The sequence below is a fragment of the Schistocerca nitens genome, chromosome 1 (genome assembly GCF_023898315.1).
Source record: "Schistocerca nitens isolate TAMUIC-IGC-003100 chromosome 1, iqSchNite1.1, whole genome shotgun sequence".
Taxonomy (NCBI): domain Eukaryota; kingdom Metazoa; phylum Arthropoda; class Insecta; order Orthoptera; family Acrididae; genus Schistocerca; species Schistocerca nitens.
Window position 1 is genome coordinate 37,600,303 of NC_064614.1, and position 1,153,433 is coordinate 38,753,735.

Genomic DNA, 1,153,433 nt, shown 5'->3' on the forward strand with positions numbered 1-1,153,433 from the left:
TCAGCATAAAAGATTAATAAAACACAAATTTCTTTAGCAAACCGACAAAAATAACTTCATTGTTCTACAAGGCGATTAATGCATAGCTGTCAGAAAAGTGGAAATCCCCCCCTCCTACGAGCATTTGAGATACCTCAAAAATTTAAAAAATCAAATTTTCAAAAATAAGTTCATTTTGTAGCGCACATCTTTCTGAAGAGTCTTATACATAAAACATATATGTTCGAGGAAATGTAAGACACGTTATTTGGTCTTAAGTGTGCCAGAGTGCACTGCCACCCCTTTTCACACAGCATCCTTCTATCGCACGTCACTGTATTACACTCCATGGGATTGAAACGTGTATATTTTGTACTGGATGCCATCAAACCATATTTAGGACAGTAAAAATTAAAATGTCCTGTGGTGCCTCACCTGCTCCCAGTTGCCCGGTTTGACATAGACGCTTTAAAAAAAAAAAAAAAAATCTCGGGAGAACAAGAACTCTTCAGCAAATCTGCACTCTTTATTGCCTGTTAGCTGATAACTTTCTGTATTGGGTGACATAAAATTAAATGTAGGATACATAAAACCAGTAAAGACAAGAGACAAGCAATACAGTACACATTTCTTCAATCCTTAGCTGCTAGCATTGTTTTCTCTCTAATCTTGCTACAGCTTTACATAGCGTGCTTTCCTTTCTGCAAAAGAATCTATTACCTCATCAAAGTCCATCTAAGGTTTTGCTACATGAAAAATCGAAATATCGTTGTCTAATACTGCGTAAGCTGTTAATACAATTAGTACCCAAGACCGTTGTGGTTTCTCGATCTGATTACATCTATTTTGTCACTGTCTGCTAAATAAAAAAACACTGCAGAAATTGTAACGCGCACCAAAAAAAACGAGACTGTTTTGGCACAAATGGTCATTTTTATAACACGTCAAAATATAATTCACAAAGACCAACATAAAATGCCTATTAGGCCTACTACAAGCAAAAAGCTTTATGTTAGAAAACAGTTTCACATTTCATTCATACGTTCCTGTTTCTCGAGCATGAGATCAAAAAGTAGTAGTACAAGATTTTAATATAAATTTGGAATCGTCATATACTTCCCTAATTTGTGTGATGTTCCTGTTTCCTCTCCTTCCTCGTTCTAACAAACAACCTTGTCGTGACTAATTCTGGAACTATTCATGCCTTTGTCAAAACTTATTCGCCGGTTAACTTCACTAACCCTGCCACAATACCCGGTTTAGTTATCCCTGATTATTCTCCGATTAGGCATTGTTATGTTCCTACAAACCATTTTCCGCGCTACTTCCAGAATAGAACGTAAGCGGCTACTAGACAGGGACTTTACAACTGGCCCTTACTGGTGTAGCGGTCTGGCCAAAAATTTTCTGACAAAATTTCATTTTCCTGGATACACCGAGAAGATAATACGTAATCTTTCTTACCTGTTATTCCTGTTAGTCATTTATTTCCACTCTGGTAGTCTGAATATATGGATTTCCCTAGTAATTATAACAACGCTGATCATTCGCAAACCCAATCAACCACATAATCAGACAGCAATCGGCATTTGCTCGTTCGGCTTTACTCCACTCAGCTTGTATAGCCCAGTCCCCTTTTGCCTGCAGGAAAGTTTATTTCTAGATGCAATGAGATTCCCCTGACAGACACATCACGTACATTATGCACACATTCAAAAACCAACTTATGATTTTTTTGTTTACCATGGGACCAAACTGCTGATATGTCATCAGTCCCTAGGCTTACACACTACTTAATCTAACTTACACTAAGGACAACACACATACCCATGCCCGAGGGAGGATTCGATCCACCGACGGAGAGAGCCGTGAGAACCGTGACAAGTCGCCTCAGACCGCAAGGCTACCCCGTGTGGTTTATGATTCATTCAGAAATCAACTTAAAGAGTGTGCTCAAAAACCAACAGGGATGCGCATCAAAATCATATGAGTAAGCGACAGACCAACGTGCGCTGGATGCTAGGCACTTCGTGAAGCTACGTTTTTACTCCTCAAGAATATGAATTTGGCGCCCGCCCCCTTCATAGATCAGGGCCCGCTGCGCATGCGTGAATCTGGCACCTTGGGTGCGGCAGTAAAATTTTTCCCGGTTGCAACTAGCTACTTGCTGTGACTGCTTACACAGCAGCAGTAACATTTCTGTAGCCAGAAACGAGAGAAGGTACTACTCATACGCCACTCAACTGCGCATGCACATGAGATCGCTCGCAACTGCTAAAATTAATCTAATGTAAACAGTTGTGATGTCACGCTCATCGGAGGCAATCTGTTGTTATGTAGCATTGCATGGTCTTCCTAAAGCCTTTGAAACATTTTGCTGTTGGCAAACGCTTGTATGAGCACTGTGTTTTGTTGTAGTATATGGCACATTTCCTTTGCAATTTATCTTTTATTTTCGTTTTTTTCCCTCATTCACGTTTTATTGTTGCAGTATTATTCTGCAGTAGCGGGATACAGAGAGTATTGATTCTTACCAGTCAAAATTACAAAAATTTAACTGAGAACCTAACGAAAAAGCCCCGGAATTCTAAAAAATTCCCGGGTTTTTCACAGTTTTCTCCCGGATGAAAAAATTCCTGGGTTTTTCCCGGATCTCTCGGCTGTCCCGGGTCGTATACACCCTGTGCTGAACACGCTGCCAAACCTGATATCCTTCATTTCAATGACTGCTTCACAGCCTGTGCCATATGAATCCTTCCCACCAACAACAGCTTTTCTGAATTGTGCAGGTTGGAACTTTCCATGCAATACATTCTACGTTCCAGTAACCCTCCTGGCCTCAATCTTCATTAGTCAGTCCTCACCCATCCAACCCCTTCCCTGCTCCCATTCCAGCACTACACAGCCGTCATTCCACCACCACACCCAGTCTTTTTATTTTTATTCTTTTTGTTCTCTTTTTCTCTCTATTTATCTTCTTTTCCGCTACTTCCCGCCAACCCCCCCTCCTCCTCCACCCCCTCCCCCCCCCCATCACTCCCATGCCCTCCGCTTAACCTGCAGCATTTCCCTGTCTGCCATCCCCACCATATTATCCGTCCCCCTCCCCATCCCAGCCTCCTCCTTACCCCCACCCAGTCGCCACTCCCATCATGCACTGGTGCTGCTGCTTGCAGTGTGGTTTCAGTTGCCTGAGACTGCAATCATGTGTGTGAGTTGCGTTTGCTTGTGTGTGTGTGTGTGTGTGTGTGTGTGTGTGTGTGTGTGTGTGTGTGCGACTCAGCATCTACACTATATGGTGAGTAGCAACTCTCCTTCTCAGAATATAATTACATATCCAATGTAGTATATCATATTAATGATATTATAAGAAAAACTGTAAACCAGTTTTTATGTTTTGACGAGTCTCCTGTACACCAAGTCAATGTCTTGAAATTGAATGTTATGAGACAATAAACCTCTGTTCTATGCTATTCTATTCTGTGACTAGAACTAAGCCACCTCTGAAAACTCTTCCAGTAAAGTTGCTACAATCACCACCGGGTATCACAGCCTATTTCTAGTGAGATGTGTACGAAAAACCCTACCAAAGAAGAGAACAAGAAACTTGTGTTTTTATCTTTCTGTGGCACAGTGTCAGGATAGGTTAGCTGGCTCCTGAAGAAGAACAAAATTTCATCAGTATTCAGGCCCCAGCAAAAATACTGAAGTTCATGAGGTGTGTGAAGGATGAGTGTACACAATACCATGTCAGTGTGGCCGCTACTATGTCGACCAAACAGTACACACTGTGGAGCAATTCTGGATAGAACACAAAAGATGCTTATGCCTATGATATCCTGAAAAATCAGTCATGGCGGAACACACTTTAGAAAAGTGACACTTAATTCTAGTTGATGAAACATTTGTCATTATGAGGGTGAATGGATTTTGGGATAGCGTTATAAAATAAGCTATAGAAATAAAAATATCTGAAAACACTGTCAGTAAGGATGGCAGTCTGCAGCTAAACACAGTCTGGGACTTGGCCATTGTGACATTGAAGCAGGTGTGACAGACACAGGACTAAATCGTTACCATATTTGGCAAGTAAGAGACATCACAGCCCATGGTGTGGCTATATACAGGTGAAGCCATGGTGACACATTAGTCATTTACCACTGGACAATTGCTGTGGACAGCTCAGTCAAAAGTTCATGGAATTTTAACCACCTGACATAGCCGGAAGCTCCAGAAGATTTTATTAATTCATATCACTGTGAGACCATGCATTCATAAAATAGTACATTTCCTTGTCTTACTTCCCTCATGAACCATGGACCTTGCCGTTGGTGGGGAGGCTTGTGTGCCTCAGCAATACAGATAGCCGTACCGTAGGTGCAACCACAACGGAGGGGTATCTGTTAAAAGGCCAGACAAACGCGTGGTTCCTGAAGAGGGGCAGCAGTAGTTGCAGGGGCAACAGTCTGGATGATTGACTGATCTGGCCGTGTAATACTAACCAAAACAGCCTTGCTGTGCTGGTACTGCGAATGTTTGAAAGCAAGGGGAAACTACAGCCGTAATTTTTCCCGAGGGCATGCACCTGTACTGTATGGTTAATGATGATGGCGTCCTCTTGGGTAAAATATTCCGGAGGTAAAATAGTCCCTCATTCGGATCTCCGGGCGGGGACTACTCAAGAGGACATCGTTATCAGGAGAAAGAAAACTGGCATTCTATAGATCGGAGCATGGAATGTCAGGTCCCTTAATCGGGCAGGTAGGTTAGAAAATTTAAAAAGGGAAATGGATAGGTTAAAGTTAGATATACTGGGAATTAGTGAAGTTCGGTGGCAGGAGGAACAAGACTTTTGGTCAGGCAAATACAGGGTTATAAATACAAAGTCAAATAGTGGTCATGCACGAGTAGGTTTAATAATGAATAAAAAAATAGGAATGCGGGTAAGCTACTACAAACACCATAGTGAATGCATTATTGTGGCCAAGATAGACACGAAGCCCACACCTACTACAGGAGTACAAGTTTATATGCCAACTAGCTCTGCAGATGACGAAGAAATTGAAGAAATACATGATGAAATAAAAGAAATTATTCAGATAGTGAAGGGAGACGAAAATTTAATAGTGATGGGTGACTGGAATTCGGTAGTAGGAAAAGGGAGAGAAGGAAACGTAGTAGGTGAATATGGATTGGGGGTAAGAAATGAAAGAGGAAGCCGCCTGGTAGAATTTTGTGCAGAGCATAACTTAATCATAGCTAACACTTGGTTCAAGAATCATGAAAGAAGATTGTATACATGGAAGAACCCTGGAGATACTAAAAGGTATCAGATAGATTATATAATGGTAAGACAGAGATTTAGGAACCAGGTTTTAAATTTCCAGGCGCAGATGTGGACTCTGACCACAATCTATTGGTTATGAACTGTAGATTAAAACTGAAGAAACTGCAAAAAGGTGGGAATTTAAGGAGGTGGGACCTGGATAAACTAACTAAACCACAGAGTTTCAGGGAGAGCGTAAGGGAACAAATGGCAGGAACGGGGGAAAGAAATACAGTAGAAGAAGAATGGGTAGCTTTGAGGGATGAAGTAGTGAAGGCAGCAGAGGATCAAGTAGGGACAAAGACGAGGGCTAGTAGAAATCCTTGGGTAACAGAAGAAATATTGAATTTAATTGATGAAAGGAGAAAATATAAAAATGCAGTAAATGAAGCAGGCAAAAAGGAATACAAACGCCTCAAAAATGAGATCGACATGAAGTGCAAAATTGGTAAGCAGGGATGGCTAGAGGACAAATGTAAGACTGTAGAGGCTTATCTCAATAGGGGTAAGATAGATACTGCCTACAGGAAAATTAAAGAGACCTTTGGAGAAAAGAGAACCACTTGTATGAATATCAAGAGCTCAGATGGAAACCCAGTTCTAAGCAAAGACGGGAAATCAGAAAGGTGGAAGGAGTATATAGAGGGTCTATACAAGGGTGATGTACTTGAGGACAATATTATGGAAATGGAAGAGGATGTAGATGAAGATGAAATGGGAGATATGATACTGCGTGAAGAGTTTGAAACAGCACTGAAAGCCCTGAGTCGAAAAAAGGCCCCCGGAGTAGACAACATTCCATTAGAACTACTGACGGCCTTGGGAGAGTCAGTCCTGACGAAACTCTACCATCTGGAGAGCAAGATGTATGAGACAGGCGAAATACCCTCAGACTTCAAGAAGAATATAATAATCCCAATCCCAAAGAAAGCAGGTGTTGGCAGATGTGAAAATTACCGAACTATCAGTTTAATAAGTCACAGCTGCAAAATACTAATGCGAATTCTTTACAGACGAATGGAAAAACTAGTAGAAGCCTACCTCGGGGTTCCGTAGAAATATTGGAACACATGAGGCAATACTGACCCTACGGCTTATCTTAGAAGCAAGATTGAGGAAAGGCAAACCTAAGTTTCTAGCGTTTGTAGACTTAGAGAAAGCTTTTGACAATGTTGACTGGAATACTCTCTTTCAAATTTTGAAGGTGGCAGGGGTTAAATATAGGGAGCGAAAGGCTATTTACAATTTGTATAGAAACCAAATGGCAGTTATAAGAGTTGAGGGGCATGAAAGGGAAGCAGTGGTTGGGAAGGGAGTGAGGCAGGGTTGTAGCCTCTCCCCGATGTTATGCAATCTGTATACTGAGCAAGCAGTGAAGGAAACAAAAGAAAAATTCGGTGTAGGTATTAAATACCATGGAGAAGAAATAAAAACTTTGAGGTTCACAGATTACATTGTAATTCTGTCAGAGACAGCAAAGGACTTGGAAGAGCAGTTAAACGGAATGGATGGTGTCTTGAAGGGAGGATATAAGATGAACATCAACAAAAGCAAAACGAGGATAATGGAATGTAGTCGAACTAAGTCGGGTGATGTTGAGGGTATTAGATTAGGAACTGAGACGCTTAAAGTAGTAAATGAGTTTTGCTATTTGGGCAGCAAAATAGCTGATGATGGTCGAAGTAGAGAGGATATAAAATGTAGACTGGCAATGGGATGGAAAGCGTTTCTGAAGAAGAGAAATTTGTTAACATCGAGTATTGATTTAAGTTTTAAGGTTTTCTTTACAGAGGAAAACCAAGGAGAATTGTCCCAGTTTAATTCTTATATCACTGAAAAGATGAATGAAATTAGTGTCAGTGATGTTGAAAAACAGCTGATATCATTAAAACTGAACAAACCTCCAGGGCTCAATGGGATACCTGTCAGATTCGACACTGAATTTGCACTGAGTTAGCCCCTCATTTAACTGTAATCTATCGTAGGCACCTCAAACAAAAACTGCACCCAATTCCTGGAAAATACTGCAGGTCACATCCATCAACAAGAAGGATAGCAGAAGTTATCCACAAAATTACCATCCAATATCCTTGGCATCAATTTGTTGTAGAATCTTAAAACATAATCTGAGCTAGTGAGATACCTTGTACAGAAATGACCTCCTCAAAACCAACGAGCATGGATTACAAAAACATTTATCACGTGAAACCCAACTTACACTTTTCTCACATGACATAGTGAAAGCTCTAGATCAAGACAGTCAGGTAGATGCAGTATTACTTGATTTCCAAAAACCATTTGACTCAGAGCCACACCTAGCTTATTGGCAAAAGTACAATCATATGGGATATCAATTGAAACTTCCAACTAGATTGAGGACACAACATGTTATCTTGGATGGAGAGTTGTCATCAGATGTACATGTAACTTCAGGTGTGTCCCAGAGAAGTGTGTTATGACTCTTGCTGTTAATGTTGTATATTAATTACCTTGCACACAATATTAATAGTAACTGCAGACTTTTCACAGATGATGCAGTTACCTATCATGAAGCACTCTCTGAAAGAAGCTGCATAAATATTCAGTCAAATCTTGATTAGATTCCAAACTGATGCAGAGATTGGCAACTTGCTTTAAAAGTTCAGCAATGTAAAATTGCACACTTCCAAAACAAAAAAGTGTATTATCCTATGACTGTAATATAAATGAATCACTGTTGCAATCATCCAACTCATACTAATACTTTGGTGTAACACTTTGTAGGGATATTAAACACAATGATCACATAAGCTCAGCTGTGCATAAAGCTGGTAGTAGTCTTCAGTTTATTGGTAGAATACTGGGGCAGTGCAATCACTCTACAAAGGAGATTGGTTATAAATCACTTGTGTGACTGGTTCTAAAATATTACTCAACTGTGTGGGACCTGTACCAAATAGGATTAACAGGGAAGATTGAATGTATACATAGAAGGGCAGCACGAGTAGTTAATAGGTTTGTCTGATCCACAGGAAAGTGTCACAGAGATACTGAAGAAACTGAATTAGCAGCCTCTTGAAAATAGACATAAACTGTCTTGAGAAAGCTATTAACAAAGTTTCGAGAACCAGCTTTAAATGATGACTCTAGGAATACACTACAACCTCCTTTGTATCACTCACATAGCGATTGTGAGGATAAAATGTGAATAAGTAAGGCATTCAATCAATCATTCTTCCTGTACTCTATACGTGAATGGAAGGGGAAGAAACCCTAACAATTGGTAAAATCAGATGCACCTTCTGCCACGCATTTCACAGTGGTTTGCAGAGAGTAGATGTAGATGTATTATGACCTGCACAATTAAGTAGATACTTACGCTGCATTTTATTAATATTAGTGCTTCAATTGTTACTTTTTTCTGTCATTTCATAGAAACATACATTCTTATACTGTTTGTTTCCTTTCAGTAAGCTTTTTGACACTGACACACATGTCCATTTGAATGAGGTCATGAGAGCACATTCATGCTTGGATACCTTACCCAGTTACAGCACTTTGCCACAAAAGATAAAATAACAGATTTGAGAACCAGTTTGGCACACAGTTTTAATCTGCCAGAAAGTTCAAGAATTAAAGAAATTAGTAAATTTTATTTGTGCAATTTTTCTTAGAACCAACTTACACTGACAACCTCTTCATATGTTCAATTCCACAATTATGTAGGCTTCTTTTGGCAGCTTCTTTTTCTCTCCTTGTATTTCTTATGAAATTAGTGCATAAAAAAACATTTATAAATATCTATATATTCTTAAAATATCTCAAGCTGAAAGTGTTTCATATGGTTTTTAGATCTTTATTCAAAAAATAATGAAACATACAAAAATAAATTGTATGTAGATAAGTACCCCAAATACATTATCCCACAGCTTCATTTGTTGCTTATGTTAACATTCAGGACTTTTTACTGGCCCATGTAAGGGGTGTCCCACATAAAACTAGTACACCTCATGTACCACTTAATCGTCTCTAGGCGAACTGCTTGTGTGAAGTGGCCTGGATGTCCATGGCAACCACTTCAAGCATCTCTTATATAAATAGATAACTACATATTTTTTAACATTACTGTTATCTATTCTTTTATTAGTTAGTATATCATTACTTTAATCTTGGGCATGAGGTGTACCAGTTTTAAGTGGTACACCTGTTATAATTAAAGTCGATATTGCATGTAATCCAGTAGTTCTTTCGTCACATCAGCCCAACCAACTACCAACTGGTATATAGCCTTACCATTTCTGTCTTTAATATTAATGTCTGCCCCGGCATTCACCAGAATCTCAAACATATCAAACCTTTCACTGTAATACAGATCCTTGCTGGCTGCCAGCATTAAAGCTGTGTTTCCATCAAAATCCCTGGCATCAACTGGGACATGTACTTCATCAAGCAAATACTTTGCTCCTATGTAATTTGATGACATAACAGCACAGTGTAATGGGGTGTGCCCTTTGTAATCTGGAACATGTTCTGTATGACCCAGGTTTATGAGATACTTCAGCATTTCCACACCACATTCTACTGCACAATGAAGCAATGTTGTCTTATGGTCAGGATCCCACCAGCAGTCTGATAAGGACATTCCCAAAGAAATCAAATGTTCCAACACCTGGAAACAGAAATACTATGTAAATACACTAGTGAGGGAGAAAAAATTCAGTACTGCTGCTCCCTTTAAAAATACACTATTCAGATTATTTTTCTACAGTCACCTATCTATCAACTGTGAGACATGTAGCAAATTTACATCAAACTGTTGTGACTTCAGGTTGAATCAGGGCAATCACCCATCTGCTCATATTGCACCCTTACCAATAATTAAATGAAACTATACAGTTCCAGAGACCTTTTCAAGTCTTCAACATCAATGATTTATATATGCAGTGAACAAGAGAAATGGGTTTGAATCCTAGCCTTGGTACAAATTTTCATTCATCACTTAAATCTGCATATTTATGTACATCTTAGATGTTTGAGACTTGAAAAGGTCTGTGGAACCATATAGTTTCATTTGATTAAAGCACCTTTGCCTAAGTTTCAGGCAGGATCCCCTGTTTCATTTGATGCCGAAGTGCTGTTTAAACACAGTTGCAGAGCTGCAACACTATTAGAGTTAAGGGGAAATACCAAGTGGACTGAGGTTTTGATGGGAATTTGGACTGAGGAAGGAGGCATGCTAGGGTAGTCTGTGCTGGTGTGCATATCACTGTTCCAGAGTGGAGTAGTGGTTTGTGCATCTGCCTACTGAGCAGGAGGCCCACATTGAAATCCCAGCCTAGGTACAAGTTTTCTTTCATCATTTCAGTCTGCATATACACATTACTAATAATTAATTTTTTATTTACTTATTTCTAAATTTACATACATTTTCTAAGTACTAAATATGTTGTAGATGCTCTGATATTTCACAACTTAACTAAGCCCATTCCCAGTTAGTTTTATTATTGAGGGCATTATTTTCAGTTTGATGATCCAAGTGATGCATCTAGTTTTACTGGAACTTGTTAACCCGAAAGTAGTGTATTTCAGTTTGTGTGAAACTAATTACCTTATGACATAATTGGCATTAAACTTTATGACCAGCTATAGTTTCTGTTGCGGGTTTTGCCTCTGTGCTTGTTAGAATCAATTCACAGATGTTCTACTAGACTTTGATCATTGAGGCTCTGAGGCCTTAATGGACAACAGAGATAGGCACTATCACATATGATACCCACTGGGAGGACATCTACCTCTTCTGGTACAATGAATCAAACACACACACACTTGTAAGAATGGTGAAATGTGGCAAAATTTACAAACTGGTGGACAGTGAAGTTCAGATTAAAAGTGAATGGTAAGTATAAACTGGAGGGTCATGTTGTTGTTGTTGTTGTTGTTGTTGTTGTGGTCTTCAGTCCTGAGACTGGTTTGATGCAGCTCTCCATGCTACTCTATCCTGTGCAAGCTTCTTCATCTCCCAGCACTAGTCAAGTTGTGCCACAAGCTCCTCTTCTCCTCAATTCTATTCAATACCTCCTCATTAGTTACGTGATCTACCCACCTAATCTTGAACATTCTTCTGTAGCACCACATTTCGAAAGCTTCTATTCTCTTCTTGTCTAAACTATTTATTGTCCATGTTTCACTTCCATACATGGCTACACTCCATACAAATACTTTCAGAAACGACTTCCTGACACTTAAATCTATACTCGATATTAACAAATTTTTCTTCTTCAGAAACGCTTTCCATCCCATTCCCAGTCTACATTTTATATCCTCTCTACTTCAACGATCATCAGTTATTTTGCTCCCCAAATAGCAAAACTCCTTTACTACTTTAAGTGTCTCATTTCCTAATCTAATTCCCTCAGCATCACCCGACTTAATTCGACTACATTCCATTATCTTCGTCTTGCTTTTGTTGATGTTCATCTTATACCCTCCTTTCAAGACACTGTCCATTCCGTTCAACTGCTCTTCCAAGTCCTCTGCTGTCTCTGACAGAATTACAATGTTATCGATGAACCTCAAAGTTGTTATTTCTTCTTCATGGATTTTAATACCTACTCCGAACTTTCCTTTTGTTTCCTTTACTGCTTGCTCAATATACAGATTGAATAACATCGGGGATAGGCTACAACCCTGTCTCACTCCTTTCCCAACCACTGCTTCCCTTTCCTACCCCTCGACTCTTATAACTGCCCTCTGGTTTCTGTACAAATTGTAAATAGCCTTTCGCTCCCTGTATTTTACCCCTGTCACCTTCGGAATTTGAAAGAGAGTATTCCAATCAGCATTGTCAAAAGCTTTCTCTAAGTCTACAAATGCTAGAAATGTAGGTTTGCCTTTCCTTAATCTTTCTTCTAAGAAAAGTCATAGGGTTAGTATTGCCTCACATGTTCCAACATTTCTACGGAATCCAAACTGATCCTCCCCAAGGTTGGCTTCTATCAGTTTTTCCATTCGTCTGTAAAGAATTCGCATTAGTATTTTGCAGCTGTGACTTATTAAACTGATAGTTCGGTAATTCTCACATCTGTCAACACCTGATTTCTTTGGGATTGGAATTATTATATTCTTCTTGAAGTCTGAGGGTATTTCGCCTGTCTCATACATCTTGCTCACCAGATGGTAGAGTTTTGTCAGGACTGGCTCTCCCAAGGCTGTCAGTAGTTCCAATGGAATGTTGTCTACTCCAGGGGTCTTGTTTCGACTCAGGTCTTTCAGTGCTCTGTCAAACTCTTCATGCAGTATCATATCTCCCATTTCATCTTCATCTACATCCTCTTCCATTTCCATAAATATGTCCTCAAGTACATCACCCTTGTATAGACCCTCTATATACTCCTTCCACCTTTCTGATTTCCCTTCTTTGCTTAGAACTGGGTTTCCATCTGAGCTCTTGATATTCATACAAGTGGTTCTCTTTTCTCCAAAGGTCTCTTTAATTTTCCTGTAGGCAGTATCTATCTTACCCCTATTGAGATAAGCCTCTACAGTCTTACATTTGTCTTCTAGCCATCCCTGCTTAGCCATTTTGCACTTCCTGTCGATCTCATTTTTGAGACGTTTGTATTCCTTTTTGCCTGCTTCATTTACTGCATTTTTATATATTTCTCCTTTCATCAATTAAATTCAATATTTCTTCTGTTACCCAAGGAGTTCTACTAACCCTTGTCTTTTTACCTACTTGATCCTCTGCTGCCTTCACTACTTCATCCTTCAAAGCTACCCATTCTTTTACTGTATTTCTTTCCCCCATTCCTGTCAATTGTTCCATTATGCTCTCCCTGAAACTCTGTATAACCTCTGGTTTAGTCATTGTATCCAGGTCCCATCTCCTTAAATTCCCACCTTTTTGCAGTTTCTTCAGTTTTAATCTACAGTTAATAACCAATAGATTGTGGTCAGAGTCCACATCTGCCCCTGGAAATGTCTTACAATTTAAAACCTGGTTCCTAAATCATAGTAGGTCATAGTGACAGTGAATAGCAAAAACATTTCGAGTGACAAAGGCTGTAAATTAGCACAGTGCAGTTAATGCGGATGAGGAAAACAAAATTAAAAATACGATGCTGCACCAACAAACAGTGAATGGCTGCTGCCACAACAGACTCACATCTTTTCAACCAGTGAGAGGATGAGGACATTTGATGCCACACTTCACATTTTGCGGCCAATCAGCACAGAGCCCACCTGTGAACAATGGTGCAATCTGATAACTTCAATGCATTGTCAATCAGATTGCAGTTACTGATGGCAGCAGAAACTGGTGCTGGGGCTGTTATGATAAAGTTTTACTGTTCTCTTTTTGGGTCACCAGTCTTGTAACTGGTTTGATGCAGCCTGCCACAAATTCCTCTCTTGTGCCTACCATTTCATCTCAGAGCAACAATTGCAACCTACATCCTCAATTACCTGCTGGATATCTTCCAATCTCTGTCTTCCTCTGCAGTTGTTACCTTCTACAGCTCCCTCTCACTCCATGGAAATTGTTCCCTGATGTCTTAACATGTGTCCTACCACCCCGTCTCTTCTTCTTTTCAGTGATTTCCATGTATTCTTTTCTTCGTTGATTCTGTGGAGAACCTCATCATTTTTTACCTAACCAGCCCACCTAATTGTAAACATTCTCCTGTAGAATTTCATCTCAAATGCTTTGATTCTCTTCTGTTCAGTTTTTCCCACAATATGTTTCACTACCGCACAATGCTCTCCAAACACACATTCTCCAAAATTTCTTCCACAAATTAAGGCCTGTGTTTAACACTAGTAGACTTATTTGACCAGGAATGCCCTTTTTGTCAGTGCTAATCTGTTTTTATGTCCTCTTCTCTCCAACCATCAAGGGTTATTTTGCTCATTAGGTAGCAGAATTCTTTAACTTTGTCTACTTCATGATCCCTAACGCTGATGTTAAGTTTTCCATTTTCTCATTTTTGTTACTTTTGTCTTTCTTTGACTTACTCTCTTATCCATATTCTGTACCCATTAGGCTGCTCATTCCATCCTGTGATTCTTCTTCACTTTCACTGAGGATAGAGATGTAGTTGTCCAATCTTATCATTTACATCCTTTCACGTACAATTTTAATCCCCTTCTTGAACCTTTCTTCTATTTCTGTCATTGCTTCTTTGATGTATAGGTTTAACAGTAGAGGTAAAATACAGCATCAATGCCTTACACACATTTTAATCTGAACACTCCATTTTTAATCTTCCAGTTTCATACTTTTCATCATCTAATGATGTATTTGACCTCCATACAGAATAAAAATCTCACTTTCCACATTAATATGCTGGACATTAGAAACAAATTGAATTACAGTTAAAAGAAAGTTGGCTTGGATACCGTGGCCTTTCTTAACATGAATCATAAAATGAGTTTTGCCTCTAACAAGGTTGCATCAGAAGTCTGCAAGAGTACTTTTTTCAACTGTTCTTGTTTTAATAACAATAGTCAATGACACAATAAGCACAGAGCTGCATATAAACTCCATGGTTCTTCCTCACAGCACTCACTAAAATATTTGTAGGTTGCCCGACAGGTTCTTGTTGGTGCCGTCTGACCACCATGTCTACTTTCTTCCCGCAACTGATTTTAAACCTGCACAAACAAACATGTGACGCACAGTAGATAGAATTCTACCATCCCACACTCATATCCAGAATATCGTGTGTTCGAGACAGTAGAAGGCTGAGTGGTTCTAGAATTTACACAGAAATTCTTGAAACACTACACTGCACACCTAACAACAGTACTAATAATTGAAAACCAGTGTAATAAGGAGATGGAAGTTGTTGTCAATTCTTGTCAAAATTAAATAATAGAAGTAGTGAAAACTGGTTCTTATGATAACAGTGATAAACTGATTTCTGATACAAAACAAGTAAATACTGTTGATATTTAGAATCTGGGGACAGTTTAGAAAACTGTTGATGTAAATATTCATACATGTGATGAAGTTGCAATGGAATGTGTGCAGCCATGCGGAGTGGCCGCGCGGTTTGAGGCATCATGTCACGGACTGCGCAGCCCCTCCCGCCGGAGGTTTGAATCCTCCCTCGGGCATGGGTGTGTATGTTGTTCTTAGCATAAGTTAGTTTAAGTAGTGTGTAAGTCTAGGAACCGATGACCCAAGCAGTTTGGTTCCTTAGGAATTCACGCACACACGGAATTTGTGTAGTTAGCAAATGAACCTCTTGGGAAGGTAGGTAGTGGCGATGCGTCAATTTGGAAGACAATGTAGGCCATTAGTAGTTAGCAATGATGTATATGAGCAATGATGTATATGAGAGGTAGTTAGTTAATGCTGATGTAAGTAATGAAACTGGAACAGAATGCCTATAGATAGTAAATGAAATGATTGACGAGGCTGATGAGCTCATTAAGGATGAATGTAAGAAGAGTGAAAATAATAATAAAGTGAATGGAATGCAGTTAATAAAAGTTAATGTACATAATATTGAAATGAAATGTGGACAGACAAAGAAGGTGAAGTACACCAAAGTAAAGAAGTTTACTGTGAAGCTACCAGCAGTAGCTATTCACTAATTATTAGATGTTGACATTAAATAAATGGTAGGTAATTTTCACTGCAGAAACAGTGTTCAGTGCATTTGTGTTTGTTGGTTGTCAAATGTTCAAAAACTTTCTTTTCTGTTGCACTGGAAGGGCAAATGTTTTGAAAAGTTAATGTGGAATTTCATCCAATGATGCAAAACTTGATGTAAGAGCAGAGGGTCAGAATACTTGTGAATCCCTAATTAGGGGATTCACTCCTCTTTCATGAAAACATTAAATCAATAGTAGTTTTTTTTATAGTGCTTAGCAGAACTGTTTCACTGGAACTCTCTCTATTTTGCAGCACATATGTTGTACACATGTTTCTGTGCTTTGTGTACTATGCTGATCCAGTCTTAGCACATTTTTGTTCAGTTAAGACTTTTTATGAATGGATGCCCTATCCAGATGATTTTCATACCTATTTTATATGGAAATTGACGAAGGAATTTTCTTCTGTTACATTTGTATGAGACCTAATGATGGCTCATGGGCAAAACACATACTCATTATTAATAAAAACACTTCTGTAATTGAGATGCCTTTATTAAAAAAAATACACTATGTGGTGAAAAGTTACTTGCCTAGCTGGATGTAAACATTCTTCCCTTTTTGGTACATCTTTCTTGTCTAGGGTTCTGTCCCCAAATCTTCCATGCATGGTATTATCTCACTAGGTATTTCCTGCTCACTCACTGGCTGACTCATAAATAAAATTTGTATTAGTTAAACGAAATTGCTATACATGTCTTTATTCAGATGTGAACAATAACAAGCAAGATCACTTCACCTATTAATGTGGAAACTATATCTTCAAGACAGTTATCATGTGTTTCAGAAGATTGTCAGATGGTTCCACAACTGGTGTTAACTTCGAGGAAAGCAACATGCACTTCACGTTTTATGCTGTAACATCCTGATCCTTGAACTTACCTTTGAGGCCTATGGCACTTCAGATGACAAGTGCAATTCGTCCTCATTATTGGAGCATTGGACTTGCAAACTTTGGTATTATTATCAAATGTTATGCACAACACTCCTCCGGAGGTAAATATACACGCATCAAGAACAGTGTGCTTCACCGAGAACACTAATCTATGGACATCTGTACTAAACAAATGCTGCAAGTTATAACTATTGGTGACTAGGTCCCTTCCATTTTTTGGCCTCACCTGTGATCACTGGTTTATGACTGAGGTTTCCAACACCACATTCAAAACAGACTTAAATGAGCCAGTTACCTTTTGTAGTGAAAAGTGCAGTAATTTCCAGTACTTTCACACCTTTTGACTCACAATTATTGATCGTAGATCAATTTTATGATGTTCTGTCACCCAATGATGCAATTAGGCTCATACGAACTGGACCATATGACATCCTTGATATGGGTTATGGACAATGCTGCTAGCAAGCAGCAGCATTCAGTTGAAGAACAACTACCATGAAATTCATCTATGGACAATTTTTGAAAGACTTCCTGATTATGGGTTGAAGATAAACAGTGACAAGTGTGTGTTTTGCATACAAATAGTACACTTTTTGGGACATCAGGTGACTCCAAAGGCAGTAAGCCCTCACAATCTAAGGTTGACATGTATCAAACAGCTCTCCTTCCAGAAGCATATCAGCAATTGCACCATTTCTTAGGCACGGCTAATTTCTATCGGCAATACCTGCTATGTTCAGCGGTGGTCCAGGCACCATTCACAGCAGTGCTTTCCAGCATAATTTTACAGCGACAACACTTTGTCACACAGACATCTGAAATGTTGTCTCCTTTTTCAAAGTCACGCTCTCCTTATGGAAGATAGTACATTTTGTTCAGCCTCTACCTTCAATACAACTAGCTGTGGTTGTTGATGCTAGCCAGACTGCTATAGAGCAGTGCTGCAACAGATTTTTTCCCTGTAAGTTTCCATTTGCACAGACTAAATGAAGTGCTTATGAATGCGGACTGTTAGTGGTATGTAGAGTAATTATACAATTCCAATCAGAAGCTGAGACATGCCACTTCAATATCTTTGGCGTTTAACAACCCCCACAATTCCTTCTTTCCTCCACAGTTGCATCATTTGCAATTCATCACATAATTCATTAACAATTACTGTCACTGTGATAAGCTGACAACATGGTTGCCGACTATCTCTCGAGAATCAATGCACTCTCTGCAAGAGTGGATGTACTCCAGAAAGCTATGCCCTAACAGATGAGGATCTACATGAGCTCCTTACAATACAAATGAAGGGATTGCAGCTCAAACAATTACCTACAAGCAACTTCCTTGTCTGGTGTGAAATTTCTCTAAGCTGAGCCCAACATATCATATTTTTCCATTGTCAGAAAAAGGTTTTCAGTGCAATCAGGGCCTTGCACATTCTGGAGCAATATGACTATTCATTTGATAATGGACAGATATGTTTGGCTGAGAGTATGACATGACTGTCATTTGTAGGTTAAAAGCTGTTTACCTTATGAATCAGCCAAAGTTGGATGTCACGTCCCCAAGCCTCTCAGTTCCTTTCATGGACATTTCTGCAGAGACAGTTGCATGAGACCTTTTGATTACATGGATTTCAAGGTTTGGGTGCATGACAGATGTGATAACAAATCAAGGGTGATAATTTGAGTACTCTTTGTTCTACTTTATGTGGGTTCACTCATCATTGTTCCACCAGCTACCATTCAGCAAGCAACAGCATGGTAGAATGCTGACTCTTTGTTCTACTTTATGTGGGTTCACTCATCATTGTTCCACCAGCTACCATTCAGCAAGCAACAGCATGGTAGAATGCTGGCATGGGACACATGAGTCAGTATTAATGTCTCATAGGTCTTTCTGGTTGACCACCTTGCCACTGGTGTTACACGGGCTGTGAACTGTGTTCAAAACTGAGTTCGGTACTTCAGCAGCAGAAATGGCATACCTGAGATTTCCAATACACTTTTTCTCCATGCACCAATAAGGCCACCCTGAAGATCCTTGCTCAATGGTGCTGCAAATGAGGAACTGAATTTCAAATTTCAGACCTTCAATGGCATCTCAGCATGTGAACTCACCCATTTTCATTCACGAAAACCTCACTCAATGTACTGTGTCATGGCTCTGCACAGATGTCATTAGAGCACCTTTCCAACTGCCTTACACTGGCCTCTTTCCAATCTCAGAAACAGGAGCACACACAATGACACTCTTAATTAATGCCAAATCAGACAGGATTCAGCATACCGGCTTCCATCATATGACACTGCACAAAGGCAGCCTCTCCACTGGCCTGGCACCTTCTTCTAGCCCTTTCCACACTGACCTGGCATCCATTCTGCTGGCCACTCCACCATCATTGTCAATGGAGTCAGCCACCACAGATGCTAATGCATCAACAAGCATATCTCACTGAGTGTTCTCACTCATCAATACTGGTGTTAGTCTGTATAAGAGTAGGCAGGACAATTTAGCAAAAGCTCCCTTTCATCTTAGGAGCTCTGCTCTACAGGATAGAGACTGTATGGAGAAGTAAGCAATCAAACATGTAATCAAAAGTGTGGACTATTTTTGTGCCTATGTCATAGGTGATCCAGCACCATCTTTGGCTATGGTTGATGACCTTGTTTTGTTATATCTCTGGTTCTCTCCTGAGTGTGTTTTCTTTGATTTTGCATCTATTGCAGTAATAAGGTGTGCAATACTTACACCACCTGTATTCAATTGTGGATGATAGTACCCTCAACTTAACATCAAAATTGATGATGGTGAAGTAGTTTGACATGAAAAGCGGACTACTTTGCTTATTTTCACCTACTTATGACATATGGTATTATATTTTGGTGTAGCTCTTCCCATTCTGAGAGGGTATCTTTGGCTCAGAAATGGACAGTTTGGATATTAAGTGGTGTATGTTTGTGAACCTCTTGTCAACAACTGTTTATTAGTCCTTTACTGTTATTTCTTGTGAACAATATCCGCTTATTCCTAAGAATTAGCAGCTTTCACTCAGTCAATACTAGGTAGAAAACCAGTCTGCACTTCGATTGCACTTCCTTGACACTTCCACAGAAAGACATGCAATATCCTGCTGCATCCATTTTCAATAAGCTACCACAAGAATTCCAAAATCTTACTAGTAATCCACACACTTTCAAATCCAAACTGAGGAGTTACCTCATGGATCACTCCTTCTATTCTATCGAGGAGTTCCTTGAAAAATTAAGCTAATTCCTGTGTTATATTGTTGATTGAGTTTACATAAAATTACAGCTTGACATCTTTTTACGATTCATAACCATTTTATGTTATGTGCTATTTCTTTTCAGTTGTAATTTCATGTCCTAACATATTCCATAACTAAGGAGCTTTGCTGCTCAATATGGAACTAAATGAATAAAATAAAAAGTTAAGAATTTCTGCAACCTTGGAAGCAAAGTTAACACTTGATCAATGAAGCAAGTAGACTAGATAAGCAAAGAGGTCATTCCTACTCAAAAGAAGTCTACTAGTAACAAACGCACATCTTTAATTTGAGGAAGGAATTTAAGAGAATATATGTTTGAAAAACAGCATTTTATGGTATTGAATCATGGACTGTGGAAAAACTAGAAAGAAAGAGAATAGAAGTGTTTGACATGTGGTCCTATAGAAGCATTCTGAAATTTAGGCACACTGATAAGATAAAGATTGAGTAGAGTCTTTGCAGGACTGGCAAAGAAAGGATCATATGGAAAACATTGACAAGAAAATGAGACAGGATGACAGGACATCATAGGGCATCAAGGAATAACTTGCCTGGTACTGGAGGAAGCTGTGGTGGGTAAAAACTGAAGAGAAAGATAAGATTGAAATATATCCAACAAATAACTGAGGACATAATGTGCAAATGTTACTCTGAGATGAAGAGGTTAGCAAAAGAGAGGCATCAAACTAGTCAGCCCCCCCCCCCCCCCCTTCTCTCTCTCTCTCTCTCTCTCTCTCTCTCTCTCTCTCTCTCAAATGAAATAATGTCTTAAATATTTGATGTTGAGCATCTAAAACACTGTCTGAAACATGTGTTGCAAATATAATTAGTAAAGGAGAAATAAATTAAAGCATCAGGCTTGATCCTGAATTTTTACTGAACATAGTAAAGCAATAATAATTTTCCTTGCAATATTATAAAAAAAAATAGTTGTTACACACCACATAGAGGATAAAGAACAGAAATACTGTCAAAAACAATATTTCAGCCAAGAAGACCTTTGTCAAAACACACACACACTCTGGCAGCTGAAGCCAGACTTGAGACTATTTTAGCCACTTAGTAATACAGATTAGCATCTATGAAATTTCTGTAAGGTATACTAATTATTAACTGCAATTATTTCTAATTTACTAAGATTGTTAATTTCAGGAATTATTTCTAGATTACTTTTTACAATGCATAATACCATAAATCTGAAACAATGTATATTAATAGGGAAGCAGGTAGTTTGAAAAAAAGTCACTGTTCTTCCTCTTGTGTTATTCATATGCAGTTTTGATCTGCTACTTTGTACTCCTTATGAAATAGATACCTTGTAAAAGACAGTCTGTGATAACTATTGGTTTCCAGCACCAATTTAAAGGGCCCATATGTGGTCAATTTAAAGATAGATATAGAGTGCACACTAAGAAACCAGGAACTGTTCTGTTTTTCTTGTAGAATACTGCTATACAACTGCGGGAAACTTTGAAACAATTGCTCATATGGAATTACTTATTATCTCACAAAAATCTACTAAGAATATTTGTTCTGACATAGGAGCAACTTATAAGTTTCCAAATGTGTAAAGAGTGTATGTTTTTCAAATTTCTTTTATCGTTCTTTCCATTCCCAGGTCACACAAATAGCATCATTACCGATTTTAATTGTTTTGAAAGGCATCATCTGATGATTTGAATCTGTTACATAGTAACCAACCAAAAGTATTTGGAAAAAGTGCTGTAAGCATCCTTTCAATGAGTTATTCTATAACACACTCACCCATATAATGACAACTTCCTAATTAGTTGAAACAAATATTGATACTATTTATGTGATGAGAGGCTGTAAAGACACAGTAAAAGAATTTTGTTTACAGAAAGTTCACTGTGCAATCTCTTTCGCAATTTGATCAGTCTAAATATTTTCAGTTTGCACATCTCTCAGTTTTGTTCAGTATACAATAGCCTATTCATAACTTTTTCTTGGTTCATTTAGTCCTGACAGGGAAGCACAACAGAGCAACAGGTTAACAAAAGTCAATGTGGGTAGCTGTCTTGCAGCAGTGCAAGTTTCATCAAGTATGTCACAAGATTCTCATAAAAGCATGTTGTTGTTGTGGTCGTCAGTCCTGAGACTGGTTTGATGCAGCTCTCCATGCTACTCTATCCTGTGCAAGCTGCTTCATCTCCCAGTACCTACTGCAACCTACATCCTTTTGAATCTGCTTAGTATATTCATCTCTTGGTCTCCCTCTATGATTTTTACCTTCCACGCTGCCCTCCAATACTAAATTGGTGACCCCTTGATGCCTCAGAACATGTCCTACCAACCAATCCCTTCTTCTAGTCAAGTTGTGCCACAAACTTCTCTTCCCCCCAATCCTATTCAATACCTCCTCGTTAGTTATGTGATCTACCCATTTAATCTTCAGCATTCTTCTGTAGCACCACATTTTGAAAGCTTCTATTCTCTTCTTGTCCAAACTATTTATCGTCCATGTTTCACTTCCATAGATGGCCATACTCCATACAGATACTTTCAGAAAGGACTTCCTGACACTTAAATCTATATTCGATGTTAACAAATTTCTCTTCTTCAGAAACACTTTCCTTGCCATAGCCAGTCTACATTTTATATCCTCTCTACTTCGACCATCATCAGTTATTTTGCTCCCCAAATAGCAAAACTCATTTACTACTTTACGTGTCTCATTTCCTAATCTAATTCCCTCAGCATCACCCGACTTAATTCGACTATATTCCATTATCCTCATTTTGCTTCTGTTGATGTTCATCTTATATCCTCCTTTCAAGACACTGTCCATTCCGTTCAACTGCTCTTCCAAGTCCTTTGCTGTCTCTGACAGAATTACAATGTCATCGGCAAACCTCAAAGTTATTATTACTTCTCCATGGATTTTAATACCTACTCCAAGTTTTTCTTTTGTTACTTTCACTGCTTGCTCAATATAAAGATTGAATAACATCGGGGAGAGGCTACAACCCTGTCTCACTCCCTTCCCAACCACTGCTTCCCTTTCCTACCCCTCGACTATTATAACTGCCATCTGGTTTCTGTACAAATTGTAAATAGCCTTTCGCTCCCTGTATTTTACTCCTGCCACCTTCAGAATTTGAAAGCGCGTATTCCAGTTAACATTGTCAAGTGCTTTCTCTAAGTCTACAAATGCTAGAAATGTAGGTTTGCCTTTCCTTAATCTAGCTTCTAAGATAAGTTGTAGGATCAGTATTGCCTCACGTGTTCCAATATTTCTACGGAATCCAAACTGATCTTCCCCGAGGTAGGCTTCTACTAGTTTTTCCATTCGTCTGTAAAGAATTCGCATTAGTATTTTGCAGCTGTGACTTATTAAACTGATAGTTCGGTAATTTTCACATCTGTCAACACCTGATTTCTTTGGGATTGGAATTATTATATTCTTCTTGAAGTCTGAGGGTATTTCGCCTGTCTCGTACATCTTGCTCACCAGATGGTAGAGTTTCGTCAGGACTGGCTCTCCCAAAGCCGTCAGTAGTTCTAATGGAATGTTGTCTACTCCTGGGGCCTTGTTTTGACCCATATCTTTCAGTGCTCTGTCAAACTCACACGCAGTATCGTATCTCCCATTTCATCTTCATCTACATCCTCTTCTATTTCCTTAGTATTGTCGTCAAGTACATCGCCCTTGTATAGACCCTCTATATACTCCTTCCACCTTTCTGCCTTCCGTTCCTTGCTTAGAACTGGATTTCCATCTGAGCTCTTGATATTCATACAAGTGGTTCTCTTTTCTCCAAAGGTCTCTCTAATTTTCCTGTAGGCAGTATCTATCTTACCCCTAGTGAGATAAGCTTCTACAACCTTACATTTGTCCTCTAGCCATCCCTGCTTAGCCATTTTGCACTTCCTGTTGATCTCATTTCTGAGGGCTTTGCATTCCTTTTTTTTTCCTGCTTCATTTACCGCATTTTTATATTTTCTCCTCTCATCAATTAAATTCAATATTTCTTCTGTTACCCAAGGAGTTCTACTAGCCCTTGTCTTTTTACCTACTTGATCCTCTGCTGCCTTCACTACTTCATCCACCAAAGCTACCCATTCTTTTACTGTATTTCTTTCCCCCATTCCTGTCAATTGTTCCATTATGCTCTCCCTGAAACTCTGTATAACCTCTGGTTTAGTCATTGTATCCAGGTCCCATCTCCTTAAATTCCCGCCTTTTTGCAGTTTCTTCAGTTTTAATCTACAGTTCATAACCAATAGATTGTGGTCAGAGTCCACATCTGCCCCTGGAAATGTCTTACAATTTAAAACCTGGTTCCTAAATCTCTGTCTTACCATTATATAATCTATCTGAAACCTGTCAGTATCTCCAGGGTTCTTCCATGTTTACAACCTTCTTTCATGATTCTTGAGCCAAGTGTCAGCTATGATTAAGTTGTGCTCTGTGCAAAATTGTACCAAGCGGCTTCCTCTTTCATTCCTTAGCGCCAATCCATATTCACCTACTACGTTTCCTTCTCTCCCTTTTCCTACTACCGAATTCCAGTCACCCATCACTATTAAATTTTCATCTCCCTTCACTATCTGAATAATTTCTTTGATTTCATCATACATTTCTTCAATTTCTTCGTCATCTGCAGAGCTAGTTGGCATTTAAATTTGTACTACTGTAGCAGGGGTGGGCTTCATGTCTATCTTGGCCACAATAATGCGTTCACTATGCTGTTTGTAGTAGCTTACCCGCACTCCTATTTTCCTATTCATTATTAAAGCTACTCCTGCATTACCCCTATTTGATTTTGTATTTACGATCCTGTATTCACCTGACCAAAAGTCTTGTTCCTCCTGCCACCGAACTTCACTAATTCCCACTATATCTAACTTTAACCTATCCATTTTCCTTTTTAAATTTTCTAACCTACCTGCCAGATTATGTGATCTGACATTCCACGCTCCGATCCGTAGAACGCCAGTTTTCTTTCTCCTGATAACGACGTCCTCTTGAGTAGTCCCCACCCGGAGATCTGATGGGGGACTATTTTACCTCCGGAATATTTTACCCAAGAGGCTGCCATCATCATTTACCCATTCAGTAAAGCTGCATGCCCTCGGGAAAAATTACAGCTGTAGTTTCCCCTTGCTTTGAGCCGTTCATAAAAGCATAGTGAGAAATAATTATAGTATATTGCTTCATATCATCAGGCAATAAAAAGACAAAATAGATGGGCTTCTTGTTTGTTTAGAAGACTTAGAAACTGAGGGTGGAATAGATGTACTCTGCCTGTCTCAACATCATAGAGTCACAGATATGGAAATGATAAATGTAGGTGGATATAAGTTTTTAGCACATGTAACTAGAGACAGTATGTAGAGAGGAGGGGTTACCATATATGTTAAAATCTATGATAGTGTGAAATTTTTTTTTTATTTTTTTTACAAGAAAACTAATTTCATATATAATCCTGAATCTCGCATAGGTTAAAATTATCTCAGCTGTTTCATTAAAAGAATTCATGTAATTTTGTATAAGATGTATTATATTTCAGGCTAAAGTGTAGAAAAAAGATATTAATGTGTTATAATCGATATGTACTAACAGTTAAAATTACTCCTCTTTTAAGAATAATTTAAATTAAAAAATTTGTGGCATACTTAAAATTCATATTATTAATTGCACAATCTAACACTAATTGTTAAATTCATTTCTGGATTAATTTATGAAATAATGATATATTTTAGCAATAATCCATCTTTTGTTTTGTAAACTCTTTTGCTTTGTAAACTCTTTGAAATAATGTGAGTACCGTAGAATGTAAGGAATGGTGGGCATGCCTCTGATGGAAACGAGACGTATTTTGCTAAATGTGCCAACAACAATGTAATTATTGGTTTTTTGAACATGAAAATTGTAAAGTCAGTGTGGTTTAGAAGAATAGGATAAAATAAAAAGAAACTCATAGAAACAGGCAACTTTTCAACAGTTATTTCTTCATCATAAACCCAAGAAATCGCAAGTTTCAGCAGCAAGAAAGTACTCCTAGACAAGACTTTGAGTCATCGACAACAACAATGAGATAATGTAGATAAGTAAAAAGGTTCTTATTTTGTAATCTTACTCCTCTCAAAGCTTTCACAATCTGTGCAAGGAATGTAACCTTAATTGTGATGTGTGGGAGGGTAAGATTACAAGCAACATACAGAAGAATCTGCATGTGCACTTAAACTACATAATGGTTGGTTGGTTGGTTGGTTTTGGGGAAGGAGACCAGACAGCGTGGTCATCGGTCTCATCGGATTAGGAAAGGATGGGGAAGGAAGTCGGCCGTGCCCTTTCAGAGGAACCATCCCGGCATTTGCCTGGAGTGATTTAGGGAAATCACGGAAAACCTAAATCAGGATGGCCGGACGCGGGATTGAACCGACGTCCTCCCGAATGCGAGTCCAGTGTCTAACCACTGCGCCACCTCGCTCGGTACATAATGGTACTTTTATAATTGTAGCCAAGTATAGATCCCCACTGAGAAATTTTCAGCTATTTTTGAAAACTTGGATTCTTTGTAGTGCTAACTGTCAGAAAGAGGGAAGGAAATTATTGTTTGTGGGTATTTCAATGTAGATTTCTGAAAGAGTCTGAAAGCTTGTCCTTGAAGTACTACTTGGTTCTTTCAATTTGACATCATTTACTGATTTTCCTACTCAGGTGGTACAGGAAAGTAGCACACTGATTCATTTTTTTATAGACCAAGATAAATTAAATCAAATAAAAACTTTTACTGTTAAGAATGACCTGTCTCATCATGATGCACAGCTAGTGACAGTATATGACACAGCTCCGTACAGTAAAGCAAAACAATTCTCCCAAATAGTGCATTCAACTAATGATTTAACAATTGAAAATTTTAGGGAAAGTTTGCAACAGTTAGACTGGGGTGAGGTGTACGAGGAACCTGATTCTAATTTAAAATTTAACCTATTTCATTATACCTTTGTGTGGACATTTTCAAACAGTTTCCCTAAGAAAACAGTGACATATAACTGTAAGAGCCATCTAAGAACCTATAGCTAACTAAAGGGATAAAAACATCTTGTAAACAGAAAAGGGTCATATATCTTACAGCTTGGAGGAGTAATGATCCAGAAACAGTGAAACATTATAAAAACACTGCAATGTATTATGAAAAGTTATTAAAAAGTCCAGAAGTATGTGCATTATGTCTGACATTAACACATCTGATAATAAAAGTAAAACAATTTGGAATGTTGTTAAAAGGGAAACATGGCAACTGAGAGTACTGGAAGACTATATTTCTATTGAATCAAATGAAATAAGAAGTAAGATGTAGAAAACATTTTTAATAATAATTTTATAAGTGTTGTATAGAAAATATGATTCAGATATCCATCAGAAAATGCAAGGCACTATATGGAAGAGGCAATGCCTATGCAATTTGATACAGTTGAAATTCAAGCCACCTCTCCTACAGAAATTAGCAAAATAATAAATTCACTCAGAAATAAAAGCTCATATGGAATTGATGGTATTTCCAACAGAGTACCAAAAGCTTGTTCCCAACAGATAAGTAGAATTCTCAGCCACATGTCTAGTAGTTCACTAAAACAGGGCAGTTTTCCAGATAGACTGAAATATGCTGTTTTTAAACCATTGCATAAAAAAGGGGACAGGTCTGATGCTAACAACTACTGCCCGATCTCACATCTGACAGCTTTATCTAAAATTCTTGAAGAAGTAATCTATTTAAGAGTAGCACGACATATTTCTAAAAATGAATTACTAACAAAATGTCAATTTGGTTTTCAGAAAGGCTTTTCAACAGAAAATGCTATATATGCTTTCACTGGTCAAATATTAAATGCATTGAACAGCTGATCATCACCCAGTGGGATATTTTGTGATCTCTCAAAGGCTTTTGAGAGATCACAATGTATGAATCATGAAATTCTTCTAGATAAGCTTAAGTATTGTGGTATGAGTGGGACAGTGTACAAATAGTTTAATTCACATTTAACTGGATGAATGCAGAAGGTTGAAATTAACAGTACAGATAGCCTACAAAAAGCAGCAGAGCCCTCGAACTGGGGAGGTATCAAGAATGGTGTCCCACAGGATTCAGTGTTGGGTCCCTTATTGGTTTTAATATATATATTAATGACTTGCTGCTCTATATTCACGATGATGCAAAGCTAGTTCTTTTGCTGATGATACAAGTATAGTAATTACACCCAACAAACAAGAATCAGTTGCGAAAATTGTAAATAATATCTTTCAGAAAATTATTAAGTGGTTCTCTGCAGATGGACTGCAACTAAATTTTGAGAAAACACAGTATATACACTTCTGTTCAGTGAAAGGCACAACATCAGTGATAAATATAAACTACAAACAGAAGTCTGTTGCTAAGGCAGAATATTCAAAATTTCTGGGTGTGTGCACTGATGAGAAATTGAAGTGGAAGAAACACATCTACGATGTGCTGGAACAGTTAGGTTCAGCTACTTATTCTATTAGGGTTATTGCAAATTAGCCTACTATGCCTATTTCCATTCACTGATTTCATACGGGATCATATTTTGGGTTAATTCATCATTAAGAGAAAGCATTCATTTTGCATAAACATTTAATCAGAATAATAGCTGGAGCCAACCCAAGATCACCTTGCAGACATTTATTTAAGGAACTTGGAATATTCACAGTACCTTTTCAATACTTACAATCAGTTACAAAATTTGTTATTAAATCCCATCCCAGTTCAAAAATAGCAGTGAAGCGCATAGCTACAACACTTAAAGAAAGGATGATCTTCTCTATGCTGGGTTAAATCTGACTTTGGCACAGAAAAGGGTGAATTATGCTAGTACAATAATCTTTGGTTGTTTGCCAAATAGCATTTAAAGTCTGACACGTAGCCAACCAACATTAAAAGAATTTCTGAATGACAACTCCTTCTACTCAATAGATGAATTTTTGGATATGAAATAGTAACTGTAAAAAAAGAAAGAAAATATTTTGTGCAAAGAAAATTCATGTTAAAGTGACATGTTCCACATCATTACAAAATGTCATATTCATGATCAATGGAACAAGTATTAGTGTATGTATATATGCAGAAGAACATGAAAACAGATTGAAGATTGTATAGCTGCAGTGTAATAGCAAAGTCAAAAAAGATCTAAAATGCATTTCCTGTTGCATTTAACTTACCTCAAAATCTGCTGATGTTACAGCTAAGTGGACTGCTCTGATTCGACACTCCTGTGGGATGTCCAGAAAGTTGCTTCCTGCAGCCCATAGCAATCTTACTACCTGTTTGAAGAATAATGTCTTATCTTAGCTTCATTTCGCTATATTACAATAAATGTCAGATCAAATTACATTCCCAAGCAAATTTTTCATTGTTTTTAACAGTGAGGATAATATTTATAGGTAAGGACAGTGTCAAAGGAAAAAAAATACAAAATGGAATATATTGTAATGCATGATGTGTATGGGAAATATTTACACGAAATGCACTATGTACATCCCTTCACCAACTCTGTTCCATGAACTCCAACATAAATGAGATTCTTCATGGACGTGGTACAAGTCTAGTTACACATTAACAGGCAAAAGCAGATACTGTAAAAAGAATACTAAGAACACATTATGACAGTTACTAGTCTACTTATATTGATAAGTTTGTTAATCACTTCTGGACTACTTCATATATGTATACTGAAAATTCCTGTCTCATAATTAGCAGTACAATTAAAATATTTCAAATAAGCAAAAAATTCATGATGAACTAGTATGACTCCCACAAATTACACAGTTCAGGAAAGAACAGAAGTTCATTGTGTCATAACATACAACTTAAAATCATTGATTTGGTGTACAAGAGACTTAACAAAACACAATTTGTTTACAGTTAAAATATCATTAACATAGTATACTGTACTGAGTACATACTTGACACACAACATGATATTTAAAAAAAAAAAAAAATTATAACATCTTATATACATGTTCCCTTATGCTCAAATATTCAGATCCCCCCCCCCCCCCCAAGAACTCTTCAATTGAATAGTAAAACCACACACACACAGGGAGAGGGGGGAGGGGGGGAGGGAGGAGAGAGTGGGGGGGCAGCTACCTCTGGCCAGAAAGCTACACAATCGAACTGAATGGGAGTGACAATCCAGAACAGCACAGGGAAGGGAAATGGGGAGGGATAACAGGATACAGGTGAGGAAAAAGGAGTCGATGCTGTCTGACGAAGCATGCAAGGACTAGATAGGGCAGGACTGGGCTGACAGGTGCAGCATAGACAGGCTGTGGATGATTGAAAGGAAGAGGAAAAAGCAGCCAAACCACTGCCTACATCAAGGCTTTGATTATCTGTCGTCATACCCTGAAATTAGATACCCAGGTGCAAAAGCTGCTCAATCCACACCCCTCCCCCAGCATTTCCTATTCCAGTCCTTTCACTGGATTATCCTATCCCACCAGAGACCAGGCCACCTGTGAAAGCAGCCATGTTATATACCTACCTCTCTGCCGCAATCATTGTTCAGCTTTTTATATGGGTATGATTACCAACCAATTGTCCATGAGGATAAATGACCACCATCAAACTGTGGCCAAGAGAAAAGTGGACCACACTGTAGCACAAGACGCAGCTATATGTAACATATTTGATTTCAACAGCTGCTTCACAACCCGGGCCATGTGGATCCTTCCCTCCATCACCGGCTTCTCTGAACTGCACAGTTGGGAGTTATTCTTGCAACACATTCTGCACTCCCAAAATCATCTTGGCCTCAACCTGCAGTAACCTACTGTCCTCACATCCTTCACCCAGCTTTTTCTGCCTCCTCCTCCTGTCCACTCCTCACAATTTGCCTCTCCTCACCCTCATTGCATGCTGCTTTTTGCCAGCGCATCTGCAGGTCTTTTCACCTTCTCTGCTCCACTTGTATCTGTTTCCCACTTTTCCCTTCCCCTCCTCTCCCTCCCACACAACCACCTGACACTGCTCCTGCCAATTCTGTTCTGCCACCTTTAGCCCCTGCATGCTCTGCCATACAATGCCAGTTCCTCTTTCCCCAACTGTACCCTGGTATCCCTCCTCCTTCTGCATCCTGCTCCTGACTGATGCTCCCATGCAGCATCTGCAGTCTGGCCAGAGGTAATCCTCATGTGTGTGAGAGATGTGCTTGCTTGTGTGAATGTGTGTACATTTCTATTTTCTAAAGAATTCGTTGGCGTCTTTTTGTGATGCCCATCTGCAACTCAATGTGTTATCTTTACAGTGAGTAGAAATCTATCCCTTTCATGATATTGTAGATGTTCCAACCTGGACTTTCCATTGTTTGATTTTGTCTAACAGCTTTTCTTCCATCCCATAACCCAGTGATGTTTTTCTTTGTTATTCTTCTCTAAAGCATTACTGTAACCAGTGTCTGCTCTTTCTTTTCTTTCTGTTTTCTAATTCCCTTCCAAACTGCACACACTCTGGTCCACACTGTATCAACAGTATTGCCTGCACCAAAACATGGCTTAGTAACTGCACGAATTGTTATGCAGCATCTCATGCCCCAAATTCTTCCTGCCAATAATTACAAGTTAAATTATTCCTATTCGGCACATTTCCTGTCTCCCCCTCTTTTATTTTTGTGTGTTGTTTTCCACGCCTACCTATGTCACATGAACTCATGAATCTAATCAATCTCAACTACCTCTCATCCCTTATCCAAATAGTCGCTTTCTCCTATATGTTTTTTCCTGTTACCCAGCTCCTCCCACACCCACTTAACACCTGCATTTTTCCATTACTACATTATTTCCCATTTCCCCAGCACCAACCCTGCCGCAATGCATCCCTCTTCCATTTCTCTGCTCCAGTTCAGAAAAAGTATCTCTTTCCCTTTAAAACACCAGTTCCACATCCTTTTCCTTAAATACTTCTTAAACCATGGAATGCCCCTCAATGGCCAAACCACAAAAATTCCTTTCTCTGGATCCCATCCTTCACTTTTCAGATTCCACCAGTTCCTGTTCCTCAAAACATAATTCTGGAGGGAGAGAGAGAGAGAGAGAGAGAGAGAGAGAGAGAGAGAGAGAGAAGGCAGGCAGGCACTTCCATGGCACAGACATTCCAGAACCGACTCTGCTCTCTCTGCAAAATACTTCTGCTGTGCAATCCCCACTACATACATCACATCTTCGAAATTTAATCCTTTTCTCTGTAGCTCCTAGAGTAGCATTCCAGGCACCACCTTTGTATATTATCCAACCTGCTAATATCCTACTTCTGCCTTGGGGCACTGCTAGCCAACCCCTATCTTACTCACAGTGTTCCTCCTCATCAACACTTCACAGCTGACCTTTTTAACTTGCCACATCTCCAGAAACTCCATTCCAGCCTCTACATAATCCAGAGTTGAAACAATCCCAGAATACTGTTGTTAAACATTCTGCCATAATAGTCAGCCCCACAGAAATTTTGAGCCTGACCAAAGGCCTTACCTTCAGCCCTACATCCAAATTTAACCAAGTTGGACTTGTCAAAGACCTACTCTCATTCTGCCAGTCCCTGCAGTGATAATACTTCTTTGTCACTAAATCTTCCAACCAAAACCAACCTATCTCAGTACTGAACCCTGCTTCTCCCAGTTCACACCATCATTCAACAGTGATCCTCCTACCCTCCACCTAACCACCCTGTAGTCACCTTCCAGGAAATCCTTACCTCCAACTTGGTCTCACCATCCTTCCTCCAGGCCCTTCCTAAGAACACCAACCTTTAAACAGAAGAAAGTACAACCATACACAACCTCAAAACTAAGCCTTACCTTATCATCCTATCTGGTAAAAATGGTTCCACCACTGTTGTAATGAACTGGAGTGACTACCTGGTGGAATGCCTCCACCAATTGTCTGACACTTCCACGTACAAACTCTGTGAGAGTGGTCCCATGCCAGAAGGCCAGTATAACTTCCAATCCCTGCTTAAAGCCTTAGGCCCTTCCCAGAACATCTCCTCTGAATCTATTTCCCTCCTCACTCCTATGATGCCCAGCACACCTATCTTCTACATGCTCCCAAAAATCTACAAACCCGACAATCTTGGATGCCCATGGTAGCTGAATATTGTGCTCCCACTGAGAGAATTTTGGCCCTCATTGACCACCTCCTCCAAACGGTTTCCCGAAATCTAGTCTCCCACAACAAAGATACTAAGAACTTGCTTCACTGACTCTCCACCATCTCCAACCCTGTATCCCCTGGATCCCTACTCATCAGTATAAATGCCATACCCATTTCTATTGCTATTGAACAATACCTCTTCCAGGGTCCTTCAAATTCCAAAACCCACAGCCTCATTCCACATACACTTTGCTAACAACATCCTAACTTTCAATTACTTCTCCCTTTGAAGGAATATATAGAACCAAAACCTGTGGCACAGCCATGGGCACTTGTATGGCTCCCTCCTATGCCAACCTCTTTATGGGCTGTATAAAGGAAACTGTCCTAGCCTCCAAGTCCTCAAACCACTCATCTGGTTCAGGTTCACTGATGTTATCTGCATGCTCTGGGCCCAGGGACAAGACAACCTATCCTCAGAACCTCTACAACTTCTCTTCCATCCACTTCACTTGATCCTCCTCAATCCAGTGTGCTGCCTTCCTGGACGTTGACATACTCCTCTCTGATGTCTCCATCTACACCTCTGTCCACATTAAACCCACCAAACACCAACACTACCTAGATATCAACAGCTCTCATCCCTCCCACACTAAAGAATCCCTCCCACGCAGTTTGTCCACCCAGAGACAGCATATCTGCAGCAATGAGAGCTCCCTTGCTCAGTATGCTGAAGGTCTTACTAAGGTCTCCACTGACAGACACTATCCCTCAGACCCAGTTTGCAAACAGATTTCCTATGCCATATCCTCATAAATCCACAGTCCTCCCACCACCATCAAGAACCAACTACAGGAAGCTTCCCCTTCATCACCAAATACCGCCCCGGCCTGAAATTACTGAACCAGATCCTTTGCCAGGGTCTGATTATTTGTCTTTATACCCTGAAATTAGAGACATACTAACCAAGATCCTTCCCACCCCTCCCAAAGTGGTGTAGTGGTGTTCCATTGCCCACCTAATCTCCACAACATCCTAGTCCATCCATATGCCACTCCCAAACCCATCCACTTGCCAATGGGTTCATATCCCTGTGGAAGATGCAGATGCAAGACTTGCCCAATCCACCCACCCAGGACTCCTATTCCAGTCCTTTCGCTGGCTTATCCTATTCCATCAGAGGCTGGGCCACCTGTGAAAGCGGCCATGATATATGCCAGCACTGCTGCAATCATTGTTTAGCTTTTTATATTGGTACGACTACTGACCAGCTGGCCATATGGATGAATGTCCACTGCCAAACTGTGGCCAAGAGCAAAGCAGACCACCCTGCAGCACAACATGCAGGTGTACAAAGCATACTTGATTTCAGTGGGTGTTTCACAACCCAGGCCATCTGGATCCTCCACTCCATCACCAGTTTTTCTGTACTGCACAGAAGGGAGTTACCTTTACAATCAAATTCCCCATTCCCAAAATCATCCCGACCTCAACCTAAAGTAACCTACTGTCCCCACACCCTCCATCCAACTGTTTCCACCCTGTCTCTTCTGTCACCTCCTCACAATTCATCTTCCTCACCCTCACTCTGCACTGCCCTTGGCCGGCACATCCACTAGTGAACGTTAGTGTAAAGTGCAGAGACTTGTGCAATAGCGCTTGAGAATTTTGTACTAGTTATACAATTTGAAATCCAAAGTTATAATTTTACTTCATAATATATCTTTAGTGATATGAGATTTAAGACAGGAAATGTTTAAATATGATCAGTTGAAATTTTGCTGAATTGAACAATTCTATTCAAAACAATCAATTACATGAAATATGATGGTCATATAGAGTGGAATATGAACCACATTCCAGGTTTTACAATGAATTACTTCTGATCCTACAGAGAACCTCATTGAGCTTCAGTTCAGTGCTCCTCATTACACATGGAGGAGACTGAACACTTTGGTATATTATGCTCTAATGCTGGGTATTACTAAGAACATCTTGGTCCACCTGCCTACAATAGGAGGTTGCCAAGTACAATCTAATATGGATTTTGAGTATTGTAGTATCCGATACTAATGCTTGTTTCACAATGCATTGACAGTATTGAGAAAGAGCTATGTCTCCATTGCACTCAGGAGAACCTGGAGGCTCTAATGGCTGATATAATTATTCAGAAACAAGAGCAATTCAGCTAACTTCCAGTAGATAATTTTTTTGATTGAAATAGATTTACCTCATACAGACAATCCTGCGAATTAACTTGTTCTTTCTTTGTACTATTAATATTCTGTCTGATCCAGTTGAATGTGATACAAAATTATTTATGATAATCTTACATATTTAATTGAAAACATAGTTTAAATTTCATTGTGATGTATGTGTACACTTCATTTTGGAGATTTAAGCAGGAATCTGATCTCATGTCATATGTAAATTGCTAACCCATCTAATTGATTGTAAAATGAGTACTGTTACGTGGATCTGTTAGAAGAGGTTTTGTTCAACTTTTAGTTGCACAAATCCTTTTGGGGGTTGTTGAGACATAACAGTCCATTGAAACCCATTTATAACACATATTTTTCGATCATATTTGAAATAAACAGGAATCACTGATGTAAACAAAAGATAGTGATATAGGTAAACCTATACTTATAAAATTGTTACAATGAAACTAGTTACTTAATTATAATTGTATTGAAGTATATAAGTCCTGTAATTGGTAGGAATATTTAGGATTAACGTAATTAGGTGAAATCTGGACCAAATGATTGAGTATATTGGTCGAAGTCTTTTCTTTGAAACTGAGATGGATTTGTATTAAAACAGTACCTAAATTAAAGTCTGTGGTATTTAAACAAAAAACCAATTGAGAAAATCAAAACTGATTAGAAAATTAAAATGTAATTAGTCAAAATGTTATAAGTGGCATCTAAACATAGGCAGTTCTTTAGGTGTTTTGTCAATAATAAAAGACCTATTTTGCCACATTTAGTGGGAGACTTGGAAACATATATATCAGTAGGAACATTTTCTGAACCATGATCTTTTGCATTTTATAAAAATAGTAAAAGTATTGTTAATATTTCATATATTGAGTATTTACACACTCCCAAAATGTTAAATGCTTGAACACTGATATATGTATTTGCTCTATAAGAGCTACTGCAACTGTTGAAATATGTCATTAATTTTAAGGCAACAGTTTTAATTGTAATTTTATTATAAAACCCTTTATAACAATAGTGAGGATTGTTCGGATTTATATATAAAGGGGCAGCCATGTTGGCATTGGATGGCAGTGTCTTATGAGATGATGTGCAAGAAGCATGTAATTGTTTAAGTAAGATGTACATCAGTATGCATGTCAGTATTTTTGAGTTTTGTCAATGTAACATAATAATTATGATGTGATATAGAATAAAGGTTCTGAAACATAATGTTTGTATTGGTCATTCTTGGTGTAAAAACCAAGTTACAGTGGACATGAAGGAACATGTGGGAAGCTAGATTATGGGGAATTAGTTGAATATGTTGGTCAATGAGGGCTGAAATTCTTTCAATGTGGTCACAATAGAGAGCCACTATGGGGCATCCAGGATTGTTAGGTTTGTGGATTTTGGGGTTTTGGGGAAGATATAGAAAGTGGGTGTGTGAGGTGTCATAGGGATGAGGTGGGGAGTGGATTCTGAGGAGAGGTTCTGGGAAGGGCCTAAGGCTTTAAGTAGGGATCAGAGGTTATGTTGGGCTTCTGAGATGGAACCACCCTGGCAGATTTTATAGGTGGAGGATTGGCAGAGGCTTTCTGCCTGGTAATCACTTAAAGACAGTGGTGGAAGCTTTGTCTGCTGGTAGGATGATTATGTCAGGATTTCTTTTCAGGTTGTGTATAGCTATCCTTTATTCTTCTGAAAAGTTGGTATTCTGAGGAAGATACATGGGGAAGTATGGTATGTTAATTTGGTGGTAAGAAATTCCCTGAAGGTGACCAGTGTGTAGTGAGGTGGGGGGAGGGGAGGAATGGTCTTCACCATCTTTTTATTTTTCACACCTTCCTTTCCATTCAAACTTGTGATCATTGACCTAATCCATTCCCCCTCCTTTCCTCTTCCTTTACCGCAACACACACACATTCCCATACCTCATCTGTTCCTTTTCTCCCACATTTCTGTACGTTTTTAATGTATTTGTGCATGGTTTCACACACTTTCACACATTTTTGCAAATTTTTATGTATCTGTGCATATTTTTGCATATCTAAGTGTGTTTCTGTCTATACATATCTTTTGCACATTTTTGCATGTCTTTTCTTGTTTCCAGATCCTCTAACAATCATCAGTACCTGTTTTGGCTATTTCCATATCATTCCCATTTCCTTTATACCATTGCAACCCCAATGGATCCCTGCTCCATCTTTCAGCACGAGTTCAGAGAAGTATCTCTTTCCCTGGCTAAAACCCAATCCCACATCCTATTTCTCAAATGCTGCCTGAACCATGGTATCACCCCAAATTCCTAACCATAAGAATTCCTTTCTCTGGATCCCACCCCTCCTTTCACAATTACCTCCACAAATTCAGATTCTGCCAGTCCCTGGGACTCACAAACCTGATACTGCAAAAATACACCTCCATGGTACAGGCATTCCAGAATCACCTCTGCTACCTCCACAAAATACTACTAATGTGCAATCACTGATCCATACATCACATCTCTGAAACTGAGTCCTCTGCTCTCCAGCACTTGGAGGAGCATTCCAGAAACCACCTCCATAAGTTATCCAATCTGCTAAGATCCTACGGCCACCTCAGGACATCACTATCCAACCCCTATTCTACCCACAGTGATCCTCTCATCCACCTCTCATAGCACCTAAACATTGCCTAGCTGACTTTTTCAACTTGCCACATCCCCCAAAACTCCCTACCAATATTCCACCAAATCCAGAGCCAAAACATTACAATAATACTGTTGTCAACCTTGCCATCAAAACCATCAGCTCCACTTTCAGTTCTATCAAAAAGCATCACCTTTAGTCCTGCATCCAAATTTAACCATCTTCTGAACCCTGCAATGGAAGCACTTCTTTGCTGCTGAGCCCTCCAACCAAAACAACCTAACTCCAACACTGAACCCTGCCTCTTCCAGTTCATACCACCTTCCAACCATGATCCTAACCCTCCTCCCACCTAACCACCCGCTGGTCACCTTCCAGGAATTTCTTACCTCCAAATTAACCTCACCATCTTTCTGCATGTCCCTTCCTCATAATAGCAAACTCTCAGCACAAGAAAGAATAACCATACACAACATCAGTCAAGCCCTGACCTAATCATCCTACCTGCAGACAAAAGGTTCCACCACTGCTGTTATGAATTGCAGTGGCTGCCTGGCCGAAGGCCTCTGCCAATAATCTGATTACTCCTTTGCCAGGGTGAACCAATCCCAAAAGTCCAACTCAACCTCCAATCCCTGAATATGTTTTTCACCTCACCCCTATGAAACCCCACACACCCACCTTTTACGTGTTCCCCAACATCCACAAACTCAACAGTCCTGGACGCCCCATTGTGGCTGGTTATTGTGACCACACTGGAAGGATTTTGGCCCTCACTGACCAACACCTCCAACCAATTACCCATAATCTAGCCTCCCATATCAAAAATACCAACCACTTCCTTTGCCAACTCTCCATCATCTCCACCCCTTTAGCTCTTAGATCTGTACTCATCATTGTTGATGCAATCTTTCTACACACTAACAACCATCACAACCATGGCCTTGCCACAATTGTACACCAACTCTACTAATGCCCTGAAGATCCCAAACCAAGCACTTCATTTCCTGTACACTTAACCAACTACATCCTAACCCATAACTACCCCACCTTTGAAGGTAAGGCATACAAACAAATTCATGGCACAGCCATGGGCACCTGCACAGCACCTTCCTTTGCCAACTTCACCATGGACCACTAACATCTCTAGCTTCCTAAAACTCTAAACCCCTCATGTGGTTCAGGTTCATGATGATAGCTCATGACTTGGCTCAGGGCCAAGACACCCTTCTTAATTCCTTCACAACTTCAACACCTTCTCTCCCACCCACCTCACTTTGTCCTCCTCTATCCAGTGTGCCACCTTCATGGACATTGGGCTACTCCTCTCTGATGGCTCGATCCACACCTCTGTCCACATTAAGCCCACCAACCACCAACACTACCTCGATTACAACAGCTTCAATACCTTCCACACCAAAAAATCACTCCCCTGCAGCCTGTCCACCCAGAGGGGGCATATCTGCAGCGATGAGAGCTCCCTTGCGCAGTATGCTGAACGTCTCACCAAGCCCTTTACAGACAGGCACTATCCCCCAGAACTAGTCAGTAAACAGCTCTCCTGTCCCATTTCCCCTCATATCCCTAATCCTGCCACCATACACAATAACTGGCCACAAAGGAGTGACCCATTCATCACCCAGTATGCCCTGGATTGGAATAACTGAACTACATCCTTTGGCAAGGCTTTGATTACCTATCATCATGCTCTGAAATGAGGGACATCCTACCCAAGATCATTTCCATACCTCTGAAAGTGCTGTTCTGTTGCACACCCAAATTCCACAACATCTTAGTCCATCCCTATTCCACTCCCAACACCAAGTCGTTGCCACAGGGATCATATCCCTGTGGAAGATATAGGTGCAAGACCTACCTCCCAGTCCACCCACCCAGCACTTTGTATTCCAGTCCTGTCACGGATTTATCCTACCCCATCACAGGTCAGGCCTCCTGTTAAAGTAGCCATGTCATACCAGCTCTAATGAAACCATTGCACAGCTAATGTACTGCCACCCTCAAGCTGTGGATATGAGCAAAGTAGACCACACTATCCCAGGCTCTTTGATTGCTGATCCCTACCAATGCACCCATCCATCTTTGTCCTCTCCTCTCCTTTTTCCTTCCTTTTTCCCCTCCTCCATGCCCCACAGCATCCTGATGCTGCACCAATTGGCCTTTTGTCCCTGCACACTCTGCCATACAGTGTTCCTCTGTCCCCCCACAAGTACACTACTCTCCCTCCCCCTTCCCCACCTCTGACCCCTTCAGATTGCTGCTGCCAACCCATGTGATAGTTTCATTCTGGCCTGAGCTGCAGGAGTTGGTGGTCATGAATGTGTGAGGTGTGCTTGCATGTGTGTATGACTGGTGTGTGTTCCTCTGTTTCTCTTTGCTGATGAAGGCTTGGCTGAAAGTTTTGCATAAGTGTCTTAATTATGCCTATCTGCAACTTAACATGCCTTCTTTATGTGAATTATCAATCTATCTTTGCCTACATTTTTGATGTTGTTATTGTCTTCAGTCTTAAGACTGGTTTGATGCAGCTCTCCATGCTGCTCTATCCTGTGCAAGCTTCTTCATGTCCCAGTACTTACTGCAACCTACATCCTTCTGAATCTGCTTAGTGTATTCATCTCTTAGTCTCCCTCTATGATTTTTACCCTCCACGCTGCCTTCCAATGCTAAATTTCTGATCCCTTCATGCCTCAGAACATGTCCTACCAACTGGTCCCTCCTTCTCATCAAGTTGTGCCACAAACTCCTCTTCTCCCCAATTCTGTTCAATACCTCCTCGTTAGTTATGTGATCTACCCATCTAATCTTCAGCATTCTTCTGTAGCACCTCATTTCGAAAGCTTCTATTCTGTTCTTGTCCAAACTATTTATCGTCCATGTTTCACTCTCATTTTTGATGGTCAGTTTGAATATTTTTGTTAATGTTCCAATGAAAACTGCAGTGGGTATGCCAAAGCTGCATCAGCTTGTCATGTTTGGAGGAAGGCATTGTGTTTATTTTATGTGTGGTGGCAATATACTGGATGTTGCAAGAAGAGTTTTAACACTACAGATTATTTAACATAAAATCAACATGAAGACACTTCAGTTAAGTTAAACAACAGTTTTTCTAAGGTGCAAATAAACATCTTGTGAATGTTGCAGTTCTTATTACTGTGTATACTAAGGAAATTGGAGAGGAATACCACCCTATGCAAGACATCTTTGTAGCTTTGTTTCCACCCTGACATATTTCATCTCTTTTTGTGCACCTTCAGCGGGTTTATTTGTTAAAACACTTCTGCAAAATTGTTACATAATATTTTTTACATTGGTTTGCATGCAGTACAGAGTTGAGACATCTCACTGAGCTGCTTATGATGTGTCTAAGGTTCCTAGTTTCATAGTAAATTTGGAAATAAAGTGTATGTATGCATTTGATTACACAGGGTGCTCCAACATAGCACACAGAACTAACAACACAATGCATAATAGACTTGGAAATACTACCAACAAGCAAATACATGCAATCTGATTTACGTCAACTAACTTACAAATGCTGTCAATCTGTATATGTGGGTCAAACCAGTAGGAATTTTAGAACCACTTATACAGAATATCTCAGAGCACTAAAAAACAATACATCACACTCAACAGTTGCAGATCACCTAACAGCACAAAATCTTCACCCATCCAAAACATAGAAACAGACTTAAAAGTCCTTAAAACTAGTAACAGCCTATACCAAAAATTAACAATGGAAGAAAACTATCACAACCAAAAATCAATAGTCAAAGGAAAGAAAGTACTAAAAGAATGCACATCACTGTGCAATAAAATCCTCTTTGTCACAACAGAAGAATTATATGAATAACACCCACCCCAGAAGCGCAATGATCCGTCTCTAAAATTAAATTCCCTTCTCAACCTTGTGGGCTAACATCCCAAAGATGTTCGGGCTCGCATGCAGTTCCTCTGCATCGAAATGTGTGGCTCAAACTCATCTAGGAGTTAAACCGCACATGTCACATTACACACCCTAAATTACACACTTGCGACCCTGTGGTTATATTGTCTAGCTGATGGCAAGTTTGCAAAATTGTATGACATGTACAAAGCTAATATAACATATAACAACAGTGATAATATTCTATTACCTATAATATTCTATTACCTTATGATTCAATAAGGTGTCATGCTGTCATTGTTCAATGTGTTTTGTGTGAAGGAAATGATGATCTGATGCTTAACTGAAAATACTGATAATTTAAATTTACTACATCTTTTAAACAAATAAAGTTACATAGTTGATATTTACAGTATTTGTCATTTTAACAATGCACTTCTATATGAAATGTTGATCATTAAGATTGACCAAAACGTTCAGATTTTAGCATTCAGATCTTTGTTTGTTACAAAACTTGTTAACTTCACTTTAACAGTAAATCCTAAACTATTATAGATATGATCAATATTCAAGATTTATTGGGATCACCAAGAAAATTTATGAAGGAATCACTGTGGGCTTCATTCCCTGAATTACTGCAGAATTAAATAGTTTTCATAAATGTTTTCCTTTATGGCCAATCTTAGGTCTGCCATATTTAACACTGCTACATCTCCTGGCCACAAACAGCTTCTACGAGGTTTCCCTATGATGTAGGTTCTCGTCTGTCTCACTCACACACTCTAGTGCTTAGGCCTCATTCAGCACAATAGATGCCTGTGAATTTCCCCATCTCATGGTGAATATGCGCTCTTTGTGGCACATGGTCCTGGATGACAGGGTTCATTTCACAATTCCTGAAGGCTGACTCTTTCGGCCATGTACTTAAATGAGAGCGAAATGCTCATTAACTCACACCCTACTGCACACCATTCACTCCATATGCATGTCCACAACTCTCCCTCTCTGTCTTGGGAACACACACACACACACATACATACATACATGTATGCTTTACATACATGCACACACATGAACTAAACATGACACTCATCCACAACACTTCAAATCCACACGCCACATCCGAAACAAACATGCCATGACAAAAAAGAACATTATACGGCCACAACAACATGTAATAGAGGCAAAAACTCTGTGCATGGCAAAAAATGATAAAAATGAATGTATAATGACAAAAGAGAAAGAAATAATTGTGTTACATTGACACAAACAAAGTAAAAACACCACAAAATCAAAAACTGTAAATAAAATACTAAACATGTGATACATAGTGATTCTCAATCAAAAATGCATTATAAACAGAAAAATAAAATAATATTTTGCTGTTCGCAGATGACAAGCTTAACTGCATAGTAGACCTAAAGCTACTAGAAGAAATATCCAAAAGCTTCATTACGGTTTGTACATAAATGGATCCATTCAATCCATTTTCAAATGTAGTATAAAACTAGAAACTTTACACATTTTGTAAATAAACAACATAGAATGTCTCAACTGAGTGACACATGACTCAAATCTGTACTGTGTGTAACCCAATGTAAACAGTATATGACTATAATCGGCCATTATACAAATGTAAATATTTTGTATCAAAAGTTTTTTAGAGCTTAACATGTAACAATTTTGCAGAAGGATATTAACAAATAAAGCCACTGAAGATAACACATAAGTCCTGAAACATATTCAGATAAAAACAAAATTATGAAGGTGCCTGGCATAAGTTGGAATTCCTCTCCAGAAGTATAAAGCAGTTTGTTAATGACTCCTTTTGAACTTAAGTTAGTAAAAAATTAATTCAATTAAACTATAATTATAAATCATATCAAAAATTATCATCATAAAGCAGTATTAGTCATTACTTTGAAATGGGAAGGCAAATTCGATTTGGCACTAAAATTAATTTTATTTTGTTTCACAAAATCTTTCTGACAATATTTGTAAAGGTTTCATTACAGACATGTAACACATTACAAATTTATATAAATTACATAGTTATTTTGTGCATGATCATGAATGCAGTTTGTATGAATGTGTGCACGATGCTTATTATTATTATGTCATATTTTTATTTATGACAATGCAGAGCTGTAGGATACTAATACTGACAATACCAATGTCAAACTTCCAGTTATCATACGAACAAAATAATAATAATAATAATTATTATTATTATTATTATTATTATTTCTTTCCTTTCTCAGACCTTAGGTCTGGTTCAAAATGAAAGTGACGCGGACCTTGATCAAGCGTGACTTCCTTTTAACTGTACGGTATATGTTACATTGCGTTTAGGAACTTTCGGGTAATTGAACATGTATCAATAATTATGGACTTCTGTAGTTGTATATATATGTTTGGATGTAGCTGTATTGTGTTGATGTACTGGTGGATATTGTGTGGTATTCCTCCTGTAGTTGATAGTATAATTGGTATAATGTCAACTTTATCCTGATGCCACATGTCCTTGACTTCCTCAGCCAGTTGGATGTATTTTTCAATTTTTTCTCCTGTTTTCTTTTGTATATTTGTTGTATTGGGTATGGATATTTGGATTAGTTCTGTTAATTTCTTCTTTTTATTGGTGAGTACGATGTCAAGTTTGTTATGTGGTGTTGTCTTATCTGTTATAATGGTTCTGTTCCAGTATAATTTGTATTCATCATTCTCCAGTACATTTTGTGGTGCATACTTGTATGTGGGAACGTGTTGTTTTATAAGTTTATGTTGTAAGGCAAGCTGTTGATGTATTATTTTTGCTACATTGTCATGTCTTCGGGGATATTCTGTATTTGCTAGTATTGTACATCCGCTTGTGATGTGATCTACTGTTTCTACTTGTTGTTTGCAAAGTCTGCATTTATCTGTTGTGGTATTGGGATCTTTAATAATATGCTTGCTGTAATATCTGGTGTTTATTGCTTGATCCTGTATTGCAATCATGAATCCTTCCGTCTCACTGTATATATTGCCTTTTCTTATCCATGTGTTGGATGCGTCTTGATCGATGTGTGGCTGTGTTAGATGATACGGGTGCTTGCCATGTAGTGTTTTCTTTTTCCAATTTACTTTCTTCGTATCTGTTGATGTTATGTGATCTAAAGGGTTGTAGAAGTGGTTATGAAATTGCAGGGGTGTAGCTGATGTATTTTATTATTATTATGCTCACAAAAGTAAAGTTCTTCTAGTTTGTGTTCTTATAAAAATATTGTTGTAACACTGCACACAGCAGTGGGGGGGGGGGGGGGGGGGGACGAGCTCTGTTATGCTCAGAGTCATTATTTCTGATTAGGAAGGGTATTTAAGTGGTAAATCCTGACAGTTACATTACAATGTCTGTGACACATTTTGAAGTCAGAGATGTAAATGAGCCATTTTGGTTCAACTATACATGACATCCCTTCTCCATATGACTGATGAAATAAATATTGATAAGAATAAACACAACACCTCATTGCATAGTGGAGGCACTGAGCTGTATAGTTCACACAAACAGGAACTTTAACAATGTAACTCAAACTTGTTTTCTTCAGAGCAATCCACTTACATACACAGAAATGAAGTGTGCTATCTGGCAGCAGTGGACACCAGCACCAGAATAACACCTCTCTCTCTCTCTCTCTCTCTCTCTCTCTCTCTCTCTCTCTCTGTGTGTGTGTGTGTGTGTATGAGTGGGGGGGGGGGGGGGGGCACTCGCGCACCCACATGCTCTGAAAAATAATGCAGGTTTGGATACAATGTTCAGCTTCCTTCCATAGACCCACCAATGACTCTGCATATGCTCTACACAGTAAGTTGTCTTTATTCATTAAATTGTTTGCATCCTGCCATAGAATACCTACATTGTACTCATACCAAATGATACCTTATTCCTTCATTTCCCTCTATCTGTATGCTAATGACCATGCTGTTTTTAATTAAGCTCAAAGAACTTTAAGCTCCACCTTCCTTTTTGTAATATCTTCAATATGTTTATGATCCCTAGTTTATTGACTAAATCACAACCAACAATTGTCATTGACTATATTAGTTATTTGATTGTCAGTCTCATAATTTGATCATAATTTCCATTAAAGCAAAATGGACCAGCAGACTCAAATATTTTGTTCCATTTTTGTTCTCATAATGACAGCCACACCAAAAAAATGATACAAATCATTTTGTTAATAACCATACTTTCTTTTTGTAGCAAAAACTAATGTAGTTGAAACTTACACGATGACTGCCACGGTCAATAGCTGCTTGCAAAGGTGTCCTCCCATTGTGATCTTCCACACTAATACTTGCTCCTTCCCTGAGGAGTAAGCTGGCTATATCCCTGCCTGCTGCAAGCATTAGTGGTGTTTGACCTTCATTGTTCTTTCCATTAATTATTTCCACTTTTTTCTGGTCTGCTGGATGTGGTGGATGGTCCACACCTTCTGCACTGGGTGTCCAGTCAAAGGATATTTGACCTGCGATGTCCTTCAGAGTAAAGTCTATTCCAGCCTTGATCAAGAGCTCCATTACCTGAAAAGGTCATACTTTTAAATTTCTGAGTTTTTATATTGTGATGCCATACTTCCACATGCAAATTCATCATGATTTTAAAGTTAATAGATCATTTAATTATACTGACAGTGTCTCTCAAGTGCATTCTAACTTTTTACATGTTTAATTTTTTTTTAATGTCCAAGTGTATTATAACACAATGCTAATACTGTTCAACAAATATTTGTAGACTATTCTTAATACACTATCTAGATAAAGTATTGGTAATATGATTAATTTGATCTGTTGTTCAGTATCTGAAATGAGCTGTACACAAGAGCCAAAAAATGATTCTCAGTGAAAGCAGTAGCATTTTAGATCAAATACAATCTACAAGATTTTATTATTACTTTATTTATTTATTTATTTGAATAACCCCTTTGGAGGGTACAATAAATCAACTTCCTTTGAGAGTGTTGCTCCTTTTCTCCCTGCACCCACTTCCTTCCATTTGCAACTGTTTTTTATAAATCAACTTCCTCCATCCTTTGAGAGTATATAAATTAACTCAGCTCATCCTTCGAGAGTGTCATTTCTATTTTTCCTAGGTCCACTTCCTTCCATTTTCAGACTGCTTTCTTTCCTGAAATCCTGCCTTCTGTCTTGCTTTTCTAAAAATTATTCTTTTCTCTATTGTGACCATTCTAATTCCAATGTTTTTCATTTATTTTTCAATTTCAGCAAACCATGTGAATTTGGATTTGTAGCTGTTCAGCAAGTTGGATATCTGATTGGTTAATCTGTTATTTTCCATGCAGTATATGTGTCCATAAAACTTTAGTCTTATTTACCTCATCAGATCAGTTAGCTATTCCATTTTCAAATAGAGCTCTGTTTTTTTTTTTTCTCTCTCTCTATATTCACCATTACTATTATTTTTAGGTCCAAGTATCTTCCTTATTATGCTTCTCTCAACTTTTTCCAATCCTTCAAGATCTCTAACTCTTGTTAGTTTAAGCGTTTCTGTGTCATACAATTCCTTGGGCATTTCACTGTTTCATATTGTCTTAGTTTTGTGTCCCAGGACAAAAGATTTTTGTTGTATTTCTGTATAGACTGTCCCTTCCATTTTATTTACTCTGTTTCCTATTGCTTCTTTTCTTTTGTAATGCCATTATCCATTCTCTGAGATATTTAAAATAGTTTGTTTTAGTCAGTGTGTTTTTATGAATTTAACTATCTTTTAATGATATGGTTATAATAGAAGGAAACATTCCACGTAGAAAAAATATATCTAAAAACAAAGAACAAGTAAGTAAGTCACATCATCTTTTTTTAACTATCTTTTAAAAAATTCTTGTGAAACTTATGCACAGATTGATTGTCAATCTTCTTGACTTCCTTAATATCCTCCAACAATAGTCTATTTGGGTTTCATCCTGGTTTTTGTACTGAATAAGCAATATCCCCCCCCCCCCCCCCCCTCCATCAACCATGGACCTTGCTGTTTATGGGGAAGCTTCCATGCCTCAGTGGATCACAATGGAAGGGTATCAGTGGAGAGGCCAGACAAATGTGTGGTTCCTGAATAGGGGTAGCAGCCTTTCCAGTAGTTGCAGGAGCAACAGTCTACATGATTGACTGAACTGGCCTTGTAGCATCAACTAAAACAGCACTGGTGTGCTGCTAGAGCAAATGGCTGAAAGCAAGGGGAAACTAGAGCCATAATTTCTCAAGAGGGTATGCAGCTTTACTGTATGGTTAAATGATGACGGCAACCTCTTGGGTACAATATTCCAAAGGTAAAATAGTCCCCTATTCAGAGATCTCTGAGCAGGGACTACTCAGGAGGACATCATTATCAGGAAAAACAAAACTGGCATTCTACGGATCAGAGCATCGAATGTCAGATCCCTTAATCAGGCAGCTGGGTTAGAAAATTTAAAAAGGGAAATGGCTAGGTTAAAGTTAGATATGGTAGGAATTAGTGAAGTTTGGTGGCATGCAGAACAAGTCTTCTGGTCAGGTGAATACAAGGTTATAAGTACAAAATAGGGATAATGCAGAAGTAGGTTTAATAATGAATAAAAAATAGGAATGTGGATAAGCTACTATGAACAGCATAGTGAATGCATTATTCTAGCTAATATGGACTCAAAATACACACCTACCACAGTAGTACAAGTTTATATGCCAACTAGCTCCGCAGGAGATGAAGAAATTGAAGAAATGTACAATGAGATAAAAACAAATTCTTCAGATAATAATAATAATAATAATAATAATAATAATAATTTTATTGTCTTTAAGCCATTACAGCAATAGACAAAGTCATACATATAATACAATACAGTACAGTACATGCTATAGAAGGACAGAATTGTTAAGAACTTTACAGTTTAATATCACAGGTCATGAAATCCTTTACATTGTAGAATGGGTTTACAACTAACCAGTCATAAAGTGTTTGTTTGTATTGTTGCTCTGGTAAATTTTGTATACCTTGTGGAAGTTTGTTAAATAATTTGTGGCCCATAAGTTCATAACTGTTAACTGATTTTGACAGTCTGTGGTAGGGTGTATAGATAGAGCTGTTTGTCCTAGTGCTGTAACAATGTATATTTGCCCTGCGTTTTACTTTATGTAAGTTCTTTTTTGTGTAGATTAAAACATAATAAATATATAGGTTTATTACTGTCATGATTTTTTGTTGAGTAAACAAAGGTTTACAATGAGCCTTGTATGGTGAGCCTGTAATTATCCTAATAGCTTTCTTTTGCAGCAATAGTATATCATGCACACAAGTGGAGTTTCCCCATAAAATAATGCCATAGGATATGATGCTTTGGAAAAATGAGTAGTAAGATACTCTAACATAATTTTTAGGTACACAGTGCATTAATCGCCTTAACAAATAGATTACCCTAGACAATTTACCGCTAATATACTTAATATGTGGATTCCAAGAAAGTTTATCATCCAAATATACCCCCAAAAATTTAACACAACTAGGATCATCTGATGGAAACTTGTCTTTTAAACTAAATACCATCTGCTGGGTTTTGCTTTCATTAAGCAAGAACCCATTTGCTTTAAACCAGAGTGAAGCTTGCTCAATTGTCCCTGTAACACATGTTTTAAGGCTATTAAGATCATTACTGCTGTTCAGAAATGTTGTATCATCAGCATAGAGTACTGTTCTGGATTTTATAAATGATGGCGGGTCATTTATCATTATTAGGAAAAGGAAAGGGCCCAGCACGGATCCCTGCGGAACACCTACCTCAACTTGTTCTATACTGGACATTTCTTTCCCAACACAGACGGCTTGCTTACGGTTTTGTAAATATGATCTTAATAGCTTAAGGCTGTTACCTTTAACACCGTAAAAGTCCATTTTTTCGAGTAGTAGTGTATGTTCTACACAGTCAAAGGCTTTGCTTAGGTCACAAAGTTAGGAGAGGCGAAAATTTAATAGTCATGTAGGACTGGAATTTGATAGTAGGAAATGAAAGAGAAAGAAATGTAGTAGGTGAATAGGGGCTGGGGGTTCGAAATGAAAGAGGAAGACACCTGGTAGAATTTTGCACAGATTGCAATTAATCACTTGGTTTAAGAATCATCAAAGAAGGTTGTATATGTGGGAGAGACCTGGAGATACCAGACAGTTTCAGATTGATTACATAATGGTAAGATAGAGATTTAGGAACCAGGTTTCAAACTGTAAGACATTTCCATGCGTAGATGTGGACTCTGACCACAATTTACTGGTTATGAACTGTAGGTTATAACTGAAGAAACTGCAGAAAGGTAGGAATTTAAGGAGCCGTGACCTGGATATACTGAAAGAACTAGAGGTTCTAGAGAGTTTCAGAGACGGTATTAGGGAACAAATGACAAAAACAATGGAAATGTATAGAGTGGAAGAAGAATGGATAGCTTTGAAAGATGAAATAGTGAAGGCAGCAGAGGATCAAGTAGGTAAAAAGATGAGGACTGGTAGAAACTCTTGGGTAACACAAGAGATATTGAATTGTCAGGACATCCATTTGTATATTTCTCACCATTAATTTTGCTATGAAAATTCAGAAAAAAATCCACTGTGTAACTTCTGGGTTATCACGCTTTTATTACATCAAAAATTTAAACAAAAGCATTTTTATATGCTCTAGTTCTGGAGTGAGACTCTCTCTATCTGCTACAGTATAGGTCTTATGTAACAATGTTTTGTTCACCCCTCATTGAATGCACCTGGGTTGTAGCAGCAGATTGTGCACAAGTGCAAGTTGGCATGTGTCATCATGTTCTGTGGCCCAAGAATTTGTATATGCTCTTTCTTCAGTATGAGCATAGTACGAAGGTATCACAGATGCAACAGAAGAAACAAGTCAGTTCCCAATACGATGAGAATAACTTTCTCCTTGTACATATTTCAATGAACTGTCGAAGCAGAATATCAATGTCCTGTTAATGTGAAGACAGACATGTTAGAGGGTAATTAGTTAGTTCCATGTTCAATGTCTCATTTTTCATGATAAATCATAATGATGTGGAACAAGTTATTTTACATTCACATTGCAAATTAATTTGTAAATACAAAAGAGACATACAGATGTGAGTAAGTTATTCCTATCCACCATCTTTCACACATTATAATAATAGAAATTCTTCTGCGGAACAGAAGGAGTTGTTATGGAGAAACTTTCTCAGTTTATTTTCAAGTTTCACTTTGCTGTCTGTTAATCATTTTATATCCCCAGATAAGTATTCAAAAATTTTAGCTGCAGCATTGTGCACCCCTTTTCATGCTAAAGATAATGTGAACATGGAGCAATGAATGTCATTTTTCCTTCTGGTATTTCAATTACATACACATGTTCCTCTTGAACTGTAATGAATTATTTACTGTGGAGCTCATGAGGGAATAAATAGAACGGGAAGCAGCAGTTAGAATATCAAACTCCTAAAACAGGTGTCTACAAGATGATTGTAGAAACTGTGCTGTGCTGTCTTTCTTTCTTAGGTTTGAGTTAACCCAAAGCCTTTTTGTAGTTTGTTGAGTTAATAACAGTAAAGAAGTAATTACCGATGCACTGGACAATTCCAAAGAACAAACAACAGAACTACAGAAACAAGGTCAGCAAGACAAACTTCTTACCAATGCATTTCAAGGATACCTTTAAAGCAACTTCGATGAAATGAAACACGACATCGGAGTTAACAAGAGTGTCACAATACTTTAGCCTAAAGTAGCTGAGGCAGTATACAAAATCCAAAGATTTGCAAATTTGATTTGGGCTTGAGCATTGTAAATGCTAAGTATGTCCTTCAGTAATTTAGTAAGTACATTGGAACTCCAATGTTTTGGCCAATGGTGTGTAATGGTACCTTCTCTTCATAAAACTTAGGAAGCCCCTAAATTCTCAGTGGAACTGGTGCTCATGGTTATGCCTTCTTCATCACTTTGTCTCATGCACCTGAGTTCTTGGGAAACATTAAAGTCTTCCATTCCATGGCTTTTCAGTTTCTTCCTACGTTATCAGTGACAAAACAATCCACGGCAATATTTTGGTGTGCAACAGGCAACTAGCTGCATTTGAGAAAACATATTACAGTTAGCTTTTGTTCCAACATTAGTTAGCCGCAATTAGAATCATCTGTTCAAGTGACATTTATGTACACTTGATCTAAAATTATTATAGAAGTTGTAGATAATTTTCCTCTCCTCCTGATTTAGTTAAAGAATAAAAGAATGAAGGAAAAGGAAGGAAACTAAAAGACTTACCAGAAAGCACTGACGTGTGATGAGCTTTCACACAAAATTTTGTCAGATCATTAATGATATTATTAGTACAGCTTGTTGATACTGATTTAATACAGTACAACACTTTTTTATGGTTTGTTGAGTTAATAAGAGCCAAAAACATTACTGACTTCCTGGACAGTGCCAAAGAATAAATTGCAGAACTACATAAACAAGCAGTCAAAATATGAAAAATATCAATGGTGCCCCCCCTCCCCCCCCCAAAAAAAAAAAAATTCTTAATTTTATTTACTTAATTATTTATTTATTTTTTGTTCCCTTAAATCCACATAGCAAGTGAATCATGAGGATATGGAATGTGTCAAATTGCCCATAGTTTAAATACAACTTAATAAATACAATGTAAATAAAATGTCAAGTTAACAACATCTACCTAATTGGCAAAAAGTTGTGATACACTGAGGAAGGATCAGTAATATATGCGGGAAGCAAAGTTAAGTGAAGTATTACAATCAATAACTAAATACATGAATACCAAAAATCAAATTTCTGAATGCCTACTATTGTACTCAAAATAAGTATTTGTAAAATAATTATAAGTTTAGTGGTGTTATTCATTTTCTCTCAAAAATTTGTCAATTGTATAAAAATAGTTCTTCATTAGGTACTTTTTCAGACTTTGTTTGAATTTTGGCAGTTGCTTATGATGGGATTTGATGTGCAGTGGAGGAGCATTAAACAATTTAATGCTGGAGAAATAAACCTTTTTGAATGAGATTTAGACTTTTCAGTTCAGTGTGGAGGCTGTTTTTGGTTGTTGTGTTGTAGTCATGTCTTCATACAGAGAAAAGTTATTACAGATAAACGTCAGCAAGGAAAAAATATACTGGGAGGAGGTAGCAAATATACCCATCTTTTGAAACAACTACCTGCAAGAGTGCAAGAGTGTGATACAATGTTTCTAAAAGTAAGAAACAAAATAGATTAGAGAAACACTTGACACACCTTTGAATGATGCTCAAAATCGTCTACAGCAAATGAGGTGCTGACTAAAAATGCACATTCTCTTCTCTGATGGCAACAGCAATTGTAAGGGACACATTACTTCTTGCATCACATACATTCTTTTTCCTGATATTTGAAAAATTCTCTATTGAAACATTTTTGAGAGTGAAAAATGTGTTGGGACTTTCTCACACTTTCAGGAACAGCTGATAGAAACATGCGAAGGCCACACAACAGCAATCTTCCCTGTCTTCACAACCCACCAGACAAATATCGTCTTGTACCTGCACACAGACTGCTACCATGACCCAATGCAGTGGAATGGGGTGATCAAAACATCTTTATGTAAGACTCATACTGTCTCACTTATGGAGAGTCTCACCAAAGAACTAAAACATATAAACATGTTTTTTTTCCTAAGGACTGATATATAGTGGCTTATTTGGTTAGCCATTAAACATATATCAACAACATAACTGGCAGAAATCCTGATAATAGAAATGTGGTGGTTTGCTGAAACATTGTGCCCACTGAACACCAAAATCTGGCTGTACACCCATGAATTACTTTGTAACCTTCAGGTAGATTACAGCTGTGTGTCAAACTGGGACACATATTGGGAATCTTGAATTTTACAGGCAACATTCGTACCAATTGTGCTATAGGGGCATTGCACTAGACCCATCTTCATGGCTTCCGTTCTGCCATCACCTCTCCTCTACTTTGCAAATTTCACAGAGGGTCCCCTGTGTAACTGGCAGTCCTGTAAGAAAGAATACTGTGGAGAAATGTTCCAGTCACAATCTATGGAAAAGTTTCCAGAACAAATCTTTCACGCAGCAGTGAAGTGTGTGAATTTTGAAACTTCCTGGTAGATTAAAACTGTGTGCTGGACTGGGACTCAAAATGGGAACCTTCCCTTTTGTGGGAAATGCACTTATCAACTGAAGTATTGAGGCATGACTCATGACCCACATGCACAGCTTAAATTCTGCCAGTTCCTGACTTCTCCTTCCTAAACTTAACAGAAGTTCTCTTTGATACCTGCATATTTTGTTCAAATAGCACTTTGGGAAGAAAAGATATCATGGAAAAAAGACTTACCCACAGCCTACATGGTTGTTTCCAGATGAATATTTCAATCACTTTGTGTCCCGTGAGTGTTAATCCGAAAATGTTAGCAGGACAGTTTCAGTAAAGCTTAGGAAATAGGAGAAGAACGTTGCTGAGGATATTTTTCTGTTCTAGTATTAAGTTTCTTTTAATAAATTATATTGTACATCAGCAAAGGAAATTTTGAAAATACTAAAAACAATGAGATAGGCTGGACAAGCCCTGATCATACCTTCACATTGCCGACACTGGATGCAATGTGTAAAGGTGTATTCCCTTTGTTGTCCTTAGTGATTGGATTTGCTCCTGCTGCCAGCAAGATCTCTACTTCACGCTGTGCAGAGTCCCAGAGTGAACTGTGCTGCAAAAGTGTTGCAAGTGGTGTCTGTCCTTCCACATTTCTCTCATCTACAGACACCAGCTTCCGCATCACAATGTGCTCTATACACTTAAGTCTATTTTGGCCACATCTGGTTGCAAAGTGTACAATAGTGTTCCCAAGGTGGTCACAGCCCCAGGTTGAAGGCCAAATATCTATAAGATTGTCGATGCCTGTAGTGCTCCCAGCTAGAGATGCTCGATGTATGAGTCTCTGACCATCTTTATCACTTGCTGTTAAATCAGCTCCAGCAGCAACCAGTAATTCAGTAACCTGGAACAAATGCATTATTTCAGCATTATTGTATTTTCAGTTTTATTTAATGGAGAGTTTTTCTGATAATGGCATTATGAAGACCATTCAATAATTAAACAGACAAATAGCTGCACAACACAAATAGTTTATTAAATGAAATGTTTTTTGTCTATTTTCCCACGTAAGTCCCATCAACTTCTATGAACTTGTTCCACATTCTTACAACTCTTTTTATCCCCTCTGCAAATAATTATTTACCTCAATCTCACAGCCTGTTTCATACTACAGGGTGTCCAGAAAAGGACTCCCTGATTTCAAAATTAAATATCTCGAAAACAAAGATCGATAGAGGAATGCAATAAACAGTATGTTTATTGTGAAAGCTATAAGAAGTTTATACAGCAGTTTGAAATAATAGTTACAAAAGCTGCTAACAGATGGCGCTGTACGCTGCACAGCTCATATCAGCATACATAAGTGAAATAATCGTATGAAAACAATCTTTGCAAACAATCACATCACAATGTTTTCAAAATGTTCACCATAGGCAATACAGAGGTGGCGCAAATGAAGAATGAAATTCGCCATCACATTTCATAGTGTCTCAACCGAAATGGATTCACATGCCACAGAGATCGCCGATTCAAGCTCGTCCAGTGTGGGGGGATGCTTCGGGTAGACCATGTCTTTCACTGTGCCCCACAAAAAAAAGACACAGGGAGTCAAATCCGGCGAATATGGAGGCCAATCCATGCCTGCAGCAGTAAATTTGGGATATTCCAAAGCAATGACTCGATTCACGAAGTATTCCTCAAGAAAGCGAAACACTTGTTCGGTCCGATGTGGTCGGGCTCCATCTTGCATAAACCATTCAGTACCTGGTCGATCCTCTAACGCTTGCTGCGTGGCGACAAATTGTTCCAAAATTGCAACATAACATGCACCAGTGACCATTTCTCGAATGAAAAAATGGCCAATAATGCCTCTGCTGCATACTGCAGCCCACACAGTAACTTTAGGAGAATGCAGGGGTTTCGCTTCACACCGATATGGCTTTTCGGAACCCCAAAGTCACCAGTTCTGCTTATTCACATATCCATTCAGGTGGAAGTGTGCTTCATCTGTAAGCCAGATGCAGCCAACATCAAATCCTTCACTATCAATCATTGTGAGCATCTGATTAGCAAAGGCAACCCTTTGTTGCACAGCTCGTATGGGTATGGCCTGGTGCGTTTGAATTTTGAATGGAAACATGTGTAGGCTCTTTCTCAGTATTTTCTGCATGCTGGAACACTTCAAACCAGTCTCAGATGCAATTCTACGGACGGATGACATTAGATTTCACTGAATAATTCCAGAAACTGTGGCGATATTTTCAGGTGTAACTGCAGTTTGCTTGCGGCCAACATGCCCCACTAGATCATCAGTTACGCTGCCTGTTCGTTGAAATTTTGCATACAGCGTACGAATGGTTTTCGCATCGGGTCCTTTTGGAACATTAAATTGTGCTTGAAAACTTTGCCTTGTTGCTGTAGGACTCTCTTCTAACCTGTGGTACTCTAGCACCAGAAAAACGCGTTGTTGAATGGAGTACATGGTTTTAATCTCTTCCTTCGGTATGCTAACCTCCTTTCACGTTTCAATAGTGGAACTGATCACTCTGGGCTTCGGATCACTATTTATACTAGGCATTACGTATGGCGATTACAACGCCATCTGTTAGCAGCTTTTGTAACTATTATTTCAAACTGCTGTATAAACTTCTTACAGCTTTCACAATGAACATACCATTTACTGCATTCCTCTATCGATCTTTGTTTTCGAGATATTTAATTTTGAAATCAGGGAGTCCTTTTCTGGACACCCTGTAGTTTCTTTATGTCTTTGTTGCTGTTGCACTTGATGCCACACAAAGTTTCTTTCATTGGATCAGAGAGATAAAAATTAAAAGCAGCAAGATCAGGATTATAAGGAGGATGAAGTAGGACATTTAACCCACTTTTTCAATAGCTCATTGTGACATATGAGGTTGAGCACTGTCACAAAGAAGAAGTACACCTTACCTCTGCTATCCCAGACATCACTTTCTCAGTTCAGACTTGACTTAATTATCAGTTGAGGTGTATAGTCTGTTGATAGTGCATTGTTCCTCCAATAATCACAGAAATCAAACCATGGGCACTCCAAAAGTTGGTTACCATCACCTTATCAGCTGATAGTTGTGTTCTGAATTCCTTAACAATACACAATTCAGGATGTTTCCACAGTAAGCTTTGATGGTTGGGCTCCAGCTGAAGATTATTTTTCCAGGTTTCACAGTAGGTTAAAATTCTGTCCAAAAATGCAACATCTTCACTACTGGAATGGTTTGAACTTGGTGAAAATGTGAAATCTCCATTCTTTGTGATGAATGGTAACGTATTTGATCAGCTGCAGTCTCTACAGCAATACACCATCATTCTCACCTCAGCCTCTGCTGGAAAAAATTACCCCTCTAGCCTAGTTCAAAAGCATATTTCCCGGACTAACACATACAGCCTCAGTACTGCTCATCCCTTCAAAAAACAACTTAGGATTACACCTCCTGTCACTTAGTATTATCCAGGCCCTGACTGTATTAATCAACTACTTCAATAAGGTTATGACTATCTAAAATCATGCCCTGAAATGAGGTCCAGTCCGTCTAACATTTTGCCCACCACACCTAAAACAGCTTTTCATCACCCTCCCTATCTTCGCTATATCCTTATCAGAACCTATAGGCCTTCTGCACCCATTTAGCTACTCTATGGCTCATACCCCTGTGTCTCTTCCTACTGTAAGACTTACCATATGTGTCCTTCTACCATCACCTATACCAGCCCTTGTGAAGAAGCAAAATGGGATATTCTTACTTCCCCTCTTGTTTCGCAATCTGCCTCCTTAAAATTCATTTTTTCATGTCTGACTAATTACCATTAAAGGTTGGAGCTCAGTTTTAAAGAATATACTACCAGATCTAATTTTGTGATTAGTTTTATGTATGTAATTGATTTTCTAATTTATTTTGACTATTCCTAGTTAGTATCTTTTGTTATAGGGTGAAATCAGTAATAGTTTCATAACTTAAAGTCTACTGTTGACTTATAAACAAATATAAATTCTGTACTAATTATAAACATTTGCAGAAACAACTAGTGGTATACTTCAAGGATCTATTTCTCTCTATTCGAAAACATGTTAGTGAAACCAGTCCTTAATTAATTTCAAAGTAATTAACAGTTTTGTCAAAAGTACTTTTAAGTAACTGTATATGTTAATTTCATCATTTAAACAAAAAATTCGGCCTAACTCTTGTAGTAGAAGAAACTGTTAAAAAGATGCAATTTTTTGATGAATTCAGTTAATTTACTGAGCTAAGTTTTAATTGTAATTTCTGTGAATTAAACATCAAACAATGTGTAGTTTCAGTGCCTATTATTGTGCCGGTGTATAAAGGCCCAGTTTTTGGTCAAGAGTCAGTCAGTCCATGGCCGAGTTTCAGAGAAGTAATCTGTATTGGTTAGATCAACAACAATGCATCTACTTAACCATTAAATAAGTGTTACACCAACAGGCCATGTGTTAAAACAATGACAGTGTCTGTTTAAATTTATCTGAAAGACTGTGAACTGTGTGGTTAGGTTTTTACTGCTCATAGATGTTCAACAGTAAACTATTGTAGCAGTATGTGGATGCTTGCCTGAAACCTATCAATGAGGCTTATCAAAAGTTAAACAATAGTGCACTGGCCATATAACTGTGTAATATTGGGGAAATGCAACTGTGCCCCTGTCAGCTACACCATTTACAGCAATCGGTACTGCACTTCCACCCCCTATTTTTTCAGCCAGTATCACAACACAGTACGTCAATACAGAGGACCATTAATGAAGAAATAAAACAGGCAAATGTCACACCCTGTAACTAGCAATACATAGGCTACCAAAGTGAGAGCCATCTGTGAAACAACATAAGTCACATACCAGCTATTATCTAAATACTGTTCAGCATTTTTCATTGGCATGACTACCACCAAGCTGTCATTTAGGATGAGTGGGCATAGCCTTCTCTGAAAACTACCTAGAACAGATAGTAAGAAATCCTACTCATGATTGAAATATGTTGGATCTAATGGTAACAAACAGACCTGATCTCTTTGAGGATGTCTACATTGAAACTTCTACATCAGTGGCTGCAATGCAGTTGAGGAAACAATGATTACCAAAACAAGCAGAAAGATATATATGTTCAGTAAGAATATATAGCAGGGATGCTGAGTTGTAGAAAGTAAACTAAATAAAAAAAACCAATAGTGTCATATCTCAATGAGGAAGCTGAAACAGCACAGGACATGAGCATGTAGAGGAACACTGGCTCAAGTTTGAAAGAAAAGTTGACCATGCACTGGATAGGTACGTACTCAGTAGAGGGAACCTTCATGGTATCCAGTCACCGTAAAGAAACTTCTAGGGGAACAGAGATTACTGCATAATAGGTGCAAAACAAAGCATAAGGCTACAGATAAGAGTTGCTGAATGAATGGAAGAGCTGAAAAATTAAGCAAATTCCAGTGTTACATTGTTGATTTTCTTTATTTAAACTTATGACTTGTCTCCTGAATATGTTTCTTATATTTCACTTTATCTGTTTCTACTATCGTGTTATAATTTCATGTATTGACTCGTTCCATTACCATGGAGACTTCTCCTTAATTTGGTCCTATGGAACAATAAATAAATAAAAACGCATTTAGCAGTCAAGAGAGCAATGTATGATGCCTTCAATGACTACTGTGGCGGAATACTGTAAAGTGACCTTTATAGAACCGAAAGAAATTCTGATCATTTGCAAAGGCTGTTAATGGCACCTAAGTTAGTATCCAGTCCCTAGTGAATGAGACAGGAACTGAAAATGAGTGTAGCAAAGTAAACACTGAAATGCTTAACTCCATTTTCAAATGTTCATTTACAAAAGGAAAACCCAGGAGAAATGGCCCTGTTTAATCCTCGTGCCACTGAAAAGATGAATGAAATAAGTATTAAAGTATCAAGAAACCGCTGCAACTGATAAAATTGATCAAAGCTCCAGGGTCCAATGAAATCCCTATCAGGTACTACACTGAATTTGCAGCTGAGTTAGCCCCCCTACCAACTATAATCTGTTGTAGATCCTTCCAATAAAAAATCATGCCCCTTTCTTGGAAAAAAGCACATCACATCTGCCTACAAGAAGAGTAGTAGAAGTGATCTACAAAACTACCATCCAATAACTTTGACATCAAATTATTGTAGAATCTTAAAACATACTCTGAGCTCAAACATAATGAGGCATCTTGAACAGAATGACCTCCTCAATGTCAACCAGCACGGATTTCTAAAACATCGATCATGTGAAACCCAACTTGCACTTTTCTTACTTGACATACTGAAAGCTTTGGATCAAGGCAATCAGGTAGGTGCTGTATATCTTGATTTCCAAAAAGCATTTGACTCACTATCACACCTATGATTTTTGTCAAAAGTATGATTGTATGGGGGTATTAGGTGAAATTTGTGCATGGACTGAGGACTTTTTGGTAGGGAGGATGCAGCATATCTTGGATGTAGAGTTATTGTCAGATGTAGAAGTAATTCCCCAGGGAGATGCGTTGGGACCGTTACTGTTCATGTCATATATTAGTGACCTTGTAGACAAGGTTAATAATAAAATCAGGCATTTTGCAGATGCTGCAGTTATCTGTAATGAAGTACTAATTGAAAGGAGCTGCATAAATATTCAATCAGATCTTGATTGTATTTCAAACTGATTCAGAGATTGGCAACTTGCTTTAAATGTTCAGAAATTTAAAATTTTGCACTTCATAAAATGAAAAAATGTAGTATCCTAGGACTATAACATCAATGAGCCACTGTTGGAATCAGCCAAATTCCTGGGTGTAACACTTTGTAGCAATATGAAATAGTATGATCACATAGGTTCAGTTGTGGGTAAATCAGGTGGAAGACTTTGTATGAGACCCATACCATTTATGACTAACAGGGGATATTGAACGTATAGAGAGAAGTGCAGCACAAATGATCACAAGTTTGTTTGATCCTTGGGAAAGTGTCACAGAGATATTGAAGAAACTGAACTGGCAGTCCTTGAAGATAGACATAAACTAGCCCAAGAAAGTCTGTTAACAAAATTTCAAGAACCAGCTTTCAATGATTACTGTAGAAATATACCTCAACCCCCTACATATCAGTCACATAGGGATCATGAGTATAAGATCAGAATAATTACTGCACGCACAAAGACATACAGATAATCATTCTTCCAATGCTCTATATGTGAATGGAAAAGGAAGAAACCTTAATAACTGGTGCAATGGTACATACCCTCTATCATGCACCTCACCATAGCCTCATACAGAATGTAGCTGCAGAGGTAGATTATACTGGCAAACAGAATATCCTGTTAAAGAACATGTTCAACAACATGATTGTCATGACAACAGCACCTGTTTCACCACAAGCTCCATCTGGATCCTTCATCCAGATACCAGATTCTCAGAACTCCACAAGTGCGAACTGGTGTTACATGTCCTTGGTTCTCACCAACTACCTCACCTTAATTTACGTGAATTTCTTCCATCTCAGCATTTCTTATCAGTAACTATTCCATCCCCTACTACCATTCAGCTTTCTGTACCTTTTATTTTCTGACCTGTCTAATCTCCTCCCCCTCCAACACCCCTCCCATGCCTCCCACCTCTACCACATAAAATGCACTCAGTTTTCAACTCTTATTAACTTGTGGATGATTTTTAATCAGCAATCTTGGTCTTTTGTATTACGCTATCTTCCATGTTTAAGTTTGCAGGTCTTCAAGTCTCAACTGGTGCAGTCCCCTACAACAAAGAATCTTTTCTTCTCATCTCATCCAGTAACTCTCTCAATCTGGGGTTCCAGGGAACTTTTTTGAATTCTCCCCAAGTTCTCAACTTAACCAGTCCTTTTCCTTCACCAGTCTTCCTTTCCCTTCAACCCTTCTGTCAGAAGCAGGAGCCACTAGCTCTGACAGCTTTCAATGTTCAATATCTTTTTATACATGTGCTCTCCTACCACAATTTGGTGACACGTTATCCCAAGAGAACATTTCTGTCAGTTGTACACTTTCCGAAAGAAAAAACTGGATCACAAAGTGGAGTTCTTCAAAATTACTTTCTTGTGTGAATACACCATCACAACTAAGACCTTCAACATTATGTTTACTTAAATATGCACCCAACAAATGACTAACACGTATTCCCCCCCCCCCCCCCCCCTGCATTAGGCATTGCCTTCACTACACATGCTTCTCTATTTAATTACTAAATAATCCCTGTATTTGAAACTAATATTCACCCTTTGGTAAGAGTATATAATTACCTACATTTGAAGCATAACTTTCTGAGAATAGATATTACAACACCAAAAAAATCAATAGTGATTTATGCAGCAAATTGAGACTTCTAATTTAAAAAGTTGTAACCACACACTGCATAATACACTGAGGTGACAAAAGTCATGGTATAATTCCTATCATCATATCAGACCTCCTTTGCCTAGTGCAGTGCAGCAACTCAATGTGGCATAGAACTCAACAAGTCATTGGAAGTCCCCTGCAGAAATAATAAGCCTCTACAGCCACCCATAATTAGAAAAGTTTTGCTGACCTGTTTATTATGTCCCACAAATGTTTGATGGGATTCTTGCTGAGTGGTTTGGGTGTTCAAATCATTTGCTCAAATTGTCCAGAACATTCTTCAAACCAACCATGAACAGTTGTGGCCATTGTCATGGTTGTAACCACACACTGCATAATACACTGAGGTGACAAAAGTCATGGTATAATTCCTATCATCATATCAGACCTCCTTTGCCTAGTGCAGTGCAGCAACTCAATGTGGCATAGAACTCAACAAGTCATTGGAAGTCCCCTGCAGAAATAATAAGCCTCTACAGCCACCCATAATTAGAAAAGTTTTGCTGACCTGTTTATTATGTCCCACAAATGTTTGATGGGATTCTTGCTGAGTGGTTTGGGTGTTCAAATCATTTGCTCAAATTGTCCAGAACATTCTTCAAACCAACCATGAACAGTTGTGGCCATTGTCATGGTACATTGTCATCCATAAAAATTCTATCATTGCTCGGAAACATGAAGTCCATGAAAGGCTGCAAATGGCCTCCAAGAAGCTAAAGATAATAATCTCCAGTCAATGATGCATGTAAATATAGACCACACCATTATGGAGACACCACCTGCTTGCACAGTGCCTTCTTAACAACTTGAGTCCATGGCTTCATGGGCTCTGCATCACACTTGCACCCTACCACCTGCTCCTACCAACTAAAATTGGGACTCATAGAATAGAATAGAATAGAATATTTTTATTAGCCTTTCAGTATTTTTCATACAGTTGGCTTCGTCAAAGTTTACAGAGGGTTTTAGTTTCAGTACGATATTCAAATATTTACAGAAAGGGCAGAAAAGGAACTAAAGACCTTTTCTTCAGCATTATGTAAAACAATGTTTTATACAATAATTAAATGCACACATAAGAAAAGAATCACAGTAAATAACTAGCTTATATAATATCAAAACATTTCCTCCATAACCTAGGTAAAACAATTATGTTGATGATTAGTTTCTAAGAATTCTTCAGTTGTATAGAATTTGTTGTTTTTTAGCCAGGTTTGCAATGTATTCTTATATTTAATTAGTGGTACTGTACAGGCTGAGCATGCTGACTTATTGAAAAATTTTATGCTTAAGTACTTATAGTTATTATGGACTAAAGCAAGTCTTGTGGAAGGCAAGTCCAGCAGGTGACTGTTTCTTGTACTGTGTGCATGCACATCACATCTCATGTTCAATTATTTCAGATTTTCTCTGTCATATATTAAACAGTTATATATGTACATGCTTGGCACTGTCATTACTCCAAGAGATTTAAAATAATTTCTGCAGGGCTCTCTGGGTGCTAACCCTTCCATGCACCTGATTGCTTTCTTCTGCCATCTGAAAATACATTCAGCCCCTGGGGAGCTACCCCAAAGCAATATTCCATATTGCAGTTGGGAATGAAAAAAAGCATAGTATGAGTGGAGTAGCAATCGCTTGCTCACACTGTTTCTTAATTTATACAATAAGAAAAGTACTTGTGCTAGTTTACTAGAACTCCTTGGGTAACAGAAGAAATATTGAATTTAATTGATGAAAGGAGAAAATATAAAAATGCAGTAAATGAAGCAGGCAAAAAGGAATACAAACGTCTCAAAAATGAGATTGACAGGAAGCATAAAATGGCTAAGGAGGGATGGCTAGAGGACAAAAGTAAGGATGTAGAGGCTTATCTCAATAGGGGTAAGATAGATACTGCCTACAGGAAAATTAAAGAGACCTTTGGAGAAAGGAGAACCACTTGCATGAATATCAAGAGCTTTGATGGAAACCCAGTTTTAAGCAAAGAAGGGAAGGCAGAAAGGTGGAAGGAGTATATAGAGGGTCAATACAAGGGCGATGTATTTGAGGATAGTATTATGGAAATGGAAGAGGATGTAGATGAAGATGAAATGGGAGATATAATACTGTGTGAAGAGTTTGACAGAGCACTGAAAGACCTAAGTCAAAACAAGGCTCCTGGAGTAGACAACATTCCATTAGAACTACTGACAGCCTTGGGAGAGCCAGTCCTGACAAAACTCTACCATCTGGTGAGCAAGCTGTATGAGAGGCGAAATACCCTCAGACTTCAAGAAGAATATAATAATTTCAATCCCAAAGAAAACAGGTGTTGACAGATGTGAAAATTACCGAACTATCAGTTTAATAAGTCACAGCTGCAAAATACTAATACGACTTATCTCAGAAGAAAGATTAAGGAAAGGCAAACCTACATTTCTAACATTTGTAGACTTAGAGAAAGCTTTTGACAATGTTGATTGGAATACTCTCTTTCAAATTCTGAAGGTGGCAGGGGTATAATACAGGGATCGAAAGGCTATTTACACTTTCTACAGGAAGCAGATGGCAGTTATAAAAGTCGAGGGGTATGAAAGTGAAGCAGTGGTTGGGAAGGGAGTGAGACAGGGTTGCAGCCTATCCCCGGTGTTATTCAAGCTGTATATTGAGCAAGCAATAAAGGAAACAAAAGAAAAGTTCGGAGTAGGTATTAAAATCCATAGAGAAGAAATAATAACTTTGAGGTTCGCCGATGACATTGTAATTCTGTCAGAGACAGCAAAGGACTTGGAAGAGCAGTTGAACGGAATGGACAGTGTCTTGAAAGGAGGATATAAGATGAACATCAACAAAAGCAAAACGAGGATAATGGAATGTAGTTGAATTAAGTCGGGTGATGCTGAGGGAATTAGATTAGGAAATGAGACACTTAAAGTAGTAAAGGAGTTTTGCTATTTGTGGAGCAAAATAACTGATGATGGTTGAAGTAGAGAGGATATAAAATGTAGACTGGCAATGGCAAGGAAAGCCTTTCTGAAGAAGAAAAATTTGTTAACATCGAGTATAGATTTAAATGTCAGGAAGTCGTTTCTGAAAGTATTTGTATGGAGTGTAGCCATGTATGGAAGTGAAACGTGAACGATAAATAGTTTAGACAAGAAGAGAATAGAAGCTTTCAAAATGTGGTGCTACAGAAGAATGCTGAATATTAGATGGGTAGATCACATAACTAATGAGGAGGTATTGAACAGAATTGGGGAGAAGAGGAGCTTGTGGCACAACTTGACTAGAAGAAGGGATGGGTTGGTAGGACATGTTCTGAGACATCAAGGGATCACCAATTTAGTATTGGAGGGCAGCGTGGAGGGTAAAAACCGTAGAGGGAGACCCAGAGATGAATACACTAAGCAGATTCGTAAGGATGTAGGCTGCAGTAGGTACTGGGAGATGAAGAAGCTTGCACAGGATAGAGTAGCATGGAGAGCTGCATCAAATCAGTCTCAGGACTGAAGACCACAACAACAACAACATGTATCTGCTCCTGCAAATGTTCCCAGCTTAAAATCTGGTTTGAAAACTTCAGTCTTACTATTACATAAGCTATCTGAATCCTTCCAGTGTCCAGGTATCTTCCACATATACTACCTTCTTTTCTGATTCTTAGTGCAACTGTTGGCAATGACTAAATTGTGCTCTATGCAAAATCCTACCAGGCAGCTTCCCTTGTAATTCTTTTTCTCTATGTCCATCTTCCTATACCACTTTTCTTCGCTTTCTTATCCTACTTCCAAATTACTGTCCCTCACAATAATTAAATGTTCATCTCCCTTACTGATCTGAATAATTTATTTTATCTTATTTATATCCTTTCAGTCTCTTCATCACCTGCAGAGCTAGTCAGCAGCTTAGTGTCTGTCTTGGCTATGATAATGCAATCATTGTGCTGTTCATAATAGCTCACCCACACATCTATTTTCTTATTCACTATTAGACCCAGCCCTGTATTACCCTTTTTATTTAGTAGTGACAGCTCTGTACTCAGCTGAGCAGAAGTCATGTTCTTCCTCCCACTGCACTTCACTAGCCTCCACTAAATCTACCTTTAACTTCTGACCTATAGGATGTCAGATTTTATTTTATTTCTGATGCTAATACAAAAATAAAATGGCTTGATGCAACTGCCTTCCTTAGTGTAATGTTAGGCCAGCAACTCTCTTGGGAACATCATATCAATGGTACATCTTCTGAATTAGGAGCAAATGTGTACAGTATATTTTGCACAAGTTAAGCCACACATTAGTCAGGAAGAATCAATATGCAAAGAAGTGGGATACGGAAGTACTAAGGAATGATGAGATACGTTTGAAATTCTCTAAGGCTATAGATACAGCAATAAGGAATAGTTCAGTAGGCAGTACAGTTGAAGGGGAATGGACATCTCTAAAAAGGGCCATCACAGAACTTGGGAAGGAAAACAAAGGTACAAAGAAGGTAACTGTGAAGAAACCATGGGTAACAGAACAAATACTTCAATTACATGTGGGGTCCCACAAGGTTCCATTTTGGGGCTTACTTTTTCTTGTGTATATCAATGACCTTTCATCAGTAACATTACCAGATGCCAAGTTTGTTTTGTTTGCCGATGATACAAACATTGCAATAAATAGCAAATCAAGTGTAGTCTTAGAAAGATCAGCCAATAAAATATTTGTGGACATTAATCACTGGTTCCTAGCCAATTCTTTGTCACTAAACTTTGAAAAAACACACTACATGCAGTTCAGAACTTGTAAGGGGTGTCCCAAGAGTATATATCTAACATACGATGACAAGAAGATAGAAGAAGTGGACAGTTTTAAATTCTTGGGATTACAGCTCGATAATAAATTCAACTGGGAGGAGCACACCACAGAACTGCTGAAGCATCTTAACAAATCTCTGTTTGCAATGCGAATTTTGTCAGACATAGGGGATATAAAAATGAAAAAGCTGGCATACTATGCTTACTTTCATTCCATAATGTCATATGGGATTATTTTTTGGGGTAATTCATCAAGCCAAGCTAAAGTTTTCCGGGCACAAAAACATGCAGTAAGAGTTATATGTGGTGTGAACTCAAGAACATCCTGCAGAAGCCTGTTTAGGGAACTAGGGATACTAACTACTGCTTCCCAATATATTTATTCCTTAATGAAATTTGTCATTAAAAATATATCACTTTTTCAAACCAACAGCTCAATTCATGGAATCAATACTAGAAATAAGAATAATCTTCACAAGGATTTAAAGTCACTTAGTCTTGTACAAAAAGGTGTGCATTATTCAGGAACACACATTTTTCAATAACTTGCCAGCAGCCATAAAAAGCTTAACAACCAATGAAATTCAGTTTAAGAGAAGCCTAAAGGATTTATTGGTGGCCAACTCCTTCTACTCCATTGATGAATTTCTTAGTAAAACCAACTGATCTGTATATAAGTACAACATAACTTTTGCACAATTTCAGTGCAGTAATGTGTTCATTGAAAATTTGTGTGTCTGTGTGTGTGTGTGTGTGTGTGTGTGTGTTTTAGTATAATCTAACTTCTGCACCATTTCAGTGCAGTAATGTGTTCATTGTAAATAAGTATTACAGTAGTTGTATTACCTTATAAATAAATAAAAAACTTTTTTATTTTAAATTGAGTGCATTAGTATTTGTAAAATGACTCTTAGTGTTCATTAAAAAATGTCGATCATTCCACTTGGGACCTGTGGAATGGTACATTAGCTTATTTGTTTTAGTTGTAAATATTTGTCATGTATTGTTGTTTTTCTGACATGTTCCACATCCTGGAGGACCTCCTCACTACGGATCAATTGGAATGAAAGTAAATCTAATCTAATCTAAAAAATTGATTGATGAAAGGAGGAAGTACAAAAATGGAAGCAAAGCATTTGAGATGTGATGCTACAGACAAATGTTGAAAATTAGGTGGACTGATAAGGTAAGGAATGAGGAGGTTCTGTGCAGAATCAGAGAGGAATGGAATATGTGGAAAACACTGATAAGGAGAAAGGACAGGTTCATACAACATCTTTTTAGACATGAGGGAATCACTTCCAGGGTACTAGAGGGAGATGTAGAGGGCAAAAACTGTAGAGGAAGACAGAGATTGGAATACATCCAGCAAATAATTGAGGACGTAGGTTGCAAGTGCTACTCTGAGATGAAGAGGTTAGCATAGGAGAGGAACTCATGGTGGGACGCATCAAACCAGTCAGAACACTGATGACCAAAAAAAAAAAATTATGGAATCCATGTTTGAGGTGCATGCTCCAGTGAAGTATATAAATATTCATCCTTAAAAAAAATAAATAAACAGCCTCAGTTATAAAGAGTCGTGAAGGGATGTTCAAGAGTTACCTTCAATGACATCAATAGATAATTCTAAAACTGTAGGCCTACAACTGATTTTAAAATGCAAGCTTTACCACAGTTTAAATCAAACTGTATATAGTTTATAATACTAGAAGAGGACCGAGTGAGGTGGTACAGTGGTTAGCACACTGGACTCGCATTCGGGAGGACATCAGTTCAATCCCACATCCAGCCATCCTGGTTTAGGTTTTCCATGATTTCCCTAAACCACTCCAGGCAGGTGCCAGGATGGTTCCTGTGCAAGGGCCTGGCCAACTTCCTTCCCTGTCCTTTCCTAACCCGATGAGACTGATAACCTATCCATACTCTGTACTCATAAGACTGTTCACTCAGTTCAGCAGATCATGTAATTCTTCTTCGCTTTCACTCAGGATAGCAGTGCCATCAGTGAATCGTATCACTGATATCCTTTCACCTTGAATTTTAATTCCATTCCTGACCAAAAAACAAAAAAAGAAAGAAAGAAAAAAAGAAAGAAAAAAAAAAGTTGGCATGTTCCACATCCACGAGGATCTCCTCAGCATGGTTCTATGGAACGAAAAACTAATCTAATCTAATCTAATCTCGCTGTTTGGTCTCTTCCCCCCAAACAACCCAATCCCAACGAGAAGAGATTGTCATTATCGTCTAGCAAGGCATCACAAAAAAGGTACCGACAACAAGTCTAACTTGTAACAAATTTTAAAGTACCAACAATATCTAAGCTTCTTTGAAGTTTCTTCAAAAGATTTTCTTACTAGAGTTTCCATTATGAAATTAGACATCCAAGGTCACACTCACTTCCTGCAGACCATGGGCTCTAAGTGCTGTGATTTGACCACCCAATAGCTTTGTTGCCACATGTACAGTGTTAATAGTGCATTAGCTCAGCACCATCTGGATTTTCCATGTGATATCATGTGTTTACCTGTGGGTTCAGTCTTCCGTACAATGGTGCACTGGCATGTGTATTTCCAAATTGACTATATTCTTAATTAACAGTGTGATGACATTGGCAGTATCTCTGTATGTGAGCATGTGTTTTGATTCTCCAAAAAAGGGATATCAATTAAAACTGAAATTATGAAATTTGATTATTTGGACAAAAATTTACTGCATAGAACTGTACTGTGATACAACAACACAGAAGAGTATCTGATAGTCAGAAAAACAAGCGATGATATCTGAGAAAAAATTAGTTATTCTGCCTCAGAGAACACCATTATTTGTCTTTCCCATTCACTTGGTTTTTGATTCTGATAATGTAATGATAGACAAAAGTTTTTAATTTAATACAGAGACATTGCAGCAGCAAGAATGCAGTTCTATGCAAAATGCACTTACTATGTGCTGAGGACAATAGTCTTGTAGTATACTCAGATAATACTTGTGTTCCACAAAACCACAAGCAAAAATATATTTTATTTGAACCTCAGTGGAAATATTGGCCTGAAAGTACCTACAGTTATTTTTGTATAGCATATATCAGTGATCTTGGTGATGGGTGCAGTGATAAAGTGTCTGTGGCCAAGCGTTTCTAGGCACTTCAGTCCAATACCACGTTTCTGCTATGGTCACAGGTTCGAATCCTGCCTCGGGCATGGATGTGTGTGATGTCCTTAGGTTAGTTAGGTTTAAGTAGTTGTAAGTCTAGGGGACTGATGACCTCAGATTTTAAGTCCCATAGTGCTCAGAGCCATTTGAGCCATTTTTGATCAAGTGTCAGCAAGAGCTGAAAATAAACTTTTGGGAGATAGGGGAGATCAAGGAAAGGCAAACCTACATTTCTAGCATTTGTAGACTTACAGGAAGCTTTTGGCAATGTTGACTGGAATACTCTCTTTCAAATTCTTAAGGGGACAGGGGTCAAACAGAGGGAGCGAAAGGCTATTTACAATTTTCACAGAAACCAGATGGCAGTTATAAGAGTCGAGTGGCATGAAAGGGAAGCAGTGGTTGGGAAGGGAGTGAGGCAGGGTTGTAGCCTATCCCCAATGTTATTCAATCTATATATTGAGCAAGTCGTAAGAGAAACAAAAGAAAAATTTGGAATAGGAATTAAAATCCATGGAGAATAAATAAAAACTTTGAGGTTTCCTGATGGCATTGTAATTCTATCAGAGACAGTAAAGGACCTGGAAGAGCAATTGAACGGAATGGATGGTGTCTTGAAGGGAGGATATAAGATGAACATCAACAAAAGCAAAACGAGGATAATGGAATGTAGTCGAATTAAGTCGGGTGATGCTGAGGCTATTAGATTAGGAAATGAGACACTTAAAGTAGTAAAGGAGTTTTTCTATTTGGGGAGCAAAATACCTGATGATAGTCAAAGTAGAGAGGATATAAAATGTAGACTGGCAATGGCAAGGAAAGCGTTTCTGAAGAAGAAAAGTTTGTTAACATTGATTATAGATGTAAGTGTCAGGAAGTCTTTTCTGAAAGTATTTTTATCGACTGTAGTCCTGTGTGGAAGTGAAACATAGATGATAAATAGCTTAGACAAGAAGAGAGGTATGGTGCTGTAGGGGAATGCTGAAGATTGGATGGGTAGATCACGTAACTAATGAGGAGGTACTGAACAGAATTGGAGAGAAGAGGAATTTGTGGCACAACTTGACTAGAAGAAGGGATCAGTTGGTTGGCCACTTTGTGAGGCATCAAGAGATCACCAATTTGGTATTGGAGGGCAGCATGGAAGGTAGAAATCGTAGAAGGATGTAGTTTGCAGTAGGTACTTGGAGATGAAGAAGCTTGCACAGGATAGAGTAGCATGGAGAGCTGCATCAAACCAGTCTCTGGACTGAAGACCACCACAACAACAACAACAACAGAGAATACTGTCAGTCCTATTAAGGCGAGCCATCAGGAGTAAAATCCTAGCAGTGGTACACAAGTATTCGCGCATGGAGTCTCTCACAAAAATAAAATGCATTCATACACAACGTGATACCATAAAGATGTCTTAGATGTTATCAAAATTAATTTCATAGTTTTCTAAACAACTTTATCATTGAAAGTTTCTGTGAGATCTGACACAATGCAAATTCATCAACAATGACATTTTTCATTGAACAGGTGGAACAGTTTCAGAGCTCTTGTGGAATTTTATTTTTTATGTCAGAATATTTCATGATAAAATATAGTTTTCTTGATAAAATATGAATCCCAGGCATCCATAAATTTTCAGAATGTTGATATCTTAGATTCAGCCCAAATATGGCCATTGTTCTGCTTTCTCCACATCTTTCTAAAATATTTATTGTAACATAAGTTTTAATTAATTAATTAATTAATTAATTTTATTTATTTATTAATTACTCCCATCATATTTAAGAGTGAAATCAGAGATGTCCAACTTTTTTTTTTTTACTGATATTTTAAATTAGCACTAACTGGTGGAGGAGAAGTATAGTGTTTAACGTCCAGTCAACAACAAAGCCATTAGAGAAAGAGCACAAGCTCCAGTTATGGAAGGATGGTGAAGAAAATCAGCCATGCCCTTTCAAAGGATCCATTCCAGCATTTGCCTGAAGCAGTTTAGGGAAATCATGGAAAACCTAAATCAGGATGGCCGGAAAGGGTTTGAACCATTGCCACCTCGCTTGGTATAACTAACTGGCAGTGATGTAGGACAGTGAGATGACTTCTGTGCCTCTTTTCATGACAGCTGCTATATAAATGTTTTTATATTATCAAATAATGTTGTATTTTATTTTTAATTATTTTCATTTTCCCTCTTCTACATTTGTTTCTTTTAGTATTATTATTATTATTATTATTATTATTATTATTATTTCTTACTTTTCTCAGACGTTATGTCTGGTCAAAAATGGAAAGTGATGCGGACCTTGATCAAGCGTGACTTCCTTTTAACTGTACGGTATATGTTATATTGCATTCAGGAACTTTCGGGTAATTGAACATGTATCAATAATTACGGATTTCTGTAGTTGTATATGTAAGTTTGGATGTAGCTGTATTGCATTGATGTACTGGTGGATATTGTGTGGTATGACTCCTGTAGTTGATAGTATAATTGGTATAATGTCAACTTTATCCTGATGCCACATGTCCTTGACTTCCTCAGCCAGTTGGATGAATTTTTCAATTTTTTCTCCTGTTTTCTTTTGTATATTTGTTGTATTGGGTATGGATATTTCGATTAGTTCTGTTAATTTCTTCTTTTTATTGGTGAGTATGATGTCAGGTTTGTTATGTGGTGTTGTTTTATCTGTTATAATGGTTCTGTTCCAGTATAATTTGTATTCATCATTCTCCAGTACATTTTGTGGTGCATACTTGTATGTGGGAATGTGTTGTTTTATAAGTTTATGTTGTAAGGCAAGCTGTTGATGTATTATTTTTGCTACATTGTCATGTCTTCTGGGGTATTCTGTATTTGCTAGTATTGTATACCTGCTTGTGATGTGATCTACTGTTTCTATTTGTTGTTTGCAAAGTCTGCATTTATCTGTTGTGGTATTGGGATCTTTAATAATATGCTTACTGTAATATCTGGTGTTTATTGTTTGATCCTGTATAGCAATCATGAATCCTTCCATCTCACTGTATATATTGCCTTTTCTTAGCCATGTGTTGGATGCATCTTGATCGTTGTATGGCTGTGTTACATGGTACGGGTGCTTGCCATGTAGTGTTTTCTTTTTCCAATTTACTTTCTTCGTATCTGTTGATGTTATGTGATCTAAAGGGTTGTAGAAGTGGTTATGAAATTGCAGTGGTGTAGCCGATGTATTTATACAAGTGATTTCTTTGTGTATTTTGCTAGTTTCTGCTCGTTCTAGAAAGAATTTTCTTAAATTGTCTACCTCTCCATAATGTAGGTTTTTTATGTCAATAAATCCCCTTCCTCCTTCCTTTCTGCTTAATGTGAATCTTTCAGTTGCTGAATGTGTGTGATGTATTCTATATTTGTGGCATTGTGATCGCGTAAGTGTATTGAGTGCTTCTAGGTCTGTGTTACTCCATTTCACTACTTCAAATGAGTAGGTCAATATTGGTATAGCATAAGTATTTATAGCTTTTGTCTTGTTTCTTTCTGTCAATTCTGTTTTCAGTATTTTTGTTAGTCTTTGTCTATATTTTTCTTTTAGTTCTTCTTTAATATTTGTATTATCTATTCCTATTTTTTGTCTGTATCCTAGATATTTATAGGCATCTGTTTTTTCCACTGCTTCTATGCAGTCGCTGTGGTTATCCAATATGTAATCTTCCTGTTTAGTGTGTTTTCCCTTGACTATGCTATTTTTCTTACATTTGTCTGTTCCAAAAGCCATATTTATATCATTGCTGAATACTTCTGTTATCTTTAGTAATTGGTTGAGTTGTTGATTTGTTGCTGCCAGTAGTTTTAGATCATCCATGTATAGCAAATGTGTGATTTTGTGTGGCTATGTTCCAGTAATATTGTATCCATAATTTATCTAAAAAGAAAGATGATGAGACTTACCAAACAAAAGCGCTGGCAGGTCGATAGACACACAAACAAACACAAATATACACACAAAATTCAAGCTTTCGCAACAAACTGTTGCCTCATCAGGAAAGAGGGGAAGGAGAGGGAAAGACGAAAGGATGTGGGTTTTAAGGGAGAGGATGAGTCATTCCAATCCCGGGAGCGGAAAGACTTACCTTAGGGGGAAAAAAGGACAGGTATACACTCGCACACACACACATATCCATCCACACATACAGACACAAGCAGACATATGTGTGTGTGTGCGAGTGTATACCTGTCCTTTTTTCCCCCTAAGGTAAGTCTTTCCGCTCCCGGGATTGGAATGACTCCTTATCCTCTCCCTTAAAACCCACATCCTTTCGTCTTTCCCTCTCCTTCCCCTCTTTCCTGATGAGGCAACAGTTTGTTGCGAAAGCTTGAATTTTGTGTGTATATTTGTGTTTGTTTGTGTGTCTATCGACCTGCCAGCGCTTTTGTTTGGTAAGTCTCATCATCTTTCTTTTTAGATATATTTTTCCACGTGGAATGTTTCCCTCTGTTATATTTGTATCCATAATTTGTATTATTTAGCATGTTGGATAGTGGGTTCAGAGCAATGCAGAACCAGAAAGGACTTAATGAGTCTCCTTGGTATATTCCACACTTAATCTGTATTGGCTGTGATGTGATATTATTTGAATTTGTTTGGATATTAAGTGTGGTTTTCCAATTTTTCATTACTATGTTTAGGAACTGTATCAATTTAGGATCTACTTTGTATATTTCCAATATTTGTAGTAACCATGAGTGGGGTACACTATCAAAAGCTTTTTGGTAATCAATGTATGCGTAGTGTAGCAACCTTTGTTAATTTTAGCTTGATATATCACCTCTGCATCTATTATCAGTTGCTCTTTACATCCTCGTGCTCCTTTGCAACAGCCTTTTTGTTCTTCATTTATAATTTTGTTCTGTGTTGTATGTGTCATTAATTTCTGTGTAATGACTGAAGTTAATATTTTGTATATTGTTGGTAGGCAAGTTATGGGGCGATATTTAGCTAGGTTTGCTATGTCTGCTTGATCTTTAGCTTTCAGATAAGTTATTCCATGTGTAAGTGTATCAGGGAATGTGTATGGGTCTGCAATGTAACTTTTAAATAATTTAGTTAGATGTGAATGTGTTGAGGTGAACTTCTTTAGCCAGAAATTTGCTATTTTATCATTTCCAGGGGCTTTCCAATTGTGAGTAGAATTAATTGCTTGGGTGACTTCATGTTGCAAAATTATCACTTCAGGCATTTGTGGTATCATCTTGTATGTATCTGTTTCTGCTTGTATCCACTGTGCATGCCTGTTATGTTGTACCGGGTTTGACCATGTGTTGCTCCAGAAGTGTTCCATGTCTGTTATGTTTGGTGGATAGTCTATTTTAATGTGTGTGTTATCTATTGTCTGGTAAAATTTCTTTTGGTTTATGTTGAATGTTTGGTTTTGTTTCCTTCTATTTTCACTTTTTTTTGTATCTTCTAAGTCGTTTGGCCAATGCTTGTAATTTCTGCTTCTTTTCATCTAATTGCTCTATCGCTTCTTGTTGTGAGATTTTACCTAACCTTTTTCGTTTTTTTTTTTTCTGACATTTCATTTCCTATAAATTGTGTTAGCTGTCTGATGTCTTTTCTCAGTTTTTCTATTCTGATCTGTAGCCTGTGTTGCCATGCTGGTTTTGTGGGTTTCTTCCGTGTGTTGGTTGGTTCTGATCTCTGCCTAGTGTGTATATTTAGTGTAGTGAGTGCTCCTATATAAACCAGTAGTTTTAACTCTTCCATAGTTGTGTTTTCATTTATTTTGTTGTGTATGATTGTGTTGATAGTTTTTATTGTTGTTTCGACTTGTGGGTTATTTGGCGGTCTATGCAAGAATGGTCTAATGTCTGTATTTGTGTCTTTGTATTCTATATGTCAGCTGAAATTTTTCGTCTATACCTAACATGTGTGTTACTTCGAGTTCTATTTGTGCTTGTTCTGGTGGCTGTCTTAAGATTTCTTTTTTCTCTGATTGTTTAATTGATGCATGTTGTTCTTTGTTTGTTTGCTCTGGGATGTTTCAGTCCATTACTGTATTTTCTTCTTCTTCTGATTGCACATTATTTTGTTCCAGTATTTGTTGTTTGAAGTTTTCTAATTCTGACTGGGGTATCCTGTTATTTTTGATTATTACACGGATCTGATCAGCTAGTCGTTGTTCTGTTAAAAATTTTAATTCTGGGTATCTGATAATAAATGTTGTGTATACTTGTGATCTGTATCCAGTTGTGTTGGTTCCTAGGTTTGTTGCTTGGTAGTAACAGAACATGAGGTGTTGATTAACTTCATCTGACCATCTCATCCTCTGTCTTTGTTTTCCTTCTAGGGTGGTTGCAGGAAGCATATCCTGCAAAACACCTCTATATGGATTTAAACCATTTTCCAGTTGGCTAGCAGTGTCGTTACCATTGTGGGCAGGCATAGGGTTCAAACGTCGTCCCCGGCCATGACGGCGCTTGTCCGAGGCTTCTTTAGTTCTGTCCTGAACCAACTAATCACACTAAAAGGGGGGTTAGCCCTATTAGTGGTTTGTTCTTTTCGTCGCCTTTTACGACTGGCAGAACATACCGGAGGCCTATTCTTTTCCCTATTATTATTATTATTATTATTATTACTATTATTATTATTATACTATTATTGTAAAATGTAAACTTTCCTAGCTGGAAATGTCACAATTAATAAAATATTCTGGCTGTTATGCTGTGGTCAAATGGATTTCATCCTAACTCAAAGTTTCATCCTCATGTGCAGAGGACTGTTTCAAAGAGGATTGTAGCTTCTTTGATTGCCCAATTCACACACTGGCCCACAGATGAGAGTGTGACAGTACAGATCCAGGGTGTGAATCGGGTATGCAAAGAAGCTACGATCTCCCTTGAAAATATCCTATGCAGATGGCGACAAAATCCCGGATTTTAAGATGAAATCCATTCAACCAAGGCATAGTCACCTGGAACACATTATTAATTATACTATTACTGTCATTTTATGTAAGATGTATTTGTATGAATTGTTTCTGGCAACTAGAGGACTGTTTGTGTAAATCAAGCTTCTGGAAACAAAGAAAATTTGACAAATTAAGATTATCTCACATATTTACACTCTTGTTCTTTCATTTACAAGGAATACTGGCCAAACTGCAGTTGGATAGAGAGCAAATGATTTTATCATGCTTTATTGCAAAGAAAAAAGAATGCAATATGGCAGTGGGAAGAAGTATGGGGAGTTGATAATCCAGAAAATGATAAATAAGTTGCATGCTTAAACAATGAAAGGTATCATAAATTGAGTAAAAAACAACACGGCATGTGCTGTCATTTCTGACTTGTGACTGTGGAAGGGTTTCATTTATGGAATTCCTCGACTGCAACAACAAACACACAAATAGATAGCCAAATATATACTTCCATGCCTCAAGCATCACTGTAGATCTATGGATCTGTTTTTATTTTTTATCTGATTGTAGGCTCTGGTAATTTGGTAATTTTTCACAGCTTTTCAGATCACCAACATTTTTTACACTATTATCAGTAGAACATGCTACTAATGAGACAGTACCTCATGATAGTTACATCTGGTTTGCATCAGAAGTGGTGTCGCACCATCCATGTCCACAGCATTTACATCAGCTCCGGCCTTGATGAGTACTTCCACATACTGAAATCAGAGAAATATGTTTCAGAAGTACTCATGTGAAAACAACTATACTACTTTGATTCTTTTAAAATATAAACTTTTTGCTACACATGTTAGCAAACACACCAGAACACACACTCACACATTACAGTCATTTTAGTTACTAGTAGCATTTGAACATTTATTTAATTTATTTAATATTGTAGTGTTTTCAGATTACAAATTAGCCTCTGTGTCCTTAAAGTAGTCACAAGTAAATAATCACCAGCATAAGTAGAAGAGTCTACCTAATGTTAACCACATGCACATTTCACAAATTTATTTTCAGCACACAGAAAAGGAATTTAAAAACACTACGAGTATATAAAGGTAGTAACTGACTTCATTGTAATGAGCTGTTTGAAAATTTCAGGATTATAACAACACAATATTACATTATCAAGCCATCATACACACAAAGAAAAGATTATCAAATGTGACTGTCAGTGATTTCCATTTATTTAACATCTCCCATCATAGGTGTCAACAAGGATGGAACAAAAGGGAGCATTTGCCTCCTCTGATCAGAACAATAGACTTTTTATTCATTCTCAAATTCTTGTCCATTTATGGAAATGATTTTCTTTGTTTACATCACACCGTAGGCTTGCCTTTCTGACCTCTTTGAAAAATATTTGGGCTTTAGCATTTACCACATAATGTGTGTTTGTTTGTTGAGCTTCTCACAAGAAATTACATCACTCCTTCATCATGCAGATGGTTTTGGCACTATCCTGTAGTCAACTTCTATAGAATATTGTTGAAATAGAAGTATCTAGTCTCTCCTCTATCAATTCCACATGCCCCCTTGTTTAGATACAGAAAGAGACCATCCAGGAACCCTGAGGCACATATTTTAGCTACAGTACATTCTCTCATATCTGTCCCTAGTTCCCAGAAGGACATCACCCTTGCCCCACTGCACAGCTTAATCACAAATGAATTTTACCATTTGTCTTAAAAACACAGGTAAAAAGTGTGGAATTTCAAGATCAAAAAGATGTCCTCTCCAGAAACTGGACCTGTCGAAACACTGTGGGATGGAACACAGCACAATGTGCAGTAAGAAAGTTATAAATTCTGCATTCATATGGCATGGCTGCACAATGATGTCAAACTGAGGAGACAAGGACCATCTTCATGAGTCCTAGACTGTTAAGAGTCAGTTCCATTGACTGATTTGAGGGTTGTTTTTGAAGGTTTCAGTGCTGACCATGGATTACACTTTGCACAGACAACCTAAAAAGTAGGTTTCAAAAAAAATTCTTCCGTTTATAGATGGCATGAAAATAGCGTAATAAATCCATTAACAAGATCAGTCATGAAGTTTCAAAAGCAATTAATACTATACACCATATAATACTTCAAGAAACATAGTTTAAAGTTTATTTCCTGTGTCTCCACTTTGAGGAGTATCATTCAATGGCAGTTTTTGATGGTTATTTTGTTGATACACATTTTTTCCTGACAGAAAGGTCTTTAGCACCTGTAATAAAATGTAATGAGAATAGTGTGGAGGAATATCATAAAATGACTAAAATGAGAACTGTGAATAAAAATGTAAAGAAATTACAGAAAAAAAACTTGAATACACACACTCACATCGATAGCAATGAAACTCACTTTGTCAAATCACTAACACAAGGTTCAAAAGAAGACAGCATACATCCCCAGATGGCTGATCTCTGGAAGGAAAGGGTGTTGATCAGCTACTCTGCAACACACTAAAATCTCCCAGCCTAAGTGTTGATGATATGGCAGTGGATGTTCTGTTAAGAAGAAAGATGCGGTATTCCTTCATAAATGCAAGCATGTCTGAAGAAACAGGCACTGTGGTGACTACAGCCATTAAGGAAATGATGACAATGAAAATTAGTGCTGGACCAGGACTTGAACCCAGATTTCCCACTTTACATAAGCAGTTGCCTAAACCACTTTGGCTAAGTGTGCATGCGTAATGGCTAGATCCAGACTTCCATATGTCACTGTTACTGCATCACAACCTATACTTATACATACATTATGTAATCCCCGCAAAGGCAACAACATTTTTATTGAGTCACTGTCCAGTATCAGTTGATAAATATGGTATTGCAGTGCCTGTGTTGCTAACACCCGAACCTCCAGACATTAGACACTCAGATCAGTACCAAATGTTGTATGTCAATAGAGTATCATTCAAAACACTGATTCAGTTAGTGCTATGTGCTATCGTGCAGCAGAAGGGGCATAAACAGTAACATCATAACTATGGAGTACAGGCAAGGAGGGATAGTTTTATGATCTTGCATGGGTGAATTGGTAGAGCTTGTGGTCATGTCCCATGCTCAAACCCCACTGTTGGCAATTCATTTGAACCGTTCATATGTGAAACTGTTAACTGGGAGAACATTTTCCTGGCATGTAAAAGGACTTTTCGGAGTTTGTAGCAATTTTCTTTTGGCAGTCTGCTTTCACTTCGTTAGTTGAAAGTAGCAAACCTGTAGAGTACATTTGTACAGAAAGGTGTGGTGTTCTGTCAGACACATGTAACAGAACATGCACCACTCATGATGAAGTAGCCAGTGCATCTGCAGTTTCCCTGGACAAATATAAACAATCGATATAGTATAATAAAGAAGCAGTTGCATCACATGTGTGGAGGTATTAATAATCCACTGACTCTTTCATTTGTAATACAGTAAAAAATAAACAAAACATTATTGTCATTGTCAAACAAACTTAGGACTCATGGTACAATGACCTAATGCTCTACAAACTTCCCCATGGAGGCCACATCTTCATCTACATCTACATCATACTCCGTAAGCCACCTAATGGTGTGGGCAGAGGGTACTTTCGGTACCATTATCTGATCCCTCCAGCCCCATTCCACTCGTGAATAGTATATGGGAAGAATGATTGCCAGTAAATCTCAGTATTGGCTCTAATTTCTCGAATTTTCTCTTCATGGTCCATACACATGATGTAGGTGGGGAGAAGTAATATGTTGCCTGACTCCTCCTGAAAAGTGCTGTCCTGAAATTTCAATAGTAATTCTCTCCATGATGCACAACGCCTCTCTTGTAACGTCTGCCAGTGGAATTTGTTTAGCACGTCCATCACGCCCTCTCACCAGCTAAACAATTCTGTGGTGAAATGCACTGCTCTTCTTCATTGGATCTTCTCTATCTCCTTTATCAGTCCTACCTGATATGGATCCCAGTTAGATTAATAATACTCAAGAATTGGGCAAACAAGCACCTTATAAGCCAGTTCTTTCATGGATAAGTAACATTTCCTTAAGATTCTCCTGACCAATCTGAGTCTGGTATCTGCTTTTCCCACTATCTGTTTTATGTGGTCATTCCACTTAAGGTCATTCTGGATAGTTATGCCCAGATATTTTATGGCAGACACTGTCTCCAGCTGTTTTTCATCAATAGTGTAGTTGTACAGTAGTGGATTTCTTTTCCCATATATGCACAAGATGTTACATTTATCTATGTTCATGGTCAACTGCCCCAGCCTGCACCATTCATCAATTCTCTGCAGGTTGTCCTGCAAATTCTTTCTATCTTCTGGCATTGCTACTTTGGTATAGACAACTGCATCACCTGTGAATATCCTTAAAGAGCATCCAATACTTTCTACTACATCATTTATATACACTCATGCTCATAAATTAACGATAATGTTGATACATGGTGAAACAATGCTCTGGTGGGCGGTTTGCGGGTTTAAATAACCTCGGCTTATGACCATGTGGTGCATTTGACCTGCAGTCATCCCAAGGTGGCACTGGCAGCAATCCACATTCGCAGAGTTGTGTTGGTGCATGTCAGAGTACAGTGCAGCGAGTAAGTGTGCAGACATTTTCAGATGTGCTAATGGTGACTGTGTGTTGAAAATGGCTCAAAGGACACATATTGATGGAGTTATGAGGGGTAGAATACTATGCGAATGGAGGCTGCTCAAACACAGCAGGTCATAGCACGGGCCCTCCGTGTGCCACAAAGTGTGATTTCAAGATTATGGCAATGATTCCAGCAGACAGGAAATGTGTCCATGTGCTACAGTACAGGACGCCCACAGTGTACAACACCACAAGAAGACCGATATCTCACCATCAGTGCCTGCAGACGACCATAGAGTACTGCAGGAAGCCTTGATTGGGACCTTACTGCATCCACTGGAACAGTTGTCTCCAGACACACAGTCTACAGACCACTGAACTGACATGGTTTATTCTACTGACCCCTGGTCACAGTAGAGTTCGGAAAAGCCTGGTGTCAAGAACACAGTACATGGTCATTGGAACAGTGGTCTCAGGTTATGTTCACAGACGAGTCCAGGTGTAGTCTGAACAGTGTTTCAAACTGAGTTTTCATCTGGTGTGAACCAGGAACCAGATACCAACCCCTTAATGTCATTGAAAGAGACCTGTATGAAGGTCATGGTTTGATGGTGTGGGTTGGGATTATGATTGGTGCATGTACACCCCTGCATGTCTTTGACAGAGGAACTGTAACAGGTCAGGTGTATCGGGACGTCATTTTGCACCAGGATGTCCACCTTTTCAGGGGTGCAGTGGGTCCCACCTTCTTCCTGATGGATGATAATGCATGGCCCCACTGAGCTGCCATCGTGGAGGAGTACCTTGAAACAGAAGATATCAGGCAAATGGAGTGGCCTGCCTGTTCTCCAGACCTACAACCCATCAAGCACGTCTGGGATGCTGTCGGTCAACATATCACTGCACGTCTTCAAACACCTAGGATACTTCAGGCACTCTGACAGGCATTGTTGTAAGAATGGGAGGCCATACCCCAGCAGCTGCTCGACCACCTGATCCAGTGTATGCCAACCCATTGTGCAACATGTGAACGTGTGCATGGTGATCATATCCCATATTGATATTGAGGTACATGTGCAGGAAACAGTAGCGTTTTGTAGCGGATGTGTTTCAGGATGGTTTTCTCAACTTATCACCAATACTGTGGAATTACAGATCTGTGTCGTGTGTGTTCCCGATGTGCCTATGCTATTAGCACCAGTTTTGTGTAGTGCCACATTGTGTGATACCACATTCTACAGTTATCCTTAATTTATGAGCGTGAGCGTATATTGTAAACAGCCACTGTCCTATCACACTTCCCTGTGGTACTCCGGATATTATCTTCACCTCTGTTAATTTTGTTCCATTAAGGGCAACATGTTGAGTTCTATCTGCAAGAAAGTCTTGTATCCAGTCACAAGTCTGCTCTGATACTCCATAAGCGCTCTCTCTCTCTCTTTTTTCCCCACTAAACGTCAATGCAGGGCAGTGTCAAATGCCTTACTGAAATCAAGGAACACGGCATCAACCTGGTGCCACTGTCCTCTGCACTGTGGATCTCACGAAGGAATAAAGTGAGCTGAGTTTCACAGGATCTCTGCTTGTGAAAACCATGTTGGTTTTTATACAGGAGATGTTCATTTTCCAAAACCGTCATAATTCTGGAGCATAAAACATGGTCCATAATTCTATAATAGATTGACATCAATGAAATGGGTCTATAATTGTGTGGATCTATCTTATGGCCTTTCTTAAAAGTGGGAATGACCTGCAATTTTTCCAGTCATTAGGTACCTTTTGTTGCTCAAGTGATCTACAACAAATTACTGCTAGGAGGGGAGCAAGTTCTTTCACATAATCATTATAGAATCTTATAGGTATCTTATCCAGTCCTGACACCTTTCCACTACAAAGTGATTGTAGCTGCTTTTCAGTGCCATGATCGGTTATCTCAATATCTGCCATTTCGAAATTTGTTGGTTGGTTGCATGGTTTAAACGAGGGGGGAAGGGACCAAACTACGAGGTCATCGGTCCCTTGTTCCTAATAAAACAATGCCGCAAGTGTGAGAATAAAATAGACAAGACATATAACACAAAATGGAAAGAAAGGGAAAGCCCACAAGAACAAAGGAAAGGCAACAAACACTAAAAGGTACAAAAGAGGACAAGAAAACAACAGAGAGATGCAAGAAACAGTTAGAAGAGAGTAAAACAATGAAGCAGGTTACAGTGGCTGGCCGACCACAAAAATAAAAAGGGAAAGCCAGCCACCCTGCAACACATTAAAGCCTCCATCCTAAAAGCACTAAGGTGGAGGACACAGAGCGGCAAAGGACATGCACAAAAACTTGGATTTAATGATAAAACCCACCCTCATGGATGAAACGTAAAACCAAATCAGCCTACGAGGTGTTGTCTGCTAAAATCAATGATAATGGTCCGGTAACCAAAGATGCAGTCGCAGGGCAGCCAAAGAAGGACAGAGCAGAAGAATATGGGCCACTGTCAATCGGGCGCCACACCGACACTGAGGTGGGTCTTCACGGTGCAGGAGGTAGCTGTGGGTCGCCCAGGCATGGCCATTGCAGAGCCAGCAGAGAACCACGGAGTCCCTGCGAGAGGCCCTCATTGAGGACTTCCACACATTTGTGGTCCCCTTAATGGCTTGCAGTTTGTTGTGCGTACTGAGATTTTGCCATTCCATCTCCCAAAGCTGAAAAACATTGTGGTGTAATAATGAACGCAGATCAGTTGCGGGGATGATGATCTCCAGAAGTGGTTTCAGTGTAGCCTGTTTGACCAGCCTGTTGGCAAGTTCATTTCCTGGAATTCTAACATGACCAGGGGACCAGACGAGCACCACTGAACAACTCGGCCATTATAGGGCATAGATGGACTCCTGGATGGACGTTACCAAAGGATGACGAGGGTAGCACTGGTCGATAGCTTTCAGGATGCTCAAGGAGTCAGTAAATAAAAGAAAAGACTCTCCTGGGCATGAATGGAGATACTGAAGTGCATGAGATATGGCCACCACCTCTGCAGTGAATACACTGCAACCATCAGGTAAGGAATGCTGTTCAATATGACCGCGGTGAATGTAGGCAAAGCCAGTGCAACCATCAGCCGAGCCGTCAGTGTAAACCACTTCAGAGCCCCTTCACTTCAAGAATCAAGAGGAAGTGACAGCAGAGAGCCACAGGGTTAACAGAGTCCTTAGTGTGACATGAAAGGTCCAGACAAAGCTGCAGCAGGGGCTTACACCATGGAGGCGCACATGAACAGAAAGCATGTAGAGGTGGTAAAGAGAAGGACTCCAGTTCAAAGAGAAGGAACTGCACGTGAACTACAATCGTTAGCCCTGACCTGGGCCACTGATGCAGGAGATGGACTGCCATGGGCGGGAAAAGGAGACGGGAATTTGGATGCTCAGGAGAACTACAAATGTGTGCAGCGTAACTGGCAAGTAGTTGTGCACGTCTGATCTGCAATGGAGGGAGCCCAGTCTCCACCTGTACACTGGTACCGGACTTGCCCTAAAAGCTCCTGTCGCTAGTCTAACCCCACAATGGTACACAGGGTCGAGTAAACGCAACACTGAGGTCACTGCCGAACCATGAACCCACACTCTCAAAATCAGTTCGGGATTGGACAAGGGCTCTGTAGAGCCACAGCAACATAGAGTGATCTGCACTCCAATTGGTGTTGCTCAGGCAATGGAGAGCATTGAGGTGCTGCCAGCACTTCCGCTTAAGATGATGAAGATGAGGAAGCCAAGTCAATCGTGCATTCAAAACCAGTCCTAAGAATCGATATGTCTCCACTACAGTGAGTGGATCATCATGAAGGTAAAGTTCTGGGTCCAGATGGACGGTAGGATACCGACAGAAGTGCATGACACACGAATTTGCAGCTGAAAACTGGAAGCCATGGGCTAGAGCCCATGACTGGGGCCTTGTGGATAGCTCCCTGTAGACGCCACTCAGCAACACCAGTACTGGAGCAGCAGAACAAAATGCAGAAATCGTCTGCATACAGAGATGTTGAGACTGAAGGCCCTACAGCTGCTGCTAGACCATTAATGGTCGCTAAAAAGAGATAGACACTCAATACAGAGCCCTGCAGGACGCCATTCTCCTGGAAATGGGGGGAACTAAGGAGGCACCAACTTGGACATGGAAGGTACGAAGTGAGAGGAAGTTTTGGACAACAATCAGAAGCGGGCCCCAGAGACCCCACTCACACAATTTGGCAATGGTATGATGTCGCCAGGTTGTGTCATATGCTTTATGTAAGTTAACAAAGACAGTAACCAGGTGTTGGCATCTGGAAAAGGCTGACTCGAGGGATACCAGATTATCAGTGGTAGAGCAACCCTGGCGGAAGCTGCCCTGACGTGGGGCCAGGAGACTACATGACTCCAGGATCCAACTCAACCACCGACACACCATGTGTTCCAGCAGCTTACAAAGAATGTTGGTGAGGCTAATGGGCTGATAGCTATCCACGTCAAGTGGGTTCGTACTGTGTTTGAGTACTGGAATGATGGTGCTCTCACGCCACTGTGATGGAAAGATGCCATCACACCAGATCCGGTTGAACACGATGAAGAGATGTCGCTCGTAGTCAGGTGAGAGATGTTTAATCATCTGACTGTGGATCCAATCCGGCACAGGATCTGTGTCAGGGCAACATGCAAGGGCACTTAGGAGCTCCCACTCTGTAAAAGGAGAATTATAGGGTTCACTGTGGCGTGTAGTGGACGAGAGAACCCTCCCTTCCAACCTCCATTTGAGAACACAAAAGGCTGGGGGATAATTCTCCAATGCAGAGGAGCAAGCACAGTGCTCAGCAAAGTGCTCGGCAATTGCGTTTGCGTCGGTAGACAACACACCATTGATGTGAACACCAGGGGCACCCGTTGGGGTGTGGTACCCAAAAAGATGTTTGATCTTGGTCCAGACTTAGGAAGGTGACTTTTGGCACCCGATGGTTGAGACATACCTCTCCACACACTCGTGTTTCCTTCTTTGTATAAGCTGGCAAACGTGGGCATGGAGCCATTTAAAGGCTATGAGGTGCTCTAGGGAATGGTGCCACTTACGTCGCCGTAGAGCTCGCCGACGCTCTTTAGTGGCCTCAGCAACTTCTGGCAACCACGAAGGTACTGTCTTTCACTGGGGGCACCCTAGAGAACGAGGGATCGTGTTTTCTGCTGCAGAAACGACCATTGTGGTGACCTGGTCAACCACAACATCGATGGCACAATGTGTGTGAGAATCAATGGTGACAGCAGAGGTGAAGGCTTCCCAGACTGCCTTGACTAAATTCCATCTGCATAGGCATCCATGGGCACAACACCGGGGGAGTGACAGGAAGATGGGAAAGTGGTCACTACCACACAGGTTATCATGTGCTCTCCAGTGGATAGATAGGAGGAGTCCTGGGCTGCAAATTGATAAATCAACAGTCGAGTAACTACCATGAGCCACAATGAGATGTGTGGTGGCCCCAGTATTTAAGAGGCAGAGGGGTTATGGGGGTTAAAATCTCCCAAAAGTAGGAAAGGTTTAGAGAGTTGATCAGTCAGGGCAGGCAGGACGTTCTGAGGTACCACACCATCTGGAGGAAGATATAAGTTGCAGACTGTTATTTCCAGCATTGTCCTTATCCTGACAGCCACAGTTTCAAGAGGAGTTTGAAGGGGTACAGGTTCACTAAACGGCGAGTTCAGGACATAGATGCAAACACCACCTGACACCCTATTATATTCACTGCAGCTCTTGTAACATCCCTTATAGATGCGGAGGGCAGGGGTTCGCATTGCCGGAAGCCAGGTTTCCTGGTGGGCAATGCAGAATGCAGGTGTAAAGCTTAACAATTGCTGTAGCTCAGCCGGGTGGTGGAGAAATCTGCCGCAATTCCACTGGAGGATGAAATCATTGTTAGGCTGGGAAGGCATGAAGCACTCAAAGAGGCAAGTTACGCCTCAGGGTCACCTGCTGCCACTGATTGAGTACCTGTGCGATTGACATCCATTGTGTCTGAGTGTCTGGCAAGATCTAGGTCCTCAGCAGATGCCAGAATCTCCAACACATCCTCAGATGCAGAGCTTGTAGGGAATGGTGGTATGGGTGCCATTGCAAGTTCTGGATTCTTGTGTGCCTTCTTCTTTTTTGGTTTCTCTCACTGTTCATTAGGTGTTTCTGACTGGGAGTCTCTCAATCAATACTTAATAATTGTCTGTTACTCCTGCTATAGTAATAATTTAAAGCTCTACATTTTTTTTTAATACAACAACATCTGTTTATATAAAACAAATGAATATTTCAACAGACTGACTTCCAATCCAATTGAATGGCTAAATCAGAGTACAGATTTCACCCCAACTTAACGTCACAGAGATGTGTTACATCAGTGAATGACCCTTGGACCAAACTACACAAAATTACTATATAACTGTTCACGATGGTAGCAGAGGGGAAAAAAACTGTAGGCCATTTCTATAATTTTGTATAATCCTCCTAAAGGAGTAGAAGTGTGATCACGAATGAAAAGTATACCTATGTTAAATTACAGCTAAATGTAAACAACTGATTGGGAGGTCTGGTTATTAATGGCAATAGAGAGTATACCGAGAACAATTTCATTTGGGAAATGTTTGGCTAACTACTGCCATTCCAACAATAAATATTTAACATACTGCAGAGCCTGTAGTCTGTTTCTGGTTGAAACCTACCTCTTAGTTCAATATATCAGAGCATCAGAATTTGATAATTTTATACCTTATAATTTCCTGCCTGTGCCGCATAATGTAGTGGTGTTCTACCATGATGGTCAGTCTTGTCCACTCTAGCTCCAGCTTCTATCATCTTTCTTGTGAGGTGTATTATTCCCTGGAATAGAACACCCATGTGTAAGTAACTAATAAGAAGAAAATAAAATAAAGATTAAGGAACTCATGTAGCATCACTGCACTTACAAATTTATACACTTTTCTATGATAGTTCTAAGAGTTTCTGTTTATGACTACAATTGTTTCAAGGACTTCATGACCTCATAGCATGTTTTTGCAATATTGTGTACCTCATGTTTTCATTCAAAATCATTACAAAAACTATGGTATCGAGTACTTTTGTTAGTGTTGATTGACTTCTTAGAAATAGCTAATCTGTTTTTTCAATACAGGGCAATTTCTTGACACAGTATGAGCTTCACTGCTGTACACTGTCCAAGATAGGAAAATAATATATGTGTATCAAAAACATGGGCGCACAGCCTTAAAACAGTAGTTTCTGAATAAGTGGCAGTAATGCAATGGAGCAAACTTCAGGTTCTGGTTCTTCAGGCAAAGTGTTTGAGAAATCTGGGTTTTTGTGATAAGTATGAATGTGTTTTACATATATAAAACATACTTTGTTTGCTTGATATTTTTTCCAACAGTTAATATGTTCTTGTTTTTCACATAACATAATATATATGTTTATTATGTCTGCACAGTATGCCAACTTTTTCTAGATACCCCATTCTAATATTTAATTTGTATTAGCAAAATTATAAAAGTAGACATTTTGTTTCTCTTAGAAATAATCAAAACATCTTTATTGTACAACATTGTGTACTTAATTAAGAAATAAAATGAAAATGTTAATCCCTAACTGAAATAAAAATAGAAAGAAAGAGGAAGAGAGTGAAACATAACTACAAAATTATACATAAATAAAATGGGTCACATTTCACTGCAGTAATGATGACCCAGTGCCTTATTTATTCAGCTAGGAAGGAAAAGTCTTTACACTTACTTGCTGTTTTACTAGAAAATTAGGTACAATTTTAATTAAAATAATTAAGTATAATAGACTTTCAGACTTTCTGTCGGCTCAGCCTACGGCATCTGCCTCTGGCTGAAATGCATATTGACTGATGTCATTCACCTCCACAACATCAGGGTGAAAAACATCTCCAACTTTTATTCCAAAGTTGCACAGAACTCCAGCAGCCACAAAACATTCCTACACTGTTTTTGTTTATATCACATTGTTTTAGTGGGAATTTGGAAATGTTTCTCCCAAAAACAGAATTTACACTATTACACATCTGGTAGCAAAATGGGCTCTGTCGTAGCACCCTTAAGTTTCTATGTGGCGTCGAAATATAGGACTCTTAAGATTACCACATTCAAAATCTTCATATTAGCAGCACAGGTGATTTTTGTACTGACAGAAAAGAAAATCTTGTAATTTCTACATAGTTTTGCTTGTGCTTCACAAGGACAAAATATGGGCATATGTACACAATCTATGGCTCCAATGACATTCAGTATTCTCTTTTGTTCCTTGATACATTTTCTTAGTTCCATGGCCTGGACACATAGCATGTCTTTAAGGCAATTGAAGTGCTTATTACTCTCCTAAAACCCCTTCCAGCAATGGTATGATGGATGTTACTGAGATCCCCTGCTACATAACAGTAAAAATGAAGTTGCAGCCTAGGAGACAAAGCATGATTACTATCAGAATTATGCTCCATTATACCAATCAGTAACTAAAAAGATCCCTTAAAAGCTCAAGTCATTGTCATTACACATAGTCAATGGGCCTCTTCTCTCCATTATAGCCCTCATTCTTGGGATGCCTACATCTTCCTCTACCAGTATATATATTCTTCACAGTCAAGGTTTCCATAGAATATACTATTTATCATGCAAAAACAAAATAACACACCTTACTCTCTAACTTTACTCTTACTACTACCACTACCACTTAACTGTAAATTTTGGTCTTATTTCCTACTTCATTCACTAATGTAGTAGAAAACTCTATGCTGGTGCAGTTGTTGCATCAGTTGTTGTTTTGTTGTTGTTGTTGTGGTCTTCAGTCCAGAGACTGGTTTGATGCAGCTCTCCATGCTACTCTATCCTATACAAGTTTCTTCAACTCCCAGGTTTACCTCTACGATTTTTACCCTCCACACTGCCCTCCAATACTTAATTGGTGATCTCCTGATGCCTAGAAACATGTCCTACCAAGCGAGTCCCTTCTTCTAGTCAAGTTGTGCCACAAATTTCTCTTCTCCCCAATTCTATTCAATGCCTCCTCATTAGTTATGTGATCCACCCATCTAATCTTCAACATTCTTCTGTAGCACCACATTTCGAAAGCTTCTGTTCTCTACTTGTATAAACTATTTATTATCCATGTTTCACTTCCATACATGGCTACACTCCATACAAATACTTTCGGAAACGACTTCCTGACACATAAATCTATACTTGATATTCACAAATTTCTCTTCTTCAGAAATGCTTTCCATGCCATTGCCAGTCTACATTATATTTACTCTCTACTTTGACCATAATCAGTTATTTTGCTCCCCAAATAGCAAAACTCATCTACTACTTTAAGTGTCTCATTTCCTAATCTAATTCCCTCAGTATCACCCAACTTAATTTGACTACATTCCATTATCCTCATTTTGCTTTTGTTGATGTTCATCTTATATCCTCCTTTCAAGACACTGTCCATTCTATTCAACTGCTCTTCCAGGTCCTTTGCTGCCTCTGATAGAATTACAATGTCATCGTTGAACCTCAGAGTTTTTATTTCTTCTCCATGGATTTTAATTCCTACTCCAAATTTTTCTTTTGTTTCCTTTACTGCTTGCTCAACATACAGATTGAATCACATCATGGATAGGCTACAACCCTGTCTCATTCCCTTCCCAACTACTGCTTCCCTTTCACGTCCCTCGACTCTTATAACTGCCATCTGCTTTCTGTACAAATTGTAAATAGCCTTTCGCTCCCTGTATTTTACCCCTGCCACCATTAGAATTTGAAAGAGAGTATTCCAATCAACATTGTCAAAAGCTGTCTCTAAGTCTACAAATGCTAGAAACGTAGGTTTGCCTTTCCTTAATCTTTCTTCCAAGATAAGTCGTAGGGTCAGTATTGCCTCACGTGTTCCACCATTTCTACGGAATCCAAACTGATCTTCCCCGAGGTCGGCTTCTACCAGTTTTTCCATTCGTCTATAAAGAATTTGTGTTAGTATTTTGTAGCTGTGACTTATTAAACTGATAGTTCGGCAATTTTCACATCTGTCAACACATGCTTCCTTTGGGATTGGAATTATTATATTCTTCTTGAAGTCTGAGGGTATTTTGCCTGTCTCATACATCTTTCTCACCAGATGGTACAGTTTTGTCAGGACTGGCTCTCCTAAGTCCGTCGGTAGTCCGTCAGTACTCCGGTGGCCTTGTTTCGACTCAGGTCTTTCAGTGCTCTGTCAAACTCTTCATGCAGTATCATATCTCCCATTTCATCTTCATCATCCCCAGAAATTTCCGACCCGTATCACTTCTCTGCCATATCTTTAAAATCTTTGAAAGAATACTCCAGGATCGCCTCTCCAGTGACATAGAACCCTACCTAATCCCCCAACAAGCAGGTTTCCACCCAGGGAAAAGCACTACATCTCAGGTAATTAACCTCACGCAGCTGATTGAAGATGGCTATGAGAACCGGAAAATAACCGGTGTCGCCTTTATAGACTTGACAGCCGCATATGACACCGTCAACTTACATCTGCTAATGAAGAAGCTGTATGCCATTACCAGGGACTTTAAATTCACATCCACAGTCAGAAGTCTGTTAGAGAACCGTAGGTTCTCTGTGGAATTCCAAGGGATGCATAGCAGGTGGCGGGCCCAGAAAAATGGTCTCCCTCAGGGCAGCGTACTGGCACCCTTACTTTTTAACATATACACCAACGATCAACCACTGCCAGCTGGTACAGAAAACTATATCTACGCCAATGACCGTGCTATGGCCGTACAGGGTGATTTCTTTGAGGATGTTGAGACAAAGCTCACGGATGCGCTAGACATGCTCTGTCAGTACTATGCCGACAATCAACTCCAGCCGAACCCTAGCAAAACACAAATTTGCGCCTTCCATCTCCGTAACAAGCAGGCATCCTGTAAGCTGCGTGTCTTCTGGAAGGACACACTCCTCGAACACTGCGTTAACCCCAAATACCTAGGAGTAACCCTAGACAGGGCTCTGACGTATAAACAGCACTGTATTAACACCAAAATGAAGGTGAGCGGCAGAAATAATATTCTTCGGAAAATAACGAACTCCTCCTGGGGCGCAAAGCCAGAGGTAGTGAGGACCACAGCACTAGCAGTTTGCTTCCCAGCAGGCGAATATGCAAGCAGTGTCTGGTACAACTCTACCCACGCTAAACAGGTCGACATTGCTCTGAACGAGACCTCCAGTCTCGTCACTGGCTGTCTGAAACCGACGCCAACAGACAAGCTCTACCATCTTGCTGGGATTGCACCTCCTGCAGTGCGAAGAGAAGCGGCAGCCTATAGTGAAAGAGCGAGGGCTGAGATGGCAGAGAGCCACCCCCTCCACAGAACTCAGCCAGCCACCAAACGCTTGAAATCTAGACGCAGTTTTCTCAGACCAACCGAAGATTTTAGCAACCAACCTGGATCTAGGGTGGAGAGATGGAAGTGGTCAGGAGAAGGGCACTGGATGGAACCAAAGGAAGAATTGGCACCAGGTTACGATGAGGACTGGGTGGTCTGGAGATCACTAAACAGGCTACGCACCAACACTGAACGGTCAAGAGATAACCTTCTGAAGTGGGGATATTCTACATCTAATCTCTGCGACTGTGGAGAGGTGCAGACGACCCAGCACTTGTATAACTGCACTGAATGTCCTTCACACTGTACTTTAGAGGATCTGATGATGGCAACCCCAAATGCTGTCGACATAGCCCGCTTATGGGCCAAATGCCTATAACATTTTGTTTCTGTGCACACATATTTGTATATACACTCCTGGAAATGGAAAAAAGAACACATTGACACCGGTGTGTCAGACCCACCATACTCGCTCCGGACACTGCGAGAGGGCTGTACAAGCAATGATCACACGCACGGCACAGCGGACACACCAGGAACCGCGGTGTTGGCCGTCGAATGGCGCTAGCTGCGCAGCATTTGTGCACCGCCGCCGTCAGTGTCAGCCAGTTTGCCGTGGCATACGGAGCTCCATCGCAGTCTTTAACACTGGTAGCATGCCGCGACAGCGTGGACGTGAACCGTATGTGCAGTTGACGGACTTTGAGCGAGGGCGTATAGTGGGCATGCGGGAGGCCGGGTGGACGTACCGCCGAATTGCTCAACACGTGGGGTGTGAGGTCTCCACAGTACATCGATGTTGTCGCCAGTGGTCGGCGGAAGGTGCACGTGCCCTTCGACCTGGGACCGGACCGCAGCGACGCACGGATGCACGCCAAGACCGTAGGATCCTACGCAGTGCCGTAGGGGACCGCACCGCCACTTCCCAGCAAATTAGGGACACTGTTGCTCCTGGGGTATCGGCGAGGACCATTCGCAACCGTCTCCATGAAGCTGGGCTACGGTCCCGCACACCGATGGGCCGTCTTCCGCTCACGCCCCAACATCGTGCAGCCCGCCTCCAGTGGTGTCGCGACAGGCGTGAATGGAGGGACGAATGGAGACGTGTCGTCTTCAGCGATGAGAGTCGCTTCTGCCTTGGTGCCAATGATGGTCGTATGTGTGTTTGGTGCCGTGCAGGTGAGCGCCACAATCAGGACTGCATACGACCGAGGCACACAGGGCCAACACCCGGCATCATGGTGTGGGGAGCGATCTCCTACACTGGCCGTACACCACTGGTGATCATCGAGGGGACACTGAATAGTGCACGGTACATCCAAACCGTCATCGAACCCATTGTTCTACCATTCCTAGACCGGCAAGGGAACTTGCTGTTCCAACAGGACAATGCACATCCGCATGTATCCCGTGCCACCCAACGTGCTCTAGAAGGTGTAAGTCAACTACCCTGGCCAGCAAGATCTCCGGATCTGTCCCCCATTGAGCATGTTTGGGACTGGATGAAGCGTCATCTCACGCAGTCTGCACGTCCAGCACGAACGCTGGTCCAACTGAGGCGCCAGGTGGAAATGGCATGGCAAGCCGTTCCACAGGACTACATCCAGCATCTCTACGATCGTCTCCATGGGAGAATAGCAGCCTGCATTGCTGCGAAAGGTGGATATACACTGTACTAGTGCCGACATTGTGCATGCTCTGTTGCCTGTGTCTATGTGCCTGTGGTTCTGTCAGTGTGATCATGTGATGTATCTGACCCCAGGAATGTGTCAATAAAGTTTCCCCTTCCTGGGACAATGAATTCACGGTGTTCTTATTTCAATTTCCAGGAGTGTATATCTAAAAACAAAGATGATGTGACTTACCAAACGAAAGCGCTGGCAGGTTGATAGACACACAAACAAACACAAACATACACACAAAATTCAAGCTTTCCCAACAAACTGTTGCCTCATCAGGAAAGAGGGAAGGAGAGGGAAAGACGAAAGGATGTGGGTTTTAAGGGAGAGTGTAAGGAGTCATTCCAATCCCGGGAGCGGAAAGACTTACCTTAGGGGGAAAAAAGGATGGGTATACACTCGCACGCACACACACATCCATCCGCACATACACAGACACAAGCAGACATATTTAAAGACAAAGAGTTTGGGCAGAGATGTCAGTCGAGGCGGAAGTGAAGAGGCAAACATGATGTTGAATGACAGGTGAGGTATGAGTGGCGGCAACTTGAAATTAGTGGAGATTGAGGCCTGGTGGGTAACGGGAAGAGAGGATATATTGAAGAGCAAGTTCCCATCTCCGGAGTTGGTGGGAAGTATCCAGATAACCCGGATGGTGTAACACTGTGCCAAGATGTGCTGGCCGTGCACCAAGGCATGTTTAGCCACAGGGTGATCCTCATTACCAACAAACACTGTCTGCCTGTGTCCATTCATGCGAATGGACAGTTTGTTGCTGGTCATTCCCACATAGAATGCATCACAGAGTAGGCAGGTCAGTTGGTAAATCACAAGGGTGCTTTCACATGTGGCTCTGCCTTTGATCGTGTACACCTTCCGGGTTACAAGACTGGAGTAGGTGGTGGTGGGAGGGTGCATGGGACAGGTTTTACACCGGGGGCGGTTACAAACATAGGAGCCAGAGGGTAGGGAAGGTGGTTTGGGGATTTCATAGGGATGAACTAACAGGTTACGAAGGTTAGGTGGACGGCGGAAAGACACTCTTGGTGGAGTGGGGAGGATTTCATGAGGGATGGATCTCATTTCAGGGCAGGATTTGATGAAGTCGTATCCCTGCTGGAGAGTCACATTCAGAGTCTGGTCCAGTCCCGGAAAGTATCCTGTCACAAGTGGGGCACTTTTGTGGTTCTTCTGTGGGGGATTCTGGGTTCGAGGGGATGAGGAAGTGGCTCTGGTTATTTGCTTCTGTACCAGGTCGGGAGGGTAGTTGCGAGATGCGAAAGCTGTTGTCAGGTTGTTGGTGTAATGGTTCAGGGATTCCGGACTGGAGCAGATTCGTTTGCCACAAAGACCTAGGCTGTAGGGAAGGGACCGTTTGATGTGGAATGGGTGGCAGCTGTCATAATGCAGGTACTGTTGCTTGTTGGTGGGTTTGATGTGGACGGACGTGTGAAGCTGGCCATTGGACAGGTGGAAGTCAACGTCAAGGAAAGTGGCATGGGATTTGGAGTAGGACCAGGTGAATCTGATGGAACCAAAGGAGTTGAGGTTGGAGAGGAAATTCTGAACTTCTTCTTCACTGTGAGTCCAGATCATGAAGATGTCATCAATAAATCTGTACCAAACTTTGGGTTGGCAGGCCTGGGTAACCAAGAAGGCTTCCTCTAAGCGACCCATGAATAGGTTGGCGTACGAGGGGGCCATCCTGGTACCCATGGCTGTTCCCTTTAATTGTTGGTATGTCTGGCCTTCAAAAGTGAAGAAGTTGTGGGTCAGGATGAAGCTGGCTAAGGTGATGAGGAAAGAGGTTTTAGGTAGGGTGGCAGGTGATCGGCATGAAAGGAAGTGCTCCATCGCAGCGAGGCCCTGGACGTGCGGAATATTTGTGTATAAGGAAGTGGCATCAATGGTTACAAGGATGGTTTTCGGGGGTAACAGATTGGGTAAGGATTCCAGGCATTCGAGAAAGTGGTTGGTGTCTTTGATGAAGGATGGGAGACTGCATGTAATGGGTTGAAGGTGTTGATCTACGTAGGCAGAGATCCGTTCTGTGGGAGCTTGGTAACCAGCTACAATGGGGCGGCCGGGATGATTGGGTTTGTGGATTTTAGGAAGAAGGTAGAAGGTAGGGGTGCGGGGTGTCGGTGGGGTCAGGAGGTTGATGGAGTCAGGTGAAAGGTTTTGCAGGGGGCCTAAGGTTCTGAGGATTCCTTGAAGCTCCGCCTGGACATCGGGAATGGGGTTACCTTGGCAAACTTTGTATGTGGTGTTGTCTGAAAGCTGACGCAGTCCCTCAGCCACATACTCCCGACGATCAAGTACCACGGTCGTGGAACCCTTGTCCGCCGGATGAATGACGATGGATCGGTCAGCCTTCAGATCACGGATAGCCTGGGCTTCAGCAGTGGTGATGTTGGGAGTAGGATCAAGGTTTTTTAAGAAGGATTGAGATGCAAGGCTGGAAGTCAGAAATTCCTGGAAGGTTTGGAGAGGGTGATTTTGAGGAAGAGGAGGTGGGTCCCACTGCGACGGAGGACGGAACTGTTCCAGGCAGGGTTCAATTTGGATGGTGTCTTGGGGAGTTGAATCATTAGGATTAGGATCACTTTTCTTCGTGGCAAAGTGATATTTCCAGCAGAGAGTATGAGTGTAGGACAGTAAATCTTTGATGAGGGCTGTTTGGTTGAATCTGGGAGTGGGGCTGAAGGTGAGGCCTTTGGATAGGACAGAGGTTTCGGATTGGGAGAGAGGTTTGGAGGAAAGGTTAACTACTGAATTAGGGTGTTGTGGTTCCAGGTTGTGTTGATTGGAATTTTGAGGTTTTGGAGGGAGTGGAGCTGGAAGTGGGAGATTGAGTAGTTGGGAGAGACTGGGTTGGTGTGCAATGAGAGGAGGTTGAGGTTTTCTGGAAAGGTTGTGAAGGGTGAGTGAGTTGCCTTTCCGGAGGTGGGAAACCAGGAGATTGGATAGTTTTTTGAGGTGGAGGGTGGCATGCTGTTCTAATTTACGGTTGGCCTGGAGGAGGATGCTCTGAACAGCCGGTGTGGATGTGGGAAAGGAAAGATTAAGGACTTTTATTAAGGATAGGAGTTGACGGGTGTGTTCATTGGCTGAGTTGATGTGTAGGTGAAGGAACTGGTATAGGGACTGATGGAAAGAAGGGTTGCAGCCAGAGATGGGAACTTTAAGTGTGAGGCCTTTGGGGGTAATGCCAAATGTCAGACAAGCCTGAGAAAATAGAATATGGGAGCGTAATCTGGCTAGTGCGAAGGTATGTTTGCAGAGGGAATGTAAATAAAACTTAATGGGGTCGTTGTGGGGGTGTTGTGAGGGTGACATGGTATTAGAAGGTGGAACGTGTAACAGGTGAAATGAAAATGAAAATAAAAATATATGGGGAGAGATAAAGGTGGACTGGAAAGTAACCGGAGATCTGGTGTGCAAAAAAGGTGAGAAGGTGTTGGTTACAGCTGGGCTATGTTGGACTTGGGTTGGTATATATATATATATATATATATATATATATATATATATATATATGGTTATAATAGATGGAAACACTCCATGTAGGAAAAATACATCCAAAAACAAAGATGATGTGACTTACCAAATGAAAGTGCTGGCAGGTCGACAGACACACAAACAAACACAAACATACACACAAAATTCAAGCTTTCACAACAAACTGTTGCCTCATCAGGAAAGAGGGAAGGAGAGGGAAAGACGAAAGGATGTGGGTTTTAAGGGAGAGGGTAAGGAGTCTGTCGACCTGCCAGCACTTTCATTTGGTAAGTCACATCATCTTTGTTATATATATATATATATATATATATATATATATATATATATAATAGAGGGAAATATTCCACGTGGGAAAAATATATCTAAAAACAAAGATGATGTGACTCACCGAACGAAAGCGCTGGCAGGTCGACAGACACACAAACAAACACAAACACACACACAAAATTCAAGCTTTCGCAACAAACTGTTGCCTCATCAGGAAAGAGGGAAGGAGAGGGAAAGACGAAAGGATGTGGGTTTTAAGGGAGAGTGTAAGGAGTCATTCCAATCCCGGGAGCGGAAAGACTTACCTTAGGGGGAAAAAGGACGGATATGTGTGTGTGTGCACGCGAGTGTATACCCGTCCTTACACTCTCCCTTAAAACCCACATCCTTTCGTCTTTCCCTCTCCTTCCCTCTTTCCTGATGAGGCAACAGTTTGTTGCGAAAGCTTGAATTTTGTGTGTGTGTTTGTTTGTGTGTCTGTCGACCTGCCAGCGCTTTCGTTCGGTGAGTCACATCATCTTTGTTTTTATATATATCCAGAAAAGCAGCAATACTTACTAATTTCTTTTCACACCCATTTTTATATAAATAGTGAGACAGAGAGTACCTGATTGTTACAACTTTTCCCAGGTCTGAATCCTACTTGTTCCGTAGGGATACAGTTACTTCAAATATTTATTCTAGGTCAGATGCTCAAGGAATTTGTGTGTAACACTTAGACAGTCTTCCACCTTTGTGGGATCTTCATAGGAAAAATAACTTGAGAGAACATGGCCATGAGGCTAGCCTCATCTTTTATTGGGCAAATTGGTGGAATTGTCTTGCACTGAAAATAAGAGACAGACACTAGATTTGCCTCCCTTACTCAAGCAGTGGTATGTTCTTCATTGATGTTTGGCAGCTAGAGATGTGGAAGGAAAGGGCCATTTGTGGTATGCAGTTTTAATTTAGTGCATAATGTCCTCTCTTCTTAGGGGAATGATGTTACTGGAGAAGAAGAAATCAAATATACATTAAAGATGGCAAACATCAAACAAAAGTAAGTGAAACTACAGTAGTAAGTTAGTAAGAGAAAGTGCTGAACTAAAGGAATAAATTACTGCAGTAGTAGATTTTCATTTATTGCTGACATAAATTTATTTACTTCATAACTGATGGAGTGGAAGAAGAATGGGTAGCTTTGACATATGAAATAGTAAAGGCAGCAGAGGATCAAGAATGTAAAAAGACATGGGCTAGTAGAAATCCTTGGGTAACAGAAGATATATTGAATTTAATTGATGAAAGGAGAAAATATAAAAATGCAGTAAATGAAGCAGGCAAAAAGGAATACAAACGTCTCAAAAATAAGATCGACAGGAAGTGCAAAATGGCTAAGCAGGGATAGCTAGAGGACAAATGTAAGGATGTAGAGGCATATCTCACTAGGGGTAAGATAGATACTGCCTACAGGAAAATTAGAGAGACCTTTGGAGAAAAGAGAACCACTTGTATGAATATCAAGAGCTCAGATGGAAACCCAGTTCTAAGCAAAGAAGGCAAAGCAGAAAGGTGGAAGGAGTATATAGAGGGTCTATACGAGGGCGATTTACTTGAGGACAATATTATGGAAATGGAAGAGGATGAAGATTTTTTTTTATTCGTGTCAGAAGCACCATGGATACAGGAATATAAAAAAAATGAATAGCACACAGAAAAAAAATTAATTACAGGCATATATCTTATCCACTGGAACAGAAGTCTTGGATGTATACTTCAAGAAATGGTTCATCCACTTACCAGATGTAGAAGTATGAAACCAGAATTTGGTTGCAATAATTACACGTCTGTTGTTTGATACTGATAAACAATATTTTATTCAAAATAATCTCCATTGCTATTTGTACATTTCTCCTACACTTTGGCAGGCTATGAATCCCATGCCACAAAAACAGTTCTTCTTTTGAAGCAAACCAATCAGCAAGCCATTTTCATATAAATTGAAGCATTGTTCAACGAGAGCATGTCCCAGTGATGCAAATAGATGATAATGGGATGTAGCTAAGTCTGGAGAATAAGCCACATGCCCTAGAATTTCCCAACTGACTGCCTGAATCATTTCCCTGACCTGTTTTGCTGTGTGCAATAGGATGTTATCAAGGAGCAATATGACTGTTTTGCCTTTTTCCATATTCTGGTCATTTTTCATGTAATGCTCAATTTAAATTGATCATTCGTTGTTGGTAGCAATTAGTATTAATAGTTTCACCAGGCTTTAGCAGCTCATAATAGATGACACCCTTCTGATCCCACCAAAGACAGAGCATTGTCTTCTTTCCAAAGCAATTTTGTCTTGCAGTAGATGTTGCTGGTTTGGCTGGATTCATCCATGGTTTATGATGCTTAGGATTCTCAAAATTAAACAACTTTCTTTTGTATCTGGCGAGCAACATTTCACAAGTGGCCTTTTGATTTGCTTGCTGTCTTTCATTTAGTTCACGCAGAACCCTTTTTCCCACTTTCTGCAATTGTTTCATTAGCTACTGTTGACTTTGAGTATCATCTTCATCCAATTTGGCCTGCAATATGTTGTCTTTGAACTTTTTCAGTGGTTTCCCATGCTCATCATTTCTCACATCAAAATCACCACTTTTGAATTTTTTTAACCACTCGAAACACTGTGTTTTCCCAAGAGCATGTTCACGAAAAACTTTGACAAGCATTCAAGGCAATTCTGTAGCAGTTTTCTTCAAATGATAACAGAAAACCAATGCTGTCCAAAAATTGTAGTTCATAGGCACAAAACTCAATATGTTTAAGGGTTTGAAACAGATACCAATGTGTGAAAATTGGGTTATTTTGTGTTGACATTCATCATCTTTCATTACAGGAAGCAGATGACACTGCAGACATGGTCTCACGGTCCCTACACTTACAGCTAGCACCATCTACAGGGAAATTCCAGTTTCATTTTCATACTTGTACACCCGGTAAATGCTCAGAAGACAACTATGCAATTGGTAAGCAATTTAGAAACATGAAGTCAGATTCAGGGTCAAGCCTTGTTACACTGCAGTATACCAAAATACCTCCTAATAACATTAGCCATAACACTAAGTTACAATTATCATCTTTCCAACATAGTTGCAAAAGTCAAAACAAGAAATAACTTTGTTCAAAAACTTGCTGGTAACTTATGGGGAGCTAATGTTCATGTTTTAAGGCCCATGGCCTTAACACTGTCACACTTGGTTGCCAACATGGATCAGCAGTGTTTACACTAAGAAGATAGGCATGCAATTCAATCAATCAGTGCAAATAATTATGGGCTGTACAGAAGCAACAATGATTATTTTGACAAACACATTTTCAGCATTTGGATGTGCATCACGTACTTGCCTGCCTAGCAAGCCTGTCTTGGCTCACCATGCAGCAGCACACATCTATGTAAACACATGCATCAGCATTCAGTGCAGTGTGTTGCAACAAGTGCAACACTGAATGTTTTTGTGATCAGTTCAAAATTATTTTGACACTGTGGTTCAGTGTCACAACACAAAAACATATGTCAGTGTTACATTGAATATCTTTGGTTTACATTACCTTTTATTTTGTTTTTATCAAGTTTGCAATATGCTGAAAGTTAAAGAGTATTCAGCAGACCTCAAGAATGTGATAATCGATGGTCTACAGCAAGGCAAGTCTCAGGCACATGTTGGTCATGATTCTGGTTTGGACAGGATGACCCAAAGAAACCTGCTATTGGCATGTACAGAGAGCTGCGTGAATTCCACAATGTGCAAATACTGAACAGTACCATAAAATGGATCCTCAGAGAGTCTAATCTTCAAGGCTGGTGCCCAAGCAAAAAGCCGTTTATACTGGCAAAGAATAGGAAAGCCCGACTTGAGTTTGCCAGGGTACATAAGGCCTAGACATCTCAGCAGTGGTCGCATATAATCTGGAGTGATGAAAGTAAGTTTAATTTGTTTTCTTCCAATGCAATTTGTTATTTTCAAAGACTGCTCAATGCAAGAAACAATATCCGTACCAAGTATCCACTGTTACGCATGGTATGGGAATGTCCTGGTGTGGAGATGTTCCTTCCATTCAGGTGTTGGCCCTTTGGTGCCTATTGAAGGCATTAAGGATCATTTCAATACTGTGAAATCTTGAAAATGAACATGTTGACCGATGCCAAAGATAAAATGGAATGAAACTTGGAATTTCAACATGACAATGATCCTAAGCAAACATCTGCTCATGTCACAGACGTTTTGAGAAGGATGTGAGTAAGGATGCTTAAGTGGTATAGCCAAAGCCCAGATCTCAGTCTGATTGAAGACCTTTGGGAAGAACATGATCAAAGTCTAAAGCAATGAAAATTCTCAAGCCATGACAAATATTGCAATCTTTGGTTAAGGAATGGCAGAAAATCACCCTACATTTTTTGGCTGCCCTCATAGACTCCATGCCATAACACTGTGCAGATATAATTATGGTGAAAGATTATGCAACTGAGTACTAATGGCTATGTACACTGATTCGAGTTCCACAGGTCTTTTAAACTGCAACATGGCTTCTGTCAAATAACAGTAATTATGTAAAACTATCTGTGATGCCTGTTACAGAACACAGTGTTCCTTGTTTTGTGATATTAGAGCAATTAGCACTGTTAATCAAGTGACATAAGAGTTATACAGATTTTCCTTTGAATAAGTTGTTTTTCTAGTGAAAATGTGTTTGTCAAAATACTGACAGTTGCCACCTCATTTACAGTGCACACAACCTACAAATTTATGTTTGCAGTAATATCCCACCTCCAGCTCTAATAAGACCAGAAGCTCTCCTGAAGGCTTCGAATAACATTCAGAAGAATCCTCAGCTACCCATTCATCAAGATATTCCATAAGCAGAACAATTCTTGAAATCTAGAAAACAGTCATGGTCCACAGCAGACGACCTTGTTGGACCCTCTTTCAGTGTAAAACCATTCATGGAAAATCCAGTGGAAGCAGTCATCAATAGTCACCCAACATCTAGTTGAGAACCCTTCCAAGAGGATACACGGATGCAATCTGGCAGACATCAATGGAGGGTCATAAACTGGATTCTAACTAGACAAGGCAGATGTGGTCACCTAATGCACAAGGGGAGATGGTATAGTTTTGCAGAGTGTAACTGTGGTGCCCCCTTAGAGTTAGTTCATCATATTATTACTGACTGTCTTCTTTAAGCATATAGAAGAATGATAATGTACATTTACCATGCTTCAGATGAAGCAGCCTAATGGATCAGGGAACTAGATCTAGAGATGTAAAATTGTATGAATTTGTGACTGTACACATTTATCCACAAATGTTGTATATATGTTTCTGCTTTCATCATACAATAAATAAAATAAAATGCAAAAGAATTCTACATCCAGGCAAGAATGTGACCACATCAACAATGTCCATGACAATGTCAAGTTCATGATGAAGGCAGAGACTGATTGTGCCTTCCCATTCCTTGACATTCTCATCTGTCATAAAGAAAGTGTGTGTCTTAGCCACAGTGTCTACCAGATACCCACCCACACAGAACAATAGCTGCATGCTAACAGCTATCACCATCCATCTTAGAAATATTCTGTTCTGAAGACCTTGGTGGATCGAGCTGAAGTTACCTCAGATGTTGAAAACCTGCCAAAGGAATTGAGTGACTTACAGAAAGTATTGAAGTAAAATGGCTACAACAACCACCAGATTTCACAAGGCATCTTTTGAAAAACACAGAAGCAGAAGGACCCTGAGGAGAACTCTAAGAAGCTTTCATTTTTGCTGCTCTGCAGCTCAATAACAAGGAAGATAAGCCTGTTCCTAAAGAGGCATAAAATGGATCCTCTCTTCAGGAGTCCAACAAAAATTAGGCAACTTATGGGGTCCTGTGAAAGATGATGTATGCTTCAGAACGCCAGGAGTATATAAGAAACCGTGTGGGTGTGGAAAGTTGTACTATTGAACAGCACTATACAGGACATAAGAGAGGCTTTTGCCTTTGGTACCCTGAGAAATTACCAGTAGCAGAGCATGCTCTAGAAAACAGATGTTGCATTGCATTTGAAGTGACATCAGTTATTACACAGACTAGTAGTTTATGGGATAGCATAATTAAAGAGGTGGTTGAGACAAAAATATGTGATTACATCCTCAATAAAGACACCAGCCTACAGCTAAGTTTGGCTTTGGACCCAACTATCGGAAGGTTGAAGTGTGTGCGACAGGCACACAACAAAAACATTACCCCATTTTGGCACTGGAGTGAGCACCAGTGACGTCACAGAAGGCAGTGCAGCTATATACGGGTGGTAGCAGCAACCAAACAACAATCATCACCTGTACTCAACTGAAAGCTTGTGGATTTCAAAACACTTGACATGGCTGGAAGCTCAAGACAATTTTATCAAGAAAGTGAGCATTTCATACTATATTGAGGTTCACTGCAAACTGCATTGAAAGCAAAACTGGCAAAACTTGTATTGCATTTGTGGAAATGCTAGATAACCCTGCTACTCCTCTACTAGCTGTATGAAACCAGCCAATATTTTCCAATTACTTTCCAGCTTTTTGTAGACAGCAGTCATGTCTTTGTTGACATTTCACTGAAATGTTACCAAATGGATTTGTTCCATCTGCTACAATTCTACTCCTTTAAATAATTAATTTTTTCTTGTCTTTCAAATAATTCCACTTATACACATAATGTATATAGCAAATGTCCAAATGTGAGTAAATAATACTGCCTATGAACTAACAAAGCTAATGCAGGCAGTACTTCTACCACTGCTTCTGCTGCCACTAATAATAATAATAATGATAATAATAATAATGACAATAATAAAATAATGATAGTGGCAGATGTAAAAAGTATTTATGGGTGTACAAAATATGTTTTCTAATATATCAACTTCTGGGGAAAGGAAATTTAATGAGATTGCACCAGTTAAGACAGCTAAGGACACTAGGAAATGAGGATGATATAGTTGGAAAGAAGGATGTACAGGGATAACAAGTACATACCAGGATGATGGTAGTCATTATTGTTCCTTCAGTAGATATGTCATTAACTGTTAAAGCAAATTACTGTCGGGCTCAATAGGTTGATACTTCAGTACCCAAAAGAGATTTGGATTGCTCCACCCAGCCCAAGAATCAATATGGAGGATGGTCAGAGATACTGAGTTTGCTCCTGTGAGGGGTGCCAACACAGCCACAAACATATCACAGGGGCCCATCCATTGATGTGAGTGTGCCAGTAAATATCATGGCCCAACATTTGTCAGTCAGTCTCTTCCCAGTTGATTGAAGCCTACGTACATGCCACCAATCTGTAGAGTTTTGACTTTGCCTGTATTATGTTTTTGTTTTGCATTGCTCCCTGGACTGTTTGTATATTTTTAAGACAATTTTGCTGTGTTATGGACATGTATTTGGTTAACCATTCACTTCATGAAGACCATCATCACATCATCATCATCATCATCAACCTTAGGAAACACCTGTTTGTTTCACAAGTCTCTGCATTACCGCTGGTGCAAGTGATTATAAACTGTTTTCTATCTAACCACTGTAGGATAGAAAAGAGGTGAAGATAATTCTCTCATTGTGCAGCTATTCCACTGAAGTATGAATCTCAAGTTTCAAAGGCTGTCAGCAGCATTTGCAGCTACAACAGAGACAACACAACAGGAAGAAAAACAGTGGGAATTCCAACTCCAACAACAGCTGTAGCAAGAAAAATAGTTGGAAGTCCACCAGCAACAGTAGAAATTGCTGTTAAAACTTCTGCAGAACCAACAACAACTGGAGCTGCAGTTCCTCACCTCTCCCTCTGCAATTCATTCACGTCCACGAGTCAAACAAAGCAACAGAGGGGCACCTTTCACCCTAGTTTCCAACAATGACTCTCAGTTCATGGTATCAGCACAGCATTTCAGGATTTTTGTAAATGCAATGGAGTACCCGACCACCACTTCTTTCTATTCCAAGTCCAATTCAGAGGCTGAGCAGATGATCAGGACTTTCAAAACACAGATGCACAAGATAATGATGACACGATCCTGAGGATACTCTCTCCAGCTTCCTCGACACCTACCAGTCCACCCCCATAAGCGGATATAGTCTGGCAGAAATATTACATGGGAGCAAACTCACACCCTCTTTGTGCATCTTCATATTTTTGCAGCACAAATACTGATCCATAAAATTTTGGGCGTGCAGCTGCATAAATTTGACTACTTCTTCTAATATTGCAGCTGAATGCCGTCCAGCCAAAATATTAAAAGAAGTAGTCCAATTTATGTGGCTGCACGCCCGAAATTTTATGGATCACACCCTCTTCAACCTACTGCACCCAACTCAGCGGGCCTGCTGCCTATGCCCATAGTTGTACTACTGTGTGGGCTTCCACATCTAGACTTGCACTTTTGGCTAAGACAATAGTTGGACCCAAGGCGTCATCATCAGCAATTGGGGGCAGCAAATGTTTGAGATTACATAATGTTCACATTTGAAGTTTATTGTTAATATGTATGTATCAGCTTGTGAATTCAATAGTGTGTCTCCAATCTATATAGTTATTCCACTCATTATTGGCACTTATGAAATTATTGTACAATCTATGAGTTTGTAAAGCTTACTGACATGTGCAAATATTTAGATGCCATATGATTTATTAAGCTGGACATCAAAATGAACTGTGTGCTAATAAATATGAAGAGAACTAAAAACTAAAGTCCATGGTGTTGGGTAAATCCTTTAATAACAGTTCACCACCATCAAAACAACAAAAATAAGACTGAAGTGGAAAATTCCTGAGACTTATGACCCAGAGACGTAATCAGGTTGGTAAGTTGCACCACAACAGTCAAGACCTACATTCAAATTTACTGGTGAAAGCCATGTATTAGCCCATGTTTGAAAAATTCAGAAACCAGTAAGGAGAAAAAAGCACTAAACACTGTCAAAAATTAAATGCTGCTTACTTCCACATAGTAGTATTTATTAACTAAACTAAGTTCAGTGTACAAATTTTACACTGCAGCCTCAGGAAGTAATACTCTTGGTAATATTTATTCCTTGAGAGTGGCAAAGTGAAAAATTATCAGTCTACTAGTTAAGAACTGTGGTTTTAGGTCAATGCACTTTGTACAGCACTTTTCAAGTGAGTAGACCCCATCCCTAACATATGATTCTGGAATGTTTGTAATATACCCATCCACCATAATCTTTTCATTGGACTTAAAAGGCATTCCACACACACTATTTTTAGATGGAAGGGGGAGGAGGAAGGAAATCAGAGGTAGTGACATTTAGTGAATAAAATTGATTACCCTCCAATTTACACATCAAATGCATTACTTTTCTCATTGCCAAATCATGTTTCATACAATCACTTTGTCCTGAAGAAATTTTACTTTTTCATTAGCAGTTCAGACTACTACTCAAATATTTTTTTGTTTTCATTCTATTGATCCAGAAAGCTTGCGCAGTACTATCCAGTTAATGTTCCACATTATGCAAAGGAATTCATAGAAGAAGTCCTTTTGCACCTCACGAAATACTGACCATAACTTTTCCTGCAGATAATATGGACTCAGCTTTTGTGATGCTGGATCACCATTTTCCACCTACCATTTTAATTGCCATTTTGTTCTTGGCATGAACTGGTGAACCCATTCACAGGACAAATCTGTAGATAAAACCAGTTGCATTCTGTTTAAAACTATTCAAAGATTGTTTGTACATACTGATATGTATTTGGTTAGCATTCAAAAATTGCAATGATAATCATGCACAAAGCTTTCTCATAATTAATTCTTCACATGATTCCTCTTTCTTCTAAAATACCTATGGTTTAGCTACTTCATACATTCTTAAATGCAGATCATCCAAAACACACTGTACAATTTTCAATGTTTTCATCTGTGGTTGTAGTTTTTGGGCCACCATCATCTTTAAGAGAAGTAAACATGTATTAAATTCAGATTTCCATTCCTTAACTATGAAACTGAAGACATAAATGGTACCTTTAGATTAATTCCTGTAGGTCAACACACTATGAAGATGATGCTATTCCACTTATCAGGTTGATATACATCATTGCTCAATCTATCAGCAAATTTGTAAATAATGGTGCCATCATTGAGCCAGACCTATAACTAAGCTTCTTCTAATACATAAGAATATCAAAGTGATACCTCTTAAATTAGATGACAGTTGTAAAATATTAAAGTGGTTATCAAAGTAGCTATTAAAGTGAAAAATTACTTTTGTTTCTTTTTGATTTCTTGTAAGCTATACAAGACAGCCTTCAAGCTGGAGAGCAGGTAGATAAAAGCTTTTACTTCTCAGTCAAACAATGGAAAATCCAGGGTGGAATATGGAAAGGACAGTTGCTACTCACCTTATAGCAGAGATACTGAGTCATAGATAGGCACAACAAAAAGACTAGACACAGACACAGACAAAGACGCGCACGTGCGTACGTGCGCGTACACACACACACACACACACACACACACACACACACACACACACACACACACACACACACACGTGTGACTGTAATCACTGACAGCTGTGGCTTCAGCTGCCAGTGTGTGTGTGTGTGTGTGTGTGTGTGTGTGTGTGTGTGTGTGTATGTGTGTGTGCGTTTGACAATCGCCTTGTTGGCCGAAAGCTTATTTTGTGATAGTCTTTTTGTTATGCCTGTCTTTCACTGCTTAGCGTGTTTAGTGAATTCCATTCACCATCACTATTGTGAGAGGTGGAAAGATCATGTGAAAACTGGGTTTCTACCTTTTGTTAAAGCCATCATCGAAAGTAATGTACCTTTTTTTACACACAAACAACTCTTGTATATAATAAAAAGTAGTGTAAACAACCCACAAAGTCATGAGACTTAGGCAAAATATTAGAGTCTTAACCAACATCTAAATCATAGATTAGATTAAATTAATACTAGTTCCATGGATCATGAATACGATATTTCGTAATGATGTGGAATGAGTCAAATTTTCCAATACATAACATAATTAAGTTAATTTAACAACATAATTAAGTTAATATAACAACTTTTTTATTTTTTTGTTTTTAATAATTTTTTGTTTGGTTTTTTTCTTTTTTTTCTTAATTTATATCTAAAAATTCCTCTATGGAGTAGAAGGAGTTGTCATACAGAAATTCTTTTAATTTCTTCTTAAATACTTGTTGGTTATCTGTCAGACTTTTGATACTATTTGGTAAGTGACCAAAGACTTTAGTGGCAGTATAATTCACCCCTTTCTGTGCCAAAGTTAGATTTAATCTTGAATAGTGAAGATCATCCATTCTCCTAGTATTGTAGTTATGCACACTGCTATTACTTTTGAATTGGGTTTGGTTGTTAATAACAAATTTCATAAGAGAGAATATATACTGAGAAGCTACTGTCAATATCCCTAGATCCTTAAATAAATGTCTGCAGGATGATCTTGGGTCACTCCAGCTATTATTAGATTAGATTAGATTTACTTTCATTCCAATTGATCCGTAGTGAGGAGGTCCTCCAGGATGTGGAACATGTCAGAAAAACAACAATACATGACAAATATTTACAACTAAAACAAATAAGCTAATGTACCATTCCACAGGGCCCAAGTGGAATGATTGTCATTTTTTAATGAACACTATATGAAAGTCATTTTACAAATACTAATGCACTGAATTTAAAATAAAAAAGTTTTTTATTTATTTATAAGGTAATAAACATGTAATACAACTACTATAATACTTATTTACAATGAACACATTACTGCACTGAAATGGTGCAGAAGTTAGATTGCACATACACACACACACACACACACACACACACACACACACACACACACACACTGAACACATTACTGCACTGAAATTGCGCAGAAGTTATATTGTATACAAATCAGTTGGTTTTACTGAGAAATTCATCAATGGAGTAGAAGGAGTTGGCCACCAATAAATCCTTTAAGCATCTCTTAAACTGAATTTCATTGGTTGTTAAGCTTTTTATGGCTGCTGGCAAGTTATTGAAAATGTGTGTTCCTGAATAATGCACACCTTTTTGTACAAGACTAAGTGACTTTAAATCCTTGTGAAGATTATTCTTATTTCTAGTATTGATTCCATGATTTGAGCTGTTGGTTTGAAAAAGTGATATATTTTTAATGACAAATTTCATTAAGGAATAAATATATTGGGAAGCAGTAGTCAGTATCCCTGGTTTCCTAAACAGGCTTCTGCAGGATGTTCTTGAGTTCACACCACATATAACTCTTACTGCACATTTTTGTGCCCAGAAAACTATAGCTTGGCTTGATGAATTACCCCAAAAAGTAATCCCATATGACATTATGTAATGAAAGTAAGCATATTATGCCAGCTTTTTCATTTTTATATCCCCTATGTCTGACAAAATTCGCATTGCAAACAGAGATTTGTTAAGACGCTTCAGCAGTTCTGTGGTGTGCTCCTCCCAGTTGAATTTATTATCGAGCTGTAATCCCAAGAATTTAACACTGTCCACTTCTTCTATCTTCTTGTCATCGTATGTTAGACATATACTCGTGGGACACCCCTTACAAGTTCTGAACTGCATGTAGTATGTTTTTTCAAAGTTTAGTGACAAAGAATTGGCTAGGAACCAGTGATTAATGTCCACAAATATTTTATTAGCTGATCTTTCTAAGACTACGCTTGATTTGCTATTTATTGCAATGTTTGTATCATCGGCAAACAAAACGAACTTGGCTTCTGGTAATGTTACTGATGAAAGGTCATTGATATATAAAAGAAAAAGTAAGGGCCCCAAAATGGAACCTTGTGAGGGCCCCCATATGTAATTAGTTCCAAGTTGGATGATGCCTGATAGCTTGATACATGTCTCTTTCCTAATAACACCCTTTGTTCCTGCCAGAGATATAAGATTTGAACCATTTTGCAGCATTTCCTGTTACACTATAATATTCTAATTTACTTAAAAGGATATTGTGATTTACACAGTCAAATGCCTTTGACAGATCACAAAATATACCAGTTGCCTGCAATTTTTTGTCTAATGAATTAAGCACATTTTCACTGTAAGTGTAGATAGTCTTCTCAATATCAGAACCTTTTAGAAATCCAAACTGTAACTTTGACAGTATGTTATTTGAGATAAGATGGTTATAAAGCTGACTGTACATTACTTTTTCGAAAATTTTGAGAATGCTGGCAACAGTGAAATTGGACGGAAATTTGATGCTGTTTCTTTATCTCCCTTCTTAAACAGTGGTTTAACTTCAGCATATTACAACCATTCAGGAAATATTCCACTGATAAATGACTGGTTACACAGATAGCTTAATATGTTACTTAGCTCAGAATCACATTCTTTAATTAACTTTGTTGATATTTCATCATACCCACTAGATGTTTTTGATTTTAAAGATTTTATGATGGACATTATTTCTGTTGGGGTAGTGAGGGTCAAATTCATATTTTGGAAGTTGTTGAAATTTCTGGTCTGAGGTATACCATAGCAGCATCTACCAAACCTGACAACCCCATCTTTTTGGTAACAGTTATAAAATGTTTATTAAAAAGTTCTGCAACACTATACACATCTGTCACCAATGTATAATTTACTCTTAATGCTATTTGTTCCTCTTTACGTCTGGTTCTACCGGTCTCCTCCTTCACTATATCCCATATTGTCTTTATTTTGTTATCTGATATGACTACCTTTTCCTTGTAATATATTTGCTTTGACATCTGTATTACAGTCTTTAATATTTTGCAGTATTTCTTGTAATGTGCTATAGCATCAACATCGGGACTGTTTCAGACTGACGGGTACAGTTTTCTTTTTGTTTTACAAGATACCCCTATTCCTCGAGTAATCCATGGCTTTTTTGTAGACTTTGCTCTAACCTTGGTAAGTTTTGGGGGAAAACAGTGTTCGAATAAGGTAAGCACTTTATTAGCAAAAATGTTATATTTTTCATTCATGCCATGAGCACTGTAAACATCAGTCCAGTGAATGTCTCTGAGGAGTGTCCTAAAACAATCAATTTTTGGCTTATTGATTACCCTCTGATTACACACTTTTGTGCAATAAACGCTTTATTCCTCAGTGATGAATTACCCCAAAATACGATGCCATATACAAGCAATGAGTGAAAATAGGTGTAGTAAGCTAATTTACTAAGATGTTTATTACCAAAATTTGCAATGACCCTTATTGCATAAGTAGCTGAACTCATACGTTTCAGCTGATCATCAATGTGTTTCTTCCAATTTAATCTCTCATCAATGGACACACCTAAAAATTTTGAATATTCTACCTTAGCTATATGCTTCTGATTAAGGTCTATATTTATTAATGGTGTCATACCATTTACTGTATGGAGCTGTATGTACGGTGTCTTATCAAAATTCAGTGAGAGTCCATTTACAAGGAACCACTTAGTAATTTTCTGAAAGACATTATTGACAATTTCATCAGTTAATTCTTGTTTGTCAGGTGTGATTACTATACTTGTATCATCAGCAAAGAGAACTAACTTTGCCTCTTCATGAATATAGAATGGCAAGTCATTAATATACACTCCTGGAAATGGAAAAAAGAACACATTGACACCGGTGTGTCAGACCCACCATACTTGCTCCGGACACTGCGAGAGGGCTGTACAAGCAATGATCACACGCACGGCACAGCGGACACACCAGGAACCGCGGTGTTGGCCGTCGAATGGCGCTAGCTGCGCAGCATTTGTGCACCACCGCCGTCAGTGTCAGCCAGTTTGCCGTGGCATACGGAGCTCCATCGCAGTCTTTAACACTGGTAGCATGCCGCGACAGCGTGGACGTGAACCGTATGTGCAGTTGACGGACTTTGAGCGAGGGCGTATAGTGGGCATGCGGGAGGCCGGGTGGACGTACCGCCAAATTGCTCAACACGTGGGGCGTGAGGTCTCCTCAGTACATCGATGTTGTCGCCAGTGGTCGGCGGAAGGTGCACATGCCCGTCGACCTGGGACCGGACCGCAGCGACGCACGGATGCACGCCAAGACCGTAGGATCCTACGCAGTGCCGTAGGGGACCGCACCGCCACTTCCCAGCAAATTAGGGACACTGTTGCTCCTGGGGTATCGGCGAGGACCATTCGCAACCGTCTCCATGAAGCTGGGCTATGGTCCCGCACACCGTTAGGCCGTCTTCCGCTCACGCCCCAACATCGTGCAGCCCGCCTCCAGTGGTGTCGCGACAGGCGTGAATGGAGGGACGAATGGAGACGTGTCGTCTTCAGCGATGAGAGTCGCTTCTGCCTTGGTGCCAATGATGGTCGTATGCGTGTTTGGCGCCGTGCAGGTGAGCGCCACAATCAGGACTGCATACGACCGAGGCAGACAGGCCCAGCACCCGGCATCATGGTGTGGGGAGTGATCTCCTACACTGGCCGTACACCACTGGTGATCGTCGAGGGGACACTGAATAGTGCACGGTACATCCAAACCGTCATCGAACCCATCGTTCTACCATTCCTAGACCGGCAAGGGAACTTGCTGTTCCAACAGGACAATGCACGTCCGCATGTCTCCCGTGCCACCCAACGTGCTCTAGAAGGTGTAAGTCAACTACCCTGGCCAGCAAGATCTCCGGATCTGTCCCCCATTGAGCATGTTTGGGACTGGATGAAGCGTCGTCTCACGCGGTCTGCACATCCAGCACGAACGCTGGTCCAACTGTGGCACCAGGTGGAAATGGCATGGCAAGCCGTTCCACAGGACTACATCCAGCATCTCTACGATCGTCTCCATGGGAGAATAGCTGCCTGCATTGCTGCGAAAGGTGGATATACACTGTACTAGTGCCGACATTGTGCATGCTCTGTTGCCTGTGTCTATGTGCCTGTGGTTCTGTCAGTGTGATCATGTGATGTATCTGACCCCAGGAATGTGTCAATAAAGTTTCCCCTTCCTGGGACAATGAATTCACGGTGTTCTTATTTCAATTTCCAGGAGTGTATATTAAGAACAACAAAGGACCCAAGACCGACCCTTGTGGAACCTCATTCTTGATAGTTCCCCAGTTTGAGGAATGTGCTGATCTTTGCATATTATGAGAACTGCTTATTTCAACTTTCTGCACTCTTCCAGTTAGGTACGAATTAAACCATTTGTGCACTGTCCCACTCATGCCACAATACTTGAGCTTTTCTAGCAGAATTTTATGATTTACACAATCAAAAGCTTTTGAGAGATCACAAAAAATCCCAATGGGTGGTGTTCGGTTATTCAGATCATTCAAAATTTGATTGGTGGAAGCATATACGGTATTTTATGTTGAAAAACCTTTCTGGAAAGCAAACTGATATTTTGTTAGTACTTCATTTTTACAGATACGTGAAGCAACTCTCGAATAAATTACTTTCTCAAAAATTTTGGATAAAGCTGTTAGAAGGAAGACTGGACGGTAATTGTTGACAGCAGATCTATCCCCTTTTTTATGCAAAGGTATAACAATAGCATATTTCAGTCTATCAGGGAAAATGCCCTGTTCCAGAGAGCTATTGCACAGGTGGCTGAGAATCTTACTTATCTGTTGAGAATAAGCTTTTAGTATTTTGCAAGAAATGCCATCAATTCCATGTGAGTTTTTGCTTTTAAGCAAGTTTATTATTTTCCTAATTTCAGAGGGAGAAGTGGGTGAGATTTCAATTGTATCAAATTGCATAGGTATGGCCTCTTCCATTAACAGCCTAGCATCTTCTAATGAACACCTGGATCCTACTATATCCACAACATTTAGAAAATGATTATTAAAAATATTTTCAACTTCTGACTTTTTGTTCGTAAAGTTTTCATTCAGTTTGATGGTAATACTGTCTTCCTGTGCTCTTGGTTGACCTGTTTCTCTTTTAATAATATTCCAAATTGTTTTAATTTTATTATCAGAGTTGCTTATTTCAGACATGATACACATACTTCTGGATTTTTTAATAACTTTTCTTAATATAGCACAGTAGTTTTTATAATGTTTGATAGTTTCTGGGTCACTACTCTTTCTTGTTGTCAGATACATTCCCCTTTTCCGGTTACAAGATATTTTTATACCCTTAGTAAACCATGGTTTGTTACATGGTTTCTTACGAGTATATTTAACAATTTTCTTGGGGAAGCAGTTTTCAAATGCATCTAAGTGTCATGAAAAGTGTTTACCAAGATCACTGCTTCATTAAAGAAATGAAAATACAAATATTCAAATTAATGAAATAAATGAAGAGATTAGATTAGATTAGTACTTGTTCCATAGATCATGAAGACGACACTTCGTAATGATGTGCAACATCTCAGGTTAATAAAAGGTGTCTATACAAGATATTACATTACACAAAATATTACATGACATTCAATATTTTTATTTTTTTTAGTTTCTTCCGGTTACTCAGAGCATTTAATATTTCATTAGTGAAAGTATATATAGCATTTTCTGTTGAAAAACCCTTCTGGAAACCAAACTGACATTTTGTTAAAAGTTTATTTTTACAAACGTATGAAGCTACTCTATAGTACATTACTTTTTCAAGAATTTTGGATTAGGCAGTCAGATAGAGATTTGGCGGTAGTTGTTGACATCAGACGTATCCCCTTTTTTATGCAGTGGTTTAACAATGGCATACTTCAGTCTATCTGGCAAAATGCCCTGCTTCAGAGAGCTATTACATATGTGGCTAAGAATCCTACTTATTTCTTGGGAACAAGTTTTTATTATCCTGCTGGAAATGCCATCAATTCCATGTGAGCTTTTATTCTTGAGAGAGTTTATTATCTTCCTAATTTCAGAAGGAGAGGTGGGTGGAATTTCTATTGTATCAAATGCTGTGGGTAAGGCCTCTTCCATTAACTGCCTTGCTTCTTCTAATGAACATTTAGATCCTATTTTCTCTTCAACATTTAAAAAATGATTATTCAAAATGTTTTCGACTTCCAGCTTGTTCGCTTTGATGGTGATGCCATCATCCTGTACTCTTGGTTGCCCTGTCTCCCTTGTAATAATATTCCAAATTGTTTTGATTTTGTTATCAGAGGTATTAATCTCAGACATGATGCACATGCTTCTGGACTTTTTAATAACCTTTCTTAATGTAGTACAGATTTTCCCTGAAATTTCTAATTGTTGAGTTTTGAATTACTGAATGGAGCTATGTCATATAATGTAACTAGCTGAGCATCATGATCAGAAAGCCCATTCTCAATAGGACAAGAATTTATGTTTTTAAACCTATCTTGGTCTATAAAAGTGTTATCTATTAATGTGCTGCTCTCCTTTACAGCTCAAGTAGGAAAATTAATTACAGATGTCAAATTGTAAGAACCGAGCAAGACTTCCAGGTCATTCTTCCTATTACACTCTTTCAGTGAATCAACATTGAAGTCCCCACAAATAATAATTTGCTTTCCCCTATCTGACAGATAGCACAACAAGGCATCCAAGTTTTCCAGGAGTAAACGAAAGTTTCCTGAAGGGGACCTATATACTGTTACAATTATAAAAGGGCCCTCCTTCAGTTTAAGTTGACAGGCACATGCTTCTATTTGTTGCTCTAGACAAAACTTTTTTGTATCTAAGCTTTCTACACAGTGATAAGTTTTGACATATATGACAACTCCTCCTCCCACCTTATTCTCTCTACTCCTATGTGCAGCTAGTTTATAACCACTGATATTTACCTTTTCCATATCAGACACAATGTGATGCTCATACAGGCATAGTATATCTATCACATTACAAGATTCAATGTCATCTAATCAAACCAGGAGCTCATCTACTTTATTCTTCAATCCTGGAATATTTTTGTGTAAAATGGTAACATTATTTTTTACTTTACTTTTGTAGAATCTACTTTTTTCTTTAATCCACCAATATTTTGGTTAAATATGGTAACATTATTATTTACTTTCCTGTTGTGAGAATTTTGTGAGTTTTGGACCTCTTTAGCACCTGCCTGAACTTCTCATTGGACTCTGATATTGGTCTAAAAACTGAATGGCATGTCTCACTATCCTAGTATTTAGCAATACTGAAAAATCTCTCTCTCTCATTATCTACTGGTAAAGTTTGGAAATTACATATTTTGAATAAAACCACAGACTGATTTATAGCATACATAAAAGTCTTGGCACAATACTCTCATTCCCATGACTCTCAATATTAATTCCACTGCTTACTCATTAAGATTAGTGATTCAGCGTACCTCGTTGTTTCCTTCTACTGCAGCATAATGTAGTGGTGTTCTGCCTCGATGATCCATAATATTTATGTTGGCTCCAGATTGAATAAGTCTCTCAGCAAACGTCATAATTTTCTGAAGTGACTTTGGATGCCTAATCTATAAATATTTCATAAAATTGTCATTTTAACACATTACACATGCCAATGTAATGTCGTGAAATCATCAGTGTTGAAAAATACTTTATTTATATTAATTACTAACTCTACTCTTCTAAATACACTACTCGGGTGCTCTTGTCTGTTGCTAGATACTTAACAATTATGAGCATTACAAACAAGTCCAAGCATTCACAGCAATGGTAATATAACTTGTAAGAAGAACACCACACACAGCAGGATGTCAATCTTTAATGGGATATGACAGGTTTCGTGACCTATAGCCACATACTCAGGCGTACATAATACTTGAAGTCATTAAAGACATTGAAGTAGAAAAGAAAGGAGACCCAACCTTCACCAATAAAATGGCACTGCTGTTCACTGAGGCTGCCACTCTAGTGTGCTGGATAATCGGTTCTTCATTTCTTTTATGGAGGATGATGTAAGCATTATTTGACCCCACCTGCAGCTTATGGCCTAGTGGCTGGTATTGTTGCCTCTGGATCATCGGGTCCTGGGTTCAATTTCCAGCCAGGGTGGGGATTTTCTTTGCCTGGGGGCTGGGTGTTTGTGTTGTCCTCATAATTTCATCATCATTTGTGAAAGTTGTGAGGCTAGACTGTGTAAATATTGGAAATTTGTACAGGTGCTAATTACCATGCAGTTGAGCACCCCGCAAACCAATCATCATCATCATCATCATCACCATCATCGTCATCACTGTCATCACTACTTGACCCCTTTTGTAACTGACCATCTGTCTGGGTCTCCCTTCTTTTGTACATCAATGTCCTTAATGATTTAAAGCAGAGGTCATCAAACTGCAGCCTGCAGGCTGCATGTGGCATAAATCAAGTATTCACACCATTTGCGGTCCTCACCTATGTTTTATAATAGTACTAGCGACCTGCCCCAGCTTTGCACAAGTAGCCCAAAGTACCTTTGGCCAGGTGACTTGTCTGGCATTGCAGTAATTTTGTGTATGGACCACTGTGTACAGTTAGGATTAAAGGTCAGGGAACAACATTAAGAAACTTAAACACTGTAAGCAGCATTGACAAATTCAGCCATGAACTAAGTGAAGTTGGCCACTTAACTCAGGGATGCATGGGTAAGTAGTGCACTCACTGCATGTTTATAGAATGTGTGAGGGTAAATGTTTTTTTTTTTTTTTTGTTTGTTTGTATGCCAGCACTGACAACTAACGAGCATGTGTGACTCATCCTAGTCAGCTGCTATAGTATAAATTTTGACATGGACTCATGAATGCACATTACAGGATGAACAACTTCAAAAGGTACTGTTTATTTGTAGTAAGAAACATTAAATTAACCAAGGTTCTTGTAAGAAGAAAAATGACAGTGAAAGCATTTACTTGTGGGAGTTGCCAGCAGAACATCCGTAGATGCACAGTGAAGGATAGCATTATTCTGTGGCGGCGCGCACAAGGGACAGATTGTTTATTCTTTGATCATATATAATAGTTCTGTTGTTATTGATTCAATGTTAATATGAGCTTTATGTTGCAATAAAAAAATAAAATATTATAGCCTAACTACTTCGTGAGTCTTTCTGAAGATTGTAATAAGTAGTACGTGGCTCCCTGCCACCATTGGATAAGCAGCTGCCAGCAGAAAGTCGTATACTCCTAGCTCACTCATTTGTTACATAGTTTAATTCTTAATTTCTTTGCGTGTATTTGGTACTTGCATTGTTTAATTCATAAATTTCGGGCGTATTATAGTATTTGAGAGTTGTAGCATCGCATTGTAGTACCTGAATAGTGCAAAATCGCGTAGTGTCCTTCCGCCACCAAGTAGTGTGTCAGCAGTGCGCAAGTAGCAGCATTACTGCATTTACTAGGCAACCTTGTATTTTAGTAACCGTTTAAATGTTGTGTCCATTTGTTTGTGCTCTCTGTAGAATAGTTCAGACGTCCTTTGCACAACAGTTTTTAGCATGGATAGGGACTGCAACTGCTGTGTTGGGATGCAGGCTGAGTTGGCATCCCTTTACTCCCAGCTTCAGGCAGTGTTGGTTTCGGTCACACAGCTTGAGGCTGTTGCCAATGGGCATCACTGTGGGGGTCCGGATGGGGGTTTGTCGGGGACGGCCAGCTCGTCCCACGCATCCCCCGATCGGACTAAGACTGTGGTTGCCCGGGATACTGCCCGCATTGAGGCTGATCCCTCACCTGTGGTAGAGTGGGAGGTCGTCTTGAGGTGTGGCAGGGGGCGAAAGACATTCCGGAGGGCTGAATGGAAGGCCTCTCCAGTTTGTCTGACGAACCGGTTTCAGGCTCTGTTTCAGGCTGATACTGATCTTCGGCCAGACATGGTTGCTTGTCCTGTTCCAGAGGTTGCCCCTCAGTCTGCAAGATCTGGGCGGTTGCAGAGGGTGGGCTTACTGGTAGTTGGGAGCTCCAACGTCAGGCGCATAATGGGGCCCCTTAGGGAAATGGCAGCAAGAGAGGGGAAGAAAACCAATGTGCAATCCATGTGCATACCGGGGGGAGTCATTCCAGATGTGGAAAGGGTCCTTCCAGATGCCATGAAGGGTACACGGTGCACCCATCTGCAGGTGGTCGCTCATGTCGGCACCAATGATGTGTGTCGCTATGGATCGGAGGAAAACCTCTCTGGCTTCCGGCGGCTATCTGACTTGGTGAAGACTGCCAGTCTTGCTAGTGGGATGAAAGCAGAGCTCACCATCTGCATCAAAGTCGACAGGACTGACTGCGGACCTTTGGTACAGAGCCGAGTGGAGGGTCTGAATCAGAGGCTGAGACGGTTCTGCGACCGTGTGGGCTGCAGATTCCTCGACTTGCGCCATAGGGTGGTGGGGTTTCGGGTTCCGCTGGATAGGTCAGGAGTCCACTACATGCAGCAAGCAGCTACACGGGTAGCAGGGGTTGTGGGGCATGGACTGGGCGGTTTTTTAGGTTAGATGGCCTCGAGCAAGTACAGAAAGGGCAACAGCCTCAAAGAGTGCGGGGCAAAGTCAGGACATGCGGGGACCAAGCAGCAATTGGTATTGTAATTGAAAACTGTCGAAGCTGCATTTGTAAAGTACCGGAACTTCAGGCGCTGATAGAAAGCACCGAAGCTGAAATCGTTATAGGTACAGAAAGCTGGCTGAAGCCAGAGATAAATTCTGACGAAATTTTTACCAAGGCGCAGATGGTGTTTAGAAAGGATAGATTGCATGCAACTGGTGGTGGCGTGTTTGTCGCTGTTAGTAGTAGTTTATCCTGTAGTGAAGTAGAAGTGCACAGTTCCTGTGAATTATTATGGGTGGAGGTTACACTCAACAACTGAACTAGGTTAATAATTGGCTCCTTTTACCGACCTCCCGACTCAGCAGCATTAGTGGCAGAACAACTGAGAGAAAATTTGGAATACATTTCACATAGATTTTCTCAGCATGTTATAGTCTTAGGTGGAGATTTTAATTTACCAGATATAGACTGGGACACTCAGATGTTTAGGACGGGTGGTAGGGACAGAGCATCGAGTGACATTATACTGAGTGCAATATCCGAAAATTACCTCGAGCAATTAAACAGAGAATCAACTCATGGAGATAACATCTTGGACCTACTGATAACAAACAGACCCGAAATTTTCGACTCTGTAAGTGCAGAACAGGGAATCAGTGACCATAAGGCTGTTGCAGCATCTCTGAATATGGAAGTTAATAGGAATATAAAAAAAGGGAGGAAGGTTTATCTGTTTAGCAAGAGTAATAGAAGGCAGATTTCAGACTACCTAACAGATCAAAACGAAAATTTCTGTTCCGACACTGACAAAGTTGACTGTTTATGGAAAAAGTTCAAGGCAATTGTAAAATGCGTTTTAGACAGGTACGTGCCGAGTAAAACTGTGAGGGACGGGAAAAACCCACCGTGGTCCAACAACAAAGTTAGGAAACTACTGCGAAAGCAAAGAGAGCTTCACTCCAAGTTTAAATGCAGCCAAAACCCCTCAGACAAACAGAAGCTAAACGATGTCAAAGTTAGCATAAGGAGGGCTATGCGTGAAGCGTTCAGTGAATTCGAAAGTAAAATTCTATGTACCGACTTGACAGAAAATCCTCGGAAGTTCTGGTCTTACGTTAAATCAGTAAGTGGCTCGAAACAGCATATCCAGACACTCCGTGATGATGATGGCATTGAAACAGAGGATGACACGCGTAAAGCTGAAATACTAAACACCTTTTTCCAAAGCTGTTTCACAGAGGAAGACTGCACTGCAGTTCCTTCTCTAAATCCTCGCACAAACAAAAAAATAGCTGACATCGAAATAAGTGTCCAATGAATAGAAAAGCAACTGGAATCACTCAACAGAGGAAAGTCCACTGGACCTGACGGGATACCAATTCGATTCTACACAGAGTATGTGAAAGAACTTGCCCCCCTTCTAACAGCTGTGTACCGCAAGTCTCTAGAGGAATGGAAGGTTCCAAATGATTGGAAAAGAGCACAGGTAGTCCCAGTCTTCAAGAAGGGTCGTCGAGCAGATGCGCAAAACTATAGACCTATATCTCTGACGTCGATCTGTTGTAGAATTTTAGAACATGTTTTTTGCTCAAGTATCATGTCGTTTTTGGAAACCCAGAATCTACTCTGTAGGAATCAACATGGATTCCGGAAATAGCAATTGTGTGAGACCCAACTCACTTTATTTGTTAATGAGACCCAGAAAATATTACATACAGGCTCCCAGGTAGATGCTATTTTCCTTGACTTCCGGAAGGCGTCTGATAAACAAAGTAAGAGCCTACGGAGTATCAGACCAGCTGTGTGGCTGGATTGAAGAGTTTTTAGCAAACAGAACACAGCATGTTGTTATCAATGGAGAGACGTCTACAGACGTTAGAGTGATCTCTGGCGTGCCACAGGGGAGTGTTATGGGACCATTGCTTTTCACAATATATATAAATGACCTAGTAGATAGTGTTAGAAGTTCCATGCGGCTTTTCGCGGATGATGCTGTAGTATACAGAGAAGTTGCAGCATTAGAAAATTGTAGTCGGGTTGATGGAGGAGATAGAGAAGATCCAAAGGAGAGTGGCGCGTTTCATCACAGGGTTATTTGGTAACCATGATAGCGTTACAGAGATGTTTAGCAAACTCAAGTGGCAGACTCTGCAAGAGAGGCGCTCTGCATCACGGTGTAGCTTGCTAGCCAGGTTTTGAGAGGGTGTGTTTCTGAATGAGGTATCGAATATATTGCTTCCCCCTACTGATACCACCCGAGGAGATCACGAATGTAAAATTAGAGAGATTCGAGCGCGCACGGAGGCTTTCAGACAGTCGTTCTTCCCGCAAACCATACACGACTGGAATAGAAAAGGGAAGTAATGACAGTGGCACGTAAAGTGTCCTCCGCCACACACCGTTGGGTGGCTTGCGGAGTATAAATGTAGATGTAGGTAGATGTAGAAAGTGGTGACCCCGTATAAAGAATTTTGTTGTAGACGAACAAATGCAGCCCAGTTCAATTTCGTCTACCAAGAGATCAGCGAGTCCGTGCAGCACACAGAGTGTTACGGATCTGAGCGACGTTTTGCTAAAGAACATTGAGGAATTATGACACGACATCGAAGAACAAGAAAACACTGTGTTGAATTTTTCTGCGCCATCAAGTAATGGCCTTTTGACAGAGAAAAATAGCAAGATGAAATTACGCCCACAGCTGTTCATACCCGATAAAACTGAACTGTGGCTTGCAGTGCTTGATCTGACTTTCCAGCATCATGGCATTGTAAATGAAGAGACAAAATTTACGATCGCCATTAGTGCACTTGACAATAAAACAGCAACAATCAGCGCAGATATAATACTTCAGCCACCCGCCACGCAAAAGTATATGCGTTTTACGCAGTTACTCATTGAGCGACTATGTCGGCCAGTGGAACAACATATCCATCAAGTATTGCACAGTGAAAAGAGAGGAGATAAGTCACCTTCGGAATTTTGGCTTCACCTGCGAAGTTTAGTCAATGAACCGAGTTGCCAGATATGACACTGCAACATGTATGGTGTGTGCAGTTGCCAGAGGCAGTCACAATGGCAGTGGCGCTCTCAGACGCACAAGATATCTCGTCATTGATCTCATTAGCCGACAAGGTCTACAGCTCATTAGATGCAGCGCATATGTCGATGGTGATGTTCGGACACAACAGTACAGACTCACAGGAAACGGCGGCAATACATTAACGCCAACAGCGAGACGTTTCTCAACAACTGGATGACCTACAAAAACAAGTTGAAGGATTGAAGCAGCAGATATCGACGTTGCTCGGAGGCAAGACAGGCACAAACAAGAAGAGAAAGGAAGATGACATTGTGTCTAAGGAGCGTATCTGCTGGTACCATTGACGATTCGGAAGCGAGGTGACGTGCTGCACATCACCCTGCAATCACCCAAATGGCGACAGTGGCCGGCGTTAGTTGCCGCTGGTCATGAGTTCGAGCACCAGCACCTACTGTTATGAGGTGAGATCGAAGAGGGGCAGCTACGGGTGAGTAACCTTTCTTCTTTACCTTCACTGTCCCATCAGCTGTTTGTTATAGACGTTAAGTCCGGCCGTGTTTATCTAGTCGACTCAGGTTGGGGCGTTAGTGCATTGCCTGTTAGAAACTGTGATGTGAAGCTCCCTCCATCTCAGTCGAAACTCACAGCAGCAAATCAGACGTCAATAGCGACTTATGGAAAATGTCAGATAAAGGTAGACCTCGGGTTACATGAAAGTTTACCATGGACTTTCATAATTTCCAATGTGCCAGACGCAATATTGGGTGCAGATTTCTTGTTTCATTATGCACTTGAGGTATCTATTAGCTCAGTGAGCATTTGACGGGGGACACAGTGCATTAGAGGCACCCTAGGACGAAGCCCTATGTCCACATCTGATTGCAGACAAGTAGCAAACTGCGAATCCATGTCTGGTGGGCAGACAATAAAGCGCAATACGGTACATCACATCAGGACTACACCCGGTCAACCAGTGTCTCAACGCCCACACTGGTTAGCTCTGGATTGTTTTGCTGCAACAAAGGCAGTGTTCGAAGAATTATTACACTCGGGGAATCGTCCGTAGATCCGACAGTCCGTGGTCATCGCCACTTCACCTCGTAAAGAAGAAAGATGGGACTTGGAGACCATGCAGAGATTACAGGGCACTAAATACTCATACCATCCCCAATCGTTATCTGATACCACATACCAGGGATTTTACGCACACACTTGCAGGCATGACCATTTTTAGTGTCATTGATTGCAAAAAAGCGTATCACCAGATACCGGTCGCACCTGCTGATATTCCGAAGACGGCTGTCACGACACCATTCGGTTTATTCTAATACCTCTGTATGCCATTCGGGTTAAAAAATGTGGCACAAGCTTGGCAGCGTTTCATTGAAGAAGTCCTCAAAGGTTTACCATATTGCTTCGCATACCTCGACGACATCTTGGTTTTTTCGTTGTCTGAGGAATTGCACGAACTACATCTAAGGACTGTTTACCAACATATTGAAGCATGTGGCATTTCGATCAATGAATCAAAGTGTTTACTTCGACGACAACAGGTGCCATTCTTGGGCTACTCAGTGACAGCAGCCGGTATCAGCCCACTGCAAGACAAACTCGACCTTATCGAAGAGATGACTCGCCCCATCGACTGTCTCCAATTACACCAGTTTCTTGAAGCAGTTAACTTCTACAGACAACATCTGCCTAATGCGGCGGCCATTCAAGCCCCTTTGATGTCAGCACTAGTCGGCAAGGATGCAGTAGGCAAACAACCTTTACAGTGGACATCAGAGATGCAGATGACATTCGACAAGATCAAAACCTGTCTACTTCAGGCAATAATGTTGGCACATCCGGTTCCTCAAGCTTGACTGGCAATTGTTGTGGATGTGAGCCAGCAGGCAATAGGTGCAGAAGGTGGGAAAAAATTGGCAGCCTCTAGGTTTCTTCTCCCGCAAGCTTACATCGTCGCAAGTAAAATGGAGTGCCTATGATAGGGAGGTACTGGCAATTTATGAAGCCATCAGACATTTCCAACCGCAAGTAGAAGGCAAACCATTCACTGTTTTTACAGACCACAAGCCAATTACTTTCACCTTCAGTAAGAACAAGGATGGTTGCTCACCACGACAATTTAGACAACTCGAGTTTATCGCCCAGGTTACGATACACCTGCAGCACATAAAAGGAGCTGAGAACGACATGGCAGATTACCTGTCTAGGTTGGAAACAACCTCTCACACTATTGACTACAAGGAAATAGCTGCACCACAGGAAACAGACCAGCAACTTGCTAAATTCTCTCGTGATAGTACGTCTGGGTTACGCTTGTAACAAATACAACTTACAGGTGAACACTTCCGAGTTTGGTGTGATGTGTCACAAGGAAAACCGAGACCGTTCATACCTGAGAGATTGGAATGACCATTATTTGGTAGCATCCATGGACTGGCTCATCCGGGAATAAACGCCAGCGTCAAACTAATGACAGACAGATTCGTGTGGCCCGGTATAAATAGAGACTGCCGTAATTGGGCAAAAATGTGCCTGGACTGTCAGAGGGCCAAGGTGGGAGACACGTGCACAAAGCAGTAGGAAACTTCCCACTTACCACACAACGTATCACATATGTGCACCTGGACATCATGGGACCACTTTTGCCGTCAGAAGGATACTGTTATCTCCACAATGCGGTGGACCGCTTCACCAGATGGGAAGAGGCGATTCCGTTATCGGATATTTCAGCAAAAACGGTGGCAAGCGTATTTCTTTCATCTTTGATAGCACGTTTCGGCTGCCCTTTACATGTCACCACAGACCAGGGGCATCAGTTTGAATCGACGTTGTTCTCGGAATTGGCCAACCTCTGCGGGTTCCAACATCATTGCACCACAGGGTACCACCCAGCAAGCAATGGGATGGTGGAACACTGGCATAGAACATTAAAAGCTGCATTAATGTGCCATGCACAGTCTTGGTCGTTAGCATTGCCACTAGTTTTGTTGGGCCTACGCACAGCATTGAAAACGGATTTAGGGGCATTCCTAAGGGTGAACCCTTACGACTGCCTGCAGAAATCTTCACCAATAAGGAAGGGGCACGACAGACTGAACTGCCATTTACATTGCAAATTTTACGCGACTTCGCCCATCTCCTGTCTCGAGACATGGAGCAGTAAATACGTTCATGCACAAAGATCTACGCTCATGTACACATGTGATGCTATGGATGGACGCTGTCAAGTCACCACTTCAGCCTCCATATTCTGGACCTTACAGAGTGCTCTCAGAGGATGAACATACCATGCAGATAGATCTAAATGGAAAGAGTCAAGTGGTATCATTGGAACGGCTCAAACCTGCACATATGTAACCAACTGAAGAGGACACAGAGATCAGGCACCAAGCGCCACCTTCCACACCACTGGATCAGGATGACACCACCTCACCACCACAAGAGGAAGCGGTACCGTCACTACCAGCAACAGAAGCTGAAGAAGTTCAACCAATGCCTTCAGTACACACAAGATCTGGGTGTCAGGTGAGATATAAATACCCCGACATTCCCGGAGCTCCACTCTATCAGAGGGGGGCTGTGTAGGAGTCGCCAGCAGAACATCCGTAGATGCACAGTGAAGGATAGCATTATTCTGTGGTGGCGCGCATAAGGGACACATTGTTTATTCTTTGATTATATATAATAGTTCTGTTGTTATTGATTCAATGTTAATATCAGCCTCAAACTGCGTAATGCATTTAAATATAAGTGCAGTTAGTGTTATTTATGAATTAATAATCTGCTCACAAACATAACAAATCACTTTGCCAGGCAATTGTAGTGGCACAACTGGGGGGTTGCTGAGGGTGTGTAGTGGGACACCCTCGTCTAACATTACCTTTCTTTAATAGAAATAGCCGATACCAGGAATATTTTTGAATCTTGTATAGGTGAACATTATCTCAGCTATTTCACTAAAATATTTCATATGATTTTGTATACTATGTACTGTATTTCAGGCTAAAATATATAAAAAGAAATTAGTTTATCACAATTGATATATACTAACTCTGTATGTACAGTTAAAATTACTTTTCTTTTGGAAACATTTGAAATTACAAAATAACTAGCTCACTTAAAATTCCTATTATTAATTTATGCAATCTAACACTAATTATTAAATTTATTTCTGGACTCATTTATAAAATAATGATATAACTTAGTCAAGGTTCTTCTTTTGCCAAGAAAGTTTGTAAACTCTTTGGAATATAGTTAGTACCACAGAATGAGTGAGGAATAGTGGGCATGCCTCTAATGGAATAGGTCATGTTTCTATGTTTGAGCCGGCCGAAGTGGCCGTGCGGTTAAAGGCGCTGCAGTCTGGAACCGCAGGACCGCTGCGATCGCAGGTTCGAATCCTGCTTCGGGCATGGATGTTTGTGATGTCCTTAGGTTAGTTAGGTTTAACTAGTTCTAAGTTCTAGGGGACTAATGACCTCAGCAGTTGAGTCCCATAGTGCTCAGAGCCATTTGAACTATTTTTTTCTATGTTTGACAAAAACAATGTGAATTTTTGTTCTACAGTGGAGATTGTAAATCAGTTTGATATAGAAGAATGGGATAAAATTAATAAAAAAAGTCATAGAAACAGAAATTACTTCATCAGTTATCCTATCAACTAGAACCCCCAAAGTTAAAAAATTTCAGCCTGAAGAATCTACCCCTACACAAGACAAACTGCAGTTAAGAACGAAAAAATGAATATAAGTAACAAAATTATTTGTACATCTTACTCCTCTCAAAACATCTGAAACAAAGCAATTAATCTTTTTGAAGAAACTGAAAAATTTACTAGTAACACGTGTGATGGTAAGATTACAATTGTGGGTATCATCTGAGATCAGTTGACTGATAAACAAGTTTTGTCTGTTTCAGAAGAAGAAAGGACAGTGATTAGTGTCATCTGCAGTTTATATATAAATGAAGATATATCATACGAAGAAAGAAGACCCTAGAGCTGCCCAACAAAGTCGTATCAACAGTGATGAGATACTGTCAACAATGATGGACCAGATCAATTGAAAGGACATTATAACTATGATGAAGGACATGAAAAAAGAAAAGATAAGTGCAGACTATTTGTGAAATTAACTTTTCTTTTAACTCGTGTGATTGCTAGGAAAATGAATAGAGACGAGGGTAGTAGTGATATAGAAGTGATAGCTGTAGGACTCAGCCAGATTAGATTAGATTAGATTAGATTAGAGTCAGTTTTCATTCCATAGACCCAAAAAATGAGATGAATGTCATGGTTGTGGAACACGTCAAAAGTATAACATAAAAACATAAAACATTTGAATATAATATTTACTATCCCGATCATTTGTCAGGAGATGGAACAGCTAATATTTACAGAACGAAACACTATTAATAAATTTATCATAAACATAATAGCTAATCTTGACTGTTGTGACCAATTGTTGTCAAAACTGAAATCTAACAGGTGAACTGCAAGATGGCGGCAAGTGATGTTGTTCGATCATGTGAAGCGTGCAAAAAAGTTATTAAAATGACAGATATAGTGCTAGTTTGTGGATTATGGTGTAATAAATCCTTTCACGAGTGTGTAGGCGTTAGTAACAGTGAAGCTCGTACAGTAGCATGTTCTAAAGACTGAATTAAGTTTCACTGTGTGTCCTGCGAAAAGAGGTTAAGTAGCGAAAATTTACATGAACCTGAAGTGCAGAAACACAAAAGTGATATTGAAGTGAACGGTGACGTAAAATTATTAGAATACTTGCAAAATATACTCAAGTTAACAAATAAAATATCGGAAGATAACCTATCAATGAATAAAAAGCTGGATACAATTATCAGTGCTGATTCTAAGATTGAAGAATTGCAGTCTCCAAAATATAACATAAACATATGTGAAAAACCACTTGTAAACGGTGCTGACTCCTTGGAAAGTGGTTATAGCAAAGTAAGTGAATTTGTGCAGGAAAACATTGGTACTGCAAATGGTAAACAAACGGATTTGGCGGCAGATAAACAAACACCATATTGTGGTTAATGTGCTGTGCAACCCGACTCACACATCCAAAACAACTGTTGGTGATCGAGAAAACGGCGCTGATGAATGCTGTAATAATGTAAGTAGTGACAGAAACTGTTCAAATCCCTTTCTACAACAAGGAAAACAGATCATTCCAGACGAAAAATCTCCAACCGTAAATTGTAATCAAACTGATATCATGGAATCAAATGAGTGTTTTGATGTAAACAATGTATCGGTCAACAAAACAGGATCTGGCGTTAATAAAGACGAAAATAGTCTCTACAACTCTGCAGATTCCTCAGAAAATAAACTCTCACCCAATACAGAGTGGCGTGTAGTAAGTTCTAGGAAAAGAAGTTTTCGCTATAGGGACAAGAAAACCCCAAAAACTTATGCAGAACAACAAACAAATAATACAGCGCTAAATACAGATATACCATGCAAACTGCCACAGACAGTGACTATCAGATCAACTCCTCCAACCAATGCCATCTCAGTAGTTGGAAATTCAAGTGTTAGTGACAGGAAAAATAAAATAATAGGCACTGGTGATGACCAAGGAATGCTGTATGGGGAAAAGAGAGCATGGTTTCATTTAGGAAAGGTGAAAAGTGGAACGACAGCAGAAAACGTAATTAACTTTTTGAAGAAAATCCTACCAGGTCATAGCAACTTTCACGTAGAAAAATTGGAATCTAAGGGTGTAAATAGTAGTTTTAAGATTGGTGTAGACTATCATCTAAAAGACAAGCTAATGGACACTGCAGTGTGGCCCAAAAATGTTGTAATTAAGCGTTTTTTGTTCCGGAGACCATCTGTTATGCCAATAAAATAGATTATGAAGTTAAAAACAAGGATCAAGGATCACTGCACAAGAATGTTTCTAGTACTGAAAACAATATGCCTATAATCATTGCAAGTGTAAATGTGCAGTGCATAAGAACCAAAATGGATCTCCTATCATTTTTTATAGAAGAAATTAAACCAGATGTTTTATGTATTTGTGAACACTGGCTAGCTGAAGCAGAAGGTGATTTCTATAAATCTGTTGAATACTTAGACATGGCCAGTGCTTGGTTTCGAAGAACTGAAACCCATGGTGGGGTCTCTGTGTATGCCAACAGAGATTGTAGCATCAAGGAAATTGATTTAAGCAGTTTTTGTGTGGATTTTGATCTTGAATTAGCTGCACTGTTATTAACGAATATTGATTTAGTCGTTGTTTCTGTGTACCATTCACCAGATGGTGACTTTGAGAATTTTTTTGGACATATGGAGAACTGTTTGTGTTACCTAACACGCCTAAAGTCAAAAATCGCACTGTGTGGAGATTTTAACATACACATAGGTGATGGAGATGCCAGAGAGAGGGTCTTTATGAGATTAATTACCAGTTATGGGTTGTTTATTGCAAATAAGCTCCCAACAAGGGGTGGTGCATGCCTGGACACCATAATCACCAACCTCAACATCTGGGATTATAAACTCAGTGTAGTTGAACCTATGATAGCAGATCACTGTGCACTAGTAATGGAAACCAGTATGAGGAGCAAACCGCAGATAAGCACATGGCATTCAAATTACACATTCAAAAGAATATTTGTTAAAGAAGAGAGACTAAATGATCTCAAAGCAGCTCTATCTTGTGTAAACTGGCAGCAGAAAATTGCAGAGTTAGTAGGCAGTGATTCTTTCTTATGTCTGTTCCAAACCTTAAAAGCAATATTTGATGACATGTTTCCAGTAAGACCAGTGAAGAATCCTGTGGACAAATCATAAGGCAGGCAGAAAGTTATCAATGTGAAACAATGGTACACCGCCGAGCTCAATAAATTGAAGTATATTGTAACAATGTGCAAGGACCGAATGAAATCAGCTTTAGACATTCCAGCTAAAGAATTACATCACCGCAACTACCTAAAAGCCAAAAAAGCTTATAGGAGGGCAGTAGAGGAAGCAAAAAAGAAATATAATGATACATACATTAAAGAGGCCCAAAATCCTTGTAAAGCTGCCTGGAATCTTGTAAATGAGAACAGAAAGAAGAATACCTCCTGCTTAAATTCGTGTAGCCCTGATGACTTCAATGAATATTTTGTCAGAATAGTGGAAAAGACAGTGAGTGAAATTCCACACTCTGACCTAGATCCGACTGCAAACATAAGAAATGCAGACAGTTGCAGTATTCAAAACTGGAAGGAAGTACACCCTGAAGACATGATAAAAATTGTGAACTCCTACAAACACTCAGAAAGTGTAGACATCTATGGCATGTCCTGCACACTGCTAAAGAAAATTATTGCAGAATTAGCTCAGCCACTAGCCATAGCAATAAACAAATGTCTATCTTCTGGTGTCTTCCCAGACTTCCTTAAACTGGCGCTCACAGTACCAATATATAAGAAGGGGGATCCTTGTGAGGTGTTCAGCTTCAGACCAATCTCAGTGGTACCAGTACTAGCCAAAGTTACTGAGTCTGTGATGCACTGCCAGGTACTGAATTACTTTGAGGAAAACAACTTATTCCAAAACACAGAGCACGGATTCCGCAAAGGGAGATCAACAGTGACAGCCACACTGGACTTATTAAAAACAATTCGACAGAGTTTTGAAGAGAGAGAGAGTGTGGCACTGACACTCTGTGACCTCAGCAAAGCCTTTGACTGCATCTCACACACAACACTAACAGCCAAGTTAAGATGCTATGGTGTAGGAGGTGTTGTTCTATCAACACTCCAATCTTATTTGGAAAACCAAAAGCAGGTAGTATCAGTGCATGGAGCAACTTCTCTTGAACAAAAACTGGAACATGGAGTGCCCCAAGGATCAGTCTTAGGACCTCTCCTATTCCTCATATATAGAATGGTTCGTAATAAACAAAATGAAGATCAATGAAGAAAAAACCCAACATTTGATATGCAGTGTAACCAACATTGAAGACCAAGAAAACATGGAGACTGTCAGACTACTGGGCTTCAAGATTGACAGCAAACTCTCCATGAATGATCACACTGCATACGTATGCACCAAACTTTCTCGTGTGATATACCTCCTGAGGAAGCTGAAGAGGGTAATAACTGACCAGTTTCTCACAATAGTCTCCCATGCACTCTTCCACAGCCACATTAGCTATGGACTGTTGTTGTGGGGACACTCCTCAGGCAGCAAAGATGTGTTGCTATTACAAAAAAAAGCCATCAGGATAATATCCTCTAGCAAAAGACTGGACCACTGTAAGCCTATTTTCACCAGGCTGGGCATAATGACTGTCTTTAGCCAGTATGTGTATTTCTGCCTCGTGCATATAAAAGAAAATCAAGGGAATTTTACCATAAGACAAGAAATACATAATCATGACACTCGCTGTAAGAGGAACATTGAAGTGCCAAGGTATCTCCTATCAAGTACACAAGACAGCTTTCCAACAGTCGCCCTAAAAATGTACAATCAACTGCCTCCAGAAGTGAAATCCCTGCCACCTGAATTATTTCGGAAAAAAATTGCTCAGGACTTGAAACAACATCCACTATATTCATTGGAAGAGTTTTTCAACAGCGGTTCTACTGAATGGACAAAATAATAAATATTGTTATGTTTTATATATAATTTTGCCTAAATTTAATCTTCTTCTTATGTTAACTACACATTTAATTTTGTGTTTTACTTAAAGTACATATTTTGCCAAAATGAAACTTTGTGTGTGTGACATTTTGCTTTATGGTATTTTCATTTGCTGCTTTGAAGTTTTACTTTCCTGTTTAGTTATATTTCATTCCCACTATGTTCTATGTGTTTTTGTGCACTGCATAAATATTTTCTTTTATTTGTAATATAAATTTTGTATATGGTGTTGTATAAATGTTAGTTGATAAACATTGTATTTGTGACGCAGTCTGTCCAGCCATGGCTGGTAAATGACGAAGATATAGTAAAGTAAAGTATTTTTACTTAAGTTGGCATAACAGTCTCTTAAGATATTCATCTATGGAGCAGAAGGAGTTGCCTATCAAAAAGTCTCCCAAACTCTGCTTAAGCTGTGCTTCATCTGAAACCAAGTTTTTAATGGTTGCTGGCAATTTATTGAAAATGTGTGTTCGTGAATATTGGGCGCCTTTTTGGACCAAGGTAAGTGATTTTAGGTCTTTATGTAGATAGTTCTTATTCCTAGTATTGATACTATGTATTGAGATATTGGATGGAAACAGAGATGCATTACCTGCAACAAATTTCTTTAAGGAATAAATATACTGAGAAGCAGTGGTTAGAATACAAAGTTCCTTGAATAGGTTTCTACAAGATGTTCTTGAATTTACACCACAAATGATTCTTATCACATGCTTTTGCACCCTAAAATCTTTTGCTCGGTTTGATGAGTTGCCCAAGAATATGATCACGAATGACATAATAGAATGAAAGTAAGCAAAGTATGCAGGTTTTTTTTATATTTATATCTCTTACATCTGAGATTCTCACAGCAAATACAGACTTGTTTAGGTGCTTAAGCAATTCTGTGGTATGTGCTTCCCAACTGAATTTATTATGGAGTTGTAATCCCAGAAATTTAACACTGTCAACCTCTTCGATCTGCATGTCTTCATATGTTATACTCATGCTGGAAGGAAATCTCTTACAGGTTCTAAACTGCATATAGTGGATCTTCTCAAAGTTTAATGACAGTGAACTAGCTTTAAACCACTTATTAATGTCAGTGAAAATTTGATAAGCAACTTTTTCTAAATCTGACTTGACTTGCTACTTATTTCAATGTTTGTATAATCCGCAAACAAAACAAACTTAGCATCTGTCAATGTAACAGATGAGAGGTCATTAATGTATACAAGAAAAAGCATTGGAGCCAAGATGGAACCTTGAGGAACACCACATGTAATTAATTCCCAGTCAGATGAAGACTGGCTGCTTACTGCACACGTGTTTCACAACGACATCCTTTATTTCCTGTTAGGTGGATAAGACTCAAACGATTTCGCAGCATTGCTGTTGCCACCATAATATTCTAATTTACTTAAGAGAATGCTGTTCACACAGTCAAAGGCTTTTGACAGGTCACAGAAAATGCCAGTAGCCTCTAATTTATTATCTAATTAATTAAGTACATTCTCACTGTAAGTGTAAATAGCTTTCTCTGTATCAGAACCCACCAGTGATCCAAACTGTGACTTGGACAATATATTATTTGCGGTCAGATACTTAAGGAGATGTTTGAACACAACCTTTTCAAATATTTTTGAGAAGCCAGAAAAGGTGAAATTGGTCGATAGTTTGATGGTATCCCTTTATCCCTCTTCATAAAGAAGCTACCTTCAGCATATTTTAGCTTGTCTGGAAATGTTTCGCTGATAAGAGATTGATTACACAATTAACTTAAGATAGAACTTAACTCGCATGAGCACTCTTTGATTAACTTTGTCGATATGTTATCATATCCACTGGAATACTTGGATTTTAAGGATTTTATGATGGATGCTACTTCTTTGGGAGACGAGAGTGTCATTTCCATTTCACTGACATTATTTTTAAAGACTAGTCTCAGATACTCCATTGCACTGTTCACTGAACCTGATAACCCCAAGCTGTCAGTAACAGAAATGAAGGAATTGTTTAAGAGGTTTGCAACACTACATGTACTTATTACCAAAGTCTCATTTATTTTTAGAGCTATCTGTTCCTCTTCCTTTTGGCCCCACCTGTCTCTGTCTTCACAATATCCCATACAGTTTTTATTTTGTTACCTGATGTAATTATCTTTTTCTCATAATAAAGCTGCTTCGATTTCTGGATTACTTCCTCAAATATTTTGCAGTATTCTTTGTAATACATTACAATTCTAACATCAGAGCTGTTCCTAGATAGTACATACATGTCCCGGGACATGTCTGCACCAAGTGAAATCATAGTTAGCAAAGAAACAGTAAAAAGTGGTTTTCTGCAGTTGATTTTGGAGCAAAAGGAAGACAGAACAGTCTGAAAATAATAGTAAAATGGACAGGGTACAATACCAACTAGACCAACTTAGTAATCAGGTCTGAGCTAAAAAATGGGTTGTCAGAGGGATTAAAAAGTGTGAATGAAAATGTTGATAACTTAGAAAGTAAGAGTATTGTTTTGGAAAATGAGTTTATTGCTGAGGTCGCAAATCAGAAGAAGAATGTTAATAATGTCAGAGTTCAACAGAAGGTCGTAGTGGAAAAAATGGAACAAAGCTTTAGTAGTTTAGATCAAAAAATTTTAAATGTTAAAAACATTATGCAAACTAATGTAAATGTTTTAGATCAAAAAATTTCAGCAGATCAGGAAAATTGTATCCACAAAAATCTGTATTTGAACAATGGTACTGGATGGTCCAACATTCCTATCAAAAGTTTTCCATCAGATAATTTACATCCAATGGATTTTCTACACCACTGTAGAGACAGTTTTGTGTCACGCATGAGTGACAATCAAAAAATTAAATTTGTTAAAAGATGTCTTGAAGGTGAAGCTCTGTCTTGAGTAAATCTAAATTTAAGTAAGTAGGAAACACATCAAAGTTTTGAAAAAAGTTTTTTAAATAAATTTTGGTCAGAAGCTGAACGGGGGAGAATTAAAAGTGAATTTTTGAATGGTCCTAATTACAGGATAGGGACGGTACTCTGAAAGAGTTTTGTAGGAATCATCTTAAGAAATTAACACACCTTGACAAACCCTTTGACAAAATGACAATGATTGATGCACTCAAAAGGAGATTACCAGAATGATTGCAGTGGGATTTAGTACACAGACATGATGAATGCCCTGAACAATTTTTACAATATGTTGACAGGCTGGATAGAGCAGTAGAGAGAAGTATGTGCCATAATAATTGAAATGATAGAGATCATAATGGTAATAACTACAGAAACAGAGATAATGGTAGTTTCTATCAGGGTCAAAATGGTAATAGATAGAAATTTTAAACCATCACCAGAGTAGGAATAATGGGGATAACCATGGGCAATTTTATAGGAGAAACAATCTAGAGGTAACTATTTGGGAAACACCAGTCTGCCTCAATGAAGGTCCACAGTTTTGGGGCAAGGAAACAAAAGTACAGGGCCCACAATTATTGTAATTAGACAACAATAACTGTGTTAATAATGTGGCACAGGTATCTGAAATTGAAGAGAAGGAAAATCAGATTTGTCATTTAGGTTTTGATCAAAAGTTTGGGGATACTATGTTTCATTATAGTGATGTAGTATGTGATGATGATTTCTTCTCTTGGTCAGAAAACAGTGTTATTGATGTCTGTAAAACATGTGAAGACTGTATTGCATCTGAATTAGGTGGTATTTTTGATGCAGATGTGAATGAGAGCTGTGAAATAACTGAGGCTGGTAAGTCTGAGTCTGGTACCAGTAGCTTTTCGCAAATGAATGTAGGTGAGGTGGGTTACTTTGATCGAGATGAGACTAGCGTCTTTAATGATGTATTTGATGAAGTAATTTTGGAATAATATGATAATGAGGATGATGAGTATCAGGTATTTGTGGAGTTTAAGAATAATGAAGTTTCAGAGTTATTTATGAATACAGTTAAGGTAAGTGATGCATGTGATGATGTAAGTGAGAGTCATGAAATACAAGTTCAGTCAAAGCAGTTTTTCATTAATGTCATGCAGAGTAATGATGCAAACAGTAAAGGTGGGTTATCTGTAAACCTAGAGAATAAAGGTGAAAACTTTTTGAAGTTTGTTTGGGACCATATTGATGATAACACAGATAATTGTGTATTCTGGAATAAGTTAGCTGTGGTTAGCCAAAATTTGTATCCAGATTGGTGGAATGAAGTGAAAGAAGATCAAACAGGAAGTGTAATTTTGACAGTATATATTTTGTGTTCCTTTTGTAATAAGTGATGTTAGTTGTGCTATGGAATCCATTCAGTGTGTTCAGTCTTTACCTGACAACATGAGTAACCAAAGTAATGCTATGATACCAGTAAAGTTGATTAAACCCTGCAAAAACAGTGTGGATGTAGCATTTGATGAAATTGAAAATGATCTTTTACATGAAGTATCTAATAACAGAAGTGATGATTCAGATTTTGAATGTCCTTACATTAAGATTGATCAGTGGGAAAGGAACTGTTTGATACAGGTAGCCCAATTTGTAGCATATCTGAGTAATTTAGAGACAAGATTAGCTGTAGTAAGAATTTTGTGGAAATGTCCATTGCATGTTTAAAGATAAGAGGTACTGTTAACATACAATATAGAGGACAAGACCTAGGAACATGCATGCTCAGTGACACCTAGTCTAGAGGAAAATACACACTATGTCTGTAGATTTATAAGACTATATAACAGTCTTTTGTTTGTCTGGAATTTAGCATGTAAGATGATGTATAGCAACTCAAGCTCAAGGAATGAGAATACCAATGGGTGGAATACGGAAGTCAACCCAAAGAAAGAAACCACAACCAAGGGACCAGGATTTTTGGTGGGATCAGCAGTGGTTTCACAGAAGAAAGCATTTAACAAAGTGAGTCAGCAAGCGGATGAACAGGTATGTGACTATCTTTTTTTTTTTTTTTTTTTTTAACACAGATGATCACAGTGCATCAAGATTAAAGACATTAACTGAACCTACAGCTTCATGTATAGAGTCAAATTGCTCTCAGAGGAATACAGACAGAGACAAACTACTTACTTTTCTACAAGTTAACATCCATAGTATTAGAAATAAGATATTAGAATTAGAACATTTATGTAACACTGAGCATGTAGATGTTATATGTGTATCTGAGCACTGGATAACCCAAGAAGAAGTAAATATGTTTGTTCCCCAAGGGTATGTTGTGGGAGACATGATATGTAGAAAACAAAGGAAGAATGGTGGTGCTGGAATTTTTGTCAAAGAAGAAATAAAGTTTTCCAGAACTGATGTATCTATGTACTCCTCAGAACTAGATAGGGAGTTTAGTTGTGTAAAACTAATGAATAAAAATATAGTGGTAGTTAGTCTATATAGGTCACCAGATGGTGATGTAAATTTGTTTATTGAAAAATGTTAATTAATAATTAAAAATAAATTGAAGAGTAAAACAAGAATTGCTATATGTGGTGATCTCAATATAGAAATACTAAACACACAGAGGCCAGTTACTAGGACATTTTTGAATATGCTAAGCTCATTAGACCTCTATTGTACAAATAACTGTGCCACACGTAAGAATTCCTGCATAGACAATATTGTTGTGAATGGACTTGCAGATCATGAGCCACTACTCCTTACACTCTGTATGAGGCAGCCAGTTAAAAAGGAAGAACCTAAAGTAGCAATGGTACGAGGACAAAAGGAAGAATGCATAAGTATGTTTGTTGATAGATTAGGAAGTGCAGATTGGGACTTTATATATAATTGTCAGTCTGGAAAAAGAGAAGCTGAAATTACCTTTGATAACTTCTTTAAAAAGTACACAGATTTATGGTATTCTTGTTCAACAGTAAAAAAATAGATATCCAAGTGAAATGAAAAAGAAAACTCTGAACTGGTTTACAGAAGAGCTAGCAGAAATTAGAGGAAACATGCATATGCTGCACCAGATGCATAAGCAAGCCACTAACCAAGTAGCAGAACAGAGTGTGAACATTCATAGGTCATATCTGAAATGCAAAAAATATTGCAAATCTAAAATTCTTCTGGCAAAAAAAAACAAGCAGCGGAATAATATATAGAAAGGGCTCCCAACAAATCCAAGGCAGCATGGCAGATAATAAAACAAGAGAATATGCCAAAATATACAGAAACAGCTCTCCTTGAACCTGAGGAATTAAATCAATACTTTCTAAACTCAGTTAAAGAAATAAGTAACAGTCTTAAAGCAACAAATTCATCTGCAATGGACCTTGTTGGAACGCCACTGCCTGTTAATCTGGTATTTCAATGGAGGGCTGTCACACCTGCTGATGAACTGTTATTGGTTATCAAATAACTTAATTAAAAAGACAATACACACAATCATCAAACCATTAGCTTTTATTTTTAATAAATGTGTAGAATTTGGAGTTTTTCCAGATGCACTTAAGGTATCAAAAGTTGTCCCAGTTTTTAAAAAAGGGAACAAACATCTACCCCAAAGCTACAGACCAGTCTCCATTGTTTCAATATTCTCAAAGATATTTGAGGCACAGATACACACACAAATAAGCAGCTTCTTTGAAAAACACAATATCCTATGTAGCAATCAGTTTGGTTTTCGCAAAGGGAAAAACACAACAGGGGCCATCTTGAAAATCATTGACCAAACCTTAACAGCTTTTGAAAACAATAACATGGTATCACTGGTATGATGTGACATAAGCAAAGCTTTCGATTGCATTCCTGTTGACGTATTACTGGGGAAACTAGAGTTTTATGGGGTGAGAGGGAGCACGTTAGCTGAGATAAATTCTTATTTAAGTAAACGAAACAATTCGTTTCAGTCAGAAATGCAAATTCTTGCGTAATGGAAATCAGCATAGGTGTACCACAAGGGTCTATCCTTAGACCCTTCTTCATTGTAGCTATTAATGATTTACCTAAAAACATAGCCCACCCTGTTGTGAGTTATGCTGATGATACAACACTACTTACCACACATCAGAACATTTCAGATCTGAATAAACTAACAAAAGAAACACTTGATAAGGCCCTGGGCTGGTTTGCAGCCAATAAGCTCCTATGCAATACTGATAAAGCTTTTAATGGGAACATCAAATGATGTAGGCAGTAAGTCGGTAAAACTCTTAGGTATTCACATTGATTCTAAACTCTATTGGGAGGAACATGTCAATCATGTATGTGAAAAAATATCTTGGGTGGCATACCTTATCTTGAAACTAAGGGAGGTACTGAGCTTAGAGTACCTTAGGGTGACATACTTTGGGCTATTCCAGTTACATATTTCATATGGTCTGATTTTTGGGGGCACTCCGCTTACATCAAGAACATCTTGAAATTACAAAAAAAAAAAAAAAAAAAAAAAAAAAAAAAAAAAAAAAAAAAAAAAAAAAAGTCACACATAATATGTAAAAGAGGCCATAGCGAGCACTGTCGTCCTCTTTTTTTCCAGACTCGGAATACTCACAATTATAAATTTATACATCTATGTGTCTGTACTCTACATTTAAAAAAATATTTCGGAATTTATTGCCAGAAGGGAAATACATGAGAACAACACCAGGGCTAAGGGTAATTTAAACATACTGCGCGACAGATTAGCAAGAACAAGAAATTCCTAGAAAGTAAACTCACTCAAAATGTTCGATAAACTGCCAATTCATGTTGTCTATGGATATAACTTTTTTTAAAAATCAACTGGTACTGCTGGCTTCCAGATCATCCATTCTATGATATTAAAGAATTCTTTGAGATGCCTGAGGAGGATATTAGCATTTAAAAGTTGTCTGTAGTTAAACATATTATTGTGGGTTGTGGTTAATTACATAGTGTATACAATGAACAATACAATAGTATACTATTTTAGATTATAGTATAGCTTATTGCATCAACTTTTAGAAGCTGGCCTGGTGTAATTTGGTACACTGACATGCTTGAAATGTATTCTATAATGTACTGACACTTGTTTATTTTATTATTCTGTATGTACTAGTTTATCCTGTATGACGAATCCAATATCATTCTATAATGATCTATGGCGAATAAAATTCTTGATTCTTGATGTAATTTTTAAAGTTTTGTCTTATCTCTTTACGGAGTTTGAAGCTATTTGTAGATTTATAAGACTATGTAATTGTGTTTTGTCATGAATGTAGTATGTAAGATCATGCAATTTTTAAAGTTTTGTCATATCTATTGACTGAGTTGAAATCTATGATAAACTATATAATTATGTTCTGTAATAGATTTGTTCTTTAAAATTTGATACATATACACCATGAGACTAAATGAGTAGATTCTTTTACAATTTTGAAATGGGACAATGTTCATAATTTGTACTGTAAAAATTAGGAACAGTATCTTAGCACAGCTGTGTGTAATACCTTATTAGTCCAATTTTTTTTATTGTGTTTAACTCTGTTTATTAACGTTTCATATGTGGATACTTTTTAATTTCACCTGACATAAATCCCATATAACTGATTTTGAAAAATGAATAGGGAGAGCATATTTTGTGTGATGTGAAGGTACTGAACAGCATATTTAGTACACAAAACAATGTTAGAGGATTTGATGTGAATACTAGACAGGAAGTTACTTATGGATTGGAGCATGTGATGAGAACTCTAAGGAGGAAACTGAAAAATGTGGGTGGATCTACTCCCCACATTGCTGTATGGCTGTACCCTGTTGGACCAGTCTACTTACAACAGATCATAGGTGCTGGGTAATGTATTCGAGCATCTGTCAACTATATCAGTGTTGTGTCTGAGATTTGTAAATTGTTAGCCAATACTGCTAAAGACAGTATTATTTCACATAAATGTATGTTTTTCCAAGTATGGGTATTCACTTTCAAATACATTATGTAACTTTAAATCAGTATGTATAGACAGTGTGGAAGACATTTACTAATATAGACAATATAACAAGATGTATATGTGTCTACTTTCATACACTGATTTTGGTCCTCAGACTGCTGGATTGTGTCATCATTCGATGTTAATTATGAGTCTGTTTATCTGTATTTATCCTGAATACTGCAATATTGCATCTAATTGGAACCTGAATTGTAAGCAGAGTCATGATTAATGCTGTTTTGGATACCCCTGGTCATTGCAACTGTGTGTTCATGTACTCAAGGAGAGTGTACAACTATTGATTGCAACTAGATGCTTTTTACAATTACTCTTTGCATATAATTGAACTTATGATTATGAACTATATTCATTTTGTTAAGTCGAAAAATTTTTTGTTGGTTTGAACAAGGTGTGGTTTGGATTCGTGGGTCAGTCCCCACATTGTAAAGTTAGGCACTAATATTTTTTCCATTACTTTGTCCTTTAATGACCCAATATATCCTTAAAACCTATGGTTTATGTGGCTGACAGATTTTGTACTATATTCCTACTATGGTCTGTCCTGAATTTTTCGAGCAGCTCACTCGTCGTACACTTAGGCTCTGAAATTTTTCTCTTCTCTTTTGAAGATTTTGAATGAGTGATTTCATGGATGTAACTTACAATTTTTAATTCTAGTAATTTAGCTTGTCTCTGCAACTATTTCAGTAGTTCAGTGTTGCAATGTTGTAATTTTGGCATTGTATCAATTCTCTTGTGATAGTATGTTAAACAGATCACAAAATCTGAATGTCATATCCTGATATATGTATAGATTATCACTTGTATAGTAGATATTTTTCTTGTGTTTTCTGTAATATCTTATGTATCAGATACGTCTATACATCCATATTCTACTTTTGGTGTCATTTTGTACACCACTTGGCAAACCTTATAGTCCATCACAAAATATTGTAAACACTGTGTTTCCAAATTTTGTGAGGGGGATGTTGTAATCTTGTTTAGGTGAATATTATCTCAGCTGTTTCACTAAAAAAATTTCATATGATTTTGTATACTATGTATTATATTTCAGACTAAAATATATAAAAAGAAATTATTTTATTACGGTCAATATGTATTAACTCTGTATGTACAGTTAAAATTAAGTTTCTGTTCAAAACATTTGAAATTATGAAATATGTAGCGCACTTAAAATTCTTATTATTAATTTACACAATCTAACACTAATTATTAAATTTATTTCTGGATGCATTTATAAAATAATGATATAACTTGGTGAAGATTCATCTTTTGTCAAGAAAATTTGAAAACTTTGGAATATAGTTAGTACCGCAGAATGAGTTAGGAGTAGTGGGCATGCCTCTGACGGAATCGCTCATGTTTCCACGTTTGACAATAACAATGTGAATTTGCGTTCTAAATTGGAGACTGTAAACTCAGTGTGATACAGAATAATGTGATAAAATTAAAAAAGTCATAGATACAGAAATTACTTCATCAGTTATCATATCATCTGTCACCCTCACAGTTAAAAAATTTCAGCCTGAAGAATCTACCCGTAGATGTGACAAACTTCAGCCAACAACAAGAAAATGAAGATAAGTAAGAAAATTATCTGTACATCTTACTCCTCACAACGCGTTTGAAACAAAGCAATCAATTTTTTTTTAAAAGACTGAAAAATTTACTGGTGATGTGTTGGGGGATAAGATTATAGGTGGCAGTAGTCTGAAAATCAGAGGACAGTCAACACAAAGTGTTCAGAATGGAAACAACTTTTAACAGTCAATACTTAAGGGCTGTGGCCAATTTATCATCTCCCTGCTATAGTTAGCCTACTGTCCTTATTAACATACTTTAGCAATTAATAATAAGATCAGTACATATGTAGACTGAGGTGCCACCTTACAATGTCAGCACTAGCTTCTGAGCAAAGTTTGGTGACCACTGGTATTATGTACACATGAGGACACGGCAATAGACCATGAAAATGGTCATGCTCCATTAACGATTATCATAGAGCTGTAAGTGGTGTTCATTTTACAAGGATTATATGTGTACTAATGGAATTCCTAGCACTGAATTAATTATCCCAATGTTTAAATAGGCATGAAAAGAAATCAGATGCATCATGACATTAATTTAACCCAAAACTTTATTATATACAACTGTTTTACACCACTGGCCATCAAAACTGTAACATCATGAAGGGCAACAAATAACAAAATTTCACTTGTGCATACACAGTACAGTAGCGAGAATACATTATTAAATTTCCAAGGTAGACCCAAACAGGGTACAAAATTTAGTACTCGGGTTGCTACATCTGGCAGCAACAACAACTCTAACCCAGTTGGGCATCAAGTCAAATTGAGTTTGGATGACAAACAGGTATGTCATTCCACCCTGTTGCAACTTCATGCTGGTTTTTATCAACTGTAGAATCTGGCAGTTGGTGGCATGCCAATCTCTCTGCAGCCCATGGTCATATGTTTACATTAGGTGAGAGATCTTGAGAATGTGCTGGTCAAGGCTGTATCAAGATACATCAAAACAACTTCAGCAACATACATTCTTGCTTTATTTAGCTGAAAGATAATGTCACAGACCTTGGCAGCTCCAGCCACCAGATTTAATATGAATGAAATGTAACAGCAATGTTCACCAAAGGTGACCATGTTGTGTACCCAATCCCGTCATCCATTGCTGCTGGTCCAATATGATGATAATGAATGAAATCTGGGTATGTTCATTCTTTTTGTAGTTTCAAACAAGTAAACATCCAGCATGATGCCGCACACAGAACTACAACTCATCTGCTAAGGTAATGTGGTGCCTCTTCTGTGTCATGATGCTGGCTGCATCGGTGTCGGTGTGCCACTTGCAGCTGTTGCAACATTCAAATGTGGTTTTGAATAAGCTGTGTTATCTCTCTGTACGTTCAGAACATAGATGGCTTTACTCCCAACTACCTTGTAGGGTTGACTGCTGTGTTAATCATTTGCATGCATGTAGTTCAATACTCACCAGTTTACATCTGTTGCATGTCCCCTTCATGTCACTGAAATTTTAATGGCCAGCAGTGAAGCTTCCTTATCAAAAGCAAGGACATTTAAATTTTTGGAAAAATCTTCAAAAATTTTCATAAGGTTCTACAGAATTCCGTTCATCTGAACATGGATTTAAATGTCACTGTAACTGTCACTAATCACCATAGCAATCCATAAAACAATGTATGTCACATTCCACCACCCCTTTGGCATCACTATCCTACTCTTAGAGAAACTACGATTGCCTTATGTTGTCATAGTTCCTTCCATTAAGTAAGTTACGTGTGTACCAAATTTACTTGAAATTGTTCACCTCCAATACCACTCCCAGGGATGCTAATGCTGTGTGACAGTTGACTACACCTGAGATGGCCTACAATATTAGTTATGAAATGTTCGATACTGTGAATCAAATTTACTTTTTGATACTTTTTTCCTATACATTTTGTGATAATTTTGATTTTAATTCAAGAGTTTATGTTATCTAAATTGTATTAGGTTCAGTAACAGTCTTTTTATGTTATTAAAACAGACAGAACATAGCTGTGGCATGTTGTATTTAAGATTCCTCACTTCAAAGGTAAATAACTAAAAACACATATAGAGAAAGGACAAACTGTCTAGTATTACACAGATTAATCATAGCTTTTTAATGTGTGTTTAATAAGGGTCAGACTGATGTATGAAATTTCAAAATTTCGATTAAAGATGTTTCAAGCTCAAAATTTATGGCACAGATCGTAGATTATCATTTGTATATTACAATCAAATAATTAATTCTGAACAGAAAACAAATTATTAAATAGAAATATTTAAAAGTTATTACAAACAAATCTGTTTTGTCTAGAATTTTTTATTACATAAATGAAACTTATTTGTTTTAAAAAACTTCATTTTGCAGCATTGAAATTGCCAACTCTAAAACATTATGAATTTGTAATAACACACATCTAAATTATTGTAGATAAAAATTGTAATCTCCTGGAATGTTCTCAAAACATATAGTGAGCCTATATAAGTTCACACAAATTGAGCCAAAATGATTTATTTTCATTACATTCTTGTCAACCAAATCTGCTTTCTGTTAAATACAATCTATTTTGTATTGTGGTATTGAGTGCTTTTGTTCTGAGGGTCAAAGTCACTGTTTCTTTTGGTTGTCTATGAGTTATTTTCGAGAACAAACTAAAAAGGAAACAGGAATATATGAGTTTTAATCTCCATCCGAATAGTCCTTGGCAGGCCCAGCAGAACCGAAAAACCGCTGTGTCATCCTCAGCTGATAGACATCACAGGAAGCATATATGGAGGGGCATTTGGTCAGCACACTGCCTCGCAGATGTTGTCAGTTTTCATGACTGAACCCAGTACTTCTCAGTCAATTACACTACTGGCCATTAAAATGGCTACACCAGGAAGAAATGCAGATGATAAACGGGTATTCATTGGACAAATATATTATACTAGACCTGACATGTGAATACATTTTCATGCAATTTGGGTGCATAGATACTGAGAAATCAGTACCCAGAACAACCACCTCTGGCCGTAATAACGGCCTTGATACGCCGAGTCAAACAGAGCTTGGATGGCGTGTACAGGTACAGCTGCCCATTCAGATTTAACACAATACCACAGTTCAGCAAGATTAGTGACTGGCGTATCATGACGAGCCACTTGCTCAGCCACCATCGACTAGACATTTTCAATTGGTGAGAGATCTGGACAATGTGCTGGCCAGGGCAGCAGTCGAACAATTTCTGTACACAGAAAGGCCTGTACAGGACCTGCAACATGCAGTCATGCATTATCCTGCTGAAATGTAGGGTTTCGCAGGGATCGAATGAAGGGTAGAGCCACGGCTCGTAACACATCTGAAATATAACGTCCACTGTTCAAAGTGCCGTCAATGCAAACAAGAGGTGACCAAGACGTGTAACCAATGGCACCCCATACCATCACGTTGGGTGATACGCCAGTATGACGATGATGAATAAACGCTTCCAATGTGAGTTCACCGCGATGTCGCCAAACACGGATGCAACCATCGTGATGCTGTAAACAGAACATGGATTAACCTAAAAAAATGACGTTTTGCCATTTGTGCACCCACATTCGTCGTTGAGTACACCATCGCAGGCACTCCTGTCTGTGATGTAGCGTCAAGGGTAACAGCAGCCATAGTCTCCAAGCTGATAGTCCATGCTGCTGCAAACGTCATCGAACTGTTCATGCACATGGTTGTTGTCTTGCTAACAACCCCATCTGTTGACTCAGGGATTGAGACATGGCTGCACAATCTGTTACAGCCATGTGGATAAGATGCCTGTCATCTTGACTGCTAGTGATACGAGGCCATTGGGATCCAGCGCGGCATCCCGTATTACCCTCCTGAACCCACCAATTCCATATTCTGCTAACAGTCATTGGATCTCGACCAACGCGAGCAGCAATGTCGCGATACGATAAACTGCAATCTCAATAGGCTACAATCTGACCTCTATCAAAGTCGGAAACGTGATGGTACGCATTTCTCCTCCTTACACGAGGCATCACAACAACGATTCACCATGCAACACTGGTAAACTGCTGTTTGTGTATGAGAAATCGGTTGGAAACATTCCTCACGTCAGCACGTTGTAGGTATCGCCACTGATGCCAACCTTGTGTGAATGCTCTGAAAGGTAATCATTTGCATATCACAGCATCTTCTTCCTGTCGGTTAAATTTCATGTCTGTAGCATGTCATCTTCATGGTTTAGCAATTTTAATAGGCAGTAGTGTAGTTCCTCAATTCAACCACAAGGGGGTGAGTGCACCAAATTTGCCAACAGTGTCTGGCAGACCAGGCTGTCACCCATCCAAGTGATAGCCAAGCCCAACAGAGCTTAACTTCAGACATCTGATGAGAACTAGTGTTACCACTATGAAAAGGCCATTGGCAACATTAAAAATAAAGAAAAACCATTAATAAAATCAATGTGACACCAGACAATGAAGTAACTGCTATGGCTTTTTTTTTTTTTTTTTTTTTTTCTCTCATTAAAGAAGTGTTGCCTTTCAGCTTATTAGGTTGTCCAGGATTTTATTTCACACATACAAGTTAGGGGAAGCAGGGAATTCCACCTCCCAAAATGTCCAGATAATTCCTATATTTTTCAGTTCCCTTTCATTATTTGTCCCCTACATAATGTAAATGTTCACCTTAAGCTCTTTGACGTAAACTTGCATTATTTGCTATGTGTATAATAAATAAGGTTAAGTATTGGCACACATCACTGAAAGTGAACAGATACTTCTAGATAAATACAAGTTAATATCACACTATTGCAGAACCAGCAAAATAACAATTGTAGATGTCAAGTATCCACCCGTACGGGTTAGTGAATACTGTTTTGAACAGCTCTTTGAGCACCGTGTCACAATAGCTGATCTGGAAAAACATTGTTGGTAGTAGTCCCTCTTCACAGGCCACTGGCAGGAAATATATTTGTAATATAAGCAAATGTTGCACTATTTCTACCTCGTGTTAAATATGTATCAAAAAACAAAGATGATGTGACTTACCGAACAAAAGCGCTGGCAGGTCGAAAGACACACAAACAAACACAAACATACACACAAAATTCAAGCTTAAATGTATTAACATTACCCTGTTCGCTACAGATCTTGATGCTACTGTGTGGAGCAGGGATACTCCACAGACATCTACAATATTTGGATCACCACCTGCATCTAGCAGCACTTCCAGGATCTAAAAACATTATACATTACAACATGAAAGAATGTATAACATGAATGTATCAGATAAATCTTTTTGATGTCTTTATAATATTTCAGATTCATTGAGTCATATAGTAATTGCTTCCCCCCTCCCCCCTAATGCTACTGAAGGAAACTCCAGATAACTATCAGAAACATTAATGGTGCTTTCCATTCTTAGCAATTTTAAATGCATTGTATTTTTTTAAATTCATTAAAACTCATTGTAGGTCAACAAAAAAATGAGACTCCATTAAAAGTTACAGATTAGCTGCATATAAGAACTAAAAAGATATTCCATCATCTTTTGAACATACATCTGGGACAAAATTATATCTCCTTCCTACAATTCAGCTGACAACTGGATGCATGCCTGAAAGATGATGGCATATTCTATCTACTGGGAAAACTTCAAGAAATACAACCAAGAACACATTTATCATAAAAGATATGATGGATAAGTTCAGTGTGGACTTCTGTATCTCAGAATTACTTGTATCCTAGAGCAAAATATGATTATATAGGATTTAGAAATTCCAGTAAATTTTGTGATAAGTGGTTCACAACTTTCACACAAACTAAACATATTGTCTCTCCATTAGGCTTTTATTATTATATATTATGTATTAAGTGCCCTGCAAATTTTGTACATTAACCTTTGTTGTAATCCACATTTGTACAGTATCCCTCATTCAGACAGCCATTCACACTAATTTCGTTATAAACTTATAAGTGATTTGCTGTCACATTGTGTTCCATTTAATTTTGTGCCTTCAGCATCAGCATATATTGTATATGTTTTTCATAGATTAATGTTATTTTCAAATTTGTTATGTTAAGTCTGTTAGTGGACAAAATCTGGACAAAAGAAAAGTGTGAGGCACAAAGTTAGCTTCAGCATAAGGTTATTAATGTTTACTAATTGCTGATTAATCTCAAATTTATAAAATGCTACATAGTTCAGTATCATGCTCAGAATTATTTAAAATTGCAGTTCCCTCTTCTTCTCAAAAACTCATTAACCTTATGTTGACTCACACAGTACCTCTGTTACCTTCAGCCACAAATCCCTTAAATCTATTCTCTTCTCTCCATTATTCAATTTCACACACAAACAACACCCTTCACAATCTACCTTACATTTCATCTGTGTTAGTCAATCATACCAATAATGAAACCAATATTAAGAGATCCAACAATCAACATGCTCTGGTTGTATTTTTCTGTTATCTTTTTTTTATTTCAATAGTGCTGATGAGTTTGCTTCAGTTATCCTACAGCACCAACAGTATGTACATCACTAATAGGAAATATTGGGAAATCAAGAAGATTATTCAGTTGTGAAAATAATTTTTCTCTGATAACACTCATCTCACTCACTGAATGCAATAATGTGTCCATTCTGCGTATCTCCACTTCCACAAACAGCATTAAAATTTCTAATTAAACTCCTATTCCTCTCGTATAGATCATTCATCATTTCCATGATATGTTCATATTTAATCACATTCATTGTGATTTCTGACGCACTTCTTGTAATATTAGTTTTGGAGTGAGCAATTTCCAGGGTTTTGTTTAGTTAACTAATGCACAGTCTTGTGGATTACAATTCCAGTTCCTTGCACATTTTGGTAATTGATTCTGTCTTCTTTCTCTTGCATGGTGTAGCAGTTCCACCTGCTTTTATTTTCTTCGTTTGTTGTTCTTGGTGTTGATGTACTGGCTGAAAAATGGGGTGTGGAAGCCAAACACGGACTACTTTAAATGACGTAGCTGACAGATGCTCAGTTGTGTTTCACTGTCTTTTACTTTCACTTTTCACAACCTCCCATATCCACATTTAATATGGCCACTGCACTATTGTTTAACTTCCCATAAGCCTCATTAATAGTTAGCAGGCAAACCTCCACATACTGCTACAATAGTTTACTGTTGAACATATACGAACAGTAGAAACCTAACCATGAAGTTCACAGTTCTTGAAGAATACAAAGGTACGTATGGAACAGTCGCTGTCATTGTTTCTGCACACGGCCTAATTGTGTTACACTTATTTCACTGTAAAGTCAATGCATTGTTGTCGTTCTAACCAACACAGGTTACTCGTCTGAAACTCGGCCGTGGACTGACGGTCTCATGACCAAAAACTGGACCCTTATATATCCTCGCAATAATAGGTACTCAAACTTCACATTGTTTAATGTTTGATTTACAAAAATTACAATTAAAACTTAACTCAGTTAGTCTGAATTATTTGTTTAAATCATGAAACTAACAAACAAATATAAGTACGCTAACAGTACTTTGGACAATACTGTTAATTATTTTGGAATTAATGAAGGGTTGACTTTGCTAACATATTTTCAAATAGAGCAAAATAAATCCTTTAATAATACTACTAGTTGTTCCTTCAAATGTTTGTAATTAGTACAGAATTTATATTTGTTTATATGCCAACAACAGAATGTAAGTTAAGAAACAATTACTGATTTCACCCTATAACAAAATATACTAACTAGGAATAGTCAAAATAAATTAGGAAATCGATTACATACATACAGGGTGTTTCAAATATGACCGGTATATTTGAAACGGTAATAAAAACTAAACGAGCAGCGATAGAAATACACCGTTTGTTGCAATATGCTTGGGACAACAGTACATTTTCAGGCAGACAAACTTTTGAAATTACAGTAGTTACAATTGTCAACAACAGATGGCGCTGCGGTCTGGGAAACTCTATAGTACGATATTTTCCACATATCCACCATGCGTAGCAATAATATGGCGTAGTCTCTGAATGAAATTACCCGAAACCTTTGACAACGTGTCTGGCGGAATGGCTTCACATGCAGATGAGATGTACTGCTTCAGCTGTTCAATTGTTTCTGGATTCTGGCGGTACACCTGGTCTTTCAAGTGTCCCCACAGAAAGAAGTCACAGGGGTTCATGTCTGGCGAATAGGGAGGCCAATCCACGCCGCCTCCTGTACGTTTCGGATAGCCCAAAGCAATCACACGATCATCGAAATATTCATTCAGGAAATTAAAGACGTCGGCCGTGCGATGTGGCCGGGCACCATCTTGCATAAACCACGAGGTGTTCGCAGTGTCGCCTAAGGCAGTTTGTACCGCCACAAATTCACGAAGAATGTCCAGATAGCGTGATGCAGTAATCGTTTCGGATCTGAAAAATGGGCCAATGATTCCTTTGGAAGAAATGGCGGCCCAGACCAGCACTTTTTGAGGATGCAGGGACGATGGGACTGCAACATGGGGCTTTTCGGTTCCCCATATGCGCCAGTTCTGTTTATTGACGAAGCCGTCCAGGTAAAAATAAGCTTCGTCAGTAAACCAAATGCTGCCCACATGCATATCGCCGTCATCAATCCTGTGCACTATATCGTTAGCGAATGTCTCCCGTGCAGCAATGGTAACGGTGCTGAGGGGTTGCCGCGTTTGAATTTTGTATGGATAGAGGTGTAAACTCTGGCGCATGAGACGGTACGTGGACGTTGGCGTCATTTGGACCGCAGCTGCAACACGGCGAACGGAAACCCGAGGCCGCTGTTGGATCACCTGCTGCACTAGCTGCGCGTTGCCCTCTGTGGTTGCCGTACGCAGTCGCCCTACCTTTCCAGCACGTTCATCCGTCACGTTCCCAATCCGTTGAAATGTTTCAAACAGATCCTTTATTGTATCGCTTTTCGGTCCTTTGGTTACATTAAACCTCCGTTGAAAACTTCGTCTTGTTGCAACAACACTGTGTTCTAGGCGGTGGAATTCCAACACCAGAAAAATCCTCTGTTCTAAGGAATAAACCATGTTGTCCACAGCACACTTGCACGTTGTGAACAGCACACGCTTACAGCAGAAAGACGACGTACAGAATGGCGCACCCACAGACTGCGTTGTCTTCTATATCTTTCACGTCACTTGCAGCGCCATCTGTTGTTGAAAATTGTAACTACTGTAATTTCGAAAGTTTGTCCGCCTGAAAATGTACTGTTGTCCCAAGCATATTGCAACAAATGGTGTATTTCTATCGCTGCTCGTTTAGTTTTTATTGCCGTTTCAAATATACCGGTCATTTTTGAAACACCCTGTACATCTAAGCACAAAATTATATCTGGTGTTATATTTTTTAAAACTGAGGGCCAATATTTCTCTTTTATGAAAAGATTATATTCATGTATGTTAATGGTAATTAGTTAAATGTGAAAAAATGAATTTAAGAAGGCAGATGGCAAAACAAGAGGGAAAGTAAAAATCTGGTGTTATATTCTTTAAAGAGGGCCAATCTTTCTCTTTTATAAAAAGATTATATTCACATATGTTAATGGTAATTAGTTAAAAGTGAAAAAACGAATTTAAGGAGGCAGATGGCATAACAAGAGGGGAAGTAAACTGATCCCAGATTGCTACATCACTATGGGGTGGTCGATTTGGTTGATGATTTGTATTAAATCTGTTTAGTAAGCTATATTCATCCCAGTTTTACATGCTGTTGTCTCATCAATCAAATATATGGAGCCGCGTGTGAGAAATCATACTCTGATATTGTCTCATAAATATTCTATTTGCAAATTGGGAATGTTGGAATGTTGTGATGAGTAGCCATTGTTCATGCATGGTTTGCCAGAAGACATCACTTATCAGTGTCACATATGTATGTCACCACAACTTCAGTTAGAAAAATGTCAGGCAAATACCAGTTGATGCTAGAACAGAAATGTGTTGTTTCTTCTGAGAACAAAAATGTAGAGAGACTCCGCAACATTTTTGTGTTAGTTTTCATATGAGGTGGGTCCCCTTCAGAGAAATGGTGCATATACTAACCACAAAATCTGAAAACGACAGTAGTATTGTAGATCAAAAGTGACCTCATGCCAACCTAGTCTATACTCCAGGAAATATTAAGGCTATGAGAGTGGCCTCTACATGAAGTCCCAGGAAATCCATGAGGTGAACTTCAGCCCAATTGGGCATATCACATCATTCTCTTTAGAGAACACTTCATGCTGATCTTGATTTGATTTGATTTTTTATTGGTCCAGTTTTATCATATAGCACAAATTGTACAATTGATATTGGACAGGTCAAAGATAAGTTACAATAATACATAGTATTAGCAATTAAAATTAGGTACCTACTACAATTAATTTTGTTACTTATTCAGAAATTCTCTGACAGAATAGAAACAGTGCTTTATTAGAAATGCCTTTAGTTTAGCTTTAAATATTGGATGAGTAGTGTTTTTTATTTCCTCTGGTATCTTATTGTGTAGTATTACACCAATGTTAATTATGCTCCTCTGATAGGTGGTTGTTCTGTGATATTTTTGATGTATATTTGATTCCCTTCTGGTACTATAGTTGTGTACACTTTTGTTCTGTAGCAGTTTGCCTGTTTTCAGGAGGTAGTCCCTAGTGAACAAGATAGTTTCATAAATAAATAAACTTGGAACATTTAGGACACCAAGCTCAGTAAAATGGGATTTACAGGACTCCATCTTTTAAGGCCACAAATTATTCTTAAAGTTCTTTTTTGCATTCTAAAAACCTTTACACTGTGAGTTGAGTATCCCCAGAAAATGATCCCATATCTGATTAGTGAGTGGAACTGTGCATAGTATGCCTGCAGTACTGTTGTTTTGCTTGTTGTAGCCTTTAAAATTCTTAGGCCATAGCACACAGATGATAGTTTTCTACACAAGTTATTTATATGTGTGTCCCACTTTAAGTTTTGCTGAACCCAAAAACCCAAGAATTTTGTGACACTTACATTTTCTAGGGGACCATTTTTTAATTGGGCTTGAATAAACATTTGATTAGTTGGAGGAATTAAATGAAAATCGACACACACAGTTTTTTCAGTATTTATAATGAGTTTGTTTTTTGTGAACCACTCAGAAAGTCTTTTCATAGAACTATCTGCTTTGGACCACAAAGTTTCTGGACTGGATCCAGTGAGCAATATGCTGGTGTCATCGGCAAACAGGATAGTTTTTGTGGGACTCATATATTCAACTAAGTCATCCACATAAATCAAGAAGAGTAGTGGACCTAAGATTGAACCCTGTGGTACACCATGTTTTATTGGTAATTCCCTAGAAAGAAAAGAGTTGTTTCTTGTTTTATTCATTTTGTTGAATTCATACTGAAGTGATACTTTCAGCCTGTGGCTTTTTAGGTATGAACACAACCAGCTGTGCGCTACACCTCTCACTCCTCGTCTTTCTAATTTTTCGAGCAGAATGTTATGGTCCAGGACATCGGAGGCTTTTGATAGATCTAGAAAAATACCTGCAGCTAATTTCTGTTGATCAAGGTATTTTAAAATGCAGTCTAAGAATTCGAAAATTGCTATCTGTGTAGATTTAGACTTTCTAAAACCATGTTGTTGTACTGTAAGAGGTGCATATTTATTTATGAAACTTAAAAGCCTCTCATAGAAGAGTTTTTCTGAAATTATTCCCATACAAAATGAGAGTGTTGCACAAACTGACAGAAAATGACAAGGTAGAGTGATTACAGTTTGTGACTTTGGCTCTTGCAACTGATAATGCCATTATTCATGATACATGGATTTCAGATTCAGTGTACATCCAACTGAACAGTAGCATCAATAGGCACAACATCAGATTCTGGACATAAGAAACTCCTAATGTTGTACACAAGATTGAATATTATGGTGAAAAGTAAGTGTACAGGTTGCCATTTCCAGCACTGGGCCTGCTACAATGGACCTGTTGCAGTACAGTTTTTTTTTAACTTTATGCAACAGCGTTACCAATAGAAACACATGGTTCAGATGGAGCTTTCCCTCACATATCACATGTTATTCTGAATTTCCAACATGAACATTTTGGGCACCATGTCCCATCCATATCCAGAACATTTTTGGGGTGATGCAATATGACAGTACACACACAGGAAATTAATCCTGTAATTATTTCTTGTGGAGACATTTGAAGGAGATAATCTACCAATCTAATACAACTGCTGCTGGCTCTCACAACAGTTTTCCAGGAAATCACAGAATTTGTGTGTCATACGGTTGTCAGAAACATCACAGTTTGTCTTGAAGTGGTGGTACATCAACAAGGTGGACATAATGAACATGTACTGCATGCTTGCTGAGCTTACTCATTCTGATGATTAATGTTGTGGCATCAATAGGTCATATCGACTGTGAACAACATGATGTTTGACCGAGATCAGACATTTGAGCTGCCATGTAATTGTAAGAGTGTTTTTATGTCTCTTGCTGGATACATGTGTATGATTTTGTGGAAATATAATTTTATGTGCAGATATTTGTCATACAGTTTGTTCAGTATACCTCTACATGCAGCACATTCCCATACTGGTGACCCAGAAGTCTGTATGTCTTCCGCGACTACCACACTGGGTGTTGTAGCATCAGCAGGTTATTTGCAAGCTGCCATGGCTGCCTCGCCCAACACTTTCTTCAAAGATTTGGAAGCTCAACAATGATCACCGGACCTCTTCATTCATTTTCCAATGACCAGTTCTACATTAATTCACAGTGATTTGCAATCTCCAGCCATGTTAACCCCAAAATTTGTTGCTCTACAAAGGTCGAGTGCTACACCGCTAACACAAACAATGGACTTGGGTTTCGTGTCATCGGACTGTGCTCGCCAACGTGTGAAATTTGAAGTGCTCAACATTCAGAACTATGTACCTACTAATCAATCATATAATTCTCAAAGCGATCTACATTCCCACATGTACTTTGACTCTCAATGGGCTGCAACGACAGTTACTGTTGTGCCGTGTGCAGCACCGCCATTACTGCAAAACACACCTGGCCACTATCAGCCACAACCTGGTCTGGTATTGCCTCATTTGCAAACTAATCGAGGACATTTTAGTGCGCAAAATTCTTCATAGTCACCCCCCAGACCGGTCGCTCAAGTTTTCAACCACGTTGGTTCGAGTCAATCATTCGGTGTTTCACTTTCCAATGGCGTCATACCACACCGAAGTGACTTTCCGCAAATTCCACCAGTCATTTATAGTCCGACCTCATGGGGCGTGTCTTCCACGTGCGCGGAGAACTCAAACCTTTGGTCATACGAGTTACCAATGGCGCCTCCTGCCCCCCCCCCCTTCCCCCCTGCACTCGCAGGGGCCTTGGTTCTGGCCGCTCAGACACTCGCCTCTCCCACAGCACCGCCTGTGTCTTCTGCACCGGCCTTCCATGTTCTTTCTGAGGTGGATCAATTGAAATCAATGCCTGTAGCCTGCGGCCAAGTTTACGGGACCCCAATGCCTACCGAGTAACCGCCCGTTCCCACAGTACCGACCATGTCAGCCGCATGGTGTTTTTGCAACACATCAAGGACAATGCAACCCGCAGTTGCTATGGACGTTTTTGCCAGAAACACACCCGTGTCTAGCGCAGCGGCCTGCTGTATAGCTGTCATGGACCAGACAGTTTACAGTTTTACAAGAGTCCCCTATTCCAAGTCGTCTGTTAAAGCTGCCACCTTTTTATGAGGACAACCTAGTGTCATGATTTGCACTTGTTGAGCATCTTTTCAAGTTGCGTCACGTGTCCGACCACAACTCTAAATTCCTGTGTCTCGTCACACACCTCCAAGATCATTCAGGCTGAACTTGCGATCTACTCCTCTTGCCACCACCTCCGCCGAAATACGAGTTTGCGAATAAGATGATCACTGAATGACTTGCCTGCTCACCACAAGAATTAATCATCAAGATCTTGTACGAGGAACACCTGGGGGACCGAACCCCATCATAACTCTGGCGCCATCTTCGGTTATTTGTGAGTGAGCATACCATGCCAGACGTCACTCTGTGGGTGCAGCAGACCAACTGTATTCATTGCTACGACAATGCCAGCCAGCTCACCACTCACCGCAAGTTGGCACAACTGCTCCTGCTTACCGGCCATCTGCTGGCAGAGGCAGGGCTCATTCCGCCTCTGTGCCTTCTACATCACCTGGCAGCATCCACTTGCTCTCTCCACCATCCGAGCACTCCAAGGTCGCCCATGCACCATACGTGACAGTATACATGCCAGAACAAATCAAAGAGGACAAGTCTCTTCCGCTGCCACAGTCATCACCACCACCACCACATCCGGCTCATCCATACTGTTGGTACCACAAGGTTTTCAGCAAGGCTGCTAAGAAGTGTTGGTTACCTTGCCAGCACCAAATGCCAACCACAGGACCTAAAAGATGCCGAGTCCTGCAGGGAACCTCACAGGCGTCCTCATACATTGCACTCCATCCACTCATCTGCCTTGCTGAGCGTTGTTTGTACATAACTGACCTTTCATCACAGCTCACTTTCCTAGTCAACACTGGTGCTGAGCGTTGTTTGTACATAACTGACCTTTCATCACAGCTCACTTTCCTAGTCGACACTGGTGCTGAGCGTTGTTTGTACATAACTGACCTTTCATCACAGCTCACTTTCCTAGTCGACACTGGTGCTGAGCGTTGTTTGTACATAACTGACCTTTCATCACAGCTCACTTTCCTAGTCGACACTGGTGCTGACATTTCTGTCAAACCTACATCGATGGCTCCCCACGTTTTTTCACCTATGAGGTCACTTCTACAAGATGTCAACACATCAACATTACAAACTTCAGGCTCTGTCAAAGTTATGGTACACCTATCTCATTCTCTGTATTTTCTGTGGACTATCTACGTTGCCAACATTGATGAATCAATTCTCGGTATCGATTTTTTGTCCCATTACAAACTCTCCCCAAATGTAGTTCAGGGCTCAGTGCTACATCATCCCACTAAAACTCATACAGTGCTCCTGCACTTATGTTCCCCATTCTGCTTCTCTCATGACATGTGAGTTAGCATACGAGTGCTTCACCCTTGCAGGAGACACTGTGACCTGCGTAACTAATCTACTGTCGGTATACTCCACTGGGACAAAGAGGAGCTGAAACAACACATTGCACAGACATATAATGAGCTCATTGCAGCTCGTAACTCACTGCTAAAACTGCAGTCCACAGTTCCACCACCTAATCGAGCTTCTCTGGATGACACCAGCTCGCAAACTCATCAGGTTAGTCCACACACATTAATCGTGTGTGACGATTCACGTCCGGTAGACTCCGCACCCCTGACGCACTTGCCACATCCAGTGCCTTGTGTTCCTAACAGTGCTTGTAATGACAGTCGCGCATGTGACGTGACCGTGCACACCACGCAAGCAGCCACCCCGCATGTTGATAAACATTCCCCCTCTCTCGTGCACCAGCCACATGAGTTGGTGGTCATCGCTGTTCCACGCACAACGCCAATGCCGCTCTCGCCCGCACCGGTTATCAAGTGCAAGGTTGACAGCAGACACTCACCGCATGTGCTGACCCACTCCACGCTGTGCGTGCAGCCGCAGTCTCCACACAAGCACACGTTGCACTCACGTACTAGGTATGTGACGTTTGTGCTGCCCTTTCCCACTCACACTAACGGCTATGGCTCATCGCGCCCTACTCATTCAAAAACTTCGCATCAGGACAATGATCAGTCTTGTGTGCAGTTCTCAGTTTCTTCCATCACTGAAGGTACAATGCACAAAATAGTTACCACTTCCAGCCCTCCTTTTAGGCACAAGGTTAGACGGCTCAACCCTCTTAAGTTGTGCGCACCCCAGCAGCAAATTAACGAACTTTTGGTGGCAAGTATCCTGCAACTGTCAGACAGCAACTGGTCTTCACCGATTCACCTCGCCCTCAAACACAATGGTTCTTTCCAAATGTGTGGTGATTACAGACATCTATGCTTTCGCTCATATGTTATCGGGCGCTACAATCTTCAATGTTATTGACTGTAAACGTGCCTACCACCAGATTCTCATAGCACTGGTAGACATCTGTAAAACAGCTACTATCATGCCACTTAGTTTGTTCCAATACAACTTCATGTCATTTGGCCTGAAAAACACGGCGCAAATGTGGCAGCGATTCATTGACTCCATCTTACGACAGTTCGAGTCTTGCTTTGCATATCTGGATGACATACTCATTTTCAGCAATTCAGCTGAGGAACATATAAATCATTAATCCATGGTCCTCCAGACCTTGAACTCCAATGGTGTTGAGGTCAATAAAGACAAATTCCTATTGTGCCAGCCTTCCGTCACTTTCTTAGGTTACACTGTCTCCACCCACGGAATACAGCCTCCCAAATCTCGTGTGCAGGCCATCGCGTCAATGCTGTCCCCTGCTACTTTCAAAAACTCCAATGTTTCCTGGGCACAATAAATTACTACTGCCATCACCTGCCCTCTTCCGCCGTCGTGCAGGCCCCCACTGTCAGACTCACTGTTGGGTAAACAGACTTCAGGACTCAAACCCGTTCGCTGGACTGCACATATGCTGGAGGCCTTCAATGCACTAAAGATTTCTTTAGCTCACGCTGTGACACTCACCCACCCCAGCCCCTCGGCTGAGTTGTTCATCACTGTGGACGCCAGTGACATTGCAGTGGGAGCGGTGCTACAGCAACGCAAGGCAGACATGGTTTCCCCTCTTTCTTCTCTAAAAAAACTATCAACAGCTCTGAAGAAATACTCTGCTTTCAATAGAGAACTCCTTGCAGTCTACAAGGTCATCAAACACTTCTGCCCCGACGTGGAGGGTCGATCGTTCTTCATCCTCATGGATCACAAACCACTCGCAGATGCTTTCTGCAACCCCCTCGAGGACCCACCCCCTTAGTGTTTCTGCCACTTTGATCTAGGCTCACAATTCACAACCGACGTTCACTACATCAAAGGCACAGACAACATTGCTGCAGATTTTTTTCTCACGGATCAATACTATTTTGCACATCATAGAGTTATCCAACCTGGCCGCCCTACAAGCCTCTGACGAGGAATCTCAAGCTCTCCTTGCAGACCCTCAAACATCGCTTGTGTTTACCAAAGCTAAATTCCCTGGCATTGTGGATTGTGGACAAGATGTGGTGCAATACTTTTGTTGGTACCTTACGCCCATTTCTCCCCCCTTCCCCCCTCCCCCCCTCCCCTCCCCCTCACCCCTCAGCACCAGCAGGCCTTTGACGTACTGCATAACCTCGTTCACCCTGGCATCTGTGCCACTACATGGATCGTCTCTGAGTGTTTCATTTGGAAAAATATAAAAGTGACTGTCAGACCTGGGCACACAGCTGCATCCCCTGTCAATGCCACACCACCCCACCACTGGGCAGGTTTGACATTACTCCAGGATGATTTCACCATGTACATATCAAACTTATCGGTCCTCTTCCACTGTCGGAGGGCCACAGATACATTCTATCCGCAATTGACCACATGTCCCCCTGGGTGGAGGCATTTCCTTTACCTAACATCATGGCTTAGACCATGGCCAAGGCTTTCATCTACTCATGGATTGCTAGGTTCGGTTGTCTGACCTACATCACCACCAACCAGAGTCAGCAGTTTGAGTCTTCCCTGTTTACCATTTTATGTAACATCTGCGGCATAAAGAAAATTCGTACCACAGCATACCAACCACAAAGCAATGGGCTGGTAGAAAGGTGGCACCGCACTCTGAAAATGGCCCTCAGGTGCCACAACTGCCTCTGGTCTGAAGCCCTTCCATGGGTGCTCCTCAGCCTCTGCTCAGCTTTCAAGCCCAACTTACAGAGAAATATCTCAGAATTTGCTTTCGGGGAGAAACCCATCCTACCAGGGGAACTCATTCAGTCTCAAGTACCTGAAGATTTCCCCCCTCCTACCGAGATTTCATAAGTCGCATGCGCACTCACTTCAAACATGTGCGCCTGCACCCACATATGTGCCACTCCCCACCGGACACTTAAGTGCCAACCGCTCTCAACACTTGTTCCCATGTGATGCTGAGAGACGATTCGGTCCAATAACCTCTGCAACCACCTTACCTTGGCCCCTTTAAAGTCCTCCGGCGCGGCGATACAACTTTCGACATCATTGTCAAAGACTCTCCCCAAAACTGTTTCATTACACCGACTCTAACCAGCATTCATGGACCCTGACACCCCCTGCTGGCTCAGTCAGATTCTTCCAACAACTCTCCCGCCAGTCTCTCTCCCACCGTGGAGCCCAACAACATTGCTCCTCAGCCCATCACGCCAATTTTTTCACCCAACACCTCCCCGTTGCCATTCGCGGGTATCTCGGATATGTCAACCTCCACCCCACGTGCGGGTTTTGCTGCTACCTCACCAACTACGGAGACACCCTCTCCCACAGTCACCCTGCTCTGCAACGTACCCCCACACCACGTGGACGACATTTCAATCGTAACTCTCGATGACCGAGTTATCATTCTACTCACAGACACCGCAACCTCGCCACCCAATGACCAGCTAAATTTCAGTGTTGCACACAGCATCACCCTAGCTCGTGAGTGTGAGCCGACAACAATACATGCCTTCATCTCACTGGACTGCTCGGTTAGCATCCGGGCTTGCCACACCTACCCCGCCCTCCGCCATTCCACCCACCTGCTCATGGGTCAGCTGCTGCATCGTCCACCCTTGCTGGCTCAATTACTTCGAGGTGGCCCTGCCTCCTGTTGCTCTGCCTCCGCACCCCACCCTGGTCGAGGTGGAGGTCCCGGTCATGCGTCGACCACCTTGTACAACCACCAACATAGTCAATGCCCACACTGTCTCCAGCAAAGACTCACCTGTCAGTGTACAGTGGATGGAGAGGGGGGGCGGGGGCAGGCAGCTGTGTGGTGTCAATAGGTCATATCAACCATAAACAACATGATCTTTGACTGAGATCAGGCATTCGAGCCACCATGTAATTCTAAAAGTCTGTTTTTAAGTCTCTTGCTGTGTACACGTGTACGACTAGTGTGAAAATATATATTTATGTGCAGATATTTGTGGAACAGTTTGTTCAGTATACCTCTACAAGCATCACATTCCCATAATGTAATTATACAGGGTGTTACAAAAAGGTACGGCCAAACTTTCAGGAAACATTCCTCACACACAAAGAAAGAAAATATGTTATGTGGACATGTGTCCGGAAACGCTTACTTTCCATGTTAGAGCTCATTTTATTACTTCTCTTCAAATCACATTAATCGTGGAATGGAAACACACAGCAACAAAATGTACCAGCGTCAGTTCAAACACTTTGTTACAGGAAATGTTCAAAATGTCCTCTGTTAGCGAGGATACATGCATCCACCTTCTGTCACATGGAATCCCTGATGCGCTGATGCAGCTCTGGAGAATGGCGTATTGCATCACAGCCGTCCACAATACGAGCACGAAGAATCTCTAAATTTGGTACAGGGTTGCGTGGACAAGAGCTTTCAAATGCCCCCATAAATGAAAGTCAAGAGGGTTGAGGTCAGGAGAGCGTGGAGGCCATGGAATTGGTCCACCTCTACCAATCCATCGGTCACCGAATCTGTTGTTGAGAAGCGTACGAACACTTCGATTGAAATGTGCAGGAGCTCCATTGTTCATGAACCACATGTTGTGTCGTACTTGTAAAGGCACATGTTCTAGCAGCACAGGTAGAGTGTCCCGTATGAAATCATGATAATGTGCTCCATTGAGCATAGATGGAAGAACATGGGGCCCAATCAAGACATCACCACCAATGCCTGCCCAAACGTTCACAGAAAATCTGTGTTGATGACATGATTGCACAATTGCGTGTGGATTCTCGTCAGCCCACAAATGTTGATTGTGAAAATTTACTATTTGATCACGTTGGAATGAATCCTCATCCGTAAAGAGAACATTTGCACTGAAATGAGGATTGACACATTGTTGGATGAACCATTCGCAGAAGTGTACCTGTGGAGGCCAATCAGCTGCTGATAGTGCCTGCACACGCTGTACATGGTACGGAAACAACTGGTTCTCCCATAGCTCTCTCCATACAGTGACATGGTCCATGTTACCTTGTACAGCAGCAACTTCTCTGACGCTGACATTAGGGTTATCGTCAACTGCATGAAGAATTGCCTCGTCCATTGCAGGTGTCCTTGTCGTTTTAGGTCTTCCCCAGTTGTGAGTCATAGGCTGGAATGTTCCATGCTCCCTAAGACGCCGATCAATTGCTTCGAACGTCTTCCTGTCGGGACACCTTCATTCTGGAAATCTGTCTCAATACAAACGTACCGCGCCACGGATATTGCCCCGTGCTAATCCATACATCAAATGGGCATCTGCCAACTCTGCATTTGTAAACATTGCACTGACTGCAAAACCATGTTCGTGATGAACACTAACCTGTTGATGCTACGTACTGATGTGCCTGATGCTAGTACTGTAGAGCAATGAGTTGCATGTCAACACAAGCACCGAAGTCAACATTACCTTCCTTCAATTGGGCCAACTGGCGGTGAATCGAGGAAGTACAGTACATACTGACGAAACTAAAATGAGCTCTAACATGGAAATTAAGCGTTTCCGGACACATGTCCTCATAACATCTTTTCTTTATTTGTGTGTGAGGAATGTTTCCTGAAAGTTTGGCCGTACCTTTTTATAACACCCTGTATAAACAAGTTTCAGTGTATGAAATTTCACACACCATCCTGTACTAGATTGTCTGTAATTCATGATCACCATTACTGCTTTCCTGTTGTTGTCATTCTGCTGGGAGGATTTCAGTTCAACTGATCACTAAACGCAACTGTTCCATATTCAACTGCAGTCTGAGTTCCAACTTTTCATGTACCAAGAGTGATAACTTTTGTATTAGAATTAACATTAACTGTTTCTTTTTAACTAGATCATTGAGGGGGGGGGGGGGGGGGATTGTAATTCTAAAATTCCTGCATAATCTCTTGCAAAAAATATAAGGTCTTGTGTAGTTCAATCGTGGAAGAATTTTTTATTTTATATCTGATTGTTTTTCTCGGGTCCAAAATTTATTCACTAATGATGCTTTATATTCTTTGTTGTAGTTGATCCCACTCCAGCTACTGCTGGGTTTGGGTGGTCATGAGTCCTCTCCATTTGGCTCAGTCCTCCCACCACTTTTCTTCCTCCACTTGCTGCCAGATCACACCTCTCCCTTCCATAGATATTCTCACTCCCGTTTTCCACCATGTTCTTGGGCACCCTCTAGGTCTATTTCCATCCACCTTTAATTCTTCCATAATTTTGGGAAGTCTCTGCCCACACATCCTCTTAACCTGCCCTTACCATCTTAATCTCTTTTTTTCTATTTCTTCTCTCATACTTTCTTGTTTAATGTCCTTTCTAACATCTACATTCCTTACTTCGTCAATTCTTGTTTTCCCCTTTAACTGCACTCATAAATTTCATTTCCCCCGGGTTGTAGTCTGCTGCAGTCCCTTTCTATCATTGCCCATGTTTTTCCTCCGTAAGTGACAAACAGGGAAGTAATACCCCTTATACATAAGGAGTTTTGCTTTTTCTGAAACGTCCTTATTCCAAATCAGGTATTTTATTGTTTGGTAGAAATTGCCTCCTTCTGTAATTATTAATTTCATTGGTTATTCTTCCATCACTAGATATTTCACTCCCTAAATAAGTGAAACTGTCTACCACTTTGAGGAGTTCTCCATTCAAAGTAATATTCCCATTGATCCCTTTGTCTCTTCCAAATACCATTACTTCACTCTTATCTTTATTTATTTTTAATCCATATCTTTCCATTATTTCCTTCCACACATCAAGTTGTAAATGCACATCTACATCTTTATTGCCCCATATTACCATAGCAATTCTTTGTATTGTGGAATAATTTTTTGTATAGAGTGACACCTCAGATATGTGTTTCACCTTTCATGTGACTGATGTATATATCTATTTTGTCTGTTTTGTATAAGGGTTTCAAAATGCCTGTATGAACTGTTTGATAAAAGCTGCTGCTTGGACATCATTTCTGGCTTCATAGCCACAGAATTTTTGTCCACTCATCCCACTGCTCACAACTGCTTGAGGCAATTTAGCAATGTTACAACCTATTAAACATAGTGCTGCATGAAAGGAATGTTACAATCTATTAAACATAGTGCTGCATGAATCTCTACCTGTATCAACTACTTATTTACTTTGCTCTATCCCTTTTCACATTCTGAAACTTTCCAGTGAATTTTTTCTACTTCACTCATTGGACTGTGTCTCACTCCTGCCAGTTGACTTGCTAACCCCCTATTTGTTCTCCCCCCTCCTCCCTCTCCCCTCACCCAAGTACTCTCTGTCTTAACATCTTGAAATTCAGTTCTGAGTCCATTAGTTTGGCCTGAAATTCATTTCAGAGATCATCTTTTGATTAAATGTATTAGTGAGCTCTGTTCACTGACTGCCAATTGCATTCCTTAATTTATTATAACAGTCCTGCATATCCCTTTTAATTTCTTGGTGAAAGTTTTTAATTTCTTGCAATATCAGAAACATGAAGTTGTTACCAATAGTGTTCATTACCATTTTCTAACTAACAACCAGTGCAAAACTCCACATCCCTAGTTTAACTTGCAAATGCCGCTATCTTCTATTTCACAGTTCACAGAATTAGCAAAATTAACATCTGTTCTTTGTTAACTTAAACATTAAATTGTCCTTCCTGATTAACAATATTGCTACTGTTTTGTTCCTTAACAGCCATTGTAATAATGTTGACTATAGTCCCCATTTGTTACAAGTCAGTTGAACCATCAATGACAACAGTGAATTTTCTGTTTTCTTGGTCTGTAAGCTCCACACATTCCAAAACTTATATTTCAGGCTGCTGTGGATAAGATTTCTTCCATTATTAAATTATGCAAAACACAATTGAATTCAATTTGAACACTTTATTAGTATAAATCATCTCTCCACCAAACAAGCACTTCAAATATGCATTTTTTACTAATACTGTGAACCATAAATTAAGTCTGTAAATCCAAAATGCTCTTTGCTTTGTAACTGGTCTGTAATTCATAATCTCACTTAAGTGGCATGTATTGCCCGTTTTTTTATAGACCACAAATTCTGAACACTGTATAGAGGAAAATTCTATAAAGAGGAAGACTTCCAATTCATAATTATGAAACTCAAGTCAAATTTTACTGAGGATGTATTACAGAAAAAACAGTAAGTGTACAAATTAAAAAAGAATTAGCTGCAAAAAATTACTTCAATAACTGAATTGTAAAACAAAAGTTTAGTTAAATTTTCACAAAAATCAATAAATGTATACTATTTGAACATCACTTACTGATACCTAGGATTTTTTGAAGTAGTCAGGCAAACATATTTGCTCCCTATTTCTTCTGAACAGTACCAGAAACATTTTTTGCTCCAAATGAGAAAGTTATGCTACTCTTGTGCCCTCAAATTTATGGGCCATCATGAATCTTCTTAATGTTTCAAATCCTTCTGCCACCTTAGTATATGAGGGTACACTATCACTTTTATTTTCACTTCAATTTCCCATGCTTCTCTCAGCAGTCAACTCAACACTCAGCACTCCTGTGGTAACCACATTATCATCTAGAGTCACAATGTCCTCAAAAGTTACATAATTATTCCCTGTTAATTCATGGAACTCCTACAATTCTTCCACTGGAGCAACCACATCAATCATATGAAATCCTGCTTTCATTAAATAGTTTTTGATGGTTTGAGCACTCACTTGCCTCCATGAATACATAATCAACTTTGTTCCTTAAATTGCATGTTACGCTGGCTTCCTGGCTTTCTTTGGTCTATGGCACTCAAAATCTTTCTTACCAGAGCTGTCCAGTATTTAAGCTTAAGGACATATATTATTCCCAAGTCTAGAGGCTGCAGACAGCAGGTACAATTGGATTTCAGGTAAAACACTTTTAGATTTCTCAGAAATGAAACATCTGGAGGATGTGCTACATATCTATTTACAAATAACAGCAGAGTGCACCCCTATGAAATTTCCTATGCTTTAGTATTCTTAGTGTATTTGCATTGAAAGGTAGAAGTATGTTTGAAGCACCTTGGATTTTTAGGCTTCCCAATAACCACAGATTTTAGTTTCTCACTGCCATCAGTGTTTTTGTGCAACAAAATGGTAAGCCCTCCTTGCTTTTCATACCACATGGCAATTTCATCATGAAAAGTGAATGTCTTATCGAGTATTAAATTAAAGAATATGCCAGTTCTGTCAGAGTTAAAAAATGTTACATACCGTATTTACTCGAATCGAAGCCGCACTTTTTTTCCGGTTTTTGTAATCCAAAAAACCGCCTGTGGCTTAGAATCGAGTGCAACGGAAGCGGAAGTTCTGAAAAATGTTGGTAGGTGCCGCCACAAGTAACTTCTGCCATCGAATATATGTAGCACTACATAGGCATGCTTTGTAGGCACAAAGATAAATACTGGCGCCAAAACCTCTGCGTCAGTAAATAAATTTTTTAAAAAAGGTGGAAGACGAGCTTTTTTTCTCCGCCCCGAGTTTCGACCACTGCATTTTCATACATTATCCAACGAAGCAAATACAAATTCCGTATTGTTCATCTTCGAATGTAGCAGAATTTCAATGTACTACGAAAATCCGACTGGCAAGACTGTTACGGATGTTTGTCAATATGCCCAACTCTACGTTCTGAATTTTTTCCTACCTGTGAGAAGAGATGGTTGCTAATAGGAACATGATGAAATATGAATCACATGCAGCATTCTCTTCACCATAAGAATAATACGAATATAAACATTTTGCCATATATTCTTTCATGTTTGCTGCTATCTTATTTAAATCCTGTCTGCCTAATAATCTACGAAACTAGATTGGGACAACAGCAAACAAGGAAGAATATACATATCATGTCATGTTTACATTCGTATTATTCTTATGCCTAATAGTGATACAGTCAGAAATGAAGCATGACAACTGACTAGATTTTGAAATCCATGATGACTAATTTCTGTGCAGAATTTGATGTACTAAAGAAGCGGCCACAAAGATTTTCAAACGGAGAAAAATTTTCGCCTAACTCTCGTTCAGAACATGTTCTATCATACGCAGTCTATTATTTGGTTCTTGTTGATCATTATCAAAGAAAGCAGCAGTGTAAGTAACAACAAATAGCAGTCTCTTGCCATTGTTTCGCTAATGAGACGATTCCTCTCTTTTCTTTTCTTTTCTTTTCTTTTCTTTTTTTAATTGTAAGCGGCGGTAGTACGCGCAAAAGCAAGCCATGCCGCGAGCGGTGACAGGCTGTAAACACGCATTATCAGAATGCGACAAACAATGCCTGACACAGTACAGTAATGCATTTTCAGCTTAGAGTGACGTAAACACCTATAACGAAGAAAACGGCACTTATCAGATCAAAGCAAAATAAGCAATTGATTCAAACCAGATGAAGCACGTGAAAAAGGAAGCGTATCCCTATAAATACGGACGGAGTGCCTGACGCGTAGCAATGGCTACCTGGTAAAGCTTAACTGCAAAGCTTACGACTTGAACCAAACTACTGTAGCTGTATCGTCACTCATTCGACCTAAATTGTGTCTCATATTACAATGGACCAACTTTGTTTTGATTTGGAGGTGCGGCCTAAAACTTTTCTCTCCCCTTGAATTTCGAGTCTCAAGTTTCACGTGCGGATTAGATTAGGGAATTTTTTTTTTTTTTTCCTTTATTTCGAGTCTCATTTCTCAGGTGCGGCTTAGATTCGAGTGCGGCTTAGATCCGAGTAAATACGGTAGCCCACGGCCAGTTGTGATACTAGGGAAAGTCTGCATCCATTGAACGACAGTTTGCTAGTCCACACTTTCACTCTCCCCACATTCTGTTTTATATACAACAATATGCCACTGTCAAAATTTATCAGTTCAACTATTTGTGGCATGTACTTTTGAAACTAAGTTGTTAAAACAAGTTCCATTTCACTGTAGGTCTAAGATTCTACAATTTTATATGCTTCATATTTGCATATGCATATGCTTCAAATTTCCACACTTCTCAACAGCTTCCATTATGGATGATTGGTTTTTCAGTAAGGTGGTGAGAGCTGAGGAGACCAGTTTTAATTTCTTCACTAGCTCCTCCCAACTCATATGAGGATAGGCCCCTACCTGTTTAATAATAAAAAATTTCTGGTACAGAAATCTTCTTCTGCTTCTCAGCCATCTCCATTGTTCAATGAAAAATCTTCCAGAAACGTCATATTGGTAATTTATACTTTTTTACATTTCACTGCACTGCGCTATATCCAATGTTGTTATCCATCACTGTTTGCTCATATGCTTTGTCTTACTGTTAGCTCTCCAACACATGTAACTAAAACTAGTGTCACTCTCCTTGATCAGGTATGTGTAAACATGGACAAGTGTACATCAGAAAACTTTGATACTGGCTATAGTGACCACCTTTCACAATTACTGACCATACCTGTAAATCACATTTCGACCAGTATAGAAAATGTTATCCATAAAAGGATTTAAGGTGGGAAAAATATTGAATACTTCCAGTACCTAATCAGTGAACAATCTTGGAGAGAAGTATATGATACCTCTAATACTAACGATGGAACATGTTTTGAACATTTTCAAGCATAATTTTGACATAGCTTTTCCACAAAGGAAAGTTATTTCCAAAAGCACAGATAGATTCAGAAACTGGATTACACCAGGCATCAGAGTATCTTGTGGAAGGAAGCGGGAACTTTTTCTGCATTAAAAAACTGACAGCAGTCCAGAATTTATTAATTATTTCATAAAATACAACTAGTTTTGAAACGCATCATAAAGGATGCAAAAATTAAGGAAAATGACAAATATATTATGAAGTCATCCAATAAAACCAATTCCATGTGGAAAGCTGTGCAGGATCTTACGGGGAAGAAGACAACCCACAAAAATATTGTGATATCACATGACGGCAAGAATGTCACTGACCCTAAGGAAGTTGCAAATAGTTTCAATTCTTACTATGCAACTGTTGCTGGGAAATTAGTGAAGGAAAAATTTGGAAAGAACTTTCATCTATTGAAATAAATAATATATCTGTGTTCCTCAGTCCAGTAAGCCCAACAGAGCTCCTAAATACCATTAATTCACTGAAGAGTAAGTATTCAACTCGTATTGATGATATTCCAGATTATATTATAAAAATAACAGCAAGACAAATACTTTCACCTTTATTGGACATATGCAATTCATCCTTGTCATTTGGTGTCTTCCCTCAGCAACTGAAAATGCAAAAGTAATACCCCTATATAAAAAAGATATAAAAAATGTGATCATCAATATATAGGTAACTATAGGCCTGTGTCTCTATTGTCAGGGTTTTCGAAAATTATTGAAAAAGTGTTCCTTTCGAAAGTAATTAGATTCTTTGAAAAGAATAACATTATTTCTGGATGTCAACATGGCTTCAGACCACAGAGATCAATTGAAACTGCCACTTTCAGTCTGATAAACCATGTCTTAAATGTAGTGGACAACCACAGAAATATATCAGGTTTATTCTTGGACCTAACAAAAGCTTTTGATGTGATTGATCATTCTATACTCCTGAGGAAGCTCGAATGGTATGGTGTAAGAGGTGTGCCAAATCAGTGGATCAAATCATATTTGGAATATCGCTCTCAGGTAACTGAAATTAAGTACACAGAAGGAAATGAACTCCAGGTACACCTTTCAGAACCATGTGGACTAACTCATGGTGTTCCACAGGGCTTCATTTTAGGTCCCTTTCTTTTTTTGGTCTACATTAATGATTTCCCATCACATGTTAGGGATTCTGAACCAGTACTGTTTGCAGATGACACCAATCTATTGATTGAAGGAAATAATGAAGAAAATCTTACTGCATCTGCAAAAGATATTACAAAAGGAGTGTCTGAATGGTTTACCAGAAACAGGCTAATAGTTAATCCCCAAAAAACGGTACTCATGAATTTCCACACTGATCAAAATAAAAATCCGGCACAACCTGTAATACATATAGATAACCAAAACATTAGTTCTGTCAATGAAACTAAATTTCTTGGGATTCATATCCAGGAAAATCTTAAATGGAACACTCATATCACAACCCTAAATTCAAAACTAGCAAAAATGAGCTATGTGGTAAGAATTCTCTGCAACAGTACTAGTGCAGAAACAGTTAGGGCTGTATACTTTGCTTGTGTACATTCAATTCTGAAGTACGGTATCATTTTCTGGGGAAATGTACATCAGGCCATAACATTTTTCAGGAAACAAAAGGCAATTATAAGAATAATGAAACAAGTGAGCAGCAGAAAATCATGCAAACCTTTCTTTAAAGATCTAAAGATCCTACCCCTTCCCTGCATTTATATACTGGAAGTAGTCACGCATGTCAAAAAAAGCATATTGAGAAAAGAAAACCTTTTTCCTCAAAACAAAAGTGTCCATGATTACAGTACCAGGTCAGACAGAGACATACATGTCAATCACTGTAACACCACATTATGCCAGAAAGGTGTATGTCATGCAGGAACAAAACTTTACAACAGATTACCAAGACACATAAAATCTCTTACTGAACTACAAAGCTTTAAAAAGTCTTCGACAGCCTACCTTCTGAAAAACTGCTACTATTCAATCTCACAGTATCTTATGCAAGAAAAAATGTAATTTGTATCTTTAATTGTAGAAATAAGTTATAAATATACAATATTTCAAAAATTTGTAATTATTAACTGTATGGATCCAATTTGTCATAAAAATTTATAAAATTTATGTTTGACATTTGAAAATCCAATAGCTAAAAGGTTTTCTGTCCAATATCCTGTGTACAATATATGTACTTAAAAAGAGATTTATATGGACAAATAAATAAATGCTAAAAACAATGAAATGGTGTCAACAAGACAGATGGCAAGCCTGATGTCCATCAAATCTCATGTGACTTGCGTACTGACACTGACACATGACTCGCATGGATCATGGCCTTTCATAGCCAGTGCAAATTCATAGAATGGAAACTGAACCATTACATGTAAGAGCACTGTACACTTATGCTACCTTATCTACAATTCAGCACCCACAATCTTTCCATTTCATATCCCTACAAATTTTTAACACAGCTAGTGTTAAGATCTGCTGATTTCAACTGTGATATATTGGGGTTGTACTAATAGCATACTATATCTCTGCATTTTGTGACATGCACAATTTTACATTTTTGAACATTTAAACAAGTTGCCTGTTTTTACATCATTCTGAAAAGTTATCAAGACCTGGATATTTGTGCAGCTTCTTTCAGATAGATTTTCATTAAAGATAACCGTATTGCCTGCAGAAAGTCACTAATATACAATATGAAGAACAAGGGTCCTAACATTTTCCTTAGGCAGGACTAAAGTACTTCCACTTCTCTTGAGGACTCTCTATCCATGTACACTTATTTCAAAATCATACACCTAATTTTAGAACTTTCTTTCAGAGCTTGGCTCATGCAAACTATTAGTGGGGGAGAAACACTACTACACAATTTAATTTGGTGTACAACATACTTTTCTTGTTAGCATAGTGTGTGAGAACCATACCTCATAATGTCCACTTTCAAGGGCTCTGTGAAGTGGAGTGCAACCATAGTCATCTTTGAAATTCACATCTGCTCCAGCATTAATCAGCAATTTGACCATCTAGAAATGGGAAACACAAATTGTAAAGGATAAATATCAATGTTATCAAGAAGATAAAAAAGAAAATGTTAAGCTAGCGATAAGAGATAAACAGTAACTATTAAAAATTACTGAGAAAGCAACAGCTTCTCTCTAGGTAATTATTTCCTGAATCAGTTCCACAATGTACAGTCATGAAGTGTCTCACCGATATTGAAATAATATTAACTATGATGGAAATGTCAGGTGTAATCGGTACTTACTACAACAACTTTAGCTGTCCATAGTGGTAATTATACATGTTTCTGAGCCTTATAGATAGTGGCATAATAATGATTAGGACAGGAAACACAGGTGAAACATAATGGTTATTGTTATTTATTTATTACATTTAGCTGTAAGTAGCTATCATTAACCATGTCTGTGGATACCAGTGTAGAAATCTGTTAAACACAAATGTAAATGACATGTGCAAATTGGATAAATGATGCAGTTGTGCAACTGGGTACAAGCAACCTGAAATTTCCATTCAACTGGAAATGTAACTTTCTCCCAGGCAGTCTTGATCTTGTTGAAGAATATGGGGGCACTGAAGTGATTATGGATAAGTGCATGAAGGCTGAAGATAGCATTATGACTGTGGAGTTGTGGAGTTCAATATCAATGTTGCTGAGTAAAACTCACTTATTAAAATGTTCATGAACTTTTCCATTGGTGAAAAGAGTATACATCCACAAGCTGCACAAGAGACACTGCAACAGACGGAATGGTTGTTACCTGTGTGTTTATTTGGTATTATGAACAGGTCCTGTTGATTGAGTGAAAATGACTCCAGAACCAGACAACTGTTTTTTTTCCAACATTGAGAAATAGATAGTTATCCTGCCATTGTTCAAGAATATGCTTGTCAGCTTTGCTTGATTTTGAAGCTGTTATGTATTTGTTCAGAGGATTCATTTTCTTTTGCTCAAGGGGACCAGGTGTGCCTCTTGGTTCATGAAAGACAATGAGTGGTGGAGATAGAAACCTACCTTCCATGGAAATAAATGGCTGAATTGTCTATGAATGAAATATTCCAGATTATGGTTGCACCCTAAAAATTGTGTCTTGTTCATCCATCCCTCCATCCCAGATAGTGTGCACTCTCTGTGAATGTCATAGTTAAATCAAGATTGGTCAGTATTTAAAATTTCAACTGCTGAATAATTAGAATGATAGTGCCCATGAATTCATGACCAAAGAAATTGCAGAATTCTCTGTCTCTTCTTGCAGTTGAACCTTTTTTTCATGTTACAAACTGTGTAACCTCGTGACTCATAATCTTGTGAACTAGCTTAAAATTCCACATCCAGGTAGCTACAGCTTTGAAATCCATCAGTCCAAGCACTCTAGCTTTTGTGCATGCCCACCACCTTATGTCAACATCATGCACATCCATGGAATTAGCCCTTACCTCTTGAAAAGTAGAATAAACGTACTCCAATATGATCTTGAGTTTCTCACATTTTGTTCCTTGTTGTTCACAATATCTCTGATAACATGATACATAGTTACTGTACCTGACCCTTCTGAAGTGATACATAATTGTTTTTGATGACCAGCCTTTATTTTTGCTTCAGTTATCTTCTTGGCATAACCAAAAGGAACATAGTCATTAGCTACATCAACAGTAAAAAGCTCACAAATTGGTTCAACATCAGTAATGTCCTCAGAAGACATTTGCACCAGTTCTTCATTATTCAGGATTTCAGTGATAGTGACATCTTCAAGTTTCTTGATCAAGCCAAAGATAGTGCTGGCAATGTCTCTTCATTTACTTCACATAATGAAGATGGTAATTAAGTCTAGTGTAAAACCTCTAACATCTGGTTTGCATCAATTTCCACTGTGCGCAATACAAAATCAAAAACAAAATGTTCACTGTATCACTCACACACTGATGCTAGAGTCAGAATATGCTTCTGTTGCAATGCCAAGGCATAATGCTGCTATGCACATGGATTACCAGTAAATGGTGTTCTATTACAAACCAGTTAGAATGGACAGCAAAAATATGTGTTATTGACACCTAGTGGATCGCTAATGCCTACATTCAGACTTCGGAAATGTACCTGGTCAGTATGTCAGATTTAGTTTGAATGAGCTAGTGGTATAATTTCAGTTAATTATTAATATGGTTCCTAACAGATCCTTCTTTTTAAATATTCCACAGTCGACACTGACTGCAAAAATTATTTATTTGCACTATTGCAGTTTCAGTCTTATGGCCATTATCAAGTGTGACATTGCAAAAGACTTTATTCTAGCATGTCAAATCTAAAAAGCATCTGACAAGTACACAACATCATATTTGTATGTTGAATCATTTAACTGAAGCACTTGGTGTGTTTTCTTTGTTTTGAGTCATAGGTCATGTTACATGTATTCTCACTCACACAACTTCCATGTAAGCTTCTTCTGAAGCCAACAGCAATCCCCTTAGTTCCATGCATTCTTAAGTGAAGGTTGACCATTTAAACTGCATAACCTTGACAAGACAATTTTTAGCACAGATGCTGCTCCTAGCCAGATCACTCATGAACCTATATCTTACTTTCTTGACCTGGTTCCCCAAGTATCTGTACTTGACCATCTTCACTCAAAAGCCAGAATAAATACCTTAATGCGTTCTCTGACCTGGTCAAGGTTGGATTTGAGGGATGTATATATTTACTAAGAGAATGCTTATGGTACAGCTATGCTAACTAACTGCATTTACAATGACATACTTATATCTTAGTGTCAGTTAATTCTTACTTCTGGGAGAGCTGCTCTCCAAAATAGTAACCTGTCTGCTCCAACATGCTGGACAGACATGGTCGATTGAAATAATTTCACTAATTCTTTTTTATGCTCTAAAAAGACCTGTTCTTTGAGAGAGCTGCTTTCCCAAACAGTAGTGCCACCATTCCAAAGCAGAGTAGCAGCATTATGAAGGTGTGATAGTATTACCAACCTAGCATGTTGGTGTAGCTGTTGCCATGCAATTGGGATCTTTGCAGTATACAATGGATAGCAGCAGCCGTCGGCATACAGACTGTGCATTCTAATGTCACTGTTGAGCATGCCAAGTTTTTGATACCACAGCATACAAAAAGCACATTGAGGAGCCTTTCCTAGTGTGCAGAGCTGTATCTATACTTGAGTTGACATAAGTTGGCCCTGACAGTTGCAGTGGGTTGGGTGCAGCAGCTTCACAAGCCTACCTCAACCAATAGCAGAATGTGATTTTGTAAATGTCTCTGTGGCAATGCCTCAGTGTTGTGCACAACATTGTAGACTGCTACTGTTTACACCTGCAGCAATTAGAAGTATGCATCTGAAAGCAGGCATCAGCACTACAAGCTGTTGGAGATCTTCTTATTCCATCTCGACTACAGCATGTCAGATATTCCAAACATGCATTTGAGTGTAGACCAATTAGATGTAAGGACCATCAACAACAAATGGTGCCATGTCTCTTCAGTTATACTGACTTTCAATTGAAGCCTATATGTATACTGTTTCTAAGCATCAAGAAATTGAGGATCTCTCAAAAAAAATTTGTTGTGGTAAAATGATTGGAGATGACATATTCACGGTTAAAGATTAATTGTAACTGCGTACTGTGAAAGCACGCCATTTCATGGAAACAGCACATTGAGAATATACCAAAACGCACTATTCTTGGTACAGTTTGTTATAATTAAATATCAATTAATAACATATTTACAATTTAATCTTTCGGGAAATGGTAAGACACAAAGTATGGTATCATATCATTCATCATTGGTGTAGCATAATGAGTACAGATCTAATGTTATAAGGTAACAGGTTAGATTAGAGATTAGATTAGATTAGATTAGTTTTTCGTTCCATAGATCCGTGCTGAGGAGATCCTCGTGGATGTGAAACATGTCAATATTTTTTTTTTTTTTTATGCTGAAATAACAATACTAATAGTATGAGTATACACATCATTTGTTTCTATTAAAAAATTCGTCAATGGAGTAGAAGGAATTGGCCACTAGTAAGTCTTTCAGGCTCCTTTTAAACTGATCTTTATGTGTAACTGATTTTTTTATGTTTGCTGGCAAATTATTGAAGATGAGTGTTCCTGAGTAGTGGACCACTTTTTGAACTAAAGTAAGTGCTTTTAAGTCCTTGTGCAGATCATTTTTGTTCCTGGTATTGTATGTATGAACTGAGCTGTTTGTTGGAAAAAGAGATATATTATTTAGAACAAATTTCACTATGGATTAAATATACTGAGAGGCAGTAGTTAGTCGGGGTGTATACGTGGACAAGGAAAAAAAATTCCTGGATTTCCCAGTTAAAATTACACTTTGTCCCGGGTGAAAGCATACTTTTTACCTATTAACTGACAGTATACTTTCTCTTGGAACTGTATAACTTATCAGTCCTTTGAATGACTATGGTTTTATACACGGGCGTAGAATTTCCTGGCGCTTTAGAAAACAAAACACAGGGGAAAAAACATGTTTTGGAAAAATCTTTGATGTGCCCCATATTTTCGTATTATGAAAGTATAAATTTGATTTCCACCAAACACCACATGTTACTTTCCGAAGCATTGAAATCATGATTGCCATACGCTTTTGTAAGCCAGTGATAGCTCATGTCACGTGGTCTCGCCAGCTGATGACAGCGGGTATTCAGAGCTTAGAGCACGTGATGTAGTCAGCCAATAGCAACATCACTGTTAAGTAACACGAGGACACAAACAGGAAAAGTTAATGGTTTAAATTAATATACATAGTGCCGCTACACGAAACACAAAGCTTTCACATATAATATTGGTCTATAAGATTAATACGCTGCAAGAGAAGCTAAGCTTTCACATATGATGTTGGTCTTTTATGTGCCTATTACAATTTAAGATATATCACACAAACATGCCAGTAAAATTTTTAATAACGACATAAATTTCTGACCTTCTGGGCTCAAAATTCATCTAAATGGCTCGTTATCAACGAGCTGATTTTTAAATGATTTAAGAAATTCATCTTACATTCTCGCACATAGTTCAACTTGCGTAAAAGAAAATTTACTTTGATGGTAACGCTTTTCAAACCACCATTCGGAATATTTTCCCGCGACCTGGTAGAAACAGGTATGTTTCTGCAATTGCTAGAGAGTGCCAGATGACAGGCATCACTGCACTTGCGCAGCTACCATGTCATAGGGAGACCGTAAGTTCGTATGTGTAGAACATTAGAAGATCTTACATTATGTCATAAAAGAAACAAGACATCAGAGGATACTCCAAGAGCATCGGAATTTCTGATCCATACTAAAAAGTGCACATTTAAAGTGCACATTCGTATGTCCAGATTTCCAGTGAAGTAGGCCTTCTCCTTCCTCGTTCTAACAAACAGTCTTGTTATCACTAATTCTATAACTATTCCTGCCAATGTCAAAGCTTATTCACCGGTTAACTTCACTAACTCTGCCAGAATCACCGGTTTAGTTCCCCGTGGTTATTCTCCGGGTAGGCGTTGTTACACGTTCTTACAACGCCATTTCCGTGTTTCTTTCAGAATATAACTTAAAGCGGCTGCTAGCCGGGAACTGTACAACTGACCCTTACTAGTATAGCGATCTGGCCAAGAATTTTCTGTCAAAATTTCATTTTCTTGGATACACCAAGAAGGTAATACGTAATCTTTCTTACCTGTTATGCGTTTATTTCGACTCCTGTAGTCTGAATCTATTGATTTCGCTAGTAATTATAACAACTCTCATCATTCGCAAACCCAATCAACCACACAATCAGACAGTGGTTGCCATTCATCTGTTCGGCATCAACTCCGCTCAGCTCGTATAGCCCCTTTTGTCTGTAAAAACGTTTGTTTCTACATGCGATGAGGATTCCCCTGACAGAGACAGCATGTAAACTATGCACGCATTCACAGATCAACTTACAATTCATTTAGAACTCAACTTAGAATGTGTTCAATAATGTTCAAAAACCGACAGGGATGTATTTCAAAGTCATATGAATAATTGATAGAGTAATGAGCACTGGATGTTAGTCGCTTTGTGAAACAAGGTTTTTCCCCTCAAGAATATGAATTTGCCCCTCCCCCCCCCCTCCCCCTCCTAGATCTGGGCCTGCTGCACATGCAAGAATCTAGCAGCTTGGGTGCTCCAGTAAAATTTTGCCTGGTATCATCTAGCTGCTTGCTGTGACTGCTTACACAGCCAACAGCCACATTTCTGTAGCCAGAAGTGGGAGAAGGTATTACTCAAATGCGCATGCACATGATCCCGCTCGTAACTGCTACACTGAACCTAATGTAAACAGTTGTGACGTCACGCTCATCAGAGGCAATTTGTTGTTACAAAGCATTGCATAGTCTTCCTAAAGCCTTTAACACATTTTGCTGTTGGCAGACGCTTGTATGAGCACTGTGTTTTGTTGCTGAATATTGCACATTTCCTCTGCAATTTAAGTTTTATTTTCGTTTTTTCTCTCTTTTGTGTTTTATTGCTGCAGTATTATTCTGCAGTAGCAGGATACAGTAGTATCTTTTGTTAGAGTATCGGTTCTTACCAGTCAAAATTACAAAAATTTAACTGAAAACAAAAACAATGAAAAATTCCCGGAATTCTAAAAAATTCCCGGGTTTATCCCAGTTTTCTCCCGGATGATAAAATTCTGGGGTTTATCCCGGATCTCCCGGGTCGTATACACCCTGTTAGTATACCCAGGTTTCTACAGGACGTCCATGAATTTACTCCACAAATAATACGTATTACACGCTTTTGGACTCTGAAAACTTTTGTTTGACTTTAAGAGTTACCCCAAAATATTATACCACATGACATTATGGAATAAAAGTAGGCAAAGTATGCAAGCTTTTTCATTTTATGTCACCTATGTCTGCTAACACTCGTGTTGCAAATACAGATTTGTTAAGGCGTATCTGCAGTTCTGTGGTGTGCACCTGCCAACTGAATTTATTATTAAGTTGTAATCCCAGGAATTTAAGACTGTCAACTTCTTCTATCTGCACTTCCTCATACTTTATGCATATGCTGGGTGGAAACCTCGTACAGGTTCTGAATTGCATATAGTGAGTCTTTTCGAACTTTAATGTCAGTGAGTTGACTTTAAACCATTTATTAATATCCATGAAAATATCATTAGCAGATCTTTCTAGAACTACACTCAACATACTATTTATTGCAATACTTGTGTCATCTGCAAACAAAACGAACTCTGTTTTATGGCAGTGTAACTGATGAGAGATCATTAATGCACACAAATAAAAGCAATGGTCCTAAGATGAATCCTTGTGGGACACCACATGTAATTTATTCCCATTCTGATGATGACTGATGACTTAATTCTCTAGTCCCTTGCACTGACACCCTTTGTGCCCTGTTAGCAAGGTATGAGTTGAACCATTTTGCAGCACTTCCCGTGACACCATAGAATTCTAATTTATTTAAAAGGATGTTGTAGTTCACACAATCAAATGCCTTTGACAAATCACAGAAAATACCTGCTGCTTGTAATTTGTTATTTAATGAATTAAGTACATTTTCACTGTAGGTGTAAATAGCTTTCTCGATACCAGAACCCTTCAGAAATCCAAACTGTGTTCTTCATAATATGTTATTTGCGGTCAGATGGTTGAGAAGCTGCCTGTACATTACTTTTTCTAAAATTTTTGAGAATGCTGGCAAAAGTGAAATCAGTCTGTAGTTTGATGGTATCTCTTTATCCCCTTTCTTGAATAGAGGCTTAACATCTGCATATTTTAGCCAGTCAGGAAACATTCCAGTCATAATTGACTGGTTACACACGTAACTTAGAACTGTACTAAACTCACAAGTAAATAACTTAATTAACTTTGGCGGTATCCGTTTGTGCTCTTTCTCACATATATGGATCCATCTATCGTGTATGAACAACAGAAAAGTGATAAATCCGAATTGTGTATGTGGCTTTGTTCAGTGCAGTGGTCAAAAAAGTGCAGTCAAGATGTATAATGCTGGTACTGAAGAACTCATCTCTGATGTGCTGAAAGAAGAACTCACAGTAGCTAAAAAATATATGAATGACATCGAATCATTAATTAATTCTTTGAATGTCGATTTTAATCATTTTGTGAAAAATGTACAAAGTGAAAACTACAACACTCTCAAAGAAACCGTTATTGAAATTCAAAGTGCTCCAATATCTGCTATAGTTACGAAAAACCCGTTTGCACCCATTGCACAAGAGAAACACCGACAAATGAAATTATTGAGAGAAGACGAGACGAAACCAAAAGTTTATATCTTTGCAGACAGCCATGGACGAGATTTAGCCACTATTCTTATGAATATGCAATCTAAATTTTCCGTTACTGCCACAGTAAAACCCGGGGCTCCTTTCCAGCAAATAATTAAAGATTTAAGCCCTCAACCAAACGATGTTTGTGTAATTATTGCTGGAGCTAACGATGTTTATAAAAATGAGTCGAAAAATGCAATCACAGCATTGCGAAATGCACTGGAAAGAATCTCGCCAAGAAAAACAATTGTCGTTAGCATCCCACAGAGACATGACCTAATAAACAGTTCATGTGTAAATAATGAAATCAAATTCACAAACAGAATGTTTCAAAAGATATGCAAAGCATTCAAGGACGTGAAGTTTTTGGACAGTAATTCCGAAGAGAGAAACCATTTTACTCAACATGGAATGCACAGGAACTGGCTAGGAAAATGTGTACTCGCTAAAGCATTATTAGCAGAAACATTCAAACTATTTGAAAACACCACTCCTCCAATCATTCTAAAAGCACCTGTGCCCATTGAAACTGTACCATTGGAAGAAATACAGACAGTGTCGTCAAAATACTCCTTCAAACCTAATGGAACAGCTGAAGGGAAGACTTCATATGCAGCAGCACCTGTATGTGAATCAACACATACAGGTCTTTTATACAAAAGCAAGACAGCACCAGCAGGTACAACTCAAGTGGGAAACGTTAGTCCACTGCCAACTTGTGAAGCAGCAGCATTTAAGGAGGAAGAACAGTCATCAATAGCAGAAACAGCAACACCAACCCCCACAGGATCAAGTGTACAAGCTGACAGTGTAGAAACCTCACCAAAAGGAGATCCACCCTCTATGGCATAAAGGAGCACAGTAGTGACTGCAGCTGCTCCACATAGGATGTGCCTAAGATCGAGGAAGTCCTCAGCTGCAAATGGGGATTTTTTATGGTACTGGGGCAGAAGGGGGAAGGTTCCAATCAGAATGTAAGTAATGTAGTTAATAACAACAAATGTGGGTGTTACCAGCACAACAGCTCCTCTTCCCTGCAGAAAACTGTTCCTGTAATACTGGTATGTCAAAAGAAATAAAACTCAGTCCCAACAATGGCAGCACTACAACCAATCATGTAATTAAAAATAAGCTCAAAATTTTTCACCAAAATATTCAAAGCCTGCTCTAAGTTAGACCAATTTATTGTAAATATTGATGAACCAACAGGCGCAAATTGTGCTCATATTCTCTGTCTGATAGAACACCATATCACTTTTGGCATTGAAATGCTCAATATACCAAACTATGTTTTAGCTACCTCATTTTGTAGAGAGCATATGTGCAAAGGTGGGGCAGTTATTTATGTGAAAAACAGCCTGTCCTTTAATACAATAGATGTAGAGAAATATTGTGTAGAGAAAGACTTTGAGGCATGTGTCACAGAAATAGTAGAAGCTAACAAGAAACTGGTAATCGTAGCAGTATACAGGGCTCCATCTGGTAATTTTAAAGTATTCATGAAACAATTAGATTCTGTGCTATTGTATCTCACAAGAAAAAATACGGACATTATAGTGACTGGAGATTTTAATATAGATTTCCTAGAAAGCTCATCTTCTAAGACAGAGTTTGCAAATTTAATGCATACCTACAACCTTGTCTCCACTGTCAGTTTTCCCACAAGAACTACTGCCATTTCCAGCACTCTAATAGACAATATCTTTGTAGATATGAGTAAAACTAATCACATCAAAGTTGAAAAAGTCATAAATCGTCTCTCTGATCATGATGGGCCAATACTCACAATTGACAACTTTAATACAAATCAGAACAAAGCTAGTGCACAGTGGAAAACCATTAGAAACATGAATGAGGAAAATATCCAAAAATTCAAATTATGCATTCGGGAGACTGACTGGAGGTATGTTTATCTTGCAAATGATGTTAATACAAAATATAATTTATTTACTGATGAATTATCAGGTATATTTGAAAATGTCTTTCCAAAAAAGGTCTGTAGACTACAGAACAGGCAATCAAGCAAAAAACCATGGCTCACCAAGGGCATAAAAATATCATGCCAGAGAAAAAGGGAACTGTATATAATATCTAGACAATCCAATAATCCCCTGCAGATGAAATATTATAGGACATACTGCAAAATCTTAACTAAAGTCATTAAAAAATCTAAAAGTATGTCCATGCAATCTGAAATTAACTGTTCAAACAATAAAATCAGAACGATTTGGAATGTAATAAAGAGGGAAACAGGTACTGCACCATCTGACAATGAAAAAACTGCTGTCCTAAAAATTAACGATTTGGAAATAACTGATAATAAACAGATAGCAGAAATATTTAACAACCACTTTCTAAGTGTCACCTCTCAAATAGGTTGCAGTGGTGACCTAAGGGAAGCTTTAGATATTCTGAAACTTAACCTCCCACAATGTTTTAATGATATAAATATAACACCCACAACTGTTAATGAAATAAAAAAAAATAATTCACTCATTGAAAAGTAAAGGATCTTCAGGTATAGATAACATCTCTAATAAACTGTTGAAAGCCTGCAGTAATGATGTAAGTGTAGTACTTGCTCACATTTACAACACGTCTCTTTATGAGGGAGTTGTTCCAGAGAGAATGAAATATGCCATTGTGAGACCTCTTTTCAAGTCTGGCGATGCTACAGATGTAAAAAATTATCGTCCTGTCTCTCTCTTAACAACATTTTCAAAGGTTCTTGAAAAGGCAGTGTATAACAGGATTGTGGCACATCTTGATAAACTTAATATTATTAACCACAGAGAGTTTGGTTTTCAAAAAGGGGTTTCCACAGAGCGTGCCATATATTCACTCACAAATGATGTCTTGGAGTCTATTAATAGTAAGAAGTCACCAGTTGGTGTCTTTTGGATATTTCCAAGGCCTTTGATTGTGTAAACCACAAGATACTCTTGGAGAAGGCCTATCATTATGGAATCAAAGGGCCTATAGGTAACTGGCTAAAATCATATCTTGAAGACAGGAAACAAAAGGTGGTTCTAAATGGCTGCAACAAAGGATCTCCTAATCTAATAGATTCTGAATGGGGCAAAATTCAGCATGGAGTTACCCAGGGATCTGTCCTTGGACCCTTGCTGTTTTTAATATAGGTTAATGATTTACCCCTGTCCATTAGTAAAAATTGTGAATTCACAATGTTTGCTGATGATACAAGCATTGTCGTAGATGGTAAGTCTACTACTGATCTGGAGACTGATGTTAATGATATACTCAGAGAAGTTACAGCTTGGTTTTCAATTAATTCTCTTTCAGTTAATATTAAAAAAAAACTAATTTTATACAGTTCCACACAAAAAATAAAACTCTAGAAAATATAGTAATTGCTCATGACAACCAGGAACTACAACAGGTGCAATCCACTAAATTCCTGGGGGTTCACATTGACAGTAGGCTCAACTGGGAACAGCATGTGTCCCTTACTCTAAAAAGGCTTTCATCAGCAACTTTTGCTCTAAGAATAATTACTCATTTTGGGGACATCAACATTTTAAAATCATCTTACTTTGGGTACTTTCACTCATTAATGAGTTACAGAATAATATTCTGGGGTAATTCACCAGCCTCAAAAAAAATCTTAACTGCTCAGAAGAGAGCAGTCAGAATCATATGTGGGGTTCCTCCATGAACCTCATGTAGAAAACTTTTTACACAGTTAGGTATTCTGACCACAACATGTCAGTACATACACTCTCTGATGAATGTAGTTAATAAAGACTATGCTCAGTATGAAACAAATTGTTCATACCATAACTACAACACTAGAGATAAAGATGATCTACATGTTGAACTAAAAAATTTAACACTTGTACAGAAGGGAGTAAAGTATGCTGCTATAAAGACTAATTATATTAAATGTACAATAGAAAATGAAATGCTGTTCAAAGATATGTTAAAAAAATACCTGCTCGAACATCCACTGTACTCGTTAGATGAATTCTTTTCCAGAAGTAATGCCATCCCTTAATAATAGATGTATTTAGTCTCTTAGTTATTAGATGGATGATACAATATTATGTTAATGTTATAGTGTTAATATTATAGTTATAATGTTATAATGAGAATTTCTATACTAGTTTAATGACTGCTTGTAAATGAGAAAAAGTTATACTTATAATAGCTATATCATTGTATTATATTACTATTCTGTAGCATTAATTGTATTTGTACAATTGTATTGACACGTTCCACATCCAAGCGAATCACTCGCATGTATGGATCTATGGAATACGCATACCAAATAAAATAAAATAAATAAAATGATATTTCATCATAGCCACTACAATGCTTTGTTTTTAAAGACTTTCTTATGGAAGTTATTTCTTTTGGTGAAGTGAGTGACATATTCGTGTACTTGAAGCTATTTGTAAAGGCTAGTTTCAGATATTCAAGGGCATTATTTACTGATACTGACAATCCCATTCTATCAGTAACGGATATAAAGTACTTGTTAAATAGATTTGCCACACTATGCCCATTGGTTACTAAAGTATCATCTACCCTTAATGCTATTTGCTCCTGTTCCTTTCTGGTTCTACCAATCTCCTCTTTCACTATATCCCATATTGTTTTTATTTTGTTCCCTGACATTGCTATCTTCTTCTTGTACTGCATTTGTTTAGATGTCTGAATTACTTTTTTTAATATTTTACAGTATTCCTTGTATTTAGCTAAATCATCAGCATTGGAGCTATTCTTTGTCGACAGATACATTTTCCTTTTTGTCTTACAGGAAATCTTTATTCGTTGTGTAATCCATGGTTTTATTATAGACTTCTGTTTAATTTGAGTAACTTTAAGAGGAAAACAGTTTTCAAACATGGTACTGACATTGTTCATGAATGTGTTATATTTTTCATTCATGTCATGATCACTATAAACATCTTTCCAGTTCATATCTTTGAGCAGTTTTCTAAAACACTCAATTTTTGGTTGATTGACTACTCTCCTGTACTCAGATTTAGCAGTCTTGATAATCTGCTTACAATTTACATCTAAAACAAGGAGCTGCATGTCATGATCTGATAGTCCATTTATTACAGGTTTCATGATATGATTTTGTTCCTTTGATTTGCCTATAAAAATGTTATCAGTGACTGTCCTTGAGGATTTAGTGGTCCTAGTTGGAAAGTTTACAGTGTGAGTTAGATTGAAAGACAACATTACTAACTGCAGTAAATGTTTACTGGAAGATTGCATTAAAAAAATCTGTATTAAAGTCACCAGGAATCAAAATTTCTTTGTTTCTTCCTGTTAAATAACCCAAAAGAGCTTCTAGATGATTTATGAATAGATTATAATTTCCTGCGGGTGCTCGGTAAATAGATACTGTTATATAGGATCTGTTATGGAACTCTACTTCTGTTGCACATGCTTCTAGATGCTGCTCTAAACATAATTTATTAATGTCAATGTTCTTGATTTTATGACAGTTTTTAATAAATGTGGCAACTCCTCCTTCATCCATAGCTACTCTGCATAAGTAGGAAGCTAGCTTAAGTCCTGAAATGTCTAACATATCTATACCAGTGGTCACTTGATGTTCAGAGAGACAGATTATGTCAATTTGGTTAGATGAATTCATTTCATCAATACAAATGAGTAGTTCATCAACTTTATTTCTGAGTCCCAGAATGTTCTGGTGTAATAAAGATAACTGATAGTGCATACTAATGGGATTATAAATGCTTTGGCGAAGATGAAATGGCAGTTTCTGATTACTTTCTATTAAACATTGTTTAAATGGAGTCTGTTTGCTAAAATCTGACTCCTGTTCATCTGTTTTCTAAAACTGAGTGTGTCTGACAATCTCTCTTAAAACTCGTTTTCTTTCCCCCTTCCCTATCCTAAAAAAGGCATCCCTCTGACACCTGTAACCACTGGTATTTTACCACTTGTGACAGTATCCCCCCTTACGTTTTCTGCAATCAACCCATACAGTTTTCCCTTCCTTTTCCTATTGAGGTGAAGGCCATGCCTAGTGTTGCCCCACTTATTGATAGCATCCACAGGAATCAAACCAATATGGGACCCTATATCCATCCTAAGCAGCCACTCCAACTCCAAGTTCACCCTCCCGACGGAAGAGTTCAAATGAGGCCGATCATGGCGTCTCAGCACAGACACAAATCCCACACTCGTATGCTTCGTTGCTGATGCTATCTTCACCAGGTCACTCTCTATGGAATATTCAGAGTATGTGTCAATGCTATTTCTCGGACCACCCATTATAACCACGGCATCCTTCTTTGTGAAATCCTTGCATAAAGAACCTACATCCTCTGTTACCTGACCCAGATCTGCACTAGGCTTGAAAAAGTTTGTGACCTGGTACTCTGGACCTAGACTTCCCTGCAGAATTTGGCCGACACCTCTACCATGGGAACTACCTAACAACAGAACTTTCTTTCTCTTTACAAATTTCCCTACCTTTTTCAAGTCCTTGAAAGCTTGTGTGCCCTTTCTACAGCTATAGCTACATGAGCCTCATCCAATTCTGACTCAGGCAACAGGTCAAATCTATTTTCAAGATTTATGACAAAGCTGTCTGATGCTCTCCTTTGCCTGTTCCCCCTATTACCTGTTGCCACTTCCCACCTCTGTTCACCCTCCTCCCTCTTTAACCTGTCCAGATCCTCCCTTGCCTTGTCTAAGTCAGCTTGAAGAGCTGCAATTTTCCCTTCCTGTTCCAGTATTTTCCCATCTCTACTGCAGATCCTACAATACCACTGGTGAGCCTCATTTATGTCCCCATTTCCCACGCCACTACATTCGCCCCAATGAAAGAAACTACAGCACCCATCACACACACCCTGGAACTAACGATCCTACGGCATGCCACACACTTCTCACTCATGGTAAAAACAGAAATCGTATATAATGAATTTAAGTACTGACTAAAACATAAACAAAGGACCCTAGAAACCATTCAGGCAGATATAAATAAATTGAAAGAGTACCGAATTAAAAAACTGGTGATTACATATAAGTTTAAGTCACTGTTTACTTATGATACGTGCGTGTGAAATTAAGCCTAAAATCCGTGCTATAGGCAAGAGAAGGGAAATAAACTTCTTACCCCGTTTAATCTTCCTTAACACATCACTAACACTTCCACTAATGTAACAACACTTATATTATATTTATACCAACTGGAAACGTTTATCTATAAGTTTACCACCATGCCTGCACATGCCTCCCAGGATCTTCTCCCTCCTGGAGCACTTGTCTTCTCACTTGCTGCCATCATTGGAGTCTCCTCCGACATCTTTTCTAGTCCCGTGAGCAAGCATTTAGTGGTTCCAGATGGTAAACAGGCAATATAACAACCAACTCCTACACCTTACTCCAAGGCCCTGGACACCGCCATGGACTCAATTCTTAGGTTAGTGCCCCCTGCAACTGTGGGTGTCCTGAAGCAACAGAGCCATCACCACCTGGGTCATTCCCAGCCCTACTCTCTGTTACTGGCTGACAGTGGATTTTTGGCTTATCTGCAGGCGCCTATCCACAGTTCCCCTGAAGACATGGGCATCACTTTCCTGGGTGCTGCATGCCATCCCACATTGCGGGAGAAGAACACCAGATGTACACTGCCTCACAGTTGCACTGCCAAGGGGACAGGACTGTGCTAACCCTATGTTAACACATCTAACACAATGGTGCCATGGAGGCCATGGACATAACAAAATGTTGGCACCACTTATCTTGTTACAATTTATCTAGCCCATGTTGGCATCTGGTGGTATGGGTAAGGCAGCCAAGCAGTGGCACAATCAAACAGTGACCGGAGCATCGCAGTGAGGTCAGTACATACAGCTCACGGACAGTGCCGCATCATGAATTGGACTAACAACCCACCTACTGAAATCCCAGAGTGGAGGGCTCTCTTCCTCATTCTGTTATGATTCATTCACGTTCTCAGTTGAGTCTGCTCTTGGCACACTTGTTGCTTGTTGGGTCTTGGTCTAGCTCATTAAAGTGATTTGGTTATCCGAAATTTTCCTGTAACATGACATTTCAAAAGCTTGTATTATCTTTTTCCTGAACTTCTTATTGTCCACATTTCACTTCCATAAAAAGCTACACTCCATACACAAACCTTCAGAAAAGACTTCCTAACATTTAAATTCTTCTTAGATATTAACACATTCTTCTTGCACAAAAATGCTTTTCTTGCTACTGCCAGTTTTTATTTTATCCATCAATAGCAAAGCTCGACTATGCCTTTTAGTTTCCCCCTTCCTATTCTAATTCCCTTAGCATTGCCTGACTTAATTCAATTTCACTCTATTATCCTTGTTTTACTTCAGATTATGTCCATCTTACAATCTCTTTTCAAGATGCTATACATCCCATTCAACTATACAATCTGTTTAATTGTTGTTAGAAATTCTTTGCATTACCTGACAGAATTACAAGTCACTGGTGAACTGTAAAGTATTTATTTCTTCTCAATGAGCTTTTCACAGCACTCACTTTAATTGACAGAGGCACTGACCACTGTTGTACAATTTTCCAATGATAACCAATTGTCAGTTACAAAATGTCTACTAATATGTACCAAATACTTGTTTACCTTCAAAGAACGAAGAACATCAAACAGAGGGGATTGGCCTGACAGCTCATCATGCACTACACCATCTCCTGCAGTGTAGCATCCCTGCAAAAAAGAAAGAAATGTTACATACCTATGATATCAGTGAACTGGTTTCATATTGTATAAAATTTGAACTAACCAAACATCTTATAGTGTGGCCTTTCTCTGTTGATGGTGAATATCTCCCACGAACTTTTCTGCTATTCACGTCCGCTCCTTCAGCAATTACTTTGTTAGTTAACTGTAAAATACAAGAAACTCAGACTTATATTCAGTATTTATTTGAATCTGAATCAAATACTGAATTTGCTAAAACAGTTTTTTACAATTAAAAAACACTGTAATGACATAAATATTTTACCACTTGACTGGACACAGTATCATTATAGATTGTAATGTAACTGGACAGGTAAAAATCTACTCACCAAGTGGCAGCAGGAGAACACGCATATAAAAACTATTACATCTGCAAGCTATCAGAGCCAATGGCTCCTTCTTCTGACTGAAGGTTGTCCCCTTCAACCTTTCTGCCAGAAGAAGGAGCCACTGGCTCCAATAACTTGCATGCATAGTAACTCTCATACAAGAGTTCTTCTGCTGCTGCTTGATTTTTTATCCATCCAATCACATTATATTTTCACATTTTCATTACAGATTGTGAACACAAAATGGTTCGACTGGAAGGTAAGGCTAACAGATCCACAATTAACTGATTTTTATGGCATTATACATTTTCTTTCATTAGTACAGTGATGGATACAAAAGTAACACTGCATACAGGTGTTAAGATGCTGACCTCATGTTTAGGATGAGTGGGATTCCAGTATCCAGCAGACCACAGGATTTTAACTTTTAAACTACTTCAAGCAAATGTAAAGATCGATCCTCCACTCAGACTATGGCCATTTCCTTCTGAAATTAAGCCAGTACTTCATATCCAATTAATTAACTATCAAACAATGGAAAATCAAGTATGGAACATAACAATATTATGAAAAAGATAGTTGCTTCTCATCAAATAGCAGAGATGTTGAGTCATAGATAGTCACAACAAATAAACTGTCAATCAGATTTTATGCTCTAACCTTCCTCCCTTCTTTTTCTGCAGGAATTACAGGGAAATACACATACCATATTTTCTAACAAAATGCTGTCTGCTTCATGTAAGGTTAAACAAGGCATATAACACATCATAGAAACCTCAGCAAGATCAAATTAAATTCAGAGTGACATTTCCATGTGAAATTCAAAGACCATGGAAAGAACAGAGATAATCACTCACAGTTTTGTAGTTAGTTTCCCTACTAGAATAACTTCATGTACAAGCACACTAACTGATAACATATTTAGATCAGACCATATAGGTGATACAAGTACCAGGCAAGCCCTGAATGGTCACTCAGACCATGATGGACAAAAACACATGTAAATTAAAGTGAGCCCCACTGTAAAGCAGCTGAGATAATTAATGATGAAACTATCCAGTCTTTTAAATCACATCTCTGAGACTCACACTGGAGATCTATGTGTAATTTAGATAAAGACAATTCCATGTACAATCTTTTCACAAATGGAGTGTCACTGATATTTGAAAGCAACTTCCTAAAAATGATATACAGGGTGTCCCAGCTATCTTGTTCACCAAAAATATCTCTGGAACAATAACCGCTATTGGAAAACAACTTTCACCAGTATCAATGTAGGGCTGGGGCCCATGAATGTACGTATTTGGAAACATTCTAAAACGAAAGCATATGTGTTTTTTAACACAAACTTATGTTTTTTTTAAATGGGCCTCCTATATTTTTTCTTCAGCAATCCATAGCATGACAAAGCACATACACAATGGCATTGATTGCATCACAATATTCCCATTACATCCTGAGATATTAAGATGTGAAGTTGACGCTTGAAACACCCGACATGCGCTGCTAGCGCACGTCCTGAGGCTCAGGCGTGAGCCCCATGCTGCCCGTAATTGCGATGTGATTGACATGCGTAATCACACTTCCATACTTAGCAAGAGGCCCGAAACGAATAATACGGTCTGCTGCCATCCTGCATTAACGTCGTACATTCCAGCAGGTATTTATCCCATAGGCTAGGGGTGATGCGGTTCTGTAACATATCTGTGTACCGCAATGTTAGTCACAAAGTTAACTTTGCTTATCGTTAATCCATTACTAAAAAGGTAATGCCATTCAACGTTAAAACTTTACTTTACTGTTGATCTAGCGCAAGTGACAGTTAATCATTCACTCGTAATAGTAAAATTCATGTTGATGGTTTTAGTGAAACGAGCAAGTGGACTAAAAGTTTTACCGTTGTTTAGGTAAAAATGTTTTGATTTGGGAAGTTCAGGTAGGATATAGAAGATGAATGTAAACATGTTTAACCAATTAGTTTTATTATCACATAATTATCAATGTTATGTTTATCTAATGCATTAAATGACAAATTGTTGCAAACAAATGTTTCTTAACATCACTGGGTAAAATGGCCCTTTGTAGAAACTTCCACTGTGATACCAGCACTACATACTAAACATAGCGTTCACATCTCATGCTCAAACTGATGCCCATTGGCTTGCATACATAGGGTCACTCTGCGGATGAAGGATGCCCTACTTCGTTCTACTGTTTCCTCTTTGATGGCTGTAAAAGCATCAATAATGCGTTGCTTCATGTCCTCTGGTGTTGTTGGTTCATGGTGGTAAACAGCATCCTTCACTGCTCCCCAAAGAAAATAATCCAGCGGTGTAAGGTGCAGAGATCGGGCAGGCCGCCTAACTGGGCCACCTCGTCCAATCCACCTACCAGGGAACTTGCGGTTCAGAAGTCGTCGTGCTCGTAAGGCGTTATGTGCAGGGCATCCGTCATGCTGATACCACATGACCATTCTCCGGTTCAGAGGTACGGTGTCCAAGAGAACAGGAAGATTGTGTCGTATAAATCTGGAGTATTGTCTGCCATTTTGGATGCCATTTATAAAGAAAGGTCCGATAATGATATCTCCAATAATCCCACACCAAACATTAACTTTCCACAGCCGTTGATGCTCTACCTGACGGAGCCATTTTGGATTGTCTGCGGACCAATAATGCATATTCCTCATATTGACAATTCCTTTGTTGGAGAATGATGCCTTGTCGGTAAAGAGAACATCTGCAAAAAAATTTGGATTAGTCAGAAGTTTTTGCTGAGCCCACCGACAAAATGTTACCCTATTGCGGAAGTGATTTCCATGAAGATCCTGGTGTTAATGAACATGGTCAGGATGAAATTTATGACATTTAAGAATACGCTGTGCACTTGATTTCGACACACCAACTTCACGTTCAATTTGACGTGTGCTGATTTGAGGATTCACAGCTATGGTAGCGAGCACAGCAACTTCAGCACGTTCATCTGTGCGTGTTCTAGGACGATATTGAGGTCTTGGATTTAAGCTTCCCATTTCACGTAGACGAGATGTGAGACGACCAAACATCCGGCGCGAAGGTGATGGCTTGTCAGGGAATCGTCTTCTGTACAGTCATTCTGCCTGAACAGCATTTCGTCCACCTACAACAGGGTACAGTACAGGTATGTAGAGTAGGGTAGAAAACAGACATATTATCTTAATAATCATAATGTTCGCTAACAGTACTATCAACAAACAAGCAATCTCATAACGTATTTCCCATCAACGTACATTCTCCATAGATCAGCAGCATTTCTACCATATCTTCATGTGTGTACATTATACTGTACAGTGTAAGTTCCACAACACAATGTTTATTCACAATGTGTACTATCTCCATGCCGTCACTAGATTACTCTGATGGACGACTACACTGGCAAGCGGTGTACTGCACACCAAAGCAACAACAAATGGGATGCTCGGAGGGTGGTGGAGTACGGGAGTTTGCATGGGTCGCAAATCATAAACAAGGCGAAGTGGTAACTGTGGCAGTAGTGGGAACTACGTTGGACACTTGACTAGGTAGAGCCAGGCCCTGCGCGGCAGGCACAATGGGTCATATAACACATTAGATAAACCTTATTTTGGGTGTGCAGGATAAATAAGACAACCTGACGGGTGTACACCAATCGGTACTGGTTCATATTGTGTACATAGATGTGTAAAACGTGCAAGAGGGAAACAATTATGTGCTTATGAGAGTTGATGGCAGCAGACTGTATTATTCGTTTCGGACCTCTTGATAAGTATGGATGTGTGATTACACATGTCAATCACATTGCGATTACAGGCAGCATGGGGTTCACGCCTGAGCCTCAGGACGTGCGCTAGCAGTGCATGTCAGGTGTTTCAAGCGTCAACTTCGTGTCTCAATATCTCGGGATGTAATGGGAATATTGCGATGCAATCAACGCCATTGTGTATGTGCTTTGTCATGCTATGGATTGCTGAAGAAAAAATATAGAAGGTCCATTTAAAAAAACATAAGTTTGTGTTAAAAAACACATATGCTTTCGTTTTAGAATGTTTCCAAATATGTACATTCATGGGCTCCAGCCCTACATTCATACCGGTGAAAGTCGTTTTCCAATAGCTGTTATTATTCCAGAGATATTTTGGGTGGACAAGATAGCTGGGACACCCTGTATAAGACCCAAACCAAAAAACTCACCAAAAGGCCCTAGATAACTAATGGTATTAAGATTTCGTGGAAAAGGAAGTGAGCACTGTTCACCACCTCTAAAAATTAAGAAAATCCAATCCACTTAAATCACTGTAAAAAAATCACTAAGTATACAGTTATTCAGAAGTCTAACAAAATCAAAACTGTATGGGAAGTGATAAGGAGTGAGAGTGGTGCAAAGTGCCCCAGTTGGACCCAAAACATTGTTCGCAACAATGAAAGTAGCCAAGTACAGAATCAAATGATTGTGACAAGGTTTTTTAATAAACACTTTTTAAGTTTTGTTGAGAAAACAGGACGAATGGCTCCTTAGAAAAGGCTATAAAAATAATGAAAGACCATTTCCCAAATTCTTTAGAGGAGATAGGTATAGCCCCTACAACAATACAGGAAGAAAGAAAAATCATAATTTCTTTAAGAAGTAAAAATACAACTTCTGTCAACAATATTTCTAGTAAACTGCTAAAAGCCTGTAGCAGTCAGTTCAGCAACTCCTAGCTCATACATTCAATGCCTCTCTCCACAAGGTATCTACCCTGACAGGATGAATTATGATAGTGTAGAGCCTCTCCACAGAGGCCTCGAAAAATTATTGCTTCGAGGATAGTAAATCACAGAAAAAACTTAGCAATAATTGGTAAAAACCAGTTTGGATTCATAGAAGGTAGCTCCATAACTGAAGCTATATTTTCATTTACCAATAATGTTTTGGAATGCATTGACAAGAAGACATTGCCAGCTGGCATATTTTGCAACCTATCTATGGCCTTCAACTGTGTTGAACACAGGATACATAGAGAGAAAGCACACCACTATGGAATCACAGGACAAATAGACTGCTGGTTCCAAGGCTATCTTCAGGGCAGACAATATAAAATACTTTTAGGTGGTAACAACACACTGGTAGGAGAGGAAGAATCCGAATGGGGTAGAGTACATTACGGAGCTTCAAAACATTCTGTTCTTGGTCCTCCACTATTTATCACAAGCAACTTGACAATGTTTGCAGATGACACAAGTATTATGATAGACAATAAAACATATATGAGTTAAGTGCCAATCAATTACTTGCAGTTGTTCTGAACTGGTTCACAGTAAATTCTCTATCAATAAACCTCAGCAAAACCAATTACATTCATATCCATTCTGATCACAAAAGCCCACAGGAGATAAACAATGCACATGAAAGCCAGAAGATACAGCGAGCAAATTGTTCAGAATTCTTAGACATCCATATAAATAACAGGCGTAACTGGGAACACCACATCCACCAAACCCTGAAAAGGTTTAGATCAGCAACATTTGGCAACTGGATAATTGCCAAAAATGGAGACATCAGAGTCCCAAAATCTGTCTACTCTGGCGACTTCAATTCCCTTATGTGTTACGGAATAATCTACTTGGGCAATTCACCAATGTCAAAATATGTCTTTGGAAGTCAGAAAAAGGTTGTCCAAATTTTTGTGTGGTGTGCCTCCAATGATCTCATGTTGTAATCTTTTTAAGCAAACAGGGACACTAACCACTGCGTTGCAAAATCTCTTTTCAGCTATGACTTTCATGCTACAAATTTCCTCTTAGTATGAAATGAATGAGTTATACAGTCATCATTACACAAGAAGGAAATGTAGCATACACAGTGACCTGAAAAATTTGTCTCTGGAGAAAAACTGTGTAAAATACAAGTACAAAAATCTTCAGCACACTTCCAAGTAATATAGGGTGTTTATGAAGTAATAATATACTATTTAAGAGTAAGCTAGAGGAGTTCTTGATTGAAAAAAAAGTACATAAGATTATTTCCCATGTATTTTTGTGTATTCCTGTTTTAGTGTGTCTTGCTGCTTTAATTACATTAATTTGTGTTCTTTAAGTCAAGACAATGGTCCTGTTTACTTTATAAATAACTGTTTAGATAATAACTGAAGAATGTATCTTAAACTCCATTGGTGAGTGTAATTAGAACTTATTGATTGTGTTTTTTATTGTTATTTTCTAATTTGTACATTTAATCTATGTTTGTGGTTCTTAATGATATGAATATAATAATGAATTAAATGTTTGGCTCATTCCACATCCATTCATTACCACAGAAAAATGTATCTATTGAATATGTACTGATATAAATAAAATGACTAGCAAGGGCACGTCACAACGTCTGGATCATGAATTTACTTCTGAGTTTGCTCTTTTAGTAGGCTGTGAAAACAATATAATGTGCAAGTAGTAAGGTGCACTACTCTGGCAATTCCAAGAAAATCACAGGAGAAGTTTTACACACCTGTTATGTAATTGATGTATCTGTATGAAGCTACCAGTTGTGAGAAGTTGTCGGGGTCAAATTGTTAGTGTTCGTGCTTTGCAAGAGGGTCACGGATGCAGCGATGGTTTGAATCCTGTTTATGAGGTTATAGTGAACTTCATGTGTTGCTGGACTATTTACTATTTATAATTAAATTTTCAAGGATGAGGGACAGGCTTGAAAGCACAAGTCAAACCTTGATAAATCGTGATGAAAATGACATTATTCACAATCAGTAATATGTTACGTCACAATGTGCCAGACCACAAGAGTAATGTACAATTACTCATCAGATGTGCTCTCCACATCACACATTTCAGGATGGTATTTGTCATACAGACATGGAAAACAAAAATCAAAAATTGAAACTTCGTACAACAACACTTTTTTTTTCTTTTTTTTTTCCTCCTCTCAAATGTCATACAAACTAACATGACCAGTGATGAAAAAAATAGATTAATAATTAAGTTCCAATGGTAGTTGAAATGTCACCTTATACAGGGTTGTCTTGTGAAGCTCGAATGCTAATCACTTGGCCATCAAGAACTATAACGTCAGCACCTACTCAAAGACACATAAGCCACATAACAGACACATAAGACTCGTCTTGCGATTTTCTCAGAATTGCCAGAGTAGTGCGCACCTTACTACTTGCACACAATGTTGTTTTAATGGCCTACTAAAGGTTTACAAAGTTCGAAGTAAGTCTGTGATCCCAAAGTTGTTGTTTCCACTTGTAAATAAAATAAAACAGTACAGTTGAGTTGCTGAATATCGTATTTACTCGAATCTAAGCCACACTCGAATCTAAGCCGCACCTGAAAAATGAGACTCGAAATAAAGGGAAAAAAAATTTCCCGAATCTAAGCCGCACCTGACATTTGAGACTCGAAATTCAAGGGGAGGGAGAAAAGTTTTAGGCCGCACCTCCAAATCGAAACAAAGCTGGTCCATTGTCATATGAGACACAATTTACGTCGAATGAATGACGATACAGCTATAGTAGTTTGGTTCGAGTCGTAAGCTTAGCAGTTAAGCTTTATCAGGTAGCCATTGCTATGTGTCACGCGCTCCGTCCGTATTTATACGAGTACCCTTCCTTTTTCACGTGCTTCGTCTGGTTTGAATCGATTGCTTATTTTGCTTTGATCTGATAAGTGCCGTTTTCTTTGTTATAGGTGTATACGTCACTCTAAGCTGAAAATGCATTACTGTACTGTGTCATGCATTGTTCGTCCCATTCTGATAGTGCGTGTTTACGGCCTGTCGCCGCTAGCGGCGTGGCTTGCTTTTGTACGCGCTACCACCGCTTACAATAAAAAGAAAGAGAGGAATTGTCTCATTAGTGAAACAATGGCAAAAGACTGCTATTTGTTGGTACTTACACTGCTGCTTTCTTTGCTAATGATCAACAAGAACCAAATAATAGACTGCGTATGATAGAACATGTTCTGAACGAGAGTTAGGCGAAAATTTTTCTCCGTTTGAAAATCTTTGCGGCCGCTTCTTTAGTACATCAAATTCTGCACAGAAATTAGTCATCATCTTAGATTTATAAATCTAGTCAGTTGCCGTGCTTCATTTCTGACTGTATCACTACTAGGCATAAGAATAATACGAATATAAACATGACACGATACGTATATTCTTCTGCGTTTGCTGTTGTCTCACTCTAGTTTCGTAGTTTATTGGGCAGAGAGGATTTAAATGAGATAGCAGCAAACACGAAAGAATACATGGCAAAATGTTTATATTCGTATTATTCTTATGGTGAAGAGAATACTGCATGTGATTCACATTTCATTAGGTTCCTACTAGGAACCATCTCTTCTCACAGGTAGGAAAAAATTCAGAACGTAGAGTTGGCCATATTGACAAACATCCCAAACAGTCTTGCCAGTCGGATTTTTGCAGTACATTGAAATTCTGCTACATTCACAGATGAACAATACGGAATTTGTATTTACTTCGTTGGATAATGTATGAAAATGCAGTGGTCGAAACTCGGGGCGGAGAAAAAAAAAGCTCCTCTTCCACCTTTTTTTTTTATTTATTTATTTACTGACGCAGAGGTTTTGGTGCCAGTATTTATCTTTGTGCCTACAAAGCATGCCTCTGTCGCGCTACATATATTCGACGGCAGAAGTTAGTTGTGGCGGCACCTACCAACATTTTTCAGAACTTCCACTTGCTTTCCACTCGATTCTAAGCCGCAGGCGGTTTTTCGGATTACAAAAAATGGAAAAAAAGTGCGGCTTAGATTCGAGTAAATACGGTAGTCGAATTTGGTAAGAATGTGGTACCAATGAGACCACCCTTGTACAGATAAGGTAAGTTGTGAGCAGAACAAATGGAACACAATGAGCAGGAGACATGAGTTTTGGAGAGGGGCAGGGGGGAACCAAGGTAAGCAACTTCCAGTATTATATTAAAAGCCTTATAAGAGAAACATGTAACATATTACCTATTATTGTACAAGCACTACTCTTACTCTGGGTCAAATTAAATTATACACTTACATGGAGATTCACCTGGCATGGATTTTTAATACAGATGACAGTTTCTAAACTGTTACCTTTAAATTTAGCATTTGCTACTATGATTGGTGCACTCACCAATCTTCTAACATTATGAGGGTAGAATGATATGTTCTGTAACATAGGTAGTAATATTTCTATGGTAAAACAGAAGTGTACCTCTCAGTATCATCGCTACTGAGCTTGTGGAAACAAGGCATTAGGCTTGTTGAATATGAGGGCTATCCACAAAGTACATTACGTTTTCGTTTGTGTCTGTTAGGGGCGGGGCTAGCGCAGCCATCCTGGTGTCATGGATTTCTGCCGCTCAGTCGGCATCCTGCCGTGCTAGTGAGAGGTTCGTGCTGTACTCCATTGATTTACTGTGACAGTTTGAAATGTCAGCGTTAATTGAAAATGGCGCGAAGTGTTAAGTGCATGCTGTAATAAGGTTTCTGACTGCAAAAAACTATACACCGATAGAAATCTACCGATAGCTTTGTGAAGTGTATGGGGACAACATAATCACTGAAGGTGGAGTGCGTCAATGGATCATAAAATTTAAAAATGGTCGAACTAACGTTCACAACGAAGAGCGAAGTGGAAGACCCATCATAGTGACTGACGAACTTGTCGAAAAAGTTGATGCCGCGGTCCGTGAAAACCGTAATTTCACAATAACGGAACTCTCTTTAGTTTTCCACAAATTTCACGAAGATTGTTGCACGAAATCATTACCGACAAGCTCGGTTACCACAAGTTTTGTACAAGATGGATACCATAAATCTTGACAGAGATTCACAAAAATCAGCAAATGGCTGCAGCGTTAACGTTTTTGGACGCTTACGAGAAAGATGGCGACTCATTACTCGATCGCATCGTTACTGGTGACAAAACATGGGTTAAGCATGTGAACTGCAAGACAAAATTGCAGTCAATGCAGTGGGGGCACACAAATTCCCCCCAAAAACCCAAGAAATGCATGCAGACAATGCCGGCAAGGAAGGTGATGGTGTCTGTCTTTTGGGACAGAAAAGGTATGATTTTTGTGGATTTCCTGGAAAGAGGCACTACAATAAACTCTCAAAGGTATTGCCAAACTCTGCACAACCTCAGAAGAGCAATACAAAACAAGCGCAGGGGAAAGTTGGGCTCAAAGATCTTGCCGATTCACGACAACGCCCGGGCGCGCTCGTGAAGTTCTCGAATCTTTTAAGTGAGAGTTGTTTCCTCATCCGCCGTGCAGTCCCGACCTGGCACCGAGTGACTTCCACTTATTCCCAGCAATGAAGAACTGGTTGGCTATGCAGCGTTTTGATGACGACGCACAGCTTCAAGAAGAGGTAACCACGTGGTTGAAGGCGCAGGCGGCCGAATTTTACGACAAAGGAATTTCCAAGCTCGTCCATCGCTACGATAAGTGCCTTAATTTAAATGGCAACTATGTGGAAAAGTAGTACTTAAGTGTGGCTTTCATCTGTATATAATAAAAAAAAATTCCAATACTTTATTTATTTTTAATTTCAAAACGTAATGTACTTTGTGGATAGCCCGTGTATAATGACAAGCAATCACTTTATTACTACATACTGATACAAGGACATAATTCACTAATAATCACAATGGCATGAGGAAACAGACTGAGTCAAGGGTGGTATCACTGTGCTTCACAGCAGTTTAGGCAGCCTCTCAATAGTCAATCTGCCATCAACAGTCACCTCAGAGGCACCCCTCTCCCACCTCCTTTCCCTTGCCCTCTCCCCATCTAGCAGTGTGGAGCATGAGAAAGGAAATATAGCACTGGCACTGTAACTGACAGGGTGGAGTGGTGGCCAGTTGGCACTGGTGAGGAGGCGTGCAAGACTGTGCAGTCAGTCATGTTGTGGCAGGCCCTTGAGGTAGACACAACTGGACCATTTCTCGAAGCTGAGGGCAGTGTGAAATCACAGATTTGGAGACCTTATAGTCCCTTAGTCTGTGAGGAGTCAGCAGAGGTCAGCCCACTCAAGAGAGAGGGATCATCAGGTCCCACACTACAGGGGGAGGATGTGTGATGAGCTGACCGTTGTTGTCAACAGAAGCCATGATGATGTCCTCAACAGCATTGTGTGGAAGCTGGGAGGAGCGGAGAAGAGTGATGTGGGCAGCTAGTGAATCATCGTGCATATGTAGAGGAATCTGGAGAAGAAAGAGGGTGCCATCTTGGAGTTGGATAAAGAGATCCTCAACAGAAAATGCAGTTATGTTGACAATGAAAATGACGACACTGGGAGAGGGGTCAGGTGATGCCAGTATAGAGATCACACAGGGAGAGGTAGGGAGAAATCACATTGAGCATTGGCATCAGAAGATACACAGGGAGAAGTGAACATGGAAGACCATTGGTCAGTGCACATAGAGGGAGGCATGTTTGTGGATGACATCTCAGAATCAGATATTGACATAGTGTCCTTGTCAAGAGCCCAAAGGGTTAACTCAGTTAAGCAACACGGTCTGTTGTTTCCCATTGCGGCAAATATCTAAAGTGTTAGTCACGCACCAAAGCACTCTGTGCAGGCTGGAGTAAGGAGGTTGTAATGCTGCCCAGACCAAAGTTCTAATGCTACCAGGACCATGTCATCTCAGAGCATAACAAACACACAGCATCCTAGGTCTTTGTGTATGAGCTCTCATGGTGCAGTGTGACCACACAGAGGTGGAGTGCAGATGTTGGCAATGTCCAAGTGGAAGCACTCAACTAAGGTGGGAGCTTGGGAGGGGAGGGGAACTTGAAGTCTTCGACAAACTTGGCATAGAGTATCAAAAGACTGCCAAATAAGATTTCAGCTAAGGAAGAATTTAGGTCACCTTTAAAGGCTGGGCTGTGAGGGTGTCAAGTAACACCAAGGAAAAGCCTGTGACCAGGTGCTTGAGTGACACATGGCACCTGCTTTAAGTGTGCAGTGCCAACACTCGACCCATAGAGGTATCACACAGCACTGGATGTGCACAGCTGGAAAGACAGCAGGATTCAGCCATAAATGCAGAGGAAGTTTCTTGTTTCAGATTTTGAATGTCTGAGTCATCTATCTACAGGTGTGCTTGTTCATCCAAGTCCATGGGAGAAGAAATGGCATGCACACACGACTTGTAAACAGAGACAACGTTATCAGCCACCCTGATATACTGGATGACTGTGGTGTATTGACTAATGAGAGCCACATGATGGAAACATCAGCCTCATAGATCATGGGGAGTTTACAGTTGAATGCTGACCACTAGCATTGAGACGGGGATATTTTCTTCAAGAAAAAATGGAGACGTTGGGTAGTATCACCAATCTGTTGCTGAAGGAGGGTGCCAAATGATGATTCACTCGATTTGGTGATGATAGAGGTGCAAGCACCAGTGAGTGGGTGTGCGAGTGTAACGGTGTTCATGAGGGTAGTCTTGAGAGAATCAAACACGTGGGTCATGTCATGGACCACTGCACTTTCTGTGGCCCAGTAGTGTTCTTGCCCCTCAAGGCATCTGTCAACGGGCCTGGAAAGAAACAGTGTGAGGTATATGGTGTCAGAAAAAATTACCATTCTGAGACACTGTTGCTGATCATGGTAGTTCTCTGGTAATGGCAAGTCATTGGTAAACGGATTCCCTCAGTAGTGATGGTTCAAGTCCTCACTCAGGGACGGGTGTGGGTGTTTGTCCTTAGGATAATTTAAGTTAAGTAGTGTGTAAGCTTAGGGACTGATGACCTTAGCAGTTAAGTCCCATACGATTTCACACATTTTTAGTCAGTGGTGATGGGGTGATCGAGTCAGGTAACGCTAGTGCGGTGCAGTTGTGATTTGTCAGGGTTACTCTCCACACCATCATTGGCGAGTGCTTTAAGGACTTGTGTTAAGTGTTAGTTGCTTTACATTACAATTCCACTACTGATGATGTTCCTTGTGAACTACCTACCTCTTCACCATCCACTAATCAGACCATGCCATGCCCAGTTCCAATGCACCACTTTCTTAGGATGGATTCCCCACTCTTCCCCTGCTGCAAAAAGAGAACCTAAAAGTATGGTTTGCCTTGGTGGACAACATGTTGACATTGACAGAATAATTAATGATGATGCTTCTTTTATTTGTCTTTCAGCCATCTCCATGATCATACAGACCTTATTAGCGTTTTGCTTCTCAACCCACCTACTCAACCTAAGTGTGTCACCTCTAAGGCCCTCATATTTGAGTGCCCATTGTAGCCTTCATTGTATGCACCCTTCATTGGATGCAATACATCACATCATCCATGAAGTACAATTTCAAGACAGAACACCTTCGCAGTTGTTAAGCCAGCTTTGAGTGCAGGCTGGTTTGGAGGACATGCCTTACATCTCCTTGTGGACACTTTGGCTCATCAAATTTCACATTGACCAACAACTTCAGTTATTTTTGCACTCCACTCACAGATTGGAATCCAAACTTCGGTTAGTGGGTCAGGCGTATTGTATCAACTGTCACTGACAGCTTCTCCCAACAGCAGGCTTGTTGCCTACCAGGCTGCCCACACTGGCTAAATGGAAGGTCCAAGGGAATTCTAGCTCCAGTGTAAATTGAAGCCAGAGGTCAGCAGAGTCATGGACTGTGCTGTTAGAGTTGTTGCCAATGCAGAGGACTAGTGCCGTAGGGGGAAGACTTGAAGGAGCAGAGGAGGGGAAAATTTCACTGGCATTCACCTCAGTGTAGAACAGAAACCTGAGATTTCTGGTGGAGTCCAAGACGCAGTGTCTGGCGTTGGGAGGAGCCCACTTGTTAGGTGACTGACGAGAGTAAAGGTGCCCTGTGGTGTAGCTGTATTCTGTGACACCTAAATTGGCCCATGTGTTGACTTTGGAAAGGCACAAGCAGGATGCCAGGTTCTTGCCGTGTCACCGAAGGTCACACGGTACCAGCATAGTAGGTATGTGGGATGCAGAGTGGGCTGTGATGTAGTCGAACCATCTGATGAGCTGTGTTTCTGGTTAGCCAAGAGGCTGCAGTGGGGAGCACCAGAGGATGGAAGAGGACATGCCAGTGGCAGTCCACTAGGCACTAGGAGGTATTTTGTTGAGCTGCAGAAGCTTGTGCATGGACTCTACCAGTCATGTGCAGAGGAGATGGGCAGGAAGCATGAACGCTGCTACCAACATTAGAGGTAGACAACAAGCCAGCAGTACAGAGAAGATGTCAGTGGCAGATAATAAAATATGCCTGATCCACCAACTGAAGTTTAGATTCCAGTGTGTTGGTGCAGTGTGAACTATGAGGGTGCGACAGATGCTCAATGATGAGGGAATTTATAGTGACATATTTATGTGGAATAGGCAAGTTGAGAAGCAAATCATTAATAAGGTCTGTATGATCATGGAGATGGTTGATAAGGCAAATAAAGTGAGTGTCATCATTAATTATTCCATGAATATCCACAATGTTGTTCATCAAGGGAAACCATGTTTTTTGGTTCTGTTTCTGCAACTGAGGAAGTTTGGTGTATCTATTCACAGGAATGTATTGCAGTTGAACAGGTATGGCATGGGTTGATGAGCAGTTGGCAAAAAGGTAGGCAGTTGAGGAGGGAAGCAGACGAGTGATGTAGAGCAGGTGGATGAGGTAGGCAGAGGATGTGGCGCATCACCGAAGCCTGCGTGATGGGGGCAGGGACGGCACTGTCCATACATCACACACAGCATGGCTGGCACAGGAAGGAATCTGACAAGCACAAATGGGGTGATCATTGTCCTGGAAAAATGGTTTGGAAAGTTTGTAGGAAACAGTTTGGATGAGTGAGTGAAACATTGCACTGCACGTGGACTCACAGGCTGCTGAAGCAGTGAAGGTGGAAGTGTTGGTGTGGCAAGCTGATATGGCAATGTGGCTTCATGCTTCAAATCATGTGACACACTCTCTGGATACGCCAAATGAACCTGAGAACCAAACATGTTGTTCAGGACATAGTAGCAGCACTATATGTTGTTACTGGCATGACAGCATCACCCTGTTGAGGTTAGACACTGGAACATCAGTATGAAGTGAATGTATAAGTGCACATGAATCTGAGAAGTGCAATAAAGACAGAGTTTGCACTTCACAGTCAAAGTCCACTGTAGGAGCTGGAAACATAATTTGAGTCACAATGCAGCAAGAAATCCATTGTTTACAGGTCTTTGTGCAAAACCAGTAATGCACAATATGTATTTCATGGATGAAAGAAATAAATCAAGATTGCTAAAGTGGGAATGAGACACTACATCATAACATGTGACCATGTTATGTAATGAAGTGTATTTATTATGATATATTGATATGAAGCTATAATTCACTAATGATCACAATTGTCAGAGAAAATTGACAGAGTCAGAGATGATATTACTGAGTCAGATTCTCTAAAGTCCATTTGCTATCAATAGCCACCACAAGCTGAATGTATTTGAGACAGTAAGATTCCAAATTTGATTTTCTATCGGAAAAGAAATTTTTTCCAACTTTGCATGAAAAGCATATACTATGCAAATAACCTCTCATAACTGGATTTCATGCGGGAAAACAGAACAAATTCACTTAGGAGTTAATGTGAGTAATATAGCTGGTACACTTTTATTTCACAATCACTGACTTTTTTGTGGATTGAGGAGGTGCATCACTACATTTTATGTAAGAATTCTGGCCACATCTCCCACTCATGATTTAAATGGTCTTATAACATTGCTTAAAGAGACCTAAAAACAGTTTGATTGTGTCAGTAGGAAAATTCATGTGGAAGGGGGGAGGGAGGGGGAAGGGGCAGGATTGAGGCATAACTGCTGGCCATTACTTATCTTCAAGAGGCAAAAAACTGATCTTCATTTACTCTCATATTCATAACAAGTGAATCCTTCACAACCCAAGGATAGTGTGTGTACCAATAAATGTTTTCCTCTTTCCAAATAGTCAGTCACTATGATACACTGTGATAGGGAAAAAAGTCATCACATTTTTCAACAAGAAAATAATTTCCAGCATGAATTTTCACTCTGCAGTGGAGTGTTTGCTAATTTCAAGCTTACTGGCAGATTGAAACTGTTTGTCAGACTAGGACTAAAACCTGGAATCATTGCCCTTTGTGGGCAAGTTCTACTGACAGAGCTACCCAAGCAATTCACGAACCTCACACACACCTTTACTTCCACCAGTACCTGCTCTCCTAACTTCTGCGGAGTGAAAATTCATTCTGGTAACAATCCCCAAGATTGTGGCTAGCCCATGTCTCCACAATCTCTCTTCCATAAGTGCTAGTCCTGCAAGCTAAGCAGGAGAACTTCTGTGAAGTTTGAAGGAGAGCAGATGAGGCACTAGTGGAAGTAAGCCTGTGAAGACGGGCTGTGAACAATGCTTAGGTAGTGTAGTGAATCAAGAATTCTAGAACCACTCAGCATTCTACCATCTTGAACACATGATATTCTGGATACGAATGTGGGATCGTAGAATCCTACCTACCGCATGTCACATGTTTGTGTGTGAAGGTTTAAAATCAGTCGCGGGAAGAAAGTAGACGCAGCGGTTGGACGGCACCAACAAGTACCTGTCGGGCAGTCCGTATATGTTTTAGTGAGTGTGTAAGGAAGAAACATGGAGTTTATATGCAGCTCTGTGCTTTTTGTATCATTGACTATTGTTATTGAATCAAGAACAGTTGAAAAATACTCTTGGAAACTCTTGACACAGCCTTGTTAGAGGAAAGACTCATTTTATGATTCGTGTTAAGAAAGGTAATGGTATCCAAGCCAACTTTCTTTTAACTGTAACTCAATTTGTTTCTAATGTTTGGCTGTACAAGAGACGTACAGGAAGTTACATATTTATGCAGAAAGTGAGACTTTTATTGTGAATGGAGGTTAAATACACCATTAATTGAAGAAAAGTTAAGTTTGTATGTCTACTTATTTCATATGTAGAAAGTGTCTAAAAATTCCTGTACCTAGTGTTATTAGAAGGAGAAGAAGTCAAGAGGGAGTCCAGCAGCTGGCTATTGAGTGAAGAAGAGTGGCTGCAAATTCCATGTAAGTCATCTCGTAAAGACGTGGAAGGTGGTTTCGGGGAATAAGCCAATATAACCCAGATCCACACTCACACTTTAAGTCATCAGAATGTTAGAGTAGCCCAGTCGATAGATCATTTGCCCACAAACGGCAATGGTCCCAGATTCAAATCTCAGTCTAGCACACAGTATTAATTGGTCATGAAGTTTCAACAAAACAATTTTATCCTTTTGTAGTATTTCACCATTCAGACTGTTTTGATTGCAGTTATACCTCCACAAGGCAATGTTGGAACCACATTACCTTTGCAGTCCCAGTCCAGATTATGACATTATGCATCTCATATTTATATGTACATAATTTGTCTCAGGAGGGGCATTGTCAAATTATGTTTTTAATATTGTAAGCATTGTTACAAACATAATTTTGCAATGCCTTTCCTCAAACATACTATGCACAAATAATATGAGGTGCCTGCCATCTAAATAACCTCATTAATCGTGATGTGATTGGTTCTTATGGCAATGCCATCATTTTAATTATTTACTTTTGCAGAATAATCTTTGTCTTTTCAATTAAATAGAATGAAAACCAATTACAGCAAGATCTATGACAGCATGACATTTAAGTTTCTCTAGGACAATACTGTGAACTACACAATCAAATTTTTTCACACGTCACAGAAAATGCTGGTTGACATTAATTTATCATTTAAATTTGGTATAATCTGATTTGTGAATAGAAAAATGTTACATTCGGTGCAGAGACCATTTTGAAATCCAAATTGAGGCAGACTAAGCATTGTATTTTTGAACAGGTGTGTTACTGTTGTTGTGTACATGATATTTTTCATTATCTTTGAAGAGTAGGTAAGTAGTGTGACTGGTTCGCAATTACAAATATCTGTCTTGTTATTTCCTTCTCTGGACTCTGACAATAGCACATATAATCTGTGTATTCACTTCATACATGCCTGAATACGATGAAAATATGTGAAGAACAAGGTTTTAGTAATTTATTTGAAATACATCAATTACAAAGAAGCCGGCAGCACAAGCACACTAATCAGTATGACATCATATCCCATCTGGCCTGGATGCATGCTCTGATTCAGTTGGAAAGGGAGTCATAAAGCCATTGTATCCTTGCCTGAGGTAAGCTGGCCTACAACAACTGTAACTAGTCCTTGATATCCTGAATACTGGCACTAGCACAGTGTTGATGATTGAACTGGAGCCATACATGTTCTATTGGGAACATATCTGGGAATCATGCTGGCCACAGAGTACAAAAACAGATCTAGTTTTTCAAGAAACAATAAAAGATAGAAAACATTTTCCCGCATTTATTTGGTCATAATTTAATTCTGGAATCTGGTTTCCTGTTGCTGTGAGTACTTTGTTTGTTTACCTCAAAATCATCATTCCATGCAGCAAGGTGGAGAATTTGTCCAAGTGTGTCTTTACCACAACATGATGTTTCAGCTCCTGCTTTCAGTAGTGACTTCACAATCTGAAACAGATTTAATAAAATGAGTAACACAAGTAGAACACATTTCTACATTAATAAAACATAAATATTAAAACCCCAAAGAACCATTACTTAAAGACCTAAAAATATTAACTGTCCTCTCTTTATACATCTTTGATGTGTTTCTTTTTCTACGCCGCAGAACTGATCTATTTAAAAAAAAAAATCATTTTGAACATTCATATGACACAAGACATAAAAGAGAACTTCATGCTCACCTCTCATTGCTTAAAACTGCATGCTCAGACTCCTCACTATACAGCCATGAAAATTCACAACACAGTAAAAGGGTGTGACATAATGAATGTTGTTGTTGTTGTTGTTGTTGTTGTTGTGGTCTTCAGTCCTGAGACTGGTTTGATGCAGCTCTCTATGCTACTCTATCCTGTGCAAGCTGCTTCATCTCCTAGTACATACTGCACCCTACATCCTTCTGAATCTGCTTAGTGTATTCATCTCTTGGTCTCCCTCTACGATTTTTACCCTCCACGCTGCCCTCCAATACTAAATTGGTGATCCCTTGATGCCTCAGAACATGTCCTACCAGCCGATCCCTTCTTCTAGTCAAGTTGTGCCACAAACTTCTCTTCTCCCCAATTCTATTCAATACCTCCTCGTTAGTTATGTGATCTACCCATCTAATCTTCAGATTTCTTCTGTAGCACCACTTTTCGAAAGCATCTATTCTCTTCTTGTCCAAACTATTTATCGTCCATGTTTCACTTCCAGACATAATGAATATGAAGATAAATATTTTAAAAAGAATGTTACATGATTTTCTAATTGAACAATGCTACTACTCTGTGGAAGATTTCATGAAGGATGAAGTGATACTTTGAGCTGGACCCCTAAAATGGAATAAAAATTTATGACTGTATTGTATGTATTGTATGTTAACCGGGGACCTAGAAATGACGGAGAGGCTCCATCCTTGCCACAGCCGCAGTGGTCCACGACCCCACGACGACTACCGCAGTCCACTTCACCCCTCCACCGCCCCACACCAAACCCATGTGGTTCAGCCCACGGTGGACCCCCCAGGGATCATCTCACACCAGACGAGTCTAACCCCTATGTTTGCGTGGTAGAGTAATGATGGTGTACACATACGTGAAGAACTTGCTTGTGCAGCAATTGCCAACATAGTCTAACTGAGACAGAATAGGGGGAACTAGCCCGCATTCGCCGAGGCAGATGGAAAACCACCTAAAAACCATCCACAGACTGGCTGGTTCACTGGACCTCAACACAAATCCGCCTGGCAGATTCATGCCGGGGACCAGGTGCTGCTTCCCACCCGGAAAGCCATGCGTTATACCGCACAGCCAACCGGGCGGGCAAAATTTATGATAGTTATAGTAGATGCAAATACTGAAAGTTTGAAAAATTGCAAGTAAGTAATTGCTCCACAAAGTATTATTGCAAGTGTGACAAAATTTTAAATAAGCAAATTGTAACCCTGACATGTCTCCTGTACATCAGACGTATGTTCTGAAATTGTGTACATTATGAGATGAATAAAACACATTACATTACATTACATATAACTATAGATTCTGTACCTAAATATCTATCATAGAAGCTGCATATTTGTGCACAAATAAAATCCTACAGAGCTCAACAAAAATTAATTAATTCATTTATTGCCAAGTCAGGTATTGGGAGATTACAAGAAGTTTAGAGGGTTACGCACTAATGTATGTAACCCTCTAATTAGAGCTTTGTATACAACTTATAGGTCTGAAGATGACCACAGTAGTGGTTGAAACCGGTCACCTTGTTAAATAAATCGTGATCAAGACTGTTTTTAATAGTAATTATCAACAAAAATTGTTATGCAGATAGTTAAATTTATACTAAAACAAAACATATGTGCAAATTTTATTGGTTTTCAAATAGCTATGAAGCTACATTTATATCAGTACCTTGATAAGCTGTGTCATCAGATATCTTTAAGTAAATATTTGTACCTACTAAAGGTTTAAACTGTATATATATCCAAAATAGCGCTGTAAGTACTGGAATTTAAAGTTCAGTGAGTTAATGTTTTCCCAAAACAGATTTTCTTAGATTACATATTATCATTTGGCAAACATGGTGTATGTATCTTCCTGTAAACAATGGGCTGTAGGAAACTGCTCTTTTATACTGAGTATTTTGTGATAGTCATCTCTATTCCAGCATTATAATACTGAATGTCTTTATTTATTATGTAAGTCAATTAATTTCATGTTCCATGGATCATTTTAGAAGATATATCATGACAACGTGGAACAACATATAGCAGATGTGAGTTAGTTAATTTCCACCCAGCACCTTTTACACATTACAATAATAGAAATTCAGAATATAAGGAGTTGACAAAGAGAAACTTTTTCAGTTTGTTTTCAAACTTTGCTTTGCTGTCTGTCAAACAGTTTATATCACTAAGTGATCAAAAATTTTAGCTGCAGCGCTGTGTACCCCTCTTTGTGCTAAAGACAATCTTAAAACAGAATACTGGATATCATTTTGTCTTCTGCTATTATGCTATTATAATTACATACATCTTTTTTTTTTTTTTTTTTTTTTTTTTTTTTTTTTTTTTTTTTCCCCCACTCCTTAAACAGATGTCTGCAAGATCATCATGTATGAGCACCAAATATTATTCTTACAGCACATTTTTGAGCAGTAAGAGTTAGTGAAAATGAGTTACCATATCCATAATGTCCTATATACCCTCATCCACAATAACAATTTCCTTAAGCAGATGCTCAGAGAACCCATTTAGTATACTGTACTTACTGAAAAAGTCTTTATAAACTTTTATAGCAAGAGTTCTGACTTCACCCTTGTAGAGGCTACATCACTTATCCAGAGTGACAGTAAATTTTGCACACCAGATCTCTGTCCAATGTTGCAGATATGCATGTATTCATCCATAGTTGTTGTTGCTATTGAGATCTTTAGTTAAAAGACTGATCTGATGCAGCTCTACCTGTTGGTCTATTCACTTCATGTCTCTTCACCTCTGCGTAACTCCTGCAACCAACATCCACATTGGCAGCCAGGCGACTAGCGCGAGTTTTGGTGTTCTCGTAAAGATAAGTCATTTTAGATTATAAAACATATAGATTAGTACTGAATACGTGGTAAATAAGTGTATTAGTGTGCCGTTTAAGTCTACCATTAAAGGTTTCATTTTTCTTTACGTAATATAGCAGAAAACACGAAAAGACCGTACAGTCGTATTTTCTGTTTACGTTCTGCTGAAGCAAGTCTATAGAATTTCGTTTAGTTGTTCCTTGCTCTCTCCAGCAATTTAACTTAGCGTACCTCTTCATTATTTAACTAGCATTTCCGGAAAGTAGCGTAAAGTTTAAGTTGTTGTTTCAGAAACTTTGCACTTTTGTTTTTGTTTACACACAGTTGCGTAAACAGTTGCGTATAGGCCAAATTTGTGTAACCATATTTTCGTGTTTATCTGTAATTTAACTGACTTATTCTTAATAAACTATTACGTTTATCATGAGTGAAAAGTGCTTGACTTGCCGTAGAATTGTTAGGTCGGGGCTTTGGTGTGATGGGTGCTGTAGTTTTTTTCCATGTGGGTGACTGTAGTGGCGTGGGAATAGGGGAAGTAAATGAGACTCATCAGTGGTTTTGTAGGATTTGTAGTAGAGATAGGAAGATACTAGAACAGGAGGGGAAAATTGCCGCCCTTCAGGCTGAGTTAGACAAGGCCAGGGGAGATCTTGACAGGTTAAGGAGGGAGAAGGGTAAAGAGAGGTGGGAAGTGGCAACAGGCAACAGGAAGAACAGGCCTAGAACTTTGTCTGACAGCTTTATGGTGAATGTGGAAAATAGATTTGACCTGTTGCTTCAGTTAGAAGCTGGTGAGCCTCAAGCAGTTGCAGGTGTAGACAGGGCACAACAAACTTTCAGCAGCAAATTGAAAAGTAAGAATGTAGGGAAATCAGTAAAGAGAAAGAAAGTGTTGTTGTTAGGTAGTTCCCATGGAAGAGGTGTTGGCCAACTTTTGCAGGATGAACTACGATCAGAATACCAGGTCACCAATTTTTTTAAACCTAGTGCTGGTCTGGAGCAGGTGACAGAGGACTTAGGATCACTTTGCAAAGATTTCACTAAGGAAGACACCGTGGTTATAGTGGGTGGGGCAGGTAACAGTATTGACAGAGATCCTGGGTACAGTATAGAGTGTGACCTGGCGAAGATTGCGTCAGCATCGAAGCATACTAGTGTTGAGTTTGTATCTGTTCTTGGGCGCCATGACCGACCTCATTTGAACTCTTCTGTCAAGAGAGTTAATTTGGAGCTGGAACGGCTGCTCATGTCGGGTGCGGGGTCACACATTGGTGTGGTTCCTGTTGATTCTCTCAGTAGGTGGGATTATACTAGGCATGGCCTTCACCTCAACAGGAAGGGGAAGGGTAAATTGGCTGGGGAAATAGCAGAAAAGTTAAAGGGGGGAGGCACTATCATGAGTGGTAAAATACCAGTGGTTATAGGATTCAGAAAAGACCCTTTTTTAGGGTAGGGAGGACAGAAAGAAAGCAAATTTTAAGAGAGGTTAGAACTGAGACAAATCTTCAGTTTGAGAAAGAAATCAAAAAACATAATTCCAGCTTATTACATCAGCATAAACAGCCATTGGTTAAGAATTTTCAACTGTCAGCAGATATTTTAACTCCACCCAATCTTAACTCAGTCAATGAGAAATGTCAGCTATCTTTATTGCATCAAAATATTCGAGGACTGAGAAATAAAATTAATGAATTAACTATCTGCATAGATGAATTAGAGTCTTCAAACCCAGCTGACATAATCTGCCTCTCTGAACATCATGTGACCACTGGTATAGAACTTTTAAGTGTTACAGGGTTTAGGTTAGCATCTCACTTTTGTAGATCAGAAATGGAGAAAGGAGGAGTTGCCACATTCATCAGGAACTGTCATAAATTTAAGAACATAGACATTCATAAATTTTGCCTAGAACAGCATATGGAAGCATGTGCAACAGAATTAGAATTTCACAAAAAATCCTTCATAATATTAAGTGTATATCGAGCACCTGCAGGTAACTTTAATCTGTTTGTCAACCACCTTGAAGCTGTACTGGCCCATTTAACAACCAAAAACAAAGAAATAGTGGTTGCTGGTGATTTCAATGTAGATTTCCTTAAAGACTCACCCAATAAGAACTTGTTTGAGGTAGTAACACTATCATTCAACTTAATTCCCACAGTAAAGTTCCCCACTAGGATAGCCACTTGCTCACAAACAGCCATTGATAATATCTTTATAGAAAAGTCCAATGAACAAAATTATATTACAAAACCAATAGTCAATGGCCTCTCAGACCATGACATGCAGTTCCTTCTGTTAAATGTTAATACTGAACAGGATATAAAATCTGTTAAATCTGAGCTCAAAAGGGTAATCAGTAAGCCAAAAATTGATTATTTTAGGACACTCCTCAGAGACATTCACTGGACTGATGTTTACAGCGTTCATGGCATGAATGAAAAATATAACATTTTTGCTAATAAAGTGCTTACCTTATTCGAACACTGCTTTCCCCCAAAACTTACCAAGGTTAGAGCAAAGTCTACAAAGAAGCCATGGATTACTCGAGGAATAGGGGTATCTTGTAAAACAAAAAGAAAACTGTATCTGTCACTCCGAAACATTTCCAATGTTGATGCTATAGCACATTATAAGAAATACTGCAAAATATTAAAGACTGTAATACGGATGTCAAAGCAAATATATTACAAGGAAAAGATAGTCATATCAGATAACAAAATAAAGACAATATGGGATATAGTGAAGGAGGAGACCGGTAGAACCAGGCATGAAGAGGAACAAATAGCATTAAGAGTAAATGATACATTGGTGACAGATGCGTATAGTGTTGCAGAACTTTTTAACAAACATTTTATAACTGTTACTGACAAGATGGGGTTGTCAGGTTCGGTAGATGCTGCTATGGATTACCTTAGACCAGACATTTCAAGTAACTTCCTTAATATGAATTTGACCCTCACTACCCCAACAGAAATAATGTCCATCATAAAATCTTTAAAATCAAAAACATCTAGTGGGTATGATGAAATATCAACAAAGTTAATTAAAGAATGTGATTCTGAGCTAAGTAACATATTAAGCTATCTGTGTAACCAGTCGTTTATTAGTGGAATATTTCCTGAATGGCTGAAATATGCTGAAGTTAAGCCACTGTTTAAGAAGGGAGATAAAGAAATAGCATCAAATTTCCGTCCAATTTCACTGTTGCCAGCATTCTCAAAAATTTTCGAAAAAGTAATGTACAGTCGTCTTTATAACCATCTTATCTCAAATAACATACTGTCAAAGTCACAGTTTGGATTTCTAAAAGGTTCTGATATTGAGAAGGCTATCTACACTTACAGTGAAAATGTGCTTAATTCATTAGACAAAAAATTGCAGGCAACTGGTATATTTTGTGATCTGTCAAAGGCATTTGACTGTGTAAATCACAATATCCTTTTAAGTAAACTAGAATTATAGTATAACAGGAAATGCTGCAAAATGGTTCAAATCTTATATCTCTGGCAGGAAACAAAGGGTGTTATTAGGAAAGAGACATGTATCAAGCTATCAGGCCTCATCCAACTGGGAACTAATTACATGTGGGGTCCCACAAGGTTCCATTTTGGGGCGCTTACTATTTCTTGTGTATATCAATGACCTTTCATCAGTAACATTACCAGATGCCAAGTTTGTTTTGTTTGCCGATGACACAAACATTGCAATAAATAGCAAGTCAAATGTAGTCTTAGAAAGATCAGCCAATAAAATATTTGTGGACATTAATCACTGGTTCCTAGCCAATTCTTTGTCACTAAACTTTGAAAAAACACACTACATGCAGTTCAGAACTTGTAAGGGGTGTCCCAAGAGTATATGTCTAACATACGATGACAAGAAGATAGAAGAAGTGGACAGTGTTAAATTCTTGGGATTACAGCTTGATAATAAATTCAACTGGGAGGAGCACACCACAGAACTGCTGAAGCGTCTTAACAAATCTCTGTTTGCAATGCGAATTTTGTCAGACATAGGGGATATAAAAATGAAAAAGCTGGCATACTATGCTTACTTTCATTCCATAATGTCATATGGGATTATTTTTTGGGGTAATTCATCAAGCCAAGCTAAAGTTTTCTGGGCACAAAAACGTGCAGTGAGAGTTATATGTGGTGTGAACTCAAGAACATCCTGCAGAAGCCTGTTTAGGGAACTAGGGATACTAACTACTGCTTCCCAATATATTTATTCCTTAATGAAATTTGTCATTAAAAATATATCACTTTTTCAAACCAACAGCTCAATTCATGGAATCAATACTAGAAATAAGAATAATCTTCACAAGGATTTAAAGTCACTTAGTCTTGTACAAAAAGGTGTGCATTATTCAGGAACACACATTTTCAATAACTTGCCAGCAGCCATAAAAATCTTAACAACCAATGAAATTCAGTTTAAGAGAAGCCTAAAGGATTTATTGGTGGCCAACTCCTTCTACTCCATTGATGAATTCCTTAGTAAAACCAACTGATTTGTATATAAGTACAACATAACTTCTGCACAATTTCAGTGCAGTAATGTGTTCATTGAAAATTTGTGTGTGTGTGTGTGTGTGTGTGTGTGTGTGTGTGTGTGTGTGTGTTAGTATAATCTAACTCCTGCACCATTTCAGTGCAGTAATGTGTTCATTGTAAATAAGTATTACAGTAGTTGTATTACCTTATAAATAAATAAAAAACTTTTTTATTTTAAATTCAGTGCATTAGTATTTGTAAAATTACTCTTGTATTACATGTTTATTACCTTATAAATAAATAAAAAACTTTTTTATTTTAAATTCAGTGCATTAGTATTTGTAAAATGACTTTCATATAGTGTTCATTAAAAAATGACAATCATTCCACTTGGGCCCTGTGGAATGGTACATTAGCTTATTTGTTTTAATTGTAAATATTTGTCATGTATTGTTGTTTTTCTGACATGTTCCACATCCTGGAGGACCTCCTCACTACGGATCAATTGGAATGAAAGTAAATCTAATCTAATCTCTAATCAGTCAGGCCTTTGGTGTCCCTCTATGATGGAACTCGTTTTTTTCATGGCCTTTGACTCATAACTGTCATTTGGTTTATTTACAAGTTGTAGATAGCATTTGATCCCAGTATTTCATCCCTGGTAAGTGCACCTACAATTTAAAAGAGTGTATTCCAGTCACAAATATCAAAAACTCCTTCTAAATTTACAAATTATATAAATGTGGAGTTGTTTCTCTTCAACATTTCTTCAAATATAAGTTGGAGTATCAGTATCGCTTTGCATGTTCCTACGTTTCTCCAGAAACCAACCTGATCTTTCCCCATGCCTGCTTCAAACCACTCATTCAGTCCTTCTGTAAATAATTCAGGTTATGAATTAGCAACCATTACTTGTTTTAAAATGATTGGTTGATAATACTCATACCAGTCAGCATCTTCCTTCTTTAGTATTGGGCTTTCTTCTTGAAGTGTGAGAGTATTTTGCTTGTCTGTCACACTCTACATACCATGAAGGCAATTTTCTAATGGCCATCTCACCCAAGAATTAAAAAATGATAGTAGCATTTTTAAACACAGCTGACTGACTGTGTGTGTGTGTGTGTGTGTGTGTGTGTGTGTGTGTGTGTGTGTGCGCGCGCGCGCATGTCTAAAAATTTATTCAGTGTATACATATGAAAGTACACTGTGACAAAAAATTAAAGCCTCTCTCATAGAAAGAAAAAGTTAAGGTTCTCAGTGTCCAGCATGTGTCTCAAAGTGTGATTAAATATGTACACAGTGCCTGTCCAGTCAAATAAGAATAATACTTTTTTGAGGGGTACTGATGAAGTTTTAAGTATCACATCAAAAATTAAATCTGTAATTGGTTTTTGTCTTTCTGTAGATACAGCCTGCAGTTTTGGCACACACTGAAATCTTCACACCATATTACTTGAACACATCACTATAGCAAACAGAATTAAATGGAATATTATGAGGTAATTCATTTTCTCCATTTGAAGGGGAACAACACTGCAGTAATCCACGGCAAGTCGGTGAAGGTGCATGGCAACAATGCAACATCTTATGAATGAATGACACTTCCATTGTGATCAAACAATTCTACATGATGAATAACAGAGTGGAAAGCCATATATCTGTGGAGAACCAGGAATCATGAAAGAAGTAGAGGCTCTGATACTCAAAGACAAGCACACAACAACTGAGGTGGTGCTAGAAGAAGTGAAAATCAGCCATAGGTCAGTTTTCAAAATCTTGCATTGACATTTTTAAAATGAGAAAGTTTGCCACCCACTGTGTTCCGCAACTCCTCAAACCCATTCAAAATATCTGCCAATTCAGGCCAATTCAGATGACTTCCTTAGCCACCTAATCCCCATGGACGAGTGCTGGCATGTATCACTATGACCTCGAGACAATGGTGCAAAGCAACCAACGGAAACAAATGCCTAACCATCATCAGACAAAGTGATGCTGAGTATTTTTTTGGGACTGCCATTGTGTGATGATAACAGACTATTCCTGTAAGAGGCAAAGTATCATAGGATCATATTATCAAAATCTCCTGATAAGATTGTATGAGGCTATCAGCTTGAAGGATGACTGGAAGCTGACCAGTGGGATGTTTTTGCTCCACAGCAAACCAACACATTTTCCATAAGATGCAGTCACATGTACTGCTTCTTGTGCTACCAGATTTTGCCTCAGTTCACATGTTCACTTTGGCAAGCTTCCCAATGACTTCTTCCTCTTTCATTGGATGATGAAATGATTGTGTGCAAGCAGTTCCAGACTGACAATGGCATGATTTCCAATATGGAATGTTTCCTGAATGGCCAAAATGTAGACTACTACAATCAAGATCTCTGCCAAACAATCCATTGGAGAGGAAAATGTGTCATATTGAAGGATGAATACACAGAGAACGGCAATCATCATCACAGAGTTTCATGGATGCAGCTAGATTTTCAAGGTGATATTTAAAACTTTAAGACTTCCATCTCATAACACAAATAAATAAAATTTAAAATAATAAAAGTCAACTGTTTGCCTGTAAACATGTAAACGTGGTAGATATTCTATGTTTAAGTGAACATTTTTGTAAAGAGGATGAGCTTGGGTACAAAGAATTGGACGATTACACACTATTTAGTTGCTATTGCAGAAAACAGCACTTAAGTGGTGGGGTAGCAATATATGCAAAAACATCTCTTGCACCAAACTGTGGCAGGACAGATCTCAATACTCTTTGTGACAAAATGCATTTTGAAATATCAGGTCTAGTAATTGAGAGTCTTAAGCTAATGGTAGTAGAAGTGTAAGGCCACCTAGTGGTGACCCCCATGTCTTTCTGGAGAAACTGAAGGAACTCTTACTGTACATATGTATACCGAAATGGAGAAAATACAATATTGTCATTGGAGGGGATATCAATTCACGTATTATATCCTGCTGGACAGAAAAACTGTGACAGAGCTCAAAAATGTGCTTCAGCAATTTAATCTGTACTATGTTAACTGCAGACGTACCAGAGACTCATCCTGTCTAGACAATATATTTACAAATATTAAGAGAACTTGTATGTCCACTGATGTAATCAGCTTCCTTTTCTCAGACCATGATGCAGTATATCTTAGTCTTAATAATGTAACTTCAGACTGCACCAAGCCAGAATCTAAAATTGTGATTACTTGACCAGTCAGCAGAGAGAGGGTGGATAAGTTTACACATGCCCTCACTTATTTCAGTTGGGACACACGTTTTATCAGGCTTCAACACTGTTCAGCTGATATTGTTTTCACCAGGTTTTTCTCCATATTTTTAAATATATTTGAAAATAACATCCCTCTGAAAAAATGTACATTGAATATTAGTAGTAATTACAAGAAAAGGAAAATGAAGGAATGGTATACTCCACAGTTAGGGCAACTGAGAAATACTGTTATGCTGTATTCTAGTCTGTACAAAACCAGTAAATCAGAACTGTGTAAAGAACTGTATGCTAAAGCTAAAATCAAGTATAGGAAAGCAATAAATGAAGCAAAGAAACTGCATAACACAATAAACATTGAAAAATCTAACAATAAATGCAAAAAGGCCTGGAGTGTAATAAACTCCATTGCACACACTAAACACAAAGAGGAAATCACCATTCCCCAGAAGAATTTAATAAATATTGCCTTCAGTCCATTGAAGAAATTAGCCCATGAAAAAGCACTTAGCATTATTGATAGCTGCTTTGAAAAGCTTCCCCCAAGCACCTTCACTTTCACAGAAGTGAGCCCAAATAATATCCTAAAAATTTCAAACCTTCAGTTAGTGTTGATTACTATATGTCATGTAATTTGTTGAAAGATGTTATTGACTGTGTGATTTATCCTTTAATGACTATGGAACGCGCTCCCCTGTGATCTGCGTCTTATCCAGAACCACTCAACATTCAAGAGGGAACTCAAGACTTACATATTAGGAACGGTATAGCCACCATTGTTGTGCCCCTCTCATCTTTTTCTTTCTCCTCTCCATCATAGCTTCGAATTTTACCATTCTATTTCTCTTCCTCTAACCTATCTACCTCTTCTATATCTCTTTCACCCCATTCCATCGTCTTTTGTCTCTGCTTGATGAGAATAAATCACAAGCTGCAAGAATATAACGAGAAAATTCCCAACTAGCAATAGGACTGACATTCATAAAAGAAAAATATGTTTACTTTCATATACATAGTCATTATTATTATTATTATTATTATTATTATTATTATTCTTGATTGTTATAATTATTTTTTGATTGTTATAATTATCATTGTACTACTTTTATAATCTCTATTTTTTTTCTTTAACATTAATACTGTATAACATGTTATATGTCCTTAATGTTCTGTAGAAACTGAAATTTGTTGAATCTGAGTATGCCTGGTTAGGTGTAAGAGGACCTGAAGGCCCTAATCTTGCCAGGTAAAATAAATGGATAAATAAATAAAAATAAATAAATTTTTGTGTTAACAAATGCCTAGTTGAAAGTAAGTTCTCCGACATACTAAAAATTTCTAGAGTTGTGCCCATATATAAAAAAGGGGAAAATAACTGTCCTGCTAGTTACAGACCTATACCCATAACCCCAGTTTTTTCAAAATTTTTAGAAACAATTATGTGTGAGCAAGTTTGTGTCTACTTGGGTAAACTAAATATAATTAGTGATAAACATTTTCGATTTAGGAAAGGCAAATCCACAACAGATGCAATGGACGCCCTCGTAAAATTAGTCCTAGATGTGTTTGAGGCTACGGACTATGCCCAGGCTACATTTTGTGACCTGAGCAGAGCCTTTGACTGTGTAGAGCATGACACTGTGCCAAATAAGGTAGTTTACTATGGTTTTGATGACAACAGTATAAATATGTTCAGGTCTTTTCTAGAGAACCATCAACAAGTTGTGCATTGGTGGGGAAAAATCAAATTTGGTTAATGTTGGTACAGAGTGCCTCAAGGGTCAGTGCTTGGACCTTTACTGTTTATATTAATGATTAATGATCTGCCCTTGTTCATAAATTCTCACACAATATTGCATGCTGATGACACAACTTTTCTACATAAAAGCTCTGATCTAGGTACACTGAAAACACTGACCAAAAATACCCTTGCTCAGTCCTCATTCTGGTTCAAACCTAATGGCTTCTTACTAAATGAAAACAAAACCCAGACACTTTACTTTAGCCTCAAAGAGATTCATAACTATCAAGAATTAGAAACTGTTAAATTTTTAGGTGTTATTATTGACAATAAATTGACATGGGAACCACAAATTAAAATCATATTGGCTAGGCTTTAAAGAGTTATTTATCTAATTAGAAATTTAAAAAGACATGTTCCCAATGACTATGTGAGATCAGCATATTTTGCCTTCTTCCAAAGCATCATCTCTTATGGAATCTTACTGTGGGGTAATAGCTGCCATGTAAATGACATTTTACTTTTACAGACAAAAGTAGCAAGAATAATAACAAGTTCTGATAAAACAGAACATTGTAAACCTCTGTTTATTAAATTGCAGTGTCTTACAGTAGTAAACTTATTCATCTATGATGTTTTATTGTACATTAGAAACAATGTCTCTAATTTTGTGTTGAGAAGTGATATTCATAGCAATAATACTAGAAACAGAACATCTGTAGATGTGCTATATCATAGCTTATCAAAATAGTTCTTGGACTAAGGATGTTTAATAGACCAAGTGTTGACTTTAAAGAACTGCCTGTAAATATTTTTAAAGCTAAATTATACAAGCTACTAGTAAACAATCCATTTTGTATCATTGATGAATTTTTTGAAGATGAAAATACTGTATTCTAACGTGTACCTATTTTATGTAAACCAATTTACATCGATATAGTAGTTAATATAGAAATATATGCTCTTGACTTTGTCTATTGCTGTAATCAGCCAAATGACAATAAAATTATTATTATTATTATTATTATTATTATTATTATTATGCTTTTACAAGATGGATGGTTACAAAATAACCTTTCACAGACTGTCTATTTCATTTGCTGTTACTGAAGAGTCCATATTTATTCTGAAACAGTTTGCTAATTCCTCACTTTACAATATAATGGGATATTTAGCTGATAAGTGATTCAGTGACCTCCCATATCTGATAGTCATTTTTTTCACTTTATTGTTTCCAGCCCTCTATTATTTTTATGTACTGACACAATTACCTTGTTCAGTATCAAATATAAGGCACTTAGTTATGTCTAGTACACTACTGGCCATTAAAATTACTACACCACGAAGATGACGTGCTACAGACGTGAAATGTAACTGACAGGAAGAAGATGCTGTGATATGCTAATGATTAGCTTTTCAGAGGATTGACACAAGGTTGGCACCAGTGGCGACACCTACAATGTGCTGACATGAGGAAAGTTTCCAACCGATTTCCCATACACAAACAGCAGTTGACCAGCGTTGCCTGGTGAAACGTTGTTGTGATGCCTTGTGTAAGGAGGAGAAATGTGTACCATCACGTTTCGACTTTGATAAAGGTCAAATTGTAGCCTATTACAATTGTGGTTTATCGTATCGTGACAATGCTGCTTGCTTTGGCCGAGATCCAATGACTGTTAGCAGAATATGGAATCGGTCGGTTCAGGAGGTAATACGGAACGCTGTGCTGGATCCCAACGGCCTCGTATCACTAGCAGTCGAGATGACAGGCATCTTATCTGCATGGCTGTAATGGATCGTGCATCCACGTCTCGATCCCTGAGACAACAGATGGGGACGTTTGCAAGACAACAACCATCTGCAGGAACAGTTCGACAACGTTTGCAGCAGCATGGACCATCAGCTCGGAGACCATGGCTGCGGTTACCCTTGATGCTACATCACAGATAGGAGCGCCTGCGATGGTGTACCCAACGACAAACCTGGGTGCATGAATGGCAAAACGTCATTTTTTTTTTTTTTCGGCTGAATCCAGGTTCTGTTTACAGCATCATGATGGTCGCATCCGTGTTTGGCGACATCATGGTGAATGCACATTGGAAGTGTGTATTTGTCATTGCCATACTGGCGTATCACCCGGCGTGATGGTATGGGGTGCCATTGGTTACGCGTCTCAAGTCACCTCTTGTTTGCATTTACGGCACTTTGAACAGTGGACATTACATTACAGATGTGTTATGACCCGTGGCTCTGCCCTTCATTCCACCCCTGTGAAATCCTACATTTCAGCAGGCTAATGCACGACCACATGTTGCAGGTCCTGTACGGGCCTTTCTGGATACAGAAAATGTTCAACTGCTGCCCTGGCCAGTGCATTCTACAGATCTCTCACCAATTGAAAATGTCTGGTCAATGGTGGTCAAGCAACTGGCTCATCACAATACGCCAGTCACTACTGTTGATAAACTATGGTATCGTGTTGAAGTTGCATGGGCAGCTGTACCCGTACACGCCATTCAAGTTCTGTTTGGCTCAATGCCCAGGCGTATCAAGGCTGTTATTACAGCCAGAGGTGATTGTTCTGGGTACTGATTTCTCAGGATCTATGCACCCAAATTGCATGAAAATGTAATCACATGTCAGTTCTAGTATAATATATTTGTCCAATGAATACCCGTTTATCATCTGCATTTCTTCTTGGTGTAGCAATTTTAATGGCCAGTAGTGTATTTGCAAACACTTTCAGCATACAGGTATTTAAAAAATGTACATGGGTATTGATGAAGCTGGAAGAAAACAAATGCTTACATGATAACAGTGTTGTTCTGCTGCCAAACTCAAAGCTGTCTTCCCATCTTCATCAGGTGATTTGTAATCTGCACCTGCTGCTAGCAACTCCTGTACCACATACCTCATGTCATAATGATAGCGAAAGGTTAAGAGTCCTCTGTGTACTGGTGTCTGTCCCTTCTTATCAACTGAGTGTGTGAATTGTGGACATTTATCCCACAAGAATCTAAAATTGTCCATATTTGCCAGTGTTCTGTGAAGTGCAGTCCTTCCAAGCACATCCTTTATTGAAAGGTCAGCCCCAGCATCAACAAGAAGCCTTATAACCTGCAAAAGGCAAAAAGACCATTCAAATATCTTGTGAAAGTAAATATAGTAAATGAACACTTCACTAACATTATTTTTAAGTGTATTGTCATTCAAATACATATAACATATTGAAACACATCAGATTAGCAGCCATCAGGCTGCCCGTCATAGTATGTTTTACTGCTTGCCACACTCCTTCAGGTGGGGCTGTGATTCAGCCGAATCACCGCTGATAAATCATGACAGTAGTAGAAAGTTCACTCAGAACATTTTTTAACTCTGTTTTGTTTGGTGCTAAAAGAATGTTACATCAGCATTGTTGTTGTTGTTGTTGTTGTTGTTGTGGTCTTCAGTCCTGAGACTGGTTTGAGGCAGCTCTCCATGCTGCTCTATCCTGTGCAAGCTTCTTCATCTCCCAGTACCTACTGCAACCTACATCCTTCTGAATCTGCTTAGTGTATTCATCTCTTGGCCTCCCTCTTCGATTTTTACCCTCCACACTGTCCTCCAATACTAAATTGGTAATCCCTTGATGCCTCAGAACATGTCCTACCAACCGGTCCCTTCATCTTGTCAAGTTGTGCCACAAACTCCTCTTCTCCCCAATTCTATTCAATACCTCCTCATTAATTATGTGATCTACCCATCTAATCTTCAGCATTCTTCTGTAGCACCACATTTCAAAAGCTTCTATTCTCTTCTTGTCCAAACTATTTATCGCCCATGTTTCACTTCCATACATGGCTACACTCCATACAAATACTTTCAGAATTGACTTCCTGACATTTCAATCTATACTCGATGTTAACAAATTTTTCTTCTTCAGAAACACTTTTCTTGCCATTGCCAGTCTACATTTTATATCCTCTCTACTTCGACCATCATCAGTTATTTTGCTCCCCAAATAGCAAAACTCCTTTACTACTTTAAGTGTCTCATTTTCTAATCTAATTCCCTCAGCATCACCTGACTTAATTTGGCTACATTCCATTATCCTCGTTTTGCTTTTGTTGATGTTCATCTTATATCCTCCTTTCAAAACACCGTCCATTCCGTTCAACTGCTCTTTCAAGTCCTTTGCTTTCTCTGACAGAATTACAATGTCATCGGCGAACCTCAAAGCTTTTATTTCTTCTTCATGGATTTTAATTCCTAATCCACATTTTTCTTTTGTTCAATATACAGTCTGAATAACATCGAGGATAGGCTACAACCCTGTCTCACTCCCTTCCCAGCCACTGCTTCCCTTTCATGTCCCTCGACTCTTATAACTGCCATCTGGTTTCTGTACAAATTGTAAATAGCCTTTTGCTCCCTGTATTTTACTCCTGCCACCTTCAGAATTTGAAAGAGAGTATTCCAGTCAACATTGTCAAAAGCTTTCTCTAAGTCTACAAATGCTAGAAACGTAGGTTTGCCTTTCCTTAATCTTTCTTCTAGGATAAGTCTTAGGGTCAGTATTGCCTCACGTGTTCCTACATTCGCATTAGCATTAGCTTTAGCATTAGGAAGTGCTTTTGCAATGTATGTGCAGTGGGTTTCATTTAAAAATACATCAGCATAATCAAATAAACAAAACTGGCTTATTTTTGTGTGCCAAATGGACATGTTTCAAGTGGTGCAGCAGGCTGGGAACTCATCTGATATGAACAAGAACCTAAGCACCTCTGTGTGTGTGAACAGTGCACATTAACTGACACATTACAGTTAATATCAGTACTGAAGTTATAAAAGCAGAGCTGTAACAGAGCAGAGAAAATGTAAAATCTGAACTATGCTACAGGCAGTTCCAATGTGAGGGATGACTGAGCATGGCACTGATCAGCAGATTTACAGTGTACTTGAGCAAAAGATGGCATTCCATACTCTACTCTGAATGCAACAGGATCTCTCAACCATCATGTCACAGCTGTGACTTGCATGTGTGGGAGCACAAAAATTTCATAGGTTAGGAACAAACAGTGGGCCGTAACAGTAGTGGCTGTATTGAAAATAGGTATCAACATGGATGTAGGTATGGTAATGGAAAGTTCTGGCAGAACATAAATAATTTAGGAATAAAAATAACAACTCACCAAATAGTAAATGCAATGATTCATCAACAGGCAATAAACAACACCGCAAAACACACACACACACACACACACACACACACACTCACACACACATACACTGTGATGAAGCAAGCTGAGATATTTTTACTTCCCCTCTTGTTTTGCCATCTGCCTCCTTAACATTAATTTTTTCATTTATGAATTAATTACCATGAACATACCGGTACATGAATATAATCTACATTTTCATAAAAGAGAAAGGTTGGCCCTCAGTTTTAAAGAATACAACAACAGATATCATTTTGTGCTTAGTTTTAAGTATGTAATTGATTTTCTAATTTATTTCGACTATTCCTACTTAATACTCTCATTATAGGGTGAAATCAGTAACTCTTTTGTAATTTAAATTCTGTTGTTGACTTATAAACAAATATAAATTCTGCACTAATTACAAACATTTGGATTAACAACTAGTAGTACTCTTAAAGGATCTATTTGGCTCTATTCGAAAACATGTTAGCAAAGCTGGTTCTTAATTAATTTCGAAGTAATTAACAGTTTTGTCAAAAGTATTGTTTGCATACTTATATTTGTTAATTCCATGATTTAAACAAATAATTTGGCCTAAACCTTGTAGTAGAAGAAACTGTTAAAAAGAACCAGTTTTTCGATATAGTCAGTTAATTCAATGAGTTAAGTTTTAATTGTAATTTCTGTAAATTTAACTTCAAACAATGTGTAGTTTCAGTACCTATAAATGTGAAGATAGATAAGGGCCAGATTTTTGGTCCCAAGGCAGTCAGTCCATGGCTGAGTTTCAGACGAGAAACCTGTGTCGGTTAGAACAACAACAACAATGCTTCAACTTAACTGTGAAATACGTGTTACACAATTAGGCCATGTGTTAAAACAATGACAGTCTCTGCTTCGTACATACCTGATTATTCTGAAAGAACTATGAACTTTGTGGTTAGGTTTTTACTGCTCTTATATGTTCGATAGTAAACTATTGTAGCAGTATGTGGAGGTTCACCTATAATGAGGCTTATCGAAAGTTATACAATAGTACACTGGCCATATAACTGTGTATTATTGGGGGGTTGTGAATAGTGAAGGTAAAGTACTGCGAAACGCAAATGTACGCCTGTCGGCTATATCATTTAAAGTAGTCAGTGTTGTACTTCCACACCCCACCTTTAAGCTAATGTAGCAATGCAGTTAGTCAACACTGAGGACAATCAGCTAAGAACTAAAGTGGGCAACCATCACTACACCTACAATCCAGCTGCCATCCACACAGTGGTGAACTGCAGGCTGCTGCCCTTCCAAGGTGCCTGCAATTTAACTACACCACATCAAGCATGCAGCGGCCACTTTGTACATGGTGGGTGCTCCACTGTACAGCTTTATAGGAGGCCACTCAACTACTCTCCAGTGAGTCAACAATGGGTGTACACAGTTACAGCCCTCTGGGCTTACAACAGTTGGAGCCTACAACCTTGCATCATGTCCAAACCACTGAGTCATCATGAATGCATCAACATGGGCTTCGCCTACCGTATTTACTTGAATCTAAGCCGCACTTTTTTTCCGGTTTTTGTGATCCAAAAATCCGCCTGCGGCTTAGAATCGAGTGCAAAGCTAGCGGGAGTTCTGAAAAATGTTGGTGGGTACCGCCACAACTAACTTCTGCCGTCGAATATATGTAGCGCCACACAGGCATGCTTTGTAGGCACAAAGATAAAATACTGGCACCAAAATCTCTGCGTCAGCAAATAAATAAATAAAAAAAAAAAGTGGAAGAAGAGCCTTTTTCCTCCGCGCAGAGTTTCGACCACTGCATTTTGGTACATTATCCAACGAAGTAAATACAAATTCTGTGTTGTTGATCTTCGAATGTAGCAGCATTTCAATGTACTACGAAAAACCGACTGGCAAGACTGTTTGGGATGTTTGTCAATATGGCCAACTCTACGTTCTGAATTTTTTCCTACCTGTGAGAAGAGATGGTTGCTAATAGGAGCTTTTATGAATTGTGAATCACATGTAGTATTCTCTTCGCCATAAGATTAATACGAATATAAACATTTTGCCATGTATTGTTTCGTGTTTGCTACTATCTCATTTAAATCCTGTCTGCCTAATAAACTACGAAACTAGAGTGAGACAACAGCAAACGCGGAAGAATATACATATCATGTCATGTTTATATTCGTATTATTCTTATGCCTGATAGTGATATAGTCAGAAATGAAGCACGGCAACTGACTAGATTTTTAAATCTAAAATGACTCTAATTTCTGTGCTGAATGTAATGAACTAAAGAGGCACCTGCAAAGATTTTCAAACGGAGAAAAATTTTCGCTAAAATTTCGTTCAGAACATCATCTATCATACGCAGTCTATTATTTGGTTCTTGTTGATCATTATCAAAGAAAGCAGTAGTGTAAGTAACAACAAATGTTTCGCTAATGAAACGAGTCCTCTCTATTTTTTATTTGGAAGCGGCGGTAGCGCGCACAAAAGCAAGCCACGCCGCGAGCGGCGACAGGCCGTAAACACGCACTATCAGAATGCGACAAACAATGCATGACACAGTACAGTAATGCATTTTCAGCTTAGAGTGACGTAAACACCTATAACAAAGAGAACGGCACTTATCAGATCAAAGAAAAATAAGCAATCAATTCAAACCAGACGAAGCACTCCATACAAATACTTTCAGAAATGACTTCCTGGCATTTAAATCTATACTAGGTGTTAACAAATTTCTCTTCTTCAGAAACGCTTCCCTTGCCATTTCCAGTCTACATTTTATATCCTCTCTACTTCGACCATCATCAGTTATTTTGCTCCCCAAATAGCAAAACTCCTTTACTTCTTTAAGTGGTTCATTTCCTAATCTAATTCCCTCAGCATCACCTGACTTAATTCGACTACATTCCATTATCCTCGTTCTGCTTTTGTTGATGTTCATTTTATACCCTCCTTTCAAGACACTGTCCATTCCGTTCAACTGCTCTTCCAAGTCCTTTGCTGTCTCTGACAGAATTACAATGTCATCGGCGAACCTCAAAGTTTTTATTTCTTCTCCATGTATTTTAATACCTACTCTGAACTTTTCTTTTGTTTCCTTTATTACTTGCTCAATATACAGGTTGAATAACATCAGAGACAGGCTACAACCCTGTCTCACTCCCTTCCCAACCACTGCTTCCCTTTCATACACCTCGACTCTAATAACTGCCATCTGCTTTCTGTACAAATTGTAAATAGCCTTTTGCTCCCTGTATTTTACCCCTGCCACCTTCAGAATTTGAAAGAGAGTATTCCAGTCAACATTGTCAAAAACTTTCTCCAAGTCTACAAATGCTAGAAACGTAGGTTTGGCTTTTCTTAATCTTTCTTCTAAGATAAGTCGTAGGGTCAGTATTGCCTCACATGTTCCAACATTTCTACGGAATCCAAACTGATCTTCCCCGAGGTCGGCTTCTACTAGTTTTTCCATTTGTCTGTAAAGAATTCGTGCTAGTATTTTGCAGCTGTGACTTATTAAACTGATAGTTCGGTAATTTTCACATCTGTCAACACCTTCTTTCTTTGGGATTGGAATTATAATATTCTTCTTGAAGTCTGAGGGTATTTCGCCTGTCTCATAAATCTTGCTCACCAGATGGTAGAGTTTTGTCAGGACTGGCTCTCCCAAGGCTGTCAGTAGTTCTAATGGAATGCTGTCTACTCCGGGGGCCTTTTTTCGACTCAGGTCCTTCAGTGCTCTGTCAAACTCTTCACGCAGTATCATATCTCCCATTTCATCTTCATCTACATCCTCTTCCATTTCCATAATATTGTCCTCAAGTACATCACCCTTGTATATACTCCTTCCACCTTTCTGCTTTCCCTTCTTTGCTTAGAACTGGGTTTCCATCAAAGCTCTTGATATTGATGCAAGTGGTTCTCCTTTCTCCAAAGGTCTCTTTAATTTTCCTGTAGGCCGTATCTATCTTACCCCTAGTGAGATAAGCCTCTACATCCTTACATTTCTCCTCTAGCCATCCCTGTTTAGCCATTTTGCACTTCCTGTCGATCTCATTTTTTATATGTGTATATTCCTTTTTGCCTGCTTCATTTACTGCATTTTTATATTTTCTCCTTTCATCAGTTAAATTCAATATTTCTTCTGTTACCCAACAGTTTATGCTAGCCCTCGTCTTTTTACCTATTTGATCCTCTGCTGCCTTCACTATTTCATCCCTCAAAGCTACCCATTCTTCTTCTACTGTATTTCTTCTCCCATTCCTGTCAATTGTTCCCTTATGCTCTCCCTGAAACTCTGTACAACCTCTGGTTCTTTCAGTTTATCCAGGTCCCATCTCCTTAATATCCCACCTTTTTGCAGTTTCTTCAGTTTTAATCTACAGTTCATAACCAATAGATTGTGGTCAGAGTACACATCTGCCCCTGGAAATGTCTTACAATTTAAAACCTGGTTCCTCAATCTCTGTCTTACCATTATATAATCTATCTGATACCTTTTAGTATCTCCACAGGATTCCTCCATGTATACAACCTTCATTTATGATTCTTGAACCAAGTGTTAGCATGTCAGTTATGGGTCCAGAATATACAACAGTTTCTCCACATTGTTACTCAATTTTTTCAGTGTGTGGCAGCAGTTCCACTTCAACAGCAGGAATACCACCACAGTTTCTGCATCAGGTATTGCTATTACAGTGTACCTTTGAGCTTCTTTTCCAGCAACTCACCCATCCCAACATTGCCACAGTCCAGGCATAGATGACGCAGCCTGGCCTCTGGCTCCTGCAGAGTCTGATGACATCTTGGATTCATGGCCCACTTCCTCCAGGCCTCTGAATTTCCTATTGATTCTGGCCTCCTCCAGCTGCAAAAACTCCTACACTGCCTCCTTGTTGCCAGTGTCTCCACCTGACCGAGCACCTCTTCCGGTTCCAATAGCTCCACAGGTTCCAGTGGCACCGGTGCCCTGACTGCCAGCCCTCACACCACTGGCCCTCATGCCGCCAACCCTCACACCACCAGCCCACCTGATACCCTCCTCCTTTGGAGCCTCTGCTGTGCTTCCTTTGCCCTTGACCCTTGTCCCCTTTGTGAACTCTTCCTCTGTATCTGATGGTGGTGTCTTTCTGTGCTCTTCCTATTCTGCCGACCACAGCTCATCACCTCCACACCATATGCCCTGCGTTACACCTCCTTTCTGTCTGTTGCCAATTTTCAACCCACATTGTTGGAGACCTGCTTCCTCTCCCAGCCATACTTCTGTTCTCTGATCTTGGAGTTCCACCACTGGCGTGGCCACACAATGTCACATCACAGTGCTGTAGTGCTTTGAGAATTTCGAGGTAACACTTGGCTCTCTACCGTCCCGTACACCCAATATTATAATGACAAGGGTGAGACAGCTGTTTTACTGTGCCACACATATCTGTGTGTTCAGGAGGGACAGCTGTCATGAGAAGCCAGGAGCTGCATCAGATGAGCAGCCCTGACAAGCGGTGGCCTCGTATGCCTTGGAAGCCATATGTCAGGTCCAAGGAGTAATCACGGTATACTCTTTGACAGTGAAATAGCAGTGACTGTTGGGAACAAATGAGATATGTTTTATCTAGAGACTCATATAGAATCTGTTGTTTGACTTGCTAGGAGCAAGAAATGTTTTAACATGGATTATTAAAACCTAATGTTATATTTTAAGTACTAATGTTTTTCTGACGGGGTTGATTTGTGAGAATTGGAAACGCATGTGAAACTTATGTACTTGTTGTATTGTGAAGAAGAAAATACAACCAAGTTGATATGAAATTATTCAGAGATTAGGAGATCATTTCCAAAGTAGAGAAGTAGTTCAGTATAATTCCCCAAACCAGAACGAAATCTTTGGAGAAGAAGAATTGTGGAGATCGACGCATCCATCTACCCTGAGAAGAGGATCAGCTGCACACAGTACATAAGTCAACAATGAGATATGTGTGAGTCTTGCACACCAGTACCACATAGTCTCCAGCCATCAGGAAAATGCTAGAATGTGGTGACCCAAGTGACAGGACCCGAAGAAAGTGGGAATTTTTTTTTGGAGAAAATTGAGATAAGAAAAAGTTGAGAGTTGCCGTAGCAACCCATGATAACAAGACAAAGAAGTTGGTACACAAGATTTGATCAAGAAGATTTGCATGTGAGGAGGAAACAATCCTCACACATGCAGTAACCAGCCAACACTGACGCAGTCGCAGTAACGCGCCATCATTGCTGGTGGCTGTTTGAGTTGCCGACTTCATGCCAGCCAACAATGACACTGATGCCGCGACCAGCATTTGACGCTGTCAGCGCGTGTGCAGTTCACCGGTGCCATTTCTACATCTCACTGACGCAGCTTACAATCCTATGCTGGGTGAGCTCAAGATAATAACTATTTGAATGTAAACTAGGGTGGTCATTATTTGCAGAGGTGATTTTTTTAATGATCACAAGACTGCGGAAAGGCTATGACTATGGAGAAGGAACAACAACCTACAGAAACTGTAGAACCAACAATGGCAATGACAGTGACTAAGGTCATGCCAGATTGGACTGAAGGAGCAAATTTAATTAAGGGACTAAGCCTGAAGTTAGTCTCAGTGAATAATCAGTTAAATACTAAGTTAGATGTACAGAGACAAGAACTAAGTGACGAAAATGCTTCACTGAGAGATGAACTGATTGTGGATTTAAGCCTTAAGTTAGATTCGGTGAATACCCAATTAAATAGTAAATTAGATGCTCAGAGTGAAATTTTAAGTAATCAAAGTGAGACCCTGAATAGTCAAGCAGCAAATATTGTTTTATTAAAGACTGAATTTGACTCTTTTAAATAATAAGGTAGAAAATCTGAAGTTAGATTTAAAGAGTGAACTCACTAGTTCTTTGAATACTCGTGTTAATCAACTATTTTCTGAATTTAACCAAAAACAGGGTGAGCAACTTCAAAAGTTAACTAAAAAATTAGAATTTGACATTCAGGATAAATGTAGTAGTGTAGAAATGGGACTTGTTGAAAAATTAGGATCATTTCAAAGCATATGCAATGTTACCTTTGATTTTGTAGATCAGAGATTACAAGGAGAATATTGAGAAACAAGATAAGCTAATTCCTTTTGTGCAGTCACAAACTGCAGGGGTCAACACTAGTGTAGATGACTTAGAGCAAAATGTTAAATAGAAACTAGCTTTCTCAGATACCTTAAGTATAAACAGTCAGGGAGAGCTAATTACAGATCGAGAAATTACCGAAAGTATAATCTACGGAAACATCATGACTGTTGTTTTTTCCAAACCTAATGATACTAACAAGGTTGTGAACGACTCATGGGAAGAATTCCAACTTATCCAGAACAGGTTAGAACACAGATTAACTTTACTACCTATTGTGTATCCTAGTAAAGTGGTAATTGTTTTGTTGTGGGGAGATTTTCACACAAAATTTAAGGAGAAGTACTGGTTTGCACCTGCTCAAGTGAAGCTAAGCACAGATCCATGGGATCCGGGTGGAGTCACATGTCTTCCCCACATTCTGCATTAAATGGTGGAGTAACAACAGTCGGATCCCGAGTTGTGTTCGGTGTTACTTCCACATTAGTTTTCCTACACCAAATTCCCTTAAAATATTTGACTATCCTGTAATCTATTTATAACCTCTTAAACTATCCTATCATATCAGTATTCAAGTGACCGATTATGACTGCTTGGTTATGACTAATTTAAGGGGTCACAGTAAACAGTGACCTCTAAGCACGAGGAAAAACTAACAAAAAAATGGCTCTGAGCACTATGGGACTCAACTGCTGTGGTCATAAGTCCCCTAGAACTTAGAACTACTTAAACCTAACTAACCTAAGGACAGCACACAATACCCAGCCATCACGAGGCAGAGAAAATCCCTGACCCCGCCGGGAATCGAACCCGGGAACCCGGGCGTGGGAAGCGAGAACGCTACCGCACGACCACGAGATGCGGGCGAAAAAATTAACAGAATAACCTTCTACTAGAAGATATAATATGATGGTACTGTTTAAGAAGAATGATACCTAGATAACATAAAGTGAACAAGGTATTTTATGTGTGTATAAGATATAATGTGAAGTGACTAACTGGTAAAATAATTATTTGATTATAGTGCATAATTTTCTATTTCTATAGAGTATTTTATACCTTTTGGTGAGACATCATATGATTGGTGAGGATTTGTGTTGATTTTGAAAGAGGGTGGGTAGTGTAGGTACACAAGGTTAACACTACACACACACCACACCTTTCACACAACCCTTACAGACGAGTCTGACTGATTCTTTACCATTTGCCATTCCATATGAGTTGCTAAGATCTTTCTTCGGGTACTTCAAAGGTGTAAGTGAGAATGTCCATTCTGCAGGAGATGTTTAACATCATACCTCCTCTGACTTCTCACTGAAGGACCGGCAAAGTGTGGATCCTGGGGAAGGGGGGTGGGAAGGGTTTCCTGTCTTTGGGGCTATTTTCTTTCACTTCTTCGATCTGAGCAACCATTTCTACTTTTTCCTTTCTTACTTCTCATCTGTGTACAGGTCTATCTTTCCCTCTTTCAATATGCATACACTTCTATCACTGAAGTCCTTACTTTCTGTGGTTTCCTATGACCTTCAACTTATTTCAAATAAGTAGATCAAAGAATCAGGCTTCACGAAAACACATTGACATACACACAAAATTATACTTAGATGCAAACACGAACACTATGAATTAGAAACCTAAAAGCGGTGGCAGAACCACCAAGAGATGTAAGGGAATATAGATATATGTATATCTGAATCGATGCACATATTTCATTGTTGATATGTGATGGTTATGCATCGTTATTTTTGTAGCTCTAAAATATATTTACATGTGCCATGGTAGTCCTTGGAGGAAAGTTGGTAAATACAGGTAGACATAGCATCTACTAGGTTTGTGCATGATCTCTATCTATACAGTAAAAGTGAGGAGTGAAAGAGGACTCTAGGATGTAAGATGATGTATTAGAAAGTGGAATATGGGTGTAAAGTAGATTGGTAATTTGACCAGAGAGTATTTAAGAATAGTATACATAAAGATGTATGCTAGGGTAATGAACCAGGAGGCCTACTAAAGAACGATATGGAGGGCGCACTCAACATTTATTGGATGAGAAAAAGGGCAGATAGGCAGATCCAAGAGAGGCTGACCTATACTGTGCAGACAGGGGCACCACAAAAGGGATCGAACTGTGCCTTAGATTAGGAAGTTAAAAGTGGTGTACCCATCAAAATGGAAGGATAAAAGGTACTCCTAGGATCATCCCATGTAAGATATAGGTGCTGTTCCTAAAGGGAAAAAAGGGCAGTATCATGACAGAAGTCACACGTATATAGAGATTATTCTGATAAGTTTGAATTCTCTATTCCACTAGCCTTGTCAGGTTTACAAATATCCAAGAAGGGAACACTTGTATTCTACCCAGAGTTCCTCCAGATTAAAGTATGTAATGAATAAGTACATATTTAGAAAAAGTATTACGGGAAGTAAGAACGAAATGGCAGAGTATTCATCAATCATATACACCTGTAATTTATGATTGGAAGAGGAATAGAAAACAGAGCTAACTCTCTACATGGATTGGAGGGTTCAGAGTTTGTAACTGTCGTAAAATATGCATGGTAATGTTAAAAGATAAAGAATTGCCATCTTATGTAATATTAATGTATAGAATGAATATGTGAAAAATATCACGTGTTCGAGATGGGGAGGGATATGTAGAGCTTCAAGAATTTTGGGGTAAATTTGATGCAATCATCTGCCCTGAGAAAAAGATCAGCTGCGCACAATGCGTAAGTCAACTGCGAGAGAAGTGTGTCTTGCACACCAGTACCACACAGTCTCCAGTTGTCAGGAAAACACTAGAGTGCCCTTTCTTGACAATGAACGTGTATGGTTCTTGTTTGCCAGGTTCACTCCTCAGAAATTATGGCTGAGCAGGTCTCTCTTTCTTTCCAGCCATCTTCATGTCACTAACCTTCAGCTTTGTTTCAGGTTCCAGTCACTGCTGCTGCCAGCACCCATTCTTGGATTTTCCACTCTGTTCTGTTTGGGAGGTGCTTCTTCTTTCCCTTGGGATGTGCAGATCCTGAAAATGTGGCTGCCATCAACATCACAGTCACTGTCCCCCTCAAGATGGTTTTGCCATCTCCTCCGTAGTGCACTGATGCACTGTGTAGAACTTTTCTGTTTTCTCATAATCTGGCTTTCCTAAATACACTTTAAATGATCTTAAGAATTCATCTTCATAAATGTTTGGAAATTCCTTTTCATACTTAACTCTCTTCAAAAATAAATCCTTGGATGTGCATGTACTTCAGTTTCCTTTCTTCGAAACCTAAAGGTAATCTGAAGTAGAGCATCTGATATTGCATTTGCTGGTCCATTTATGTGGCAGATTTCTATACTGAACTGCAGACTAAATAATGACCATCTTCTTAACTATCAAAGATTCAATATTCAATTCATCAAGCAAGTTAACAATTTATGGTCTATAACAGTTTTGTGGCCAAGCAAAAAAATATTAGAATTTTTGAGGACTTCATACAAGTTTTTTTTTTCTGGTTGTTTGGTTTTGGAAACTTAACTGCTCTTATTTTCACAGGATCACCTCAAATTGTAGCACCAGGCACTGTATGTTCTAGACATTTTTCTTGTTAAGAAATCCAGTGTTTGATAATTTCAAAGTCATTCCTCCTTTTACTAAGGCTTGAAACAGTTCACATAGAATATGACAATGATCCTCCCAAGTCTTAGTAGTAATAACAGCTCATCCAAATAAGTAGTAATCTTTGTCTTTAATTCCTTTCCCAGCACACCTTTCATTGCCTTGATAAATACTGATACTGTTATATTTAATCCAAATGGAACCATCTTGTATTGATAACAATTTCTGTTCTAGATAAATGATGTCTATATCCTGCCTTCTTTAGCAAGGAAGCTTGCCAATATCCACAAGTTAAGTCTGCAAAATCTTATACCTGTTTTCAGGGAGTTTAGCTTTCACTTGAACAATCTGGTTAAGTCTCCTGGCATCTAATACCAACCCAACATTTTTTATTTATTTTATTTTATTTATTTATTTATTTATCCATCCATAGACAATAAATATTGTATGGATGTTGTCCAAAAGTACATGTAAATTTGTGGAAAACAATATGTGCAAAAGGAACATACAAAATTTTACATTAAGTAGTACAAAGAATAACACACACAAAATTGCACGAAAAAAATGTACGAGGAACAATACTTGGTCATACAAGACACAGTAATACAACTTTTTATACATGTATACTAACAGTATTGTAACTGCATAGTCTGTTTGCCCTAAGGCTTTACTTTTGTCTTCCCTAAACATGAAAAATTCGGATTAGGTATTAAAGTCCATGGAGAAGAAATAAAAACGTTGAGGTTCGCCGATGACATTGTAATTCTGTCAGAGACAGCAAAGGACTTGCAAGAGCAGTTGAACGGAATAGACAGTGTCTTGAAAGGAGGATATAAGATGAACACCAACAAAAGCAAAATGAGGATAATGGAATGTAGTCGAATTAAGTTGGGTGATGCTGAGGGAATTAGATTAGGAAATGAGACACTTAAAGTAGTAAAGGAGTTTTGCTATTTGGGGAGCAAAATAACTGATGATGGTCGAAGTAGAGAGGATATAAAATGTAGACTGGCAATGGCAAGGAAAGCGTTTCTGAAGAAGAGAAATTTGTTAACATCGAGTATAGATTTAAGGATCAGGGAGTCGTTTCTGAAAGTATTTGTATGGTGTGTAGCCATGTATGGAAGTGAAACATGGACCATAAATAGTTTAGACAAGAAAAGAATAGAAGCTTTTGAAATGTGGTGCTACAGAAGAATGCTGAAGATTAGATGGGTAGATCACATAACTAATGAGGAGGTATTGAATAGAATTGGGGAGATGAGGAGTTTATGGCACAACTTGACAAGAAGGGACCGGTTGGTAGGACATGTTCTGAGGCATAAAGGGATCACCAGTTTAGCATTGGAGGGCAGCGTGGAGGGTAAAAATCGTAGAGGGCGACCAAGAGATGAATACACTAAGCAGATTCAGAAGGATGTAGGTTGCAGGAAGTACTGGGAGGTGAAGAAGCCTGTACAGGATAGAGTACCATGGAGAGCTGCCTCAAACCAGTCTTAGGACTGAAGACAACAACAACAAACAGGAAGCCCTTGTATCCACTACAATAATTCAGTAAAGATTTTACCACACTCAACAGCTGTCCATCAGATTTAAAAAATTAACAGAAACTTTAGGGGATGAAAGGCAATGTTTTCAGTTTTGCCTTAATACAAACATTTAAGAATTATTTACTGGCCTAAATAGTCATTTACTGAGTAAAAACACTGTTCAAGTAGAAATTCTTTAAATTCTACTTTAAATCTGTTTTCACTCTCTAACTTTCACTTGTTGGCTGGCAGTATGTTGTAGAGTTGTACCAATATGGCTCACATGCCTTTATACGTGTGTTCTTTTTGTTCACTGAGTATGGAGTGCTGAGCTATTTCGAGTATTGTAGTTATGCAAGTCGGCATTTGTCTGAAAATCAGCAAGGTGGGCCGTAACATATAAAACACATTTTTATATATATCAGAAAGGTATTGTTAGTACTTTAAGCTTGTTGAATAAGGGTTTGCATTGTGTCTGTGGATGACTGTGTGTCATTATTCGGATAGCCCTTTTCTGTAACAGAAAGATTTCTTTTAGACGGCAAGTGGTGGAACCTCAAAATATTATTCTGTATGTTGCAAGAGACTGAAAATAGCCAAAATATACTGTCCTGTCACCGTCTGCAATAAAAACATTTGCAATAATTCTAAGAGCAAAACAAGCTGAGTTAAGTTTCTGCACAAGTTTCATTACATGATCATTAAAATTAAAATTTTCATCTAAATGAATCCCCAGCAATTTTGTTGATGCCACTCTGTCTATGGCCTTGACACCCAACAACAGATCAAGATTTACATTTTGACACGTTTTCCAAAACTGCATATAATTTGTTTTATTTGCATTTAATGTCAAACAGTTTGCACTGAACCAAATGTGGACATTCTTTATTACTTCATCAGTAGTTTTTTCAGCATTTGCTTTGGTGCACCTATAATCACACAAGTGTCATCTGCAAATAGTATGGCCTTTGCTGCTGCATCTGAGATGTGAAAGTCATTTATGTAGACAAGGAACAGTAAGGCACCTAGAATACTGCCTTGCAGCACTCCTATTTCCACTTTTTTTTTCCATACCACTTTTTCCCTGTCCCTTGAATATCTAATACTTTCAGTTTTTCTAAAAGAATGTCAAATGCTTTGGAGAGATCTAAATTTATTGTTATTATGCTGTTGTCTTTTTCTAGATTTTTGATTATTTGTTCAATGTAGCACATTAGTACTGTTTCTGTATTTTTAGCTACCTGGAAGCCATATTGATTTCTGTTTAGTAACTTACAGTCATTTAGATATTTGTTGATTCTGTGCCTCATTAATTTTTCTATTATTTTGGAAGATGATGGAAGGAGCGATATTGGTCAATAGTTTTCTACCTTATGCTTGTCGCCATTGTTGAATAATGGCTTCGCTTTTGACATTTTCATACTTTCCGGAAACACTCCTTCATTAAATGATAAATTGGCTGTGTTTGCCAAGGTCCTTGCGATTTGTGCAGCTGCCATTGTTATGATATAAACAGGCACCTCATCTATTCCTGCTGACATTTTAGTTTTCAAGCTTTTTATTACTTTGAACACTTCATGTTCAGCTATTGGATCTATCCTCATGCTACAAACATCTTTTGTAAATTCAGGTTTTTCTTGGTTTGTAAATTTTGAGCTTAATGAAGTTGTTGCATTTATGAAATAATTGTTGATGTAATTTGGCAAATCTTGTTTTTTAATATTGACATTTTATATGTTTTTGAGAATGATATCCTGGTCTTCACATCTCTTTTGTGTTTCAGTCTGCATAATACCCCGCATGGCTTTTGATTTGTTATTAGACTGTCTTATTAAGTTTCCATTACTCATAAATTTTGCCTTGGCAATTACTTTTTGATAAACCCCCTTGTAATTCTTAACATATACTATGAACTATGGATCTGTAGATGTCTTCAATTTAGAATTTAGTCTCTTTAGGATTGCACAACAAGTTTTGATGCCAACTGTGATCCAAGAACTTGGCTTTGTATTGTGATGTGATATGATTATTTACAGCTTCTTTGGAAAGCACATTTCAAAATATCCCATGAAAATTGAAGAAAAAGTGTTATATGCATCATTCATATTTGTTAGAGACAGCAGTTCTGCACAAGACTCACTAGTTAGGATATTTGTAAATTCTACATAGTTTTCAGTGGAAAATTTTCTTTTATACATGAAGTACACTTTTTTCTCTTGCAGTGGCATTGAAGGAATTTTGAGGACAAGAGCATTATGGTCTGATAATCCCAAATCAATATTTGTTACTTTTCCATCCTTCTTTGGCACAATGACAATAGGATCACTATAGGGACTCAGCCTCTTTCTATAATGTTCCAATCTAACATCCTCTACAGTTCCTCCCCAGTTGCCTTTTGGCTGTATAATGAAACAGCATCATGTTTCTTAGAAAATACTTACCAATATTTCCTCATGATATTTTTGTTCCTCATTAATACTTTTAACTTCTGAAACTTTGTTCCCAATTTCACTTTGTTTCTTGATCCCCAATATCATATTCCTCAAGACCAATCTGCTCAAAATTCCACTGTATATCTTCACTAGCATAATTTAATTTTAATTTTCTCTTACAATACACTTGCCAATCTCTTTTCTGATAAACTCTACAGACTCATTTTATTTAAAATATTACTACCACCACTGCACATTGCAGAGATACCCCCTTGATAAACATTCTTAAACCTGTCTTTATGACTTTCTCTTCTTGTCTAATTTCTCTTACATCTTTTCAACAATCAATTTCCTTTTCATACATTCACTAGTTTGCTCCTCCAATCAATTCCTTTAATTTACCCAGTTGTTCTTCTACCTTCTCCACATTCCCATGGATTTCTTGAAAGCTTGCTTTAATTCCAGTTTCATCTTCTTTAATTTATTTTGCCTCCTGTATTTCCTTCCTTACTTAAAAGATTTTTGCCAATCTCTTCCTTAAAGTTTGTAACATCTTCTTTCATTTATTCTTTCAAATGTTTAGTGAATAAATCCTGTGAGCATAACTTCATCTATTTTCTCCATTATTTCCTTACTAACATTGTCTTACTTTTTACTGCCTGTCTTCTTAATGATGCTTTCATTTCTGATCACTAGCTGTTGCATTTCCTTGTGAAGCACCTTCTGCAGCAATTGCATCATAAATACTATTCCCTCTGTAAATTGCTCCCCACTTCTAGGTTCAGCTTTACCCACTTCTCTTCAGGGTTTCACTGCTTCTCTATTTTAATATTTTTTTCCCTCTACATACTTGATTTTTAACCTTTCTTCTTAATCTCCTGTGCCTTCATCTTCAGATTTTCTTTTAATTTTGCCTTTCCTGAATGCTCTACACCCTTTATATTACAATCTCCACTTTTTAATATTCTCCATGTCTCATATTTTATCCATTCATCACAATTATCACCACTTAAATAATTATCCTCCACCTGACAGTTAACTTATTTCTCTGTACTGTCACCACTCTGCTCCGTACCGACACAACTACACTATTCCAATGTCAGGTTCAGGTCATGGATTCACAATTACAACACTCCTAGTCCTAAGGAGCGGTCCCAACTTGGTAAGTGGGTGATGATAAAAGAATTCAGTCACACTACACAATACTCCAACCCAAAAAAAAAAAAAACACTTCTGCCAATCCAAAATGAACAAATGTTTGTACAGTTGCTAAGTAATAACACAGAAAAATACAGAAAATAACATTAATTCAATAAAAATTAAGTTCAAAACTTAACTAAATTTACTCAAAATAATGTATGCAAATACAATGAATAATTAAAACCTCACAACTGCCAATAATCTTCCTTTGTTCATGTATGTTTTACTTTTGTAGTTACCATTTCTTTGGGGAACTGCTAAGTTAAATAAGTTATTTGTTACTTACAGTAAACTGCTGGTTAATAACTTCCAAATTTCAACAATTACAAAACACAAGTTATCATCATTGTTCAGTAAATTTAATCAGAAATGAATAGGTTTCTGAAATAATTAAATTGCCATAAGAACATTTTCATGGTTAATTTGACAAAGACCATATTTTTCTTTAGGAGCATCAATCACAAGCTGCCTGATGGTCATAGCAATAAATTTCATTGCATAATTTTGTGATTTCACATCTGTAATTATAGTTACAGCATTTAATACTCAAAAGCTAGTTGTACATCAAGTACACTTCTTTCACTAAACAAAACAAATAGCCACACATGAAACCAAATTATGAAAAATACATTAAATCGCATTCTGATTCTGCAAAGACCTCTCATTCCAGTTCCAATCACACACTCCACTTCTTACTCTCCCCCTTGACATCCCAATATCCCTATTGGCCTCTCAATACTCACCAGTCAGTCACTTTTGTTTGGTGTCTGGTGCTGACAGCCAGTAACAGGAATCAACTGCGCAATGTACAAATGTCTTATTCCATTTCAAAGTCTTGGCCACAGTGTATACAGTAAATGACTCACAAAGACTTGTATTTGCATGCTTTCAGCCACCACCATCTGGCCCAAAAATGCACTGCTCTGTGGACTTTGGGTCATCAAACAGTAGCTGTCCTTGTTGGCAAAAATTTGCCACAAGAACTAAACCACGTACAGCAACTCTACCACGACAATTATACAAACACACTGCCTTATACAGTCATGGTTTGACACCAGTCACATAACGTTCAGTATCATGGTTGTATAAGGAAGAAACCAGTGATGACACAGCTACCACTTGACGTTGGGTGACCAGAGTTCAGCCAAAAACTCATGCACATATAACCAATTAACACAGCTGGGACCCCAAGACAATTTTACTCAGGATTATTTTGTCTTTCTTGCAATGCTATGATTACAAAGTCCAAACATTTTGAAACTTACCTTGTTTACATATCCATCTGAAATACTGCGCCAGTGAATATATATGACACCATCTTTCTGAAACAAAATTAGTAACAACTTAACAGAAAAATAATCTATAGTTAATTGTCATATTATTTTACATTTTTCTACATGCTGTCTTTTTCACACTACTTTGGAGTATAGCAAGCTAGTCCTAGCAGCAGTGTGATGCCACTGAGTCTTTCATTTCAATAAAAATGAGTGTGAATAGCCACACAGCTGTGGCTTTTAGTTATTACCAATCCTTTCATTTCAACAAAAATAAATATAGGTGGCCGCTGATTATACATCTACATCCATACTCCGCAAGGCACCTCACTGTGTGTGCAGGAGAGTGCTTCGTGTGCCAGTGTGACATGCCTCTTTTCCTGTTTTAGTCGCAAACATTTCACAGAGAGAATGATTGCTGGTAAGGCTCTGTATGGGCTTGAATCTCTCTGATTTTATATTCATGGTCTTTTTATGACATATACATAGGAGGAAGTAATATACTGGTTGACTCTTCCAGGAATGCATGCTCTCAGAGCTTTAACAGTAAGCCACACCATCATGTGGAAAGCCCCTCTTGCAGCATCTGCCAACAGAGTTAGCGCAGCATCTCTGTGATACTTTTGCACTTACTAAATGAACCTTTAATAAAATGTGCTGCTCTTCTTCGTATCTTCTCTGTTTCCTCTATCAATTACACACGATGAGAAATGAAGCATCATGTAATAAAGACAACTAACAAAGTACAACAGACAACAGAGAATTAATATACAAAGAACTTTGAAGTAACCCATCTCTCAGCAGATTAGAAAATAAAGACATTTTACAAACATCCCTAAGAATGGTAATATGTTTTGAATATCCAGAAGGGGATAAAACATGTATACCAGCCACCAAACAAATTGATAGAATGATACTCCAAATGGCAAATCTCACTACAGACCACAAGATCTTAATCAAACTCCTGGGACAGGCACATGCTCAAGAATGGGTGGCAGAATGGACTGGAAATGAATTTATAAGGATTTTGTAAGGGCACACGTGGATGTTTACTATGACCCTAAAGAGGTAGGATATAAAAGCTATACCTATTCAAAACATCCACCAACAAAATGAAACGTATGCACTTAAACTACATGAGAAAGACCTTAGTGGGAACATAGCTAATTAAACTAACAGAGGACAAAGCAGCTGATATAATTTGTCAATAAGAACCATACGTGCGCAATGGGAATATACCTGGCACTCTGAGACAATACGCTGTAACAATAGGTTCCACACATGCAAAGGCAACAATTGTGCTTGAAAACATACAGATAACAGTTGCACAAATTACTCAGCGAAACACCAAACACAAAGTAACAATAGAAATCATACTGCTCAGGGAAGATAATCTCTTCCAGGTATGCTCAATACTCACTTGAAATAGAACCGCTCACAAATAAAATATGAGAGATAACACGGTTCACCAGAGGCAGACACTTACTGATAGACACCAACATCAATGCGCACTCAACCCTCTGGCATGCTGACAGAATGGACACCAGAGAACAGGACACTGTAAACGCAATAAATGACTGCAACCTTCTCATACTGAATGAAGCAGGACAACCATCAACCTTCTGTGGATATGCAGGTGGAACCAGTAACACTGAAATTAGTCTTGTAAATGAAAACTCAGTCACACACATTGTAAATGCGCGTGTCCTAGAAAAAGTCACATATAGTGATCACAATGTGATATTCACAAACACATCAACCACTACTGACACAAACACATATACAACACAGCACCCATGGTTGCTGCTGCATAGAGCAAACTGGCAGACTCTGAGTGAGGAGATCAATAATTCACCTCTCTATCCTATGCATTGTAGTAGTGATTACACATGACAGATATATTACAAAAAGCCCAACCAGCTGCAGTAGCAAACAAAAAATGTAAGCAGGGAATGCCATGGTCCACAATGCTGAGAATACTCCAGAAAGACTCATGAGACAAAAATGACTATCAAAGATCAAAAACAGCATAAGAATGGGAAACAAGATTTCAAATCCATCACAATGCTAAAGACACCAAACTTAACAAGACAAGACAGGACCACTGGGACAACTATGTGTGGAGTCAGTTAGAAAATAATATGCAGAGAGAACCATACAAACTGCAGACTCACAAAATCAAATCACCATTTCTACTGTCCACACTGAGACAACAAGATGGCTCCACTACCCGATACTGGAGAAGTTCCGCAGGATACCTTGTACAAAACCTTCTCCCAGACAATGACCCAATTCAGGATCAAAAACAATATGGCAATCTCCACCAACTAATTGGAACTAACTAAGCTACTGACCAAGTAGTCAGTCCCTTTGGAGGTTTCCCTGGCAGTTAACAAACTCAAATACAAAAAAGCCACAGGCCCCAATGGAATTCACCTAGGAACTTTCAGGAATACAACACTACAGATCATACCATTTCTGACTGAATCACTGAATGATGCCTTACGACAATGCAAGATACGCACAACATGTAAATCTGCAAATGCAGTAATCATCAAGAAAACTGAGGACAGAGATATGATGAATCTGAAGACATATAGACCAATATGCTTGATAAACAGGTTGTCCAAGGTCCAGAAGGGACTGCTGTGCAACAGATGTCAGTCACACAGACAGCTCTTCAGCTTTAGACCCCATCAGTTTGCATTTATACCATAGAAATCTATATAAGATGCCATTAACAATGCACTGCAGACAATACAAATGACACAAGACAAATATGAAGATGTGAGCCTAATTGATATAGCCAGTGCCTTTGATAATGCCTGGTGGCCTGCACTATTTGCAAGATTTCGGGAAACACAGATACCCACATCGTTATATTATAGTCTCCTAGACTACTGCAAAAATAGAGTTGCAGAATGGCATGCAGGCCATCAGAGGATCATCGAAAGAATAACAGAGGGCTGCCCACAGGGGTCCTTATGCAGTTCTGTATTCTGGGACACTGCTATACAACCTCTTTTAAACACTTTTGATGAGGACAACAGCATGACAGGGGTAATTGCGTACACAGACAACATAATGGTGATTACATTGGCCAACTCAAGAGAATTTCTGAACCAATGGCAATACAGATACTGGAAAAAGTAAATAACTGGTGCAACAACAACAACAAATTTCAAATAGCAGTCAAACAATTGCCTGCATACTGCTGAAGGAGGCATTACAAAGAAATCCAACAATCAGACTTGACTATACCACCATACAACAAAAATTTATTACAAGATATCTCAGAGTATTTTGATGGAGAACTCTCATTCAAAGAACATGTAAAACTCGTGACTGACAAAGTGATGAAATTGATGCATAAACTAGCCAGACTCAATGCTGCACAGTTTAGACTACCACTACATATGATACGACCTACCATATTGCCCTGTTTGATTCCATTCTGAGCTTTGCAGCCAGCGCGTGGGCCCGCCATATCTGTCACACAATACAACAGTACAATATGGACAGAGAAGCATCCTTTTTAGAATATCAGGCGCATTTGGGACAATATCTATAAAGGCATTATACATTGTCCTGGGTGTACCCAATAGACATTACCATATGTTTCAGAGTTGCAGGATGCTGGATGAAAAAGGGATCACAGGACAAAGTACACGAAATTACAGGCCAACAAATAATGGACAAGAAACAACTTAATTAATGGCAAAATGACATCTGGCATACTGAATGGGATACAACAGACAAAGGCCGCAGAGTACACACATTCTTCCCAAACATCTAAGAATGAATGAGCATCAAATATATAGATCTGACAAGTGGTATGGTCCAGTTTCTCATAGAGCATGGACCTTACCCACAGCATCTCTATCATGTTGGACTAAAAGACACAGAGATATGCACATATGGAGAAATCGGCACAGTGGAACACACACATTATATTGTAACATGTTTGGACACATATGACCACAACAGCATGACAATGACATATGACAAAAGATATGAAAGCCGGATGATTGGTTAGAACAAACACCATCACAGACAAAATTTCACAAGCAATCCACACAGTAAAAAGATGGCGCCGAATGAAATTTTGTTCTGTAACGATGTCTCAGTTTCCTTAAAAAGTGATAGTGACGTGTGTAAAATCTGCGTAAAAAAGGTAAAGAGAGGTATCCTATGCATCCAGTGCAGGTCGTGGTATCACGACAAATGTGTTAAAGTGAATCTAAAATATATAAAAGACGAACATGATTGGACATGCTGTCAGTGCGTTGTGAGTGTCACGAAAAACGAGGTAATGGACACGATAAAATCAAAAGAAAAAATAATAAGTGTGCTTACAGAGGATTTAATGACTATAAATACGAAATATGAAGAACTTCGGCAGAAATATCAAGAACTGGAAACGAAATACAAAGAGATAGAGCGAGATCATCGTCTAGCACAAGACAGTGTTGTTAACCGTCGTTCTGCACAAAAAACGTGGCGTTTGCCGAAAAAAACAAACAAACAGACAGTGTGTACAGTTCCGGCGATACCGCAAGCAAATAAATTCACAACACTAGATGAAGACTGTGATAAGACAAAGAACAATGACGAACAAAAATCAGTGACGAAACTTCCAATCGAGTGCGCAGCCAAGAAAACATCTAATACGAAAAATAAACCAGTGAACATCAAATGACGAGTTGTTGTACTTGGTGATAGCCACGCCAAGAAAATTGCCGAAAAAATAAATGAGTACAGTACGTTATTCACGGCAACAGGTATGACGAAACCCAGTGCACCTTTGACTGAGATAATTAAGAGCAGCAACTCACGTAATGAGCTATCTAAGAATGATGCCATCATAATCATGGGTGGAAGTAATGATGTATACAGAAATGAGAGTAAACATGCGACCCAGTGTTTAAAAACTACATTACTTGATCTGAAAGTTCCGAACATCATAGTTACTAGTTTGCCTCACAGATACGACCTGCAAGACAATTCCATTGTAAATCTGGAGCTTGCAAAAGTAAACAGACAGTTCTACAAAATATGCAAGTCCCAACAAAATGTAACATTTCTTGATCTTCCAGATGCAAGAGATTTGTTTACGAAACATGGACTACATTATAATAACGCTGGCAAGTCATACGTTGGCAAAATGCTAGCGAAATTAATACAAAAAGACGATGACGTTGCAAGAAAACCAATTGCTGTGCAACCAGTTTCGACCAAGGAAATGGATAAACGAGAAAACAATTTCAAAATCGCAGCCACAGCGCCAGCTCAAACAGGAACATCACGTCCAGAAGATGAGAAGGTGCCAGAACCAGCCTCAGAACATACAGCAAAGACTGAAATTATCGTCAAGAAAACTGTACCTACTCATCATCCAGATGCTCACACACAGGGAAACTGATGAAGGGGGCCAGTTCTATCCGAATTTGGGCCAAAACAACGAATCCAGAACAAGCAGTCAACATTCAGGTGGACGTTCCGTTACTTTATAGTCAAATTAGTTTTAAAGACCCTCTACCTAATAATATATGCAGTAGTAATTTCGTTATGCACTTGAACATAAGAGGTCTGTCTGAAGGAATGATCTGAAGGAATGATCAGGAAGCTTTATGATATAGAAATTTTGCTAGAAAGTGTGAAACAATCTGTGAAAGTAATATGCCTTAATGAACATTGGCTAAAATCTGAAAATATCAGTCTCCTAAATAAACTTACAGGTTATAAAGTGGCTACCAGCTTTTGTAGGACCAATGGGTATGGAGGCTCTTGCATATTAGTTCATTCCACGGTAGACTATGATATCAGACAGAATTTTAGCCATCTGAATGAAGAAGGCACATTTGAAAGTTGTTGTATAGAACTTAAAGAGTATAACACACTAATTATCAGCATATATCGCACCCCTGGGTACCATAGAAGCTCCGTATTTTTAGAAAAGTTTGATACATTGCTACATAAATTAAAATATGAGAAACTGTACAAGAAAGTGGTTATATGTGCTGACTTCAACATAGATGTAAGGACTGATGACAAATTTTCTTCACACTTAAAGAACCTGGTAGCCACAAATGGGCTAAATCTCAATTTCGATCAGTATACAAGAATTACAGCAAGCTCTGCAACATGTATTGACAATATTGTAAGTAGTTATAATTATTATGTAAAAGAAAAGTTTCTTCTAGATTTAGGAGTATCAGACCATAAAGCACTATTTGTATCACTACCGAAGCAAAATTCAGTCTGCACAACAAAAAGATGTAGGAATTTCAGTCAAGAAAATGTGGAAGTATTTTGCAAAAAACTAAGCCAAACCAAGTGGACAGTCACCAAACACACTTCCACAAGTGACAATTACAATAACTTTTTAACTGAATTCTTGGGTATGTGGCGACTATCGACCAAGTCGCAGTTAATATCTTTGTTTTTGGCAAGCTCTTTGCTTAGTCTGTGGTCGCAGGCGAAAGTGTACCGACGTGTACCGAGAATACAGAATGTAAACAACTGTATATGTGTGCTTACGAGAAATAAAAACAGTGTTTATTACATGTGGTGTAGCGTGCATCATTGGAATCGGCAACCCTACAACGCTAAACCCATACTGGTGACCCCGAATTTTGTTCGCGAGTGCTACAACGAAACCTTAGACCGTCGAACAGTACATAATGGAGCGCTTGCCGCCTGCTACACCGACCACGTGCCAACTAAGTGTTCCAACGGACGCTTCGGCATGGTTTTACAACTATCCACCGGGCGTCCGCAATAGTTCTACTAGCTGTACTCAACAGGACAGTGTTTATACAATTCCACAGCCACGTGTTCCGAGTGCTCAACAGCCGACACAATGTGCTCAAACCCCAGTGACTATGTTTACAAGTTTCCCAAGTGCAAGTGTGAATTTTCCACCCGAATCAGTGACTGTACAAATCGAGCCGGACGCTCAAGACTGGAGAGTTCATATTTCTGCCGGAACTCCGGATTTTGCACCAACCCCCCCTACACCACCAGCGTCCGCTTTACGAGTGTTTCCGATGGCACACGCCGTTCCTGCCGCGTGTGTTCCACAAACATTAGGTGATTTTAACTATTTTAATGCACCTGTAGGGGAGGGGCCCGGAAACTGTATTCCGTCGTTCGCCGCACATCGGTCGACTACGGTCGATTCTACCGCGCCGGTCCATTCTACGCCCGTCGGCATTACTCCGTCGACCGCCCGATTCGTTGATTTCTCGACCAAGGTCGAGCCAGCCGCGCCTACCGTGCCGCGTGCCACTGACAGTGGCGGAAGCTGGTGCACCGCTACTGCACCCGAGACAATTATGTTGCAGAACTATGGACAGGGAGAGACAGTTTCTGATAAACATTTACGTCAAGACTTTCCCACCCGTTGGCCGAAGCTACCACCCCTTCGCAAGGATCACCCACGTACATGGTTTGCCTTGGTCGACCACGTCCTGCAGCTACACGGCATCGCCGACGACAATTCGAAGTTCCTATGCTTACTGTGTCACCTCCATGACGAACTGGATCTGATCTGCGACATTGTGGCTTCGCCCCCCGCTACGGACAAATATGCGTTCGCCCGACACACCATCCTCGAGCGACTATCCACATCGCCAGAGGAAGCTATCCGCCTCATCAGTCAGGAATCGCTGGGATCCAGGTCCCCGTCGCAACTCTGGCGTCATCTCCGCGCTATGATTGACACGCATCACATGCCGGACATTACGCTTTGGACCATCTGGTTGCTGAAACTTCCCCAGCAAGTTCAACTTCACCTTCTACATGTAACTTCGGCCCCACTAGATGCCAAACTGAAGATCGCAGACCAGGTTTACAACATTCTGCCCCCCCCCCCCCCCGCATACCCCCCCCAGGGTGCCCTCAGGCCTCAGGGGTTGGCACACCTGCGCGGCAGTTCCCATCCTGCAGTACAGAGTGCGCACGACTCGCTCCACGCATGCGCGCGGAGCCAACGCCGCCTGGCAACCGCCGCAGTAACTCCTCTCCTACCAGCACTACTGCAGCGTCGCCATCGGAGGGAACTACAAACAAGTCCCCCTCCACTGCCGCTTCGACCTCAACCAGCACGACGGGCGACGCCACGCGCCGCCCCGCTTGGTGTTATTTCCACTCCCGCTTTGGCGACACGGCTAAGAACTGTCGTTCTCCATGCGCGTTCCCAAACTAATAACGCGACCCAATTCAGGCGCTACGGGCCGCGTTGAACCGCACAGACGCCTATCCCTAAATACTTCTTCTCCTCACGCGCCAGGACGCTTGTACGTGAAAGATGCAGCGTCTTGCCTTTCATTTCTAGTTGACACGGGGGCCGAGGTTAGTGTGATACCTTTGTCCGCAGGTATTAAATTCGAGCTTCAGCCTTGCCCCCCGCTTCGAGCCGCCAGTAATTCCCTGATCCGCTCTCATGGAATAACGAATTTAAGCCTTAAACTGCAGGACATTAATACGCCCTTACAGTGGACTTTCGTTATCGCGGATGTGGATGAACCCGTGCTTGGGGTAGATTTTCTCTTAGCCCACGCACTGTCACCCGACCTACAACGAGGTACACTAACCTTTAACTCGGGAGACCGTACCACCGGTTCAGATATCTTACCCCTCTCATCCGAAAGCGCCATTCTGCTGTGTGAGCTAGCGGAAACTGCTGTTGCAGTGCTTTCTCTTAGATCACACAACGACGAACTTCGGGACAGCAATGGGGCCCTCCGCTTACGCATCGCCGCCGTGCAAGCCACGCTCACGGACACGCGTAAGCGGACCGCCCAGCTGTCGCACACGGCCACGCCCCCAACCCCCGCACCACTTCCTCGCACCGGCAGCCGACGCCGCGTGACATTTCTACTGCCGGACGGAAGCTGTACCCACGACGCTACCAGGTACCCCACCGAGCTCTTCGACAAGGACTACCAGTGGATCACCGCCACCGCTGCTGAACTGCCGGCCTTGGACACACACACGTGTGCATTACAGGTTAGTCACAGTGCAACGGGTGCTGGTCCAGCATCCCCATTGGTGTTCGCGATCAATAACGGTACTGTCCACAGAATAAATACCACAGAAGGCCCACCGGTACGTGCAAAGGCTAGGCGTTTAAATCCGGAAAAACTTAAACACGCTAAAGCTATTGTTCAGGAACTTTTAGATAATAAGACTATCCGCCCTTCTTCTAGTTGTTGGTCGTCACCCATTCATTTGGTGCCTAAGAAAGATGACACTTTCCGCCTCTGCGGTGACTATCGGGCGCTTAACGCCAGAACAATTTTAGATAATTATCCCGTCCCAAATATTCAAGACTTTGCTTCCCAGCTGCATGGGGCACAAATTTTCAGTGTAGTCGATTGTCATAAGGCGTACCACCAACTGCCAATGGCACCTGAGGACGTTGAAAAGACCGCTATCATCACCCCGTTCGGGTTGTTCGAGTATTTGTTTATGCCATTCGGCCTTAAAAATGCTGCACAGACGTGGCAACAGTTCATCGACTCGCTGGTTGGAAAACTGGACTTTGCATATGCGTACCTGGATGACTTGTTAATTTTTTCTTCCTCCCTCGAGGAACATGAACAACATTTAAATACAGTGCTCCAACTATTAAAAGCAAACGGTATCGCAGTGAACAATACTAAGTCACAACTCCGCCGCACCAGTGTCACTTTTCTGGGCCACAGAGTTTCTGGCGACGGCATCCGCCCCCTAACTGAACGGGTGGAGGCCATTAGTACGGTGCCTTTGCCCAAAGATTTTCAGGGCCTCCGCCGCTTCCTTGGAATGGTAAATTACTACCGCAAACATATTCCCCGCGCCGCCAACATACAAGCCCCACTGACGGATGCCCTCGCAGGAAAAAACACATCAGGGTCTCGGGCGGTCACGTGGACTCCAGATATGCGTCGCGCATTCGATAATCTAAAGTCAGCCTTACAGACAGCTGTTACGCTTGCTCACCCCATTCCTGATGCTCCCATCTCGCTTACTAGAGATGCAAGTGATACAGCAGTGGGGGCAGTACTTCAGCAATCCGTGGGTTCTGTTGTACAGCCGCTCAGATTTTTCTCCCACAAACTGACCGCTTCCCAACGTAAATGGTCGACCTTCGACCGGGAACTGTTTGCTATTTACGCTGCTATCAAATATTTCCAAGACGATATCGAAGGTCGCCATCTCGTGGTATTTACCGACCACGAGCCATTGGTTTACGCTTTCCGTAACCCAGGTAAGGACTCATCCCCGAGACGTTTTAGGCATATGGACCTTATATGTCAGTTTATGAATGACATACGTTACGTCAGAGGCGCAGACAATGTCGTCGCTGATTTTCTGTCTCGGGTGTCGGTTTTATCTTCACAACTGGACCTCAGTGAGCTCCCTAAATTGCAGACAGAGGATACTGAACTCGCAGCATTGCGTTCCGATATCAAAACAGGACTCAAACTAGAGTTACGGACACTTCCTGGGTTTTCATCACCCATCTGGTGCGACATTTCAACAGGACGCATACGCCCGGTGATTCCTGCACCTCTCCGCCGGGACAAATTTAATAGTATCCACGACTTGGCACACCCTGGCATTCGCGCCTCCGCACATCTGGTATCTGAACGTTTTGTTTGGCCCGGGGTGATAAAACAGTGTCGCAGTTGGGCACGAGCATGTGTGGCTTGTCAGCGCGCAAAAGTAGGACGTCATGCACAGCCCCCCATGGGTACGTTCGATGTGGCAAAAAGAAGATTCCAGCACATACACATCAATATCGTCGGGCCCTTACCCCCCTCAGGCCCCTTCCGTTACATACTGTCCGCAATTGACAGGTTTACCCGCTGGGTAGAGGTAATTCCTCTCACTAATATCACAGCCGATGCAGTGGCCCGAGCCCTGCTGTTAATGTGGATCTCGCGCTTCGGCTGCCCAGTCTCTGTCACCACCGACCAGGGCCGCCAGTTCGAGTCTGCCCTCTTCCGACAGCTTTGTGAACTGTGTGGGGTGAAACGATTTAGGACTACAGCATACCACCCCCAGAACAATGGGCTTGTGGAACGCTGGCACCGAACGCTTAAAGCTTCCCTGATGTGCCACGGAGGTGAGTGGGCCGATGCCTTACCGTGGGTAATGTTAGGCGTTCGGGCCGCGTACAAAGAGGACCTTGGCGCATCCCTGGCAGAGGTACTGTATGGAGAACCCCTCACACTCCCAGCAGAGTTAGTCGAGCCTTCACTTCCTCCAGATCAAATCTGCGACTCGACATTCGTCGGGCAGGTCAAGGAGCTAATTGCTAACATCCGCGTGCCGCCTCCTCGACCACACACGCCCCCTCCCGTATTTCTGCATAAGGACTTGGCGTCGTGCACTCATGTCATGGTGCGAGATGACACCATCCGACCGGCACTCAGACCTCCATATACGGGCCCGCACAGAGTCATATCACGGCGTACCAACACGTTCGAAGTGCTCATTAACAGCACGCCTCAAACGGTATCCGTCTGCCGCCTCAAACCTGCATGGACTCTGGGAGAACTGCCCGATACCCCACCCAGTCAGACCCCATCCCCTGCTGCACCCACCTCGCATGAGGCATCTACCGACAGTCCATGGATGAGCGACGCCCATTCCCACACGTGTGACGTTCCCCACTCCCAGTCGTGTGACAGTGCTACAGGTGCGTGTGACATTCCTATGCAGAGTGATGCGTGTGATGACTTACCCTCCTACAGGCAGCCCCTCGCCTCTCCCCTGTTAGGATTCAGTGATGTATCAGGGACCAGCCCCAGAGCGTGTGATGTCACCGATGACGACTCGTGTGGAGATTCTGTCAACCTGTATCAGGAAGTGGTAGTGAATGTCAACACTGATCTTATTTGCAGCTCTAATGTGTTTTTTGTTATACAGCCGGGTAATGTGTACATCTTCTACGAACAAGCCAGCTTCCCCAGGGACAACTTAACTCACATTCATCTCCTCCAGTCTGTCCCCTTGCCTGTTGGTACTGACCCATCAACGGTCAAAGTCCTACGTACCGCCACAGGCATTCAGATCCGCTATCCTGGCCCCTCACAACCCACCATCCCCTCCCCAGATCCCTCAACTGCTGTACGAGGATTCACCCGGTCAGGCAGGACCATCCGCCCCCCTCGCTGGCTCGAAGACTTCAATTACTAACGTAATGTAATGTAAGGTATGGTTTCTGATTAAACACCCTCTCCCTCCCCCCTGGGTGTTCCCTTTACATGTATGCCCCAATATTTATGTTGTGCTCCACACTCTAGGGGGGGGGGGGCTAATGTGGCAACTATCGACCAAGTCGCGGTTAATATCTTTGTTTTTGGCAAGCTCTTTGCTTAGTCTGTGGTCGCGGGCGAAAGTGTACGGACGTGTACCGAGAATACAGAATGTAAACAACTGTATATGTGTGCTTACGAGAAATAAAAACAGTGTTTATTACATGTGGTGTAGCGTGCATCATTGGAATCGGCAACCCTACGACGCTATCCCCATAGGTATATTCAATGAATGCTTCCCTTTTGTAACAGTGAGGACCAGGTCCCAAAAAAGTAGATCCTGTGTAACAAAAGGAATTAGAGTGTCTAGTGCTACTAAGAGGAAACTGCATATGGAGGCAAAAGTAAATCGAAGCCCTCAATTTCTTAAGTATGTAAGCACATACAAAAAAAACATTTGACAAAATAGTTAAACTAGCAAAACGTACTGCAAATAACAACTTCATTTCAAATGCAAAAAACAAATCAAAAGCTGTTTGGTCTGTTAAAAGAAGTGAAGTTGGCAGTGAGGCAGAGAGAAAATGCCCTTCTAAAATAGTGATAAATGGTAGAGCTGTTACAGACCCCAGTGCCATTTGTGAATCATTCAATGACTTTTTCATAAACTGTAACAAATTTGGTGACTGTTCACCACCAAATACAAAGCCCAATATGACAGACAGCAATTGCACATGTTTTAAGTTTACTCATGTTTCCATCTCAGATGTCATCAAAATCATAATGTCCCTAAAAAATTCAAAATCTGCGGGGTGGGATGAGGTCCCCACTGAAATAGTAAAAATAGTCCGTCACAGTATTGCATATCCACTCTCTTTCATAATCAACCAATCATTTGATGAGGGATGTTTCCCAGATCGATTAAAATATGCAGAAGTTCGGCCCATACATAAAAAAGGCAAACAAGATGAATTGGGCAACTATAGGCCAATCTCACTGTTACCAATTTTTTCAAAAATATTTGAAAGAGCTGCATGTGATCAGATTGAAAATCACAATTCATCTAACAGCATTATCTTAGGCAATCAATATGGTTTCAGAAAAGGCCGCAGCACAGTCCATGCAATAAATGAATTAGTCACAAAAGTCAGCAGATGTCTTGATGATAGAATGTGTGTGTCAGGCATCTTTTGTGACCTGTCCAAAGCCTTCGACACAGTAAATCATGACCTGCTTCTCCAAAAATTGGCACACTATGGTTTTCAAGGCAAATCTCTTAACTGGATGTCATCATACTTGGCAAACAGAAAACAAAGAGTACTTATTAACATCAACGGCAAGAAATTTCTCTCTGGCTGGAAAAACACTCAATTAGGTGTTCCACAAGGCTCAATATTAGGGCCACTGCTTTTTCTATATTATATTAATGATATGCCATGTCAGGTCCAGTCTGATACTATCCTCTATGCAGATGACTCAACAGCTGTAGTCTGTTGTAAAAATGAGGTAGACCTAATTCATCATATTGAACAAACACTTGGGGAAGTGGAGGCATGGGTCAAAAACAATAACTTGACATTAAATTTTACAAAAAACAGAAATTGTTCATTTTACCACAAAACAATCTGCACGGTCTATAAGTGAAATAAGGTATATGGACAAAAAATTAGAGACAGCAGACTGTGTCAAATTCCTTGACGTGTTAGTCAATAAAAACCTGTTATGGAGTCGCCATGTGGAAAACATACTGGGTCGACTGAATAGCCTTGTATATATTATGAATATCTTGTATAGTATTTATAGTATTTAGCTGTAAGAAAAACAGTATATAATGCATATTTTGTTTCAGTCATTAGGTATAATATAATTTTCTGGGGGGTCTGAAAAAACAAATTTACTTAGAGCTTTTAGACTACAAAAAAGAATCATCCGAGCAATGGTGGGAGCAAAACCAAAGCAACACTGCAAACCTTTATTTGTAAAACTGGATCTAATGAGCATTCCAAGCATATACATCTATGAAACTCTCACTTCCACGAAAAGAAACCCACAACTTTTTGAGGGCAAATTCTTCTTTCATCAATATGATACTAGACATAGAACGAGCTACATGTTACCTACCCACTGTTTAAAATCATATGAAAAAACCCCATACTATATGGGCATGAAATTTGTAAATAAAATATGGAAAGATATGGATGACCCAAATGTAAAAGGTACCAAAAGAGACCTGGAAAAATATCTGAAAGATAAATGTTACTATAGTGTAGAGGATTTCATGAATGGTAACAATGCATTATAATTGTAATTAAAATACCTCTTTGAAGATGTTACACCATGTATATTATTAGTTTATTGTCTATTTTTAGTATTGTTATATATAGTGTAAAATTGACAAGTCACCTATGTCACAATCTTTGATTGTATAAGGCATGTTATGTGATAATAAAAATTGAAATGAATTGAATTGACCATACATGACATGGGACATAGGAAATCACCCTACAAGACAACACAACACATGAAACGATCCCAATGACAAAACAACCATTGACTCAGATGCATCAATAAACTCAGAACAAGACAATATTGATATGCAAAACAATATAAAAGTAAATAATAGAACAATTAAAAATAAAAAGTATATATAGAACATTAGCCAAAATTTCCTGGGGAGGTGAGGCTCAATGAACTACCGAGGCTCTTCTCCCACAAAAAAGGCCATGCCATTGCCAATTTTTAATCAAGAATGTCATACTATGTTAAAATGTGGTCTAAGCTGTATTTTTCCTATGATAACATGTTGTTGTTGTTGTGGTCTTCAGTCCAGAGACAGGTTTGATACAGGTCTCCATGCTACTCTATTCTGCGCAAGCTTCTTCATCTCCCAGTACCTACTGCAACCTACATCCTTCTGAATCTGTTTAGTGTATTCATCTCTTGGTCTCCCTCTATGATTTTTACCCTCCACGCTGCCCTCCAATACTAAATTGGTGATCCCTTGATGCCTCAGAATATGCCCTACCAACCAATCCCTTCTTCTAGTCAAGTTGTGCCACAAATTTCTCTTCTCTCCAATTCTATTCAATACCTCCTCATTAGTTATGTGAATACTCAACTTATCTTCAGCATTTGTCTCCAGCACCACATTTCAAAAGCTTCTATTCTCTTCTCGTCTGAACTATTTATTGTCTATGTTTCACTTCTGTACCTGGCTACACTCCATACAAATACTTTCAGAAAAGACTTCTTGACAGTTAAATCTACATTAGATGTTCACAAATTTCTTTTCTTCAGAAATGCTTTCCATGCCATAGCCAGTCTACATTTTGTATCCTCCCTACTTTGACCAAAATCAGTTATTTTATTTATTTTCCTCCCCAAATATCAAAACTCATTTACTACTTTAATTGTCACATTTCCTAATCTAATTCCCTCAGCATCATCTGATTCAATTTGATTACATTCCATTGTCCTTGTTTTGCTTTTGTTGATGTTCGTCTCGTATCCTTCTTTCAGGACACCATCTGTTCCATTCAACTGCTCTTCCAAGTCCTTTGCTGTCTCTGACAGAATTACAATGTCATCTGCAAACCTCAAAATTTTTATTTCCTCTCAATTGATTTTAATTCCTACTCCAAATTTTTCTTTTGTTTCCTTTACTGGTTGCTCATTATACAGATCGAATAACATCAGGGATAGGCTACAACCCTTTCTTACTCCCTTCTCAAGCACTGCTTCCCTTTTGTGCTCCTCAACTCTTATAACAGTCATCTGGTTTCTGTACAATTTGTAAATCGCATTTTCCTCCCTGTATTTTATTCCTGTCATCTTCAGAAATTGAAAGAGAGTATTCCAGTCAACAATGCCAGAAGCTTTCTCTAAGTCTACAAACGCTATAAATGTAGGTTTGCCTTTCCTTAATCTATCTTCCAAGATAAGTCGTAGGGTCAGTGTTCCAACTTTTCTACAGAATCCAAACTGATCTTCCCCAAGGTTGGATTCTACCAGTTTTTCCATTCGTCTGTAAAGAATTCATGTTAGTATTTTGCATCCATGACGTATTGAACTGAGAGTTAGGTAATTTTCACACCTGTAATCACCTGCTTTCTTTGGGATTAGATTTACTATACTCTTCTTGAAGTCTGAAGGTATTTTGCCTGTCTCTTACATCTTACTCACGAGATGGTAGAGTTTTGTCATGGCTGGCTTGCCCAACAATATCAATAGCTCTAACGGAATGTTGTCTACACCTAGGGCCTAGTTTTGACTTAAGTCTTCCAGTGCTTCGTCAAATTCTTCACGCAGTATCATACCTCTCTTTTCCTCTTCCTCTATGTCCTCTTCCATTTCTGTAACATTGCCCTCAAGTGCATTTCCTTTGTGTAGACACTTTATATACTCCTTCCACCTTTCTGCTTTTCCTTCTGTACTTAGAATTGGTTTTCCATCAGAGTTCTTGATATTCATACAGGTGGTTGTTTTTTCTCCAAAGGTCTCTAATTTTCCTGAAGGCAGTATCTCTCTTACCTCTACTGATATATGCTCCACATCCTTACATTTGTCCTCTAGCCATCCCTGATTTGCCATTTTGCACTTCCTGTTGATCTCATTTTTGTGATTTTTGTACTCCTTTTTGCCTGCTTCATTTACTGCATTTTTATATTTTCTTCTTTTATTTGTTAAATTCAACATCTCTTCTATTAACCAAGAACTTCTACTACCACTTGTCTTTTTACCTACTTGATCCTCTGCTGCCTTCACTATTTCAGCTCTCAAAGCTACCCATTCTTCTTCTACTGTATTTCTTTCCCCAATTCCTGTCAATTGTTCCCTAATGCTCTCTCTGATTCTCTCTACCACCTACAGTTCTTTCAGTTTGTCCAGATCCCATCTCCTTAGATTCCAACCTTTTTGTAGTTTCTTCAGTTTTAGTCTACAGTTCATAAACAATAAATTGCAGTCAGAGTCCATGTCTGCCCCTGGAAATGTCTTACAATTTAAAACTTGATTCCTAAATCTCTGTCTTGCCATTTTATAATCAATCTGAAACTTTCTGGTGTCGCCAGTCCTCTTCCATGTGTGCAACCTTCTTTCATGAGTCTTAAGCCAAGTGTTAGCTATGATTCAGTTATGCTATGGGCAAAATTATATGAAGTGGGTTACTCTTTTGTTCCTTTACCCCATTGATGATATACCTTGTGAAATTGTAGGAAAAGTCCTATATCAAAACTCACATGTACACACTGGTAATGTTGAAAGAAAACCTTTTCACAGATGTACTACCTCAAGATAGTATTAATGACTTTAAGTACTATGTGCTTGGCAAACACAAGGATCCCAACTGTGTAATGTTCTTCCATTTACATTATTGTATATTGTAATGAAATTTTGTCTTCTGAATTTATTGAGTTGTGTTTAAAATATGCAATACCTAAAAGTGTCATGTATAGTGGATGAAAAATTCAAATTTAAATCTTACATAAACTTTATTGCAAGAATAAGAAGCATATTGAGAAAATGGATACACTGCTACTCAACAAACATATATAATTTTGCATTGTATTAACTACAATTGATTTCAGGAAAACTTCTTAATTTTTGTAAGATACACTAATGCTCTTCTACAATTTTGTCTGTACTCAACTTATGTAGATTTACTTAAAACTTAAAATTCCTGAAGGGCCTAATTTCAAATTATGTATGTACACATTTAAAGTAAGCAATTTTACAATTCTGAAGCAAATGTTAATATACACTCCTGGAAATGGAAAAAAGAACACATTGACACCGGTGTGTCAGACCCACCATACTTGCTCCGGACACTGCGAGAGGGCTGTACAAGCAATGATCACACGCACGGCACAGCGGACACACCAGGAACCGCGGTGTTGGCCGTCGAATGGCGCTAGCTGCGCAGCATTTGTGCACCGCCGCCGTCAGTGTCAGCCAGTTTGCCGTGGCATACGGAGCTCCATCGCAGTCTTTAACACTGGTAGCATGCCGCGACAGCGTGGACGTGAACCGTATGTGCAGTTGACGGACTTTGAGCGAGGGCGTATAGTGGGCATGCGGGAGGCCGGGTGGACGTACCGCCGAATTGCTCAACACGTGGGGCGTGAGGTCTCCACAGTACATCGATGTTGTCGCCAGTGGTCGGCGGAATGTGCACGTGCCCGTCGACCTGGGACCGGACCGCAGCGACGCACGGATGCACGCCAAGACCGTAGGATCCTACGCAGTGCCGTAGGGGACCGCACCGCCACTTCCCAGCAAATTAGGGACACTGTTGCTCCTGGGGTATCGGCGAGGACCATTCGCAACCGTCTCCATGAAGCTGGGCTACGGTCCCGCACACCGTTAGGCCGTCTTCCGCTCACGCCCCAACATCGTGCAGCCCGCCTCCAGTGGTGTCGCGACAGGCGTGAATGGAGGGACGAATGGAGACGTGTCGTCTTCAGCGATGAGAGTCGCTTCTGCCTTGGTGCCAATGATGGTCGTATGCGTGTTTGGCGCCGTGCAGGTGAGCTCCACAATCAGGACTGCATACGACCGAGGCACACAGGGCCAACACCCGGCATCATGGTGTGGGGAGCGATCTCCTACACTGGCCGTACACCACTGGTGATCGTCGAGGGGACACTGAATAGAGCACGGTACATCCAAACCGTCATCGAACCCATCGTTCTACCATTCCTAGACCGGCAAGGGAACTTGCTGTTCCAACAGGACAATGCACATCCGCATGTATCCCGTGCCACCCAACGTGCTCTAGAAGGTGTAAGTCAACTACCCTGGCCAGCAAGATCTCCGGATCTGTCCCCCATTGAGCATGTTTGGGACTGGATGAAGCGTCGTCTCACGCGGTCTGCACGTCCAGCACGAACGCTGGTCCAACTGAGGTGCCAGGTGGAAATGGCATGGCAAGCCGTTCCACAGGACTACATCCAGCATCTCTACGATTGTCTCCATGGGAGAATAGCAGCCTGCATTGCTGCGAAAGGTGGATATACACTGTACTAGTGCCGACATTGTGCATGCTCTGTTGCCTGTCTCTATGTGCCTGTGGTTCTGTCAGTGTGATCATGTGATGTATCTGACCCCAGGAATGTGTCAATAAAGTTTCCCCTTCCTGGGACAATGAATTCACGGTGTTCTTATTTCAATTTCCAGGAGTGTATAAGAAGACTTTAATTATTAACATTTGAGAAGATCTTAACCAAATCCTAATTTTGAATATAATTTGTCTTGAGCACACAATTAATCAATATATGTACTGATAGATAAAAAAAATAGGAATGAAATCCAAATTGTTCTATCTAGTGATTCATACTTTCTTAACGTTTCAATTCCGCTTTTTGAAGAATGTACTAATCATATGACAGCATCACAATGACTTTGACCTTTTTATCCTTTCATTAGCATTAATAATATATCCATCACTTTCTTATAAAATGCAACATTTTGCAAACTGTGTGTGCCAAATTGAAGGGAGCTGTACCACTCCAATTACAAAATTTTATTTCTCATCTGAGGAATCTGATCTCAGATTCCCATTTCTATCTCATTCATGGGTAAAATCCTTATCTGTCAGTCACTTACAGGACTAAAATGATAAAACATTTAAAATGTAATAAGGACAATCTGGGTTCTGTAGCTGAAAGGGATACTACTGTTGTAGTGCAAAACTTTATGCCTGGGAATGTGAACCTGAAGAGGATTCCCCATCCAAACCCTATGAAACAAGAAAGAAGAGGACGAAAGAAGACTTCTGACACCATGGAAGGTCAAGAGTCCAATGCCATGGCCCCATGATACCAACAGGGGAGTGAGTTGCAAAACACCTACATATGAAAGTAACATTGTAAAGAAACCAGTTGATACTGGAAGTTTTTCAATGACCTCATACTTTTCTGAGCCAAAACTGACTTGAAATGTGTACATGCTAGAGATCCAAAGTGTATTAAGTTGCTCTGTAAATTCAACTGTTGCAAAACACTGATAGAAGTGATGCAATGAACATATTGGGTAGCTATCAGTCTACCAGTGGATAAATCAAGATGTCTACCAGCATAAAGGAATTTTTACTTCATTAAGAGACAACAGAAGCTGCATGGAACTCTGAACCTGGGAAACACATTGCAGCCTGAGGAAAACAACGCAACAAAAGATAAGTACCAAATTTGTATACCTGTAGTCACCCAGCCTACTTGCAGCAAGAGAGAGCACATCTGAATTCCAGATGAGAAAGCTGTGTGCAGTTTATGAAACTTATTCTTACCAGATGCATGCAAATGATAATCGAACAATCCTACGGAGGGTTCACAACAAACAGTTTAAGTCTTGCCTGTGAGTGTCAAGGTTCTGGGACTCATTCTGAATCTGGTACATAGTTATAATCTGACAGGAAGTTTCATATCAGTGCACACTTTGCTGCAGAGCAAAAATTTCACTCTGGAACAATCCCAGGCTGTGGCTAAGTCATTCCTCTGCAATAACCTTTCTTCCAGTAGTGTTAGTTCTGTAAGTTTTGCAGGAGAACTTCTATGAAGTTTAGAAGATAGGAGATGAAGTACTGGCAGAACTAAGGTGTAAGGATGTGTCATGAGTCATGATTGGTAGAGCACTTCTCAGTAAAAAGGAAAGGTTCCAAGTTTGAGTCTCAGTCCAGAATACAGTTTTAATGTGCCAGGAAGATTCATATTAGTGCACACTTTCCTGCAGAGTGAAAATTTCATTCTAAATTAAACACTTGGTGTAAATTCCCTGGGGTCCAGCTGCATAATGAGTTTAAATGGAGACAACACACAGATAAACTAATCAAGAAGCTCTGTTCAGCACATTTTGACCCTAAGAGTGTCTCTCACTATGTTACACTAAGAGCAAGGGTGTGGACTTTTATTTAATATTTTCATTCCTTGTTGCCTTGTGGAATTATCTTCTGGAGCAATGTACCTAATTCAGTCAAATCATATATTTCAAACTCGTGTAAAGACTGGCAACTTGCTTTAAATGTTAAGGAATATAAAATTATGCACTTAACAAAATGCAAAAATGTAGTATTCTATGACCACAATATCAGTGAATTACAATCTGAATTAATCAACTCATACAAATATGCAGGCTTAACAATCTGAGTGGCTGTGAAATGGAATGATCACACAGGCTTACTCATAGGTGAAGCATGTGTCAGACTTAGGGAAAATGCAATTGCCTTACAAAAGAGATTGTAAACAAAACCGTTGTGCATCTCATTCTAGAATATTGCATTACTGTGTAGGACTCATATCAAATAACACTAACAGGGAACACTGAACATACACGCACATGCCCATAGATTTGTTTCATTTGCAGAAAAGAATACTGAAATACTGAAACTCTGGCAAACATTAACTGCCAGACACTTGAAGATGGATTTCCATTATCCCATGAATGCCTACTTATGAAATTTCAAGATAAGTACTTATTACTCACTTTCAGTTAATATTAATATTAGTTTTTTTCCTTGCCTCATGATTCTCTGTTTGTTTATAATAGTAGCACTTCAGTTGTTGCTCTTTTCCTTAACTGTACTACTCATGAGTCATCTTGATTACCTCAATTACTGGTTAGAAAAATTACAACCAGCATGATGACAGTAAATTTTTTAATGAATTGCAGATTTTTATGCTACTTTTATAATTATAAGATCTATTTTTCTATTCTGTCAACATTGGTACAGCATATCATCTTTCTTCTATTTACATATCTGAATTGTGTGATCCACTAATTACATTTGATACTTTCTACTCCCTCATTGCCACTGTAGCAAGACAGAACACAAACTGTTTCACACTTGTTACTACATCTGTCAGAATGCTCCTCTACTTCCATATCTCTGAACTCTCAGAAAACCAGAAGTAGATGATCTCCTCTTGCTCAGTGATCATATATAAGAACCTCCTCAGGTGTACAACATCCTGGTCAACGCCAAATAAGTCCAGTTCCCAGATTTTTGGGCAATTATCCTTCACTGCAGGGAGGGCCAAGCTTCTCAAACTGTTTTGAGCAGGGGCAGCCAGAAACAAAGAACACAAATGGCCTTTTGGCATGCAGGCCACTCTCTCTCATCTCACTGCATGCCTCCTGCACAACCCCACTATGCTATGTGAGCACCAATGCTGGTGGAACCATAAATGTGCACAGAGCAGCCATTTTCAGAACACAGACTGGCTTGGTTTCATAATTTGTTATATTAAGAAACTCGGAAAACTTTTGCTATGTACCATGAAGAGCAGTATTAGATTGTTACTAACTGTAGGTACAAGAACTTATACCTCCAAAAATAAAAAATTAAAATAAAGTTGAGGTTTCAACTGTGTCAGTGATACTGTGAGGGCCACATAGTTCCATGAAAAATTCTTACGTTTCAGCTGAGGTATAATAAAAAGAATGTAAAAACAAATAGTTTCTATAGTGCCATTAGTGATGGAATAAATTATTGTAACTATAGGTGAAAGGAAAAAAATTATTACCCATCACTTCTCTGCTGACAGTGCCATGGCTTTAAGTCCAAACAAAATATATCAGGAACAAAACGTAATAAAACTGATATCATCCGCAAACTGTCACTATATTGACAGGTGCACAAAGTTTATCAGATTGTCATCACTCAGGTTGCCAAGTAATTGGACTTATTGAGTTTCATTATAAAAAAAAATTTCACACACACAATGTGTGTCCAAATTTGGATATCACTTATGCAGTCTCATTACAGAGACATGTAAACTCTTCCCAACAAAAACCTTTATCAAAGCCCTGGTCAGTTTTAACATAACAGAATTTGTCTTTTAATTGGGAATTACACTGCAGTTCAATCAGTTCCATCTGCAAATGAAGTGGGGCACTTTCAGATGATACAGCAAATGGTCTTGAAAATGTCTGAAAAAACAGATACAAAGTTGGCAGTGTCCTGAAAATATTTGAAAACTGTTGTTGTATTTCTTACAACATCAAAATGAATTATTCAAAATTCATATTTTCTTTAACATCAGAGAGCTCAGGGAAATGGTCCGTGTTCTTTTTCAGAAGCTGTCCCATCAACAATATGATTTTTTTAAAAATGCATCCACTTTTTCCATTAAATCAGATGTCAATAACTTCTCACTTTGCAACAACTTACAGAGGTATTTAAATGTGCAGTCAAGTCATCGAAAAATGTGATGTCTTCAATCCATTCCAGATCTTCTGTCATTAGTTCGTGCTTCCCTTTTTCTCTCATAAATTGAACAATAGCAGATTTTAACTCAAAAATTAGTTCCACACATGCTTGTTGGCTTAACCAACATAATTCACAGTAGTAAATCATGTCTCTATCAAAAACTGTTGAAACTGACAGTCTAATAACCTATGTGACTTAAGATAATTTATTTCGGACCACCAGTTTCATGATGTGCCCCATCCTTGCAAATTTAGCACAAAGTGGTTCTTGATGTATGAAACAATGAATTACATACAAATTACCTGTTTATTGTTGTAGTTTTTTGTGTGACAATGCTACGAGCCCATATGGTGGCCATCACATTGATGATGTCCATCAGTGATAACTAAGAACAACATGCTCCAATTAAGGGCAACAGCTTCAGTTGCATCTTTAACAGTTTTTAGGAAGTAAATCCCTCTCATTGTATCTTTCATTGGCACCAGATTTAACAGTTCTTCTGTCACATGTAAACCCCATGAACACAAACTGGAAGCTGTGCTGTGCCTTAAATGTTGACCGTCTCATCCAAAGCAATTGAGAATGCAACAAACTTGCTAGCAAGGTCAATTAATTGCCCGTAGATATCTACTCCCAAAACAGCTATGTGGTGAGTTATTGTTTGTCACAAAATAATAATTTTGAAAAACTTCTGTACCTCCAATGGCACTCTTTAATGAATTCTTTAATGCATTTTTTCATGAATTCACCATAGCTGAAAGGTTTATTAGATCTATCAATTTTGAGCACTGTTTTGTAGTTTACTTTTAATGACAGGCCACTACTATTGGTTGCTGGCTACAAATAAAAACCAATGGTATGGACTGTAAACACATTGGATTTCCACAAGTAAATATGTACAAATACAAAGAGCACAAACACAAATGATTTTCATGGGTTACTCACACTGAGATCAGTTTGCTGTGCAGCACTGCACCTTTTTAGGCCTGCCAACTTGTTTTCTCTTCCATCACCATCTGAATCTTTAGATTCCTCATGCATTGTGATGTGATGCAATTCTATAGCATATTTGTGATGCCTGGCACTTCTGTGACTGCGTAATAGACACTAAGAATTTTCATCCTTCCCTTTGAAACAGCATTGTAATTTCCGCTCATATTTAAATGGTTGTGACAATATGTTGCTAGAATGCCTCTTTTTGAGTGTATATATCATTGCAACTGTCATTGTTCTTTTACAGTTCCACTACAATCAAATAGCAAGGAAGACACAGCACTGGTCGTTCGAAACATACCACACCAAATGCTGCAAGAAACAGTGCCACATCACACTGCTACATGAATGTCATGCCATACTGAGTACCTTAAAGGAGGAGTGATCAAATCCAGGATAGATCAAGCTTGGCCCATGCATCATCCACGTGTGTAGTTCAGCAAGCCGTGGCCAACCCTGGTTTTGAACAATTCGCTTGGAATTAAGAGTGAGAGCTATTGATGGGTGACAGCAATTTTCAATCTTTACGCACACATTACAATGAACTGAGTCTTCTCCCCATCAATTAAACTTCCATGAAATCCTCCAGTCAGAAACATGGGTTAAGTTGTACATGCCCTCTGCATGTGTTTTTCTTCTGGGATACACATTTCTTAGGACTGACAGGCCAGGCAACCTTGGTAAGGTCAAACTGATTATTTGGTCCCATATAGTTTATAAGCAGTCTACTGTTACAGCTTCCTCTCTAAATATTTAATGTTCCTACACTTCATGTGAAGCAATTTGAACTCTGGGGGTTGTTAAAGAGTAGGTCACAAACACTGCACGATGTGCAGAAAGGTCTACAACCAAACTCTGATCAATATTGCTTACTTTTTCAATTTTACTCATTGCAATTAAATCTACAGAAATATGACTGTATGCCATGTGGTGCATGGACTGTAGTGGAAGAATGCTCATATTGCTGCAACTAAACAATCTTTTGAGGTTGATTCTGGGGAGAGAATCTCCCAGCCAGTCCAAGTTCATGTCTCTCATTAAGAAGATGTGTTATTACTGACACCAAAGGGTATGTAATATCGACTTGAAGTATGTCTGAGTGCTGATTTTTGGTGGCTTATAGATGATATACAACCAGCCTCTATAGCTGAGATCATTAACCCATGCTAGTGCAGTGGTGCTCGATTTGGAGGTAAGCCATTTCAAATCCTGGTGTTGGATGAAATTTTAACTGCCAGTATTTGGCCGGCAATGGCAGGAGAGATGGTGATGCAAAGTTCCTGATCACCAGTCTATGCATAAATTTTCTGTACTCAATTTCAAGCCTCTCTGTAGTCTCTCATGAGGTGAGAGCATGTGACACTTTCGACAGTGATCCGTCTGTTGGACGGGGACATTAAGCTCGGTGATTTGTGAGGTGTTGGCTATGTGCCAGCACCAGGTTTCACCCTCTCTCTTGCTTTCATCCATAACAATACAAACCCAACACTACACAGTCCAAAAAATTCAGTCATGCACATGACTCAGACAAACACTTAACACTTCATATCAGGTCAGATGAAGGCAACAGCAAACCATCTCCAGTACGATGTTGCCATGAGTGGCAGTGCAGGGTTCCTGCACCTACTCCCCTACACTTGTATGGGACTTTGCATTGCATACATGATACCAATTAAGCACTTCTGTCTCTGTAAACTTATTTCAATGAATTTTGCTTGTCTTTCTCCACCAGGGTAGAACATGCTTATGACTTTGGTAAGTGGTCAGTTGAATACACCTGTTGATACCCCACCATGCTTGTCTGACCTGTCAATCCTAAGAACTGTATATCATAGGAGATAAACACAAGCAAAAGACATGTAGTTTTGCCCATGTTTCATACTGGAGGCTTGCATGAAAGTTTAACACTTTCCACTCCAATGACGAGTGCCTTTGGACACCATGAATTTTGTTTTCCTCTCCAATGTCATCTAGACATGCTTCATCTAGAATCTGATTGTACTACGCATCACTTCTGCATAATACTGCAATCTAGGGAAGCCTGTGTTAATTCAGTGTGTATCAGTTGTGTTGAGAGAAAGGTAGTAATTATTATTTTCAAGTTTGTAGGCACAAAATGGCTAGTTTTTCACACACAGTCCTTTCTGAGGAAGAGATTGTAGAGCTTTTAGAGGAATGTTTACATGAGAACAAGAGTGTAAATAGTTCTGATGATGCCAGTGATTCATTTATAAATAATATGGGTGAAATGACAATGGAAACACACAATGAAAAGTTTTGTATTGGAATGCTTATGTAAATATACTTGAATGAAATTGCACTTTTAGTTTCAAAGTATATCCTTAGTGTTGGTCAGTGGCCCCATTGTTTCTACAGACTCATGCAACTCTCTGTGGTATGCTCGCCATCCAGGCAGAGGCAATGTAAATAAGAGTACACAGAGAAGCTGTGTGTCTGCATTACAGAGTGCAAACGGTTAACTGATAGAAAGAAGAGTCAGTTCTTCATAATGTGTGCATAATAAATGAAAATTAAAGTCAACCACTGAAAGCTCTTACTCGTACTTCCAGCGAAGTTGCTCAAAACAGTTTGATAGGCTTGACCCCACCTGCAGTGAATGGTAATGATCCATAAACATGAGAAACAACAGCATGGTTCAGAGATTTTTACATATGTTCACTGAGTGAGAGGAGGCTACCTACTTTTGGTTTTATGAGATTTTAAAGGTACTGGAATAGAGAAGGAGTTTGATAGAGATAGGGACAGGCATGAAACAATTTATCCTCTGCCTTGAAACAGTTGTAGTGAGGGAGTAGAAAGTATACAATGTAATTAGTAGATCATACAATTCATAATGCAAAGAAAAAGAAAAATAAAGATGATCCAAGGGGTAATGCTGCCAGGATAGAAAACTATACTCATTAACTACACAATTAGAATAAAAAGCTACAATTCATTTAAAAATTTACTGTGATGATGGAGATTGTAATTTTTCTAACTGGTAATTAAGATAATCAACAAAGCAAAAGCCACAGTGCAATTATTACAAAAAAACAGTGAATCAAAAGGCAAGGAAAAACAATTAAAAGTATTAACAGAAACTGAAATTGAATAATAACTACTCATACCTGAAACTTTGTAATTAGGTATTCATCAGATAATTGACATCTTTAACTGTCTGCCAGCTAACATCTTCCAGTACTTCCATGAGAATCTCCTGTGAGTCAAATAAGCCTCTGGCTGTGTGCATATATATGTCATACTATGCTATGCTGGCATGATTATTGCATTAAACATGTGATCATGATTACTGTTTATTACAAGTTTTTCCAATTATGTAGATAACCTCATAAAACTCACCAACAGGGAGTAGCTGATTTACATGACCTGACCAGACATTGCAAGTTTATTTATGGATATGGTAGATACTGTAGTGGCACCACAGTCCAGGACACTATCACCCAGAATGAGTCTGGCTGTAGAATGAGGGAACAATTACTTAAGTATCTAGGCTCAAGTTTGAAGCAAGTGTTAGAATTAATCAAATCACTGGACACTTATGATAGTGCTGCAGTAGACTTAGATTCTCCTGACATTTCTGTAGTGAAAAGTAGGGTTGATAACAAACAGGCTGTGTGCCCAGTTCACACATGGCATCATTTCAAATCAGAGCCAGGACAGTGCCATATACAACAACAGCAGTGAGCTAGGCAGACGGCACTCAATGTTAAATCTTACCCTCAGTACTTCATATCATACAAGTGACAGAAATGTTCCTATCATGTAGCAATGTGTTTCCATTATGGTCTGCATGGACATGTGCACTGTTTTTACAAAAGCAAAAGTCTCACAAGTGATCTGTTTCCTATTCAAAGTATCAAGAACTAGTCATAGTGCAAAGTCATTGTCAGAATAAGTGTTGAAGAAGTTTAGAATGCTTCTCCAACTCAGCAACATGCAAACCAACTTTCTGTCTCTTTACAGGCTGCTAATTACAACATGCACATGCATTTAGATACAAGAACTTCAATGACAATTTTGAACAGATGCACATATGAACTCACAGGAAAGCCTAAATTTTACAAGTCACAGGCAACACTTTCAGTAAATAATATCCATGATATCCCAGTTCTTGATGTTTGGAGCCTGCAAGTCACTTTATGCAATGTTACAAAGTTTCATTCATAGTGTTCTGTTCAAATGACAGTTAGAACATCTTTGGTGTTGATTCTTTTGATCTTTTTGGGTTAGAAATTCAAGACAATGTGTTTTCTGTGAATTCTTATGTGTCACAGGACAGTGTTTCAAAATTTGTGCAGACTTTAGTAAACTTTTTCAGGATGGCCTAGGTAAAGCAAGTAATTTTGAGGTTCATATTACAATGAAGGAAAATGCACAATCTACTTTTTCAGGATGGCCTAGGCAAAGAAAGTAATTTTGAGGCTCATATTACAATGAAGGAAAATGCACAATTTCATTTTTATAAGGCACAGCCCACCCCCCAGGAAATTACAGATCAAGTGGCACAACAATTGTTAAACTGGTAAGACAAAGGCATAATCACTCAATAGCAGCTAGTCAGTGGATTAGATTACATTAGATTTACTTTCGTTCCAAATGATCCGTAGTGAGGAGGTCCTCCAAGGTGTAAAACATGTCAGAAAAACAATAATACATGACAAATATTTACAACTGAAACAAATAAGCTAATGTACCTTCCACAGATCCCAAGTGGAATGATCGTTATTTTTTTTAAATGAACACTATATGAAATAATCATTTTACAAACACTCATTTATTAAGATTGCATTAATGCACTGAATTTAAAATCTAAAATAAATTATTTATTATGTAATAAACATATAATAGAAATACTACAATACTTATTTAGAATGGACACATCACTGCACTGAAATGGTGCAGAAGTTAGCTTGTAGATTGTACACACACACACACACACACACACACACACACACACACACACACACAAAAATCAGTTGGTTCTACTGAGAAATCCTCCTCTTGTAGACATCAGGAAACCATCTGGTGAATTAAGATTGTGTACTGATTTGTGTACTGATTTTAATTCAATGTTGAATCCCTAAACAGTGATTGTTCATTTCTGTTACCATGGCCTGATGGATATACTTCTTCAAAATATACTTAGAGAATACCCCATTCTCAAATTTCACTGAGTAAGCACTCACAGAATTTTTGTGTGGTGAATACCCACATGAGATTATTCAAGATTTTACACTTGCCATTCAGTAGTGCCCCCCATGAACCATGGACCTTGCGGTTGGTGGGGAGGCTTGCGTGCCTCAGCGATACAGATAGCCGTACCATAGGTGCAACCAGACCGGAGGGGTATCTGTTGAGAGGCCAGACAAACGTGTGGTTCCTGAAGAGGGGCAGCAGCCTTTTCAGTAATTGCAGGGGCAAAAGTCTGGATGATTGACTGATCTGGCCTTGTAACACTAACCAAAATGGCGTTGCTGTGCTGGTACTGCGAACGGCTGAAAGCAAGGGGAAACAACAGCCGTAATTTTTTCTGAGGGCATGCAGCTTTACTCTATGGTTTAATGATGATGGCGTCCTCTTGGGTAAATTATTCTGGAGGTAAAATAGTCCCCCATTCGGATCTCCGGGGGCGGGGACTACTCAAGAGGATGTCGTTATCAGGAGAAAGAAAACTGGCGTTCTATGGATCGGAGTGTGGAAAGTCAGATCCCTTAATCGGGCAGGTAGGTTAGAAAATTTAAAAAGGGAAATGGATAGGTTAAAGTTAGATATAGTGGGAATTAGTGAAGTTTGGTGGCAGGATGAACAAGACTTCTGGTCAGGTGACTACAGGGTTATAAACACAAAATCAAATAACGGTAATGCAGGAGTAGGTTTAATAACGAATAGGAAAATAGGAATGCGGGTAAGCTACTACAAACAGCATAGTGAATGCATTATTTTGGCCAAGATAGATACGAAGCCCACGCCTACCACAGTGCTACAAGTTTATATGCCATCTAGCTCTGCAGATGACGAAGAAATTGAAGAAATGTATGATGAAATAAAAGAAATTATTCAGATAGTGAAGGGAGATGAAAATTTAATAGTCATGGGTGACTGGAATTCGTCAGTAGGAAAAGGGAGAGAAGGAAACGTAGTAGGTGAATATGGATTGGGGGTAAGAAACGAAAGAGGAAGCCACCTGGTAGAATTTTGCACAGAGCACAACTTAATCATAGCCAACACTTGGTTCAAGAATCATAAAAGAAGATTGTATACATGGAAGAATCCTGGAGATACTAAAAGGTATCAGACAGATTATGTAATGGTAACACAGAGATTTAGGAACCAGGTTTTAAATTGTAAGACATTTCCAGGGGCAGATGTGGACTCTGACCACAATCTATTGGTTATGAACTGTAGATTAAAACTGAAGAAACTGCTAAAAGGTGGGAAATTAATGAGATGGGACCTGGATAAACTGACTAAACCAGAGGTTGTACAGAGTTTCAGGGAGAGTGTAAGGGAACAAATGGCAGGAATGGGGGAAAGAAATACAGTAGAAGAAGAATGGGTAGCTCTGAGGGATGAAGTAGTGAAGGCAGCAGGCGATCAAGTAGGTAAAAAGACGAGGGCTAGTAGAAATTCTTGGGTAACAGAAGAAATACTGAATTTAATTGATGAAAGGAGAAAATATAAAAATGCAGTAAATGAAGCAGGCAAAAAGGAATACAAACATATAAAAAATGAGATCGACAGGAAGTGCAAAATGGCTAAACAGGGATGGCTAGAGGAGAAATGTAAGGATGTAGAGGCTTATCTCACTAGGGGTAAGATAGATACGGCCTACAGGAAAATTAAAGAGACCTTTGGAGAAAGGAGAACCACTTGCACCAATATCAAGAGCTTTGATGGAAACCCAGTTCTAAGCAAAGAAGGGAAAGCAGAAAGGTGGAAGGAGTATATAGAGGGTCTATACGAGGGCGATGTACTTGAGGACAATATGTTGGAAATGGAAGAGGATGTAGATGACGATGAAATGGGAGATACGATACTGCTTGAAGAGTTTGACAGAGCATTGAAAGACCTGAGTCGAAACAAAGCCCCGGAAGTAGACAACATTCCATTAGAACTACTGATAGCCTTGGGAGAGCCAGTCCTACAAAACTCTACCATATGGTGAGCAAGATGTATGAGACAGGCGAAATACCCTCAGACTTCAAGAAGAATATAATTCCAATCCCAAAGAAAGCAGGTGTTGACAGATGTGAAAATTACCAAACTATCAGTTTAATAAGTCATAGCTGCAAAATACTAACGCGAATTCTTTACAGACGAATGGAAAAACTGGTAGAAGCCGACCTCGGGGAAGATCAGTTTGGATTCCGTAGAAATATCGAAACACATGAGGCAATACTGACCAAAACGAGGATAATGGAATGTAGTTGAATTAAGTCAGGTGATGGTGAGGGAATTAAATTAGGAAATGAGACACTTAAAGTAGTAAAAGAGTTTTGCTATTTGGGGAGCAAAATAACTGATGATGGTCGAAGTAGAGAGGATATAAAATGTAGACTGGCAATGACAAGGAAAGCATTTCTGAAGAAGAGAAATTTGTTAACATCGAGTATAGATTTAAGTGTCAGGAAGTCGTTTCTGACAGTATTTGTATGGAGCGTAGCTATGTATGGAAGTGAAACATGGACGATAAATATTTTGGACAAGAAGAGAATAGAAGCTTTCGAAATGTGGTGCTACAGAAGAATGCTGAAGATTAGATGGGTAGATCACATAACTAATGAGGAAGTATTGAATAGGATTGGGGAGGAGAGAAGTTTGTGGCACAACTTGACTAGAAGAAGGGATCGGTTGGTAGGACATGTTCTGAGGCATCAAGGGATCACCAGTTTAGTATTGGAGGGCAGCGTGGAGGGTAAAAATCATAGAGGGAGACCAAGAGATGAATACACTAAGCAGATTCAGAAGGATGTAGGTTGCAGTAGGTACTGGGAGATAAAGAACCTTGCACAGGATAGAGTACCGTATTTACTCGAATTTAAGCCGCACTTGAATCTAAGCCGCACCTGAGAAATGAGACTCGAAATCGAGGAAAAAAAAATTTCCCGAATCTAAGCCGCACCTGAAATCTGAGACTCGAAATTCAAGGGGAGAGGAAAGTTTTAGGCCGCACTTCCAAATCGAAACAAAGTTGGTCCATTGTAATATGAGACACAATTTAGGTTGAATGAATGACGATACAGCTGCAGTAGTTTGGTTCGAGTCTTAAGCTTAGCAGTTAAGCTTTACCAGGTAGCCGTTGTTATGCGTCAGGCGCTCAGTCCGTATTTATATGAGTAGCCTTCCTTTTTCACGTGCTTTGTCTGGTTTGAATTGATTGCTTATTTTTCTTTGATCTGACAAGTGCAGTACTCTTTGTTATAGGTGTTTCTGTCACTCAGAGCTGAAAACGTATTACTGTACTGTGTCATGCATTGTTTGTCGCATTCTGAAAATGAAGGTTTACGGCCTGTTGCTGCTCGCGGCATGGCTTGCTTTTGTGCATGCTACCGCCGCTTACAATTAAAAAAAACAAAGAGAGGAATCATCTCATTAGCGAAACAATGGCAAGAGACTGCTATTCGTTGCTACGTACACTGCTGCTTTCTTTGATAATGATCAACAAGAACCAAATAATAGACTGCGTATGATAGATGATGTTCTGAACGAGAATTTAGCGAAATTTTTTTCCGTTTGAAAATCTTTGCAGACGCCTCTTTAGTACATTACATTATGCACAGAAATTAGTCATCTTAGATTTAAAAATCCAATCAATTGCCGTGCTTCATTTCTGACTGTGTCACTATTAGGCATAAGAATAATACGAATATAAACATGACATGGTATGTATATTCTTCCGCGTCTGCTGTTGTCTCACTCTAGTTTCATAGTTTATTAGGTGTACAGGATTTAAATGAGATAGCAGCAAACATGAAAGAATACATGGTAAAATGTTTATATTCGTATTATTCTTATGGTGAAGAGAATACTGCATGTGATTCACAATTCATAAAAGTTCTTATTAGCAACCATTTCTTCTCACAGTTAGGAAAAAATTCAGAAAGCAGAGCTGGCCATATTGACAAATATCCCAAACAGTCTTGCCAGTCGTATTTTCGTAGTACATTGAAATTTACTGATGCAGAGGTTTTGGTGCTAGTATTTGTCTTTGTGCCTGTGAAGCGCTACATATATTCGACGACAGAAGTTAGTTGTGGAGGCACCTACCTACATTTTTCAGAACTTCCGTTTACTTTGCACTCGATTCTAAGCCGCAGGCGGTTTTTTGGATTACAAAAACCGGAAAAAAGTGCGGCTTAGATTCGAGTAAATACGGAGCTTGGAGAGCTTTATCAAACCGGTCTCTGGACTGAAGACCACAACACAACAACATTCAGTAGTGCTTCAAGACCTGCAATTTTTCAGCACTTCAACAACTGACTGCTACAGTGCCTTTATGCATGAAATGCTTAGATGATATTATGGTTTTGGATCATACTCCCGCAGTACATCTTTCTACTCCGGAAGTTTACTTCAAGTTCTCTCTGCTGCTGGTCTCAAGTGCAACAAAGACAAGTTCTTTTGTTCCAGGCTAATATCCAATATTTAAGCCATGTAATCAATGTTCAGGGCATCCACCCTTCACAGTCTCATTTAACCACAATTTGTGATCTCCCAGCATCTCGCAACATAAGTCAACTTCAATCTGTACTAGAGAAACTCGTTTACTACAATTATTTCATTCTGAATACATTGCAGATTACTACCCCACTGCACAAATTACTAAGGAAAACGTCCCATTTTTGTGGTCTCAGAAGTGTCAACTGCTTTTCAGTGACTGAAGGAAGCTTTTTTAAGTAATCATTGTTTAATCCATTTTGATCCCATGAGGCCAGACATTCTAGGGTCAACACTTCCTTGTATGAAATTTGTGTGGTATTTACACAAACAGTTGGATCTATGAACAGAAAAACTGCTTTTGCATCAAAGCTCTTGACCGAGGCTCAGTGCAATTATTCTCAGATAGAGAAGGAAGCTCTTGCCATTATGAAATTCCCTGAGTATCTTTATGGAAGGAAGCTTTACCTAGAGACAGATCACAAGCCATTGACATTATTATTCAGATCTTTCAAGCCAACACCACCATGCACTATGCAGAAGCTGCAAGGGTGGTCTTTGATTTTGTCAGATTATCAGTATAAAACCATGTATGGACCAAAAACCAAACATTACAGTGCACATACTCTCCCTCATCTACCAGTTAGCACCAGTAGAGTGTTCCGTGTAGCTGAAGACTCTTGTTTCCATATTGATGTGCAGGACTGTAAAACTGTCAGTGGTGCCCCAATCAATCACCCTCGTATAGCTCAGGTGATGGCTGCAGATCCCAAACTACAAATTTTGCTGCAGTAAATCCTCACTGGTTGGCCACATTCAGTCAAAGCTGTTTGCAATCCAGTGGTTCAGAGATACTTTGCACTGTCTGTACAACAGAGTGTCCTTTCAGTTCACTCAGATAGTGACCATTTGTGCGTGATAGTTCCAGAATCTCTCCAGAAGGAAGTCATTCATCTTTCACAACAAGGTGATTGGGCATAGTGTGTACACAGCAGCTCACCTGACACCACTGTAAGTGGGTGAGGAGGGATTCACAGATTGACTAGCTGACCTCTCCTTGTCATGCATGTGCGGAGCACCAGGCTGCTCCATCTCAAAGATTCTTCAGTTGGCCCAAGATCAGCATCCCTGGGCAGAGACTATACATTGCTGTTGCAGATCAGTTTGGAACAGCCATTCATCAACTGCTGTGAATGCTCACAGCAAATTCCCATTTGTGACATAAATGCAATCAACCACAATGGGAAACACTATCAAAATTCTCACATCAGTTTTTTGTGTTGAAGGTCTCCCATAAGTGATAGTAACAGACAATGGACTCCAATTTACACTGCCAGACTTCAAGCAATTTTTTAATGCCTATGATATTCAACACGTGACAAGTTCACCATTCCACTGGCAATCAAACCATGAAGTAGATCACTTTCTGAGAACTTTTAAGCAGCAAATGGACACTGTGTGCCTCCCAGAACTGCTCCTCATACCATTCCCAGCCATGCTACTGCAAGTTGTCAGCAGAACTGTCACATGGACGTCTACACAGAGCAATGCTGCATCCAATGCAGCAGTCACCCCTTCTTCCGCAGCACACTAAATTTAATGTCAATGATAATGTCTTTTTCTGAACCTTTGCAGAAGCAGACACTGGGAATGCAGTATCATCATTCAAGTCTTGGGAGGTTCTGTTTATCTCTTATAGGGTTCATTTAGGCTGCACAGGCTCTCAGCTCTGCTTCTGTTGGCTTCTTAACCCTGCCATAGATTTCTCAGTTTCAGAGCTGGAGCCCTTGTCTCCCTTAGGTTCTCCACTGCTGGTGCAGGATGGGGGCCACATGGATGCTGATGCCCCTTGGGGCCAGAGAGATACCACAAGGATGTTGATGCCCACTGCCAACAACATTCCAGAGTCAGCAGTCTCTGCATGCCTCCGAGGACCCATCAGTTATCACTGCAATATCATCAATTGAAGAAGATGTGCACCCTATGACTGGTTTCTCAGCTGGTGTTCCCAGTCATTCACAAGGCAAATGTCAAGGTGCAGGCAGGAGCATGCTATCAGCCACAGTTATGGCTCCTGCCTCCTCAGTGACACCTGTCTCCAGACCAGAGCTCACCCCCCTCCCTCTTCTGCTGTTGTATGTGCAAAGCCAGTACATAATTGAATGAGGGTGGGAATGTGGTTTCATTTGCTACAGACACTATGCCAGGGATGTGTCTATTCACCAGAGTTCCAAAGCTGGAACAGATTTTAAAAGTACTGCTACCAGAGGCAGCTACACAGCAATCCCAGCTATCAACCCATGTTGCCTTATGGACATGCCCTCCTTGGCTGGCACAGGCAGTGCCCCTGTCAAGCTGAATACAAGACTGACACAGGCTATCATCAGCCCCCTTTGTTATCAGAATTATACCTGCATGTACACAGCCCTCTATATCAGTTACTGCAGCATAACAGAGTCAGCTACAAACACTGGCACTCTCTGGAATTGTGCTTTGAATCTGACTGCATTGTATTTGACAACTCATTGAGTTAAGTAAACTTTTATTTATATATTACTATTGATGTGTCTCTTATTTCTACTTTCTGCCTTTAAAACCCACGCATCCCTAAAGGATCTGACAGAGTTGGAAACAGAACAGGAAAAGAAGAGTACTGCCACTAGGTAGGAGTCATGAGAGAGATGTAGGTCAACAGCTACAGGAAAAATTAGGCACAGAGACAGTACCAGATCACAAGTTTTGTGTAACCAAGTGCTCTTATTAGACAAGTAACAGAAAATGTAGGACCAATAAGAAATAATTTCAATAAAAGAGCTCAGTTGTTGGTAGTTATCAGATCTGGTAACGGCCTGGTTAAAAATGAAAAATACAGTATTAAGGGTGGAATGGATAAAACAGGAGCAGCTATTGAACACACAAGTGTGGAGTTTGTGGAGGTTCTGTGGCGCCACGAAAAGCTCTGGGTTAACTCGGCTGTAAAGTGAATAACATAGACATGGGAAGGCTCCTTCAGAAGGATGCAATATCTCATATTGATGCTGTTCCAGTAGCTGCTACATGAAGACAGGGATACACTTCTCATGGCCTTCACCTGAACAGGAGGAGAAAGGAGAAGTTAGCAGATCTATTAGCACAAAGTGTATGCACCTTCTCTCCAGGGATTCCCATTTGAGTTCCCGAAGTATCTCCACGTTAGGTTTGGGTATTGTTCGAACCTACTGGTAACAAATCTAGCAGCCCACTTCTAAATTGCTTCAATGTCCTCCTTTAATCCAATTACATGTGGATTACAAACACTCAAACAGTACTCAAGAATAGGTTGCAACAGTGGCTTATAACACGTGGTCTCCTTTACAGATAAACCATGCTTTCCAAAATTTTCCCAGTAAACCGAAGACGACTATTTGCCCATCCTACCATAATCTTCACATGCTCATTCAATTTCAAATTGCTTTGCAGTGTTATGCCCAGATATCTAAATGACATGACTGTGCCAAGGAAGACACCACTAACAATATATCAGAGAAATATGGAATCTAACTGTTGCCCTCTGTCCACAGTTCACAGTATATCACGTAGGAAAAGAGCAAGTTGAGTTTCATATGCATGATGTTTTCCAAAACCATGCTGATTTGTGTAAATTTGACCCCTCCCTCTGTACTGAGCCTGCACCACAGGCAGCAGAGATGGCAGCCAGCTTGCTGCTTCCAGTGCATCTCCTCTCCAGTTCATCAGTGTTGTTTCCTGAGCTGGTGCCCTTTGTTGTGGGCCCTGGAATTGAGACGGTCTCCCTTCCATCACCAGTCCTGTCTACCATGTGCCCAGGATAGCAGCCCCAATTCCTTTTGTCCATACACACTGGTTCATCTTTGGCCACTGCCACAGACACAATGGATATCTCAGTGGTTGCAGCTTCATGGACGGTGATGCCTGATCCTTCCCATCCGGCAAGTGAGCACAAGTGCAGTAAACTGGTGGTACTACAGCTTCCACAAGGGTAAGATGGGTCACTGTGGCAAGTGAAGTGAGCACCAGTATTCAAACAACAAACCACAAAATTACCGAGGCAACTGTAGGGGCAGCTCAATTACTGACACAAGTCACCCAGTCTGACATGCATACACAATGTAAGACCAGCAGTGCCTGCCAGGAATTTATATGTGCATATGATGGCCTCGGAGACCTCAGCTGCCAAATGTATTCCAGTTGTATAATTACTCCCTGTTTATGCATATTTTTGTTGTCACTCTGTGACCCAATAAAACTTATTTATTTAAGATTGTCTGTTTCCTTGTGTTTCGAGTTAGAACAGTAAAACACAAGTTGAGATAGATAATAGCAATAACACTGAATTATTACAAAAAATGTTCTGGGAGCAACTAAATTTTATTATTATGTTTATGAAATATTTTTTGACAGAAGGCTGGCATTTTGTAAGATATATCACTGTGTCATGTATCACTGTAACCTAACTGAACTAAATGGCTCTAGAAAACTTCCAAGTCAACATTAATGTACGTTTTCATTTTTTAATGTATGTTGTGTATGTACTGATGTATATGTTATACTGACTTATCCCATATCAATTGTACAGTTTAGTGCAATGAGTTTAGCTATGCAACAAATAAATAATGAAATTAAGTTGATGATAATCTATTTGTGGCTTTTCAATAGATGTAATTATTCCAATTAAAAAGCTATTTGTTATTCTACAATTGTAAAATTCAGCTAATGTAACACTGATGAATTTACTAATAAGATGCAACTTGTAGCCTAAACAAAGACAAACTAATCAAGAAGTTGTATTCACATATTTTTGCTCCCTGTTGTTCTAGGAAACTATATTCTTGGTAATTCTGCTGAATCAGATAAAGCACTGATTCAGATAAAAAAGAATTGACTGAAATATTCATGATATTATGGGAATGTGAAAAAGGAGGGAAAAGACATATTCAAAACAACTGTTAGGTTTGGCAAATTACACAAACTGATCAAATTACAGAAAACCATAAAAAGATACCTAAGGTTTCACAGGTTGGGATAAAAAAAGGGCAAGAAGCCAGTAAAAGTTGTCTGACAGTTCATGAAGAAAATAATGTAAAACACAACACCCAGTTAACATAAAACAGATTATTCTTTTATCTGAGATATAAATATGATATCATAATTGTGTACCTCATTTCTTGGGAAGTCTGCCGTCAACATCAGTGGTGTCTGTCCATTCTTGTCTTGGCAGTCAACAGGCAACCAGCCCCCTTGTAGGATGTATTCCACCATTTTTGGATATGAAAACTGAGCTGCATGATGAAGCACAGTTCTGCCTCGGATATCCAGTATATCCATTGGAGTTCCTGACTGCTGGAGGAATTGGAAAGTCTCCACTGACTCAGTGCGAGCAGAAAGGTGCAGTGCTGTCTCACCCAGTGCGGTTCTGGCCAAGAGATTGGCACCAGCTGAGACTAGATACTGCACAGCCTAAGTAACAAGAATTATGCTGAAGAGTGTTGTTACAACAACTGGGAATAATTCTAAAAGATGTTATCATAATTGTCTGAATAAAGCCAGAAATATTATGTATTGTGGAAGATGAAATGTAACAAGGTAAAATCACTCCATATGCTATTGTTCTCAACCTGTCAAATAACTAATTTTTTGTGTCATTGCATTTGTACACAACACACATATAGTGTGCACTCAAAACTGCTAATTTTTTATTTACATGATATTTTACACAAATTTATTATTTTTGTCACAGCATTTAATCTGATGATTGCAACACCACTGTTAGTTTTTACTGAAAACTTGTTAGTGTAAAGAAATCAGTAATAATCATTATAACAGTGTGTTGAATGAAAATTTATGTGAGCTGATCAGACGTTCTAAGAGAATTGACACTACTCATTAGAAAATTCTCAACCAGTCTTTCTGGCAACTGCTTTCAGTTTGCCAAAAACTAATTAACTTGAGAGATAAAAAATCTACTCACCAACCAGTGGCAGGGGAACACACACACACACACACACACACACACACACACACACACACACACACACACAAAAAGAGGATTTAACTTTTACAAGCTTTCGGAGCCAGTGGCTCATTCTTCCGGCAGAAGAGTTGGAGGGGAAGGAATATGGGTGAAGGAAAAGGACTGTAGAGGTTTAGGGAGAGGGGTACAGTTCAGAAAAGTCACCCAGAACCCTGGGTCAGGGGAGACTTAACAGATGGGATGAGAAGGAACTTTTCATCCCATCTGGTAAGTCTCCCCTAACACAGGGTTCAGGGTGACTTTTCTGAACTATACTCCTTTCCTAAAACTCTCTAGTCCTTTTCCTTCACCCCTCTCCCTTACCCTTCAACTCTTCTGCCATGAGAAGGAGCCACTGGCTACAAAAACTTGCAAAAGTCAAATCCTTTTGTGTGTGTGTTCCCTGCTGCTGCTTCATGAGTAGATTTCTCAAGTATCCATCTAAATTCTATTATCAATAATTGATTATTTTTGTTGTTATAATTAACTTGAGAGATATTTGTAATTAAAGAACAGCCACACCATTTATTTTTGCTCACTGAGCCCTTATGCTTAGTTCCAGTATTTGAAATTATTCTGTCGTATACATTATACTGTTATTATAAATGGCAGTCTGGCTTCAACTGCCAGAGACTGTGGTCATGTGTATGTGAGTTGCATTTGCGTGAGTGCTGTACATTTTTGGTGAAAGCCTTTTTGGCTAAAAGCTCACTTTCTGACAGTCTTTTTGTTGTGCCTATCTGTGGCTTAGTATCTCCACTATATGGTGAGTAGCAAGTACCCTCTTCATAATATTGTGACATTTATACTTTTTTTCCTATTTTCCCTGAACTAGACAACACTCTTCATTATTCAGTTAAGCTCTTCATTAAGAATCTCCATAAATTAACAAAATTTTAATCATGGCAACTTTGATTGAAAGTATCTAATCCACTGCCTAGGCATACAGCGTGCTAGTGATATAGCTCTGTGAATTTTTATACGTTTCTAACGAGCTATCTTTTAGTTAAACCAAAATATTATTGGGATTTCTAGATCATCTACTTCATTAAATTTTGGCACTTCAGTTTTATAAACTATAATATAATTATCAAAATTATAAAATATTATTACATCAGTCTTTATATACCAACCCAACCCCAAATATCCTCAGTTTACCTCCAGCATTCGTACAGTCAACATCTCTGTGTTATGAAGTGCACACACAGAAGTCAACTGGTTAACATCTCTGGATTGCTACTACTGAAAGTTGGCTACTGTAATTCAGCTGGTGAACAGCTAGGTGTAGTTGTCCAATCTTGTGAGAAAAAGTTCATGATTACCAATCACCAAATAAATGTTTGTCAAACATCTTTATATACTTCTTTGGTTATTAAAAGTATGAACTGTGTCAGTCAGTCTGTACTTTCTTGATGTGTGGAATGTTTTCAGTTGTTCAGTTTAAGAGCTTGTGTATAATTGACTGTTGTCTGCAGAATTGTGGTCTCTGGAAAATTGACATTTACAAAATTTGTTGCCACTGATAATAATCATGAAATATTTGTGCACGTCCGGTGTTTGTTAAATGCAAACAGAAGTATAAGATAAACTGGTCATCACTCAAACATTGTTTAATAGGAATTAATGTTCCAATGAGACAATTTTAAATCCATGGTCTGCGTTCATCATTGGCCTGTAGGATTACCAGTAAAAGTAATTTCAGATTGTGTGATTATGATTCTGTGTTCTACCAAGAAACATTTATCTACACCAGGATTAGTGCAGTTAGAGACCAACAGATAAGTGAAATTTGAGTTTCCACAATCACAAATCTCCTTTTTAGAGATATTTCAGAGGTAATTAAAAGTTGATGCAAATAATGAAGAGATAGTTGTTGCCTTACTTGCTGTATCACTTTGCTTATTAAACTGAAGAAGAGTAGCATGATTTACACATATTCAGAAATGTACAGCACTGAATTAAAGAAAAAAACTTAATATAGCCTGCTATTTACAGAAGTAAAAAAATTTACACATTAATTGAGTGAATTCATTACCAGGAAGAAGGAAACTAAAACAACAGACATGTGAGGAATAACTTGGACACAACAATTAACATTGTATGGATCAAGTCACATGTCTACTGCAAGCATCAAAAATTATATAATACTGTGTCTAGTAACTAGCATTTAGCAAATTATAATTACACTCCTGGAAATGGAAAAAAGAACACATTGACACCGGTGTGTCAGACCCACCATACTTGCTCCGGACACTGCGAGAGGGCTGTACAAGCAATGATCACACGCACGGCACAGCGGACACACCAGGAACCGCGGTGTTGGCCGTCGAATGGCGCTAGCTGTGCAGCATTTGTGCACCGCCGCCGTCAGTGTCAGCCAGTTTGCCGTGGCATACGGAGCTCCATCGCAGTCTTTAACACTGGTAGCATGCCGCGACAGCTTGGACGTGAACCGTATGTGCAGTTGACAGACTTTGAGCGAGGGCGTATAGTGGGCATGCGGGAGGCCGGGTGGACGTACCGCCGAATTGCTCAACACGTGGGGCGTGAGGTCTCCACAGTACATCGATGTTGTCGCTGGTGGTCGGCGGAAGGTGCACGTGCCCGTCGACCTGGGACCGGACCGCAGCGACGCACGGATGCACGCCAAGACCGTAGGATCCTATGTAGTGCCGTAGGGGACCGCACCGCCACTTCCCAGCAAATTAGCGACACTGTTGCTCCTGGGGTATCGGCGAGGACCATTCGCAACCGTCTCCATGAAGCTGGGCTACGGTCCCGCACACTGTTAGGCCGTCTTCCGCTCATGCCCCAACATCGTGCAGCCCGCCTCCAGTGGTGTCGCGACAGGCGTGAATGGAGGGACGAATGGAGACGTGTCGTCTTCAGCGATGAGAGTCGCTTCTGCCTTGGTGCCAATCATGGTCGTATGCGTGTTTGGCGCCGTGCAGGTGAGCGCCACAATCAGGACTGCATACGACCGAGGCACACAGGGCCAACACCCGGCATCATGGTGTGGGGAGCGATCTCCTACACTGGCCGTACACCACTGGTGATCGTCGAGGGGACACTGAATAGTGCACGGTACATCCAAACCGTCATCAAACCCATCGTTCTACCATTCCTAGACCGGCAAGGGAACTTGCTGTTCCAACAGGACAATGCACGTCCGCATGTATCCCGTGCCACCCAACGTGCTCTAGAAGGTGTAAGTCAACTACCCTGGCCAGCAAGACCTCCGGATCTGTCCCCCATTGAGCATGTTTGGGACTGGATGAAGCGTCGTCTCACGCGGTCTGCACGTCCAGCACGAACGCTGGTCCAACTGAGGTGCCAGGTGGAAATGGCATGGCAAGCTGTTCCACAGGACTACATCCAGCATCTCTACGATCGTCTCCATGGGAGAATAGCAGCCTGCATTGCTGCGAAAGGTGGATATACACTGTACTAGTGCCGACATTGTGCATGCTCTGTTGCCTGTGTCTATGTGCCTGTGGTTCTGTCAGTGTGATCATGTGATGTATCTGACCCCAGGAATGTGTCAATAAATTTTCCCCTTCCTGGGACAATGAATTCACGGTGTTCTTATTTCAATTTCCAGGAGTGTATATACATCAATGTTCTAGGCCTATGCCATATTGAATTATAATTTTGCTTTCAGTATATATTTCCAAATGTTTAGAGAGTGTGGGTTTTCGTTTCCTTGTGTAAGCTACTTCTAATTTTGTGCAATGTATTACATTGTAATTTGCCTTATCCTATAGTACACATAAGCAGAAATTTTGGGGAGCAGATTCCGAGAGCAGCACCCAAGGCAGCCAGCAGTATGATGGCAGTCCCAACAAATGAAAAGGAAGTTTTAAAAGTGATTAAAAGTCTGAAGTCCAAAATGTCAGCTGGAGTAGATGAGGTGCCAATAATACTAATAAAGAAAACAGCAAATCAAATAGTGAAACCACTGGCGCACATAGCAAACTTGTCAATGGCTGAGGGTGTGTTTCCACAGAAACTGAAAATTTCTAAAGTCATTCCCCTGTTGAAAAATGGTGATAAGCTTAAAATAGAAAACTACAGACCTGTCTCACTTCTCCCAACTTTCTCCAAGATTTTATAGATACTAATGAAATATAGAGTCCCACATTATCTTAATATCCACAATCTGGTAAACTGTAAACAGCATGGATTTCAAGCTGGGAGAAGTACCGAAACAGCTGTACTGCAATACACAAAAGAAATAATCAGTAAATTTGAAGAAGGAAAGAGTTAAGTCAGGATAAATCTAGATCTGTCAAAAGCTTTTGACACTGTTGTTGTGACTCGCCGATCATTCAAAGTGCCACCGTGCAATTACGTGCGTCCTCTACATGCGGAGCTGTCTGCCAGCCATGCAGCAGCTGTGCCACCTAAGCGGCCAGCCAGCCAGCGGCCGTTAGACTTGGACTCAGTGCTCATTCGAATGTTACCGTGTTCACATGTATTGCTTGTCAACTTGCTCTGTGACTTATGTGTTGTGTAGTTCTGAAATATATGTGTTCAACTTGACTGTTGACCACAGCACACTTTTGGAAAAGCTTGAAGCTATAGGTATCAGAGGATCGGTAAAAATGTGGTTTGAGTCGTATCTGGAAAAGAGGATGCAGGTGGTTGAAATTACAGCACCAAATATTAACAAAAAAATTAAACTAAGATCTGATCCAAGGGAGGTCACAGTAGGAGTACCCCAAGGAAGTGTATTAGGCCCCTTGCTGTTCCTCATTTACATTAATGATATTCAGGTGTTAGAGAGAAAAGCTAGAATCATGTTATTTGCTGATGATACTAGTTTAATAGTTAGTGATATGAAGCAGTCATTGCACAGTACTGTGGACCATGTCCTACAAGATATACAAAAATGGTTTAGTGCAAACAAGCTAACATTGAATGCAAAAAAAACTAATTATGTGCAATATGGAAAAATAAGTGAATATGATGACATAAATCCCACCATGGAGAGCAAACAACTTGAAAGAGAGCAGTGTGCAAAATTCCTGGGTATGCACACTGATGAGAAGATAAACTGGGAGGACCATGTGGTGAGCTTAGCACCAAAACTAAATTCAGCACATTTTGTACTTAGAATAATTTCAAGCGTTTTTAGTAATGACTATACCAGATTATTATATTTTAGCTATTTTCAGTCAATTGCATCCTATGGGATAATATTCTGAGGAAAAACAAATTGTCGTCTAAATGAGATTTTCAGATTACAAAAATGCGCTGTTCAGATAATGACCCAGAGCCCACCTCAAACACATTGTAGGCCCCTTTTTAAAGCATTGAAAATTTTAACAATTCCATCATTATACATTCTGAAATGTCTGTTGGTGATCAAAAGAAATCAGGACAAAATGAAAACCAATACAGACTACCATAATTACAATACATGGCAGTGTAAAGAACTCCACTTACAAACTGTAACAAGGATAAAAAATCAAAAACATGTATGTAATCAAGGCATCAAACTTTTTAATGCACTACCAAAACATATCAAAGAGCTGGAAAATGAGGATAAATTTAAAACTGTTTTATAGGATCACATGATTGACAAATGTTATGAAAGTGTAAGTGAATTTCTATGCTCAACTTATTAGAATATAAAGAACCACATTCCTGACAAATGTTATTACAGCATAAGTGAATATCTCTGCACAACTGTACAAGAATATATGTTTAAATTAATGTGACCACTGAAATTACATCAATGAATATGTCTGTCAAGCACATAAGAAGAGTAAGAACCACATGCTTGACAAATGTCACTGCAGTATAAGTGAATACCTCTGCTCAACTGTATAAGAATATACGATATCATAAATGTGACCAATGAAATCACAACATCAAGGAATAGGTCTGTCAAGCACATAAGAAATTATGTTATAAAAACACTTATTAGTTGTATATTGTATTAAACATAAGATAGATTCATATGAATTCAGCATAGAAAAAAATTTGGTAAAGATATTATATAGTTGTTGAAATGTATCCTGACAAATCCTACATCACAAATGTGATCATTGGGATGATAAAAAATAAATAAATAAATAAACACACATTCATTTATATTATAGAAACAGTTCGATATTGAAAATCTTTTTGAGTCTCATATGTTTGAAGGGAGTTTTTCTGTAGCTTTTGGTGCTGCATATGATGGCTTCAATTTTAATTTCACAGTTTTCTGTCTTTGCTCATGGAAGCAGTTCTATTTCCTTGTGTCATAGTTGTGCAATTCCTGATACCTTGAGTATCAGATGCTTATTTTAATTTTGTGCAGCATGTAACTGGCAAAAACACCAAAGTTTTTTTCATTGAGACTAATAAATGATTTGCATGTGTTACTGCATCCAGAATTTGTTGTTAGTTTTAGGCCTTCTAACGATTCATGTTGAATGTTACTTAACTTAAGTTTCTTCTGCTTGGTCCATTGATGAATTAGTACAAAATTTTCATGTTTAACAAGATTCATTCACATCAATTGACATCCGAACTGCACACACGTCATGTAAACAAAACACAGACTGACTGATCTCTTTGACTTCCAAACAGACTCTCTAGCAGACTCAACAACAACTAACTCAACAACTGAAGTGAATTGAATTGAACTGCTGCAGAATCACTTTATATAGAATTTTAGCAATAGCTTCCAAAATAGTTTATTATTAAATTTGTACAGTTTCAATGTCAGAATTAAAATTTAAAAAATGTAAAGAAACTGATGTTACAGCTGAATAAGGAAAAAAATCACAATATTAACTGATGTAATTTTTATAGTAACATCACTAGTTCCAAATATGAAAATCAATCTGAACTTTAATTAAAATTATATCTTTTGTATTATTTTAGTTATGTAATTAATTACAGTTCAGTTTTGGATAATAATATTTAATAGTGGTACAGAACTCATGCTTTATCCAATTACATACATAAATTGCTCAGACAAGACTTCAATTTATAGAAATTGAGAAATTGTGTATTGTAAACAAGCATTAACCAATCAGGAAACTGTTTACAAAGAATATCAGTTACAGAAAAGGCCATAAAAATAGATAACAAATGAAAATACATCGCTTGCTAATAACTTTCAAGCCACTTTTCAAGATAATTGGGTTGTTTGTGTTATCTCGTTACTTGATTGTAATTATGGAATTAGAGGTGCCAGCCACCTATTCCAACACTTCCACAGCCTTTTATTATCTGTTGCTTTTTATTTATTCCTTCAATTTGTTGATTAATCATTTAATTTAGCATTTGTATGTAATTTCGTTAATGACAACGATCTCTTGTAATGATGACAATGTACGTTTTTCCAGAACCTTCTATTTGCTTTCACAATGAATACCAAGAATTATTACCAAATTGGACAGAATGATATACATATAGACACACATACAAGTCCCTAGGAAGCAGTAAATTGTCTGATAATTATCTGGATGCATATAAAATAAGGTGGTATCAGACATTTCATATGAATTTTGGGGAAGGCCGTATCGTTATAACCTACTGTGGCCAAATGGTCATTGTAGAGATTTAACATATTATTCTATTGTGTTATAAGATTTTGGCTGGTCATACATTAGATGTTCCTGTGAGTTTTATGGCAGAGATGATTTGCATTTATTTTTTGTATAGGCCAGCAAGCCTTGCTGATAAAACATAACTGTGCAAAACTGAGTTTAGAGGTATTCATCTTACAGTATATCTAACAGGAATACACAAAATCAAATAAAAATGTATTTCTATCTTTAGGAACTGTTTGTTCCTCCTTTATGAGGGAGTGAAAACAGGGGGAGAGGGGGGGGGAGACAGAGGGGAGGGAGGGAGAGAGAGAGAGAGAGAGAGAGAGAGAGATAGATATGGAACTGGAAGGCATTGGGAGGAAGGAGGGAGGGGGGCACTCAGAAGTTATTTAAAGAGGGACCCTTGTATTTCATGGCCCTTTCTTTACCTGGTTTCTGAGTAATTTGCTCTACTTGCATCCTACTCCCCAACTTCCACAATTATTTCTTTCATTCTTCCCAGAAAAAGGTATCCATGCTTCCAAAAGCTAAAAATTTGGATATAAGTGTTTCTGTAAACTCTTCTAGAAGTTTTATAGCATTCCTCCACCATCATGATTATTAATGTGCTAAACGATTCGCTCCCTTTACTCACTGCCATTACAGGTACAATAGGAAACTTACTGCCAGGTTCTAGAACTTGAGGAGTGTATCCCGCAGAAATTGCACATCATGTAGGTAAGCACTGACCATATCATCTGTCTTTTTGTAACAAGAAAGATAAGATAAGAACAGCCTGAAAGGTTTTTGGGTGTAGCATCAAGTGCTGTCATGGAAAACAAGCAATTTTAACTCATAATTGTATTTAAGAGTATGACTGGAACTCACATCTAGATTTCCACGTGATGATGCTCTCAAAAGAGGTGTGTAGCCATATTTATCACAGGCTTCTATTGGAATACGAACATCTTCCAACAAATAGCTGAGAATTTCCACATTTCTTGCTGCATGTAATAAGATTGGGTGGCCATTGCGGTCCTTAGCATTTGGATCACCACCCTGTGATATCAGTTCTTTCAGTGCCTACAGACAGAAAACGGATAGACTGAAGCATTCGTGTTATTAATTGAATGTAATAATCTAATAATATAAAAAGGAAAGTTTCAGTGTAAACTATTTCAAACTAACCATCAGTAAAGGCTAAAAGAGAACAAATCATAAAAATTAATGAATTTTCATTAAATCATGGAACTTATTCGAACATGCTATAGCATACAACATTAAATGATTTGCTGAATAGCCTAATTGTAATGTAGATCATTTGGCTAACAAGGGGAGGCCACCAATTGTGAAATTCTCATTCGATTCATACTGCGCATGATAAAAGCTCATGGCCAGAGGTGTAATGTGGCAAAGCACCAAGATGCACTTCTCAGCCATTGTCGAGAAAATCGAGTTAAAAGAAACCGTTGCGGTGAAATACTCTCTACGATTCATAAATTTCTACAGCGTCGTGGCGCAGCGGTAAGCGCTGAGGTTCGTAATCCGAAGGTCGCCGGATCGAATCTCGCGCCATTCACCTTTTTTTTTAGTATTTGTTTTTTTGTAATTCAAATATATATATATGGTTATAATAGAGGGAAACGTTCCACGTAGGAAAAATATATCTAAAAACAAAGATGATGAGACTTACCAAATGAAAGTGCTGACAGGTCGACAGACACACAAACATACACACAAAATTCAAGCTTTCGCAACAAACTGTTGCCTCATCAGGAAAGAGGGAAGGAGAGGGAAAGACGAAAGGATGTGAGTTTTAAGGGAGAGGGTAAGGAGTCATTCCAATCCCGGGAGCGGAAAGACTTACCTTAGGGGGAAAAAAGGACGGGTATACACTCGCGCACACACACACACATATCCATCCACACATATACAGACACAAGCAGACATATTTAAAGACCACTTAATGGGGTCGTTGTGGGGGTGTTGTGAGGGTGACATGGTATTAGAAGGTGGAAAGTGTAACATGAGGTTGAAATGAAAATGAAAGATAAAAATATATGGGGAGAGATAAAGGTGAACTAGAAAGCAACTGGAGATCTTGTATGAAAAAAGGCGAAAAAGTGTTGGTGAAGTTGATCCTGTGGTGAACTTGGGTTGGTAGACAGCGATGTGCATAAAGGTTAGGTGGTTGTGTTGCCGCTAAAACACGTTAAAGGACGGAGAAATTCGGGAAAATTTCGAAAAAACGTGTAAATGTATTAAAAGGAGTGGTGTTGTGTTGAAAGATTACGAAAATGGGGCTAACAATTGTCTGATGAAGAAATAATGACGTTAAAACCTGTGGGGAGCGGCTAAAAATGATCAGTGATGTGCGAAAAGCGGAAGTGGAAATAAAGTGAAAGTTATTAGAACTAGCCGAAATGGTTCTTTAATACGTGAAAGCAGCTGTTATTGAACTAGAAACAGTGGATTTTACAGCAGCGGTACTGTTGAAAGCGGAAAATAAATTTTTTTGGTTATGGTTTGGAAGTGGATGGCGTATTATTGAGTATATATAGGCGGGATAAAATTGTATACCAGATTACGGTAAAAAGGAGAAGGTGAATACAAAGTGAGACTACTGGTAAAAACAGAAAGAGAAAATAAGACGACAGGAAAGATTTCGAAATGCAACAGCGACAATAACAAACGTAATTGTTGGGTTCAAATTAATGATATGGTTATAATAGAGGGAAACATTCCACGTAGGAAAAATATATCTAAAAACAAAGATGATGTGACTTACCAAATGAAAGTGCTGGCAGGTCGACAGACACACAAACAAACACAAACATACACACAAAATTCAAGCTTTCGCAACAAACTGTTGCCTCATCAGGAAAGAGGGAAGGAGAGGGAAAGACGAAAGGATGTGGGTTTTAAGGGAGAGGGTAAGGAGTCATTCCAATCCCGGGAGCGGAAAGACTTACCTTAGGGGGAAAAAAGGATGGGTATACACTCGCACACACACACATATCCATCCACACATATACAGACACAAGCAGACATATTTAAAGACCAAATATGTTAAAAAAACGGAAATATATATATATATATATATATATATATATATATATATATATATATATATATATATATATATATTAATTACAAAAAACTAATAATAAAAGAAATTTCATGGCACGAGATTCGATCTGGCGACCTTTGGATTACGAACCCGAGCGCTTACCGCTGCGCCACGACGCTGTAGAAAATTATTAATCGTAGAGAGTATTTCACCGCAACGGTTTCTTTTAACTCGATTTTCTCGACAATGGCTGAGAAGTGCATCTTGGTGCTTTGCCACATTACACCTCTGGCCATGAGCTTTTATCATGCGCAGTATGAATCGAATGAGAATTTCACAATTGGCGGCCTCCCCTTGTAAGTAAAAGTAGACTGAAGTGCCAAAGAAACTGGTATAGGCATGCATATTCAAATACAGAGATATGTAAACAGGCAGAATACAGCTCTGTGGTCGGTAACACCTATATAAGACAAGTATCTGGTACAGTTATTAGATTGGTTACTGCTGCTACAATGGCAGGTTATCAAGATTTAAGGGAGTTTGAATGTGGTGTTATAGTCAGCTCACAAGCGATGGGACACAGCGTCTCTGAGGTAGCAATGAAGTGGAGATTTTCCTGTAAGACCATTTCAGGATAGTACCATGAATATCAGGAATCTGGTAAAACATCAAATCTCCAACATGACTGTGGCCGGAAAAAGATCCTGCAAGAATGGGACCAATGACGACTGAAAAGAATCGTTCAACATATCAGAAGTGCAACCCTTCTGCAAATTGCTGTAGATTTGAATGTTGAGCCATCAACAAGTATCAGTGTGTGAACCATTCAACAAAACATCATCTATATGGACTTTCGGAGCCAAAGGCTGACTCGTGTACCTTTGATGACTGCACGACACAAAGCTTTACGCCTCGCTTTGGCCCGTTAACACCGACATTGGACTGTTGATGACTAGAAACATGTTGCCTGGTCGGACAAGTCTCATTTCAAATTTTATTGAGTGGATGGATGTGTACACGTATGAAGACTACCTAATGAATCCATGGTCCTTTCATCTCAGCAGGGGACTGTTCAAGCTGGTGGAGGTGCTGTAGTGGTGTGGGGCGTGTGCATTTGGAGTGATATGGAACCCCTGATACATCTAGATATGACTCTGACAGGTGACACGTATGTAAGCATCCTGTCTGATCACCTGCATCCATTCATGTCCATTGTGCATTCCGACAGACTTGGGCAATTCCAGCAGGACAATGCAACACCCCAAACGTCCATAATTGCTATAGAGTGGCTCCAGGAACACTCTTATGAGTTTAAACACTTCCGCTGGCTACCAAACTTCTCAGACATGAACCTTATTGAGCATATCTGGGATGCCTTGCAACATGCTATTGAGAAGAGACGTCCACCCCCTCATACTCTTACAGATTTATGGACAGCCCTTCAGGATTCATGGTGTCAGTTCCCTCCAGCAGTACTTCAGACATTAGTTGTGTCCATACAATGTCATGTTGCAGCACTTCTGCATGCTCGCAGGGGCCCTACATGATATTAGGCAGGTGTACCAGTTTCCTTGGTTCTTCAGTGTATAATATGATGACTATTGTGGCACATTTGTAGCGCCAATAATAGTTAATACAGTAACCCCAAGTATAACACTCATAAGGAGTACAAAAATATCATAATCAAATTACTTATCAATGAAAGAAAATTAATGATGTAAGAAAAGACAGATTGCTACTTACCATAAAGGAGACACATCAAGTTGCAGACAGGCACAGTTAAAAGACACTCACATAAAGCTTTTGGCCACACACACACACACACACACACACACACATGCCAAATCCAGTATCTCGGGGCGGAATGCCCAGTGTGTGTGTGTGTGTGTGTGTGTGTGTGTGTGTGTGTGTGTGTGTGTTTTACTAAAGAAGGCTTTGGCCAAAAGGTTTATATGAGCGTCTTTTAACTGTGCCTGTCTGGACACGTCTTCTTTATTGTAAGTAGCAATCTGTATTTTCCAAGATTGTTGATATTCCTGCCTGGAGTTGCCACTGAATGAAAGAAAATTGTAATATATCAAAAACAGTTTTCAAAGCTTTTAGTTCAGAGCATCCAATGAAACCTTAAATTACTTTAATACTCAATTTTTTGCATAATATATAAAAAGAATAAGGAATTGTAATTACTTACATTAAGATCTCCTCGATACACTGCAGTCAGCATAGCTCGGTCACTTTGTTCCTCTTGACCCATTTTATCTGTCTGCAATGTGAAGCCCCTAAATTAAAAAGAAGATGCAATCTATCAAACACATGTTCTATAGAAACACAGAGACACACTGTTCTATACATTTGTACATGAATATGTATCTCATGTAAGAATGACAAAAGAACAAACTAATTTTTTTAAAAGATTATTATGCTCTGATATTACAGTGTAATGATGTATGTATAACATTATTAAAGTCTATAAACTCAAAATGTGTCAAAGATGAGAACTATATAGAAATCGTCAAATTAGATCAACCATCTAACTTGCATGTAAGTCAGAATCTCTGCACCCTATTGCAGTCTCGTATAATGGCCGATTGGCTTTTGCCACTCCTTTAGTGGGGGACAAGAAAGGAGCCTCCACGAAGAGTATGTGAATGCAATACACATACTCGGGTGTCCCCTGGGCGGTTGTATACCGGCTGATCCTTTCACTCCAGAAGGAACATGACAATCCTACAGAAAAGGACCTTATCAGGCCCAGCACTGACGATTATCTCTGTAAATATTGAAGGTCTGTCTGCATGCAAAGAACGTCTACTACAAGACCTCTGTCAGAAAGAGAAATGTGACGTCCTGTGCCTGCAAGAAACTCACAGAGATAGCACACTCAAAAGACCCAAGATAAACGGCATGCGACTAGTAGCTGAAAGGCCACACCGACAGTATGGCAGTGCAATCTTTACCAGGCCAAACATACAGATCCTTTCAAGCAGTATAAACGACATCAGTGATACTGAAGTGCTAACCATTGAACTTAGTGACTGCACTGTTACATCAGTGTACAAACCACCAACTGTGGACTTTTCCAGCTCCAATGTAAACAATTTTAATAAAGACAGAATTAATTTTGTAATTGGTGATTTCAACAGCCACAGTACGCAGTGGGGCTACCAAGAAGACGACAACCATGGCACGGCTGTGATCTGCTGGGCCGAGCTAAACAACCTAAAACTGATACATGACAATAACCTGCCTGCTTCCTACAACAGTGGCAGATGGGGGAGAGGTTATAACCCGGACCTCATCTTCGTTAGCCATCAAGTAACATCCCAATGCTCAAAAGGAGTGCGACTGCAACTCCGTGACGTCCATCGAGAAGGGCTGAATCGCCCAGGAGGTGCCAACAGTGCCAAAAGTTGACAACAGTTTCATCCTTTTGCTCATCGGACTGCGATCTGTCGTTTTCGACTGCAACATGCATGGAATCAACGTTCCAAAGAAAGGTGTGGTCTCATTGATGCTCATTATGGCGACCCCTCAGACCTTTTCGTTTCGATTCTGAGCAACAGTGTGTCTGAAATGTTTTCCTCGGCCACTCAACACTGGGCGTCACTGTTCTGACTTCCATCACAGAAGCGTCAAAAGATGGGGTGAAATGTGGGTAAGAGGGGATGTGGCGACTACCCAATCGTGTGCCACGTCCACGGTGGCGTTCGACAGAACTGCGGTGAAATTTGATGCCAGTGTGACATCATTAACCCACTTTAAACGTCACATGAACTTCTGAGCTCTGGCCTTTTTCTTCGCAAGCGTCGTCGAAGCCGACGGTGACGTCACAGTGCGTCATACTTCTGCGCCATTAGAGGAAGGTTGTAGGCACCTTTGAGTCAAATATGAAACTTACATATGTGAATGCGGCACAGTTACGTGGTTCCGAAACAGTGATCCTTGATTCTGTTGTGCAGTGTAGTACCGACGATTCATGATCGTCAAACATACAGTTAATTTTTATTAGTAGCTTTAGTGACTGGATACGCATATTGCGCAGAGAATTTTTATTGCAGCAATGAGAATGATGGACGCAGCGTTACTGCAAGAATTGGCAACACTGACACTTGGTCACGTTTTGTGGCTTCTTCTGGTTCGGCGAGTACTCCATGCAGCAGCTTAGACCCTGTCCCGGAGACATGCTGCACCCCACACCATCACAATATCCTACCTCATGAAAGTGAAGATAGTTTGCTCTGTACTTTGACAGAGAGATAAAGCTGAACTGTTTACAAATTTGTAATATTCGATGTAATTCACAAAATCGAAATTGCACAAAGTTTATATTGGATCTTCTACAGTAGTGTCAGTCGGAAGATTAGATGTACGTCTTCAGAAAGAACATATTAAGAACAAGACATATTCAGTCTAACTTTGCACTCGTTGCTTCGTTCGCGTAGACTGCACGGTCTGCATAGGTTTTATTTTTTATATATTTTATTTTTTGTTCTTCTTCAATCGAAGTTTCTATGTTGTTCATAAATTGCGACACCTTTTATTCTTTTCACGCTAATTAAGGCCATAGAAGAAGGGTCTTTTTCGAATGTACTTCTGACCAAACAGCGATTCTGGTAGCCGGAAAAAGGTTTTAGTAAATCATGCATTTTACATTCTTGTGGTATTTCCGTAAAACCTTTCATCCACAACACATACTCTCTACATCCAATCGAGAAATGAAATACCAGTTTTCATAGATTTAGCTTTAAAAGTGTTTTAATGTAACTAAATACGTTCTTAAAAATTTTCATCTTCTATTTCACCTCTTTAGACACTGAATGTCCAAAAAACAGAGCAACATGTATTATTTATTTGCAACTGAAAAGCCAAACGTAATTTTTCATAGATTTTGCTTTGAAAATGCTTTGGTAGTTCTTTAATAATGATTTATTTTAAAAAAACCTTTCACCCACTATTTTACGCCCTTAGTAGTTGAATTTCCAAAAATACTGGACAACGAATATTGTTTTTATTCCTTACTGAGAAACCAGTTACCAATTATCGTAGTTATCGCTTCAAAGTTGCCTTAATAACGACATATTTTCAACAAGATTTTCATGCCCTATTTTATCCCTTTATAAGTGGAATATCGAAAAATCTCTTCTTAAACGACGCCTACAATATAACACCCTCTCAAAAATTTCAGGTTTCCATCCTTAGCGGTTTGGGCTGGGCCGTGAAGAAGATGATGATGTTTGGTTTGTGGGGCGCTCAACTGCGCGGTTATCAGCGCCCGTACAAATTCCGAACCTTTTCTCAGCCCAATCTCGCCACTTTCATGATGATGATGAAATGATGAGGACAACACAAACACCCAGTCATCTCGCGGCACGGGGGGGGGGGGGGGGGGGGGGCGTGAAGAGTCAGTCAGTCAGTTCAGTAACGGAACTATTACACGAAAATACGGCGGGAACATCCCATTTTGGCGACCTATTGAAAGGACACGAAATATCTGATGATAAATAATAAAATAAATTGAAGCTTTCGTCAAAAAATTTCTGAAATAGATCGTGGTTTTGCCGACATCCCACACTTAACGTAGTGTCGTGTCGCGCATGCCATGTGCGTGTGTTTACATACTAAATGAAAATGATCGTACGGTATTGTTGACCGGGAGGCCCCCATTCGGGGGAGTTAGGCCGGTGTATTGCAAGTTCTTTCTAGTTGACGCCACATCGGCAACTTGCGAGTCAATGATGATGAAAATGATGATGAAGAACACACAACACCCCGCTCTCAAACATTTAGCGCCAGACACGAGAGGCGCTGTGTTTTGTTAGTCTTTGATTACACTTCTTATATTTTGTATCTTCCGTGAACGGAATTAGTTTGCGGATAGTTACGAGATGACTATGATGTTTTGTTCCCTGTATGTCATGTGAGTTTGAATTGCAAGCTCGGAACGATTAAACAAGCCGTGTATTTTCCGCAGTCTCCTGTGGATATGATCAATAAGGCTACCTTTAATTGTTCGAGGAGTTTTTAGTGTAATCTGGTCCCTTCGTACAAATACACGCAGGTTTCTAATAGTCAAACGACAGTCTGCACAGTTTGTACCGACGAACCGTTCAACCCGACATGATTTACTCGATATGATTAATAAGCGCTCACAAAAGAGATGTGGGTCATTCCACGACAAATTGCCTTATTCAGTAACATTTTCTAGCTCGACCTCAAGGATTTAGATGAAATTTTATGCGAACATTCGCACATGTCCCTAACGAACATTGGTAAAGTTTAACGTTCGTCAAAGAAATACTGGCCGAGACAAAGTCACCTGTTCTGACTCCATGCGCGACTTTGCGCAGAGCGGGCGTGAATTTCTGACTACTTGGAAGTCTAATATATCTCGGGTAATATTTTGTTGAAAGAAATGAAATTTGGCCGTCTTGTACAACGTTATGCGTTCTCTTAAGAATTATAATGAAAAGAATACTATGAGCCTTATTCAGGCAGAAACATTTAGACAAAATCACTCGAAACAAATCAGCGCCCTAAATATTCGAAGTCTGGTTTCTTATATCAGAAGGATGAAAGGTATGACGAACGTGAAACTTAGTATGTAGTAATCTAACAACACAAGGCTCTCAAACATGAAGTTAGACTCATATGCCTCTTGCCAATACTGAGAAATGAAGTGCAAAGTTGATAATTTTGCAAAAAGACCAAAAATGCGGTATTTTCAAACAGGTCTTGCAAAAAACTATGTTCTAGAAAATTTTCCAAACTGAACTCATTAGAAATACCATGGTCTTAACGGTTAAGAATGTGTATTTGATTGTCCAACGCGGACTAACAATGCTAGATAATTTGAATCAAAGTTGAGCGCGAAAATCGCGGCGCGGAAAAAAACGTAAATGTTTCGTAGAGTAAACGCATGCTGAACACGAAACATAACTTGCAGTACGTCGGTAGCACAAGAATGTGGAATAAAAAGATTCATACATCGACTTTTTTGCAACAATAATAATAACAATAATAACGGTAATTTTATTGTCATTCGGCATTTACAGCAATAGACACCGTCAAGCACATAATACAATATAACTATTAATTCAAAGAAAACAAGAGGCATGTCGTTAATGCTCCAAAATTATATTACTTATGAAATAATCATTTATGTCATAGAATGGGTGAGCAACTAGCCATTCGTACAGCTTTTGTCTGAATGCTTCTTCAGGTAGTTCTTGTACATATTGTGGAAACCTATTAAATAATTTGTGCCCCACCAGTTCATAACTGTTAAGTGACTTTGTAAGTCTGTGGTAAGGAGTATAAATGCATCTGTTCCTACTCGTGTTGTAGAAATGTATATTTTCTCTATGTTTTGCTTTCGGTAATTTCTTTTTTGTGTGGAGTAAAACATAGTAAATACATAGGTTTATTACAGTCATGATTTTTTGTTCACAGAACAATGGTTTGCAGTGTGCTTTATATGGACAACCAGTAATTACCTACAAATTCATCGAAAAGAAGACGATTATTGTGAAAAGGTGAAAATAGGGTATATTCGGCACGTTTTTTACAAACACAGTTTTCTATTAAAGCTTGAAACCCAGTCTCATTAGAAGCAACGTGGTTTAAACCCCCCAGAATAGTGGGTTTAATTTCCAACATGGGCTAAAAATGCTATATAAAATGAAGCAAAATAGCCGGAAAAATGGCATTGCGAACAAGATTTTAACTTTCAAAAATGGTTCAAATGGCTCTGAGCACTATGGGACTTAACATCTATGGTCATCATTCCCCTAGAACTTAGAACTACTTAGACCTAACTAACCTAAGGACATCACACACATCCATGCCCGAGGCAGGATTCGAACCTGCGACCGTAGCAGTCGCGCGGTTCCGGACTGCGCGCCTAGAACCGCGAGACCACCGCGGCCGGCCGACTTTAACTTTCTTTTCTTATATCGCTTTGATTAAAGGCATGATAAACATGAAACTTTGGACACAACTACTTAGTAACATAAGGTTTTCCAGTATAAAATGTAACTCACATATTGCTTTCTAAATTTAAACAAAATCAGTTCAAACTTGATTTTCGTAAAAAATACAAAAATAACTTACATTCAATTTGCATTTAGAGAATCTGTTTTCAGTGACTGATTTCAGACTAATCTCAGTTGAAAAAAACATGTTTTCAAGCATTCAAGAACTCATTTTCGATTTGCCAATGTGCGCTAGCAATACCTGAAAATGACAGATAAATTTGAAGGAATGTACCATTGCAACAGGCTACGTTGGAGGAACATGTTGTTCATGTTTCGATGCATGTGGTTTTTATTTTTAAACTGACAATTAATATACCACTGTATTGCAGTGGTCCTTGGTGACGTTGTCACAGCCGGTTCAGGAACATGAACCGGTAACCCCATCGCCACGAGGGTCACGCCCGAAACTTGTGTGATAACGGCCTTGGGTGGGTTTCTCCATCCAGGTTCCCAAGCCTGTAATTTTGTTTCTTAATTTAGGTTCCAAAGCCTTGTGGTGGTAGCCATATGCTTACAAAGCCATTTTCCAAGTAATTTATCTTCGATTCTCAAATATGTAGTAGAATCTCACATAGATGGCAACCAAAAAGCAATATCAATTTTGATTTTCAACTTCTTAGCACTTTTCTAGTTTCCAACGAATTTGTAGGTTATAGGGAAGTAGCCGGTGAATTAAATATTGTACTCCACATTCTTATGCTGCCGAACTATGGTGTGTTAAGTTCAATGTTCGGTATATGTTTACTCTGCGAGATACAAGAATCCGAAGTTTGCAGTGTTTCATGCCGCGATTTTTGCGGCCGTCTTTGCTTCAGATTGTCAAGCATTGTTGGATAATCAAATACACTTTTTTGTCGGTTAAAATACAAGTTTTTTTAATGAGCTCAGTTTGAAAAGTCTCATGGAAAACAGTTTTTTATAAAAAGAAGTTGAAAATACTGAAATTTTTTATCTTTTTTCAAAATCATCAACTTCACACTTTTTTATTCAGTACTGGCAAGTCGCACGCAAATGAAATTTTCTAATTGAGAATCTTGCGTTGTTATTACTACATGCCAAGTTTCAAGTTCGTCATATCTTTAGTCCCTGAGAGATAAGAAGCCAAAGTTGGAAATTATTTCGGTCGCCGATATCTTCGGGCGATTTTACCTACAATTATATGGCTGAACATGGCTCATAAAATTCTTTTCATTATTTTTCTCAAGAGAACGCGTAAAACTGTGCAATAATGCCAAATGTCAGTTCTTTCAACAAAATATTGCCCGAGGTATAACACTTCAAAGTAGTCAGAAATCCACGCTCGCCCTGCGCAAAGTCGCACACGGAGTCAAACAAGTGACTGTATCACGGCCAGTATTACTTCGGCGAACGTTAAACTTTACCAGTGTTCATCGGGGATATCTGCGGATGTTCACATAAAACTTCATCGAAATCCATGATGAGGGAGGCCTAGGTGAGTTGACATGGAATGACCCATTTGCAAAATGACTAACGCTAATCCTGTGTCGCGATTGGGTGTAACTACCACCTTTCTGCCACACAATCCAGCTTTTTGGTTTGCACCGATAGAGGCAAGTTTTTCTTTTCTTTTTCTTTTTTTTTTTTAAATTTCGGCGGACGCTACCAAGTCTGCGCTTGTAGTAAGCCAATTAGACAACCAATACGCCGCGGAAATGTAAGATACACGTCCGCCACCAGAGGCTACTCATACGACCGACTTCAAGCAGAACTGATCACGTGAGTGTCAGCATTGCGGGAGGAGCGAATCCGTCAGTTTCTCACTCAGGAAGATATGGGAGACAGAAAGCCTTGGTAGTGCTGGTGGCATCTAAGAAGCAAAGTAGATGTGGGAGTCGTTCCGGACAGTTTAATGCGCACAATACGGAGCTGTTGCGACCGTAGAAAATTTTTATTTTTATTCTTGCTTTTGTGACCACAATAAGAGTCCAGGCTCCATAGGCAAACAGCCAGTCGACATTAAGAAATAGTCCACCAGACATAGGGACAAGGTAAGCGGCGGAGGCTGCCAAGTATGGTTTGTTGGTCAAATAACTTAGTGTTTGACTTCCCGCCAGAGAAAGCAGCATGAATAAAACTTACGCAATGGAAGACGCAAACACCAGGGCGATAGCACAGCAAGAGGGAGTGTCAGTCACGTGCGGAAAAGACTCGTGTGGAACCAAATTAAGTTGTGTGCAGCTAGAAACGAAAGTGTCGTGTGGAACCGAAGGCATTCTTGCGCAAGCCGACCAATTAGAAACGAGAGTGTCGTGTGGAACCATAGGCATTCTTGTGCAATCCGACAACTTAGAAATGAAAGGGTCGTGTGAAACAAATTAACTCGTGTGCACCCAAGGACATGAGAAACGAAATAAAAGGCCAGGCAGCGGAAAAGCTAGAAGCAGAGATTCAGATGCAGATGTAATGAAATGATCGTATGGCATTGGATTCAGAGCCAGTGCCGGCAGTTTGGAGATTCCGCAGCGAGACGTCAGCGGGACCGAGTAGGCCCATAGCATCCGATACAGCTGATAAACAGTGCAACTACGAGAAGACGGTGATAGACTCTGGTGGACACTCAGGAACTGCAGGTCAAGTAGGACTTTTAGAGTTTCATTGGAATAGTGTTGAACAGAGGCTGCCAGTCTTTGTCTCAATTACTTAGAGAGATTTCAGTACTAACCAAGAACAAGTGATTGCTTTGTACTTGTTTCTTATATGTACCGGAAATTAGCTTTGAAGAAGCAAGTCCGAATAAATAGACTGAATTTTACTAAGGGGTTTATGGTCCAACACCTCACATAAATATATGTGAGAATAAACCTGATAGAAACTAACCAGTCTTTTCTACCTATTGCAATTCTGTAACCTTGAAACGCGTACGTCTCATATGTACCAGCGATGGCGAGGCATGACAGAATCTCTGACCAGAGAGTTATTTATCGTTGCTAGTCTGCGCTTGACTGCGCGAGAGTTCAGTCGGGAGTTGGACTCAGTTGCGAGAAAGTAGTTGTACGTAGCTAGTCGCGAGAGCATGTAGTTGCAGTTGCGAGTTAGCAGTTGCCTGTCGGAGTTGTGTGTGAGGAGTCGGCGGGTGTCGACATGGGTCTTTGGTCACGATTCAGGACGAGGTATATTGTTAAATAAGGTAATGAAGCACCATTGCGCACATCTGATAATGTAATATATGTTAATTGTAATTAATTTGTTCGAGAAATGCCCCAATAATAATTTTGTTTTCAAAGCAATCGTTTTTAAGAAAAGAATTATTACAATTGAAACAATATTTCCCATGCTTTTCCTTCCAGAATCAATTTATCAGATTAATTATTGCACAGGGCCTAAGGTCAGCGCAGCTGCCCTTATAAAATTTATCAGGTTCACCTTAACGTTAATTTTGTGGGGACGTAACATTTTTGCACATTTTTATTATCATTGAGTTTTATTACTGTGGGAAGCTAACATTTGGCACTATTTGCAATTCTATTCAATCCTTTTCACTTTAATATTTTTACGGGGAGGTTACACTTAGCACAATGACCAATTCACATTTAAAATAATTTTTCATAAAATTTTTGTGGGGCGGTTACAACCTATTTTCAGGAAGCTCATTTGCTTCAAACCAAGGAGATTCTCTCCCTCTCATCTCCGAAATAAAGGTTGACAGCAATTTATAACTAACCCATCGTCGTTAACGTCCCGATTGCGCTACGCAGTTTGCACTTACTTCATTCTGGTATAGTGAGACTGTGCCGGGACGCGACAGAGCAGTCGTACGCCACCGTCAGTCAAAGCAATCATAGCGTCACAGGCTGACACACCCGTGGACCTAGTACCGGACGACAGATAGTTACACCTGTTGGCCAGAAAATGCACCGGTGAACAACGTTACAGCAGAAACTCGGGCTTTCGTTTTCGTGTCGTATTGGGTGTCGCGGTTTGTCTGTCCGTTAAACGTCACGAGCTACAGGGGACGACAATTTGAGTACAGCCTGATCAGCCAATTCGCGAAGTTTTGCAGCACAACTCACCATAAAACGACGAGCTACCACCTGTTCAGTAACGAGATGATCGACAGATGGCACCGCTCACTGAAGGCAGCACTAATGTGCCAAAGCCCTTCCCATGGTACTACTCGGCCTCACAAACACTTTCAAACCAGATGTAGACAGACGCTTCTTCGGCGGAACTGGTTTACGGAGAGATGTTGAGGCTTCCAGAAGAATTCGTCGAAACCATCACTCGATCACAACTAAACGACGATCAGCTAGAATTCCTACGCCGACTCTGAGAGCAAGTGGTCCGGATTCGGCCTTCATGTATCCACACTTGAAAATGTGTTCACACGTCATGCTATGCACGGTAGGCTTCAAACTGTCGTAGCAGCCGCCGTACTTACTCAAGACCCTAACATGTAGTCGCAAAGGGAGACAAGCCAACTGGCGACCAATAACGTTAAACCAGCTTATGTCTTACAAGAGGCAACAATGGCAGAGCTTCCGAGACAGTGGTCTCGCTCAACAACCGCCGCATCATCGACCCCACAGCCAACGGCGCAACTTACATCATCGGACCTACCAACACGTACCCCAAGATACGGTCGCAGCGGCCATGTTCCAGCCCAGTGTTTGGAATAACGCTCCGATTCCACCATTGGGGCTGACGTACGACATCGTCCAATTACGTAATGTTGTGTCGTGCATGCTATGTGCATGTGTTTACAAACACCGTGCGTCAAACATTTCGCGCCAGACACGAGAGGTGATGTTTTTTATGTAGACCCCTATACGTTTTTGGTTTTGTTAATCTTTCATTATGCTTTTTATACTTTGTACCTCCCATGCACATAATTAGTTCAGGTAACACTCGTTTCACAACACTTCCCACAAACGTGACGTCATTTTGACGTCACATGCAGTATCGACGGCTGCAGAAGCTGCTATTGACTTTGTGACAAGGCTGTTCCTCTTACACTGAAATCGTCACATATTCGGAAATAAAGAGCCAAATATTTGTGAAAACGAAGAATATGAATTTTTTCTGCTCTTTTCACTTGCAGCAATGTAAGCTGTCTTCTTGTGCCTTTGCCTGACCACACACTCGGAAATCGTCGCATATTCGGACATAAAGAGTCAAATGTTTGTGGGAAGAATATGAATTTTATTGGTGCTCGTTTCAGTCGCAGCAATTTCAGTGGTTCTCATAGGTTACTGCCTAAACACACACTCGGAAATCGCTAAATGTTTATTTCATCCTTTATTCTCTAATCAGACGGAATTGTAAATAGCACCGAATATTACAGAACATACTTTTACATTCATAAAAAAAGTCCCAGACTGTGTTAACAACGCTAACAAGAAAAAAATTGCATGTGGCGAGATGTGAACCTACGTCTTTCGGCTCCAGAAACTACATCGTTATCCATTACATTAGCATTTTGTCATTTAAAATGAGTCTCCTGTCTTGGTTATCACAGTATCTACTAAAGGCTTATAAAGTTGATGCTTTATTAACTAACATATAATTATAATGGTGCACGTTTGTGATCAATCTTCAGTGCACCATTTGAAAGGGTACAGTACCGCCCAACATTGAAAATAGGTACAACATTCTTCCTTAGTTAGTCTTGTCAGACCAACATTTTTTTTTTTTTTTGTAATAATAACTCAATTTCACTTAACACACCGAAGTCGGATACCAGTGTAGGAAAGAAGGACAATTTATTTATTTAATTGATCACATGTGCACTCCCACAAAATAAATTCCTATATCCAATTTGGTGAGATCTGCGAAATGAATGAATGTATGGTCGTCTGCTAACCGCAGATAGTGAATGTGCAATATATGATCATCTTTGAAACGGTCCTTTGGTCACCTTTGGTGGAACCAAAGAGATGAAATTTACCTGAGCTTTGAGCGCCTGAAATGTGGCTGACCAATATGGTAGCAAGGTGCTCCCCCACCTCGGCGGAGGTGCGAGATGACCTGAAGAACGGCCATGTTTCAGCACTCTGACGCTGGATCTTGTGTTGGTAAGACCTGTCTTATGTGTGCTCCGTAAAGACAAAAGAGTGGAGACATGATATACATGTGAAATACTTAAGAGTAGTTTGGAATAATTATTTCACCGTTTCAGGAACTTTTGGGGGGAGAATTAAATGACAGGCAGGTAATATTAAGGGGATCATAGTAATCTTCGGAAGTGACCAATTGTCACAATGAAATCACATGTACCAATAAGTTGAAATACTTGCAAGTGCTAGTACTAAGTTGAAACACTTCCGAGTGCTAAAGTTAAGCTGAATTGCTGGCGTGTGTACTATAAGTTGGAAATATTTAAGAAACGGCGTGTGCAGGACTTGAAATTAGAGATGAGAACTTCCACGTGGTGAGTACTGTGTGAGTCTCAATCTGTGTATGAGACAAAGGATAAAGAGAAGTACTCGTCCAAGGTATCAGTTGAGGACTCGCGTGTGTGACGAATATAATCTTATTTGCGTGTTACGTTTCCGTGTGACGCTAGATTCAAACTATAATACTCTGAGAGTGAAGCAAGGTGAGTCAGCCGTCTATCCAGCAACGCCACTTGGCTTGCATAGCACAGGAAGACGTGTATATCCTCCAGAGTTCGTAGTAGGAAAGAAAAGTTACGAAGTGGGGCAGTGTCATGTGAAACTGGGATGAATACTAATTGAAGTGGGAAAGCTGAAAGTGATGTGATTCTAACATTGTGACTATTCTTTGTGTTGTATTCTATGTTGCCAGTGTGGTGTATTTCATGTAATTTAAGTATGTGTGGTTTGCATGGGAGAGTAGCAAGATAGGTTCAGAGGCAGTGGGTTATGCAAGTTCCTTTTTGTACCGCTCGGTTTGGAGGAAATTTTCGTGATGATGGGTGTGAGAGTCGAAGTATGAGATATAGCAAAAGATCCACCATCCTATCCAGAAAGTGCACTGTAGCGTTAGATCATTACGACACCATACGATAGAGAATCACCAATGTAAAGCCAAGCCCACTAAGCGAAGTTTCTCATGTGTAATTGTTGTATAAAATGTAATGGTGTGTTTACGTTATCTTTGAATCGTAACAGAATTTATCGGAATAAAAAATATACACTCCTGGAAATTAAAATAAGAACACCGTGAATTCATTGTCCCAGGAAGGGGAACTTTATTGACACATTCCTGGGGTCAGATACATCACATGATCACACTGACAGAACCACAGGCACATAGACACAGGCAACAGAGCATGCACAATGTCGGCACTACTACAGTGTATATCCACCTTTCGCAGCAATGCAGGCTGCTATTCTCCCATGGAGACGATCGTAGAGATGCTGGATGTAGTCCTGTGGAACGGCTTGCCATGCCATTTCCACCTGGCGCCTCAGTTGGACCAGCGTTCGTGCTGGACGTGCAGACCGCGTGAGACGACGCTTCATCCAGTCCCAAACATGCTCAATGGGGGACAGATCCGGAGATCTTGCTGGCCAGGGTAGTTGACTTACACCTTCTAGAGCACGTTGGGTGGCACGGGATACATGCGGACGTGCATTGTCCTGTTGGAACAGCAAGTTCCCTTCCCGGTCTAGGAATGGTAGAACGATGGGTTCGATGACGGTTTGGATGTACTGTGCACTATTCAGTGTCCCCTCGACGATCACCAGTGGTGTACGGCCAGTGTAGGAGACCGCTCCCCACACCATGATGCCGGGTGTTGGCCCTGTGTGCCTCGGTCGTATGCAGTCCTGATTGTGGCGCTCACCTGCACGGCGCCAAACACGCATACGACCATCATTGGCACCAAGGCAGAAGTGACTCTCATCGCTGAAGACGACACGTCTCCATTCGTCCCTCCATTCACGCCTGTCGCGACACCACTGGAGGCGGGCTGCACGATGTTGGGGCGTGAGCGGAAGACGGTCTAACAGTGTGCGGGACCGTAGCCCAGCTTCATGGAGACGGTTGCGAATGGTCCTCGCCGATACCCCAGGAGCAACAGTGTCCCTAATTTGCTGGGAAGTGGCGGTGCGGTCCCCTACGGCACTGCGTAGGATCCTACGGTCTTGGCGTGCATCCGTGCGTCGCTGCGGTCCGGTCCCAGGTCGACGGGCACGTGCACCTTCCGCCGACCACTGGCGACAACATCGATGTACTGTGGAGACCTCACGCCCCACGTGTTGAGCAATTCGGCGGTACGTCCACCCGGCCTCCCGCATGCCCACTATACGCCCTCGCTCAAAGTCCGTCAACTGCACATACGGTTCACGTCCACGCTGTCGCGGCATGCTACCAGTGTTAAAGACTGCGATGGAGCTCCGTATGCCACGGCAAACTGGCTGACACTGACGGCGGCGGTGCACAAATGCTGCGCAGCTAGCGCCATTCGACGGCCAACACCGCGGGTCCTGGTGTGTCCGCTGTGCCGTGCGTGTGATCATTGCTTGTACAGCCCTCTCGCAGTGTCCGGAGCAAGTATGGTGGGTCTGACACACCGGTGTCAATGTGTTCTTTTTTCCATTTCCAGGAGTGTAGTGAAAAGAAAAAGATTGGTGACCTTGTTCATCGATTAGTGTGTAATCATGATACCCAGAATTTATAATGTGTGCGCCATTCACATTCAGTGCGATGGCCACGTGTTGATCAAAGCCGTTGGGTAAGAAAGAAAATGTTGCATTGCCAGAGCGTAGTGAACAATCAGAGTTGTGTAAATTACTAATAGTCAGATGTGCATTACCCGTTTCCGTTGCGTAATATTCAAACAGGACAATAATTTGTAGCTTAATTGTGGGTACTAGAGCGCACAATCAATCACTGATGTTGCTCAAGAAATAAGAATAAATCCACTCCCTTGGCAGACCACTCATCTTGCAGGCCTGACTGCTTGATGCCACAGTATGAGCAAGGCATGTGGGTGCCTCTCACATTACCTTGAAATGGCATAGGCCTATAGCAAATTACAATACAAGCGTGTTTCAAGCTTAATTTCCAAATTATCGACGATAACAACTCACTCCTGAGAGATCACTCTTATGTCAAGGTATTAGCTGTCGATAAATAGTTGTAACAATAATTATAATAAATTATTCCTAGAGTTCGGGGTAGTAGTTCTTGCGGTCGTCTATGTTGAACGTTGTAAAGAAATCATTTTTTTCTCGTTCTTTTCTTTTTGTACATATAAGATATATATATACAGGGTGAGCACAAAGTCTTGATCTGTTTATAAAAATTTATAACAGAATAACCGTTTGACATAATAAGTTACATTTGATGCCGTTACATAGGTTATTGTTACTAGTTTTTTTTAAGACCACTTAAGTTAGAAAACCTCAATGTGTGCTCCCTTGGTAGCTCGGAGAATGTCGAGGCGGTAATCCAGTTATCGCCAGGTGTTTTGAACATGTGTTCTGTCACAGTACCCACAGGGCAGCTTGTATCCTAGTCTTCAGTTCGTCGACGTCTGCAACTGGTGTGACGAAGACTCTGTGCTTGATATAGCTCCAGAAAAAAAAATCAAGGGGCGTAATGTCTGGAGAGCGGGATGGCCGGGGTGTTGGTCCGTTCCTTCCAATGCACCGATCCGGACATTACTCCCCTCTCCCTTCCTCACAGCTGTTCTTCTGAGGACGGGGCGTGAGTCGTGCTCGGGTAGCTCAGTTGGTAGAGCACTTGCCCGCGAAAGGCAAAGGTCCCGAGTTCAACTCTCGGTCCGGCACACAGTTTTAATCTGCCAGGAAGTTTAGAAATGGCCATTGTTGAAAACTCATTACGAAATACAATATGCCAAGATGTCGGAAATCCGAGCTTGGAAACAGTTGAAAGTAACGCGCCAACCCCTGAACTGGCCGATGGCTATCAAAACAACCAGGTTGGCGTCCCACTATTAAAAATTATGACACTGCTTATATAACTAATTATGATGCCAGTTTTATCACGCTCGATGAGACAGTTTCTCAGGTCTCACCAGGAAACGTTTTTTTCAAATAATGAAACTGAAGCGCGCGACAGCAAAAATTCCTTTGATTATTTCTTTACTACGTCGTGAATGCAAGGATAGGAAACAGGTGACAAAAGCAGTGTACATACTAGTGAGACACACACTTTGACATAGCTCATGCAACTAATGACACAACACTTTGCACAGCAAAATCAGGCATTTAACGGTTTCAAGAATAGTACTAGTCAACAGGTCATTGAGGCGAGCAAAACTATATGCACTGAATTATTTGACAAATTATCCGGTAAGATCACAGAGCTCAGTAAACAACTAAAACAAGAAATATTTACCGACATGTCCCGCAGTATAAATACATTAACTGTAGACTATAAACAGGAAGAACTTGCACGTGAGTTACAAAACCTTAATGAGTCATATTCTTTAATTCAGGAGACGCAATCCGAAGTGGATCGGTCGGTAAAAAATGTGATGAACGCAGTCAGCGAGCTGCAAGACGTATGCAAAAACCTATCTACAGAAATACACAAGTTGAATCCAAGAGTAGATCGGTTACGTTTAGAGTTATAATTTGCAAAAAAAAAAAAAAAAAAAAAAAAAAGTTATGTGCAGATGTAAAGGAAATAACTGAAAAAGCTGAAGTCGAGATGCTGGATAGGGGTCGCACCCTTGCTGAAAGGTAGTGTCAGAATGCAAGATTTATGTAGATACTGCAGAAGAAGCTCTAAAAGAGAAAGAAAGTCAACTTCTAGGTAAAATATATTCGGGTTTAAAGGAAGCAAGAGAAAAGGTTACGAGGCAGTGATGCTAAAACTACTGACATTCCAAAACAACATTTGACAGAAAACAATCCCAAGCTTTTAGAGAAGTTAGATACCTCTACAGGTTACCCAAAATACGGAGTTAGCCCGTCGAAGGAAAAAATGTTCAAATGTGTGTGAAATCTTATGGGACTTAACTGCTAAGGTCATCAGTCCCTAAGCTTACACACTACTTAATCTAAATTATTCTAAGGACAAACACACACAACCATGCCCGAGGGAGGACTCGAACCTCTGCCGGGACCAGCCTCACAGTCCATGACTGCAGCGCCTTAGACCGCTTTTTTTAAAAAAAAAATTAAAAAAAATAAATCTCATTTTGTTCGTTTCCGTTCGTTGTATCTTCTCTGGGCGGACGCCGAAAGACACCCATTTCAGTTCGTTGTTGATCCATTAACTCAGTTTTTTTTTATTACAGAGGGCAGCTAGCCCTCTTTTTTTTATCTCATTTTGTTCCATATTGTTCGTTGAATTTGTTCGGGGCGGATGTCCGATGACACCCGTTTAGGTTCTTTGTTGATACGTTCACTCATTTTGTTTTGTTACAGAGGGTAGCTAACACTCTGACCGAACACGCTGAGCTACTGTGCCGGCTCGTCGAAGAAAAACAGCGAAGGTTGCACAATACAACACTTCCCGGCAGCTGCACCTGCCGAGCAAGCGCAGTTGCCATGCGCCACGAACGAGGGAGCGTAAAAACGCCTGTCACTGACATTACTTGCAGATGACGGATTACTTAAGCGTCGACAATTTCCGATATTCACTTTTGAATGGAAAAGAACACACCCCATGGTCTTTATCAGAGCATTTCGAAATGTTTTACCTCGTACCTGGACCGAAGCCCAGAAAATTAGATTTGTTGTTGGATACACACAGGGTGACGTTATGCTACGGGCTACGGACGTGGCGGAACGTCGCCAATGTTATGAACAGTTTGAGAGTGCATTGCTGGATAAGTATTGGTCTGAGTCTGTACAAGAGAGGCTCAGGCGTGAAGTATTCAACCCAGCTCCGTTCAATAGCAAGTAAGGAAACTTAAGGGGCTATTTTGAAAAATATTTGAACAAAACCAGATACTGGACGAACCTGGTATCTCAAGGAGGCGTGCTGAAAATTTTAAAGAACCGTCTTCCTGCCCACACTGTAAGGTAACGGGGATAATATGGCCAAACAGCAGCTTTCCTGGCAATGGAAATATCAGCTATGGAAAAAATGGATGGAATATGAAAGGCACAAAGACAAGTCAGTGTATTTATAGATTCATCTTTCTCTAATAAAGAGAAGGCAGCATTCAACAGTTTCAGATGCTTTAAATTACTTGGTTACATAATTGTATATAATTACCGTACATGACTTTGCACTTAAGTAAATAATGTAGGGGTGCTTGTAATGAGTGCTTGGATCATTGAAATACAAGTCGTGTGAATAAGAGCTCTTCCAAGTAGTTCGTAATTTGAATTTAAAGCACAGCAGCAGAAATAATATGTTGGGCTGGTGTACTTCAATTTAAACGTTACATAGTAGAATTAAGTTATAAAGATGTTCAAAATAACTGCAAAGTACCGGTAAGTCACCATTCAGTTTCCATCTTTGTAGTGCTGAAACTGTGCCAAAACATGGAGTTACTCCTAATTATGTAAATCTCATAGCATGTCATAAATTAGTTCTGATTTTAATTTTCCGTGCTTAAGAATAAAATTATGTTTTAAATGCAGAGTGAAAACAGTGTAATGCAAACTGGACATGAAAATACTTGTTTTGTGTCGTGATGAAAGGTCGTAGTTTCGTTGCATAGTGTTTTGTGTTTTTAATTGCAACGAATTATAAAGTTATGTGGTGATAAATGTGTGTAAAATTATATAATGTATTTAGGTTTAAGTATCTAAATTTTATAAAAATTGTAAACGAATTGTGGCCATGTTTAGGAATTATTTTATTAATGTAGTGTCACGTGATCCGACACAGGACTGCGGGATATGAGCGGGAAAATATGGCCTTTGGTTGTGGTCCGTTGTCGTGGTAGTTCGGAGCGGCAAATTGCCGCGAGTGTAAGCATGGACGCCAGTGTATGCGAATAAACTGTGAAGGGACAACGTGAAAGTGTGTAGGTGCGAGACAATAAACCATGTGTACGAACTGCACCGATTATTATTTATCCAGATTGGATTTATTTGTGAACTTTAACATGCCTGGCCACAAAGTGTATTATTTTTTTTGATAACTAAGCTTCCATCTGAACTTGTATAGTGTACCTCATTTTGCGTAAGGTTGTGGCATAGACAATTAAGTATTCAATTCACTGCTGTTCAAAGTCCAGCCAATATATCACTCAGTATCAGGCGCGCAAATGCAACCGTTCACTACCAACCTCCTTTGCAGATGAGCCAAGCCACGAGTAAAATAGGTAGTGAAGGAGCCCAAGTACTATTGCAACATACGGGAAAAACTCATTACCATACCGGAACACGACACCGAATACTTTCTCTCTGAACTGGACTCAATAGAGTTTTTAGACTGTTAATGCGACGATAGCGACACAAAGATTTACGGAACAACAAGTAAACAAAGAGGACAAAGAAAATTGAGGGAGAATCTGTATTACAACTACGACTATCTACACAATACACACAAAGATAAGCTAAGGGATTAAATACACGGAAGGGGATCCTAAACTACGAGATATTTACTTAAGTTACGCTACTATGTACATTATATCTACATATTTACAAATTTAAGTATTGAAAGCACACGCACTAATTATAATTGAGGGACCAGAAAACTCTTGCTGCAGGTAAACAAGCGAGTACAACGTAAGTGGCAAACTGAACAAGAGGTCGCACCTCGCTTATAACACACTTTATCTTTCAGATTAATAAGGTAAGTAGAGACAAGGTAAGTAGAGATGAACACATGACATTAAATGAGTTTGTGATAGCATGACTGCACACTGAAATAATTGTTGAATATATGAAAGACCTATTAGTCACCATCGAGCCACTGTACACTTATCTATAAAGATTTAGTTTTAAGTTAGTATTAAGTTTTTTTTCTTCCAGGGAACGATGCATCGTCACATCCTAAAGTGAAGAAAGATAAATTCTTGTCAAGTGTTAGGTACCATATAACATAAGAAAAGACCGTACCGCAAGTAAATGTAGTTGTAAGTTTATCATATGTACGAATGTGATGATGTGAAAATGTGTAGAAAAATACAGTTGCAGTACGTCGCATATCACGATGCTGAACAAAGGTGGAGTACTACCAAATAATCAAGGGTTCGAAACCTAACTACTGTGAGCGTCTACTACCCATGACATCAAACACCTGATTTACACTGAAATGTTCATACATGTTTGTTAATAATATAAACACTTTTACACTCATTGTACATAACATATAGTATTCATGATACAACTCTGTATACCTCAGCGTATAAAATGGTTATCCTTTACACAATGAACATAACAAGTAAATACTGAGCTGCACTTTAAACACTGAATAAATATTCGATACGATTGGTATAGTCAGGTTTGCGTTGTGTTTATAGACAGGCAACTATTTTGTTGTTGGGATCACAATTAAGTCTAGTAACGAAACATAACTGAGCACATAAATGCCTTTCCGTGAGATTTCCTCAACCCTGTGGTGTGTAGATCCATCCTAGAGAATGCTAGAGACGCGAGGTCACAAGTAGTTATTTGAGCAACGCGAAGAATCTGTTGTAGCTACTATTGTTTACTTCTTTAATTCTTTAAAATTGATAAATATGCTCCAACAAGAAGTCACTAAAAATCGAAATGAAATGTATGTCAATTTATGCCATAAAGAAAAAAAAGAACCTATTATTGTATGAATGTTATGTAAAGATTGTAAAACCAAACGAGAGTAAAGAATGAACTCACATAATTGGAATTGGACAATGTAACGAAATCATAACTTAACAAAATGTACTAAAAGAAAATGACAATCAGACTATAACGTATATAAGCAACGATAATGTCATGTCAGCAAATGAACAGGATAAACGTTTATTTTTGTTGTTGTATTTTTATTTTATTTATTTATTTTATTTGTTATGTGTATAGTATGTGTAAAGGATTCTACAGAAATTCTGTGTAATGCAACAGTATGTAAGACGCTCAAGAACAAAGTGCAAAAACATACGCAACCTGCCTACAAAGTGTTAAGTATGCGTGTGAGGTATGTGGGTGTGCGCGTGATGAACTAAAAATGACAATACTTCGTGTAAGATGAATTTTCTGTGCTCGACAACGTCGTAAAAACGTGAATTTTCTGTGCTCGACAACGTCGTAGAAACGGCAAGAAACTTACCTTGTCGGCGGGTGTTGGATGTACGGCTGGTGTCCACACTGAATAAGTGCGAGCGACGACGTTAAATACATTCGTCGGGCCGCTGATATGGAAACTAGTTGTCACCGCATGAAGATTTCACAAAGGATCACGCCGCTGAACACGAGCTTCACGAATTTGTACAGTGAGGGCTATGTGAACGCACGACACGTGCACTCTGACTTTGTATTAAACATGTGAAAGGGAGCTGGGACGGTAACGGACGCCGAGCTGCGCACGCATGCTTTGCAAGCTAAACACTGGGCAGATACTGAATGACAATAATGGGACTACGCGCTTACTACAAGCACTTTGTTATGACGAAAATCTAATGTATGTATGTGGTAAGGGAGCTGACATGCCTATATTAAATTGACAACCATAGAGGATAACTACAATGGCTGAAAAATAAAGGCTATGCACATAGCGGCCAGAGTTATCAACCCATAAAAAGAGAAATAAGCTGAGACACTGTGCACCTCCGTATGACGTCAGTGCACAGTGGGCGAGGCCTACGAGAAAGACAGGCCGCGGCGCGTTAATGTCACGAAGGTAGTCCCGCGCTCGCTCGCTCGCTCAACTCAGCAGACAAACTACGGTACTACGCCTGTTAACTCGTAACTAGGCGTGTCCGTACAAACGAAAACTGAATCTTCTGCTAGAATCCGCTATTACAGAATCTTACTGTTATTAGTCCTATAATGATGGGAAGTCCATGGGCCTGCTTATAATTTGTTACGGCTGTACTGGCGTAGAACAAAATAAAATCATACTAAAATGTGAGAGGTGGCAGGAGCCCCCTCTCATATTTCTATCTTACTCTGAGTAATTCGATTTTCCTCTCTGATTGCATGTGGTGAAAAGTTGCTATTCCTTCACACACAGACTTCCCACGCAGCGTCTCTCGTCACCCGGGTGGTCCGATGACAGGCAAGTTCTGCTGAGCTTGAAAGGGTTAAGCTGATGGGTGTGAGGAGAGAGTCGAGTGGATGCTTTCCAGACGCCGACATTGTCATAAGAGCGGGAGCGGCACGCCCACAAGGGGTGGCTGGGCTAGAGATTCCGTTACTTCGCAGAAACTTAGTGAAAACACTTTCTGGCGGGCTACCAGCGAGGCGTGGGAATGACTTGTGTTCCCAGGCAGTCTTGGCGGGCAAATTCCCGCGTTTTCTGCAAAATCGTAACTGTGATTGGCTTGCTCAGGGCATAGCTCCGTGACGTAGCAAAATCGGAGCAGAAATTGGCGCCAAGAATCTCCATTGGTGGAATGGTAGTGCTTTGGCAATAGAGTGGAATTTTCCGCCGGTTTTCGAGTGGCTGATTGGAACGTTTAACCACGGCCACTGTCGTGGGGGCGGAGTGTTCTGTGTTTGGTCTGTACGGGTGCCCTGGAGGAGTCGGCTCTCGCCTTTCGGTCAGAATAGTTTACAAGACTGAGCTCTCGCTGCTCTGGGCAGCCTGCCTTACGTTGGCTGTCTAATATACTTTTATTTAATTGTAACTGTTTGACGAAGTTGCTGAAGTTTTGACTTCAATGTAACTTTCCGAGTACAGTTGGAAATTGAGCGTTCTGCATACAAGCGGCCTATGTTGTCTGTCTTGAGCAGTTTTGGCTAAAGTTGACTGTATCGGAGTTACTGTGTGACTTCGATTGTTAAAATCAATCACTGTACCATCAGTGATTGTGTGGCGAGCCTTCTTCGTCTCCCTCAGAGGTGCATTTGTATTGCTAGGAAGTCTTTAGTCGGGAACAACCAGACCAGGATAATTTGTTTCGGGCTATACTCGCGACATTATCATCACCACGACGGGACATCGAAGCAACCAGCCATCGCCTTCGGTACGCCAGATCGTGTTCTTGCAGTTAAGAAGACAGCTTGGTAATGTATGTCCGCAGCACCGGCAGATTAGGGATTTTCCTAGGTGATAATCAGAGCTTAGCAGAGCGCGCCTGTTCGTCTTTTTCTAACTTTGTTCTGTCTTGGGTGTTCATCGTCAGAGTTCTCACTACTGTAGCAGCAATTAATGTTGGGTTGGCTGTGTGCTTCTCTTAAGATTTGAGTTGCAAGGAATTGGCTCCACATACCACTTTGTCATAAATGTCACAATCTAATTTATGGACAAATTCACCTTCACAGCATTTATTTGAGTATCCAATTTGAGCCAATTTGATGTATTGTAAATGTTTCATGTGTTTGTTTATTATTTTGAGTTTAGTCATAATAAATCTTATTGTTATTTTGGACAGAACTGTCATTCTGTTAATCGGTAGAGCAACCCTTTCATTTCTTACTATGTCAATGAAACTTTCCTTTATTTAACTTATTTATCAAATTAAATAATTGCAGGTGCCAAACTCTTTTCTACTCCACTTGCAGGGTCGATTACAGTCAGTTCGCGTTTCTTTTTAATCCATGTGCAACAGCAAAAGTCGGAGTTAGAATAGGGGGGGGGGGGGCTTAGAGCATCAATTATATATGAAGATTCTAGGAGAATTTAGTGTTAAATACACTGCTAGCCCCGGCACCTCGCAAATGATTATCAGTTTCATAAGGCACCACTTCCAGAATGTAATGAGTACTGTTCAGCAGAAGAGACTAAATGCTATGAAAAAGCCACTATATCATTTACATCGAGTACTGATCTTAAATTAAATTTTGCTGTAGTATTGGTGTTGATAATTCTTCCGGGTTATATGGCCGTGGTCCATGTAATTCTTCTGTTCCTAACGTTTCGTCCAATACTACGTTGGACATACTCAGAGGTATGGCTGGTCCTGCTGAGTCCTGCCGACTGACGAGTCGGACATCGGAGAGCGGCCTAAATACGGAGGAAAGTTGGCGTGGTCTAGCTTGCTGTAGTATTGTTAATTAGTAAGACTTCATAATAACAGATTCCAATGGAAAATGCAATTCTCGTTATTGCGTACAGGCTGAGCAGCGAGTTGACAGGTGTAGAAACGCATTTTGTCCACTGAGCTGGGCGAGCGAGCGAGTTCAGGACTACTACCTTCGTGACGTTCGCGCCGCGGCCTGTCTTTTCTCGTGGGCCTCGACAGTGGGGGCCAATTGTAAAGAGTCATTTTTTCTCTCGTTCTTTTCTTTTCCAAACTAAACAAGGAGCGATACACTCTTCAATTAATTAATCTTCACCTTGTTTCACTGTAAGCGGTAGCGGGCGGACGCACGACCAGATCCGCAGCATTAACACTGTTAAAACATGTGTATCCAAACCAATGAACTCCAGATTGAAACTGAAGAAACTGCAAAAAGGTGGGAATTTAAGGAGATGGGACCTGGATAAACTGAAAGAACCAGAGGTTGTAGAGAGTTTCAGGGAGAGCATAAGGGAACAATTGACAGGAATCGGGGAAAGAAATGCAGTAGAAGAAGAATGGGTAGCTCTGAGGGATGAAGTAGTGAAGGCAGCAGAGGATCAAGTAGGTAAAAAGACGAGAGCTAATAGAAATCCTTCGGTAACAGAAGAAATATTGAATTTAATTGATGAAAGGAGAAAATATAAAAATGCAGTAAATGAAGCAGGCAAAAGGGAATACAAACGTCTCAAAAATGAGATCGACAGGAAGTGCAAAATGGCTAAGCAGGGATGGCTAGAGGACAAATGTAAGGATGTACAGGCTTGTCTCACTAGGGGTAAGATAGACACTGCCTACGGGAAAATTAAAGAGACCTTTGGAGAGAAGAAAACCACTTGTATGAATATCAAGAGCTCAGATGGAAACCCAGTTCTAAGCAAAGAAGGGAAGGCAGAAAGGTGGAAGGAGTATATAGAGGGTTTATACAAGGGCGATGTACTTGAGGACAATATTATGGAAATGGAAGAAGATGTAGATGAAGATGAAATGGGAGATAAGATACTGCGTGAAGAGTTTGACAGAGCACTGAAAGACCTGAGTCGAAACAAGGCCCCGGGAGTAGACAACATTCCATTAGAACCACTGATGGCCTTGGGAGAGCCAGTCATGACAAAACTCTACCATCTGGTGAGCAAGATGTATGAGACAGGCGAAATACCCTCAGACTTCAAGAAGAATATAATAATTCCAATCCCAAAGAAAGCAGGTGTTGACAGATGTGAAAATTACCGAACAATCAGTTTAATAAGTCACAGCTGCAAAATACTAACGCGAATTCTTTACAAACGAATGGAAAACTGATAGAAGCGGACCTCGGGGAAGATCATTTTGGATTCCGTAGAAATGTTGGAACACGTGAGGCAATACTAACCTTACGACTTATCTTAGAAGACAGATTAAGAAAAGGCAAACCTACGTTTCTAGCATTTGTAGACTTAGAGAAAGCTTTTGACAACGTTAACTGGAATACTCTCTTTCAAATTCTGAAGGTGGCAGGGGTAAAATACAGGGAGCGAAAGGCTATTTACAATTTGCACAGAAACCAGACGGCAGTTATAAGAGTCGAGGGGCATGAAAGGGAAGCAGTGGTTCGGAAAGGAGTGAGACAGGGTTGTAGCTTCTCCCCGATGTTATTCAATCTGTATATTGAGCAAGCAGTAAAGGAAACAAAAGAAAAATTCGGAGTAGGTATTAAAATTCATGGAGAAGAAGTAAAAACTTTGAGGTTCGCCGATGACATTGTAATTCTGTCAGAGACAGCAAAGGACTTGGAAGAGCAGTTGAACGGAATGGACAGTGTCTTGAAAGGAGGATATAAGATGAACATCAACAAAAGCAAAACGAGAATAATGGAATGTAGTCAAATTAAATCGGGTGATGCTGAGGGGATTAGATTAGGAAATGAGACACTTAAAGTAGTAAAGGAGTTTTGCTATTTAGGGAGTAAAATAACTGATGATGGTCGAAGTAGAGAGGATATAAAATGTTGACTGGCAATGGCAAGGAAATAGTTTCTGAAGAAGAGAAATTAGTTAACATCGAGTATAGATTTAAGTGTCAGGAAGTCGTTTCTGAAAGTATTTGTATGGAGTGTAGCCATGTATGGAAGTGAAACATGGACGATAACCAGTTTGGACAAGAAGAGAATAGAAGCTTTCGAAATGTGGTGCTACAGAAGAATGCTGAAGATAAGGTGGGTAGATCACGTAACTAATGAGGAGGTATTGAATAGGATTGGGGAGAAGAGAAGTTTGTGGCACAACTTGACTAGAATAAGGGATCGGTTGGTAGGACATGTTTTGAGGCATCAAGGGATCACAAATTTAGCATTGGAGGGCAGCGTGGATGGTAAAAATCGTAGAGGGAGACCAAGAGATCAATACACTAAGCAGATTCAGAAGGATGTAGGTTGCAGTAGGTACTGGGAGATGAAGAAGCTTGCACAGGATAGAGTAGCATGGAGAGCTGCATCAAACCAGTCTCAGGACTGAAGACCACAACAACAACAATCCAAACCATACATTAAAGAAGTGTTATAAAAAGTTATTGGGATGGACGGATGGAGAGGGTTTTAAGGGCGCACGACGACAAGGTCTTCAGCGCCCGTTGGGCCTACCCACACCGAAGCGTGGGACGAAGCATGCCGCCAGCAGTAAAACATGGACAACACAGGAAGAAAGTCGTTGAGGGAGCTAAGACAATATTGCAGATGGAAGTGGCTTGCTGACCGCAAGGAAAAAAGGGAGGAGCCAGCCACTGTGCAATACACTAAAACCTCCAGCCTAAAAGTTTAGGCCAGAGTCCAGACACATCACAAAACTTTAAAACCCTAGACACACACGTCTCATCATTAGCTAAAGCACAGGGCAGATTCCCATCAACTTGTGCTTCTACCCTTGCATCACGGTATAAAATGCAGTCTGTTAAAATGTGGCGGACAGAGATGTGCACACCACAAGCATCACAACACGGGGGGATCCTCCCGCCGTAATAGAAAGCTATGTGTGAGAGGACAGTGCCCAATCCGAAGACGCGTGAAGTTCACTTCTTCCCGCCTGAGCAACCGGTAGGAGGAACGCCACGGCCGAGTTGTTGACTTCACCAACCGCACTTTATTGGCCATCGCCGCCAGCCATTCTTCCTCCCACAACTCCATGCACTTCTTGGGAAGTGCAGAGCAGAGTTTTTTTCGCACATTCGCGACGACCATACGTGTCTGTTCACCATGTCGCCCGCGCCAAGAATCCTGCATCAAGACGATCGAAGCAAACAAGAAGAATTAATGTGAGAAGAGGAGGGGCGATCCGGAAACAGTATTGTCATACCAACCTCTAAGCACAATAGCGGTGACAGGAAAAGGAAGTACGTACAATTACGAATGTTAATCTAATAATGTATTGAATTTGAAGGTCTGTTGATCTCAATGCCAGCTAAAGTTCACTCAGAATGTGAGTGCGTTCCAATTTATTTCTATTAGTCTGTCAAAATTTCTTTTTTAATTATTTAAGCAGCAATATTTAATCAGTTTCCGTTATATACTATATTTTATGCACGCCTCCCTATTCCCTCAGACACTATTCAACGTGATGTCAAAATGATGTCACGTTTGCAGGAATCGTTTAGAAACCCATGCTAGCCAGTTAGTTTAAGCATAGTTACCGAGATAACTCTGACTTTTTTACCCCTGCATGTGATGTGATTTTGAATTGCAAGTTCGGAAAGATTAAACAAGCCGTGTATTTTTCGCTATCTCCTGTTGCTGCGATCAATAAAACACCGATAATTGTTCGTGGGAATTTTAGTCTGGTTATCAAGTACACGCAGGTTCTAATAGTTGAACAGCAGTCTGCACAGATTGTACCGACAGTGGTTGTCATGGACAACGAGACGAACAACCACAGTTGCAGCAGTGCTTACTAACATTAGCACTGGACTTAAAGAAAATACGAAGAATTAATTGTTTGGGGAGTCAATATTACATTTATTAATCCCATTTAGAACGAAGAAGAATTTTTAGAAGTCCACGAGTCTGAAGTTCGTCGTCAGCGGCCACTGACTGTTATAATGACGTCGGCCGTATTTCCCTGACACCACGCATGGCTGACTAGTGTTCCATCTCGTTCAACCCGTCTAGCATTGGGGGCTGAAACCATGCACCCACCTTCAGCGGAGCAGTTCGCCTACCACATCGTCACTGCGACGCGTCGGCGCGGCAGCTGCACAAGCTCTTCGATGAGCAGTGTCTATATGGCTTTCAGTCATTCCTTATGTGCAAATTATGGTAGGTATTACGAGCAGTTTGACAATGGGTTTATTGCTATTGTTTTTGACGTCGCAATAGGAAGAGTCGATTTAGACTATTATATAAGTAATTGTCTTTATCACACAAGGTCTACTGTTAAGCCGTCGGCACACGGACCGTGCATCCGAACGTTGAGCGTTGAGCGTGCCGAGTTTCTGACGTCACAGCATGGAATAGCACGCTCGGGAGTCTTTCCGAACGTGCAGAGCAATATCTGGCATGTCAGATATTCTCAGCGTGCGTCTGAGCGTTGACCAATGACATGGCACAACGCCACCTACGTCACACGCACGCCGTCTCCCTTCAGTACAGAGTTGTGACGCGCCATATTGTCATTCATTTCAAGCCTATACGTATATATGCCGTTCCGAGCACCAGCAAATTGAGAATCACTGCAAAACTCATTGTTAACTGTGTGATTCGTTCCAATAAAATAATGAGAAACATCATATTCGCGGCAAAATAATTATTGTAACTTGCGTATAATGAGAGTAGGCTATTTGAAGGCAGCGACACACTGAAGATCCACCCAAAACGCATTGTTCTTGGTACAATGTGTTATAATTAAATTTCAGTTAGTAAAATATCTACGATTAAAGTTTTTGGCAATAAGTAAACTACTATCATTAGATACAGTAGAGGTGATGTTGGTATAGCATAATGAATAGCATCATTGTATACTAATGAGGTTTTTTTGTTGGGGCGGTGGTTCGCGTCCTGACACGACAAATTTTTTTTTCCTAACATTCGCGTTTTTATTAGGTTCTGATACTTTATTATTAGTTTAATATAAGTATAGACTGTAATGTTTGATTTTATGTAAATACAAGTTCACCTTTTTTTGAGGGGTGACTTTGTTCGATTGGCTTAATCTAAAGGACAGCTTACGCTATTTGTATAAAGGTATTTTTTCTCCTTTTTCTTTTACGCTTCGTAATTGACATGTTGCAAAGATTCTGCTACTGGGTACGAACAGTGATCAAGTAAGACTGACCTTGGGGTTTTACTAAAATGTGGGAATGATGAAATAATGTTTATCTTATGCGGAAAGTATTCCAATTTTGTAACGCACTGCTTGTAATGGAACTTTTATAAGCCTGTGTCCTTACTGATTGGACATGGTACTTTCCTTTTCGTGGACGATGAAAGAAATGTGCATTTTAATAGAGCTAACGTGGGAATTTTACGCGCCCGTTGAGTAAACAGTGTGATTAACGAACTAGAAACATCCCTCAACTGTCGCTTGAGTGCGTTGCGATCGCGTATACCACGTTGGGGTCCACGTACCGTATGCACAAGTCGCATCATTCCTGAGCGTTGAGCAGCACGTTGAACTGGGCACGCTCAACGTTAACGTTCGGCAGCACGGTCCGTGTGCCGACGGCTTAACCAGAATCATGGAGGCTAACATACCTGAATGGTTTAGAGTTCCAGCGAAAATTTTTAACATTAAACTAGATGAAAATAATTAAAATATTTAAGGACTGGGTGAAAGTATAAAAGCTCTATAGCAGGGGCGGGCAAACGTTGCACGCGGGTCATGAGCGCACAGCGCTGCACGTGTGCTGCTCGCGTGCAGGCGTCGACCGGGGCTGTGGCGACAGCCGGCAGGTTGCGGCAGTGTAGTGCCAGGCTAAGCTGCGGACGTTGATGCGAAGCGAGCACTATGTAGTGAACGTTGTATTTCAAGAAACGGAGAAGTGGAGATTTGCTATCTTTTAAAAAGTAATGGGAGAATCATTTTTTCTTTGTGCAAAAACGTGAAAATTCGAAATGTTTAATATGTGGCAGTATTCTCGCTGGTCAGCGGAAGTCTAGTGTTGAAGGCCATTATAATAAATTTCACAAGGACGAGTACAATTTATTGTCGGATTCTGAGCGGATGAGGAATTGACTGAGCTTAAGAAGACCGATCTGACGATACCAGATGAATCTGTCGTAGTTGGGCGGCCGGAGTGGCCGAGCGGTTCTAGGCACTACAGTCTGGAACCGCGCGACCGCTATGGTCGCAGGTTCGAATCCTGCCTCGGGCATGGATGTGTGTGATGTCCTTAGGTTAGTTAGGTTTAAGTAGTTCTAAGTTCTAGGGGACTGATGACCACAGATGTTAAGTCCCATAGTGCTCAGAGCCATTTGAATTTGTCGTAGTTGCTGTTGTCACGAGAGATCTGCGACTTTCTCTCGTCATGTCTCTCATCTAACTGATCTAACATTTTATGGAGCACTGTTTTCAAGTTTTCAGGACGACAACAATAATAGCCCAGCGGTATGTGCAAGTTATAAGACTGCGCTTAATATAGCGAGAGCTGGAAAACCATTTGCTGAATTAATAAGTCTCGGTTAAGAGCAAACATCAGTGATGAAAATTTACGTAACTGTTTGTGTTTGTCTGTATGTAGAAATTTTGTTCCAGATATTAAACGTATTGTAAACTCCACCTGTGATAATTAAATAAAACGTATCGTAGGTAATAGGTACTCTTTCAAACCATGATTTCTTTCAAGCACTCCTACTAACCTTATTGATTCACTCAATAAAGCAAGCTAGGAAACAAAACGCGTTACAGAGGAAGGAGCGGACAGAAGGTATGATGGGGATGGGAGATAAGCGGGTGGCCAGCTTGCCCCTGTGTGCACGCGGAACACCTGTTAACTGCACGCGTGCAAGTGCACCGCACATGTGCAGGATTCCTGCCCGCCCCTGCTCTATAGGGTGAATTAAAGAAAACTATGACTGATTTAAACTTTAGTCTCCAAACACAGATTTCCGAATTAAAAGTGGAAATAAAAATCAACTAACACTAACCTCAAGCAACATAAAATAGTTACAGGGTGCCAATTATTGAACTGTACTAAATAAAATCGTCATAACTTCTGAACGGTTTGCGTTAGGACGTTCAAACGGCACGATTGGCCGCGGGGCATGATCGGAATTAGCATGCACTTATATGTCTCGGTTTAGCGACGAAGCCCATTTTCATTTGGATGGGTTCATCAATAAGCAAAATTGGTGCATGGTCACTACTGAAGAGTACGTGAAGGTTTTGGAAGATGATTACATCCCCATTATCCAAAGTGACCCTGATTTTGACCAGATGTGGTTCATGCAAGACGGAGCTCGACCCCATCGAAGCAGGAGAGTTTTTGATGTCCTGGAGGAGCACTTGGGGAACCGCATTCTGGCTCTGCGTTACCTAGAGGCCACTGGCATGGTCCCCGATTGGCCGCCATATTCTCCGGATCTGAACACATGCGGCTGCTATTTGTGAGGCTTTATTAAAGACAAGGTGTATAAAAGTAACCCCAGAGCCATTGCTGATCTGAAAACAGCCGTTCAGGAGGTCATCGATGTTCCGATACTCCAGCAGGTCATACAGAATGTCGCTATTCGTCTGCGACACATTATCGCCAAAGATGGCAGACATTTCGAACATGTCATAACCTAAGTCAAGCATCTGTAGTGATGTTTTCATGTTGAATAAAGTGTGTGCACGCCGTAGTTTGTAACTAATTTATGTTTTTTTTCATATAGTTCAATAATTTTCACCCTGTGTGAGTAATCAAATGTCGCAACTACAATCGACAATATCTGCTTTTTGAGAGAAGTTAAATTCTGAGGTGCTTAAACAACGTGATTTGTTTAGCAGTGAGGTTAACGTACAATTTAGGGAAATAAATACAGTAACGATTTAACGCAAATTAAAGATTTAGCTCAACAAAAATTGGGTGAAGCAAAAGTCTCGGACACGCTATAGGTTAAATGTTTTAGAGCACAGTACGGTGTCTAACATTATTTCTAAGGCAACATCTAGTCTTGCAACTTTGGAAGAACGTGTTTGTGACTTAACAGAAGAAAAAGTACAGGGCAAATTCGCCAGTACGTCTCAACCCACAGCTATGACAGATAGAACCGACATGGGGTTAAGTAATAACACACATCTGTTCCCAGAAATGGTGACCGATAAGTTTGTATGGGAAAAATTATAGTATTCTGATGATAAATTGCTGTTGAAATGGCGGACAAATATCTGACAACATTTAGTCAACAGTTTCATAATAAATTTATAGATTTATTCAGTTTATTAACTTCTAGTGTCAGTTTAAAAGAAATGTATAGTAAAAAAATGGCTCTGAGCACTGTGGGACTTGACTTCTGAGGTCATCAGTCCGCTAGAATTGATAACTACTTAAACCTAACTAACCTAAGGACATCACACACGTCCATGCCCGAGACAGGATTCGAACCTGCGACCGTAGCGGTCGCGCGGTTCCAGATTGTAGCGCCTAGAACCGCTCGGCCACTTCAGCCGGCGAAATGTATAGTAATTCTAGTGTTAGCAGCTAAGGTAGAATATTCAAAATTTCTAGGTGTATGCATTGATGAGGAGTTGAACTGGAAAAAACACACTGAGGATCTGCTGAAACGTTTGAGTTTAGCTACTTATGCTATTAGGGTCATCGCAAATTTTGGCGATATACATCTGAGTAAATTAGCTTACCACGCCTATTTTCATTCTCTGCTTTCGTATGGCATCATATTCTGGGGTAACTCATCATTGAGTAAAAGAGTGTTCATTGCACAAAAGCGTGTAATCAGAATAATTGCTGGAGCGCATCCAAGATCGTGCTGCAGACACTTATGTAACGAGCTAGAGATCTTCACTGTTGTCTCACTATATATATATATATATATATATATATATATATATATATATATATATATATATACTTTTGAAATTTGTTATTAACAATCCGAACGAATTCAAAAGTAATAGCAGCGTACATGGCTACAACACTAGGAGAAAGGATGATCTTCACTACTCAAGGGTAAATCTAACTTTGACTCAGAAGGGGGTAAATAATGCTGCCACAAAAGTCTTTGGTCACTTACCTAATAGCATCAAAAGTCTGACAGTTAGCCACATAGCATTTACAGGAAATTACAAGAATTTCTTAATGGCAACTCCTTCTAATCATTAGATGAATTTTTGGATATAGTAAGTGGGTAATTTCCCCAACCCCAACCAAAAAAAATTAAAATATTAAGTGTCATGTAATATTTAGTGTAATGTAATATCTTGTATAGACACCTTTTATTAACCTGACACGTTCCACATCATTACGAAGTGTCGTATTCATGATCTATGGAACAAGTACTAATCTAATCTAATCTATATCAAGGAAGGTGTGTAGATCTATCGATATACCTAGCAAAGCATCCTAGCGCACATTTTTGATACCACAAGCACATATGAATCAATATTAAATGCTGTTCTGCCTCAGATTACATTCATTGTGGATTAAGCGGACAGACGCCCGCTGGATTTCGAGTCATCTGCTATATTCTTTCACATTTCGATTTCTATATAGCAGTCTCTTCTTTAAAAGTATAATTACTTCAACGATAGGCCTTCTATACCTTATTTAAAGAAACAGACAGTGCTAAGTTTCTATCATCATCTGTCTTCTATATAACAGTTTCGTTTTCTGGGTTCTACCCGATTTTTATAAGTTCCGCATGCTTTTACTTTATTAGAGTACGTTAATCGGCAGAGAACACTTCATTGCCTTAAATGAACGACTTAAAACTCAACACTTTTTTTTAAAAAAATATAAGTTAGGTATTCAAGAGAGCAGATGATCTAAAATCATTGCCTATAACGCGCAGATCACGAAAAAATAAATAGTGTACATACATAAAAATAAAGGCTGAGTGTGCAAACCAAACACATTTATAATCGATATAAATACAGGAAGAGAATTACTATAACTATATTAGCACATACAGTTGACAGGGTTCACTGTTAAACTAAATGATTAACAATTGAAAGCTCTTTCGCAGGCGGATTGCATGTACATACAATCTACGGCAAAAAAGGGAACGACGTACCACAATAGAATTATCCCAATGGAACTGAAACTGGCAGATATTATGTGCAAGTACAGACAAACAAATGATTACAATTTCAGAAAAATTAGTTTATTTATTCAGGAGAAAGAGTTCACAATTTCAACAAGTCTATAACGCGTTGCTGCACGTCTGGCGCTTATCTACATCTACATGGCTACTCTGCAAATCACATTTAAGTTCCTGGCAAAGGATTCATTCAACCACCTTCACAATTCTCTATTAGTCCAATCTCGTATAGCGCGCGGAAAGAACGAACACCTATATCTTTCCGTACGAGCTCTGATTTCCCTTATTTTCTCGTGGTGATCGTTTCTCCCTATGTAGGTCAGGGTCAACAAAATATTTTCCCATTGGAGGAAAAAGTTGGTGATTGGAATTTCGTGAGAGGATTCCGTCGCAATAGAAAACGCCTTTGTTTTAATGATGTCCAGCCCAAATCCTGTATCATTTCAGTGACACTCTCTCCCATATTTCGCGATAATTCAAAACGTGCTGCTCTTCTTTGAACTTTTTCGATGTACTCCGACGGTCCTGTCTGATGCCAGCCGGGGTGGCCGAGCGTTTCTAGGCGCTACAGTCTGGAGCCGCGCGACCGCTACGGTCGCAGGTTCGAATCCTGCCTCGGGCATGGATGTGTGTGATGTCCTTAGGTTAGTTAGGTTTAAGTAGTTCTGAGTTCAAGGGGACTGATGACCTCAGAAGTTATGTCGCATAGGGCTCAGAGCCATATGAACCATCCTGTCTGGTAAGGATCCCACACAGCGCAGCAGTATTCTAAAAGAGGATGGACAAGCGTAGTGTAGGCAGTCTCCTTAGTACATCTGTTAGATTTTCTAAGTGTCCTACCAATAAAACGCAGTCTTTGGTTACCTTCCCCACAACATTTTCTACGTGTTCCTTCCAATTTAAGTTGTTCCTAATTGTAATTCCTAGGAATTTAGTTGAATTTACGACCTTTACATTTGACTGATTTATCGTGCAACCGAAGTTTATCGATTCGTTTTAGCACCCATGTGGATGACCTCACCATTTTCGTTATTTAGGGTCAACTGCCAATTTTCGCACCGTTCAGATATCTTTTCTAAATCGTTTTGCTATTTGTTTCGATCTTCTAATGAATTTATTAGTCGATAAACAACAGCGTCATCTGCAAACAGCCTAAGACAACTGCTAGGAGTGTCTCCCAAATCGTTTGTATAGATAAGGAACAGAAAAGGGCCTATGACACTACATTGGGGAACGCCAGAAGTCATTTCTGTTTTTGGCCGTGCGGTTCTAGGCGCTACAGTCTGGAACCGCAGGACCGCTACGGTCGCAGGTTCGAATCCTGCCTCGGGCATGGATGTGTGTGATGTCCTTAGGTTAGTTAGGTTTAAGTAGTTCTAAGTTCTAGGGGACTGATGACCTTAGAAGTTAAGTCCCATAGTGCTCAGAGCCATTTGAACCATTCATTTCTGTTTTACTCGATGACTTTCCGTCAATTACTACGAACTGTGACCGCTCTAACAGGAAATTACAAATCCAGTCATGACTGCGACGATATTTCATAAGCATGCAATTTCACTACAAGCCGCTTGTGTGGTACAGTATCAAAAACCTTCCGGAAATACAGAAATAAGGAATCGATCTGAAATCCATTGTCAATAGCACTCAACACTTCGTGCGAATAAAGATCTAGTTGCGTTTCGCAAGAACAATGTTTTCTAAACCTATGTTGACAGTGTGTCAATAGACCGTTTTCTTCGAGGTAATTCATAATGTTCGAACAGAATATATGTTCTAAAATCCTGCTGCATATCGACGTTAATGATAAGAGCCTAAGTGACCTGTGCAACTTTCCAGTCTTTAGATACGGATATTTCGTCGAGCGAACGGTTGCATATGATTCTTATGTATGGAGCTAATGCATCAGCATTCTCTGAAAGGAACCTAATTGGTATGCAGTATGGACCAGAAGACTTGCTTTTATTAAGTGATTTAAGTTGCTTCATTACTCCGAGGATATTTACTTCTACGTTACTCATGTTGGAAGCTGTTCTTGAACTGAATTCTGATATATTTACTTCGTCTTCTTTTGTGAAGGCATTTCGGAAGGCTGTGTTTAGTAATTCTGCTTTGGAAGCACTGTTTTAGACAGTATCTCCATTGCCATCGCGCAGAGAAGGCATTGATTGTTTCTTGCTGCTTACGTACTTCACATACGACCAGAGTCTCTTTGGATTTTCTGCCAGGTTTCGTTGTGGAAACTGTTATAAGCATCTCGCATTGAAGTACGCGCTAAATTCCGAGCTTCTTAAAAGATCGCCAATCTTAGGGATTTTGCGTCTGTTTAAATTTGGCATAACTTTCGTTGTTTCTGCAATAGTGTTCTGACCCGTTTAGTGTAACAAGGAGGATCAGCTCCGTCGTTTGTTAATTTATTTGGTATAAATCTCTCAGTTTCCGCCGATACTATTTCTTTGAATTCAAGCCACATCTGGTCTACACTTACATTATTAATTTGGAAGGAGTGGAGATTGTCTCTCAGGAAGGCGTCAAGTGAATTTTTATCTGCTTTTTTGAATAGGTATGTTTTTCGATTATTTTTGGAGGATTTGGGGGTTACAGTATTCAGCCTCGGTACGACAACCTTGTGTTCACTAATCCCTGTATCCGTTTTGATGCTCGTTATTAACTCAGGATTATTTGTAGCTAAGAGATCAAGTGTGTTTTCACATCCGTTTACTATTCGCATGGGCTCATGAACTAATTGCTCGAAATAATTTTCAGAGAATGCGTTTAACACAATTTTGGATGATGTTTTACGCGTACTTCCGGAATTAGACATGCATTTTTGCCAACATATTGAGGGTAAATTAAAGTCACCACTAACTGTAACGGTATGAATCGAGTACGTGTTTGAAATCAAACTCAAGTTTTGTTTGAACCTTTCAGCAACTGTATCATCTGAATTGGGAAGGCGGTAAAAGGATCCAATTATTACTTTATTCCGGTTTACAACATTGACTTCTGCCCATACTAACTCACAGGAACTATCTACTTCAATTTCGCGACAAGATAAACTACTTCTAACAGCAACAAACACGCCACCGCCAACCGTGTTTAGCCTATCCTTTCGGAACATCGTTAGGTTCTTCGTAAAATTTTCGGCTGAGCTTATATCCGGCTTAGTCAGCTTTCAGTGCCTATAAAGATTTGAGCATCAGTGCTTTCTATTAGCGCTTGGAGCCCTGGTACTTTCCCCAACACAGCTACGACAATCTACGAGTGTTATACCGATGGTTCCTGCATCTACGTTCTTCCTGTGTTCGGCCTGCACCCTTTGTGACTGAAGCCCTTCTTGCTTTTTCCCGAGACTTCCTAAACTAAATAACCGTCCAGCCCACGCCACCCGTCCTGCTGTAACGCCGGAAATGCATATCCTCCTATTTCCATCTATTGTACTGTAAGTTTTTTCCTTAATTTGTTACCTGAATATATGACATTTCTGTGCCTTTATATATTGTAGTTGGTTTACTATTTGTATATATATATATATATATATATATATATATATATATATATATATATATATATATATATGTATATGTATTTATGTCGATGTATAATTGGTTTGTTTCGTAAATATTATTTGTATTTTTACGCTGGGTCTTGCCTAGGGAAAACTGCTATCGAACGATTACATCGATAGGTCGTGTGAAGAATCAAAGTGTGTAGGATCTTTGGTAGTGTTAACTCTGCCGCGTGGAGCGCGGGCAGGGCAGTTGGAGTCTGGCTGGAGTAGCGAGTGGAGCAGGTGTGTGGTGTGACGCTCCCGCGAGTTGCCGCGCTTTCGGGGTTTAGCAGCATGTAATTGCGCTCGACTTGCGATGATAGTTTCTGACATGGTGTCGCGGATGGGAAGCATTAGCTGGCGCACATCAAGAGCCCGTTTCGTCTGGTGCCCGTGTTGAGAAGAACGCGCGCCAACATCCAGCTTCTGCAACAGCGACGGCCGACAATGAGTGACTGTCGCCACCTCCTCGATCGACGGCTTCAAACCTTCAATCAACTAACAAGGAAGACCAAAAGCACGTAAAGTTTCAGAACTGTATGGCAGACCTCAGCTTTTCACATTGTTCCATTTGCCTCGCAAAATTACAGCAACTTAGCATGAACCTTTGTTGCTCATTGTCCCAATTGCATTACCAAGCAGGGTCCCTTCCTTTTCCGAAATGAAACCGAGTGTCGTTGAAATTCAGACGCCAGCATTAAAGTACTATCATTGCATTTCATTACTTTAGTTTCAAAGTGCAGTTAAAGCATAGCTGGCTACAATAGTTAGATTACACAAGCACAAATTAAGAGTGCGAGTTTTGTTAGCATATTTTAGCTTACCTGTGACTGCAGCTCAGCTTGGTACGTACTAAATTTTACTATTGTTAATTATTCAGAATCATTTAATTCAAGTTCAAAGTTCAATCTCTTGTTTCTAAATTGCGTAGAGTCAAGTTGCTTTTGAAATGATTGTTGAGGTAGTCCAAGGCTAACCGTATTCTGCTGGATTTCGATGTGCTTCAGAAAGAAAGCTCACTATTAACTTCAGTCACTAAATTAACTTTCGATTTTCCGGATTTATTAATTCTTTTGCTAAATTAAGTCAGAGTGTAGCGAAATTTATTACTTCTGACAAACTTTCAGTTTTCACACTACACGTGTCAACCTTCAGTTGCCACGCTTCTAGTGCTAATTATATGTGTAATAACCTTTCTTTTTCAGTTACTATAGTAATTGTCCTTAGGACAGGCGACCGTGATTTCCCCCAAATCTCAAATATCTAATTACCGCTAGTTAATTGTTGACGTAACGGCCGCACATTTACTTTCTTTATTAACTTTACCCCTTTTCAAAATTAATTTCCACCAGTTTCATTTGCATTTTTCCTTTCATTTAGATGTAACCCTTTCCTCCCTCTTTACCGACAGATTAACTTCGGTGACGATTGCTTTTCCAAAATTCCCATTAGGTACACGCGGTTTAATTTTTCACTGTCATTAAGGTCGATAAGTGAGGGGGAGGTTACACGTGGCGACCTGGTGACAGGACAATCTTCAAATTTGAGGTTGTTCTGGACACGAATTTTGCATTGTGCAAATCTCGTAACAAAGTACTGGTTACGAAATGGTCGATACGTCAGCGAGAATATTAGTCTGAGGAATCCTAATTAGATTTGAGATTTGTTATTTATATTGAAAATTATTAAAATGAGTGAAGGCAACAATTACCAAAATTTGGTAGACTTGGGTACGGAACAATCGGTCGAACAGTGGGAAACACGCACCGCGGTACCCATTGTTCAGGGGCAGGCGGCTAGCATGAAAGACGCGACCGCCGAGACGCAACAAAGAGCAGAAATGGAATTCCAAACATTAGAAAATGTTTCGGAATCGGAAGTGAAAATCAAATCGGAATCCCTTGATGACGAATACGGGGGGACAATTAAAGAGGAAGCCGCTACGGAAGTAAAACCGGTAGTTTCCGGGAATTTAACTGATTTATTGAATGTTTTGATTAACGAAATCAAGGCTCAGTCTAGCAAGATAGAAACTCAATCGGCAGAAATTAAAGCTCAGTCTGAAAAAATTGACAGGAAGCTAGACAATCAGAACAAAGCTATTAATGTTGTTAACAACAATGTTGGAATTGTTAACACAAAAGTTGATAAAATCAAAGAAGATATTGTTGTGATTAATACCGAAATCGGTAATCTTAAACAGGAAATGATAGGCGTTCAGGCGGAAATTGCGAGCATAAATACGCGTTTTAATTCCGAAATTAGCAGAATCGAGAAAAGTGTAGGAGACGCAGTTGCTCCGATCATCGAGAATAAGGTGACGGGACAAATTCAATTAGTGAGAAAAGACGATCAACAGAAGGTGGAAACTTTAAAGGTTTTAGTATCAGAAGTAGATACCAAAGTGAGGAAGCAGGCTAATACCTGCGAAGAGAAAAAGAGGGAAGTGGAAACGCTTGCGACAACCACTTGCCAAGTGATTACGAGAGTGTCGGAATTAGAAAAGAAACTTGAAGAAAAACAGAGCTATGTGCCAATCTGTGCACATAGTTCGGAATTGTTGACGAAAGAGGAGCGGTTCGACCCCTTGAAAAAAGGCGGTATACACGCGACGGATTTCATTAAAAACTGTGAAAGAGTTTTACCCAGATCATGGACTAATGAGAGAAAAATTAATGCGGTTATTGATGTGTTGGCTGGTGATGCCAAGCGTTGGGGCTTAAACCTCAACATTACGAACCTGACCTTTGACGAGTTTAAAAATTTGTTTCTGGCTGAATACTGGTCAGAGCAAAAACAGCAAAGTGTCTGGCGCGAATTTGTCGTATCGAGGCCTTTCGATGCGAATTCGCGCGGCTCGATGAAGGAGTTTTGTGAGGGCTGGATCCGCAAGTTGGAATATTTGCGTGATCGCCGCACGGAATCCGAAATAGTCAGGGAACTCTACAAGAAGCTTCCAGATGATACAAAACGCTACGTAGGAAGCAATTACAGGACAATCAATCATTTCCTGGAAAGAGTTGAGGACGAGGACAATTGGCGCAATAATCGCGATACTGGTAGAGGCCGTGGTAACAACAACGGGTACCACAGCAACCACAACAATCATAACTATGGGAATAATGCATACCGCAATCTTGGCAGCAATAACAATAGTGGTTCGGGCCGTAATGACAATCGATACACTGCAAATAATAACAGGAATGACGGAAACCAGTATCATACTAGCGTGATACAGGCTTCGCAGAATAGTAATAACGCCAGAGTGTGTGATCAGCCGCCTCAGCAGCATCCGGGGAGCGTATCTGCTGGGACGAGACAGGGAAACCATTAGCCGCGCCGGTGAGGGGCCGACCGGGCGTGGAGAAATTTTGGCGGCCCAATAACAGTAGAAAACCCAGGTGTCGTCGTTATGAAAATTCCGTGTGGAATAATCAACGGCGGGAGAGTGTGCCAGTGTTAGGAGAAAGGAGTGCGCCCACAGGTAGTAAATCAGCTGTATACACGGCAGTAGGAAGTACATTCACTGTCAGTGAGAACAATTTAAGTAGTGTTCCGGAAATCGATTATAAAGTGGTAGCTGTAATACCCACAGCGGAACTGGAGATTGAGTTTAAGAATGATTCGCAAGTGTTGAGAGAAGATCAGATGTCGGATAAAACGTCCGTCATCGAGCGAGGGGATGTAGAGAGGGATGAGGTCTGGTTAAGGCAGTTCGGTCGCTTATACGACGAACTAAGAGATTATAGGGGTCTGTATGGGAGAAGCGTTTATGGGGAGCGCGGGCAGGATTTGCCGCGTTTCGTCCCACAGGAAGATTGTATTTGTGAAGTGATAGGAAGTTCTGGCCCTAACCGGCAGACTTTACTAGAAATAGTTGATGTTAATGGGGAGCACGAGCAAGATTCGTCGTGTTTCGTCCCGCAGGAGTTGGCTGTTGAAGTAGTAACGGAAAGTTCTGGCCCTAACCGGCAGACTTTACCGAAAGTTACAGTGGTAGAAGTAGCCGACCCATCCGACGCAAAACTCCAGTTTAAACATTGCGAAAGTATTGAGGAGAAAGATTACGAAAATTTTAGTGATAGCCGGACACGATTGGTAGAAAAGCATGTGGATTACAGCGTGTATGAGGTTAGAGCTGACATTATACGGTCAGACGATAGCAGTGTGGGTTGCGCAGATCTAGCGGAAGTAATTGCGGAGACTACTGGGCACATTCCTCCAGGTAGATTGGCGGATGATATCAATCTGGCCAAAGTGGAATCAACGAAGGTGACAATTAGTGAAATGATAGCAGGGCAACACTCACTAGTTGACGAGTTAGAGGAAAAGGTTTCGGTATTGGAGGCGAAGCTACAGATTAAGCCTCAGGACAAACGTGTTGAAATTAAGACTGTATGTGAACAGAGGCTGAAAAAGCCGCCAGATAAACCGGATTTAGGATCAAAGCCGGATGGTTTTTTCTGGAATGACCTGGATATAGACGAGGATTTACTGTGGGAGAATAAAGAAACAGTCGAGGACAAGTGTAGACAGATAGTAGTGTCTGTTAATATGCACGACCTACAACTAAACGTGTTGATTGACACCGGTGCAGAATTGAGTGTTGTATCTGGGAAAATATTTGAGTTACTGAAAGACAGACCTGGCATCGTAGTTATGCCAGTAACAGGAGTGAAAATTATCGGTGCTACTGGGAAGGCCAGTAAACCGGTCACAAAACAGATTTTTGTCCACTTCGAGATATGTGGGGCACGATTTGAACAAGAGTTTGTCGTCGTGCCAGACTTAACTACGGAAGTAATTATCGGGTTAGATTGGCTATTAAAGTACCATGCAGTGATTAACTGCGAAAGCAAAACTTTGACATGTACGTCACAAGATAAAACAAAAGTAGTTAGTTTTGACGAGGCAGGAGACGGTGTGCATAGGCAATACCAGCCTATACACATTGTTAACTGGCCGGATAACATTGACGTAGGAATGAGTTTGAACTGCCGTAACGTGAGGAATTTCGGCATTGACAAAAGTGTAGAAAGTGAAGTGGAAGAGATAATCAAATTCCCTCCACGGATTGACATTAGTATTGGTGTGAAAAAAGATCGTTTGCGAGAAGTAATGAAGCTAAAAGCCGATGCTCGCATACGTCGTCATGACGCTAAAGCGCGTTTTGCTAAGTTTGCAATCGGAGACTTAGTACTTGTAAAAGCTCATGAGAAATCAAGAGAGATAGACAATGAAATCTCTAAATTTAAGTTTGTGTATAATGGACCATATAAAGTCATTGGTATACCTCACACAAATGCTTATTGCTTAGAGTATCCAAGCTCTGGAAAACGATTAGGTATACGGAATATTGTAGACTTGAAATTGTACCAACCTAGGATTGATTAATACCACAGAATGGGTAATTTGTACAGTATGTAATATAGAGTGTAAGATTTAAGGATGTGCCATGTTGCGATGCTTTTGCCTGACCTAGAGGTCATTAAAGAACTTGTAATTAACAAGTAATTAATTTTTGATTAGACGTTTTAACCAATTGAAAAATCCAAGCTGCTAGTTTAAGTTTTCAGCTGAGTCACAGTAGATTAAGGAATGTAAATACGCTTTTGTAACTAGCTGTCAGATTTCATGAATGTGTGTTTTACTAGTCATTGCCGATGTACTTAGACGCTGTTTTAAGTTTCAGGCTAGTACATGCGTGTGATGATGGACAGTGTTGGGTTATCCACTGTGATAGTATTAAGGGACTCCTTGAGATTACTCGGGAGTGAGTTTTCCTAAAGAATTCAGTGAAACGGACGTTCTGGAAATGCCGCTACACAGGCGAGTGAGATCAAGCGTGCCGCACAGGCGGGCGCAACAATACTGGCAAGGTGGAGCCGCTGTCGGCTCTTGGGTCGCTGTCGGCTCTTGTGCCGCTGTCGGCATTCTTTGTACTTGCGAGTACGGAAGGCGGAGTTGTTTTTCTTCCCGGACAGCTGATGTGAAAGAATTCTGCTGTCAATATTTATGTTTTTGTCGATCTACTGTATATTATTTTCTTGTTTAGCGTTAAGTGGACTCTCATGACGAGTTAATAATTATGAAAAGGTTATATAAAATGTGTATTCTATGTAATTAATAATTAATTTGCGTATTTTGATCTACCTGTTTCTATGACCATGTAATCTGATTAATTTTGTAAATAGTATTCCATTTCTTGATACTGCTAGGAATTTAGATTTTTAGAATAGCTAAACCATTTTCTATGCTTTCTATGAATTTTAATATGTCGTCAACCTGTTTTATTTTGTGCAAGATGACAGAGTGGAATAAGATTAGGACTGTCTCCACTCAATTTTTATGGTCTAAAAAAATTGATTTATGCTTAATTAGACGAATGCTAAATTTTGATGATGTTTTGAGCATATGCATTTCCGCTGTTTATTTTTTGGGACATTTTCTGAGTCTGTTTAGGTTACACGAACATCCTCAGACAATGTGGGGCACGTGTAACGCCGGAAATGCATATCCTCCTATTTCCATCTATTGTACTGTAAGTTTTTTCCTTAATTTGTTACCTGAATATATGACATTTCTGTGCCTTTATATATTGTAGTTGGTTTACTATTTGTATATATATATATATATATATATATATATATATATATATATATATATATGTATATGTATTTATGTCGATGTATAATTGGTTTGTTTCGTAAATATTATTTGTATTTTTACGCTGGGTCTTGCCTAGGGAAAACTGCTATCGAACGATTACATCGATAGGTCGTGTGAAGAATCAAAGTGTGTAGGATCTTTGGTAGTGTTAACTCTGCCGCGTGGAGCGCGGGCAGGGCAGTTGGAGTCTGGCTGGAGTAGCGAGTGGAGCAGGTGTGTGGTGTGACGCTCCCGCGAGTTGCCGCGCTTTCGGGGTTTAGCAGCATGTAATTGCGCTCGACTTGCGATGATAGTTTCTGACATGGTGTCGCGGACGGGAAGCATTAGCTGGCGCACATCAAGAGCCCGTTTCGTCTGGTGCCCGTGTTGAGAAGAACGCGCGCCAACATCCAGCTTCTGCAACAGCGACGGCCGACAATGAGTGACTGTCGCCACCTCCTCGATCGACGGCTTCAAACCTTCAATCAACTAACAATGAAGACCAAAAGCACGTAAAGTTTCAGAACTGTATGGCAGACCTCAGCTTTTCACATTGTTCCATTTGCCTCGCAAAATTACAGCAACTTAGCATGAACCTTTGTTGCTCATTGTCCCAATTGCATTACCAAGCAGGGTCCCTTCCTTTTCCGAAATGAAACCGAGTGTCGTTGAAATTCAGACGCCAGCATTAAAGTACTATCATTGCATTTCATTACTTTAGTTTCAAAGTGCAGTTAAAGCATAGCTGGCTACAATAGTTAGATTACACAAGCACAAATTAAGAGTGCGAGTTTTGTTAGCATATTTTAGCTTACCTGTGACTGCAGCTCAGCTTGGTACGTACTAAATTTTACTATTGTTAATTATTCAGAATCATTTAATTCAAGTTCAAAGTTCAATCTCTTGTTTCTAAATTGCGTAGAGTCAAGTTGCTTTTGAAATGATTGTTGAGGTAGTCCAAGGCTAACCGTATTCTGCTGGATTTCGATGTGCTTCAGAAAGAAAGCTCACTATTAACTTCAGTCACTAAATTAACTTTCGATTTTCCGGATTTATTAATTCTTTTGCTAAATTAAGTCAGAGTGTAGTGAAATTTATTACTTCTGACAAACTTTCAGTTTTCACACTACACGTGTCAACCTTCAGTTGCCACGCTTCTAGTGCTAATTATATGTGTAATAACCTTTCTTTTTCAGTTACTATAGTAATTGTCCTTAGGACAGGCGACCGTGATTTCCCCCAAATCTCAAATATCTAATTACCGCTAGTTAATTGTTGACGTAACGGCCGCACATTTACTTTCTTTATTAACTTTACCCCTTTTCAAAATTAATTTCCACCAGTTTCATTTGCATTTTTCCTTTCATTTAGATGTAACCCTTTCCTCCCTCTTTACCGACAGATTAACTTCGGTGACGATTGCTTTTCCAAAATTCCCATTAGGTACACGCGGTTTAATTTTTCACTGTCATTAAGGTCGATAAGTGAGGGGGAGGTTACACTGCTACCCGTGTAATCGCGTCCTGCGTATAGTGGACAGCTGACCTATTCAGCGGAACCTGAAACCGAACCACCCTTTGGCGCAAGTCGAGGAATCTGTAGCCTACATGGTCGCTGAACCGTCTGAGCCTCTGATTCAGATCCTCCACTCGGCTCTGTACCAGAGGTCCGCAATCGGTCCTGTCGGCTATGCTGCAAATGGTCGGCACTGCTTTCATCTTTGCAAGAAAGACTGTCAGCCTTTACCACTTTTGTTAGCCGCTCGAAACCAGAGAGAATCTCTTCTGATCCAAAGTGACTCATTTCATTGGTACCGACGTGAGCAACCACCCACAGTTGGCTGCAACCTGTGCTCTTCGTGGCATCCGGGAGGACCCTTTAAACATCTGGAATGACTCCATCCGTTATGCACACGGAGTGCACGTTGGTTTTCTTTTCCTTCTTGGCAGGCATGTCCCTAAGAGGCCTCATAACGCGCCTAACGTTGGAGCTCCCAACTATCAATAATGCTACCCTCTGTGATTGCCCAGATCTTGCAGACTGTGTGGTTTCCTCTGAAACAGGGCGGGCGACAATATCTGGCTCAGCGAGAGAGGCAGTTATTCGGCTCGACACTTATTGACAGAATTGTATGTCCTCCTCAGGGATATCGTGTCAAATGCTGTTCAACAGGCGTGTTAGGTCGGTAAAATGCAGAACTTGTTGGAGGGCTCTGCCGATAATGCTCCAAACTTTCTCAGTTGGGGAGAGATCCAGCAACCTTGCTGGTCAAACAGGGTTTGGTAAGGATGAAGACAAGCAGTAGAATCTCTCCCCATATGCGAGGGTGCGTTATCTTGTTGAAATGTAAGCGCAAGATGGCTTGCCATGATTGGCAACAAAACGGGGCGTAGAATATCGTCGGCGTACCGCTTTACTGACAAGGGAACCTCCACATCGCACCCCCCTCAGTGGATAGGCCTTGAAAAACTGAACACAGATCAATCGAGAAAACTGGAAGAAGTTGTGTGGAACCATGAAAAAAATTAGTAAAATATACAAACTGAGTAGTCCATGCGCAAGATATGCAACATCAAGGAACATATGAGGTGAGAAGCGCCGTGGTCCCGTGGTTAGCGTGAGTAGCAGCGAAGCAAGAGGTCCTTGGTTCAAGTCTTCCCTCGACTGAAAATTTTACTTTCTTTATTTTCGCAAAGTTATGATCTGTCCGTTCGTTCATTGACGTCTCTGTTCACTGCAATAAGTTTAGTGTATGTGTTTTGCGACCGCACCGCAAAACCGTGCGATTAGTAGACGAAAGGACGTGGCTCTCGAATGGGAACCGAAAACATTTGATCCCAAGGTCATAGGTCAACCGATTCCTCCACGGGAAAACACGTCACGAAACTGGTGACGGCATGTGCGTGACATGACAGGAATATGTTGTCGACCCACGTAACTTGTACACTTAGCGAATGGGTAAAAAGATTCTTCTACCTTGTCCAATTTAGGTTTTCTTGTGGATCTGATAATCACTCCCAAAAAAGTGATGAAAACATAAGAGTTTGTCACATAAACCAAAAATAAAAAATTAAACTTTTCACTCGAGGGAAGACTTGAACCGAGGACCTCTCGTTCCGTAGCTGCTCTCGCCAACCACGGGACCACGGCGCTCCTTGACTCCCAGTGTCCTAATGTTACCTATCTTCGCATGGACTACTCAGTTTGTATATTTTGCTTATTTTTTTCATAGTTTCACACAACTTCTTCCTGTTTTCTCGATTGATCTGTGTTCAATTTTTCAAGGCCTATCCACTGTGCCAACTTATAACTAAATCTGAGGGGGGTGCGATGGGGAGGTTCCCTTGTGAGCAGATGACAGCAAAAGGGGTACTGCTATGAAAATAAATGGCACCCCAGACTATCACTCCTGCTTGTTGGGCCATATGGCGCGCGACGGTTAGGGATACGCACTTAGCAGGGCGTGGGGGCGGGCACTGGATGTCGAAAGGAAGCAACGGCGAATGCTCGCCGCTTGCAAGGAGGAGGCAGCGCCGGTTTCAGGTGAGGTGGCGGCCCCTCGTGCCAACTGACGTCAGTCGGTCCCGCGGCTGTGAGGTGCCCAACTCGCCTTCCGCGCGCGCGTCGGTTCGGGACTCTCTCATCTGTGCATTTTGTCTGCCTTGTTGTTCGTCTTTTCCGTATGTGTGTTCATCTCGCCTTGTCCTTTTGCTGGACATTTTCGTGTGTCTCAGAGTGGCCGGCTCATGCACTTTTATTCTTGTGGTCAGCCAGCCCACACCATCTGCTCTACGGGTTTAATACCTTCCTCTGCTTTTCCTTGTGGTGTACGTTTTCCCCCTGTTTTTGTTCCTTTCTTTCGTTCTCTCTTTCGGTGTGGTTCCCCATTCCTTTTACCCCCTTTACCTCCACAAATTAAAGTTGGGTGTTGCTTTACCTTGAGCCTTGTTTGCGTCAGGAAAACGGGACTGTTGACCCTGTGACAATCTGAGCAATTCTCTTAGGTTGTTCGCAGATGATGCTGTAATTTACCGTCTAGTAAGGTCATCCGAAGACCAGTATCAGTTGCAAAGCGATTTAGAAAAGATTGCTGTATGGTGTGGCAGGTGGCAGTTGGCGCTAAATAACGAAAAGTGTGAGGTGATCCACATGAGTTCCAAAAGAAATCCGGGAATTCGATTACTCGATAAATAGTACAATTCTCAAGGCTGTCAATTCAACTAGGTACCTGGGTGTTAAAATTACGAACAACTTCAGTTGGAAAGACCACATAGATAATATTGTGGGGAAGGCGAGCCAAAGGTTGCGTTTCATTGGCAGGACACTTAGAAGATGCAACAAGTCCACTAAAGAGACAGCTTACACTACACTCGTTCGTCCTCTGTTAGAATATTGCTGCGCGGTGTGGGATCCTTACCAGGTGGGATTGACGGAGAACATCGAAAGGGTGCAAAAAAGGGCAGCTCGTTTTGTATTATCACGTAGTAGGGGAGAGAGTGTGGCAGATATAATACGCGAGTTGCGATAGAAGTCATTAAAAGCAAAGACGTTTCTCGTCGCGGCGAGGTCTATTTACGAAGTTTCAGTCACCAACTTTCTCTTCCGAATGCGAAAATATTTTGTTAAGCCCAACCTACATAGGTAGGAATGATCATCAAAATAAAATAAGAGAAATCAGAGCTCGAACAGAAAGGTTTAGGTGTTGGTTTTTCTCGCGCGCTGTTCGGGAGTGGAATGGTAGAGAGATAGTATGATTGTGGTTCGATGAACCCGCTGCCAAGCACTTAAATGTGAATTGCAGAGTAATCATGTAGATGTAGATGTAGTTTGGTCCCTTTATATCCCAAACCAACCAACCAACCACTGGTGCCACAGACCGCAATCGTGGCTATATAGGCGGAGGACGATGCCAACCCTGGCAGTCAGTGGTTTTGCTTCTAACGACAGTGGTCGAGGCAGCCATCGAAAACTCGAGAATTTTATTCGAACTGTCCCAGCCTGAACACCGAGAAGATTGTATTCAGTCAGTCTGCTATCCAATTGCTGTCCGGGGCATCTGCAGACACGGCTTCACTGGTCATTGGGGCTGAACTCGAAGCAGGTCTCCTCACCGAGACAATTCTAGTCCAGTCAATGAGATTTCAGGCTGAAGACGTATCTTCACCAGGCGTCACGGTGTTCACAGCACAGCAGACGTCGACGATATTCTAGGCCCTTTTTGTTGCCCTTAATGGCAAGCGATCTTAGGCTTACATTTTAGCAAGATAATGCCCGCCCACACTCAGCGAGAGTTTCTACTGCTTGCCTTCGTGCTTGCCAAACCCTACCGTGGCCAGCAAAGTCTTGGATCACTCCCCAACTGAGAACATTTGAAGCACTGTGGACACGATCCTCCAATCAGTTCGCGCTTTTGACGATTGGAAAGAATGTGGCACAGTGTCTCTTACGAGGACGTCCAACAATTCTATCAGTGTCAAGACCAAATAATTGCCTGGATAAAGGCCAGTGGTGTACCAATGTAATATTGACTTGCTCAGTCTGTGAAGCTCTTTTTCTTGAATAAATCGTCCAATTTTTCGGAATTGTAATCATTTGTTTGTCTATACATGTACATCACATCTAGCGACTTCCATCCCATTTAGACAATTCCTTCATGGTGCGTCTTAGAGTGTAATACACAAAGAAATGATAACTGCAACCTTCCTGAAAACATCATGTCACAACCTTCAATCATGCAGTAACACACACGTACATACAATGTATATACACTTCACACAAACACAACATTCTGATTTTTGGCAGAGATAACATCCTCAATGAAGGACTAAGCCACAGAAATAAATCAATATACTTCAAGTCCCCCGTTCTGTACAAGATCATCGGATGATTACCCTTGGTTGTAAGGCTAATGCCAGACCTGGTAACTCCCTTCTATTTATTTCCAGTTGGTATCCTCCATCCACCCCACTATCAGCTTGTCTGTTATTTGGGTGAACAGACCATGATCCTTTAATTAGCGGGATGTCGAACAGTTCGCTCCACTCCTTGGGGTGAAAAAAAAAGACCTACCTAGAAAATAACCCACAACAGTAAAAAGCATTACAATCGAAGACTTTACTTGTTATTATTTTGGTCAACCACAAAACGAGCGCAAGAGAACTTTTAATGCAACTACATGTTTGCACCTTCACATCTGACAGGGGAAGAAGTGGGTGATGATGATGAGGTCCAGAGACCCTAATATAAATATGAGAAATGATGTGATAACATCCAGCCTACATCTGATGCTAAAAGAATAGGTAAATTCACAGAAACAGCAATGCAAGTAAACTCGTACTATACCCTAGCACGACGCTTCCGCGCATAGAGGCGGAGCGGAAAGGAAGCGGGGGGAGACAAGAACTGCGCATGCGCGGCAGCAAACGGGCAAAGTCAATGTTGCCGAAATGCATTGCCTACGGTACATCATATTATACGTTCAAATCTGTGAGGGGAATGAGAAGTATTAAAGCTAATTTCGATCAGTCGTCATGAGAGAAATATTAATTCACGCCTTGACGACGTTACGTCCACTGCTCCACAGCTTTACTCTGCGTGACGTCAGGAGACGATAACAGCTGACGCAGCTTTGTGAAGACGTGAAGCACGATTTTTCTCGAAACGACAAGTGTCTAACGACAAGCTAACAAACTGCTTGCAATAATTACCATTTATTGCGATTTGAACTGCATTGTAAGTAAAAATTTAATACACAACAAAAATAACTTCAAGCACAAACCGAAATCATTATATTTGCTTGGCAATCTGAATGGTGCGAAAATTGGCATTTGACCCTAAACAACGAAAAGTGTGAGGTCATCCACATGAGTGCTAAAAGGAATTCGTTAAACTTCGGTTACACGATAAATCAGTCAAATGTAAAAGCCGTAAATTCAACTAAATATCTAGGTATTACAATTACGAAAAACTTAAATTGGAAGGAACACACAGAAAATGTTGTGGGGAAGGCTAACCAAAGATTGCCTTTTATTGGAAGGACACTTAGAAACTGTAACAGACCTACTAAGGAGACTGCCTACACTACGCTTGTCCGTTCTCTTTTAGAATACTGCTGCGCGGTGTTCGATCCTTACCAGATAGACTGACGGAGTATACATCGAAAAAGTTCAAAGAAGGCGAGCACGTTTTGAATTATCGCGAAATATGGGAGAGAGTGTCACTGAAATGATACAGGATTTGGGCTGGACATCATTAAGAGAAACGCGTTTTTCGTTGCGACGGAATCTTCTCACGAAATTCCAATCACCAACTTTCTGCTCCGAATGGGAAATTATTTTGTTGACACTGACCTACATAGGGAGAAACGATCACCACGATAAAATAAGGGAAATCAGAGCTCGTTCGTAAAGATACAGGTGTTCGTTCTTCCCGCGTGCTATACGAGATTGACTAATAGAGAATTGTGAAGGTGGTTCGATGAACCCTCTACCAGACACTTAAATGTGATTTGCAGAGTATCCATGTAGATGTAGGTGTAGACAGCTGCTTCTGCTCAATAGAATTTTTAAAAATGTGTAAGGTGTGTGTGTGTGTGTCTTGTGTGGTGTGTGTCTGTGTGTTTGACTACATCACGTGTAGTCACTGAATGTAAAAAAGAATTAGTGGTAGAAAAGATTAATGTAAGAGACTGTCGTAAAAACGGCCAGTAAGTTGTCATATTTTTCGTTGTTAACGGGCATTACGAGTGTAAACTAACAAGTTCGGTATTACAGTGAGAGACCGAATTTATAATCCATTGAACAAGTAAAAAGTTAACCATCATCTGCGAATAACTCCAGGGAATCTGACCGACAATATCGAAAGCCAACGAATCTCGACAAGTAACAGTTACTGTCATTTTAAGGGCTTATCCAGTTCGTGCCTTGAAAATGACAGAGGTTTACAACATGGTGGGAGAAGCTTAACTTCTCCTTGGGCAATATGTTGACATTATAGCCTCCATAAGTAAAAGGATACAAAGTCTTAATCAAAGAGGCTACGAAGTTCTCATTATTATGTATGCAACTGATATGTTGACAAACACATTTTTAAGCCATGAGTCTTTAAAACTAAGAAATAATATTACTTTGTTCCAAAGTCTACATCGTACTACCATCGTCACTTCTATCTGTTTCCGAACAATCTGATTGTTAATTTACGATGATAGGTTCAAGACTTCTACCCCTCAACACTTTCTTGTCAAATTTTTCTTTCTGAAGCCTTTCAGCATGCCACACAGACTGTGCCAACGTTACAGGTGTTAACTTGCCTGTTACCTAATTGTGTATTGCCTCACGCACAAGCGATTCACAGTATGATGTCATTTCTGTGTGTAGATGCCACACAAACCAGCCAAATACGGCATAAAAAAACATGCTCTCGTAGATGCGAAGATATTCTATACCTTCAGACTGATAGTATACTCGAGAAAACAACCACCAGGACCTTACCAGCTTAGTAATAAAGAATGTGATATTGTAAACTGTTTGGTGGAGCGAATAACGAAAACAAATAGGAATTTGACGTTCGGTAATTGGTTTACTAATTACCCCCTTATGATCCATCTGTTGAAAGAACATTCCTCGACTTCTTTCGGAACAGTTCGTAAAAACAAGTGTTCCTGAGATTTTCAAAAAAGTAACAGAAGTATATAGTTTTCGATTTGGGTTCAAAAAATGGTTCAAATGGCTCTGAGCACTATGGGACTTAACTTTTGAGGTCATCAGTCCCCTAGAACTTAGAACTACTTAAACCTAACTAACCTAAGGACATCACACACATCTATGCCCGAGGCAGGATTCGAACCTGCAACCGTAGCGGTCGCGCGGTTCCAGACTGTAGCGCCTAGAACCGCTCAGCCACTCCGGCCGGCCTCGATTTGGGATCCAGAATGACATTACATTGGTGTCCTATGTACCTAAAATAAAAAAAAGTTCTACATCTACATCATACTCCGCAAACCCTCCAAGCCTGTTCCACCCGCGAATAGTGCGTGAGAAGAATGATTGCCAGTAAGCCTCTGTATTGGCTCTAATCTCTAGTGGTCAATACGCGAGATGTATGTGGGGGGAAGTAATATGTTGTCTGACTCCTCCTGAAAAAGTGCTGTCCCGAAATTTCGGTAGTAAATCTCTCCGTGATGTACAACGCCTCTCTTATAACGTCTGCCAGCGCAGTTTGTTTAGCATCTCCGTAACACACTCTCGCCAGCTAAACGATCTCGTGACGAAACGCGCCGCTCTTTGTTGGATCTTCTCTATCTCCTCTATCAGTCCTACCTATAGCGATCCCAGATAGATGAACAATACTCAAGAATCGGTCGAACAAGCGCTTTATAAGCCACTTCTTTCTTAGATGAGTTCCATTTCCTTAAGATTCTTCCGATGAATCTGTCTTGTGTCTGCTTTTCCCACTATCTGTGTTACACGGCCATTCCACGTAAGGCCGCTCTGGATAGTTAGGCCTAGATATTTTACGGCAGACACTGTCTCCAGCTGTTTGTCATCAATAGTGCAGCTGTACAGTAATGGATTTCTTTTCCTATGTATGTGCAATACATTACATTTATTTATCAACTGCCAGAGTCTGCAGCATTCATCAATTCTCTGCAGGTCGTTCTTCAAATTCTTACTATCTTCTGGCGTTTCTACTTTGGTGTAAACAACTGCATCATCTGTGAATAGCCTTAAAGAGCATCAGACGCTTTCTACTAGATCGTTTATATATATTGTGAACAGCAATGGTCCTATCATGCTTCCCTGTGGTACTCCGGGTATTACCTTTACATCTGTCGATTTAGTTCCGATAAGAGCGATGTGTTGAGTTCTATCTGCAAGAAAGTCTTGAAACCAATCGCAGGTCTGCTCCGATACTCCGTAAGCTCGTATTTTTTTTCATCAAACGGCAATGCGGGACGGTGTCAAATGCCTTACTGAAGTAAAGGAACACGACATCAATCTGAGTGCCTTTGTCCACTGCGCTGTGGATCTCTCGGAGGAACAGAGCGAGCTGAGTTCCGTACGATCTCTGTTTGCGGAATCCCTGTTGATTTTTATAGAGGAGCTGTTCATTTTCCAAGAACGTCATAATTCTTGAGCATAAGAATGTTCCACAATTCTACAACAGATTGACGTCCGCGATATAGGTTTATAATTGTGTGGATCTGTCTTTTACGGCCTTTCCTAAAAACGGGAATTACCTGCGCTTTTTACCAGTCTTTAGGTACCTTTCGTTGCTCAAGCGATCTACGATAAATTACTGCTAGAAAAGGAACAAGTTCTTTCGCATAATCTTTATAGAATCTTATGGGTATCTCATCTGCTCCTGAAGCCTTTCCACTAAGCGATTGTAGCAGATTTTCAATTCCGCGATCGGTTATCTCAGTATCTGCCATTTCCACATTCGCACGAGGATTGAAAGATGGACAGTGTTACGATCTTACGCGGTGAAACAACTTCGGAAGGCCGAATTCAGTATTTCCGCCTTCTCTCTGTTATCTTCCGATTCAGTGCCGGTGTGGTCGCTGAGAGAATGAATAGATGATTTTGACCCACTTACTGATTTTACATACGACAAAAATCTCTTAGAGTTTTTACTCAGGTCAGTTGACAACGTCTTACTTTCGAAATCATGGAACGCTTCTCTCATTGCTCTCCTTACGCTCATTTCCGCTTGTGCTGGTTATGTCAACTTTACACCATGATAAATACATAGACCAGTCGACAGGAGATAAAAGAAAACCGGAATGATTACTTATTACAATGCAAGTAAGGCCGTGTCGATGTCACAGATGAACTGAGTGCCACGTATGATGTTGCCTGCAACAGCAAACGTTGGCCTATGACATTTTTTTATGGTATACCTAATATTGCTGCCATAAATACCATCACAGTCTAAAGAGAAAATAACAAAGGTGACAAAACACGCATGAAGCGCCGGGATTTCATTCGTAATTTAGGTTTGAATCCGATAAATGACCGTCTTCGCATTAGACAAGAAAACTTACGTATTCCAAGGGAAATTCCAAAGAGGATTGCTGATCAGCTGGGAGAAACATCATCGCCAGTTCAAAAAAAGACTGATAGATATGTCTTGTGTGGCGACTTACTGAAAAAAAAGACTGGAAAACAAAACGTTGTTCGAAGTGTGAGAAGTCAGTATGTATGGAGCATGCGATTTTTGTGCGCGGAGAAAGATCTGATTTGTAGGTGTAATATTGGAGCTGAACTAATTGCTCTCATACGACCTTTTATTTTCTTTTTCTGTTTTTAATTAGAAGATAATATTAATATGTTAATTAAGATAGATACTGCCTACAGAAAAATTAAAGACCTTTGGAGAAAAGAGAACCACTTGCATGAATATCAAGAGCTCAGATGGAAACCCAGTTCTAAGCAAAGAACGGAAAGCAGAAAGGTGAAGGAGTACATAGAGGGTCTATACAGGGGCGACATACTTGAGGACAATATTATGAAAATGGAAGAGGAGGTAGATGAAGATGAAATGGGAGATACGATACTGCGTGAAGAGTTTGACAGAGCACTGAAAGACCTAAGTCGAAACAAGGCCCCGGGAGTAGACAACATTCCATTAGAACTACTGACAGCCCTGGGAGAGCCAGTCCTGACAAAACTCTACCATCTGGTGAGCAAGATGTATGAGACAGGCGAAATTCCCTCAGACTTCAAGAAGAATATAATAATTCCAATACCAAAGAAAGCAGGTGTTGACAGATGTGAAAATCACCGAACTATCAGTTTTAAGTCACAGTTGCAAAATACTAACGCGACTTCTTTACAGACGAATGGAAAAACTGGTAGAAGCCGACCTCGGGGAAGATCAGCTCGAATTCCGTAGAAATGTTGGAACACGTGAGGCAATACTGACCCTACGACTTATCTTAGAAGAAAGATTAAGACAAGGCAAACCTACGTTTCTAGCATTTGTAGACATAGAGAAAGCTTTTGACAATGTTGACTGGAATACTCTCTTTCAAATTCTGAAGGTGGCAGGGGTAAAATACAGGGAGCGAAAGGCTATTTACAATTTGTACAGAAACGAAATGGCAGTTATAAGAGTCGAGGGACATGAAAGGGAAGCAGTGGTTGGGAAGGGAGTAAGACAGGGTTGTAGCCTCTCCCCGATGTTATTCAATCTGTATATTGAGCAAGCAGTAAAGGAAACAAAAGAAAAATTCAGAATAGGTATTAAAATCCATGGAGAAGAAATAAATACCTTGAGGTTCGCCGATGACATTGTAATTCTGTCAGAGACAGCAAAGGACTTGGAAGAGCAGTTGAACGGAATGGACAGTGTCTTGAAAGGAGCATATAAGACGAACATCAACAAAAGCAGAACGAGGATAATGGAATGTAGTGGAATTAAGTCGGGTGATGCTGAGGGAATTAGTTTAGGAAATGAGACACTTAAAGTAGTAAAGGAGTTTTGCTATTTGGGGAGCAAAATAACTGATGATGGTCGAAGTAGAGAGGATATAAAATGTAGACTGGCAATGGCAAGGAAAGCGTTTCTGAAGAAGAGAAATTTGTTAACATCGAATATAGATTTAAGTGTCAGGAAGTCGTTTCTGAAAGTGTTTATATGGAATGTAGCCATGTATGGAAGTGAAACGTGGACGATAAATAGTTTAGACAAGAAGAGAATAGAAGCTTTCGAAATGTGGTGCTACAGAAGAATGCTGAAGATAAGGTGGGTAGATCACGTAACTAATGAGGAGGTATTGAATAGGATTGGGGAGAAGAGAAATTTGTGGCACAACTTGACTAGAAGAAGGGATCGGTTGGTAGGACATGTTCTGAGGCATCAAGGGATCACCAATTTAGTACTGGAGGGCAGCGTGGAGGGTAAAAATCGTAGAGGGAGACCCAGAGATGGATGCACTAAGCAGATTCAGAAGGATGTAGGCTGGAGTAGGTACTGGGAGATGAAGAAGCTAGCACAGGATAGAGTAGCATGGAGAGCTGCATCAAACCAGTGTCAGGACTGAAGACCACAACAATTTTGTTCGAATTTTGTATGAAAAAAATATTAAACTTCTGAAACTTGTACTTTTTCTGAGAAAATATATTCACTTCATTATTTCATCCAAAAAAAAGGTTTTATAACTTAAAAATAGTATTTTATTTGCTCATTTTGTTTAATAGACAGCCTTGTTCAAAACATTAACAGACAGTGTCGGTTAGTCCGTCAGTGAGAGAGCACCGCGAGTTCCTGCTGCTAATAAGGCGAGTACACCGTTCGTTTACTACATATTTCTACGAGCTTCAAACAGGGGCGACTTCCTTTCAGTTACCTTTGTAGTTACTAGCATATTTTCCTAATTTTTTGCGTGTTTGAGTGCTTACTAGGAGAAACCTTTCATTTTAAAAACAGTGTATCGTACAGTACCGCCGTTCCTATCGACCGTTGTATCGACCCTCGTGTCGCCAGTTTTCTTTCTCCTGATAACAACGTCCTCAGGAGTAGTCCCCGCCCGGAGATCCGAGTGGGGGGCTATTTTACCTGCGGAATATTTTACCCAAGAGGACGCCATCATCATTTAACCATACAGTAAAGCTGCATGCCCTCGGTAAAAATTACGGCTGTAGTTTCCCCTTGCTTTCAGCCGTTCGCAGTACCAGCACAGCAGGGCCGTTTTGGTTAGTGTTACAAGGCCAGATCAGTCAATCATCCAGACTGGTGCCCCTGCAACTACTGAAAAAGGCTGCTGCCCCTCTTCAGAAACCACACGTTCGTCTGGCCTCTCAACAGATACCCCTCCGTTGTGGTTGCACCTACGGTACGGCCATCTGTATCGATGAGGCACGCAAGCCTCCCCAACAACGGTAAGGTCCATGGTTCTTGGAGGAGGGGGGGGGGGTGGCGGCACCCCATATAAACAAGCTAATTGGAATTTTAATTATTCACGTAATATCAATTCCTCGCTAAGAGTTTCTTACAGCCTCAAGATAATGTGCTGTTTTCTGACGACAACTGTAGATGACTGCAGGTTGGTGAATATTTATAAGAACTTATGCATTCCACTCAGGACGGTGGAAGCAAATAAGCGCCTCGCGTGTACTGCAGTCTTAGTACAAAGCAGATCAGTGACACGTCATCTGTGGTAACACAGAGGAGATAGGAAGGAGAGAAGTTTAAAAGAGCAAGGGTTTATAATACGCACGTATACGTCACCCTCTCTATCCGACTCTCTTTGTTTCAACTTACCGTGCCGTCACGGCGTGCTGAGATCACACAGTTTCTCATTCGGTCTGCGATTGTAGTAGACAGTGAAGAATATGTTCTTATTGCACTGTAGGTCTGTTGATATATACTTCACCTACGGACCCAAATTCATCAGTCGAAAAGAAAAGAAAAAGTTTACTATAGTGGAAGAGAGGGGAAAGCTGTACAATTTCAAGTCGAAAATAATTCTGACCTCATATTCCATGGGGCGCATCACAGCGCAACACGCAGTCACAGAATTCCGAAGTCAACAATCCAAATGCCATGGTTCTAGGCTTGGGGCCACAAGAGCGGAATACGTGCAAACGTCAGCTGCGCGGTAAATGGACGCATCGCTATGGCACACGGGGTAGATGCAGCAATCTATACGAGGCAGAACGTCTGCTGTTGCGTAAATTCGCCGCTTACCAGCCGCATCGCCCATAGACGGACGGGACCCGGGAGGTGGCAACCGCAGTGCTACGAGACACGAAAATCAATTGGGCAGTTCACACGGGCGATGCGGCACGTGTGCGAGGAGGAACCTTCTGACTATAGGCCGGCAGTACCGGGAGCGGGGTGCCCACTGTCCGTAGGCTGCGTTGCGTTCTCCGTAGCAGGTGTGTGAGTAAAAATGTGGCATGTAAATAAATAAAGGGTCAAGCGCAAAACAATGAAAATTTGAGTTATAGGTGAAATAGAGGTGTAAACGCAAACATTTGTTCTGACAAAAGTGCTGTCACAAGATGGCACTCGTGTCATAACACCAACATCGAAGTTCTAATAATGTCATGGGCCAACACTCTATTAATGTCTTAGAGTGCACTTTTGTGAATTGCTGATAACAGAACTAGCTCTGTGATTGTTTGCAACAATAGGGCATTGCTGAAGTAAACTGCAAGAAGCGGAGTTTTACGACTTTAAGTCAGCTGCTGAAACACACAAAATTTTACCAATGTGCATATTTGAAAAGCACGGTGGATCAGATTAACTGCTGAACGGCAAGAGGTAATGCAAGTTCGGTCTACTCTCCTTGGAAATGAAAGAGTTCAAGGAATATTACGTCTTGAAGAGGAACGTGGGGCCTTCTGATCCTCAACAGGTGCAGCTAGAAACAATACACTGTGGACCTAGGATGTCTGAAAGAAAGAGATGGGGTCTAGCTAAAATGATTCTTTGAAAGAGGAGAATTAGTGGTTTTACGAGAACCTTGTGAAATGAGTGAAAATGCGCATGATCGCACTTGCATAGTTATTTATGTTAAAGCTATAGCACACAGAACGTTTCATTTTCTTCAAATCTGTATAATTTTGCTCTGGAACCTACTAAGGTAGAATAAAAAAAGCATATATGAAAAAAAACCTGTATTTTTCGTGTTTGTGCCATGATCCCCAACTTTTATAGGGCTTTTGTACAACTGCTACACACATTTGGTTGATTACCTCAAAATCAGATTTCTGACGTTTGACCCAGTATTTACTTATTACATGTAACAAACTGTCTTACACGATGTGTCCTCCGGACATAGAGGAAATCGATTTGAACAATGGAAGTGGAGAAGAGAGCTTGTATTTGAGATTCGGCATGGCATCTTCTGTGAATTATTTCTTGATTTCGCAGAGCATTCGAATATAGAGAAAATCAGCTGGTAGTTGTTTCTTTTCACTTCTTCATTAATTTAATAGTTTGGGTTACAGGATCAGTCGGAATTGCAATAGAATTAGCGATTTAGTTTTCCCCACGCGTGACGGATTTTTATTCATACATTCGTCAACCTCTGAGAAACTTTTAGTTTTCTCTTATGGTTGAAAGGTTACGTCTTGCATATTTTTTTTATTTGGTTTCAGGTTTTTTAATTTGGTTTCAGGTAGAGCCCATTTCACCAAATACAGTTATTTCACGCAATGATACAGACAGGATTTTGGCCTGATTTCATTACCTAATAAAATATTATCGTAAGTAAAAGATATAAGGATTCAACGAAGTACATTAGTCTAACTACACCTTTACAATAAAAGCCACGAAATTTTAAGGTAAAATCCAATTATATATATGCATATCAAAATATTAAATATATTCTCAAATTTCAAAGTTACCTTTCACAAAGTCGAATGAAATAGCAGATACATTTGGCAGCGTACCTATAAATGGAACTAGGGAGGAAAGCAGTCCTGTTTCTGAAATATTGTACTGCATAATTGTTCTTGGATGATGGCATTTATCACACTCTGTTAATACATGTACAATGTCCTCTCAATGAGGCAGAAATCACAGCTTGGACAATGAATTAATTTTAACTAATGTCTCGTTTTATTAGTATTCATATGACCTGCTCTTAGTCTGTTAAGAGTAAAAATTTATCCTCTCATGAGCTCCTAGTTCAGAAACAAATCGTGACCGTTGTTGAATCTCTCAGTACCATGTTCCTATGACGTTACGGTCTATATCTACTAACTTTGTACATTCCGTATTTGCTTGGCTGGCGAGTCTACTACGAAAATCGCTCTATTGTAGGGACGTGCAGATGAAAAGTAAAGGCTGCACCATTTTTGCCAGTTGATGTGCACGTTATTTGCCCCTTATTCCATCTTGAATCATCTGACAAAATTTAGTAAGAAGACTAATTAATTCGCAATTATTATGGAATTCAATAACTTGTTTTAAAAAATAACGTGCAACTAAGGAGAAGGCAGATCAAATGTTTACGAAAATTCTCAGTTCTGTAAATATTCGCCGGTCGGAGTGGCCGTGCGGTTCTAGGCGCTACAGTCTGGAACTGTGTGACCGCTACGGTCGCAGGTTCGAATCCTGCCTCGGGCATGGGTTTGTGTGATGTCCTTAGGTTAGTTAGGTTTAAGTAGTTCTAAGTTCTAGGGGACTGATGACCTCAGAAGTTAAGTCCCATAGTGCTCATAGCCATTTGAACCATTTTTGAACCTTCGACATTTACTTTATTGTAAAGAGAGATACATGACTAAAAACAGAACATTAAACCGCATTCAGGAAGCACTGCTATAACACTAGTTTGCGGATAGTGTGAGAGTGAGAAAGTCATCCGTATCAGATTAATTTGTTTTCTGTTTGAGACGAATTAACTGGTTCAGAAACCGAAAATAACAACCTGTTCAGAACATACAAATCAGCAAAATGGTAGTTGTAATGGGAAATGCGTATGATAGCTAATATTCTGTCTTAGATACACTATGTGATCAAAAGTATACGGACACCTGGCTGAAAATGACTTACAAGTTCGTGGCGCCCTCCATCGGTAATGCTGGAATTTAATCAGGTGTTGGCCCACCTTTAGCCTTGATGACAGCTTCCACTCTCGCAGGCACACGTTCAGTCGGGTGCTGCAAGGTTTCTTGGGGAATGGCAGCCCATTCTTCACGGAGTACTGCACTGAGGAGAGGTATCGATGACGGTCGTTGAGGCCTGGCACGAAGTCGGCGTTCCAAAACATCCCAAACGTGTTCTATAGGATTCAGGTCAGGACTCTTTGCAGGTCAGTCCATTCATTACTGGGATGTTATTGTCGTGCAATCACCCCGCCAAGGGCCGTGCATTATGAACAGGTGCTAGATTGGGTTGAAAGATTCTGTCGCCATCATCGAATTGCTCTTCAACAGTGGGAAGCAAGAAGGCGCTTAAAACATCAATGTAGGCCTTTGCTATGATAGTGCCACATAAAACAAGGACGCAAGCCCCTTCCATGAGAAACACTATCACACCATAACATCCGAATTTTACCGTTGGCACTACACACGCTGGCAGATGACGTTTACCGGGCATTCCCCATACCCACACCCTGCCATCGGATCGCCACATTGTGCACCGTGATTCGTCACTCCACACAACGTTTTTCCACGGTTCTATCGTCCATTGTTTACGCTCCATACACCCAGCGAGGCGTCGTTTGACACTGACCGGCGTGATGTGGTCTTATGAGCAGCCGCTCGACCATGAAATCCAAATTTTCTCACCTCCCGTCTAGCTGACATAGTACTTGCAGTGGATCCTGATGCAGTTTGAAATTCCTGTGTGATGGTCTGGATAGATGTCTGCCTATTACACATTACGACCCTCTTCAACTGTCGGCGGTCTCTGTCAGTCAACAGACAAGGTCTGCCTGTACGTTTTTGTGCTGTACGTGTCCCTTAACGTTTCCACTTCACTATCACATCGGAAACAGTTGACCTAGGGATGTTTAGGAGTGTGAAAATCTCGCGTACAGACGTATGACGCAAGTGACACCCAATCACCTGACCACGTTCGAAGTCCGTGAGTTTCGCGGAGCGCCCCATTCTGCTCTCTCACCGTGTCTAATGACTATTGAGATCGCTGATATGGAGTACCTGACAGTAGGTGGCAGCACAATGCACCTAATATGTAAAACGTATGTTTTTGGGGGTGTCCGGATACTTTTGATCCCATAGTGTAAGAGCTCAGATTTATAGGCATAGTTAATCTCATATTCGTATCTTGCTTCTGTAATGCATTTCTAAGGGAGCGAGTAATCCATCAAAGCTTTAGAACCATATTCTGAAGTGGTTTAAAAATTTATATTCACATTCTGGTAAACGTAGAAAGCTGCTTGTGTTAACACACTACTGACTACTGGATGTACCGGGTACATTCGGGGTATTTTTCTTTTCTTGCAAAACTTTCAGCCCTATGGACTCCAAACTGCATAGTATCGACGATCCATCTCAACTACCGTCTAAAGAAAGAAGGAAAGAAGCAAATTCTGTCTACTTGCTTGGACTGCTCGCAGCTAAGAGACGAACAATAATTGTATTATATTTCTCGTTGTACTTGAACGAAAAGTTTATTTTTATTTCTACTGTCATTTAATCGGAAAGTAAATTATCAGGTCGGCTTTACCTTTTTTTAACTTTTTTAACACTAGTAGTTATTGAACGTTAAGTGAATAGAACTGATGCTGTAGGCAAGAAAAAAGACAGATACAGTACACAGCTAACTCTGCCCATGTATCTGCAATGTCTATCTCTATTTCCAAAATGAAAAATCTCTTAACGCAATGGTTAATGTAAAGTGTGTCTGCAACTGTTAACAACACGCAAAAGAGAAATCCGAGGCACAAATGCCAATACATATCACTTATTTACTCGGGGCCGCAAGGAGACATGGCTCCCGTCCCACTGTTAAGAACGATTTCGATATGTTAGCTACAGTTCATATACCGGAATGTTTACCTAAATTGAACCAAACGCAAACTGGCCAGCGATTACACTTTTCAAAGTAAACATTTACTTTTTTTCGGAGTACATGAAAACTATGAGCAATTACGAAAAGAGAGAGTTCATGATCAGGCTACGATATATGATTATAAGATGTGAAAGAACCAACTTTTTTATGGGATAATTTCCTTAGAACCGAATATCAATACAAATGAAAAAGACTGCATAGGACAGAACACACACGGATCCCATAACAGTGGTTTTCAATTTTTTGAGTGCAAAGTAAATTTTTAATTAGTAACGAAGTACACAGAAGGATGAAACTTTGCTTCGTTTGCATAAAACGATTTCTTAGAGTCACAGCAACTATCCCGATATTCGGTTCTCCGCATTTCGTTCCCCAGCTAGCCGCATGGCTATAGCACTATCGGTCTTGTCGCAGTACTTACGTCTATAGTGGTTTCAGACCTATATTGTTAAGAATAGATTGTACACACCAGTTTGAGGTTGTTCCCGGAGGTTCCCGACAGTCATCTCGTCAAATGCTGGCCCGAGTTTGACTACCCAAATAATCCAGAAAATGTAGCTTTCGATATTTATTTTATTAAGTTTTAACTATGTCAGTCAGTTTTAAAAATAGAAGGCATTAAAATAATGCAATAAATCCATTAGCATTATCAGATACGAAGTTCTGTAATCAAGCAAATTGGCATCAAACTTTAATAAGCGTCTTTGAAGTTCGTTTTCTATATCTCCAGTTTAAGAAGTATTAATCAGTCGTATTTTTGCCGGTTACTTTTGTTAATAACACACGGAATTTTTCACAATGTAAAGTATTCCTATATTCTTTTGTATTTCAGATTTTTAATTTTTGGGGTAGATCTAATATTATTCGAATATGAACAAAAATACCTTTGTGAACATTTTCTAGCATAAACTCCTAATTCGTTGGATCGCTGGATTTAAGCATATGGTGATGTAATTTCAGATTGTTAAGTCGCAGAGGTACCATCTAAATTCATATTCATAGTACAAGAGCTCTGTAGTTTACTTACGCTAATGAAGTATGCTTAACTTTTAGGTATCAAAGCAATGTACCTTCAAAATACGGAACTATTAGTCGTTTGACATAACACGTATTGCGTTTATCATATCAAATGACGACAGTTCAAATCCGCGTCCAGCCATCTAGTTGTACGATTTCCGTGATTTACCTAAACAGCTCCTTACAAAGCATACGGCCGACTTCCTTCCGCGTCCTTGACACAATCCGAGCTTGTGCTCCCTTTTCAATAACCTCGTTGTCGACGGGACGTTAAATCCTGATATTCAACGCCGATGCTGCCTGATGAAGTCCAGTTTGTCCGTGAATTGTTGAATTAGGCGCAAGATATTTGAAGAAGGCTGTTTTACTCGCCACTAATTCGCTCGGGGCTTATCTCCGCAGAGGTCTGAGAAACGATAATTACTCAAACTCTTTTATCTTCCAAGATACCGAAACACATTTTTCAATGTGATATAAGGACATAAAAGGAGGAGCGTATGCCCACAGTAACAAAATGCACGTTTTTGTCATCAAACTATTCACAAAAAGAGGTGGGCAACGTAGTTTTACCCACAGTCTCATGTAAACACTGTCTATGGGGCCGAAAAATACGATGAAAGGCAGCCACAGTCTTTACATTTAATATACTTGTTTGTTTTAGCGACATATGCCACTGATGTAAGTCCTCCTTATTTTATGGAACTATAGTGTAAATATTTTTTGTGTTTATTATGCAATAGTGTGACAAATTATCCGATATAGTCTAGACATCGAAGACAGAGGAATAGCACTAGAATTACAGGACTGCGCGATGAAATGTGAGCTGTTGGAAATGATGCTAAACGCCCTTAGAAATAGTAAACAGCAGAGCTACTCGATTTAATTTTACTATTGGATACTTTTGTCTGAAGATACATCCTATGATATACGTTTTTATGTGCTGACACAAACTAGGAATGACGTATTAGTGTTCACGAAATGTCAGTTAACACGTGGTAAATAAATACGTTCTATCATAATAGTGCCAAAACTAAAACTGGTCGCCCAGGCCGATTACGTTCCACATTTTAGCGCGAAGCATAGCAGAATTCTTTTTGTTGTGAGAAGCATTAACAATCTCTTGAGTTGGAGCCGGAATACGAAAAACGGCTTATATTAGCAAACACGCAAAAAACAAAAGTATTTCAATGTCACGGGCGAGCAGCGAAATACTTGTCCTGTTATCTATTACCTTGCGCAAAATCATTCATTGACCTGTGATACAAAGGGTTATGTGACGCCACCGCTTGCAGGACATCAGAAATTCTTTTAGTTACAACAGCACTCACGCTGACTGTCATGCCAGACAATCAGCTTTTCCGCGCAAGCCACCTGCAGTCTACGAGACAATAGAAATTACGAACTGACAATTAATGCTTTATGAACTCACCAGATACCGCTGCTGTCGTAACGGCAGTCGGCTGTCACAGCGCGCTACGCACGATGGGAGCGAGCATGCGCAGTGCTGGTTCGCCTCTTTAAGTACTGTGTAGGGAATGTTGTGCAATTGACTTTAGCACGCTGCCGCATAATCGAGATTTCTGAAGCGTTGCGCGAAACGATGCAAGATTGTCACTATGAATTTAATCTTGAATATCTCATGTAGTTTGTGAAGAGGATGAAAATCATTTTTAAAACGAATACATATTAATTTTCTTCCTACAGCACAGTGTGCGGTGTTTTGAAACCTTTTAACAGATTGAAACTCGAACCTAAACAATGCACTCACCGAAGGAATTATGAAGCAGAGATTCTTTCCTGCCGGGTGTACTATACACGCTAGGTATACGGGAGAGATTTAATGGTAGAATGGACGCTATGAAATCGCGCCGTGAGTCGTGCCTGTCTCAATTCCACTCACAGCTTCATACTGACATTAAGTTCCACAACAACCGCAGCAGAGTGAATGCTTCATTATGGACCTTTTATGGGGTACAAGCTACAAAAAATTAAAATTATTCTTAAAATTTTATATACTTAATTAAACGTTTTTCAGTAAAAAAAAATCGTTTGCACATTGTCAAACCTGTGCTGCACTTTTGCGTGGCACGAAATAAACGTATTGTATTAAACACCAAAATCTATTTTTTTCGATAATGTCACAGTAAACATGCAAAATATTGGTAAATAGAGTCAATCCTTCAACATCGTTGAACTTAAATAAAATTTAAATCGATGTAAAAAAGAAAACTGTTCATTAGAACAGGATAATCCAGGTATCGTAACAAGCAAGCGAATAAAGCGCACCATCTCTCAAACTAGTGATGTTGCCGATCATATTCTTTTTAAAACCCAACAACATCCATTAAGTGTCTCGTGGCTCATTTTGCTTCTTCAAAAGTTACAAAAGCTTCTCTCTATCGGTTATCAGTCTGGCTCCATTAAAATAATTTTTGTAAAATTGTAGGAAGTCCAAGAGCAAATTTTTCCAATGATTGAAGATATTTCACTGTCAGATGCATTCTTAAGTGACATAATTAATTGGTTGATGACTTCAAAATACTAGTTTTTGAAAATTCATGAGGCTTTTTGAATTTGAAGTTTGATCGAGCCTTTTAGGAGTTTCTGACCATCGTTAAAATAGAAGTATATATTAATTATAAACAGAAAACATCAACCACAATTCAATAAAATTTTTAATCGTAATAACTCTACTGTTGGAATTTAGACTGTTACAGAAGGTAAATACACTGATGGAGAAAAATCGAACGCCTAGAAGAACTTGAGAGACATAAACGAAAGTTGGTAGATCCGTTTCTACGTCTGAGAAATGTTGTATATTCACATTTCGCGGCAGTCGCAAAAAAGTGACTCTGACAGCGACACTATGAAGATTTCATTTCTAGCAAATCAGGTTTGCTTCAAATACAATCTGTAACGGTCGTGAGCGTTAGTTATCTTTGAGATAGCTCGTGGGTTGATGTTGGTCAAGAACGCCTTCCAGGCGGCAGAGATGCCATTATCGACACACCACTGAGTTTGAACGGGATTGTGCAATAGGGCGACGAGAAGGTGAATGTTTCGTCTGCGATATTGCATATTGGCAGGAATGTAGCCATGTGCATGATTACTCGCAACGGTGGTCACGAGAATGCACGTTCGAAAGAAGTCGGGGCTCCGGACGACTGCGTGGCACAATCGAAAAAGAAAATCATCGAGTTCAGCTTATGGCTCTGGTGCAACGTACTGCATCTGGAGCAACAATTTCAGCAGCAGTCGGCACCACAATGACACAATGAACTGTTACAAATCGGACACACTGTACCTATAACTGGATTTATTGTCTTTGGTGCGATTTTGAGTGACAGCAAATTTGTATGTCAGTCTGATGATTCGACCTGTTGTGCTGCCATTCATGAACAATATTACAAATGTTGTATTCCAACAGGATAACGCTCTCCCACATACAGCTGTTGGAACCTAACATGCTCTACAGAGTGTTGACATGTTACTTTGGCCTGTTCGATCACCAGATCTGTCTCCAGCACATACGGGACATTATTGGATGACATCCAGCATCATCCACAGACAGCATTTACCATCGCTGTATTGACCAACCAAGGCAACAGGCGTGGAACTGCGTCCCACAAACTGACATCTGTCACCCGTAAAACACAATGCATGCTTGCATACAAGATTTTGGCAGTTACACAGGTTATTAATGTACCAGCACTTCACATTTGCAATGGCTTCTCTCGCGATTTCATTAAACTGTGTTCTTGCAATGTTAATCACTTACATATGTTTCCTAGACAAATGTATTCCAGAAATTTCATTATTCTTCATTAACTATTTTTTGGTGTTGCGATTTTTTCTGTTAGTGTAATTTTCCGTTTCTTTCTCAGTTTCAGTGTACAGCTCTTTGATTTGAGCAAAGTGACCCAATGAGTCCCATAGAAGGTTTATCACATCCTGTAATAAATTCTCTTGCTGGTAAAACTTTTTCAATTTCATCTTGCATGATGAGGTTAAGATTTATTTATTTATTTATTTATTCTTTGCCCATGGACTCCAGCTGAAAATCCAGCTGAGAGTATTGGGTGTGTCATACAATAGCCTATTAACATCAAACTTGATTTCAATATACACTCCTGGAAACTGAAATAAGAACACCGTGAATTCATTGTCCCAGCAAGGGGAAACTTTATTGACACATTCCTGGGGTCAGAGACATCACATGATCACACTGACAGAACCACAGGCACATAGACACAGGCAACAGAGCATGCACAATGTCGGCACTAGTACAGTGTATATCCACCTTTCGCAGCAATGCAGGCTGCTATTCTCCCATGGAGACGATCGTAGAGATGCTGGATGTAGTCCTGTGGAACGGCTTGCCATGCCATTTCCACCTGGCGCCTCAGTTGGACCAGCGTTCGTGCTGGACGTGCAGACCGCGTGAGACGACGCTTCATCCAGTCCCAAACATGCTCAATGGGGGACAGATCCGGAGATCTTGCTGGCCAGGGTAGTTGACTTACACCTTCTAGAGCACGTTGGGTGGCACGGGATACATGCGGACGTGCATTGTCCTGTTGGAACAGCAAGTTCCCTTGCCGGTCTAGGAATGGTAGAACGATGGGTTCGATGACGGTTTGGATGTACCGTGCACTATTCAGTGTCCCCTCGACGATCACCAGTGGTGTACGGCCAGTGTAGGAGATCGCTCCCCACACCATGATGACGGGTGTTGGCCCTGTGTGCCTCGGTCGTATGCAGTCCTGATTGTGGCGCTCACCTGCACGGCGCCAAACACGCATACGACCATCATTGGCACCAACGCAGAAGCGACTCTCATCACTGAAGACGACACGTCTCCATTCGTCCCTCCATTCACGCCTGTCGCGACACCACTGGAGGCGGGCTGCACGATGTTGGGGCGTGAGCGGAAGACGGCCTAACGGTGTGCGGGACTGTAGCCCAGCTTCATGGAGACGGTTGCGAATGGTCCTCGCTGATACCCCAGGAGCAACAGTGTCCCTAATTTGCTGGGAAGTGGCGGTGCGGTCCCCTACGGCACTGCGTAGGATCCTACGGTCTTGGCGTGCATCCGTGCGTCGCTGCGGTCCGGTCCCAGGTCGACGGGCACGTGCACCTTCCGCCGACCACTGGCGGCAACATCGATGTACTGTGGAGTCCTCACGCCCCACGTGTTGAGCAATTCGGCGGTACGTCCACCCGGCCTCCCGCATGCCCACTATACGCCCTCGCTCAAAGTCCGTCAACTGCACATACGGTTCACGTCCACGCTGTCGCGGCATGCTACCAGTGTTAAAGACTGCGATGGAGCTCCGTATGCCACGGCAAACTGGCTGACACTGACGGCGGCGGTGCACAAATGCTGCGCAGCTAGCGCCATTTGACGGCCAACACCGCGGTTCCTGGTGTGTCCGCTGTGCCGTGCGTGTGATCATTGCTTGTACAGCCCTCTCGCAGTGTCCGGAGCAAGTATGGTGGGTCTGACACACCGGTGTCAATGTGTTCTTTTTTCCATTTCCAGGAGTGTATATATAAATGAAACAAATGATTAAACAGAAATAGTCCATAATCATACAAAGGTTTTACATGTTTCACATTATACGTACACACAAATCAAAACAACATACAGAAATGATAATTTTTACAGGTACATTTCAGTAATGATATATTTAAACACCATCTTAGTATTCACTCAAACTGTATATACATTTCTCTGTGAGATATAGTTTCAGATGATTTTTAAAACATTTTAGATCTGTTTCTTTTTTAATGATTTTGGGGAGTTTATTAAAAAACCTTTTGCCTGCTTCTTCTGGGGCAGTCATAGACAGTTTTAGATTCCTGTTTATCATGTAGTAATTTTCATTTCCTCTTGTACCGTGTTTGTGTACATCTTTATTTAGGAGGTGTTTATCACTTGACCTTACCACCATTATGCTTTGGTATATATACAGTGAATATACTGTCATAATATTATAGTGTACAAAAGCTTGCCTACAGGTCTGTCTTGGTGGTATTTTTGCAATGCATCTCACTGCCCTTTTCTGAATTGTGAATATTCTTTTTAGATAGCCAGCTTGTGCGTTTCCCCATATATGAACTGAATAAGACAAATGTGGGAAGACAAGTCCATAATACATTGATCTGAGGACTTTATCATCCACAGTCTTAGCTGTTTTATGCATGATGAAGATCTGTTTGGTTATCTTTTTACACAGTGCATCTATGTGCTCCCCCCATGCCAAATGTTTGTCTATTATAGTTCCTAGAAAATTTGTCCTGCTTACTTCTTTAATAGTCTTTCCATTTATATTAACATTTATATTATAATTTTCACTATGCTTGGTCTGAAATACTACATTCAATGTTTTAGACTGATTCATAAATGGGTTGTTTTGTGTTAAATATTTATTTGCATTTTCAATAGTCAGGAGTGCTTCCTTCTCAAGCTCCTCCTTTGTGTCAGCTGTGCAAATGATTGTTGTGTCATCAGCATATATTATAAGTTTCTGACTTATATAGCTAGGGAAGTCATTTACGTAGAGTATAAATAGTATTGGCCCAAGCACAGACCCTTGCGGCACACCGTGTTTAACTGTTTGTAATTCTGATATGTAGTTTGTTATATTTCCCCCACTAGTATGTCTGATTTCTGTGCATTGTCTCCTATTTGTAATGTATGATTTAAGTATGTCATAGCATTTTCCTCTAATTCCATACTGATATAATTTCATCATTAATTTTGAGTGGTTCACACAATCAAATGCCTTTGATAGGTCCATAAAAATCCCACAAGTCTTTTGTTGCCTGTCAAGTAAATTAAGAATGTGCTCAATTATATCTGTTGATGCTATTTGTGTTGACTTCCCTTCTCTGAAACCATGTTGTGATGAATGCAGTATACTGTACTTTGTTATAAAACTTACAATTCTATTCTTTATTATCATTTCATAGATTTTAGCAAATGTTGAGCTCAATGATATTGGCCTGTAATTTCCTAATTCATCCCTGTTCCCTTTCTTAAATATTGGCTTCACTTTACTTACTTTCAGTGAATCTGGAAATATACCTTCTTCTATCGCAGCATTCAGCATGTGTGTCAATGGTTTTAGTACACATTCTCTGCATTCCTTTATGAGATGTGATGTGACACCATCCAAGCCAGAAGAATGTTTAATTTTAAGTTGTTTTATTAGGTTTGACACTTCTGCATCTGTTGTAGGTATGAAAACCATAGTATGATTTGTATGTGGGGGGTTTCACAATTTACTTACTGCATTTGTTTTATTTTGACTTATTAATTCGTCTGCTACAGTAATATAATATCTGTTTAAAGTATTGGCTACTTCTAGAGGGTTTGCGTTGCTTTTCCCACTCATCAGTGGGCAGATGTCCTCTGCTCGATTTTTTACTTTTCCTCTCTCTCCATTAATCAACGACCATAAACCTTTTGAGTAGTTCTTTCCCTTATCTATAGTCATCCTGATGAATGATGCTTTAGTTTCTCTGATAAAACTACAGTACTCTTTCTTTTTTATTTTATACAGTGTGTTGTAGGCCTCATTATTTTTTTGTTTGGAGAGGTCATAATACACTCTCAGATTATTTCTGGCATGAATTACTTCTCCAGTCACCCAGCTTTTCTTTTTTTGTTGCTGTTTGACAAGCCTTTTACTAACAGGACATGTAACATCATAATAATAATTGAATAAAGAATAAAACTGGTTCCATTTGGTGTTTGCATCTTTAGCTGCGTATATTGTTTCCCAGTTTTCTGCCTCTAACATCTTTTTTAGCAGATTTATGTTATGTGGGTAGTTCTGTCTTCTCATCTCCCATATCTTCTGCACTGAATCACTAGTCTTTATATTTATGTCTATCATGATTGCAAAATGGTCTGCTAACGTGGAGTTTATTACCTGTGTGTCACAATAGTATGTAGGAATATTTGTTATTACATGATCAATAATAGTTTCACTATGCTTTGTTACTCTGGTTGGTTTATCTATTTTTATTTTTAGATTGTATATGCACGATAAGTCCAGTAGGGTCTTAGTAGTGTCTGTATTTTTACTCGTGTCTATGTTCAGATCTCCTATAATGATCAAATAAGCATATGTTTTTGAGAGGTGTTGGATTATATCTTCCAGCTGTTCAAAGAAGGTTTTAATTATGCCATTTGGTGATCGATACAAACCTAATACACAACATAAATTCCCAGCAATTTTAGTTTCCAGTGCTGTAGCTTCAAAGCTCAACTCTATAGCATATTTTGTTATATTTATGGCTTTAGTTGATTTATAGTTAGAAAAAATGGCAACCCCACCACCTTTATAGGAAGTTCTGCAAAAACTGGCTACTTTCACATAATTCTTCAAGTTGTACATTCCTATGTGATTTTCTTTTAGCCCATGTTCTGTAACTACTAGAATGTTTGGCCTATACTCCTGTAATATTACCTCTAGTTCCTCTGTTTTATTGTTTATGTATTGAACATTTTGGTGAAGTATTCTAACAGTTGGCTTTACATGTAATAGTTCCCCTTCCTGTAATATACTAAGCACTTCACTTGCTCCCTTTGCTTCTGGTACTATGCAGTGATTTTTTTCAGTTTGTGTCATTAAACCTGGATCGTATCTTTGTCCGGTGTTTATATTCCTCTCACTATTGTCACACTGGTATTTAAGATGGACAGTTTTACTTACATCTTTTTCCATGTTCTCTTTCTGCTTACTCGGTACCATAAAAAATCCTCACTTAGTGTAGCTGGTCTCCTAGTTCTCAGGCATCTGTTTTGATTGGAAGCTGCTTCTGCTGTTGATCTCCCAGGCCTCAGGCACCTCTTCTGTGTGGTTGCTGTTGCTGGTGGCTCCTGTGCTCCCCGACTTGGTGACTGCCCTTCTTTGTTAGCTGCTGCGGCTAATGACCTTTGTATGTTTTCCTCACATGCATTTTCATTGCCTTGAGGTAGTATTATGGGGTCTGCTGTTCTGGATGCTGTTGCTGATGACGACAGCTCTGCTGATGATTGTGGTGATTCTGCTGCTATTGGTTTATCTGACACAGCTGCTGAGAATATCTGAGCCTTTGCTGCTGCTACTGGTGTTTGTTGTAGCTCTACTGCAGATAATGATGGTTCCACTGTTACAGAAAACTCTTGTTTTGGCGGAATTGGGATTGGAGACACTTCCATTACAGATGACTCATTAATAAATTTAAGTATTTCGGCACTAATAATCTTTTTCCCTTTTACGTTCATGTGGAGACCATGTCTTGTGAAGTGCTCTCTTTGAACACTGTTTATCTCTACGAAAGTCGTATTCTGGAAACTTCTACATATTTTCTCAAATAGCCTGTTTGCTGTAACAATCTCGATGTTTACGCACGAGTTTTCCATCAGATCGTGCCTCCTGGGGATACTAACAATGTAGAAATGCACTCGAGGCATCCTTTTCATTGTTTCCTTTAGGATTCTCGTTGCACGCCAAGTTTCATTACAGTAAACATCATTTGCGCCTCCTATTATGATGCAGCTGTTACCCGTCGTTAATATGTTGTCACTGTTTTTCAGAATTTCGCGTAATGGCGCGCCTGGTTTGATGATGCCTGTTACATTAAGGTCTGAGTGATTTCTTCTCATAATTTCCGTAACTCCTCTCCCATGACTATCTGCAAAAATATATGTCTGTTGCTTGTATCCTTGCTTATGCATAACATGGTTGTTTACTTTTTTTCCTTACGAATATTTACCCTGTGTTTTTCTCCGTTTAATCCACTTGTATATTTTTGTGTGGATAGTTTGTTCATATTTTTATCCATAGATGCACTATTAACACTTTCTTTTCTTGCGTTTAATTCACTTGTGTCTTTTAGAGTGATCAGTTCGTTCATATTTCTAGTTACAGTCGTACTGTTTACACTTTGTACATTTGGTTGTGCATACCTACGAATTTTATGGCTAGCATTAATGAGATCTTGTTGCTTTGACGATTCAGACAGTTCCCGTATGGTTAGTACCAAATTTTCCATTGTTTTTATATATTTTTTTTATAATGTCAAGTTCTTTTTGAAGTTCGTCATGCACGCTGTCTTCTATTCCCGCGTAGCACTTTTCACTCGCGATCTCGCGGCCGTTACACTCTATGTCACATTTACACTGTATTTGTAAATCTTCTTGAGCATAACAGCGTGAATGGCACCATTTATGTTTAAACACGCATATTCTAAGTCCATTTAGCACTGTTTCGTCACAAACAATACACTTGATTGAAATTAAGTCCTCAAAAACTGCAGAACGGTTTAAAGTTACGTGTACACTTGCCGCAAAAGTAATGCTCGAGGCTCATATTTGCGTACTCATGAGTGCAAACCTGAACTTTTGCCAGAAACATCTGGAGCACTAGTGTAACACCTGTAAGGTTGCAACTCTTTTAGAAAATGAACTAATGAAGCAAGTAGAATCATTAACCACATATTTAGTGCTGGCATGTCTTGTTGTAAACAAATACATGACCTAATAATGTTGTAACGCTATCTGACTTTGATAATAAGAAAGGAAATTGAATGAGAAGCTCACACTTCAATAAATTGTGCAACGTTAATCAACACAGAAGTTACTAATTAGGTCATAGCAAATTAGTGATATGTAATAGTGATCAAGTTACAGTGGATGACTGTGCCAAGGGGGATGAGACCCCTCAATGAAACCATAATATTCACCTACGAAAACTAACTAACTATTAGTAATGTGTCCCAAACACTTTGAATGATAATTCAGTTCCAAAGGTGGAAACATGTCGATGTAATACCCTCTATTTATTTATTTATTTCATTTTCCATAGATCTCGTATTGTGAGCATGACACATGAGATGTGGAACGAGTCAAAACATACAAAACAACAAACATACAAAAATATACAAAACAGTCATATTAAAAAATGTTCTACATAACTGCATATAGTTAATGCAAAGTTTAGAGGAAAAACAGATATTGTACATATAACAGCAGATTTCTTTGAGTGTTAATACAAAATTTCGTGTTTTAATTTGGAGAATAATTGCAAGCACATTTCTTTGTTAACAAGATGGATAGTTCCATCTAAATGCTATTTCCCTTTTTGAATCATAAAACTCTTCTAATGTATAAACAGACATATTTAACAAATATTCCTTTGGTTTTGCTTTAAAAAGAGATTCATTTTCTCTTAAACTTTTTATCTGGTCAGGGAGATGGTTAAAAATTTTTGTTCCTGACCATTTGACACATCTCTGAACAACTGTCAGGTTCTTAAGTTCACAATGAGGATTTTCTTTCCCTCTTATATTATATTTGTGATAGTTCTTATTTGATGGAAATTCTGCAGGGTTCTTAATTACAGTGATCACTGTAATTACTGTCGAATATATGTACTGGGATACAGTGGTCATTATTTGCAGCTTTTTGAAAAGGTTACGGCATGATGTCCTAGGGGGTACTCTACACATAATTCTAATAGCCCTTTTCTGGTCCACAAAAATTTTCTTTGCCAAAGCTAAATTTCCCCAGAAGATAATTCCGTAACACATAACGGAGTGAAAATACCCGTAGTATGCGGACTTCATAGTGGTTAAATCTCCAATGGAACACATCATTCTGATGGCATACATAACCGAGCTCAATTTTTTTAGGGTCTGTTGTATATGGAAGGGCCAGTTCATTTTGCTATCAATATGTACTCCAAAAAATTTAGACACATCCATTCTTTCTATTGGTTGATTTCCACATGTTACATTTATTTCTCTCACTTTTTTTGTTTTTGTATGGAACTGGATAAAATTTGTCTTACTAGAGTTTAGAGAGAGACCATTAACACTGAACCAGTTAATCACTTCAGAGAGTATGTTGTTAACTGACTCCTCGAAATTAACATCTGATTTTCCACTCATGAAGATGGTGGTATCGTCAGCAAAAAGAGTAAATTTGCAAGGCAGGCTTGCACACAATGGTAAATCATTTATAAACATCAAAAACAACAGTGGCCCCAGAATTGAGCCTTGAGGCACACCACAACTAATAGAAGTTAATTCAGACTGAGCGGAGGTATCCCTTGACTCATCTGAGCTGTTTAAAATTACTTTCTGTTTTCTTTCCTGAAGATAAGATTGCAGCCAGTTACCTGCGACACCCCTTATTCCAAGTAGTTTGGCTTTCTGCATGAGAATGTGGTGATCTACACAATCAAATGCCTTTGATAAGTCACAGAAAACACCAATTCCTATCATTTTTTAATTTAGTCATTCAAGTACTTCATTTGTAAGTGCATACACTGCATCATCAGTTAAACAGCCCCTTTGAAAGCCAAACTGGCTCTTGTTGATAAGTCTGTTCATTATGAGGTGTTCAGTAATTTTATTGTGCATTAATTTTTCTAGAATTTTAGAAAAGGCTGTTAACAGTGAAATAGGGCGGTAGTTAGTGAGCTCAGCTCTATCACCCTTCTTGTGTAGGTGCATAAATTTCTCTCTTAGTTCTGCATGACTTTTTAATACCTTCTGTGATCCAAGGCTTACTTACGGAATTTGGATTAATATTTTTGACCCATTTCTTTGGAAAAGATACTTCGAAAAGGGCAGAAAAATCATTTATAAAATAGTTAAATTTGTCATTAGCATTATCAATGTTGTAAATAAAGGACCAGTCCATTAGCTGCAACTTACAGTTGAAGGATTCTTTTGCCTCTTTGTTCATTATTCTTATACATTTCCACTGGGGAGATAGTTTAACAAGAGGGTTAACACTGTAAAGAGTGATTAATTGACCATCATGGTCTGTGAGACCATTTATAACCTGGTTTACATTAATGTTCTGGTATCTACTTACATTTAAAAATACATTGTCTATCATAGTTTGGGAATCTGGTGTGATTATAGTGGCAAAATTGATTACTGAATTCAGATTATAAGTGGACATCACATTATGGAAGTTACTTCTATTGTTATTATCAGTCAGACTGTCCACATTAAAATCACCTAAGGCTACAATATGCTTTGTTTTTGAAAACAGAACTGACAATACCTGGTCCATGAGTCAAAAAAACATTTTTATATTTCCTGATGGTGCCCTGTAAACAGCCAGGACTGTTAATGAATTGAGATTAGTTTTTATTTCAGTAGCACATGTTTCAAAATGTTGGTCCATACAGTATTTTGTAATGTCAATTACTTTGTAATCAAAATTTTCCTTAACATATATTGCCACTCCCCCCATTTCGTTATTTACTCTACAGTATTGGGTTGCTAAGTTGTAACTTGGTAAAAAGTGCATGATGCAGTTGCTAATAACATGGTGCTCAGTGAAGCACAATATCTGGGCATTATTTATACAGTCTTTCTCATTAATCCTGTAATGTGGTTTGTGGTAACATTTACACTCACAGTTTATAGTATCAGCCATACCATTTCATCACTCAGTGACTGATGTTTAGATCTACTTCCACAACTGAAATTAGTAAGCAGAGAATGGTGTATTTATTACTATAAATAAGGGGAAACCATGTGAGAACTGAATAACTTCATTGTCTTTCTCAAATGCAACACTTTGGCAGACAAAGGTGGCACATTACAATATGTCCACACGAGATGGTGACAGACAAAGTCCACAGCAAAGTATGGCAAGCCTCAAATGTTATTTAGAAAACAAAAGGCAGATTGTATCAGTCCAAGGAGCATTATCATGTGAACGAAGTTGGAGTATAGCAAGCCACAGTGATCGGTAATGGGCCCTCTCCTGTTCCCAGTATTTTTAAATGATTTAATCTCACATGGACAGTACTTGCAGATTGCAGATTCCTTCCCTCTTTCCCGATGAAGCAACCTTAGGTTGCAAAAGCTCGAATTTTGTGTGTGTGTTTGTGTTTGTTTGTGTGTCTATCAACATACCAATGCTTTCATTTGGTAAGTTACATCATCTTTGTTTTTAGATTTATTTATTTAGCCATGCGTGGACATTTTAAAATGTGTGGATGTTGTCAGTTGCGTACATTCATATATTTATACAGTTTGTTGTTGTTGTGGTCTTCAGTCCTGAGACTGGTTTGATGCAGCTCTCCATGCTACTCTATCCTGTGCAAGCTTCTTCATCTCCCAGTACCTACTGCAACCTACATCCTTCTGAATCTGCTTAGTGTATTCATCTCTTGGTCTCCCCCTACGATTTTTACCCTCCACGCTGCCCTCCAATACTAAATTGGTGATCCCTTGATGCCTCAGAACATGTCCTACCAACCGATCGATCCCTTCTTCTGGTCAAGTTGTGCCACAAACTCCTCTTCACCCCAATCCTATTCAGTACCTCCTCATTAGTTATGTGATCTACCCATCTAATCTTCAGCATTCTTCTGTAGCACCACATTTCGAAAGCTTCTATTCTCTTCTTGTCCAAACTATTTACCGTCCATGTTTCACTTCCATACATGGCTACACTCCATACAAATACTTTCAGAAATAACTTCCTGACACTTAAATCTATATTCGATGTTAACAAATTTCTCTTCTTCAGAAACGCTTTCCTTGCCATTGCCAGTCTACATTTTATATCCTCTCTACTTCGGCCATCATCAGTTATTTTGCTCCCCAAATAGCAAAACTCCTTTACTACTTTAAGTGTCTCATTTCCTAATATAATTCCCTCAAAATCACCTGACTTAATTCCACTACATTCCATTATCCTCGTTTTGCTTTTGTTGATGTTCATCTTATATCCTCCCTTCAAGACACCATCCATTCCGTTCAACTGCTCTTCCAAGTCCTTTGCTGTCTCTGACAGAATTACAATGTCATCGGCGAACCTCAAGGTACTTATTTCTTCTCCATGGATTTTAATACCTATTCTGAATTTTTCTTTTGTTTCCTTTACTGCTTGCTCAATATACAGATTGAATAACATCAGGGAGAGGCTACAACCCTGTCTTACTCCCTTCCCAACCACTGCTTCCCTTTCATGTCCCTCGACTCTTATAGCTGCCATTTCGTTTCTGTACAAATTGTAAATAGCCTTTCGCTCCCTGTATTTTACCCCTGCCACCTTCAGAATTTGAAAGAGAGTATTCCAGTCAACATTGTCAAAAGCTTTCTCTAAATCTACAAATGCTAGAAACGTAGGTTTGCCTTTCCTTAATCTATCTTCTAAGATAAGTCGTAAGGTCAGTATTGCCTCACGTGTTCCAGTATTACTACGGAATCCAAACTGATCTTCCCCGAGGTCCGCTTCTACCAGTTTTTCCATTTGTCTGTAAAGAATTTGTGTTAGTATTTTGCAGCTGTGGCTTATTAAACTGATTGTTCGGTAATTCTCACATCTGTCAACACCTGCTTTCTTTGGGATTGGAATTATTATATTCTTCTTGAAGTCTGAGGGTATTTCGCCTGTTTCATGCATCTTGCTCACCAGATGGTAGAGTTTTGTCAGGACTGGTTCTCCCAAGGCCGTCAGTAGTTAAAATGGAATGTTGTCTACTCTGGGGGCCTTGTTTCGACTCAGGTCTTTCAGTGCTCTGTCAAACTCTTCACGCAGTATCGTATCTCCCATTACATCTTCAACTGCATCCTCTTCCATTTCCATAATATTGTCCTCAAGTACATTGCCCTTGTATAGACCCTCTGTATACTCCTTCCACCTTTCTGCTTTCCCTTCTTTGCTTAGAACTGGGTTTCCATCTGAGCTCTTGATGTTCATACAAGTGGTTCTCTTATCTCCAAAGGTCTCTTTAATTTTCCTGTAGGCAGTATCTATCTTACCCCTAGTGAGATAAGCCTCTACATCCTTACATTTGTCCTCTAGCCATCCCTGCTTAGCCATTTTGCACTTCCTGTCGATCTCATTTTTGAGACGTTTGTATTCCTTTTTGCCTGCTTCATTTACTGCATTTTTATATTTTCTCCTTTCATCAATTAAATTCAATATTTCTTCTGTTACCCAAGGATTTCTACTAGCCCTCGTCTTTTAACCTACTTGATACTCTGCTGCCTTCACTACTTCATCCCTCAAAGCTACCCATTCTACTTCTACTGTATTTCTTTCCCCCATTCCTGTCAATTGTTCCCTTATGCTCTCCCTGAAACTCTGTACAACCTCTGGTTCTTTCAGTTTATCCAGGTCCCATCTCCTTAAATTCCCACCTTTTTGCAGTTTCTTCAGTTTTAATCTACAGTTCATAACCAATAGATTGTGGTCAGAGTCCACATCTGCCCCTGGAAATGTCTTTACAATTTAAAACCTGGTTCCTAAATCTCTGTCTTCCCATTATATAATCTATCTGATACCTATTAGTATCTCCAGGGTTCTTCCATGTATACAACCTTCTATCATGATTCTTAAACCAAGTGTTAGCTATGATTAAGTTGTGCTCTGTGCAAAATTCTACCAGGCGGCTTCCTATTTCATTTCTTAGCCCCAATCCATATTCACCTACTACGTTTCCTTCTCTCCCTTTTCCTACACTCGAATTCCAGTCACCCAAGACTATTAAATTTTCGTCTCCCTTCACTATCTGAATAATTTCTTTTATTTCATCATACTTTTGTTCAATTTCTTCGTCATCTGCAGAGCTAGTTGGCATATAAACTTGTACTACTGTAGTAGGCATGGGCTTTGTGTCTATCTTGGCCACAATAATGCGTTCACTATGCTGTTTGTAGTAGCTAACCCGCACTCCTATTTTTTTATTCATTATTAAACCTACTCCTGCATTACCCATATATGATTTTGTATTTATAACCCTGTATTCACCTGACCAAAAGTCTTGTTCCTCCTGCCACCAAACTTCACTAATTCCCACTATATCTAACTTTAACCTATCCATTTCCCTTTTTAAATTTTCTAACCTACCTGTCTGATTAAGGGATCTGACATTGCACACTCCGATCTGTAGAACGCCAGTTTTCTTTCTCCTGATAACAACATCCTCTTGAGTAGTCCCCGTCCGGAGATCCAAATGGGGGACTATTTTACCTCCGGAATATTTTACCCAAGAGGACGCCATCATCATTTAATCATACAGTAAAGCTGCATTTCCTCGGGATAAATTACGGCTGTAGTTTCCCCTTGCTTTCAGCCGTTCGCAGTACCAGCACAGCAAGGCCGTTTTGGTTAATGTTACAAGGCCAGATCAGTCCATCATCCAGACTGTTGCCCCTGCAACTACTGAAAAGGCTGCTGCCCCTCTTCAGGAACCACATGTTTGTCTGGCCTCTCAACAGATACCCCTCCGTTGTGGTTGCACCTACGGTATGGCCATCTGTATCGCTGAGGCACGCAAGCCTCCCCACCAACGGCAAGGTCCATGGTTCATGGGGGTTGACGCACCTAAATGACAGGTAACACGACTTAAGGGACAAAATAAACTTATGCTTTATTCGCACAACGCATATTAATACATCTGACTACCATATTATATTCCATTGCCCCAACAACAAACACGGAACATGTATATTCCATAGAGTGTAATGCACTCTGCACATCATATCTTGTGCGCCACTATGCATGCTGGAAAATGTTTGTTCACATAACCCCAACACTCCCCCTTGAACAAATATTTTTCAGCTACTCAACACTATACATCCCAGGTTAAACCATAATGTTTCACCAACTTCTGAAATTTGCCCTTACTGAGAGGCTTGGTGAGGAGATCAGATAACATTTCTTCTGTGCGTAGATAACTGAGGATTATATTCCCCTGTTCCACATGATGTCTTATAAAGTGATGCCTTATGTCAATATGTTTGGATCTTACACTGGTGACTTTTTTTATTTTTTATTTTTTTTTTTTTTTTTTTGCTAGTTTAATAGCCCCCATATTGTCACAAAATATCACAGTTGGCTTCAATGTAGGAGGAGATTCTATTTCACTCATCAGTGTACGGATCCAAAGAGCTTCTCGGATAGTGAAGGACAACGCCATATATTCAGCTTCTACAGTACTCAAAGCAACAGTTCTTTGTCTCTTACATGACCATGATATCAATCCTTCCATTAGTCTAAAACAACTTCCAGTGATGGAGTGTCTGCTTTCCAACTCATTTCCCCAGTCTGCATCACTGTATCCTTCCAAATTTATGTTTCCAGTTTTAGAATATTTTAACTTATAATCAGCAGTTCCATTTAAATATCTGAATATTCTCTTGACTGCCATCCAATGCTTTTCTCTCGGATCACTGCAAAACTTGCTTACTGCATTTGTGGCAAATGCAATGTCTGGTCTGGAAGTCTGTGCTAAGTACAGTAGACTTCCTACAGATTTTATTTTTTATTTATTAATTTATTTATTGTTCCAAAATTATAACACGATATTAGAAACAGATAAAATGAAATATACAAAAAACATATTCAGGTGACAAGTCGTAAGTTTAAATAAAGAAAATCAACAATGTAACACTGGAATTCGCTTAATTTTTTAGCTGTTCCAGGAGCTTCTCGACAGAATAGAAGGAGTGAGCCATGAGGAAACTCTTCAGTTTGGACTTAAAAGAGTTTGGGCTACTGTTAAGATTTTTGAGTTCTTGTGGTAGCTTATTGAAAATGGATACAGCAGAATACTGCACTCCATTCTGCACAATAGTCAAGGAAGTGCATTCCACATGCAGATTGGATTTCTGCCTAGTATTAACTGATTGAAAGCTGCAAACTCTTGGGAATAGGCTAATATTGCTAACAACAAACGACATTAAAGAAAATATATACTGTGAGGGCAATGTCAGAATTCCCAGACTATTGAATAGGGGTTGACAAGAGGTTCTCGAACTTACACCACATATAGCTCGAACAGCCCGTTTTTGAGCCAAAAATACCTTTTTGAATCAGAAGAATTACCCCAAAAAATAATACCATATGACATAATTGTATGAAAATATGTGAAGTAGACTACTTTTCGTGTTGAAGTGTCACTTATTTCAGATAGTGTTCTAATGGTAAATAAAGCAGCATTTAGTTTCTGAACAAGATCCTGGACATGGGCTTTCCACAACAGCTTACTATCTATCCGAACGCCTAGGAACTTGAACTGTTCCGTCTTGCTTATAATATGCCCATTCTGTCTGATCAAAATATCAGTTCTTGTTGAATTGTGAGTTAGAAACTGTGAAAACTGAGTCTTACTGTGATTTAGCATCAAATTATTTTCCACAAACCACGAACTTATTTCATGAACTACATTATTTGATACTGTTTCAATATTACACACAAGATGCTTCACTATCAAACTGGTATCATCAGCAAACAGAAATATTTTTGAATCACCTGTAATACTAGAAGGCATATCATTTATATAAATAAGAAACAGCAGTGGCCCCAGCACCGACCCTTGGGGAATGCCCCACTTAACAGTGCCCCATTGGGACTGAACATCACTACCACTCTCAATATTGTGGAGAATTACCTTCTGCTTTCTGTTCTTAAAGTAAGAGGCGAACCAATTGTAAGCTACTCCCCTTACTCCGTAATGGTCCAACTTCTGCAGTAATATTTTGTGGTCAACACAGTCAAAAGCCTTCGTTAAATCACAGAAAACACCTAATGTTCACAACCTTTTATTTAATCCATCCAAAACCTCACAGAGAAAAGAGAATATAGCATTTTCAGTTGTTAAACCATTTCTAAAACCAAACTGAACATTTGACAGCAAATTATGTGAATTTAAATGCTCCAGTAACCTTGTGTATACAACCTTCTTGATACTTTAGCAAACACCGATGGCATAGAAATAGGTCTAAAATTGTCAACATTATCAATGTCACCCTTTTTATTAAGTGGCTTCACTACAGAGTACTTTAATCGGTCAGGGAACTGACCACTCCTAAAGGAAAAGTTACAGATATGGCTAAGTACTGGGCTAACATACATAGAACAATACTTCAGTATTCTGCTAGGTACCTCGTCATATCCATGAGAGTTCTTGGTCTTTAGTGATTTAATTATTAACTCAATCTCCCTCTTGTCAGTATCCTGGAGGAGCATTTCATGTAACAGTCTCAGAACACTTTTTTCTAAGAGCGCTATATGATTCCCTGTTGGGACTAGGTTTCTATTTAGTTCACCTGCTATATTCAGAAAGTGATTATTAAATACTGTACATGTATGCGACTTATCAGTAACATGGACATTCCCACTACGCACTGATTCTATATCCTCGACCTGTCTCTGCAGACCAACCACTTCCTTTATGACTGACCATATGGTTTTAATTTTATCCTGAGACTTAGCTATTATATCTGCATACCACATACTTATTGCCTTCATAATAACATTTTTAAGCACCTTACAATACTGTTTGTAATGGGCTGCCGCATTTAGATTTTGATTCCAAATAGGTTACACTTTCCTTACACTTCTTGTCATCATCAGTTATTAGCATTTTTGCTTTGTTTTCCATAGGAGTAGAAATAGGTTTACAATTTTCCATATTGAACTTTTCTAAGATCTTCCTTGTGTACAGAGACTGATCAATCCATAATTCTTCTGTGTTGGCACTTCTTAGAATCTTCATGCCTAAGTATTGATTAATTTCCCCTAAATCATGCATATTAAATTCTGACCATAACTGTTCTTCAAAAAAGTCCATCTGGCTTTCATTATTGGTTAAAATAAAAAAAATCATCTACCCATATGTCCATGATTGCAATTTCTTCATTGCTCCTTTTATGATATATACTGGGATCTGCCTTTGACTGTAACATGCCTAGTTTTATCAATATTTTATGCAAACATTTATTCCAGCAATGTGCCACTTTGCTTTAATCCATATATGCCTTTCTTCAAACGCCAAATTCTCCTTTTCCCTTGATAAGGTTGCTTAACTTCATCAGATGGAATCACATATATTTCCTCTTCCAGTCTTCCATTCAGGTAGGCTGTTTTCACAACCATTTGATGAATTAATAAGTCTTCCTTTACAGCCAGAGCTAAAAGGTATCTTAATGATGAATACTTCACCACTGGTGAGAAAGTTTCATTCTAATCTATTCCTTCTTTCTGGGAACATCCTTTAACTACCAATCTGGCTTTGAATTTTGGTATTGCACTCTCAGGATTTTTAATACTAAACACCCATCTTGTTCTTAGTGGTATTTTTATTTTCAGGCATGTCAACCCATTCATATGTATCATTATCCAAAAAAGACTGCAGTTCCTTTTCAATAGCTTTTTTCCAATCTTGAGCTTTTGAACTTGCTAAAGCTTCCTCAACTGTGACTGGTTCATTGTTGATTGTTTGGGCAGCATACATTTCATAATCTGGATATTCTTTCGGTTTTGCTATACGTGAAGACCGCCTTAAACTGACTTCCTCTGTTGAATCTTCTTCCTCAATTTGATTCTCAGGTAGCATATCAGCTTCCTCTTTATTCTCATCTTCCTCTGTTTCAGTTTCCATCTCTGCTTCAGCACTATCACACGTTATGCTTGGCTGCATTACTGTGTCATTTTGACTACTTTCCTTTATTTTGAGTCTATAATCCTCTAAAAATACTACATCTCTACTACTTATTATCTTCTTATTCACAGGATTATAAAATCTGTAGCCTTTTGAATCCTCACAGTAGCCAACAAAAATATATTTTTGAGATTTTGCATCCTACTTTCCTCTTAATGGTTTAGGAATCTGAACCATGGCTTCACATCCAAAGACTTTTAAATGCTTTGGATCCGGTTTCTTCCCAATCCATACTTCATAAGGTGGCTTGTGTCTCACAGCCTTGGTAGGTGATCTGTTAATTAAATACACTGCTGTTGACACAGCCTCTGCCCAAAAACACTTAGGTAGTTGAGCATCGCTTAACATACTTCTTGCCTTTTCTACAATGGTTCTGTTGGCTCATTCTGCAATTCCATTCTGAGAAGGACTGTTGCAAATGGTAGTCTGATGCCTAATACCCAATCCATTCAACTGTTCCTTAAGCCGTCTGTTTACATATTCTGACCCATTGTCTGATCTAATGATTTTAATTTTCTTCCCAGTCTGTCTTTCGACTATTTCGCAATAAATAACAAATACATCATTCACTTGATCCTTGCTACTTATAAAATAAACATGCATGTATCTAGAAAAATCATCTATGAACGTCAGTAAATAGAAGCTACCTCCTAAGGATTCATTCTCAATAGGTCCACAGAGATCTAAATGTATGAGTTGCAATACTTCAGTAGATCTGCTCTGACTCGATTGAAATGGCAATCTAGCCTGCTTCCCTTGCAAACACACCTCACATTGAACATTATTCATTCCATAAATTTCCACCCCAGTTGCCATATGCTTCAGTAAAGTCATACTTCTCCTATTCAAATGTCCAAGTCTTCTATGCCACAAGAAACCTTTTGCAGCATACACAGAGTGATTTCCTGTTTCAGTAGTATTTTGAGGGTCAGGCCATGATATTGTATGCCACAAGTACTGAAATTCAAAAACCTTTTAATCACCATAAAACTTCTGCTAGTTTGTTCAGAAAACTATATAGTTTCATATGCTACAGTCATTTCCATTTTTAAAAAAATTATTAGTGTGATTTTTTCTCACACATTTAGAAAAAATAAAATATTTTCTGTTATGGAAGGACATTTCATTTTTATTATTTGTATCACACGCATTGATGATCCTGTGACAAAATCTATGTGGGCACTTAAGTTAGCCTAACAGGAATACATTGGTATTAAAAGAAGGAATTTGGTATGTTTATCAAAGACATAAAATTTCCCCCAAAGTTGTAAATGTGCTTCCGTAACAAATTGTTGACATAATTTCAATATAAAATATAATGAGCAGTTAATATAAAATTTTCTTTTCCACAACTTCCTAATATAAGAGTATTATGATGTCTTCAGTACCATAAAGCCACATGAAACATGACTATTTAATAAATATTTATTTTGTAATACTTGTTACGGAAGGACATTTGTTGTAAATGTCTATTTGAGCTTCCCTCTAAAAATGAAACCAGCCACTCACAGCATGTCTTTACCTAGCTAGCCAATGAAACAATTCTGTCAGATGTTTTCCCTCCAGTTTTCTGTTCTCTCTCCCCATTGTTTTATAGGTTTCAAATGGCTGTTCATGTTGGAAGTGTAAATTTGCTGGCTGTACAGGTTACAAACAATTTGAAAGTAAGTAATTAGTTTAATGTAAACAAAGTTTGTTTATGTATGCATAAGTCTGAAACATTTTTTTCGAATAAGCCTGATTACTTCAAAAGCCTGAGTGAAAAATGTAGGCTATAATTAGATGTGCTATATAAACAAGTGTATCAAATATTTACATGCTGAGGCATCTTGTTAATATTGTTGGTATTTATCTGACAACTTCCAAATATTTTTATAATTATTAACAGTGAAGGAATATCGTAGCCTACTCTGCAAAGACTGGGTGACATTGTTATGTGCAACACTTTTAAAAACATGTAAAAAGAATTTCTCAGTTTTTTGGTTTTGTAATTTTTAATTTATACTCTAAACAAACATGGCATGTCTCCTTTGAGCTGTAATGTACATCAATGGCTTACTATGAAATTTTTGGGAATGTAATGTAAATTGAATTGCTTCTTTGATTCAGTTATAGACTCAATAAGTTTCTTGAATATATGTGCAGGTGTGATGGCCAAAACTGGTGCCGAGCATGCTAAGGTATGCAGAAAACGAAAAATGAATGATCCAGGATCAGCAGAAGTGTATCATCAAAAAGATCGTGACAGAAAGAAAGCAAAATGACAAATTAATAGCTGAGGGAACGATAGGTCATTTATGAAAATATGTAAAAGAAAAGAAAAACATGCAATGCACCCTTGCTCGTCAAACCAGTGCAAATCCAACATTAAAAATGTCACCTAGCACGTTAGGTAAAGCTACCGCTAGGATCAAGAGATGTCTCCCAAAATCACCTTCCAAGCATCCCAAAGTTCTTGGAAAACTCATCAAATACTTTTCACCTCAAAAACTTAATAATTTTTTTTGAAGTTGCTGGCTTTACTGCTAGGAATCCAAAACCAAAACAATCAGTATTTGAAAGAAAAAAAAGAAGGGATTTTGTGCCAAGTCAAAAAATACAGAAGGTGATACAATTTTATAAAAGAGATGACGTAAGCTGGCAGTGCCCTGGCAGAAAGGAATTCATTTCTATTAAACGTGGTAAAGAGTACAGGCAAAAGAGATTTTTGTTATGCAATATTAAATAAATTTATGAACTTTTCTGCAAAGAGTATGGGGAGTTACCCATTGGACTGTCAAAATTTAAACAATTACAACCAAAGCATGTTGTAGCTATAACACTAATAGATCAAGAAGTTTTTGTCTGCACTTATCATGAAAATGCTGCTATGCTATTAAGGTCTTTGAACGAGCATGTACCAAGCATACCAAAACGTTTAGTTGAAGTACTTGAGAAAACAGTTTGTGATCCCACCAATGTCAGCTGTATAGACAGGAATTGTGAAGTGTGTGGCACTTCAAATCTTGACAGCTATTTTGAAGGGTTAGATTTAAACAAAAGAATAACTTTTTATAAATGGTGTCTAGAAGAATGTCGTACAAAGAAACAAGAAATGCAAACAAAGTTGTCAGAAGCAAAGGTACAGCTTTATTTACAATTACAGACATTGACCAGGCACGTTTACAATGCACGTAGGCAGCACTCCGAGTTGCGCATGTTAAAACGTGTCCTTCCCGAAACATTGTTGTATTAGAGGATTTCTCAGAAAACTTTTCAATAAAACATCAATCTGAGATCATGCAGGCTCACTGGTGTTCACCCTGTGTGTCTATTTTTACAGCCATTGTGTATTACAAGTGTCCTGAACTGAAGCATATAAACTACTGTGTTGTATCTGATTCTTTAGAACATAGTAAGGACAGTGTCCATGCTTTCAATCAGGCAATTTTAGCACATGTGAAAACAAAAGGTGGGTTTCCAATTTCACATGTCCATTACTTTAGTGATGGAGCTGCAAGTCAGTTCAAAAGCCGGTTCTCTGTTTGTGATCTTCTTAATAGCTGATCGAAGTTACTTCGAAACAGCTCACGGAAAGGGTCCACATGATGGCATCGGAGGAGAACTGAAGAGAGTAATTTTTCGTTCCATACTCCAGAAAAAAATAGTAGTAAATAATGCAGAAGAATTTGCAACAGCTGCAAAAGATCTTGCCAAAAGTATTATTGTGATTTACGTTCCAGAGTCAAGAATTGAAGCAGTAAAGAAAATGTTGTTGCACAACCCTCTTCTGATAAAAAACACGTCACACTTTTGGAAAATTCTGTTTTTTCTGGGCAGCATAGTAGTGGAAGGAACTACAAACTTATTCAGAGTGCAAATGTTTTCAAGCAGCAGCAGAACCAAGTACTTCAAGCAAGTTAACAAATGATGCAGTCTTGTCTAATTGGTCATTTTTATTTTGCAAAGTGTTTAGTGATACAGCTGTTGTATACAGGTATGCATGCATTATTCAGAAGTTTCATGCTGATAAAGACATTTACGAAGTGATGAGAATGAAGTCAACAGACAATACTAAAAACACATTTAAAATTGTCCAGAATGATGTCTTTAATGTTTCTCCTGCTGACATTATTTCTGTGATAAGTGAACCACATATTAATGGTAGTTCTGAAAGACTTACTTATAAATTTTCAGATCCTGTTGTTGTTTATGAACAATAACTAAATGAAACTTTTTTTTCCTGGTACTTTCTTAAACAAACAAAAAAGAAATATCTCAGCAACATTACTCATGCTTTCTTAAGCAAGTAGTTATGCCTAAGTATATATTTTTTCAATTATTTTGACGTATATAAACCATTTTCCAGTGTTACTTTATTAAATGTAAAGGGTACTTTCTCAGAACAGTGTTTTAAATTATGTATGTACAAAGCCTATATTTTGCTAACAATAATTTCACTTTCCTATGCTACATAATTTTAATTTCAGTAATAAATTAATATGTAACATGTATGATAGCATTTATTGTTATAAAATTCAATAAATAACAATGTATTTTGTGTTATAAGTAAAATTTGTATAGCTGGGAAAAAAAGTTCTTCCGTAACTTCCTTCCGTAACACTGCAGCTATTCACTTTCTTGGATGCAGTATTTAATCTAAGAGCTAAAAAAATCTATTATGCCCTTATTTATGTTCTAAACAGGTGCAGTTAACCAATTAAAAAACTTGCTTAGTGAAACATAAACATCAGAGCAGGAATTAATATTTATATTCAAGTATCAAAAAAGCTGTGCTTTTTCTTGTCCTTCCGTAATGCTCAGTAAAATAATTAATATTGAAAATATGGAAACATAATATTACTATTTAAATGCATAAAAAATTCCTGTTGCTTGTAACAGTTTGCAGAATATATGTTGTTCCCTAGTTTTCCATTTCTAATTAATGTTTTTTACCCAGATTTCACAGAAAAGTGTCCTTCCGTAGCAAAAAAAAATAGCACGGCCGGACCCTTGAACTGTATTCACTTTGTAAATACCTAGCTAACATTACTTGCAGTAGCTACAATGTCACCACAAGAGTCTATCACTTTGGCTCCCTCTATATCGAAGATATCTTTATTACCTTTCTTTACTATTTCGCTTACTGACAACAAATTACTTCCGATATTCTTTACATGATGTACATCATGAGCAGTAACAATTTCCTTTTCCCCATTCACAAGCAAATTAAGATCCACTTTTCCTGCGAGTTCACACCTTAACTTAGATACGTCAACTGTAGAAATTCCCATGTCAGTCCTTGACTGAACATCATACAAAGCTGACGGAGCTTCGGTAATGTGCACAGATGCTCCTGAATCTAGGAACGGGTCAACAGAAACCTCCGATCTTACTCGTCTGCTTTGACCCATGACGTAAGCGTGTTGTGGTGTGTGACGTCATTACGGCGCGGAATTTAGTCTTGTTTTTGTTTGTGGTGCTCTCTGGTGGTGTGTTCATGGTTTTCGTTTGTTTTAATTTAATGCTCATTGCTGTATGTCGGGTGAGTTTGTTATTGAGTGTATTTGGTTGTGGTTTTTTGTTTAGGAATTGATATGAAAGACCGCCTTAATAGTGTTCGGTTGAGGGTGATGATGGGCGAAACAGCGTTAGAACTTATCAAGTTCTTACAACTATTCGGTTTAATCGCCGAAGTTGTTAAGTGTTATCTTTGCCTTGAGGCGATGAAATTGGTTAAAGTTCCGGCCTCTCGGACCAGCGACGGATACATGTGGTGTTGCCGGAAAGATGGCGTATGGCGTTCTATAAGGCGTGGTACCTGGTTCGAGAAGTCTAGGTTGGGCATGCGTGAGATTGTGCTTATTACATATTATTTTTGTTATAGATGCCCAAAGAGTTTTTGCGCGTTTGAGACTGGTGTGAGTGAGAGGACTGTTTTAGACTGGTATTCCTTTTGTCGTGAAGTGTGTTCGGAATTTATTAAGTACAGGGGTAAGTTGGGTGGGCATGGGGTGCTTGTGGAGGTGGACGAGTCGCAGTTTGGTAAAAGGAAGTATGGGAGGGGGAAGTCTGTGGCTGGTCTTTGGGTGTGGGGGGCTGTTGTTCACGGGGGTGGGGGTACTGAATGTGTTTTTAGGGTTGTGGAGGGGAGGTCGAAGGCTGAATTAGTGGGGTTAATTGAGGAGTATGTAGAGCCCGGGTCCACAATAGTTTCTGATGCTTTTTCTTCTTATAGGGGGTTGGGTGACAGGGGATTTAATCATTTAGTAGTGAACCACAGTCTAGAATTTAAGAATTATGATACTGGGGCTTGCACTAACACAATTGAGGGGATGTGGGGGGCGGTTAAGTCAGTTCTTGGGAGGGGGAAGAGGCGCTCTTCCAACCTTCAGTCTCATTTAGATGAGTACTGTTGGCGGAAGAGTGTCCCAGAGGCCTATTGCATTTTTCGGATTTTTTTAAGGGCTGTGGGTAAAATGTATAGGCCGAAAGTGGTTAGTTAGGGTGCATTTGTGTGTGATTGTGGTGGCCAATCTAGTTTGTGGGGCTGGAACTTTTTTGAGGTAAGTTCCGTTTTGTTTTGTTTTTGATGTATGTTTTGTGTCAACAGAAACATCCGATCTCACGCGTCGGCTTTGACCCGTGACGTTAGGGACCTACACATTGATCTGTAGCGTAGCCCTGAATACGAGGTTAGGTTGGGAGGTTTTTTTTTGGTGGGGGGGTCAGGGGGGGTGCGCAGCCCCCCCCTGCCTGGCCTGAAGTACCACTTGTTTATTATTATCTTTGTTCGATCGTAATTTATGTGATTGGGAGCTGTTGTAGATGTATGTAGGTGTAAGGGAAGTGTTGGTTTTTTAGGTTGGTGTTGGGGGATGTGATCGGTAGGTTCTGTTGAGCTATATAGGTCAACGGAAGTGTTCGATCGTAATTTATGTGATTGGGAGCTGTTGTAGATACCTACACATTGATCTGTAGCGTAGCCCTGAATACGAGGTTAGGTTGGGAGGTTTTTTTTGGCGGGGGGGTCAGGGGGGGGGCGCAGCCCCCCCCCTGCCTGGCCTCGAGTACCACTTGTTTATTATTATCTTTGTTCGATCGTAATTTATGCGATTGGGAGCTGTTGTAGATGTATGTAGGTGTAAGGGAAGTGTTGGTTTTTTAGGTTGGTGTTGGGGGATGTGATCGGTAGGTTCTGTTGAGCTATATAGGTCAACGGAAGTGTTCGATCGTAATTTATGTGATTGGGAGCTGTTGTAGATGTATGTAGGTGTAAGGGAAGTGTTCGTTTTTTTTTTTTTTTTTTTTGTATTGGAGGATGTGATCGGTAGGTTCTGTTGAGCTACATAGGTCAAGGGAAGTGTCCGATTCTGGATAGGAATGTGTTTTTTGGTATTTGGTCAGTTTTGTGATGTTGATTTATTTCGTTGTTTTGCGTGGTTTTGTATGGCGGTCGGTGGCTACATTTGTGTATATTTAGTTTGTCCCCACCCAAAAACCCCCAATTTCCCACGCTTGTCCCGTTAGAGTCATTAGGCTTTTTGTGAAACTTGTGTATTTCAGTGTTTATAATACGTATGCGATGTTTTTATATCCGCCATATTGGATAATACGTATGCGATGTTTTTATATCCGCCATATTGGAATTGTCGTTTATAGTCGTTTCCGCTACATTTGTGACGTCATGGGTCAAAGCCGACGGGTAAGATCGGACGCTTCTGTATTTCCCTAGGAACCATTCTGCATGATCTTCACTCGCTTCATTAAAAGAGTAAAAAACAGAAAATGCCTTACCCCTATCGGTAGTCTTTCTCTCAGGACTACTAGAATTAACATGCTTCTTTTCTTTTATACTTGAATTTTCGTTACACTTTGAAGCAATATGTCCAATTTTCTGGCATCTGAAACATCTTATTGGCTTCTTCTTCTTGTACTTAAGAGTATAAAGCTCACGCTGTTTCTTTTTCTGAAGCATTAGAATGTGGTTCATTCTTCACGTCCTGTTGAATGTTTACCATAGCACTATCGGCTGTACTGGATATTCCCGAACTTTCCAAACCCATAATCATTGGCGAATATTTCTCAGGTTGTCCAGCTAACAATAAAGTTCCAATCCCTTAATCCGCAATTTCAAAACCAATATTCCTCAGACGATTGGAGATTGAAATTATTTTATTCACATATTCATTGACGCTTTTACTCTTATTCAATCTTGTGGTTATCAGCTCACGAAGTAATCCTACTTTTCTGGTTAAACCACCATCTTCAAATGCGTTTTTCAGTTTGTCCCATACCGCCTTTGCCGACGTAGCCTTTTCTATGTGAACATAATTCACTGGATCAATCAAAAGGATTAGTTTTGATTTCGCCTTCCGATCCTTAGTAGCAAAACTTGATTCCATTGGTGCCAATTTACCGTTTACGACGTCCCATAAGTCATCCAGGTGCAAATATGCCTCAACTGCAAATTTCCAGGTCGCGTAATTTTCGCGCCCTACAAGCCGCTCTATTTGCGGTATCTGTGTTGTACTCATTTTACAGTTATTTTCTTCTTCGTATAGCGTACACCATGCAAGTTTATACGAACTTCCGCGCACCTTTTACGCAAATACACGTCACCTTAAAGCTTATTATATCTTTAAGCCAGTACCTGGGCCCATAACCTGTTGTAGTTTATGCAGGTTAACGCAGCTAAACGACAGGTAACACGATTTAAGGGACAAAATAAACTTATGCTTTATTATCACAACACGTATTAATACATCTGATTACCAAATTATATTCCGTTGCCCCAACAACAAACAGGGAACACGTATATTCCATAGAGTCTAATGCACTCTCCACATCATATCTTGTGCGCCACTATGCACGCTGGAAAATGTTTGTTCACACATCCCCAACAGACTTGCTCTTGTACTATAGTTATGAAAACTGCTATTTGTGCTATAATTTTCTATGTTTTTCTTGATGTACACTGTTGTTGTTGCTGTGGTCTTCAGTCCTGAGACTGGTTTGATGCAGCTCTCCATGCTACTCTATCCTGTGCAAGCTTCTTCATCTCCCAGTACCTACTGCAACCTACATCCTTCTGAATCTGCTTAGTGTATGCATCTCTTGGTCTCCCCCTACGATTTTTACCCTCCACGCTGCCCTCCAATACTAAATTGGTGATCCCTTGATGCCTCAGAACATGTCCTACCAACCGATCCCTTCTTCTGGTCAAGTTGTGCCACAAACTCCTCTTCTCCCCAATCCTGTTCAGTACCTCCTCATTAGTTATGTGATCTACCCATCTAATCTTCAGCATTCTTCTGTAGCACCACATTTCGAAAGCTTCTATTCTCTTCTTGTCCAAACTATTTATCGTCCATGTTTCACTTCCATACATGGCTACACTCCATACAAATACTTTCAGAAAAGACTTCCTGACACTTAAATCTATACTCGATGTTAACAAATTTCTCTTCTTCAGAAACGCTTTCCTTGCCATTGCCAGTCCACATTTTATATCCTCTCTACTTCGACCATCATCAGTTATTTTGCTCCCCAAATAGCAAAACTCCTTTACTACTTTAAGTGTCTCATTTCCTAATCTAACACCCTCAACATCACCCGACTTAATTCGACTACATTCCATTATCCTCGTTTTGCTTTTGTTGATGTTCATCTTATATCCTCCCTTCAAGACACCATCCATTCCATTCAACTGCTCTTCCAAGTCCTTTGCTGTCTCTGACAGAATTACAATGTCATCGGCGAACCTCAAAGTTTTTATTTCTTCTCCATGGATTTTAATACCTACTCCGAATTTTTCTTTTGTTTCCTTTACTGCTTGCTCAATATACAGATTGAATAACATCAGGGAGAGGCTACAACCCTGTCTTACTCCCTTCCCAACCACTGCTTCCCTTTCATGTCCCTCGACTCTTATAACTGCCATCTGGTTTCTGTACAAATTGTAAATAGCCTTTCGCTCCCTGTATTTTATCCCTGCCACCTTTAGAATTTGAAAGAGAGTATTCCAGTCAACATTGTCAAAACCTTTCTCTAAGTCTACAAATGCTAGAAACGTAGGTTTGCCTTTCCTTAATCTTTCTTCTAAGATAAGTCGTAAGGTCAGTATTGCCTCACGTGTTCCAGTATTACTACGGAATCCAAACTGATCTTCCCCGAGGTCGGCTTCTACTTGTTTTTCCATTCGTCTGTAAAGAATTTGTGTTAGTATTTTGCAGCTGTGGCTTATTAAACTGATTGTTCGGTAATTCTCACATCTGTCAACACCTGCTTTCTTTGGGATTGGAATTATTATATTCTTCTTGAAGTCTGAGGGTATTTCGCCTGTTTCATACATCTTGCTCACCAGATGGTAGAGTTTTGTCAGGACTGGCTCTCCCAAGGCCGTCAGTAGTTCCAATGGAATGTTGTCTACTCCGGGGGCCTTGTTTCGACTCAGGTCTTTCAGTGCTCTGTCAAACTCTTCACGCAGTATCGTATCTCCCATTTCATCTTCATCTACATCCTCTTCCATTTCCATAATATTGTCCTCAAGTACATCGCCCTTGTATAGACCCTCTATATACTCCTTCCACCTTTCTGCTTTCCCTTCTTTGCTTAGAACTGGGTTTCCATCTGAGCTCTTGATGTTCATACAAGTGGTTCTCTTATCTCCAAAGGTCTCTTTAATTTTCCTGTAGGCAGTATCTATCTTAGCCCTAGTAAGATAAGCCTCTACATCCTTACATTTGTCCTCTATCTCATTTTTGAGACGTTTGTATTCCTTTTTGCCTGCTTCATTTACTGCATTTTTATATTTTCTCCTTTCATCAATTAAATTCAATATTTCTTCTGTTACCCAAGGATTTCTACTAGCCCTCGTCTTTTTACCTACTTGATGGTCTGCTGCCTTCACTACTTCATCCCTCAAAGCTACCCATTCTTCTTCTACTGTATTTCTTTCCCCCATTCCTGTCAATTGTTCCCTTATGCTCTCCCTGAAACTCTGTACAACCTCTGGTTCTTTCAGTTTATCCAGGTCCCATCTCCTTAAATTCCCACCTTTTTGCAGTTTCTTCAGTTTTAATCTACAGGTCATAACCAATAGATTGTGGTCAGAGTCCACATCTGCCCCTGGAAATGTCTTACAATTTAAAACCTGGTTCCTAAATCTCTGTCTTACCATTATATAATCAATCTGATACCTTTTAGTATCTCCAGGGTTCTTCCATGTATACAACCTTCTATCATGATTCTTAAACCAAGTGTTAGCTATGATTAAATTGTGCTCTGTGCAAAATTCTATGGTGTGGAATATATATATTCACAAAGAACAGTTAGAATTTCTAACATTTTGAAAAGTTCTCTGCAGTGGGCCCGCTTACTGCTTTTTGTTATAATTCTTAGTGCTCTCTTTTGCATTTTAAATACTGTTTGTAAATTCTGAGCACTCTTTCCCCAGAAAATAATACCATAACTGATTACTGAATGAACATAACTAAAGTATACAGTTCTCAAACATTCACTACTGCATGCGGATACAATGACTCTAAGTGCATAACATGTTGTGGATATCTTTTTCGAGAGTTTCATTGCATGTTCATTCCATTTCATTTGGCTGTCAGTGTGCAAACCTGGTGCATAACTCTTTACTCAAAAGGCATTGACGCCAGAGGGGCTCAAGAAGAAGTAGACGCTTTGTTTGACGTTAGAAAGCAAAACGAAAATAGTTGCTATGCAGCATCAGTGACAAAGAATACGTAAGAAATGCAGACGCTGTGAAGCTTCTGGGGTTTATGATGGATAGTAAACTCACTTGGCAAGAACACATGGCCCATGTGTGTGACGAACTGTCACAAATAACATACCTCCTGAGGAAACTGAGGCATGCAATAACTGATCAGTATCTGCTGATAGTATATTATTCACTGTTCCACAGTCATAACAGCTATGGCCTGTTACTATGGAGGGAGTCGACAGGCTGCAAGAAAATTCTGCAATAAAAAAGAAAGAAAAGCGATAAGGATCACTACATCAAGCAGGAAACTGGACCACTGCAAACCCATCTTCATACAGGTCTAGGAGTGATGCCAGTTTTCAGTTATTATGGTTTCACCTGTCTCATGTATGTGAAACAAAATGATGACTGGCGTCCACAATTATCGCATACGCAATAAGGAAAACATAGGCATCCCAAGTTGTCGCCTCTCCATGATCGGGACAGTTTTCCAACAGAAGCTATTAAAATGTTCAACCACCTAAATACTGAAATGCGTCCTTGGAATTCGTGAAAGATGTGGCAAAATCTACGACAAAAACCACTGCACAGTTGAACTCCCTAATCAATAAAATGCCATATGAAATAAAGTGAACTTGTACTTGTTAAAAAGGACTTACTCTATATATCATTAAGTGCTACGCTATTCTTATGAAAATTAGTTCTGTATTATTATGCATACATATGCTGATTTGTTCCTGTATTATAATGATTGTGTAATCTTAACCTTGTAACACTGACGCAGTCTATTCAGTCTTGACTGGTGAATGATGTGTAGGAGTAATTTCACTACATAAAGGAAAATGCTTGCGTGGATTTTATACTGTGAATGATCACTTTTATTGTACTGCAAAAACACAATACATACATACATTGACGCGGGAAACGAACACTGGTTGTTTCCTCCAAAGAACCTGGTTCGCAGAGAGAATGTTTCAGTGTCCTTTCGACTATCAACTTGTCACTCCCACACATCCCCCCCCCCCCCCACCCCTGAAGTGCGGAGCACCCAGTATGATGGGGTACTTAAACTTCACCTCTCGGCCTTCCGGAGTGCGGATAGTGCGGGTGTGGATGCTGCTTGATGATTTCCCTGCTGCATTAGGTCCCCTGGTGTGGTGCTCCGGGTCCACCAAGGACTGCAGCTGTGCATCTGAAGCCTGTGCCCTTGCCAATTCAGAATAATCCAACATTGGACTTATCCCGTTAATGCGCGAGAAATAGTCTGCCACAATGTTGTCGGCACCATGGATGTGACGCACATCTGTCGAAAACTGGCATATAAACTCGATGTGGCGGGCCTGGCGGGGGGAACATGAATTGCTGATTTTGTAGAAAGCTGCCACGAGCGGTTTATGGTCGGTGTATATGGTGAATTGCCTGCCCTCAATGAAAGGGCGGAAGTGCCTGGCACTTTCATACAATGCGAGGAGTTCGCTGTCGTATGCACTCCAACGAGTTTGACTCATCTGTAGTTTTTGTGAGAAAAAACTTAGTGGCTGCCAATGGTTCAAATGGCTCTGAGCACTATGGGACTTAACATCTGTGGTCATCAGTCCCCTAGAACTCAGAACTACTTAAACCTAACTAACCTAAGGACATCACACACATCCATGCCTGAGGCAGGATTCGAACCTGCGACCGTAGCAGTCGCGCGGTTCTGGACTGAGCGCCTGAACCGCGAGACCACCGCGGCCGGCAGGCTGCCAATGACCCTCAGTCTCTGGTGCAGTGCTGCACCGAATGCAACTTGGCTTGCGTCCACTACTAGCGCTAGCTGAGCTCCTGGTGCAGGGTGTGCAAGCCCCACTGCGATAAGAAGGCTGTTTTGCAGTGCCTTGAAAGCAGAGTCCATCTCAGGTGTCCATGGGAGTGGGCGCTTGCCAATTTTGTTGTGTCCGGCCAAGGCACTGTTCAGTGGCGTCTAGATTGCTCCTGTTCTGGGGAGGTGGCGACGATAGAAATTTATCATTCCTAGGAATCGTCAGAGTTCGTGGTAGTTTTGAGGCCGTGGTAGGGTGCGCAACAACTCCAACTTCTCTGGCAGTGGGAAAATGCCCTGAGCTGACACTTTATAACACAGGAAGGTCACCACAGGTTCCTCAAACACGCACTTGTCCTTGTTAAGTGTTATTCCATGAGCACTAAGCCTGGTTTGCATCTCGTTTACGTGTTTCTGATGGTCAGAAACATTCCCCGAAAACACCAGAATATCATCTAAATAGGCGAAACAAAATGGTAGCCCTCTTAGCACGCTGTCTAGAAACCGTTGCCATGTTTGGGCAGCATTTTTCAGCCCGAATGGCATCACCAAAAATTCAAACAGCCCGAATGGGGTTGTCACTGCAGTCTTTGATATGTCCTGCTCTGCCATTGGTATCTGATTATAAGCCCTACGGCAATCTAAAACACTGAATATGGTCGCCCCAGCCAGTGAATGGGTGAAATCCTGTATATGTGGCACAGGGTATCTGTCCGGAACAGTTAGGGCATTCAAAGCTCGATAATCACCGCATGGGCGCCATGACCCGTTCTTTTTACGGGCAAGGTGCAGAGGAGAGGACCACGGACTGTTGGATGGCTGTATAGTTCCTTCTTGTAGCACCTCATTAAAAATGGTCTTGGTACCGCAAGCGATCAGGTGCAAGCCTGTGAACACGTGAGGAGACTGGTGGGCGTGGAGTTGTGCGGATGTGGTGCACCGTCTCACGCTTCGCCCTGTTCTTTCTTGTTCCATGTTGTGGTTTGGGTGTCGCCTTTTCGGTTGAAACAGCAGGAGCCTGTTGTTGTGCCGTCAACTGTTTTGATGTCATTTGAGCCATCTGCAGGTCAGATTCCTTCGTCGCTATGGAGTCCTCCCAGGTGGGTGCTCTGAGGTTATCTACCCTTGGGCATGCATGAGAGGTCGGACGTCCTTGTATTCCTGGGATAACACATCCATTGGCAGAATGGACGAGTTGTGACTTGCGTAAATCCACGGACAATGCATGTTTTGCCAGGAAGTCAGCACCTAGTATAGGTTGGTCGATATAGGCCATAACGAAGGTCCAGTTGCATTTTTCTGGTAGCCCAATGTCCACTGCCAGTTTTTTCTGTCCATATGTGTGGATGACTGAATCGTTGACTGCTTTCAAAGTGGCCTCTTCAGCACGTTTGTCTGAAGGGAATAAATTTACAGGCAGATTGCTGACATCTGAGCTGGTGTCAACCAAAAACATCTATCATGTAGAACGATCAGGAACGAAAAGTCTTTGTGAAGCTGCGTACCTTACAGCTGTGGGAAAAGTGGATCCGCATAACGTAGGCTCGTGCTGAACACGGGTGTTCTCCTCCCATGCGTCTGTGAGTTTAGGCACAGTTGCTTGTTTTCACGGTCGGCCGCGCCTATAGCAGGCCGTGGGATGCGTTTGGGTGCGAGCACGGCGCCTTACACTTCGTATCTTGCATGCCGAAACGCTGGTGGAACCAGCAATAACCGGTGCCCTTGTTTGCGTGATGCAGCGAGCGCCTCGGCTGGCGACGATGCGTGTGTGTGTCAGCCGCCGCAACGTCGCGTGGCTCTAGCCGCTGCAGCTGGGCGGTCAGCTGATCGATGGCAGCGCGGAGATCAGAAATCTTCGGCCGTGTCCGGCGCTCATCGTGTGGTCGTGGCAGCACAAGCTGGAGGCGCTGCGTCAAATGGCTCCGGCCATGCTCGGCTGGTGTCATTGGCCGAGGTGGTTGCAGCTGTGGCCACTGTGGGGCGCGAGTCGAGCAGGGAGTGCGCTCTATCGGCCACTTGCAGCGACTCACTTAATGGCCGGCCCTCGTAAGCAATTAAGGTTAAGCACACCTGCGGCAGTAACTGTTGTTGCCAGATGTGCACAAGTAATATCTCTGAGAACACGGAAGGGTCCACCAAAGCACGTAAATGCCGGTAAAAGTCTGAAGGCGACCTGTCACCGCGTTTCTCGTGGTACAGGAGCTGTGTAATCTGAAGGTCCACGGAGAACTCGGTACAGGCCGTTATATGGAGGTTGGAGGGGAGCACGGACAGTGTCATCTCGGAGCATGACGTATTCGCAATTGTCCAGAGATTTCGGGACGTGAACCTTAGGGCGTGAATGGCTGGCGGGCGGAGGGATGTGGAGATTGATGAAGTGGCGTCTGACGCGATCCACGAAGGAAGGTAAGTCAGACTGCGGGAGAGAAGCCGAAGGGCTCACAAGTTCGCCAGGGAGAACAATGTTCTGGCCGTATACGACCTCAGCTATTGTGCCTTTGAGGTCTTCCTTATAGATCACACGAATGCCGAGTAGCACAAGGGAAGGGCCTCCATCCATAGAGAGTCGTGGCATTGAAGAGCCGCCTTGAAAGTGCGGTGCCAACGGTCAACTAGCCCGTTACTTTGCGGGTGATATGCTGTGGTATGGATGCGCCGGATGCCACAAATGTTACAAATCTCGTTGAACAGGGCCGACTCAAATTTTCTGGCCTGGTCAGTCGTGATGATAGCTGGACATATGAAACGGGATACCCATGACTCGATGAAAGCTCGAGCAACAGTTTCTGCTGTAATATTGGAGAGAGGGACAGCCTCGACCCAGCGAGTTGTTCGGTCGATAGACGAGAGAACATAACGAAAGCCGTTAGAGGGGGGGAGGGGGGGGGGACTGACAATGTCAATGTGAATATGCTGGAAACGCCCAGGAGGGATCGAAAAGGCTCCGAGGGGAGGGGGGGGGGGGTGAAGTGTGCTTGTGTACTTTCCAGCGTTGGCACGCGACGCAGGAGCGTGCCTATTGCTGGCAGTCCTTGTTGACATTTCTCCACACAATGCTCTCCACAACGAGGCGGGCAGACGCACGAACAATGGGGTGAGCTAAATTATGCAGTGCGTTGAATACAGCTCGACGGAGCGTCATTGGGGTGAGGGGGCGTAACGTGCCCATACTGTCGTCGCACCAGATCTCACCAGAAATGCCAGGGCAGGTGGTGCGGACGAAGTGTAATGAAGAAGTAGTCTGAAATCAGGTTTTGTGTCTCCTCGTCAGCGGGTTGGAGGTTAGGCAGGTCAGAGAGGTCTAACAGCAAATGGACGGCGTCGACTCGTGAAAGGAAATCAGCAACTATATTGTCAACACCCTTTATGAGTCTGACATCGGTGGTGAACTGAGATATGAAGTCCATGTATCTGAAGCAGCGAGGAGGCAGGTCAGCTGGCATGTTTGTAATGGCCACAGCCAGGGGTTTGTGGTCCCTCAAAACATAGAATGGGCGTCCCTCAACATCAATCTTAAAATGCTTGATTGCTTCGTAGACCGCGAGCAACTCCCTGTCAAACGCGGAATATTTCCGTTGTGCTTTGGTGAGCTTGCGCGAGAAGAACTGCAGAGGCGAAGTCTGGCCGTCGACTGTCTGGCTAAGGACAGCGCTGATGGCAGTATCGCTCGAGTCTGTGGTGATGAAAAGCTGTGCATTGGGATGAGGATGCGCGATGGTGCAGGCCTCGGCAAGAAGATTTTTGAGGGCAGTGAAAGAGTCAGTCATAGCAGGGGTCCATGGAACGGGCCGAGATCCAGAAGTTTTGGTGCCTGCCAAGGGGACCGTCAGTGGAGCCTGAATCTCCGCAACCTGAGGTAGATGTCGGTGATAATAATTAACCATCCCCAGAAAGCGCCAGAGCTCTTTGAATGACTAAGGTCTGGATAGGTTCAGTATTGTTTGTACTTTCTCAGGCGGCGGTGAAATGCCATCGGCAGAGACCCGAAAACCAAGAAAAGTGACAACGGGTTGACGTAGCTGCATTTTGTCCTGGTTGGTCTCGATACCTGCTGCCACGAGAGTGTTCATAACAGTTTGCACATGTCGAATGTTGTCCTCAACGGAGGAGCTTAACACAAGAATGTCAAAGCAGAATTTTAGGTCGAATAGCACTTCGTTGATGAAGGGTTGCCAGGTCTGGGTTGCGTTTTTCAGACCGAAGGGCATGAACCGGAACTTAAATAACCCGATCAGGGTGGTGATTGCTGTCTTCTTGATGTCTTCAGGTGCCATGGGGATCTGGTGGTAGGTCTGTTTGCAATTAGTGACAGAGAATGTGGTCGCACCTGCAAGGAAACTGGTAATGTTGGGTGTGGGGTAGGTGTCCATAATTGTTCGTGCATTTAGCCGACGGTAGTCTCCACATATGCGCCAGGACCTGTCTTTCTTGGGTGTCATATGTATGGGTGTAGACCAGCTACTGGCAGAGGGTTCAATGACATCGGAGCTTAGTAGTTCAGAAATCTGCTTTTTAAGGTCAGAGAGGCGCTCGGGACAAAGTCGACGTGGTTTACTGGAGATCGGGGGACCTGGCATGAGGCAAAGTTTGTGAACCATGCCATTGGTGATGCCGGAAATGTTGCCGGCGGCGCGGGAGGCAGTTTGTTTACTGCGGGTGGGGCGGGCCGGGCATGGTCGTGGTGTTCGGAGCCACTCAGTGGATGCGACAGGAGCCGAGGCAGCAAAGTGTCCCAGGAGTCAATGCGACAAGATGGCCGCCTGTCCAAAGAAGTGGCACCGAGGTCAGGTGAGCTCGGTAGAGCTCGTGAGCCCTTAGTAAGTCCATTGTCTGAGGGCGCGCCCTGTGGCAGCACGGTCGCGGCCGATGCGCTAGGCGCGAGTGCACTGTTTGTGTTGTCAGTGACGGTCGCACGGCGACACACAGGAGCCGAAGTTGCATAATTTGAGGTGCTGTCCGCAAGGGGAGGGGTAGGAGCCATCAGTTCAGGTACACGACGCTCATCGCGCATGCGCACTTGTGTCCAGCCGAGTGTCAAACGCTGCCGTGTTAGGAGGGTGTGGCCCTGCGGAACTGTCAGTACATGTTATGGCAGTCTATAGCACAGTTGCGAGGGGTAGCTGGAGGTAAACACATGGAGGCTCGATTGCTGGGATTGCAAGCAGATTCGGCACACTTACTGACCTTTCTTTGCCCTTGCTGTAGTGTCTGTAATTCCTTTGCTGCATCGGAGAGCTGGAGCTGTGTTTCGTGGAGCCGGAGGGAGAGCTCGAAGTTTTCCTTGTGTAGACGAGCGACGTGTTCGAGCTTGACAAGGCACTTGTGCGTGGTTTCTTGTAACATCGTCGACAGAGACAAGCATGTACGGATGAGATGAGCCCAGACCGATGTGTCACGAGGGAGAGGGGGGGGGGGGGTTGCTCGACGGAGCACAGGGGGGAAGTGAGTCTTGGACGGATGGTGAAACACGGTGTTTCACACTAGGCCCGGTGAAAGTTTGTGGTGTCGCAAGAAGTCAATGCATAGTATAGGTTCGTCATTTTCGCAAACTAAAAAAGTCCACTCAAGTTTGCAGTTTGTGGAGAGTGAGACGACGTGTGAAGTTGAACCTGAGCATTGTAGTTTAGTTGAATTCACAGCTTGCAGTGAAGTATGATGAGGGCAGATGTTTGACGACGCTAAGGACGTGGGCAGCAGTGAAACATCAGCGACTGTGTCCAATAGGAAAAGGTATCCTGACGAAATGTCTTTAATGTTAAGTCGTCCATAATTATCTGATTGTTCCCGGGCAGAATGGAGCACTGGGGGGTGCCTGTCATTTTGTGCACAGGAGGAGGCACCCGGACCTACCTGTGATTTGCGTTTGGGAAGCAGCAGGGTGGTCTGCAGTTCCGTGCTGCCTCACCAAACCGTGTGTGGAAGTAACAGTACAGGTATTGCGGTTGCATTTCCTGCGGAAAGTTCGTTGCCAGTGGTGGTGGCCGAGGTTTGGTGGCCGCAGCAGGTTCGGTTGCAGGAGGGGGCGTGACCGCGGGAAGAGCTGGTGACGTCCCAGTTGCTTGTTTACTGCTTCTCGGAGCGAGCGGAACGGTCCACGCAATACGGCCACGGCCGTGTCTGGCCGCAGGGCGATCAGCCTGAACCTGAGACTTGCCAAGTAGGCAGTGGCTGGCGAAATGGAGCAGTGATGCCTCGTGTAGCTTGTCAGCAATCGTCATTCTTTGCTCGACAGGGTCAGGAGGCCTTAGAGACAGAGCAAAGCGGATGTGAGGAGATAGTTTATCTGACCAGATGGCGAGGAGAGCTGTGTCAGAGAATAGATCGGCGCTGACCAGGGCATGTAGCCGTCTCCAGAGCTGGGAAGGTTTGTCGTTGCCTAGTTGCTCGACGTGGAGCACTTGCCGTATTACTGCCTCAGTTGAGCGTGCAAGCCGATGTAGAACTGTCTCTTTGGCTAGAGTGTACCAGGTAGATGAGTTCGGGGCATCGACCAGGTCAGCAATAAAGTCCTCCTGGTCGTGCAGGTAGGTGACCAGGCACATAAACCTGGTTGACTCATCAAGTTTGTAATGGTCGAACACTTCGTCCGCAATTTTGAACCAGTTTGTAGCTCTGTCGGGATTAAACGGCGGCAGCGTCAGTAAGCTTTGTAGAATGTTCGGAAGAACAGGTTGTGTTGAGTCCATCGGGGCACTGCCTGAAACGAGCTGTTGTTGCTGTAGTATTCCAGGAGAGTGTGCCTCCAGGGCATCTGGCAATGACGGCTGTTCAGGAGGCAGCGTGAAAGTGACACATTGTGATTGAGCACGATCCGTCACGACGCCAGTGAGACACCATAATGTGTCAATTGTGGTTGCAGAAGCTCAACACGTTGCGGGTGTGTTCGGATTGATGTGTCACGGAAGACTGACTCAGATGAGGCACCGAGATGTGCCGAGAATGGTGGGCGACAGGTAAGAAAAAGTTCAAAGTTTGAGAACGCGTGTTAGGCCATGGAATGCTCGACGTTTGATCAGAGCCAGGGCTACCTGTGTTGCAGGGAGGCTGCAGAGGTATGGGCTGTCCAGAAGCACAGTGTGGGAAATGATGTCGAACGTAGGACGGAATGTGTGAATGTCCACTGTTCATAGTCACTCCACTCAAAACAGTGTGTGGAAAAGGTGAATGTCATGGCACAAAACACTGAGGAAGGCGCGGGTGTGGTCGGATGCTGAGGAGATTGACCGGTGAACAAAGCAGTTCCGGCCGCGTGGCAGGTATCCGCATAGTACGGTAAGGATTGCAGCGTAGCAAATCGTTGTCCTGGTGGTGGTAGGTTGTCCAACAAAGCATTTGCAGAAATCGGCATTGGTCCCGCACTGCACGGAGATCCTTAAGAGGTAACTGCATAGTCGATGAGCACATGTGGTGGGAAAAAAGACGTTTGATACCCGGAGTAATGCCCACTCCTAACCTCACTTATTGTTGCAGGCTCGAAAACGTCCAGTGAAATTGGCGTAATCGTCAAGTGAGAGGCATCGTGTTGCAGTCCTGGTGGGTGTACATCGCCCGCAACACGATGCATGATGATCACAAAATCCAGCGTTAGGCGTTGGGCCGAAGTCATTGTTTGAATGTTGTGTCGATGTAATGCACGTGAAAATAACCAACGCGGAGGTCGCAGACACAGTAAAACGGTGAAAACGGATGTTACAACTCGGGGTCACCAGTGAGGTGGATGTTCGGGTCAGTTACATCAAACAACACCTTATTATCAGGAGTTCATTTATTCACCTCTTTACACAAGCAAGGCTTACAAAGAACTGGATGGCGGAACTGCACAAAGATAATGTTTAGCTTAGTTCAAAGACGATACTCAGATCGATACTGGTGTCAACCTCATCGGCACCACAGAGTCACTACTGTTAACCTTCGATCTGCTCCCCATGATCTCATTCCTAACAAGAGTATATGGGAACAGCAAGACACTGATTGAAAATCTGTTCTTAGATCCCACAAATTGCAGTGAAGTGATGACACGGGCAGTAACAAATGGTCTGTCTGATCATGGTGGTCAAATGACAACCCTAAAACTTGCCAGCAGAAAAACAACACACGGCCATTGTAATCAAGCTAAACATGTTAGAACAATAAAGGCTGAATCTACTTGCTTGTTCAGAGCCATGAACAATGGGAGGAAGTATTCCAGCTGACACAGTGAATGAGAAGTTCAACTCATTCCTGAACTTATTCCTAAAACATTGTGAAGCTTCTTTCCCCAAAAGACAGATTAAAATCAAACCAACCTGTAGTAAAAGGAAAGAGTGGCTAACTACTGGCATAAAAATATCACGTAACAAAAAGAGAGATCTGTATGTACAACAGAGGACTAGTACAGACCCATCAGTAAAGTTACATTACAAGAAATACAGTAAAATTCTAACAAGTGTAATCAAGAATGCCAAACAGTTGCACTATGTACAAAAAATTAGCAACTCAAACAATAAAATAAAAACCATATGGCACATCATAAAAAGTGAGACAAATAGGAACATAAAACTTGACAATAATGAACACAAAATTGCAGCCTCAGATTTCAAAATTTTTTTCTCTCTATAGCTGAAAAAACAGTGAACCATAATAAGCAGTCTCACACAGAAGCTATTGAACTACTTGACCACATGCAAATAACATCTAAAGTAGCACTTCATTTCAGAAGTACAACCCCTAAAGAAATTGAAAAAACCATAAAATTACTGAAAAACTCAGATTCCTGTGGATATGATGGCATATCAAGTAGGATTTTAAAATCATGTGCAGACTTAAGTTATATATTGTGCTATTTGTGTAACCAATCTATGGAAACTGGTGTGTTCCCAGATAGATTAAAACATGCAGTAGTGATGCCAATCCACAAAAGTGGAGCAAGGGATGAAATATCCAACCATCAGCCCATCTCTCTGCTGCCAGTATTCTCAAAGGTATTTGAGAGAATAGTGTATGATATGATTTATAGTCACACCACACAAAATGGCTTACTGGCTCCTACACAGTTCGTCTTTCATAAGGGCTCCTCCACAGACAGAGCTATATTTGACCTAACAGATGAAATTTTAGGTGAACTAAATTACAAAAGGTGTCCAATGGGGATATTTTGTGACCTTGCCAAGGCATTTGATCGTGTAGATCACAACGCACTCTTAAAAAAGCTTCCAGATTATGGCGTTAAAGACAAATCTTTGACTTGGTTAGAATCATACTTACAGAACAGGAAGCAAAGGGTTGTCTTAAGGGGGACAGGTACAGCATTAAAATCACACTGGGGAAATATAAAGTATGGAGTCCCGTGGGGCTCAATTCTTGGGCCATTAATTTTCCTAATGTACATTAATGATCTACCAGTCACAATTAATAACAGAGCAATTGCCGATGATACAAGGATCCTCATAAAAGGACCCAACTCCACAATGCAGGATACAGCCATGCCAGTCTCTACTCAAGTACACAAATGGTTCACTGTGAATAGCCTAACCTTAAATCTTTCAAAAACCAATATGATACAGTTTCTGACAAAAAATAAAGTACCTGAAATACATGTTAACAATCACAAAATTAATGAAACCACACATATAAAATTCCTAGGTATCCAGATAGACAGTCACCTAAGATGGAAAGAACAAATTGATCAACTGGTCAAGAAACTTAGCTCATCGTGCTTTGCAGTGAGAGCTCTCCATCAGTTAGTAGACAGAGAAATAATGTTGTTGTCATATTTTGCATATTTTCATTCTGTTCTCTCCTATGGCATAATCTTCTGGGGAAATGCTGCAGGTGTTGAAAAAGTCTTCAGAATACAAAAATGAGCAGTGAGGCTAATATGTGGGGTCCCTAATGGGGCGTCTTGCAGAGGTCTCTTCAAATCTCTCAGGATACTTGCCATCACAGGTCAGTATATATACTTACTGAGGCCGGCCGAAGTGGCCGTGCGGTTAAAGGCGCTGCAGTCTGGAACCGCAAGACCGCTATGGTCGCAGGTTCGAATCCTGCCTCGGGCATGGATGTTTGTGATGTCCTTAGGTTAGTTAGGTTTAACTAGTTCTAAGTTCTAGGGGACTAATGACCTCAGCAGTTGAGTCCCATAGTGCTCAGAGCCATTTGAACCATTTCAACTTACTGATGTTGTTTGTAGCCAACAACAGGGAATTGTTTCAGAAAAATTGTGACATCCACAACCATGACACAAGACAGGTGAATAATTTTCACCAAGACTCTGCAACTTTCACTAAAGTACATAGGAAAGTTACTGAGTCAGGTATAAAGGTCTTTAATAAGCTCCCCAAATAAATAATGTACAGGTTTTCAAAAGGAAACTAAAATTATTCCTCACTGAATAAACTTTCTATAAAATGAGTGAATACTTAGAGTTATAAGGTATAAGAGTTGGTGAAACTGGCTAAGGAAAGCACTCCATGAAAGATAAAGTGTGACACTGTTACTTGTAGTTTAACTGAAATTGTGGTGATAAAATGTAAATTTATTTGTTTCATTATGAGAAAATGTGAACTCCCATGTATCCCACTCTCTTGACATTCACTTAAAGTAAACTGATTTTGGCATAGTGCAGGCTTTAATACTGCATGCAAGTAATTGTTATTGTTAAATAAACAAATGTCTGTGCAATGTGATGTATAAATGTTCATGTACTACTGTAATTGCATCAACTGACTTGTCCTATATTACTTGTACACTGGCTGTATAATATGTAATCAACAGGACCAAGTAAATAAATAAATAAATATTAAACATTGTTGATAGTGTACCGGGTAATACTAAACAACCATAAAACAAATCGGTAAAGGAGCCACAAATGAAAGAAAACATAGTGCTGCACATAATCAGCGCCCTCTGTTAGTGCTAACGCCTGAATTCCGCACAAGTGGGAAGTGGTTGGAGGAACGTGACCGGCAGAGGGCCCCTCGTACCCTGCGGCACTCCCTTGCAATAAAAGAATTATAAAATTCCGTAACAGTGGATGATCCACATTATCTGATTTATGTAGTCTACAAAAGGAATAGAGAAGGAACAAGAACATACTAGAGTCATGTATAAAACATATGAAAATGAAGTAAATATGTGATGCACTCAATAATAGGTGAACTTATCAACACACTATATATAACAGAGCCGTGCAGTGATTAGAGTTAAACATTGTCCAATAAAGCAAAGTAGGCATTGGGCACAAAAATAGACAACCAAGTAAACTGTTTAACTGGAAAAATGACTTTGTCTTGAAAAAGCTGGGAATTAACAATTAATCCTGGTGAAAATATGATCACTGGGCTGCAACACTGCGATAAAATGAGGATAGCTGATGCAGTCAGGTCTGCATTTAATATGGCCCAGAAAGCAAGACAAACAGCTAGGAAGGTGAAAAAGAAGCTGGAAGACCAAATTAACAGCAAAGTGGCCTGGAGCACAATCATGTAACAGCCACATAACTTTTCGAAACATCAACGGCACTTCTTCCAGCAGGGGAGGCAAAGTCACCTGCAAGAAATGCCAATAGTTCTGGCCTGTTATCTGATGTGGAAGGGAGACTGGTACCAAAATATGGTCACCAGTTATCCTGGTCCACACATTATGGCTGCACTGATACTGACTATTTGCTGTCACCATACCATGGGGGTTCTGCATACTATCCCACAGATGACTTAAAGATACCAGTTCACTTAAAGGTGGCCTCATTTGTTAATGGGATGGATGACATAAATCCCAGAATTAAGGTTTCTTGGTGAAGAAACTAGTGACAAAACTGCTTGTGATGTGGAAAATCTGTTGCTAGTAAGCCCTGCACACGCTACAAGTGATAAGGATACTAACAATTGTCATAGAGAATGTTCTACATGGTCGTCTGACTTACCCAGTAGTGGCAGGTCAACTGCCTGATAATGACACGGCAGTCGCCTTCCACAGTGTTAATCACATTTTCATCCAAATCTGTCTGCCTGCTTAGCTGGGCGGTTATGTGCTTGCCTCCCATCCAAATGGGCCCAGGTTCAATTACCGGCTGGGTTGGAGATTTTCTCCTAAGTAAACTAGAAAGTTTATTGCAATCTTCACTCCTCTCAAATGATCACAAAAGACTAATGTGGACAATAGATAGGATTAGAAAGAGAGGAGAGATTACATGTTTCCTCAATATACATCTATGAGCTGATTATCTCTGTACATAGTAACTCATAGCAAATCATTTTCAACATGGTTACAACACCATAAATCAAAATAATTTTATGTTGCCCACACACTGTTTAAAACCTTATGCTCAAACTCCAAAGTATATTGGTATGAAAATTTATAACAATGTAAAGGGAAGAGAACTGCTCATTATAAATTCAGAAACATTCAAAAATCTTTATATGAGCAGATAGTGCAGAAATGTTAGTATTCTGTAGAAGAATTCATGAAGGACAACATGAAAATTGGAGCAGGAGAGAGCAGGTATTTAGCACTGTTTATCTTCAAAAGTTTGTTATTTTTTAAGAAAAATTATTAATTACATATTAAACAATGGAAACTTCAGGATGGAATGTAACAGTATTATAAGGAAAGTTGTTACCATATAGTGGAGATGCTGAGTCGCAGATAGGCACAACAAAACAAGCTTCACACTTAAAGCTCTCGACCAATGGCTTTTGTTAACAATACACACACACACACACACACACACACACACACACACACACACACACACACACAACTGCAGTCTCAGGTAACTGAAACCACACTGCAAGCAGCAGCACCAGTGCATGATAGGAGTGGTGACTGGGTGAAGATAAGACGGAGGCTAGGGTGGGGAGTGGGACAGACAGTATGGTGGAGATGGCGAACAGTGAAATGCTGCAGGTTAGGCGGAGGTCAGGCCTGCGCACTATCATTCCCACCCCTCCCACAATGGTATTCCGCCATCCACCGAACCTACACAGTATACTCGTCCGTCCTTACACAACCCCTACTCCCAGTCCCTTACCTCATGGTTCATACCCTTGTAATAGACCTAGATGCAAGACCTGTCCCATACATCCTCTCACCACCACCTACTCCAATCCAGTCACTAACACCACCTATCCCATCAAAGAAAGGCTATCTGTGAAACCAATCATGTTGTCTACAAGCTAAGCTGCAAGCACTGTGCTGCATTCTATGTAGTCATTACAACCAACACGCTGTCTGCCCACATGAATGGCCACCGACAAAACTGTGGCCAAGAAACAAGTGGACCACCCTGTTGCTGAACACGCTGCCAAACATGCTATCCTTCATTTCAATAACTGCTTCACCGCCTGTGCCATATGGATCCTTCCCACCACCACCAGTTTTTCTGAATTGTGCAGGTGGGAACTTTCCATGCAATACATTCTACATTCCCGTAACCCTCCTGGCCTCAACCTTCGTTAGTCAGTCCTCACCCATCCAACACCTTCCCTGCTCCCACTCCAGCACTACACAGCCATCATTCCACCACCACACCCAGTCTTTTTATTTTTTTCTCTCTTTTTCTCTTCTTTTCCGCTGCTTCCAGCCAACCCCAGCCCCCCCCCCCCTCCCCATCTCTCCCCTGCCCTCCACCTAACCTGCAGCATTTCCCTGTCCACCATCCCCACCATACTATCCGTTCCCCTCCCCACCCCAGCCTCCTCCTTACCCCCACACAGTCGCCACTCCCATCATGCACTGGTGCTGCTGCTTGCAGTGTGGTTTCAGTTGCCTGAGACTCCAGTCGTGTGTGTGTGTGTGTGTGTGTGTGTGTGTGTGTGTGTGTGTGTGTGTGTGTGTGTCTATTGTTGACAAAGGCCATTGGCCAAAAGCTTTAAGTGTGAAACTCTTTTTGTTGTGCCTATCTGCGACTCAGCATCTCCACTATATGGTGAGTAGCAACTCTCCTTCTCAGAATATAATTACATATTAATTACATATCCAATGTAGTATATCATATGAATGATATTATAAGAAAAACTGTAAACCAGTTTTTATGTTTTGACGAGTCTCCTGTACATCAAGTCAATGTCTTGAAATTGAATGTTATGAGACAATAAACCTCTGTTCTATTCTATTCTATTCTTTAAATAGAAGTAAGCCACCTCTGAAAAGTCTTCCAGTAAATTCGCTACAATCACCACCAGGTATCACAGACTATTTCTAGTGAGATGTGTGCAAAAAACACTACCAAAGAAGAGAACAAGAAACTTGCATTTTTATCTTTCTCTGGCACAGTGTCAGGATAGGTTAGCTGGCTCCTGAAGAAAAACAAAATTTCATCAGTATTCAGGACCAGCAAAAATACAGCAGTTCATGAGGTCTGTGAAGGATGAGTGTACAAGATACCATGTCAGTGTGGCCACTACTATGTCAGCCAAACAGTACACGCTGTGGAGCAATTCTGGATAGAACACAAAAGATGCTTATGTCTATGATATCCTGAAAAATCAGTCATGGCAGAACACACTTTAGAAAGGTGACACTTAATTCTAGTTGGTGAACCATTTGTCATTATGAGGGTGAAGGAATTTTGGTATAGTGTTATAAAATAACCTATAGAAATAAAAATATCTGAAAAAACTATCAGTGAGGAGGCAGTCTGCAGCTAAACACAGTCTGGGACCTGGCCATTGTGACATTGAAGCAGGTGTGACAGGCACAGGGCAAAATCATTACCATATTTGGCAAGTAAGAGAAAACTGGTGACATCACAGCCCATGGTGTGGCTATATAAAGGTGAAGCCATCGTGAGACATTAGTCATTTACCACTGGACACTTGCTGAGGAGAACTCAGTCAAAAGTTCAAGGGATTTTAACCACCTGACATAGCTGGAAGCTCCAGAAGATTTTATTCATGCATATCATTGTGAGACCATGCGTTCATAAAATAGTACATTTCCTTGTCTTACTCTGATACTGATTTCAAAGGCTTCAGACTTCTCCTTTGAACTTCACTTTTGAGCTGGTGTTCGCAGAGTGTGCTGGACAATTGCTTTTGTTATCTAAGCCAAACTTTTGACCCGCCTGGATAGCCATGCATGTCAGCACACTACTTATAGGATTCAAGAATATTTACCAGCCCCAGATCATATCCACCCATTGTTCTGAACAGCCTGGATGCAGTTTTTTAAGTAGTTTCCCACATCTGACAAGCCACTAGGCTGGTACGCAAATTCCTCCTCAGTTATATGATTTTCAAGTTCCTGGCTGGCACAAACGATGTGGCTAAGAATGAAACAAGAAGACTTCAGCTTTCCCTTAACGAAACATTATGTCATTTAAGAAACACTAATGTCCTAGTTTTCTCAGTGCCTCACCGCCATGATCTACCCATGTGGTCTTGCGTCAATTTAGAAGTAAGAAAAGCAAATTAAATTATGTTTAATATTTCTAAGAAGTATATAAATGTATTATTTGTGGACATCAGTAGATTAGGAAGTAGATTTCATACATTACATGGACTTTACCTGAACAGTCTTGGTAAAAAATATGTAAGTGAAAGAATTCTCGAATTTTCCAAAAAAGTAGTATTAGGCTTTGGCACTAAATTAAGTGAGAGTAGTTCTACAATCCAATATAGTAAAGTGAAAGCAGTGTAAAGAACCAGGGAAATGTGAGTCACTTCCTGTTGACCAGGGCCTAGCCCATACTAAAAAACAGCAAAGAAATAGTTCAGCAGACAGTATCTCCAAATCTAATAACATTATACCTAACAATACTGCTAAGATTATGTTTCTTAACATACAGGGCTTATTAGATAAAACAAATGCATTGCATGTTCTGATCGAGGAAAAGCAAATAGAAGAGAACTGGGTAAGTGTAAGATTGAACAAGCATCATACACTAAATTCTTGGGAGTATGGTTTGATGAACACTTAAGATGGGAACAGCATGTAATATCATTGAACAAAAAATTAAGTCAAACATGTTATATACTTAGAATGCTTAAAAGCTCATGTAATATTAAAACAGTGTTATGTGTTTATTTCTCATTCATGCACAGTTTATTAAGATACGGTGTACAGTTTTGGGGGAACAACAGTCTAACAAAACATTCATTTAGACTACAAAAGAAGGCAGTCAGAATAATAAAAGGTATAGGATATAGAGACTCTTGTAGGCATGCTTTCAAAGAATTAAAAATCATGACACTACCATCCTTATAAATATATGAAAGCATATGTTTCTTAAAAAAACTCGAGGAATTTTCTACATTAAACAGAGAATTTCACAACTATGAAACAAGGAATAGGAATGATTCCCACAGAGAAATTCATAAAACAGCTATGTATCACAAAAGTGTACTATACCAACCCAAAATCCTCTACAGTGCTCTCCCCAAAGAACTAAAAATAATACCAAAACTGCACATATTTAAAAGAGAATTAAAAAACACGTTATTGAGCAATAGTTTTTACAGTATTGAAGAGTTTATGAATCACTGGCAATAAAAGCGCAGTTAATATTTCCCTGACATAATAAATATGTGTAATTGTTCACATTTAAATACTTGCTGTTTCTATGAAAGTGTGAAACAGTGTTAATGTAAGAATGGAAATAATCTTTGATGTGAGAATCGCTAGCATTTTTTTTTTTTTTTTTTGTACGTTGTTATCCTACTTGTATATTTTTATGTAATGTTCTTATAGTTCTATTAAAATTGTAATGTCTAACTGACAAGTAAATTCAGTTATAAATTTTCATGTACATGTATTTTAAATTTTAATGTTTATTGACAAGTCCTATGTCATTTTGATGATGTACTACAAGGATGCTAATAAATTAAATTTAATTGAATTGAGTCCTTGGTTTAGCTGAATATTGGATGAACCCTGATGGCATCAACTTGACAGGCACTCCAGATTTTAAAGTAGCCTCTTACTTTTGCCGTAAAGGTAAGAAACAAGGTGGCTCTGCCATTATAATTAAGAACCACCTTGTTTTTGAGCCACTACCTAGTGTAACAAATTTATCTGTGGAGGAAACTTTTGAAATATCTGCCTGTTACATTGTGACTTATGGAACAGCCTTTATCTGTATTTACAGAAACCCAGTATTGGAAAATAAGAGAGAATTTTTGGAATGGTTGGACATCTTATTAAACACATTGCTTTTAATGAAAGTATATGTAATTCTAATGGCTGATTTTAATATTAATTTCAACTCCAGTACTTCTGACAACTTGGAAATAAATAGCTTAGTTAAAAGCTATGGGATGAATATCATGCTGAAGAATGTAATCACCAGACCTGGTAGTGTAAACATGGGTACTTGTATAGACAATATTGTTACAACTTTTCATTCTTCAAAATACGATACAAATGTGATTGACACTCATCTTTCTGATCATCATGGAATTATTATTCATGTAAACATGGAGGCAATGATTTTTAATGTCACCAAGCCTTCTGTGGTCTATAAGACACAACGTACAATTAGTGACTGTAATATATGTTTTTTTTTTTTTTTTTAAATGTCTCAGAGAAATTAATTGGTTGTGTGTGTATGGTATTACTGGAGCAGAAAACCAGTTCAACAACATTCTTGAATTATTCATGTCGGCAGTTAACATTGGCCTGCCACTAAAGAACAAATGTGTTAAAATGAACAGGGTATCGACTATCAATAAAAATAAGTGGTACACACAGGAACTACGAAAACTTAAAAATCGATGCAACAATTTCTACTACCTAGCAAAGAATTCATCTTGTCTGCATGCCAAAGTAAGATATAAAGAACGCAAATATCAGTACAGAATCGGTATTAAGAAAGCTAAATTAGAATATAATTGCAAATTGGTTGCACAAGCTATTAATAAACCAAAAGAAATGTGGAAAATCATTAATTAGAATCTAGCATCGGGTAGCAAAGAATGTATGTCTAGATCCAAAATTAGTGCTGATAGTTTTATTAATTATTTTGTAAACAGTGTAGTTACTAAGATACTTGATAGTAAACATGAATCTAGCTACTACTTGGATGTTGCCTCTAAAAACCAAAATGCTATGGAAAATGTGTTTTATTTTGAACACATTTGTGTAGAAGGTGCACACTCTGTCATTCTTTCTCTTAGCAAAAGTGATTCAGTGGATATTTACAATATCAGCTCTAAAATATTGAAACTTAATGATCATAATATAGCAGAGCTTCTCTGCCACATCATAACACTACTGCTTTGATGAAAGTTGTTTCCCTGAAAAATTAAAAGTAGCTAAAGTAATCCCAGTCCACAAAAAAGGTGACAATAATTTGCCGAGCAATTATAGGCCAGTTTCTCTGGTACCACTTTTATCCAAGGTCATTGAGAAACTAATGTTGTTGTTGTTGTTGTTGTTGTGGTCTTCAGTCCTGAGACTGGTTTGATGCAGCTCTCCATGCTACTCTATCCTGTACAAGCTTCTTCATCTCCCAGTACCTACTGCAACCTACATCCTTCTGAATCTGCTTAGTGTATTCATCTCTTGGTCTCCCTCTACGATTTTTACCCTCCACGCTGCCCTCCAATGCTAAATTTGTGATCCCTTGATGCCTCAAAACATGTCCTACCAACCGATCCCTTCTTCTAGTCAAGTTGTGCCACAAACTTCTCTTCTCTCCAATCCTATTCAATACCTCCTCATTAGTTACGTGATCTACCCACCTTATCTTCAGCATTCTTCTGTAGCACCACATTTCAAAAGCTTCTATTCTCTTCTTGTCCAAACTGGTTATCGTCCATGTTTCACTTCCATACATGGCTACACTCCATACAAATACTTTCAGAAACGACTTCCTGACACTTAAATCTATACTCGATGTTAACAAATTTCTCTTCTTCAGAAACTATTTCCTTGCCATTGCCAGTCAACATTTTATATCCTCTCTACTTTGACCATCATCAGTTATTTTACTCCCTAAATAGCAAAACTCCTTTACTACTTTAAGTGTCTCATTTCCTAATCTAATCCCCTCAGCATCACCCGATTTAATTTGACTACATTCCATTATCCTCGTTTTGCTTTTGTTGGTGTTCATCTTATATCCTCCTTTCAAGACACTGACCATTCCGTTCAACTGCTCTTCCAAGTCCTTTGCTGTCTCTGACAGAATTACAATGTCATCGGCGAACCTCAAAGTTTTTACTTCTTCTCCATGAATTTTAATACCTACTCCGAATTTTTCTTTTGTTTCCTTTACTGCTTGCTCAATATACAGATTGAATAACATCGGGGAGAGGCTACAACCCTGTCTCACTCCTTTCCCAACCACTGCTTCCCTTTCATGCCCCTTGACTCTTATAACTGCCATCTGGTTTCTGTACAAATTGTAAATAGCCTTTCGCTCCCTGTATTTTACTCCTGCCACCTTCAGAATTTGAAAGAGAGTATTCCAGTTAACGTTGTCAAAAGCTTTCTCTAAGTCTACAAATGCTAGAAACGTAGGTTTGCCTGTCCTTAATCTTTCTTCTAAGATAAGTCGTAAGGTTAGTATTGCCTCACGTGTTCCAACATTTCTACGGAATCCAAACTGATCTTCCCCGAGGTCCACTTCTACCAGTTTTTCCATTCGTCTGTAAAGAATTCGCGTTAGTATTTTGCAGCTGTGACTTATTAAACTGATAGTTCAGTAATATTCACATCTGTCAACACCTGCTTTCTTTGGGATTGGAATTATTATATTCTTCGTGAAGTCTGTGGGTATTTCGCCTGTGTCATACATCTTGCTCACCAGATGGTAGAGTTTTGTCATGACTGGCTCTCCCAAGGCCATCAGTAGTTCTAATGGAATGTTGTCTACTCCCGGGGCCTTGTTTCGACTCAGGTCTTTCAGTGCTCTGTCAAACTCTTCACGCAGTATCATATCTCCCATTGCATCTTCATCTACATCCTCTTCCATTTCCATAATATTGTCCTCAAGTACATCACCCTTGTATAAACCCTCTATATACTCCTTCCACCTTTCTGCCTTCCCTTCTTTGCTTTGAACTGGGTTGCCATCTGAGCTCTTGATATTCATACAAGTGGTTCTCATCTCTCCAAAGGTCTCTTTAATTTTCCTGTAGGCAGTATCTATCTTACCCCTAGTGAGACAAGCCTCTACATCCTTACATTTGTCCTCTAGCCATCCCTGCTTAGCCATTTTGCACTTCCAGTCGATCTCATTTTTGAGACGTTTGTATTCCTTTTTGCCTGCTTCATTTACTGCATTTTTATATTTTCTCCTTTCATCAATTAAATTCAATATTTCTTCTGTTACCCAAGGATTTCTATTAGCCCTCGTCTTTTTACCTACTTGATCCTCTGCTGCCTTCACTACTTCATCCCTCGAGCTACCCATTCTTCTTCTACTGTATTTCTTTCCCCCATTCCTGTCAATTGTCCCCTTATGCTCTCCCTGAAACTCTCTACAACCTCTGGTTCTTTCAGTTTATCCAGGTCCCAACTCCTTAAATTCCCACCTTTTTGCAGTTTCTTCGGTTTCAATCTGCAGGTCATAACCAATAGATTGTGGTCAGAATCCACATCTGCACCTGGAAATGTCTTACAATTTAAAACCTGGTTCCTAAATCTCTGTCTTACCATTATATAATCTATCTGATACCTTTTAGTATCTCCAGGATTCTTCCAGGTATACAACCTTCTTTTATGATTCTTGAACCAAGTGTTAGCTATGATTAAGTTATGCTCTGTGCAAAATTCTACAAGGTGGCTTCCTCTTTCATTTCTTCCCCCAATCCATATTCACCTACTATGTTTCCTTCTCTCCCTTGTCCTACTGACGAATTCCAGTCGCCCATGACTATTAAATTTTCGTCTCCCTTCACTACCTGAATAATTTCTTTTATCTCGTCATACATTTCATCAATTTCTTCATCATCTGCAGAGCTAGTTGGCATATAAACTTGTACTACTGTAGTAGGCATGGGCTTTGTGTCTATCTTGGCCACAATAATGCGTTCACTATGCTGTTTGTAGTAGCTAACCCGCACTCCTATTTTTTTATTCATTATTAAACCTACTCCTGCATTACCCCTATTTTATTTTGTATTTATAACCCTGTAATCACCTGACCAAAAGTCTTGTTCCTCCTGCCACCGAACTTCACTAATTCCCACTATATCTAACTTTAACCTATCCATTTCCCTTTTTAAATTTTCTAACCTACCTGCCCGATTAAGGGATCTGACATTCCACGCTCCGATCCGTAGAACGCCAGTTTTCTTTCTCCTGATAACGACGTCCTCTTGAGTAGTCCCCGCCCGGAGATCCGAATGGGGGACTATTTTACCTCCGGAATATTTTACCCAAGAGGACGCCATCATCATTTAATCATACAGTAAATCTGCATGTCCTCGGGAAAAATTATGGCTGTAGTTTCCCCTTGCTTTCAGCCGTTCACAGTACCAGCACAGCAACGCCGTTTTGGTTAATGTTACAAGGCCAGATCAGTCAATCATCCAGACTGTTGCCCCTGCAACTACTGAAAAGGCTGCTGCCCCTCTTCAGGAACCACATTGTCGCGTCCCAAGCGTGGGTATTGCGAGGGATTGAGCGACACGGTTCGTGGATGGGATTTTAGCCGGTTGACCTTAGTGAGAGGGAGACTTTTTGATCTGGCTAAGATGTAGAAATCCCTGGTTTTCACAAGGCTAGGAAGGTGGTAGAAATTAAAGTCGTGATAACTTTAACAAATTGCAGTTTATTCTAAGTGAATACAGCTCGCCCTATCTGACGGTGGTTGCACTCACAGGAAGGCCAAGTCTAATACAGAGACGGTGACTGACTCCACCGTTCCGACTGCCTACTAGAAGTTCTGCAATGTTTCTTAACACCCTATGTTAGAGTCCCGCGGCTACGCCTTAACGCTCTCCAGCGACCATCTCCGGCTGACTGCCTACAGCCCGTTCCCCAGCCCAAGTCGGCTGCTGCTATCACTCTCTAACTCTTCGACCCGACCAGACAAGACACGTCAAGACCCGACAAGACCCTCAGAGCGGCGTGCTCTCGGGTTTTGTTAGCGTTTCCCCTTCGACCCCGCCAGCGCTTAGCATGACGTAGCGTCGAAGGCAACGTGTCCTTATTTGGTATCGTTAAAGCATTGTTGTTGCTATTGTTCTTCAGAGGCTGAGTGGAGGGGCAGAGACACCTCTCCCTATATGGTCACACACTGCGTCCTGAGCCCTTCATTGGCTCCTCATGACGTAGCGCTGTCCCCAAGGGCCCTCTTTCTTTCTCTCTCCACTCCCAGACCTCTCTCTCTAGCCAGGAATGCTTTCTGTTGATACTCTTAATTGAATGCTTATCGTGAGTCCCTGCACAGACCTTCGTTTGTATCTGCTGGCTGTTTACTTTCTTATCAAGCACCCAGCTGCCCAGCAGTTTGAGTGCCACCTCGGCTGACCCTTCGGCCACGCCTGGCGTCCAGCTCTACAATTTTAACTTCTTCCTACGTACTATTCTCAAGGTACTGCAATTAGACTTGGCTTGTTCCTGCGGTTACAACACCTCCCCCCGCCAGGGAAATTGGCGTTACTCCTCAGAGTAGCGTCAATTGTGATTCTCTCAATTTATTTGCTTACATTTTCTTTTGTTACATCAACACTTCACATGTTTCTTTTTCTTTTATATACACTTAATTCCATTATGTTCTTTGTGAGACACAAGCATTTTATACATTTATCAAGATACACTTTTCTTCTTTTTTTTTTTTTCAAATCATTGCTACAACAATTATTTATCAAACATACATTTATCAAGGTACATATTTTTCCAAATCATTGATACAATTACAATCAAGGTACATTTTTAAAGCATTGATACAAAATATCATTTTCATTCAACATTGGATTTTACAAGTGCGTACAGTTTCATAAAATGGACAAAACACTAAAATAGATTTCACCTTTTCATAAGACACTTCTAATATATTTTAACTTTTGATTTGACTTAACGCCTGTTTCTGAACAGAAGTGACTCTTCTTGGTTTTTTCCCACATCTTTCGTATATTACTACCTCTTCAGTGTCTTTATTAGCTTGTCTTCTACTTAAGTTAGTCTCTGGATATTGATTTACTATAGTGTTTCTTATACATACTTTTCCACAACAGTTACTATCATCGAAGTACTTCCATAAACTTTTGAAGCATTCTTTACAGCATTTACAATTTTTACAACAATATGTTATTACAATAACAATGAATATTGCTATATATATATATATGTAGTTACTGAGTAATGGGTAAAGTATCTGGAGTATTTTAGTTCTTCCTCCTGCCTTTCTGCCATCCGCTGGACATCGTCCAACCTTTTCCCAGCGACTTTCAAGTCGTCTAATTGTGTTACTACCTGCTCCAATGGTAAATCTAACGTTAGCATTGAGACATTTTTCTTTTCTTCGTTTACTACACAACAGTCAAATTCTAAATTAATTTGAGGTATTATATCCTTCTTTGTTACGTTACTATGAATTACTCTATCTGTTTGTATGAACACTCTCGTTCCATACCCTTTACATTTACTATAAAAACTTATCTTTCCTACCCCTTTCATTAATAAATCCTTCGGGGGTTCCTTTCCACATAGTACTGTCAGTCCTTGTTCCTTAGGAGCTACATATAGCCATTCGTTACTGTTTAGATGGGTCCAAAGGCTCTGATTCACTGCGACTATTTTTCGCACACAATCTTCCGGAATTTCTCTTACCGGTTGCAATAATTTGGCTTCACATTCCTCATGGTCGAATGTCGATAGCAATGCGAATGACTGTCTGCACAGTCTTCTGTTCTTACTCAGTTCTTTACATTTTAGATCATCCGCAGAAAGTTTCGCGTACTGCCTTTTGGATTCATCTATCAGTAGAAATTCTTTCTCTGGCTGTATGTATATGTACCTTCCTTTCATATTTGGGATCTCCTTTGGAAATGGGAGAACTCTGTACAAATTGAAATTATTATTATCTATTAAAGGAATATTAATTACGTACCCTAGTATGCTACCGGAAATAAAAACATCTAGATAGATTATTCTTAACAAGAGGTAGCCTGATGACTCCGCGAGAGGAACAGGAAACTTCACGTCCTTTAATTCGTCTCGGATTAAACTTAGATACTTCACAATTTGCACTGGATTAATGATGTGAGGCTGAAGTATTCCCTTTTGAGCATTTACAATGGCATTTATCATTTGCTCGTACTCTTCTTCGATTTGGCCAAACACTGCCGCTAATTTTAATACTTGTTCTGTTACAGTGGCAAAAGTTGCTACTCGTTTGAAACCTATATCTGTCTCCTTCACGTATTCCTTCATGAACCTTTCTAGTCTCTGCATGCCTGTTCTTAGAATGTGTTCATTTGATTCTAGTGTATATACTGTTCTGTTTACTCCTGCTAATGTGGCCCTTACCACTGCCACTTGTTCCTTAGTTAACCTCAGCAACCCTTCAGAGTTCTTTTCCATAGCATCTATTCTTTCCTTATAGTATGCTGCGTCTGCTTCGTCCAATGTTCCGAACAGTATCTTACTTACCTGTCCGACGAAGTTGAATACTCCTCTCTTTCTTCTGGTTTCGTGTTTCGTGAGTTGCTGTACGAGTTGCTGTAGACCTGTAATCTTTTCCATGTGATGTGTAACTTGTTGATCTAGTACTCTACATTCTATTAATCCAACGTTTAACTGTTTCAATGTATTACGGCACCTCTGTACCGCTGCCTTACTGTACCTCTCTGGTTTTTGAAATTTTTCTGTTATTACATCTAAGTTAACATATGTGACTATCCTCCATGTGGTACTGTATATCTCTATTTGTCCTACATGATCGTAATATAGTCCTGATGAGCTTGGTATTGAGGTCACTTTGAAATCTTTCATTTCGTATCCTGATGCAACGAAGCTGTATGTTTTTATCACTATGATGAGTTGCACAACTTGCCACTTGAGTGCCATACCTGAAATTTAAAAGAACTGTTTCAGCCTGTTGGCATGTACTTTCGTTTCCTTATTTCTCTTAACTCTTATAACTATGTTAGGACCTTCCACTTTTAACACTTCAAATGGACCTCTCCATTGCGAATCTAGTTTCCGAGATCCACCACGTCTCACTGATTCGTCGTGTAATAACACCTTGTCCCCTACATTGAATTCTTTTGGGTTTTGATTCAAATTATACTGTCCTTTACTGATTACCTTATTCCTTACAATAGAATCCCTAGCCACTCTGTGGGCTTCCTGCATTCTTGCTCTTAGCTGATTGACATACGAATCATAATCGTAACTTACCTGCGGTGTTTCTTGCTGCAGTACTCCTGGTATGTTAACCTTTCTTCCGTACATTAACTCGAATGGTGTATAACCTGTGCTACTGTGTGGTGTAGTGTTGAACACAAAAATTGCATACGGCACCCATTTGTCCCATGAACTTTGATCTCCTGTTACAAAGTGTCTGAAATATTCTACAATTGTTCTATAACTCCTTTCTAGAGCACCATTTGACTCAGGGTGGTACGCTGTGGTATTTATACGTTTTACCTTCAACAATTTACACACACTTTTAAACACATCACTCAGAAAATTCGATCCTTGATCTGTTAACAAAACTGATGGAATCAGATATCTTAGTACTATATTTTCTACAAATGCTTCCGCTACAGTTTCAGCGTCTTGCTTGTCAATCGGGGCTGCTACTGTGAATTTACTCAGATCGTCTTGGAATGTTAGCATGTACTTTTTCCCTGTACTAGATACATCTAGTGGACCCACTATATCCATTGCACATTTTTCAAATACTGTTCCAGCTGTGTCTGTAATTTCTAAAGGCATCCTTGTTTTCATTTGTGTGTTTTTGTTCTTTTGACATGATGGACACTTCCTAATATAATTTTCAATGTCCCGCTTCATTCCGCGCCACTGCTTGTACGCTTTTATCCTCTCGAATGTCCTATGCATTCCCTGGTGCCCTCCCAAGGGATTATCATGCATCTCTTTTAATATACTCTCCTTTTCTTCGGGGCTAATTTCCTCATTACTATTTGTTTCCTGGCCTATCTCACCTGACACTTGCGCTTGCCGCACGTTTACGGAACTCTGTTCCACCTCAGCTTGTGCTACGGAGGTTCTTTCTGCCTCCACATTTCGCTTTGAACTTATCTCTTCCTTTCCTTCATGCCTTATCCGGCTTAACGCGTCCGCATTACTGTTTAGCTTTCCTGGCTTATATACTACCTCGTAGTCGTACTCTTCGAGCTTCAGTCTCCACTTTAGGAGCCTCGAACTCGGATCCTTCACACTAAATATCCATGTTAGTGGCTTATGGTCTGTCACCACTGTGAATTTTCGCCCATACACGTATGGTCTAAACTGCTTTACCGCGTACACTATAGCCAACAACTCTTTTTCCGTTGTACTATAGTTCAGTTCTGCTTTGTTCAGTGCTCTGGATGCATATGCAATCGGCAAGTCTTCGCCAATCTTTTTCCCTTGCGATAACACGGCGCCCAACGCTTTGTTACTCGCATCCGTTGTGATTATAAACGGTTTCGTAAAGTCAGGATACTGAAGTAACGGAGGATTCACTAATTTCTCTTTCAGTTCCTCGAACGCATTCTTCTGTCGTTCTCCCCATTGGTACTCTACTCCTTTCTTTAAGAGCTCATGGAGAGGTTTCGCAATTTTGCTGAAATTTGCAATGAAACGTCGATAGTACCCTATCAATCCTAAAAACCCTTTTAGTTCTTTTGTTGTTCTCGGCTGTGGGAAGAACTTCACCTTCTCCACCTTTGCCATATCCGGTGATATTCCCTTGTCTGTGATACAGTGACCTAGGAATATTACCTCCTTCCTCAGAAATTCACACTTGTCTGGTTGCAACTTCAAATTGTGCTCTCGCAACCTGTCAAATATTTCCCGGAGTTTTTCGTTATGCTCCTGCAGGTTTCTCCCATAACATACTATGTCGTCCAAATAGACAAAACATTTAACACCTTGTAAACCTGCAAATACTGTGTTCATCAGTCTCTGGAAACATCCTGGGGCTCCTTTCAGTCCCATCGGCATTCTTTTGTATTCGTAATGTTGATAGTTTGAGCTGAATGCCGTTTTCTCTCTGTCCTTCTCGTCCGTCAATATTTGATGGTACCCGCTTGCAAGGTCAAGCGTCGAGAAGTACTTGGCTTGCCCTAACTGATCCAGGATATCGGAGATATTCGGCAGTGGAAATGCATCGCGTACCGTGATGTCATTTAATTGACGGTAGTCCACTACTATTCTCCATTTCTGCTTGCCACTGGAATCTAACTTCTTTGGAACTAACAGTAACGGTGCGTTCCATGCGCTCTTGCTTTTGACAATTATGTCATCCTTCAGCATTTGATCTATTTGCTCTTTTAGCACTTCCTTTTGTGCTTCAGGGATCCTATACGGTCTAGCGTTCACTAACTTCCCCGCGTGTTCCGGCGCAATCGGTATTCTATGTTTCACTGCAGAAGTATAGGACAGTTTGTCCCCCGGTAGATGAAATACATCTCCGTACTCCGTGCAGACCTCTGCTAGAGTGCTCTTTTCTTTGACGTTCAAATGATCCATTCTGAGTTGCCTTCGCAACACACTAGCACGACTTTCCGTCTTACCTACTGCATCAGTGCTGCATTTTACTTCGCGTACTTTCGCTATTCTTTCTACTTCTTCCGTTATTAATCTGACACTTCCTAGTCGAACTCTGTCCTCTGACACGTTCAATGCACTTACTATGCATTTCCCATTTCGCACTTTTACTAAGGACTCAGGTACATGCACCCCTCGTGCAATCTCCTGCCTCGGTATGACCATTTCTCTTTCGATTCCCCGTGGTACCTTTCCGTCCACTTTCAACAACATTATTCTTTCTTCCCGGGGCCCTATCTCCCCACCAATTTCTGAATCTGCTTTTATCTCTTGTCCCTTTGGTTCTTCCTCTACTACTAAGGGTATATCTTGCCCTTTTAGTCTTATTACTTTACCTGCATAGTCCAGTTTAGCTCTATGCTGTGTTAAGAAATTTCTTCCTTTCGTACGGAATGTCTAGACCTCTACCGTACACGTGAAATTTCTGTCTTACCTTTTCAGATCCGTCTATACTTAAGTTTATTTGTACCGTGCCTATTGTGCTAACGGCTTCACTCGTTACACCCTTTAACCGAAGCTTTTCTGTTTCATTGATCCCAAGCATACTCTTTACCGGAATACTCGTCCTCTTTAGCAAACACAATTGTGCTCCTGTGTCTATTAGTAACTTTAAATACTTCTTTAGTTCTACGCAGCACAACATTACCACGTCGTTTTCTGTTGCACAGTCGATTACCCTCACTGTGGGTTTACCTATCGCAACAAGGCCCGACTGCGCGGCCTTGCCGCCTCTTAGTTTCCCTGTACCACCTTTCCTGTTTTACTCGATACTGGCACCCTGCCTTTTCTCCAGGCGTGCCAGGGCCCTTCGTGGCAATCTTTCGCATAGTGGCCCTGCCGCTTACACTTAAAGCACGCAACATCTTTTACTCTTGTGCACGGAACTCCGCAGTTCCCTGGTAAATTACACTGTGGACATCTCCACTCTCATAACCCTCCATCGGTTTCTCTGTGATTTCCTCTGAATTCCCTTACATCTATCGGGTGAACTTTTCTTAACCGCACCCTGCATTCCATGTCTGTGTGTCCCGGCTTGTCACACCCATAGCAAAAGTTTGTAAATTCTCTACCCGTCATGGCTCGTACTCTATGCTCTGGCCTGCTTTTCCTACACTTGCTGGCTATGTGACCCCTCAGCCCACAATTGAAACATTTCAACTCTTTACTTTCTCTCACGTTTTTTACAGCTTCTTTATTTCGAGTGTACGTTACCCTCGGGGCTAGTCCCCGCTCTTTCATGGACAATATCGCACTCTCTTCCTGCAGTGCCAACTCCACTGCTGCTGCCAACGTAATTTCATCACCTCTGCTTCTCACTATTGTTTGTATTCTGTCATTACTTAAACCCTGTATAAAGCACGCTCTTCCTAAGGAATCAACTAGTTCTCTGCACCTTTCAAGTTTTCTCTGGCCGTAACTCTATTTACTGCTTCTCGAAAATCTCTCTGCATTTCATCAATTCTGCTTGCCCACATTGCTATTGGTTCCCCTTGTCCCTGTCTTGCCTGGAAAATTTTACATGCGTAGTAGTCTATAGTACGCTTACTGGCATAGTTTTCTTCTAACACCCGTTTCACCTCTTGCCACGTACCTGTGCGTTCACGCACCTGCAATCTCGACCTGGCCTCACCGGTTATCTTTGCTTTAACGAACTTCAATAACGTTTCGTGTTCCTCTGGCTTTACTAATTCAAAAGCTGCATCTACATTTTCGATAAATTCCCTTAAATCTTTCTTGTTCCCTTCGAATACTTTCGACACAATACATAGGACCTCTTTCACTGACATCTTACCACTAGTGGAGGATGACGCAACTTCATTAGTTAGGGGCATCTTAACTAAGTTAACACTTTACACAACAAAATACAATATTCTTAATACAGTTTTACAAGTACTGATTCTCTTGTGGTGCGCCGTCTGCTCTGTTGATCCGCGTCGTCCCGCGCTGCTCCACGTTCTCTTTGTGCCCACGCTGTCTCTGCGCCCGCACTGTCCCGCGCTGCTGCGATGCGCCGGCCGCCGCTCTGCTGGGCTGTGCCGACCCCGTCGCTCTCCTCGGCTGCTGCTGCTACGGCTGCTACCGCTTCTGCTGCTGCTCGGCCCGGTCCCTCGGACTCGAACGCTGGCTGCTCAGGCACCTCTGTGCCTCGTTGCTCCGCGTCGCGCTGCCGCTGTCCTGCGTTGCCCTGCACCCACGAGGACTACCTTTCTGGACTCTGACGTACTGGTGCTACTAATGCTGAAAGTTGCGAGTCGCCACAACTTCCTGCCAATTGCCACAGTCACTGTAGCAAAACCTAATGGCTTCTGGAGGTAGGAGCCTATGCGCCTTTGTGATAACCCCACACCTGGCACCAAAAGTTTTATTTATGTCGCGTCCCAAGCGTGGGTATTGCGAGGGATTGAGCGACATGGTTCGTGGATGGGATTTTAGCCGGTTGACCTTAGTGAGAGGGAGACTGTTTGATCTGGCTAAGATGTAGAAATCCCTGGTTTTCACAAGGCTAGGAAGGTGGTAGAAATTAAAGTCGTGATAACTTTAACAAATTGCAGTTTATTCTAAGTGAATACAGCTCGCCCTATCTGACGGTGGTTGCACTCACAGGAAGGCCAAGTCTAATACAGAGACGGTGACTGACTCCACCGTTCCGACTGCCTACTAGAAGTTCTGCAATGTTTCTTAACACCCTACGTTAGAGTCCCGCGGCTACGCCTTAACGCTCTCCAGCGACCATCTCCGGCTGACTGCCTACAGCCCGTTCCCCAGCCCAAGTCGGCTGCTGCTATCACTCTCTAACTCTTCGACCCGACCAGACAAGACACGTCAAGACCCGACAAGACCCTCAGAGCGGCGTGCTCTCGGGTTTTGTTAGTGTTTCCCCTTCGACCCCGCCAGCGCTTGGCATGACGTAGCGTCGAAGGCAACGTGTTCTTATTTGGTATTGTTAAAGCATTGTTGTTGCTATTGTTCTTCAGAGGCTGAGTGGAGGGGCAGAGACGCCTCTCCCTATATGGTCACACACTGCGTCCTGAGCCCTTCATTGGCTCCTCATGACGTAGCGCTGTCCCCAAGGGCCCTCTTTCTTTCTCTCTCCACTCCCAGACCTCTCTCTCTAGCCAGGAATGCTTTCTGTTGATACTCTTAATTGAATGCTTATCATGAGTCCCTGCACAGACCTTCGTTTGTATCTGCTGGCTGTTTACTTTCTTATCAAGCACCCAGCTGCCCAGCAGTTTGAGTGCCACCTCGGCTGACCCTTCGGCCATGCCTGGCGTCCAGCTCTACAATTTTAACTTCTTCCTACGTACTATTCTCGAGGTACTGCAATTAGACTTGGCTTGTTCCTGCGGTTACAACAACATGTTTGTCTGGCCTCTCAACAGATACCCCTCCGTTGTGGTTGCACCTACGGTACGGCCATCTGTATCGCTGAGGCACGCAAGCCTCCCCACCAACTGCAAGGTCCATGGTTCATGGGGGGGAGAAACTAATGAGTATTCAAATAATCAATTTTCTAGATTCTCATTAATTACTTTCAAATAGCGAGTTTGGGTTTAGGAAAAATCTATCAACATGTGATGCTGTTATGAGCTGTAATGATGTAAGAAAAGACTACTCCTCATATACTGTCTTGAAGCAAAAGAAGAAAAATTTATTGTAAGTACGAAGTTTTTTGATTTATCAAAAGCATTTGACACTGTGTGCCACAACACTCTGCTGCTGAAATTAAAAACTGTAGGTTTCTCAGTCTCTGCTGTTAAAATTATTCAGTCATACTTATCTAATAGATCTCAAACTGTTTACTTCAATAACCAATATTCTAGTTTCGTACCCGTTAACCACAGTGTTCCTCAAGGGTCAATCTTGGGCCCTCTCTTGTTCATATTATATATGAGTGACCTATCTAACAATGTAATAGATGATACTACAAACTGTTACTTGTATGCAGATGATATTAGTTTAAGTGTTACAGTGCCTATGAACAATAACATAAGTAACTCTACCTCACTCAAGGTAGATATACTTTCTGACTGGTGCAATGCCAATAGGCTGTCTATGAACATAAATAAAACACAGGAATTAAACAATTCTTATAACAAAAGAATAACCTTAGAGACACTTCCTGTTAAGTTTCTTGGCACTGTTTTGCAAAATAATTTAGGATGGCAGGCACATGTGAATTATTTAACACCAAAAATTTCCGAAGTAATATTTACGCTCAGAAAATTACAAGGAACAGTAGATGAGAAAAGTTTGCTTTCTGTCTATTATAGTTATATTCACACTCATTTGGCGCATGGGACATTCTTGTGGGTAAATAATTGCTGCTCAAAATGCTTATTTACAGCCGAGAAAAAAGCTGTCAGACTGATATGTAAAGTACCACCTAGAACTCACTGTAGAGAATTATTTATTAAACTTAGTATTATGACCTTGCCATATATATACATATTTCAATGTCTCTTGTACATTAAAAAGAATGTGTCTAGTTTTGATCTGAATTCTGATGTACATAGTTATAACACACGACAATGTAATGATGTAAGAAAAGACTACTCCTCATATACCAAAACTCTAAAAAGCTTCAAACACACATCTGTAAAGCTATTTAATAAACTACCAGAGTAAGTTAAGAGTCTGGAGCTGAAAAAATTTAAGATATTTATAAGAACTTTATTAATTCAAAATTGTTTTTATACAATGGAAGATTTCTGTGAGCATAATTTCTAACATAGATTAGTTATTTGTGTATTTATTGTCATTGTTGTATGTACATTTATTGAAGTTGGTTATACAAGCTTTACTCCCCTGTAAATATTTCGTTTTTGGGCAATCAATCAATCAATCAAAGATATAGAAATCACTTGCACCACTTTCACAAGGACAACACTAGACACAGAGAGTTGGGGCACATAAATTCCATCCCATGGAAAAAAGGGGGAGGGGGGCGGCGGGATGATGAAGTAAAAAGAAGAAAGATTTAAGTCAAACTCTTCACGGATTTTATAATAGGGTGGTTCAATCAATTGAGTTTTATGCATTCCTGAAATTCGTGAAGGTCACCATGTTTATAGATAGGGAGATGCTGAATGAAACAAGTTTGACTGTTAAGAAAGCAATATATGATCCCTTCAATGGCTATTGAAGCAGAATATTGTCACTTGATATTTAATAAAACCCAAAGCAATTCTCGTTGTACGTAACGGCTTTTGTGTCCAGTCCCTAGTGAATAAGACAGAGACAACAGTGATGTTGAAAAAACAGCTGATATCATTAAAACTGAAAAAACCTCCAGGGCTCAATGGGATATCTGTCAGATTCGACACTGAATTTGCACTAAGTTAGCCCCTCATTTAACTGTAATCTATCATAGGAACCTCAAACAAAAAACTGCACCCAGTTCTTGGAAAATACTGCAGGTCACATCCATCAACAAGAAGGATAGTAGAAGTTAGCCACAAAATTACCATCCAATATCCTTGGCATCAATTTGTTGTAGAATCTTAGAACCTTGTACAGAATGACCTCCTCAAAACCAACCAGCATGGATTCCAAAAACATCTATACGTGAAACCCAACTTACACTTTTCTCACATGACACACTGAAAGCTCTAGATCAAGGCAGTCAGATAAATGCAGTATTACTTGATTTCCAAAAACCATTTAACTCAGTGCCACACCTAGCTTATTGGCAAAAGTACAATCATATGGGATATCAATTGAAACTTCCAACTGGATTGAGGACACAACATGTTATCTTGGATGGAGAGTTGTCATCAGATGTACATGTAACTTCAGGTGTGTCCCAGAGAAGTGAGTTATGACTCTTGCTGTTAATGTTGTATATTAATTACCTTGCACACAATATTAATAGTAAGTGCAGACTTTTCACAGATGATGCAGTTATCTATTATGAAGCACTCTCTGAAAGAAACGGCATAAATATTCAGTCAAATCTTGATTATATTCCAAACTGGTGCACAGATTGGCAACTTGCTTTAAAAGTTCAGCAATGTAAAATTTCACACTTCCAAAACAAAAAAGTGTAGTATCCTATGACTGTAATATCAATGAATCACTGTTGCAATCAGCCAACTCATACTAATATTTTGGTGTAACACTTTGTTGGGATATTAAATAGAATGATCACATAAGCTCAGTTGTGCATAAAGCAGGTAGCAGTCTTTAGTTTATTGATAGAATACTGGGGTAGTGCAGTCACTCTACAAAGGAGATTGGTTACAAATCACTTGTGTGACTGTTTCTAGAATATTACTCAACTGTGTGTGACCTGTACCAAATAGGATTAACAAGGAAGATTGAATGTATACATAGAAGGGCAGCATGAGTAGTTAACAGGCTTGTCTGATCCATGGGAGAGTGTCACAGAGATTCTGAAGAAACTGAATTAGTAGTGTCTTGAAAATAGACAAACTATCTCGAGAAAGACTACTAACAAATTTTCAAGAACCAGCTTTAAATGATGACCTTAGGAATATACTACAACCTCCTACGCATCACTCACATAGGGATTGTGAGGATAAAATGTGAATAAGTACTGCATGCACAGAGGCATTCCATCAATCATTCTTCCTGTACTCTATACATAAATGGAATAGGAAGAAATCCTAATAAATGGTACAATCAGATGTACCTTCTGCCACACATTTCAGAGTGGTTTGCAGTGAGTAGATGTAGATGTATTATGACCTGCACAATTAAGTAAATACTTATGCTGCATTTTATTAATATTAGTGCTTCAATTGTTACTTTTTTCTGTCATTTCATAGTAACATACATTCTTATACTGTTTGTTTCCTTTCTGTAAGTTTTTTTGACACTGAGACACATGTCCATTTGAATGAGGTCATGGGAGCACATTCATACTTGGATACCTCACCCAGTTACAGCACTTTGCCACAAAAGATAAAATCACAGATTTGAGAACCAGTTTGGCACACAGTTTTAATCTGCCAGAAAGTTTCAAGAATTAAAGAAATTAGTAAATTTTTTTTGTGCAATTTTTCTTAGAACCAACTTACACTGACAGCCTATTCATATGCTCAATTCCACAATTATGTAGCCTTCTTTTGGCAACTTCTTTTTCTCTCCTTGTATTTCTTATGAAATTTGTGCATAAGAAAACATTTATAAATATCTATATATTCTTAAAATATCTCAAGCTGAAAGTGTTTCATATGGTTTTTAGATCTTTATTCAAAACATAATGAAACATACAAAAATAAATCATATGTAGGTAAGTACCCCAAATACATTATCCCACAGCTTCATTTGTTGCTTATGTTAACATTCAGGACTTTTTACTGGCCCATGTAAGGAGTGTCCCACATAAAACTAGTACACCTCATGTACCACTTAATCGTCTCTAGGCGAACTGCTTGTGTGAAGTGGCCTGGATGTCCATGGCAACCACTTCAAGCATCTCTTATATAAATAGATAACTACATATTTTTTAACATTACTGTTATCTATTCTTTTTTTAGTTACTTCACCGTTACTTTAATCTTGAGCATGAGGTGTACCAGTTTTAAGTGGTACACCTGTTATAATTAAAGTCGATATTGCATGTAATCCAGTAGTTCTCTCGTCTTATCAGCCCAAGCACCCTCTACCAATTGGTACATAGTCTTACCATTTCTGTCTTTAATATTAATGTCTGCCCCGGCATTCACCAGAATCTCAAACATATCAAATAGTTCACTGTAATGCAGATCCTTGCTGGCTGCCAGCATTAAAGCTGTGTTTCCATCAAAATCCCTGGCATCAACTGGTACATGTGCTTCACCAAGCAAATACTTTGTTCCTATGTAATTTGATGACAGAACGGCACAGTGTAATGGGGTGTGCCCTTTGTAATCTGGAACATGTTCTGTATGACCTAGATTTGTGAGATACTTCAGCATTTCCACACCACATTCTGCTGCACAATGAAGCAATGTTGTCTTATGGTCAGGATCCCACCAGCAGTCTGATAAGGATATTCCCAAAGAAATCAAATGTTCCAACACCTGGAAACAGAAATACTATGTAAATACACTAGTGAGGGAGAAAAAATTCAGTACTGCTGCTCCCTTTAAAAATACACTATTCAGATTATTTTTCTACAGTCACCTATCTATCAACTGTGAGACATGTAGAAAATTTACATCAAACTGCTGTGACTTCAGGTTGAAACAGGGCAATCACCCATCTGCTCATATTGCACCCTTACCAATAATTAAATGAAACTATACAGTTCCAGACACCTTTTCAAGTCTTCAACATCAATGATTTATATATGCAATGAGCAAGAGAAACGGGTTTGAATCCTGGCCTTGGTACAAATTTTCATTCATCACTTAAATCTGCATATTTATGTACATCATAGACGTTTGAGACTTGAAAAGGACTGTGGAACCATATAATTTCATTTGATTAAAGCACCTTTGCCTAAGTTTCAGGCAGGATCCCCTGTTTCATTTGATGCTGAAGTGCTATTCAAACACAGTTGCAGAGCTGCAACACTATTAGAGTTGAGGGAAAATACCAAGTGGACTGAGGTGTTGATGGGAATTTGGACTGAGGAAGGAGGCATGCTAGGGTAGTCTGTGTTCGTGTGCAAAGCCACTGTTCCAGAGTGGAGTAGTGGTTAGTGCATGTGCTTACTGAGCAGGAGACCCTGGTTCAAATCCCAGCCTTGGTACAAGCTTTCTTTCATTATTTCAGTCTGCATATATACATTACTATAAATTAATTTTTTATTTACTTATTTCTCAATTTACATACATTTTCTAAGTACTGATGCGCTGATATTTCACAACTTAACTAAGCCCTTTCCCAGTTAGTTTTATTACTGAAGGCATTATTTTCAGTTTGCTGGTCCCAGTGATGCATCTAGTTTTACTGGAACTTGTTAATCTGAAAGTAGTGTATTTCAGTTTGTGTGAAATTAATTACCTTATGACATAATTGACATTAAACTTTATGACCAGCTATAGTTTCTGTTGCAGGTTTTGCCTCTCTGCTTGTTAGAATCAATTCACAGCTATTATACTAGACCTTGATCACTGAGGCTCTGAGGCCTTAATGGACAACAGAGATAGGCACTATCATATATGATACCCACTGGGAGGGCATCTACCTCTTCTGGTACAATGAAACAAACACACACACACACACACACACACACACACACACACACACACACACACACACACACACTTGTAAGAATGGTGATGTGTGGCAAAATTTACAAACTGGTGGACAGTGAAGTTGAGATTAAAAGTGAATGGGAAGTATAAACTAGAGGGTCATAGTGACACTGGATAGCAAAAACATTTCAAGTGACAAAGGCTGTAAATTAGGACAGTGCAGTTAATGTGGATGAGGAAAACAAAATTAAAAATACGATGCTGCACCAACAAACAGTGAATGGCTGCTGCCACAATAGACTCACATCTTTTCAACCAATGAGAGGCCAAGGATAGTTGATGCCACACTTCACGTTTTGCGGCCAATCAGTGCAGAGCCCACCTGTGAACAGTGCTGCAATCTGATAACACGAATGCATTGTCAAGCAGATTGCAGTTACTGGTGGCAGCAGAAACTGGTGCTGGGACTGTTTCAGATAAAGTTTTACTGTTCTCTTTTTGGGTCACCAGTCTTGTAACTGGTTTGATGCAGCCTGCCACAAATTCCTCTCCTGTGCCTACAATTTCATCTCAGAGCAACAATTGCAACCTACATCCTCAATAGCTTGTTGCTGGATATCTTCCAATCTCTGTCTTCCTCTGAAGTTGTTACCTTATACAGCTCCCTCTAACACCATGGAAATTGTCCCCTGATGTCTTAACATATGTCCTACCACCCTGTCTCTTCTTCTTTTCAGTGCTTTCCATGTATTCTTTTCTTCGTTGATTCTGTGGAGAACCTCATCATTTTTTACCTAGCAAGTCCACCTAATTTTAAACATTCTCTTGTAGAATTTCATCTCAAATGCTTTGATTCTCTTCTGTTCAGTTTTTTCCACAATATGTTTCACTACCGCACAATGCTCTCCTCCAAACACACATTCTCCAAAATTTCTTCCACAAATTAAGGCCTGTGTTTAACACTGGTAGACTCCTTTTGGCCAGGAATGCCCTTTTTGCCAGTGCTAATCTGTTTTTGCCCTTTTTGCCAGTGCTAATCTGTTTTTATGTCCTCCTCTCTCCAACCATCAAGGGTTATTTTGCTCATTAGGTAGCAGAATTCTTCAACTTTGTCTACTTCATGATCCCTAACGCTGATGTTAAGTTTTTCATTTTCTCATTTCTGTTACTTTTGTCTTTCTTTGACTTACTCTCTTATCCATATTCTGTACCCATTAGGTTGCTCATTCCATCCTGTGATTCTTCTTCACTTTCACTGAGGATAGAAATGTAGTCATCCAATCTTATCATTTACATCCTTTCACGTACAATTTTAATCCCCTTCTTGAACCTTTCTTCTATTTCTGTCATTGCTTCTTTGATGTGTAGGTTTAACAGTAGAGGCAAAATACAGCATCTCTGCCTTACATACATTTTTCATCTTCCAGTTTCATACTTTTCATCAACTAATGATGTATTTGACCTCCATACAGAATAAAAATCTCACTTTCCACATGAATAAGTCAAACACCAGAAACAAATTGAATTACAGTTAAAAGAAAGTTGGCTTGGATACCATGGCCTTTCTTAACATGAATCATAAAATGAGTTTGCCTCTAACAAGGTTGGGTCAAAAGTCTGCAAGAGTACTTTTTTCAACTGTTCTTGTTTTAATAACAATAGTCAATGACACAATAAGCACAGAGCTGCATATAAACTCCATGGTTCTTCCTTACACACTCACTAAAACACGTACTTGTCAGTGCTGTCTGACCACCACCACCACGTCTACTTTCTTCCTGTGACTGATTTTTAACCTGCACAAACAAACAAGTGAGACGCAGTAGGCAGGATTATACCATCCCACACTCATATCCAGAATATCGTGTGTTCGAGACAGTAGAAGGCTGAGTAGTACTAGAATTTACACAGAAATTCTCGAATCACTACACTGCACATCTGACAACAGTACTAATAATTGAAAACCAGTGTAATAAGGAAATGGAAGTTGTTGTTAATTCTTGTCAGAATGAAATAATAGAAGTAGTGCAAACTGGTTCTTATGATAACAGAAATGAACTGATTTCTGATACAAAACAAGTAAATACTGTTGATATTCAGAATCTGGAGACAATTTAGAAAACTGTTGATGTAAATATTCATACATGTGATTATGTTGGAACAGAATGTGTGCAGTTAGCAAATGAACTTCTTGAGAAGGTAGATGACAGTCGCGATGCGTCACTTTGGAAGACAATGTAGCCCATTAGTAGTTAGCAATGATGTATATGAGCAATGATGTATATGAGAGGCAGTTAGTTAATGCTGATGTAAGTAATGAAACTGGAACAGAATGCCTATTGATAGTAAGTGAAATGATTGACAAGGCTGATTAGCTCATTAAGGACGAATGTAAGAAGAGTGAAAATAATAATAAGGAAAATGGAATGCAATTAGTATTTATTTATTATTTATTTATTTTATTTATCCATCTGTTGACAATAAATATTGTATGAATTTTGTCAAGCCATTTCAAAGAAATGGACACAAACAATATATACGTAAAAAAGTACAAAACAAAATAATACAAAGAGGTTAATAATAATACAATGAAAGTAATATAGCCTATATACATCCCTGCTTGTTATTTTAAATGCATAGTCTGTTCTTCATAACGCTTTAGTTTTGTACTCCCTAAACGGCAAGTCCTTATACACACAACACTGCTTAAGTATATATTTACATCACACAACAGCTGTCCTTTAAGTATGTAAATGTAATGAATGATTAGGTACATATTGAGTATTTTCCATTTTGTCTTTATAAATATCATCAGAAAAAAATTTATTGACCTACATAGTCATTTAGACAATAAAAACATTGTTCTACTAGAAATTTTTTAAATTCTGTTTTAAATTTGTTATCATCTTCTAACTGCCTGATGTTGACTGGCAGTGCGTTGTACAGTTTTGCACCGATATGGCTCACATGCCTTTGTGTATTCGTTCTTTTTGTTTGCTGAGTATGGAGTGCTGCGCTATTACGGGTATTGTAGTTATGAAAGTCAGCATTTGTCTGAAAATCTGCAATGTGGGTCCTGACATACAATACACATTTGTATATGTATAATGATGGTACAGTAAGTATTCTAAGCTTTTTGAATATGGGTTTGCAGTGCGTCTGCGGATGACTGTGAGTTATTATTCGAATGGCCCTCTTCTACAATAAAAAAATTTGTTTTAGGCGCCCTGTTGTGGAACCCCAAAATATTACTCCATATGTGGCAAGAGATTGAAAATAGCCAAAATATGCCATTCTGGCACCCTCTGAGGTACAAACATTTGCAATAATTCTGAGAGCAGAACAGGCTGAATTACGTGTCTGTGCAAGTTTTATTACGTGGTCATTAAAATTTAAGTTTTCATCCACATGAATCCCCGGCAATTTTGTGGGTGTCACTCTGTCTAAGGCTTTGTCACCCCACACCAGATCGAGATTTACATTTTGACATCTTTTCCCAAACTGCATATAATTTGTTTTATTTACATTCAATATCAACCTGTTTGCATTGAGCCAAGAGTGGATGTAATTTAGTACTTTATCAGCAGTTGTTGGTAGCAATTGCTTTGGTGCACTTATTATCACACTAGTATCATCTGCAAATTTTATTGCTTTGCCTGCATCATCTGAGGTGTGAAAATCATTTATATAGTAAGAGTTAATGTACATAATATTGAAATGAAATGTGGACAGACAAAGAAGGTGAAGTACACCAAAGCAAAGAAGTTTACTATGAAGCTACCAGCAGTAGCTATTCACTAATTATTAGATGTTGACAGTGAAGTAAATAGTTTGCAGGAAGAAATTTTCAATTTAAATAAATGGAAGGTAATTTTCACTGCAGAAACAGTATTCAGTGCATTTGTGTTTGTTGGTTGTCAAATGTTCAAAAACTTTCTTGTATGTTGCATTGGAAGGGCAGATGTTTTGATGAGTTAATGTGGAATTTCACCCAATGATGCAAAATTTGATGTAAGAGCAGAGGGTCAGAATCATTGTGAATCCCTAATTAGGAGATTCACTCCTCGTTCGTGAAAACATTAAAGCAATAGTAGCTTTTTTTTTTTATAGTGCTTAGCAGAACTGTTTCACTGGAACACATTCTATTTTGCAGCACACATGTTGTACACATGTTTCTGTGCTTTGTGTACTATGCTGATCCAGTCTTAGCACATATTTTTTTTTGGTTCAGTTAAGACTTTTTATGAATGGATGCCTTATCCAGATGATTTTCATTCTTATTTTATATGGAAATTGATGAAGGAAGTTTCTTCTGTTACATTTGTATGAGACCTGATGACGGCTCACATGGGTAAAACACATACTCTTTATTAATAAAAACACTTCTGTAATTGAGATGCCTTTATTAAAAAAAAATACACTACGTGGTGAAAAGTTACTTACCTAGCTGGATGTAAACATTCTTCCCTTTCTGGTACATCTTTCTTGTCTAGGGTTCTGTCCCCAAATCTAAGGGTCCATTGCATTGTCTTTTCATGCATGGTTTTATCTCACTAGGTATTTCCTGCTGACTCACTAGCTGACTCATAAATAAAATTTGTATTAGTTTGAGGGAGAAGTTCGGGTTGGTTACACCAAACAACACCCATTTAACAGTAGTTCATTTATTCACCTAAACATATCAGAGGCTCACAAGGAACTCAACGTGGCAGAACAGCCCAAAGAGAATGCTCAGAGTCCAAAGACGATGCTCAGAGTCCAAAGACGAATGCATATCGATGCTGGTGTTGACCTCATCGGCACCAAAAGTTAAACGAAGTTGCTATACATGTCATTATTCAGATGCGGACAATAACAAGCAAGATACTTCACCTATTAATGTGGACACTATATCTTCAAGACAATTATCAGAAGATCTTCAGACAGTTCCACAACTGGTGTTAACTTCGAGGAAAGTGACATGCACTTCACGTTTTATGCTGTAACAACCTGATCCTTGAACTTACCTTTGAGGACTATTGCACCTTAGATGACAAGTGCAATTTGTCCTCATTATTAGAGCATTGGACTTGCAAACTTTGGTGTTATTATCAAATGTTATGCACAACACTCCTCCGGAGGTAAATATACACACATCAAGAACAGTGTGCTTCACCGAGAACACTAATCTATGGACATCTGTACTAAACAAATGCTGTAAGTTGAAACTATTGGTGACTAGGTTCCTTCCATTTTTTGGTCTCACCTGTGATCACTGGTTTATGACTGAGGTTTCCAACACCACATTCAAAACAGACTTGAATGAGCCAGTTACCTTTTGTTGTGAACAGTGCAGTGATTTCAGTACTTTCACACCTTTTGACTCACAATCATTGATCGTAGATCAGTTTTATTATATTCTGTCAGCCAATGATGCAATTAGGTTCATATGAACTAGACCATATGGCATCCTGGATATGTGTTATGGACAATGCTGCTAGCAAGCAGCATCATTCTGTTGAAGAACAACTACCATGAAATTCATCTATGGACAATTTTTGAAAGACTTCCCGATTATGGGTTGAAGATAAACAGTGACAAGTGTGTGTTTTGCATACAAATAGTGGACTTTTTGAGACATTAGGTGACTCCAGAGGTAGTAAGCCCTCACAATCTAAGGTTGACTGACATGTTTCAAACAGTTCTTCTTCCAGAAGCATATCAGCAATTGCACCATTTCTTAGGCACGGCTAATTTCTATCGGCAATACCTGCTATGTGCAGCAGTGGTCCAGGCACCATTCACAGCAGTGCTTTCCAGCATCATTTCACGGGGACAACACTTTGTCACATAGACATCTGAAATGTTGTCTGCTTTTCCAAAGTCACATTCTCCTTATGGAAGATAGTACATTTCGTTCAGCCTCTGCCTTCAATACAACTGGCTGTGGTTGTTGATGCTAGTCAGACTGCTATAGGGCAGTGCTGCAACAGATTTTTTCCCTGTAAGTTTCCATTTGCACAGACTAAATGAAGTGCTTATGAAAGCAAACTTGGTGGTATGTAGAGTAATTATACAATTCCAATCAGAAGCTGAGACATGCCACTTCAATATCTTTGGCATTTAACAAACCTCACAATTCCTTCATTCCTCCACAGTTCCACCATTTGCAATTCACCACATAATTCATTAACAATTACTGTCACCTATGATAAGCTGACAACATGGTTGCCGACTATCTCTCAAGAATCAATGCACTCTCTGAAAGAGTGGATGTAATCCAGAAAGCTATAGCCTAACAGATGAGGATCTACACGAGCTCCTTACAAAACAAATGAAGGGATTGTAGCTCAAACAATTACCTACGAGCAACTTCCTTGTCTGGTGTGAAATTTCTCAAAGCTGAGTCTAACATATCATATTTTTCCATTGTCAGAAAAAGGTTTTCAGTGCAATCAGGGCCTCGCACATTCTGGAGCAATTCAACGATTCATTTGATAATGGACAGATATGTTTGGCTGAGAGTATGGCATGACTGTCATTTGTGGGTTAAAACCTGTTTACCTTATGAATCAGCCAAAGTTGGATGACATGTCCCCAAGCCTCTCAGTTCCTTTCATGGACATTTCTGCAGAGATAGTTGCATGAGACCTTTTGACTACATGGATTTCAAGGTTTGAGTGCATGATAGATGTGCCAACAAATCAAGGTTGATAATTTGAGTACTCTTTGTTCAACAAACTTGCTACTCTTTATGTGGGTTCACTCATCATTGTTCCATCAGCTACCATTCAGCAAGCAACAGCATGGTAGAATGCTCGCATAGGACACATGAGTCAGTGTTAATGTCTCATAGGTCTTTCTGGTTGACCACCTTGACACTGGTGTTACATGGGCTGCGGACTGTATTTGAAACTGAGTTCGGTACTTCAGCAGCAGAAACGGCATATGTTGGTTACCTGAGACTTCCATCACACTTTTTCTCCACACAACAATAAGGCCACCCTGAAGATCCTTGCTCAATGGTGCTGCAAATGAGGAACTGAATTTCAAATTTCAGACCTTCAATGGCATCTCAGCATGTGAACTCACCCATTTTCATTCATGAAAACCTCACTCAATGTACTGTGTCATGGCTCTGCACATATGTCATTAGAGCACCCTTCCAACTGCCTTACACTGGCCTCTTTCCAATCTCAGAAACAGGAGCACACACAATAACACTCTTAATTAATGCCAAATCAGACAGGATTCAGCATACCTGCTCCCATCCTATGACACTGCACAAAGGCAGCCTCTCCACTGGCCTAGCACCTTCTTCTAGCCCTTTCCACACTGACCTGGCCTCCATTCTGCAGGCCACCCCACCATTATTGTCAATGGAGTCAGCCAACACAGATGCTAATGTGTCACCACGCACTTCTCACTGAGTAATCTCACTCACCGATACTAGTGCTAGTCTGTAGAAGAGTAGACAGGACAATTTTGCAAAAGTTCCTTTTCATTTTAGGAGCTCTGCTCTACAGGATAGAGACTGTATGGAGAAGCAAGCAGTCAAACATGTAATCAAAAGTGTGGACTATCTTTGTGCTTATGTCACAGGTGATCCAGCACCATTTTTGGTTATGATTAATGAACTTGTTTGTGTTATGTCTCTGCTTCTCTCTTGAGTGTGTTTTCTTTGATTTTGCATCTATTGCAGTAATAAGGTGTGCAGTGCTTACATCACCTGTATTCAGTTGTGGATCATAGTACCCTCAACTTAACATCAAAATTGATGATGGTGAAGTAGTTTGACATGAAAAGCAGCCTACTTTACTTATTTTCACCTACTTATGACATATGGTATTATATTTTGGGGTAGCACTTCCCATTCTGAAAGGGTATCTTTGGCTCAGAAATGGACAGTTTGGGTATTAAGTGGTATATGTTTGTGAACCTCTTGTCAACAACTGTTTATTAGTCTGGGTATTCTGACACTGGCCTCTCAATATAAATATTCTTTACTGTTATTTCTTGTGAACAATATCTGCTTATTCCTAAGAATTAGCAGCTTTCACTCAGTTAATACTAGGTAGAAAATCAGTCTGCATTTCGATTACACTTCCTTGACAATTGTACAGAAAGACAGGCAATATCCTGCTGCATCCATTTTCAATAAGCTACCACAAGAATTCCAAAATCTTACTAGTAATCCACATACTTTCAAATCTAAACTGAGGAGTTTCCTCATGGATCACTCCTTCTATTCTATCGAGGAGTTCCTTGAAAAATTAAGCCAATTCCTGTGTTATATTGTTGATTGAGTTTACATAAAATTATAGCTTGACATCTTTTTACGATTCATAACCATTTTATGTTATCTGATATTTCTTTTCTGTTGTAATTTCATGTACTAACATATTCCATAACTAAGGAGCTTTGCTCCTCAATATGGAACTAGATGAATAAAATAAAAAGTTAAGAATTTCTGCAACCTTGGAAGCAAAGTTAACACTTGATCGATGAAGCATGTAGACTAGATAAGCAAAGAGGGCATTCCTACTCAAAAGAAGTCTACTAGTAACAAACACACATCTTAATTTGAGGAAGGAATTTAAGAGACTATATGTTTGGAACACAGCATTTTATGGTATTGAATCATGGACTGTGGGAAAACTAGAAAGAAAGAGAACAGAAGTGTTTGACATGTGGTCCTATAGAAGCATTCTGAAATTTAGGCACACTGGTAAGATAAAGATTGAGTAGAGTCTTTGCAGGACTGGCAAAGAAAGGATCATATGGAAAACATTGACAAGAAAATGAGACAGGATGATAGGACATCACAGGGCATCAAGGAATAACTTGCCTGGTACTGGAGGAAGCTGTGGTGGGTAAAAACTGAAGAGAAAGATAAAGATTGGAATATATCCAAGAAATAACTGAGGACTTAATGTGCGACGAATGTTACTCTGAGATGAAGAGGTTAGCAAAAGAGAGCCATCAAACTAGTCAGCCCCCCCCCCCCCCCCCAGCCATGCAGCCAGGCGATCAGCGCGAGTTTTGGTGTTCTCGTAAAGATAAGTCATTTTAGATTATAAAACATATAGATTAGTACTGATTACATGGTAAATAGGTGTATTAGTGTGCCTTTTAAGTGTACCATTAAAAGTTTTGTTTTTCTTTACGTAATAAAGCAGAAAACATGAAAAGACCGTACAGTCGTATTTTCTGTTTACGTTCTGCTGCAGCAAATCTATAGAATTTCGTTTATGTGTTCCTTGCTCTCTCCAACAATTTAACTTAGCGTACCTCTTCATTATTTAACTAGCATTTCCGGAAAGTAGCGTAAAGTTTAAGTTGTTATTTCATAAACTTTGCACTTTTATTTTTGTTTACACACAGTTGCGTATAGGCCAAATTTGTGTAACCGAATTTTCGTGTTTATCTGTAATTTAACTGACTTATTCTTAATAAACCATTACGTTTATCATGAGTGAAAAGTGCTTGACTTGCCGTAGAATTGGTAGGTCGGGGCTTTGGTGTGATGGGTGCTGTAGTTTTTTCCATGTGGGTGACTGTAGTGGCGTGGGAATAGGGGAAGTAAATGAGACTCATCAGTGGTTTTGTAGGATTTGTAGTAGAGATAGGATGATACTAGAACAGGAGGGGAAAATTGCTGCCCTTCAGGCTGAGTTGGACAAGGTCAGGGGAGATCTTGACAGGTTAAGGAGGGAGAAGGGTAAAGAGAGGTGGGAAGTGGCATCAGGCAACAGGAGGATCAGGCCTAGAACTTTGTCTGACAGCTTCGTGGTAAATGTGGAAAAAAAGATTTGACCTGTTGCTTCAGTTAGAAGCTGGTGAGCCTCAATCAGTTGCAGGTGTAGACAGGGCACAACAAACTTTCAGCAGCAAATTGAAAATTAACAATGTAGGGAAATCAGTAAAGAGAAAGAAAGTGTTGTTGTTAGGTAGTTCCCATGGAAGAGGTATTGGTCAACTTTTGCAGGATGAACTAGGATCAGAATACCAGGTCACCAATTTTTTTAAACCTAGTGCTGGTCTGGAGCACGTGACAGAGGATTTAGGATCACTTTGCAAAGATTTCACTAAGGAAGACACCGTGGTTATAGTGGGTGGGGCAGGTAATAGTACTGACAGAGATCCTGGGTACAGTATAGAGTGTGACCTGGCAAAGATTGCATCAGCATCGAAGCATACTAGTGTTGAGTTTGTATCTGTTCTTGGGCGCCATGACCGACCTCATTTGAACTCTTCTGTCAAGAGAGTTAATTTGGAGTTGGAACAGCTGCTTATGTCGGATGCAGGGCCACACATTGGTGTGGTTCCTGTTGATTCTCTCAATAAGTGGTATTATACTACATATGGCCTTCACCTCAACAGGAAAGGGAAGGGTAAATTGGCTGGGAAAATAGCAGGAAAGTTAAATGGGGAAAGCACTGTCAGGAGTGATAAAATACCAGTGGTGATAGGGTTCAGAAAAGACCCTTTTTTACAGTAGAGAGGACAGAAAGAAACCAAATTTTAAGAGAGGTTAGGACTGAGACAAACCTTAAGTTTGAGAAAGAAATCAAAAAACATAATTCCAGCTTATTACATCAGCATAAAGAGCTATTGGTTAAGAATTTTCAACAGTCAGCAGATATTATAACTCTACCAGATTTTAACTCAGTCAATGTGAAATGTCACCTATCTTTATTGCATCAAAATATTCGAGGACTGAGAAATAAAATTAATGAATTAACTATCTGCATAGATGAATTAGAGTCTTCAAACCCAGCTGACATAATCTGCCTCTCTGAACATCATGTGACCACTGGTATAGAACTTTTAAGTGTTACAGGGTTTAGGTTAGCACTTTTGTAGATCAGAAATGGAGAAAGGAGGAGTTGCCACATTCATTAGGAACTGTCATAAATTTAAGAACATAGACATCTATAAATTTTGCCTAGAAAAGCATATGGAAGCATGTGCAACAGAATTAGAATTTCACAAAAAATCCTTCATAATATTAAGTGTATATCGAGCACCTGCAGGTAACTTTAATCTGTTTGTAAACCACCTTGAAGCTGTACTGGCCCATTTAACAACCAAAAACAAAGAAATAGTGGTTGCTGGTGATTTCAATGTAGATTTCCTTACAGACTCTCCCAATAAGAACTTATTTGAGTTATTAACACTATCATTCAACTTAATTCCCACTGTAAAGTTTCCCACTAGGGTAGCCACTTGCTCACAAACAGCCATTGATAATATCTTAATAGAAAAGTCCAATGAACAAAATTATATTACAAAACCAGTAGTCAATGACCTCTCAGACCATGACATGCAGTTCCTTCTGTTAAATGTTAATACTGAACAGGATATAAAATCTATTAAATCTGAGCTCAAGAGGGTAATCAATAAGCCAAAAATTGATTATTTCAGGACACTCCTCAGAGACATTCACTGGACTGATGTTTACAGTGCTCATGGCATGAATGAAAAATATAACACTTTTGCTAATAAAGTGCTTACCTTATTAGAACACTGTTTTCCCCCAAAACTTACCAAGGTTAGAGCAAAGTCTACAAAAAAGCCATGGATTGCTCGAGGAATAGGGGTATCTTGTAAAACAAAAAGAAAACTGTATCTGTCAATCCGAAACAGTTCCGATGTTGATGCTATAGCACATTACAAGAAATACTGCAAAATATTAAAGACTGTAATACGGATGTCAAAGCAAATATATTACAAGGAAAAGATAGTCATATCAGATAACAAAATAAAGACAATATGGGATATAGTGAAGGAGGAGACCAGTAGAACCAGACATGAAGAGGAACAAATAGCATTAAGAGTAAATGATACATTGGTGACAGATGTGTATAGTGTTGCAGAACTTTTTAATAAACATTTTATAACTGTTACTGAAAAGATGGGGTTGTCAGGTTCGGTAGATGCTGCTATGGAATACCTCAGACCAGAAATTTCAAGCAACTTCCATAATATGAATTTGACCCTCACTACCCCAACAGAAATAATGTCCATCATAAAATCTTTAAAATCAAAAACATCTAGTGGGTATGATGAAATATCAACAAAGTTAATTAAAGAATGTGATTCTGAGCTAAGTAACATATTAAGCTATCTGTGTAACCAGTCATTTATCAGTGGAATATTTCCTGAATGGCTGAAATATGCTGAAGTTAAGCCACTGTTTAAGAAGGGAGATAAAGAAATAGCATCAAATTTCCGTCCAATTTCACTGTTGCCAGCATTCTCAAAAATTTTTGAAAAAGTAATGTACAGTCGGCTTTATAACCACCTTATCTCAAATAACATACTGTCAAAGTCACAGTCTGGATTTCTAAAAGGTTCTGATATTGAGAACGCTATCTACACTTACAGTGAAAATGTGCTTAATTCATTAGACAAAAAATTGCAGGCAACTGGTATATTTTGTGATCTGTCAAAGGGATTTGACTGTGTAAATCACAATATCCTTACTTTTTCTTGTGTATATCAATGACCTTTCATCAGTAACATTACCAGATGCCAAGTTCGTCTTGTTTGCCGATGATACAAACATTGCAATAAATAGCAAATCAAGCGTAGTCTTAGAAAGATCAGCTAATAAAATATTTGTGGACATTAATCACTGGTTCCTAGCCAATTCTTTGTCACTAAACTTTGAAAAAACACACTACATGCAGTTCAGAACTTGTAAGGGGCGTCCCACGAATATAAGCCAATTCTTTGTCACTAAACTTTGAAAAAACACACTACATGCAGTTCAGAACTTGTAAGGGGCGTCCCACGAATATATGTCTAACATACGATGACAAGAAGATAGAAGAAGTGGACAGTGCTAAATTCTTGGGATTACAGCTTGATAATAAATTCAACTGGGAGGAGCACACCACAGAACTGCTGAAGCATCTTAACAAATCTCTGTTTGCAGTGCGAATTTTGTCAGACATAGGTGATATAAAAATGAAAAAGCTGGCATACTATGCTTATATTCATTCCATAATGTCATATTGGATTATTTTTTGGGGTAATTCATCAAGACAAACTAAAGTTTTCCGGACACAAAAATGTGCAGTAAGAGTTATATGTGGTGTGAACTCAAGAACATCCTGCAGAAGCCTGTTCAGGGAACTAGGGATACTACCTACTGCTTCCCAATATATTTATTCCTTAATGAAATGTTTCATTAACAATATAACACTTTTTCAAACCAACAGCTCAGTTCATGGAATTAATACTAGAAATAAGAATAATCTTCACAAGGATTTAAAGTCACTTAGTCTTGTACAAAAAGGTGTGCATTATTCAGGAACACACATTTTCAATAACTTGCCAGCAGCCATAAAAAGCTTAACAACCAATGCAATTCAGTTTAAGAGAAGCCTAAAGGATTTATTGGTGGCCAACTCCTACTCCATTGATGAATTTCTCAGTAAAACCAACTGATTTGTGTATATACATAAATATAAGTATAATATAACTTCTGCACAATTTCAGTGCAGTAATGTGTTCATTGTAAATGTGTGTGTGTGTGTGTGTGTGTGTGTGTACAATCTAACTTCTGCACCATTCCAGTGCAGTAATGTGTTCATTGTAAATAAGTATTATAGTAGTTGTATTACATGTTTATTACCTTATAAATAAATAAAAAACTTTTTTATTTTAAATTCAGTGCATTATTATTCGTAAAATGACTTTCATATAGTGTTCATTAAAAAAATAACGATCATTCCACTTGGGACCTGTGGAATGGTACATTAGCTTATTTGTTTTAGTTGTAAATATTTGTCATGTATTGTTGTTTTTCTGACCTGTTCCACATCCTGGAGGATCTCCTCACTACGGATCAATTGGAATAAAAGTAAATCTAACCTAATCTAAACACACACACACACACACACAAATCAAACTCCCATGAATAAGACAGCGTCAAACATCTGAGTATGTTACAAATGAAATAATGTCTGAAACATGTGTTGCAAATATAATTAGTAAAAGAGAAATAAATTAAAGCATCATGCTTGATGCTCAAGTTTTACTGAACATTTACTAATTATAATTCTCCTTCCAATATTATGAAAAGAATAGTTGCTACACACCATATAGAGGAGAAAGAACAGAAAGACTGTCAAAAATGATCTTTCAGCCAAGGAAGCCTTTGTTCAAACACACACACACACACACACACACACACACACACACACACATGAGCATACGCGCAACCGCAAGTGTGCACGCAAACACAACTCACACATATACATGACCACAGTCTCTGGCAGCTGAAGCCAGATTTGAGACTGTTTTAGCCATTCAGTAATACAGATTAGCATCTACGAAATTTCTGTACGGTATACTAATTATTAACTGCAATTATTTCTAATTTACTAAGATTGTTAATTTCAGGAATTATTTCTAGATTACTTTTTACAATGCATAATACCATAAATATGAAAGAATGTATATTAATAGGGAAGCAGGTACTTTGAAAACAAAGTCACTGTTCTTCCTCTTGTGTTATTCATATGCAGTTTTGATCTGCTACTTTGTACTCCTCATGAAATAGATAGCTTATAAAAGACAGTCTGTGATAACTAATGGTTTCCAGCACAAATTTAAAGAGCCCAGATGTGGTCAATTTAAAGACAGATATAGAGTGCACACTGAGAAACCAGGAACTGTTCTGTTTTTCTTGTAGAATATTGCTATACAACGGCTGAAAACTTTGAAACAATTGCTCATATGGAATTACTTATTATCTCACAAAAATCTACTAAGAATATTTGTTCTGACACAGAAGCAACTTAAAATTTTCCAAATGTATAAAGAGTGTATGTTTTATCGTTCTTTCCATTCCCAGGTCACACAAATAGCATCATTACTGATTTTGATTGTTTTGAAAGGCATCATCTGATGATTTGAATCTGTTACATAGTAACCCACCAAAAGCATTTGGGTAAAAGTGCTGTAAGCATCCTTTCAATGAGTTAGCCTATAACACACTCACTCATATAATGACAACTTCCTAAGTAGTTGAAACAAATATTGATACTATTTATGTGATGAGAGGCTGTAAAGACACAATAAAAGAATTTTGTTTACAGAATGTTCACTGCGCAATCTCTTTGGCAATTTGCCCAGTCTAAATATTTTCAGTTTGCACATCTCTCAGTTTTGTTCAATATACAATAGCCTATTCATAACTTTTTCTTGGTTCATTTAGTCCTGACAGGGAAGTACTACAGAGCAACAGGATGACAAAAGTCAACATGGGTAGCTGTCTTGCATCAGTGCAAGTTTCATCAAGTATGTCACAAGATTATCATAAAAGCACAATGAGAAATAATGTTAGTATATTGCTCCCAAACATCAGGGGATAAAAAGACAAAATAGATGGGCTTCTTGTTTGTTTAGAAGATTTAGAAACTGAGGGTGGAATAAATGTACTCTGCCTGTCTCAACATCATATACCCACAGATATTGGAATGATAAATTTAGGTGGATATAAGCTTTTAGCACATGTAACTAGAAACAGTATACAGAGAGGAGGAGTTACCATATATGTTAAAATCTATCATATTGAGAAAAATGTGGAAACTAAAAAATTTTGTGTAGAGCATCATCCTCCTCTAACATTGCCCCTTTTTTTTTTTTTTTTTTACGAGATAACTAATTGCATGTATAATCTTGAATCTTGCATAGGTTAAAATTATCTCAGCTGTTTCATTAAAAGAATTCATATAATTTTGTATAAGATGTATTATATTTCAGGTTAAAATGTACAAAAAAGAAATTAATGTATTATAATTGATATGTACTAACAGTTAAAATTACTCCTCTTTTAAGAATAATTGAAATTAAAAAAATTGTGGCATACTTAAAATTCATATTATTAATTGCACAATCTAACACTAATTGTTAAATTCATTTCTGGATTAATTTATGAAAAATGATACATTTTAGCAATGATCCATTTTTTGTTTGGTAAACTCTTTTGCTTTGTAAACTCTTTGGAATAATGTGACTACCATAGAATGTAAGGAGTGGTGGGCATGCCTCTGATGGAAATGAGACATATTTTGCTAAATGTGCCAACAACAATGTAATTATTGGTTTTTTGAACACGAAAATTGTAAAGTCAGTGTGATTTAGAAGAACAGGATAAAATAAAAAGCTACTCATAGAAACAGGCAACACTTCAACAGTTATTTCGTCATCATAAACCTAAGAAATCACAATTTTCAGCAGCAAGAAAGTACTCCAGACAAGACCATCGACAACAACAATGAGATAATGTAGATAAGTAAAAAAGTTCTTATTTTGTAATCTTACTCCTCTCAAAGCTTTCACGATTTGTGCAAGGAATGTGACCTTAATTGTGATGTGTGGGAGGGTAAGATTACAAGCAACACACAGAAGCATCTGCATGTGAGCTTCAACTAAATAATGGTACTTTTATAATTATAGCCAAGTATATATCCCCACTGTGAAATTTTCAGCTATTTTTGAAAAACTTGGATTCTTTATAGCGCTAACTGTCAGAAAGAGGGAAGGAAATTATTGTTTGTGGGTATTTCAATGTAGATTTCTGAAAGAGTCCGAAAGAAAGCTTGTCCTTGAAGTACTACTTGGTTCTTTCAATTTGACATCATTTACTGATTTTCCTACTCAGGTGGTACAGGAAAGCAGCACACTGATACATAATGTTTTTATAGACCAAGATAAATTAAATCAAATAAAAACTTTTCCTGTTAACAATGACCTGTCTGATCATGATGCACAGCTAGTTACAGTATATGACACAGCTCGGTACAGTAAAGCAAAACAATTCTCCAAAATAGTGCATTCAACTAATGATTTAACAACTGAAAATTTTAGGGAAAGTTTGCAACAGTTAGACTGGGATGAGGTGTACGAGGAACCTGATGCTAATTTAAAATTTTACCTATTTCATGATACCTTTGTGAGTACATTTGAAAACAGTTTCCCTAAGAAAACAGTGACATATAATTGTAAGAACCATCTAAAAATCTATAGCTTACTAAAGGGATAAAAACATCTTGTAAACAGAAAAGACACATATATCTTACAGCTTGGAGGAGTAATGATCCAGAAACAGTGAAACATTATAAAAACACTGCAATGTATTATGAAAAGTTATTAAGAAGTCCAGAAGTATGTGCATTATGTCTGACATTAACACATCTGATAATAAAATTAAAACAATTTGGAATGTTGTTAAAAGGGAAACATGGCAACCGAGAGTACTGGAAGACTGTATTTCTATTGAACTCAATGAAACAAGAAGAGAAATGTAGAAAACATTTTTAATACTAATTTTATAGGTGTTGTAGAGAAAATATGATCCAGAAAATGCAAGGCACTATATGGAAGAGGCAATGCCTATGCAATTTGATACAGTTGAAATTCAAGCCACCTCTCCTAATGAAATTATCAAAATAATAAATTCACTCAAAAGTAAAAGCTCTTAAGGAATTGATGGCATTTCCAACAGAGTAACAAAAGCTTGTTCCCAACAGATAAGTAGAATTCTCAGCCACATATCTAGTAGTTCACTGAAAAAGGGCAGTTTTCCAGATAGACTGAACTATGCTATTTTTAAACCATTGCATAAAAAAGGGGACAGGTCTGGTGCTAACAACTACTGCCCAATCTCACTTCTGACAGCTTTATCCAAAATTCTTGAAGAAGTAATGTATTTAACAGTAGCACAACATATTTCTAAAAATGAATTACTAACAAAATGTCAATTTGGTTTTCAGAAAGGCTTTTCAACAGAAATTGCTGTATATGCTTTCACTGATCAAATATTAAATGCATTGAATAACTGATCATCACCCACTGGGAGATTTTGTGATCTCTCAAAGGCTTTTGATTGCGTGAGTCACGAAATTCTTCTAGATAAGCTTAAGTATTGTGGTATGAGTGGGGAAGTGCGCAAATAGTTCAATTCATATTTAACTGGATGAAAGCAGAAGGTTGAAATTAACAGTACAGATAGCCTACAAAAAGCAGCAGAGCCCTCTAACTGGGGAGGTCTCAAGAATGGTGTCCCACAGGATTCAGTGTTGGGTCCCTTATTGTTTTTAATATACACTCCTGGAAATTGAAATAAGAACACCGTGAATTCATTGTCCCAGGAAGGTGAAACTTTATTGACACATTCCTGGGGTCAGATACATCACATGATCACACTGACAGAACCACAGGCACATAGACACAGGCAACAGAGCATGCACAATGTCGGCACTAGTACAGTGTATATCCACCTTTCGCAGCAATGCAGGCTGCTATTCTCCCATGGAGACGATCGTAGAGGTGCTGGATGTAGTCCTGTGGAACGGCTTGCCATGCCATTTCCACCTGGCGCCTCAGTTGGACCAGCGTTCGTGCTGGACGTGCAGACCGCGTGAGACGACGCTTCATCCAGTCCCAAACATGCTTAATGGGGGACAGATCCAGAGATCTTGCTGGCCAGGGTAGTTGACTTACACCTTCTAGAGCATGTTGGGTGGCACGGGATACATGCGGACGTGCATTGTCCTGGTGGAACATCAAGTTCCCTTGCCGGTCTAGGAATGGTAGAACGATGGGTTCGATGACGGTTTGGATGTACCGTGCACTGTTCAGTGTCCCCTCGACGATCACCAGTGGTGTATGGCCAGTGTACGAGATCGCTCCCCACACCATGATGCCGGGTGTTGGCCCTGTGTGCCTCGGTCGTATGCAGTCCTGATTGTGGCGCTCACCTGCACGGCGCCAAACACGCATACGACCATCATTGGCACCAAGGCAGAAGCGACTCTCATCGCTGAAGACGACACGTCTCCATTCGTCCCTCCATTCACGCCTGTCGCGACACCACTGGAGGCGGGCTGCACGATGTTGGGGCGTGAGCGGAAGACGGCCTAACGGTGTGCGGGACCGTAGCCCAGCTTCATGGAGACGGTTGCGAATGGTCCTCGCCGATACCCCAGGAGCAACAGTGTCCCTAATTTGCTGGGAAGTGGCGGTGCAGTCGCCTACGGCACTGCGTAGGATCCTACGGTCTTGGCATGCATCCGTGCGTCGCTGCGGTCCGGTCCCAGGTCGACGGGCACGTGCACCTTCCGCCGACCACTGGCGACAACATCGATGTACTGTGGAGACCTCACGCCCCACGTGTTGAGCAATTCGGCGGTACATCCACCCAGCCTCCCGCATGCCCACTATACGCCGTCGCTCAAAGTCCTTCAACTGCACATACGGTTCACGTCCACGCTGTCGTGGCATGCTACCAGTGTTAAAGACTGCGATGGAGCTCCGTATGCCACGGCAAACTGGCTGACACTGACGGCAGCGGTGCACAAATGCTGCGCAGCTAGCGCCATTCGACGGCCAACACCGTGGTTCCTGGTGTGTCCGCTGTGCCGTGCGTGTGATCATTGCTTGTACAGCCCTCTCGCAGTGTCCGGAGCAAGTATGGTGGGTCTGACACACCGGTGTCAATGTGTTCTTTTTTCCATTTCCAGGAGTGTATATCAATTACTTGCCGCTCTATATTCACGATGATGCAAAGCTAGTTCTTTTGCTGATGATACAAGTATAGTAATTACACCCAACAAACAAGAATCAGTTGCAAAAATTGTAAATAATGTCTTTCAGAAAATTATTAAGTGGTTCTCTGCAAATGGACTTCCACTAAATTTTGAGAAAATACAGTATATACAATTCTGTACAGTAAAAGGCACAGCATCAGTGATAAATATAAACTACAAACAGAAGTCTGTTGCTAAGGCAGAATATTCAAAATTTCTGAGTGTGTACACTGATGAGAAATTGAAGAGGAAGAAAAAAATCTACAATGTGTTGGAACAGTTAGGTTCAGCTACTTATGCTATTAGGTTTATTGCAAATTTTGATAATAAACATATCAGTAAATTAACCTACTATGCCTATTTTCATTCACTGCTTTCATATGGGATCATATTTTTGGTTAATTCATCATTAAGAGAAAGTATTACTTGTGCATAGGCATTTAATAAGAATAATAGCTGGAGCCCACCCAAGATCACCTTGCAGACATTTATTTAAGGAAGTTGGGATATTCACAGTACCTTTGCAAAACTTACATTCAGTTATGAAATTTCTTATTAAATCCCATCCCAATTCAAAAACAGCAGTGAAGTGCATAGCTACAACACTTAAAGAAAGGACGATCTTCACTATTCTGGGTTAAATCTGAGTTTGGCACAGAAAAGGGTGAATTATGCTACTACAATAATCTTTGGTCATTTGCCAAATAGTATTAAAAGTTTGACACATACCCAACCATCAGTTAAAAACAAAATTAAAATAATTTCTAGATGACAACTCCTTCTACTCAACAGATGAATTTTTGGATCTGAAATAGTAATTGTAAAAAAAGAAAGAAACATATTTTGTGCAAAGAAAATTCATGTTAAAGTGACATGTTCCACATCATTACAATTTGTCATATTCATGATCAATGGAACAAGTATTAGTGTATGCATGTATGTAGAAGAACATGAAAACAGATTGAAGATTATGTGGCTGCAGTGTAATAGCAAAGTCAAAAAAGATATAAAATGCGTTTCCTGTTGCATTTAACTTACCTCAAAATCTGCTGATTTTACAGCTAAATGAACTGCTCTGATGCGACACTCCTGTGGGATGTCCAGAAAGTTACTTCCTGCTGCCCATAGCAATCTTACTACCTGTTAGAAGTATAATATCTTATCTTAGCTTCATTTCACTATATTACAGTAAATGTCAGATTAAATTACATTCCCAAGCAAATATGTCATTGTTTTTAACAGTGAGGATAATATTTATGGGTAAGGAAAGTGTCAAAGTGTCTGCTTGTGTCTGTATATGTGCAGATGGATATGTGTGTGTGTGCGAGTGTATACCTGTCCCTTTTTCCTCCCTTTTTTCCCCCCAAGGTAAGTCTTTCCGCTCCCGGGATTGGAATGACTCCTTACCCTCTCCCTTAAAACCCACATCCTTTCGTCTTTCCCTCTTTCCTGATGAAGCAACCGTGAGTTGTGAAAGCTTGAATTTTGTGTGTGTGTTTGTGTTTGTCTGTGTGTCTATCAACATACCAACGCATACATTTGGTAAGTTACATCATCTCCACGTGTGAAAAATTTATCTAAAAACAAAGATGATGTAACTTACCAAAAAAAGTATTGGCATGTTGATAGAAACACAAACAATCACAAACACACAGACAAAATTCAAGCTTTCGCAACCAACGGTTGCTTCATCAGGAAAGAGGGAAGGAGAGGGAAAGATGAAAGGATGTGGGTTTTAAGGGAGAAGGTAAGGAGTCATTCCAATCCCGGGAGCAGAAAGACTTACCTTGGGGGGGGGGAAGGACAGGTATACACTCGCACACACACACACACACACACACACACACACACACACACACACACACACACATATCCACCCGCACATATACATACACAGCACAAAATGTCTGCTTGTGTCTGTATATGTGCGGATGGATATGTGTGTGTGTGTGTGTGTGTGTGTGTGTGTGTGTGTGTGTGTGTGTGTGTGTGTGTGTCTGTGTGCGTGCACGCGCGCGTGTGTATACCTGTCCTTTTCCCCCCTAAGGTAAGTCTTACCGCTCCCAGGATAGGAATGACTCCTTACCCTCTCCCTCAAAACCCACATCCTTTCGTCTTTCCCTCTCCTTCCCTCTTTCGTGATGAAGCAACTGTTGGTTGCGAAAGCCTGGATTTTGTGTGTGTGTTTGTGTGTCTATCAACATGCCAATGCTTTCGTTTGATGTGTGTGTGTGTGTGTGTGTGTGTGTGTGTGTGTGTGTGTGTATATAAAAACAAAGATGATGAGACTTACCAAACAAAAGTGCTGGCAGGTCAACAGACACACAAACAAACACAAACATACACACAAAATTCAAGCCTTCGCAACCAACGGTTGCTTCGTGAGGAAAGAGGGAGGGCAGAGATGTCAGTTGAGGTGGAAGTAAAGAGGCAAAGATGTTGTTGAAAGACAGGTGAGGTATGAGCAGCGGCAACTTGAAATTAATGGAGGTTGAGGCCTGGCGGATAACGAGAAGAGAGGATATACTGAAGGGCAGGTTCCCATCTCCGGAGTTCTGACAGGTTGGTGTTAGTGGGAAGTATCCAGATAACCCGGATGGTGTAAAACTGTGCCAAGATGTGCTGGCCATGCAGCAAGGCATGTTTAGCCACAGGGTGATCCTCATTACCAACAAACACTGTCTGCCTGTGTCCATTGATGTGAATGGACAGTTTGTTGCTGGTCATTCCCACATAGAAAGCTTCACAGTGTAGGCAGGTCAGTTGGTAAATCACGTGGGTGCTTTCACACGTGGCTCTGCCTTTGATCGTGTACACCTTCCGGGTTACAGGACTGGAGTAGGTGGTGGTGGGATGGTGCATGGGACAGGTTTTACACCGGGGGCGGTTACAAGGGTAGGAGCCAGAGGGTAGGGAAGGTGGTTTGGGGATTTCATAGGGATGAACTAACAGGTTACGAAGGTTAGGTGGACGGCGGAAAGACACTCTTGGTGGAGTGGGGAGGATTTCATGAAGGATGGATCTCATTTCAGGGCAGGATTTGAGGAAGTCGTATCCCTGCTGGAGAGCCACATTCAGAGTCTGGTCCAGTCCCGGAAAGTATCCTGTCACAAGTGGGGCACTTTTGTGGTTCTTCTGTGGGGGATTCTGGGTTCAAGGGGATGAGGAAGTGGCTCTGGTTATTTGCTTCTGTACCAGGAATTCCCACGTGGAATGTTTCATGATGTGACTTACCAAATGAAAGTGCTGGCAGGTCGACAGACACACAAACGAACACAAACATACACACAAAATTCAAGCTTTTGCAACAAACTGTTGCCTCATCAGGAAAGAGGGAAGGAGAGGGAAAGACGAAAGGATGTGGGTTTTAAGGGAGAGGGTAAGGAGTCATTCCAATCCCGGGAGCGGAAAGACTTACCTTAGGGGGAAAAAAGGGCGGGTATACACTCGCACACACACACATACCCATCCGCACATACACAGACACAAGCAGACATTTGTAATGGCAGCTGTCATGTGTCTGTATATGTGCGGATGGATATATGTGTGTGTGTGTGTGTGTGTGTGTGTGTGTGTGTGTGTGTGTGTGTGTGTGTGTGCGCGAGTGTATACCCGTCCTTTTTTCCCCCCAAAGTAAGTCTTTCCGCTGAGCATGATTTATATTTTTAACAATTAAGGGAAATAACATTTTGTTAGTTACACTTTACATATTTTGTCTTCTTTTTACATGAACGAAGAGAAAAAAAGAGAAAAAAAATATTTAAAAGGTTTATACAAAGAAAAATCCATTAAGGGGAATAACACTTTCTTAATTACACTTTAATATTTTTCTTAATTAAACTTCACATATTTTGTCTTCTACTTACATGCAAGTTGAGGAAAAAAAAAAAAAAAAAAAAAAAAAGGATTATGCAGAAAAATTAAAAGGTGAGCACTATCTGTTTGGATAGCAAAGAAATTCATCAGTGTTATAGAAACTCTGACCTACATCACACTATTTTGGCACAGGGACTTTGAATGTATGTTTCTATGGAAATCGTGTCTGTTTCTGGTCTGATGTTCTTCACTGTTTAGAGAAGAGAATTCTTGATTTGACTCTAGGAAACATACTGATTCATAGATGAATAAACTAGGGAGGGTCAAAATTTTCAACTCCTTAAAGAGTCCTCTACATGGATCTCTGTAGGCAGTACCCTTCAGAATATGAATAGCTCTCTTTTGGAGCTTAAAACAACTTTTTGCGAAACCTGTATTCCCCCAAAATATAATACCATATCTTAGATTACTATGAATGTAAGAGTAGTAGGCACATAGTACTGTTTCAAAATTGCAGTTTTCTTTATATTTTCTTAATATATAACGGTATTTACTAAGTTTTTTTATCCAATAGTTCAACATGTTTTTCCCATCTCAAGTTATTGTCCAGCCATACACTTAAAAATTTTGTAAAAGAAGTTTGTTCTATCAGACATGTCCCAATCTCTAGCCTTATGTTATTTTTTACTTTGTTCCTTATGTGCCTAAAGTTCATCCAAGTGGTTTTTTGTCATTTATAATTAAGTAATTGTCCTTGAACCATTCAGCTGCCTCATTCATTGATGAAGCTATTTTTTCTTGTAGGTCATCTTCAGTAACTCCCTTAGTAAAAAGGCTTGTATCATCTGCGAAAAGTACTGATTGTGCTCTTGTTAGATGGTTAGGAAAATCATTAATAAAAACTAAGAAGAGCAGAGGGCCTAGAACACAACCCTGGGGTACACCACAGTTGACTTTCAGATATGCTGAGTAATATTTTGTGCCATTATGTACAGGGTTATTACAAATGACTGAAGCGATTTCACAGCTCTACAGTAACTTTATTATTTGAGATATTTTCACAATGCTTTGCACACACATACAAAAACTCAAAAAGTTTTTTTAGGCATTCACAAATGTTCGATATGTGCCCCTTTAGTGATTCGGCAGACATCAAGCCGATAATCAAGTTCCTCCCACACTCGGCGCAGCATGTCCCCATCAATGAGTTCGAAAGCATCGTTGATGCGAGCTCGCAGTTCTGGCACGTTTCTTGGTAGAGGAGGTTTAAACACTGAATCTTTCACATAACCCCACAGAAAGAAATCGCATGGGGTTAAGTCGGGAGAGTGTGGAGGCCATGGCATGAATTGCTGATCATGATCTCCACCACGACCGATCCATCGGTTTTCCAATCTCCTGTTTAAGAAATGCCGAACATCATGATGGAAGTGCGGTGGAGCACCACCCTGTTGAAAGATGAAGTCGACGCTGTCGGTCTTCAGTTGTGGCATGAGACAATTTTCCAGCATGTCCAGATACAAGCGTCCTGTAACGTTTTTTTCGCAGAAGAAAAAGGGGCCGTAAACTTTAAACCGTGAGATTGCACAATACACGTTAACTTTTGGTGAATTGCGAATTTGCTGCACGAATGCGTGAGGATTCTCTACCACCCAGATTCGCACACTGTGTTTGTTCACTTCACCATTAAGAAAAAATGTTGCTTCATCACTGAAAACAAGTTTCGCACTCAACGCATCCTCTTCCATGAGCTGTTGCAACCGCGCCGAAAATTCAGTGTTTGACTTTGTCATCGGGTGTCAGGGCTTGTAGCAATTATAAACGGTAAGGCTTCTGCTTTAGCCTTTTCCGTAAGATTTTCCAAACCGTCGGCTGTGGTACGTTTAGCTCCCTGCTTGCTTTATTCGTCGACTTCCGCGGGCTACGCGTGAAACTTGCCCGCACGCGTTCAACCGTTTCTTCGCTCACTGCAGGCCGACCCGTTGATTTCCCCTTACGGAGGCATCCAGAAGCTTTAAACTGCGCATACCATCGCCGAATGGAGTTAGCAGTTGGTGGATCTTTGTTGAACTTCGTCCTGAAGTGTCATTGCACTGTTATGACTAACTGATGTGAGTGCAATTCAAGCATGACATACGCTTTCTCGGCTCCTGTGGCCATTTTGTCTCACTGCGCTCTCGAGCGCTCTGGCGGCAGAAACCTGAAGTGCGGCTTCAGCTGAACAAAACTTTATGAGTTTTTCTATGTATCTGTAGTGTGTCGTGACCATATGTCAATGAATGGAGCTACAGTGAATTTATGAAATCGCTTCAATCATTTGTAATAGCCCTGTATTATTTCAACACTTTGATATCTGTTGCACAGACACGATTGAAACCAGCTGTATGCTTTTCCACATACTCCAAAGCAATACAGTTTCTCTAGCAAAATATCATGGCTGATGAGGTCAAATGCCTTGGATTGATCTAAAAATATTCCACAGTTTACGTCCTCATTATCCACTGCAGTTAAAACCTGTTCCAAGAAGTGATATACAGCTGTTTCTGTTGATCTGTTTTTTCTGAATCCATTCTGTGCATTGGTTAGAATTTTGCATTTGTTTAGGAAACTCAACAGCCTCTCATACATAATCCTCTCAATTACTTTAGCAAAACCTGAAAGTTGTGACAATGGTGTATAGTTTTGTGTGGTATATGGACAGTCTTTTTTATAAAGTGGCTTTACTATTGATTTTGTAAGTGCAAAAGGCAATTCACCAGTTTTAAATGATTTATTAATAATATCAACTAGTCCAATTATTATTTTGTTTGCACTATATTTTATGACCTTATCAGGAATACCATCGCATCCACAGGACATTTTATTTTTCAGCTTATTAATTGCATTTCTTACTTCTGAATGCGTAACTGGGTACAAAAACATTGTCTTTTCATTTGCTGGAACTTTTGACTTACTACCTTTTGAGTTCCCCAGGTTCTTAATAAGATTTTGAGCACTGTTAATGTAGTAGTCATTGAACATTCTGGCAACACATCGAGGGTCTTCAACAACTTTTCCTCCCTTTTTTATGATAAGATTATCGTTTGTCACTTTGGATATGGTTTTAAAGCTGCATTACGCTTTGAATACCAACTCAGATTTCTAAGAGTACTTGCAGATTTCTTAATTCCTGCAGTTAACCATGAATTAGATTTGAGAGAGATTTTTACTTTTTTGAGGGAAAAAGCCCGGATCTCCGGGCGGGGACTACTCAAGAGGACATCGTTATCAGGAGAAAGAAAACTGGCGTTCTACGGATCGGAGCTTGGAATGTCAGATCCCTTAATCGGGCAGGTAGGTTAGAAAATTTAAAAAGGGAAATGGATAGGTTAAAGTTAGGTATAGTGGGAATTAGTGAAGTTCGGTGGCAGGGTGAACAAGACTTTTGGTCAGGTGAATACAGGGTTATAAATACAAAATCACATAGGGGTAATGCAGGAGTAGGTTTAATAATGAATAAAAAAATAGGAGTGCGGGTAAGCTACTAGAAACAGCATAGTGAACGCATTATTGTGGCCAAGATAGACACAAAGCCCACGCCCACTACAGTAGTAGAAGTTTATATGCCAAGTAGATCTGCAGAGGATGAAGACATTGATGAAATTTATGATGAGATAAAGGAAATTATTCAGGTAGTGAAGGGAGATGAAAATTTAATAGTCATGGGCGACTGGAATTCGACAGTAGGAAAAGGAAGAGAAGGAAATGTAGTAGGTGAATATGGATTGGGGCTAAGAAATGAAAGAGGAAGCCGCCTGGTAGAATTTTGCACAGAGCACAACTTAATCATAGCAAACACTTGGTTCAAGAATCATGAAAGAAGGTTGTATACATGAAAGAACCCTGGAGATACTAAAAGGTTTCAGATAGATTATATAATGGTAAGACAGAGATTCAGAAACCAGATTTTAAATTGTAAGACACTTCCAGGGGCAGATGTGGACTCTGACCACAATCTATTGGTTATGAACTGTAGATTGAAACTGAAGAAACTGCAAAAAGGTGGGAATTTAAGGAGATGGGACCTGGATAAACTGAAAGAACCAGAGGTTGTACAGAGTTTGAGGGAGAGCATAAGGGAACAATTGACAGGAATGGGGGAAAGAAATACAGTAGAAGAAGAATGGGTAGCTTTGAGGAATGAAATAGTGAAGACAGCAGATGATCAAGTAGGTAAAAAGACGAGGGATAGTAGAAATCCTTGGGTAACAGAAGAGATACCGAATTTAATTGATGAAAGGAGAAAATATAAAAATGCAGTAAATGAAGCAGGCAAAAAGGAATACAAACGTCTCAAAAATGAGATCGACAGGAAGTGCAAAATGGCTAAGCAGGGATGGCTAGAGGACAAATGTAAGGATGTAGAGGCTTATCTCATGAGGGTTAAGATAGATACTGCCTACAGGAAAATTAAAGAGACCTTTGGAGAAAAGAGAACCACTTGCATGAATATCAAGAGCTCAGATGGAGACCCAGTTCTAAGCAAAGAAGGGAAAGCAGAAAGATGGAAGGAGTATATAGAGGGTCTATACAGGGGTGATGTTCTTGAGGACAATATTATGGAAATGGAAGAGGAGGTAGATGAAGATGACATGGGAGATATGATACTGCGTGAAGAGTTTGACAGAGCACTGAAAGACCTAAGTCGAAACAAGGCCCCGGGAGTAGACTACATTCCATTAGACCTACTGACAGCCTTGGGAGAGCCAGTCCTGACAAAACTCTTACCATCTGGTGAGCAAGATGTATGAGACAGGTGAAATACCCTCAGACTTCAAGAAGAATATAATAATTTCAATCCCAAAGAAATCACGTGTTGACAGATGTGAAAATTACCGAACTATCAGTTTAATAAGTCACAGCTGCAAAATACTAACGCGAATTCTTTACAGACGAATGGAAAAACTGGTAGAAGCCGACCTCGGAGAAGATCAGTTTGGATTCCGTAGAAATGTTGGAACACGTGAGGCAATACTGACCCTACGACTTATCTTAGAAGAAAGATTAAGGAAAGGCAAACCTACGTTTCTAGCATTTGTAGACTTAGAGAAAGCTTTTGACAATGTTGACTGGAATACTCTCTTTCAAATTCTGAAGGTGGCAGGGGTAAAATACAGAGAGCGAAAGGCTATTTACAATTTGTACAGAAAGCAAAAGGCAGTTATAAGAGTCGAGGGACATGAAAGGGAAGCAGTCATTGGGAAGGGAGTGAGACAGGGTTGTAGCCTATCCGTGATGCTATTTAATCTGTATATTGAGCAAGCAGTAAAGGAAACCAAAGAAAAGTTCAGAGTAGGTATTAAAATCCATGGAGTAGAAATAAAAACTTTGAGGTTCGCCGATGACATCATCATTCTATCAGAGACAGCAAAGGACTTGGAAGAGCAGTTGAATGGAATGGACAGTGTCTTGAAAGGAGGGTATAAGATGAACATCAACAAAAGCAAAACAAGAATAATGGGATGTAGTCGAATTAAGTCGGGTGATGCTGCAGGAATTAGATTAGGAAATGAGACACGTAAAGTAGTAAAGGAGTTTTGCTATTTGGGAAGCAAAATAACTGATGATTGTTGAAGTAGAGAGGATATAAAATGTACACTGGCAATGGCAAGGAAAGTGTTTCTGAAGAAGAGAAATTTGTTAACATCGAGTATAGATTTAAGTGTCAGGAAGTCGTTTCTGAAAGTATTTGTATGGAGTGTAGCCATGTATGGAAGTGAAACATGGACGATAAATAGTTTAGACAAGAAGAGACTAGAAGCTTTCGAAATGTGGTGCTACAGAAGAATGCTGAAGATTAGATAGGTAGATCACATAACTAATGAGGAGGTATTGAATAGAATTGGGGAGAAGAGGAGTTTGTGGCACAACTTGACTAGAAGAAGGGATCGGTTGGTAGGACATGTTCTGAGGCATCAAGGGATCACCAATTTAGTACTGGAGGGCAGCATGGAGGGTAAAAATCGTAGAGGGAGACCAAGAGATGAATACACTAAGCAGATTCAGAAGGATGTAGGCTGCAGCAGGTACTGGGAGATGAAGAGGCTTGCACAGGGTAGAGTAGCATGGAGAGCTGCATCAAACCAGTCTCAGGACCGAAGACTACAACAACGACAACAATTGCATTTCTTACTTCTGAATGCGTAACTGGGTACAAAAACATTGTCTTTTCGTTTGCTGGAACTTTTGACTTACTACCTTTTGAGTTCCCCAGGTTCTTGATAAGATTTTGAGCACTATTAATGTAGTAGTCATTGAACATTCTGGGACACATCGAGGGTATTCAACAACCTTTCCTCCCTTTTTTATGATAAGATTATCGTTTGTCGCTTTGGATTTAACAGTGTTAAGGTTTATGACTTTCCAAACTGATTTGGTTTTATTGCTGCCTTTTCTGATAATTAAATCATTGTTCAGTTTTTTTGCTGCATGAATAACTTTTCTGTAGACTTTTGTGTAGCATCTAAGATATGGTTTTCAGATTTCTAAGACTACTTGCAGATTTCTTAATTCCTGCAGTTAACCATGAATTAGATTTGAGAGAGATTTTTACTTTTTTGAGGGAAAAAGGGACATCAAAACAGTATTTACAATCAGAGAAAAATGACTCATATTTAGAGTCTGCAGTTTTGTTTGGGTCTCTGTCCCATTCAACACTATACAACATCCTATGAAAATTCCAAAGGCTACTTTCATTCATATATCTTGTTTCTATATAGTTTCCACTGCCATGTTTTTTCATAACCATATTTTTTAATAAGAGCTTGATTGCCATGTGGTCAGAGAAACCAGTATCTGTTACTTTAGCCTCATAACTATAGGTCTCTTTGTTAATAAACACCTGATCAATTGTTGTCTCACACCCATCTCCATACCTGGTGATATCAGTTACTGTAGCTTCTGAATTATATGAGGTGAAGAGATTTAGCAATTGATCCTTGTGTGCATTACTATTACTTCTAAAATTGATGTTGAAATCACCCAGTACAACTGTTGATTTTGACCTAAGTCTCAATTCATTCATTAGATCCTCAAGATTTTGAAAAAATAAAGGAATATTCCCAGAAGGTGACCTATATATACAGACAATTACCAAACCACAGTCAGTCAGTTCACAGGTACAGTATTCAAATTCTTTTTCTATACACTTTACTTTGTTTAACTTTACTTCTTTAAAATTAAATTGTCTCTAACACAAATACAAACACCTCCGCATCTGTATTTTTTTCTGCAAAAACTCCTTATGATTGTAAATTTGGGAAGGGCTGCAGTACATATTTGAGAGTTTTGTATCCAGCGTTCACTGACACATACAACAGATACTTGGTTAAAACTGTCACTTAACAAAACTTCAATTTCACCCAACTTATTACATAAACTTCGTGCATTCTGATATAGGACTGAAAACTGATTATTAGACACACAGTTAAATAAATTATTACTTATCTTAACACTGCTTTCTTGTGGCTCTTTGACACTAAAAAATCCTTTAGGTGATTTTGCTGCCTCACACTTCTTCAATCTAATATGGATTTTGAGTATTGTAGTATCCGATACTAATGCTTGTTCCACAATGCATTGACAGTATTGAGAAAGTATCTACTGGAAGTTACCTGAATTGCTCTTGTTTCAGAATAATTATATCAGCCATTAGAGCCTCCAGGTTCTCCTGAGTGCAATGGAGATCTCCATTGCACTCAGGAGAACCTGGAGACTCTAATGGCTGACATAATTATTCAGAAACAAGAGCAATTCAGGTAACTTCCAGTAGATAATTTTTTTGATTGAAATAGATTTACCTCATATTCATGCTGAAATACAAGATACAGACAATCCTGCGAATTAACTTGTTTTTTCTTTGTACTATTAATATTTTAGCTGATCCAGTTGAAACTGATACAAAATTATTTATGATAATCTTACATATTTAATTGAAAACATATTTTAAATTTCATTGTGATGTATGTGTACACTTCATTTTGGAGATTAAGCAGAAATCTGATCTCATATCATATGTAAATTGCTAACCCATCTAATTGATTGTAAAATGAGTATGTTCTGTGGATCTACCTGAAAAGGTTTTGTTCAACTTTTAGTTGCACAAATCCTTTTGGGGGTTGTTGAGACATAACAGTCCATTGAAACCCATTTCAAACACATATTTTTCGATCCAATTTGAAATAAACAGGAGTCACTGATGCAAACAAAAGCTAGTGATATAGGTAAACCTATACTTATAAAATTGTTACAGTGAAACTAGTTACTAAATTATAATTGTGTTGAAGTATATAAGTCCTGTAATTGGTAGGAATATTTAGGATTAACATAATTAGGTGAAATCTGGAACAAATGATTGAGTATATTGGTCAAAGTCTTTTCTTTGAAACTGAGATGGATTTATGTTAAACCAGTACCTAAATTAAAGTCTGTGGTATTTAAATGAAAAACCAATTGAGAGAATCAAAACTGATTAGAAAATTGAAATGTAATTAGCGAAAATGTTATAAGTGGGTACTTTAGGTGTTTTGTCAATAATAAATAAAATACCTATTTTGCCACATTCAATGGGAGACTTGGAAACATATACACCAGTAGGAACATTTTCCGAAACATGATCTTTTGCATTTTATAAAAATAGTAAAAGTATTGTTAATATTTCATATATTGAGTATTTACACAATGCCAAAAATGTTAAATGCTTCAACTTTGATATATGTATTTGCTCTATAAGAGCTAGTGCAACTGTTGAAATATGTCATTAATTTTGAGGCAACAGTTTTAATTGTAATTTTATTAAAAAACCCTTTATAACAATACCGAGGATTGTTCGGATTTTTATACAAAGGGGCAGCCATGTTGCCATTGGACAGCAGTGTCTTGTGAGATGCTGTGCAAGAAGCATGTAATTGCTTAAGTAAGACGTACATCAGCGTTGTAAGCATGTCAGTATTTTTGAGTTTTGTCAAAGTAACATAATAATTATGATGTGATACAGAATAAAGGTTCTGAAACATAATGTTGTATTGGTCATTCTTGGTATAAAAACCAAGTTACAGTGGACATGAAGAAACATGTGGGAGGTTAGATTATGGGGAATTGGTTGAATATGTTGGTCAATGAGGGCTGAAATTTTTTCAATGTGGTCACATAAAGAGCCACAATGGGGCATCCAGGATTGTTGGGTTTGTGGATTTTGGGGAAGATATAAAAGGTGGGTGTATGGGGTGTCAAAGGGATGAGGTGGGGAATGGATTCAGGGGAGAGGTTCTGGGAAGGGCCTGAGCTCCCAGTTGGTGCACATCGACAGGGCAGAAAGATACATATATAGCTTCTTTTCTGTGTTTACTTCCACACCAAAAAATCACTCCCCTGCACCCTGTCCACCCAGAGATGGCATATCGGCAGCGATGGGAGCTCCCTTGCGCAGTGTGCTTAATGTCTCACCAAGCCCTTTACAGACACGCACTATCCCACAGAACTAGTCTGTAAACAGCTCTCCTGTCCCATTTCCCCTCATATCCCCAATCCTGCCACCATACATAAGAACTGGCCACAAAGGAGTACCCCCTTCATCACCCAGTGTGCTCTGGACTGGAATAACTGAACTACATCCTTTGGCAAGGATGTGGTTTTAGGGCGCACAACTTCAACGGTCATTAGCGCCCAGACTACGTTAGGAATGCACCGCGAGTCACAAGTTTAAAACAGCAACGAAATGTAAAACACGATAAAAGACAGACTGACAGGCATAGGATTAAAAAAACAGGATAATCAAATGTCCTTAGAGAGGGTTGTCAAGTTGATAAAATGAAGAACGCGAGCAGCTGCTCGTGGGTCATCCGCTAAAATGGCATCTAGAGTACATGGCAGGCCAAGATCAAGACGCAGTGTGTTAAAATCTGGACAGGACGTTAAAATGTGGCGGACCGTCAGCAATTGCCCACATGGGCAGAATGGCGCCGGCGCAGCCGTCAGCAGATGGCGATGGCTGAACCGGCAGTGTCCAATTCGTAACCGGGCCAAAACTACCTCCTCCCGCCAAGAAGGACGTGAGGAGGACATCCAAGCCGCGGGAAGAGGTTTCAAGGCCCGAAGCTTGTTGTCTGTAAGTGCAGCCCAATCGGCATGCCACAGCGATAAAATGCGCCGACAAATGACCCTGCTACAATCTGACGAAGGGACACAACAAGAAACTGTCCGAGGCTGGAGGACCGCAGCCTTGGCCGCGGCATCTGCAGCTTCGTTCCCAGGGATACTGACATGGCCAGGAACCCACATAAAGCTAACCGGAGAACCGACGTCCACCAGCTGCTGAAGAGAGCGTTTGATCCGGTGCACAAAAGGGTGAACCGGATACGGATCACTGAGGCTCTGGATGGCGCTCAGGGAATCTGAGCAGATGACATAAGCAGAATGTTGGTGGCGGCAGATGTAAAGAACAGCCTGGTAGAGGGCAAAGAGCTCAGCTGTGAAGAACGAACAATGGCCATGGAGCCGGTATTTGAAACTTTTTGCCCCGACAATAAAAGAACACCCGACCCCGTCATTGGTCTTAGAGCCATCTGTATAAATGAAGGTCATATTAATGAACTTCGAGCAAAGTTCGACAAAACGGGAGTGGTAGACCGAACCGGGGGTAACCTCCTTTGGGAGCGAGCTGAGGTCAAGGTGAACGCGAACCTGAGCCTGGAGCCAAGGTGGCGTGTGGCTCTCGCCCACTCGAAAGGTTGCAGGGAGTGAAAAATTAAGGTGTTGAAGGAGGCGACGAAAGCGAACTCCAGGGGGTAGCAGGGCAGAGACATACAACCCGTATTGACGGTCGAGAGAGTCGTCAAAAAAGGAACGATAAGACGGGTGGTCGGGCATTGCCAGTAGCCGACAGGCATACCGACAAAGCAGTATAACGCGCCGGTAGGATAGTGGCAATTCACCAGCGTCAGCATGAAGACTGTCGACGGGACTAGTATAAAACGCTCCGATTGCAAGTCGTAAACCCCGATGTTGTATGGAGTTGAGGCGGCGTAAGATGGATGACCGTGCAGAGGAGTATACGAAGCTCCCATAATTCTGCTTGGAGCGGACGATCGACCGATATAGGCGAAGTAGGATGGTTCGATCCGCTCCCCACGACATACCACTGAGAACACGGAGGACATTTAGAGAACGGGTACAACGGGCAGCCAAATATGACGCATGTGGAGACCAGCTACGTTTCCTGTCAAATGTAAGACCTAAAAATTTTGTTGTCTCCACGAATGGGAGAGCAATGGGACCGAGTCGTAAGGACGGTGGGAGAAACTCTTTGTAGTGCCAGAAGTTAATACAGACCGTCTTCTCGGCAGAAAAATGGAAGCCATTGGCGACACTCCAGGAGTAAAGACGGTCAAGAGAACGCTGAAGACAGTGCTCCAGGAAACATGTACGCTGTGCGCTGCAATAGATGTTAAAATCGTCCACGAAAAGGGAGCCTGATACATCAGCTGGGAGGCAATCCATTATTGGATTGATCGCTATGGCGAAGAGAGCGACGCTCAAAACTGAGCCCTGTGGCACCCCATTCTCCTGGCGAAAGGTGTCTGACAGGACAGAACCCACACGTACCCTGAACTGTCGATCCATTAAAAAGGAACGAATCAAAAGAGGGAGGTGACCGCGAAGGCCCCATGTATGCATGGTGCGGAGAATGCCCGCCCTCCAACAGGTGTTGTAAGCCTTCAAATGGTTCAAATGGCTCTGAGCACTATGGGACTCAACTGCTGAGGTCATTAGTCCCCTAGAACTTAGAACTAGTTAAACCTAACTAACCTAAGGACATCACAAACATCCATGCCCGAGGCAGGATTCGAACCTGCGACCGTAGCGGTCTTGCGGTTCCAGACTGCAGCGCCTTTAACCGCACGGCCACTTCGGCCGGCTTGTAAGCCTTCTCCAAATCAAAGAACACAGCCGCGGTCGGGTGCTTCCGCAAGAAGTTATTCATAATGAAGGTAGACAAGGTAACCAGATGGTCAACAGCAGAGCGGCGCCTACGAAATCCACATTGTACATTGGTAAGTAGGCGTCGAGACTCGAGCAGCCAAACCAAACGAGAGTTAACCATTCGCTCCATCACTTTACAGACACAGCTGGTAAGTGAGATGGGTGGATAACTGGAAGGCAAGTGCTTGTCCTTCCCCGGCTTAGGGATCGGGACAACAATAGACTCGCACCAGCATGCGGGAACATGTCCCTCAATCCAGATGCGATTGTAAGTACGAAGAAGAAAACCTTTACCCGCAGGAGAAAGGTTCTTCAGCATCTGAATATGAATAGAATCAGGCCCTGGAGCGGACGACCATGACCGGCCAAGTGCGTTTTCGAGTTCCCGCATGGTGAATGGGGCATTATAACTTTCACGATTCGAGGAGCGGAAGTTAAGTGGCCTAGCCTCCTCTGCCTGTTTGCGGGGGAGGAAGGTAGGGTGGTAATGAGCGGAGCTCGAAACCTCTGCGAAAAAGCGGCCGAAGGCATTGGAGACATCCTTAGGGGCCACAAGGACATCATTCGCGACCGTCAAGCCAGAAACTGGTGAGTGGACCTTAGTGCCAGATAGCCGGCGCAGGCTACCCCAGACAACAGAAGAAGGAGTAAAACTGTTGAAGGTGCTTGTGAAAGCAGCCCAGCTGGCTTTCTTGCTTTCTTTAATAATACGACGACACTGTGCACGTAATCGTTTATAATTGATACAATTCGCCACTGTAGGGTGGCGTTTAAAGATGCGTAAAGCACGTTGACGAGCACGTAAAGCGTCTCTACATGCTGCGGTCCACCAGGGGACTGGTACGCAACGTGGAGAAGAAGTAGGGTGAGGGATGGAATATTCAGCAGCAGTGAGAATGACTTCCGTGAGGTGTGCGACCTGACGATCGCAGCTTGTGAAGGTTTGATCCTGAAAGGTCGCCCTGGAAGAGAAGAGCCCCCAGTCTGCTTTGGAGATGGTCCAACTAGATGAGCACGGAGAGGGGGTATGCTGCAGGAGATGGATAACACACGGGAAGTGGTCACTCGAATATGTATCAGAAAGTGCATACCACTCAAACCGGCATGCAAGTTGGGTAGTACATATAGAGAGGTCTAGATGGGAATAGGTGTGAGATGTGTCTGAAAGAAAAGTAGGGGCGCCAGTATTGAGGCAGACAAGATTGAGCTGGTTGAAAAGGTCTGCTAACAGGGAGCCCCTCGGGCAGGATGCTCGAGAGCCCCAAAGGGGATGGTGGGCATTGAAGTCTCCAGTTAACAAAAATGGTGCAGGTAGCTGAGCAATAATTTGCATCATGTCTGCCCTGGTAACGGCAGACGACGATAGAGTGTAAACGGTACAAATGGAAAATGTAAAAGTGGGGAGAGTAATTTGGATGGCAACTGCCTGCAGGCCGGTGTGCAACGTGATGGGATCGTAGTAAATATCATCCCGGACCAGCAACATAACCCCTCCATGAGCCGGGATACCTACCACAGGGGGTAGGTCAAAACGCACAGAGGTGTAGTGTGCCAAGGCAATTTGATCGCATGGGTATAGCTTCATTTCCTGGAGGGCTACGACGAGCGGACGGTGCAAGCGGAGCAGCAACTTCAAGTCCTCTCGGTTGGAGCGAATGCTGCGAATATTCCAGTGAATAAGTGCCATCATAAGAAGAAAAGGAAGATGAAAGAAGGGGTCACCTCAAAGGCCGCTGAGGGCCTGGCTTCGAGCGAGCACTGCCGCCGCTATCAGTAGGCGGACAGTCATCGTCCATTGGTTCTATAGGTTCATCGGCCATCTTGGTAAGATGGCCGGGAGGGGGAGCTTCCTCCGCCGGTGAACGGCCAGATGTTCGGCTACCAGCGGTGCGGCCAGGCGAAACGGATGACGGCCTGGGGCGGCAACCGCTGGGTGGCGCAGGAGAAGAAATGCGCCGTGGTGGAGAAGGAGAACTGTGCTTCCTATGAGCCTTCTTGGAAGGTCGTTTGGTGGAAGTACCGGTCGATGGCTGGGAGGTCGAGGTACGTAGGAAGTCTGCACGGGACGGTTCCTTCTTGAAGGCCCGTGCATCTGACTTCTGGGTCTTTGTCTTAGCAGAAGCTGATGAAGGGGCTGGTGTCTGTGGGGTGATGGGAGGAAGAGGAGACGTCGACCGCGCGATCTTAGCACTGGCCGAACGGACGACCGTGGTGCTGAAGGTCAGATCGCATGTCTGGGTTGCCACCTCCCTGGTAGTCCGAGGAGAGGCGAGGACAGTACTGTATTTCCCCGCTGGGAGCAGCGTGGGCTTCCTACTAGCCAATAGCTTGTGAGCAGCCGAGGTGGACACTTTCTCTTTGACCCGAATTTCTTGGATACAGCGTTCTTCCTTATAGACGGGACAGTCGCGGGAGGTTGCTGCATGGTCACCCTGACAGTTCACACAACGAGGAGACGGAGGTGGACAGTCACCCTCATGGGCATTCCTGCCACAAGTGACACATTTAGCAGCATTGGAACAAGACTGTCGAGTGTGATTGAAACGCTGACACTGGTAGCAGCGCGTAGGTGTCGGGACATAGGGGCGAACAGAAATAACCTCGTAACCCGCTTTGATGCGCGATGGCAGCTTAACACTATCAAAGGTCAAGAAAAGTGTCCAGGTCGGTACAAGGTCATTGTTGACCTTTTTCATGACCCTATGGACAGCCGTCACGCCCTGCTCAGCGAGGAAAGACTGAATCTCCTCGTCAGTCAATCTGTCGAGGGATCTAGTATAGACCACACCACGAGACGAATTCAAAGTTCGGTGAGCCTCCGACCGGACAGGGAACGTGTACAGGAGTGTCGCTCGAAGCAGTTTCTGTGCCTGAAAGGCGCTCTCAGTTTATAGTAACAAGGTACCATTACACAACCTCGTACAAGACTTAACAGTACCGGCCATGGCATCTACGCCCTTCTGGATAACGAAAGGGTTGACAGAGGAAAAATCCTTTCCGACCTCAGATCGAGAAATGTCGAGGAACTGTGGGGTAGGCGGTAGTACTTTTGTCACTGGGGGCTGGTCATGTTTCCGTTTGTGGGCAGAAGTCGAGAGAGAAGAAGAGAAATCCATTGCGGAGGAATCCCCCATGATTGCCAGCGTCTCCGATGGCGCGCTCCTTCCTTATGGGGACCCTCTCAGAGGGCACTCCCGCCTTAGGTGAATGTTTACACGTCAGGTCACACCTCCCGAGAAACAGACGGAGGGACCAATCGGCATGGTCAGAAGGTATCAGCTCAGGCAATCACCCCTCCCTGGGCCTGGTCTTTACCAGGGGGTACGTGCGTGCCTTACTTGTCTACCCAGGGCGGGGAATTACGCGTTACCCCGTCACCGGCTACGCGTGCGAACGCGTGGGTTGGCCTTCAGGCGCGCACAGGGAGGAAGGAAGAAGAGGAAAAGGAAGAGAGAGAGGACAGACTGACTCAAACGCCGAAGCGGAGACATGAGAAGGCAAGGAGAAGAAGGCAAGGAAAAGAAGGCAAGGAGAAGAAGGCAAGGAGAAGAAGGCAAGGGAAAGAGTAAGGAAGAAAGGAACCAACCAAAGAAGGAAGAAACGAGAAGTGAAAAACCAAAAAGACCACAAATATAGGTCGTGGGACCGTCCGTCTCCGGACGCAGGCGCTAACTACCCCCTTGAGGGGGATGGACTCCTTTTAGTCGCCTCTTACGACAGGCAGGAAGACCTCGGGCCTATTCTAGCCACCGGACCCGCAGGAGGCGGGGGGGGGGGGGCAAGGATCTGATTACCTATCATCATGCCCTGAAATGAGGGACATCCTACCCAAGATCATTTCCACATCTCTTAAAGTGCTGTTCTGTTGCCCACCCAAACTCCACAACATCTTAGTCCATCCCTATGCCATTCCCAACACCAAGCCGTTGCCACAAGGATCCTATCCCTGTGGGAGATATAGGTGCAAGACCTACCTCCCAGTCCACCCACCCAGCACTTTGTATTCCAGTCCTGTCACAGATTTATCCTACCCCATCACAGGGCAGGCCCCCTGTTAAAGTAGCCATGTCGTACCAGCTCTAATGCAACCATTGCACAGCTAATGAACTGACACTGTCAAGCTGTGGATATGAGCAAAGTAGACCGCACTATCCCAGGCACTTTGGTTGCTGCTCCCTGCCAATGCACCCATCCATCTTTCTCCTCTCTTCTCCTTTTTCCTTCCTTTTTCCCCTCCTGCTTGCCTAACAACATCCTGATGCTGCACCAATTGGCCTTCTAGTCCCTGCACACTCTGCCAGACAGTGTTCCTCTGTCCCCCCCTCACAAGTACACTACTCTCCCTCCCCTTTCCCCACCTCTGACTCCATCAGATTGCTGCTGTCATCCCATGTGATAGTTTCATTCTGGCCTGAGCTGCAGGAGTTGGTGGTCATGAATGTGTGAGGTGTGCTTGCATGTGTGTATGACTGGTGTGTGTTCCTCTGTTTCTCTTTGCTGAAGAAGGCTTGGTTGAAAGTTTTGCGTAAGTGTCTTTTAATTATGCCTATCTGCAACTTAACGTGTCTTCTTTATGTGAAGTATCAATCTATCTTTGCCTACATTGTTGATGGTCAGTTTGAATATTTTTGTTAATGTGCCAATGAAAACTGCAATGGGTATGCCAAAGCTGCATCAGCTTTTAACTATATATGACGGTAGTATCTGTTCTCGAAAGAACAGTTACCGTCGATGACCATGCAGCTTTGCTCGAAATTAAATGATAATTAAATAGACACCCTAGTTGCAAGCAGGCGTTGATACACTTCACTGGGGACATGTTGAAAATGTGTGCCCCGACCGGGACTCGAACCCGGGATCTCCTGCTTACATGGCAGACGCTCTATCCATCTGAGCCGCCGCGGGCACAGAGGATAGTGCGTCTGCAGGGACTTATCCCTTGCACACTCCCCGTGAGATCCACATTCCCAACATGTCCACAACACTACATTCGTAGTGCGCCTAATAGATGTTTGCCCATCATACTCATTACTTACTATTAGGCGCACTACGAATGTAGTGTTGTGGACATGAATGTGGATCTCACGGGGAGCGTGCAAGGGATAAGTCCCTGCAGACGCACTATCCTCTGTGCCCGCGGTGGCTCAGATGGATAGAGCGTCTGCCATGTAAGCAGGAGATCCCGGGTTCGAGTCCCGGTCGGGGCACACATTTTCAACATGTCCCCAGTGAAGTGTATCAACGCCTGCTTGCAGCTAGGGTGTCTATTTAATTATCATTTCATTCCTGCATCAGCTTGTCAAGTTTGGAGGAAGGCATTGTGTTTGCTTTATGTGTGGTGGCAATATACTGAATGTTGCAAGAAGTGGTTTAGCACTACAGATTATTTAACATGAAATCAACATGAAGACACTTCAGTTAAGTTAAACAACAGTTTCTGTAAGGAGCAAATAATCACCTTGTGAATGTTGCAGTTCTTATTTCTGTGTATACTAAGAAAATTGGAGAGGAATTCCAACCTATGCAAGACATCTTTGTAGCTTTGCTTCCACCCTGACATATTTCAGCTCTTTTTGTGCACCTTCAGTGGGTTTATTTGTTAATACACTTCTGCAAAACTGTTACATGTTAACCTTCAAAGAACCTTTTGGTAAAAAATGTTTACATTTGTAAAATGGGAGATTATTGTCAAATATTTTTTACACTGGTTTGCATGCAGTACAGAATTGAGATGTCTCACTGAGCTGAGGCATTCTATGTTGTTTATTTATGATGTGTCTAAAATTTCTAGTTTTATAGTAAATTTGGAAATAAAGTGTATGTATGCATTTGATTACACAGGGTGGGTAATACCCTAAAGAGACAAAGTCTCCAACATAGTACACAGAACTAAAAACATAATGCATAACAGACTTGGAAATACCACCAACAAGCAAATACAATCTGATTTATGTCAAATAACTTACAATTGCTGTCAATCTGTATACGTGGATCAAACTAGTAGGAATTTTAGAACCACTTATACAGAACATCTCAGAGCACTGAAAAGCAATACATCACACTCAACATTTGCAGATCACCTAACAGCACAAAATCTTCACCCACCCAACATAGAAACATCCTTAAATGTCCTTAAAACTAGTAACAGCCTATACCAAAAATTAAAAATGGGAGAAAATTATCACAACCAAAAATCAATAGTCAAAGGAAAGAAATTACTAAAAGAATGCACATCGACGTGCAATAAAATCCTCTTTGTCACAACAAAAGAATTATATGAATAACACCCACACCAGAAGTGCAATGATCAGCCTCTAAAATTAAATTCCCTTCTCAACCTTGTGGGCTAACATCCCAAAGATGTTCGGGCTCACATGCAGTTCCTCTTCTTCGAAATGTGTGGCTCAAAATCACCTAGGAGTTAAACCACACATGTCACATTACACACCCTAAATTACACACTTGTGACCCTGTGGTTAAATTGTCTAGCTGATGGCAAGTTTGCAAAATTGTATGACATGAACAAAGCTAATATAACATATAACAACAGTGATAATAATATTCTACTACCTATAATATTCTATTACCTAATGATTCAATAAGGTGTCATGCTGTCATTGTTCAATGTGTTTTGTGTGAAGGAAATGATGATCTGATGCTTAACTGAAAATGGTGATAATTTAAATTTACTACATATTTTAAACAAATAAAGTTACAGAGTTGATATTTACAGTATTTGTCATTTTAATGATGCGTTTCAATATGAAATGTTGATAGTTAAGCTTGACCAAAACGTTCAAATTTTAGCATTCAGGTCTTTGTTTGTTACAAAACTTGTTAATTTCACTTTAACAGTAAATCCTAAACTATTATAGATATGATCAATATTCAAGATTTATTGGAATCGCCAAGAAAATTTATGAAGGATGGTAGATTAAAGTTACTGTGGCTTCATTCCCTGAATTACTACAGAATTAAATAGTTTTCATAAATGTTTCCCTTTATGGCCAATCTTAGGTCTGCCATATTTAACACTGCTACATCGCCCTGGCCACAAACAGCTTCTACAGGGTTTCCCTATGATGTAGGTTCTCGTCTGTCTCACTCACACACTCTAGTGCTTAGGCCTCATTCAGCACAATAGATGCCTATGAATTTCCCCCATCACGTGGTGAATCTGCGCTCTTTGTGGCACACGGTGCTGGATGTCAGGGTTCGTTTTACAATTTCTGAAGGCTGACTCTATCGGCCATGTACTTAAATGAGAGCGAAATGCTCATTAACTCACACCCTACTGCACACCATTCACTCCATATGCATGTACACAACTGTTTCTCTCTCTCTCTGTCTTGGGAACACACACACACACACACACACACACACACACATATACACACACACACACCACACACACACACACACAAAAGCACATGTATGCATACATACATGCACACACATGAACTAAACATGACACTCATCTGTAACACTTCAAATCCACATGCCACATTCAAAACAAACATGCCATGACACAAATGAACACTATACAGCCACAACAACATGTAATGGAGGCAAAAACCCTGTGCATGGCAAAAAATCATAGAAATGAATGTATAATGACAAAAGAGAAAGAAATAATTGTGTTACATTGACACAAACAAATTATAAACACCACAAAATCAAAAACTGTAAAATGTTAAACATGTGATACATAGTGATTCTCAATCAAAAATGCATAATAAACAGAAAAATAAAATGATATTTTGCTGTTCACAGATGACAAGCTTAACTGCATAGTACACCTAAAGCTACTAGAATAAATATCCAAAAGCTTAATTATGGTTTGTACATAAATGGATTTATTCAATTTATTTCCAAATGTACTATAAAACTAGAAACTTTACACATTTTTTTAAATAAACAACATAGAATGTCTCAACTTAGTGACACGTCTCAAATCTGTATTGTGTGCAATCCAATGTAAAAAGTATTTGACAATAATCGGTCATTATACAAATGTAAATATTTTGTATCAAAAGTTTTTTAAAGCTTAACATGTAACAATTTTGCAGAAGGATATTAACAAATAAAGACACTGAAGATAACACAAAAGTCCTGAACATATTCAGATAAACAAAAAAAAAAAAAAATTATGAAGGCGTCTTGCGTAAGTCGGAATTCCTCTCCAGAAGTATAAAGCAGTTTGTTAATCACTCCTTTTGAACTTAAGTTAGAAAAAATTAACTCAATTAAACTGTAATTATAAATCATATCAAAACCTATCATGATAAAACAATATTAGTCATTACTTTGTAATGGGAAGACAAATTTGATTTGGCACTAAAATTAATTTTATTTTGTTTCACAAAATCTTTCTGACAATATTTGTAAAGGTTTTGTTACAGTCATGTAACACAGTACAAATTTATATAAATTTCATAGTTATTTTGTGTGTGATCATTAATGCAGTTTGTACGAATGTGTGCATGATGCTTATTATTATTATGTCATATTTTTATTTATGCCAATGCGGAGCTGTTGGATACTAATACTGACCATACCAATGTCAAACTTCCAGTTATCACACAAACAAAATAATAATAATTATTATTATAGTGCCCACAAAAGTAAAGTTCTTCTAGTTTGTGTTATTATAAAAATACTGTTGTAACGCTGCACACAGCACTGGGGTGGGGAAAGAGCTCTGTTATGCTCACAGTCATTATTTCTGATTAGGAAGGGTATTTAAATGGTAAATCCTGACAGTTGCATTACAATGTCTATGACACATTTTGAAGTCAGAGATGTAAATGAGCCATTTTGGTTGAACTATACATGACATCCCTTCTCCATATGACTGATGAAATAAATATTGATAAGAATAAACACAATATCTCATTGCACAGTGGAGGCACTGAGCTGTATAGTTCACACAAACAGGAACTTTAATAATGTAACTCAAACTTGTTTTCTTCAGAGCAATCCACTTACATACACAGAAATGAAGTGTGCCATCTTGCAGCACTGGACACCAGCACCAGAATAACACCTCTCTCTCTCTCTCTCTCTCTCTCTCTCTCTCTCTCTCTCCCTCCCTCCCCATGTGTGTGTGTGTGTGTGTGTGTGTGTGTGTGTGTGTGTGTGTGTGTGAATTGTTCGCATCCTACCATAGAATACCTATCATTGTACTCATACCAAATGATTCCTTCATTTCCCTCTATCTGTATGCTAATGACCATGCTGTTTTTAATTAAGCTCAAAGAACTTTAAGCTCCACCTTCCTTTTTGTCATATCTTCAATATGTTTATGATCCCTAGTTTATTGACTAAATCACAATCAACAATTGCGATTGACTGTTTTAGTTATTTGATTGTCAGTCTCATAATTTGATCATAATTTCCATTAAAGCAAAATAGACCAGCAGACTCAAATATTTTGTTCTCATTTTGTTCTCATAATGACAGTCACACAGAAAAAAAGTTACAAATCATTTTATTAATAACCAAATTTTTTTTTGTAGCAAAAAATAATGTAGTTGAAACTTACATGATGACTGCCATGGTCAATAGCTGCTTGCAAAGGTGTCCTCCCATTGTGATCTTCCACACTAATACTTGCTCCTTCCCTGAGGAGTAAGCTGACTACATCCTTGCCTGCTGCAAGCATTAGTGGTGTTAGACCTTCATTGTTCTTTCCATTAATTATTTCCACTTTTTTCTGGTTTGCTAGATGTGGTGGATGGTCCACACCCTCTGCACTGGGTGTCCAGTCAAAGGATGTTTGACCTGCGATGTCCTTCAGAGTAAAGTCTATTCCAGCCTTGATCAAGAGCTTCATTACCTGAAAAGGTCATACTTTTAAATTTATGAGTTTTTATATTGTGATGCCATACTTCCACATTCAAATTCATCATGATTTTAAAATTAATAGATCATTTAATTATATTGACAGTCTCTCTCAAGTGCATTCTAACTTTTTACATGTTTAATTTTATTTTTGCATGTCCAAGTGTACTATAACACAATGCTAATACTGCTCAAAAAAAAAAAAAAAAAAAAAAAAAAAAAAAAAAAAAAAAAAAAGTTCAAATGGCTCGGAGCACTATGGGACTCAACTGCTGAGGTCATTAGTCCCCTAGAACTTAGAACTAGTTAAACCTAACTAACCTAAGGACATCACAAACACCCATGCCCGAGGCAGGATTCGAACCTGCGACCGTAGCGGTCTTGCGGTTCCAGACTGCAGCGCCTTTAACCGCACGGCCACTTCGGCCGGCAATACTGCTCAAGAAATATTTGTAGGCTGCTCTTAATACACTATTTAGATGAAGTATTGGTACTATGATTAATATGATCTGTTGTTCAGTATCTGAAATGATCTGTACGAGAGAGCCAAAAAATGATTCTCAGTGAAAGCAGTAGCATTTTAGGTCGCATACAATCTACAAGATTTTATTATTACTTTATTTATTTATTTGAATAACCCCTTTGGAGGGTACAATAAATCAACTTCCTTTGAGAGTGTTGCTCCTTTTCTCCCTGCACCCACTTCCTTCCATTTGCAGACTGTTTTTTATAAATCAACTTCCTCCATCCTTTGAGAGTATATAAATCAACTCAGCTCATCCTTCGAGAGTGTCATTTCTATTCTTCCTAGGTCCACTTCCTTCCATTTTCAGACTGCTTTCTTTCCTGAAATCCTGCCTTCTGTGTTGTTTTTCTAAAAATTATTCTTTTCCCTATTGTGACCATTCCAATTCCAATGTTTTTCATTTATTTTTCAATTTCAGCAAACCACGTGAGTTTGGATTTGTAGCTGTTCAGCAAGTTGGATATCTCATTGGTTAATCTGTTATTTTCCATTCAGTATATGTGTCCATAAAACTTTAGTCTTAGTTACCTCATCAGATCAGTTAGCTATTCCATTTTCAAATAGAGCTCTCTTTTTTTATCTTAGTCTATATTCACCATTACTGTTATTTTTAGGTCCAAGTATCTTCCTTATTATGCTTCTCTCAACTTTTTCCAGTCTTTCAAGATCCCCAACTCTTGTTAGTTTAAGCATTTCTGCAGCATACAATTCCTTGGGCACTTCGCTGTTTCATATTGTCTTAGTTTTGTGTCCCAGGACAAAGATTTTTGTTGTATTTCTGTATAGAGTGTCCCTTCCATTGTATTTACTCTGTTTATTGCTATCTTTTCTTCTGTATTGCCATTATCCATTCTCCAGATATTTAAAGTAGTTTGTTTTAGTCAGTGTGTTGTTATGAATTTAACTATCTTTTCAAAAATTCTTGGCTTCCACAATATCCTCCAACAATTGTCTATTTGGGTTTCATCCTGGTTTTTATACTGAATAAGCAATATCCTCCCCGCCCCCCCAAAAAAAAAACAAAACAAAAAAAAAAAATCAACCATGGACCTTGCTGTTTATGGCGAAGCTTCCATGCCTCAGTGATGCAGACAGCGAGTAGGTCAGATCACAATGGAAGGGTATCAGTGGAGAGGCCAGACAATGTGTGGTTCCTGAAGAGGGGCAGCAGCCTTTCCAGTAGTTGCAGGGGCAACAGTCTACATGATTGACTGAACTGGCCTTATAGCATCAACCAAAACAGCACTGGTGTGATGCTACAGCAAACGGCTCAAAGCAAGGGGAAACTACAGCCATAATTTTTCCCGGGGGTATGCAGCTTTACTGTATGGATAAATGATGTCAGCGACCTCTTGGGTAAAATACTCCAAAGGTAAAATAGTCCCCCATTCAGAGATCTCTGCACGGGGACTACTCAGGAGGATATCGTTATCAGAAAAAACAAAACTGGCGTTCTACGGATCAGACCATTGAATGTCAGATCCCTTAATCCGGCAGCTGGGTTAGAGAATTTAAAAAGGGAAATGGCTAGGTTAAAGTTAGATATGGTAGTAATTAGTGAAGTTTGGTGGCAGGCAGAACAGGGCTTCTGGTCAGGTGAATACAAGGTTATAAGTACAAAACCAAATAGGGATAATGCAGAAGTAGGTTTAATAATGAACAAAAAAATAGGAATGTGGATAAGCTACTATGAACAGCATAGTGAATGCATTATTCTAGCTAAGATGGACTCGAAACACACACCTACCACAGTAGTACAAGTTAATATGCCAACTAGCTCTGCAGATAATGAAGAAATTGAAGAAATGTACGATGAGATAAAAAAATTATTCAGATAGTTAAGAGAGGCGAAAATTTAATAGTCATGTAGTACTGGAATTTGACAGTAGGAAAAGAAAGAGAAAGAAAACTAGTAGGTGAATATGGACGGGGGGTTAGAAATTTTGCACAGATTGCAATTAATCACTTGGTTTAAGAATCATGAAAGAAGATTGTATATGTGGGAGAGACCTGGAGATACCGGAAGGTTTCAGTTTGATTACATAACGGTAAGATAGAGATTTAGGAACCAGGTTTGAAACTGTAAGATATTTCCATGCGTAGATGTGGACTCTGCCCACAATTTACTGGTTATGAACTGTAGGTTAAAACTGAAGAAACTACAGAAAGGTAGGAATTTAAGAAGCTGGGACCAGGATATACTGAAAGAACTAGAGGTTCTAGAGAGTTTCAGAGAAAGCATTAGGGAACAACTGATAAAAACAATGGAAAGGTATACAGTAGAAGAAGAATGGATAGCTTTGAAAGATGAAACAGTGAAGGCAGCAGAGGATCAAGTAGGTAAAAAGTTGAGGACTGGTAGAAACTCTTGGGTAACACAAGAGATATTGAATTTAATTGATGAAAGGAGAAAATACACTCCTGGAAATTGAAATAAGAACACCGTGAATTCATTGTTCCAGGAAGGGGAAACTTTATTGACACATTCCTGGGGTCAGATACATCACATGATCACACTGACAGAACCACAGGCACATAGACACAGGCAACAGAGCATGCACAATGTCGGCACTAGTACAGTGTATATCCACCTTTCGCAGCAATGCAGGCTGCTATTCTCCCATGGAGACGATCGTAGAGGTGCTGGATGTAGTCCTGTGGAACGGCTTGCCATGCCATTTCCACCTGGCGCCTCAGTTGGACCAGCGTTCGTGCTGGACGTGCAGACCGCGTGAGACGACGCTTCATCCAGTCCCACACATGCTCAATGGGGGACAGATCCGGAGATCTTGCTGGCCAGGGTAGTTGACTTACACCTTCTAGAGCACGTTGGGTGGCACGGGATACATGCGGACGTGCATTGTCCTGTTGGAACAGCAAGTTCCCTTGCCGGTCTACGAATGGTAGAACGATGGGTTCGATGACGGTTTGGATGTACCGTGCACTATTCAGTGTCCCCTCGACGATCACCAGTGGTGTACGGCCAGTGTAGGAGATCGCTCCTCACACCATGATGCCGGGTGTTGGCCCTGTGTGCCTCGGTCGTATGCAGTCCTGATTGTGGCGCTCACCTGCACGGCACCAAACACGCATACGACCATCATTGGCACCAAGGCAGAAGCGACTCTCATCGCTGAAGACGACACGTCTCCATTCGGCCCTCCATTCACGCCTGTCGCGACACCACTGGAGGCGGGCTGCACGATGTTGGGGCGTGAGCGGAAGACGGCCTAACGGTGTGCAGGACCGTAGCCCAGCTTCATGGAGATGGTTGCGAATGGTCCTCGCCGATACCCCAGGAGCAACAGTGTCCCTAATTTGCTGGGAAGTGGTGGTGCAGTCCCCTACGGCACTGCGTAGGATCCTACGGTCTTGGCGTGCATCCGTGCGTCGCTGCGGTCCGGTCCCAGGTCGACGGGCACGTGCACCTTCCGCCGACCACTGGCGACAACATCGATGTACTGTGGAGACCTCACGCCCCACGTGTTGAGCAATTCGGCGGTACGTCCACCCGGCCTCCCGCATGCCCACTATACGCCCTCGCTCAAAGTCCGTCAACTGCACATACGGTTCACGTCCACGCTGTCGCGGCATGCTACCAGTGTCAAAGACTGCGATGGAGCTCCGTATGCCACGGCAAACTGGCTGACACTGACGGCGGCGGTGCACAAATGCTGCGCAGCTAGCGCCATTCGACGGCCAACACCGCGGTTCCTGGTGTGTCCGCTGTGCCGTGCATGTGATCATTGCTTGTACAGCCCTCTCGCAGTGTCCGGAGCAAGTATGGTGGGTCTGACACACCGGTGTCAATGTGTTCTTTTTTCCATTTCCAGGAGTGTATAATAATGCAGTACATGAAGCAGTCGAAAAGGAATACAAACATCCCAAGAATGATATCGACAGGAAATGCAAAACGGCTAAGTGGGAATGGCTGGAGGACAAATGTAAGGATGTAGAAGCATATATCATTAGGGGTAGAATAGATGCCACATGCAGAAAAATGAAAGAGACTTTTGGAGAAGATAGTACCACATATATAAATATCAAGAGTTCAGATGGTAAACCAGTCCTAAGCAAAGAAAGGAGAACCGAGAGGTTGGAGGAGTACATAGAGGGACTATACAAGGGTGATGTACTTGAGGGCAATATTATGGAAATGGAAGAGGACATAGATGAATATGAAATGAGAGATATGACACTGTGTGAAGAATCTGACAGAGCACTGAAAGATCAAAGTAGAAACAAGGCCCTAGGACTAGACAACATTCCGTTAGAACTACTGGTAGCCTTGGGAGAGCCAGTCATGACCAAGCTCTTCCATCTGGTGAGCAAGATGTATCAGACAGGCGAAATACCCTCAGATTTCAAGAAGAATAGAACTCCAGTTCCAAATAAAGCTGACAATTGAGGGAATTACCGAACTATCGGTTTAATAAGTCATGGTTGGAAAATACTAACATGAATTCTTTACAGACAAATAGAAAAACTGGTAGAAGTCAACCTCGGGGAAGATCAGTTTGGATTCCTTAGAAAATATAGGAACATTCGAGGCAATGCTGACCCTACGACTTATCTTAGAAGCTAGGTTAAGGGAAGGCAAACATACATTCATAGCATTTGTAGACTTAGAGAAAGCTGTTGACAATGTTGACTGGTATATTGTCTTTCAAATTCTGAATGTGGCAGGGATAAAATACAGAGAGCAAAAGACTGTTTAGAATTTGTACAGAAACAAGATGGCAGTTATAAGAGTCGAGGGGCATGAAAGGGAAGCAGTGGTTGAGAAGGGAGTGAGACAGGGTTGTAGCTTATCTCCGATGTTATTCAATCTGTACACTGAAAAAGCAGTAAAGGAAACAAAAGAAAAATTTGGAGTCGGAATTAAAATCCAGTGAGAACAAATAAAAACCTTGAGGTTTGCCAATGACATTGTAATTCTGCCAGAAACAGCAAACGACTTGGAAGAACAGTTGAAAAGAATGGACAGTGTCTTGAAAGGAGGATATAAGATGAACATCAACAAAAGCAAAACGAGGATAATGGAATGTAGTCAAATTAAATGAGGTGATTCTGAGTGAATTAGATTAGGAAATGATACACCTAAAGTAGTGGATAAGTTTTTCTATTTAGGCAGCAAAATAAATGATGACATTCAATGTAAAGAGGATACAAAATGTAGACTGGTGATGGCAAGGAAAACGTTTCTTAAGAAGAGAAATTTGTTGACATCAAGTATAGATTTACGTGTCAGGAAGTCTTTTCTGAAATTATTTGTATTGAGTGTAGCCAGGTATGGATGTGAAACATGGGTGATAAACAGTTTAGACAAGAAGAGAATATAATATTTTGAAATTTGGTGCTACAGAAGAATGTTGAAGATTCGATGGAGAGATCATGTAACTAATGAGGAGGTATTGAATGGAATTGTGGAGAGGAGGAATTTGTGGCACAACTTGACTAGAAGAAGGGATCGGCTGGTAGGAGACATTCTGAGGCATCAACGGATCACCAATTTAGTACTGGAGAGAAGCAGAGAGGGTAAAAATCATAGACGGAGACAAAGAGATGAATACACTAAGCAGATTAAGCAGGATGCATGCTGTAGTAGTTACATAGAGATGAAGAGGCTTGCACAGGATAGAGTAGCATGGAGAGTGCATCAAACAAGTCTTGGGACTGAGGACTACAACAACACAAGCAATATTCTCTTTTAACAATTAATTTCTGGAAGCCATTAATAAAAATATGTCTCCAGTGGGTATTTTCTGAGATCTCTTGAAAACTTTCGACTCCGTAAAACACAAAAAGGTAGAATATTATGGTTTAGGTGGTAATGTTGGCTCATGGTTTCAGTAACACCTAAAGGTCAGAAAGCAGTCTCTAATGCTGAATGGCTCGTGCAGAGAACCTGCCTGGGGGGGGCTATCAAAATAATGAGTGGTTTCTTACTTTTAGAAAAATTGTTTCACACAATATTTAACAGTTTTTAAATTTTTTATTTTTATTTTCAAGTTTTATTCAGAAAGCTGTTCTCAGAATGTCCTGAATGTAGCACTGGCTTTGAAGGAAGCCATTTTTCCAGTTAAATATTACACCAAAGTATCTTTCTATGTGTGAAATAGCTAAGCCTGGTAGAGATGGATTTTTTTGACATGTTTACATAGCTAGCAGCAGCCGTTAGTGAAACATTTCAATTTTATAGCTAACAGCAGTTGTTAGTGAAATATTTCAGTTTTCCCTCAACTCATTAGTTAAGTTATTCTTAATTACCCTGATTTCTTTCAAGCAGCTTTTTCTCCCCTCCAAAACTACACCACATGCAATCTATTGGGATATCCATTTGTCTATTTTTCACCATTAATTTTGTTATGAAAATTCAGACAAAAATCCACTGTGTAGCTTTTAGGGTATCATGCTTTTATTAAATCAAAAATTTAAACAAAAAGCATTTTTATGTGCTCTAGTTTTGAAGTGAGACTTTCTCTATGTGCTACAGTATAGGTATTGTGTAACAATGTTTTGTTCACCACTAATTGGATGCAGCTGGGTTGTAGCAGCAGACTGTGCACAAGTGCAAGTTGGCATGTGTCATCATGTTCTGTGGCCCAAGAACTTTTATATGATCTTTCTTCAGTATGAGCATAGTACGAAGGTCTCACTGATGTAACAGAAGAAACAAGTCAGTTCCCAGTAAGATGAGAATAACTTTCTCCTTGTACATATTTCAATGAACAGTCAAAGCAGAATATCAATGTCCCGTTAATGTGAAGACAGACTTATTAGAGGTTAATTAGTTCCATGTTCAATATCTCATTTTTCATGATACATCATAATGATGTGGAACAAGTTATTTTACATTCACATTGCACATTAATTTGAAAATAAGGCTGTGTGCTAAACATTTATAATAAAAAAGAGACATACAGATGTGAGTTAGTTATTCCTATCCACCATCTTTCACACATTATAATAATAGAAATTCCTCTGCGGAATAGAAAGAGTTGATATGGAGAAACTTTCTCAGTTTATTTTCAAGTTTCACTTTGCTGTCTGTTAGACATTTTATATCCCCAGATAAGTATTCAAAAATTTTAGCTGCAGCATTGTGCACCCCTTTTCATGCTAAAGATAATCTGAACATGGAGCAATGAATGTCATTTTTCCTTCTGGTATTGTAATTACGTACACATGTTCCTCTTGAACAGTAATAAATTATTTACAGTGGAGCGCATGAGGAAATAAATATAATGGGAAGCAGCAGTTAGAATATCAAACTCCTAAAACAGGTGTCTACAAGATGATTGTAGAAACTGTGCTGTGCTGTCTTTCTTTGTTGAGTTAATAACAGTAAAGAAGTAATTACTGATGCACTGGACAATGCCATAGAACAAACAACAGAACTACAGAAACAAGGACAGCAAGACAAATTTCTTACCAAAGCATTTCAAGGATACCTTTAAAGCAACTTCGAAGCAATGAAACACGACATTGGAGTTAACAAGGGTGTCACAATTCCTTAGCCTAAAGTAGCTGAGGCAGTATACAAAATCCAGAGATTTGCTAATATACTCTGGACTTGAGCATTGTAAATGCTAAGCATGTCCTTCAGTAACTTAGTAAGTACATTGGAACTCCAATGTTTTGGCCAATGGTGTGTAATGGTATCCTCTCTTCATAAAACTTGGGAAGCCCCTAAAGTCTCAGTGGAACTGGTGCTCATGGTTATGGCTTCTTCATCACTTTGTCTCATGCACCTGAGTTCTTGGGAAGCATTATAGTCTTCCATTCCATGGCTTTTCAGTTTCTTCCTATGTAATTGGTGATTAAACAATCCACGGCAATATTTTGGTGTGCAACAGGCAACAAGCTGCATTTGAGAAAATATACAGGGCTATTACAAATGATTGAAGCGATTTCATAAGTTCACTGTAGCTCCATTCATTGACATATGGTCACGACACACTACAGATATGTAGAAAAACTCACAAAGTTTTGTTCGGCTGAAGCCGCACTTCAGGTTTCTGCCGCCAGAGCGCTCGAGAGCACAGTGAGAAAAAATGGCAACAGGAGCCGAGAAAGCGTATGTCGTGCTTGAAATGCACTCACATCAGTCAGTCATAACAGTGCAACGACACTTCACGACGAAGTTCAACAAAGATCCACCAACTGCTAATTCCATTCGGCGATGGTATGCACAGTTTAAAGCTTCTGGATGCCTCTGTAAGGGGAAATCAACGGGTCGGCCTGCAGTGAGCGAAGAAACGGTTGAATGCGTGCGGGCAAGTTTCACGCGTAGCCCGCGGAAGTCGACGAATAAAGCAAGCAGGGAGCTAAACGTACCACAGCCGATGGTTTGGAAAATCTTACGGAAAAGGCTAAAGCAGAAGCCTTACCGTTTACAATTGCTACAAGCCCTGACACCCGATGACAAAGTCAAACGCTTTGAATTTTCGGCGCAGTTGCAACAGCTCATGGAAGAGGATGCGTTCAGTGCGAAACTTGTTTTCAGTGATGAAGCAACATTTTTTCTTAATGGTGAAGTGAACAGACACAATGTGCGAATCTGGGCGGTAGAGAATCCTCACGCATTCGTGCAGCAAATTCACAATTCACCAAAAGTTAACGTGTTTTGTGCAATCTCACGGTTTAAAGTTTACGGCCCCTTTGTCTTCTGCGAAGAAAACGTTACAGGACACGTGTATCTGGACATGCTGGAAAATTGGCTCATGCCACAACTGGAGACCGACAGCGTCGACTTCATCTTTCAACAGGATGGTGCTCCACCGCACTTCCATCATGATGTTCGGCATTTCTTAAACAGGAGATTGGAAAACTGATGGATCGGTCGTGGTGGAGATCATGATCAGCAATTCATGCCATGGCCTCCACGCTCTCCTGACTTAACCCCATGCGATTTCTTTCTGTGGGGTTATGTGAAAGATTCAGTGTTTAAACCTACTCTACCAATAAACGTGCCAGAACTGCGAGCTCGCATCAACGATGCTTTCGAACTCATTGATGGGGACATGCTGCACCGAGTGTGGGAGGAACTTGATTATCGACTTGATGTCTGCCGAATCACTAAAGGGGCACATATCGAACATTTGTGAATCCCTAAAAAAACTTTTTGAGTTTTTGTATGTGTGCAAAGCATTGTGAAAATATCTTAAATAATAAAGTTATTGTAGAGCTGTGAAATCGCTTCAATCATTTGTAATAACCCTGTATTACAGTTAGCTTTTGTTCCAACATTAGTTAGCTGCAATTAGAATTGTCTGTTCAAGTGACATTTTTGTACACTTGATCTAAAATTATTATAAAAGTTGTAGATAAATCATAAGCATTTTCCTCTCCTCCTGATTTAGTAAAAGAAAAAAGAGTGAAGGAAAGGGAAGGAAACTAAAAGACTTATCAGAAAGCACCGATGTGTGATGAGCTTTCACTCAAAACGTTGTCAAATCATTAGTGATATTATTAGTACAGCTCATTGTTATTGATATTGATTTAATACACTACAACACTTTTTGTGTGGTTTGTTGAGTTAATAAGAGCAAAAAAATGATTACTGACTTCCTGGGCAGTGCCAAAGAATAAATCAAATGATGCGCCCCCCCCCCCCCCCCCCAGCAAAAAATCTTAATTTTATTTACTTAATTATTTATTTATTTTTTGTTCCCTTAAATCCACATAGCAAGTGAATCATGAGGATATGGAATGTGTCAAATTGTCCATAGTTTAGATACAACTTAATAAATACAATGTAAATAAAATGTCAAGTTGAGAACATATACCTAATTGGCAAAAAGTTGTGAAAAGTTGTGTTACACTGAGGAAGGATCAGTAATATATGCAGGAAGTAAAGTTAAGCGAAGTATTACAATCAATAAATAAATACATGAATACCAAAAATCAAATTTCTGAATGTCTACAATAGTACTCAAAATAAGTATTTGTAAAATAATTATAATTTTAGTGGTGTTATTCATTTTCTCTCGAAAATTTATCAATTGTATAAAAAGAGTTCTTCATTAGGTACTTTCTCAGACATTATTTGAATTTTGGCAGTTGCTTATGGTGGGATTTGATGTGCAGTGGAGGTGAATTAAACAGTTTAATGCTGGAGAAATAAACCTTTTTAAATGAGGTTTAGACTTTTCAGTTCAGTGTGCAAGCTGTTTTTGGTTGTTGTGTTGTAGTCATGTCTTCATACAGAGAAAAGTTATTACAGACAAACGTCAGAAAGGAAAAAAAATATACTGGGAGGAGGTAGCAAATATACCCATCTTTTGAAACAACTACCTGCAAGAGTGCAAGAGTGTGAAACGATTTTTCTAAAAGTAAGAAACAAAATAGAATAGGGAAACATTTGGCACACATTTGAATGATGCTCAAAATCGTCTACAGCAAATGAGGTGCTGACTAAAAATTCACATTCTCTTCTCTGATGGCAACAGCAGTTGTAAGGGACACATTACTTCTTGCGTCACATGCATTGTTTTTCCTGATATTTGAAGGATTCTCTATTGAAACATTTTTGAAAGTGTTGGAACTTTTTCACACTTTCAGGAACAGCTGATAGAAACATGCAAAGGACACACAACAGCAATCTTCACTGTCTACATAACCCACCAGACAAATATCGTCTTTTACCTACACACAGACGGCTGCCATGACCCAATACATCTTTATGTAAGACTCATAGTGTCTCACATATGGAGAGTCTCACCAAAAAACTAAAAGATATGAAGATTTTTTTTCCTAAGGACTGCTATATAGTGGCTTATTTGGTTAGCCATTAAACATATATCAACAACATAACTGGCAGAAATCCTGATGATAGAAATGTGGTTGTTTGCTGAAACATTGTGCCCGCTGAACACCAAATTCTGGCTGTACACCCATGAATTACTTTGTAACCTTCAGGTAGATTACAGCTGCGTGTCAAACTGGGACACATATTGGGAATCTTGAATATTACAGGCAACACCCGTAACGATTGTGCTATAGGGGCATTGCACTAGACCCACTTTCATGGCTTCATTTCTGCCATCACCTCTCTTCTACTTTGCAAATTTCAGACAAGGACCTCTGTGTAACTGGGAGAACTGGCAGTCCTGTAAGAAAGAATACTGTGGAGAAATGTTCCAGTCACAATCTATGGAAAAGTTTCCAGAATGAATCTTTCACCCAGCAGTGAAGTGTACGAATTTTGAAACTTACTGGTAGATTAAAACTGTGTGCTGGACTGGGACTCAAAATGAGAACCTTTTGTGGGAAATGCACTTATCAACTGAAGTATTGAGGCAACTCATGACCCACATGCACAGCTTCCTGACTTCTCCTTCCTGAACTTAACGGAAGCTCTCTTGTATACCTACATATTTTGTAGAAATAGCACTATGAGAAGAAAAGATGTGATGGAAAAAAGACTTACCCACAGCCTACACAGTTGTTTCCAGATGAATATTTCAATCACTATGTGTCCTGTGAGTGTTAATCCAGAAAGGTTAGCAGGACAGCTTCAGTAAAGCTTAGGAAATAGGAGAAGAATGTTACTGAGGATATTTTTCTGTTCTAGCATTAAGTTTCTTCTAATAAATTCTATTGTACATCAGCACAGACAATTTTGAAAATACTAGAAACAATGAGATGGGCTGGATAAGCCCTGATCATACCTCCACATTGCCAACACTGGATGCAATGTGTAAAGGTGTATTCCCTTTGTTGTCCTTAGCAGTGGGATTTGCCCCTGCTGCCAGCAAGATCTCTACTTCACGCTGTGCAGAGCTCCGGTGTGAACTGTGCTGCAAAAGTGTTGCAAGTGCTGTCTGTCCTTCCATATTTCTCTCATCTACAGATACCAGCTTCCGCATCACAATGTGCTCTATACACTTAAGTCTATTTTGGCCATATCTGGTTGCAAAGTGTAGAATAGTGTTCCCATGGTGGTCACAGCCCCAGGTTGAAGGCCAAATATCTATAAGATTGTCAATGCCCGTAGTGCTGCCAGCTAGAGCTGCTCGGTGTATGAGTCTCTGACCATCTTTATCACTTGCTGTTAAATCAGCTCCAGCAGCAACCAGTAATTCAGTAACCTGCAACAAATGCAATATTTCAGCATTATTATATTTTCAGTTTTATTTAATGAAGAGTTTTTCTGATAATGGCATTATGAGGACCATTCAATAATTAAACAGACAAATAGCTGCACAGCACAAATAGTTTATTAAATGAAACTTTTTGTCTATTTTCCCACATAAGTCTCACCAACTTCTATGAACTTGTTCCACATTCTTACAACTCTTCTTATCCCCTCTGCAAATAATTATTTACCTCAATCTCACAGCCTGTTTCATACTAGTTTCTTTATGTCTTTGTTGCTGTTGAACTTGATGCCACAAAAAGTTTCTTTCATTGGACCAGGCAGATAAAAATTAAAAGAAGCAAGATCAGGATTATAAGGAAGATGAAGTAGGACATTTAACCCACTTTTTCAATAGCTCATTGTGACATATGAGGTTGAGCACTGTAACAAAGAATAAGTACACCTTACCTCTGCTATCCCAGACATCACTTTCTCAGTTCAGGCTGGACTTAATTCTCAGTTGAGGTGTATAGTCTGTTGATAGTGCATTGTTCCTCCAATAATCACAGAAATCAAACCATGGGCACTCCAAAAGGAGGTTAACATCACCTTATCAGCTGAAAGTTGGGTTTTGAATTCCTTAACAATACACAATTCAGGATGTTTCCACAGCAAGCTTTGATTCTTGGGCTCCAGCTCAAGATTATTTTTCCAGGTTTCACAATAGGTTAAAATTCTGTCCAAAAATGCAACATCTACACTATTGGAATGGCTTGAACTTGGTGAAAATGTGAAATCTCCATTCTTTGTGATGAATGGTAAGCTTTACGGACACACACCTTCCACACAGTGTATGGTAATTCAGTTTGTTTTGAATGGTGAATAGTTGTGCCAACTTTTACTCAACAGTGTTTTAGCAATTTATTCACTTTTTAATTGTCAGTCTTCTTGCATAAGAGAATTAATGTCAGCATGCAATGCTGAGGTCAGTACTACTATTGGACACCTGTAATAGTGCTCAGTGGTTATACTTTTGTAACCACATTTAAACTTTCCCATCATGCATAAAATCTTGTACGGTCCATGTAACTACTGCTGTATTGTTCATTCAACCAAGAGAACATTTCCAAGGTAACCGAATAGATAAAAAGTTTACTCACCAAGCGGCGGCAGAAGAACACACATATAAAAAAGTATTGATACTATTTGTCCAAGCTTTAGGAACCAGTGGCTCCATCTTGTGGCAGAAAGGCTGAAAGATAAGGAAGAGGGGTGAAGGGAAAGGACTGGTGAGGTTTAGGACATAGGGAGAGTTCAGAAAAGTTGCCCAGAATCCCGGGTCAGGGAGACTTAGTGGGCAGGATGAGAGGATGAGCAGGGAAACAGACTGTTAGAGACTGCACCAGACAAGATTTGAAAAACTGAGAGCATAAAGATGAAGGTAGGGTGATATGCCAGACAGAGATTACTGCCTAAACATTGTACATAACATAGCCTTGAGCCAATGGTTTGATTTAGATCGACTGATGACATCTTTGCCATATGGACTCATGGGCAGACTGACTTCTTCAAATTCCTGGAATCTCTAAATACATTCTCCCACTTAAATTTCCTATGGTCCTATACCAAATACCATGCCACTTTCCTGGATGCTGACCTCATCAAAACTGAGAGTCAGCCTTACACTTCTGTTCACATTAAGCCTACAAACAAACAACACTGTTTATATTTTAATAATTGCCATTTTTCATGTAAAATATTCCATCACATACATCTTTTGCATTTGAGTAAAACATATTTGATCAGCTGCAGTCTCTTTACAGCAATACACCACCATTCTCACCTCAGCCTCTTCTGGAAACAATTATCCTTCTAGCCTAGTTCAAAAGCATATTTCCCGGGCTAATACATACAACCTCAATACTGCTCAGTCCTCCAAAAAACAACTTAGGATTACATCTCTTGTCACTTAGTGTTATCCAGGTTCTGACTGTATTAATCAACTTACTTCAATAAGGTTACGACTATCTAAAATCATGCCCAGAAATGAGGTCCGGTCTGTCTGACATTTTGCACACCATACCTAAAATAGCTTTTCATCACCCTCCCTATATTCACAATATCCTTTATCAGAACCTATGGTCCTTTGAACCCATTTAGCTACTCTATGGCGTATACCCCTGTGTCTCTTCCTGCTGTAACCATATTTGTCCTTCTACCATCACCTATACCAGCCCTTGTGAAGAAGCAACACGGAACATTCATACTTCCCCTCCTGTTTTGCCATTTGCCTCCTTAAAATTCATTTTTTCATGTCTGACTAATTACCATCAAAGAATATACTACCAGATCTAACTCTGTGCTTAGTTTATAATAGAGGGAAACATTCCATGTGGGAAAAATATATCTAAAAACACAGATGATGTGACTTACTGAACGAAAGTGCTGGCAGGTGCTTATATAATTGATTTTCTAATTTTTTTGACTATTCCTAGTTAGTATCTTTTGTTATAGGCTGAAATCAGTAATAGTTTCATAACTTAAAGTCTATTGTTGACTTGTAAACAAATATAAATTCTGTACTAATTATAAACACTTGTAGAAACAACTAGTAGTATTCTTCAAGGATCTATTTCTCTCTATTTGAAAACATGTTAGCAAAGCCAGCTCTAAATTAATTCCAAAGTAAATAACAGTTTCCAGAATGAGATTTTCACTCTGCAGTGGAGAGTGTGCTGATATGAAACTTCTTGACAGATTAAAACTATGTGCTGGACTGAGATTCGAACTCAGGACCTTTGGCTTTCGCAGGCAAGTGTTCTACCAACTGATCTACCCAAGCACGACTCACAACCTGTCCTCACAGCTTCAATTCTGCCAGTACCTGTATATGTTAATTTCATCATTTAAACAAATAATTCACCCTAACTCTTGTAGTAGAAGAAACTGTTAAAAAGATGCCATTTTTGATGATTTCAGTTAATTTACTGAGTTAAGTTTTAATTGTAATTTTTGTAAATTAAACATCAAACAATGTGTAGTTTCAGTGCCTTTTATTGTGTGGGTGTATAAAGGCCCGGTTTTTGGTCAAGAGTCAGTCAGTCCATCGCCGAGTTTCAGACGAGTAAACTGTATTGGTTAGATTAACAACAATGCATCTACATAACTGTGAAATAAGTGTTACTCCAATAGGCCATGTATTAAAACAATGGCAGTGTCTGTTTAAATTTATCTAAAAGACTGGGAACTGTGTAGTTAGGTTTTTACTGCTCGCAGATGTTCAACAGTAAACTATTGTAGCAGTATGTGGATGCTTGCCTGAAACCTATTAATGAGGCTTATCGAAAGTTTAACAAATGTGCACTGGCCATATAACTGTGTAATATGTTGGGGGTGGGGGGCGGGGGGTTAGTGAACAGTGAAAGTAAAGGACTGTGAAACGCAACAGTGGTACCTGTTGGCTACACCATTTACAAGACTCAGTGCTGCACTTCCTCCCCCTATCTTATCAGCCAGCATCACAACGCAATACATCGACACCGAGGACCATCAACAAAGATATAAAGCACACGAATATCACATGTGGTGTCTCGGGTGAGGACTATTATAGTTGGGCAGGATAAACTAGGACTTGCGAACTTTGAACAGTGAACTTCAGAGTGGTTTGCAGTTCAGTTTTAATGAAGGAGATGCCACAGACTATCAGCGCATGGGTTTCATGGCCACAGTAAGACAGCAGACAATCAGCAAGCGAGTTCTATGGAAACAGCCACTGAGTACACGAGCAGCCAAGAGATAAACAAGATGCCCCAGCAAGATAATTACAACTTGCAGCAGCCATGCAGTGCAGATGACGTATGGAGATGGCAGCAGCAGCAGTGGACGAGTGATTGAAAAATAAGGTAATTTCATGGAAAAGCCATTTTATATTAAGTGATACATAATGAGTGGCCTTAGCAAACATGACAGTGAGATGGAGGACAATAGGCAACAGAGAATTGGTGTGGAAATTGATAATGAAGCTGTGGAGGTTAAGGTTTTAAATGAACTAAAAGGTTTAACAGGGGCTGGTTCTGTAGAAGTTTGTAGTTATAAATCAGTTGCCTCAGTCAGAATCGGATGAGCTTCATGTAGCTGAAGCTGCAGAAAGGGCACAAAAAGCTTTCAAGGACTTGAAAAAAGTAGGGAAATTTGTAAAGAGAAAGAAAGTTCTGTTGTTAGGTAGTTCCTATCGGAGAGGTGTTGGCCAACTACTGCAGGAAAATCTAGGTCCAGAGTACCAGGTCACAAACTTTTTCAAGCCTAGTGCAGATCTGGGTCAGGTAACAGAGGATGTAGGTTCTTTACGCAAGGATGTAACGAAGGAGGATGCGTGGTTATAGTGGGTGGTCCGGGAAATAGCATTGACAGAGACTCTGAATATTCCATAGAGAGTGACCTGGTGAAGATAGCATCAGCAACGAAGGATACCAGTGTGGGATTTGTGTCTGTGTTGAGACGCCATGATCGGCCTAATTTGATCTCTTCTGTAGGGAGGGTAAACATGGAGTTGGAGTGGCTGCTTAGGACAGATATAGGGTCCCAATTGGTTTGATTCCTGTGGATGCTATTGGTAGGTGGGACTACACTAGTCATGGCCTTCACCTCAGTAGGAAAGGGAAAGGAAAACTGCCTGGGTTGATTGCAGAAAACTTAAGGGGGGACACTGTCACAAGTGGTAAAATACCAGTGGTCACAGGTGTCAGAGGGATGCCTTTTTTTAGGATAGGCAAGGGGGAAAGCAACGAAGCATACCAGTGTGGGATTTGTGTCTGTGTTGAGACGCCATGATCGGCCTAATTTGATCTCTTCTGTAGGGAGGGTAAACATGGAGTTGGGAGAGCCAGTCATGACAAAGCTCTACCATCTGGTGAGCAAGATGTATGAGACAGGCGAAATACCCACAGACTTCAAGAAGAATATAATAATTCCAATCCCAAAGAAAGCAGGTGTTGACAAATGTGAAAATTACCGAACTATCAGTTTAATAAGTCACAGCTGCAAAATACTAACGCGAATTCTTTACAGACGAATGGAAAAACTGGTAGAAGCGAACCTCGGGGAAGATCAGTTTGGATTCCGTAGAAATGTTGGAACTCGTGAGGCAATACTAACCTTACGACTTATCTTAGAAGAAAGATTAAGAAAAGGCAAACCTACGTTTCTAGCATTTGTAGACGTAGAGAAAGCTTTTGACAACGTTAACTGGAATACTCTCTTTCAAATTCTGAAGGTGGTAGGGGTAAAATACAGGGAGCGAAAGGCTATTTACAATTTGTACAGAAACCAGATGGCAGTTATAAGAGTCGAGGGGCATGAAAGGGAAGCAGTGGTTGGGAAAGGAGTGAGACAGGGTTGTAGCCTCTCCCCGATGTTATTCAATCTGTATATTGAGCAAGCAGTGAAGGAAACAAATGAAAAATGCGGAGTAGGTATTAAAATCCATGGAAAAGAAATAAAAACTTTGAGGTTCGCCGATGACATTGTAATTCTGTCAGAGACAGCAAAGGACTTGGAAGAGCAGTTGAACGGAATGGACAGTGTCTTGAAAGGAGGATATAAGATGAACATCAACCAAAACAAAACGAGGATAATGGAATGTAGTCAAATTAAATCGGGGGATGCTGAGGGGATTAGATTAGGAAATGAGACACTTAAAGTAGTAAAGGAGTTTTGCTATTTGGGGAGCAAAATAACTGATGATGGTCGAAGTAGAGAGGATATAAAATGTAGACTGGCAATGGCAAGGAAAGCGTTTCTGAAGAAGAGAAATTTGTTAACATCGAGTATAGATTTAAGTGTCAGGAAGTCGTTTCTGAAAGTATTTGTATGGAGTGTAGCCATGTATGGAAGTGAAACATGGACGATAACCAGTTTGGACAAGAAGAGAATAGAAGCTTTCGAAATGTGGTGCTATAGAAGAATGCTGAAGATAAGGTGGGTAGATCACGTAACTAATGAGGAGGTATTGAATAGGATTGGGGAGAAGAGAAGTTTGTGGCACAACTTGACCAGAAGAAGGGATCGGTTGGTAGGACATGTTTTGAGGCATCAAGGGATCACAAATTTAGCATTGGAGGGCAGCGTGGAGGGTAAAAATCGTAGAGGGAGACCAAGAGATCAATACACTAAGCAGATTCAGAAGGATGTAGGTTGCAGTAGGTACTGGGAGATGAAGAAGCTTGCACAGGATAGAGTAGCATGGAGAGCTGCATCAAACCAGTCTCAGGACTGAAGACCACAACAACAACAACAAGGGGGAAAGAAAACGAGTTTTAAGAGAGAGTGGCAGACACACTCAGTTTGAGAAAACAGATGAACAGGAGTCAGATTTTAGCATACAGCCTCCATTTAAACAATGTTTAACAGAAAGTAATCAGAAACTTCCAGTTTATCTTCACCAAAGCAGTTATAATCCCATTAGTATGCAGTATCAGTTATCTTTATTACACTAGAACATTCCGGGACTCAGAAATAAAGTTGCTGAACTACTCATTCGTATCGATGAAATGAATTCATCTAACCAAATTGACATAATCTGCCTCTCTGAACATCAAGTGACCACTGGTATAGATATGTTAGACATTTCAGGATTTAAGCTAGCTTCCTACTTCTGCAGAGTAGATATAGATGGAGGAGGAGTTGCCACATTTATTAAAAACTGCCATAAATTCAAGAACATTGACATTAATAAATTCTGTTTAGAGCAGCATCTAGAAGCATGTGCAACAGAAGTAGAGTTCCATAACAGATCATATATAATAGTAACTATTTACCGAGCACCTGCAGGAAATTATAATCTATTCATAAATCATCTAGAAGCTCTTCTGCGTTATTTAACAGGAAGAAACAAAGAAATTTTGATTGCTGGTGACTTTAATACAGATTTTCTAATGCAATCTTCCAGTAAACATTTACTGCAGTACGTGATGTTGTCTTTCGATCTAACTCACACTGTAAACTTTCCCACTAGGATCACTAAATCCTCAAGGACAGCCACTGATAACATTATTATAGACAAATCAAAGGAACAAAATCATATCATAAAACCTGTTATAAATAGACTATCAGATCATGATATGCAGCTCCTTGTTTTAGATTTAAATTCTAAGCAGATTATCAAGACTGCTAAATCTGAGTACAGGAGAGTATTCAATCAACCAAAAATTGAGTGTTTTAGAAAACTGCTGAAAGATATGAACTGGAAAGATGTTTATAGTGCTCATGACATGAAAGACAAATATAACACATTCATGAACAATGTCAGTACCATGTTTGAGAACTGTTTTCCTCTAAAAGTTACTCAAAATAAACAGAAGTCTAATAAAACCATGGATCACACAAGGAATAAAGATTTCCTGTAAGATAAAAAGGAAAATGTATCTGTTGACAAAGAATAGCTCCAATGCTGATGATTTAGCTAAATACAAGGAATACTGTAAAATATTAAAAAAAGTAATTCAGACATCTAAACAAATGCACTACGAGAAGAAGATAGCAATGTCAGGGAAGAAAATAAAAACAATATGGGATATAGTGAAAGAGGAGACTGGTAGAACCAGAAAGGAACAAGAGCAAATAGCACTAAGGATAGATGACACATTAGTAACCGATGGGCATAGTGTGGCAAATCTATTTAACAAGTACTTTATATCCGTTACTGATAGAATGGGATTGTCAGGATTAGTAAATAATGCCCTTGAATATCTGAAACTAGCCTTTACAAATAGCTTCAGGTACATGAATATGTCACTCATTTCACCAAAAGAAATAACTTCCATAATAAAATCTTTAAAAACAAAGCATTCCAGTGGTTACGATGAAATATCAACAAAGTTAATTAAGGCTGTTCTTGTGAGTTTAGTACAATTCTAAGTTACTTGTGTAACCAGTCAATTATAACTGGGACATTTCCTGACTCGCTAAAATATGCAGATGTTAAGCCTCTATTCAAGAAAGGGGATAAAGAGATACCATCAAACTACAGACTGATTTCACTTTTGCCAGCATTCTCAAAAATTTTAGAAAAACTAATGTACAGGCAGCTTCTCAACCATCTGACCACAAATAACATATTATCAAGAACACAGTTTGGATTTCTGAAGGGTTCTGATATCGAAAAGGCTATTTACACCTACAGTGAAAATTAACTTAATTCATTAAATAACAAGTTACAAGCAGCAGGTATTTTCTGTGATTTGTCAAAGGCATTCGATTGTGTGAACCACAACATCCTTTTAAATAAATTAGAATTCTATGGTGTCACGGGCAGTGCTGCAAAATGGTTCAAGTCATACATCGCTAACAGGAAACAAAGGGTGTCAGTGCAAGGGACTAGTGAATTAAGTCATCAGTCATCATCAGAATGGGAAGAAATTACATGTGGTGTCCCACAAGGATCCATCTTAGGGCCATTGCTTACCTTAGGGGGAAAAATGGACAGGTATACACTCGCACACACACACATATCCATCCACACATATACAGACACAAGCAGACATATTTAAAGACAAAGAGTTTCGGCAGAGATGTCAGTCAAGGACGAAGTGCAGAGGCAAAGATGATGTTGAATGACAGGTGAGGTATGAGTGACGGCAACTTGAAATTAGCGGAGATTGAGGCCTTGTGGGTAACGGGAAGAGAGGATATATTGAAGGGTAAGTTCCCATCTCCGGAGTTCGGATAGGTTGGTGTTGGTGGGAAGTATCCAGATAACCCGGACGGTGTAACACTGCACCAATGGCTCTGAGCACTATGGGACTCAACATCTTAGGTCATAAGTCCCCTAGAACTTAGAACTACTTAAACCTAACTAACCTAAGGACATCACACACACCCATGCCCGAGGCAGGATTCGAACCTGCGACCGTAGCAGTCCCGCGGTTCCGGACTGCAACGCCAGAACCGCTAGACCACCGCGGCCGGCTCACTGCACCAAGATGTGCTGGCCGTGCACCAAGGCATGTTTAGCCACAGGGTGATCCTCATTACCAACAAACACTGTCTGCCTGTGTCCATTCATGCGAATGGACAGTTTGTTGCTGGTCATTCCCACATAGAATGCATCACAGTGTAGGCAGGTCAGTTGGTAGATCACGTGGGTGCTTTCACACATGGCTCTGCCTTTGATCGTGTACACCCTCCGGGTTACAGGACTGGAGTAGGTGGTGGTGGGAGGGTGCATGGGACCGGTTTTACACCAGGGGCGGTTACAAGGGTGGGACCCAGAGGGTAGGGAAGAAGGTTTGGGGATTTCATAGGGATGAACTAAGAGGTTACGAAGGTTAGGTGGACGGCGGAAAAACACTCTTGGTGGAGTGGGGAGGATTTCATGAAGGATGGATGTCATTTCAGGGCAGGATTTGAGGAAGTCGTATCCCTGCTGGAGAGCCACATTCAGAATCTGATCCAGTCCCGGAAAGTATCCTGTCACAAGTGGGGCACTTTTGTGGTTCTTCTGTGGGAGGTTCTGGGTTTGAGAGGATGAGGAAGTGGCTCTGGTTATTTGCTTCTGTACCAGGTCGGGAGGGTAGTTGCGGGATGCGAAAGGTGTTGTCAGGTTGTTTGTGTAATGCTTCAGGGATTCCGGACTGGAGCAGATTCGTTTGCCACGAAGACCTAGGCTGTAGGGAAGGGACCGTTTGATGTGGAATTGGTGGCAGCTGTCATAATAGAGGTACTGTTGCTTGTTGGTGGGTTTGATGTGGACGGAAGTGTGAAGCTGGCCATTGGACAGGTGGAGGTCAACATCAAGGAAAGTGGCATGGGATTTGGAGTAGGACCAGGTGAATCTGATGGAACCAAAGGAGATGAGGTTGGAGAGGAAATTCTGGAGTTCTTCTTCACTGTGAGTCCAGATCATGAAGATGTCATCAATAAATCTGTACCAAACTTTGGGTTGGCAGGCCTGGGTAACCAAGAAGGCTTCCTCTAAGCGACCCATGAATAGGTTGGCGTACGAAGGGGCCATCCTGGTACCCATGGCTGTTCCCTTTAATTGCTGGTATGTCTGGTCTTGAAAAGTGAAGAAGTTGTGGGTCAGGATGAAGCTGGCTAAGGTAATGAGGAAAGAGGTTTTAGGTAGGATGGCAGGTGATCGGCGTGAAAGGAAGTGCTCCATCGCAGCGAGGCCCTGGACGTGCGGGATATTTGTGTATAAGGAAGTGGCATCAATGGTTACAAGGATGGTTTCTGGGGGTAACAGATTGGGTAAGGATTCCAGGCGTTCGAGAAAGTGGTTGGTGTCTTTGATGAAGGATGAAGGATGAAGGATGGGAGACTGCATGTAATAGGTTGAAGGTGTTGATCTACACCTTAGCCAGCTTCATCCTGACCCACAACTTATTCACTTTTGAAGACCAGACATACCAACAATTAAAGGGAACAGCCATGGGTACCAGGATGGCACCTTCGTACGCCAACCTACTCATGGGTCGCTTAGAGGAAGCCTTCTTGGTTACCCAGGCCTGCCAACCCAAAGTTTGGTACAGATTTATTGATGACATCTTCATGATCTGGACTCACAGTGAAGAAGAACTCCAGAATTTCCTCTCCAACCTCAACTCCTTTGGTTCCATCAGATTCACCTGGTCCTACTCCAAATCCCATGCCACTTTCCTTGATGTTGACCTCCACCTGTCCAATGGCCAGCTTCACACGTCCGTCCACATCAAACCCACCAACAAGCAACAGTACCTCCATTACGACAGCTGTCACCCATTCACATCAAACGGTCCCTTCCCTACAGCCTAGGTCTTCGTGGCAAACGAATCTGCTCCAGTCCGGAATCCCTGAAGCATTACACCAACAACCTGACAACAGCTTTCGCATCCCGCAACTACCCTCCCGACCTGGTACAGAAGCAAATAACCAGAGCCACTTCCTCATCCTCTCAAACCCAGAACCTCCCACAGAAGAACCACAAAAGTGCCCCACTTGTGACAGGATACTTTCCGGGACTGGATCAGATTCTGAATGTGGCTCTCCAGCAGGGATACGACTTCCTCAAATCCTGCCCTGAAATGACATCCATCCTTCATGAAATCCCCCCCACTCCACCAAGAGTGTCTTTCCGCTGTCCACCTAACCTTTGTAACCTGTTAGTTCATCCCTATGAAATCCCCAAACCACCTTCCCTACCCTCTGGCTCCTACCCTTGTAACCGCCCCCGGTGTAAAACTTGTCCCATGCACCCTCCCACCACCACCTACTCCAGTCCTGTAACCCGGAGGGTGTACACGATCAAAGGCAGAACCACGTGTGAAAGCCGCCACGTGATCTACCAACTGACCTGCCTACACGGTGATGCATGCTATGTGGGAATGACCAGCAACAAACTGTCCATTCGCATGAATGGACACAGGCAGACAGTGTTTGTTGGTAATGAGGATCACCCTGTGGCTCAACATGCCTTGGTGCACGGCCAGCACATCTTGGCGCAGTGTTACACCGTCCGGGTTATCTGGATAATTCCCACTAACACCAACCTATTCGAGCTCCGGAGATGGGAACTTGCTCTACAATATATCCTCTCTTCTCGTTATCCACCAGGCCTCAATCTCCGCTAATTTCAAGTTGCCGCCACTCATACCTCACCTGTCATTCAACAACGTCCTTGCCTCTGCACTTCTGCCTCGACTGACATCTCTGCCCAAACTCTTTGTCTTTAAATATGTCTGCTTGTGAGATGTCTGCTTGTGTCTGTATATGTGTGGATGGATATGTGTGTGTGTGTGTGCGAGTGTATACCCGACCTTTTTTCCCCCTAAGGTAAGTCTTTCCACTCCTGGGATTGCAATGACTCCTTACCTTCTCCCTTAAAACCCACATCCTTTCGTCTTTCCCTCTCCTTCCCTCTTTCCTGATGAGGCAACAGTTTGTTGCGAAAGCTTGAATTCTGTGTGTATGTTTGTGTGTCTGTCGACCTGCCAGCACTTTCATTTGGTAAGTCACATCACACACAAGATGATGTGACTTACCAAATGAAAGTGCTGGCAGGTCGACAGACACACAAACAAACACAAACATACACACAAAATTCAAGCTTTCGCAACAAACTGTTGCCTCATCAGGAAAGAGGGAAGGAGAGGGAAAGACGAAAGTAAGTGGGTTTTAAGGGAGAGGGTAAGGAGTCATTCCAATCCTGGGAGCGGAAAGACTTACCTTAGGGGGAAAAAAGGACGGGTATACACTCGCACACACACACACACATATCCATCCACACATATACAGACACAAGCAGACATATGTCTGAAATATGTCATCAGTCCCTAAGCTTACACACTACTTAACCTAAATTATCCTAAGGACAAACACATACACCCATGCCCGAGGGAGGACTCGAACCTCCACCGGGACCAGCCACACAGCCCATGACTGCAGTGCCTTAGACTTTAAAATCTCATTTTGCTCGTTTTATCTGCTCTGGGCGGACGTCAAAAGACACCCGTTTCAGACCACTCGGCTAATCCCACACGGCAATTCATCAACAATGACATTTTTCGTTGAACAGGTGGAACAGTTTCAGAGCTCTCATGGAATTTTATTTCTTATGTCGGAATATTTCATGATAAAATATAGTTTTCATGATACAATATGAATCCCACACATCCATAAATTTTCAGAATGTTGGTATCTTAGATTCAGCCCAAATATGACCATTGTTCTACTTTCTCCACATCTTTCTAAAATATTTCTTGTAACATAAGTTTTTATTAAATAATTTCTTTATTTTATAGCAGCTGGCAAGAATTTTCTTTTGGAAAGTACTCCCATCATATTCTAGAGCAAAATTAGAGATGTCCAATTTTTTTTTTTTTTTTTTTTTTTTTTTTTTTTTTTTTTTTTTACTGATATTTGAAATTAGCACTGACTGGAGTAGGAGAAGTATAGTGTTTAACGTCCTGTCAACAACAAATCCACTAGAGAAAGAGCACAAGCTCCAGTTAGGAAAGGATGGTGAAGGAAATCAGCCATGCCCTTTCAAAAGATCCATTCCAGCATTTGCCTGAAGCAATTTAGGGAAATCATGGAAAACCTAAATCAGGATGGCCGGAAAGGGTTTGAACCATTGCCACCTCACTTGGTATAACTAACTGGCAGTGATGTAGGACAGTGAGTTGACTTATGTGCCTCTTTTCATGACAGCTGCTATATAAATGTTTTTATATTATCAAATCTTCCCCCATGAACCATGGACCTTGCCGTTGTAGGGGAGGCTTGCGTGCCTCAGCAATACAGATGGCCGTACCGTAGGTGCAACCACAACGGAGGGGTATCTGTTGAGAGGCCAGACAAACATGTGGTTCCTGAAGAGGGGCAGCAGCCTTTTCAGTACTTGCAGGGGCAACAGTCTGGATGATTGACTGATCTGGCCTTGTAACATTAACCACAACGGCCTTGCTGTGCTGGTACTGCGAACGGCTGAAAGCAAGGGGAAACTACAGCCGTAATTTTTCCCGAGGACAGGCAGCTTTACTGTATGATTAAATGATGATGGCGTCCTCTTGGGTAAAATATTCCGGAGGTAAAATAGTCCCCCATTCGGATCTCCGGGCGGGGACTACTCAAGAGGACGTCGTTATCAGGAGAAAGAAAACTGGCATTCTACGGATCGGAGCGTGGAATGTCAGATCCCTTAATCGGGCAGGTAGGTTAGAAAATTTAAAAAGGGAAATGGATAGGTTAAAGTTGGATATAGTGGGAATTAGTGAAGTTCGGTGGCAGGAGGATCAAGACTTTTGGTCAGGTGATTACAGGGTTATAAATACAAAATCAAATAGGGGTAATGCAGGAGTAGGTTTAATAATGAATAAAAAAATAGGAGTGTGGGTTAGCTACTACAAACAGCATAGTGAACGCATTATTGTGGCCAAGATAGACACAAAGCCCATGCCTACTACAGTAGTACAAGTTTATATGCCAACTAGCTCTGCAGATGATGAAGAAATTGATGAAATGTATGACGAGATAAAAGAAATTATTCAGGTAGTGAAGGGAGACGAAAATTTAATAGTCATGGGTGACTGGAATTCGTCAGTAGGAAAAGGGAGAGAAGGAAACATAGTAGGTGAATATGGATTGGGGGGAAGAAATGAAAGACGAAGCCGCCTTGTAGAATTTTGCACAGAGCATAACTTAATCATAGCTAACACTTGGTTCAAGAATCATAAAAGAAGGTTGTATACCTGGAAGAATCCTGGAGATACTAATAGGTATCAGATAGATTATATAATGGTAAGGCAGAGATTTAGGAACCAGGTTTTAAATTGTAAAACGTTTCCAGGGGCAGATGTGGATTCTGACCACAATCTATTGGTTATGAACTGCAGATTGAAACTGAAGAAACTGCAAAAAGGTGGGAATTTAAGGAGATGGGACCTGGATAAACTGAAAGAACCAGAGGTTGTAGAGAGTTTCAGGGAGAGCATAAGGGAACAATTGACAGGAATGGGGGAAAGAAATACAGTAGAAGAAGAATGGGTAGCTCTGAGGGATGAAGTAGTGAAGGCAGCAGAGGATCAAGTAGGTAAAAAGACGAGGGCTAATAGAAATCCTTGGGTAACAGAAGAAATATTGAATTTAATTGATGAAAGGAGAAAATATAAAAATGCAGTAAATGAAGCAGGCAAAAGGGAATACAAACGTAAGGATGTAGAGGCTTGTCTCACTAGGGGTAAGATAGATACTGCCTACAGGAAAATTAAAGATACCTTTGGAGAGAAGAGAACCACTTGTATGAATATCAAGAGCTCAGATGGCTACCCAGTTCTAAGCAAAGAAGGGAAGGCAGAAAGGTGGAAGGAGTATATAGAGGGTTTATACAAGGGCGATGTACTTGAGGACAATATTATGGAAATGGAAGAGGATGTAGATGAAGATGAAATGGGAGATAAGATACTGCGTGAAGAGTTTGACAGAGCACTGAAAGACCTGAGTCGAAACAAGGCCCTGAGAGTAGACAACATTCCATTAGAACTACTGATGGCCTTGGGAGAGCCAGTCATGACAAAACTCTACCATCTGGTGAGCAAGATGTATGAGACAGGCGAAATACCCACAGACTTCAAGAAGAATATAATAATTCCAATCCCAAAGAAAGCAGGTGTTGACAGATGTGAAAATTACCGAACTATCAGTTTAATAAGTCACAGCTGCAAAATACTAACGCGAATTCTTTACAGACGAATGGAAAAACTGGTAGAAGCGGACCTCGGGGAAGATCAGTTTGGATTCCGTAGAAATGTTGGAACACGTGAGGCAATACTAACCTTACGACTTATCTTAGAAGCTAGATTAAGAAAAGGCAAACCTACGTTTCTAGCATTTGTAGACTTAGAGAAAGCTTTTGACAACGTTAACTGGAATACTCTCTTTCAAATTCTGAAGGTGGCAGGGGTAAAATACAGGGAGCGAAAGGCTATTTACAATTTGTACAGAAACCAGATGGCAGTTATAAGAGTCGAGGGGCATGAAAGGGAAGCAGTGGTTGGGAAAGGAGTGAGACAGGGTTGTAGCCTCTCCCCGATGTTATTCAATCTGTATATTGAGCAAGCAGTAAAGGAAACAAAAGAAAAATTCGGAGTAGGTATTAAAATTCATGGAGAAGAAGTAAAAACTTTGAGGTTCGCCGATGATATTGTAATTCTGTCAGAGACAGCAAAGGACTTGAAAGAGCAGTTGAACGGAATGGACAGTGTCTTGAAAGGAGGATATAAGATGAACATCAACAAAAGCAAAACGAGGATAATGGAATGTAGTCAAATTAAATCGGGTGATGCTGAGGGGATTAGATTAGGAAATGAGACACTTAAAGTAGTAAAGGAGTTTTGCTATTTAGGGAGTAAAATAACTGATGATGCTCGAAGTAGAGAGGATATAAAATGTAGACTGGCAATGCCAAGGAAATCGTTTCTGAAGAAGAGAAATTTGTTAACATCGAGTATAGATTTAAGTGTCAGGAAGTCGTTTCTGAAAGTATTTGTATGGAGTGTAGCCATGTATGGAAGTGAAACATGGACGATAACCAGTTTGGACAAGAAGAGAATAGAAGCTTTCGAAATGTGGTGCTACAGAAGAATGCTGAAGATAAGGTGGGTAGATCACGTAACTAATGAGGAGGTATTGAATAGGATTGGGGAGAAGAGAAGTTTGTGGCACAACTTGACTAGAAGAAGGGATCGGTTGGTAGGACATGTTTTGAGGCATCAAGGGATCACAAATTTAGCATTGGAGGGCAGCGTGGAGGGTAAAAATCGTAGAGGGAGACCAAGAGATCAATACACTAAGCAGATTCAGAAGGATGTAGGTTGCAGTAGGTACTGGGAGATGAAGAAGCTTGCACAGGATAGAGTAGCATGGAGAGCTGCATCAAACCAGTCTCAGGACTGAAGACCACAACATCAACAACATTATCAAATGTCTTTTATAGGATTATATTATCTCCATTTGCACCATATAATTTATAAGTAACTGAGATGTGTTGTGTTTTGGTAATTGTTTTTAGAAAGTTACAAATTTAATTGAAATATATCTGCAATCCAAGAAAAAATTTTGTATTTGCCTGTGTACAATAAATAAATACGAAAACAAGTAGCAAACCACATGAGATGTGGCAAGTGAAGTCCTATCAAATTCCACAAACCCACTGGGTTTGATATAATGAATAAAAATCTCATATAGGTGGTATTGGCACTGACTTAATTTTTACTGAAACTGGTGCAAAATTAGGGGATAATAATGAGAGTTTTATAGTTGGTGAATAACGCAGCGTGAAGGGTTATATGAACATATTTGGCACATAATAGCAGGATATGATCTTTCATTTTTCCCTCCTCTAAATTTGTTTCTATTATTATTATTATTATACAATTATTGTAAAATGTAAACTTTCCTACCTGGCAATGTCACAATTAATAAACTATTTAGGCTGTTTTGCTGTGGTCAAATGGATTTTTAATCCTAACTCAAAGTTTCATCCTCAGGTGCAGATGACTGTTTCAAAGAGGACTGTAGCTTTTTTGATTGCCCAATTTACACACTGGCCCACAGCTGAGAGTGTGACAGTAGAGAGCCAGGGTGTGAATTGGATATTCAAAGAAGCTATGATGCCCCTTGAAAATATCCCCTGCAGATGGCAACAAAACGCAGGATTTTAAGATGAAATCCATTGAACCACAGCATAATCACCTGGAACACGTTACTAATTATACTATTACTGTCATTTTATGTAAGATGTATTTGTATGAATTGTTTATGACAACTAGAGGACTGTTTGTGTAAATCAAGTGTCTGAAAACAGAGAAAATTTGACAAATTAAGAGTATCTCACATGTTCACACTCTTTTTCTTTCATTTACAAGGAATACTGGCCAAATTGTGCAATTGGATGGAGAGAAAATGATTTTTTCATGCTTTATCGCAAGGAAAAAGAATGCAATATGGCAGTGGAAAGAAGTATGGGGAGTTGATAATCCAGAAAAGGATAAATAAGTTGCATGCTTAAACAATGAAAGTTATGGTAAACTGGGTAAAAAAACAAAATGGGAAGTGCTGTCATTTCTGACTTGTGACTGTGGAAGTGTTTCATTTATGGAATTCCTGGATTGCAACAACAAACACACAAATAGATAGCCAAATATACACTGGTAGACATGGCAGTTTGAGAAGTGATCATTGTGGGTAAGTTGTGTTGTAGTGAATTGAGAACTACCCCAACACATAATCCATAATCAAGGAACTAAGTGGTTCCAATGAAAAAGTGTTAAGTGTCTTGCACAAAATGGACATGCATACATTCAAGTACTGTAGATCTATGGATCTGTTTTTATTTTTTATCTGATTGCAAGCACTGATAATTTGGCAATTCTTCACAGATTTTCAGAGCACCAATATTTTTTTTACATACTACCAATAAGACAGTACCTCATAATAGTAACATCTAGTTTGCATCAGAAGTGGTGTTGCACCATCCATGTCCACAGCATTAACATCAGCTCCAGCCTTGATGAGCACTTCCACACACTGAAATCAGAGAAATATGTTTCACAAGTACCCATGTGAAAACAGCTATATTACTTTGATTACTTTAAAATATAAACTTTTTGCTACACATGTTAGCAAATACACCAGAACACACTCTCACACATTACAGTTACTAGTAGCATTTGAACATTTATTTAATTTATTTAATATGTAGTATTTTCAGATTACAAATTTAGCCTCTGTGTCCTTAAAGTAGTCACAAGTAAATAATCATCTGCATAAGTAGAAGAGTCTGATTCACGTTAACCACATGCACACTTCACAAATTTATTTTCAGCACACAGAAAAGAAATTTAAAAATACTATATAAAGGTAGTAACTGATTTCATTGTAATGAGCTGTTTGAAAATTTAGGGATTATAACAACACAATATGAGAACATTTATCAAGCCATCACACACATAAAGAAAAGATTAGCAAATGTTATTGTCAGTCATTTCCATTTCTTTATCATGTCCCATCATAGGTGTCAACAAAGATTGAACAAGAGGGATCATTTGCCTCCTCTAATCTGAACAACAGACTTTTTATTCATTCTCAAATTCTTACCCATTTGTGGAAATGATTTTCTTTGTTTACACTACACTGTAGGCTTGCCTTTCTGACCTCTTTAGAAAATATTTGGGCTTTAGCATTTACTACATAACAGGTTTGTTTGTTTGTTGAGCTTCTCACAAGAAATTACATCACTCCCTCATCATGCGGATGGTTTTGGCACTATACTGTAGTCAACTTTTATAGAATATTGTTGAAGTAGACGTCTCTAGTCTCTCCTCTAACATTTCCTCATGCACCCCTCGTTTAGATACAGAAAGAGACCATCCGGGAACCCTGAGGCACAGGTTTTGGCTACAGTACATTCTCTGATATCTGTCCCCAATTCCCAGAAGGACATCACCCTGTCCCCACTGCACAACTTAATCACTAATGAATTCTACCATTTGTGTTAAAAAGACAGGGAAAAAAGTGTGAAATTTCAAGATCAAAAAGATGTCTTCTCCAGAAGCTTGACCTGGCGAAACTTTGTGGGATGAACACAGCACAATGTGCAGTAATAAAGTTATAAATTCTGCATTCATATGGCATGGCTGCACAATAATGTCAAACTGAGGAGACAAGGACCATCCTGGTGAGTCCTAGACTGTTAAGAGTCAGTTCCATCGACTGATTTGAGGGCTCTTTTTGAAGGTTTCAGTGCTGACCAGGGATCACACTTTACACAAACAACCCAAAAAGTAAGTTTCACAAAAAAATTCTTCCATTTTTATCACATCTGTCAACATTAAAAATTAGATGGCATGAAAATAGTGTAATAAATCCATTAACAAGATCAGGCATGAAGCTCAATAAGCAATGAATACTATAGATGGTATTATGCTTCAACAAACATCGTTTAAAATTTATTTCCTGTGTGTCCACTTTGAACAGTACCATTCAATGGCAATTTTTGATGGTCATTTTGTTGATATAATTTTTTTCCTGACAGCAAGGTCTTTAGCTCCTGTAATAAAACATAATGAGAAGAGTGTGGAGGAATATCATAAAAGGACTAAAATGAGAACTGTGAATAAAAATGCAAAGAAAAAACTTGAATGCACACACTCACACTGATAACAATGAAACTCACTTTGTCAAATCACTAACAAAAGGTAAAAAAGGGAATAAGCAGTAAGCAATATTAAATGAAAACAGCATACATCCCCAGATGGCTGATCACTGGAAGGAAAGGGTATGGACCAGCTACTCTGCAACACACTAAAATCTCCCAGCCTAAATTTTTATGATATGGCAGTGGCTGTGCTGTTAAGAAGAATGACGCGGTATTCCTTCATAAATGCAAGCATGTCTGAAGAAACAGGCACTGTGGTGACTACAGCCATTAAGGGAACGATGACAATGAAAATTAGTGCTGGACCAGGACTTGAACCCAGATTTCCCACTTTACATAAGCAGTTGCCTAAACCACTTTGGCTAAGTGTGCATGCGTAATGGCCAGATCCAGACTTCTGTACATCATTGTTACTGCATCACAATCTGTACTCGTACATACATTATGTAATCCCCATACAGGCAACAACATTTTTATTGAAAATCACTGTCCAGTATCAGTTGATAAATATGGTATTGCAGTGCCTGTGTTGCTAACACCCAAACCTCCAGATGTCAGACACTCAGATCAGTACCAAACGTTGAATGTCAATAGAGTATCATCCAAAACACTGACACCGTTCGTGCTAGGTGCTATCGTTCAGCAGAAGGGGCATAAATGGTAACATCAGAACTATGGAGTACAGGCAAGGATGGACAGTTTTGTTGATCTCGCTTGGGTGAATTAGTACAGCTTGTGGTCATTGTGCCAAATGTCCCACATTCAAACCCCACTGTTGGCAATTTGTTTGAACTGTTCATATGTGAAACTGTTACCTGGGAGAACATTTTCCTGGCATGTAAAAGGACTTTTTGGTGTTTGTAGCAATTTTATTTTGGCAGTCTGCTTTCACTTCGTTAGTTGAAAGTAGCAAACCTATAGAGTACATTTGTACCGAATGGTGTGATGTTCTGTCAGACACATGCAACAGAACACACACCACTCATGATGAAGCAGCCAGTGTATCTGCAGTTTCCCTGAACAAACATAAACAATCGGAATAGTAGAATAAAGAAGCAGTTGCATCACATGTGTGGAGGTATTAATAGTCCACTGAACTCTTTCATGTGTAATACAGTAAAAAATAAACAAAACAATATTGCCATTGGCAAACAAACTTAGGACTCATGGTACAATGACCTAATGCTCTACAAACTTCCCCATGGAGGCCACATCTTCATCTACATCTACATCATACTCCGCAAGCCACCTAATGGTGTGTGGCAGAGGGTACTATCGGTACCATTATCTGATCCCTCCAGCCCTGTTCCACTCGCAAATAGCACATGGGAAGAATGATTGCCAGTAAGCCTCTGTAGAGAATGCCCTCTCACCAGCTAAACGATTCTGTGGTGAAACGCACCGCTCTTCTTCATAGGATCTTCTCTATTTCCTCTATCAGTCCTACCTGATAGGGATCCCAGACAGATGAACAATACTTAAGAATTGGGTGAACCAGCACCTTATAAACCAGTTCTTTCATGGATAAGTGACTCTTCCTTAAGATCCTCCCGATGAATCTGAGTCTGGTATCTGCTTTTCCCACCATCTATTTTATGTGGTCATTCTACTTAAGGTCATTCTGGATAGTTGTGCATAGATATTTTACGGCAGACATTGTCTCCAGCTGTTTGTAATCAATAGTGTAATTGTACAGTAGTGGATTTCTTTTCCCATGTATTCCACTATTCATCAATTCTCCGCAAGTTGTTCTGCAAATTCTTTCTATCTTCTGGCATTGCTACTTTGGTATAGACAACTGCAACATCTGTGAATAGCCTTAAAGAGCATCCCATGCTTTCTACTAGATCATTTATATATATTGTAAACAGCAACTGTCCTAGCACACTTCCTTGTGGTATTCCAGATATTATCTTTACATCTGTCAATTAACAGCAACACATTGAGTTCTATCTGCAAGAAAATCTTTAATCCAATCACAAATCTGCTCTGATACTCCATAAGCTCATTTTTTTTTTCACTAAACGGCAATGCGGGGCAGTGTCAAATGCCTTACTGAAATCAAGGAACACGGCATCAACCTGGCACCACTGTTCACTGCACTGTGGATCTCATGGAGGAACAGAGTGAGCTCAGTTTCACAGGATCTCTGTTTGCAGAATCCATGTTGATTTTTATAGAGGAGATATTCATTTTACAAAACAGTCATAATTCTGGAGCATAAAGCGCAGTCAATAATTCTACAATAGATTGACATCAATAGGTCTATAATTGTGTGGATCTGTCTTACAGCCTTTCTTAAAAACAGGAATGATCTGCACTTTTTTCCAGTCATTAGGTACCTTTCGTAGCTGAAGCAATCTACAATAAATTACTTCTAGAAGGGAGCAAGTTCTTTTGCATAATATTTATAGAACCTTATAGGTATCTTATCCAGTCCTGACACCTTTCCACTACAAAGTGATTGTAGCTGCTTTTCAGTGCCGTGATCGGTTATCTCAATATCTGCCATTTCGACATTTGTTGGTTGGTTGGATGGTTTAAACGAGGGGGGTAGGGACCAAACTATGAGGTCATCGGTCTCATGTTCCTAATAAAACAATGCCACAAGTGTGAGAATAGAATAGACAAGACATATAACACAAAATGGAAAGAAAGGAAAAGGCAACCAACACTAATAGGAACAGAAGAGGACAAGAAAACAACAGGGAGATGCAAGAAACAGTTAAAAGAGTGTAAAACAAGGTAACAGGTTACAGTGGCTAGCCGACCACAAAAATAAAAAGGAAAAGCCAACCATCCTGCAACACATTAAAACCTCCACCCTAAAAGCACTAGGGTGGAGGACACAGAGGGACAAAGGATATGCATTAAAACTCAGATCGAATGATAAAAGCCACTCTCATGGATGAAACGTAAAACCGAATCAGCCGATGAGGTGTTGTCTGTTAAAATCAATGATAATGAGTCCAGCAACTGAAGATGAAGTTGTAGGGCAGCAAAGAAGGACAGAGAGGAAGAATATGGGCTACTGTCAATCGGGGGCCACACCGACACTGAGGTGGGTCTTCATGGCACAGGAGATAGCTGTGGGTCACCCAGACATTGCAGAGCCAGCAGAGAACCACACAGTCCCTGCAAGAGGCCCTCATTGAGGACTTCCACACATTCGTGGTCCCATTAATGGCTTGCAGTTTGTTGTGCATGCGGAGATTTTGCCATTCCGTCTCCCAAAGCTGAAAATTATTGCGGCGTAATAATGAACACAAGTCAGTTGTCGGGATGACTATCTCCAGAAGTGGTTTCCTTGTAGCCTGATTGGCCAGCCTGTTGGCAAGTTCATTTCCTGGGATTCTGATATGTCCAGGGGGGCAGACAAACACCACTGAACGACAGGACCGTTCCAGGGCATAGATGGATTCCTGGATGGATGCTACCAAAGGATGACGAGGGTAGCACTGCTCGATAGCTTTCAGGCTGCTGAAGGAGTCAGTACATAAATGAAAAGACTCCCCAGGGCATGAACAGAGATACTGAAGTGGCCGAGATAAAGCCACCAGCTCTGCAGTGAATACACTGCAGCCATTGGGTAAGGAATGCTGTTCAATATGACCACCGTGAATGTAGGCAAAGCCATCGCGACCATCAGCCATTGAGCCATCGGTGTAAACCACTTCAGAGCCCTGGAACACTTCAACAATTGATAGGAAATGACGGCAGAAAGCCACAGGGTTAACAGAGTCCTTAGGGTGATGTGAAAGGTCTAGACAAAGCTGCAGTTGAGGTGTAAACCATGGAGGCATACGTGAATGGAAAGCAAGTAGAGGTGGTATAGAGGACTCCAGTTCAGAGAGAAGGGACCGCACACAATCGCAATTTTAGCCTCGACCTGGGCTACCAATGCAGGAGATGGACTGCTGTGGGTGGGAAAAGGAGACAGGAATTCCGATGCTCAGGAGAACTACAAATGTGTGCTGCGTAACTGGTGAGCAGTTGTGCACGTCTGTTCAGCAATGGAGGGACCCCCAGCCTCCACCTGTATGCTGGTAACTGGACATGTCCTAAAAACTCCTGTCGCTAGTCTAACGCCACAGTGGTGGTGCTGAACCATAAACCACACTCCCATAGTCAATTCGGAGTTGGACATGGGCTCTGTAGATCCGCAGCAACTTAGAGTGATCTACACCCCAATTGGTGTTTCTCAGGCAATGGAGGGCATTGAGGTGCTGCCAGCACTTCCGCTTAAGCTGACGAAGATGAGGAAGCCAAGTCAATCGTGACCTGAAAACCAGTCCTAAGAATTAATATGTCTCCACTACAGTGAGTGGATCATCATGCAGGTAAAGTTCTGGATCCAGATGAACGGTACGATGCCGACAGAAGTACACACAAATTTGGAGGTGAAAACTGGATGTCGTGGGGTAGAGCCCATGACTGCACCTTATGGATAACTTGCTGTAGGCGCCACTCAGCAACACCAGTACTGGAACAGCAGAATGAAATTCCCTGAGAATTCCGTATGGCCACCCTGATAATCTACAGTCTGTAGACTGCTATTAACAGTTGAACAGAATGTGTTGTTGTTGTTGTTGTTGTGTTCTTCAGTCCTGAGACTGGTTTGATGCAGATCTCCACTCGAGGAATAGGGGTATCTTGTAAAACAAAAAGAAAACTGTATCTGTCAATCCGAAACATTTCCAATGTTGATGCTATAGCACATAATAAGAAATACTGCAAAATATTAAAGACTGTAATACGGATGGCAAAGCAAATATATTACAAGGAAAAGATAGTCATATCAGATAACAAAATAAAGACAATATGGGATATAGTGAAGGAGGAGACCGGTAGAACCAGACATAAAGAGGAACAAATAGCATTAAGAGTAAATGATACATTGGTGACAGATGTGTATAGTGTTGCAGAACTTTTTAACAAACATTTTATAACTGTTACTGAAAAGATGGGGTTGTCAGGTTCGGTAGATGCTGCTATGAATTGCCTTAGACCAGACATTTCAAGTAACTTCCATAATATGAATTTGACCCTCACTACCCCAACAGAAATAATGTCCATCATAAAATCTTTAAAATCAAAAACATCTAGTGGGTATGATGAAATATCAACAAAGTTAATTAAAGAATGTGATTCTGAGCTAAGTAACATATTAAGCTATCTGTGTAACCAGTCATTTATCAGTGGAATATTTCCTGAATGGCTGAAATATGCTGAAGTTAAGCCACTGTTTAAGAAGGGAGATAAACCAATAGCATCAAATTTCCGTCCAATTTCACTGTTGCCAGCATTCTCAAAAATTTTCGAAAAAGTAATGTACAGTCATCTTTATAACCATCTTATCTCAAATAACATACTGTCAAAGTCACAGTTTGGATTTCTAAAAGGTTCTGATATTGAGAAGGCTATCTACACTTACAGTGAAAATGTGCTTAATTCATTAGACAAAAAATTGCAGGCAACTGGTATATTTTGTGATCTGTCAAAGGCATTTGACTGTGTAAATCACAATATCCTTATAAGTAAACTAGAATATTATAGTGTAATGGGAGATGCTGCAAAATGGTTCAAATCTTATATCTCTGGCAGGAAACAAAGGGTGTTATTAGGAAAGAGACATGTATCAAGCTATCAGGCATCATCCAACTGGGAACTAATTACATGTGGGGTCCCACAAGGTTCCATTTTGGGGCCCTTACTTTTTCTTGTGTATATAAATGACCTTTCATCAGTAACATTACCAGATGCCAAGTTTGTTTTGTTTGCCGATGATACAAACATTGCAATAAATAGCAAATCAAGTGTAGTCTTAGAAAGATCAGCCAATAAAATATTTGTGGACATTAATCACTGGTTCCTAGCCAATTCCTTGTCACTAAAATTTGAAAAAAAAAAAAAAAAACACACTACATGCAGTTCAGAACTTGTAGGGGGTGTCCCAAGAGTATATGTCTAACATATGATGACAAGAAGATAGAAGAAGTGGACAGTGTTAAATTCTTGGGATTACAGCTTGATAATAAATTCTTGGGATTACAGCTTGATAATAAATTCAACTGGGAGGAGCACACCACAGAACTGCTGAAGTATCTTAACAAATCTCTGTTTGCAATGCGAATTTTGTCAGACATAGGGGATATAAAAATGAAAAAGCTGGCATACTATGCTTACTTTCATTCCATAATGTCATATGGGATTATTTTTTTGGGGTAATTCATCAAGCCAAGCTAAAGTTTTCCGGGCACAAAAACGTGCAGTAAGAGTTATAAGTGGTGTGAACTCAAGAACATCCTGCAGAAGCCTGTTTAGGGAACTAGGGATACTAACTACTGCTTCCCAATATATTTATTCCTTAAATTGTAAATAAGTATTACAGTAGTTGTATTACATGTTTATTACCTTTTAAATAAATAAAAAACTTTTTTATTTTAAATTCAGTGCATTAGTATTTGTAAAATGACTCTTAGTGTTCATTAAAAAATGACGATCATTCCACTTGGGACCTGTGGAATGGTACATTAGCTTACTTGTTTTAGTTGTAAATATTTGTCGTTTATTGTTGTTTTTCTGACTTGTTCCACATCCTGGAGGACCTCCTCATTACGGATCAATTGGAATGAAAGTAAATCTAATCTAATCTAATCTAATCTAATCCATGCTACTCTATCCTGTACAAGCCTCTTCATATCCCAGTAACTACTGCCACCTACATCCTTCCTAATCTGCTTAGTGTATTCATCTCTTGGTCTCCCTCTACGATTTTTACCTTCCAAGCTGCCCTCCAATACTAAATTGGTGAACCCTTGATGCCTCAGAACATGTCCTACCAACCGATTCCTTCTTCTAGTCAATTAGTGCCACAAACTTCTCTTCTCCCCAATCCTATTCAATACCTCCTCATTACTTATGTCATCTACCCATCTAATCTTCAGCATTCTTCTGTAGCACCACATTTTGAAAGCTTCTATTCTCTTCTTGTCCAAACTATTTATCATCCATGTTTCACTTCCATACATGGCTACAATCCATATAAATACTTTCAGAAACAACTTCCTGACACTTAAAAATCTATACTAGAAGTTAAGAAATTTCTCTTCTTCAGAAATGCTTTCCTTGCCATTGCCAGTCTACATTTTATATCCTCTCTACTTCGACCATCATCAGTTATTTTGCTCCCCAGATATCAAAACTCCTTTACTACTTTAAGTGTCTCATTTCCTAATCTAATTCCCTCAGCATCTCTCGACTTAATTCGACTACAATACATTATCCTCGTTTTGCTTTTGTTGATGTTCATCTTATATCCTCCTTTCAAGACGTTATCCATTCCGTTCAACTGCTCTTCCAGGTCCTTTGCTGTCTCTGACAGAATTACAATGTCATCGGCAAACCTCAAAGTTTTTATTCCTTCTCCACGGATTTTAATACCTACTCCGAATTTTTCTTTTGTTTCCTTCACTACTTGCTCAATATACAGATTGAATAACATCAGGGAGAGGCTACAATCCTGTCTTACTCCGTTCCCAACAACTGCTTCCCTTTCGAGTCCCTCGACTCTTATAACTGCCATCTGGTTTCTGTACAAATTGTAAATAGCCTTTCGCTCCCTGTATTTTACCCCTGCCACCTTCAGAATTTGAAAGAGAGTATGCCAGTCAACGTTGTCAAAAGCTTTCTCTAAGTCTACAAATGCTAGAAACGTAGGTTTGCCTTTCCTTAAACTAGCTTCTAAGATAAGTTGTAGGGTCAGTATTGCCTCACGTGTTCCAATATTTCTACGAAATCCAATATTTCTACGGAATCCAAACTGATCTTCCCCAAGGTCGGTTTCTACTAGTTTTTCCATACGTCCGTAAAGAATTCGCATTAGTATTTTGCAGCCGTGACTTATTAAACTGATAGTGTGGTAATTTTTGCATCTGTCAACACTTGCTTTCTTTGGGATTGGAATTATTGTATTCTTCTTGAAGTCTGAGGGTATTTCGCCAGTCTCACATATATTGCTCACCAGATGGTAGAGTTTTGTTGGGACTGGCTCTCCCAAGGCTGTCAGTAGTTCTAATGGAATGTTATCTACTCCCGGGGCCTTGTTTCGACTCAGGTCTTTCAGTGCTCTGTCAAACTCTTCACGCAGTATCATATCTCCCATTTCATCTTCATCTACATCCTCTTCCATTTCCATAATATTGTCCTGAAATACATCGCCCTTGTATAGACCCTCTATATACTCCTTCCACCTTTCTGTTTTCCCTTCTTTGCTTAGAACTGGGTTTCCATCTGAGCTCTTGATATTCATACAAGTGGTTCTCTTTTCTCCAAAGGTATCTTTAATTTTCCTGTAGGCAGTATCTATCTTACCCCTAGTGAGATAAGCCTCTACATCCTTACATCCTCTAGCCATCCCTGCTTAGCCATTTTGCACCTCCTGTCGATCTCATGTTTGAGACGTTTGTATTCCTTTTTGCCTACATCATTTACTGCATTTTTCTATTTTGTCTTTTCATCAATTAAGTTCAATAAATCTTCTGTTACCCAAGGATTTCTAGTAGCCCTCGTCTTTTTACCTACTTGATCCTCTGCTGCCTTCTCTACTTCATCCCTCAAAGCTACCCATTCTTCTTCTACTGTATTTCTTTCCCCCATTCCTGTCAATTGTTCCCTTATGCACTCCCTGAAACTCTGTACAACCTCTGGTTTAGTCAGTTTATCCAGGTCCCATCTCCTTAAATTCCCATGTTTTTGCAGTTTCCTCAGTTTTAATCTACAGTTCATAACCAATAGATTGTGGTCAGAGTCCACATATGCCCCTGGAAATGTCTTACAATTTAAAACCTGGTTCCCAAATCTCTGTTTTACCATTATATAATCTATCTGAAACCTGGCAGTATCTCCAGGCTTCTTCCATGTATACAACCTTCTTTTATGATTCTTGAACTAAGTGTTAGCTATGACAGCCAGAGCGAGAGCACCAGCAGCAGCGAGTACTGTTTGTATAAAGCGTTTATTTTGCATTTTGTTTACGACCTTCCACTAAGGAAGGGATTCCATTTGTGTTTATCTGCTCTGCATAGAAACTAACAGTTCTTGATCGTTAGGAGAGAAATTTATTTTGTACTTATTTGCTGCGCTTAGCTTTTAAATAGTTTTTCTGGGAAAACCTAGCGTAGTTTTCGCGTCTCGTATTTCAGTGAGTGTTTCTTGATTATCAGAGTAGCTCATCAGAAGATTATCTTGGGAATTTGTCACCGTATAGAGTAGGGTAAACATAGTCATGTGTAGGGACTGTGGTTGTTGTGAGCGGACACAAGGAGAATTGGCCACTCTTCGGGGGCAGGTGGAGGCTTTGTCTGTTAGGCTCATCGAGCTCGAGGCGCAGGCGTCGGCTCGTAGTGGCGTTGGGGCAACTGTGGTGAGACCTATGCCTACTTCGGTGGCCTTGGAATCACATGGAACCCCTGATGTCGCTGCGTCTTCCGGCAGTGAGCATCTTACCGGTCAGCCATCACTCCAGGGTGAATGGCGGACAGTGGTGGGCTCGCGCGTGCCTGGCCGAAAGGCGAAGGTGGGATCTGGCCGCGTGGCAGCTGCCTTACCCCTTTCCAACAGGTACGGGGTGCTTCCTAGTGGTGATGACATCGTTTCCGAGCCACCACAGGATGCCTCGCCTGTTGGGCCAGTGGCCGATTCTCCGGCAAGGTCCCGACAGTCACAGAGGGCGGGCCTATTAGTTATAGGGAGCTCCAACGTTAGGCGGGTTATGGAGCCCCTCAGGAAAATAGCGGGTAGGTCGGGGAAGAATGCCAGTGTGCACTCGGTGTGCTTGCCGGGGGGTCTCGTCCGTAATGTGGAGGAGGCCCTTCCGGCAGCTATTGAACGCACTGGGTGTGACCGGCTGCAGATAGTAGCACATGTCGGAACGAATGACGCCTGCCGCTTGGGTTCTGAGGCCATCCTTGGTTCCTTCCGGCGGCTGGCTGATTTGGTGAAGACAACCAGCATCGCACGCGGAGTGCAAGCTGAGCTTAATATCTGCAGCATAGTGCCTAGAGTCGATCGCGGTCCTCTGGTTTGGAGCCGTGTGGAGGGTCTAAACCAGAGGCTCAGACGACTCTGCGACTATAATGGTTGCAAATTCATCGACCTCCGTTATTGGGTGGAGAACTGTAGGGCCCCCCTAGACAGGTCAGGCGTGCACTACACACCGGAAGCAGCTACTAGGGTAGCAGAGTACGTGTGGCGTGCACACGGGGGTTTTTTAGGTTAGAGGGACCCCCCCTTGGGCGAAACGATAAAATACCTGACAGCTTACCAGAGAGAACATCAGCATCGTTGATAAAGAACGTCCGTCCTCAGAGACCAAAAACAGGAAAAGTTAACGTAATATTGGTAAACTGCAGGAGTATCCAGGGCAAGGTTCCTGAATTAGTATCGCTTATTGAAGGAAATAGTGCGCATATAGTATTAGGAACGGAAAGTTGGTTAAAACCGGAAGTGAACAGTAACGAAATCCTAGACACAGAATAGAATATATACCGCAAGGATAGGATAAACGCCAATGGTGGAGGAGTATTTATAGCAGTAAAGAATTCAATAATATCCAATGAAGTTATTAGCGAATGCGAATGTGAAATAATCTGGGTTAAGTTAAGTATCAAAGGTGGGTCAGATATGATAGTCGGATGCTTCTATAGACCACCTGCATCAGCAACCGTAGTAGTTGAGCGCCTCAGAGAGAACCTGCAGAACGTCGTGAAGAAGTTTCGTGATCATACTATTGTAATAGGGGGAGACTTCAATCTACCAGGTATAGAATGGGATAGTCACACAATCAGAACTGGAGCCAGGGACAGAGACTCTTGTGACATTATCCTGACTGCCTTGTCCGAGAATTACTTCGAGCAGATAGTTAGAGAACCAACTCGTGAAGCTAACGTTTTAGACCTCATAGCAACAAATAGACCGGAACTTTTCGACTCCGTGAATGTAGAAGAGGGTATCAGTGATCATAAGTCAGTGGTTGCATCAATGACTACAAGTGTAATAAGAAATGCCAAGAAAGGAAGGAAAATATATTTGCTTAACAAGAGTGATAGGGCACAAATCGCAGAATATCTGAGTGACCACCATCAAACGTTCATTTCTGAGGAAGAGGATGTGGAACAAAAATGGAAAAAATTCAGAAACATCGTCCAGTACGCCTTAGATAAGTTCGTACCGACTAAGGTCCAAAGCGAGGGGAAAGATCCACCGTGGTATAACAATCATGTACGAAAGGTACTACGGAAACAAAGAAAGCTTCATCATAGGTTTAAGAGTAGTCGAATCATAGCTGATAAGGAAAAGCTGAACGAAGCGAAAAAGAGCGTAAAGAGAGCAATGAGAGAAGCATTCAACGAATTCGAACATAAAACATTGGCAAACAATCTAAACAAGAACCCTAAAATGTTTTGGTCATATGTAAAATCGGTAAGCGGATCTAAATCCCCTATTCAGTCACTCGTTGACCACGATGGCACCGAAACAGAGGACGACCGAAGAAAGGCAGAAATACTGAATTCAGTGTTCCGAAACTGTTTCACTGCGGAAAATCGTAACACGGTCCCTGACTTCAGCCGTTGCACGGACGCCAAAATGGAAAATATTGAAATAAACGATATCGGAATTGAAAAACAACTGCTATCACCTAGTAGCGGAAAAGCATCCGGACCAGACGAGATACCCGTAAGATTCTACAGTGATTATGCTAAAGAACTTGCCCCCTTTCTATCAGCAATTTATCGTAGATCTCTGGAAGAACGTAAAGTACCTAGCGACTGGAAGAAAGCGCAGGTCGTTCCCATTTTCAAGAAGGGTCATAAATCAGATGCGAATAATTATAGGCCTATTTCGCTTACGTCAATCTGTTGTAGAGTAATGGAACATGTTTTATGTTCTCGTATTATGACGTTCTTAGATAATACAAATCTCCTTCATCATAACCAACATGGATTCCGCAAACAGAGATCATGTGAAACTCAGCTCGCCCTATTTGTCCAAGAAATTCACAGTGCCGTAGACACTGGCGAGCAGATTGATGCCGTATTCCTGGACTTCAGGAAGGCATTTGATACGGTTCCGCACTTACGTTTAGTGAAAAAAATATGAGCTTACGGAATATTGGACCAGGTTTGTGATTGGATTCAGGATTTCCTAGAAGAAAGAACACAACATGTCATTCTTAACGGTTCAAAATCTGCAGATGTAGAGGTAATTTCGGGAGTACTGCAAGGAAGCATGATAGGACCTTTATTGTTTACATTATACATAAATGACTTAGTTGACAACATCGGTAGCTCCGTGAGGCTATTTGCAGATGACACGGTTGTCTACAAGAAAGTAGCAACATCAGAAGACTCGTACGTACTCCAGGAAGACCTGCAGAGGATTAATGAATGGTGTGACAGCTGGCAGCTTTCCCTAAACATAGATAAATGTAATATAATGCGCATACATAGGGGCAGAAATCCATTCCAGTACGATTATGCCATAGGTGGTAAATCATTGGAAGCGGTAATGACCGTAAAATACTTAGGAGTTACTATCCAGAGCGATCTGAAGTGGAATGATCACATAAAACAAATAGTGGGAAAAGCAGGCGCCAGGTTGAGATTCATAGGAAGAATTCTAAGAAAATGTGACTCATCGACGAAAGAAGTAGCTTACAAAACCCTTGTTCGTCCGATTCTTGAGTATTGCTCATCAGTATGGGACCCTTACCAGGTTGGATTAATAGAAGAGATAGACATGATCCAGCGAAAAGCAGCGCGATTCGTCATGGGGACATTTAGTCCGCGCGAGAGCGTTACGGAGATGCTGAATAAGCTCCAGTGGCGGACACTTCAAGAAAGGCGTTACGCAATACGGAGAGGTTTATTATCGAAATTACGAGAGACCACATTCCGGGAAGAGATGGGCAACATATTACTACCGCCCACATATATCTCGCGTAATGATCACAACGAAAAGATCCAAGAAATCAGAGCAAATACGGAGACTTACAAGCAGTCGTTCTTCCCACGCACAATTCGTGAATGGAGCAGGAAAGGGGGGATCAGATAGTGGTACAATAAGTACCCTCCGCCACACACCGTAAGGTGGCTCGCGGAGTATAGATGTAGATGTAGATTAAGTTGTGCTGTGTGTAAAAATCTACCAGGCGGCTTCCTTTATCATTTATTCCCACCAGTCCATATTCACCTACATGTCCTTCTCTCCCTTTTCCTACTACTGAATTCCAGTCACCCAGGACTATTAAATTTTCGTCTCCCTTCACTATCTGAATAATTTCTTTTATTTCATCATACATTTTTTTCAATTTCTTTGTCATCTGCAGAGCTAATTGGCGTATAAACTTGTACTACTGCAGTAGGTGTGGGCTTCATGTCTATCTTGGCCACAATAATGCGTTCACTATCCTGTTTGTAGTAGCTTATCCACACTTCTATTTTTTTATTCATTATTAAACCTACTCCTGCATTACCCCATTTGATTTTGTATTTATAACCATGTATTCGCCTAACCAAAAGTCTTGTTCCTCCTGCCACCGAACTTCACTAATTCCCACTATATCTAACTTTAACCTATCCATTTCCCTTTTTAAATTTTCTAACCTAACTGCCCGATTAAGGGATCTGACATTCCACGCTCCAATCCATAGAATGCCAGTTTTCTTTCTCCTGATAGCGACGTCCTCTTGAACAGAATATCTCAATATTATGAACTGCTGAACACTGGCCATTGCAGAAATAACAGCAATTAGGATGGGATAACAATTTACATTAAGGACTGTAACAATATTTCAGCCCTACCTGACTTACATGCAATGGATGTCTAAAAGGGATATAAATTGCAGCTAAAAAAATTCTTATGTTCAACCTGGTTATTGCTTCAGTTTATTGACCAACACCTGCAATTTTTGAACTTTTCTCAAATAAATTGGAGTCATTACTAAACAAAGTAAATAAAATCTATTGTGATTTGATAATCTGTGGTGGCTTCAACATTAAGTTCCTCACAAAAACTACAAACATCCCACAAGTTAAGGGCTGAAGTAGAAGGTACTACCCAAGTAACAGACACTTGCAAAATGGCTCTAGATCAGTTTCCAGTTGAGAAGAGTTTATGCAGTACTTTCACCTCAAATTTTCAATGCAGGCTTTAGTGACCATCTTGCTCAAGTATTAAGCTCAAAAAAATAGGTAATACTGTTAACACCATGTCTTCAACAACCACAAGTTAGAAGCTACAGCAAGGATAACAAACTACTTCAGTAGCTGATTCAATAAAGAAAAACAGTTGCAACCTTACAAAAAATAATGATATAAATAAAAATGTCAACACCTTCATTGATACATTAACCCATTTTGTTCAAATTGCATTTCAACAGAAACTGTAATCCTAAAGGGGAATTCTGGAGCAAACAGTTGGATGACAGAGGAAGAAAGGTTTCGTGCCAGAAAAGGAAATATGTCAAGACTGCAGGAGGTCACAATTGGCTTGTGCTCGACAGCAAAATATCAGCTGAGTTTGTGCACCAACTACAAAGATTGCTGGCAACTGACTGTTGTTTGCTGAGGCACAGACATTCCATGCAGTGAACTTTTCTTTGCATCGTACTTTTTTACTTTTGCTCAGTTGTAGATCGAGACTGTATTATTAACACTGATTGCACTTAATTGAATGTTATTTTGTTTTCTTTTACTGTGTTAGATGTACTCCACACTAAATGTCAATAGAAATAAAGTGTTGAGTTAAACTGTGCAAGCAGTCTTCTTCCGTACATGGAAACAATATTGGTTCACTGGTCTCGCACTTCAAACCACCATCAGAGACATTGCTGATCCGGACATAATTATGACCAAGGAGAATTTTAAATATATCTCCACAGTTCAAGACAGAATATTTAAGAAGTGAAAATACAGAACTGGCAGAAGCACCAGTGATCCTCACACTAGCATTACATGTCTCACTGTTTTGGCCACATGATTCGGAACTATGGTTTACTCAAGTAGAAGCAAGATTACCGCATGCTGGAGTAATGGTGGATGCAAACAAAGTTTGTGTCAGTGTTCAGCCAACTTGATCATAGATATTCTGCCGAGGTGAGGACATCATTACATCCTCATACGAAGCAGAATCGTACCTGAGACCCAAAGCTAAACTACTCAAGGAAAGCATGTGCAGCAAGCTCTCACACAAGAGGATATAGGGGACTGCAAGCCCTCACAGTATCTCAAACATCTGAGAAGCAAGGTTGACACACATACTGTACTCAATACTTTGCTTCCCACCTTATAGAGTAGTAGGCTACTGGTGCAAGTGAAAGCTGTGCCAGACAGAGATGGCTCTTGAATCTATTGCAGATTTAGTGGATCTCACACAAAACACCACTGCACCTGCATCGCATCGCATCGCATCGAGAGAGAGTACTCTAATCAGAGCCTACTGAGCAAAACTGAATCCCTGAACAAGCAAACGAACAAGAATATCAGGAACAAGGTAGATTCCCTGTCCAGACAGGAGAGTGATCTACTCGCTGAATGTGATACAAGAGAGATATTCTAACACAGATCATATGGTTGTTCTTCATTGAACCTCCAGCAACTCAAAGAAATGAGAATGTGCTGGTACCACCAGCAGATCTGTGAGCAAGCACACAAATGCATCAGCCAGAAGCATCAATCAGGGGTAAAAGCTTCTGGGCATCCAACTACTTGCCTTTTTGTAGCTAATCGGAAAACTGGGCATGGACTTCTTGTCCATACTGGCTCGGATTGTAATATTTTGCTGTGAGATAAGCAACATAAATATTAACCAATCACCATGTCCAACTTCTTGGCAGCCAATAATTCCATTATCATTACACACGGATTGTGACATATGGAATTGGATTTAGGATTATGTCAAGCCCAGGTGTGGAATTTTACTGTATCTGACGTAACAGAACCGATGATTGGTGAGGACCATCTGGCTCACGATAACCTACTATCCAATATCCCTCATGTCCACTTGCTGGACACCATCATCGGGCTGTCTACAAATGGCTTTTAATGACATGCAGCCACACTGTCAGAGAGATCCAGTTGACTGCAGACCAGTATGCACACCTACTCGAGCAGTTTCACTCTCTCATGCAGCCCCCTGGGGCCTTGTAACGATTCACATTGAATGTTACCTAACTTAAGTTTCTTCTGCCTGGTCCATTGATGGATGAATGCCAAATTTTCATGCTTCGCAAAATTTTTTCACATTAATTGACTTCCAAACTGCACACTCGTCATGTAAACAAAACACGGACAGCCTTCACTGATCTCTTTGATTACCAAAAGTAACTTCAAAACTGACTCATCGCAGCATTGCTGCATCCATTTGTATAGCATTTCAACAAAAGCTTCCAATTTTGATGTTACAATCAAAATTTACAAAGCGTAAAGAAACTGATGTTCCAGTTGAATAAGGTATAAAATACAATATCGAATGACAGTCTTTTACAGTAATATCTTTAGTTTTTCACAAGAAAATCATTCTGAACTTTAATTACAATAATGTGTCTCATATTATTTTAGTTATGAAATTAATTACAGTTTGGATTTGGTTAATAACATGTAATGGTAGTACACAGCTTGTGCTTTACTAGATTAAATACATAGAATGCACAAATAAGGCCTCTAATTCCGGAAATTGGAAAACTCTCCACTGCAGAGTCAAAATTTCATTCTGTAAGATTGAGGCTATCCTCAGCATACCTCAACCAGAAATGGCCAAGGAAATTTGTGAGTTCTTAGGGGTCTTCAACTTTTATTGTTGCCACTTACCCCAGGCAGCAGAGCCCCAAGAACCTCCAATAGCAGCTCTCTCAGGCCCCAGAACTAAAGGCAAAGCATCTGTGTGGTGGACCCAAGCAATGTTAGACACTTCTGTGGCCAAACGAAACATAGCTGAAGTGGCACTACTAGCACATGTTGCATTGGACTCCCCTCCTTGAGCTTGTTGTTGATGCAAGCCAATCAGCCTATGGCACCATACTACAACAATATGTAAATGATGCTCAGTGGCCAGCCATCTTTTTCTCCTGCAAGCTGACAGCAATGCAACAACAATACAGTGCATATGATACAGAATTGTTAGCCATCTATACTGTTATAAAATACTCCCACACACAACTCAAGGCCAGAATCTTTAAAATACATACAGACCAAAAACCTCTACCATGGCATTAAGATGGCGTTGGTAGGTCAGTGCAGTGCTGCATCAGTCTCAGTAGAAAAGCAGTTTTATAACAACTCATCATGTAAAAAACATAAGAAACATGTGATGAAGGGCATCCTGTGTGTGGAGTGCAATTCTGGTTACATGAGATGTGTGCGAACATAAAGCTGAAGGATATTTGTTGGACTTGTGGTGATTGTGTGTGTGACGAATGTGAAGATCTTCTCAATGTGGTACACACAAAAATCGAAATTATCAAGTTATTAAATAGTGATACTGAAACCCTCAAGAAAGAAATAATGTTCCTGAAACAAGAAAACAATAAACTCTTAAGTGAAAAAAAGTTCGTGGTCTAGTGAAAACAATGAAATAGTGGCGGAAAGTAGCCACAAAGACAGGCTTATTGATATAGTTAAACGTGATTTGCAAACCAAAAAATGTGTTATTTATGATGAAACAAATATTCAAAAAAAAAAAAAAAAAAAAAAAGCACTAGAAACAGAGTGCCAGTTAATGGAGTAAATTTTCAGCACTAGACTCAGCCAGTGAAACAACGAATAGTTTAAGCGAAAGTAAATATAACGAATCCTCTGAAACAGAAAAATTCTAATGCCTGGAAGCATAAGGAAGTTATTACAGTATGCGAACAGCCATGGAAAAAGCCTTTCAGCTCCCCTTCATGAAACTATAGGCAATGAATATTCCGTATTCGCAAAAGTTAAACCTGGAGCTACATTAAGTGCAGTAGTTGAGAACTTATCAGAAGCAAACAATCTGAAAAAAGATAACCCCGATGTTTACAAAAATGAGAGCAACTCAGCACTCACAGTTTACAGGAAGTTATTGCCAAAACTGTACAACAGAAATGTTACACAAATAAACGTACCAGTCCGACATGATCTCCGGCTGTGGTCGTGTGTTGATACAGAAATTGAGCACTATAACTTAGAAAAGCAGAAACTATGTAAAAAACTAAATTATATGCACTTGCTAGACATAAGAAAACTGAAACGAGAAGAACATACTGGGCAAGGACTTCACTTAAACAGAAATGGAAAGCACAAGTTAGTGAACCAGATAATGGAACTTTGTGAGGAGCTGCATAAAACCACGGACCCAATCATCTTTGATTATAATCAACAAGTTTTTTTAGGCTCAACATCAAGCACCATGATTTTACTGCACTGAACCCCTTGGATTGGAAAGAACCCTGTTCGTGTGCAGAAGAAACTGACTTGGAAGTGAGTAAATTGTCATTACAGTGCAGTGTTAAAGACTTGTATTATAATTTGACAGTTTCAGAACACCATGTCACAAAGTGTTGTGAAATATCAGTGTCTTTTAGGATAACGCATCTAAATGTGCGGTATCTTAGCAATAAACTCAATTTGCTGCAGGTATTTGTGGATGAGAATTCACCACACCTGCTAGTAATTACAGAATGTGGACTAAAAGACAATGAAATTGAGTATTACAAATTAGATGGGTATGTGTTAGCAGATAGTTACTGCAGGCAACAACAAAAAGGGGGGAGCGGTGGCAATATTTATAAATGAACATCTTCCATTTAAGAAAATGTAATTTGTTGAACAATACAGCAAAGAAGGAACAACTGAAATGGTTGGTGTTGTGGTCCACATAAACACTCATTCAAGCAGGTTACCTAAACATAAACTTGTTCGATGACATTTCGGGATTGCAGCCAGATCATGTTGACTTCTTGCCGTGATATTTCAGTTGGCAATTGTCCAGCCATCTTCAGGTGAGTGTCCGTCGCTGGAGACTGCAAGTTCCCAGAGTCAACTTTATAGCAAAAACTTTGTGCAAAAACACATGTGCATTGGCCTCCATCACAGGAGCATCCTCTATCAAAATCCGTGCCATCTGGAGCTAATGTCCTATCTGTGGCATGCAGGCACATGCGTAAAGGTGAACACACAAACAGACATCAGATGTCGCCAGACGTGTCATTATGAATAAACTGTCTTCTCTCAGAGGAAATTAGAGAGATCACCAGGTCCCAAGCCATGTCTAGTTGAAAACCGCCATCATGATTTATAAAATTTTGTGCTAGGCATATCTCCACAGATTCTTTAATTACTGAATCCCAGAAAGTTTTTACTGGGGCCAAGATTTTCATGGCAGAAAAATCCATAGTGTGTCCTGTGGTAATATAGGGCTGCAAAAGGCGAGTGTGGCGTTCGTGTTCAACACACCTTTCATGTACTGTGCGTGTCGTCTGACCGATGTAAGCTTTGCCACACTGGCAAGGAATTTTATAGATACCGGTCTTCCACAGACCCAGATTGTCCTTTACTGAACTGAGAAGGGCACTAATCTTCGCCTGTGGCCAGAATATTATTTTAAATTGATGTTTCCTTAGAGTCCTGCCTATTTTAGATGAAAGGTTGCCGATGTATGGAAGGAATGCCCTCCTTATCTTCTTGATTTTGTGGGTGGTCACATTTCTTCCTTCTTAGTGCTGTTCTAATCTGATGTGGAAAGTAACCATTACCTCTGAACACTGACCCTAAATGTTCCAGCTCCTTTGTAAGGCTGTCTCCATCAGAAACAACATGAGCCCGGTGCACCTATGTTCTAAGGACACCGGTACTTTGTGAAGGATGACGACGACTTGACACTTGCTGGCTGGTCATAGGTTGTGTTCCAAAAATCAGCAGCATAGAGACAGAAGTGATGACACTTACTGCAGGACCTGACCATCATTTTCCCCTACAATGCTCAAGCACATACAGTGCAAGCTGTTACTTATTTGTTTGACTGATGGGGTTGCTAAGTCCTATACCACCTACTGCACTCCCCTCACTTAAGCCCTCGTAAGTTCAACTCGATTTCTAAACTGAAGAAAACACTTCACGGCATTCACTTCAGAACTGTTACAAATTTGTTGGGAAATAGACTGCGCCTCTCGACTGTCAACACAACTGCCACTGCTAAGAGTATCCTACGACCTCCACACCACTGGCAATGGGTTATACACAATGCTGCTGACTACTTTGAAGATCACTAAAACTTTGAAACACATCTATTTTGTAGTAGCTGTAAGTAAATAGTTGCCACTATTAAAGTTCCAACCCTCAAATCATTCAAAATGACAAAGACAGCAAAAGCAGAGTATTTTGAGCTCATGCAGAGGTTAATCAATATTCACAAGTGGAACAGAAAAGAGGTAAAGTGAACTTGAGGGGGAAGTTCGGGTCGGTTACACCAAACAACACTCCCATTTTGCAGTAGTTTATTTATTCACCTCTTTACACAAGGAAGGCTTACAAAGAACTAACATGACGGTTTTGCCCAAAGACGATACTCAGATCGATGCTGGTGTCGACCTCATTGGTGCCACAAACTCAACATCTTATTTTTGTAAAGGGATGCTGACTCAGTCTTTCGATAGATGATTAGCAAAGCATGAAAAGTGTAATAAAAATGAGAACTGTTAAATGAAAATAATCAAAATTATTTATGCATTATCTATGTACCAAATGTTACAGTGAATTTAATTTGTAGAGACTACTAGTGATGAGATAGAAATGGATAGAATGTCCTTAGTTTTTGGCAATGTCAGGTAAATTCTTTGTAAGATACACCAACAAATCAGTCCCTGTCAAACTAGGCACGTAAATGATTGTGTATTTTCTGTTTTTGTGTAGCTGACATGTCTATTTTCATCATAAAAATATGTGGAGAGTAATGAACTAGGTACCACTACACAACTTTAATGCATAGGCAATCCCTGAAAGGGGCCCTAAAATGTGCTCTAAGCACTCAAATAAAAACATTTACTCAAACAATGGAAAATCCTGGATGAAATGTAACAGTATTATGATAAGGGAAGTTGATACTCACCATATAGTGGAGATGCTGAGTCGAAGATAGGCACAACAAAAAGACTCACAATTATATCTTTCAGCCTTTAAGGCCTTCGTTAACAATAGACAGACTTACATGCACACGCGTGCGCATCCGCGGACACACACACACCCACGCACGCACCGCACGCCCGCGCGCGCACACACACACACACACACACACACACACACAATCATGTAAACACAACTCTCACACACAACTGCAGTCTCAGGCAACTGAAACCACACAGCCACACTGCACGGCCAAAAGCTATAATTGTGAGAGTCTTTTTGTTATGGTTATCTGTGACTCAGCATCTCTGCTATATGGTGAGTAGCAACTTTCCATCTCAGAATACTGTTAAATAAAAACATTTACTAGGAACAGTGTAAAAGATGGATGGATGGATTGATGGGGTTAAAGGGACCAAATCATGAGCTCATTGCTCCCTTGATTCTTTGTATGTCAAGCTGGGAGTAGTTTCAAGAGGAAGGACACAAAAGACAACTCCCAATGGATCCGACTGCATCTGAGAATCACAAAAACCAGGAGACAGAAGCAAATAGAAGTGAGAGAGAGGTAAGAGAAGGTGGGAGAGTTGCCCCACCCAGAAAGTAGCTGGAGGCCACCAGAACACACTATGTGATGCACTCAGTGAAGAAAATGATTCCTGGAGATTTACTATAACCATGAATTAGTAATAACAAAATGTTTAAAGAAAAAACTGGAAAAAGTAAATTAATATTTTATAAACCATAAGAACCTGTTTTACTTCTGGAAACTTTGAAAGCAAGTCTCTACATGAGAAATTTCCCAGACCTGTTAAAATTCTGGTCAAAAAAATCCTTTGATAGTAGAAAACAGTAAAACCCTATGAAGCTAATTTGATACATAAGGACACAGTATATTGTAATTTTGTTTACCAGTAATAGTTAAACCCACATAAATTTGCATTAAAATATGAATGAATGGAAATATGATGTTAAGTGGCATGTAAACAAAGATCGCGTACTTTGACAGCTGTTAGATTCAAAGTACCCTCTAATAAGCTAACTTGAACCAATGGAGGATAAGCTGTTGTTGTTGTTGTTGTTGTTGTTGTTGTTGTGGTCTTCAGTCCTGAGACTGGTTTGATGCAGTTCTCCATGCTACTCTATCCTGTGCAAGCTTCTTCATCTCCCAGTACCTACTGCAACCTACATCCTTCTGAATCTGCTTGGTGTATTCATCTCTTGGTCTCCCTCTACGATTTTTACCTTCCACGCTGCTCTGCAATACTAAATTGGTGATCCCTTGATGCCTCAGAACATGTCCTACCAATGGATCCCTTCTTCTAGTCAAGTTCCACCACAAACTCCTCTTCTCCCCAATCCTATTCAATATCTCCTCATTAGTTATGTGATCTACCCATCTAATCTTCAGCATTCTTCTGTAGCACCACATTTTGAAAGCTTCAATTCTCTTCTTGTCCAAACTATTTATCGTCCATGTTTCACTTCCATACATGGCTACACTCCATACAAACACTTTCAGAAATGACTTCCTGACACTTAAATCTATACTCGATGTTAACAAATTTCTCTTCTTCAGAAATGCTTTCCTTGGCATTGCCAGTCTACATTTTATATCCTCTCTACTTCGACCATCATCAGTTATTTTGCTCCATGAATAGCAAAACTCCTTTACTACTTTAAGTGTCTCATTTCCTAATCTAATTCTCTCAGTATCTCTCGACTTAATTTGACTACATTCCATTATCCTCGTTTTGCTTTTGTTGATGTTCATCTTATATCCTCCTTTCAAGACGTTATCCATTCCATTCAACTGCTCTTCCAAGTCCTTTGCTGTCTCTGACAATATTACAATGTCATCGGCGAACCTCAAGGTTTTTGTTTCTTCTCCATGGATTTTAATACCTACTCCAAATTTTTCTTTTGTTTCCTTTACTGCTTGCTCAATATACAGATTGAATAACATCAGGGAGAGGCTACAACCCTGTCTCACTCCCTTCCCAACCACTGCTTCCCTTTCATGCCCCTCAACTCTTATAACTGCCATTCGGTTTCTGTACAAATTGTACATAGCCTTTTGTTCCCTGTATTTTACCCCTGCCACCTTCAGAATCTGAATGAGAGTATTCCAGACAACGTTGTCAAAAGCTTTCTCTAAGTCTACAAATGCTAGAAACGTAGGTTTACCTTTCCTCAATCTAGCTTCCAAGATAAGTCATAGGGTCAGTATCGCCTCAAGTGTTCCAATATTCTACGGAATCCAAACTGATCTTCCCCTAGGTCGGCTTCTACTAGTTTATCCATTCATCTGTAAAGAATTCGTGTTAGTATTTTGTATCTGTGACTTATTAAACAGATAGTTCAGTAATTTTCACATCTGTCAACACGTGATTTCTTTGGGATTGAAATTATTATATTCTTCTTGAAGTCTGAGGGTATTTCACCTGTCTCATACATCTTGCTCACCAGATGGTAAGAGTTTTGTCAGGACTGGCTCTCGCAAGGCTGTCAGTAGTTCTAATGGAATGTTGTCTACTCCCAGGGCCTTGTTTCAGATTAGGCCTTTCATTGTTCTGTCAAACTCTTCACGCAGTATCATATCTCCCATTTCATCTTCATCTACATCCTCTTCCATTTCCATAATTTTGTCCTCAAATACATCGCCCTCATATAGACCCTCTATATACTCCTTCCACCTTTCTGTTTTCCCTTCTTTGCTTAGAACTGGGTTTCCATCTGAGCTCTTGATATTCATACAAGTGGTTCTCTTTTCTCCAAAGGTCTCTTTAATTTTCCTGTAGGCAGTATCTATCTTACCGCTAGTGAGATAAGCCTCTACATCCTTACATTTGTCCTTTGATAAGCTACTTCTTTGTAATTGGTCGGTGTAAATAACTTCTATGGCAGATGCCTCATCTTACATGTCTGGCTACATTTCACAGTCATCATCATCATCAGTTATCTGCTACATTAGCAGGTCCTTTGCCTCTCCATTTTCTGCGATCCATTGATTCCTTCTTAAGGCTGCTGTATGTTGTACCGTCCATCATGTCATCCAGTACCTGGAATCTCTTCCTTCCTCGCTTCCTTTTCCCTTCTACATAACCTTCTAAAACTGTTTTCATCAGTCCATCATTCTTTCTTAATATATGCCCAATCCAATTTCTTTTTCTTCTCTTTATTACATCTAATAACTGTCTTTTCTCTCCCACTCTTCTCAGTACCACTTCATTTTTTACTCTGTCCATCCAACTTATTCTTTCCATCTTCTGCTATGTCCAGATCTCAAAAGCCTCCAGCCTTTCTCTGTCTTTTTTCATCATAGTCCATGTTTCAGCGCCATATAGAAGAACACCCCATACAAGACATTTTATGAGTCTCTTTCTGAGTTCTCTGTCCAGACCGCTGCAGAAAATTCTCCTTTTCTTATAAAACACCTCTTTTGCCATTGCTATCCTTGTTTTAATTTCTGTGGTGCAGTTCCAGTCGGTGTCTATCCTGCTTCCAAGATACTTAAAATTTTGCACCTGTTCTAGTATTTCTCCATTCAGCATAATTTTTATTTCTGTATTTCCTCCTAGTGACAATACTTTTGTTTTATTTGTGTTAATTTTCATTTCATATTTTTTTCTGTTAGTTGCAATGGTGTCCACCAAATATTTCACAATACAACACACAAATTCTCCTGCGAAAATGACTGTATATACATGTTTAAGCACACCCCTCCAAAAGACACACACAATGCATGCAATGCCTAGTACAAATACAATGAAAAGTAAAAACAAATAAAAGGATGACAATAACTACTGTTAGTGGTGGGTCTACAATCACTGACGATGAACTGTCTTTACAATACACTACTTTCATTTACGGAGAGAAACATTAAGAGATAGTCTATTACAAAGCAAAAATAAATTAAATTGCTTACAACTGTGAGTTTCTTGAAGAGAGGAATGGGTTTGAGTCTTATCTGTTCTGGATTGACATGGTGTAGTGACAGTGGTAGAAGCAGTTTGAAGTTGCTGATATGAATCTTATAAGTTCATCCAGTCATGTCCTTGGCATTAATATATCCTCTTTCCTTAAATGCTGTTTTGGCTGGTGGTGGTAATAAGTTGGGTAGCATCAATTTGTCATAGGCCGAAACAAAGCAACTGTTATGCAGCACTTGAAGGTCATTTCGTTTCAACTGCAACTATCACATGCGATAGTTTGGCACAGTCCACATATCTCTAACACTTTCTTGGATGACAAGAGACAGTACGGTGTTGGGTTGCACAACTTACACATCTCTTCCAGTTGACTTACACATTGTGTGTGCAGCTGATCCTCTTCCTTCGGTTATCATCTACGTTGCTCTCACCATTTAATTCATCTCCGAAGACTGTACCAAGTTAAAGGGAATATTATTAACAAGCTCTATATTCTTGAAATAAATTATGTACTCATAGGCTCTTGTCAATTCAACAACAATATACTTTCAACTCTTGTCCCAAAGTAACACTTATGCTGAACAAACTCCAGCAAGCCAACTAGTTCCAAGATAAATGTCAGAATCTACTAAACACTCGTACAATTACATATGTTCTGCCTCATGCAGAGCCAAGACATAAGGTAAGAGTCTCTATACAATACACGTTTCATCCTTCTCTGTAACAATCCTCATGGCACCACACACCAAGGAACGTTATGCAAACATTCTTTGACTTTTTGATATAACTTCCATGGCGCTGCTTGTAACCACTTGTTGGGGCTGCTCGTCTGACACAGCTCCGGGCTCCTCATGACAGCTGTCCTTCCTGCATGCACAGACATGTGTGGTGCAGTGAAAAGGCTCTCTCACCCTTGTCACATTACAATATTGGGTGTTCGAGACAGTGGAGAGCCAAGTGTTTCTAGAATTTACCCTAAAATTCTTGAAGCACTACATATCCCTCATGTACATTAATTTTCCTTCTCTCTCTCTCTCTCTCTCTCTCTCTCTCTCTCTCTCTCTCTCTCTCTCTCTCTCTCTTCTCTCTCTCTCTCTCTCTTTTTTTTTTCCCCAATAATAACTATCTGAGCATTGCACTCAACATTGAAGTTAGGACTTTCATATATCTATATATAAGGATTTTGCAGACAATATTCGTAACCTCCAATCGCAGACTCCAGATGTCATAGACCCTTAATTATGTTGTGGTTTACTCTACTCCTCTGTACTGTTTTTCCTTTAGTATGTATTAACTTCATTAACTACCATTTCTTGTAGTCTGGAGGAACTCTGGGCAAATGAAAAGGTTCTTTCTGACACTTGTGAATATAGAACTTGACAATGCTAGTGGAATAGAGAATTTAAACTTACCAGAATAATCTCTACAAAATGTGTGACTTTTGTCACGATACTGCCCTTTTCCTTTTTAGGCCCAGTACCTATACCTTACATACAGGTTGATATTATGAATGCTCTTCCTCCCCTTGTTTTGGTAGGTACACCCCTTTAACTTCCTAATCTACTATGGTGCTGGTCAATCCCCTTCTTGGTGCCCCTGCCCGCACAGTATAGGTCAGCCACTCTTGGGTCTGCCTATCTGCCGTTTTCATCCAATAAATGGTGCATGCACCTTCCTTCTCCTTCCTGAGTAGGCTTCATAGTTCACTTCCCTAGTATACATCTTTATGTATGCTGTTGCTAAATATCACCTGGCAAAATTCAATCCTACTTCACACTTCTCTCTTACTTCGTGGTACCGTATTTAACCTCCTAGAGTCCTCCACTACTTTTCAACTTCTACACTTTCAGTAGACCTCACATTTATATATAATTCACTCTATCATACCTTTCTTTGTTCTAGAATTGTTCCACTATCGTACAAATCATCAGAACAAATATTCCACTGATATTCCACTGATTTCCTTTTTGGCTCATGCTCATTAGTTCTTCATTTCTCACAGTTCCTTGTGCGATACAGAACTGTCTCTGTTCTTATACCTATGTATAAATATATAAGGAGTGACAAAAGGGAAAAAAGGGGGGCAATGCAGAACCGTCATATATCAACCATACAATTTGTGCATCTACCCAGATGTACATAGGTCTTTATTCGCTACATCTATTGGCGGTTCTGACATTGCTTTAGGTTTCTAATCCATAATTTTCATGTTTGTGTCTAAGTGTAATTTTGTCTGTATGTCAATGTGTGTGTGTGTGTGTGTGTGTGTGTGTGTGTGTGTGTGTGTGTGTGTGCGCGCGCGCGCGCAGCCTGATTCTTTGGACCACTTATTTGAAATAAGTTGAAGGTTATAGGAAACCGCAGAGAATGAGAAGGACTTCAGCGATAGAAGAGTATGCATATGGAGAAAGGGAAAGATAGACCAGTACTCAGATGAGAAGTAAGAAAGGAAAAAATAGAAATGGTTGCTAAGATTGAAGAAGTGAAAGAAGATAGCCCCAAAGACAGGAAAACCCTTCCCACCTCCCTTCCCCAGGATCCCTACTTCGCTGGTACTTGAGTGAGAAGCTGGAGGAGGTATTATGTTAAATGTCTCCTACAGAACGGACATTCTCATCTTCAGCTTTGAAGTCCCTACAGAAAGATCTTGGCAACTCCTATGGAATGGCAAATGGTGAAGAATCAGTTACACTTATCTGTAAGGGTTGTCTGAAAGGTGTGGTGTGTGTGTAGTGTTAGTCATGTTTGTACCTACACTATCCACTCTTTCCAAAAGTGATACAAACCTTCCCATTTATCTTACATCTCACAAGAGGTATAAAATTATTCTATAAAAATAGAAGATTATACACTATGATAACATAATTGTTTAGTCATTCACTTTATACTATTTTTCATACATGTCATTGATGTCTAGATATTACTTTGCTTGAATAGTACCTTGACATTACCTTCATACTAGTACTATTTTCTATTCACTTCATTCCAAGTTTAGAGATCACTGTTCATTTGTGATTCTCTTAAATTAGTCACTATCTTGCAGTCATATTCAGTCACTTAAATACTAACATGATAGGATAGTTTAAGAAGTTATGAATAGATTACAGAAAAGTTGAAGATTTGAAGGGAATTCAGCATAGGAAAACTAATGCAGAAGCAACACCGAAATCAACTCGGGAACTGATGGTCGTTACTCTGCCCGTTAACACAGAATGTTAACATCCCTGGAGAACAGATGTAACTCTGCCCGGATCCCACCGATCTGACATTAACCTCACTTGAGCAAGTGCATACCAGTACTTCTCATTGATTTTTGTGTGAGTCTCCCCAGAACAAAACAATTACCACTTTACGAGGTAATACAACATTAGGTAAAGTTATTCTGTTTTCTGCTTTGTCATGGACAAGTTTGAATTCTTTGTCCATAACCTTGTCAGTATCATTAGGTTTGGAAAAAGGAACAGTTGCAATGTTTCCAGAGATTATACTCTCTGAAATTTCTCGTTCTATAATTAGTTAAAAGGGTTCTGCCAGACTACTTACATTTATAATGTCAAAGCCGACTATTTTTTCTTTGAAATCTTGTTCTATAGTATTTACTCACAAACTGACAGCTCGTGTAGTAACAGCTTGTATACCTAACAGCTGGAATTTTCGATTGACTAATTGATATTACATCCTTAGGTTGATCTATGTTCTCTTTCAAAATATTCATTTCCTGTCTTACAGAATTAAATATAACATTACATACATTTTCACAAGATTCTAATTTTTCATTAAATTCAGGCTGTATATTGTTACACTTATCTTCAATATCACATTCTAGTTTCTGGGTCAACTTCTGAAATTGATCATCTTGCTTTTGGCTAAAATCCATAAACATTTGATTCATTTGGACCGTTAAAGAATTACCTAATTCATTCTTTAAATCTAATCATAAATTTTCCACTTTATCATTTAATACATCAAATTTAGAATTTAAAGCTTCACTCTGTGCTTCTAACTAATCACTTAGAGTGGCTGTATTAGCCTTCTGGTCATCCAACTTAGCACTTTGGTCATCTAATCTAGCATTTAGTTCTTGTCTCTGGTTATCTAATTTAAGACTTAGTGCTTTAATTAAATTTGTTACCTCAGTCCAGTCTGGCATTTTCTCTGTTACAGTGATTGCCACGGCTGGCTCTGTAGTTTCTCCAACTTTCTGAATATTATCCATTTCTCTATTTTTCTTTGACTTAGTAATCATCTAACCTAAAATACAATACTGTGTACAATAACTTCACCCACATTTTATTGTCCTGCAGTTCTTTCAACTTTACCAAACAGTTATTGGTTTTTGCTCGCCCGTCATAGAGGTCTAGGCTGCGTCGGTGAGCAGGTGTAGAATCGGCACTGGTGAAGAGCATCAAACGGTGGTTGTGGCATCGGCGTCGGAAAGTGGATGTTAAGTCAACAATGGTGAATGGCAGGTGAAGACGGCGACGGCGGCTGGTTATCGCGCCGGTGTCGGCTGGTTACTGTGTATACATCGGCTGGGTTGACATGTGTGTGAGGACTGCTTACGTCCCCACACTAAATCTTCTTAGTTGAACTATTCTCTGTGTCTTCCTTTGTTTGGGGCTTATTAACTTTTTCACCCCTTTTTTCTTTTAGGCAGAATCCAATTATGCGTAACAGTTTCTTTGACTTGTTACTCTCAGTTGCTATGGCAACTCAGTATCTTCTTATCTTGATTTCCATCATAAAATACCTGCTTTTCTCAGGTCCTGTCACTTTGGTTGCCATGTTCTAAAGCTTTCTTGAGGTGTGGCAAAAAATAATATCGTCTTATTTTCAGTAATCTAAAGACCACATATACAAACTTTACCGTTGACGTACTCATCGATTAACGATGTAGTCGACTTGAAATACAATAAGTTTCATCATGTTCCCTTAAATATATAAGTTCTAGAGCCCCATTCAATAATATTTATGAGAGGGTTTAATAACCATTCCTCTTCTCACAAAATCATAAACATGGGTCTTGACTTCTGCGAGTCAAACAACAAAAGTCAAATGGTTCCATTTTAAATGTGTAGAATCTACTAAACACTCATACAATTACATATGTTCTGCCTCATGCAGAGCCAAGACATAAAGTAAGAGTCTCTATACAATACACACTCCATCTGTCTCTGTAACAATCCTCATGACACCACACACCAAGGAACAGTACACAAACATTCTTTGACTTTTTTATATAACTCCCAAGGCGCTGCTTGTAACCACTTGTCAGGGCTGCCCGTCTGACATAGCTCCTAGCTCCTCATGACAGCTGTCCTTCCTGCACACACAGACATGGATGGTGCAATAAAAAGGCTCTCTCACCCTTGTCATTAAAATGTCAGGTGTTCGAGACGGTGGAGAGCCAAGTGTTTCTAGAATTTACCCCGAACTTCTCGAAGCACTACACATCGTGTTTAAATTAACATTCCACATGCTATAATTTTCCAGTTGCAAAGTTATACAGCCCGTCTGCTGTTAATATTCATGATTCACGATAACAATGTTCCTGTGAAAACAGTCACTTGTGAAGCAATACATTTCACCGTTTCCGTATTGGCAGTTAGTGTTTTAACATACGTCATATGTTGTTGTCAAGCAAATGAGCAAAATTAAATTCACAGTTTATGTAACACAACTCAATTCTAAATGATGACAATACTATCTGTTCACAAGTGCATTGTCACAGCCACAAGTATCATTCTGCAAAAACCTACATTGCTCAAGTAATATGACATCCGTTTATGATGTCCATCATAAAGTCAAATTTCAAACCATGTCTAACACATGAAGGTTCAGTATTAATATCACGTTAAATGCACACCATTACTACACACAATGCTTGCTTTCGTACTGCCACGTTCATGCGCCATCTGCAACTGTCTGCCACACACTGTTCGACTCGACAACAATCAATACCTCTCTCGCTCCACAGTTCTTGCAACACTTCTGCCTACTGCATTCCATTTCACACAATACATTTAATAAGCCTATTTGAACTCGTATAGAAAAGAGCAAAGTAAACACAGTCACACTTCATGTTATACACTATATAACCAAATGAGAAATATTCTACATCATCAGAAATATGCCTGTGAAGTAATAGGTAGTAAAAGAAAGGTAAAAATTATACCTCATTATTAGTCATGGCATCACAACCCTTTGCATAGGACTGGTGCTTCCACACGCTCCGTAACCACACAAAAATTAGCAATGGGTTGAACTCTCAGGAAATGGAACAACAACAATGAGACAGTAAACCAATGGCAGATGTAAAAGGATAAGAAGAATTAAAATGGCAGGAAGGGTGGGAGCCAGTCTGGACCACCGAGCAAGGCTAGCAAAGGGCCCTGTGGTTCAGAGCAGATGATGGGATACCACTCCAATCCCTCAAGCGGCCTATGAGGCTAGGTGCCCTGTATCACAGAGAGGAGTAGAAATCGCTTTCACAGGTAAAATGTAAAACCACATCATCTGATTTGGGGTCATATGCTAGCATCCAAGGTAGAATGGCAGCACGGTTTATGGTTTCACCACAAAGTGGCCATTAGAGCAGTCCAGTAGAAAAGTGAGCCACAATCAGATGAGCACCACATTGACTGTGGAGTGGATCCTTACATAAGAAGTGGCTGTGCAGTGTAAAAGATAAATGTTCAGTTACAACAGGGTATGGACTAAAAAGCAATGCTTATCACCCTCCCAGTTTGGTCACTCTGGCCATGACATTTTCAGCTAGTGATTTACGCAGTGAGATACGACTGAATTATGGAACTATAACCAAAAGACATACTGTTGATTAAGTGAACTTGCATATAATTTATGTACAGTCTATTTTTGAGACCACCGTAACACATTTTTCATTAACACCTGGATGTGATGCTGGTATTTATGTTTTTAATTGAGAGGTATTTGCACTTCTCCATAGCCTGTATGCACTGCATAAACCCTGTACTGAGAAGCTGAAATTTTGTTGCTGATTACAGTGAACCACAATACTTGTCCAGTTATCTGTGCCATCTGAAAGAAACCATTTATCATTAACTAGGAAAACAATGAGAAAACTATATTTTTTTTATGGATGAACAGGTATTTGAACCACACTTCTCCCAAAAAATGGCCTGCCTAACCATTGCAACAAGTGCTCAATGAGTCCATTGACTCTATTATGAAATGTGGTGAGAGAAACCCTATTTAAGGACATATTTTCCAACTGGATCTTGGTTCACTGGATTTCACTTTCTTGATCCATAATTATAGAAGCCTCTCAATCAATATTTAGTACTTGTCTGTTACTCCTGCTACAGTAATAATTTAAAGCTCCACATTTGTTTTTGAATACAACAAAATCTGTCTACATAAAACAAATTAATATTTCAACAGACTGACTTCCAATCCAATTGGATGGCTAAATCAGAGTACAGATTTCACCCCAACTTCACATCACAGAGATGTGTTACATCAATGAATGACTCTTAGACCAAACTGCACAAAATTACTATATCACTGTTCATGATGGCAGCGGAGGGGAAAAAAAGCTGTAGGTCATTTCTATAATTTGGTATAATCCTCCTAAGGGAGTATAAGTGTGATCATGAAGGAAAAGTGTACCTATGTTAAATTACAGCTAAATGTAAACAATTGATTAGGAAGTCTGGTTATTAATGGCACCAGAGAGTATACCAAAGACAATTTCATTTGGGAAATATCTGGCTGTCTACTGCCATCCCAACAACAAATATTTAACATACAGGAGACTCATAAGTCTGTGTCTGGTTGAAACCTACCTCTTAGTTCAATATTGCAGAGCATCAGAATTTTATAATTTTATACCTTATAATTTCCTGCCCTTGCCGCATCATGTAGTGGTGTTCTGCCATTATGGTCAGTCTTGTCCACTCTGGCTCCAGCTTCTACAATCTTTCTTGAGAGCTCTATTATTCCCTGCAATAGAACACCAATGTATAAGCAACTAATAAGAAGAAAATAAAATAAAGATTCAGGAACTCATGTTGGCATTACTGCACTTACAAATTCATAAACTTTTCTATGATAGTTCTAAGAGTTTCTGTTTATGACTACAATTGTTTCCAGGACTTCATGATCCCATAGCATGTTTTTTGCAGTATTGTGTACCTCATGTTTTCATTCAAAATCATTATGAAAACTATGGTATCTAGTACTTTTGTTGGTGTTGATTGACTTCTTAGAAATAACTAATCTGTTTTTTCAGTACAGGGCGATTTCTTGACACAGTTTGAGCTTCATTGCTTCACACTGTCCAAGATAGGAAAATAATTGTCCAAGATAGGAAAATAATATATGTGTATTGAAAACATGGGAGCACAGCCTTAGAACAGAAGTTTCTGAATAAGTGGAGGAATTCAATGGAGCAAACGTCAGGTTCTGGTTCTTCAGGCAAAGTGTTTGAGAAATCTGGGTTTTTGTGATAAGTATGAATGTGTTTTACATATATAAAACATACTTTGTTTGCTTGATATTTTTTCCAACAGTTAATATGTTTTTGTTTTTCACATAACATAATATATGTGTTCATTATGTCTGCACAATACACCTATTTTTTCCAGTTACCCCATTCTAATATTTAATTTGTATTAGCAAAATTATAAAAGCAGACATTTTGTTTTTCTTAGAAATAATCTAAACATCTTTAATGTACAACATTGTGTACTCAAATAAGAAACAAAATGAAAATTTTAATCCATAATTGAAAGAAAAAAGGAAAGAAAGAGAGAGATAGAGTGAAAGATAACTACAAAATTATACATAAATAAAATGGGTCACATTTCACTGCAGTAATGACAATCCAGTGCCTTATTTATTCAGTTAGGAAGGAAAAGTTTTTGCACTAAATTGCCGTTTTACTAGAAAATTAGGTACAATTTTAATTAAAATAATTAAATACAACAGACTTTCTGACAGCTCAGCCTATGGCATCTGCCTCTGGCTGAAATGCATATTGACTGATGTCATGCACCTCCGCAGCATCAGGGTGAAACACATCTCCAACTTCTATTCCAAAGTTTTGCAGAACTCCAGCAGCCACAATAACATTCCTACACTTTTCTTGTTTATATCACATTGTCTTAGTAGGAATTTGGAAATGTTTCTTCCAAAACAGGATTTACGAACTATTACACATCTGGTAGCAATATTGGCTCTGTTGTAGCACCCTTCAGTTCCTATGTGGTGTCACAATACAGGACTCTTAAGATTTGTGGAGACAATATATCTACTCTGTCCAACAAGCTACCCATCATATTGTCCACTTTCAAATTCTGCAGTAATTCTACTATTGTCCCACATGCATTCATCATGCAAGGAACCCAGCCAACAGCTTACCACATTCAAAATCTTCATATTAGCAGCACAGGTGATTTTTGTACTGACAGAAAAGAAAATCTTGTAATTTCTACATAGTTCTGCTTCTACTTGAGAAGGACAAAATGTGGGCATATGTACACAATCTATGGTTCCAATGACATTCAGAATTCTCTTTTGTTCCTTGACACATTTTCTTAGTTCCATGGCATGGGCACATAGCATGTCATTAAGGCAATTAAAGTGCTTATTACTCTGCTAAAAGCCTTTCCAGCAATGGTATGATGGATATTACCGAGAGCCCCAGCTACATAGCAGTAAAAAGAAGTCGCAGCCTAGGAGACAAAGCATGATTCTTATCAGAATTATGTTGCAGTAATGGCTCCATTATACCAATCAGTGACTAAAAAGTTCCCTTAAACAACCCCAAACCAGTCAATATACATACCGTATTTACTCGAATCTAAGCCGCACTCGAATCTAAGCCGCACCTGAAAAATGAGACTCGAAATAAAGGAAAAAAAAATTCTCGAATGTAAGCCGCACCTGAAATTTGAGATTCGAAATTCAGGGAGAGAGAAAAGTTTTAGGCCGCACCTCCAAATCGAAACAAAGTTGGTACATTGTAATATGAGACACAATTTAGGTCGAATGAATGACGATACAGCTACAGTAGTTCGGTTCGAGTCGTAAGCTTAGCAGTTAAGCTTTACCAGGTAGCCATTGCTATGCGTCAGGCGCTCCGTACGTATTTATACGGATACCCTTCCTTTTTGACGTGCTTCGTCTGATTTGAATCGATTACTTATTTTGCTTTGATCTGATAAGTGCCGTTTTCTTTGTTATAGGTGTTTACGTCACTCTAAGCTGAAAATGCATTACTGTACTGTCATGCATTGTTTGTCGCATTCTGATAGTGCGTGTTTACGGCCTGTCGCCGCTCGCGGCATGGCTTGCTTTTGTGCGCGCTACCGCCACTTAAAATTTTTTTTTAAAAAAGAGAGAGGAATCGTCTCATTAGTGAAACAATGGCAAGAGACTGATATTTGTTGTTACTTACACTGCTGCTTTCTTTGATAATGATCAACAAGAACCAAATAATAGAGTGCGTATGATAGAACATGTTCTGAACGAGAGTTAGGAGAAAATTTTTCTCCGTTTGAAAATCTTTGTGGCCGCTTTTTTAGTACATCAAATTCTGCACAGAAATTAGTCATCTTAGATTTAAAAATCTAGTCAGTTGCCGTGCTTCATTTCTGACTGTATCACTATTAGGCATAAGAAGAATACAAATATAAACATGACATGATACGTATATTCTTCCGTGTTTGCTGTTGTCTCACTCTAGTTTCGTAGTTTATTAGGCAGACAGGATTTAAATATAGCAGCAAATGCAGTGGTCGAAACTCGGGTCGGAGAAAAAAAGCTCGTCTCCCACCTTTCTTTTTTTTTTTTTTAATTTATTTACTGATGCAGAAGTTTTGGCGCCAGTATTTATCTTTGTGCCTACAAATCATGCCTGTGCAGCGCTACATGTATTCGACGGCAGAAGTTAGTTGTGGCGGCACCTACCAACATTTTTCCGAACTTCCGCTTCCTTTGCACTCAATTCTAAGCCGCAGGCGGTTTTTTGGATTACAAAAACGGGAAAAAAGTGCGGCTTAGATTCGAGTAAATACGGTAGTCAATGGGCCTCTTCTCTCCACTATAACGCCCCATTCTTGGGATGTCTACATCTTCCTGTACCAATATATATATATATATATATATATATATATATATATATATATATATATATATATATATATATATATATATAAAAAGAAAGATGATGAGACTTACCAAACAAAAGCGCTGGCAGGTCGATAGACACACAAACAAACACAAATATACACACAAAATTCAAGCTTTCGCAACAAACTGTTGCCTCATCAGGAAAGAGGGGAAGGAGAGGGAAAGACAAAAGGATGTGGGTTTTAAGGGAGAGGATAAGGAGTCATTCCAATCCCGGGAGCGGAAAGACTTACCTTAGGGGGAAAAAAGGACAGGTATACACTCGCACACACACCCATATCCATCCACACATACAGACACAAGCAGACATATTTAAAGACAAAGAGTTTGGGCAGAGATGTCAGTCGAGGTGGAAGAGTAGAGGCAAAGAAGTTGTTGAAAGACAGGTGAGGTATGAGTGGCGGCAACTTGAAATTAGCGGAGATTGAGGCCTGGCGGATAACGAGAAGAGAGGATATACTAAAGGGCAAGTTCCCATCTCCGGAGTTCGGATAGGTTGGTGTTGGTGGGAAGTATCCAGATAACCCGGACGGTGTAACACTGTGCCAAGATGTGCTGGCTGTGCACCAAGGCATGTTTAGCCACAGGGTGATCCTCATTACCAACAAACACTGTCTGCCTGTGTCCATTCATGCGAATGGACAGTTTGTTGCTGGTCATTCCCACATAGAATGCATCACAGTGTAGGCAGGTCAGTTGGTAAATCACGTGGGAGCTTTCACACGTGGCTCTGCCTTTGATCGTGTACACCTTCCGGGTTACAGGACTGGAGTAGGTGGTGGTGGGAGGGTGCATGGGACAGGTTTTGCACCGGGGGCGGTTACAAGGATAGGAGCCAGAGGGTAGGGAAGGTGGTTTGGGGATTTCATAGGGATGAACTAACAGGTTACGAAGGTTAGGTGGACGGCGGAAAGACACTCTTGGCGGAGTGGGGAGGATTTCATGAAGGATGGATCTCATTTCAGGGCAGGATTTGAGGAAGTCGTATCCCTGCTGGAGAGCCACATTCAGAGTCTGGTCCAGTCCCGGAAAGTATCCTGTCACAAGTGGGGCACTTTTGTGGTTCTTCTGTGGGGGATTCTGGGTTTGAGGAGATGAGGAAGTGGCTCTGGTTATTTGCTTCTGTACCAACAGATTCACCTGGTCCTACTCCAAATCCCATGCCACTTTCCTTGACGTTGACCTCCACCTGTCCAATGGCCAACTTCACACGTCCGTCCACATCAAACCCACCAACAAGCAACAGTACCTCCAATATGACAGCTGCCACCCATTCCACATCAAACGGTCCCTTCCCTACAGCCTAGGTCTTCGTGGCAAACGAATCTGCTCCAGTCTGGAATCCCTGAAACATTACACCAACAACCTGACGACAGCTTTCGCATCCCGCAACTACCCCCGGCCTGGTACAGAAGCAAATAACCAGAGCCACTTCCTCATCCCCTCAAACCCAGAATCCCCCACAGAAGAACCACAAAAGTGCCCCACTTGTGACAGGATACTTTCCGGGACTGGACCAGACTCTGAATGTGGCTCTCCAGCAGGGATACGACTTCCTCAAATCCTGCCCTGAAATGAGATCCATCCTTCATGAAATCCTCCCCACTCCGCCAAGAGTGTCTTTCCGCCGTCCACCTAACCTTCGTAACCTGTTAGTTCATCCCTATGAAATCCCCAAACCACCTTCCCTACCCTCTGGCTCCTATCCTTGTAACCGCCCCCGGTGCAAAACCTGTCCCATGCACCCTCCCACCACCACCTACTCCAGTCCTGTAACCCGGAAGGTGTACACGATCAAAGGCAGAGCCACGTGTGAAAGCTCCCACGTGATTTACCAACTGACCTGCCTACACTGTGATGCATTCTATGTGGGAATGACCAGCAACAAACTGTCCATTCGCATGAATGGACACAGGCAGACAGTGTTTGTTGGTAATGAGGATCACCCTGTGGCTAAACATGCCTTGGTGCACAGCCAGCACATCTTGGCACAGTGTTACACCGTCCGGGTTATCTGGATACTTCCCACCAACACCAACCTATCCGAACTCCGGAGATGGGAACTTGCCCTTCAGTATATCCTCTCTTCTCGTTATCCGCCAGGCCTCAATCTCCGCTAATTTCAAGTTGCCGCCACTCATACCTCACCTGTCTTTCAACAACTTCTTTGCCTCTACTCTTCCACCTCGACTGACATCTCTGCCCAAACTCTTTGTCTTTAAATATGTCTGCTTGTGTCTGTATGTGTGGATGGATATGGGTGTGTGTGCGAGTGTATACCTGTCCTTTTTTCCCCCTAAGGTAAGTCTTTCCGCTCCCGGGATTGGAATGACTCCTTATCCTCTCCCTTAAAACCCACATCCTTTTGTCTTTCCCTCTCCTTCCCCTCTTTCCTGATGAGGCAACAGTTTGTTGCGAAAGCTTGAATTTTGTGTGTATATTTGTGTTTGTTTGTGTGTCTATCGACCTGCCAGCGCTTTTGTTTGGTAAGTCTCATCATCTTTCTTTTTAGATATATTTTTCCACGTGGAATGTTTCCCTCTGTTATATATATATATATATATATATATATATATATATATATATATATATATATATATATATATATATATATATATATATATATATATATATATATATATAAACAAAGATGATGTGACTTACCAAATGAAAGTGCTGGCAGGTCGACAGACACACAAACAAACACAAACATACACACAAAATTCAAGCTTTCGCAACAAACTGTTGCCTCATCAGAAAAGAGGGGAAGGAGAGGGAAAGACGAAAGGATGTGGGTTTTAAGGGAGAGGGTAAGGAGTCATTCCAATCCCGGGAGCGGAAAGACTTACCTTAGGGGGAAGAAAGGACAGGTATACACTCGCACACACACACATATCCATCCACACATATACGGACACAAGCAGACATATTTAAAGACAAAGACAAAGAGTTAAATATGTCTGCTTCTGTGTGTATATGTGCGGATGGATATGTGTGTGTGTGCGAGTGTGAGGGAATAAAGGAATAGTTGCAGGTAAACAACTAGAATTCTCTCAGATACAGATTTATTTACACTTAGCTTCTACACAGATACAAGTCCAGAGGCTAACTGCCGTTAGCGTACAACATCCTGCCCAAAGACCTCTCCTCAAAGATAGCACACTTACACACTGAACAAATATCAATATTTATGGCGCTCTATGCCACACGCCTCCCCCCCCCCTCCCCGCACAGTATGGAGTACGTCCCTGTGAATGGGGGGTGGGGCGGCGTGGGGGGGAAAGTTAGGAGGGTAACGTACAGTTCTTCTGAGTCAGGTGGAAGCGGTCGACTGGTAGGAGACCGGGAGGTGATGGAACCCGGTAGGCCGATGGCTAAGTCAGCAAGCGACGCTGGCGGCTGAAGACGACGTCCCGTCCTGGAGTGGAGGTGTAGCACTTCGTCAGCCGGCAGATGGAGAATCACCTTGCCAGAAGGCCTAAAAAAGGCACGCAAATTGCCACACGCAGCACTTCTGCTCAATTTAAAGCAGCACACCACACGAGATTCTGCACTTCAGCCCTCAGTATTGTCACACGTGAGTACCACACACACCGTATCACCATCTACGACAACAGATAATTTATGTATGTCATCAGGGTGCACATGTGTTGTGAATTCTTGGATGGCACCTGTACGAGCAATGGTAGGGAGGCAGGGAGGTGTGGGAAAGCCATGGCAGGGGGAAGCATCTGCTAAGAGGGGGGTGGCAGGTGCACTGGACTGCGCAGGAGACAACCTCGGGCGATCAGCTGACAGACGAGGGAGCGTGACTGAAGGCAATGAGGAGCCAGCGTGGATTGAACGGCGTGACAAAGAGCTGTCACACGAAGATGGTAACACAATGGTAGAATCCGAGTGGTTGGCAGTTCGACTGCGAGGGCTGTGAGGAGTGAAGCCCCGAAAAGATTGGCCACTCGAATTAGATGAACGCGGAGAAGGAGCAGTGCTCGGCAGAGAAGCACGCTGTGGAGAATCAATACCCAAATGCACGGTGTGGGAAGATGGATGGCCGCTCAAAGCAGGAGTGGGAGAAATAGGGGCAGAATCAGGGAGGTTCACCTGAGGCTCAATGAAAGCTGGTTTCACTCGGTTGAGTGAGACCGTGGTTACAGAGTCTTTTATGAGGAGATCCATGTTATTCTCAGAGCGTTTGACGACCTTGTAAGGACCTGTGTAGGGTGACTGAAGCGGGGCTTCGATTGAGTCGTCTCTGAGAAACACGTACTCACAAGAGTCTAGCGTGGGCGGTATGTACACGCGCAGAGGTGTATGAGCAGCCGGAGGTGGCGGCTGAATTTTGCTGCAGTGCAAACGCACCCGCTCGAGAAGTGAAGGGAGTTCAGAGGGCCGTGGAAGTGGGGTGGGAGTGACTAATTCTCCAGGCAAAACCAGAGGTTGGCCATACACAAACTCGGCTACAGAACCCTTGAGGTCTTCCTTGAAAGTCGCACGAAGGCCAAGAAGCACAAAGGGCAGTGCCTCTGTCCATAGTGAGTCATGGCAACGCAGGGCAGACTTTAAGGTACAATGCCATCGCTTGACAAGCCCATTGCTTTGGGGGTGGTATGCAGAAGTATGAATTTTGACAATACCACACATTTTACATAAGTCAGAGAAAACTGAAGACTCAAATTGTCGCCGCTGGTCAGTGGTGAGGTAAACAGGTGAGCCAAATCTAGAGATCCACGAATCTAAGAATGCTCGACTTACTGTCTAAGAGGTAATGTTCAAAATAGGCACAGCCTCAGCCCACTGAGTCATCCTGTCAATAGCTGTAAACAAGTAACGGAAACCCTCGGAGGGGGGCGGAGGGCCTACGAGGTTGACATGAACATGGTGAAACCGGCCTGGCGGTTGGGCAAAACAGCCAAGGGGTGGGGAAGTGTGCCTGGAAACATTGTTCTGTTGACACAACATGCATGCCCTGGCCCAAGACTGACAGTCGCGGCGCATGTCTCTCCGGACAAACCGTTCAGCTACCAGACGGGTGGAAGCTTTGACACCGGGGTGTGCTAATGTGTGTAATTTGTCAAAGACCTGGTATAGAAGGGGCTTAGGAATGAATGGCCGCAACGTACCAGTAGATTCATCACACCACACTAAGTCAGATATGCCAGGGAAAGAAGAGCATACCAGTTGGAGAGAGGAGCTGTGGTCCGAAATTAACTGCATGGTATCAGGGTCTGCCGATTGCAACCGAGGTAGGTCCGTTAAGTCAATTAAGGTTGTGACAGCACCGACACGCGAGAGAAAATCAGCAACCACATTGTCCGCTCAACGGATGTAGCGAATGTCATTTGTAAATTGCAAGATGTAATCGATGTGACAAAAGCGTCGTGGGGGCGGATCAGCTGCAGGATTTTTTATGGCAGCAACCAACGGCTTGTGATCAGTGAGCACATAGAAATCTCGTCCCTCAACATCAGTTGTGAAGTGTCTTATGGCCTCATAAACTGCAAGTAATTCTCTGTCGAATGCTGAGTATTTCTACTGCGCGTTGTTTAGCTTTTTTGAGAAAAACTGCAGGGGGTTCGTGACATCATTGTATGTCTGACTCAGTACTGTGCCAATAGCATTGTCACTAGCGTCAGTAGTGATAAAAATTGTGTCGTCTGCACGTGGGTGAGCAATAGTGACAGCGAAGGCCAACAGCTGTTTGATTTCGTTAAATGCCTTGTCCATGTCTCGTGTCCATGGGACTTGGCGGGTGCCAGAAGTTTGTGGGCCAGCGAGAGCATCTGTGAGAGGAGCCTGCACCGCAGAAGGAATCTGATGAAATGCGTGCTTACAGTCCAAAACAGAGAAGTACTTTGCACCTGCGAGTGCATGATTGAAGTCCGCAATGTGTGGGACCAGATATTTTTCAATGATGGTGCGGGCATTTAAATGCCTATAGTCTCCGACCATACGCCAAGTACCATCCTTCTTTTGGTCAAAAAGGATAGGACTATCCCAGCAACCAGAAGAAGGTTCAATTATTCCCATTTGTAATAGATCATCTAATTGTTCTTTTGCAATTTTCATAAATTCCAGCTTGAGGCAGCGTGGGCATTGCGATATGGGCGGCCCATCGGTTAGACGTAACCGATGAACTGTGCCATTAGTGACTACTGCAATACGTGGCGCGGCACGACAGTCAGATGTCTGTGAAGCGGAGCAGGCAGTGGCGGACGGGCAAAGCTGTGGCGCTGAGGGCACGGAAGTACAGGTGTGCCAACCGCTCGTAGGCTGCGTAAAGGCCGCACACGTGTTAACATGGGCGAGGTTGGTACACTGGTTCTTGGTAGCGGGCCGTGCCGCTACTAGTGCTGTAGGCACGAGTGGGCGTGGCCGAACAGCACATGGTCGTAGTTCATTGCCACGAGTTTGGGAAGTTAATTGACCATTTGGAACGCAAGGAGCATGAGCACTCAGGCATACACTATCATTACAAAAGGGGGTGCTGACACAGTTTACAGAGTTCACAACATTGTCGTTAACGTGCACGGGCACAGGAACACCAGATTGGCACGGACTGACCTTGTCTGTAGCCGACGAGTCGTCTCCTTGTAGTGCCGCGAGGCGTTGTTGTGTGGAGGCCAACTCGTGGTGTATGTTGTGGAGATGCAGCAGCATTTCCATACGTTCCATCCGCAACTTCGAAGACTTGGCACACTCCACTAGCCACTTGTTTGTCCAAGATTGCAGCTCGAAGGATAGGTTTACACACTTCTTAGCACAGCACACATGTTTGGTGTTAGCCGAACTGTCACTCAGCGGGGCGAAAGGAATATGTTTGTTAGGAGGGGGAGGGGGGGGGGGGGGTAAAAACACGGTATTTTGCACAAAATCTAGTGACAACTGATAGTGCTTGAGGAAATCAATTCCGAGAATAGGTTCTTCAATTGTTGACACTAGAAACGTCCACTCCAGCTTGCACTGTATACAAAGTGGAACCCGAACACTGTAGGGTAGACAAGTTCACTGCACGAAGTACTGTTTTGTGTGGTTGCACTTTATTGGTTGCTAGGTGAACCGGCAGCAAAGAGACGTCTGGGCCAGTGTCTACCAGAAAACGTACACCTGATCGTAAATCGCGAACACAGACTCGACCACACTTACTGTTGTTGTCCGAAACGGAGTGCAACGTGGGATGGTGCCCGTTCTTTACATCGCAGGTGGTGGCACCGTAGCCTACCTGCGGTTGGAGTTTGGGTAAGAACACGGTGACTGGCATTTGCGAGCTTGCTCCCCGAATCTCGCGTGGAAGAAACAGTAACATTGGGTGGGCCTGTGCTCCTGTGGGTAGTTGCTAGGTGACGGAGTATGTGCCCCAGAGTCTTCCACAGAGGCCGATGCACTGTCGTTGCGGGTAGTTGAAGGTGCAGGCAGGGCGAAAACTTTAACAAACTTGTTATTAGCACCACCAGACAAGGGTGTGGCGTCAGAAAGCGTCTTAGTGCGGTCACGTCCAGAATGCAGTGCACGGAGCTCACGTTGCCTGGCGGAGTATGCTCTGTCAGCGGCGCGTAAACGTTCATTTACTGGCCTATCTTCATACGCAGAGACTGCAGTCTGGACAGGCAAAGGCAGCTTTTCAGACCAGATTTCTGCGAGCGTGTCATCAGGCATAACTTGGTCATCGACGAGAGGACGGATGCACCGCCACAGCTGGGACGGAGACCTGTCGCCGAGACGCTCTTCGTAGATGAGCTGTCACACATTTTCTCTCCTGGTTTTAGAGATGCACTCCAGTATCGTCTGTTTCGCCACAGCATACTTCCCTGCTAGGGGGAGGGGGGGGGGGTGCTTTGACCAGATCATAAATTAAATCGACGCGTGTGTCGTCGTCCAAAGCACAGACACTGAATGTTTGCTCAACCAGGTTAAACCAGAACTCCGGGTGAGCGGGTTTGAAGTCTGGTAGTTTCGACAGATTCGGCACTGCAGTCACTGCGGAGGTGCGCCTATTACTTTGGACGGAAGTAGAGCATGCAGAAGATAGCGAGTCCGAATTATTGGTGTCCCGTAATGCGGGAATCGCGAAATTCACTTGACGCCGGGGGGAGGGGGGGCGGCTGAGAAGCGACAGACGCTCGAACGGTGTGAGGATCGTAGTCAAAATGTGCATTCTCATTGACATGGTAGCTCCGAGAGAAGCCACAAGTACTTAAGTACGCCGGTGAATGTCCGTTATGCACACAGTATTCACTCGACCATGAGTGGTGGGGCTGGTTGTAGATGTCGGAGTAATTACTGTCCAGCACATAATTGTTGACATGATTAGAAGCAACACAAGGATCCCACACACGTCCACTAGGATGCACACTCTGTGTGATATTTGCTGTGTGGCATTGAACACCTGTTGACTAGCTGGCGCGGAAGGATACACACGTGGCGGGAACTGATTCGAGTTTGAATTTACTACTGGATTTTCTAAAGTAGCAAAACCTCGCTCGACACCACAAACTGTATTGAATTGTGCGTTCGACACAGGAGTAGGAATGTTCCAACCACTACTCTGTGGAGAACACGTGGGAAGGTCTAGGCTAACAAAGCCAGAGTCCACGACCGTTGGCGGTTGGAAGAAACTGGCGGCACTCAATGAATTCCACTGCATGTTCTGGCTGAAGGATTCCGAAGATTCTTGCGGCATGTCCACTACAACGGCAGGAGTACTGGAGAGATGTTGCTGAAATCCGGGCGGTGGTGAGTGCTGAAAGGCCACTGTCTGGAGCTGAACAAAGGCCCTCGCGATCGCGGAGAAACCCGACGCGGTAGGCGCGTAAATAACCTTCGGGCGGTAACTCGGACGTGTATTACACAAAAAACGGGGTTGCCAGTGAGGGAATAAAGGAATAGCTGTAGGTAAACAACTAGAATTCTCTCAGTTACAGATTTATTCACACTTAGCTTCTACACAGATACAAGTACGGAGGCTAACTGCCGTTTGCGTCCAACATCCTGCCCAAAGACCTCTCCTCAAAGATAGCACACTTACGCACTGAACAAATATCGATACTTATGGCGCTCTATGCAACAAGTGTTTACCTGTCCCTTCTTCCCGCCAAAGTAAGTCTTTCCGCTCCCGGGATTGGAATGACTCCTTACCCTCTCCCTTAAAACCCACATCCTTTCGTCTTTCCCTCTCCTTTCCTCTTTCCTGATGAAGCAACCGTGGGATGCTAAAGCTTGAAATTTGTGTGTGTGTGTGTGTTTGTTGTTGTCTGTATCAACGTACCAATGCGTTCGTTTGGTAAGTTACAGATTCTTTGTTTTATATATATATATATATATATATATATATAAAGAAAGATGATGAGACTTACCAAAAAAAAGCGCTGGCAGGTCGATAGACACACAAACAACCACAAATATACACACAAAATTCAAGCTTTCGCAACAAACTGTTGCCTCATCAGGAAAGAGGGAAGGAGAGGGAAAGACGAAAGGATGTGGGTTTTAAGGGAGAGGGTAAGGAGTCATTCCAATCCCGGGAGCGGAAAGACTTACCTTAGGGGGAAAAAAGGACAGGTATACACTCGCACACACACTCATATCCATCCACACATACAGGCACAAGCAGACATATTTAAAGACAAAGAGTTTGGGCAGAGATGTCAGTCGAGGTGGAAGAGTAGAGACAAAGAAGTTGTTGAGAGACAGGTGAGGTATGAGTGGCGGCAACTAGAAATTAGCGGAGATTGAGGCCTGGCGGATAACGAGAAGAGAGGATATACTGAAGGGCAAGTTCCCATCTCCGGAGTTCGGATAGGTTGGTGTTGGTGGGAAGTATCCAGATAACCCGGACGGTGTAACACTGTGCCAAGATGTGCTGGCTGTGCACCAAGGCATGTTTAGCCACAGGGTGGTCCTCATTACCAACAAACACTGTCTGCCTGTGTCCATTCATGCGAATGGACAGTTTGTTGCTGGTCATTCCCACATAGAATGCATCACAGTGTAGGCAGGTCAGTTGGTAAATCACGTGGGTGCTTTCACACGTGGCTCTGCCTTTGATCGTGTACACCTTCCGGGTTACAGGACTGGAGTAGGTGGTGGTGGGAGGGTGCATGGGACAGGTTTTGCACCGGGGGCGGTTACAAGGATAGGAGCCAGAGGGTAGGGAAGGTGGTTTGGGGATTTCATAGGGATGAACTAACAGGTTAAGAAGGTTAGGTGGACGGCGGAAAGACACTCTTGGCGGAGTGGGGAGGATTTCATGAAGGATGGATCTCATTTCAGGGCAGGATTTGAGGAAGTCGTATCCCTGCTGGAGAGCCACATTCAGAGTCTGGTCCAGTCCCGGAAAGTATCCTGTCACAAGTGGGGCACTTTTGTGGTTCTTCTGTGGGGGATTCTGGGTTTGAGGGGATGAGGAAGTGGCTCTGGTTATTTGCTTCTGTACCAGGCCGGGAGGGTAGTTGCGGGATGCGAAAGCTGTTGTCAGGTTGTTGGTGTAATGTTTCAGGGATTCCGGACTGGAGCAGATTCGTTTGCCACGAAGACCTAGGCTGTAGGGAAGGGACCGTTTGATGTGGAATGGGTGGCAGCTGTCATAATGGAGGTACTGTTGCTTGTTGGTGGGTTTGATGTGGACAGACGTGTGAAGTTGGCCATTGGACAGGTGGAGGTCAACGTCAAGGAAAGTGGCATGGGATTTGGAGTAGGACCAGGTGAATCTGATGGAACCAAAGGAGTTGAGGTTGGAGAGGAAATTCTGGAGTTCTTCTTCACTGTGAGTCCAGATCATGAAGATGTCATCAATAAATCTGTACCAAACTTTGGGTTGGCAGACCTGGGTAACCAAGAAGGCTTCCTCTAAGCGACCCATGAATAGGTTGGCATACGAGGGGGCCATCCTGGTACCCATGGCTGTTCCCTTTAATTGTTGGTATGTCTGGCCTTCAAAAGTGAAGAAGTTGTGGGTCAGGATGAAGCTGGCTAAGGTAATGAGGAAAGATGTTTTAGGTAGGGTGGCAGGTGATCGGCGTGAAAGGAAATGCTCCATCGCAGCGAGGCCCTGGACGTGCGGAATATTTGTGTATAAGGAAGTGGCATCAATGGTTACAAGGATGGTTTCCGGGGGTAACAGATTGGGTAAGGATTCCAGGCGTTCAAGGAAGTGGTTGGTGTCTTTGATGAAGGATGGGAGACTGCATGTAATGGGTTGAAGGTGTTGATCTACGTAGGCAGAGATACGTTCTGTGGGGGTTTGGTAACCAGCTACAATGGGGCGGCCGGGATGATTGGGTTTGTGGATTTTAGGAAGAAGGTAGAAGGTTGGGGTGCGGGGTGTCGGTGGGGTCAGGAGGTTGATGGAGTCAGGTGAAAGGTTTTGCAGGGGGCCTAAGGTTCTGAGGATTCCTTGAAGCTCCGCCTGGACATCGGGAATGGGGTTACCTTGGCAAACTTTGTATGTGGTGTTGTCTGAAAGCTGACGCAGTCCCTCAGCCACATACTCCCGACGATCAAGTACCACGGTCGTGGAACCCTTGTCCGCCGGAAGAATGACGATGGATCGGTCAGCCTTCAGATCACGGATAGCCTGGGCTTCAGCAGTGGTGATGTTGGGTGTAGGATTAAGGTTTTTTAAGAAGGATTGAGATGCAAGGCTGGAAGTCAGAAATTCCTGGAAGGTTTGGAGAGGGTGATTTTGAGGAAGAGGAGGTGGGTCCCGCTGTGACGGAGGACGGAACTGTTCCAGGCAGGGTTCAATTTGGATGGTGTCTTGGGGAGTTGGATCATTAGGAGTAGGATTAGGATCATTTTTCTTCGTGGCAAAGTGATATTTCCAGCAGAGAGTACGGGTGTAGGACAGTAAATCTTTGACGAGGGCTGTTTGGTTGAATCTGGGAGTGGGGCTGAAGGTGAAGCCTTTGGATAGGACAGAGGTTTCGGATTGGGAGAGAGGTTTGGAGGAAAGGTTAACTACTGAATTAGGGTGTTGTGTTTCCAGATTGTGTTGAAAGGAATTTTGAGGTTTTGGAGGGAGTGGAGCTGGAAGTGGGAGATTGAGTAGATGGGAGAGACTGGGTTTGTGTGCAATGAGAGGTGGTTGAGGTTTGCTGGAATGGTTGTGAAGGGTGAGTGAGTTGCCTTTCCGGAGGTGGGAAACCAGGAGATTGGATAGTTTTTTGAGGTGGAGGGTGGCATGCTGTTCTAATTTACGGTCGGCCTGTAGGAGGATGCTCTGAACAGCCGGTGTGGATAAGGGAGAGGAAAGATTAAGGACTTTTATTAAGGATAGGAGTTGACGGGTGTGTTCATTGGCTGAGTTGATGTGTAGGTGAAGGATTAGGTGGGTGAGGGCAATGGATTGTTCAGTTTGGAACTGGTATAGGGACTGATGGAAGGAAGGGTTGCAGCCAGAGATGGGAACTTTAAGTGTGAGGCCTTTGGGGGTAATGCCAAATGTCAGACAAGCCTGAGAAAATAGAATATGGGAGCGTAATCTGGCTAGGGCGAAGGCATGTCTGCGGAGGGAATGTAAATAAAACTTAATGGGGTCGTTGTGGGGGTGTTGTGCGGGTGACATGGTACTAGAAGGTCGAAAGTGTAACGTGAGGCTGAAATGAAAATGAATATAAAAATATGTGGGGAGAGAAAAAGGTGAAGTAGAAAGCAAATGGAGATCTGGTGTGAAAAGAGGCGAAAAGGGGTTGGTTGGAGCTGGGTTATGTTGATCCTGTGGTGAAATAGTGTAGGTAGAAAACGATGTGCATAAAGGTTAGGTGGTTGTGTTGCCGCCAAAACACGTTAAAGGGTGGAGAAATTCGGGAAAATTTCGAAAAAACTACGTGAGGATGTATTAAAAGTAGTGGTATGGTGGTGGCAGATTATGGAAATGAGGCTAACAATTGTCTGGTGGAGAAATAATAACGTTAAAACCTGTGGGAAGCGGCTAAAAATGATCGGTGATGTGAAAAAACGGAAATCGAAATAAAGCAAAAGTCATTAAAATTAGCCGAAAAGGTTGTTTAATAGCTGAAAGGAACTGTTTGTGAACTAGAAACGGTGGATTTTATAGCAGTAGCGGAAGAAAAAATTTTTTGGTTATGGTTTGGAAGTGGGTTACGTATTATTACGTATTGTTGAGTATATATCGGCGGGATAAAATTGTATAGTGGATTACGGTAAAAAGGAGAAGGTGAATACAAAGGGAAACTACTGGCAAAAACAGAAGGAGGAAATAAGACGACCGAAAAGACTTCGAAATGTAACAGTCACAATAACAAACGTCATTGTTGGGTTCAAATTAATGATATGAATATAACAGAGGGAAACATTCCACGTGGAAAAAATATATCTAAAAAGAAAGATGATGAGACTTACCAAAAAAAAGCGCTGGCAGGTCGATAGACACACAAACAACCACAAATATACACACAAAATTCAAGCTTTCGCAACAAACTGTTGCCTCATCAGGAAAGAGGGAAGGAGAGGGAAAGACGAAAGGATGTGGGTTTTAAGGGAGAGGGTAAGGAGTCATTCCAATCCCGGGAGCGGAAAGACTTACCTTAGGGGGAAAAAAGGACAGGTATACACTCGCACACACACTCATATCCATCCACACATACAGGCACAAGCAGACATATTTAAAGACAAAGAGTTTGGGCAGAGATGTCAGTCGAGGTGGAAGAGTAGAGGCAAAGAAGTTGTTGAGAGACAGGTGAGGTATGAGTGGCGGCAACTAGAAATTAGCGGAGATTGAGGCCTGGCGGATAACGAGAAGAGAGGATATACTGAAGGGCAAGTTCCCATCTCCGGAGTTCGGATAGGTTGGTGTTGGTGGGAAGTATCCAGATAACCCGGACGGTGTAACACTGTGCCAAGATGTGCTGGCTGTGCACCAAGGCATGTTTAGCCACAGGGTGGTCCTCATTACCAACAAACACTGTCTGCCTGTGTCCATTCATGCGAATGGACAGTTTGTTGCTGGTCATTCCCACATAGAATGCATCACAGTGTAGGCAGGTCAGTTGGTAAATCACGTGGGTGCTTTCACACGTGGCTCTGCCTTTGATCGTGTACACCTTCCGGGTTACAGGACTGGAGTAGGTGGTGGTGGGAGGGTGCATGGGACAGGTTTTGCACCGGGGGCGGTTACAAGGATAGGAGCCAGAGGGTAGGGAAGGTGGTTTGGGGATTTCATAGGGATGAACTAACAGGTTACGAAGGTTAGGTGGACGGCGGAAAGACACTCTTGGCGGAGTGGGGAGGATTTCATGAAGGATGGATCTCATTTCAGGGCAGGATTTGAGGAAGTCGTATCCCTGCTGGAGAGCCACATTCAGAGTCTGGTCCAGTCCCGGAAAGTATCCTGTCACAAGTGGGGCACTTTTGTGGTTCTTCTGTGGGGGATTCTGGGTTTGAGGGGATGAGGAAGTGGCTCTGGTTATTTGCTTCTGTACCAGGCCGGGAGGGTAGTTGCGGGATGCGAAAGCTGTTGTCAGGTTGTTGGTGTAATGTTTCAGGGATTCCGGACTGGAGCAGATTCGTTTGCCACGAAGACCTAGGCTGTAGGGAAGGGACCGTTTGATGTGGAATGGGTGGCAGCTGTCATAATGGAGGTACTGTTGCTTGTTGGTGGGTTTGATGTGGACGGACGTGTGAAGTTGGCCATTGGACAGGTGGAGGTCAACGTCAAGGAAAGTGGCATGGGATTTGGAGTAGGACCAGGTGAATCTGATGGAACCAAAGGAGTTGAGGTTGGAGAGGAAATTCTGGAGTTCTTCTTCACTGTGAGTCCAGATCATGAAGATGTCATCAATAAATCTGTACCAAACTTTGGGTTGGCAGACCTGGGTAACCAAGAAGGCTTCCTCTAAGCGACCCATGAATAGGTTGGCATACGAGGGGGCCATCCTGGTACCCATGGCTGTTCCCTTTAATTGTTGGTATGTCTGGCCTTCAAAAGTGAAGAAGTTGTGGGTCAGGATGAAGCTGGCTAAGGTAATGAGGAAAGATGTTTTAGGTAGGGTGGCAGGTGATCGGCGTGAAAGGAAATGCTCCATCGCAGCGAGGCCCTGGACGTGCGGAATATTTGTGTATAAGGAAGTGGCATCAATGGTTACAAGGATGGTTTCCGGGGGTAACAGATTGGGTAAGGATTCCAGGCGTTCAAGGAAGTGGTTGGTGTCTTTGATGAAGGATGGGAGACTGCATGTAATGGGTTGAAGGTGTTGATCTACGTAGGCAGAGATACGTTCTGTGGGGGTTTGGTAACCAGCTACAATGGGGCGGCCGGGATGATTGGGTTTGTGGATTTTAGGAAGAAGGTAGAAGGTTGGGGTGCGGGGTGTCGGTGGGGTCAGGAGGTTGATGGAGTCAGGTGAAAGGTTTTGCAGGGGGCCTAAGGTTCTGAGGATTCCTTGAAGCTCCGCCTGGACATCGGGAATGGGGTTACCTTGGCAAACTTTGTATGTGGTGTTGTCTGAAAGCTGACGCAGTCCCTCAGCCACATACTCCCGACGATCAAGTACCACGGTCGTGGAACCCTTGTCCGCCGGAAGAATGACGATGGATCGGTCAGCCTTCAGATCACGGATAGCCTGGGCTTCAGCAGTGGTGATGTTGGGTGTAGGATTAAGGTTTTTTAAGAAGGATTGAGATGCAAGGCTGGAAGTCAGAAATTCCTGGAAGGTTTGGAGAGGGTGATTTTGAGGAAGAGGAGGTGGGTCCTGCTGTGACGGAGGACGGAACTGTTCCAGGCAGGGTTCAATTTGGATGGTGTCTTGGGGAGTTGGATCATTAGGAGTAGGATTAGGATCATTTTTCTTCGTGGCAAAGTGATATTTCCAGCAGAGAGTACGGGTGTAGGACAGTAAATCTTTGACGAGGGCTGTTTGGTTGAATCTGGGAGTGGGGCTGAAGGTGAAGCCTTTGGATAGGACAGAGGTTTCGGATTGGGAGAGAGGTTTGGAGGAAAGGTTAACTACTGAATTAGGGTGTTGTGTTTCCAGATTGTGTTGAAAGGAATTTTGAGGTTTTGGAGGGAGTGGAGCTGGAAGTGGGAGATTGAGTAGATGGGAGAGACTGGGTTTGTGTGCAATGAGAGGTGGTTGAGGTTTGCTGGAATGGTTGTGAAGGGTGAGTGAGTTGCCTTTCCGGAGGTGGGAAACCAGGAGATTGGATAGTTTTTTGAGGTGGAGGGTGGCATGCTGTTCTAATTTACGGTCGGCCTGTAGGAGGATGCTCTGAACAGCCGGTGTGGATAAGGGAGAGGAAAGATTAAGGACTTTTATTAAGGATAGGAGTTGACGGGTGTGTTCATTGGCTGAGTTGATGTGTAGGTGAAGGATTAGGTGGGTGAGGGCAATGGATTGTTCAGTTTGGAACTGGTATAGGGACTGATGGAAGGAAGGGTTGCAGCCAGAGATGGGAACTTTAAGTGTGAGGCCTTTGGGGGTAATGCCAAATGTCAGACAAGCCTGAGAAAATAGAATATGGGAGCGTAATCTGGCTAGGGCGAAGGCATGTCTGCGGAGGGAATGTAAATAAAACTTAATGGGGTCGTTGTGGGGGTGTTGTGCGGGTGACATGGTACTAGAAGGTCGAAAGTGTAACGTGAGGCTGAAATGAAAATGAATATAAAAATATGTGGGGAGAGAAAAAGGTGAAGTAGAAAGCAAATGGAGATCTGGTGTGAAAAGAGGCGAAAAGGGGTTGGTTAGAGCTGGGTTATGTTGATCCTGTGGTGAAATAGTGTAGGTAGAAAACGATGTGCATAAAGGTTAGGTGGTTGTGTTGCCGCCAAAACACGTTAAAGGGTGGAGAAATTCGGGAAAATTTCGAAAAAACTACGTGAGGATGTATTAAAAGTAGTGGTATGGTGGTGGCAGATTATGGAAATGAGGCTAACAATTGTCTGGTGGAGAAATAATAACGTTAAAACCTGTGGGAAGCGGCTAAAAATGATCGGTGATGTGAAAAAACGGAAATCGAAATAAAGCAAAAGTCATTAAAATTAGCCGAAAAGGTTGTTTAATAGCTGAAAGGAACTGTTTGTGAACTAGAAACGGTGGATTTTATAGCAGTAGCGGAAGAAAAAATTTTTTGGTTATGGTTTGGAAGTGGGTTACGTATTATTACGTATTGTTGAGTATATATCGGCGGGATAAAATTGTATAGTGGATTACGGTAAAAAGGAGAAGGTGAATACAAAGGGAAACTACTGGCAAAAACAGAAGGAGGAAATAAGACGACCGAAAAGACTTCGAAATGTAACAGTGACAATAACAAACGTCATTGTTGGGTTCAAATTAATGATATGAATATAACAGAGGGAAACATTCCACGTGGAAAAAATATATCTAAAAAGAAAGATGATGAGACTTACCAAAAAAAAGCGCTGGCAGGTCGATAGACACACAAACAACCACAAATATACACACAAAATTCAAGCTTTCGCAACAAACTGTTGCCTCATCAGGAAAGAGGGAAGGAGAGGGAAAGACGAAAGGATGTGGGTTTTAAGGGAGAGGGTAAGGAGTCATTCCAATCCCGGGAGCGGAAAGACTTACCTTAGGGGGAAAAAAGGACAGGTATACACTCGCACACACACTCATATCCATCCACACATACAGGCACAAGCAGACATATTTAAAGACAAAGAGTTTGGGCAGAGATGTCAGTCGAGGTGGAAGAGTAGAGGCAAAGAAGTTGTTGAGAGACAGGTGAGGTATGAGTGGCGGCAACTAGAAATTAGCGGAGATTGAGGCCTGGCGGATAACGAGAAGAGAGGATATACTGAAGGGCAAGTTCCCATCTCCGGAGTTCGGATAGGTTGGTGTTGGTGGGAAGTATCCAGATAACCCGGACGGTGTAACACTGTGCCAAGATGTGCTGGCTGTGCACCAAGGCATGTTTAGCCACAGGGTGGTCCTCATTACCAACAAACACTGTCTGCCTGTGTCCATTCATGCGAATGGACAGTTTGTTGCTGGTCATTCCCACATAGAATGCATCACAGTGTAGGCAGGTCAGTTGGTAAATCACGTGGGTGCTTTCACACGTGGCTCTGCCTTTGATCGTGTACACCTTCCGGGTTACAGGACTGGAGTAGGTGGTGGTGGGAGGGTGCATGGGACAGGTTTTGCACCGGGGGCGGTTACAAGGATAGGAGCCAGAGGGTAGGGAAGGTGGTTTGGGGATTTCATAGGGATGAACTAACAGGTTACGAAGGTTAGGTGGACGGCGGAAAGACACTCTTGGCGGAGTGGGGAGGATTTCATGAAGGATGGATCTCATTTCAGGGCAGGATTTGAGGAAGTCGTATCCCTGCTGGAGAGCCACATTCAGAGTCTGGTCCAGTCCCGGAAAGTATCCTGTCACAAGTGGGGCACTTTTGTGGTTCTTCTGTGGGGGATTCTGGGTTTGAGGGGATGAGGAAGTGGCTCTGGTTATTTGCTTCTGTACCAGGCCGGGAGGGTAGTTGCGGGATGCGAAAGCTGTTGTCAGGTTGTTGGTGTAATGTTTCAGGGATTCCGGACTGGAGCAGATTCGTTTGCCACGAAGACCTAGGCTGTAGGGAAGGGACCGTTTGATGTGGAATGGGTGGCAGCTGTCATAATGGAGGTACTGTTGCTTGTTGGTGGGTTTGATGTGGACGGACGTGTGAAGTTGGCCATTGGACAGGTGGAGGTCAACGTCAAGGAAAGTGGCATGGGATTTGGAGTAGGACCAGGTGAATCTGATGGAACCAAAGGAGTTGAGGTTGGAGAGGAAATTCTGGAGTTCTTCTTCACTGTGAGTCCAGATCATGAAGATGTCATCAATAAATCTGTACCAAACTTTGGGTTGGCAGACCTGGGTAACCAAGAAGGCTTCCTCTAAGCGACCCATGAATAGGTTGGCGTACGAGGGGGCCATCCTGGTACCCATGGCTGTTCCCTTTAATTGTTGGTATGTCTGGCCTTCAAAAGTGAAGAAGTTGTGGGTCAGGATGAAGCTGGCTAAGGTAATGAGGAAAGATGTTTTAGGTAGGGTGGCAGGTGATCGGCGTGAAAGGAAATGCTCCATCGCAGCGAGGCCCTGGACGTGCGGAATATTTGTGTATAAGGAAGTGGCATCAATGGTTACAAGGATGGTTTCCGGGGGTAACAGATTGGGTAAGGATTCCAGGCGTTCAAGGAAGTGGTTGGTGTCTTTGATGAAGGATGGGAGACTGCATGTAATGGGTTGAAGGTGTTGATCTACGTAGGCAGAGATACGTTCTGTGGGGGTTTGGTAACCAGCTACAATGGGGCGGCCGGGATGATTGGGTTTGTGGATTTTAGGAAGAAGGTAGAAGGTTGGGGTGCGGGGTGTCGGTGGGGTCAGGAGGTTGATGGAGTCAGGTGAAAGGTTTTGCAGGGGGCCTAAGGTTCTGAGGATTCCTTGAAGCTCCGCCTGGACATCGGGAATGGGGTTACCTTGGCAAACTTTGTATGTGGTGTTGTCTGAAAGCTGACGCAGTCCCTCAGCCACATACTCCCGACGATCAAGTACCACGGTCGTGGAACCCTTGTCCGCCGGAAGAATGACGATGGATCGGTCAGCCTTCAGATCACGGATAGCCTGGGCTTCAGCAGTGGTGATGTTGGGTGTAGGATTAAGGTTTTTTAAGAAGGATTGAGATGCAAGGCTGGAAGTCAGAAATTCCTGGAAGGTTTGGAGAGGGTGATTTTGAGGAAGAGGAGGTGGGTCCTGCTGTGACGGAGGACGGAACTGTTCCAGGCAGGGTTCAATTTGGATGGTGTCTTGGGGAGTTGGATCATTAGGAGTAGGATTAGGATCATTTTTCTTCGTGGCAAAGTGATATTTCCAGCAGAGAGTACGGGTGTAGGACAGTAAATCTTTGACGAGGGCTGTTTGGTTGAATCTGGGAGTGGGGCTGAAGGTGAAGCCTTTGGATAGGACAGAGGTTTCGGATTGGGAGAGAGGTTTGGAGGAAAGGTTAACTACTGAATTAGGGTGTTGTGTTTCCAGATTGTGTTGAAAGGAATTTTGAGGTTTTGGAGGGAGTGGAGCTGGAAGTGGGAGATTGAGTAGATGGGAGAGACTGGGTTTGTGTGCAATGAGAGGTGGTTGAGGTTTGCTGGAATGGTTGTGAAGGGTGAGTGAGTTGCCTTTCCGGAGGTGGGAAACCAGGAGATTGGATAGTTTTTTGAGGTGGAGGGTGGCATGCTGTTCTAATTTACGGTCGGCCTGTAGGAGGATGCTCTGAACAGCCGGTGTGGATAAGGGAGAGGAAAGATTAAGGACTTTTATTAAGGATAGGAGTTGACGGGTGTGTTCATTGGCTGAGTTGATGTGTAGGTGAAGGATTAGGTGGGTGAGGGCAATGGATTGTTCAGTTTGGAACTGGTATAGGGACTGATGGAAGGAAGGGTTGCAGCCAGAGATGGGAACTTTAAGTGTGAGGCCTTTGGGGGTAATGCCAAATGTCAGACACGCCTGAGAAAATAGAATATGGGAGCGTAATCTGGCTAGGGCGAAGGCATGTCTGCGGAGGGAATGTAAATAAAACTTAATGGGGTCGTTGTGGGGGTGTTGTGCGGGTGACATGGTACTAGAAGGTCGAAAGTGTAACGTGAGGCTGAAATGAAAATGAATATAAAAATATGTGGGGAGAGAAAAAGGTGAAGTAGAAAGCAAATGGAGATCTGGTGTGAAAAGAGGCGAAAAGGGGTTGGTTGGAGCTGGGTTATGTTGATCCTGTGGTGAAATAGTGTAGGTAGAAAACGATGTGCATAAAGGTTAGGTGGTTGTGTTGCCGCCAAAACACGTTAAAGGGTGGAGAAATTCGGGAAAATTTCGAAAAAACTACGTGAGGATGTATTAAAAGTAGTGGTATGGTGGTGGCAGATTATGGAAATGAGGCTAACAATTGTCTGGTGGAGAAATAATAACGTTAAAACCTGTGGGAAGCGGCTAAAAATGATCGGTGATGTGAAAAAACGGAAATCGAAATAGAGCAAAAGTTATTAAAATTAGCCGAAAAGGTTGTTTAATAGCTGAAAGGAACTGTTTGTGAACTAGAAACGGTGGATTTTATAGCAGTAGCGGAAGAAAAAATTTTTTGGTTATGGTTTGGAAGTGGGTTACGTATTATTACGTATTGTTGAGTATATATCGGCGGGATAAAATTGTATAGTGGATTACGGTAAAAAGGAGAAGGTGAATACAAAGGGAAACTACTGGCAAAAACAGAAGGAGGAAATAAGACGACAGAAAAGACTTCGAAATGTAACAGTGACAATAACAAACGTCATTGTTGGGTTCAAATTAATGATATGAATATAACAGAGGGAAACATTCCACGTGGAAAAAATATATCTAAAAAGAAAGATGATGAGACTTACCAAAAAAAAGCGCTGGCAGGTCGATAGACACACAAACAACCACAAATATACACACAAAATTCAAGCTTTCGCAACAAACTGTTGCCTCATCAGGAAAGAGGGAAGGAGAGGGAAAGACGAAAGGATGTGGGTTTTAAGGGAGAGGGTAAGGAGTCATTCCAATCCCGGGAGCGGAAAGACTTACCTTAGGGGGAAAAAAGGACAGGTATACACTCGCACACACACTCATATCCATCCACACATACAGGCACAAGCAGACATATTTAAAGACAAAGAGTTTGGGCAGAGATGTCAGTCGAGGTGGAAGAGTAGAGGCAAAGAAGTTGTTGAGAGACAGGTGAGGTATGAGTGGCGGCAACTAGAAATTAGCGGAGATTGAGGCCTGGCGGATAACGAGAAGAGAGGATATACTGAAGGGCAAGTTCCCATCTCCGGAGTTCGGATAGGTTGGTGTTGGTGGGAAGTATCCAGATAACCCGGACGGTGTAACACTGTGCCAAGATGTGCTGGCTGTGCACCAAGGCATGTTTAGCCACAGGGTGGTCCTCATTACCAACAAACACTGTCTGCCTGTGTCCATTCATGCGAATGGCCAGCATACATGTTTCACATTATATGTACACTCAAATCCAAACAACATACATGGTAATTTTAAACGTACATTTCAGTAATGATATATCATATTAAACACCATCTTAGTATTCACTCAAACTGTATATACATTTCTCTGTGAGATATAGTTTCAAATGATTTTTAAAACATTTTAGGTCTGTTTCTTTTTTAATGATTTTGGGGAGTTTATTAAAAAACCTTTTGCCTGCTTCTTCTGGGGCAGTCATAGACAGTTTTAGATTTCTGTTTATCATGTAGTAATTTTCATTTCCTCTTGTACCGTGTTTGTGTATATCTTTATTTAGGAGGTGTTTATCACTTGACCTTACTGCCATTATGCTTTGGTATATGTACAGTGAATATACTGTCATAATATTATAGTGTACAAAAGCTTGCCTACAGGTCTGTCTTGGTGGTATTTTTGCAATGCATCTCACTGCCCTTTTCTGAATTGTGAATATTCTTTTTAGGTAGCCAGCTTGTGCACTTCCCCATACATGAACTGAATAAGACAAATGTGGGAAGACAAGTCCATAATACATTGATCTGAGGATTTTATCATCCACAGTCTTAGCTGTTTTATGCATGATGAAGATCTGTTTGTTTATCTTTTTACACAGTGCATCTATGTGCTCCCCCCATCCCAAATGTTTGTCTATTATAGTTCCTAAAAAAATTGTGCTGGTTACTTCTTTAATAGTCTTTCCATTTACATTAACATTTATATTATAATTTTCACTATGCTTGGTCTGAAATACTACATTCATTGTTTTAGACTGATTCATAAACAGGTTGTTTTGTGTTAAATATTTATTTGCATTTTCGATAGTCAGGAGAACTTCCTTCTCAAGCTCCTCCTTTGTGTCAGCTGTGCAAATGATTGTTGTGTCATCAGCATACATTATAAGTTTCTGATTTATATAGCTAGGGAAGTCATTTACGTAGAGTATAAATAGTATTGGCCCAAGCACAGACCCTTGAGGCACACCGTGTTTAACTGTTTGTAATTCTGATCTGTAGTTTGTTATATTTCCCCCACTAGTATGTCTGATTTCTGTGCATTGTTTCCTATTTGTAATGTATGATTTAAGTATGTCATAGCATTTTCCTCTAATTCCATACTGATATAATTTCATCATTAATTTTGAGTGGTTCACACAATCAAATGCCTTAGATAGGTCCATAAAAATCCCACAAGTCTTTTGTTGCCTGTCAAGTAAATTAAGAATGTGCTCAATTATATCTGTTGATGCTGTTTTTGTTGACTTCCCTTCTCTGAAACCATGTTGTGATGAATGCAGTATACTGTACTTTGTTATAAAACTTACAATTCTATTCTTTATTATCATTTCATAGATTTTAGCAAATGTTGAGATCAATGATATTGGCCTGTAATTTCCTAGTTCATCCCTGTTCCCTTTCTTAAATATTGGCTTCACTTTACTTACTTTCAATGAATCTGGAAATATACCTTCTTCTATCGCAGCATTCAGCATGTGTGTCAATGGTTTTAAAATACATTCTCTGCATTCCTTTACGAGATGTGATGTGACACCATCCAAGCCAGATGAATGTTTAATTTTAAGTTGTTTTATTAGGTTTGACACTTCTGCATCCGTTGTAGGTATGAAAACCATAGTGTGATTTGTATGTGGGGGGTTTAACAATTTACTTACTGCATTTGTTTTATTTTGACTTATTAATTCATCTGCTACAGTAATATAATATCTGTTAAAAGTATTGGCTACTTCTAGAGGGTTTGCGTTGCTTTTCCCACTCATCAGTGGGCAGATGTCCACCGCCCGATTTGTTACTTTCCCTCTCTCTTCATTAATGAACGACCATAAGCCTATTGAGTGGTTCTTTCCCTTATCTATAGACATCCTGATGAACGATGCTTTAGTTTTTCTGATAAAACTACAGTACTCTTTCTTTTTTATTTTATACAGTGTGTTGTAGGCCTCAGTATTTTTTTGTTTGGATAGGTCATAATACACTCTCAGATTATTTCTGGCATGGATTACTTCTCCAGTCACCCAGCTTTTCTTTTTTTGTTGCTGTTTGACAAGCCTTTTACTAACGGGACATGTAACATCATAATAATTGAATAAAGAAAAAAACTGGTTCCATTTGGTGTTTGCATCTTTAGCTGCATATATTGTTTATCATTCCAAAACAAAAGACCACGCCATACTCTCTAACTTTACTTCTACTAATACTACTTAACTGTAAATTTTGGTCTTATTTCTTACTTAATTTACTAATACAGTGGAAAACTCTCTGCTGGTGCTTTCCATCAGCTGTTGTTTTTGTTATGGTCTTCATTCCAGAGAATGGTATGATGCAGTCTCCACGCTACTGTATTCTGTGCAAGCTGCTTCATCTCCCAGTACCTACTGCAACCTATATCCTTCTCAAGCTGCTTAGTGTATTCAACTCTTGGTCTCCCTCTATTATTTTTACCCTCCACACTGCCCTCCAATACTAAATTGGTGATCCCTTGATGCCTCAGAACATGTCCAACCAACCGATCCCATCTTCTGCTCAAATTGTGCCACAAATTTCTCTTCTCCTCAATTCTATTCCATATCTCCTCATTTGTTATGTGATCTACCCATCTAATCTTCAACATTCTTCTGTAGCATCACATTTTGAGAGCTTCTATTCTCTTCTTGTCTAAACTATTTATCATCCTTGTTTCACTTCCACATATGGCTACACTCCATACAAATACTATCAGAAACGACTTCCTGACACTTAAATCTATACTTGATGTTAACAAGTTTCTCTGCTTCAAAAATGCTTTCCTTCCCATTGCCAGTCTACATTTTATATCCCCTTTACTTTGATCATCTTCAGTTATTTTGCTCCCCAAATAGCAAAACTCATCTACTACTTTAAGTAGTAGATCACCTGACTTAATTTGACTACATTCCATTATCCTCGTTTTGCTTTTGTTGATGTTCATCTTATATCCTCCTTTCAAGACACTGTCCATTCTGTTCAGCTGCTCTTCCAGGTCCTTTGCTGTCTCTGACAGAATTACAATGTCATCGGCAAACCTCAAAGTTTTTAATTCATCTTCATAGATTTTAATTCCTACTCCAAATTTTTCTTTTGTTCAATATACAGATTGAATAACATCGAGGATAGGCTACAACCCTGTCTCACCCCCTTTCCAACCACTGATTCCCTTTCATGCCCCTCAACTCTTATAACTGCCATTTGGTTTCTGTACAAATTGTAAATAGCCTTTTGCTCCCTGTATTTTACCCCTGCCACCTTCAGAATTTGAAAGAGAGTATTCCATTCAACATCGTCAAAAGCTTTCTCTAAGTCTACAAATGCTAGAAACGTAGGTTTGACTTTCCTGAATCTTTCTTCTAAGATAAGTCATAGGGTCAGTATTGCCTCACGTGGCCCACCATTTCTATGGAATCCAAACTGATCTTCCCTGAGGTCGGCTTCTACCAGTTTTACCATTCGTCTGTATTTTGCAGCCATGACTTATTAAACTGAAAGTTCAGTAATTTTTACATCTGTCAACACCTGCTTTCTTTGGAATTGGAATTATTATATTCTTCTTGACGTCTGATGGTATTCCATCTGTCTCATACATCTTGCTCACCAGATGGTAGAGTTTTGTCAGGGCTGGTTCTCCCAAGGCTGTCAGTGGTTCTAATGAAATGTTGTCTACTCCTGGGGCCTTGTTTCAACTTACGTGTTTCAGTGCTCGGTCAAACTCATCACGCAGTATCATATCTCCCATTAGATTTTGATCTACAACCTCTTCCATTTCCATAATATTGCCCTCAAGTACATCGCCCTTGTATAGACCCTCTATATACTCCTTCCACCTTTCTTCTTTCCGTTCTTTGCTTAGAATTGGGTTTCCATCTGAACTCTTGATATTCATACAAGTGGTTCTCTTTCCTCCAAAGGTCTCTCTAATTTTCCTGTAAGCAGTATCTGTCTTACTCTAGTGTGTTGTGCTTCTACATCCTTACATTTATCCTGCCATCCCTGCTTAGCCACTTTGCACTTCCAGTCCATATTATTTTTGAGATGTTTGTGTTCCTTTTTTCCTGCTTCATTTACAGCATTTTTATATTTTCTCCTTTCATCAATTAAATTCAATATATCTTCTGTTACCCAAGGATTTCTACTAGCCCTCGTCTTTTTACCTACTTGATCCTCTGGTGCCTTCACTATTTGATCCCTCAAAGCTACCCATTCTTCTTCTACTCCATCAGTTATGAAGTAAATAAATTTACATCAACAGTAAATGAAAAATCTACTCCTGCAGTAATTTATTCCTTTAGTTCAGCACTCTCTCTTACTAACTTGTTACTATAGTTTCACTTACTTTTGTTTGGTGTTTGCCACCCTTAATGTATATTTGATTTATTCTCCTCCTGTAACATCATTCTCCTAAGAAGAGAGGACATATGCACTTAAATTAAAACTGCATACCACAAATGGCCCTTTCTTTCCACATCTCTAGCTGCCCAACTTCAATGGAGAACATACCACTGCTCGAGTAAGGGAGGCAAATCTAGTGTCTGTCTCTTATTTTCAGTGCAAGACAATTCCACCAATTTGCCCAATAAAAGATGAGGCTAGCCTCATGGCCATACTCTCTCAAGTAATTTTTCCTATGAAGATCCCACAAAGATGGAAGACTGTCTAAGTGTTACACACAAATTCCTTGAGCGTCTGACCTAGAATAAATATTTGAAGTAACTGTATCCCTATGGAACAAGTCGGATTTAGACCTGGGAGAAGTTGTAACAAACAAGTACTTTCTGTCTCACTATTTATATAAAAATGGGTATGAAAAGAAAAAAGTATTGCTGCCTTTCTGGATCTACCAGCTGCTTATGACACTGTTTGGTAAAAAGAATTTCTTTCAAAATTCAAGAGTGTTTTCCCACATCATAAACTTACAGACCTACTTACAACAGGCTAAGCAATACATACTTTCAGATCCATTTTGACAATGGCAGATGCAGAATATTGAAACTAAGGTTGGTTTACCCCAAGGATTCATTCTAGATCCCCTATTTTCAGTCTGTACACACAAGACTTACCAGAAACATCTTCAAGAAAATTCGTTTTATGCTGATGACATTGAGTGGCCCAGAGCTCTAACTTTTCTGATGCTGAAACTATGTTATCCACTGGTACAGAAGCCTTGGATGTTGTTGTTGTTGTGGTCTTCAGTCCTGAGACTGGTTTGATGCCGCTCTCCATGCTACTCTATTCTGTGCAAGCTTCTTCATCTCCCAGTACTTACTGCAACCTACATCCTTCTGAATCTGCTTAGTGTATTCATCTCTTGGTCTCCCTCTATGATTTTTACCCTCCAATGCTAAATTTGTGATCCCTTGATGCCTCAGAACATGTCCTACCAACCGATCCCTTCTTCTAGTCAAGTTCCGCCACAAACTCCTCTTCTCCCCAATTCTATTCAATACCTCCTAATTAGTTATGTGATCTACCCATCTAATCTTCAGCATTCTTCTGTAGCATCACATTTTGAAAGCTTCAATTCTCTTCTTGTCCAAACTATTTATCGTCCATGTTTCACTTCCATACATGGCTACACTCCATACAAATACTTTCAGAAACGACTTCCTGACACTTAAATCTATACTCGATGTTAACAAATTTCTCTTCTTCAGAAACGCTTTCCTTGCCATTGCCAGTCTAAATTTTATATCCTCCCTACTTCGACCATCATCAGTTATTTTGCTCCCCAAATAGCAAAACTCCTTGGATGTATACTTCAAGGAATGGTTCATCCACTTACCAGGTATAGAAGTATGAAACCAGAATATGGTTGCAATTATTACACATCTGCTGCTTGAAACTGATAAACAATACTTTATTCAAAATAATCTCCATTGGTATTTATAAATTTCTCCCAACTCTTCAGCAGGCTATGTATCCTATGCCAAAAACACAGTTCTTCTTTTGAAGCAAACCAGTCAGCGAGACATTTTCATACATCTGCGTATGAATTGAAGCATTATTCAACGAGAGCACGTCCCAGTGATGCAAACAGTTGATAATCGGATGGAGCTAAGTCTGGAGAATAAGCTGCATGCCCTAGAATTTCCCAACTGAATGCCCTAACCATGTCCCTGACCTGTTTTGCTGTTTGTGATGGGGCGTTATCATGGAGCAATATGGCTTTGTGTTGCCTTTTTCCGTATTCCAGTCATTTTTCATGTAACACTCAATTTAAATTGATCGTTTGCTGTTGGTTGCAATCAGTATTAATGGTTTAACCAGGCTTTAGCAGCTCACAATAGATGACACCCTTCTGATCCCACCAAACACAGAGCATTGCCTTCTTTCCAAAGCAATTTTGTATTGGAGTGGATGTCGCTGGTTTGGTTGGATTCATCCATGATTTACGATGCTTAGGATTCTCAAAATAATTGCATTTTTGATCACCTGTCACTATTCGCTGGAGAAGCAACTTTCTTTTGTATCTGGTGAGCAACGTTTCATAAGTGGCCTTTTGATTTGCTTGCTGTCTTTCATCTAGTTCATGCAGAACACTTTTTCCCACTTTCTGCATTTTTCCCATAGCTTTCAACCAAATAGAAAGAGCTTTCTTCATCACATTCAATTGTTTCATTAGTTCCTGTTGAGTTTGAATAACATCTTCATCCAATAAGGCCTGCAATTCATTGTCTTTGACCTTTTTCAGTGGTTTCCTGTGCACATCGTTTCTCTCATCAAAATCACCACTTTTGAATTTTTTGAACCACTCGAAACACTGTGTTTTCCCAAGAGCATGTTCACCAAAAGCTTTGACAAGCATTCAAGGCAATTCTGTAGCAGTTTTCTTCAAATGATAACAGAAAACCAATGCTGTCCAAAAATTGGAGTTCATAGGTACAAAACTCAATATGTTTAATGGTTTGAAACCAATGTGTGAAAATTGGGTTATTTTGTGTTGACATTCATCACCTTTCATTACAGGAAGCAGATGGCACTGCAGACATGGTCTCACGGTCCCTACACTTACAGCTAGCACCATCTACAGGGAAATTCCAGTTTCATACTTCTACACCCGGTAAATCCTCAGAAGACAACAATGCAATGGATAAACAATTTAGAAACAAGAAGTCAGATACAGGGGTTAGGTCTTGTCACACTGCAGTGCACCAAAATGCCTCCTAATAACATTAGATAGAACACTAAGTTACAATTAGCATCTTTCCAACATAGTTGCTAAAGTCAAAACAAGAAATAACATTGTTCAAAAATTTGCTGGTACCTCATGGGAAGCTAACGATCATGTTTTGACAACAGTGTTCACACTAAGAAGATAGGTATAAAATTGAATCAAGCAGTGCAAATAATTATAGGCTGTACAGAAGCAACAATGAGTATTTTGACAAATACATTTTCACCATTAGGATGTGCATTGTGTACTTCTCTGGCTAGCCAGCTCATCTTGGCTCACTGTGCAGCAGCACACATCCATATAAACATATGCATCAGCATTCAGTGCAGAGGCAGTAAGTGCAACACTGAATGTTGCTGTGATAAGTTCAAAAGTATTTTGAGACTGTGGTTCAGTGTCACAACACAAAAACAGGTGTCAGTGTTACATTGAATACCTTCGGTTTACATTAGCTTTTATTTTGTTTTTATCAAGTCTGCAACATGCTGAAAGTTAAAGACTGTTCAGCATACCTCAAGAATGTGGTAGTCGATGGTCTACAGCAAGGCAAGTCTCAGGCACATGTTGGTCATGATTCTGGTTTGGACAGGACGACACAAAGAAAACCTCTGTTGGCATATACAGAGAGCTGCATGAATTCCACAATGTGCAAATACTGAACAGTACTATAAAATGGATCCTCAGAGAGTCTAATCTTCATGGCTGTTGCCCAAGCAAAAAGCCATTAATACTGGCAAAGAATAGGAAAGCCCAATTTGAGTTTGCCAGGGCACATAAGGCCTGGACATCTCAACAGTGGTCACATATGCTCTGGAGTGATGAAAGTAAGTTTAATTTGTTTTCTTACAATGGGATTTGATATTTTCAAAGACTGCTTGATGCAAGAAACAATATCCAGTACCAAGTATCCACTGTTAAACATGGTATGGGAATGTCCTGGTGTGGAGATGCTTCTCTCATTCAGGTGTTGGCCCTCTGGTGCCTATTGAAGGCATTAGGGATCATTTCAATACTGTGAAATCTTGAAAAAGCACATGTTGCCCCATGCCAAAGATAAAATGGGATGAAACTGGGAATTTCAAAATGACAATGATCCCAAGCACACTTCTTGAGAAGGATGTGAGTAAGGATGCTTAAGTGGTATAGCCAAATCCCAGAGCTCAGTCTGAGTGAAGACCTGTGGGTAGAACTTGATCAAAGTCTAAAGCAATGTAAATTCGTGAGCCATGACAAATATTGCACTCTTTGGTTAAAGAATGGCAGAAAATCACCCTAAATGTTTGGCTGCCCTCATAGACTCCATGCCAAAACACTGCGCAGATATATAATTACGGTGAAAGATTATGCAACTAAGTACTAATGGCTATGTACACTGATTCGAGTTCTGCAGGTCTTTTAAGCTGTAACATGGATTCTGTCAAATAACAGTAATTTTGTAAAACTATCTGTGATGCCAGTTACAGAACACAGTGTTCCTTGTTTTGTGATGTCAGAGCAATTAGCACTGTTACGCAAGTGACACAAGAATTATAAAGATTTTCCTTTGAATCAGTTGTTCTTCTAGTGAAAATGTGTTTGTCAAAATACTGACAGTTGCCACTTCATTTACAGTGTAAACAACCTACAGATTTATGTTCTCAGTAATATCCCACCTCCAGCTCTAAGATGACCAGAAACTCTCGTGAAGGCTTGGAATAACATTCAGAAGAATCCTCAGCTACCCATTCATTGAGATATTGCATAATCAGAACAATTCTTGAAATCTAGAAAACAGTCATGGTCCACAGCAGACGACCTTGTTGGACCCTCTTTCAGTGTAAAACCATTCATGGAAAAACCTGATTGAAGCACTCATCAATAGTCAACAAACATCTAGTTGAGAACTCTTCCAAGAGGATACAAGGATGCAATCTCCTCACACATCAATGAAAGATCATAAACTGGATTCTAATCAGACAAGGCAGATGTGGTCTCCTAATGCACAAGGGGAGATGGGATAGTTTTGCAGATTGTAATTGTGGTGCCCCCTTAGAGTCAGTTCATCATATTATTACTGACTGTCTTCTTTGAGCATATAAATGAATGATAATGGACATTCACCATGCTTCAGACGAAGCAGCCTAATGGATCAATGAACTAGACCCAGAGATGTAAAATTATGTGAACTTGTGACTGTGCACATTCATCCACAAATGATGTATATATGTTTCTGCTTTCATCATACAATAAATAAAATAAAATGCAAAAGAATTCTAGATCTAGGCAAGAAAGTGACCACATCAACAATCTCCGTGACAATGTCAAGTTCATGATGGAGGTAGAGACTGATTGTGCCTTGCTGTTCCTTGACATTCTCATCTATCATAAAGGAAATGGGCGTCTTAGCCACAGTGTTTACTGGATACCCACCCACACAGAACAATATCTACACGCTAAAACAGCTATCACCATTAAACCTTAGAAATATTCTGTTCCAAGGACCTTGGTGAATTGAGCTGAAGCTGCCTCAGATGCTGAGAACCTGCCAAAGGAATTGAGTGACTTACAGAAAGTATTGAAGTAAAATGGCTACAACAACCAGCAGATTTCACAAGGAATCTTTCTGAGAAACACAAAAGCAGAAGGACCCTGAGGAGAACTCTAAGAAGCTTTCATTTTTGTTGCTCTGTGGCTCAATAACAAGGAAGATTAGCCTGCTCTTACAGAGGCATAAAATGGATTCTGTCTTCAGGACTCCAACAAAAATTAGGCAACTCGTGAGTCCTGTGAAAGATGATGTAGGATCCCAAACCCCAGGAGTATAAAAGATACTGTGTGGGTGTGGACAGTTGTTTGTTGGACAGATTGTGTGTTCTATTGAACAGCACTACACAGAATATGAGAGAGGCCTTTGGTACCCTGAGAAATCACCAGTAGCAGAGCATGCTCTACAAAACAGAGATTGCATTGCATTTGAAGAGACATCAGTTATTACACAGACTAGCAGTTTCTGGGATAGAATAATTAAAGAGGTGATTGAGACAAAAATTTGCGACAACATCCTCAATAAAGACACCAGCCTACAGCTAAGTGTGGCTTGGGACCCAACCATCGGGAGGTTCAAGTGTGTGCAACAGGCACACAACAAAATCATTACCCTATTTGGTGCTGGAGTCAGCACAAGTGATGTCACAGACAGCAGTGCAGCTATATATGGGTGGTAGCAGCAACCAAACAACAGTCATCACCTGGACTCAACTGGAAGCTTGTGGATTTTAAAACATTTGACATGGCTGGAAACTCAATTTTATCAAGAAAGTGAGCATTTCATACTAAATTGAAGTTCACTGCAAACTGCATTCAAAGCAAAACTGGCACAATTTGTAATGCATTTGTGGAAATGGTAGATAACCCTGCTACTCCTCTACTGGCTGTACAAAACCAGCCAATATTTTCCAATTAGTTTCCAGCTTTTTGTAGACAGCAGTGATGTCTTTGTTGAAATTTCACTGAAGTGTATCCAGATGGATTTGTTCCATCTACTACAATTCTACTCCTTTAAATAATTAATTGTTTTCTTGTCTTTCAAATAATTCCACTTATACACATAATGTATATAGTAAATGTCCAAATGTAAGTAAATAATACTGCCTATGAACCAACAAAGCTAATGCTGGCAGTACTTCTACCACTGCTTCTGCTGCCACTAATAATAATAATAATAACAATGACAATAATAAAATAATGATAGTGGTGGTTGTAAAAAGTATTTATGGGTGTACAAAATATGTTTTCTAATACAGCAATTTCCAGGGAAAGGAAATTTAAGGAGATTGCACCAGTTAAGACAGCTAAGGACACTGTTGTGGCAGCAGCATTTGCAGCTACAACAGGGACAACACAACAGGAAGAAAAATAGTGGAAATTCTAGCTCCAACAACAGCAGCAGCAAGAAAAATAGTTGGAAGTCCACCAGCAATAGTAGAAATTGCTTTTAAAACTTCTGCAGAACCAGCAACAACTGGAGCTGCAGTTCCTCACCTCTCCCTCTGCAATTCACTCACTTCCACAAGGCAAACGAGAGCAACAGAGGGGCACCTTTCACCCTAGTTTCCAACAATGACTCTCAGTTCATGGTATCAGCATTTCAGGATTTTTGTAAATGCGATGGAGCACCGAACCACCACCTCCTTCCATTCCAAGTCCAATTGAGAGGCTTAGCAGATGGTCAGGACTTTCGAAACACAGATACACAAGATAATGATGACAGATGACCCTGAGGATCCTCTCACCAGCTTCCTCACCACCTACCAGTCCATTCCCATAAATAGATATAGTCTGGCAGAAATATTACATGGGGGCTAACTCACACCCTCTTTGACCTGCTGCACCCAACTCAGCAGGCCTGCTGCCTATGCCCACAGTTGTACTACTGTGTGGGCTTCCACATGTAGACTTGCGCTTTTGGCTGGGACAATGGGTGGACCCAAGGCATCATCATCAGCAATTGGGGGTGGAAAATGTTTGAGGTTATATAATGTTCTCATTTGAAGTGTATAGTTAATATGTATGTATCAGCTTGTGAATTCAGTAGTGTGTCTCCAATCTATATAGTTCTTCCACTCATTATTGGCACTTACGAAATTATTGTACAGTCTATGAGTTTGTGGAACTTACTGACCAGCCCAAATAAATAGATGCCATATGATTTATTAAGCTGGACATTGAAATGAATTGAGAACTAAAAACTAAAGTCTATGGTGTTATGTACATCCTTTAATAGCAGTTCACCACCATCAAAGCAACAACAATAAGACCAAAGTGGAAAATTGCTTAGACTTATGAGGCAGAGACATAATCAGGTTGGTAAGTTGCACCACAACAGCCAAGACCCACATCCAAATTTACTGGTGAAAGCCATGTATTAGCCCAGGTTTGAAAAATGCAGAAACTAGTAAGGAGAAAAAAGCACTAAACACTGTCAAAAATTAGATGCTGCTTACTTCCGCATTGTAGTATTTATTAATTAAACTAAGTTCAGTGTACAAATTTTACACTGCAGCTTCAGGAAGTAATACTCTTGGTAATATTTATTCCTTGAGAGTGGCAAAGTGAAAAATTGTCAGTCTGTTAGTTAAGTACTGTGGCTTTAGGCCAATGCATTTTGAACAGAACTTTTCAAGTGAGAAGACCCCATCCTAACGTGTGATTCCGGAATGTTTGCAATATACCCACTTGCCATAATCTTTTCACTGGACTTAAAAGGCATTCCACACAACACACTATTTTTAGATGGAAGGCGGAGGAGGAAGGATATCTGAGGTAGTGATATTTAGTGAATAAAATGGATTACCCTCCAATTTACACCTCAAATGCATTACTTTTCTCACTGCAAAATCAAGTTTCATACAATCACTTTGTCCTGAAGAAATTTTATTTTTTTATTAGCAGTTCAGACTATTCCTCAAATATTTTTATTTTCATTCTGTTGATCCAGAAACCTTGCACAGTTCTATCCAGTTAATGTTTCACTTTTTGCAAAGAAATTCATAGAAGTAGTCCTTTTGCATCTCATGAAATACTGACCATAACTTTTCCTGCAGATGAAGCTGACTTTGCCTTTTGTGATGCTCGATCACCATTTTCCGCCTGCCATTTTATTGCCATTTTGTTCTTGGCATGAACTGGTGAACCTGCTCCCCATTCACAGAAGAAATCTGTAGTTAAACAAGTTGCATTCTGCTTAAAACTATTAAAGGATTGTTTGCACATACTGATATGTATTTGGTTAGCATTCAAAAACTGCAACAATAATCATGCACAAAGCTTTCTCATAGTTAATTCTTCACATGATTCCTCTTTCTTCTAAAGTACCTATGGTTTAGCTATTTCATACATTCTTAAATGCTGATCATCCAAAACACACTCTGCAATTTTCAATCTTTTCATCTGTGGTTGTAGTTTTTGGGCCACCATCATCTTTAAGAGAAGTAAACTCACGTTAAATTCAGATGTTCATTCCTTCTCTAGGAAACTGAAGACATAAATGCTATCTTTAGATGAATTTCTATATGTCATCTTACTATGAAAATGATACTATTCCACTTATCATGTTGATTTGCATCATTGCTCAATCTATCAACAAATTTGTAAATAATGGTGCAATCTTTGAGCCAGACTATAACTAAGCTTCTTAAAATAAGTAAAAATATCAAAGTGATACCTCTGAAATCAGATGACAGTTATAAAATATTAAAGTAGTTATAAAAGTACCTTATTAAAGTGAAAAATAACTTTTGTTTCTTTTTGAGTTCTTGTAAGCTATACAAGACATCTTTCATGCTGGAGAGCAGGTAGATAGAAGCTTTCACTTGAAATTCAAACAATGGAAAATCCAGGATGGAATGTAACAATATTATGAAAAGGATAGTTGCTACTCACCTTATAGCAGAGATACTGAGTCATAGATAGGCACAATAAAAAGATTGTCACAAAATAAGCTTTTGGTCGACAAGGCCTTTGCCAAAAATAAACACAACACACACACACACACACACACACACACACACACAGACAGACACGTAAGTCACACACATATGACTGTAGTCACTGACAGCTGTGGCTTCAGCTGCCAGAGACTATTGCCATGTGTGTGTGTGTGTGTGTGTGTGTGTGTGTGTGTGTGTGTGTGTGCGTGCGTGCGTTTGACAAAGGCTTTATTGGCCGAAAGCTTATTTTGTGATAGTCTTTTTGATATGTACGCCTACCTTTTACTGCTTAGTGTGTTTAGTGAATTCCATTCACCATCACTATTGTGAGAGCTGGAAAGATCATGTGGAAACTGGGTTTCCACCTTTTGTTGTAGCCATTATCAAAAGTAATTTAACTATTTTTACACACACCAACAACTCTAGTATATTATGAAAAGGACTGTAAACAACCCAAAGAGTCATGAGTCTTAGGCAAAATATTAGATTTTTAACCAACAGCTAAAGCATAAAAGCGTTTACCAAGATCACTTCTTCATTAAAGAAACGAAAATATAAATATTCAAATTAATGAAATATATGAATAAAACTAAATGGCATGTCTCCTTATCCTAGTATTTAGCATGACTGAAAATCAGTCTCTCCCATTATCTACTGGTAAAGGATAAGGTTGGACATTGCATATTTTGAATAAAACCACGGACTGATTTATAACATACATCATAGGCTTGGCACAATAATCTCATTCCCATGTCTCTCAATATTAATTCCACTTGTTACTGATTAAGGTCAGTGATTCAGTGTACGTCGTAGTTCCCTTCTACTGCAGCATAATGTAGTGGTGTCCTGCCTCGATGATCCATAATATTTATGTTGGATCCAGTTTGAATAAGTCTCTCAGCAAACCTCATAATTTTCTGATGTGACTTTGAATGCCTAATCTATAAATATTTCATAAAATTATCATTTTAACTCATTACACATGCCAATGCAATGTAGTGAAATTACAGTGTTGAAAAAGCTTTATTTATATTAATTACTAATTCTACCCTTCTAAATACACTACTCGGGTGTTCTTGTCTGTTGCTAGATACTTAACAATTATGAGTGTTACAAAAAAGTCCAAGCATTCACAGCAATGGTGATAGAACTTGTAAAAAGAACACCACATACAGCTAGATGACAATCTTTAATGGGATATGACTGGTTTCATGGCCTATAGCCACATACTCAGGCTACATAATACTTGAAATCATTAAAGACATTGAAGTAGAAAAGAAAGGAGACACAACCTTCACCAATAAGATGGCACTGCTGTTCACTGAGGCTGCCACTCTGGTGTGCTGGATAATCAGTTCTTCATTTCTTTTATGGAGGATGATGTAAGCACTATTTGACCCCACCTGCAGCTTATGGCCTAGTGGCTGGTATTGCTGCCTCTGGATCATGGGGTCCTGGGTTCAATTCCCAGCCAGGTTGGGGATTTTCTTTGCCCGGGGGCTTGGTGTTTGTGTTGTCCTTATAATTTCATCATCATTTGTGAAAGTGGTGAGACTAGACTGCGTAAATATTGGAAATTTGTACAGGCGCTAATTACCGTGCAGTTGAGCACACTGCAAACCAAACACCATCATCATCGTCATCACTATTTGACCCCTTTTCTAACTGACCATCTGTATGGGTCTCCCTTCTTTTGTACATCAATGTCCTTAATGATTTAAAGCAGGAGTCATCAAACTGCAGCCTGCAGGCTGCATGTGGCCTAAATCAAGTATTCACACCATTTGCGGTCCTCATCTATGTTTTATAATAGTACTAGCGACCTGCTATAGCTTTGCACGAGTAGCCCTAAGTATCTTCAGCCAGGTGACTTGTCTGGCATGGCAGCAATTTTGTGTATGGACCACTGTGTACAGTTAGGATTAAAGGTCAGAGAACAACATTAAGAAACTTAAACACTGTAAGCAGCACTGACAAATTCAGCCATGAATTAAGTGAAGTTGGCCACTTAACTCAGGGGCACATGGGTAAATAGTGCAGTCACTGCATGTTTATAGAATGTGAGAGAGTAAATATTATTTTGTTCATCTTACAGTACTGACAACCAACAGGCATATGTGACTCATCCCAGTCAGCTGCTATGGTATGAATTTTTACCTGGACGTAGCATGGACTTGTGAAAGCACATTACAGTACGAACAACTTCAAATGTACTACATATTTGTAGTAAGAAACATTATATTAACCAAGGTTCTTGTAACATAACACAAAGAGAAGAAGAAAAATGACATTGAAAGCATCTACTAAACATTGATCATTGTGCTTCAAGCTGCATAATGCATTTAAATATAAGTGCAGTTTGTGTTATTTGTGAATTAATAATCTGCTCACACACATAACAAATCACTTTGTCAGGCAATGACAGTGCCACAACTTGGGGATTGCTGAGGGTGTGTAATGGGACACCCTCCTCTAACATTACCTTCCTTTAATAGAATAGCTGATACCATGAATATTTTTGAATCTTGTATAGGTGAACATTATCTCAGCTGTTTCACTAAAAGAATTTCATGTGATTTTGTATACTGTGTACTATATTTCAGGCTAAAATATATAAAAAGGAATTAGTTTATTACAATCGATATGTACAAACTCTGAATGTACAGTTAAAATTACTTTTCTTTTGGAAACATTTGAAATCACAAAACATCTAGCACACTTAAAATTCCTATTATTACTTTACGCAATCTAACACTAATTATTAAACTTATTTATGGACTCATTTATAAAATAATGATATAACTTGGTCAAGATTCTTCTTTTACCAAGAAAGTTTGTGAACACTTTGTTTTGTAAACTCTTTGGAACATAGTTAGTACCACAGAATGAGTGAGGAGTAGTGGGCATGCCTCTAACAGAATAGGTCATGTTTCTACGTTTGGCAACAACAATGTGAATTTGTGTTCGAAAGTGAAGATTGTAAATCGGTGTGATATAGAAGAAGGGGATAAAATTAATTTTAAAAAAATCATAGAAACAGAAATTACTTCATCAGTTATCTTATCAACTGGAACCCACAAAGGTAAAAAATTTCAGCCTGAAGAATCTACCCCTACACATGACAAACTGCAGTCAACACCAAAAAAATTAATATAAGTAACAAAATTATTTGTACATCTTACTCCTCTCAAAGCATTTGAAACAAAGCAATTAATCTTTTTGAAGAGACTGAAAAATTTACTAGTGACGTGGGATGGTAAGATTACAATTGTGGGTATCATCTGAGATCAGCTGACTGATAGAGAAGTTTTGTCTGTTGTAGAAGAAGAAAGATCAGTGATTAGTTTCATTTGCAGTTTATATATAAATGAAGATATATCATATGAAGAAAGAAGACCCGAGAGCTGCCCAACAAAGTCGTATCGACAGTGACGAGATACTGTCAACAATGATGGACCAGATCAATTGAAAGAGGACATTATAACTATACTGAGGGACATGAAAAAAGAAAAGATAAATACACATTATTTTTTTAATTAACTCATGTGATTGACAGGAAAATGAATAGAGATGAGGTTAGTAGTGATGCAGAAGTGAAAGCTGTAGGACTCAGCCAGATTAGATTAGATTCAGTTTTCGTTCCATAGACCCAAAAAATGAGATGATTGTAATGGTTGTGGAACATGTCAGAAAGTATAACATAAAAACATAAAACATTTGAATATAACACTTACTACCCTGATCATTTGTCAGGAGATAGTCGAAATATGTTAATAAAATGCAGTAAACTGGAACAGCTAATATTTACAGAACTAACACACTATCAGAATGAATCACTATTAATAAATTTATCATACACAAAATACCTATCCTTGACTGTTGTGACCAAGTGTTGTCAAAACTGAAATCTAACAGATATTTTTACTTAAGTTCGCATAACAGTCTCTGTTAAGATATTCACCTATGGAGTAGAAGGAGTTGCCTATCAAAAAGTCTTCTGAACTCTGTTTAAGCCATGCTTTATCTGAAACCGAGTTTTTAATGGTCGCTGGCAATTTATTGAGTATGTGTGTTCCTGAATACTGGACCCCTTTTTGTACCAAGGTAAGTGATTTTAGGTCTTTATGTAGATTGTTCTTATTCCTAGTATTGAAACTATGTATTGCGCCATTGGTTGGAAATAGAGATGTATTACTTGCAACAAATTTCATTAAGGAAGAAATATACTGAGAGGTAGTGGTTAGAATACAAAGTTCCTTGAACAGGTCTCTACAAGATGGTCTTGAATTTATACCACAAATGATTCTTATCACATGCTTTCGCAGCCTAAAAACGTATGCTCAGTTTGACGAGCTGCCCCAGAATATGATCTCGTATGACATAATAGAATGACAGCATGCAAAATATGCAGTTTTTTTTTATATTTATATCTCCTACATCTGAAATCATTCTCACGGCAAATACAGACTTGTTTAGGCACTTAAGGAATTATGTGGTATGCCCTTCCCAACTGAATTTATTATCGAGTTGTAATCCCAGAAACTTAACACTGTCAACCTCTTCGATCTGCATGTCTTCATATGTTATACTCATGCTGGAAGGAAATCTCTTACAGGTTCGGAACTGCATATAGTGGGTCTTCTCAAAGTTTAATATCAGCATGATGAGATGTGCTAGTGTCATATCAGACCCACTCTCACACATCATAAACATATCATTTTCAGAAGGTGTCTTTTCACAACGATTAAAAATTGCAAAAGTAAAACCATTGTATAAAAAGGGCAATATACATGAAGTGGGAAACTATAGACCAATAGCTTTATTACTGGTATTTTCAAAAGTAATAGAGACAGTCATGAAAAACAGAATTACAAATTACCTCAAGAAATTCAATCTATTGTCTGTAAACCAACACGGCTTTCGCAAAGGAATGAGTACAGAGTCAGCCATCACCCAATTGTAACGGGGATAGATAAGAACAACAGTACAATAGGAATAAATTTGGACCTCTCAAAGGCATTTGATACTGTCCAACATGATATCCTGCTAGACAAAGTAGAATATGTCGGTATACGAGGAGTAGCTAAAAAGTGGTTTCAGTCATATCTCCATAATAGGAAACAGGTAGTAGAAATTGCAACAACAAACAGTAAAAACCAAAGTATTGTTTACAGATCGGATATTCAGACTGTGCCAATTGGGGTACCGCAGGGGAATGTTCTAGGACCTCTCCTATTTCTTCTTTACATAAATGATATCAAGATTCCAGTAAATGGTACTCATATAACCCTGTTTGCGAATGACACAAACATTGTAGTAACTGACATAAACCGGGTATTGCCAACATCTGCAACCAGAGTTATAGAATATTTGCAAACTTGGTTTGAAGTGAACAAATTAACCATAAATATCTCTAAAACTAATTATATCCATTACAGGAAAGCAAAGTCACACTCTGATCTAGATCTCAGAATACAAAATAAAGAAATTGTGAGAGTTGCTACCACAAAATTCTTAGGTATACATATAGACGAAAATTTAGACTGGAAATCCCATATCCTGTATCTCTCGCATAAGTTAAGCTCTGCTTGCTTTGCTTTACGTGTTATTAGCTTTGTATGTAGTAGGGAATGTAGCAGAGCTGCTTACTTTGCTTTTATACATTCTGCTATTACCTATGGCCTCACCTTCTGGAGTCATAGTAAGAAATATCTGAAAACCATCTTCACTCTACAAAAATGAGCTGTTAGAATAATTACCAACAGTTCAAGGCTAACTCCTTCAAAGCAATTATTGAAACAGCTGAATATTCTACCCCTACCGTGCCTCTATATACAGAAAAGCATAATTAATGTAAAAAGAAATATTAACAATATCCAATCCAACTCGGATCTACATACTTACAACACAAGAAAGTGCAATGACATTCATATAAAAAGAGTTAACAAGGCTTTGGCGCAGAAACAAACAAACATACAAGGGAGCAGATTGTATAACAAACTACCGGTAAAGATAAAAGAAATAAATGAATTGTCTTCATTTAAAGAAGCAGTATTCAAATTTTTAATGACCAACTGCTATTATAGTGTAAAAGAATACCTGGAATAGCTTCATACTAAACAATTACATTTATGTACTCTGTGCCAACAGTAATTTTTATCTGACTGTTGCTATGATCTAAATAAATAATATGTACAAAAGTGCTAGAATTATATGTGTTATATCTAAATATCAACTGTGTATTCCACGTAAAAAGTCTTTCTCATACATCAATGTAAATAATCAGAGTTGTACATGCTATTTCAATGTGGTCTGATGTTATGTAGTCTACTATGCACATCTGTATTTTGTATAGTATTGTTCACCCTATATGTGTGTGTGTGTGTATATATATATATATATATATACTATGTATTTTTTGACGAAATCCATGCAATGTACATTGTCTCTGGATGAATAAACTACTACTACTACTACTACTACTACTACTATCTGCAGTCAGATACTTAAGAAGACGCTTGAACATAACATTTTCAAATATTTTTGAGAAAGCTGGCAAAAGTGAAACTGGTCGATAGTTTGATGGTATCTCTTTATCCACCTTCATGTAAAGAGGCTTAACTTCAGCATATTTTAGCCAATCTGGATATGTTCCACTGATACGAGATTAATTACACAAATAACCTAAGATAGAAAACTCACATGAGCACTCTTTGATTAACTTTATTGATATGTTATCACACCCACTGGTATATTTAGATTTTAAGGATTTTATGACGGATGCTACTTCTTTGGGAGACGTGAGTGTCATTTCCTTTTCACTGAAGTTATTTTTAAAGACTGGTCTCAGATACTCCACTGTATTGTTCACTGAACCTGATACCCCCAAGCTGTCAGTAACAGAAATGAAGTACTTGTTTAAGAGGTCTGCAACATGACATGTACTTGTTACTAAAGTCTCATTTATTTTTAGAGCTATTTGTTCCTCTTCCTTTTTGGCACCACCTGTCTCTGTCTTCACAAGATCCCATACAGTTTTTCTTTTGTCACCTGATGTAAGTATCTTTTTCTCATAATAAAGCTGCTTCGATTTCTGGATTACTTGCTTCAACATCTTGCAGTATTCTTTGTAATACATTACAATTCTAACATCAGAGCTGTTCCTAGATAGTAAATACATGTCCCAGGACGTGTTTGAACCAAGTTAAAGTATAATCAGCAAAGAAACAGTAAAACTGGTATTCTGTAGTTGATTTTGGCAAAATTAAAGGAAATGAAGACAGAACAATCTTTAAACAATAATAAAATGGACAGGGTACAATACCAAACAGACCAACTTAGTAATCAGGTCTATGAGCTAAAAAATGGCTTGTCAGAGGGATTAAAAAGTGTGAATGAAAAAGTTGCTGTCTTAGAAAGTAAAATTATTGTTTTGGAAAATGACTTTATTGCTGAGTCTGCAAATCAGAAGAAGAATGTTAATGTCAGAGCTCAACAGAAGATCACAGTGGAAAAAATGGAACAAACCTTTAGTAGGTTAGATCAAAAAAATTTAAATGTTGAAAACAGTATGATTTAGATCAAAAAATTTCAGCATTTCAGGAAAATTGTATTCACAAAAATCTGCATTCAAACAATGGTATTGCATGGTTCAACATTCCTATCAAAAGTTTTCCATCAGAGAATTTACATCCAATGGATTTTCTACACCACTGTAGAGACAGTTTTGTGTTGGGCATGAGTGCCAATTGTTAAAAGACGTCTTGAAGGCGAAGCTCTGTCTTCAGTAAATATAAATTTAAGTAAGTGGGAAACACATCAAAGTCTTAAAAAAAGTTTTTTAAATAAATGTTGGTCGTAAGCTGAACAGATAAAGACTGACTGCTATTTTTGAATGGGCCTAATTACAGGAAAGAGTTTTGTAAAAATCAACTTAAGAAATTAACACACGTTGACCAACCCTTTTGACTGATGCACTCAAAAGGAGATTACCAGAAAGGTTGCAGTGGGATTTAGTACACGGACCTGATGATTGCCTTGAACAATTTTTTGTATGTTGACAGGCTGGGTAGAGCAGTAGGGAGAAGTATGTGAAATAATAATTGAAATGATAGAGATCACAATAGTAATAACTACAGAAACATAGATAATGGTAATTTCTATCAGGGTCAAAATGGTAATAGACAGAAATTTTAAACATCACCAGAGTAGGAATAATGGGGACAACCATGGGCAATTTAATAGGAGAAACAATCATAGAGGTAACTATTCGGGAAACAGCAGTCTGCCTCAATGAAGGTCAACAGTTTTGGGGCAAGGAAACAACTACAGAACCCACAATTTACTCTCGTAATTAGACAATAATAACGGTGTTACTAATGTGGCACAGGTATCTGAAGTTGAACGGACAAGATGGCGCCGATCGGACTAGCGGGTGTAAATAGTTCCGATAAAAGGGAAGTGAAAAGTGGTGATAATTGCAAGTTATGTAACAAAAAAGCCAGGAAAGGTATCCAGTGCAAATATTGTAAATGGTGGTTTCACAAAAATTGTTTAAAAATACACATAAAATTAATAACTGAAGACTACTTGTGGTTGTGTGATGTGGGTGTAACAGGAACATGTGAAAAGAAGTATATAAACATTATCAGAGACAAGGATTCAGTAACTGAAATGTTGCAAAGTGATATTGAAGCACTACAAATAAAGTGTGCTGCTTTAGAACACAAATGCAAAATCCTGGGGAGCAGCAATAATTTAAAAGTGAATGAAAACAAATGTACTGTAACTGTTAAATCATGTGAACCCAAGAAATATGCTGCAGCGGAAAAAAATAGAACACGACAATTCAGGTAAAAATAGTGTAAGAATAGCAGACAAGCACTAATGTTCCATAAATATTCAAAACTCAAACAAAAAAAAAAAAAAATAAAAAAAAAGCTTGTGTCTGACAATGTTGAAGTCAGCTCTGCATTGATAAAAATCACTAAAACAAGCACAAAATATCCAAAGAACAATTCTTCAGCCTTGCAAAAACAAATACATCATGGATTCAAATAAAAAATATTCAGAGACAGCCATGCTCGCAATGTTACAAACTTCGTATCAAACTCTGCTAAGGAGAACATGAGTGTGCCAGCTGTTGTTGAGCCTAGAGCAAAACGGATATAACCAGCAATATACAAAAAGAATGAGCCAGTACCACTAAAAGTGACTGTGTTGTTCTCATAGTGGGATCAAACGATGTTTATTGCAGTGAGGCCAGTTAGTTATTAGAAATCTGATCTTTGATCTGACAGACTGGTCTTGCGTAAATAGTGAAATTTTATAAACAAATCAAAAATTACATTTCTGCTCAAATTTTAAAAATGTAAGACTTCTTGACGTCAACAGCTACGAAAACACTAGTTTCATAATACATGGTCAACATTTAAATCTATCTGGTAAAAAGAGGCTTGCATCAGACATAAACAAAGCTGTGGACATAATAATTTGTGAAAACAGCTGTGAAAACAGACGGGCTATCACCCTAAATCCCAACATGCAGGGAAACTAGTAGGGCCAACTCCAACCGGATGTGGCCCAATATAAACAATCCAGAGCAGAAGGAAATTCAAAGTGACAAACAAAAAGTACCATTAAGGCTCATGCACTTAAATATACAATATCTTAGAAATAAGCTCAATGTTTTGGAGGCTTTTCTAAATGACCATTCACCTCATGTAGTTGTGTTAACTGAGCATGGACTGAAATCTGAGGAAATTATTTACTTTAAACTAGATGGCTATTTCCTAGGAAATAGCTACTGTAGACGGCATCTTGAAGGTGGTGGTGTAGCAGTATTTGTTAGAGAGTAACTTAAAGTAAATAAATTAAACCATCTAGATATGTGTAAAAATGAAGGCTTCACTGAAGTGAAACGCATTGAACTCCATATCAAAGGTTGCGGAAAGGGTATGGTGAAACAGAAAATTATTGGGATTTATCATCCACTGAAATCAGAGGTAGGGCGTTTCATAGATATTTTTAGTAGAATAGTGGGACACTGTGACCCCAATGAGGTAGCAATACTTTGTGACTTGAATATAGAGGAAACATCTTGCTATAACCGTAACAGCAGGCTAATAGATACCCTATAATCTTATGAATGCAGTAAATTCAGATACAAGAGTAACTCAGTTTACTTCTAGCAGAATAGACTACATAATATTAAGTAAAGAGGTAAAAGATAGTATTAGATGCTGGAATGTGGACTTCCGCAACTCAGACCACAAATGTCAACTTGTTGACTATGAACACACAAGCATCCAAGAAAGGACACAGGTTGTAGAACATAAAAGATTGCTTAAAGAGAAAAACATCAATGCTTTTAAAAGTAAACTAGCATCTGATGAATGGCAACTAGTTCTTCAGCAAAAAGGGTCTGAATACAAATGGGCCAAATTTTATGATATTATTTTGCAATATCTTAATATTTGCTGCCCAGTGAGAGAAATTAAGAAAGTTGTAACTCAGAACCAAAATGTAAAATACACCAGATTGACTCTTCCAGCTTATATGATTAAACTCAGGCAAAATATCGAGGATCTAAGTGTGCCACATAAGTCAACTAAATTGCAAATATTTAAGGATAATTACAATCAAGCAAAAAAACAGTTTCAGTAACAGCTCTCAAATTTAAGAAAACAGACCCTAGATAAGGAAATAGCTCAGTCAACAAATATAGGGAAGACTTCATGGAATATAATAAACAGATACCGCATAGCCACCCCTACATTAGATGCTCAAATTGACAGAATCTAACATTAAGGAAACCATATTAATGATTCAGATAAAATCTGCAATATATTTAATTAATATTTTATATCTTCAGCTGTGAATCCAGTTAATAACACAGGTCTGACTCGGATGGTAAAGCCTTACCCTAGGCTGCAAATTGCTTTTGAATTTAAGGAAGTGAGTGTGGAGGAAATAAGAAAAATAATAAATAACTTAAAGAATAAGACCTCATTTGGCTGGGATGGACTGAGTAGTATTATAATTAAAAAATGCAATAAGGAATTAGTTGGAATAATTACCCATATGATCAACAATAGTATCAGGGAGCACACATTTCCAAATATATTGAAGGAAAGTACAGTTAAACCTGTGCATAAAAAAGTATCGAAAGAAGAGCTATCAAACTTCAGGCCCATATCACTAATACCAATTTTCAGTAAAATATTTGAAATTGTTTTGGACAGGAAGTGTTGCAGTTGAGATGGAGGAAAGGAAAGGAAAGGAAATGGAAATGAAATTAAAAGACTGGATGTGGTGGTGAAACGACGGATGTGTAGTGCTGGAATGGGAACAGGGAGGGGGCTGGATGGATGAGGACAGTGACTAACGAAGGCTCAGGCCAGGAGGGTTACAGGAACGTATGATGTATTGCAGGGAAAGTTTCCACCTGCGCAATTCAGAAAAGCTGGTGTTGATGCGAAGGATCCATATGGCACACGCTGTGAAGCAGTCATTGAGATGAGGGATATCAGCAACAGGGTGGTCCACTTGCTTTTTGGTCACAGTTTGTTGGTGGTCATGCCTACATAGAATGCAGCACAGTGGTTGCAGCTTAGCTTGTAAATCACATGACTGGTTTCACAGGTAGCCCTGCCTTTGATGGGATAGGTGACCTTAGTGACCGGACCGGAGTAGGTGGTGGTAAGAGGATGTATGGGACAGACCTTGCATCTAGGTCTATTATATGTGTATGAGCCATGAGGTAAGGGATTGGGAGCAGGGGTTGTGTAAGGATGGACAAGTATATTGTGTAATAGACCTAGATGAAAGATCTGTCCCATACATCCTCTTACCACCACCTACTCCAGTCCAGTCGCTAAGATCACCTATCCCATCAAAGGCAGGGCTACCTGTGAAACCAGTCATGTGATTTACAAGCTAAGCTGCAACCACTGTGCTGCATTCTATGTAGGCATGACCACCAACAACCTGTCTGTCCACATGAACGGCCACTGACAAACTGTGACCAAAAAGCAAGTGGACCACCCAGTTGCTGATATCCCTCATCTCAATGACTGCTTCACAGCGTGTGCCATATGAATCCTTCCCACCAACACCAGCTTTTCTGAATTGCACAGGTGGCAACTTTCCCTACAATACATTCTACATTCCGGTAACCCTCCTGGCAACAACCTTCGTTAGTCACTGTCCTCACCCATCCAGCTACCTCTGTTCCCACTCCAGCACTACACAGCCGTCATTTCACCGCCACACCCAGTCTTTTAATTTCTTTTCTTTTTATTTCTCTCCTTTCCACTACTTATCCCCTCCACACCTTCTCTCCTGTCCTCTGTCTAAACTGCAGCACTTCACTGTCCGCCACTCCCACCATACTATCCCTTCCCCTTCCTGCCCCAGCCTCCTCCTTAACCCCACCCAGTCGCCAGTCCCATCATTCATTTATTTATTTATTGTCTATAGAACAAAAAGTTTTCAGACAATGTCAGGAAAATTTAGCTTACATTACACATATACAGTAAAATATTTACTTTCTTTCATAACATCATATGGATAGACACATGTCTGTACACACTATTTTTCAAAAGGACACTACAAGTAGCTTCCTCTATAGTGTAACACAATTTAGCTTATATTTATAGTAGTATAGTGAACATAATACAGTGTATAATTACATTCTTTCATACCACTGATAGACCGGAGACATTGTCTATGTACACTGTATCCCAAGATGGCACTACAACTTAAAGTCCTCTATAGAGTAACAACACTTCTCTTTTAATAATTGCTTCAGTCTACTCTTTAGCATATTTAGATTTGCTTTCTTGAGTTCACAGGGTAGTGCATTGTAGAAAATTGCTCCCATTCTATGTGGGCTGTAGTCCGTTGCCTTTTTATTGGTCACAATCCCATGAAAATTTTCCCTTCTCCGTGTATCATAGTTGTGTACATTACTGTTTGCCATATTAAATTCAGGATTTAGTTTCAAGAACATGATTCTCTGCAGTATATACATGGACTACACCGTAAGAATTTTATATTTTCTAAAGATGTCTCTACAAGGCTCTCTCTTCTTTCCCTTGGCTACCATTCTTACTGCCCTTTTTTTTTGTAATCTAAAAAGTCTATCTATATGAACTGCTGATGCCCCACCCCATATCTCAATACCATACTGAAGGTGTGGCTTAATCAACCCAAAATATATTTGCTTTAAAGTATCATGGTCCAAGAAGGCTGAGAACCATTTCAGTAGATACACATTTCTACTGATTTTCTTGCAAAAATTACCTACATGTTCTTTCCATTATAAGTGTTCATCAACAACTATGCCCAAAAATTTATGTGAATTTGCATAAGCAAGACACAATGGGGATGTAAATACAGTATCAGTTATGGCAGCATTATAACTGAGGATGAAATTCATTACTACCGTTTTGTCTTTATTTACAAGAAGCTTGTTTTCTGCAAGGTATGCGGACAGAGTATTGAAACTGATCTCAGTACTGTTAGCTGCAGACTGCATATCACTGCCACAGCTGATGAAGGATATGTCATCGGCATGGCTTACAACCATGCAATTTTTGGGTTCAAATAAGTTATTTACATATACAAGGAACAGAAAAGGCCCTAGTATGCTTCCTTGAGACACACCACATTGAAGTGTCCTGAAGGTTGATTTGGTTGTTAGGAGCTGCTCATTATTTTTATAAGTTAGCTTTACACACTGTTTCCTGTCTTTCATATAAGAGGTAAGTAGTTTCACGGCTAGTCCTCTCAACCTGCACTCTTCTAGCTTACACAGAGGAATGGTATGATTCACAGTATCAAAGGCTTTAGTCATATCTAGGAAAGTGCCTATTACCTTTTCACTTTTGTCCAGCTTATTTAATATTTCATGTATAAAAGATGCTACTGCTGTTGTAGCAGATCTCCCTTTTCTAAATCCAAGTTGTAGGTTGTTTAACAGATTGTGTTTGGTGAAATATGATTCAACTTCATTTAGTATTATTCTCTCTAACAATTTGCCTAGTTCTGAGGTTAATGAAATTGGCCTGTAGTGTTTGTGTCAGTTTTTAATCCCTTTTTATGCACTGGTATCATTTCAGTGATTTTCAAAAGGTCAGGGAATACACCACTCCTGAGGGAGGTATTTATGAAGTGAGTCAGGGGTTTGACTAATTCATCCCTGCATTCCTTTAGCAGTTTAGGTGAAATGTCATCCCAACCACAAGACATTTTTGGTCAAAATGCTGATATGATTGTTAGGACGTACCTCTCAGTAATGCCATGGATATAAAAGGACTGGCTAGATTTTCCAAGACAAAAATTTTGTGGTTTGACATGAACTTCATTTGTACCAACTGTACTGAACTTTTGTATAAATTTCTCACACACTTCTTTTGGGTCATTTATTTCTTCACCATTTTCTTTTAATGTTATGTTGCTGTGTTCACAGGAATTCTCTTTCCCAGTTTCTTTATGCATTACTTTCCACCCAGTTTTACTGATACAGCTAGAGTTCCTTATTTGAGGTATATTTCTGTGCTTTTAAGTTAATCAAGGACTCTCTGTATGTTTTTCTGAGCAATTTATATTTTGTTGAGAAATATTGTAGTTTAGTATCTTTAAAAAGTATTAGCAATCTTTCATTTTCTCCCTCAGTTCAATAATTTCAGATGGGAGATTCTCGGCTTTATGGTTTACAGCTTTATTTACTTTTTTAAATAAAGGAGAGGTTTCATTTAAAGTGTTACTGAATAACTTATAGAAATATTCCCATTTTCCATTCACTTCAGTTGCATTGTACACTAGTTCCCATTTTTCATTCCCTAGTGCCATCTTAAGTTTAGAATAATTAAATTTTCTTTTATATATAACTGTATCTCTTTCAGTTACATCTATGTTCCCTACATCAATTTCCATAGTAAGGGCTCTGTGATCACAAATGTAGTTTCCTAAGGTGTTTAAATTTACTTTCTCTTTTCCTACATTTGTGAGAACATGGTCAATACATGTCTTCGTATTTGCAGTGACTCCTGTAGGTTCTGAGTTCATAACACTGCAATACATTTATATAGTGCAAATAATTAACACTATTATTTAATGAGTCTATGTCTCCAACAAGCAACAAGTGTTTTTCATACACTGCTGTCCCCTCCATCAAGTCCTCTAGGCAATTTAGAAACTCTTCTCTGTTACTTCCCAGGGACCTATACAGTGCTGCTACAAACAGGAGTTGTTTTCATACTTTAGGTTTACGGCTGCAACCTCTAATACCATTTCAGTACGCAGATCATCTATCCATTTCACTTTTTCACATTTTACATCATTTCTACTATAAATGCCTACCCCACCACTTTTGTGTATCATTCTGCAGTACAAGTTTATAAGTTTGTAATTTTTTAGCCTGTAACCATATGCTTCCTCTTCCTTGCATCCCAATTCACACGCTAGGAAGAGGTGTGTCTTAGCTTCATTTAGGTAAACACTAAGCTGCTCTGTTTTATTAGTTATATACTGGACATTCTGATATGCAAGGATTAATTTATTATGCTTTCCTCTAAAAAAAACATCATTCTTTACTTTGTGACTGAGAATTCTGTTTAATTCATCTTTTTCTTTGACAATTTTTCATATTTTGTCACACAAGAATTTTTGCCTTCAAAATTTAGGTGCATACCATGTCTGGTATGTAGGCTTCATGCACTGGTGCTGCTGATCGCAGTGTGGTTTCAGCTCTCTGAGACTGCAGATGTGTGTGCAAGTTGCGTTTGCATATGTGTGTGTGTGTGTGTGTGTGTGTGTGTGTGTGTGTGTGTGTGTTTGTGTGTTTGTATGTGTGTGTGCGCGCATGTGTTTATGTGTGTCTACTGCTGACAAAGGCCTTAATGGCCAAAAGGTATAATTGTGTGGATCTTTTTGTTGCGGCTATCGCGACTCAGCATCTCCGATATGTGGTGAGTAGCAACTTTCCTTCTCTGGTATTGTTACATTCCATCCTGGATTTTCCATTGTTTGAAATTGTTTTGTTGACACAACTTATTGATTATTTCACAAAGTATAATTTACTAGCAGAATCACAGCATGGCTTCAGAAAGCAACACAGTACCATTACGGCAATATACCAAATTTCTCCACAAGGTGTATGATGCCCTGGATGAGGGAATGCAGACAGCAGGGATATTTCTAGACCTTACCAGAGCATTTGACTCAGTGAACCATGAGCTACTACTAAGAAAACTGGAAACTTACAATATAAATGCCACATCCATACAACTACCGATCACTTATCTAACCAATCGTAAGCAGTGTACAAAGCTGAGTTAAGAAATTAATGGTCACATCAAACATTTCCAATCCACCTATGAAACAGTAAAACAAGGTGTACCTCAGGGTTCCATATTGGGCCCTTTCCTTTTCCTGGTCTACATTAATGATTTAGAGGCACCTCTGTACTCCCAATTAGTAAGTTATGCAGATGATACCTCACTTTTGTTCTTTTTCAGGCTAATGACTTGACATTATCTGCAACTGATGGCTTACATAAAATAACTACTTACATCCATGATCAAGGTCTAAAAGTCAATTTAGCAAATCCCAGCTATTACCACTTAAACTTGGTAATTCATACCAAACCTGTATTGATAATGTAAGTGCCATCAAAAAAGTAGACACTGACAAATGTAAGTTTTTGGAGATATACCTAGACAAAAATCTTAGATGGGTAGACCACATCAATTTTGTATGAAATAAAGTCAATAGTTCACTGCACTTAATTAGCAAACTATCAAAATTAGTCTCTGAATAAACGTTAAAAACTGCTTATTATGGGACAATATTTGCATATATTAATTATGGAATAGAGGTATGAGGATGTGCTGCTGAAAGACACATGAACAGAATCCTAACACTGCAGAAAAGAGCAATCAGGACCATGCATCGACTAGGATACAAAGAAAAATGTAGGGAAACCTTCGCACAACATAAATATCTAACAGTGTATTCCTTGTATCATTACAAATTAAGAACATTCTTTGTGGACCATAAAAATAATGAAACTAAGTGCTCTGATGTGCATACCCAAAACACAAGACAAAAAGATTGCTTCTTCAGAAACAGAAATAAACTAAAGACAACAGATCACAGTCCTTGGATTAATGGCCACATATGGTTTAACAAACTGCCAAGTGCTATAAGATGCCACAGAGGTAAAGTATTCAAAAGGGAATTAAAATCATTCTTAACTCTCAAACGTTTGTACTCACTGAATGAATACTCATATTAAAATGTAGCTATTCTTAAATGTAGGCCTAACTCTTCTATCTATACATTGGACTATTCTGAGATGATTGTAATATATAATTATTTTTGTAACAACATGCTGTAAATTCAAATACCTATACTGTGTAACAACTGCATGTTGCATTATGAAGTGCTGTACCATATTGCCACGTGCATCACCCGTAAGTGGCTTCTTGTACATGTGAATTGCAAATTCCTACTGTTTGTACAAAAATCGTATAAAAATGCTATGTCATTTGCAAAAGTCACCACTTGGTGACTATATGCAAAAAAAAAAAAAAAGATAATTTCATAAACCAGTACGTGAGAGTAATGAGAATTTTGATGTAGTATGTACTAATGATTTCTTCTCTTGGTCAGAAAACAGTGTTGTTGATGTCTGTAAAACAGGCGATGACTGTATTGGATCTGAATTAGGTGGTATCTTTGATGTAGATGTGAATAAGAGCTGTGAAATAACTGAGGCTAGTAAGTCTGAGACTGGTACTGGTAGCTTATTGCAAATGAACGTAGGTGAGGTGTGTGACTTTGATGGAGATGAGACTAGTGTTTTTAATAATGTATTTGATGAAGTAATTTTGGAATAATATGATATTGATGATGACAATGATGATGAGTATCATGTATTTGTGGAGTTTAAGAATAATGAAGTTTCGGAGTTAATTGTGAATACAAGTAAGCTAAGTGACATGTGATGATATAAGTGAGAGTCGTGGAATACAAGTCCAATCAAGGCAGTTTTTCATTAATACCAAGCAGAGTAATGATGCAAACAGTAAAGGTGGGTTATTGGTAACCTAGAGAACAAAGATGAAAACTTTTTGAAGTTTGTTTGGAACCAGATTGATGATAACACAGATAAATGTGCATTCTGGAATAAGTTAGCTGTGGTTAACCAAAATTGTATCCAAATTGGTGGAATGAAGTGAAAGAAGATCAAAGCAGGAAGTGTAATTCTGACAGTAATATACAAGGGTAATCCCAAAAGTAAGGTCTCCTATTTTTTTATAATTAAAGGTGTTATTTCTACAATGGTTTATACACAGCTCTCCCAGCTGTTGTCAGTTTTCATGACCAGACCCACTACTTCTCAGTCAATTAGCTCCTCAATTCAACCACAAGGGGGTGAGTGCACCACATTTGCCAACAGTGTTTGGCAGACTGGGTTGTCACTCATCCAAGTAATAGCCAAGCCCAACAGAGCTTAACTTCGGACATCTGATGAGAACTAGTGTTACCACTGCAACAAGACCATTGGCAAAATTAAAAATAAAGAAAAACCATTGATGTTGAATGACAGGTGAGGTATGAGTGGCGGCAACTTGAAATTAGCGGAGATTGAGGCCTGGTGGGTGACGGGAAGAGAGGATATATTGAAGAGCAAGTTCCCATCTCCGGAGTTCAGATAGGTTCAGATAGGTAGGTGGATCAGATTCTGAATGTGGCTCTCCAGCAGGGATACGACTTCCTCAAATCCTGCCCTGAAATGAGATCCGTCCTTCATGAAATCCTCCCCACTCCACCAAGAGTGTCTTTCCGCCATCCACCTAACCTTCGAAACCTCTTGGTTCATCCCTATGAAATCCCCAAACCACCTGCCCTACCCTCTGGCTCCTACCCTTATAACCACCCTGGTGTAAAACCTGTCCCATGCACCTTCCCACCACAACCTACTCCAGTCCTGTAACCCAGAAGGTGTACACGATCAAAGGCAGAGCCACGTGTGAAAGCACCCACGTGATTTACCAACTGACCTGCCTACACTGTGAAGCTTTCTATGTGGGAATGACCAGCAACAAACTGTCCATTCGCGTGAATGGACACAGGCAGACAGTGTTTGTTGGTAATGAGGATCACCCTGTGGCTAAACATGCCTTGGTGCACGGCCAGCACATCTTGGCACAGTGTTACACCGTCCGGGTTATCTGGATACTTCCCACTAACACCAACCTGTCAGAACTCCAGAGACGGGAACTTGCCCTTCAGTATATCCTCTCTTCTCGTTACCCACCAGGCCTCTACCTCCGCTAATTTCAAGTTGCTACCGCTCATACCTCACCTGTCATTCAACAACACCTTTGCCTCTGTACTTCTGCCTCGCCTGACATCTCTGCCCAAACTCTTTGCCTTTACAAACGTCTGCTTGTGTCTTGCTTGTGTCTGTGTATGTGCGGATGGCTATATGTGGGTGTGCGAGTGTCTATCTGTCCTTTTTTCCACCTAAGGTAAGTCTTTCCGCTCCTTACCCTCTCATTTAAAACCAACATCTTTTCGTCTTTCCCTCTCCTCCCCTCTTTCCGGATGAAGCAACTGTTGGTTGCGAAAGCTTGAATTTGTGTATGTTTGTGTTCTTTTGTGTGGTTATCAACATGCAAGCGCTTTCGTTTGGTAAGTCATATCATCTTTGTTTTTAGATATATCATGTTAAATATGCAATGATAAAATAAATGTATTAACATTACCTTGTTTGCTACAGACGTAGATGCTACTGTATGGAGCAGGGATACTCCAAAGACATCTACAATATTTGGATCACCGCCTGCATCTAGCAGCACTTCCAAGACCTAAAAACATTATACATTACTGCAATTTTGTCATATGATGACATGGTGGGAGAACATGGCTGTTATTTGAAGACAAATGTTGATGGTGTTGGGACAGCAACCAGTCACAAATTTACTTTCAGTTCCTTTATTCGAGGGGTATCGTTACTGGTTTTGAATCATTATGATTATAAGGAAGGCTTGTAAATCATCTGAAGACGAATCATAATTATATGAAACCAGTAACAGTACCCTTTGAATAAAGGAACTGAAAGTAAATTTGTGGCTGGTTGCTGTAACAACACCATCTGCATTATACATTGAAACATGGAAGAACGTATAACATGAATGTATCAGATAAATCTTTTTGATGTCTTTATAATATATCATATTTCAGATTAATGGAGTCATATAGTAATTGCCCCCCCCCCCCACCCCAACCCCTTAATGCTACTGAAGGAAACTACTATCAGAAACATTAATGGTGTTTTCCATTCTTCGCATTTTTAAATGCATTATATATTTTTAAATTCATAACAACTCATTGTAGGTCAACAAAAAAATGAGACTCCATCAAAATTTACAGATTATCTGCGTATAAGAACTAAAAAGATATTCCATCATCTTTTGAACATGCATCTGGGACAAAATGGTATCTTCTTCATACAATTCAGCTGACAACTAGATGCATGCCTGAAAGATGATGGAATATTCTGTCTACTCAGAAAACTTCAAGAAATACAACCAAGAACATGATTATCATAAAAGAAATGATGGATGAGTTCAGAGTGGACTTCTGTATCTCAGAATTACTTGTATTCTAGAACAAAATATGATTACATAGGATTTAGAAATTCCAGTAAATTCTGTGATAAGATTTCACAACTTTCACAGTTTGGAATGGGATAATCTGATGATATACTCTGTTTGTATTTGGCATGCTGGTGTAGAAAATGAGTTCAGCTAAGCATAAAATCCATGCATGTTTATTTACAGATGTCAGCTGACTTCTGGTTTTTATTTTGAATGAGACCATACTATTAGATAGGTTCACTTTGAAATTCTATATTCTAATGCATTACACATAAACTAAACATATTGTTTCCCCATTAGGCTTTTATTATTATATATTATGTATTAAGTGCCCCGCAAATTTTTTTACGTTAACCTTTGTTGTAATCCAAATTTGTACAGTATACCTCATTCAGACAGCCATTCACACTAATTTCATTATAAACTTACAAGTGATTTGCTGTCATATTGTGTTCCATTTAATTTTGTGCCTTCAGCATCAGTGTATATTGTATATGATTTTCATATATTAATGTTATTTTCAAATTTGTTATGTTAAGTCTGTTAATGGACAAAATCTGGACAAAAGAAAAGTGTGAGGCACAAAGTTAGCTCCAGGAGAAGCTTATTAATGTTTATTAATTGCTGATTGATCTCAAGTTTGATACACACAGTGCCTCTGTTACCTTCAGAAACAAATCCCTTAAATCTATTCTCTTCTCTCCATTATCTAATTTCACACACAGACAACACCCTTCACAATCTACCTTACATTTCATCTGTGTTAGTCAATCAATACCAATAATTAAACCAATATTAAGAGATCCAACAATCAACATGCTCTGGTTGTATTTTTTTTTTTTTTTTTAATTCTGAACTTAAATAGTGCCTCACCTTTGATGAGTTTGCTTCAATTATCCTACAGCACCAACAGTATGTACATCACTATTATAGTAAATATAGGAAATATTGGGAATTCAAACAGTTGTGAAAATAAATTTTCTGTGATCGCACTCATCTCACTCACTGAATGCACTAATGTGCCCATACTTATTCTGCATATCTCCACTTCCACAAACAGCATTAAAATTTCTAATCAGCCTCTTCTTCCTCTCATATAGATCATCCTTTACTTCCATGATATGTTCGTATTTAATTGCATTTCGCATTCATTGTGATTTCTGACCCACTTCTCTTAACATTAGTTTTGGAGTGAGCAATTTCCAGGGTTTTGTTTAGTTAACTCATACACAGTCTTGTGGATTACAACTGCAGTTCCTAGCACATTTTGGTGATTGATTCTGTCTTCTTTCTCCTGCATGGTGTAGCGGTTCCAGGTGCTTTTATTTTCTTTGTTTGTTATCCTCGATGTTGATGTACTGGTTGGAAAATGGGGCGTGGAAGTCAGACACGGACTACTTTCAATTGTGTATCTGACAGGTGCTCAGTTGTATTTCACTGTCTTTTACTTTCACTTTTCACAACCTCCAATATACACATTTAATATGGCCACTGCACTTTTGTTTAACTTTTCATAAGCCTCATTAATAGTTAGCAGGCAAACCTCCACATACTCCTACAATGGTTTACTGTTGAACATGTACGAGCAGTAAAAACCTAACCACGAAGTTCACAGTTCTTGAAGATTATAAAGGTACATATGGAACAGCTGCTGTCATTGTTTTTGCACACGGCCTAATTGTGTTACACTTATTTCACTGTAAAGTCAATGCATTGTTGTTGTTCTAACCAACACAGGTTACTCGTCTGAAACTCAGCCGTGGACTGACTGTCCCGTGACAAAAAATTGGGCCCTTATATATCCTCACAACAATAGGTACTCAAACTTCACATTGTTTGATGTTTAATTTACAAAAATTACAATGAAAACTTAATTCATTAAATTAACTGAATACATCGAAACATGGGTTCCTTTTAACAGTTTCTTTTACTGCAAGAGTTACGCCGAATTCTTTGTTTAAATCATGAAAATAACAAGCATAAGTATGCTAACAATACTTTGGACAAAACTGTTAATTACTTTGGAATTAAATAACGGCTGACTTTGCTAATATGTTTTCAAATAGAGCCAAATAAATCATTTAATAATTGTGGTGTGCGTACTGTAAGACCTTCGGTACACACACCATCAGATTATTTGACTTGTTACTCTAACGAAGTAAGCGAGTGTCAACAATATGTCTCGTGGTCTTATTGTGGCATGTTTATCTTCTGCCGCTAGGTCAGATGATAGAAATGCCACTTGTATGCTTAGAGTAGCAGATTGACAGTGACCAACACACACATTTATTAAAATAATAAAAAGGCATAGATATTATGTAACTTGATTCTGGATGCTGTTTACAATTGACAATCTGAAGTTTCTTTCGTCTTGGTACGTTAATCTTATTCTCACATATCTCTGATACTTGACAAAGTGTCTATACATTTCTCTTCATGGCTATGTACAGGAATATGATAATCTTACTAGGCGCACACTGAAACTTGACTATAGACTGGTACAGACAAATGCAGACTGGTGCAGACTAATGCAGACTGACTAATCGGAGGTCTGTACACTAGTTATAATACCTCGCATGTTCAGGTATCGCTGTGCGAGTGTGATCCACGAGGAGAAAAGGTTCTACGTTAACAGCAATCTCATTGGCTGCGTGACATATTAATACGCGGATCGGCGGAAGCAGAATTTGGTCCGTCTCTAAGACAGCGCCATCTCGTAGTGCGGAGATGGACGAGCGCTGCGCCTGTGCTGTTGTGCTTAGCGGGGTGCGCTCTAGTGGGAAAGTTGTGTACGCGCTGACTACGCGGAACTATGTACACAACAATAATACTACTAGTTGTTCCTTCAAATGTTTGTAATTAGTACGGAATTTATATTTGTTTATATGTCAACAATAGAATTTAAGTTACGAAACAAGTACTGATTTCACCCTATAACAAAAGATACTAACTAGGAATAGTAAAAATAAATTAGGAATGGTAAATGATGACAGCCATGTTTAAAATCTTGATAAATTAGGAAATCATTTGCATACATAAATCTAAGCACAAAATTAGATCTGGTGTTATATTCTTTGAAACTAAGGTTCCAATCTTTCTCTTTTATGAAAATATTATATTCATGTATGTTAATGATAATTAGTTAAAAGTGAAAAATGAATTTAAGGAGGCAGATGACAAAACAAGAGGAGAAGTAAAATTATCCTAGCTTGCTTCATCACCATGGGGTGGTCGATTTGGTTGATGATTTGTAATAAATCTGTTTAGTAAGCTATATTCATCCCAGTTTTACATGCTGTTGTCTCATCAATCAAGTATATGGAGCCACGTGTGAGAAGTCATACTCTGATATTGTCTCATAAATATTCTATTCGCAAATTGGGAATGTTAGAATGTTGTGACGATTAGCCATTGTTCACCCTTGGTTCACCAGAAGACATCACTTGTCAGTGTCACATATGTATGTCACCACAACTTCAGTTTAGAAAAAATGTCAGGAAAAGACCAGTTGGTGCTGGAACAGAAATGTGTTGTTTCTTCTGAGAACAAAGATGTAGAGAGACTCAGCAACATTTTTGTGTTCATTTTCATATGAGGTGGGTCCCCTTCAGAGAGATAGTGCATATATTAACCACAAAATCTGAAACTGACAGTAGTATTTCATATCAAAAGCGACCTCATGCCAACCTAGTCCATATTCCAGAAAATATTAAGGCTATGATAGTGGCTTCAACATGAAGTCCCAGGAAAACCATGAGGTGAACTTCAGCCAAATTGGGCATACCACATCATTGTCTTTAGAGAACACTTCATGCTGACCTGAAATTATTTGCTCACAAAATGAGAGTGTTGCACAAACTGACAGAAAATCACACGGGAGAGTGATTACAGTTTGTGACCTTAGGTCTTGCAACTGATGGTGCCGTTATTCATGATACATGGTTTTCGGATTCGGTGTACATCCTACTGAACAGTAGCTTCAATAGGCACAACATCAGATTCTGGACATAAGAAACTCCTAATGTTGTACACAAGATTGAATATTATGGTGAAAAGTAAGTGTACAGGTTGCCAGTTCCAACCATAGAATCACTGGGCCTGCTACATGAACCTGTTGCAGTATCGTTTTTTTGCAATTTAATGCAACAGCATTACCAATGGAGACACAATGGTTCAAACAAGATGGAGCTTTCCCTCATACATCAAATGTTATTCTGGATTTCCAACACGAACATTTTGGATACCATGTCCCATCAACATCCAGAACATTTTTGAGGTGGTTCAATATGGCAGTCACACAGACAGGAAATTAATCCTGTAATTATTTCTTGTGGAGACATTTGAAGGAGATAGTCTACCAATCTAATACAACTGCTACTGGCTCTCACGACTTTTTTTCCAGGGAACCACAGAATTTGTGTGTCACAGGGTGGTCAGAAACATCACAGAGGTGGTACATCAACAAGGTGGACGTAATGAACATGTACTGCATGCTTGCTGAGCTTACTCATTCTGATGAGTACTTTTGTGGATTCAATAGGTCATAACAACCATGAACAACATGATCTTTGACCAAGATCAGACATTCAAGCCACCATGTAATTTTAACAGTCTGTTTTTATGTCTCTTGCTGTGTACATGTGTATGACTACTGTGGAAACATATTTTTATGTGCAGATATTTGTGGGACAGTTTGTTTGGTATACCTCACATGGATCACATTCCCGTACTGGTGACCCTGAAGTTTGCACGTCTTCCGAAACTACCGCACCGGGTGTTATAGCATCAACATGTTATGTGCACGCTGCCAAGGCTGCCTCACTGAACACTTTCTTTGAAGATCTGGAAGCTCAAGAACGATCGCCGGACCTCTTCATTCCTTTGCCATTGACCGGTTCTATATTCATTCACAGTGATTCACAATCTTCAGTCACATTAACCTCAATCTTTGTCACTCTACAACGGTCGAATGCTACACCACTAACATAAATAATGGACTCAGGTTTCGTATTGCTGGACCACTCTCGCCAACGTGTGAATTTTGAAGTGAACAATATTCAGAACTCTGTACCTAACGATCAATCGTATAATGCTCAAAGTGAACTACATTTGCACACGTACTTTGTTTAACAACGGGCCACAACGACAGTTACTGTGGTGCCATGTGCAGCGCCGCCATTACCGCAAAACGCACCCGGCCACTTTCAACCGCGACCTGGTCCGGTTTTGCCTCATCTGTAAACTAATCAAGGACATTTTAGTGCATAAAACTCTCCGTACTCACCCCTCATACCAGTTGCTCAAATTTTCGACATCTTCAACGTGCGCGAAGAACTCAAACCTTTGGTCATACCAGATACCAATGCCGCCTCCCCCAACAACCACCCATCACCACCCGCATTCACAGGGGGCCCTGGTTCCGGCCACTCTGCCGCTCCCCTCTCCCACAGCACTGCTTGTGTCTGCCGCTCTGGCCGTCCACATTATTTATGAGATGGGTCAATTCAAATCAATGCCTGTAGCCTACGGTGCAGTTTATGAGACCCCAATGCTTAGCGCGCAACCGCCCGTTCCCACGGTGCCGATCGTGACAGCCGCGTGGTATTTTTGCGACACATCAAGGACAATGCAACCCGCGGTTGCTACGAACGTTTCCACAAGAAACATACCCACACCTACTGTGGCGGCCTGCTGTATAGCCATCATGGACCAGACAGTTTTCCAAGAGACACCGATGCCGCCTTTGTCCCCGCCTCCAAGTCGTCTGCTGAAGCTGCCACCTTTTTACGAGGACAACCCAGTGTCATGGTTTGCACCTTTCGAGTTGCATCATGTGTCCGATAACAACTCTAAATTCTTGTGTTTTGTCATACACCTCCATGATCATTCAGACTTAAATTGCGATCTACTACTCTCGCCACCACCTCCACCAAAATATGAGTTCGCAAAGAAGACGATCACTGAATCACTCGCCTGCTCACCACAAGAATTAATCATCAAAATCTTGTACGGGAAACACCTAGGGGACTGAATCCCATAAGAACTCTGGCGCCAGCTTTGGTTACTTGTGAGTGAGCATACCATGCCGGACCTCACTCTGTGGGCGGTGTGGTCTGCCAAGCTGCCTACTGACCTATAGATTCACCTGCTACCGCACTTCTTCGAGTCAATCAGCTCTCGTCTCCGCATCGCAGACCAACTGCATCCATTGCTACGAGAATGCTCACCACTCACCGCTAGTTGGCAGAATTGCTCCTGCTTACTTGCTGCCTGCTGGCAGAGGCATGGCTCGCTCCACCTCCACACCTTCTACATCACGTGGCAGCATCCACTCACTCTCTCCACCATCCGAGCACTCCAGGATTGCCCACACACCATACGTGCCGTTATACATGCCAGAACAAATCGATATTGACGAGCGTCCTCCACTGCCACAGTCACCACCACCACCACCACCACCACCACCACCACCACCACCACCACCACATCTGGCTCATTCGTATTGCTGGTACCACAAGGTTTTTGGTGAGGATGCTAAGAAGTGCCAGTTACCTTGCCTGCACCCAAACGCAAACTGCAGGACCTAAAAGATGCTGAGTCCTGTGCGGAACCTCATGGGCATCCTCATACATTGCACTCCATCCACTCATCCGCCCTGCTGAGTCATCATTTGTACGTGACTGACATTTCGTCACAGCTCACTTTCCTAGTCGACACTGATGCTGACGTGTTTATCATACCTATATCAATGGCTCCCCCTGTTTTTTCACTGACGAGGTCACTTCTAAGAGCTGTCAAATCATCAACATTGCAAACCTCAGGCTCTGACAAAGTTACGGTGCACCTATATCATTATTAGTGTTTCCCGTGGAATTTGTACATTGCTGACATTGATGAACCAATTCGTGGTTATGGATTTTTTGTCCCATTACAAACTCTCTCCGAATGTAGTTCAGGACTCAGTGCTACACCATACCTCTAACTCTGAGATACTGTGCTCCAGCACTTATGTTCCCTGCTTTGCTTCTCTCATGACATGTAAGTTAGTACGTGAGTGCTCCACCCTCGCGGGCGACATTGTGACCTGCATAACTAATGTACTGTCAGAATTTGACTTGGTGGCACAACTCTGCTGGGACAATAACGAGTTGAAGGAACACATCACACACACCTACAATGAGCTCGTCGCAGCTTGTAACTCACTGCTAAAACTACAGTCCACAGTTCCGCCACCTAATTGATCTTCTCCAGCCGACACCAGCTCGGACACTCATCAAATACATTAATTGCGTGTGAGGATTCACGTCTGGTAGACTCTGTACCCTCGACACGTGTCCAGTGCCTTGTGTTACAAACAGTGCTTTTAATGACAGTCGCGCGCATGACATGACCACAGCACACTGCACAATCAGCCACCCAGCTTGTTGATAAACATTCCCCCCAACCTCACGCACAAGCCAAGTGAACTTGGTTCACTGGATTTCACTTTCTTGATCCATAATTATAGAAGCCTCTCAATCAATATTTAGTGCTTGTCTGTTACTCCTGCTACAGTAATAATTTAAAGCTCTACATTTGTTTTTGAATAGAACAATAACTATCTACATAAAACAAATGAATATTTCAACAGACTGACTTCCAATCCAATTGAATGGCTAAATCAGAGTACAGATTTCACCCCAACTTCACATCACAGAAATGTGTTACATCAGTGAATGACTCTTAGACCAAACTGCACAAAATTACTCTTAGACCAAACTGCACAAAATTACTGTATCACTGTTCATGATGGCAGCGGAGGGGAAAAAAAGCTGTAGGTCATTTCTATAATTTGGTATAATCCTCCTAAGGGAGTATAAGTGTGATCATGAAGGAAAAATGTACCTATGTTAAATTACAGCTAAATGTAAACAATTGATTAGGAAGTCTGGTTATTAATGGCACCAGAGAGTATACCAAAGACAATTTCATTTGGGAAATATCTGGCTGTCTACTGCCATCCCAACAACAAATATTTAACATACAGGAGACCCATTAGTCTGTCTGGTTGAACCTGCCTCTTAGTTCAATATTGCAGAGCATCAGAATTTTATAATTTTATACCTTATAATTTCCTGCCCTTGCCGCATAACGTAGTGGTGTTCTGCCATTATGGTCAGTCTTGTCCACTCGGGCTCCAGCTTCTATAATCTTTCTTGTGAGCTGTATTATTCCCTGCAATAGAACACCAATGTGTAAGCAACTAATATAAAATAATATAAAATAAAATAAAGATTAAAGAACTCATGTAGCATTACTGCACTTACAAATTCATAAACTTTTCTATGATAGTTCTAAGAGTTTCTGTTTATGACTACAATTGTTTCCAGGACTTCAAGATCCCAAAGCATGTTTTTTGCAGTATTGTGAACCTCATGTTTTCATTCAAAATCATTATGAAAACTATGGTATCTAGTACTTTTGTTAGTGTTGATTGACTTCTTAGAAATAACTAATCTGTTTTTTCAGTACAGGGCGATTTCTTGACACGGTTTGAGCTTCATTGCTTCACACTGTCCAAGATAGGAAAATAATTGTCCAAGATAGGAAAATAATATATGTGTATTGAAAACATGGGAGCACAGCCTTAGAACAGAAGTTTCTGAATAAGTGGAGGAATTCAATGGAGCAAACGTCAGGTTCTGGTTCTTCAGGCAAAGTGTTTGAGAAATCTGGGGTTTTGTGATAAGTATGAATGTGTTTTACATATATAAAACATACTTTGTTTGCTTGATATTTTTTCCAACAGTTGATATGTTCTTGTTTTTCACATAACATAATATATGTGTTCATTATGTCTGCACAATACACCTATTTTTTCCAGCTACCCCATTCTAATATTTAATTTGTATTAGCAAAATTATAAAAGCAGACATTTTGTTTTTCTCAGAAATAATCTAAACATCTTTAATGTACAACATTGTGTACTCAAATAAGAAACAAAATGAAAATTTTAATCCATAATTGAAAGGAAAAAGGAAAGAGAGAGAGTGAAAGATAACTACAAAATTAAATAAAATGGGTCACATTTCACTGCAGTAATGACAATCCAGTGCCCTATTTATTCAGTTAGGAAGGAAAAGTCTTTACACTAAATTGCTGTTTTACTAGAAAATTGGGTACAATTTTAATTAAAATAATTAAATACAACAGACTTTCTGACAGCTCAGCCTATGGCATCTGCCTCTGGCTGAAATGCATATTGACTGATGTCATGCACCTCCGCAGCATCAGGGTGAAACACATCTCCAACTTCTATTCCAAAGTTTTGCAGAACTCCAGCAGCCACAATAACATTCCTACACTTTTCTTGTTTATATCACATTGTCTTAGTAGGAATTTGGAAATGTTTCTTCCAAAACAGGATTTACGAACTATTACACATCTGGTAGCAATATTGGCTCTGTTGTAGCCCCCTTCAGTTCCTATGTGGTGTCACAATACAGGACTCTTATGATTTGTGGAGACAACATATCTACTCTGTCCAACAAGCTACCCATCATATTGTCCCCTTTCAAATTCTGCAGTAATTCTACTATTGTCCCACATGCATGCATCATGCAAGGAACCCAGCCAACAGCTTACCACATTCAAAATCTTCATATTAGCAGCACAGGTGATTTTTGTACTGACAGAAAAGAAAATCTTGTAATTTCTACATAGTTCTGCTTCTACTTGAGAAGGACAAAATGTGGGCATATGTACACAATCTATGGTTCCAATGACATTCAGAATTCTCTTTTGTTCCTTGACACATTTTCTTAGTTCCATGGCATGGACACATAGCATGTCATTAAGGCAATTAAAGTGCTTATCACTCTGCTAAAAGCCTTTCCAGCAATGGTATGATGGATATTAAGGTAGCTAAGATGGCGGCGAGTATAGACGTTATAGTAAACTGCTCCGCGAAATTTAGTAGTATTATTGATATAAATTGCGTATTGTGCAATGAAGAGGTTATAGAAGGTATCAGATTGTGTCCAGTGATTAATAAGTGGATTCACTCATCGTGTTTGTGTAAAATAAATACGACAAATCACTCATGTTGTTGTGGCCAGGCGCAGTGTGATCCACAAGTAACTGCTCTCACGAAATTTTTAAATGGTCACAATGAATCTGTTGAAGATTGTTTGAAACAGGATTTACAGAATGCAAGAAAATACGTCCTCGACATTGAAAAAGTGGTAAGTTCTTTTGAAAAAAGAAGAAACTCGGAAGAAAGTGTTATTTGTAATCGTTTCCCTAATCCTATAGAAACGATCCATTCAAAACATCATGAACCTATGTTAACATTATTCTCGGCAAATACTAACAAGTGCAGCAAGCTGTTATTATACAGGCCTACTGAACAATTAAATGCTGCGAGTGTGATGTTTAAGTCTGCCAATGATGAAAACAGCAACCTCAAAAAAGTGAGTTTAACTTATAAATCTACAGGGAAGAAACTTAATGTCAATCCAGTGCCAAATAAAAGTGAAATATGTATATTAGGAGATAGCCATGCCAAAGGAGTAGCCAGTATAATGATAGCTATGCAATCTCGCTACAAAATTACTAGTGTTGTGAAATCAGGTGCACCTCTTGGCGAGATTGTGAAAAACTGTGAAAAGCTAACAAAAAATTCCTCTGTCTGTGTCATAATAGGTGGTGCAAACGATGTTTATCGTAATGAAAGCCATCATGCAACAAGAGCACTCAAAGAAACTTTGGAAAAACTCTCACATATAAAAGTTTTCGTGCTTAGTGTTCCACATAGGCATGACTTAATAAGTAGCTCGTGTGTTAACCTAGAAATTAACAAAGTCAACAGGAAAATAAGAAAACTCTGCTGCAGTTTCCCACAGGCTACCTTTATTGACGCAAACAGCATGGAGAGAGTTCACTTTACAAAGCATGGTATGCACAGGAACACACAGGGAAAGGAAGCTATGTGCAAACAATTGTTAAATTCTATTAACTGCAACACAGTGGAAGGTCGTGCTGTAATCCCTCTGCCAGTATGCTTAATAACAAAAACGAAGAAAATGAATGGATCAGAAGTTTCAGTACCTAGATGCTCAGATGATTCTGTTTCTTCACCAAACAGAGATAACTCAATGGTTACATGTACTGCAGAAGAAGAAAAGGCAGCATTTCCACTCTGTGAACCTACAGCAACACCACTTGTGCACCTGCCTACATGCAGTTCGTCAAAAATATCACTGCCAGCAGAAACACCAGCTGCAACAGCAGTACAACCCCTGGAGCCTACAGCAACAGCAATCTTATCCCCACCTGCAAGCAAGTCAATAGCTTCATCATCTCCAAGGGAATTGACAGCATCAGCTCAAGGTAAATCAACAAGCAAGTCATCAGTTTCATCATCTTCAGTAAAGAAGGAAGCATCTACTGAAGAAAAATCGACATCATCACAGAGAATAGGAGGTAAACGTAAAGTTGTGTGTCCTCCTCATCTGAAGGATTTTTTAACCACAGGCACGAGAAAGAAGAAACCACCAAAATAGGTAATAATCCAAACAACTTCTCCATTTTTCATCAAAACATAAGGGGAATAAGAAGCAAACTAGATCAATTAGAAGTTAACATAAATAACAAAAACTTTATGAACAATGCTCAGATCTTATGTTTCTCAGAACACCATATTACAGAAGGAATTGAAATGTTACATATAGACAGTTATAGCCTTGCCACCTACTACTGTAGAGATAGCATGAGAAAAGGTGGAGTAGTAATTTTCATTAAGAATAATTTAACTTTTAGATCTGTAGATGTAAGGAAATATTGCAGTGACCAACAGTTTGAAGTGTGTGCAATAGAAGTGACATTAAACAGTTCCAAATTAATAGTAGTTACAGTGTACAGGGCACCAGGAACCAATTTCACAGTCTTTATGGTTCAGTTAGAATTGTTACTATCAACCTTATTTTCTAAAAATAATGACATTATCTTACTTGGGGACTTTAATGTCAACTTCGCAATGGAATGCAACAACAAAGTAGAGCTCCAGAATTTGTTGAGTTCCTACAATCTTACATCAGTGGTTGACTTTCCTACTAGGATCACACCTGACTGTCAATCTCTGATAGACAATATATTTTTAGATGTAAATTTATACCAGAACTTCACTGTCACTGCAATAGTAAATGGCATATCAGACCATGATGGACAGCTCCTCACTCTACATGACTACAGACCTGTCAAGAAAGCAGTCCCATCCTGGAAGGCAATCAGACTTATGAACAAAGAGACCCTGGAATTTTTTAACCATAAGCTGCAGCATGAAGATTGGAATTCAGTTCGCAGAGTAGATGATGTTGATACTAAGTTCAACATATTCATAAATGAATTCCTATCCCACTTTGAAGAAGCTTTTCCTAAAAAGTTTGTTAGGAACAATATTTCCTCGTCCTTAAAGAAGCCATGGATCACAAAGGGTATTCGAGTGTCATGTAAATATAAGAGAGAACTTTATGTTGCAACCAGAGGGTCAAGGGACAGAGAATTAATCAGCCATTATAACATGTATTGTAAAATCCTAAAGAAAGTTATTCAGACATCAAAAGCACTGTATTATGTAAAAGAAATTGATAACTCCAATAATAAAATGAAGACTGTCTGGCAAATAGTTAACAAGGAGACAGGGAACAATAAAAAAAGAGCTGTAGAAAACTTCATAATCAAACATGAAGGGAATCTTGTGCAAAATCCTGAGATCATAGCTGAAATCTTTAATAAACACTTCCTGTCAGTGTCTGAGCAAATAGGCTGCAAGGGTTCTGTGAATGATGCCCTGACCTTTTTGCGAAATGCTTTCCCTAACAAAATCATCCAAATGCATATTAGACCTGTTACAGTATCAGAAATTGAAAGAACAATTGCCTCCATGAAAACCAAGAACTCCTGTGGAGTAGACAATATTTCTAGCAAATTGTTAAAGCAGTGTTGTACTTCTGTAAGCAATATACTGTGTCATATTTTCAATGCCTCTTTGCAGCAAGGAATTGTTCCTGATAGACTAAAGTATGCTATCGTGAAGCCTCTCTTTAAGAAAGGGGAGAAAACTGATGTTAAAAATTTCAGACCAATATCTCTCCTGTCTGTGTTTTCAAAGGTACTAGAAAAGCTCACGTATTCTAGAATTTTAGAACACCTACATAAATTCAATATTCTCAGCAAACATCAGTTTGGTTTCCGGAAAGGTCTGTCAACTGAACAAGCAATATATGCTTTTATAGATAAGGTTTTGGAATCTCTAAATGAGAAAATGGTGACAACAGGGTTATTTTGTGATTTATGTAAAGCCTTTGACACTGTGAACCACCAAATACTGTTACTGAAGGCAGACCATCTAGGAATAAGTGGTGTAGCAAATAACTGGCTTCAGTCATACCTGACAGAGAGGAAACAGAAAGTAGTCTTAGATAAGTCAGACAATTTGTGTGGTGGAATGATTTCATCGGAATGGAGAGACATAAATTGTGGAGTTCCACAGGGCTCTATTCTTGGTCCTTTACTGTTCCTGTTATTTATAAATGATTTACCTTATTCTTCAATGATTCAGTGCAATTTTACCATCTTTGCAGATGATACTAACATAATGGTTAATGGTCTTAAATGTGAAAATGTTCAAGAGTCTGTTAATACTATTCTTATAGATTTAATGAAATGGTTTACTGCAAATGGTCTTTCACTTAACCTGAGTAAGACTAATTATATTCAGTTCACCCCAACTGCCAAAACTGAGGAAGAAATGACTGTTAAATATGCCACACAGGTCATAGAAAGAGTGGAAGTAACAAAGTTTCTAGGCGTGAAGATTGACTGTAGAGTAAACTGGTCCCATCACATTTTAGATCTTTACAAGAGACTCAGCTCTTCAGTTTTTGCAATGCGAATCATCTCTGTCAGTGCAAACTTAAGCATTAAAAAAGCTGCATACTATGGTTACTTCCATTCTTTGATGGCATATGGAATTATTTTCTGGGGAAATCAACCTCTTGCAAAGAAAATATTCATTGCTCAGAAGCGTGTTGTAAGAGTGATGTCTGGTGTAGATCCTAGATGCAGCTGCAGAAGCCTATTCCGGAATCTGGGAATTCTTACAACTACTTCTCAATATATATACTCACTTATGTGTTTCATAAGTAAAAACACTGATTTATACAAATGTAACAGTGAATACCATCAGTATAACACAAGGAGGAAACATGATTTCCACACTGAAGGTAAAAATTTGAAGATTGTGCAGAAGGGTGTACAGTCCTCTGGTATAAAGATATTTAATGCTCTTCCTCCAGAAATCAAATGTGAAATTGCCAACAAATCTACATTTAAAGAGCTTCTGAGGCAATTTCTTTTAGCCATGTCATTTTACAGTTTGGAAGAGTTTATGAAACACAGTGAGAAACGGCCTTAAAATAAGATGTATTATCATATAAATTGAACATTAAGCTGAACATTCTTGTCACATATGTAACTCTTCTAGTGTTAACTGCTTATATTTAACAGTCTGGGTTATATGACCTTTTCAGGTTTAATTTACTTTGTTTTATACCTGTAATCTGTAGGTCTAAGGATTCTCATTCCATTATATTGTGTTATGGATCATTGTAGTGGTTAAGTAACTTTATATTCTTTACCTGTAAACATAGTGTACAAGTACTTGTAATTGACAATGTAAAAATTGACACACACTACATCCATGTGAAATTGTCACAGTTGGATCCATGGTGTAAGAAATAAATAAATAAATAAATAAATATTACCGAGAACCCCAGCTACATAGCAGTAAAAAGAAGTTGCAGCCTAGGAGACAAAGCATGATTCCTATCAGAATTATGTTGCAGTAATGGCTCCATTATACCAATCAGTGACTAAAAAGTTCCCTTAAACAACCCCAAACCAGTCACTATACATAGTCAATGGGCCTCTTCTCTCCACTATAACCCCCATTCTTGGGATGTCTACATCTTCCTGTACCAATATATATATATATATATATATATATATATATATATATATATATATATATATATATATATATATATATATATAACAGAGGGAAACATTCCACGTGGAAAAAATATATCTAAAAAGAAAGATGATGAGACTTACCAAACAAAAGCGCTGGCAGGTCGATAGACACACAAACAAACACAAATATACACACAAAATTCAAGCTTTCGCAACAAACTGTTGCCTCATCAGGAAAGAGGGAAGGAGAGGGAAAGACGAAAGGATGTGGGTTTTAAGGGAGAGGGTAAGGAGTCATTCCAATCCCGGGAGCGGAAAGACTTACCTTAGGGGGAAAAAAGGACAGGTATACACTCGCACACACACACATATCCATCCACACATACAGACACAAGCAGACATATTTATTGTCTTTAAATATGTCTGCTTGTGTCTGTATGTGTGGATGGATATGTGTGTGTGTGCGAGTGTATACCTGTCCTTTTTTCCCCCTAAGGTAAGTCTTTCCGCTCCCGGGATTGGAATGACTCCTTACCCTCTCCCTTAAAACCCACATCCTTTCGTCTTTCCCTCTCCTTCCCTCTTTCCTGATGAGGCAACAGTTTGTTGCGAAAGCTTGAATTTTGTGTGTATATTTGTGTTTGTTTGTGTGTCTATCGACCTGCCAGCGCTTTTGTTTGGTAAGTCTCATCATCTTTCTTTTTAGATATATATATATATATATATATATATATATATATATATATATATATATATATATATATATATATATATATATATATATATATATAACAGAGGGAAACATTCCACGTGGAAAAAATATATATCTAAAAAGAAAGATGATGAAACTTACCAAACAAAAGCGCTGGCAGGTCGATAGACACACAAACAAACACAAATATACACACAAAATTCAAGCTTTCGCAACAAACTGTTGCCTCATCAGGAAAGAGGGAAGGAGAGGGAAAGACGAAAGGATGTGGGTTTTAAGGGAGAGGGTAAGGAGTCATTCCAATCCCGGGAGCGGAAAGACTTACCTTAGGGGGAAAAAAGGACAGGTATACACTCGCACACACACACATATCCATCCACACATACAGACACAAGCAGACATATTTAAAGACAAAGAGTTTGGGCAGAGATGTCAGTCGAGGTGGAAGAGTAGAGGCAAAGAAGTTGTTGAGAGACAGGTGAGGTATGAGTGGCGGCAACTGGAAATTAGCGGAGATTGAGGCCTGGCGGATAACGAGAAGAGAGGATATACTGAAGGGCAAGTTCCCATCTCCGGAGTTCGGATAGGTTGGTGTTGGTGGGAAGTATCCAGATAACCCGGACAGTGTAACACTGTGCCAAGATGTGCTGGCTGTGCACCAAGGCATGTTTAGCCACCGGGTGATCCTCATTACCAACAAACACTGTCTGCCTGTGTCCATTCATGCGAATGGACAGTTTGTTGCTGGTCATTCCCACATAGAATGCATCACAGTGTAGGCAGGTCAGTTGGTAAATCACGTGGGTGCTTTCACACGTAGCTCTGCCTTTGATCGTGTACACCTTCCGGGTTACAGGACTGGAGTAGGTGGTGGTGGGAGGGTGCATGGGACAGGTTTTGCACCGGGGGCGGTTACAAGGATAGGAACCAGAGGGTAGGGAAGGTGGTTTGGGGATTTCATAGGGATGAACTAACAGGTTACGAAGGTTAGGTGGACGGCGGAAAGACACTCTTGGCGGAGTGGGGAGGATTTCATGAAGGATGGATCTCATTTCAGGGCAGGATTTGAGGAAGTCGTATCCCTGCTGGAGAGCCACATTCAGAGTCTGGTCCAGTCCCGGAAAGTATCCTGTCACAAGTGGGGCACTTTTGTGGTTCTTCTGTGGGGGATTCTGGGTTTGAGGGGATGAGGAAGTGGCTCTGGTTATTTGCTTCTGTACCAGGCCGGGAGGGTAGTTGCGGGATGCGAAAGCTGTTGTCAGGTTGTTGGTGTAATGTTTCAGGGATTCCGGACTGGAGCAGATTCGTTTGCCACGAAGACCTAGGCTGTAGGGAAGGGACCGTTTGATGTGGAATGGGTGGCAGCTGTCATAATGGAGGTACTGTTGCTTGTTGGTGGGTTTGATGTGGACGGACGTGTGAAGTTGGCCATTGGACAGGTGGAGGTCAACGTCAAGGAAAGTGGCATGGGATTTGGAGTAGGACCAGGTGAATCTGATGGAACCAAAGGAGTTGAGGTTGGAGAGGAAATTCTGGAGTTCTTTTTCACTGTGAGTCCAGATCATGAAGATGTCATCAATAAATCTGTACCAAACTTTGGGTTGGCAGACCTGGGTAACCAAGAAGGCTTCCTCTAAGCGACCCATGAATAGGTTGGCGTACGAGGGGGCCATCCTGGTACCCATGGCTGTTCCCTTTAATTGTTGGTATGTCTGGCCTTCAAAAGTGAAGAAGTTGTGGGTCAGGATGAAGCTGGCTAAGGTAATGAGGAAAGAGGTTTTAGGTAGGGTGGCAGGTGATCGGCGTGAAAGGAAATGCTCCATCGCAGCGAGGCCCTGGACGTGCGGAATATTTGTGTATAAGGAAGTGGCATCAATGGTTACAAGGATGGTTTCCGGGGGTAACAGATTGGGTAAGGATTCCAGGCGTTCAAGGAAGTGGTTGGTGTCTTTGATGAAGGATGGGAGACTGCATGTAATGGGTTGAAGGTGTTGATCTACGTAGGCAGAGATACGTTCTGTGGGGGCTTGGTAACCAGCTACAATGGGGCGGCCGGGATGATTGGGTTTGTGGATTTTAGGAAGAAGGTAGAAGGTTGGGGTGCGGGGTGTCGGTGGGGTCAGGAGGTTGATGGAGTCAGGTGAAAGGTTTTGCAGGGGGCCTAAGGTTCTGAGGATTCCTTGAAGCTCCGCCTGGACATCGGGAATGGGGTTACCTTGGCAAACTTTGTATGTGGTGTTGTCTGAAAGCTGACGCAGTCCCTCAGCCACATACTCCCGACGATCAAGTACCACGGTCGTGGAACCCTTGTCCGCCGGAAGAATGACGATGGATCGGTCAGCCTTCAGATCACGGATAGCCTGGGCTTCAGCAGTGGTGATGTTGGGTGTAGGATTAAGGTTTTTTAAGAAGGATTGAGATGCAAGGCTGGAAGTCAGAAATTCCTGGAAGGTTTGGAGAGGGTGATTTTGAGGAAGAGGAGGTGGGTCCCGCTGTGATGGAGGACGGAACTGTTCCAGGCAGGGTTCAATTTGGATGGTGTCTTGGGGAGTTGGATCATTAGGAGTAGGATTAGGATCATTTTTCTTCGTGGCAAAGTGATATTTCCAGCAGAGAGTACGGGTGTAGGACAGTAAATCTTTGACGAGGGCTGTTTGGTTGAATCTGGGAGTGGGGCTGAAGGTGAGGCCTTTGGATAGGACAGAGGTTTCGGATTGGGAGAGAGGTTTGGAGGAAAGGTTAACTACTGAATTAGGGTGTTGTGGTTCCAGATTGTGTTGAAAGGAATTTTGAGGTTTTGGAGGGAGTGGAGCTGGAAGTGGGAGATTGAGTAGATGGGAGAGACTGGGTTTGTGTGCAATGAGAGGTGGTTGAGGTTTGCTGGAAAGGTTGTGAAGGGTGAGTGAGTTGCCTTTCCGGAGGTGGGAAACCAGGAGATTGGATAGTTTTTTGAGGTGGAGGGTGGCATGCTGTTCTAATTTACGGTTGGCCTGTAGGAGGATGCTCTGAACAGCCGGTGTGGATGTGGGAGAGGAAAGATTAAGGACTTTTATTAAGGATAGGAGTTGACGGGTGTGTTCATTGGCTGAGTTGATGTGTAGGTGAAGGATTAGGTGGGTGAGGGCAATGGATTGTTCAGTTTGGAACTGGTATAGGGACTGATGGAAGGAAGGGTTGCAGCCAGAGATGGGAACTTTAAGTGTGAGGCCTTTGGGGGTAATGCCAAATGTCAGACAAGCCTGAGAAAATAGAATATGGGAGCGTAATCTGGCTAGGGCGAAGGCATGTCTGCGGAGCGAATGTAAATAAAACTTAATGGGGTCGTTGTGGGGGTGTTGTGCGGGTGACATGGTACTAGAAGGTCGAAAGTGTAACGTGAGGCTGAAATGAAAATGAATATAAAAATATGTGGGGAGAGATAAAGGTGAAGTAGAAAGCAAATGGAGATCTGGTGTGAAAAGAGGCGAAAAGGGGTTGGTTGGAGCTGGGTTATGTTGATCCTGTGGTGAAATAGTGTAGGTAGAAAACGATGTGCATAAAGGTTAGGTGGTTGTGTTGCCGCCAACATACACCACATACAAAGTTTGCCAAGGTAACCCCATTCCCGATGTCCAGGCGGAGCTTCAAGGAATCCTCAGAACCTTAGGCCCCCTGCAAAACCTTTCACCTGACTCCATCAACCTCCTGACCCCACCGACACCCCGCACCCCAACCTTCTACCTTCTTCCTAAAATCCACAAACCCAATCATCCCGGCCGCCCCATTGTAGCTGGTTACCAAGCCCCCACAGAACGTATCTCTGCCTACGTAGATCAACACCTTCAACCCATTACATGCAGTCTCCCATCCTTCATCAAAGACACCAACCACTTCCTTGAACGCCTGGAATCCTTACCCAATCTGTTACCCCCGGAAACCATCCTTGTAACCATTGATGCCACTTCCTTATACACAAATATTCCGCACGTCCAGGGCCTCGCTGCGATGGAGCATTTCCTTTCACGCCGATCACCTGCCACCCTACCTAAAACCTCTTTCCTCATTTCCTTAGCCAGCTTCATCCTGACCCACAACTTCTTCACTTTTGAAGGCCAGACATACCAACAATTAAAGGGAACAGCCATGGGTACCAGGATGGCCCCCTCGTACGCCAACCTATTCATGGGTCGCTTAGAGGAAGCCTTCTTGGTTACCCAGGTCTGCCAACCCAAAGTTTGGTACAGATTTATTGATGACATCTTCATGATCTGGACTCACAGTGAAAAAGAACTCCAGAATTTCCTCTCCAACCTCAACTCCTTTGGTTCCATCAGATTCACCTGGTCCTACTCCAAATCCCATGCCACTTTCCTTGACGTTGACCTCCACCTGTCCAATGGCCAACTTCACACGTCCGTCCACATCAAACCCACCAACAAGCAACAGTACCTCCATTATGACAGCTGCCACCCATTCCACATCAAACGGTCCCTTCCCTACAGCCTAGGTCTTCGTGGCAAACGAATCTGCTCCAGTCCGGAATCCCTGAAACATTACACCAACAACCTGACAACAGCTTTCGCATCCCGCAACTACCCTCCCGGCCTGGTACAGAAGCAAATAACCAGAGCCACTTCCTCATCCCCTCAAACCCAGAATCCCCCACAGAAGAACCACAAAAGTGCCCCACTTGTGACAGGATACTTTCCGGGACTGGACCAGACTCTGAATGTGGCTCTCCAGCAGGGATACGACTTCCTCAAATCCTGCCCTGAAATGAGATCCATCCTTCATGAAATCCTCCCCACTCCGCCAAGAGTGTCTTTCCGCCGTCCACCTAACCTTCGTAACCTGTTAGTTCATCCCTATGAAATCCCCAAACCACCTTCCCTACCCTCTGGTTCCTATCCTTGTAACCGCCCCCGGTGCAAAACCTGTCCCATGCACCCTCCCACCACCACCTACTCCAGTCCTGTAACCCGGAAGGTGTACACGATCAAAGGCAGAGCTACGTGTGAAAGCACCCACGTGATTTACCAACTGACCTGCCTACACTGTGATGCATTCTATGTGGGAATGACCAGCAACAAACTGTCCATTCGCATGAATGGACACAGGCAGACAGTGTTTGTTGGTAATGAGGATCACCCGGTGGCTAAACATGCCTTGGTGCACAGCCAGCACATCTTGGCACAGTGTTACACCGTCCGGGTTATCTGGATACTTCCCACCAACACCAACCTATCCGAACTCCGGAGATGGGAACTTGCCCTTCAGTATATCCTCTCTTCTCGTTATCCGCCAGGCCTCAATCTCCGCTAATTTCCAGTTGCCGCCACTCATACCTCACCTGTCTCTCAACAACTTCTTTGCCTCTACTCTTCCACCTCGACTGACATCTCTGCCCAAACTCTTTGTCTTTAAATATGTCTGCTTGTGTCTGTATGTGTGGATGGATATGTGTGTGTGTGCGAGTGTATACCTGTCCTTTTTTCCCCCTAAGGTAAGTCTTTCCGCTCCCGGGATTGGAATGACTCCTTACCCTCTCCCTTAAAACCCACATCCTTTCGTCTTTCCCTCTCCTTCCCTCTTTCCTGATGAGGCAACAGTTTGTTGCGAAAGCTTGAATTTTGTGTGTATATTTGTGTTTGTTTGTGTGTCTATCGACCTGCCAGCGCTTTTGTTTGGTAAGTTTCATCATCTTTCTTTTTATATATATATATATATATATATAAACAAAGATGATGTGACTTACCAAATGAAAGTGCTGGCAGGTCGACAGACACACAAACAAACACAAACATACACACAAAATTCAAGCTTTCGCAACAAACTGTTGCCTCATCAGAAAAGAGGGGAAGGAGAGGGAAAGACGAAAGGATGTGGGTTTTAAGGGAGAGGGTAAGGAGTCATTCCAATCCCGGGAGCGGAAAGACTTACCTTAGGGGGAAGAAAGGACAGGTATACACTCGCACACACACACATATCCATCCACACATATACGGACACAAGCAGACATATTTAAAGACAAAGACACACACACATATCCATCCACACATATACGGACACAAGCAGACATATTTAAAGACAAAGACAAAGAGTTAAATATGTCTGCTTCTGTGTGTATATGTGCGGATGGATATGTGTGTGTGTGCGAGTGTGAGGGAATAAAGGAATAGTTGCAGGTAAACAACTAGAATTCTCTCAGATACAGATTTATTTACACTTAGCTTCTACACAGATACAAGTCCAGAGGCTAACTGCCGTTAGCGTACAACATCCTGCCCAAAGACCTCTCCTCAAAGATAGCACACTTACACACTGAACAAATATCAATATTTATGGCGCTCTATGCCACACGCCTCCCCCCCCCCCCTCCCCGCACAGTATGGAGTACGTCCCTGTGAATGGGGGGTGGGGCGGCGTGGGGGGGAAAGTTAGGAGGGTAACGTACAGTTCTTCTGAGTCAGGTGGAAGCGGTCGACTGGTAGGAGACCGGGAGGTGATGGAACCCGGTAGGCCGATGGCTAAGTCAGCAAGCGACGCTGGCGGCTGAAGACGACGTCCCGTCCTGGAGTGGAGGTGTAGCACTTCGTCAGCCGGCAGATGGAGAATCACCTTGCCAGAAGGCCTAAAAAAGGCACGCAAATTGCCACACGCAGCACTTCTGCTCAATTTAAAGCAGCACACCACACGAGATTCTGCACTTCAGCCCTCAGTATTGTCACACGTGAGTACCACACACACCGTATCACCATCTACGACAACAGATAATTTATGTATGTCATCAGGGTGCACATGTGTTGTGAATTCTTGGATGGCACCTGTACGAGCAATGGTAGGGAGGCAGGGAGGTGTGGGAAAGCCATGGCAGGGGGAAGCATCTGCTAAGAGGGGGGTGGCAGGTGCACTGGACTGCGCAGGAGACAACCTCGGGCGATCAGCTGACAGACGAGGGAGCGTGACTGAAGGCAATGAGGAGCCAGCGTGGATTGAACGGCGTGACAAAGAGCTGTCACACGAAGATGGTAACACAATGGTAGAATCCGAGTGGTTGGCAGTTCGACTGCGAGGGCTGTGAGGAGTGAAGCCCCGAAAAGATTGGCCACTCGAATTAGATGAACGCGGAGAAGGAGCAGTGCTCGGCAGAGAAGCACGCTGTGGAGAATCAATACCCAAATGCACGGTGTGGGAAGATGGATGGCCGCTCAAAGCAGGAGTGGGAGAAATAGGGGCAGAATCAGGGAGGTTCACCTGAGGCTCAATGAAAGCTGGTTTCACTCGGTTGAGTGAGACCGTGGTTACAGAGTCTTTTATGAGGAGATCCATGTTATTCTCAGAGCGTTTGACGACCTTGTAAGGACCTGTGTAGGGTGACTGAAGCGGGGCTTCGATTGAGTCGTCTCTGAGAAACACGTACTCACAAGAGTCTAGCGTGGGCGGTATGTACACGCGCAGAGGTGTATGAGCAGCCGGAGGTGGCGGCTGAATTTTGCTGCAGTGCAAACGCACCCGCTCGAGAAGTGAAGGGAGTTCAGAGGGCCGTGGAAGTGGGGTGGGAGTGACTAATTCTCCAGGCAAAACCAGAGGTTGGCCATACACAAACTCGGCTACAGAACCCTTGAGGTCTTCCTTGAAAGTCGCACGAAGGCCAAGAAGCACAAAGGGCAGTGCCTCTGTCCATAGTGAGTCATGGCAACGCAGGGCAGACTTTAAGGTACAATGCCATCGCTTGACAAGCCCATTGCTTTGGGGGTGGTATGCAGAAGTATGAATTTTGACAATACCACACATTTTACATAAGTCAGAGAAAACTGAAGACTCAAATTGTCGCCGCTGGTCAGTGGTGAGGTAAACAGGTGAGCCAAATCTAGAGATCCACGAATCTAAGAATGCTCGACTTACTGTCTAAGAGGTAATGTTCAAAATAGGCACAGCCTCAGCCCACTGAGTCATCCTGTCAATAGCTGTAAACAAGTAACGGAAACCCTCGGAGGGAGGCGGAGGGCCTACGAGGTTGACATGAACATGGTGAAACCGGCCTGGCGGTTGGGCAAAACAGCCAAGGGGTGGGGAAGTGTGCCTGGAAACATTGTTCTGTTGACACAACATGCATGCCCTGGCCCAAGACTGACAGTCGCGGCGCATGTCTCTCCGGACAAACCGTTCAGCTAACAGACGGGTGGAAGCTTTGACACCGGGGTGTGCTAATGTGTGTAATTTGTCAAAGACCTGGTATAGAAGGGGCTTAGGAATGAATGGCCGCAACGTACCAGTAGATTCATCACACCACACTAAGTCAGATATGCCAGGGAAAGAAGAGCATACCAGTTGGAGAGAGGAGCTGTGGTCCGAAATTAACTGCATGGTATCAGGGTCTGCCGATTGCAACCGAGGTAGGTCCGTTAAGTCAATTAAGGTTGTGACAGCACCAACACGCGAGAGAAAATCAGCAACCACATTGTCCGCTCAACGGATGTAGCGAATGTCATTTGTAAATTGCAAGATGTAATCGATGTGACGAAAGTGTCGTGGGGGTGGATCAGCCGCAGGATTTTTTATGGCAGGAACCAACGGCTTGTGATCAGTGAGCACATAGAAATCTCGACCCTCAACATCACTTGTGATGTGTCTTATGGCCTCATAAACTGCAAGTAATTCTCTGTCGAATGCTGAGTATTTCTTCTGCGCGTTGTTTAGCTTTTTTGAGAAAAACTGCAGGGGGGTCATATCATCGTTGTATGTCTGACTGAGTACTGCACCGATAGCATTGTCACTATCGTCAGTAGTGATAAACATTGTGGCGTCTGCACGTGGGTGAGCAATACTGACAGCGAAGGCCAACAGCTGTTTGAGTTCGTTAAATGCCTTGTCCATGTCTCGTATTCATGGGACCTGGCGGGTGCCAGAAGTTTGTGGGCCAGCGAGAGCATCTGTGAGAGGAGCCTGCACTGCAGAAGCGGCTGGCAAATGTTTTCGGTAATAATTAGCTGTTCCGATGAACATGCGTAATTCCCTATAGGTCTGAGAGCGTAGCATCTCGAGAACAGGCTTGATCTTGTCCTGTGGTGGTGTCAGACCATCCGATGACACAACATAACTTAGGAATGTGACGGATGACTGGTGCAATTGAGTCTTTTTATTGTTCAGTTCAATACCAGTGGCTGCTAAAATATCTGTCACTACTTGAACACACTCCTCACTCTGTTCCAAAGTAGAAGCAAAAACCAATATGTCGTCCATGTATACGAAACAAAAGTCTAGATGGGATAAAATTTGATTGATGAAAAGCTGCCACGTTTGGGGGGCGTTTTTCAACCCAAACGGCATAAATTTGTATTGGAACAGCCTGAAGGGAGTGGTTATGGCAGTCTTTTCAATATCCTCCGGAGCCATAGGAATCTGATGAAATGCGTGCTTACAGTCCACAACAGAGAAGTACGAGGGCAGTTCAATAAGTAATGCAACACATTTTTTTTCTAAAACAGGGGTTGTTTTATTCAGCATTGAAATACACCAGGTTATTCCCCAATCTTTTAGCTACACAACACTATTTTTCAACGTAATCTCCATTCAATGCTACGTCCTTACGCCACCTTGAAATGAGGGCCTGTATGCCTACACGGTACCATTCCACTGGTCGATGTCGGAGCCAACGTTGTACTGCATCAATAACTTCTTCATCATCTGCGTAGTGCGTCCCACGGATTGCGTCCTTCATTGGGCCAAACATATGGAAATCCGACGGTGCGAGATCGGGGCTGTAGGGTGCATGAGGAAGAACAGTCCACTGAAGTTTTGTGAGCTCCTCTCGGGTGCGAAGACTTGTGTGAGGTCTTGCGTTGTCATGAAGAAGGAGAATTTCGTTCCGATTTTTGTGCCTACGAACACGCTGAAGTCGTTTCTTCAATTTCTGAAGAGTAGCACAATACACTTCAGAGTTGATCGTTTGACCATGGGGAAGGACATCGAACAGAATAACCCCTTCAGCGTCCCAGAAGACTGTAACCATGACTTTACCGGCTGAGGGTATGGCTTTAAACTTTTTCTTGGTAGGGGAGTGGGTGTGGCGCCACTCCATTGATTGCCGTTTTGTTTCAGGTTCGAAGTGATGAACCCATGTTTCATCACCTGTAACAATCTTTGACAAGAAATTGTCACCCTCAGCCACATGACGAGCAAGCAATTCCGCACAGATGGTTCTCCTTTGCTCTTTATGGTGTTCGGTTAGATAACGAGGGACCCAGTGGGAACAAACCTTTGAATATCCCAACTGGTGAACAATTGTGACAGCACTACCAACAGAGATGTCAAGTTGAGCTCTGAGTTGTTTGATGGTGATCCGTCGATCATCTCGAACGAGTGTGTTTGCACGCTCCGCCATTGCAGGAGTCACAGCTGTGCATGGCCGGCCCGCACGCGGGAGATCAGACAGTCTTGCTTGACCTTGCGGCGATGATGACACACGCTTTGCCCAACGACTCACCGTGCTTTTGTCCACTGCCAGATCACCGTAGACATTCTGCAAGCGCCTATGAATATCTGAGATGCCCTGGTTTTCCGCCAAAAGAAACTCGATCACTGCCCGTTGTTTGCAACACACATCTGTTACAGACGCCATTTTAACAGCTCCGTACAGGGATGCCACCTGTCGGAAGTCAATGAAACTATACGAGACGAAGCGGGAATGTTTGAAAATATTCCACAAGAAATTTCCGGTTTTTTCAACCAAAATTAGCCGAGAACTTATTGAACTGCCCTCGTACTTTACACCTGCGAGTGCATGATTGAAGTCCGCAATGTGTGGGACCGGATATTTATCAATGATGGTGTGGGCATTTAAATGCCTATAGTCTCCGACCATACGCCAAGTACCGTCTTCTTTTGGTCAAACAGGATAGGACTAGCCCAGCAACTGGAAGAAGGTTCAATTACTCCCTTTTGTAATAGATCATCTAAATGTTCTTTTGCAATTTTCATAAATTCCAGCTTGAGGTGGCGTGGGCATTGCGATATGAGAGGCCCATTGGTTAGACGTAACCAATGAACTGTGCCATTAGTGACTACTGCAATACGTGGCGCGGCACGACAGTCAGATGTCTGTGAAGCGGAGCAGGCAGTGGCGGATGGGCCAAGCTGTGGCGCTGAGGGCACGGAAGTACAGATGTGCCAACCGCTCGTAGGCTGCGTAAAGGCCGCACGTGTGTTAACATGGGCGAGGTTGGTACACTGGTTCTTGGTAGCGGGCCGTGCCGCTACTAGCGCTGTAGGCACGAGTGGGCATGGCCGAACAGCACATGGCCGTAGTTCATTGCCACGAGTTTGGGAAGTTAATTGACCATTTGGAACGCAAGGAGCATGAGCACTCAGGCATACACTATCATTACAAAAGGGGGTGCTGACACAGTTTACAGAGTTCACAACATTGTCGTTAACGTGCGCGGGCATGGGAACACCAGATTGGCACGGACTGACCTTGTCTGTAGCCGACGAGTCGTCTCCTTGTAGTGCCGCGAGGCGTTGTTGTGTGGAGGCCAACTCGTGGTGTATGTTGTGGAGATGCAGCAGCATTTCCATACGTTCCATCTGCAACTTCGAAGACTTGGCACACTCCACTAGCCACTTGTTTGTCCAAGATTGCAGCTCGAAGGATAGGTTTACACACTTCTTAGCACAGCACACATGTTTGGTGTTAGCCGAACTGTCACTCAGCGGAGCGAAAGGAATATGTTTGTTAGGAGGGGGAGGGGGGGGGGGGGTAAAAACACGGTATTTTGCACAAAATCTAGTGACAACTGATAGTGCTTGAGGAAATCAATTCCGAGAATAGGTTCTTCAATTGTTGACACTAGAAACGTCCACTCCAGCTTGCACTGTATACAAAGTGGAACCCGAACACTGTAGGGTAGACAAGTTCACTGCACGAAGTACTGTTTTGTGTGGTTGCACTTTATTGGTTGCTAGGTGAACCGGCAGCAAAGAGACGTCTGGGCCAGTGTCTACCAGAAAACGTACACCTGATCGTAAATCGCGAACACAGACTCGACCACACTTACTGTTGTTGTCCGAAACGGAGTGCAACGTGGGATGGTGCCCGTTCTTTACATCGCAGGTGGTGGCACCGTAGCCTACCTGCGGTTGGAGTTTGGGTAAGAACACGGTGACTGGCATTTGCGAGCTTGCTCCCCGAATCTCGCGTGGAAGAAACAGTAACATTGGGTGGGCCTGTGCTCCTGTGGGTAGTTGCTACGTGACGGAGTATGTGCCCCAGAGTCTTCCACAGAGGCCGATGCACTATCGTTGCGGGTAGTTGAAGGTGCAGGCAGGGCGAAAACTTTAACAAACTTGTTATTAGCACCACCAGACAAGGGTGTGGCGTCAGAAAGCGTCTTAGTGCGGTCACGTCCAGAATGCAGTGCACGGAGCTCACGTTGCCTGGCGGAGTATGCTCTGTCAGCGGCGCGTAAACGTTCATTTACTGGCCTATCTTCATACGCAGAGACTGCAGTCTGGACAGGCAAAGGCAGCTTTTCAGACCAGATTTCTGCGAGCGTGTCATCAGGCATAACTTGGTCATCGACGAGAGGATGGATGCACCGCCACAGCTGGGACGGAGACCTGTCGCCGAGACGCTCTTCGTAGATGAGCTGTCACACATTTTCTCTCCTGGTTTTAGAGACGCACTCCAGTATCGTCTGTTTCGCCACAGCATACTTCCCTGCTAGGGGGAGGGGGGGGGGTGCTTTGACCAGATCATAAATTAAATCGACGCGTGTGTCGTCGTCCAAAGCACAGACACTGAATGTTTGCTCAACCAGGTTAAACCAGAACTCCGGGTGAGCGGGTTTGAAGTCTGGTAGTTTCGACAGATTCGGCACTGCAGTCACTGCGGAGGTGCGCCTATTACTTTGGACGGAAGTAGAGCATGCAGAAGATAGCGAGTCCGAATTATTGGTGTCCCGTAATGCGGGAATCGCGAAATTCACTTGACGCCGGGGGGAGGGGGGGGGGGGGGGCGGCTGAGAAGCGACAGATGCTCGAACGGTGTGAGGATCGTAGTCAAAATGTGCATTCTCATTGACATGGTAGCTCCGAGAGAAGCCACAAGTACTTAAGTACGCCGGTGAATGTCCGTTATGCACACAGTATTCACTCGACCGTGAGTGGTGGGGCTGGTTGTAGATGTCGGAGTAATTACTGTCCAGCACAGAATTGTTGACTTGATTAGAAGCAACACAAGGATCCCAAACACGTCCACTAGGATGCACACTCGGTGTGAAATTTGGTGTTTGGCGAGCATTGAACACCTGTTGACTAGCCGCCGCGGAAGGATACACACGTGGCGGGAACTGATTTGAGTTTGAATTTACTACTTGATCTTCCAAAGTACCAAAACCTCGCTAGACGCCACAAACTGTATTGAATTGTGCATCTGACACAGGAGTAGGAATGTTCTGACCACCACTCTGTGGAGAATACATGGGAAGGTCTAGGCTAACAAAGCCAGAGTCCAAAACCGTTGGCGGTTGGAAGAAACTGGCAGCACTCAATGAATTCCACTGCATGTTCGGGCTGAAGGATTCCGAAGATTCTTGCAGCATGTCCACTACAACGGCAGGAGTGCTGAAGAAATGTTGCTGAAATCCGGGCGGCGGTGAGTGCTGAAAGGCCATTGTCTGGAGCTGAACAAAGGCCCTCACGATCGTGGAGAAACCCGACGCGGTAGGCACGTAAATAAGCTTCGGCCGGTAACTCGGACGTGTATTACACAAAAAACGGGGTCACCAGTGAGGGAATAAAGGAATAGTTGTAGGTAAACAACTAGAATTCTCTCAGATACAGATTTATTCACACTTAGCTTCTACACAGATACAAGTACGGAGGCTAACTCCCATTAGCATCCAACATCCTGCCCAAAGCCCTCTCCTCAAAGATAGCACACTTACGCAATGAACAAATATCAATACTTATGGCGCTCTATGCAACAAGTGTATACCTGTCCCTTTTTCCCCCCAAAGTAAGTCTTTCCGCTCCCGGGACTGGAATGACCCCTTACCCTCTCCCTTAAAACCCACATCCTTTCGTCTTTCCCTCTCCTTTCCTCTTTCCTGATGAAGCAACCGTGGGATGCTAAAGCTTGAAATTTGTATGTGTGTGTGTGTTTGTTATTGTCTCTATCAACGTACCAATGCTTTCTTTTGGTAAGTTACAGAATCTTTGTTTTTTATATATATATATATATTCTTCGTAGTCAAGGTATCCATTATATATAATATTTATCATTCCAAAATAAAAGAACACACCCTACTCTGTAACTTTACTTCTACTAATACTACTTAACTGTAAATTTTGGTCTTATTTCTTACTTAATTTACTAATACGGTGGAAAACTCTCTGCTGGTGCTTTCCATCAGCTGTTGTTTTTGTTATGGTCTTCAGTCCAGAGAATGTTATGATGCAGCTCTCCACGCTACTCTATTCTGTGCAAGTTGCTTCATCTCCCAGTACCTACTGCAACCTATATCCTTCTCAAGCTGCTTAGTGTATTCAACTCTTGGTCTCCCTCCATTATTTTTACCCTCCACACTGCCCTCCAATACTAAATTGGTGATCCCTTGATGCCTCAGAACATGTCCAACCAACCGATCCCTTCTTCTGCTCAAATTGTGCCACAAATTTCTCTTCTCCTCAATTCTATTCAATATCTCCTCATGTGTTATGTGATCTACCCATCTAATTTTCAACATTCTTCTGTAGCATCACATTTTGAGAGCTTCTATTCTCTTCTTGTCTAAACTACTTATCATCCATGTTTCACTTCCACACATGGCTACACTCCATACAAATACTATCAGAAACAACTTCCTGACACTTAAATCTATACTCGATGTTAACAAATTTCTCTTCTTCAGAAACGCTTTCCCTGCCATTGCCAGTCTACATTTTATATCCTCTCTACTTCGACCATCATCAGTTATTTTGCTCCCCAAATAGCAAAACTCCTTGGATGTATACTTCAAGGTATGGTTCATCCACTTACCAGGTGTAGAAGTATGAAACCAGAATTTGGTTGCAATTATTACACATCTGCTGTTTGAAACTGATAAACAATACTTTATTCAAAATAATCTCCATTGGTATTTATAAATTTCTCCCAACTCTTCAGCAGGCTATGTATCCCATGCCAAAAACACAGTTCTTCTTTTGAAGCAAACCAGTCAGCGAGACATTTTCATACATCTGTGTATGAATTGAAGCATTATTCAATGAGAGCACGTCCCAGTGATGCAAACAGATGATAATCGGATGGAGCTAAGTCTGGAGAATAAGCTGCATGCCCTAGAATTTCCCAACTGAATGCCCTAACCATGTCCCTGACCTGTTTTGCTGTTTGTGATGGGGCGTTATCATGGAGCAATATGGCTTTGTGTTGCCTTTTTCCGTATTCCAGTCATTTTTCATGTAACACTCAATTTAAATTGATCGTTTGCTGTTGGTTGCAATCAGTATTAATGGTTTCACCAGGCTTTAGCAGCTCACAATAGATGACACCCTTCTGATCCCACCAAACACAGAGCATTGTCTTCTTTCCAAAGCAATTTTGTATTGGAGTGGATGTCGCTGGTTTGGCTGGATTCATCCATGATTTACGATGCTTAGGATTCTCAAAATAATTGCATTTTTGATCACCTGTCACTATTCGCTGGAGAAACAACTTTCTTTTGTGTCTGGTGAGCAACGTTTCACAAGTGGCCTTTTGATTTTCTTGCTGTCTTTCATTTAGTTCATGCAGAACACTTTTTCCCACTTTCTGCATTTTTCCCATAGCTTTCAACCAAAGAGAAAGAGCTTTCTTCATCAAATTCAATTGTTTCATTAGTTCCTGTTGAATTTGAATAACATCTTCACCCAATAAGTCCTGCAATTCATTGTCTTTGACCTTTTTCAGTGGTTTCCTGTGCTCATTGTTTCTCTCATCAAAATCACCACTTTTAAATTTTTTGAACCACTCGAAACACTGTGTTTTCCCAAGAGCATGTTCACCAAAAGCTTTGACAAGCATTCAAGGCAATTCTGTAGCAGTTTTCTTCAAATGATAACCGAAAACCAATGCTGTCCAAAAATTGGAGTTCATAGGTACAAAACTCAATATGTTTAATGGTTTGAAACCAATGTGTGAAAATTGGGTTATTTTGTGTTGACATTCATCACCTTTCATTACAGGAAGCAGATGGCACTGCAGACATGGTCTCATGGTCCCTACACTTACAGCTAGCACCATCTACAGGGAAATTCCAGTTTCATACTTCTACACCCAGTAAATCCTCAGAATACAACAATGCAATGGATAAACAATTTAGAAACAAGAAGTCAGATACAGGGGTTAGGTCTTGTCACACTGCAGTGCACCAAAATGCCTCCTAATAACATTAGATAGAACACTAAGTTACAATTAGCATCTTTCCAACATAGTTGCTAAAATCAGAACAAGAAATAACATTGTTCAAAAATTTGCTGGTACCTCATGGGGAGCTAACGATCATGTTTTGACAACAGTGTTCACACTAAGAAGATAGGCATAAAATTGAATCAAGCAGTGCAAATAATTATGGGCTGTAAAGAAGCAACAATGATTATTTTGACAAATACATTTTCACCATTAGGATGTGCATTGTGTACTTCTCTGGCTAGCCAGCTCATCTTGGCTCACTGTGCAGCAGCACACATCCATATAAACATATGCATCAGCATTCAGTGCAGAGGCAGTAAGTGCAACACTGAATGTTGCTGTGATAAGTTCAAAAGTATTTTGAGACTGTGGTTCAGTGTCACAACACAAAAACAGGTGTCAGTGTTACATTGAATACCTTTGGTTTACATTAGCTTTTATTTTGTTTTTATCAAGTCTGCAACATGCTGAAAGTTAAAGACTGTTCAGCAGACCTCAAGAATGTGGTAGTCGATGGTCTACAGCAAGGCAAGTCTCAGGCACATGTTGGTCATGATTCTGGTTTGGACAGGACGACACAAAGAAAACCTCTGTTGGCATATACAGAGAGCTGCGTGAATTCCACAATGTGCAAATACTGAACAGTACTATAAAATAGATCCTCAGAGAGTCTAATCTTCATGGCTGTTGCCCAAGCAAAAAGCCATTAATACTGGCAAAGAATAGGAAAGCCCAATTTGAGTTTGCCAGGGCACATAAGGCCTGGACATCTCAGCAGTGGTCACATATGCTCTGGAGTGATGAAAGTAAGTTTAATTTGTTTTCTTACAATGGGATTTGATATTTTCAAAGACTGCTTGATGGAAGAAACAATATCCAGTACCAAGTATCCACTGTTAAACATGGTATGGGAATGTCCTGGTGTGGAGATGCTTCTCTCATTCAGGTGTTGGCCCTCTGGTGCCTATTGAAGGCATTAGGGATCATTTCAATACTGTGAAATCTTGAAAAAGCACATGTTGCCCCATGCCAAAGATAAAATGGGATGAAACTGGGAATTTCAAAATGACAATGATCCCAAGCACACTTCTTGAGAAGGATGTGAGTAAGGATGCTTAAGTGGTATAGCCAAATCCCAGAGCTCAGTCTGATTGAAGACCTGTGGGTAGAACTTGATCAAAGTCTAAAGCAATGTAAATTCATGAGCCATGACAAATATTGCACTCTTTGGTTAAAGAATGGCAGAAAATCACCCTAAATTTTTGGCTGCCCTCATAGACTCCATGCCAAAACACTGTGCAGATATATAATTACGGTGAAAGATTATGCAACTAAGTACTAATGGCTATGTACACTGATTCGAGTTCTGCAGGTCTTTTAAGCTGTAACACGGATTCTGTCAAATAACAGTAATTTTGTAAAACTATCTGTGATGCCAGTTACAGAACACAGTGTTCCTTGTTTTGTGATGTTAGAGCAATTAGCACTGTTACGCAAGTGACACAAGAATTATAAAGATTTTCCTTTGAATAAGTTGTTCTTCTAGTGAAAATGTGTTTGTCAAAATACTGACAGTTGCCACTTCATTTACAGTGTAAACAACCTACAGATTTATGTTCTCAGTAATATCCCACCTCCAGCTCTAAGATGACCAGAAACTCTCGTGAAGGCTTGGAATAACATTCAGAAGAATCCTCAGCTACCCATTCATTGAGATATTGCATAATCAGAACAATTCTTGAAATCTAGAAAACAGTCATGGTCCACAGCAGACGACCTTGTTGGACCCTCTTTCAGTGTAAAACCATTCATGGAAAAACCTGATTGAAGCACTCATCAATAGTCAACAAACATCTAGTTGAGAACTCTTCCAAGAGGACACAAGGATGCAATCTCCCCACACATCAATGAAAGATCATAAACTGGATTCTAATCAGACAAGGCAGATGTGGTCTCCTAATGCACAAGGGGAGATGGGATAGTTTTGCAGATTGTAATTGTGGTGCCCCCTTAGAGTCAGTTCATCATATTATTACTGACTGTCTTCTTTGAGCATATAAATGAATGATAATGGACATTCACCACGCTTCAGACGAAGCAGCCTAATGGATCAATGAACTAGACCCAGAGATGTAAAATTGTATGAACTTGTGACTGTGCACATTCATCCACAAATGATGTATATATGTTTCTGCTTTCATCATACAATAAATAAAATAAAATGCAAAAGAATTCTAGATCTAGGCAAGAAAGTGACCACATCAACAATCTCCGTGACAATGTCAAGTTCATGATGGAGGTAGAGACTGATTGTGCCTTGCTGTTCCTTGACATTCTCATCTATCATAAAGGAAATGGGCGTCTTAGCCACAGTGTTTACTGGATACCCACCCACACAGAACAATATCTACACGCTAAAACAGCTATCACCATTAAACCTTAGAAATATTCTGTTCCAAGGACCTTGGTGAATTGAGCTGAAGCTGCCTCAGATGCTGAGAACCTGCCAAAGGAATTGAGTGACTTACAGAAAGTATTGAAGTAAAATGGCTACAACAACCAGCAGATTTCACAAGGAATCTTTCTGAGAAACACAAAAGCAGAAGGACCCTGAGGAGAACTCTAAGAAGCTTTCATTTTTGTTGCTCTGTGGCTCAATAACAAGGAAGATTAGCCTGCTCTTACAGAGGCATAAAATGGATTCTGTCTTCAGGACTCCAACAAAAATTAGGCAACTCGTGAGTCCTGTGAAAGATGATGTAGGATCCCAAACCCCAGGAGTATAAAAGATACTGTGTGGGTGTGGACAGTTGTTTGTTGGACAGATTGTGTGTTCTATTGAACAGCACTACACAGAATATGAGAGAGGCCTTTGGTACCCTGAGAAATCACCAGTAGCAGAGCATGCTCTACAAAACAGAGATTGCATTGCATTTGAAGAGACATCAGTTATTACACAGACTAGCAGTTTCTGGGATAGAATAATTAAAGAGGTGATTGAGACAAAAATTTGCGACAACATCCTCAATAAAGACACCAGCCTACAGCTAAGTGTGGCTTGGGACCCAACCATCGGGAGGTTCAAGTGTGTGCAACAGGTACACAACAAAATCATTACCCTATTTGGTGCTGGAGTCAGCACCAGTGATGTCACAGACAGCAGTGCAGCTATATATGGGTGGTAGCAGCAACCAAACAACAGTCATCACCTGGACTCAACTGGAAGCTTGTGAATTTTAAAACACTTGACATGGCTGGAAACTCAAGACAATTTTATCAAGAAAGTGAGCATTTCATACTAAATTGAAGTTCACTGTAAACTGCATTCAAAGCAAAACTGGCACAATTTGTAATGCATTTGTGGAAATGGTAGATAACCCTGCTACTCCTCTACTAGCTGTACAAAACCAGCCAATATTTTCCAATTAGTTTCCAGCTTTTTGTAGACAGCAGTGATGTCTTTGTTGAAATTTCACTGAAGTGTATCCAGATGGATTTGTTCCATCTACTACAATTCTACTCCTTTAAATAATTAATTGTTTTCTCGTCTTTCAAATAATTCCACTTATACACATAATGTATATAGTAAATGTCCAAATGTAAGTAAATAATACTGCCTATGAACCAACAAAGCTAATGCTGGCAGTACTTCTACCACTGCTTCTGCTGCCACTAATAATAATAATAATAACAATGACAATAATAAAATAATGATAGTGGTGGTTGTAAAAAGTATTTATGGGTGTACAAAATATGTTTTCTAATACAGCAAGTTCCAGGGAAAGGAAATTTAAGGAGATTGCACCAGTTAAGACAGCTAAGGACACTGTTGTGGCAGCAGCATTTGCAGCTACAACAGGGACAACACAGCAGGAAGAAAAATAGTGGAAATTCTAACTCCAACAACAGCAGCAGCAAGAAAAATAGTTGGAAGTCCACCAGCAATAGTAGAAATTGCTTTTAAAACTTCTGCAGAACCAGCAACAACTGGAGCTGCAGTTCCTCACCTCTCCCTCTGCAATTCACTCACTTCCACAAGGCAAACGAGAGCAACAGAGGGGCACCTTTCACCCTAGTTTCCAACAATGACTCTCAGTTCATGGTGTCAGCAATACAGGATTTTTGTAAATGCGATGGAGCACCCAACCACCACCTCCTTCCATTCCAAGTCCAATTCAGAGGCTGAGCAGATGGTCATGACTTTCGAAACACAGATACACAAGATAATGATGACAGATGACCCTGAGGATCCTCTCACCAGCTTCCTCACCACCTACCAGTCCATTCCCATAAACAGATATAGTCTGGCAGAAATATTACATGGGGGCTAACTCACACCCTCTTTGACCTGCTGCACCCAACTCAGCAGGCCTGCTGCCTATGCCCACAGTTGTACTACTGTGTGGGCTTCCACATGTAGACTTGCGCTTTTGGCTGGGACAATGGGTGGACCCAAGGCATCATCATCAGCAATTGGGGGTGGAAAATGTTTGAGGTTATATAATGTTCTCATTTGAAGTGTATAGTTAATATGTATGTATCAGCTTGTGAATTCAATAGTGTGTCTCCAATCTATATAGTTCTTCCACTCATTATTGGCACTTACGAAATTATTGTACAGTCTATGAGTTTGTGGAACTTACTGACCAGCCCAAATAAATAGATGCCATATGATTTATTAAGCTGGACATTGAAATGAATTGAGAACTAAAAACTAAAGTCTATGGTGTTATGTACATCCTTTAATAACGGTTCACCACCATCAAAGCAACAACAATAAGACCAAAGTGGAAAATTGCTGAGACTTATGAGGCAGAGACGTAATCAGGTTGGTAAGTTGCACCACAACAGCCAAGACCCACATCCAAATTTACTGGTGAAAGCCATGTATTAGCCCAGGTTTGAAAAATGCAGAAACTAGTAAGGAGAAAAAAGCACTAAACACTGTCAAAAATTAGATGCTGCTTACTTCCGCATTGTAGTATTTATTAATTAAACTAAGTTCAGTGTACAAATTTTACACTGCAGCTTCAGGAAGTAATACTCTTGCTAATATTTATTCCTTGAGAGGGGCAAAGTGAAAAATTGTCAGTCTGTTAGTTAAGAACTGTGGCTTTAGGTCAATGCATTTTGAACAGAGCTTTTCAAGTGAGAAGACCCCATCCTAACGTGTGATTCTGGAATGTTTGTAATATACCCACTTGCCATAATCTTTTCACTGGACTTAAAAGGCATTCCACACAACACACTATTTTTAGATGGAAGGGGGAGGAGGAAGGAAATCTGAGGTAGTGATATTTAGTGAATAAAATGGATTACCCTCCAATTTACACCTCAAATGCATTACTTTTCTCACTGCAAAATCAAGTTTCATACAATCACTTTGTCCTGAAGAAATTTTATTTTTTTATTAGCAGTTCAGACTATTCCTCAAATATTTTTGTTTTCATTCTGTTGATCCAGAAACCTTGCACAGTTCTATCCAGTTAATGTTTCACTTTTTGCAAAGAAATTCATAGAAGTAGTCCTTTTGCATCTCACGAAATACTGACCATAACTTTTCCTGCAGATGAAGCTGACTTTGCCTTTTGTGATGCTCGATCACCATTTTCCGCCTGCCATTTTATTGCCATTTTGTTCTTGGCATGAACTGGTGAACCTGCTCCCCATTCACAGAAGAAATCTGTAGTTAAACCAGTTGCATTCTGCTTAAAACTATTAAAGGATTGTTTGCACATACTGATATGTATTTGGTTAGCATTCAAAAACTGCAACAATAATCCTCTTTCTTCTAAAATACCTATGGTTTAGCTATTTCATACATTCTTAAATGCTGATCATCCAAAACACACTCTGCAATTTTCAATCTTTTCATCTGTGGTTGTAGTTTTTGGGCCACCATCATCTTTAAGAGAAGTAAACTCACATTAAATTCAGATGTTCATTCCTTCTCTAGGAAACTGAAGACATAAATGCTATCTTTAGATGAATTTCTATAGGTCATCTTACTATGAAAATGATACTATTCCACTTATCAGGTTGATTTGCATCATTGCTCAATCTATCAACAAATTTGTAAATAATGGTGCAATCTTTGAGCCAGACTATAACTAAGCTTCTTCTAATATGTAAAAATATCAGAGTGATACCTCTGAAATCAGATGACAGTTATAAAATTTTAAAGTAGTTACAAAAGTAACTTATTAAATTGAAAAATAACTTTTGTTTCTTTTTGAGTTCTTGTAAGCTATACAAGACATCTTTCATGCTGGAGAGCAGGTAGATAGAAGCTTTTACTTCAAATTCAAACAATGGAAAATCCAGGATGGAATGTAACAATATTATGAAAAGGATAGTTGCTACTCACCTTACAGCAGAGATACTGAGTCATAGATAGGCACAATAAAAAGATTGTCACAAAATAAGCTTTTGGTCGACAAGGCCTTTGCCAAAAATAAACACAACACACACACACACACACACAGACAGACACGTAAGTCACACACATATGACTGTAGTCACTGACAGCTGTGGCTTCAGCTGCCAGAGACTATTGCCATGTGTGTGTGTGTGTGTGTGTGTGTGTGTGTGTGTGTGTGTGTGTGTGTGTGTGTGCACGCGTGCGTGCGTTTGACAAAGGCTTTATTGGCCGAAAGCTTATTTTGTGATAGTATTTTTGATATGCCTACCTTTTACTGCTTAGTGTGTTTAGTGAATTCCAATCACCATCACTATTGTGAGAGCTGGAAAGATCATGTGAAAACTGGGTTTCCACCTTTTGTTGTAGCCATTATCAAAAGGAATTTAACTATTTTTACACACACCAACAACTCTTGTATATTATGAAAAGGAGTGTAAACAACTGAAAAAGTCATGAGTCTTAGGCAAAATATTAGATTTTTATACAACAGCTAAAGCATAAAAGCGTTTACCAAGATCACTTCTTCATTAAAGAAAAACGAAAATATAAATATTCAAATTAATGAAATATATGAATAAAACTAAATGGCATGTCTCCTTATCCTAGTATTTAGCATGACTGAAAATCTGTCTCTCTCATTATCTACCGGTAAAGGATAAGGTTGGACATTACATATTTTGAATAAAACCACAGATCGATTTATAACATACATCATAGGCTTGGCACAATAATCTCATTCCCGTGGCTCTCAATATTAATTCCACTTGTTACTGATTAAGGTTAGTGATTCAGTGTACCTCATTGTTTCCTTCTACTGCAGCATAATGTAGTGGTGTCCTGCCTCGATGATCCATAATATTTATGTTGGATCCAGTTTGAATAAGTCTCTCAGCAAAACTCATAATTTTCTGATGTGACTTTGAATGCCTAATCTATAAATATTTCATAAAATTATCATTTTAACTCATTACACATGCCAATGCAATGTGGTGAAATCACAGTGTTGAAAAAGCTTTATTTATATTAATTACTAATTCTACTCTTCTAAATACACTACTCGGGTGTTCTTGTCTGTTGCTAGATACTTAACAATTATGAGTGTTACAAACAAGTCCAAGCATTCACAGCAATGGTGATAGAACTTGTAAAAAGAACACCACATACAGCTAGATGACAATCTTTAATGGGATATGACTGGTTTCATGGCCTATAGCCACATACTCAGGCTACATAATACTTGAAATCATTAAAGACATTGAAGTAGAAAAGAAAGGAGACACAACCTTCACCAATAAGATGGCACTGCTGTTCACTGAGGCTGCCACTCTGGTGTGCTGGATAATCAGTTCTTCATTTCTTTTATGGAGGATGATGTAAGCACTATTTGACCCCACCTGCAGCTTATGGCCTAGTGGCTGGCATTGCTGACTCTGGATCATGGGGTCCTGGGTTCAATTCCCAGCCAGGTTGGGGATTTTCTTTGCCCGGGGGTTTGGTGTTTGTGTTGTCCTTATAATTTCATCATCATTTGTGAAAGTGGTGAAGGTCAGAGAACAACATTAAGAAACTTAAACACTGTAAGCAGCACTGACAAATTCAGCCATGAATTAAGTGAAGTTGGCCACTTAACTCAGGGGCGCATGGGTAAATAGTGCAGTCACTGCATGTTTATAGAATGTGAGAGAGTAAATATTATTTTGTTCATCTTACAGTACTGACAACCAACAGGCATATGTGACTCATCCCAGTCAGCTGCTATGGTATGAATTTTGACATGGACGTAGCATGGACTTGTGAAAGCACATTACAGTACGAACAACTTCAAATGTACTACGTATTTGTAGTAAGAAACATTATATTAACCAAGGTTCTTGTAACATAACACAAAGAGAAGAAGAAAAATGACATTGAAAGCATCTACTAAACATTGATCATTGTGCTTCAAGCTGCATAATGCATTTAAAAATAAGTGCAGTTTGTGTTATTTGTGAATTAATAATCTGCTCACACACATAACAAATCACTTTGTCAGGCAATGACATTGCCACAACTTGGGGATTGCTGAGGGTGTGTAATTAAATCTAACACTAATTATTAAACTTATTTATGGACTCATTTATAAAATAATGATATAACTAGGTCAAGATTCTTCTTTTACAAAGAAAGTTTGTAAACACTTTGTTTTGTAAACTCTTTGGAACATAGTTAGTACCACAGAATGAGTGAGGAGTAGTGGGCATGCCTCTAACAGAATAGGTCATGTTTCTATGTTTGGCAACAACAATGTGAATTTGTGTTCGAAAGTGAAGATTGTAAATTGGTGTGATATAGAAGAAGGGGATAAAATTAATTTTAAAAAAATCATAGAAACAGAAATTACTTCATCAGTTATCTTATCAACTGGAACCCACAAAGGTAAAAAATTTCAGCCTGAAGAATCTACCCCTACACATGGCAAACTGCAGTCAACACCAAAAAAATTAATATAAGTAACAAAATTATTTGTACATCTTACTCCTCTCAAAGCATTTGAAACAAAGCAATTAATCTTTTAGAAGAGACTGAAAAATTTACTAGTGACGTGGGATGGTAAGATTACAATTGTGGGTATCATCTGAGATCAGCTGACTGATAGAGAAGTTTTGTCTGTTGTAGAAGAAGAAAGATCAGTGATTAGTTTCATTTGCAGTTTATATATAAATGAAGATATATCATATGAAGAAAGAAGACCCGAGAGCTGCCCAACAAAGTCGTATCGACAGTGACGAGATACTGTCAACAATGATGGACCAGATCAATTGAAAGAGGACATTATAACTATACTGAGGGACATGAAAAAAGAAAAGATAAATACACATTATTTTTTTAATTAACTCGTGTGATTGACAGGAAAATGAATAGAGATGAGGTTAGTAGTGATGCAGAAGTGAAAGCTGTAGGACTCAGCCAGATTAGATTAGATTCAGTTTTCGTTCCATAGACCCAAAAAATGACATGATTGTAATGGTTGTGGAACATGTCAGAAAGTATAACATAAAAACATAAAACATTTGAATATAACACTTACTACCCTGATCATTTGTCAGGAGATAGTCGAAATATATTAATAAAATGCAGTAAACTGGAACAGCTAATATTTACAGAACTAACACACTATCAGATTGAAACACTATTAATAAATTTATCATACACAAAATACCTATCCTTGACTGTTGTGACCAAGTGTTGTCAAAACTGAAATCTAACAGATATTTTTACTTAAGTTCGCATAACAGTCTCTGTTAAGATATTCACCTATGGAGTAGAAGGAGTTGCCTATCAAAAAGTCTTCTGAACTCTGTTTAAGCCATGCTTTATCTGAAACCGAGTTTTTAATGGTCACTGGCAATTTATTGAGTATGTGTGTTCCTGAATACTGGACCCCTTTTTGTACCAAGGTAAGTGATTTTAGGTCTTTATGTAGATTGTTCTTATTCCTAGTATTGAAACTATGTATTGCGCTATTGGTTGGAAATAGAGATGTATTACTTGCAACAAATTTCATTAAGGAAGAAATATACTGAGAGGTAGTGGTTAGAATACAAAGTTCCTTGAACAGGTCTCTACAAGATGGTCTTGAATTTATACCACAAATGATTCTCATCACATGCTTTCACAGCCTAAAAACGTATGCTCAGTTTGACGAGTTGCCCCAGAATATGATCTCGTATGACATAACAGAATGAAAGCAAGCAAAATATGCAGTTTTTTTTTATATTTATATCTCCTACATCTGAAATCATTCTCACGGCAAATACAGACTTGTTTAGGCACTTAAGGAATTATGTGGTATGCCCTTCCCAACTGAATTTATTATCGAGTTGTAATCCCAGAAACTTAACACTGTCAACCTCTTCGATCTGCACGTCTTCATATGTTATACTCATGCTGGAAGGAAATCTCTTACAGGTTCGGAACTGCATATAGTGGGTCTTCTCAAAGTTTAATATCAGCAAATTAGCTTTAAACCACTAATTAATGTCAGTGAAAATTTGATTAGCAACTATTTCTAAATCTGTACTTGACTTGCTACTTACTGCAATGTTTGTATAATCTGCAAACAAAACAAACTTAGGACCTGTCCGTGTAACAAATGTGAAGTCATTGATGTATACAAGAAAAAGCATTGGATCCAAGATGGAACCTTGAGGAACACCACATGTAATTAATTCCATGTCAGATGATGACAGACTGCTCACTGCACACGTATTGCACAATGACACCCTTTACTTCCTGTTAGATAGATAAGACTCAAACCATTTTGCAGCATTGCCAGTGACACCACAATATTCTAATTTACTTAAGTGAGTGCTGTGGTTCACACAGTCAAAAGCTTTTGACAGGTCACAGAAAAAGCCAGTAGCCTCTAATTGATTATCTAATGAATTAATTACATTCTCACTGTAAGTGTAAATAGCTTTCTCTATATCAGAACCCTTCAGAAACCCCAACTGTGACTTGGACAATATACTACTTGCAGTCAGATCCTTAAGGAGACACTTGAACATAACCTTTTCAGATATTTTTGAGAAACCTGGCAAAAGTGAAACTGGTCGATAGTTTGATGGTATCTCTTTATCCACCTTCTTGTAAAGAGGCTCAACTTCAGCATATTTTAGCCAATCTGGATATGTTCCACTGATACGAGATTAATTACACAAATAACCTAAGATAGAAAACTCACATGAGCACTCTTTGATTAACTTTATTGATATGTTATCACACCCACTCGTATATTTAGATTTTATTGATTTTACGATGGATGCTACTTCATTGGGAGATGTGAGTGTCATTTCCATTTGACTGAAGTTATTTTTAAAGACTGGTCTCAGATACTCCACTGTATTGTTCACTGCACCTGATACCTTCAAGCTGTCAGTAACAGAAATGAAGTACTTGTTTAAGAGGTCTGCAACATGACACATACTTGTTACTAAAGTCTCGTTTATTTTTAGTGCTACCTGTTCCTCTTCATTTTTGGCACCACCTGTCTGTGTCTTCACAATATCCCATACAGTTTTTCTTTTGTTACCTGATGTAATTATCTTTTTTTCATAATAAAGCTGCTTCGATTTCTGGATTACTTGCTTCAACATCTTGCAGTATTCTTTGTAATACATTACAATTCTAACATCAGAGCTGTTCCTAGATAGTAAATACATGTCCCAGGACATGTTCGAACCAAGTTAAAGTATAATCAGCAATGAAACAGTAAAACTGGTATTCTTTAGTTGATTTTGGCAAAATTAGAGGAAATGAAGACAGAACAGTCTTTAAACAATAATAATGTCTTAGAAAGTAAAATTATTGTTTTGGAAAATGACTTTATTGCTGAGTCTGCAAATCAGAAGAAGAATGTTAATGTCAGAGCTCAACAGAAGATCACAGTGGAAAAAATGGAACAAACCTTTAGTAGGTTAGATCAAAAAAATTTAAATGTTGAAAACAGTATGATTCAGATCAAAAAATTTCAGCAATTCAGGAAAATTGTATTCACAAAAATCTGCATTCAAACAATGGTATTGCATGGTTCAACATTCCTATCAAAAGTTTTCCATCAGAGAATTTACATCCAATGGATTTTCTACACCACTGTAGAGACAGTTTTGTGTTGGGCATGAGTGCCAATTGTTAAAAGACGTCTTGAAGGCGAAGCTCTGTCTTCAGTAAATATAAATTTAAGTAAGTGGGAAACACATCAAAGTCTAAAAAAAAGTTTTTTAAATAAATGTTGGTCGTAAGCTGAACAGATAAAGACTGACTGCTATTTCTGAATGGGCCTAATTACAGGAAAGAGTTTTGTAAAAATCAACTTAAGAAATTAACACACATTGACCAACCCTTTTGACTGATGCACTCAAAAGGAGATTACCAGAAAGGTTGCAGTGGGATTTAGTACACGGATCTGATGATTGCCTTGAACAATTTTTTGTATGTTGACAGGCTGGGTAGAGCAGTAGGGGGAAGTATGTGCCATAATAATTGGAATGATAGAGATCACAATAGTAATAACTACAGAAACATAGATAATGGTAATTTCTATCAGGGTCAAAATGGTAATAGACAGAAATTTTAAACATCACCAGAGTAGGAACAATGGGGATAACCATGGGCAATTTAATAGGAGAAACAATCATAGAGGTAACTATTCGGGAAACAGCAGTCTGCCTCAATGAAGGTCAACAGTTTTGGGGCAAGGAAACAACTACAGAACCCACAATTTACTCTCGTAATTAGACAATAATAACGGTGTTACTAATGTGGCACAGGTATCTGAAGTTGAACGGACAAGATGGCGCCGATCGGACTAGCGGGTGTAAATAGTTCCGATAAAAGTGAAGTGAAAAGTGGTGATAATTGCAAGTTATGTAACAAAAAAGCCAGGAAAGGTATCCAGTGCAAATATTGTAAATGGTGGTTTCACAAAAATTGTTTAAAAATACACATAAAATTAATAACTGAGGACTACTTGTGGTTGTGTGATGTGGGTGTAACAGGAACATGTGAAAAGAAGTATATAAACATTATCAGAGACAAGGATTCAGTAACTGAAATGTTGCAAAGTGATATTGAAGCACTACAAATAAAGTGTGCTGCTTTAGAACACAAATGCAAAATCCTGGGGAGCAGCAATAATTTAAAAGTGAATGAAAACAAATGTACTGTAACTGTTAAATCATGTGAAACCAAGAAATGTGCTGCAGCGGAAAAAAATAGAACACGACAATTCAGGTAAAAATAGTGTAAGAATAGCAGACAAGCACTAATGTTCCATAAATATTCAAAACTCAAACAAAAAAAAAAAAAAAAAAAAAAAAAGCTTGTGTCTGACAATGTTGAAGTCAGCTCTGCATTGATAAAAATCACTAAAACAAGCACAAAATATCCAAAGAACAATTCTTCAGCCTTGCAAAAACAAATACATCATGGATTCAAATAAAAAATATTCAGAGACAGCCATGCTCGCAATGTTACAAACTTCGTATCAAACTCTGCTAAGGAGAACATGAGTGTGCCAGCTGTTGTTGAGCCTAGAGCAAAACGGATATAACCAGCAATATACAAAAAGAATGAGCCAGTACCACTAAAAGTGACTGTGTTGTTCTCATAGTGGGATCAAACGATGTTTATTGCAGTGAGGCCAGTTAGTTATTAGAAATCTGATCTTTGATCTGACAGACTGGTCTTGCGTAAATAGTGAAATTTTATAAACAAATCAAAAATTACATTTCTGCTCAAATTTTAAAAATGTAAGACTTCTTGACGTCAACAGCTACGAAAACACTAGTTTCATAATACATGGTCAACATTTAAATCTATCTGGTAAAAAGAGACTTGCATCAGACATAAACAAAGCTGTGGACATAATAATTTGTGAAAACAGCTGTGAAAACAGACGGGCTATCACCCTAAATCCCAACATGCAGGGAAACTAGTAGGGCCAACTCCAACCGGATGTGGCCCAATATAAACAATCCAGAGCAGAAGGAAATTCAAAGTGACAAACAAAAAGTACCATTAAGGCTCATGCACTTAAATATACAATATCTTAGAAATAAGCTCAATGTTTTGGAGGCTTTTCTAAATGACCATTCACCTCATGTAGTTGTGTTAACTGAGCATGGACTGAAATCTGAGGAAATTATTTACTTTAAACTAGATGGCTATTTCCTAGGAAATAGCTACTGTAGACGGCATCTTGAAGGTGGTGGTGTAGCAGTATTTGTTAGAGAGTAACTTAAAGTAAATAAATTAAACCATCTAGATATGTGTAAAAATGAAGGCTTCACTGAAGTGAAACGCATTGAACTCCATATCAAAGGTTGCGGAAAGGGTATGGTGAAACAGAAAATTATTGGGATTTATCATCCACTGAAATCAGAGGTAGGGCGTTTCATAGATATTTTTAGTAGAATAGTGGGACACTGTGACCCCAATGAGGTAGCAATACTTTGTGACTTGAATATAGAGGAAACATCTTGCTATAACCGTAACAGCAGGCTAATAGATACCCTATAATCTTATGAATGCAGTAAATTCAGATACAAGAGTAACTCAGTTTACTTCTAGCAGAATAGACTACATAATATTAAGTAAAGAGGTAAAAGATAGTATTAGATGCTGGAATGTGGACTTCCGCAACTCAGACCACAAATGTCAACTTGTTGACTATGAACACACAAGCATCCAAGAAAGGACACAGGTTGTAGAACATAAAAGATTGCTTAAAGAGAAAAACATCAATGCTTTTAAAAGTAAACTAGCATCTGATGAATGGCAACTAGTTCTTCAGCAAAAAGGGTCTGAATACAAATGGGCCAAATTTTATGATATTATTTTGCAATATCTTAATATTTGCTGCCCAGTGAGAGAAATTAAGAAAGTTGTAACTCAGAACCAAAATGTAAAATACACCAGATTGACTCTTCCAGCTTATATGATTAAACTCAGGCAAAATATCGAGGATCTAAGTGTGCCACATAAGTCAACTAAATTGCAAATATTTAAGGATAATTACAATCAAGCAAAAAAACAGTTTCAGTAACAGCTCTCAAATTTAAGAAAACAGATCCTAGATAAGGAAATAGCTCAGTCAACAAATATAGGGAAGACTTCATGGAATATAATAAACAGATACCGCATAGCCACCCCTACATTAGATGCTCAAATTGACAGAATCCAACATGAAGGAAACCATATTAATGACCCAGATAAAATCTGCAACATATTTAATGAATATTTTATATCTTCAGCTGTGAATCCAGTTAATAACACTGGTCTGACTCGGATGGTAAAGCCTTACCCTAGGCTGCAAACTGCTTTTGAATTTAAGGGAGTGAGTGTGGAGGAAATAGGAAAAATAATAAATAACTTAAAGAATAAGACCTCATTTGGCTGGGATGGACTGAGTAGTATTATAATTAAAAAATGCAATAAGGAATTAGTTGGAATAATTACCCATATGATCAACAATAGCATCAGGGAGCACACATTTCCAAATATATTGAAGGAAAGTACAGTTAAACCTGTGCATAAAAAAGTATTGAAAGAAGAGCTATCAAACTTCAGGCCCATATCACTAATACCAATTTTCAGTAAAATATTTGAAATTGTTTTGGACAGGAAGTGTTGCAGCTGAGATGGAGGAACCTGTCCCCAGAGTCCATCTCTCTACTTACCCCTACCACTCCCTGCACTCCCACCTTCTACATGCTCCCTGAAGTCCATAAATCCAACCACACAGGATGCCCCATTGCGGCCGGTTACTGTGCCTCCACTGAGAGAATCTCTGCTCTTGTAGATCAACACCTTTAACCTATTACCTGGAACCTATCCTCCTTTATAAAAGACGCCAACCATTTACTTGACCGCCTCTCCACAGTTCCTGTGCCTTTACCACACGGTGCCCTGCTTGTCACTATTGATGCCACCTCCCTGTACACTAACATTCTTAATGCCCATGGCATTACTCCTATAGAACACTACCTTTCCAGATGCCCTATGGATTCCAAACCAACTACCTGCTTCCTAGTCTCCATGACCAACTATATTATTTCCCACAATTACTTCTCCTTTGAAGGCATTACCTACAAACAAATCTACGGTATGGCTATGGGCACCCGCATGGCACCATCCTATGTTAATCTATTCATGGGCCATCTAGAGGAATCCTCCCTACAAACCCAGAATCCTAAACCCCTCACCTGGTTCAGATTCATTGATGATATCTTTGCTGTCTGGATTGAAGATGAGGACACCTCATTCACATTCCTCCAGAACCTCAACAACTTCTCCCCCATTTGCTTCACCTGGTCCTACTCAACCCAACAAGCCATGTTCCTAGATGTTGACCTTCACCTCAGAGATGGCTACATCGGTACCTCCGTCCATAACAAACCTACTAACCACCACCACTCTGACAGCTGCCACCCATTCCAAACCAAGAAGTCCCTTCCATAGAGCCTAGCCACCCATGGTCATCGCATCTGCAGTGATGAGCAGTCCCTCTCAAAATATACTGAGGGTCTCACTGAAGCCTTCACCGACTGTAATTATTCTCCCATCCTTGTACAAAAACAAATCTCCCGTGCCTTATCTTTCCAGTCTCCCACCACCTCCCAAAGTCCCACAGTCCAGCCACAGAGAAGCATTCCTCTCGTAACTCAGTACCATCCGGGACTGGAGCAACTGAATTACATTCTCTGCCAGGGTTTTGATTACCTCTCGTCGTGCCCTGAAATGAGAATTGTCCTGCCCACTATCCTTCCCACCACTCCCACAGTGATATTGTGACATCCACTGAACCTACGCAATATACTTGTCCATCCTTACACAACCCCTGCTCCCAATCCCTTACCTCATACCTCATACACCTGTAATAGACCTAGATGAAAGATCTGTCCCATACATCCTCTTACCACCACCTACTCCAGTCCAGTCACTAAGATCACCTATCCCATCAAAGGCACGGCTACCGGTGAAACCAGTCATGTGATTTACAAGCTAAGCTGCAACCACTGAGCTGCATTCTATGTAGGCATGACCACCAACAACCTGTATGTCCACATGAACGGCCACCGACAAACTTTGACCAAAAAACGAGTGGACCACCCTGTTGCTGATATCCCTCATCTCAATGACTGCTTCACAGCGTGTGCCATATGAATCCTTCCCACCAACACCAGCTTTTCTGAATTGCACAGGTGGCAACTTTCCCTACAATACATTCTACATTCCGGTAACCTTCCTGGCATCAACCGTCGTTAGTCACTGTCCTCACCCATCCAGCTACCTCTGTTCCCACTCCAGCACTACACAGCCGTCATTTCACCGCCACACCCAGTCTTTTAATTTCTTTTCTTTTTATTTCTCTCCTTTCCACTACTTATCCCCTCCGCACCTTCTCTCCTGTCCTCTGTCTAAACTGCAGCACTTCACTGTCCGCCACTCCCACCATACTATCCCTTCCCCTTCCTGCCCCAGCCTCCTCCTTAACCCCACCCAGTCGCCAGTCCCATCATTTATTTATTTATTATCTACATAACAAAAAGTTTTCAGACAATGTCAGGAAAATTTAGCTAACATTACACATATACAGTAAAATATTTACATTCTTTCATAATATCATATGGATCAGACACATGTCTGTACACACTATTTTTCAGAAGGGCACTACAAGTAGCTTCCTCTATAGTGTAACACAATTTAGCTTGTATTTATAATAGTATAGTAAACATAATACAGTGTATAATTACATTCTTTCATACCACTGATAGATTGGAGACATTGTCTATATACACTGTATTCCAAGATGGCACTACAACTTAAAGTCCTCTATAGAGTAACAACACTTCTCTTTTAATAATTGCTTCAGTCTACTCTTTAGCATATTTAGATTTGCTTTCTTGAGTTCACAGGGTAGTGCATTGTAGAAAATTGCTCCCATTCTATGTGGGCTGTAGTCCGTTGCCTTTTTATTGGTCACAATTCCATGAAAATTTTCCGTTCTCCGTGTATCATAGTTGTGTACAGTACTGTTTGCCATATTAAACTCAGGATTTAGTTTCAAGAACATGATTCTCTGCAGTATATACATGGACTACACCGTAAGAATTTTATATTTTCTAAAGATGTCTCTATAAGGCTCTCTCTTCTTTCCCTTGGCTACCATTCTTACTGCCCTTTTTTTTGTAATCTAAAAAGTCTATCTATATGAACTGCTGATGCCCCACCCCATATCTCAATACCATACTGAAGGTGTGGCTTAATCAACCCAAAATATATTTGCTTTAAAGTATCATGGTCCAAGAAGGCTGAGAACCATTTCAGTAGATACACATTTCTACTGATTTTCTTGCAAAAATTACCTACATGTTCTTTCCATTATAAGTGTTCATCAACAACTATGCCCAAAAATTTATGTGAATTTGCATAAGCAAGACACAATGGGGATGTAAATACAGTATCAGTTATGGCAGCATTATAACTGAGGATGAAATTCATTACTACCGTTTTGTCTTTATTTACAAGAAGCTTGTTTTCTGCAAGGTATGCGGACAGAGTATTGAAACTGATCTCAGTACTGTTAGCTGCAGACTGCATATCACTGCCACAGCTGATGAAGGATATGTCATCGGCATGGCTTACAACCATGCAATTTTTGGGTTCAAATAAGTTATTTACATATACAAGGAACAGAAAAGGCCCTAGTATGCTTCCTTGAGACACACCACATTGAAGTGTCCTGAAGGTTGATTTGGTTGTTAGGAGCTGCTCATTATTTTTATAAGTTAGCTTTACACACTGTTTCCTGTCTTTCATATAGGAGGTAAGTAGTTTCACGGCTAGTCCTCTCAACCTGCACTCTTCTAGCTTACACAGAGGAATGGTATGATTCACAGTATCAAAGGCTTTAGTCATATCTAGGAAAGTGTCTATTACCTTTTCACTTTTGTCCAGCTTATTTAATATTTCATGTATAAAAGATGCTACTGCTGTTGTAGCAGATCTCCCTTTTCTAAATCCAAGTTGTAGGTTGTTTAACAGATTGTGTTTGGTGAAATATGATTCAACTTCATTTAGTATTATTCTCTCTAACAATTTGCCTAGTTCTGATGTTAATGAAATTGGCCTGTAGTGTTTGTGTCAGTTTTTAATCCCTTTTTATGCACTGTTATCATTTCAGTGATTTTCAAAAGGTCAGGTAATACACCACTCCTGAGGGAGGTATTTATGAAGTGAGTCAGGGGTTTGACTAATTCATCCCTGCATTCCTTTAGCAGTTTAGGTGAAATGTCATCCCAACCACAAGACATTTTTGGTCGAAGTGCTGATATGATTGTTAGGACGTACCTCTCAGTAATGCCATGGATATAAAAGGACTGGCTAGATTTTCCAAGACAAAAATTTTGTGGCTTGACATGAACTTCATTTGTACCAACTGTACTGAACTTTTGTATAAATTTCTCACACACTTCTTTTGGGTCATTTATTTCTTCACCATTTTCTTTTAATGTTATGTTGCTGTGTTCACAGGAAGTCTCTTTCCCAGTTTCTTTATGCATTATTTTCCACCCAGTTTTACTGATACAGCTAGAGTTCCTTATTTGAGGTATATTTCTGTGCTTTTAAGTTAGTCAAGGACTCTCTGTATGTTTTTCTGAGCAATTTATATTTTGTTGAGAAATATTGTAGTTTAGTATCTTTAAAAAGTATTAGCAATCTTTCACTTTCTCCCTCAGTTCAATAATTTCAGATGGGAGATTCTCGGCTTTATGGTTTACGGCTTTATTTACTTTTTTAAATAAAGGAGAGGTTTCATTTAAAGTGTTACTGAATAACTTATAGAAATATTCCCATTTTCCATTCACTTCAGTTGCATTGTACACTAGTTCCCATTTTTCATTCCCTAGTGCCATCTTAAGTTTAGAATAATTAAATTTTCTTTTATATATAACTGTATCTCTTTCAGTTACATCTATGTTCCCTACATCAATTTCCATAGTAAGGGCTCTGTGATCACAAATGTAGTTTTCTAAGGTGTTTACATTTACTTTCTCTTTTCCTACATTTGTGAGAACATGGTCAATACATGTCTTCGTATTTGCAGTGACTCCTGTAGGTTCTGAGTTCATTTGTTTAAAGTTATAACACTGCAATACATTCATATAGTGCAAATAATTAACACTATTATTTAATGAGTCTATGTCTCCAACAAGCAACAAGTGTTTTTCATACACTGCTGTCCCCTCCATCAAGTCCTCTAGGCAATTTAGAAACTCTTCTCTGTTACTTCCAAGGGACCTATACAGTGCTGCTACAAACAGGAGTTGTTTTCATACTTTAGGTTTACTGCTGCAACCTCTAATACCATTTCAGTACGCAGATCATCTATCCATTTCACTTTTTCACATTTTACATCATTTCTACTATAAATGCCTACCCCACCACTTTTGTGTATCATTCTGCAGTACAAGTTTATAAGTATGTAATTTTTTAGCCTGTAACCATATGCTTCCTCTTCCTTGCATCCCAATTCACACGCTAGGAAGAGGTGTGTCTTAGCTTCATTTAGGTAAACACTAAGCTGCTCTGTTTTATTAGTTATATACTGGACATTCTGATTTGCAAGGATTAATTTACTATGCTTTCCTCTAAAAAAAAAAAAACATCATTCTTTACTTTGTGACTGAGAATTCTGTTTAATTCATCTTTTTCTTTGACAATTTTCCATATTTTGTCACACAAGAATTTTTTGCCTTCAAAATTTAGGTGCATACCATGTCTGGTATGTAGGCTTCATGCACTGGTGCTGCTGATCGCAGTGTGGTTTCAGCTCTCTGAGACTGCAGACGTGTGTGCAAGTTGCGTTTGCATGAGTGTGTGTGTGTGTGTGTGTGTGTGTGTGTGTGTGTGTGTGTGTGTGTGTGTCTATTAATTGCCAAAAGGTATAATTGTGTGGATCTTTTTGTTGCGTCTATCGCGACTCAGCATCTCCGATATGTGGTGAGTAGCAACTTTCCTTCTCTGGTATTGTTACATTCCATCCTGGATTTTCCATTGTTTGAAATTGTTTTGTTGACACAACTTATTGATTATTTCACAAAGTATAATTTACTAGCAGAATCACAGCATGGCTTCAGAAAGCAACACAGTACCATTACGGCAATATACCGAATTTCTCCACAAGGTCTATGATGCCCTGGATGAGGGAATGCAGACAGCAGGGATATTTCTAGAACTTACCAGAGCATTTGACTCAGTGAACCATGAGCTACTACTAAGAAAACTGGAAACTTACAATATAAATGCCACATCCATACAACTACCGATCACTTCTCTAACCAATCGTAAGCAGTCTACAAAGCTGAGTTATGAAATTAATGGTCACATCAAACATTTCCAATCCAGCTATGAAGCAGTAAAACAAGGTGTACCTCAGGGTTCCATATTGGGCCCTTTCCTTTTCCTGGTCTACATTAATGATTTAGAGGCACCTCTGTACTCCCAATTAGTAAGTTATGCAGATGATACCTCACTTTTGTTCTTTTTCAGGCTAATGACTTGACATTATCTGCAACTGATGGCTTACATCAAATAACTACTTACATCCATGATCAAGGTCTAAAAGTCAATATTAGCAAATCCCAGCTATTACCACTTAAACTTGGTAATTCATACCAAACCTGTATTGATAATGTAAGTGCCATCAAAAAAGTAGACACTGACAAATGTAAGTTTTTGGAGATATACCTAGACAAAAATCTTAGATGTGTAGACCACATCAATTTTGTATGAAATAAAATCAATAGTTCACTGCACTTAATTAGCAAACTATCAAAATTAGTCTCTGAATAGACGTTAAAAACTGCTTATTATTGGACAATATTTGCATATATTAATTATGGAATAGAGGTATGAGGATGTGCTGCTGAAAGACACATGAACAGAATCCTAACACTGCAGAAAAGAGCAATCAGGACCATGCATCGACTAGGATACAAAGATTCATGTAGGGAAACCTTTGTACAACATAAATATCTAACAGTGTATTCCTTGTATCATTACAAATTAATAACGTTCTTTGTGGACCATAAAAATAATGAAACTAAGTGCTCTGATGTGCATACCCAAAACACAAGACAAAAAGATTGCTTCTTCAGAAACAGAAATAAACTAAAGACAACAGATCACAGTCCTTGGATTAATGGCCACATATGGTTTAACAAACTGCCAAGTGCTATAAGATGCCACAGAGGTAAAGTATTCAAAAGGGAATTAAAATCATTCTTAACTCTCAAACGTTTGTACTCACTGAATGAATACTCATATTAAAATGCAGCTATTCTTAAATGTAGGCCTAACTCTTCTATCTATACATTGGACTATTCTGAGATGATTGTAATATATAATTATTTTTCTAACAACATGCTGTAAATTCAAATACCTATACCATGTAACAACTGCATGTTGCATTATGAAGTGCTGTACCATATTGCCAAGTGCGTCACCCGTAAGTGGCTTCTTGTACATGTGAATTGCAAATTCCTACTGTTTGTACAAAAATCGTATAAAAATGCTATGTCATTTGCAAAAGTCACCACTTGGTGACTATATGCAAAAAAAAAAAAAAAAAAACAAAAAAACAAAAAAAAAAAAAAAAAAAAAGATAATTTCATAAACCAGTACGTGTGAGTAATGAGAATTTTGACGTAGTATGTACTAATGATTTCTTCTCTTGGTCAGAAAACAGTGTTGTTGATGTCTGTAAAACAGGCGATGACTGTATTGGATCTGAATTAGGTGGTATCTTTGATGTAGATGTGAATAAGAGCTGTGAAATAACTGAGGCTAGTAAGTCTGAGACTGGTACTGGTAGCTTATTGCAAATGAACGTAGGTGAGGTGTGTGACTTTGATGGAGATGAGACCAGTGTTTTTAATAATATATTTGATGAAGTAATTTTGGAATAAGACATATGTCTGCTTGTGTCTGTATATGTGTGGATGGATATGTGTTTGTGTGCAAGTGTATACCCGTCCTTTTTTCCCCCTAAGGTAAGTCTTTCCGCTCCCGGGATTGGAATGACTCCTTACCCTCTCCCTTAAAACCCACATCCTTTCGTCTTACCCTCTCCTTCCCTCTTTCCTGACAAAGCAACTGTTGGTTGCGAAATCTAGAATTTTGGGTGTATGTTTGTGTTTGTTTGTGTGTCTATCGACCTGCCAGCGCTTTCGTTTGTAAGTCACATCATCTTTGTTTTTAGATATATTTTTCCCACATGGAATGTTTCCCTCTATTATATTCATGTTAAATATGCAATGATAAAATAAATGTATTAACATTACCTTGTTTGCTGCAGATCTAGATGCTACTGTATGGAGCAGGGATACTCCACAGACATCTACAATATTTGGATCACCACCTGCATCTAGCAGCACTTCGAAGACCTAAAAACATGATATATTACTGCAATTTTGTCATATGATGACATGGTGGGAGAACATGGCTGTTATTTGAAGACAAATGTTGATGGTGTTGGGACAGCAACTAGTCACGAATTTACTTTCAGTTCCTTTATTCGAGGGGTATCGTTACTGGTTTTGAATCATTATGATTATAAGGAAGGCATGTAAATCATCTGAAGACGAATCATAATTATATGAAACCAGTAACAGTACCCTTTGAATAAAGGAACTGAAAGTAAATTTGTGGCTGGTTGCTGTAACAACACCATCTGCATTATACATTGAAACATGGAAGAACGTATAACATGAATGTATCAGATAAATCTTTTTGATGTCTTTACAATAAATCATATTTCAGATTAATGGAGTCATATAGTAATTGCCCCCCCCCACCCCAACCCCATAATGCTACTGAAGGAAACTACTATCAGAAACATTAATGGTGTTTTCCATTCTTCTCATTTTTAAATGCATTATATATTTTTAAAGTCATAACAACTCATTGTAGGTCAACAAAAAAATGAGACTCCATTAAAATTTACAGATTATCTGCATATAAGAACTAAAAAGATATTCCATCAACTTTTGAACATGCATCTGGGACAAAATGATATCTTCTTCACACAATTCAGCTGACAACTAGACGCATGCCCGAAAGATGATGGAATATTCTGTCTACTCGGAAAACTTCAAGAAATACAACCAAGAACATGATTATCATAAAAGAAATGATGGATGAGTTCAGAGTGGACTTCTGTATCTCAGAATTACTTGTATTCTAGAACAAAATATGATTATATAGGATTTAGAAATTCCAGTAAATTCTGTGATAAGATTTCACAACTTTCACAGTTTGGAATGGGATAATCTGATGATATACTCTGTATTTGGCATGCTGGTGTGGAAAACGAGTTCAGCTAGGCATAAAATCCATGCATATTTATTTACAGATGCCAGCTGACTTCTGGTTTTTATTTTGAATGAGACCATACTATTAGATAGGTTCACTTTGAAATTCTATATTCTAATGCATTACACATAAACTAAACATATTGTTTCCCCATTAGGCTTTTATTATTATATATTATGTATTAAGTGCCCCACAAATTTTTTTTTACGTTAACCTTTGTTGTAATCCAAATTTGTACAGTATACCTCATTCAGACAGCCATTCACACTAATTTCATTATAAACTTATAAGTGATTTGCTGTCATATTGTGTTCCATTTAATTTTGTGCCTTCAGCATCAGTGTATATTGTATATGATTTTTATATATTAATGTTATTTTCAAATTTGTTATGTTAAGTCTGTTAATGGACAAAATCTGGACAAAAGAAAAGTGTGAGGCACAAAGTTAACACCAGGAGAAGTTTATTAATGTTTATTAATTGCTGATTGATCTCAAGTTTGATACACACAGTGCCTCTGTTACCTTCAGAAACAAATCCCTTAAATCTATTCTCTTCTCTCCATTATTTAATTTCACACACAGACAACACCCTTCACAATCTACCTTACATTTCATCTGTGTTAGTCAATCAATACCAATAATTAAACCAATATTAAGAGATCCAACAATCAACATGCTCTGGTTGTAATTTTTTTTTTTTTTAAATTCTGAACTTGAATAGTGCCTCACCTTTGATGAGTTTGCTTCAATTATCCTACAGCACCGACAGTATGTACATCACTATTATAGTAAATATAGGAAATATTGGGAATTCAAACAGTTGTGAAAATAAATTTTCTGTGATCGCACTCATCTCACTCACTGAATGCACTAATGTGCCCATACTTATTCTGCATATCTCCACTTCCACAAACAGCATTAAAATTTCTAATCAGCCTCTTCTTCCTCTCGTGTAGATCATCCTTTATTTTCATGATATGTTTGTATTTAATTGCATTTCACATTCATTGTGATTTCTGACCTACTTCTCTTAATATTAGTTTTGGAGTGAGCAATTTCCAGGGTTTTGTTAGTTAACTGATGCACAGTCTTGTGGATTACAATTGCAGTTCCTAGCACATTTTGGTGATTGATTCTGTCTTCTTTCTCCTGCATGGTGTAGCGGTTCCAGGTGCTTTTATTTTCTTTGTTTGTTGTCCTCGATGTTGATCTACTGGTTGAAAAATGGGGTGTGGAATTCAGACACAGACTACTTTCAATTATGTAGCTGACAGGTGCTCAGTTGTATTTCACTTTCTTTTACTTTCACTTTTCACAATCTCCAATATACACATTTAATATGGCCACTGCACTATTGTTTAACTTTTCATAAGCCTCATTAATAGTTAGCAGGCAAACCTCCACATACTCCTACAATGGTTTACTGTTGAACATGTACGAGCAGTAAAAACCTAACCACGAAGTTCACAATTCTTGAAGATTACAAAGGTACATATGGAACAGCCGCTGTCATTGTTTTAGCACACGGCATAATTGTGTTACACTTATTTCACTGTAAAGTCAATGCATTGTTGTTGTTCTAACCAACACAGGTTACTCGTCTGAAACTCAGCCGTGGACTGACCGTCCCGTGACCAAAAATTGGACTTTTATATATCCTCACAATAATAGGTACTCAAACTTCACATTGTTTGATGTTTAATTTACAAAAATTACAATGAAAACTTAATTCATTAAATTAACTGAATGCATTGAAACATGGGTTCCTTTTAACAGTTTCTTCTACTGCAAGAGTTATGCCTAATTATTTGTTTAAATCATGAAAATAACAAGTATAAGTACGCTAACAATACTTTGGACAAAACTGTTAATTACTTTGGAATTAATTAAGGGCTGACTTTGCTAATATGTTTTCAAATAGAGCCAAATAAATCATTCAATAATTGTGGTGTGCATACTGTAAGACCTTCGGTACACACACCATCAGATTATTTGACTTGTTGCTCTAACGAAGTAGGCGAGTGTCAACAACATGCCTCGTGGTCTTATTGTGGTGTGTTTATCTTCTGCCGTTAGGTCAGATGATAGAAATGCCACTTGTATGCTTAGAGTAGCCGGCTGGTTGACAGTGACCAACTTTAAACAGAACTTGATTAATTATCACACACATTTATTAAAATAATAAAAAGGCATAGATATTACGTAACTTGATTCTGGATGCTGTTTACAATTGACAATCTGAAGTTCCTTTGGTCTTGGTATGTTAATCTTATCCTCACATATCTCTGATACTTGACAAAGTGTCTATACATTTCTCTTCATGGCTATGTACAGGAATATGATAATCTTATTAGGCGCAGACAAACTTGACTATAGACTGGTACAGACTAATGCAGACTGACTAATCAGAGGTCTGTACACTAGTTATAGTACCTCGCGCGTTCAGGTATCGCTGCGCGAATGTGATCCACGAGGAGAAAAGGTTCTACGTTAGCAGCAATCTCATTAGCTGCGTGACATATTAATACGCGGATCGGCGGAAGCAGAATTTGGTCCTTCTCTAAGACAGCGCCATCTCGTAGTGTGGAGACGGACGAGCACTGTGCCTGTGCTGTTGTGCTTAGCGGGGCGCGCTCTAGTGGGAAAGTTGTGTACGCGCTGACTACGCGGAACTATGTACACAACAATAATACTACTAGTTGTTCCTTCAAATGTTTGTAATTAGTATGGAATTTATATTTGTTTATATGTCAAAAATAGAATTTAAGTTACGAAACAAGTACTGATTTCACCCTATAACAAAAGATACTAACTAGGAATAGTCAAAATAAATTAGGAATGGTAAATGATGACAGCCATGTTTAAAATCTTGATAAATTAGGAAATCATTTGCATACATAAATCTAAGCACAAAATTAGATCTGGTGTTATATTCTTTGAAACTAAGGTTCCAATCTTTCTCTTTTATGAAAATATTATATTCATGTATGTTAATGATAATTAGTTAAAAGTGAAAAATGAATTTAAGGAGGCAGATGACAAAACAAGAGGGGAAGTAAAATTATCCTAGCTTGCTTCATCACCATGGGGTGGTCGATTTGGTTGATGATTTGTAATAAATCTGTTTAGTAAGCTATATTCATCCCAGTTTTACATGCTGTTGTCTCATCAATCAAGTATATGGAGCCGCATGTGAGAAGTCATACTCTGATATTGTCTCATAAATATTCTATTCGCAAATTGGGAATGTTAGAATGTTGTGACGATTAGCCATTGTTCATGCTTGGTTCACCAGAAGACATCACTTGTCAGTGTCACATATGTATGTCACCACAACTTCAGTTTAGAAAAAATGTCAGGAAAAGACCAGTTGGTACTGGAACAGAAATGTGTTGTTTCTTCTGAGAACAACATGTAGAGAGACTCAGCAACATTTTTGTGTTCATTATCATATGAGGTGGGTCCCCTTCAGAGAGATAGTGCATATACTAACCACAAAATCTGAAACTGACAGTAGTATTTCATATCAAAAGCGACCTCATGCCAATGTAGTCCATATTCCAGAAAATATTAAGGCTACGATAGTGGCTTCAACATGAAGTCCCAGGAAAACCATGAGGTGAACTTCAGCCAAATTGGGCATACCACATCATTGTCTTTAGAGAACACTTCACGCTGACCTGAAATTATTTGCTCACAAAATGAGAGTGTTGCACAAACTGACAGAAAATCACACGGGAGAGTGATTATAGTTTGTGACCTTAGGTCTTGCAACTGATGGTGCCGTTATTCATGATACATGGTTTTCAGATTCGGTGTACATCCTACTGAACAGTAGCTTCAATAGGCACAACATCAGATTCTGGACATAAGAAACTCCTAATGTTGTACACAAGATTGAATATTATGGTGAAAAGTAAGTGTACAGGTTGCCAGTTCCAACCATAGAATCACTGGGCCTGCTACATGAACCTGTTGCAGTATCGTTTTTTTGCAATTTAATGCAACAGCATTACCAATGGAGACACAATGGTTCAAACAAGATGGAGCTTTCCCCCATATATCAAATGTTATTCTGGATTTCCAACACGAACATTTTGGATACCATGTCCCATCAACATCCAGAACATTTTTGAGGTGGTTCAATATGGCAGTCACACAGACAGGAAATTAATCCTGTAATTATTTCTTGTGGAGACATTTGAAGGAGATAGTCTACCAATCTAATACAACTGCTACTGGCTCTCACGACTTTTTTCCAGGGAACCACAGAATTTGTGTGTCATAGGGTGGTCAGAAACATCACAGAGGTGGTACATCAACAAGGTGGACGTAATGAACATGTAGTGCATGCTTGCTGAGCTTACTCATTCTGATGAGTAATTTTGTGGATTCAATAGGTTGTAACAACCATGAACAACATGATCTTTGACCAAGATCAGACATTCAAGCCACCATGTAATTTTAACAGTCTGTTTTTATGTCTCTTGCTGTGTACATGTGTATGACTACTGTGGAAACATATTTTTATGTGCAGATATTTGTGGGACAGTTTGTTCGGTATACCTCACATGGATCACATTCCCATACTGGTGACCCTGAAGTTTGCACGTCTTCCGCAACTACCGCACCGGGTGTTATAGCATCAACATGTTATGTGCACGCTGCCAAGGCTGCCTCACTCAACACTTTCTTTGAAGATCTGGAAGCTCAAGAACGATCGCCGGACCTCTTCATTCCTTTGCCAGTGACCGGTTCTATATTCATTCACAGTGATTCACAATCTTCAGTCACATTAACCTCAATCTTTGTCGCGCTACAACGGTCGAATGCTACACCACTAACATAAATAATGGACTCAGGTTTCGTATTGCTGGACCACTCTCGCCAACGTGTGAATTTTGAAGTGAACAATATTCAGAACTCTGTACCTAACGATCAATCGTATAATGCTCAAAGCGAACTACATTTGCACACGTACTTTGATTAACAACGGGCCACAACGACAGTTACTGTGGTGCCATGTGCAGCGCCGCCATTACCGCAAAACGCACCCGGCCACTTTCAACCGCGACCTGGTCCGGTTTTGCCTCATCTGTAAACTAATCAAGGACATTTTAGTGCATAAAACTCTCCGTACTCACCCCTCATACCAGTTGCTCAAGTTTTCGACATCTTCAACGTGTGCAAAGAAGTCAAACCTTTGGTCATACCAGATACCAATGCCGCCTCCCCCAACAACCACCCATCACCACCCGCATTCACAGGGGGCCCTGGTTCCGGCCACTCTGCCGCTCCCCTCTCCCACAGCACTGCTTGTGTCTGCCGCTCTGGCCGTCCACATTATTTCTGAGGTGGGTCAATTCAAATCAATGCCTGTAGCCTAAGGCGCAGTTTATGAGACCCCAATGCTTAGCACGCAACCACCCGTTCCCACGGTGCCGATCGTGCCAGCCGCGTGGTATTTTTGCGACACATCAAGGACAATGCAACCCGCAGTTGCTACGGACATTTCCTCAAGAAACATACCCACACCTACTGTGGCGGCCTGCTGTATAGCCATCATGGACCAGACAGTTTTCCAAGAGACACCGAAGCCGCCTTTGTCCCCGCCTCCAAGTCGTCTGCTGAAGCTGCCACCTTTTTATGAGGACAACCCAGTGTCATGGTTTGCACCTTTCGAGTTGCATCATGTGTCTGATAACAACTCTAAATTCTTGTGTTTTGTCACACACCTCCATGATCATTCAGACTTAAATTGCGATCTACTACCCTCGCCACCACCTCCACCAAAATATGAGTTCGCAAAGAAGACGATCACTGAATCACTCGCCTGCTCACCACAAGAATTAATCATCAAAATCTTGTACGGGAAACACCTAGGGGACTGAATCCCATAAGAACTCTGGTGCCAGCTTTGGTTACTTGTGAGTGAGCATACCATGCCGGACCTCACTCTGTGGGCGGTGTGGTCTGCCAAGCTGCCTACTGACCTATAGATTCACCTGCTACCGCACTTCTTCGAGTCAATCAGCTCTCGTCTCCACATCGCAGACCAACTGCATCCATTGCTACGAGAATGCTCACCACTCACCGCTAGTTGGCACAATTGCTCCCGCTTACTTTCTGCCTGCTGGCAGAGGCATGGCTCGCTCCACCTCCACACCTTCTACATCACCTGGCAGCATCCACTCACTCTCTCCACCATCCGAGCACTCCAGGATTGCCCACACACCATACGTGCCGTTATACATGCCAGAACAAATCGATAAGGACAAGCCTCCTCCACTGCCACAGTCACCACCACCACCACCACCACCACATCTGGCTCATTCGTATTGCTGGTACCACAAGGTTTTTGGCGAGGATGCTAAGAAGTGCCAGTTACCTTGCCTGCACCCAAATGCAAACTGCAGGACCTAAAAGATGCTGAGTCCTGCGGGGAACCTCATGGGCATCCTCATACATTGCACTCCATCCACTCATCCGCCCTGCTGAGTCATCATTTGTACATGACTGACATTTCGTCACAGCTCACTTTCCTAGTCGACACTGGTGCTGACGTGTTTATCATACCTATATCAATGGCTCCCCCTGTTTTTTCACTGACGAGGTCACTTCTAAGAGCTGTCAAATCATCAACATTGCAAACCTCAGGCTCTGACAAAGTTACGGTGCACCTATATCATTATTAGTGTTTTCCGTGGAATTTGTAGATTGCCGACATTGATGAACCAATTCGTGGTTATGGATTTTTTGTCCCATTACAAACTCTCTCCGAATGTAGTTCAGGACTCAGTGCTACACCATACCTCTAACTCTGAGATACTGTGCTCCAGCACTTATGTTCCCTGCTTTGCTTCTCTCATGACATGTAAGTTAGTACGTGAGTGCTCCACCCTCGCGGGCGACATTGTGACCTGCATAACTAATGTACTGTCAGAATTTGACTCGGTGGCACAACTCTGCTGGGACAATAACGAGTTGAAGGAACACATCACACACACCTACAATGAGCTCGTCACAGCTTGTAACTCACTGCTAAAACTACAGTCCACAGTTCCGCCACCTAATTGAGCTTCTCCAGCCGACACCAGCTCGGACACTCACTAAACACATTAATTGCATGTGAGGATTCACGTCTGGTAGGCTCCATACCCTCGACACGTGTCCAGTGCCTTGTGTTACAAACAGTGCTTTTAATGACAGTCGCGCGCACGACGCGACCACACATGCTGCATAATCAGCCACCCAGCATGTTGATAAACATTCCCCCTATCTCACGCACAAGACAAGTGACTTGGCAGCCATCGCTGTTCATGCGCGAGGCCAACGCCGCTCTTGCCCGCGCCCGTTATCAAGTGCAAGGTTGACAGCAGGCACTCACCGTGCGTCCTGACCCACTCCGTCCTGCGCGTGCAGCTGCCCTCTCCACACAAGCACATGTCGCACTCTCGTACCAGGCATGTGACATTTGGCCTGCCCCTTCCCACTCGCGTTAACGGCTATGCCTTGTCGTGCCCTACTCGTCCAAAAACTTCACATCAGGACAATTACCAGTCTCGTGTGCAGTTCTCAGTTTCTTCTGCCACTGATGGAATAATGCACAAGATAGTTACGACTGCCAGCCCTTCTATTAGGCACAAGGTTAGATGCCTCAACCGTATTAAGTTGCGTATGCCTCGGCAGCAAATTCACAAACGTTTGGAGGCAGGAATCCTGCAACTGTCAGACAGCAACTGGTCTTCATCAATTCACCTCACCCTCAAACACTACGGTTCTTTGTGAATGTGCGGTGATAACAGACGTCTCAACACTTGTATCATCATGGACAATTACTCCGTGCCTAACATCACTCATATGTTATCGGGCGCTACAATCTTCAGTATTATTGACAGTAAACCACCAGATTCCCGTAGCGCTGGAAGACATCCCTAAATTAGCTATTATCATGCCACTTGGTTTATTCCAATACAACTTCATGCCATTGGGCCTGAAATGATTCATTGACTCCACCTTACTACAGTTCGAGTTTTGCTTTGCATATCTGGATGACATACTCATTTTCAGCAAGTCAGCTGAGGAACATAAAAATCACTTATCCATGGTCCTCCAGACCTTGAACTCCAATAGTGTCAAAGTCAACAAAGACAAATTCCAATTCTGCCAGCCTTCCGTCGCTTTCTTGGGTTACACTGTCTCCAACGAAGGAATACAGCTTCCAAAATCTCGCGTGTAGGCCATCACATCAATGCCACCCCCTGCTACTTACAGAGAACTCCAAGGTTTCCTGGGCACAATAAATTACTACCACTGTCACCTGCCCTCTTCCGCCACCATGCAGGCCCCGCTGACAGACTCACTGTTGGGTAAACAGACTTCGGGACTCAGACCTGATTCTTGGACTGCACCTATGCTGGAGGCCTTCAATGCACTAAAGACTTCTTTAGCTCACACCATGCCCCCCGCCCATCCCGACCCGTCGGCCAAGTTGTTCATCTCTGTGGACGCCAGTGACATTGCAGTGGGAGCGGTGCTACAGCAACGCAAGGCAGACACGGCTTCCCTTCTTCATTTCTTCTCCAAAAAACTATCAACAGCTCAGAAGAAATACTCCACTTTCAATAGAGAACTCCTTGCAGTCTACAAGGCTGTCAAACACTTCTGCCCTGACATGGAGGGTTGCTCATTCTTCATCCTCACGGATCACAAACCACTCGCAGACAGTTTCTGCAACCCCCCAGAGGACCCACCCCCTTGGCGTTTCTGCCACTTTGATCTAGTCTCCCAATTCACAACCGACATTTGCTACATCAAAGGCATGAACAACATCGCCACAGATTTTTTCTCATGGATCAGTACTATTTTGCACATCCTAGACTCATCCAACCTGGCCGCCCTACAAGCCTCCTACAAATAATCTTAAGCTCTCCTCACGGACCCTCAACATTCCCTTGTGTTTACCAAATCTAAATTCCCCGGCATTGTGGACAAGGTGTGGTGCGACTCTTCTACTGGTACCTTACCCCCCCCTCCCTCCTGCACCAGCAGGCCGTCGACGCACTGCATAACCTCACTCACCCTGGCGTCCACACCACTACACAACTTGTCTCTGAGCGTTTCATTTGGAAAAATATAGAACATGACTGTCAGACCTAGGCATGCAGCTGCATCCCCTGTCAATCCAACAAAATCGGCAGCCACACCACCCCACCTCTGGGCAGGTTCGACATTCCACCAGGAGGATTTCGCCATGTACATATCGAACTTATTGGTCTTTTTCCACTGTCAGAGGGCCACAGATACATTCTACCCACAATTGACCACATGTCTGACTGGGTAAAGGCAGTTCCTTTACCTAACATCATAGCTGATACCGTGGCCAAGGGTTTCATCTACTCACCGATTGCTGGGTTCGGTTGTCCGATCACCATCACCACTGACCAGGGTCGGCAGTTTGAGTCTTCCCTGTTCACAATTTTATGTAACATCTGCGACATAAAGAACATTCATACCACAAGCTACCACCCACAAAGCAGCGGGCTGGTGGAATGGTGGCACCACGCTCTGAAAACAGCCCTCAGGTGCCACGACTGCCTCTGGTCTGAAGACCTCCCATAGGTGCTCCCCGACCTCTGCTCAGCTTTCAAGCCTGACTATCTCAGAATTTGCTTTCAGGGAGAACCCTGTCCTGCCAGGAGAACTCATTCTGCCTCAGGTACCCGACTTTCCCCCTACCAGGATTTCATAAGTCACATGCGCACTCACTTCAAGCATGGGCACCTCCTCCCACCTATCAGCCACTCCCCACCGGACACTTAGGTGCCAACCACTCTCAACACTTGCTCCCATGTGATGCTGAGAGACAATTTGGTCTGACAACCTCTGCAACCACCTTACTTCAGCCACTTTAAAGTCCTCCGGCGGGGCGATACAACTTTCGACATCATCGTCAAAGACTCTCCCCAAACTGTTTCATTACACCAACTCTAACAGCATACATGGACCCCGACGCCCCTCTGCTGGCTCAGTCAGATTCTTCTAACAACTCTCCTGCCATTCTCTCTCCCACTGTGGAGCCCAACAACAGTTCTTCTTGGGTCACCACACCGATTTTTTCACCCGACACCTCCCCTTTGCCATTTGAGGGTTTCTTGGATATGTCAACCTCCATCCCGTGTGGGGCTTTCACTTCTACCTCTCCAACTATGGAGACACCCTCTCCCATAGTCACCCTGCTCTGCAACGTACCCCCACACCGCGTGGACAACATTTGAACTGTAACTCTTGACGACAGAGTTCTCATTCTACTCACAGACACCACGACCTCAACATCCAATGACCAGCTGTACTTCAGTGCTGCACATAGCCTCACCCTCCCTCGTGAGTGCGACCTGGTGACAATCCGTGCCTTCACCTTGCCGGATGGCTCAGTTAATATCCGGGCTTGCCATATGAAATATGCTCACTATTTTTATTTACTTAAATTTGGCATATTTCGTGACAGTACCTTTTCTGTGAAATAGTTACAAGATGATATTTGTCTTGGCTTCAGTCGTCTAGTGGAAGTATGATTACACAATGCAGTTTTGTCGGCTGCAGAAATGTCCTGGTTCAATGCGTTTGCCTCATTTTTGGTGCTTCAAATACCATTTCTTCGAATGTGGTTTCTTATTAAAGTTTATATAAACAAATAGTAACATAATTCATTTTTTCCTGTTCACTAGCAAATTATTTATAATGGCGACCTGCACATTGTTCTACCGTCAACACACACCAAGAGTTCACTGCCAACTGACTACAGTCAAAGACGACTCCAGCGTCAAAGGCATTTTACACAACACACAAGCTTCCACTTGTAATCAGTCTCTTTGATATTCTTCGTCACATTTACTAATAGTAATCAATATGCTTTCACTCTCAAAAATATAAGTAAATTAACATAAAATAAGGCAAATTACAATAAAAAAAATCTGACAAAAATATAAGAAAACATTTACAATTTGGTATTGACAAATCCGGTAGAAAATAACGCATCTCCCAGATCCATTACAACTGCTCCCCAGGGCTTTTGTTGTTATGAACATATACAACAAAATCCCGACCACACTCAGTAATGGATCTGTATTACACAATTAGTACATTAATGATGCAGTGTGATAACCTCTTCCAAATTTGGACTCTTTGAATCTGTGGACTTGTTACTGGCTGTTGTTGCAATGATCCTTCCCCATCAATCTCATACACAAAAAATTCAAGTAAAGAAATTATTTAACATGACAAATATACATGGCATAAAACATACATGAGAAATATTCTAACATACAGCATACAATTGAAAATAATAGTAAGATAAAACTCATTTGCTAGAATAAGATATCTACAACCACTTCTTTGGTCACACTGTGCCAACTGGCTCTTGAACATATATAGTGTAGTGGTTTTTTTTATTTGCCTTTTATATATTTTTACTTCTGATTTTCTTTTTGAATTTTTTTTACTCATGTTTTTTTTGTTTTGTATATTTTATTGCTTATGATTTTCTTTTTAAATTTTTTATATATTTTTTTACTCATTTTTTGTATTTTTTGTTTTTTGCTTATGATTTTCTTCTTTTATTACAGCTAAAGATACATCAGTATTATCTAAATTTTTTGCAATTATTTATGTACACTTGCCTCTCTACTACAATAGTACTACAAGTCACATTCTTGTGAAGAGTACTTTCACTCCCCACAACATCAGTATAAAGAATAATAAATTGCTCATGAACCATGAGGCTTTATCTAAAATTGGTTTTGAAACTTATACTTTTGCATGCATGTCCTCACATGCATGCCTTTACCCACAGGGAAGCCTTATCTTCCAAAAATTAGAAAAATTCGGAAATGCTCACTATGGAGACTTTTTTTTGTAAAAAAGTAAAAATACATCTCTCTCTCATTCTTTGTTACAACAGTGTTTTTTTCATCAGTTTCAATTAACATGTGACTTCAAATTATTAATTTATACATGCAAATATACATACTTGGTTGTACAGGTAGTTTTGTTCCAGCAAGAATATTCCAGTGGAGGACTTTTGTTTTAGATGAAAATAGGTTATTTAAATTTTGAAATTATGATTTCTGTTTATACAGTTTTACTCCACCATCTTTTTTTGAAACTACTACTAGAGAATTATTATATGCACTGATACTCATTTCTATTATATTACATCCTTCCATCTTTGTCAGCTCTTTCTCAACAGCAGGTCTTTTTGATATTGCAATACTGTATGGTTTTATGAAAAATTGTTCATGAGGTTTTGCCTGAAGCTCACACTGATAACCCTTTACCTTACCAGGTATATCACTGAAAACATCACTGTATTCCCACAGCAGATTTTCTAACTGTTGTTTTTGCTATCCAGATAAATTTTGTGTTTCTGAAATTTTCAAATTTACTAAATTCCCAAATTCAACTTCATCAGTATCAAATCTATGAATTTAAATATTCTCCAATCTATTTTCTTTTAGTAAATTGATACTGTCAAAATTTCCATTACTCTGATCACCAAGTGTGTTCACAAATTTTGTCTGAATGTATTCCCTTTCACTAGTTTCTTCAAAAGTTTTCTTCCAACCCAATCAAATGCTGTATTTACTTTTACTATCCAATTCATACCCAAAAGAAAATCCTCATTAAATTCCTGAATTACAAAACATCCATGTGTGAACGAACAACTTGCCTTCAATTAAAAATGTCACTAAAGCCTGGCTTTTTACCAATTTACTGCTCTTCCCAGTAGCGCCTTTTATCTTTACCCCAACAACAGGCATTTCAACATAATCTTTCCCCTCTTTCAATTTCTTGCTTAACCTTTCAGATATTCCCGAGATCTCACTTCCTGTATCAATTAAACATTTACCAATCCATGACCCAATTTGAACTTTTATATAAGGACTGCAAAATTGATCGCTCTTCTCAGAACCTGTATCCTCGTGTAATAAATCACTTTCAATTTCCCCAAACCTATACTTACCAGAATCATATGGTATACCATTATATGTATTATTTGTCACAGTTATAAAATTTGCACAAGATACAAAATTGTCATTAGTACTCTCTATTATCTCAAATAGCCAAGAATTTTCATCCAAATCACATTGTATACTATTGAAGTACTTATCCTTCAGCTTTTCAAAAATAAAATATCTCATCTTTTTCCACCACTCAGGACATATAGTTTCACATACATTAATAAACATCTTTCTCAAGTTCTTGTCAAAAGAAATAGTTTTACTGTTCAGCCATAGATTCATAAGAAATGTGTGTGTGTCATTAGTATCTGTAAAAGTTTCACTTAGGCTAGAAGTTATACATGTGTCATCATTATTTGTGTAGTCCGATTCTTTACCAACAACATCAAAATTCACACTTTCACATACACCCTGCTTGTGAGCCTTATTCATCCTGGTAACATCCCTGGGAATTTCTATAATATTCTCACTATTTAATCCATTTTCAACCATGTGTACACCTAACTCCCTATTTAAACTAATGAAACACCTTTCCTCAACATCATCATCAATACCATTACCATTATTATCAACTTTATCATCAACATCATTATCATTATACATATTCAGGTCATACACATTAAAATTATCCCCTAAAATATTATTTCCCCTTTCTAAAGTTACCAGATCCCTTTCACCAATATTTTCATTCTCACAGCATGCATTCTCTCTTACATTCACACACGTCTCTGAACTGCTACAAATTACATCATCTGAAAAAGTGTTGTTCTTTTCTGCTCAAGTGTAAAACTCTGTCAAATTAAATGAATCACAATTACTTTTATCTACTGTATGTTCTTGTTTACTGAAAATTTTATCTTTATCAATATCATCATTATTTTCCTCTTGAAATTTTTTCAATAAGTAACAACTAATAACCTCATGTGACAGTTTAGGTTTGGAACTGTCATGTTTGGGTTTTGATAGTCACATCCATTGGTCCTTTCATCATGCTCACCTTCTGCCTCAACCTTGTGGACCTTCATGGGGGCGTCTACTCGTTTTTTATTTCCTGAATTACAACTGGTTCCTGTTTGAACTGCTGATAGTGGTTCTGCCAATGTCTCTGATTAACATTCCTGTTCCCATTCCTATACCAAACATTACCTGATTGTTGGTAGTTTCTGCTGTACTGATCTCTAGCAAAATTTCTGTGATTTTGATCCCTAAAGTGTTCTCTATTTTGTTGATTATTTCCGCAAAAATGTTGTTCTTGTTTTGGATGAAAATTATGGTCCTTCTTTTGAAACTTGTTATATCCCCCTGAATTTTGACTGACGCCATGATAATTGTTTTGTTCCCTTTTTTGAAAGTTATCATTTCCCCAATTTTGACCATTACCTTTCTGAGTAAACCCACTGTGTGTTCTTGTTGTTACCCTATCCAACTTTTCAATATAATTGAGAAACTGCTCTACATTACTATCAGGACAATGAACGAAACTCAACTGCATTGCTGATGGCAATCTTCTCTTTAAGGTATCAATTTTGATCAAGTCATCCAAAGGTTTTGTTAAATGAATAAGTTTTTGAAGTTCACTTTTACAAAATTGTTTCATGCTCCCATCTGATTGTCTATAGTTTCTCCCATTCAAAAATTCACTTTTGATTCTAGTTTGTTTAAGATCATCCCAAAAATTTTCCAGAAATTTGATTCAAATTCTGAAAAGGTCATCCCCACAGTTGCAATCCGGTTTGCCCAAGTCAAAGATTCCCCTTCCAAGAATTTTTTCACAAATTTAATTTTCATATCATCTGGTGAGTGAGGTAAAAAACAATCCTTACAATACTGTATAAAAATCAACGGGTTGTAAGGGTCCATCTACCAAAAAGAGCTTCACTGGAATATTAGATACAAGATTGCATGTGTTGACATTGTGATTTTTGCTTTGAAATTCAATGTCAAAACTTTCAATTTTTTCGCTAAGTTCTTTGACAGATTTTTTGTTTTCTAAATCATTGCATTCTAATTTATTTTCTAGAGTAACCAAACGATTGTCAGTTTTTTGTTCTACATTTTTTACTAAAACTTTTGTGTTCTCATCCAAATTTTTAATTTCCCCTTTTATCTCATTAAAATCAATTAAATTTCTTTCCCTATCTGCCAGTAACTCATTTTTTACAGTATTAATTTCATCGCTCAATTTAGCATCAATTTCATTTACTTTTGCTTCCACAGATTCAATTTTTTCCTCAACACTGCCAACTCTGTTCGAAAGATCACCCACTTGGGTATTGACTGCTTGGACTTGCAACAAAATGTTATCAATTTTTTCATCTCGGTAAGTCTTATTGTCGTCAACTGATTGTTTAGTTTCTTTTGTGAAATTTACAAGAAAACTTTTTAAATCAAATTGATCGGTTCTTTCTGTTTCATTTGACCTGTCCTGATTTTCGAAGTCTATTAAATTACTACTTTCTACTTTAGGCACAATACTCTCGAAAATCTCATAAGTCACTGTGAAGAAAAAAAATTTATACACAACAATTACAAAACAAGATAAAAAGATTGATTTAACAAAATACCAGGGTTTTGTGACTTATCTGGAACACTCTTCTACTGTTGCAAATCCACGTTTTCCATCCATGCGATTGTTGACCAAAATTCTTGAAATTTTTTCTTCTGTCGAAAATTATATTTTTTGCCGAAACATTTCTTCTCCAAAACTTTTACTTCGCGATGAACACAAATACTGTAACACACATTCTGAAAAACTGGTATGAACACACAAAAATTTTCTTCTTCATAGCACTGTTGAAGATCACGTGAACACAATATCCCGGCTACAGTCCCCAGTTGAAATATGCTCACTATTTTTATTTACTTAAATTTGGCATATTTCGTGACAGTACCTTTTCTGTGAAATGGTTACAAGATGATATTTGTCTTGGCTTCAGTCGTCTAGTGGAAGTATGACTACACAATGCAGTTTTGTCGGCTGCAGAAATGTCCTGGTTCAATGCGTTTGCCTCATTTTTGGTGCTTCAAATACCATTTCTTCGAATGTGGTTTCTTCTTAAAGTTTATATAAACAAATAGTAACATAATTCATTTTTTCCTGTTCACTAGCAAATTATTTATAACGGCGACCTGCACATTGTTCTACCGTCAACACACAGCAAGAGTTCACTGCCAACTGACTACAGTCAAAGACGACTCCAGTGTCAAAGACATGTTACACAACACACAAGCTTCCACTTTTTTTTTTTTTTTTTACTTTATTGTTATTTTGACACCTGAACAATCAGGTAGGCTGGCAACAAGCTTCCACTTGTAATCAGTCTCTTTGATATTCTTCGTCACATTTACTAATAGTAATCAATATGCTTTCACTCTCAAAAATATAAGTAAATTAACATAAAATAAGGCAAATTACAATAAAAAAATTCAGACAAAAATATAAGAAAACATTTACAATTTGGTATCGACAAAACCGGTAGAAAATAACACATCTCCCAGATCCATTACACATACCTACATCACACCATCCACCATTCCGCCCGCCTGCTCACAGGCTGGCTGCTGCATCATCCACCTTCGCTGGCTCAACGACTTTGAGCTGCACCTGCCTCCCATCTTCTGCCTCTGTACCCTGCCCCGGTTGAGGTGGAGGTCCCATTCGTGCGTCTATCACCTCGTACGACCACCTACATCGTCAGTGCCCACACTGTCTCCAGCAAAGACTCACCTGTGGTTCATACTGCAGGTGGGAGGGGGAGGCAACATGATCTTTTGACTGAGATCAGACATTCGAGCCACCATGTAATACTAACAGTCTGTTTTTATGTCTCTTGCTGAATACATTTGTAGGACTACTGTGGAAATATATATTTATGTGCAGATATTTGTGGGACAGTTTGTTCAGTATACCTCTACACGCATCATTTCCCACAATGTAATTATATAAACAAGTTTCAGTGTATGAAATTTCATGCACCATCCTGTACTAGATCGTCTGTAATTCATGATCACCATTATTGCTTTCTTGTTGTTGTCATTCTGCTGGGAGGATTTCAGTTCGGCTAATCACTAAACACAACTGTTCATATCCAGCTGAATAATGAGTGCCAACTTTTCATGTACCAAGAGTGGTAACTTTTGTATTAGAATTAATATTAATTCTTTCTTTTTAATTATATCATCGAGGGGGGGAGGGGGGGGGGCATTGTAATTCTACTATTTCTGCTCAATCTCTTCCAACAAATATAAGATCTTGTGTAGTTCAATGGTGGAAGAATTTTTTATTTTATATCTGATTGGTTTTCTCGGGTCCAAAATTTACTGAATAATGCTGCTTTATATTCTTTGTTGTTGTTGTGTCTGGATCCCACTCCAGTTACTGATGGGCCTGGGTGCTCATGAGTCCTCTCCATTGGGCTCAGTCCTCCCACCACTTTTCTTCCTCCACTTGCTGCCAGATCACACCTCCCCCTTCCACAGATATTCTCACTCCCATTTTCCACCATGTTCTTGGGCACCCTCTAGGTCTTTTTCCATCCACCTTTGGTTCTTCCATAATTTTGGGAAGTCTCTGCCCATGCATCCTCTTAACATGCCCGTACCATCTTAATCTCTTTTTTTCTATTTCTTCTCCCGTACTTTCTTGTTTAAGGTCCTTTCTAATATCTACATTTGTTACTCTGTCAGTTCTTGTTATTCCCTTAACTGCACTCAGAAATTTCATTTCCCCTGGCTTACAGTCTGCTCCAGTCCCTTTCTGTCATCCATGTTTCTCCTCCATAGGTGACAATATGGAAGTAATAACCCTTATACACAAGGAGTTTTGCTATTTCTGAAACTTCCTTATTCCAAATCAAGTGTTTTATTGTTTGGTACAAATTGCCTCCTCCTGTAACCTCCTATTAATTTCACTGGTTATTCTTCCATCACTAGATATTTCACTCCCTAAATAAGTGAAACTGTCTACCACTTTGAGGAGTTCTCCATTCAAAGTAATATTCTCGTTGATCCCTTTGTCTCTTCCAAATACCATTACTTCACACTTATCTTTATTTATTTTTAATCCATAACTTTTCATTATTGCCTTCCATGCATCAAGTTGTAAATGTACATTTATCTCTTTATCGCCCCATATCACCATATCAAATCTTTGTATGTGGAATAATTTTTGAATACAGTGACACTTCAGGTATGTGCAACACCTTACATGTGGCTGATGCATATATCTATTTTGTCTTTTCTGTATAAGGGTTTCAAAATGCATGTATGAACTGTTTGATAAAAGCTGCTGCTTGGACATAATTTCTGGCTTCATAGTCACAGAAATGTTGTCCACTCATCCCACTGTTCACAACTGCTTGAGGCAATTTAGCAATGTTACAACCTATTAAATATAGTGCTGCATGAAAGCAATGTTACAATCTATTAAACATAGTGCTGCATGAATCTCTACCTGTATCAACTATTTATTTACTTTTCTCTATCCCTTTTCACATTCTGAAACTTTCCAGTGAATTTTGTCTACTTCACTCATTGACTCATTGGACTGTGTCTCACTCCTGCCAGTTGACTTGATAACCACCTATTTGTTCTCCCCCCTCCTCCCTCACCCAAGCACTCTCTGTCTTAACATTTTGAAATTCAGTTCTGAGTCCATTATGTTTGGCCTCAAATTCATTTCAGAGATCATCATGCTTTTGATTAAATGTATTAGTGAGGTCTGTTCACTGACTGCCAATTGCATTCCTTCATTTATTCTAACTGTCCTGCATATCCCTTTTAATTTCTTGGTGAAAGTTTTTAATTTCTTGCAATATCTGAAACATGAAGTTGTTACCAATAGTGTTCATTACCATTTTCTAACTAACAATCAGTGCAAAACTCCACAGCCCTAGTTTCACTTGCAAATGCCACTATCTTCTATTTCACTGTTCACAGAATTAGCAAAATTTAACATCTGTTCTTTGTTAACTTAAACATTCAATTGTCCTTCTTGATTAACAATATTGTCACTGTTTTGCTCCATATCAGTCATAGTAATAATGTTGACCATAGTCCCCATTTGTTACAAGTCAGTTGAATCATCAATAACAAAAGTGAGTTTTCTGTTTTCTTGGTTTGAAAGCTCCACTCATTCCAAAACATATATTTCAGACAGCTGTGGATAAGGTTTCTCCCACTATTAAATTATGCAACACACAATTGAATTCAATTTGAACACTTTATTAGTGTAAATCATCTCTCCACCATACGAGCACTTCAAATATGCATTTTTACTAATACTGTGAGCCATAAATTAAGTCTGCAAATCCAAAACACTGTTTTGCTTCCTAACTGGTCTGTAATTCATAATCTCACTGAAGTGGCATGTTTGACCCCTTTTTTTGCAGAGTGCACTTAGCGAAAATACAGTAAAACTTCTAAATAACATTTTTTTAAAGAGATCACAAATTCTGAACACTGTATACAGGAAAATTCTGTAAAGAAGAAGACTTCCAACTGATAATTATAAAACTCTAGTCAAATTTTACTGGGGATGTATTACAGAAAACACAGTAAATGGTACAAATTAAAAAAGAATTAGCTGCAAAAAATTACTTCAATAACTAAATTGTAAAACACAACTTTAGTCAAATTTTCACAAAAATCAATAAAATTACACTATTTGAACATTGCCTACTGATACCTAGCATTTTTTGATGTAGTGAAGCAAGCATATTTGCTTCCTATTTCTTCTGGACTGTATCAGAAACATTTCTTGCTCCAAGTGAGAATGTTACGCTACTCTAGTGTCCACAAGTTTATGGACCATCATGAACCCTCTGAATGTTTCAAATCCTTCAGCTGCCTTAATGTATGAGGGCACAGGGTTATCTTCCATCTCACTATCACTTTCATTTTCACTTACATTTTCTGTGCTTCTCTCAGCAGTCAATTCCTCAATGCTCAGCACTCCTGTGGTAGCCACATTATCATCTAGGGTCACAAAGTCCTCCAAAGTTACATAATTATTTCCTGTTAATTCATGGAACTCCTGCAATTCACAGACAACTTCTTCCACTTGGGCAACCACCTCATCATATGGAATCCTGCTTTCACTAAATAGTTTTTGATGGTTTGAGCACTCACATGCCTCCATGAATACATAATCAAATTTTTACCTTAAATTGTGTGTTACAACTGGCTTCCTGGCTTTCTTTGGTCTATGGTATTCAAGATCTTTCTTACCAGAGCTGTCCTATATTTAAGCTTAAGGACATATATTATGCCCAAGTCTAGAGGCTGCAGACAGCAGGTACGATTGGATGTCAGGAAAATCACTTTTGGATTTCTCAGAAATGAAACATCTGGTGGATATGCTGCACATCTATTTACAAACAACAGCACTCTTCTTGAAGTGTTCCCCTATCAAATTCCCTAATGAAATTTAAAAATACTTGCATTGAAAATTAGAAATATGCTTGAAGGACCTTGGATTTTTAGGCTTCCCAATGACTAAAGATTTTATTTTCTCATTGCCATTCAATGTTTTTGTACAACAAAATGGTAAGGCCCTGCTTGCTTTTCATATTACATGGCAATTTCATCATTAAAAGTAAATGTTTTGTCCAGTATTAAATTAAAGAATTGTCAGAGTTAAAAAAATGTTACATAGCTCATGGCCAGTTGTGAGATTAGGAAGAGTCTGCATCCATTGAGCTACAGTCTGCTAGTCCACACTTTCACTCTCCCCACATTCTGTTTCATACACAACATGCCACTGTCAAAATTTATCAGTTCATCTATTGGTATAAGATGATCATCAACAAAAGCAAAATGAGGATAATGGAATGTAGTCGAATTAAGTCGGGTGATGCTGAGGGAATTAGATTAGGAAATGAGACACTTAAAGTAGTAAAGGAGTTTTGCTATTTGGGGAGCAAAATAACTGATGATGGTCGAAGTAGAGAGGATATAAAATGTAGACTGGCAATGGCAAGGAAAGCGTTTCTGAAGAAGAGAAATTTCTTAACATCGAGTATAGATTTAAGTGTCAGGAAGTCGTTTCTGAAAGTATTTGTATGGAGTGTAGCCATGTATGGAAGTGAAACATGGACGATAAATAGCTTAGACAAGAAGAGAATAGAAGCTATTGAAATGTGGTGCTACGGAAGAATGCTGAAGATTAGATGGGTAGATCACATAACTAATGAGGAGGTATTGAATACAATTGGGGAGAAGAGGAGCTTGTGGCACAACTTGACTAGAAGAAGAGATTGGTTGGTAGGACATGTTCTGAGACATCGAGGGATCACCAATTTAGTATTGGAGGGCAGTGTGGAGGGTAAAAATCAGAGGGAGACCAAGAGATGAATACACTAAGCAGATTCAGAAGGATGTAGGCTGCAGTAGGTACTGGGAGATGAAGAAGCTTGCACAGGATAGAGTAGCATGGAGACCTGCATCAAATCAGTCTCAGGACTGAAGACCACAACAACAACAACAACTATTGGAAGCCTTGAAATTTTTGACCCCTAACTGGAAAGCTATTTGCAGCACCTTTCCCTTAAGAATAGCTCCATTTATGTGGATTTTTTAGGCATGTACTTTTGAAACTAAGTTATTAAAACTTGTTCCACTTCATTGTACATCTAAGATTCTAAGATTTCATATGCTTCAAATTTGCATATGCATCAAATTTCCACACTTCTCAGCAGCTTCCATTATGGATGACTGGTGTTTCAGTATAGTGTTGAGAGCTTAGGGGACCAGTTTTAATTTCTACACTAGATCCACCCAACTCATATGATGATAGCCCCTACCTATTTAATAATCAAAAATTTCTGGAATGGAAATCTTCTTCCACTTCTCAGCCATCTCTACATTCAATGAAATACCTTCCAGAAACCTTATATTGGTGACCTATACTTTTTTTACAATTCACTGCACTGCACTGTATCCAACGTTGTTTATCCATCACTAATAATAATAATAATAATAATAATAATAATTTTATTGTCTTTAAGCCATTACAGCAATAGACAAAGTCATACATATAATACAATACAGTACAGTACATGCTATAAAAGGACAGAATTGTTAAGAACTTTACAGTTTAATATCACAGGTCATGAAATCCTTTACATTGTAGAATGGGTTTACAACTAACCAGTCATAAAGTGTTTGTTTGTATTGTTGCTCTGGTAAATTTTGTATACCTTGTGGAAGTTTGTTAAATAATTTGTGGCCCATAAGTTCATAACTGTTAACTGATTTTGACAGTCTGTGGTAGGGCGTATAGATAGAGCTGTTTGTCCTAGTGCTGTAACAATGTATATTTGCCCTGCGTTTTACTTTAGGTAAGTTCTTTTTTGTGTAGATTAAAACATAATAAATATATAGGTTTATTACTGTCATGATTTTTTGTTGCGTAAACAAAGGTTTACAATGAGCCTTGTATGGTGAGCTTGTAATTATCCTAATAGCTTTCTTTTGCAGCAATAGTATATCATGCACACAAGTGGAGTTTCCCCATAAAATAATGCCATAGGATATGATGCTTTGGAAAAATGAGTAGTAAGATACTCTAACATAATTTTTAGGTACACAGTGCATTAATCGCCTTAACAAATAGATTACCCTAGACAATTTACTGCTAATATACTTAATATGTGGATTCCAAGAAAGTTTATCATCCAAATATACCCCCAAAAATTTAACACAACTAGGATCATCTGATGGAAACTTGTCTTTTAAACTAAATACCATCTGCTGGGTTTTGCTTTCATTAAGCAAGAACCCATTTGCTTTAAACCAGAGTGAAGCTTGCTCAATTGTCTCTGTAACACGTTTTAAGGCTATTAAGATCATTACTGCTGTTCAGAAATGTTGTATCATCAGCATAGAGTACTGTTCTGGATTTGATAAATGATGGCAGGTCATTTATCATTATTAGGAAAAGGAAAGGGCCCAGCACGGATCCCTGCGGAACACCTACCTCAACTTGTTCTATACTGGACATTTCTTTCCCAACACAGACGGCTTGCTTACGGTTTTGTAAATATGATCTCAATAGCTTAAGGCTGTTACCTTTAACACCGTAAAAGTCCATTTTTTCGAGTAGTAGTGTATGTTCTACACAGTCATAGGCTTTGCTTAGGTCACAAAAAGTCACTTGGGCAAAGCATTTATCTTCAAATACTTGATGGATGTATTTAACAACATTGTCTATGGCATCAATGGTTGACAGGTTTTTCCTAAAGCCATACTGTGATCCACTTATTAATCCTATGTTGTCAAAGTAAACAGATAATTGTTGGTAAATTATGCATTCTAGAACTTTTGAGAAAACTGGGACTATGGATATTGGCCTGTAACTTGAGACAGAATTTTTATCTCCTTTTTTATGTACTGGAACTACCCTAGACAGTTTAAGCTCATCAGGGAAAAAACCCTCCAGTATACACTTGTTTATACAATATGTTAGGGGGTACACTATACAGTCTATTACTTTCTTAAGCATGTTACAAGACAGGTCATATATGTCTACACTGTCTGATGATTTTAACTGCTTCACTATTCTTAACACAAAACCAGGTGAGACCTCAAAAAAATTGAAGGTACTTGTGTTTGTTGATGACCTAGCAATATTTTTTGACAGTAACTGTGATGAGCTGATTTCAGGTTTAATTATAGCACTTCCTACTTCCTCAACTGATTTAATAAAAAAGTCATTAAATTCCTGAGGAGAGATACTAATTTTGTCACTTCTTTTATCTTTGGCGACACTATTTATTAGAGTCCATGCTGCTTTGCACTTATTGGTGGATTTCTCAATACTTCTGAGATTGTGTGCTTGTTTGGCTTCCACGATTGCTTTTTTGTACTCATTCCTAGATCTAACATAGGCTAGTTTAGCATGGTTGGTTTTCAGATTTTTATAAATATTGTACAACAACATAACTTGATTTTTCATAGTAGACAGCTGTTTTGTGTACCATGTATTTTGTCTATTTGGAACTTTTGCTTTTAGGACTCTGTCAGTTACTTTGCATTTCTTTATTGGTATGCAGTCATTAAAGTGTCCCAGAAATGCTTTGAGAAACCTATCAAATAGTACCTTTGCTGGCAGATAATTGCTTAGAGTATAATGTGTCTCATCATAACACAGGCCAAACCAATCTCTGTTAGAAAGGGACGTACGAAACCTGTCAATTTTCTCATCTGTGACTGGTCTAGTGACCACAACTTCTGGGACAAACTTATTTACATAACTCTTATCAAGAGGGAACCTACTTGTATAATTTAAAGATACTGAATCATGATCAGAATATGGAAATACTGTCACAAAACATGATTCTTCTGTTGTTTTAAAATTTACAAATATATTGTCAAGACATGCATGTTCTCTTGTAGGTTTGTTATTGACTGAATGTAAGTTGCACTGTCTTAGTAGGTTTTGGAGTTCAGTGACAGTACGTTTTTGTGTTGTTACATCGAATTCAGCATTCACATCTCCACCTATCACAATATCATAATGTATCCATCTAGTATCTGTAAGTACATGTAACAGCAGGTCCAGTTTTTCTAAAAATACATTGGTTATACCCTTAGGTGACCTGTACAGGGAAATTACAACTAACTTAAAACTGTCTATTACTATACCAGCAGCTTCAAAGTTCTGTTCATCACACACAAAATCTAGATCTAATCTATTGAAAGTACTGCTAAATGACTTGTTAACATATATTGCCACACCACCTCTTAAATGCAATTTTCTGCAGTAGCTACTGGCAAGAATATAATCATCAAATTTAATAAATGTAAGTTCACTCTCACTAGCCCAGTGTTCACTTAAACAAAAGATATCAAACTTATTTTCTAATCCAAAGTCATTGACAATAAATTCTTTATCCCTTACTCCTTCAGTGTTAAGATAACAGATTATAAAATCAAACCTGTCTTTCTTTACAGATGCACTATTTTGCTGAGAGGCTATTAAATCTCTGGCACTATTTATCTTATGGGCTTCTTCCCCTTGCTGCCTTCTACTAAAAAATCATTTAGACGTAATGGAGGTACAGTTTTCTGTTTTCCCACTACACTTGATACTGCTTCTACTCTTGGAGGTCTCTTCGCGTCTTCTTGTTCATGGCATGATCTAAGTGGCTGGGTTCCCACTGTAGGTAGTTCAAATGTTGCTGCAGAATGGACAGCTGGATCACCTGTTGGTACACTTGTTGCTGAATATGCTGCCACTTTTGCTGTTTCTGTTATCTTAGTTCCTGAATGAGGTGTTCTACCTGTTGTAACTGTAGTTACAGCTTCCTCTCTCCCAGCACATTCTTTTGTAATCAGTGATACCTGAAGTTGTGTTACTGCTGCAACTGGAATACATGGTAGGGAAGATACTTTGCAGGCGTCCTTTACCAGTGGTAGTGGAATAGGATCACTTTTCTTACATCTAGGAGACTGTTTTACATTACCAATGTTCACTGTTTACTCAAGCTTAAAACAATGAAATGGTGTCAACAAGACAGATGGCAAGCCTGATGGCCATAGCATCTCATGTGACAGGCACTGACACAGACACTGACACAACACTCAGGCTGACATTGGCCTTTCATAACCAGTGCAAATCAATAGAATGGAAAATGAACCATTAAATGTAAGAGCATGTACACTTAGGCTACCTTATCTACAATTCAGCACCCACAATCTTCCCATTTCATATCAAAACAAATTTCTAAAACAGATAGTTTTAAGATCAGCTGATTCCAACTGTGACACACTGGGGTTTTATTAATAGCATACTATATCTCTGCATTTTGTGAAGTGCACAATTTTACATTTCAGATCATTTAAGCAATTTGCCTGTTTTCACATCATTCTGAAAAGTTATCAAGGCCTGGATATTTGTGCTGCTTTTTTCAGATAGTATTTCATTATAGATAATTGTATTGTCTGCAGAAAGTCACTAATATGCAATATGAAGAACAAGGGCCCCAACACTTTCCTTGGGCAGTCCTAAAGTTACTTCATCTTCTCTTGAGGACTCTCTACCCATGTACACTTATTTCAAAATCATATACACCTCATTTTATAACTTTCTTTCAGAGCTTGGCTCACGAAAACTATTAGCAGGAAAGAAATACTACTACAGAATTTCATTTGGTATAAAACATATTTTTCTTGTTAGCATAGTGTGTGAGTACCCTACCTCAAAATGTCCATGTTCAAGGGCTCTGTGAAGTGGAGTGCAACCATAGTCATCTTTGAAATTCACATCTGCTCCAGCATCAATCAGCAATCTGACCATCTAAAAATGGAAAACACAAATTGTAAAGGATAAATGTCAATGTTATCAAGGAAATTTTTTTAAAAAAATGTTAAGCTAGCAATAAGAGATGAACAGCAACTATTAAAAATTAGTGAGAAAGCAACAGCTTCTCTCTAGGTAATTATTTCCTGAATCAGTTCCACAATGTACAGTCATGAAGTGCCTCACCGATACTGAAATAATATTAATTGTAATGGAAACGGCAGGTGTAATCAGTACTTACTGCACCAACTTTAGCTGTCCATAGTGGTGATTATACATGTTGGTGAGCCTTATAGATAATGACATAATAATGATTAGAACAGGAAACATAGGTACAACATAATGATTACTGTTACTTATTCCATTTAACTGTAAGTACCTATCATTAACCATGTCTGTGCGTATCGGCGTAGAAATCTGTTAAACACAAATGTAAATGACAATATGCAGATTGGATAAATAATGCAGTTGTGCAGTTGGGTACAAGCAACCTGAAACTTTCATTCAACTGGAAATGTAGCTTCCTCCCAGGCAGGCTTGAACATGTTGAAGAACATGGGGGCACTGAACTGATACTGGATAAGTGCATGGAGGCTAAGGTTAGCTTTATGACTGTGCAGTTCAATATCACTGTTGCTGAGTAAAACTCACTCATTAAAATGTTTCATGAACTTTTCCACTGGTGAAAAGAGTATACATCCACAAGCTGAACAAGAGATGTTGCACCAGATGGAACGGTTGTTACCTGTATGTGTTTATTTGGAATTATAAATAGGAATTATAAATTGGTCACTTTGATTGAGTGAAAATAACTCCAGAAGCAGACAATATTTTGTTCCAACATTGAGAAATAGATAGTTATTGTGCCATTGTTCAAGAATATGCTTGTTAACTTTGCTTGATTTTGAAGCTGTTATGTACATATTCAGAGGGTTCATTTTCTTTTTCTCAAGGGCACAAAATGTGCCACTTGGTTAATGACAGACAATGAGTAGTGGAGACAGAAATCTACCTTCCATGGAAATAATTGGCTGAATTGTCTATTAATGTAACATTCCAGATGCTGATTGCACCCCCAAAAATTGTGTCATGTTCATCCATCCCAGATTGTGTGTAGTCTCTGTGAATGCCATAATTAAATTGAGACTGTGACCAATCAGATGTTGAATAATTAGAATGATAGTGCTCATGAATTCAGGACCAAATGCAATTGCAGAATTCTCTGTCTCTTCTACCAGTTGAACATGTTTTTTATGTTACAAACTGTGTAACCTTGTGACTCATAATCTTGTGAATTAGCTTAAAATTCCACATCCAGGTTGATCCAAAAGAACAGATACCATCTTCATATCTATACTTGAGTTGACATTTAAGTTGGTCTGTGACAGTTGCAGAGGGTTGGGCGCAGCAGCTTCACGCGCCTACCTCAACCAATAACAGAATGTGATTTTGTAAACATCTCTATGGCAAAGCCTCAGTGTTGTCCACAGTGCTGTAGACTGCTACTGTTTATGCCTGCAGCCATTAGAACTTTGCATCTGAAAGCAGGTAACAGTGCTACAAGCTGGTGGAATTTTCTTATTCCATTTTGATTACAGCATGTCACATATTCTGAACATGCATTTGAGTGTAGACCAATGAGATGGAAGGACCATCTACAACAAATGGTGTCATGTCTCTTCAGTACAGAGTCACAAGGTGTTATACCAGCTTTCAGTTGAAGCCTATACATATACGTATTTTGTTTCTAAGCATCAGAAAATTGAGGACCTCTCAAACAAATTTGTTGTGGTAGAATGATGTGAGATGACATATTCATGGTTAAAGAATTATTGTAACTTGTGCACTGTGAAAGTATGCCATTTTATGGCAATGGTACATTGAGAATCCACCAAAACACACTGTTCTTGGTAGAATTTGTTATAACTAAATGTCAGTTAATAACACATCTACAATTATAGCTTTCAGGAAATGGTAAGACACAAAGTACACTACCATATCATTCATCGTCAGTGTAGCATAATGCATACAGATCCAGAGTTATAAGGTAACAGGTGACATTCTGCTAGTTCACATCTCACTGGATCCAATTTATTTTACTAACATTTGCATTTTCTAATAAGTTCCGATACTTCCTTCTTAATTTAATAGAATTATATTCTATAATATTTGATGTTATGTAGAAAGAACTGCACTCTTTCTGAGGAGTCAGTTTGTTCAGTTGGTTTTATCTATAAGACAGTTTGCACTACCTACAATAAGATATTTTGCATTTTCATATTTCAAGTCTTGTATTTCACATGTTGTTGAGATGATGCTATGGAACAGAAACAATGATCAAGCAAGAATGACCTTAAGGTTTAGCTAAAAAGTGAGAATGATCAAATAATTTTTATCTTATGTGGAGAAATATTGGAAATTTGTATCACACTATTCATAATGCCGATATCTGATTGACTGGACATGGTACTTTCCTTTTTGCCCTACTATATCTTCATAGATACTGAAGTATTTATTTAGATAAAAAATCTACCCACCAAGTGGGGACAGGACAACACACACACAAAAAGGTTTAACTTTTTCAACTTTTTTGACCCAGTGGCTCCTTTTTCTGGCAGGAGAGTTGAAGGGGAAGGATGAGGGGAGAAGGATAAGGATTGGAGAAGTTTAGGAAAAGGGGTACAGGTCAAAAAAGTCACCCAGAACCCCAAGTTAGAGGAGACTTACCAGACAGAAGAGTAGGAAAGAGTCTTTTCCTTCTCATCCTGTCCAGTATGTTTCATCTGACCTGGGGACCTGGGTGACTTTTCCGAACTGTACCCCTTCTCCTAAACCTCTCCGGTCCTTTTCCTTCATCCCTCTTCCTTCCCCTTCAACTCTCCTGCCAGAAGAAGCCACTGGCTCCAAAAGATTGTAAAAGTTGAACCTTTTTCGTGTGTACATTCCCTTGCTGCCACTTGGTGAGCAAGTTTTTTATATATCCATTTACATTATATTGTCAAAATTGATCATTTTTGTTGAAGTATTTATTTATGTACCTGACTAGCACTGGACAAGAGAGGAAATATGCATGTTATTAGAGTTAATACACGAATTTTATGCTCATCCATTTTGTAAACAATGTGATTTGCAAATCAGATACAGCCAACAACTGCTGCTTGAGTGCACTGTGATTGCATATACCATGTTGAGGCACATACACCATATTCACAAGTCACATCATTTCTGAGTGTTCAGTGGTACATTGAATTCAGCACACTCAATGTTGGCGTTGGAAGGCATGGTTCAATTGTTTAACTCAAGCAAGGAGGTTAGTGCTAACCACTGCAAGGTATAAAGGCCATTCATATAGGGACAGCAGCTCTGACAATGTACAGTACTCACAGTGTAGGAACACATGCATTTATGAAAACATATGATTGAGGAAAGTAGGCTTAAAAAAAGAATGAGAAGAGTGGACCAGTGAAGCTCTATACTTTGTTTTCATATTTTTTAATTCCACTGTAATAGGATGCTTATTCTGAGTGTTTACCATATATGAGCAATAAAAGCCACTTTTTAGACTATTAAGCTCTCACAGGGTGGCAATTACTGAACTATATGAAAAAACACAAATTAGTTAGAAACTACAGCATGCAAACACTTTATTCAACATGTAAATGTCACTACAGATATTTGGATTTAGGTTATGACATGTTCAATATGCCAACCACCGTTGGCGATTTAGTGGTGCAGACAAATAGTGAAATTCTGCATGACCTACTCAAGTCTTGGAACATTGATGTTATCAATGACCTCCTGAATGGCTGTTTTCAGCTCAGCAATGGTTTTTGCCTTGTTGCTGTACACCTTATCTTTAATACAGCCCCACAAAAGAAGTTGCATGTGTTCAGAGCCAGAGAATATGGCGGCCAATTGAGGTCCATGCCAGTGGCCTCTGGGTACCCCGGAGCTAGAATGCAGTCCCCAAAGTGATCCTCCAGGACATCAAACACTCCCCTGCTTTGGTGGGGTCGAGAATCGTCTCTCATTAACCACACTGTGTAGAAATCAGGATCACTTTGTATAATGGTGACGAAATCATCTTCCAAAACATTCATGTACTGTTTGGTAGTCACCTTGCCATCAAGGAATATTGCACCAATTACTGCATGACAGGACACTGCAAATGACACAGTCACCCATTGAGGGTGAAGAGACTTGTTGATTCCAAAATTCGTATTCTCAGTCTCCCAAATGTTCCACTTGTGAGCAAGCAGCCTAACATAAAAGCATCATTATGTTTTTGAAACTAAACAGCGGAACTGGATCAAGATTGAATGTGCTAGAGGTCATACAGCACAACAGTGTCATCAAGGTCTTCAAAAGGTGTGCAGGGAATTGGCATTGCCATACAGAACAGTGGCCCATTGGGTAAAAGCCTTCAACGAAGGTCAGCAAACTGTGGCAGAGATGCATCCGGCGGGTCGTCCCAGCATCTCTGAAGAAGAAGTGCATGCTGTTGCCACATTAGTGGACAGTGTTCGACGCCATATGATTTGTGAGCTCGCCCACAAAACCAGATTAGCACATACGACTGTGCTTTGCAACCTGAAGGAATGCCTGGGCTTGCAAAAAATTGCCTCACGATGGGTTCCCCGTGACTTGATGGAAATGCAGAAATGGATGCCTTACGACACTGCTCAGATGCACTTGGAGCACTATGAGCATGAAGGAGAGGCTTTCTTATGCTGTATCATAACACTGGATGAGACATGAGCCACATTGTATGAGCCAAAAGTGAAATGCCAATCAAACGAACGGCGCTATTATGCGTCATCGCGAAAGTCAAAAGTGCGTCAGAGCCACAGTATGGTGAAAGTTATGGTGATTCTCATGTACGATTATGATGGTGTTACCCTAATGCATTACATTCCTCCATGGCAGACCGTCTATACACAGTATTACTGTTCATTTTTGGAGCATCACCTGTGACCAGCTTTGGGAAAGAAGCGGCGCACATTCTGTGCAACCCACCCATCATTTTGCATGACAATGCTCGGGTGCATACAGTGCAAGTTGTGGCTGCTCTGTTCAGTCGATGGGACTGGGAAGTACTGTACCATCCACCATATTCCCCACACTTAAGTCCTTGTGACATTGATTTGATTCCGGAGATGAAGGAACCACTTCGCAGCATTCGCTTCAGAACTGTTCCAGAGATTCAACAGGCAGTAGATCACTCCATTCACACCATCAACAAAATAGGCTCTGCTAATGGTATACTACATCTTCCACATTGCTGGCAATGCATTCTACACAACGTGGTGACTACCTTGAAGGACAGTAACAGGTGCAAACATGTAACTCTTTTGTATCGTTTGTGAATAAATAGTTGCCGGTATTTAAGTTCCAACCCTCGTATATAAACCTAAGGGAACCTTGCACCTAATGATATTTACAAACTTGTTAAAAGGCATTTTCCTTGCACATTTAAAGTACAAATACAAGATTCAGTTTGCAACAGATAGAATAGAATGGAGGATGAAACTTTCACTTTTTTTTTTGGGGGGGGGGGGGGGGGGAAGTAGTTCACTGTTATCATCGATTTAAAGGAGAATTTCTAAAACAGTACTGGTTGAGGAGTCATCAACGTACAACGATGAAAGACTTACTACATCGCAAATTACTTAGTGATTGGAGAGGTAGCATCAGGGAGTTTGCTGAACATTAGTGGGAACTGAATGAAACTTTAGAGCAACTGTTAAATAAGGATATAATGATATCTGTCATTAGTAGAAGATACAGTATAAAAATGCAGGAGAACTTATCAGTAAGACTGATCAAGGATAGAGATGCACTGATGGAGGTACTTGAGCAGTCAGACTCAACATGTGCACATGAAGGTAGTCAGATAAACAAGCAAAACCAAGGAGGAGATAATTGCCAATGAAATTACTCTGGTAACCAAACATCCCCGCAAGATTGGGTACAAGAACCAAGGAAATGGTCATCAATTTTACAATGTTTCCAGAAGGGATGAGGATTCAAGGAGACAACAGATGGAGGAGCAGTGAAGTACAAATCCAGGAGGTAGAGAGTTCAATAAACTAGACCACACTCCAGATGAGGTCCAGTCAGGGGTGAGATCTACGAGGACCAATATTAACCTGATTATGCATGATGATGGAGGTGACCTGCAAGGAGATCTTATGGAGGAAATTGAAAAGGACCTAAAGTACCCTATTTCCTGGAATTAAGATAGAAATGCATGGATTAAATTTTGATGCCATTGTTGATAGAGTAAGCAAAACATGTGGCACATCTCACAAGATATATGAGCAGATTCTGAATGCAAATGTTGTTTTACCTAGTTTCCCAGGACAGAGTGTAAGGGTTGTAAATGCTGTAGGTGCTAAGCATAAACCCATTAAGGATCAATTGTTAATTAACTTTAAAACAGAGGGAGAAGAATATTAACCACATTTATGGTGGTACCACAATGTAATATATCAGGTTATGTTGGGGATAAGTTGGCTGAATAGAGTGGAGGCAGTACTTTTGATGAAGGCACCATGGGTGTGAAATGGAGAAGAGGGGAGAATGTGGAATGGAGAAAAGGGGAGAGTGTGAAATGGAGAAGAGGGGAGAAGAACAGGTTGACCTTTAGAGAGGGTAGTGAGATAGAAGAGGAAGAGGGATTTAAGTGGATGAACGTATGTTATGAAATGGAGCCTACAGCAGAAAAACAGGATGTGGAACAAAATGAGGAAGAAGTGTGGTAGTTTGTGATGGATTGGTACACGAGGATTAACATGGGGAGGATATGATAGGCAAGGAGTTGGAAGAAATGCCACTATTAGGTGAAGAGATTTGGTGGAGATTAGCTGCAATATTGTATATACACCGTAAAATCTTCTCTTGGCACCTGGGCATCATTAAAGGAGTAGACTGTAGATTGAAAATAAAAGAACATAAACCTTTTAATATTAAACAATAAACTAAAAGGAAAGCAGTAGAAGAAGAAATACAGAGAATGGTGGAGCCTGGAGTAATTGAACAACCAATAGTCAGTATAATAGTCTTCTATTTGTGATATACAAGAAGGACAGAAAGGTGAGGATAGTTTTGGATGCATGTACTGTGAACACTATCAATGAACCAGAACTAGCAAGTCAGAAACCACAGGAAAATTGACACAAAAATTTTGATGGGCGAAAATACACAGTAGCATTGACCTGACTACCGATTACTGGCAGATACCCTTAGCCCCAGAATTTCAGCAACACACTGCCTTCAATTACACTAAGGTGTCATTTTAGTTTACTACTAATTGGGCTTAACGTGTCAGTTTCCGAATTCATCAGAGCAGTGGGTAAGATTTTGGGTGAAGAATTACTTTAAAAAGTTACTGTTTATGTAGAAGACATATGCAAAGAACACTTTAATAAACTTGAAGAAGTCTTGGAGGCATTTGAGAAATCTGGTGTAACAGCAAACGTAGACAAATCAGAATTTGTTAAATCGCAGATAAAGTTTGTTGGGCATATAATCTCAGAAGAAGGCATTTTCCCAGATCCTAACAAGCTAGAAGCAATTAAGCATTTTCTGATTCCAAGCACTAAGAGACAACTGAGAGCATTTTTTGGCATCTATGAGTTCTGTCAAAAATCCCTTAAAGAACTTGTACTTCATGCACCAAATTTGAGGAAACTTACAAAGGCAAAGATGACATGGCACTCGAGTGACGAATGTCAGGAAGAGTTTCAAAGGATTAAAGAAGTGTTATGTAGCGCTTGAATATTATACCATCCAGATTTTCCAAAAGACTTATTTGGAAGTGGACAGCTCAGATAATGGATTAGGCACACACTTATATCAAGTAGAGAAAGACCGGGGTACTAAAGTAGACAAGCCCATAGCTTTTGGCAGCATACATCTGAATGTGTGAGATAGGAGATACTTTATTACTGAATGATAAGTGCTGGCTATTGTGAGGGGTTTCAAATGTTTCTCGTATTATTTGGCAGGAAGGCATCTGAAGGTTGTCACTGACCACAAAGCAATGACATTCTTAACCACCAGTGAGTTGAGGCATGGTCATTTGATAATGTGGACTCTGGCACTTCAAGACTATGACTTTGAGGTGATACATGAACCTGGTAAAACCCATTTAATACCAGATACACTATCAAGACTGCTGCTTGATGCATAGAGAACTGCAGTGAACAAGCCATAAAGAGAGGAAATCTGAATAAACTTAATGAAAGGAGTACTACACGGTGAATTCATGGAGAGATCTTTAAGAAATGTACATAGAGAACAGAATGAAGATGAAAAGCTGAAGATAATTAAAAATATACATCACAGCACTGGTGAAGGGAAGATTTGGACATACTATTACATCCATTAGGGGACACTATACAAAAGAAAGAGAGAGAATGACAACAGCTGGAAGTGTGTCAGAACACATAATAGACAGATTCCTGGTACACCCATTATAGCAATGCACGTTATGGACCTATGAAATGCCTGATAAAGTTGAAGTTAGACTGTGCATTCAACAACATGGGAAGGCACATATACATGTTGCTGAGCACATGTGATACTGGCCAGAAAACAAAGACAACTACCATCTAAGATAAAGGTTACAGGTTACCTACACCCAGTTATAACAGAGTCCATCAAAGACACAGTTGTGATTCACCTGTTCAAACCGTTGCCTGCAGCTCGAGGAAACTACACCCAAATTCTGGCTGCAGAGGAATTAGTGTCCAAGTATGTGAAGTTTTATCCATTAAAGAAAGCTACCATTTCCTGTACAGGTTGGCCCACAACCCAGCTGAATGGGCATTAAAGGAGTAGAATTGGTTATTTAGGATATATTGTCACTGAAAGCATGGTTTGTGGAAGGAGTATCTTGAGGAGTTTGAATATATCCAACAACACTTGTCCCATTATTCAATGGTATTCATGCTAAGTAAGATCTTACTTAATCAGGAGCATGACAGTATTTTTCAAGTTAGTGGAATACCCTCCTGGAGGTAATATAACCTGGGAAAGGAAGTTAGAGCTTGCAGAGCTGAATATGAAGGAAAAGATGAGGAGAAGACAAGAGAGACTTGACAAAATAGTGAAACCAATAACCTATCAAACACAAGACTTAGTGCTGGTAAGAGTACATATTACGTCAATGAACTATTATCTGCATGAAGATAGAGGTAACCTGGATGATAGAAATAACCAAAGGAGTCAAAGCATAGGGAACAGGCTGCTCTTTTGTTGGTATACTGAGTGGCAATTGGCATGCTACCAGCTGGATGAGACTTTTCTTGCTTTTTCAAGTCTCACTCCTCTACCATCTTTCTTGTCTATAGCTTTAAGTGGTGTTTAGGTATTAATTTGTTGAATGATTTGCAAATCCTGGCAAGTACTAAGAAGAAATAGTAGGATTTATTCATTAGGTCAATAAATTGATTAAATAATAGTTATTCAGACAAAATCTAGAATATAGTAGGAGTTATTGTCTAAATTATTGTGTCATCATAGTCGTTGTGGTTGTTCAGGCATTCCAATCAAAACCAACTAGTAATATTTATGGTATGTTTCAGTATGATAATAGGAGATAAATATGAAGTATCAAAGTAGTCATGTCTTACGTACTTGTTTAGAAGTTAAAAATTAGTACCAGACCAGAAGGTTAACATCTATTTAAATATGGAAAAGAAAAATGTTCAAATGTGTGTGAATTCATAAGGGACCAAACTGCTGAGGTCATCAGTCCCTAGACTTACACACTACTTAAACTAACCCATGCTAAGAACAACACACACACACACACACACACACACACATATATGCCCGAGGGAGGACTTGAACCTCTGGCGAGAGGGGCCACGCAATCTGTGACATGGTGCCTCAAACTGCATGGCTATGGAAAACACCTAATTAGTATTAATAAGGAGTTTTAAGTAATCTTGTAGTTCTTGTCTCATGAGTACTGAAAGAGTAACCAAACTGCTAGGAATTGTAGCTAAATAACAGCTGATGTTTATAGTCAAAACGAGAATGTGTATAATGGCATATAACTGACAAGTAATGGTCTATGCAAATAATGTTGAGATATAGAGAGAAGGGGTGTTATGAGGTTTATAATATACAGAGAATTAATAGAGCAGTGTGGAGTTTTTTGTAGTTATGGAGATTAATGAAGGTGATTAGCTGATGATGAAGGAATGTGTGCTTGAAGTAAAGGTGATATTAATGTAAGATGTTGAGTTGACGTAGATATGTAAGAGGGGGTACCCAAAATAACAACATTGCTGTGCAGAGCTTGTGTAGCATGCATTTCTACTGCAAGGCGTGTATGGTGCAACTCATTGGCAGTTCAGTGTGGCTTGTATTGTCCACCAGGTTTGTACTGTTCATCAGTAGTGTCTGACTTTGCTAGCTAGCACTGATTTGTTCTTGTTTCGATTTTTATGGTGGCAGATTTAAGTGAACAACATTCTGCTGTTAAATTCTGTTTTATAGCTAGCCAAAATGCTGCTGTCCTGTGTTTACAACCCAGAAACAAAGCAACAGTCAAGCCAGTGGATAATGTCATCATCACTCCACCCAAAACAAATTTCGTTAAATCAAACATCAAAACAATGCTGATTTCCTTTTTTGATACCAAGGGCATAGTTCATTCATAGTTTGTTCCCCCAGGTCGGATTATCAAACAAACCATTTATTTTGAAGTTTTAAGGAGATTGTCCAATAATGTTTGTCAAAAAAGACCTGATTTGTGGTAGACAGGAGACTGGTTCCTCCATCATGACAATGTACCGCACACACAGCCATCTCTGTTAGACAGTTTTTGGCTAAAAATGACATGGTTCTGCTACCCCACACACCTTACTTAAGTGACTTGGCTCTGTGTGACTTTTTCTTATTTCCACACATGAAAAGGGCATGAAAGAACACCGATTTGACAACACTGAAGAAATAAAGGAAAAAATGAGGGAGGAGCTGTCAGCCATTTCAAAAGATGACTACAAAAAATGTTTTAAACAGTGGAAGTACTGGTGGGTCAAATGTATTAGTTGTAATTTAGTGTGTTTTGATGGGGTAAGGTTGTTTTGCAAACAATTTGAAAATATATAACTTTTAAAAAATAATTCCACACTTTTTTCCCTCATACATGTTCATGGACGTTTATATAAGGTGTAAGATGTATGGAACATGCAGCATGTAAGAGCTGAGGTCTGAATTTCATCTATGTTCACATGGGTTGTCCTATTTATATCATTATGTATTTACAAGTTGTAATGATGAAAGAGGTATGTTGACGATAACTAGAGAATAACTCGTGAAGAATACAGGAATGATGCTTAAATGATCCATTTAGCTGTCAAGGTGACTGCATTGGTAGAATGCTATGTGGTAAATTATGAAAATTGATATTTCAAATTTTGAATCTATATAACAACAGGTATTCATCATCCTATGTGCAATGTTAATAACATCTGTTCAAATTCAGTAAAAATAACATAGTGCAGAGTAATGCAGCCATCTCTTTTGAGAGTGGTTCTGAGAGAACCACATCTGTGATAGACTTACATTTGAATAAGGAGTAGGGCTTTGCCAATTAGTTGCATTATTTATTGTATGTTGTTCAATATCTTTTGTGTTACTAGTTTGTAGAGATAGAGCATAGTCAGTAACTAGAGTTATTTCCTTCTCATTCTTTGTGGTACTGAACTGAGGTGCTAGTGAAAGTGTTTTTGGATGGCTAAAGCTCTGCTGAGGAATGGCAAACCAAAGGGGTGAAGTGTATCCTTGAGGGATGTGGGTGTCAGGTGCAGTTTGGATAAATCTTATTTCTTCAATCCCCCTATTGAAAACCAGAAGTACGTCATTTCCCATCATAGGATAAACTCAACAAACAGTCATAGTGTGGCTTCTGAGGCCTTCCCTCATCCTACTAATATGAAGCTGCTCCTTGCATTTTTAGACAAAGTCATATATTACCACAAGCTCTTGCCACAGGCAGTTACAGTAGCACATCCTCTAAACCAATTGTCCAAGAATGGGGAATTATTTATGTGCAAGTCTGCCTGCGAAAAAGCACTCTGGAAATTGAAAGATGGCTGCCATCTTGTTGTGACTACCAACACATGGCAGTACGGCATGGGGACCATGCTGTCTCAGCATAATACAGATGGTTCAGAAAAGCCCATTGTTTTTGTCTTGAAGATGCTCAACCCAGCACATAAAATTACTCACAAATCAACTAAAGGAACCCCTCACCATTATTTATGCAATCAAGATGTTTCATGTGTGTCTCTATGGTGTCAAGTTTCACCTGGTTATGGGCCATAAACCATTAGTTTCTCTCTTTAGCCCTGTGGCACATCGACTTAATTACAGGCCCATATCATTAATGTCAATATGCAGCAGGATTTTGGAACATACATTGTGTTCAAACATTATGAATTACCTCAAGGAAATGGTCTATTGATACACAGTCAATATGGGTTTGGAAAACATTGTTCTTGTGAAACACAACTAGCTCTTTATTTGCATGAAGTGTTGAGAGCTATTGACAAGGGATTTCCATATTTATGGATTTCCAGAAGGCTTTTGACACTGTACCACACAAGTGGCTTGTAGTGAAATTGCTTGCTTATGGAAGATCGTCTCAATTATGTGACTGGATTTGTGATTTCCTGTCACAGAGGCCACAGTACATAGTAATTGACAGACAGTCACCCAGTGAAACAGAAGTGATTTCTGGCGTTCCCCAAGGTAGTGTTATAGGCCCTTTGCTGTCCCTTACCTATATATGATTTGGTAGGCAATCTAAGCAGCCATCTTAGGTTGTTTGCATATGACGCTGCAGTTTATCAACTAATAAAGTCATCAGAAGATCAAAACAAATTGCAAAATGATTTAGAAAAGATATGTGAATGGTGCAAAAATTGGCAGTTGACCCTAAATAATGAAAAGTGTGAGGTCATCCACATGAGTGCTAAAAGGAATTCGTTGAACTTTGGTTACAACATAAATCAGTCAAATCTAAAGGCCATAAATTCAACTAAATACCTAGGAAATACAATTACAAACAACTTAACTTGGAACGAACACATAGAAGATGTTGTGGGGAAGGCTAACCAAAGACTTCATTTTATTGGCAGGACACTTAAGAAAATGTAACAGATCTACCAAGGAGACTGCCTACATTATGCTTGTCTTTTAGAATACTGCTGTGTGGTGTGGGATCCTTACCAGATAGGACTGATGGAGAACATTGAAAAGTTCAAAGATGGTCAGCATGTTTTGTATTATCGCGAAATATGGGAGAGAGTGTCATTGAAATGATACAGGCACTGGATGGACATCATTAAACGAAAGGCATTTTTTGTTGCAAAGGAATCTTCTCACAAAATTCCAGTCACCAACTTTCTCCCCCGAATGCGAAAATATTTTGTTGACACCGACCTAAATAGGGAGAAATGATCACCATTTAAAATAAGGGAAATCAGAGCTCATACAAAAAGATATAGGTGTTCGTTCTTTCTGCATGCTATACAAGATTGGAATCTACATCTACAACTACACGATTACTCTGCAATTCACATTTAAGTTCTTGGCAGAGGGTTCATCGAACCACAATCATACTATCTTTCTACCATTCCACTCCCGAACAGTGCGCAGGAAAAACAAACACCTAAAGGTTTAGGTCTGTTCGAGCTCTTATTTCTCTTATTTTATTTTGATGATCATTCCTACCTATGTAGGTTGGGCTCAACAAAATATTTTCGCATTCGGAAGAGAAACTTGGTGACTGAAATTTCGTAAATAGATCTCACCGCGACGAAAAACGTCTTTGCTTTAATGACTTCCATCCCAAGTCGCGTATCATATCTGCCACACTCTCTCCCCTATTACGTGATAATACAAAACAAGCTGCCCTTTTTTGCACCCTTTCGATGTCCTCCGTCAATCCCACCTGGTAAGGATCCCACACCATGCAGCAATATTCCAACAGAGGACAAACGAGTGTGGTGTAAGCTGTCTCTTTAGTGGACTTGTTGCATCTTCTAAGTGTCCTGCCAATGAAATGCAACCTTTGGCTCGCCTTCCCCACAATATTATCTATGTGGTCTTTCCAACTGAAGTTGTTCGTAATTTTAACAGGTACTTAGTTGAATTGACAGTCTTGAGAATTGTACTATTTGTCGAGTAATTGAATTCCAACGGATTTCTATTGGAACTCATGTGGATCACCTCACACTTTTCGTTATTTAGTGTCAATTGCCACCTGCCACACCATACAGCAATCTTTTCTAAATCGCTTTGCAACTGATACTGGTCTTTGGATGACCTTACTAGATGGTAAATTACAGCATCATCTGCGAACAACCTAAGAGAACTGCTCAGATTGTCACCCAGGTCATTTATATAGATCAGGAACAGCAGAGGTCGCAGGACGCTTCCCTGGGGAACACCGGATATCACTTCAGTTTTACTCGATGATTTGCCGTCTATTACGACGAACTGCGATCTTCCTGACAGGAAATCACGAATCCAGTCGCACAACTGAGACGATACCCCATAGGCCCGCAGCTTGATAAGAAGTCGCTTGTGAGGAACGGTGTCAAAAGCTTTCCGGAAATCTAGAAATATGGAATCAACATGAGATCCCCTGTCAATAGTGGCCATTACTTCGTGCGAATAGAGAATTGTGAAGGTGGTTTGATGAACCATCTGCCAGGCACTTAAATGTGATTTGCGAGTATCCGTGTAGATGTAGATGTACCAGAGCAGATAGCAAACAGATTTCAGTGGTCGTCTCTGACCCTAAGTCATTATCAGAACAAGATCCACTTTTGCTGATGGCTCAACACTCAAATGCTGATGCCCTTTTGTACCTTTCTATCATTCCCAACCCCAACTTCAACCACAATGAAGGTCTTTGTTTTTATCTCAACACTTAAGCTCAACGGATGGTGGATGGGTTACCTATTATTGGTTCCTGCATCACCCATGTGGTGAGCTTGGATCCTGTACTTCATCAGGTGCAGCAGTATTTTCAGCATGGACGGCTGGAACAGCAACCAGCTTGTGCATTGGATCCCATTCATAATTATTTTGTGGTGCACCATAGATTGTCTTTCATTGATGGTGTTATTTTGTTTATTTATTTATTTATTGTTCCGTGGGACCACATTTAGGAGAAGTCTCCATGGTCATGGAACGAGTCAATACATGAAATTATAACACGACTGTAGAAACAGATAAAATGAAATATAAGAAACATATTCAGGCGACAAGTCGTTAGTTTAAATAAAGAAAATCAAGAATGTAACACTGGAATTTGCTTAATTTTTTAGCTCTTCCAGGAGCTCCTTGACAGAATAGAAGGAGTGAGCCATGAGGAAACTCTTCAGTTTGGACTTAAAAGTGTTTGGGCTACTGCTAAGATTTTTGAGTTCTTGTGGTAGCTTATTGAAAATGGATGCAGCAGAATATTGCACTCCTTTCTGCACAAGAGTCAAGGAAGTGCATTCCACATGCAGATTTGATTTCTGCCTAGTATTAACTGAGTGAAAGCTGCTAACTCTTGGGAATAAGCTAATATTGCTAACAACAAACGACATTAAAGAAAATACATACTGTGAGGGCAATGTCAAAATTCCCAGACTATTGAATAGGGGTTGACAAGAGGTTTTTGAACTTACACCATACATAGCTCGAACAGCCCGTTTTTGAGCCAAAAATACCCTTTTTGAATCAGAAGAATTACCCCAAAAAATAATACCATATGACATAAGCGTATGAAAATATGCGAAGTATACTACTTTTCGTGTTGAAATGTCACTTATTTCAGATACTGTTCTAATGGTAAATAAAGCGGCATTTAGTTTCTGAACAAGATCCTGAACATGGGCTTTCCACAACAGCTTACTATCTATCCGTATGCCTAGGAACTTGAACTGTTCCGTCTCGCTTATAACATGCCCATTCTGTCTGATTAAAATGTCAGTTCTTGTTGAATTGTGAGTTAGAAACTGTAAAAACTGAGTCTTACTGTGATTTAGCATCAAATTATTTTCCACAAGCCACGAACTTATATCATGAACTACATTATTTGATAATGTTTCAATATTACACACAAGATCCTTCACTATCAAGGTGGTGTCATCAGCAAACAGAAATATTTTTGAATCACCTGTAATACTAGAAGGCATATCATTTATATAAACAAGAAACAGCAGTGGCCCCAGCACCGACCCCTGGGGAACGCCCCATTTAACAGTGCCCCATTGGGACTGAACATCATTACCACTCTCAATATTGCGGAGGATTACCTTCTGCTTTCTGTTCTTAAAGTAGGAGGCAAACCAACTGTAAGCTACTCCCCTTACTCCATAATGTTCCAACTTCTGCAGTAATATTTTGTGGTCAACACAGTCAAAAGCCTTCGTTAAATCAAAGAAAACACCTAATGTTCGCAACCTTTTATTTAATCCATCCAAAACCTCACAGAGAAAAGAGACTACAGCATTTTCAGTTGTTAAGCCATTTCTAAAACCAAACTGTACATTTGACAGCAAATTATGTGAATTTAAATGCTGCAGTAACCTTGTATATACAACCCTCTTGATAACTTTAGCAAACACCGATGGCATAGAAATAGGTCTATAATTGTCAACATTATCCCTGTCTCCCTTTTTATAAAGTGGCTTCACTACCGAGTACTTTAATCGGTCAGGAAACCGACCACTCCTAAAGGAAAAGTTACAGATATGGCTAAGTACTGAGCTAACATACGTGGAACAATACTTCAGTATTCTGCTAGATACCCCGTCATATCCATGAGAGTTCTTGGTCTTTAGTGATTTAATTATTAACTCAATCTCCCTCTTGTCAGTATCATGGAGGAGCATTTCAGGTAACAGTCTCGGAACACTTTTTTCTAAGACCACTATATGATTCCCTGTTGGGACTAGGTTTCTATTAAGTTCACCTGCTATATTTAGAAAGTGATTATTAAGTACTGTACATATATGCAACTTATCAGTAACACGGACATCCCCACTATGCACTGATTCTATATTCTCGACCTGTCTCTGCAGACCAGCCACTTCCTTTACGACTGACCATATGGTTTTAATTTTATCCTGAGACTTAGCTATTCTATCTGCATACCACATACTTTTTGCCTTCCTAATAACTTTTTTAAGCACCTTACAATACTGTTTGTAATGGGCTGCTGCATTTAGATTTTGACTGTTTCTAACGTTTTGATATAATTGCCACTTTGTTCTACAAGATATTCTTATCCCATTAGTCAGCCACCCAGGCTGCCTGTTTGTGCTAGTACCCTGTTTTGAACGTTCTAACGGAAAGCAACTTTCAAAGAGCATGAGAAAAGTCTTGAGGAAAGCATTATATTTATCGTCTACTGCATCAGCACTATAAACATCTTGCCACTCTTGTTCCTTGATAAGGTTTACAAAAGTCTGTACAGCAACTGGATCAGCTTTCCTAAAAAGTTGGTAACTATATTTAACATGTGTTGCAGCACAAAAATCTTTTAGACTTAAAATTTGTGCATCATGATCTGAAAGGCCATTCACCTTTTTGCTAACAGAATGCCCTTCTAATAATGACGAATGAACAAAAATATTGTCTATGGTTGTTCTACTGTTCCCTTGCACTCTCGTTGGAAAGAATACAGTTTGCATAAGATTATATGAATTAAGGAGGTCTACCAGCATCCTTTTCCTTGCACAATCACTTATACAATTAATATTGAAATCACCACATATAACTAACTTTTTGTATTTCCTATAAAGTGAACCAAGAACCTCCTCTAGCTTTAGCAAAAATGTTGTGAAATCGGAGTCTGGGGATCTATAAATAACAACAGTAAGAAGTTTAGCTCCACTAAATTTAACCACACCTGCACAACATTCAAACACCTTTTCAGTGCAGTACTTTGAAACATCAATTGACTCAAATGGGATACCGTTTTTCACATACATGGCTACTCCACCACACCGCAAAGAGCTCCTAGAAAAGCTGCCAGCCAACCTGTATCCTGGTAAAGGAAGCCTCTGAATTATCTCCTTATTTAAGAAGTGTTCAGATATACCAATAATTTCAGAGTCAACATCTATAAGCAGTTCACTAACTTTATCTCTAATACCTTGTATATTTTGATGAAATATACTAATTCCCTCATTAATCGGAGACCCAAGCTTTGTAGAAAGTGGTTTCTTTGTTAGAGAGACTTCCCTTAAGCAGGAATACCTATCAGCTGACTTCAATCTAAAAAAGGTACAGCTCTAACACCCACAACTACCGGAATTTTTCCATGAGTGATCCCACCACCCCCACCTATGCTGTCACCTATAAGTTTTGCCAGCCTCCCCTTCCCATACCTGTTGAGGTGCAGGCCATGTCTAGTGAAACCCGTCCTGCTGATAGACTCCACCGACAACACTGAAATGTGACTCATGCCTTCTGTCATCAGCGCACCCCCAAGTCTCATGTTATTACGCCTGACGGCTGTATTAAGATGAGGCCGATCGTGATGCTGAAACAGTCCCACGAAATGCACATTCGTGTTGCCAGTCTGAGTGGCTATCTTATCCAGGTCACCATCTATGTCATACTCCCCATCCCTATCAATACTATTACCAGCCCCACCCACAATCACTACCTGATCCTCTTTAGTAAAATCCCTACATAACCCCCCTATGTTAAAAGTCACCTGAGCCAATCCTGCATTAGGCTTCACAATGCTGGTGACCTGGTACTCACTCCCCAAAACTTCCTGCAACTGCTGGCCTACACCTCTACCCTGAGAACTACCTAACAGCAGAACCTTCTTCTTTCTCTTAGACTTTGCAACTGTCCTAGCCACCGTAACTGCTGAGGTCTGCTGCATACTTCCTACATCTACAGCTACTAGAGATTCCTCTCCACTAGACTCTGACAGTTGGTCATATCTATTACAAACACCAATAGTAAAACTATCTGAAAATCTCTTTCTCCTAGCAGATCTCTTGCCAACAGCCAGCTCCCATTCCCCAACCCCCTTCTCCCTCCTCATCCTATCTAGCTCCTCCTGTGCGTTTTTCAACTGCACCTGAAGGGCACAGATCTTACGCTCCTGCTCCTCTATCAACTTACTCTTGCTACATAACCTGCAGTTCCAGGAGAGGATCTCACCAGAATGCCCACTGGCTTCCCCACTGCATTCCCCCCCAGTGAAAAAACTTCGAACAAGTCTCACACCGCAATCCACTACTCACGAACCTACGGCATGGCCCACACTTCTCACTCATGGTAAAATTTTACAATTATTGAAACAAGAAAACAACTTGTTGATTACAGAACATCATGTACTGCATGTGGTCATGCTGGCATCCCTCAGATGGGACATTCTTTGCCTCCTGCACGAAGGTCACTGGCCTGCTAACATCAATTGTGGAACCGAACATATAACTGTTGCTTGTTCAAAGTGTGCAGATCACCACGCCAAGTGTTCTCTCCATGGCCAGAACCTTCACAACCTCAATATTTTGGGCCCATTTCTTATGCTTACTGATTGGCACTCATAGATGCATACTCTCATTTTCCATGCATCATAAACTGTCACTCAATGACAACAGGACAGCAGAATTGATGGCGTGGCCCTTCCATAGATCTTCTGCGTCAAAGGCCTTCCATATACCCTGGTGACAGACACTAGCTCACAATCTATCTCATAGACATTTCAAGATTTTTGAGTGCAACGTGGTATACACTACACCAGAGTGCCCCTGTTCCACCCTCCATCAAACAGAGAAGCAGAACAACTCATCTGCACTTTCAAGACACAGATGAAGAAGTACACACGGGCTGCCCCTGCTGAAAATGCACTCACCCATTTTCTCAGTTCTTATAGGTTCATGTCTTTGGGTGAGAAGAGCCCAGCTGAAATGCTGCACGAATTCCAACTGCATATGATCCTCAACGACCAGCTTCCTGTCACGTGCCCTCCCTTGATGCCTGTCACTGTGATACATGCTAGGGCCCATCTCTGAATTCGCACTAATAGTTGCTGCTAGTGCTGGATTCCGGCAGTCATCCATGGCCAGCTGGTCAGAGAATCTTCATGCTGCTGATGGAAAACAGGCCGATGACCCACCATTGAAACCAGTTCTGCACATAAGTGGGGGACTGGCCACCACCACCCCTGCACATGCCTCCCAGGCCCTTCTCCCTCCTGGAGTGCATGTCTTCTCACTTGCTGCCATCCTTGAAGTCTCCTCCAACATCTTTTCGAGACCTGTGAGCAAGCATCTAGTGGCGCCAGATGGTAAACAAGCACTATACCAACTAACTCCTTCCCCCTTCTCCCTTCCCCCCAAGGCCCTGGACACCCCCATGAACTCCATTCTTGGGTTAGTGCCCCCTACAGCTGGTGTCTCAACTGTGGGTGTCCCCAGGCAACAGAGCAATTCACCACCTGGGTCATTCGCAGCCCTACTCTCTGTTACTGGCTGACAGGGGACTTCCGGCTTCTCTGCAGGCACCTATCGACAGTGCCCTGAAGACATAGACATCACTTTCCTGCGTGCTGCATGCCATCCCACATTGCGGGAGGACACCACTGCCTCACTGTTGCACTGCCAAGGGGACAGAATTGTGCTAACCCCATGTTACAAGATCCACCACAGCAGTGCCATGCAGGCTGTAGATGTAACAAAACATTGGCACAACTCATCTTGTTACAATTCAACTAGCCCATGTTGGCATCTGGTGGCATGGGTATGGCATCCAAGAAGTGGCACAATCAAACAGTCATACCTGACAGAATTACAAGTCACTGGTGAACTTTAAAGTTTTTATTTCTTTTCCATGAGCTTTTTAGGGTACTCCCTTTAATTGACAGAGGCACTGACCACTGTTGTACAATTTTCCAATGGTAACCAATCGTTTCTGAAGAAGAGAAATTTGTTAACATCGAGTATAGATTTAAGTGTCAGGAAGTCGTTTCTGAAAGTATTTGTATGGAGTGTAGCCATGTATGGATGTGAAACATGGACGATAACCAGTTTGGACAAGAAGAGAATAGAAGCTTTCGAAATGTGGTGCTACAGAAGAATGCTGAAGATAAGGTGGGTAGATCACGTAACTAATGAGGAGGTATTGAACAGGATTGGGGAGAAGAGAAGTTTGTGGCACAACTTGACTAGAAGAAGGGATCGGTTGGTAGGACATGTTTTGAGGCATCAAGGGATCACAAATTTAGCATTGGAGAGCAGCGTGGAGGGTAAAAATCGTAGAGGGAGACCAAGAGATGAATACACTAAGCAGATTCAGAAGGATGTAGGTAGCAGTAGGTACTGGGAGATGAAGAAGCTTGCACAGGATAGAGTAGCATGGAGAGCTGCATCAAACCAGTCTAAGGACTGAAGACCACAACAACAACAACCAATTGTCAGTTACAAAATGTCTAATAATGTTTGCCAAAAATCTGTTACCTTCAAGGAATGAAGAGCCTTAAAAAGAGGGGAGTGGCCTGACAGCTCATCGTGCACTACACCACCTGCTGCAGCGCGGCATCCCTGCAAAAAAAGAAGGAAATGTAACATGCCAGTGATGTCAGTGAACTGGTTTCATATTGTATAAAATTTGAACTTACCAAACATCTTACAGTGTGGCCTTTTTCTGTTGATGGTGGATACCTCCAACAAATTGTTCTGCCATTCACGTCTGCTCCTTCAGCAATTACTTTTTTAGTTAACTGAAAAATACAAGAAACTCAAGCCTAGATTCAGCATTTATTTGAATCTGAATCAAATACTGAATTTGCTAAAACAGTTTTTAACAATTAAAAAAACATGTAACAACATACATATTTTACCATTTACTGTATGTAATATCATTATAGATTGTAATGTAATTGGACAGATAAAAATCTACTCACCAAGTGGCATATAAAAAGTATTACATGCACAAGGAATCAGAGCCAATGGCTCCTCCTCCTGACAAAAGGTTGTCCCCTTCAACCCTTCTGCAAGAAGGAGCCACTGGCTCCAATAGCTTGCATGCTTAACAACTCAAGTTTGTTGTCCTTCTGCTGCTTGGTGGGTAGGCTTTTTATCTTTCCAGTGATATTATATTTTCAAAAATTGATTGTTTTTGTTACAGATTGTGTAACACAAAATGGTTGTCTAGAAGGTAAGGCTAACAGAGCCATAATTAGCTGGTTCTTACGGCATTATACACTTTCTTTCATTAGTACAGCAATGGATATGAAAGTAAAGCTGTATCCAGGCGTTAAGATGCTGACATTCATGTTCAGAATGAGTGGGATTGCAGTTCCCACCAAACCACAGGATTTTAACTTTTAAACTACTTCAAGCAAATGTAAAGATCACTCCTCCACTCAGACCATGGCCATTTCCTTCTGAAATTAAGCTAGTACTTCACATCCAATTAATTAACTATCAAACAATGGAAAATCCATCATGGAACATTTCAATATTATGGAAAATATAGTTGCTTCTCATCATATAGCAGAGATGTTGAGTCACAGATAGGCACAACAAATTAACTGTCAATCAGATGTTATGCTTTAATCTTCCTCCCTTCTTTTTCTGTAGGAATTACAGGGAAATACACGTAATATATTTTCTAACAAAATGCCACCTGCTTTGTATAAAGTTAAACAAGGCAATAACACATCATAGAAACCTCAGGAAGATCAAATTAAATTCAGAGTGACATTTCCATGTGAAATTTAAAGACCATGGAAAGAACAGAGATAATCACTCACAGTTCTGTAGTTAGTTTCCCTACTAGCATAACTTCATGTACAAGCACTCTAACTGATAATATATTTAGACCAGACCATATAGGTGATACAATTACCAGGCAAGTCCTGAATGGTCTCACTGACCATGATAGACAAAGACACAGCAATGCAAATACCTATGTGAATTAAAGTGGTTCCCACTGGAAAGTAGGTGGGATAATTAATGATATATAAGACCCAAACCAAAGGACTCACCAAAAGGCCCTAGATAGCCACTGGTATTAATATTTCATAGGAAAGGAGTGAGCACTGTACATCACCTCTAAAATTAAGACACTCCAATCCACTTAAATCATTATAAAAAAAAAATCACTAAGTATACAGTTATTCGGAAGTCTAACAAAATCAGAATGGTATTGGAAGTGATAAGGAGTGAGAGTGGTGCAAAGTGCCCCAGTAGGGCCCAAAACATTGTTCTGAACAATGAAAGCAGCCAAGTATAAAATCAAATGACTGTGGGAATTTTTTTTTAATAATCAGTTTTTAAATGTTGCTGAGAATACAGGACCCAACGGATCCTTAGAAAAGGCCGTAAAAACACTGAAAGACCATTTCCCAAATTCTTTAAAGGAGATAGGTATAACCCCTACAACAATGCAGGAAGAAAGAAAAATCATAATTTCTTTACGAAGTAAAAATACAACTCGTGTCAACAATGTTTCTAGTAAACTGCTAAAAGCCTGTTGTAATCAGTTCAGTAAATGCTAGCTCATACATTCAATGCCTCTCTCCACAATGTATCTACCCTGACAGGGAAATTATGCTACTGTAGAGCCCCTCCTCAAAAAATTAATATATCCAGGATAGCAAATCACAGAAAAAAACTTTGCAGCAATTGGTAAAAACCAATTTGGGTTCACAGAAAGTATAACCTCAACTGAAGCTATATTTTCATTTACCAATAATGATTTGGAATGCCTTGACAAGAAGGCATTGCCAGTTGGCATATTTTGGAACCTATCTATTGCCTTCAGCTGTGTTGAGCACAGTATACTTAGAGAGAAAGCGCATCACTATGGAATCAGAGGACAAATGGACTACTGGCTCAGAGACTATCTACAGAGCAGATAACAGAAAATAGTTGTAGATGGTAACAACACATTGGTAGGAGAGAGAGAATCTGACTGGGGTATAGCACATTACAGAGTTTCACAAGGTTCTGTCCTTGGTCCTCTACTATTTACCACACATATTAATAACTTACCTCTGTCCTCAAATAAAGCAAGCAACTTCAAAATATTTACGGGTGACACAAGTATTGTGATAGACAATAAAACATCCATCAGCTTAGAGTTAAATGTTGATCAATTACTTGCAGTTGTTGTGAATTGGTTCACAGTAAATTCTCTATCAATAAACCTTAGCAAAACCAATTACATCCATTTCCATTCTGATCACAAAAGCCCACAGGAAATTAATACTGCACATGAAAGTCAGAATATACAGAGGGCACATTGTTCAAAACTCTTAGGCATCCATGTAAATAACAGGCTTAACTGGGAATGCCACATCCACCAAATCCTGAAAAGGCTTAAATCAGCAACATTTGGCAACTGAACAATTGCCAAAAATGGAGACGTCAAAGTCCCAAAATCTGTCTACTTTGGCTACTTCCATTCACTTATGTGTTATGGAATAATCATGTGGGGTAATTCACCAATGTCAAAAAAAGTGTTCGGAAGTCAGAAAAAGGTTGTCCAAATTTTGTGTGGTGTGCCTCCAAGAATCTCATGTTGTAATCTTTTCAAGAAAATAGGGATGCTAAACACAACCTCACAAAATCTCTTTTCAGCGATGACTTTTGTAGCGGGACTTTGAATTTCGCCGCGCTACACTCGTTCCCTCAGATATAAATTATACCGTCGCAGCTGTATGAGCGCTCGACGGCAGAGAAAATAAGAAAATGAAGGTACAAAAAATTGTAACTCCTTTTGTTTTCTACCCGCTTTTGTCTTTGAGAGCGGAAGCTTAACTTACTTATTAGCTAGTCTTGGTCGGATTAAGATGAAAAAAACTTATTAATGTGCAGACGTATTGTGGAAGTTTGTGTGAAAATTTGGAGGATGGAAGCAGCAACATAAAATACATTGCATTTAATATCAAGATGATTTTGATTTGTATAAATTAGTGATTCCTGGACGATTGCAAGATTTCAGAGCAGCTACTACTTTTCACGCAGAAATGAAGTAGGTGATTTTTGAAGATCTGGACGCCGCATGAAAGAAGACATGTTAACATGGTAAAGGATGAACTCTTATCTACGCCCTTTCTCCCTGTTAATCACATTTTGTTATTCTCTGTTCTCCTTCAAATATTTTTTGTAGTGGAGATTGGTTTGACTTTTGCTCAGAAACGCCACAAGGACCACCCCAACAATAGCTTTTCCGAATCACCAAGTCCGATAACTTTTCTGTAATACGAAGTCTGATTTGCATTTCATTATTTCCCTTTTTCACGGTCATTAATGATTTTAAAACCCCCTTTTTATTCACCACTTCTTCCCACATTTTCAACCTTTTCTTTTCTTCTCTTTTTCTTTTTTATTAAACACTACACTTTCATGCTACACATTTCCTCTCAATATGAAATGAATGAGTTACACAATCATCATAACTCAAGAAGGAAATGTAGCATACACTGTGACCTGAAAAATTTCTCTCTGGAGCAAAAAGATGTAAAATACAAGACAAAAATCTTCAGGACACTTCCAAGTAATTTTTGTGTATTCCTGCTTTAATGTATCTTGTTGCACCTTTAATTACATTAATTTGTGTTCCTTAAGTCTAGACAATGGTTCTTTTTACTTTATGAATAACTGTTTGGATAGTATCTGAAAAGGTATATTAACTTACATTGGTGAGTGTAATTAGAACCTACTGATTGTGCTTTTTAATATTATTTTCTAATTTGTATGCTTAATCTTTGTTGGGTTGGGTTGTTGTGGGGGGAGGAGACCAGACAGCGAGGTCATCGTTTAATTTTTTTTTTGTGGTATTCAAAAAATTTAAAAACCTCTCTCACACCGGCCTGATTTAGCTTCACTGATCAGGATAGTAAAAACATGCGTATGTTAAGGGAATTTTCATTCACAAAGCAGGCTTATCACATTCACACAGTTCAATACTGTTCTGTCCTGATTAAATTGAGCTTAACTTAAATTCCATAAGGCAGTGAAATAATTTCGAAGTCTCGGTGCAACGAAAATTGTCAGTCAATCTCCTGAAAACATTTGTAATAATTATTAACTTTCAGTGATCTCATGGGGAAGACCGGAGATCTGCTGGTAAGACCAAGTTAGCCTATTTATTTGAAGTAACTGGATATCTTGAGCATACAAAATGGCAGGTTCATCCAGTGTAAATCAGACGTTTCCCACTGATCCCGTGCAACACAGCGTAGTAAGCAGACACTGTCAATAATAATCAGTTAAATAATACGCGAACACACATACTTTAGTTTAGCTCATGTATTAAATTCCTTCTCATACAGAATCTCATCAAGATGGCGACTAGCTCAACAATACATACATATACTTCCTCCTTCTTTCATGGCTAATCGGCAAGCATTGCCTCATTCTTTTCATAAGAGAAAACAGATAGCAGAGAAGCTATTCCATGGAGTAAATGGACGCTCCAAGGAATAATAGGGCTTGAAACTACTTTGCATTGATAATCATCATATATTAAAGTTTAGGAATCGGTAAGATAAGAAGAGATATTTCGAGACATGTACTGAGTTATATAATTTATAAAATTTCTGAAAATATCGCCGAGAGACCGCTGCAAGAGACATTACAATCAGTCTTAATCTTTATTTCTGGTCCTTAATTAATTAAATGCATTGACTCATTTCACATCCATGTAATACCATGGAATAATGTATCTATCGAATGTGTATTGATATAAATAAAATAACTAACAAGGACAGGTCACAACATCGGGATCACGAATTTAATTCGAAGTTTGCACTTTTAGTTCGCTAAAAAAACAGTATAATGTACAAGTAGTAAGGTGCACTTCTTTGGCAATTTCGAGAAAATTGCAAGAGAAGTTTTACACATCTATTATGTAATTGATGTATCTGCATGAAGCTACCAGTTGCGAGAAGTCATTGTGGTCAAACGGTTAGCAATCGCACTTTGCAAGAGCGTCATGGACATGTCTGCTTGTGTCTGTGTATGTGCGGATGGAATGTGTGTATGTGTGCGCGCGAGTGTATACCTGTCCCTTCTTCCCCCTAAGGTAAGTCTTTCCGCTCCCGGGATTGGAATTACTCCTTACCCTCGCCCTTAAAACCCACATCCTTTCGTCTTTCCCTCTCCTTCCCTCTTTCCTGATGAAGCAACCGTTGGTTGTGAAAGCTTGAATTTTGTGTGTATGTTTGTGTGTCTATCAACCTGCCAGCGCTTTTGTTTGGTAAGTCACATCATCTTTCTTTTTCGATATATTTTTCCCACGTGGAATGTTTCCCTCTATTATATTCATATCATTAATTTGAACCGAACAATTACGTTTGTTATTGTCACTGTTGCATTTCGAAATCTTTCTGTTTTTGCCAGTAGTTTCACTTTGTATTCACCTTCTCCTTTTTACCATAATCTACTATACAATTTTATCCCGCCTATATGTACTCAATAATATATAACCCACTTCCAAACCATAACCAAAAAATTTTTTTTTCCGCTTTCAACACTACCGCTGCTATAAAATCCACCGTTTCTGGTTCACAAACAGTTCCTTTCACCTATTAAACAACCATTTCGGCTAGTTCTAATAACTTTTGCTTTATTTCCATTTCTGTTTTTCCCACATCACTGATCATTTTTAGCCGCTTCCCACAGGTTTTAACGTCATTATTTCTTCGTCAGACAATTGTTAGCCTCAGGTTCATAATTTGCCACCACAAAACCACTCCTTTTAATACATTTACACGTAGTTTTTTCAAAATGTTCCCGTATTTCTCACCCTTTAACGTGTTTTGGCGGAAACACAACCACCTAACCTTTATGCACATCGTTGTCTACCAACCCAAGTTCACCACAGATTCAACATAGCCCAGCTTTAAACAACACTTTTTCGCCTTTTTTCACACCAGACCTCCAGTTGCTTTCTAGTTCACCTTTATCTCTCCCCATATATTTTTATTTTCATTTTCATTTCAGCCTCATGTTACACTTTCCTCCTTCTAATACCATGTCACCCTCACAACACCCCCACAACGACCCCATTAAGTTGTATTTACATTCCCTCCGCAAACATGTCTTCGCCCTAGCCAGATTACGCTCCCATATTTTATTTTCTCAGGCTTGTCTGACATTTGGCATTACCCCCAAAGGCCTCACACTTAAAGTTCCCAGCTCTGGCTGCAACCCTTCTTTCCATCAGTCCCTACACCAGTTCCAAACTGAACAATCCATTGCCTTCACCCACCTAATCCTTCACCTACACATCAACTCAGCCAATGAACACACCCGCCAACTCCTATCCTTAACAAAAGTCCTCAATCTTTCCTCTCCCACATCCACACCGGCTGTTCAGAGCATACTCCTACAGGCCAACCAGAAATTAGAAGAGCATGCCACCCTCCACCTCAAAAAACTATTCAATCTCCTGGTTTCCCACCTCCGGAAAGGCAACTCACTCACCCTTCACAACCTTTCCAGCAAACCTCAACCTCCTCTCATTGCACACAAACCCAGTCTCTCCCATCTACTCAATCTCCCACTTCCAGCTCCACTCCCTCCAAAACCTCAAAATTCCAATCAACACAATCTGGAACCACAACACCCTAATTCAGTAGTTAACCTTTCCTCCAAACCTCTCTCCCAATCCGAAACCTCTGTCCTATCCAAAGGCCTCACCTTCAGCCCCACTCCCAGATTCAACCAAATAGCCCTCGTCAAACATTTACTGCCCTACACTCGTACTCTCTGCTGGAAATATCACTTTGTCACGAACAAAAATGATCCTAATCCTACTCCTAATGATTCAACTCCCCAAGACACTATCCAAATTGAACCCTGCCTGGGACAGTTCCATCCTCCGTCACAGCGGGACCCACCTCCTCTTCCTCAAAATCACCCTCTCCAAACCTTCCAGGAATTTCTGACATCCAGCCTTGCCTCTCAATCCTTCTTAAAAAACCTTAATCCTACTCCCAACATCACCACTGCTGAAGCCCAAGCTATCCGTGATCTGAAGGCTGACCGATCCATCGTCATTCTTCCGGCGGACAAGGGTTCCAAGACCGTGGTACTTGATCGTCGGGAGTATGTGGCTGAGGGACTGCGTCAGCTTTCAGACAACACCACATACAAAGTTTGACAAGGTAATCCCATTCCTGATGTCCAGGCGGAGCTTCAAGGAATCCTCAGAACCTTAGGCCCCCTACAAAACCTTTCACCTGACTCCATCAACCTCCTGACCCCACTGACACCCCGAACTCCTACCTTCTACCTTCTTCCTAAAATTCACAAACCCAACCATCCCAGCCGCCCCATTGTAGCTGGTTACCAAGCCCCCACAGAACGTATCTCTGCCTACGTAGATCAACACCTTCAACCCATTACATGCAGTCTCCCATCCTTCATCAAAGACACCAACCACTTTCTCGAACGCCTGGAATCCTTACCCAATCCGTTACCCCCGGAAACCATCCTTGTTACCATTGATGCCACTTCCTTATACACAAATATTCCGCATGTCCAGGGCCTCGCTGGGATGGAGCACTTCCTTTCACGCCGATCACCTGCCACCCTACCTAAAACCTCTTTCCTCATTACCTTAGCCAGCTTCATCCTGACCCACAACTTCTTCACTTTTGAAGGCCAGACATACCAACAATTAAAGGGAACAGCCATGGGTACCAGGATGGGCCCCTCATACGCCAACCTATTCATGGGTCGCTTAGAGGCAGCCTTCTCGGTTACCCAGGCCTGCCAACCCAAAGTTTGGTACAGATTTATTGATGACATCTTCATGATCTGGACTCACAGTGAAGAAGAACTCCAGAATTTCCTCTCCACCCTCAACTCCTTTGGTTCCATCAGATTCACCTGGTCCTACTCCAAATCCCATGCCACTTTCCTTGATGTTGACCTCCATCTGTCCAATGGCCAGCTTCACATGTCCGTCCACATCAAACCCACCAACAAGCAACAGTACCTCCATTATGACAGCTGCCATCCATTCCACATCAAACGGTCCCTTCCCTACAGCCTAGGTCTTCGTGGCATACGAATCTGCTCCAGTCCGGAATCCCTGAACCATTACACCAACAACCTGAAAACAGCTTTCGCATCCCGCAACTACCCTCCCGACCTGGTACAGAAGCAAATAACCAGAGCCACTTCCTCATCCCCTCAAACCCAGAACCTCCCACAGAAGAACCCCAAAAGTGCCCCACTTGTGACAGGATACTTTCCGGGACTGGATCAGACTCTGAATGTGGCTCTCCAGCAGGGATACGACTTCCTCAAATACTGCCCTGAAATGAGATCCATCCTTCATGAAATCCTCCCCACTCCACCAAGAGTGTCTTTCCACTGTCCACCTAACCTTCGTAACCTCTTAGTTCATCCCTATGAAATCCCCAAACCACCTTCCCTACCCTCTGGCTCCTACCCTTGTAACCGCCCCCGGTGTAAAACCTGTCCCATGCACCCTCCCACCACCACCTACTCCAGTCCTGTAACCCGGAAGGTGTACACGATCAAAGGCAGAGCCACGTGTGAAAGCACCCACGTGATTTACCAACTGACCTGCCTACACTGTGAAGCTTTCTATGTGGGAATGACCAGCAACAAACTGTCCATTCGCATGAATGGACACAGGCAGACAGTGTTTGTTGGTAATGAGGATCACCCTGTGGCTAAACATGCCTAGGTGCACGGCCAGCACATCTTGGCACAGTGTTACACCGTCCGGGTTATCTGGATACTTCCCACTAACACCAACCTGTCAGAACTCCAGAGATGGGAACTTGCCTTTCGGTATATCCTCTCTTCTCGTTATCCACCAGGCCTCAACCTCCGCTAATTTCAAGTTGCTGCCGCTCATACCTCACCTGTCATTCAACAACATCTTTGCCTCTGTACTTCCGCCTCAACTGACATCTCTGCCCAAACTCTTTGTCTTTACAAATGTCTGCTTGTGTGTGTGTGTGTGTGTGTGTGTGTGTGTGTGTGTGTGTGTGTGTGTGTGCGTGTGCGTGCGCGTGCGCGTGCGCGTGCGCGAGTGTATACCTGTCCTTTTTTCCCCCTAAGGTAAGTCTTTCCGCTTCCAGGATTGGAATGACTCCTTACCCTCTCCCTTAAAACCCACATCCTTTCATCTTTCCCTCTCCTTCCCTCTTTCCTGATGAAGCAACCATTGGTTGCGAAAGCTTGAATTTTGTGTGTATGTTTGTGTTTGTTTGTGTGTCTATCGACCTGCCAGAGCTTTCGTTTGGTAAGTTTTATATATATATATATAGAGGGAAACATTCCACATAGGAAAAATATATCTAAAAACAAAGATGATGTGACTTACCAAACGAAAGCACTGGCAGGTCGACAGACACACAAACATACACACAAAATTCAAGCTTTCGCAACAAACTGTTGCCTCATCAGGAAAGAGGGAAGGAGAGGGAAAGACGAAAGGATGTGGGTTTTAAGGGAGAGGGTAAGGAGTCATTCCAATCCCTGGAGCGGAAAGACTTACCTTAGGGGGAAAAAAGGACGGGTATACACTCGCACACACACACATATATCCATCCACACATATACAGACACAAGCTGACATATTTAAATGGGGCACTTTTGGGGTTCTTCCGTGGGAGGCTCTGGGTTTGAGGGGATGAGGAAGTGGCTCTGGTTATTTGCTTCTGTACCAGGTCGGGAGGGTAGCTGCGGGATGCGAAAGATGTTTTCAGGTTGTTGGTGTAATGGTTCAGGGATTCCGGACTGGAGCAGATTCATTTGCCACGAAGAATATATATAATTTTTTTTTTTCTCCTGGTCACATTACTTAATTTATAAGACGTTTTAGAGGTAATATAATGAAAAACAATCCACATGCATTTTTCTGAAGCTATAGTGAATTTCGTATGTTGTTTGACTATTTACTATTTATAATTATACGAGGGCGGTTCAGAAAGTAACCTCCGATTGGTCACAGTGCGGGTTTTGGGGGGAGTAGCGACGCCATCTGTGCGTTCACGCACTCAACAGGTCAGTCGGCATCAAGCCGTGGTCGAGTGAACATCGTACCTGCGCTAGTTTAGTTTTTGTGGCAGTTTGAAATGTGTGCTGCAATAGAAAACCCCGCCAAATGTGAAGTGCGTGCTGTCATAAGGTTTTTTTACAGCCAAAGGATATTCTGCAGCAGCTATTCATCGTGATCTTTGTGCCGTGTATGGACCAAGAGTTATGAGTGAAGGAGTTGTCCATGAATGGGTACGTTTATTTAAAAGTGGACGAGAAAACGTTCATGATGAAGAGAGGAGTGGTAGACCATCATTGGTGACTGACGAACTCATTCAGACAGTTGATGCAAAAGTTCGTGAAAATCGACGTTTCTCAATGTTGGAGTTGTCTACTGGTTTTCCACAGATTTCTAAGACTCTCTTGTACGAGATAGTGACAGCAAGATTGGGTTACCGTAAGTTCTGTGCACGATGGGTGCCCAAAATTCTTACCGACCACCACAAAACTCAAAGAATTGCCTCTGCATTAGACTTTCTGTCACGTTATGAGGACGAAGGAGAACCATTGTTAAACAGAATCGTGACCGGTGACGAAACCTGGATTAAGTACGTGAACCCTGAGACAAAAGAACAATCAAAGATGTGGGCACATTCAAATTCGCCTACCAAACCAAGAAAAGCCTCGCAAGATTTTTCTGCCAGAAAACTGATGGCAACGGTGTTTTGGGATGCCAAAGGGGTGTTGTTGGTTGAATTCATGGAACGTGGTACGACCATTAATCAAGACGTGTACTGTGAAACAATAAAAAAGCTACGACGGGCTATACAGAACAAACGCCGTGGTATGCTGACTTCCGGTATCGTTTTTTTGCACGATAACGCCCGTCCTCACTCTGCTCGCAGAACAACGGCCCTTCTTGAGTCCTTCAAGTGGGACGTTATCAACCATCCACCTTACAGCCCAGACCTGGCGCCAAGTGATTATCACCTCTTCATGCATTTGAAGAAATGGCTCGGGTCACAGCGGTTTGATGACGACGAAGAGCTCAAAGATGCGGTCAGAGGCTGGCTCCAGGCACAAGCGGGTGATTTTTATGCAGAAGGAATTTCAAAGCTTGTGAAGAGATACGATAAGTGCCTCAATCGCTATGGAGACTATGTAGAAAAATAGTGCAAAGATGTAGTTGTAAGATGTATATATTAAAATATTTTTATTTAACTTGGTGTATTTTTTTAAATCAACCGGAGGTTACTTTCTGAACGGCCCTCGTATTTTCAAGGATGGGGGAGAGGCTGGAAAAGCACAAGTCAAACCTTGATAAATCATGATGCAAATTATGTTATTCACAACCAGTAATACGTTTCAAGCCAGAATGTGCCAGACCACAAGAGTAATGTACAATTACTCATTGGACATTCCCCCCACATCACACATTTCAGGATGGTATTTGTCACACAAACATGGAAAACACAAATTGAAACTTCATACAAATACACATGGGTTTTCATTATGTTACCTCTCAAATGTCATACAAATTAATATGACCAGTGATGGGGAGGGGAAAAAAAAGAAGAAGAAGAAAGATTAATAATTAAGTTCGAGTGGGAATTGAAATGTCGCCTCATACAGGGTTGTCTTATGAAGCTCGAATGCTAATCACTTGACCGTCAAGAACTATAACATCCAGCACCTACTCAAAGATACATAAACCACATAATAGACACATAAGACTTCTCTTGCAATTTTTCAGAATTGCCAGAGAAGTGCACACCTTACTACTTGCACACTATGTTATCTTAAAGACCTGGTAAAAATTTACAAAGTTTGAAGTAAATCTATGATCCCAAAGTCATGATCTCCACTTGTAAATAAAATAAAACAGTACAGTCGAGTCACTGAACTGTCAAATGTGATAAGAATGTGGTACCAATGAGATCACCCTAGTACATACATGGTAAGTTGTGAGCAGAACGAATTGAACACAATGAGTAGGAGACATGAGTTTGGGAGAGGGAGAGGGGGGCACCAAGGTAGGCAACTTCCCAATGTTATGTTAAAAGCCTTATAAGAGAAATATGTAACATATTACCTGTTATTGTGCAAACACTACTCTTACTCTGGATCAAATTAAAGTATTCCCCTGGCATGGATTTTTAATACAGATGACAGTTTCTAAACTCTTACCTTTGGTGCACTCGCCAATCTTGTAACATTATCATGGTATAATGATATGTTTTGTAACGTATGTAGTAATATTTCTATGGTAAAACAAAAGTGTACCTCTTGGTACCATCTCTACTGAGCTAGTGGGAACAAGGCATTAGACTTAGTGAATATAATGACAAGCAATCACTTTAAGAAATGAAATGTATTTATTACTACATACTGATACAGCCACGTGCACTCCGTCTTCAGGCCACAAGTGGCCCATCGGGACCATCTGCCCGCCCTGTCATCCTCAGCTAAGGATGTGGATAAGAGGGGCGTGTGGTCAGCACACCGCTCTCCAGGTCGCTATGATGGTTTTCTTTGACTGGAGCCACTACTATTCAATCAAGTAGCTCCTCAATTGGCAAATGAGGCTGAGTGCACCCCGAAAAATAGCAACAGCACATGGAGGCCCAGATGATCACCCATCCAAGTGCCAGCCATGCCCGACAATGCTTAACTTCAGTGATCAGATGGGAACCGGTGTATCCACTGTGGCAAGGCCATTGCCTGATACAGTCACATAATTCACTAATAATCACAAAGGCACGAGGAAACAGACTGAGTCAAAGGTGAGCTTCCCAGCAGTTTAGGCAGCCTCTCAATAGTCAATCTGCCATCAACAGTCACCACAGAGGCACTTCTCTTCCACCTCCTCTCCCCTAACCTCGCCCCATCTAGTAGTGTGGAGCACGGGGAAGGAAATGAAGCACAGGCACTGCAACTGACAGAGTGGAGTGGTGGCCAGTTGGCACTGGTGAGAAGGTGTGCAAGACTGTGCAACCAGTCATGTTGAGGCAGGCCCTTGTGGTAGACACAACTGGACCATTTCTCAAAGCTGGGGGTGGTGTGAAATCAAAGGCTGGGAGACCACATAGTTCCATAGTCTGTGAGAAGTCTGCAAAGGTCAGCCCACTCGAGAGAGAGGGATCATCATGTCCCTCACCACAGAGTGAGGGTGCAAGATGAGCTGGATGGTGATAGGGAGATGACCATTGTTGTCAACAGAAGCCGTGACGATGTCCTCATCAGCACTGTGTGGAAGCTGGGAAGAGCGGAGAAGAGTGATGTAGCAGCTCGCAAATCATTGTGCATATGTGGAGGAACTAAGATAAGAAAGAGGGTGCCATCTTGGAGTTGGAGAAAGAGATCCTCAATGGAAAATGCAGATATGTTGACAATGAAAATGGTAACACTCTGAGAGGTGTCAGGTGATGACAGTATAGAGATCACACATGGAGAGGTAGGGAGAAATCACATTGAGTACTGGCATCAGCAGATACACAGGGAGAAGAGAACATGGAAGACCAATGGTCAGTGCACACAGAGGAAGACATGTTTGTGAATGACATCTCAGAATCAGATACTGACAGAGTGTCCTTGTCAAGAGTCCAAAGGGTTTAACTCAGTTAAGCAACACAGTCTGTTGTTTCCCATTGTGGCAAATGTCTAAAGCGTTAGTCACTCACCAAAGCACTCTGTGCAGGCTGGAGTAAGGAGGTTGTAATTCTGCCCACACCAAAGTTCTAATGCTGCCTGGACCATGTCATCTCAGAGCATAATGAACATGCAGCGTCCTAAGTTTTTGTGTATGAACTCTCATGGTGCGGTGTGACCACATGGAGGTGGAGTGCGGATGTTAGCAATGTACAAGTGTACGCACTCAGCTAAGGTGGGGAGCTTGGCAGGGGAGGGGAGCTTCCAGTCTTCGACAAACTTGGCAGGGAGTATCAAAGGCTTGCCATATAAGGTTTCAGCTAAGGAAGAGTTTAGGTCATCTTTAAAGGCTGGGTTGTGAGGGTGTCGAGTAACACCCGAGGAAAAGCCTTTGACAAGAAGCCCGAGTGACACATGACGCCTGCTTTACATGTGCAGTGCCAACACTCAATCTGTCCATTGCTCTGGAGGTGGTACACAGTCATGTAGAATTTGTCGACATCACATAGGGCACATAACCTGGTAAAGATGAGTGACTCAAATTATGTTCCTGGCTTTGTCATGGTCCAACACGAACAACCAGCCAGAGAGCCTTGTGGTGACAAGGTCTCATGTGAGTGAATCAGCAGATATTTCAGTGATGCGAACAGTCTCAACCCACCCACTGGCATGATCGGTGACTGACAGTATGTACCTAAAACCTTGCAAAGGGTTGGGTTGGGTTGTTTTGAGGGAGGAGACCAGACAGCGAGGTCATAGATCTCTTCAGATTAACGACAGATGGGGAACGAAGTCGGCCATGCCCTTTCAAAGGAACCATCCCCCTTGCAAAGGGGAAGAGGACTCATGAGGAAAAGGCATACATGACAGAATCATTCTTTTGGTGTTTCAAACTATCCTAGAGAGGTTGAGCAAGATGACCATCCTTGCTACACTGGTATCCAAGAGAAAAAGTCCATTTTTACTCAAAGCCAGATGAAATGTGCTGTCATGAGGCACATAGTAGTCTTAATTCCCAGGTCTGACAAGTCACGAATGGCCAAAACTCATATGTCAGAAGGAGATTGAGAGCAGAGGTGGAGAGTACCCATAGAGGTATCAAACAGCACTGGACATGACAGCTGGGAAGACAGTAGGATTCCACTGTTAATGCAGGGATAGTTTCTTGTTGCAGATTTGGAATGTCTGGGTCATCCATCTACAGGTGCACTTGTACATCCAAGTCCAAGAGAGAAGAAATGACATGCACACATGATTTGTAATCAGTGATAATGTTATCAGCCACCCTGGTGTAGCAGATGACTGTGGTTTATTGACTAATGAGATCCATGTGATGGAAACATCATGGGGGAAGACTGCTGGCAGGGTTACAGAGTGCACCTGTGAGATGTTTTTGATCAGTGAAGATCATGACTTCACATCCTTCATTGTCCTTACGGAAGTATCGCAAAGCCTCACAGATCATGGGGGATTCCCAGTTGAATGCTGATCACTAGCATTGAGTAGGGAATAGTTTCATCAATAAACAATAGAGAGGTTGGGTAGTATCACCAATTTGTTGCTGAAGAAGGGTGCCAAATGATGATTCACTCAAATCGGTCATGATAGAGGTGTGAGCATCAGTGAGTGGGTGTGCGAGTGTAATGGTGTTCATGAGGGTAGTCTTGAGAGCATCAGACACATGGGTTTTGTCATGGACTATGTCAATTTCTGTGCCTCAGAAGTGTTCTCGTCCCCCAAGGCATCTGTCAACAGCCCTGGAGAGACACAGTGTGAGGTATATGGTGTCAGAAAAAATTTACCATTCTGAGACACTATTGCTGATCATGGTAGTTCTCTGGTAATGACAAGTCATTGATAGATGAATTCCCTCAGTAGTGATGGTGTGACTGAGTAAGATAACACCAGTGTGGTACAGTTGTGATTTGCCTTGGTTGATCTCCACACCATCAAAGATGAGTGCTTTAAGACCTGTGTTAAATGTTGCTTGTGCTCCTTGGTGGCAGTGGAGTAGATGAGAATGCCATTGTAATACGCATAGCAAAAAGGTAGGGGAAAAAGTATAGAACCAATGAAGTGTTGGCACATCTGAGTAGTATTCTTGAGACCGTATAACATGAAGCAGTATTCAAACAAGCTAAACGGCATAATAACATATTGACATTCACAGAATAATTAATGATGACACTCACTTTATTTGTCTTATCAGCCATCTCCACGATCATACAGACCTTATTAGCGTTTTGCTTCTCAACCCACCTGCTCAGCGTAAGTATGTCACCGCTAAGGCCCTCATCACTGAGTGCCCGTTGCACCCTTCATTGTATGTACCATTCATTTGATGCAATATATCACATCATCCGTGAAGTACAATTTCAAGACAGGACATCTTCAGAGTTGTTAAGCCAGCTTCGAGTGCAGGTTTGTTTGGAGGATGTGCCTCACATCGCCTTGTGGACACTTTGCCTCATCAAACTTCCCACTGACCTAAACTTCAGATACTTTTGCACTCCACTGACAGAGTGTAATCTAAACTTCAGTTAGTCGGTCAGGTGCATTGTATCATCTGCCACTGAAAGCTTCTCACTACAGCGGGCTCATTGCCTACCAGGCTGCCTACATTGGCAAAATGGAAGGTCCACGGAAATTCTAGCTCCAGTGTAAGTTGAAGCCGGAGGTCAGCGGCACCCTGGACTGAGCTGCCAGATTTGTTGCCATTGCAGAAAACTAGTGTCATAGTGGAAAGACTTGAAGGACTGCAGGAGAGGGAAATAACACTGGCATCCACCTCTCAGTGTCAAACAGTGGCGTCGCAGGACGCAGAGTCTGCTGCTGGGAGGAGCCACCTTGTTGGGTGACTGATGAGAGTAAAGGCACCCTGTAGTGTTGCTGTAAGCTGTGGTACCTAAATTGGCCCATGTGCTGACTTTGGAAAGGCAGGATTCCAGATCACATGGCACCAGAATAGCGAGTATGTGGGGTGCAGAGTGGACCGTGATATAGTGGAGCCATCTGACTAGCTGTGTTTCTGGTCAGCCAAGAGGTTGCAGAGGGGAGCAGCAGAGGATGGGAGAGGACATTCCAGTGGCGGTCCACTAGGTAGCAGGAGGTAGATTTTTGAGCTGCAGAAGCTTGTACATGGCCTCTGCTAGTCATGTGCAGAGGAGATGGGCAGGAAGCACGAACGCTGCTACCAACATTAGAGGTAGGCAATAAGCCAGCAGCAGGGAGAAGCTGTCAATAGCAGATGATAAGATATGCCTGATCCACCAACCAAAGTTTAGATTCCGATGTGTCGGTGCAGTGCAAACTATGAGGGCATGACAGGCACTCAATGATGAGGGAATTCACGGTGACATGTTTATGTTGAGTAGGCGAGTCGAGAAGCAAATCACTAAGGTCTGTATGGTCATGGAGATGGTTGATAATACAAATAAAGTGAGTGTCATCATTAATTATTCCATGAATATCCACAAGTTGCTCATAATGGGAAAACATGTTTTGCGGTTCTCTTTCTGCAAACTGGGGAAGTTTGGTGAATCTACTCACAGTAATGTACTGTAGTGGAACAAGGTATGGCATGGGCTGATGAGCAGTTGGCAAAGAGGTAGGTAGTTGAGGAGGGAAGCCGTAAGTATCAGAATAGAGATGCAGAACAAGTGGACGAGGTAGGCAGAGGACGTGGTGCATCACCGAGGCCTGCGTGATGGGGACAGGGATGGCACTGTCGACATATCACACACAGCATGGCTGGCACAGAAATTAACCTGACGAGCACAGGTGGGGTGATCAATGTCGTTGGAAAACTGGTTTGGAAAGTTTGTAGGAAACAGTTTGGATAAGTGAGTGAAACATTGCACTGCATGTGGATTCACAGGCCACTGAAGCAGTGAAGATGCAGGTGGTGGTGTGGCAACCTGATATAGCAAGGTGGCTTCATGCTTCAAATGATGTGACATACAGTCTGGATAGGCCAAATGAACCTGGGCACACACATGTGGTGCAGGACGTAGTGGCAAGACTGCATGTTCTTCATTCCATGACAGCATTGGCCTGGCGAGGTTAGACACTGAAGCATCAGTATGAAGTGAATGTATAAGTGCACATGAATCTGGGATGTGCAATAAAGGCACAGTTTCCACTTCACTACAGGAGCCGGAAACATACTTTGAGTTACAATGCAGTAAGAAATCCATTGTTTACAGGTCCTGGTGCAAAACCAGTAATGCACAATTCATATTTCATGGATGAAAGAAATAAATCAAGATCATGTGATGCTTGCCTGCTTTATTTCCTCATTGATTTTCCTTGGTGTCAATGTACTGAGTTGCTACACTGGCTGAAAAATGTGAGGGTGGAAGTTCAACTCTGACGACTTTAAATGATGTAGCTGACAGGTGCACTTTTGCGTTTCACAGTTCTTTACTGTCACTCTTCACAATCCTCCAGTAATACACAGTTATATGGCCAGTGTGCTATTGTTTAACTTTTGATAAGTCTCATTAATAGGTTGTAGGCAAACATCAACGTACTGCTACAATAGTTTACTGATGAACATCTGTGAGCAGTAAAAATCTAACCACATAGTTCTTGCCGCATAATACAATACGTATCAAACAGACACTGTCATGGCTTTAGCACATGGCCTATTACACCTATTTAACAGTTAAGTGGATGCATTGTTGTTGATCTAACCTATACAGGTTCCTTGTCTGAAACTTAGCCATGGACAGACTGTCTCGGGACCAAAATTCGGGCCCTTATGTATCATCACAATAATAGGCACTGAAACTACACACTGTTTGATGTTTAATTTACAGAAATTACAATTAAAGCTTAACTCATTAAATTAACTGAATACTTAGAAAAAAATCTGTCTTTTTAACAGTTTCTTCTACTGCAAGAGTTAGGCCAAATTATTTGTTTAAATGGCGAAATTAACAGATATAATTATGCAAACAATACTTTGGACAAAACTGTTAATTTACTTTGGAATTAATTAAGGATTGGCTTTGCTAACATGTTCTCAAATAGGGCCAAATAAATCCTTTAAGAATACTATTAGCTGTTCCTCCAAATGTTTATAATTAGTATAAAATTTATATTTGTTTATAAGTCAATGATAGGAATTAAGTTATGGAACAATTACTGATTTCACACTATAGTGAAAGATATTAACTAGGAATAGTCAAAACAAATTAGAAAATCAATGACATAAATAAAACTAAGCACAAAATTAGATCTGGTGTTATATTCTTTAAAACTGAGGGCTAACCTTTCTCCTTTATGAAAATGCAGATGTATGTTAATGGTAATTAGTCAGACATGAAAGAAATGAATTTTAAGGAGGCAGATCGCAAACGAGATGGGAAGTAAAAATATCTGAGCTTGCTTCGTCACAATCACCAAAGTGGGAATGAAGCATTATATAATAACATGTGACCATGTTATGTAATGAGGTGTATTTATTAAGATGTACTGATATGAAGTTATAATTCACTAATGATCACAATTGTCAGAAAAAATTGACTGGGTCAGAGATGATATCACTGAGTCAGATTCTCTACAGTCGATCTGCTATCAATAGTCATCACAAGCTCAATGTATTTGAGACAGTAAGGTTCCAAATCTGATTTTCTATCAGAAAAGAAATTTTTTCCAACTTTCCATCAAAGACTATACTGTACAAATAACCTCTCGGTCATCATAACTGGATTTTATGTGGGAAAACAGAGCAAATTCATAATATGAGGAATATAGTTGGTCCACTTTTATTTCACAATCACAGATTTTTTTTTAGTGTATTGAGTGTATTGAGAAGGGTCGTCGAGCAGATGCGCAAAACTATAGACCTATATCTCTGACGTCGATCTGTTGCAGAATTTTAGAACATGTTTTTTGCTCGAGTATCATGTCGTTTTTGGAAACCCAGAATCTACTATGTAGGAATCAACGTGGATTCCGGAAACAGCGATCGTGTGAGACCCAACTCGCTTTATTTGTTCATGAGACCCAGAAAATATTAGATACAGGCTCCCAGGTAGATGCTATTTTTCTTGACTTCTGGAAGGTGTTCGATACAGTTCCACACTGTCGCCTGATAAACAAAGTAAGAGCCTACGGAATATCAGACCAGCTGTGTGGCTGGATTGAAGAGTTTTTAGCACACAGAACACAGCATGTTGTTATCAATGGAGAGACGTCTACAGACAAAGTAACCTCTGGCGTGCCACAGGGGAGTGTTATGGGACCATTGCTTTTCACAATATATATAAATGACCTGGTAGATGGTGTCGGAAGTTCCATGCGGCTTTTCGCTGATGATGCTGTAGTATACAGAGAAGTTGCAGCATTAGAAAATTGTAGCGAAATGCAGGAAGATCTGCAGTGGATAGGCACTTGGCGCAGGGAGTGGCAACTGTCCCTTAACATAGACAAATGTAATGTATTGCGAATACATAGAAAGAAGGATCCTTTATTGTATGATTATATGATAGCGGAACAAACACTGGTAGCAGTTACTTCTGTAAAATATCTGGGAGTATGCGTGCGGAACGATTTGAAGTGGAATGATCATATAAAATTAATTGTTGGTAAGGTGGGTATCAGGTTGAGATTCATTGGGAGAGTGCTTAGAAAATGTAGTCCATCAACAAAGGAGGTGGCTTACAAAACACTCGTTCGACCTATACTTGAGTATTGCTCATCAGTGTGGGATCCGTACCAGATCGGGTTGACGGAGGAGGTAGAGAAGATCCAAAGAAGAGCGGCGCGTTTCGTCACAGGGTTATTTGGTAACCGTGATAGCGTTACGGAGATGTTTAATAAACTCAAGTGGCAGACTCTGCAAGAGAGGCGCTCTGCATCGCGGTGTAGCTTGCTCGCCAGGTTTCGAGAGGGTGCGTTTCTGGATGAGGTATCGAATATATTGCTTCCCCCTACTTATACCTCCCGAGGAGATCACGAATGTAAAATTAGAGAGATTAGAGCGCGCACGGAGGCTTTCAGACAGTCGTTCTTCCCGCGAAACATACGCGACTGGAACAGGAAAGGGAGGTAATGACAGTGGCACGTAAAGTGCCCTCCGCCACACACCGTTGGGTGGCTTGCAGAGTATAAATGTAGATGTAGATGTAGAGGTGAAACACTACATTTTTTGTAACAATTCTGGCCACCTCTACTACTCATGATTTAAATGGTTCTAAAACATTGCTTAAAGAGACCTAAAAACACTAAAAACTGTTTGATTGTGCCAGAAGGAAAATTCATTTGGAAAAGGGGGGGGGGGGGGGCGGGCAGGATTGAGACATAACTGCTGGCCATTACTTATCTTCAAGAGGCAAAACACTGATATTCAGTTACTAATAACTGTTTTCCTCTTTCTAAATAGTCAAACACTATGATACATTTAGAGATGAAAAAAAGGCATCACATTTTTCAACAATAAAATAGTTTCCAGCATGAATTTTCATTCTGCAGTGGAGTATGTGTTGATCTGAAACTTACTGGCAGATTGAAACAGTTTACCAGACTAGGACCCAAACCTGGAAACTTTGCCATTTGTGAGCAATTGCTCTACCATCTAAGCTACCCAAGCATGGCTCATGAACTACACCCACAGCTTTAGTTGTGACTTCAACCTGGAACCTTTGCCTTTTCCAGGTAACTGCTCTACCAACTGAGCTACCAAGCACAACTCATGAACCACTTTCAAAGCTTTACTTCCAACTTGAACATTTAATCTTAACCTTTTTTAGGCAAGTGCTCTACTGACTGAGCTACCCGCACTCACAGCTTTATTTCCACCAGCACCTGCTCTCTTATATTCCGAACTTCAGCGGAGTGAAAATTCATTCTGGTAACAATCCCCAAGATTGTGGCTAGCCCATGTCTCCACAATCTCTTTTCCATAAATGCTAGTCGTGCAAGCTAAGCAGGAGAACTTCTGTGAAGTTTGAATGGGAGCAGATGAGGCACTAGTAGAGGTAAGGCTGTGAAGATTGGTTGTGAATCCTGCTTGGGTAGTCTAGTTGATAGAGCATTTGCCCACAAACAGCAAAGGTCCCTGACTCAAATCTCAGTCCAGCACATGGTATTACTTGGCCATGAAGCTTCAACAAAATAATTTTCTCCTTTTGTAGTACTTCACCATTCAAACTGTTTTGATTGCAATTATGTCTCCACAATGTAATGATGGAACCACATGACCTTTGCAGTCACAGTCCAGATTATGACATTAGGCATCCCATATTTATATGTACATAATATGTCTCAGGAGGGGAATTACCAAATTATGTAAGCATTATTACAAACATAATTTTGCAATGCCCTTTCTCAAACATACTTTTCTTTCTTTTAGTGTTAAACCCTGAGGTTGGTTTGCAGCAGAGCGCCATTCCTCTCTTCTGTCTGCCTTCCTCTTCATTTACACATGCGTGTTATGTCCAACATCATTCATGATCTGTTGCATGTATGATATCCTTGGTCGTCCCCGCCAATTCCTTCCCTCAATAGCTCCTTCTGGTATTGTTCCAATGATGTTGTTGTGTTGCACGATGTGCCCTACAAGTTTGTCTCTTCTTGTTTGGATGTGCCTCCACAGAGATCTAGTTTCCTGTAGTCTTCTAAGCACCTCTTCATTTGTTACTTTGTCTCTCCAGCTGATCTTCATCATCCTTCTATAGCACCACATCTCCAGGGCCTCTAGGCATCTTCTCTCTTCTCTTTCTATTGTCCAAGTTTCACATCCGTGTAGGGCCACACTCCAAACGAAACCTTTCATGATACGTTTCCTTAGTTTCAGACTGATGTTGTTGCTGGTGAGTAAGTTCCTTCTCCGATTAAATGCAATTTTGGCCTTTTGTATTCTGGTCACAATTTCTTTCCTGTTTCTACCATCTCTTGTGATTTTGCTTCCCAGGTAAGTAAATTCCTCTATCTCTTCCAGCTCCTCTCTTCCAGTTCTCATTCTTAGAGGTTCATATTCTGCTCCTGTACTGCATACCCTCACTTTAGTCTCTTTCTTGTTTATTCTCATTCCATACTGATTGAATAGAATTTTTTCCATTGTTCTGAGGGCTTCCTCTAGATCTTCTTTTGTCTCTGTGACTATAGCAATATCATCTACATAACGTAGCATGTCTATCTTCTGCCCATTAATTTTGATCCCCACCTCAGTAGTTTCTCGAACTTGGTCTGTAGCTTCCTGGATGTAAGCATTGAATATAGGAGGAGAGAGAGCACATCCTCACCTTACCCCTTTTCTAATATTTGCTTCTTTTTCCTGGTGACAGTTCCTAATCGCTTCCACCTCGTTCTTATAGAAACTAAGTATCAAACAGATGTCTTTGTACTTTATTCCATTTTCCCTCAGCACTCTGAACATTTCTTGCCAGATAATGTTTTCAAATGCCTTTTCCATGTCTACAAAGGCAATATAAGTTGGTTTATTTTTCTGTAATTGCTTTTCAAAAATGAGTCTCAGTGCCAGAATTGCCTCTCTTGTTCCCAATCCCCTTCTGAAACCAAACTGATCTTCACTCAACATATCCTCCACCTTAACTTCAATTCTCTTCAGAACTATTTTTATGAGAATTTTTGATGCATATGATATTAGGCTTAGAGTTCGGTACTGTTCGCATTTTATAGCTGCTTCCTTCTTTGGTATAAGAACAATGATACATTTCTGGAAGTCTGTCGGTATCTCTCCTGTGTTATAGATGGACCTAGTAAGTTTAAGCAGCATCATTTTCAAGCTGTCACCAGCATTCTTTATTAGTTCTGCAGGGATGTCATCAATACCTGCTGCTTTGTTGTCCCATAGTTCTTGTAGAGCTCTGTCAAATTCTACTTGTAGAATGTCATCTCCCTTGTCATCTTCATCTACTTGCTCTTCTCTTCCTATTACTTCCTCTGAAAGAGGTGTTCCAGCACACAACTCCTCTATCTATTCTTTCCACCTCTTCACCACGTCTTCACCAAACAGCATTTTCCTCTCTTTATTTTCTATTGTGCCTGAGAGTGTTGTTTTACGTTTGTTAAAAAATTGATTTGCTGTGCTGTAGGCTAAATCAGTTCTCCCATTTTGCATATTTTCTTCCACTTCTCTGCATATTTCTTCAAGAAAATTTTCTTTTGCTTTCCTAGCTTCTCTATTAACTAAATTCCTTAGTCTTCTGTATTCAGATTTTCCTCGTTCATCAGTTGCATTTTTGTATAATCTCCTGTTTTCTATAAGCTCAGTAATATCTGCTGTAATCCATTTCCTCTTGATTTTGAGTTCAGTTCTTCCAACCACCTTTTCTGCTGCTTTGTATATACCAGATTTAATTTGATCCTAGTCTTCATGTACTCCACCATGTTGAAAATTCTTAGCTAGGCTTTCGGTTTCATGAGCACAGCGCTTTGCCAGTCCCTCAGTTTTCAGTTTTTCTAGTTCCCATTTAAGTTTTACTGGCTTCTTCTTCAAATGTTTGAATCTCAGTGAACTTTTCACCAGGACCAGGTTATGATCACTGCCTATTTCTGCAGATGGATAGCTCCTGCAATCTTTTATCTGGTTCCATATATATACTATGCACAAATAATTTGAGGTACCTACCATCTAAATAACCTCATTAATCTTGATGTGATTGGTTCCTGTGACAATGTCATCATTTTAATTATTTATTTTTGCAGAATAATCTTTGTCCTTTCAGTTAAATAGAATGAAAACCAATTACAGCTAGATCTATGACTTCATGACATTTATGTTTCTCTAGGAGAATACTGTGAACTGCACAATCAAAATTTTCACACATCACAGAAAATACAAGTTGACATTAATTTATCATTTAAATTTGATATAATCTGATTTGTGAATAGCAAAATGGTACATTTGATGCAGAGACTATTTTGAAATCCTAATTAAGACAGACTAAGCATTGTATTTTGGGATAGGTGTGTTATTGTTCTCATGTACATCATCTTTTTCATTATCTTTGAGTAGTGTGACTGGTTGGCAATTACGAATAGCTGTCTTATTATTTCCTTCTCTGGACTCTGACAATAGCATGTTTCAGTCTGTTTGGAAAAATAGCCTATGTATCTACTTCATATGTGCCTTAAACATTAAAAATACATGAAGAATAAGATTTTTAGTAATTTGAATATAATAGAGGGAAACATTCCACGTGGGAAAAATATATCTAAAAACAAAGATGATGTAACTTACCAAAGAAAGCATTGGTATGTTGATAGAGGCACTAACAAACACAAACACACACACAAAATTCAAGCTTTCGCAACCCACCGTTGCTTCATCAGGAAAGAGGGAAGGAGAGGGAAAGACGAAAGGATATGGGTTTTAAGGGAGAGGGTAAGGAGTCATTCCAATCCTGGGAGCGGAAAGACTTACCTTAGGGGGAAAAAGGGACAGGTATACACTCGCGCGCGTGCACACACACACACACACACACACACACACACAAGCAGACATATGTAAAGGCAAAGAGTTTTGCCTTTACATATATCTGCTTGTGTCTGTATATGTGCAGATGGATATGTGCGAGCGCGAGTGTATACCTGTCCCTTTTTCCCCCTAAGGTAAGTCTTTCCGCTCCCAGGATTGGAATGACTCCTCACCCTCTCCCTTCAAACCCATATCCTTTCGTCTTTCCCTCTCCTTCCCTCTTTCCTGATGAAGCAACGGTGGGTCGCGAAAGCTTGAATTTTGTGTGTGTGTTTGTGTTTGTTAGTGTCTCTATCAACAAACCAACACTTTCATTTGGTAAGTTACATCATCTTTGTTTTTAGATATATTTTTAGTAATTTATTTGACATACACTGCCCAATGAAGAAAGTGAAGCACACAGAAGAAGAGAAGGAAATGAAATGGAACTTCACAGATTGAGAAGGTATATGATTTTATTTCAAAGATTATAAGATCAAGTCAAATTTACAAAGAAGCTGGCAGTATGAGCACACTAATCAGTATGACACTGTAGCCCATCCAGCCTGGATGCATGCTCTGATTCAGTTGGGAAGGGTATCATAAAGCCATTGTATTCTTGCCTGATGTAAGCTGGTCTGCAACAATTGTAAGAAGTCCTTGATGTCCTGAATACTGGCACTAACACGATGTTTATGATTGTACTGGACCCATACATGTTCTATTGGAGATAGATCTGGGGATCATGCTGGGCACAGAGTACAAAAACAGATCTAGTTTTTCAAGAAACAATAAAAGATAGAAAACTTTTCCCCCATTTACTTGGTCATAATTTAATTTTGGGCTCTGCTTTCCTATTGTTGCGAGTATTTTGTTTTGTTTACCTCAAAATCATTATTCCATACAGCAAGGTGGAGAATTTGTGTAACTGTGTCTTTACCACAACATGATGTTTCAGCTCCTGCTTTCACTATTGACTTCACAATCTGAAACAGATTTGATAAAATCAATAACATAAGTAGAACACATTTCAGCATTAATAAAACATTACCACAAGAACTGTAAAAATATTACACAGAGATGGAAATGAGGCAAACTAATATGTAATTACCGATTCATCTTACTGATTTCAAAATGCCAATTACCTATAACTATAGCTTCTGTACCTAAATATTTATGGTAAAAACTACATATTAGTGCACAGATAAAATCCTGTAGAGCTCAACAAAAATTATTATGCAGATAGTTAAATTTATACTGAAAGAAAACATATGTGTAAATTGTACTGGTTTTCAAACAGCTATGAAGCTACATTTATTTCAATACCTTGATAAGCTGTGTGTCTACTTAGTCATCAGATATATTTAAGTAAATATTTATAGCTAAAAATTGCTTAAACTGGATATATATCCAAAATAGCACTTTAAGTACTGGAGTTTAACGTTATGTAAGACAATGTTTTCCCAAAACAGATTTTCCTAGATTACATATTATTATTTGGCAACACATTGTGCATGTATCTTTCTGCAAGCAGTGGGCTGTAGGCAACTGCTCTTTTATAACTCGCTATTTTGTGACAGTCATCTATATTCCAGCATTGTAATACTGAATGTCTTTATTTATTATGTAATTTAGTTAGTTTCAAGTTCCATGGATCATTTTAGAAGATATATCATGACAATGTGGAACAAGACATACCAGGTGTGAGTTAGTTAATTTCTACCTGCCACCTTTTACACACGGCTGAAAGCAAGGGGAAACTACGGCCGTAATTTTTCCCGAGGGCATGCAGCTTTACTGTATGATTAAATGATGATGGCGTCCTCTTGGGTAAAATATTCTGGAGGTAAAATAGTCCCCCATTCGGATCTCCGGGCGGGGTCTACTCAAGAGGATGTCGTTATCAGGAGAAAGAAAACTGGCGTTCTACGGATCGGAGCGTGGAATGTCAGGTCCCTTAATCGGGCAGGTAGGTTAGAAAATTTGAAAAGGGAAATGGATAGGTTAAAGTTAGATACAGTGGGAATTAGTGAAGTTCGGTGGCAGGAGGAACACGACTTCTGGTCAGGTGACTACAGGGTTATAAACACAAAGTAAAATAGGGGTAATGCAGGAGTAGGTTTAATAATGAATAGGAAAATAGGAACGCAGGTAAGCTACTACAAACAGCTTAGTGAACGCATTATTGTGGCCAAGATAGATACGAAGCCCACACCTACTACAGTAGTACAAGTTTATATGCCAACTAGCTCTGCAGATGACGAAGAAATTGAAGAAATGTATGATGAAATAAAAGAAATTATTCAGATAGTGAAGGGAGACGAAAATTTAATAGTCATGGGTGACTGGAATTCGAGTGTAGGAGAGGGGAGAGAAGGAAACGTAGTAGGTGAATATGGATTGGGGCTAAGAAATGAAAGAGGAAGCCGCCTGGTAGAATTTTGCGCAGAGCACAACTTAATCATAGCTAACACTTGGTTTAAGAATCATGATAGAAGGTTGTATACATGGACAAACCCTGGAGATACTAAAAGGTATCAGATAGATTATATAATGGTAAGACAGAGATTTAGGAACCAGGTTTTAAATTGTAAGACATTTCCAGGGGCAGATGTGAACTCTGACCACAATCTATTGGTTATGACCTGTAGATTAAAACTGAAGAAACTGCAAAAACGTGGGAATTTAAGGAGATGGGACCTGGATAAACTGAAAGAACCAGAGGTTGTACAGAGTTTCAGGGAGAGCATAAGGGAACAATTGACAGGAATGGGGGAAAGAAATACAGTAGAAGAAGAATGGGTAGCTCTGAGGGATGAAGTAGTGAAGGCAGCAGAGGATCAAATAGGTAAAAAGACGAGGGCTAGTAGAAATCCTTGGGTAACAGAAGAAATATTGAATTTAATTGATGAAAGGAGAAAATATAAAAATGCAGTATATGAAGCAGGCAAAAAGGAATACAAACGTCTCAAAAATGAGATCGACAGGAAGTGCAAAATGGCAAAGCAGGGATGGCTAGAGGACAAATGTAAGGATGTAGAGGCTTATCTCACTAGGGGTAAGATAGATACTGCCTACAGGAAAATTAAAGAGACCTTTGGAGATAAGAGAACCACTTGTATGAACATCAAGAGCTCAGATGGAAACCCAGTTCTAAGCAAAGAAGGGAAAGCAGAAAGGTGGAAGGAGTATACAGAGGGTCTATACAAGGGCGATGTACTTGAGGACAATATTATGGAAATGGAAGAGGATGTAGATGAAGATGAAATGGGAGATACGATACTGTGTGAAGAGTTTGACAGAGCACTGAATGACCTGAGTCGAAACAAGGCCCCCGGAGTAGACAACATTCCATTGGAACTACTGATGGCCTTGGGAGAGCCAGTCCTGACAAAACTCTACCATCTGATGAGCAAGATGTATGAAACAGGCGAAATACCCTCAGACTTCAAGAAGAATATAATAATTCCAATCCCAAAGAAAGCAGGTGTTGACAGATGTGAGAATTATCGAACAATCAGTTTAATAAGCCACAGCTGCAAAATACTAACATGAATTCTTTACAGACGAATGGAAAAACTAGTAGAAGCCGACCTCGGGGAAGATCAGTTTGGATTCCGTAGAAATACTGGAACACGTGAGGCAATACTGACCTTACGACTTATCTTAGAAGAAAGATTAAGGAAAGGCAAACCTAAGTTTCTAGCACTTGTAGACTTAGAGAAAGCTTTTGACAATGTTGACTGGAATACTCTCTTTCAAATTCTAAAGGTGGCAGGGGTAAAATACAGGGAGCGAAAGGCTATTTACAATTTGTACAGCAACCAGATGGCAGTTATAAGAGTCCAGGGACATGAAAGGGAAGCAGTGGTTGGGAAGGGAGTAAGACAGGGTTGTAGCCTCTCCCCGATGTTATTCAATCTGTATATTGAGCAAGCAGTAAAGGAAACAAAAGAAAAATTCGGAATAGGTATTAAAATCCATGGAGAAGAAATAAAAACTTTGAGGTTCGCCGATGACACTGTAATTCTGTCAGAGACAGCAAAGGACTTGGAAGAGCAGTTGAACAGAATGGATTGTGTCTTGAAGGGAGGATATAAGATGAACATCAACAAAATCAAAACGAGGATAATGGAATGTAGTCGAATTAAGTCAGGTGATGTTGAGGGTATTAGATTAGGAAATAAGACACTTAAAGTAGTAAAGGAGTTTTGCTATTTGGGGAGCAAAATAACTGATGATGGTCGAAGTAGAGAGGATATAAAATGTAGACTGGCAATGGCAAGGAAAGCGTTTCTGAAGAAGAGAAATTTGTTAACATCGAATATAGATTTAAGTGTCAGGAAGTCATTTCTGAAAGTATTTGTATGGAGTGTAGCCATGTATGGAAGTGAAACATGGACGGTAAATAGTTTGGACAAGAAGAGAATAGAAGCTTTCGAAATGTGGTGCTACAGAAGAATGCTGAAGATTAGATGGGTAGATCACATAACTAATGAGGAGGTACTGAATAGGATTGGGGAGAAGAGGAGTTTGTGGCACAACTTGACCAGAAGAAGGGATCGGTTGGTAGGACATGTTCTGAGGCATCAAGGGATCACCAATTTAGTATTGGAGGGCAGCGTGGAGGGTAAAAATCGTAGGGGGAGACCAAGACATCAATACACTAAGCAGATTCAGAAGGATGTAGGTTGCAGTAGGTACTGGGAGATGAAGAAGCTTGCACAGGATAGAGTAGCATGGAGAGCTGCATCAAACCAGTCTCAGGACTGAAGACCACAACAACAACAACAACAACCTTTTACACATAACAATAGCAGAATTTCTTCTACAGAACAGAAGGAGTTGTCGAAGAGAAACTTTTTGAGTTTGCCTTGATGTCTGTCAAACTAATTATATCACTGAGTAAGTGATCAAAAATTTTAGCTGCAGCACTGCGCACCCCTCTTTGTGCTAAAGACAACCTTAATGCAGAATAATGGATGTCATTTCTCCTTCTGCTATTATAATTACATCCATCTTTGTTCCTTTTGAACTGTAGTGGATTGTTTATAACAAACATCATGAGAAAATACATATACCGTGAAGCAGTAGTCAGAATGTCTGCAAGATCATCATGTATGAGCAACAAATATTATTCTTAAAGCACATTTTTGAGCAGTGAAGAGTTTATTAAATATGAGTTACCACAGAATACTATCCGTAATGTCCTGCATATCCTCATCCACAATAACAATTTCCTTAAGCAGATGTTCAGAGTACCCATTTAGTATACTGTATTTAATGAAAAAGCCTTTATACAATTTTACAGCAAGAATTCTAACTTCACCCTTGTAGAGTCTGCATCACTTATCCAGAGTGACGGTAAACTTTTTGCCCACCAGATCTCTGTCCATTGTTGCAGATATGGATGTATTTATCCACAGCTGTTGTTGCTATTGAGATCTTTAGTTGAAAGACTTATTTTATGCAGCTCTCTGTGCTAGTCTATTCACTTCATGTCTCTTCATCTCTGCATAACTCCTGCAACCTACATGCACATAAGCTGTCTATACAGTCAAGCCTTTGGTATCCCCCTATGACACCATAAGGCAGTGGATGACACGGTAGCTGGTACACATCCCTTGGGCCTTCTCATCGCAGTGAGGAATTCATTTTTTCATGACCTTTGACTCATAACTGTCATTTGGTTTATTTACAAGTTGTAGATAGCTTTTGATCTCAAGTGTTTCATCCCTGGTAAGTGAACTTACAATTTAAAAGAGTGTATTCTAGTCACAAATATTACAAACTTTTTCTAAATTTACAAATGGTATAATGTGGAGTTGTCTCTCTTCAACATTTCTTCAAATATAAATTGTAGAGTCAGTACAGCTTTGCATGTGCCTACATTTCTCCAGAAACTAACCTGATCTTTCCCCAAGGCTGGTTCAAACCACTCATTCAGTCCTCCTATTAATAATTCATGTTATGAATTAGCAGTCCTCCTATAAATAATTCATGTTATGAATTAGAAATCATTACTTGTCAAAATGTTTGGTTGATAATACTCATACCTGCCAGTACCTTCCTTCTTTTGTATTTGGATGAGTGCTTTCCTTTTGAAGTGTGAGAGTATTTTGCTTGTCTGTCACACTCTATACACCATGGGGACAATTTTCTACTGACCATTTCTCCCAAGAATTAAAAAATGACAGTTGCATTTTTAAACACAGCTGATTGACTGTGTGTCTGTGTGTGTTAAAATTTATTCACTGTATACATATAGTAAATACACTTGTGACAAAAAATTAAAGCTCCTCTCATATCAGGACAAAGTTAAGGTTCTCAGTGTCCAGCATGTGTCTCAAAGTAAAATGCAACATGTACACACTGCCTGTCCAATCAAATAAAAAAGTATGCTTTTGTGTTTCTGATGCAATAAGTAGTTATGATTTTGCCATTACATATCACATCTCATTACCTTTTTGAGGGGTACTCATGAAGTTTTATGTACCACCTCAAAGATTAAGTCTGTAATTGGTTTTTGTCTTTCAGTAGATACAGCCTGCAGTTTTGGTACACACTGAAATCTTCACACTATATTACTTGGGCACATCACTATAGGAAACAGAATAAAATGGAGTATTATGAGGTAATTCATTTTCTTCATTTGAAGGGGAACAACATTGCAGTAATCCATGCCAAGCTGATGAAGGTGCATGGCAACAATGCACCATCTTATGAATGAATCACACTTCCATTGTGATCAAAAAATTCTACATGATGAATAACAAAGTGAAAAGCCATATCTCTGTGGAGAACCAGGAATTATGAATGAAATAGAGATCCTGATACAACAACTGAGGTGATGCTAAAGCACTCCATCTTCAGGCCACAAGTGGCCTACCGGGACCATCCGACCGCCGTGTTACCCTCGGAGGAGGATGCGGACAGGAGGGGCGTGGGGTCAGCACACCAAAGTGAAAAGCCATATCTCTGTGGAGAACCAGGAATTATGAATGAAATAGAGATCCTGATACAACAACTGAGGTGATGCTAAAGCACTCCGTCTTCAGGCCACGAGTGGCCTACCGGGACCATCTGACTGCCGTGTCACCCTCGGAGGAGGATACGGACAGGAGGGGCGTGGGGTCAGCACACCGCTCTCCCGGTCGTTATGATGGTATTCTTGACCAAAGCCGCTACTATTCGGTCGAGTAGCTCCTCAATTGGCATCACAAGGCTGAGTGCACCCCGAAAAATGGCAACAGCGCATGGCGGCTGGGTGGTCACCCATCCAAGTGCCGGCCACACCCGACAGTGCTTAACTTCGGTGATCTCACGGGAACCGGTGTATCCACTGTGGCAAGGCCGTTGCCATCTGAGGTGATGCTAGAAGAAGTGAAAATCATCCATGGGTCAGTTTTCAACATCTCGCATTGATATTTTTAAAATGAGAAAGGTTGCCACCCACTGTGTGCCACAACTGCTCAAACCCAATAAAAAAATCTGCAAATTCAGATCCTTAGCTAGTGCTGGCATGTGTCACTATGACCTCGAGACAAAGGTGCAAAGCAATCAATGGAAACGAGTTGATTCACGAATGCCAAAAAAAGGTAAATGGCAAACCATCATCAGACAAAGTGATGCTCAGTATTTTTTTGGGGCTGCCGTGGCATGATGCTAACAGACTATTCCTGTAAGAAGCAAAGTATCATATGATCATATTATCGAAATCTCCTGATAAGATTGTAGGAGGCTGTCAACTTGAAGTGTCACTGGAAGCTAACCAGTGGGATGTTTTTGCTCCACACCATATTACTTAAGCACACCACTAAAGGAACCAGAATAAAATGGAATCCTATGAGGTAATTCATTTTCTCCATTTGCAGGGGAACAACACTGCAGTAATCCATGCCAAGTTGGTGAAGGAGCATGGCAAAAATGCACCACTTTATGAATGAGTCACACTTCCATTGTGATCAAACAACCCTACATGATGAATAACAAAGTGAAAAACCATTACCTTGCACAGCAAGCCAACACATTCATCACAAGATACAGTCACATGTACCACTTCTTTATCTGCTATCAGATTTTGCCTCAGTACACATATTCACTTTGGCAAGATGCCAATGCTGGTCTAGGAAACTGACTTACAGCCAGGAGAGCAGTGTGCTGACCACATGTCTCTCCATATCCACATCCAGTGACGCCTAAGGGCTGAGGATGACACAACGGCCGGTCGGTACTGTTGGGCCTTCATGGCCTGTTCAGGAGGAGTTTAGTTTTAGTTTTTAAGATGCCCAATGACTTCTTCCTCTTTCATTGGATGAGGAAACGATTGTGTGGCAGGCTGTTCCAGACTGACAATGGCAGGATTTCCAGTGTGTACTGTTTACTGAACAGCCAAAATGTGTAAATGTGGACCACTACAACCAAGATCTCTGCCAAACAATCCATTGGAGGGGAAAATGTGTCGTATTAAAGGATGGATGGCTAACATCATCACAAAGTTTTATGGAAGCAGCTAGATTTTCAGGGTGATATTTAAAACTTTAACACTTCATCTCATAAGATAAATAAATAAAATTTAAAATAATACAATTCAGCTGGTTAACCTGTAAACATTTGATACCTAATATACAAAGCCAAAATTAGATAAATCTTTTAATAATTCACATTCATTTTGTAATGAGCTTCATAATGCACTTATGATCAATATCATGACAGATTTATGGACTTGGCTGCATGAGGATTCATACTAAAATCTATTCACAACATGAGATATAGATCACATAGAGCAATCAACTGAAAATTAAACTCATCTGCCTGTATACATTTACTAAATCATGACACCGTTCATAACAAGAGCAAAGTAGTTATCTTGCTTCTCATTAATGAACCAATGATAACACTTTTACAAGATGAATGGTTACAAAATAACCTTTAACAGACTGTCTATCTCATTTGCTGTTACTGAAGAATCCATATTTATTCTGAAATAATTTTCTAATTCCTCACTTTACAATATAATGGGATATTTAGCTGCTAAGTGATTCAATGACCTCCCATATCTGAAAGTCTTTTTTTCCATTTTATTGTTTCCTGCCGTCTATTATCTTTACATACTGACGCAATTACCATGTTCAGTGTCAAATGTAAGGCACTTAGTTATGACTAGTATTTGCAAATACTTTCAGTGTACGGGTACTTAAAAAGAGTACATGAGTATTGATGAATCTGGCAGAAAACAAATACTTACATCATAACATTGTTGCTCTACTGCCAAACTGAAAGCTGTCTTCCCATCTTCATCAGGTGATTTGTAATCTGCACCTGCTGCCAGCAACTCCTGTACCACATACCTCATGTCATAATGATAGCGAAAGGTTAAGAGTCCTCTGTGTACTGGTGTCTGTCCTTTCTTATCAACAGAGTGTGTGAATTCTGGACATTTGTCCCACAAAAATCTAAAATTTTCCTTATTTGCCAGTGTTCTGTGAAGCACAGTCCTTCCAAGCACATCCTTTATTGAAAGGTCAGCCCCAGCATCAACAAGAAGCCTTATAACCTGCAAAAGGCAAAAAGACCATTTAAATATCTTGTGAAAGTAAATATAGTAAATGAACACTTCACTAACATTATTTTTAAGTGTATTGTCATTCAAATACATATAACATATTGAAACACATCAGGTTAGTAGCTATCAGTTTGCCCATCACAGTATGTTTTACTGCTTGCCACACTCCTTCAAGTGGTGCTGTGATTCAACCGAATCACTAACTCATGACAGTAATTGAAAGTGAGTTCACTCAGAACATTTAGGAAGCGCTCTTTCAATGTATGTGCAGTGGGTTTCATTAAAAAATACATCAGCATAATCAAATAAACAAGACTGACTTATTTTTGTGTGCCAAATGGGCATGTTTCAAGTAGTGCATCAAGCTGGGAACTCATCTGATATGAGCAAGAACCTATGCTCCATTGTGGGTATGAACAGTGCACATTAACTGAAAAACATTACAGTTAATGTTCAAACAAATTTTGGGCTTGCAGTCGGTCGTCGTTCAATACCTCGCACAATATTTCAACTGGACACCTGCCCCCCCAGACATATTTCTATGGATTCTTTGATAATGGAGTCCCAGAAAGATGTTGCTGTGAACAAAATCATTGTTTTCTCATACCCCACTGAATGTCCAGTAGAAATACAATGTCCAGCAATAGCGGACTTGCTTGGCTGCAAAAGGCGGGTGTAAGTAATCAAGTCCGCTCCCCCCCCCCCCTCCCCACCAAAGCTCAACTTCGGGGAGGGGGGAAGGCTTGAAACAGTTCACATAGAATTTGACAATGTTCCTTCCAAGTCTTAGTAGTAATAACAGGTCAAAAAGTAGCAATCTTTGCCTTTAATTCCTTTCCCAGCAATCCTTCCATTGCCTTGATAAATACTGATTCTGTTACCTTTAATCGAAATGGAACCATCTTGTATTGGTAACAATTTCTGTTGTATAAAAATTGTGTCTATTTCCTGCTTTCTTTTGTAAGGAAGCTTGCCAGTATCCACAAGTTAAGTCAAGATTAATTATCAAGTCAGGCACTTTAAACTTCTGCAAAATCTTATGCCTGCTTTCAGGGTGATTAACTTCCAGTTGAACAATCTGGTTAAGTGTCCTGGCATCTAATACCAACCCAACAGTTCCATCCTTCTTTGGCACAATGACAGTAGGATCACTATAGGTACTCAGTCTCTTTCTATGTTCCCATCTAACATCCCCTGTAGTTTCTACCCAGTAGCCTTTTGGCTGTATAATGACACAGTATCAGACTTCTTAGAAAATATTTACCAATATTTCCCCATGATTTTTTTTTTCTCTCTCTCTCATTAATACTTTTAACTTCTGCAACTTTGTTCCTAATTTCACTTTGTTTCTTGATCTCCCATATCGTATTCCTCAAGACCAATCTGCTCAAAATTCCACTGTATATCTTCACCAGCATAGTTTAATTTTCTCATTAAATTACACTTGCCAGTCTCTTTTCAGATAAACTCTACACTTCATTTTATTTAAACTATTACTACCACCATTGCACATTGCAGAGATACCCCTTCATAAACATTCTTAAACCTCTCTTTATAACATTCTTTCATGTCTAATTTCTGTCACATCTTTTCAAATCAATTTCCTTTTCACACATTCAATAGTTTGCTCCTCCAATCCATCCTTTAATTTAGTAGTAGTAGTAGTAGTAGTAGTAGTAGTAGCTTTATTCATCGTAGATCAAGGATATAGAATATGTCAAAGTATTTACAAATTTATGAATATAATAGAGGGAAACATTCCACGTGGGATAAATATACATAAAAAACAAAGATGCTTTAACTTACCAAACGAGAAAGTGCTGGTATGTTGATAGACACAATAAAATAAAAAACACACAAACACACACACAAATATTCAAGCTCTTGCAACCCATGGTTGCTTCATAAAGAAAGAGGGAAGGAGAGGGAAAGACGAAAGGATGTGGGTTTTAAGGGAGAGGGTAAGGAGTCATTCCAATCCCAGGAGCGGAAAGACTTACCTTAGGGAGAAAAAAGGACAGGTATACACTTGTACTGCCTTCAGTAGAAAAGAGAAACATGGTGGTGGGGTAGCTATCTTTGCAGCCAACAGTAGTAGCAATTATAGTGTAATACATGTAAGTGCTTTCAGCATTGAGGATGTAATATAACTAGCAGCAAGTAATTATAAGTGGCAGGAAGAGACTTAATTGACATGAAATGTCAATGTCAGATTGCAAATGTTTTTAATGAGTACTTTTCTTCTGTTGGCAAATCTGTCAATGATCATTTTAAGAACCTTCAGTATAGATATAAGGGCATTCCAATCAAACAAAGCATTACTTGGCCCCCAACCAATAGCAAGGAAATCAGAAACATACTAAAGTCATTAAAAAACACAAAATCAGCAGGCTATGATGGAGTGTCTATCAGTACACTGAAAAGATGCACAGACAACATATCTGATGCCATGGCCACAGCAGTAAATGATGCAATTGCATCAGGTTGTTTCCCAGATAGTCTAAAGATAGTACAAGTAACCCCAATTTACAAGAAAGGTTATAAATCTAAAACTGAAAACTACTGCCCCATTTCAATCTTACCTACATTTTCTAAGGCAGTTGAGAAAGTAATTTATACCAGACTAATGATACTCCTGAGTAAACACAATTTAATTTTTGAAAATCAGAATGGCTTTATGAAAAACAGGTCAACTTCAGTAGCAGCAGCACTACTAATAGACAAAATAATAACTGCCATAGAGAACAAGGAGTATGTAACTGGAGTCTTCCTTGATCTAGAAAAATCTTGTGATTGTGTCAAACTGGCTATGAGCTAATAAAATCATATATGAGCAATAGAAAACAATTTGTCTTGCTTAAAACAAACAGTGGGTCTTTCAAATCTAAAATTACTGCTATCAAATATGAAGTGCCTCAAGATTCTGTCTTGGGACCCCTTCTTTTCTTGATTAATGTTAATGATATACAGTATTTTTCTCCTAACTGTAAAACAAAATATTGTATGCAGATGATACATCAATTGTGTGTAAACACAAAGGCTATGACAGTCTGGAGGTGCTGTGCAACAGTGTAAGTAATGAAATAGTCAAGTATTTTAATGAAGTCATCTAAATGTAAGTGCTTCAATGACTACTATGATGAAATTTAACACAAGGAAAAAAATAGAATTTGGCATGAAATTATCCATAGGAAATGACATTGTAAAAAAGGAAAAATGGACAAAGTTCTTGGGAATTACAATCCAGGATATCCTCAAATAGGACACGCAAATTTTGGCGATATACATCTGAGTAAATTAGCTTACCACGCCTATTTTCATTCTCTGCTTTTGTATGGCATCATATTCTGGGGTAACTCATCATTGAGTAAAAGAGTGTTCATTGCACAAAAGCATGTAATCAGAATAATTGCTGGGGCTCATTCAAGATCATCCTGCAGACACTTATTTAAAGAGCTAGAATTCTTCACTGTAGCCTCACAATATATATATTCACTTATGAAATTTGTTATTAACAATCCGAATGAATTCAAAAGTAATAGCAGTGTACATGGCTACAACACTAGGAGAAAGGATGATCTTCACTACTCAAGCTTAAATCTAACTTTGGCTCAGAAGGGGGTAAATTATGCTGCCACAAAAGTCTTTGGTCACTTACCTAATAGCATCAAAAGTTTGACAGAAAGCCATATAGCATTTAAAAGGAAATTAAAAGAATTTCTTAATGGCAACTCCTTCTACTCATTAGATGAATTTTTGGATATAGTAAGTGGGTAATTTCCCAATCTAATCTTCCTTAGCCTGTAAGCTGTCGAAGAATGTATTTGCTAAAAAGATGATTAGCAAATACTACAAGGATATGGGTATACTAAAAACTGCTTATCACACCCTATTCTCATCAAATTTAAACTATGCCCTAGAAATATGGGGTGCAACAACTCAAGTCAACCTGTGTTGTACACTACCAACTGTAAAATGCATCAAAATGTAAAATTTATTAATACAAACAAATCTTTAGTTTGTAATTTATAAACTGACGTATTCAGAAGAATAACCTGTATGATGTCCTGAAACTGTATTATTTATAGACATTGTATTTGATTATTCGAAGTTGAATAATAATAATTATTATTATTATTCTGCATTACCTTCCTTAAGCAAAGGTACAACTCTTTCCTGTCTTAACTGCTCTGGAAATGTCCCTGATGTGAAGCATTCATTTATTATATTTGTTAAGGGGCCTTGTATAATCCCTATGCATTGTTTCAGTACACACAATGATACTTCATCTAAGCCTACTGACTTTTTATTTATTTAGTTTTTGAATTGTTTTACTGACTTCATTCTCTGTAGTTGGAAGCAACATCATTGTACTTAGTGCTACATTATTTACAGGTTTTATATTTTTTTTTTTTGGGGGGGGGGGGGATTTTATGCTGTAACTTCTCTGCAATACTTGGAAAATGCTTGTTTACATAGTTTGTTAAGTGCTGTGGATCATTTATTACTTTATCCTCCTCTCATAGCAGTATGTTATTCTGCATTTGTTTGCCTCTCCCAATTTCCTTTTTTTATAACGTTCCAGACTGCTTTGCTTTTATTCTCTGCATTATATATTATTTTGTCATTAAATTACTTTGTTGCAGCAATTAGCACCTTCCTATAGATCTTTTTGTATCTATGATAGAAATTTAAGAATTCTGGATCATTGAGAATCTTTTTCATGGAACTGAGGTGTTCAAGTGTTTGGGTAGGGCTTCTTAATACCTGCTGTTATCCATCTGTTTTTGTGAGATGTTGACACAGACATGCATACTTTTGGAAATGCCTTTTCAAAGTTCAATTTAAACAATGTGGAGAATTTAGAGAATTTCATATTCACACTGGTTTCCTTATACACCTCAACCCAGCTTTGCTTTCGTAGTTCTTTTGAAAAATCTTTTATTTTGATTTCTGATAGATGTCGTTTGAAGGCTTGTAGCTTAGGGAATGATTTGATGCCTGACTTTACTGTTGTTATTTGACAGAGATGGTCTGATAGCCTGAGATCTTTTACAGCTACATCACATTTTTCCCTATCCGTATTTGTGGCCACATGGTCAATTACTGATGAAGTCATTGTTGTAACCCTTGTTGCACTATTGACCAATAGGGTCATGCCAAAACTTTGAAGAATGTTTATGAAGGTGCTGCTGGATTCATTTATGATGTTAGTGTTGATGTTAATGTTCCCACTCAGAATTATGTTGACCTTTGTACTTGAGACTTTATCAAGAACTTCTGTTAATTTGTTGAAAAAAGTGTCCACACTACCACTGGGAGATCTATACACACACGAAGTAATTAATTTCTTGGTGATATTAAGCCCTGTTAATTCAATAGCTGATATTTCAAAGTGTTTGTCTTCTCTTATGGTACTGAGGTCTTGTCTTGATTTGAACTTTGTTCCTTTTCTGATATAAATGCATGATCCTCCACCCCTTGATGTAGTTCTGCAGTAAGAGTCTGCGTTTTCATACAATGATAATACTACATGTTGGATTTCTGTGTCTCTACACCAGTGCTCAGTAATACAAACTACTGTGCAGTTCAAAGATTGGAACTCAACTTCTAATAGTTGTATTTTATTTTTTATTGATTGCATGTTTTGATGGAGGAATGTTAAGTCTGTGAAATGCCCCATTTTACTCTTTCCAGTGGTTTGTTTTTCTTTGTGACGTCTGGTATAAGTGATATTTGAGGTGTTAAAATCTGTCTTGTGAGTGATTGTTCGGTATTTTTTAAAGTGCTGGAGATACTCTTCAGGCAGGGGAACCTGTTGTCTGGATTTATCCTAAAGAAGACCTACTTTTCCAATCTATGACAACAGGTACTTGATCATGTGTGGCCCGAGATCCACCCCCTATACTTTCATGAACCAGGTGTACCAATCTTCCCTTCCAAGTCCTGTTTAAGTGTAGTCCATGCCTAGTGAAAGCCCATCTGTTGATAGTCCTGATGGGCACTAGAGAAATATGAGCAAGGATGGCTGTCCTCGGAGCCATCCCTAATCCTACACTGATTCACCTCACAGCCCATTTACCCAGTTGTTCTTCTACCTTCTCCACCTTCTCATGGATTTCTTAAAAGCTTGCCTTAATTCTAGTTTCATCTTCTTTAGTTTATTTTGCTACAAAAGGTTTCTGCCAATTTCTTCCTTAAACTTTTTAACATCTTCTTTCATTTATTCTTTCAAATTTTTGGTGAATAAATCCTGCCTGGCATTAGCTTCATCTATTTTCTCCACTATATCCTTACTAACATAGTCTGTCTTTTTACTGGCTATCTTCTTAATGATGCTTTCATTTCTGACCACTAGCTGTTGCATTTGCTTGTGAAGCACCTCCTGTAGCAATTGCATCATAAATACTATTCCCTCTGCAAATTGCTCTCCCCTTCTATGTTCAGCTTTATACAGATTTACCCACTTCTCTTCAGGGTTTCACTGCTTCCCTATTTTAATATTTCTTTCCCTCTACATAACTGATTTTTAACCTTTCTTCTTAATCTACTGTGTTTCCATCTTAGATTTTCTTTTAATCTTGCTTTCCTGAATGCTCTACACCCTCTGTCTTACAATCCCCCACTTTTTTTATATTCTCCATGTCTCATATTTTATCCATTCATCCATAATTATCACCACCTAAATAATTATCCTACACTTGAAATTTAACTGTTTTTCCTATATTGTCACCATTCTGCTCCATAGTGACACTACTACATTACTCCAATGTTGGGTTAAAAAACACTTCTGCCAATCCAAAATGATTAAATATTTGTACAGTTGCTAAGTAATAACACAGAAAAAAATACAGAAAATAACTTTCAGTCAGTAAAAATTAAGTCCAAAATTTCCCTAAATTTACTCATGATAATGCATGCAGTTACAACGAATATTTAACACCTCACAACTGCCAATAATCTTTCTTTGTTCATGTATGTTTTACTTTTGTAGTTACCATTTCTTTGGGGACCTGGTAGGCTAAATAAGTTATTTGTTACTTACAGTAAACTGCTGGTTAATAACTATCAAATTTCAACAATTACAAAATGCATGCTATCATCATCATTCAGTAAATTTAATCAGCAATAAATACGTTTCTGAAATAATTAAATCGCCATAAGAACACTTTCGTGGTTAATTTGACAAAGACCATATTTTTCTTTAGCAGCATCAATCACAAGCGGTCTGATAGTAGTAGCAATAAATTCATTGCATAAATTTGTGATTTAACATCTGTAATTATAGTTACAGCATTTAATATTCAATAGCTAACTGTACTTCAAGTACACCTCTTTCACAAAACAAAAACAAATAGCCACACATGAAATCAAATTATGAGAAATACATTAAATCACATTCTGATTCTGCAAAGACCTCTCATTCCACTTATAATCACCCACTCCACTTCTTACTCTCTCCCTTGACAGCCTCTCAATAGTCACCAGCCAATCACTTTTGTTTGGTGCTGACCTCCAGTAACAGGAATCAACTGTGCAATATACAAATGTCTTATTCCATTTCAAAGTCTTGGCCACAGTGTTTACAGAAAATGACTCACAAAGACTTGTATTGCATGCGTTCAGCCACCATCATCTGATGGCCCAAAAATGCACTGCTCTGTGGACTTTAGATCATCAAATAGAAGCTGTCCTTGTTGGCAAAAATTTTCCACCAGAACTCAACCACGTACAGCAACTCTACCATGAGAATGATACAACAACAAATGCCATAAACAATTTGTACAAGCAGAACATCACTGAGGAGGAGAGAAATAAGGTTAAATTTTTGCCATTCTGTTTTTCATTGACAGGAAAGATTAGCCAGCTCCTAAAGAGACATAAGAATAAGTCTGTGTTCAAGCTTCCAGCTACAGTACACCAGTGCATGAGGCCCATGAAAGATAAATGTAGGTCTCAAGAGTTCCCAGTGTGTACAAAAGATTGTACAATTGTTGACAGTATTGCATTAAGCAGACAACACTCATAAAATAACAATGCTGGATTGAATAGGAGAGGCCTCTGATTACATTTTCCAGAAAAAGTGGCTGTAGCCGAACATGCTTTGAAAAACAGAAATAAAATTGTGTTCGATGACTCCTCTATAATCATTAAGGTTATAGTTTCTGAGACCGCCTGATAAGAGAAGACAGAGAGCTTCACATGTCTAATAACATTCTCGATAAAGATGGTGACTTACAACTGAGTAAAACATGGAACCCAGCAATTGTGAGGTTGAAATGAGCATGGCAGAGGTGGGACAAACACACTGACTGATACAGTCACAGTTTGACACCAGTCACATAACATTCAGTATCATGGTTGTATAAGGAAGAAACCAGCGATGACACAGCTACCACTTGACACTGGCTGACCAGAGTTCAGCCAAAAACTCATGCACATATAACCAATTAACACAGCTGGGATCCCAAGACAATTTTTACTCAGGGTTATTTTGTCTTTCTTGCAACACTATGATTACAAAGTCCAAACATTTTGAAACTTACCTTGTTTACATATCCATCTGACATACTGCGCCAGTGAATATATATGACACCATCTTTCTGAAACAAAATTAGTAACAACTTAACAGAAAAATAATCTGCAGTTAATTGTCATATTATTTTACATTTTTCTACATACTGTCTTTTTCACACTATTTTGGAGTATAGCAAGCTAATCCTAGCAGCAGCGTGATGCCACTGAGTCTTTCATTTCAATAAAAATGAGTGTGAATAGCCACACAGCTGTGGCTTTTAGTTGTTACCAATCCTTTCATTTCAACAAAAATAAATATAGGTGGCCACTGATTATACATCTACATCCATACCCCGCAAGGCACCTCACTGTGTGTGCAGCAGACCGCTTCGTGTGCCAGTGTGACTTGCCTCTTTTCCTGTTTTAGTCACAAACATTTCACAGAGAGAATGATTGCTGGTAAGGCTCTGTATGGGCTTGAATCTCTCTGATTTTATCTTCACGGTCTTTTTATGATATATACATAGGAGGAAGTAATATACTGGTTGACTCTTCCAGGAGTGCATGCTCTCAGAACTTTAACAGTAAGCCACACCGTCATATGGAATGCCTCTCTTGCAGCATCTGCCAACAGAGTTAGCAGAGCATCTCTGTGATACTTTCGCACTTACTAAATGAACCTGTAACAAAATGTGCTGCTCTTCTTTGTATCTTCTCTGTTTCCTCTATCAATTACACACAATGAGAAATGAAGCATCACATAATAAAGACAACAAACAAAGTACAACAGAGCATTAATATACAAAGAACTTTGAAGTAACCCATCTCTTAGCAGACTAGAAAATAAAGACATTTAACAAACAGCACTAAGAATGGTAATATGTTTGGAATATCCAGAAGGAGATAAAACATGTATCCCAACCACCAAACAAACGGATAGAATGATACTCCAAATGGCAAATCTCCCTACAGACTGCCAGATCTCAATCAAACTTCTGGGACAGGCATACTCAAGAATGGGTCAAGGAATTGACTGGAAATGAATTTATAAGGATTTTGTAAGGGCACACATGCATGTTTACTATGACCCTAAAGAGGTAGAACATGTAAGCTATATCTATTCAAAATATCCCCCAACAAAATGAAACTTTTGCACCTAAACTGCGTGAGAAATACCTTAGTGGGAACATAGCTAATTAAACTAACAGAGGACAAAGCAGCTGATATAATTTGCCAATGAGAACCATACATGCGCAATGGGAAAATACCTGGCATTCTGTGACAATACACTGTAATCAGAAGTTCCACACATGCGAAGGCAGCAATTGTGCTGGAAAACATACAGATAACAGTCACACAAATTACACAGCTGAACACCGAACACACAGTAACAACAGAAATCACACTGCTCAGGGAACACTGGATAATCTCTTCCAGGTATGCTCGATAATCACTTGAAATAGAACTGCTCACAAATAAAATATGAGAGATAACACAGTTCACCAGAGGCAGACACTTACTGATAGACACCAACATCAATGCGCACTCAACCCTCTGGCATGCTGACAGAATGGACACCAGAGAACAGGACACTGTGAATGCAATAAATGACTGCAACCTTCTCATACTGAATAAAGCAGGACAACCATCAACCTTCTGTGGATATGCAGGTGGAACCAGTAACACTGAAATTAGTCTTGTAAATGAAAACTCAGTCACACACATTGTAAATGCGCATGTCCTAGAAAAAGTCACATCTAGTGATCACAATGTGATAGTCACAAACACATCAACCACTACTGACACAAACACACATACAACACAGCACCCATGGTTGCTGCTGCATAGAGCAAACTGGCAGACTCTGAGTGAGGAGATCAGTAATTCACCTCTCTATTCTATGCATGGTAGTAGTGATTACACATGACAGATATACTACAAAAAGCCCAACCAGCTGCAGTAGCAAACAAAAAATGCAAGTAGGGAATGCCATGGTTCACAATGTTGACAACACTCCAGAAAGACTCATGAGACAAAAATGACTATCAAAGATAAAAAACAGCATAAGAATGGGAAATTAGACTCCAAATCTATCAAAATGCTAAAGACAGGCATAAAACCAAACTTAACAAGACAAGACAGGACCACTGGGACAACTCGGTGTGAACTCTGTTAGAAAATAATATGCAAGGTGAACCATATAAACTGCAGATTGGCAAAATCAATCACCATTTCTACTGTCCACACTGAGACAACAAGATGGCTCCACTACCCAAGACTGGAGAAATTCAGCAGGATACCTTCTACAAAAGCTCCTCCCGGACAATGACCCAATTCAGGATCAAAAACAACATGGCAATCTCCACTGACTAATAGAAACTAAGTAAGCTACTTCCCTTTGGAAGTTTCCCTGGTAGTTAACAAACTCAAATACTAAAAATCCTCAGACCTCAACTGAACTGTCAGGAATACAACACAGAAGATCATACCATTTCTAACTGAATTACTGAATGATTCCTTACAACAATGCAAGATACGCACAACATGTAAATCTGCAGATGCAGTAATCATCAAGAAAACTGAGGACAGAGACATGATGAATCTGAAGACATATAGACCAATATGATTGATAAACAGGTTGGCCAAGGTCCAGAAGAGACTGCTGTGCAACAGATGTCAATCACGCAGACAGTTCTTCAGCTTTAGTCCCCATCAGCTTGCATTTATACCATAGAAATCTGTATAAGACGCCATTAACAATGCACTGCAGACAATAAAAATGACACAAGACAAATATGAAGATGTGAGCCTAATTGATACAGCCAGTGTTGATAACACCTGGTGGCCTGCACTATTTGCAAGATTTAGGGAAACGAAGATACCCACATCGTTATATTACAGTCTCCTAGACTACTGCAAAAATAGAGTTGCAGAATGGCATCAGGCCATCAGAGGGCTGCCCACAGGGGTCTTTATGCAGTTCTGTATTCTGGGACACTGCTATACAACCTCTTTTAAACACTCTTGATGAGGACAATAGCATGACAGGGGTAATTGTGTACACAGACAACATAATAGTGATTACATTGGTCAACTCAAGAGAATTTCTGAACCAATGGCAACACAGATACTAACATTTAAGAATTTATGAGCATCAAATATATAGATCTGACAAACGGTATGATCCATTTTCTCACAGAGCATGGACAATACCCACACCATCTCTATCATGTTGGATTAAGTGACACAGAGATATGCACATATGGAGAAATTGACACAGTGGAACACACACATTATATTGTAACATCTTTTAGACACATATCACCAATTTCACAAGCAATCCAAACAGTATACAAATGGAGAATAGGAAATGACCCTACAAGACAACACAACACATGGAAAAATTCCAATAACAACACAACCATTGACTTGGATGCATCAACAAACTCAGAACAAGATAATATGGATACACAGAACAACGTAAAAGTAACAGAACAATTAAAAAATAAAAGTATATATAGAACATTAGCGAAGAATAGAAAATGTATAAGGACTGTAACTATACAAGGTGCATTCAAGTTCTAAGGCCTCCGATTTTTTTTCTAATTAACTACTCACCCGAAATCGATGAAACTGGCGTTACTTCTCGACGTAATCGCCCTGCAGACGTACATATTTTTCACAACGCTGATGCCATGATTCCATGGCAGCGGCAAAGGCTTCTTTAGGAGTCTGTTTTGACCACTGGAAAATCGCTGAGACAATAGCAGCATGGCTGGTGAATGTGCGGCCACGGAGAGCGTCTTTCATTGTTGGAAAAAGCCAAAAGTCACTAGGAGCCAGGTCAGGTGAGTAGGGAGCATGAGGAACCACTTTAAAGTTGTTACCACAAAGAAACTGTTGCGTAACGTTAGCTCGATGGGCGGGTGCGTTGTCTTGGTGAAACAGCACACACGCAGCCCTTCCCGGACGTTTTTATTGAAGTGCAGGAACGAATTTGTTCTTCAAAACATTTTCGTAGGATGCACGTGTTACCGTAGTGCCCTTTGGAATGCAATTGGTAAGGATTATGCCCTCGCTGTCCCAGAACATGGACACCATCATTTTTTCAGCACTGGTGGTTACCCGAAATTTTTTTGGTGGCGGTGAATCTGTGTGCTTCCATTGAGCTGACTGGGGCTTTGTTTCTGGATTGAAAAATGGCATCCACATCTCATCCATTGTCACAACCGATGAAAAGAAAGTCCCATTCATGCTGTCATTGCGCGTCAACATTGCTTGGCAACATGCCACACGGGCAGCCATGTGGTCGTCTGTCAGCATTCGTGGTACCTACCTGGATGACACTTTTCGAATTTTCAGGTCGTCATGCAGGACTGTGTGCACAGAACCCACAGAAATGCCAACTCTGGAGGCGATCTGTTCAACAGTCAATCGGCAATCCCCCAAAACAATTCTCTCCACTTTCTCGATCATGTCGTCAGACCGGCTTGTGCGAGCCCGAGGTTGTTTCGGTTTGTTGTCACACGATGTTCTGCCTTCATTAAACTGTCGCACCCACGAACACACTTTCGACACATCCATAACTCCATCACCACATGTCCCCTTCAACTGTCGATAAATTTCAATTGGTTTCACACCACGCAAATTCAGAAAACGAATGACTGCACGCTGTTCAAGTAAGGAAAACATCGCCATTTTAAGTATTTAAAACAGTTCTCATTCTCGCCGCTGGCGGTAAAATTCCATATGCTGTACGGTGCTGCCATCTCTGGGACGTATTGACAATCAATGCAGCCTCATTTTAAAACAATGCGCATGTTTCTATCTCTTTCCAGTCCGGAGAAAAAAAATCGGAGGCCTTAGAACTTGAATGCACCTCCTACATAAGTAATACATAAATAATCACTAAATTTAATTTCATAACAGCTTACATTACAGAAATGCACTGAGTTAAAACTTCTGGGGGAGGTGAGGCTCGATGAACTACCAAGGCTCTTCTCCCACAGGAAAAGCTATGTCACTGTCAGTTTTTATTCAAGAATGTCATACTATGTTCAAATGCTGTCTAAGCTGTATATTTCCCATAAAAGGTCTTTTTCAATAATCTGTTGCTAATAAAATAATTCAATATAACTTGTACTTATATCTAAGCCAATTTCTGCTCCATCTGAGACTGGTTCGAAGCTCCCACCTAGAACAGCCAGGTAATGGGATCATTTACTAGCTTCTTCTTAAATAAAAAAATTGTTTCTGTTTCCTTTTCCTCAAATTACGTTCATTTTATACCAATATTAACTAATTATTGTTACTCTTATTTTATTCAAAAATTATTAGAAATATGGAAAAATGTACTTTTACACATAAAACTGTAAAAAGTATGACCCTTTTTTAAAAAAAACTAGGCAGCAGGTTTTGAAACATTCAATAAATTAAGTAGCAATTATATGTGATTCGGATTCCGGACTGATGAGCAATATTAACACATTAGCCAAATGATTATTTTTTAAGTTAGTACCTCCTTTGTTGATGGATTACCGTTCCTGAGGACTCCTCCAACGAATCTCGGTCAAAGACTGATGAGCAATATTCACACATTAGTCGAATGACTGTTTTGTAAGCTAGTACCTCCTTTGTTGATGGACTACCGTTCCTGAGGATTCCTCCAATGAATCTCAGTCTGGAACCTCCATTTTGTGTGGTTTTTCCACTTCAAACTCTCTGTACACATACTCCTAGTTTTTTTTTTTTTTTTTTTTTTTTTTTTTTTTTTTTTTTTTTTTTTGCGTGTAACCGCTTCCAGTATTTTTTTTTTTTTTTTTTTTGCTAACCTCTTCATCTCAGAGTAGCACTTGCAACCTACGTCCTCAATTATTTGCTTGACGTATTCCAATCTCTGTCTTCCTCTACAGTTTTTGCCCTCTACAGCTCCCTCTAGTACCATGGAAGTCATTCCCTCATGTCTTAGCAGATGTCCTACCATCCTGTCCCTTCTCCTTATCAGTGTTTTCCACATATTCCTTTCCTCTCCGATTCTGCGTAGAACCTCCTCATTCCTTACCTTATCAGTCCATCTAATTTTGAACATTCGTCTATAGCACCACATCTCAAATTCTTCGATTCTCTTCTGTTCCGGTTTTCCCACAGTCCATGTTTCACTACCATACAATGCTGTACTCCAGACGTACATCCTCATAAATTTCTTCCTCAAATTAAGGCTGGTATTTGATATTAGTAGACTTCTCTTGGCCAGAAATGCCTTTTTTGCCATAGCGAGTCTGCTTTTGATGTCCTCCTTGCTCCGTCCGTCATTGGTTATTTTACTGCCCAGGTAGCAGAATTCCTTAACTTCATTGACTTCATGACCATCAATCCTGATGTTAAGTTTCTCGCTGTTCTCATTTCTAGTACTTCTCATTACCTTCGTCTTTCTCCGATTTACTCTCAAACCATACTGTGTACTCATTAGACTGTTCATTCTGTTCAGCAGATCATTTAATTCTTCTTCACTTTCACTCAGGATAGCAATGTCATCAGCGAATCGTATCATTGATATCCTTTCACCTTGTATTTTAATTCCTCTCCTGAACCTTTCTTTTATTTCCATCATTGCTTCCTCGATGTACAGATCGAAGAGTAGGGGCAAAAGGCTACAGCCTTGTCTTACACCCTTCTTAATACGAGCACTTCGTTCTTGATCGTCCACTCTTATTATTCCCTCTTGGTTGTTGTGCATATTGTATATGGCCCGTCTCTCCCTATAGCTTACCCCTACTTTTTTCAGAATCTCGAACAGCTTGCACCATTTTATATTGTCGAAAACTTTTTCCAGGTCGACAAATCCTATGAAAGTGTCTTGATTTTTCTTTAGCCTTGCTTCCATTATTAGCCGTAACGTCAGAATTGCCTCTCTCGTCCCTTTACTTTTCCTAAAGCCAAACTGATCGTCACCTAGCGCATTCTCAATTTTCTTTTCCATTCTTCTGTATATTATTCTTGTAAGCAGCTTCGATGCATGAGCTGTTAAGCTGATTGTGCAATAATTCTCGCACTTGTCAGCTCTTGCAGTCTTCGGAATTGTGTGGATGATGCTTTTCCGAAAGTCAGATGGTATATCGCCGGACTCATATATTCTACACACCAACGTGAATAGTCGTTTTGTTGCCACTTCCCCCAATGATTTTAGAAATTCTGATGGAATGTTATCTATCAATTCTGCCTTATTTGACCGTAAGTCCTCCAAAGCTCTTTCAAATTCCAATTCTAATACTGGATCCCCGATCTCTTCTAAATCGACTCCCGTTTCTTCTTCTATCACATCAGACAAATCTTCACCCTCATAGAGGCTTTCAATGTATTCTTTCCACCTATCTGCTCTCTCCTCTGCATTTAACAGTGGAATTCCCGTTGCACTCTTAATGTTACCACCGTTGCTTTTAATGTCACCAAAGGTTGTTTTGACTTTCCTGTATGCTGAGTCTGTCCTTCCGACAATAATATCTTTTTCGATGTCTCCACATTTTTCCTGCAGCCATTTCGTCTTAGCTTCCCTGCACTTCCTATTTATTTCATTCCTCAGCGACTTTTTTCTGTATTCCCGATTTTCCCGGAGCATGTTTGTACTTCCTCCTTTCATCAAGCAACTGAAGTATTTCTTCTGTTACCCATGGTTTCTTCGCAGCTACCTTCTTTGTACCTATGTTTTCCTTCCCAACTTCTGTGATGGCCCTTTTTAGAGATGTCCATTCCTCTTCAACTGTACTGCCTACTGCGCTATTCCTTATTGCTGTATCTATAGCGTTAGAGAACTTCAAACGTATCTCGTCATTCCTTAGTACTTCCGTATCCCACTTCTTTGCGTATTGATTCTTCCTGACTAATGTCTTGAACTTCAGCCCACTCTTCATCACTACTATATTGTGATCTGAGTCTATATCAGCTCCTGGGTACTCCTCCTCTTGTGATTCTTGAACAGGGTATTCGCTATTACTAGCTGAAACTTGATACAGAACTCAATTAGTCTTTCTCCTCTTTCGTTCCTTGTCCCAAGCCTATATTCTCCTGTAACTTTTTCTTCTACTCCTTCCCCTACTACTGCATTCCAGTCGCCCATGACTATTAGATTTTCGTCCCCCTTTACATACTACATTACCCTTTCAATATCCTCATACACTTTCTCTATCTGTTCATCTTCAGCTTGCGACGTCGGCATGTATACCTGAACTATCGTTGTCGGTGTTGGGCTGCTGTCGATTCTGATTAGAACAACCCGGTCACTGAACAGTTCACAGTAACACACCCTCTGCCCTACCTTCCTATTCATAACGAATCCTACACCTATTATACCATTTTCTGCTGCTGTTGATATTACCCGATACTCATCTGACCAGAAATCCTTGTCTTCCTTCCACTTCACTTCACTGACCCCTACTATATCTAGATTGAGCCTTTCCATTTCCCTTTTCAGATTTTCTAGTTTCCCTACCACGTTCAAGCTTCTGACATTCCACACCCCGACTCGTAGAACGTTATCCTTTCATTGATTATTCAATCTTTTTCCCATGGTAACCTCCCCCTTGGCAGTCCCCTCCCGGGGATCCGAATGGGGGACTATTCCGGAATCTTTTGCCAATGGAGAGATCATCATGACACTTCTTCAAATACAGGCCACATGTCCTGTGGATACACGTTACGTGTCTTTAATGCAGTGGTTTCCATTGCCTTCTGCATCCTCATGTCGTTGATCATTGTTGATTCTTCCGCCTTTAGGGGCAATTTCCCACCCCTAGGACAAGAGTGTGCCCTGAACCTCTATCCGCTCCTCCGCCCTCTTTGACAAGGCTGTTGGCAGAATGAGGCTGACTTCTTATGCCGAAAGTCTTGGGCCGCCAATGCTGATTATTTATCAAAATTTAGGCAGTGGCGGGGATCGAACCCGGGACCGAAGATGTTTTGATTATGAATCAAAGACGCTACCCCTAGACCACGGGTACTGCACTCCTTATATAAAGCACCAATCCCTGAGGGTCTTATAGCATTTTGCTACAATCCTCCACTGTTGTGCTTCTCTACATACAGCAGCATTATCAACTAAAAGCTGACGTGTGCAATACACAGCCACAATTAATAGCCCATGGACTCAAGAATTTTTCTCCCATTCACTCGCTTCCATTGCGTGTCTACATCTCTCCCTCCCTCCCTCTCTCCAACCTATTCTGTCTCTTTTTCTATTTCTTGTGCTCCACCCCTTCCATTTTGAACTGTTACCTCACTCCATCTTCATTATGCTACTGCCACTGAGAACCAACTTCCCTCTGCCTGCCTACTTTTAGAACTGTCCCTCCCTTGATCTCTCACTCAAAATACTTTTCATCTCTCTTCATAGCCAACAGCCTGGGCAACAGGTAATAGCAGATTAGTGTCACAGCTGTGGGTGGATGGGTGTTTATGAATTTCCTTAAGTAAGAACAAGAGTGGTAGCTATGGAGTTAGTAAAATGCTCTACTCTATTATGCATGCATATCACCATACATCATTCTTTCATTCACTCATTTACATTTTTTTCCAAAATTCGCATCTTCAAAATGGTATGCACAGTGTCATCTGTAGAGGGCTGTATCTCGGAGCAGAAATTTTTTTTGAATGGGGTGGGGGGGGGGGGGGCGGGGGGGGGGGGGGGGGAGGAATTTACATGTTCCTTACTTAGTCCTTCATTTTAACATATGCTAAATTCAATAACTTCCAAGACTATGAAAGTAAGATTTTTTTCTAGCCTGCCTGTGTTGATATGGACTATGCCTATAGTAATCACACCCATCGAACAAGAATCAGCAGAGGAAATTTTAAATGTTGTTGTTGTGGTATTCAGTCCTGAGACTGGTTTGATGCAGCTCTCCATGCCACTCTATCCTGTGCAAGCTTCTTCACCTCCCAGTACCTACTGCAACCTACATCCTTCTGAATCTGCTTAGTGTATTCATCTCTTGGTCTCCCTCTACGATTTTTACCCTCCACGCTGCCCTCCAATGCTAAATTTGTGATCCCTTGATGCCTCAAAACATGTCCTACCAACCGATCCCTTCTTCTAGTCAAGTTGTGCCAAAAACTTTTCTTCTCCCCAATCCTATTCAATACCTCCTCATTAGTTACGTGATCTACCCACCTTATCTTCAGCATTCTTCTGTAGCACCACATTTCGAAAGCTTCTATTCTCTTCTGGTCCAAACTAGTTATCGTCCATGTCTCACTTCCATACATGGCTACACTCCATACAAATACTTTCAGAAACGACTTCCTGACACCTATATCTATATTCGATGTTAACAAATTTCTCTTCTTGAGAAACGCTTTCCTTGCCATTTCCAGTCTACATTTTATATCCTCTCTACTTCGACCATCATCGGTTATTTTACTCCCTAAATAGCAAAACTCCTTTATTACTTTAAGTGTCTCATTTCCTAATCTAATTCCCTCAGCATCACCCGACTTAATTTGACTACATTCCATTATCCTCGTTTTGCTTTTGTTGATGTTCATCTTATATCCTCCTTTCAAGACACTGTCCATTCCGTTCAACTGCTCTTCCAAGTCCTTTGCTGTCTCTGACAGAATTACAATGTCATCGGCGAACCTCAAAGTTTTTACTTCTTCTCCATGAATTTTAATACCTACTCCGAATTTTTCTTTTGTTTCCTTTACTGCTTGCTCAATATACAGATTGAATAACATCGGGGAGAGGCTACAACCCTGTCTCACTCCTTTCCCAATCACTGCTTCCCTTTCATGCCCCTCGACTCTTATTACTGCCATCTGGTTTCTGTACAAATTGTAAATAGCCTTTCGCTCCCTGTATTTTACTAGAAGGCATATCATTTATATAAATAAGAAACAGCAGTGGCCCCAGCACCGACCCTTGGGGAATGCCCCACTTAACAGTGCCCCATTGGGACTGAACATCACTACCACTCTCAATATTGCGGAGAATTACCCTCTGCTTTCTGTTCTTAAAGTAAGAGGCAAACCAATTGTAAGCTACTCCCCTTACTCCATAATGGTCCAAATTCTGCAGTAATATTTTGTGGTCAACACAGTCAAAAGCCTTCGTTAAACCAAAGAAAACACCTAGTGTTTGCAACCTTTTATTTAATCCATCCAAAACCTCACAGAGAAAAGAAAATATAGCATTTTCAGTTGTTAAACCATTTCTAAAACCAAACTGAACATTTGACAGCAAATTATGTGAATTTAAGTGCTCCAGTAACCTTGTATATACAACCTTCTTGATACTTTAGCAAACACCGATGGCATAGAAATAGGTCTAAAATTGTCAACATTATCAAATTTTTATTAAATGGCTTCACTACCGAGTACTTTAATCGGTCAGGAAACCGACCACTCCTGAAGGAAAAGTTACAGATATGGCAGAGAATTGGGCTAACATACATAGAACAATACTTCAGTATTCTGCTAGATACCCCGTCATATCCATGAGAGTTCTTGGTCTTTAGTGATTTAATTATTAACTCAATCTCCCTCTTGTCAGTATCATGGAGGAGCATTTCAGGTAACAGTCTCGGAACAATTTTTTCTAAGAGCGCTATATTATTCCCTGTCGGGACTAGGTTTCTATTTAGTTCACCTGCTATATTCAGAAAGTGATTATTAAATACTGTACATATATGCGACTTATCAGTAACACGGACATTCCCACTACGCACTGATTCTGTATCCTCGACCTGTCTCTGCAGACCAGCAACTTCCTTTACGACTGACCATATGGTTTTAATTTTATCCTGAGACTTAGCTACTGTATCTGCATACCACATACTTTTTGCCTTCCTAATAATATTTTTAAGCACCTTACAATACTGTTTGTAATGGGCTGCTGCATTTAGATTTTGACTGTTTCTAACGTTTTGATATAATTGCCACTTTGTTCTACAAGATATTCTTATCCCTCCAGTCAGCCACCCAGGCTGCCTGTTTGTGCTAGTACCCTGTTTTAAACGTTCTAACGGAAAGCAACTTTCAAAGAGCATGAGAAAAGTCTTGAGAAAAGCATTATATTTATCGTCTACTGTATCAGCGCTATAAACATCTTGCCACTCTTGTTCCTTTATAAGGTTTACAAAGGTCTCTACAGCAACTGGATCTGCTTTCCTGAACAGCTGATGACTATATTTAACACGTGTTGCAGCACAAAAATCTTTTAAAGTTAAAATTTGTGCATCATGATCTGAAAGGCCATTCACCTTTTTGCTAACAGAATGCCCTTCTAGTAATGAGGAATGAACAAAAATGTTGTCTATGGTTGTTCTACTGTTCCCTTGCACTCTAGTTGGAAAGAATATGGTTTGCATAAGATTATATGAATTAAAGAGGTCTACCAGCATCCTCTTCCTTGCACAAGAGGTCTACCAGCATCCTCTTCCTTGCACAATCACTTATACAATTAATATTGAAGTCACCACATATAACTAACTTTTTGTATTTCCTGTAAAGTGAACCAAGAACCTCCTCTAGCTTTAGCAAAAAGGTTGTGAAATCGGAGTCTGGGGATCTATAAATAACAACAGTTAGAAGTTTAGCTCCATTAAATTTAACCACACCTGCACAACATTCAAACACCTTTTCAGTGCAGTACTTTGAAACATCAATTGACTCAAATGGGATGCCATTTTTCACATACATGGCTACTCCCCCAAACCGCAAAGAGCTCCTCGAAAAGCTGCCAGCCAACCTGTATCCTGGTAAAGGAAGCCTCTGAATTATCTCCTTATTTAAGAAGTGTTCAGATACACCAATAATTTCAGAGTCAACATCTATAAGCAGTTCACTAACTTTATCTCTAATACCTTGTATATTTTGATGAAATATACTAATTCCCTCATTACTCGGATACCTAAGCTTCGTCAAAAGTGATTCACTTGTTAGAGAGACTTCCCTTAAGCAGGAATACCTATCAGCAGACTTCAATCTAAAAAAGGTGCAGCTCTAACACCCACTACTGCAGGAATTTTCCCATGAGTGATCCCACCAACCCCACCTAATATATTCAAAATTTCTGGGTGTGTGGATTGATGAGAACTGAATTGGAAGAAACACATTGATGATCTTCTGAAACGGTTAGGTTCAACTACTTATGCTATTAGGATTATTGCAAATTTTGGTGATAAACATATCAGTAAATTAGCCTACTGTGCCTATTTTCATTTGCTGCTTTCATATGGCATCACATTTTGGGGTAATTCATTATGAAGATGAAAAGTATTCATTGCACAAAAGCGTGTAATCAGAATAATAGCTGGAGCCTACCCAGGATCACATTGCAGACATTTATTTAGGAACTTGGGATATTCACAGTACCTTTGGAATACATATATTCTCTTAGGAAATTTGCTATTAACAACCGGTAGAACCAGACATGAAGAGGAACAAATAGCATTAAGAGTAAATGATACACTGGTGACAGATGTGTATAGTGTTGCAGAACTTTTTAACAAACATTTTATAACTGTTACTGAAAAGATGCGGTTGTCAGGTTCGGTAGATGCTGCTATGGATTACCTTAGACCAGACATTTCAAGTAACTTCCATAATATGAATTTGACCCTCACTACCCCAACAGAAATAATGTCCATCATAAAATCTTTAAAATCAAAAACATCTAGTGGGTATGATGAAATATCAACAAAGTTAATTAAAGAATGTGATTCTGAGCTAAGTAACATATTAAGCTATCTGTGTAACCAGTCGTTTATCAGTGGAATTTTTCCTGAATGGCTGAAATATGCTGAAGTTAAGTCACTGTTTAAGAAGGGAGATAAAGAAATAGCATCAAATTTCCGTCCAATTTCACTGTTGCCAGCATTCTCAAAAATTTTCGAAAAAGTAATGTACAGTCGGCTTTATAACCATCTTATCTCAAATAACATACTGTCAAAGTCACAGTTTGGATTTCTAAAAGGTTCTGATATTGAGAAGGCTATCTACACTTACAGTGAAAATGTGCTTAATTCATTGGACAAAAAATTGCAGGCAACTGGTATATTTTGTGATCTGTCAAAGGCATTTGACTGTGTAAATCACAATATCCTTTTCAGTAAACTAGAATATTATAGTGTAACAGGAAATGCTGCAAAATGGTTCAAATCTTATATCTCTGGCAGGAAACAAAGGGTGTTATTAGGAAAGAGACATGTATCAAGCTATCAGGCCTCATCCAACTGGGAACTAATTACATGTGGGGTCCCACAAGGTTCCATTTTGGGGCCCTTACTTTTTCTTGTGTATATCAATGACCTTTCATCAGTAACATTACCAGATGCCATGTTTGTTTTGTTTGCCGATGATACAAACATTGCAATAAATAGCAAATCAAGTGTAGTCTTAGAAAGATCAGCCAATAAAATATTTGTGGACATTAATCACTGGTTCCTAGCCAATTCTTTGTCACTAAACTTTGAAAAAACACACTACATGCAGTTCAGAACTTGTAAGGGGTGTCCCAAGAGTATATGTCTAACATATGATGACAAGAAGATAGAAGAAGTGGACAGTGTTAAATTCTTGGGATTACAGCTTGATAATAAATTCAACTGGGAGGAGCACACCACAGTACTGCTGAAGCGTCTTAACAAATCTCTGTTTGCAATGCGAATTTTGTCAGACATAGGGGATATAAAAATGAAAAAGCTGGCATACTATGCTTACTTTCATTCCATAATGTCATATGGGATTATTTTTTGGGGTAATTCATCAAGCCAAGCTAAAGTTTTCCGGGCACAAAAACGTGCAGTGAGAGTTATATGTGGTGTGAACTCAACAACATCCTGCAGAAGCCTGTTTAGGGAACTATGGATACTAACTACTGCTTCCCAATATATTTATTCCTTAATGAAATTTGTCATTAAAAATATATCACTTTTTTCAAACTAACAGTTCAATTCATGGAATCAATACTAGAAATAAGAATAATCTTCACAAGGATTTAAAGTCACTTAGTCTTGTACAAACAGGTGTGCATCATTCAGGAACACACATTTTCAATAACTTGCCAGCAGCCATAAAAGGTTTAACAACCAATGAAATTCAGTTTAAGAGAAGCCTAAAGGATTTATTGGTGGCCAACTCCTTCAACTCCATTGATGAATTTCTTAGTAAAACCAACTGATTTTTATATAAGTACAACATAACTTCTGCACAATTTCAGTGCAGTAATGTGTTCATTGAAAATGTGTGTGTGTGTGTGTGTGTGTGTAAGTATAATCTAACTTCTGCACCATTTCAGTGCAGTAATGTGTTCATTGTAAATAAGTATTACAGTAGTTATATTACATGTTTATTACCTTATAAATAAATAAAAAACTTTATTATTTTAAATTCAGTGCATTAGTATTTGTAAAATGACTCTTAGTGTTCATTAAAAAATGACGATCATTCCACTTGGGACCTATGGAATGGTACATTAGCTTATTTGTTTTAGTTGCAAATATTTGTCATGTATTGTTGTTTTTCTGACATGTTCCACATCCTGGAGGACCTCCTCACTACGGATCAATTGGAATGAAAGTAAATCTAATCTAATCTAATCTAATGTAATCAACCCATCCCAATTCAAAAATAACAGCCATTGCATGGCTACCACACTAGAAGAATGGATGGTCATCACCATTCTGGATTAAATCTGACTTTGGCACAGAAAGGGGTGAATTATGCTGCCACAAAAATCTTTGGTCATTTGCCAAATACCACTGAAAGTCTGACAGGTAGTCAACCAACATTTAAAAATAAATTAAAGAATTTCTGAGTTACTACTCCTTCTACTCAACAGATGAATTTTTAGATATGAAGTAGTAAACAAAAGTTAATTATTTTGTGTAAAGCAAACTTATGTTGAAGTGACAGATTTCACATCATTATGAAATGTCACATTCATGATCTATGGAACAAACATTAATGTAATGTAATCTGCAGAGGTCAGTTAAAGAGGTAGGTTCATTTGTGTCAAACTTTTGATGAGTTACTCCCAGTTAATGCGTTCCTGAGGAGGTTATCTGAAAGGATAGACTGGGGCTTGGTTTATGGATCTTATGAGTCTGTTGACCAATCCCTGAAGTATGCAGGCAAATTGGATAGAATTTGAGAGAATAGACAGACAAAATTTTGATTATGGGAGGCAAAATTGGGAAAACAACTATAACAATAATAACCAAGATAGAGGTGGAGGCAATAATTACAGGAATTATCATCCAGAGCCAGAACAGATGTGAAGTAAACAAAACTCCAATTAAGACAGGAAGGGTAACAGAATATTTGAAAATAGAGGCAGGGCATGATAAGAGTACAATCACCCAGAACAGCCCTTTAGACCTAATGATAGCCCATTAAACTTTCTATTCATGGCTTTCATCATCTAATCTGCAAGAACAAAACTTATCACGACCCAACCGCAACATGTGTATGTGAACTGTGTAACGAAGCCTGTGAACGATATCACATAGAGCTGTGCAGTAAAAAGAGTGAAATCGATAAATGAATATGCAAAAATGTAAAATGTAAAAGTAAAATGTTAAGCAAAGTAACTGTATATGGCTATTTGGCTGCAATTTTATTAAATAATTAAACTGAAGAACTCTCTTATGGCGATCTGCAACATGAGAACTTATGCAGGGACCACTGATAATGACCAACATCTAAATCAGAACTGTGATGATGGCAGAGTATTGTTGTATTTCAAATGAATACAGTACCACTGGTGAAGAGCATTGGAATGGGTTTTAGAAAGAACACTTCTGTAACCAAAGTAAAGAGATGAAATATGATGATTTTTTTGGAAATGATATTTCACACAAGTTGTTCAGTAAATAATTTGAGAATGGACTAGAATGTGAGAACAGTAGAGAATTAGGTATAACTGGGCAGAGGAATAAGGACATGATAGACAATAAAGTTTTTCTGAAAGGTAATAGGGTAAACAAAGATGTTGAGGAAGTGGGTTGAAGATGAAGAAGAAGTCAATTATTATGTTAGTTTAAATGAAGAAATTGTGTTAGAAGATGAAGAAAGTGAAGTTCCAGGTATTGTGAAGCTGTCATATGTTATGGGGGCCCCAAATGAGGGTGTGAGTTGTCTAAAATCCCTCATGTTGTAAATGCCTAATTCTGATAGTAATGGGAGTTAAGACCATATAAATGCTGAACAGAGATCACATTGTGTAAATCCAGATGTTGCTATGGGAGACAGTGAAAGGTTTCTTTACAGTGTTTGGATGAATTTAGAGAAAGTGTCTTGTAACAAGTCCCTTGGGAACTAGCAGCAGTAGGTAAGCAATTACACACTTTGGTTGAAAATGGCAGTTCTAAAGTGAACATTAAATTAACTGAAGATGTATTTGATATTAATGCAATGGAATACCTCTGAAGTTAATGACATTCAGTTTGATAAGTTAGAGGGGCATGTTGACGATTGTTGTTTGTTGTTGTGGTCTTCAGTCCAGAGACTGGTTTGATGCAGCTCTCCATGCCACTCTCCATGACACTCCTCAGAGACATTCACTGGACTGATGTTTACAGCGTTCATGGCATGAATGAAAAATATAACATTTTTGCTAATAAAGTGCTTACCTTATTCGAACACTGCTTTCCTCCAAAACTTACCAAGGTTAGAGCAAAGTTTACAAAGAAGCCATGGATTACTCGAGGAATAGGGGTATCTTGTAAAACAAAAAGAAAACTGTATCTGTCACTCCGAAACATTTCCAATGTTGATGCTATAGCACATTATAAGAAATACTGCAAAATATTAAAGACTGTAATATGGATGTCAAAGCAAATATATTACAAGGAAAAGATAGTCATATCAGATAACAAAATAAAGACAATATGGGATATAGTGAAGGAGGAGACCGGTAGAACCAGACATGAAGAGGAACAAATAGCATTAAGAGCAAATGATACATTGGTGACAGATGTGTATAGTGTTGCAGAACTTTTTAACAAACATTTTATAACTGTTACTGAAAAGATGCGGTTGTCAGGTTCGGTAGATGCTGCTATGGATTACCTTAGACCAGACATTTCAAGTAACTTCCATAATATGAATTTGACCCTCACTACCCCAACAGAAATAATGTCCATCATAAAATCTTTAAAATCAAAAACATCTAGTGGGTATGATGAAATATCAACAAAGTTAATTAAAGAATGTGATTCTGAGCTAAGTAACATATTAAGCTATCTGTGTAACCAGTCGTTTATTAGTGGAATATTTCCTGAATGGCTGAAATATGCTGAAGTTAAGTCACTGTTTAAGAAGGGAGATAAAGAAATAGCATCAAATTTCCGTCCAATTTCACTGTTGCCAGCATTCTCAAAAATTTTCGAAAAAGTAATGTACAGTCGTCTTTATAACCATCTTATCTCAAATAACATACTGTCAAAGACACAGTTTGGATTTCTAAAAGGTTCTGATATTGAGAAGGCTATCTACACTTACAGTGAAAATGTGCTTAATTCATTAGACAAAAAATTGCAGGCAACTGGTATATTTTGTGATCTGTCAAAGGCATTTGACTGTGTAAATCACAATATCCTTTTAAGTAAACTAGAATATTATAGTATAACAGGAAATGCTGCAAAATGGTTCAAATCTTATATCTCTGGCAGGAAACAAAGGGTGTTATTAGGAAAGAGACATGTATCAAGCTATCAGGCCTCATCCAACTGGGAACTAATTACATGTGGGGTCCCACAAGGTTCCATTTTGGGCCCCTTACTTTTTCTTGTGTATATCAATGACCTTACATCAGTAACATTACCAGATGCCAAGTTTGTTTTGTTTGCCAATGATACAAACATTGCAATAAATAGCAAGTCAAATGTAGTCTTAGAAAGATCAGCTAATAAAATATTTGTGGACATTGATCACTGGTTCCTAGCCAATTCTTTGTCACTAAACTTTGAAAAAACACACTACATGCAGTTCAGAACTTGTAAGGGGTGTCCCAAGAGTATATGCCTAACATACGATGACAAGAAGATAGAAGAAGTGGACAGTGTTAAATTCTTGGGATTACAGCTTGATAATAAATTCAACTGGGAGGAGCACACCACAGAACTGCTGAAGCGTCTTAACAAATCTCTGTTTGCAATGCGAATTTTGTCAGACATAGGGGATATAAAAATGAAAAAGCTGGCATACTATGCTTACTTTCATTCCATAATGTCATATGGGATTATTTTTTGGGGTAATTCATCAAGCCAAGCTAAAGTTTTCCGGGCACAAAAACGTGCAGTGAGAGTTATATGTGGTGTGAACTCAACAACATCCTGCAGAAGCCTGTTTAGGGAACTATGGATACTAACTACTGCTTCCCAATATATTTATTCCTTAATGAAATTTGTCATTAAAAATATATCACTTTTTCAAACCAACAGCTCAATTCATGGAATCAATACTAGAAATAAGAATAATCTTCACAAGGATTTAAAGTCACTTAGTCTTGTACAAACAGGTGTGCATTATTCAGGAACACACATTTTCCATAACTTACCATCAGCCATAAAAAGCTTAACAACCAATGAAATTCAGTTTAAGAGAAGCCTAAAGGATTTATTGGTGGCCAACTCCTTCTACTCCATTGATGAATTTCTTAGTAAAACCAACTGATTTGTATATAAGTACAACATAACTTGTGCACAATTTCAGTGCAGTAACGTGTTCATTGAAAATTTGTGTGTGTGTGTTTGTGTTTGTGTTTGTGTGTGTGTGTGTGTGTGTGTGTGTGTGTGTGTGTTAGTATAAAATCTAACTTCTGCACCATTTCAGTGCAGTAATGTGTTCATTGTAAATAAGTATTACCTTTGCATAAAAAGGGGGATAGATCTGATGTCAACAATTACCGTCCAATCTCCCTTCTAACAGCTTTATCCAAAATTTTTGAGAAAGTAATGTATTCAAGAGTAGCTTCACATATCTGTAAAAATGAAGTACTAACAAAATGTCAGTTTGGTTTCCAGAAAGGTTTTTCAACAGAAAATGCCATATATGCTTTCACCAGTCAAATTTTGAATGATCTGAATAACAGAACACCACCCATTGGGATTTTTTGTGATCTCTCAAAGGCTTTTGATTGTGTAAATCATGAAATTCTGCTAGACAAGCTCAAGTATTGTGGCATGAGTGGGACAGTGCACAAATGGTTTAATTCGTACCTAACTGGAAGAGTGCAGAAAGTTGAAATAAGTAGTTCTCGTAACATGCAAAGATCAGCACATTCCTCAAACTGGGGAACTATCAAGAATGAGGTTCCACAAGGGTCAGTCTTGGGTCCTTTGTTGTTCTTATTATATATTAATGACTTGCCATTCTATATTCATGAAGAGGCAAAGTTAGTTCTCTTTGCTGATGATACAAGTATAGTAATCACACCTGACAAACAAGAATTAACTGATGAAATTGTCAATACTGTCTTTCAGAAAATTACTAAGTGGTTCCTTGTAAACGGACTCTCACTGAATTTTGATAAGACACAGTACATACAGTTCCGTACAGTGAATGGTATGACGCCATTAATAAATATAGACCTTAATCAGAAGCATATAGCTAAGGTAGAATATTGCAAATTTTTAGGTGTGTCCATTGATGAGAGATTAAATTGGAAGAAACACGTTGATGATCTGCTGAAACGTTTGAGTTCAACTACTTATGCAATAAGGGTCATTGCAAATTTTGGTGATAAACATCTTAGTAAATTAGCTTACTACGCCTATTTTCACTCATTGCTTTCATATGGCATCATATTTTGGGGTAATTCATCACTGAGGAATAAAGTATTTATTGCACAAAAGCGTGTAATCAGAATAATAGCTGGAGTCCACCCAAGATCATCCTGCAGACATTTATTTAAGGATCTAGGGATATTCACAGTAGCTTCTCAGTATATATACTCTCTTATGAAATTTGTTATTAACAACCAAACCCAATTCAAAAGTAATAGCAGTGTGCATAACTACAATACTAGGAGAAAGGATGATCTTCACTATTCAAGATTAAATCTAACTTTGGCACAGAAAGGGGTGAATTATACTGGCACTAAAGTCTTTGGTCACTTAGCAAATAGTATCAAAAGTCTGACAGATAACCAACAAGTATTTAAGAAGAAATTAAAAGAATTTCTGAATGACAACTCCTTCTACTCCATAGAGGAATTTTTAGATATAAATTAAGAAAAAAAATATTTAAAAAAAACTAAAAAAAATAAAAATAAAAAATAAAGAAAAACAAAAAAACACAATAAAATAAAGTTGTTATATTAACTTAAGTATGTTGTTAAATTAACCTAATTATGTCATGTATTGGAAAATTCGACTCGTTCCACATCATTACGAAATATCGTCTTCATGATCCATGGAACTAGTATTAATCTAATCTAATCTCTAGTTGTATTACCTTATAAATAAATAAAAAACTTTTTTATTTTAAATTCAGTGCATTAGTATTTGTAAAATGACTCTTAGTGTTCATTAAAAAATGACGATCATTCCACTTAGGACCTGTGGAATGGTACATTAGCTTATTTGTTTTAGTTGTAAATATTTGTCATGTATTGTTGTTTTTCTGACATGTTCCACATCCTGGAGGGCCTCCTCACTACGGATCAATTGGAATGAAAGTAAATCTAATCTAATCTAATCTATCCTGTGCAAGTTTCTTCATCTCCCAGTACTTACTGCAACCTACATCCTTCTGAATCTGCTTAGTGTATTCATTTCTTGGTCTCCCTCTACGATTTTTATCTCCCAAGCTCACTCCAATACTAATCTAGTGATCCCTTGATGCCTCAGAAAGTATCCTACCAACCAATCTCTTCTTCTAGTCAAGTTGTGCCACAAGTTCCTCTTCTCCCCAATTATATTCAATACGTCCTCATTAGTTATGTGATCTACCCATCTAATCTTCAGCATTCTTCTGTAGCACCACATTTCAAAATCTCCTATTCTCTTCTTGTCCCAACTAGTTATCGTCCATGTTTCACTTCCATACATGGCTACACTCCATACAAATACTTTCAGAAATGACTCCCTTACACTTAAATCTATACTCGATGTTAACAAATTTTTCTTCTTCAGAAAGGCTTTCCTTGCCATAGCCATTCTACATTTTATATCCTCTCTACTTCGACCATCATCAGTTATTTTGCTCCCCAAATAGCAAAACTCCTTTACTACTTTAAGTGTCTCATTTCGTAATCTAATTCCCTCAGCATCACCCAACTTAATTCGACTACATTCCATTATCCTCGTTTTGCTTTTGTTGATGTTCATCTTATACCCTCCTTTCATGACACTGTCCATTCCTTTCAACAGCTCTTCCAAGTCCTTTGCTGTCTCTGACAGAATTACAATGTCATCTGCGAACCTCAAAGTTTTTATTTCTTCTCCATGGATTTTAATACATACTCCAAACTTTTCTTTTGTTTCCTTTATTGCTTGTCCAATATACAGATTGAATAACATTGGGGATAGGCTACAACCCTGTCTCACTCCCTTCCCAACCACTGCTTCCTTTTCATGTCCCTCGACTCTTAAACTGCCCTCTGGTTTCTGTACAAATTGTAAATGGCCTTTCGCTCCCTTTATTTTACCCCTGCCACCTTCAGAATTTGAAAGAGAGTATTACAGTCAACATTGTCAAAAGCTTTCTCCAAGTCTACAAATGCTAGAAATGTAGGTTTGCCTTTCCTTAATCTAGCTTCTAAGATAAGTCGTAGGGTCAGTATTGCCTCACATGTTCCAATATTTCTACGGAATCCGAACTGATCTTCCCTGAGGTTGGTTTCAAGCAGTTTTTCCATTTGTCTGTAAAGAATTTGTGATATTTTTTGCAGCCATGACTTATTAAACTGATAGTTAGGTGATTTTTGCACCTGTCGGCACCTGCTTTCTTTGGGATTCGAATTATTATATTATTCTTGAAGTCTGAGGGTATTTCGCCTCTTTCATACATGTTGCTCACCTGATGGTAGAGTTTTGTCAGTGCTGGCTATCCCAAGGCTATGAGTAGTTCTAATGGAATGTTGTCTACTTCCAGGGCCTTGTTTTGACTTAGATCTTTCAATGCTCTGTAAAATTCTTCACACGGTATCATACTTCCCTTCTCATCTTCCTCTGTGTCCTCTTCGATCTACAGCATTTCCCTCATGTGCATCTCCTTTGTGTAGACCCTCTATATACTCCTTGCACCTTTCTGCTTTCCCTTCTTTATTTAGGATTGGTTTTCCATCTGAGCTCTTGATATTCATATAGATACATAGATGGTTCTCTTTTCTCCAAAAGTCTTTTTAATTTTCCTCTAGGCAGTATCTCTCTTACCCCTAGTGATATATGCCTCTACATCCTTACATTTATCCTCTAGCCATCCCTGCTTAGACATTTTGCACTTCCTGTTGATCTCATTTTTGAGATGTTTGTACTCCTTGTTGCATGCTTCATTTACTGCATTTTTATATTTTCTCCTTTCATCAATTAAATTCAATACCTCTTCTGTTATCCAAGGATTTCCACTACCACTCATCTTTTTACCTATTTAATCCTCTGCTGCCTTCACTATTTGAGCTCTCAAAGCTACCCATTCTTCTTCTACTGTATTTCTTTCCCCTGTTCTTGTCAATCATTTCCTAATGCTCTCCCTGATACTCTCTACAACCTATGGTTCTTTCAGTTTATCCAGGCCCCATCGCCTTAGATTCCAACCTTTTTGCAGTTTCTTCAGTTTTAGTGTACAGTTCATAAAATAAAATGCAGTCAAGAGTCCACATCTGCCCCTGAAAATGTCTTACAATTTAAAACTTGATTCCTAAATCTCTGTCTCATCATTATGTAATCTATCTGAAAGCTTCTGCTATCCCCAGGCCTCTTCCATGCGTGCAGCCTTCTTTCATGATTCTTAAGCCAAGTGTTACCTATGATTAAGTTATGCCCTGTGCAAAATTATACAAAGTGGGTTACTCTTTCATTTCCTTCCTCCATTGATGATATGCCTCGTGAAATTGTAGGAAAAGTACTATATCAAAACCCACATGTACCCACTGGTGACATTGAAAGAAAACCTTTTCACAGATGTATTACCTCAGGAGAGTATTAATCACTTTAAATACTATGTGCTTGGCAAACACAAGGACCCCAAATATGTAATGTTCTTCCATTTACATTATTATATATTGTACTGAAATTTTGTCTTCTGAATTTATTGAGGTGTGTTTAAAACATGCAATACCTAAAAGTGTAATGTATATAGGATGAAAAATTCATATTTAAATCTTACTTAAACTTTATTGCAAGAATAAGAAGCAAATTGAGAAAATGGATACACTGCTACTCAACAAACATATATAACTGGAATTAACCACCATTGATTTCAGGAAAACTTCTTAATTTTTATAAGATACACACAGGCACTGACTCCATGGGGCCTGGGGGGGGGGGCCCGAGCTCCCTCAAAAATTCGTTTGGGGGGGGGGGGGGGGGGGCAATCCCAACAATTTAAGGAAATTGTTAGTTATATTATGCTTTGTAAAATCACAAAATTATGTTGTAATTTTTTATTTTCGTTGTTTGATGATAGTTACCTTTTAAAATACATTCAGTAATGAGTTAAAACAAATAATTATCATGGTAGTAAGCAGGTTAACTGAAAATGAGTGGTGTGAATCATGATAGTGTTACAGTGCTGCAGGCACACTTAGAATTTATCCCGGTGGGCGAACGTTCAGGTAAAGTCTGGCGCCAGAGGGCCAGCACTGCGGCCGTGGCGACATCCGAAGGACTGCAGCAGAAGCACCTGGAATCCTCTGCCTTGCATTGCCTTGATGCTCCAAGACATTACGATGCCACAGCTACATAAAGCCCACACTGCTGTCACAGTCATTCAGTGTGGATAGTTTCGTTCAGTGCGTGCTGCAGGCATGTTTAGTATTCCAACATTAGTGTCTAGTGAACTATTTTATATGACTATATTTTATTTGTTTACTTTAGTCTCTTAGTGTATTGTTAATTAAGTTTGCAATGGATAAATTTGTTACCAAAAAGGCATGCTTGGAAGTTGATGATACTGCAAGTCAACCTCCAACAATTATTGTGTCATCAATTGCTTTGTCATCTTCAGGTGAGAACCATTTACAGCCAAAACCTGAACAATCCGATAAGGGAAGATCATTTCAGAAGTCTTGGTTGATCAAATATACATGGCTAGAATATGAAGCATCTACCGAAAAAGTTTTTTACAAAACCTGCAAAGAGGCACATGCTCAAAATCTATTACAATTTTCTTCAAAAAAAGAAGATGCATTTATTTCTATAGGGCTTTCTAACTGGAAAAAGGCTTTGGAAAAATTCAGTCTTCATGAAAATATGTTTACGCATAAAGAAGATGTTCTGAAACTAAATTCTATCACTAACCAAAGAGTGGCCTCCCAACTGAATGAACAGTTAGATAGTGATATGAAGAAAGGCCATTTAGCTCTTGAGACAATTTTTACTACAGTGCAATTTCTATGCCGACAAGGACTAGGAATTAGAGGGCACAAAAATGTAAACTCAAATTTTTTTCAGCTCCGAAAGAATGACATACCTGAGTTTAAAGATTGGTTAGGGTGTTTGGGGTATAAGTGGACGTCACACAATATTCAAAATGAGATCACTGATCTACTAGGAAAGTCTGTGTTGAGAAAGGTATCGGCTTCAATCAAGAAGACTGAACATTTTTCTATCATGGTTGACAAAACAAGTGATTCTTCGATTCATGAACAAGTGTCATTTTCAGTTTAGACTTAGCAGTTATAGACAGCCTCCGCCATCTTACTTCTATGAGGGGTATTATGGCTTTAGCCAAGGACTTAATAAACACTGTAAGGGAATCCAACAAAAGGATGGGACTTTTCAAAAGCATATGCTGTAAGAGCGCCAACAACCAAGCTGGTCTACGACCCCTTTGCCTGACTTGATGGACTATGCGAGCTTATAGTATCTTGAGAACATTGAAAAACTTTGAAGAACTTCTAGAGATTTTTGAAACATTTTCTGCAGAGGACAAAACACAGGCAGGTTACAAATGTGCAGGCTACCCTGAGTCAATGTTACAATTCAAGACTTATTCCTTTTTATGTCTTTATTGCCATGCAATGAAAAAATTCAATGCTCTTATCTAAGTGTTGCTGTTCTGAAAAAAATATGAGGGCTTGGTTTGTATATTGAATGGAAGGCGTGATAGTTTTGAACACTTTTGGGAATTGTGTTTAAAAGAGATACCTTCACAAGTTGTTGATCCTCCATGTCCTCGGAATCAAAGTATACCTAAGAAGTATGAAAGCAACTAAGCCAACTCACCACACACTTTCAAAACCCCAAACAAATACTACAAAGCTATTTAAATTGAAGTTTGTGAAAGGCTGCAATCTTGCATTACCGACCGGTTTGCTTCGACTGGACTCACACAGGTCATTGCATTTGAACAAGAGTGCTTGCTTTTAGTAAACAGAGGTGAAACAAATTTGGAAAAATCAACTGAGTTCTTCAAAAATGACCTAGACATTGAGAGACTGCACTTACACTTGAATATGTTAGCCAATCTCTCTAATTAAAAAACAACTGGTCTTAAAAAACATGCACGATGTAAGAAAGTACATTAAACAAGAGCCTGGAGTTGGAGAAATTTTATGTGAAGTAGTGAAGTGCATTAAGCTTCTTCAAGTACTTCCAATCATGACATCAACAGCAGAACGCTCATTTAGTGCCCTTAGACGTCTGAAGTCATATCTCCGATCAACAATGGGACAGAAGCGATTGAACAACTTATCTGTTCTTCATGTCCACTGAGATGTTTTGGATGAATTGAATATCTGACCAGTCATCAATGACTTCATATTCAGTAAGACAGTCAACATTTGCACCTTTTTAAAGACACTCTAGCCCTAATAATGGCATTTAGAGCAATATTAAAAATCTTTGTAAAATAGAGAATTAAATACATACATAATGTTAAATTTTCAGTTTTGAAATATTAGTCCTAGTTTAGTACTGTATTACTATATTATTATAGCACCGTATTAGTTATTTTCAAATACTTATATATTTTTAGGGTGCAAGACCCAATTAAAACCCACTATTTACAAACTTTTTTACTGAAAGTATTAGGCATATTATATTAACTTTATTAACTTATTAAAGCATTAACTTTGAGATATTGTTTTTATTTAATCAACCCGAGCCTTATTCAAAGGAAACTTAAATTAGCTATTTCACTTATTAATCAAAGTGCTATTACTATGCGACAGCAATATTTTATGTTTTGTTCATTTAATGATAGTTTAGGATTTATTTAAATATAATTTCAGGCTTTTCAGAGCTATATATTCACTGTTCTGTAACAGTCTATAAGCATGATTATTACTGTAAATTCAATTAGCTTTTTATGAAAAATACCGTGTGTGTTTATGTTTTGTTTCTTTTTTCAAAGCCAAAAAATGTGTCAGGTTTGTCGAGTTTCCCAGGGTGTCGAGTTATCGGGAGTCCAGTTTTCAGGGTTGTAATGTTGTTCATATGACTCTAAAATGCTTACAAAAACTTAAAAACACTATTTTTCATCTAAAATTTAAGAAAATTCCTGGGGCATGACCCCCAGTATGGGAACCCCAATACTTTTTTTTTATAAGTCGGCACCCCTGAAGATACACTAATGTACTTCTACAATTTTGTCAGTACGTAACTTATGTAGGTCTCCTTAAAACTCCAAAAGGGCCTAAGTTAAAATTATATATGTGACATTTAAAGTAAGCAATTTTACAATTTTGAAACTAATTTTAGTATCTAAGAATACTTTAATTCTAAACATTTGAGAAGATCTTAACCAAATCGTAATTTTGAGTATAATTTGTCTCGAGCACACAATTAATCAATATATGTACTGATGGAAGAATTTGCACTCCATTCCTATTTTTTATCTATTTAGTGATCCATACTTTCTTAAAGTTTCAATTCCTCTTTTTGAAGAGTGTACTGATCATATGACAGTAATACAGTGACTCTTGACTTTTTTATCCTTTGATTAGTACTAATAATATATCCACCACTTTCTTACACACTGCAACATTTTGCAAAACATATGTGCCAAACTGAAGGGAGCTGTACCACTCCAATTATAAAATTTTATTTCTCATCTGAGGAATCTGATATCAGAATCCCTTTTCTATCTCATTCATGGGTAAAATCCCTCTGTCTGTCAGTCACTTCCAGGACTAAAATGATAAAACACTGAAAATGTAACAAGTACAATCTGGGTTCTTTAGCTGAAGGAGATACTACTATTGTAGTGCAAAACTTTATGCCTGGGGAAAATGAACCTGATGAGGATTCCCCATCCAAACCCAATGAAACGAGAAAGAAGAGGATGAAAGAAGACTTCTGACACCAGGGAATGTCAAGAGTCCAATGCCATGGCCTCATGATACGAACAGGGGAGGGGGTTGCAAAACATCTACATATGAAAGTAATAATGTAAAGAAACCAGTGGATACTGGAAGTTTTCCAATGACCTCATACTTTTCTGAGGCAAAAATGACTTGAAATGTGTACATGCTAGAGATCCAATTTGTATGAAAGTTGCTCTGTAAATTCAACTGTTGCAAAACACTGATAGAAGTGATGCAATGAACATATTGGGTAGCTATCAGTCTACCAGTGAATAAATCAAGATGTCTACCAGCATAAAGGAATTTTTACTTTGTTAAGAGACAACAGAAGCTGTGTGAACTCTGAACCTGGGAAACACATTGCAGCCTGAGGAAAACAATGCAACAAAAGATAAGTAGCAAATTTTTATACCTGTAGTCACCCAGCCATCTTGCAGCAAGAGAGCACATTTGAATTCCAGATGAGAAAGCTGAGTGCAGTTCATGAAACTTATTCTTACCAGATGCATGCAAATGATAATTGAACAATCCTGTGAGGGATTCAAAACAAACTGTTTAAGTCTTGCCTGTGAGTGTCAAGGTTCTGGGACTAATTCTGAATCTGGTACATAGTTGTAATCTGACAGGAAGTCTCACATCAGTGTACACTCTGCTGCAGAGCAAAAATTTCACTCTGGAAACAATCCTATGTTGTGGCTAAGTCATTCCTCTGCAATAACCTTTCTTCCAGTAGTGTTAGTCCTGCAAGTTTTGCAGGAGAACCTCTATGAAGTTTAGAAGATAGGAGATGAAGTACTGTCAGAACTAAGGTGTAAGGATGGGTCATGAGTCATGATTGGCAGAGCACTTCCCAGCAAAAAGGAAAGGTTCCAAGTTTAAGTCTCCCTGGGGTCCAGATGCATAATGAGTTAAAATGGAGTCAACACACAGATAAACTAATCAATAATCTCTGTTCAGCGTATTTTGACTAAGAGAGTCTCTCACTACATTACACTAAAAGCAAGAGTGTTGGCTTTTATTTAATATTTTCATTCCTTGTTGCCTTATGGAATTATCTTCTGGAGCAATGTACCTAATTCAGTCAAATCATGGATTTCAAACTGGTGTAAAGACTGGCAGCTTGATTTAAATGTTAAGGAATATAAAATTATGCACTTAACAAAATGCAAAAATGTAGTATTCTATGACCACAATATCAGTGAGTCACAATTTGAATTAATCAACTTATACAAATATGCAGGCTTAACAATCTGAGTGGCTGTGAAATGGAATGATCACACAGGCTTACTCATAGGTGAAGCATGTGTCAGACTTACGGAAAATGCAATTGCTTTACAAAACACATTGTTAACAAAACAGTTGTGCATCTCATTCTAGAATATTAAATATTGCATTACTGTGTATGACTCATATCAAATAACACTAACAGGGAACACTGAACAAACACACACATGCCCATAGACTTGTTTGACTTGCAGGAGAGGATACTGAAAACACTGACAAACATTAACTGGCAAACACTTGAAGATAAATTTTCCATTATCCTATGAGTGCCTACTTATAGAATTTCAAGATAAGTAGTTATTACTTACTTTCAGTTAATATGAGTATTAATTATTTTTCCTTACCTCATGATTCTCTGTTTGTTTTTAATAGTAGCACTTCAATTGTTGCTCTTTTCCTTAACTGTACTACTCATTACTCATTACCTCAATTATTGGTTAGAAAAATTACAACCAGCATTGTGACAGTAATTTTTAATGAATTTTAGCTTTTTATGCTGTCTTACTGTTATTAGATCTATTTTTCTATTCTGGCATCATTGGTACAGCATGTCATCTTGTTTCTATTTACCTATCTCAATCATATGAGCTACTAATTACATTTCATACTTTCTACTCCATCACTGCCACTGTAGTAAGACAGAACATAAACTGTTTAACACTTGTCACTACCTCTGTCAGAATCCTCCTCTACTTCCATACCTCCGAACTGCAAATAGATGATCTCCTCTTGCCCAGTGATCATATGTAAGAACCTCCTCGGGTGGACAACATCCTGATCAACCCCAAGTAAGTCCAGGTCCAAGATTTTTGGGCAATTATCCTTCACTGCAGGGAGGGACAAGCATCTCAAACTGTTTTGAGCAAGGGCGATCAGGGGCAGCCAGAAACAAGATACGCAAGCAGCCTTTTGGCATGCAGGCCACTCTCTCTCATCTCACTGCATACGTCCCGTGCCACCCTACTACGCTACGTGAGCACCAATGCTGGTGGAACCATAAATGCACCACAGAGCAGTCATACTCAGAATGCAGACTGGCTTGGTTTCATAAGATGATATATTAAGAAACTCGAAAAACTTGAGCTATGTACCATGAAGAGCAGTATTTGACTGTTACTAACTGTAGGTAAAAGAGCGTATACCTCCAAAAATAAAAAATTAAAATCAAGTTGAGGTTGCAACTGTGTCAGTGATACCGTGAGAGCCACATAGTTCCATGTAAAATTCTTACATTTCAGCTGAGATATATTTATATATATGTAAAAACAAGTAGTTTCTATAGTGCCATAAATGATGGAATAAATTATTGTAACTATACTTGAAGGGAAAAAAAAAGTATTACCTAGCACTTCTCTGTCGACAGTGCCATGGCTTAAATTCTCAACAAAATATATCAGAAACAAAACATTTTTATCATTATTTAATCATTTTTGTTCACTGAAGATGTAATAAAACTGATGTTGTTGTTGTTGTTGTTGTGGTCTTCAGTCCTGAGACTGGTTTGATGAAGCTTTCCATGCTACTCTATCCTGTGCAAGCTTCTTCATCTCCCAGTACCTACTGCAACCTACATCCTTCTGAATCTGCTTAGTGTAGCATCTCTTGGTCTCCCCCTATGATTTTTACACTCCACGCTGCCCTCCAATACTAAATTGGTGATCACTTGATGCCTCAGAACATGTCCTACCAACCGATCCCTTCTTCTGGTCAAGTTGTGCCACAAACTCCTCTTCTCCCCAATCCTATTCAGTACCTCCTCATTAGTTATGTGATCTACCCATCTAATCTTCAGCATTCTTCTGTAGCACCACATTTCGAAAGCTTCTATTCTCTTCTTGTCCAAACTATTTATCGTCCATGTTTCACTTCCATACATGGCTACACTCCATACAAATACTTTCAGGAACGACTTCCTGACACTTAAATCTATACTCGATGTTAACAAATTTCTCTTCTTCAGAAACGCTTTCCTTGCCATTGCCAGTCTACATTTTATATCCTCTCTACTTCGACCATCATCAGTTATTTTGCTCCCCAAATAGCAAAACTCCTTTACTACTTTAAGTGTCTCATTTCCTAATCTAATACCCTCAACATCACCCAACTTAATTCGACTACATTCCATTATCCTCGTTTTGCTTTTGTTGATGTTCATCTTATATCCTCCCTTCAAGACACCATCCATACCGTTCAACTGCTCTTCCAAGTCCTTTGCTGTCTCTGAAAGAATTACAATGTCATCGGCGAACCTCAAAGTTTTTATTTCTTCTCCATGGATTTTAATACCTACTTCGAATTTTTCTTTTGTTTCCTTTACTGCTTGCTCAATATACAGATTGAATAACATCGGGGAGAGGCTACAACCCTGTCTTACTCCCTTCCCAACCACTGCTTCCCTTTCATGTCCCTCGACTCTTATAACTGCCATCTGGTTTCTGTACAAATTGTAAATAGCCTTTCGCTCCCTATATTTTACCCCTGTGACCTTTAGAATTTGAAAGAGAGTATTCCAGTCAACATTGTCAAAAGCTTTCTCTAAGTCTACAAATGCTAGAAACGTAGGTTAGCCTTTCCTTAATCTTTCTTCTAAGATAAGTCGTAAGGTCAGTATTGCCTCACGTGTTCCAACATTTCTACGGAATCCAAACTGATCTTCCCCGAGGACGGCTTCTACTAGTTTTTCCATTCGTCTGTAAAGAATTCATGTTAGTATTTTGCAGCTGTGGCTTATTAAACTGATTGTTCGGTAATTCTCACATCTGTCAACACCTGCTTTCTTTGGGATTGGAATTATTATATTCTTCTTGAAGTCTGAGGGTATTTCGCCTGTTTCATACATCTTGCTCACCAGATGGTAGAGTTTTGTCAGGACTGGCTCTCCCAAGGCCGTCAGTAGTTCCAATGGAATGTTGTCTACTCCGGGGGCCTTGTTTCGACTCAGGTCTTTCAGTGCTCTGTCAAACTCTTCACGCAGTATCGTATCTCCCATTTCATCTTCATCTACACCTCTTCCATTTCCATAATATTGTCCTCAAGTACATTGCCCTTGTATAGACCCTCTATATACTCCTTCCACCTTTCTGCTTTCCCTTCTTTGCTTAGAACTAGGTTTCCATCTGAGCTCTTGATGTTCATACAAGTGGTTCTCTTATCTCCAAAGGTCTCTTTAATTTTCCTGTAAGCAGTATCTATCTTACCCCTAGTGAGATAAGCCTCTACATCCTGTGTGCATCCTGATATTGTGTGCAAAGTGTCACTACACTGACAGATGCACAGAGTTTATCAGACTGTCATCACTCAGGTTGCCAAGTAATTGGACTTATTTAGTTTCATTATCCAAAAAAAAAAAAAAAAAAAAAAAAAAAAAAAAAAAAAAAAAAAAAAAAAAAAAAACTTTCATACACATAATTTGGTCCAAACTTGGATATCACTTTTGCAGTCTCATTATGGAGACATGTAAGCTCTTCCTAACAAGAACCTTTATAGAAGCCCTGGTCAGTTTTAACATAGTAGAATTTTTCTTTTAATTGAGAATTACACCGTAGTTCGATCAGTTCCATCTGCAAATGAAGTGGAGCACTTTCAGATGATACAGCAAATGGTCTTAAAAATGTCTGCAAAACAGATGCTAGGTTGGCAGTGTCCTGAAAATATTTGAAAACTGTTCTTGTATTTCTTCCAACTCCAAAATGAATTATTCAAAATTCATATTTTCTTTACATCAGAGGGCTAAGGGAAATGGTTGGTGTTCTTTTTCAGAAGCTCTCCCATCGACAATATGATTTTCATTTTAAATGCATCCACTTTTCCCATTAAGTCAGATGTCAATAACTTCCCACTTTTTGACAACTTACGGAGGTGTTTAAATGTGCAGTCAAGTCAACTAAAAATGTAAAGTCTACAATCCATTGCAGATCTTCTATTGTTGATTCGTGCTTTCCTTTTTCTCCCATAAATTGAACAATAGCAGGTCTTAGCTCAAAAAACAGTTCCATGCTCATTGGCTTAACCAACAAAATTCACAGTAGTAAATCATGTCTCTATCAAAAACTGTTGAAACTGACAGACTAATAACCTACGTGACTTTAGATAATTGCCACTGTGGTCGAGCGGTTCTAGGCGCTACAGTCTGGAGCCGCACGACCGCTGCGGTCGCAGGTTCGAATCCTGCCTCGGGCATGGATGTGTGTGATGTCCTTGGGTTAGTTAGGTTTAAGTAGTTCTAAGTTCAAGGGGACTGATGACCTCAGAAGTTAAATCCCATAGTGCTCAGAGCCATTTGAACCATTTTTTTTTAGATAATTTACTATTGGACCACCAGTTTCATTATGTGCTCCATCCCCGCAAATTTAGCACAAAGTGGTTTTTGATGTATGAAACAATGAATTTCATACAAATTATCTGTTTATTGTTATAGTTTTTTGTGCGACAATGCTACGAGCCCATTGGTGGCCTTCACATTGCTGATCTCCATCGGTGATAACTAAGACCAACATGCTCCAATTCAGGCCAATGGCTTCAGTTGCCTCTTTAACAGTTTTTAGGAAGTCAGTCCCTCTCACTGTGTCTTTCATTGGCACCAGATTTAACAGTTCTTCTGTCACGTGTAAACCCCACGAACACAAAATGAAAGTTGTGCTGTGCCTGAAATGTTGACCAACTCATCGAAAGCAATCAAGAACGTAACAAACTTGCTGGCAAGATCAATTAATTGCCCATAGATATCTGTTCCCATAACAGCTATTTGGTGAGTTATTGCTTGTCACAAAATACTAATTTTGGAAAACTTCTGTACCTCCAATGGGACTCTTTGATGAACTCTTTAATGCATATTCTTTCATGAATTCACCATTGCTGAAAGGTTTATTAGATCTGTCAATTTTGAGCACTGTTTTGCATTTTGCTTTTAATGACATGCCACTACTATTCGCCGGTTGCTGGCTAGAAATAAAAAACAATGGTATGGACTGTAAACACATTGGATTTCCACAAGTAAATGTGTACAAATACAAACAGCACAAACGTAAATGATTTTCGTGGGTTACTTACACTGAGATCAGTTTGTTGAGCAGCAATGCACCTTTTCAGGCCTGCTAACTTGTTTTCTCTTGCATCACCAACTAAATCTTTAGGTTCCTCATGCATTTTGATGTGATGTCATTCTATAGCATATTTGTGATGGCTGGCAATTATGTGACTGCATAATAGACATTGAGAAGTATTGTAATTGCCACTCATATTTAGACAGTTGTGACAATATGTTGCTAGAATACCTCTTTTTGAGTGTATGTGTCATTGCAACTATCATTGTTCTTTTATAGTACCACCACAATCAAATAGTGAGGAAGACACAGCACTGGTAGTACGAAACATACCACACCAAATGCTGCAAGAAACAGTGCCACATCACACTGCTACATGAATGTCATGCCATACCGAGTACTTTAATGAAGGACTGATCAGAGCCATGATAGATCAAGCGCGGCCTGTGCATCATCCAAGTGTGTAGTTCAGCAAGCCACAGCCAATCCTGGTTTTGAACAATTCACTTGGAATTAAGAGTCAGAGCTATTAGTGGTTGACAGCAATTTTCAGTTCTTATGCATAGATTAGAAAGAACTGAGTCTCCTCCCCATCAATTAAACTTTTATGCAATCCTCCAATCAGAAACACGAGTGAAACTGTACATGCCCTCTACATGCATTCATCTTCTGGGATACACATTCCTTAGGACTGACAGGCCAGACAAGGTTGGTAGGGGCATAACTGATTAATTGGTCCTATAAAGTTTATAACCAGTCTACTGTTACAGCTTCCTCTCTAAATATTTAATGTCCCTACACTTTACGTGATGCAATTTGAACTTTGGGGGTTGTTAAAGAGTAGGTCACAAACATTATACAATGTGTAGAAAGGTCTATAGCCAAAGGCTGAGCAATATTGCTTACTTTTTTTATCTTACTCATTGCAATTAAATCTACAGAAATATGACTGTATGCCATGTGATGCATGGGCTGTAGTGGAAGAGTGCTCATGTTGCTGTGACTAAACAATCTTTTGAGGTTTATTCTGGACAGTGTGTCTCTCAGCCAGTACAATTTCATGTCTCTCATGAAGAAGATGTGTTATTACTGATGCCAAAGGGTATACATTAATATTGACTTGAAGTATGTCTGGGCGCTGATTTTTGGTGGTTTATACGTGATATATTACATGCCTCTAAAGCTGAGGTTGTTAATCCTAGCTACTGCAGTGGTGCTCGATTTGGAAGTAAGCCATTTCAAATCCTGGTGCTCGATGAAATTTTAACAGCCAGTATTTGGCCAGCAATGGCAGGAGAGGTGGTGACAAAGTTCCTGATCACGAGTCTTTGTATAAATGTCCTGTACGCAATTTCAAGCCTCTCTGTAGTCTCTCATGAGGTGAGAGCATGTGACACTGTTGACAGTGATCCGTCTGTTGGACGGGGACATTAAGCTCGGTGGCCCCCTTGGTGCTATTTGTGAGGTGTAGGCTTCGTGCCAGCACCAGGTTTCACCCTCTCCTTTGCTTTCATCCATAACAATACAAACCCAACACTACACAGTCCAAAAAATTTAATAATGCACATGACACACACAAACACTTAAGACTTCATATCCGGTCAGAGAAAGGCAACAGCAAACCACCCCCAATACGGCCTTGCCATGAGTGGCAGTGCAGGCTTCCTGCATCTACTCCCCTACTCTTGTATGGGGCTTTGCATTGCATAGATGACACCAATTAAGCACTTCTGTCTCTGTAAACTTATTTCAATGAATTTTGCTTGTCTTTCTCCACCAGGGTAGAACATGCTTATGACTTTTGGTAAGGGATCAGTTGAACACACCTGCTGATACCCCACCATGCTTATCTGACCTGTCAGTCCTAAGAAATGTATGTCACAAGAGATGAACACAAGCAGAAGATGTGTAGTTGTGCTCATGTTTCAGACTGGGGGATTGCATGAAAGTTTAACACTTTCCACTCCAACGACGAATGCCTTTCTACACTATGAATTTTGTTTTCCTCTCCAGTGTCAAGCTTTATTTGACACAATTTTTTGTAGCTCTCACATGCTTCTTCTAGAATCTGCTGTACTAGGTATCACTTCTGCATAATACCACCATCTAGGGAAGCCTGTGTTAATTCAGTGTGTATCAGTTGTGTTGAGAGAAAGATAGTAATTATTATTTTCAAGTTACTAAGCACAAAATGGCTAGTTTTTCACACACACTCTTTTCTGAGGAAGAGATTGTAGAGATTTTTGAGGAATGTTTACATAAAAACAAGGGTGGAAATGATTCTGATGATGCCAATGATTCATTTATGAACAATTTGGGTGAAATGACAATGGAAACACACAATGAAAACTTTTGTATTGGAATGCTTATGTAAAAATATTTGAATGAAATTCCACTCTTTGTTGTTCAGTGGCCTCATTTTTTCTACAGACTCGCACGAATCTCTGTGGTATGCTCGCCACCCAGGCAGAGGCAATTTAAATAAGAGTACAGAGAGATGCTCTGTGTCTGCATTATGAGTGCAAACAGTTAACTGATAGAAAGGAGACTCGGTTCTCCATAATGTGTGCATAAGATTTGAAAATTAAAGTCAACCACTAAAAGCTCTTACTCGTACTTCCAGGAGAGTTCCTCAAAACAGTTTGACAGGCTCGACCCCACCTGCAGCGTATGATAATGATCCATAAACATGAGAAACAACAGCATGGTTCAGAGATTCTTACATATGTTCACTGAGTGAGAGGAGGCTACCTACTTTTGGTTTCATGAGATTTTAAAGGCACTGGAATAGAGAAGGATTTTGGTAGAGATAGGGACAAGCATGAAACAATTTATCTGCCTTGAAACCATGGTAGTGAGGGAGTAGAAAGTATAAAATGTAATTAGTAGATAATACAATTCATAATGCAAAGAAAAAGAAAAATAAAGATGATCCAAAGGGGTAATGCTACCAGGATAGAAAAATATACTCATTAACTACAAGATTAGCATAAAAAACTAAAATTCATTTAAAAATTTACTGTGATGATGCAGATTGTAATTTTTCTAACCAGTAAGATGACACGTATGCAGTACAACCAAGAAAACAAGCAACAAAGCAACAGTCACAGTGCAACAATTACAAGAAAATAGTGAATCAAAAGGCAATGTGTTTGGTTAAAACTGAAAAATATTGTCTAAAAAGTCATTGATATTCAACAATAAAAGCAAAGGTCATAACACACTTCCCTGGAATACACTTGAAGTTACTTCTAGGAACTGTTTCTTCTGTTGCAGGCCCAGAAAATTCAACAACTTATTGCAGGAATGATGCAGTTGCTGCAATTCCAAACAAACCTAACAGTATCGCTAGCAGTGCCACAAGAAGCACCACTTGTCTGTCTGTGCACCACAATTGTGGACATTCAGAGCATTGTAGGAGGACTGGTTTGTACAACATGCTCAGCTCTGGACTCACTTCACTGCACATGGTATTCAAGTTATGGATACAAAATTACATTTTTTGCAAAAAAAAAAAAAAAAAAAAAAAAAAAGGCATTGTAGTGTACAGGTGGGCATGTGAACTTTTTCCCACTGCCTACCCTGAAACTCTTTGCTTGATTGTTGCATTAGATAAATACTCTGATGAACAAGTGATCACGATTACTGCTTTTTACAAGTTTTTCCGGTTATGTAGACAACCTCATCAAACTCACCAACAGTGAGTAGGTGATTTACAAGGTCTGACCAGACATTGCAAGTTTATATGTGGATGGGGTAGATATTACAATGGCACCACAGTCCAAGACACTATCACCCAGAATGGGCCTGACTCTAGAATTAGAGAAAAATTACTTAAGTACCTAGACCCAAGTTTGAAGCAAGTATTACAATTAATCAAGTCACAGGACTCTTATGATAGTGCTGTGGTAGACTTTGATTCTCCTGACATTTCTGTAATAGGGTTGACAACAAACAGGCTGTGTGCCCACTTCACACACTGCATCATTCCAAATCAGAGCCAGGACAGTGCCTTATACAACAACAGCAGCGACCTAGGCAGATGGCACTCAGTGTTAAATCTTGCCCTCAGTGCTTCATGTCATACAAGTGACAGACATGTTCCTGCCATGTGCAGAGTGTTTCCATTATGGCATGCATGGATGTGTGCACTGTTTTTACAAAATCAAAAGTCTCACAAGCGATCTGTTTCCTATTCAAAGTGTCAGTCCATGAATGGCAATGTTGTACTTTCAAAGCCATCTAGTGCTAGTCATAGTGCAAAGTCGTTGTCAGAATCAGTGTCAAAGAAGTCTTTGAATGCTTCTCCAATTCAGCAACACGCAAACCAACTTTCTGTCACTTTACAGACTGCTAATCACAACATGCACATACATTTAGATACAAGAACTTCAGTGGCAATTTTGAACAGATGCATATATGAACTCACAGGAAAGCCTAAATTGTACAAGTCACAGGCAACACTTTCAGCTTATAATGACCTTGATATCCCAGTTCTTGGTGTTTGAAGTCTGTATGTCAATTTTTGCAATGTTACAAAGACAGTTTCATTCACAGTGTTCTGTTCAAAGAACAGTCAAAACATCTTTGGTATTCAAGTTATGGATACAAAATTACATTTTTTGTAAAAAAAAAAAAAAAGAAAAGAAAAAAGGCGTTGTAGTGTACAGGTGGGCATGTGAACTTTTTCCCACTGCCTACCCTTTTCATCTTCTTGGGTTGCAAATTCAGGACAATGTGTTTTCTGTGAATTCCTCAGTGTCCCAGGATAGTGCTTCAAAATTTGTGAAGACTTTAGTAAACTTTTTCAGGATGGCCTAGGCAAAGCAAGTAATTTTGAGGCTCACGTTACACAACAGAGAAAAATGCACACTCTCAGTTTTATAAGGCACAGCCCACCCCTCAGGCAATAACAGATCAAGTGTCACAACAATTGTTAAACTGGCAGGATCACTCAATAGCAGCTAGTCACTGCGTATCTCCTCTTGTAGCCATCAGGAAACCAGCTGGTGGATTAAGACTGTGTACTGATTTGTAAACTGATTTTAATTCAATGTTGAATCCCCAAACAGTGATTGATTCATTTCTGTTACCATGGCCTGATGGATATATTAGGAGCAGATTCCTTCTTCTTCAAAATATACTTACAGGATCCCCATTTTCAAATTTCACTGGATGAGCACTCAATGAATTTTTTTGTGGTGAACACCCACATGGGGTTAACCAAGATTTACACTTGCTATTCAGTAGTGCTTCAGTGCCTGCAATTTTTCAGCACTGTCTTGAACAACTGACTGCTACAGTGCCTTTATGCATGAACTGTTTGATGATATTATGGTCTTGGATCATACTCCCAAGGCACGTCTTTCTACTCCAGAAGTTTGTTTCAAGTTCTTTCTGCTGCTGGTCTCAAGTGAAACATAGACAAGTATTCTTTTTTTTCAGACTGATATACAATATTTAGAAAACAAAAGACCTGGAGGTCCCCCATACAAGAGATCGGCGAATATCAGATTGACCACATTGCCATCTCCTATTTCGTACAGAAAGAGATCCATGATGTCCAAGTCCGCAGAGGGGCGAACATTGACTCAGACCACTACTTAACACGCATTAAAGTGAAATTCACCCCAAAAAAATTCTATCCGAAGAAAACACACATGATGAAATTTGACACACGAACAATCAAAGAAACCAATCTGAAGGAGGAGTGGGAAAAGGAACCAGCTGACTCTTGGGAAAAATTTCGAACAAAAATTACAAAGAAGGCAAAAGAACTGATCCCATTGAAAAAGAACACAAAACACCCCTGGTGGGACTCTGGATGTGAAAAAGCGCTGGAAGAAAGAAAGAAAGCCTTTCTGAAGTATAACAGTAAAAAATCCCCAGAAAATCTAGATCACTTCCACAACACCAGAAGACAAGTGGCAAAAACAATCAGACAAGTCAAGATGAAGTACCTCAAGGAACAGTGTGAGTCTATTGAAGAAAATTTCCGTAACTATAATGTACGAGACTTCTATAAGACCTTTGCTGGGAGAATCAATGGATACGGCTCACGAAATCTATGTTTCAGAAAACCAGATGGAAAACTAGCGCTCACAAATCGGGAAAATTGTGAGGAGCTGGCGAGATACTTTTCCGGACTCCTCAATTGCCCTGAACCTTCTTCAAGATTCCCTCAAGAAACTGCTGTCTACACAAATCCAGAATCCCCACCACCTACACTAGAGGAGATCCAAAGACATATTCATAGACTGAAAAACAATAAGGCATCCGGAGAAGACAATATCACGGCAGAACTACCTAAAAATCTTGGACCAAATTCCCTCAAAGAACTCACTCAAATCATCACAGACATTTGGCAGACAGAAAAACTACCAGAAGATTGGAAATGCGCCCTAATTCATCCACTGCATAAAAAGGGAGACATGGCAGATATAAACAACTATCGAGGAATCTCCCTTCTCCAAGTCACTTATAAAATCCTCTCAGCTTGTCTTCTTCAACGAACACAAGAACAACTCGAACACAGTATTTGTGAATACCAAGCTGGCTTTCGCCCTCACCGATCCTGTGCAGAACAAATTTTCAATTTGAAGACAACACTAAAATACAAAGCAGTCAGAAACAGTCCGATCATTTGTTCCTTTGTTGATTTCGCAAAGGCTTATGATTCAATCGATAGGCAATCTCTCTTTCTTATCCTTGAGGAGCTAGGACTCGATCCGAAAACCTTAAACCTTATCAAAGAAACGCTCACAAACACAACTTCTAAGATAAAATTCCTGGGTGAAATATCAGAGCCCTTCCTGATCAAAACCGGCATCAGACAAGGTGACGGCTTGTCTCCACTCCTCTTCAACCTTGTCTTAGACAAAGTCATCCGAGAATGGGAAAAAGAACTGAAGAATCAAAATTACTGGAAGCCTATACAACTAGGAAGATCGAAATATGGTATTAAAATTTCATGCTTGGCATTTGCAGATGACGTGGCCATTCAAGCAGAAAATGAGACCACAGCAATTAAACACATAGACATTCTCAAAGAATGCGCCGAAAAAGTTGGGCTACAAATTTCCTTCCAAAAAACCAAATTCATCTGCTCAAAATTTGAAACTCAAAAACTGACTACAAAATATGGACAAATTGAGAGAGTTCCATTCTTTAAATACTTAGGCGAGGTCCTAGAACCCACAGGGGGAGAGAAAACTGCACAAAAAGTTTGACTGCAAAAACTGAAAAGAGCATACTGGAAAACCCACAACATCTACAATAAAAAGTGTCTCTCCATTCACTCAAAAATACGACACTACAATACAGTAATCAAGCCCGAAGCACTATATGCCAGCGAAACACTCACACTCCATAGAAAAGGCGACCTGGAAGGCATCCTGAAAGAGGAACGCAAAATTATCAGAAAGATTCTTGGCCCAAAAAGAACTGAAGATGGATACAGGTTACAGTCTCGGAAAACTACAGAAAAATTATCTAACCTCACCGCAAACATCCGGAAAAAAAGACTAAAATTTTACGGTCATATCCACAGACTCCCAACACCCAGACTCTCCCACAAAATTTTAATATACATTGAAAAATTGAAAACCATACTCTGGATAAAAGAAACCAAAACAGATCTAGCAAATGCACAAATAAATTCTTCAGAAGTTATAAACAGAAATGTATACAGGCAAAAAATCAATAGTTGGAAAGTACAACCCGAGAATGAAGTTTGCAAGAGACAGGGGACAAAATGGACAGAGGAAAGAAAGAGAATTCATGGGGAAAGAATGAGAGAAGTTTGGAGAATTAAAAAATTGAATTGGAAAAGCTTTGCGTGATCCGTATGGGTCCAATCGCACATAATAATAATAATAATATTTAGGACATATCATCAATGTTCAGGGCATCCACCCTTCACAGTCTCATTTAACTGCAATTTGTGATCTCCCAGCATCTCGTAACATAAGTGAACTTCAATCTGTACTAGAGAAACTCGTTTACTACAATTATTTCATTCTGAATACATTGCGGGTTACTACTCCACTGCACAGATTACTCAGGAAAATGTCCTATTTTTGTGGTCATGGGAGTATCAAACTGCTTTTAGTGACTGAAGGAAGCTTTGTTGAGCAATCATTGTTTAATCCTTTTGGACCCCATGAGACCAGTCATTCTAGTGGTCAACACTTCCTCGTACAAAATTTGGGCAGTATATTCACAAACAGTTGGATCTATGAACAGACAAACTGCTTTTCCATCAAAGCTCTTGACTAAGGCTCGCTGCAATCATTCTCAGATAGAGAAGGAAGCTCTTGCCATTATGTACAGTGAGATGAAATTCCACGAGTATTTTTATGGAAGGAAGTTTTACATAGGGACAGACCACAAGCCACTGACATCATTATTCAGACCTTCCAAGCCAACACCACCATGCACTAAGCTGAAGCTGTCATGGTGGTCTTTGATTTTGTCAGATTATCAGTATAAAATCATGTATGGACTGAAAACCAAACATTCTGGTGCAGATACACTCCCTCATCTACCAGTTAGCAACAATACAGTGTTCACTGCAACTGAAGACTCGTTTCCATATTGATGTGCAGGACTGAAAACTGTCAATGGAGCCCCAATCACTCATCCTCATATAGCTCAGGTGATGGCTGCAGTTCTCAGACTACAAGTTTTGCTGCAATAAATCCACACTTGTTGGCCGCATTCAGCCAAAGCTGTTTGCAATCCAGTGATTCACAGATACTTTGTACTTTGGCATAGTTTGTCTGTACAACAGTGTCCTTCTGATTCACTCAGATAGTGATCAATTGTGTGTGATAGTTCCAGAGTCTCTCCAGAAGGAAGTCATTCATCTTTTGCATCAAGGTGATTGGGGCATAGTGTGTACACAGCAGCTCACCTGATGCCATGGTATGTGGGTAGAGAGGGACTCACAGATTTGAATAGTTAACGTCTCATTGTCATGCATGTGTGAAGCACCCGGCTGCTCCGTCTCAAAGGTTCTTCAATTGGTCTAAGCCCAGCATCCCTGGGCAGAGACTACACACTGCCGTTGCAGATCATTTCAGAACATCCGATCATCAACTTCTGTGGGTGCTTATAGGAAATTCCCATTTGTGACACAAATGCAATCAACCACAATGGGTAACACTATCAAAACTCTCACATCAGTTTTTTGTGTTGGAGGTCTCCCATAAGTGGCACTCACACACAACAGACACAGTTTTTCTGGGCAGACTTCAAGCAATTTTGTAATGCCTATGACATTCAACACATTACAAGTTTTCCATTCCACCCACAATCAAACAGCGAAGTAGATCATTTTGTGAGAACTTTCAAGCAGCAAATGGACACACCGTGTGCCTCCCACATCTGCTCCTCATACCATTCCCAGCCATGCTACTGTAAGTTGTCAGCAGAACTGTCACATGGATGTCTACACAGAGCAAAGCTGCAACAATGCAGCAGTCACCCCTTCTTCTGCAGCACATTAAATTTAATGTCAATGATAATGTCTTTTTCTGAATCTTTACAGAAGCAGACACTGTGAATGCAGCATCATTCAATTCTTGGGAGGTTCTGTTTATCTTATACAGGGTTCATTCAGGCTGCACAGGTAACATCAGAATCAGCTCTTCTCCTGTTGGCTGCTTAATCCTGCCACAGATTTCCCAGTTTCAGAGCTGGAGCCCTTGTCTCTCTTAGGTTCTCCACTGCTGGTGCAGGACGGGGGCCACATGGACATCGATTCCCCTTGGGGCCAAAGAAAGAGACGACAAGGACATTGACACCCACTGTTGACGAGATTCCAGAGTCAGCAGCCCTTGAATGCCTCAGAGGACCCATCAGTCATTGTTGCAACATCATCAACTGCAGAAGATGTGCACCCTATGACCGGTTTCTCAGTTGGTGTTCCCAGTCAATCACAAGGCTAATGCCAGGGTGCAGGCAGGAGCATGCCCCATCAACCACAGTTCCAGCTCCTGCCTCCTCAGCGACATCTATCTCCAGACCAGAGGCCCCCCCCCCCCCCTCCCGCCATCTGCTGCTGTACATGCAAAGCCAGTACACAATAACGATGAGGAGGTTTTGGGTGTGGGTGGGAATGTGGTGTCATTTGCTACAGACACCGTGCCAGGCATGTGTCTATTCACCAAGAGTTCTGAAGCTGGAATGGATTTTATGAGTAGTGCTACCAGAGGCAGCTTTATAGCAATCCTGGCTATCAACCAATGGTTGCCTTTTGGACATGCCCTCCTTGGCTGGCACAGGCAATGTCCCCGTCAAACTGAATAGGAGGCTGCCACAAGCTATCATCAGCCCCCTTTGTTATCAGAACAATATGAAATGTTGCTTTTTTGAATAATTAATAGAATATTCCGCAATGTATTAATTAAGCCTAATACATTAAGAATAAATATTCTCCCTGTAAATAAATCTGCAAAATGAGGTCACAATTTAATGAAGGGAATGTATTTTTATTTTTGTCTCTTGTTACATATACACATAGTTGCAGGTAACGGGTCATCTGCTTGTTTGTAGTAGGCAACAAATTATGAAAACATAACTTTAGTTCTCATTTGACTTTTTTAATCACTTTCCCTTATCCTGTAATTTAAATGAGCCATACAAAAATATCTTCCATAATAAATTTATCAAACTTCTTGACTTCATATAACTAATGCTGAAAATGAGTTTTTTCGCTGACAAAATACTCAGTCCTCATTTCCATATTTCACAGTTTTAGTGCCATAGTGATACTTTCTCATTACATAGAGTTACTTTTGACAACATAAAAATGCTTTCATGGAAACACTCGGAAAAACTTCCTAACTACTACTTATACTCGGCAAATACTTAAAACTAAAAGATTATTATTGCTTCTGGTGTCAAACCAATGCCAGCAGTTTCATCACCTTCCAATGATATAATTTCATCAACAAGTCAAAATTTTCTATGCACCATTTTACCATTTTGGAAGCATTGCCACCAGCAAAAGCAAATAAATTTTGTGGCAATGCTTCTGAAATGGTAAAATGGTGCATAAAAAATTTTTACTTGTTGATGAAATTATATATTCCACCAACCAGCATCAGATTGCCACCAGGCCGATGAAAATGTTGACCGACGGCATTGTTTAGAGGCCAGTGACCGACCTAAAAATTATGCATTTTGCTTAATTACATTGCCCACATACTGGTAGAAAAGAGTGGTAAAAGAGATCTCATGGATGCTGAAATAAAAGTATTATAAAGTAATAGCCAATTGAATACTAGTAGCGTTCGGCTGCAGCCACCAAACAATTCACCGGCAACTCTCCTTCGCTGTAGCCTGAAAAATTTCTAAAATGTAGCATAATAATTTGATATGTGGAATTAATGAAAAAGGAAAGTACAGTCTTAATTAAAACACAGCTTTTGAAATTAAATTAGCATAATTATTTGCCAATCATTACAGAGCGACACATTTGTGAAACAAGAGAGAGAGAGAGAGCGCTCACAGCTCAAACAAATTATGGCGACTGTCTTCAACTTGCTCTACAGTTTCAATATATTGACATTTCTCTAGAAAGTTCTATAGCTGAACAGAAAAAAAATACATTGCTTTCATTAAATCGTGGCCTTTTCTCCTTACTTTGCAGATTTATTTACAGGGAGAAAATTTATTCTTGATGTATTTTAAGCTTAGTTAAAAGATTTGGTCATATTCTATTAATTATTCAAAAAATCAATAATTCAAATACCTGCCTGTACACAGCCCTCTGTATCAGTTACTACAGCATAATGGAGTCAGCTGCAAACAGTGGCACTCTCTGGAACTGTGCTTTGAATTTGACTGCATTGTATTTGGCAACTCATTGAGTTAAGTAAACTTTTCTTATATATAACTATTGATGTGTCTCTCATTTCTGCTGTCTGCCTTTAAAACCCATGCATCACTAAAGGATCCGACATAGTTGAAAACAGAACAGGAAAAGAAGAGGTATGAGTCACGAGAGGCCTGTAGGTCAACAACTACAGGGAAAATTAGGCCCAGAGACAATACCAGATCACAAGTTTTGTGTAACCAAGTGCTCATCTTAACCAAGTAACAGAAAATGTATGATCAATATGAAAGAATTTCAGCAAAAGAGCTCAAGTGTTGGTATTTGGGAGAGCTGGAAATAGCCTGGTTAAAAATGAAAAACACAGTATTAAGGGTGGAATGGATAAAACAGGAACAGCTATTGAACACACAAGAGTGAGGTGTGTGAAGGTTCTGCGGTGCCACGAAAAGCTCTGGGTTAACTCTGCTGTAAAGTGAATAACATAGATGTGGGGAGGCTCCTTCAGATGGATACAAAATCTCATATTGATGCTGTTCCAGTAGCTGCTACAGGAAGACAGGGATACACTTCTCAAGGCTTTCACCTGAAAAGGAGGGGAGAGGAAAAGTTAGCAGATCTACACTCCTGGAAATGGAAAAAAGAACACTTTGACACCGGTGTGTCAGACCCACCATACTTGCTCCGAACACTGCGAGAGGGCTGTACAAGCAATGATCACACGCACGGCACAGCGGACACACCAGGAACCGCGGTGTTGGCCGTCGAATGGCGCTAGCTGCGCAGCATTTGTGCACCACCGCCGTCAGTGTCAGCCAGTTTGCCGTGGCATACGGAGCTCCATCGCAGTCTTTAACACCGGTAGCATGCCGCGACAGCATGGACGTGAACCGTATGTGCAGTTGACGGACTTTGAGCGAGGGCGTATAGTGGGCATGCGGGAGGCCGGGTGGACGTACCGCCGAATTGCTCAACACGTGGGGCGTGAGGTCTCCACAGTACATCGATGTTGTCGCCAGTGGTCGGCGGAAGGTGCACGTGCCCGTCGACCTGGGACCGGACCGCAGCGACGCACGGATGCACGCCAAGACCGTAGGATCCTACGCAGTGCCGTAGGGGACCGCACCGCCACTTCCCAGCAAATTAGGGACACTGTTGCTCCTGGGGTATCGGCGAGGACCATTCGCAACCGTCTCCATGAAGCTGGGCTACGGTCCCGCACACCGTTAGGCCGTCTTCCGCTCACGTCCCAACATCGTGCAGCCCGCCTCCAGTGGTGGCGCGACAGGCGTGAATGGAGGGACGAATGGAGACGTGTCGTCTTCAGCGATGAGAGTCGCTTCTGCCTCGGTGCCAATGATGGTCGTATGCGTGTTTGGCGCCGTGCAGGTGAGCGCCACAATCAGGACTGCATATGACCGAGGCACACAGGGCCAACACCCGGCATCATGGTGTGGGGAGCGATCTCCTACACTGGCCGTACACCACTGGTGATCGTCGAGGGGACACTGAATAGTGCACGGTACATCCAAACCGTCATCGAACCCATCGTTCTACCATTCCTAGACCGGCAAGGGAACTTGCTGTTCCAACAGGACAATGCATGTCCGCATGTATCCCGTGCCACCCAACGTGCTCTAGAAGGTGTAAGTCAACTACCCTGGCCAGCAAGATCTCTGGATCTGTCCCCCATTGAGCATGTTTGGGACTGGATGAAGCGTCATCTCACGCGGTCTGCACGTCCAGCACGAACGCTGGTCCAACTGAGGCGCCAGGTGGAAATGGCATGGCAAGCCGTTCCACAGGACTACATCCAGCATCTCTACGATCGTCTCCATGGGAGAATAGCAGCCTGCATTGCTGCGAAAGGTGGATATACACTGTACTAGTGCCGACATTGTGCATGCTCTGTTGCCTGTGTCTATGTGCCTGTGGTTCTGTCAGTGTGATCATGTGATGTATCTGACCCCAGGAATGTGTCAATAAAGTTTTCCCTTCCTGGGACAATGAATTCACGGTGTTCTTATTTCAATTTCCAGGAGTGTATTAGTACAAAGTACAAGCACCTTCCCTTGGGGGATTCCCATTTGAGTTCCTGAAGCATCTCCATGTTATATTGTATTGTATTGTATTGTATGGAACTGGGGCCCTAGAAACGACAGAGGCTTCGTCCCTGCCCTAGCTCATAGCCACCCAGCAACAGGCTACAGCAGTCCACTCACCCCACCGCCACCCCACACCGAACCCAGGGTTATGGTGGGGTTTGGCCCCCAGTGGACCCCCCCCCCCGGGCACATCTCGCACCAGATGAGTGTAACCCCAATGTTTGCATGGTAGAGTGATTATGGTGTATGCATATGTGGAGAAAGTGTTTGCGCAGAAATCACCACCATAGTTTAACTGAGGCGGAATAAGGGGAACCAGCCCGCATATGCCGAGGCAGACGGAAAACCACCTTAAAAACCATCCACAGACTGGCCGGCACACCGGACCTCAGCACTAATCTGCTGGGTGGATTCGTGCCTGGGACCAGCATGTCTACTCGCCCGGAAAGCAGTGCGTTAAACTGCACAGCTAACCGGATGGGCACCTCCATGTTACTTGGGTATTGTCTGAACCTGCTGGTAACAAATCTAGCAGCCCACTTCTGAATTGCGTCAATGTCTTCCTTTAATCCAACTAGATCTGGATTATAAACACTCAAACTATACTCAAGAATAGGTAGCATTAGTGGCCTATATGTGTTCTCCTTTACATATGAACCCTGCTTTCCCAAAATTCTCCCAATAAACCAAAGAGGACTATTTGCCTATCCTACCACAATCTTCACATGCTCGTTCTATTTCAAATTGCTTTGCAATGTTATGCCCAGATATCTAAATGACATGAATGTGCCAATGAGGACACCACTGACACTGTATCAGAAAAATATGGAATCTGACTGTTGCCCTCCATCCACAGTTCACAGTATATCATTTGAGAAAAGATGGTGGTGGTGGTTAGTGTTTAACGTCCCGTCGACAACGAGGTCATTAGAGACGGAGCTCATGCGGGGGTTAGGGAAGGATTGGGAAGGAAATCGGCCGTGCCCTTTCAAAGGAACCATCCCGGCATTTGCCTGAAGCGATTTAGGGAAATCACGGAAAACCTAAATCAGGATGGCTGGAGACGGGATTGAACCGTCGTCCTCCCAAATGCGAGTCCAGTGTGCTAACCACTGCGCCACCTCGCTCGGTTTTGAGAAAAGAGCAAGTTGAGTTTCACACATGATATTTTCTAAAACCATGCTGATTCGTGTACAGTAGCTTTTCGGTCTCAAGGAAATTTATTATATTACAACAGAGAACTTGCTCAAAAGTTCTGCAGCAAATCAGTTAAAACTGCACTAAGCCTGCACTACAGGCAGCAGGGATGGGAGCCAGTTTGCTGCTTCCAGTGCATCTCCTCACTAGTTCATCAGTATCGTTTACTGAGCTGGTGCCCTTTGTCATTGACCCTGGTGTCTATATGGCCTCCCTTCCTTCACCAGTCCTGTCTACCAGGTGCCCAGGATAGTAGTCCAAATCCCCTTCGTCCATATACATGGGTTCCAGTTGATCAGCAACTCGTTGCATCTTTGGCTGCCACCACAGACACCATGGACATCTCAGTGGCTACAGCATCATAGATGATGATGCCTGGCCCTTCCACCCAGCAAGGGAGCAGAAGTGCAGTAACCCGGTGGCACTACATCTACCAGAAGTGTAAGTCGGGTCACTATGGCAAGTGTAGTGTGTGCCAGTATTCAAACAACAAACCACACAGTGACCAAGGCAACTGCTAGGGACAGCCCGATTACAGCAATCACCCAGTCTGACGTGTGTGCACAGCTGTGCCTGCCAGGAATTTATATGTGCATACTACAGCCTCTGAGACCTCAGCTGTCAAATGTCTTCCAGTTGTGTGATTATTCTCTGTTTTCACATATTTTTGTTGTCACTCTGTGACCCAATAAAACTTATTTATTTAAGATTGTCTGTTTCCTTGTGTTTCTAGTAAGAGCAGTAGAACGTAAGTTAAGAAAGATAATAGCAATAACAATGAATTATTACATAAAAGCTGCTGGGAACAACTAAATTTTATTATTATAAGCACGAAATACAAGGTGTACAACTTTGCTTCTGCTGTTTTTTCCCCAACATTTGAGACTTTAATGAAACAAGGTGTGGGTTCCTGGTATCATGTCCTAGTTCGTGAACCACGGGCAACGTATGAGTGGCCAAGTAAGTGGTCCTGACAACCAGGATACCAGTTACTTTGGAATAAAGCTGGGCATCTCGGACATATTCCGAGTCGTGGCCACATTTGTGCTCAGACGGCAAAGACTACCAAATCCACCGGTTAGTCCCTCAACCGTTAGGGGTAAAACTCAATGGGACCCGGGGCAAGTAAGGCTAGCAACCTGCTTCCCTGGTACTATAAATATGATGCTGGCAACAATCAGAGCAAAATGCCTCGGACCTTTGGAGGTGACGGAGTCCCACCTCTAATTGACAAACCAGGGACTCCTAAGATATGACTCGGCAAACGAATGGTAACGAGATGGGGAGCTATTAATATCAATGGGGGCTACTCTGGGAAGAAGGTAGAGCTGGCAGAGGCTGCAGGTAAGATGGGGTTGGACATTTTAGCTGTTAGTGACATTCGGGTAAGGGGTGAGAAAGAAGAGGAAGTGGGAGAATACAAGGTCTACCTGTCAGGAGTCAAAGCAGGAATAGCACAATGGGGTGTAGGGCTTTTCATCAGGAAAGAAATGGAACCCAGCATAGTTGCAATAAGGTATGTAAACGAACGACTGATGTGGATAGATTTAACAGTGTCTAGCTAGAAAATTAGGATTCGTCAGTATATTCGCATTGTGAAGGGACAGATCAAGATAAGATGGATAGTTTTTATGACGCACTCAGTGATGTAGTTGTTAGAGTAAAGGACAAGGACAGCGTTCTGCTCATGGGAGATTTTAATGCCAGGATTGGAAATCGAACAGAAGGGTATGAAAAGGTTATGGGTAAATTTGGAGAGGATATGGAGGCTAACAGGAACAGGAAACAACTCTTGGATTTCTGTGCCAGTATGGACTTAGTAATCACAAACTCCTTTTTCAAACATAAGAACATTCACCGGTATACTTGGGAAGGCAGGGGGAACCAGATCTGTCATTGACTATATAATAACAGATCAGGAATTCAGGAAGGCTGTGAGGGACACACGTGTATTCAGGGGATTCTTTGATGACACTGATCACTATTAAATCTGCAGTGAAATTGGTATTGTGAGGCCGAAAGTGCAAGAGGTCAGGTCCATGTGTAGGAGGATAAGAGTGGAGAAACTTCAGGATAAGGAAATCAGGCACAAGTACATAACAGTGATCTCAGAAAGGTACCAGTTAGTTGAATGTAGTCAATTGCAGTCACTGGAAAAGGAATGGACAAGGTACAGGGACACAGTACTAGAAGTGGCCGAAGAATGTCTTGGAACAGTAGTGTGTAAAGGTAGGATGAAGCAAACAGCTTGGTGGAATGACACAGTCAAGGCAGCCTGTAAAAGGAAAAAGAAGGCATATCAAAAATGGCTACATACTAGAACTCACGTAGACAGAGAAAGTTATGTTGAAGAAAGAAACAAAGCCAAACAGATAATTACAGCATCCAAGAAGAAATCTTGGGAAGACTTTGGAAACAGGTTGGAGACTATGGGTCAAGCTGCTGGAAAACCATTCTGGAGTGTAATTAGCAGTCTTCAAAAGGGAGGTAAGAAGGAAATGACAAGTATTTTGGACAGGTCAGGAAAACTGCTGGTGAATCCTGTTGATGCCTTGGGCAGATGGAGGGAATATTTTGAAGAGTTGCTCAATGTAGGTGACAATACGATCAGTAATGTTTCAGATTTCTATGTACTATGGGACAGGAATGATGATGGAAATAGGATCACGTTTGAGGAAGTGGAGAAAATGGTCAATAGATTGCAGTGCAATAAAGCGGCTGGGTGGATGAAATTAAGTCGGAACTCATCAAAGACAGTGGAATGTCAGGTCTTAAATGGCTACACAGGATAATTGAAATGGCGTGGGAGTCGGGACAGGTTCCATCAGACTGGACGAAAGCAGTAATCACACCAATCTTTAAACATGGAAACAGAAAAGATTGCAACAACTACAGAGGTATCTCTTTGATCAGCGTTGTGGGTAAAATCTTCTCAGGTATTGTTGAAAGGAAAGTGCGAGTATTAGTTGAGGACAAATTGGATGAAAATCAGTGTGGGTTTAGACCTCTTAGAGGTTGTCACGACCAGATCTTTAGCTTACGGCAAATAATGGAGAAGTGTTACGAGTGGAACAGGGAATTGTATCTATGTTTTATAGATCTAGAAAAGGCATATGACCGGGCTCCTAGGAGGAAGTTATTGTCTGTTCTACGTGATTATGGAATAGGAGGCAAACTTTTGCAAGCAATTAAAGGTCTTTACATAGATAGTCAGGCAGCAGTTAGAGTTGACGGTAAATTGAGTCCATGGTTCAGAGTAGTTTCAGGGGTAAGACAAGGCTGCAACCTGTATCCACTGTTGTTCATATTATTTATGGATCATATGTTGAAAACAATAGACTGTCTGGGTGAGATTAAGATAGGTGAACACAAAATAAGCAGTCTCGCATATGTGGATGACTTAGTTGTGATGGCAGATTCTACTGAAAGTTTGCAAAGTAATATTTCAGAGCTAGATCAGAAATTTAAGGACTATGGTATGAAGATTAGCATCTCCAAAACAAAAGTAATGCCAGTGGGAAAGAGATATAAACGGATTGAGTGCCAAATAGGAGGAACAAAGTTAGAACAGGTGGACGGTTTCAAGTACTTACAATGCATATTCTCACAGGATGGCAACATAGTGAAAGAACTGGAAGCGAGGTGTAGCAAAGCTAATGCAGTGAGCGCTCAGCTACGATCTACTCTCTTCTGCAAGAAGGAAGTCAGTACCAAGACTAAGTTATCTGTGCACCGTTCAATCTTTCGACCAACTTTGTTGTATGGGAGCGAAAGCTGGGTGGATTCAGGTTACCTTATCAATAAGGTTGAGGTTACAGATATGAAAGTAGCTAGGATGATTGCAGGTACTAGTAGATGGGAACAATGGCAGGAGGGTGTGCACAATGAGGAAATCAAAGAAAAACTGGGAATGAACTCTATAGATGTAGCAGTCAGGGCGAACAGGCTTAGATGGTGGGGTCATGTTACATGTATGGGAGAAGCAAGGTTACCCAAGAGACTCATGGGTTCAGCAGTAGAGGGTAGGAGGAGTCAGGGTAGACCAAGGAGAAGGTACCTGGATTCGGTTAAGAATGATTTGGAAGTAATAGGCTTAACATCGGAAGAGGCAACAATGTTAGCATTGAATAGGGGTTCATGGAGGAATTTTATAAGGGGGACTATGCTCCAGACTGAACGCTGAAAGGCATAATCAGTCTTAAATGATGATGATGATGAATGAAACAAATTGGTTACACATGTATCATTCAAAGTATTTTCCATCGCTGGCCACTACTTTCTCCCATCTTTTGGGCAGTGTACAAATCCCGTGTCGAAAAAATTTCTCACCTTTTGAAGCAATCCATGAATCGATCCACTTTGTGACTTCTTCATGAGATCAGCCAGGCCATGTGCCATTGATCTAAACAGGTGATAGTCAGAGGGAGAAATGTCTGGAGAATACAGTGAATGGGGTAGGACTTCCCATTTTAATGTTTCCACTGTGCCGGTCTATGATGTTAAAAATCACCGTTCTTGAAGCGTTGAAACCACTCACGGCATGGTCTTTCACTAATAGCATCCTTACCATATGTACCTGAGAGCATTCAATGAGGCTCAGCTGCTGTTTTCTTCATACTGAAATAAAACAGTAACACCTAGCGTAAATCATGAGAATTAGGCTTGTAAACTGACGTTTTCAATCAAGAACAACTTTAGGATGCAGACACAAATCAACTAATGTTTTAATGAGGTTATGTTGACCAAGGTCCAAGCTAACTGCCTGATGTCTGCAATCTGTTTCTTTTGACCACTACTTGCCCTTGTTGCCACCTATCAGCAAACAGCGGACGCAAAGTTGTACACCTTGTATTTTTATATGATCTTTTTTGTCAGACGTCTGGCATTTTGTAAGACATACGACTGAGTCATGTATCACTGTAATCTGACTAAACTAAGTGACTCTAGAAAATTTCTACACCAACATTAATGAACTTTTTCATTTAAAAAAAATATGTGTTGTATTTGTACTGACGTATGTGTTGTTAGTTCTTATCCTGTATCAATTGTATAATTTTGTGTAATAAGTTAAGCAATGGAACAAATAAATAATGAAATTAAATTAAGTTGACAATAATCTATTAGGGGCTTTTCAACAGGTATAATTATTCCAATTGAAAAGCTATTTGTTATTCTACAATTATTAAATTCAGCTAATATAACACTGATGAATTTATTGATAAGATGAAACTTGTAGCCTAAACATAGACAAACTAATCATGAAGTTGTATTTCATATATTTTCACTCCCTGTTGTTTTATGGAACTACATTCTTGGTAATTCTGTTCAATCAGATGAAGCACTGATGTAATTAAAAAAAAAAAAAGACTGGACAGAAATATTCATAATATTATGGGGATATGAAAAGGAGGAAAGAGACATATTCAAAATAACTGATAGGTTAGGAAAATTACACAAACTGATCAAATTACAGAAAACCATAAAAGAACACCTAAGGTTTCACAGGACCATTTGATGGGATAAAAAAAGGGTGAGAGCTCACTAAAAGGTGTCTGACAGTTCATGAAGAAAATAATGTAAAACTCAACACCCAGTTAACAAAAAATAGATTCTTATATATTATCATAACTGTGTACCTCACTTCTTGGGAAGTCTGCCGTCAACATCAGTGGTGTCTGTCCATTCTTGTCTTGGCAGTCAACAGGCCACCAGCCCCCTTGTAGGATGTATTCCACCATCTTTGGACATGAAAACTGAGCTGCATGGTGAAGCACAGTTCTGCCTCGGATATCCACTATATCCATTGGAATTCCAGACTGCTGGAGGAATTGGAAAGTCTCCACTGACTCAGTGCGAGCAGAAAGGTGCAGTGCTGTCTCACCCACTGCAGTTCTGGCTAAGAGGTTGGCACCAGCTGAGACCAGGTACTTCACAGCCTTAATGACAAGAATTGTGCTGAAGAGTGTTATTACAACACCTGGGAATAATTCTAAAAGATATTCTCATAATTGTCTGAATAAAGGCAGAAATATTGTGGAAGATGAAACATAACAAGGTAAAATCACTCCACATGCTATTATTCTCTACCTGTCAAATAACTATTTTTTTTTTCTTTTGTGTCATTGTATTGGTACATAACACATACATAGTGTGCACTCAAAACTGCTAAATTTTTATTTACAAGATTTTTACATAAATTTATTATTCATGTCACAACATTTAATCTGCTGATTGCAACACTGTTGTTAATTTTCACTGAAAACTTGTTAGTGGAAAGAAATCAGTAATATAGTCATTATAACAGCATGCTATACAAAACTCTGTGAGCTAATCAGTAGTTCTGTGAGAATTGACAGTACTCATTAGAAAGTTCTCAACCAGTCTTTCTGGTAACCTCTTTCAGTTTTCCAAAAACTAACTTGAGAGATATTTGTGACTAAAGAACAGCCACACCATTTATTTTTCTGACTGAACCCTTATGCTTAATTCCAGTATTCACATTATACTGTCATATACATTGTCTGCCATTGTGTACAGCAGACTGTCTTCAACTGCCCAAGACTGTGGTCATGTGTGTGTGAGTTGAATTTATTTGTGTGTGTGTGTGTGTGTGTGTGTTTTGACCATTTTTGATGAAGGGCTTGTTGGCCAAAAACTCAGGGGGGGGGGGGGGGGGCACTCGGAAGCTATGTAAAGAGAGATCCTTATATTTCATGGGCCTTCCTTTACATGGTTTCCAAGCAACTTGTTCTTCCCCCCCTCCCCATCCTGCTCCCCAAATTCCACAATTATTTCTTTCATTCTTCCCACAATCATTCTTCCCACAAAAAGGTATCCATGCTTCCAAATACTACAAATTTGATTATAAGTGTTTCTGCAATCTCTGTTAGAAATTTTATAGCATTCCTCCACCATCGTGATCATTAATATGCTAAAAGATTCAATCCCTTTACTCACTGCTGTTGCAGGTAAAATAAAAAACTTACTGCCAGGCTCTAGACCTTGAGGAGTGTTTCCCTCATAAATTTCACATTGTTGAAGGTAAGCACTGGCCAGCTCATCCGTCTTTTTGTAAAAGGAAACAAGATAAAAACAGTTTGAAAGGTTTTTGGGTGCAGCATCAGGTGCTGTTGTGCAAAATAAGTAATTTTAACTCATAATGGTATTTATGAGTATGACTGGAACTCACATCTAGGTTTCCACTTGATGATGCTCTCAAAAGAGGTGTGTAGCCACATTTATCACAGGCTTCTATTGGAACGTGAACATCTTCCAATAAATATCTGAGAATTTCCACATTTTTTGCTGCATGTAATATGATGGGGCGGCCATTGCAGTCCTTCGTATTTGGATCAGCACCCTCTGATATCAGTTCTTTCAGTGCCTACAGACAGAAAACAGACAGACTGAAGTGTTCATAATATTAATTGTATGTAGTAATCTAGTAACACAAAAAGAAAAGTTTCAGTGTGAAATATTTCAAACGAACTATCAGTAAGGGCTAATGGGGAACACATCTTAAAAATAGGTGAATTTTCATTAAAGCATGGAATTTATTCAAACCTGCTATAGTCTATAAACTTTGAATGATTTGCTGAATGAGATTAAACTGGTAATTCTCAATTGTTCTTGTGCTTTTCTAGTTCTCTTTATGACATCATGAACAGTGAGTAGAAATGTAAGCCTACTTGTAACGTAGAGCATTTCCCTTGTGGAACATTTGCACCATCAAGAATAGTTAATACAGTAACCCCAACTGTAACACTCACGAGGAGCAGAAAAATGTCATAATCACATTACTTACCAAAGAAAGAAAATTAATTCTGTAGGAAAAGACAGATTGCTATTTACTGTAAAGAAGATATGTCAAGTTGCAGACAGGCACAATTAAAAGACACTCACATAAAGCTTTTGGCCACAGCCTTCACAGTAAAAGACACACACACACACACACACACAATATACAAACAAGTACTCCTCACGCACACATGACTGCAAATCCAGCATCTCAGCCCAGAATGCCCGATATGCTGGAGTTGGCCATTTGTGTGTGTGTGTGTGTGTGTGTGTGTGTGTGTGTGTGTGTGTGTGTGTGTGTGTGTGTGTGTGCGCGCGTGCGTTTTTCTTTTACTGACAACGGCTGTGGCCCAAAGCTTTATGTGAGTGTCTTATTTGTGCCTGTCTGCAACTGGATGTGTCTTCTTTATGGTAAGTAGCAATCTGCTTTTCATACATTGTTGATATTCTTACCTGGAGTTGCCACTGAATGAAAGAAAATTGCAATATATATAAAACTTTTTTCAAAGCCTTTAGTTCAGAGCATCCAATGAAACCTCAAATTACATTAATACTTAATTTTTTGCATAATATATAAAAAGATAAGAAGTTGTAATTACTTACTTTAATGTCTCCTAGATGCATTGCAGTCAGCATAGCCCGGTCACTTTTTTCTTCTTGATTCATTTTATCTGTTTTCAAAGTGAAGCCCCTAAATTAAAAAGAAGGGTGGAATCTGTCAAACATATGTTCTATAAATTGGATAAATAATAAATCTACTTACCAAGCAACAGCAGAACACATACAAAAAAGACTGCTGTGGTTGGCAAGCTTTTGGAGCCAGTGGCCCCTTCTTCAGGCAGAAGGGTCGAAAGGGAAGGAAGAAGGGTGAAGGAAAAGGGCTGGAAAGGTCTAAGAAAAGGGGTAGATTTTGGGAAGGTCACAGAACCACGGGTCATGGGAGGCTTACTGTATAGGATTTCCTTCTCTTGCCATATGGAAAGTCTCCCCTGACCCACGGTTCTGGGGGTGACTTACGTGTGTGTTCTGCCACCGCTTGGTGATTAGATTTGTTATTTATCCAGTTAAATAATTTTATCAATAATTTGTTGTTTTCATTGTTATATGTTCTATAAAAACACACAGACACACTCTGTACAATAGATTTGTGCATGAATATGTACCTCATGTAAGAATGTCTAAAATACAAACTCTAACTTTTTTAAAGATTATTATACTCTGTTATTACAGTGTAATGATGTATTATAACATTATAAAGTATGGAAACTCAAAATCTGTCAAAGATGAAAACTATATAGAAATTGTCAAATTAGATCAACCATCTAACTTGCAAGTAAGTCAGAATCTCTGCATCTTATCACAGTCTCATATAATGGCCAATTGGCTTTTGATACTCATTTACTCTCTTGAGAGACTGGTCCCCAATACACACCACAGAAACATGAAATTCTAACAATAAACCATGTAAATACACCTAAAAGATTCAAACAATAAAACCAAGGAACCATGCCTAAAATACTATATGTGTCAAGTTAAAAGTGTGTGGTGGACCAGAATTTGAAATGAGTTTCCTGCCTTCTGTGGGCAGTACATTACCAGTGATGTGTAATAATTGTAATGTGTAATCCCTGCTGATGAAATGCAGGGCGCTGGATTAAAAATCCAGTGCGGCACATTCTTTTTACCTGTCACATAAAATCAGTGAAACATACAATCTGATTAAAGTAAAATGATATTTAAAACAGAGTATGTATGGTGTGCAAACTACTGATAAAGATGGAATTCCTACCCTAAGGTTAAGATAATGTTGGGTGGTCAGGGTAGACATTGAAAAACAGAAACAACAGTTAAGTGCACAACAAGCCATGAACTTTCAGGTGCAAATTCTGAACCATGAAGTAATACCAGGAAAACGGATAACAATGATCGAAACTCTATCACTCAGGCTGTCAATGTTTTCTTTGCTGTATATCAACCAAAATATCTTACTTAATTTGCCAGTTAGGTTCATACCAGTATATGTCCTTTTCTTTAAAGAAACAAACTTCTATGTATAAAACAGCTTCAAACTTCTGATTATTTCACCCATGTTTTAATGCGTTAAGAATTTGACATTAAACATGAAAGTGAGAAAAATTTAGAAAAGATTTGATATTATGTTTAACATCTGTAGGAAGCTACTAAGTGCTCTCATTCCGTTTTAAGCAAAAGGTAGTTTTTCACACATCTCAATGTTTATTATGTCATATCTCCCAGACTGTGTATTGTGTGATTATATAATATCACAGATACATTTAGCAGTATATCTGGATCCTGTATGAAAAATGTGTTGCAAATAGAGTTAGTAGTACAGGAGTAATAAATCCAATCATCATGCCTCGTGCAACAGTTTTGCTGCACCAACAGTGAAAATATAGTAGACGATAAACTTTTTTTCTTTCATCATTTTGTGGGAGGTATCATGAAGGAAAAAATTTGTAAAGGTTTGAAACTGTGTGCAAATTATTGCAAGTCATTAAATGATCTCATTCTCAAATACTGCAAGAATATGATCTAGGTATTTTCATGCGAAGTGACACTGCCTCAAGACATATAAACATTTTCTAAGTATAATACTTGCTTATTGTATTAAACCCTTAACATAAGATTATACATTTTAATCTTTTAAATCTGATCCATGAATCATGAACCAAGATGGCCATTTAGTAATACAGATCTTATCAATATGAAACATATGGAATAATAATTGGGACTATGTACTGTAACTGCTAAAACGGCTTCTGATACCAAATGTAACAGTTGTGATACTAAATGTGGCACTTCTGTCACTAAATGTAACTGGGTTTTCTCTTTTGATGCAAGTCAATTGTCAGGATGAGCATTCTAAAGCATTCTGTCAGGGTGAAAATATTAAATAAATTAACTTTTCTCTCTTAACAACATGTGGGCAGGGTGGGTTCTTCCTTGGCTCGGGTATGAGGTCGAATGAAACATCATTTTTACATAAGATAACTTTTATTGAAGATTTGTACAACTGTATCTTACGGGATGTTCTGGTTCGGAGAGCGGCAGCTGTGTCGTTTGTGAAGTCTTCTGCTGCGGCAGCGGCGGCGGCGGCGGCGGCGGCGGCGTCTGATTACGCGTAGCGGTGTGTATCTCGTGTCGCTGTCTCGCTCAGTTGACTGGAGAAGCGCAGCGCGAGGTGGCCCGTTTAATTATTGCGAGCGAAATCGTGCATCGGATGATACCTTGGGTGTCGCGTCCCAGTGTTTCTCTTCTCTAAGCGGCCGTGTGTGTTCTGCGTCGGCCAGCGGAGCGGCGCGGCGGGGGAAGGCCAGTGTGGCGGACTCGAACCACGGACTCCTGCTTGCCAGTCTTCGGCTGTCAGGTCTTCATCCCAGCTCACAGGTGACTACTGACGTGAGGCCGTCTCCTTCCCGTCCTCACGAGTCACCCGGGTACGTAAAAATCAGACTTCAAATACCTTTTAACTTCTGTCTTCTGGCGCTGCGGCTACTGCTTGCTATTCCTCTTCTTACATGACGGTCTTCAGCACCGAAACTGAATGAAAACTACTGCTACGCTTCTTCGTCTTCTTCGTCTCTCGTCTCCGTCTCCGTCTTCGACTCCGTCTTCATCTGTCTTCATCTGACTTCCTCTGACTTCATCTGTCTGGCCCACTGCGTCTCGCGTATTTATTCACTTCAGTTTACTGGAGGTGAACGACTTCACGGTCATTGCCTCGTCTGTCACGTTGAAAAGCTTCTCGAAGAATCTTCTTAACGTCGGTCGTTGGCTCTTGGGATGTAGGCGAGGGCCTTTGCTCACATACGACAACTGAGAAACACGTGAGCCGGTCGGGCGATGCCCTGACGGCTGAATCGACAGCGCCCGCTTATGTGGAAGTTGCTGACTTCACGGTCATTGTGTCCTCTGTTCCGCCGTTCGGCCCGCTGTTTGCGAGTATGTAACTCTCTAAACTAAACCAAGTTTTTCATTTATATTCTAATTTCTAGTTCACTTTGATTTCACTAATTTATTTACTTAAGTAGCACTCAACATTCCTCCACCCTTCGGAGAAATTCACCCTCGAATTTACCACTCAACATTCCTCCACCCTTCACACGGCAAAAGCACTAACATAAGCAATGAAAACTCTCGACTTAGAAGATTACACACGCTTCACATTAAATATGTTGAAAAACACTTTATCACTTTACAAAAGCACTGTACGGTCATGAATCACATAGTTCACACATAAATGGTTATAATAAGTGTAACAAATCTTTATGACAATGAATGAACAAAAATAGATTATTCACTTAGAAAGTAACATAGCAACACCTGTTTAATCTACCCTATATGAATGCAAGAATATTTACTCTACAGTATTGTTTACTTTAACATAAGACTGTTTAGTAAAGAGTGAATTACAATAACAAAATTAATACACTAATGCTCAAGAGTAACCACTGAAGTACACCAGTTAAGAGTGTGGTATCCAGTTAACAGGGATTTGATCAAGTGGTATATTCTTATTTGGCTTCTTTTTTCGTCTTAGATAAAAGAAAACTGTACAAAGTAGAAACACCAACACAAAGGTTCCAGATATACCCGTTCCTAGCATTATAATTTTAGTTTTGTGTTCACCTTTTCTTTTTAAAACATGTTGCATCATAACATTGGCATCAATTTTGCCTTGCTGTGAGTTTATGAACGTATCTAATGACTTCAGAAGGGAACTGTCAAGGGAGTCATTGAGGTAGGACAGGTTTTGTGTAGGAAATGCTTGCATGGCGTTTTCTGAAAAAAGCAAACAACATGGTTATGAACCTACCAATCTCGTAAAAACAAAAACAAAGAAATGAAGGAATACATTGTTAACTACAAGATCTACATGTTTCTACGTTCAACTTTTTTTTTCTTAAAAAAGAAACCATTATCATTTATTAATTATTTACATATGTATACTATCCACAGTCTACTGAGATTCCACTAGGACATTCGCACTCTTGATCGAAGATTGTATGGTGCCATGTCTGTATGTTGTGCTGGCGTGGCCACTCTTTTTCCTTTACGGGAACTTCCTCCACCCTTCGGAAAAGCAGACACTATTGTTGAAGGAATTACATCTGGAGCGCCCTTAAAAGGTTTTAAACGACTTGCATGGACAATAGTAGTTCGGGTGGGCAGTTGCAGTTTGACGTTGACTGGTGACGTGATCTCAATAATTTGATAAGGACCTCTGTAGTTTGTTACAAATTTCTTCGTTTTTCCTCTCGCAATATAAGGAGTTGAAAGCATAACCCACTGAGCGATTTTGTAATTTGGATATTTACCTTGGGCATTACCTAATCTTTCCTGTCGTTCCAAAGCCTTTGTATTAGAGTTTTGAACCTTTTTCCATACATCCTTCATCATTCGACTGAAATCTCTTACTGTTTCTCCGACTTTTCCGTTTTTCTGTCTGATTACATCAAAAGGGGATGGCATTTTTCTGCCATAGACCACTTCATAAGGTGACATGCCAGTTGCTTCATGCGTTTTGGCGTTGTATACCGACACGATTATTGGTAAATACGTATCCCAATTAGAATGTTGTTCGTTAATATAATAACTAAGCATCTTGCCAATTGTCCGATGAACTCTTTCTGTGCGCCCGTTGCACTGAGGGTGTAACGGAGTTGTGCGTAATTTACGTATTTTTAGTAAGTGGCAAAGCTGTTTCATTAGTTCAGACATAAAATTAGATCCCTGATCTGTGATAATAGCTTCAGGTACGCCAAATTTAAGTATCCAGTTGTTAACTAAAGCTTGGGCAACTGTATTTGCTTGCTGATCTGGGAGACTCACCATAGCTAGATAGCGTGAAAAGTGATCTATAATTGTAAGAACATACTTATTACCAGCAGGTGTTTTATGAAATGGCCCGTAGAGATCGATTCCGCAGATTTGAAATGGACATGAAGCTTCGGGGAGCCTCTGTAAGGGTATTTTTGAACGAGAAAGTTCTGCTCGTTGTGCGCACGCAATGCAATTACGAACGTACTGCGCAACATCCTGCTTTCTGGTTTGCCACCAAAATCGCTCTGCTACACGTCTTTCGGTTGTCCGCTGTCCACCGTGTCCTGCAAGGATATGGTCGTGGGCCTCTGCCATTATTTCTTGTCTAAGGTGTTGGGGAACAACAATTCGCGGTCCAAGTTTTGTTTTACGGCATAATACACCATCTTCAAAGCAAAATTGTTTTTGAGTTGCGTATTTTTTGCATTCTGTATCCTCATCTTGTGCCTTTCTCCAGTCCTCAGTATCTCGGCCTGTTGCTTCCAAAAGTGCTATTTTCCGACTTAGGCAATCTGCATTCGTGTGTTTTTTGCCTGGTTTATGGATAACTTCGAAATCCATTTCGGAAAGACATAGGGCCCAACGCGTGAGACGACTAGATGGATCCTTTAATCCAAGCAACCATTTTAAAGCTGCGTGGTCTGTAATGACCTTGAATTTCCTACCGTACAAGTAGCATTTAAAGTATTTGATACCATAAATAACACTTAACAATTCTTTCTCCGTTGTGGAATAATTTCTTTCTGCCGTTGTTAGTTGTCTCGAAGTGTAGGCTATGGGGTGTTCCGCGCCATTAATATTCTGACTCAAAACAACTCCTACTGAATGACCACTTGCGTCACAGGATAAAATAAATTCTTTATTATAATCTGGGTAGGCTAATACTGGACTGTGTGTTAACTTATCTTTAAGGGTTTGAAATGCTAATTCACAATCTTCAGACCAATGAAATTTTGCACCCTTTTTCAATAATTGGGTTAAGGGTCGGGCAATCTCAGCAAAATTTTGAACATATTTCCGGTAGTACGATGCGAGACCAATGAAACTTTGTACTTCCTTAACGCGTTGTGGTGTTGGGAAGTCCTTAACTGCCGAAATTAATCGAGGATCTGTTTTAATTCCTTTTTCACTAATGACATGCCCTAGGTATGTAACCTCTGTCAATGCAAAAGTACATTTTTCCATATTTAATGTTAATTTAGCTTTTCTAAGTCTCTGAAAAACATTACGCAGACGCACAGCATGTTCATTAATGTCTTTGGAGAATACAATAATATCGTCTAGATATACACAACATTGCTGAGTTTTGAGTCCTCGCAATACTCCATCGAGTAGTCTTTGAAAAGTTGCTGGTGCATTTTTCAAACCGAAAGGCATTCTTTTAAATTGCCAGTGGCCTCCAGGGGTAGAAAATGCTGTTTTATGCCTATCTTCAGGAGCAACTTCCAATTGATGATATCCACTACGTAGATCGATTGTTGAAAAGTATTTACTGTTACCCAAACTGTCAATGATATCTGTAATGTTTGGAAGAGGATAAACATCTGAGATAGTTTGTTTGTTAAGGTGTCTGTAGTCACAACAAAATCTATATCGTTTCGTACCGTCGGGAGACTTCTTTGGAATAATTACGATATTTGAATTATAAGGTGAATCAGAATATTCTATAATTCCATCTTTTAGATGCTGTTCTATAAATTCATCCAGTACTGGCTGTAAGTGATGCGCAACTCTATAAGGCTTCCTATAAACTGGGGGGCTACTTCCTGTTGGGATCCTATGCTGTGTGATATTTGTTGCTGGCAGTGGACCTTCTGCATTAAATAAATCTTGAAACTCAACTAAAACTGCTTCTATCGTGTCTCTATCCTTTCCTTGCAAATGCTCAATCTTCTGGCGTAATGCGGTTTTATAGGCGTCTGGTTTCTGACCATCATTAATATCTGACCAAATGAAATCTTCTTCTTCAAAAGTACTGACTGTAGCTACTAATATTCCCTTATGCAACTCTTTGTCCTCCACTCCGAAATTGTCAATATGTACCGGTACTTTTCTTTCTCCCTCAACGTCTTGAACCCGTACAACACTTCTACGTACAAAACAATGTGATACATCTAATTCCTCATTTTCCTCTAAAGGCTCTATTAGACACACTGTATCTGTAGGTACTTCGGGGTCAACTGTCATCCAGAAAAGTTTTCCTGAGCCAGATGGTATCTGATCCCGCGAATCAACCTTCAAGGACGTTGCACGCAGTGTAGTTGATTTCGCCTTCCGGTTAGGGAAATCTTGCGGCAGAGGGCCCTTTGCAGCGGTGTCACCTAGCTGAAACACTATTCCGCTAAGTTCTACAGTTTGCTGTCTGAGGTCGATTTTAGCGTGATGTTTATTCAGGAAATCCAACCCTAGGATCGCGTCGTACCCGTCAGTTACCTTCGTTACCACTTCTACATCTTCTTGAAATTGTACACCGTGAATATAGAAAATCAGTGATGTACATCCTAATGACTTCACTGTACCTCCTCCTACTCCACTCAATCTATACCTTGGAGGGTCATATTTCTTTTCTCCAATACATTCATTACTCACTATTGATACGTTTGCGCCTGTATCCACTAGTATCCTTGCATCTTTATCCTGTATGGTAGCAGATAACCAGCATTCCGCCTTCACATTCGCCTTAATGGCATGAAATTTTATTGGGAACGCCTGGCGGCGGCTCCGGCATTCCCGTTTGAGTTTAACTGATTTCTATTTCCAAAAACTTTCTTAGACCAGCATTCCTTGAATGTATGACCTACTCTTTGACAATTAGTGCATTTAGGTTGTCTGCAATTTTTTGCTATATGTCCCTGTCGATCGCACCTAAAACATAGCACTCCTGCCGAAAATATATTTCGCTTCTCCTTGTATCTGGTGGCAATGTCTATTTCTTCAAAAGCCGTCGCCACAGATACAGCTTCTGCTAAATTTTTAGGAAACTCTGCCCTGACACGACGGGACATTTCAGGAGGTAACCCACGTAAAAATGTATCCAGAGCTCTATCTTCTGCCTCTTGTAAAATAACTTTATTTGCTTCATCACTAGTTGTCAACTGATAGGTGTTAATATTAACTTTTCTAATCCTATCTACAAAACTTTCTAACGACTCGTTTTGCCTCTGAGTGATAGTGTTTAACTGTTCCCTATAAAATCTACAGCTGTTCTGTTTTTGAAAACGTTTAAGCAATCCTTTCTTCAATTCCTCAAATGTTGGAGCATTCCGTAATTCTTCATGGTATAAGACGTGTGCTTTAGCCTCTCCTGTCAATCGTAACTTTGTCATTTGTAAGAGCTGTTCATCTGACCATGATCCTAACTTTGCAGCTGCTACTAAATCATCAAAAAAGGCTGTTATGTCCTCGCCAGGTTTACCTGAAAAAGGAGTTTCTAAGGCTGCTGCTGAGGAATCTAGGGTGGGAGGGATTGAACTGGTTTGCCTAACCTCACTCAACTGCTTAAATAATGCATTATTATCATTTTTAAGCTGTGCTATCTGATTAACTAAGCTCTGAATAGCTTCCTCAGTAGAAACCGCTTGTGGTGCTGACTCTGACTTTGTACGATTTCGTGTCATCATTTTACAACTATTAGTTACACAATCTTACCACACTGAATTCAAAAGATGTTTAAATATTTTCGACAAACCCTTAAAATTATGAGAGAAAATACACTTCTAAATAAAGAAAATATTACGACTGCTATGCAAACCCCTATCCTTTCACACATTAAACAATACTAACTGTGGACCTTTAGTGACTGTCATTCACACCTCATATTGAGCCAAGGGTTTTTTCTCTGACACCAAATGTAACTGCTAAAACGGCTTCTGATACCAAATGTAACAGTTGTGATACTAAATGTGCACTTCTGTCACTAAATGTAACTGGGTTTTCTCTTTTGATGCAAGTCAATTGTCAGGATGAGCATTCTAAAGCATTCTGTCAGGGTGAAAATATTAAATAAATTAACTTTTCTCTCTTAACAACATGTGGGCAGGGTGGGTTCTTCCTTGGCTCGGGTATGAGGTCGAATGAAACATCATTTTTACATAAGATAACTTTTATTGAAGATTTGTACAACTGTATCTTACGGGATGTTCTGGTTCGGAGAGCGGCAGCTGTGTCGTTTGTGAAGTCTTCTGCTGCGGCAGCGGCGGCGGCGGCGGCGTCTGATTACGCGTAGCGGTGTGTATCTCGTGTCGCTGTCTCGCTCAGTTGACTGGAGAAGCGCAGCGCGAGGTGGCCCGTTTAATTATTGCGAGCGAAATCGTGCATCGGATGATACCTTGGGTGTCGCGTCCCAGTGTTTCTCTTCTCTAAGCGGCCGCGTGTGTTCTGCGTCGGCCAGCGGAGCGGCGCGGCGGGGGAAGGCCAGTGTGGCGGACTCGAACCACGGACTCCTGCTTGCCAGTCTTCGGCTGTCAGGTCTTCATCCCAGCTCACAGGTGACTACTGACGTGAGGCCGTCTCCTTCCCGTCCTCACGAGTCACCCGGGTACGTAAAAATCAGACTTCAAATACCTTTTAACTTCTGTCTTCTGGCGCTGCGGCTACTGCTTGCTATTCCTCTTCTTACATGACGGTCTTCAGCACCGAAACTGAATGAAAACTACTGCTACGCTTCTTCGTCTTCTTCGTCTCTCGTCTCCGTCTCCGTCTTCGACTCCGTCTTCATCTGTCTTCATCTGACTTCCTCTGACTTCATCTGTCTGGCCCACTGCGTCTCGCGTATTTATTCACTTCAGTTTACTGGAGGTGAACGACTTCACGGTCATTGCCTCGTCTGTCACGTTGAAAAGCTTCTCGAAGAATCTTCTTAACGTCGGTCGTTGGCTCTTGGGATGTAGGCGAGGGCCTTTGCTCACATACGACAACTGAGAAACACGTGAGCCGGTCGGGCGATGCCCTGACGGCTGAATCGACAGCGCCCGCTTATGTGGAAGTTGCTGACTTCACGGTCATTGTGTCCTCTGTTCCGCCGTTCGGCCCGCTGTTTGCGAGTATGTAACTCTCTAAACTAAACCAAGTTTTTCATTTATATTCTAATTTCTAGTTCACTTTGATTTCACTAATTTATTTACTTAAGTAGCACTCAACAGTACATAAGGACATTTATTAGTGTGTCATTTGTATTATGTGAGAATTTGATGTAAATCAGTCAACAATTTTTTGAGATTTTTGGTAACAATGTGTTCCTTGTGTTACATATCCACACTACTATTGTAAAAGAGGAAGTTACTGCATCACAAGAAAAAATTCTGCTTTAGTCCATAACTTAATTCTGGATGCCAGAGTAAAAGCAAACAATGGACCCCCATTAGCACAAATTTGTTGGAAGACCTTCTTATCAATACTGGGTATAGGCAAGGACAGAGTGAAAGGAGCGTGAAAGAAACCATTCACCATAAGTCTGTCACCAAAGGAGAATAGAGGAGGTGACACGAGGTCTCCCAAGTATCTCAAAATATGAGACGAGGTTAAAAGTCTTCATTGGAAAACGACAGCCAGTTGATTCTCACTACTATAGCAGCAAATCGACAAAATTGTAGTTGCCTATTATGGCAACGTTAAAATTCAGGAGTCCTATTGGAAATGGATGTGAAGTACGGTCATTTCAGAACAATTTTTGTGACTGATTACAATATTAGTTTCCTGACACCAGCTACTGATGTATGTTCTGAATGACAGTTCCTCACCCTGCAAATGAAGTCAGCCCACCTATCACTGAAAGAAAAGTTATCTGCAATGACGCAATTTCTTTGCATAAGCTCAAAGTGGCTGCTTTCAAAGCCCTGTTACAGAAAGAACAGTCAGCGGTGATCAAATTTTCTTTTGACTGTCAGAAGAATATGGCCTTGCTCAAGCTACCAGATCAAACAGCATATTACTCCAGGCAGTTATATTCATATGACCTTCCAATATGCAGCGGTGGGTCAAAATCTCCTCAGAACAAAGAAATGGTTACGATCTATAACTGGCTTGAACATGAACGCATCAAAAGGTGCAGTGAAATTGTTTCCGCTTCACACTACCGCCTGAACCATTCTAATTTACAAGAATTTACAACTGTTGAACTGTATGCAGATAGATGCGCTGGCCAAAATAAGAATTCTGCAATGGTTGGAATGCTATATTGGTTGCAGCTTGAATCGCTCAGTAACATTCAGGAAGTATATCTTACGTTTCCTGTTGTTGGACATTCTTTCCTGCCTCCAGACTGTGTATTTGGAGGAATAGAGAAGAAAGTGCGGAGAAGAAATGTCATTTTGGATTCTGCAGAATATATTGAACTGTTTGAGGAAGAAGGTACTGTTCTAAGGCTCAGAAGTAATTTCCCCATACAAAACTGGAAACATAGTGTATCTTAAATAAATAAACCTCCAAATGGATGGCATTTACGACTTCACCAGTGTAAAAGAATTACCTTCAAGAAAGGCAATTCTGCAGTTTTGGCTAGAGGTGAGCCCAATTAGAGATGTGACATTGGTATTTTACATTCTCTTGAGGAAACATCACAAAACTAACAATATTACCTTAAGTGCTCTACCGAAAGGTGTGCCACTAAAACCCGACAAATTAAAGGATATCCATAAACTGCTCACAAAACAGTCTGGTGAAGCATGGCAAAGTAATGAGGACCTCATCTTGTATTCCAGACTGATGAAGATTTTGCTGAACATCTAGACAAAGGAGAAAATGACTGTGGTGATGAAGAAGACACTGACTTCAGAATACGAATGATTTGCTGTTGAATCAGCACTTACATTATTTTCTGGATACATATTATTACACTTTTAAAAATATATAGGAAAGTAATGAGTATCGTGCAACATTTACTTGTCATTTTTGGAAAATTTTGTTACATTATGATTGATATTGAGTTTAATTATTGGCATTTCATATTTTTATATACTATGACTGGAATTTTTGTGATTTCAGGTAACATAAATAATGAAAGAACATCAATAATAATTCCGATTAATGGCGAAAATTATCATTATTAAGTTTTATTTCCATTTGGAAAACATGCCCTTATCCATGATGACAATTCCAAAACTCTCCTTATCCAATGCTGAGTTCCAAAACATGCCTTATCCAATCTTAATTTGTAAATATCTTCCCTACATGTCACAAATTATATGCAGCTCTCAGATATATGAGTATTTGTAAGTACCTCAATATAATAATCATGAATAAATACATTTATTTTACTGAAGGCGAGATCTTTTTTTTTTTTTTTTTTCCTGAAAAATTTGCAAAAATGGATAAGGCAGATATTGGAACCGTGCACCTCATATGTAAGGAAACACATTTCCTACTCTATAAAGTAGCCTTATATGAGATTGGTTTTAGAGGTTTCAGTCACCCAAGACTGCAGTCGTGTGCGCAAGTTGCGTTTGTGTGAGTGTATGTGTGCGGTGTGTGTGTGTGTGTGTGTGTGTGTGTGTGTGTGTGTGTGTGTGTGTGTGTGTGTGTGTGTGAATCTTTTTGTTGTGCCTATCTGCAAATCAGCATCCCCGCATTTATTTTACTGAAAGCGAGAAAGAAAAGTTCTTTTTTTTTTTCCTGAAAAATTTACTAAAATGGATAAGGCGGATTTTGGAACCATTCACCTCATATATAAAGAAACACATTTCCTACTCTATAAAGTAGCCTTATATGAGTGTGGTTTTAGAGGTTTCAGTTGCCCAAGACTGCAGTCGTGTGTGTAAGTAGCATTTTTGTGTGAGTGAGTGTGTGTGTGTGTGTGAGTGCGTGTGTGTGTTTTGCTGACAAAGGCCTTAATGGCCAAAAGCTATAATTATGAGAATCTTTTTGTTGTATCTATCTGCAACTCAGCGTCTCCGCTATATGGTGAGTAGCAACTTCCCTTCTCATAATACTGTTACATTCCATCCTGGATTTTGCATTGCATTGTTCAACAGAGGTGTGACCATGTCTTTCTGTCTGAGTGTGGCGTATTGTTGACGGTCGACTGCCTGTTTGTTTTTAACTGGCTGGAAGTTGCTGCTCCAGCATTTGCGAGTGATATCATCCTTGGTGGCATATGGGCAAGCTTGGTTCTGCTCAGCTGCATGCATCCACCCATTGTGTTGTGGTCCCTGACTGAGACAGAGCTGGTCATTGTTGCCTTATGCATTAATGCATTGTCAATGTTCTAACATAGTAGAAATCTGTCTGCCAAAATTATTTTCCTTCCTAATGAATTGTGCTCATATACATATTTTTGCTAATTGAAACTGAGGTGGTAACGCCGGCCAAAGTGGCCGTGCGGTTAAAGGCGCTGCAGTCTGGAACCGCAAGACCGCTACGGTCGCAGGTTCGAATCCTGCCTCAGGCATGGATGTTTGTGATGTCCTTAGGTTAGTTAGGTTTAACTAGTTCTGAGTTCTAGGGGACTAATGACCTCAGCAGTTAAGTCCCATAGTGCTCAGAGCCATTTTTTGAGGTGGTAACTTTAGTAACCACAGTCTCCAGAGTGTGTGATCTGGCATGAGTGTGATTCAATTAATGTCCAAAGGTGTCTCCAAAGTTGAGGTGTTTTGGTGCCTAAATGATCATTGTGAATAACTTGATATAACTGCTGTTCCGGTGTCCTGTCAAAGTGCTGCAGAAGCGCTGTCCTCACCTATGTTGTATTTATTGGTAGCCGGCAGCAAAAGAACAATGTTTCTAACAATTTTGACATGCTCGCCTAAATGGCTCATTTATGTGATGAACTTGAAGCCATCATTGGAAATACTATGGTTGAATTACTTTGAACAATTAGTTCATGAGCCCACACGAATTGTAAATGGTTGTGAAAACACACTTGACCTCTTAGCCACAAATAATCCTGATCTAATAGAGAGCATCATAAGGGATACAGGGATTAGTGAACACAAGATCATTGTAGCGAGGCTCAAAACCATATCAACCAAAACCACTAAAAATAAATGCAAAATATACCTATTTGAAACAGCAGACAAAAATTCGCTTGATGCCTTCCTAAGAGAGAGTCTCCATTCCATCTAAGCTAATTATGTAAGTGTAGACCAGATATGGCTCAAATTCAAAGACGCAGTATTGACAGCAATTCATACCACATAAGTTAATAAGAGATGGGACTGATCCACCATGGCACACAAAACATGTCAGAACACTGTTGCAGAAGCAACAAAAAAAGCATGCAAAATTAAAAAGAACGCAAAATCCCCAAGACTGGCTAGGTTTCACAGAAGCTCGAAATTTAGTGCGGACGTCAATGCGAGGTGCATTTAATAGTTTCCACATCGAAACATTGTCTCAAAATATGGCAGAAAACCCAAAGAGATTCTGGTTGTACGTAAAGTACACCAGTGGCAAAAAACAGTCAATACCGTCACTGCGCAATAGCGATGGAAATGTTACCGATGATAGTGCCACTAAAGCGGAGTTACTAAATACAGTTTTCCATAATTCCTTCACGAAAGAAGATGAAGTAAATATTCCAGAATTTGAAACCAGAACAGCTATTAGCATGAGTGACATAAAAATAGATATCTTAGGTGCTGTGAAACAACTCAAATCACTTAAGAAAGGCAAGTCTTCCGGTCTAGATAGTATACCAATCAGATTCCTTTCAGAGTATGCAGACACAATAGCGCCTTTCTTAGCAATCATATATAACCGCTCACTTGACGAAATATCTGTTCCTAAAGACTGGAAAGCAGCATGTGTCACACCAATATTCAAGAAAGGAAATAGGAGTAACCCATTGAATTACAGACCCATATCACTGACCTCAATTTGCGGTAGGATTTTAGAGCACATACTGCACTCAAACATACTGAATCACCTTGATGAAAATGACTTATTGATACATAACCAACACAGATTCAGAAAATATCATTCTTGTGCAACACAGCTAGCTCTTTAGACCCATGAAGTAATGAGTGCTGTCGACAAGGGATCTCAGATCGATTCCATATTCCTAGATTTCCAGAAGGCTTTTGATACTATTCCTCACAAGCAACTATTAATCAAATTGTGTGCATATGGAGTATCGTCTCAGTTATGTGACTGGATTTGTGATTTCTTCTCAGAGAGGTCACAGTTCATAGTGACAAACAGTAAATCATCGAGTAGAACAGAAGTGATATCTGGCGTTCTGCAAGGTAGTGTCATAGGCCCTCTGCTGTTCCTGATTTACATAAATGATCTAGGCGATAATCTGAGCAGCCCCCTTAGATTGTTTGCAGATGATGCTGTAATATACTGTCTAGTAAAATCATCAGATGATCAATTTCAATTACAAAATGATCTAGAGAGAATTTCTGTATGGTGTGAAAAGTGGCAATTGGCACTAAACAAAGAAAAGTGTGAGGTCATCCACTCAAAGAAATCTGATAAATTTTGGGTATACAATAAATCGCACAAATCTAAGGGCTGTAAATTCGACTAAATACCTGATAATTACAATTAAGAGCAACTTAAATTGGAAAGACCACATAGATAATATTGTGCGGAAGGTGAAACAAAGACTTCGCTTTGTTGGCAGAACACTTTTAAGATGCAACAAACCTACTAAAGAGATAGCTTACATTACACTTGTCTGTCCTCTGCTGGAATACTGCTGCACAGTGTGGGATCCCTACCAGGTAGGATTGATGGAGTACATCGAAATAGTGCAAAGAAGGGCGGCCCGTTTCTTGTTATCGCACAATAGGGGTGAGAGTGTCACTGATATGATACGCGAGTTGGGGTGGCAGTCACTGAAACAAAGGCGGTTTTCTTAGCGGCAAGATCTATTTATGAAACTTCAATCACCAATTTTCTCTTCCGAATGTGAAAATATTTTGTTGACACCCACCTATGTAGGGAGGAATGATCATCATAATAAAATAAGAGAAATCAGGGCTCGAATGGAAATATTTAGGTGTTCATTTTTCTCACACACTATTCAAGAGTGGAATGGTAGAGTAGTAGTATGAAAATGGTTTGATGAACCCTCTTTCAGGCACTTAAGTGTGAATTGCAGAGTAACCATCTACATGTAGACGTAGGTTGCAGAGAATGCACTTGGCAACAGTGAACTGTATTACAGGTTGTTTCAGGTGAAACGGTAGTGACTTGGGTTCTGAGTAGAGGTGAACAGAACTGTAGTCAACATTCTGGTGTACATATGGTACCACAGAGCAATGACAGATGAGCTCTCGGGGGATGCCACCATGGAGAAGGAAATCCTGTGAAAGTGTCTGTGCTTGGTCCAACTGGCTGGGTTCCACAGGTTCAGTGGAACTGTATGTGGCATATTAAATGTGATAGGTGCAACATAACTGAGGAAAATTCCTTTGTGTCTGAATACTAAATGAATGAATAAATGTGTCTGTCTGTGTCTGTTTGTTGGACATCTGGCTGATAAGTACATGAGCCGAAATAGTCACCAAAGTCAACCAGAAGTTTGGTAGTCAGTGCACCTAAAGGCAAAGGTATACGAAGCACGAAACTATACACTGTATAAGTCAATGTCTTGTGTTCATATTTCTCCAGCACTGTGGTTGCAAGATGGTTACATTGTTGTCATGGGCTCACCAATGTGTAGAGGGCAAAGGTTTAGCTGTTGATGATATAATGAATGTAACCACAAATACAGAGCATGTGCACTTTATTGCTTGGTAGCAATACATGAGAACACGTATGAAAATTTCAAACACTTTCATATTGCAGCTGACTCACCATAATAACATATGTACAATCTGTTTCATGTCCCAACACAAACTGATTTTGGCAAGATGGCAGCTGCTCCTTTTATAATCTTGCTCTGTCATCATGCAAATTCTTAGATACACATTTCTGTTATATCTATCATACATGTGGCACATCAGTATAGACCCGAATTTTACCAGATTTTTAATGATGTCCTTAGATTTTTGCTGGCTTCCTTAGTTTTTGAAATATTTATTGTTTAATCACTGGGGTATGCTAATGTGTTGTTAATCATTTGCAAACACAATTATAGAGAGATACTTTAGTGTACTTTAACATACTGCTGCTATTTTTATCAACTTACATTTCAGAGCGCACATCCCAGCTTATAATTCAAAGTGTATTATATGTATAAACATTCAATTACTATATTTTGACTGATGTCCTCAAGTGCTGTATGTAGACACTTGGTTTGTTAAAATTGGTTTAGGTGTTTAGGAGTTATTGATTTTCATAGTTCATAGATATTTACGAAACTTGCCTCTTGAATAACGTAAAAACTATTGGGCATATCAAGAGAGCATTTAGTTACACATTCTTGTCTCAATTTAGTTTGGTGTACTGATGTAATCTGTATCTTTATTGGTTTAGATTTTGTTGAGTTTGCGGCTGTGAAATGAATATTTCAGTCACCCAGTTCCTGCCATGTGACAGCTCATCACACCAGAATCCTCCAACTGCCACCCACCTAGGTTTTCTCAGCAACCATAGCCCTTGCCAGTTAATGAAGTCCACTACTTTCTGCCCTTGTGTTAGCTGTGGTATATCATGGGCTCTTGTTTCCACCAATAGTGAAGTCTGAAATTATTGCCTGCTACTGCCAGTAACTGATGCCAAGTGGCTACCTCATTGGGCATGATACATGCCTGTGACTCTTGTGCAGCGACGCCCCTTTCTACTGTCAAACAGATTGTGCACTTAATCATGCCTATCTTCAAAGTATTGAAGTTTAGCTGTGTCTGTACATAGCCTCTCAGCTCTTACTGCAACGCTACTCTCATGCTATACTGCCATACACAAGAACTACAATACTGTGGAGCCTAATTATTAAAAAGGCATAAAACTACTTCTTGCCAAAGGTAAATATTTTATTATAGCATCATGAACTATTTACAGCAAGCCATCAAATCAGGGAGGTATTTGACGAGCTTTTGGAATTTTAACTGACATGATCTCTTAACCCAAGACTACAGTTCACTACCTGTGTAATATTTTTAGTGTGATTTCCGAGTGAAATTATCACAAATCATGAAGGCTGTTCAATAATGAATGATCACAATATTTGTTTTTTGACAACATACCTTTTTTCATCCTCATAATTTTGATGGTTCTGCTCAAAGTAGTCTCCCATGAATGCGATGCACTTGTCTCACCGTTTCTGCAAGTCTTCAAATACATGCTGGAAACCATTTTTTGAGAGGTCCTTCAAAATCACCTACGCAGGTTTCACCACTGTTTCTGATGCCTGATAATGCCTATGAATGCATTTCTTCATGTTAGGAAATAGAAAAAAAATCACATGGAGCTAAATCCAGACTATAGGGAAGGTGAGGAATGCACGTCACGTTGATTTTTGCAAGATATTCAGCAACAACATTGGCAATTTGCAGCCGCCCACTATCGTTGTGCAGCATCCAGACTGCTTCACGGAAATGTGGTCTTTTGTGCCTGATATGGACTTGCAATGTTTTCAGGACATCCCTGTAGTATTGTCCAGTTACTGATGGATGTGCAGATACAACATGCTGATAAACCATTCAATGAATACCAAAGAAGGAGATTACCATAACTTTCCCAGCAGAAGCAACCACTTTTGCTTTTTTGGGGGATTGGTGATGAAGAAGATTTCCACACTGAGCTTTGCTATTTGCTCTCAGGATCAAAATGATGTAGACAAGTTTCATCAGCAGTGATTACATTTGAAAGAAACTCTGGATCTTCCTCTAACATCAACTTTATCTGCATGCAGACATGCACGTGAATGTCCTTTTGTTCAGGTATCAACAGTCTTTGAACCCATCACAAACACATGCCATGTGTAATTTTTCTGTCACCAACATGTGGGTGGCACCAAATAAAATGTTCAGTATTTCAGAAAGTGATCTTAAGGTAATTCGTCGATCCTCTCTCACAATCCCAGCAGCAGTGTTGATGTTTTCTCCCGTAAGAGCAGTAGTTGGAGCACCGTGTCCATCTTCCTTCAAAATTGATTCTCTCCTCTCTTTAAACATTTTAAACCACCTTTGAGCTGTGCTGTAGGGAGGAACAGACTCTCTATAGGCCTCTTGTAGCATTGTATAGGCCTCAGCTGAAGATTTGTTGAAACGAAAACAGTATTTCAATATTTCAAAGCCGCATATTGCTCCTCACATGTTACCTCCATTGCAGAGTTAGGCGATACTCAACATGTCTGACCTTGCCTGCCCCCAACACTGAAACTACTATGGCACGCTTGTTGCACATTAAGCTAACAGAATATCATAACATTAAATTTTAGGACGAGAAATTATGACCATAAAAAAAATTATGACCATTCTTTATTGAACAGCACTCATAGATGAAGTATCATAATTGCTTGCAGAGAAAAGAACTGCATTAATTATGTGTAGTTGAGACAGTATATTCAACCAGAACTTGTATCCAAGCTCCTATATTCCACTTGGACATTTTTACCACATTGAAAACTTTTATCTCTCATTTCAGTTGCTTAAGTGCATTGGTGATTTAACAGCAAATTTAAAAGATAATTACACTGTAGCCAAGAATCATAGAAGCACACATCTAGGATCATTTTAAACTCCATACTTTATAGACTAGGAAATGTGTTTCCTAATATAAGAGGTGTGCGGTTCCAAATTCCACCTTATCCATTTTTGCAAATTTTTCAAGAAACAAAAAAACATTTCTTGCTCACCTTCAGAAAAATAAATGTATTTATTCATGTTTATTTTATCACGGTACTTACATATGTTCATATATCTGAGAACTGCATATAATTTGTGACGTTAAAGATGGCGTCACGTGTGGAAGTAATAATAAATCGTTCTCCAGAAATTGACTTAAAAGTATCAGTTAGCTGTTTATATTGTAGCGAAATTGTTCGTAAAGGTGTCAGACTTTGTTCTGTGAGACAAATTTGGTGTCATACGAAATGTATTGCAGAAGTAAATTTGGAAAACTCGGATTGTAATTGCGGCGTAGTGACTTGTAACGGACGCCGAGCCGCAACAGAAATGGTATATTCTGGTGTTGAAGATTGTGTAGCGAGTGCATTGCAGCGTGATCTTGAACTTAGCAAAAAATACGCATCAGTGCTTCTCAACATGCTTAAGTATATCTCAAGCAGTTCTCATTGTAACGGCATACTAACAGAAACTAGCCGTGACTTTGAAATACCTAAAAAGTTCCGCTCCAAATCTGGTGAAACAGTGTACAAAGTACCGTTGCAGAATCGTTTTGATGCCTTGTATCCAGGCACAAACACGATAGGCCGCGAAACGTGTGAACTAAACAAACATTCACAAGAAAAGTGCATAAACACAATTTCTGAGTGCAATGAAACACAAGACTGTTACACAACTGTACAGACTGATGTAAACACAGTAGGGCTAGCGGAAGAAACGTGTGAAGTGAACAAATTCAAAATTGATAAATGCATTATCGGAAGAACGAAGACGAAAAAGTGTTATAAACGTACAAAAGTAACAGTTTACTCTGATAACCATGGACGAAATCTTGCAGAAATATTGCGTGCTGAACACAATGTGATAGCGTGTGGATATGTTAAACCAGGGGCTCCTATACAGGAAGTAGCAAAAAACATTGAGCAAGACATATTACAAAACAAAAATCGGCGCATTGTACTGATTGCGGGCGCAAACGATGTGTATAGGAATGAACTGGCAACTGCAGTCCGCAACCTAAAGAAAACTCTTCATGCTACCGAAAAGGACACAGTGATAGTAACAGGAATACCTCATAGGCATGATCTCATACCTAATTCTTGCGTAAATGTAGAAATTAAAAAAGCAAACAGGCAATTCCAGAAAATCTGTAAAGCCTACTCAAATGCCTATTTTCTCAGTGTGAATTTTCTTCAGAGATGCAGCTACACAAATCATGGAATGCACCTAAACAGAAGAGGCAAAAGACTGCTCAGTGAAAAAATCAGTGAAACTTTAGACAAACTCAACATGCAAGACGACTTTTTAACTGAAACTGTTATGCCACTGGACTTTCATGCAGAAAGCAATGGTGACCAAAACACACATTCAAAGGAGGTTACAGCAGAATTAGCCGCCATCCCAGGCTATCCCAATAGCAAAAACGATGAAAACTCAACACTAGTAGAAGTAAGAGTAACATCAACAAAAATAGAGGCAGAAACACCAGCACAACTGCCACCAGTGTCACTAAAAGCAGCAGTACCAGAAACAGCAGACACAGCACCGTCAGCAGCAGCACAATCAACAGAAGCAGTACAGACAACAGGAGCAGCAGCAGTTCCAACATCAGCAGTGGCAGAAAAGTACACAACCTCACATGGAGCAACAAGCAGACGGAAGAGAGTGCCTCCCTCCCATCTGCAAGATTTTTTAGTCACAAGCATGATGAAAAAGAAACCTTCAAGATAAGTAACATTAAATCTCTAACAGTGCTTCACCAAAACATTCAGAGTATAAAAAGCAAAGTGCAACAGCTAGAAGTTGAGTTACAATCCTTAGACAGTCCAGTTATCTGCATCACAGAGCACTGGTGCAAAGTCAATGAAATTCAATACATAAATTTGCCCTCATATGTACTAGCTTGTTCTTATTGCAGAAACTCAATGAAAGGTGGAGGATCATGTATTTTTGTTAAGAGTGGTATTTCATTTAAAGTCAGGAATGATATTATCCTACTAAGTGTAGACAAGCATTTTGAAGTGTCAGCAGTAGAGATACCAGCTGTAGATATGCCCAAAAAACTAATTGTACTATGTGTATACCGTTCTCCCAGTGGTGATTTAGAAACATTCTTTTCAAAACTTATGCAAAGCCTAGAATAAGTGTCATCCCTGAAAAGTAATATACTCTTGTGTGGTGACTTAAACATTAACACAGCTAAGGCAGATGAAACCAGTAACACTTTTCTGAATATTCTGAATAGTTTTGGCATGTCCTCTTTAGTTAATTGTGCAACAAGAATAACCAAACACTCAACATCTACCATTGACCATGTAGCTACAGATATAGGTGGGGAAAACTGTGTCATAACTGTCAAAAATCTTGGACTGTCAGATCATTTATGCCAAATCATAAAAGTAAAAGCTTCTGTAGAAAAACCAGTAAACCTCCACATGTTTAAAAGAGTCTACTCAGACGCAGCAATACAAAAATTTTGCTTACAATTAAGACATGAAAGATGGGAAGAAGTATATTCAGAAAATAATGTGAATCAGAAATTCTCCAAATTCATGTCGGAGTTTAAGATAATATTCGAAGAAGCCTTCCCCAAAGCACTAAGTTCTACTGGAACATCCACCAAAAATAAGTGGATTACCACAGGAATTAGAAAATCTGCCCAAACTTTTAAATACCTAAACTCTATAAAAAACAACAACAGTGATCCAGATTTTCTTCATTACTACAGAAACTACAAAAAAATCTATAGGAAGGTGCTCAATGTTGCAAAAAAAAAAGGCCAATGATAGACTAATAAATCTAGCTAAAAATAAAAGTAAAGCTACATGGACTATAGTGAAACAAGAGACAGGAACAGCAACACAAAGGCAAATAAACACCCAAATCAGGAACAAAGAAAACCTAACAAGTACCCCAAAAGAACTAGCAAACTTTGTTAATTCTTACTTTAGTAGTATAGCTACAAAGTTACAGGAAAATTTTTCAAAATCTCATAATCCACGAACACGGGAATATACATCAAATTCAATGGTATTGCTACCCACTACTGAGGAAGAAGTATGTAATGTGGTAAGGAAATTAAAGAGCAAAAATTCAGCAGGTTTAGATGAAATTCCAATGTCAGTGCTGAAAAAATGCATAAATAGTATCAAAGCCCCCCTAACCAATATCATAAATGAATCTTTCAAAGCCGGTTGTTTCCCTGATTATTTGAAACATGCAAAAATTTTACCTCTACACAAAAAAGATGATGTAGAAAACATTGAGAACTACAGGCCAATTGCCCTACTGTCATCATTTTCCAAAATAATAGAGTCCATAATGAAGAACAGACTTATGAGCTATCTAAACAAATACAACCTTCTTTCAAATGACCAATTTGGTTTCAGACCAGGCAGAGATACAGAAATGGCAATAGCACATTTCACTAAAGTGGTTTTAGAAGCACTGGATGAAGGCAACTATGTATCTGGCATATTCCTTGACCTGTCAAAGGCCTTTGATACAGTTGACCACCAGAATCTATTACTTAAGTTAGAAGCACTAGGAGTAAGAGGGGTAATCAACAAATGGTTCCATTCATACCTAAAAAATAGAGTACAGTGGGTAGAGATCTCGCATGTCTCCAGTAGATCAAAGTTCATAGAAAAACACCTGTCAGATCCACAACATATTAATATTGGGGTCCCTCAGGGAAGTGTGCTGGGTCCGGTGTTGTTCTTGATTTATATAAATGACTTTCCACAATATATCCGACATGGAGAGAAGATATTGTTTGCCGATGACAGCAATATTACAATCACCAGTGAGACATCAGCACAAATGTTGGAAAATTGTAATGAATCACTGAAAGATGTCTACAAATGGTCTACAGAGAATAAAGTGACCTTAAATATTAAGAAAACAAATAGCATACGCTTTAGAATAAACAGAAAAAACAGTCCCCTAAAGTTAAAGCTACATAACACCTCTGTAGACGAAGTGCCCACCACAAAATTCCTAGGGTTGCATATTGACAGCCAGCTTAGGTGGAGTGAACATGTTAAAAAACTCACAAAAAAGATATCTACAACGTGTTACGCACTTAGAGTTCTCTCCTCAGTATGCAGCGATGAATGTCTAAGAACTGTATATTTTAGCTATGTACATTCAGTCATAAGCTATGGGATAATTTTCTGGGGAAATAATGTACTCAACCTACAAACAGTTTTTAAAGTGCAGAAGAGAGCAGTGAGAATTATAACTAAAAGCAGTAAGTGGGCTCACTGCAGAGAACTATTCAAAATACTTGGTATTCTAACTGTTCCCTGTTTATTTATGTTCCACACTATAGTATATATAAAGAAAAATATAGTGAATTATAGTACAAACAGCATTTTACACAGCTATAGCACAAGAACAAGCCACTGCCTTCATCTAGATAGGAGAAACAAGCATAAGACCCAAAAAAGTTTCTTGTATCAGGGTGTAAAATTGTACAACAAGCTGCCACAGGAAATCAAAGAAATTAACAGCATGTACTGTTTCAGAAAAACTCTTAAACTGTATTTTCAGGAACACTGTTTTTACACAGTAAGTGAATATTTAAATGTTTGAATGTAATTTAAGTGACATAATGACATTGTATTGTATATTCTGTAAATGTATAACAAGCTGCACAGGACATCAAAGAAATTAACAACATGTACTGTTACAGAAAACCCTTAAAATATATTTTCAGGAACACTGTTTCTAAACAATAAGTGAATATTTAATTGTTGAATGTAAGTGATAAATGTCATTGTATTTGTATACTCTGTAAATGCATATAAAAGTGTCAATGTATCTGCAAAAATCACTGTATCCAAACTGACAACATCCATACATTGCAAAATGTCTACGGATGGCTAATCAAATAAATAAATAAATAAATGTAAGGAAGATATTTACAGTGTAAGGAAGATATTTACAAATTAAGATTGGATAAGATGTGTTTTGAAACTCAACATTTGATAAGGAGGGTTTTGGAACTGTCATCATGGATAAGGGCATGTTTTCCAAATGTAGATAAAACTTCATAATGACAATTTTCATCATTAATTGGAACTATTATTCATGTTTTTTTCATTATTTATGTTATTTGAAATCACAAAAATTCCAGTCATAGTATATAAAAATATGAAATGCCAATAATTAAACTCAATATCAACCATAATGTAACAAAATTTTCCAAAAATGACAAGTAAATGTTGGACGATACTCATTACTTTCCTATATATTTTTAAAAGTGTAATAATGTGTATCCAGGAAATAATCTAAGTGCAGATTTAACAGCAAATCATTCATATTCTGAAGTCAGTGTCTTCTTCATCACCACATTCATTTTCTCTTTTGTCTAGATGTTCAGCGAAATCTTCATTCTCTGCATGTTCCTTTTTCATCAGGCTGGAATGCAACATGAGGTCCTCATTACTTTTCCATGCTTCACCAGACTGTTTGGTGAGCAGTTTACGGATATCCTTAATTTGGCCAGTTTTAGTGGCACACCTTTTGGTACAGTACTTAAGGTAATATTGTTAGTTTTGTGATGTTTCTTCAAGAGGGAATGTAAAACACCAATGTCACATCTGTAATTGGGCTCACCTCTAACCAAAACTGCCTTTCTTGAAGATAGTTCTTTTACACTGGTGAATTCAGAAATGCCATCAATAGAGGTTTATTTATTTGTTAGATACACTATGTTTCCAGTTTTATATGGGGAAATCACTTCTGAGCCTTAGAACAGTACCTTCTTCCTCAAACAGTTCAATATATTCTGCAGGATCCAAAATGACATTTCTTCTCCACACTTTCTTTTCTATTCTTCCAAATACACAATCTGGATGCAGGAAAGAATGTCCAACAACAGGAAATATTAGATGTACTTCCTGAATGTTACTGAGAGATTCAAGCTGCAACCAATAACACAGCATTCCAACAATTTCAGAATTCTTATTTTGGCCAGGGCATCTATCTTCATAGAGTTCAACAGTTGTAACCTCCTGTATATTAGAACGGTTCAGGTGGCAGTGTAAAGGGGAAACAATTTCACTGCACCTTTTGGGGCATTCATGTCCAAGCCAGTTACAGATTGTAACCATTTCTTTGTTCTGAGGAGATTTTGACCCACCTCTGCATATTTGATGGTCATATGAATATAATTGCCTGGAGTAATATGCTGCTTGATCTGGTAGCTTGGGCAGGACCATATTCTTCTGACGGTCGAAAGAAAATTTGATCACCGCTCACTCTTCTTTCTGTAACAGGGCTTTGAAAGCAGCCACTTTGAGCTTATGCAAAGAAATTGTGTCATTGCAGATAACTTTTCTTTCAGTGATAGGTGGGCTGACTTCATTTGCAGGGCGAGGAACTGTCATTCAGAACATACATCAGTAGCTGGTGTCTTGAAACTAATATTATAATCAGTCACAAAAATTGTTCTGAAATGACCGTACTTTACTTTCATGTCTAGGAGGGCTCCTGAACTATAACTTCACCATAATTTGCCAATACTTAGTTCTGTAGGCAAGTACAATCTCATAGATTTGCATCTACAGTAGTGAGAATCAACTGGCTGTAGTTTTCCAATGAAGACTTTTTATTTCTTCTCGTATTTTGAGATATTTGGGAGACCTCGTGTCACCTCCTCTATTCTCCTTTGGTGACAGTCCTATGGTGAATGGTTTCTTTCACACCCCTTTCACTCTGTCCTTGCCTATACCCAGTATTGATAAGAAGGTCTTCTGACAAATCTGCACTAATGTGGGTCACCTATTTGGGCTTTATGAATTCCTTTACATGCCATCTGCACAGAAAAATGCAGCACAGACTTTGCAAAGGTTCTTTTCAAGTTTTCCTTTTTCTGTGCCTACTTATATGACATTTTAGTTTTCTCTATTTTTCATCACAAAGACAAAGAGCATTTCAAACCAGTTTTCAATGCCTTACACAAGTCTGGCATTTTAGTCAATGACAATAAATGTCAACTACAACAATGAGAGGTTACCTTTCTTAGCCATTTGGTTAACTGTGGTAGCATGCAGCCTAATATACAAAGGACTGTCTCATTAGTTAATTACCATGGCCGTGGAACTTTCAAGAATTATGTCAGTTTCTCAGAATGGTATTTTTTTATCACAGACAACTGCTTCAAACAGCTACCATCCAGGCATCACTGTCTAATATGGTAGCAGCCAATCACTCAGTGGGTAAAGAGATATTTAATGGATCCCGCAGATGTAACAGGTATTTGAAGAAATTAAAGACTACTTTTCTCAGGCAGGCTGGCACACCCACTACCCTCCACTCACTTGCCTACCACCTCAGATGTGAGTAATTCCAGAATAGCATTGGTCTTCCAATATTTGGTAATAGGCATACAACAACCACTACACTTTTTTTCCAAACAGTTGATCGACCTCAGACTAAGTGGTTGGCATATGTCAGGGCATGTTGACAATATATGAAGCAGTGCGGCACATTAGAGATGATATGATACGAGGGCAGGCCTCTGACCATCCACTCTGATCATCAGCGTCTGGCAGATTCCATTAGCAGTCCAGTAAAAGAGTTTTGCCCACAGTGTTTTTGTCATTCAGATTATATTGCCCATTTGACAACATACAATCGACATCTTCATGGTGCAGACAATGTTGTGACAGATTAGCTCCATTGCAGCAGATTAGCTCTCCAGGATCAACACACTCTCTGTGGATACTGATTATGACAAGGTAGGGAAAGCACAACGATAGGACATATAAATACAGGCACTCCTACATGACACCACAACCAGTTTGTGCCTAGAACACCACATTGTTTCCAGCTCTTCAATACAAATAATGTGTGATGTTTCATAGGATTATCTTCAACCACTAGTACCTCTCAGGATAAGGACAGTCATCTTCAGTAAACTACATGGGCTGTCACATTAAGGGATCTGTCCAACAACAAAACTTGCCACAGACCACTTCATGTGGCCAAATGTCAACGGAGATTGTAAGACCTGGAGGCAAGCATTGCTGCCTGTCACCTCTCCAAGATAGGATGGTCACATCAACACAATACAGTCATTATTCAATTCATATGGGCCGCTTTCAGCACACCCACCTTGACCTCAACTGGTCCCTCATTACTCAGGCAGTTTTCAACATATCGTTTCAGCAATTGACAGGTTAGCTCACTGAGTCAAGGCTATACCTATATCGGAGAGCATTGCAGAAACCACAATGAAAGCAATTTACGGATTTTTCGTTTCAGCTGCTCCACCTAAATAATTACTGAACAAGGCAGACAACTTGAATCAGCATTCTCTAACAAACTGTGTCAGTTGGCCAGTGTTCAGCACTTCCAAACCACAGCTTACCACCCTCAAGGTAATGGACTAGTGGACCATTGGCAATGCACATTCAAAACAGCCTTCTGATTATATGTAAAAGACAAACTCTACAGAATATACTGCCTCTGAGACTTTTATTTTATTTTTGTTATGAGATGTGAGAGTAAACGAACTAAAAACTCGTGAAATATGTATTTAAAATTCTCTAGTGTCGTGGTGCATACACATCGATTCCAGTTTCGGGAGCAGCTTCATGAAAACATATTTTTTCCAAGTGGGGTAAAAAACACCCCATGCATGTTTTAACGTCATAAAAATACGCTCATGTGCATAGGGTTAAACAAAAATATAATACACCAAACTAACTCACCAATGTTCCTTAAACAGGCTACCCTTCCTTCCAGTACTATGAAATGGAGAAAAGTACTCTTGGATGTCTTCTCGTGATGGAGGCGATATAGCTGTTGTGGAAGCTATCATTAAGTCACAGTGCAGTACACACGATACTGCACGTAGCCTTTGTGTGAACAAACAAATGCTCCAGGGAACGTTGTGTTTAGCTGCTGCTTTAAGGCCGGGGCCACACGAGCGGATTGTTTCCGCAACGGTCGACGGCCTGCGGCTAGACGCAGAGTCTTGTAGCCATGCGGCTAGCTGCGGATGTTCGTGCGGAGAGCCAAATATCTAGTCATCTATTTTGTCTCGAAAAAAATTGTTTCATGTAAACGAAGGAAAGCTACATCCTTCCATGTAGTTAGTTTCTCATTACAACTTATACTTTTCGTGTAAAAAATTAAAAACCACTGTTTTGGAATTCGTCTGTGTTCTGCGCTACGCAATCTCTCTCATTCGATTGTGAGGAAACTATTAGACGAAAAAAATTTATTTTTACGCGTGTTATAGCCTGATATCACAGCTTGATAATGAACTGGTTTTCTTTTCGCTGCTGCCCATGGTTATCGTGATACTTCATAATTAAGTAAAATACAGCGCATATTTTGAAAACTTTGCAGTAAAAAATGTCGTCGCTGGCTACTTTGCGTTTGGTGCATTTGAGATCGTATAATGCTGCGTATGAATTGTAGCTAAGATATCGAAATTGTTTTTAACACTGGAAGGAGAGCCATATCTCTTTCCAGTCTCGAGTAATCGAGTGATATATATTGGCGCTTGGTCGCAGCTGCCTACGGCGCGCCACGCTCGAGGCTATTCTCGCTCACAATGCAGAGTTGTGCCGTGTTTATTTTCCGCATGTCGTCTATGAAGGCATTTACAGTCACACTTTATGTTAACGTTGCATCTTTAAGAGGTTCATCACTTTAAAAGTAGAAAAAGACATTTGCAGATTCAGGTGCAGAGTTAGCTATTTGCTGTATGTGTCATTTTTTCTTGTCTACACTGTTTCATTCACGAAACATTAAATAACTATTATCAACACAATTTTTAAGGAAGTAAGTGAAGTCGACCTGGTAACTGTTTACCTTGCGATTAAATGACAATAGAGACGAGAAAAAAATACACTTTTCATTCTAGTACAGCGCGAAATGTTCTTAGAATGAACATAGTTCGCTTCGTAGCCGCGAGGAGGCCAAGCAGACGGAATTGTTCTCTCCTTTTTTTAAAGCTGGTAGTCGCGATGGATACTCGACACTGTGCAGTAGTGGCATACGTAGGGTTAAAAATACTGAAAAAGAGAAAAATACACCGAAAGTACTGGGTGCATCCAGTAGTGAGTAGTCGGTTGTTGCAAGGAGCGTTTTACGTTATATTTAACGAGCTACGAGAGGATGAAATGAAATTTTTCAACTATTTCCGAATGTCTTTCTCAAGCTTCGATGAATTACATCACACGCTTAGAAACGCTTTACAGAAGCAAGACACGAACATGAGACTCGCTATACCTTCAATGGAAATGCTGGCTATAACTTTAAGGTAAGTGAATTCTAATGTGTAAGTATCCTGTCTCAGCCAAAAATTATCTCAGCTAAAATTAAAGAAACCCAGTAATGTCTATCATTAGTTTTAACAACACTTTCATTTCAATTTTTTTAAAAAAGATAATGATTAGGTCAATAAACAAACAAGTTTAATTCTCTTTTCCTTATTGATATTGAATGAAATGTTACATGTAAATCTGTCTTTTGAGGATAAGAAACATTAATTAACTGTAAATGAAATTAACAGAATGGACATGCAAAAAGGGAAAGTAACTCCTTTTAATTAACTTTTCTGCAAAAACCCTCTACTCAAGAGTCAGAATCAATAAACTCTGGTGAAATAGAAGGCGATTGTTCTCTAGACGTCACAATTCTTTCAGCTCCATACTGTTGAGAGTGCATCTGCACTAATTGAGGAGCTGCACGCTGGTTGTACATATTTCCTTGTGTATGTAATGTTTGGAAATGTCCTGGGCTTACTGCATGCGTTTGTGCATGTTGCATAGGTTGCTGACACGCTGCATAACAGCCATGAAATGGTTGCGATTTCGCGTTTCGGATGCGCTGAAGTAGGCGTAAAACTTCCATACGGAATTCTAGTTTTTGATCTAAATCAAACTTACGCAGCGTGGGCAACAAGGAATCAAAAAACGATTTGTCTTCGTCCTCAGCGGACGGAGAACGAATTGGAGGACTATCCAGAAATTTGCATAATTTAGCTTCAAGATCTGTTTTCACGCTTCTCACTTTCGTTTTCTTTTTTGGAACTGATGAGCCTACTGAAATCTGCTCAGGTGTTGAGGCGTCAACTGATGTTACTGTATTGCCGGTGTCGTCTTCTGCCAGGGAAAATTCCAAAGGATGTTCCAAGTGCTGAATTTCGTCTTCCTGTGGACTTGAAACTGAATCTCTTGTTTCTAAAACAGGTGCCAAGAACCCCAGCTGGTCAGCGTACACGTATTTTAATATTCTTACTGCTTCTGAACCAGTTTTCTTCACTTTCCTTACATATTTCCGATAATAGTCCCTAATGTTACGCCACTTTTGTTGTGCCTTCTGGCCTACAAAGGAGAAAAAAAGAAACGGAAATTTGATGTAACTTTAAAATCTTTAACATCATTAAATAATGACTAAATATTGAACGTAATTTTTATACATTTATATCTTTGGTTTTAGGTATTTGGCTACTGGTTGTCACTTAGTTGATCTGCACTATACATACAGAATAGGCAAGTCAACAGCCAGTGACATAGTGAGGAAAGTGTGCTGTGGGATTTGGGGCTGCCTGCGTGACAAGTGTCTGCCTCAGCCGACAGAGGAGGAGTGGAAGAATATTGCCAATGGATTCCAAATCCGTGCAAATTTCCCAAATTGCATAGGGGCAATAGATGGTAAACACATTCGGTTGGTGAAACCTAAGACGAGTGATTCACTGTTTTATAATTATAAGGACTTCTTTTCCATTGTTCTTTTAGCAGTGGCAGACTCAGATTATAGATTCGTTTTTGTTGACATTGGCTCGTTTGGAAAAGATTCAGACAGCACAATTTTTAAAAAATCTACCCTGTGGAAACGTCTGAACGGAAATACATTGTGTATACCAGAGCCCTCTGGCTTACCAAATGCCACTGGGATAATTACACCGTATGTGTTTGTTGGTGACGAAGCATTTGGACTCTCAGAACACGTACTACGACCATATGGTGGTAAAATGTTGACACGCGAGAAGAGAATTTTCAACTACCGTTTGTCACGGGCTCGTAGGTACGTTGAATGTTCCTTCGGCATATTGTCGAACAAATGGCGCGTGTTCCAGCGAGCCATGAATGTGAAATTGGATTTTGCTGTTGACATAACAAAAGCATGTTGTGTTCTGCATAATTATGTGCGCGAGCGAGATGGGCACCAAATTGAAGACACATTTATTGTGAATGGATTTGAGACTGCAACAAACTTGGATGAAAGAAGAAGAAGTGTGTCAGCAATAAGAAACAGAGATCTAATGGCAAATTATTTTGTAAGTGAGGCTGGTAAAGTGCCTTGGCAGGACAGCAAAATCTGAGGTGTTACATAGAGCAGAAAATGAACTTTTTTATGCATTTTTCTTAATATTTACAGTTTTATTAATTTTATTGCTCTAGCTTGTTATTATCGGTAATTACACCTGTAAATTCACCTGAGACTTAATAAAACTAACTAATCAGCTATTGTTGACTCTTTCATACACTATCCAGAAACTCGTTTGGAGCAGTGCTTACTGAATCCGGTTTGTTTAATGTTCTGTTTTTAGTGATTTATCACTCTATCCAATATTGCAGTTGCCCAAGGCGATCATGTGGCTTTAGTCATGCGATGCAAAAGAGTCGATACCATTATTGCCAATTCTTATATATTACTGCCCTAATATGCTGTTCTTTTCTATTGTTATATTTGTGCATTGTTGTTACATTATCAATGTGCAACATGTCAACAATAATAGAAATGCAGGGTTTTCTCAACACTTATCATTGTTCAGCAATCTGTAAACAAAAATACTTAACGAGTTCCAGAAAACTAATTCGCTAACTATGTTGCAATTCAGAGTGATCTTTTAACCAATTGTATTATTCTAATAGTGGACGAAAAACTTACTAACGGATTTTTTTCTCTGTGCTTGAATGATCTGCGAAATCATCGAATAATGCACAGTAGATTTCATGCCATGCAGCATACTTCTTATTTCTGTCCTTGTATTCCTCGGTCCTTACATCCCAAACACAAGGCCTTTTTTCCACTTCCATTATCAGAATCTCCATATCTATTTTCTCAATGTCTAGTGGGCACATCGTGGAAGTCACTTTGTAGCCACACGGAACGGAGCACGCAACTGCCTGCTGCAAATGTCCACTCTACTCCGCTCCCAGCACTAACTGCTGTCAGCTGGCCCTTCTCCGCACACCTGTCGCAACGCCCGTGTGAAATGCCCAATTGATTCTCATGACCCATAGCGCTGCGTGTGCCGCAGCGGGTTTTCCGCCTCGCTATGGGCGATGCGGCTGGCAAGCGGCAAAATTCCGCGGCCGCAGACGTTCCGCCCCGTGTGGACTGCTGCATCTACCCCGTGCGCCATAGCGGTGCGGTCATTTACCGCGCGTCTGACGTTCCGCAGCTATTCCGCTCGTGTGGCCCCGGCCTAAGACTGCGAAGTGGAATTTGATTCCGCTACAGTTGCGGCATGCCTCGCAGCCAACTTGACAACAATACTTCAAAGAAGACAATAAAGGAAGTCGGCACTGCACACAAGAGCGGCTATTTTCCCGCCTTCGTTTGATTCGCAGTATATCAGTGAGCTCATTATTATGGAAAGAAGAACGACTCAAAACTAATGAAGCCATGATCCATAATAGAGTATCTGGTGACACACAATTTAAAGAGAAGGTGGTAATTGCTACAGTTCTGTCTCAGTGATCGGCCACATAATGTCCCAAATGGCTTAAAAAAAAAAAAAAACACTCCGTCTTCAGGCCACGAGTGGCCTACTGGGCCCATCCGACCGCTCCGTCTTCAGGCCACGAGTGGCCTACCGGGCCCATCCGACCGCCGTGTCATCCTCGCTGGAGGATGCGGATAGGAGGAGCGTGGGGTCAGCACACCGCTCTCCCGGTCGTAAGATGATATTCTTGACCGAAGCCGCTACTATTCGGTCGAGTAGCTCCTCAGTTGGCATCACGAGGCTGAGTGCATCCTGAAAAATGGCAACAGCGCATGGCGGCGTGTATGGTCACCCATCCAAGCGCCGACCACGCCCGACAGCACTTAACTTCAGTGATCTCACGGGAACCGGTGTATCCACTGCAGCAAGGCCGTTGCCTCCCCCACTGGCTAAACGAGAGGTTTTGCGGAATCATTGGAAATAATTTCTACGGCTACACAATATCTCACACAAATCTCAAGGCTATCAGTTCAATTGAAGACACACGAATTACAATTGCGAATAACTTAAATTGGAACCATCATGTAGACAATGTTGTGAGGAAGGCAAACCAAAGACTGCATTTTATTGGCAGAACACATAGAAGATACTACAGGACTACTATAGAGACTGCCTACAATACGCTCGTCCCTCCTGTGCTAGAGTACTGCTGCGTTTTGCGGTATTCTTACCGGAGGATTGACGGAGGACACCGGAAAAGTTCGTAGAAGAGCAGCTCGGTTTGCATTACCGCGAAATACGGACATATGATAAGCCAGTTGGGGTGGTAATCTATCACATTTAAGTGCCTGACAGAGGGTTCATCGAACCACCTTCACAGTTCTCTATTATTCCAATCCCGTATAGTCTGCGGAAAGAACGAATATCTATATCTTCCCGTGCGAGCTCTGATTCCCCTTATTTTATCATGGTGATCCTTTCTCCCTATGTAGGTCGGCGTCGACAAAATATTTTCGCATTCAGAAGAGAAAGTTGGTGATTGGAATTTCGAGAGAAGATTCTTCTGCAGCGAACAACGCCTTTGTTTCAATGATGTCCTTCCCAAATCCTACATCTTTTCTGCGACACTCTCTCTCCCCTATTTCGCGATAATACGAAACGTGCTGCGCTTTTCTGAAAATTTTCGATGTACTCCGTCAGTCCTATCTGGTAAGGGTCCCACTCCGTCCAGCAGTATTCTAAAAGAGGACAGACAAGTGTAGTGTAGGCAGTCTCTTTAGTAGATCTGTTACATTCTCTAAGTGTCCTGCCAATAAAACGCAGTCTTGGTTAGCATTCCCCACAACATTTTCTGTGTTCCTTCCAATTTAAGTTGTTCGTAATTGTAATTCCTAGGTATTTAGTAGAATTTACGGCCCTTATATTTGACTGATTTATCATGCAACCAAAGTTTAACGGATTTCTTTTAGCACTCATTTGCATAAGCTCACACTTTTCGTTATTTAGGGTCAATTGCCAATTTTCGCACCATTAAATATCTTTTCTAAATCGTTTTGCATTTCTTTTTGACTTCTGATAATTTTACTAGTCGCTAAACGACAACGTCATCTGCAAACAACCTAAGACAGCTGCTCAGATTGTCTCCCAAATTGTTTATATAGAGAAGGAACAGTAAAGGGCCTATAACACTACCTTGGAGAACGCCAGAAATCACTTCTGCTTTACTCGACGACCTTCCATCAATTACTACGAACTGTGACCTATCTGACAGGAAACCACGAATCCAGTCACATAACTGAGATGATGATCCACAAGCACGTAATTTCACTACAAGCCGCTATGTGGTACAGTGACAAGAGCCTCCCAGAAATCCAGAAATACCGAATCCATTTGAAATCCCGTGTCAATAGCACTCAACACTTCGTGTGAGTAAAGAACCACGTCGTGTTTCACAAGATAAATGTTTTGTAAATCCGTGTTGGCTGTGTGTCAATAGATCGATTTCTTCGAGGTAATTCATAAAGCACGAACACAATATATGTTCCAAAATCTTGCTGCATTTCGATGTTAATGATATGGGCCTGTAATTTAATGGATTACTCATACTACCTTTCTTAAATATTGGTGCGAGCTGTGCTACTTTCCAGTATTTGGGTACGCATCTTTCGTCGAGCGAACGGTCTTATATGATTGTTAAGAGTGGGAGGTATTGCATCAGCTTACTCTGAAAGGAACCTAGTTGGTATACAGTCTGGACCACAAGACTTGCTTATTGAGTGATTTAAGTTGCTTCACTATCCGCTTCTATGTTACTCATGTTGGCAACTGTTCTTGATTCGAATTCTGGAATATTTACTTCATATTCTTTGGTGAAGTAATTTCGGAATGTTGTGTTTAGTAACTCTGCTTTGGCAGCTCTGTCATTGATAGTATTTCCATTGTTATCGCACAGAGAAGGCATTGATTGTGTCTTACCACTAGCATACTTCACGTACGACCAGAATCTCTTTGGATTTTCTGCCAGGTTTCGAGAAAAAGTTTCGTTGTAGGAATTATTAGAAGCATCTCGCATTGAAGTCCGCGCTTAATTTCTAGCTTCTGTAAAAGATCGCCAATCTTGGAGATTTTGCGTCGGTTTAAATTTGGCATGTTTTTTTCGTTGTTTCTGCAACAGTGTTCTGACCCGTTTTTTGTATCAATTTATTTGGTACAAATCTCTCAATTGCTGCCGATACTATTTCTTTCAAGTCAAGCCACATCTGGTCTACACTTACATTGTTAATTTGGAAGCAGTGGAGATTGTCTTTCAGGAAGGCGTCAAGTGAATTTTTATCTGCTTTTTTGAATAGGTCTGTTTTTCGTTTATTTTTGGAAGATTTGGAGGCTACAATATCCAGTCTCGCTACGATCACCCAGTTTTCACTAATCCCTGTATCCATTTTGATGCTCGTTATTAACAAGTGTGTTTTCACAGCCGTTTACTATTCGCGAGGGCTCATGAACTAGCTGCCGAATGAGTTTAGGACAATTTCGGATGATGTTTCATGCGTATCTCCGTAATTAAACATGTATTTTCGCCAACATATCGAGGGTAATTTAAAGTCACCACCAACGATAACTGTGTGAGTCGGGTACGTGTTTGAAATCAAACTCAAGTTTTCTTTGCACCTTTCAGCAATTATATCGTCTGAATCGGGAAGTCGGTTAAGGGGTCCAATTACTACTTTATTTCGGCTGCCAAGAATGACCTATGCCCATACTAACTCACAGAACTATCTACTTCAATTTCGCGATAAGATAAACTACTTCTAACAGCAACAAACACGCCACTGCCAGCTATGTTTAGCCAACCCTTTCGGAACACCGTTAGGTTCTTCGCAAAAATTTCGGCTGAACGTATCTCCGACTTTAGCCAGCTATCAGTGTCTATAACGATTGAGCATCAGTGCTTTCTATTAACGCTTAGAGATCTGGTACTTCCCAACACAGCTACGACAATTTATAGTTACATTGGAAAGCAGGACCTAGTTTCTTTCCAATGTAACTATAAAAAAACACAAAAGAGCTTCTTATACAAGTCCATAAAATTTTTTAATGCCATACCCCAACATATCAAGGATCTTCCAATTCAACAATTCAAAAAAAAAGTCAAAGAATTTCTTCTTGAGCTCAGCATTTATGAAACTGATGAATTTTTAAGGGAGGCAAACAATATGGTAGGACTACACTTTGTGATCAGTTTTTATATGCTTCTATATATGAGTAAGTCTGTAATTGGCTAAATTTACTATGCAATATCAGTTTGTACCAGAAGTTTCTCTGTATTGTTTTTGTGTGAAGGTACCATAATTATTTGTGTAATATTTTTCTTGTTTTTGTAATTATTTGTGTAACATTTATACTGTGTAATATTGACTTTTGTAATGCCTCAGACGATCTCTGAGGTCTCTACAACAATAAAAATCAATCAATCAATCAATTTACAATTATCAGTGGAATATTTCCTGAATAGTTGAAATATGCTGAAGTCAAGCCACTGTTTAAGAAGGCAGATAAGGAAGTAGCATCAAATTTCTGTCCAGTCACTTTTGCCAGCATTCTCAAAAATTTTAGAAAAAGTAATGTACAATCGGATTTATAACCATCTTATCACACATAACATACTGTCAAAGTCGCAGTTCGGATTTCTAAAGGGTTCTGATATTGAGAAGGCTATCTACACTTAAAAGTCATTAGAAAATAAATTACAGGCAACTGGTATATTTTGTGATCTGTCAAAGGCATTTGACTGTGTAAATCACAATATCCTTTTAAGTAAATTAGAATATTATGGTTTAACAGGAAATGCTTCAAAATGGTTCAGATCTTATATCTCTGGCAGGAAACAAAGGTGTTATGAGACATGTATTAAGCTATCAGGCATCATCCAACTGGGAACTAATTATATGTGGGGTCCCACAAGATTCCATTTTAGGGCCCTTACTTTTTCTTGTGTATATTAATGGCCTTTCATCAGTAACATTACCAGATGCCAAGTTCGTTTTGTTTGCTGATGATACAAACATTGCAAATAAATAGCAAATCAAGTGCAGTCTTAGAAAGATCAGCTAAAAAAATATTTGTGGACATTAATCACTGGTTCCTAGCCAATTCTTCGTCACTAAACTTTGAAAAAACACACTAGATGAAGTTCAGAACTTGTAAGGGGTGTCCCACGAGTATATGCCTAACATACGATGACAAGGAGATAGAAGTGGACAGTGTTAAATTCTTGGGATTACAGCTTTATAATAAATTCAACAGGGAGGAGCACACCACAGAACTGTTGAAGCGTCTTAACAAATCTCTGTTTGCGATGCGAATTGTGTCAGACATAGGGGACATAAAAATGAAAAAAAACTGGTATACTATGCTTACTTTTATTCCATAATGCCATATGGGATTATTTTTTGGGGTAATTCATCAAGCCAAGCTAAAGTTTTCCAGGCACAAAAACGTGCAGTAAGAGTTATATGTTGTGTGAACTCGAGAACATCCTGCAGAAGCCTGTTTAGGGAACTAGGGATGCTAACTACTGCTTCCCAATATATTTATTCCTTAATGAAATTTGTCATTAAAAATATATCACTTTTTCAAACCAACAGCTCAATTCATGGAATCAGTACTAGAAATAAGAATAATCTTCACAAGGATTTAAAGTCGCTTACTCTTGTACAAAAAGGTGTGCATTATTCAGGAACACACATTTTCAATAACTTTCCAGCAGCCACTAAAAGCTTAACAACCAATGAAATTCAGTTTAAGAGAAACCTAAAGGATTGACTGGTGGCCAACTCCTTCTACTCCATTGATGAATTTGTCAGTAGAACCAACTGATTTGTGTGTGTGTGTGTGTGTGTGTATGATATAACTTCTGCACAATTTCAGTGCAGTAATTGTTCATTGTAAATAAGTGTGTGTGTGTGTGTGTGTGTGTGTGTGTGTGTGTGTGTGTGTAAGTACGTGCACTCTAACTTCTGCATCATTTCAGTGCAGTAATGTGTTCATTGTAAATAAGTATTATAGTAATTCCATTACATGTCTATTGCCTTATAAATAAAAAAAACTTTTTTTTTTAATTCACTGCATTAGTGTTTGCAAAATGATTCTTTCATATAGCGTTCATTTAAAGAAATGACGATCATTCCACTTGGGACCTGTGGAATGGTACATCAGCTTATTTGTTTGATTTGTAAATAATTGTCGTGTATTATTGTTTTTTGACATGTTCTACACCCTGGAGTGCCTCCTCACTACGGATCAATTGGAATGAAAGTAAATCTTATTTTATCTAATCCAAACAACTGTTATACCGACGATTCCTGTGTCTCCATTCTTCAATCACGTAAACAAAAACTTTTCCGTTCCGATGAGATCTTTTAACGAAATTTCAGGTACCAACTTTCTCCTCTGAATGCGAAAATATTTTATTGTTGCCAACCTACGTAAGGAGGAACAATCATTGTAATGAAATAAGAGAAATCAGAGCTCGTTAACTGGTCATTCTTCTCAAGGGCTGTGAGAGAGTGGAACGGTAGAGAAATAGTCTGAAGATGGTTCGAAGAACCCCTTTTCCAGGCACTTTAATGTGAAGTACAGAGTACTCGTGTAGATGCAGATACAGATGTAGATGTGTATGAGAAGTCTGTAATGAAAAACAACTGTGTACTCTAGATTCCAGGGACCGTGATGGGGAGAAGGGTGCGAGTGCCCCGTCTTGGGAACGCCTGTGCCTGTCACCTTTCAGACCGGAAATCACGAATCCATACGCACATCTAAAATGTTACTCCATAACCATTCTGGAGCACGGATGGTGAAACTGATAATGAGTTCTTAGAGACTGAAATGAAACATTACCGAAGAAAATTGGAAATTTGTGGTAAGGTCATCGATCCCTAAGCCTACACACTACTTAATCTAACTTAAATTAACTTACGCTATGGACAACACACACATCCAAGCTCAAGGGAGGACTCGAACCTCCGACGCAGGGAGCCGCACGGACCGTGACAAGGCGCCCTGAGACCACATGGCTACCCCGCGCGGCCATTACCTAAGTGTGTGAGAGTTTCTACCGAAGCTTGTACGAACACAACACAGAAAGCGAAGTTCACTGATTCAAATAGTGTGACAGTACAAAATCAGGTGACAAATACGCGATGAATACTGCCACCTATGAAGTCACACTAATGTGATTTATTCATATTTACGCTCTGATGGAGAAAGACCCTGTTACAGAAAATATTGTGTAATATTCTGAACCTCCAGCAAATCAGGAAGGCAACGCTCGTAAGCTCTCAAAGAACGTCTAATAATGTCACAACGTTGAATTCGGTGTAATAATATTTGGGAAATACAACACGTAATGATTATATCAATGCGCTATATATGAGTATCTGAGTACACTTCGGGCTGACGAAACTATTAAACCAATGGTTGTCTACATGGTGTGTAACTTCTAGTAATTACAGAAGCGAGCTTATACTGCAGTGGATTTGATTACGAGCAACAAACGAATTCTGCAAATATTCAGTCTGATAAAATAAAAAGCGCAATCTCCGAGACAGTTCCGATATTGAGGTCAAATGTTTAGTTGTAGGGTTTAACATAGGTGTTTGCAAGGTGGGGGCGAAGGAGAGGTGTCATTAGGGTACAGTTGCCCCCTCTTGGAACGCAGGGTGATGAATTTGATATTTATTACAAACCAGTCGCGCATTTCTAGCAATGGTTGTCTGCAATTTAGTCGAAGACGTTCTATAAATAACTTGACTCCCCCAGTACGCTGCATTCTAGAGACGTTTAGAACTTTCGGTTGGACGCCATTCGAGTGGTAAGAATCTTTTAAGTACAAGTTTGTTGTGGCTTTTAAGGGCACAGATTAAACATTATGTATTAATCGAGAGATATATACAGTATTTATTAGTTGTAACTGTACTGCCTATACAGTCCAGTTTAAGTGAAAACTGGTGAAGATCTGCGCAGCGTTTAAATAAATTCGAGAAACGAACCAATATTACCATTCATAGGCTGCTAGATCTTTTTAGATATTTTATGCGTTAATGAACTTGCCAGATAAATGTGTGCACAACTTGATGATATAATGAACGTGCATTTAATTGCAGGATTTGTAATGTCAACGCGAATATTTTGTGCCGCCAATGTGTGGGACAGTGTTCGGGACTTGTGGATTAACGAGTGTTTTTCCACAAATGAATTTTAACAGAGAAAAGACTTGTGAAATAACGGCAATATGTTTTATTGTTCTATAACCAATTGCCTACAAAGAATAACCACATAACAAAAGGTAATACCACTAAAGGAGTGTATTGGCTTTGTATTGGCTGTGGAATTCTTCCTTCTTATGTTCTTCTTCTCTAAGTTATATGAAGCGGATGATCGAAGATAAGCTGAGGTCTGTTCTCTTAAATATTATAAAAGGTAGTCATAAATGGTCAAAGGAAAAATGTAACGTCCAATTTACAAAATGGAATTCTAGTGTACGGACTTTTATTTGTACCTAAATAATAACTATGAATGTTTTAAGTTTTGTGTCCGCAGCAGTCCACTGAAATAATATAGTATGAGTTATACTCTCTTTATAAAATATGACACCAAACATTCGATCTGCCTACCATAACAATGAGCATGCCCTTTTACCTTTGATCAAAAAAAAAGACAGAAAATGGCCACTCCTGTGTGCCGTGCCGACGTCCTTTGCATGTGAAATAACCAAAAAATCTTGCATTTTTACAAGTATTTCTTCTGCTGTTTATCGAAATAGTGAAGTAAGCTGATACGCCGGTTTGTTACCTGAAAAGATGTATGTTTTACATTCCACGTAATTTTTATGTAGTTTATGTAATTATAAAATACATTTTAATTAAGGGTCGTGGACGCTGAATAGAATACGAAAAGAACCAGAAGTTTAGAGTTCAAAAAAGGTTTGAAACAGGTTGTAAGTCGATCTACCTACCATAACAATGAACATGCGAAGCGAACGAAACGAACATCAACTCGATACTGAACTAACTAGGAGCAGTCGGCAGTGGAACTGCGACGAGTGGCCACGCGAAGAAGGACGAGTCCGGCCGAGTGAGACCGAGACCGAGACAGACGGGAACGGGACCGAGGCTGGAACGAGAGCGGCCGACGTGCCGTTGCAGGAACGAGACCGACCGTTTCCCTTTCCCAGGAACTATAAGTAGAAAGCCGCGACGAAGTGAACTAAATAGAATTCGTACCTCGCCCGTTCCGTTCATCTTAGTGAACCGTTCCTTTGGACCTGTTAGTTTGCGAACGACCCATCTCTATTAAAAATATCAGCTGTGAAGTTCTGTTCAAATATGATTCAAATGGCTCGAAGCTCTGAATGAGATTTTTACTCTGCAGCGGAGTGTGCGCAGATATCAAACTTCCTGGTAGATTAAAACTGTGTGCCGGACCGAGACTCGAACTCGGGACTTTTGCATATCGCGGGCAAGTGCTCTATCAACTTTTTTTTATTTAATTTTGTTCGTTGCATCTGCTCGGAGCGGACGTCGCAAACACCCGTTTCAGTTCGTCGTTGATCCATTAACTCACTTTTTTGATTACACAGGGCCGCTAACCCTCTGACCAACCACACTGAGTTACCATGCCGCCAATTTTTTCGTTCGTTGCATCTGCTCGGGGCGGATGTCGTAAGACATCCGTTCAAGTTAGGCTTTGATCTATAAAGTAATTTTTATTTTTTATTTTTTTTATTTTTATTACAGAGGGCAGATAACCCTCTGACCGAACACGCTGAGCTACCGTGCTGGCAAAATGTGTGTCCCGACCGGGAACCAAAGGTCTCACAACAAAGGTCCCGAGTTCGAGTCTCAGTCCGGCACACAGTTTTAATTTGCCGGGAAGTTTCGGGTCTAAGCACTATGGGACTTAACATCTGAGGTCATCAGTCCCCTAGACTTAGTGCTACACTACTGGCCATTAAAATTGCTACACCACGAAGATGACGTGCTACAGACGCGAAATTTAACCGACAGGAAGAAGACGCTGTGATATGCAAATGATTAGCTTTTCAGAGCATTCACTCAAGGTTCGCGCCGGTAACGATACCTACAACGTGCTGACATGAGGAGAGTTTCCAACCGATTTCTCATACACAAACAGCAGTTGACCGGCGTTGCCTGGTGAAACGTTGTTGTGATGCCTCGTGTAAGGAGGAGAAATGTGTACCATCAAGTTTCCGACTTTGATAAAGGTCGGATTGCAGCCTATCGCGAATGCGGTTTATCGTATCGCGACATTACTGCTCACGTTGGTCGGGATCCAATGACCGTTAGCAGAACATGGAATCGGTGGGTTCAGGAGGGTAATATGGAATGCCGTGCTGGATCCCAATGGCCTCGTATCACTAGCAGTCGAGATGACAGGCATCTTATCCGTATGGCTGCAACGGATCGTGCAGCCATATCTCGATCCCTGAGTCAACAGATGGGGACGTTTGCAAGACAACAACCATCTGCACGAACAGTTCAACGACGTTTGCAGCAGCATGGACTATCAGCTCGGAGACCATGGCTGCGGTTACCCTTGATGCTGCATCACAGACAGGAGCGCCTGCAATGGTGTACTCAACGACGAACCTGGGTGCACGAATGGCAAAATGTCATTTTTTCGGATGAATCCAGGTTCTGTTTACAGCATCATGATGGTCGCATCCTTGTTTGGCGACATCGCTGTGAACGCACATTGGAAGCGTGTATTCGCCATCGCCATACTGGCGTATCACCCGGCGTGATGGTATGGGGTGCCATTGGTTACACGTCTCGGTCACCTCTTCTTCGCATTGACGGTACTTTGAACAGTGGACGTTACATTTTAGATGTGTTACGACTCGTGGCTCTACCCCTCATTCGATCCCTGCGAAACCTTACATTTCAGCAGGATAATGCACAACCGCATGTTGCAGGTCCTGTACGGGCCTTTCTGGATAAAGAAAATGTTCGACTGCTGCCCTGGCCAGCACATTCTCCAGATCTCTCACCAACTGGAAACGTTTGGTCAACTCTTGATGAACTGTGGTATCGTGTTGAAGCTGCATGGGCAGCTGTACCTGTACGCGCCGTCCAAGCTCTGTTTGACTCAATGACCAGGCGTATCAAGGCCGTTATTATGGCCAGAGGTGGTTGTTCTGGGTACTGATTTCTCAGGATCTATGCACCCAAATTGCGTGAAAATGTATTCACATGTTAGTTCTAGTATAATGTATTTGTCCAATGAATACTGGTTAATCATCTGCATTTCTTCTTGGTGTAGCAATTTTAATGGTTAGTAGTGTACTTAAACCTAATTAACCTAAGGATGTCACACACATCCATGCCCGAGGAAGAATTCGAACTTGCGACTGCAGCAGCAGCGCGGTTTCGGACTGAAGCGCCTAGACCGCTGGGCCACAGCGGCCGGCTGAAGTTCTGTATGCAAACAATGTCATCACAGAACTTTTGGTCTCTTATTTTATTCGCTGTTTCTCCACTTCGAGGAGCATTATAATGGTATTTTTGTTGGTCATTTTTATTTTTTTAATTGATATCAACAGGATTTTCTCAATCATTCTGATTTTTTTTGTATTACAGATTTTTTAATTCTCAGTGTCTACCTAACTTTATTGGAATGTGAACGAATTTCATGAGAATATTCCACAGTCGCTTACCCAGCGAGCATTCCTTGGTCGGCATGTGTGCAGGTTAAACAATCAAATGCTACTCCTGCTTAAACTCTCGATGTGGTGTTATGTTTACCTGATTTACTGGATAGGCCTCAGGTAGTGTGGAGATTATTACTAACTTTACTTCACAACCATTCGTATGCTCTGGATTTAATCATACGAGAATGTAGCTTTAAGATTGTTGAATGAAAAGGTGCCATCCATATTCACACTAACAATATAAAAGTATGTATTTACACATGCTATTGAAACATACTTACCACTTACATCTGAAAGTAATCTACCTTAAAACTAATAAACTATTTATAAATTGTAACATAAAATAAGTTTTGTAAATAATTTTTTTAGTTCTTGGAGCAGCACACTTTATGAAACTCAGTGAATCAGTTACACAAAAAGGGGATTCTTAGATTCATGCCGTCTCTTGCGATTATTTTCTGTGGATGTACATGATTTGACTACATCCATAAAATATAACTTTTTAACATCAGAATAAAATAAATTGAACTGAATGATTTCAGTTTGTGAGTGAAGTTAATTTTATTTTCCATTAATTTCTTTAAATTTCGGGAGCTTGTGTGGGCGGCATTTACACCGCATCTTGAACATGTAAGTCTTTACGCGCTTGATTCTCAGGTAATACTTGGTTATCAATGGGCTCATCTTACGGAGTGCGACCTTTGACACCGACTGATGTGACTCTACAGCCCAATGTAATAATGTATGGGCATTCGAAAACGAACGCAAATTCGTGGCAGTGTCAACACCGCCGCGCGTGTGCCAACGTTGCTCCAAGTTGAGCGAGCGCCTTCAGGTTAAATCATTGGATGTGAGATCTAAGGTTTTTATTGCTGAATACCTGACTCCTTTATGTGCCACACTAAGGCTGAGTGGTGCATTATGTGAACCATTTCTCCTAATATTATATTCATGAAAGTTATTGTTGTTTTCAAACTATGATTGAATGTTAACAATCTCCATACGCGAGTAAATGTACTGTGACACTGTTGTCAGCATGCCTACAGTGGATACGTCATATTACCATCACTACAGGCTTTTGCGCTACAATCACGTTTCTCCCCGCTAAATTAGCAAAGAATATGAAGCCATAAGGCATTATTGAACGAAAATATGAAAAGTGCAACCTCCTGACACTTTCATCTCCAAAATCTGACACTACCTGTAATGCAAAAATTGCAAAGGTTTAAGGAGATCCGCAGCATGTAACTTCTAGTTCATGTTCTTTTCAACATAAATAGTTAAGAATTTCGGGCATTCTGTTTCGGTCATTGATTTATCATCACGCATTATTTGTACCGGTGTGGTTGAGCCTTTGCAGTATAGAATTGCTTGTACTGTTTTACGCAGTCTGCAAAACGTAACTAGCCCAGGAAATATTTCATTCTCCTTAAGATGAGAATCCTGTTTCATCATCTACCCTAAGTGTGAATGACGTAAGTTGGGTTGCCTATCTTTAAGAGCATGAAATACACTCCTGGAAATTGAAATAAGAACACCGTGAATTCATTGTCCCAGGAAGGGGAAACTTTATTGACACATTCCTGGGGTCAGATACATCACATGATCACACTGACAGAACCACAGGCACATAGACACAGGCAACAGAGCATGCACAATGTCGGCACTAGTACAGTGTATATCCACCTTTCGCAGCAATGCAGGCTGCTATTCTCCCATGGAGACGATCGTAGAGATGCTGGATGTAGTCCTGTGGAACGGCTTGCCATGCCATTTCCACCTGGCGCCTCAGTTGGACCAGCGTTCGTGCTGGACGTGCAGACCGCGTGAGACGACGCTTCATCCAGTCCCACACATGCTCAATGGGGGACAGATCCGGAGATCTTGCTGGCCAGGGTAGTTGACTTACACCTTCTAGAGCACGTTGGGTGGCACGGGATACATGCGGACGTGCATTGTCCTGTTGGAACAGCAAGTTCCCTTGCCGGTCTAGGAATGGTAGAACGATGGGTTCGATGACGGTTTGGATGTACCGTGCACTATTCAGTGTCCCCTCGACGATCACCAGTGGTGTACGGCCAGTGTAGGAGATCGCTCCCCACACCATGATGCCGGGTGTTGGCCCTGTGTGCCTCGGTCGTATGCAGTCCTGATTGTGGCGCTCACCTGCACGGCGCCAAACACGCATACGACCATCATTGGCACCAAGGCAGAAGCGACTCTCATCGCTGAAGACGACACGTCTCCATTCGTCCCTCCATTCACGCCTGTCGCGACACCACTGGAGGCGGGCTGCACGATGTTGGGGCGTGAGCGGAAGACGGCCTAACGGTGTGCGGGACCGTAGCCCAGCTTCATGGAGACGGTTGCGAATGGTCATCGCCGATACCCCAGGAGCAACAGTGTCCCTAATTTGCTGGGAAGTGGCGGTGCGGTCCCCTACGGCACTGCGTAGGATCCTACGGTCTTGGCGTGCATCCGTGCGTCGCTGCGGTCCGGTCCCAGGTCGACAGGCACGTGCACCTTCCGCCGACCACTGGCGACAACATCGATTTACTGTGGAGACCTCACGCCCCACGTGTTGAGCAATTCGGCGCTACGTCCATCCGGCCTCCCGCATGCCCACTATACGCCCTCGCTCAAAGTCCGTCAACTGCACATACGGTTGACGTCCACGCTGTCGCGGCATGCTACCAGTGTTAAAGACTGCGATGGAGCTCCGTATGCCACGGCAAACTGGCTGACACTGACGGCGGCGGTGCACAAATGCCGCGCAGCTAGCGCCATTCGACGGCCAACACCGCGGTTCCCGGTGTGTCCGCTGTGCCGTGCGTGTGATCATTGCTTGTACAGCCCTCTCGCAGTGTCAGGAGCAAGTATGGTGGGTCTGACACACCGGTGTCAATGTGTTCTTTTTTCCATTTCCAGGAGTGTATTATCCAGGGCACTTTTACCTGCCCTCCCCATATATAAATTCAGTGGCAATACAGTTACATTTCACTGAATAAAAAAGATTGATTCCCATGCATATTAATAATGTAAAAGATGAACTTTGCATATGCCAATGAAATATGCTTACCATTTAGGTAGCAAAGTAATCTACCGTAGGAACATTGAGTGGATACTTCTCAGCTGTTTGAGATTTAATGCTAATTTTTGGGGTCCTGGAAGAGGTTTGCCATTGTGAATATGCAGTTTGTCAGTATGTGACAACTGGAAAAGCTTCGGCCTGTCAAATAGGATACTCTCAAATGCTCTTTCATCGGAGCTTGCATCCAAGTTTGGACCGCGTGCACCAAAACAGAACTATAGGAAAATGTTAATAGCTAGCGTTTCTGCTACTGGAATGCGAATAGTCCATCTCATCAGGGCCTTTGCTCTTGATTGTGTCAGTGATCCTGCATGGCACCTATTCAAGTGATTGGATGTTCGTATTGAAATAACTGGAGTAATTTAAAAAATTGTATCATGTTGCCCTCATACCACTGATGATGTTATACACTACACATGACCACACTGTATTGAAATCACTATTTCTGTCAGCTGCTGGAGACACCTTCTAGAATAAACGTCATTTTTGCTTTGTTGCAGCATTTTCAGAAACGTTTTGATACATTTCTGAAGTCTTGTGTAGCATTTATGTGCGCCGAGAAATATACGAAAAAAGTATTTCATCCAACAGGTAAGATTGTTCTAAAAATACAGAAATTTTGTAGCATTTTTGGAAATCAAGTCAACGAAGCTAAGGCTTTTCTGTGAAAACAGTTGTTTGTATCTAAATTTTCATCTATTAAAATACCCGTGGCAGTGGATGATACATTAATTGCATGTTATGAATTTCAGACTTTTATAAGTAATATCAATACTGGGAATAATTTACTCGCTAATATAGAACGAAGGATTGTTTGGACCCTTGACTTAAGAAGGAAGAATTTTAAGGTAATGTTTTCACATTGAAGCCAGTTGCATCGAAAGGAAACGGAAGTCAGATGCTGTACCACTGATTCTTTTTTATTTTCATCTGCGTTTAGAACCTAAAGAAAGGAGGTAACTATCGATTCATAGGAATAAGCAAGAAGTGTCTTCCAAATTTCAAATCCAGACGGACAGGTGCAGTTTGTAGTTGTTGAATAAGAACAATAGAGCATAAGAAAAACTTCAATAGCAGAGTGCAGTTTATGTTGGTAGTAAATTGGCGTTAATTTGTGTTCGGAATCAGTGTAAAAAAAACTGACCAACAATAAATAAGTGCTGTTTCCTATTTAACCAGACACTGATTGAAGCAGTACTTCTACAATTCTTTGTTCATTCTTCTGTTGTATTCATTGCCGTACCCACAGGAACTGTTTAAATGCGTTGCTCCAGGCCCAAAAATCAGTTTCTTTAAGTACCATAAACGCACTTCTTGTTACTGCTTAACAGGTAAGACCACTACTATCACAAATTAGTAACTTATTGCTAATTTTATCTAACTCTTTACAAGTTTTTCAGTATCTGAACTTGATTTAGATAATGTCATAAAATATAAAAGCATATTTCATGTAGAAACCGGACATACCTGATAAAATCGGATGTCATTTCTAACATCAGCATAATCGTTTCAATCGCATTTTTAAGGAGTCGAAATAAAAGTTACTTTTTGTGTCTTCCAGTCCTGTGGAAACGGTGAACTAAATGATGTTCAAAAAAGGGGGAATTCACTGAAATAAATTAAATTCCAAAAAGAATATGTAGAAAGAACTGTAAGTATAGATTTTCAATATTTGTGATGCTTTCGTCTAGCTGATTAATAAAACAAAAACCTTTAGAATTTCGCATAAATTTCGTCACATTGTAGTAATGCGAGTACAATTCTTTCGATTATTGGAATGAATGCTTGATTTCAGAAATTAAGAGAAAAACTTTGTCAGCTCCAATGGAAATATGAATGATACAGATACTGGTTTCAATCAAGGCAAATAAAAATTCGGTGTCAGTTGGGTTGAGATGCAGCTCAGTTAGCTGAAAAGAATAAGGTGACAGGGTCGGTAGACTCTATTGATAAATTCTATAGAGTTTGCAGCTGATTTAGCCTTTCTATTAGCCACAATCCATCGAACAAAAAACTGTTCCCAGTGGCTCGAAGAAATCACAAGTCACATCCGTCAACAACAGCGGTAGCATAAGTGATTCGTGTTGCTTGCCAGGGGGTCCCGATTTTTAGCCGTGCCATGAGCCTCCCGCGTAAGGCTTACGCATGACGCCGAATGTCCTGAGTTTGGGAAACTGCTAACAACTCAAAATGCAATGTGCATTTCCTTCAAAAACACAATGAATTCTGAACGCTTAGTGATGAATGTTTCACCGCCAGGCCTGGCCACGCACACGGCAGTCAACGCGTTAACTGACTATACTAGCAATACAGAACATCGACCTGTCTAACATTGTAAAGCATTATTAATCTACGCTTGGGAAACACAAAGCAGTTTTTTTCTTTTGTGTTAAAGATCTTTCGTGGAGGAGCTTGGGAGCCAAAATAGACATCATGAAGACTAATGAAGAATCCAATCTTGTTTCTTGCATTGTATTTATTACCACTCTTAAGTTGGTAGTTTTGATGATCAGAACAGTACTTCTGAGTATAATTGTACCAGTGTGCCAATTTTCTTAGTATTATACACTCCTGGAAATTGAAATAAGAACACCGTGAATTCATTGTCCCAGGAAGGGGAAACTTTATTGACACATTCCTGGGGTCAGATACAACACATGATCACACTGACAGAACCACAGGCACATAGACACAGGCAACAGAGCATGCACAATGTCGGCACTAGTACAGTGTATATCCACCTTTCGCAGCAATGCAGGCTGCTATTCTCCCATGGAGACGATCGTAGAGATGCTGGATGTAGTCCTGTGGAACGGCTTGCCATGCCATTTCCACCTGGCGCCTCAGTTGGACCAGCGTTCGTGCTGGACGTGCAGACCGCGTGAGACGACGCTTCATCCTGTCCCAAACATGCTCAATGGGGGACAGATCCGGAGATCTTGCTGGCCAGGGTAGTTGACTTACACCTTCTAGAGCACGTTGGGTGGCACGGGATACATGCGGACGTGCATTGTCATGTTGGAACAGCAAGTTCCCTTGCCGGTCTAGGAATGGTAGAACGATGGGTTCGATGACGGTTTGGATGTACCGTGCACTATTCAGTGTCCCCTCGACGATCACCAGTGGTGTACGGCCAGTGTAGGAGATCGCTCCCCACACCATGATGCCGGGTGTTGGCCCTGTGTGCCTCGGTCGTATGCAGTCCTGATTGTGACGCTCACCTGCACGGCGCCAAACACGCATACGACCATCATTGGCACCGAGGCAGAAGCGACTCTCATCGCTGAAGACGACACGTCTCCATTCGTCCCTCCATTCACGCCTGTCGCGACACCACTGGAGGCGGGCTGCACGATGTTGGGGCGTGAGCGGAAGACGGCCTAACGGTGTGCGGGACCGTAGCCCAGCTTCATGGAGACGGTTGCGAATGGTCATCGCCGATACCCCAGGAGCAACAGTGTCCTTAATTTGCTGGGAAGTGGCGGTGCGGTCCCCTACGGCACTGCGTAGGATCCTACGGTCTTGGCCTGCATCCGTGCGTCGCTGCGGTCCGGTCCCAGGTCGACGGGCACGTGCACCTTCCGCCGACCACTGGCGACAACATCGATGTACTGTGGAGACCTCACGCCCCACGTGTTGAGCAATTCGGCGGTACGTCCACCCGGCCTCCCGCATGCCCACTATACGCCCTCGCTCAAAGTACGTCAACTGCACATACGGTTCACGTCCACGCTGTCGCGGCATGCTACCAGTGTTAAAGACTGCGATGGGGCTCTGTATGCCACGGCAAACTGGCTGACACTGACGGCGGCGGTGCACAAATGCTGCGCAGCTAGCGCCATTCGACGGCCAACACCGCGGTTCCTGGTGTGTCTGCTGTGCCGTGCGTGTTATCATTGCTTGTACAGCCCTCTCGCAGTGTCCGGAGCAAGTATGGTGGGTCTGACACACCGGTGTCAATGTGTTCTTTTTTCCATTTCCAGGAGTGTATTTCAAGAAAATACTTACTTAATGAATGAAAATTTACGGCTCGTTTTTGTATTCAGACTTTTAGATCCTTATCCCTCCGATTTTTTAAACCCACTAGTCCATGAGTCCCGATGTTTTGGAAATTAGATCTGGCAGCACTAGAAGTGATCCATAAAGTTACAGACCAAAATCATCGACATGTAGAATGTTATAACACAATCTAATCTCGTAAGTAATGAGGTACCTGGAACAAAGTAACCTCCTTCACGTGTACCAGAAAGGATTGCTACACTACTGGCCATTAAAATTGCTACACCACGAAGATGACGTACTACAGACGCGAAATTTAACCGGCAGGAAGAAGACGCTGTGATGTGCAAATGATTAACTTTCAGAGCATTCACACAAGGTTGGCGCCGGTGGCGACACCTATAACGTGCTGACATGAGGAAAGTTTCCATCCGATTTCTCATACACAAACAGCAGTTGACCGGCGTTGCCTGGTGAAACGTTGTTGTGATGCCTCGTGTAAGAAGGAGAAATGCGTACCATCACGTTTCCGACTGTGATAAAGGTCAGATTGTAGCCTATCGCGATTGCGGTTTATCGTATCGCGACATTGCTGCTCGCGTTGGTAGAGATACAATGACTGGTAGCAGAATAAGTAATCGGTGGGTTCAGGAGGGTAATACGGAACGCCGTGCTGGATCCCAACGGCCTTGTATCACTAGCAGTCGAGATGACAGGCATCTTATCCGCATGGCTGTAACGGTCGTGCAGCCAGGTCTCGATCCCTGAGTCAACATATGGGGACATTTGCAAATACAACAACCATCTGCACGAACAGTTCGACAACGTTTGCAGCAGCATGGACTATCAGCTTGGAGACCACGGCTGCGGTTACCCTTGACGCTGCATCACAGACAGGAGTGCCTGCGACGGTGTATTCAACGACGAACCTGGGTGCATGAATGGCAAAACGTCATTTTTTCGGATGAATCCAGGTTCTGTTTACAGCGTCATGATGGTCGCATCCGTGTTTGGCGACATCGCGGTGAACGCACATTGGAAGCGTGTATTCGTCATCGCCATACTGGCGTATCACCCGGCGTGATGGTATGGGGTGCCATCAGTTACACGTCTCGGTCACCTCTTCTTCGCACTGACGGTACTTTGAACAGTGAACGTTACATTTTAGATGTGTTACGACCCGTGGCTCTACCCTTTATTCGATCCCTGCGAAACCCTACTGATTTCTCAGGATCTATGCACCTAAATTGCGTGAAAATGTAATCACATGTCAGTTCTAGTATACTATATCTGTCCAATGAATACCCGTTTTGTTTACACTTTTTCGATGTCCTCCGTCAATCCTATCTGGTAAGGATCCCTTACCGTGCACCAATATTCCAGCAGAGGATGGACAAGTGTAATGTAGGCTGTCTCTTTTGTGAGTTTATCGCATCTTTTAAGTGTTCTACCAACAAAGCGCAGTCTTTGTTTCGCCTTCCCCACAATTTTATGTATGAGGCATTTCCAATTTAAGTTGCTCGTAATTGTTATTCCTAGGTATTTAGTCGAATTGGCAGCCCTTAGATTTGTGCGATTTATCGTATACCCAAAATTTATCGTATTTCTTTCAATACCCATGTGGATGACCTCGCACCTTTCTTTGTTCAGTGCCAATTGCCACTTTTTGCACCATACAGAAATTTTCTCTAGATTATTCTGTAATTGGAATTGATCATCTGATGATTCTACCAGACGGCAAACTACAGCGTCAGCTGCAAACAATCTAAGGGGGCTGCTCAGATTATCACCTAGATCATTTATGTAAATCAGGAACAGCAGAAGGCCTATGATACTACCTTGCGGAACGCCAGATATCGCTTCTGTTCTACTCAATAACTTACCGTCTATCACTACGAACTGTGACCTCTCTGAGAGGAAATCACGAACCCAGTCACACAACTGAGACGATACTCCATATGCACGCAATTAGATTAATAGTCTCTTGTGAGGAATAGTATCAAAAGCCTTCTGGAAATCTAGGAATATGGAATCGATCTGAGATCCCTTGTCGACAGCACTCATTACTCCATGGGAATAAAGAGCTAGCTGTGTTGCACAAGAACGATATTTTCTGAATCCGTGTTGGTTGTGTATCAATAAGTCATTTTCTTCAAGGTGATTCATAATGTTCGAGTACAATTTATGCTCCAAAATCCTACTGCAAATTGAGGTCAGTGATATGGGTCTGTAATTCAATGGGTTATTCCTATTTCTTTTCTTGAATATTGGTGTAACCTGAGCTACTTTCCAGTCTTTAGGAACAGACCTTACGTCAAGTGAGCGGTTGTATATGATTGCTAAGAAAGGCGCTATTGTGTCTGCATACTCTGAAAGGAACCTGATTGGTACACTATCTGCACCGGAAGACTTGCCTTTCTTAAGTGATTCTTTTCAGAGTTTAGACATCGGATCCTTGGCTAAATGGTTCAAATGGCTCTGAGCACTATGGGACTCAACTGCTGTGGTCATAAGTCCCCTAGAACTTAGAACTACTTAAACCTAACTAACCTAAGGACAGCACACAACACCCAGCCATCACGAGGCAGAGAAAATCCCTGACCCCGCTGGGAATCGAACCCGGGAACCCGGGCGTGGGAAGCGAGAACGCTATCGCACGACCACGAGATGCGGGCTCGGATCCTTAGTTTGCTGTTTTGTACGCAATAATTTTAATAGACCAAGTTTGAAAACTTATTAAAAAATAGAATTAAGGTTATAAAGACATTTAATCCTTACAGCCAACATTGTTAAAAAAGACAATTAACATTTTAGATGTTTTTCTTTTCCGAGGAAATGACTTTGTCTAGGTTTGATACAATATTCCGGGAGACTGCTAATCTCTAAGAATTAGACGAATTTTTATCGCTAAGTAAGGAACGCTGCTTAGCTTTAGCAAGCTTTAAGAGAGAGAGAAAGCGCTCACAAATATACGTGGAACCACTGTAGCTCAATCATATCTAGTTGAAACACTTGTGAGATGTCCTCTCCCCGAAGGGAAAACGGGTGAACAAACACATCTAAGGCCGGTTGAAGCTCATTTACCTTTAAAAAAAATTCTGCTTGTAAACTCTTCTTGTAATTCGCAAATGATTTGAACATAATCTGAAAAATCCACAACTTCTTTAATGCTGTCTAATGCAAGGAAGTGTCCACATTTCTCCACGCGCAACAGTTTTTCCCACAAAATAAGTTTTTTTTTAATGCTTGAATCGTCTGCACTAAATCAACAACAGAGTGATTTTCGCCTTGGGGTGAAATGTTCTAAGTATTTAAATGACTAGCCAGAACCTCAAAAAAGTCAAATTCGCCACCCACTTAGGATCACGAAGGACCTTCTGGACGTCTTTCCATTTCCAAAAATGTATTGAACTCGTTGCTCAAGGATAAAAACCGATGAAGCACCTCAGCCACTTACTTTGGCGTGTAGGGGATGTCCGGGTAATCCACTTCGATGCCAGCCAGAAATTCTTTAAATTGGCGATGTTTGAGTCCATGAGAGCTAAGATATTTAACCGTTCGAACAACTGTGTCCGTTACATTTTTTATGTTGACAATCTTCTCACAAAGTGCGTCCTGGTATATCAGGCAATGGACAGCCGCGAATAAGGAACAGCCGACTTCAGCCATTTTTACCTGACATAACCCAGTGCGTGTCTCTCGTACCGCGGAGGCTTCATCCGTTGCTTCCCATTTTAAACGCATTGACTCGAACACGTCTCCCCCGGCTAGAAAAATATCCAAACCCGTGGCTGTGTCTTTTAATGGTATAAGGTCGAGAAATTCTTCGGTGACACGCAGATTGTCAGCGACACCCCGAATGAATATAACGAGCTGAGATATGTCCGCAGCGACCGTGGACTCGTCAAGAGCGATAGAAAATGAAACGAAGTTTGCCGCTCTCTCCATTAATTGCTGGTCCTTATCTGAGGCTATATCTTCGATTTGGAGAGAAAGGTATGAGGCGAAAGAGCTATTTTTCCAAATTTTTTCCAAGAGGCCTGCTGTACAAACACAAGCCGCCGAGTCCACCAGCCAATTCTTGATGAGATTCCCAGCCGCAAAGGGTTTCCCTGCTTTCGCAATTCTCAGCGAGCATTTATAACTTGGGCGCAAACTTCGCCCACCTGTCTCCTGCTCCTACCACAGGAAAAAAAAACCTTACAATTAATTTTGTACAATCCTGTTTTTAAAACACTTTTAACATTTTAACAATTCATTGTTTCCTTCATTGAAAACCTAATAAAAAAACTAACAAAAAAAGATTGGTTTTAGGTGCGTTTTCCCCCAGTTCTTATGAAAACGGTCATAGACGCTAGCAAGGACAGCCAAATGTGGTTGCAAAATAAATTTTTATCTATTGGAATATTTGCGTTTTAATTAATTGAAGAGTTGAATCAAATTACAACATATGTTTCCCCATCCATCAAAACACAAATACATAAAAACAAAGAATGATTCTTGATAACACTTTGCTGTCCGAGAGAACATTTGTGACGGCATTTTCAGAAAGTGGCAAAAAGTAACGCACCTGTAACTTTTTCTTATGACTGTGCAACGCGATTTAAAGCAACCTAAATATAAAAATCAACCGAAAAGAAATGTTCCTTGTTGCTGACAATCTGATATTCGATAACTGGCACATTACTAAGTGGCATATGAGATTATAAAATATAGTTTTATTTATCATCTTTATAAATAAAATGGAGACATACGATAGGAAACACTTACTTCACTGTAATGCTGCTTGAAATTTTCTTTCAGTTCTTCCAGCTTTGATTGGCTTCTCTTATGCGACAAATTTTCGAACCGATCTTTGTTAACAGGTATTAAAATGCCATTCAGACGAGTACTTTTTTCAACATGTGAGGTTCCCACGACATACGAAACATCTGGCGTGATTTTCGACAGCAGTACAAAAGAAATTCATTTCCCACTCGGGTTTAAATACAGTGTGTAAACTTTTAGATGGCAGACCTCTCCTTAGTCCTGAATCGGTAGAAGTCGGTAAACGTCGGGAGGCTTCGGTGGGCACGCAGTTTCGAATGCTGCCAACATTACGTAGCTGACTGCGTTGTACAAGGTAGCCATTGTCGTCTACTTCGTTATTGTTTTGCGCTGTACTGTTCTGCGTGTTTTTATTGTGCAGTTGTGCTAAACATTATCAGAATGAGTGAAGAGGCAGTTGCTGGCCCATCTCGGGAGTCGCCAACAACCCCTACCAGTAGGCCTACGGTTAGAAGGAAACCAGTATTACATAGCGATGCTCGCAAAATTATATTGCGTGTAATTGAATGCTGTGAAAGGGAAAGGGAGCATTAAAAATTGCTTCACTCCATTTACAAATCTTCAGTGATAGCTGCTACATACACAGGACAAAGAATGCGTAGCACTGGAAGATTCAAACAGTTTTCCAAGAATTATCCTGGCGTATCACCACAAACGCCTGGCAAGAAAAGGTGAGTTTCCATTTCAGATATTTTGTTCGCGATCTCTTTGAAGGAGCCCCCTGTCCGAATTAACTTATATTTCATTTTTCCTTGCTACCGTATTGCTTTGTATGGAAACACCACTGGTTACTGTATTACTTCGAAACACATTCATACTACAGTACATTTCCAAATTCAAAAAACTACATGGAGTGCAGAAGGCATTATAAATATTTCTCCCTCTTTTAACTTAGGAAAAGAAGTGGAGAAATCGAAGTAATGATTGATGATTTCAACCAGCGTGTCATTCGCGACACGATAGCAGAATTTTATTCATTGCGGAAGATTGTTTAAGTATATTTAAATTTTATAATTAATAGTTTAACATTGCGGGGTGTTTCAAAAATGACCGGTATATTTGAAACGGCAATAAAAACTAAACGAGCAGCGATAGAAATACACCGTTTGTTGCAATATGCTTGGGACAACAGTACACTTTCAGGCAGACAAACTTTCGAAATTACAGTAGTTACAATTTTCAACAACAGATGGCGCTGCAGTCTGGGAAACTCTATAGTACGATATTTTCCACATATCCACCATGCGTAGCAATAATATGGCGTAGTCTCTGAACGAAATTACCCGAAACCCTTGACAACGTATCTGGCGGAATGGCTTCACATGCAGATGAGATGTACTGCTTCAGCTGTTCAATTGTTTCTGGATTCTGGCGGTACACCTGGTCTTTCAAGTGTCCCCACAGAAAGAAGTCACAGGGGTTCATGTCTGGCGAATAGGGAGGCCAATCCACGCCGCCTCCTGTATGTTTCGGATAGCCCAAAGCAATCACACGATCATCGAAATATTCATTCAGGAAATTAAAGACGTCGGCCGTGCGATGTGGCCGGGCACCATCTTGCATAAACCACGAGGTGTTCGCAGTGTCGTCTAAGGCAGTTTGTACCGCCACAAATTCACGAAGAATGCCCAGATAGCGTGATGCAGTAATCATTTCGGATCTGAAAAATGGGCCAAAGATTCCTTTGGAAGAAATGGCGGCCCAGACCAGTACTTTTTGAGGATGCAGGGACGATGGGACTGCAACATGGGGCTTTTCGGTTCCCCATATGCGCCAGTTCTGTTTATTGACGAAGCCGTCCAGGTAAAAATAAGCTTTGTCAGTAAACCAAATGCTGCCCACATGCATATCGCCGTCATCAATCCTGTGCACTATATCGTTAGCGAATGTCTCTCGTGCAGCAATGGTAGCGGCGCTGAGGGGTTGCCGAGTTTGAATTTTGTATGGATAGAGGTGTAAACTCTGGCGCATGAGACGATACATGGACGTTGGCGTCATTTGGACCGCAGCTGCAACATGGCGAACGGAAACCCGAGGCCGCTGTTGGATCACCTGCTGCACTAGCTGCGCGTTGCCCTCTGTGGTTGCCGTACGTGGTCGCCCTACCTTTCCAGCACGTTCATCCGTCACGTTCCCAGTCCGTTGAAATTTTTCAAACAGATCCTTTATTGTATCGCTTTCCGGTCCTTTGGTTACATTAAACCTCCGTTGAAAACTTCGTCTTGTTGCTACAACACTGTGTTCTAGGCGGTGGAATTCCAACACCAGAAATATCCTCTGTTCTAAGGAATAAACCATATTGTCTACAGCACACTTGCACGTTGTGAACAGCACACGCTTACAGCAGAAAGACGACGTACAGAATGGCGCACCCACAGACTGCGTTGTCTTCTATATCTTTCACATCACTTGCAGCGCCATCTGTTGTTGAAAATTGTAACTACTGTAATTTCGAAAGTTTGTCCGCCTGAAAATGTACTGTTGTCCCAAGCATATTGCAACAAACGGTGTATTTCTATCGCTGCTCGTTTAGTTTTTATTGCCGTTTCAAATATACCGGTCATTTTTGAAACACCCTGTATATATATACATTTTAATGTGCATGACGATTTCAGTTTCTTTTACGAACAACATTTAAAGCGAGTTTTACTTCCAAGCCTTTAGTCTGCTTTCGTGTAAGCATGATGCGCAATTTGTAGTGCCAGCACTGCAACTGGTAGGCGTGCCTTGTCACCCCCCCCCCCACGGCTCCCCTCCCCTCGCCAGCCAATGCTTGCTTCCTCCTCTCCCCGCACTCCCCTCACATCTCAGCCGTCTTACAGTTAACACACTGTAGTGCGGACGCGCCGCTCCTCCTTTTTTTTTTTTGTCTGCTGCTCTTGACCAACCATTCCAATCCTCTGTAGCACTAGCCTCATGTCTGTTGACTAACGGCTTTATGTCGCATCAATGCTTTTGACCGCTGCTGGCGCGGCTGTCGGTCTTCCGTACAAAGCGCGCGTAGAGCGGCATGGCGAGGCGCGGCGGTGCGAAAAGCAACACCGACTCAAAGGAAGGCCTCGGCGCTTGTTGGTGACGTCACGTCAGCTAGGCACGGCGAACGCCAGGTCTGTTGCAGGCAGAAACGCCTGGGTGTGCTTATCACTATAAATCTCTTATTTTTGGACAAAATGTTTGGTATTGTTTTGGATTATGCAGTTTTATTTAGATGAAAGATTTTCTTACTATCGTAAAGCTACAAATGAAGATCACAGTTCTGTATTACTGAATCCTGTCGAAACAAACGTAGATCAATATGAGAGGACGCTTTGCCCCATTGCAAGCTTCGGAAATTTTACATTCAAGTAACTAAATTTACTTGATCCATTTTGCCATCGAAACTTACCCCAAGTCCCTTACAATTAACTCGTTTTTTATTTATTTATTTATTTTCGTTTGACATCGTCACTGGAAATGTGAACTAATTTACATGTGTAAATGTCCAACTGTTGCCAGTCATTAGATTACAGTCGTTTTCAACGAAAGGAATTCTAAACAGGAAACAAAATAGCTTCATACATCGAAAATACTGCTGAGCTTAAACTTTTTTAAACATGCAACTTAGAAAAGATAAATATTCCCCTCTTGCAACTGAAAGGAGAAACTTTACAAGATAAAAAAATTTTATTTGATAAAACAAGTATCTCTCTTTCGCCTCTTCTTCTGTCCCCCACCCCCTCCCCCAACGTGTACAATCGCAAGATATTTCATTAACATTCAGTGCTCCTCACCCCATAGTCAACCAAGATACCTAAAGAAGAGCACCAATATGTTCACAGTTTCTTGTAAAAGCAACCCAGTACAAACGTAACTTCCTCAGATTTACAAATAAGGTAAAGAAGCACGAATTCTGTTGCTGCTGGACCATGAAGTTGTTTCTATTAATTTTGTAGTTGTCAGTGCACACCAATTGTATTTACCGGCAATGTTTATAAAAACACTACAGATGAGAGAACGCTGTAGCGATGCTAGTGCTCCACGTGGTAACATGTCACATTGCAGCGAACAGAAGACAAGCGACTTCTTCTACAGCGAGGCCCTAGATTTGATCAAATATTTGACGACATTTGACAAAGTTCCCTATTACACCATCAAATTTCTTTGACAAAGATACTGGGCAAAGAAATTTGATAATGTAATACCGGCCTTAAGCGACGCGGCACGGCCACTGCAACAACACGAATTCGCCCGGGGCGCTGGCCTCGGGCGATCGCGGGCGCTAGCGCCCAAGGGGCACCTTTTGGACGAGCCCTCTATATAATCTGAATTTGTTTGTTTGTCAAGCTGTTCAGAAGAAATTATCTCTTTTTCTTGTTACGGCTGTGGTTTCTACACCACATGCAATCAATGCGGGTGTGCGTAATTTAAGAACATTGCCAAAGTAGTCCCCTATCTACTCAGTCAGTTCTTCGTACCGCCCTCATCGAGCTGCAGAAGGGGACTATTCCAATACGCTGGCAGAGGGATCTGGTGGCTATTCGCGGCATAAAATAAATGTGGCTGAGTGTCCCTGGCTGATTCCCATTTGGAAAACCCCTTCCTCTTGCTGCATAACTTAATCACAACAGTAGTTTACCATTTGTCTGTATTCAAATAAGAGCCGTTGTAATATTTCTGGCTTTGCAGCCATCATATTCAGGCACAAGAAGCTCTTCTTAGAGAAGTTCAGAAGGCAGCAGTGACAAGTTGATGTAATGTGGTGTGAGGTACCGATTACAGATGGTTTGTTCGGTACGGGTATCGTGAGAAAGACCGCTTAAATTGTTGTCTTTCTCCGCGATTGGCTGCTGCATTCGAAAGTTGCGCGCCAAAATGATAGTCTTCTGTTACTAATAGTAGAAAAACTAAACAGCGTATTTACTATAATTTCATATTAAAGCATCTCTCAATAGCGTCCTATCATTCTATTATTTCACAAGTATTAACAACCAGTTGAATAATAAACAACTGCTAAACGAAAAGGCAGACGAACCATTTCGGAGATCTTCGGTTCGCGCGGCGGGCGAAGTGGTTCAGTTGTAAGATCGGCAGTCTCGGAGGACAGAGATGTTGCCTGCCGCGGTCGACATCAGGTTAAGACTTTATTAGCATAAGTACGGTCATATGGACATGTAGTTGAGAACAGTGTGATTGTAATTACGGAAATACGCAGTTCATTATTTTATTAAAGAATGGAAATTATTTGTGATTCTAAAATGGTATGTAATTGTGCAGTTTCTCGTGTTCTGCCAATATAAAGCAAATGGAATCCCATATAAACAAGCTAATTGGAATTTTAATTATTCACATAATATCCATTCCTCGCTAAGTTTCTTACAGCCTCAAGATAACGTGCTGTTTTCTGACAACAACTGTCAGAACTGCAGGTTGCTGAACTTTAATTAGAACTTATGTTTTCCATTCTGGGCGGTCGAAGCAAATAGCAGCTACTGCAGTCTTGGTATAAATGAGATCAGTGGCACGTCATCTGTGGTAACACAGAGGAGGTATGAAGGAGAGAAGTTTTCGAGAGCAAGGGTTTATAATACGCACGTATACATTACCCCCCCCCCTCTCTCTCTCTCTCTCTCTCTCTCTCTCTCTTTCAACTTGCCGTTCCGTCACGGCGTGCTGAGATCACACTCTGCTTCACATTCGGTCTGCGGTTGTAGTAGACAGTGAAGAATATGTTATTATTGCCGTGTAGGTCTGTTGATATGTACTTCACCTACGTACCCAAATGCATCAGTCGAAAAGAAAAAGTTTACTATGGTGGAAGAGAGGGGAAATTTGTGTAATTTCAAGGTCGAAAATAACTACACTTTAGGAATTCTGATCTCACTCCATAGGGTCCATCGCAGCGCAACACGCAGTCACAGAATTACGAAGTCAACAAACCAAATGCCATGGTTCTAGGCTTGGGGCCACAAGAGCGGAATACGCGCAAACGTCAGCTGCGCGGTAAATGGACGCATCGCTATGGCACACGGGGTAGATGCAGCAATCTACACGAGGCAGAACGTCTGCTGTTGCGGAATTTCGCCGCTTGCCGGCCGCATCGCCCATAGAGAGACGGAAACTGGGCGGTGGCAACCGCAGTGCTACGAGACACGAAAATCGATTGGGCAGTTCACACGGGCGATGCGGCACGTGTGCGAGGAGGAACCTTCTGACTATAGGCCGGCAGTACCGGGAGCGGGGTGCCCACTGTCCGTAGGCTGCGTTGCGTTCTCGGTAGCAAGTGTGTGAGTACAAATGTGGCATGTAAATAAATAAAGGGTCAAGCGCAAAACAATGAAAATTTGAGTCATAAGTGAAATTGAGGTGTAAATGCCAAGCCAAATAACATTTGTTCTGACAAAAGTGCTGTCACAGGATGGCACTCGTGTCTTAACACCAACATCGAAGTTCTAATAATGTCATGGGCCAACTCTCTATTAATGTCTTAGCGTGTACTTTTGTGAATTGTTGATAACAGAACTAGATCTGTGATTGTTTGCAACAATACGGCATTGCTAAAGTAAATTGTTATGCAAGAAACGGAGTTTTACGACTTTAAGTCAGTTGCTGAAACACACAAAATTTTACCAATATGCATATTTGAAAAGCACAGTGGATCAGATTAACTGCTCAACGGCAAGAGGTAATGCAAGTTCGGTCTACTCTCAATGCAATTGAAGATTTCAAGGAACATTACGTCTTGAAGAGGAACTTGAGGCCTTCTGATCTTCAACAGATGCAGCTAGAAACAATACACTGTGAATCTTGGATGTCTGAAAGAAAGAGAGGGGGTTTAACTAAAATGAATCCTTTTGTAAGAGGAGAATTAGTGGCCTTACGAGAACCTCGTGTAATGAGTGAAAATGCGCATGATGGCACTTGCATACTTATTTATGTTAAAGGCATTGCACACAGAACGTTTCATTTTCTTCATATCTGTATAATTTTGTTCTGGAACCTACTAAGGTAGAATAAAAAAAGCATATATGACAAAAAAACCTGTATTTTTCGTGTTTGTGCCATGATCCCCAACTTTTACAGGGCTTTTGTACAACTGCTACACACATTTGGTTGATTACCTCAAAATCAGATTTCTGACGTTTGACCCAGTATTTACTTAATACATGTCACAAACTGTCTTACACGATGTATCCTCCGGACATAGAGGAAATCGATTTGAACAATGGAAGTGGAGAAGAGAGCTTGTATTTGAGACGCTGCATGGCATCTTCTGTGAATTATTTCTTGATTTCGCAGACCATTCGAATATAGAGAAAATCAGCTGGTAGTTGTTTCTTTTCACTTCTTCATTAATTTAATAGTTTGGGTTACAGGATCAGTCGGAATTACATTAGAATTAGCGATTTAGTTTTCCCCACGCGTGACGGATTTTTATTCATACATTCGTCAACCTCTGAGAAACATAATTTTCTCTTACGGTTGACAGGTTACATCTTGTTTATTTTTTTATTTGGTTTCATGTTTTTTTATTTGGTTTCAGGTAGAGCCCATTTCACCAAATACAGTTATTTCACGTAATGATACAGACAGGATTTGGCCTGAATTCATTTCCTAGTAAAATATTATCGTAAGTAAAACATATAAGGATTCAACAAAGTACATTAGTCTAACTACACCTTTACAATAAAAGCCACGAAATTTTAAGACAAAATCCAACTATATACATACATATCAAAATATTAAATATATTCTCAAATTTCAAAGTTACCTTTCACAAAGTCGAATGAAATAGCAGATACATTTGGCAGCGTACCTATACATGGAAATAAGGAGAAAAACGGTCCCGTTTCTGAAATATTGTACTGCGTAATTGTCCTTGGATGATGGCATTTATCACACTCTGTTAATACATGTACAATGTCCTCTCAATGAGGCAGAAATCACAGTTTGCACAATGAATTAATTTTAACAAATGTCTCGTTTTATTAGTATTCATATGACCTGCTCTCAGTCTTTAAGAGTAAAAATTATCCTCTCGTGAGCGCCTAGTTCAGAAACAAATCGTGGCATGGTGTCCGTTGTTTAATTGCTCAGTACCATGTTCCTATGATGTTACGGTCTATATCTACTAACTTTGTCCACTCTGTTTTTGCTTGGCTGGCCGAAAATCGTTCAATTGTAGGGACGTGCAGATGGAAAGTAAAGGCTGTGCACCATTTTCGCCAGTTGATGTGGACGTTCGTTGCCCCTTATTCCATCTTGAATCTTCTGACACAATTTAGCAAGAAGACTAATTAAATCGCAATTATTATGGAATTCGATAACTAGTTTCAAAAAATAACGTGCAACTAAGGAGAAGGCAAGATCAAATGTTTACGAAAATTGGCAGTGATGTGGTTCTTTAAGTATTCCCGGCGTGATCGATCGATGATTGGATATCGGGATACATTTCTAGTATACCTATATTGGTATACAGATAAATATGTAATTTTTAATTACTTCATTGTAAAAATGCACAACAACAATGAATGACCGATTAGAATGAAACATGGGTGGCTGTTTCTTACAAGGTGTCGCAAAGGATATTGTTCCCACCCTCGTTTTTGCCAATAATGGTATCGATTCTTTGGCATCACGTGAATTAAGCCACATGATCGCCTTCGACATTTACTTTATTGTAAAGAGAGATAAATGACTGAAAACGGAACATTAAACCGCATTCAGGAAGCACTGCTATAACACTAGTTTCCGGATAGTGTGAGAGTGAGAAAGTCAACAGTATCAGATCAGTTTATTTTCTCTTAGAGACGAATTTACTGGTACAGCAACCGAATATAACAACCTGTTCAGAACATTCAAATCACCAAAATGGTAGTTGTAAATGGAAATACGTATGACAGCTAATATTCTGTCTTACATACACTGTGTGATCAAAAATATCTGGACACCTGACAGAAAATGACTTACAAGTTCGTGGCGCCCTCCATTGGTAATGCTGGAATTCAATCAGGCGTTGGCCCACCCTTAGCCTTGATGACAGCTTCCACTCTCGCAGGCATACGTTCAGTCAGGTGCTGGAAGGTTTTTTGGGGAATGGCAGCCCATTCTTCACGGAGTACTGCACTGAGGAGAGGTATCGATGTCGGTCGGTGAGGCCTGGCACGAAGTCGGCGTTGCAAAACATCCCGAAGGTGTTCTTTAAGATTCAGGTCAGGACTCTTTGCAGACCAAAGCATTACAGGGATGTTATTGTCGTGTAACCACTCCGCCACGGACCGTGCATTATGAACAGGTGCTCAATCGTGTTGAAAGATGCAATCGCCATCCCCGAATTGCTCTTCAACAGTGGGAAGCAAGAAGGTGCTTAAAACATCAATGTAGACCTTTGCTGTGATAGTGCCACACAAAACAACAAGGGTGCAAGCCCCCTCCATTAAAAACACGATCACACCATAACATCCGAATTTTACCTTTGGCAGATGACGTTTACCGGGTATTCGTCGTACCCACACCCTACCATCGGATCGTCATAGCGTGCATCGTGATTTCCGGCTGGGGTGGCCGAGCGGTTCTAGGCGCTACAGTCTGGAACCGTGCGACGGCTACGGTCGCAGTTTCGAATCCTGCCTCGGGCATGGATGTGTGTGATGTCCTTAGGTTGGTTAGGTTTAAGTAGTTCTAAGTACTAGGCGACTGATAACCTCAGAAGTCAAGTCCCATAGTGCTCAGAGCCATTTGAACCATTTTGCACTGTGATTCGTCACTCCACATTACGTTTTTCCACTGTTCAATCGTCCAATGTTTACTCTCCCTACACCCAGCGAGGCGTCGTTTGACATTTACCGGCGTGATGTGGGCTTATGAGCAGCCGCTCGACCATGAAATCCAAATTTTCTCACCTACCGTCTAACTGCCATAGTACTTGCAGTGGATTCTGATGCAGTTTGAAATTCCTGTGCGATGGTCTCGATAGATGTCTGCCTATTACACATCATGACCCTCTTCAACTGTCGGCGGTCTCTGTCAGTCAACAGACAATGTCGGCCTTACGCTTTTACGCTGTACGTGTCCCTTGACGTTTCCACTTCACTATCACATCGGAAACAGTGGACTTACGGATGTTTAGGAGTGTGGAAATCTCGCGTACAGACGTATGACACAAGCGACCCCCAATCACCTGTTCATGGTCGACGTTCGTGAGTTCCTCGGAGCGCCCCATTCTGCTCTCTCACGATGTCTAATGACTACTGAGGTCGCTGATATGGAGTAACTGGCAGTAGGCGGCAGCACAATGCACCTAATATGAAAAACGTATGTTTTGGGGGTGTCCGGATACTTTTGATCCCATAGTGTAAGAGCTCAGATTTACAGGTATAGTTAGTTTCATATTCGTGGATTGCTTCTGTAATTCATTTCTAAGCGAGTGAGTAATCCATCAAATCTTTAGAACCCCATTCTGAAGTGGTTTAAAAATTTCTATTCACTTTCTTGTAAACGTAGAAAACCGAGCGAGGTGGCGCAGTGGTTAACACACTGGACTCGCATTCAGGAGGACGATGGTTTAATCCCGCGTCCGGCCATCCTGATTTAGGTTTTCCGTGATTTCCCTCGATCACTTCAGGCAAATGCCGCGATGGTTCCTTTGAAAGGACACGGCCGATTTCCTTCCCCATCCTTCCCTAATCTGAGTTTCTGCTCCGTCTCTAATGACCTCGTAGTCGACGGGACGTTAAACACCGATCTCCTCCTCCTCCTCCTAAACGTAGAAAGTTTCTTGTGTAAAACACTACCGTCTACTGCATGTACCCGGTACATTCGGGGTATTTTTCGTTTCTTGCAAAACTTTCAGCCCTATGGACTCCGAGCTGCACAGTATCGGCGATCCATCTCAACTACCGTCTTAAAAAAGAAGAGCAGAAGCAAATTCAGTCTACTTGCTTGGACTGCTCGCAGCTACGAGATGAACCATAATTGTTGAATATTTCTCGTTGTACTTGAATGAACAGTTTATTTTTATTTCTATTGTCATTTAATCGGAACGTAAATTATCAGGTCGGCTTTACCCTTTTTTAACTTTGTTAACACTAGTAGCTATTAAACGTTAAGTGAACAGAACTGATGCTGTAGGCAAGAAAAAAGACGCATATAGTACACAGATAACTATGCCCCTGTATGTGCAATGTCTATCTCTATTTTCAAAATCAAAAACCTCTTAATACTATGTTTAACGTTAAGTGTGACTGCAACTGTTAACAACATGCAAAAGAGAAATCTGAGGCACAAATGCCAAAACATATCATTTATTTACTCGGGGCCGCAAGGAGGGATGACTCCCCTTCCATTGTTAAAAACGATTTCGATATGTTAGCTACATTTCGTATGTAGGAATGTTTACCTAAAATGAACCAAACGCAAACTGGCCAGCCATTACACTTTACACAGTAAACATTTACTTTTTTTCGGAGTACATGAAAACTGAGTAATTACGAAAAGAGAGAGTACATTATCAGGCTACGATATATGATTATAAGATGTGAAAGATCCAACTTTTTTTATAGGATAGTTTCCTTAGAATAGAATATCAATACAAATGAGAAAGACTGCATAGGGCAGAACACACACAAATCCCAAAATAGTGGTTTTTAATTTTTTGCACGCAAAGTAAATTTTTAACTAGTAACGAAGTACACAGAAGGATGAAACTTTGCTTCGTTTGCATAAAACGATTTTTTAGAGTCACAGCAGCGATCTCAATATTTGGTTCTCCGCATTTCGTTCCCCAGCAAGCTGCATGGCTATAGCACTATCGGTCTTGTAGTAGTACTTACGTCTTTAGTATGTGAAAACTGGGAGATAAGAGACAACTTGGTTTCAGTCCTATGTTGTTAAGAACAGATTGTACACACCAGTTTGAGGTGTTCCTAATGACGACTGCGATTCTACCCTGTCACTAAGTATCGCCAAAATACCCGAAAATAACCGTGTTAACTAATGCAGTCCAAATCAAGCCGTATCTAAACAGATGTTTCTCCAAATTTTACTTCCCAACACAATATCTATCCGCGCATTTATCCCAGTTTAGCATAGAATAACCATATTAAATAAGATTTAAGGACATTGACAAAAAATATTTGTCTCTAACATCAATAAACAAAAGAATACCAAAGTTGAGTGATGAACCAACAATTTTACACGACTCTCATTCAAAGTAATCACAACCCGTGTGGTTTGACAGCTACCCACCTTTGAATTACCCACTATAGAATGTTAGCACCAATAGCAAGCGAGCTTCACTGTCATTGGTCGACGTTTAAGAAATTAACAGCAGGCGCCCTTGTCCAAGTAGCAAAGCATTACAATACTTCTGGTAAATGCTACGGCACACGAATTTAGACACATACCCTCCAAAAGTTATAAAAAATACACATGCAGCGGCAGCGGATTTAAAATGTAAAAAAAAAAAAAAAGAATGGAAATAATTAAAAGGGAAATGGCTACTGGTAATGAAAGTCAACAATGTACATAGAACACACCACTTCGTGGGGAACACTTTTATTCTAAAGAAAACAAATGTTAGGTGTATGTCAGCCAAAAGGAAATTAAAATTGTTTGCAATAATTTTAGAGTCTTTGAAAGGAGACCGCTGCTTTTAAATCTATCTTGTGTGTTGTGGCGATGGTCGCGATATCGACGGCAGCTGGCTGGTCCTGGTGAAACGCTGAGATCTGCTCCCACTGTCGTGTGATTGCAGCTGATGATTTTTCCTCATAATCGGGCGGGCGGTGGTATTCATTAAGCTGCAAATCTGATTACAGTGGCGTTTTGCAGGCCACAGGTTGGTCGATGTAATTGTTGTTACAGATGTCCGTATGTGCACAGTATTAATGTTTCTGGCACACACAATTTAAGTTCACTTATGCCACACACAGTTTATAAAACTTGCCGACGGCGAATTCTATAGAAAGTCAATTCGTATGCCGCGATCGCGAAAAACCGTCCTGGGCGGGAATGTACTCACACACAATAGACAGTTCGCATAAGTTCATAACGACTGTTACTGATTATAGGCGTCCGACAGTTCATCGAAACGCGAATAAATATGTAAGTTCACAGTACTTGAGTGTACGAAAACACAGTCAAAATACAAGTGCAGTTCAATTCACAGACACAGAGCTACAATACCGCCCATTCTCGGTTGCATTGTCATAGTTACTTCGTCTCACGGCACAGTCTCAGTATTTACTTCGCCCAGTTTCTACACTCACTATTATCATATCACGTACTGGTATAAAACAGTCATTCAAAACGTACATAGCTTGCCACTAAACTCAACTTTCACCAGTTCGTAAAAGTCACAACTCCCACAGTAAAACATGTGCCCGCCTCTCTCGCTACCCAACAACACTAAACTCCTTTGTTGGATCGACTATCGATATTGCTCTCTCTCTCTCTCTCAATACTCTCGCCCACAGTTTATACATCATCAAAGTAAATTACATATATCTTTACACAACTATTTTCTACCAAACTTATTGCTGTAAACGATAAACAAACGAAAATTAAAGCTTTCCACAACCAATAAACTCTAAACATATTTAACTACTTACAAAAAAGAAATAATTTCCAGTTACATAATACATCTAGAAAACAATTTTTATCTCTATATTACAGGACAAAAGAAAAATGCGTTACAACATCAAAGATATATGAACAGACGGAAAAAACAAGATAAATATATATATATATCTATCGCCAAATAACGATGTCTTCACATGTGCCCCCCATTTTATCATGAGATGTTCCCAAAAACCTCTCAAGATAAAATGTCCATGACCCATATGAGACAACTGACCTCATAAATCTAGATAATATTCTGGTATATGTTGCCTTAACTTATCCAAAGCTTCTATTTACAAATATTACCTCAGTAATTTCATATTATTATTTAATAACATATAATCTACCTGACAATCATGAAAACAATATTCAACAAAATTCCTACAGAATAATGATTTCAATTAAGCAAACCAATTAAATGAATGATTATTTTATATTCTGAATCCATCACTAAGAAAGGTATGAGCAGTAACAGTTTAAAAAAATTCTCATATAAACAAATAATTACAACAAACTTATACAATATAACTGAAGACTAATCTCGTTAGTCCATTCCTCACTGTATACATCACTTTTTATCACATACTTTTGGGTTTTTGTAACAAGTCATGTTTCCACACAAAATTTATGGCTCTAAATTATCAAGTCTGTCATAATGTTGTGTATTTTAATGTACTCAAATAATTGATTCTACAACTTAAATTCGATTGCCTAAAGCGACTAATATAATCCTATACTCCTTAAACATGTCCCTCAGTTCATTAAATTCTGGTTCAGATTTAAAAAAGAAAAGGGAGAAGGGGTTCATCACCCAAACCTCATGCCCTACACTCATTAAGTATCTTTGTTTCAAAATTATTGTTCTCTGTTTCCAAAAGCAAATCACTCACTATTCCTCAAAGCATTCCCTCTAGTCATGGTTAGTGGGGAAATGTATTTATCTATGGACAAATTCCATAAAACTGTGTTTCGTTTTGGTTCACTGGTGTTGACCTATTGAAGCTTACCTTTACTGTGCATGTCTTCCGAGTTCCTAGCCTTCCATCATTTTCTCATGATATAAAACACATTTTCACTTTACTCCATATCACCGAACTCTACTCAGTCCTCTTGACTACATTATGGCAAGGTTCCTAACAACTTCAACCTATAACCCTCCTCACTTATCCTCTCATCTTACTTCTTCTCTGTTACTCTTAAATCTTACACCTATTACTTCTCATCAATTCCACTAATTCCTGGTTGCCTGTTTATTATTCTCAATTATTCCTTCCTCATTTCACCATTTACCTAATAATTTTCCTTACCACTGTTCATCAAAAATTCCTGATTCTTTCAGCACTCACATATTACTTTTTCGACCACCCACATCAGCAAAACCATCATGCTTCTTTATTATTCTCCACTCCATACTTATTATGCATCACAGAGTTCTCCTATTAATTGTTGATTTAATTACACAGCAACAAATACCTCACATTCCTTGTTATTCCTGAATAAATAATACAGCTTCAAACCAAAATTATTCCTACAGCACTCTACTACCACTCCATACAAAGATGTTCACTAACAATTTTCCCCTACTCCTTGATTTCCAAACCACTCCTCTAACCTCTTTTCCACTAATTCTCGCAGTCTTTTCTTCTTCTCATCCCAACTTAACTCATCCCTCGGAGGAAACGACAACTTCTCCTCTACAAAACTCAAGGATCTTTCTCCCTTCATAATCTCATATGGGGTAAACCAAGTCACATCATGAGGCACTGTGTTCATTACATCCTCAATATTTTCCACAACACCTCCCCAGGAACTGTGATTATTACTACAGTACGTGCGGCATAACCTTCCTATTTCCCTCATATAGCACTCCGCCGGGATCCCGGCTGGGTGGTAAGTTGACGTATATATTACCACTATTCCCTGGTCAGTAAGACCTTCCTTCCAATGCTTACTAGTAAACTGGGATCCGTTGTCAGAAAGTATTGCTTTTGGCTTACCAAATTTTACAAAATAGTCCTTTTCACGTTTAGCCAGAATCGCCCTACCAGTGGCTTTACACAAAGGGTACAACCTAATAAATCTAGAAAATACTTCCAATACCACAAAAATGTAGGCAAAACCTCCATTTGTCTTTGGCAAAGGGCCATAGAAATCGACAGCTAATAACTCCATCAAATCATTAGGTTTTACATTCTGCATAGGAAGCTGGCATGTCTGATTTGTAACCTTGGCTCTCTGACACTTATCATATGTCCTAATCCTGTTATTTACTCTTTTTACCATATTGTCAAAGGCCACACATTCTCTTAATTTCTGTATACATTTCCTTGCGCCTATATGCCCAAAACTCAAATGAATGTAGTCAATTATTTCATCAATGCAGTCACCAGGCCAACACACCTTCCAATCCTCTGAACTTTCATTAGTTCGCCTAAACAAGAATCCACCATGCACTTTATAGTATTTCGGCAGTTTATCATTACCATTTGGCATATCTAACTCTGTCTTAATCATTTTCCAGATCTCATCATGGTTTTGTTACCTCCTCATGTATTTACGTATATTTTCTATTTTCTTTTCCCCTTGAACTCCCTTAATATAGAATAATTTCACATGCTCTTCATCAAAAATCTTGTCCTATTTCCCCATTTTCCCCTAAAGGTAACCTGGATAATGCATCTTCAACTTTATTTTGAGTACCCTTAACATACTTGATTTCAAATTCAAACTGTTGCATGAACACTACCCATCTTGTCAACCTAGTATGCATCAACCTAAATTTCTTGAAAAATATCAAAGCCCTATGATCAGTATATATGATGGTTTTATTTCCCCACAGATAATCCCTAAATTCTCTAAATCCCCAGATTATTGCCAAAGCTTCTTTTTCTGTCACACTATAATTCTTTTCATACTTAGTTAATGACCTGCTCGCAAATGCAATTGTTCTATGATCTTCCTTCCCACCTTCTCCAAAATCCTGAAATAATTCTACTCCAATACCATATCCACTAGAATCAGTCCCCAAACAAAAAGGTCTAATAAGGTCAGGATGATGCAAAATTCTATCCTCTTTCAAAGCTCCCTTAAGCTGCGTAAAAGCTTCCTGACATGCACTGGTCCAAACAAATGGCACTTTAGGACTCAATAACTTATTCAAACTTGGATTGTTAAATACTTGTCCTGATACAAAATTTCTATAAAAGTTACATAAACCGAGAAAGGACTTCAATTGTTTTAGATTCTTCAGAGATGGGCATTCTTTAACAGCTTTGGTCTTCTCGGGGTCAACTATGATACCCATAGTGGACAAGATCTACCTAAAAACTTTACTTCCTTTCTCACAAACTCACATTTCTCAAAGCCTGAAACACATCATCCAATAAACTACAATGTTCCTCCCATGACTCGGTGGCAATCAACAAATCATCTATGTGCAAAGTTATTCTAGAACTCAATTCTGGTCCCAAGACTTGGTCTAATGCTCGAATGAATACGGACACACTAATATTCAAACCAAAGGGTACTACAGTATATTGGTAACATTTCCCATTTACCAAAAAGGCCATATACTTCCTATACTCCTCCGCAAGTGGAACCTGCCAGTACCCGGCTGTGAGATCGAGGCTAGTCATGTAGTTCATATTAAAATACTTCTGTAATATCCCGTCCATATTTCCGGGGCGATCGGTCTCTCTACTCACTATGTCATTCAAAGCTCTAGCATCAATAACCACTCTTACACTACCATCTTTCTTGCCCACCACGATTAAGGGACTATTGTATTCACTCTTGCTTCTTTCTATAACTCCACAGTCTACCATTCTCTCCATCTCTTTAGGTACAGCTTCCCTCAACGCAAATGGTATAGAAAACGGCTTTCTTGCAAAGGGTTCATGCGGTTTCACTTCTAATTTTCACTCAAAGCTCTTAACTTTACCAGGTCTGTCTGAAAATACCTCTCTATTTATCCATAATACTTCCCTTAACTCATCTTTCTGTTGTTCACTTAACCCTTCTACCTTGTCCATCTGGTTCTTGAGTTCTTCTATTATCTCTCTCTCCTCTCTGCTACTCCTATAACCCAAGTTCAACTCTAAATCTCCCATATTGACTCCTACTGTCATCACTCTCATTTTCAACTGACCAACTAAATCATTGCTACCCACTATCATTCCATCAAATTTCACACTTGTTTCTAATCCTTCATTATAAAAAGTGACAAAACTGTCCCCACAATTTACTCCTGCTTTACACTTTGTCAACAAGTCTATGCCCAGGATAATTTCCACACTGAGCCCAGGAACAACAAAAAAATTATGTACTAAGCTTATGCCCCCAAGTTCAAATTCTAAGATGATCTGTCACTTGACCACTTTGCTCAACTTGCCCGTAGCACCCATTATTTTTAACCCCGACACAGGTATGTCCATTACCTCATTACCTTCCTTTATACAGTTATAGAATTCCTCTGATACAGCACTTATTTCACTACCTGTATCCAAAAGATCCTTTTGCTCCCTACCATAGGTTTTCATTTTCACAAAAGGTTGTCCAGCTTTAATGTCCCCCATATCTTCACCTTCATGCAACAAATCTCTTTCAACATTATCATATTCCCATTTTCTACAACCTATCTCTGAGCTTCCCTCTTCTCTTGACTCCCTTCTAATTGCACATAAACTCTGTTCCTCCTCACTACAAGTTGCCACATCCTTATCCTTGCCAATAATAAACACATTAATTTTTTCCTCCTCATCAGCATCTACACCATGGTTCAAGGAATTGGTAGAAATGTCTCCCTAAATAACTTCAGAAACTGGCCCGTTCTCTTCCCCATACTCCTATGCAAATTACTCTGGAAAAGAAACGTATCCTCTGGTACCTCTTCTTCTCCCCCTTCACTGTCACTACTACCACTACTTGTCTCTTCCTCCTCACTTTCAATACTTTCCATTTGTATCACTTCATTCTCCTTCTCCCTGTCTATTTGCTCCTTTTCATATTCTGTAACACCATCATACATATGAGAAAATACCTCCATACATGAACCTCCCGATTCTATATTATTCCCACACTTAATTTTGGGCCCTACCTCTTCAATTAGTAAGTTCTGACTCCCACACCCCCTATCACCATGATTAGTATTACTATTGCTGCACATCACAAAACATCTGACATCATTGTGGCAACTGGCAACATTGCTAGGCCCTGATACTTGACCCGCCCCAGCATGGGCCCTTACTGTTGCGGTGTACCGTTTCCTGTATTAAAACTTTCTCTCCTATCATAACCTCTACCATTACCCCTAAAATTCCCTCGACCTATTTCTCCCCTACCTCTCACATTTACCTGATTCACTCTACTGGTCTGTTCCCTGTTCTCTTGGTACCTCCAAGAATCTCTGTTTACATCAAAAGAACAATTTGTCTGCCATCTATCCACATCTGTCACCCTATTCAGAAAATATTTCAGATTATTATTATGTCCTATTAATCCACATCTCCTATTAGGAGGTAACTTCCCCATCAATACTTCTATTGCATCTCGATCACTCCAAGTACTGTCCAAATGCTTCAACCTATTGATCCACCTTTCACAATATTCTCTCATGCTCTCCCTATTTCGGTTATCATACCATGGTGCCTCCTTAAAAGCCTCAATTACATCACTCTGTTTTTCTTTAACCAGTACTGTGCTAGAAAAGCTGACACAAAATCCTCAAAAGTTTCATATCTATCTGGTGCATCTGCTCCCCAATCTAAACTTTCACCATTTAAACATGCACTCGCCCTCCTTAATTTATCTTTCTCAATCCACTCTACAGTTAACAGACTTCATAAACTATTCACAAAAGCCACTGGATGGACGTTGCCTTTAGGATCAAATACTATATTATTAAAACTACTACCATCTCTCATATGTACTACCACAGATGGAGCTGTACAATTCCTATCTTCTATTTTTCTTTCCAATGTTCCTACTATTTTCTCAATCACAGAAGTGGACTCCCTGATTCTTCCCACTTCTACTTGAGCTTTCTTACTATGCTCCTGTAAAATTCTATCACAATATTCCTTCACTTCTGTCTGTCTTTTATCACACACTTCAGCCTGTGCTACAATATTCTTATCCAAGCAATCTACCCTTCCATTTACCTCCTCCCTAAAACTCTTTTGCTTTTCCATCAGCTCGAATTCAGTTTCTTTAAATGTCTCTTTAACATCATCTTTAAATTTGTTAAAATCTTTGCCTATATCCAACTTTATATTTGAAATCCTCTTTTCTATCCCATCATCTAGTTCCTTTTAAAATCCTCAAACCTTTGTTCAAATTTCCTATCTAAATTCTTTAGTTCTTCTCCCATATCCATTTGTGATTTGCTAACAGCTTCCATTTTCTTATTTATACCCTCTATATCTTCTCTTAAACCTATATGGCCCTCTTTCATTCCTCTCATTTCCGCTAACAGTACATCAAACATACGTTTTACCCCTCCTGTTCCATCTACATCTTTATCAACCTCTGGTTCTGTCTTAATTACTGTATCCTTTTCCATGGAAATTTCATGTTCTTTATTTTCCCCTTGTTCGTCATCCCACACTTTAAAACTGGCTACACGCTCATCCTCTTTAATAGTCATCTTGTCTATTTTCTGATCCTAACACCAACAAACCACTCCCACTAATTATCAAAATTTTTGAAACTGAGATCCGAAGATTGCAATTCTTTAAGACAGAGTCAAAATACCCTGTCCTGTCACTCCATGGTCGCCATATGTGACGACTGCGATTCTACCCTGTCACTAAGTATCGCCAAAATACCAGAAAAATACCGTGTTAACTAATGCAGTCCAAATCAAGCCGTATCTAAACAGACGTTTCTCCAAATTTTACTTCCCAATACAATATCTATCCGCGCATTTATCCCAGTTTAGCATAAAATAACCATATTAAATAAGATTTAAGGACATTGACAAAAAATATTTGTCTCTAACATCAATAAACAAAAGAATACCAAAGTTGAGTGATGAACCAACAATTTTACACGACTCTCATTCAAAGTAATCACAACCCGTGTGGTTTGACAGCTACCCACCTTTGAATTACCCACTATAGAATGTTAGCACCAATAGCAAGCGAGCTTCACTGTCATTGGTCGACGTTTAAGAAATTAACAGCAGGCGCCCTTGTCCAAGTAGCAAAGCATTACAATACTTCTGGTAAATGCTACGGCACACGAATTTAGACACATACCCTCCAAAAGTTATAAAAAATACACATGCAGCGGCAGCGGATTTAAAATGTAAAAAAAAAAAGAATGGAAATAATTAAAAGGGAAATGGCTACTGGTAATGAAAGTCAACAATGTACATAGAACACACCACTTCGTGGGGAACACTTTTATTCTAAAGAAAACAAATGTTAGGTGTATGTCAGCCAAAAGGAAATTAAAATTGTTTGCAATAATTTTAGAGTCTTTGAAAGGAGACCGCTGCTTTTAAATCTATCTTGTGTGTCGTGGCGATGGTCGCGATATCGACGGCAGCTGGCTGGTCCTGGTGAAACGCTGAGATCTGCTCCCACGGTCGTGTGATTGCAGCTGATGATTTTTCCTCATAATCGGGCGGGCGGTGGTATTCATTAAGCTGCAAATCTGATTACAGTGGCGTTTTGCAGGCCACAGGTTGGTCGATGTAATTGTTGTTACAGATGTCCGTATGTGCACAGTATTAATGTTTCTGGCACACACAATTTAAGTTCACTTATGCCACACACAGTTTATAAAACTTGCCGACGGCGAATTCTATAGAAAGTCAATTCGTATGCCGCGATCGCGAAAAATCGTCCTGGGCGGGAATGTACTCACACACAATAGACAGTTCGCATAAGTTCATAACGACTGTTACTGATTATAGGCGTCCGACAGTTCATCGAAACGCGAATAAATATGTAAGTTCACAGTACTTGAGTGTACGAAAACACAGTCAAAGTACAAGTGCAGTTCAATTCACAGACACAGAGCTACAATACCGCCCATTCTCGGTTGCATTGTCATAGTTACTTCGTCTCACCGCACAGTCTCAGTATTTACTTCGCCCAGTTTCTACACTCACTATTATCATATCACGTACTGTCAAAACGTACATATGCCTACAGCAACAAAACGCACGTTTTGTCATCAAACTATTGACAAAAAGAGGTGGGCAGCGTAGTTTTACCTACAGTCTCATGTAAACACTTCCTAAGGGGCCGAAAAATACGATGAAAGACCACCATAATCTTTACACTTAATATATTTGTTTCTTTTAGCGACATATGCCACTGCCATGTTTACAAGCGTCATGTTTCTATAATGTAAGTCCTCATTTTCTGGAAATAATGGTGTAAATATTTTTTGTGTATATCATGCAATAGTGTGACAAACAGTCCGATTTAGCCTAGACATCGAAGACAGAGGAATAACACGAGTATTACGAGACTGCCCGATGAAATGTGAGCTGTTGGAAATTGGAAATGATGCTAAACGCCCTTGAAAATAGTAAACAGCAGAGCTACTGGATTTCATTTTACTATTGGATACTTTTGTCTTAAAATACATTCTGTGATATACGTTTTTATGTGCTGACACAAACTACGAATGACGTATTAATGTACAAGAAATGTCAGTTAACAATATGAACGTGGTAAATAAGTATGTTCTATCACAATAGTGCCAAAACTATAACTGGTTGCCTAGGCCGATTACGTTCCACATTTAAGCGCAAAGCATAGCAGAATTCTTTTTGTTGTGAGAAGCATAAACAAGTCTTTGAGTTGGAGCCGGAATACGAAAAACGGCTTATATTAGCAAACACGCAAAAAAACAAGTCTTAGAATGTCACCGGCGAGCAGCGAGATACCTGTCCTGTTATCTATTACCTTGCGCAAAATCATTCATTGACCTGTGATACAAAGGCTTATGTGGGGCCAGCGCTTGCTGGAAATCAGAAATTATCTTAGTTTAGCTCTTAACACAGCACTCACGCTTAGTGTCATGGTAAACAATTAGGTTTTCCGCCTAAACCACCTGCAATGTACGAGACAATAAAAGTCACGAACTGACAATTACTAACGGTTTACGAACTCACCAGATACCTGCTGTCTTTACTGCAGTCAACTGTCACAGCGCGCTAGGCACGATGGGACTGGGCATGCGCAGTGCGGGTTCGCCTCATAAGTACGGCTTAGGGAATGTAGCAACCTTGTAGGGAATGTTGTGCAATTGACTTTAGCACGCTGCCGTACAATCGTGATTTCTGAAGCGTTGCGCGAAACGATGCAAGATTATCAATATGAACTTAATCTAGAATATCTCATGTAGTTTGTGAAGAGGATGAAAATCATTTTTAAAACGAATATATATTAATTTTCCTTCTACAGTACAGTGTGCGGTGTTTTGAAACCTTCTAACAGTTTGAAACTCGAATCCAGACAATACACTCACCGAAAGAATTATGAAGCAGAGATTCTTTCCTGCCAGGTGTACTACACACGCTAGGTACACGGGAGAGATTTAATGGTAGAAAGGACGCTATGAAGTCGCGTCGTGAGTCGTGCCTGGACAGCTAAATGACCAGTAAAAAATTGAAATGAGTGTTTGGCGTCATTGCCCAGGAGGCCCCTTACGAGGCAGGTCAGGCCGCCTTGGTGCCCTGACAGCAAATTTGTATGTCAGTCTGATGATTCGACCTGTTGTGCTGCCATTGATGAACAATATTCCAAATGGTATATTCCAACAGGATAACTCTCTGTTAGAACCTAACATGCTCTGCAGAGTGTTGACATGTTACTTTGGACTGTTCGATCACCAGATCTGTCTCCAGCACATAGGGGACATTATTGCATGACATCCAGCATCATCCACAGACAGCATTTACCATTACTGTATTGACCAACCAAGTGCAACAGGCGTGGAACTGGGTCCCACGAACTGACATCTGGCACCTGTAAAACACAATGCATGCACATGTGCGTGCTTTCATACAATATTCTGGCTGTTACACACGTTACTAATGTACCGAACCAGCGGTTCACATTTGCAATGGCTTATCTCGCGGCTACATTAACCTGTGTTCTTGCAATGATAAGCAGTTACAAATGTTTCCTAGACAAATGTATTCTAGTAATTTCATTATTCCACATGAACTATTTTTTGGTGTTGCGATTTTTTTCCGTCAGTGTAATTATCCATTTCTTTCTCTGATTCAAAGAGCCCCATACAAGGTTTATTACATCCTCCATTACTGTAATAAATTCTCTTACCGGTAAAACTTTTTCCAATTTCATCTCGCATGATGAGGTTAAGATTATGGGCATTAAAATGCAAAAGTAATGCTCGAGTCTCATCTTTGCATATTCATGAATGCAAACCTGAACTTTTGCCAGAAACAGCTGGTGCACTAGTGTAACACCTGTAAGGTGGCAACTCTTTTAGAAAATGAACTACCGAAGCAAGTACAATCATTAACCACAGATTTAGTGCCGGCATGTCTTGTTATAAACAAATTCATGACCTAATAATGTTGTAACGCTATCTGACTTCGATAATGAGAAAGGAAATTGAATGAGAAGCTCACACTTACATAAATTGTGCAACGTTATTGAACACAGAAGTAACTGATAAGATCCTAGCAAATTAATAATGTGTAATAGTGATCAAGTTACAGTCGACGACTGTGCCAAGGGGGGTGAGACCCCTCAATGAAACCACAATATTCAGTTACATCACAATATTCACCTTTGAAAACTAACTAACTGCTAGTAATAAGTCTCAAAACACTTTGAATGATAATTCAGTTTGAAAGGTGCCAACATGTCGATGTAATACCATCTGTAATGTGGTTTGTGGAAACATTTACGTTCACAGTTTATAGTATCAGCCATAGCGTTTCTTCACTCAGCGACTGATGTTTAGGTCTACTTTCACAACCGAAATTAGTAAGCAGAGAATGATGTATTTATTATTTATTACTGTAAAATGGGGGGGTGGGGAGGGAGGAACTATGTGAGAACTGAATAACTTCATTGTTTTTGTCACATGATACACTTTGGTAGACAAAGGTGGCATCCTAATATGTGCACACGAGATGGTGGCAGACAAAGTCCGCATCAAAGTATGGCAACTCTCAAACATTATTTGGAAAACAAAAGGCAGATTGTATCAGTCCAGTGAGTATTATCATGTGAACGAAGTTGGAGTATAGCAAGCTACAGGGATCGGTAATGGACCCTCTCCTGTTCCCAGTATTTTTAAATGATTTAAGCTCACATGGATAGTACTTGCATCGCAGATGACATAACTCTTTACTCAAACGGCATTGACGCCAGAAAGGCTCAAGAAGAAGTTGACACTTTGATTGACACTAGAATGCAATGATTTGCCATAAACAAAATGAAAATAGTTGCTATGCAGCCTCAGTGACAAATAATACGTGAAAAATGCAGACGCTGTGAAGCTTCTGGGGTTCATCATGGATAGTAAACTCACTTTGAATGAACACACTGCCTATGTGTGTGACAAACTGTCACAAGTCACATACCTACATCCTGAGGAAACTGAGACATGTAATAACTGATCAGTATCTGCCAATAGTGTATTATTCACTGTTCCACAGCCATAACAGCTCTGGCCTGTTACTGTGGAGTGAGTCCACAGGCTGCTAGAGAATTTTACAATAACAAAAGAAAGAAAAGCGATAGGGATCACAACATCAAGCAGGAAACTGGACCACTGCAAACCCATCTTCATACAGGTCTAGGAGTGATGCCAATTTTCAGTTATTACAGATTCACCTGTCTCATGTATGTGAGACAAAATGATGAAACATTCACCAACGGGACTGGCGTCCACAATTTAGGCACCGAGGAAAACATAGGCATCCCAAGTTGTCAGCTCTCCATGAACGGGACAGTTTTCCATCATAAGCTATTGAAATGTTCGACCATCTAAATACAGAAATGCATCCTTGGAATTCGTGAAAGATGTCGCAGAATCTACGACAAAAAGCAGGACATACTCTATATATCATTAAGTGCTATGCTATTCTTATGAAAATTAGTCCTGTATTATTATGCATACGTATGCTGATGTGTTCATGTATTATAATGATCGTGTAATCTTAACCTTGTAATTTATTTATTTATTTGTGTTCCGTAGATCCGGTACACAAAAGAATTGCATGGATATGGAACGAGCCACAATATAAATTAACACAGTAGCCTACTTGTATATGCTAACAAATGTAAATTGCAATTGGTGTATAAGAAACAAAATATGTTAATAGTTACAGGCTTAAGCATTTTCTATGGTAAAACAGAGGTATAAAACGATAAAATAATAAATTACAATTTTCCATATTACAAACTATAGCAGGAATTTGATAGTGCCAATTGCCTGAACAAGAATTCCCATACTGGTGTAAGGTGTATTAAGTTACAAAGTGGCTAGCAAATATTACTAGTAAAGTATTACATCTAAGTTACAATGTTACATTAAAGAATTGATTAAGAGAGTAAAATGCTTTTTACAGAAGATATTCCTTCAATTTACTCTTAAATTTTGGCATTTCACTGGTAAGATTTTTTTTGTCAGACGGGAGTGCATTAAACACCTTTATGCTTGAGTAGTATACTCCCTTTTGTATCAGACTCTAAGTTTTTTCTGTCAATATGAAAGTCATGTTTTGTTCTTGCGTCACAGTCATGATAAGAAGTATTCATTTTGTACATGTATAGGTTCTTAGCTGAAAAGCACATAAGGGATAAGATATATTGTGAGGTCATTGTTAATATTTTGTGGTTTTAAAAAGATTTCTGCATGAATGATTCCTGTTAACTCCACTTATAATTCGAATTGCTCTTTTCTGAGTTACAAATACTTTATTTGCCATTGGTTGGTTACCCCAGAATATTAAGCCATAGGAGAACAATGAATGGAATTAGCCAAAATAAGCAGCCATAACAGCATCACTGTTAGCAGTTGTTGCTATAATACGTAGAGCATAAGTTGCTGAAGTAAGTCTTTTTCTCAAGTCCAAAATATGGCAAGACCAATGTAATTTATTGTCAATGTGGAGGCCTAAAAATTTTGTTGAATAAACTTGATGCATATCTTGATCATTACATCTTAGACTTATGTCATCCTGAACTTTGTGAGCCACATGGAAGTGTATGAACGGTTTTTCTTTTCTTTTTTTAGATTTAATGTTAGGCCATTGCATCTGAACCACTTATGGAGGTCACGGAACACCAAGTTGGCAGATGATGCAATATCATTTTCAGGTGTTTTTTCAATTACAAAAGATTTATTATCTGCGAAAATAGTAAATTTGATGGTAGCCTTAGAACAGTGAGGAAGGTCATTAATAAAAATAAGAAAGAGCAAAGGGCCAAGCACCGAACCTTGCGGCACGCCTACACTAACTGTTCCCCAGCCAGATGAAGCTATTGAGCCATCTTCATGATTCAGCAATACCCTCTGCTTTCAGTCAGTCAGGTATGATCTGAGCCACATTCCCACTGTGTCAGTTAAACCACAATAGGCTGCCTTTGAAAGGAGGATTTCATGGCTGACACAGTCAAAGGCTTTGGTTAAGTCACAAAAAATACCAACTGGAGCCAATTTATTGTTCAGTGCTTCTAGAACATTATTAGTAAAGGAGAATATGGCTTAATCAGTTGACAGGCCTGTTTGGAAAACAAATTGGCATTGACTAAGAGCCTTGTGGAAATTCAGGTGTTCTACAATTCTCCTATGCATCAGTTTCTTGATAACTTTGGAGCAGCATGTTAAAAGGGATATAGGGCGTTAGTTAGAAGCATCTGTCCAGTCCTGACTGGTGAACGACTCATCTAGAGTAACAATTGGTATTGTAACTCCACATATTCATATGTAAAATTTGAATGTTCGTTTGTTCGATATTTTAAACTCTGAAAGTTCTTCACCGATTGCTTTGAAATTTTGACAAAACGTTACTTGTGAATAGGCGTGTGTTTTTATGTAGCGGCTACCTATTTTAATACATATTATATATAAATATGTAACGTATATAGGGGGAAACTTTATTACCTAAAATCTCAAAGTGTTCTTGACTGATTTGCTTCAAATATTTACCCTAATGAACTGTCAGACAGTACTTGGCAGATTTATTTCAAATTTTTACACGGTAATATAATAGTGAAATATTGTTAGCAAAAACCTCGAAAAGTTCTTGATCGATTTACTTAAAATGTTAAACGATACTCTGTCAGACATTCAGACAGACATAGACTATATGGTTTTTGAAACAACATACAAGTTTTTCATTAAAACACATCTACACATGCCCACTAGCAGCTCACTCCATATCCGTGTGCAGGAACAGTATTTACGCTCAACCGTGGAACATCAGGTTGGTCTCAGCCGTCGGACCAATTACTCACTCAAGGTCTCTGGGTCAGGCACCGACCATTTTTGTGGTCCATCAATCATAGATCTTGCCAAGGAATTATCGTCGGAAATTTGCTGTGCTGTGTTTAGATCCTAATCTCTACAAAGATTAAGACAATGAGTGCTTCTTCTGAGTTTGGCCTTCCATCAACTACTGACTGTGTTGTTATCTCCAGATCATTCCAAGTTAATCTGAAATTAAACCTTTTCATTACTCACTTTGGTCTTTGGGTACTTAATCATTATTTGTATTTATTGTTGGGACTCAAAATACCACCAAAAAAAATTTCATTTGTATGTAACATAAAACTCCATAAAGGAGACTTGTGCTGTAGAATATTAAATAAACAGTTCTACATTCTTTACCTCAGCGATTTTCTCATTGCACCTCAACCAGTGCACAACATATCAGTTGGTGATGAGGATTTTTTATGGCCTCAGTACCCCTCTTATCTCCTTCAAGTTTAGTCCCAGAACATTTGGCGACATGGTATTTTCTTCTGAACTCTGTTCCTCATCCATGCCAAGTGGAAGTGTTTTCTTTTGATTCCAGCGCTCAACATTTTCATCCCACCACTGGTGCCAGCTCCTACGTTCTGTCCTGCCATTTGACGGTGTGGGTAAACATTTTCATCAGCTCTGGTGCCACCATTTGCTCCAGCACCACCACTAAAAATTTCTTTGCATCAACTGGCGTCATGGAAAAACAATTTTTCCTCAACTCCTTTGCCACAATTGGTTCCCAAACCATCACCTGACATTTCGTCGTATCAAGTGGCGACAAGTACGTTCATCCTTGATGTAGAAGCAATTTCTCAAGTCGTATCTTCCTTGCACCACATCCAGCAGATGCAGAGATCCCTTTTGCAGAAGCTATCCATTATCCTGTCATGGGAGGTACCCAGTCATGGTCCACAATGCACCTCCATAGTCAATTGCCTCCAGACAGCATTGCCATGGCTTTCTCCTTCTGCACAGAACCAGAGCCTATGATCAAATATTTTCCCACGCATGGACCTAACAGCGACTCCCACCAGCGAGCCTCAGCAGTCGTGCTTGTTTCCTGTCCCCAGGTGCACCCTGTGTCTAATCCTCATATGCAATTTCTGATCCTCTTCTGTATGTCTAATCCATGTACATATTTTCCATTTATTCTTGCTGTGCTTAATACACTCCTGGAAATGGAAAAAAGAACACATTGACACCGGTGTGTCAGACCCACCATACTTGCTCCGGACACTGCGAGAGGGCTGTACAAGCAATGATAACACACACGGCACAGCGGACACACCAGGAACCGCGGTGTTGGCTGTCGAATGGCGCTAGCTGCGCAGCATTTGTGCACCGCCGCCGTCAGTGTCAGCCAGTTTGCCGTGGCATACGGAGCTCCATCGCAGTCTTTAACACTGGTAGCATGCCGCGACAGCGTGGACGTGAACCGTATGTGCAGTTGACGGACTTTGAGCGAGGGCGTATAGTGGGCATGCGGGAGGCCGGGTGGGCGTACCGCCGAATTGCTCAACACGTGGGGTGTGAGGTCTCCACAGTACATCGATGTTGTCGCCAGTGGTCGGCGGAAGGTTAGGCCGTCTTCCGCTCACGCCCCAACATCGTGCAGCCCGCCTCCAGTGGTGTCGCGACAGGCGTGAATGGAGGGACGAATGGAGACGTGTCGTCTTCAGCGATGAGAGTCGCTTCTGCCTTGGTGCCAATGATGGTCGTATGCGTGTTTGGCGCCGTGCAGGTGAGCGCCACAATCAGGACTGCATACGACCGAGGCACACAGGGCCAACACCCGGCATCATGGTGTAGGGAGCGAACTCCTACACTGGCCGTACACCACTGGTGATCGTCGAGGGGACACTGAATAGTGCACGGTACATCCAAACCGTCATCGAACCCATCGTTCTACCATTCCTAGACCGGCAAGGGAACTTGCTGTTCCAACAGGACAATGCACGTCCGCATGTATCCCGTGCCACCCTACGTGCTCTAGAAGGTGTAAGTCAACTACCCTGGCCAGCAAGATCTCCGGATCTGTCCCCCATTGAGCATGTTTGGGACTGGATGAAGCGTCGTCTCACGCGGTCTGCACGTCCAGCACGAACGCTGGTCCAACTGAGGCGCCAGGTGGAAATGGCATGGCAAGCCGTTCCACAGGACTACATCCAGCATCTCTACGATCGTCTCCATGGGAGAATAGCAGCCTGCATTGCTGCGAAAGGTGGATATACACTGTACTAGTGCCGACATTGTGCATGCTCTGTTGCCTGTGTCTATGTGCCTGTCAGTGTGATCATGTGATGTATCTGACCCCAGGAATGTGTCAAACAAGTTTCCCCTTCCTGGGACAATGAATTCACGGTGTTCTTATTTCAATTTCCAGGAGTGTATGTGCACTTGCTTTCTGATTTCTCCACTGCTCCCGCACTCAAGTATGCCCTCCAGGCACAATAATTTTACATCCCAAGTACTCCCACTACCATCTATGTCCTCTGAGTCCAACGATTTTACTTCCTAAGTGCTTCAGCACCCATTTATGCCCTCAGGACCCAATCATTACCATTCCGTTTGTTCCCACATCCATCCATGCCTTCTGGGCACAATAATTGTACTTCTCAGTGATTCGCACTCACGTCTGCTCTTCTGGTGCATTTTGCCTTTGTCATTTCCACGGTGATGTCGCACCACTATCAACCATCTGAGTATATTTTGTCTATTCCTATTTTTGGTATCTTTGTAGATTGGCTCCCAATGACTCACTCCTCAGCCACTGCCAGTCTTGGCCTATAGACACGGCTGCTCGGCAGCTCTTACGCCAGCCACTTCCTCGAGCCTGACAGCCGCACAGGGTAGCCGTGCGGTGTAAGGTGTCTTGTCACCGTCAGTGCGACTCTCCCCATCGGAAGTTTGAGTCCTCCATCAGGCATGGGTGTGTGTGTTATCCTTAGCGTAAGTTAGTTTAAGTTAGATTAAGTAGTGTGTAAGCTTAGGGACCGATGACCTCAGCAGTTTGGTACCTTAAGATCTTACCACAAATTTCCAATTTCAAGCCTGACACCACAATAGCTCCTCGCCACATGTCTTCTGCCTGTCCCGCCATCGTTTTCTAATGGGAGGATGGAGGTATGACTGTCTCCCTTCACAAAGATGAGTTCGCCATTTCTTCCCTGGAGGGCGGGATGCTGTGTTCGTCCTACAAGACACAACCTGCAACACCCTCATATCCCACAAGTGGCTATGCTTCAAGTGTCACCTGCCACAACAGGCACAAGCACTTGCAAGTTAAACACTGATTCACACTCATCTGAATTGTTGATGGTAAATGTTCTGGACAACTTGTTGCTTACTTGTTGTCCTCGGGGTCTCTGGCAGCTGTCACAAAATGTTCTCAGTTCGCTGCCAGCTGATCGTGCTTCCATGACAATGGAGCTGTAATCATAGGCACTATTTTCCTGCGTGATGTCATGTGTCTGCTAGCATACTGCATCTTGTGCAGCGACAGTATTTGTGCCGGCGCAAACAACAGGGAGGAAGTTCAGTGTCAGCTATTCCTTCAAGTTGTCTGGGCCAGTCACCAACCAGAATAGTGGTCATTCAAACAGACCTCTCACTAAGCAACCATCAACGGACAGTTGCCACACTGTGTTTAACTTCTAATATCTATGTAGATTAGGGCAGTAACTTGACTTCTTCTGACTTTGGTCTTATGCCAACTAATAACTGTGTTGTTAACACCAGATCATTTCAAGGGAATCTGGACTTAAACCATTTTGTTACTCACTGAATCATTATTTATCTTCCTTGTTGAGACTCAGTCTATCAAACAAGCTTTCATTTGTATGTAACATAAAGCTCTACAGAGGAGATTTGCGATCTAGAATATTAAAATAAACTTGTTCTACATTGTTTATCTGGGTAGTGTTCTCATTGTACCTACCTGACAAGGGACATATCATATTCATTGTTATATCCTCAGACCACTCTAAGACAAACAGACTTACTCAGATTGGGCCATGTTAGAAGTTTCATCCAATAAGATTGAAAAATAACCAGCATCCTGTGGTTGCCATCACTTCGACAGTTTCATTTTGATTTCATCGTGAAGCTATTTGTAATTTTGCCACATCTTCAGCTCAAGCCTTTAAAAATGTCATAAATTTGGAATGTTCATCACTGCTGGATCCTCATATCAGGAAACTCTGCCTCGCCAGTCCCTGTAGTGGGCTTGTTGGAAATTCTGTTAGGATAAGTAGGCACAGTAGCACTTGTGTACTGTTGTAATATAATTAAATAACTTTATTATCATAAATATCAGACACTGAAAAATATTCTTGAACTTAAGCCAGGTACCGTGAACAGACTGAACAAACAATTTAAAACAAAGCTATGAAATTACCCATTTTGTTCCTTAGTCTCTGATTTTAGATGCAACAACAAATTGTGCAAGTCATTGTCCCCACACAGCCCCCCTCCCCACTCCAATGGGGAGCCCTCAGCGGCTTAGCATTTGTTTGCTAGGTACAGGCTGGGGGCTGGTAAGTGCTGCCAGTTTCCTATCACAATAAGGTCTGGGCATGCTCCAGCAACCACTGTCTAATATGGCAGAGGAATGTTGTGTGTCACATGGGATGGGGATGTTGCTTGACGGCCCAGATCATGACTATGGTGAAAACCTCTATAAAATACCCCCAATCTCAAGGTGTGCTTTGCCCTGATGAGATATGTGGCTGTTGAGGTGGAACAGTTGTTAGTGTGCAACCTTTGGGTAACCTGTCAGTTGTATAAGGCACGCAGGGGCTCTATGTAGGTGCTATTTCTTTCCCTAGCTGCTCGTGGAACTGAGCTAGACCCCTCAAAATCTTTTTCTCCTCCTCCCAGTGGAACAGGTGGCCACTGGTAGGTACCAACAGCCAGTCACTCAAGAGGCTTCGTGTGACAAAGCCTCCAGATTCTGGAGTTGTTAAAAATAATTCAGTATTTAGTAACAGAATGCATGCTGCAGGACATATTGTATTTTTGATAGTTAAAAGGAGAGAGAGAACCTTTCAGAAGGTCTCCCCCTGTTTACATTCAAAAGGGTTTAGAGGGCATTGCAAGGACGTTAAAATCATTGAAGCAGCTATGTGATGGTCACTATTGATCAAAATCTCTACTTCCCAACAGGCAGAAAACCTGCAGAAAGCGAAATGTCTTGGGGAGTATGCAATCGAAACTAAGCTCCATACCACGTTGAATTACAGCAAAGGTGTTGTGATATGCAGGGATCTGATGGACATTTCGAAGGAAAAACTGAAAGTTGAGTGGTCCCAAGAAGGAGTAGCTGCTGTGGAGAGTGTCATGAAAAGGGTGGATGGTGATCTTGTGAAATCCGACAAATCATGAAACCTCCAGAGCACATTAAGGCAGGTTTTTCACTTCAGTGTGCGGCCATATGTCCCAAACTCTGTGCATAGTTTTACATACCAGCTCTTTGGGCACATCACCTTAGGTTGTAAGAGAGAAGCGACTTGTTGCAAATGTGGTAAGGCCACCCATGAAGGATCTGATTGTTCATCTGCTCCGAAGTGTGTAAACTGCTCTGGGGATCACCCTGTCTGAAGTAGGAACTGCAGTGTCTTCCTTGAAGAAAGGAAGATACAGGTGATCAAAAAAAACTAAGCGTATCTTGTATAGTGAGGCCAAAAAGATCTACAAGGTCATGCAGCCCTTGACGTTCACTACCTCCTTTGCATCAGTTCTTAAGCAGTAAGTACAGAAGACGGATACAGCTACACAAACAAATGTTGCTAGTGTTGGCACTAATACCTGCATTTATCAATGCACTTGTGCTCGTGCTGTTACTTCAAAGCCCCTAACTTCGCCCAGAACAGAAAAAAAGGAGAAGAAGAAGAAGAGGTCTAAGGCAAAGAGTCATATGCCAGTGGAGACATGGAGCAAGCAGCCTGACAATGGCAACATCATCTCTCTCTACGACATCTCTCATGACTCACCTCCAGAGCCGATGGCTCTTGATGTTGGCCTGGGGCACACATTTCGGCTCAACACTGAGCCTCCACCCATTATGGTCTCACCTCCTTGGTGGAAAGACAGGGGGAAAGTGCAACCACTTTGATAGATAGCACCCATATTACAGTGGAAATTTACTGGGTTCAGGACACATGTGGAGAAACTGAAACTTCTGAAATAGGCTGTGCTTGTATTTGCAGGAAATGTGTTTTAAAGCATGTGATGCCACTGCACATTCTATTGCAAGAATGACCTGGCTGGCGAAAGGGCCAAGGGAGGGGTCACTTTGTTTGTCGATAACATGCATAACTCCTCTGCTCCCCACCTAGCATGTGGTTGCAGTTCAAGTTCATCTGTATTAGAGGATCAATCACTGCTCACTACTTTTACCTCCACATGATGCTATTCATTCTGAGGCTCTAACAGATCTTATAGAACAGCTACCCTGACCTTTTCCTCAACTGGGAGACCTCAACAACCATAATGTAGTATGGAGCTCGATCTCTACTTACCCTCGGCGTTGGGCTTTTTAAAGCTACATGGCGTCTCATGTGCTGTACATCCTCTACGCATACACTCCCACTCATTTCTGTGTTGCTGCTGGGTCATTCTCATGCATCAACCTCTCTTTCTGCTCTCCAGCCCTTGCAGACTCTGTTCTGTGGGATGTCATTGATGACCTTCCTTCTAGTGACCACTTTCCTGCTCCACATTTGTCTGCTGGATGGACCTCATCCTGAAAGGAAATGACCACAATGGATGAGCAGCAGAGTGAACTGGATGCTGTTCAGCCAGCTATCTGTGGTTGATTGCCATGACAGTATCCAGGAGTGGGTGGACCATCTCACACGAGTAATTCACCATGCTGCTGACTTCTCCATCCCAAAGGTCTCCCATCATGCTAGGAGGCCATCTGTCCCTTGGAGGACTAATGAGTGCCATTAAGTCATCCAGGCCAGGCATGCAGCTATGCGATGGTACAAGTGCCGCCCAACAGTGGAATATCTTGTACCATTTCAATTAACAAGAGCATAGGCTCGATGCATAGTTAAGGAGAGCAAGAAGTGGTCATGGAAAGTGTTCCTGGAGTCTATCAACCATTCCATTTGTTCTACTACAGTATGGGAAGCCATCAGGAGGTAAATGCAGTCAGTTATCTACAGCAGGGGTGCCTCCAAATAACACCTGGACACATTGCACAGACAATGGCAGAGCATTTTGTGCTGTCTACTGCCACTTCCCACCAGGATCCAGTGTTCCGTCATTACTGTGCCACCATGGAAAGAGATGAGCTGGACTTCAGGTCTAACAACTACTGTGAGTTATCCATCTGGGAGCTGGATTCAGCACTGTCTGTGGCTTGTGATACTGCACCTGGTCACAACTAAATCTGATACAGCATGCCGTGGAACTTGTAACCAGAGTCAAAGGAAGTCCTCTTACAATGTTTTACTTTTATATGGCAGACAGGCAACTTTCTCAAGTTGTGGACAGAGGTAGTTTTGGTATCACTTCTCAAAAAGAGAAAGGATACACAATCGCCCAGTGGTTACCAGAGTGTCGTCTTAATGACCTGTATAAGAAAGACCTTGGAGCGAATGGTTAACCGTCATCTGCTCTGGGTGTGAGAGACCAGGCAGATACTAAGTTGCTCTCAGTGTAGATTCAGGAGACTTCGACCCACTATTAACAACCTGACGTTGCTAGAGGCGGCTATGCAGCAGGCTTTCCTATATAAATGACGTTGTATAGATATGTTTTTTGATATCATAGGCTACTACTTGGAGACACCATATTCTTGGACAGCTCCACCAATGGGGCTTCTGTGGCCATCTCTCCATCTTTATTCAGTCTTTCTTATTGAAGCGCTTTTTTGACTAACGAATTGGTAATATACTGTTGAATAGTTTTGAGCAGGAGAATGGTGTTCCTCAGAGCAATGTTTTAAGTGTTACCCTCTTTGCCATACCAATAAACAGTATCACATCTGTGGTGCAATGCTTATTTGTGGATGATTTTGCAGTTTTCTCTTCCTCCTCCAGTATGGACACAGTAATTCATCAGTTGCAGCTTACAGGAAAAAGGCTGAAGGAGTGAGCTACAAAGACTAGTTTTATATTTTCTGCTGAGAAGTGTGTGTATGTGTTCGTTTTAGTCATTCTCGTCTTATTTTTACTTTACCTGAATTGCATATGTGGAACACCACACTCCCTTTTATAGATTCTGTGCAGTTTTTGGGCCTCATTTTTTTTTATTCCAAGCTGTCTTGATTACCACACCTCAAGGACCTGAAGATAAGGTTCCAGAAGCCACTAAACATTTTGAAATATATTAGCCATGGTCTAGGGGAGCAGACATGGTGCATCTCCTGCAGTTTTACAGGGCTTTTGTGCAACTGTGACTGGACTACGTGTACAGAGTGTATAGGTCAGTGAGGCCTTTGTACCTGAAGATGATTGATGCTGCACACCATACGGGTATCAGACTGGCCACAGGCACCTACGGGACCAGCCCCACAGCCAGTCTCTGGGCTGGGGCAGGGAAACTACCACTTAGCACTCACTCCTATCACTCCCCGCACTCCTAACTTCTGCATGTTTGCTAAAGTCCATAAACCTAACCACCCAGGATGCCCCATTGTGGCTGGTTACTGTGCCCCACTGAGAGACTCTCAGCTCTCGTACACCAGCACCTTCAACGTACCCTCCTATATAGAAGATACCAACCTTTCCTCTATTGACTGGAACAATTGGAAGGAAGACATAGGAAATGTTGTGGGGAAGGCTAACCAAAGACTGTGTTTTATTGGCAGGACACTTAGAAAGTGTAACTAAGGAGACTGCTTACAGTATGCTTGTCCGTCCTCTTTTAGAATACTGCTGTGCGGTGTGGGATCCTTACCAGGTAGGACTGATGGAGTACATCGAAAAAGTTCAAAGAATGGCAGCATGTTTTGTATTATCACGAAATATGGGAGGGAGTGTCACAGAAATGATACAGGATTTGGGCTGGACATCATTAAAAGAAACACGTTTTTCGTTGTGACAAAATCTTCTCGCGAAATTCCAATCACCAACTCTCTCCTCCAAATCGAAAATATTTTGTTGACACACCACAATAAAATACGGGAAATCAGAGCTTGTTTGGATAGTTATAGGTGTTCATTCTTTCTGTGCACTGTACGAGATTGGAATAATAGAGAATTGTGAAGGTGGTTCGGTGAACCCTTTGCCAGGCAATTAAATGTAATTTGCAGAGTATCCAGGTAGATGTAGATGTCCAGTTCCTGTCCCTTTACCACACAGTGCCCTGCTTGTCACTATTTATGCCACCTCCCTGTATGCTAACATTCCTAATGCCCATGATCTTACAGCTATTGAACACTACCTTTGCCAATGCCCGATGTATTCCAAACCAAGGACCTCCTTCCTATTTGCCATGACCAACTACAACCTCACCCACAATTACTTCTCCTTTGAAGGCATTACCTACAAAAAAATCCAGGATATGGCTATGGGCACCCGCATGGCACCGTCCTATGCCAAACTATTCATGGGCCATCTAGAGAAATCCTTCCTAAAAACCTAGAATCCTAAACCCCTCACCTGGTTCAGATTCATTGATGACATCTTTGCTATCTGGATCAAAGGTGAGGATACACTAACCACATTCCTCCAGAACCTCAACAACTTCTCCCCCATTTGCTTCACCTGATCCTACTCAATCCTACAAGCCACCTTCCTAGGTGTTGACCTCCACCTCAAAGATGGCTACATCAGTACCTCCGTCCATATCACACCTAGTGTCCACCAGCAATTCCTCCACTTTGACAGATGCCACCCATTCCATACCAAGAAGCCCCTTCCATAAGCCTACCCACCTGTGGTCATTGCATCTGCAGTGATGAGCAGGCCCTCTTGAAATATACCAAGGGCCTCACTGAAGCCTTCAATGACCATAATTATCCTCCCAACTTTGTGCAAAAACTAATCTCCTGTGCCTTATCTTCTGTCTCCCACCACCTCCAAAAGTCCTGGTCACAGAGAAGCATTCCCCTTTTAACTCAGTACCACCCATGACTGGAGCAACTGAATTACATTCTCTGCCAGGGTTTCAATTACCTCTCGTTGTGCCCTGAAATGAGACATGTCCTGCCCACTATCCTTTCCATCCCTCCTACAGGGGTATTCCAATGTCCAACGAACCTACACAATATACTCGTCAATCCTTACACAACCCCTGCTCCCAATTCCTTACCTCATGGCTCATACCTAGATGCAAGACCTTTCCCATACATCCTCCCACCACCACCTACTCCAGTCCAGTCACTAATGTCTCCTATTCCATCAAAGGCAGGGCTACCTGTGAAACCAGTCATGTGATCTACAAGCTAAGCCGCAACTACTGTGCTGTATTCTATGTAGGCATGTCAACCAACAAGCTGTCTGTCCTCATGAATGGCCAGTGACAAACTGTAGCCAAGAAACAAGTGGACCACCCTGTTGCTGAACATACTGCCAAACATGATATCCTTCATTTCAATGACTGCTTCATAGCCTGTGCCATGTGGACCTTTCCCACCAACACCAGCTTTTCTGAATTGCACAGGTGGGAACTTTCCCTGCAATACATACTATGTCCCTGTAACCCTCCTGGCCTCAACCTTTGTTAGTCACTGTCCTAGCCCATCCAGCCCATCCCCTGTTCCCATTCCAGCACTATACAGCCATCATTCCACCACAACACCCAGTCTTTTTATTTCTCTCCTTTTCCATTTCTTCCCCCCTCCTCATATCTCCCCTGCCCTCTGTCTAACCTGCAGCACTTCACTGTCTGCTACCCCCACCATACTATCCCTCACTCTCCCCACCACAGCTTTCTCGTTACCCCCAACCAGTCACCACTCCCATCATGCACTGGTGCTGCTGCTCATAGTTGCCTGAGACAGCAGTTGTGTTTGTCAGTTGCATTTGCATGAGTGTGTGTGCATGTGCTTGTGTCTGTCTATTGTTGTCGAAGACCTTAACAGCTGAAAGCTATTATTGTGAGAGTCTTTTTATTATGCCTATGTACAACGCTGTATCTCTGCTATATGGTGAGTAGCAACTTTCCTTCTCCTAATATTGTCAACAGGAATTCACAATATCTTAAGGTTGTTAGTAACAAATTGTATCTTTCAAAACCCAAGTTAAATAATTTTCTCCTGACAAACTCTTTCAGTTCATCATAGAAATAGTTTATGTCTGCTCAGTTGTGGCATGTAGTTACAGATAAGTGAAATAAATGGATTGTTAGAGAAAACAGTTCACATTTGAGTTCTTTAGGTTTGCTTAGATATAGTAGGAAAGTTCTGGTAGAAAGTGAATAATTTAGGACTAAAGATGACAATTTTCCAAGTAGCAGAAGCATTGAGTCATTGACAAGCACACACAAAAGATAAAGAAAATCTGCTAGCTTTTGGAATCAATCCTTTCTAAAGCTAGAGTACACACATACACCCAGAGCCTCACCACCCACATATCACATGACTTGCTCATACATATCCCAAATCACTCTCACTTTCGTAGCTAGTAAACCCTCTGGGTCCCAAGCTGCCTCCCCAATCCCTCTTCCTGTGTCCTGCCTGTCTCTCCCACTACCCCCGTGTATGTATTTATACTGTAGCTTGAGAAAGGATTGACTATCTCCTTTACTCCTAAATTATTTAAGTTTGTTTAATGTATTCATAGGTTAATGTTCAAATTTGACAACTACATCAGCTGTATCCAGTCACATTTGATCATTATTACATCTTGTACAATTAAATAAAATCTTTTAGTGTGTTTATTGCTGCTATTAAATGTAGTGTTATTTACTTCATGGCATTTCTTTTTTAGTATCATGTTTTCTCATGCTGTTTTGTTTCCTTTCACTAAGTATCTGTGACCATGATATATATGTTTATTTGAATAAGAAGCAAATAAAACAGTAAATAGTATTTGTACAATTCTCCTTAGAACCACCACACAGTGGCTTCATTTCATAAGCTCATTTTTCATAATTTTGTAGCAAACGCTTCTTTCTGTGCCTTCCCTTTCCTATGTTCCTTTTATTTCTTGGTAAATTAGTGCACAAAAACACATTTACAAATGTCTACATACTTTTAAAAATCTCAAACTGAAAAAGTTTGGTATGGTATTTAAACCTTTATTCCAAAAAATAATTAAATGTACAAAAATAACTTGCATATGGATAATATACCTAAATACATTATCCTACACCTTCATTTCTTGCATTTGTAACATTCACAATTGTTTACTTGTCCATGTATGATTAAAGTTGATACTGCATGTAATCCAGTAGTTCTTTGGTCATATCAGCCCTAGTATACACACATGTGTGCGAGTGTATACCCATCCTTTTTTCCCCCTAAGGTAAGTCTTTCCACTCCCGGGATTGGAATGACTCCTTACCCTCTCCCTTAAAACCCACATCCTTTCGTCTTTCCCTCTCCTTCCCCTCTTTCCTGATGAGGCAACAGTTTGTTGCGAAAGCTTGAATTTTGTGTGTGTGTTTGTGTTTGTTTGTGTGTCTATCGACCTGCCAGCACTTTCGTTCGGTAAGTCACATCATCTTTGTTTTTAGATATATTTACATCTATATCTACATACATACTCTGCAAGCCACCGTACAGTGCATGGCGGAGCATACCATGTACTACATATCATTTCCTTCCTGTTGCACTCCCAAATTGAGAGAGGGAAAAAAGACTGTCTATAAGCCTCCATATGAGCCCTAATTTCTCTTACCTTAACTTCATGCTCCTCACAAGCAATGTATGTCGGCGGCTTTAGAATTGTTCGGCAGTCAGCTTCAAATGCCAGTTCTCTAAATTTTCTCAATAGTGTTTCTCGAAAAGAACATTGCCTTCCCTGTGTCAAGTAGGAAACTAATAATGCTGCATCCTAACATTACAGGTTTGAGCTTCCTACTCATCCGCATTAACTTACATTTTTCCACATTTAGGGCTAGCTGCCATTCATCACACCAACTGGAAATTTTGTCTAAGTTGACTTGTATCTTCCTACAGTCACTAAACTTTGACACCTTACCATATACCATGCCATTATTAGCAAACAACTGCAGATTGCTGCCCAACCTGCCTGTCAAATCTTTTATGTACATAGAGAACAATAGTGGTCCTATCATATATTCCTTGAGCACTCCTGACAATATCCTTGACTGTGATGAACACTCACCATCAAGGAAAACATACTGCATTCTATTATTAAAGAAGTCTTCGAGCCACTCACATATCTGTGAACTTATTCCACATGCTCATACCTTCATTAACAACCTGCAATAGGACGCCGTGTCAAATGCTGTCCGGAAATCTACAAATATGTAATCTGCCTGTTGCCATTCATCCATAGTTTTAAAACCATGCTGATTTGTGCATGAAGCTCCTCAGTGTCAATGAAGTTTATTATATTTTAAGTATATATAGGGGAAGGAAAACCTTATTGCAGATGCTCTCTCTAAGCTATCAGTTGGGGGAGAAAGTGAAGAGAGTATAGCAAATGTGAAAGAGATTCCAGATTTACCTGAAGGGAATTAAAGAAGAAAAGGAGATAAAGAATACCTGCAAAGAAAATTATCAAAAGTCATTACAAGTCAATAATTTAAAGCTTGGAGTATGAATTAAATGCAATAAATTTTAGATTATGTCACAACAATGGTGTTGGGATGAAATCCAAGTATCAAATACATAAATTTCATCTTAAATGGAAATTCTAAGACACACAAATTTCTCAAAAATACTTTTACTAACAAAATATTTAGATCTTTATAACACTGAAAAACTTTGTAAAACATGAAAAGTTGTTCCATTAAGTTTTGGGTATGCAGCCGCAAGAAATCTCCTTCTTCTTCTAATATTTCGGCTGTATACCGTCCAGCCATCTTCAGAGTGAGTCGCAAGACTGCCGCTCCACTTGTTTTTTTTTTTTTTTGTTTTTTTTTTTTTTTTTTTTTTTTTTAGTGTGATTTTATTCCCCGGGCAGGGGAGGGCTGTCAGCGGCACAATCTGCCGCTCTTCAGCCAAGAGGCACGACAACTAAAACAAGAATAAAATGATACATACATAAGGAGATAAAAAAGGGGAACATAAAACAGAGGAAGGGGAGAAAATGGAGGTAAAAAGACATGGACATGTAGACGTTCATGGGGGACAGTTAAAAAAAAGTCACCAGAAAGTTAAAAAACACAGTTGGCGATTCTTGAAACACAGAGAAGACACTGAATGCGAATGCACAGGTTAAAAGTTGGCCACAGTATTAAAAACACTCCGAAACAACACACTTAAAACCCACTTGGAGCACACACAACAAAGAGTAAAACTACCAGGTGGGACCTGCCGAGGGAAAGGTCAGACAGGATGGAAAAGGAGGGGAGAGCATGGGGCAGCTGAGGAAGCGGCGGGATGAAGAGAGGAGGGGCAACCGTGGGTTCACGAAGAGGCAGGAGACACGTGGGGTGGGAGAGGAAAAGAGAAGACAGGGTAGGAGGGAGCGCAGAGACACTGAAAGGAGGCACAAGAGATGGAGGGGGAGTAGGAGGGGAAAGCCGCTCAGGAGGAGGGAGGGGGAGGAGAGGGAGCCCTGAGGAGGAGGCAGGAAGAGGGGGTTAGAGTTGGTAGGAAGGGTAGATGTCAGGGCGAAGCTCATCATCCGGGAGGGGTAGATGGTGGAAGTTGTGTTGGGAAAGGAGATGGTGGGTGTGGAGATGGAGAGAGGGAGGGACACAACGGTAAAGGCGCGGCAACTGGTTGGGAGTGGAGAGGAAGGGAGACATCAGGGGGTGAGGGGGATCAAGGCGGTGGACAATATATAGTGTGCGGATGTGTTCAAGGAAAAGGAGAAGGTGGGGGAAGGGGATGAAGTCGTAGAGGATGCGTGTGGGGGACGGAAGGCAGATGTGGAAGGCGAGGTGGAGTGCATGGCGTTCGAAGATTTGGAGGGCTTTATAGAACCGGGGAGGGGCGGAAATCCAAGCGATGCTGGCATAACAAAGGATTGGGCGGATCATGGATTTGTAGGTGTGAAGGATGGTGGAAGGATGCAGACCCCACATCCGGCCGGACAGGAGTTTGCCGCTCCACTGCTTGCTTCGTCCCTTTATACTCGTGTACCGCGTGACTGCACATGCAGCCACAGATGCAAATGCGCCAGACACGTTGGTCAGCGGCAGAGACGTGCATAATGCACTCCGCAGTCGATCTGTGTTGGCATGTCGATATATCATTGTGAGCTGCACTGTGGCGACGTCTTTGTGAGTTTATTACAGCAAGTGCCGGATTCCATGATTTATCCAGATAGAAACCACTATGTCTATTAATTAAATTCATTGTCAAGTGAATTTCAATTGCCTCCTTCACTATCGAGTCCCAAAAGGATGATGTAGTTGCCAAAATTTCGACGTTGTCATACAACATACTGTGACAATTATCAATACAGTGCTCCGCCACTGCCGAATTGGTTGTAAAAGTCGTGTGTACCTCCGGTATATAATACACTTTGGGACATGAAGTGTATAGGAAGCCGATGCACACCGATCTGTATTTACGTGCAAATAGCTGCCACCATCCTGCCCAGACAATGAGTGTTCTCTGAACTTTGACCCACAGAGCGCATATTATTTCTGACGAAAGCAGTCTGCAAGATGAACTTTCCCACTTACAAAGAGTGTTTGAAGACAATGGGTACTCTCCACAACAAATACAGAGGGCACTGAAAATGAAACCGAGAGAGGCCACAAACAAAGCAGAAGAAGATGAAGAAACCTTTAAATCGACGGCCTTCCTGCCATATGTGGGTAGCCTCTCATCAAAAATAGGACAGATTCTCGGCAGACACAAAGTAAAAGTGATTTTTCGTCCTCTACCCAAGACAGCTGCACTTGTGGGCTCCACCAAAAATGATTTTCTGCTCCGAAAATCTGGAGTTTACAAAATTCCATGTGAATGAGGCCTTTCTTACATCGGACAAAGAACTCGTACTGTCCAAGAAAGATGTACAGAACACTGGAGGTACACACGACTTTTACAACCTAACAAGTCGGCAGTGGCAGAGCACTGTATTGATAATGGTCACAGTATGTTCTATGACAACATCGAAATTTTGGCAACTACGTCATCCTTTTGACTCGATAGTGAAGGAGGCAATTGAAATTCACTTGACAACGAATTTAATTAATAGAGGTAGTGGTTTCAATCTGAAAAAATCATGGAATCCGGCACTTGCTGTAATAAACTCACAAAGACGTCGCCACAGTGCAGCTCACAATGATATATCGATATGCCAACACAGATCGACTGCAGAGTCATAAATACAACTCGCGCATTATGCACGTCTCTGCCACTGACCAATGTCTCTGGCACATTTGCATCTGTGGCCGCATGTGCACTCGCGCGGTACACGAGCATAAAGGGACGAAGCAAGCACTGGAGCGGCAGTATTGCGACTCACTCTGAAGGTGGCTGGATGGTATACAGCCGAAATATTAGAAGAAGAAGAAGAAGGAGATTTCTTGCAGCTGCACACCCGGAACTTAATGGAACAGTCTTTGCGCTGCCAAAACCTGAAGATTCACATGAAAAGTTGTGTTCAGAGAAAAGATGACATTAGATTGTAATTTGGTTTGACAAATCCCAAAACAGCTGCTGAGATTAAGTTTCATCATGTATTAAAAACGGGAATGCTAAATTATAATTTTACAGTTACTGATCATTATAAAGAGGTCAAGACACTATATGAAAATTGCCAACAAATGTTTAATATTTAACATAAATCTGAACTGTTAGAAGTGGTCTGAATTGAGAGGTTAAAATGTAAAAGTTGTCTTGACTTTGGACCAAGTGCACCATGTTTGACACTGAAAGCCAGGTGGGGAATGGCTTGAGAGATGTGTTCAAGCTGGATTTTCTCATGCAACAAAAATAATGTCACAGCAAGTGACATGATGGCTGATATAGCATTGATGCTGTGTGCTGTTGTTACCACATACATGTGTCAAAATTGCCATGATACTGTTCTCAATACGGCATCAGCTGAGATTATTCATACAGGCACTGGTGTTGTCATTCAGGTTATGGTATAGATCTGAGCCGCAAATCCAATAAAAAAGAGAAAACACAAGTGTTGGATTTGGAAGTGGAATTTATGCTAAAGAAATACCCAAGCGTGAAACAATTTTGAATAATGAAAGCTAATTTTGACTACTAGTAGACTTGTGATTTTAGCTCTGTTAAAAAAAATCTGGTACTCACATTAAAGATGCAGTGTTGCCTCAAGTAAAAGTAGAACTGACACTACGATGTTTGACATCTGACGATTACACGTTTCCAATATTTGGGCATATACCACATCTCAAAAGCACATTTGCAAAGTTTACTGTGATATGCTGGATGCTTTTTACAATGTCCTAAAGATTCATTTAAAAACTAATATTTTCACTCTAGCACCACTCATCAGTTAAATACACTGAAATATCAAATTTATTGTACACTGAGTTTTGGAGCTATGCTTTGTGTAATATAGTTTATCTCTTCCATTAAAATTCTGCCACCAGAAACCTTGTTACGGTGTTTTTTCAAATCCCCTGCGTAAGTGTATAAGGAGAATTGAAGGTTCCAGTACTAGAATCTGAATATACTGCCAGTATTGCATTAATTTTCACCATTTTTAGAATAAACTGAGCTGTCGTGAAACCATAAATAAGGTTTCACCAATTAAATAATATTTGCTTCATAATAAATAACCCCACTCTGTATGAAACGAATTGCCTACATCATGAACATAACACCAGAAGAAAAGAGGATTTCCACTGTGAGTTAAACAGCTTGACACTTATTCAGAAAGGGGTAAAGTACGCTGGAACGAAAATTTTCAATTCCCTACCCAACAGCATCAAAAGTATAAGGAGTAGTACATCAGTATTTAAACGTAGCTTGAAAAATTATTTACTTGAGACCTCACTTTATTCACTAGAGGAATTCTTTCAGAGAAATAAGTAAAACCCAGATTGGAAAGATGTTTTTAAATTTTTTGACACTGTTTACTGTTAAACTAATGTAATAATGCCCTAATGTAAAAATTCCTGTTTTTCTCATTTCCATTTTTGGGTCACTTTTAAACCCAAAGTGGGAAGTTTTGATTGCTGTTCAAGGTTAAAATAGATGCAATAATGCCCTAAATATGAAACTGCTATCTTCACATTTATGTTGACTAGTTTTTAAGCTAATAAGTATGACTTTTGTGCACTGTTATTAATACTATAACAATGTCTTTATTCTATGTATTTTATTATGTACATTGACACGTTCCACATCTGAGTGACTTGCTCACATGTACAGATCTATGGAACAAGTATATAAATAAATAAATAAATAAAATTGATTATTCACACACAAATTTTATCAATACCTCATGTAATAAAAACATCGTATACTTTCACCTCATAAATTAACCATAATGTGCTCATAACAACGATGGCATACCTTTATACACCAAAGTCACATCCTGCCACTGAAGCATAATGAACTGCACTCAAAACAATACATATCTGAGAGATCCTTAATGCAATAGATCATTGAAACTATGTAAAGTATAAATATGAAAACCATCATTTACAGCATGTTAGTTTTGAAGATGGCAGCCCTTTCTGGCACTAATTGATGGTGGGAGAAGGAAAATGGCATCACAAAGTTAAAGCGTTTTTAACTTTTTGCGGCATGGCTAAAAGTGACATCACTCAGGGGCACCACAGAAATTTGAATGTTTCCACACACTTCTTCAACAATGGTAATCAAGTAGCAGCCATGTGGCATCATTTTCTTGCAAGTGGAAACCTGGCTTAAAATACAGATGTTCGTATAAACTCTCATTAAGCTGTTGTGTTGTGCTACAACTTCATGGTTCTTAAAAGTTGTGGAGCAAGGCGTGTAAAAAAGTCATGTATATTATTGAAACTAATGGTCAACATTTTACATATGGCAGTTAAATCCATTATACAAGATCCTGCAAAGCAGGATATGTCAGTCTGGGGATACTAACTACACAATTTTGACTTCTGCAAGATCACTGAGAACAAATCTAAGTACTTTGTGCATAGTTGTTTTCTCAAACAAAAACAAATTTCACAGTGCTGGACTCATGTCAAGTGCAAAGGCCACCATGATAACATGTATCTCATATGCCATATAGTAAGAGAAAGGATAAAGTTTATGGCAGCCAGAAATGTTGGACCAAGTACGCAAGACATAGCAGCCATGAATTTTGTCCCAGTACATCTGGTGGCAATAGAGAATGTTGAAGAAGAGGTGTATTGATCTTTAGCACCAATCCCTGGCACCAGTCTAAAGTGCAATGAAAAATGGACTCAGCCAACTCAGACTTATGCTGCCACTATCAAACAACACTCCAGCAATGAGACAATGCCAGAACAAATCAACTGTTTCGCCAAATTCAGTGCCCTGCAGAAGAACAGACATTTGGAGAATGGAAAACAACACACTGGTATGTTTGCACTGTAAATGCCCTGGATGACTCATACACCACAGCAGAGAAAGAAGATCAGTGTCAATGACTATTATGCCACAAGGCGTCAATGATCACAACAGTCCTATTCATACCAGTCAACTGCAGATGATCGCAGTCGACTTGTGGGGCAAATTCATTAGCATACTCTCTATGAGACCACTTTCAAACATGCTGTAGATATTACCTGTTGCCATAGAAATGTACCAGCTGCTTATCTAGATGCTGAATTCAGGAAAACTAAGTGAGGCAACCATATATGGAAGTGAGGCCACAAGAGATGAAAATCTTCTTTGGACAACAGTTACTAAGATGACAGGAAATTCCATCAATGTCATCATCAACAGCCAACCTGTCTGGGCACTACTCAGTTCAGTGTCTTCTTTTTCTGAAATACTGAATGATTACCTTTGCCAGCTGAAGCAACTGTGTGGAAACACAAAAGTGAAATACATCCAGCTGACAGGAAAATGTTTTGTATGAAAAACTATCAATGGCAGTACAGAGCACCTTTCGCTTTGATGTTTTAACAGGATTTGGTCATAATATTATTCTCAGATAGGACTTCTAGCAGGCATCACAAGCAGTCATAGGCTATCAAAGATCAGAGCTACAGATTGAAAAAAGATATTCCAATAAGCTCACGTAACAAATATTGTTCTACGTGATCGTTTGCCATTGAAGATCAGCATCATCAATGAGAAGAGTTCCAGTTATCAGTCTAGATGCTCAGTTCAACTGTAAATCTTCTGTTGATCACAAACAGCTACTCATGCTCTCAAAAGAATTCTACGAGGGTAATCCCAAAAGTGGGGTCTCCTATTTTTTATAAGTACGGACCTCTATTTGTGTGGCAGTTGGTCACACTGTTATAAAGAGTGCTTCACGTGCTGTGTGTAAACACGTGCATGCCATGCTGAGGCGCTCATTCTTGCCTTGGCACTTGGCAGCAGATGAGAATGGAGCTCCCGTTGGATGTTACTGCCAAGTGCAAATTGCACACAGTTATTTGGTTTTTGAACACAAAGGGCACTGCGCCAATTGACATCCATCGCCAATTGACAGAAGTGTATGTTGAGTTGTGCATGGACGTCAAAAATGTTTGTAAGTGGTGTAGAGAGTTTTCATCTGATCGGACCAAAAGTCATGATGAACAAAGGAGGTGGAGACTGTCAATTTCTGAAGAGACAGTATTGAATGTTGAGCAAAGCATGCATGAAGATTTGCGGATCACCCTGGGTGATCTCTGCACGTTGGTTCCTGAAGTTTCCCAAAGCATCACTCACAGAATTTTAATGGAAACAATGAACTACTGGCAGGTGTGTGCAAGGTGGGTGCCACACAAGCTGACTGAGGACCACATGCGGCAACGAGTTGATGCTTCCTGTGCCTTTCTTCACCACCTTGCAGCCAAACAGGACAACTTTCTGGACTTAATTGTCACGAGTGACGAAACCTGGGCATACCACTTTACACCCGAGACCTAGCAACAATCATGCCAGTGGCAGCATCCTTCTTCGCCAAAGCTGCAGAAAATCAGACAAACACAGTCTGCCGGGAAAGTCATGACGACCGTTTTTTGGGATTGGAAAGGGGTATTGTTTGTCATCTTTATGCCAACTGGGATCACAATTAACGCTGACAGGTACTGTGAGGCTCTGAAAAAACTCAAACGTGCAATTCAGAACCAGAGAAGAGGAATGTTGAGCAAGGGCGTACACATTCTCCATGAAAACGCTCGTCCACACGTTGCTCGGCAAACTGTTGCTCTCCTGCAACAGTTTCAGTGGAACATAATCACCCACCCACCCTATAGTCCTGACTTGGCACCCAGTGACTGTCACCTATTCCCTAGGTTAAAAGAACATTTGGCCGGAAAGCGATTCAGCTCCGATGACGAGGTGAAAGAAGAGGTACATAACTTTCTGAATAGAATGGTGGCGAGCTGGTATGACATTGGCATACAAAAACTGCCACAGTGTCTACAAAAATGCATCGACAGAAATGGTGATTATGTCACAAAATAGCTAAATGTTCAAGCTGTAAACTGATGTAAACCATTGTACAAATAAACAGGTCTATGTACTTATAAAAAAAATAGGAGACCTTACTTTTGGGATTATCCTCATACATAACAGTGATGCTCATAAGCACTACAGATGATCAAAAGTAACTTTAGATCACTGTCATGAACAGCCACAGCTCATCCCTAGAGATATGTGCATAGGAACATCTGAATCAATTTAGGATGCCACCAACAAAGAATTGTGCTCAACTAACACACAGACAATGCAATGGAGCTAGCTCTATCAAACTTGTAGTGCCTCAAGAATTACGGTGTAAATTCTAGAAACACTCAGCCTTCAAAAGCCTTGAACACTCGATATTTTAGGTACGAGTGCGGGAGAGTGAGAACGTTTCTACTGATCCACCTGTTTCTATGTGCAGGTCAGAAGTTTGTTATTAGAAGACTGTAAGAGGGGTGAGTCACTGATGATGACAAGTGTTTGCTGCCAGTACCACAGAAGATGTGAGCAGAACTCAACGAATAATTATGTTGTATTCTTTGATGTGTTAGTGTCTGTGGTGATTGTAAAAAAATACTAAGGAACAATTGAATATAGATTGCTTAGCACATTCATGTATTGGACTCACTTGAGGCTGGAGACTTTTGAATTACTTCATGTTTTGACTATGAGCAAAGCAAAACACATGTATGCTATTTGAATATGTGTAAATGAGTCTAATATTTTCAGATAACAAGAGACTGCGTGGTATTGAGTTGCAAGGCACACATGTCTCTCAATTCAGTAAACTTGCACATTGTGTGTAGCTGATCCTCTTCTCTTGAGTTATCAGCTACATCGATCTCCCACAAGCTTCTTCTCCTAAGACTATAGCTGGTTAAGGGAATTTATTAAAATACTTATCTATTCTTGAAATAATTTTGGTGCTCGTATAATATTTTTCAGTTCCATCACTTCATGTTGTCAACTTTCACAGATAATAACTTCTGCAAGCTAACTTATTCCTTACATGTTAGACTAATTTGCACATATTCAAATAGCATACATGTGTCTTATTTCATTCATAGCCAAGACATGAAATGATGTCATTAGCTGAGCTTCAAGATGACATCATTGAATCTTCACAGAGATTTTGGTTCTCTGCTGTGGTTCTCAAAAAGAAGTACTACGGCACAATGCATTTCTATATAGACTACTGATGCACAAACAAAATCATGAAAATAGGCGTCTACCCATTTCCACACATTAGTGGCACCCTCGACTGTTTGAAAGGAGCAAAGTATCTCTCACCTATGGACAAGCAGACGTGCTACTGGAATATTGAAGATGACAAGATTGACCAGGAAAAGACTGCCTTCAGAACATCTGACTGCCTCTACGAGTTCAAATTTGTGCTGTTTTGACTATGTAACATCCCATCCACCTTTGAGCATATGAAGGACAACCTGCTTTGACATTTTAAATGGATAACGTGTCTTTGGTACCTGGATGATATTGTCATTTTTTGCAGATATTTGAATAACATGTGTGTAGAAGAGTGTTAACACCACAGATCTTCACTTGAATACAAAAAAGTGCTTCTCTGTTACCCAAGAAATAAAAACCCTGGGACACCTAGTTAATAGTTATGGAGTCCATTCCATTCCAGTCCAAAGCAAATAAGATCAGTCACATATTTTATGATGCCTTGGTGAACTTGTGATGTGAGAAACTTTCTTGGAATGTGTTTATACCACTGACGATTCATAAAGGACTTCTGACTGCTATACCAAGACACACTGCTTGTAACAACTATTGCAGAGAGACACCAAAATTTCCTGAAATAGGGTGCAAGAAAGATAATCCCTTGTTCTTAAGGAGGTGCTAACATCTTCTCCAGTTCTAGCATTGTGTGAAGAGAATGGTGGAACAGAACTTTAAACCAACACGTGGCCCTGGGATTGGCGCAGTTGCAGTTCTTGTGCCAATTCACCCGAAGTTGCTGAAATGGTGATAATTTATGCTTCCAGAATATGCTCTAAATCTGAGATGAGCTACCCTACAATGGTGTTTTTTCAAACCATTCAATATTGTAATGGACCACCATTCACATATTGACTGACTTGCCTGAAGAATCCATTGGATTGAGTGGTGTGATGCGCACTGAGGCTTTAGGAGTACGAATCACAGTGGTACACTAAAGCATAGCAAACACGTGGATGCCAACTGCCTTTCAAGGAATCCTTTGGCTGAGCACAGCAGTGCGGATGAAATCTCAGCCATTGCTACATTAAATGACATTACTGTTGAACAAGTGGAAGATCTAGAACTGCTGGAAACAATAGAGGCCTTGAAGGAGGAGGAACTTACTGAAAGAAATTTCTAAGTAGTAAACAGAATATTACATAAGGGGAACTATGATCCAATGGGGCAAAAATTGTTGTGTGTTATCCCAGATTATGTACAGTGAATTATTCTGAAGAATTTACATGACAGTTCAGTATCTGGGATTTGTGAAGACTCTAGACAGAATCAGACACAGCTGTCAGGTCTCCATTAATCCATTAGATGTGTATAGTGTTGCAGAACTTTTTAACAAACATTATATAACTGTTACTGAAAAGATGGGGTTGTCAGGTTCGGTAGATGCTGCTATGGATTACCTTAGACCAGACATTTCAAGTAACTTCCTTAATATGAATTTGACCCTCACTACCCCAACAGAAATAATGTCCATCATAAAAGCTTTAAAATCAAAAACATCTAGTGGGTATGATGAAATATCAACAAAGTTAATTAAAGAATGTGATTCTGAGCTAAGTAACATATTAAGCTATCTGTGTAACCAGTCGTTTATTAGTGGAATATTTCCTGAATGGCTGAAATATGCTGAAGTTAAGCCTCTGTTTAAGAAGGGAGATAAAGAAATAGCATCAAATTTCCGTCCAATTTCACTGTTGCCAGCATTCTCAAAAATTTTCGAAAAAGTAATGTACAGTCGTCTTTATAACCATCTTATCTCAAATAACATACTGTCAAAGTCACAGTTTGGATTTCTAAAAGGTTCTGATATTGAGAAGGCTATCTACACTTACAGTGAAAATGTGCTTAATTCATTAGACAAAAAATTGCAGGCAACTGGTATATTTTGTGATCTGTCAAAGGCATTTGACTGTGTAAATCACAATATCCTTTTAAGTAAACTAGAATATTATAGTATAACAGGAAATGCTGCAAAATGGTTCAAATCTTATATCTCTGGCTGGAAACAAAGGGTGTTATTAGGAAAGAGACATGTATCAAGCTATCAGGCCTCATCCAACTGGGAACTAATTACATGTGGGGTCCCACAAGGTTCCATTTTGGGGCCCTTACTTTTTCTTGTGTATATCAATGACCTTTCATCAGTAACATTACCAGATGCCAAGTTTGTTTTGTTTGCCGATGATACAAACATTGCAATAAATAGCAAGTCAAATGTAGTCTTAGAAAGATCAGCCAATAAAATATTTGTGGACATTAATCACTGGTTCCTAGCCAATTCTTTGTCACTAAACTTTGAAAAAACACACTACATGCAGTTCAGAACTTGTAAGGGGTGTCCCAAGAGTGTATGTCTAACATACGATGACAAGAAGATAGAAGAAGTGGACAGTGTTAAATTCTTGGGATTACAGCTTGATAATAAATTCAACTGGGAGGAGCACACCACAGAACTGCTGAAGCGTCTTAACAAATCTCTGTTTGCAATGCGAATTTTGTCAGACATAGGGGATATAAAAATGAAAAAGATGGCATACTATGCTTACTTTCATTCCATAATGTCATATGGGATTATTTTTTGGGGTAATTCGTCAAGCCAAGCTAAAGTTTTCCGGGCACAAAAACGTGCAGTGAGAGTTATATGTGGTGTGAACTCAAGAACATCCTGCAGAAGCCTGTTTAGGGAACTAGGGATACTAACTACTGCTTCCCAATATATTTATTCCTTAATGAAATTTGTCATTAAAAATATATCACTTTTTCAAACCAACAGCTCAATTCATGGAATCAATACTAGAAATAAGAATAATCTTCACAAGGATTTAAAGTCACTTAGTCTTGTACAAAAAGGTGTGCATTATTCAGGAACACATATTTTCAATAACTTGCCAGCAGCCATAAAAAGCTTAACAACCAATGAAATTCAGTTTGAGAGAAGCCTAAAGGATTTATTGGTGGCCAACTCCTTCTACTCCATTGATGAATTTCTTAGTAAAACCAACTGATTTGTATATAAGTACAACATAACTTCTGCACAATTTCAGTGCAGTAATGTGTTCATTGAAAATTTGTGTGTGTGTGTGTGTGTGTGTGTGTGTGTGTGTGTTAGTATAATCTAACTTCTGCACCATTTCAGTGCAGTAATGTGTTCATTGTAAATAAGTATTACAGTAGTTGTATTACCTTATAAATAAATAAAAAACATTTTTATTTTAATTTCAGTGCATTAGTATTTGTAAAATGACTCTTAGTGTTCATTAAAAAATGACGATCATTCCACTTGGGACCTGTGGAATGGTACATTAGCTTATTTGTTTTAGTTGTAAATATTTGTCATGTATTGTTGTTTTTCTGACATGTTCCACATCCTGGAGGACCTCCTCACTACGGATCAATTGGAATGAAAGTAAATCTAATCTAATCTAATCTAAGACATAAAGTGAACCACAGTAAGGGACGTCAACAATGGAAGCACATGCCACAATTATTTAAGGACATCTGATACCAATTCTGCTAGCAGGAGTGCCATACCACAGGACTGGAATCAGTCTCTTGGGGAAGTCCCTAAAGTCAACAAATGAGAGTCAATAATTACTAGTTTACTATAATTACTTCACACAATATCATGGCACCAAAGCTGTGTTGACTGCCAATGCACTAGAAATTGTAAGGTTCATTGTAAAAGACATCATTCTTTAAGCATGGGACAGCCCTTGTGATGACCTCTGATCATGGAAAAGTTTTCCAGTTATGGGATTCTGGATACGGATTGTAATATACGTAATTAACAGCTCCCAAGTTTTCTGTATACACATATATTTTACCATAGAGACTGATGCACATGAACACTGCATGAAGTACAAAGGCAGACTGAACTAAACATGGCGGCTCGTCAGAGCAGTTAATGTTCCAAAGATTGTAATTTGTGTGGTCAATGTGACCTATTGATGCCACACAGTCAAGAATAGTATCAGTGGAAATTTCAGACTGCAACATCACCCACAGGATGACAACTGTCTACTACCCACCAGCAAATGGTTTTACAGAATGCTTTAATAAGACATTGGCAAATACACTCTCAGAGTTATTGATGTTGAACAGAGAGATTGGGGCACAATACTGCCCATCATAACATTCAAATATATCACAAAAAAGCAAAACACCACAGACTACACACCATTCTCCTCTACAGATGCGAGGCTGAAATGATAATGGATACATTGTTCCTGTTTGAAATGGTTAATAATCAGGATGGCTACATGAAACATCACCAGGACCAAAGAAGCAAGAGTGTTGGCTTGATACCATCCCAGGACTCCACAAAGAGAAGGACCGAGAGTACTAAGATAATGTGCGGGATGCTCAGTATGGATTTTTACATCTGTGTGGAATGTGGGTTACTAAAATGCTGTTTTGGGACATACTGTTGTATCCTTTGTTGCTTGTGAGAGTCACATGTGAAGTTGAGAATTATGCCATTTTTGAAGAAGATAAAAGTGCAGAGTTATCATTCAGTACCTCCTGATGAGGACCTACTACAATGCTAAGGCACATATTAATGATGAGAGCTTCTTGTTTAAGGAAACTGAAGGCCATTTTGATGATTGTGGAGCTATGAACAGAGTGAATATCATTGATATTCATCATTGTGAAGAGGATGTATGGAACAACCAAAACATAAGGATTCTGCAGTGCTGCCATATTGAGCATAGAGAAGACTACTGTCAAGATCTAGATCTAGGATGTTGTAATTGTCTACAATGAGAGTTTCTGAAGCAGCGGGCCACTGTTTCTCCAAGAGAAGGAGAAATGCCATGATTGTGCTGCATTGAATGTGGAGAATCAGTTAACATTGCAGGGTGGCATGCTGTAGCTCGCCAGTTTACATCCGATCAACAATAAATATTTTTAATTTTGAATTTGTCATTTCTAGAAGATAGACAAAATTTCTTGTTTTTAATTGTTGCATATTATGCTATGTGCAATGTTTGTATAAATAGCAGCACTTTCTGTCCAGGAACAGTTCTTATCTGTGTATACAACTGTGTTCATTACCAATGTGCTTTAGTGCTAAGTGTTGTACTTCACTTATGACCCAGCTTTCTGATTTGCACTTGGTTGTGGTTATGATATGACAATCTGATAATGATATTCTAAGTGTAGAAACTGATACTAAAACCATTTATGTGACCAGTGACTGGAAAAATGCAATAAACAAATTATGTTTATAAAGCAATCACAGTGCACACCTTGGACATTATCCCAGTCTATGCCAATCTTTTCAGTTTGCATGAATATTATTTTTCTTCAGTATATAGTATTTAGAATTTTTCCCTGATTCATTTAATCCTGATAAGGGAGTTCTAGAGAGCAACAGAATAACAAATGTCAATGTGGATAATTATTCAACATCATTGTAAATTTAATCAAATGTGCTGTGGAGAAGGTTGCACATAGAATAGTAAAGACATATACTGACTTCAAATGCATTTCCAGTTGTGCTTTTACTTACCTCTAAATCTCCTGATGTTACTGCTAAATGCACTGCTCTGTTGCGACACTCCTGTGGGATGTCAAGGAAGTTGCTTCCTGCAGCCCATAGCAGTCTTACAGCCTGTATGACAAACAATCACTTACCTCATGTTCATTTCATTATATCAGAATAACAGTCACATGAAATTATATTTCCAATCAAATTTATAGTGGTTTTAGATGGATTCCATCAGTGAGAAGAGTGTTTTCAGGTATGGAATGTGTCAAGAAAAAGAAAAATACACAATAAAAGATGTTGCCCTGTGTGATTTGTAAGGGAAATATATCTACAAAACATACTATTTTCATTCATTCACATGCTGTTTTCCATAAATCCCATCATGAGAGAGAATCTTCACAAGCGTGGAATGAATCAAATTATACATTAACAGGCAAAAGTAGTAATTGCAGGCTTATGTAATGAATACTAACAGCATAGTATCACTTGTGCTAACCTGCTCACATCAATAATCATGGGACTCACTTTTAGATCAAGAAGAGCAGCTGCTTAAAACAAAAAGCACTTTTCTTTCTCTTCTAATACTTAGCTGCTGTTTGTACCTAATACTGCAAATGAAGCATTCATGTAAATTTATACAGACTACTATCAGCTGTCTATATACTGACAAAGTCAAACTCTGTATAATAGAGGAGTTAAGTGGAATTTACATCACCAAAAGCAAATCTTTTTATTTCGTGTGGGAGGAGGGGTTACTAAAGCAGAAAGTGGTGCATGGAGTTTCAATGGACCTTATTAATTAAGAGAAATTAGAAATCAGAGTCATTACAACAGTATCCCATATGAAAAAGAGAATTGATGGCACTCATTACAAAGTCCTCACATCATTCTTTCCAGTAATTTCTTTCTGTTTTCCAGAGACTAATTAACTTAAAAGATATTCAGAATTCAATATAAGTCACACCCAAATTTACTTTTGCCATCAGACCCCATAAGCTTGTTTGGTTCCAGGATTTGACATTACACTTTTGTTGTTGTAACTTAAGTGAACTTAACACTCCTTATTACTTAATTAAGCTCTTAATTGAAATACATGAAATGTATTCACAGTTGTGAATATGGACAACCATCAGCTGTGTAATGGAGTGATGACAATGAAAATCCATGCTGGACCAGGATTTGAACCCGGATTTCTCACTTATCATGAGCAGTTACCTTACCAATATGCTATCCAAGCACAAGTTATGGCCTAACCCAAACTTCCACATGTTATCAACCACTTGTCTACAACCTGCACTCATACATCCATTATGTATGTGGGATTTCGGTTGGTTGTAGCCCAAGGATACACACATATTTCTGTAGGACTTGGTATATCTCATACAGACGTCCACATTACAACAAACCATACAGTGAACGGACAAGCAAGATGGCGTGGACCCTTAGGTTCAGAGTCAAAGAACTTGTGATGGCAGAAATATATCATTTGTACTTCTCGATGCCACACAGCCCCCCTCCCTCCCCTCCCCCTACCCCCTCACAGTGTGGAGCACAGTTTGAGTGCAGTGGAAGAGGGGTATGTCCAGTGGTGAAGGCGGTGAGATGGCAGTGATGTGATGGGGATGTCAATCGCCGGAGGTTGTTGTGGCAGGGACCATGCTGGGACGTAGACATGGAGCCCCTGTAGGTGGTGTGGGAGGATGAGGCATCAGCCCGTGTATGAAGATGGAGCAGTGTGGGGAGGGACTGTGTCCCTCGCATGATCAGCAGGAAACAATCGAACCATAAACCTCCCTAGGGGGGTTACCGTAGCTCAGAGAATCATTTGGTCAACCCCACACAGCAGCAGGCGGGAGCCAGTGATCATGTGGGGCAAGTTGCCTTGCAGCAGAACGAAGATGTTGGTGATGACAATGAGGATGGTGACATCCTCCATACGTTCGGGTGGGACATTGGTTTGCAGAACCACTAGAGGGGGTAGTGGGAAGGATGTAGAGAGCAAAAGAGAGAGAGGGCGAGAACCAAAGGAATACTGTTTGCAGAATCACGTTTGGGTGAGGGCTGCGGCAGCAGCTCTGCAGCATCATAGCTTGAGTTCTCAGTGCTGGGAGGCTGCATAACGTTGTTCGGCATGAAAGATGCCGGGTCGAGGTGTGATGGTTTCACGTGGTGGAGAGAAAAGGTGAGTGGTGAACCTTTTACCCAGACGCCCATCGTATTAGCAGTGTGGTTTATGACCTCATATGGGCCTGAATATGCTGGGGCAAGTGGGGCCTGGATGGTGTTGTCACGGGGAAAAACGAATTTGCATGAAAGGAGATTGGAGGGCATGTAGGAGTAGGGGGAGGGGGGTGGGGGGTGATGTATGGCTATACGAGGGGGGGGGGTCAGGGAAATGTTTGAAAAATATGTTTGGATCCGGCTTATCAAATTGCAAAGGAGGTTGGGATTGTCAGGGGAGGTAGGTTGTAACAGCTCCCTAGCGAGGACAGTGTTTTCACCATAGACGAACTCATTCGTGGTGCCCTCGATATCTGGTTTGTACAATGACTGCAGGTCAAGGAGTACCCATGGGAGGGCCTCGGTCCAAAGGCTGTCAGGACACGGCAGTGCTGTCTTGGGAGTGCGATGCCACTGTTCTACCAGTCTGTTTGCTTGGGGGTGGTACGCAGTCATGCGACATTTGTTGAAACCATACAGCTGGCAGAGTTGGGTGACGAGTGCTGATTCAAACTGCCAGCTCTGGTCAGTGGTGACAGTAGTGGGGCAGCCAAAGTGGGAAATCCAGGAAGGAACAAAAGCCATAGCCACGGTTTCAGCAGTTATGTTGGTGAGAGGTACGACCTCTACCCATCAAGATAAAGAACTGATGTAAGAAAGAACACAACATAAGCCCTCTCAAGGGGGGGGAGGGGGCTGATGTGGCGAAAGTGGCCAGATGGAATGTCGAATTTGCGGACAGGTGGAACAGTATGCCTGGTTACTTTGTTGCTCTGGCAGGTGATACAGTTCCAGGCCCAGGTCTGACTATTGTGCTTCATGTCTTACCACACGAATTGTTTTGACACGAGACCTGTTGATAACTTAATTACAGGATGTGCTAGAAATTGTAGTGCATCAGACACTGATCAGCAGGGGTGGGAGGGGGGAGGGGGGGTGGAATGGAGGAGTGTTCTGGTGGAGGGGCGCCAGCAAATTTTGCTTTGGTGAATGACAGTAAAGTGGAGGTGCTGTTGAGAAGTTTTTGTATATCCTCATCCTGGGTTTGTAGGGACACGAGGTTGGAAAGGTCACAGATGGTTGAGATGGTGCTAATGCAGGAAAGGAAATCTGCAATGATATTGTTGGCGCCTTTCACATGGTGGACGTCAGTAGAGAACTGAGTTATGAAATTGAAATGCCGAAAGCAACGGGTGAGAGGAGCGGGGGTTGGGGGTGGAGGGGGGATCGAGAGGGTGATTGCGGCTGGCATCTGCTACTGGTTTATGGTCGATCAGGACGTGAAAAGGTCAGCCCTTGACGTTGGAGTGGAGGTGTTTCACTGCCTCATAAACTGCTAAAAGTTTGCGGCCAAAGGCTGAGTATTTTTGTTGGATCCATGAAACTTTCTTCGAAAAGAACTAAAGTGGCTTGACCATGTTGTTTTGGTGTTGTTGTAGAATCATACCTACCACAGAGTCGCTGGCATCTGTTGTGATGAAGAGTTCAGCATCCGAGATTGGATAAGTGAGGATGATGGCTTGTGCAAGAGAGTCTTTCAGGGCCTGGAAGGCTGCGCGCATTACTTCTGTCCATGGAATGGGGCAAGTCACTGAAGTTTGCTTGCCAGCGAGGGCATTGGTGAGGGTGGCCAGGGTGTCAGCTGCTGCATGCAAATGGCGGCGGTAGTAGTTTATCACTCCCAGGAAACAACGGAGCTCTTTGTATGTGGTAGGAAATGGCATGGATAAGATACATTGCACCTTCCTTTCAGGGGTATGTGTATTGGCAGCCAAGACTGTCTATCCCAAGAATTGGACAGATTGTTGGTGGAGTTGATCTTGACTTCATTTGATGAGAGAGTGTCCTTTACTATCGTGATGTGGCGTTTGAGATCATGTGTGCATTTGCTGAAGATCAGGATATCATTGAGATATATGAAACAGAAGTTGAACTGGGGCAAGAGAGAGCCACATCTGGGCAGCATTTTTTAACCCAAATGGCATGAAATGGTACTCATGCAGCCCGACAGGGTTGATAGTCCCCATTTTCGGAATGTCTTCAGGTACGTGTGGTATTTGGTGATAAGCATGTTTGCAATCCAATACACTGAAAATTGTAGCACCCGCGAGAAGGTGAGTGAAGTTGGAAATGTTCAGTGCAGGATAATTTTCCATCACAGTTCTACCGTTCAAGCATCTGTAATTGGCACACATACGAAAGGAGCCCTCTTGTTTATGGGTGAGGTGTATGGGTGATGACCAGTTACCATCAGGGAGCTGTAATTCCTGCCTCAAGAAGTTCCTGTATTTGTTGGCGAGTGTAGCTTGAGTGGATCTAGGTGGCATGCCTTGTGGGAAATAGGTGGGCCCTCAGACATGATCATGTGATGAGCAGTTCCGTTCCTGATGGTGTAAACCGAATGTTCGATGACTGCGGGGCATGGTTTTGGTTGATTTATTAGGGGTGCAGTGTAATTTTCTGCTCGAGAGGGAATGGCAGCAAAAAGTCATATTTTTGTTATGCTCATGCCAGCACAGATGGCAGTTTGTAAGTGCTGAGCGTGAGGCAGACACAAGCAGTGTGTGCGTAAAGACTGCCTATTGTCTGTAGTGCGTGAGAGAGACACGCTTCGCGGTGTTGGTGCTGCTGCTGGTGGTGTGTGTTTGTGTGTTTGTGTGTGTGTGTGTGTGTGTGTGTTTTTTTTGTGTGTGTGGTTTTTAGGGCGCACAAGTACATTGGTCATTAGCGCCCAGACTAAATTATGAATGCAATGCGAGGCACAATGTTAAAACAGCAACTAAAAAGGACAACACTATAAAAGGCACATTAACAGGCAAGGGATTAAAAGAAAACAGCATAATCAAATGTCCTTAGACAGATTTGTCAAGTGGATAAAACGAAGAATGCAAGCAGCTGCTCCTGGGTCATCCGCTAAAATTTCATCCAGAGTACATGGCAGGCCAAGATCAATGTGCAGTGTATTAATATTCGGACAGGACATTATGGTGTGGCGTACCGTTAGCAACTGCCCACATGGGCAGAACGGCACTGGCGCAGCCGTCAGCAGATGGCCAATCCATAACCAGGCCAAAATGACCTCCTCCTGCCGAGAAGGGTGTGAAGAGGTCGTCCAAGCCATGGGGAGAGGTTTCAAGGCCGAAGCTTGTTTTCAGTAACTGTAGACCAATCGGCATGCCACAGTGATAAAATACGCTGACAAATGACCCTGCTAAAATCAGATGAAGACACACAACAAGAAGCTGTCTGAGGCTGGAAGACCGCAGCCTTGGCCGTGGCATCTGCAGCTTTGTTCCCAGGGATACCGACATGACCAGGAACCCACATAAAGGTAACCGGAGAACCGTCGTCTGCCAGCTGCTGAAGAGAGCGTTGGATCCAGTGCACAAAAGGGTGAACCGGATACGGATCACTGAGGCTCTGGATGGCGCTCAGTGAATCAGAGCAGATGACATAAGCAGAATGTCAGTGGCGTCGGATGTAAAGAACAGCCTGATAGAGGGCAACTAGCTCAGCTGTGAAGACCAAACAATGGCCATGGAGCCAGTATTTGAAACTGTGTGCCCGACAATAAAAGAATACCCAACACCGTCATTGGTCTTAGAGCCATATGTATAAGTGAAGATCGTATTAATGAACTTCGAACTAAGTTCGACAAACCACGAGTGGTATACCAAAGCTGGGGTAACCTCCTTTGGGAGCAAGCTGAGGTCAAGGTGAACGCGAATCTAAGCCTGGAGCCAAGGTGGAGTTTGGCTCTCGCCCACTCTAAACGTTGCAGGGAATGGAAAATCAAGTTGCTGAAGGAGGCGATAAAAGCGAAATCCAGGGGGTAGCAGGGCAGATACAAACATCCCGTATTGACAGTCGAGAGAGTCGTCAAAAAAGAAACGATAAGACAGGTGGTCAGGCATTGATAATAGCTGACAGGCATACCGACAAAGCAGTATATCATGCTGGTAGGTTAGTGGCAATTCACCGGCTTCAGCATGAAGACTCTCGACGGGACTAGTATAGAACGCTCCGATCGCAAGACGTAACCCCCAATGTTGTATAGAGTTGAGGCAGCGTAAGATGGACAGCCGTGCAGAGGAGTACGCAAAGCTCCCATAATCCGGCTTTGAGCAGACGATCGATCGATATAGGCAAAGTAGGATGGTTTGATCCGCTCCCCACGACGTACTGCTGAGAACATGGAGGACATTTATGGAACGGGTACAACGGGCAGCCAAATATGACACAAGTGGAGACCAGCTAAGTTTCCTGTCAAATGTAAGACCTAAATATTTTGGTGTCTCTGGGAATGGGAGAGCAACAGGACCGAGATGGAAGGATGATGGGAGAAACTCTTTGTAGTGCCAGAAGTTAATACACACCGTCTCCTCATCAAAAAAACGGAAGGCATTGGTGACACTCCAGGAATAAAGACAGTCAGGACAACGCTGAATACGGTGCTCCAGGAATGAATGTAGGCTGCACGCTGCAGTAGATGGTAAAATCATCCACGAAAAGGGAGCCTGATTCATCAGCTGGGAGGCAATCCATTATTGGATTGAGCGCTATGGCGAAGAGAGCGACACACAAAACTGAGCCCTGTGGCACCCCATTCTCCTGGCGAAAGATGTCAGACAGGACAGAACCCACATGTACCCTGAAGTTTCGATCCTTTAAAAATGCACGAATAAAAAGAGGGAGGCAACCGCGAAGGCCCCATGTATGCATGGTGTGGAGAATGCCTGCCCTCCAACAGGTATTGTAAGCCTTCTCCAAATCAAAGAACACAGCCACTGTCTGGCGCTTCCACAAGAAGTTATTCATAATGAAGGTTGACAAGGTAACCAGATGGTCAACAGTAGAGCGGCGCCTATGAAATCCACATTGTACATTGGTAAGTAGGAGTCGAGATTCAAGCAGCCAAACCAAACGAGAGTTAACCATTCACTCCATCACCTTACAGACACAGCTGGTAAGGGAAATGGGTCGATAACTAGAAGGCAAGCACTTGTCCTTCCCCGGCTTAGGAATCAGGACAACAATAGATTCACACCAGCATGCGGGAACATGACCCTCAATCCAGATACGATTATAAGTACGAAGAAGAAAACCTTTACCCACAGGAGAAAGGTTCTTCAGCATCTGAATATGAAGAGAATCAGCCCCGGAGCGGAGGACCGTGACCCGGCAAGTGCACTTTAGAGTTCTCGCATGGTGAGTGAGGCATTATAACTTTCATGATTCGAGGAGTGGAAGTTAGGTGGCCTTGCCTCCTCTGCCTGTTTTCGGGGGAGGAAGGCAGGGTGGTAATGAGCGGAGCTCAAAACCTCTGCGAAAAATTGGCCGAAGGCATTGGAGACATCCTCCAGGGGCCACAAGGATGTCATTCGCGACAGTCAAGCCAGAAACTGGTGAGTGGACCTTAGAGAGTGTGGAGTGCCAGATAGCTGGCGCAGGCTACCCCAGACAACAGAAGAAGGAGTAAATCTGTTGAAGGAGCTTGTGAAAGCAGTCCAGCTGGCTTTCTTGCTTTTTATTTAATAACATGACGACACTGCCCAGGGAGAGAAGAGTCCCCAGTCTGCTTTGGAGATGTTCCAACTATTTTAGCATGGAGATGGGGTATGATGCAGGAGATGGATAACACAAGGGAAGAGGTCGCTCAAATACGTATCAGAAAGCGCGTACCACTCAAACCGACGTGCAAGTTGGGTAGTACATATAGAGAGGTCTAAATGGGAATAGGTGTGTGTTGTGTCCGAAAGAAAAGTAGGGGCGCCAGATTGAGGCAGACAAGATTGAGGTTGTTGAAAAGGTCTGCTAACAGGGAGCCTCTCGGGCAGGATGTTCGAGAGCCCCAGAGGGGATGGTGGGCATTGAAGTCTCCAGTCAACAAAAATGATGCAGGTAGCTGAGCAATAAGTTGCATCATGTCTGCCCTAGTAACGGCAGATGACGATGGAATGTAAACAGTACAAATGGAAATTGTGAAAGTGGGGAGAGTAATTCGGATGGCAACTGCCTGCAGATTGGTGTGCAATGTGATGGGATCGTAGTAGATATCATCCTGGACCAACAACATAACCCCTCCATGAGCCGGAATATCTGTCACAGGGGGTAGGTCAAAATGCACAGAGGTATAGTGTGCCAAGGCAGTACGATCGCATGGGCATAACTCCATTTCCTGGAGAGCTACTATGAGCAGACAGTGCAAGCGTAGCAGCAACTGTAAGTCCTCTCAGTTGGAGCGAATGCCCCAAATATTCCAATGAAGAAGTGCCATCCTGAGAAGAAAAAGAAAAAGGAGAAGCAAGAATGGGTCATCTCGAAGACCGCTGACAGCCTGACTTCGAGTGAGCACTGCTGCCGCTATCAATAGGCGGAGAGTCATCGTCCATTTTTTCAGCAGGTTTGTCAGCCACCATGTTAAGATGGTTGGGAGGGGGAGCTTCCTCCACCGGTGAATGGCCAGATGTTTGGCTACCAGCGGTGTGACCAGGCAAAATGGATGACGGCCTGGGGCAGCAACTGCTGAGTGGCGCAGGAGAAGAAACACGCCATGCCAGAGAAGGAGAACTTTTCTTCCTATGAGCCTTCTTGGAAGGTCGTTTAATCGAAGTACTGGTCGATGGCTGGGAGTTCGAGGTACGCAAGAAGTCTTCACGGGGCGGTTCCTTCTTGAAGGCCCGTGCATCTGACTTCTGGGTCTTAGTCTTTGCAGAAGCTGATGAAGGTGCTTGTGCCTTAGGGGTGACGGGAGGAAGAGGAGACGTTGACCGGGTGATCTTAGCACTGGCTGAATGGACGACCGTCAGATCGCATGTCTGCGTCGATACCTCCCTGGTAGGCCGAGGAGAGGCGAGTACGGTACTGTATTTCCCCACTGGGAGCAGCGTGGGCTTCCTACTAGCAAAAAGCTTGTGGGCAGCCGAGGTGGACACTTTCTCTTTGACCCGAATTTCCTGTATACAGTGTTCATCCATGTAGATGGGACAGTCATAAGAGGACGCTGCATGGTCACCCTGACACTTCACACAACAAGGAGACGGAGGTGGACTGTCACCCTCATGGGTGTCCCTGCCACAAGTGACGCATTTAGCTGCATTAGAACAAGACTGGCGCATGTGGTTAAAATGCTGAGACTGGTAGCAGCGCGTAGGTGTTGGGACATAGGAGCGAACAGAAATAACCTCATAGCCCGCTTTGACACGCGACGGCAGCTGAACACTATCAAATGTCAAGAAAAGAATCCGGGTCGGTACAAGGTCATTGTCGACCTTTTTCATGACCCTATGGACAGCCGTATGCCCTGCTCAGCGAGGAAAGACTGAATCTCCTCGGAAGTCAATCCATCGACTGATCTAGTAGATAGCACACCACGTGACAAATTCAAAGTGCGGTGAGCCTTTACCCAGACAGGGAACGTGTACAGGAGTGTGGCCCGAAGGAGGTTTTGTGCCTGAAAGGTGCTCTCAGTTTCCAACAACAAGGTACCGTTACGCATCCTGGTACAAGACTTGACAGGTCCGTATATGGCATCTACGCCCTTCTGAATAACGAAAGGGTTGACAGATGAAAAATCCTTTCCATCCCCAGATCTAGAAACTATGAGGAACTTTGGGGCAGGCAGTAGTACTTTTGTCACTGGTGGCTGGTCAAGTTTCCGTTTGTGGGCAGAAGTCGAGAGAGAAGAAGAAGAGAAATCCATTGCGGATGATTCCCCCATGAATGCCAGCGTCTCCGATGGCGCGCTCCTTCCTTGTGGGGACCCTCTCAGAGGCCAATCCCATCATAGGTGAATGTTTACACCTCCCGAGAAATGGACGGAGGGACCAATCGGCATGGTCGGAGGGTGTCAGCTCAGGCAATCACCCCTCCCCGGCCTGGCCTTTACCAGGGGGTACGCACAGGCCGTACTTGTCTACCCAGGACGGGGAATTATGCTTTACCCCGTCACCAGCTATACATGCAAATGCGTGGGCCGGCCTTCGGGCATGCACAGGGAGGAAAGAAGAATAGGAAAAAAAAGGGAGAGAGGGAGAGAAAGGACAGACTGTCTCTAACGCCGAGGCGGAGACCATAGGGTGGATAATAACGCAAGGAGAAGAAGGCAAGGTAAAAAGTAAGGAAGACAGTGAGAGAGGGAGAAGGACAATGAAAGGAAACAACCAAAGGAAGGAAGAAACCAGAATAAGCGAAAAACCAAAATGACCACAAATGTAATTTGTTCAACCGTCCGTCTCCAGACGCAGGTGCAAGGTGCAAACTACCCCCTTGAGGGGGAGGGACTCCTTTTAAGTCGCCTCTTATGACAGGCAGGAATACCTCAGGCCTATTCTTACCCCAGACCTGCAGGGGAAGGGAGGGGGGGGGGAGGGGTACTGCTGGTGTGCGTGAAGCTATGAAGCAAGCCATGTGAGGAGGCATGAAAGGGAGGGAATGTTTATCAACACACTGGATGGGTGCATGCATGATGGTGGTGGGTGTGGTTGGAGCATGCAAAACAGGTGAAAGAGATGTACGGTGGAACACACTTGATGCAGGCGAGGGAGATGTGGCTAACACTGTGTGGTTGAGACTGGAGTCACACAAGATAGGTGTGGTTTTGCTAACTTGTGTGCTTTGTCAGCAGAGCTGTCAGGTGCAGTGGATGAAGGCTCAGGTGTCAGCGCTGCCGAGCGGTGTGAATTGATGCAGGCGGTGATCGTGGCAAACTCATCCTCACTGCATGCAATGCGATATTTCAAAACGGTGTTCTCACAGCAGAGGGTGCATACCTTGGAACTTTCCACCGGGATGTGATTCATGGTTGCACAAGTCCTGCTCACAAAAGCTGCGCAGTGATGCACTAAACAGTTAACAGTGTTTATACTCATAACAGGTGGTGGAGCATTGTCAAATGGGATGTGACAGTTAGAGGTGTGGTGAAAAAGAGAACCTCAAATGACATTTGGAGACAGTCATAATGGTCACCTGGGTGGCCAGCATCTCAAAATGCAGAATCCATGTCAGCATGGTGAAATGCAGCAACTTTGCTCTCCTCATTATCATTTTCAAAATGATTGTGTCGATGCACACTCACTGGAGATGCAAAGCCTTAGTCTGCAGTCACATGTTGCACTGTTGAGTGGCATAAGTACTGAGGCAACCAAACTGCAGGAAATGTGTTGTAAAATTCAGGTGGTGGTGAAGCAACGAAATGTCCCATTGTAGGTGACATGGCCAAGTAGAATGAACGAAGGTGTAAAAAAGCCAGCATGGTAGATGTGAAAATACTTGCATTATGAGGAAATGCAGCACAAATTCTTACTCAGGGTCACCACTGTAGGATTTCGGTTGGGTTGCAGCCCATGGAAACACACACATTTCTGTAGGACTCGGTGTATTTCATACAGAAATTCACATTACAAAAAACCATTCAGCGAACTGAACAAGCAAGATGGCATGGGTTGTTAGGTTCAGAGTCAAAGAACTCGTGATGGCAGAGATATATCATTCATACTTGTTGATGCCACGTGTATATTCTTGTACAGTGGAAATATTTTAATAGAAAATCACTTGCTCGGTATTGGCAGATAAATTTGATGTTGCAGCACCTACATTGTTCAGCACCTACATTGTACTGAAAAATGATGCAATGTTCCATCAGACAAGTTGCAAGACCAAAGGAACAGGATCTGTGACAACTGCAGCTGTTATGAAATACATGAAATCCTTTCACCATCTGAAGAAATGCTGAATCATATTTCTGAACAATAGAGCCACAACAATATCATTTTAGTTAAAAATTGGCATAAAATAAAAATGACAACTTTACCTGTAAGTAAATAATCCAGCACGTACGTTTACAGTGTACTTTTGTATTAGTACTGAGAATTTTATATTTTTCTACCCAACTAAGTTTTAGTTAAACTAAATTGTTGTTAAAACTAACAAATCACCTGCATTAGTAAATTTGACCTTGCAGTTTTATAAACTATAGTGTAATTATCAAGATTAAAAAATATAATTACACCCCCAACCCATAAATCTTCACTCTGTGCTTGTCAGTCTTTGAAGTAATAGCTAGATAAAAAATCCTGAATCCAGTAACCACACAAGTAAGACCTACCTGTATATAAAAAGTTCAAGACCATAGATTGCACGAGCAGAAACTACACATTGCAGTACACCAATTACTTATCTATGAAAATTAATTGCTATAAGACAATAAATTAACATTTCTTCATCAAAGTATTTGTAAAAGTAGAAGTTAGTGAATATCTTCATACACTCTCTTTGGTTGCTACTTACATTTGTGAACTGTATTTTCTTATCTAGATTATCAATATGGTGCTTTTACCTTCACAATTTTGAATGTTGTTGCTGAATCATTCTAAGAATTGTGCATACATATGCATCTACATACATCTAGCCACCATATAGTGCAGGGCAAAGGGTCCCTTTCCTGTTCTGCTCACAAGTAGAGTGAGGAAAAACAACTGACTATATGCCCTCATATGAGCCATAATTTCTCTTATCTTCATAGTTCTTATGCAAAATGTACATAGGTGGCAGTACAATTGTTATGCAGTCAGCTTCAAGTGCCTGTTCTGTAAATTTTCTCAATAGTGTTCCATAAAAAGAACATCGTCTTCCCTCTTAGGATTCCTGCTTGAGTTCATGAAGCATCTCCCTAATATTCATGTGTTAATCAAACCTACCAGTAACAAATCTAGCATCTTGACTTAGAATTGATTCAATGCCTTCCTTTAATATGACATGGTGATTCCCAAACACTCAAGCAGTATTCAAGAATGTGTTGCATTAGTGTTCCATATGCAGTTTCCTCTACAGATGAGCCACACTTTCCCAACATTCTCCCAATAAACTGAAGTCGACCATTCACCTTCCCTTCTACCATCTTTACATGCCTGTGTCATTTCATGTTGCTTTGCAATGTGCCTGCATAATTAATTGACATGAGTGTGTCAAGCAGTACACTACTAACACTGTATTCAAGCATTATGGTCTTGTTCTTCCTACTCATCTGCATTAACTTACATTATTCTACATTTATAGCAAGCTGTCATGAGTTACCCCAGAATATGATACCATACGAAAGCAGAGAATGAAAATAGGTTAAACCCCTCGTCAATGCATACACCTACAAATTTTGAATATTCTACTTTAGCTACCGATTTCTGATCGAAGTCTATATTTAGTAATGGTGTCATTCCATTTACTGTGTGGAACTGCATGTACTGTGTTTTGTCAAAGTTTAATGAGAGCCCATTTGCAGAGAACCACTTAATGATTTTCTGAAAAACATCATTTACAATTTCAACTTGGTGTGATAGCTATACTTGTATTATTGGCAAAAAGTACCAGCTTTGAATCTTCATGAATGTAGAATGGCAAGTCATTAATATATATTAAGAAGAGCAGAGGACCCAAGACTGAACCTTGCGGCACCCCATTCTTGATTGTTCCCCAGTTTGAGAAATCACCAGTGATTTGCATATTATGTGAACTGCTTATTTCAACTTTCTGCACTCTTCCAGTTAGGTATGATTTAAACCATTTGAGGGCTGTCCCATTCATACCACAATACTTGAGCTTATCTAGAAGTATTCCATGATTAACACAATCAAAAGCCTTTGAGAGATCACAAAAAATCCCAACGGGTGACTTCCGGTTACTCAGAGTATTTAATATTTCATTAGTGAAAGTATATATAGCATTTTCCATTGAAAAACCTTTCTGGAAACCAAACTGACAGTTTGTTAAAACTTTTTTTTTTTAGAAAGGTGTGAAGCTACTCTACAATACATTACTTTTTCAAGACTTTTGGATAAGGCAGTGAGAAGAGAGATTGGGTGGTAGTTGTTGACATCAGGCGTATCAGCTTTTTTATGCAGTGGTTTAACAATGGCATACTTCAGTCTATCTGGGAAAATACCCTGCTTTAGAGAGCTATTACATATGTGGCTAAGAATCCCACTTATCTCTTGGGAACAAGCTTTTATTATTCTGCTGGAAATGCCATCAATTCCATGTGATCTTTTATTCTTGAGAGAGTTTATCATCTTCCTAATTTCAGAAGGAGAAGTGGGTGGAATTTCAATTGTATCAAATGGTGTGGGTAAGGCCTCTTCCCTTAACTGCCTTGCTTCTTCTAATGAACATTTATATCCTATTTTCTCTACAACATTTAAAAAATGAATATTCAAAATGTTTTTGACTTCCGGCTTGTTGTTTGTCAAGTTTCCATTCGCTTTGATGGTAATGCCATCATCCTGTACTCTTGGTTGCCCTGTCTCCCTTGTAATAATATTCCAAATTGTTTTGGTTTTGTTATCAGAGGTACTAATCTCAGACATGATGCACATGGTTCTGGAATTTTTAATAACCTTTCTTAATGTAGCACAGAAGTTTTTATAATATTTGGCTGTTTCTGGGTAATTACCCTTTCTTGTTGTTAGATACAGTTCCCTTCTGTGGTTACAATATATTTTTATTCCTTTAGTAAGCCAAGGATTTTTGCATGGGTTCTTATAATTAGATTTAACTACTTTCTTGGGGAAACAGTTTTCAAATTCTCCTCCAAGTGTATCATGAAATAAGTTATATTTTAAATTAGCATTCGGTTCCTTGTACACCTCATTCCAGTCTAAATGCTGAAGATTTTCTCTGAAATTTCGAATTGTCGAGGCATTAATTGAACGCACAACTTTGGAGGGTAGTTTTGAATTACTGAATGGTGCTATGTCATATACCGTAAATAGCTGAGCACCATGATCAGAAAGGCCATTCTCAACAGGACAAGAATTTATGTTTTTAAACTTATCTTGGTCTATAAAAGTGTTATCTATCAATGTGCTCCTGTCCTTTACTACCCGAGTAGGAAAATTAATGACAGATGTCAAATTGAAAGAACCGAGCAAGACTTCCAGGTCATTCTTCCTATTACACTCTTTCAGTGAATCAACATTGAAGTCACCAGAAATAATAATTTGCTTTCCCCTATCTGACAGATAGCACAACAAGGCATCCACGTTTTCCAGCGATAAATGGAAGTTTCCTGAAGGGGACTATATACTGTTACAATTATAAAAGAGCCCTCCTTCAATTTACATTGACAGGCACATGCTTCTATATGTTGCTGTAGACAAAACTTTTTTGTATCTAAGCTTTTTACACAGTGATAACTTTTGACATATATGGCAACTCCTCCTCTCACCTTATTCTCTCTACTAATATGTGCAGCTGGTTTATAACCACTGATATTTACCTTTTCCATATCAGACACAATGTGATGCTCAGACAGGCATAGTGTAGCTATCACATTATCAGATTCAATGTCATCTAAACAAACCAGGAGCTCATCTGCTTTATTCTTCAATCCCAGAATATTTTGGTGAAAAATGGCAACATTACTTTTTACTTTACTTTTGTGAGAATCTACTTTTTTCTTTAATCCACAAATATTTTACTTTCCTGTCGTGAGAATTTTGTGAGTTTTGGACCTCTTTAGCACCTGCCTGCCTGAACTTCTCATTGGACACTGATATTAGTCTAAAGAAGAGGTACATCCATGAGTACTAGTGTCCCCCCTTATGGATTTTGCTAACAATTCTTCCAGTTTACACTTCCCTTTCCTATTGAGGTGTAGGCCATACCTTGTGAAATCCCCCCTATCAATAGCCTCGACAGGATCCAATCCAATGTCTGACAGAGTGGCCGCCCTACGCAACTGATCCAACTCCATATTTACCCTCCTGACAGAGCGGTTCAACTGGGGCTGATCATGCTGCACGAAAGCAGGCACCAGCCCGACATTGGTATGGGTCATTGCAGAGACTATTTTCAGAAGGTCACACTCAATACTGTAGCCCCGATCCCTATCAATACCGTTTCCCACTCCACCCACTACCGTCACATGATCCTGCTTTTTGAAATCCTTGCACAAGGTACCTATATCCTCTACCACCTGGCTAAGACATGCACTTGGCTTGCAAAAGTTTGTGACCTGGTACCTGTCACCTAATTTTTCCTGCAAAATCTGGCCCACACCTCTTCCATGGCTGTTATGAAGTACTAAAAACTACATCTTACTGAAACAAAGGGGTACTTAAAGCTGCAGAAAGTTCCTTGTAAATTCATTTTTATTGTTTAATCAGTTCATTTGGAGTACAGGCACTGATTACTTAAATTTGATACAATGTTTTGATATCTGACTGTCTTATTTGCATAAAAAGTGTTGTCATGCAAAAACAGGTATACTCAAAATTAGTTCATTTATTATGTCTTTGATATGTAAATATGTTGCCCCATCTCATTTAAAATTGCTACTCTCATAAATTTATACATGTCTAATTTAGGATGCTGAATACACAGCACTTACTGACCTAGCCAATGCACAAAATGTTACAGTTTTATGTTTATTTATGTTATATTTCACTGGTTATTACATGGAGCTCTTTTTTAAATTGGTTTAATTCTTGGTGTTGCTTCCCTTGTCTTCATCACTGAAAGATAATAATGTAAGTTCAGGTATTGTGACAAGCCATAGTATATTTGAGCATAGTGAGGTGTTTTGGTCATGAATGACGCCCAGTTTGCACATGTTCCACAATGTGGAGGCTGGGCAGAGTTATGTGTGGCATGATAGTAGCCCACAGTGGTGGCGCAGCTGACCAGTGGAGGTGGCTGGGTGAGCCATGTGGAACTGTCAAATTCACACTAGTGGACATGATGTCAGTTATGCCATTATCATGCACAATAGAATGTTTTATATTGTTCACATTTGTGTACCTAAAACCAAATCATGACAGCTATGGAGAAAGACTATATGCCAAAGTATAGAGTAGATCAACCAAATTCTGCTAGTACACAGATATGATTTATGATTAATGTATGTGAAGAGACACATCAACAAGGAAGTTTATGCAACTGAAATTCAGCAAATCGTTAACAACTGTTATAGTATTTATCATACAACAAACATTAAGTTCACAAATTGTAGTTCTCAGTAAAATGCATCAATTGAACTACTCACATTCATCACATCATAATTAATTAACTTTTGAGACTCTTTTAATTGAACTTTAATTGAAATTCAGCAAATAATTTAATATAAGACACATAAACAATTAGCAAGGCAGTACACGTTGGGAGACTTACTCATATCTCATATCCAACACATAATTCATAAGATTTTTATTTTTTAGTGTATTTAATTAATTGTTAATTAATTTGCGTAGTTTCACCCAAAACTTAAAAACTATTACATCTATCGTAATTGTAAGTACTTCAATGGGAACAGGAGAAAAAATCCTATGAGACTGTGGTGCCATATTTATCTTTATTGTAATAACTGACAGTGAAAAGATTATGAACTGATTTTTAGTGCTGCAATAAAACTTCGTGTGTGTTTAACTTTAAATTTTGAGTGAATTACACACATAAAATTAAGTGCTAGTTATCAATTTTCTTTAGAATTGTAGTGAATGGCTAATGGCACATTCAGTTTTTTTTATTTTATTTATGTGATGTAGATACTGTGTTCCCATGGGGGGGAATGGAGGGGGGGAGGACCAATGCCTTGCCTTAAAAAGGTGGTGGCCATCCTGCACATTCTCACAGTTTTGTTCAAGGTTGAAGAGGCAAGATCTTTGCTGGTCTGAGCACTGATCCAGCCATGCACGTTTTTGGTGACAGAAATTTTTGGCGTTGTCACTCTCAATGCTTCGAAATATTTTGTATGAGTTTTCTGGAAACTTAAAGAGTTTTTCTGCAGTGCCAGGTCTTTGATCTATTTCTGCCAGTAGTTCAAGAGAACATGTGTTTTGCTGTGAGAAGTTGATCTGAATTCTGAATTCTTGCAGGGTCTGAATGTTAACTCAGTCTGCCAGTGTGGGACTCAGATTCTTCCAGCAACTAAACAACTTATTAATTTAATGCAATATGTGTTGGTTAGATGTTGGTTTGACTCTTATTGTATGTGTTTTAGTGTTTTGGTGTTCAGCTTCTGTTAGATTTTTGCTGTGAACACGATCTGTGTTTTCCAGGTTATTTATTGCATATAGTGCATTTGCTAACCACTATATTGGTGGCTCAAGCTATTTTCAAATCTTTTATTCATGTAGTCACTTTCACTAGCCTATTAATTATTATGTGAATCTTACAGACAATAAACTTTTTTAGTCAAACTTGAATAATTATCATAGGGGAATGTTATTTAACACTGAATGTGTCTATGTTCAACCCAACAACTATTTGTCTGTCTGATTAAAATATAAGAGGCGAATTTAGTATTTTATTTTTATTTAAAAAGCATACAAAGATTAGACAAAGACAAGACTACAAAGAGCCATTACTGTCACAAGTTTCATTCTAAAAATGAGGATGTCACATGCTGGTAATACCAGAAAAGTGACGTAGATTCTGTGGTTATGATATTGAAAAAACAATTCTAAAATTTTTAAGTGTGGTCATATATACAAGGATCAATGGTGAACATATTCACCTTGCACCTGTCAATATTGTTGTTTTTTTTATTATCAACCTGAAAATTGGTTTTGTGCAATTGTCTATTTGGTCTGTTACCACCCTAGATTCTTCATCCTACATTATCAATAACATGCCTTAGATACTCATGCACTCATGTTCAAAAAACACAGAACACCCTGAACAATTACAGACAGGACATTCATATTCTCAGGACATGTACAATAGTATCTTCTGCAGAAATGATTAGTATTTCAGGTATCCTGGTTCAGCCCGTGTCCTGTTGCATAGTAGACACAGGCTACACCATGGGGCCTGATAACATGTTCCATGCATGATGGCATTGACACACATAGGGAGCAAATGGCATCCTGTGGTATAGCCATCCATGCTGCATTCACTGACATTCATCTATGGTGGTTGCCATTGGGTTACAGTACTGCAACTGTCATTTCACCATATACCACACATTTTCAATTGGCGACAAGGCTGATCTTGCAGGCCAGGGCGAAAGGCTGACATCCTGTGACACCAAGAAGGTACATACTTGTGCAGCAACGTACGGTCATGCATTGTCTTGCTGAGAAATGTTATCTGGGTTGTTGTATAGATAGGGTATGGCTATAGGCTTCAGGATGTCATTCACATAGGTCACACAAGCACCAACTGTGATTTGTGGTTGTACCCAACAGCATACCACACTATAAGGCCTTGAGTTGGCACTTTATGTCTTGTGCAAATGCAGTCACTGCGATGCTGCTCCCCGTCTGTACCAAACCACAACATGGCCATCATTTTCTAACAAACAGAGTCTGGATTCATCCAAACACACTATCTGCACTATCTGATGCCATTCCTGTCCCCAGTGACATCCTTCCATACGCCATTGGCATCTAGCATGTTTCTGAACATTTGTCAAAAGTAGGCGGAGAAGTGGATGACATGTGTGAAACCCATGCTTTAATAAAACAGCAACAGTCTGTCACTCCTGGTAGTGTACAACATGTTACACTGTTCCAGTGTTGTGTCAGAGCTGAGGAGGATGCAGATCTATCCTGGAATGCAATTCAGATGAGGTGTCGATCTTCTAGGGGAGTGGTCTGGCTAGAGTGACCTGATGCATCTCGCCATGTTCTACGGCCTTCCATGAACTATTCAGCACACACTTGTTGCACAGCCGAAACACTTCATCCCACATAAGCAGCAATTTCCCAGATGGATGCATCAAATTCTTTCATGGCAGTAAGGTGCCCTCTTTCAAACCCACTAATCTGACAGCATGGTTCACGCACATGACTGATGTCTGTGAGGCATCCTGCACAACTACTCAAATCATACTGATCCATTACCTTGAGTTTACAGCAACAAGAGCTGCAGGCACATTTTACTGGTAGGTGGCATTGCGCCATGATATTGATGTTGACCTTGTGCCAATGGCCAACGTGGTTCAAATGCTAACCATTTCTGCAGGACATACTAATGTACATGTCCAGTGAATCTGAACATTCTATCTCTAGTCATTCAAGGCATTTTTTTTTCAGAACATGAGTGTCTTTAGGCCTTTCACCATTCCTTCAGCTACACTTTTTAGTAACAACTTTGTCATAGTATGTGTCCACCTATTCTCTCTCCTCAGTTCATTATGTTCTTTAGTAAACATTCTTCTTGATAACTCATTCCAAGATGTCTTCATTCCTTACTTTATCAATTCAGTTGATATTCAATAGTCTCTTGTAATACAACATTTTAAATTCTTCTAAGAATTTGATTTTTATCTGGCTCAATATCCAAGTCCCACATCCATAGAGAGCTTTATTCTCAATATAGCTTTGATGATTCTTTTTCTTGTATCAGGATTTGTATGTTTCGATGTTAGCAGCTGTTTACTTTTATAGAGTTCTCTTTTGTCTTCTGCAGTCCTCGATACTACTTGTTTCACACATCTTCTATCTGTTCTGTTTCCAACACAGTAAAATGCATCCATCTTTTCTGGTGTCTCTTGTGGGAGTTTAAACATTTAAGGGAACGGGCATTATTGAGGAGTGATAACCTAGCGATCAAGAAATAAATGAGATGCCTGCACAACAAAAGTTATAGCAAATTAAGTGAAAAACAATTTGGAAACTGCTGTCAGTTGGGACCATGGAAGATTTTCCCTGCGGGAACAACAAATACAGGGAACACTGAAAAGCCACTGTATTTTTGTGGAGTGTGTGTGTGTGTGTGTATGTGTGTGTGTGTGTGTGTGTGTGTGTGTGGGGGGAGGGGGGGGGGGGCACATTCTCTACATCACACTACAAGATGGCCAGATGCAGACCTTGATGTCTCCAGCAACACTGTACGTCTGTGTTGAGTTGTTTTCCATTTTTCTGTTTGTAAGCTTTTTTTTTCCTGTTACTAATGACACTGATTCACAGCTTCTTGTACCAAGAACGGTTTTAATGTACATTTTTCAATAGAACTTGCTATTCAGCAAGACAGTACCTCATGACAGTTACAACTGCTTTGCATAAGAAGTGGTGTTGCACCATCCATATCCATTGCTTTAACATCAGCTCCAGCTTTGAGGAGTTCTTTCACATACTGAAATGAGAGAAGCAGGTTTCAGAAATACTCAAGTGAAAATAGTAATAAAGTACAGTTCTTGCTGCACACATTAACAAATGCATCAGAAAACACACACACACACACCCACGCACACACACACACACACACACACACACACACACACAATGGTCATCTGAATAACTAATTGAAAGTGCACATTTATTTAATATTTTAGTTCTCTCAGATTCTAAATATAGTCACTGTGTGGTGTCACTCATGGAAAAATTCCTGTAGTAGTTGGTGTTAAAGCTGCACCTTTTTTAGATTGAAGTCAGCTGATAGGTATACCTGCTTAAAGGAAGTCTCTCTAACTAAGGGCTCACCTTCAGAGGATGTAATGTTTCCAAGTAGAGAAGGAATTAGCATATTTCATCAAAACATAAGGGGTATTAGAGATAAAGTTAGTGAACTGATAATAGATGTTGACTCTGAAATTATTGATATATCAGAGCACCACTAAAATAATTTGATAATTCAGAGGCTTCCTTCACCAGGCTACAGCAGATTCGCTGGCTGTTTCTCAAGGAGTTCCTTGCGGGGTGGGGGAGTGGCTCTGTACATAAAAAACAGTATTCCATTTGAGTCCGTTGATGTATCACGACACTGCACTGAAAATATATTTGAAAGTTGTGCAGTGTTAGTTGAATTTAGTGAAACTAAACTTCTAATTGTTGTTGTTTATAGGTCCCCTAACTCTGACTTCAGAGCATTTCTGCTAAAGCTAGAGAGGGTTCTTGATTCACTTTGTAGGAAGTACCAGAAAGTAGTTATATCTGGTGACTTCAATATTAATTTTGTATATGATTGTGCAAGAAAAAGGATGTTGGTAGATCTCCTAAACTCATATGATCTGATGCAAACTGTTTTTTCCAACTAGGGTACAGGGGAACAGTAGCACAGTCATAGACAATATTTTTATTCATTCTTCATTACTAGATGGGCATTCTGTTAGTAAAAGCATGAATGGCCTTTCAGAACATGATGCACAAATTTTAACACTAAAAGGCTTTTGTACTCAAACCAATGTCATATTTAATTAAAAACTATGTAGGAAAGTTAATCCAACAGCAACAGAGAGTTTTCTAAAACTTTTCAAGGAACAAGAGTGGCAGGATGTCTATAGTGCCAATAACATAGATGGTAAATACAATGCTTTCCATAACACATTTCTCATGCTCTTTGAGAGTTGCTTTCCATTAGAATATTCTAAATGGGGTACTAGCAGTAATGGACAGCCCGGATGACTGACTAGTGGGATAAGGATATCATGTATTGAGATTCAGATTCAAAGCGGAAATTATATAAAAATGTTAGAAGTAATAACTATCAAGCTGCAGTAGCCCATTACAAACAGTATTGTAAGGTGCTTAAAAATGTTATTAGGAAGGCAAAGAGTATGTGGTATGCAAATAGAATAGCTAATTCACAGGATAAAATTAAAACCATATGGTCAGTTGTGAAGGAAGTGTCTAGTCAGCAGCACAAGGTCGATGGTATAAAGTCAGTTCACAGTAAAAATATTTCTGTTACTGATAAATCAGATATGTGTACAGTATTTAACAATCATTTTCTGAACATTGCTCATGAATTAAATAAAAATTTAGTTTCTACAGGAAATCATATAACTTTCTTGGCAAATGCCTTCCCGAGATTGATGTCTGAAATACTCCTCTGTGATACAGACAAGAGGGACATTGAGTCAATAATTAAATCACTGAAGACTAAGTACTCTCATGGTTAGGATAGAGTGTCTAGCAGAATAATAAAGTGCTGTGCTGCACATGTTAGCCACGTAAAGCCAAATTTGTAATTTTTCTTTTAGGAATGGTCAGTTTCCTGATCGATTAAAGTACTCAGTAGTAAAGCTGCTTTATAAAAAGAGAGAAAAGGATAATGTAGATAATTTTAGATCTATTTCTATGCCATCATTGTTTGCAAAAGTTATTGAAAAGGCTGTATATGTAAGGATAATTGATCATTTTATATCATACGATTTGCTATCAAATGTTCAGTTCAGCTTTAGAAGTCATTTAACAACTGAAAATGCTATATTCTCTTTTCTCTGTGCAGTACTGGATGGACTAAACAAAAAGTTTCGAACGCTTGGTGTATTTTTTGATTTAACTAAGGCTTTTGATTTTGTCGATCATAAAATATTGCTCCAGAAGTTGGACCATTACGGAATACGGGGAGTAGCTCACAATTGGTTCACCTCTTACTTTAGCAACAGGCAGCAAGAGGTCATTATTCACAATTTTGATAACGGCTGTGATGTGGGATTTGAGTGGGGTACTGTCAAGTGCGGGGTGCCCCAGGGATCAGTGTTGGGGCCGTTCCTGTTCCTTATTTATATAAATGATGTGCCCTCTAGTATTATGGGTAACTCTAAAATATTTCTGTTTGCTGATGACACGAGCTAGTGCAGTACATGACCTCAGTTCATGGCTTGTAGAAAATAAACTAAAATTAAATCACAGTAAGACTCATTTTTTACAGTTTCTAACACACAATTCAACAAAACTTGACGTTTTAATTTCACAGAATGGCCATATGATTAGTGAAACTGAACAGTTCAAATTTCTAGGTTTTTCAGATAGATAGTAACCTATTGTGGAAAGCCCCCATTCAGGATCTTATTCAAAGACTTAATGCTGCCATTTTTACTTTTCGAATGGTATCAAAATTGATTGATACTTCAACACGAAAATTAGTCTACTTTGCTTATTTTCATTCGCTTATGTCATATGGTATTATATTTTGGGGTAACTCTTCCCATTCCACAAGGATATTTTTGGCTCAGAAACGGGCGGTTCGGGCAATAAGTGGTGTGAGTTCACGAACCTCTTGTCGACCTCTGTTCACAAGTCTGGGTATTTTGACAATGGCCTCTCAATATGTATATTCCTTATTGTCATTTCGTGTTACCAATATTAGTTTATTCCCAAGAATAAGCAGCTTTCACTCAGTTAATACTTGGCAGAAATCAAACCTGCATGTGGATCGAACTTCCTTAACTTTTGTGCAAAAAGGTGCGCAGTATACTGCTGCATCCATTTTCAATAAGCTTCCATTCGAATTCAAAAATCTTAGCAGTAATCCACATGCTTTCAAATCGAAACTGAAGAGTTTCCTCATGGGTCACTCCTTCTATTCTGTCGAGGCATTCCTTGAAAAATTTGGCTGATTCTTATTGTATTGCTGATAGCGTTTACTTAAACTTATGCATTGACTTTTTTCAGGTTCATGAATGTTTATTTTTATCTGTTATTAATTTTATGTTGTAATTTCATGTACTGACACTTTCCATGACCTTGGAGATTTGCTCCTCAATTTGGTCCTATGGAACTTGACGTGTAAATAAATAAATAAATAAATGTCCTTAAAGTAGCTAAGAGTATATAACTGCTGGTGTAAGCAGATATTGAACAGTGTATCTCATATTAATTCTTTGCCCATTTCATGATTAAAATTTCAACACACAGAAAAGGAATAGAAACAGTTATGGAAAGGATAGATTGCTGCTCACCGTAAAGATGACAGTTGCAGACAGACACAACAAAATGACTGTTACATGTTAAGCTTCTGGCCAAAGCCTTTGTCAGAAAACGAAAACGTACATACAGTCACACCTCGCACACTCATGACCACTATCTCTGGTGCTCAGCCCAGACTGAAGCTGAAACATGATGAACAGGTGCTCAGCCCAGACTGAAGCTGAAACATGATGAACAGAACCAACTATCCATAGTGGTGAGGAAGGGGGAGGGATAGCAGGGTACAGGTGGGAGAAGAGGAAGCAGTGCTGAATGGTGGAGTGTGCAGAGTTAGAGGCGGCAAACAAGGCTGCCTGATGTAGTGTCAGGAGGCAGTGGGGGTGGAGGGGAGGGGAGCGAGGGAAGGGAGAAAGAGGGAACAGAAACAAGAAGATCAGAAAAGGGGAGGCAGTAGTGCACAGTAAGGGTGAGGAGACATGAGATGGGAGGAGGTGACAGGACAGAGGGAGTAGAAACTGTTGAATGGAGGGTATGGGGACAGTAGGCTACCATAGGTTGAAACTGGGATGATTTCATGACCACATAATGTGTTTTAAAGATAACTGACATATGTACATTTCAGAAAAGCTGATGGTATGCATGAGGATCCAGATGGTCCGGGTCAGGAAGTAGCCATTGAAATTAAGCATGTTATGTTCAGATGCATGTTATGCCACAGGGTGGCCCACTTTGCTGTTGACCACAGATTGGCAGTTGCCATTCATCATGTCAGATAACTGGTTGATAGTCATACCAACATAAAAAGCTATACAATGTGTGCAGCAGAATTAGTACAAGGCATGGCTGCTTGCAGAGATGGGTTGGCTTCTAATGGGGTAGCATATGCCAGTGACAGTACTAGAACAGGAAGTGCTGGGTGGTGGACTGGGCAGGTCTTGCACCTGAGTCTTCCATAGAGATATGATCCCTGTCACAAGGATTTGGGATTGGGAGTGACATAGGTATGAACTAGGATGTTGTAGAGGTTGGGTACGTGACAGAATGCCCTTTTATGATGTGTGGGAAGGATCTTGGGTAGGTTGTCCATCATAACAGACCATAAAGATACACTCCTGGAAATTGAAATAAGAACACCGTGAATTCATTGTCCCAGGAAGGGGAAACTTTATTGACACATTCCTGGGGTCAGATACATCACATGATCACACTGACAGAACCACAGGCACATAGACACAGGCAACAGAGCATGCACAATGTCGGCACTAGTACAGTGTATATCCACCTTTCGCAGCAATGCAGGCTGCTATTCTCCCATGGAGACGATCGTAGAGATGCTGGATGTACTCCTGTGGAACGGCTTGCCATGCCATTTCCACCTGGCGCCTCAGTTGGACCAGCGTTCGTGCTGGACGTGCAGACCGCATGAGACGACGCTTCATCCAGTCCCGAACATGCTCAATGGGGGACAGATCCGGAGATCTTGCTGGCCAGGGTAGTTGACTTACACCTTCTAGAGCATGTTGGGTGGCACGGGATACATGCGGACGTGCATTGTCCTGTTGGAACAGCAAGTTCCCTTGCCGGTCTAGGAATGGTAGAACGATGGGTTCGATGACGGTTTCGATGTAACGTGCACTATTCAGTGTCCCCTCGACGATCACCAGTGGTGTACGGCCAGTGTAGGAGATCGCTCCCCACACCATGATGCCGGGTGTTGGCCCTGTGTGCCTCAGTCGTATGCAGTCCTGATTGTGGCGCTCACCTGCACAGTGCCAAACACGCATATGACCATCATTGGCACCAAGGCAGAAGCGACTCTCATCGCTGAAGACGACACGTCTCCATTCGTCCCTCCATTCACGCCTGTCGCGACACCACTGGAGGCGGGCTGCACGATGTTGGGGCGTGAGCAGAAGACGGCCTAACGGTGTGCGGGACCGTAGCCCAGCTTCGTGGAGACGGTTGCGAATGGTCCTTGCCGATACCCCAGGAGCAACAGTGTCCCTAATTTGCTGGGAAGTGGCGGTGCGGTCCCCTACGGCACTGCGTAGGATCCTACGGTCTTGGCGTGCATCCGTGCGTCGCTGCGGTCCGGTCCCAGGTCGACGGGCACGTGCACCTTCCGCCGACCACTGGCGACAACATCGATGTACTGTGGAGACCTCACGCCCCACGTGTTGAGCAATTCGGCGGTACGTCCACCCGGCCTCCCGCATGCCCACTATACGCCCTCGCTCAAAGTCCGTCAACTGCACATACGGTTCACGTCCACGCTGTCGCGGCATGCTACCAGTGTTAAAGACTGCGATGGAGCTCCGTATGCCACGGCAAACTGGCTGACACTGACGGCGGCGGTGCACAAATGCTGCGCAGCTAGCGCCATTCGACGGCCAACACCGCGGTTCCTGGTGTGTCCGCTGTGCCGTGCGTGTGATCATTGCTTGTACAGCCCACTCGCAGTGTCCGGAGCAAGTATGGTGGGTCTGACACACCGGTGTCAATGTGTTCTTTTTTCCATTTCCAGGAGTGTAGATTATCAAAGCCCTGGCAAAGGATGTGGTGCAGCTGTTGCAGTCTGGGGTGGTACTGGATGACAAGGGGGATGCTCCTTTGTAGCTGGTTCTTGGGCATGGTGGCAGAATCTGTTAGAAAATTAGGTCTGGGAGGCAGTGTCTGTCTGTGAAATCCTTTGTGAAACCTTCAGCATACTGGGCAAGGGAGCTGCTTTCACTCTGATAAGCCACCTCTGGGTGGCTGAGCTGCATGGAAGGGATTTTTTTGATGTAGAAGGAATGGCAACTGTCAGAATGCAGGTATAGAACCCTCAGAGAAGAGGAATCAACATCAAGGAAGGTGGCATGCAGGGTTGAGGACGAATTGAAATGGATGGAAAGGAGAGCATTGAGGTTGTGAAGGGATGAGGTTAGGGTGTCCTGGCACCGAGTCCAGATTGTGAAGGTATCATCAATGAACCTGAATCAGACCAAGGTTTGGGGTTTTCGGAGGATAGAAAAGTTTCCTCCATATGTGCCACAAACAGGTTGGTGCAGGCGGATGCCATGTGGGTGCCCACGGCTGCAGATCTGCTTGTAAATCTTCCCTTCAAAGGAGAAATAGTCGTGTGTTTGGATATAGGTAGTAAGGTGTATGATGAATGAGGTAGTGGATTTGGGTGTCTGAAGGACACTGGGAGAGGGAGAGGCAGTGTTCAATAGTGGCAAGACCATAGGCATGGGGAATGTTGTTGTAGTATAGGGAAGTGGTATGAACAGACGAATAGGGGTCAGAAGGTAAAATGATGTGGACTGTCCAAACCACATATCTGGTTCAAGTTCATTACTGATCTCTTCATTATCTGGACTCAGAGCCAGGACACCCTGTAACATTTGCTTCACATCCTCAACACATTCTCTCCCAACCATTTCACTTGGTCCTTCTCAACCCAAACTGCTACCTCCATGGACGTTAACCTCCTCTTCTCTGAAGGCTCCATCCACTCCCTGTCCACATTAAACCACCAACCATCAACAGTACCTGCATTTCAACAACTATCATCCTTTTCACCCCAAAAAATCCCTCCCATACAGCCTGGCCACCCAGGGATGGGTCCCTTGCTCAGTATTCTGAATGTTTCACCAACGCCTTCACAGACAGGCACTAATCCCAAAAAGTAGTCCACTTACAGATCTCCCATGCTATTTTCTCTCACACCCCCAATCCTCCCATCACACCAACAACTAGCCACAAAGGACTGTCCCTTCGTCACGCAGTACCACACTGCACTGGAACAACTGAACCACTTGCTTCATGCGAGGGCTATAAGTAACTATCATCATTCCTTCAAATGAGGGACATCCTACATGAGATACGTCCCACCATTCCTAAAATGGTGTTCTGTCACCCACCCAATCTCCAAAATATCCAAGTCCATCCCTTTGCCACTACCTAGCCCAACCTCTTGCCACAAGGATCATATCTCTGTGGAAGACCCAGATACAAAATCTGCCCAATCCACCCACTCAGCACTTCCTATTCCAGACCTATCACAGGTTTATTCTTCTCACCAGGGGCTGGGCCACCTATTAAAGCAGCCATGTCTTCAGCTTTATATATTGGTATGGCTACCAACCAGCTGTCCACCGAGATGAACGGCCAACACCAAACTGTGGCTAACAGCAAAGTAGACCACTCTGTGTGCTCCCTGCCGCCGTTGGATAAGCAGCTGCAGCAGCAAGTCGTATACTCCTAGCTCACTCATTTCTTACATAGTTTAATTCTTAATTTCTTTGCGTGTTTTTGGTACTTGCATTGTTTGATACATAAATTTCGGGCGTATTATAGTATTTGCGAGTTGTAGCATCGCGTTTTAGTACCTGAATAGTGTAAAATCGCGTAGTCTCCTTCCACTGCCGAGCAGTGTGTCAGCAGTGCGTTAGTAGCAGCATTACTGCATTTACTAGGCAATCTTGTATTTTAATAACCGTTTAAATTTTGTCGATTTGTTTGCGCTCTCTGTAGATTAGTTCAGACGTTCTTTGCAAAACAGTTTTTAGCATGGATAGGGACTGCAACTGCTGTGTTCGGATGCAGGCTGAGTTGGCATCCCTTCGCTCCCAGCTTCAGGCAGTGTTGGCTTCGGTCACACAGCTTGAGGTTGTTGCCAATGGGCATCACTGTGGGGGTCCGGATGGGGGTTTGTCGGGGACGGCCAGCTCGTCCCACGCATCCCCCGATCGGACTAAGACTGTGGTTGCCAGGGATACTGCCCGCATTGAGGCTGATCCCTCACCTGTGGTAGAGTGGGAGGTAGTCTCAAGGTGTGGCAGGGGGCGAAAGACATTCCGGAGGGCTGAACGGAAGGCCTCTCCAGTTTGTCTGACGAACCGGTTTCAGGTTCTGTCTCAGGCTGATACTGATCTTCGGCCTGACATGGCTGCTTGTCCTGTTCCAGAGGTTGCCCCTCAGTCTGCAAGATCCGGGCGGTCGCAGAGGGTGGGCTTACTGGTAGTTGGGAGCTCCAACGTCAGGCGCGTAATGGGGCCCCTTAGAGAAATGGCAGCAAGAGAGGGGAAGAAAACCAATGTGCACTCCGTGTGCATACCGGGGGGAGTCATTCCAGATGTGGAAAGGGTCCTTCCGGATGCCATGAAGGGTACAGGGTGCACCCATCTGCAGGTGGTCGCTCATGTCGGCACCAATAATGTGTGTCGCTATGGATCGGAGGAAATCCTCTCTGGCTTCCGACGGCTATCTGATTTGGTGAAGACTGCCAGTCTCGCTAGCGGGATGAAAGCAGAGCTCACCATCTGCAGCATCGTCGACAGGACTGACTGCGGACCTTTGGTACAGAGCCGAGTGGAGGGTCTGAATCAGAGGCTGAGACGGTTCTGCGACCATGTGGGCTGCAGATTCCTCGACTTGCGCCATAGGGTGGTGGGGTTTCGGGTTCCACTGGATAGGTCAGGAGTCCACTACACGCAGCAAGCGGCTACATGGGTAGCAGGGGTTGTGTGGCGTGGACTGGGCGGTTTTTTAGGTTAGATGGCCTCGGGCAAGTACAGAAAGGGCAACAGCCTCAACGGGTGCGGAGCAAAGTCAGGACATGCGGGGACCAAGCAGCAATCGGTATTGTAACTGTAAACTGTCGAAGCTGCGTTGGTAAAGTACCGGAACTTCAAGCGCTGATAGAAAGCACCGAAGCTGAAATCGTTATAGGTACAGAGAGCTGGCTTAAGTCAGAGATAAATTCTGCCGAAATTTTTACAGAGGTACAGACGGTGTTTAGGAAGGATAGATTGCATGCAACCGGTGGTGGAGTGTTTGTCGCTGTTAGTAGTAGTTTATCCTGTAGTGAAGTAGAAGTGGATAGTTCCTGTGAATTATTATGGGTGGAGGTTACACTCAACAACCGAGCTGGGTTAATAATTGGCTCCTTTTACCGACCTCCCGACTCAGCAGCGTTAGTGGCAGAACAACTGAGAGAAAATTTGGAATACATTTCACATAAATTTCCTCAGCATGTTATAGTCTTAGGTGGAGATTTCAATTTACCAGATATAGACTGGGACACTCAGATGTTTAGGACGGGTGGTAGGGACAGAGCATCGAGTGACATTATACTGAGTGCACTATCCGAAAATTACCTCGAGCAATTAAACAGAGAACCGACTCGTGGAGATAACATCTTGGACCTACTGATAACAAACAGACCCGAACTTTTCGACTCTGTAAGTGCAGAACAGGGAATCAGTGATCATAAGGCCGTTGTAGCATCCCTGAATATGGAAGTTAATAGGAATATAAAAAAAGGGAGGAAGGTTTATCTGTTTAGCAAGAGTAATAGAAGGCAGATTTCAGACCACCTAACAGATCAAAACGAAAATTTCTGTTCCGACACTGACAATGTTGAGTGTTTATGGAAAAAGTTCAAGGCAATCGTAAAATGCGTTTGAGACAGGTACGTGCCGAGTAAAACTGTGAGGGATGGGAAAAACCCACCGTGGTACAACAACAAAGTTAGGAAACTACTGCAAAAGCAAAGAGAGCTTCACTCCAAGTTTAAATGCAGCCAAAACCTCTCAGACAAACAGAAGCTAAGCAATGTCAAAGTTAGCGTAAGGAGGGCTATGCGAGAAGCGTTCAGTGAATTCGAAAGTAAAATTCTATGTACAGACTTGACAGAAAATCCTAGGAAGTTCTGGTCTTACGTTAAATCAGTAAGTGGCTCGAAACAGCATATCCAGACACTCCGGGATGATGATGGCATTGAAACAGAGGATGACACGCGTAAAGCTGAAATACTAAACACCTTTTTCCAAAGCTGTTTCACAGAGGAAGACCGCACTGCAGTTCCTTCTCTAAATCCTCGCACAAACGAAAAAATGGCTGACATCGAAATAAGTGTCCAAGGAATAGAAAAGCAACTGGAATCACTCAACAGAGGAAAGTCCACTGGACCTGACGGGATACCAATTCGATTCTACACAGAGTACGCGAAAGAACTTGCCCCCCTTCTAACAGCCATGTACCGCAAGTCTCTAGAGGAACGGAGGGTTCCAAATGATTGGAAATGAGCACAGGTAGTCCCAGTCTTCAAGAAGGGTCGTCGAGCAGATGCGCAAAACTATAGACCTATATCTCTGACGTCGATCTGTTGTAGAATTTTAGAACATGTTTTTTGCTCGAGTATCATGTCGTTTTTGGAAACCCAGAATCTACTATGTAGGAATCAACATGGATTCCGGAAACAGCGATCGTGTGAGATCCAACTCGCGTTATTTGTTCATTAGACCCAGAAAATATTAGATACAGGCTCCCAGGTAGATGCTATTTTTCTTGACTTCCGGAAGGCGTTCGATACAGTTCCGCACTGTCGCCTGATAAACAAAGTAAGAGCCTACGGAATATCAGACCAGCTGTGTGGCTGGATTGAAGATTTTTTAGCAAACAGAACACAGCATGTTGTTATCAATGGAGAGACGTCTACAGACGTTAAGGTAACCTCTGGCGTGCCACAGGGGAGTGTTATGGGAACATTGCTTTTCACAATATATGTAAATGACCTAGTAGATAGTGTCGGAAGTTCCATGCGGCTTTTCGCGGATGATGCTGTAGTATACAGAGAAGTTGCAGCATTAGAAAATTGTAGCGAAATGCAGGAAGATCTGCAGCGGATAGGCACTTGGTGCAGGGAGTGGCAACTGTCCCTTAACAAAGACAAATGTAATGTATTGCAAATACATAGAAAGAAGGATCCTTTATTGTATGATTATATGATAGCGGAACAAACACTGGTAGCAGTTACTTCTGTAAAATATCTGGGAGTATGCGTGCGGAACGATTTGAAGTGGAATGATCATATAAAATTAATTGTTGGTAAGGCGGGTACCAGGTTGAGATTCATTGGGAGAGTGCTTAGAAAATGTAGTCCATCAACAAAGGAGGTGGCTTACAAGACACTCGTTCGACCTATACTTGAGTATTGCTCATCAGTGTGGGATCCGTACCAGATCGGGTTGACGGAGGAGATAGAGAAGATCCAAAGAAGAGCGGCGCGTTTCGTCACAGGGTTATTTGGTAACCGTGATAGCGTTACGGAGATGTTTAATAAACTCAAGTGGCAGACTCTGCAAGAGAGGCGCTCTGCATCGTGGTGTAGCTTGCTCGCCAGGTTTCGAGAGGGTGCGTTTCTGGATGAGGTATCGAGTATATTGCTTCCCCCTACTTATACCTCCCGAGGAGATCACGAATGTAAAATTAGAGAGATTAGAGCGCGCACGGGGGCTTTCAGACAGTCGTTCTTCCCGCGAACCATATGCGACTGGAACAGGAAAGGGAGGTAATGACAGTGGCACGTAAAGTGCCCTCCCCCACACACCGTTGGGTGGCTTGCGGAGTATGAATGTAGATGTAGATGTAGATGTGGCACAACATGCTGGTGAATATAACATACTTAATTAGAATGGCTGCTTCACTAACTAAGCCATATGGATCCTTTGCTTCATCACCAGCTTTTCTGAACTGCACTTACAACACATTCTCTGTTGATGAAATCATTCCGGCTCAACCTATGGTAATCTTCTGTCCCCATATTCTCCACACAATAGTTTTCTAGCCCCTTTGTCTTATAACTTCCTTCCTTCTCATGTCTCCTCACCCTTACTGTGCACTAAAACTAAACTAAACTAAACTGAACTCCATCTGAACAGGCCAGGAAGGCCCAATGGTAGTGACCAGCCACCGTGTCACCCTCAGCCCACAGGGGTCACTAGATGCGGATATGGAGGGGCATGTGATCAGCATACCACTCTTTCGGACGTATGTCAGTTTACGAGACTGGAGCTGCTACTTCTCAATCAAGTAACTCCTCAGGTTTGAGGTGCTCTGCTTGCTCACTGGATAGTCACCCATCAGGTCTTAACTTCGGTGATCCGACAGGAACCGATGTTACCACTGCGGCAAGGCCGGTGGCTTACTGTGCACTACTCTGTTCAAATGCATGCACCAATCTTTTCCCTTTCTCTGCTCCTGTCATTTCTGCTCCCCTTTTTTCTCTTCCCTCCTTGCCTCCCTCTCCCTACCCCCACAGCCCCCCATTGCTGTGCCACCCAGCCTTGTCTGCCAGCTCTAGTCCCCGCATGTTCCACCACGCAGTACTGTTTCCTCTTCCTCCACCTGTAACCTGCTATTCCTCCCCCTTCTTCACTCCACTACAAATTTTTGCTCCCATTTGATGGGTTTCAGTTTCAGTCTGGCCTGAACAGTCAGAGATAGTGGCTATGCAGGTGTGAAATATGCCTGTTTGCGTGAATACGTGTGCATTTTTCTGTTTTAATGAAAGTGCTGGAGAAAAGCTTAATGTCTAGCAGACTTTTCATTGTGCCTGTCTGCAACTCAATGTGTCATCTTTACAGTGAGCAGCAGTTGTCCTTTTCATACACTACTGGCCATTAAAATTGCTACAACACGAAGATGACATGCTACAGATGCGAAATTTAACCGACAGGAAGAAGATGGTGTGATATGCAAATGATCAGCTTTTAAGAGCATTCACACAAGGTTGGCGCCAGTGGCGACACCTACAACATGCTGACATGAGGAACATTTCCAACTGATTTCTCATACACAAACAGCAGTTGACCAGCGTTGCCTGGTGAAACGTTATTGTGATGTCTCGTTTAAGGAGGAGAAATGCGTACCATCATGTTTCTGACTTTGATAAAGGTCAGATTGTAGCCTACCACAATTGTGGTTTATCGTATCGCGACATTGCTGCTCGCGTTGGTCGAGATCCAATGATGGAATCAGTGGGTTCAGGAGGGTAATACGGAACACCGTGCTGGATCCCAACGGTCTCGTATCACTAGCAGTTGAGATGACAGGCATCTTATCCGCATGGCTGTAATGGATCGTGCAGCCATGTCTTGATCCCTGAGTCAACAGATGGGTACGTTTGCAAGACAATAACCATCTGCACGAACAGTTCGACAACATTTGCAGCAGCATGGACTATCAGTCCGGAGACCATGGCTGCCGTTATCCTTGACGCTGCATCACAGACAGGAGCACCTGTGATGGTGTACTCAACGACGAACCTGGGTGCACGAATGGCAAAACATCATTTTTTTGGATGAATCCAGGTTCTGTTTACAGCATAATGATGGTTACATCTGTGTTTGGCGACATCCCAGTGAACACACATTGGAAGCATGTATTCATCACCATACTGGCGTATCACTCGACATGATGGTATGGGTTGCCATTGGTTACACATCTCGGTCACCTCTTGTTCGCATTGACGGCACTTTGAACAGTGGACGTTACATTTCAGATGTGTTACGACCTGTGGCTCTACCCTTCATTCGATCCCTGCAAAACCCTACATTTCAGCAGGATAATGCACGACCGCATGTTGCAGGTCCTGTACGGGCCTTTCTGGATACAGAAAATATTCGACTGCTGCCCTGGCCAGCACATTCTCCAGATCTCTCACCAATTGAAAACGTCTGGTCAATGGTGGCCGAGCAAGTGGCTCATCACAATACGCTCGTCACTACTCTTGATGAACTGTGGTATTGTGTTGAAGCTGCATGGGCAGCTGTACCTGTACACACCATCCAATCTCTGTTTGATTCAATGCCCAGGCGTATCAAGGCCGTTATTACGGCCAGAGGTGTTTGTTCTGGGTACTGATTTCTCAGGATATATGCACCCAAATTGCGTGAAAATGTAATCACATGTCAGTTCTAGTATAATATATTTGTCCAATGAATACCCATTTATCATCTCCATTTCTTCTTGGTGTAGCAGTTTTAATTGCCAATAGTGTAAAATATCGGTCGTGTGAAACCTAACTCACGCGTTTCTATGATGACATCCTGTGAAAGCCACGGATCAGGGTAATCGGGTGGATGCAGGCGGAGCCAATAGGGGGTCCCTTGCCCCCTACTGGATTGTGGGATACAGAATTTTATCCTTACGAAATTTTCACACATTTCGTGACATGTTTGTCTGTTATTGCACTAAACCATTCGTCCATCATTGCTGAATGCGACGGGAAATATTCTGGCTTTAGCGGTCACTATGTATCAGGCTCATCCAAGCATTGAGCCCGGCGGGCGCGGCCGCTCTCCGCGGGCGCAAGGCAGTATAGTTCATTGTCCCGTACGCGACCGTGTGTCGCTAGTGTCAGCATAGAAGCGAGAGAGAGAGAGAGAGAGAGAGAGAGAGAGAGAGAGACAGCTGCGGAGAGAGTGAGAGCACACAGCAGTGTAATTATTGATATCCCAACTTGGAATTCTTGTTGTTAAAAAAGGAATATACACAGCAACAGAGCTAATTGCATTGAGCTTCTTGAGAAACCAGTGATTATAACAACACAATGTGAATACATCAAGATTGTATGAAGATAAAGTCATTAACATGATTAGGCCAGAAGTTTCTTATGCAAGCAATGCTGTAGATGTGATCATAGCTGCCTAAACATTTCTGCACTTTGAGGAATATTAATCATGGAAATTGCTGATGTTTGTTTTGTTGATACCCAGCAGGATTATGTCAGTCAGCCTGTCTCCCACCCTCTCCCTCTCTCCCCCTCACTACTCTCTCTCTCTCACTACTGTTGCTTGGTTGTTCTTTCAGTTTTAGGCAATGTTCACTTGACATATAACTGACACTATCAAAGATATCACAACACTTGAAAATAAAAAAAAATAATAATAATAATAACAATAATAGTAATTATTATTATTATTATTTTGGGTGGATGGGGGGGCGGGGGGGGGGGGAGAAAAAACTTCATTTAACATGCAGGTGAAACTGAAATCACTTCTGTCTCGTTGAAGTGTAGCTCTTAGTTCAATATAGAAAAACTTCAGAATTCAATAATTTTATACCTTATAATTTCCTGCCTGTGCTGCATAGTGCAGTGGTGTTCTGCCATGATCATCAGCCACATTCACTCTGGCTCCAGCTTCTATCATCATTCTTGTGAGTTGCATAATTCCGTTCATCCCTTGCATTCCCTGCAATAGAACACTCATGCGTAAGTTGCTGATATGATGAAATGGCAAAAATAAAATAAAAATTAAGGAACCTGTTAAGATTTACTGGACGTTAAAATGTATTATTTTTTTCTATTTTGTCAGTAGCTGACATTTTGAGACCATTGCAGAGAGGAAGACACGAACCAGACACTATTATAGATACTATTTATTTTCACAAACAGCACCATTACCAGTTTCAAATTGACAAGTTTAAATTTATACGACTATTTGCATCTAGAAACATGTCTGTTGATGTTTTCATTAGTTTGTGCTGACAGTTCCTTGGGGTGGTGGTGCTTACAGAAAAAGGAACTTTCACTGCAGTGGGGAATAAAGAACCAAAAATTAATGTTAACATCAACAAATGTGTATCTAAATGTGAACAGTCATCTGAAGATGAACCTATCATTTCAAAACTGGTAATGGCAATAACTGAGTAAATAAATCTCATTATCAATAGTGGCTGGTTTCTGCTTCCTTTTTTGCAAGAATCAATCTGAGTATTATTTTTTTCTGTAATAGTTCTAAGAGTTTCTCCTTATCTTTACAGTTGAGAAGTGTTGAGGGCTTCATGCTATGGATTTACTATACTGTGTACCTCATTATTTGAATTAAAATCATTCTGTGAACTGTGGAGTGTGGTACTTCTGTCACTGTTGACTGTGTTATTGGAAATTCAGAGAGATTTCTTCCACAGTTTGAATTTAACTTCTATAAACCATCCCAGAAAGATAAGCAAGTGTTGGAAGTGCCCAGGCTGTACTTCTGGCTTGATACTGTCTGAGGGTACAGTCAACATATTACGCACAGTGTTACTCGACAGTTCGTGAAAGGAGTGCTGAGGGCAATGTCTGCCTCCAGCAAACACTATTCATGCAATGTTCGGCAGTAAATAAAACACAAAAATAAGTAAGGTTTCTTCAAAAGCAGAGGTAACAGATGGAGGTAACAATTACTTAAATATTGTAGAACAAAAGCAAGCTGGTGCTTTTCATTTATTATTACTTAAATGATTTAATATAGCTGAACTTGAACTATTGTTGCTACGGATTAAAAAATACTACCATACAATGTTACTTGGTACTGAGTAGAAACGAGTCAGTCCAAGCCAGCTTCCACCCACACCTCCATTACCAGCATCCCGTATGAAAAATGACAAGGTATATTTAAGTGTAATATTACAACACAATATAATTTCTTCTTATTTAATATGGTTTGTGCCTTTTTCTAGACATTTTTGTAAGAAATTGGAGAAAATGTTGATGCCCATGCAGTTAAAGTTAATGTAACAATATCAACAATACAAATTAATAGAGGGAAACATTCCACATGGGAAAAATAATCTCTGCCCAAACTCTTTGTCTTTAAATATATCTGCTTGTGTCTGTATGTGTGTGGATGGATATGTGTGTGTGTGCGAGTGTATACCTGTCCTTTTTTCCCCCTAAGGTAAGTCTTTCCGCTCCCGGGATTGGAATGACTCCCTACCCTCTGCCTTAAAACCCACATCCTTTCGTCTTTCCCTCTCCTTCCCTCTTTCCTGATGAGGCAACAGTTTGTTGCGAAAGCTTGAATTTTGTGTGTATGTTTGTGTTTGTTTGTGTGTCTATCGACGTGCCAGCGCTTTCGTTTGGTAAGTCACATCATCTTTGTTTTTAGATATATAATATCAACAATACGATATGCATAGACTGCTACTAACCACACAGAGGAGGTTAGTTGCAGACAGACACAATGAAAATGATGCTAAACTTTTGGACAAAAAAGGTCCCTCTTCAGAAATGGAAAACACACACAAACACACATGGCTACTTTCTATGATAGCTTGGGCCTGACTGCAGGCTGCACCTGCATCTAATGTAAGCAGCAACCTGTCATGGGTGGTGGAGGTAAGGAGGAGAAATGGGTGGAAAGAGGGAGGGGATAGTACGTTAGGGGTGGGAGTAGACTATGAGCTTTTGTGTGAGTGAGCAAGAGCATATTGGGGATAGGATGGAGCTCCTAGGTGCAGAGTCTGGAGGATGTGCTGGGGGAGGGGGAAGAGGAGAGATGTAGAGAAGGGGAAAAGGCCAGTAGGTACACTGGTGGAATAGAAGGCATACTGTAGTGTGAATATGGAAGTGGGTGGAGAACAGGAACTGATGGTGGTTGAAGCTACGGGGGTTGTGAGAATCAAGGATATGATATAGGTGGTGTTTCCATGTGTACAAGTCAGAAAAGCTGGTGTGGTTAGAAAGGATCCTGATGGCAGAACTGTGAAGCAACCATTGAAGTGATGCACACTGCGTTCGGCAGCATATTCAGCAACTGGGTGGTCCAGCTGTCTCTTGGCCAAAGTTTACCAGTGGCTATTCATGGGGACAGACAGCTTGTTAGTCATCATGTCCACATAGCAAGCAGTCAGTGGTTGCAGCTTAGTTTGTAGCTGGCATTGCTGCTTTCACAGGTAGCCACCTTTAATGGGATACAAGATGTCTGTGTCTGGACTGGAGTAAAAGATGGTTAGAGCTTGCATGGAATATGACTTGCATTTAGGTCTATTGCAAGAATATGAGCAGTGAGGCAAGGGTTTTGGTGTGGGACTGGAGTAGAGATGGACAAGAATATTGCATAGGTTTGGTGGGTGGTGCAGTACCCCTGCAGGAGGGGTGGGGAGGGTAGTGGGTTGGACATTCCTCATTTCAGGGTATGTCAAGATGTAGTTGAAAAATATTGTTGTTATTCCCTCCTCGACTTCCCATTGTATGATATCACTTGCAACCGAGCGAGGTGGCGCAGTGGTTAGACACTGGACTCGCATTCGGGAGGACGACGGTTCAACCCGCGTCCGGCCATCCTGATTTAGGTTTTCCGTGATTTCCCTAAATCGCTCCAGGCAAATGCCAGGATGGTTCCTTTGAAAGGGCACGGCCGACATCCTTCCCTAATCCGATGAGAGCAGTGATCTCGCTGTCTGGTCTCCTCCCCCAAACAACCCAACCCAACCCTTTAATGCCCCTAATATCACTTGCACATTAACTGCCCTATCTGCTGATTGTTGTTCTTCAGTGATTCCCAACTGGTGACTCTTAGTAGCTTGTTATTTTATCCCATGATCTCTCTCTCTTTCGAGCTATAGATGACAGTTCTGCACATGCCTCGAGCTCATCTCTCTGTCATCTTCTCATTCTTTTCATTTTCTGATTTCATTCTAAGGCATTGAATGACTGAGTCTGAGAAAAGATCTCACTCCAACTTAGCATCACAAGGGTGTGTTAGATAACTAATTGACCCTTAGCCCAAAAGGACTACAGGAGGGAAAAGGAAACTGAGGAGGCCATTTCTGCAGTTTTGTCTAATCTTCCAGCAAAACAGAAATATGATCATGAGGAATTGTCATGCATGTTAAATTATAGCTACATGTAAATAATTGATTATAGTGTCTGATTATTAACAACAATAGAGGTATACCAAATACAACACCTTTTGGAAAATAAAATTGGAAGAATTGGTCACTGCAAGAATAAATACTTGAAGAGATCCTGTGTCTGGTTGATGCATACCTCTTCGTTCAATACAGCAAAACTTCAGAATTCAATAACTTCATACCTTATAATTTCCTAAATTTCGAGACTGTCCCACATAATGCAGTGGTGTTCTGCCATGATGGTCGGTCACATCCACTCTGGCTCCAGCTTCTATCATCTTTTCCGTGAGTTGTATAGTTCCCTGCAATAGAAAACTATTTTGTAACTCACTGATAAGATGAAATGGCGAACTAAAATAAAAGTTAAGGTGCCTGTGATGCTCTACTGCACATACAATGTTATTATTTTTTCTGTAATTGTTCTACAAGTTCCTGATTTTCTTCACAGTTGGAAAAGTGTTCAGGACTTCATGATATTCATTTGCATTATTGTGCCTCTCATGATTTCACATAGTATCATTGTGTGAACTGTGTTGTCTAGTACAAAAACTGTTGACTGACTTTTAGAAATAATTCATATGGTTGTGTTTTTTTTTTTTTTTTCAATTTAGGGAGGTTTCTTGCCACCATTTGAACTTCACTTTCATACTCCATCGCAGAAATAAAATGTCCAGGCTGTACAACTGGCTTGGCAATATCTGGTGGTAAATCAATATATTGTCACATAGAAGAAGGTGTAATTAGATGAATGATGAACGCTCACTTCACTTAACGAAGGTTTATGCAGCACTTGCACGCACAAGAGCATAGAGCAAACTGCCTCCTGCCAAAACACATACAATATATGTACAGCTACAGTACATTCCAGTACAATGATTCTTGACATTTGTGGATACTTCTAGAATGTATACAAACAATATTTAAATTAAAATTGTACAGTCCAGGTGAGTTTTGACCTCACGAACCTCCATTCAATAGTTTAGTATCATAACCACTACACCGCCATGGTGCTACTCAGTTTTTTCTGCGACATTGCTCTCTCCTTCAGGGAACAGCATCTTGGTGTTACATCATCCTAGTCTGGGAACAAGCCATCGGTCCTGCATACTCCGACTCCTGATGACCGATTCTCGCCCTGGCGGTGATCTTCTTAGAACTTCTTTTGCCACTATGCTCTTTGTCACCTTTCTGCCTGTTGTCTGTTGCTGGAGCTTCGAATTTACCCGGGCTCACAGGGTCCTTATAGGGCTTCATTCAAAGGACATGGGCCACATTTCTGATGTTTCGTTGTCTTGTGTCAGGGTCAAAATCTTCATAAGTAACATCAGACAACTGTCTTACAACCTTATAAGGTCCAAAGTAGCGCCTGAGGAGCTTCTCAGAGAGACCAACCTTCCGAAAAAGAGAGAAGATCCAGACAAGGTCACCAGGCTAGTAGACAACTGGGCGATGGCTCGCATCATACTTTCAGTGATCGTTTTCTTGAGCCTGCAGCATGCGGAGTCGAGCTAACTGCCAAGCTTCCTCAGCTCTGATTACCTTCATTTTATCAAAGACATTTGTATCAAAGCCAGGCCACTCCAAAAGTTGTTAAAGGCTGATGCTAAATTTATCTGGGGTGGTGCTCAACAAGATTGTTTTGATGTGCTGCGAAAAGCTCTGACGACTGACCCTGTATTTGGTCTGTATGATGAGATAGCACCTACAGAACTACACACAGATGCCAGTGGGTATGGGATCGGTGCTCTTCTGGTGTAAATTTCAGATGGAAAAGAGAAGGTTATAGCTTATGCTTCTAGGACTCTTACAAAAGCCGAGAGAAAATACTCAACTATAGTAGAAAGAGAATGTCTTGCTGTGATCTTGCCCATGGGCAAATTTCAACAGTACCTCTGTGGAAGGTCATTCACAGTTGTTACAGACCATCATTCACTTTGTTGATGGACTGGTCTTAAACATCTAACACGACGACTCACACCTCGTGCCCATGCATCAGGAAAATTGGTGTAAATCCTGTGGTCTCTTGTTTGGCAGTGTTGTAGGCAAATGTCACGAAAGGTAGCACCTCATCCCAGTTGCTCTGCTCAACAATGAGGAACATTGATAGCATGTCGGCAAAGGTCTTATTAAGGCGTTCAGTAAGCCTGTTAGTTTGCGGATCGTTGGCAGTCGTCATGTGATGAGTAATGTTGCACCGACAGTTTATCTCCGTCACAAGATTTGATTGGAAAACTTTCCCTTGATCCATAATTAATGACCTTGGGGCACCATGTTTTAATACAATGTTTTCCATGATGAATTTGGCTACTTCGGATGCTTAGGCTGTTTTCATGGCTTTTGTAATGGCATAGTGCGTCAGATAATCAGTGCAAACAATAATCCATCGGTTGCCACTAGCAAACGTTGGAAATTGTCCGAGGAGGTCAATCCCAACATGCTGGAAAGGCTTTTCAACTAGTGGAATTGGTATGAGCTGGCCAGGTGGCTTCTGAGGAACTGCCTTTCTCCTCTGGCACTCTCGACAGTGCGACACTTAGTGATGGACACTCGTAAATAAACCTGGTCAGAAAAATCTCTTGCGGATTCTGTCATATGTCTTAATAAATCCTAAATGTCCAGCCTCAGGTGTGTCATGGAATATCTGTAGAACATCTAAATGCATGTGTTTAGGAGTCACTGGTAGCCACCTCTTTCCAAATGGATCAAAGTTTTTCTTGCAAAGTAATCCATTAACTACCTTAAATAGTCCTTTCACATCCTCTGACCGATTTAAGGCAAGCATAATTTGAGATATCTTGGCGTCCTTCTTCCACTCAGCTGAGAGATCCTGGAGTACAGGGAGACAATCACTATCTTCATCAGAGCCTTTATGGTCTTCCACAGGGTTTCTTGAGAGACAGTCGGCATCTTGGTGTTTTCTTCCACTTTTATATACTATGGTAATGTCATACTTTTGAAGACGTAGTGCCAGCCTGGTGAGTCATCCTGTTGGATCCTTAAGACCTGTCAACCAACAAAGTGAATGATGGTCTGTAACATCTGTGAATGGTCTTCCATAGATATACTGTTGAAATTTGCACATGGCCCAGATCGCAGCGAGACATTCTCTTTCTGTAGTTGAGTAGTTTCTCTTGACTTTTGTAGGTGTCCTAGAAGCATATGCTATAACCTTCTCTTTTCCATCCGAAATTTGCACAAGAACAGCAATGATCCCATACCTGCTGGCATCTGTGTGTAGTTCTGTAGGGGCTCTCTCATCATACAGAACAAGTACAAGGTCAGTCGTCAGAGCTTTTCACAGCACATTGAAAGAATCTTGTTGAGCACCACCCCAGATAAATTTAGCATCAGCTTTTAACAACTCTTGGAGTGGCCTAGCTTTGATAGAAAAGTCTTTGACAAAACGATGGAAATAAGAACATAATCCAAGGAAGCTTCTCACATCTCTAATACTTTTAGGAATAGGAAATTCCATTATAGATCTCACTTTTTCTGGGTTTAGCCGCACACCTTTGTTTGACACCAGGTGTCCAAGTATTTTGATTTCTTTTGCTCCAAAGAGACACTTTCGTGGATTAACTTTCAGTCCGCCTTGTTGGAGACGCTTAAGAATGGCCCTCAGTCTTTTTTTATGTTAATCAAACGTCTCTGAGAACACTATGATGTCATATAAATAACAAAGACACATCATCCACTTCAGATGCCTCAGAAGATTATCTGTTCAAAAGTTGCTGGTGCATTACACAAACCAAACGGCATTACCTTAAACTCAGGGGTGATGAATGCATTTTTCTCATGGTCGGCCACATCTACTTTGATTTACCAAAATCCCAAGTACATGTTCTTGGTTGAGAAAAACTTAGTCCCGTTCAGACAATCTAGTGTATCGTCAATTTGTGGAAGACGGTAAACGTCCTTTTAATTGTCTTATCAAGCTTCCTGTAATCAACACAAAAGCGCCAACTGCCATCCTTCTTCCTGACGAGGGCCACTGATGATGACCATGGGCTCTGCGAAGGCTAAATGATGTCATTCTTCATCATTTTCTCTACTTCATCGCGAATTTTCGACATTCCATTGCTGACAAACAGTATGCTCTCTGGCTTATTGGTTGATGGTCTCCAGTGCTAATCCGGTGCTTCACCATCAGTTTGTCTAATTTGCTCTTCACCTGTGGATTGAAGCAGTCAGAGAACTCTTAAAGAATGGCAAGTAGCTTCTTCCGTTGTTCCTTATTGAGATCTGGTGATAGTTGTGAAGTAACAGGCGAGTCATCACGCCCTGAAAATATTCTAAGTTCAAAGGAAGTAGCGGCTGCACAGGCCGCTTGGTGGGTGCAGGCCGCTCGGCTGGCCGACCACATGGTGTCGGATGCTGGCCAAAGCAAGAGGGGTCCAGCTGCAAGGCTGGGAATTCCATGATGACACTATGTTGATGATGGAGACACGTCGGGAGCGCCAAAGATGGCGGACTTTGTGAAACCTTAATGGCAGACATTTCACAGTTTGTATGGAAATTAATAGTAGCCAAATGAATCATGATACCTCGAAAAGAAATATGTACATTACTATTATTTTCACGATGATTCTGATGGTGTAATCAGATTTTAAATATTTTTATTAGTTTAAAGTTTAGTATCTGATGGTAAATTATATAAGTAACACCCAGCAACGAATTTCCAAAATATAAATACTTCATTCGATTTTGTTGATCACCATCTCTTTAGAAAGCTATTAGTGTAAACCTAAATTGGCATGAATTACAGGCATGTAACTTGAATAGCACATGAGTTATTGGAGGTCAAAGTGGCCGATTACTATCAATCGCGTCAGGCCGTAAGTACTCCACAGTTACACGAAAAAATGGTAGCAGCATGTTTATAAATATGTTTATTCATCATGTCTTTGTTTATATCTGATATACACTATTCATGAAGAAATTGGTTAAATATTTACCTTGTTTTAGAAAGCACAGAGGCATTAGGGTACTGGCCTACGTTTTGTTGCTATTCCTTTGATATATGTTTATTTAATTTGTTTACGTATCTAATAATGTGTGTTAGAGCATGTTTATGGTCCAGCTATAGGAATATTTATTTAATTTCAAGTTATTTAAATGCAACTCCAGTATTTTGTATGTTTCATTATGTTTGTGAGTGGGCGTTAGCTTGAAGACAGGGCGGGAATGCTCTAGCCAATCACAGCGATCGTTTCCGGGGAGACGTTGTAGTTCTGACAGTGCCGCAGTTATGGGGAGTACAGCACAGGACACGGGAAGATCTGAACATGACAGCATGATCGACGCTAGGCCATGGTAGAGACTTGGAGAGTGTGGAGCGGTTTGGACGTGGTCCCAGCAGATAGAAATACTTTGGAGTGCTGACTTGTGAGATTTCCGTGGCTTCTACAGTGAAGACGTAGTGTGCTTTTAGAAGTGATTATCTCATGACCTGTGTTGTTGTTCATAACTAATTACGTACAGTAGGAATCTATTGTTTCCCTGTTATTCATCTTATATTCTATTTAGTTGCTGGACCATCAACATCAATAAGTGTATTGCATAATATACCACATTCTCAAAAGTACTTCTACTATCGCACTCATCATTTAAAGCCATTAAGATAGTACCTGCAGATTTTATTTAATTGCAGTTTTTAATTTATGAATTTATATGTTACATTCATAATTCGCAATTGCCGAGTGATAGAAACCTTCGACCATTTGATTCATGTGTGTATTCTTATTGTATACTGTAGACTCAGTAGTATTTGGCCTGTAATGCGCCAACTGCGTATCCCAACCTCTAGACAATGAAACCAGCCAAAACTGAGGGTACGTAGTTGAGGGCCACCACACCACCATCATTTCATTTTTTTTTTTTTTTTTTAAACACCCGAGCTAGAAGATCTTGTCTTGTAGTGGTAGTGTTTGCTACGCACATGCATCTTGGAAGGATCTGCGGTTCTTGGCAACAGTAAACTATCCACAATTCACTGAATCCGTTCTTAAACGAGACGACAGAGGCAGGGATGACCAAGTTATTCTTCAGCGGTATGCTTCTTTTACATTCCACTGCAAGATCCATGGGTTGATGTATGGCATGACACATGACAGTTATCTTTCTAGCACTAACTGGAGGAATGATCACGTCATCCAGCACACAGTCTCCACACACTCGGATGCGCATCTTCCTGTCCACAGTATCTCATCTCATCTAACATAATCTTCGAGCGACCACAATCTGTAATTGCCTAAGAAGCTTTCAAAAAGTCCCATCAGAGAATAATGTCATGACTACACTCTTGTAAGATGATGAATTCTAAGGGCTGAAAAAAAATGGCTCTGAGCACTATGGGACTCAACATCTTAGGTCATAAGTCCCCTAGAACTTAGAACTACTTAAACCTAACTAACCTAAGGACATCACACACACCCATGCCCGAGGCAGGATTCGAACCTGCGACCGTAGCAGTCCCGCGGTTCCGGACTGCAGCGCCAGAACCGCTAGACCACTGCGGCCGGCTCTAAGGGCTGAGTATGGCCACTTATACCCACATGAATGTTACATCTTCCAGTAGGTTTTACATATTCCCCATTAGCCACCTTCAGCAGAGATGTTTTGTTGTTGACAAATACGGTTTTCTGCAACTGGCGATGGTACTTCTCTGAAATGACTGAATATGATGCTCCAGAGTCCACAAGAGCTTGGGCTGGTCAACCATCCATAAGGATACCGACGTAGTTTCCTATCATTTTTGTTGTGATCGACGACGGAGGATTTTTCTCTTCCGGGCTTACCTCCAAGGAAGGTCGCACCCTTTAGTTTTCCAGGTTGCGGTGGCTAGTTGAGAGGTTAGAGCTTCTAAACGGCAATGGAGACCTTGACTGGCGTGTTGGGGAACATTCTCTCCAGTGGCTAGCTTGCGGTGATGGTGACCTACATCGTCCTGCACACGCATCTTCTTGTTCACCTTCGTCGTCCCAGAGTTGGCGTCAGCTAAGATCGGTCTGCTGTCTTCTGGCATAGGCATCATCAAATATTCACTGCCTTTCTCAACAATAGTGCACCACATATCCCAGTTGTCCGCAGTGGAAGCATACTAGTTGGTTATCCTGGGTCCTCCAGACGTCAGTCTTCCTTGGTGCTCAAACAGGTTCCTCATGCAGCATTGTAGGAACCTAACATTACCTGGGTCTCGACTGTTTCACAGTTTTAAAGGGAAATGAAGAACCAGACATTGGGTTCAATGTCTGTTCCACTTCCTCCCTTATGACCTCTTGAAGCATGACATCAATACAATGTTTGGAAGCCGTTCAAACTTCTTGTGTGCATTTCTTTTTTGATGCATTGTCTCAATATATTGGCACCATTTTATGAAATCGTCTGCTGTCGAAACCTCCTTCAGTAGTAGGGCTTGATCCATGTCGTCAGCAACACCCTTCATGAGCTGTGCAACCTTATCTTCGTCCTTCATTCTAGGATCCATTATTTTACACAGCTCCAAGATGTCTTGAATGTAGGATGCTATAGTTTCTCCTGGATGCTGTGCCCTGCGCTTTAATTTACCTTCAGCCTTGCACTTCTGTCATTGTGTGTCGCCGAAATACTTGCTCAGTTGCACGTGGAATACTCCTCAGCTTGTCAACTTCTCCTTGTTGTTCTCATACAATTGCTTGGCAGTGCCCTCCAAGTAGAAAAATATGCTAGCCAAACACACGGGTGTCATCTGTTAAATTTGGCTATATGCTCATATACCTTCAGCCACTTGTTTGGATCTTGGCCATTGTCACCAGAGAACCCCGAAGGATGTGGTGGCACAGAGTTGCTTTCATCGTAATGCACCCTTCTTTTCTGTCTCTGATAGATTGTGATCTGTTGAATATGGGTCGAACTCGGGTTTCTCACCACGTAAACAGTGGCTCTGTCGTGGCCTGATGGGAGCCACTGTGTCATTGATAATGTGCACTATCACAAGTTCCAATACCCAGCACCTCCACCAGAATAATGTCACATAGAAGACGGTGTAATTAGATGAATGACAAACACTCACTTCACTTAAGGGGCTCCGGAACGCCCTATACTTGCAATGTTAAAATAACGCTTATAAATTACATCTTTCCTCACAAAGTATTTGAGGTAGGAAGTTGAACTTTTTAAAGATTATTTATTGGAATATGGGCTACAACTTAACACAGGGATTTTACAAAATTTTAGTTCAGTTATTAAAGATGATTTTTTTTCAATTGTAATGAAAATTCACAACATTTTTTTGCAATTTTTTATTTGTATATTCAAAAATATACAGTTTTTTGGAAAAAGGCTGTGTTAAATTATGCAGAAGGTACTGTGTAACATTTACTGAAAGTTTGAAACAAATATGTTTGGAAGATCCTTAGAAAACATGTAATTAGTATGAGAAAATAAAAGTTTTGGGAATCGAGCGACAAAGATTGGTTTAACTTTTTAGTGCATTCCAGGTCCATAGGATGGATTATCTTCATCCTCTGCAAACTCCTCCTCCAGCTTCCTCTTGTTCCTCCTCCTGTTTACTCTTGCTTGTATTTCTAGACTCTTTACAGCCCTGTCTGCAGCCCAAAGGCGTTCCTTGTCTAAAGCAAGCATCGCTCGTACCATGTTAGAACCTATCTTCATTCCCATATTTCTAAATACCTTGCACCTTATGTAAAGTTTCCATCACTGAAAGTCGCAACAGCATCATACACACCAAAGTGAAGTGTTTCTATTCCAAAAAATACAGTATTGGGGATTCTCGACCATATAACACTATTTACACTTTCATTGGGGTTTTGAATTTTTCCGTGACTACACTTTTTCAACAGTTCAGGTGCTGCTAAGTCTCTGAAAATAGGTTTTATCACCTCCATTATTGCATGAGGCAGACTATGCTTATGAGTGTACACTTCACCAGTTAGCAATCCTTTGTTATATTTACACCAACTGTCTTCTTCTTTGGGACACAAGCTATGTTGGGGATTTTCATCGGTTGAAGAAGTATGAAAAAAAAGAGCCCAAACAGCCTTCTTCATTTCGTCGACACTTTGTGTATTTTGCCTAATAGCCATTCCATAATAGTTCTGTATTTTGTCAATTACACTGTCAGTTAACCTTCCCTTCCCATCCAACCCTTTACCATCACTGAGTTTTTGTTTTTTGTACGAAGCTTTCAGTTGCCGAAGTCTTGTTCCCATTCGCTTCTGTACGTGTCCAATACACTCAAATTTCTGCACTACAACATCATCACCATAGGGCTTCAGTCCTTGAACATGTTTGAAACTTTTAGAATCACCGTCACCAAGGTAATTAACATATCGCACTTTATCACACGCCTCAGAACGCTGGAATATACTGGCAACACCAGCCACTTCCATTCTTCCACTACTGCCACTATAGTTAGCTTTGCAATTATTTTCATGTGTACCTTTATATTTTTGTGGACATCTACAATACTTTGATATTACTGCTACATCTAAAACTTTCCCTGTATACATACTGGTGGCAGATACTACACCATGAAGAGATGTGTGTCCCCGTTTATGCCAGGTACCATCGAACGCTGCAGTCAAATCTCTGTTACCATTATTTTCCATTACTGCCTCTTCCACAGCGTTCTTCATAGATTCTATACAGACATCTTCTACTTTAGACCCTATTAATTTATTATAGGTCGTAAACTTGGTTGGGGGATTTGGAAGATTCATGATGCCACAGAAAATTGCACCTGCAGTAGCACCCTTACCAACTGAATGCAAGGAATAAACAAATCTAATGTTGTGTTCGTAGATTTTGCTACCATTTTCTTCAGTTGCAGTTACTGCAACACTGTTCCAAAAGGTGGTCATGCATGAACACTTATCACATTTCAGTTGTATTTCACTAGCAAGTCCTACGTGCTTTATTATGGAGAGTTCCAGTCCAACTTCACTACAATGAATACATCTTACACAGTTTGAAAAAATTCCTTTGAGAACCAACATATCAAATATTTCATTCACATCCGATTCACCCATAAAACATTCATAGTTTTCACTCATTGAACCAAGCTTCTTCTGTGAAGTATTTTCTTTCCCACTTTGACTGCTATGGGCAGGTGTACTTGAGAGGTTAGTTTCACTCACTTGGTTATCGTCTTTATTGTTTACATTAATAACACATACCTTTGACTTTCCAACATTTCTCCTTTTCTTAAAAGCCTTCAGAGGATTTGTAATAACTTTACTTTTACTCATTATTATACTTCAACAAAACAGAGACTCAAGAAACAGAATTAATTACGAATATTTTCGAGATAACGACAGAGTAAATAAACATGAAACAATCGACAATCACACCAGCGATATATATTGAACCATCACAGGTTAGCCACAACACATACTTTATCTCACATCACTAAAATGTTCCTGATGAACACGGACATTAATAATAACACCATTTGAAAGCAGTTTAACAGCGCCACAGTGGGTCACGTCCATGTAGAACACATTTCAAAAAAAATTTAAAAATAGTTGTAGTCTTCGGAATTGAATAAATTATATATCTATTAAAAGGTAATAGTCTGCAGATTCAGAAAACGCAAAAAAGTAAAAATTGAACTTTTCATGATTTTGAGCCTTTCTGGAGCCCCTTAACGAAGGTTTATTCAGCACTTGCACACACAAGAGCGCAGACCGAACGGCCTCCGGCCAGAACACATACAGTATATATACAGCTACAGAACATTCCAGTACAATGATACTTGACATTTGTGGATACTTTTAGAATTTATTCGAACTGAACATAGAAATTAAAATTGTACAGTCCAGAGGAGTTTTGAACTCATGTCCCTCCATGCAATAGTTTCATACCATAACCACTACACCACAGTACTACTCAGCTTCTTCTGCAACAATGTTAGACAGACAATGTTACTCGGCACTTCGAACATGGAGTGCCAGGTACAATCCCACTCCAGCAAACACTAATCTCACATTGCTGGACAGGATATACGACACAAAAAGAAAGAAACAGAGTTTCTTCAAAAGTGGTGACATAAGGAAGTAATGACTGCTTAAATGATTGAATGTACTTGAAGCTAATTCTTTCTTTCTTTTGCTACAGATTAACAAATGCTACTACACAGTGTTACTTGGTACTGTGCAAGAATAATTCATCACCAGTTGTGAATTATTTGTCTCATAATGTACATAATTTTAATCATTTGATTCAGTTACAGGAGACACAACAAATTCTGGTAAAATTTCAGCTTAAAGAAAGAACACCTAATGTTAACCAACAGCATCATAGTAATAATATAATTTTGTTATACACACATACAATAAAATCTAACATCTAATTACCTCTTGCTCGAATTATCATTTCATCCACCATGAATTCTTCTATTGAATAGTAGCATTTCTGCTGCTGCGTAGGATTAGCCGAGCGGTCTAAGGTGCTGCAGTCATGGACTGTGCTGCTGGTCCCAGCAAAGGTTCGAGTCCTCCCTCGGGCATGGATGTGAGTGTTTGTCCTTAGGATAATTTAGGTTAAGTAGTGTGTAAACTTAGGGACTAATGACCTTAACATTTAAGTCCCATTAGATTTCACACACATTTGAACATTTTTGAGTAGCATTTCTCCCACAGAATCAGCTGTAGCGTCATTTTTAAAGTTTCTGGGTTCATATTAAATCTGTTTTTGCCCAGTAACTTGTTCTATATTGTCATCTCCATATACTATGGAGTCCATGCATATAATTTCAACTGGTGTGTGGGTAGCCTAAAATTAATTTTATTTCTTGTGTTATATGTGTGGTTAAAATGATTCTGCTCACATAATTTTTATCTGCTGTATAGGAAGATTACAATTTCAGATATGTATATGGAGAGAACAGTTAGGATTTGTAGTTTCTGGAATAATGGGTTACAAGACTCTGTTTACTGTGCAGTACTCATGTATCGGGCAATTTTCTTTTGCTGTTTCAGTATTCAAGATATAATACTTGAACTTCCCCAGACAATTATCCCATATCTAATGACAGATTCAAAATAACTATGATAATTTTTTGTGTGCTCTGTTCAGTGGAATCTGCTAGTGTTGGCATTTCAAATGCAAAACTGCTTAGTTTATGGGTATGAAGTCAGTATGTGTATTCCAGCTTAAGTTCAGGTCCACATTTAGTCCCAGGAATTTGACCATGTCAACTTCTTTCATAGATAGATTGTTATGTTGTATTTGAAGTTCCATGCATTCTGAATGTTTGTTTTTGAAATGTACCATATGGGTTTCTGCAATGTTCAGTTTCAACCCAGTTAACTGAAACCAGTTTTCTAAGGTATCCAGTGGGCTTACGATGGAGCTCGGAATTTTTTCTGCATTGTCATTTTCAATTAAAACAGATGTATCGTCTGCAAACAGAGCTGATGGGGAATTTATATTTATGGATAAGTCATTTATGTAGAATAGGAACAGGATTGACCCCAAAATGAAGCCTTGAGGCACACCTTGTAATACTGTAGTGCCCCCAGAATTTTACAAAAGTCTGGAGACACTTGTGTTCCAGCTGTTTCAAACACGTGTTATTTTAAAGCAGGGCATAAGGATGAGCATGGGATACTGCACCCATTTATTGTTTGTGCAGGTGAAACTGGGCATAATAGTGTGGTGTCTTAGTCACTAAATTTTATTTCATGATCACCGTCATCAAAAGCATGTTCCACCACAGCTGATTTGTCGGTGCGCCCCAGATGACAGTTACTTTTGTGCTCGGTTATGCAGGTATTAACGCTTCTTTTCGTTGTTCCGATATAAACCCTACCACAACTGGACGGAATTTCATACACCCCAAGGATTACAAAATGGTGTTGTGAGTCTTTTGTTGATCTTAAACATTCACTGATATTCTTGGTGGGCCTAAAGATTGTTTCATCTCCCAACTTGGCCAAAACTTTCCCACTAAGCTCCGTAATATTGTGGATAAATTGAAGAAAAACTTTCCCAGCTGATAGTTCTTGATGTTGCATGTGACCGGGCACTTTTCTTCTGGGATGGAGTGCACAATCTATCACAATATCAGCGTATCCATTTTTCTTGAAAACTGTTCGCAAATGATTTAGTTCCTCTTGCAAATAAACTGCCTCACACATTTTATTAGCCCTGTCCACCAATGTTTTAATAACACCTCTCTTCTGCCTGGGCTGATGGTTCGAATCCTTACAGAGGTAACGATCAGTATGTCTATCTTTCCTATATACCTTATGACCTAAAGTCCTATCTGCTCGTTTAATTACTGAAACATGCTGTGTTAATAGCACAGATATATATATATATATATATATATATATATATATATATATATATATATATATATTGTACATGTTTTTATCTATAGATTCAATTTACATCAAATCGTCATTTACACCAGACGCTTCTTCTTCTGTAATGTCACTGTCACCTCCAACAGATGTGGCAGTGGATGCTGCAGACGACAATCCGCTTGCCATGTCCACCTCCCTGCTGCACAAATTCAACTCTGCATCAAAGAGAAATCAAACAAAGGAAAGTCCGTGTTGGAATATCAACATTATTATGAAAAGGACAGACTGCCACCCACCTTAAAGAGAAGACAGTGAGTCGCAGACAGGCACCATGAAAAGAATCTTACATATTAGCTTTTGGCCAAAGCCTTCTTCAGAAAATAGAAGCACACCCACATTCACACAGGCAGGCACACCTGACACGTATATGACAGCCACCTTCAGCCACTCCAGCTGAACTGCATCAGATACACATTGGATGGGAGCAACAATCCAGAGTGGGCTGGGAAGAGGGGAGGGATTGCAGGGTATGGGTGGGGGAAGAGGAATCGGCGTTGTTTAGCGGTGCATGCATGGACTAGACGTGGCAGGTCAGGGCTGACAAGTGCAGTGTTAGGAGACTGAGGGGGGAAGGAGTGGGGGAGGGATATGGGGAGCGGAAAGGAGAGGAACAGAGAAAGGGAAAAGACAAGTGGATGTGCTAGTAGAGAGTACCACACAATGAGGGTCATGGGGGACCAATTGTGGGGAGGTAACAGGACACAGGGGGTGGAAACAGTTGAGTGGAGGGTGTGGGGACAGAAGGTTACCATAGGCTGAGGGCAGGGTGATATTGGGAGTGGAGAATGTGTCATAAGGATAACTCTTACCTGCACAGCTCAGAAAAACTGGTGGTGGAGGCATTGATCCAATTGAGGCCTGGGTTGTGAAGCAGCTATTGAAATAAAGTTATGTACAGCTGCATTTTGCGCCACAGGGTGATCCACTTTGCTCTTGGCCACATGGCATAACATGCTGCTGTGCATAACATACTAGATTTCAATTGCTGCTTCACTGTCTGGGCCATCTGGATCCTCCCCTCCACCATCAGCTTTTCTGAACTGTGCAGATGGAAGTGACCCTTCCAACACATTCTCCACTCCCAAAGCCCTCCCATAATCCCAGCCTCAACTAATGGTAACCCACTGTCACCACACCCTCCACCTAACTGTTGCCTCTCTCTCTGTCCTGTCGTCACCTTACAATTTGCCTCCCCTCACCCTTACTGTACTCTGCTCTCTGCCGGCGCATCCACATTTCTTTTCCCCTTCTCTGTTCCTCTTCTTTCCGCTCCCCATTGCAACCCTCCTTACCTCCCCCACAGCCTCCTCATGTTGCGCTTGTCAGCCGCGTCCCGCCACTTCTAGTCCGCGCATACTCCGCCAGGCAACGCCGATTCTTCTTCCCCCTCCTGTACGCTGCTCTTCCTCCCCCTTCCCCACCCCACTCAGGATCGTTGCTCCAGTTCAACGCATTTCTGTTGCAGTTTGGCTGCGTCAAAGAGAGAACATAGATTTTTCTGGGTGCAGTTGCCCTTTCGTAGGGTGGCAGCAGCTGTAATTTGAAGACAAAGGACTTTCCGAAGGCACTGATGGCGTTTTGCTCTCGTCGTTGTTGCTCTAGACTAGAGGGTTCTGCAACATTACAGTTGCCTCGTTTAACGAATTGCCTTTTCCGCTTCCCACCTCCACCCCATTTTTCATCCGTTTTTTGTACAGGAGGTGTACTTGACGATTCATCCAATGTAACCGCTGCAGCCTCAGTTCGTATGTCTTGGAGAATCTGAAGTCAAATATACTTGATTCTGATGTCGGAGACTCAAGATGATTGACATGAACAAATTGATGGGAAGCATATCGTCCTACAATACTCTGTTGCTCGCGAGAGTGAATTTTATGATTTCAAAGGGACATTTTGCATTGTGCTGCCTGCTGTTGCTGACACCAGTTAAAATTTTTTCTATGCTGATGTTGCCTGATAAGGAAAGATTTAAGATTGGGGTGTAATCAAGATTGACTCTGTCAGTTAACTGATCCACATACATACGCACACACGAACTAAACTTGCCACCTCTTCAATGTTTGCCTGGATGGACAAAGATGCTACCACATATATTCCTGGCAGATGATGCTTTTCCATTGCAGGAGAGCATCATGAAGCCCTATTCAGGAAGGCACAACCGATGGTCTAAAGAAAGAGCTTTTTAACTACACATTGTCTAGTGCAAATATGGTTGTAGAAAATACAATCATTGTCATGTACTCGGCGTTTAGTGTCTTTTGAAAACCAGCGTAGTTACAGCCTGTCACGAATTATCGCTATGACACTAGTGTGTCTTCATAATTTCCGGGGAGGAAATGCCGAGTCTAGGGGCTATTACAACCCCCAACGAAGTTTCTGTTCTTATTGCCTACAGACACGTGAAGTAATGCCAGAGGCATGATGACGAAATTCTGCTGCATCATCCACTTCTGCAGTCCCAAATATACCACATCATTTCCGGCCTGGTTCGCCAGTAATCCAGTTTTCAAACAAAAGGGCAGTCTGTCGCAGATATTTGTTTTAAAATTGATACGCCTGTTCAGTACAATATATTTCACGATTGCAGTTAAGCTCCATTCAGTGTTTATTTTCTGACTTGAGCGGTTTACACTGTCTAAGGCAAGTTGTTTTTACAAGTTACTTAAGTCAATAGTTACTTAGCATGGGCTGGATAGGCTCGTGATCACAAATTTATGTTAATAAATAGGTTATTGTTAATTTGCAGAAATTCTGAAGATGCGCCACTAGCGCGGAACGCGTCAATTTCAAAATAAATACCTGCAACAGAAACTGCCTTTTTATTTTAAAAATACCTCGTAGAACTTCAAACACAAGCAAAGATATTCACGACGAATTTGCAATTAACTTTGCAAGCTCACAAGAAGTCATACTACAGCGAAATGAGCTGAGTCTTGTTGTAGTGCACAAAATACAAATAAACTTTAGCAATTATAACATTGTTCACCTCGTTTTTGTTTGTGTCTTTTGTTTCGTTTGGTTCCTGAATGTCGCCTAAGAAGCATACATAATCGAAACTGAACTACATCTGTTTTTAAAATAACTCGGTAGCACTGCCAGACTTCTTGTTCTCTTCAGTCTTTCTCTTTTGGCATCTGTATTGAGTTATCAGAATCGTAAGTTATTCCTCACATCACTGCTGCTGGTGCTAAGTACCTCTGCAATTATGTCATTCACACATCAAAAAAGTTCTGCATCACCTCGGTTCTGAAAGTTCCAGAACCTGTACAAAAAACTGGAATAGAGATCAAGATAAACATCGTTTCCACCCTTTTTATTGCCCATGAAAACCACACTTTGCGTGTTGTACCACCATACAGAGAGATCTTCGGAGGTGGTGGTCCAGATTGCTGTACACACCGGTACCTCTAATACCCAGTAGAACGTCCTCCTGCATTGATGCATGCCTGTATTCGTCGTGGCATACTATCCATAAGTTCATCAAGGCACTGTTGGTCCAGATTATCCCGCTCCTCAAAGGCGGTTCGACGTAGATCCCTCAGAGTGGTTGGTGGGTCACGTCGTCCATAAACAGCTCTTTCCAATCTATCCCAGGCATCTTCGATAGGTTACATGTCTGGAGAACATGCTGGGCACTCTAGTCGAGCGATGTCGTTATCCTGAAGGAACTCATTCACAAGATGTGCACGATGGGGGCGCGAATTGTCGTCCATGAAGACGAATGCCTCGCCAATATGCTGTCGATACGGTTCCACTATCCGTCGGAGGATGGCATTCACGTATCGTACAGCCGTTACAGCGCCTTCCTTGACCACCAGCGGCGTACGTCGCCACATAATGCCACCCCAAAGCAGCAGGGAACCTCCACCTTGCTGCACTCTCTGGACAGTGTGTCTAAGACGTTCAGCCTGACCGGGTTGCCTCCAAACACGTCGATCGAACCGCGGTATTGACCATCTAGGCATGATTGAACTACAGGCAACACGGGCCGTGTGCCGTGTACCTCCTTCCTGGTGGAATGACTGGAAGTGATAGGCTGTCGGACCCCATCCGTCTAATAGGCGCTGCTCATGCATAGTTGTTTACATCTTTGGCGGGTTTAAAATGGTTCAAATGGCTCTGAGCACTATGGGACTTAACATCTGTGGTCATCAGTCCCCTACAACTTAGAACTACTTAAACCTAACTAACCTAAGGACATCACACACAGCCATGCCCGAGGCAGGATTCGAACCTGCGACCGTAGTAGTCGCGCGGTTCCGGACTGAGCGCCTGAACCGCTAGACCATGGGCGGGTTTAGTGACATCTCTGAACAGTCAGAGGGACTGTGTCTGGGGTACAATATCCAAAGTGAACGTCTATCTTCAGGAGTTCTGGGAACTGGGATGATGCAAAACTTTTTTTGATGAGTGTGTATCTAATGACTTCCAGGGGCACCAAAAGTTTGATTTTCAGTATGTCGCGCCGTATTTAAAGCGCTGTTAAGACGTATAATTTTATGTCAGATGTTTCAACACAATAGGACAATTATTACGTTGGAAACTATGTGCTTGTCTTAAGACAGTGTAACTGAAATTCACTGATTTGGTCCATCCAGTAGTTGACAGTCAGATCACTTAGCGACTTGCAGCAAGCTTTATACATGATTTCAAACCTTTGCGAAACGCTTTCTTGCTGACGTCCCCCCCCCCCCCCCCTCACACAAAATGATGAAAGGAAAAAAGTTTGACCCTTGCTACATTTTTGCTGTTTATGCAGGCCGCCCGGAGTGGACAAGCGTTTCTAGGCGCTGCAGTCTGGAACCGCGCCCGCTACGGTAGCAGGTCCGAATCCTGCCTCGGGCATGGATGTGTGTGATGCCCTTAGCTTAGTTAGGTTTAAGTAGTTCTAAGTTCTAGGGGACTTATGACTTCAGCAGTTGAGTCCCATAGTGCTCAGAGCCATTTGAACCATTTTTTTGTTCATGCAGTAAAACTTCAGCGTTACGCATGCAGTTGGCGTCTCTGCACGCGCCTGTTTTTAACGTGTAACTGCCGGAAGTATCATTTTTGCCTGTCCGTTAGTTATTGTTCACTGCCGTATTGAGTAGAACGTTACGTCGCACAGTTTGCTAATTTCGAGGTGGCGGAGTCAGAGGAGCAACGCGTCTGCACTAAATTTTGTGTGAAAGCCAAGAAAACTTTTACAAAGAGGCACCAAATGATGCAGGAAACCTACGGTGAAAAGTGCTTAAGCCGAACTCGGTGTTACAAATGGTTCAAATGGCTCTGAGCACTATGGGACTCAACTGCTGAGGTCACTAGTCCCCTAGAACTTAGAACTAGTTAAACCTAACTAACCTAAGGACATCACAAACATCCATGCCCGAGGCAGGATTCGAACCTGCGACCGTAGCGGTCTTGCGGTTCCAGACTGCAGCGCCTTTAACCGCACGGCCACTTCGGCCGGCGGTGTTACAAATGGTTCAACGAAATTATGCATACCAATCAAAGACTGACTGTCCGAGAGATTGCACAAGAAAGTAACATTTCAGTTGGATCATGTCATGAAATCTTGACACATTATCTTGGAATGCTTCGTGTTGCCGCCAAGTTCGTCCCACGACTGGTAAGTGTAGTCTAGAAATATCTTCACCTCGCAATCTGTGAAGAGTTTTTGGATCGCGCAAGTGAGGACGAGATGTTCCTTAAGAGAATCGTAACTGGCAATGAGGCATAGGTCTACGGTTATGATGTTGAGGCCACGGTTTAATCTTCACAATAGGTCGGGAAAAGTTCTCCAAGACTAAAAAAAAGCTCCTCAGGTCAGATCAAATGCCAAAGACATGCTGACAGTTTTCTTTGACTTCGAAGGATTAGTTCACTATGAATTAGTTCCACAGGGACAAACTGTTAATCGATGGTACTATCGGAACGTGTTGCGACGCCAGCGAGAAAATGTGAGAACAAAATGGCTTGAAATGTGGCGAACAATTTATGGGTCTTGCATCACTATAACGCACCTGTACATTCATCTCTGTTGGTGCACTACTATTGCACAATAAAAGAAATCACTGTATTGCCTCATCCTCTATACTCTCCAGACCTGGCCTCCGAGGACTCTTTCTTTTTTTTTTTTTTTTTTTTTTTGTTTCCAAAGTTGAAAACCCGCTGAAAGGACGAAGATTTGAGACGATAGATGAGGTAAAAGAAAATTCGAAGGCGGCGCTTCGCGCGAACCAGCAAGAGGGATACCGACTGCTTTCGGAAGTTGAAACGGCGTTGGGAGCTGTGTAGCAATTGTGGAGGAGAGTGTTTCGTAAAAGGTAAGAGTAGAAAAAGTTTTGTGCACTAAGTTCCGGAATCTTTTGATCATGCACAACTGTCTTGAAAGCATTCACAGTGCGATGTGTTTTCCTTATTCATCACTGTACTTGATACCTATAACGTCACCGTATGTTTCCTTTAACGACCAAGGGAGGCCAAGTGCGGGTAGCATAATAAACAAACGAGAGGCAACAAACACTTCTTAGAACTATGTAAACAAGCTGTGACCGATACCCGGCTTTGACGTCACGCCCGTTCACAGCTCAAACAGCCAGGCCAGTAGTTTCATGAAGAGCTGAGTTATACACTAGCATGGAATTGTCTGCTCGCCTAAATATAAAAAGATTCTATAGGAACAAACGTAGGGAGCGTAAGTAGAGGAAGAGGCATCTGAAAAATAACTGTGTGTACATACCATGTACACATGTGGCCAGTTTAATTTAGAGTACAAATTCACTGAAGGAAAGAAAAATTTTATGGGAAAGCTCAGTTCGTTCTATCTCACACCGCCCACAGGAGAATTTTTTCCAAGAGACCACCATTACATGAACATCAGCAAATATGCATCAGTCAACTGACCCATTATTTATCGTTTTTGTAAAATTGAAAGATGTTGAAAACGGAGCGATCGAGAAAAAATTGTCCACTAAAGAAAATCAGTAACTACTTTTTGTTTCATTTTATCCATTATGCTGTAATGCTCAACGTGTTGAAACTTAGAGAGGCACAAATATATGTCCCTGACCATATGCAGGTGTCAGAGGTACAGGTACGGAAGTTGTGATAATTGGTACTTAATATGTACTCACTACAGTGCTTTTTTTTCTGTGTCGAACAGTATTCCAACAAACACATCACATAATTTATTACCTGATGTTTTCGTGCTGTTAACTGCACCACAAAGTGGACTACATCTGTCATTATTGACTATCTGTTTAGCGTCCATGTGACCACACGTCAATCTGACCTGCTGCCCAGGGGAAAAACACACATTATTGGTGTAATTGTGCCATTCATACTTGGAGGTACTAACGAAGCTAAAAATATACTATTTGTAATAGCTATAATAATTATTAGTCTGCAAATGAAACAAATACTGGTGTAATTTATTGAGTAAACTGTCTTCAGTCACCAGCTGAAATATCTGCACTTATACCACTAACATCTTGTGTATTTTTCAGTGATAGGATTACTATAGAGACAGACCAGTACATAAAAGCCTTTATCTTTTACAGTCACTAACCTGAATTGTAGGGGCTGTTGAACGCGCAAGAGGTATGTTTTGAATTAATGTGAATCTGTTTAATTTCGGAATGAAATTGTTGTCTACTTGTCTTTTTATATCGTGCTACAGTAACACTCCCTCATGTCCTCTGTGACGTCAAAATTTTGTCTCGACTCGTTGCATTGAAGTGTGCTAACGTTCACTTGCAGTATTGCTGTTGATTTTCCCCAATTCAATTTATGTATTCAAAAAATGGCTCTGAGCACTATGGGACTCAACTGCTGTGGTCATAAGTCCCCTAGAACTTAGATCTACTTAAACCTAACTAACCTAAGGACAGCACACAACACCCAGCCATCACGAGGCAGAGAAAATCCCTGACCCCGCCGGTAATCGAACCCGGGAACCCGGGCGTGGGAAGCGAGAACGCTACCGCACGACCACGAGATGCGGGCAATTTATGTGTTGCTCGTTGGAATTGTTACCCAATTCATACAAATTAATTATACAACACACTATATAAATAAATGAAATTAACTTAGAGCTCAAATGGGCTCTGAGCACTATGGGACTTAACTGCTGTGGTCATCAGTCCCCTAGAACTTAGAACTACTTAAACCTAACTAACCTAAGGACATCACACACATCCATGCCCGAGGCAGGATTGGAACCTGCGACCGTAGCGGTCGAGAGGTTCCGGACTGTAGCGCCTAGAACCACTCGGCCACTCCGGCCGGCAAATGAACTTAGGCATAGACATATCCTCACAGTAAGAACTATTACTAATGTTGTTGTGGTCTTCAGTCCTAAGACTGGTTAGATGCAGCTCTCCATGCTACTCTATCCTGAGCAAGCTTCTTCATCTCCCAGTACCTACTGCAGCCTACATCCTTCTGAATCTGCTTAGTGTATTCATCTCTTGGTCTCCCTCTACGATTTTTACCCTCCACGCTGCCGTCCAGTACTAAATTGGTCATCCCTCGATGCCTCAGAACATGTCCTAGCAACCGATCCCTTCTTCTAGTCAACTTATGCTACAAACTCCTCTTCTCCCCAATTCATTACCTCCTCATTAGTTATGTGATCTACCCATCTAATCTTCAGCATTCTTCTGTAGCACCACATTTCGAAAGCTTCTATTCTCTTTTTGTCCAAACTATTTATCGTCCATGTTTCACTTCCATACATGGCTACACTCCATACAAATACTTTCAGAAACGACTTCCCGACATTTAAATCTATACACAATGTTAACAAACTTTTCTTCTTCAGAAATGCTTTACTTGCCATTGCCAGTCTACATTTTATATCCTCTCTACTTCGACATCATCACTTATTTCGCTCCCCAAATAGCAAAACTCCTTTACTACTTTAAGTATCTCATTTCCTAATCTAATTCCCTCACCATCACCTGACATAATTCGACAACATTCCATTATGCTCGTTTTGCTTTTGTTGATATTCATCTTATATCCTCCTTTCAAGACACTGTCCATTCCGTTCAACTGCTCTTCCAAGTCCTTTGCTGTCTCTGACATAATTACAATGTCATCGGCGAACCTCAAAGTTTTTATTTCTTCTCCCTGGATTTTAATACCTACTCCGAACTTTTCTTTTGTTTCTTTTACTGCTTGCTCAATATACAGATTGAATAGCATCAGGGAGAGGCTATAACCCTGTCTCACTCCCTTCCCAATGATTGCTTCCCTATCATGTCCCTCGACTCTTATAACTACAATCTGCTTTCTGTACAAATTGTAAATAGCCTTTCGCTCCCTGTATTTTACCCCTGCCACCTTCAGAATTTGAAAGAGCGTATTCCAGTCAACATTGTCAAAAGCTTTCTCTAAATCTACAAATGCTAGAAACGTAGGTTTGCCTTTCCTTAATCGTTCTTCTAAGATAAGTCGTAGGGTCAGTACTGCCTCACGTGTTCCAACATTTTTACGGAATCCAAACTGATCTTCCCCGAGGTCGGCTTCTACCAGTTTTTCCATTCGTCTGTAAAGAATTCGCTTTAGTATTTTGCAGCTGTGACTTATTAAACTGATAGTTCGATAATTTTCACATCTGTCAACAGCTGCTTTCTTTGGGATTGGAATTATTATATTCTTCTTAAAGTCTGAGGGAATTTCGCCTGTCTCATACATCTTGCTCACCAGATGGTAGAGTTTTGTCAGGACTGGCTCTCCCAAGGCCGTCAGTAGTTCTAATGGAATGTTGTCTACTCCCGGGGCCTTGTTTCGACTCAGGTCTTTCAGTGTTCTGTCAAACTCTTCACGCAGTATCATATCTCCCATTTCATCTTCATCTACATCCTCTTCCATTTCTATAATATTGTCCTCAAGTACATCCCCCTTGTATAGACTCTCTATATACTCCTTCCACCTTTCTGCTTTCCCTTCTTTGCTTGGAACTGGGTTTCCATCTGAGCTCTTGGTATTCATACAAGTGGTTCTCTCTTCTCAAAAGGTCTCTTTAATTTTCCTGTAGGCAGTATCTATCTTACCCCTAGTGAGATAAGCCTCTACATCCTTGCATTTGTCCTCTAGCCATCCCTGCTTAGCCATTTTACACTTCCTGTCGATCTCATTTGAGACGTTTGTATTCCTTTTTGCCTGCTTTATTTACTGCATTTTTGTATTTTCTCCTTTCATCAATTAAATTCATTATCTCTTCTGTTACCCAAAGATTTCTACTAGCCCTCATCTTTTTACCTACTTGATCCTCTGCTGCCTTCACTATTTCGTCCCTCAAAGCTACCCATTCTTCTTCTGCTTTGGTTCTTTCCCCCATTCCTGTCAATTGTTCCCTTATGCTCTCCCTGAAACTGTACAACCTCTGGTTCTTTCAGTTTGTCCAGGTCCCATCTCCTTAAAATCCCACCTAATATTTTTCATTATTCTCACTTCATTTGCATTAGTTCCAGTCCTTGTGTCGGCTGCAGGGACAGGTAGCTCCACGGAGAGGACACCACAGCGCTCCCTGGAGTCTTTAGTGTGAACTATTTGGTCTTGAGAACCGTCAGATGATGGCAGTTCTATCTATGGTCACGTAACCAGCTTCAAGTTCAAATGGCTCTGAACACTATGCACTTAACTTGTGAGGTCATCAGTCGCCTAGAACTTAGAACTAATTAAACCTAACTAACCTAAGGACATCACACATATCCAAGCCCGAGACAGGATTCGAACCTGCGATCGTAGTGGTCACCCGGTTCCAGACTGTAGCGCCTAGAACCGCACGGCCACCCCGGCCGGCCCAGCTGCAAGTGAATGAAGCAGTTATAGCGCAACATTTAAAGATTGATAATAAAAAACACAAGATCAGTTGAAATGAGAAAATAACATTATCTGTTTTTCCTGATTTATATAGACAGATACTATAAATTTTCGAAGCCTTTTTTCCGGATGTTGTAGCAAAGAGAATATAAGAACCTTTTTTCCAAATATTGCAGCAAAAAGCATTTATGAAAGATTTTATTTCATTTGTTTGAAGGTCAGAACATGGGAAAAATATTTACCTTATGTCCCAGCAGATGTATGTTTTCGAAGAATGCAATTGTCACTATACATCGACTGTCTAATTGATATAAATTTATAATTAAAGTGACCATTCTCTGAGGTGGGAGATGAATTTGTGTTGTTAACTGTGTTGTTCATAAGTGGAAACGAAATGAATAACTGTGGATTCTTTCAGTATGCGTAGTGTTTATTGAAAACAAGTTAATGAGAGTCAATTTACTGTAATTTATTCAGCTTTTTTCAGTTACATGTTATGACAGAGCAAAGTTGTTTAGAATGAATAAATTGGAGTGAAAACGGCCAAAATTTTAATAGGCACTCAAGTCGATACAAAATGTTTCGTCATGCCCGTAGTTTAGCTTTTATCTACACAAACCCTGAAGTTTGATTTCAGGTGTTCAAAATTTATGTTCCTGCCGAACACATTTGGAATTTTCAAACTTTTTCGCGGTTTAACAGAAGCAGGCATTTTGTTGTTTTAATTCGTCGAAGTAATAACGAACCCTACTTACGCTGAAAAACAATAACTGATTCTGTGACAAATGCCTGACAAATTGACATTTTTATTTTTATCTTGTACATATTGAGTGACGGTATGGCGTACTTAGTAATCAAAGTGAAATCTGACTCAGGAAGTTATGGCACTTGACTACTAGTTTACAAAACACAACTTTAGAGATTTGTTCTGTACATGTGTCGGACGTTGTACGACAAACTGGAATTCACCAAGGTGAGCAGTAACGTGAAAAGTGACTGTGGATCTGCACACCTTGCAACTAACGATCTGTGAATCAAGCATGGTTTACCATTAGCGCGCCTACATTACATCATTTGACAATGTTTACTAGCATACATTATTCACCAGAATGTTAATTTTGTTCATCTGTAAATTTCTGTATTGACAAAACAGTTTATGGTTATCAACCAGTTACTTCCCTCTACGTGCTAATACAGCGAAGAGAATCACTACGTTCCTGGTACAGGGGATATAATTTAAGATACTTCTCTTATTTACGAAATATAAGGTGTGACGTGAAACTGATTACGTTGGAAGACAGTGTACTTTACTGTTAAGTCTATGTCTTATTCATTAACATTCAATCTGAGTACGGTTCCTAGCACCACCATTAAAAAATACATCCCACACCCCAGCATCTTGCTTGTAGCGCCAGACCAATCTGATAAAGAAATAGCCTAATGTCTGCTTTCGGTTGGAGGGTGTCAGTTTGGTTATGAGCATCGAAGACAACGGAATGTGAGTACGAAGTAGAGGTAGTAATCATTTGTGTTCTAGGTCATTCCTGGTATCGCCACAGTTTATCTGCTGTGTACATACTTAATGTCAGTCTATGACCTACTGTCTCCACGAACGCATATAGTCTGTCGGTAAACTGAAGAGCGAGTGAGCAAGTCCCCACTCTGCCAACCCACCTACGTCGCAAGGCCCTTCTACAGGCTGTTTCACAACATAGTACCGGCCCTGCCGCGGTGCGCGCTTCAAATCTGTAGCGAAGCCGTGTACAGATACGTCTCGGCTGCGTTTATTTTTAGACAAATGCATTAAGACCATAAGGAATACAAAAAACGATAGCTTCTTCCGAAACACAACATTATAGAGTAAATAATATTAACATACGGACGGAAGTCAGGATTCTACTACAAACATAGAACCAAATGCCCGTTCATCTGAATGTAAGTTACTCTATTGCTATTCGTAAAACGAATCCCATATAGTGCAATCAGTCTGTAGAATTTAAGGCTTGTTCTTACTTTGTGTTTCTACTAAAAGGTAGAAGTTTTCTTTGAAGGACTGCATTAAGAATTCTTGCAACACAAAGAGTTTTTAGAAAGTAAGTAGAAATTTATAATTTTGTGTGTTGTATTAGTCCGATTTGCGCTACTTTTTTGTCACTGTCTTCGTAAACATGCCTCAAAAGTATGTGTTCAATATTATGCATATTGGGTATTTACTCTGTTATTAGCTGTCAGAAAGGTTACATGTGTTTTGGTAGCATCAACGATTATTTGTTTTGTATAAAAGTAAATTAGAGAATCTGTATTAAATTTTGTTATAAGAATAAATAATGTGTATGAAATTTTTAGAAATGGTAAATATTGCTTTTGCTGAGCCTGTTATGAGTAAACCAAGGGCAGACAAGTGGTACAAACATTTCAAAGCAGGCCTTAAAGGACAGCGGTTTTACAAGCAGGAATGACATTAAAAATGCACAGTTAAGAGACCTATAAACTATCCCGAAGAAACAATCCTAAAGTGTTTTGGGAATTGGAAAAAGCACTGGCATAAGTATATAATATGTAATGGGGAATATTTTGAAGAGGATAACATTGCTGTAGATTAACAGATAAAGTTCTTACCAAAAAATAGAAATTAATATGAGAATGCACGTCGTATGTCAAGCTTTTTGCTTAAAAGTCCAGAATCAGCGTACATGTTTCGAAGGAAATTTCAGTAGTGTTTAGAATAGCTATTGTGCACATGTTTTAAGCAATATGTCTTAGAATCAGCTTAATAGTGACTGAGATAGAGATTTAGTGTTCCATAAGCATCAAAGGTCTTACGTGGTTTTGAAACTGTCTATAACGATGGGTTTCCTCCCAAAATTATTAGTTTTCCTTCGTGGCGATTCCAGTAAACCATGCGGCCTATTTTTCAATTCCTTACTTACGCGTCCTATTAGGTGGGGCTGACGTTTGCATAAATTGCAGCCCTTTGATTTGGACTGGTAATATTAGCCAACAATTCTTTTTGGGTCGCTTCTTTAATACACGCTGTAATAAAATTAGAGACGATCGAAAGCTCGTTACTCTCCAAATACCTCCACTTCTTCGTATTCTGCACATTTTCTTGCAATGCTAGACGATTATCCATCACTTCCGGATATCGAAGTACATCAGTAAGTATACAAAGTAAACTCACTGACACTGGCAACTAAGATCCCACGAACAGAAACGACGTATATCGCTGCACGCCGACCTACACCGCTAGACAGATAACGGGCAACAGATTTTGGGTGCCCCTGTAGGCCGGTGGCAGCGTTCTTCCGGGAAAGGCCACTTCCCCCACCAAAAGCGCTGTTCGCTCTTGAGTTTACAGACAGACTATACACCATAATTACTCTACCACGCAAACATTTGGGCTACTCTCGTCTGGTATGAGACGTTCCCCCGGGGGGGGGGGGGGGGTCCACTGGAGACCGAACCGCACAATAACTCTGGGTTCGGTGTGGGGCGGCGGTGGGGCGGGTGGACTGCTTATGGCCTGTTGTGGGGTTGTGAACCACTGAGGGCTAGGCAGGACAAAGCCTCTCCGTTGTTTCTAGGTCCCCGGCTCAATGCACAATACACAGTCTATGACCACATTCTTCTCCACGTATAATAACGAAATGCAAATGTGCCTCCAGTTGCTATTTAAAATTACGATGAATTGATTTCTGCAGAAAAGCAAATAAAGAAACCTCTCCAAAACGAGGCATAAAACTGACGATTTTCTCTTGGTTGGGAACCGCAGTTATGGGATATTTTGAATTAAATCATTTCCACCATTTGAGTGTAAATTTTTATTATTTATTTCACTATCGTGATTTCGGCTGTAGAGTCATTTTCAAATGGTAAAAAAAAGGTCAGTATTGTACGTGTCTAAATAACATGTCTGATATTAATTGTCTTTTCTTCAACGTTGCACTTGAAAATTGCGATAGGAAAATACACAAATAATAAAAACTTAATGTCAAATGACGGCAATGATTTCCTTTAAAAAAGTAGTGGCTTAAAATGTTGAGAAGCAATAAACAACCAAGGCAACGATCTATGTATAATGCTAGAGAGGTGATCTCAATGTACACTATAGAGCTCAGAATGGCGCATGGACTATTGAAGGGTCTTCAAATACCGTCCAGAACAAATCAGAATATGGACTTTTTGAGAGCTAAAGCTATCAGAATTTTCCAAGAGCTAAGAAGAGCCAACCGAAAGAAAAGTCATCACTGCCGACAATCTCCTTTATTACATCTTCAGTGCCTTGAAAATAAGTAAGGAACATGAGATTGCTTTCACTATACTTAATGCTCTTTTTTTATTTAATATTGCAAACAGTGTGTTTCATTTTCAATGTTATGATTGTCAAGTATACCATATTACTGTATAAATAATAATAACAATAATAAAACTTTTCTATACACATTTGTTCGTTCCCTATTCATTCAGTATAATAAGTTTAATGACTTCATAGAATTACTGCAGCTCCAAAGTTAGTAAAATTGTGGACAAAATGCTTATAGAACGACTATGAGTATTTCATAAAATAGCTGATATTTCTCCGGACACTGGTACAAGAAATTAATTCCGAGTTTTTTATTTCAGAAGTTAAAACAAATAGTTTGATTTTGGGCCACAGTTACGTGAAATTACGTTAAAGGCAGAGGAATAAACATGAGCCCTGAGGATTTGTAGTCAGACACTGCCTCACTTAAGCACCAAGCAACACGATAGACCTAGAACTAATCATGACTTACGTAAACGGCTTGGCAGAACACTTCTTAGCTGTCTTGTGCCAGGAAGAGAAAGGTTAATCTAAATCAGAAGATACACAGTAATTTATCGTAATGGCAACAGCAGCCGCAACAATATCATTTCACTACATGACCGGTGGCCGGTCACTGCAGTCAGTTTAAACACGCTAGAAAAATTTATAAGAAATTTTTTGTGAAGGCTCAGCTCACTTACGAAGGATGGTGCTCATAAAATCCTTGCGGCCAATCGTTGAGCAATGTTTGTCAGCATAGAGCAACTAGGCATTCGTCACATTATCAAACCATTTCCAGTGGCGATAAACATGCTAAGTTACAGAAGAAATTCTAGAACACATTGAACATTGAATCTTGGACTTCTGTGTGGAAAGTCCAACACAACCATCTTAGCCAGCACAGCTGCTAACGACGTATCTATGTATGACGTGTCAGAAGACGTCCAAGGCTGTTTGTAGATGATTCACTTTTGTACAAGGATTTCGCGTTGGTCAAAACTACAATATGCATTAGATGAGTATGTGCCAAGCAAGATCGTAAGAGATGGAAAAGAGCCACTGTGGTACAACAACCGAGTTAGAACACTGCTACGGAAGCAAAGGGAACTTCACAGCAAACATAAACATAGCCAAGGCCTTGCAGACAAACAAAAACTACACGAAGCGAAATGCAGTGTGAGGAGGGCTATGCGAGAGGCGTTCAATGAATTCGAAAGTAAAGTTCTATGCACTGACTTGACAGAAAATCCTAAGAAATTTTGGTTTTATGTCAAAGCGGTAGGTGGATAAAAACAAAATGTCCAGACACTCTGTGACCAAATGGTACTGAAACAGAGGATGACAGACTAAGGCCAAAATACTAAATGTCTTTTTCCAGAGCTGTTTCACAGAGGAAGACTGCACTGTAGTACCTTCTCTAGATTGCCGCACAGATGACAAAATGGTAGATTTGGAAATAGATGACAGAGGGATAGAAAAACAATTAAAATCGCTCAAAAGAGTAAGGGCCGCTGGACCTGATGAGATACCAGTTCGATTTTACACAGAGCACTCGAAGGAACTTGCCCCCCCCCCCCCTTCTTACAGCGGTGTACCGTAGGTCTCTAGAAGAGCGTAGAGTTCAAAAAGATTGGAAAAGAGCACAGGTCATCCCCGTTTTCAAGAAGGGACGTCGAACAGATATGCAGAACTGTAGACCTATATCTCTAACATCGATCAGTTGTAGAATTTTGGAACAGGTATTGTGTTCGAGTATAATGACTTTTCTGGAGACTAGAAATCTACTCTGTAGGAATCAGCATGGGTTTCGAAAAAGACAATCGTGTGAAACCCAGCTCGCGCTATTCGACCACGAGACTCAGAGGGCCATAGACACGGGTTCCCAGGTGGATGCCGTTTTCCTGACTTCCGCAAGGCGTTCGATACAGTTCCCCACAGTCGTTTAATAAACAAAGTAAGAGCATATGGACTATCAGACCAATTGTGTGATTGGATTGAAGAGTTCCTAGATAACAGAACGCAGCATGTCATTCTCAATGGAGAGAAGTCTTCCGAAGTAAGTGTGATTTCAGGTGTGCCGCAGGGGAGTGTCATAGGACCGTTGCTATTCACAATATAGTACGAGGGCAGTTCAATAAGTAATGCAACACATTTTTTTTCTCGGCCAATTTTGGTTGAAAAAACCGGAAATTTCTTGTGGAATATTTTCAAACATTCCCGCTTCGTCTCGTATAGTTTCATTGACTTCCGACAGGTGGCAGCGCTGTACGGAGCTGTTAAAATGGCGTCTGTAACGGATGTGCGTTGCAAACAACGGGCAGTGATCGAGTTTCTTTTGGCGGAAAACCAGGGCATCTCAGATATTCATAGGCGCTTGCAGAATGTCTACGGTGATCTGGCAGTGGACAAAAGCACGGTGAGTCATTGGGCAAAGCGTGTGTCATCATCGCCGCAAGGTCAAGCAAGACCGTCTGATCTCCCGCGTGCGGGCCGGCCGTGCACAGCTGTGACTCCTGCAATGGCGGAGCGTGCGAACACACTCGTTCGAGATGATCGACGGATCACCATCATACAACTCAGTGCTCAACTTGACATCTCTGTTGGTAGTGCTGTCACAATTGTTCACCAGTTGGGATATTCAAAGGTTTGTTCCCACTGGGTCCGCCGGCTGAAGTGGCCGTGCGGTTAAAGGCGCTGCAGTCTGGAATCGCAAGACCGCTACGGTCGCAGGTTCGAATCCTGCCTCGGGCATGGATGTTTGTCATGTCCTTAGGTTAGTTAGGTTTAACTAGTTCTAAGTTCTAGGGGACTAATAACCTCAGCAGTTGAGTCCCATAGTGCTCAGAGCCATTTGAACCATTTTGAACACACTGGGTCCCTCGTTGTCTAACCGAACACCATAAAGAGCAAAGGAGAACCATCTGTGCGGAATTGCTTGCTCGTCATGTGGCCGAGGGTGACAATTTCTTGTCAAAGATTGTTACAGGCGATGAAACATGGGTTCATCACTTCGAACCTGAAACAAAACGGCAATCAATGGAGTGGCGCCACACCCACTCCCCTACCAAGAAAAAGTTTAAAGCCATACCCTCAGCTGGTAAAGTCATGGTACAGTCTTCTGGGACGCTGAAGGGGTTATTCTGTTCGATGTCCTTCCCCATGGTCAAACGATCAACTCTGAAGTGTATTGTGCTACTCTTCAGAAATTGAAGAAACGACTTCAGCGTGTTCGTAGGCACAAAAATCTGAACGAACTTCTCCTTCTTCATGACAACGCAAGTCGTCACACAAGTCTTCGCACCCGAGAGGAGCTCACAAAACTTCAGTGGACTGTTCTTCCTCATGCACCCTACAGCCCCGATCTCGCACCGTCGGATTTCCATATGTTTGGCCCAATGAAGGACGCAATCCGTGGGAGGCACTACGAGGATGATGAAGAAGTTATCGATGCAGTACGACGTTGAAGTTTCGAGAACATACCTTCACCGAAGAGTCAAGCAGTATATTGCTCCCTCATACGTATATCTCGCGAAGAGACCATGAGGATAAAATCAGAGAGATTAGAGCCCACACAGAGGCATACCGACAATCTTTCTTTCCACGAACAACAAGAGACTGGAATAGAAGGGAGAACCGATAGAGGTACTCAAGGTACCCTCCGCCACACACCGTCAGGGGGTTTGCGGATTATGGATGTAGATGCAGATGTAGAACTTTTAGCAAATTGCAGAATGGCATGAAGACCCTCAGCGCTTGAAGCAGAGATTGACAACGGATCCACAATATAAACAAATGTAATGTGATCGTAAATATTTAGACTTTTTTCAAAATATTTTCACTACGTAAACGGTGGTCATTTAGTGGTATGAGTATCAGATCCCAGAGCGATATTTATCAGCAGTGTTCTCATTATGTGCAACACTACCCATGACGATCATCATTTACTGATACTCGTTCGACAAGCTTCAGCATTGTTCATTTGTCTGGGACGCCCAGTTGAATTAATGGAAGAGATAAGATTCGCACAAGGGCAGTAGAATTTATCACAAGTTTCATTAACAGTGCAAATGCGTGACTGAGGTGCGCAGTACGTAGAGGTGTCAGATATCGTACAAAATCTTACTATCTAAATTCAGAGATCTTAATTTTGTAAGTAGGCTGTTTAGGTTTTTATTTTGGTAATGCCTACACCCATGAACCATGGACCTTGCCGTTGGTGAGGAGGCTTGCGTGCCTCAGCGATACAGATGGCCGTACCGTAGGTGCAACCACAACGGAGGAGTATCTGTTGAGAGGCCAGACAAACATGTGGCTCCTGAAGAGGGGCAGCAGCCTTTTCAGTACTTGCAGGGGCAACAGTCTGGATGATTGACTGATCTGGCCTTGCAACACTAACCAAAACGGCCTTGCTGTGCTGGTACTGCGAACGGCTGAAAGCAAGGGGAAACTACAACCGTAATTTTTCACGACGGCAGCTTTACTGTATGGTTAAATGATGATGGCGTCCTCTTGGGTAAAATATTCCGGAGGTAAAATAGTCCCCCATTCGGATCTCCGGGCGGGGACTACTCAAGAGGACGTCGTTATCAGGAGAAAGAAAACTGGCAATCAACGGATCGAAGCGTGGAATGTCAGATCACTTAATCGGGCAGGTAGGTTAGAAAATTTAAAAAGGGAAATGGATAGGTTGAAGTTAGATATAGTGGGAATTAGTAAAGTTCGGTGGCAGGAGGAACAAGACTATTGGTCAGGTGAATACAGGGTTATAAATACAAAATCAATTAGGGGTAATGCAGGAGTAGGTTTAATAATGAATAAAAAAATAGGAGTGCGGGTAAGCTACTACCAACAGCATAGTGAACGCATTATTGTGGCCAAGATAGACACGAAGCCCATGCCTAATACAGTAATACAAGTTTATATGCCAACTAGCTCTGCAGATGATGAAGAAATTGATGAAATGTATGATGAGATAAAAGAAATTATTCAGGTAGTGAAGTGAGATGAAAATTTAATAGTCTTGGGTGACTAGAATTCGATAGTAGGAAAAGGGAGAGAAGGAAACATAGTAGGTGAAAATGGATTGGGGGAGAGAAATGAAAGAGGAAGCAGTCTGGTACAATTTTGCACAGAGTATAACTTAATCACAGCTAACACTTGGTTCAAGAATCATATAAGAAGGTTGTATACATGGGAGAAGCCTGGAGATACTAGAACGTATCAGTTAGATTATATAATGGAAAGACAGAGATTTAGGAACCAGGTTTTAAATTGTAAGACATTTCCAGGGGCAGATGTGGACTCTGACCACAATCTATTGGTTATGAACTGTAGATTAAAACTGAAGAAACTGCAAAAAGGTGGGAATTTAAGGAGATGGGACCTGGATAAACTGAAAGTACCAGAGGTTGTACAGTTACAGGGAGAGCATAAGGGAACAATTGACAGGAATGGGGGAAAGAAATAAAGCAAAAGAAGAATGGGTAGCTATGAGGGACGAAATAGTAAAGGCAGCAGAGGATCAAGTAGGTATAAAGATGAGGGCTAGTAGAAATCCTTGGGTAACAGAAGAGATAATGAATTTAATTGATGAAAGGATAAAATACAAAAATTCAGTAAATAAAGCAGGCAAAAAGGAATACAAACGTCTCAAAAATGAGATCGACAGGAAGTGCAAAATGGCTAAGCAGGGATGGCTAGAGGACAAATGTAAGGATGTAGAGACTTATCTCACTAGGGGTAAGATAGATACTGCCTACAGGAAAATTAAAGAGACCTTTGGAGAAAAGAGAACCACTTGTATGAATATCAAGAGCTCAGATGGAAACCCAGTTCTAAGCAAAGAAGGGAAAGCAGAAAGGTGGAAGGAGTATATAGAGGGTCTATACAAGGGCGATGTACTTGAGGATAATATTATGGAAATGGAAGAGGATGTAAATGAAGATGAAATGGGAGATAACATACTGCGTGAAGAGTTTGACAGAGCACTGAAAGACCTAAGTCGAAACAAGGCCCTGGGAGTACACAACATTCCATTGGAACTACTGACGGCCTTGGGAGAGCCAGTCCCGACAAAACTCTACCATCTGGTGAGCAAGATGTATGAGACAGGCGAAATTCCCTCAGACTTTAAGAAGAATATAATAATTCCAATCCCAAAGAAAGCAGCTGTTGACAGATGTGAAAATTACCGAACTATCAGTTTAATAAGTCTCAGCTGCAAAATACTAATGCGAATTCTTTACAGACGAATGTAAAAACTGGTAGAAGCCGACCTCGGGGAAGATCAGTTTGGAGTCCGTAAAAATGTTGGAACACGTGAGGCAGTACTGACCCTACGACTTATCTTAGAAGAAAGATTAAGGAAAGGCAAACCTACGTTTCTAGCATTTGTAGACTTAGAGAAAGCTTTTGACAATGTTGACTGGAATACTCTCTTTCAAATTCTGAAGGTGGCAGGGGTAAAATACAAGGAGCGAAAGGCTATTTACAATTTGTACAGAAAGCACATTGTAGTTATAAGAGTCAAGGGACATGAAAGGGAAGCAGTCGTTGGGAAGGGAGTGAGACAGGATTATAGCCTCTCCCTGATGCTATTCAATATGTATATTGAGCAAGCAGTAAAAGAAACAAAAGAAAAGTTCGGAGTAGGTATTAATATCCATGGAGAAGAAATAATAACGTTGAGGTTTGCCGATGACATTGTGTTTATGTCAGAGGCAGCAATGAACTTGGAAGAGCAGTTGAACGGAATGGACAGTGTCTTGAAAGGAGGGTATAAGATGAGTATCAACAAAAGCAAAACGAGCATAATGGAATGTTGTCGAATTATGTCAGTTGATGGTGAGGGAATTAGATTAGGAAAATGAGACACTTAAAGTAGTAAAGGAGTTTTGCTATTTGGGGAGCAAAATAAGTGATGATGGTCGAAGTAGAGAGGATATAAAATGTAGACTGGCAATGGCAAGGAAAGCGTTTCTGAAGAAGAGAAATTTGTTAACATCGAGTATAGATTTAAGTGTCAGGAAGTCGTTTCTGAAAGTATTTGTATGGAGTGTAGCCATGTATGAAAGTGAAACATGGACGATAAATAGTTTGGACCTGAAGAGAATAGAAGCTTTCGAAATGTGGTGCTACAGAAGAATGCTGAAGATTAGCTGAGCTGGGTAGATCACATAACTAATGAGGAGGTATTGAATAGAATTGGGGAGAAGAGAAGTTTGTGGAACAACTTGACAGGAAGAAGGGACCGGTTGGTATGACATGTTCTGAGGCATCAAGGGATCACAAATTTAGCATTGGAGGGCAGCGTGGAGGGTAAAAATCGTAGAGGGAGACCAAGAGATGAATACACTAAGCAGATTCAGAAGGATGTAGATTGCAGTAAGTACTGGGAGATGAAGAAGCTTGCACAGGATAGAGTAGCATGGAGAGCTGCATCAAACCAGTCTCAGGACTGAAGACCACAACAAAAAACAATGCCACGTAGTGCTCTGTATGAAAATCGCTGACTGCGATGTGTGCAGTCTGTGGCTGGTTGGACTCATTGTTGGAAAATTCGCTTGTGAGGTGCTGGGCAGTCAGACGTGAACAGCGCGTAGCCTTGTGCAGTTGGAGGTGAGCCTCCAGCAGTGGTGGATGGGGAAGAGAGATGCCAGAGTTTTGAGAGGTTGGTATAAAGGGACGATCTGGACGTGTGTCCGCCAGAAAAAGGAAATTTGTAAAGATGGAGGTCATGAATTGATAGATACATATATGATGACTTTTGAACATTATCAAGGTAAATACATTGCTTGTTCTCTATCAAAATCTTTCATTTGCTAACTATGCCTATCAATAGTTAGTGCCTTCAGTAGTTAGAATCTTTTATTTAGCTGGCAGTATTGGCGCTCGCTGTATTGCAGTAGTTCGAGTAACGAAGATTTTTGTGAGGTAAGTGATTGATGAAAGGTATTGGTTATTGTTAGTCAGGGCCATTCTTTTGTAGGGATTATTGAAAGTCAGATTGCGTTGCGCTAAAAATATTGTGTGTCAGTTTAGTGATGATCAGAATAAGTAAAGAGAGAACTGTCTGAGCACGTTCAGTTTTTCTCAGTTGTTTGAAAATCAAATAACATAGAAATTTACCAGCACAGTCATTCTTAATTTTCAAAGGGGAAGTTTCAATTTCAACGTACAGGTGATGGACAAAAATATGGAAACGCCAAAAATACAAAATATTTCGAAACCTAATACAGTGCAGGAAACCTGTTAGCATTCAAAAGCTTCCAGTCGTCTCGCAGTGAATAAATACAGATCCTGTACTGTTTTCAAAGGAATCTTGCATCATTTTTCCTGCTAAGCAGACGCATTCGAGTAACGATAAAGGAGGTGGACAGCGATCAAGCACCCTTCTCTCCAAAGTAGACCACGAAGGCGCAATGATATTGAGATCTGGTGACTGTGGTGACAAGGGTATGAGACAATTCACTCTTGTGCTCAGGAAACTTGGCATGGACGATACGTGCCTCGCCGGCCGAAGTGGCCGCGCGGTTCTGGCGCTGCAGTCTGGAACCGCGAGACCGCTACGGTCGCAGGTTCGAATCCTGCCTCGGGCATGGATGTGTGTGATGTCCTTAGGTTAGTTAGGTTTAACTAGTTCTAAGTTCTAGGGGACTAATGACCTCAGCAGTTGAGTCCCATAGTGCTCAGAGCCATTTGAACCATTTTTGATACGTGCCTCGTGAACAGGGGTTCTGCTGTCTTGGAACACAGCATCACCATTTGGGAACAAACATTGTACCATGGAATGGACCTGATCAGCCTTATGGTCACATAACCTTTGCCAGTAATGCGACCTTGCGGAGTAAACATGCAGCCCAAGGAATACCACAATATGGCTGGCCAAACCACCATAGAGCTGGTACGGTGGTTGGAAATAGTGTGAAACAAGACTCGTCCATTGCTCAATAGTCCAGATTTTATAACTTAGGCAGCACGTTTCCCTGTTGCCTTCATTTGCATCACTGGTGAATGGTTTTGGAATTTCAGCTCCGCTTGCAACCCACTGCTTACGGAGACCTCTTCGTTTTGTTTTGGTGCTGACAGAGTTCTCCAGTACTACATTCAGTTCTGCAGTGAATTTTGCAGCTGTCGTCATCTTGTTTTTCGTCACAATCCTCCTTCCTTACATGTGGTATAAATCGTCGATGCGGTGCGTCCTGGAACACCGAACACTTCGGCTGCCTTGTTTACGGAAGCACGCGACACACGGCCCTTGCAACGTATTGAGGACACTGCACACATACCGTTCGCGGTCAAACATAACAGCACAACCTGCAGGTTTGGCTAGCTCAAAAATGGTTCAAATGGCTCTGAGCACTATGGGACTTAACAGCTATGGTCATCAGTCCCCTAGAACTTAGAACTACTTAAACCTAACTAACCTAAGGACAGCACACAACACCCAGCCATCACAAGGCAGAGGAAATCCCTCACCCCGCCGGGAATCGAACCCGGGCGTGGGAAGCGAGAACGCTACCGCACGACCACGAGATGCGGGCGTTTGGCTAGCCTCTCTGCATTTACGTTCAAACACTCATTTTTCGCAGTGTTTCCATATTTTTTTCCAACACCTGTAAGTGAACAGGAGCGTTACGTTTTCAAACTGTATCCCGCAGAATGACCGCAAGATAAAAGGCTGGAGAAATTCGTGCAATGCGGAGGGGTGTTGACAGTCTTCCGGCCTACACTGAATTTGCAAATGCAATAAGCAGGAGAAAACTATTCTACCACAGAGTGTACGCGTAACGACACGCAATATGGTATATGTAGAGGTAAGGAAACGCCTTTGGCATTGCTGGGGCACTACCTCGATCAGCGAAAGGACACCGTATCAGCACCAGAAAATGGGCTATACTTTTTGGTCTTGGATACAGAAGCTGGAATCATTGAACGAACGATATTACGCGTACGCCATTCAACGGGCATGTGGAATGCTGTTATGCGCTGATGTATTGCTTTTTCTTGTGTATATTAATGACCTCACATCTGTTACATTGCCAGATGCTAAATTTGTTTTGTTTGCAGATGATACAAACAATGGAATAAGCAGCAAGTCAAGTACAGATTTAGAAATAGCTGCTAATCAAATTTTCACTGACATTAATAAGTGGTTTAAAGTTAATTTTTTGTCATTATACTTTGAGAAGACCCACTATATGTAGTTCAGAAACTGTAAGAGATTTCCTTCCAGCATGAGTACAACGTATGAAGACATACAGATCGAAGAGGTTGAAAATGTTAAATTTCTGGGATTACAACTCGATAATAAATTCAGTTGGGAAGAGCATACCACAGAATTGTTTAAGCGCCTAAACAAATCTGTATTTGCCATGAGAATTATGTCAGATATGGGAGATATAAATATAAAAAACTTGCATGCTTTGCTTACTTTCATTCTATTATGTCGTGTGGGATGGGGCAACCCATCAAACCGAGCAAAAGATTTTAGGGTGCAAAAGCGTGTGATAAGAATCATTTGTGGTGTAAAGTCAAGAATACCTTGTAGAAACCTGTTCAAGGAACTTTGTATTCTAACCACTGCTTCTCAGTATATTTATTCCTTAACGAAATTTGTTGCAAGTAATACATCTCTATTTCCAACCAATAGCTCAGTACACAGTATCAATACTAGGAATAAGAAGAATCTACATAAAGGCCTAAAATCACTTACCTAGGTCCAAAAAGGGGTCCAATGTTCACTAACACACATTTTTAATAAATTGCCAGCAACCATTAAAAACTTGGTTTCAGATAAAGCACGGTTTCAATAGAGTTTGAAAGACTTTTTGATAGGTAACTCCTTCTACCCCATAGATGAATATCTTAACAGAGGCTATTAAGTCAGCTTAATAAAAATAATCACTAGGTATTTTTGGGTATGATACATTTATTAATAGCAGATAACAGTATTTCATTCTGACAGTGTGTTAATTCTGTATATATTAACTTTCCCAGTTTACTGCATTGTACTAGCTTATTTTGGAACGAAAACTGAATCTAATCTAATCTATTCAATACTGCTGTGTAGGGTGATGACGTCCATCTAACAAACGGACATTTATAACATATTTTCTTGTGTTTTGTTCCATGATAACGCACAAATTAGATAATTGCCCGAAAATGAAATGTTTTATTTCACAAAAGTTACTTTGTACAAGAAATTTAATGCGGCTGTGAACCACATCATAGTAGCGACTGTTGAAAAATATTCGTAAGTGTGGTTTGTGAAAAAAAACTGTGACGTTGTAGAGAATTTCTGACTCCATATTTGTAAGTTACAAACAGAGATTAGTTTTATGTACGTTTTAGTATCGATGGATTAGTTGGAGTAGTGAAATTTACAAAAAACAGATTGTGGTATCTTAAATAGACCTAACAGCTGCCTATGACACTGTATGGAAGGAAGGACTTCTACACAAACTGATAAAAGTAATCCCCTGCTGTATGACACAGTAACATACTTTCGCATAGATACTTCCAGGTGATATAGGGTAATGACATAAGCAAACAGAGGAAACTGAACAATGGACTGCCTCAAGGATCAGTTTTAGCACCAATGCTCTTTATTTATTTATTTTTATTTATTTATTTATTGTTCCGTGGGACCACATTAAGGTCATCTCTGAACTGCCTGAAAACATCTCAAGGAAGTTCAGCTATGCTGATGATATGACCCTAGCTATCCAAAGCAAGCAGTTTGAACACGCTGAAAATATCCTCACAACTGTCCTAAACAAAATGCATGAATATTTCACCAAATGGTGACTAATACCAAATCCCACCAAGACTAAAGTCAGTTGTTTTCATTTGAACAACAGAATGGCGGGATAAGAGCCGAAGGTTCATGTGAATAACAGTCAACTGCGATATCAGCCATATCCAAAGTACCTGGGGGTCACTCTAGATGGGACATTATCCTTCAAAAGACACCTGGAAAATGTATCCAATAAAATAAGCTCACGGAACAGCCTCATTCAGAGGCTCTGCAGCACTAACTTGGGAGCAGCAGCAGACATCCTACGAACCTCTGCACTGGCCTTAGTGTACTCTGCAGCCGAGTACTGTACACCAGCGTGGTTAACCAGCAAGCATATAAACAAGGTGGACACCCAGCTCAACGCTGCTATGAGAACCATAACTGGATGCATAAAGACTACCCCACTATATTGGCCTCCAATACTTAGTCATATAGCTCCACCCTCCCTGCTAAGACAGGAAGCTCTGATCAAGGAATACACAAAAATAATGAATAACCCCCTACTTCCTATCCATGAAGATGTCCCAACTTTGGAAAGAACACGACTCCGCTCCAGAAATCCCCCTTTAAGACTGGCCTAACAACTGTCAGCTGCCAACTTCAGCATGGATACTAAATGGTACGAGAGCTGGAGTGATACTGCCTCCCCTGACAACCGTGAACTTATCTGTCCATCAGAGGGCTTTGAACTTCCACGACAGCTCTGGAAAAGCCTAAACAGAATCCGAACAGGACATGGACTATGTGCACACAATCTACACAATTGGGGAAAGCTTCCCAGCCCTAGCTGTGACTGTGGGGCACCTAATCAAACAATACAGCACATCGCACAGGACTGTGAATCAAGAGCCTACCAGGGTAGTCGGGCTGACTTCTTCAACGTCACACCGCCCTGTCTCGAATGGATCGCCAATTTGGACGTCAGAATTTGAAGACTTGTGTAACGCAAAATATCTGCTGTGATGTTACTTTTTATTGTGTTTTGTATTATATTTTATCTGAATATGTATCCTTCACTTATGTATTTTATAGAGTATTTTATCATATAATTTCATAATGTAATAAGTGTAAACAATGTGTGTGGCGCCATACGCTAAATAAATAAATATACACTCCTGGAAATGGAAAAAAGAACACATTGACACCGGTGTGTCAGACCCACCATACTTGCTCCGGACACTGCGAGAGGGCTGTACAAGCAATGATCACACGCACGGCACAGCGGACACACCAGGAACCGCGGTGTTGGCCGTCGAATGGCGCTAGCTGCGCAGCATTTGTGCACCGCCGCCGTCAGTGTCAGCCAGTTTGCCGTGGCATACGGAGCTCCATCGCAGTCTTTAACACTGGTAGCATGCCGCGACAGCGTGGACGTGAACCGTATGTGCAGTTGACGGACTTTGAGCGAGGGCGTATAGTGGGCATGCGGGAGGCCGGGTGGACGTACCGCCGAATTGCTCAACACGTGGGGCGTGAGGTCTCCACAGTACATCGATGTTGTCGCCAGTGGTCGGCGGAAGGTGCACGTGCCCGTCGACCTGGGACCGGACCGCAGCGACGCACGGATGCACGCCAAGACCGTAGGATCCTACGCAGTGCCGTAGGGGACCGCACCGCCACTTCCCAGCAAATTAGGGACACTGTTGCTCCTGGGGTATCGGCGACGACCATTCGCAACCGTCTCCATGAAGCTGGGCTACGGTCCCGCACACCGTTAGGCCGTCTTCCGCTCACGCCCCAACATCGTGCAGCCCGCCTCCAGTGGTGTCGCGACAGGCGTGAATGGAGGGACGAATGGAGACGTGTCGTCTTCAGCGATGAGAGTCGCTTCTGCCTTGGTGCCAATGATGGTCGTATGCGTGTTTGGCGCCGTGCAGGTGAGCGCCACAATCAGGACTGCATACGACCGAGGCACACAGGGCCAACACCCGGCATCATGGTGTGGGGAGCGATCTCCTACACTGGCCGTACACCACTGGTGATCGTCGAGGGGACACTGAATAGTGCACGGTACATCCAAACCGTCATCGAACCCATCGTTCTACCATTCCTAGACCGGCAAGGGAACGTGCTGTTCCAACAGGACAATGCACGTCCGCATGTATCCCGTGCCACCCAACGTGCTCTAGAAGGTGTAAGTCAACTACCCTGGCCAGCAAGATCTCCGGATCTGTCCCCCATTGAGCATGTTTGGGACTGGATGAAGCGTCGTCTCACGCGGTCTGCACGTCCAGCACGAACGCTGGTCCAACTGAGGCGCCAGGTGGAAATGGCATGGCAAGCCGTTCCGCAGGACTACATCCAGCATCTCTACGATCGTCTCCATGGTAGAATGGCAGCCTGCATTGCTGCGAAAGGTGGATATACACTGTACTAGTGCCGACATTGTGCATGCTCTGTTGCCTGTGTCTATGTGCCTGTGGTTCTGTCAGTGTGATCATGTGATGTATCTGACCCCAGGAATGTGTCAATAAAGTTTCCCCTTCCTGGGACAATGAATTCACGGTGTTCTTATTTCAATTTCCAGGAGTGTAGTTGCAGTAGTGTGGTTTCATGTTCAGCTTGTTCACCGTGCAGTTATCTGATCAAAAACGTGTATGGACACCGTTATGTAGTGAGGAAGTGACCACTAGATGACACGGAAGGCGGACACGCCAGTACAAAAAGCAGCGCCGAGTATTGCGTTGTCAACACAGAAGCAGTAATAGCAGAATGCGTCGGCCAGGAGTGCTCAGCTACTTTCAACGTGGACTTGTTATTGCATGTCTCCTGAGTAACAAAGCTTTCAGGGACGTTTCAGCTCTTCCAAAGCTGCCCAAATCCACTATTGGTGAGGTGATTACGAAGTGGAACTGCAAAGGAACCGTCACAGTTAAACCAAGACGTCCGGACTACATGTACTGATAGACAGGAACAACCGAGCGTTGAGGAGAGTAGTTGTAAAAAAATCGCATGAAACCAGGGGAAGGGATCATTCATGAGCTCCAAAGTGATATCAGCCGTCCAGCTAGAACAATGGCGGTACGTATTGAGTACAGAAAAGCCACACTTTTCTGGTAGTCATTGCTAAGCGACAGTCGATGTGTTGTAAAAGGCTTGTCCACTGGCCAGTGGACGACTGGAAACGAGTGATTTAGAGGGTTGAGATTGGATTAGATTAGATGCACTTTTCGTTCGATCATCATCTTCATCATCATCATCATCATCATCATCATTTAAGACTGATTATGCCTTTCAGCGTTCAGTCTGGAGCATAGTCCCCCTTATAAAATTCCTCCATGATTCCCTATTCAGTGCTAACATTGGTACCTCTTCTGATGTTAAGCCTATTACTTCAAAATCATTCTTAACCGAATCCAGGAACCTTCTCCTTGGTCTACCCCGACTCCTCCTACCCTCTACTGCTGAACCCATGAGTCTCTTGGGTAACCTTGCTTCTCCCATGCAGGTAACATGACCCCACCATCTAAGCCTGTTCGCCCTGACTGCTACATCTATAGAGTTCATTCCCAGTTTTTCTTTGATTTCCTCATTGTGGACACCCTATCGCCATTGTTGCCATCTACTAGTACCTGCAATTATCCCAGCTACTTTCATATCCGCAACCTCAACCTTATTGATAAGGTAACCTGAAGCTACCCAGCTTTCGCTCCCATACAACAAAGTTGGTCGAAAGATTGAACTGTGCACAGATAACTTAGTCTTGGTACTGACTTCCTTCTTGCAGAAGAGAGTAGATCGTAGCTGAGCGCTCACTGCATTAGCTTTGCTACACCTTGCTTCCAGTTCTTTCACTATGTTCCCATCCTGTGAGAATATGCATCCTAAGTACTTGAAACCGTCCACCTGTTCTAACTTTTTTCCTCCTATTTGGCACTCAGTCCGTTTATATCTCTTTCCCACTGACATTACGTTCGTTTTGGAGATGCTAACCTTCATACCATATCTTCTGGTAAACCTTCCGGGATGTAAGGTCGTGGTCCATGAAACTCTTCGGCTCCTAACGTTTCGTCCAGAGCTGCGCTCGACATCTTCAGAGGGGTGTTTCTCCTCCAGTGAGTCTTGCCGACTGGCGGGTCGGACGTCTGACCCGTCAGTCGGCAAGACTCACCGGAGGACAAACACCCCTCTGAAGATGTCCAGCGCAGCTCTGGACGAAACGTTAGGAGCCGAAGAGTTTCATTGACCACGACCTTACATCCCGGAAGGTTTACCAGAAGATATGTCATCCGGTCGTGAAAGCCTTCATACTTCATACCATAGTCCTTACATTTCTGATCTAGGTCTGAAATATTACTTTGCAAACTTTCAATCGAATCTGCCATCACAACTAAGTCATCCGCATATGCAAGACTGCTTATTTTGTGTTCACATATCCTAATCTCACCCAGCCAGTCTATTGTTTTCAACATATAATCCATAAATAATATGAACAACAGTGGAGATAGGTTGCAGCCTTGTCTTACCCCTGAAACTACTCTGAACCATGAACTCAATTTACCGTCAACTCTAACTGCAGCCTGACTATATATGTAAAGACCTTTAATTGCTTGCAAAAGTTTGCCTCCTATTCCATAATCTCGTAGAACAGACAATAACTTCCTCCTAGGAACCCGGTCATATGCCTTTTCTAGATCTATAAAGCATAGATACAATTCCCTGTTCCACTCGTAACACTTCATTATTTGTCGTAAGCTAAAGATCTGGTGCTGACAACCTCTAAGAGGCCTAAACCCACACTGATTTTCATCCAGTTTGTCCTCAACTAATATTCGCACTTTCCTTTCAACAATACCTGAGAAGATTTTACCCACAACGCTGATTAAAGAGATACCTCTGTAGTTGTTACAATCTTTTCTGTTCCCATGTTTCGTTCGAATAGACGCATAATGAGAAGATCCCCCAGAATGTAGAACTTGAATCACGCGATACTGTGTGCTAATCCTATGGAAGGGTTTGGCTGCAGCAATGAAGTACAGAGGAGGTGGTGTTGCGACCTGGCGTGTTTTTCTTTGTTAGGATGTGGTCCCCTTATTGCGCTTAAGAAGACGATAAATGCTGAAGGATACGAACACGCTTTACAGCAGTGTGTCCTGGTTACAGTAGAAGTATAATTCAGAGACGATGACCGTTTGTATGAGCGTGACACAGCACCCTGTCATAAAGCAGCAGCATCTTTCGAGGCAATTGTTTGTGGAAAATGACATTCCGGAAATGGACATGCCTGCCCAGAGTCCCGACGTGAACCTAGTGGATCACATTTGAGGTGAGTTAGAACTTCTACTTAGCTCCAGACCTCAGCATTCAACATGACTGCCTCTTCTGGTTTCGGCTATTGAGGGAAAATGAACTGCCATTCCTCCACAGACACTAAGACACCTGATTGAAACTGTGCCAAGCGGAACCGTCATAAAGGTGAAGGGTGGGCACACTCAATATTAAGGACCTCTAATAAGTGTTCGAATACATGTATGTATGATGCCCACGAAATTTCGCTTTGTGTGGGCCCACGTGAAAGCATAGATTACGAGATTCAAGTCAACTCTCTCATGAAATTGATTGATCGTCGCTGCCGCTGACGTTTTGTACTTATCTCCTGCTGTGCTAGAGCGTGGCCAAAAGTCCTTTATCTGCCCCTATATTGTGCCTCTTGAACACGACGACCGACAATTTCAACAGCCGATAGTATGTACAGTAAGAGAAGAGGCGCTTCCCCACACAGTAACAGCAATGCCTGTGTGTTAAATCGGTTCCAGAGAAATTATGTCTTTAAGAGCAAAAAATTCAATTATCCGTCAATGAGCCTTTAGGAACCAGGGTTAGCACATGTCGAGCCACTGAGCAAGCATCCTTGGACAACCAGTAAATGTTTACGAACTTCCAGTATGCTGGAGTAATCTGTATGACCTGTATTTGTTCAGTTGCACTTTGTGGTACGTATATGTTTGTTATCTTGATATGGTACTTATACTTTGGGAAATACCATTTGGGCTATCTGTGTGATTTGAAAATGGGTCCCGATCTGAGACCAGTCGTCAGGTAAATAAAAGTGAAATTTGTAGCCGGCTGGGGTGGCCGAGCGGTTCTAGGCGCTACAGTCTGGAACCGCGCGACCGCTACGGTCGCAGGTTCGAATCCTGCCGGCCGGCACGGTAGCTCAGCGTAATAAAAAACTGAGTAAAGGAATCAACGAACAACGTGAATGGAAGTCTTGTGACGTCCTCGCAGACCAACACACAACAAACAATACCGAACAAAATGCAAAGGAAAAAAAAAATACTGCCTCGGGCATGGATGTGTGTGATGTCCTTAGGTTAGTTAGGTTTAAGTAGTTCTAAGTTCTAGAGGACTGACGACCTCAGAAGTTAAGTACCATAGTGCTCAGAGCCATTTTTTTTTTTTTTTTAATTTGTAACTTTGGCTGTTTTTCCGTTGTACTGTTTAAGTTTGCTGTACAGTTATAATTCAAAATGGGTTTAAATATTAATGAACTCCGCGATTCCTTAACTTGTAACAAATTCCTGACGACAGTGGCGTACGGCCAGCTCATTCTGTATGTGGTAGCCTATCGCATTTGACCTTGGCAACTGTCCTACCACAACATGGACAGCTTTTGTAAGAATGTGAATGTATTTTACGCAGATCTCAGCAAGCCACGTGTCATCGCAAAAATTACTGATAACCCAGTCGTAACTGACGTAGAGAATAAAGGTCACTAGATCAACCTTTTAGTTTCGCTGCCACGTATGATAACATTCTACATGGCGTAACGCACATCCTTGTCACATAGAGTCGGAAGGCCATATTACCTCACGCTATGTTTGCTTTCTCGACTTCTTCATAAGGGTAATGTCAAATACAGCAGTCCCTAATATAGCAGTCTTACATCAAGGTTCAGGAGTCAACAAATCCTTACAGTCCTCCCACTTCCTCTCACAAGTGTGCATGCTAAGTTCTGCATTGCAAGTATTCGACTATGGAATAATCTACCGTGTAACTTCAAGGATGTTATGTGAAACCTCATTTTCAAAAATAAACTAATGCTTTATCTCTTTAAATAATGATAGGCTACCTTTTACTTTTTACTTAATCCATATCCGCCCTAATTCCTGGTTGCCGCGGTGGCCGAGCGGTTCTAGGCGCTTAAGTCTAGAACCGTGCGACCGCTACGGTCGCAGGTTCGAATCCTGCCTCGGACATGGATATGTGTGGTGTCCTTAGGTTAGTTATGTTTAAGTAGTTCTACGTTCTAGGGGACTGACCTCAGAAGTCCCATAGTGCTCAGAGCCATTTTGAGCCTAATTCCTGTTGTCATCCAAAATCTTAAACACATTTAAACTCCTTGTCTCCTCCATCTGATTTCTTTTGTTTCTATTTACCTGTATCTAATTCACTTTGTGAGTCTTGAATGCTTTGTAACTATTATAATATAAATAAAACAGTTATAATAAGTAAAACATATAAATGCACTCACGCAACGTGTTTAATTGCCACAAGAAAGCAACTATGTCCACACTGTAAACTGTTAGGTGTCAGACGTAAGATATGGCCTGAAGTCGCTAATATGGTCAGATTACAAAGTCGGTGAAGAGGAAGAGAAAAGAGTCTGAACACCACGTAGAGGTCGACCACGGAGGACAAATACAGCATTCGACCTGCACGAGATACTGACAATTAAGCACACGAAACAGCAAGAGCAAAGGCGAAGGCAAAGGCTTGATGTGCAGGCTTTTGAATCAGCGTTACAACTGTCAGCTCAGTCCTATTACCGTCGAAGGTGAATACGTGGATCAGTGGTTCGGTCAATGTCACAATTCACCTGCCCCCCACCTCCGTGACAGCATGTTCTTCTATTTCACTGTGATAATAACGCCAGCTCCTCTGCATCCATCTCAATCTCTGCCGGCAGAATACTACAGCCCTCTCACATGGAAAGGCCATGTAGGGCTGAAAATGGTCTGGTTTGCGCCATTACCTCCATCGCAAAAACAGAGAGAGTGTGAGTCTGCCCAGCAGCAAATCAGCTACTGAAGGAGACAATGCTGAAGCCACTTCCACCGCCGGAGGGATGGAAGAATGCAGACACTGGGATTACAGTTGGTCCACTGTCATGGGCAAGGGGCAAAGACTCCGCTGCTGAAGAGCAGGGATAAGAGGGCACTGGTTCAAATTCCTGTGGGGATTGTAACAGAAAGCCTCCCACCAGAACAACGGCTTGCACGACGTCATCGCCCAGTTGGCTTGGCGACAGTGGAGGCAAAGGTCCAACAGGTCACGGCTGCAACTGACTGGAATGACAGATCAGCTACTCCTGACCGACATCTTCCATAAACAACTGCCGACCTTTGTGGCCTACCACTACAGCCGGAAACAATCCCTGGTGGTGGCTGAAAGGCTGGACACAAAGGGCAGCCCACTGAGGAAAAATAAATGGGACGCAATGATCCAGGGTATGCGATGTGGGGTACAACAAACCCAAAAGATCCCATAGCTGGCCCCCTCGCAACTGTTGAGCTGGACAACACCCATTAACCGATGTCGCCTGCATGTAGCCAGTAAATTCTTGGGATGAGGCAGAAATGGACTTTTTCATTTGGGTCTTGAAAGGACACACAAAGTGCTCCACCTCTGACTGAGACAACAGGTAAAACACCAAGTAGTTAGATGCTGGATATCACTGCAAATTCAAAAATCTTCAAACTTCCGTGACACAATTTGCTGACTGTCATCGGATATGAGGGTCATCGGGTCATGTCTCGATAGCAAAATTGACTGACAACTCGCGAAAAGCTTCACAATGCTTTGACCACCAACAACTGCACACATCCCAAAAACGAGTGCACACAGTCAACGTGCACTCTGTCCCAATGGTGCTGCTGGACTCGGCAAGGGGACAACTGACGCGGTGTCGCAACCTAGTTCTGTGCAACCGGCCCGTGTAAGACATTCAGTGCCGCGGTCGATCGCCAGCCAATAGATGTGACGATGTGCCAGAGGCTTCATACGAGTGATACCCCAGTGTGACACATGCAGCAGCTGGAGGATGCACGGATGCAACACCAGAGGAGCAACGACTCGACAGCTTTGCTCCTCCATGGAAAACATGAGAATCCCCTGGATGACGTAGAGTCGATGGCTTAGGAGAAAAAACATACTCCAAGCCAAACCTCCTCCTGAAAGGGTGCACATTGCCCGCCCTACCTGGAGAGCTAAAACGATTTTCCGAAAAAGCGGGTAGGCAGCCATGGCAGAAAAACCCAGCAAATTTTCTTGCAAGGCATTGTCCAAGGCAACAGTGAGAGCCCCGGTCAAATTCCGGATTTGGCCCCACTGGAAATCGCGGTAGTGAATCAACTTTTGCATGCTGGGCCATGGACTGGTATCAAATATCATAATAATAATTACTGACAAAAAGTGCCTACCTTTGCAACCAGTGGGCAGTCCCACCCAGCAGCTTGGGATGAGGGCGAAATAAAGAAACCAGCTGCTTGGTCGGTGATGATTGCCTTATGCAAGAAAATGTGAAATTTTTAGTTCCGAAAATGATAGCCAGGGCCTTCTTTTTCACCTGTGAGTAATTGAATTGTGCTGCAGAAGGCATCTGTGACAAATAAATGATGGGCTACTTGATGCCATTTGGGTTCCAGTGTAACAAGACAATATCAATACCATACTGGGGACCATGACAAGCCAGAGTTAAAGGTTTACACAGCGTAAAAGATTCTATACAGGAAGCAGACCACAAACACTGCTTGAGGGATTTTCAGCTCATTGACAATCTCCAGAAGGGACAAATTTGACGCCTTTTTGGCGAAGCCAGTTAAGAGGATGGCAAATGTGTCAACCCTAGAGAATAAACTTAAATACGAACTCTTGCCCAAAAAGAACTGGAGTTCCTTCAGGTTCTTGGGCACCAGAAGGTTGGCAATACTTTGATGTGCTCTACCATATGGACCTAGGGATAAGGCCACATTTTCTGAGCACATGACCTAAAAATTGCACATTCAGGGGAAAAAATTACATTTTTCCAATCTGCAATGAAGGCCATTCTCCAGCAGGTGTTGCAAAACCATCTGTAGATTCCGTAACTGCTCCCCTCATGTAGAATTCATGACCCATGTGTCGCTGAGGTAATTTATGCAACAAGAGGTCGAGACACAAAGCAAGTCTGTCAGACAACTGCTCATCTTTTTACATCTCTGCCCAGTAAAAGAAACAAAACAGTTCCACACATTCAAATTCACTTAACTCCAGCATAATGCGATGTGTTGAGGACAGTGCAACCCACCCCACTTACATGATTAGTGGGACGTTAATCACCTGGAAGCTTGAGGATACGAAGAACCATATTTTAGGTGTTTCAGTCAGTCTAGAACCATTGGCCTATGGCGCATCTGGAATATGGCCTATGTTGCGGCAATCATGTTACTCTATGAACATGAACGGCCCACCAATATATACAATAACCAATATCGACAGTCTATGGAAATTCTAAATATGGGGGAGAGAGAGAGACAGACAGACAGACACTGAGATAGAGAGACATAATCAGCTTCTAGCTGATAATACAGTCCAATCATCAGCGTAAAAACCCCTAACATAGGAGGCGAGAAAACTGTTGCAACATGGTGACAAAAAATAAAAACACCTACAGCCGTCCTTATGATTTTATTTTATTTTGTCGCTACCAGTTTCGACGCTTCATTGCGTCATCTTCAGGCTGTGTTGATGCGGCACAGGTTGATACGATCCCCAAGCATAACCCATCAGTTGCCAACATTACTGGATTGACAGTTGATGGTTGGAGTACTGGCACATTATCTGCGAATCCAGTAATGCTGGCAACTGATGGGCTATGCATGGGGATCGTATCAACCTGTACCGCATCAAAACAGCCTGAAGATGACGCAATGAAGGGTCGAAACTAGTAGCGATAAAATAAAATAAAATCATAAGGACGGCTGTAGGTGTTTTTATTTTTTGTCACGATAGTAAACGGCCGTCGTCCCAGAGACGTCCTGCTAAAAGGATGGACATACAAAAGCTTGCTGCAATATGTTCCAATGATAATAACTTTATAATCCAATCACGTGAAATTAAGATACACAACTGTCAATTTATGCTTTCTTTGCTTTAGAAGCAGCTCAAGGCGACCTCACAGCTGGTTGGCGCTGCTGATCAGCACTCTCCCACATCAAGTCGCCACACACACAGGGATTGCACGCAGGCCGAGTGGCTACTCGTCGGGAATTCAGCCAGCCGGCTCCTGCAGCGCGCATAATGTATTGAGAAATGCTGCGGTACGAATTGTTGCTGGGAAAGTAGCCAGCCATCAAGAGAAAGGAGACCTATACCACAAGTGGCTGTTCCGCGAGTCAGAGATGCAATCGAAAGCAGTCTGACGGCATCAACTTGTCGTTAAAACAACAAGTTAGAAGTGTCAAAAACGATTATGAAAGTTCTTACACTTTACACTAAAAAAAAAAAAGAATTGTACTGCAATAAGGTGCTTCACAAATTAGACCACAAAGGATACACAAGTGAGCAAGCTGCGTGTTACGATTTGAAAGCTGCACACAACGAGCGCCTTACCCATAACATTTTGTTTACTGATGAACCCACATTCCACATCTGTGAAAAAGTTAAGAAACATAACTGTCTCTCATCCCCATATGAGCAACCTCATGCTACCACTGAATGTCAAAGAGCAATTCCTACTACCTCAGCTTCGGTAAGAAGCCATTGCCGACATTGTTTAATTCAACCAGGATGATGCACTGCCTCATTTCGCCCCTCATAGTAAGAGTACTTAAATCGAACGTTCACCACCAGGTGGGTAACAGAGGTTCGGCAAGACTGTGGCCATCACATTTGCCTGACTTGATACCCTTGCATTTTTTTATTTAATTTATTTATTTATTTGCATGTAGAGAGCCCTGATTTCAGTGTAGGAAGCTGTATGCTGATAGAACACAGTTAATGGTTTATTTGTACACGAGTAGACAAACTGCAGAGCGTAGTTAAACACCACACATCACCTGTCCTATAAGCTATTCGTTAGCTGACACGACATGGAAACGAGTTGTTAACACCTTTATCGGTATTTAAAACACTTATACATTCTAGCACAGAATCAAACACGTACCTTTGTTCACATTGTTCATTCCTGGGCTTGGGATTTTGACATATAAGTTTATAATATAAGTTGAATCTGCAATTTGAGGTCGTCATGTTAAATAGTCAATGCTAACTGTTTTATCATATAACAAGAGGGTCATTCAGAAAGTAAAGAAGGTTTTGTTTCGATACCTAACCGTGCCCCCCCCCCCCTACCACCACCACCACCAACGCCGACCAGCCACTGACCTTGGTACTCATTCGCTTCATTTTGGAGACGGCTACGATCCAGTACAGTTGCTTACTACTTAGCTGTGTCACTCTAAAATGTTTGGGAAAATTGACACGTACCTCCGTTCACGTTGTTCACTCCTGGGCTTGGAATTTGACATATAAATTTAGAATATACACTCCTGGAAATGGAAAAAAGAACACATTGACACCGGTGTGTCAGACCCACCATACTTGCTCCGGACACTGCGAGAGGGCTGTACAAGCAATGATCACACGCACGGCACAGCGGACACACCAGGAACCGCGGTGTTGGCCGTCGAATGGCGCTAGCTGCGCAGCATTTGTGCACCGCCGCCGTCACTGTCAGCCAGTTTGCCGTGGCATACGGAGCTCCATCGTAGTCTTTAACACTGGTAGCATGCCGCGACAGCGTGGACGTGAACCGTATGTGCAGTTGACGGACTTTGAGCGAGGGCGTATAGTGGGCATGCGGGAGGCCGGGTGGACGTACCGCCGAATTGCTCAACACGTGGGGCGTGAGGTCTCCACAGTACATCGATGTTGTCGCCAGTGGTCGGCGGAAGGTGCACGTGCCCGTCGACCTGGGACCGGACCGCAGCGACGCACGGATGCACGCCAAGACCGTAGGATCCTACGCAGTGCCGTAGGGGACCGCACCGCCACTTCCCAGCAAATTAGGGACACTGTTGCTCCTGGGGTATCGGCGACGACCATTCGCAACCGTCTCCATGAAGCTGGGCTACGGTCCCGCACACCGTTAGGCCGTCTTCCGCTCACGCCCCAACATCGTGCAGCCCGCCTCCAGTGGTGTCGCGACAGGCGTGAATGGAGGGACGAATGGAGACGTGTCGTCTTCAGCGATGAGAGTCGCTTCTGCCTTGGTGCCAATGATGGTCGTATGCGTGTTTGGCGCCGTGCAGGTGAGCGCCACAATCAGGACTGCATACGACCGAGGCACACAGGGCCAACACCCGGCATCATGGTGTGGGGAGCGATCTCCTACACTGGCCGTACACCACTGGTGATTGTCGAGGGGACACTGAATAGTGCACGGTACATCCAAACCGTCATCGAACCCATCGTTCTACCATTCCTAGACCGGCAAGGGAACGTGCTGTTCCAACAGGACAATGCACGTCCGCATGTATCCCGTGCCACCCAACGTGCTCTAGAAGGTGTAAGTCAACCACCCTGGCCAGCAAGATCTCCGGATCTGTCCCCCATTGAGCATGTTTGGGACTGGATGAAGCGTCGTCTCACGCGGTCTGCACGTCCAGCACGAACGCTGGTCCAACAGAGGCGCCAGATGGAAATGGCATGGCAAGCCGTTCCACAGGACTACATCCAGCATCTCTACGATCGTCTCCATGGGAGAATAGCAGCCTGCATTGCTGCGAAAGGTGGATATACACTGTACTAGTGCCGACATTGTGCATGCTCTGTTGCCTGTGTCTATGTGCCTGTGGTTCTGTCAGTGTGATCATGTGATGTATCTGACCCCAGGAATGTGTCAATCAAGTTTCCCCTTCCTGGGACAATGAATTCACGGTGTTCTTATTTCAATTTCCAGGAGTGTATTTTGACTCAGCAGTTGGAGGTCATAACTTTAAACAGTCAACTCCAAATTCCTTACCATATCGTGAGAGGGTCATTCAGAAAGTAGAGAACTTTTCTTTTTTACGCGTGACCGCATTCTCCCACTTCCTGCGCCGACCGACCACTGACGTTGGTTCTTACTGCTTAGGTGTGCGACTTTAAAATGTGTGACAAAACTGACGATCCCACCGATTGTGAGGTGCGCAGTGTTATCCGCTTTTTAAAGGCACAAAAAGGTTTGACCCGTCGAAATTTATAGGCAGATGACTGTGGTTTACGGTAATCTGATGAACAAAGCTTCAGTTCGGGAGAGGTGTATCAAATTTAATGGCGGACAGAAGAATGTTCACGGCGAAGATCGCTCGGGCTGCCCTCATTGGTGACTGACGGACTCAAACAAAGGATTGAAACAAAAATCCAAGAAGACAAACGTTACACAATTGGTGGGATGCACTCTTTCTTTCCAGACGTATCAAGAACTTCATTGTACGAGATTGTTAGTGCATATCTGGGCTATAAAAAGTGTGTGCCAGGTGGGATCCCCGAATTTTATCAGATGAACACAAAACCAAACGAATGGCAGCTGCACTGATATTTCTCAGTCGCTGTGAAAAGAATGGTGATGAATTTTTCAATTTCATTGTCACTGGTGATGAGACTTGGATGTCACTGGTGATGAGACTTGGATGTCACTGGTGATGAGACTTGGCTACCATATCTCACACTAGAAATAAAGCGCCAATCAATGGAATGGGATAATTCGCAGTCCGCCATGAAACCGAAAACCCAAAACAAATTTTGAGCACCAGAAAGACTATGGCTACAGAGTTTTGTGTTCGTCAGGTGTTCTGCTCATCGACCAGATGCCTAGAGGTGAGACCATAAATGCAGTGGCCTACTGTCAGATGCCTCAACAACTTCACTGTGCAACTGAAAACAATCAGCAGGAATGATAACCAATGGAGTCATCCTGTTCATGATAATGCACATCAGCATGCTTTAGTGGTTTCTGCGGGAAATGTTTCAACAGCCGCCATACAATACGGACTTAGCATCAAGTGTGTAACACTTATCCTTCTTCTTTCTTCTTCTTTAGCTAATGCCCCTGTCCCACAGTGTTTGCAAGGTCAGCACGGTTACAACGGATTTCGCAAGGTTAGTTGAAAGGGGTGGCCGGATGCCCTTCCTGCCGCCACCCCGTACCCCGCGGGACGGAATCCGTGTACCCCAGCTGTCTGCATCTAGTGTAAACCATGAAAGAGTGCGGTCGTATGTCAAATGTTTGTGAGTTGTGTAACTGATGCGGGATGTGGGGACCAGCCCAGTATTCACCCAGTGGGATGTGGAAAACTGCCTAAAAACCACATCCCGGCTGGCTGGTACGCCGGCCCACGTCGTTAATTCGCAGGGCGGATTTGGTCTGGGGCCATCATACCTACCCGAGTCCAGGAAGCAACACATTAGTGCTCTTGACTAACCTGGTGGCTTTGATTAACACTTATTCTCCAAATGTGAAAATTGAGTGGACAATGTTCTGAAAGCGATGATGAACTTAAAGAAGCCATTATTCAGTGTTTCTTGGCAGCAACTGAATGTGCTGAAGGCATAGAAAAACTAGTGAAAATGGAAATGAGTGTTTGGCATCGTTGGCCAGGAGGTCCCATTCAGGGAAGTTCGGCTGCCAAGTGCAAGTCTTAACGGTATGACAAATGCCTAAATTTGAATGGTGACTATGTAAAAAAGCAGCTTCGTATCAAATTGTATGTAAAGGTTTAATTTAATTATATTAAATAAAATTTTCTGTAGAAAAAAAATGTTCTTTACTTCTGAATGACCTTCGTATAACCCTAGATGTCTTTTTATGAGCAAGTTGTCACCTCCAAGACAACATTATGCTGCACCTAGAAAACATCATAGAATTTCTGAAGGAAACTGGTGACACCTGAAGTTACTATAGCATATGTGCACTGTAGTGTAAAGTGCCATAATGCAATTTTGTTGTAACAAGATTACGCATAGAGCAATCGATAAGAAACATACACATAAATTTCTGCCTAGTCAGTGATTGTGAACTGACTGACTCCCAACTTGTTGGGATTGTTGAGATGATGAAATACATGGTAAATACAGCAGCCAGAATAACATAGCTTGTGGGAACCAGTCCTAATTTGACATGTTTCTCCTGATTTAATACAGCACTTTTGTGTCGCGTTTGTTGGCAGCAGTGAAGTTGTTTAAAGCTGTATGCACACAGAACATAGTTAATAGTGATTCTGATTGGCTCAGACACTACACACAGCAAGCTCCGTAATGCATTCAGGCAGTGCACACAGATTTGTTTTCTGGACTTAGATTTTCTGTTATCTCCGACGTCCATGCCGTAGGTATTTGACTACTTCTATTCGACACTTTACATCAAATAGGTGTCTCGTAATATTACCTTTAGAGAATAAAATATGTAAGAAGTATCCTGCATCGTATTGCACGACTAGGAAATTGTAGTGTGATATATGTTTAGAAAAAATAGACTTGTTAAAGTCTTCTCTGCTCAACGCAATCATCTCGTCATTTGAACACATTAGACCCAGATATACATATAGACAGCGAAGAAATGACAGCACTACTGCATTTTTTTCTTGTACTTTGTCTTTTGTGTGTGATGTTTGTTATGTGTGTGAGCTGCTGTAAGCACTAATGAACGTCACATCTCTATAGACAAAACGTAAATTATCTTTGTGGCTCCCGTATTGTATGTTTCTGGAGAATATCATGCCTGGGTGTGTCATCGCTCCAAACTTACGATCATAGAGATAGTATAGTTTATGTTAATGGTCATAAAAAGATATCACGGTTTCAAGAAATTTACAAAAGTGTTTCTATTCAGAATCTCGAAAAACCGTAGTATCCTACCCTCAGTATCTGAAGAAGAAGAGATATGTACAACATGAGTTCATGAACCCTTCAGAAAATGTACAACTGCTACTGAATTGGTTTACCAATAAATACCTTTTTTTAAAAAAAAAAGCTTTTATTTAATCATTTCATATTTACCACCTCCTGACTTTCAGGCTTCATGTAAGTATTTGAGATACGTTGTCTGTGCTCCTCATGAAGTATAGGAGAAACAATTTGGGAGACATCGTCTATATGATGGTGACATGGCCAGAGACTGACTAGTGCCCTTGTGGACCTCTCCCTATGTGGTAAAAGGTTCAAATGGCTCTGAGCACTATGGGACTTAACTTCTTTGGTCATCAGTCCCCTAGAACTTAGAACTACGCAAACCTAACTAACCTAAGGACATCACACACATCCAAACCTGAGGCAGGATTCGAACCTGCGACCGTAGCGGCTGCGTGGTTCCAGACTGTAGCGCCTAGAACCGCTCGGCTGGCTGTGGTAAAAGGCCAACCGCCCACTACATGAACTGATGAACACACGTTGCCCATGTCTTTTCGCCCGCAGTTCTGAACACCGTGGTGTGGCCTTGTCTGCGGCAGACCTGGTGAAGAGTCAGAAGAAACTTGCCAACTCATCTGTTGTCATGATATACTTCTACTTTGCCGACGTGTGTGTACTCAAATTCCATGCAGGTGACTGCACTTAGGTTCCACTGTAGGAACGCGGTTTGTAATTTTGAGAGGTGGCATGAGCCCCCTCTCATATTTCTATCTTACGATTTTCGTCTCTAATTGCATGCGGTGAAAAGTTGCTATTCCTTCACACGCGGACTTCCCACGCAGCGTCTCTCGTCACCCAGGTGGTCCGGTGACAGGCGGGCTCTGCTGATCTCGAGAGGGTTAAGCTGACGGGTGTGAGGCAGTCGAGTGAATGCTTTCCAGACGCCGACATTGTCAAGAGACACGCCCGCAGGGGCCTGAAGTAGCGGCTGGGCGAGAGGTTCCGTTACTTCGCAGAAACTTAGCGAAAACACTTTCTGGCGGGCTACCAAAGATGCGTGGGAATGACTTGTGTTCCCAAGCAGCCGTGGCGCGCAAATTCCCGCGCTTTCTGCAAAATAGTAACTGTGATTGGCTTGCTCAGGGCATAGCTCCGTGACGTAGCAAAATCAGCGCAGAAATTGGCACCAAGAATCTCCATTGGTGGAATGGTAGTGCTCCGGCAATAGAGTGGAATTTTCCGCCGGTTTTCGAGTTGCTGATTGGAACGTTTAACCACGGCCACTGTCGTGGGGGCGGGAATGTTCTGTTTTCGGCCTGTACGGGTGCTCAGGGGTAGTCGGCTCTCGCCTTTCGGTCAGAGTAGGTTACAGGACTGAACTCTCGCTGCTCGGGTCAGCCTGCCTTCCGTGGGCTGTCTAATATACTTTTATTTAATTGTAACTGTTTGACGAAGTTGCTGAAGTTTCGACTTCAACGTAACTTTCCGAGTACAGTTGGCAATTGAGCGTTCTGTGTACAAGAGGCCTATGTTGTCTGTCTTGAGCAGTTTTGGCTAATGTTGACTGTATCAGAGTTACTGGGTGACTTCGCTTGTTAAAATCAATCACTGTACCGTCAGTGATTGAGTGGCGAGCCTTCTTCGTCTCCCTCAGAGGCGCATTTGTATTGCTAGGACGTCTTTAGTGCGGAACAACCAGGCCAGGATAATTTGTTTCGGGCTATACTCGTGACATTATCGTCACCACGACGGGAGGTCGAAGCAACCAACCATCGCTTCCAGTACGCCAGATCGTGTCCTTGCAGCTAAGAAGACAGCTGGGTAATGTACGTCCGCAGCATAGGCAAAGCAGGCATTTTTGCTAGGCGATAATCAGAGCTCAGCAGAGCGCGCCTGTTCGTCTTTTCCAACCTTGTTCTATCTTGGGTGTTCATCGTCTGAGTTCTCACTAATGTAGCAGTAATTAATGTTGGGATAGCTGTGTGTCTCTCTTAAGATTTGAGTGGCAGGGAATTGGCTCCACATACCACTTCGTCATAATCCTCACAATCTAGTTTAGGGACAACTTCACCTTCACAGCGTTTGTTTGAGTAACCAATTTGAGCTAATTTGATGTATTGTAAATGTTTCATGTGTTTTTGTTTATTATTTTGTGTTTAGTCTTAATAAATCATATTGTTATTTTGGACAGAACTTTCATTCTGTTAATCGGTAGAGCAACCCTATCATTTCTCACTTCGTTAATGAAACTTTCCTTTATTTAATTAATGTCTATCAAATTAAATTATTGCAGGTGCCAAACTCTTTTCTACTCCACTTGCAGGGTCTATTACAGTCAGTTCGCGTTTCTTTTTAATCCTTGTGCAACAGCAAAAGTCGGAGTTAGAATAGGGGGGGCTTAGAGCATCATTTATATATGAAGATTCTCGAAGAATTTAGTGTTAAAAACACTGCTAGCCCCGGCACCTCGCAATTTCAGTTCGCATATACGCCAACAGTTGCGCAAAAAATGGATGATATTGTTTTTTTTCTTATCATAGTCGATTTCCACACAGTCATGGGATAGTGTGGCAGCTCCCAGCTACACCAGGATCAACGAAACATGTGCAGAAGAAGCACCAAGCAGCGATTTCCATGGAAACGCAATTCTGAAAGCGTCTGATTTCCTGATGATGAAGTAATTTCTCTTGGTACACATGTACCAGCAGCAACCCGATGTATGACCATCCTGGCCACCACCTATGCATAAGAAGCGCTGGACAGCTCCTACCCATTTCAGTCTGATCAGCACCAGTCATGAAACGATCAGTGATGATGATGGAGCTAGTAAGTGCTCCCACTTCGAGGATGGTAGGAATCCACCACCACTCCTTCTCAATGATGTATCATACGTGAAGTTACTGCAAGATGGGGGTATTGCTTGTAGGTAGCAGTTATTTCATGTATGTGTCTAATGTTTTTTTCGATACTTATTGACTGTAACGTTTCCTGAATAACTTTCTGATGAGTGCAACAAATGTGAGTCAGAAACCAGAGGTAATAGTTCCTGGTGAGCAACATATCTCTGTAAGTGTTTGTGTGTCTCTATTTTCATTTTGCTATTTGGCTAGTGTATTCTTCCAGAATCGATCGTTCATAATCCGCCATCACTATTCACAGAATCAGAGGGATGGCATGTGGGTATAAGTCCATGTACTGATATATAAGCCACACCATCTCAGTTATCTGCCAGTGACAATGTAATGTGTGTGTGTGTAATTTCATGTGATATAGACTGCTGTGATATGCATGTTTCAGAATTAGTGTATGACCTGGGATTGCCGTCATTGCAAGAAGTGCCCAGGGGTGGGCTTGCTGCAGCTTGACCTCCATGGACCAGGCTGCTGTGAGCGACAACAATACCACCTCCGGACCCGTCACTGACGTGGCTATCGACGTCTACGTCGTCATCACCTTTCCCCCCGCCTAGCAGTAGCAGGGTGGTATCACTGAACCCATCATTGATGTGGTCATCGACAACTACGTCAGCGTCATCTCGTCTCAGGCCATGTGGCTACTATCGCCAGCCAAGCAGAAGCAGCTTCACAGCTCATCTTGTTAATGAACGCCAGGAACATCATGCAGTTGCATCACATTAGTTTGTCATTGCTGGTGCTTTCAGGTATAGAATCTTGCAATCGCTCATTGACAACACAAATTGGGGGTCTTGAGATCTAGCTACCATCCTCCGTACTTGTTGAGCAGTCTTGGAATGGGCGCTCCCTGAAATCATCAACAGACATTGGTATCCCACCATCATGTGCGAAGCAGTTCTGCAATGTCAGATGTCGCATCCTCTAGCATCCTCTATTGTAGCAAGAAATGCTGTTGCATAGAAAAGCATCATTGAAATTTGGTGGAAGGATGGCATGATATCGGGGGTTGAGTCAGTTAGAAAGTGATATGGAACTTTTACTGAGAGCCATTTTTCCGATATGAAGGGAAGAGGATCTCGTAAGTTTCTCAGCTCCACATCGATTTGTACTCCCAGATTTTTGATCCAGTTTCAACCCTCTTCCAAAAAATATTGTTGTTAAAGAAGAGTGCTTTAAAGTCCTTAATCTAGATGAGAAGCACGAATTTTGCTTCATATAGTTGCTTCTGGCATGCGAATCGTGAGTGTTAGCCCACCCTTAGCCTTAATGACAGCTTCCACTCTCGCAGGCATACGTTCAATCAGCTGCTGGAAGGTTTCTTTGGGGAATGGCAGCCCCAGAGTGGTGCGCCGAGGAGAGGTATCGATGTCGGTCGGTGAGGCGTGGCATGAAGCGGTGGTCCAAAAACATACCAAAGGTGTTCTATAGGATTCAGGTCAGGACTCAATGCTGGCCAGTCCATTACGGGGATGTTATTATCGCGTAGCCACTCCGCCGCAGGCCGTACATTATGAACAGGTGCTCGATCGTGTTGAAAGATGCAATCGCCATCCGCGAATTGCTCTTCAACAGTGGGAAGCAAGAAGGTGCTTAAAACATCAATGTAGGCCTGTACTAGGATAGTGCCACACAGATCACAAAGATAAGATAAGAGAGATTAGGATTCGTACAGAGGCATATAGGCAGTCATTTTTCCCTCGTTTTGTTTGGGAGTGGAACGGGGAGAGAAGATGCTAGTTGTAGTACGAGGTACCCTCCACCACACACCGTATGGTGGATTGCGGAGTATGTGTGTAGATGTAGATGTAGAAAACAACATGGGGTGCAAGCCCGCTCCATGAAAAACACGAACACACCATTGCCTCCGAATTTTACTGTTAGCACTACACACACTGGCAGATGACGTGCACTGGGCATCCGCCATACGCACACCCCGCCATCGGATCGTCACATTGTATACCGTAATTCGTCACGCCACACAACTTTTTTCCACTGTTCAATCGTCCAATGTTTATGCTCCTTACACCAAGCGAGGTATCGTTTGGCATTTACCAGCGTATGTGTGGCTTTATGAGCAGCTTCTCGACCATGAAATCCAAGTTTTCTCACCTCCCGCCTAACTCCACAGTACTTGCAGTGGATCCTGATGCAGTTTGGAATTCCTGTGTGATGGTCTGGATATATGTCTGCCTATTACACATTACGACCCTCTTCAAACTGTCGGTGGTCTCTGTCAGTCAACAGATGAGGTTGGCCTGTACGCTTTTGTGCTGTACGTTTCCCTTCACTTGTCCACTTGATTGTCACATCAGAACAGTGAACGTAGAGATGTTTAGGAGTATGGAAATCTCATGTACAGACATATGACACAAGTGACACCCAATCAAATGGTTCAAATGGCTCTGAGCACTATCGGACTCAAATTCTAAGGTCATCAGTCCCCTAGAACTCAGAACTACTCAAACCTAACTAACCTAAGGACATCACACACATCCATGCCCGAGGCAGGAACCGATCGGCCACCCCGGCCGGCGACACCCAATCACTTGGCCATGTTCGAAGTCCGTGAGTTCCGCAGAACGCCCCATTCTGCTCTCTAACGATGTCTAATAACTACTGAAGTCGGTGATATGGAGTACCTGGCAGTAGGTGACAGCACAATCCGCATGATATGAAAAACGTATTTGTGGGCAACCGGATACTTTTGATCACATAGTGTAGATTTCGGTCGAAAGGGGGGCGGGGGGGGGGGGGGGGGGTGATATGGAGTACTTGGCAGTAGGTGGCAGCAGAATGCACATAATATGAAAAACGTATTTGGGGGCATCCGGATATTTTTTATCACATAGTGTTGATTTTGGACGAAGGGGTGGAGGGGGTTCAGGGCACAGTTTTCTCGGACGAATTCAACAAGCCCGCTGAAAATATATTTTACAAACAAACAAGTATTAAATTTGTTATGTCACATACCCCTTCCGCTCTCGACCGGTTTTCATAAATGAGTATCGTTCGGATGACCAGATTGGACGATATTTTGCCATTTGAGCTACCAATAATAGAATTTTGAGCAATTCTTTTAAAGAAATGTAACCATCGATGTCTGAGCGTTATTTTTGTTGATCATACGCTATATTTGGGCGACAGAGGCATATCGAAATGTATTTTTATGCACTGATTTTAATATGTTATTTGTAATATTGTGTACTGCTCCACTTCTTTGTGACATACTGAATTATTACAACGTATAAGTTTTACCCGTCTCCAAATAGTGACTCCAGTCCTAACATTAATGAGATGTAGATAGGTAATCAGGGTATTATAGTAGTGCGTACATATTTTTAGCCCATCGTAGTGTAAGTGGACGAATCATAATAGGTTTTCCTCTTCTTTCTTGATACAAACTAATCCATAATTGGAAAGTATCGTAACAGCAAACAATACAAAACGATAAACGGTAACACTTATCTTAAATTCAGCTGCAAGGAAGAACTGAACTGATTAACAAACCAACAACTGAACTCAAGCAAGACCAACATAAGTCTGTTGAGGCCTTGTTGACTATCGACAGTGCGTATCTCTTTTTCGTCGTATAATGGATTACAGTACTCGACTACTAGGTCGTGAGTAACTTCATTTAGGTGACAGTGCGGTGGGAGGCGTGATGTCCAGACAACTTCCCCCCCCCCCCCCCCCTTTGCAGCGTTCTTGGCTGTCCTGCCTAATGCACGGCACTTGTATTGCCACTGCGTCACCGCGCTCGGTATAATCGTTGAATGAAGGTGGCCAACATTTTACTATGACATCATGTGCAATACGTATCAAATGTGTTGAATTGTTGTTCCACATCATAACGAACTGTCATTAATAATATCCTTGTCAAGCAAACTAGAGTTAAATAGCTGCAATTGTACGTTTCTGACTTAGTCGCATTACATCTGACGAAGAATTCCTTCATACTAGAACACTACCGTGTTACCAAGCATTAACGTTGATAATTTTGCCCTATCTTCGAGCAAGTTGGTTCTGAAGAGTAACATTACTAAATAAAATGTTAACCTAATTGAAAAAGAGAGTAAAAAGAAGATACCGGGCGGAGAACACATGTCAAGGTTGCGCACCCGGAGGTTTAACAGCAAGCGACGTAAGCACGTGCAACAGCCATCTCGCATGAGACTGCAAAGCCAGCACCTAACGCTCCACGAGGCTATCGCTGCCGGAGATCTGCAGGCAAAACATACAGCTCAAACAATTGACGCGCTGAGCTTTGAAATTCAGATAGGAAATGACGCCAAAGGCGGGAAGCGCAGCACAATGAAAACAAAAGCACATCTCAGAGAATCTGCGCCAAGCGAGCGTCGTTTGCGTCACTAGCCGTGTAATCAGCGATCTTGTGGCTATTTCGTGTATTTCTTTCACGAAGAAGCGTCTCGTGAATTCACAAACGTCTTCCGTTTATGCGCTTGTGATTCTGCATGGAGGTTTAACGCAAACAAGAACACTCGAACCTCCACGATATACTGTAGCTCTCCCCTTAGCAATCGGACATATTACTGTTACTACATCTACCGATGGTTGGTGGCATTGTTGGTCGACATGGTGACTAAACTCCGTTCATCATAAGAATAAACATCGTGTAAGCATTACACTATGTATTCTTCCGCATTCGCTGGAACCCCATTGGATTTCGTTTCACTTGAAGTGGAAGCCAAGTCGTCTCGAGTACAGTCAAGTACGTTGATGACTAGAGACCGGATTATATGCATCATAAAAACCTTATGCATGAAAAATGCTTGAGAATGTATGAAAAGTGGCGAAATATGCAAGACCAAATAATAAAAAAACAAGGAAGTGCGTCGGCAGCGCGATAAATCGGTACATTTAGAACGCTGATATCATTTTCTGAATACTTTCTGGTAGAGGTAAAGAAGAGGGCCTTGCTGGGATTATTTTCTAACAATTTTCAAAATGGGGACGCATATTGTGTTTCAAGAATTGTTCCTTCTTTGCTATTATTGTCAGTTACAAGTGGATGCGATGCGAGTGAGTCACAGCGAAACAATCGATATGTACTAGATCAACTTCGAGATATATCGCACGCAGAGGAACACGTTCAAAAGCTCCGTAATATATTATTCAAAAAACAATATACAGTCATGAATTTTTTTGAACAGAATTAACTTTTAATTATATGGGAAAATGAATGCTAATCAGAGCAATGCCTTTTTTAATACTGGAATCATTAAAAGATTCCTTGCACTGGCAAACTGCCTAAGCCTCTGCACAATCCAAGTCGTTTACTACCCCTCTAACGGCCTCGAAATGTTAATTGTAAAACAACCCAACTTCGACCCAAGTACCCCAACGTTTACCACTGGTTCGGGAGGTAAAGACACATTTGGTAGTTTTTCTTTGTAGGTCTTGATGCGAGCAGGAGTCTTTAGAAACACTCTGTTTGTGGATGCAATCGATTTCACAAATGTGGAACGTACTTCTTCAGCACGACGATGTACTCCATGAGCAAAGCACGTCACATGAATCAAATTGGGATAAAATACTCGGAGGGCTTTTCCTGCTTTGATCATATAGGGAGCAGCATCTGAAATAAACACAAACACCCTTTCATCTGCAGAAGATTCTGGAAATTTTTTCTAATACTCTCAGTGACAAATATGGTTCAAATGGCTCTGAGCACTATGGGACTTACTCCTAAGGTCATCAGTCCCCTAGAACTTAGAACTACTTAAACCTAACTAACCTAAGAACATCACACACATCCATGCCCGAGGCAGGGTTCGAACCTGCGACCGTAGCGGTCGCGCGGTTCCAGACTGTAGCGCGTAGAACCGCTCGGCCACCCCGGCCGGCTCTCACTGACAAATCTGGCGATCGTAGAATGATGAAAGAAGAAGGCTCTTGTTTTAAAGCACCAACAGTTAAATTTGCAATGTAACGGCCACAATTGTATGTAGTTTCGTCAGGTGAAATCCAGATAATGCTGCTGAATTCACTGCATATGTCTTTCAGAACAATTACGTAACTTGTCGATATGAAATTTTTACACAATGTTGATTCATCTGGTATATTTTAATTTAAGCAATATTTGCGCAGGAAGCCTTTGAGGTTAGGGTTTCTAGGTTTGTGAAGAGGAATATTGCTAGCAATGAATGCTTCACATAGACCCATGTTAAATCGACTTTTTTGGTTAACTTTGGAGAAATCCCTGCTACTGCAACTTGCCTTTGTCAGAAGTTGTTGTCGTGGTCTTTTCTTCTGGATTCCCGCGATATGAAGACTTGTCTTGACATCCTGGTTTATTTGAAACTATTTTTTTACACGAAACTTTTTTCTTGAAAACTCGACAATTTACAACAATTCCGTCATATGTAAATGTTCCAGGGTGGTCAGCCAGCCTCGAAACGGTTTCTTTTTTCGGGCGGCGGATGTTCAACTGTGCACAAGTAAATAGAAAGCTAAACTGAAACAATGGACGTGCGAGTAAAAGCTTGCGTAGTTTAATTAAATTCTTACCGACGCGTACGGTATGACGGGATTAACCGGTGGCGTGGGCGAAGGAGCATTGCCTCTGTCTGCCTCTTCTGTGATGATTTCGCTAGACAGTGGCCTCTCGGTTAGCGACTGCACGCAGTCCTAGGTGGCGGTCAATCTGTGAGACATCAAACCCAGACTGAGGCAGAGACCGCCCGTCTAAATTATTAAAATATTGTAAACAAAGAGCGAAATTATGCATCGTCACAAGTTTCTAATTAAAATGTGCAATAACCGGTGAAAGGGACCCAAATATGCAGATGCATATGCAACGTGCAAATGCATGTAATCCGGTCTCTGATGAGTAAACGTTTTAAGCTATACGTTACGCGCCCATCGGCTCGGCAATAATACGGGGCAACAGCTTTACTGGCGCATTTAACTTGCACTGCCCAGCCTCTTAGGTGATCGGACGAAGCCGGCCGTGGTGGTCTCGCGGTTCTAGGCGCGCAGTCTGGAACCGTGCGACTGCTACGGTCGCAGGTTCGAATCCTGCCTCGGGCATGGATGTGTGTGATGTCCTTAGGTTAGTTAGGTTTAAGTAGTTCTAAGTTCTAGGGGACTGATGACCACAGCAGTTGAGTCCCCTAGTGCTCAGAGCCATTTGAACCATTTTTTGATCGGACGAAAACAATAAGATGCCCTCGATCTTAGCTAACATGGTACTGTAACGAAAAACAAAAGTGGTGAAAATCCCTGACTTTAACAAGGGTAATTTTTCTGCTTGAGTTATGTGTGGTGTAAAAGCGCACTGCTGGGATTTCGTCATGTAGTTAAATATTGAAGCCATTGAAGGTATTACAGTCAGTCATCTGGTAATCTATGAACTGCTCCCATATCGGACTCCAAAGAATACATTTCAGTGCTGCTACGTTGACAACGAATCCCAAGCCACCAAAAAAATCCACATTTCCTCCTCGTCTTTTATGACTTGCTGTTCTGCATTTCGCTACCGTTCGGCACTGACGTGTCACAAAGCTTCGTGCATTATTTCAGTACGCTTGGAAGCTTAAATGTCTTGTCGTTTCTCGCGACAAAGCCCTTAACTTGCCTCCAAATTAATTCTATTGGTGGAGGTATGTACCGTCTATGCAGGTAATTGAAGTCAGTTTGTTTGTTGCCATACACGTTTCGCGTCTTTTATTTGGGAAGCATCATCAGTGGCCTGTAATACATGTTTCCTTTTATATGTGATGGATATAATATGCTCCTATATTAGATTTTGTCGTGTCTTTCTCTTGTTTTTTTAGGTTAAAATCAACTTTTATAGCACAAGTTTCGTAATGTGAACTTCTCGTTCGGTGTTGCTTACGAGTTCCAGCGCTGCTAACTCATGTGTAAGGTCCTGAAGATGTATTCGTTAGTTTCCCTACTCCAGCGTTCTTTCACCCACACCTTTAAACGCCATTATCCTTCTGGAAATGTCATTTGGTACCCTGGTCGTGAAGGTTTTGACAACAGGGTTTACGATTCTGTCTCCTTTCACCAATTACCAGAGCACTTCAGTTCTCATATACAACAGCTCTCCACACGATTATTCGAGGAGCTGGAGGAGTATGAGTCTCGAGAATCGCTGATTTCTGCGATCTTTATCCAGGTCGCCTAAGAAAACGGTGGCGTCGATTTGACCGCCACAAGGGGAAGCGAGATTCATCGCTGAACATGATAGAATGCCGCACAGTGTCTAAGTTTGGCTCTATACCGTGCAAGTCTCTGTTGTCTGTGGTTTGATATTACTGGTAAACATCACGTTGCAGCTCGAGATCTCAGCCCAGCTTTCAGTAATCTATTCCAGACTGTTTGTCATGGCACACTGGCTGTAACCTTAGCCCGGATTTCAGTTGTTCTCATCTGCCTATTCGTCACAGCCAGTAGAGCAGTCCTGCGATGGGCGTTCAATGATTTTTGCAATATATTTTTTTCTACGCCAATTTCTGCTGAAAAAGTGCGGAATTTCTTACGAGAGATCGTGGGATTTTCCTGCTTCAGCCCCTATAGTCTCATGAAGTTCCCGTAGGAGGCAGTGCTATTATAGCATTCAAAATGGCTCCTGTAACGGGAATGCGTTCCAAGCAGATAGCTGTCACTGAATTTAGTGGCGGAAAACCAGAGCGTCGCAGATATTCGAAGGCGCTTGCAAAATGTCTACAGAGACCTGGCAGTAAACAAAAGCACGGTGAATAGTTGGACTAGGCGTCTATCTTCACTGCAACAGGGTCAGGCAAGCGCGTCCGATCTCCCCGCGGGCCAGCCGGCCATACACAGCTATGATTCCTGCAATGTTGGAACGTGCGGACACTCTCATTCGAGGTGATCGACGGATCACAATCAAACAGCTCACTGTACAACTGGGCGCCTCTGTTGGTAGTGTTGACACACCCGTCCACCAGTCGAGGTACCCAAAGGTGTGTTCCCGCTGTTTCTTCGCCGCCCAACACAAGAGCATAAGGAGCAACAAAGGACCATCTGTTCGGAATTGCTTGCGTATTACGAGGCTCATCATGACAGTTTTTTATCGATCATCGGACAGGCGATGAAACACGGATTAATGACTTCAGATTGTAACAGCGTCACCATGGGAAGGAAAGGTTCCGGATTCGAGTGTCAATCTGGGGCAGGCGGATTTAAGCTTCCAGGGAGTGTCAAAACAGCACACATTTCACTGCAGTTTGAAACATTCAGTTTGATATAACACGAAGATCCAGCGCCTTTAGCGAACTAAAGGTGAAGCCATTGTGACAAATCTTAAGTGGAATGACGTGAAAGTTTAGATCCTTGTGGATCAAATGGCTCTGAGCACTATGGGACTCAACTTCTGAGGTCATCAGTCCCCTAGAACTTAGAACTACTTAAACCTAACTAACCTAAGGACATCACACACATCCATGCCCAAGGCAGGATGCGAACCTGCGACCGTAGTGGTCGCGCGGTTCCACCTTGTGGATCAGTGAGTGATGGTGCAGCATACAAATCATGCTCTCCTACATGTTGTAGTGTGCCGAAACAGAGGCTGTTCTTCCGAGAATCATGTGCGCGGCGTCCTAAACCCTTATGGTCAAAATTATAAAGATGGTAGACGTTTCTTGACTGGAACAACTTATACTTTTCAGTATCAGCTTAATCACTTAACAGCTGTTCGAGCTGACGAGGGCCAGTTCCAAAGAATTCAAATAACATTTCGACGTAAAATCTGTCTCTGCAACTACACTGCTCTTCCAAACTTAAGGACAAGATAGATGAAGTAACATAACATATTGACTAATCTGTGGAAATGAATGAAAGATCGGTTCAAATGGTTCAAATGGCTCTGAGCACTATGGGACTTAACATCTGTGGTCATCAGTCCCCTAGAACTTAGAACTACTTAAACCTAACTAACCTAAGGACATCACACACATCCATGCCCGAGGCAGGATTCGAACCTGCGACCGTAGCAGTCGCGCGGTTCCGGACTGAGCGCCTAGAACCGCTAGACCACCGCGGCCGGCTGAAAGATCGGGAGCATGGTGCTAGTGGTTTCCCAGTCGTGCACAGAAAGTCAGATGTCACGTGGCGTGAGGTCAGCCTGACTACAACGTCAAGTGGGGCTGACGTCGCAACACGAGACAGTTGAAGGGACGGGAAAAGACAGCGTGTGTCTATCAACGAGCCGTTGTGGTGCGCTGTGGTCGTCTTACAATACCGCCCAGAGGCAACATTTGGATGGTTTCCAATGAGGAATAAGCACCTGGAAACTGGAAGAACTACGAAGTGTGACTGTGGTAGCCCTTGAGTTTGGTGCTGCTGACAGTATTGTTTCACTTGCGTGGGGAGCGTACCGAATGAGAGGCACTGCTGTTAGAAGAGGAGATGTTCGATCACGGCCAACTACAGCCGTCGATGACCGCTACATCGCACAACAGGCAAGATGGGATCCACGTCAAACACTCGGTGCAACTGCAACAACATTTAACAGAACTGCAGGGCACGCAGCCCCACGCTCAGCAGTGGCATCGCGACTGCATGGGAATGATCTCTAGCCCAATGGGCAGTACTTTGTCGTCCGTTGACATCAGCCCATCGGCAGCACCGCTGCAGAGGTGCCAAGAGCATAGAGACTCCACCAAGGAAGAGTAGGGTCGCGTGCTCTTCTCGCACAAGAGAAGATTCAGTCTGAGTATTTATTCTGGGCATACTCTCACAAGGCGGGAGGTGGTAACACTTAATGCACACAGGGACATTTTCGAGCATCGCCGATTTTGTAGTGAGGGTTTTATGGTGTGGGGAGGCATAATGTTGTGTACTTTCAATTCTTTCAATGCGGTACACTGACCAGACACAAGGTTATTGTGAAGCTGCAGTCCACCCACAAGTGCGTCTTTTCAGGGATGCATTTGGCCCTGAGTTCAAAATTCTAATGGCTCTGAGCACTATGGGACTTAACATCTGAGGTCACCAGCTCCTTAGAACTTAGAACTACTTAAACCTAACTAACCTAAGGACATCACACACATCCATGCCCGAGGCAGGATTCGAACCTGCAACCGTAAGCTCTGGACTGAAGGGCCTAGAACCGCTACGCCACAGCGGCCGGCCTGACTTCATTTTTATGGATGACAATGCGCGACCACATTGTACAGCACAGGTGGAGCAGCTCTCGGAATGAGACAACATTCGGCGAATGGACTGGCGTGCCCGCTCCTCTGACTTAAATCCCACCGAGCACGTGTGGGATGTGATGTGGAGATGTATCACAGCACGTCCACATGCACCAATGACCAGCAGCTCCCAGCAGTGCTGGTGGAGCAACAGAACTCTCTTCTGCAAGAAAGCTTTACCAATGTTGTGGCCAGCATCGTAGCACACTGCAGAGCACGCATTGTTGGCCATAATGATTACACATCCTATTAATAATAATGTGCCGCCTTTCGTAATGTCATGGAGACCATCATAAGCCACCGTGTGTGCAGTGTAATTATTCTGTGTGGATGAAACTATCATTTCTGTTCATCTCATTGTATTTTTTTCAGCCACCTTCTGTACTATACTGTAGCAGTACTTCCCATGGTTGGTCCAAGTCTCATCGAGCAGTGACATATGATGTGGAAGTTACTTTTGTCCTTGCCTTTGTGGCATCAGGCGCCAAATGTGGCGTATTGACACCAAATATAGTGGGTGGGTGGGTGCCGTATTAAGACTCGGCGAGAACTTTCCAAATGATTTATTTATTTCCACTACAGTGCTCCTTTCACCTCGGTCCGCGTCACAGGGTCCCGCAATGCTGAGGCCACCGCGGCAGCGACCCAGTCCAACACACTGCTGCGTGTCGGCCTCGTAGGACCGTGTCATCAGGACTGCGCTGACAGCCAGCTCAGCGGTCTTCTTCCCCATTGACTCAGCGCCGCTCCGCTGGGAGCCGCCGAGTGGCCTGCTGTGTCCTTCCTCACTGGCATACCTGGTGGTACCGAGCTGTGGAGTGGCCCGGCGCTGGCTGGCTGGCTGGCCACAGAGGGTCGAACCGACGACCCGCTGTGGACTGGGACGCTGGCACCCCATCTGTTGCTGCGTGTAGCCGGTGGTGTGACACGCCTCGCCGTCCGGGAGAGCTGCCACACTTGAATTAATCTCGTTAGAAACCGACACCTATTTCTACTCGGCTGTGTGCCTCTGTATTGCCAAGCACACCGGTTTGCGTCACATATCCGTAACATTTAGGTTGGCCAGTGGCTCCCTTCTGCCTGTGACTTGCGCCATGAAAACTGCTGTGTGCGCCCTCTCCGGCAGTTCTACGCCCCTGTGGCCTCTATTTGCCTTCACAACTGCTGGTATGCGTAACTTACTGCAATCCGGCCTGCACCTGGCTGTAACTCAGGCTCCGAATATCGCACAATACTAACTTTCCCTGTCCTAAATGGTGGTGCCACTACATTGCAATCGTTCTACTACATATGTGTACTCTGTTATTGGCTTACATATGGCGATATTTTATATCAATAAAAATTAAACCTTAGTGGTAATGTAAATATTCATGCTTGGTAGTTGCAAAGACTGATTTCAAACATCTTTAGTAATTGCGAAGTACAGTAACTACGGACCTTCAGTCCATGCAGTCGGACAAGCTTGTCTTCAGTTTCTACTGTCTTGCAGAATGTAGATGTAAATGTAGATTGACTGGTCTTGTACAATTCTGTACTAACTCCAATGCAAGAAACTGCTGTTTTACCCATCTGTCTTCTTCTGTCTATCTATGCACATACACTGAGGTGACAAAGGTCATCAGATACCTTCCAATATAGCGTTGGACCTTCTTTTGCCCAGCGTAGTGCAGCAGTTCGATGTGGCATGGACTCACCGAGTCGTTAGAGATCCCTGCAGAAATATTGAGCCATGCTGCCTCTATAGCCATCCATAAGTGCGAAAGTGATGCCGGTGCAGGATTTAGTGCCTGTACTCACCTCTCGATTATGTCCCATAAACGTTCAATGGGATTCAGGTCGCCTGATCTGAGTGGCCAAATCATCCTCTCGAACAGTCCAGAATATTCTTCAAACCAATCGCGAACAATTGTGGCCTGGTGATATGGCGCATTGTCATCCATAAAAATTCCCTCGTTGTTTGGGGACCTGAGGTTCATAAATGCCTGCAAATGGTCTCCAACTAGCCGAACATAACCATTTTCAGTCAATGATCGATCCAGCTGGTCCAGAGAACCCAGTCCATTTGATGCAAACATAGTCCATACCTTTATGGAGCTATTATGGAGCACTTGCACAGTGCCTTGTTGACAACTTGGATCCACGTCTTCGTGGGGTCTTTGCCACACTTGAGCCCTACCATCATCTATTATCAACTGAAATCGGGACTCATGTGACTAGGCCAAGATTTTCCAGTCGTCTAGAGTCCGACTCATTTCGACATGACCTCAGGAGAGGCGCTGTAGACGATTTCATGCTGTTAGCAAAGGCACTCCCATCGGTCGTCTACTGCCATAGCCCATTAATGCCAAATTTCACAGCAGTGTCCTAATGGATATGTTCATCGTACATCCCACATTGACTCAATGTTGCTTGTCTGTTAGCACTGACACCTATACATCAACGTTGCTGCTATCGGTCGTTAAGTGAAGGCCGTCAGCCATTGTGTTGTACATGGTGAGAGATAATATCTAATATCTGGTATTCTCATCACACTCTTGACACTATGGATCTTGGAATACTGAATTCCGTAACGATTCCCGAAATGGAATGTCCCATGCTTCTAGCTCCAAATGCCCCCATTCCACGTTCAATGTCTGTTATTTCCCGTCGTGCGGCCATAATCCCATCAGAAACTATTTCACATGAATCACCTGAGTATAAGTGACAGCTCTGCCAGTGTACTAACCTTCTATACCTTACGTACGCAATACTATCACCATCTGTACATGTGCGTATCACTATCCTGTGACTTTTGTCACCTGAGTCTATAAAATAAATGTGAATGTCGTGTGACTAGGGCCTCGTGTCGGGTAGATTATTCGCCGGGTGCAAGTCTTCCGATCTGAGGCCACTTTGGGGACTTTAGGATTTAAGTCCACATCTATGATTTCTCTCTGTATGTTTGGGCTATTATACACTCCTGGAAATTGAAATAAGAACACCGTGAATTCATTGTCCCAGGAAGGGGAAACTTTATTGACACATTCCTAGGGTCCGATACATCACATGATCACACTGACAGAACCACAGGCACATAGACACAGGCAACAGAGCATGCACAATGTCGGCACTAGTACAGTGTATATCCACCTTTCGCAGCAATGCAGGCTGCTATTCTCCCATGGAGACGATCGTAGAGATGCTGGATGTAGTCCTGTGGAACGGCTTGCCATACCATTTCCACCTGGCGCCTCAGTTGGACCAGCGTTCGTGCTGGACGTGCAGACCGCGTGAGACGACGCTTCATCCAGTCCCAAACATGCTCAATGGGGGACAGATCCGGAGATCTTGCTGGCCAGGGTAGTTGACTTACACCTTCTAGAGCACGTTGGGTGGCACGGGATACATGCGGACGTGCATTGTCCTGTTGGAACAGCAAGTTCCCTTGCCGGTCTAGGAATGGTAGAACGATGGGTTCGATGACGGTTTGGATGTACCGTGCACTATTCAGTGTCCCCTCGACGATCACCAGTGGTGTACGGCCAGTGTAGGAGATCGCTCCCCACACCATGATGCCGGGTGTTGGCCCTGTGTGCCTCGGTCGTATGCAGTCCTGATTGTGGCGCTCACCTGCACGGCGGCAAACACGCATACGACCATCATTGGCACCAAGGCAGAAGCGACTCTCATCGCTGAAGACGACACGTCTCCATTCGTCCCTCCATTCACGCCTGTCGCGACACCACTGGAGGCGGGCTGCACGATGTTGGGGCGTGAGCGGAAGACGGCCTAACGGTGTGCGGGACCGTAGCCCAGCTTCATGGAGACGGTTGCGAATAGTCCTCGCCGATACCCCAGGAGCAACAGTGTCCCTAATTTGCTGGGAAGTGGCGGTGCGGTCCCCTACGGCACTGCGTAGGATCCTACGGTCTTGGCGTGCATCCGTGCGTCGCTGCGGTCCGGTCCCAGGTCGACGGGCACGTGCACCTTCCGCCGACCACTGGCGACAACATCGATGTACTGTGGAGACCTCACGCCCCACGTGTTGAGCAATTCGGCGGTACGTCCACCCGGCCTCCCGCATGCCCACTATACGCCCTCGCTCAAAGTCCGTCAACTGCACATACGGTTCACGTCCACGCTGTCGCGGCATGCTACCAGTGTTAAAGACTGCGATGGAGCTCCGTATGCTACGGCAAACTGGCTGACACTGACGGCGGCGGTGCACAAATGCTGCGCAGCTAGCGCCATTCGACGGCCAACACCGCGGTTCCTGGTGTGTCCGCTGTGCCGTGCGTGTGATCATTGCTTGTACAGCCCTCTCGCAGTGTCCGGAGCAAGTATGGTGGGTCTGACACACCGGTGTCAATGTGTTCTTTTTTCCATTTCCAGGAGTGTAGCATTTTGATATGGTTTTTATTAGTAGAAGACTGATTCACGAGGACAGCTTGTGAATGTGTGATCATTGCTTGTACAGCCCTCTCGCAGTGTCCGGAGCAAGTATGGTGGGTCTGACACACCGGTGTCAATGTGTTCTTTTTTCCATTTCCAGGAGTGTAGCATTTCGTGGAAACTGGTTGAACTATGATGAACTAAAGTACCCATCCCTGTTGAAAACGGTGGCATAAGGCCGTCAGGCGGGTATGAGCTACCACTACCAGAAGGCCAAAGCGAGTTATCGCTCAGGGTTTTTTTTTTTTTTTTTTGCCACCCCTAGAAGTGGAATAGGCTGTTAGAGATCCGAACCATTAAGATTCGATGTTGTTTTCAGCAAATTATCAGACAAGCTGGTAGTAGGGCAAATGGGGGATCCCAATTGGGATAAAATGGGAGGGGCTTTCCAGTTCCAGCATACACCTTACAGCCAAGTGAAACCTCCCGAAAACATTGATCGAAAGCAAGGGACTGGAACCATATTAGTTTATTGCTGAGACTTTATCCTCCATTGAGGAAGATACCCTAGCCAGAAATAAACACTTTGGTCACTCCTAGAAGTGGAGTGGGCTGTCTGAGATCTGGCTCATTATGAATGCATTACTTAAGAGTATGATATTGATACCTGAGTTCCTAGATGGCGTGCAATGCAGGAAGTATCAGATATTAAGCTGATAAGAACATATTTTTTGGTATAGAGTAAATGTTTAAGTGATGTGAAGAGAAATGTGGGGAAAAGTCATGCAGAAAATGTTCTTTGTGCTGGACTGGCACTGCGGTTGGGGAGCCAGCAACTTGGCTGATGATATACTGTACATTAAATTAGATTAGATACAGTTTTCGTTCCATAGACCCAAAAAACCAGTTGAGTCTCATGGGTGAGGAACAAGTTAGAAAATATGACATAAAACACGTAAAACATTGGAACCAATCCTGTGGGTTGGAGTCCCACAACTTCCAAATCAGAAGATTCTGCGGCCTGGGATACTCTCAGGGTGCAATCGACGTTTTTGGAAGAGCCCCCTGACACCCCCTGTCACTGTCGTCTACTGCTGCCTTCTATCTGCCGCCCAATGCTCGCCGCCGCCGCCACCACAGGGTGCTCATCGTCGCTGCCACCGTCCGGTGCTCTCCGCCGCCACCGCCACCCGGTGCTCAACACTGCCGAACCCCGTATTAGTGCTTTCTCCACTTTGGCGGCTCCTGTCATAGTGGACACCACATTCCTACTGTGGACACCCCCACTACCACCTCCCCTTCACCTGCACTCACCATTACCTCGTGGACTCCTCTGGACTTCCTCTATCTAATCCACCTCCCCTCCTCACAGTCTCCTCCCCTTCTATCTCCTCCACATCCCTCTATCCCCCTTGTATGTTGCCCTGCTCTTACTCCTGCCCCCGCTCCTGCCCCTGCACTTGCTCCTGCCCTCCCTCCCGCCACTATCACCCACCGGGAAGACTTTCCCTTGCTCCCTGCCCACCCTGCTACAACTGCCCCTGCTTCCTCCGCTAGAGTCACCACCCATCGCGCAACAGTCGCCACAGAGCGCCCAACCTCCATTCATAGTGCTGCCACCTCACAAGATGGGCCTGTCTCCCACCACCTCCCAGTCCAACCAGTCCCTCACCCCTCCTCCCAGGTCACACCCGCCAAAAAACCTCCTAAGTTCCCAAGTGGCGATCTCGCCTCCAAAAAACCATTGCCCACCCCTCTTCCTTCTCATCCCCCTACAGACACCTCCTGTTCTCCCACCTCCCCAGCCTCTGCCCTGTATACCTTCATTTTCGCCAATCCCAATCCTAAATTCCTAGATGCCTGCACCCTCACCCTTGAAATCCATAACTACATCCCCAGTGCCCCATTACCAAACTTATCCCCCATAGAGAATCTGTCCTCCTCAAATACCCCTCCACTTCTTTCCATACTGATCTCCTCCAGAGACCTCCCCACATCATCTTTGGCCCACATGCATCTGTCACCCCTTTTCTTACGTCCTCCTCTCCTCATCAACCCTAACTCCTCGTCGTCCACCAATAATCACCACTATGATCACAAAACTCAGCCCTGTGGTCATGGAGGTGGAGGTGTTGGCGGACCTGAATGCCCACCCCACCCTGGAAATCCACCATATCTACAACAACTTCGGCCCTATCTTCCTGTTGCATGTCTTTACCAAGTCCGCCTTCTCCATAATCACCTCCACACTCAGGGAGAACTGATTTTCAACTGCCACCACCTCGTTGACCCGTACCATTCCCCTCTTCAATTCTACCACTGCTAGCTCTGTCTCCTCTACAACAACTACCTCACTCAAAACTGCAAGACCCCCCCCCCACCTGCCCCAATTTTAAAGGCTCCTACTTCATCAAACAATGTCCTTACCTCGCCTTTCCTCCTTCCTGCAACACCTGCAATGAACCCCACCCCACCTACTCCTCCAAATGCAAAGCCAAACCCCCTTCCACCAACCCTGAGCTCACTGTCCATGTTCGCCTTATCAACCAGCTCATCCAACCCAATAATTCCCTCCGCCATCCCCCTATGGCTGAAGACATCATCTCGTTCCTGGCCATCGTCCTGCAGAATATCCACCCCTTCCAACACCCCTACAACCTCCAACAGATCTTCCTTGCTGCCTGCTCCATCTTCCATTTGAATACCTACACCAACTACTCCCACAACCAGGTTCACTTTACCTTCACCCACCGAGACACCCTCATTTAAGCCCCTCTCTCCTCCCCCCACTCTCTTCTCCCACTCCCACCTCCTGGTGCATCAACAGCATCGTCTCCTTACCTAAACATTTGCTCCCTCCATGCCAACAAATACCTCTTCATGCATACTCTGTAACAGCACCTGGTCGACTCCTTCATCCTGAATGAAACTTTCCTCCAACCTCACCATGTTGTCTGCACCTCAAGCATCTCCCTGTCTGGCCACAGCCCCTACTCAATGACCCAACTAAGCACCTTCTCCTCAGAATCTTTTTCCCCCTCCCTCACTGTCGCCTCTGCCACTATCTATATCCATCCTACAGCTACTCTTCCCTATTACTTCATTTTCCATGTTGACCACACCTTCTCCACCTATTTGATTGCCGCTGATCTCAACAGCCACAGCTATGACCATGCCACCCTTCAGCAGTCGAATCAGTTCCTTGCCACCCTCCACAGTGACCGTGTTCCTCTCCCACAGCACACCTGTCCTGAAAGTAACTCCACCCTGGATATCATCCTCGCTTCCCCCAACCGCCTTGGTCATATTGCCATGGATGTACTCGATCCCATTGGCAGTGACCACCTCCCCAACCTTCTCACCATCTCCTCCGCCCATGACCCCCTCCTGCCACCCACCCTGCTGCCCCTCTGAAGTCCATCCACAACTACCACCACGCCAACTGGGATACCTACTGGAAATCCATTACCTCACAGGTTGAAAGCCCCCTCCTTACCTTTCACCATCCCACTGACGTCATCCATGCCTCTTCCTTCCCTCAGAAGACCATCAATGACGCTGTGGAGGCCCACATTCCTACCAAACTCATCCAACCTCACCGCCCTATGCTTCTTCCACAGGCTGTCCTTCTTCTCCATGAATATCGCAGGCTCTACCGCTCCTTGCTCCACACCCGTGATTGGGATACACTCCTCCACTACCAGCAATTACAATGACACATCCAGAACCTCCTCACAGCAAAGAATCGCCGGGGCTGACACCAGACATGTACACCCCTCAACTCTGTTGTTCGTGTTAACTCCTCCAAGGACTGATCAGCCTTCCACTGCCTTACTGGTAGCCATCCTGCCCATGACAACTGCCCCTTTCCTGACAACCTCAGTAAGGCTAACTATTTTGCTTCCCACCTCTCTGAGGTCCTCTCCATCCCTGACAATCCCCATTTTGATTACTCCCTCTTTCCCACCATCCCTGAATGCACTGATACCTCTGTCCCACTGCTCGTCCCTAGTTTCCAGTACTTGGATCAGTTATTCCCCTCAGATATAAACACTCCCATCACTGCACACGACATCACACTCGTCCTCTGCTCCAAATGCAACAGCACCCCTGGTCATGACAGTGTCACCTACTGCCACCTCCATCCTTCCTGGCAGCCCTTGCTACCCTATACAACGTCCTCCTCTCCACTGACTTTTACACTATCTGTGGAAGACTTCCCGAGTCCTGCTGTTTCCTAAATCCAAGAAACCCCCCTCTGACACCTCTTCCTATTGTCCAATCTGCCTTACTTCAGTAATGTCTTTGAGTCCATCCTCTCCCACCATATTCATCACCACCTTAACCAGCACCATCTTCTTTCCCATATCCAGTGTGGCTTCTGGCCCTCCTTCTGAGCCGGCGACCAGCTCCTTAACCGTACCAGTCTTCTTTCCCTTCAACTTAACTCCTATCGCTCCACTATCTTAGTTTCCCTCGACCTCCAGAATGCCTATGACCATGTCTGGCATACCAGGCTCTTCATCAAACTCCAGACCTATGCTCTCCCCATCCATTTCGTCCACCTTTTTGCTTCCTTCCTTTCCCATCGTCCCTCCTATGTCACTATCCACGATACCAACTCCCGTGCCAGCCAGGGTGGCCAAGCGGTCCTAGGCGCTACAGTCTGGAACCGCGCTACCGCTACAGTTGCAGGTTTGAATCCTGCCTCAGGCATGGATGTGTGTGATGTCCTTAGATTAGTTAAGCTTTAGTAGTTCTAAGTTCTAGGGGACTGAGGACCTCAGAAGTTAAGTCCCATAGTGCTCAGAGCCATTTGAACCAAGCCAACTCCAGTACTTCCTACCCCTCTATCAGAGTGCCCCAAGGCTCCAATCCTATCCCCTCTCCTCTATCTCCTTTATACTGCTGATATGCCCAAACCTCCCCCACCTGTTCACCTCCTCCCTTTTGATTATGACACCACCTTCCTGACACTTTATCCTACCCTTCAATGGTCCCAATGTACCCTTCAGACCCACATCAACCAGACCACCGCCTGGTGCAACCAGTGGCTCCTTCGCATCAACCCTTCCAAAACCCAGGCAATCCTCCACCATTTATGGTCATCCTATACACCTCACTCCTACCCTGAAATACCTTGGCCTGATCCTCGACTGTCACCTCACCTGGGCTGCCCATCTCCTTACGATCCAACAAAAATCCTATAATAGACTCTGTCTCTTGAAACTCCTGTCCAGCCAGATATGGGGACTGCATCCTTCCACCATCCTTCACAACTACAAATCCTTGATCCACCCCATCCTTTGTTGTGACAGTGTCACTTGGATTTCTGCCCCTTCCAGATTCTATAAAACCTTCCAAATCCTAGAATGCATGCACTACACCTCACCTTCCATATCCACCTTCCGTCCCCCACACGCATCCTCTATAACCTCATCCCCTTCCCGCTTCTTCTTCTTCTCTTCGAACACATCTTCACCCTACACATCATCCCCCAACTCCATTGCCCTCACCCCCCGTGTGTCTTCAGTCGTCTCTACCCTCAGTCCGTTGTTGCACCTGTACCAGTGTGTCTCGTCCTCACTTCATCTCCACACCCTCCACCTTATTTCCCAACGCAAGTTCCAGCACCTACCCCTCCAATTTGATGAGTTTTGCTGTGATCTCTACCCCTCCTACCAACTCTAACCCCGCCTTCCCCCTCCTCCTCCTCCTCCTCAGGGCTCCCTCTCCCCTCCTCTTCCCTTCCCCTGAGCGGTTTTCCTTCTTCCTAGCCCCCCTTTCCTGTGTCCTCCTTCTGTGTCTCTGCACTCCTTCCTGACTTGCCTTCCATCTCGCGTCCCACCCATCTCCTGCCTCTTGGTATGCCCTGACCCCCTTTTCTTCTTTTCCTCCCACCCCCTCCAACCTCCCCTTCCTCACTGCACCTTCCTCTCCCATCGTTTTCCCTACTCTCTGGCCTCCCATCCTTCGGCAGCTCTCTGCCAGCACTTTTTATTCTTTGTGTGTGCTCCGTTGCTTACAGTGGTTCTTAAGTGTGTCTCGCTCTGTATGTTTTTATACTGTAGCCGACTTTTAACTTGTGTGTGTGACTCCAGTGCCCCACAAATCGCCAACTGTGTTATTTTAACTTTGTGTTGACGTTTTTTAACTGTCCACAATGTGTGTCAGTGTCTATTTTAACTTTCATTGACTCCATTTATTGTGTTTTTATACCCCCCATTTTTCCGCCCTTTTTATGTATAAGTTTCCACTTTTTATTTTTTGTAATGCCACTCGGCTGAAGAGCGGCGGATTGAGCCACTGCCAGCCCATATGGGGCAATAAAGAAAAAAAAAACATTTGAATATAATACTCACTAGCCTGACCATTTGTCAGGATATTGTCAAAATGGACGAATTCATTACAGGAAACTGGAACTGCTAATATTTACAGAACTAATACACTGCCAGAATGAAACATAGTTAAGCACTTTTAATAAATTTATCATACAAAAGATACCTAACCTTGACTGTTTCGACCATGTATTGTCAAAACTGAAATCTAACAGACATTTTTACTTAAGCTGATCTAAAAGTCCCTATTAAGATATTCATCTGTAGAGTAGAAGGAGTTGCCTATCAAAAAGTCTTTCAAACTCTGTTTAAACCGTGCTTTATCTGAAATCAAGTTTAATTGTTGTTGTAAATTTATTGAAAATATGAGTTCCTGAATAATGGACCTCTTTTTGGACCAAGGTAATTGATTTTAGGTCTTCACAAAGATTGTTCTTATTCGTAGTATTGATACTACGTGTTGAGCTATTGGTTGGAAACAAGTATATAGCCGGCCGGAGTGGTCGAGCGGTTCTAGGTGCTTCAGTCTGGAACCGCGTGACCTCTACGGCCGCAGGTTCGAATCCTGCCTCGGGCATGGATGAGTGTGATGTCCTTAGGTTAGTTAGGTTTAAGTAGTTCTAAGTTCTAGGGGACTGATGACCTCAGATGTTAAGTCCCATAGTGCTCAGAGCCATTTGAAGCCATATATAATCTGCAATAAATTTCATTAAGGAATAAATACACTGAGAAACAGTGGTTAGAATATAAAGTTCCTTGAACAGGTTACTACATAATATTCACTTACCTACCATTGCTCTCTAAAATTTAGTACAACTCTATGGAATGACAAGTCAACAAAATTACCGCTGCACCAGACAAGCCTCCTGGCCGTAATACGTAGTGCTACCGCTGTGAAGCCCGGGTGGGTCATTAGCTATGAAATGTAAACAGTTTGCAAACGTACCTCACACGTTAACTAATCCAAGAAATAGTACTGTCTGAAATATTTATTTCCGGCAACACAGTTTAGACATGTTTGCCATTTAATTTAATAAAGTCTGTGTGCACGATCTTAAGCTGTCATAGCAGGCTTAATGATCGTCGTGTGTAAGTGGTTAAGCTTCATGGACACTGCCACGTGCCAAATTCTGCTCATTTTCGAAAGTTGCTGTTGGACGAAAATGCGCTGGTGGATAAAGGCCACGCTTGCAGACCACTCCATGCATTGCAGTTACCTACCTCTAAATCTACAGGGTGTCCGAAAAGTCTTCCCCTGATTACATAAACTGATAACTCAGGCTAGAAGTAAGATACAAATATGAAACTGGTGTCTAATTCAGAATGAGATTTTCACTCTGCAGCGGAGTGTGCGCTGATATGAAACTACCTGGCAGATTAAAACTGTGTGCCCGACCGAGACTCGAACTCGGGACCTTTGCCTTTCGCGGGCAAGTGATCTACCACCTGAGCTACCGAAGCACGACTCACGCCCGGTACTCACAGCTTTACTTCTGCCAGTAGCTAGTCTCCTACCTTCCAAACTTTACAGAAGCTCTCCTGCGAACCTTGCAGAACTAGCACTCCTGAAAGAAAGGATACTGCGGGGACATGGCTTAGCCACAGCCTGGGGGATGTTTCCAGAATGAGATTTTCACTCTGCAGCGGAGTGTGCGCTGATATGAAACTTCCTGGCAGATTAAAACTGTGTGCCCGACCGAGACTCGAACTCGGGACCTTTGCCTTCCGCGGGCAAGTCATCTACCCGCGAAAGGCAAAGGTCCCGAGTTCGAGTCTCGGTCGGGCACACAGTTTTAATCTGCCAGGAAGTTTCGTTTGGTGTATAATTGTTTACAAACTATCAAAGTTTTTTTCACACATCAGTAAACTTCCACATGAGCACCCTTGGTAGCACGTAGCACATCTAGGCGATATTCAATTTCCGTCCACACATTAGCCAAGATCACTGGAAGGATCGATTCAACGACTGTGGTTATCCGTGGCCGCAGGGTTTCAAGATCTGGTACACGTGTTCGGTAGACCTCGTCCTTGACATAACCCTCTAAAGAGAAGTCTAATGGGGTTATGTCAGGAGAGCGTGGAGGCCAAACCGTTGGCCCATCATGACCAATCCATCGCCCAGGAAAGGTCGTATCGAGATAGGCACGGACGTCCAAACCCCAATGAGGCGGTGCACCGTTTTGCTGAAACAAGACATCGGGGTGATACTGAAGCAGCCGAGGGACAGCATACAGTTGCAGCATGTCCAGATACACTGCAGGGCACTCCATGACCTCGCCTAAAACAGAAAAAAAACTTTGATAGTTGTAAACAATTCGACACAAGTTTCATATTTGTATCTTACTTCTAGCCTGAGTTATCAATTTATGTAATCAAGGAAACACTTTTCGGACACCCTAAATATCTAACTCTGTACTCCGCAAGCCACTTTACAGCGTGTGATGGATGGTACTCCATGCGTGAACGCTGTGTGGGAAGAATGTTTGTCCCTACAACTCCGCGTCGTCTCTAATTTCGGTGATTTTCTCGTCGTGGTCATTTCGCGAGAAGTATGCAGTAGGGAGTGATACGTTGCCCGGCTTTTCCTGGAACGCACTCTCTGGGAGTAATACGTTGCCCGGCTCTTCCTGGAACGCACTCTCTCGGAATTTCAACAGTAAACTTCTGGCAGCGGAGTTCGCTGGGCAGCTTGGTACGCTCTAGCGCCGACTAAACAAACCATGACGTAACACGCCGTTCTTCGTTGAATCTTCTCATTTCTCTTACGAAGTGGTGATAATGTGTTGGCTTCGGAGCACGACTGCAAGGTCTTCAGCTCCCATACGAAAATCTTTCAAGACGAGAGGAGACTGATAGAATAACAGAATCTTAATAAAAATTATAATATAAATATATCCTTAAACACACACACAAACACTCATGCATCGCGTTAGCTCTAAAGCTGATCATAAAAATGAATCAGGCGGTGGAAACAATGAAACATTACAGCCAATAGCTGAGGCTGAGCGCTGATATTAAAAGGACCCATTGGATTAAAGCGAGGCAAACCTACGTTTATAACATTCGTAGATTTAGAGAAAACTTTTGATAATCTTTCCTAGAATACGAAAGCTTAGGCTGAAGTCCAGACAGTACAAAAAAGTTTAAAGCTTAAAGAAGAAAAATCTGAAAGGAGAACGGTATAAGCAGAAGGGAAATGAACACACTTAAGGCAATATTGTAGAATGGGGAGAGGGTATAGATGACGTTGATATTGCGAGAAGAATTTGACAAGTTACTGAAAGACACAAGGTGAAACAAGGCTCCTGGAGTAGTCAAAATATCCTCAGAAGTATTGGCTTCGATGGGAGAGTCAGCCATGAGAAAACTATTCCACCTGGTGTGCAAGATACAGCCTCATCCTTCAAGAAGAATCTTATGACTCCAGTTCCAAAGAAGGCATGTGCTGACAGGCGTGAATATTGCCGCACTGTCAGTTTAAGAAGTCGTGCTTGCGAAATGTTGACACGAATCATTTACAGAAGTATGGAAAATAATACGTAGAAGCCAACCTCGACGCAATACTTACTCTAAGACTTACGTTACAAGGTAGATAAAGGAAGGGTAAAGCTACGTTTATAGACTTAGAGAAAACTTTTGATAATGTTTTCTAGAATACACTGTTTGAAATTGAAAAGGCAGCACGGTTAAAATACAGAGAATGAAAGGCTTTTTACAACTTGTACGGAAAACATACTGTAGCTGTAAGAGTCAAATGACATGAAAGGGAAGAGAGCGGTTGAGAAGGAAGTGATACAAGGTAGTATCCTCTTCTAAAGTTGTTCAGTCTGTACATTGAACAAGTAGTAAATTGGACAAGCAGTAAAGGCAACGAAGGATAAAGTTGGAGAGGGAATTAAAGTCCAGGACGGAGAAATAGTAACTTTGTGATTTGCCGATGACTTTGTAATTCTTTCAGAGATATGAAAGGACTTGGAAGAGCAGTTGAATGAAACGGATAACGTCTTGAAAATGGGTTGTAAGACGAACATCAACAGAAGTAAAACAAGGGTAATGGAATGGAAGTGAATTAAATCAGGCGATGTTTAAAGAATTAGGTCAGGAAATGAGGTACTGAAAGTAGTGGATGAGTTTTGCTATTTGGGCAACAAAATAACTGATGACGGCCTCAGTAGGAGGGATATATAATTTATAATCGTTACAGTACGACAAAAACTTCTGAGAAAGCGGAATCTGTCGACATCTAATATAAATTTGAGTGCTAGGAAGTATTTTCTGAAGGTATTTCGCTGGAGTGTAGCCTTCTATGAAAGTGAAACGTAGACGATAAGTAGTTCAGACAAGAAGAGAATGGAATCTTATGAAATGTAAGAATAGATGGGTAGATCGAGTGATTAATGAAGATATACTGAGTGGAACTGAGCGAAAAAGAAATTCATGGTGTGAATGGAGGGAAATGTTGTGGATAAAAATTATAGATGGAGCCCAGGGCATGAATACTGTAAGCAGATTCAAAGAGTTGTCGCTTGCAGTAGTTATTCGGAGATGAAGAGGCTTGCGCAGGATACAGTAGTATGGAGAGCAGCATAAAAGAAGTCTACGGAATGTAGACCACATTCGTCTTGTCATTAGCTAAAACAGAAGGCAGATCCTTGCCCCCTCCTAAACTTACTTCTTCTTTCCCATCATAATAGTAAATGCTCTCTGTAAGTAGCTGGCGTATAGTGGGTTTACGCCTTCAGGCATCAGAGAGAGGTGGTCCCCTCGGCGGAGTATGGAACCATGCGTTACGGGGACAGTGCCTGTGCAGAGACAGATCTCGGTTCATCCCGTCGGAGCGATCAGTATGAGGAACGCCATGGCCAGCAGTCGGCATCAGCTTGATAAGAATCCCAAACTGATGAGCGATTCTCAAGAACTGGTTGAACATAAGGCACTTATTTGATGGATTAATTGCATTTCATTAAGATTTTTCCAATGACTTTCAAGCTGGCATCTGATTTCTCTATAATGTGATTTATGTGGTTATTCCACTTAAGGTCGTTTCGAATCGTTATTCTTAGGTATTTTATGGTAGTGCCTGTTTTCAGTTATTTATCATTGGTAGGGAATACAAACGTCTCAAAAATGAAAGCGACAGGAACTGTAAAATGGCTAAGCAGGGATTGCTAGAGGACAAACGTAAGGACGTAGAGGCTTATCTCACGAGGGGTAAGATAGGTACCGCCTACAGGAAAATTTAGAGACCTTTAGAGAAAAGAGAACCACTTGCATGAATATCAAGAGCTCAGATGGAAACCCAATTCTAAGCAAAGAAGGGAAACCAGAAAGGTGGAAGGAGTATATAGTTGATTTATACAACGGAAATGTACTTGAGGACAATATTATGGAAATGGAAGAGGATGTAGATGAAGATGAAATGGGAGATATGATACTGCGTGAAGAGTTTGATAGAGCACTGAAAGACCTAAGCCGAAACAAGGTCCCGGGAGTAGACAACATTCCATTAGAACTACTGACAGCCTTGCGAGAGCCAGTCCTGACAAAACTCTACCTTCTGGTGAGCAAGATGTATGAGACAGGCGAAATTCCCTCAGACTTCAAGAAGAATATAATAATTCCAATCCCAAAGAAAGCAGGTTTTGACAGATGTGAAAATTACCGAACTATCAGTTTAATAAGTCACAGCTGCAAAATACTAACGCGAATTCTTTACAGACGAATGGAAGAACTGGTAGAAGCCGACCTCGGGGAAGATCAGTTTGGATTCCGTAGAAATGTTGGAACACGTGAGGCAATACTGACCCTACGACTTATCTTAGAAGAAAGATTAAGGAAAGGCAAACCTACGTTTCTAGCACTTGTAGACTTAGAGATAGCTTTTGACAATGTTGACTGGAATACTCTCTTTCAAATTCTGAGGGCGGTAGGGGTAAAATACAGGGAGCGAAAGGCTATTTACAATTTGTACAGAAACCAGATGGCAGTTATAAGAGTCGAGGGACATGAAAGGGAAGCAGTGGTTAGGAAGGGAGTGAGACAGGGTTGTAGCCTCTCCCCGATGCTATTCTATTTGTATATTGAGCAAGCAGTAAAGGTAACAAAAGAAAAGTTCGGAGTAGGTATTAAAATCCATGGAGAAGAAATAAAAACTTTGAGGTTCGCCGATGACATTGTAATTCTGTCAGAGACAGCAAAGGACTTGGAAGAGCGGTTGAACGGAATGGACAGTGTCTTGAAAGAAGGATATAAGATGAACGTCAACAAAAGCAAAACGAGGATAATGGAATGTAGTCGAATTAAGTCGTGTGATGCTGAGGGAATTAGATTAGGAAATGAGACACTTAAAGTAGTAAAGGAGTTTTGCTATTTGGGGAGCAAAATAACTGATGATGGTCGAAGTAGAGAGGATATAAAATGTAGACTGGCAATGGCAAGGAAAGCGTTTCTGAAGAAGAGAAATTTGTTAACATCGAGTATTGATTTAAGTGTCAGGAAGTCGTTTCTGAAAGTATTTGTATGGAGTGTAGCCATGTATGGAAGTGAAACATGGACGATAAATAGTTTAGACAAGAAGAGAATAGAAGCTTTCGAAATGTGGTGCTACAGAAGAATGTTGAAGATAAGGTGGGTAGGAGACATAACTAATGAGGAGGTATTGAATAGAATTGGGGAGGAGTTTGTGGCACAACTTGACTAGAAGAAGGGATCGGTTGGTAGGACATGTTCTGAAGTATTAAGGGATCACCAATTTAGTACTGGAGGGCAGCGTGGAGGGTAAAAACCGTAGAGGGAGACCAAGAGATGAATACACTAAGCAGATTCAGAAGGATGTAGGTTGCAGTAGGTACTGGGAGATGAAGAAGCTTGCACAGGATAGAGTAGCATGGAGAGCTGCATCAAACCAGTCTCAGGACTGAAGACCACAACAACAGTATAATCGAGCAGTAGCGGATCTCTTGGCCTGCTTATACGCACTACGTTTCTTTCATTTACCTTCGGAATCAATTGCTTGCCTCTGTGAATTTGGTATTTAAAAAAATGGTTCAAATGGTTGTGAGCACTATGGGACTTAACTGCTGAGGTCATCAGTCCCCTAGAACTTAGAACTACTTAAACATAACTAACCTAAGAACATCACACACAACCATGCCCGAGGCAGGGTTCGAACTTGCGACCGTAGCGGGCGCGCGGTTCCAGACTGTAGCGCCTAGAAGCGCTCGGCCACTCTGGCCGGCTGTATTTTGTTATTCCATCCCCTACGTTCCATGTAGTAGTAGTTTCGATGTTTAACTAAATAACAAGGGGATCATTGCAAAACTATTCTAAACGACGTAGAACTTAAGGAAACTTTGCTCAAGTGACAGATAGGGTGGTTTCTGACTGAAGTAATATCAGGGCATTTGGATCTTTTTTTAATACTTCAAATGAGTCCAGGCTGTATCACAATATCCTCATCAGCACTTTTAAACAACTGTTGCATACTGATTGCATGCTGACGTTCGATGCACAATTTTCGGGCTAGCTTTCTTATCTGTTGTAGAGTTTTCAGTCTATACCTCGAGTCGCCATGTTACACAGAACTACGTAATTTGTACTATTTCAAAAAAGGGAGCTTTCCCAGCTTATTCATAATCTTTCGAAAGCTTAGATGTAAATTTAAAAATGAGTTACAAATGAAGGAGAAAGAACATGTGAGTTACACGAGAAAGGATTACCACTACCGGAAGCTCGATTTAGTCCCGAGACTAAGCATAGTTAAATTAATCGCTCGTTAAATGAAACAGTAACCTATTGTTGTGCTTTTATCGTTATTGTGAATTTTATGAAGTATACAGGAAGCTACGGAACAGCGTACAAGGCCAAAGTCCGGCGGACGTGTCCATTATGTTGTATGGAGAGTCAAATCCTGTAGTACTATCGATAAAACATCGCACGTTCGGCATAAGAAAGGAAAAATCTGATGCTGTTTATTAAGCCTTTGCAGACAAATTACACGACTTTCTGTCAACAAAAGATATCACTGATCTGTGTGTCAGCTGGAGAAGTCAACATGGAAACATATGTTCTCTGGAGTCCTGCAGGGTTCCGTCCTTGGTCCATTGTTTTCCTTGCTGCTGATCAACGATATTTTATTCGTGCTCCATTCTTGGAATTACCGCTTATATGCTGACAACATCCAGTTGTATCTATGTACTTGCCCTAAGCCGCGCGGGATTAGCCGAGCGGTCATAGGCGCTGCAGTCATGGGCTGTGCGGCTGGTCCCGGCGGAGGTTCGAGTCCTTCCTCGGGCATGGGTGTGTGTGTGTTTGTCCTTCGGATAATTTAGATTAAGTAGTGTGTAAGCTTATGGACTGATGACCTTAGCAGTTAAGTCCCATAAGATTTCATACACACACTTACCCTAAGAAAACAGCTGCTGCCTTGTTAGGTATGAAGAATGACGTTTATTGAGTACCACGAGGACACAAAACCCACGTTAAACTAAACTCTAAGAAGTCATACAACATCTTCATATCACACAAAAAACTGATCAGCGAACATTTTCGCGAAGCAGTTACTCCGGTATTCCTTGATGGTATCCAATTACCCTCTCAGAAAACAGAACTTACAGGGATGCGGCGGACTGCGCGTAGAATAACCTTGGAGGATCGAGTTCTACACGATGTTGAGACGAACCCTAGTACGAGCTCCAGGCAAATGGCCCGCCAACATGATGTAAGCCATAGTACGATTACGTTTATCCTGCATGACAGGTATGAGTGAACGCGTGCATTCCGTCCCATGGAGACCACTTTGTTTGAACATCTGTTGTGACGTGGATGCGATGCAGCTCTGTACTGAGTTCCGGGACGAATTGATGTTTCGCGCACACCGTCCATTTCCGGACACATTTTCAAAGAACTTTTTACCTCCATTTCCAGTCAGGAATCCGTCTCTGCAGTTGACAGTTTTATTAATGTTCACCCTATAGATGAGTGTGGGACGAGAGGCAAAGGTTATATGTTCTGTTGAGTGTGAAATCAGACGGCGGCAGACTTCTGATGATGTGGAGAAGTATCCAATGATAACAGCTTTTTACGACGGTGAGTCAAATGAAAACCTTAAATTTGTAATAACAAATCTAAATTACGCGCTGTTATCCTGTAAGTTGGTAAGCGTGCTACGAACAGCGTGCAGAATGGCCTGTAGGTGGCAGCATACTGCAAATGCACACATACCGTCGCAGTATCAGTATAAAGATGGCAACCCCACTTGCGACTTGCACCAGGGAAGAACAGCGTTCTGTTATTCGGTTTTTGCATAGTGAATGTATGAAACCTATTGAAATTCATCGACGAATGAAGGTTCAGTACGGTGATGCATGTTTGTCACAGCAGCAAGTCTACGAATGGAGTAGGAAGTTCGCAAATGGTGTGACTTCAGTGGAAGATGCTCCTCGTCCAGACCAGGCACAACGAGTTGTGACTCCACAGAACAGTGTGTAGTTGAAGCCATAGTGAAGGAAAACCGCCGAGTGGCACTGAATGACACTACAACATGTTTACAGATTAGTCGTGGGTCAGCACACCACATTGTGCATGATGTGCTCCAGTTTCACAAAGTGTCTGCAAGATGGGTGCCACGGCAGCTGACTCCTGAAATGAGAGAACGACGTGTTGATGCTTGTGAAGATCTTCTTCGGCGCTTTCAGCAAGAAGGTGATGGCTTCCTTGCAAGAATCGTTACTGGGGACGAAACCTGGTTCACTTCCACCAACCGGAAACGAAGAGAGCGAGCGAGGAATGGCGCCATTCCTCATCACCAAAACAAAAGAAGTTTCGAACAGAACCATGCTGACTCTCTTTTGGGACGAAAAATGCGTCATTTTGGGGCATTACATGCCTAGAGGGACCACTGTCACCAGTGCATGTACACAATTTCCTAAAAAATCATATGCAGCCTGCAATCCAATCAAAGCGACATGTATTGCTGTCAGCAGGTGTCCTTTTGCAACATGAAAATGCAAGGCCCCACACTGCCCGTACAACAGTTGCAACAATCACAGACCTGCATTTTGAGTGTCTTCCTCATCCACCATACTCACCAGACCTTGCCCCAAGTGATTTCCATGTGTTTGGACCACTCAAAGACGCAATGGGAGGAAAGAAGTTCCGTTCTGATGAAGAGGTACGCCACGCGGTACATGAGTGGTTGCGCAGACTACCAAAAGAATTTTTTTCTAAAGGAATTTATACACTTTGTAAGCGCTGGAGGACTTGCATTGAGCGTGGGGTAGATTATGTTGAAACGTGATACAGCTTTGTACCACTTCTGCGCAATAAATATTATTTAAAAAAATATTTAAGGTTTTCATTTGACTCACCCTCGTATTTGCACCACGAGCAGTAACACAAATACGGAAAGTAGTCATCAGTTCGAGGAATACGTTGAAGTTATTCATTTATTCTTTTGTTTATGCAGGTCTGATTAGGATCTTCTGGACCTCTCATACATCAGACGTCATTCATCTGACAACTTGTGATCTGCAGTGTAGACATGTATGTTTTTATCTGATGACAAAACGAAGAAGGAAGGAAGATTAGAGTTTAACGACCCATCGACAGCGAGGTTATTAGAGACGGACAAGCTCGGATTACGACAGGATGCTGAAGGAAATGGGTGCTGCCATTTTGATAGGAACTGTCCCGGCATTTACCTGGGGCGATCTAGGGAAATCACTTAAAACACGAGTGTGGATGACGGGTGGCGGATGTGGACCGTCGACCTCCCGATTGCAAGTCCAGTGTGATAACCAATGCGCCACTCGCTCTGTATGTAATGACAAATCAACACACTCATTATCACTATGAGCTACTGAAGGGAAAAGCTCTCTTTTAGATTTTTCCATGCTTTACGGCCTTCAACTTATACGATCGATATTGCTCCTAAATGTTCCCTGTCATCTACACAGCTTTCATTACGTCATCGTGACAGCCTTTTCTTACCTCTTTAAATCCATCAAAGAACTTCCTTGTCCAAAACCATGCATTCGCCTGGTTACATATCACTAAAATGTCCATTTCATTTTTGTTACAGTCATAATTACTTCTTCCACCCCGGTTTCCTGATCCATCCGAGCCACTGACTGAGATACCTTTCATTACAATAGTTAAATGGCTGTTTTGGCATTCCTACCATATTCGCCACAAACTAAAAGAACATCGTTTTTTTTTTTCGTCCTATCTCTCACACATCACACCACTGTCACAGGCGCAAAGATACTTGAACCCGCACTAAACAATAATGACTACTGCTCACTGTTCTGGCATCGGCACTAGCGAAAACGTCCAGTGATATACATGCCTGCCTTGATGCTTATATTAAGAAAGTTACCTAGCTATTTTTCACTGCGTATCTTAATAAAAATTATTTCACTGAACTCGCCTTTCCAAGAGGTTACTAATCACATTAGATTTCGGGGCATCCAAATTACAAGATTCACCTTGTATATTCCTCAGTATATAAATATAGGTTCAATGTCGTTTCTCAGGCGTTGCTTGTACATATTTTCAAACCCCTTCTCATATCTACGCTTGGTAGACAAAGTGATAATTCGGAGTAATTGCTCCGTTCTTAAGTATCAGAGGAAACTGGCTCCAAGCGGAAAGACAAATACTGAGAAAACTTAAAGCACTTTTATAATTACACATCAGGTAAATAAAAATTAAGCGACTTGCTAGTACATGAAATGAGGAGTGCTGATATGATATACCCGATGGAAGGCTGTTTCAATGAGCAGTAATAGCGGACATGGCAGCTGATTATAATATGCATTCATAAATTAGTTATTTGGTCAATGGAAATAGATTCAAATAACAAGAATTGCAAAGATAAGTAAAGCCACACTCTAGATTATGATTGTTAGGGAGGACAGACGCCGGGAAGGAAGAAATGTAGAGGCACAAGGTGCTGTGTAAGCTCCAGTTGTTTGATTAGCTGAAGCGTACGAAGTGTGAGGATATCTGAGCGCAGCTTTGGAGTGCCTAGTAAACGAACAGTGGTCGGAGTTGACGGACTATCTCTTCCCTTATCGTCAGAGGTGGTCAAACAGGGCGACCTCTCAGCCTGAGGGGAGCACTAGATTACAAATCTGATGCTCTCGCCGCAGCTGCCTCGGCTTAGAGGCAGGGCTCTGCTAGGCTACTCTGACTTGGTTATAAGTGATATGGACGTTTCACACATTTTAACTGAACGTTTAGCTCTGCGTTGTGGAAATCGGTGAGAAGAATAGGCTTTTCCGGTTAGACCTTTCACCAATTTATCTTTTCCAAATCAGTTTTTGAGACATAGTGTTTGGCAGTTTATTCCGTGAAAAAGAACTCTCGAATCTCAAGCAATGTCTTGAATTCAAAACTTTTTTTTAGCCGCAGATCCCTTCAGATGTGGCACACAGAGCCTGCCAAATTTGGTGGATGTTCCAATAAGTCATAGATAAAATCTTTCAGCATTTCCGTGCTCAGAGCAGCATGTGATAAAATACATGTTCCTTTCACAAACCAAACCCTCTCTTTCGAGTTTATTTATCCATTTGATTAAGAAAAATTGCATCGTTTATGCCACCGGATATTTCACTCTTTTCAAGATGATCAATGACGAAAAGCCCATCCCCATAGCGTAAAAAACTAATCAGAAGCCTGCTGCCACGAGATGTCGACTTCACTTATTTATTTATGTTGGTGGATGGAAGATAACCACTTCCACTCATTGATTTGATTTCCGTCTGGTATCTGGGTTGAGACAGACCACGTCAAATATACGGCAAAAATAACTGTTCTCTACTGCAGCTTGGCGGGGGATCCGATCGCTGTTGGGTGCAAGAGTTCTCTCTCTCCCTCTCTCTTTCTCTTTCTCATTAATAATGATTTCTTGCTTACTTGTTAGCGAACCACTTCTGAGAAGTTTGTTTTCGCAAACATTGTGCTCAATATTTAACAAATGTAGCAGCAGTCCTTCACAATGCTGTCTCATTTTCCTCTAAATTGTACCAAATCTACATCTACAAGCCACACTACGGTGCGTGGTAGAGAGTTCAAATGGTTCAAATGGCTCTGAGCACTATGGGACTCAACATCTTAGGTCATAAGTCCCCTAGAACTTAGAACTACTTAAACCTAACTAACCTAAGGACATCACACACACCCATGCCTGAGGCAGGATTCGAACCTGCGACCGTAGAAGTCCCGCGGTTCCGGACTGCAGCGCCAGAACCGCTAGACCACCGCGGCCGGCGTGGTAGAGAGTATTACCTAGTATGACTACTAGTCATTATATTACGTTACATTAATACTTCTTCCATAGATCATGAATACAACATTTCGTAATGATATGGAATGTGTCAGTTTAACATAAGGTTTCTTTATACAATATAATTTTCAGTTACTACTTCTTATCAAAAAGCTCATCTATTCATCAGAAGAAGCCTTTAATCTGTTTTTAAATGCTGGTGGGCTACCTGGCAGACTTTTATTGCTATGACAAAACACTTTTGTGGCAGCATAATTCACAGCTTTCTGTGCCAAAGTCAGATTTAACCCAGTGTAGTTGGCTCTGAGTACTATGCGACTTAACTTCTGAGGTCATCAGTCGCCTAGAACTTAGAACTAATTAAACCTAACTAACCTAAGGACACACACACATCCATGACCGAGGCAGGATTCGAACCTGCGACCGTAGCACTCGCTCGGCTCCAGACTGTAGCGCCTAGAACCACACGGCCACTCCGGCCGGCCCCAGTGTAGTGAACATCATCCTTTCTTCTAGTGTTGTAGCTATGCACTGCGCTATCATTTTTTTAAAAATTGGGACAGGTTATTAATAACAAATTTCTTAAGTGATTGCATGCATTTTGAACATACTCTGAATATCCCTAGTTCCTTAAATAAATGCCTGCAAGGTGATCTTGGGTGGTCTCCAGCCCTCATTCTGACTACGCGCTTTTGTGCAACGAATACTTCTTCTCTTTATGAAGAATTACACCAAAATATGATACCATATGAAAGCATTGAATGAAAATAGGTATAGTAGGCTAATTTAGTGGTATGTTTATCACCAAAATTTGTAACAACTCCAATAGCATAAGTAGCTGAACTCATACGTTCTTCCAATTCAATTTCTCATCAATGCACTCACGCAGAAATTTTGAATATACTGCCTTAGAAACAGACTTCTGTTCAAAGTCTATATTTATCAATGGCGTTATGACATTTACTTTACAGAACTGTATATAATGTGTTTTCTCAAAATTCAGTGCGAATCCATTTGCAGAGAACGACTTAATAATTTTCTGAAAGACATTATTTACAATTTCCTCCGCTAATTCTTGTTTGTTGGGTGTGATTACTATACTTCTGTCATCAGCAAAAAGAACTAGCTTTCCACCTTCCTGTAGCACTTACAGATAGAGCGAACGAAAAACAACTGTCTATATGCCTCTGTGCGAGCCGTTATCTTACGTGAAATGTATGTTGACATTAGTAGAATCGATCTGCAGTCATCTTCAAATGCCAGTTCGACAAATTCTCTCATAGTGTTCCGCGGAAAGAATATAGTCTTCTCTCCGTGGATTCCAACTTCAGTTCACGAAGAATCTCTGCCTCCCGTGCTGATCGAACCCACCGGTAACAAATCTAGCAGCCTGCCTCCGAACTGCTTTTATGTCACCCTTTAATCCGACCTTGCTGGGGATCCCAAACACTCGAGTAGTACTGAAAAATAGGTCTCACTAGTGTTCTATACGCGGTCTCGTTTACAAATGAACCAAACGTTCCTAAAATCCTTCAAATGGCTCAAATGGCTCTGAGCACTATGGGACTCAACATCTTAGGTCATAAGTCCCCTAGAACTTAGAACTACTTAAACCTAACTAACCTAAGGACATCACACACACCCATGCCCGAGGCAGGATTCGAACCTGCGACCGTAGCAGTCCCGCGGTTCCGGACTGCAGCGCCAGAACCGCTAGACCACCGCGGCCGGCCTAAAATCCTTCCAATTCGCCTTCCCTACTACTGTTCTTACATGCTCGTTCCGTTTTTTATAGCTTTGCCACGTCACGTCTAGATATTTAATCGATCTACATCTACATCCATACTCCGCAAGCCACCTGACTGTGTGTGGCGGAGGGTACCTTGAGTACCTCTATCGGTTCTCCCTTCTATTCCAGTCTCGTATTGTTCGTGGAAAGAAGGATTGTCGGTATGCCTCTGTGTGGGCTCTAATCTCTCTGATTTTATCCTCATGGTCTCTTCGCGAGATATACGTAGGAGGGAGCAATATACTGCTTGACTCCTCGGTGAAGGTATGTTCTCGAAACTTCAACAAAAGCCCGCACCGAGCTACTGAGCGTCTCTCCTGCAGAGTCTTCCACTGAAGTTTATCTATCAACTCCGTAACGCTTTCGCGATTACTAAATGATCCTGTAACGAAGCGCGCTGCACTCCGTTGGATCTTCTCTATCTCTTCTGTCAACCCTATCTGGTACGGATCCCACACTGCTGAGCAGTATTCAAGCAGCGGGCGAACAAGCGTACTGTTACGTACTTCCTTTGTTTTCAGACTGTATTTCCTTAGGATTCTTCCAATGAATCTCAGTCTGGCATCTGCTTTACCGACGATCAACTTTATATGATCATTCCATTTGAAATCACTCCTAATGCGTACTCCCAGACAATTTATGGCATTAACTGCTTCCAGTTGCTGACCTGCTATATTGTAGCTAAATGATAAGGGACCTTTCTTTCTATGTATTCGCAGCACATTACACTTGTCTACATTGAGATTCAATTGCCATTCCCTGCACCATGCGTCAATTCGCTGCAGATCCTCCTGCATTTCAGTACAATTTTCCATTGTTACAACCTCTCGACATACCACAGCATCATCCGAAAAAAGCCTCAGTGAACTTCCGATGTCATCCACAAGGTCATTTATGTATAATGTGAATAGCAACGGTCCTACGACACTCCCCTTCGGCACACCTGAAATCACTCTTACTTCGGAAGACTTCGCTCCATTGAGAATGACATGCTGCGTTCTGTTATCTAGGAACTCTTCAATCCAATCACACAGTTGGCCTGATAGTCCATATGCTGTTACTTTGTTCATTAAACGACTGTGGGGAACTGTATCGGACGCCTTGCGGAAGTCAAGAAACACGGCATCTACCTGTGAACCCGTGTCTATGGCCCTCTGAGTCTCGTGGACGAATATCGCGAGCTGGTTTTCACAAACGACCGTCTTTTCCTAAACCCATGCTGTTTCCTACAGAGTAGATTTCTAGTCTCCAGAAAAGTTATTATACTCGAACATAATACGTGTTCCAAAATTGTGCAACTGATCGACGTTAGAGATATAGGTCTATAGTTCTCCACATCTGTTCGACGTCCCTTCTTGAAAACAGGGATGACCTGTGCCCTTTTCCAATTCTTTGAAACGCTACGCTCTTCTAGAGACCCACGGTACACCGCTGCAAGAAGGGGGGCAAGTTCCTTCGCGTACTCCGTGTAAAATCGAACTGGTATCCCATCAGGTCCAGCGGCCTTTCCTCTTCTGAGCGATTTTAATTGTCCCTCTATCCCTCTGTCGTCTATTTCGATATCTACCATTTTGTCATCTGTGCGACAATCTAGAGAAGGAACTACAGTGCAGTCTTCCTCTGTGAAACAGCTTTGGAAAAAGGCATTTAGTATTTCGGCCCTTAGTCTGTCATCCTCTGTGTCAGTCAGTATTCTGTTAATACTATATTCGAACATTAGTAGTTTGTTTTTCCTACTCATTCGCATTGACTTACATTTTTCTACACTTAGAGCCAGCTGTCATTCACCACAGAAACTAAAAATTTTGTTAAGTCATCTTGTATCTTCTTACGGTCACTCAACTTCGACACCTTACCGTACACCACAGAATCATCAGCAAACAGCCGCAGCTTGCTACTTAGCTTGTCCGTTCAGATCATTTATGTATAGGCCTACATAGAGTAAGAGCGGTCCTATCACACTTCCCTGAGCACTCGTGACCATACCTATGTCTCTTACGAACACTCGCCGTCGATGACGACGCACTGCGTTCTACAAGAAGTCTTGGAGCCACTCACATATCTTGGAACCTATTCCATATGCCCATAATTTCGTTAGCCGTCTGCAGTTAGGCGCCGCGTCAAATTCTTTCCGTAAATCTAGGAATACGGGATATGCCTGTCGTTTTTATTCTCTATTGAGCAAGGTGGCGCACTGATTAAGGCACTGGCGTCGTATTCGTAAGCGCTGTCGTTCAAGTCTCTTTTTGACCATCTCTGTCTACATCAGTAATTTCCAAACGGCTGTGAAGTACATGCCACAGATCACTTCTGCCTGTACCGCTTCTTCGGACTAATTCTCGTTCCATCCTCGTATGAAGCACGAGAAGATTGGTCGTGCTACCCTTCTTTGCATACGTTCAATGTCCCTGATGGTCGTAATTGGTGTGCGTCCCAGTCACTGGAGCGTTACTCTGGGATGAGAAGCACGAGTGTTTTGTAAACAGTCTCCTCCACAGACTGATTGCATTTTCTTAGCATCCTACGAATGAACTGAAGTCTGCCACCTGCTTTACCTACGATTGAGCCTATGTGATCATCCCCAACACTGTTACAACGAGATATTTGAACGAGTAGACCGATTCCAGTTGTGACTTATTAATACAATAGTCGTATAGTACTACTTTGTTGAACATTAAAAGCAAGTTGCCAATCTTTATACGTCTTTGAAATCATATCAAGGTTTTAATGAATATTCGTGCATCTCTTTGTCAGACAGTACGTCATCGTTGATAGCTGCACGTCTGCAGGAAGTCTGAAGTTAGGCCTACTATTAATGTTGTTTCTCAGGTCATCACTGTACAACATCAACAACAAGTGTCCCAACACTCTTCCCTAGCAACACACCCGTATTTCCTCCTACATCTGTCAATGGCTCTCCTTCCGAAATAACACGCTACGTCCTCCCTACCAAGAAATCCTCATATAGTCACAATTTTCGCTTAAAATCCTCTACTATCGTATTTTCAAGTAAAGTAAGTTTTGGGTGCTTTTCCCAAATCGGCCGGATCCTTCATCAACTAGAGCTAGTATTCTGACTCTGATGCCTCGCCGTCGACGGCGCGCTAAACCCTAACGCCGAATCTTTCTTCCTTCCTTTATCAAAGAAATCATCCCAGCATTTGGCTTAGGCTTATGTAAAACTTAACAGTGTACTGCTTGGCACAGTCACTTCGTTTAAATATCTGGGCGTAACGTTGCAAAGCGGGATGAAATGGGACAAGCTTACGAGGAGTATGGTAGAGAATGCGAATGGTCGACTTCGGTTTTATGGGGAGAATTGTAGGAAAGTGTCGTTCATCTCTAAAGGAGGCCGAATATAGGACGCGGGTGCGACATATTCTTGAATACTACTCGAGTGATTGGGATCCGTATTACAACGGATTGGAGGAGGACATCGAAATAAATCAGAGGCGAACTGTTAGATTTGTTACCAGTGGGTTCGAATACATATGTTGGGAACTCAAATGGGAATCCCTGGAGGGTAAGCGACATTGTTTTCGAAGAACACTACTGAGAAAATTTAGAGAACCGGCATTTGAAGCTGACTGCCAAATGATTCCACTGCCGCCAACATACAATGCGCGTAAGGACCGCCGAGATAAGATTCTCGTTCTATTTGCGAGTGGAACAGGAAAAGACATGACTAGTAGTGGTACAAGGTACCCTCCGCTACGCACTGTACTGTGGCTTGCGGAGTATGTATGTAGACGTAGATGTAGATTTTAGTGCCGCGGTTTCTTACGTGTAGCATCTATCGAAAGCACATACAGTAATGCAGTCTCAAAGACGGCCAAATCCATTGTTCCTGTTTTTATCTCTTTTAAACTATATCTGTCTGGCAATACAAAATGTCTTGCGAAGAGTCGGCAAGTCCACAATGAAGGTACACTTCGAAACGACTCGTAAACTACATGAGAAGGGTGTCAAATTTTCTTTCAAAAGCAGCTAAATCCAGGACAACTATCTTCATATGATCATTTCAGTTTGCGCTTCAATAGGACAGAAATCTGCCCATAAATAACGTATATATCAAGAGGAAACGTTATGGTAAAAAATCTTGAGAAGTTCTTGATCAATTTGCATCAGATTTTTACACGACGTTAATAAATATTCGACCGGACGTAGGCTCTATATTTTTTTAAACAATAAGAGAAAGAAAATGCTGTGATGTGCTGTGAAGATGCGTGTTCTCGTTTTCTTCAGCGACAACAGTACATTTAAAACGTTGGACAAATTGTTTTCACATTTATATTGTCTCTTTGTACATCTAGTTTTAAACAAAAATTGTATCTAAAGCAATGTACTGCTTTGTTTTCTTCCTTCCAGTCGTTTTAACAGAAAACCTATCCATTAGGAAAGTTTTATTTATGGCGTGTGTTTAGAATAGTACTACGCACTCCGATTAGTTCGAAACTTTGTAATGCCACCCGTTCACAAATTAAAACTATGCGAATAATACCGCTGAAGCTACTACCCTCACAGATTCAGCAGCTGGACAGGTCTCTCTCGTACTCTGTATACCAGTGATCCTAAACGATTAACCCGTTCAATTTAAGCGAATCGAGCGTTCGCTTGCAGTAACAATAAACAAGGTTGAAGGGCGGACATTCAAATCCGTTTGAATTGACTTACGGTCAGACTGGTTTTCGTGTGGTCAATTGTTTGTTGCCCTTTCACGAAGTGGTAGTTCAGTAAGCCAGTTCATTCTCTTACCACACAGTACCCAGGAACTCAAAAATATTGCATATTCTGAAGTCTTACAATTGTATCAAGGAGCAATTTTCATTCACAATCTATACTATTTATTATAATTTCGAGTTCTATACCTTCAACGTAGGCGAAGTCACAACGAGGAGTCGAAATTTGGGTCGTGAAGCTATTCCTTGGAGTACCCCAGATGAGGACGTATATACACTACTGGCCATTACAATTGCTACACCAAGAAGAAATGCAGATGATAAATGGGTATTCATTGGACAAATATATTATACTAGAACTGACATGTGATTACATTATCACGCAGTTTGGGTGCATAGACCCAGAAAAATCAATACCCAGAACAACCACCTCTGGCCGTAATAACGGCCTTGATACGCTTGGGCATTGATTCAAATAGAGCTTGGATGGCGTGTACAGCCCATGCAGCTTCAACACGATACCACAGTTCATCAAGAGTAGTGACTGGCGTATTGTGACGAGCCAGTTGCTCGGCCACTATTGACCAGACGTTTTTAAATGGTGAGAGATCTGGAGAATGTGCTGGCCAGGGCAGCAGTCGAACATTTTCTGTATTCAGAAAGGCCCGTACAGGAGCTGCAACATGCGGTCGTGCATTATCCTGCTGAAATGTAGGGTTCGCAGGGATCGAATGAAGGGTAGAGCCGCGGGTCGTAACACATCTGAAATGTAACGTCTACTGTTCAAAGTGCCGTCAATGCGAACAAGAGGTGACCGAGACGTGTAACCAATGGCACCCCACACCATCACGCCGGGTGATACGCCAGTATGGCGATGACGAATACACGCTTCCAATGTGCGTTCACCGCGATGTCGCCAAACATAGATGCGACCATCATGATGCTGTAAACAGAACCTGGATTCATCCGAAAAAATGACGTTTTACCATTCGTGTACCCAGGTTCGTCGTTGAGTACACCATCGCTGGCGCTCCCGTCTGTGATGCAGCCTCAAGGGTAACCGCAGCCATGACCTCCGAGCTGATAGTCAATGCTGCTGCAAACGTCGTCGAACTGTTCGTGCAGATGGTTGTTGTCTTGCAAACGTCCCCATTTGTTAACTCAGGGATCGAGACGTGGCTGCACGTTCCGTTACAGCCATGCGGATAAGATGCCTGTCATCTCGACTGCTAGTGATACGAGGCCGTTGGGATCCAGCACGGCGTTCCGTATCACCCTCCTGAACCCACCGATTCCATATTCTGCTAACAGTCATTGGATCTCGACCAACGCGAGCAGCAATGTCGCGATACGATAAACTGCAATCGCGATAGGCTACAATCCGACCTTTATCAAAGTCGGAAACATGATGGTACGCGTTTCTCTTCCTTACACGAGGCATCACAACAAAGTTTCACGAGGCAACGCCGGTCAACTGCTCTTTGCGTATGAGAAATCGGTTCGAAACTTTCCTCATGTCAGCACGTTATAGGTGTCGCCACCGGCGCCAACCTTGTGTGAATTCTCTGAAAAGCTAATCATTTGCATATCACAGCATCTTCTTCCAGTCGGTTATATTTCGCGCCTGTAGCACGTCATCTTCGTGGTGGAGCAATTTTAATGGCCAGTAGTGTACAATTCCCATACAGTAACTACGAACCATTGCCGGGTTCGCTAGTATACACATACAGCCAATTACTGAAACTACACTCTTCATAACGAAAGTCGGATGTCAGTTTACCCAACTTCTCAGGTATTATTATCAACTCTACAGTAGTTTCTCGTGCACGACAGCTATTACACGTACCTACAAAACCAAGTGCCCCTCCGACATATCGGCTGCATACGCTTGCGGTAGGGGCTGGTGCTTTAGAAAGCGGTTGCCAACGCAACCACGAGAAACTTGGCAGCACATCCCGCGCGATGACGCGTCGCAAGACGCAATATTTCTTAAGGGAAAGCGACCGCCTCGCCGCCGTTCACTACCTCTAAGAGTTTGCCCGCGAGCCTCTTGAACACTCCACAGAAGAAGGCCACACGTATGTCACTCCATCAGACGTAAAACTGTCTAATCATCATGGTGATATGAGGAATACGTTAGTTGGTTTCACGTGTCCGGGCGCACCAGATTTCACCCTCTCTCTTCTCTCGTATCGTATCACACAAGTATGACACCACACTATGCACAGATCTATTACAGATATCAATACTCAAAAGAATACAAATGACACAACTCCGCATATCACGAGGAAATGAGGCATTGCGCGTGGGGAACGAAACCCGTTTCCTTTCTGGGGCTGCACCAACAACTTGGAGTTTCCCCGCTAAAAGTTGTATATGGCTCTTCCTGTTTTCTCTAAAATATCTGTACAAACCAACACTCTCAGTCTCGGACTGTATCGAGAACACAACTTTACCTTCCAGAACACAGCAATAAAATGACAGAATCAGCGAGTCCAACAACCTTTTCTCTGGATACTAGAAAGGCCCTTATAACTGTTCCGACAGCGAGCACTGTCCCTCCACCTGGTCTTTCATTATATTTATTTCACTACCACTCTATAACTTAATGAAACTAAGCTAACATCTTATCTGCATAGACAAATGGTTCAAATGGCTCTGAGCACTATGCGACTTAACTTCTGAGGTCATCAGTCGCCTAGAACTTAGAACTAATTAAACCTAACTAACCTAAGGACAGCACACACATCCATGCCCGAGGCAGGATTCGAACCTGCGACCGCAGCGGTCGCTCGGTTCCAGACTGCAGCGCCTAGAACCGCAAGGCCACTCCGGCCGGCATCTGCATACAGACCCACACCGTGTAAACCAATGGGAAGTGCACAGAGAGGGTAGTTTCAGTCGAAACATATATTACAGTCCCTTTCCATTCCACTACGTGTGGGGAAAATGACTGTCTAAATGCCTCTGTGTACGCTGAAGTTGATCTTGTCTCCGTGGTCCCAAAGAGAGTGATACGTATGGAGTTGTAATGTGTTCTTAGATTACTATTCTTGAAACTTTACAGGTAGACTTCTGCGGGGTGTTTGGCTGCTGTCTTCTGCAATCAGCATTTCCATCACGCTCTCCTGTGAGTCAAAAAGACTTATGACCTACCGTGCAGCCCTTCTTCGTAAACATTCAGTGACAGCTGATAGCCTTTATACTGGTGACGGAGATGAAGCGATGATCGTACTTTCTTACATCGCGACCTGTCAGTTGCGCACTGTTAACATCGTTTATACCGGCTGAAAATTTCTACCCAGAGTCAGATCGCTCATGAGTGTTGTGTTTGAGCAATGGGTTCGTGTGGGTGAGAATGAAGTTCAGTGCCAATCTATTGAGAAAAGCATGGCCTTTTTACCTGTTGTTGTTGTTTCTGTTGTGGTCTGTAGTCCGAAGATTGGTGTGATGCAGCTCCCCATGGTAGTCTATCCAGAGCAAGACTTTTCATTTGTTTATAATAAGTGCATCATACAGTAGAGATAAGGTGGGTAGATCACGTAACTAATGAGGAGGTATTGAATAGGATTGGAGAGAAGAGAAGTTTGTGGCACAACTTGACTAGAAGAAGGGATCGGTTGGTAGGACATGTTTTGAGGCATCAAGGGATCACAAATTTAGCATTGGAGGGCAGCGTGGAGGGTAAAAATCGTAGAGGGAGACCAAGAGATCAATACACTAAGCAGATTCAGAAGGATGTAGGTTGCAGTAGGTACTGGGAGATGAAGAAGCTTGCACAGGATAGAGTAGCATGGAGAGCTGCATCAAACCAGTCTCAGGACTGAAGACCACAACAACAACAATATAATAAGTGCAACCTACATCCATTTAAAATTACTTACTCTAGCCAAACCTTCGTCTCATCGTACAATTTTTACCCCAACGCACATCCCTCCATAACCAAATTGATTATTGCTTGATGTCTCAAAACGTAACCTTTCAACCAATACCTTATTTTCGTCAAGTTCTGCCACACGTTTCTTTTTTTCTTCAGTTCCTTTCAGTAAGTCCTCCTAATCTTCAGCATTTTTCTATAGCACCACATTTCAAAAACTTCTTTTCTCTTCTTGTCTGAACTGTGTACCCTCCATGTTTCAGCTCCATACAAATCTACATTCCAGACAAACATCTTCTGAATATACTTCTTAACACTTAAATTTGGGGGGGGGGGGTTGCCGGCGAAAACCCCACCACTCAGAAAATCACAAATTTAGGGAAAACAAAAAAACCGCATGTCTCCGTCCCATAAGTAGCTAATTTGTTTTTGTTTTGTCTAAATAATCCGCAGGCCTCAGGAACGTTATCAGAACTAAATGAGAGATATCAAATAATATTCTCTGGATGTGGATAAGGAAAATTGATTGGACTAGTTGGGGTTTTGCGCAATTCCATATAAACGCCACTTATGTAGTGCATAACAATATTATAGTTATGTACCATATGGATGTTATTGTTAGGATGAAGTAGTATCTTACGACTTGCATTAGTCAAACAATTATTTGTTAAAGAAATAGGATGAAAAATGTGATATATAGCATACAATGACGTCTCAAAACATTAATCTTCACATCCATCACAACAGTCATCATTGTCTGTTTCATACACAGAAATGGTTGTAGGCGAATCCGCTGATGCAGCTGTCTTGAATAGTATTCTTTGGTTGCAGGATTTCGAGGTATTCGACAAGTTTTAATATCTCCTTAGCCTTCGCAGGTCGCACTGCAGGAGGGGATGTGAAAGCTCCTGGTAAGTTGATTGTGTCGGAAGTTACAATAAGAATGACAATAATTAAGGTGACCATTCGTACTGGTTTTGCCAGTACAAACTGGTTCTTTGGTCATTATCGTGCTTAGTCGTGAAATGAAACCAATATGGTTGTCGAATTAAAAAAATTGGAAGAGTTTAATCATTAAATATGTATTTTGTTTTGCAAAATTACTTTTATAGCATAAGTAAAAGTATAGCATAAGTAAAAGGAATATATTTATGGCGTTCTTTGTCTTAAACTTAAATGAAAGATGAAGACAAAGAGAGATAAAAATGAAGTCTGAGCTATTTCAAATGTACTAAATTATATTTTTCAGAATGGTCACCTTATGATAACGCACGCGATGCCAGTGACTAACGACAATGCAATAAACACACAATACTATGAACTCGTAGTCCTCCCAAGTCATGCGAGTTGGTAACAATTTCCCGACGTGATCAATGTGTTCTTCCCGCGCACTTTGGCATCAATAATATTATTCTCCTTTCTTGTCTTTTTTGCTCTCTTTCGCGGCCGCTTCCAACCGTTTGTGCCCATATTAACGTAAAAACTTGGGGAACAGGAGTATAACCTAGAAGAACGAGGGTGGTTGTAAATCAAGTATAGGTTATCAGTGGTTTATCGGGAACTGAGCCGCTCTCACGGAAGCTGCCTAGTGGTGTTCTTGATAGGGCAACAGTCCACACTTGTTGGGTTTTTGCCGAATATATATGTATAACCTTTGTCCGTCAAAGCACTTATTGAGAGTATTGTATAGAAATTTGAAACAAATCGTAAAGATAGTTTCGAGAGCCTTGCTAACAATTTTTCCTTGGTACATATTTATATAACATGCAGCCTATGCCCGTCCGAACATTTAACAGAGTATTGTGTAAAAATCTGAATTGAATCGGTCAAGAACTTTCTGAGACTTTTGCTAAAACCTTTCCCCTACATGTATATAATATGTGGCCTATGACCGTCCGAACGTTTATTAAAGTAATACGTAAAAATCTGAAGCAAATTGGTCAAGAGCTTTTCGAGATTTTTTGTAACAAACTACACCACTGACACATTTCATTTAATTTTCGTACAAATTTCCAACTTTTCCAGAGGATTTTCCAAAAATTTTCTTTCGTACAAACTTTGTCCTGACAACTGCGTTCACAAAGAAAACCAGTCAAATCGGCCGAGCCATTCTCAAGTGAAGATCTTTCATACATGCAGGAACTGATTTTTATTTATACAGAGTTAACAAATTCCTCTTTTCTTGCTTTAGCCAGTCACCATTTTATATCCTAAATACTTCAACCGTCATTAGTTATCGTGCTGCCCAAATAGCGAAACTCATCCCCTGCTTTTTGTGTCTCATTTCCTAATCTAATTCTCACAGCGTTGCCTGAGTTAACTGCACTGCGTTCCGTTATCCTTGTTTTGGTTTTGTTAATGTTCGTCTTATAATGAGGCAAAAGAAATGTATATGTGAAATTCTTTAGTGATGACGGAAATAAGAGAATGTGTCAAACATTCTTCAACAGAACAGCCCTCTTACTTTACGCATCTCTAAAATAAATTAAATAAATTAACTCCTTGTTTGCCTTTATTAATTGGAGTGGAACCATACTTCCACTAGTCTCAAGAGTCCCTTTTATATGGCGTCAGCGCTCGTGCAACTGGTTTCAGTAATTTTTCTAGTCTCTCTTAAGTCGTTATGGTACGAAGGACGTAGTTCTAGCGCGATCTCATTTTCAAGAACTAGATTTAAACAATTATGAGAAGGTTGTTTGCAGTTTGTTGTCTTCCGTTTAGTAGGCCCAAGCCTGTTCCTACCATCTTCCTTCGGTAACTGAATTGCTGTTCTGTCTCATTACAGGCAATACGTTGTAGCCTTTCAGCCTTTTCTCCTTTTTATCATTGCTAAAACTTCGATGAAGCATACTTTCCCCATCGTAACTGAACATAAATCGGTCAACGCCACAAATGCTAAGACATGGAGACAACCGCTCATGGAGTTTTTCATTCGATGACAGTCAAGTATCAATTCGTTGAATGATGCGTCATACAGGATTGGAACCCGGGACCTCTCGCAGCCGAAGAGAGAATCACACTCCAGCCCACCGAGCCACAGAATACCTAGATACCACTGCCTTAGTTTCTGTCTGTAGTTAAAAGCATCGTGACAATGGTACACAGCTAGGGAGCACATCGGCAGCGCATCCTAGAACACAGGCGACCGTGTACCGGTACACGAGTTGTGTCTTGCTTTCACGGCGACCTGGATTCCGGGGAATTCACAGAGCTTTCCCTTTCATTGTGAATATCCTGCCGTCCACGATTCACCTACGAGACCTTCGGAATCGCAATTAATTGCACACGATTCTTGCACCGCCATCGTAGTTTATCTATTCCCTTGTCAGATCAGTGGCACACATAATGAACTTGGACACACCATTTTCCAGCCGTGCTGATCATTTTGCCTTCGCGCACAAATTCCTGCACCTATATCGTGCGCAGGAAATGCGCAAAAATCACCTCACCGAGACCGAGCGAGGTGGCGCAGTGGTAGCACACTGGACTCGCATTCGGGAGGACGACGGTTCAATCCCGTCTCCGGCCATCCTGATTTAGGTTTTCCGTGATTTCCCTAAATCGTTTCAGGCAAATGCCGGGATGGTTCCTTTGAAAGGGCACGGCCGATTTCCTTCCCAATCCTTCCCTAACCCGAGCTTGCGCTCCGTCTCTAATGACCTCGTAGTCGACGGGACGTTAAACACTAACCACCACCACCACCTCGCCGAGAACACCTCGGAAATGGCGAAATACATTTGATCCAAGGAAAGCAGCACTTGCTCACTAATCACATCTGTAAGTACTATTCAAAAAAGTGTGTTGCGTCCAGCAACATACATTTTCATAGGCTTCGACGAGAAGTTAAAAGCTGTTAAGTGCGAAACAGTACGTTTTCAACCTCAATTCGTAGCAAAAAACTGCAGATCGGGGCGGACAGAATTTTGTACCCGGCCGCCCGTGCTACACATGTTCCCAACTTAATATTTTAAATCTTCGAATAAAGAATAAGTTTCATACAAGATACTTTCCACAGCACCACAGAATAAAAGAGGCTGTCACAGTTAACACAGATCAACAACTAAGAGACTACAAAGCAGGATTCATCTACATCTACATTTATACTCCGCAAGCCACCCAACGGTGTGTGGCGGAGGGCACTTTACGTGCCACTGTCATTACCTCCCTTTCCTGATCCAGTCACGTATGGTTCGCGGCAAGAACGACTGCCGGAAAGCCTCCGTGCGCGCTCGAATCTCTCTGATTTTACATTCGTGATCTCCTCGGGAGGTATAAGTAGGGGGAAGCAATATATTCGATACCTCATCCAGAAACGCACCTTCTCGAAACCTGGACAGCAAGCTACACCGCGATGCAGAGCGCCTCTCTTGCAGTCTGCCACTTGAGTTTGCTAAACATCTCTGTAACGCTATCACGCTTACCAAATAACCCTGTGACGAAACGCGCCGCTCTTCTTTGGATGCTCTCTATCTCTTCCCTCAACCCGATGTGGTACGGATCCCACACTGATGAGCAATACTCAAGTATAGGTCGAACGAGTGTTTTGTAAGCCACCTCTTTTGTTGATGGACCACATTTTTTAAGGACTCTCCCAATGAATCTCAACCTGGCACCCGCCTTACCAACAATTAATTTTATATGATAATTCCACTTCTAATCGTTCCGCACGCATACTCGCAGATATTTTACAGAAGTAACTGCTACCAGTGTTTGTTCCGCTATCATATAATCATACAATAAAGGATCCTTCTTTCTATGTATTCGCAATACACTACATTTGTCTATGTTAAGGGTCAGTTGCCACTCCCTGCACCAAGTGCCTATCGGCTGCAGATCTTCCTGCATTTCGCTCCAATTTTCTAATGCTGCAACTTCTCTGTATACTACAGCATCATCCGCGAAAAGCCGCATGGAACTTCCGACACTATCCACTAGGTCATTCAGGAAAAGAAGGCCATACGCAGAACAGATGATCACCAATAAGACTCTGTTCCAATCCAAAATGCTAGCAAGAGATCAGGTGATCGTGATATTCGTTGATTTTAACAACTCAACAGGTCGAGACACGCTTATAAAAGTGCTGAAAGAGTTTCGAATACGACCAAGATTAACGATCACACTGTCACATTCTAAGGTGTGCTGCCGAACCATTTGAAATAAAAACATAAGTAAGATTAGGAAATGGCCTCTCACCACTTCTATTTTATTGTGTCCTGAAGAAAATAATTCAAGAATGATAGAAAGAAATGAGTCTACACAATGCTCCAAACTGTATCAGATTGGCATGTCAAAAGACTGACCCTTAAAATTCTGATGCCTCACTGCAGTTTCTTCATGCATTATCTGAATATGGCAACCAAACAAATATGAATCTCAAAACAGCAAAGAAGACAGAATTATAAATTTCGTTTGAACATGCAGAGTACATAAACATAGATGCAAAAGTACAGCCTGGGCACTGTATGGCGACATCAAAAGAGCACGGACGTTTAAGTACTTAAGTGAGATTCTCATCCCGAAAATCAATGAGAAGGCTCCCGGACGCATTCGGACTATACCAGAATGCATACAAATCCAAATCTCATTTTTATCACGCTAAATTCAGACACTACAGTGCCATAGTTTAACATCACTGTTCATACGCAGCAGAAACAGTTATCAAAAAGAGACCCCTTGAAGGGAAAACAGAAATACGAGGCATGTTTCTTAAGTAAGTACCGCCTTGAAATTAAAAAAAGACGTGTTAAGATACATCAATAATTTTATTTTTACATGAAAGCCTGTACCTTAGTCTACTTTTCTACATAATTTCCGTCAATATTGAGTCACCTGTCATAACGTTGTACCAGTTTTTGAATACCCTCCTCATAGAACTCTGCCACCTGACTCGTTAACCACTGCATCATCAGACTTCGTCCAGATGTTTCTTCAAGTGCAGGAACAGATGGTAATCACTGGGCGCAAGATCGGGGCTGTACAGAGGATGATCTAGAGTTTCCCATCGAAAAGATGTGATGAGATCTTTGGTCTGATTCGCCACATGCGGACGGGCATTATCTTGCAGCAAAACGATACCCTTGCTCAACTTCCATGGACTGTTGCTTTGATTCTGGTGTGACGTAGGCCACCCATGTTTCATCGCCCGAAACAATTTGACTTAAGAAATCGTCACCGTCGTTGTGGTACCGCTCAAGCTATCTAAACGTCTAAACGTTTGGTTTTGAGCACATCCGTCAACATTTTCGGTACCCATCGTGTGCACAATTTTCCGTAATTCAAGTGCTCGGTCACAATGCCATACAAAACACTACGAGAAACATTAGGAAAGTCATTCCTCAAGAAGGAAATCCTAAAGCGTCTGTTTTCTCTCACTTTATTGTCCACTTCCTGCACCACACTTTTATTAACGACCGAAGGACGCCCACTCCGTTGTTCCACATGCACATTTGTGCGGCCATGTTTAAATGCTCTCACCCACTTTCTTACCATTCCGTCACTCATAATGTTTTCTCTGTAAATGCACAGATCTCACGATGAATATCGATCGCTTTTAGGCCTTTAGCACTAAGAAATCTTATAACAGCCGTACTTCACAGTCGGCGGGACTCACGATTATCGGAGGCTTCTTAAACACTCAGTACATTACGTAAACAAGGAAGAATCAGACTGCAATGGCGTCAGTGCGTAGATTAAGATATAGGCTTTCACGTAAAAATAAAATTTTTAAGTTACCTTAGCGTGTCTCTTTTTAATTTCAAAACAGTACTTACATAAAAAACACGCCTCGTACTTCTCAGGAAGGTCCTGTGACGAGAACAGTAAACACAAATTTGTTCACATTTCATTTGAGATCAAACAAGGAATTATATGTAAAAGTTGAAAAGATCTCAACCACAACCTCCCTCATTTTTAAGCTTCTTATGTCTCCGACATAATTATATTTCGCTTACGAGATTTCTGGTAAACTTTTTGATTAAACATATGTAGATTTTGACCAAGTGTGTATTTCTTACGTTTTTTATATCTTAGACGAAACAGTCGTGCTATTAGATTCGTCAAGATGCACCCCATTTGTTTTGAAGGCGTTAACTACGTCATGTGTAGTTTTATTTGAAACTAACGAACCAGGCAGTGCTGCGCAATGGCTAAATACGTATGGGATTTGGATATACGTTCTAATATCCTTCTGTTTCTCCCCGCCCCCTCTCTCCTTCCCCCGCCCCTCCTTTTGTCCATCTCCTTCTCCTACCCTCTGTCTCTATCACCTCCCTCCCCCCACCCTTTACATCTCTATCCATCTCCTCTTTCATCTCTCTGTCCATATCTGCCTTCCCCTTTACAACGGTTTCCTCTCTCCTTCTCTGTCCATCTCCTCCTCCTCCTATCTCTGACCTTATTTATCATTATTACAAACACAAGTTTCATTGGGAACAAAAGCTAAAGAGAATGAGTAAATCGGTGGGAGTCTTTAGAACACGGGGCACGAGAGAGACCTTTCCAGCTGCTGGATTTGTGAGGATAGTAGCTTTAATGGTAGAACTTCACATGGTTATAATTGATGAACAGGAAGGATTCCGGGGGTTAGAATACGCCCAAGGTATTCCTGCCTGTTGTAAGAGGCGACTAAAAGGAGTTTCACAAGTTTTGGCATTTATGTGATGGTCTCCTGCCAGGTGGGCCTTGCTGGGACTGGGTACCTCAGATGTACGAGATTAATGGGTAATCTTTCATGTCCATAAAGCCTCAGTTTTTTGTGGAGCATTTGGGACGACAAGTTTGAGGAGGTGGAGGGCTTGTCCAAAATGCGCTCTGGGTCATTCTTGATAAAAACAGTATCCTCTGTGTTGTCACAGGCATTACTCGCTTGTGACAAGTTGGGGGATGTTTCTGTTACCATCACGCCCCATAAGAGCTTAAATATGGTCCAGGGTATTATATTCCACAGGGACCTTCTTTTGCAGTCTGACGACGAGCTGTGCGCCAATTTAGTGTAGCAAGGTGTTCATTTCGTACGGCGCATCCATCGGGGTCCAAGGGAGAATCAGGTCGCCACCGGTGCCTTCATCTTGGCGTTCGACGGTGACACATCACGCGAGAAGGTCAAGGTGATGGTCTACTGCTGTGACGTCGTCAAGCCATATATCTCTCCCCCGATGTGCTGCTTTAAGTGCTGGAAGTTCGGCCATATGTCTTCCCACTGTACTTCCAGTGTCACATGTCAAGACTGTGGACGTCAATCACATCCCAATACATGTGCCCTGCCTCCCATCTGCGTCAACTGCAGAGAGCATTATTCACCTTGCTTGCCACACAGCAGTATTTTACAGAAAGAGAGGAAAATCATGGCATATAAGACCCTGGACTGACTGACCTACAATGACGCTAAGAGGAACTTTGAGCACCTACATCATGTGTCTATGACCTCCTCTTACACCGCCGCTACGAGAACAGTTGTCGCCCCATCAGTTCCTCGCATTTCAGTCGCCTCTCAGAACCAGAAAACTACACCTGCCCCCTTGGTGGTGGGGGGTACTTCCCTCCCTGTTGCTCCCGCAACACTTACATTGGGAGCAACACCTCCCACAACCATTGGGGATATCAGTCTCCACTTCTGAGCTGGAGAAGCATAAGTCTTCTTCAGCTCCTCTCGCTAGGAAAGGATTCCTTGGGTCACTCCCTTCCCAGGTTTCTGCTAGTGGAAAAGATGACAACTGCTAGTGGCTGAAGAGCCCAAAAGCATCTGTTCGCAGGGCTTCATGCTCATCCTCAGTCCTGGAGACTGAATCAGTGAAGTCCTCCCAGCCAGGGAAACCCAAGGAGCAGCAAGAGAAATCCAAAAAGAAGTTCCCCAAGACCAATGGAATTGCGGTGGCACCCTCACCACTGCTACCTACAAGCTCTGTGTCTCCAGATGGGGTGGAGATTTTGGCATCCGCTGAAGATCTAGATCTCACTGGACCCTCAGACACAATGGATATAGACTGCTCCGGCAAAACGTTGGTGGCAGCAGGTGACCCTGAGCCGTAAACTGCCTCATTGAATGTTCCATACCTTCCCAGTCTCACGATGATATCATCCTCCAGTGGAATTGCGGCGGTTTTTTCCACCGCCTGGCTGAGCTACGGCAACTGTTAAGCTTTACATCTCCTTTCTGCATTGCCCTCCAGGAAACCTGGTTCCCGGCAATGCAGGCACCTGACCTCCATGGCTATAAGGGATATTACGGGAACCGTAGTGATTATAATCGAGTGTCAGGTGGAGTTTGAATTTATGTCCAAAACTCTGTCTCTAGTGGAACTGTGCCCCTTCAAACCCCTGTTGAAGATATGGCTATCAGAATAAGGACGATGCAGGAAATAACAGTCTGCAATGTATATCTTCCTCCAGATAGTGCAGTATCCTGAATGTATTAACTGAATTGATTGATCAACTCCCTAAGCTTACCTACTTTTCGGAGATTTTAACGCCCATAACCCCTTGTGGGGTGTGCATGGGGGCTTAATTATATATAATGTATATAATTTTAATATTTAGGTAGCTGAATGTTCGATTACGAAGTCTCGTAAACGGTTGGCCCTGACTAATTTTAGTACGCAATCTGACTGCATTGAACAACAACAAAGAATGAAATGAAAATTTCCGTTAATACAATTAATTAATTAATTAAGTCCCCAGCAACTATAAAGCCTACGAAACCAAAACACAAGTGTCACTGTTCTGTGTGTAGAAGTATGACTCAACGTACACATCTGGCACGGTTCTTCTTCAATAAGACAACAAATTTCAAATACCATTTAAACTGAAGTAATTAAAGAAAATAGAAATACTATAATTACGTAAGAAACCCAGAATTACACTCTAATACAAGATCACAAGCCAGATGCTTTGTTGACTGAACCTGTAATGACGCATTATTTAAGACACTGAAATAATAAAAAGAAAACAGGGAATATTTTACCTTCATGTATATTGATGAAAAGCACTCTAATCATTACAATATCTCCATTCGAACAACATCTGCTATCTATCCCATCAAACAACTGCATAAAACATGGAACAAACACTTTTCACTACGACATCTCAGCGAGCACTCTCCTCCGCTACCTCTCAATAACCACACTACTGCCACATTTCGACAAGCACTGCCTACTACGAGTTCTCAACAAGCACTCCAGTGGAGGCGGCGAAACAAAACTCTCTGGCGCGATCTCTGGCGCTGTGGCTCAGTGTAGCCACCTTTCATATGCCCTTCCTCCACGGGCCAGAATTTGATGGTATTTTTGCTAGCATTGGTGGTGAAAATACCACCAAATTCGTCAAAAAAAATACAGACAAAAATAAAAGATAATATTAATACGTAAATATCACATAATTAAATAAAATTTTGGCTTTGCACTGACCTTTCAATAAGCTAATATATAGAATACAGTAAGCAATACAAATTCTTTCATACATGTGACTTTACATAATAGTTTACACAAGTATTATGTGGTTAAACGGTTCAATCAGTAGCGTCAGCAATGACGAATATGTGCAGGTAAGAGTCTCATAACTTTTCACAAACAGTAATACACAAAAAATCAGTTTATACAAATATTCACATAAACGCTTTCCATAGCTCAAGAACAAGTAGTTGACAGTTCCAGCAGTAGCACCCAGCAATGGTCAACAGGTGTAAATACCAACAAGTGACATCATTTTAGTATAATCAGTTCCATCAGTGGCACCCAGCAATGTTGAACAGATGCTACAGCAACAAGTGACATCATTTCAGTAGAAGCAGTCCATCAGTGGCACCCAGCAATGTTGAACAGGTGCAGACATCAACAGGTTATAAAATAAATAAAAATAAAATGGAATAAAATATTAATGATTAATTATTCTGTATGTATGATGATTGGTTGTAATTGGTATTTGCTTATCTGGAACGTGGACGTTTAATTATTCGGTATCAGTTGCTTGACAATGGCTATTTGGAAAAGGCAAAGTAACTCGTAGTTGACCGTGAAATAAAACTGAAATAATCGGACTTCGTAATTAAATCGTTTCCAAAGACTGCTGCGGTAGGTACGGACTCATGATCTAATCTCAATATTACAATGATTTGCCAGCCATGCCAATACGTCGTACAGAGGTGATTGTCTACTAAACATAAAAAATTACACAGTTAGTTAAATCAGATATATTCAATGAAATAGCCTACAGTTCATAATCCTACTTACTTTTATAAATATAAATTCATTACAGAATCGAGTGCCTAGTGTGGTTGCAACTCGCAGTATTCTTCTATAACATGAAAATATGGCGGTGTGCCAGACAATAAAATAAAATACGTGCTTCTCGCACCACTTCTACCTGAGCTCTCTCTTCTCTTAAACGGACATAAGAGTAACGTAATTATTCTTTTGTCTTTATCAGCGACACAGCGCTGCAGTTGTGTGCCATAGGCTTTATTTATTAGTCACTGATTATTTATTTAATTAATATTTCGCGTTTCCGCGGAAACTCACGCTCGGCATGCAAATGTGCCTTTATATTGCCCCCTGAATTGCGAGGCGAAAGGACACACCTGCAGGCGAGCAATTCACCTAAAGGCACAAGTAAATCTAAGTTATCTACAACTATTCACATGACTTACATTACACACATTATACACATTATATACAAAATTTGAATGACGCGGGTGCGCCGTAAAAGTTCTTATGTTGGCAGATAGAGTGCGCGCATGCGCAGAAGCGTCTGTGTGACTCCGGCAGTGCCGTTATATCATACAGTTAGATCACGCGGCACAGTAATGCAGTTCATATTGTTCGTGTGCGCGCGTATCTTAGTCGTTGCACAAAGAAAATATTCAACCAAGATTACATATGAAGACTACATTCTATAACAGGTAACTTAGTTTTAAATTTACAATATTTGTTATATCACAATACAACTCAGATTGTTGAATGTTCTTAGTTACATAGTATTGTTTTGAAATACTTCAAAGAAAAATGTCCGTATGTTTCAGGTGCGTCGACCTATTCACATCGTGTCGTTATTACAGTTCATATTCATCTGCTGCACAATAATTTTTTCACAGGTTAGTATCATCGTTGTATAACAACGTGATTAAAACATAAGCGTGTCCATTTCCATTTCCATTATAGTCGTTGTGATGCAGTTCGTTGTGACAAAAAAACATTGTTTATTACAGATTTGACGTGTCCCGTTAGTAATTGGTCCACGTGCAGTTCGTTTTTTACATTCCGTGGAAGCTTGGTTGCAGAACCTCGGACGGTACATAGCTGGCGTGGATCCTTGGACAGTCCAGGTAAGAGTGTCCGTCACATTTCGGGAACATTTCATTCCCTGAAGTTCCAACCAAAATTCTTCCACCCGTCGTGTTGTTTTCTGGACAGGCACTTTGTGTCCGTTTAATCCAGTTAACATCTTGAAGTTAGGTACTGTAGTATTGTCACTAGACGATGCACGAATTATGCACTTCACATTTTCAGTTTTTTGCTGAATATAGCTCACCTAAATGTTCGAAGTTATTAATCAAAGAAATGGTTCATCGCGTTTACATAGGTACGATGCATAATGAATGTCATTAACAGTTTCCTTCACCTAGGTTTCTGCGTAGTTGCAGAGTTAGTAATGTTCATTAATGTCCGTGAACAATGGTTCACTATGCAATGTCCTTTTGGCACTCGTTTTGTTCAAATTTCTTTTACATAGTAACAGTTACATTATACATCATTGAAAGAGAAGCAAAAAAATATAAGTAATCATACATACACACGTCACATATTTTCTTAGCATAAATATAATACAGTTGCACATAAACATGTTTACATCATTATTACATAGCTATAAATTATCTCATTGTGTCACATTTGATTACATGAATTGCAGATATTTACGTCCTCTTTATCAGTTTTGCTGGGATTTTATCGATGTTTATTTTGTGATGTCATCTGAAATTAAGATAGGTTAGACACAACATTCATTACATCAGTAGGCAAGACCAGGCATTTTCACTACTCAATAAATATTCAAAATAGTAAGAGAGAAAATGTTTGATTCCTCGCGTTTTGTGCGTGTGTGTATAGTGTCTGTGTGGCCTTGACTACTGATAGATGCTTTTCGTGTTGAGAGATGTGCGTCTAATCTATTTCTCAAAGTAAAAGTTCGCTTCACAGATGACGTCTGTCGGTTCGTCAGGTGTCACACCAAGTCAGTGATACCTACAGTCACAAATGTTCCGTGAAAAAATTAATATATCATTCACTGCTACGTAAACATAAATTTTATTTTAATATTCCGTCTTCCAGGTGGTGGCGCGCGCTGAAAGAAGAGTTCTTCTGCCTTCAACTGCGTCACTGGAACCGCTGAAATTAAAATTTCTATACTACTTACTATCTGTGTTGTAGCAACAGAGTTTTTTGGAGTTGCTTAGCAATGTTTTGATGGATGTGACTTTGACATTATTCTGCATGAAATGCTCTAAGATCTCGGTGTGCGTATAGCCCAATAATTTTGTTAGTTCTACGATGTTGTAACAAATACGCACCAGGATGCGGTATGTTAACAATTATATAAGGTCCTTCATATAGCAGACGCCACTTAGCGTTGCGTCGTTTGAGTGCTACAGATTTATGATGAGTACGAAGTAGTACAAGCATTCCTACCTCGAATTTTTGTTTTCTTTTTATTATGTTTCTGTGATGTTTGTTTCGTATCTGTGCGTGATGTGTCAGCGTAGTCAAAACTTCTTTTATTTTCTGTTCAGGTGTGATTTCCTTGTCTGACAACTTAGGTAATGGTTCTATCCACTGATCGTTCTGTTTGCAATTGAACATGATCTCGTTAGGTGTGTAATTTGTATCGTAAATATTTAAGTTATTGTGTACGTCTTCGAAAAGACTTAGGTAGGACACCCAATTAGTATGTTTTGATGAAATATAGGTCCTCATGAATCGGTTTAATTCTCGGAAAAGTCTCTCAGTCGCGTTACATTGTGGACTAAACTTTGAAACAGATATACTTCTAATGTTATTGTCCTTCAAGAAATTTCTCCATTTGTACCCAGAGTAGTATGCTGCATTATCTGACAGAATTGCTTTAGGTTTTCCCACGTGCGTCAGGTAATCACTTGAGAATCTTCGTATTATAGCACTTGCAGTGGCGGATTTTAAAGCATAAAGTTTTACATGTTTAGAAAATATATCGTAAAAAGCCAAGATATATTTGACGCCTCCAGAGCTTGCTGGATGCGGTCCACTGATGTCAGTACACAGAATTTCCAGGGGTTTACTGGGTAAAATAGAATGTAAATCTGTCTTTGTGGATAAATTCTGAGGTTTTGATTTTTGACATATGACACATGTTTTCAGTTCCCTGTAAATTTTCCTTCTCATATTGCTAAAATAACAGTATGTGCTGAGCTTTGCTAAACACTTCTTCGTCCCATAATGACCCCAAACTAAGTGTGTGTGCCAAATTAGATTACGTTCAGACTCTTTGGGAATGCATACACACCAGTTAGTAGCATTTGAATGTCGGCGATAAAATAACACATCATTGTGTAACTTGTAATACTTAGTCAAAGGATGATTGTGTTTTTCTACGAGTAATGTTATTATCTTATACCAGTGAGGATCAGATTTTTGTAATTTAGCCATGTTTCTGCACATATCAATATAATATTGGTGATACTGCTTGTCTTGCATTAAGAGAATCCTGTAGTCATTTATATTTTCTAATTCACTGTTGGTTTCATTCATACCTTGTGGAAGTCTAGACAAAGCATCGGCAATGGTGTTGTCCTTACCTTTTATGTACTTAATTTCAAAAGAGTAGTTCTGAAGTGTAACTGCCCATCGTGATAGTCTAGGATGTACAAGTTTACAAGTTAACAAAAATGTCAGGGCCTGGTGGTCGGTGTAAATTACTGTATGTTTTCCAAATAAATAATAATTGAATTTCTTGAATGCCCATACTATGGAAAGTGTTTCTAACTCGGTAGTGGAGTATGTACCCTCAAAATGAAAGGCTTGTGGACAGTTGTAAAAAATGAAACAAACAGTAAGCAGCATGTCATAAACAAAACATTAAAACTAAACCTAAATGATGAAGTCACATCAGATCCCCAAAAAATAGTAAATGGTTTTAATGACTATTTTAGCAAGATAACAGAAAACCTGATAAAGAACAACTGCCACAGACCAAATGCTCAACACAAAACACTAATAGAAACCGCACCGGTACAGGCATCAATGTTTCTTCACAAAGTCTCCAATCCTGAAGTATTTACAGTTATAAAAGGACTAAAGAATAAGTACTCCAGTGGTAGTGACAATATTCCTGATATAATTGTAAAGAAATGTGGAGAATCCATTGTAGAACCCCTAACCCACATAATAAATGCATCCTTTACAAATGGAGTTTTCCCTGACCTACTAAAGACTTCTAAAATTACCCCACTTCACAAAAAGGGCTCTAAAAATGATGTAGCCAATTACCGGCCCATAGCACAGCTCAGCTCATTCTCAAAAATATTTGAAAAATTATTTTACACCAGATTGGAAGACTTTACTAATAAACTATCCTTATTGACAAAACACCAGCATGGTTTTAGAAAGCAAAAGACAACCACCACAGCTATTTATGAGTATCTCAACGAAACCTTAAAAGCACTGGATAATAAGGAAATCACTACTGGTATCTTTTTAGATTTATCCAAAGCGTTTGATGTAATTGACCATACCATACTCCTTAAGAAGTTAGCAAATAAAGGTATAAGAGGAATTGCAAACAAATGGTTAGAATCTTACCTGTCAAACAGATTTCAAAAAGTTGAAATTAATTTTGAAAAAAAGAATACAACCACCCATCAATCTACTGTCCACTCCTCTGACACAATGCCTATTAGATATGGTGTGCCACAAGGCTCAATCCTGGAACCCATACTGTTTCTGCTATACATTGATGATATAAGCACAAAGCTTACTACAGGACATACCACACTATTTGCCGATGACACAAGTATTCTAATAACGGGTACTGATACAGAGGACCACAACCAAAAAATTAAACCGCTTATGTCGTCACTCAGCAAATGGTTCAACGAGAACAAACTGATTATAAACATACAGAAAACAACCTACATCAACTTCAGACTCTCATCCCAAAAACAAGAAATGCCTGATGTGATTCTAAATAACCAAGAGCTTATGTGTGTGGACTCCGTCAAGTTTCTTGGCATATGGCTTGCAGAAAATCTTAAGTGGGAGACACACACAAATTATATCTCAAAAAAGCTCTCAACTGTGTGTTACATTTTAAGGGTACTCAAAAAATCAGTCACAAAATCTGTTCTCATACATGTATATTATGCTTACTTCCATTCTACATTACAGTATGGAATCATATTTTGGGGGAACTCACCTGGAGGTAGATATATTTTCAAAATGCAAAAAATGGCAATACGCATAATATGTAATCTAAGACATAATGAATCATGCAGACAACATTTCAAAACAAATGGCATTATGACACTGCCTTCTGCTTACATTTATGATATCGTCTCATTTGTCAAGACATACCTGTTAAACAATGACTGCACACTAAAATTCAATGGAGATATTCATAACTATGCAACAAGGCAGCAATCTGACCTACATATGATTCAGTCCAGAACTACCTGCTACCAAAAAAGTGTTTTAAATGTTGGGATAAAAATGTATAATAATTTACCCAATGAAATCAAAGCAACAAAGAACCCAAGAGCCTTCACACATAAGTTAAAAAAATATCTCTTGGACCATTGCTTTTATGCAGTTGATCATTTTTTGAAAGGGGTTAAAAATGTAAAAAATATGATAAATGTTCAATTAGGTCTGAAAATTATATACTGTGCATGTCTATGAAATACACTGGACTACTTTACTATTACATTTGTATTGGCTGTTTGTATTTTACCATACAACATTTGCATTTACTGTTTTGTTAAAGATAGCTAACTTCCTCATTGCAAAATGATGTAAAATCAATTTATTAAATATTAGCTGCAAATATGTTCCCTTGACCTATCCAATATCGTATGTAAAATCTTACATCTCTTTGATTTGTATTAACAGTTTTGTTGAAGATAGATAATTTCCTTGCTACAAAATAATGTAAACATCAATTTGTAAAAATTACTGTAAATAGCTCTCTTGACCTATCCAATATCATATGTACAGCTGTACAATACTATGATTGCCTGGATCAATAAAAATACAATACAATACAATACAATCTTTATTCTTTACAACTTGAAATAAGCAACATCCCAAACCAGTACGTGAAGCGTCACAAGTCATACAAAAATCTAAATTGAAATCTGGATGGCTCAATAAGTTTGCATTCACTAAAGCATGTTTAATTGTATTAAAGTCATTCTGGCACTGTTCCGACCAGATCCAAACTTGATTCTTTCTGAGTAGATTTAGCAGATGTTTACTGTTCAAAAGTGGTTGTGGCAAAAAACGTCTGAAAAATGAACATAGCCCAAGGAATGATTTTAACTGCTTTTTAGTTCGAGGACTAGGAAAGTTTCTGATAGCATCTAATTTACTGGGATCAGGACGTATGCCCTGTGAATTAATGATATGTCCTAAATATTTTATCTCACTGCAACCAAACTTTGATTTTCTAAGATTGGCTGTGACTCCAGCTTGTGCAAATTTTTCTAAAATTCTTTGAAGTGTGTCAACGTGTTCATTCCAAGACTGTGTAGCTATCAGTATATCATCAACATAGTGTGTGACTGTCTCAACTAAATCATCGCCAAGCACGGTATCCAGGGCTGTAATGAATACCCCAGAACTGACATTCAGTCCGAAAGGTAGAACACAAAACTGATAGGTTCGCCCCCCGAACATAAATGCAGTATATTTCCGAGAATCAGGAGTGATACTCACCTGCCAAAATGAATTAGCGAGATCTATTGTGGAAAAATACTTTGCATCTAGAAATTTCTGTAATTGCTCTTCTAAATTTTCGGGTTTTGTGTGAACTGGTAAAATTATTTCATTAATTGCTCGTGCGTCTAACACTAACCTAATGCTTCCATTTGATTTTTTGACAACAAGTAGAGGACTACAGTAAGGTGAGGTGGATGGTTCAATGACCTTCCAGTCTAACATTTGTTTTAATTCTTGCCACACAGCAGGTCGTTGAGATAACGGTACGTTATATGTCTTGTGGTAGAAGATCTTGTGAGGCTTAACTTCAATCTTGTACGCATACGTGTTGATAACACCTATTCGTTTGGCAAAAACTTGTAAATATTTGGATAACACTTCCTGTAGTTTTATACGTTCATGTGCACTGAGAGCTGTAGCTTCATTTATCTTATGATCAAGCAATGTTTTCAAGTCCATTAGCTCTGTGTCAAATGAGTGTGTGTGCGTGTCTTGAATGTCATTGTCAAGTACTAACTGAACCTTGTACCCTGTACAGTGTTTGTCATGCTTTAGAGTTCTCCTGTCCAAATCAATAATAATTACACTGCCTCTATCATTTAAAATACATTTACCTTTGGAGAAGTCTATAATGCAGTCCTTCTCGCTCATAATATCTATTCCTAATATGCAATTTGTCACAAGGTTTTGTACAACCAGGAATGGCCATTGTACGGTTCCATTACCTATTTTAATGTTTACAAAAACTTGCTTCGTAACCCTACATGACTTATTACCTAGTGCAGTAGTTATTTTACAGTTTTGGGCAGGAAACTCAGGCACAGGTTCCAATTCACACATCTTTTTATAGAAATTAAAAGACAAAACGCTCACAGCTGCACCTGTATCTAGAATAATAGTAGTTGGAATCCCACCTACTACACCAGTGGTAGATGCTAAAACAATTTCATTTGTGTTTGAACGACATTGTGTACTGTCTTGTAAAAGTTCATCTGATATATTGTTATTGTGGTTGTATCTTATAAATAAAACAGGTAATTTTTGTTTAGAATTATTCGGCATATCATTATTCTGATGTTCAACTGTGGTGCCAAATAACTGATTAACATTGAAGTCGCCCCCCAAGAATTCCTCAGCCACGACCTGGGGCATAGAAGTGACGGTTTCTAGTTTGTTGGATTAGCATTTGTACTAGGTACTGACACAGATTGAGGTTGTGTGTCAGGTGTCATTTCTATTATATTCACATTCGGATATTGCCTATTGTGATCTCCAAACTTTTGCGGTTGTTGTTGCTGTTGCGCATTATAACTTACCTGTCGGTCATAAGGTATGCTCCAATTTTGTCCTGGTGGCTGCTGTGGTAAATTTGTCCTGGTGGCTGCTGTGGTAAAGCAGTGTTTGAATGAAAGTACTGATCGTTACGAGTCCAGGCTTGACGCTGTCTTGGCTCGTAGTTATTATTATTTCTGTTTCTGTTTGTGTTTTTGTTGTTGCCTATGTATCCGTTGTTACCGTTGTAGTTATTACCGCGGTGCCTTTTGTATGGATTGCCGCATGAAGTGTTATTACTGTTGTAACTATTGTTTGTATTGGAATACGCGTGTTGATTTTGATTTCCGTATTGAGACGGCATGTGAGTTTGCTGTTTTTGTTGTACCGCGTATCCAACTGTGGGCGCGCCAGAATTGAGTTGGCAAGCCTGCATGTTTTGCATTCCACTAGTGTAAACATTGTGGCTGCTGTTTTGCCGCGCGAAGCGCTGATCTTCAAGTAACATGACAACCGAATCTAAAGCTGTTAGAAAATAATCTGAATCGTCATCCGGGATATGTAGGAGTTTTTCTTTAATGTTGAAAGGCAATTTGGCCTTCAACGCACGGAGTATATCGCGTGTTGCGACTGGTTCGTCTAAAAAGTGTCCCATGTTCAAGTATTTTTCAAAATATCGGCGTAAGTTGCCATTTTTACTGTTAAAAGTTTCAGGTTCTAGAATTTGTCTTCTGAGTCGCTCCTGGACGGATTGCGACCAGAATTTGTTCAGAAAAGCACGCTCAAACTCACTGTACGTGGTACATACGTCAGCTTGACTGTATGCCCAGACAGCTGCATCGCCTTGGATGTAACCGACAATATATGAAATCTTTTTCCGGTCACTCCAAGTGCGTGGAAATGCGTTACTAAAAGATTTAAGAAAAATCACCGGATGAATGGTTCGTTTTTCTGGGATAAAAATCTGAAATTGCCTGTGTTTCATTAAGCTTTCTTCTTCCTTCGCATTGTGATATGGATTTGTTCCACTGTAATTACTGCAATGTTCAGCTGGCGAGTAATTACGATAATGTTGCTGTGGTTTACCATGATAATAGCTTGTGTTTGTGTTTGCACCTCGTGGTATGTGTTGTAGTCGTTGTGTGTTTGTGTCTTGTGTGTTTGTCGTGTGCGGTATGTGTGTGTCATACTCGAATGTATATTGGTTCCTGAACTGTACATTTTGACTGATATTTTCGTTACATTCAGACTGTGGTCGATCGGTGAATTGTGTCATTGTTCCAGTGACGGATTGTACTGCGTCACTGATCAGCTGTTTGTTATTAGTAATGTATTGCGCTACGGAGTCGTGCACAATTGTTGGTAAATTTTCACGTAGGCATCTATCAAAATGTTTGTCTTTGTTCACTACCCAATCATGAAATTCTTTATTAATGTTTTGAAAATGAGCTGTAGCATCAGATTGTAAGATGTCAGTCAGGTGTTGTTCAACATTGTCAAATTTATTCTGTACGTCAGTAATTCGTTTTTCAAGGTTGTCGTGTACTGAAGGATATGTTTGAATTTGTTCAGTAAGAACTTCACACGTGACATTAAGATTTTTTACTTGTGTCTGTAAAAGTGCTACGTCAGTTGTAGTCTTTTCTTGTGTCGTATTAAGCTGGGAAAATTTAGTACTGAGTTCAGTCATCTGTTTGGTCAGTGTGGCGTTTATAAGTTCCACACGTTTACATAAAGTGTCATTACTCGTCTTGAGTGCTATGAGGTCAGATTTAATTTCGTCATTTTGTGTCTGTAAGGTTGCCATGTTTTCGGCGTTCTGTTTCATTATCATTTGTAACATGTCGGCAATGTTTACCGTTTGCAACGTCTGTGCCCCCGCCGCGTCATTAGACGTGACGTCATGCATTAACATGGGCTCTGACTGAGACTTTGAAATTTTTGTGGTGGACGGTCTATTGTCAAAATTTCCGTCAACACTTGCGTCAATGTTTGATAAATCGTCACTACCGGTTGCTGTCGTAAAGTCATTTTCTAACATTTGTCTCTCGTCCGAGTCGGATTGTGTCTGAATAGTACGTCTTTGCTGTTCCATTTTTGCGTATTGATTTCTAGTCATTACCATGCCACACGTGATTTATGTTTCAAGAAAATATTTGACACTGATTTTAAAATGAAATGCAGTTGAGCATGAATCGCTCGTAGCAACAATGGCTGTCCCGTTAATTTAAAAATATAAACTGAATTTGAGATTATTGGTAATGGCTGCTGGCCATGTTACATCATATCGTACAGAAGTCGGCCATATTGTACACTCGTGTATTGGTATTGTTGGATACGTTATTGTTTAGGGAAAAGTACTAGGAATGAAATTTGTTACTGAAAACTGTTATGCGCGAAAGAAACACTACAGAATTTACTGAAAAGCTAATACACTGAATTATACGTCTGGTCAAGCCTGCTAATGCAAAGATGCTGCGTCTTACCTTATTTTGCTGGAAGCTTCATTGCGTCTTCCGGCAAAACTTTAGAATTGGAAAATATCTTCAGATTTTCATTATCTCTCATACATTCACGTCCAGGTCCAGAAAGTTGATTTTTGACATGAAACAAAAAGAACAATGTAACAAATGACAAAATCGAACAACGTCCTGTCACGGTCGCCAATATAAAATAAATAAAAATAAAATGGAATAAAATATTAATGATTAATTATTCTGTATGTACGATGATTGGTTGTAATTGGTATTTGCTTATCTGGAACGTGGACGTTTAATTATTCGGTATCAGACGCTTGACAATGGCTATTTGGAAAAGGCAAAGTAACTCGTAGTTGACCGTGAAATAAAACTGAAATAATCGGACTTCGTAATTAAATCGTTTCCAAAGACTGCTGCGGTAGGTACGGACTCATGATCTAATCTCAATATTACAATGATTTGCCAGCCATGCCAATACGTCGTACAGAGGTGATTGTCTACTAAACATAAAAAATTACACAGTTAGTTAAATCAGATATATTCAATGAAATAGCCTACAGTTCATAATCCTACTTACTTTTATAAATATAAATTCATTACAGAATCGAGTGCCTAGTGTGGTTGCAACTCGCAGTATTCTTCTATAACATGAAAATATGGCGGTGTGCCAGACAATAAAATAAAATACGTGCTTCTCGCACCACTTCTACCTGAGCTCTCTCTTCTCTTAAACGGACATAAGAGTAACGTAATTATTCTTTTGTCTTTATCAGCGACACAGCGCTGCAGTTGTGTGCCATAGGCTTTATTTATTAGTCACTGATTATTTATTTAATTAATATTTCGCGTTTCCGCGGAAACTCACGCTCGGCATGCAAATGTGCCTTTATAAGGTGACATCATTTCAGTAGAAGCAATTCCATCAGTGGCACCCAGCAATGTTGAACAGGTGCAGACACCAACAAGTGACATCATTTCAGTAGAAGCAGTCCATCAGTGGCACCCAGCAATGTTGAGCAGGTGCAGACAGCAACAAGTGACATCATTTCAGTAGAAGCAGTCCATCAGTGGCACCCAGTAATGTTAAACAGGTGCAGACACCAACAAGTGACATCATTTCAGTAGAAGCAGTCCATCAGTGGCACCCAGCAATGTTGAGCAGGTGCAGACAGCAACAAGTGACATCATTTCAGTAGAAGCAGTCTATCAGTGGCACCCAGCATTGTTGAACAGGTGCAGACATCAACAGGTGACATCATTTCAGTAGAAGCAATTCCATCAGTGGCACCCAGCAATGTTGAACAGGTGCAGACACCAACAAGTGACATCATTTCAGTAGAAGCAGTCCATCAGTGGCACCCAGCAATGTTGAACAGGTGCAGACATCAACAGGTGACATCATTTCAGTAGAAGCAATTCCATCAGTGGCACCCAGCAATGTTGAACAGGTGCAGACACCAACAAGTGACATCATTTCAGTAGAAGCAGTCCATCAGTGGCACCCAGCAATGTTGAGCAGGTGCAGACAGCAACAAGTGACATCATTTCAGTAGAAGCAGTCCATCAGTGGCACCCAGTAATGTTAAACAGGTGCAGACACCAACAAGTGACATCATTTCAGTAGAAGCAGTCCATCAGTGGCACCCAGCAATGTTGAGCAGGTGCAGACAGCAACAAGTGACATCATTTCAGTAGAAGCAGTCCATCAGTGGCACCCAGTAATGTTAAACAGGTGCAGACACCAACAAGTGACATCATTTCAGTAGAAGCAGTCCATCAGTGGCACCCAGCAATGTTGAGCAGGTGCAGACAGCAACAAGTGACATCATTTCAGTAGAAGCAGTCCATCAGTGGCACCCAGCATTGTTGAACAGGTGCAGACATCAACAGGTGACATCATTTCAGTAGAAGCAATTCCATCAGTGGTACCCAGTAATGTTGAGCAGGTGCAGACAGCAATAAGTGACATCATTTCAGTAGAAGCAGTCCATCAGTGGCACCCAGCAATGTTGAGTAGGTGCAGACACCAACAAGTGACATTATTTCAATAGAAGCAGTCCATCAGTGGCACCCAGTAATGTTGAGCAGGTGCAGACACCAACAAGTGACATCATTTCAGTAGAAGCAGTCCATCAGTGGCACCCAGTAATGTTGAACAGGTGCAGACAGCAACAAGTGACATCATTTCAGTAGAAGCAGTTCAATCAGTGGCACCCAGCAATGTTGAGCAGGTGCAGACAGCAACAAGTGACACCATTTCAGTAGAAGCAGTTCCATCAGTTGCACCCAGCAATGTTGAACAGGTGCTACAGCAATGAGTGACACCATTTCAGTAGAAGCAGTCCATCAGTGGCACCCAGTAATGTTGAGCAGGTGCAGACAGCAGTCCATAGTATTCACTATCACTAATCACACTGTTCATCAGCAGAAATTAAACATGTCCTAGTGGCACCAATCATGTAGAAAAAGTGCAAGTAACAGTGCATAATATTCACTATCACTAATGAGACAGTTCAGTCATGAACAATAGTTTGAATGCACACACAATTGCTTTAACAAAATTATTATCAATGCTCTTACACTAAACATACAAATCATAATAAAGACACAAATGATATCAGATAATTGTCATATTAACTATTACAAATGCACAAATATCAGTAAACCTATAATGTTTATGGGTGTCAGTGCAAGCCACAACAACAAGTAAAATAATATTTAGGAGATAGGTTGGTACCAATTTGGGTTGGGGAAAGGAAAACACACAAAACACACTCACTCATCTTTCATCCACATTAGTGCTACTGTGTAATTGAATAGTGTTAACTGTGTAAATGCAATTCTGTCAAAATTTTATGTTCATCATGTGTATCAAGTAGTAGTGGCAGCAATGTATAACAGTCAATAATAGTTAGTCAACGTCATAGTCATCATGTCAAGACCAATGTTTGCCAAGCCAGATCAAAATGTACAGTTGCTGAACAACTGTCAGTGAGCCAAGATATGCAATTACTTCCTCTCTCCAAAAAAAAAAAGTATGTACTGCTTATTGATTTAACAAAGTGTGTGTAGACAATCTTCCTTCCGCTTTAGTGTTCTAGTCTGCTATCTTCATCCTCCTTGTTCCATATAAACCAACAAAAAAATATGCTCCTCACTTACTTTACCTCTTATCCACCAAAACTCCAATAATCATCAGCATCACATAATCTCAATACTTCAATAATACCTCTTACGTCGATACATATAAATCTTATCATCAATATCATTTACCTTTTCTCTTGTCCACCAAAACTCCAATAATCATCAACTTCACATAATCTCAATACCTCAATAATACCTCTTCAATACGTCGATACATATAAACCTCAGCACCAATATCATTTCACTTTCATAACAACTCTTTCCTCTAGTCAGTGTCCTCGAACAAGTACAGACAAAATCCTAGTGCAAACTTCAATTCAGCATCCCATACAATCCGAAGACACAGTGTCCACACACAACCTCTGTGTAATCCATCTGACCCAACTCTTCTACTCATTATGCCTCATAAAATACATTTTGGTTACCTTGTCCATCATTAAATAAAAGAAATGCATACATGACCTCTAACAGCCTTTAGTTCGAAGAACTTTCAGTAAGTAAGTACGATTACAAAGTGTGAATAATCACTTCAAGAATTATGGCAAAATAACAGAAGCAAACATGTGGAGTATTTCTTGTGTCAAGTGTCACTTCCTATTTCAATTGCTCACGAAGAATGCAGTGTAATAACTGTCAATGGTCTAACCCTAGTGTTGGTATGTCACGTCGTTAGCTTTCTTCCTATTAGGATAAATTTATACAGCTTCTATAAAACCTCCAGCTCATGTGACTTCTATGAAGTTTCTTGTACTAATGTCGTTCGTCGAATTATAGCAGTTCATTTTCTTATCTTAAAATATATAAGGCACTGAGCATAAGCAAAACATGCAATAGCGAGTAAATATACCAGTAGAGAACAGAATGTCAACAAATGGATGCAGCACAATTCCTACAATGAGGCTCTGCCAAGCGAACTATCTATAATTAATACCGCAGTGTAACCTAAACTCTATGTTCAGACACTGTACATCAGCATTGCTATATTCTAAATTGAAGAGTAGTTATGACAACAAAACAGAAATGTGTAAATATGCAATCCATACGCGCAGCAGCAAACATATATCTTACGTAATAAACAAGTCATTAGCATCATATCAGCATAAGCAAATAAATGTTCATATGTAATCTTAATAAGTAAACATGAAGGCGCAAGCAGATAAATCACAAAGTATAACTTACACACATAACCATATCAGCACAATTAATCAGGTGACAATTATAATTTAAATAAATAAGCACAGCAGGCACATAATAAAAAAAATGTGACATCAGTGAAAAAGCATAGTAGCCAAGCGATGCATAATATACACAAGTAACAACCCTGTTCATTAATCACTCATTGTCAAAATCAGTTAATGTGCGCAAGCACGTCGCTTCACAAGTAAATTCATAGAACATGAAATTAGCACAAAGTATGAATCACGTAATCGCGAGCAGCAAATTACGTCTAAAGTACGTACCTAAGTGGAAATATGTTACCTGAAAAATAAACTCAATTAATCGTTACCTTTTTGGTTTTTTAGTTTCATCTTCGAAATTACATTCTTCCTGAAATTTTCTCGATAGCAAGTCCTCTTAACGTCGGACACACACAGAATTTACCTGAAGGTCTTAAATATTTTATACAACCGTATCCTGAAAAATACTGAACGTTAATAACATAATTCATCAAGTCACTATAGCTTTATACTGAATTTAATCGGAGAAATTAGACTGTGTATTTGTTTACGTCTGTCAGTGCATTCGCACTGAGCGCTCGATCAGCTGTAGGCGCGTGACGTAAGAAGTAATTGTTTGCGGTCAACGACTGCCTTGTGCGGCGCGCAGACTGACTGTTGCTTTGAGTATGTGCCGCCGCCAAAACACAGCGCGGTATCCTTGTATTCTCTGCATGTTTACATGTAGCTATTTGTTTCTTTAAAGTATGTCATTCCACAAAAATTTTAACGTTAGATATATGATGTATTCCTTTAGAGCGTCGTGATTTAAGAGTTTCTACTTCAACAGTGTTATCATGAATAATTTTGCGAATTCTGTATGGACCGTTATAAAGCAGAAAAAATTTGCGACACAAGCCTTTTCCTTGGTGAGACAAACGATGAGACTTAATTAACACCTTTTGACCAACTGACAAAATTTTTAAACGACCAGGACGTTTCGCTGATTTCTCTCTTCTAACAGCCGCAGATGCAATATTACGTAGAGCCAGGTTGACAACTTCAGAATGCCGCAGTTTCCGTGAAGGCGGAAAAGGAACAATTTCAGAAATGCGATTTGACGGTGCTTTGTTTTTTAATATCAATAGAGGCGGTAAAGAAGTTGAGTCATTAGGAAGTTCATTCAGAATGTTTTGAAAAATATGAAGATACTGATCCCAAGTTCTGTGATTCTGATGACAATAAAGACGACACAATTTATTGATTTCCTTCATCCATCTCTCTGAAGCGTTAGATTGAGGGTGAAAAAGTGAAATGAAAATTGGTTTAATCTTACGACGCCGTAGAGTACGACGCCAAATTTTAGAGCGAAACTGTGATCCATTATCTGATATAACCTTATCAACATGACCAACTTCTTTAAGAAAATGTTTGATGAAAGCGTTAGATACTGAACGAGCTGTTGCTTTGCGTAAAGGTGTAAAACACACATATTTTGATGTTAATTCCACTGCTACGAAAATGTACGCAAAACCATTAGTAGAACGAACCACTGGACCGAACAAATCGACTGCAGCCATGTCCTTTAATTTCGCTGGAATGATAGGAAACAACGGTGCTCTGTGAGAAATCGTTGGCGGCTTAGCTTTTTGACATAATTTGCATTTGGCAAGAACAGATCGAATACGTTTTTCCATATTACTGAAGTAGCAATTTTCTCGTAATTTATGAAAGCATTTTCTGGGACCAAAGTGCGCATAACTGAAATGTGTGTACCAAATCAATTTATTGACCCACTCATCAGGAATACAAACTAACCAAAGAGAGTTGTCGACCGATTTTCGTTTAAAAAGAATATCATTGCGAACTAAATAATGCTGTCTAATCGCTACGCTTTCCTTTCTCCTCCACTTTTCCTTAATGTCCTTCCAGATTGGATCCTTATTTTGCTCCTTAGCGATGTCCTGGAGCGAACACGAAATAAAATTCTCAAACGCAACACCTTGAATATACATCAAACAATAATGGTTTTCTTTGCAGTCCTCTTCAGCACTTTGTTTCAAACCCATAGGTGCACGTGATAAAGCATCAGCAACAATATTTGAAGATCCCTGTATGTAAACAATACTAATATCAAATTCCTGTAGGTACAGCGCCCATCGTCACAATCTTCCATGAGTTAATTTTGTCGACATAAGAAATTCCAGAGCTCGATGATCGGTGTAAACCTTAGTATGTCTGCCAAACAAAAATGTGCGAAATTTTGTGAAACCCCAAACAACAGCCAAAGCTTCAAGTTCCGTAATCGAATAATTCTTTTCGGATTTAGAGAGAACACGACTTCCGAATGCAATAGTCTTCTGTACTACAACGCCGTCTTTTTCTGTCTCTTGAAATAAATGTGCCCCTAGACCCTTGTATGATGAGTCCGTCGCCAAACAAAAACCTTTAGATAAATCCGGATGTGAAAGAAGTGGAGCAGCAACTAAAGCATCACGAAGTTGTTCAAATTCTGACTGAGCTTCCTCATCCCAACACCAATTAGAATTCTTTCCAGATAGTTCACATAAACGAGGTGTGACCAAATTGTCCAATCTAACAAAGCGTCTAAGAAAATTACAGACACCAAGGAAACTACGAACATCACGTTTTGTGGTAGGGACAGCATAATTACGAATAGCGTCTAATTTCTCTGGATCAGGGAGAATACCTTCTGTAGAAATAATGTGACCGAGAAATTTCACCTGAGAACGACCAAATTCAGATTTTTCCAAGTTCACAGTAATGCCAACTCTTGCAAAAATACGTAATAATGAATCCAAAATTTTGTTATGCTCACTCCAAGAACGTTTAGCAATAAGAATGTCGTCAACATATGAAGTAATATTGTCACGAAGATAAACAGGTAAAATTTCATTTAAGCTACGAATGAATGCTGCTGAAGATACAGTAAGTCCAAACGGTAATTTCCGAAACTGGTAACAGTTACCAAAGGCTAAAAAGGCAGTATATTTTCTACAATCAGGGTGGAGTTCTATTTGCCAAAAACTTGCGCGCATATCAATCGTGGATAAAACTTTAATTCCATGGAAATGTTGAAGAAGTTCATCTAAATTTTGTGGACGGTCAGTTTCAGGAATGATAATATTATTTATCTGCCTGGAATCCAGAACCAAACGAATTGATCCATCCTTTTTAAGAACGACATGTAATGGGCTGGTATAAGGACTGACTGCTGGCTCAATAATGCCCTGATCTAACATGTATTGAAGTTCATTCTTAACCTTGTCTCTGTAAGCCAAAGGAATAGCGTACGTTTTCCCGCGAAATGGTGTGTGTTCTTTTACTTTAAATAAATATTGTAAGCCTTGTATAGTTCCTGTGTGATGACTAAACACTGTAGCATGTGAAGTCAAAATGTGGTGCAGCTCTTCTCTTGCAACGTCATCTGGCACTACAGCTTTCTTAACCTTTTCATTAATTAATTCTTCGCTACTAATTATATCCTCCATCGCGTCTCTGTATCTATTGTCATTGTCACGAATAAACACACTGTCGTCATAATGCTCAACGAAAACATCAGAAGTAAGAAACCTTAAACATTTTGTATCTGATTCAGATCTTGCTAAACACTCGAAAAATTTCAAACATTTCGGCATTCCGGCAACAGTCAAATTCACACTTCCTTCTTTAAAGTTCAAAATTGCCTTATGTGTGTTAAGAAACTCCATACCTAATATAATCTGTGTACTGAGTAATGGAACAATAATAAAATTAGCAGAAAATTCGTATCCTTGACAAATGAAATTTAGGTTGGTCTGTTGTTTAACTTCCACACCTTTTCCAGAAATCGCTCCTCGAATTGTAGTTTTAGAAATAGGTAACACAGGACAGGCAATAGTTCTTTCACATATACGAAAAACTGATTCACTAATGACGTTCAATGGGCTCCCAGAATCTAAAACTGCAGTGAACTTATTCTTACCCACACATACTTCAATAACAGGATGTAAAAATGCGTCTACATTATTTTCCTTTTCGTCTAGCAAAATGTCTCTCATGTCTTCCAGGTGTACGTAGCGTAAAGTCGTAGTGTCATTACTTTCTGAACCGTCTATATTGCTGCCAGAAGCCGAAGCTGCAAGTCATTGTCGATTGTTTGCGTCACGTCTTTGATTATTCGCGTCATTTCGCGGATCAATTTCTACTATTTGCACTTGTCAATCTGAAGTTCTGTCACGTGGAGGATGCCAATTAGGTCCCTCCTGTCTGTTAGATGCCAATTCTTGGTTGTGTCTGTTATTAAAATTTCTGTTTTCCTGTCTGTCTGCATAACTACTTCTTGTGTAATTTCGACTGTCACTTCTGAAATTATTGTTGTATCTACTACCCTGGTTATTTCTGTAGTAAGAATTTCTATTACTGTATGAATAATTTCTGTCTTGACGATACCGATTACTGTTTCCGTATGATTGATCATTCCGGTAGGAATTACCGTTATTATCTGTGTAATTTCTGTTAGAACGTCTGTTATTGTCATAAGGCTGGTATCTATTGTCCTGTCTGTTGCGTCTGTCATTCTCAAAATTACCCATATAACGTCCGTTCCGATCACTATCCCCTTTCTCTGAAAATCTATTGTAATTATTGTAACTGAAAAAATTACAGGAAGTCCCGTCGTCGTTGTCATACTCGAGTTCTTGTAGCAAAGTCTTAAAAGTCTCAATGTCGTCTTTACATCTTCCAGCTAAAGCAATTTGTCTTATGGATTGTGGCAGCTTAGTTAAACAAATGCGAATTAATTCAGTCGGGCTATAAGGGTTGGACAGGAACTGATTCTTTCGAATCATGTCTTCAAAGTATTCTGCCGGCGTGCGGAACTCAGACTGTTTGAAATTACGCTGCATAATCAGACTATGTTTGACTCTGTCTTGTGTGTTTTCGGACCAATATGCCGATAGAAATGCATGATAAAAATCATTCAGATTATTACAATCTCTAATGAGTGCGCGCATCCGCGTCGCAGGTTCATTTTCTAAATATCCACACATAAATTCCAGTTTGTGACTTAGTGGCCAATTTGGTGGAAGTGCGTACATAAACTGATCTAACCATGAACATGGATGTATGTCATTCTTAGAATTGCGGAAGATTTTAAATTTCCGAACAGTCAAAAAGTGTTTATAGTCGAAGTTTTCGCTTCGTGGCGACAAAGACCTACAGCGACTGTTCCAGTCCGAATGTCGATTATTGTCAAGTTCGCGCGCCTGGCGCTCTCTTGTTGCTTCTCGTAAATGAAATAAATTACTTTCTTCAAACCCCTCTGCTATCTGTGATTCTAAATTTCTTCTACTGTCTTTTCCTACAATTTCGCCTTCGATTTGTTTGACTTGCTTCCGTAATGCCTCAACTTCCCTTTTAACGCGTTCATTAAATTTTCCCTGATTTTCAACATGTTTATTTATGTTCTGGTACTCTTCGGTTTCTGCAAATGGTAATGGAGCTGTATCATCCGAATCTCTGTCCCCATGTAAACTAAGATTTGTCAATTTATCTGAAATCTCCTCAACTCTTTCCGATAAGTCACCTATTTTTTCTTTCTGTTTATTTACGTCTTCCGTAAGTGTCGCGACTCGGGTTTCAGTGTTGACACATTTGGTAGTTAACTGTTCATATTGTTGTGTTAGATTATTTATTCTGTCATTTGGTACGGATTCCTCGATTCTCTCAAATATTTCTTCCTTATCGTGTGCACGTTGTAAATTTAACTCTGAAAATTTCTGTACTATCACGCGATCTCTTTCTTCTTGTTCTCTATCCTGTTCCCTTTGTCTAATCTCTACTGCAATTAATCTATTATTGTGAGAATTCAAAATCGGTTGTACTTCTTCTCTAATTTCTTTCTTTAATTCATCTTTCATATTTTTGAAACATGTCCCTATTCGTGAATCTAACCGTGTTTCCATTGTTCCCATATCAGTTCTAATTTCAGATCCCAAAGTTCCCATCTCTGTTTTAATTGTTCCTATCTCTGTTTTAATTGTTCCTATTTGTGATCCCAACTGTGATCCCAGTGAGTCTAACCGTGTTTCCATTGTTCCCCTATCTGTTTCTAACCGTGTTGCCAAAGTTCCCATCTGTGTTTTTAATTCAGATGCCAAATTTAATATTACACCCATCAACTGCTCCGTATTAACTTGTTCGAAATTCCTTTCGCCCCTAACATTTCCCGCAAAACCAGTTTCATTCGTCATAGCTGTAAAGCTATCTGTGTTCAATGCTATTCCAGAATTTTCTATCGTTAATCTCGTATTCTGTGAATTTTCTGATTGAGAAAAATTTTGAAATGGTTCCGGACTGTCTTCCCGACTCATTAAATTGTTTTCAACTCCATTATTCATCATACTGTTGTCCTGTGTTAGCGAGTTCGCCATGTCGACAATTTCGTCATTCTCACTATTCATCATTTTCGCCTTTTTCATCGATCGCGTAATCATTTACAAAACATACAAAACTTGTCACTATATGAAAATTACACACAATGACACTATATCTCCAACAATATCATTCACACGAAATGCTTCCCTCAATCACGATTAACGAACAATTGAAATAATTGCACTAAATTGTCAAACCTATAGACAAGACAATGAAAATTAAATTTTGAAAAATACCATTAGAAGAATGCCAATTACCAAATCTACACATGCAATATAGACTACAATTACTAAACTACAAATTACTACAACAATACTACTGTCTACTATTTTTGCAATCAGAACAATTACAAGGGACGATCCGAAGCAGCGGTCGCCACGTGCATGGGGGCTTAATTATATATAATGTATATAATTTTAATATTTATGTAGCTGAATGTTCGATTACGAAGACTCGTAAACGGTTGGCCCTGACTAATTTTAGTACGCAATCTGACTGCATTGAACAACAACAAAGAATGAAATGAAAATTTCCGTTAATACAATTAATTAATTAATTAAGTCCCCAGCAACTATAAAACCTACGAAACCAAAACACAAGTGTCACTGTTCTGTGTGTAGAAGTATGACTCAACGTACACATCTGGCACGGTTCTTCTTCAATAAGACAACAAATTTCAAATACCATTTAAACTGAAGTAATTAAAGAAAATAGTTGTTGTTGTGGTCTTCAGTCCTGAGACTGGTTTGATGCAGCTCTCCATGCTACTCTATCCTGTGCAAGCTTCTTCATCTCCCAGTACCTACTGCAACCTACATCCTTCTGAATCTGCTTAGTGTATGCATCTCTTGGTCTCCCCCTACGATTTTTACCCTCCACACTGCCCTCCAATACTAAATTGGTGATCCCTTGATGCCTCAGAACATGTCCTACCAACCGATCCCTTCTTCTGGTCAAGTTGTGCCACAAACTCCTCCTCTCCCCAATCCGATTCAGTACCTCCTCATTAGTTATGTGATCTACCCATCTAATCTTCAGCATTCTTCTGTAGCACCACATTTCGAAAGCTTCTATTCTCTTCTTGTCCATGTTTCACTTCCATACATGGCTACACTCCATACAAATACTTTCAGAAAAGACTTCCTGACACTTAAATCTATACTCGATGTTAACAAATTTCTCTTCTTCAGAAACGATTTCCTTGCCATTCCCAGTCTACATTTTATATCCTCTCTACTTCGACCATCATCGGTTATTTTGCTCCCCAAATAGCAAAACTCCTTTACTACTTTAAGTGTCTCATTTCCTAATCTAATACCCTCAACATCACCCGACTTACTTCGACTACATTCCATTATCCTCGTTTTGCTTTTGTTGATGTTCATCTTATATCCTCCCTTCAAGACACCATCCATTCCGTTCAACTGCTCTTCCAAGTCCTTTGCTGTCTCTGACAGAATTACAATGTCATCGGCGAACCTCAAAGTTTTTATTTCTTCTCCATGGATTTTAATACCTACTCCGAACTTTTCTTTTGTTTCCTTTACTGCTTGCTCAATATACAGATTGAATAACATCGGGGAGAGGCTACAACCCTGTCTTACTCCCTTCCCAACCACTGCTTCCCTTTCGTGTCCCTCGACTCTTATAACTGCCATCTGGTTTCTGTACAAATTGTAAATAGCCTTTCGCTCCCTGTATTTTACCCCTGCCACCTTTAGAATTTGAAAGAGAGTATTCCAGTCAACATTGTCAAAAGCTTTCTCTAAGTCTACAAATGCTAGAAACGTAGGTTTGCCTTTCCTTAATCTTTCTTCTAAGATAAGTCGTAAGGTCAGTATTGCCTCACGTGTTCCAGTATTTCTACGGAATCCAAACTGATCTTCCCCGAGGTCGGCTTCTACCAGTTTTTCCATTCGTCTGTAAAGAATTCGTGTTAGTATTTTGCAGCTGTGGCTTATTAAACTGATTGTTCGGTAATTCTCACATCTGTCAACACCTGCTTTCTTTGGGATTGGAAATATTATATTCTTCTTGAAGTCTGAGGGTATTTCGCCTGTTTCATACATCTTGCTCACCAGATGGTAGAGTTTTGTCAGGACTGGCTCTCCCAAGGCCGTCAGTAGTTCCAATGGAATGTTGTCTACTCCGGGGGCCTTGTTTCGACTCAGGTCTTTCAGTGCTCTGTCAAACTCTTCACGCAGTATAGTATCTCCCATTTGATCTTCATCTACATCCTCTTCCATTTCCATAATATTGTCCTCAAGTACATCGCCCTTGTATAAACCCTCTATATACTCCTTCCACCTTTCTGCTTTCCCTTCTTTGCTTAGAACTGGGTTTCCATCTGAGCTCTTGATGTTCATAGAAGTGGTTCTCTTATCTCCAAAGGTCTCTTTAATTTTCCTGTAGGCAGTATCTATCTTACCCCTAGTGAGATAAGCCTCTACATCCTTACATTTGTCCTCTAGCCATCCCTGCTTAGCCATTTTGCACTTCCTGTCAATCTCATTTTTGAGACGTTTGTATTCCTTTTTGCATGCTTCATTTACTGCATTTTTATATTTTCTCCTTTCATCAATTAAACTCAATATTTCTTCTGTTACCCAAGGATTTCTACTAGCCCTCGTCTTTTTACCTACTTTATCCTCTGCTGCCTTCACTACTTCATCCCTCAAAGCTACCCATTCTTCTTCTACTGTATTTCTTTCCCCCATTCCTGTCAATTGTTCCCTTATGCTCTCCCTGAAACTCTGTACAACCTCTGGTTCTTTCAGTTTATCCAGGTCCCATCTCCTTAAATTCCCACCTTTTTGCAGTTTCTTCAGTTTTAATCTACAGGTCATAACCAATAGATTGTGGTCAGAGTCCACATCTGCCCCTGGAAATGTCTTACAATTTAAAACCTGGTTCCTAAATCTCTGTCTTACCATTATATAATCTATCTGATACCTTTTAGTATCTCCAGGGTTTTTCCATGTATACAACCTTCTATCATGATTCTTAAACCAAGTGTTAGCTATGATTAAGTTGTGCTCTGTGCAAAATTCTACCAGGCGGCTTCCTCTTTCATTTCTTAGCCCCAATCCATATTGACCTACTACGTTTCCTTCTCTCCCTTTTCCTACACTGGAATTCCAGTCACCCATGACTATTAAATTTTCGTCTCCCTTCACTATCTGAATAATTTCTTTTATTTCATCATACATTTCTTCAATTTCTTCGCCATCTGCAGAGCTAGTTGGCATATAAACTTGTACTACTGTAGTAGGTGTGGGCTTCGTATCTATCTTGGCCACAATAATGCGTTCACTATGCTGTTTGTAGTAGCTTACCCGCCTTCCTATTTTCCTATTCATTATTAAACCTACTCCTGCATTACCCCTATTTGACTTTGTGTTTATAACCCTGTAGTCACCTGACCAGAAGTCTTGTTCCTCCCGCCACCGAACTTCACTAATTCCCACTATATCTAACTTTAACCTATCCATTTCCCTTTTCAAATTTTCTAACCTACCTGCCCGATTAAGGGACCTGACATTCCACGCTCTGATCCGTAGAACGCCAGTTTTCTTTCTCCTGATAACGACATCCTCTTGAGTAGTCCCCGCCCGGAGATCCGAATGGGGGACTATTTTACCTCCGGAATATTTTACCCAAGAGGACGCCATCATCATTTAATCATACAGTAAAGCTGCATGCCCTCGGGAAAAATTACGGCCGTAGTTTCCCCTTGCTTTCAGCCGTTCGCAGTACCAGCACAGCAAGGCCGTTTTGGTTATTGTTACAAGGCCAGATCAGTCAATCATCCAGACTGTTGCCCTTGCAACTACTGAAAAGGCTGCTGCCCCTCTTCAGGAACCACACATTTGTCTGGCCTCTCAACAGATACCCCTCCGTTGTGGTTGTACCTACGGTACGGCTATCTGTATCGCTGAGGCACGCAAGCCTCCCCACCAACGGCAAGGTCCATGGTTCAATACTATAATTACGCAAGAAACCCAGAATTACACTCTAATACAAGAACACAAGCCAGATGCTTTGTTGACTGAACCTGTAATGACGCATTATTTAAGACACTGAAATAATAAAAAGAAAACAGGGAATATTTTACCTTCATATATATTGATGAAAAGCACTCTAATCATTACAATATCTCCATTCGAACAACATCTGCTATCTATCCCATCAAACAACTGCATAAAACATGGAACAAACACTTTTCACTACGACATCTCAGCGAGCACTCTCCTCCGCTACCTCTCAATAACCACACTACTGCCACATTTCGACAAGCACTGCCTACTACGAGTTCTCAACAAGCACTCCAGTGGAGGCGGCGAAACAAAACTCTCTGGCGCGATCTCTGGCACTGTGGCTCAGTGTAGCCACCTTTCAGGTGGCACCATGCTTATTGGCTGAGGCAGAGATGTCGGAACTTTACCGTCTCAGTTCGACCTCTGCCTCTTAAATACTGGGGCCACCATACATTTCAGTGTGGCTCATGGTAGTTACTTGGCCATTGATTTATCAATTTGCAGCCCACGACTTCTCCCAGCTATCCACTGGAGAGCACATGACGACCTGTGTGGTAGTGACCAATTCCCCATCTTCCTGTCACTGCCCCAGCATCAGGCCCATGGATGCTTGCCCAGATGGGCTTAAAACAAGGTGGACTGCGAAAATTTCACCTCTGCTGTCACCATTGAATCTCCCCCATACGGTAACATCAATGTGATGGTTGAGCGGGTGATTACAACAATCGTTTATATGGCAGAAAACACGATCCCTCACTCTTTAGGGTGCCCCCGGCGAAAGACAGTCCCTTGGTGGTTGCCGGAAGTCGCTGAAGCAATTAAGGAGCGTCGACGAACTCTACAGCAGCATAAGCAGCATTCTTCCCTGGAGCACCTAATAGCCGTGTCCACGTGCGGAAACTTATCAAACGAGAGAAGCAGGAGTGTTGGGAAAGATATTTCTCGACCATTGGGTGCCATATGTCACCTTTCCAAGTCTGGGCAAGGATCAAACGTCTTTTCGGGTACCAGATACCAACAGGTGCTCCTAGTGTTAACATAAATGGCGTGTTATCTACTGACACAAAAGCGATTGCCAAGCACTTTGCTGAGCACTATGCTCGAGCCTCTGCGTCGGAGAATTACCCCCCAGCCTTTCGCACTCTCAAATGGCGGATGGAAGGGGAAGTCCTCTTATTCAATACACACCACAGTGAATCCTATAACGCCCCGTTTACAGAGTGGGAGCTCCTCAGAGCCCTTGCACATTTCCCCAACACAGCTCCTGGTTTGATAATAAGTAGTCAACACTTTGTCAACTTAACGTTGGATGCAAACCAGAAGGCGAGATCAAGAGGCTTTTCAGGGAGGAAAAAGAATATAAAATGGTACCTTATCCACACTCTGTGATGATCTACAATGACTACATGGGGGGTATCGATCTATTAGATTCTATGCTAGGATATTATAGAATTCAAATCAGATCAAAGAAATGGTACTTGAAGATATTCTTTCATCTAGTTGACTTGGCTTGTGTGAACAGCTGGCTGTTATGGAGAAGAAGAAATACGGACTACATGCCTCTTGTTGATTTCAAGGTCGCAGTTGCAGAGGCCCTCTGTAAAATTGGGAAATCCTTATCCAGGAAACGTGGTAGGCCAAGCAGTGAAATACAAAAACAGCTTGACTGCAAGAAGAAGAGAAGCCCTACAGCAGATCTTCCACAGCGTCAGGTGCGACTGGATGAGATACATCACATGCCTATCTGGCTGGAAAACCGTGGTCGTTGCAAGTATCCAGAATGCAAGGGAAAATCCTATATAGCGTGTATGAAGTACAGTACAACATTGTGCTTCAATAAGGAGAGAAATTGCTTCATCAAGTTTCATAATGAATAGAGAAAAATGGAAACAGAATGTGTGTTATTTTCTCAAAATGTGTGTATTGTAATGAATAGAAAGTGTAATTGTTTTACATAAATACAGTTCTGCTAGTTCATGTACGTATCTTACTGTGTATTTTCCACATTGTGCATCATCAATCCCAAAACTGGTATCACACGGTATTAGTCGTTACTGCATGCTGTCCCATATATGGCACAAACCCTTAATTCTAAAATAACCGCCCCTACATAAGATTTAGAATTTTTAAGCATTTTTATGAAATAAGAACATCGAACATAACATGTAACATTTTTTTCAGAAAAATAAAAAAAATCATGCAGTAAGGGGTTAACGGATTCCTTTTAGCATTCATGTGGATGACCTCATACTTTTCATTACTTAGGGTCAATTGCCAATTTTCGTACCATTCACATATCTTTTCTAAATCGTTTTGCAATTTGTTTGAATCTTCTGATAAGTTTACCAGACGATAAACGACAGCATCATCTGCAAACAACCTAAGACGGCTGCTGAGATTGTCTCCTCAATCGTATATATAAATAAGGAATAGCAGAGGTTTTATAATACTGCCAAAGAAGTCCAGATTATTGGGCAAATCTCTCAACGCTCGATCGAGCGCCCCTAATACTCGTTTGTGCACCGTCGTACACTCATCCCTAATGATTATTTTGCAGTTCTGTAGTACTTTCGCCATTGTTGAATTTTTGGCAATGTTGCATGTCGGTTCGTGTATCGTTTGGAAACTTAGTGGCAGTTTCAATGCAGAAGGAGCTGTTTGTCCTCCTAACAATGTGGCAGCAATCCCAGATGATGCTACGACCAACGCTGTTTGGCTTTCCACGCAAATCTAAGCTAAAATCAATGAAATTAGGAACGTTTTGGTAGTTCCGCCGTGTGCACCGAGGAAGAATATTGCTCTGTATCCGTCGGTGACTGCTGTCATCAACGGGTGGTACACGGTACTCTGCTGCTGATTCACCAGTTGGACCTGCTTTCGTGCTGATTGACTCAAAGCATCTCGACTGTATTGCTGTTCTCGTTCAATTTCTCAATTGAATGCATCGTGCATGGGGCGATACGACGCTGGCATTCATAATTCATGCAACACCTTGCTGGAAATCATCATATGCAAGTCCTCTAAAGGAATCAATGCCTCGTCGTAGGTCTCCGCGTAAAACACAAGCTAGGGATTTGCTATTGATGTAGGCATTCGGTGCAGAGTGTCTTCAACCCTGAAGTTGGTTCGTTAGGAATCACGTTGAAATGATGTCAAAAAGTGATCGAATTTGATGGACAGAAGAGGAAATAAAAGCATCAGCGAGTGTGTGAGCCAAATGAATGTCATCCTCGAGCAAATGTAAACACTGACAGGCTTCTCTGTATGTTGCGCACAACTCACCATTGAAGTTCATAAAAATTCAAGTGAAGTCGGTCCATGAACATTAACCAATAAAACACAGGTAAGCCGCCCGGGGTGGCCGAGCGGTTCTAGGCGCTTCAGTCTGGAACTGCGCGACTGCCACGGTCACAGGTTCGAATCCTGCCTCGGGCGTGGATATGAGTGATGTCCTTAGGTTACTTACGTTTAAGTAGTTCTAAGTTCTTGGGGGCTGCTGACCTCAGATGTTAAGTCCCATAGTGCTCAGAGCCAAAACACATTCGTCATTGCTCGGATGAAAAGTGTAAATGCGTCCCAATGCATTGGTTGAATATACGTTCACGTTTCCAGATACAGGGTTTCCGAAATTGGATTTTTTTAATGCATTCCGTCTGCAATGTCTCGACATCTCCGAGAAAAAGCAGTGTTCTTGCAAATGAATCACTAGCGCATTTCGTGACGAATGTTTGCAACACACCAAATTACCACGAACTGCCACCAATTCAATCTTTGCAACACACATCACTCCGAGCAACACACTGAAATATCGCTTTCAGCTGTACTCTTTTTCACGAAATATAAGTAATAATCAATGCGGAATTTGTTATTGTTATGAAAACATGCGACAGCAGAACGGTGAAACTGTACCTCACTTTTTTTTTCGTTACGAAAACATGTGACTGCAGAACTGTCAAACCGAATGTACAATTCTTCCTTTGAGTCTGTCATACAAACATACCATCCAAATATCTGACGTCTCCCGCAGATTTTCCAAACATTTTCTTTCATACAAACCTTGTCCTGACAATTATGAACAGACAAAAATAAATCAGATCGGTCAAGCCGTTCTCAGTTGATGATCTTTCATACATACGGTAACTGATCTTTATCTATATACTGTAGATGCGGAACTAATTATTTTAATCTCTTGTATACCGGCACAGTGACAAAATCCTCATAAGGGCCGCATTTTCCTTCTTTGACTACGGAAGTCTAAGATAGAAAGCTGCAATGCCATTTGACGGTATACCATATGAATCTCATGTTTTTACATTGTATTGTGAATTATGCGAAACAGTGACATATACATAGATTGTGCCCGTAACTACCTTGATCGTTAGACGCCTTTATTAAGATACACCATATTTTACACAGGTGTGTTTAATATAAAATCCTGTGGAGTTACAGTTTGATGCCGCAATATAAGTAACAGAGGTGTGCAAATTTTTTATGCATATTTTTTATTTTGTTTCTTCTGCTCTTGAAGCTGCTAAAACTTGGTTTTATTACCAGTACCCGGTAGCTTGAAAATTTCCAAGGACGCGAAATTAACTAAAGCAGAAGCAGGAAATGAAATAATTACTTCAAAATTAAAAACAGCCTACGCAGGAAAGCGACTTCCTTCATAGAAAGATGACTGACTTTCTCCGGAAACATTAAAAGAATGAAACCTGAAAGGGATGCAAATAAAGAAGTGACTCACAGAGGAAACAGAGAAAGGTTCAAAGCAAAAACAGTGAGTGTGGTTCGTCTGTCCCAGGGTTTCTCGACTTTCTCCGTCGTCATCGCACCTTCTGTAACAAAAATTGTTTTATCACTCCCATACTTTTCTTTCCTTCCGTGCTAAGGTAAATGATGTAGTTCATAGGGTAGTCAGTAACATCAGCACGTGTCTTTAAGAGAAGAGATTAACAGTTAACAAAGCGCAATGCTTACATCTTCGGACACGGAACTGCAGTAAAAACAAAATTTTTCTGTCTGGAGTTAGTCTGTCAGTGAAGTCGACCATTTTAAATTCTTAGAACTGAGGTTAGATGGGAGGCTTTCTTGGAAGTATCACGTTCAATACCTTGTGCCAAAACTCAGTGCTACTATTTTCACTACAAGGATGATCTCCATTTTCTCTGATACTGAAATCGTGAAGGCTTGTTTACTTTGGTTTCTTTCATTCTATTATCTCTTGTGATGTTTTACAGGTATATATACCGCCATGGAATTGGTTGTTGACAATACCGACTCATTCAGGAGCAACGGCAACACTGATTCACAGAACAGTAGACAGAAAAACGATATGCGTTTGAAGAGTACGTATGTGTAGCGTCAGGGCAACTGTTTATAATCTTAGCGCCGAACCGTGCATGTACCGTCCTCGTGACGTCACAGGCCCGGATTGTTTATACGCAGGATCAGCCAGTGGCGGGTAGAGCGGCAGTGGGAGGCTTTGTCGGTATCAAACACAGCCCCAGTATTTTATTTGGTACCCACTTGATGCAAGGTAAAATGGACCGTCAAATTAAGTGTTACAATATTATTTCCAAATCTAAGTTGTCTGTATTATTTATCAAAAATATTTAAAGATTTGTTCTACATCATAATCCGACTGTGGTTTACTCTTTCTATGCAACTGGTGCAAGGCACAATGAACTCTCAAATTAAGTGACGCAATGTTATTTCTGTTATGACCCGGACGAAACTACAATCGTCTGGTATATTTGTGGGTCTTTAATTGCTCTGGGAGATGGTGAAGTGGAACTACAACATATGAAATATTAGTTGACATTATTACATGAATGATGAAAAGACTTACTTAAGTTTAAACACATAATTGCCACAGGAATGTATCAAATATTTAGACTTGATGTTTACTCTTACTAGCTTTTCTCCTGAAGTATAAAGATCACAAAGTTCTGAAATATAGTTCATTCTAAGTCATTAGTAACACATGTGTCGTAACTAGGCAATGTTGTCTGCTGCATCGTAGGTCACGAACTGGGCCGAGCGTTCCTCTGCTCAGCTATGCAGGGTGGAGAAAAACTGTCACGAAATTTTAACTCTGGATAGCCGATGCCAGTAGGAACCAAAATTACTAATGTTGTGTAGGTCGACAATGCACAATTTTTAATATTAATATTTTTAATATTTTAATATTAATATTTATTAGTATATTAATATTTAATATTAATTAATTATTAATATTAATATTTTTAATATTAATATTTAATTTTGAATATTAAACCATCACTTGATGTTTACTTTTACTAGCTCTTCTCCTGAAGTATAAAGATCACAAAGTTCTGAAATATAGTTCATTCTAAGTCATGAGTAACACATGTGTCGTAACCAGGCAGTGTTGTCTGGTGCATCGTATGTCATGGACTGTGGGAACTTGACGCCACGTGCTCCGATTGGCCCCGGGATTGCCCTGTTGCCAGATGCTCTGGACAATGCACGGCTGCAAATGTTTTGCCTGCGGGAGATCGCGATGTATCCAAGGCGGTGACGTGTGTGTGCTCCGAGGCGAAGCTTACGTGCGAATGCCTCTCATGTGAGGTGTATACAAACAGCAAGACCTATTCGACACATGTAGGTATCACATTGGTGACAGGGCGACCATAGCACTGCCCGTCAACCGACGAATGGCAACAGGGCAATCCCACAGCCAATCGGAGCGCGTGGAGCCAAGTTTCTGTAGTTTAAAAAATGGTGCGTTGTCGTCCTACTCAACATTAGCAGTTTTGGTTCCTACTGGCATCAGCTATCCAGGGTTCAAATTTCGGGACGCAGTTTTTCTCCACTCTGTATATCGATCTCCTTCGGCGCTGGGAGAGCGAGAGTGGCTTCGCAAGTGCTTCCCATTCGTTGTTGTGGAGTGCAGCGAGACGAAATTGACTTCTGTGCTATCGATGCGAGGTGCAGACTTTATTATTGCACCATGATCTTTGGAACAATACCACAATTTCCATACCTAATTTGACTGTAAGATGGCCAATCAGAGTTTCCTGCACTAAGGAGAGCAAGAGGGGTGGGCAAGGGGGGGGGATGTGCATGATATAATTCTCATCCATTGATGATGACAACTGCATAAGATCTGTATGTGACTATCTGCAATGTATAAACTTTGCTTGTCCTTACACATGCACTTTCTGAAAGCTCTCACATGAGGAAACGTATGATCTGTGTAACTGTATACAGGCATGTAAGAGATGGAATACTCTGTCACGGAGGTTCAAACAGACATGATAGGTCACAAGAAAAAAACACTGAAATGTGTACCGGTAGCTTAATACATTATGGGATGTTACACTGTCATAAAATATATACAAGCAGTAGGTTACAGTTTCATTTTCACAGTACATCTACAATCAGTGTGTGCATTTTATAACAGCTGCAATACATCAGTTACAATTTCAGTGTATTATACTTATATTAACACCACATGTAGGTTACACTTTTTATCCACATGAGCAGTATTTTATTGTTAAAACAACTGTAAATCTTTTTGTTGTGCACACAGATGCTGACTAGCTCTACCTTCTCGAAAATGATCCCTCATGGTATAGCGCCCACTTTATCATTGAATATAATGCGTTCATCATCTTTTATCAATTGTACCAATTTACATTTCTTTATAGTGGAAGTTTATTTATTGGTCCTATGACTTTTTGGCACATCAAAAAAAAAATAAAAAATATAAAAACGGCATACAGTGTAGAGCATAATACTGACAATACAAAACCTTACAATCATCTAGAGCATTTATGTAATTCGTTAACTTTGGAGTCACAAGTGGGAAGGCTTTTAGTCCACTATCGTATCATCTTGTGTGGCGTTCTTCTGTGCTTCATTGTCTGTGATAAGTCACGAAGTAGAGATAGTTGCTTACCCCATTTCTATAAAAAAAAAATATGCACATCTGCCATGTCGGTTTCTAATTCTATTTAGCATTGACCATGTTTTGCATGGAAAGTCAAATCGCAGTGGTATTTTGTTGTCCAGTCCATTCTTGACTCTGTGCTAGTAATGTTGAACTCATCTTCTACAGCAACCCTTGTTGTCTTTGTTAGTGGTAGTCTAGAGTGGAGTTGGATCTTAATGGATTGGTAGATTTTTACAATCCATGATGTCTTTGCACTCGGTTCGTAAGAGTATTTACATGAGATAGTTGAGGGGGTGGAATGTGGCACATATTCTGTAGGTGTTGATTAGATAACGCCAGCATCATTCTCATGGCGTTATTTAGATAGACATCCATGTTCTCTGTGTATGGGCTGTTTAGTCAATCTGAGACACAGTCTTCAGGAGTTGAGGGGACAAGACGCACGGCAGAGCAACACAGAGTGGACGCTGATGCTCTCCACATTGTACCACAAAGCTTTTGAATGCTGTTTGTTGTTCCCAATTTTTCAGCTGTCTTTGTTAGACGCTTTCTGAACGATAGAGTTCTATCAGTGGTTACCCACAGGTACGTTGATTCTTTATTACATGTGAGTATAATGTTTTCAAACTATGTATTAAGTTTCATTCCGGCGACTTTATTATTTAGGTGGAAACAAACCTCTGTTTTGGTTGTTGTTGGTTAGAATATCCATTAGTGAAAGTATAGGGTTGGTGCACAAGTTCGTAGCACTTTTGCATAAGTTCATTATAAACACAACAGGCACACGTAACAGAGACTTTAGTCATCATTGATATATTCTCCTTCACTATTTACAACAGTCTGCCAACGTGGGGTAAATTTTCGATTCAGTGAATATAGAAATCATTTGGTTTTGAGACGAATGTTTCGAGGCGAATGTTTAGAGTGCATTTGCATCTGGAAAGAAAGTTCCCTGAAGTTTGTTCGATAGAGAGCACAAAAAGTAAAAATCTGTGGGCGCAAGATCAGGTGAATCAGGCTGGGGCAGAGTGCCTCCCCAACTCAGCTCCTATGTAGTGTGTTTTATCAATCAGGCAAATCTGGGCGGTCATGGAGTAGCATCACTTCATGCAGTCCTTCTGGTCGTTGTTCGAGGGTTGCGTCTGCAAGACGTCTCGGGTGTTAACAATAAATGCCAGCAGTAGAACACCACATCGTCGCTGTTCCACCAGATGCATAATATTATCTTTCGTGGATGTGCGCAACTCTTTGTACAGGGAGTTTTTGCTATGTCTGGGCTCAACTATTCCTGTCTTTTGCTAATGTTAGTGTAAATAAACCATTTCTCGTCACCAGTATAGAAATGGTAGGTGTTGTTCACGAGCCAGATGATGACGAGCAAAAAGAGATGCACATATGGCCAGTTACCGATTTTTGTGATTTTGTCTTAAAGCATGAGATATTCATACACCTGAATTTTTAACCTTCCCCAATGCATGGAAATGTTGCTTGATGGCGAAATGATCTCAGTTCATCACATTTGCCAGTTCTCAAGCACACTGACGTAGATCATTGTGAATTAATGCATTTGAACGATCTTGATCAAACCCTAAAGATCTTCCTGAATGTGGAGAGTCACTAATGTCAAAATGATCCTCCTTGAAATGAGAAAACCTGTGGTGTCACTGCCAGACACCACACTTGCTAGGTGGTAGCTTAAATCGGCCGCGGTCCATTAGTACATGTCGGACCCGCGTGTCGCCACTGTGTGATCGCAGACCACACGGCAGGTCTCGCGAGACGTACGAGAACTCGCCCCAGTTGTACGGCGACGTTGCTAGCGACTATACTGACGAAGCCTTTGCTCTCATTTGCCGAGAGACAGAATAGCCTTCAGCTAAGTTAATGGCTACGACTTAGCAAGGCGCCATTAGCCTTAAATAGCTTGTATATAAAGAGTCACTTGTATCGCCACAATCTCCAGATGTCTCATCAAGAACGATGTATACAAGGATGTATTAAAAGTTAAGTATATTCCAAAGATACGTATTTTCTTTATCACATTCATTAAGTCTCCTGTTTCAGACCTCACTCCATCCTTCGTGAGTTAGCGCGTGCATCTTGGCCGCCTCTTTCAATTAGTGTGCGTAGTGTTGGAAAGTCTGCCGACACTACAAAACCATTTTCTTACAATGCTCTTTGTCCAGTGGCGCTACACCCAAACACCGCGCAAATGTTTCTAGCTGCTTCTGTTGCTGTGGTCCCTCTATTGAATTCTAACATGAGAATATGCTGGAAATGTTCACACTTCTCCACTTGGCACTCCATTTTCTAGGGCCCACAGATACATTCATTATCTTCAAATGGCAAAATGATGACATGTAAACTCAAACAACAGTGAACTACAAACAAAAATGACAATAAAAAATAAATCCATAGCAACCGGAATAGCTACGTACGAAACAAAAACACTACGAACTTATGCAACAACTTGATACCTTCCCACTCCATCTATGTCCCCCTTTTGGATTTGTCCTGACTATTCAACTGAGATGCAACCTGTTTCAAATACTCAATCATCAGCACATCCAGACTTACTCGATTTCGTTTTTTGGCATGTTTTCTACGTGCGAGCTGAAGAGAAGTGGAGCAAAGACTGACCCCTGTGGTACACCACTTTTCATTTTTCTTGGAGAGCTGATGTTGGATCTCATGACAACTTGGAACAGACGGCCGTTTAGCATATTGTCGATTAGGTGAGTGACTGGTTTGCAGTTATGTGAAGAAGCTTGTATATCTAGCCTTCTCTCCACATTGCAACATAGGTCGCTGATAAGTCAATGACTGCAGCCGTGATTTTAAGTTTTCTTTGAAATACTGCCTCAGTGTAGGTGGTGTGTGACAGAACTTGAACTATGCAGCTTCATTTTGGCCCACAGCCTGCTTGTCTGGCAGGGACAATGTCGAGTAAGCTTGTATTCTATTATGGATAAGCTGTTCTAGTAGCTTGCAGGTCACAGAAAGCACAGCTATTGGTCTGTAGCATTTAGGACTATCAGCTGGTTTGTTAGGTCCTAATACAGCGATTATCTTAAGAATTTTAGTTCTTGTAATATACTGTTGGTTTGTGTAACATCTGTGAAGAAATGAGACATCCACACTTGTGTGTAGTTGCCACAGTTTATTAGGAATTTAAGGTGGATGCTGTCAAACCCTGGAGCTTTTCTTGGCTTAACATGTTTAAGTGCTGTTGAGATTTCTTCACAAGCGAAGGGAAGGATTGTTTGTTTTCTGTGGCTTCGGCTATTATGGTTCTGAATTCTCATTTCGCTTTCACTGTCAGTGCTTTGTCTTTTGGCACTCAGGATGTGAATCAGTGACATTTGGATTAACTGTTGTCTTGTTCCTTCACGTGAGGGTCTTGCTTCCCAGTTAACTTGATAATGTCCATCTTGTCTACTAGATGTCTGAAAATTCAGAACTTCTACCGTTTCAAAGCACTTTTCCCATCTCATCACATATAGATTGTGTTTCAGTTCATATGATATTTCTTGATCTTCATTTTCGATGAAATTTTAGTACTACTTCTAACTGTTTGGGATGAGCCAGGATGTACTGCTTTCGGTATCCTCTTGTTATACACTTTTTGGCAGCCATAAACATAGTGCTGGCAAATCTTTTATAGTTTCCGCTGGTATAGGGTATCCAGCCTAGGCATTTATCTATTTCTATGTTGAACTTGGGCTGGTTTGCTTTCTTTAGATTTCACCTTGGATGAGGGATACATGTGATTAGAGGGCTATGTGATTAGAGGGATTTATGTTCTACATCTGTTATCACTGGTCAGTGCTGGCTGTGTGTGAAATCTTCGATCACTTTTCATAAGACTGTTAGGGTCTGACCATTGTTGTTTGCCAAAATCAAACATAGATCAGGATTGTATTCCTGCCTCCATGTTGTTGGTTAAAAGAAGGTCGCTCTTTAGCGTTGGAGACAAGCATAAGGTGTTTATCTTCTGCCCATTTTATTAGTGTGTCCCTATTATCGTAGCAACTGTCCACATGCGGAGCACGATGAGGATGTGTGTGGATAACTTGGGCTGGCAATAACTTGGGCTGGCCATTATATGGCTGTTTACTTGTAAGTGTTGCTATATCACATGGTGGATGATATGTGGCGGCTAAAGTTCATAGCCCCTTAGTTTTCCTTTTTTTGTAGTTGGTCTTCCGTTTTGCAGTGGGTTTCCTGTGTGGCGACTACTTCGATACACTACTGGCCATTAAAATTGCTACACCACGAAGATGACGTGCTACAGACTCTAAATTTAATCGACAGGAAGAATGTGCTGTGATATGCAAATGATTAGCTTTTCAGAGCATTCACACAAGGTTGGCGCCGGTTACCCTTGACCTGCAACGTGCTGACATGAGGAAAGTTTCCTACCGATTTCTCATACACAAACAGCAGTTGACCGGCGTTGCCTGGTGAAACGTTGTTGTGATGCCTCGTGTAAGGAGGAGAAATGCATACCATCACGTTTCCGACTTTGATAAAGGTTGATAAAGGTCGGATTGTATCCTACCGCGATTGCGGTTTATCGTATCGCGACACTGCTGCTCGCGTTGGTCGAGATCCAATGACTGTTAGCAGAACATGGAATCGGTGGGTTCAGGAGGGTAATACGGAACGCCGTGCTGGGTCCCAACGGCCTCGTATCACTAGCAGTCGAGATGACAGGCATCTTATCCGCATGGCTGTAACGGATCGTGCAGCCACGTCTCGATCTCTGAGTCAACAGATGGGGACGTTTGCACGACAACAACCATCTGCACGAACAGTTCGACGACGTTTGCAGCAGCATGGACTATCAGCTCGGAGACCAGGGCTGCGGTTACCCTTGACGCTGCATCACAGACAGGAGCGCCTGCGATGGTGTGCTCAACGACGAACGTGGGTGCACGAATGGCAGAACGTCATTTTTTCGGATGAATCCAGATTCTGTTCACAGCATCATGATGGTCGCATCCGTGTTTGGCGACATCGCGGTGAACGCACATTGGAAGGGCGTATTCGTCACCGCTATACTGGCGTATCACCCGACGTGATGGTATGGGGTGCCATTGGTTACACGTCTCGGTCACCTCTTGTTCGCATTGACGGCACTTTGAACAGTGGACGTTACATTTCGGATGTAACCCGTGGCTCTACCATTCATTCGATCCCTGCAAAACCCTACATTTCAGCAGGATAATGCACGACCGCATGTTGCAGATCATGTACGGGCCTTTCTGGATATAGAAAATGTTCGACTGCTGTTCTGGCCAGCACATTCTCCAGATCTCTCACCAACTGAAAACGTGTGGTCAATGGTGGCCGAGCAACTGGCTCGTCACAATACGCCAGTCACTACTCTTGATGAACTGTGGTATCGTGTTGAAGCTGGATGGGCAGCTGTACCTGTACACGCCATCCAAGCTCTGTTTGACTCAATGTCCAGGCGTATCAAGGCCGTTATTACGGCCAGAGGTGGTTGTTCTCGGTACTGGTTTCTCAGGATCTATGCATCCAAACTGCGTGAAAATGTAATCATATTCCAGTTCTAGTATAATATATTTGTCCAATGAATACCCGTTTGTCATCTGCATTTCTTCTTATTGTAGCAATTTCAATGGCCAGTAGTGTATTATTATAGTTCAAAGTTTTGATAGGCACTGGCTTTTAGAGTAACTCATGTTTTCTATACTAACATAACGAATTCGGACAGAGGTTTCTTTTTAGTCGAAAATGTATGTAGCGTGGGTCAAATTATATTCCGAATTTTCGCTTTATCAGAATTATTTAAAAAAACATTCTCAGTGACCAACAACGTTTATTTCCTTTGCTGACGAGCATTTCACATCTTTCGCTCTACGCATTATATGTTGCGTTTCAATTTTAGCAACATACCTTTTGCTGGTGACATCATAATTGACCATCTTGCAGTTTCGAAACAGGGTGGGGAGCTGCGGTGACGTGTAGCTCAGCGAAGCACTTCGGCAAGATACAACAGGTACGCAGCAACTGACTCTTGTTTAAATAACATCCCGCACGTTCCCTGCACGCTAACTCTCAGAGACATTCACCTTTCGTGATGGATCTGTAGTACTAGTTCTAGAATTCTGCCTATATGTACAGACCTTCTTTCAAATCGAATACGATCCGGCCTCACCTGTTCCCAAGGTTCAAAGTCTAGCGTCTGATACGCGAAATCCGGGGCAATAATTTCATAAACTGTTTCCAAATGTCTCGATTTTGTGAAACGTACCTTTTGTGATTGTCTCTCAATCGATTGAATGTTTTCACACACACATCATCCCAGGCTGAATTTGGGTCTTTCAGTTCATTTTCCGTAGCCATTTTAAACTTCGACCAATACTCGCCACTTTCCGAAGTTCATATTTAATGGATATTATTTCATCATCACGTGAATTATTGTCTGCTGCTTTCGATGCTAGCAAGAAAAGTAATCGCTCTAATAATTCATTCGGGTTATTCCAGCGGAAATCGTCGATATGTGCCGATGATTAGTTGCAGCCGGTCTTACAAACTCTACCGCAGTTCGTTTTCAATCTCTCCTTGTCTGCACACTCCCATGCCGAGTTGCATTCCATCATCTCTCAATAATGAACCACCACTTTAACCTATCGCAGACTTAATGATATTGGTATACTTGTAGCCTCTGTTGGAATTTACTGATAGATAGGAGACATAGTTTTGTTTATGAGTATTGACAGTCCTGACAATTTTAGCGCAATTCTGAAAATGTCGTGTTGTCTAACTCTTTTATTGGGTTTACTTTTAAACAATATGATAAGTAATCCACTAGTTTCAAGGTATCTGACATTTTGAATTATTAAATTGTCTTCAGCAGGATCTACTGGTGTTTTAACATTCATCCACGCTCTTATTATTAAAACAAATCTGGTGCTGTACACAGTAGCACCCATTTTGTCTAATGTTTTATCAAAAAATTATACTGCCTGTTGTGGTTGGCAGGAGAGCCAACACCGTTTTACTAGAGGAGGCCGAAAGGCACCCATTTTAGCTCACGCAGGCTGGCGTGAGGTCTGTAACAGGACAAGGAAATTAGAATTTAGAAAAACGGACGTAGCTGGTGGAATACTTAACTTTAATCCATTAATGATGAATGTCGCTCTTGACAGTACATGATTCACAATATCAATAGTAACTGATAATGGCGCCTTGCTAGGTCGTAGCAAATGACGTAGCTGAAGGCTATGCTAAACTATCGTCTCGGCAAATGAGAACGTAAGTAGGCAGTGAACCATCGCTAGCAAAGTCGGCTGTACAACTGGGGCGAGTGCTAGGAAGTCTCTCTAGACCTGCCGTGTGGCGGCGCTCGGTCTGCAATCACTGATAGTGGCGACACGCGGGTCCGACGTATACTAACGGACCGCGGCCGATTTAAAGGCTATCACCTAGCAAGTGTGGTGTCTGGCGGTGACACCACATTCCTCCCCCGCAAATCGGCGTACGGTTGTGGCATAAGGCTTCCGCCCGCCGTGCGGAGGACCTCATGTTGACGTATGCGACGAGGTGGGGAGCCTAACAACAGGCGAGGCTGTGCCACCCGCATCCTGCCATTCGGACCGCGGGGAGCTAGGAAACGCCTGAAAACCTGCTCCAGGGTGCACGCCAACAGGCGGTGTATGCGCCCGCAGAGAGACAAGAGTGGCCGAAGGGTAGACCTCCGTCGGGCCGGGGCACCCGGAGTGGGCAAGAGTTCCATGTCGGAGGACAACTGGTCACGGGAAGCGATCGGCGGCGCGTGACCCAGGGAGGCGCCAGGCGGCTGCAGCGAAGCGTCCACTGCTGGCGTCGCCGGCGGGAGAACAGGCGGCGGCGGCGGTGGCGGCGGCGCTTCGCCATGGGGCAAAATGGAAGGCAGCGTCGGTAACACCTGGGACTGAGGCGAGCCAGTAGATGGGTCCCCAGGGCGCTGACCGGACGGCACCGTCGCTGAAAGCAGACGGCGAGCGGCAGATCCCGTGCGACGACAGAGGCGCAGCTGGTTGAGATGCCGGCGCACCTCACGAGAGGCCCCCAAAACCAGATACATAGTGCGTCCGAGGCAGCGAAGAATGCGCCCTTCGAGCCAATGCCGTGAACCTCGGTAGTGGCGGTAGTAGACAATGTCGCCTGGGGCAAAAGCAGGTGTCTGCCACTGCACAGGAACCTGATGCGGCGGATGTAGCAAAGACATCAAGGTTCGATGAGGGCGACCGTGGAGCAACTCAGCCGGCGAGCGACCATCTCGGGGCTGAGAGCGATACGAGGACAAAAAGAGCAATAACGCGTCCTCCCGAGAATGCGACTTTTTCAACTTCAATATCTGTGACTTGAAAGTCCTGACCAATCGTTCAGCGGCACCGTTTGACTGTGGTGAAAACAGCGCGGACGTCAGATGTTGAATACCATTGGCCTTGCAGAATGAATGAAATTCTGCGGACATGAATTGTGGGCCATTGTCGGAAACAATAGTCTGTGGAAGACCTTCAATGCAAAAGATAGCAGATAACGCTTGGATGGTGCCAGATGACGTCGTGGAAGACATCCGGACAACAAAAGGAAAATTACTGAATGAATCTACCACAACCAATCATCGAGCATTCCAGAATGGACCAGCAAAATCGATGTGTAAGCGTTGCCAAGGGGAAATGGCTTTTGGCCATGCAAAGACTTTCCGCGGTGGTGCTGATTGTTGTTTGGCACACACCATGCAAGAAGAGCACATATTCGTAGTCGCGACATCGATTCCGAACCAAGTACAGTGCTGACGAGAAAGTTGTTTCGTTTTCACTATACCCCAATATCCTTGGTGGAGAAGCTGTAAGACAGAGGACTGTAACGAACGTGGTACCACGACCCTGGACTGACCATTATCAGAACGCAACATCAAAACACCACGTCGTACAAAAAGTCTCTCCTGGTGAGCAAAAAATCGGCGAACCAACGGGTCCCCGATCCGTGACTTTGACAAGGGCCATTGCGTAGCAACAAAACGCAGAATGGTAGCAAGGACAGGGTCGGCAGCTGTGACGAAAATCAATCGGAAACGATTCGACCACGTCATCAGTTTCCGCATCAATGAACATGCAAGCAAGTTCGGAGGGATCGAATGCCCTATCCACAGCAACAGGCAAGGGGGACAACTCATCGGCGTTTCTATGATTAGCAGTGGACTGATGCGAGATATCGTAGCGGTACTGTGAGAGGAAAATAGACCAGCGAATGAATTTCTGCGCTGTACGTGGAGGTACAGGCTTGTTCGGATGAAAAAGCGATGTCAAAAGTTTGTGGTCTGTGATGATGGTAAAGTAACGACCATACAAAAATCATGAAACTTTGTAACACCAAATATGAGAGCCAATGCTTCTTTGTCGATCTGTGAATAATTTCTTTGCGCAGATGAGAGCAATTTGGACGCAAAGGCAATAGGGCGATCGTGCGATCCATCTTTGTGCGCAAGCACAGCACCGATACCGAAATCCGATGCATCCACCATCAACAAAAGGGGCTTCTGGAGATCGAATGGCATAAGGCAAGTATTAGAAAGCAACGCCAATTTCAACTAGCGAAAGACGCGTTCGCATTCCATCGTCCAGACGAACGGAACACCTTTACGGCGTAAGCGATGAAGCGGAGCTGAAATGGAAGAGGCATGTGGAACATATCTGTTATAGTAATTTATTTTTCCCACCACACTCTGTAGCTGCTTCAAATTCTGCGGCAAAGGCAAGTCTTGTATGGCACGGAGGTGCTCGGGACTGGGATGTATGCCTTGGGCAATGAGTACATGTCCCAGGTATGGCAAGTCACGAGCAAAAAACACACATTTGTCCTTCCGCAAGCAAAGACCATTTTGTCGCAAGACCTGAAATAATGTTCTGAGATTGGCTAAATGTTCTTCTTCCGTCTTTCCGGAGATCACAATATCGTCCAGATAATTTGCTGCAGTAGGGACCGACACACAAACAGTTTGCAGATATTGCTGAAACAATGCAGGGGCGGATGCACACCCGAATGGCAGTCGTTTGAATCGATGCAAACCAAGATGCGTGTTAACCACCAAAACACGCTGGGATTCTTCGTCCACTGGTATTTGCAAGTACGCATCTGCTAGGTCCAACTTCGAAAAATATTTACCCGGGCACAGTTTGTCAAAAAGATCTTCCGGGCGGAGTAAAGGAAAAGTTGCAATCACTAGTTGTGGAATCACTGTTGCCTTGAAGTCCAATTTTCCGGAAGGTTTTGGCAAAATTACTAAGGGTGATGCCCAGAGAGAATCCTGCAAACGTTCAATTACACCTTGTGATTCCAAATCGTGTAATGTTTTTGCGACCTCATCACGCAATGTGTGGGGAACATTGTGCGCTCTGAAAAATTTCGGTTGCGCGTTTACTTTCAGTTCCAAATGTGCTTTATAGTTCTTAGCGCAACTGAGGCCCAGTGCAAAAATGTCTGCAAATTCTTCACGTAGACGAGAAACACTGTCTGAAGGCACAGTCTGGTTCACTGATAGGACCTGATTTACTATAGACAAGTTAAACAACAGAAATAAATCGAAACCAAACAAGTTCACTGCAGAAGAAGAACGAAGGACGTAAAATGACTCAAGTTTTGTTTGTCCTTTGTATGTTGCAAGAAGGCTGCACTGTCCTAACACAGGGATCCCTTGACCTGAATAGCTAGTTAACTTAACATTTGCGGCACGCAATGGAGGTGTGCCCAGCAGTTTGTAAGTGTCTTGATTTATCAGTGAAACTGCAGCCCCGGTGTCAAGCTGGAGTGGTATCACTTTCCTGTTAATGTCCAAGTCCACAAAAAGTTTATTGTCCTGCTGACGACAAGAGCGACTGTCTCGTGCAACGTGAACTGACTCTGGTACAAAATCACTTGCGACTTGACGGGAGTTCCGGCGATGTCGACGCACACTATTTGTGGGACGAACACAGTCACTGTTAGAGTGAGTGGCACTGGGCGGAGTGGAATGAACTACATGAATTTCCATGGACGAAGTTTCGCGAGCCTGAGTATCCTTGGTTCGATTCCGATTCCGGCGTGAAGCAAAGGGCCTGGAATGGTTTTGAGCTTCCGATCTGAGCTTTTTCTGGCAAACACTCTGAACATGTCCTTTTTTATTACAATAAAAGCAAATAGCTTGGCATGAGGGGCAATTCTCATGCGAATGTCTAGTAGCGCTCCGCGGGCAGGATTTGAGCACTGCATTTGCTTGCTGACGCGGCACACGTGGCTGAAAGCCTGGCGGCAGCGGCGCGGCCGGGCGCGAGGGCTGTATACTGCTCCGTGCAGCTCGCCAAGGCCGGTTAACCTGACACATGGCTGGTGAAGTTTCAAATGATTCCTGAGCAAAGTCAAGTGTGTCCTGGCGATCCAAGATGTCCATCACTTGTTGAAGGGAGGGATTGACTAGTTCCCTCATATGAACATCAGAAACGTTCTGTGCAATTGCATCACGTACCATAGTATCTGAATAAGGGAGTCCACATTGACACTCAAAAGCACAATCCCTTGTAAGGCCTTGCAAGGTTGCAACCCACTCCCGATTAGTCTGACCTGCCGTACGTTTTGTATGAAAGAAGGTATACCGTTTCGCAACTACGTTGACTGATTCTTTGAAATATGTATCTAATGCAGACAAAATTTCTTCGTAGGACAGAGTTGCTACATCGCGTCGGGGAAATAATTTGACTATCACATGGTACGTGTTCACCCCGACTGATGATAACAAAAAATGCTGCCGCTCGTTACCTTGAATTCTGTAGGCGGCGAGATGGAATCCAAATTGGCGTGACCACTCCGTCCAGCTTTCCAGTGCACACCGCCACACACCGTTGGGTGGCTTCCGGAGTATGAATGTAGATGTAGATGTAGCAGCATCAAAAGGTCGAAAAGTTCGTGCAACAGCGTGTTGTGGCTGCGTTAGCGGTGGAGCGGCGGCTGCCGCATCGTTTTGCATTGCACGTTGACTCTGGACGAGCTGTCCAAGGGCATCCAGTAATGCCTGCGTCTGCTGATTCTGTAAGCGATAAAATTCGGACAGTACATCTGGAGATTATGGCGAAGCCATTACACAAGTAAATAAGGGCAGTTTAGAGAAGAACGCGGTTTTTGCCTCGTCGCCAATGTTGTGGTTGGCAGGAGACCCAATACCGTTTTACTAGAGGAGGCCGAAAGGCATGCGTTCTAGCTCACGCAGGCTGGTGTGAGGTCTGGAACAAGACAAGGAAATTAGAATTTAGAAAAATGGACGTAGCTTGTGGAATACTTAACTTTAATCCATTAATGATGAATGTCGCTCTTGACGGTACATGATTCACAATATCAATCGTAACTGATAATGGCGCCTTGCTAGGTCGTAGCAAATGACGTAGCTGAAGGCTATGCTAAACTATCGTCTCGGCAAATGAGAACGTAAGTAGGCAGTGAACCATCGCTAGCAAAGTTGGCTGTACAACTGGGGCGAGTGCTAGGAAGTCTCTCTAGACCTGCCGTGTGGCGGCGCTCGGTCTACAATCACTGATAGTGGCATGTGTGGTGTCTGGCGGTGGCACCACACTGCCAGTGTAGCTCGGCTACAATTTTCTTTCGTAACTCTTCTTCATCTACACTGTAAAGTAGTTGGGTCTCAATGAAAAGTAGATGGTGTATGAGGATGGTTCTAATCTGTGCCAATTGGAACTATGGTGCCTCGGCTAGCTAAAAACTTTTATGTGCTGTATCTCGTTCCCTTTTCATACTCCGCTGCCGAATAATGCCAAGACTTAAGTCCAACATTAGATCAGTAATATGTTTGGCCATTGGTATCACATGTCCCTCCTGACACTTTGACACAACAAACCATACTAAAAGTGATTCTTCCTGGAGAGACCTTTAATTTACTATATCACCAGAACTGCATATTTCCGTAATGCGTAAGCGTAACTACGAAGACCACCAAATACGACATGTTAGATTCGTAAAAATCTAGATCAACTTGACAGCTACATGTTTTGCTTCTGTCAACTAATCAAACTAATCACAGAATAGGATGTGTGACGTCACGAAACATCTCTTTCATCGTGCGATCTCAGAAATGTTACAATGCTCTTCCACTCATATTCTAGCGATAATTGCCTATAGAACTTTTTTAAGTTTACCACTTTTACAAACACCATATGCCTGTTAAATTTAGTTATTCTGACAGTTCTAAATTCTCCAAATGGCTTCATTGTTGCTAGATGCACAATATCAAGACCGCCACATTCCGATACAATGCAACCCTTTGTAGTCGGAACAGTAAGTAGCGCGGACTGAATTGTGCACTGAACAGTTGATTTATCTACATCATTTAATACCTAGTGTAGTGGACTGTTAAGGCAGCCAGTCCACAGTGAAGTAGCCGAAAGGGCACGCGTACACACACGCCGTCTGGCGTTAAGTCTGGAACAGGATTCGTAATGAATGTGATAAAGAAAAGAACGTAGCTACTAGAACACTTAACTTTTATATCGTCCTTTGGTATACAGCATTCTTGATGATACAAGTGAGACAATCTTGAGGTACATGCAACGTTACAAATGATTAATGGCGCCTTGCTAGGTCGTAGCCATTAACTTAGCTGAAGGCTATTCTAACTGTCTCTCGGCAAATGAGAGAAAGGCTTCGTCAGTGTAGTCGCTAGCAACGTCGTCGTACAACTGGGGCGAGTGCTCGTACGTCTCTCGAGACCTGCCTTGTGGTGGCGCTCGGTCTGCGATCCTGACAGTGGCAACACGCGGGTCCGACATGTACTAATGGACCGCGGCCGATTTAAGCTACCACCTAGCAAGTGTGGTGTCTGGCGGTGACACCACACCTAGCCTGAGTGCTAAAAGCTGAAACGATTTTCTCGAACTTCTTTTGAGGCTCACTCCTAATGCTTAATTCAGCTAAACCGATAAGCTACTCGCCAGAGCCTGGTGATCTCACGGGATAGATAAGGATGGTTCTCGGGTAGGACAAACTTTATTGTCTGTAATATAACATACAGTCACCATTGATTTTTATTTTACAATTTCCATTACCAACTTTAGCCCATATAAACAGATACTCATCGGCATTTAATTTCTTCTTCTTTCTAGTACTCAACACAAATGGCATACTGGGAACAAGTGTACCATATGGAACTTTTGCTAAGAGTCCTGTTGTCTCTGCTATACTCCATGTCTTCCATGTAAGAATATTTGCATCTGGGAAAGCTTCAAGGCAACCATAATCACAATGATTGCCCCATACTACAGCAAGTGTGAGCCATGTACTACCTCCAAACACGGCTTGTACATCACATGTAAAGTTCAAACGGAGTCCACGAAATACGTTTGGACCTCCAATTAATTGTTGTTTATTGAACTGTCCAGAAAGATCAATGTCTATCGCCTTCAAAGCACGATAGACAGGAACGCTGCGCCGCCAGCGACAACAGTAACCACGTCGCCGAGGCATTGCTGTGGCACGTTAAAAAAAATTGATAAGAGCGCAAAAGCACATAAGAATAACACGTACCGGAAGTGAATTTTTCTGCAACACGGGTTAAGTAAATATACTGCACGCTGGAAGTCCGAATCAAGGTTACCCGCAGTGACAACTCACAGCACCGCGCACGTGTATAGCAATGGTTCGTCTGCAATACGAGGTGTGGCTAGAAAAAAACCGGACTAGTACTGGTGAAACTTTCCTTGTCAACTCCTGTTAACTCAGACACTACTCTGATTGTTAAACGGCGATCTTGTCGAACAAGTTTACCGATTTTTTCAATGTTTGCATCAGTTTTTGCTGACAATGGTCTGCCAGTGCGAGTGTCATCACTGGTGTCTTCGCGGCCATCTTTAAATCGTTTAAACCACTCAAACACTTGTGTTCGCGATAAACAATCATCGCCGTACACTTGTTGTAACATTACAAACGTTTCACTTGCAGATTTTCCTAGTTTGAAACAAAATTTGATGTTAAGACGCTGTTCTTTCTGTACACTCAACATTTTCCGACGCACAGACAAAACGTCAACTACTTAAAACAGACGCCACGGGCAGACAGTGCAGGAGGCAGATGAAACTCGAGCAGTAGGCGGAGCGAGAGTCACGTGACAGGCCACGCGACTTTCAGCCTTATTGCATTCGTTTTATTGTTTCACCAGTACTAGTCCGGTTTTTTTCTAGCCACACCTCGTATTGGTCGCGCCAGAGCGCTCGTGAATTTTTTTTTTTTTATTTGACTTAAAAGACGTTATTATGTTCCTCACTTTGAGGTTGAAATAGTATAGCCTCAATAGAATAAAAACCTCAAAGTCCTTCTCAGACACACAGCCGAAGGCCATCCTAGAGAATGGCCTCACGGTAAGTGAGGTCTCCTTGTCAGGGTGATTAAATTAGGTACTTAAATTAGTGTATTAAATATCACTACTACTGTTTGGGTGGTGTACTGTGTGTAGGTGCGGGGGAGTCACGTTATGTACGCGCTGTGCTGTCTCCCAGCGCGGCGCTGTGAGTCCTGACTGCGCGTGACTGCGTGCTTATGTGATGGTTAATGTGTAGCTCGCCTCCTTGGTACCGAAACTTGCACAACGTCAAGCACTGCTTGCGTACAATCTACAACATTCAGTGGCAGACTCTTATGATGAGATATCGGCGTAAGCTGCGATCTGGGACTGCCTTTTTTGCTAACTTGTCTATTTTCGAGATAGCTATTGTGACCAGTATGTACTTAAACACATACGTTAACGTTGCAGGCGTCGCAACGAGAAGGTAGCTTTATTTCATATTTTGCGAGCAAAAAGATTTCGGTTTACAACTGTTTCCACAACGACTTTTGTTTTTTCATATTTGACAGTATAAGTTATGGGAATGATTTAAATAACTTGGACGAGTGGGAGCACAATTTAAAATGTGATAACTGCTTGACAACATGTTAAAAATGCATGAGTTTATACAGCACATTCACAATCCGCCTGACGTGACTGTTGAAAACCACAACTTCCGTAGAAAAATACATGCGTTTCCTCTCGAAAAGTTTATGAACGCGACAAACGTAGGATGATCTATTTTTATCGATAGTTGATGAGCGGTTGATCGCCTAGAAATCGCGTAACAAAATCATAGTTTCCGTGCAGTTAAGCATTGTGCTGAGTAGGAAAAACAGTGGTGTAATGTTCGAATATGGCTATAATTAAACTTTCGCTACTTGAGCCAGTGTAGACAGGAAACTATGTACCGTATGGCTACCCAACTCAACAGGAATGACGTTCAGACTGTGCACGGCATGAATTGCATTTTTAGTACATTTAGTGTCATGACTTGCCATTAGGCATCGTGACTTGCCATTAGGTGTCGGTAATGGTACGGCGAAGCAGGGCTGAAACACAACTAGTACCAATATGCCTTAAAACTGTTGATGTTCTTAAGAATAAGAGAAATACTTTACATCGATATTTAAGAAGATAATATAACCTGCTTTCGATATATCAAAAAGAGTATCGACGGAAATAATATCGACGTACGTGCCGATAAAAATATCGGATGCATATTGTAAATATACTGCCAGTTTTAAAGCTGTATATGTAAGTATTCATTTATTATTAGCTATTCTGTAAATCAGCAAACTAGGAGCCTAATATCCTAATTAGCAAGAATTGAAAGGGTGGGGATGCACGTCACACTTGGCGGTAACCACTTTGCTAACAATGGTAACTGCAGGGAAGTGGAACAATAAAAAAGTATGTCCGATGGGTCTGCTGTTCGGTTTCGTCACACATCGGAGTTGTCTGGAATGCTTCATGTTGACTTCCCTGTTTTTCCATTTCTGCAAACGCCAGCGACCTAGCTGTTGTAGTGTCAAAATTGCGTGATGAATCCAAGTGTTGCAGTTTCTGTTGGTAGCGCCGATTACATCAGTATTTCCCCTCAGATGTCTGCGCCCACTGCAACGATCAGTACTGTCATTTAGATTTTTTGTTAAGCATTTTCAGCTACTATTTTTGAAGAATGTCGATGTGACGAAATAGCACACTAGTTGCGTTAAAAACTGTTTTTTTAACGCAACCGGTGTGCTGTCTCTTCACACTGGAAATCTTGTTCTTCCATTCACACTGCCAACCCCCAATGCAAACGGGGTCCTCTCTTTTGTGCCACATATACTTGCTTCACACAGTCAAAGATAAAGATTGGAAGTGATGAAAGCTCAAAAAGTAGTAAGACTTTTTCAGACAGTGAAATTAAAAAGATGTCTTATTAAAATTTCAAAAGAACAATTTCAAATGTTTTCCATAAATTGTGAAAAAAATACAAAATAAAAGTATCGGCCCACGATATTGCCGTTTTGATGTCGATATCTCGGGGAATATATAACGCCGATATATATCGATGTTTTTTTGGAAAAGTACAGATATTTTATCAACAGCTCTAGTATGCATTACAGTTTCAGACAGTCAATATGGGTCTGGAAAACGTGAGAGAGCTTTACTTGTAAAGCTGTTTTACCGAAAAAGCAACAACTTTGCGGTTGCTCTTCACGAGCATCAATGCATTAGAAGAATACAGAGAGGTCCTCTTTCTGTTAAAGAACATGGTCCGGAAGTTCGAATTAACAGGCGATTTGGGAAATGCTCCTGGGGGAAGCGACGGCCTGTAGCGCCACATATTGTTGACGTTGTTAGTATTATCATGGCTGAGAATGCTGGACGCAATGTGCAATCTTTAAGCAGTGCACAAGTTGTGTTATGAAAGCTGAACGTCCCGTGGTACACCATTCGAAAGATGCTGCGAACAACTGTGAAACGATACTCATACAAACTTCACATTACTCACCAACTTTTGCCATGTACCGCAGACATTTGAGTAGATTTTGCTCTTACGTTCCTTAACAAGGGTTGAAGCTGACAACCTGTGGCCATGGAATATTTTGTGGAGTGATGAAGCACACTTCACGCTCACAGGGGCAGTGAACACTCACAACAGTCGCATATGGGGATCATCCCCACCAACGAACATTCATGAAGTTCAAAAGTGTTAAGGCTTTCGTGGCCACTTGTTAACAAACCGCTTATTTGCTTCTGTCTCGGGTTCTTCGGCCGAAACGTCAGTAAAATCATCAGACGAACGTCAGCCGAAGAACCCGAGATAGAAGCAAATAGGCAGTTTGTCATTCATGAAGTTCCCCTGCATAGTGAACGTGTCACTGGGTGATGTTGTTTCACGGCACAGTTCATCACTGGACCATTTTTCTTTGAGGAATTCGGACCCCAAGGATCGAGGACATGCAGCACGAATGGCACACGTTACTGTGATCTGCTTCGCTAATATGAGATACCTGCTCCATGGAAGAGACATGCTTTGGACTCAGCTGTTTTGGTGCACGATGGTGTTCCACCTCACATTGCTCGTGTGGTCACTCCATTACTCTGTAACACATTTGTAGGAAGCCGAATCATTGGCTGATCTTTACAAACTGCAGGGGCACCAAGATCACCAGACTTGAACCCATGTAATTCCTGGCTGGGGGTTACTTGAAGGACAGAGTTTATCGAAGGGCCGCTAACACCTATTGGAGGATGAAGATCAGCATAGCGAGGCAGGTAGCCCTCATCCCACCTAAGATTTTTCAGGGGACAGTGGAGCACTCCCTAGTGCGCTTCCAGGCTGTCATAGATGGAGATGGTCATCACACTGACCAACATATGTAATCTTGAGAGCAAGCATAGTATGAACTTAACAAATACTACCCTCTTGTATGGCAATTAAAATGTGTTTCTTTCAATGTTTTATTCATTATTTCTTCTCTGCATGTCTTGCAAATGTTTTCACGAAGTTTTATTGTCTGAATGTACACGTGCAAAGCATACAGCCCTAACTGTTTCTGCACTAGTATTGTTGCAAAGAATTCTTACTACATTTCGGCTAGTTTTGAATTTAGGGATGTGATATGAGTGCTCCATTTAAGATTTTCCTGGACATGAATCCTAAGAAATTTAGTTTCATTGACAGCACTAATGTTTTGGTTTTCTATACATATTACAGGTTGTGCCACATTTTTATTTTGATTGATGTGGAAATTAGTGAGTACCGCTTTTTGAGGATTAGCTATTAGCCTGTTTTTGGTAAACCGTTAAGACACTCCTTTTGTAATATCTTTTGCAGATGCTGTAAGGTTTTCTTCTTTATTCCCTTCAATCAATAGACTGGTGTCATCTGCGAACAGTACTGGTTCAGAATCCCTAATGTGTGATGGGAAATCATTAATGTACACCAAAATAAGAAAGAGAACTAAAATGGAGCCCTGTGGAACACCATGACTTAGTCCACATGGTTCTGAAAGGTGTACCTGGAGTTCATTTCCTTCCATGCACTTAATTTCAGTTACCTGAGAGCGATATTCCAAATATGATTTAATTCATTGATTTTGCAACACCTCTTACACCTCAGGAGCACTGAATGATCAATAACATCAAAAGCTTTTGTTAGGTCCAAGAATAAACCTGAGATATTTCTGTGGTTGTCCACTGCATTTAAGACACGGCTTATCAGATTAAAAGGGGTTGTTTCAATTGATCTCAGTGGCTTGAAGCCACGTTGACATCCAGAAATAATATTATTCTTCTCGAAGAATATAGTTAGTTTTGAAAGGAACACTTTTTCAATAATTTTCGAAAACCCTGACAGTAGAGACACAGGCCTATAGTTACCCATACATTGATGATCACGTTTTTTTTATATAGGGGTATTACTTTTGCCATTTTCAGTTGCTGTGGGAAGACACCACATTATAAGGATGAATTGCATATGTCCAATAAAGGCGGAAGTATTTGTCTTGCTGTTATTGTTATAGTATTATCTGGAATATCATCAATACCATTTGAATAATTACTCTTCAGTAAATTAATGGTCTTTAGGAGCTCTGGACTGAGGAACATGGATATATTATTTATTTCAATAGATGAAAGTTCTTTCCATGTTGTATTAGGTGGATTTCCAAATTTTTCCTTCACTAATTTTCCAGCAACAGTTGCATAATGAGAATTGCAACTGTTTGCAACTGCCCTAGGGTCAGTGACATTCTTGCCATCATGTGATACCACTATATTTTTGTGAGTTGTCTTCTTCCCTGTAAGATCCTCCACAGCTTTCCACATGAACTTAGTTTTATGGGATGGCTTCACTAAGTACATCGTAAAGAAAGGTATGAAAGCAAAGAACATTCGTGCCGATTTCCAGGATACACTTGGGGACTCTGCTTCTTCATATTCAACTGTTGCCAAGTGGACAAATGAATTTAAATTTGCTCTGGAGAGCTTAGATGATGATCTGCGCAGTGGTCGGCCAAGATGTGTCACTACTCCAGAAATCACTGCAAAAGTGCACAAAATGGTCATGGAGTATCGCTGATTGAAAGTGCGTGAAATTGCTCACGCTTGCCAGATGTCATCTGAAGGGTATATCACATATTAACTGAAGAATTAGAAATGAAAAAATTATCCTCAAGGTGGGTGCCACCACTCTTGACGTTGGATCAAAAATGCATGAGAATGGACATATCGGAACAACGTTTGGCCCCTTTTAGGAGAAACAAACAAGATTTTTTGTGCCGGTTTGTGACAACAGATGAAACTTGGGTATACTACTAATCCCCAGCGGCAAAACAACTGTCAAAGCAGTGTAAACATGCTGATTCTCCGCCACCAAAGAAAGCAAAGACAGTTCCTTCGGCCGGAAAGGTCATGGCGTCTATGTTCTGGGAAGCGAAGGGGATTCTATTTGTAGATTATCTCCCCACTGGGCAAACCATTACTGGAGAATACTATGCTAACCTCCTGGACAAATTGCAACAAAAGACACGCGAAAAAAGGCCAGGTTTAGCAAGGAAGAAAGTCATCTTCCATCAAGACAATGCACGTCCGGACATGTGCTGTCGCCACGACCAAATTACACGAACTAAGGTATGAATTGTTGCCACACCCGCGTTATTCACCTGGTATGGCTCCGACAGACTTCTATCTCTTCCCAAAATTGAAAATTTTTCTTCGTGGACGAAGATTCACTTTGAATGAAGAATTAATAGCCAGAGTTGACAACTATTTTGCAGGCCTGGAGGAAACTAATTTTCGTGATGGGATCACGGCAATAGAACATCGTTGGACCAAGTGCATTAATCTAAAAGAAGACTACATTGAAAATTAAAAAAAGTTTCAGTGATGTAAGTACTTTTTTTCTATTCCGTTCCGAGAACTTATCAAACCACCCTCGTACTTTTTGAAGTCCCCTACGTAGTGGTAAAATGTGGCCGTGATCTTCATCGACAGTCATGGTCTATGGAATGTTAATTACGATTATCGAAGTTACCAACTGGAAATTCAAGACAAGGACAAACCTACCGTCAGAAATCCGACTTACCGAACGGATTAAAGTAGTTTACGTTATTGTAATATCGACGGATGCGGAAAAGGGCCATGTGGATGAGGTGCGGATGCAGATACCAGTCTTCTTAACCTCGCAAACCTCCATCTTGAATAAAGACAGAACGGCTGAGAAAATCCTGTTAGATATCAACAAAAACAGTCAGCAAAAATTTACACTGCTTGCACTTTTCATAGAGGAGAAACAGAGTTAAAATTTAGATACCGGTAACCATGGGCATCTGCAGAAATTTATCCGGAGAGCGAGGGCGGTGAGGGCGTGGTGGGGATGGGGGGCCAGACTCGAAAATTGCAATTTTTTTTATATAAATGAGCTGGTCAGTTTCGAGATATGTCACGCCATAAGAACTAAATATTATAGGTGACACAAGAATCTTACTGTATTCCAGAGAATTGATGGTTATCCACACAATACGTGAATAAAACACACGTAAGTCCCCACTCTGCCCGCCTCCCCTCCGTTGGGAATGTCTGTTAACTTCCCATCGCTGGTATTACTGAACGTGCTGTATTTTGTCATCCCTTCTATTTTTTTTTACGTTGACTGGAGAAGAAAACTCCGAATAGTAGTCTTTTAAAGCTACGGTTTTTGTTTCGTTTGTGTAAAGTCTGACCCAGATGACTAGATGGATGTGGGAAAAGGACTGATCCAAGATGGTCCTCGTCTCACCAGTCTGACACGTTACTGGATTTTTTAACTGCTTGTCGTGCTTTATTGCACCCTGTAAAGATCATAAAGGTGCCAATAGTTTGGGAGGGCATCTTTTCAACCTTCAAATACCACTTCTTATCCTCGCCCTCTCTTCTAGTGCAGAAAATCGTATTTCCTCTTTCCAACAGGACATACACAATGCATTATGGCCGTGTTCTTTAGCGTCTACTACAATCGCTGTGGCGTATTAAGCTAAATGTAGTGTCAGCGAGCCGCCGCAGGCATTATTTATGCGGGGACTTGTAGGAACTGGTGGCCAGTTTTCGGTCACGTCTATATTGTGCTGATGAGAGATTAGAGGGATGTCTCGGATTGGGGTCGGCCTCCTTGAAGTCCTTTTCTGCGGCTCCGTAATGGGCTGTAAGAGGAAGTGACAGAGAAAACTTTGGGGACTCTGTCGCAGCAATGTTGTGTAAAGGTTCGCCTCGACAGCGAGACATCGCTGAAATCGCTGTGGCGCTTTTCGCTATCGCGTCACAAGTGTGACAACCACACGAAGTTACGTACTTGTAGCGATTGCGGGTCCCACGGCTGCAGTGTTAAATCTGCAGTGCAGGTGGCATAGTAGGCAGTCATTTCTAGAAATGTGAAATGAATTAAAAGTATTACTTCAGAGTCCACCAGTGGCAAGAGCCCGCACTTGCCTCCCACCCTTGCGGACGACTTTAGCGACAGAATCAATAAAGGTTCAGTTAGAATTGTGTTAAGTTGATGTGGAGGAAAGCACACATAGTAACGACATTGTTCAGTTGCTGGCATGTGTATAACGTAGGGTGACCAAACGTCCCGGAAAACCAGGGTTGTCCCGGTTTTCATCCATGTGTTCCGGTGCCCCGAAAATTTGTTTCGGGGCGCTCAAAAGTCCCGGAATTCAGTTTTTAAATACATTTCGCGAAACTTTATCAAATTTTTGGGATTTCGCTATATTAAAGGAAATACAACACAAGAAATTAATGTATTTTAGCTTATTTGTCTAAAACCTCCATTGTCCCATACTAGTAATCACAGTATCAGTATTGATACACTCAGGCAATAATTTACTTTGAGCGGTACTTTGGCCAACAAGTAGTAAGTTGTATAATTGTAACAGAGTTATGAAACCGTCCGATTGTCGCGCCGCTTACTCAGACACTCATTGTCAGAACAGTGCAGTAGTTGATGTTTTGTCAGACAAATTGCAATAGTTTTTTCTCATATTTGTGGTATTATTGCTGCAGTACTGTGAAACGCAATGCCGAAACGTGCCTGCAAGTTCAGTGACTGTTATTACAAGGGATGGAATTTCGTTAAGAAAGGTCGTTTTGATTACGAAGCTGAATGTTCCGTATGTAACTGTTTTATTAGTATAAGTCATGGTGGACGTTCCGACATAGTTGATCACATCAGGTCAAAGAAACACATTAACAGATACAGTGCACCAAGCTGCAGTAAAACTGTACAAAATTATTTTGTGAAACATCAGTCAAGTGAAGAGACGAAAGTTCGAGCAGCCGAACTTACACTAGCCTACCACACGGTAAAACATCACCAAACTTATAGATCTAGTGATTGTACTAATAAGCTTAACAGCATTATGCTTGATGATTCTTCCATTCCAAAAAAAGTATAGTTCAGCAAGAACTAAAGTGTCAGCCTTAGTGAAAGGAGTTATTGCTCCCCAGAGTGTAAAGGAAAGCCTTGAATACATCAAGAAGTCTTCTTTCTACGGGATATCCACTGATGCCAGCAATCATAAGGCCACCAAAATATTTCCGTTTGTTGTTCAGTTTTTCGATATTAATCAGGGCATTCAGACCAAACTTTTGAAGGTGAGTTCCCTACCTAATGAAACATCTGACGAAATTTCAAGATTTTGTATGAATACTATCGAAATGTTTGATCTTGAGAAAAATAAATGTGTGGCATTTTGTGGAGACAACACCAACACAAACTTTGGTGGTTTAAAAAGACAAGGCAAATGCAACGTATTTACCAAATTAAAGGCAACATTGCATGAAAACATTGAAGGCATAGGGCGCCCTGCACATTTTTCACACAATAGCGTGCAGACATCTGCTGACAGTTAAAGCTGTGATGTTGAAACTATCGTCATGAAGGTATACTCACACTGTAACATATATACTGTTAGAACAGAGAGGCTTAAGGAGTTCTGTGATTATGTGGGAACTGAATATATGAATGTAATGTGTCACTCGAAAACTCGCTGGTTATCACTGTTTGCAGAAGTTGAAAGAGTAATCCGCCTGTTTGAACAGTTAAAAGATTTTTTCCTAAATGAAGACAAAGCCCCCAAAATATTGGTTCAGTTTTTCAGTAATCCTTTAAGTGAAGCCTACTTATGGTTCATTCACAGTCAGCTAAGCACTTTGCAGCATGGGATAAAGGAAATTGAGGGAAGCACGAAAAGTGTAATAGAGGTAAATGATGTTTTGAAAAATACTCTGGAAACTGTTACTAAGAGGAGAGAACAGCAGTTAATTTCTTTTAATGTTAAATCTGTCCTTAAAACAGCAGAAGTATCAGAAGCAGCGGAAAGGAGTTTTAGAGAAGAAGTTAACAAGTTTTATGACACTTGTGTAGAATATCTCAGCAAGTGGAGCGCCTCATATTTACCCTCATCGCCAGTGTTTGATTGGATGTTACTAAAGAGAGTCCTAAAATGGGAAAGTGTTGAAGAGACAGTTTCTTATTTGAAGAGTAAAGAGATTGAAATCGATGATTCCATTCTCTTTGATCAGTTCGGCATACTGACAAATTTTGTTGAAGAAAGTCTTCACAAGTGGAATGATGAAAAAAAAAAAACACCATTGGAATGTCATGAGAAGTGGGTGAGTTTTTTTAAAAGCTGTGACTGTCTTCAGCATTACTCTGAGTTGGTAATAATTGCACGGTATTTATTTGCAATCCCAGCCCATAATGCCAATGTGGAGAGAATATTTTCGTTCATGAATATCCAGTGGACTGTTGAAAGAAACAGAATGGAGGTGAACTCTCTTGAAGCAATCCTGCAGATCCTGTACAACTACAAAATGGATTGTGCCGAGTTTTATCACTGTGTCTCAAAGAACAAAGACATGATCAAGAAGGCTGGAGGCAGTGAAAAATACGCTTTTCTCCAAGGACAGGGAATTCCATCTACAAGTGCTCAGTAATATTAAAGCTCATATTAATATTAATTGATTAAAAGTTGAATGGCTGTAAAATTTTGTAAAATCGTAATACATTTCTTTATTACTGTATACGTTTATTTAATGTCATTAATTATACAGATAATCTAGATTATATGAATCTTTTGTACCCTCTTATTAGTTATAATAATCGGGTTAACAAAATGTATCAACAAAACATTAATATTTAAAATTAAGAAACCTGGGTACATGTGGAATGAGGTGTCCATTGGCACTCGGGTGAATGTGTCCCGGTTTTCACCGAAAATAATTTGGTCACCCTACTATAACGTCGACGAGTCCATCCTGTGCAACTTCACGGACAGTATTTTTATCCCTGGTGATTTTGTTTTATGGGCATTAGGCCGTAGTCCAAGGCATGTTTCTGTGCCTAACATTTCGACTCCTACAACTGGTCGCTGGAAACAAACATTAGGCACGAAACAGACTTTGGACTACAGCCTAATGCCCTAACACAAAAATTGCCGAAGAATTTGCTTGGTTGCTTTCGTTAAAAGAAATTACTTAATAGTCAGTGGTTTATCACTAATTCCAGAAATGTGCACATAATTCTAATTATATTACAGTCAAAATGGATGGAATTATGCTTGGGTTTGTTGATCGCTTCACTCAAGCGTGCACTAGATGTGAAATGGAATTCTAAAACTAGTGACTCATTCCTCAAAGCTGATGTCATAGTTTTAGGGACATCGTTTTACTAGCGTTTTTTTTTTCATTTTCTTGATTTGAATAGTTAGTGGAGGATGATACAAAATTCAATGATTTACGTAACTGCCGTCATATTCTTTAATAGGCAATATGGGCCAGCTTGTTTTCTGTTCTCTTTCATCATTTGAACATAATCAAGTTCCATAGATTTACGAGTACGATGCTATATTTTATTTCATTAACATTTATTTATAATTTCCTACCTATTATAACGATAACAGAGATTTTCCAGTCTTTAAAGGATTTTTTTGTGTGCTTCTCTACCTCGGCACATCCGTTACATCTTGCTTTCGAACGCCGTCTTTTGCTAGATTTCACGAAGTCCCACGCGTTCGTTCCCATTGTTAGGAATGGCTCACTCACTTACGGAATTGCCGGAAGTAGGTTGCGCATCCTCACCGCTTTTCATTCAAAAAGGTTTTCGTGCGCACAGTCCCGCTTGAAGCGTGACAAATTTGAGGTCACGCGCAGCGGGCGGCCTTCCAACTTGGTGTGCGTAGTCGGAATACATCATTGTGAAGGAAGTGGCCCGTAAAAATGAAAATGCCTCACATATTTCTTGATACGTCCAACCAGGTCACTTCTCCATATTTGAAGGCACTCTCTCAGTACTCAACGCAGGACTCAGCGACGTACTTTTTAAGTAACAAATCGTTAGGAACCGCACTTGTTTATCTTGCCCAGCACGAATCCTTTACCAAGGTATCTAATTAAGCAACTAATACGAGATTAAGGGATGTAAGATCACGAATATTTATTTTAAGCAGTTGTAAGATGAACAAGATCCGCTTGATGGAATATGATTTTATTATACGCCGTATTTAAACTATATATCAAGTGGAACAACGTCGGTCCACTGAATACAAAGATTTCACCCTGACCAGACACATCGCAGCTGATGCAAATGACATGCACGACATAAACTCTTAAGAAATGTAGAACTGTTTGTTTCCACTTCGCTATTTCTAAGTATAATCTGCTATGTTTACTCGTAAATAAGCGCACCTGTTTGCTCTGCAGACAGACCATACGTAATAGTAACTTCGACTGCTTCATTCCCGGCATAATTTTTATTTAGTGCGCGCTGATTAGAAACTTCCTTGCAGATTAAAACCGTATGCCGGACCGCGACTCGAACCTGTGATCTTTGCGGTTCGGAGGCAAGTGCTCCATCGACTGAGCTTTCCAAGCCCCATACCTTTACTTCCAACAGATTCGAGTCCCAGTCCGGTACACAGTTTTAATCTGTCAGGATGTATTCATAGTTAAACAATTTACAGTGTACGACCACAAAAATTAATGTGACTCACAAACTACCTACATTCTTCTCATAGTCTGAGTCAGTGGTCTAAACAACAATTTAGAACAAACAGACTTTTTTTGCCAAGGTTGGGGCACATCGTGACCTCGCCTGTCAGACATATTCACAACCAACAGTGCAATATTAAGGTACGTTTACACTGGGATACATGTATCGCGACATGTATGAGCGACATGTCAATTTGACATGTCGCGATACATCACCTCATACAAAAATTCACGGAACTTGTATGCGGACCCTCGAGCTCATACATGTCGCGTATTCATTTTGTATATCGCTTTTTGGCCATATACGCGACATGTATGAGCGACATTTGAACTCGCGCATGCGCAGTACTATCATTTCCTGTCGCCTTGTCGACTGCCGCTTATTTCGACGATTAGCGCATGCGTAGTACCAGGCTCTTTGGCGGCTGTTTGAGTTTTGAAGGTGCCGACTGTCGTTTCGACGTTAATGTATCTGCATAGAATATCAAAAAGTGCCATATGCAACATTATATATATATATATATATATATATATATATATATATGAGTATGTAATACATTATACAATTTTTTCATGCATCTGGCACGTATATCAATGTTTTGCTATTATTCCGGCGGCCTCGCGTGATAATGTTGACAACGGATGCCGACAATCGTGTGTGAGACGTTGGCATTAGCAATCGCGCGACAATGCAAATGTTTTGTCATGAAATCTTCGTTTTACGAGGAATCCCCAGTGGCTAAAAAACGGAGTGTTACTGCCAATGATCCTCTGGTGGAATCGCTTCCCGAAAGTTTGTGTTGGTTTTGGACACAAGAGGAGCCACAAGTGATAACAAACCGCGGAAATCCTCCATACTCATCCTAACATAATTTCTAAAATATGCGCCATCCTCTAGCGTTAATTCGCGAGAAACTCTCTGTGCCACCATCTACGCTTCCTCCGCCTTTTCTTCCTATCATCTTCCAAAAGAGCAAGTGTATCAGCACATAAAAATGTCAAATCTTCCAAATCGTCGTCGGAAGCTATCGCACAGTGATACATATCAACCAGTGTAAACGCACGCTCATACATGTACGAGGTTGATACTTGTCAACTCATACAAGTCGCGATACATGTCGCAAAGTCGCATATACATGTATCTCATACATGTGCCGATACAAATCGCAGTGTAAACGCACCTTTACGTATACATGAGGTGTGAGCAAGGGAAGAGGTCTGTCATCTGCTTCAATGCCCTCAGTGCATATTACTGAAAATAGTGATACACGTTTGTCCTCTTGATTAACGGCGAACTAATGAAAGAGAAAGGGTTTTAAAACTGTTCATTGAACAGAGAAATTCACAGCTACTGCATTGAATTACTGGTTCCTGTTGTAATAAACCAATAGTGCAAAACTGTAATTTAATGGGGGTGCTTAAATATTTCTAAAGACGAATGGGTGCTTTTTTTACAACATTAAAAATATCCAGTCACTTCCTTGTTCTTAAGGATTCTATCAACTTCCTGGGTATAGCCTTATACACTACTGGCCATTAAAATTGGTATACCACGAAGATGACGTTCTACAGACGCGAAATTTAACCGACAGGAAGAAGATGCTGTGATATGCAAATGATTAGCTTTTCAGGGCATTCAGACAAGGTTGGCGCCGGTGGCGACACCTACAACGTGCTGACATGAAGAACGTTTCCAACTGATTTCTCATACACAAACAGCAGTTGACCGGCGTTGCCTGGTGAAACGTTGTTGTGATGCCTCGTGTAAGGAGGAGAAATGCGTACCATCACGTTTCCGACTTTGATAAAGGTCGCATTGTAGCCTATCGCGATTGCGGTTTATCGTATCGCGACATTACTGATCGCGTTGGTCGAGATCCAATGACTATTGGCAGAATATGGAATCGGTGGATTCAGGAGGGTAATACGGAACGCCGTGCTGGATCCCAACGGCCTCGTATCACTAGCAGTCGAGATGACAGGCATCTTATCCGCATGGCTGTAACGGATCGTGCAGCCACGTCCCGATCCCAGAGTCAACAGTTGGGGACGTTTGCAAGACGACAACCATCTGCACGAACAGTTCGACGACGTTTGCAGCAGCATGGACTATCAGCTCGGGGATCACGGCTGCGGTTAGCCTTGACGCTGCATCACAGACGGGAGCGCCTGCGATGGTGTACTCAACGACGAATCTGGGTACACGAATGGCAAAACGTCATTTTTTCGGATGAATCCAGGTTCTGTTGACAGCATCATGATGGTCGCATCCGTGTTTGGCGAGATCGCGGTGAACGCACATTGGAAGCGTGTATTCGTCATCGCCATACTGGCGTATCACCCGGCTTGATGGTATGGGGTGCCATTGGTTACACGTCTCGGTCATCTCTTGTTCGCATTGACGGCACTTTGAACAGTGGACGTTATATTTCAGATGTGTTACGACCCGTGGCTCTAGCCTTCATTCGATCCCTGCGAAACCCTGCATTTCAGCAGGATAATGTACGACCGCATGTTGCAGGTCCTGTACGGGCCTTTCTGGATACAGAAAATGTTCGACTGCTGCCCTGGCCAGCACATTCTCCCGATCTCTCACAAACGGAAAACGTCTGGTCAATGGTGGCCGAGCAACTGGCTCGTCACAATACGCCAGCCCTACTCTTGATGGACTGTGGTATCGTGTTGAAGCTGCATGGGCAGCTGTACCTGTACACGCCATCCAAGCTCTGTTAGACTCAATGCCCAGGCGTATCAAGGCCGTTATTACGGCCAGAGGTGGTTGTTCTGGGTACTGATTTCTCAGGATCTATGCAGCAAAATTGCGTGAAAATGTAATCACATGTCAGTTCTAGTATAATATATTTGTCCAATGAATACCCGTTTATCATATGCATTTGTTCTTGGTGTAGCAATTTTAATGGCCAGTAGTGTACGTATGGTATCATATTCCCTATTTCTATGACTTGCTTTCTTTTGTTAATGTTCTAAGTGGCCAACCCACATCCCTAAAGATTGTTCCTGTTGATATCGACGAAACAATTTAAATGACTGAATGACGTGATATACCTGCATAATATATCTTCCCCGGACAACGATGCTCATTCCCACAGGGCCGCAGCCGCCTGCCCCATCACCTCAAGCTCTTAGGCAGAGGAAATGATACAGCTTAAGTAACAGGGCAACAGCGCCATCAGCACAATTTGTTAGTGTGGGCTGCTTACATCAGGGGCAACTATACACTCAGGGCACTCAAGAGTACAGTTGTCTCTGATGGTCTATCCGATTAGCAATCTCGAGGCTTGTGCCGTTCGCCATCTACAGCATAGCTCCCACCCGCACCGACCAGGACAGAGACCAACACCTGAGCACATGTGTGCATGCTATACAACTATCTGAAACAATAAATTGATCAAACGCGAATTGGACGTCGCGATTGGTTTTTCAAGCACTACAGAATTCCTAAATTGGTTCTCTCCACTATATTCGGAAAGAGGGAGTAAGGTGCGTGATACAACAGAACAACAGCAAATACAACTGCGAGAGAGAGTATTGAGAAGCACTAAACACGAACACTTAAACCACGATCCAGTCCGTGGCAGTAGTTGCCTTGACTAGACGTCGAAAATAGCTGAAAACACTCGTACTCTCCTGTCCTGAGGTCCACGTAAAGAGGTCGGTGAAAATGACCGTCCCGGTCGCAGTCGTGGACTCGCATGTATGCCAGAGTGCACCACCGCTGGACATGGAGAGTGTAAGAGAATGATTGGAGCGGTAGGAATTCGGATGTTATCAATACCTCCAGCACAAACATCCATCATTTTGAATCTTCTCTCACGTAACACACGCATGTCCGCTTCTGTCTCACTCACCCAGCACACCAGTCACTTTGCCAGCCTTCGCTGCCGTGGGCAGAATCAGACGGGTAGGCGTGTTCTTTGTGTATGTCAAAGGCTGAGCTAACCATTACTTTTGGTTGCTGACTCCTCGTGACCGCCCTTGCAGGCAGCTGCAGTGCACTGCAAAAGAATCAGCTGCAGTTTGGACGTGCATAGTAATTGTAAACCATTCCACGCCGACATAGACTACCTAGTTTAAAAAAATCTACTCTACTCAACCTGACGCAACGATGTTGTTGACCATACGCCTCGAATTTCTCACGCGAAATGTAGATTCCTCCCGTTTATACGAGTTATTTTCGAAGATAGAAGAAATCGTGCAATACACGCGTTTTCACGTCACTAAAGTGTCGTTACTTGTTGTAAAAATACTGTACATACAATGGCATAGGCTACATTTCCTCTAAATATGCGTGCAATACACGCGTTTTCACGTCACTAAAGTGTCGTTACTTGTTGTAAAAATACTGTACATACAATGGCATAGGCTACATTTCCTCTAAATATTCTTCCATCAGGTAGAAAAATATCTTTTCTTATCTATCACGTCATGCATCACAGGACTGGAATACGAGGGCGGTTCAGAAAGTAACCTCCGATTGGTCACAGTGCGGGTTGTGGGGGAAGTAGCGACGCCATCTGTGCGTTCACGCACTCAACAGGTCAGTCGGCATCAAGCCGTGGTCGAGTGAACGTCGTACCTGCGCTAGTTTAGTTTTTGTGGCAGTTTGAAATGTGTGCTGCAATAGAAAACCCCGCCAAATGTGAAGTGCGTGCTGTCATAAGGTTTTTTACAGCCAAAGGATATTCTGCAGCAGCTATTCATCGTGAGCTTTGTGCCGTGTACGGACCAAGAGTTATGAGTGAAGGAGTTGTCCGTGAATGGGTACGTTTATTTAAAAGTGGACGAGAAAACGTTCATGATGAAGAGAGGAGTGGTAGACCATCATTGGTGACTGACGAACTCGTTCAGACAGTTGATGCAAAAGTTCGTGAAAATCGACGTTTCTCAATGTCGGAGTTGTCTACTGGTTTTCCACAGATTTCTAAGACTCTCTTGTACGAGATAGTGACAGCAAGATTGGGTTACTGTAAGTTCTGTGCACGATGGGTGCCCAAAATTCTTACCGACCACCACAAAACTCAAAGAATGGCCTCTGCATTAGACTTTCTGTCACGTTATGAGGACGAAGGAGAACCATTGTTAAACAGAATCGTGACCGGTGACGAAACCTGGATTAAGTACGTGAACCCTGAGACAAAAGAACAATCAAAGATGTGGGCACATTCAAATTCGCCTACCAAACCAAGAAAAGCCTCGCAAGATTTTTCTGCCAGAAAACTGATGGCAACGGTGTTTTGGGATGCCAAAGGGGTGTTGTTGGTTGAATTCATGGAACGTGGTACGACCATTAATCAAGACGTGTACTGTGAAACAATAAAAAAGTTACGACGGGCTATACAGAACAAACGCCGTGGTATGCTGACTTCCGGTATCGTTTTTTTGCACGATAACGCCCGTCCTCACTCTGCTCGCAGAACAACAGCCCTTCTTGAGTCCTTCAAGTGGGACGTTATCAACCATCCACCTTACAGCCCAGACCTGGCGCCAAGTGATTATCACCTCTTCATGCATTTGAAGAAATGGCTCGGGTCACACCGGTTTGATGACGACGAAGAGCTCAAAGATGCGGTCACAGGCTGGCTCCAGGCACAAGCGGGTGATTTTTATGCAGGAGGAATTTCAAAGCTTGTGAAGAGATACGATAAGTGGCTCAATCGCTAAGGAGACTATGTAGAAAAATAGTGCAAAGATGTAGTTGTAAGATGTATATATTAAAATATTTTTATTTAACTTGGTGTATTTTTTTAAATCAACCGGAGGTTACTTTCTGAACGGCCCTCGTATTAAACTCATTTTTGGCTCACGACGGAGTGCTAAGATCTACCTGTGTCACTGGACGCCTTCTCACTTTCGAACTCTCTCTTAAGGTAACCAAATGTCTCGCCACATACGAAGTCTCTTAACGTAACAGCACAGGGGAGTTGCAAGTAAAAGTTTTATACTATGTATCGGTTTATAAACTCGGTAACACATCTCATTTTATTACAATGGTTGTCTCTCCCTGTATAGATGGACGATTCAAACACCACAACGAATAAAACACCAAGTGAAAAATCATATCTGTGGTGCCCTAGCCATCACCTACACTCGCCAGGCGGCATGTGACTGATATCTAACTGACAGGCTAATTAATTAAATTAATGACGAGAATCACTTTGCATGGCGAGTAATTTTGTTTTTCAGTAGTTGGATTACACTCACTAGGTAATTGAAATGGGAATCCCTGGAGGGAAGATGATGTTCTTTTCGAGGAACGCAATTGAGCACCGAGATTTGAGGCTGACCACAAAAGGATTTTACCGCCGGCAACATACATTACATGTAAGGACCGCGCTAATAGAAAACACGATCACATCGACTATGTTACCGTCACCCTGCATAAAAAGTGGTCTTGGTTCTGCAGGAACACACAAGTGTTGCTGACAGTGTTACGCTTTCTAGTAGAAATGATGTATGCGTTTTGGAATTAAGAACAACTAGAGAAAGAAGAGAGAAAAATACTGAGAAAAGTACTAGGTCCCAAAAGAGGTGGAGAGAGGTGGATGCGAAGATCTAGGGAAGAATTGTACCGGAATATGAGAACAATATCCGGGGAAATCAGACTCAAAAGGGCAAGGTTTGCTGGACATGTAGTTAGGATGAGTATGGACAGAATGACGAAGAGCGTGTGGGAAACAACAGGGAGGACAAGGGGAAAGACAGGAGCCAAGTGGGTTGTTGAACTTCGGAAGGACTTGTTGGAACTGGGGATCAAGGTCGAAGGAAAGGAAAATTGGAGGAACAAATATACACCGACCAATATGTCGGAGATCAATGACAGAGAGGAATACAGGAAAAGATTAGAGTGTCACCAGTGGAGTCGACAGGAGAAACGCAAACTGAAGATCTCGGAAGAAGAGCGAGAGAGAAGAGAAAGAATGAAGAGGTTCTGGGAGAAGAAGAGGAAAATGCAGTCCACGAAGGGGCTACCCGTGGTCCTACAGAGGCCGTAACGCAAGAAGAAGAAGAAGAGGAAGAATCAAGTCTTTCCATTCAACCACATATCTTCTTTGGATCCTATGGAGATGTCTTTTAATGATTATAGCCACTAGTGAATCTTATTTGTGGCACTCTCATACTTCGAAACGAGTCACCCTTTTCGAACCTATCTGCTACAGTAAAGCTCCAACGTGGTTTTAGACAGTCCCTGCGCATCTTGTAACAGCGTCTCAGTCTCCTCCACCACAACTGTAGCTTTGCGCAGGTGATGGTTCCTGTTTAAGTCCGAGCTGAGCAGAAGTCGGTGAGCGCTTTACCTACCACCATCTGCAACCCCTGTAGAAACAGGGTAAGCTGAGTTAATGCGACAGGACCGTGTTTTGACCTCTCGATGGAAATGGGGACATGTTGTCGTAGCTCCGCCAATGGGGTACGACGTTTAAAGCTCAGCGCCAAAACGAAGCAAGCTCCTGCAACACGAGGTAATATAAAAAACAGTGCGAACAGTTACGGTAGTGTTCCTTGTTGGGAAAATTAGGAAAACTCCACAACACACAGGACCTGGAAGAAGGAAGAGGATTTTCCTAATGCATTCCAATGCGTATGCAAACTACATAGAGGTACTACAGTCTGAAGGAGATCTGCGTCCCTCAGGGTGCATTCACGTCTGTCACATAAACGTTCTGTCATCTTTAATTTGTACCATCCAGCAGAGAAAAACTACGAACTGTAAAAGCTCTGCTAAACTTCATCTGACAGAGAACTCGATAAGATTTTTACCACACCTCTCTCTTCCAATATATCAAAAACAAATACCGTCTGCAGCTGGCATCGAGTAGATGTGGTGATCCTATTAAGTATCCATTGGAGCAGGTGGCCGATGATCAAGTCGCTTGCACAGACCAGTGTAAAGTTTCATCGCCTGTTCTGCAGGAGGCCCGTATCCCACAGACTACCAGTCACAAGAGAGGGTCCCTGTTTTGTTGGGTGATACAGTGCTTCTTTCTGCTGCAACATGCTTTGTACACTACCATATTTTTTGTTTTTTCCACCATGACTTCGATGTCTGTGTCAGTTTCTAAACTGACATCAACATGTTTCGATCTGTTGGCTCTCACAGAAAACTGGACATCGCATGCTGCTGCTGCTGCTGCCGCCACATCACACACACTGGACGGTTGAAATAAAAGACAGTTACAATGCAAGGAAACTGAAAGAGTTTTGCAGCATTGTGGAGCGTTTCCAAACTGTTGTCTGAACGTGACTGACGCCCTCTACATTTAAACTCATCTTGCACAGTCATTGGATAGCTGATGTCTCAGCGTTCCATTTCCAATGATTTTTCATATTGCACTCACGTATGCAATCACTGTTTTGGTGCTAGCCATCCCTAGAAGTTGTTGCCCCTTCATCAAGACTCTTTCTCCATCTCACACGAGCGATGTCAGCCATTATGTGATAATCAACAGCATACCAGAGGACGGATGGGACGGAAAAGTCACCACCAATGTACCGTAAGAAGCATCACAGCTGATAGTGTGATCAGTTTTAGCAGTTTTACTAGCTTTTTACAATGCCGGCCAGTGTCACGTCGGCATGCTTCCCAATTTCTGTATCATCGCACAACCGCCCCTCCCCTACCTTGCGAGTACGATTGCGAATGTAGATAGAAGACTGTGCAGTACGTCCAGTCATTGTTAATTCTTGAACATATACGCCAAAGTATACCAGACAACGATTAACATATTTCTAGCACTTCACTTCAGTCATAGTACGTAATTTACGATTACGATTGCCCATCTTCCCCAAAGCAGATGGGAGTCACCGAGCATTCTTGTATTCTTAGGATAAAGTTAGAGACTGAAAGATTTCTTCTTAGAGTATCCAAGCTCTGGAAAACTATTAGGTATACGGAATATTGTAGACTTGAAGTTGTACCAACAAAGGATTGATTAATAGCACAGAATGGGTAATTTGTACAGTATGTAAATATAGGGTGTAAGATTTAAGGATTTGCTATGTTGCCATGCTTTTGCCTGACCAAGAGGTCATTAAAGAAGTTGTAATTCATATCTAATTAATTTTGATTAAATGATTTAAGAGTAACTAATTATTAATCGATTGAAAAATCCATGCTGCTAGTTTAAGTTTTCAGCTGAGTCACAGTAGATTAAGGAATGTAAATATGATTAAGTAACTAGCTGTAAGATTTCGTCAATATGTGTTTTACTAGTCACTGCCGATGTACTTAGACGCTGTTTTAAGTTTGAGGCTAGTACATGCGTGTGATGATGGACAGTGTTGAGTTATCCACTGTGATAGTGTTAATGGACTCCTTTAGATTACTCGGCAGTGAGTTTTTCCGAAAGAATTCAGTGAAACGGACGTTCTGTAAATGCCGTTACACAGGCGAGTGAGATCAAGCGTGCCGCACAGGCGGGCGCAACAATACTGGCGAGGCGGAGCCGCTGTCGGCTCTTGCGCCGCTGTCGGCATTCTGTGTACTTGCGGGTACGGAAGGCGGAGTTGTTTTACTTTCCGGACAGCTGATGTGAAAGAATTCTGCTGTCAATATTTATGTTTTTTTGTTCGATAGCTGTATATTATTTTCTTGTTTAGTGTTAAGTGGACTCTCATGGCGAGAATATTAATTATGAAAAGGTTATATAAAAATGTGTATTCTTTGTAATTAAATATTAATTTGCGTATTTTGATCTACCTGTTTTTATGACCATGTACTCTGATTAATTTTGTAAATACACTCCTGGAAATTGAAATAAGAACACCGTGAATTCATTGTCCCAGGAAGGGGAAACTTTATTGACACATTCCTGGGGTCAGATACATCACATGATCACACTGACAGAACCACAGGCACATAGACACAGGCAACAGAGCATGCACAATGTCGGCACTAGTACAGTGTATATCCACCTTTCGCAGCAATGCAGGCTGCTGTTCTCCCATGGAGACGATCGTAGAGATGCTGGATGTAGTCCTGTGGAACGGCTTGCCATGCCATTTCCACCTGGCGCCTCAGTTGGACCAGCGTTCGTGCTGGACGTGCAGACCGCGTGAGACGACGCTTCATCCAGTCCCAAACATGCTCAATGGGGGACAGATCCGGAGATCTTGCTGGCCAGGGTAGTTGACTTACACCTTCTAGAGCACGTTGGGTGTCACGGGATACATGCGGACGTGCATTGTCCTGTTGGAACAGCAAGTTCCCTTGCCGGTCTATGAATGGTAGAACGATGGGTTCGATGACGGTTTGGATGTACCGTGCACTATTCAGTGTCCCCTCGACGATCACCAGTGGTGTACGGCCAGTGTAGGAGATCGCTCCCCACACCATGATGCCGGGTGTTGGCCCTGTGTGCCTCGGTCGTATGCAGTCCTGATTGTGGCGCTCACCTGCACGGCGCCAAACACGCATACGACCATCATTGGCACCAAGGCAGAAGCGACTCTCATCGCTGAAGACGACACGTCTCCATTCGTCCCTCCATTCACGCCTGTCGCGACACCACTGGAGGCGGGCTGCACGATGTTGGGGCGTGAGCGGAAGACGGCCTAACGGTGTGCGGGACCGTAGCCCAGCTTCATGGAGACGGTTGCGAATGGTCCTCGCCGATACCCCAGGAGCAACAGTGTCCCTAATTTGCTGGGAAGTGGCGGTGCGGTCCCCTACGGCACTGCGTAGGATCCTACGGTCTTGGCGTGCATCCGTGCGTCGCTGCGGTCCGGTCCCAGGTCGACGGGCACGTGCACCTTCCGCCGACCACTGGCGACAACATCGATGTACTGTGGAGACCTCACGCCCCACGTGTTGAGCAATTCGGCGGTACGTCCACCCGGCCTCCCGCATGCCCACTATACGCCCTCGCTCAAAGTCCGTCAACTGCACATACGGTTCACGTCCACGCTGTCGCGGCATGCTACCAGTGTTAAAGACTGCGATGGAGCTCCGTATGCCACGGCAAACTGGCTGACACTGACGGCGGCGGTGCACAAATGCTGCGCAGCTAGCGCCATTCGACGGCCAACACCGCGGTTCCTGGTGTGTCCGCTGTGCCGTGCGTGTGATCATTGCTTGTACAGCCCTCTCGCAGTGTCCGGAGCAAGTATGGTGGGTCTGACACACCGGTGTCAATGTGTTCTTTTTTCCATTTCCAGGAGTGTAGTATTTCATTTCTAGATACTGTTAGGAATTTTGCTAGTTTTAGAACAGCTAAACCATTTTCTATGTTTTCTATGAATTTTAATATGTTGTCAACCTGTTTTCTTTTGTGCAAGGTGACAGAGTGGATTAGGAGTGTCTCCACTCAATTATTATGGTCTAAAAATTGATATATGGTTCATTAGCCTAATGCTAAATTTTCTTGATGTTTTGAGCATATGCATTTCCGCTGTTTTTTTTTTTAGGACATTTTCTGAGTCTGTTTAGTTTACTCGAACATCCTCAGACAATGTGGGGCACGT

At 40.6% G+C, this 1,153,433-nt stretch overlaps 3 protein-coding genes, 1 non-coding gene and 2 pseudogenes across 8 annotated transcripts; 1 reads left to right on the forward strand and 5 right to left on the reverse strand.

The window, feature by feature from the left end:
* Window positions 1-9,117: 9,117 nt before the first annotated feature.
* Window positions 9,118-890,637, reverse strand: LOC126240775 (serine/threonine-protein phosphatase 6 regulatory ankyrin repeat subunit C-like). Of its 5 annotated transcripts, none has more exons than XM_049947953.1 (18): window positions 890,436-890,637; window positions 298,125-298,212; window positions 293,752-293,946; window positions 284,479-284,778; window positions 245,176-245,232; window positions 225,637-225,945; window positions 210,153-210,254; window positions 191,396-191,497; window positions 191,236-191,319; window positions 174,206-174,304; window positions 149,598-149,699; window positions 118,167-118,301; window positions 88,766-88,876; window positions 78,045-78,143; window positions 54,627-55,046; window positions 46,258-46,551; window positions 29,327-29,428; window positions 9,118-9,953 (listed from the first exon to the last, which is right to left on the reverse strand). In XM_049947953.1, exons 2-18 carry the CDS (start codon window positions 298,185-298,187, stop codon window positions 9,498-9,500), a joined length of 3,030 nt encoding a protein of 1,009 aa, XP_049803910.1. In that variant the 5' UTR covers window positions 298,188-298,212; window positions 890,436-890,637; the 3' UTR covers window positions 9,118-9,497. The 5 variants fall into 5 exon arrangements, with proteins under 5 accessions (XP_049803910.1, XP_049803908.1, XP_049803907.1 ...); XM_049947951.1 differs by lacking the exon at window positions 890,436-890,637 and adding an exon at window positions 364,322-364,398; XM_049947950.1 differs by lacking the exon at window positions 890,436-890,637 and adding an exon at window positions 364,124-364,259 and having other exon boundaries at window positions 298,125-298,196.
* LOC126240759 (serine/threonine-protein phosphatase 6 regulatory ankyrin repeat subunit B-like) lies at window positions 432,649-813,701 on the reverse strand. The gene is made up of 19 exons (XM_049947949.1): window positions 813,602-813,701; window positions 811,160-811,247; window positions 809,949-810,143; window positions 808,396-808,695; window positions 752,857-752,913; window positions 743,993-744,301; window positions 735,630-735,731; window positions 709,310-709,411; window positions 709,149-709,232; window positions 687,538-687,636; window positions 660,289-660,390; window positions 612,932-613,042; window positions 603,935-604,036; window positions 545,200-545,310; window positions 510,524-510,622; window positions 492,153-492,572; window positions 479,653-479,946; window positions 455,313-455,414; window positions 432,649-433,566 (listed from the first exon to the last, which is right to left on the reverse strand). The coding sequence occupies exons 2-19, from the start codon at window positions 811,220-811,222 to the stop codon at window positions 433,108-433,110; spliced, it is 3,111 nt and encodes a 1,036-aa protein (XP_049803906.1). The 5' UTR covers window positions 811,223-811,247; window positions 813,602-813,701; the 3' UTR covers window positions 432,649-433,107.
* On the forward strand, window positions 475,241-475,315 carry Trnat-ugu (transfer RNA threonine (anticodon UGU)). Its single transcript has one exon. It is a non-coding gene; the product is annotated as a tRNA-Thr (tRNA).
* Window positions 722,274-722,391, reverse strand: LOC126209528 (5S ribosomal RNA; annotated as a pseudogene).
* On the reverse strand, window positions 741,990-742,106 carry LOC126206529 (5S ribosomal RNA; annotated as a pseudogene).
* Window positions 885,879-974,808, reverse strand: LOC126191592 (ankyrin repeat domain-containing protein 12-like). The gene is made up of 8 exons (XM_049942848.1): window positions 974,758-974,808; window positions 964,765-964,884; window positions 961,027-961,155; window positions 945,516-945,614; window positions 924,348-924,449; window positions 888,001-888,175; window positions 886,372-886,521; window positions 885,879-886,279 (listed from the first exon to the last, which is right to left on the reverse strand). The coding sequence occupies exons 2-8, from the start codon at window positions 964,858-964,860 to the stop codon at window positions 885,879-885,881; spliced, it is 1,152 nt and encodes a 383-aa protein (XP_049798805.1). The 5' UTR covers window positions 964,861-964,884; window positions 974,758-974,808.
* Between the last annotated feature and the right edge of the window lie 178,625 nt (window positions 974,809-1,153,433).

What these genes read in the sequence shown, in the direction of transcription:
- LOC126240759 (XM_049947949.1), bottom strand. Translation starts at nt 811,222, where the DNA reads ATGAATCAAGAAGAAAAAAGTGACCGGGCTATGCTGACTGCAATGCAT. An exon ending in TATGGAATAATGATTTTGAG is followed by an intron (nt 709,412 to 735,629) that starts GTAAACAAAACA and finishes TGTATTTTTCAG; the next exon opens with TTAACTAAAAAAGTAATTGC. An exon ending in CTAGATCTGCAGCAAACAAG is followed by an intron (nt 613,043 to 660,288) that starts GTAATGTTAATA and finishes GTTCTATTGCAG; the next exon opens with GGAATAATACAGCTCACAAG.
- LOC126240775 (XM_049947950.1), bottom strand. An exon ending in CAGAACAACACTGTTATCAT is followed by an intron (nt 210,255 to 225,636) that starts GTAAGCATTTGT and finishes AATCTGTTTCAG; the next exon opens with ATTGTGAAGTCACTACTGAA. An exon ending in CAGTAGAAGGAAACAACGAG is followed by an intron (nt 88,877 to 118,166) that starts GTACGCTGAATC and finishes GTTCTATTCCAG; the next exon opens with GGAATAATACACCTCACAAG.
- LOC126191592 (XM_049942848.1), bottom strand. Translation starts at nt 964,860, where the DNA reads ATGATAGAAGCTGGAGCCAGAGTGGATGTGACCGACCATCATGGCAGA. An exon ending in GAAATTTAGGAAATTATAAG is followed by an intron (nt 961,156 to 964,764) that starts GTATGAAGTTAT and finishes GTTCTATTGCAG; the next exon opens with GGAATGCAAGGGATGAACGG. An exon ending in TAACATCAGGAGATTTAGAG is followed by an intron (nt 888,176 to 924,347) that starts GTAAGTAAAAGC and finishes TGTTGGTGTTAG; the next exon opens with GATCAGAAAATAGACAAGAT.